Below are 1153433 nucleotides of genomic sequence, written 5' to 3' on the forward strand. Positions count from 1 at the left end.
TAAACAGATTAAGTACATAGCACAATACTAACTTCATCCTTTTGCCAAAAATAAAACATGCTTGGTAAAAATATTTCGTTTTTTTTTTTCTTTCTTCTGAAATTAAACACAAGTTAAAAGAAAACAAACACATATAAAACAGCATTCAATATTTAATACACTTTCTCTCTGCACACCAACCACGAGCTTCCGTTATATGTGCATTTATTTATTTATTTATTTATTTATTTATTTATTTATTTATTTGTTTATGTTATATATTTTTACATATATTACAGTGTTTATGTGCCATCATAACAATCAACTTTTTTTTTTAACTTCTTTGTCACTGCCTCCTGATTACACCCATTTATTTTCTCAAGGGACTCTATCTGTTTCTACATGCTCAAGCTGCCTGATCTCATGCCTGGGATGGCATGGTTTGATTTGATTTACATGGACAAACTGCTCTATTGCTGTTTCACCTTCATTTTTCAAAATTTTATACACTACAGGAGAGACTTTATCTATAATTCGAAATGGCCCCTGCCAGGCTGCTAGAAATTTAGAATTTTTCTGTTTACTTTTTCCAAAATGAAACTTGTACACCTGATCCCCTACATTGTATTCCTTTACTGATGTCTTTTTGTCATAATGTGACTTAGCACTGTCAGCAGCCCTTTCCAGATTTCTCTGCACAAAAGCAAATGCATGTTGCAAATGCCTCCTCAGTTCATCAATATATTCATGAACCGTGGATGCACTCACTAGAGTTTGCTCATGTGTTCTGTATAGTAGGTGTTGTGGTAACACCATTTTCCTACCTGTCAAGACCTCATGGGGGCTAACACCTGTTGCTTTGGCAGGAGTCGACCTGATTGCCATCAGAACCAACGGTAAACGTAAATCCCAGCTGGAACCTGCTTCTGCCACAAATCTCTTTAAAATATCCACAACAGACCTATTGCTTCTTTCAACTGTACCTGAAGACGCCGCCCGATATGCGATATGTAGTTTCCTTTTCACACCTAGTATTTGCCATACCTTACTCATTAGAGTACTTGTGAAATGACTTCCTCTGTCTGACTCAATTCTTTGTGGCAACCCAAACCTTGAGAACACATGGTTCACCAGTAATGTGGCGGCTGTTTGCGCACTACAATCTGGTGCAGGAATGCACTCAATCCACTTCGACATCAAACATACCACACTCAAAATATAACGGTGTCCCCTGCTCGACCTTTTTAAAGGACCTACATAGTCTATTTGCAAATCTGACCATGGGAGAGTTAGGCCTCTTTTCATCAATGGTGCTCTATGCATTGGTGAAGCAGGTTTAAATTGGGCACATACTAGACATCCTCTAGTATATAATTCCATATCTTGGGACATATGAGGCCAGTAAGCATAATCTTTTAGTATTTCTAATGTTTTTTGTGAACCTCTATGGCCTGCAGTTATGGCATCATGTGCATGGTGTAGCATTAGTCCTCTGAATGAAAGGGGTACTACCCACTGTATTTGCCCTGTTATGGACTCTCTAATCATGAGCCCATCCTGTAATCTAATTCGTGTTTTGTTCTTTAATAACACCCTCAACTCTTCTTTTCCCATACAATCTTTTTCTGTTACAGGATTTTGTTCAGGATCTATCAAATGATTATAATAGATTCCCAAAATTTGATCATTCTTTTGTGCCTCAATCAAATCTTGGTCTGGCGTGTCATGACTCCACTGCACCACCGGTTGATCTACCTCCTTTGGTGCTTTAGAACGTGTGACTGCATCAATTTGTATTTCACCCATTAAATAATCAATAGGTAGCAATTCTCCCATCACAGCCCCAATCTTAGCCAGATGGTCTGCCTTATCATTTCCCTCCTTATCCTCTCCTGGTGTTTTTAAATGCCCACGAATTTTTCTCCAGTATATTGTTAAATTATTTTCTGACACCAATTTGTCTATGGCTTGTATCATTTTTCCATGTTTAAGTGGCTTTTTGTTGTATGTAACCATGCCTCTTGCTTTCCAACCAGGCAAATACTCCACAAAGCTATTCCGTGCATAGTCAGAATCAGTCACCAGGACAATTTCACTGAACTTTTTATCAATTGCAGTAGCAATTGCTTTATAGATGGCTGCCAATTCCGCCACCTGACTGCTCCTATCTCCAATCCTCATCCCTATACTAGGAACGCCTTCACATTTCAACCAGACATTTCCTATTCCTGCCACTAATTGTTTATTACTGTCATTTTCAATGTGAAAAGCACAACCATCCACATATACAGTTGGCAAATCCTTGCATGTTTTTTCATCAAAAGCTTTGTGTGATGATTGTTCAAATTCCTGCAAACTAGTTTCCACTTCCATTTCATTTGGTATTTGTTCAGCTGCACAGTCATGTAAGTCAGCTAACCCTTGAGCAATTGGGCTCTTTTTATTTTGTCCATATCTCACTTCTACGGGAAAACCTTGTAATGCCAGCGTCCATGAAGTGATTCTGGATTGCGCTAGATTGCCTGATCTAATTCTTTTACTCTCTAAAAATTGCAAAGGTTGATGATTTGTTTCAATAATCACCTTTTCTCCCTGAACAATGGGGCGAAAATGTTGTAGCGCCCACACAGTGGTTAATAGGGCCTTCTCACATTCATTAAATTTCATTTCAACTTGGGAAAATGCCTTACTTGCATATGCAATGGTTTTGTGATTCAAATCGTGTTTTTGTGATAACACTGCTGACATACAATGTTCAGAAAAGCCTATTTCTATAAAGAAATCCCTGTCCTTTATGGGGTATGCTAAACATGGTGCCTTTACAAGACATTCCTTCAATCTAGCCACTGCATCAGACTGCTCTCTTTCCCATCTCCAGGGAGTATTTAGTTTAAGCAGTTTAGTCAATGGTTGAGTGATTTCTGCATAATTCTCAATGAACTTTCTGTTATAGCCTGTCATCCCTAATAAACTTTTTACTCCTTTCACATTTTTAGGATCTTTTAATCTTTGTATGGCCTCTATTTTCTTCCTTTGTGGATTTAGCCCATGTTCAGTCACTTCATGACCTAGAAAGTTCACTTTTTTCTTGCACCATTGTGCTTTTTGCAAAGATACTTTGGCGCCTGCTTTCTGCAATTGGCCAAGCACATGTCTTATTTCATCAAAATGGCTTTTAAGGTTTTCATTTTTTATCAGGACATCATCCACATAAACTATTATTCCTCTTTCCGCTGCATCCGGCATGGCCTTTCTCAAAAATATGCCAAATTCACTCCCACTATTGATGTACCCGAACGGAGCTCTAAGCCAGGCATATTGAGTCCTGTCAAATGTAAAGGAAAATAAGTGTTGTATCTCCTCTGCCAATGGCACACACCAATATCCAGAGGTGAGATCTAATGTGGTAAATACCTTTGAACCATGTATCTGAGCTAGGCCCTGATCAATGAATGGTAGTGGCCATCTAGATACTGGTACTCTTTTATTTAACTCTCTTAAGTCTGCACACAGCCGCCATTGACCATTTGGCTTTAACACACCTAAAATAGGCGTATTGGATGTGCTATGAATGGGCCTGATTATTCCCCGTGATTCCAAATTTTTAATAATCTCTGCCAATGATTCTAAACATGCCAGCGGTAGTCTATACTGGCGTACAAACACTGGATTTCTGCTACAACCTTCTGGTAGTGTGGCCACATGTAAATCAGTTAAACCACAATCATAAGCATCTTTTGCAAATACATCCTTAAACTCCATAAATATTTCCCTCAGGTCGTCTCGATCCTCATCGCTGTCACATGCATCCGCTAAGGAGATCTGCTCTTCTACCATTCTGGAAAATTCTGGAAACTCTTCTGGTAAAGGAATCTCAGCGCTTTCCTCTAACTGTGTGGCTGTGTCTTTTTGTAGAGCTGCCACTTTTAAATATTTTGGCATATCAGCTTCCACTTCAATGGGCTGATTTCCTGTTTCATTTTCATTTAAATTAAATATTATGCAATCCTCTTGATGGCAGCACACTGTCTCATTTGAATCATAAGGATACACAGAATGAATTTTAAATATTCCTTTGGGCTGAGAGTCCAGGTGTTCTGGCAACTCGCCCTTGGCATCTACATATTTTTCAGGAATATTCCCAATCACCATGTTATTTAAATCTGCCGTATAATGTGATTTTTGTATGGCCATTCCTAATGGGGAGTTTTCCTCTAAATGAATATCCTGACAACCTTTATTATTTACCATGATTTTTACAGATCCCTCACCAATGTCTACCAATGGAATGTATTCATAATCCAGGCCTTGCTGTTTTATGGATTCATTCAGGCATACAAATGCATCAGAGCCTTTCATCTGCTGCCCATTTTTGCATTTCAGTGTTATTGCAAACTGTTTTGTAAATGCAGGAATAATAGTATCTTTCCTTATTTGTAATTCGATGGCATAAGGAACCAGTTGTGCACAATGATAAGCCCTTCTTTTGTCTTCAAATTCAGGTGCCGGACCACCTAGGCGTGACCATAATTTTTGATTAAGGAAATCTAACACCATACACATTCTGTGCATGATGTCATTGCCCATGTAAAATTCATTTTGTGCTCCACTCACTATCCATACATTATGGTAAATTATTTTCTGCCCAATGCTAATTTTAAGCATGCATCTGCCTGCAATTCGGTTTTCAATGTCTGGACTGTCCAACCCAGAAACATATTGGTTTTTAATCCTAAATTTCGGGATTTCTTCCCTCTCCATAATTTTTTGCAACAATTTCTCATTAATGAAACTCCTTTCATGTTCAAGCGCTAAAGTGGCTTTTATTGTTTTAAGATAATCATTTATACCAACGTGAACCCATGGTTGCTCATCTTCCATGTGTATTTCTGCCAGAGTGGTAATGTGTTTTTCTGAATCTGTTTTAGGAACAATATTCTGTTTGCATGTATTCTCTTTTAAGTAAAAACGTAATGTGTGCTCATCTATAGCAGTCTGCCAATCTTTCCTTGGGTCCAAGTATATTTGTACAGGTAGTTTTTCATTGTCGCTCTGATCTTTGTCTTGACACATTAATATAACAGTGACACTAGGTATGCAGCTATTCTGGAGATATACCTCCACAGCATCATTTGTTTTGGCAACGGTGTGACATTCATTTATATTGCTGTTTTGTGATTTTAGTTTCTTAGGCCTCAATGGTTTTTTGGTTAAGGACCACAGCACTCCATTCACCCCATCTATGAGAGGAGACAATCTTTTCAGGCAATCTGTCCCCATCAGAAATGGAATTTCACAAATAGATGTGATCAATACCTCTTGTTTCATTCTGTGCTTTCCTATTTTTATGTCAACCTCAGTTACACCTATGATGGGCACCTCCTCCCCATTAAAGTTATGCACTGGGCCTTGATTTGCTTTCACTGTGATCTGACTCTGTGGAGGCCTCCCTTCATTGATACTCTTTACCAGCTCCTTGGACATAATTGTGGCCTGTGCGCCAGTGTCAATCATAGCGAAGGTGTGGCATTTTTCTTCTACAGTGATGGGTGCATAATATCTGTCCTCAACTTCCTCTAATACACATAAGAAATGTGAATTCTTACTGATTTCAGGGCTCACCTTTCTCAGGTCTTTTTCACTTTTGGCTAAGCACATTGGTAAATGAAAAGACATTTTTCCCTCCTTTTTACCCATTTCTGTGCGAGATATTTTATTCATTTCTCCATGATCAGAAGTTTTTTGGAGTGTGGCCACTGTTCGCCCATCCATCTGGGTAACATCAGAGACCACATTACAACCTTCCAACTGAACATGTGTAACAACATCATTCAGCAATTTGTCATTTTTTAATTCTGTGCATTTGTGATCATTTAGTGTAATACCAGCCCTTTCAGCCTCTTCAAAAATATGTGGCTCAAAGAATTCTTCAGGTGATTGACTTGTACCCTCCTTGTGAGTATTTCCTTTTTCTGTCTGTGTTTGGTCATTGTTTTGCTTGCCCAGGGAAGGAGCTATGGCATCCCCACTTACTCCCTGTTCACTGGTATTCCCCATGCACGAGTCATTTTTCTTAAATCTGTTCCTTTGTTCTTTTGGAATTCCTAATGTTTCTTTTTCATTTGTGCAAATCTTTACTGTTTTATTTAGCTCTAAGCTAAACCGTACCTCTTTTTTAGAAGTATTTGCACTTTCTGTCACAATTTCATTTACTGGTACTTTCATTTTTAATCCATTAGGCATCTCAGAGTCGTTATGCAAAATTATATCAGAGCAATCTGTCATTTTGGCACTGCAGTTATCATGAGTACTTAGTCACTTTTCGGAAGCCCCCCGGTCATTGCTATGGCCATCAGCCCCCTCTTTGGAAGGTTGTTTTTGCGCTGTAAAGAGCTTTCCTATTTGCTCAGCTAACATTTTCACTTGGGCCTCAAGGCACTGGAACCTTTCCATCTCTCTAGGATCCTCTTTCTGTGGCCTAGGTCGATATTGGTTGTTTTCCCCCTGATTGGATCTATTCTGATACCTCTCAGGTGATTGATACCGGTTGGGATGGTTTCTGAACTCTTGATTCATTTGTGGAGGGAAGCGGGTTGCACCCATCCTTTGATTATAGTCCCTTGGTGGGGAATCATCCTACTGGCGTGGACTGTAGTTCACGTTTTGCCTCATGTCCTGTCTCTCAGATTGTGGGTACTGGCCCCTATGTTGATTTCCATTATCAGTAAATCGATCCACATATCGGGGCCTATCCTGATTACCATATATCATGGTGCTGGGATCAAATCTGCTCTGTGTCCCCAATGACTGGTAGGGACCATCATTTCTTTGATCTTGATTTTGTCTCTGGTTATTGTTCATACCTGCCATATCAGACCGGTATCTTACCCTGGGTCTATCCCCTAAGTACCTAGGGCTGATGTAGCTCTCTCTATTACTAGGATCATGTGATTGGAACATTGGTACAGGAAATGGCGATCCTTGTTGATTACCCCTTTGTTCAGGTGTCACATTTTTACCTTGACTTTGAGCAGACTCAAGGGACATTTTGGCTGACCTGATTTCCATTACTGTGGCTGAGGGTTCTTTAGATTTAGGCCTAGTATCTTTCATTTTATCACTTTCTCTACCCTGACAATAGAGTACCTCATATAGCTTTGTGCTTTGATGTACAATCCATTCAAGGGACTTGTCACGGTCAAATTCACGGACCAATTGGGATATGATGTCTTTCTGTAGCCCATAGAAGTATGCAGTTTTAAACTCATTGGAATTTGAGTCAAAAGATACATCAAAGCGAGAGAATGCTCTTTTTAAGTCTTGTAAAAATTGGCGAGGGGAAGTATTAGGTCCAGCAGTAATTGTGTACGCGACTTTCTTTGCCTCCTGCAATGACTGAAAAGGAGAAAAATGACGCCTAATTTCTTTTTCAAACTCCTGCCATGTCATATTCTGCTGTTCATTTAATCCCCTTATGATGCTGGCCGTCGGGGCATCTAAAGTTAAATGAAAATATTGTCTGTACTGTTCCCTAGGTATCTGGAGTGCTTTAAAAATGTCATGCACCGCTTCTAAGTGATCCTCAATGCAGCATTCACCTCCCTTTTTAAATGGTTTGATCAGGGCTTTAATGGATTTCATTATTTTTATGGGGCTACTTGTTGCAATGCATGGAATTGCACTATTTTGTGATTCAATCCTGTTTTCAGGTGTATGAGATTGGTGGCTGCCCCCAATGGGAGTATCAAATCCCCCAAGGGCGCTGCAACCAAGTTCAGTCACCGGCCCAGTCACTGGGGCACTAGCTCTTTGGGCAGAGCTAGAATTCACCTCCACTCCATTGAATGTGGTACCCTGCCGCCTCTCCTGGGACCTGGGAATGCACATTTGCTGTTCTAAGTCCTTACACTTTTTAAGGAGTCTAGTTGCTTCATTCTGCAAATAATTATTTTCATCGCTCATTTTATTAATCGCCTCCTGCATGTCGCACATTTGCATTTGGCATTCATTGAACTCTTTATTTCTTTTGTCTCTTTCTTGAATCATTTTAATCATTTCTTGTTCTGCACTCTGGAGATCACCTTCTTTTTCACAATGTTCTTTTTGTAAAATCTGCATTTCTGAAACAACCTCATCTTTATCCTGCCTAATGTGATCCACTAAGGCTTTTAAGTGTGTCAATTCTTGCTCACTATCTTCAAATTGTTTCTTGCTTTTGGATAACTGAGTATCAAAGTCTCTGCATTTTAATTGCATGTCTTTTTGGCATACATCCAATTCTGCTCTCAACATTTCCTGATTTTTACTTGCCCCCTCTAATTCAGTCTTTAACCTGTTAATTAGCTGAGTATCATTCTCTTGCATTCGCAGGGACTTGTTTAAAATAAACCATATTTTGCCGCATAGCCGTATTAAACAGTCTTTCTCTGCACTTTTATCGGCTGCATTCAATAATCTTGTAAGGCAGACCTGAATTATGCTGCCTTCTGCAAAAATATTGTCTAGTTTTTCTTTCTGCACCTCACCCTGAATGCGGTTACTCCATTCTAACGTGCTATTCGAAGACCAATTCCCATGTGCAAATAACTTTGCCTCTAAATATTGCACTAGATCTGAGAATGTGGTTTCCCTTTGTGACATTCTGAAATTCGTTTTTAGTGGCACACTGCTATTATAAAATGGGTTCCCTTTAATGTGCAAATGGCAGTGTGAGACACGCTTGCCACGCCCAGTAGGTACTCTATGATCACTTTCCCGGCCTGCAACGCACCATAAGTATGTAGGGTATTTTGTGGAGATTTGGGGCCTGACGGTATTTTATTACCGCCGAAAAATAACTTAGCGATAATCACTCTTTGTATTCAGATTTGGCCATGTGCAACAATAATACAATGGACATGCATTATTTCAGCACCCAGACCTGCATATTTGGTATACGTGGTTGGTGGTATTTTGGTGAGCATAATTCCCTTGTTTTATTTGTGGCCCCAATGTCCAGAATCCCTTATCTTTGCTTAGATTTTTCGTGTGATCACTAGAGAGACCTCAGACCTGCATTCTAGGAATACCACATTTCCAGTGATAGTGTTGGTGTGCCACCATGGGCGAACTCACTGACTTATTTACGACAGAGAGCTATATGTGGTAGTCTTGTGGTAATTTCCACTACCTTATATACGGTAGGGAGCTATGTTCAGAGAGTCTCTCTTCCCGTTGGCTCATGTACCTCCAACAAGCTATGCTACAGTCACTCACAATTATTCATACTGATTCTGACATGCACACATCTGTCTTAAAATGACCATTGCACTGTTTAAAAATCTCCCCACATCATCGGCATTGTAATGGTAAATAGAAAATAAAACACCCGTCTGTTTTCAAATATTTTCTGTATTATAAAAGCTGCATTTAGACACGATCTCATTCTTTACAGAAATAAATAAAATGGTACAGTCAAAGCATTGTCTATGACACACTGCAAAGTGCGTGGCGGAGAACAGAACTCAAATTGCAACATTGGTATTTGATTAAGACACGCACAGGAATCCTACACTGACTGCATATTACCGTACACACTCAGCTCCCACACTTCTCATTACCTTATCTTTTTAGTTGTTCTCTTTGTGAATGTGGCTCTCTTGGATTAACTCCAGCAAAAAGGAACGCTTGCCTTCTCAAGCCGGGGTCATTGCCTGGAATTCTCAGCTTTTTCAGATAGGAATGCCTCAGCCAGTGGAAAGGTTTTTCTTTCAGCTCTCCCCAATCTCGACTGCAGCAGGACACATGAATCTGCATTCAGTCAGGACCCCACAGCCATGTCTTCTCCCCAGTAGTGCAGAAAGATGTCTGCCTGTCTTTTTCCCTGATACTGCCCACTAAAACTTTCCTCTCAGCCCTCTGTATGACGTGTCCCCAATGAAATCCATCATCTCTCATCCTCCTACTCTTCAACAATAGCTTCGCTTATACATTTGCAATTGTTGCAAATCTGACTTCCTTCTTCCTGCAGTTACTGTGCACAAAAACACGGAGAATCAGGCAGAGAAGAGAAGAGAAAAATCTGCACACACATTTAAATGGTTTTCAGAGTATGCCTAATTCTGCAGTGGAGAACACATTTTATTAGTGGGTTATATTAAATAAGGTTTTATTAGTCAGGTTAATGGTTAATAGGTTAGCTGTTAATTTTCAAATGTGTCTCTCGCACCATAGGCATTTCAGGTGAAAAATAGTGTGCATTTTTAAATGAACACGTGTGCTTTTAACTGTAAAAATAGATTTTCATTTTATATGTTAAAATCGTTTTTGACTGAATAGCCTGTCTTTCCTTGTTAATCTGCTAACCCATATAGCAATGCACCGCACCCTTGTGGTGGTGGTGCTGCAAAAAAAATTTTGCTACTTGTGCAGTAGCGCTGTACTCTGTGCTGTTTGCTAAATATCCTTACACACCCAAGCACATATGTCCCACTACCCATGAGCGTGAGATGCTGCCAGAGTAAGGAGATGCTGGCAAGGAAGGCAAGTGAGTGTGGCTGCACTCCTAGAGCAATCAGAGGAGCGAGTTGCCCACTGCTCGGGAGTAATATGACGATTATGATGTCACCGCTTATTGGGAGAGGGAGGATAGCTTCCAGCAGGAAGAGAAGCAAAGGGTGAGGGAGCTCTCTTAAAGACTCCAAGGGCAGAAGACTATCTCTGCTATGGGGCAGGTAACTGAAGGAGAAGTGTGAGAGCACTGCTTTGAACCAGCGCAGAACACAGCGTTTCCCAAGATCTGTGATTAATGGTAATAGTGAACAGGCTGTTAGTGAGCATTTAGCACACTCACCCGCATTTGAGGATGGGGCCCGGAGCAGCTGCTGGAGGTCTGGAGCCCATGTCATAGGGCAAAAAAAGATTTAATAAAATGGCTTGGAGTTGAAGGAGCAGCTTGTAGATGTCTGTTGTCCATTTTTTGGGGTGAAAATGGTTTGGACTCCATTCCGGTGGTTAGGCCAACAGAGAGCCTCTCACTGCATCAGTTGCCTGGATGGTGGTGACGTCAATGGTATGTGAGAGAGTTGAGGAAAAAGTTATATTCAAAGAGACCAATCCTTTTAAAAAATACCTTAGGTTGTGGTAACGTTACATAGATGATATTTTTGTCCTTTGGACAGGAAATGAAGAAGTAGCATCTTCCTTCTATAACTGGCAAAAACAAGCAAGACAGATGTCTGAAGTTTACCAGTGCACAAAACAGACACAAAATCAATTATTTAGACCTAACGATAAAAGTTGACACCGAGAACAACATACTGTATTTAAAACCTTATAAAAACCAAAAGACAAAAATTAAATCCTATATTACAACAGCTTTCATCCTAGACATGTACAGGATAATCCACTGTTGGGACAATTTTGAAGACTGAAAAGAAACAGCACAAAGAGAACAGACTACAAACAAGAAGTGACGATATTAAAGAAAAACTACACAAGATAGGATTTCCAGCCAAATTAACAGCACACGCCATGAAAAGAGTGGATAACAACAATCGAGAAGCCCTACTTGAGCACAAAAAGAAAGAGAAAGAAGGAAATGAAGACAACATAGTGTTTGTCAATGCATAAATTAATCTGTCAAATCAAATCAAGAAGATTATTAACAGAAATTGGAAAATAATAGTGAAAGGTAAACAACCCTTGGAAAGACCACTTATTGCCTACAAAAGAAGCAAAAGCATTAAAGACCAAATAATGCGGAATTAAATTAAAGCACAACAAATAGAGAAACAACAAACTCTGACCGAAAGCTGGGGACTGTAATGTCCGAAAGGTCATTTCCCCAGTGGAAAATATGTGTACTGTAAACAGACGAACAAAAGCAAAGAACTAGATCTGAGTTTAAAAAATCCATGGAGATAACAAGCCAAGCATAAACACATTGCAATTCCAAAATGGTTATTTATGCAATATGGTGTCCGTGCAAAAAATGTATATAGGGAAAACAGAAATAAAAATAAAAACACGGATCATAGAGCCTAAAAGCTGTATCAGATATAGAATTTATACTGCTCCGCTGGTCAATCACTTTGTGGATATATATACACAAAGCAGAAGAACTGACATGGACAATGATTTACCAAGTAAAGCAAAGCATTGATATCAACAACGATACAAGAAGACTAACACAGAAAGAAAAATAACTGATCTTCATCACTAAAAGCATGGAAACTGGACTCAATGAACAGGAGGTATAAAATAAAAGAGAAATATTATTAAAGCCTAATAGCTGGAAATATAACCATAGTAACATCATTTGCAAACCTTATATGTGAAACACAATGACCATGACTAACTAACCCACTGTCAGTATATGCTGAAGTTCCTTCCCCCTGAGACTCCTCACCTGGGTCTTCAGTGGGGTTTGATGGCCTCGGTCTCCTTCTTCTTTCCGTCTGGGGACTCTCTCTTTCGTCACTTGACCTGATAGTTCTTCTTCCCTTCTTGCGTTCGAAGACATAGGGACGTTCTCCCCCCGAGGCCACCTAGCCCGCCTATTGATCTGGCAGTCAGGTGAACCCAGGGGAGTCCGTTCCTCAAACAGGGAAAAAGCCTGATGGCAGAAAAAACCCTGTGTGTTAGTTGATGGGATTGGCCGATCCGATGGGAAGACTGGAGAGGCTGGTGTAGTCCCGTATCAGGTGAAACAGCAAGTTAAACGAAGGCCTGATCCTCCTGGATAAGGGTTCGCTCCAAGCGATGCTCTGTGAGAGAATGGGGGGCGGCAGCTCGCTGGAAGCAAGGAACTATTCCAAACAGGAGGCAAATGGAAAAGGATACAGGAGGCTAAAGAGGTAAGGATAGCCACAATAGGAATCTGGAGAAAACAAGAAGAGATGAAGATAACAAGCAGGTGAGAGTACCCGAGAAATCCAGGGAGAAAGAGAGCGAGAGAAAGAGAGAGCGAGAGAAAGAGAGAGCGAGAGAGAGAGCGCGAGAGAGAGCGAGAGAGAGAGAGAGAGCGAGAGAGAGAGCGAGCGAGAGAGAGAGATAGCGAGAGAGAATAGAAGGTGGGTGAAACACAGAAAAGAATGTGACTGACCCGAGAAACACAGCGGATGGTAAACAGAGCTCACTAGACCCCGAGGTAGAAATTAAAGGAACAGAAACCGGAAGGCGCACTCGAAAAGTGAGCCCTAGTCGGGAACAAACAGCCGCGGAAAGGCAGACCGAAGGTAAGAGAAACTCGTGAAAGAGGCTGGACAGGAGAAAAAGGGGTCTGAACGAGAGGGGATAACCAGGGAAGGCACAGGCAAATTCAAGGGAAAAACTTGTAAGTGAGGCACTGCAACAAAGCGAAAGTCAATAGACCGACGAATGCGAGTTGCAACGCGAGTTGCAGGGGGCGTGGTCTCCTCTTATACCTGCCGGTCCAAGACGACTAGAGCGTCAAACGGACCGGTAGAGAGGCTCAATATCGCCTCCATCTTGCCCAGAGTTTCCACGGCCGCGGTGTGACACCCACGTGGCTGATTGATTGATATACTGGATGGAGGAAAAACTAGAGGAAAGTACCCTAAAACATGAGAAGACACACAGTATCCATGGATACAATAATGCGAAATATGTAAGTTCAAATAGATACCGCCAATGCTCGAGCAGCATCTTAAAGCGAACACTGCGAGCACAGCAGACAACAGGATCGAAGAGGAAGCATGCAACACGTTAAGAAAGCCAAAGACGCAGAAGAAATGTGCGCACGGGCGAAAAACATACATCTCCAGTAGGAAGGTAAGTAAATAACTGCATGTAGCCCCAAAATAGAGTAAGAAACATATACTTGATGCTAAGACAACACGTGGACATGCCAAGACAGAGTTTAATAACAGAGACCTCCGCTCTCTCTCTCTATTTCTTTTCTTTGTTCACTTTAGTCTACAAACGCTAGACCGCATGCCAGAGAAAACAGGTCCAGCATTGCCCAGAAACAGATCGAGAATTAATAAAATCCCAACTTCCTGGCATACCTTGAATACTGTGAGCAATATATAAAAATGAGCTCTGATTAAATTGATAAAATACCAGAAGAACATAAATAACAGAATTAAACATGAAGGTGAAGTTTCTTAGTTGTTGTCTTGTTTGTTTTGATTCTAATCAATAGAAAGACATTAGAAGGCAGAAAGTCTAGAGCAACAATTGAAGATCACTGGATCGATCTATCCATAAAGATTAAGCCAAGAAAAATGTGAATACCAAAAGAAGGAGAAGATAAGGCAAAGAAAGTTGATGTATATAAGTAATGATGCATGGACACACAAAGCTTAAAGGAATTAAGAAATTAAAATTGAGCTTGCTTTTGTCATTCCAGGCAAACACCCGATTGACAACATAGCCCACGAGAGAAGAGGCTGAGCACAAATAAATCTGCAAGAGATTAGAGATCTGCTGTACTTAAAACAGTAGTGTCATGTGACTGTTGATAGGAGTGCATAACCCTGAAGAATTTCCATAATAATAGTTTGATAAAAAAGAGTTGTAGTGGAAAGAAACATGTTGGGTTGAATGGAATGAAGGTTAGAACACACGTGAAAGAATGAGTGAAGAGTAACTCAATGTATAAGTAAAGTTTTTATTGCATAATTATTCTTGCAGAATTGCTAAAAATGAAAACTTTAGACTGTGAGCAACAGTGGCACTGTCAAACCAACAATCAATCCTACCTTGTAAATATATGGGCCCTCATTCCGAGGTTGGTGCTAGTCATGACGCTATTAGCGCCATGACTATCACCATTACCGGTACCGTGTCCGCCCTGGTTCAATGGGGACTTACCAGTCTAGTCCGACCTTTGCGGGACCAGTAAATCCCCATTGAAAATGTCAATCCCCATTCCCATTTGAGCCCCAAAAGGGCTCAATGGGAATGGGGAGGGTGCTAATAACGGTACCGTAAATTACGGTACCATTATTGGCTCTGAAGTCCCTTTGCGGATCCCGTCCATAACGCCTGGTAAAAGCAGGCATTAAGGACGGGGCCGCAAAGGGACCTCATAGTAGGGCGCAAAGGTTTTACCGGCACCAATGCCCTTAACGGTGCCCAGTATCTTTTTGCGCCCTACTCGGAATGACCCCCATCGTATTATATTGTACAGATATTTTCTTAAAGAATAAAAAAGACTGATATTTTTGCAAAAGAAAATTGTGTGGTGAAAAGAGAAGAGTGTTGAAACATAAAGAAGATGGTATACATTTAAAAGTGAGTGTAAACCTGAAACGATAAAGGACCAGGCAAACACCTTGACTGTACTATATAGTCTAAAGAAGGAGGGATTTTTTGGAAAGGTCCGTGTAAAAAATATCCCATCCAGTCTCTACACAAATTTGTTGCATTGAGAGAATCGATGAAGAGAAAATGCCATCAACTTTCATCTCTGTAGCCATGACAATTAGGGGAAAGAACCCCTCTACATGTGTGAGGCCAGGCTGTGCCGTCAGAGGTTTATGGAGAGCACGATGAGAAACAAGCTGTTCTTTTTAATGCATTGTAAGAACCATGACATTGATTAAGAATTACCAGAGTTTACTGGTGGAATGACCTAAGGTACCATGCTGTTTAGTTTAGTTTAGTTTCATTTATTTATTTATATTGTGTGTCTGACCCGGAGGCATCTGGGCGCATTTCTTACAAGGTTAAAGTTCCAGAACAACGTATTTCTTCCATATTACAGATGAGACATTTGTTACAATAAAAGTGCAGGTACTCAGGATACAGTAGGCAGTGATACAGATCATAGACAAACAAGCATTATGAGCAGGATATCGCTGTGTCCAGGTCAGCAAGCCATTTTTTAGTTTTGTGTTTGAAGGCAGGGAAGGAAGGCTCCTCTCTGCGTTGGGTTGGTGAGGGTGTTCCAGAGTTTGGCAGCGAGGACGGAGAAGCTAGTTCCTCCTGCTGTTTGTAACTTGAATCTAGGGATGGACAGTGAGTGAGTCAGCATGCATGTATGGTAAAGCGGTTGGTCAGGTATTCAGGGGCCAGGTTAGCTTTGCACTTGTGTGTTGGCAAGCGAGTACACGATGTTGAAAATGCCTTCAGCTGTTGCGCGGCCATATCACATCATGCATTATGAGCTCAAACACTTCGGAGATCGCAGGTTTTTTTTTAAGCAACAGGAAGGATTGCTTAAAGGTCGGGGGTTGATATTAAACAGTTTACAGTTTATGGCTAACGTGCTATTTTATAATGTTGTTGTTTTACAGGTGCAAATTAGAAAATCGTGCATAGTTCTGGGAGAGTGTTTGATTGAGTTAATGGAACACCTGTGATGTGAGAAGTGATGATCGTGTGGATGCAATGGATTTCAGCAATTGTTTAATATAATTAAGTTTTGCATTAGCATAACCATGCTTCCAGGATTTGAGGGATTATAGCTGTCAGGAAGCAGCAAGGACTTTTAGGATTCAGAAAACTTTTGCAAGTCAAAGGTTTTAATGCCAGTGGTCACTGCATTTTAATCTGATGAGTGTATCCATAGGGCCTCATTACGGCTTTGGCGGTAGCCATGCCGCTATTGGCGGCATGGCTGCCACCAAAACTGGGTCCGGGTCCGGGATCCCAGAATGGCGAATTACCAGGCCATTCCGAGTTTGGAGGGCCCGGACCTTCCTAATTCCCAACTGAGCCCCCATAGGGCTCAATGGGAATGGGAGAGGGAGCTAACAACGGGACGATTACCACCGGCCCGTTGTTAGCTCCCTGGTCCCCTCGCGGGACCCGGTAACGACGCCTGGTTTTACCAGGCGTCCTTGACCGGTCCCGCGAGGGGATCTCGTAATTTTGCATAATGGGTTTAATGGGTCCGCTTCCATTAGCAGAGCCCGTTAACCCATTACGCAAAAGTCATAATGAGGCCCATAGACTGTTGCAGATTTAATGCATTTGAGGAATTCTCAGCTTTAGGAGGCATATCATGCAGCTATGGACTTTTTGCAAAAATAATGCCACTTATTTACATGTATCAAGAATGATGTAAGTGCACATACAAAAATGTTCTTACCAGCTTGCTGTTTAGAATGTTATGGTGGTATTGTGTGTGAGGGCATGCGTCAGGGAGGATGCTGTAAGGCCCCACACAGCATGCGTCATGGAGGACACTGTAAGGCCCCACAGAGCATGCGTCAGGGAGGACGCTGTAAGGCCCCACAGAGCATGCATCAGGGAGGATGCTGTAAGGCCCCACAGAGCATGCATCAGGGAGGATGCTGTAAGTCCCACAGAGCATGCGTCAGGGAGGATGCTGTAAGGCCCCACAGAGCATGCGTCAGGGAGGACACTGTAAGGCCCCACAGAGCATGCGTCAGGGAGGACGCTTTAAGGCCCCACAGAGCATGCATCAGGGTGGACGCTGTAAGGCCCCACAGAGCATGCATCAGGGAGGATGCTGTAAGGCCCCACAGAGCATGCATCAGGGAGGATGCTGTAAGTCCCACAGAGCATGCGTCAGGGAGGATGCTGTAAGGCCCCACAGAGCATGCGTCAGGGAGGACACTGTAAGGCCCCACAGAGCATGCGTCAGGGAGGACGCTTTAAGGCCCCACAGAGCATGCATCAGGGTGGACGCTGTAAGGCCCCACAGAGCATTCATCAGGGAGGATGCTGTAAGGCCCACAGATCATGCGTCAGGGAGGACGCTGTAAGGCCCCACAGAGCATGCATAAGGGAGGATACTGTAAGGCCCACAGAGCATGCATCATGGAGGATGCTGTAAGGCCCCACAGAGCATGCATCAGGGAGGACGCTGTAACGCCCCACAGAGCATGCATCAGGGAGGACGCTGTAAGGCCCCACAGAGCATGCATCAGGGAGGATGCTGTAAGGCCCCACAGAGCATGGATCAGGGAGGATGCTGTAAGTCCCACAGAGCATGCGTCAGGGAGGATGCTGTAAGGCCCCACAGAGCATGCATCAGGGAGGATGCTGTAAGGCCCACAGAGCATGCGTCAGGGAGGACGCTCTAAGGCCCCACAGAGCATGCATCAGGGAGGATGCTGTAAGGCCCACATAGCATGCATCAGGGAGGACGCTTTAAGGCCCACAGAGCATGCATCAGGGAGGATGCTGTAAGGCCCCACAGAGCATGCGTCAGGGAGGACGCTGTAAGGCCCCACAGAGCATGCATCAGGGAGGATGCTGTAAGGCCCCACAGAGCATGCGTCAGGGTGGATGCTGTAAGGCCCCACTGAGCATTCGTCAGGGAGGCCATTGTAATGCCCCACAGAGCATGTGTCAGGGAGGACGCTGTAAGGCCCCACAGAGCATGCATCAGGCAGGACGTTGTAAGGCCCCACAGAGCATGCATCAGGGAGGACATTATAAGGCTTCATGGAACCCAGACCTCCCACCCCCAATCGGCTCAGCTCCCGTCTACCCTCAGCACTTACCTTGGCACTCTCTCTGCCCTGGAGGTTTGAACTTACTCGTAACGTGGCTCCTTGCCGCGTAGCACTCAACAACCCTAGCACTTCATCTGTGGCTCACCGATGAGCTTGGACTCCTCAGCATTTACCGCCTCTACCCTCTTCCTTCCTGCACTTGCACATTCTGAATACTCACAAGGCATAGTAGGTTCGTCCTGTTATCCATTTCCCCACTCTTCTTATTAAATATTGTGTTTTGTATTGTATTGCATTTCAAATCGTTGTTCCCTCGCCTCGCCCTGTGGGCGCTTTGAAACAGTATTTCACTTGCTGTATAAGCGCCTAAAAACCAAACAATAAAATAAAATATAATAAATATGGTTTTGGTCTTTTTGGCAGTGAGACCATAATGTGTTCGGTATTATGGGTTAGAGCATGCGTCAGGGAGGAAGCCCTGAGCACTCACAAGCCATGCGTCAGGGAGGAGGCTGTAAGTCCTCATGGATATCGTTTTGGTGTTTTGGTAGTGGGGCCATGATGTGTTCTTATTTATTTTTTAATTTTTTTATTTTTTTTATTTTACTTGATTCAATTTACAAAAGAAATTTTTACAAGATAGAAAAACATTTTCCCTCCCTTCCACCTTCCAGGTTATCAGTTCCAGTCTGTTTCAGTCTATGTTGTGAGAGAGGCAGATAGCCTCCTCAGACGAAAGAAGAGAAAGAACGAGAAGTAGATAGAGGATGGGGAATAGCCCTGTATGCTGACACCAAGCCAGGTACTAGCTTAGCGTAGTATAGGACAAAAGGGTCTCCCACTTTTCTCATTCCAAAAGTTCCAGATTAAGGTTCAAGAGGAATTGTGTGACCGCTATAACATAGGAGGTGTTATCTGCCTCTATAAGCTTGTTCCACCAGTCCTCTTCTCCACATGTGGTTGACTCTTTAAATATATGGCCAAGGTGTTTACTTCGCTGGACCCTCAGGTTTGTACATGTCAACAGCAGATGTCTCAGTGATTCAATTTCCGCTGGTTTTTTACAAAAACGACAGCTGTTTTCCAGTGAGATCTGTTTTATCGCCCTGATTTCGTTTGTGGGCAAGAGGTTCATGCGAAAACGCATAAACATGCTTCTTAGACGTCTATTTGGAAACTTTTTAAAATAATTTGGGATGTCATTTATACCTCTTGTTATAGGTGGTTGGTGGTTTATTAGTTTGCTTCTATTTTCCAAGGACGTTGTCTGGATCCAATCTCGTTCCCACAGTTTTTGTCTAACTTTATTTGGGTTTTGGATCAGCTCTTCTTCAGTACTGTCAATCTCGGCGAAAGTATTTTGGTTTTCTGTCGCCCAGTTTGTGAGAAGGTTGCTTCTGTGGGCTTCAAGCTCAGCGTTGATGATGGTAGCTACACTTGGGCATTTACTGATTTTGATTTTTCTGTATAGCATTATTATATTTCTTATCACCATCGACTCGAGTGATTGCAGTCCCAGTTCTTGACGTATTGTTGAAATGGGTGTCGAGGTTGGTAGCTTCAGAGTAGTTCTCCAGAAAAGGCCTTCAATTCGCCTCCAGAATTTACGTGGCATCATCAACATTGCATCGGCTCCATATATGAGGGCTGGAACCACTTTCCCCTTGTAAAATTGTATCAGGGGAGTTATTGTATATTTACAGAATCTCACGTCTATCATTTTTGCCTGGGTAGCCAATTTCCTTGTTTTTTCCAGGAGATGAGCTTGCATTACAGATTCCTGATTGTTGTTACTGAGGATTACCCCTAGGTATTTGAATTAGTTTACCTGTTCGATCTTTTCTCCATCCAGGGTCCATCTGAAGTTTTCAGCACTGCAGGTTTTTCTTTCCATGATGATTACTTTGGTTTTGGTTTTACTAATTTCTAAGTTGTTATTCTTTACGTAAGCTGCCAGCTCATTTAGTTGGTGCTGTAAACCGATTGGTGTAAAATCCAACAAAATGAGATCATCTGCTTCAAGCAGTCTTGAGATTTTTGATGCTCCTACAGTAGGTGGAAATGCACGAGTCACTGATTCTCCTTCTTTGATGTCCCATAGATACGAATTGAATAACGTTGGGGCGAGGGGGCACCCTTGCTTCACTCCTCTAGCCGTAGTTATTTGTTCAGACAGGAGCCCAGCATGGTTTAGACGTACTCTGATGGTGGTATTTTGATGGAGGGCTATAATCGGTTCCAAAATCCCTGCCGGGCAGTTTTTCGCTCTTAATTTGTCCCATGAGGTTTCTCTGTTGACCTGGTCAAAGGCCTGGACCAGGTCTACAAACGCCAGATAGATTTTTGGGCTACCTTTGTGAATCCTGCTTTTTAAGGTGCTTAGTAGCAGGATATTAACAGCAGTCCCGGCATCCTTCACGAAATCTGATTGTAGTGGGTCTTCATTGCCCGAGGTTCTTGCCCAATGTTGAACATTTTCCAGAAGAAGGGAGCCGAAGATTTTTCCAATCACATCAGGAGCGCTATTGGGCGATAGTTCTTAGGGTCCCCTCTCGGTCCGTGTTTATATATCGGCACTATAGTTGCCGTTGTCCATGAGGTAGGAATGGATCTATGGAGAGTGCACTTCTTTATTACTTCATGGATGAAGTCAGCCCATTCTTCTTTATTCTCTTTTAGGTCAACGTTTCTAATGCCATCAGGGCCGGGTGCCCTCGAGTTATTTAAACGCACCAATTTTCTCATAATTTCGTCCCGGTCCCATGTTGTTGTGCAGGGGGAGTCTAAGGTGGCAGATGTTATAGTATTTTGCCTTCCAACTTTCTAGAATAGGGCTCTAAAATGTTTCATCCAGGCCTCTTCTCCAACAAAGTTATTTGTTGCATTCACTTGCGCCCCAGAAGTTGTTCTGATCAAGGACCAGAAGTCTCTCGATTTCCTGCTGCATAGGGTCCGCAGCATTGCAGTGGCGTCTGCCTGCTCAATTGTTGCTCTGTTGAGCCAAAGCCAGCTTTTATAAGATCTTTCAGCAGATTTCACTTGATTCAGCAGCTCAAGGGTGTTTACTTTTTTGTTGAACGTTTAAGTTTTCTTAATTTTTTTCTTTCTTCCACAATACTTTTATTGAATTCGTGCATATGGTTTTTTATTTCACGACTGGCCCACAGTTTTTTCTTTTTCTCAAAGATTTTTAGTAGAGGACGGTAGTCAATGTTATCTTTTTCCGTACTTAATCCTGTCGCTTGATTTGGTTTACATATGGCAGTATAGATGCTCGTGAGTTGTTCGACCGCCTTAGCTGGCAGTCTTAACCTTGTGCCTCCACTGCATTCCTCGATTTTTGCCTTCATACTTGGGCTAGGTGATCTTATATTTGTCCAAGTTGCCTTTAATAAGTTGTGGTCGCTATTAGATGTTTTCACGACCTCGTAGTTGACCATTATTCTCAGCAATTCGTTGGAGATGAACATATGGTCAAGGTTTGCTTTCTGGTTATTACGTTCCCACGTCAGAATTGTCGTCCCTTCATTAAGCATAGATGTTTCTAAGCTATAGAGGTTCCACGCAGACATCATCTCCATCCATAGGAGTCCTCGGACCATATTTAGGGGTACTTTTTTCGTGTTTCTCTTGTGCGATTTGATTTTTGGGCAAACCGCATTCAGGTCCCCATATATCATGACAAATTTTGGTGCCCAATCTAGATACATTTTCTCTAGTATGATGTTTCCTGCTTTCAGAAAGACTTCATTTATAATTACTGCCGGGTTCCAATAGGCATTTATCACAACGATAATTTCTTTCTTTACAGAATTCTGGTTGTTGATGTCTGTCACCGTTTTCGTCCAGCCTAAAACGGATACTTGGAAGTGAGCGTTGGAAACCTCCGTTTTCATATGTTTGATTCCCACCCCAGATCTGATGGCTGTCATTAAGCCTGATGTTGGTCGGCCCTTTCCAGAGAAGGAGGCTGGCACTAAAAAGGTTTCATATCCTTCCAGAAAGGGTTTGTTAATTAGCCATGTTTCTTGGAGGCATAAGATATCAAAATCTCCAAGATTCACGTCGCTTTTTGACAGAAGATGGCTAAAACCTCTAGTGTTCCAGCTACCCATTACAATGTTGTTCATCTGCTCGTCCAGCCCTCCTCTCGGCCCTTGCTCCCGGAGCTCCGTTGGTTCTCTGCGTGGCTAGCTCTTTCTGCTTAGTGCTTAGTGTTCTTATTTATTTATTTAATTTAATTATTTACTGTGTTACATCTTTATGCAAACTTTTCACACATCGAATAAAATATTGCATAGCAATAATTCCCGCATCCATACCCATTATGACACACTTTCCTGATAGAGTTGTGCAAATTGCATAGTGATATGTCCCACCATGTCTTCAGGAAGGCACACTCCCCAAAGTAAAATCATAGGATAGAACAGAGATGCCATACAATCGAAAAGCAGGAATAGATGCTCCTGCCTAAGCATTACACGACCAAGAGATGCCTCCCAACAGTCCCCGCCACAAGTATAGTTGCTTAAGATATTGTGTGTGGGGGCATGCATCAGGGAGGACGTCCTAATCCCTCATGGGACATGCGTTAGGGAGGAGGCTCTAAGTCCTCATGGATATCGTTTTGGCAGTGAGGCTATGATGTGTTTTGATATTGTGTGTGGGGGCATGCATCAGGAAGGACGCTCCAAACTCTCACGGGGCATGCATCAGGAGGACACTGTAAGGCCTCTCAGATACTGTTTTGATGTTTTGGGAAAGCTAGATTTTGTGGGTTCGCAGATGTGTTATACACAGTTGGTCTCCCATGGGAATGGAGATATTCGCTGGGGAGCTGAGGTTGATTTTGCTGTGTAATCCTTGTTGAGTTGATGGGGCACAAGGTCATGATCGGTGTATTAATGTAGTTCACTGAGCCCTGTCAAAAGTTGATTTTGTTGAATTTTTTCCACGTTATTTGCCAATCAACTGTTCAAACTTCTCCATGGTTGAGTAGCATGTTTGGTCATTCAGGTGACATGGTCCATCATACCGCTGAGTCCTCAGTAGTATGCAATATTTTGAGTAGATGGGTTCTTGGTTGCCTAGCCAGCAGCTCTGAGCATGTGTTGTTGATAGCCAGGAGCACTCTGGCTGGGTTGTCATCATCTTATGTTGGAGACTGAGTGTGTCCATGTTTCGGGGTGTTATTTTTCACCTGGTATCTTTTGGTGGCTTAAGAGAGTGGGACAGGTGTGTTGCCTCACGTGGATAGTCTTTGTTTTGTAGTTGGTTTAAGGGAAGAAGTTGTGTTGTGTTTCTTTTGTGTCCCTTCCTGACTGCTGTGTGTAGATTCATCCTTCTTTGTTGTTGGTCTAAGGGAAGGAGGTGTGTTATATCCTGTTCTCCTGGGTTGTCTGTGTATCTGAGCCTGTGAAGCTGTGATGCCAAAGAACGTATTTCATGTGCATATGCAGGAGCCCAGAATGTTGTGATTTGGTTTGGGTTCTGCCCAGGGCAGTTTAATGAGAGACGTAGCCTGGGTGGTGGGAGCCAGTGGGCTCTCCCTGTAATAGCCGAGATCCTGCCATCTATCTTTTGTACCCGATGTCCTGGTCGTGTCCTGTGAGCATGCTATCTAATAAAGAAACGTAAGGACTCGCTATGATGATTCTTCATCTTACTTTGTATCAGTTGGTTCCCCTTTCCTCATTTCCCTCCCCCACCTTACTTCCTGGCCTCCCCTGCAAACAAAAAAGGTTACATTAGCAGCCACCCTTCACAGTTAAAAAACAGAACTACAAAAGAAATAAGCTTATAGATTCCATCTACTTTACATTTTTCAGTAATTAACTAATTACTAATTGAAATTAAATTATTTATATTTTTGGGGTTTCCCCCCCCACGCAGCATCAACTATTGTGTTTTTAATTATGAGCAACCCCCCCACCATGTATAAACACTTTCCCAACCCCCTATTTATTTTATTTCAATTAGTTTTTTCAGTAAAACACTCGTAAAAAATAACATCGAAATTATGACCGTCGATGAACGGACTCTATACCGAAGCCAGGACAGAGTCGAAATCCTGGCACATTTTGGAAACACAGAAGAGTACCTGGGAATTTAGCACCCTTACCAAATGTAGTAGCATGCATCCTCTGGTCTAGATATTGCCATGCCAGTAAAGCCTTTGTTTTAAATCAAGCTTTACATTCCTAAAGTTTCCCTCAAGTTTAGCGATAACAAAACACAGTAAAGAAACACACAGCTCTGCCACCCCAACATATTACCTCACCCTCATCCCACGTATCTTTGCTCTTCTGTTCATTCGTTTGCTGGCTAACTCCCCTTTCTTATTACCATTCCATTCCTCCTCTTTACTATCGGCAGATCAGTGGTCGAAGTGTACAAAAAGAAGTAGAACTACACTCCCTGCTGGCCTGTCCCCGCTCCCCACACACCCCATCGCCACACCCCATCCCACGTGCCATAAGAACACCTAAACAAATGCACCTGCTGTTTAAGGGAATTTTCAATGCAGTGCACTGAAGTTCAAGTTTCAACTTCTTTCTACACTTTTATTTTAAAACAAGAACAATTCAGGATTTTTCTTTTTTAAATAAATGTAAAGGCACAGTAAAACGTAATTAAAATAAGTTGAGGAGCACCACTCCCAACCGCTACTGCCCACTTCGATCACTGACACATACTAAGGTCTGGTGACACCCTGGTGAAGTCACAATACACTACCTCTCGGACAAGGTTCAGACGCTGTAAGACCACTACAGTGTTAATGGGCACAGTATAAATATTCAATAACATAACATAGTGCAAGCCAGTGAGAACGCTTGCATCATCAGAGTTAATTGCAAGACTTAAGGAGAAATTCAGACATGTGTGTTTAAGTACTCTTCACCAGACAGAAAATGAAAGGTTTAAAGTTGCAGACCTAATGGCAGAATCATATTGTGTTGCTATGTGACTTTGTAATCTTGATATGCAGCTGGTCAGAAATTGAAACCGAATACAGGCAGGCCGGATTCCATCAACATTTGTGGCTGATGAAGACATTGATTGACAATACGTTACACCTTATCACAGTGCTGCAATGTGTGTGCAATCTTATTTTGTGTAGGTTTTTCGTACAGGTGTCTTTTCAGGGCTATGCGTTTTCATTTTCTACAGGATAATGAAGGGCAGACAAGACCCAGCATTGTGAGGTGAAATACAAAGACTTGTTCAAGGTGTCCTGCTTGATATAGGTTGACTTTGGGCCTCATTATGAATCCAGTGGTAGCGGTGCTGGTAAAAATGGCAGGCTGCCGCCAGAGTCATGTTTTTTTTCTGGTCCATTCTCATTACACTCAATGGGAATCGGGAGGACGGATGCACCGTCAAAGTCCGTGGGTGGGTGCGGTTCTGCCCGGCAGGTCAGACTTGGCGGCCGGGAGGGCATCCCGCCCGCAAACTTGTACTCTGCCGGTCTGGTAACAACGGTGCCGGTAGCCCACCGGCACAATTGTTACCGCGACAGGCAGGGTTTAAATTAGGCCCTTTCTAGCCATACAAACTAATTTGCACACAAAGCGACACAATCAAAAATCCAAAGTAAACAATATTAGAAAAAGACAAAATAACGGACATAAAATTGTGTAACATAAAAGATATACTTTGTACCAATGCAAATGCACTTCCATATCCACCAGATAAATGATATATATCAGACTTTTTATTGACTTTGCACTGACTTTGCACGGCAAAAATACACTTTGCACAGTTCAGTGAATCAGGGTTTGAGTCAGCAATGCAAAGTCTCTTTTCAGCAGTGCAAAGTCACTTTGAACCGTACAGAAAATTCCATTAAGCGGGCCCTTAATCTGCACAGAATAAGAACCATCACACGTCCTGCTGGTTAACCATGGATGTCATATGGGGGTTGCCAGGGGTCACACCTGCTACCCCTAAAAAATTAATTTAAAAAAAGAAATAATATATATATATTTTAATGGAAGCTCCTTGACTGTGGCTAGTGTCATGTGGCTCTTTGTTTCTGGAGGAGCTGGCCTTCTTGTTCAGGCCTCTTAAAAAAAACAGGCGGTTGCACACGTGTAACACTTTGAACAGTGACCCTAAATAAGAAAGAATAGGAATAACAAATATTTTGTCTCTCTGGAATTCTATACAATCATTGCTAGATTCATTAACGGTTTATTTCAGGCACACTTCAGGGGGTGAGTCACTGATTTAGTCTGTTCTTAAACAGCTCAATTTCACAATGCAGACAAAAACCTAAAAAAACCATTGAGAGTAGAATACATCCATTTCAGACTATGTATTTTGCTTTTCGCAAGTTGCTGTTATAGCATGTTGTTTTCTGCCGTTATCTCTGTTACGATCATCACAAGATATTGCATCTCGATGTCCCTGGTCACTTGACATAATCCTTGTGCCTAAAAGCTTTTGTACAGTGTAGCAATGTTTGACCATAGCACATAAAGTGGACCATGATTTCATTGTGCCACAATTAATGCTTTGTTGTAATGTGTCTTTGTTTCGTATCTCCATGGCATGCTGTTCAGGATTTATTTTGCATGTATGAGATAACAAGTGCCCAGAGTATGAGATGCCGTGTGAGTGTGCTGCTTTCCATGCGCTACTCTAAATTCTTTGATACACAGTTATGAACCTTCCCAATGGCATGGATTTTGCCAACCTCTGAAACCTGAAAAGTAGATCCATGCAGGCTTAACATGTGGCCAACTTTGCATCAGACCTGCAGATGAACTGGCCTGCTGTTAAATCTCTGTTACCAGTTAAATGGTATCCAATACAGAGTGTAATTTGCTTTCTGACTTTGAGAACATTCAGACATGGAATTGCTCATTTTACTATAGCTTGTGATATAATTTTTGCTGGAAAGATAGCTCAGTGGGTTTGAGCACTTGCTGCTATGATGTGTGTGATCTGCAGGTTTCTGGTTTGAATCCCAGCAAGACCAACTCAACCTTTCATCCTTCTGAGGTTGATAAATGAGTACCAGCCCAGGTTGGGTGATATTGTATGTATATGTATATTTTTTCTATATGAAGAGCTTAATCGTAAGTGCTATATAATACCACATCATTATCATTTGTCCTTGGACATCTGATTGCATTCACAGTAATTTGGTAAAATGGGCCTAAACACACTGATCTTAACCATACATATGGTGTCATTCTTGTATGAAAAGTATATCACATTACAGTGATATCATAACTATATTTTTCGTAGTGTACTTAAGAACAATGCTACGTGATGCCACATCCTGTTTTGTCAAGGGGTGAAAGGTCGCGTTCTATCGCTTCCCGTGATGTCCCACTGCGGTGTGATCAAATTAGAGCAATTCCTGTGATGTCATCAGAGTTCAAGGATCGTGTGATGTCACTTCCGCTACTCCTTAAATTATGGTGAAATTATCTCCCTCTGGTTAAGTAACTAAACTTTAACATCCCTCTTATTACGGCCAGCGTGCCCTACATGTTTATGTAATCCAGCCCCATGGCTTGCCACCGTATATTTTTGATTACGGCAGCACTACAGGAAGCCCCTGGGCAGCCTCACTTTGATTTGGGAGCCCCCTGGATTACCCATCTTTGGGATTCGCACCATTCAGTTCTCAGCATGGAGCCAGCGGAATGCCAGCTCCCAGGCAAGCCGCGCATGACTCGGGCATCACAGATGCAGAACCGCATCCCTAATTAATACTGCTACCAAAGGCCAAGTGGATCTCTAAGGTAAAGAACGGAGCAGACATGAATACTAATCCAGCAAAGGCAAGCGATGAATGCTTTAAATGTTTCTAACGAAAACGAATGGCAAAGCAGATACATGGAGCATGATCTGTAGAGCGTTAGTAGACCTGGCTTGCCTTTCCGCTACCCCTGCACCTTGGCAGCCATCACTGCCTAGCCCAAGAAGGGGAAGAACCATGGTAAAGTCATTCTTTCACAAAGAATGTCTACATGCTTCTTACTCTAGGGAATACGATATGGGTACTCAATCATTTAGAGCCACGTGACATTGGGGTTCAATGATGAACTTATGAATTGCTCTTCACAAGCCAGTATTTTACAAACACAATGTACGGGGGCGAGGGGGGTCCAACCAAAGCCCCATGGATTCCTACAAACCCCACTTTAAAGGTTACCCACAGCAGCCAAGTATGGGTGGAGGGCCCTGCCGAAGATCTCATTACAATTGGTGTAACGTAATTAGGGAATTTTGGTAAGTGTCATATATGTTTGATTTTTTCCAAACATACAGGGCTAAGCTGAAATTGATATATTAGGCTAAGAACCCAAAAGCAAAACCCTTCTTCTGGTCTATCCTTTTTGAGACGTAAATCGTCTCATCTCACATGCTTATTATAGGGCGGCGACAGGCACCTCTAATCAAGGTGGGTCGGGCTCTCATAGGAAACCCTCAAAATTCTATTGTTAATAACTTTTGATTTGAGTAACAAATTGAACTGAAATTGCGTAAGTGATTAAGGACGTGCGGGCCGGCCCAGTCTATAAGGTTTCGTTACGATTCATTTAAAAATAAAAAAGTTATTTAGAAGACAAAAACATTGCTTTTCCAAAAGTGCAGTCTACTTCCCATTAATTTTCCCATTGACAAACAAGGTTGATATTTGGCAAAGCGTACAGCTCAAACCATTGGACGCATGTGGACCAGGTCCAAAACAACTCAGACACAAAGCATTGACTTGCGATCCATGCTTGATTTGGGGTTATTCCATGCAGTAGTTATTTAAGTCTTTGATGGAGAAGAGGGTGCCCCTTATCAAAAATAGATAGCTATATCGCAGGGATTTACCTGAAACCGTGGGTTTTTAGGAATGAAACAACCACCATCTTGTTTTTCTCTCGAAGCGAGAGATAGTCGAAGTTATAGCAGAGGATATGGGAAAATGAAACGCAGGAAAAAAAGCTATTGGCAGGTCAAAAACATGCAAATGCCATCAAGCTAGAGGTTGGGGGTAGATCGAGGGTACCAAGTGAAATCTGGGAGTTGGAGTGGGTCTAGGGACTGAGTTTGCAACAAAATGCTTTCTGTAGCCTCGAATAGCCAACATCTCAAAGCAAACTGTGTCACAGAAACAGTGTGTGTTTGTGGGGGAAAGGAGAGAGCAGGAGGCCATCTGGGGGGAGTGGGAGGAGCTGGCACAGGTATGGGGGCACTTGATGAGGTAAGAACGCATTTGTTTGTATGCTGATATTCGTGGCTGTACTACGGATGGCTGAGCGTATGTGTAGTTCAGTACCTGCGGTTACAGGTTTTTTTTCTTTCTTCTAAAAAATATATTTACAGCTTTAGTGGCATCAGGGGTGAAAAATCAATGGCAATGGTTGATGATGTCCATGCAGTAACCAAGACAAAACCTGCTTAGCTTCAAAGCAAGGAAGGGGCTAGCTTCCTCGGGGCATGTTGCTTGATAAACAAGCCAAAATTACATGACCACTTAGAGAAACTGGCCAGCCCTTTCCTTATTTTGAATCTAAGCCAGGACAGTCATGCTGTAAAGCTAAGTAGGATTAGTCCAGGTTACTGCATGGAAAGGGCAGCCAAATGATTATTTTTTTAAATCCGTGTTACTGTCAGTCCTTGAAAGTTTTGCACTCTGAGACAATTTATTGCCTTTTGCTGAATTGCATTCTGGTATTTGTAGTCCCTCAGTCGATAATAACAATAAAAAAAGAATGGATAGTTTTACAGCAACAGTGGGTTTCTCATGCTAGCAGTAACTTAGATGAACCCTGCTTACCTTCAAAGTAATGGAAGAGGTAAGCCCCCTAAGGCTACGTTGCCTAATAACTGAGACCACCTTACAAGACCACTTAGTTCAACATGGTCAAAGGGGTCTGGATACTTACTTGCTTTGAAGCTAAGCAGGGTCTGGCCCGGTTACTGCATGGATGTGAGACAGTCCACAGTCCCGAATGCCGTGAGTTCTCTTAGTTTTAAATATCTCATAACACACAACATCTGCATTATTTATGTTTTAAACGGTGCTACGGTCATACCTTGAAGGTTTTGCACTTAGAGACCATGTTTCATCCTTTTAATGAATTGCATTCTGGTAGCTGTAGTCTCACAGTCAGGATGAGGGGAATAATGCCACAATTGTACATGTTTTGCTAACATAGTTCTATTAGGATTTATATATTAGAGTGACACTATGGTATCTGCACTTTTCAAGTTAGCTTTATAAAGCAGAGTATTGTTGAAAGCCAGGCCTGGGGGTGAGGAGGGGTAAGGATAAGAGGACAAATAAGTCATAAGTATTTGCCCACAATGTGGCAAGAGAGGTTGGAATTCAAGACACTAGTGCAGTTATTGTCACCTGATTGTGGCTGCTTTTCAGGGCACCAGTAAAGGACAGATGTGGGTTGACAGCGTAATGTTTTTTTTTTCTGAGGGTTTACGCAACCCCTTGTTTTTTTCTTTAGGTTGGCAAGTTTGATCAAGTATTTGGCTACCAGGATTTTATTCAGGTTGTCATTTTCCCAGTGCAGACGCTTACTCACAAGACCACAAGCACTTGGGATTTTGTTTTCCATGGAATATTTCACTACAGATTGCTGGGTTTAAAAGGTGAGCACTTTAAAGTATATGTTCACTTTCTGAACATGTATACATGGGTGCCAGCTATTGATTTTCGCTATGGGGGTAAAAGTACCTGGGGATATTATAATTTTTGTAGCTGGTCATTTTTTTCCCTTTTCACTGCTGCTTAGGTTCAGTTAGTATGGGTTGTGTGATGGATGACAACAGTCGCCAAGAGACTGGCAATAAAACCAGGGGCTTGGAGCAAGCTGCTTAACCAAAGTGTGTGATCCTCAGCAAATAGTTTAATAGCACAGGTGGTCATTAACTAAACATTGGGAGTCCTCAAAGCCTGCAATCCTTTACACATAATAATACAATAGATATTTTTACAGCTACAGTGACATCGAGGGTGAACAATCACTGGTGACCCAGGTCTCTCATCCATGCAGTAACCAGGACCGACCCTGCACAGCTTCAAAGTGAGAAAAGGACAGCCCCCTCAGTTTATGGTGCCTAAGAAGAAGCAGAGTTACAAGACCACTTAGAGCAACATTACCTGAGGGGGCCAACCCCTTCATCAGTTTGAAGCTAAGCAGTAATGTGTGTATATTCATGGGTGCCAGCTTTTGAATGTCGTGCTGAGTGTAGAAAGCACCTGGGCATATTTTATTCTTGCAGCTAGTCACAGTTTTCCCATTTCCGTACTGCTTCAATATGTTCAGTTGGGGTTGTGCGATGTATCACAACAGTCCCCAAGAGATCAGCCATAAAACAAGGCGCTTGGAGCATGGGACAGGACATTTCAGCTCAATCAGTTATGTGCAGGCTGTTATGGCTCCACCGTTACCCCACAGGTCCCGTTTGATGTAGCCGGATGGGTGCAGGGACCTCTCAGCGCAAGGATGTTTTGGCACAAGAGGTCGCAATTGGCTTGGCATGAACCTGCATACACTTTGCATTTAGATCCTCTCAGCGCAAGGATGTTTTGGTGCAAGAAGTCACAATTGGCATGAACCTGCAGGCCCTTTGCATTTTGTAATATGGATTAAACTTGATTGTTTTTTTTTACTGCAGCATTATAAAACAGGATGGGGCATGTATTACATCGCCAGAGTTGAACACATATAAACATGAAACACATTTATTTGCTGTAACATTATAAAATGGAATGGAACATTTTTTGGCAAACACTGCCTCTGAGAAACCTGCCATGCAGTTGTTCAAAATGCAGCACTTAACCATTGTGCTACAATTATATTATTGGTTGAAGTCTCACAAGTTTAATACTTAGCCTTTTACAATTGGACACATTAAATTGTAGGCTAAGTATGAAATGTATGTACTTTTAAGCACTAAGCCATTGTGGTGTAGTGGTTAAGTACTGGTCCTTGAACTGTGACAGACCAGGGTTCAAAATTACTTTTTTTTAAAAAAAACAGTATATTTTGGTAAACACGCTGTATTCTGGACTATATAGTCTTAACAGGCATACCTTTAAACCATGTGGCCTTCTTCATAGAAACGGTCACCCAATTACTGCATGATTTTAAAAAGGTCTTTTCATCTGCACTACCAATGGGTTCATTATAGTTGCACGTCTTGCATTGAACTTGAGCCAGTGCACACAAATACTTTCTTTGCAGCTCATGGGAGGAGCTTGCCATACAGTCCCATCGTTCCCTTAATGTATTGCACTACTTTTAGACTTTGAAAAGGGTAGGCGAAAGTAGATACCACTCCTCTCCAGCCCCTTATTCTCACTTTCCACTTTTTGAAAAAACATATTTTACTTTGTTCCCCCTTCTCTGATTCTACACTAGGTACCTCCTCCTTCAACAATTTACAGATCCCTACTGCCATTCAACTCCAACAAATAGAGGTTCAGGAGAAATCATGGCTATAGCCAAGTTATATGTGTTGAATATATGGTTACATGCCACACGTCCCTTGTTATTTGGAAGATGATCATTCAGATTTCCTTTTTACTTTGCATTTTGGGACTTTTAGTACAGGACACTTGATGAACAAAACAAAACTACAAGTCACAAAATGGAACAAAAAAAAGCAAGAACTGGATGGGCATCTTCTGTATTACACGGAGACATGCACACGCACTGACACTGAAAACACACTCAACGTGTCACAATGCTCACACACACACACACACACACACACACACACACACACACGCACAGGTGCACATGCTTGCACACACACTAGCACTTACCTTCACAGAGCAAATGCACACTCACACACACCTTCACACCCTGTACACACACACACACACACACGCTCACATCAAACACACACACATTGCATGCACACCGTCTCAGATGACATGCACACCCTCACACCACACATTCCCCCTCAAACTACACATACATTTAAAAGAGGACTACACCATCTCTGGTCAACATTATAAAACAGAATAAATGTAATTTTAAAAGTTACATTTATGCTGAACGCTGCCATCGGAGAGCCCTGGCCTGCAGGAGTTTGACATGCAGCACTTAACCATCATGCTACAATGATGTTATTGTTTGAATTCTCACAAGTTTCATACCTAGCCATTTTATCATTGAATATGGTGCACAAGACACTGATCAAACATGGGGACTCTGCAGAGTAACGACCCCATTCAAACTTAGTTTCCTCTTCTTCATCGCTGTCAACCCAGTTGAACAAAGGTATACTTTTATTGTGAGCACCACTAACCGTATCAAGATGGCAACCTTAGACACCACCACAATAATCATCCCTTATCTGTCCGTTGCAATGTCCCCCATGTGTGTACATCTCCATTTGTCAAACCCAGATCACTCACTTTGATATTATCCTTTTGTATATTCAATTTGATTGTGTGTGCTTCCTTATGTTTCACGAGATACTCTGTATTAGGGTCCAAAGGAAATCAGGTTTCTTTGGAACAACTATATGTTTAGACCTCTCTCTTCCCATAGATCACCATCCACATGAAACACTGTTAGACTACCAACTGTTACCACGGTACCCTTAGGCACTGTGACAGAAAGCACATTGTACTGTAATGGCCGGATAACCAATTAGTCATTTTTGAAGTGTGTGACCGTATAATCAACGGCACATGTACTTGATGTATTCATAAATGTCTTCTCCAGCTGCATTAAAATCTCTTTTACCACTCTTTAAGCCCCCTACCTGCGTATCTGAACCAATAGTGTTTCTTGTGCAGATTTAATTTCTGTAAAATTGAAGCTCTTTTCCAAAACCCTCTCTGGATCTACACTCATATAAATGTTCTGATGGAAGAGTCGTATGTTCCCTAATATGAATCTGAGGGTATCCTCCATCGCAATTCCTGATGCCGGCCCCGGCTTGATCAAAACTTGTCCACTTGCCAACCAGTATATTTTTAAATAAAACATGATTTTTTACACTCTTTTTCTTCCCACGTCATATGCACAGCAGTGTTGTCATCTGGATTTCCCCCTTGCATCCGCCAGTCTCTTTCTGCTTGCTGGACTCTTCCTCCCGGGGACTCTATCCTGCTTCATCCTCGGACCTGCTCCATGGACATCAGGCTCCGGGGAACCTTTTTGGAGGAAAATGGATTACCCATTCTAAAACAGAGAAAAGAGACAGACAGATTAAGTTCCACAAACCAATAACTTCATCAACATTTTATTTCCTCTTGTTTTCTTCTTTTTCAGCAGTTTTACTGATTGCTCAGCCCTCCATTAGCACCTGCAAACAATCAAAACACACCTACTTACTGTTACGATGAATCCTTTTTTCTTAATCTCGTGTTCTTGCCTTTGTAGACTATCGCAAACTGATTTACTCGCCTAGTTCACAGTGTATTCTTGCTTCTTAGGTGATTATTACACCTATCAGTCCTAATTGGTTTCTTCAGTTTGTTCCATTTTTTGCACCTCATGTTTCGGGTGAAATTGTTTTATTTGATTCATATGGACAAATTGTTCGCAGCCATATCCCCTTCATGAATAAGTATTCTCTACACCACAGGTGAGACCTTGTCAACAATTTTGAATGGCATGAACTTTTAATTCTAATGTTGCCCTTTTGTGAAATTGAACTTATACCGCTGGTCACCTGCCTCATACTTTCTAACAGATGACTTTGTGTCATAGTATGATTTGGCAACCACAGCTGATCTTTCTAGGTTTCACTACGTGAATGCAAATGCGTGTTGCAAATGCTTTCTCAACTCTTCCACATACTTGTGAATTGTGGATGCATTTACTAAGACTTGCTCATTGGTCCTGTATAACAAATGTTGGGGAAATAACATCTTCCAGCCTGTGATCATCTTGTGTGGGCTGAGATTTGTAGATTTGGATGGTGTTGCTTTAATGGCCATCAGTATTAAATGCAGTTGTAAATCCCAACTAGATCCTGTTTCATCAACAAACCTTATAAGTATGTCAATTATTTATCTGTTGTATCTTTCGACCCCACCACTGTGGGGTGGCCGATACAAAATATGTTACTTCCTAAAACTTGCCACATCTTACTCATAACCATACTGGTAAAATGACTTCCAAGAATTGACTCTTTACTCTGGGGCAATCCAAACATGGAAAATATGTGACTCACCAACAAAGTAGCTGTGGTCTGTGCACTGCAATCAGGATCAGATATACATTCCAACCATTTTGACATCATACATGTAACTGTTAGCATGTGCTTGTTTCCCTGGGATGGCCTTTGGACTGGGCAAATGAAATCGATTTGCAAATCTGACAGGGAAGTGTCAAACCTCCCTTCATTAGCAGTGTTCTATATGTTGGGGAGGCGGGCTGGAATTGCACACAGACCAAACCCCCTTGGGTATACAATTCCACATCTTGGGACATATGCGTCCAATACACATTTTCTTTTAATATTTCCAATGTTTTCTGTGAACCTCTATGCCCGCTGTTATCGCATCATTGGGACGTGATGCAACATTAACCCAAAGATGACACAGGGACCACCCATTTGATATGACCTGAAATGGATTTTAAGATCAACAGTCCGTCTTGCAGCTAAAACTGTTTTTATTCTTCATCATCACCCTCAATTACACTCTTCCCTTGCAGTCCTCCTCTGTTAATGGGTTCTTTTCTGCACATGACACAAGATTGCACAACATACCTATGATTGGGTCTTCTTTTTGTGCTTTAATGAAATCCAGATCGATCGTGTCAAAACTCCACTAGTTGGTTACTTGTCCATTGAGATTTGGAATGGGCCACCATGTCTACTTAAATCCCACCGATCAAATGTTGAAAACAGTTCTTCCATTACCACCCCAATTTTGGCCAACTCATCAGCCTTGTCATTCCCTTTCTTATCTCCTACTGGTGTTTGGGTGTGCCCTCTTATTTACCTCCAATGAATTTTCATCTCATTTTCCAAAACAAGATTGTCGATTGTCTGAATCAACTTTCCATGCTTGACTGGTCTTCTGTTACAAGTGACCATCCCTCTCAGCTTCCATACTGGTAGGTATTCCACACAACTATTCCGGTAGCAGTCAGAATCGGTAACCAACACTATTTCTTTTCATTTGTTTTCTACTGCTGTGGATATTGCTTTGTAAACTGCAGCCAACTCTGCTACCAGCTACTCCTAGGACCTATCTTCATGTTCACTGATGAGATGCCTGCACATTTGACCCATGCAGTCCCGATTCCAGACACCAATTCCTTTTCGGGGTCATTACTCACGGGGTATGTACACCCATCCACATAAAAGGTTGAGAGATTTCTACATTTTTCTTCATCAAAGGCCTTGTGTAGTGATTGTTCAAATTCAATCAAATCTGTTCCTAATGATCTACTATCTATTTTAGCTACAGGTGCACAGCCATGCAATTATTCCACCTCTGAGCCACTGTACTTCTTTTATTATTTCTGCCAGACTCTAAACGGGCCAGGGTAGCCTACATTGTCGCACAAACACAGGTTCCTACCATAACCGTCTGGGAGTGTAGCAACATGCAGGTCCATATTCCCATTCTCATATGCATCACTAGCAAATTCATCCTTGAATTCTTAAAATAATGTCCTCAACTGGTCTATCTCGAACTCATTTGTGCATGCATCTGTCACTTGTAATTTTTCCTCTACCATTTTAGAAGATTCTGGAAAATCCTCCAGATGAGGATTCTCTGTGCTTTCTTCTAATTGTGTTGCAGTATCGCTTTCGGTAGACGCCACTTTCAAGTAGCTTGGCATTTCAGCCTCCACCTCGATTTGCTGGTTTTCTCCTGTCTCATTTTCATCCACCTGGAATAGAATGCAATCATCTTGGTGATCACAAATCACATCTTTTGGTTCATACGGATACACTGACTGAATTCTAAATATCCCCTTTGATTTGGTGTCTAAAGGCTCGGACAGTTCACCTCATGAATTGACATAGCGTTCAGGAATATTCCCAATAACTGGGTTGTTAAATCTGCAGTGTAATACGATTTTTATGGTGTAGCTTCCTCCAAGTAAATCTCCTGACATCCTTTGTTATCCAATATTATCCGGGTGGGACCATGCTGAAGTGGAAGAATGGGACAAAAGAATCCCACCAATCCCCTCACGCCCCTGGCCTAGTGGATCGCGGCCCAGACACCCGCCACGCGAGGAGTTTGCCTATCTACCAGATGACCAAATACCCTGGTACAGGAATATAAGGATGTGCCCACCAGTCTGCCCACCAGTCTGCCCTGCCCAAGCCGACACCTGCGGCATGGATGAACTCGACTGAACCATTCAACAGTAAATAAGCATATCGTTAGAGAGGCCATGACGACCTAGCCAACGGTCAGAACACCCGTGCAAACAGGCACACTGGACACTCCCACACCAATCCACACGAAGAACATATTCAGTGCTATGACGTAGGTGACGGACACACCCACTGACGCGCATCTTTATTATTTTTCACATAGGTTTTTCAAAATGCAGAAACGCAAGACGCACAACGAACTCATCTAAAATGCTTGCTGACTCTTCTCCTAACCCATGCATTACAATGAGAAACATAACGAAGACATGATACTGGGGATAAAGCAATATGATACCGTAACTCAAAGTGCCGTGCATCAAACATCCCCACCTATGCACCAGGCCCAAGTAGGCCGCAAGCAAGAGCCTCCATGAACATTGAACGAGCAAGAGTACAATTGCTGACCCTGCAGAATGAGCCCGGCGAGAACAGACAGCCAAGGGAGCAATGTTGCAAACTCGCATACCACAAGCCGAAGCCAAGGTTACACCTGCAAACTAAGCCAGACACACAGTGGAAAATGCAACATTAAATGTGCAGAATTCTGCCTCAACCACGGTCTCTCCTCACGTGACCAAGCCGAACCTGACAGGGTGCCAGGCCCCGGAGGGAGGAGGCGCCTGGGTCCCACGTTTTGAGACACATGCAGCAAAAATGAAGCGACTCAATGGACATCTGCGGCGGTGGGAGTAGTCTGCTCTAAAGCTTATGAACAAATCCACGCATTGTCTGCACAAACACATAGTTATATATTGTTGCAACTGGCAGGTGCACCGCGAGCTGGGAACAACGATGGTCCCAAACTGGGGGGCTCGCGAGTGGACCAATCAGAACATGGGGCACTTATCACTGACGCCATTAACATTAGCCAATCGAAGGGGTCTTCATGTAACAATTTTCATGTATCTAATAGAAGGGACAACCCAAGTATACCACCTGACTGACCCTTAACCACTAACAGCGTTCTCTATACGTATGCTATACTAACCCTACCACTCGAGGAACCAATCCAGAGTGACGATAGGTTTTTTTGCTAACTTTCCCAGGTGACGCAAGTAGCGTGTCATACTGAGGTAAAAAGGGCCTGCGAGCCCCACGAATTTTGAGAGAGAGTCAGGACGGACGCGTACGATCCTTGACCCATCCCTGCCATTGTTTAATAAACAGCAGAACCACCTTGCTTCTTGCGTGTGCCTCATACTCATTTTTGGGATACGCGGGAGGAGTTGGGGCCTCCCTGCCCGGGGGTCCGCGGACGGCCCAGCAGACCCCAGCAGAATTTCCCCCCCGACAAGTTGGAGGCACTGCTGAGATCTGTTTAAGATCTGCTTTTATTTTATTTTTTTTCCGAGTGCTCTCGTTGCGAGGAGGCCCGGCGGCGCGGCCCCCTCTGCCGCTGCCCCCTTTTTGAGGACTACAGGACCATCGCGGAACTGCGAGAAGACCGGACAGCGCAATCCGGATATTGGCCTTCGGGAGCCGGTTGAGAAGTATCCAGCCCGCGGTTGGCGAGTGTCCAGACGTGGTCCAGACGAGGGGAGGTGGCGAGCCGCTTGGAGGGGTGCACGCAGTCGAGCGGTCCCGCATCAGGAGAACTTGGTGAGTATGCCACGCCCAACAAGCAATGTGAAATTGTAAGGGTGGGGGAGGGAATAGAAAAAGGGAGGTGGGAGGTGTTACACAGGTGCGCGGCGAAGGTTTGATAAATTAGTGTTGAGGGTGAAGTGAATGGTAGCTGGACAAGTGCGAGAGCAGTCCGCTACGTTACGGAAGAGGAGGGGGCGGAGCACGAAAACATCACTTGCGGCCGCTCGTAGACACTGATTGGCCTAGGTCGCGACCACCTGTAAGGGTGTGTGTGTGCGGTTTCCTACGATTTGGTGATTATTGATCAATGAGTAGATGAGGATCCCTATTGATCGAGCAGAAAACTCGATAGATAGATGACGTTTCCCTGTAGGCGGTAGCTAACTGGTTGCCTAATACGGAAGATAATTGGCTGGTTAAGCCCTCCTGTCGAGGGGCGTATCACAAGCGAGGCGACGCAGCGTGCGCAGTCTGATTATATTGTTCATTACCTTGTTCCAGGCGTGACAAGAGGACAGCTGTGGGGTTAACGGGGGTAGATTGCAAGCATATTTTGAACTTTTAAAAACATGTAAAGAACTTACCAGTAGTTGTGGAAGAGATCGGTGACGTCACCAGTAGGGCTTTCATAGGATATCTTGAACACAAGGCACTTTTCGGAGAGTGGTGGGGAAGAGAATAATAGTAAGGGAGTGGAGACGGAGATAAACGGTAACGAGTAGATCGGGGCAAGGTGAAAAGGGGGCCGTGGCTGCGCACGGAGAACGCCGGCCACGACAAGTGAAGAAAGAGGAGGAGGGGTAAAACAAAAGTGGGACGGTTGTATAAGAACGTCGCACAGGGCACGCAGCCGCAGGGGGCTACGTGCGCCTCGGCCGTAGGGGGCCGTAAAGGTGTTAGGTAAAGGAAGAAAAGAAAGCAAAGAATATACAAATGCAAATGCTATATTTTACTATTTTTCCTTAGCGGACAATTGCAAGTCCCCAAAATTACGGGGCCAGGTAAGGATCTGAGATTGTATAGCGTACACTGTTAGCAAGATAGCCGCTACCAAATAGAGGTAGGATAACAAGTGAAGTGCTACCATGTCATACGGGACAAGATCGGGAGGGTGGGGGAACACCCTCACTACCCCGCTACAGCATATATGTAAAACACTGTCACCCCATAGGGAGAAACTGATAAAATACAGCATAGAATGGACACAGGGGACGGACAACAAAATGACGACACCATGGCCGCCTAATGGCAGCTTCGGTCCATATACCCAATATTCACTATTAACTCATCTGCATAACACATACAAGGGGAAGAAGTTGACACACCACGTGGAGGTGGGAAACAACGGAAGAAAAGAAGATTAAGGAGGAAGGAGAGAATGGGGAAAAAGAGAGTGAATGCACACAGAACACGGGGAACGGACAAGAGGGAGGAGAAAAGAGTAATAACCTAAACAAAAAGGAAATAAAAAAGGAACAGAGCGACGTTATGCCCCTAGCGAAGGTAGTGAAAACGGAGGAAGGGGGGTTATATCCTTTAACAGAACTACGAGAAATAGTAAGAGAACAATTAAGGGCGGCTGAGGGGTACTCAAACCCGGCATACAGCCCGCCACCATATACAGCTACAGGTGGCCACACGGGAAGGGAGCAGAATAGTACGACGGGATCAGCTCATACGAAGATGCCCGCAGGGGAGGGGAGGACTGGCGAAGAACAGATCGCGGGAATAGGACATGATGAGTGGGTAGCTGCGCAGGTATTATTAAAATTACGAGGTTCATTAACAGGAGAAGAGAAGGAGGTAGTAAGGAAAATGGACAAGGATAATACCAGAAAGAGTGAAATAAAAGGGGAAGAGGGGAAAAGAAAGGAGGAAGAGCTGTTACGACAAAAGGAAGAGATTTTGGAGGAACGGTTAGCAGAATTAAGGGATGAGCAGAATGAACTGATCAAGCAGCTTGAGAGAGAGGAAAGAGAGAGAGCACGGGAAAGGAAAGAAAGTAAGAATGAGTTGGAAAAAATGAGGGAACGCACTGAGGAGCAAAAGAGAGAAGCCGAAAGGGAAAAGGCAGTAGCACAAAGGGTATCGAGAGCAGCACTGCGTGACAAGAAAAGAGAGGAAGAAGAGAAAGAAAAAGAAATGGAAATGTGGAAGAGGAGATTACTATCAGAAACGACAAAGAAATACGAAGAAGGGAGGATGATAGAGAGTATATTAGAGCAGGAAAGAGCGAGATGGGAAAGGAAGAGAGAAGAAGAAAGGATATTGGAAAAGATGAGTAGTGAAGTAATAGAGGAATTAATAAAGAAAAGAGAGGAAATTGGTAGAGAAATAGCGGAGAAAAAAGAAGGGGAAAGAGAAGATAGGAGAGGGGAAAGTGAAGTAAGGAGGTATGTACGCAGAGACACAGAAGTAGCAACAACATCAGCACAAAGGGGAGCAATTAGTAAAGAAGAAACGGGAGGAACGGATCTAATAGACTTAAAAACAGTAACAATCGGGGGGAAAAAGACAGATTGGGGATTGTCACTCCTGGATGGATGGCTTTTGTAGTGAGGAAGTAGAAGGAATGGAGAAGGGAGGAAGAAATAGTGAAAGGGAAAGCCTAGATAAATTATACATCACCCGGACAAATAGAGAATCACCATGGGCCTGCAGGAGAATGGAAGAACTGGAGGGAAGTGAGGGGGAAGAGCGAGGAATGGCGGGAAGGCAGACACGTGCAGCTACACCCTCATCATCCCGTGCAACATGCCCACCTACACCCGCACCCGCCCCTCACGTAATCACACCCTACGCAGGCAGGCTTAGAGATCTCCCTGGACGCAGGCAGGAAGAACGAATACACACGCCCACATCAAATAAAGGAAACGATAAAAGAAGGGGAAGAGATGGAGGAGAAACAGTTACGAGCAGGGGAAATATGGACACAATTGACGACGTAGAAGACACGGAAGAAGAGGAGGGGTACAGGGACTCGATTTTGTGGAACCCAGGGGGTCAAACAGGACACTACTTAATGCCACTTCTGGAGAGGGGAGGGGTTAGACCACAATACGTCCCTTGGAAGCATGCAGACAAGGAAAATATAAAGTGCAGGCTCCCATCATTAAGTGGAGGTGCGGGAAAATGGATATATGAAATGGAAAAACACACCGCAGGACAGAAACTGGCAGTGGGGGATGTAAAGGGCCTTCTAATATCAAAATTGGGGGATGCAGCAGATGACATCTGGAAGAGAGCAGGCTTCCCCGGGGTCACAATAACAAACACATCACACGATGGGGCACCATTCGCAAACTGCAGACATGCATTATGGCAAGCGCTGAGGTTACAGTACCCAGACACATCAGACATAGGAGCAATTACATCACGCAAGATGCGTGAGAACGAAGATCCTGTTCATTATATCCAGGAAATTCAAGAGAAGTGGCGTATGGAAACTAGAGAACAATGGGACAAAACACCAGCAATATTCTATCATATACTAATACAAGGGCTCCCAGAAGCAGTTCAGAAACAACTGAAGAAGGTAGTGGGGATGGAAGCGAAAGCATGGCCAGAAATACAACTGACTATAGTACATCATTGTAGGACATGGCAAGAAAAGATGAAACAAAAGGAAGAGGATAGAAAAGCGGAAGAGGCTAAATTGGTACAGAAAAAACTTACTAAATACACGATGGAAGGTGCACTAATAACTACACCTACAACAGTGACTCAAAACCCCACACAAGTAGTGGCTGCACAAGATCCCTCCCAAATACAATCATCAGAGATTGTAGCACAACAGCTGCCACCACCCCAACCATACACAACTAACATGGGAGGAGGATACTCAACGCCAGGAGCCGGATATTATAATTATAACAGGGGAAGGGGAGGAATGATGAGGGGGAGGGGATACGGCTATAACACACAACAGCAAGGGGGAGGATTGAGAAATTTCTACCCCACCGGGCAACCAGTATACCAGGACAATTCAGGGAGCTTTCCATGACAGAACAGGGAACCACCGGTATGTTGGATTTGTGGATCACTAGGGCACATGTCACGCACATGTAGAATGAGACCAGGCACACCAGCATGGGGAGAACAGGGACAACAAGGGCCTACAAGGGAACAGCAGGGCATCCAACAACAGCAGGCACTGCAACCGGGAAATGTGCAGCAACAACTAGTGACACAACAACAGCCACAGACATATTCACTACCACAACAACAGGTAGCGATAACACAACAACATCAAGTGCATCAAATACAGCAACCTGCACAAATTCAAGACCATAAAATAACATCTACCAATACACAACTACAGCAAACACAACTGGGAAGGGTGACGGTCCTGGGACACAACCCTTACACAGGAAGTAGTCAATCATTATACCCACAATAGGACAGCCCACAGACGGCCTTGGTGTGTCCCATCCTGTCGGTAACACCTAATAGTGCGGAGGAACCACGCATAGAGGTAACGATAGGTCACAAAAAATTGTCATTCCTTGTTGACACCGGGGCGACCCGGTCTTGCATAAGGGAAGGTAAATTTAAGATGTCAGGTGAGGCCATGAACACCCAAGGATTCTCTGGGGATAGGGGGTTGGTTCCCTTTACTGATAACATTCCCTTATCGATAGGGGATTATGACATGTCCGTCCCGCTTTTATATTCTAGGGACTCACCAGTAAACATACTTGGAGAAACATAATGAGCAGATTGAATATGACGATCTCCTTTACGGAGGACGGCATAATTTGCTCCACTCCTGGAATAAACATGCTCACTGCATGGCAAATTATGCAAGCATACTGTGGACAGACAGTGATTAGGGCTGAGCCAGTAGATGGCGAACTGTTCCAGTACGGAACAGACATGGCATTCGCATGGATGCCAGGAATAGAAGGAAAGATCTGGAGGAGGCCAACAGCCTATTTGTTTAGACCAGAAACACCAGCCAATGAACCAGAAGGAAAGGTGATTTCAGTGAGCATGGAGAGCATTATAGCAACTGCTGATTATATCGCAGTACATGCCCAAGACAGGGAAGGAAGAGCATGGAGGGCAGTGATAGCCCTAGCTGAGGGATGCAGGCTCACCCAGGTGTCAGACGAGGAGCTCTTTTCAGAAGAAAAGGAAGAAGGTGAAATGGTATTTATGATGAGTGTAGACATATGGCTAAGAGTGACATACAAACAAGTGGCACAGAAAATTGCAATGGCACTTGAAGCACCAACATCCACCCCAGTTCCCTTCTTTGAAGAGGATATGGCAAAAGTCCCAACATCATTATGGACTACTAGTGCCTATGACGTGGGGTGCATAAAGAGTATAGGGGGAGTAAGAATAAAATTGAAAAAAGGTGCAATACTCCCTAGAGTGAAGCAATACCCACTATCAAAAGAGGCAGATGAGGGCATATATGAAACAATAACGGCCCTTATAAATAATGGCATATTGGTACCATCAGAATCACCATGTAACACAGCCGTATATCCAGTGCGCAAAGCTAAAGGACGGTCTTGGCGCTTCATCCAGGACCTCAGGCCCTTGAACAACATAGTGGAAGCAGAATACCCCATAGCAGCAAACCCGGCCACAATATTGTGTGGCATTCCAGCAGAGGCATCACGATTTACAGTGATTGACCTCAAAAATGCTTTTTTTTCAATACCCCTGCATCCAGACTCACAAGATCTAACAAGCTTCACGTACAGAAACACAAAATGGAAACACACCAGATTGCCACAAGGGTACTGCGAGTCGCCTTCAATTTTCAACAGAGTAATACAACTGGACTTGGGAAACATTGAATTGGAAAGCACAGTGTTGCAGTATGTAGACGATATAATAATTTGCAGCACAAGCAAAAAACAATTCAGAGAGGAATCATTGAAGATGCTGACAATATTGGCTGAAAAGGGTTACAAGGTAGACAAAGAAAAGTTACAGTACTGTCAGGAACAGGTACTATACATTGGTCAGCTCATATCCCAACACGGAAGAAAGATTGCACCACAAAGAGCACAGGCCATATCGAAAACGCCGTTGCCCCAAACAGTGAGGGAACTTCAGCAGTTCCTGGGACTGTGCAAATACTGTAGAGCATAGGTTTTTGATTACAGCTCATACATAGGACCCCTACTTGAGGCATTGAGAGAAGCAAACAAAGGGGAGAAAAAATTGGGGTGGAGAATGGAAATGAAAGAGGCCTTTGAGGAACTGAAAGATGCAATATCAACTGCTCCGGTACTGGCCACCCCAGATTATGAACGACAATTCTTTATATTTTCACATTGCGACTCAGCAGTAATGAAAGCAGTGTTGGCTCAAAAAACAAGCATGGGTTACAAACCAGTAGCATTTTACAGCGGCCACTTGGATCCTGTAATGTTAGGACATTTCCCTTGTGAACAAGGCCTCGCCGCAGCTGCCTTCGTGGTTGAGAAAGCATCATCAATTACAATGGGGTGCCCAACCACACTATTTATGGAGCATGCACTATTTGCAATATTGAACAAGCCTAAGTCCACACTAACCACGCAGAGGACGTCAGGTTATGAGATCGTCTTATCTAGACCAGAATTATCAATTGTCAGATGCAGCACAGTTAATCATGCAAGGTTTATAGCGGAAGTAATTGAGGAAGGCGACTATGCACATGATTGTACGCAGACTACCGAAATGTACTCATGTACTAGAAAAGTTGAAGAGGACGCGCTAAATGGAGGAGAGCTCTTGTTCATTGATGGGTCATCAACAATAGACCAAAGTGATGGGATAAGGAGAACTGGGTCAGCAGTGGTAAAAATGACAGAGGAATTGGTGTGTGTGGCGGTGAAATGCGTACAATTACCACAACATTACTCTGCTCAAGCAGCAGAATTGGTTGCACTGATCTTGGCGTTGAAGGAAAGCTTTGACAAAAGAGCGACTATATATTCTGACAGCGCATATGTCACGTCTACTGTCCACTCAGGATTGTCCAAATGGAGGAGAAAAGGGTTTAGGAGAGCTAACGGCACCCCAGTGCAACATGCTCTCTTGTTAGCTGAGTTAATTGAAGTAATAAATGATCCCCAAGAACTAGCTTTGGTCAAATGTCTCTCACACACTAACGGAGAAGATCATAATCTCAAAAGGAAATGCAGCAGCAGACGCACAGTATGCTGCATATTTTGGTGAGATATGGAACCCCCCAGAGTCAGAGAGAGAGGGAGAGGGAGGGGGATAGCTAAAGAGATGTTGATAAGAGAAGGGTACACCCATCTCCCAGCCACACAGATAATGGAGTTACAAGCGGCTGCACCAATGGCAGAAAAAGAAATATGGGTAAAAAGAGGATGTACAATGTCGCCAACTGACGCACTATGGTGCCAGGGTAACACTGGAAAGATGGTAATGCCATTGGCACTATTGAACACCGCCCTGAGCCAACTCCACCACCTAGCCCACACAGGCAAGGAAGTTATTGCAGCACGAATTAGGGAAGATTGGTTCTGTCCCGAGTTAAATTCCCATGTGACAAATTTTATCAGCAATTGTCTCACATGTCAGCAGTTTATGGCCGGTCACACGCTGAAAGTGATAAAAGGTACTATACCCCGGCCAGAGGGACCCTTCCTGCACATCCATATTGGCTACGTTGATATGATCAACGTATGTCAAGGAAATAGGTATATGATTGTAGTAGTATGCCCATTCTCTAGGTGGATTGAGGCAGGACCCTGCTCACATCCAGATGCATTTAGAGCAGCTAAATTTCTAGTGAGGGAGGTTTTCCCCAGGTGGGGAGTGTGCGAGGTACTACGGTCGGATAACGGCCCGCATTTCGCTAATGAAATGTTCCAGCACATCACATCCTTACTGAACATCAAGCATAAATTTGCATGCGCATACCACCCGCAGGCCAATGGTATATGCGAACGCCTGAATGGCCTACTGAAGGAGGCAATTGCAAAGATACAGCAAACAACAAAGAAGAGTTGGTTGTATTGCCTTCCGCTAGCTCTATTTGAGCTGAGGAATAGACCAGGCTCCGACCACCACCTCACTCCTCATGAGGTGGTGACCGGACGTCAAATGCGCCTTCCTCTAACGCCAACATCAAGGGCATTCACAGACTATGAAAACACTGCAACTGTTCTTGGTGATGAAATGTACCAATATGTGTCTTCTTTGATTACTAGTGTAGTGTTTGTGTCCCAACAGCTCGAGCGCACGCGGGGCGGGTCTAAGAGTTATCAACAAGAAGACGAGGACTAAGGATCGGAAAAGGAAAAACTGTGCAAAATTGCTAAAGGTGACCACGTGCTACTCCGCAATTTCAATAGAAAGTGGAACAGCCCACGCTTCACTGGTCTCCACCTTGTAGAGGAGGTATCTACGAGAGCAGTAAAGTTGCAGGATAAGCATGCTTGGAATCACCTACACGACGTAAACATCTGCAAACTCCAGACCCGCCCTAGCGTCACCGACAGGGCCATTGGAAGAACAGCGACAGCGTCACCCACGGAGGAAGAGACTTCTACCACAGCTGACGACCTAAGTGTCTCCATACCCTGCCACCCCCCCAGATTCCCCAGAGACAACTACTGAAATAGAAACTGGTAATTCCCATACCGCCCACCCCATGGTCACATGATCAAAGAGTAAAGAGACTTCCGCCAGTTGAACCCCAAACCCTCTGCCCATCGACCTCCTACCCACTACAGTAACCACCCAATTGAAGGACATTGTCTTGCACATATACACATGTAAACACTTGAATGTTCTCTTTTTCTTTCTCGCACATGGAGGTACCGCGTATTATTGTATTGCTAAGAAAACAGATAACTAATAACGTTCATTGCCCAGGAGTAGATGCTACAGATCAGGGCGGTCTAATACGAATATTTGTTGACTTTTTGTTTTAAAACTTGGTATTTATTTCCTGTCAGGCATTTGTTTGAACACTTTCTCATTAATGAAACTCCTCACCTGTTCTAGGGCCTGTACTGCCTTCATCATTATGGATGCGCATTCATGTGCACTGGTATCCATGCCTGACCTTCATTCATGTGTACAGAGCTAGAGCAGAGAAGACTAGAGACCCAAGCGCTATCACACAAAAGAATAACTGCCCAAATTGTATGGCTTATTCAGAAATAATGACAAGACGAAGCAAGTGATTGCCTGTTGTGGGTATACTGCTCTATACTGCCACAGTTAGATAAATGTACAAAAAGTGCATTCACAATGAATAGATAAATATACATGTATGGACATACGCATCACATCCAGAAACACCACAGGTATAAGCCAACATCAATATATTCCACAGAAGAGTTTGATATATCACAATTGTTGACCAAATGGAAATTGTTTGCAACTAAATGAAATGTGGTTAACAAACATACAATAACACGAAAGATAGAAGAGAGAAACAATAGTATAAACAGGTGAGTAGTGATTGGAATTAGTGATAATATATTGTATTTGTCAATTCAATATTGATCAATTAATTTATAAAGCTCCATCCACCTTGGTGCTTCTCTATTCATGTGCTTGTCTAGAGAAGAAAAATTGAACTCAGGCAACTGATACTGATACACTCAAATGACAAAACAACGATGTTGCATTTGCTCTATAATGCCAATAAATTATTAGCTCTTGCAGCTAGTGAAATTGATAACTTACCGATTGGTAGTGCACAGTCTTCTAATGCATCTGAAAAATATATATAAATGCAACTAATTTGTACCTCGCAACCAATACATCAATGCTACTGCAATCCTGTGAAAATGTTTGTACTACCTGTCTATATATTATCGCCATTGCAGTATATTTCTATTCTGCTTCAAATCATAAAATTGCCCAAAGGTAAAGATGTCATCGCCAAATAAGATTCGAGTAGAACTCATTGATATGCAAAGAGAAAGGGACAGACACAAACGTCTAAGTGAAATTGTCTAATAGTAAATTGGGTCATTTAACAAATGCGATTAAAGTGCTACCTTCACAACTGCATCCGAAGGAGCTCCACTTACCTAGCCTCTCGGCGTGTGCCCTGTTGTCTAGGAAACAAGAGGCTGCTGGTGACTCGAACACATAACGTCAACATGAGTGACTAGTCCGTCAATCATGATTGGAACAAGCATGCCTGCGTGGCAGCCATATTGGTTTACGGATCGCTCACTTAGTATAAAGAGCAATGATACAGTGTTGCCACTTGCTCAGACAAATGGGTAACCCTTTGGAGAATCTATGCGACAATTGTGTGAAATTATAAAACAAATCATGCCCCTATTGGTTATCAGAGCACAGAAAGACATGTGCCTGGGCAATTTGTGATCAGATACTGGGAGTATACCACATCTTCATGTTACCCCCAGTCATGTAAATCAAATATCTAAAGACAGCAATTGTGCCACTCAAGTTTTATAGAGATTCTAAAGAACTCTGTTATTAAATGTGTTCTTGCTAACAGTGAAACAACCTCTACATTTAAACACAATTAATGCTGCTACTTCTGTTTAGGCACATATTACCATCATTCAAGCGTGCAATGTTACTCATGTTGTATTAACCTGGATTGCACCTAGGGATCACATCTGAATGATGTTGATTATACCTCCACCAATCCCATTGACCGATCATTATGATACATTGATTTAGACAATATAATCTTAGTGAAACTAGTTTGGTGTGATCACACTACACATATGATACAGAGACATTGACATATTCCCTGAATTGGAATGGTATAAATTATTGGCAGTTGCAAGTAATCTCAAATATATTGACTTTTATGTTAGTTTGCTGCCTGAATTGATGGGCTAAGGCTGATTGGCAATTAAACTTACGATTGCACTCATTGCACCAATATTAATTCCTACGTAGCAAGTACATGTAATAGATCTTACACATGTAAATACACAGACATCAATTTATGACTATTAATGATAAAATAGTATATAATTGAAAATGCATAGAAATTATCAGCAAATAAAACAAGGCCAAAATAATGAATTCATAAGAAGACAGACAGTTCATGATCCGTGTTCAATCCTTTAGATACTGTCATGTATTGACGAATAAGACGTGCTTCTAATTGTCACAATGTGAATTCAAGATTGTTCCCTCTTTGTGGTAGAGTTACCTTTGCCATCCCCACAAAGTGAATGTCCTGCTTATTATCCATCTGATGGAAGTTTTACCAATGTGCGGCAAATGGATATCTCACATCTTGATCCCCAATAGTAGAAAGGTGTTCCCTGATCCCAATCTTTAAAAGTCCAATCGTACTGCCTATGTAATAGGCTCCACAAACACACAAGATAAAATACACAACACATTTGGAGTTAGTGATGAATCGATGAATGAATTGACATGGTGGTTACCTAAAGTACCAAATTCGACAGTTTTGCTTTCCAATGCATAGATACACATGGAACACCCCCCCACACTTGTAGAAGCCATTGTTCTGCATTTGATGTAACCAAGTAAGGCCAGACTTGGGGTTGGACATGAACGAAGGACACACTATTGCTCTCAAAGTGCAGGCCTTGCTATATATATGATACTAGGGTTAGGATCTAACCATTGACATATATTATGGTCCAATTGGAGTAGATACTGATGTCTCTTGATGATAGTATACATTTTATGACTGTCTGAATTGAATCTAGTGATTAATTCCAATGTATTACATTCTGAAGTAGGTGTAAATGCTTTAGGAGATAATAGGTCCACTCTTTCCATGCAACATACTTCTTCTCCACTTTGTTAAGTTGTTGATTAATTAATTTACTTTCGGTGTGGAAGTATTCAAGGTTGGAACAATTCCTTCTCGCATGGATAAATTCCCCTTTGGGAATATTTAAGATGGCTGTTTTCTTGTGACAGCTGTCTGCATGTAGGACAGCATTAAGCGAGATTGATTTCCTGAAGGTCTTGGTATTAAAGCCAATCGGCGTGAGAGATATTTTCAAGTCTAAAAAGTCAATGCAACTGTCACTATATATATGAGTGAATTGGATTCTCCAGACATTGGAATTCAAAAATATCACAAAATGCAATAAGCATTCCACTGTACCAGACCATACCATACCATAATAACATCATCTATAAACCTTTCCACAGGTGTATAAAGGGTAGAAAGTGACTGTTAGAGAACACAAATTCTTGTTCAAAATGATGCATGAACAAATTCGCCAATGCTGGTGCAAAACTCGCCCCCATGGCGATGCCAACCAATTGTTTTTTAGTACACATTGTTGAACAGGAATACATTGTTATTTAAAGTACATAGCAGATGATCTTTAAGCATTTTAATGTGACAGAGGCCGATGAAAGCTGGCATTCCCCACATTTACAATGCAATAACAAAATAAGAGACACTAATGGACATACCCCTGTAGGGAATGAGACCAGGACCAATTGCGAATGAGGTAAAAGAGAAGTCTTTATATAAAGGTAAAATGGGGGCACGCAGAGGACTCTGCTACTCTGAGAGCGCTCTGCCCAAACAACAGAAAATACACATTATATTACAAAAACACGTCATATATGACATGTACTATAGGGGATACAAAAAGTAGAGCTCAATGGGCAAAGGGGACTGGATATTATACTTTGTCTAGGGGTGTTGCTCCAGGATTGGTCGGCTCTGGATTTGTAACTTCTTGGAGCACTCCGGACAGCTGGCTCATCTGGGAGGGGTGCAGTGTCAGGCGATGTTCACGTCACTGTATTTCTTACCATCTAACTCTTTGCCCTTTTGGCCACACACATTTTAGTATTATACATAAATTTCAATAGACAATATATACATCATAGAAGCATTTGACCTGAGACGCCATGACTGAGGGTACATTGGCCCAGGTGCCTTATCTAGCACAGTATTTCAAAAACAAGTTAATGAAGCATCTCTTTGAATCTAATGTGGGTCTTTTATTCTTTGTCAGTACAAGAAAAATGTATGACCGCATGGGATTAGTGATATAAGGGTGAACGGGAGTGGCACATGGGCTGAGGGCATGCAACTGTTACATCAAAGAGGTGTGGGTTTAGGGGGCTTGTGGTCTATATTTCTTTAGTAGGGGTTTTCTAGTGCAGAGGCAGATTTGTGGAGATTGATGTTTTTTTTCAGGAGCAGGCTCTGGCCCGGTCACACAAAGGGCAATGATGTAAAAGGAAGAGTAGAGATACATTGTTTAGCTCGCTGCACTTCGCACCCAAGCTTCTGTGAGAACAGGACAGCCGTGGAGATGGCAGAGGGGAGGAGGTGGGGGGGGTTGACCTGCTGGCTGTGTGCAGAGAATGAAGGGAAGAGGTGCAGGCCTGTATTCAGCATTTACATGCAGCCTAATAGAAAATGGAGTTGGTAGTTAACACAAAACGGAGTCTCGCGGCTCATAGGCCATGCATTCTATATTTTGGTTCAGAATCTTCTCCTGTTTGAACCTGGGCTTCATGTGTTATCTGTACTACCCCTGCTGCATTGCCCATTGTCACCATCATCATTACACTGTTAGGAATGGATTTTGCACAGCAACTGAGTCCCAAATGGCACACACAAAAAATCAGTAAGAAAAAGACGATGATGGGTAGCAGCAGCTTTACGGCCATCCCAAGCCACAACGGGACCCACTCGAACAGGTTGTCGAACCACGTGCTGGACTGCACTCCTCCTTCTTCCTTCATTCTTTCTCCAACATTATGCACTGCTGCTATCACATGTGATAATGTTCCATTGACCGCCTTCGCAGAAGGTACAAAAGTGCAACATGCACTCACTATTTTTCAGCTAACACCGCCGTCCATTGCAGTTAGAAGCTCTAGGACGTAGTGGTTCTGTATGGTCATCAGCCGCAGGGCTCTAAATTCCACCTTGATGACATTGAATCCTTCTTCAGTGTCATTGGCCAGCTGGATAAGTTCCCATCAGACAATTTGAATCCATTTTGCATTTGCTTGAGCGTGGATGCTTGGAACGAGGGAAGCGAAGAAGGTTTCTGCTGAAGTAAATAACTTAAACTTGTCAGGTATTTGCGGCAAGAGTTCAGAGGATTCTGCGGAGGTATAGTTCGATGATCTCTGTTTTCGGGATACTGTGCTTTGTAGCTGCTCTTCCGATAAGACGTCATATGCAGGGGGTTCTTCGGCCATTGACAGGGGTGCCTGGGACATCTTTGCTGGCACCCTTTCCCCTCGGATGCAGCTTTCTGGTATCACCATCAGGGCTGAGTGCAGCGTTGCCAGAGTGCAGGTGCCCCTCCAAGACTGCGGAAGGTGCAAATACGCCTGTTTGCCGCATACCCAGTAAGTGTCCTTTAATGCTGCTGTTCCTTTCTTCATGTCTGGTATGATGAGCATTTTGCTACAGTTCTTGTTTGCTCCTAGGGACACTTTCCTTCTCCGTGGAAGCGCAGTTTGTATGATATTTCGCGGTGCACTTTGATTGGTTTCTCGAGAGACCTTACCCATGTTATTTTGGCGATGTGCTGAGACCAGATTGGAGTCCATGAGCTTTTGATCCATCAGAGCTTTTCGTCTGATAGCCCTTGCAAGGCCTTTTCTTTGCACATCACTTGCTCCTCCTGCCACTTGTTGTCAGAAAACATTTTCCCTTGTATAACAAAAAATGGCTCCTTGATGCAGATAACTCCTTGTAGTTTGTTGTAGCAAGTCTTTTCATTTTGCAGAATTTGTATTGAAATGGTGTGTGCTTGATATGTGCTTTTAATTCTACACAGTGCAAGGTGAATCAGACAATGAGCCTCCGCAGTAGGCGCCTCCTGTGGTAACAAAACTTTGGGGGTCCCGAGGCATGGGAATCTAAGAGCACAGGTAGAAGCTTTCGTTCGTAGCTTGCTTCGCCATTGTGCTCATGTTTGCGTACCATTTGTTAGATTGGTCTGGGTGTCGTGGACCTTCTACTATATCTAAACCTAGACCATGATATTCTTCATACCTTTTCCGTCCCACATCCTTTTTTGCCTCCTGCCCCCACCCCCGGACCACTTTGGATTTCTATTCATTTCTGGTGTCGGATTGGGACTATTCCAGTTATTACCCTTGTTCTCCTCCCATTACTTTGCTGTCCATCCGTTTTACCATGAGCTGGAGTGGGGTCTTGTTCTCATCATTTACATAATCACCACTTGAGGTAGCTTGTGTGGTTGTATAGAGATCATCATATGGCAGTGTAAATGCATAAGGGTTGGGGTCATTCATCTCGTATACGTTAAATTCATGCTCAGGATAGTCAGTTACTGAGTAGTTCATCAATAGGGCCATCTTTAAAAACACAATCCATTGCCATCCTCTGCCCCCTGGACCTGTTTGGAGTAGCTTGCAGTTGGAAATCATCAGGGACACCATCAACATGCCCAAGGCATTGAAAAAAACCACCGACCGGCAGCGGAAAGAAAAATTCGCCTCAGAGGAGCTAATCATGCTGACCCAGACCCTAGCTGACAATGCCGCCGTGGTCTTTGCCAGCGACATGCGGCAGGAGACTCTCATGAAAAAAAGGCAATCTGGGCTCAGGTTGCATTAAAAGTCAGTGCTGTGGGCACCACCACCCGCAATGTGCGTGAGTGCCGAAAGAGGTGGGATGACCTGAGACTCCGGATGAGAAGCATCCTTGCCGAAAAACCACCAAATTGCCACAGCAGGTGGATCTGGGTAGCCCATAAAACTAAAAGAATGGGAGGAGACATGCGCCAACCTCATTGGCGTGGAATGCATAGAGGGAGGCGGCACGATGGAGCATGGCGTGGCAACCACTTCAGATGGAGGTGAGTGTACACATGAAAGCATGCAATGTGAATCTACTGGTCCCCCAAATGTGAGCCCAGAATCACCTCATGGATGGCCAAACATCCACACATGCATCACACCCTGGCCATGTCAGTGTCAGACCCAACAACACACATGCAGACATCACCAGAGACAAGTGCCACACACAACCATGCATGGATGAGCCACTGAACTGACACATCACCTGCATCCTTTACAATGTAGTCCAAATGCCCACAACTGCATCATTGAGGTATACTGCATTAAGTACATTGAACCGTAACCAATGACATCCCCCTTCTTGTCCCCGACAGGCTCACATACAGACAGTGAGGATGCTGGCAATGCATCACAAGCACCCCCTGTGCATAAGAAACAAAGGGCTTTGGACACAGAGGACATCCCCACAACCTCAACGGGCAAAGGCAGAAGGGTCCAGATGCAGAGTGTGAAACATTGTTGGAGCGACACTTCCAAGACAAAAGTTGCCACACCACCAACAACTGCCCCACCTCCAGAGGTTAACCCACCACCACCGATCCCGGCCACAGAGGGCCCACCCTCAGCTCCAGCTAGTTAAGCAGGAGAGGCGGCAGCCACTGCCCCACTATCAGATGTGGAGGACCCCACCGACTTCCACATGGAGATGCACACCCCAACCCCCCCTGGAACCCCCGAGCCATCACCTCAGCACACATCTGGGTCCAATGTCACTGGCAATGAGAACATGGGAGCTTTTAGTAGCCCCCGGTGGCTTCATCTGTTAACCTGGTCCCATCACAGGCCACAGCAGCCACACCACCAGAACCCAACACTGCCCTCGACCTGGCCAGCATCAGCCAGCGGCAACAAGAAATAACTGTGCTGGTTGGGCAGCATGTTGAGGAGGCTGCCCGTCTCAGGGCAGACATCACGGAGACAGCAAGGCACTCCAGGGAGGGGATGGAGGCATGTACAGACAGGCTGTGTGGGGAGAACATCCGAGTCAGGGAGGTCCTCACACGGATAGCGGACGCATTGGACCACCAATTCCCACCACCACCACCACCAGGACAGTCTGCCACATCCTCATCTGCCAGTTCGAGGCAGACAAGCCCCCTCCGCCGCTCCTCACGCACCACCAGGCGCACCTCTAGTCAGCCTCCCAATGCTGGTGTTGGCAATGGCCAATAGGGAGTGCATGGTGAAGCCTCCGCGTGTATGGCTGGAGGGAAACATTGTGCAAGACACATGTGGAACTGTTGTGGGGGGTGGGGGGAAGGGTGTTATGGGACTGTTGTGGGGGGGAAGGGTGTTATGGGACTGTTGTGGGGGGGTGTTATGGGACTGTTGTGGGGGTTTGGGGGAAGGGTGGTGGGATGTTTGGGGACATGCACATTTCCTTCTTTATGTTCCTTAATACACTGGTGTTTGAACAAAGCACAGGCTTGTACTTCTTCATTGTGTATGTGTACTTTATTGACGCCATGGTCCATTGTGCGCTTCCAAACAGACACCAGTGCATTAGTACCCATATCCAGGTGACAGTACGAAACCATGTTACTCCGAATATTTGGTTGATCAGATGCTGTCTCACAGCACGTCCCTCCTGGCCATCCCCTCTTGCATGACCTGCATCCCCTTCACCTCCGTCCTCATCACCATCATCATCCTCATCAGGTGCTTCTATTTCAACGTCAGGGGGCAGTGGCATATTCCGTCTGATACACATATTGTGCAGCATGACACATGCCATGGTGATCTTGGCCACCTTCTCATGGCCATACAACAGAGTGCCACCAGACCTGCTAATGCACCTAAACCGTGTCTTCAAAAGGCCAAAAGTCTGCTCGATCACAATGTGGGTACGGGTATGTGCACGATTGTATTCCTCTTCGTGCCTGTTATGTGGGTTCCGTACAGGGGTGAGGACCCACCTCTTCAGGGGATAGCCGGCATCACCTGTATGTGGGGACGAATGGGGTCCTGTTACTGTTCAACTCAAGAGCGGCCGGTTCATATCCCACAAATGGACTTTGCATTGTGATTGAAGTACACAGTTTACAGCATACATACAGATGGTCTGTGTGACTGCAATGTGCAAAGGTGAGCTCGACCATGCAAGTAGACATGCCCCATTAATGCCTCCAACAGTAATTGACATGTCCTGGGTGAGGCCAGGTCTCAGGTGTCCCTGGGCCCAGGCAGATTTGGTACCACACTGTTGGTGTAATGCCATTCCAACATTGATGTTCTCATGCTGAGAGGCATCACTTCAGTGGTGCTATAGGAGTGTGGTGCAATGCTATGGCTAGGGGTGATCCCTTTGCATGCTTTCAAGGGCACATTGCATTATTGTTGTTGTGCTGGACTAATTCTGTATGACTATCTTGACGACATGTATGACATTTGTGTATTTTGTGGCGTGGAATGTTGTGCAATGTGGATGTGGATGGATGGATGTATAAGGTTTCTAGACCTGGATTGTCATCTATGTTGTGTAGCTTATACTTGCATGTCCGTTCATCTGAAGTACATTGTGGGCTTCCCAGATGGACATTGGCGTACATCTGTATGTGCATTCGTCAGACGGATAACAAGCTACACCCATTTCGAGTATGTATCTCTCCCCCCCCAATCACACCCAGTTGGAGTATGTATCTCCCCCTCCCCCATCACACTGACATGTGCTTGTCCTGCAACTCACCAAGTAGCAATGAACGTTATCCGGCTTGTCGCTCCATGTAGCGTGGGATAGTTGAGTTCCGCAGGACCATGGAATCATGGGTTGATCCAGGGAAACGGGCACAACAATGTGTGATTACCTTGTTGGCGTCACATACCATTTGGACATTGATGGAGTGGAATTGCTTCCTGTTTCGGTAGACTACTTCATTGTGATGTGGTACAACCGGTTCCACATGGGTACAGTCGATAGCCCCGATGCAACTTGGGATGCCTGCCAGTGAATAGAAGCCAACTTTGGTGTTTGCAATCTCCTGGGCAGTCCGTGGCATGAATATGTGTTCAGGTGCATGCTTCAGGAGAGCATCGAGTACCTGGTTCAGCATGCGTGAGAATACTGGTTGTGAGATGCCATGCATCCGGCCCACTGTATGCTGGTAGGTGCCTGTGGCCAGGAAGTGGAGCACAGTCACCACCTTGAGTAGAGGGCGGATGGCAGTTCGGATGTCTATGAGGCTCACAATGCTGTTGTGTATCATGTCCACGATGCTGGTGATGGTATCCCGGTCCATACGGTACAGGGTGTGTATCTGCTCTGGGGTTAGATTGAATGGACTGGCTCTGATCCTGGGGATTGGTGGGTTCCTCTGTGGTATTATTAGGTGCTGTAGTGGTGCTTGATGTGGCTGTCTTGCCCTCCTCCTCCTCCTGCGTCTCTTCTGTGCTGCTCTGTGCTGCCTGTTGTTGTTGCTGCTGCGCTGCAATCATGTCCTCCAGCCCATGTAATGCTGCAAGTATTGGAACCATCTTGTTGTGGGAAGGGGTGTGGGAAGGGGTGTGGTGTGCTCCTTTTGGGCTGCCACAGTCTCCATTGCCTCCACCTGTGCTGATTGTGTCCACCTGTGGCAGGTGGGAACACTGCTCAGTTCTCTTAACGGGTGGTTCGCGATGGCGGTATTAGCGCCATGGCAGTAAGGGGTTTTGGGGGCTTTACCATGTTATTGGCATGTCCGCTCGCCTTGTGATGCTGTGCTATTAGCGGCATGGCGTTATTTACGGGATGGAGGGTCGCGCGCACACGGACTGCCCGCTATTAGTGGCACCGTACGTAGCGGTGCCGCTAATAGCGGTGAGCCGGGTCATAATTAGCATGGGGATTTAACGTTACTGGTATTCCATTACCGGTAACGTTAAATCCCTATCACCTACCATGTAATGAGGCCCACTGTTTTATTTTCACAGAGAGAGAGAGAGAGAGAGAGAGAGAGAGTGAGAGAGAGAGAGAAGGAAGCAGAGACAGCCAATCTTTGGAATTATGAACATAAGTGCTCTGTATTTTGAGGAAATCAATAATTTCTATATCCATTTTGTTTCCTTCTTCTATGTACACATTACACATATTTACATTTTTTAAAAATATTTTACATTTTTTTATGGCATTTCAGTTTTCATTGCCCCTCCTTATATTTCTGTGTTTCATCTAGCACTGTATCATTTTCTGCATGATCATTAACGCTACGTTTGTGTTGTTCTATCCTCATCATTCTGTTCCCCTCCCATTACAACACTATCATGTGCTTTTCACATATCCAATAGATGGATCCAGTATTTCAGCCTTTTACCTTGACCGCAGTTGGTGTACAATATATTACCTCATATGGGCCATGAAATCGTGGAGCATTCCATCGCCGTACGAAACTACACACACATATACCATCTCCCCAGGCATTATTTGTGCATTTGGGCTGTCTTCTGCCGGTGTCATTGTGTCACTTTCACGTTCCCGTGTAAAGGGTGTAGCTATTTGCTTTGCTATTATTCTTGGAGCTCTGGTTAATTTCCTCAGGTCATCTTGAAATTCCTGACCCAGTACTGTGGCTGTTCTGTGTGCGGCTGATATTCTCCTTAGAGATCATATTGGGGTATGCATGCCCCTCCCTGTCACTATCCTGTGGGGTGACAAGTGGTGGTCTTTGCTTGGATGATTTCTCAGCTAAAATATAGCCAACGGCAAGCAGAACACCCAGTTTTTCTTTAGGGTGTGACATAATTTTGACAATCTGCTCTTAAGGAGGCCGTTGATTTTTTACCACAATTCTGTTAGCTTGTGGGAGATAAATCTAACACAGTTTGTGTGTAATCCCCAGCAGAGCAGTCACTGATTTGAATAAGTCATTGACGAAATGCGTCTCATTATCGGAGCATATGATGTCACAAATCCCCCATCAGGGAAACACTTCCCGTACTAGAAATGTTGCTGCACATTTCGCATCCGGGTGGGCCATGGTCCTGCTTCCACCCGAGAGAAGAGGCAGACCACCACAATCAGATACCATGCTTCATTACACCTTTCTCCCATGTCTGCATAGTCAATATGCAGTTGACGGAATGGTCCGATGGGGCGGGGCAGTGTTCCTCTCAATGTTCTCAAAGTAGTTCCTGAATTGTATGTCTGACATGTACATTCTATCATTAGGTTTGCCACGTGTTCCTGTAATCCTGGCATGAACTAATTTTCTTGTATGTCTGTGGCTATGTGTTGCTTTGCAGTGTGGCCGGGAAAGTGTAATGCTGGAATGCTATTTCTAATAATTCTACAGGTATTACTACCTTTCCTGTACAATTTTGTCACCAGAGGAGGTTGGTGAATGGCTGGGTACACCCTCCTTTGTCCATAACTCCTGTTATTCGGGGGGGGCCTTTTTTGTAAGTCAATTATTTGTGATATTGGCACTGAATTGTAACAATGACCTTTCTCCTCTTCCACATTTCCTTTTATTATGAATTTCCCTTAAACCTCCTTCCCTAAGTAGGCTGGTTCTTTGACGGCAGCATCCGCTGCCGCGTTTCCCAAAGAGATGATGTCATTATTGTTCATGTGGGCCTGGCATTCAACTAGGACCACCCATCGTTGGTTCTGTTAATGCTTCTATTAGCTCTTTTAGAAGCTCAGCATGTTGCACCAGGGACTCATCTGCCCTCTTGAATCCTATCCTCCCCCATTGTGACAATCCCCCGTGTACTGTTGTGGTAATGTAAGATGAATCTGTGTAAATAATTACTGCATACCGTTTTGCTGTGTGTAATGCCTCAATTAATGCTACCAATTATGATGCTTGTGCTGAAAAGTGTGTTGGTAACCTTTTTTGCACTATTGTCTCATACTCCCTATCTTCCAGTCGCACTACTGCTGCTCCTACATGTTTTTCTCTGGTCTCTGAGTTTATCGACGTTGACCCGTCTACAAAATATACTTCTCTCTCCTCCTGGGCATTCTTGTTTGCTTTAGGCCTGTCATCATCCTCCCCCTGGTATGTGGCGCAGTCATAATTTTGCGTATCTTCTATAGTGCAGGTCTCTGTGAGGAACGTTGCTGGGTTTACTGTTTTGCACCGCACTATGTGTATGTTTGAACTGGAAAATATAATCTCATATGCTGTGGCTCTCTGTGTAGTCAGTGTAGATTTTGATCTTTCAAGGATGGCAAACAATGAATGTTCAACGAACAAAGTCACTGAACATCCCATCACAATGGTGGGGTTTTTCTCAATCATGAATGCGGCGGCTGCAAGAGCCTGTTCACATGTGTCCTTGCATTACCGCATCAAGTGTTCCAATGTATTACGCTAAAGGTCTGTGCCCTAGTGACGTTTTTTGTGTCACTACTGCTGTCATTAGCATTCCATCACAGTGTGAGAACAGGTAAAACTCACGGTCATAATCAATGATTTCTAAAACGGGTGCTGTTGAAATCAAATCTTTAATTGTATTAAAAGCTGTACTCATTTCGGGGGTCCATGTGAGTGTTGTGTTTTCTCCCTGTGCTTCTTTTAATGCATCCGATAGGGGTTTTGTGTATTCTGCATAGTCCAATATCCATACTCAGCAGTAATTACACATGACCAGGAATTTCTGCATTTGCTTTACTGTGCTGGGTTTGCTGACAGCGCGCACTGCTGCTGCTCTGTCTGGTATTATTCTCTTACCATCTTTTCATATAAGTTATCTTTGTTTGTCTACTTTGAACCCCTTGTGGGCTAGCAAGGTAAGCATTTTATTGAATCATTCCTACACTGTTCCTCAGTCTCTCCGCAAATTAGCAGGTCATCGACGTACTGAATAATAGTGTTTTTTGTGTCAATGTTTCTGAGATCTTTATGCAGTATCCTGTTAAGGATACTTGGAATTTCACAGTATCCCTGTGGCAACCTGCAATGCTCGTATCGTTTTCCCCCTAAGGTGAATGCAGTGAGGTATTGTGATGCTGGGTCCAGTGGTACCGAGAAAAACACATTTTTGAAGTCTACCAATGTGAAACATGTTGCTGACATTGGGATGCTACACAGAATGGATGCAGGGTTTGGGAAAATTGGGAATTCCTTTTTAATGACGCCATTAAGAGGCCTTAAGTCCTGTATCATCCTCCAAACCCCGCCCTTTGCTTTTTTAATCGGATAAATGCAAGTATTACAGGGTGAATTTGAAGGCACAATAATCCCTTGTTCTAGTAGGGAGTGTATTGTCTCATTTATCCCTTCCTCAGCTTCTGTTGACAATGGGCATTGTTTTACTCGGGGCAGTATCAACCTGGCTTCAGCTTGATCTTCAAAAGGGTTACTTCCTGCAGGAGTCCTACGTCATGGGGGCCTGTGGTCCACAGTATGGATGGTACCTGTTGCATGTCTTGGTCAAAGAATGCTGGCGGTACAATGACAAAAGCCATGAAGGGGGCTGTCACTTGTCTATGTTGGATCATTATTTTATATGGGACGGAAATCTCCATGATTATTTCTCCATCAGTGTCATTGTCAATGATATGTCACGTAGTGCTACATTGGGGTCTATGCACAGCACTGTCCACCACTCACACCCATACATGTCCATTCCTATTACTGCAATTCGTCGCATGGATACTTGCACACCATGCAGATCTATGGACACTATTGACCCGGGCACCACTTCTGGGGCTGCCACGGGGCGAAACACAAATTCCGATGTTACTCACCCCTCTTGGCGAGTTGTTTCAAGCACTATTCTCACCAACACCTGTATCCCTTGCACAAACATGTCCGGGTCAATGGGTACCCCACGGACCGTTAGTTCACTTGCTTGTGTGTGTATAAGTACCATGGCCCTCATGGCACATATCCCTGGTGTTGAACACCCTATGACTCTGTACGTAAAGGAGATGGTTATATTAAGCTTGTTGAGGAGGTCCCTCCTCAGTACATTTATGGGCGAATCTTCATAATACAACAGGGGTGCCTGCAATATTTTTCACCCCACTGCTATATCCAAATCTTGAGTACATGGAACTTCGAACACCGCCCCAGAAAACCCCTGCATCCCCATTTTTTGATTCAAGAGCGGAAACCAGCCTTCTTTTAGACCCGATTTTTCCGCTCTCAAGTCCACCATAAAGATGAACTGTTTGTTTCCTATCTCTGCACCACCAGAGGTTCCTCGTCTGCACAGAGGGTTGTCGGTAGTACTGGACACGCAAGTGCTCCCTGTGGGCTGTCCTATGCTTGCTCATTGTCTCGTGGTTGTGGAAAACATTTTTGTCTCCCACCACTGCTGTCCCCCTGAATGGTGCCGGTGCGCCATTTGCTGGGGTGGCGAATGGGTTGCAATGGGCAGGTGTCATGTGACTCGGTAGTGGTGGATATTGTCGTGTATCCTGTGGGGATGCTCTGTGTTCATAGGCATACCAGGGATCTGTTTGCTCTTCGTGTCTATATCTGCCCATAGGCAGGCCATAGGGACTACCTGGGTGGGGTGGCCGTATTGTTGTTCGTTCTGATAAGGAGTCCAAGGGCGACTGCGGCATTCTCTTGAGAAATGGCCCCATCGATCACAGTTCCAACACACTCCTTGGCCCCCTCCTCTAGGCCCCTGGCCTCTATACCCTGTTACGGTGTGCGTCCCTTGAACGCTGCATACCTGAGTTTTCAGTTGGGAATGTGGTAAGTTCTTCAAACAGTTGAAAAGTCCAAGGTGTGTGGCAGTCTCTGTACTCTGGGACGGCAGGAGATGTTCTTCAGAAGAATTCCACAAGCTGAGCACAAGAGATTGGAGGAAGTCCGTGGAACTGGTACCCCAGTCAGGCAGGCAAGGGCTGGCACCCAAATGAGCACAGAAGAGAGGGAGTCCTGAAGGTGAAAAAAGGGGTACCAAGAAAGTGGACAGATGGGACCCCGGGCAGAGCTCATACACTCAAGCATGCACGAGAAAAGGGAAGGGAACCTCAAGGACCCCAAGGCAGGCAATCAAGGAACCAAGGGGGCGAGAACCACAGGAAGGCAAGGGAACTGCCTAATCAAGGAGTGAACCACGGGAAAGGCCAGGAGACTTCAGGGAAGAACCAGGAAATACACAGACCCCCAGTACAGTTCAGGGAATCCAGACCCAAGGAAGAATCCAGGGGCCCAGGCAAGGGGAAGCACAAGGCCAGGGAACAGGCCAGAGGTTCGGGCAGGAACAAGGAGCTAGGCAGGAAAGGCACCAAGCGATGTGGTCAGCCAGGAACAAACCGCATTACGACGCAACTTGTTCGTGAAGCTGGACGCTATTTACAGCGTTCGGCGTGGAAACGAGGCTTGGAGCGCAGGCTGGCTAACGCATGTGCCGTGGCCGAGCGGGAACCAGAACAAGGCGTGGAACACAAGCTTGTTCCATAGTTCATGGTTACCCGCAAGGCCTGTGCATGCGAGCGGGTACGCCGGCAGGCGACTCGCCGTGAAATTCTGCTCTTCCAGAGTCGGAACCGTGGATATAACCGCCATATCCGAGGATGTGCACTGGGCGAAGACCAGGTAGGTGCCCTAACATACCCCCTTGTGGCCCCCTGTACCCACCTTGCCCTCCTCTTCCAGCCCTTCCTTGCGTACTACTCCTCACCGGCCCATTGCTCCTGTCCGTTTGCTGCCCAGTTTGCCGCCATTTGTGCCTGCATTTCTATTGGCCCCTCCTCCCCGTCAGTGGTGTACTATGATGCTCTGTATTTCTGGCCAGTCTTTGGCGTTTATCCGTGCAATTTCATCAAGTGCCTTCTGTATTTCCTTTGGGAGGCCTCTCTTAATTATGAAGTAAAATAGGGCGGTGTATTGATCCTAAGCCATGCCTGTCTCTGCTCTCCACATATCTTGCATCCGAAGAATGTAAGTTGCAGCATCTTCATCCTCCCCCATGGTGCACTGCATTACTGAGTGTAAATCAGGAGTGTCTGGGAATGCACTCATCAGTGGGTCCCATACCCGGGCCATCGCAGTGTTAAATGATGCTACGTTATGGCGGTCACAATACAGTGTGACCCCAGGGAAACCTGCTTTCGCCCACACCCTGTTAGCCTGATCGCCCTCTGCAGACACCAACAAACTTTTGACGTCACCTATTGCTAGGGGACCACAGCAGTATTTTTCTCGAATGCATATATACATTTGCTTGCTCCTCCTGAAAGTGGAGGCAATGTTTTCAATAGATTTGCTTTATCCATTTGTGCCCATGGTACATAATGTGGTCTCCCTGTTACCTTATGTATCAATGGCATCTGTAACTTGCTCTTTCCTTTTCCCGTACTCACCTTTACTCCCTTTTTTAATGCTACCCTCACCCTTCCCAATCTATTTTGTAATCTCCCTTGATGCCACCCTTCCTCTTCCCCGTATTCCCCTGGCACTGATCCTATAAGCAGTGACACCTCACCTGACACCCCACCTGCTCCCTCCCCTTCCTCGTCTTCATCTAGAGTGCTACAGTATTCTTCCTCCCTTTCTGATGACACATTCTCTTGCCCCGTACTCACCTGCTCCTCTCCTTGCTCTACTTGTATTATTCTGGCGGGGGCATTATTAATCCAAAATAAGGTATCGCCCTTTTTCCAGTCATCTCCCACTATGTTTACTGGGGTACCGGGTGTCTGCGGTGACGGGGGCTGCTTGCCCGGCTGTAAGGTCGTACTCTGGCCACATATCACTCTGAGCCTTGTCAGTTCTGCTTGTGTGAATGTTAATCGTGTTTCTAAGTCCTGTGTTAGCTGTTCTATTTACCGGAGGGGTGCACATCTGTCCAAACGACCCTTTTGGATCGTATGGGGATGGGGCTGTTGGTGATAACGTGGGGGGTTTACTTGGCTTTGGTACATACATGGCGTCACTATATCCCTCTGCGGGGTTCGTCAGCATTGGGTATATTCTTGTAGGCTCTGTTATCTTTTCCTTACTCTCCCCTCCGCTCTCACTGCTGTTTGTTGCCAGGGGTGATGTGCCTTGGCCCTTATTCTTGCTTGGGGTGATTTCTTTGAATAATCTCCACAAAACCAACACTTCCCTTCTGTTTCTGAGCTGTTTGCCTTTGTATTTAATGGTCAAGTATGTTGCTACCATGTCTAGTACTGATTTATCAAACGACCCACCATCAGGCCACACCTGGGGCATACCTTCCCCTTTCATTTCTGTGTGCCATTGTTCATGGGATTTTTTAATCTTTTCACTGTACACTGGTAAACTCTGACATGTATGCATAAGTTGCGTTTCTGCCCCATCGTGCCTTAACTGCGACCTATGAGGATTTTGTGCAAGTATGTACAGTCTAAGACCAATTTCAACCAATTTCTTTAAAACCAAAAGCTTTTCTTCAACAAATGTATAGCAATTCTCTTCAGGAGATACTTTTTGTTAGACCTTCAAATACCACACTTTGTCATTTTTAAATCAAAATTAAACAGGACATTGGCCACTTGACGTATAACGCACAGGTTGACATAAACGACATAGATCATGCAACACTGAACAAACCGTGATATATGAACATCTAAACATAAACCCTGCCTAGCTACTGTTCCCTATTCCCCATTCCCTTATTTCACCCAGAGTCTCACCCCTGTCCTGCCCCCTCCTGCACTACCCCCTAAGAGACAAGAAAGGAAGAAAAATAAAATGTGTTTCTAAAAAACTACTCTGAGTCTTCTCCTCATACAAGACTCCTACTTTGTTCATCATTTCACCATTTAATCTCCTGTACTAGTTGAGATAGTACTACACGGCGCCACCTTCTACCCCCTCGCAGAGCTACGTTGCCGTACCTCTGTTAACCTCTTACCCTTTTCCAAAAGTCCTAATGGCCATTTGCGAAAGTAAAAGCAGTAAAGAAAAGACCCATGCTTCTATCCCCACCAGGTATTCTCAAGACACCTCAATCTGAGTCCCTTCCCGTTTCCCCCGCCTTCTTTAGGGTCTCTCACAATTGATACTCATGTGTCCATATTGATCCGAGAGCCTCCGGACCCGGTCTGTCATGGTGCCGCCCCACACTCAATGGCCACCCCGGGCTCCGGCGAGCGGTACGGCTGGGTATTTGCAAAGCCGGGACCCGTGGAACTTCTGTCCTAATGTGTGCACTTCTAAGGGTACCAGTTGCCGTAGGTGGGCAGCCTTGATGGGGGCACCCGAGATCTCGCTGCTGTGGCCGGGGAACATCTCGTACCAAAGGAACGAAGGAACGCTATTGCGTCGGGGTCACCAAATGAAAGCTGGCATTCCCCAATTTACATTGAAATAACAAAATAAGAGCCACTAATTGACACACCCCAGTAGGCAATGAGACCAGGACCAATTGCGAATGAGGTAAAAAACATGTCTTTATATAAAGTTAAAATGGGGCACGCAGAGGACTCTGCTACTCCGAGAGCACTCTGCCCAAACAACAAAAAATACATGTTATATTACAAAAACACGTCATCTATGACGTGTGCTACAGGGGATACAATAAGTAGAGCTCATTGGGCAAAGGGGACTGGACATTATGCTTAACTTCTTGGCGCACGCGGGTCAGCTGGGCTCATCTGGGCTCATCTGGGAGGGGTGGAGAGTCAGGCGATGTCCGCGTTGCTGTATTTCTTACTATCTAACTCTTTGGCCACACACATTTTAGTATTATACATACATTTCAATGCACAATATATACATAATATAAGCATTTGACCTGAGCCACCATGACTGAGGATACATTGGCCCAGGTGCCTTATCTAACACTGTATTTCAAAAACACGTTAATTAAGCATCTCTTTGAATCTAATGTGGGTGTTTTATTCTTTGTTAGTACAAGAAAAATGTATGGCCGCATGCGATTAGTAATATAAGGGTGAACGGGAGTGGCACATGGGCTGGGGGCATGCAACTGTTACATCAAAGAGGTGTGGGTTTAGGGGGCTTGAGGTCTATATTTCTTCAGAAGGTGTTTGCCGGTGCAGAGGCAGATTTGTGGAGATGGATGTTTTTTCCAGGAGCAGGCTCTGGCCCGGTCACACACAGGGCAATGATGTAAAAGGAAGAGGAGAGATACAGTGTTTAGCTCTCTACACTTCACGCCCAAGATCCAGTGAGAACAGGACAGTCGTGGAGATGGCAGAGGGGAGGAGGTGGGGGTTGGCCTACTGGCTGTGGACAGAGAATGAAGGGAAGAGGTGCAGGCCTGTATTCAGTGTTTACATGCATCCTTATAGAAAATGCAGTTAGTAGTTAACACAAAATTGAGTCTCGCGGGTCATAGGTCATGCACAGTTATGCGTCATTCAATGGCTACCCCACACCTTGGCCAGAGGTGTGCTGTCAACCGCAGAATGAGCATATCATGTGCGTCATTAGGAATGAAGGGGGGCCTGTTAGACCCTTCCTCCGTTACACCGATTTTTGCCTAAAGATGGAGTCCACTCTATTGATTGCTCTATGGATGTATATAGAGCTTTCACATCAAGTGAAACCAGAATAAGATTGGGGCAGACTGTTAGGTTCTGAAAAATATGTAGAATGTGCATGGTGTCTCTAATGTAAGAAGGTATCTGTACAACTACTGTTAGGACACATTCATTGATGTAGATGGAAATAGGCTCCAAAATGACACCTCTCCCACTAACTATGGGTATCGATTTTGGGATGTTGACAAAGGTTTTATGAACCTTAAGTAGGAACTAGATGGTGGGCATTATAGGCCCATCTACTATTAGGTATTCTCTTTCCACATCTGACAATAGCCATTCCGAATGCCAATAATGTATCAATGCTGACACAGGTGTTTTCAGTGATTTGAGAAGGTTGGTTGACAGTACTTGATAACAACCTTCTGAATTAAGATGTTTCATACCCACGGCAATGGCAGTGGAGTCGTGTTTATCCGTGCAGTTCAGGAGGCCCTCTGATTCATTTGCATGGCTCTCTCCCTTTTTACATTATAATGTGTTCCCTCAGATACTGCAAGCTGGCCAGTTCCTAGTAAGCGTGCCTCTCCTGGCCCAGTCCTCAGACTGTGGGTTGGCATAGATCCACTAAGTGACATGTTCTGCAAAGCACAATGCTATAAATGCAAAATGTTCCTCCTTAAAACTGAGTTCTGCTGCATTCTTTCTCTGAGATGTTTTTGCAATATCTGTGTTTCATCATGAAATATGTCAAATTTGGTCTGTTCTTTTCTGATTTTTATGATCGAACCATTATTTCCGTAATCCGTCCTTTGTAATCAGTGATTACTTTCAGACTTCTATTGCCCTCTGACATCAAATAAACGAGTTGGCATGAAAGATGAGATAGAGATCAAAAGAAAGTAAGGGAGCAGAATGAAGAGATGGAGTAATGGAAGAGCGAAAAGGCAACTGAATAAGAAGATGAAAAGCAAAGTTAAAAACAGAATGTAGAGGAGTAAGGTGAGACTTGGGAAGATCTAGTAGAAGAACAGAGCAGTAGTTTAAGCGAGAAAAGACAAGTGAATAGACCAGAAGTTTGGTAGCCTGAAATGAAAGAAAAGGACGAGCACACCGAAGATTATAAAGATGGAAACAAGCAGCGTTAGCAGTACTAATACTATGCAGAGAAAAGGAAAGAGAGGGGTCAAAGATGACACCAAGATTTCAAGCAGAGGAAGAAAAAGGAAGTGTTGATGGACGAATGAAGAGTCCAGAAGGAAGGAAAACAGGGGAAGGTGAAGAGGAAGGAAAGAAAAGAACCTCGGTTTTAGAGGAATTAAGATGAAGGAATTGCAAGGCCATCCAAGACTTGACAACAAGCAGACAAGAAGAAACCGTATCATGACATGCGGAGTAGAATGAAGAAAAAGAATGGAAAATGTGTGAATCATCAGCATAGAAGTGACTGGAGAGATTGAATGAGGAAATAAGGTCCAACAGAGGAATAGTATATAAGAAAGAAAGAAGAGGACCTAGAATAGAACCTTGAGGTACACCGTAAAGAAATGGATAAGATGAGGAAAACTGACCAGCGCAGGAAACAGAGTAAGTGCGGTCAGACAGAAAAGAATTTGGGACTCAAAGAAACATTGTGCCTATTGTATCACTGCGAGAATTGCAGACAGCCAGGCTGGCATGAATATATATTGCTCTCACATAGCGGGTCTGGGCTTACAGAGCTAGCACTTGTATAATATCAGATTGGTGTGGCTTTAATAATTGTGCACTCTTATCAGTCACCATACCATAACAAGATATGGTTTATTCTTATTGATTAACCTGCAACCAGACTAATGAGGCAACAATTATTACATTTTGAATGAGAAGCAGTCCAGATAAAATGTCACCTTTGGCTGCAGTGACGTTGGGTCAACATAGATGTCAGGAATACAAGTGTGACCGTTGAAACCGACCTGTGCCACCAAAGAGCAGGTGCTGCAGTTGTCAGAAATACTGGTGCAGCAAGGGCACATGTGTTCACTATTCTTTTGGCATGGACCTTTATGTAAGGGGGCCACATTAGCCAACTCCCCCTTACAGAAGTCCCTGTCAGAAACAGAAATAGCAGGATCATTTCACTTTAATAAACATTACAAAAACTGGGGCTTTCACACATTCGCCAGATGGTATTCTGTCATGAGGTGTAACAGTCTTCAGCATAGGGGTAGACACCCATGCAATGATCTCTCAGGAGCTCTACTGGGCGGGTGGGTGTCTGGGGGTTCTCATGTACATTTTGTAAATGAGCGAGGACAGAAAGGAGCTCTGCAGAATGCTGTGTGGTACTAGGCTGTGTGCTGGCAAGACGTCTTCCAGCCTCACGCTTCCTTTGCATTCTGAGTTGTCAGAGCGAAGGTAGCTGAGGGAGAAGTTAGAAATACTCCCCACCGTTTTTATTCATTAAAGGAGGGTGCCATATCCACAGTGTCAGAGGCCGCAGATAGGCCGAGGCAGACTAACATGGAGGAATGTGAACATGCATTGATGAGACCACTCTTCTGAGATAGTAAAGAGCCGGAGCTGAGTCCAGATTGCTGTGTAGTTGCTGAGTTTAGAAGGGTTTAGTTGGAGCTTTGTGGGTGAAATGGGTTTTCAGACAGTTTTTGAGGGTGCTGGTATGATTCCATCTTCAAAGGATCTATTCATGAAGTCACAGGGTGCAGGTACCTGAATGGGCAATGGCAAGGGGCAATATTTGAGAATTCATGTCATGGAAAAGGAAATATTGCTCAGGTTTTGCAACAATATTCAACAGCAGCACAAATAAAGCATGCCCAATTGGAAAAGTGAGTCTTTTAGAACAGATGTGCTTTAGAAGGGGCTGATTTCCAAAATGTATTTATACACAAAAGGGAGACACCCTGTTCACAGATGGTGCCAGAACATACTGTGATGAATTGAATTTTGCTCCCTGGGAGTACCAGGATGAGTAGGGGTAAAATGGCCCACTCAGCTCTCAAGCTTCTAAAAACCAAAACCCAACACAATCATAAAGCTTAAACAGGGACAGTTAAGATATATACCTCCTTCATCCTTTGTGGTAATATGGGCAGAGAAAAGACTATGCTCTTAAGAGTGGTGTGAATGTGATCCAGGGAATGTCCAATCAAAGTTCTATAAAAAATATATATACTTAAATTAAACACAGCATCTACAATAGAATGAAATAGAAACACTGTACAAAAACACACCGCTTTGGAAGACAGGGAGGAAGCAACAGCCTGGAGAAAGCAGCTCTCTGAGCGTGAGTACAGGGGTGATAGGAAAATACCAACCACATGTCGTAGTGAAAGAATTCGCAGAGGGGACCCAATGCGTCTCTAGGGTCCCAGTGGATCCAGTGGGCAGTTTGGGGTCAACAGTACCTGTTTTCAGCTCTTGGTGGGTTGACAGATGCTGAACTCAGTGTTGAACATAAATGCAAGTGGATCAGGTTAATTTTGGGCACTTGGAACGTGTGGGCCCAGGCAGCGAGTGGGTTTAGAGTAGGGGCGAATGTTGGTGCTCTGTGTGGTTGAAGGGGGGCTCTCAGCAATGCAGGTCAGGGCAGTGCCGGATTATCTTTCTAGTTGGGCCAGGCTGAGTCAGGCTGCTAGCCTCTGGGGGGGGGTCAGTAGCTGATGCTCCATTATTTTGAGTAGGCGGGCGATGATCATCAAAGGTGGAGATCTTGGGTGCGTCAAGGAGCAGGTCGGTCAGGTGCTGGGCTAGCTGGGCCGAGCTATGGTGTTAACACGTGGTCAGAGTCGGTGTGTGACTCCCCAGTGATTCGGGTTGGGTCTTGGCAATGAGCGTTAGCTCTGGGCTTGGCAAGTGTCTTCCCTCTTGTTCAAGGTGCAGTGAACACAAAGCAGCCGCTTTGGTGTGACAGAGTATGGAGCTTCAGCTGGTCCAATCCTCCAGCTGCTGTGAGGTCCACACAAAGTGACTCGAGGACAGCAGGGTTTGATTCAGGGTCTGATCTCCCGGCTTGAGGAGATTACTTGTCCACAGCTAAATAATCACCCCCAATGTACCCTTGGAGTGGGTAAGGGCAGATCTCTCTTCTACCTTGCATAACTCTTTCTTCACCTCAGGCAAAGGGCTTCGAAAAGTGCAACTTCCCCAAAGGAAGTGCAGTGACTTCGTATCAGGTGCCTCAGACCGAAACTTCAGTGTCTTACGGGGATCCCAAAAAGGGGTGGGAGACCCCTTCTTTTAAAGGTAAAAGTCCCAAGGTGATTGGACTATAGCTAGCTTGAACAGAGTGGGGTTGGCCATTCATAAATCACACCCAACGTGCTTTGCTCCAGAGGAAGTGGAGGGGACAGGAAAGAGAAAGAGAGAGACAGTGAGAAACAAAATATGGAATTCTTCCTTCATTGACCAGAGTCCTCCTGCCTACTATAATGCCACACCCTTCCCTTCCCACTAAGAACAAAGGTGGGTAGAGATACATCACCCTGGTGTGAGGCTACTGCTTTTAAATGGGTGTGCTCCTTTCATGTCCGGGCCTGGGACAGCTGCCAGTTATGCGGCTGTCTCTGACAGAGGGAGTAACCTGCCATCACAAAGAGATCAAAGAATAGGCCTGCTCCTCCAGGTTCCCACCCTGCCATTTGACAGTCTCCATAAGGCTGACCAGAATACACATCACCATCCACAGCAGAGCTGGCTCACAGGAGCTGACACATGTGTGATAGCAATTATGATGTGGCAGCCATGATCGTTTGGGATGTGGCAGTAGTACTATGCACTGGCATAGCTTTATTTTACATTTTACCCTGCCACCACCATGGGTTACCTATGATCATTGTAGTTTTGGTACAGGGGAGCATATCTTAAATGCCACCCCTGTGAAGCAGAGACTTGGCTGTCACTGCAGCTGTCTAGTTGGCATGTTGTGACCTTGAAACCTACTCCACTCCATGGATAGAGCAGGCACTGCAGATCAGGCTACTAAATCAGGCGGGCATAATCTGGTTAGCACATTACTATTTTAGAGATGTAATTACCTGCATCATTTTATTTAGTAATATTTATTTGGCAATCCCTCACACATACCCCAGCCAAAGAGGATGAAACTCACCCTTCTAAGGGTCAGGCTATTCTACTGGTGAATGTACCTACTGAGGCCATCTGTGTTGCATTGCTGCAACCGAGAATTGTGTTGGTTGTCCTTGTCCAATCCATGTGGGGATATGGCCAAACACAGTCATTTTGGATTCTTTCCCTTCCTGGCCACAAGATACCTAAGAGGCCTATGGTCTGTTTGGACAGTGAAGTGAGACCCAAAAATGGTTCCAGTTTGCATACTGCCGCAAATGGCGCGAATGCCCCCTTCTCAATGGTGGGCGAGTTGCACCCTCTCTTGGTTAAGTATCTACTTAGGTATGCACATGCCTGTTCTACCCTTTAAGAGTTCATTTGTGCTAGTACTGCACCAATGCCAAATTCACAAATGTTTGAATGATAAACTCTTGCCAAATATCCAGGCTCTTTAGAACTGGGACCTGTCAAAGGCCCTCCATCAAGCTCTGGAAGGATGACTGGCAGTCAGGGGTCGATGGGACTGGAAATATGGACATTGAGAGCCAAACCATTTATATACATTTTGCATATTCAAACGGGTTGTATACGAATTGATCGTTTTACAACTGCTCGAATGACAATTGACCTTTTCACAATTGACCGAATTGTGAAGGTCAATTGTACCATATATGTGGAGGGAAACCCCCCACAATCCCCCACCCAATGCCAAACCCCCCAAAACCCATATATATATCACCAAACCATTATATATATATATATATATATATATATATATATAAGCCACCCAAAAAGTGCTCTTCCTATGGAAACAGCAACTTAACCATAACTACATGGCCACTACCGTGGCCATGTTATATATATATATATATATATATATATATATATATATATATATATTCAGTCAATTGTGAAAAGGTCAATTGTGACCCTTTAAATTCGGTCAATTGTTCATTCGAACAATTGTAAACGACCAATTTGGGTAATACCTTCAAACGTTACAATAATTCAAAACCTAAGAATATCATTGGCTACACGTCACAAAAACACCTATGGCACACTATACATCAGGCATACTGATTGGCCAATTCTCCCTTGCCACCCCAAAAGATCCCCAACCACAAACCATGACCTCATTTTTGTTCGGACGGTGCTCTTGTTGGCTGGCACCTACAATGTATTACTGACAAAGACAGTCTGTACTAGTTGGACCATAAAACTTGTCAGATAACTTTGAGCCTTTGCATCCAACCAGGATTTGACCATTGGGGATGTGGGAAAAAATAGGGAGAACAAATATGCTGCAAACCCAGTGAACATTATAGTTTGGCTTCTCTCGTCTCCCAGCCCTGCACAAGCATATACACGCTATGCGACTCCCGTCTTGACACAAGCCACAAACCAGTACACCATGACCTTCTTGCTATCTGTTTGATGAACAGCCAAGCTGAGACACTGCGAATTAGTTTCATCCATTTTCTTCAACTTACCGATGCAGTTGCCTCACAAAGACAGACCTTTTCATGGTAATGGGGGCGCTGTGTTCAGGTTGTCATTTTGTAAATAGGCACTAATGCAATATCGTATCCCTGGAGTATTTATTCACCTCTCGCCTTGGACAGCACCTGCTTTCTGGGATTATCTTTAAAGTTATGGGGACCGGTTCCTTTGTAACACTTAATCAATGTCTGCTTTTCCTACCAAATCATCCTGACCTTGAGGCGCTTGCACTCACCACATGATAAAATTCAATTCAAAGGGGCCTGGGTTCCAAGAAACAACTCAACAAAATAACCTGATGGAGTGCATGGCCTGTAACCCTGATGTTATAACATGTCTGTTATCTTGCTCAAAAGGATCAACAGCAGCTCATACTGGATTGCTCTGCTGTACGTGCGCTTCCATACACTACTGTATGTGCATTTTTTGTTGCATGGACATCTGACTATTATGTTAAAGCTCTGTTATAATGCGGCTAATCTTTACCTATGCTGCCTCTATCATTTAAACTTAAACGTTTCCATCTAATAACCACGTGGCTATAACAAAATGCTTAATATATGGTGGCTGGGGGTTTTCTCAACTTGGATCTGCGCATGCGCTTGGAGCACTGAATTTGCTTATTAACAGGACCTTCTTTGGCAGTTTCTTTAATGTCACATCATTTACTGGCAGGCAAGGGTCCCATAACCCTACTAAAAGGCCAGTAATAACCCATGATGCCTAGGAAGGCTCACACTTGAGTCTGGGTGGTGGGGATGTCTCAATCCATCACTGTTTGGACTTTGAACTGAAAAGGCTGTTTCTTACTTCCACCTGCATCCTGGGGTCTAACTGATCAAGCAAAAGAGAGGTCTGCATTCTCCATCCCGGAAGGGTATCATCAGTTCACTGTAATGGCATTTGGACTAAATAATGCCCCTGCCACCTTCCAGAGGATAAAGAGGGCTGGAATATATCAGATGTCTAAACCGGTGTTGACGGTAAATGTGAGCAGATCATGGGGGCATAGCCAATAAGCAGGCAGCAAGTCAGGGCAAATGTGGTTGCTCTGTGCGGTGAATAGCGTCTCTCAGCGATGCAGGTTGGGGTGTCCCAGGATCTTTTTACAGTTTGGCCAGTCCGAGTTGGGCTTCCAGCCGCTGGGAGGGGTCAATGTGTGATGCTCGAGTAGTTCGAGTCAATGAGAAATGGTCTTTAAAGGTGGTCATTTAGGGTGCAGGTTGGTGTGCAGTCATTCGAGGACTAGCTGGGCCGAGCCATGGTTTTCACGCGAGGTCAGAGTGGGCATGGAACTCTCCAGTGATTCGGGTTGGATCTCAGCATCAATCAGTAGCTTCGGACCTGGCAAGGGACGGGTACAGGTAAGGCACAATGCAGCATCAATTGGTTGAAGTGCACGCAAGAGTTTGGATTGGTAGGGGAGCAGAAAAGCCAATGCCTGTGCCTACCCTCTTGTACAAGGTTCATTGAATGCTGAGTGACCAGTTGGATGCAGCAGAAGTGGAAGCTTCAGCTGGTCTGGTCCTCTGTCTGCTGTGAGGGGCACTCAGATGGACTGCGGGAAAGGACAGTTCCATTCAGGGTCTGCTCTCCCAGCTTGAGGAGATTCCAGTGTAGCGTGGCAGGTCCTGGTCCACAGCAAAGGTTCACCCCCAATGTGCCCTGGGATTGGGTACAGGTCAGATCTCTCTTCTGCCTTGGGCACCTCCTTATTCACCGCAGGCTGAGGGCTTTTGGAAAGTGCAGATTTCCCAAAGGAAGTCCAGTGAGTTCTTTTCCGGTACCTCAGAGCAAATGGTCAGTGTCTTGAGAGGATCTAAAGGAGGGGTGGGAGACCCTTTCTTTTATAGGCAAAAGTGCCCAGGACGATTGGACTAAAGCTACCCTGTCTTAGCACTCCAATTCCTGCTCTTGAGTGGAGTGGACTTTGCCCTTTTGATGTCACACCAAAAGTGCTTTTCCCCAAAGCAAGTGGAGGGAACAGGAAAGAGAAAGGGAGACAGAGAGAAACAAAATGGTTGAAGTCTCCTTCCATTGAGCAGAGCACACCTGCCTACTCTAACCCCGCCCCTTCCCTTCTCACTAAGATGAATTGCCTTTAGAGATGCAGCCCCCTGGTATGAGGCTTTTCCTTTTGAATAGGTGTGCTCCTTTGATGCCCAGGACAGTTGCATGCTATGCAGCTGTCTCTTGAGGAGGGTGTTGCCTGCCCCCACAAATTGATCAAAGCAGAGCCCTTGTTCTCCAGGTCCCTGTCCTGCCACTTGGAAGTCTCCACTCGGGTGACCAGAATACACATCACCTTCCATAGCAGAGCTAACTCACAAGAGTTCACACCTGAGTGAAATCGATTGGGATGTGGCGTCCATGATCATAAGTAGTGCCATGGACTATGCCTAAACGCAGGCATAGCTTTATCTTACAGTTCATCCTGCCACCAGCATGGTTTATGTATGATCATTGCAGTTTTGTAACAGGGTGGCATATCCTAAATGCATCTCAGAGGCTTGGCTGTGGCTGCAGCTGTCGCAAGGGCATCTTGTGACTTTGGGACCTGCACAATGCCACGGCTAGCGCAGGTGGTGACAAATCAGGCTAGTGAAGCAGCAGGGCACATGCATACTATGCTTTTGTCATGGAGTTGATGGAAAAGGGAAATCTGTTTAGCAGATTCATTAAACTTTAGTCATAAAAATTGATAGCAATTCCTCGCACATATGCATTACAGATGCACCTCAATGGTGCAAACCGTCTGCTTGAATGGTTTTTTATTCATGTAAGTAGAGAGAGCTCTTTTAAATGTAGGAAAAAGCAAAGTCTCCCACTGCTGCTGTTTAGATCAGCTGTAAATGGCCACACAATAGAAAGGTCATTTTGGGTCTTCTTGCAGCCCGGTCATTGACACTTCTATCCCCCAAACAGGGATTGCAATGCTTTCTGTTATTTAAAATAATTCCCTATGACAGGCTTTTTAAGAGGTCGTGAAATGCCCTCCCAGCAGCAGCATGAGAACAGAGAGTCACGTGGTATGCTTCTTTTCACGCTGGCCATGAGACGAGCATCGTGGAAGAAAAGCACTCATTATAAATTGGGTCATTATCGGTAAAAAGGTTCGCACCAGCACCACACATGTGGTTTACCCCTCATGCTTGCATCCTGGGACATGCCATTGCCCTATCTCTTGCTGAAAGTGTTCACAGTTTTGCTGGCTTCCTTTGCTGCATAGATTGTTCGTGTATTGCTTTTCACTGAGACTGCGTTGCATTTGTTAAAACGCACTGCTGCCGTGCTGCTGCTCAAGAAGCCTGTTGTGGACCGAGGACTCCTGAAAAGCTATAGGCACTGAATGTCTTCCTTGGCTCTGTGTTATTTTTTTAGAGTAGGTTGTTGGAAGCCAGTTCTAGCAATGTGTGAAGACTTACAGCAGTCTAGACAGCCACTGGCAGGCGCTGGTGAAGACAGGGCATAAAGTGGTCGTGGGTGCCTGTGATGGTATCCATCGTTGCCCCTGGAGGGGTTGCCATGTGTCCATGTCCTCTTTATTATGTGGTCTTTGGCAGAGTGGATCACACACTCACACTGGCTTATCTTGTGCTTCTACTCTCAGTTCTTGTTGAGGCATCAGTATTAGCAAGTGGCAAAGTCATGCTGTATTATTAAGGGAAGTATGTTGTGCTCAGTAACAGTATTACAATGAGTGCATGGAGGAAGCATGCAGTTTTTTGAAGAGTCTCCATGATTTAAAGTCATGTGGACCTTTCCGCTATTGCCCATTTTGAAGTCCCATAAGACACCATGGGATTTCATATTAGCCCACGTGGTAATCACTTCATGTGGTAATGTCTGTGTTTCGAGGTGATTACCACCACAGAAAAGCAGGGGAAAATAAAGAGTTTTAGTACCGAAAATCGTAGTTTGGCAGAACAGTACAATGGTCCTCAATACAAGTTGGCCGGTATGCCGGCGGTAAATCCGCAAGAATACCTGCAAATGGAATGGCCGTAAGGGTGGTAAATCCCCATTCCACGGAGGGGAGATTTTGCCGCAATTACCATCCGTGCCAGTAATAAAGGCATTTTTTTGGAAGTCAAGGTCAAATTTACCTCTAGCTCTGAGCTGGAGGTAATTCCTTAACCCCTACTGGCAAAGTTGTAGTTGGCTGGTCCAGTAAAAGTGCCGGTAAACATTATTACCATCCCTTTTACTCGGGAGGAAGCCCAATATCCTGTATTTCAGAATGCTGTAGTTTTACCACCACTGGCAAACTATTAATCAGGTCACTAGTTACAGTACTATGGTATCGGATGCCTATGCACATTTCATTCCTTGTGGGCCAGAGAGGAAAGTAGGGAACATAGGGCAAATGGGGAGGGCACACCTGGAACTAGGTCCAAGATTTAAAATATGCTTCAATCATCACTCAGTTTATTTATTTTTATTTCGACATTTGTGAAGCGCACCTAACCCCACATAATCCTTTCAGAGTTCCAGGGTCTGGCTTCGATACGATTGTTTAGGCCTATCAGTGGCAATTAGTACATGTTGGTGCTATGGCTGAACTTGGAAAGTGAATCATGTCATCTTCATATAATGAATTGGAGGGGGATACTTAATATCTAAAAGTGAACCTGGTCCTCATTTGGGCCTTTAGGTGAGGTCATCAGTGGTGGAGAGCTATATTTGAAAACCTAGATCGTATTTGTCTTGAACACTGATTGACTAGAAACTAATAAGCTGATTGTCCTTCAGTGACTCAAATCATGCATGTATGAGAATGAACATATCTCATCAGTAAGCATATTAAAGAAGTTCCACCCTCTTCTAATGACTTAAAGTTCTGGTAAGTGGGATCATCATTGCAGTCTGGCAAACGAAGAAAAAGAATGAGCATGTTCTGGCGTGATGCTAGTGGCTTTGTCGTGGTATACAGGACCACTAAGGAAAGAAGCTTGATTAGAATAAGTCTGATGAGCAATACACAGCAGCTTCAATTGTAGTCACTGATCAACAAGAAACCAATGCAAACCAGCAAAGTATGGTGAATTCTGTTCATGCCTCTAGACTTCTAAGATTTGATGGCCTACAACATCCTCTATTTGTGTTTTGTCTTTGTAAAAAAAAAGTGCTTATCAGTGGCAATTAGTACATGTTGGTGCTATGGCTGAACTTGGAAAATGAATCATGTCCAATGAATTGGAGGGGGATACTTAATATCTAAAAGTGAACCTGTTCATCATTTGGGCCTTTAGGTGAGGTCATCAGTGGTGGAGAGATATATTTGAAAACCTAGCTCGTATTTGTCTTGAATACTGATTGACTAGAAACTAATAGGCTGAGTGTCCGTCTGTGGCTCAACGTTTCACATGCCTGCGTGCATGAATGAAAATGAACATATTTCTTATATTGTAGGTGTAATTGGCAGTGCCGAGGACGAGTATGCTCATCCTTTTTGCATAGACTTGCATAATAGCCTGGCAGTTAAGGGGAAGACGTTCCCCCCACTTCCAATGACTTAAAGTTCTGATAAGTGGGATCATCATTGCAGTCTGGCAAACGAAGACCAATCATGAGCATGTTCTGACTTGATGCAAGTGGGTTTGTCGTGGTATACAGGACCACTAAGGAAAGACGCTTGATTGTGATAAGCCTGAGGAGCAATACACAGCATCTTCAGTTGTAGTCACTGATCAACAAGAAACCAAGGCAAACCAACAAAGTATGGTGAATTCTGTTCATGCCTCTAGAGACTTCTAAGATTTGATGGGCTACAACACCCTCTATTTGTGCTTTTGCCTTTGTAAAAAAAAAAATCCATAACTAAAAACAGAAGGTTTCCGCTTGCAAGTTGGAATTAGAATGTTGTAGCATTTCTGGAAAACTTGCTCGTAGGTGAAAGGATAAAGGACTTTATTGAAGATTCCTTTTAGGAACCAAGACGACACTCATCTGATTAACTAATAAGAACCCACAATCCACTTTGGAGACTAAGTGAACCTGGGAATGCTCTGATTTTCTCAGGCCTGAAATCCAGTAAATATAGCTTATCAAAACATTCAATAACCTACATCTCCTCTTACTGTTTTTCAATTTTAACCACTACCTACACATTCAGTAGCCCATTGAAAAATAAGTGCATGTTGAAAGTGCTGTGGATTGCAGGTCGCTATCTAAATTTTGGGAGGCCCGGGTGTAGTCTTTATACTTACAGATCTGACTCTTGCTTGAGCTGAGGAAGTGGTTCAAAACAACTCCATTTATAAAGCAGGTATGGTGACATTAAAGGATTCAGAGGAATGACCTATGCAAGCAGGACATCCCAATAGGAAAAAAAGGGTTGTAGGTCAAAGGATCGAAAATAAAGGATCGACTGGTAAAAGGATCGATTCAAAAGAATCGAATACAAAAGGGTCGAATTATTATTTGTTTTTTTCATTTTTTTTTGGGGGGGGTCCCGGGGTCCCACCCAAACCCCGTTTTTTGTGGTAAAAACCACTTTTTTTTCAAAAACGGAAACCAAAAAAAAAAAATATATATATAAAAAAAAAAAATCAACCCTTTTGTATTCGATTCTTTTGAGTCGATCCTTTGACTTTCGACCCTTTGGCATTCGTTCCTTTAACTGGACACCGAAAAAAAGGAGTGCATTCGGTTCATATTCTGTTAAAAATTGGGAAATCACTTCAAATTCAGCACCACTATTCTGTGCACTGCTGTGTAGGGACAGGGTCAGACTGCGGCATACTGTTTGACTCAGGCACCCATGAAAAAGTGGCTTACAACTGCAAACAATGATTTGTGATATTCATAACAGACTGTTTGAGTAATGCCCAAAGGGTGATGATTTTTTAGTAAATCTGTTCCAAAAAGGATGTTTTAAAGAATATTTGTTGAGTGACACTGGTCAACACCGAAGGCAGCACCTGAAGTAACGTAACAAACTGTCCCACTTTGTCCAGAAAAACAGGCCCATTTTGACCAAAAAACTGGCCAACACCAATATGTTGGGCCAGCACATCGGACAGGGTCCTATAGTCCTGTAGGCCAGTGCGAGCCTGTGTGGACAGGGCTAGTTTTGATACTATGATTGACAGATCCTTATGTTTGCAAAATAAACTATACAACTGAAAGCTGACATATTCAGCTTTTTCTAATTTGCAGAGAAAACTAATTTCTGAGCTGGTAAAAAATATAGCTTGATAAAAACCTAACAGATTTAAAGAGTCAGTAGAGTATCTGATCAGCGCAGTTATTGCCAGAAGTGCCATAGAAAGATTTGTTTTTTTACAAGATTGTACTTCTGTCTCCATTTCTCCTCTGCCTTCCCTGGCCCTCTGCACTGCACAGGCCTCTCAAGTCATTACTAAAACTCAGGCCATCCTGTCCTCACTCTTCTCTACACCACTCCCTTCTCCCTCAGCCTCTCTCAGGCCTCCCATGGCCCCTCTCCCCCTTCCCTCCTACTCTCCTCTTTCATTCCCATGTTACCTGATAAGGTTTCTAGACAAGTCCACTCTATGAAAGTCTCATCCAAACAGGTGCTCCCCTGCTCCTCTAGAACTATCAAGAACAACATTGTCTCCCTTTCTCCAGCCTTGGCAGATTTCTGCAATCACTCTTTTGCCACTGGATCCTTCCCACAATTCCTCAAACTCTCCCTTTTGCACCCTCTCCTCAAAAAGCCTTCTACCGACCCTTCCTGGCCGGCTAACTACTGCACTCCTTAAACCCCTTCTTGGGCAATTCTTGGAGAAGCTGGTGATCTCCCATCTTATCCACCACACTGAATCTGTTGGTTGTCTCCATTACCACCAGTCCGGCTTCAGAGCTGCCAGAGACACAGAAACTGCACTCCTGAACACCTGTGAAGACTTGCTCTCTAATCTCAACTCCAACTCCAACTCTCCTTCCGTTCTCATCCTTCTTGACCTTTCCTCTGCCTTTGATATGGTCAATGATGAAACCCTAATAAATTGGCTCTGTGATAGCTTTTATTTGATTTGGAAGCTTGGGGAATCATCAGGCCCATTCATAGCACATACAATACACCTATTTTAGGTGTGTTAAAGTCAAATGGTCAATGGCGGCTATGTGCAGACTTGAGGGAGTTAAATAAAAGAGTGCCAGTATCCAGATGGCCACTGCCATTCATTGATCAGGGTTTAGCTCAGGTACATGGTTCAAAAGTGTTTACCACATTAGATCTCACCTCTGGATATTGGTGCGTGCCATTGGCAGAGGAGATACAGAATTTATTTCCCTTTACATTTGACAGGACTCAATACGCCTGGCTTAGAGCTCCCTTCGGGTACATCAATAGTGGGAGTGAATTTGGCATATTTTTGAGAAAAGCCATGCCAGACGCAGCGGAAAGAGGAACCATAGTTTATGTGGATGATGTCCTGATAAAAATGAAAGCCTGAAAAGCCATTTTGATGAAATAAAACATGTGCTTGGCCAATTGCAGAAAGCAGGCGCCAAAGTGTCTTTACTAAAAGCACAATGGTGCAAGAAAAAAGTGAACTTTCTAGGCCATGAAGTGACTGAACATGGGCTAAATCCACAAAAGAAAAAAATAGAGGCCATACAAAAACTAAAGGACCCTAAAAATGTGAAAGAGGTAAAAAGTTTATTAGGGATGACAGGCTATAACAGAAAGTTCATTGAAAATTATGCTGAAATTACTCAACCATTGACTAAACTTCTTAAACTGAATACACCCTGGATATGGGAAAAAGAGCAGTCTGAGGCAGTAGCTAAATTGAAGGAATGTCTTGTAAAGGCACCATGTTTAGCATATCCCATAAAGGGTAGGGATTTCTTTGTAGAAATAGGGTTCTCTGAACATTGTATGTCAGCAGTGTTATCACAAAAACATGATGTGAATCACAAAACTATTGCATATGCAAGTAAAGCATTTTCCCAAGTTGAAATGAAATTCAATGAATGTGAAAAGGCCCTATTAACCACTGTGTGGGCGCTACAACATTTCCGCCGTATTGTTCAGGGAGAAAAGGTGATTATTGAAACAAATCATCAACCTTTGCAGTTTTTAGAGAGTAAAAGAATTAGGTCAGGTAATCTAGCGCAGTCCAGAATCACTTCATGGACGCTGGCATTACAAGGTTTTCCTGTAGAAGTGAGATATGGACAAAATAAAAAGAGCCCAATTGCTCAAGGGTTAGCTGACTTACATGACAGTGCAGCTGAACAAGTATCAAACGAAATGGAAGTGGAACCTAGTTTGCAGGAATTTGAACAATCACCACACAAAGCTTTTGATGAAAAAACATGCAAGGATCTGCCAACTGTATATGTGGATGGTTGTGCTTTTCACATTGAAAATGACAGTAATAAACAATTAGTTTCAGGAATAGGGAATGTCTGGTTGAAATGTGAAGGCGTCCCCAGTGTAGAGATGAGGATTGGAGCTAGAAGCAGTCAAGTGGCGGAATTGGCGGCCATTTATAAAGCAATTGCTACTGCAGTTGATAATAAATTCAGTGAAATTGTCCTGGTGACTGATTCTGACTATGCACGAAATAGCTTTGTGGAGTATTTACCTGGCTGGAAAGCGAGAGGCATGGTTACATACAGCAAAAAGCCACTTAAACATGGAAAAATGATACAAGCCATAGACAAATTGGTGTCAGAAAATGATTTGACAATATACTGGAGAAAAATTCGTGGACATTTAAAAACACCAAGAGAGGATAAGGAGGGAAATGATAAGGCAGACCACCTGGCTAAAATTGGGGCTGTGATGGGAGAATTGCTACCTATTGATGATTTACTGGGTGAAATACAAATTGATGCAGTAACACGTTCTAAAGCACCAAAAGAGGTAGATCAACCAGTGGTGCAATGGGGCCATGACACGCCAGACCAAGATTTGATTGACGCACAAAAGAATGATCGAATTTTGGGAATCTATTATAATCATTTGATAGATCCTGAACAAAACCCTTTAACAGTAAAATGATTGTATGGGAAAAGAAGAGTTGAGGGTACTATTAAAGAATAAAAAACGAATTAGATTACAAGATGGACTCATGATTAGAGAGTCCATAACAGGACAAATACAGTGGGTGGTACCCCTTTCATTCAGAGGGCTAATGCTACACCATGCACATGATGCCATAACTGCAGGCCATAGAGGTTCACAAAAAACATTAGAAATACTAAAAGATTATGCTTACTGGCCACATATGTCCCAAGATGTGGAATTATATACTAGAGGGTGTCTAGTATGCGCCCAATTTAAACCTGCTTCACCAATGCATGGAGCACCATTGATGAAAAGAGGCCTAACTCTCCCATGGTCAGATTTGCAAATAGACTATGTAGGCCCTTTAAAAAGGTTGAGCAGAGGACACCGTTACATTTTAAGTGTGATATGTTTGATGTCGAAGTGGATTGAATGTATTCCTGCACCAGATTGTAGTGCGCAAACAGCAGCCACATTGCTGGTGAACCATGTGTTCTCAAGGTTTGGGTTGCCACAAAGAATTAAGTCAGACAGAGAAAGTCATTTCACAAGTACTCTAATGAGTAAGGTATGGCAAATACTGGGTGTGAAAAGGAAACTACATATCGCATATCGGGCAGCCTCTTCAGGTGGAGTTGAACGGAGCAATAGGTCTGTTGTGGATATTTTAAAGAAATTCATGGCAGAAGCAGGTTCCAGCTGGGATTTACGTTTACCGTTGGTTTTGATGGCAATCAGATCAGCTCCTGCCAAAGCAACAGGTGTTAGCCCCCATGAGGTCTTGACAGGTAGGAAAATGGTGTTACCACAACACCTGTTATACAGAACACATGAGCAGACACTTGTGAGTGCATCCACAGTTCATGAGTACATTGATGAACTGAGGAAGCATTTGCAACATGCATTTGCTTTCATTTGCTTTTGTGCAGAGAAATCTGGAAAGGGCTGCTGACAGTGCTAAGACATACTATGATAAAAGAACATCAGTGAGAGAATACAGTGTAGGGGATCAGGTGTACAAGTTTCATTTTGGAAAAAGTAAACAGAAACATTCTAAATTTCTAGCAGTCTGGCAGGGGCTATTTCGAATTATAGATAAGATCTCTCCTGTAGTTTATTCAATTTTGAAGAATGAAGGTGAAACAAGGATAGAGCAGTTTGTCCATGTAAATCAGATCAAGCCATGCCATCCCAGACACGAGATCAGGCAGCTTGAGCATGTAGAAACAGAAAGCCCTGGGGCTACTGCCCACTGATGCACACAATACAACAGAAAGTCCCTTGAACATAAAAAGGTGGAGTGAATATGGAGGCAGTGATAGAGGAGTATAAAAAAAGATGGTTAAAATGGTACATAAACACTATAATATATGTAAATATATAAAGTATAAATAATATTTAAAAAAAAAAAATATATATATATATAATGGAAGCTCATGGTCGGTGTGCAGAATGAAAATGTATTAAACATGAATGTTGTTTTAGGTATGCTTGTTCTCTATAACCTGTGTTTAATTTCAGAAGGCGAAAGAAAATTTTACAAGGTGTGTTTTATTTTGGCAAAAGGCTGAAATTAGTATTGTGCTATATACTTAATCTGTTTCTCTTCTATTTGATTTAGAATATTAACATATTTGTACTGGCGGTCAAGGGAGACGATGGAGTCCTGGAGTCCCCTGGATGAAGACCAAAAGATGCCTGCCTCCGGGTGGAGGTGAAGACAAAATAGCCGGAATGCCAAAGAAAAGATGACTTCTATAGAGAAGGATCCAAGAGTACCAAGATGAAGGAGCACCCGAATGAACCAAAAGAGGCAGACAAGTGTCCTGACATATGGAGTTCCACGTATTTATTATTTTAATTAATTGTTTTAATCTGTTATGTTAATTATTTGTTTTAGTTAGTTGTTTTATTTTATTATTTTCAATTGACTTCAAGTATAAAATTGAAACACTGGACTGGACACTTCCATTGGGAAGGCAAATGTAGAACATTTCATCTTCACAACAAGAATGTTAATTGTAGTGGATTGTTACATTTTGAAAGAAGAAAAGGAGCAAGTTGGATTTTTTCCAATTGTGGCTCGGATTAGCCAAATTTTCAAAAAAAAGGAGGGTATATGTAGGATTGTTTAGCGTGTTTTGGGAGCACAGAGCACAGCACCACTGCACAGGATCAATGTATAGCATGTTCTTTTTGAAGTGCAGCGCCACTGCATGGGTTTGGTGCATTGCTATGATGCAATTGTTTCAAGCTATGTGTTGCCAGTGTAACATGGACATATAAGTGAGGGCAGGTTATTCAGTCAAAAACGATTTTTACATAGAAAATGCAAATCATTTTTTTTTACAGTTAAAAGCACACATTTGTACATTCAAAATGCGCACTATTTTTCACCTGAAATGCCTATGTTGCAAGAGACACATTTGAAAATTAATAAACTAACCTCATTAACAACTAACCTGATCATAACCCACTAATAATAATGTGTTCTTCAGTGCAACATGAATGGAAAATGACAGGCTCTGAAAGTCATTATTTAAATGCACATTCCGTTTTTTTTTTCTTTTTGCTCTGTTGTTCTGTCCACAGTAACTGCAGGAAGCAAAGACCTCGAATAAGCAGGAAATCAGTTTGGTTACAGTTGCAACTGTATAAGCCAAGCCATTGTGTGCAGAGGGTGGTTAGGGCATGATAGAATTTTATTGGTTAGGATCCTTTGGTAGGAGGTAATCAGAGTTTTCTTGTAGAATCTCGAGGAAGGAGCTAGGGAGAGACATCTTGACACAGCTCGAAGAAGGACTGGGTTGATAGCTGGGGATGCCTGATTCTTAAAGCAGATTCAACTTGGTTGCAGAGACTGGGATTTCCAGTCAACAAGTCCCAGTTTGAGTGACAGTAAATGCTTGTCCTTGCTGGGTGAACCCCTCCAGAAGGCGAACAGCCAAAGAAGTTACATGCTGAATAAGCCTGGTAATTATCTCGCTGAGGTGTGGGGGCTGAGTGTGTACGGAAATATTCAGTCAGTGTAGGAAAGGAGATTTCTGTGCTTTACTCACATGTTTAATGTTGCAAATTGAATTCTTGTTCCCTGCCACTCTCTTTTCAGTGTATCACAAATAATGCTGTTACTGTGCTATTTCATTTATTTCTGTAAAGAGTGAGATCGTGTTTAAATGCAACTTTTATAATACACAAAAATATCTGAAAGCAGACGGGTAGTGTGTTTTATATTTACCAATACAGTGCTGATGATGTGGGGAGATGTTTAGACAGTGCAATTGTCATTTTTAAGGTAGCTAAAAATAAGATTTGGCTGCAGCTGTGTGCATATCATTCAGTATGAGCAATTATAAATAACTGTGTGTGTTGTAGTCTGCCGGAGGTCTATGAGTCAGCAGAAAGGGAGGCCCAGGACACAGGTTCACTATCGTATATAAGTTAGTGAACAATACCATATGTAGCTCATTGTTGTAGATAATTCAGTGAGAATTGCCCATGGTGGCACACTGAAAATGAAAATGTGGTATTTCTGAAATGTAGGCCTGAGGTCTCTCTAGTGATCACAAGAACAAACTAAACAAAAACAAGGGGTTCTGGATATTGGGGCCACAAATAAACCAAAGGAATTATGCTCACCACCATACCAACCAACCACGCCAACCAACCACGCATACCAACCGCGCATACCATCTAAATAGGTCTGTGTGCTGAAATAATGCATATCCACTGTGTTATTGTTGTACATGGCCCAATCTGAATGTAGTGATCGTTACTAAATTATTATTTTTGGCGGTAAGAGAATACCGCCAGGCCCCAAATCTACACAAATACCCAACATACCCTTGGCATCACAGACCTGGCTCAGGACTGGTTGACCTCCTTCCTCTCTGACCGACCTTCCAAGGTTCAACTGGGCCCTTTTCTCTCCTCCATATCACTCTCCACCTGTGGTGTCCCTCAGGGTGCAATCCTCTCAAATTGGCTTTTCATTGGCTTTTCAACATCTACCTTGCTCCTCTATCCCATTTGATCTCCACCTTCTCTTCTAACTTGTAGAGTTATGCAGACAACACACAGTTCTCCTTCAAACTTGCCTCCTCCTCTCTTATTCCTGACTGTCTGCTATTCAGGCATAGTGCACTGTTAACGATCTCTGCATTAATGCCAGTAAGACTGAGATCCTTCTCATTGGGACCCAACTACCCTTGTTCCCTCTTAAACTCCGGGTGCCTTGCATGGGGCCCCTCCCCGCACCCTCCTGTGAGGAAAAAAACATTGGCGTCATCTTCAACTCCTCTCTCTACTTCTCTCCTCATATTACAGACCTTGGCAAGAATGCTGATTTCATCTGCACCTCCTCAGATGCATTCTCCCTTCCCTCACCTTCTCCCAGAAACTCAATGTCTCCAGAGTTCTGGTCCTCTCCAGGCTGGACGACTGGAACAGCCTCATCCTCAATCTGCCCAACTCCTCCCTTCTCCCCCTTCAACTAATCCAGAATAGGACTGCAAGACTTATCCTTGGCCTCAAGCCAAGGAACCACATCTCTCCAGCCCTAAAATCTCTCCACTGGCTCCCGGTGGCTGCAAGGATGAGGTTCAAGACCCTCTGCATCATCCACAAGGCTTTCTGCTTGCTGGGCCCCAGCTACATCTAACTCTCTCTCCCTAAATACCTCCCTGTTAGGGCTCTTTTGTCTTCCAGCTCCAACTCTCTGCAGATCAGATGCTTCTCCAATCAGAGCAGAGGGGTAGATCTCTCTCCTCTGCAGGTGCCTAACTCTGGAATGGCCTCCCTGCTTTTATCCTCCTTTTATCTCCCTCCTTCGCTCTCCCCAACCCCTGAAAATGTACCCCTCTGCCTCTTGACTGGCTGCTTGGTTCCTTCAGATTCTCATAGGGTACCAGGACCTCCTCGACCCGTCTACCCCTGACCGCCCCATCTGCAATTGCCCTTCCGGGCCCCCATCCCCTGCACTAGCCTAGCTGGGCCTGCATCCCTTGAGCCCGCCAGGCTCTGTAACGCTCACCTGACTCCCACGGGGGCACTGGCCTGGTTCGCGCTGCTGTGACCTCGTCTAAGGTGATGCGCAGGGTTCGGAAGACGGACTGGACCGGGCCCCAGATCTGGCTTGTCTGACTTGCAGAAGTATCCTTCTGTAGGTGAGAATAGGGGGTTAACTGTCTGCGGGGTAATGCAATCGGCCTCCCACTTACCCCTCGCACCCTCCTCAAAACCCTTCTGTGCTTCCCCGTAGCGTCTCATCTTAGGGTCTGGAAGGACGAGCTCTCCATCCTGCTTCTGATGCAGGGGCGCGTTGGTATCCAGTTACGTCACTGGATTTTCGGATGGGTGAGAACCAAACTTGCTTGGCTTCCAGGTAAGTTTTTCTATAAGTGGTTCCCCTTGTGTCCATGCATTAATGTTCTAATGCTAGTGTCTTTTTCCCCATAGGGGCCGGGGTACGGAATGCCGGGGAACAGCCACCGACCCGAGGTGAGCGGTGAAATCCTTGTGGAAATCAGGTAAGTCTTTAATGAGTGTTTTGGTAATGTCTTTTCATTCACTCATTAACGCTGATGTCTTTTTCCCCTTAGAGGCCGGGGTCCGAAAATGCCTGGATGCGGCGCGGACCCGAAATGAAAAGGGAATGACCCAACAGGTAAGTCTTGACATGGAGTTTTAGCTTCCCTTTTCCCTTCTTTCTCTCACCTTTGTTCTTGTCTTTTTCTCCCTAGGCGCGGGGGCGCGACTGCGAGTCCGGATGGTCGCTGCTGAACATGGAGGCGCCCTGTAAAGGTGAGTAGAATGCGGCGCTGCAGCGATCGATGCGATGTGCTTTTAAAAATAAATGTCTTCCTTTTCAGGATTGTCGGCGAAATGTCTCTGGGATGCAGATTTAGCAGGTGAGGCCTTTTCCTTCTTCTGTTCTCTTGTTCCCTTCCTTTGCAGGTGATTCAGGATGCTGGCAGGTGTGGCAGAAGTCAAGATGCAGGAGCAGACACGGTGAGCGTCCAGCTGCTAGATGCAGAACCACGCGAAGCACGTGTGGCTGATCGGGTGTGGTTTAAATAGCCTTGGAAGAAGTTCCTAGAATGTGTCCTTCCTCCAATCAGGTATGTATCCTTCCCCGACCACGCCCGGGTGGTAAATGAGTCCCACAGGTAAAGTAGTTCCTTTCAGGCCTCAAGGAGGCCGGGGTTCTGCAGCATGGTCTGCATCAGGTAAGTGCACCCAAACACTTTCATAATGAGCCTGGCGCCTATGGCGCCAGGACTGATGTTTTCTATGAGCCTGGCGCTGTCCAAAGGGCCCCTATAAGGGGTTGCTGGGACCTTCCCCGGGGACTTGATGTCCGCTTTCGGGGACGCAGGGCCTGAGCCGGCTCCCTGGGAGCGGGCATCGTGACAGCCTCGTACCTCGCACTTAGCATGTGGACCTTCTTCCCCTGCACTCCCTGCATTCCCCTGGCTCTGTCCACCTGGCCTACCCAGGCAATCACTTAAGCCACAGACTCTTCCATCCTAACCAGCACTTCCCCCTCCCCTCTCACTCGCACTTCATGTTACTGCACTTGCATGATCTGAATGTCTCAAGGCCTAGAAGGACCATTTTTGTTTTTGTCACACCTGCCTCCCCTGTCTTGTTGTCTTGTTGTGCCTTCAAGCACAATGTGTATAGGCGCATTATAAGTATCCAATAAATAAATACATACATGAATAAATAAATGTCTAAATTAGCAGGGATTACTCTTGACTCTGTATAGAAAATAATCAAAGAAAGAAGGCACGAATAATGCATGGATGCAATATGCCAAAGAGTGACCGAAAACGAGTCCATAGAGCCAGTGTCTCATGTTTCGTAAAAATGTCATTTGTTGGTGGGGACCTGTTACGTTTACACTTGAATGTAAGCTAGTATCCCTGCCTAATTTTCATCAGTTGCACTGCGGGTTCGAAATGTAAAGGGCAAAACGTGTTTAGGTATGTACGCCATGGTTAAGGTATGGTGTAGAGACTGCAAATGATCACACAAGACCGTTAGTGTTATATTAAGCATGACCACATTTATTTCAGATAAGCGGTATGTAACAGCAGTGGCCTCTGGCTCAAACAGACAGTCAACTGAAACTCCTTCCCATGGTTCCAGGTTCCAGATGCTGAGAAGGAGAGCCCACAACCTTATAACATGGACAGCTGTGGAAGTATAACACAAATATAAAGATAACATGACCTAAAACATAAAGCAAAGATAACTTAACCTAACAAGACAACTCCTAACACCTCCCTTCCTCCCACTGCTTAACAAACATGCATTGCATTATCCAACAATATTCCTATATTCCAATATCCCTCTTGCGTAACACAGTCACTCCCTCATTCCTCCAAACTACTCCACCTCTGACTAGAACAGATGCTCAAGTCCTTGACAACCACCCTGGGATTTGAGAATTTGAAACAGACTTTTCTCACTTTCACTGGTAACTTTAGTATAATCTTATCACCAGGCTTAACAGCAAAACCTCTACAGCAGTTCTTTTCAGCAAATATCCTCTTAGCTTTGTAACCGCTGAGCATAAGCCTCTCCCTCACACACTCAACATACACCTTCTCACATCTTGACCTGCCCATCCATCCTGGGCACAAATTAGTATTTGGTTTTCTACCCTGCAACAATTCAAAAGGTGCAACCCCTGTCACCACATGTGGGGCCAACCTATACTGAAATGTTCTCTCCATGATGGCTCTTATCCAATCCCCACCAGTGGCTACAGCAATCCTGATCACATCCAGCAAAGAGCAGTTAAACATTTTCACACCTTTACTACCCTGGGGGTGATAAGGAGTAGTCGTCACCTATTCCACCCCATACTTCACCAAAAACAACTTGAACTCCATTGTCTGACAGACAGTGGGGAGGGAAACCCTCCCGCCAAAACAAAGGCTCTAAAAATCTAATAATACGGCTGCTGCTGACCTCCTTAAATGCACACATCTCCAGCCATTTGGATAAGAGATCCATAACAACCAACAGATAAGTATCCTTATCGCCTCTAATGTTGAAGGGCCCTAGTAAATCCAAGGAGATTTCATTCCCACGGAACCTTGGGACTGTCCTTCATATTCATGGGAGGTTTGTACACCTCGATTCCTTTATTCCAATCCACAAACTCAAAGCAATATTTTAAAATGTCTTCCACATCATTATCAACATCCGGCCACCGAAAATCAGATCTTATGAGATCCTTGGTTCTAAATAACCCTAAATGTGACTCAAATCCATTACAGCTATCCGCATACTTTTGGGGACCACTAATCTATGCCCCATGTACAAGTAGGAATCTCACACACAAGGCATTCCTCACCTTACTGAAATCTTTCACTGCCTCATCACCAAAATCAAGGGAATTCCATTTCACCAAGTCAAGCACCAACTGATAGGAATCACCAGCACAGCAAGCAGCATCCCACTCACCTCTCTTGATACTCTCCCATACAAGAAACATTTCAGAAACCTCCTCATCATCTACATCAGCGGGCTCACCACACACTTGGTCACACAATGCAGACCTGGAGAGAGCATCTGCAACAATATTATTTGTCCCTTGAATATGTTCCATTCGATACTGTAGACCTTGTAAACTACCGACCCACTTCATTATCCTTCTGGATACTCCCTCCAAACCAAAACCAAAAATGCTAATCAGTAGCTTATGATCTGTCCTAATTGTGAATTTGCGGCTCCACAAATAACATTTTGAATTTGTTGACCACCCACATACATGCTAACGCTTCTATTTCAAGAACAGAATATCTCAACTCCGCCTTCTTCAAAGTCCTAGATGCGAATGATATGGTCAACAACTCCCCACCCCGCTCTTGCATTAATACGTCCCCCAAACCAGAATCACTGGCATCTGTATAGATTATGGTTTCCCGTCCTTCTACAAAACCTGTTAGAACAGGAGCAATGACAATGCATTGTTTGACAGCATCAAATTATTTTGCACACAAATCATCCCATTGAAAAACGGTACCCTTGTAGGTGGACTTCCACATAGTTTTTGTCTTGTTAGATAGTTTCTCAATGAGTTTTCTATAAAAATCTACCAGACCTAAAAAGGAAGATATGTCACTCTTTCTTCCCAGCGACACCATTTGTCTGATTGCTTCCACTGTATCATGTTTGTGTTGGACTCCTTCCCCAGAGATCTCATGACCCATATAAATCACCTTACACGCCATGACGGTACACTTCTCCCTCGCAATCATTAGGCCCACCTCTCTCAATATTTCTGAAACTCTCCTCAAATGCTCATCATGCTCTTCCACATTCACACCACAAATCAGAACATAATCTTGATAGAACAACACCCCTTTCTCATTGCCAGGCAAATGATGCATGACATTCTGGAATACGCTTGCTGCTGACACCAAACCAAACGGCATTCATCGGCATCTGAATAGTCTAATGGGTGTTATAAAGGCCATCAGGTCCATTGAGTCCTTATGAAGCTCGATTTGGTGGTATGCTGCTCTGAGATCCAGAAAACACTTGAGCCCCAGTGATCCCTGCTAGAAGATTATCAATCCTAGAGAAATGGGAATTTCTCTGTCACAAAATTGTTATTTAAGTTCCTTAAATCTATGCAAAGTCTCAGCGACCCATTCGGCTTTCTCACCATAACTATGGGGCTGACCCATTCAGAAGATTCCGTCTTCTCCACAATGCCTTCGTTTTCTATTCTGAGGATCTCTTCTTCCACTTCTTTGTGCAATGCCAAAGACACCATCTGCAGTTTGAACGAAATTTGAGTATTCCCTTTCTTTATTCTACTGCAGTGCAATAAGCCCTTGAGACATCCTAGTCTCTTTTTGAACACCTCTGGATGCCATACTGCAATTTCTGAAGCTTCCTTGTAATCTTCAACTCCTTGAATAGCAAGAACCTGTTCACAGTGATGTGCTTCTAAATGGATGGACAGTTCTGCTTGACCATCTCATGACAACAGTTCTCTTCCTTTGCTTGCCACATATATTCTGTGTTTCTCGCCTCCCTTTCAATTCCAATACTGCAGTGAATTGCCCCATAATGGCAATAGGTTTCTCGCCATAAACATTTGCTTTGATTTCAGGTTTTTGAAGTGTGCATGGAGTTAATTACTATTTTTCCCAAACCTTCGTATTCACCCTCCTCATAAACTTCCCTGACTTGACCGTAGGATTTGAAATTCTTGCAACAGTGAGCTACATGTCCCTTGAGTACGTACTCGCAACAATCGCAATACAATCCTTGTCTTAGGCCAGATGAGTGCTACTGCCACAAATGTTACATTTTCTGCTCTGTGTCAAACTCATTTCCATGGAAGGTCCCCATGCACGTCCCGTATTCCTGTTAATGCGAGACATGGCATCCCTTTTTGCTTCTCTCCCCATCTTGCCACTCTTCCTTCCTGGTGTCAACCCTTGTCGCTGAGGCACTTTGGAAGTCTTGTTTACTGCTCCCTCGTCTGGAGCCACCTAACTCTCAGTAATCTTGTCAGAGTGAAGCGCTTTGATACAACTTTCAGTGTGTTCTATACACAATATCTCAATGGCTCTTGCCAATATGGGATTGCGCTCCTTCTACAACTCCTCACATATCTTGTTGTTGGAGCATTTAATCATTAGTTGATCTCAGAGATGCTCTTCTGGACAGTGAGTGAATTGGCACTTCGCCGCCAAACCCTTCAAGATCATGGATTCACTCACCTTTTGCTCCCTGGTGGCAAAATGACAACGTGTCAAAATTATATTCTCCTGTACTTCATAATGTTTGTCTAGTTTGGAGACTGCTTTTTTCATACAAGCCCACATCTCCCAAACCAGTTGGTTCAGGCAATTGTTTTAAGATCTCCTGTCCTGCAGCTCCAAGAGAGTAATACAACAATGTCTCTTTCCTGTAATTGGCACCAAAGATCGCTAGAACATATTTGATAAACCCATCTCTCCAATCTGCCCATCGCACTTTGGGTTCACCAGGGGTGGGTAGAAAAGAAATAGGTCAAGGTACATTTGTCATTGAGGTGGTGTATTATTAACTGGTTCTAAGAACGACTTAAAGTCCTGATGCCTCCAACTTGCTGGCTGTCTATCATGATGCAAAATATGTGTGAGTGGCCAAATTCCAGAGTGATGTGCTTGCCTGTTTGGCAATATTCCCAAGTGCTTCCTTTATTTGATGTACTTAGGCAGCTGACATGTACTTGGATGCAAAAGCTGTGCTTGTGCTTTACTTATTGCAGGGCAGTGCGAGGACAGATGCCTTTAATCTTTTAAATCTTGAGCGCGTTGCCCGCTCTGTTTGTGATCATTACATAGCAAATGCACTAAATATGCCACGCCAAGATGGCCGCATACAAGATGGTGCTCTTGGGTTCTCTACTCTAAACCTTGAGAACACGTCGCTGCTTGTGTTGTCTTGGAAACTTGAGCTCTGCTTCATTGTGGCCTTCTCTGGGAGCACGCGCTCTGCCGTCACCACAGGGTATATGTCCTTGTGCCCCAAATGTCTGTGCACTCTGACCTGGGATTTCTGTGATTGGAATATGGGTGTTTGCTCACCCGTTTCCGCTGCCTGCGGTGCAGTACTGTCCCCACCTTGATGCGATGCCTCTCACCACTGCGGATGCTGCTGCTTCCCTTTAACCCTGTCGCCAGTTGTTAAGGTACAGTGTAGGGACTGCAAATGATCACACAAGACCATTAGTGTGATATTAATCGTGATCACATTTATTTCAGATAAGCGGTATGTAACAGCAGCGGCCTCTGGCTCAAACAGGCAGCCAAATGACACTCCCTGGAACCCGGAATCCTCCTGCACTCCAGTGCTTCCCATGGTTCCAGGTCCCAAATGCTGACCAGGAAAGCCCACAACCTGAACATGGACAGCTGTGGAACTCTAACACAAGTATAAAGATAACATGACTTAAAAAATAAGGCATAGATAACTTAACCTAACAAGAGCACTCCTAACAGCCGCCTTTTGCCCTTCCCATTTGCACTTCGCAGTCTGAAGAGGGTAAACTGTCTGTCAGGGAGGGTTTAGTTGTGATTGTACACGCTGTGTACAATGAAACCATATGGAGTCTGCCTGCTTTATACTGGTGCATAAAGCAAGCAGGCTCCATAGGGATTCCCAGCATTTGTGCCTGCATGACAGTCAAAGTTGATGTAGATGGTGGAGTATTTGTATTGCAGAGAAGAAGGAGGTGCCGGGAAAGCAAGTTGCGTTCATCCCCTCCTCTCCACCATACACATGATTGAATATGTGGCGTGATGTGACTGAAGGGCTTTAAAACCTTACTCAGGGCTTTTACGCCTTTCAATCACATTACGCCAATATAGAACATGAGCTCCTGAGTAAATTGTCAATTCCCAGAGGCCGACTAGAGTCAAGAGCTGCTCACAAGTAGTACAATGAAGAGCAACAGCTCGCTGACATGAATGGAAGAGGAGGAGATGGTTTGACAAATCGGATCCAGCTTATCTATCTTTTCAGGGAAATAGGATGGAGAGATCAGTGTAGTAGAATGATCAAAGCATTGCATTGATCAGAAAATGGCAAACACAGGGATCAGGCATAGGCCCATGTGGGCCGCTCCTGGTACTTATCTGGATGTAAGTAAACATTTCTGATAATACTACTCTTGATGCACTTGAATGACGTAAAGAGAAGCATTTAAAGCTTGATGTTCTTTGTTTCGTCACAATAGCTTGCTTTCTTTATTTTGTATTGTGTTTTACCATTTCTTTCTGTTTTTAAAGGCTTATAACACAGTTGCATCTTCTGTTTTTCACCATAGAATTTTATGGGCAATTTCATTTAGTGTTTTTTGCATTATTGAAAATAATACGTTAGTATTTTCATTGCTTTTTTGAAAATGCCGCATGGCACCCAACTGTGCTTTGGGAATAGTTAAAATAACAACATGATGACTATGATAGACTATTATAGAAGCAGGTGTCCAGACTTTGGAAGAAAGGTATCTCCTGTGCATATTGTCAGCAAGAGGTCTTATAGATATTTACAGGCAGAGGTCGTGGGTAGAAAGATGGAGTTTGATGCACGATGATACACTGCATGCCTGTGTATTTAGAAGGACCATTGCATGTGGCCAATGTGTGGATGTGCTGGTGTGAGGATGGAACTCCGCCTGGTTGCCACAGATTGTCTGGAAGCCATCACTTTGCCACCATATGTGGCTTTTGCCTTAGAATGGCTTTAATGGCTTAAGAGAGTGTGGACTTTAGTTCCACTGCATCTATTAATTAAGTATGCATTCTTTTGCAAACAAAGCAACTCCATTTTTTTTTGGCGGTACCACAGAAAGATACTTAATGTCAGGTGCCAAGTCTTTCCAACCTGCACCCATCACAACAAACACTACACGTCTCCGATCTATCACTGCTTCTGTCAAACTAAAAACTCCACAACCGCTTTTCTTCCAGATCCATGTGCACTGAGATGAACGCACATGACCGGAGATTCCTATTTAAGGCCACTCTACATTTCATTGCATATGAGTAAGGCTGACCCAAGGAGTACTTATAACATCCACAGCACCTATAGAGGACACAAGAACCTATATTTAAGATAAATCAATCAGTAGTTGAAGCAGACAGCCTAATCAGGTAGTCCTCTCTTTAAACTCTAAGAACAAGGTATACATGTTCCCAGTTAGACAATGACCAAGATGCTAATTTCCTTTGAATCCCCGGGAGAAAGGGTAAAACTCCACTTAAGTCGCATATTTTCTATGAACCCTGCTTCAAAGATGCACCACATAAGGTCTGCCTCACACCAGGGTGCTGCACGCCAAGGGGTTTTTGAAGCAGTAGTTGAAGTGAGTAGGAGCGGTTGAGAGTGGTGCTCCTCTACTTTTTTAAATTAAGTTTTACTGTTCCTATCCTTTTATTTGAAACAGAAACTGTTCTGGAATGGATTAATTTTAAAATAAAACTATAGGAAGGCTTACACCAGGCCTCCTTCTGTCCAATCCTTTTACGTTTGTAAGGTGGCTTTCCTGGACATCAAAAAGAAGACATCTCTTGAACCTAAATTCTCTACCCTACAGGTGTAGATAGGTGCATTCCAGGCAGAGGAGAGCTCTATCCCCTATCAATCCCCAGGAAACATTAGGGGTGAAATGCTGTGGGGAAAGGTCTGCCACTCTGCCAAGTTCCTCACTGGCGTTGAAGGAATCCCTGTAGGATCAAGCCAAACTCCCCGGACTCGACTAAGAAGGTAGAGGAAGAAGGACCTACCTTGTCCTAAAGTCTCTGGAGTGGGACTTCCATCATCCTGAGCAGTCCAAAGCAACATGGACCACTGTTTCACCACTTCAAGTCACCTTCAAACTGATTTGACTGTACTCAACACCTACTAACCAAACCAGGACCCACGGTGCTGCTTTTGACACTCTTCACAACTCTGGTTGCAATTTTCGAACTGGTTTCATGCCACATTGCACCAGAAGCAGTCGTCACTGCCTCAGTTGGAGCTTCAGCTCACAGATTTGGTTGCCTTTGACTCTCTGCATCTTCCAGCACTACATCAAACCAACGGGATCTCATCTCAACCTGACTCAAACATTGACTCAAACTGCTGCAAGCCATTGTGTCATGCACAGACTCAGCCCAGTGGTAACATTGTCGACTCAACCACCGATCCAAACCTGTTGAACACTTCAAGATGCACTGCTAAATGCTAGATTGAACTGCACAGAGCCGTGCCATAAAGACAACGTGCCACCTGGATCAATGCAACCCACTGCATCTCAAACATGGACAGCACAGAGCAACCTGGCTCGAGGCTGTTGAACAACGTACTAGTGAGACGAATGTGGCTGGAACTGGATGTTTATGCAAGTGTCAGGCTAAATGCGTAAATGCATGCATTATGCAGCAAGCAGGCTCAGGAGCAGGTTTCTCCTTTCTGAAAAGGCTGAAGTCGGCAGGCAGACCCTGCTCTGCCTGTCATGGATTATCTAAGGAGCTGAGACTATGGGGCTGTTGTATGTATATTACATGTGGTTGTAATGGTAAAATCCAGCATCTCACACACTAACTGTTGGGCTTTATTAGAATGCCATAAAAAAAAGTAGGACAAGAAGGAAGACTGCAGATGGAGGCAGTACAAACATTGAACAAGTGATGCAACCCTAGTTTGGAGGCAGGAAATGAATACCATGAAAAAGATGCATGTGACCGAAAAAATAAAAATGAGCAACTTGTTTCTGTGATGCTCTCTTATGAAGTTAATGCGTCAGCGCCAATAGAGTTTAATGCTCAATAGAGGCAAGGTGGATGTCTGATTTCAGTTAAGTAAACAAATTGCAGCACTCATATCCGTCTGACCTTGGGCCGGCAGATCTTCACCCACCACTAAGCAAGGTCCAATTGAAATGGTCCATGAATAAAGAAGGCTAGGGCGACTACAGTGGAACCTAACCCCACAAAGCTGCAGATCACAGCTCTCAAATTGGCCTCAGTTATAAAAGAGATCCGAAGTATGAACACAATTCAGTAAAAGAGATCACATAAATGGCAAACCATCCTGAAAATCTGCAATGTTACATGCGTCTTTTCAATAAGGGCCAATGGACCTAGTATCAATCATGTAGTGTAAATGTGTCTTGATGAATAATTTGGTTTTGCACAAGACATTTCTCAGCTGAAAATCCTGATTAAATCTGCAAAAGATCACATGGGAGGCAGAGGAATGTGGTCAACTATCTTAGTACAAGAACATGGATAATCAGTCAATGAAAGGATTTTAGAGAAGTATATATGTATTTTATATTTCTTAATTTGGGTTTTTGTGGAGTCATACTTTTGTGTTTTGGGGGAAATGACAATATCCAGAAGAACTAATTCCATTGGTTGATAGATGAGTTCAAGTGCCCAAAGCAGCTGGCCAGAAAGGAATTGAATCATCAGGCACACATGGTTTTTAGGTTGTGTTCTCAACATTGAATTGAATCATCAGGCACAAATGTTTTTTTATGTTGTGTTCTCAACATTGAACTTCAAAAGGAAACTTGGTGCATGTTGTGGGTGGGTGAGAGAGATACGCTCATAATAGTCATTGGATCAGCAGGATAACCAAGTATTTAGATGTCAAGAGTGTAGTGTGCAGGGCTTTCTACAGGGACGTCATTTCACCAAAATGCCAGAGGTAGCGGAAGTGACATTACATGACCCTTGACCTCTGATGACATCACAGGATGTGATTCATTTGACCCCACTCTGAACTGACATCAAGGGAAGCGATGGAACACGACCTTTCACCCCTTGACAAAACAGGAAGTGGTATCACATAGCATTGTTTCTAAGTACACTACGAAAAATATGGTTATGGTATCACTGTAAAGTGATATACATTTCAAACAAAAAGGGCTCACCATATGTAAGGCCAAACGATAATGATGTGTTATTATACAGCACTTATGCTTAAGCGCTTCATATAGAACAAATATACCCACAATATCACCTAACCTCTGTTAGTCTTCATTTATCAACCTCAGCAGGATTAAAGGCTGAGTTGACCTTGCCGGGAGTCAGACTTGCAACCTGCAGCTCTCACACACACTGCAGCAGCAAGTGCTCAACCCACTGCGCTATCTTACCACTATAGCTATCAGAATAACCAGCCGCTCCAGAAACAAAGAGCCACATGCTACTGGCCACAGCCCATGAGCCTCAATTAAAAAAAACACTTTTTTTAAGGGGTAGCAAGGAGACCTAAAGTGTCGCATGTGTGACCCCTAGCAACCTCTCAATGACATCCATGGCTTTCAAGGGTGGTTTGTCTTAAGCATAGTGGTATAGAAGAGACGTGTTCTAAGAGCTCCTTGGTATAAAAGCGTCCCTCCAACACAGTTAGCCAATTGTAATCAGGGAGTACTAATGCTTCTAGGCCATATAAAATAGCCAGGAAGAAGCATTGCAAATACAACTTCCTAATGCCTGCCAAGCTGCCTGCCGTCTGCCCAGCAAAGTTGGAGAAAAGGCCTGTGAACTGCCTCACTTTCCTCGCCTTATTGGAGAGCAGTTCACGATAGTGACCAGTGCCACTCAATTCCAAACCCAGGTAACGATAACTTAGAACATATTCAATGACGTCTTGATCTAACACCAGCGGGAACTTTCAAACTTTCCGAGAAGTGCAGGACATTGTGTGAGATTTAGAATCATTTATCTGTAGAAAGTTATTACTAGCATATTTGCCCACAACATTCAACTGAGCTGAGCATACCTTTGAAAGGGTGATCAAATATTACCAGGTCATCAGCAGAAGATAAATTGACCTTCCCTACCCTAGGAGGATGATGGGTGGCTGACCTCAGTTTATGGGGAGTTCTGCAATGTACAGATTGAATAAGGTGGGTGGATGCATAGAAGGGTCAGTTTCAGCTTATTAGTTGGCAAGACTGGGAGACTTTGGAGAGGTTTCAATGCGTAAACCCAAAAAGCAGAAATGTGCACTAAACACAAAAAGTGATAATATCCATTTAATCAGGACCAATGAAAGGACCTTAGCAATGAGGTTGTATTGTCTAATGCCAAAGAGAATCCTATTGGTGTGGTTCTGGGATCTTTGAAGTTCTGATAGACTTTTTCCAGGAGCCTATTATAGAGGATGTTATGATAGTGTGCTATGTATGTAACCACTAAATAGGCAAATGCATATTTTCTTGGTAATTGTACAAGGGTGGATGATCCCTCTTAGATGTCAGAGATGGTACAATGGATGCTTGTCAATTGCATTTACTGAAGGTATCAATGAGTGAGGGCTATCAACTAGTAAACCCAAATTATGTATTTTGGGAATAGGCGTGAGATTGGTAAACATGATTTGGGTGGGAGAAAAAGGTGAGTTGGGGGGACACATGTCTTCTCGATTGATCTCTGTTTTCTGCCCAACTTGTGTTACTTCCAGCGAGGGGACCGTGATAGGCTCTCTACAAATTGGTTGTGCAACAACCTTCATTGCAAGATATCAGTATCCCTTCATTTCAAGTGCACCGTTGGCATACATGTGAAAGCCAAAATTGTGGCTATCCAGAATACAGGTGAGGAGAACCATGGGATCGATATCAGTGATGATGCTTGGGGGACAGTGCAGATGTCTTTAATGATTTTACATAATGAGGATGATAGCCTGCTTTGCTGAGTAAAGTTGTGCAGTGAATATGAGAACTAAGTTAAGGTATCACCATATATAACACTATTGAGAATTGCTGGAAATTCCAGTAGTATTAGCACACATGTTTTGACTGATTTCTGTAGATACCTCTTGTTCAGATTTCAATTGAATCCTTATATGAGGTTAGAATCCTTACTGAAAGTCACTTAAAGTCCTGGTGGGATGAACGTCCAACGTCCCAAACGTGAGAGAAAATTCGAGCAAAGGAAGCCCATAAAACGCGAAAACTGAAACCACACTAAAGGCCATTGGCCCAGACAGCATGCATAATGCACAAGCCTTAGGTGAAGTCGACAAGAGAATGGACTAATTTCTGGGAACCCTCCTTGACATAAGATGGGCAGTAGCCAGCAATACACACACACATACACTTAGAACCAAGATCATGTAGGATGAAGGCAAAGCATTAGGTCTAACCAGACACACACACACACAAACACACACACACAAATGTAAAGATAATTGAGCAGCACAAAGACACAAGGAGTACAGGCAACAATATAAGCACTCATTAGAAAAGACCGAACGGTAGCAAATATAAAACATAACATAATCATATCTAACATCTTTTAGGCGTGTAAAACATGGAGTAGGCCTCAGAATAAAGGTAGGTTTAATAGGCCTTAGAAATACATGATATATTCTGCAGGGTAACATGCATGCAGTTTCAGCCCATACTAGAGAGACACACACATGCAAGGTCAGCAGCCACGGACAGGGTGTAAAGTCACGCTGCTATTGCCAGAGCAGGGTGGCGAAGCTCATTCCCAGGATACAGATGAGAAGCAGTGACTTAATCAGGTGTTACAACTTTGTGAAGAGCACATGAAAAATGATGTAAGAGTTTCACAGTGGATGGGCAAGGAGCAGAAGGGCAGCATGTTCCCAGGCCTGGAGTAAATGAGACATGTAATACACCCATCCAGTAGTTTAGAAACTAGCAAGATGAAGGTCACAGCTGTAAAGAATAAGAAAGTACAGAAGGGTGCACAAAACAAGTTGATCAGGGAGAGGACACATACTGGCCCTGTAAGAAAACATAGGTGGGATTTAAAATATAGCACAACGTGAGCACCCCAACCAAGTAAGAGATTTGTATTCGGAACCAAGAGAAGCCAAGAGGTCCTTGTGCATGATAGGGAACATATTAAAGATTACATGTTTATTTGATTCCTGAGAACCCCTTTATTATAGGTGTGCATAAATAATAGGGCCATTCTCCTTCACACATACACAAATACACTATTCAGATGTGCCAATGGTCCTAGAGCAAGAGTCCAAGAAGCACGCCTCAAGAAGTCATGTAGACACATCATGAGAAACGAAGAAGGGTAACATGTCTCCAATGAGAAGTTGCAATGAAAGCAGCCAGTTGAGCAGTCAGAAGGGTGAGAGCTGTAAGTCTGTGCCAACCTTTGAGTTCCATGAGAAAGGAGGTGAAGTATTCTTTGCTGCTTCCACACCGTGTACACCGTACAATACGATTGGCTAACTATGATGAAAGGGACCCACCCCAGAACATTTGAAGAGCTATAGCCAATGAGCAACTCAGTTTTATGTGAAATATTTTAACCTCTCAGAGTCCAATCAAAAATGTGTGAAACTAGATGATCCCACAATGAGATCATTACCACGAGGTTGTCATTTGAATGGTCACAAGGGGTAGGATAGGCCAATAGGGCTAGGTGTTGTATATAATCTCCTATGGCAAATCAAAACTGTCCTATCAGCAATTTACATGCATCTTGAAGCATTGTGTAAGAATCAACTCCACTTCTCACTATATTAACCGCTGTCTAATGACGTAATCTTGAATAATTCGTTGATTGTTGCCAGCTGCATTTGCATGTAATAGTCTTTTGTTTTCCATGCTTCCATGCACTTTATTGGCTCATTGGACTATGGGCCTCATTCCGAGGTGGGCGGTAAGGGATACCGGGCACCGGTAAGGAGACCGGTGCCGGTAATCCCTTACTGCCCAATTCCGAGGTCCCTTAGTGGGAACTGTAAAGGACGTGTGTTCTGATCACACGTCCTTTACGGGTCCTGCTAAGGGACCAGGGTGCTAATAACGGGCCTGCTATTCGCGGGCCCATTATTAGCACCTTCCCCATTCCCATTGAGACCTATAGGGGCTCAAATGGGAATGGGGAATGGTTTTGTGAATGGGGATTTACTGGGTCCTCCATGGTCGGAATGACCCGGTAAGTTCCCATTCAACCAGACTGGTGCCGGACCCGGTATTGGAGGCAGCCATGGCGCAAATAGCGCCATGGCTACCTCCAATCTCGGATTGAGGCCCTATGTTTTAATACTGGTTTTTGGGCCTTACCCTTCATTTGGTGACCTCGACCTGATTCCAGGATTTCTCTGAGGCCCAGAGCTCCTCTGCCGCATTCTCCTGGGTAATCGTTGCCTGCCTGCATGGAGCAGAAACAGCGCAGACCACGAGGATGCCCGCAAGCGCCCAAATTGTCCAGAGGCTTGCCTGATCGCTGAAGGCTGTGGTGCCACCGCTAGTTGTGCAAGCCTTCTTGAGGAGGATAGACGACATCGGAGGATCTCGAAGAACACAGAGAGCGTATTGCACCTGATACAAGAACAACAGATGGAAGAGTGAATATTGCAATTGGAGTGGTGGGTGTGAGTAGCGAACTACATGGGATAAACTTTTATTTTTAAGTTTTTTATTGTAGTAGAAACAGAAGAGTGCTCCCACAGGGATGGGCAGTGACATCACAGTAGTAGCAGTGTGTGCTCTTGTTCCATATTATAACATTAGAACGTTGGAGAGTCATTGTATGGGGCAGCAGAGAGTCTGAACCACTGTTGCAAACCTTACTTGTTCTCTCTCAAAATTCTAGCTCAATGCTCAATATCTCCCTTAGCCAACATTCCACCAGGAAACTGTTTGCTGCAATGTTATCAATGCCTACAACTGTTTAATTAAATTTCTAGACTGTTTTGAACCTGTTCACATGATTTTCTGATATGTTTAGGGCATTGGGACCCTCAGGAGGGGTGCAACAGGAGTTATTTCCCCTTTCCCTCGTTTTGCACCCTTGCCTTTGCCTCAGGACCATAAAGGGCCTCATTACACGGATGGCAGTAAGGATTTACCGGTACCGGTAAAATACCGGTACCGGTAAATCCTTACGCCTTACTACGAGGTCCCTTTGCGGGTTGGGGGATTTAACGCCTGCTTTTTGCAGGCGTTAAAAACCAACCCGCAAAGGGACCCGGGGAGCTAATTACGGTACCGCAATTTGCGGTACCGTAATTAGCGCCTTCCCCATTCCCATTATGCCCTATGGGGCAAAAATGAGAATGGGGAAGGGCAATGGTGGAAGGGGGAATTACCGCCCCGCCAACCTTGGAATGGGGCGGTAATTCCCCTTTCCGCCAAGGCGGTGCCGGTATTTTACCGGCATGAACCATGGCGCTAGTAGCGCCATGGTTCTCCGCCATCCGTGTAATGAGTCCCGTGAGCTAAAACACTAGCTACAGTCCCCTAGGTCTGAAATGTCTCATTCATGGACCAAATATAGGGTAAGTTCTTTGAATTGAGCGGGACAATGAGTGGGTAGAGACTACAGATTAACGGGACTCATATATGTTCATGCCAGCTACTGCATGGGGATTAATGTTCAAACAAAGACCACAGCCTGCTGATTACAGTCTGCTGATTACTGCCTAGGGGAAATGCAATTAGCATATATTTTTAGATTTTAGATCTGAGGTTTTAAAATGTTCTGGAGTAATGTTTGGGATCATGTTAAGGTGTGTTGAGCAGTTCACAAAGGTGGGCACTTACAACTCTGAATCCAACTCTGCTTATGGATTACTTGATTGATACTCTGCTGAATGTGTAGGATTAGTAGAGACTGTGCCCAAATATGCTTCAAGGTAATGTACATCGATCAGGGTGCCCTAAGAAGTATTATGCTGGGTTGGTCTCTGTACAAAGAAATGTCATGATGCTGTCATATCTTGTAATGGGTTTTAATAGATTCCAAGTCACAATGTTAATCCATAATAGATTCCTTAATTAGAGCTTCGCAAGTTTAGGGGTAACTGGACGACTTAGCTTAGGTATGTACAATTTAATACATTAGGTTATTATTAGCAATTAGATAGCTGCAAACTCTTTGTTGCAGAAACGTTGCCTACTGTCTGTTAGAGGTATGGCTGTGAAAATAGTTGCTTCCAAGAATGATGCACTTTTCTTAAATTAAAATTATGAGAGACAATTCCATTGGTGTTCTTATGTTGAATGTTTATTCACTGCGCTCAGCAGACACGTGTTTCAACCACTGGTCATCTTCAAGGCTTACAAATGCGCTTAATGCTTATATCTAAGATGTCCTATTATTTACTCTTATCAGAACTCTGTAGTTCAGTAGGATGGTTTGTCAGCCCCCTTATTTCCTCTGGGAAATCCAACTTGCATATGTATTGAAGTCGATATTCCCAATATATAGGTAAATGGCTTTTCAGTTGAAGAGCGTCTGTAATAGGTTAGATTCCAATCATAAGAGTCGTCTGGAGAGGCGTATCCGGTAAGGATTCACCCCTGGCAAGCTGCGTGATTTTTCTAAGAACGCCAGTGGAATTGTCTCTCATAATTGTAATTTAAGAAAAGTGCATAACTCTTGGAAGCAACAATTTTCACTCCTTAATTATAGCATTCCTACAGCCAACGTGTGTTTCAACCCACCTGGGTCTTTATCAAGGCTAATGGTTAATGTTGCGTATCAAATAGCAGCTGGTTCGGATTTGCTAAATAGCTAGTGGTAGTGAACACATGAATAACAGTCCTATATGTTAGGTTTAACATATATATATATATCAAGTTACTCTAATGTCCCTAATATAGCAGATACACGTGAAGGGGTCATGTGAGGAGGAGCACTGTAAATAAAGGGAGCCAAGTTAGGCATGCCAAGGAGACATCAATGGTTCCTTACCAACAAGGACGGTGATGTCAATAATCTACTTTAGTCAGAATCCAGAGTTTCTGGTGTAATCTAACATTGGCAAAGATGTGGTGCAGAGTGCGGTGAGACCTGACTGAGAATCCGAACTGTAGTTGTGTCAGAGGCAGTATCCCGTGGCGACAGCCTCTCCACTCCTGCCAGGTCTCCTCTGAGGCCTGCTGAACTCCACACATGTCCTACACCGGTGCAATGTTACTGGGCTTTTATGAGTAGCCATGGCTGTGCTGTCCATGCCAGGACACTATTTCTCTTTTTTTGTATTTTTGGTAGCCACTCATCGCCCACCGCACAGACAGTTCTTGGGTGCATGGCCTTGACAACCAATCTTCCTGATTTCAGAAGCATAGCAGAAGTAATCTCCTTCACAACCGTCTACCTAGTGATGGGTGAAACAGCCAAGAGTGGCAGTGGGTCTTCCATGATTATCTGACTTCTTAATAATTGTTTCTGTATGCATAGAATGGCATTATCATATGGGCGCAGCCTGTGCCAATAACAGATTCTCGGTTCAGTTTCACATATTCAATGGAATATTTCACTTTGACAAGAGTCATACTGGGTGCCCTGGCCTCAGACATAGTAACTTCATGTATTCCTGTCATTGTCAGAAATATGGGTAAAGAGAAATACTTTGATATTGGCATGTACCCCTGTGCTGGTTTGCTTTTCTTTATAGGATAGTGGGCTTTCCATCTACACTGGCATATTGATGGATGCGTTCATTGTATTGGATTGTTCTATCAACTATGACGGTGTGAATTTCAGAGACTGTTTTCAAGCATGCCCTTTTTGTTGTTTCTATTGTTACATTAAATTGTTAGTTGTTTAAGAACATTATTTCTAAAGGAATTAACTCAATATTACAATATCACATATCTAAAGAACCACTTCTGGGAAGCTTGAAGCTATGGCTACAGGAACTATTTTTCCCTTAAACAGGCTAGAAACGTAATCATGAGTGATAATGTTGACACCAGTTCCATGTCCTTTCATCGCCGGATGTGTTTTCGCGTTTTTTTTTACTGCAATTTGTTTTATGGAAAAAAAAGCATCACATTTTTTAAAATAATTTTTGTGGGGGTTTCCCCCAAACCCTCTATTCCCTATAATGTTTTATGTATTCCTAAACACCCACACCCCATTTATATAATTTTCTAACCCCACCTAAAAAATTTGCTGTGTTTTTTCGTAAAAGATTTGCAGTAAAAACCCCAGCCAAAAAATCCCACGATGAAAGGACGTCATATCATTGAAACCTAAGATGACCTTTCTTTAATATGAATACAATTGCATCATCTTGATGTTCTGTATCCCAAATGTATTAATGTATGTGATTTATTATGATGTAGACCATTTGCACTAAAGGCAGATGGCAGATCAATGGACCCTAATCAAATATGGAGATGTATTTAATGGTGTTGTAAAATAATCACTTTGGGAATTATGAAGTATGAATGGTAATACTTGCATGTATGTGCGTGGTCTTATTGGGTTTCTCGCTCTGTGAGGATGTAAGGTGTGATGTTATGACTACATATGGAGAATGTTTTGTTAACATTTGTGTCCAATATATCTTGGCATTGGAAATTTGGAAGTGATAAATATGCTTCTAACACAATAATGATGTCTTTCTTTGAATTGATTATTGGTTGTTGGTTATATGTATGGGTAAACCAACAGTACAGATGTTATCCCTATGGATCTTTGGAAGTACTGCCTTTGGGAAAGAAAACCCTAATGGGTAAGTAACCCTTACTTATCCTATATAATGCCTTGTTAGAACCCCATGCCATAAATATGTTATGCCATTCAAACTCATAATTGTGTGGTATTTTAAAAACAAGTGGTATTTAAAACGCCATGTGCCTCATTATGAGTATGATAATAACAGTACATTTAAATACCTCCTACTTTTAAAATTCTGCCTAATCATCATTTGGGATTGCTTTGGATATTTACCGCATTGGGTACATAGAACTCAATGCAGTAAATATAGTTAGGCAATATGACCCGAGGAGGGGGGCATTACCGGTCTAGTAATCCCCCTGGGGCCTAGGTTAGAAGCCCCAGGGGCATTACCAGACCGGTAATGGCCCCCCTCCAAGTGTCATAATGCCATTAGTACCCCGGCACATTGTACCGGGGTACTAATTGCAATTTTTCTCGGGTCGAGAAAAGGCGCTGCAAGCTTTTCTTGGCTCGAGAAAACAAAAAAAATGGCTGCCGGGGATCAGGAGAAGGGACTACATGTAGTCCCTTCTCCCTTTCCATGGCACCAATTGAAATTAATGGAACAGGGAGAAGGGACTACAGGTAGTCCATGCTCCCTTTCCATTGCACCAATCTAAATAAATGGAACAGGGAGAAGGGACTACATGTAGTCCCTTCTCCCTTTCCATGGCACCAATTGAAATTAATGGAACAGGGAGAAGGGACTACAGGTAGTCCATGCTCCCTTTCCATTGCACCAATCGAAATAAATGGAACAGGGAGAAGGGACTACATGTAGTTCCTTCTCCCTTTCCATTGCACCAATCGAAATAAATGGAACAGGGAGAAGGGACTACATGTAGTTCCTTCTCCCTTTCCATGGCACAAATTGAAATTAATGGAACAGGGAGAAGGGACTACAGATAGTTCCTGCTCCCTTTCCATGGAAATGATGGTCGGGACCGGCGCGAGATTCACGCCGCAACATCTTCGGGATTACCATCAGGTAATGCTCGGAATCTCACCAATTGCCATGCAGCCTTATTCTCTTTGTTGTTAAGCCGGGTACTAATATGGATTATTCATCCTATGAAGATTTTTGTATGTGCCAAATGTGCCCATCCATAACTAATGGATGGGCATCCATAACTAAGTGGCATTTTAAGTCATTAGAAATACCACATTGCTTTTACTAATACTGCAGCCTCATCATTGGGCCCATCACATATATGTGCCACTATACTCCTAATGATACTCATCCTCTCTCCTTGCTCTTATTTGGCTAGTCTTTGTTTCTACAATTTCTACTTGAATTTGGCTTTGGCTTGTCATTAGAGCCTTAAAACGTTCATCTTTCTACCACACATTGGGCCTGATTCATGAGATTTAGAGCGCAGCGCAAATTGAGTTTTCACTGCCAACAATACAAGTGCAAGGTGACTTTGGTCTGGCTTTGCACTGACTTTGCACTTTGCACCGCTCTATGAATCAGGGTGTTGGTTGGCAGTGCAGTACAGTATTTTAGCACCGTGCAAACAATTACATGAATCATTGTGTTTTGGATTCCAACCTATCTTGTATTTTTACGCCTGTGAGATGCTCTACTCAGAAATTGGCACTAAATTGTCTTTGCTGGATTTTCTGCTCCCCCCCATTATTTGTGGATTGGTCATTTCACTCTTTAGCATATTGAGTTTGTTATGTCTCTCCTTATCATTCTCGCTGAATGCTCCATGTCTCCCTGTCTGCCTCTTGTCTAAATATTTATAATATTCTGCTATATGATTTGGGTGCCAGGTTTCTTTTTGAACCTCATGTTTGCTTTATAACTTAGAGAGTAATTTTATCATTCCTTCCCTCATTTCCGATCTTGCCCTGGTCAGAGCCTACCGCCCCTGCTGCCCTCTTCCTGCCAGCATAACATCAATAGGCTGCAGCATCGCGCTTTGGGTAAGCCCAAAAGCAACTTTCTGCTTATTGCGCTCGATGCACGAACTGACCAATTTTTGCTACAAAAATGACTATTAAGACGCCTGCAGCCCGGGGACTGCATTAACTGATCCACACTTCTGTGTCCCCCACCCTCCTATGGATTTTTGCTGTTTTCCTTAACTATGTGCTAAGGTTTTGTCTTTTTTTGGCCCCTCCAAGATGACTGTTCCATCTTGCACCGAGGTTTCCTGCCTTGGCCAGCTCCCCCTCCCTTCTCCCATTGGCTGCTTTGACCTGTAAAGGCCAATCGGAGCGACCGGGAGGCGGGAGCCGGCCCTAACACCTTAGGCCCACAACAAAGGCCCCGTCTACCCCTGTCCACCATGATACGCCAGTTGCCTGTATGTCTTTACTCCCTCCCACCCCTCCGCTGCCCCCTGTATGTCTTTACTCTCCCCACCCTTCTGCTGCCCCCTGTATGTCTTTACTCTCCCCTACCCCTCCGCTGCCCCCTGTATGCCTTTACTCCCCCACCCCTCCACTGCCCCATGTATGTCTGCACTCCCCCCACCCCTCCGCTGTCCCTTGTATGCCTTTACTCCCGCCCACCCCCATTTATGTCTGCACTCCCCCACCCCTCCGCTGCCCCCTGTATGTCTTTACTCCCCACCCACCCCTCTTTTGCCCCATGTATGTCTTCACTCCACCCCACCCCTCCGCTGCCCCCTGTTTGTTTGTAACTCCCTCCACCAACCCCCCTTAGTCGTCTGTGTTACCCCCTCTGCCCCCACCCCAGTAAGTGTACGTAGGTGCTCGCCATACCTTGAGATTTGCTCCACGTTGTCGCCCGTTGATTGGAAACCTATGCACTAGTATGGTTCTAGGTCATTTGGTAGAATATAAATGGTCGACAGGACAAATGGTCGACACCAAAAGGTCGAAAGGTCAAATGGTCGAATTTCTTTTTTTTGTTTTTTCACATTTTTTTTGCTTAAAAAACCCTTTTTTCCTTAAACGAAAACCTAACAAATATATATATAAATAAAAAAAGAATTCGACCATTTGACCTGTCGACCAAATTGTGTCGACCATTTGTCTGTCGACCATTTGACTAGACACCCACTAGTATGCACTCGCCACCGTCCAATACGGGACTAGCTCCATGCTATTCTATGTTGACACTAACCATGCACCGATGTGTAGCTTGCCTCGTCTGTATTCTGTGCCGGGCACCACACATTTACCCATTGACCTTGACCACGCATATATGTGTTGTTGCCGCCTTGCTTGCAACTTTTGGTTGGCACCTGCATATGCATACTATTTTTGACCACGCAACTGTTTGTAGCTGCTGGCATGCAACATGTGGCTGGTGCCATGCTCTTGCCTACCTATGTTGACCTCGCAACTTTATGTAGCTGCCGCTGTGTAAGATGTGGCTGGCACCATATACTTGCCCACCATTCTAAGTAACCACCATTAAGCACTTATTGGAATTGTATGAAGCAACATGCATGTATGTATGCCTTCTAATTCACTTATGTAACTAAGTAAGCCTTCTTAACAGTGCCACGATGCCCCAGGGAAGTTTGGCGCTTTACAAATTCAAATCAATAAATAATAAATATGGCTGCCTCCGACCTTTCAGGTAGCTACTCGTCTAGGTTGCAGATAGGCCCCGTCATGTGGCCACCAATGGAGTGGCTGGGGTCTACCGCCATGCAGGACATCTACAGTTGGCAATATGCATGGTTTAATGATTCTGTGGCCCGATTCATGGATTTTTTTGCATGGTGCAAAGTGACTTTGCACTGCCGACACAAACCCTGATTCATGGAACTGTGCAAAGTGTATTTTTGCAGTCCAAAGTCATTTTGTACTGCAAAAATTACTTTGTACTGACTTTGCACTGACTTTGCACTGCAAAAATACACTTTGCACAGTTCCATGAATCAGGGTTTGTGTCGGCAGTGCAAAGTCACTTTTCAGCAGTGCAAAGTCAGTTTGAACCGGGCAAAACATTCCATGAATTTTGTACTGCAAAAATGACTTTGTACTGACTTTGCACTGCACAAATACACTTTGCACAGTTCCATGTATCAGGGTATTTAGTGGTTATGCCTTACTTTGTGAGCTTGGCATTGAAATATAGGTTCCGATTTACAAATAAACGCACCACTGACACCCAACCCAACATAAGCGATGTACCAGTCACATTTACTCAGTAAACAAAACATACATCGGTAAAACAAATACGAGCTACAAAAGATAGAAAGCAAGTGATACCTAGAAGCTTAAGCAAAGGACAACTGCCTGAGAGTTAAAATATTACTCTCCTAGAAAATACTCCCATTGGAAATGAGAATCACAGTAACTTCAAAATAATAGTAAAATATTCCCACTCCAAAATGTTATCTGGTAGCCTCCTTACAACTATTTTACATGTATGGTTTTTATATGATGAAAGTGCACCTGATTAACAAAAGTAAACAGATTTGCAAATTATTAGACCCATAGGGCCTAATTCATGGGACTTTTAGTGCGGTGCAAAGAGAGTTTGCACTGATGCAAAGTGGCTTTTCACTGCCACCAAACACCCTGATTCACAGAGCGGTGCAAAATGTAAATGTATGATCGAAAACAGGATAAGGCCACATTAAAAAGGTGCTCGTGTTTCGGGAAGGATTGGGAGGAGGCGGAGGAGGAGTAAGCAGGGGAGTGGACAGAGTCAGAGAATAGGAAATCATTTCTTTTCCTTCGTTTTAGGTCACTGTGCTGCCTAGAAATCCTACAGCTTATCATCAAGCTTCTGGCCCATTTCACACGGCAACAGCGTCTCTGCACCCGGCTCGTGCCTCTGAGTGTGGCTGCAGCAAGAGCTGCTGACAACTGAGTTTAGACTGTAAAATTATATCCGTGACTAGAGCTGTGTTGGGAAGAGAAGGGCAATCACATGCATTTGCAATGTACAGAAACCAGAGAGGTTTTTTCAAAATGTAAAACGCAGACTTAAAATTAGTAACAAAGCACATAGGAACTTTTAGCGTGGTGCAAACTGCCAGCAAACACCCTGATCCACAGAGGGCTGCATAGTGTATTTTTGCAGTGCAAAGGGACTTTGCAGTGCCAGCAAACACCCTGATCCACAGAGGGCTGCATAGTGTATTTTTGCAGTGCAAAGGGACTTTGCAGTGCCAACAAACACCCTGATTCACAGAGGGGTGCATAGTGTATTTCTGCAGTGCAAAGGGACTTTGCAGTGCCAACAAACACCCTGATTCACAGAGGGGTGCATAGTGTATTTCTGCAGTGCAAAGGGACTTTGCACTGATGCAAAGTCACTTTGCAGTGCCAACAAACACCCTGATTCACAGAGGGGTGCATAGTGTATTTCTGCAGTGCAAAGTCACTTTGCACTGCAAACATACACTTTGCACCGCTCTGTGAATCAGGGTGTTTGTAGGCAGCACAAAGTCGCTTACAAAGTCACATTGCATCGTGCAAAAGATTCCATGAAGTAGGCCCTTTATTTGGAAAGCATCTCTTTACGGCAATTAAATACTGCAATGAGGCGCGCATGCATTCTTTCATGCAATAGTGAGCAAATATGTACACATTATTTTAACATACTGTAGCACGGATATGTGCACGCCAAATACTGCTTGAATAGACTGAGTAATACTTAATCAATTGTTCCCATTATGGTCTGCGCTGCAACTTGAACTGATGATTCTTCTGTACCTCTCCGGCTCACGCATTAGAGTTCATTTGTCTCCAGTCACAATCGATTTCCACTACAGGCTTTAGGAAGAAGAGCATCTCAAATGTAGATGAATCAACTTCATCAGACCCTTGACGCGGTCTCTTGGCAGAGAGTTTCCTCCTTCTGAGCAATGTCAACGCCTTCTCATCTCCAGCACACGTGTTGCTTAATTATACTACTCATGCTTTTCAATATCTTATATTGTGCCTCATTACAAGGTCAACGGTAACCCACTGGTGCTACTGGTGGGTTGGTGCCGACCTTGTAACACCGTTTCCGCCACCTGAGATCCTTGTAACACCAGGACATTACAAGTTCCGGCAGCCCGGGATGTCAGGGAGCGGAAACTGTAAGTCCCCCTTCCCTTGGAGTCCCATAGGTGCCAGTGCTTCTATGAAAACCATGCCAGCAGGGTCTGTGCTCCAGAAAGGGTGCTGGTACGTTGCTACCAGCACCCTTATTTACAGAATGCCAGACTTGTAATGAGGCCCAACTGTATGCAAGGCATACTATCCACAGATAAAGGCGAGTCAGTCTCTAAGCGGAAGATTAGGATTCAAACATGTTTTGCGCAGTGTTGTTTTGCATCTAGGACAAACATGTTGTTGCCCCTGAGCCATCCTCAAGGCTGATGCAAAAATATCCAACCCTTCTTCTGTTCTGGTTCTAGAAGACTTTTGTTACAATAATTAAGCAATATGCCCATAGTTATACCAAAGGCCCCGGGGCATTACCTGACTTGTTAATGCCCCTGCTGCAAGGGGCATATTGCTATTAGTACCCGGCCCGCAAGATCTGTGTGACCGGGGCACTAAAAACATGTTTTTCTGTCCCGAAACGCAGTGGCATTTCCATACAGAAAAAGAAAAAAAAACGACCATGAAAATGGCCGCCGGGAAAGGGAAAACGGAGTCTGTTTTCCTTTTCCATGGTGGCCATCGGGAGCGGATGCGCTGGGAACACATGTGTTCCCAGCGCATCCGCTCCGGAAAGATGACAGAGAAGAAGGTAAGTGGGGTTGGGGGGTGGGGAGGGAAAGGAAAAAAAAAGATGCACCAGAATCCCCAGCGGGGGACGATGGTAGCCTCCAGCCGTGTGGAGGCGTGGAGCGGGGATGGCCCCGCTTGGAGCCTCCACACGGCTGGAGGCTGCCATGCTGCCCACTGTGGAGAAAGGAGGCAGAAGGTAAGTGGGGTGGGGAAGGCAGGGAGGTGGGAGGAAAGGGGAAGGGGAAAAAAATCCTTACCTGAGTCCCCGGCGGGGGGCAAAGGCAGCTTCTCAGCCGTGGGGAGACTCGGAGCAGAGATGGCCCTGCTTCGAGCCTCCTCATTGGCTGAGGGGCTGCCAAGCTCCCCACCGTGGATAAGGCAGCTGGAATCCCAGCCGAGAATCGAGGGATTCTCGGCCGGGTAATGACCTGGCGAGAGCCAATCAGAATGCGTGTTGCACTCTGCTTGACTCTCGCCGGGTTCTAATTGCTGTTAATATGTGAGGGTATTGGTTTGACTTCTATCACATGGCATGGAGGCTCCCTATTATACACTCATCAATTTCACAAGCACATCCTATGGCAGGAATGCTCTTTCTTGGATTAATAGTTTTCAACCTTTAAAGTCGTTTTTGCTTTAGAAAGTGTTTTTAGGTCCATGGAGTTAGTGTGGCCTCCAAGTGCTTCTTGTGGTTAGAGGGAGGAATGGCTTGGAATTCCAGCCCATGCTAAGAACATGTCTCCTGCATGCTGGTATCATTTCAGAGCGAAGGAGGCAGCTGGCGCAGAGAGGGAAACAGTGATGAAAGTTATTTATTGTGATGCGGTGCAGCTGAGACACAGGATGGCGAGAAGTGGGTAGTGATGGAAAGCTCACAGTGGGAAAATAATGCTGCATAAGACCACATTTTGTCCACTAGTGAGAGGATATCAAATGAGCACCGGACAGCAAAATGTGTTTATTTACTTGTTGCTGCAGTGGCAGATGTAGTTTACAAGATGATCATGGTAAAATTAATCAAAGGATTTAAGAATGAAACAATGGGCCTCATTACAAGTCAGCCGGTCCAGAAACAATGGTGGCGGTAGATCTGCCGCCACTGTTGTTTCCGGACCAGCTGATTCCGAGTCCTGCAAGCGGGAGGTGTCACTCTCGGCAGGTCTGACCTGGCGGGAGTAACACCACCAGCCTCAGGCAGACATGGAAACACCGGCTCTGTCATAGACGGAACCAGTGTTTCCATGGTCCCATCAGCATGAAGTCCTATGGGACTCCATCGGAATGGGGATTTACAGAATTCAGCCTCCAGAATTACTGGGTCACCAGGGTTGTAATGCCTTGGTGATTCCGGCAATCACAGAGGTGGAATGGTATTACGGGTCCGGCGGCAGCCTGCTGGTTTTTCTGGCACTGCTACCGCTGGACTCGTAATGAGCCCCAATGTCTTTAATTAAGCAATGGAATGATCACCAAGGTCCACATTGTTAATCAGCCTTTGAAAGTGGGGGGTCTTTAGCCAATGACACAGGGTTATCTCCTTACCATAGAAAGACCCCCACTAATAGGAAGGACCCCTTACACAAAGGAGCTATGTGCAGTGTCAGTCCCCATCCCACAGACTCCAGGTATCTGAAGGTAGTAGGTTTGTCCATAGAGAGCTGATTAATGTTCTTAACGATTCACATGATAGGGATAATGATTATATGCTAATTATGAGAGTCACTGAGGCTCAGGGCCCATCGCCTAGTGAGGAGTGATATGAATCCTCCAATATATTACACAGGGCTGATACACTCGGATGCCTTTCTCTTCCAGTCATGATGGACAAAGACAACAATGATGTTGGTGGTTCAGAAGAATGACAGGGTATCCGAAGGGTGCCTATATGTCACCCTATCACCCTAAAAAAAGGTATATATCCTGGTTATAGTGAGTGGGCTCCACTACAGAGAGAGGCTGAGTCTAGTGACTGCTTTCTCTGTAGCAAAATGATTACCACTATGGAAGCATGATTAAAGGAGAACGACCTCCTGTTTACTAACCTCCCTCTCCTCAGTACATTCACTTCAGTGATAGACAACTACATTTTAGTTATTTTCTATGGGTAAGTCCTCACCTGAGGAAGGGCTACAGACAAAGCCTTGTTCATAGGATTAGGCTAGAATATTAACATATCTGGGCCTCGAATAAAGATATTTGACAAGGCAGAAGCTCACAGGAAACTAGTTGGAGCTTCTGGAAATCAATGGTTAGTCTGAAAGAGCCCAATGCTTATTTGGGGCTGCTAATAAATCAGTATGGTGTGAAAGGAGCAAAGGGATTATCATCCATATCATACCTAAACTAGCACATGTTACTGAATCAAGAGGCTCTTTCTAAATGGGGCATCTCTGCAGAGACACATTTGTGAAAGAATTGGGTAAAAACATTTCTTAATGCATATATTTACATCACTCACCACTTCTGGGCCCCCCTTCTGAAAATTGACGCACGATAGTTGCATGAATTTGCCCCCCGCTGAAGAAGGAAATCCAGTGGAAAACGGTGAAGAATTTGCTGAGATATAAGTGATAGAACTGGTGACTGCTGGTGGCGGCCTGCCGCAACACGAAGAACAGAAAGCAAAAGTAACGCAGCATACGCAGCTTCTGAAGAGGACGCTACTGTGGGTGAGGCGGACTCACGGAGACACTGAGGCCATCGGAAGGGACCCAGGACAAAGACACTGGTCCCTAATTGGGCATTGATTGGAACACTTGGGCCTCCGACTCCAGCGATCCTACGAGGAGGAACGCAGAAGGAGCATCAACGCACCCTGGGAACAAAATCCCAGCGGAGCACCGGCACGGAGAAGGTGGGCCCTGTTAGCCCTGATGGGCCCCACCACAACCATTCTCCCCTGTTTGGGCAGCTCTAGGCGGATACCGGCAGGGGTCTACCTGCAATAGGAAAAACGTTGTTGGCATGGCACACTGGGGGTGCGTGTACCTGGAGCGCTGAGCCCCCATATCTCATCGGAAGAACTGGGGTCCACCTAGACGAGTTCTTCCACGTCGCAGCCACACATGGTGCGTCTCCAGTGCGTTAAGGGAAGACTTCTAAGAGACACTACGAGGCAGGTGCTGTGATACAGTTTAAAGCACACAGCCCCTGAAGTTAGCCCGTGATTCCTCCCCATGATGGCCCGCACACAGAATACGAACTGCCCATAAACCCTGCAGCACGCCGAACACCTCGAGGACTCGGATCGCATTACTCCGTATTCCCCATACGGAAGGAGGGGGAGGGACTCAGTGTGTGATCTCTTCTGACCTCCCTTCACCATCCAAGTCATACCAGCTGTAGTGGGCATTTATAGAATTTACAGGGCTCGTGTGGACCTCAGGTCAACCCAGCACTGCACACCCCATAACGAACTACAAGTGCAAAGAGTACCCTGGTATCCAGAGCGGCACACAGACTTGATGGGTAATCAGACCAACAAACAAAACTCGGAAGAGGGACGTTGAGAGGATCGACAATGGCGTATCCAAGGACCGAGATGAAAGAAAATCCCGGGATCCAGGAAATATAGGAGGATGAATGCCTCCCCAGGTGCAGAACTCTGATGGAGATGGACGCCGAACAGCACTGATCAGTAGATATGCAAGCTCTGAGGGTAACCCATTTTCTGGGAAGGGATGCCCGCTGGAGATACTATAGACCTAAAAGTGACACATATAGCTCAACATCCACCAATGAATGTTTCACACAGATGAGGCTGGATCCTGCAGAGGACACCCTGAAGGTAATGGGGGAAGTGCTGCGACCAGGTCTGGCCCAGACGCCCATGGTCAGACATTTGGGTGCAGAGAGGCCATCTTTGATACAATTTAAAGAGCTGAGTTTGTTTGTTGGCGGGGGAGGGAGGGGGACAACAGGGCTCATGGTTTGTTGTGATGTTTGAAGATGGGACTGTGGGTTGCACGATCCACACTGGTGGTCTGGGACTGGCTAGGTGAAAATAACCCAGCTAGGTTGGATGCTGCAGGGAGGATGGGGAAATGGGCTTGGGGAAAGGGATTGGGCGGAGTCAAGGATGTTTCAAAACAGGTTTAAGGTAGCAAAGAATCCATTAAGTGAGTGCTGTATATGGTCTCTGTACAAACAGAATAGACGGAGAAGTGCTATGGCGGTACAGTCTTCAGCTAGTAGACCCGGGTTGCTCAGGGTTGGCACACTCAATGTGAAAGGATTGAATTCACCCAATAAAAGATCCCTAGTATGTAGGGAATTTACGAGAGTGCACTTGGATGTGCTCTTCCTCCAGGAGACCAAGTATATACGGGGACGGGTCGAAGAACGTAAAGTCTTATACACCAGGGTGGGTACTGAACACTGGAGCTCTGGTCCCCTGCGGAAAGCGGGTGTAGGCATACTCATAAGGAAAGGACTCAATTTCGAGATCATTAAGATATGGGCAGACGTGGAAGGGAGGGCCATAGTAGTAGTTGGCAAGATACACAATACCACCCTAACCCTTGCTACACTCTATTCTCCCAATGGTTGTCAATCCCGCTTCCTGAAATGCACAGTTCCGAAGACAATGCTGGAGGCTGCGGGGCATGTCATCTTAGTAGGGGATTTTAATTTGTGGGCAGATCCTATTTTGGACAGACTGGCTGGCAACCCAGAAGCAGGCCCACCGCCGGATGGTGGCCGCCCTGATGTGATTGGAATGATGCAAGTGTATGGTTTGCAAGATGTTTGGTGAAGCTCCCACCCCAATGAAAAGGGATTCACATTTTACTCGGCCTCACATTCGACATTTATAATAATAATTAGGCTTTTATATAGCGCTACAAACCCTCAGGTATCCGAGCGCTGCTTATTATTACCCACGGTGTGTGGTGCTCATTTATCGACCTCGGAAGGATGAAAGGCTGAGTTTGGCCCCGCCGGGATTCGAACCTGCGTTAACAGGCTCTGCACGGGTGTCAAAGCGAGCGCTCTACTCGCTGTGCCACTTGACCGGCTAAGGATAGACTACCTGTATCTTTCAAAAGACATAAGCAAGGTCGTAAATACCTCTGATATTATCCCAATTTCATGGTCAGACCACAATCTGGTTACGGTTGATATCAGGCTAAGCGCCCTACCACAAAAATGTCGAAGTGGCGTTGTAATGAATTGCTGTGGAAGGACCCAATTTTCCTCATAGAGATGGCATGCGAAATCGAGGAATACTTCAAGGCAAACGACACAGGGGAGGTATCCAAGAGAACGGTGTGGGAGGCGGGGAAGGCAACGTGGAGAGGTGTCCTGATTTAAGAAGGGGTGGCAAAAAAGAGAGAGAGGACCATAATATAAATTAGACTGAGGAAGGAGATTGCCCAATCGGATGGGGCTCATGGAACACCAATGAGATTAAGGCAGAAACAGTTGCTGAAGCAGTGCAGAAAAGAGAGGACTGGTGATACGTAAACTCCAGTTTGTCAAACAGAAGAATTACGAGAGGGGCGACAAGGCAGACGCATTGTTAGCAGCCAGGTTGCGGAGACAGAGGGCAGAGAGATGGGTCGCGACCATTGAAGGAGGGGGTGATGCCCAGACGACAGACCTAATAGGAATCTCTGAGGCTTTCGCAAATTTCTATGATTGCCTATATCCATCGGCAAGGGGGAGGGAAGATACTGAGGTAGACCAATATATGCAGGGTGTCGACATGCCAAAACTCCCTCGAGATACTGTGGAAGAGATGGAGTCGCCCATCATGGCAGACGAGGTGGAAAGAGCAATTAAAAGACTTCCATTGGGGAGAGCGCCAGGGAATGATGGTTATACAGCAGGATTTTACAAGACCTTTATCTCCTCCCTACTCCCCTTTATGGTCGATCTATTCAATGACATCCTGCAAACAGGAGTGGGCCTTGATTCTTTCTTACAGGTGCTAATCTCAGTGATCCCCAAAGAAGGTAAAGACCCCAAGCATTGTGGATCTTATCGTCCCATCTCCCTTCTCAATATAGACGCAAAGATCTATACCCAAGTGTTAGCAGCGAGACTCAAGACCCACATGCCCCTACTGATTCACCCCGACCAGGTCGGATTCATTTTGGGATGGCAGGGTGCGAACTTGATGCACGAGATGCTCCACCTTATTCATGAGTCGAGGACAATGACAGCCAACCCCGCATTCTTGTCTATCGATGCTGAAAAAGCATTCGACATGGTGGAATGGTCCTTCCTGGAAGCGGTACTAGCAAAGGTCGGACTGGGCCCTGTCCTGTAAAAGGGATTTAAGGCTGTTTATACATCCCCTAGGGCATCTGTCATGGTCAACTCAAAATATTCTATATGGTTCGACCTGAGTAGAGGCACAAGACATGGCTGTCCTCTATCTGTGATCCTGTTCGCACTCTATTTGGAGCTTCTTGCCCAAACGCTTAGAGCAGACCCTCAGGTAGAGGACTTACAAGTAGCCAGAACGGAATATAAGGTAGCCCTCTATGCCGATGATATCCTGCTTCACGTTAAAAACCCCATGACATCAGTACCTAGAGCCATACATGTGATTGAAAAATATGGTTCACTCTCGGCTTCAAAATCAATAGGTTCAAATCTATAATGTTTCTGCTACAGGACCTCACCCCTGCAAAAAATTAGAGAATATGTACAAAGCAAACTTCCCCCATCTGTTTGCCTGCTTCCATAAAGACTTGGCGAAATGGCAAAAGCTGACGACCTCCTGGATGGGGAGACTTAATGCAATAAAAATGGTTTGTCTACCTAAATTCGTATATCCATTCCAAATACTTCCCCTAAAACTTCCGGAGACATTCTTTAGAGAAGTGAAGAGAGTCATCATAAAATTCCTATGGCAGGGGAGAAGGGCGAGGATACCATATGAAGTTCTAATCTTACCCAAAGTGAAAGGAGGAGTAGGCCTTCCTGATCTCAAGTTATATTACCGTGCTATACAACTGAGGGTATTGATTACTCATTTGAGAGGAAGGAGGGATTTACAATGGGTGCATCTGGACAATCACAACCTAACCCCTGCCATAGTATCGGAGTGGCTGTGGGTCCCTAGAAATAAATTGGTATGTAGACTTTGGACCCACCCCCATTCTGGGTACAATATGGGAAATCTGGAGAGAAGGAGCAGACATGAATGGAATCACCACATGGCCTTCTTCCCTGAGCCACATATGGGCACCGGGCGTACGTGAAGAAATATCTGACCATGCAAGATTTCAATCATAGTACGATGCAGATCTTGAGAGGGTGGGACAATTGTGGTGAGGTGGTGTCTTTCTCACAATTACGGAACTTGAGGAGGCATTGGGGATTCACCCGCTACCGGTCTTCCCTTTCCTGCAGCTTAAGGGTACTCTCATGAGGAAAGAATGGCATGATAAAATTCAGAGGGATCTCCCCCCTTTCGAGAAACTACTAGATACAATGGGCTTCATTACAAGTATGGCGGTAAGGCAACAATGGCGCCGGTATTGCTATCCGAACCGTTGCTACCGTACCGCCATACTCAGAGGTCTGCTCATGGGTGCCCTTGCAGCCACCAGGCCTGACCTGGTGGCCGAACCGGCACCCGCAAGCAGAACATGATGGTAGCACCGGTACCATTATTAACGGTACCAGTGCTACCACCCTCCCAATTCCCATTGAGCCCTATGGGACTCAAATGAGAATGGGGATGTATGGGGCCCGGCACCCGCGAAATGGCAATTACCGGGTCTGGCTGTGCCGGAATAGCCCCGTAATTGCCCATTAACTGGTGCAAGTTTGGAGGTAGCCTTGCTGGTAAAACTGGCAAGGCTACCTCCAAGCTCATAATGAGGTCCAATGTCTGCGACCAGAGGTATGATTTCAAATATGTATAGGGCGTACTTGGATGCAGAGAGGGGATCAACTGACAGCTTGAAACATAGGTGGGAGCGGGATCTTGGCAAAGAGTTGGATGCAGATGTATGGCCACGGATCGCAAGGGAGCTTCACAGGTATCTATTACTGCACAATATAAACTGCACGCCATCAAAGTGCTCCATAGATGGCAATATGATCCCTATAGATTGTCCAAAATGTTTCAGATAAGGAGCCCATTATGATGGCGTCAGTGTGGGGAGAGGGCCGACACTTGGCATATGTGCTGGGGATGCCCCCAGGTTCAGATGTACTGGAATGAGGTCCTTAGTTGGATCAAACAGCTGGATGGGATCCCCCAGGAGGCTACACCCCTCTTAATATTGTTTAGACTCAAAAAATATGAAGGTGAAGTGAACAAGGTAAATGGAATTGTGGCCCCTCTGCTTCTTGCCGCAAGGGCCTGCCTGGTAATTAAGGGGAAAGCAAATCAGGTCCCGACCAAGAGAGAGTGGATTGGTGTCACAACTAACATCTATACAATGGAGCGAATCACTGCCGCCCTCCACGGGAGAGCAACTCAAAATGAGCTGATGTGGAATGATTTTGTAAACAAATATTTTCCTAATTCCTCACAGAATGTTGTATAATAGAAATGACGGTTGATATATAGGTAAATGCTCTAAAATATCCTCAATAAACTATGTGTGCCCGGGTAACCTGGGGCCAGGGAGTTAACTGTCCCGCTACCACCCGATCCGGACTTTGGGCTGTGATAATACTGTAGGTTTTCCTTATACAACGTTCATAGGCACTGAAAACATGCGTTGATTTCAGAGACAAAGCTTTGCCCTGGGGCGTGGGGAGTGGGTTGGGAGGGGTGGGGCAGAGTTAGAAATGTAAGTTTATGTTCAAGGTTATGGGTCGATGGGGGGCGAGAAAGATAATCACAATGTAAAATGTGTTAACATGCTCCAATTGTTATCTGTAACTTACTTATCTTGTTTGATAAAACTCAATAAAACCAGAATTTAAAAAGAAAAAAAAAAGAAAGAAGGTAGTTTCACTTGTTAATAAACTTCGGCGATCTCTATAAATATATCATCTACCTTCACTTGAAGATGGAGATTATTGCTATGTTGAGAGATGTGTTGAGGCTAGAATAATGCCTTATATGATTAGACCTGAAAGATGCCTACCTGACAACTCAACTACATCAAGCACACAGACATTTCTGTCAATTTTGTCGGAACGGTCTGTCGTACAGGTTTTCTTCTCTGCTGTTCAGCCTGGCATTTGCCCTTTGGTGGCACACAAAGCTCCTAACACTGGTTGCTACCTTTCAGAGAACACAGTTTAACTGCCTGGACAACATACTGATAACGGAAGGGTCTCAATGGGAGATGTCAGCTCACCTATCCAGGACATTCTCTGCAATGGTGAGGTTTAATTAGGACAAATCCAACATTTGTGTCTCCAAAACAATGCCTTCCCTGTGGTTTCTAGTGAACTGCAGGAAGCCTACTTTACACCGTCCACCTTCCAAACTCCAAATCCACCAGGAAAGTGTTGAGACAAGTCGTTTTTATGCTGAGCATACTTCTGAATCGCCTTGCCAGGATAAGGAGCCTCTGCCAGCCTCCATTAAGGTGGCCTTCTCTGGTCCTTTACATTACCTTGTCTTCCAAAGTGTAAAGTTTCAGACTCTCACAAAGGGCTAAATTAGTCTTGTGGGGTCCAAGTTTCTGCAAAGGCAAAGTCAGAGCTAAGTTGTGGATTAGATATCAGGATGCATGGAAAGGAAGGGCAATTTATTCTTCTGCCCCAGACCTACAATTGGAATCAGATGCAAGTGGAGCGCCGGGATGGCAGTTGTGGTTCTTTCTGGAATCTGGGTCCCTGGTCTAAACAGGAGTCTCTGTGGCGCATACACTGTTTAGATATGTTGGCAGGGTCAGTTGCAATCCACTGCTTCACAAAGAAAACAGCCATCTGCATTACCAATCTGCTTGTGGATAATATTTAGGCTGCTCAGTACATTAGAAATTTGGAGGCCATAAATCGAAGAATCTTTCCGGCATACAATTGAACTTCTTGGATTTTTGCGTCACGACCAGGTTAACGCGAGAGCAGAATATGTTCCAGGTTCTTGAAACTTGGTGCCAGACTGGCACTCTAGACACCAGACTGATGCCAGTGTTTGGTGCCTACACAAGTCTGTCTTTCTAGACATCCAAAATCACTTGCGACCATTTCAGACAGATCTACCTGTCTTTCCCCTGTCTCTCTCCGGAGATACCCTGTTTTTTTAAGATAGAAGCTAGAGGCTTTTCCCATATAAGTATTCATTCATTTCTCAATGATTGCACGCACTCAGCTTCAGGTTTCAGAACAAGGCACATATCTGGTGGTAGTTACTTATTATTGGCTCTCTCAGGTATGGCTTTGGCCAGTGCCTAATTTGTGGGGGTGTTTGCCAGGGCTCAGCCCTGGCACTTATTTTTGAGCCCCGGAACCAATAGTTAGTGTGTCCATCAACCACAATGAGCAGGTTTGGGCTGTAGTGTAACCCCAAATATGTTGCCACTGTTGGGAGCAGCTATGGGTGAGGGTAGCAGTGGTGCCCACCCACAGTGTCACAGCAGTGCTAGAAAATATTTGGGCCCTGGCACTTATTTTGTTTTACAAATGAATCATTGGCTTTGGCAATGGTGGTGGACTTTCTACTTTAAGTGACTGTACTCCATGATTTGCTCCTGAACCACACTGGGGTTCCTCGTCCTTTGATTCCCTATTGCTGGTAGGACGGTTTTAGGGCGTAGATTTCCAAAGCAGCCTTTCCGAAGGAAGCTGAAGTCTTCCTTTTGAATTCAAGGGCTGCAAACACCATCATACATGGAGTGTTTGCTGGTTCAGTGAAGAGAAAGTGGATCTCCTCTATGCAGACATTGTGTGGGAGATACCTTTCTCAGCTAAAGGCCAGGTTTCCTGTATAAATCCAACTTTGAATCTACACAGTTCAACTATTCCCAATTACCATCGTTTTATGGAAGGCTTGCCTGTAGGTTCCGACCTTTTCCTTATTAGGCTTCTTAAGAGTATTTTCATTTCTCTTCTGCCCGGATTTAAATATTCATGTATTTTGAATGTCAATGCTATGTTCTGGAGTTGGCCAGGTAATGTCGGATAAACTGGTGATATTAATGTGTGTGGTCTCTTTCAGGAGAGTTTGAATTTTAGAACAGTAGATGTGTCATAGAGAACTTTTACACCAGAATGTGCGAGGTTCTGCATTGTAGGCAGGACTAAAATGTGCTCCTCTTGAATAAGAAGTCCTTGTTTTCATAAAATATCTTTGCTAGGTGATAGCATTACACAACTTGTATGTCCAATGACAAACGATCATTTAATTTCGTAAATCTTTCTGCCCTGTTCCTCTCCTTCAGTGGTTTGGTGGGTCAGATGAGTTTTGTTCTTGTGAAATATTTAAATGTAGTTTTATAGTTGCACAAGTGAACTGGGCGATCAGAGCATGAGAGCGGAGACCGGTTTCAGTACAATCATGTCCTGGAGTACTAAGACCTGGAAGGAGCCTCATTTGCCTCATGGGACCCTTCAGCGGAGCCCACCATATAACATCAGCGGTTGTATGTGATTCTGTCGTGAATGTTTCAGAGTGGGAGAATTCATTGAATTTATTTTATAGGGCATTTTACCACAAAATCATGCAGGGGGACATCCCCCCGCAGCCCCTCCCATGTCCCCCCACTTTTAGTATTGCACTAAACACCCCCTCACCGCACTTAGAAACCTGAACTCATATTGGGAGGATAGGTCAGAGGCAACGTGCTCGCCTTGGAAGCAAGACATCACGGAGCACCCCAGGTTTGATCCCCGGGTCCACGCTTAGAAACCTCTGGGTATTAAGCGTGTTACCTATCATATCATCATATTAAGGGCGTTATGAAAAAACAATTAAATAAATGAATATAAACACATTTGTGGGAAAATGTGATGGAAACAATTCGATGAATTCTCCCACAATGAAAAAAATCAATGAAGAAATCCAGCAATGGAATCTTCCTATCCCACATCAACGACGTGCAAAGTGCCGACTAAGTGGAGTCATGAACTTTGCACACCAAACTGGAGTCAGGAGACAAGCACAAGGTCCCGAAGGGAACTACATTTACAACACCGACCAGGCCCAAAAGCCATCATAAAAACATCAACTACAGGTGAAGCACATGTTTAGCCTATAACTTTTTGAGGTTTTATTGGTCTTCAATAAACACATACAATTTTCTTATGTTTAACTGTATACCTTTTTTAAGATTTGTCTTCAAACAAATGAAGTTTCTTTAGGATCACATAAGAAAATAAGCACACAGAGTGAGTACATTTGAACAAGCAATTTACGTGTCCAAATGGGCATAAGGGAAGCAAATTACTTATGAAATAAGCCTCTAAACACCACCAATACAACATAAAAAAAACCTTCTCTTTTTTTCTTTGTTTCCCTTTTTTCTTTTTCCCTGTCCCTCCATTTTATGCTTGCTGATGTCTACAAACTACATGCTAACACCTCTTCTGATGACCCGTAAGAAATATTATGGGGAAACACGGGTAGAGAGTTGAATGGCAATGGAAAAAGAACAGTACAATTGTATGAAACTAATACAAAATAAAATCCATACTAAACTGCCAAAAATAAAACAACTGTGAAAAATGGTATGATTGATAATACAACAAGTACCAACAAGACAAATCTTATTAAAAAAAAAGGTATACAGTTAAACATAAGAAAATTGTATGTGTTTATTGAAGACCAATAAAACCTCAAAAAGTTATTGCAGTCTAAAGGTACCATTCTATGCTAAACATAAGTTTCTATTATTGACACGGTCACAATAAGGGTACTAAACGTGCTGACAACAGAGAAACAATAATACATTATAGCTGTGGACTCGCCCAAGGGAAAAAATAAACATTTGTGGCCGGAACCAGTGTATGCAAATTACAGGTGAAGCACAGGTAAAGTGCCAGGAAAAGTGCAATGCAGTTTTACCCCAATATTTAGTGTGACCAGCCCAGCACATTTGCTTGTTTGTTAAACAGCACTTGAAAAGTCTTCATAAAGACCCAGAAAGACCGCAGTAAGTCGTTTTTTCAAGTGTTAACATCGACTTTTAAAAACAATTCTCATCAACCCACTGAATTTTCGATCTATCGCTATCAATCAATTGGCGCCAGTTGGGTTGATTATTCAAAACTGGTCCTTTTTATCTCACTTTTGTGACCCATAATGAGATCAGGTTTGGTGTGAGGTTAGCCACAGCCCCAAACGATTGGGTAAACCTGCAGTTTGATTTTCTGGCTTGCTTAAAACGGAGATGTATCCGCCTGCCGGTTTTTGGACCAGTTAAAACGTCATTCTTAAGCGGGAAGCTTAAGATGTCCTTGTTACTGGCATGGTGCATGAAACAATCAGTGATAGTATCGGAGCGCATCCAGCAGGCCAATTCACCGATAAAATAAATTAAGAGTTTACAGTACAATTTCCCACTCAAGTGTCCTAAATTATCACTGGGGGCACCATTGCTTAATGGGCCACACCAGAAAAACTGCTTGGCAACCATCAGGACGCCCTGTTTGGAATGTAATGCCCCAGGACCCCATGATTACAAACGCCTTGGGCAATAGTTACAATGATGAGGTTGGTGGAAGTTCCACAGCAAGGGCCCTGATGATTTGCTGGGGAACATTGCCCCCACCTTCCCGACAGATAGGGGCACACCCCTGAAAAACAAGAAGATAAAGCAATCGGCCAGCTGGGACATCTTCCATGCCTGGAATCACACCTTGATCATCTTTACCATCAGATGAAATTGTTGTTTCAAGGGCCAACCAATTACAGAACAAAAGGATCCTGTGGTACCTTTTCATAACAATAAAAAATAAAAAAAACTCAAGCAATGGGGAAATTACTGAGAGTGTATAATTCCCGCGTCTATATGATGTTACCTCAAATCTAAAATGTGCTGAGTCAGTGGCGGAGCACCTCTCTGGAGAAAGGGAAAATGTGAAAATACATGCTTCTAAGATAGCGTTCTCTAATTGATGTACACTTTGGACGACTGAATCTCTGACCAACACTTGTTTTACATAATGCTAGCTACTAACTCAAACTCATTAGCAGGTGATCACTCTGTACCAAGTGATCTCCGCCAGGCACGTACTGTTGCACACAACTGACTCCTTGGCACTTCCCTCTGTGGAACTCCTAGCACTTCCTACCTTCACTGTCCCTTCTCTCTCTCCCTGCACTTGCACACTCTAAATGCTCACAAGGCCTAGTATGGCCGCCCCTTTCCTGTTCATCAGGTTACTCTATTTGCCTTTGTTCGCATGTTCCCTCCCCTTTGCCTTGTGTAGGCGCTTTGAAACACAATGTATTGATGTATAAGTGCCTTACAAATGCACAATAATAAATAAATAACCATGGCTCAAAGTGGAGATTGTCCCCGTAAAAACAAAAAATGGGATTTCATTGGTCGGTTCCGTATGTAAAGTGTTTGCTAAAGTACAGATTCTCACCATATCTCGAGTAACTTGGAAGCTGACTTTTGCAACTTTGTGCAATACTGATAAAATGTTCAGCTCTACTCAGTTATAATGAAATATGTACACCATTTAAATTTCTAAGATATGACTCTGATGATAACCCAGTAATCTATGCGCTTGTCCTGCATTGTTTGACTAACCTCATGTTGCTAAGTAAGTCCTCATTTAAGGTCGCATTAAGGGCACACAACTGTTTGGTGTGCTCCATGAGAGATATTTAGAGCATCAGGTTGGGGTGCCCAAAGTCACTCTAGGTTTTCCTTGCCAAGTAAACTCTTGGCAAACTCGACAATATGGTGACAGTGAAAATATGTGCCAAGTTGCCAACACATTTCCTATTTAGGTAACATAACTGCTCCCTGTCACAGAGCTCATAGGAGGCATTCTTATTAAAAACACAGAATCAGTTCTACGGGTAGACTTGATTTTCTCTGGCTTTTTTTCTTCGACCACCCTTACACCACATATATGTGGTGGGCTACGGGATATAATAGTTGTATGGGGGCCTCGGGGGTTCTCCCATCGCATATGTATGTGGTGTAAAGGGGGTTTCGGCCTTTGGAATTCTGAGGGTTGTAGTGATCACATAGATCCTTTTCTCTGTGTGGAAGGCGACACATGTGACCATGTTTGATGTTGGCTTCTCGGAGTCGAAGAGGGCAGGGTCAGCCAAGATCAGATCTAATAAATTTGTGAATCACAAGTCTGGAATTCAACGTTGAATCCACATTGGGTGTGTTGGCCCAGGAAAGTTTGAAGGTGACGACACATTTTGGAATGGATGCACGGTTGTGATTGGAAGCTGAGTTTGCACTCCACTTCCAATATTCATATAAGAAAAGGGAGTCTGAACAGAAACATTTGCCAATTTTGGGGATGATTCCCGAAGCATTTAGAAACAACCATTTCCCAGAGACAACTCTGTGGTGCAGAATATCACACTCTGAAGGAGAAGGGCTACTAGAATCTGCAGGTTCCCACTTTCCCATTGATCAGCGGGAATCACGACCTGCGCTCCCTCCCCAGGGCCAGATGTCCTTGTGACCCATTTCTCGCTGCTGTGGTCTTGCTGCTTTCCACGCATAACCTGTCATGAAGAAGTAGAATGAGGGCTGGAAATAGGTGTGCCTAGAGACCTACTGTTATAAAAGACACTGAAACCATAAGAATTTCAACCCCCCGCACCCCTCCATGTGCCCCAGGCTTACCTTTGATGAATTCCAGGTTTGCCTGACTTTCACCATTGAGTCCCTGTCTGCACTGTCTCCCTACTGAACTCGGGAGTCCAGCTCCAGCATATCTGCACCTTACCCCAAAGTCAGGCATCACCTTTGGTGAAAGTAAGCCTTCTTTCTCCCATAAACACTAATGCCAACACTCTGGAGAGGGTCTGAAGTGCTGGCAACCATTCAATATTACAAATATCTCCAACAATGTTGACAGCTTGGATGTTGTCATGAGGCCATGAGCATTGATACCTATGGAATAGGTTAATTCTCTTTAAAATAATAATTGGATTTGGGACCTCTGACACCACTTTGTCAATCTTGGTGCCCAGAGGCTTGTGTTGACCTTGAACCTGCCAGCCCCACCGGAGACCCTCACTTGGCAGTCTCACATCCCAAGATATCAAGCTATAAACATGTTATATCTGTAATTGCACGTTCACTTTTGACCTGACGTGTTGCCTTCAGAGGCAGGGAGACAAGATGAGGAAGAAGAAATAAAGGGTGGCCCCTCCCATGCCTGGTATGTCTTAATGGTCCAAAAAGCAAAGAAAGACGCCATGCAGCTCAAGGAGCTGGAACTCAACATCCAGAAAGAACACCTGAAAAAGCAGAGCCTGAAGCCCAGCGCAAACTACCTGACGAATCAGCACTGTCCATATGTGTTCATGATGACACATGTGATGATGAGTTAAGAGTTGTGTCACTAGGTCATATGAAAGAAGCTTTATCCATGTCAACAATATTGTGAGCATAATAAAACCAGGACTACCACACCAACAAAATGGCCTCTGGTCATTTCATCTAAACCATTACCATCGAATGCCGTTCCATCGACACAAATGCATCGAACAAATATGCATCGAATGCATGTTTTTTCAAGGTAAAGGGTTGAGTTTAATTTTAATGGGTTTTAAAGGGTAAAAAACAGGAGGTTGTAGGGGGGACCCCATTTTAAAAACAAATGCATCAATGGTCATTTTTTTGATGCTTTTTTTTTCAATGGTATGGTCCCTCGATGGTAAACATTTGATGGAATGACCATAAACCCATCAAAATGCTATCAGGAGCTGCATTCAGCGTCCAGCGTCCATGTGACTTGGGTTGGACGGGGGCACCAGGCCAACTCTTGGCCTAGTCTTCATTTCATTCGTTCACTTACGCGATAGGTAAAGTTAGGCGCAGTGACTCTGGTTGTTGTGGTCGCAGTGGCTGTTGTTCCCCTCTAAAACTTCTGTACTCTGCAATGCTGCTGAATACTACACATCTACTCCCTGTCTTTGCAGGCCGATGTGTAGTATGTGGAGGGTGGCCCTGGAACGCAGGTGTATCTCCCAAGGCCTCAGCAACACACTCCTTCTGGGTCTTTCCAGAGTGGGAGCTGTGTCTTCCAATTCATGGTGTGCCGTGCAAGCACAGCGATTCTTGTGGGTTTTGGTCTAAGCAGCTAATACTCTCTGATGGGATTACTCACTCATGCAGCTGCTGCTGGCTCCAGAAAAGCTTCCCTCCCTCTGTGTACTCTGCCCTCTGAGACACAGGTTCGGATTGTCTCTAACTGACCTCTGCAAAAGGCCTGCTCTGTGAGTGTGTTATAGGATTGGGTTAACTCTTCCAGGTGACACAGGTTAAGGCAGTGGCTCCTTGCTACTGTGGCTGCAGTGGATGACAAGCCCACGTGGGACTGCTCTCCCTAGTAGCTGCATCCAGCCAGCACATACCTCCCTAACTGCAGAACAGGAGTAACATGTGAAAGTCGCCCCTCTGGCTCAGCCTCTTAGTTGGCCTCTCTTCCTCTTCACCTTTCCATCATCTATGTAAGGAGACACGTGACTGAGAAGTCAGGAGGCAGGGAACTGCTAGGTTTTACATAAAACTGATCTATAATTTCAGCATGCACTTACAACTGGGACCATCCCATCACTGAGAAGCTATTGATATTGAAAAACGAAGATTAGAAATAATATTTCCTCACGTTTCTTGTAGGGCTGCATGATATAGGTCAGTTTGTTTATTTGTTTATTTATTTATTTATGTTTTATTCATTTTATTTATTCAGCACTTGTAAAAGCGCACAAAGACCATAGGGATCTGGGCGCTGGTTACAATATGGCAGAAGGAAAGGCATACGAAAGTCACAGAAACATAAGAGTTGGGGGAATGTTAGCTAAAGAGGTCTGTTTACAGCTTTTTCCTCAAGGTGTTGTAGGAAGGGTCGTCTCGCAGGTGTGCAGGGAGGTCGTTCCAAAGAGTGGTGGCCCTGACCGGAAGCTGGACCCCATAGATTTTTTGCAATTCAATCTTGGGGTGACAAGGCAATGTTTGTAGGCAGATCTTAGGGGTCTTACCGTGGTTATGTTTAACCAGTTTCTGTGCAAGGTAAGATGGGGCGTTGTTGGAAAGACAACAATGAGCAATCGCAAGGATCTTAAAGTTGATTCTGTCCTTGACCGGTAGCCAATGTGCGGATTTCCTGGCATTTGTGATGTGGTCACGCTTACCAATGCCTAGGCAGCTCGCAGCATGTTGTTCTGTAACGTTTGAAGCCAAGTCACATTTTTTGTGCAGATGCCGCTGAGCAATGAGTTGCAGTAGTCAAGTTTTGACCAGACAAGTGCACAAGCACCTTTGAGCCATTTTGTTTTCAAACAGGAAAGATTTGCTGGCAGTGATGAGCTAGTGGAATTTCCAAATGTGGAAGCAATATGATTGACCTGACCGGTCATGTTTAGTGAGGAATACAGACATACACCAATGGTTTTCACTGAGGCGGCAACAGGAATGCTCAGGCCATCAATAGTGAAGGCTTTGTAGGCTTGGCTGAGTTTGGCTAGGTGAGTTTGGGGGCCGATAATGAGAAGCTCAGTCTTATCCTCATTGAGGCAGAGGCTGTGTGTGGCCATCCAAGTTTGCATGGCATCGTAGGTCGGGTTTACTCTGTGGGAGTCCGGCATGTGGTTTCTGGACAGGGGGAGGAGAATTTGCATGCCGTCAGATTAGTTGGTGCATGAAATGCCTGGCGAGTCAAGGCGATTGAATAAAGGTTTTGTGTACATATTGTACGCAGTGGGGGAGATGCATGGACCTTGTGGTACCCTGCAGGAGGTTGTCGTGGGGTGCGCAGAAACTTCACAGGAGAAAACCAGAGAAGTTCTATTGGCTAGGAATGCAGCAAACCAGTTAGCAGCGTCTAAGGAAAAGTGAGCTGAGGGTGTGGGGTTGTGACAGAGAGTTTGGTGGTCGAAACGCTTAACCGCTGCAGATAGGTCCAGAAGTAAGAGTAGGGAGAGGTTGACATGGTCATTTCAGTTATCTAGCTGGTTTTTGAGGTCCGGAAAGGCTGGACCTTAAAAACCCTTTAACAGGGAAACAATCGATGAACATTTCTGAGCAGGTTGGGGGCAAAACATGGAAAAGTCTATCAGCCCTATTATCCTTATTCAAATGGAATGGAATGTAAACTGGTCTCATATTGCCCACTTTTGGAATTGTTGTTGGCCTCCCTGCACATGGCTGTGCATGTAAAACATAAGGAAAAGCGTGTAAGTTCCCTTACGTGCAAATGTTGTTTTTTCTCATCTATCCACAGGAGAGCATGAACATACTTAGTCCAAATTTTATGACAGCTGTTGTTTATTTTTTGCACCACATTTTCCTCAAACCCTACCAATCCGTCTGCCCTACATTGCAACATTCCCCCCTCCCATTCACCATCATGAAAAACGGACCCCTCAATGCTCATTGGTGGTCCTGCATGGCACCACGGAATGCCACACCCTGTGGCAATAGAACACTCGAATCTGCTGTGGGTTGTAAACAATTGCTCCCTCCTCCACTCTTGGAAGGATAGCTCAGCGGCAACGTGCTCGCCATGAAAGCAAGTCAATACAGAGCAACAGAGGTTTGATCCGTGGGTCCACGCTTAGAAACCTCTGGGTATTAGGCGCATTATAAATAACCTATCAAATCGTACCAAGTTAGTTACATATTCTGATATTATATGTTTTGTGGCCTGTACATTTTATATAATTGTCGGCATACACTTTCTCCCCCTTATCTATCCATTGGACCGTAACCGACTGCCTCTGGAACAATCTTGCATAATGTCAAATGCATCAGTCAACCCCCCCTCTTCAACTGTTAATGCGGGCAAACAGAAATGTACATCTTACTTTGCACCCTAGAGCAGTAATTGGTTATACTTGGTCACTGGGAATCTTGAAAACATTATAGGCGCTGCTAATAGATCTGTGTATCTTCAGGAAGCATCAGAAGACGATTATGTTCAAATAAATATACTTTCTTTTCTTATGATCTGTTTGCCTGAGCAAATCTATTTGCGCCCTGATGCCTGCAGGCTCCGGCGCATTATAAAAAGATAAATAAATAAATAATCTGCCTCATGCCACTGAAAAGATGTGAACACACTGAAAGCCCTCGTTTTTTTTATGGACAGCCACCATATACTATTCTTATTATCCTGTAAGGGCAGCATAGTTGTTTACATCCTTAAGAAGAGTACTCTTCAGACCAAGTGCCCTCCTAGTAATAGCATGTTGACGCCATCCGCAGCATCAGGCAGGCAGAAGAAGAGGGTGTGATTACCGTTCTTGTGCCCTCCAAGCTGCTGGTCCAGGACCCATCAGGAACAATTACTGCCCAATGATAAAGGCACTCTCTCAATAATGTAAATTGAATATCTGGAGGGGCCCAGAGTGCTCCAAAAAGGAGAGGGTGTGCACCCATTCACTGAATACACACAAACAGCTAGTTGTATCCTTCTCTTCCATTGCAGATACTAGTTGGTAATCTACAATATAGACTTTTGTCCCATATCCAGTTCCATGCCTTATTCAATGAAGCAGGTTCTTCTATGTTCTAGCAATAGCACCTAACCCAAAACCAAAGTCAGTTTACAGCAATCCTGGCAATCATGATTTAGGTACTTGATACTGTTAAAGGGCTAGTTCCATGGAGCAGCTGGGTGATTACAGATGATATTTATTGTAGCATCAACATCTTAAACTTATCGGGGGTCATTACGACCCAGGCACTAATTGCGCCAACTTTACCACCATGGTGTAAACTACGTTTATACCATGGTGGATGGTGGATTTACCGCCCCATTCCTAGGTGAGTGGGGCGGTAAATCCCCATTTCCCATTTTCCCTTCCCCATTCCCATTTTTGCCCCATAGGGCATAATGGGAGTGGGGAAGGCGCTAATTACGCCACCGTAAATTACGGTGGCGTAATTAGCATCATGGCAGGTTAGCGCCATGGATTTTAACGGCTGCTAAGAGCAACCGTTAAAATCAGAATAGGCGTTAAGGGTTAACGACGGCGTTAACCCTTAACGCCCGGGTCGTAATGAGGCCCATCAGCATCATCTTCCTACAGTGTTATTTTTGCTGGCTACCCCTGCGTCTGCTATCCAATATTGGCAGAAGGACACAATACACGTTGCAGGACCTTAGAGTACTTGACATCTAATCTACGCCCTGCACTTTGCAGTTCTGCTGTTTCTTTTCACTTTCCTGTAACACTCTTCAGAGCATAGACTCCCTTGACCTCCCATCTTTTTAAATGCTGAGGCAAGCCCCACCCGCCCCAAGAACAGAATGCAGCAGTAAGATGAGCAGCCCCCACCTGATCTCCTCCTTCTCTCGTCACTTCCAGTGTTATGCCAATGACACATATTTCTCCTTCAAGCTTCCCTCTACTGCCTCTTCTTCCTCCACTCTCATCCCTGACTGTCTGACCGCTATTGAGGCATGGTGTGCTGCCATTGGGCACTGCCTTAATGTCAGTAAGGTTGGGACCTCAGCTCCCTCTTTCCCACCTACGCTATGGCCACCTTCTATGGGCCCCCTCTCATCACCCTCTTGTGAGGCAAAAGACTGTGGTGTCATCTTTGACTCCTCTCTCTCCTTCTCAACTCACATCACGTACCTTGCCACCAAGAAGGCCCACTATCAAGTGCACCTCCTCAGAGGTATCCTCCCTTTCCTCACCTTCCCCCAGAAACTCAATGTCTCCAGAACTCTGGTCCTCTGAACGCTTGACTACTGCAACAGCTTCTTCTTCAAGCTTTCTTAATCCTCACTTCGCCCCCATGCAATCCCTGACACTTGCCCTCCCCCTAGCACTCACCTAGCCCCTGTGGCTCTACCCCATGACACCCCCCTTCATTGCATTCTCTCCTCTATACCCTGCACTTCCGTTACCACCCTAGCACTTCACACAGACTGGCACCTCCCTTCCCCCACACCACGTGTTAATGCACTTGCACAATTCAAATGTCACAAGGCCTAGTAGAACTGCTATTATACGTCTCCGGAGGATGGCTCACGGGCAATGTGCTCGCCTGGGAAACAAGACGACATGGAGCAACACAGGTTCGATCCCCCGGTACGCGCTTAGCAACCTCTGGGTATTAAGCGCGCTATAAATAACCTATCATATTGTAATCTTGTTCCCCTCCTTTTTTGTCTAGTGGCGCCTTGAAACGTCATGTTTTGTATAGGGGCCTTACAAATATCCAATAAATAAAATAAACAAATAAATGAAATAGTTAGCTGGCTTGTAATTGTTGCAATACCAGCCATTACATGACATTGTTAGATCTGTAACATATACAATGTGAGGTAAAGGTGGCATGTGTCCAAAAATGAAATTCCGTTTGGACAAGTTCCTAAGCTATGTTTAAAACAAAGGTCTTGAGGATGCAAATTTAGGAAAAGTAGCAACTGGACAACATCTCCTCCAACAGTGGAGTTTTCACACTGTCCTAGGAATGGGAGGAAGATGATCGAAAACAACACTGAGTAGAAAACATGGGCTATCAGCAACTCTGTGGGAGAGGCAACCAATCAAATTGCTTGGATCGTGGGCTGAAACTGCTAATCTCCCATTCTCCCTTCCCTTAAGCATTTTTTTACTCCCTCCCAACTCCCCCCCCACTTAACTTTTGTTTCGATGGCGGTGGCCTGGCCCACTGCCTCTGCTGCTGCCTCTGCGCTCCTTCCAGGCCACCACAGAAATGGAAGAAGGGCTCGGTATGGCTCTCTGGCGGCCATCAAGGTACAGTATTTTGATTGACCCTCATTACAAGTCAGGCATTAAAGGGTTACTGGCGCCGTAAAAAGCGTTGGCGCCGTTAAACCCTTAACGCCTGATTCACACTTTAACCCCTGATTTTTGCAGGCGTTAAAGTCCAAGGCGCTAAGCGACCTTGGTGCTAATTACGGCATCGTAATTTACGGTGCCGTAATTAGCACCTTCCCCATCCCCATTATGCCCTATGGGGCAAAAATGGGAATGGGGAAGGGCAAATGGTGAATGGGGAATTACAGCCCCACTCACCTTGGAATGGGGCGGTAATTCCGCCATCCACCATGGCGGAATCCGGCATGGACCATAGTGCTAATAGCACAATGGTCCACCGCCTGATTTGTAATGAGGGCCACTGAATGAACGGGAAGCTGCGTGGTGTCCCGTTCATTCAATCAAAACACAATGCTCTCAGCACTCCGGGTTACCTGATTGGCAATACAGTGTGCTGATAGAATGAACACCCTTTCCGATGTGCCGTATCGGGTGTTATCGGCTGAGCACCATCTTTTAAAGCCCTACTTTGTTCAGGTCCTGGGCCATTAACACCTAATCTGGCCCGCCGGATCGCGTGTTAACGCTATATTATCTGGACTTTTGGGGTTCAAATGGCTAATGTCATCCAGTTGCATGTGCTACACAAATATCTCAGCCCCATTTGTTTGGCATTTAACTCAGCAATAAATCTGTGCCTTCGATATTTTGAACGTAGTATTAACAAACTGCAATTCCATCATTTTAAATTATCATCTGGTGCAAACCTCCTATGAAAAGAGCATTTCTTTTCTGAAGTTACCCTTGGTGAAAAGTAGCCTTTAATTGTCTGCCTCCTTATAGTCTTCATATATTGCAAAATCCTCAGTTGGAGGCAAAGGGCTTATAGGGCAATCACCAATAGTTTCTAAGTATCTGTATCTAAGATGTGGGAAGCAAAGATGTGGCTCTTCGACACAATGAACATTATCCAACAAGCCAAATCAAGAATGAAAATAGTGCCTTTATTATAAGTTACAGCAAGTTCATGTATTTCACATCACCTATTTCTAAACTGTTTCTCTGGAAAAATAAGCTGAAAAAATACACAATGCTGCACCCAAAATATATTGAGTATTTCTTTTTTAACTGAACAGTGTGATTTTTGAGAATGTCCTTTTTTTAGGCGTGCTGTTAACAGGCCCCTAACATGACCAATCATAACAACAACATGTTTATTATGTCCACACACATCTTGCCCTTCGATTTAGTAACAGGAAGGGGTCATTACATGCTGAGGAGAGAGTTCCAGAAAAGGCTGCGTTCGGTTCTGGTTCCATGTTCATACACAGGGCTGCTAAATATTCAATGTATAAATTACATTCTTTCAAAAATAAAAATAATGTTTATGCTTATTGAATCCACAATTTGGTTTTCTAAACAAAGTTCAAGTAAAAATAAGAATATTTCTGTCATGAAGATTCAGGCATTTGGCAAATGTACACAACTCAAAAACGAGTTCTTCTTTCTATGCATATCCTGATGAAAGGGAGGTACACATTTCACAGGTTTACTGTTACCTTTAATTATGGCAAGAGCTGTCACCATCAATTGGTGGGGTTAATAATACATTTGATGGACCCTCTAATTGACACTGCATCCGGTACAGACTTACAATGACACCGGGCACACACATTTGTACAGGTCATCTTACCCCCTTTGGAGTGCCAAAAAACACATTCTTTGCCGAACAAACATAAAACCTAAAGATATGCTTTTTCCTTTGTTTACAACTGAATGATTTTTTTGTGCAATTAAAATGTGAAACAATTGTACAGAAAAACAGTATAAGGATTTCAAGAATTGGAATTGGTAGGTGTCCGATGGAGAGGTGCATTCTGGTAAACAGTCTCTTTAAAATCACACAGTATTGTGACTTGAATTTTAGTTAATGTCGAAACACACACAACCTGCTTTAGATGTTGTCAAGATCGTATTCGAGGCCTGCACTAAAGCAGTGCTGAATGTTGATAAGGACCTTCCATGTCTCAGACAGATTAGTAGCAATAACATGGCCCTAACGGTGGTACAAGCAGGGCAGGACACACATAAGACATGTTAAAGCCACATAGCAACAGAGAGAAAGAATGAACGGTTTGGGTCTATTTGACTTCAAACATTTGAACTAATCACATTTGATCAAATTTATTTGACCTTTCTTTCAGTCTAAAATGCGGGGGGAGATCCCTCTCAAACCCTGTACTTCCCCTCAATTTAATCTATACCCTTGCCCACTCCCTACATATATTTAATTAAATTTGGCAGGAAAAAAGGTTAAGAAAAATTCAATGACATGTTTTAGGTCAAATGTTTTTAGGTCAATTATGCTAATACCGAACGAACAGATTGCTTAAACGTGATATCAAAACCTTACTAACAGACTATTTACGTTATTTACAGGATTGTAAAGTACAATGCAGTAGAGTATAGAATTCTCTGTAAGGCACTATGGGAATACAACAGCACTCAGCAGCTATCCTTCTTTTTTCTCACTTAGGGCCTCATCACGAGTTGGGCGGTAACGCCGGCGCTAATAGCGCTGGCGCTATCTGCCCTACCGTCAAACCCACCGGCGCTATTAGCGCCGGATCACGGGTTTGGCGGATTTGGAAATCCCCATTCCCCATTGAGCCCATTCGGGAATGCCCCATTCCCCATTGGGCTCAATGGGGAAATTTCATGCTCATACCGCCGGCGGATTTCCCGCCGGCGGTATGAGCGCGATTTTTCGGTGGATTTCCCCCCAGCTCAGAGCTGGGGAGAAATCCACCGAAAACCCTGATTTGGCAGACCTTTAAATCCAGCGGTAACAGCGCTACCGCCAGATTTAAGGGTTACCGCCAAACCCGTGATGAGGCCCTTACCCTCAGGTTGATTGTAATCTATATGTTATATTTACCTGAAATGGCACAGAACTATGAACTCTATTATTATTATTCCATCTTAAATAGCACAGCTTCTGCCATTTGAATGGCCTTTTGGTGCACATGGATGTGCAAGAGGTGTGCTGGGTTGGGAAGTTGGTAGCAGTAGAGGGGGCAGCTTAAAGTTGCTGCTGATACAGTGTTGGTGGATTTCAATCAAAAAACCTTAAGGGTCTCTCTGTATTTTATTGAAAACCCCATAATTGCCGAGGGATTGTGTTGTCATATCCCTGAAGTGTTATAAAGTAAGTAAATATAGATTGCAGGATACCTGGAATATCAGGCTGGACAATACGATATGATATGACAAGTCATTTATAACGCGCCTGTACACAAGTGTTTCTAGGCACAATTGGACGTTTTGGATCCAATTTACCAACACATTTGTGCATGCAAACTGCAGCGGGCACAATTTGCATTGCCGGAAATTCTTGCACATGGTCATTCACCAAGAATCCCAAACGAGCCATGCCTAATTTGCGCTCCATGCAAATATCTGGACATAAAATGCAACATTGGAAGGTGAAAAGTGCAAAACAAAATGTGTGTACTTTTTACTGAAAGTTGTGACAAACTTTGGAGAAAGTCAACCAATTTTAAGGAAAATTGTACACAAAGTAAAATGCCCTCCTGCTGGTTTGTCTGTTGGCCAAATTGGAGTTGCACCTTATCGTAAAGGAGGAAGAGAGCAACAGGAAGGCCACGCATTGCTGTTTCTTTGTGAATCAGAATAACCCGCTAGTATGTAGGGTTTATAGTCATTCCATCGACAGTCAAAGCATCTAATGCCATACCATCTAACAAGTTGCATCTAAAAAAAAACATCTAATGCATTTTTAAAAAATAAAATAAAAAAATAATGGGGAGGTTACCCCCAAAGACCCTTTTTTTAGCCTTAAAACCCAATTCTTATTAAACTAAACCCTTCACCATCTAAAAAAATGCATTAGATGCTTTTTTAGATGCTTTTTTTTCTATATGGTTTGGCTGTTCATGCTTTGGTGGTCAATGCAGTGACCAGATAGCAGTTTGTAGATGAGCCCCTCAGTTGCATTGCCTTGTAGTTGCCACTCTTCCATTAAGAACATCGATTTTGCATGGTACGTGGGTGTTAATATAGATTCTTCCTCGTCCCACCAATCAAGTTGTAGACTTGGGCCCGATTCATGGAATATTTGCACGGTTTGAAGTGAATTTGCAATGTTGAAAAGTGACCCCTGCTCTGCCGACACAAACCCTGATTCATGGAACTGTGCAAAGAGTATTTTTGGCAGTGCAAAGTCCGGGCAACGTCAGCGCTTGGTCATTTCTGCAGTACAAAATGACTTTGCACAGCAAAAATACATTTTGCACGGTTCCATGAATCACGGTTTGTGCCGGCAGTGCAAAGTCAATTTTCAGCAGTGCGAATTCACTTTGAACCGGGCAAATATTCCAAGAATCGTCCCGGTACGTGAGCAAATTGTGCAACTCAAGCACGATTTGCATATATTAATTTTAACTGCATCTAGCCACTAATAGCTTCTTTTTTGAATAAGTCGCAAATCAATTGTCACCAAATAAAGCTTTTTGAATCAGCCGCCATTGTTCTTCAACCATGATAAACACTTATAAACACTTAAGTATTCAAAATGCAGCATGCGATTCGCTCTCCGTGCAAGCAGCTTCTCGATGCACAATGTGTGCTGGCCTTTACAGGGAACAGCTGTGAACTTATTTAACGAAACTACTTTGTTTAATGAGCAGCCCAGTTTCTTTGGAAAATCAAAAAAAAAGACACAGACACATAAAAACATGTTCATTGTTAGCTGCTCTCTGCACAGAGCAACTAAACAAACTCAGAACTTCTGCAAAACTGAAATCTTTTAAAATGTGGTATTTAAAAGGACACCCCGCTTACCCAATACCATAAATGAAGTATAGTTTGCCTATCATTTACTATAATCTACCAAATAGGACACAGCAATGTTCCACGCCCCGCTTTCAGCAATTCAAATGTTTTCATGCCATGCTTAATCAACCTAAGCCATGTACTAAAAAAGGAATGCTAAGCTTATGGGAATGGCAAAGGTGAATGACAAGCCGCCACGTTTGCAAAGTATGCATAGATGTATAAACATTCCACTTATGCATTGTATACATAGATGCATAAACAAGCCACTTATGCATAGTATACATATATGCATAAACAAGCCACTTATGCATTGTATACATAGATGCATAAACAAGCCACTTATGCATAGTATACATAGATGCATAAACAAGCCACTTATGCATTGTATACATAGATGCATAAACAAGCCACTTATGCATAGTGTGCATACATGTATAAACAAGCCACGATGGATAGTATACATAGATGCTTAAAGAAGCCACTTATGCATGGTATACATAGATGCATAAACAAGCCACTTATGCATAGTATGCATAGATGCATAAACAAGCCACGTATGCATAGTATACATAGATGCTTAAACAAGCCACTTATGCATAGTATACATAGATGCATAAACAAGCCACTTATGCATAGTATGCATAGATGTATAAACAAGCCACGTATGCATAATATACATAGATGCTTAAACAAGCCACTTATGCATAGTATACATAGATGCATATCACGTGGGCTAGTCAGTATGTAATAAGAACGCTACATAACGGATAACATATATAATATGGTCCTTTAGTGTCATCTCACAGTTTGGGTGGACAAAACGAATTCATGATGGCACTACACATTGAATGGGCCCAGGAGAATAGGATGTGTTACTATGACAAGACCTCCAACCAATAACGCAGATCCAATTAAACACTCAATGACTCTGTCACTTCTGCAACACGAATGAAGAGGCATCCTCATTCGGGTTCTCTCCATGTGGAGATAACATTCTTAATCAACACATCCACAGGTTGCATCTGATGCTTGAAGACATGTGTACCATGGAACACCATTCTGACTTGATAGTACATTGCCTGCCTTGCTAAACAGTTGGGAACATGCAGGTCAACCTCCTTATTCATTATCAATGATTTGTGAATTCCAGATCATTTTTGAAAATCATGATTTGTTTTTGTTTAAGTACTGATTTTATTTTTAGACGTCTACAATGAATTGCACAAACTGACAGATGTAGTAATTGTTTTGTTCCATTCTATGGGCCTCATTCCGATGCTGCTGGTATCCTGGCGGTAGAGCCACCAGGATACCAGCAAATGTGGATGGCGTTTCCGGCACCCGGGATTGCTGCCAGATTGCGGGTGCCGGGGGAGCAGTGTTGATCCTCATTCATGGAGTCCCATAGGACTTCATGTGGGGCATTGCCGGTGGTGGTATCAAGGGCTTTTTTGGCTGGTAGGGGGCCTGGCTTCCCTCCAGCATTTAGCTGGAGGAAACCCAGGTGCCCCACCGGCACTCCCGTAGTCGGGTGGTCCGGTAAAGTGCCTGTCGACTGTCCACGCCCATGACCTGTAAATCGTGGATACCATGTATCATGACGTGGGGCTTAATTCATAGACCTTTTAGCGTGTTGCAAAGTGACCTTGCACTGGTGCAAAGTGACTTTACACTGCCAAAATCACCCTGATTCACTGGACGGTGCAAAGTGTATTTTTAAAGTGCAAAGTGACTTTGTACCCGGTCACTGTCACTTTGCACCATGCTAAACGTTCCATGAAATAGGCCCTGTGAATTGCACAGGCTACATTTGCAGGCCCACTCTGCTCTAGTTATTTACTTCCTTCAAGCCTACTCTGTCGTGCTGAGGTTAATCTTAGTGCTACCTTCTGCCACCGGGATACACTTGTAACCTGTTTCTCTGATTTGATGTTAATGAACACATCTGGATGTCTCTAGTAGAGGCACAGTATTAATCCTCAGGCTCATAGGGAAAGGTGTGGTCCATATGAATACTTCAAGCCTACTCTCTCCTGCTGAGGTTAATCTTAATGCTACCTTCTGCCACCGGGATACACTTGTAACCTGTTTCTCTGATTTGATGTTAATGAACACATCTGGATGTCTCTAGTAGAGGCACAGTATTAATCCTCAGGCTCATAGGGCAAGTTGTGGTCCATATGAATCCTTCAAGTGTACTCACTCATGCTGAGGTTAATCTTAGTGCTACCTTCTGCCACTGGGATACAATTGTAACCTTTGTCTGTTATTTGATGTTAATTAACATATCTGGATTACTCTAGTAGAGGCACAGTAGTAATCCTCAGGTTACATCACCAGCGGTTAAGGGTTCAGAAGACGGCCTAGCAAGTTGTAAGACGTAGGAATAACTAAGGGAGTAAGCTTGTGCGCTCCCATTAGACAATCCAGATGTGTTAATTACCCTCCGGTAAGGTATAAATGCAACATCTGTATCCATGAATCGGAAGGGAGTGCTAAGATGAAGCAGGGCATATTAAAGTAAGCTTCAATGTTTGAGTGCTTTGCTACAAAAAGATGATTACAGTATAAATAGATGAATGGCACAAGCTTGGTGGCGGCTACTTTGCAAGGGCTTTTTGCCATATCGGTCTCCACTTTTTAGTATTGTGCTTTCCGCTGAGCCTAGCCGGCCTGGGAAACCGAGCTCTAAGCAGATCCTGCTGACAATCTGGATGCATCTGGTTCTGTGAAACCCCTGCCTGCTTCCTGCTTGTGGACACATCCAAATAAGGGAATCGGCTAGTTTAAAAGCAATTTTGTAGGGGGCATATTCGCTTTTGTGAACTAGTCAACAGCAGGATGCAGGTGTTTTGCTCACATACATGGAATGGGCAAATGGATGAAACCTTTTGTGAATCTGCCCATTCAAAAAACTATTCTAGTAATATCAGATATGGAAAATGGGTTTATTATAGAATATGACATGTTATTCAGGTGAAAAAAATAGGTGATGGCTAGAAGGTTTAGAATGAATCCTAACCTCTGGCATTGCTCTGGGCAACCCTCCAGACCATTGTTCTTCAGCCTGCAAAGCCATTACAGAAGGGGAAATACCATATGCAAATCAGGCTTGGTCCCTCCCCAAAAGGGGCAGTCCAGCCCAAACTGCTAGGTCACAACCCTTCTGCACGAGACCACAAGCATCCCCAAACATGTTTCAGCCTTGTTGGGCCTCATCAGTGAGGAGTAGCCTGGGTCTCTAGGCCCAGCAGGCACGGGACCCACGTCTGGGCATACACTGTCCCACTTGGGGTGACCAAAGCAAAACAAAAGAGGTGATGGCTGGAAGGTTTTGAACTAATCGTAACCTCTGGCATTGCTCTGGGTGACCCTCCAGACCATCGTTCTTCGCCTGCTAAGCCATTACTTAAGGAGCTAAGACCATATGCAAAACAGGCCTGGCCCCACCCCCCAGAGGGGTAGTCCAGCCCGAAGTGCTGTGTCACATCCCCTCTGCACTGTCATTATGGTGGAATGAAAATAATCATAAATCATGGGAAAACCATGCAAACATTTCGAGAACAATATTCAAGTAAAAATCAGAAGGGGTGACAGTAAAAAAAAGTGTGCAAATATGCAACATAACTTAAAGCTTATACATTGTGAACACCATCACAATTGCTAGAAGGAATCTCATTTTATAAGCAGACACAAATATTTTAGTTAAACTGTAACTCATTTTTGGCTTCCTAACTTTTCTTGTGATGACGTTGTAGAGGCACACCCAGCCTCCTCTAGTCCGAAAGGTGAAAGCTTGCCATTCTCACACTCAACACTTTGCTAGGCGCCGCACAAATGGGTCATTTTAACAGCTATTATTACAGTACTTAGAAGCACAAGAACCTCGTTCTGAAGCATTTCATAAAAGCATGATATCATTAGCATTGAGTGAACAGCGTCAGCATTCCGATAACACAGTAAGTACAGCGCTCGCTCTGACGCAGGTTCGAATCCCGGCAGGGCCAAACTTAGCCTTTCATCCTTTCCAGGCTGATAAATGAGCACCAGACACCGTGGGTAATAATAAGCAGCGCTCAGATACCCGAGGGTTTGTAGCGCTACATAAATGCTAAATTATTATTATTCGTATTGTATGCAAGGGACAGAAAGTTGGATGGAACCATTCTAAAACACAGGGCATACAGAATGAGCATTGCACTCACTGGTGAAAAAGAAATAGACAATGTCTGATTCATTATCAAGCGCCTACCTTTTAAAACCATGAAGTGTACACGCTTTTAAACAATGGCCAGTTCATTCTGGTTTGGCACTGCATTTTGGCTGCTCTTCATAGACTGTTCACCAAGTTTTAAGTGATCAGATAGTTGGATTTGGAAATTTGTTACAATCACATTCAACATTGATTTGTGATAAACAAATATTCATAATAAATGTGCTAGAGGTAGCATTGGCACAATTGAACTCTGTTATGCTGGCAGTGGTTCTGCAACTCTCCTAGCTAGGTGCCTTAGACGGGGTATGTGCATTATCGGCACTTCTCCTCATCCATTTCCTTTAACCCCTTAAGTGCCAAGGACAAGGTATCTCGTCCTTCAGATTACCTCCCCAGTGCCAAGGTCGAGATAGCTCGTCCTTGGCACTTAAGGGGTTAATGATGAAGAAAATGTTAGAAGGCTTTGCATGGTGAAATACCGAAATCACCAAAAAAGGCCTGGGCACTGGGAGGGAAACCCCATGGCAGGAGGGGGGCTCTGTATTCCCTTGATGACAGCATCTCCCAATCTGAGTGAACGGTTTCGAAGTGAGGACACATTGGGGATTCGTGGGATGGTCTAGACACGACCTCTGAAGAGCCCTCTTCCAACCTTGCCTGGATTTATAATTGCCAACTCACGCCCCCGATCCCGACCTCGACCCTTGCTTGAGTGAGTGAATTAAGGCTGCTCATTCTTAGGTGTGTTTCTGCCCAAGAGCTTTGTCAGGGTTTTAAAGGAGGATGCCACGTTGAATGTGGTTTTTTATTTATTTATTTAATCGTGCATTTGTAAGGCGATTATACATCAAGTAAATTGTGTTTCAGAGCGCCCACCAGGGCAGCAGGAAGGTAACATGGGAACGAAAGGCAAATATACTAACAATGAAGAGAAAGAAAGAGGCATACCACTAGGCTTTGTGAGCATTCAGAACGTGCAAGTGATCTTTTGTCAGCCCACAAATACTGTCAAATTGCTACCAAAGACACTGCCAAATATGTTATGATAAAATGCCACTGCAATCTGGCATGATGGTGCCGTGTAAGGGGCAGGTTACATGGGAATGGTTGCGGACAGGCAGCATGTATCAGAGAATGGCTGAGTTGGAAGGAAGACAGAAGTGTCGAGGAATAGGAGGAGGACACAGATTTTAGTGCTAATGGAATTGTGGCCAGAGTGGGTACAATAAAAAAGCAGCAATGTGGTTGGATTCAATGATTATTGTGTGTGTTATTGATACCCCAAGTGTGAAATATTTATCAAAGTGTATGAGCATCTGTTGCCTGAATTCCAAGCCTGAATGATGAGGGACCTGAATATTGGCGCGTTGGCGGACATAACGCGGGGAAGCAATCATCACTGGCCCCATTAATGGGCATCAACTTTATTGGTAAGCCTGAAGGGAAATTATTCTAAAGTTGCAAAATGACAATTGCAATGATAAAAGAAAGATACGGTGAAATGTAATGTTAACAATACAAATTTTCACTATTGTCTCTCTTCGGCTTGTTGGGTAGGTTACAGTTCTGGTTACTAAATATTGAGACTCCATGAATAAAATAATTTCTTAACCTAAAAACATTTTGCGCCACCCTACTAGCTCTGAGTTCCTTCAGATCATTAAAACAGTACTTACGGCCAAAAGGTGCTAATGCTGTTTACATTACATGACAAAACCCCTATCCAAATACAACTCCACCTGCCTGCAGTTCTCCCGGCAATGACAAGTGATAAGTGAATCTCCCTGCCTGAACGATATTCTCTGCCGTCGTCTTTACTCTAGCGTCTACCCAATACATGCATTATTGGCTTAAGAGTGATTAGTACCCGGCGAGGGACAATCAGATTGGAACATGTGTACCCAATACATGCATTATAGGGTTAAGAGTCAGTGATTAATGAATAGGGGTGGAAAGAAAGTGAGACAGAGAAGGGGAAATGAGGAGATAGAGACTGAGAGAGAAAGAGAAGGGGTTAGATAGAGAGCAATAGAGAAGGAAATGGAGAGGGATGAGATGGGAAGAGACAGAGAAGGAGAGACAGACAGAGACATCGCAGGGGCATGGCCAGTAATGTAATTAGAAAAACCAAGGGGGTTGTCTAGAGTGCAGTTAGCAGAAGGGAACCCTAGTCCACCATCGTTAGAGAGAACAAGCCAGAGAGTGAGATGAACAGAGACCAGAATAGATCAAAGAGAACTAAGGGTAATAGGAGAAGATGGACATATGGGAAACGATGGAGAAAGAGTGAGAGAGAACAAGCCAGAGAGTGAGATGAACAGAGACCAGAATAGATCAAAGAGAACTAAGGGTAATAGGAGAAGATGGACATATGGGAAACGATGGAGAAAGAGTGAGAGGGAAATTGAAGTACAGAGAGATTAAGAACGAGAGAGTGTTAGAGGATGAGTGGTAGATTGGTCAGAAAACATGGGGAAAAGAGATATGTGAGAGAGAGAGTACACGAGAATGAGCGCTGGGTGTATACATATCTAAAGAGAGAGAGAGATGGGGTTGGTGGGTTTGAAATTAGGGTGCATTACGGGAAAAACACTCATCAGAAACAGTTCAGTTCAGTATTTGCAAACAACAGGACCTCTCCTCTACAAGGTCAAAACAGTGATTCCATTGGAGGTTTCCTCGGACAACAGTCTATAATGCAAAACATTTTTTCAAAAACATCAGAGCAGAGGGAACAGAATGGTTTCCATATGAAGTAGATGACAGACTTTGGAGCCAGCGCCCATCTCCCGGCTAAGCGTCAATGACGTTAAGCATTCAGTGCCCTGTAGGTGCCTCAGGGTTAGCCTAAAAGTACGTCTCCAAGTGACTCAAAATGGACTGCATTTTTAGATAGAGAAAACTGTGTGCTGGTTTTGGAAGGCACTCGTCTTGCGCGGTACATTATTTAAAAATAATGGGTATTTTGCCTCTGTGAAAGTAACAGTGAGCTAAAACGTGGTTGTAGACCCTCCCAAGTGCACACCTTCCTATCAAACAGGTTATTTGGCCGTGTTTGTTCTCGGTAGAAGGGCTCCCAAACCTTTCTGTGAATTATTTGAAAATAGACTTCTGTGTACGCCAGAAGCTTTGATTTTTTTATTATATGTTTTATGCAATAAAATATCTGGAAATGTGCACTTTGTTTTCTTTGCCTGCTTGGTTGAATCATGTGCATGCATGACAGTGCATGCACATGTTGCCTGGTTAGAAACAGCTGCATGCAAAGCATTAAAATATAAGTAAAAAGAAAGATCTTTCAAGCAGGCGGCACCGCTTTGAGGTGGTCATGGTCAATTCTTGACCCGTTGGCAAAGATTTGAGTACGGTCCCAGAGAATTGATTATTTGAAGCAGGCAAGCATTGCAAGAGAGACTGCCAGAGAAAACACTGACATAGCTCAGACCTTTCTGGACTTGGATGTTGCTTCTAATCACTCATGCAGAGCAGTCAGATATGGGCACATTGACTCACAAAGTACAAGTTATATTCCCGGAAACGCATGATCGTCAACTTCCTCTGATTCACTGTTTGACCGGACCAGTTCCTTGGAGTACAAATCACAGATTCCCAGTGCTAATGTCAAAAGGAATGCATTCATGCCAAAAGGTCACATTCAGTTGGTTTGGTGAATGCTAAACATTTGCCATTCATTCACTTGCAATAGATTTTGGTCGAACTAAAATGTATCTGCTAACAGAATGTCATCGCTAACATTCAAAGTATATCACCATGAGTCCTTATTCATTGGCTTTGTGTCATTGATACAGTATACGTGGTCTTGGCATCACATTCTCCCACAGGAGACAATACACAAACAGATGATATTATCTTGCACGCCACTCCAGTAGCCGTCATGAGAGACACACTAACCTTGTTACAAATGTGCATTCTTATTGACGTAAAATCTGCTACACTGATTATTCCACTAGCAACATTCTCCAAAATTAACAAATATTCCCTATGAACATTCACTGCAAATCATTCATCACATTGTCCACTGGAATAAGCATTCCACCTTGACTTGCATTGCACACCTCTGATGAGTATCGGAGACCTACTTTCCAATACAGTACACAGTGAAATGAGCCACAACAGGGATATTTCAAGTAGCATGCTACAGCATTGACATGCCCCGGCTTGTGAGAGGTTTGCTAAGCTTCAAAGCTTGTCACTGGTCTTTGCAGAAAGCGGGACTCAATCAGTGTTGACATTTTCCTTTGCTCAAGAAATGTTTTTCTACAGGTGATTACAATGAGCTTGAGAAAAAAGGATCACTTTCTTTCTGTAACCCGACTAAGAAGACAGAGGCTAGTGTGACAATGTTAACATTTAAAATGTGTTAGGTCCCACAAGACAGACTGGGTGGATTTGGAATATGAGAAAGAGTTGTGAACCCTCAGGAAAACAGTGACAGACAATTGTTTGTCTCTTAAGAATGTAAAGGCTTTGCCGCAGACAGTCTTCTGAAATGGTTATTACCTAATGAGTCTACATTTCTCCAGTGAGCAGTTCTTGGAACAGTTTAAAATACTAATGATTTGAGACTCATTAATCTGACATATATATAGATTTTTTGAAAAGCCCACAGTTAAAAAAAACAAATAAACAATGTGGGTTGGTTCCTGTCATTAAAAATTGAACAAGCAAACAATTCCCCTTTGGCATCAAGGTCAACATTTCAAGTAAAGTTCCAGCCCACTGAACGATGGAAAGGATGTCTTCCTTGCTATGAAACGCATGCCCTGTCACTACCCGTCCACCCAAAAGTAACAAATACAAAAGCTACCCTCCAAATCTTCCCAATAATGTAAAAACTCAGTGCTGGCACAGCTGCATCGCTGCAAAAGTGTTATGACAAGGGCCACAGTGTTCTTGTGCTTGCTTGCCCACGCATTAGGTTGTATAGAGTTGCATAACAGCCTGACATAAATAGCCAAAAGGTGAAATGTGACATTTGTGGTTTCTTCCAATCTGTTGAATTGAAGTTCTTCTTGGTCACATTGTTGAAAAAGTAGCTATTGTGGGCATTTTCTAAATCTTTCAATAATTAAAATATGTACAGCTTGTCTATCGCAGATAACTGCATAGCAAGCCACATATTTGAAATTCTTGATCTGACAATGGTGTAGCACATCTTAATGGAGTGGGGAACACAGCTTTTACTGTATCTTCACTGGCAGCAATTATCCCCGTAAAAAGTATCAGACAAAATGTGACTATGTCCACACTTGAAACTATTCAGTTACAAATCCTCTCGAATTACCATATCAACATTGGCTAATGCTTTTTAAATGTATTGCTTTGGTATGAGAATGCCTATTTTTAAACATGTGTATCCAAAAAGACTGTTCATTCTAACAGTCCATTGCCTGAACCCATATTTAATGGAAGAAGCTGCCGTAGGAGAATTAATACTTTTCAAATGTGCAATTTCACACCTCCATAATATCGCATCGTGAATTGTCCATTTAGGTCAACAATTGCTCTTTTAAGCCTTTGATATTGACTCTGTGCTAGCATATCTGACTTGCTTCAGAGATGTATATTAGAGACCCTACACCTTTGAGGCATGAGTAAAGTAGCGTTTGAGGGAACATTATTTTTGTAAAAGTGCTAAAGTAATGTGATTTCAATGCATTATGCTTGTGAGTTATATATTTTCAGAAGAAACTGTTTGTTCCCTGTCGATTGACCAAGTGTTTCCTGATATACAGATGGAACAACATTTTAGCCCACATTATATAATATACACTTCTTAACTTTCTGTTTAAAATGCACACTTCTATCTTGCAACACATTACAACATCACTTAACGTCAATCCATTTTGTTTCATTTGTGGAATGATCTAGTATGTGGTTCAGAGTCTTTTATTGTTTATCAATCGATTAAAGCAAGATTGATTGTCTATTTGGCACATTTTTTAGTTGTAATATATTTTTTAAATTAAGTCTGCACTCACATATTTCCTTTAAGCTCGGAAAGCATTAAAAAGCAAAACAAAGAATTTCCGGAATTTGAAATCAGGCAACACATTCATGTGACAACCAATCTTATAGGCATGCTTCATTTGGTCACTTAGTTGGAAACAAAGTCCCACATCTTGTGACCCAATCTGTTACAATCCTACTTTTCATTTGGGGTTTGAGTATATTTTTATTTCAAACATTAACACCTTTTAGTCAAGGGTGTAAGGGTGAGTTTGTGTTTTATGGGCGTCTGTGTGTGGGTAGAGGAGTGGATCTACCCATTTTATTTCCTTTTTTGTGATGTCTGAATGGTATTGCATGATTCTAAGTCATAATATCCCCACCCAAAATATTGCGGTATCATAATTTCGACACAAACATCTACCAGCAATGATCTTGACATGCTCTTGATATTTTCTTTCCATAATGTCGACATGAAAAGAATTGCGAGAACTCAAAATCAAGTAGATAGTTATTTTGGGACTAGGTTATTTCTTATTCAAACAAAGGTCTTTGCAAATTGGTGGACAGGTACTTTTAGAGAGGTTTGACACATAGGGCCTCATTACACGGAAGGCGGTAATGGTTAACGGCCACCGTTAATGGTAACGGTGACCGTTAACCATTACTGCCTTACTACGAGGTCCCTTAGCGGGTTGGTGCTTTAACGCCTGCTTTTTGCAGGCGTTAAAAACCAACCCGCTAAGGGACCTCGGAGCTAATTACGGCACCGCAATTTGCGGTACCGTAATTAGCGCCTTCCCCATTCCCATAGAGCCCTATGGGGCAGAAATGGGAATGGGGAAGGGCAATGGCGGAAGGGGGATTTACCGCCCCACCAACCTTGGAATGGGGCGGTAAATCCCCTTTCCGCCAAGGCGGTGCCGGTATTTTACCGGCATGAGCCATGGCGCTAATAGCACCCTGGATTACCGCCTTCCGTGTAATGAGGCCCATAGTGTCCATGTAAATGTTTCAGTTCAGGGTTTTATGTTGAGACTATTGCTGGGAGATATTTTTGTCAAGTTTCTCTTCTTAAGAGATGTGTGTATCACTGCATACCATTCATTATGTGGTGGAAATTGTATACTCGTTCCTAGTAGGAAATCGAAATGTGAACAGTTGACAGCGGTGTGTCCCTTAAAGGAACCCACAATAAGTTAAACGTTGGGTCTATCCATAAACCGTTGCAAGATTGCTCCACATTGCAAACCAGCGTGAAAGGAAAACACGTGATCTATTGCTTCTTAACTCTCCAGCCACTCCATCAACATAGTATCACTTGATACAGTATATGTTCTGCAAAACGTACAGACAGGCGATGGCTTGTTAAAGCTTTGCAATTCATATTCATATATCCTGCTGGTTTGCCAAATTCACCAGCATTAGCCAGGTAGCGATTTATTACGCTTACAGTTATTGCATGGTTTGATAAAGATGAGCGAGAAAATAAACAGCGTACAACCCGTGTACCTTCACGTCGTGCCATAATGGATAGCTATTAAAAAAGGCATAAATATTACTAGAAGATATATTTGGACTTAAACGTATAGACCCGTGCTCTAATGTAATCCACCAATCAGGAGGTAAAGGCATGTAAACTTGGGGGGACTGACGCTGAAGCACAGCTCTCTGGGGAACGTTCATTTACCCAATTGTTGGAATGATTTTGGCATCAACATTGGAAAAGGATGGTGTGGTTGAAAAAGTGGGTAGTTCTCTCAACATTTTCCATTATAATTCTACAGTAAGAAGGATAGACACTGCAGCAGATTGGAACGGTAACCATTCAGTGCTATCTCCCTGCAGCAGCACACATGTCATAAATATATTAGAGAATCACAATCAGAATGTAGTTTCTTTTCTTGTTTCACCTACTAATATCATATTTGCCTGCTTTTTATTTTGATTTGCATACAAAGGGGCTCTCAGTTGAACCTACGGATTTGCACCGTAATGCAGTTTTCCTCCAACATGTTTGTAAATTGAAGGACTTAAAACATTCTGTTCTAAATTTCATCTCCTTAACAGAGTTTATATTCATAAATATTTATGCAGAATCCTGCAAATAAGCCTGAATCTGAGGCAGAGTTTGAATTACAAGAGCGTTCTTTGAAAAAAGTAAACCTCTTCTGGCCATTTTCACTTAGGTGTCCTTCGTCGTTTACTATAAAACAGACTCCATGTTCTCACACCATTCATGATCTTCAAGGTTATAAATAAATTTTGTCCTCTGGAGCTGGGTTTTGGAGGTAGTGTCTTTTCCAAGCTTGTCCAAGGTCAAAGTGGAGGCGAAGAACTCACTGGAGCTGAGCCCGCCTTCGTGATTCTTGATGTAGCGTTTATAGTTTTTCCGTAAGCAGTGCCATGTGGTGGTATACAGGATGAAGGCCAAGGATTTCAGGGTTATGGCAATGCTGACATACAGGTATCGGTAGGCAACATTGTCATACAGTGCACAGGCTCCTTGCTCTCCACAAAATGTACTCCAGAACAGACATGTTGAGTCGATTCCAGCACCAAAGATCAGTGGGGGGGGGATAAAACCTGAAAAAAAAGAGAAACAAGATTTCATTTAGGGATATCTTTTAGGTGCCACTGTTGTTTTTTGCAGATCTGCTGTGCAAATGTAAAACAACGAAATGTATTCTGCATATAAAACTCCCTCAGAATTATACCCTTATCCTTATCTAGAGTTTGCAGAGGAAGCAGTGAGAAATTATTTGCATAGGCTGATCGAAAACCAAGCAGCGAATGTTCAGCAACAATTGACAAGGCGAAAGGTTTGATCCAATGTGGTTCTGCACTTGGGACCCAGCACCCTTGATGTTAATAAAGTCGACTAAACACTGGGGTGCCTCTGATGTTTCTTTGATCATTTCGGCTACTGAAAACTAGCCCGTAAATCGCGTAATAATGCTTTATCATCTTTGTGCAGCCAGCAGCGACACGATTACTTCTGCAAAATGACAAGAACAGATGAGTGGCTAGAAATAATTAGGCTGATGGAAAATACATTGATAACTTCTTTAAACGCGCGCCTAAAAATCAAACATGTTTCAGCATGATACTCTTAGGGGCCGATTCATGGAACAAACGTGCGCTGAAAATCTACGCGCAAGCAGGCGCAAGCGTAAAAAAAGAGGCGCACGCGCACGCGTGCGATTCATGGAAGTCCCTGCGCGTGTCTTCCTCGGGATGTGCGCCAAACCCGTGCATGGTGCACACGTCACTGCAACATCCCGAAAGACGTGCGCGACGCGCACAGTGAAAGCGCACAACCTCTGCGCATACACTAGAAAGTGGGCGGAACACGGGGCGTAACGCGCGGAATGGGGAACAACTTGCGAAAACAAGGGCGTAACTGGGGATGTACTGCAGGGAAGCAGAGGGAACGCCCACACGCACCCGAACCACACGTATTCATGGAACCGAATAGGGCAAAGCCACGCACAGCGAAAGACACGCACAAGTCGATACACGTCCGCCACACGAAGGCAGGCGGTAGCGTCCCTGCGCATTACAAAAGTGGCAACATACAGCAATTGTGCGAGCGGGGCACGTGTATTTCGGGGGTTCGCGTGAACTAACTCACGCGATCGGGCCTGGGGGAGCGGGCTACGTGTATTTCAGGGGTTCGCGTGAACTTTCTCACGCGATCGGGCCTGGGGGAGCGGGCTACGTGTATTTCAGGGGTTCGCGTGAACTTTCTCACGCGATCGGGCCTGGGGGAGCGGGCTACGTGTATTTCAGGGGTTCGCGTGAACTTTCTCACGCGATCGGGCCTGGGGGAGCGGGCTACGTGTATTTCAGGGGTTCGCGTGAACTTTTTCACGCGATCGGGCCTGGTGGAGGCTGCCCCTGGTGACTGGGGAGGGTGGGGGTGCTGGGAGACATGGGTGGGGGCCTGGTGGTGGGTGCCCCTGCACTGCTGGGGGGTGGTGGTGGTGGGGGACATGGGTGAGGGCCTGGTGGAGGCTGTCCTGGTGACTGGGGGGGTGGGGGTGCTGGGAGACATGGGTGGGGGCCTGGTGGAGGCTGCCCCTGGTGACTGGGGGGGTGGGGGTGCTGGGAGACATGGGTGGGGGCCTGGTGGAGGCTGCCCCTGGTGACTGGGGGGGTGGGGGTGCTGGGAGACATGGGTGGGGGCCTGCTGGCAGTGTCCCCGCAATGCTGGGGGTGGGGGTGCAAGGGGACATGAGTTGGTGATCATTGGTGCAAGGAGACATGTGCCTTTGCTGGGGGGCATGCCCATGTTGGGTGGGCTGCCTGTGGGACATGACCAGGGATGCAGGGTAGTCCCCTGTGGTGTGGGCTGCCTGCAGGGGCCGTGGAGGGTGTACAGGGAACACCTGGGAGGACCCACAGTGGCAAATCACATGTAGGACTCCCCGGCACCCCTGAAATACACGTACCCTGCTGAAATCGCGTGTAAAACTTCGTGCGCACCCCTATAATACCCGCACGCAGCCCAATCGCGTGTGGAACTTCCCACGCACCCCTGAAATACACGCGGCCAGGACAATCGCGTGTGGAACTTCCCACGCACCCCTGAAATACACGCGGCCAGGACAATCGCGTGTGTAACTTCCCACGCAACCCTGAAATACACGCGGCCAGGCCAATCGCTTGTGGAACTTCTCACGCACCCCTGAAATACACGTAGCCCGCTCCCCCAGGCCCGATCGCGTGAGAAACTTCACGCGAACCCCTGAAATACACGTAGCCCGCTCCCCCAGGCCCGATCGCGTGAGAAACTTCACGCGAACCCCTGAAATACACGTAGCCCGCTCCCCCAGGCCCGATCGCGTGAGAAACTTCACGTGAACCCCTGAAATACACGTAGCCCGCTTGCCGTGGTGGTACAGGGTTAGCGCAGCCCTTTGCGCTGGATTGGGGATTTTGATGGCTTTTCCCTGCGCGGAAGGCGTTCTTGGGGGCGTAACTGGCGCTGCTGCAAGGTCGCTGCGCCACTGTGCACCACGGCTGGTTTTGGTGGCTGGAATCCATGAATACGCTGTGCGCGGAAATGGGTTTTGGCGCACGCGGCTGGCGCAGGGATTCGCACGCGCACACTGTGCGCCAGCCGCGTGCGCCACTTGTGCGCTGAATTCTATGAATTACCCCCTTATTATTTCAGCTTGCTGGTATTCATTTTCTTGTTTCCCATTTTAATTAAGGAACACATGCCCATACGTTTTCAATGCTGGTGTTAACGGTTTTGGAGCCTGCTTGAGTTTCACATCTTCACACTGCAACACATTTGTAAAACAGGAAAGAGTGTGAGCGGTAGTTCCAGGATCTAAAGGAAGAGCTTTATTTTAAGGAAGAGGTAGTTGCTATGATTTGTCTCCTCTATGCATGAATTGGAAGTTTCTTCCTGGGATCTGCATCAATACGATGATCAGACTCATGCCATATCACAATGTTGTACTCTCCCACTCTATCCATGATAGTATGCAAAGATCTAGGTTTTCATCAAATTGCTCCCAACTCAACCTTCGAAGTCCTTGCTCATGTCTTTGATTTGCTCGAATCCGCATTACTGCAGTACATGCTTCATCAACAAATCATCTCAACTGCACACTATCACTGTCATGTGACTTTGGGCCTCATTACGAGGTAGGTGGTAAGGGATTACCGGCACCGATAAGGACACCGGTGCCGGTAATTCCTTACCACCCTATTCCGAGGTCCCTTAGCGGGTCCCTTCCTTAACGCCTGGTTTTACCAGGCGTTATGGAAGGGACCCGTTAAGGGACTTTTTGAGCTAATAACGGTACCGCAAATTGGGGCACCGTTATTAGCTCCATCCCCATTCCCATTGAGCCCTATGGAGGCTCGAATGGGAATGGGGAATGGTTCCCGGAATGGGGATTTACCGGGTCCTCCAAGGTAGGAATGACCTGGTAAGTCCCTATTTCGGGATCCCGGTCCCGGAATGCAGTAAGGGGGTAGCCATGGTGCTAATAGCACCATGGCTACCTCCTACCTCGTAATGAGGCCCTTTGTCTTTCCCTGTAGAGCTGTTCTACTCACCCGCATCTCTAGCTGGTACAGCTCAACATACATAGTATAATGCAAGAGAACATTAAAATGAAGCTCAATTACCTCTTTCCAATCCGGACATCAGGGATCATTAAGCCCCATAGTGTAAAGTAGCCTTAAGAGATAGTGGCGTGTGACAGACATGACAGTATAAAAAAGAGTTCCACTCATATTCGGCAAAGACGGATTCATCGAATCCACCCTTCTGAGTGACAGGAAGGGCATCTTGCCAACACATCTGTGCATCAAACACAAAGCCATATGAATTGCTTTCTATGACTGGGTGTGTGGCATGCAGAGGAAGAGGAACGGGCCGCTGCAGTGAAGAAGGAGAGGATGGGGTGGGGCGGGTTTGGTGGTGCAGAATGGGACACAGAAAAGAGTGTTTAAGGAGTTGGGCAAGCTGGGAAGGAAGATGTATTTCTGCAGGGTTTAACGTGATATAATCAATTTCGAAATCAACGAGGGAGAAATAGCGAAAGCTATTCTTTTTCGAAAATAACTTTCGGGTTTTCCTCTTGCGGTCATTTCAAACAACCGGCTCCATTCTCCCCCTTACTTACCTCTGGCGGCACGCAGTGAAGTGTGCCGCCATCTCACCATACCATACCAGCCGGTCTGGTAGTACTGCGATTAGAGCGCCGACTTTAAGAGCGCAGCATTCCCAGGTGAGCTGAAGTGGCCCTCGACCCATTCTGGGCCTGTTTATTTATTTGGGCCGTGTCCCCATGTGCCCTGTGACCGGCGTGCAGCCTCCATTTCCCAACCCTCCTCCCTTCCTCTTCCCCTCCCTCCGCCCGCCTCCCGATCCTCCCTGCATCCGTGATTGGTCCACATTCTGGCCTAACTGAAACCCCCAGGGCAGCCCCCTGCCCGGCAGCCCCTGCGGCTAAGGGCCCCAAGGCCAAGGGCAGCTCTGACATTGGCGATTCCGAGGTGTGCCTGCAGGTGTCAGCAGGGGAAGCCGATGAAGCCACCAGACACCGACAAAACTGTAATTGCTGGCATGGGTGGGAGGGTAGAGCAATTACTCTACTCCAGAAAGCTCATGCCACTCTAACTCACCTTTCAATGGCCTAGACTGCTACAGACGTACACCATGCATTATTAGAGAGATGTGACCACCAGCCTAAACCTATTATGGCTGGACAGCTAACACTGCCTGCAGTATAGTTTTAACTAGTACCATACCCCGAGAGAACCACAAAGCCTGTGCCAAATCTAGACAGAAATGTGATTGTTAGCATATGTGATTCTTAGCATGCACCAAACTTAGAACTCTGAACTTAGCTTGCGTCGCATCTAGATAGAAATGTGACTGTTAGCATATGCCACACTTGGATGGAATTTCTCAAGCTTAGCCCGCTTCATCTAGATGGAAATATGATTATTAGCATATGCCACACTTAGATGGAATTTTAGAAATGTGATTGTTAGCATATGCCACACTTAGATGGAATTTTAGAAATGTGATTGTTAGCATATGCCACACTTAGATGGAATTTTAGAAATGTGATTGTTAGCCTATGCCACACTTAGATGGAATTTTAGAAATGTGATTGTTAGCCTATGCCACACTTAGATGGAATTTTAGAAATGTGATTGTTAGCCTATGCCACACTTAGATGGAATTTTAGAAATGTGATTGTTAGCCTATGCCACACTTAGATGGAATTTTAGAAATGTGATTGTTAGCATATGTGATTCTTAGCATGCACCATACTTGGAATTCTGAACCTAGCTTGCGTCGCATCTAGATAGAAATGTGACTGCTAGCATGTACCGCACCTAGATGGAATCCCACAATTACAAGGACAGCAATGCTAACTAACCAACCAACTAACAATTCCATCCCTCTGCATACACCTCTCAAACTATAACCAAACACAACCACAAGCCTACAACGCAGCAATCCGCACAAACTTCACAACAATGCAACAACAAAACAAACCACACATAGACTTGCACAACAGCGCACAACGACTATGGACCATAAAACACCCAAGCCCAGCCAACGGACCCACCGGGCTGAGGCTGCCAACAGCACATCACTGCTCTCTTGCACTATTCCAGCTTATTCCCACTAACCCAACCCTCTCCTCCCCTTTTCAGAGCCACCAGAGTGCCAGGGGACCACTTCGGTGGTGATAGTGTGCGGTACAAATGTCCTTTAACATTAACATTAACATCTGTGCAGAACCTGCTGATGCAGGTTTGAATCCCGGCAGGGCAAAACTCAGCCTTTCATCCTTCCAAGGTTGATAAATGAGAACCAAACACTGTGGGTAATAATAAGCAGTGCTCAGATACCTGAGGGTTTGTAGTGCTATATTAATGCTAAATTATTATTATTACACCTCTGCAACATTGATTCCCTTCAGGCACAAAGAAGGGAAGTGGCGCCACAGGGTCATTTTCTCTTTTCCATTTTTTGTTATTATAACTTTACTTGTCCAATGCATTCCTTTTTATGGAAGACAGGGACACCCCTGCAAATCCCAAAGTCCCAGAATGTCGATCAATGGGGCCGGGGGACCCCCCCCCCCGCACCTCTGCAACCCCTGCTCCCCTTGATCAACAATTTTTGTATTTGTTATTTTTTTTTCCTATACCATATTCGGAATTGTTTTCCTGATTCCGTTTTTCGAGAATTTGTACGGATTCCTTGCCGCAGAGTCCTCTATTGAAAGGTGTGATGGGTTTGAGGGGGTTGTGGGCTGTGCCCCCGAGAGAGACCAGAGGAAGCAAGGGACAGGTAACAATCCAAATAGCTTAAAATGAAGAATTAAGGTCGGTGGGTGGGATTCAGTGAGTCAGCGACTCACCATTCGAGGTCTTGCGCATCAGCCCAAATACATGGAACATAAAAAAGATGGCCTGAATATTACAATATAACAGCCATTTTGTATTCTACTCTCCAAAAAGTTATTCTTACTATCGCTATGCTCTAGTTAGACCGTTCCCCAGTTGGTAGCCCTCACTGCATAAGAAAACAATTGGACCTCATTACGAGGTTGGAGGTAGTCTGGGTATTCCGAGTCTGGGTAGTCAGAATGGGGACTTACTGGGTCATTCCAACCGTGGAGGATCCGGTAAGCCCCCATTCTGAAAACCATTCCCCATTCCCATTCAAGCCCCCATAGGGCTCAATGGGAGTGGGGAAGGAGCTAATAACGGGCCCGCAAATAGCGGGCCCGTTATTAGCTCCCTGGTCCCTTAGCAGGTCCCACTAAGGGCGGCTGGTAAAAGCAGCCGGCCCTAGTGGGACCTGCTAAGGGACCTCGGAATGCGGCTGTAGGGGTTTAGCGGCACCGACATGCTTACCGGTGCCGTTAACCCCCTACCGCTGTACTAGTAATGACCCCCAATGTGTCAAAACAAGGACTGTTCTGTTGGCTTTTTTGAGTTGCTCCACACTCTATTTTCCTAACCACCTAAAAGACTTCCCTCTTCTTTGAGACGCTCATTCTTAGCATATAGTAATTCCAGACCTGGGAACTTTTTTCATTGCACATTTTATTCAAATACCAAAAAAAGTTACGAACACATAATACATATCTGATCACTTCATTCTGCGATTTGTTTAACCCTCTTTCCAAGATGGAAGTAGTGTGGACACATTTCAATTCAGTAGTGTGTTTTTTCGTAGATAATTCCTTTTCCAGGAGGTCCCATTGGGGAAATCTATAGTTTGGGGTCATACTATTTCTCAAGACCCAGATCTCTGACAGGAAACACTTCACGCACACAGCTTGCCATCTTCTCACTGAATCCTGTTGGATCAAGGTGCTTACGATTTGACAATACTGATTTTCAGATTAGTTCCTTGACAGCCTAGACTCTGGGCCTCATTACGAGTTTGGCGGCAGCCATGGAGCTATTAGCTGCCGCCAAACCGGGCTCCTTTACCGGGTTCCCAGAATGGGGAATTACCGGGCCATTCCGAGTATGGAGGGCCTGGTAATTCCTCCCTCTGAGAACCCGGGCCTGGGCTTTCCCCATTCCCATCTGAGCCCCCATAGTGCTCAATGGAAATGGGAGAGGGAGCTAACAACGGGCTGATTACGAGCGGCCCGTTGTTTGCTCCCTCTTCCCCTTGCAGGACCCAGTAACAACGCCTGATTTTGCCAGGCATCCTTACCGGGTCCTGCAAGGGGACCTCGTAATTTTGCGTAATTGGATTAAAGGGTCTGCCTCCTTTAACAGAGCCCGTTAACCCATTACACAAAAGTCGTAATGAGGCCCTCTGTCTCTCTTTTTATTTGCATGCTACTCAGTATACCAGCAACTGGTGTTCCGCGGACGCAACCTATCACAGCAGTATTGGTTTTGGACAGGTCAGGTCCCAGTTCCGATCATCAGCTTTACTTCATTGGGATTGTGGTATTCCTATTGTCTCTGCTGCCTTACATTCTTATGGACTAATTCTTCTAGCAAACAAGGTTCTAAGCACACAGCTTGTAACCAGTGGGATTTGCTGGGTCGTGGTGATTCACATATCCTGACACCAGGATACACAGTCCTCGGTCTCCCTTCTTTCAGGTTCCAAGCTCGGCTTTTGGTATTGACTACTGGACCTTCTGCACTTGATTGATTGTTGACTTCTTATTCCTACTACCGGATTGTGGTGTGGCCTCATCACTCCTCTTGGTGATCTCTCCCCTCCCTATCTTGCAAAGCATTTCCTCACTTCCCCCATGGTCCTCTCCTGTGTGGTGCGTTGCTCTCGTCAGGTGGGGGCAGTTGTTCTGCAGATAATGATAATGATGTGTTATTTATATAGCGCCTTTAACCAAAGCGCTTTACAGAGCACATATTTACATACAATATCACCCAACCGAAATTGGCACTCATTTATCGACCTCGGAAGGATGAAAAGCCGAGTTGGCCTTGCCGGGATTCGAACCTGCGACCTGCAGATCACGCTCAGATCGCAGCAGCGAGCGCTCAACCCGCTGAGCTATCTTACCTCTGGCTCCTTGTATATTTAGCAAGGTTTGAATTACATCTCTCAGAATACTTTCGTTGTCTGCCAGTTTTGCTGCTGGCCCGCCTTTGGCCAGGCTCCTCACAGCAGTTGGAAAGGAAAGACCTTTTTCAGCTCTTCTGCTGAACTTTTTAGAACTTGTGGCAGTAAAGCTTCTGTGGTTAGCTGATCACTGCCACCGAGTTATTTCCGTAGCTCACAGGAATCAGTGATTTATCAGAAGAATATTGCATAATAAAACATGTCATGGTAATTATTTGTATGATCATTTGTGGATGATATCTGTATGATTCCGAAAACAGCATCAACAATATCTTTCCAGCTAGCATGAACACACCTTTGCACTTTTTCAGACAAGACAAAATTGACAGGCCAGGCATTCTACATAATTATGTTTTATTTGATTTGTATTATGTGGGTAGCTCAAAGAACGTTCACATCCTAAAACAAAGAATACAAAAACAAATAATTTTTTTTTTAAAACATTTCATAATCTCATTAGTCGCACACATAAAAACATCCAATTATTAATAAATATGTACTAAAAAAGACAGCCAAAGAGAGTACACAATTACTGCTCAAGATCCACAGATTTTCTTACATTTTACACAGTTAGTTTCTTTAATCCAATTTTCCAGTCTCAGCCAAGCTGGTCCAAATCTGATATAATGCCACATGCAAAGAATTACTATCTGAGTTTAGGCAGAAGCACCAAAAAGAGTCCCTTTTTATACTTTCATAACTGGCGACAAATGGACCCAAGTATTTCATGTATAAATGTCCGAAATCACAACATTCCTTAAGGACATGTCGAGGGGATTCCTCTTGATCAATAACACCGCACAGATGACATATTCTTTCAGATTTAGGGCCTCAGCACGAGTTTGGCGGTAACCGTTAAATGCGGCGGTAACGCTGCATTTAAGGGTCTGACAAATCACGGCCTTGGTGAATTTCCCCCCAGCTCTGAGCTGGGAGAAAATTCACAGCAATTTTGCCAATTGTTGGCGCTAATACCGCTGGTGGGAAATCCGCTGGTGGTAAAAGTGTGAAAATTCCCCATTGGGCCCAATGGGGAATGGGAAATTCCCAGATGGGCCCAATGGGGAATGGGCACTAACCTTCCTGTCAAACCCGTGACCCGGCGCTAATAGCACCAGGGGTTTGGCGGTAGGGCTAATAGTGCTAGCGGTAATACCGCTGGCGTTACTGCCCAACTCGTGATGAGGCCATTAGTCACCACCAATTCAGGTCCATTGATTGATAGTACCGGAAGTCTGTTGACCTGCAAAAGGAGTAGGGATCTGCGCAAAGCTAGGGACAATCATACATTATGATACCGTTCAGGGTTCCTAAAGTTATGAGTTACATTTTTGATTACCGCCTAGTAGCTGTTGAGAGTACACAAGTGAGTATCATTCATAGACCAATCTCATAGTTCCAGCTTTCTAATGAAGGTTTTCTGTAGCAGATGATAGTTCTCATCCCAAATAGGGCACCAGTCAATGGGTTCAAACAACTTGGTATCCAGTGTGATAAATTTATATTTAGGCTTTGCGCTAATTTCCTCGTCCAGCATAGCGAGTAATGGACATATAGGGGATGTTCTTCATTTCAAAAACAAAAGACATCAGCCTCATTACAAATCACCCGGTATGGAAACAACGGTGGCGGTAAACCCCCTGCCACCGTTGTTTCCATACCGGGTGATCACGACTCCTGCAGGCGGAGGCGTCAATCCCGCCAGGTCTGACCTGGCGGGTTTAACACCGCCGCCTGCAGGCGGACGAGGAAACACCGGCACCATCAGGAGATGGTGCCGGTGTTTACATGATCCCCGTTCCCATTGAGTCCTCTGGGACTCAATGGGAATTGGGATTTACACCATTCTGCCTACGGAATTCCCGGGTCACTGGGGTTGTAATGCCCCGGTAATTCCGGGAATCACAGAGGCGGAATGGTAATACGAGTCCGGCGGTAACCAGGTAGTTTTACCGCCTCGGTTACCGCCGGACTCGTAATGAGGCCCATCTTCTTTTCAATGACATGGCCACCATGGACATCAGGCCCAGTTCAAGTCTACATATTTCAACAGGGGTACTAGGCCCTAGGCCCAAGATGCATCTACAAAATGTATTCTCGATAATTCTCACCATGCCCAATCCTCAATACAAAGGGCCTCTAGCCCATACAAAATGGTGGCACAAAAGCATTGTTTGTAAAGCTTCATTATGCCAATCATACTGTATCCAGAAGCTTCTCTAGCACATCTGGCAATTACAGAGTCACGACTATAGCTTTTCTTTTCTTTCCGGCAATTATTGCTGCTTAGTCACACTTTGTAGTTAATTCAAGGCCAAGATACTTATAGCTCTCAACCTGCTAGATATGGTTCTCTTGCACCATCATACGTAGAAGAGTTACTCGTCTAGACGTAAAGTACATTATTTGAGTTTTTCCATAATTAATTTACAGTTTATTTATTTTTGCATAGTTTTGTAATTCCAAAAGGGCTCTTTTAAGTAGTATTGCATATGACTAGGTCATCTGCGTATGACATGCAGACCATTTTCTGCCCAGCTATTGTCAGTAGGCAGATATTTACTGTACTCAGACAGGTTGGTACATCTGCCAGGTATATGTTGAAGAACAGGGGAGCCAGCACGCACCCCTGTTTAACCCCTCTTCATGTGCTCATAGGACACGTGACAGCTCCCCCGGTATCCAACCTAACCTGCACAGATATCCCCTAATAGAGACCGCTCACAGACCGCAAGAGAATGCAAGGGCAGTCGGATTTCCACCTTGGTCCACAGCCTCTTGCGGCCCACAGCATCGAAGACTGCCCAGAAGTCGATCAAAGCAACATGTGGACTTGGTTTGTCTTTTGCCTCTCTACACAATGTATCCATCAGCCAAAGACAGTGGGTAATATTAGAGCCTGTGGAAAACCCACCTGAAACTTTATCTAAAACTTTAGCTGAATAAATCCACTTATTTAGGGCATCTGGCAGTAGTAAGGCAACAATGTTCCCCAAGATGTCCAGAAGTGCCAACAGTCTGGAGTTTGCCGGTTCAGTGCGGTTGCCATTTTTATAGATAGCAATCAGATAAGAATGCCACCAAGAATCTAGTATCCTACTATCCTTACAGACTTTATCAAATAGGATAGCAAACAATCTAGCCCAGAATTCAGGGACTTTTTTCATGACAGCATTAGCAAGACCACTGGGGCACAGGAGTCTTTACATTTCTGTATGTTGCCTTCAATCGATATCTGCATCAAAATGGAGGTCAAAGGGCTTCACACATTCATCGCCCTCTGCTTTAGGGATCTCCACAGAACAACATTTTCCGTGGATGTACTCTGCCCATTTCTTCTCACATATGTTGCACATTATCGGATTAGATTTGCTCATCCTGAACCATTGTCCATTACGGCTGGAAAACCTCCAGCCCTTAACCCAGTTTTTATAGCTATTTTTGATTCTACGAATAGCTAACTGGCGCTCATGACTAGGCACAGTCATGTTCTTCATACGGTGAACCTCTTTTCGCATAATTATTGCCTCTTCAAATATTTTATCAGGGATTTGTCTTTTAGGAGTTCTGGCTAATGTAGAATAACATCCCCTTTGTGTGGCAAATCTTGTCATCTTATCCCTAATCCATGACTCTATCTCATCGGCCTTCAAATTGTCTATTAACGTAAGCAGTAACTCAGAATTAGTTTGGGTGAAGTCATTGACTTTTATCACAAATTCTCTTATATAGGCGATGGTCGATATATTAGTGAACAAATAGTCTAATGTGGCAGATTTATTTCCACTTTTCCAAGGTGATAAACCCAGACTATCCCCAATAGTGCATCCATTTAGCATATAGCGGTCAAACTCCTGCAGCAGCTCAATCCAAGAAGTTCCTTTATCAGTAATCTTGGTGTCCATCTTCTCAGCCCTACTTATAACATATTCAGAGCCATTGATTTCATACCCACATCTACAATGGGGGTTAAAATCACCCCCAATCAAAATTAAGTCATGCATCCCGTTCGTGGTGCTATCTCCCAATAGTTCATCTGTGGTCTCTATGAAAGCATCTGAAAGTATTGTACCTGACGGGTCGTAAACATTTGTAATAATCAAATCCATGTTTGTCCCTGGAGGGCGGACTCACACAGCCAGCATAGATGCATTTTCAGGGGATACAGAAATTCTAATAGCCATGAGATTGCTACTTACCCCAGTAACCAGCCCTCCATAGAAACGGCCATGCATTCCCTTCTTAGCCTTTGTTTGAAAAATTTGGAAACCATCTATTCTGAAATCCGTACAAATCCAGCACTCTTGTAACCATTTTATATCAAACTTTAACAACATTCGTAATGAACACTCCTCATTTAACATATAGCTGAAGACTCTTGTATTCCAGCTACATATTGACCACTTTCAATTTGGACTACAAGTGCTGGGTTCACTGTTCTTAATTAGCCAATTTAAAATTCCAATAATATTCCCCTGCAGAGAGCCATAACGAATAGACCTTCCTACAGGAGTTTGAACCAGTCTTAGACTTTCCAGTAGGTTATCAGTATTCACCGCCCTGCACTCCACAACTGTTTCTATTCCAATGATCTGGTCTAACACATAGCCCATTTCCAGAAATCTGGCTTTATATCGTCTTGTAATGACAACAGTTTCTGGCGATACTAGATACAAACTTAAGGTTTCTAATAGGCTCAATAAAATTGAAGTCTTCGGTGTCCAGGACACGTAGTGATAGTATCTGCAGAAGCAGACTCAAGAAGACAGTTCTATGGATATGGGATTTCCTTCTGCTGGGGCTTTTGTTAACGCAGCTAATTGTGAAGGTCGACTCCGTACTAGATTTGCCAGTACTTATGGATGGATGCGGCAGTGGCAGAAGCGTTGTGTTCAGATTCTGTCTTCGGGTATTAGCGACTGTCTTCACTTTATCTGATAGTTCCAGTGCCAATGGAATCGTTCTAGTTCCACTAAATGATTCTTCGACCTCGTCAATGGATATTATTGTGATTTCAACTGGTTCCTTATGCATGACCACCAGCATAAGCCAGCTCATTAGGACTTCATGTTTTCCATTCTTTGTGGCAGATGTCTTCATTTTAGGGTTCCTCTTGCTGGCCTTGTCGCCCCCTAATGCCGATGGTGCTGTATTATGCCCATCCAGTTGATCCCTCGCAACATCTCTCTCGACCTCAACCACTCGTCGCTTCTTGTGCTTTTTGAAGCGTCGCTGTTTCCTTGTTGGGTAGATGGGAGAGGTATCCGAAGTTCCCGCGGGCATATCACTTTGGTCAGCACCTAACTCCCCTTGTAATGATGCTGAAGTAGGATTTTGACTCCTAGCGGGTGCCGGTCCTGTTCAAGTCCTTCAGCCGCTGCAATTAGTTGGTCCAGTTCCTCAGCAGGATTATCCATTGTTGAAATGAAAGAATTCAGACACATTACTTCGTTTAGGGTTCTATCATGAAAACGTAGTAGCACCTTGGCATAGCTGACGTTGCAGGTGTGGTGTTTAATATTCCACCTTACTGAGTCATAGGGCACATATCGGGGGGTGCTGACAATCGTTGAGTGAGGTGCTCCTTCTTTGTAGTAGGAGCCACCTCCACTGTTGCTGCCTCATTAGTCCTAGCAGTGGAGATGTTGGCTTCGTTCGCATTTTCACTTGCAATACCATGGCACATATCCACACCAAGAAAATCCCTTAGTGTACAACATAGGGCAAGTAGAGTGTCATTATTATTTAAGGCTCTCATAGTGGAATCGCATATATTAACATTTGTAATCTGTTTTTAGATCGAGTAGCGGCAGACTTTCTTTCTTGATGCGTTTGTATGCTGTTCTATATGCTCACTTAGTTTTTTGGCTTTCCCTGGCATGTCGCCAAAGGTACAGCAGTTCAGGGGCTATAAACGACTCCAGCCGGACCACCGATTTTTCTTGATAGGGCGAAGCAGCCCAAATGGCCCACACTACTTTGAATGTCTGTGTGCAAGGAAGCCGACTAGGGTTATACAGCCAGAGTCAGTACAATAATGGCACTGTACCACGGCTAGTGATTTAAAGGCACAGCAGTCTTACCTACCTGTCACTTAACAAGTTGAGGTAGCACAGTCAAGATGGTACAAAGAGCTGCGGTCCCGCCTTGTTAATCCACAACTCCATGAAACCGGTGGAACAGCCAAAACACCCAGAAGCACTCCGCAGCGCTCCGATTGGAGAACGCTGTTTTAATGTTGTAGCTCATCCTTCACCGTAGCCAGTAGAAACAGACTGCTCTGTACAGCTTCAATGACACCAAACACCCGGAACACTCAGAAGCACACTGCAGCGCTCCACTTGGAGAACGCAGGCAGTAAAACAGACTGCTCTGCGCAGCTTTCAGTGATACTAAACACCCAAAACACTCAGAGGCCGATTCATGGAATAAATGTGCGCCGAAAATTCCGGCGCAGAGGGGCCTATACGTGCGCTGCGCCGAAAAATAGCGAAAAGCGCAGGGAAACCAGCGCACGTCGATTCATGGAAGTCCGTGCGTAAGAAAAGCATAGGACGTGCGCTGAAAAAGTGCGCGGCGCAAGCCGGCGCACAGGTCAACCAACGGCGTGCGCCACGGCCACTGCGCTATCACTCCGAGCGCAGCGCACAGCTCTAAAGTAGGCGGAACACAGGGCGGGACACTCGGAATGGGGAATAAAATGGGGCACAACACTCGGAATGGGGAAGAATGTGGGCGGCACGGGGAAGTACAGGAGGCAAGTGCGCGGAACGCCCACACGCTCTCCGGCAACACGTATTCATGGATTCGAACAGGGCAAAACAGCGCTCGATCAAACCAGCGCACAGGCCCAAAAACGTACGCCACAAGTAAGCAGGCGGTAGCGTCCCGACGCACTCAACGAAAGTGCGCCAAAACCTGCGCCAACAAATACCACCCACATACAGCAATGGGCCATACCGTGACCCCAAAGGACTAATGATGTGCAAAGGTGTACGCCATTTACACGGACACCCACTGTTCAAAAATTCGCGCGTGTGTGTACAACGGGTTGCGCGAGAAGTCACTCGCGCGATTGCCCTGGGTACGTGTATCCCGGGGTGCGGGGAAGTCCCACACGCGATTGCCCTGGCCACGTCGATACCAGGGGTGCGTGTGAAGTTCCACACGCGAAAAGCCAGGGTACGTCATTTACAGGGGTGCGCGGGAAGTTTCACACGCGAAAAGCTAGGCTACGGGAATTCCAGGGGTGCGCGTGAAATCCTACATGCGAAAAACTAGGGTACGTCATTTACAGGGGTGCGCGGGAAGTTTCACACGCGAAAAGCTAGGCTACGGGAATTCCAGGGGTGCGCGTGAAATCCTACACGCGAAAAACTAGGGTACGTCATTTACAGGGGTGCGCGGGAAGTCCCACACGCGATTACAGCAGGGTACGTGTATTTCAGGGGTGCGCGGGAAGTCCCACACGCGATTACAGCAGGGTACGTGTATTTCAGGGGTGCGCGGGAAGTTCCACACGCGAATAGCCTGGCCGCGTGTATTTCAGGGGTGCGCGGGAAGTTCCACACGCGAATAGCCTGGGCGCGTGTATTTCAGGGGTGCGCGGGAATTTCCACACGCGAATAGGCTGGGCGCGTGTATTACAGGGGTGCGCGGGAAGTCCCACACGCGATTACAGCAGGGTACGTGTATTTCAGGGGTGCGCGGGAATTTCCACACGCGAATAGCCTGGCCGCGTGTATTTCAGGGGTGCGCGGGAATTTCCACACGCGAATAGCCTGGCCGCGTGTATTTCAGGGGTGCGCGGGAAGTTCCACACGCGAATAGCCTGGCCGCATGTATTTCAGGGGTGCGCGGGAAGTTCCACACGCGAATAGCCTGGGCGCGTGTATTTCAGGGGTGCGCGGGAATTTCCACACGCGAATAGGCTGGGCGCGTGTATTTCAGGGGTGCGCGGGAAGTTCCACACGCGAATAGCCTGGGCGCGTGTATTTCAGGGGTGCGCGGGAAGTTCCACACGCGAATAGCCTGGGCGCGTGTATTTCAGGGGTGCGCGGGAATTATCACACGCGATTTGGCTTGGTACGTGTATTACAGGGGTGCGTGCGAAGTTACACACGCGATTAGGCTGGGTGGGTCCTGTCACCCTCGACGGCCCCTGCAGGCAGCCCACAAAACAGGGGACTACCCTGCACACCTCCTCATGTCTCCCACCACCCCCACCCCCCCAGTCACCAGGGGGTACCCTCCACCAGGCCCCCACCCATGCCTCCCACCACCCCCACCCCCCAGCAGTGCAGGGGCAGCCTCCACCAGGCCCACACTCATGTCTCCCACCACCCCCACCCCCCCAGTCACCAGGGGCACCCTCCACCAGGCCCCCACCCATGCCTCCCACCACCCCCACCCCCCCGCCACCAGGGGCACCCTCCACCAGGCCCCCACTCATGTCTCCCACCACCCCCACCCCCCACCATCCAGGGGCACCCTCCACCAGGCCCCCACCCATGCCTCCCACCACCCCCACCCCCCCGCCACCAGGGGCACCCTCCACCAGGCCCCCACTCATGTCTCCCACCACCCCCACCCCCCACCATCCAGGGGCACCCTCCACCAGGCCCCCACTCATGTCACCCACCACCCCCACCCCCCCAGTCACCAGGGGCACCCTCCACCAGGCCCCCACTCATGTCTCCCACCACCCCCACCCCCCACCATCCAGGGGCACCCTCCACCAGGCCCCCACTCATGTCACCCACCACCCCCACCCCCCCAGTCACCAGGGGCACCCTCCACCAGGCCCCCACCCATGCCTCCCACCACCCCCACCCCCCCGCCACCAGGGGCACCCACCACCAGGCCCCCACTCATGTCTCCCACCACCCCCACCCCCCAGCAGTGCAGGGGCAGGCTCCACCAGGCCCCCACCCATGCCTCCCACCACCCCCACCCCCCCGCCACCAGGGGCACCCTCCACCAGGCCCCCACTCATGTCACCCACCACCCCCACCCCCCCGCCACCAGGGGCACCCTCCACCAGGCCCCCACTCATGTCTCCCACCACCCCCACCCCCCAGCAGTGCAGGGGCAGGCTCCACCAGGCCCCCACCCATGCCTCCCACCACCCCCACCCCCCCAGTCACCAGGGGCACCCTCCACCAGGCCCCCACTCATGTCTCCCACCACCCCCACCCCCCAGCAGTGCAGGGGCAGCCTCCAACAGGCCCACACTCATGTCTCCCACCACCCCCACCCCCCCAGTCACCAGGGGCACCCTCCACCAGGCCCCCACCCATGCCTCCCACCACCCCCACCCCCCCGCCACCAGGGGCACCCTCCACCAGGCCCCCACTCATGTCTCCCACCACCCCCACCCCCCACCATCCAGGGGCACCCTCCACCAGGCCCCCACCCATGCCTCCCACCACCCCCACCCCCCCGCCACCAGGGGCACCCTCCACCAGGCCCCCACACATGTCTCCCACCACCCCCACCCCCCACCATCCAGGGGCACCCTCCACCAGGCCCCCACTCATGTCACCCACCACCCCCACCCCCCCAGTCACCAGGGGCACCCTCCACCAGGCCCCCACTCATGTCTCCCACCACCCCCACCCCCCAGCAGTGCAGGGGCACCCTCCACCAGGCCCCCACTCATGTCTCCCACCACCCCCACCCCCCACCATCCAGGGGCACCCTCCACCAGGCCCCCACCCATGCCTCCCACCACCCCCACCCCCCCGCCACCAGGGGCACCCTCCACCAGGCCCCCACTCATGTCACCCACCACCCCCACCCCCCCAGTCACCAGGGGCACCCTCCACCAGGCCCCCACCCATGCCTCCCACCACCCCCACCCCCCCGCCACCAGGGGCACCCTCCACCAGGCCCCCACTCATGTCTCCCACCACCCCCACCCCCCAGCAGTGCAGGGGCACCCTCCACCAGGCCCCCACTCATGTCTCCCACCACCCCCACCCCCCACCATCCAGGGGCACCCTCCACCAGGCCCCCACCCATGCCTCCCACGACCCCCACCCCCCCGCCACCAGGGGCACCCTCCACCAGGCCCCCACTCATGTCACCCACCACCCCCACCCCCCCAGTCACCAGGGGCACCCTCCACCAGGCCCCCACCCATGCCTCCCACCACCCCCACCCCCCCGCCACCAGGGGCACCCTCCACCAGGCCCCCACTCATGTCTCCCACCACCCCCACCCCCCAGCAGTGCAGGGGCAGGCTCCACCAGGCCCCCACCCATGCCTCCCACCACCCCCACCCCCCCGCCACCAGGGGCACCCTCCACCAGGCCCCCACTCATGTCACCCACCACCCCCACCCCCCCGCCACCAGGGGCACCCTCCACCAGGCCCCCACTCATGTCTCCCACCACCCCCACCCCCCACCATCCAGGGGCACCCTCCACCAGGCCCCCACCCATGCCTCCCACCACCCCCACCCCCCCAGTCACCAGGGGCACCCTCCACCAGGCCCCCACCCATGCCTCCCACCACCCCCAACCCCCAGCAGTGCAGGGGCACCCTCCACCAGGCCCCCACCCATGCCTCCCACCACCCCCAACCCCCAGCAGTGCAGGGGCAGCCTCCACCAGGCCCCCACCCATGCCTCCCACCACCCCCACCCCCCCGCCACCAGGGGCACCCTCCACCAGGCCCCCACTCATGTCACCCACAACCCCCACCCCCCCGCCACCAGGGGCACCCTCCACCAGGCCCCCACTCATGTCTCCCACCACCCCCACCCCCCAGCAGTGCAGGGGCAGGCTCCACCAGGCCCCCACCCATGCCTCCCACCACCCCCACCCCCCCAGTCACCAGGGGCACCCTCCACCAGGCCCCCACCCATGCCTCCCACCACCCCCAACCCCCAGCAGTGCAGGGGCACCCTCCACCAGGCCCCCACCCATGCCTCCCACCACCCCCACCCCCCCGCCACCAGGGGCACCCTCCACCAGGCCCCCACTCATGTCTCCCACCACCCCCACCCCCCACCATCCAGGGGCACCCTCCACCAGGCCCCCACCCATGCCTCCCACCACCCCCACCCCCCCGCCACCAGGGGCACCCTCCACCAGGCCCCCACTCATGTCTCCCACCACCCCCACCCCCCACCATCCAGGGGCACCCTCCACCAGGCCCCCACCCATGCCTCCCACCACCCCCACCCCCCCGCCACCAGGGGCACCCTCCACCAGGCCCCCACTCATGTCTCCCACCACCCCCACCCCCCAGCAGTGCAGGGGCAGCCTCCACCAGGCCCCCACCCATGCCTCCCACCACCCCCAACCCCCAGCAGTGCAGGGGCAGCCTCCACCAGGCCCCCACCCATGCCTCCCACCACCCCCACCCCCCCGCCACCAGGGGCACCCTCCACCAGGCCCCCACTCATGTCACCCACCACCCCCACCCCCCCGCCACCAGGGGCACCCTCCACCAGGCCCCCACTCATGTCTCCCACCACCCCCACCCCCCAGCAGTGCAGGGGCAGGCTCCACCAGGCCCCCACCCATGCCTCCCACCACCCCCACCCCCCCAGTCACCAGGGGCACCCTCCACCAGGCCCCCACTCATGTCTCCCACCACCCCCACCCCCCACCATCCAGGGGCACCCTCCACCAGGCCCCCACCCATGCCTCCCACCACCCCCACCCCCCCGCCACCAGGGGCACCCTCCACCAGGCCCCCACTCATGTCTCCCACCACCCCCACCCCCCACCATCCAGGGGCACCCTCCACCAGGACCCCACCCATGCCTCCCACCACCCCCACCCCCCCGCCACCAGGGGCACCCTCCACCAGGCCCCCACTCATGTCTCCCACCACCCCCACCCCCCAGCAGTGCAGGGGCAGCCTCCACCAGGCCCCCACCCATGCCTCCCACCACCCCCAACCCCCAGCAGTGCAGGGGCAGCCTCCACCAGGCCCCCACCCATGCCTCCCACCACCCCCACCCCCCCGCCACCAGGGGCACCCTCCACCAGGCCCCCACTCATGTCACCCACCACCCCCACCCCCCCGCCACCAGGGGCACCCTCCACCAGGCCCCCACTCATGTCTCCCACCACCCCCACCCCCCAGCAGTGCAGGGGCAGGCTCCACCAGGCCCCCACCCATGCCTCCCACCACCCCCACCCCCCCAGTCACCAGGGGCACCCTCCACCAGGCCCCCACTCATGTCTCCCACCACCCCCACCCCCCAGTCACCAGGGGCACCCTCCACCAGGCCCCCACCCATGCCTCCCACCACCCCCACCCCCCGCCACCAGGGGCACCCTCCACCAGGCCCCCACTCATGTCTCCCACCACCCCCACCCCCCACCATCCAGGGGCACCCTCCACCAGGCCCCCACCCATGCCTCCCACCACCCCCACCCCCCCGCCACCAGGGGCACCCTCCACCAGGCCCCCACTCATGTCTCCCACCACCCCCACCCCCCACCATCCAGGGGCACCCTCCACCAGGCCCCCACCCATGCCTCCCACCACCCCCACCCCCCCGCCACCAGGGGCACCCTCCACCAGGCCCCCACTCATGTCTCCCACCACCCCCACCCCCCAGCAGTGCAGGGGCAGCCTCCACCAGGCCCCCACTCATGTCTCCCACCACCCCCACCCCCCAGCACTGTGGGGAACCTGCCAGCAGGCCCCCACACATGTCCCCCTGGCCCCAGGTCCTGACGATACACAATCATGGCAGTAATGGCCAGCATACCCAGCACAAACACCCAGGCAAGGATTGCATCCACCCACATAGTGAATGCAATCACATGACACAACCCCAATGCCAAGTATGCAAAAGAACACATGTCCGTCACACACACATACACAATGGGTGCAAGTGAATGTCAAAACCCATATCATGACATGTAACAAACCAATGAGAAAATAACACAAGTGTAAGAAAATATAAAAAATGTATTAAATACCAAAAATAAGAGAATTTCTCAAACATACAACGATGTGGCTAAGTAAATAAATGGTCCATGTCCGAGAACAAAAGTGATAAACAAAAAAACAAAGGAAAAAAAAATTAAAATGAATTTGTCCAAAGCAATATCATGTAATAGGAAATTAATGAAAAACCATTACGTCATGGTGAAAACAATAAGAAATTAAAAAAATGTATCTCCCAAAAAAACCAACTATATACAGGAATGTTCCAGGGTCCATGAGCCCAACACCAAAAATGAAACCTACCACTAACTAATGAAAAATATATGTACAAAAAAGTGGCCATTGTCCGAGCGGTCCAAAATAATAAAAATAAATAAAGGAAACCTAGCACTAACTAACTAAATAACTATATACAAAGGCAGCGGGCAAGTCCTGCGGCTCACTTGGTGATGTTGCTGGCCAGGGCATCATCGAACTCCATGTCGATGTCCTGGAGGCGGGACTCTGTCCTGGCCCCGAGGTCTCGCAGGGACAACCCCATGTCCACCTCAAACTCCCTGCGAGCTTCCTTGAGGCACTCAGCCCGCCTCAATGCCCGACGCATGGAGAACTCCGCCCTGACCATGGCGAGCCGCTCCTCTTCCGCCCGCTGCCGCTCCGCACCTATCCGCTGGCCAAACTCCTCCCACACGGAACACACCACCATCCCAGGGTTGCCCTGCCCTCCGGCCGATGCCTGCCCCTCGGATCTTGATGGCCCCGAGCCATGATGCCTCCCACGTCGAGCCCGCTGCTGCCTCCGACGCCACTGCCTCTGCCAGCACGACGGCATCCAGGCTGATGGAAACCACCGACGCCGTCGTGCACGTGCCCTGCCCGATGATGCCGTCACATCTTCCATCTGCTGGGGTCCACTTGCTGTGTTGTCCACCCCTTCTGGACCTCCGACTCCCAACTGTGGCAGGGATGGGATCCCCACCGAGCTGGCTGCATTGGTCGGGGCAGGTCCACAGGGGGCCCTGGTGGCATCTGGGCCGGAAGACGGCAAGGAGAACGACCGGTGGATAGCCTGCACTGAGGAGGAGAGGGCCGTCAGATTGGCCAACACATGCAGGAAACCCCCGAACATGGCCGATCCCAATTGGGCCACGTCGGCACGGTGCACTTCGTGATGACGTGCGTGCTCCTCCCGGGAAGCACGCACGTCATCACGAATCACAGCCGTGCGCATCGCGACCCCAATCAGGACCTTCTCCACGCGGCCAGGGGTTACCACGTCCGCAGGTGGAGGGGAGTCAGGTGACATGGACATCCCCTCTACCTGCGGACGGGCCTGGGACGGGGCATCCCTGCTGGTGCATGGTGGTGCACTCACAGGGTCAGGGACAGTGACATGCACAGGCCCCTCCACGGTGACCTGTGCTGCCTCCTGCCCCTGGCCCTGGACTGCACCACTTGCACCAGCAGGGATGCTCCCACCAGGCCCCATGTGTGCACCAGTGTCGGCCTCCTCCTCCTCTGTGCAAACCACCAACCTGGATGGCTCCTCACCGTCTCCCGCCGTAGCAGGCCCCTGTGGGGGCTCACCCACCCCTTCCGCTGCAGCCGTGGGGGCATCCCCGCCGCCTTGCTCCACAGCGCCGTCTCCGCCCTCTTCTTCACTAGCCGCTGCGTAGAGGGAGACAAAGGACACAAGCATCAGGCTACTGTACAATGGTCCCCTAGACAGGAAGCAATAGCAGATGAGCACCACTGTCAAAGTACACTTCCATCATGTCCCTCCACAACACATGGGTCAGTCCAGGCAAAACACACACAGTAACAGGCATGGTGCATGCCATGGACATTTCCATGCATGTCCAATGGACTCTAGAAACATTCAATGATATGTAACTCACATGCATCATGGCTCATGCATATCACATGCACACACTTCACCTCAGTCACATCCATCTGGCCCCAAACACACCGAACACAGGCGAAACAAGGGTAAGTTGGGTGCGTCACTGAATCTGTGCATTGTCACACACATGTGTCATGCATCCATGGCATGCACAAGTCACAGACACGCAGGTCAGGCACACAGACATGGCTACCATATATGTACCTGGCATCAGCACCCATCCTTCACCCCCATCCATGTCCAGGTACAGAGACTGGCATGCTCTCATGTCCAAAATCTGCATAGGGCTCCCCATGCCGCATTTCAACACATGCAACAACCATGTGGGTCACACATCACTGGTCGCACATGCATTACCATGATGTCCCTGCACACATACATGCATACATGGCCCATGGCACACATACAGGCAAGTATCATAGAACCAGCACACCGCAACATGCCCTGTCTCACACAGTAATGCTTGGACACATACCGCTCAACTCCAGACGGGCCTCCCTCTCAAGGACCTGGGCGTGGAGCGCTGGGCGTACGCGTTCCAGGACCCTCTTCTGGATGGAACTCATGCGGCCCCGGCCCCCCTCCACGAGGCGCCGGGCCTTCACAAGGGTCCTGGACCTCAAGTCCTCCCAGCGCTTCTTGATCTTCTGGACGTTGCGGGTTGCCACCCCCTCCGCGTTGATGGCAACCACACAGTCGGCCCAGATCCTCTGCCGTCCTTCCTTGCTGGCGCGGGACGATCCAAAGAGGGCATCATACTGCCCCAGGACATGCTCCACCAGGACACCAACTTCGGTGGCAGTGAAGCTGGTGCCCCTCTGCCCCTCTGGCCTGGGGTTGCCACTGGTGCCAGATGTGGAAGTGCCCGACATGGCAACCCCAGAGGCAGGTGTGGGTGGGCAACTGGGTCCTGGGGCTGGGCTGTGGAGCGATGTAATCCCAGTTGGGAGTCTTCAGTTCCAGCAGGGGTGGACACAGCAACTGGACCCCTGCAGATGGCTGATGTGCAGGCACCAAATGGCAGGGCACGGTGGCAGCAGGCAGGCAGGCAGGCAGGCAGCAGCAGATAGCACGTGGGAGGCTGCTCGGGGGACTGGGGGGCAGCAACTCGGCCTTCTGGGCAGGAGCGTGGTGTTCCGTGTGTTTTCGGGTGGCCAGCTTGATACGGAGTGATTTGGCACGTGAAAATCCTGCACGTCAGCGTGAAATCCGAGGAAAGGCCCTTAGCGCGTAAGCGCGTCAGCACGCATACGCGATTCTATTGGACCAGAGTCCCTCAGCGCGTAGGCGCGTCTGACGTGACCCGCACGGGCGTTCCCCACTCAGCACGTGATGACGGAACACACGTGGAAATACTGCACGTCAGAGTGTCATCGCGTGATTGGCCTATGTACGTGTATTTCATTGCGTGTAATTGGACAAAAGTGCGCGTACACGCGATTGGCCTATGTACGTGTATTTAATGGGTGCGCGGCCACTTACACACGCAAGTACGTCAGCGAACCTGTATCCCGTGGTGCGTGTGAATTTCCACACGCTATTGGACTGGGAACTGGATTCCAGGGGTGCGCGGGTCACACGCTCGCCTAGAACACGCGCAAAGCATAATATTGCGGACTTTAACAATAACAAGCTCAGACGCTAGGATGAACATACCGTTCCTAGCAGCAGTGGCAGTGGGCTACCAAAGGAGGAGGAGGAGGATAGTCAGGGCCAGAATATTCACACCCAGAACCAGCCTTTTCGGGATGCCTGATGACCAGGTGTATGGGAGGTACAGGTTTCCACCACACATCATACTGGACCTGGTGACTGAGTGGGAGGATGACCTCACATCACCCACCCTGTGCTCCCAAGCACTCAGCCCCCTGGAGAAGGTCCTCAATGTACTGCACTTCTTAGCCACTGGATCATTTCAGCGGACAAGTGCCATAGTGGGTGGGGTGTCACAGGCCACCCAGTCACGCTGCCTACACCAGGTCTTGAACATCATGACTGCACGCCCATCAGTCCGCAGGCACATATACCTGCCCAGAACACCTGCAGAAAGGCATGCTGCCGCCCTGGATTTTTACGGAGTGGCACGATTCCCCAAAGTGCTAGGTGCCATCGACTGCACCCATGTGGCTCTACGTCCCCCCAGGGCATCAGAGCACATCTATAGGAACCGCAAGCACTGGCATTCCATCAACGTGCAGGTAGTATGTAATGCCAAGGGAATCATCACCTCAGTATATGCCAACTATCCCGGGTCCACCCACGACAGCTTCATTTACCGAATGTCCACCCTATGCCGGGACATAGATGCTGGGCGGCATGGCGATACATGGCTGCTTGGTGAGTATGTATGCCACTGCACATGCATGCATGTTGGATACTGAGCAAGGTCACAACCCCACCAATGATACCAATCACCACCTCCACAGGGGACAGTGCCTACCCTCTCAGCCCCCACATGATGACGCCAATTCGGAACCCCACCACGCCACCCCAGGTAAGATATAACACAGCCCACATTACAACCAGGGGCATAGTGGAGCGCACATTCGGAGTGCTAAAGTCACGCTTTCGCTCCCTTGACCGTTCTGGCGGGCAGCTGTTATACGCTCCCCCAGTAGTGTGCAGGATCATAGTGGCAGCATGTGTCCTGCACAACGTTGCAACACGCCGGGGCCTGGCCGTGGACATGGTGGTGGCCCCACATCCCCAACCACATGCACAGCCGCTGCGCATGGGAGGGGAAAGGGCACGGGGGGAGGCAGCCCGTACACAGCTAGTGGCTAATTACTTCACATAGAAATCACACCCCTGTGGAGTGCACACTGCCCTGGCACATTCCATCTGACAATCAATGATGACTCAACCTGACACTGATCCTGAATGTCTGGAGAATGAACCGGGAATACCATGTCAGCCTGAGATTGTTCACCTGGAGCTGCCAGTCTGAAATGGTCCAATTGCACAGGGACATGTGTGTACAAATGATATCCAGGTAACAAAGTCACTCCACTTTACCATACCCATGTCAGACATGTGACTAGTGGACAGCGACATGCCTAGTGAAAGTGGTGGAATGCAAACAAACTGACTGAATGAACAGTGAAAAAGAAGCAAATATGTTGTGTCAAGGTGACACTTCAAGGGCAACTGGCGTGCAGTTGTGCTAGATGTCTACTGTTGGCAGAAGGGATACTGCTATGGCCAAATGCAGCTGCGCAGGAAGGATTGCATGAAGCACATGGCTGACCCATACGACTCAGGCGCACACACTCTCACCTGGCACCCAAACAGAAGCCCTCACACACACACCATGCACATGGATGACACACACATGCATGTGCACTCACCGGACAATGCCTCGTAATCAGCCAGATCTCCCACGCCTTGGATCTGTTCCTCCGTGACGTAGGTCCCAGCGACTGACTCATGTGGAGTGAGTTCCATGTCTACTACTGGAGACCCACCTCCAGTCACTGGAGTTGCGGCATGACTTGATTCCAGCTTACTCTTTGCCCTGCGCTTTAGGTCATTCCAGCGCTTATAGCAATCATTGGCTGTGCGCCTCACGATTCCAAGGGCACTTACGATGTCCGGAACGGTCTGCCAGTGTGCCTGGCGTTGTGCAGGTGTGGTCTTGGATCCTGCAACAATGACCATCTCATTGTCATGTGCGGACACATACTCGACAAGTGCATTCAGTTCGTCATCCGTGAAGCTGGGCTTCCTGGACGGGCCGGACTGTGTAGCCGTGTCTGGGGCATCAGCCTGTGCCGGACGAGCACTCTTCCTCTTCCGCTTGGAAGGTGGTGGTGATCCTGAGTGTCCTGCGCCGCTCTGGACACTAGGGGCAGGAGCCCTGGTGGACTCTGTATCAGGAGTGTGGGATTGCACACTCAGCATGGGAGTTGGTGCAGGCATTGGCTCTAGTGTGATGGTGTCAGGGGGAATGTCAGCAGCATGGACTAGGACCGACACTGTCCTGGCTGGGTGTGTGAGGGCTGGGGTGGATGGAGCCGCAGCTGCCCCTGCAGCCTCTCCGCCCTGCCTCCTTGGTGCAGCAGATGACCTTGCTGCCCCAGATCCACGTGGCATGATGGCATCAACGTGCACCAGCGCACGTGTCGTAGCCCTGCTGACCTGGAAGTCAGCCATGGAGTCAGCCAGGTCTGGTGCCACAATGGGCTGGTCCAACAAGGGCTGAGCATGGATGGTGTCAGCCACTTCAGCCTCAACGGGAGGGAGGGGGAGGGGGGAGGGGGGGGGATGATGGGTGCCCTTGACTGGTCCTCCACACATGGGGGGACAGGCTCACCCTGCAAGTTACGACCACGTCCCCTACCGGATCCACCACGGCCACCACTTGTGGCTCTTCCACCTTTGCCACCCTTACGGAATCCTCGCCTCCCAGCCATGGCACTGATATTAATGTGCGTATGGGAGTGGCTGTAGACAATTGTCCTGGCCAATTGGGGGTCAAAGGGGTTGGGTACCAGATGGTAATTGTACCCTAGTGCTCTAGCACGGCTGATTGTAACCCCTGGGGATAGATGACGGGTCACGCAACGCACAGGAGGCCCATAAAAGGGAGATGACGTGCACGCAACCCCTCCTAGACCACGTGTGCAGAAAGAAAAACCTGCACTACGCTGTGGCACCCAGAAACACAAGAATGAACGTATGCGTGTCACACGCAGCCTAGAATGACCTCTGAAGGGGTAGGCTACACACGGGGCAAGCACAGAAGTTGGATACGTGCGTGACTCACCGTCTGCCAGGTAAAAGAGCGTGAAAAATGAGCGCGTTTGGCTGGCTAAACCCCCGCCAAAAGAAGATGTGTACGCTGTCTGAGAAGACAGGACAACAGTAGAAGGGGACACTGTTTGAGGGAACAGGCCCAGGTAAACCAGTAAAAGAGAAAAAAGAGAAAAAGCTGTCAGAGGTAACAGGGAATACGAACTGGAAACGCCGTGAAGTAAATCGCGTGTGAAACGACAAGAAGTACAGAATTCACCCACTCGCTCTCCACGAAAAGCACGTACAAGGAAATGGTGTTCTACATGTACCTTATATACAGGCCCACACGTTCAGCGTCACTTACGCGGCGTGTACGTTCACCAATCACACGCTTTGTCACTCCTGCGTGTAGATCCATTTTCACCAATCACACGCTTTGTCACTTCTGCGTGTAGATCCATTTTCACCAATCACACGCTTTGTCACTTCTACATGTAGATCCATTTTCACCAATCACACGCTTTGACACTGGGACGTGTCACGCAACAATTTCCTGCACGTGCAGGTGACTATAGGCGCGCATATGCTGTTGACGGGTTTACGCGCTAAGGGCCTTTGCTGACGTGTGGGATTTCACTCCCTATCAGGCTGTCCACGCGTTCACACACGAGAGACCACGCTCCTGGCCAGGAGGCCAAATTACTGCCCCCCAGAGCCCTGAGCACGCTCCCACCTGCCATCTGCTGCTGCCTGACTGCCTGCTGGCCACGTGCCCCACAGTGCTGGTGGGTGGGGGTGTTGGGAGACATGGGTGGGGGCCTGGTGGAGGGTGCCCCTGGTGGCGGGGGGGGGGTGGGGGTGGTGGGATGGCATGGGTGGGGGCCTGGTGGAGGCTGCCCCTGCACTGCTGGGGGTTGGGGGTGGTGGGAGGCATGGGTGGGGGCCTGGTGGAGGCTGCCCCTGCACTGCTGGGGGTTGGGGGTGGTGGGAGGCATGGGTGGGGGCCTGGTGGAGGCTGCCCCTGGTGGCGGGAGGGTGGGGGTGGTGGGAGACATGGGTGGGGGCCTGGTGGAGGCTGCCCCTGGTGGCGGGAGGGTGGGGGTGGTGGGAGACATGGGTGGGGGCCTGGTGGAGGCTGCCCCTGGTGGCGGGGGGTTGGGGGTGGTGGGAGACATGGGTGGGGGCCTGGTGGAGGGTGCCCCTGGTGGCGGGGGGGGTGGGGGTGGTGGGAGACATGGGTGGGGGCCTGGTGGAGGCTGCCCCTGCACTGCTGGGGGTTGGGGGTGGTGGGAGGCATGGGTGGGGGCCTGGTGGAGGCTGCCCCTGCACTGCTGGGGGTTGGGGGTGGTGGGAGGCATGGGTGGGGGCCTGGTGGAGGCTGCCCCTGGTGGCGGGAGGGTGGGGGTGGTGGGAGACATGGGTGGGGGCCTGGTGGAGGCTGCCCCTGGTGGCGGGAGGGTGGGGGTGGTGGGAGACATGGGTGGGGGCCTGGTGGAGGCTGCCCCTGGTGGCGGGGGGTTGGGGGTGGTGGGAGACATGGGTGGGGGCCTGGTGGAGGGTGCCCCTGGTGGCGGGGGGGGTGGGGGTGGTGGGAGACATGGGTGGGGGCCTGGTGGAGGCTGCCCCTGCACTGCTGGGGGTTGGGGGTGGTGGGAGGCATGGGTGGGGGCCTGGTGGAGGCTGCCCCTGCACTGCTGGGGGTTGGGGGTGGTGGGAGGCATGGGTGGGGGCCTGGTGGAGGCTGCCCCTGGTGGCGGGGGGGGTGGGGGTGGTGGGAGACATGGGTGGGGGCCTGGTGGAGGCTCCCCCTGCACTGCTGGGGGTTGGGGGTGGTGGGAGGCATGGGTGGGGGCCTGGTGGAGGCTGCCCCTGCACTGCTGGGGGTTGGGGGTGGTGGGAGGCATGGGTGGGGGCCTGGTGGAGGCTGCCCCTGCACTGCTGGGGGTTGGGGGTGGTGGGAGGCATGGGTGGGGGCCTGGTGGAGGCTGCCCCTGGTGGCGGGGGGGGGTGGGGGTGGTGGGAGACATGGGTGGGGGCCTGGTGGAGGCTGCCCCTGCACTGCTGGGGGTTGGGGGTGGTGGGAGGCATGGGTGGGGGCCTGGTGGAGGCTGCCCCTGCACTGCTGGGGGTTGGGGGTGGTGGGAGGCATGGGTGGGGGCCTGGTGGAGGCTGCCCCTGCACTGCTGGGGGTTGGGGGTGGTGGGAGGCATGGGTGGGGGCCTGGTGGAGGCTGCCCCTGCACTGCTGGGGGTTGGGGGTGGTGGGAGGCATGGGTGGGGGCCTGGTGGAGGCTGCCCCTGCACTGCTGGGGGTTGGGGGTGGTGGGAGGCATGGGTGGGGGCCTGGTGGAGGCTGCCCCTGGTGGCGGGGGGGGTGGGGGTGGTGGGAGACATGGGTGGGGGCCTGGTGGAGGCTGCCCCTGCACTGCTGGGGGTTGGGGGTGGTGGGAGGCATGGGTGGGGGCCTGGTGGAGGCTGCCCCTGCACTGCTGGGGGTTGGGGGTGGTGGGAGGCATGGGTGGGGGCCTGGTGGAGGCTGCCCCTGCACTGCTGGGGGTTGGGGGTGGTGGGAGGCATGGGTGGGGGCCTGGTGGAGGCTGCCCCTGGTGGCGGGGGGGGTGGGGGTGGTGGGAGACATGGGTGGGGGCCTGGTGGAGGCTGCCCCTGCACTGCTGGGGGTTGGGGGTGGTGGGAGGCATGGGTGGGGGCCTGGTGGAGGCTGCCCCTGCACTGCTGGGGGTTGGGGGTGGTGGGAGGCATGGGTGGGGGCCTGGTGGAGGCTGCCCCTGCACTGCTGGGGGTTGGGGGTGGTGGGAGGCATGGGTGGGGGCCTGGTGGAGGCTGCCCCTGCACTGCTGGGGGTTGGGGGTGGTGGGAGGCATGGGTGGGGGCCTGGTGGAGGCTGCCCCTGCACTGCTGGGGGTTGGGGGTGGTGGGAGGCATGGGTGGGGGCCTGGTGGAGGCTGCCCCTGGTGGCGGGAGGGTGGGGGTGGTGGGAGACATGGGTGGGGGCCTGGTGGAGGCTGCCCCTGGTGGCGGGGGGTTGGGGGTGGTGGGAGACATGGGTGGGGGCCTGGTGGAGGGTGCCCCTGGTGGCGGGGGGGTGGGGGTGGTGGGAGAAATGGGTGGGGGCCTGGTGGAGGCTGCCCCTGCACTGCTGGGGGTTGGGGGTGGTGGGAGGCATGGGTGGGGGCCTGGTGGAGGCTGCCCCTGCACTGCTGGGGGTTGGGGGTGGTGGGAGGCATGGGTGGGGGCCTGGTGGAGGGTGCCCCTGGTGGCGGGGGGGTGGGGGTGGTGGGAGAAATGGGTGAGGGCCTGGTGGAGGCTGCCCCTGCACTGCTGGGGGTTGGGGGTGGTGGGAGGCATGGGTGGGGGCCTGGTGGAGGCTGCCCCTGCACTGCTGGGGGTTGGGGGTGGTGGGAGGCATGGGTGGGGGCCTGGTGGAGGCTGCCCCTGCTCTGCTGGGGGGTGGGGGTGCAGGGGGACATGAGCAGGTGTGCAGGGTAGTCCCCTGTTTTGTAGGCTGCCTGGAGGGGCCGTGGAGGGTGTACAGGGAACACCTGTGAGGACCCACCCAGCCTAATCGCGTGTGACTTCCCACGCACCCCTGTAATACACGTACCCTGGCTAATCGCGTGTTAAACTTCCCGCGTACCCCTGTAATACACGTACCCTGGCTAATCGCGTGTTAAACTTCCCGCGTACCCCTGTAATACACGTACCCAGCCAAATCGCGTGTGATGATTCCCACGCACCCCTGTAATACACGTACCCAGCCAAATCGCGTGTGATAATTCCTGCGCACCCCTGTAATACACGTACCCTGGCTAATCGCGTGTTAAACTTCCCGCATACCCCTGTAATACACGTACCCTGGCCAATCGCGTGTTGAACTTCCCGCGTACCCCTGTAATACACGTACCCTGGCTAATCGCGTGTTTAACTTGCCGCGTACCCCTGTAATACACGTACCCTGGCTAATCGCGTGTTAAACTTCCCGCGTACCCCTGTAATACACGTACCCTGGCTAATCGCGTGTTAAACTTCCCGCGTACCCCTGTAATACACGTACCCTGGCCAATCGCGTGTTGAACTTCCCGCGTACCCCTGTAATACACGTACCCTGGCTAATCGCGTGTTAAACTTCCCGCATACCCCTGTAATACACGTACCCTGGCCAATCGCGTGTTGAACTTCCCGCGTACCCCTGTAATACACGTACCCTGGCTAATCGCGTGTTTAACTTGCCGCGTACCCCTGTAATACACGTACCCTGGCTAATCGCGTGTTAAACTTCCCGCGTACCCCTGTAATACACGTACCCTGGCTAATCGCGTGTTAAACTTCCCGCGTACCCCTGTAATACACGTACCCAGCCAAATCGCGTGTGATGATTCCCACGCACCCCTGTAATACACGTACCCAGCCAAATCGCGTGTGATAATTCCTGCGCACCCCTGTAATACACGTACCCTGGCTAATCGCGTGTTAAACTTCCCGCATACCCCTGTAATACACGTACCCTGGCCAATCGCGTGTTGAACTTCCCGCGTACCCCTGTAATACACGTACCCTGGCTAATCGCGTGTTTAACTTGCCGCGTACCCCTGTAATACACGTACCCTGGCTAATCGCATGTTAAACTTACCGCATACCCCTGTAATACACGTACCCTGGCTGATCGCATGTTAAACTTCCCGCATACCCCTGTAATACACGTACCCTGGCTAATCGCGTGTATAACTTCACGCGTACCCCTGATATGCACGTTACCCGCTTTGCGTTCCTTGTTTGGCAGCCCTGTAAACTGGTACAGGGTTAGCGCAGCCCTTTGCGATGATTTAGCGATTTTGATGGCTTTTCCTTGCGCGAGGGCGTTCTTGGGGGCGTTACTGGCGCTGCTGCAGGGTCGCTGCGATACTCTGCGCCACGGCTGGTTTGGGAGCCTAAAATCCATGAATACGCTGTGCGCCGGATTCGGTTTTGGCGCACGCGGCTGGCGCAGACTATCGCACGCGCACGCTGTGCGCCAGCCGCGTGCGCTACTTGTGCGCTGAATTCTATGAATTACCCTGACAGAATCACTCTGCAGCACTCCGATTTGAGAGTCCTTTTTTAAGGTTGCAGCTCCTCCTTCGCCATAGGCAGTAAAAACAGACTGTTCTGCACAGCTTTCAGTGACACTAAACACCTGGAACACTCAGAAGCACTCCCTACATAATTAATACTCAGTCAGAAGAGTTTGACACAATCTTGACATCCTAATTACATGATCTTCCTGCTTCTGCTTGCGGTCCTCTGTGTACACTTTGACATGGTAGATTTTAAAACCATTTTCTTCTGGCTGTTAGGTAGTTGCAGCAGCTGGCACTGCAGCACTCGAATAACTTTCACCCACATTGACTCCACATGGTGTCAATTGTCTTAATGTGGCACTTTCATCTAACGTAAAAAGGAGCGACAAGGTTTCCACGTCGTTATTAGATTATTCAAGATTATTCAATATATTCAATGCGTTAGTCATGTACTGGACTTGATCCCATCATTTTGCCCGAATTGCCACTCACACGCAGATCACAGAAATACATCTCACCGCTAATGAGTAATGACATGATTTGCTCTGTAGGAGCATGACTTATGAATGGAACCAATCACTCATGAGTAAAAGCCGTGTGTAAGCAAGAAAGCCAGGAATGCCCAATGGAGAGAAAGTTCTGCTTTGTATTGTGCTGATCTCGACTTTGTGGTTTGTCCAGTGTTGGAAAATCGACCTAAGAGATAAAACCACCTAGCTAACTCTTCCAATTTGCTTCCAAATATGTATTACCGAAGAGCAAGACTTGTCCATGCATTGCAGTCTACAACAAGGCACTAGGGGACCAGAATCTACTATTCCCAGTTGCAGAGTTTGACTTTTGTCCTTTAAACAAGCATGGCTGAAAATGTATTCTGAACACTGTAAATCCCACGACCGGTCACAAATTCCAATTTCCAATTTCAGACGAGGGACGATGTGCACACAATAAATCCCACAGCAAACTTATGTTGTAAAACAACTATCTTGTCAGCTCAAAAATGGGTCCCCAGCATAGCACAACCGTTTTGCCATCAAAAACAAAGACGCTGATTCTTAGCATGAATAAAGTCCAATAAAAATAAAATACAAACAATAATAATGTTCTTTCACCCGCGTCATTTTCTTCTTTTCAATGTTCCAATGGAAAGACATTAATACATGATTATTAATAATGATGTTTTATCTTCAAAATCAGAAATCACTTCCAATTTTGACATTAACATGCACTCGTTTTAATTATATTTTTTTTTTTACATTTACATGTACAATACATTGCAGATATTTGTACAATAACTAACAAATAATAATATAAAACAGTAAAATTACAATGTTGATCACAGAAGAAATAAACAAATATAACTAATGTACATATCTTACAGATGAGGCCCGACTTGGCCGAAACACGTGCCTGGGGTTGCTGTTGGTACTCTTGTTCAGAGGAGAATTGCCCAGCATTTCGGTGCTGCACTGCTCAAGTGGGTGGGACCAGACTGATATGCAAATTATAATTTCTCCTCTGTAAAAGGTAAAGTGAGCTAAAACGTGGCTGTAAACCCTCCTGAGTGGGCACCTTCCCATTGAACAGGTTATGTGGTCGTGTTCATTCTCGGTAGAGGGTCTCCCAGACCTTTTTGTGCATTTTTAGGAACTTTGGGTTTCACCCTAAGGTGCCCAGGGTAATCCAGACGTGGACCCTTTGCTCACTGCGCTTAGAGAGGCACAGCTTCACCTCACTGATGAGGCCCGATTAGGCCGAAACAAGTGTCTGGGGATGCTGTTGGTACTCTTTTTCAGAGGAGAATTGACTAGCCACTTTATTGTGTGTTTTTTAAATGTTTTGCAGACATGAAATGATCAGTAAATATGTCTATCCAATGTGAGGTTCCTATTTAGCCCACAGTCTGAATGAAAGGTCTGATGGAGACACTCAACACTTTCAGTTCAGCTTGCAACATCAAACACAATGTTCATTCTATCTCCTACCATCCCCCTTATTTCTTAAACCCTTTGCAACATCAAACACAATGTTCAATCCATCTCCAACCCTCCCCCTTATTTCTTAAACCCTTTGCAACATCAAACACAATGTTCAATCCATCTCCCACCCTCCTCCCTATTTCTTAAACCCTTTGCAACATCAAACACAATGTTCAATCCATCTCCCACCCTCCCCCTTATTTCTTAAACCCTTTGCAACATCAAACACAATGTTCAATCCATCTCCCACCATCCCCCTTATTTCTAAAAACCCTTTGCAACATCAAACACAATGTTAATTCTATCTCCTACATCCCCCTTATTTCTTAAACCCTTTGCAACATCAAACACAATGTTCAGTCCATCTCCCACCCTCCCCCTTATTTCTTAAACCCTTTGCAACATTAAACACAATGTTCAATCCATCTCCCACCCTCCCCCTTATTTCTTAAACCCTTTGCAACATCAAACACAATGTTCAATCAATCTCCCACAATCCCCCTTATTTCTTAAACCCTTTGCAACATCAAACACAATGTTCAGTCCATCTCCCACCCTCCCCCTTATTTCTTAAACCCTTTGCAACATTAAACACAATGTTCAATCCATCTCCCACCCTCCCCCTCATTTCTTAAACCCTTTGCAACATCAAACACAATGTTCAATCCATCTCCCACCCTCCCCCTTATTTCTTAAACCCTTTGCAACATCAAACACAATGTTCAGTCCATCTCCCACCCTCCCCCTTATTTCTTAAACCCTTTGCAACATCAAACACAATGTTCAATCCATCTCCCACCCTCCCCCTTAGTTCTTAAACCCTTTGCAACATCAAACACAATGTTCAATCCATCTCCCACCCCTTTGCAACATCAAACACAATGTTCAATCAATCTCCCACACTCCCCCTTATTTCTTACACCCTTTGCAACATCAAACACAATGTTCAGTCCATCTCCCACCCTCCCCCTTATTTCTTAAACCCTTTGCAACATCAAACACAATGTTCAATCCATCTCCCACCCTCCCCCTTATTTCTTAAACCTTTTGCAACATCAAACACAATGTTCAATCCATTTCCCACCCTGCCCCTTATTTCTTAAACCCTTTGCAACATCAAACACAATGTTCAATCCATCTCCCACCCTCCCCCTTATTTCTTAAACCCTTTGCAACATCAAACACAATGTTCAATCCATCTCCCACCCTCCCCATTATTTCTTAAACCCTAACATGAATTTTGAAAGTTTATGTGGTCTTAAAGTTGAATTTGTATGACACTATATAGCATCAAGCCGGAAGGATCAGAGCTGCGATGGAGCGCAAATTTCAGGGTAGGATTGTTACAAGGCCAATATAACCGTTTTTGTTGTTTTACATTTGATTCTCCCATCCCCCCCATCTTGTCTTGTGGTGTCTGGAAACACCTGTGCATAGGTGTCATACAAATGTCCTATGAACAAATACAAATAAAAAATACACTAAGAGGATGGAGTGAAAGTGTCAAGAAATACCATCGTAAGATGACATTTTGGGATGACTGCCACTCTTCTAAAGACTAGATGAAAAAGGTTGATTTTCAGGAGATTTTTAAATGTCACGTCCATGATGCTATCTCTTTCGCTCCCTCTGTCCTTCTCTCAGTTTCTCCCTCCATCTCTTGCTCTCTCTCTCTCCCCGACTCACTCCTTCTCTCTCCTTCTCAAGGGCAATGGGCTGCAGTTCCAGGCCATGCTAGACGTGGAGGATCAGTCTCAATAGTTTGCCTCGTTATGCCGGAGGACAGTAGAGGGAACTTCCCTTGTCTAGGCTTGAGAGGCAAAGCGGATCAAAGAAACTGCCAGGCTGGTGAGTAGAAGAGATGTGATGGTCTTAGTCTGTCGCATTGAATAGCTGTAGGTTTTGGAAACGTGGCTTTCACTGACGTTATTTTAGTCAAACAGCATTTCTAGATTGAGAATGTATGAACTGCTTCAATACCTATTAGAACTCGGAACTCAGCTGAAAAGGTGAGGATTCCATTATTTTTCATGCAATGCCCTTATGGCCCTGAAACCTGGCGGGACCTAGTTGCGTGTGGAATTGAGTACTCTGCCTGGCTTCCAAAATGAGACATAACATCTACGCCTTTATTTAACAGCCAACCAGCTTCTCAGACACATTTCTATTGAGTGCATTCCCTACTCTATGATCACCTGGAACTTTGGTCAGACCACTATGGGCCTCATTACGAGTTTGGAGGTAGCCATGCCATTTTTGGCGGCATGGCTACCCCCAAACTCGGGTCCGGGTCCCGCAAAAGGGGATTTACCGGGCCATGCCGACCTTGGAGGGCCCGGCAATTCTGTTTCGCGGGACCCGGACCAGGTACATTCCCATTTGAGACCCCAGAGGGCTCAATGGGAATGGGGAGGATGCTAACAACGGGCCCATTAATGACGGGCCTGTTGTTAGCATCCTGTTCTGCTAGCGGGTCCCGCTCTGCACGTCTGGTCTGGCCAGGTGTCCAGAGCGGGACCTGCTGCAGTACTCGCAATGGGGCGGCCCGGCACCATTCATATCGTGGCCGCCCTCATTGTAATGAGGCCCTACGTCCTTTGGCATCTAAATGTATGCAGGATCTTGCAGACACGCTTAGGATCCTTTTTCTCGCAACCCTGCCCTCTGAAATTCAGCACCCCTCAAAGACCTGCTCTATCACTCCACCTTTTTAACTTATATCTCCACCCACTAATGGAAGTCTTACACCATACATGTGTCATCATTCTTTTAACTACGTTGACGATGTGCAGATTCTGGTGAACCTCAAGGAGGGTGATGCTATTCTACTTGGCAAGATCAGAGACTGCGTCCTAGCTTTTAAGACATGGACAGACTTCCATTTCGTAATGATAAATCTAGATAGAATTGACATTTTAGTTATTGATGAGAAACTGAGCATCCGGCCTAGCTCTTTTGGACAGCGTCGAGCTTCAAGTGTGGAGGTCAATGATCTAGTTATAATTCTAGATAATAAACTAACATTGAATTCCCAAAATCTAGTTATAATTCTAGATAATAAACTAACATTGAATTCCCAAAATCTAGTTATAATTCTAGATAATAAACTAACATTGAATTCCCAAAATCTAGTTATAATTCTAGATAATAAACTAACATTGAATTCCCAAGTGTTCTCGGTTGTAACAACTTGCTATTTCATGATCAGTAAACATTTTAAAAAAGTCTCCCTTATTTAGCCTTTCTCCAGCAGGTGTTGATGATAAATTCCTTAGTATCATCTCGTTGGGACTTCAATAATGGCATATATCTCCGCCTTCCTAATTACATGATTTTGTGTTTGCAGAGAGTTCAAAATACAGCTGCTAGACTCTTAACAAAATCTATTAAATATGCGAATATCACTCCTACACTTCGATCACTACATTGGCACACAGTTAAAATTCAGATAATCTTTGAAACCATGTGCCTAGTCTTCACAAGCTTTCAACACTCCACTGCGAATCCATTGTTTCTGAAGCTGAGCCCCCATTTTTCTTTGCCCTCTTCAAGACTAAGACAGGATGGGAAGCTGAACATGCCTGGTTGCAGGATGGAAAGATTAGGTGGCCGCTCCTTCCTAGTTAATCTGATCGGGATATGGAATACTCTCTCTCCTGATCCTCGTAGGGAAACAAACCTATCCTTCCAACAACAAAAAACTGAAGACCTTCCTTTTCAACGTACATATGTCTACTCGTCTGTAACAGCTGGCGTTCTTGCCTAGAGCAAGTCATAATGCATCTCGTTCCCACCGCCAAGATACCTTCCTGGTGATTGCTGCGTTACGTAAAACCACCATATAACATCTCTATATATAAAAAGCAGAACATCTGTTAGGTTGTTCCTTGTACAATTCCACACCATTCCAGCAATCTGTACCAAATGTGCATAATTACCTGGCAGGACCCTCCAGACATTAATGGCTACATGATATTTGGACGCCCACCCCTTTCTCCAGTTTCGAGCCCCTTCACTCATGAGACGGTTGCTTGAATTCGGCGAAACATCAATGTGGTTGTAGAAAGACTGGACGAAGCTCATTTTAAGCGTCTCGATGATAGGAATAAAACTCAAAAGGTTAACACCATGTTTCAAGGCCCTAGGATGATCAGTTTCCAAGATATTTGCGACGCAACACAATGCACCGCAGCAGGGTGAGGCGACAAGTCTGCTCTGGGGTATGTCAGCCAGCCACAGGCGCCCATTCTCAGGGCAGTTCACTTCAGAGTGCAAAGCACATCAAGCGATAAGCGACTCGGAGCAGCGACCTACAGGATCATTGATTTACAACAATTGATGGGAGTGTTATCATGTCTGTCTACAGAACCTGTGCAGAGTACAAGTACCTATTGCCAGTATAACATAACCTAACAATTCAGCAGAAATATCCAACATTTCACCAGCAAAACCTTTAACTCAAAATCTTAGTATCACTGGCTCTTAGTTTCTATATAAATTGTTTATGTGGCCACAGAAATTTTCCTAAAAACCTTTAGAAGATCAAACCGATGTTATCATTTCGCGCCGCAGCACATTTCATGCCTGTAACATTTGCACACCTATCACAACCCAGAGGTAATTTAATTCTGCTTCAGGCTTTTAAAAATATTCAGGACACATAAAAAGAGAGATGCCTTTATGTAGCATTTAGTTTGTGATTTACATTTCTGTTTAAAATAAAAAGTCCTGATCTTTTCATATGATTAGGGGGGGTGGGAGGGGGAGGGGGTCTCGGTAATTGCCAATGCAGGCGAATCTCTAAACAGATCGTTATAATAAGCTCTTGAAAAGCTGTCATTTCGCCCGGATTCCGCCATCGACATTGGCTTAACCCATCACGACAGGTCACCAATGCATGACGCAGTCTCTTCTTTTACGAGTGAATGCCATTTGGCAAACAGCACTCAAGGGACTATTGCAAAGTGAGATCTAAATTTGCGATTAATGTGTCTGTAATTGGATTCGCGCCAATGAAAGGCAAAAACGAAATGGCACATTTCCAAAAAGTACTTTTCACGTTTGGATGTAGATGTCACACTCAGCCTACACCTGTCACATCAAGTCCAGGGCTCCAACTTTCAATGCAACATAAACGGTCATGTGACGGCACTTGTAGAAACTCTTTTTTTTTTCATTACAAAATAATATATATAAAAGTAATTACACCTACCTATCAAGCGGAGAAGCAGGAACAGAACCCCCAAAGCGTAGGACTTGAGTTCCGGGCTGACTGCCCTGCGCAAGAAGAGAGAGAGAAAATTGATTTGTATCGCACTGTTTTAATTAACAGACCCATCAGCCATTTTTTACTGTCAATCCGAACAGCGCTGTCAGCTCTTAGGGAAATCTTTAATGGGCTTCAGTTGCTAAAGAATAAAAAATAAGTGCAACTGCAGCTGAGTGCTAACTTTAGAAATGTACCTGTATGGTTAATAATATCAGCTAATCCTGTGAATGCAAACACGTCCCCTTCAACCACCATTCCCCCTTCAAACGTGAAGGAAGTTCAATGCAGCTGGAGGACTCTTTGGTTCGGGGTACCCTGCAGATCCCAAAAACTCAGAAAGGTAGCTCGGTGGGTTAACGGCCCTGCTGAAGACCTCTATGTGCTCCATGCTGACATTAGGTTAGAATCTAGGCAGAGGGCAAAGATACTTTTGTTGTGCCAAGAAGAAACATATTCTGGTTTGTGCTCCACAAACCATAGCTAGAATTGTTTATTGGCACAATAGAAGTAATTTCTCAGCTCAGTTGCAATCATTGCTGAAAATTCAGAAGGACGAAAGGCTGAGTCCTTCCTGCCTCGATTAAAATTGGGATCGACAGGCTGCACACAGATGTCTGCATCAAGTGCATGAACACAGTGAGCTGTCTTAAGAGAGAATAATAGGAAGAAAGGTTATATCAATGCAGTTCAAATCAATTTAAACTTCATTCCACTCACTCATCTGTGTAGTTTCATATGTTTCCATAGACAATATGCAAATTGATTAAGCACAACAAAACAAAAAAATATGTTTCACATTTTCACTTTTCAACTTTGGCATCTTGAGATCTGACCTTTTCCAGCAGTTGTATTCAGAATAGCAGACCCACACGAGAGAGTCTTGGGGCCATTCAAATGGGGAAAGGGTGCTACATAAATAACGAATACAATACAATACACATTGCACCATTAACATAAGCCCTGTAGCACTGCCTCATTGGAGTATTTTATCAATGAAAATGATGGTACGTGTTGCTTGTATTCAACCCTATGTGGATACATTTTTTTTAAATAATGGGCCATTACTTTAAAGGTGTGTAATTTGGGGTATTGTCTGTACAGGGTAAGTGGCAGTCACAAGGAGGCAGAGCTCCACTCATTGTGCTGACAGTTATACAAATGCGTGTGCTTCAATATTAGGCCTGCATTCAGAAATCTATAACCAGTGTTCTTGTTTCCGACTTGACATTTTTGTTTCCCATCCCATCATTTACCACTTACCCACACAGATTACTCAGACCATTTGCCCTCACCACCTGAGCTACCTTCCCTCTTCAATGACTCTCTCTTATTTTCCATCTTTGGTGATTGTTTCACTGGATCGTTAGAGAGAAGCCAAACACACTCGTCAATGAAAATTGCTAAACTTAGGGCACGATTCATGGAATATTTGTCCGGTTCAAAGTGACTTTGCACTGCTGAAAAGTGACTTTGCACTGCCGACACAAACCCTGATTCATGGAACCATGCAACATGTATTTTTGACGTGTAGAGTCTGGGCAAAGTCAGCGCCTAGTCATTTTTGCAGTACAAAATGATTTTGCACAGCTCAAAATACACTTTACACGGTTCCATGAATCAGGGTTTGGGTCGGCAGTGCAAAGTCACTTTTCAGCAGTGCAAACTCACTTTGACCCAGGCAAATATTCCATGTCAGGCCCTCAATCTTTTCACAAAGCCATATTTCACCACTATCCATGTAGGACTAGTGTGCTTTAAAATAAATCTTATGGCCTTTCCTGCCCATCCCTTAAGAGCCCATGAAAACAGAACAAGTCAAATCACTCTCGATGATGTGTACTCGACTTAGGTCGCATGTCGGCAACCTCTGGCTCCCCAGATGTAGAGGGCAAAAACTCCAACCAGCCAAAGCCAGCCATGGTACATACACGACATGGTATATCATTTATAATAGTTCTTTTATAACACGCTTAATACCAACGAGCGGTTTCTAAGCACAGGATCGAGATCTGAACCTGTGTTGCGTTGTGCTGTCGTCTTGCTTCCAAGACAAACACATTGCCCCTGAGCTATCCTCACACCCCATATGAAGCTTAACTTGGTATAAAATGGCAGAATATAAGGCATATGAGGTTGCACTCAGTATTGTATAGTGGCAGACAAGTGAGGCAGCGTTAAGCATATTATTACTGTACCTGCCATGTGTGGCTTTAATGGGTGTAACATGGCAGTGACTAGCCACATGTGGCTGTAGTGGATCCTCACCTAGCCTGGCTATGCTTGATGTGAACTCAGCATGTCAGGAATGCACCCATTACACATTAGGACAACACTGTAGTTAATATGTCTTTGAAAAGTAAAATTGCATTTGGTCAACTTTAATACAATGTGTTGTTATATTCATCTTACTATTTATTATAGTTTTAAAACGTTTGTGATTTTACTTCCTTTGATGTCAAAGGTCATGTGACGCCACTTCCTTTGATGAATTGGCATCCCTGATGTCGCACATGGAAATTGCCCATAACATGTGTGCAAGAGTTCAGACCACTTGGCTCAACCGAACTGGGCTGTCCCCATCTCTTCACTTTCTTAAATATTGCTTGTCAGCATTTCACTGGGAAACTTGCAGAACTCCATCTCTTATTTCCAAAAGTGTTGTAAAATAGGCATTTAGTACATCCTTGCAATTAAATCCGTGCCTATGATTTGCACTAATATTGCTTGCATTGATTGCAACACAATGTTACATCCCTCTCGAAACCAAAGGAAACAATACATATAAAACTATTTGAGGTCTGGGAATTAGAGTTGTCATCGAGAGTTGCAAATTGGCGTCAATGTCATAGAAATTCTGCATCTGTTCAAATGCAATTATCACTACGAAAAAAACGTAATGCAAGATTGCATGTTTAAAATGCATTCTTGCACCAAGGGTGCATTCTGCCCTACTGCTAGGACTAAGGTAAACAATGGCCTGCTTAAAAAATGCATTGCAAGAGATTTTGTTTTAAAAACTAGGACAATGTTTGCCCAAATGGTAATTGCAATTGTACCGCTGTAAATTTTGTGTAATGTAATGCCAAGTGTCCTGGATGTTTGGAATTTTGGATAAACCGCTGCCTGATCCCTGACTCCCGCTGTCCCTGTCTTGTCTTTATGTGCGCTTGAGGCCCATGGGCGTGTGGGGCTTATAAAAACTTAAATAAATAAAATAAAACATAAACATAAAGCTGCATTACAAATATTTATTGCACAACAATATTGCATTAAGATCCACTTCTCCGTAGACCAAGTGCAGATGTTCCCCTTTTTCCTGCATGGGAAGTGTGCAACATTCACACATGGCCTGTTTTTATGTATCTGTCTAGTCGCTGGGGCATGGCAGTGAAGGCCCAGAGAGAGGAGTAAAGTCAGGAGTAAAGGAGAGGGGAAAGGCAGGAGGAGGTGTGCAGGGTCTCTGCCACACTCATGGAAGAGGTAGGCAATGGCAGGGCTGATGTGTGGGGCTGTGCAGCATCTGCCCCACATTGTGCATTTATTTATTTATATCACGTGTGCATCAGCACGCATACAAAAAACACAAAACAAGAGACGAACAACCAACACAAAAAGATAATTCGATGCAAAGCTTCAAACAATAACGTACACGCCCTAGTTCACCTAGGGAATCCAGAAAGACAAAACAATTCAATAAATACCCAGAATCCCCTACTTCCAGTACATGCAGTTAAATAGGAGGTTGTAGAGTCAAAGTTAAACCAGATTTGTTCAACTCAAGGCTCTGGCATGGAGCGGGGAGGGCATTACAGGATACTGGGACATGGCACGGAAGGGAAAGGTACCTGTGTGAACAGTCCATTTGGAAAAGGTGGCAAAAGCGCATGAGCTCATCATAAGAGCCATTTTATATCGTAAATATATTACAATATACATTTCACATATTATTGACTATGTGAGCAGTTTGTGTAAAGATATTTAGGGAAAGTGCGTTTCTGGCTTAGCATAATTAGTCCATATTCGTTTTGCTAAGTTTTAACCAGTGCTTAATTTGTGGGGTGTTTGACAGGGCTCAGCCCTGGCACTTATTTCTGAGCCCGACACTATTGTCTCAGTCACAGTTTGAATATGATGTGGTGTTTCGGTAACTGTATTATTTTAACTGCCAGCGACATAATAAACACCTATAGAATCAGAGCAAAAATCAAATGATGATGGAGTTTAAAGACGCACTTACAGGTGTCTCATGTCAAGACAAGAAGAGAATGTCATTTCATGTGTATGTTGATTGGCATTTGTAAATCACACTTCTGCCACAGGGAGCACATCCGTCAACCACAATAAGCCGATGGCAGTTGCAGCTTTAACCCTATGTACGTTGACAGCATGGGGAGCAGCAGCGGGTGGTGGCAACAGTGTGCGGGGAGCTGGCCTTCCTGATGTGCCAAGGGCAATTTAGAACATTTTTGATCCCTGGCACTTATTTTTTTTACAAATTAGGCACTGATGTTAACAGTGAAACAGCGACCGGCAGTTACTTGCCTAATTGCATTTTTTGGAAAAACAGTTGTTGATGTTTGAATGTGAAAATTGCCAATGCTTCCAGCTGAAAATATTCAGATTAAAAAGTTTGAAAAGTTACCACTAATAAGACATCTCATGGCTTCCATTGATATGGTATAAAGAACAGAACTATCTGCCAATTGGTAAAGTAGCTCTCGCTCATTATCACATGCGAAGAGGTGTTAATGGTCCATTCAAACATGCAAAATGCAGATGCAAATGTCACACTGAAGTAATCAAATTCCTATTGCTGCAGGAAAGAACTTATCTCATTATTTGTTACTCAAGCTAAATGGGCCATTTCAGAAATGCAGGCGGGCCACGATATCCAAATGAGAAGATTTCGCCCTCGTTCCGGCGGATAGTGGGGCACCTACTATAAATTGTGGCACTCCATGAATGTGAGGTTGTTGATCAGCAAATAACCCACAGTGGCAAGGAGTCACTGCATCAAATAAGCCTGGGTGAACTTTCTCAAAGGGCCTCATCACGAGTTGGGCAATAGCCCTTAAATGCGGTCGCTACGCTATTACCGCTGCATTTAAGGGTCTGCCCAAACATGTGGAATTACATTTACCGCTCAACCCATTATCCAGCAGTAATACTGCCAGATGAGTGGGCAGTAACGCAAATACAGTTGGGCAGTATCCCATGTCAGGGGTCACCACCCAACTCGTGATGAGGACCAAAATGTGTGGGCTCCAGTGAATGTCTTAGTGAGATTCTGATAGATCTGCATGTTCCTGTGCATTATTCTTCCAGCCCGATGCTGGCCAAATCTTTTTTAAGAGCAATACATCTTCAAGGACGTTGGGGAGAAGTTCTGGTAGGTTTGGGCGGCTTCATGGCAAGCAAACATACACAGAATTACTCGAGACAGTCAGGAAGGGAGAGGAAGGTTTGTGGAAAGGGAGGGCTCAGGTGAAGCTGTGTGAGTGTTAGCAAGAGGAAATGGAGTACCGAGCATCCGTGAATGATTTCCAAGCAGAACACACACCTTAACATCTGTAGTAAGATAGCCCAATGCCCAATGGATTAATGTACCAACTCCAGAGGTCTCCTTAAGGTCCCAAGTTTGCGTAAGAAGCAGTCTTTCATCCTTCTGAAGGTGACCAAATTAGTCAAGTTGAAGTGGGGAATTGTAAGAGTGCAAGTCAGACCAGCAGAGTCAGTCAAATGGCAGGCATGCATGAGTCTGCTTTAAGCATTCAGAAGTACTATTGTATTATAGAGTTGTATTATTGAGGTTTATCATATTACAATACCGGTAATTCATAACAGACATAGACCTCTGTGAATCTAATATGGCTGGGGGAGAGTCAGTCATGCATTAGGGGTGCATTAAGTTTCATTCTGCTGAGTTTTCGTCCATGAGAACTACTGAGGTTATTTATTTATTAAAAGGGAGAATCCATAGCTGATCAATAGAGATGAGGCAGAGTTAGTCACGTCATGTATAATGATGCAGACTGTGACATTCCTAAAAGGAACACCATCGAGGTAGGTGGGATTGCAAAACATCTATGCAGTCATGTTCTGAGCTCTGTACCCGGGAAACCACAAAACATATATCAACAGTTAGAGATATATGGGTTCAGGGAGAACCATACATGCTACCACACTATCACTTTGGATGTAAGGTGGCTGGCGAGCACATCAATCGTGATGCCCCACAGCCCCCTGGAAATCTGCAGGTTACCTTTGTGAATGAGGTGACTTGCACATTGTTCAAAGTTCATTGTGCAAAGTAATGCAAATAAAAAAAAGGCATTCTCTGCACATTTTCTATTGCCATTATTGTTGTGAATGTATGAAAGAAACAGCCAGCCAGATGCAAACCATCAGTTATTTAGACACCTTCTTTTAGCATCCCTGGCAGGAAATCTTCTGAACTGCTTACCTATTCTAATAACATTATACTTTATTTTCTTTGGGATTCTTTGAGATTCGCTGGCAAAAAAGGCCTGGCCTCTTCAGTCGAATGTTTAAAGCAATTATTATCAGCTTGAATTGTCATAAACCTAATCCAAATATGTCACCTGAATCTGTAAATGTTTGGCCAAACCTAAATCACCCAAATACAGTGAAAACATGGGTTATTCATGGTTCGGCTGAATGAATTCACCAATTTATAGCAGCAAATACAAGGTATGTTTGTCATTCATAGCAACCTAGCACTTATACATACACACACCCACTTACTAGTATATCCAACATTCGCAAATTAAAGATTCAAATGTACTGTTTTCTCTTTTTGGTCAAAGGATGTGTATGTAACCAACTGTGCCCAAGCAGAAACTCAAGTCAAGTCAAACACGCATGTACGGCATGGCCTACAACTCCATCACCAACCACACCGATCAAATGCCTGCATGCACACATTCACACCATCACTAACTTGACTCTTTCACTAACATACAGCCCAACAACATCACATATGCACCACCTCACAAATAAATCAATGGAAAACACTTTGCTTCACAGCACATGTAAAACACACACAGATAGAGATGTTACCTTTTGACAGTGATCACACAGAGCCACCCCCTCCCAGCACAAACTCACATCCCAACCAAACAACCCATTGGGCCTCTTTACGACTAGTGTGGAATGGGTTTAACGGCGCCGGTAATGGTGCCGGCGCCGTTAAACCCACTGCACACTATTACGAGGTCCACTCGCGGGACCCGCTCTGGACGTCTGGTTCTTCCAGACGTCCATAGCGGGTCCCGCGAGGGGACCAGGGAGCTAACAACTGGCCCGTAATTGAAGGGCCTGTTGTTAGCTCCCTCCCCATTCCCATTGAGCCCTATGGGGGCTCGAATGGGAATGGGCAAGGACCGGGCCCAGGTTCCCTGAAGGAGGAAATACCGGGCCTTCCAAAGTCGGAATGGCCCGGTATTTCCCCATTCAGGGAACCCGGACCTGAAGAGGATTTTGGAGGCAGCCATGGTGCCAATAGCACCATGGCTGCCTCCAAAGTCGTAATGAGGCCCATTGTGTATCTAAACTTAATTAACTTATATATCTTTTGAAAAGATATTCATACATCTACACAGTATAAGAAACACAACCAGGACACAAGCACTGTCCCACAGTGTATTAAAAAATACGCAAACACATTTTATGCACTAACCAAAACTTCACATAATAAAACCCTGACACATCTCTACCTACTGACATCAGATCCTCTGAGCCACCTCCTCTTTTGTTATTCAGTTGCAGGGTTGTTAAGGTGAAAACTTAACACAACAAAACCCCTGAAATTCAACTATCACCAACTTAACTTCACATCCACTGTTGTGCAGCCTATGACCACAATGATGGCATCACAGATGACATCACAGGTGACATCACTGGTGGCATCACTGATTGGATCACCGGTGACATCGCCAATAGCATCATATATGGCATCAATGATTATTTAAGTAATGGTATCAGCTATAAGATCACTCTAGATATTTGCCCATGTTTAGACCATTCTTACGTTTTTTCACATGTGTTATTGGTATTTTAGAATAGTTCATAACAACGAGTACATTGTTTAAAACAGTAAACAGCTACACATGCATCATAGCACTACTTGTACTTTGATAAAAGATGAAATCTGAATTATAAATAGTACACTGCTCAGCATGTTCCTCTTTGTGCCAAATATATAGAAGACATGTTCACTATGATATAATCTGTACATACATTTACAAAACAACGTGTAGAAATACATTGAAAGAGCCAAATGTTGAACCCTACTTATTTACCATGTTTTAAAATGAACATATGCAAATACTCAATTGTTTTATTGTAAGAAAAATGTGAACACAAATAATTTTGTAAATGGCATGAGAAGCGCTTTAAAACAAGAAACAACTATGTATTAGGATATATTTTAAGATTTCAATACATGCGTATTGGAAAAAAGTGATTATTAATCTAAATTTATATATGAATATATGTATGTATATATGTATAGAAAAGAAAGTTTAAATTCATAATTTCCTTGGAAACATGAACATATATGTATATTTCTTTATGTATGTCTTTTGTAAGTGATAAACATGTTAACATTAAAATAAAAAACACACTACAAAGTAAAAGTTATCTTTAAATAGAATCCAATTTTTTGTTGCATTGACTTTTGTGTATGTCATAGATGATGTTATTAGTGATGTCATCGGTGATAGCATCTGTGATATCATCATTCTGGTCATAGGCTGAGCAACAGGGGACTCAAAGATAAGGTGGCTTTAGCTGAATTTCAGGGGTTTTGAAGCATTACGTTCTCACCTTAACGTCTCTGCAACTGAAGTGTTTTCCTTGAATTTCAAGAGTTTTCTTATGCCAGAGATGTTTTTCCGCCTATGGCCAGTGGCCACGCCTATGGCCGTTCCCACTGTCCACTTCAGAACACTAACAGACCACTATCCATTGCCTTTGTCCACGTCCGTCAGGCACGGCCACTCAATATTTTAAATCTGCACCAATCACTCAAAGATGGTCACCAATCACAAATTCATTTTGACCTCTTTTGAACGTGGTATTATTTCCTGAGGATCTCTAACTTTGGTTAAGCAGCGTGCTGCAAGCTCCCTGTTTTCTGTCCGCCTCTTGGTGACTGTTGTGATACAGTGCAGAACCCCAACTAACCACATTTAAGCAGTACAGAAAAGGTAAAAATGTTACCGGCTGCAAGAATAACAAATGCCCATGGTACTTCCCCCCCCCCATAGGGAAAATCAAAAGCTGGCACCCATGAATATATGCACAGTAAGTGAACATATCTTAAAGTGAAATATAAAAATGTAGTTCAATTGACCTTCCCCTTACAAGAAAGTGTGCAGGACAAAATAGCATTGGACTTTAAAAAAAAAGTAATGAACACCAACAAAATAGCCTGAGAGAGGAAATGTTCCAATAAATATGCTGGCGATGTATAAAAGGTTCTCACCTTTTAAACCCCTCAATCTGTCGTGAAATATTCCATGGAAATCAAAATCCCATATGAGACCAGTGCTTGTGGTCTTGTGACTAAGCATCTGCACTGGGAACATGACAACCTAAGATAAATCCTGGTAGCCAAATTCTTGAGCAAGCTTGCCAACCTCAAAAATAATAAGGGGTTGAGTCTGCCCTCTGAAGGAAGGTTACACAGTCCACCCACCTGTGTCCTTTACTTGTGCCCAGTAAAGCAGTTACAATCAAGGGAAAATAACTGCACCGGTATCCAGGATTGCAAGCTCTCTTGCCACATCATAGGCAAATACTCATGACATACTTGCCCTCTCGTCACTTCCCCTCCTCACCATCATGTCTGCCTTTCAACAATACTCTGCGTAATAAAGATAACTTGAAAAGTACACTTACCATAGTCTCACTCAAATATATATACCGAACTATGCTAGGCAAAAAGGGTACAATGGTAGCATTATTCCCTCCATCCATCTTTCCCCATGGGAAACAAGAAATACCAGAATGCATTTCAGCAAAAGGTTTAAAAAAATCTCTGAGTGCAAAATTTCAGGAGCACGGTTTGGAAAAAATACTGTGGATGTCCATTTGGTCACCCATCCATGCACTAACGTGGACTGACCCTGCTTAGCTTCAAAGCTAGGAAAGGGCCATCCCCCTCATGCCATGTGGTCTTGTAACTGGCTTATTTATCTGGCAACATGGCCTAAGGAGGGTGGCCACTTTCTCAGGTTGAAGCTACGCTGGGTCTGTCCTGGTTACTACATGGATGGGAGACCTGGATAATGTTTTCACCACCACAGAACCACACATACCCTCGGCTATCTGTAGTTATTCTATGTATGAACTACAGATAGCTGCTGTTATCTGTAGTTGAATAGCAGAAAAAAGGCGGGAAATAACATGCTTTGCCGCCCCCCCGGACCCTCACCAAGGGGCCGCCTCATCGGTGCCAGCTCTCCCAATCCCCTGATGGCCTCCTCGCCTCTCCCTTTCCCCCAACAACACTTTGCTTTGGGATGTCGCTATAGCTGAGGCTACAGAAAGCTTTGTGTTGCAAACTCAGTCCCTAGACCCCCCATCCCAAATTTCACTTGGTGCCCTCTAACCACCCCCCATCTCTAGCCTGATGCAATTTGCAAGTTTTTTTTTACCTGCAAATGGCTTTTTTGTTCTACATTTCATTTTCCAGTATCCTTGGCTATATAGTTGTTTCTTGTTTTAAAGCGCTATTGAGAGAAAAACAAGATGACAGTTGTTTCATTTCTAAAAAAAAATGGTTTTGGTAATTTACCCGAGATATAGCTATCTATTTGTTCTGAAGGGTGCACCCCCTTCTCCATCAAATATTTAAAAAACTACTACACGGAATAATCCAAAACCAAGCGTGGATCACGAGTTAATGCTTTGTGCCCAGGTTGTTTTGGACCTGGTCCAAATCCATACGGCGATTTGGGCTGTGCGCTTTAACAAAAATGTACCTTGACTGTCTATGGGAAAATGAATAAGAAGCAGGCCACAACTTTGGAAAAACTATTATTTTTTATCTTCTTAATAACGTTTTTATTTTTAACAGCTCTTTACGAAACTTTGCAGTCTGACATGGCCCACGAGTCCCTAATCACTTCCGAAATGTCGGTCACATCTGTTACTCAAATCGTATGTTATTAACAATAGAATTTTTCGGTGTTCCTCTGGGAGTCCGACTGACCTAACTATATGGCGGCTATCCCTGCCCTATAATATGTGCATTTATGTATTGTTTGCAAATATGTAACTTAAAGATGAACATTCATATATTTGCAGGCACACCTGGGAAATAGCATTTTGCACATCTCTATAACGTCAGGCATCAAGTCTGATTATTGGTTTTCTTTTTCTGTTCCAATAGGACTTGAAACCTTGGCAATCATCCTGCAAAACCTTCCAATGCTGCTTACAATTTTGCTTGCACATCACTCTCTCTTCTGCCCAGTTGTGTCTGATTAGTTTAACAGGTGACGGAACAAGAGGTTGAGCGAATCAGCACATGCATTTGAATTTTCCCTTTTGAAATTTGACGTTTAAGCAATCAGGGGACCAGAGGAATATGCGTAGCCTGCAAAGTAGTTGGAGTCAAAAAGGTGCCGTAAGGAGCCGTTTAAGGAGGCATTTCAGTGAATTTGCACCACTGAATGGACTGAACAATTTAATACATTCTTATTAAAAATACCTGACGTCATTTGAAGACGATAACCAGAACAGCTTTAATGTGAACATTATATTATTATTGCTCAACATTTCCCTGTTTAGCAATGGAGCTCAGCATTTCCCTGTTTAACAATGGAGCTCAACATTTCCCTGTTTAACAATGGAGCTCAATATTTCCCTGTTTAGCAATTGGAGCTCAGCATTTCCCTGTTTAGCAATACATTTCTCTGTTTAGAGATGGAGCTCAGCATTTCCCTGTTAAGCAATGGAGCTCAGCATTTCCCTGTTTAGCAATACATTTCTCTGTTTAGAGATGGAGCTCAATATTTCCCTGTTTAGCAATTGGAGCTCAGCATTTCCCTGTTTAGCAATACATTTCTCTGTTTAGCGATGGAGCTCAACATTTCCCTGTTTAGCAATGGAGCTCAGTATTTCCCTGTTTAGCAATACATTTCTCTGTTTAGCGATGGAGCTCAGCATTTCCCTGCTAAGCAATGGAGCTCAGCATTTCCCTGTTTAGCGATGGAGCTCAGCATTTCCCTGTTTAGCGATGGAGCTCAGCATTTCCCTGTTTAGCAATGGAGCTCAGCATTTCCCTGTTTAGCGATGGAGCTCAACATTTCCCTGTTTAGCGATGGAGCTCAGCATTTCCCTGTATAGCGATGGAGCTCAGCATTTCCCTGTTTAGCGATGGAGCTCAACATTTCCCTGTTTAGCAATGGAACTCAGCATTTCCCTGTTTAGCGATGGAGCTCAACATTTCCCTGTTTAGCAATTGGAGCTCAACATTTCCCTGTTTAGCGATGGAGCTCAAGTCTACAACACTGGAGGCCACAGCAATCAAACCAAAGTGCATGCCCTTTTAACCAATCGTTCTTGTGCAGATGCGCAACCAAGTAATCATTCAGCCAACCTTACAAGGGAGTTCACACTAAGCCTTAAAATACCTGGTGCAAGATTACAGAAACTTTGCACCGCAACAAGTGCAAAGTTGCACAGTATTAGCACTAGGGCAAAGTTTGTTCATTGTTTAAAAACATTGGGAAATATTTGAAAACCATTGCACCATGATAAGTGCAGTTTGGAATGTTATGATTCCCAGGGCAAAAATGCCCTAGTCCCAAAAAAAACCCCACACTTTTTTCACTTCATTTTTGGACCAGTGCAAAGTGTGCCCTAGTGCTAATACGGGATGGTGTTAGCACGAGGGCAAAATTTGTTCTGGTGCAAAAATGCATAAAAATGTATCTATTTTGCACTAGTACAATTTTACACTGGTGCGTATACCATGCTAAACTGCACTTATGGAGAAATGGTTTCTGAATATGTCGCAGTGTTTTAAAAAAATCGGGCACACTTTGCCCTAGTGCTATTAGTGTGCAACTTTGCACTTGCACCAGTGCAAAGCTTCTGTAATCTGGCCCCTGATATTTGTGTTTCAAATTGGTTAGATTCAGTTACAACCAATGACTACTACTAGCCGGAATCAGATCTGAAGTGACATGACATGAACAAAGGCATGTTAAAAGAATATTAAGATTTTCAGCAAAAAAATCGAAAATAAAAGCACGATCTATTAAAAAAAAATGTTTTAAAAAAGTGAAGACTCCAAAAAAAGGTTTAGGCCCAGTCACACAACGAGGTACTTTTACATTTGTAAGCTGATATAATTGGAATGCAAGCTTTGCAAATACACCTGTTACATTGCCGGATCGATTGAATAATGCATGAGTGTGTTTAAACTTACTTTCACATGGGACTGGAACTAAAGACGACTGGCCTTTCTGTGGCCAGATAGCGATAATATTAGAACATGTTCAACAGTGTGTGGTGTGAAGGTCAGAAAAAGGTGTCAGAAGCTATGATTCAAGTGCAGAGCGCAGTGAAGTGGGATGTGGGAAATGGGTGCTACGAATGTAGGGGTGGAGCAGCTGCTAGTGCAGAGCGCAGTGAAGTGGGATGTGGGAAATGGGTGCTAGTAATGTAGGAGTGGAGCAGCTGCTAGTGCAGAGCGCTGTGAAGTGGGAAATGGGTGCTGGCAATGTAGGAGTGGAGCCGCTGCCAGTGCAGAGCGCAGTGAAGTGGGATGTGGGAAATGGGTGCTAGCAATGTAGGAGTGGAGCAGCTGCTAGTGCAGAGCGCCGTGAAGTGGGAAATGGGTGCTGGCAATGTAGGAGTGGAGCAGCTGCCAGTGCAGAGCGCCGTGAAGTGGGAAATGGGTGCTAACAATATATTGGTGGAGCCGCTGCCAGTGCAGAGCGCCGTGAAGTAGGAAATGGGTGCTAGCAATGTAGGGGGGGAGCTGCTTCTAGTGCAGAGTGCCGTGAAGTGGGAAATGGGTGTTAGCAATGTAGGAGTGGAGCAGCTGCCAGTGCAGAGCGCCATGAAGTGGGGAATGGTGCTAACAATGTAGGAGTGGAGCCGCTGCCAGTGCAGAGCGCTGTGAAGTGGGAAATGGGTGCTAGCAATGTAGGGGTGGAGCAGCTGCTAGTGCAGAGCGCCGTGAAGTGCCAAATGGGTGCTAGCCATGTAGGGGTGTAGCAGCTGCCAGTGCAGAGCACCGTGAAGTGGGAAATGGGTGCTGGCAATGTAGGAGTGTAGCCGCTGCCAGTGCAGAGCGCTGTGAAGTGGGATGTGTGAAATGGGTGCTAGTAATGTAGGAGTGGAGCAGCTGCTAGTGCAGAGCGCCGTGAAGTGGGAAATGGGTGCTGGTAATGTAGGAGTGGAGCAGCTGCCAGTGCAGAGCGCCGTGAAGTGGGAAATGGGTGCTAACAATATATTGGTGGAGCCGCGGCCAGTGCAGAGCGCTGTGAAGTAGGAAATGGGTGCTAGCAATGTAGGGGGGGAGCTGCTTCTAGTGCAGTGTGCCGTGAAGTGGGAAATGGGTGTTAGCAATGTAGGAGTGGAGCAGCTGCCAGTGCAGAGCGCCATGAAGTGGGAAATGGTGCTAACAATGTAGGAGTGGAGCCGCTGCCAGTGCAGAGCGCCGTGAAGTGGGAAATGGGTGCTAGCAATGTAGGAGTGGAGCAGCTGCTAGTGCAGAGCACCGTGAAGTGGGAAATGGGTGCTAGCAATGTAGGAGTGGAGCAGCTGCTAGTGCAGAGCGCTGTGAAGTGGGAAATGGGTGCTGGCAATGTAGGAGTGGAGCCGCTGCCAGTGCAGAGTGCAGTGAAGTGGGATGTGGGAAATGGGTGCTAGTAATGTAGGAGTGGAGCAGCTGCTAGTGCAGAGCGCCGTGAAGTGGGAAATGGGTGCTGGCAATGTAGGAGTGGAGCAGCTGCCAGTGCAGAGCGCCGTGAAGTGGGAAATGGGTGCTAACAATATATTGGTGGAGCCGCTGCCAGTGCAGAGCGCCGTGAAGTAGGAAATGGGTGCTAGCAATGTAGGGGGGGAGCTGCTTCTAGTGCAGAGTGCCGTGAAGTGGGAAATGGGTGTTAGCAATGTAGGAGTGGAGCAGCTGCCAGTGCAGAGCGCCATGAAGTGGGAAATGGTGCTAACAATGTAGGAGTGGAGCCGCTGCCAGTGCAGAGCGCCGTGAAGTGGGAAATGGGTGCTAGCAATGTAGGGGTGGAGCAGCTGCCAGTGCAGAACACCGTGAAGTGGGAAATGGGTGCTGGCTATGTAGGAGTGTAGCCGCTGCCAGTGCAGAGCGCTGTGAAGTGGGATGTGTGAAATGGGTGCTAGTAATGTAGGAGTGGAGCAGCTGCTAGTGCAGAGCGCCGTGAAGTGGGAAATGGGTGCTGCTAATGTAGGAGTGGAGCAGCTGCCAGTGCAGAGCGCCGTGAAGTGGGAAATGGGTGCTAACAATATATTGGAGGAGCCGCGGCCAGTGCAGAGCGCCGTGAAGTAGGAAATGGGTGCTAGCAATGTAGGGGGGGAGCTGCTTCTAGTGCAGAGTGCCGTGAAGTGGGAAATGGGTGTTAGCAATGTAGGAGTGGAGCAGCTGCCAGTGCAGAGCGCCATGAAGTGGGAAATGGTGCTAACAATGTAGGAGTGGAGCCGCTGCCAGTGCAGAGCGCCGTGAAGTGGGAAATGGGTGCTAGCAATGCAGGAGTGGAGCAGCTGCTAGTTCAGAGCACCGTGAAGTGGGAAATGGGTGCTAGCAATGTAGGAGTGGAGCAGCTGCTAGTGCAGAGCACCGTGAAGTGGGAAATGGGTGCTAGCAATGTAGGAGTGGAGCAGCTGCCAGTGGAGAGTGCTGTGAAGTGGAAAATGGGTGCTAGCAATGTAGGAGTGGAGCAGCTGCCAGTGCAGAGCGCTGTGAAGTGGAAAATGGGTGCTAGCAATGTAGGAGTGGAGCCGCTGCTAGTGCAGAGCACCGTGAAGTGGGAAATGGGTGCTAGCAATGTAGGAGTGGAGCCACTGCCAGTGCAGAGCGCCGTGAAGTGGGAAATGGGTGCTGGTAATGTGGGAGTGGTGCAGCTGCTAGTACAGTGTGAAAAGCTTGTTGGTTTTGATAGGACAGTCTGCCAAACATGTTTGTTTCGGTTAAAAAAGAATATATGTATAATTTTACAATTGCAATGAAATGAGGCTGAGAATTAGAAGTTAATGTTGGATGAATAGTCACCTTAGGGCCATGGGGAATTCAATAGTTGGGTTATATTCTCTTGCTCTACTCTTTTACTGTTTGGCAACTGCACTCTATAGGATCTAATGCACCTTTGCTCTATCTGTCCCTTTCTCTTTCTCTCTCTCTCTCTCTCTCTCTCTCTCTCTCTCTCTCTCTCTCTCTCTCTCTCTCTCTCTCTTTCACACATTCTTGTTCAAGTTATGTGTTATGTTATGTTATGTTAACTAAATTTGTTAAGCACACGTTCGCCCAAGGGCACCATGGCGCTGAAGCGTGATCAGGAGTTAACTTTCCAGAGTCTAAAACACAAGTGTTTCAGTGGTCGACGAAGGGAGAGTTGGTCCACGGTCTCACGCAAGGTGAGAGGAAGAGCGTTCCATGCCCTGCAGGTAACCACCGAGAAGGCACGCCCGCCTTTCTGAGACAATCTGAACCGAGGAACCACAACAAGACAAGCAGACTGTGAGCGGAGACAGCGAGTAGGGGTGTAGTGTGGAAATTTGGCCCGAAGATATTCAGCCCCATGCCATAAAAGGCATGGTGCACAATACACATGGATTTAAACAGGATCCGATTTTCCATTGGAAGCCAGTGGAGCAGTCTCAACAACGGGGCCATATGGGCTCCAAAAGGGGGGTGAAGAATGGCCCTAGCGGCAGAGTTCTGCAGTACTTGGAGCCGATGTATCAAGTAACATGGCTGTGCCAGATAAAGCGAGTTGCAATAGTCTAGCCCACACATAACAAGCGCGGTTACCACCGGCACCTGACTGTTTGCGGGAATGTATGGAAGGACTTTCCTAAGAATACAGAGCTTGAAGTTACGCGAGCAATACCCATGAGGAAAGGCACCGTGAGAGTAGGGAACATAGTGAAGAAGTGGACACCTCACAAAGTATTTCCAATTCAAATGCTATATTGGGAAGGAAATCATCTTGAGTTCCACTAATCTTGCAGTTCATGGGGATTTAGGCAGTGTGTAAAGTTTTACTAAGCTGACTAGTCGAATTACAAAATTGACTTACTTGAAGCTGTACACATGGCAATTGTGCAATAAAAATGTCTTAAGCAGGGCTGGTCTTATGAATATAGGCTCTGCATTTCCTCATCCACAATTTAGCGAAGGTTTGAATTTTAACTAGGGTCAAGGGTGTGAGAGTCACATATGTGGTTCAAGGGTATGAGTCTCAGGATGAATCTAAATAGATGCCAATGCACAGAGCACATGCTAGCAAATATTCACGTTGGTCCATGATGCTATTTTAATGGGCTGAGTTGCACTAAAAAATTAAGTCTACCATGAAACTAAAACACTAATTTACCCCTACCCATGTAACATTTAACAGACTCCCATAATAACATGTAGTGCAAACTAGTCCATGATATAAGCTGGATGCGGATTGATGGAAATGCATGATGCTCTGGAAATGGAAAAGGAAAAAATAATAAACTTACAGGCTTGAAGCTGCGCTGTGATGTACAGTGTGGAATGTGAGATCCGTTCTGCGAAAGACATAGCATTAACTCGGGGCAATAAACGCTGGATGGATGTAACAATTTTTCTTCAATGATGTAGTTTGTATCTCGGGTAAAGGCACAGAGGAAACCATGTGCTATTTTAAATTATCAAGGGGAGGTGCTTTTTGAGTGACACATGGGTTGTGTTTGAGACTGTTCCCTGAAATGTGCTGGCTGTGTGAATTTGTATGTTTAATGTATGTTATTTGAGATGGTCCTAAAGAGATCTCTGTGTTGCATTGTATGGTGTTTTATGCACTATGTGCATTTGTACATATAATATTAATTGATTTCAGATATCCCAGTGAGAAGGGAAAAATAAAGGGATAGGTGTACTTGATTCTTAAGTTGTCTCTTCTTTTTACCCTAGAAAAAGTATTGTTTTCCCCTTCAGTGCGCCAGACACCGGATGCACCGGATCTCTGGAGGATGCCACTGCAATGAAGTCCCCTGCAAAGCCCCCTGGACTGAAGAAGGGGGTGAAGATGATGACTCTGAAAGAAGTCCCATTTACAGAGGAGGTAGGTTGACACCAAGAACGGTTTCCGGAACAATTCCTGACTGACTGTTAAAGACTATTTTTTTAAATCATTTTTTACAAACTGATTTTTACTGATTCTTATATTGGACTGATGTCATTGCCACCGTTCTATGGACTTATGGTTATTGAAAGTGACAATGTTTTCCTGTAATATTTTACAGTTAAAAAAAAATCTAAAATCCAAAAAACACTAACAGATCATCAATCATATGAAGATAAAAGAAAAAAGGTGATCAAAACATAAAGATACAAAAAAGATATTTTTTCTTTTGCGCAATAATAGAGATATATTCAGAAATGTGTTCCTGTATGAATATTACCAATTGCATGCTATTTGTTGCTTGACTATTACGATCAAGGTAAAATCGTGCCAAGATCCAAGTTGGGATTATTGCATGTTTGTTTTTTTCCTGAAGTGATTTTGGATTATGTCCCAGCAGAAACAAAGGAGGGGGTAGGAATATAGGCTCTGCATTTCATCATCCACATTTTAGCGAAGGTTTCAATCTTAACTAGGGCCAAGGGTGTGAGACTCATAGATGGGAATCAAGGTTATGAGACTCAGGCTGAATCTAAATAGATGCCAATGCACAGAACACATGCTAGAAAATAATCACTTTACTCCACAATGCTATTTTAATGGGCTGCGTTGCACTAAAACAATTAACAGGACCAACAAAATAAAATTAACATGAAACTAAACATTAATTAACCCTACCCATGTAACATACAGACTCCCATAATAACATGTAGTGCAAACCAGTCTATGATATAAACAGGACGCAGATTGATAGACATGCATGATGCTCTGGAAGTGGAAAAGGAACATAATTTAAACATGCAGCCTAAAAGCAGCGCTGTGATTTAAAGCGTGGAATGTGAGATCTGTGCTGCTAAAGACATTGCATTGCCTCGGGGCAAGAAGTGCATGAGGGATGTAGCAATGTCACTTCAGTGATGTAGTTTGTATCTCGGTTAAAGGCACAGAGGAAATCACATGCTATTGCTTTTTGAGTGACACATGGGTTTTAAAAAAGGGTTTGAGGCAGAGAGGGATGGGCCTTTCTCTCACTCACTTAGAAATGGAGCAGAATTGCTGGAAAAGAGGGAAGATTCTTGCTGACTGTCTGCAGTGCTGCAGGCTGTCTGGCTCTCGCCTGGGTTGACAGTCCTTAGAAGAGCTGCAGTCTCGAGCAACCTTATCTGTGAATGACCCTGTGTGAGCCAAGCGGAAAGGCTGGGGAAGGACTTTGTGGATTACTGCCAAGCTAAGTCAGGGAATATCACTATGTGGGGTGAAATATAGACCCTGAATGCCAGAAATAAAGAGGTCACATTGATTTATAAATGCCCACTATAAAGGCCAGCACAGAAATGGGGATGTCAGACATAACGCCTATTGAACAAAAAACAGGCCTAAGGAAAGAAAGTGGGTGAATTTCAACAGTGTGAAGATATGCACAATGCATTGCAGCAAGGAAAAGAAAGACATTTGACTGACAGTGCCATTTCACTCAATCCATGGAGAGCACACTTTCACCTAAAGAGACAGCAGTGCATACATTATTGTCAATGTAATATCAGATTGTGCGCCAGTCATCGAAATTGAAATCAAGGTCCTTGCATTTACAAGAAATACAATAATTTCCTTTTTGTTTTTCCTTCATCCAAATGGCAGTAGCTAAGAGAAGTGCTCACTAGACTTTCAAAGTTTTAACATGGTTTACTCACATAACTGCCCTATGCATATGGACAATCCAGAAGTGATACTCATGTATTTTGAAACTGTGAAATTAAAGAAAAATAGTAATTATGGATAAGGCCCAGGTGCCTTATAAGATGTCATGAAAATCGCATTGTGTGAGTTTGAAGCGCCATTGCTTGCAGGGTACATGAGCCTGACATTTCTCCAAATATGAAACTTAACCTCCAAGACCTTTCCTGTGCTATCCTGGGGAGAGAGGCCTGGGTGTCACCATCAATCAGGGACATTACTGAAAAATATAGAAAGAAATACACTGTTCAGATGTAAACCATGGCAAGGACTGATAAGGCCATTCCTGTTCTTGCAGCAGATGTGACCTTGAGGTCACAATTCCCATAAAATGTCCATTAGAGTTGCTATCAGGGCCTCACAGGCCTTGAAGAGGGATAGGCTAAGATAAACATGAACCCTCTACTGGCTGGTCACATGTGTAAGGATAAATGAAACTTAGAGGAACAAAAGTGGGGGCTAGAGTGAGGAAAGCCTGTGAAGCTGGGGATTGATTAATAGAAAAATACATTTTATTGCATTAAAAAAGGCAGCGTTTATGCCACAACGGTCATTCCAGACTTTAATTAAATGTGACTGTAACCCTCTTTGAACCATGTTAAAATGAGGTTTGTGCGATCAACATAACTAAAGTTACTAATGAAAATTAGATTTGGGCCTTCCCTTGATTTCAATAGATTTGAAAGTTAGTGTGAGGGTGAAGGAAATAATTAACATGAAAACCATGAAGTGGTATATTTTTCACTGATACGGCTCCTGAATAAATGAAGAAAACCCATATCTCTGCATGCGAAGGACGTCCCAACTTCAGATTAGCATCATCTGATTTGCCTTAAAATGTAGTTCTTAAAAATATATTCATACATGTAAAGATTTGAAAAATTAGGATACCTGCCATGTTGATAGATTTTGTGAGTTTTGAACATGCCAAGCCCATTGACAGATTGGGATGACAAAGCTTTCTCCTCCCACAGCTGTCCTGATTCACTCCCCATCTCCTTGTCCTCTTAGTCGACAGGTGGGTAGAGAAAATCAACCAATCCCTTTTGCGGGAATCATGACAAGTATGTGATGTCATTTGCCCTGTAAGTAGATCAGTTTGCATCAGAAATGGGCTTTTTCACTTATTCCGGGAGGCAACCTGGTGCTGAACTCGTGCTAAAAACATCCCAGCAAAGAAGCCCAAATCTTGAATTGGAGAAAGGAACCAGGAGACATAGATGCTGACTGGGATCCCTTGGAGAATTCAAAGGAAACACTCCTTGGCTGACACCCTTGCTGGCCCAGAGTTGCCCTGCTGTTCCCGGATGTCCATTCCAAGACCTCTTCTGTAAGTATGGGAGTTTGCAAGGTGCAAAACGAAATTCCCCATTGATCCCCTTCATTTCAAATCACAAGTGTGAAGCCTGGTATTGCCTTTGCATGAGCCGGGTGCAAAACATAATTGCCCCCATTGTTCCCACTGTGTTCTGACCAGAACCACAAAGCCTTGCCTGTTCTTTTTAGGTATGGCAAACCAAATTTCCCATTGATTTTCTTTCCCTCATATTGTATCTGTGATTAGAATCCCCCAAACGATTTTCCCATTGTGATCCCACTCTCTTCCACTGGTCTTCAATTCGGCGGGGTCAAGTCTAAATGATGTATGCAGGGTGGGGGTCACTGGGAGATAAAGTAATACACCCAAATGAGCAATCATTGTGTGTCTGTCTTGAATTGTTCTTTTTCTGTATTGGTGGGTGATTTGAAAATACATTGTAACTGCACATCTCAGTATTATCTCTGTGTTGGTGCCTTTACGGAAGTCATTTCTGTTCTTGTGTTGCCAGAGCACTGGTGGCTGATGTTAGTCTGGTTGTAAAATTTGGTTTAAATAAATTAATAAATCTATATTCTTAATACACACCAGCCTGGTTCCTAGTCCATTGTGGCACTGGGTATTTGTTGGTGTTGTGTGTGAGACAGATTGCATGCCTTACCAAAGTGAACCTTAACAAAATCATAGTGATTTATTGTGCGCCACATTCATTGGGGGGGGAAAGGAACTCCCTGAGTTCAGTTTGACTGCATAATAAACCGCGACAGCAAACAGATTTAGGTGATTATACAAGTAATTGATGAGCTTGTTGAAGTGGATGATTTGATATTATATAGCATAGGTTAAATAATTCAGTTCATTTTTAGGCTCTGCATTAATAATAGTAATTTAAATGTGCCTGTAAAACTGTGATTATATTTCTCCAAGTTTTTCTGCAATTCAGAGTGATTTAGGCTTCGCCAGCTTTGTGTTAAGTTCAATGCCTTTAACAGGCAGAGCTCTGCACATTATCGCAGATAAAGCATTGAAATCTATTGCAGCAAAAACCTCGCTTATGTTGAATTACAACGTGAGTGCACATGTCATTCTGTGTAACTTGCATATTTCTAGTTTCTGATAAAAAATAATAATTTGAAAAAGTAATTTAATACTAAATATACTAAAAATACTAAAGCAAAGTTAGTCACAGTACATTGTTTTACTTTGAGAGGTTGAATGAATGTTTTGTATTTCATTTGCATGTTTAATGTATTTTGAAACAGAGCCAAAAAGGCATGAGAGTGATATTGTAAATACAATATCACAGGAGAGCTAAAGGCAATTATTCCGAGTGTACAGTGCAGTATTTGTTTACCGTTAGTGACCCTGCTGAAATCATTATTAGGCAGTGTTCTGAAATTAGTTTCACCACTATAGAAATACCGCAATATGTTTACCACAATATATTGCAAAGACATACAAAAAATACCACCATATCAAAATCCCACAAAATACCACGAGATGCTAAATATAGCCCAAAAAGATCTCTAACAGGTCTGTAGTCAGCCACTTGATTCATAAAGAGTATGGATATCATCCACTGCAATCCTGTTAAAAACAAGCATTGGCAACACCAACTATTTTGTCTGGTGTATAAGTATTGTGCGTGTGCAAGGTACTGCTTTTCTGTTCCCTGCTCACACCATTTTCAGCTGCTTTTATGGATGGCCAGTTAATATCACTATGGCAGTGCCTGGAACATGCCTTTTCCAACCCTACACCAAAGCCAAAACTGTTGGCATTGCCAATGCGTGTTTACCCATGAACCTGGTGCAACATAGAGGTAATATTGGAAAATACATAACGTAAGGTCTTTTGGCAGCTGAAGTATGTTCTCAATCGATGGTTTGGAGCACAGCACAGTCTGGCAATTTAGATAGATTAGCGAGTAACAGCTCTGGGAACATTTTGCTGACTTCAAGCAGAATCTGACAGTACGAGAGGGGGTGTTACCTCACCCACCGCCGCCCCCTTTTTGTTATCAAGATATTCCTTCAAGATGTGTAGTCTTTTTTATTTATTATACTTTTAGGGATTTTTAGGTAGTTGCAATTTCCAGCTAATGTTATATTTGAAACTGACTAAAAGGAATGGGCACAGCAAGATTAGACCTGATAAGGGCTGCGTAGGTTCAATAGGTCTGTCAGGCAAACTCCCTCTCTTGGTTATCTAACTTAATGAGGAAAAAGGTCAACATCAGGATTTTCCGCTAGTGATTACAACGTTATGTACAGTGAAATATATTGTCTGTGAACTTAGTTGTCAGCACAGGAGTAGCTAGCTCCAGACGGTGTTCAGTTGTAAGGAGCCTCTCAGCTTTTAAGCAGAGTCTGTAATTTACAGAAGTAATTAAGATGATAAGACATAGGAGAAATAAGCAGTGTTGCCTTAGTTACTGGAGAAGTAGAAATAATTGATACAATCTTATTTGTACATTTTTGCTCATAGTATCTTCACCACAGAGGTCAATGAGACTGCATCTATTCTTTTTTTCTCATTCCCCTTTTCCCACAGGGATGTGGGTGAATTGCAGGTTAGCTAGGCTGTGCTGAGGATGCCATGCACAGGGACTAGTGAGGGTGACCAGCTCCCACGGGAGCTTGGAGTGTACAGCCTAATCCCTAGCCACTTTCCCCAGAAATTGACTGCACTGTTGCACCAGGAGACAGCTGCAGGTTGCGTAATCCCCTGGCTCTGAGCTGGTAGCCCGAGTGCTCTAGTAGGCAGTCACCAAAGGGAGAGAGAGTTTGCAGGATTTGCATCTGCTGCCTCGAATGACAAAGATTGGATGATCTTAGTTAGACGTGGAAACAATGTCCCCCTTGCCCAAAATGAACCGCCATAAGACAAGGCGTGGACACACGCCAACACAGGGGTCACAGTCATGGCCCAAGCGATCCCTGCTCACTTTCCATTGTGTCCGAATCCATCTGGGTTTGATGCGTCTCATTGGTGGTGTAAATGACAAACGTTCAATCTTATGGTAAGGTTGAATTTCGCAGTTGACCACCACCTATGTCTTGATGTTGGTCCACACTCTACAAATGTACCTTTCCTTAATGTTTTGAATTACTGCACGAGGCATAGCATTTCTAGACATGGTGGGTTATTTATAATGCACTTAATACCCAGAGGTTCCTAAGCATGGATCCGGGGATCAAACCTGTGTTGCTCCGTGTCATCTTGCTTTCAAGGCGAGCACATGGATCAGATCGTTTTGAACAATAGGTCCATGAGGATCTTTTCCCCCTCCTCCTCGGCCGAACCATCACCAGTCCTATGTGGGGTCCCCCAAGGATATTGTGTTTCTCCCACACTCTATAATGTGTTCACCAAACCTCTATTTGACATACTTGACTATCTGGGGGTCACAAACACCAACTGTGCTGATGATACTCAGATACTCATTCCTATCACAGGTGACCACACTATAGACACTAAGGCGCTGAATGGGGTCCATCAAGTCATACAGGCTTGGATGGCCCAACATGAGCTCTCTCTCAATGATGACAAGACAGAGCTCCTCATCCTCGTCTCACAGAACCGGATTGATTAACAAATTGGACCCGGCCTTCAAAGCCTTCAACATTGATGGTAACACTATCCAGGTTTCTAATAATACCCAAACCCTCAGAATCTACCTCAATTCCACACTTTCGCTCAACAGACAAACTAACGCTGTCATTGCAGCCTCCACATACACCTGCAAACTGATCTCAGCCTGCTGCCCTTTCCTTACCACTCCTAACTGCATTACTCTCGCAAGGACATTAGTTATGTCTAAACTAGATTACTGTAATGCACTGTACCTAGGGACTAGTCATCCCAACCTAAACAAACTCCAGGTTACTCAAAACAATGCCATTAGGGCTGCCCTTAACTTTCCTAGACCTTCACACATCTCGGACACTAGACGAAGCCTTCATTGGTTATCGGTCACCCAAAGAATATCACTTAAAACGCTCGCTATCACACATACATTTGTGAACAATCAGGCCCCCACTTATTTGGTAAACCACTTTTTTCAGCACTCTTCTACATGCCCACTGAGATCTACCCAAACGTATAGTCTCAAGGAACCAAGATACAAACTTCAAAAAAGCTGGCGGGGTGAGTTTCCCTATCCTCGCCGCTAAATTATGGAACTCGCTGCCCAACCCCATCAGGAATGAGCCATCCTTCCACTCTTTTAAGCACAACAGCAAGACATGGCTGGTGTCCCAAGATGTCTAAAGTTGTCTTGTTGTACATTACCTCTGTATTTATACTGTAGCTTTCGTACTATGGTACTTTTTAGTCTGCTCTAAATTCTAGTTGCCTCCCTGATGTTTAGTCTCTAACATTTCTACCCACTGTCTACTAGACTGTGTACCTTTCACTCATGCTCCTTGTAAATTTGTGTAACTGCACCTTGTGGTTCATATGTAACTGTAACATAAGATATGCGCCCAGATGCCTTTGGGCCAGGCGCGCTCTACAAATAAAACAAATACAAATACAAAATACAAATACATTGCCCCTAAGCTATCCTCCTGCGGAGCATGCCTTGGTGATTGGTGATGGCAATTATAAGGTCTCTTTGTACTTTTAATCATGATCTTGCTTCTCAGTGAGATAGTCACTGCTTTTTATAATAAATATTAATATGGTGAATGAAAACAAGTGTTTTGGTTGGGTTCCTCACACTTTGTATTTAATTCAATTCAGTAAATCTGCTTATACATGTCTGTGTACATATGAGAGTGCCTGGAGGCTGCCCTTGGGTGGTAGCGGTGTGCAGTGTACATCAACAAGACACAACAAATCAGAAAAACATCTATGTAGTCATTAGTCAGCTTTTCTCTAAGTCCTCTACCATTGGCCAATGGTACCAAATTCAAGATTCAGTGTCTGACTAGTGGTATTTCTCCATTACATTTTGTGATCCAAAACACATATCAAATATAAAAAAACAATGTTGTCAAACATAGCACATATAAACATAAACAAATGTAAATACAGTATTTTTCATGTTCCATTAAATGCTTTATTCAATCCGACACATTTAAAAGCCTTAGGATGTCTGTGCAAACTCTGCCCATATGAGAAGCATGGCACCTCAAAGGACATGCATAGAGGGTGGAGAATCGATCCTCACGTAGAGTGACTGGGAATGGAGAAGAGGAGGAGACATGTAAGGGATGAAGAGGAATGTGAGCACAGCGCTGGGCACGGATGAGGGGAGACATGCAGGACCCCCAGAAGAGGAGGCAAAAAAGAGTGAACTCAGAGCGGAGCACAGAGAAGGGCCGTTCAAAGGGAGGAGAAGGAGGATAGCAGTGCACATCGCAGAGCAAAGAGAGGAGGAGGAGGAGAAAGAGGGCACAGAGAGGAGGATGAAGAAACTATGAACCCAGATCAGGGCCTGAAGAAAGCTGATGGAAAGGGGATAAGGCAATGGTAAAAGTGTACCAAACTGCAGTTTCAGCAGGAGAGAGGTAGGCAGAACGGTGTTGCTAGGTCTGGAAAAGACCCGGGGCTACTCTGATGTTGGAACTGTTGGGACTGGGGGCTAGCTAGCCTTTTGGTGTAGCTCCTGAGATTCTATCCGGGGCTACAACCAAAAGACCAGGGGCTATAGCCCCCTTAGCCCCCACCTAGCAACGCCTCTGGGCAGAAGCATTGTGCAACATGTGATAAGGGGTTGCAGCCGGGGCATTGCAGTAGTCTAAGTGACCGGTAACTAAGGCTCCTATCACAGCTTTACGCGTGCACAGGGACATGAATGAACACATTCTCGACATAGCATGGTGAATATGGTTGTAACAAGTAGAGGAATGGCAAACAGATAAAAATAAAAGTAGTGGAACACCGCTCCCGACTGTTCCCGCTCACTTCGATCACTGAGATAATGGAAGATGGCACCACACACACCTGTCCCAAAGCTGCAGCCTAATGCCCCCCCACCAAGCACCATCTTCATAAATCTCTCTCTGCTAGACCACCACGGGTGGGAACCGGGTGGGGGTGCAGGATAAGCATATAATACACTAAGACCATATAGCACATATTTAAAATCACAGGATAACAGAAAACATTAGTGGATGCATGCTTTCAAAGTAACAGACACATTCTGCATACCTGCCAAACACATACGTCCTTGTGTTCGCACCGGGTGTAAAAGCTTAGCTCTGCCCCCCAGGGCTTTTGCATTGAAAGCCTCACCTGATGAGAATGATAACCGATGGAGTCTGTGCCATTGCCCCGAGCATGCTGCAGACACACATGACACACAGGAATGTAAGGAAGGCCTCTTGGCAACCGGGGCTGGGGCATTTTCCGGGCACCACCGTCATATTGCCACCAGGAACATTGATGACGCAAGCACAGTCAGCATGGCTCTGTATGGAAGAGCAAGGCAAGTCGTTATACAGAACCATGCTTTACAGATGAAAGCATTTGATCAAGATCATATCCCAAAAAGTAATTAGAATTCTAAGGTGCTCTAATAACTGACCCCTGATTAATTAAGCGATTAATTCATTTCATTTTCATAGTTTCTAGAAGAGAGTGAGATGAGATAATTTACCTTTTTGGGGGGTTCTGCTCTCTTTTCGATTCCCTAAGGCAAATAAAATGTGGTTCACCAAAAGTTTAGCAAGAATGAAGGTTTATCAACATGCATTCATAGGCATACAAAACTCATTTCATATATATTCATTTTTCAAATTGCCACAGGGAAGACGTTTAGCCTCAAAGTGCAAGTCCTTGTCACTTGTGCTAACCCCTCTTCTGTGTCTTTAAGGATTTAATGTTTATATTTAAGTAAATAGGAAGAGCACGTTTACATTTTCAAAGACTTAAAGTTTACATTTTCAAAGACTTTAAGTTTACATTTTCAAAGACTTTAAGTGTCCATGTTCAAAGCCTTGGCTGGTATTCATTCTGAATTAGTGGGAAAGAAAAGTACTAAATAATCAGGGAACATGAAATCCTAAACTATCATTAAACAACACCAACGCTGTCCTTTCCTAAATTCAACATTCTCATACTGAAGCCCTTTGATGTACTTTTTATCTTCACAAGTTAATTTCTAACAACAACTGTCATTGCACTTAATCCATCACTCCTGAATTACCAATATCAGTATTGTTTTCATAGGTGCATGCACAATTACAATAATTCTCTCTTGATGGCAGTTTGAATCACGACTCCTGTGAATTGTTACACATTTGCAATACAAAATAAACTTGAGCATAGATCAGAAAGTATAATTGAATATCACAATGGATTTGAATATCTTCCAAATTTGAATGCATAAATATATTTTTACTTGAATGGCCTTGCAATATGGAACACTAAAAAACATGTTCAGGGTACAAAATGCCATTAATGTACATGTTTGTTATAATTGACAGCACACAGTCCCAGCATTGCCTCTCCCTGCTACTTAATTTCTCTAACATCTCGCGGTACCCCACGCGGCCATGTTTGCCAAGTTTAGAATGCGCACCCCTTTTTTATCACAAAGGGTGCGAGTTCTCGATGTTGCTTTCAGTGTTATTTAAAAACGCTTGTTTTTGACAACGTAGATCAGTCAATGATCAAACTCAACAAATTTTGAAGGTTAGTATCGCTGCGTATGGCATAACTTGCTACATGTGAAATATGTTACTTTTCTTTTTTGTATAGACACAAAAATGGCAACATATTTGCACATGATGTTGTGGAATAGAGTTATCTACCAGCACCTTTACACGAAGAAAATCTCTTTCGTATTCACAATGAAAAGCCACTATTTGTGGGTGGCTCATAGACAAACTTGAGAAAGCTATCAGTCAGATTTGCAAAGACCTTTTACAATGGCGCGGTCCCATTGGAAATCACTTTTTAAATCAGGCCCGTGTGGTGGTAGAACGGTGCAAGTCCCCATTTTAGGAGTTAGTAGAACTCCATGGGGTTTTTGGTGGAATTACTATGAGTGGTAATTCTGCCACGATAATTCCACTGATTTTGGGCGTTAAAGTGGAGGATTCACCAAATCCGCCACTTCAACGCCAAACTTGGGATTTGACAGAGTTTTAAAATTGGCAGTAATTCCCTTACTGCCTGAAAGAGTAATAACCCTCAGTTTCTTACCGCTTCGCCAAACTTGGAATGAGGCCCACAGTATTAAAACAGGGAGCAAAGGGAGGATACCATAACCAGGGGCAAACATTTCACTTTCGCCCACTCTTCCCGACGGGCAGAAAAGCAGAGGATCCACTGTGTAGTTCCTACATGAGGCTGCTGGGGGGCTTCCAGCAGATACACTGAGGCTTAGCACTGATGAGAGGTGAGCCCCGTTGGGGCCCGGCATATTGTAACTGCACAACGCAGTGAAGTGCGCTCTAATATTCACCATCTGCATTTCTGGGCTATGCTCTTCACTTCAATCGATCATGCCTACAACACAGGGGCTGCTTTCTTGCATAATTGTGTTCTCTGCCACAATGAGCTTACTGCCATCGCAGCTTCCATCATGGCTGCCATGGTTCCTAACTAGCAAAAGTGTTGTGCAGCCTGCCCTGCCTCCTCATTGGATTGGGTACGCCTCTGCACATCAGGGCCAAATGGGAGCCGGAAGGCGTAAACTGGCCCTCAACTCAAAGGCCCACATCAAAGGTCCTGTCCATGCCTGTCCGGGCCGAAGAGGGCCTGGAGGGCCCTCCACCTTTTTTGATCCCTGAGCCATGAAGAGCTTCCCAAAGCAGCCAGTGCCTAGACGAACGTGTGCCCTTGCACCTCCAAGCTCTGCCCACAACATCAAGTGAGAGATGGCTGAACTCCCCCACTGCCTCCTCCACTAACAAACCTGACCTGTTACTTCTTCCTCTCTCTGACATTCTGTCTGACCTAATCTTCCTCTTCTTCATTGCATGTTTGTGCCCTGCTTGAAGTTCGAATCTAGGTGTGTGATTGTAACTTCTTGCACACCACATTCTGCATTGCATTTTCTGTGCCCCCCGGATTCTTGAACCTAGGTGTGTGTGATTGTAACTTCTTCCACCCCATATTTTGCATTGCATTTTCAGTGCCCCTTGAATTCTTTAACCTAGGTGTGTGTGATTGTAACTTCTTGCACCCCACATTTTGTATTGCATTTTCTGTGCCCTCTGGATTCTTGAACCTACGTTGTGTGATTGTAATGTTTTGCACCCCACATTTTGCATTGCATCGTTGTGACCCTCCTGTAACTACTAGGCCATATGATGGGTTTAAGCTAGGACTGTGCAGTGCAGCCACCCCTCTTTCCTAGAGCTGTCCTCAGCTACTCTGTTGGAACTTACCATCTCTCCTATCTTCTCTAACTGCTACACTATCGCCTACCGACAGTCACTCATGAAGTCAGATAAAGCACAGAAAAGACTTCTTGAATGCCAACCATGGCCTATCTATTGCAGACACCTATGTCAGTGCAACTTCCAGACAGGTCTTCACCGATATCCTCTTCTCTGTTTTCTTCCCAGATCTATGACTCCTCATCTCATCTCTACTCTCTCCCTTTCACATCCTCTCCCATTGATGGTGGCACCAAGCTTGAAGTCCTCTTGGCATGCTTCTCATCATCACGCTGTATAATTATTATCAACCACACTGGCACAATCTTGGTTCAGGGTCCTCAACCCAACCTCCTTCTCTTTGACTGGCGCCTGCCATCCCTCATTAACCTCCTTCCTTCACCTGTCTCTCCCTCAACTACTCTCTCTGTCCCTCCCCCTCCGACTGGTGTAGCACACCCATGTACTCCTCCTCAGAAACCCTTGAAAGGTGGAGACCTCCTTCACCTGGCCACACTTCAACCAACAAACACTCTGCTGACATCTGCCTCCTTCTTGTAGACATTGACCTTGACATTCTCGCTCTTACCGAGACGTGGTTCACTGGCAGCTCAGCCACTGCTTTTGAATCCCTTCTCCATGATGGCTACAAGATCGTCTCCAAGCCACAACCTAATCGTGCTGCGTGCAGAGTTGCCTTCATTTTCCCAGAGTGGGTTCCTGCCTCCATCATACCCATTCAGCCTTACTTCTTCTTTGAGAGCCTGGTCTGTAAGTTGGTCATCTCTCCATTCTCCTCTCTGATCATTGTCATGATCTACAGCCCCCCTAGCACTACCATCCTGTTTATCTCTGAATGGGCTGACTTCTGCTCATCTCTACTCACTACAACCTCCAAACTCCTTCTCTTGGGGGACTTCAACATCCATTTGGACTCCCATATCAAACCATCCACACTCTTCCTTGACCTTTGCACCTCTCTCTCCCTCACCATTCTTCCGTTTGGTCCAACCCACTCGGGAGGATACACTCTTGATCCCCCAATCCTCTCTGGCCTTTCACCACCCCCCCTCGGATACACCTCTCTAATGGTCAGACCACTCTCTCCTTGCGTCTTACTTGGGTACCCTCAGCTCTCTGACTGAACCTCCTCCAGCCCTGCCAATCTCATTCACAAACATCCATCTGATGAAATGAGTGTCAGCTGCTGCCTTCTCATCCGCCTTCATCCCCTCCTCCCCCACCACTGACTCTAACTCTGACCCTGCTCTCAGCAACCTCCATCTGGCCATTACTAAGACTCTGGAAATTCTTGCCCCAGTCATGAGGATCTGCCTGAAACCTGCCTCTAAGCATAACACCTGGTACGACTCTGAACTTGCAGCCCTGAAAAGCAAGTGCAGAGCTGCGGAACAGAAGTGGCAAACCTTAGCCTCAACTTTTGACAAACTAGCCTGCTCCAAAGGTTAAACAGACTCTCCATCATTGCCAAGAAAAGGACCCACATCCAGGCACAGGTATCTGGTACATCCAACAACAAATCTGCAGGGAACTAGCCAACCCTTCTGCAGTCTCCTCCTCCTCCCCTCTTCCTTCCCAGGCCCTCTGAAAAACACTGGTCACACACTTCACCACCCAAGCTCTGGACATCCGGAACACCCTTGATACCCCAACTGCTCCCCCACTCCCTTGCCTCCTATGACTTTGCACCCTCTTTACTCTCTCTCCTCCTTCTCTCCTGTCTCTCTCCTTCTCTCCTGTCACACCTGATGAGGTCACTGGAGATGTATGCTCTATGAAGGTCTCCTCCAAACCGGTTTCCCCTTGCTCTGCCAGACCCATCAAGGACAACATTGGCCTTCCCCCAACTTACCTCATACACTGAACTTGTTGGCAGTCTCCACGACCATCAATCTGGATTCCAAGCATCCACAAGCATGGAAACCGCTCTTCTGAACACCCGAGAAGAACTGCTTGCATCTCTGTATTCTACCTCTGCAGCTGTCCTCATTCTACTCGATTTCTCTTCGGCCTTTGACATGGTCAACAACTCCATCACCAAAAAACGGCTCCATGACACCTTGGGTATATCGGAGCGGGGACTGGACTGGCTGAACTCCTTCTCAACTGACCGTCTGTCCCAAGTTATTCTGGGCACCTTCATCACGCCTACCTTCTTCTTCCTTGTGGTGTCCCTCAGGGCTCCAACCTATTGCCGTGGCTCATTAACACTTACCTTACTCTGCTGGCATGCATCATTTCCTTCTTCTCCAACTTCCAGGGCTATGCAGATGACACTTAACTCTTCTTCAAACTTCCTGCTGATACTCTTGTGTCTTCCATCATCTCGGACTGCCTATCTGTTATCCAGTCCTGGTGCACATCCAATGATCTCTGCCTCAATGCCAGCAAGACTGAGATCCTTCCTATCGGGGCCCCGGCCCCATCTTTCTTCCCCTCACTCTGGCCATCCTCTATGGGCTCTCCATCATCAAAGCCAAAAACCTTGGAGTCATCTTTGACTACTCTCTCGCCTTCCTCCCTCACACCCAGGACATTGCCAAGTAGTCCAACTTTCAACTCTTCTTTCTCAAAGGAAATCTCCTTTTCTCACTTGCCCCAGAAGCTCAATGTTACCAGAGCTCTGGTTCTTTCTAGGCTTGACTACTGCAACAGCCTTCTTTTGAATATACCTTCTTCCTCTCTACGACCTGTGCAGCTTATCCAGAATAGGTCAGCAAGACTGATCCTTGGCCTCAAGCCCAGGAACTGCATCTACCTGCCCTAAAAACTCTTCATTGGCTCCTGGTTGCTGCACAGATTCACTTCAAATCCCTCTGCATCATCCACAAGGCTGCCTGGGGTCGAGGACCATGCTATCTGCAACTTGCTATCAGTAAATATTCTCCTTCTAGACCGCTGTGTTCCTCTGGGACCAAATCCCTTTGTGTGAAGCGGTTTGCTAAACAGAGGTCCAGAGGCTGATCTCTTGTTTCAGCAGGCTCCCTCCTGTGGAACAGCCTCCCACTTCCTCTTTGTCTTGAGCTGGACCTCCTCAATTCCGGAAGCTCCTCAAGACTTTCCTTTTCACTTCCTCCTTCCCTTCTTCCCTCCTCTGCTAACTTCACAGTCACTACGATTGGTGACCAGGGCCCTTATGTATCCTCGGGCCCTGGCCTCCCATACTCAATCGCCTCAGCTTCTACCTACACACAGCACTTGCCCGGCACCAGATGGCCTACCCCACTGTAGGCCTTCACTTATCCAATTACTGAAGCTCAATGCTCCCTAGTACTTACTGTAGCTGGGACTTACATCTGCTGCTCACCCACAAGCATGGACATTCCAGCACTTACCCCCGCCCCACTTGCTCCTGCCCTCTTCCCTCTCTGCACTTGCACGTTCTGAATACTCACAAGGCCTAGTAGTTTCGTCTTTATGCTCCATTGTATATATTGTTTGAATCCCTGTTGCCATGTGGGCGCTTTGAAACACAATTTACTTGTTGTCTAAGCACCTAACAAATGCACAATAAATAAATGTTAAAAGAGACATAGCGGACTAAATGAGCAAACATTTGTTTTTAGAAAAGCTTCATATAATGCATGAAAAGCGTTAACGAATGCAAGATATCATGAGCCAGAACCATCAAAGCAATGTTGTGTAAGCTGAAAGCATCGTTTGCAGACTCTGGATTGGCAGCTGAAACCCCAGGTAGACAAGCAGCACTCCTAATGTGTGTTATTTACTTCAAGAGGAAATCCTTAGCCAGCAGATTTTTTTAAGAAAACATGTCCATCAAATATTTCTTTGAAGTGCACTTAATATGTTCCCATCACTGGAAAATGCAAAAGACAGCATGGTGACCTGACATTAGGAATCCCTTCTTCTTCTCGGCTCGCATTAACCGCTTGACAACCACGGGTGGAATGGGAACCAAAAAAAGGCCTGGGCACATTTTTTTCAAAATGGCCCCAAATTACACAATTTCAGCAAGCCCAACCCCTTTCCTATCAGATCATTTGGGAATAAACACACACAAGATGCCCAGGGTACAGAGGCCTACTGCAAAATCTCCAGAATTCTCTATCAGCCACTCCACCGCTCTTGACAACTTTTCAGATGTTTGCAGCCAGTCACAGCAAGTCAGTCATGAGTGCAAGTGATTACATCAGATACCTCATCCACAGCACATGGAGGGCTTGACTGAGGAAATGCCACAGCTCCAATAATAGCATCCAGCCATAAGATCATCTACTCAACATTCCTACTACACAAACAATAACATGAGTTGCTCCTATCATTTATACTAAACTCTCTGCACAGTTTCAACTTATTTCTGGGAATCTTTCCACCCTGCTACAAGGTGTTCTGCATTAAACCCAATTTAAAAATCCTACTACTGACCCTAACAGTCCCTCCATCCCTCTTGTACACCCACCCTAAAATATACACAAAAGGGTGTTCTTTAACTACAACGTCATCTACGTAGAAGATCACCCTCTAACGACACTCTCCTATATAGGTTTTGCGATAAACACTAAACCGAAACCGCTCTTGAACAGGAATCACATGTTCTAACCTCTTCACACTCTCAAGCTTCTCTTCCTTGATCTCTCTGCCACCTTTGATACGGTCGGCCAACCCTCCCTCCACCTAACAATCTACTTGCTTTGTTTCAAGGACAACATGCCTGACTGGAAGGTCCCTTATCTCTCTGACCACCCCTTCTCCATATCGTAGCATTCTGAAAAATCCTCTCCCATCCCAGTGGGTATTCTTCTAGGATCCACCCTAGACGCCTCCACATTTCCTCACTGGGTACATGTATTTCTCTCTTTGGCTTTCACTACCATCTCTCTGCTGACAACACTCAGCTCTTCGTCTTCTTTCCAACTTTCATGCTAACCATCTCAGAGCACATCACAAATTGCCTCTCAGCCATTCCCTTGGATGGCTGTAGGCTGCCTGGTTCTTAACTACTCAAAGACTGAATCCATCTTTCCCCCAGCCTCTAAGGCAAAGCCCACTCTCTATTCCCCATGACCTTTCCTTATGACTTCCGAATAGAATATTTGGGTCATCCGTATTCCAAAGCAAACAGGGACCGGGGTATTGCGAACCAGATGTAAACTTGCAAATAGTCGCCTATTATATGAAAGGAGTAATGCTTTATCTACACCCTACAAAAAGCATGCTGTAGAAGTAAATGTGACATATAGAAGTTTAAAGTAAAATTTAATGAAGGCAGTTTGCTGTTATTACTCCTTTACTAATGACCATCAATGCTATTCTACGGTAGGCAGTGTTTCCCACCACTATGAATTCTGGCCAAATTTGACCTCCTTTGAAAAAGATAAATCTGAACCCCTAAAAGTGGGGACATTTTAAGCCCTCCACCCATCTTTCTTGTCTCGATAAATTAATTAATGAAGTAGTAGCTAGTCCACTACAGATGAATTTGAAGTATCAGCCATTCCTTATAACTTATTGCAGAAACGATGCAGCAACATTCTAGGCTGTAGACAATGCTTTGCAAATGATGAATGAGTGGGACCCTGCCTACATGCAGTTTTGGACTACACAGTGGCGTGCGATTAGTCAGCAATAGAAATAAAATATCAATATCAACCATGAGGCCCCCCTCTCCATAGTTTCCAGGTGCATTGGATTTTGACTGGCAGTCCTGGTTTGGATTAGTTCCTTCTGGATGGAGTCAGCTTGTCCAGATAGAATTGTCCAAGCCCCCCTAGCCCGTGAACTGTGAGGTGCCTCTGGGCTTGATTTTGTCACTAATGATTTTTAATATGTCCCTGGGGACACTAGAGGGTCTTCAAAAGGAATGGGGTATCCATCCATTAGCATGTGGGCAATAAAGAATAACTCTTTAGGTGTCATCCACTGCTAACCTTCACTCCCTGGAGGTGTGCCTGGGCTGCAGTGATACATGGACACCCTCACTCTTGCTGAAGTTGGGGTCTCTGGAAACATAGGTGATGGTAATATCACCTGGAATATGAGAGGATCATTCAAGATCGGTTAATGGCAGTGAAACGGACGCTGTCAGAGGGTGCCAAAACATAGTTTGCATTCTAGCTCCAATGACCAATGGTAACATTTTTCTTGAGAAAAGAATTCCGAGAGCTTACATTCAACCCCATCTTCCGAGGTGGATTACGCCATTTCTACCGGCAGGGAATTGTAGAACTGTGGTTCAGGTTGTGGTGCTTGCCCAAGTGCCAAGAACGAGATGCTCGTCCGTTTTGCATAGACTTGCATGATAGCCTGGCCCTTAAGAGGGCCAATGCAGTTTTGATGGGCTTAACTAGGACAGCATCAATCCCATCAAAAATGGTCTTTCAGGCAGCAGCAAAATTGGTAGTGGGGGAAAGAAGTGGGGAAAAGAAGTTGAGATCATTTGTCACCTATACTAGAGTTTTAAAGGTTGCCGTCAGAAGTATCTGTGGTGTTTAAAGTAGGCAGTCTCATCTAAAAGGCAATACAGCAGGAAAAACAACCTATTTAGCCCAGAGGTGATGCTAGGTGGGGTTTAAGGGGCTATAGCCCCAGGTCTTTTAGTTGTAGCCCCAGATAGAAGCTCAGGGGCTGCAACCAAAAGGCTAGCTAGCCCTGACTCACGCCAGTCCTGACATTAGTGTAGCTCTGGATCTTTTCCAGAACTAACAACACCCCTGTGTTTAGCTGCAAGCCTCCAGATACAAGTTGGAGCCTTAAGTGCTGAAATTCAGAGACTGGATATTCCAAAAGAAAGAGGACAAAACACGGGAGAAAGTAATCTCCAATTCTGCTCCTATTTTACGGATCTCTGTTCCTCCTTACCTACGCTTAAGCCCAATGTTATTAAGTTTTAAACACGAGTTTACACCTCTACTCTTTCAAAAACATTGAGTAATATAAACCATTCTCTGATCATTTCATTATGTGATAAATATTATAGGTTATGTATAACATGCTTAATACCCAGCGGTTTCTAAGCGCGGATCTGGGGATTGAACCTGTTTTGCTCTGTGTCATTTTGTTTCCAAGGCGAGCATGTTGCCCCTGAGCTATCCGCCCGATTAATCAATAATAAAACGGGCGATTATAGTGCTGTTATTTAATGGCTCGTTATAGATGACATGCCGGAACAAACTGTTTAGGTGCTTTTTCAGTTAAATGTAATTAATACCCATTGCACACTGGAATTTCAGAGAGACATTTGTATTTGAATAAACTGAATTCATGCAATGGCACAAGATGAAAGACATGTGTGCAACAAAAGTGTACCAGAAAAGTAATGGAACTGTTACTGCGGCGGCGGAGAAAGTAGGAAGGAAGGGAGCGACGTGCAACGCTTTGTTCAAGGGGTGCGGTCATGCTGGCTGACAGCCAATTGAGTTGAAATAGATTTCAGTTTAGCTGTAACTGATATTTGGTGGTAAAGTGGAGAAGTGTGCTTTAACTACACAAAGAACAGAGCTGGAATGGTGAAAATGGTTGCAAAAACTAGCAAAGCTGTAAATATTAAAAAATAATAGTATTGGAACACCGCTCCCGACCGTTCCTGCTCACTTTCGACGACTGGTGTGCAACAAGAGCCTTTTAACACACTCTTCTCGCAATAAAGTCAATAGCTATAAAAATGCGGAGCCAAAGAAGACGACTGGATAGGATGTGCACTATTGATCCATGTGGATGCCTCCAGGAGTGCGGCCTCTGTCCACTTATCCCACAGGCCTCTCTTTTGCGAGATTATATTAGGAGCTGGGTTGTGACAAAAAATAATAACTCCGAAAATCTGCATGTGAACCCCTGTAAACCGTTCCTGCAACCCGATACGCTGCATATGCGCACCCCTAAGTTAGATCGGAACCCTGTCTGCATGCACACACCCCTAAATTCAACATGCAATCCCACCTATGTGCTGTCATTCCTATGCGCAAGTGTCTGTCCGCCTGCTTTTGAGGTGGTGTAGACATCGAGGAATTTGCATGGGCATTTCTCTGCCGAGAGGCTGCGCGGGTGGTTCAGTGAAAACATGTCGTTTGGCGAAATTGTGGGTGTGCGAGGGACTACCTGCGGTATGGGCCTCATACCACCAACTTTTTGGCATGTAGTTCCCCATTTTCTGTGTTCCGCCCCCTCCACAGTCCTCTGTGCAAGCCACACCCATGCTCTGCATGGCCTCTCGCGGAAGGCGCTCGACGGCTCACAAAGACGTGCTGGGCCTGCGCAAACTCAACTTAAATCCAGGAAAAGTACCGCACATTTGATTCCATGAATCGACTAACAGGATTAGGCACTCAGTTTGGCACGCAAGTCCCCTTTTTCCTGTGCAAATAATTCCATAAATCCGGCCCTTAGCTCCCTGACATTTTCCAATTAAATGTTTCCATAATTTGACATCTGTCTTCACTCTTGAGCCTCCTTCGAGATCCCATTACACGCAAGGTACCCAAGATGTTCATTCTGAAACTAAAATATGCCATTCGGATCCTGTGATACGGACACACATGTAGATACCCTGGCGTTTCACCAGCTGCTTGCTTATAATGCTTGGACGCTTTGTATTTCTGTATGTTCTCAATGTATACACCAATCCCACAACCTTACTTTCATTTTGATCATTGTTGGGTTAATGATCAAATCTTCACAAGTGGTCCCTACATTCCCTAAGGACGAGTATGCTCTTCTTTATTGCATAGACTTGATGAAAGCTCAGCAGTTAAGGGGTTAAACATTCTACATACGATTGGTTCAACATATCTGATGCCCCGGTAAAACAGATATTTCTTAGGTCTGCATACAATGATTGGGTGCATTCAAAATGTTATGAAATGACATGAATTTCTCATATGCTACAATCGAATCTAATGAATACAGGCCCAATTTAGTTTGAATGGACCCAATTATAATTACATATCTCAGTTTGAGCAGAGGGCTTTGTATGTGAGATGTTGTCCTGGGAGGATAGCTCAGCAGCAACGTGCTCGCCTTGGAAGCAAGACGATACGATGCAACACAGGTTCGATCCCTGGGTCCGCGCTTAGAAACCTCTGGGTATTAAGTGCGTTATAAATAACCAATCATGTCATATCATATGTTGTACATGAATGAAGCCACTATTTGCCTTCTTTAGAAGGTGGTAGATCTGGTATTGTCGGCATGTGTTGACATTTTGTTGGGGCACTGGGCTGGCAGTGAAGCCGTGGAGGTTCAAAGCAATTAACAGCTCGAGTGCAGGAAGTCAATCCTTCATTAGTCTCGCTATCAGCCACCCATGCAGCCTCAGCGATGTCTTTAGTAATCATTAGTAAGGGCGGAAAACACAACTTTTGTGGCGGGGGTACCAATAAGACCCAACAGGAAAAGCTGGTCTAATTAAGTCCCTCCGCTACAGTCCCCTTTCACTCTGCACTTATGGGCCACCCTGTGGCAGCACTTATTCAGTTACCTGCACTCTCCCCCTCCCCAGGCACTTCTCCCCCTCCCTCCTCCCAGCACGTGCGTGATCTGAATGACGCAAGGCCTAGTAAAACCGTTGTTTTGTCCTCCCTCTGTCCCACCCCCTTGTCTTGTCGCACCTAGAAACACTTGTGTACAGGCGCGTTATAAATGATTTATCATATCATATCCTAATCATACTATATATAAGAAGCTCAACACCAGGTGAAATGGAATATTAAACACCTTCCCTGTGCTGTAGCTTTAAATGCAGAACATGAAAGGTACCTGGACCTGGTCTCTCCTAAGTTTACTAGGACACCATATCTGAGATTACGCTTGGAGATCTTGCCGTTGGCGGGCCTGTGGCATAAGTGGAACCGCGATGTCTACGACAAATATTTCTTCTACGGCAGGAGGGTTGAGAATGTGACACACTTTTTGCTTATATGCCCCTGTCATTCAGAGAGCAGGAACATATCTGGAAGGCCACTATCTTGGCTGAGAGCAATTGGGAAAACTCAGCAGGCAATAACAGTTTGTCGCCACCTGGAGGATGAATTGGCAGTTCACTCTGTAAGCAACTCCATGGGTTTGAAGGACAACATTGTGCATGCAGCGTTGATGGTCTGGTTCTTGGCACTCTGTATGAACCTGTGATTGATTGCTACACGTCTGTTTATTCTCGTATTTTGTTTGTGTTTTATGTTTCGATGTGATTCCTCGTGGTATTGCCAGATTTAAGAGCACACACTGCCCGGTGGACTCACAAGCTGATTAACTGCACTCAGTGCGCTAGATGCGAGAACAACACAGACAACTGCGCCCCAGGGTGGCCACGGCACCTACACAGTTTCTCTGATGGCCGTTTAGTGTGCTTTAGAAATTAAATCTGGGCCCCCAACTTCTGTTGGTTTTTATCTCTGTGATGGATGTTGTCCAATATAATGACTTTACTAATGTGCCTGCTGCCCTTTTGTGTTGTTTGTATAATGCGCCCTTAAGCCTCAGGGTCAGTGCTGCGCAATATAAATGATAAATCATATCGAATCAAATAATTGTACTTAAGTGTACATGCACTTTGCACGATGTATTGGCTGCTTTTGCTTTTATGGTCGGTCTCACCGAAATAAAGCTATTGCATCACGTGGTAGCTTTAAATGCATTTATATAAAAATAAAGAAACAAATGAACAGTGTGTTTATTTAGTGTGTTTTCTGTTTTTGTTATCCTTCCATTGCTATCATTAGGAGCTTATGAGATACGTCTTTTGCAATTCCGTTCCGGTTGGGGATGTTCTGCCGCTTGACACGACACTTCTTGTAAAGTCTGTAGACTAATTTATTTATTTATTCATGTATTTATTTATTTTGACATTTGTTAAGCGCACCTAGCCCGACTAATAGAGAGCCAATGGCACACAGCAGATTAAAATCCCTTGCTACAGTCATGAAGCAATTTGACTCTAACCCTCAGTAGCCTACCAACATACCAATGCCCGGGCCGGGCCGGGCCACTCGTCCTGTCACGATGCGCAAGCAAGGCTCCCGCCGCGACAAAAATGCCACACGCCACCTAGAGAGAGACTTGTACAGAGTACTGGGCTACCTCTAAATTGTACACACCAGCACATCTCTCCCCCTTACCCAACTGATGCTCCTCTCTTTCAGATGCAACAGAAAATGGGGAGACCGTGCAAGCGGCAGTGGTGCTTGGAGACCCCAGTAACGTAACATCATATTAGCCATGTCTGTATTGTCTAGCCTGTTGTTGGGACAACGTACCGAATGTGTTTTGCAAAATGTGAAAAAACAAATACATTTTGGGAAATAAAACTAAAATTGTCAGTCTGCAATGATCCTGCTTTTTCCCCACTAATTAGGTGCCTTAAAGCTCACCCTCTGCCACGTCCTCAATTACATCTGAGCCGTTCACTTTACGCTTACAATTGAGTGGTCTTCCCTCATAACCCCACTGACAAAACTGCACACTCGTGCCAAGACATTACCTTTGCACATGCAAATAATGCACAACGTTTCCTGTCATGTCCTTGCCCATTAACACATGTTTATATACATATCAATACAATAGTACACTAATAATACTAATAGTATTAACGATAATAATAGTATTAATACTAATAACACTAATAATACTACTAATAAGTATAATAATAACGATACTATTAATACTAATAGTATTACTAATATTAATGATACTAATAGTAATAATAACAATAATACCCTTTGTTATGTAGAAGCATGTGCTTGTTTACTTATGCCTCTAAGCAGTCTAACAATGCTACTCAATTTCACAGTGCTCAGTTTAAGGACCTCAGTCGAATAAAGGTCTGAGTTAGTGCTGCGGGGATACAAACTTGGTCTGCAGGTTACACACAGATGTCAGAGATGAGTGCTTAACTAGATGAGCTATCTCACTGGCAGTCAATAGCACATGTTATGGATGGTTGCAAATATTTCAGCTACTGTGTGTTGTCTCTTTTTAATCTGGCTGCAATTTGTATTACTATTCCTGATGTCAACATTGGAAAACGTTTGCCAAGTTGAGGTGTAAATCAGAGTGTTTTAATTTGCTGTTGCCAAAGTAAGATCTGGCCCATTTCTCCCTTGCTCTGCCAAAGTAAAACCTAGGTGTATCTATTGCAGTGCTATCGTTTATTCTTGGTGGTTTCATCTGCTTTGACCTAGTGGAATCAGAGTGTCTTCCCTCACTGCAGCAAAGTTAAATCAGAATGTGTCCTTTGGTGTATCGAAGTCAAATCTGAGTGTTTTCCTTTGCTGTTGCCAAAGTAGGATCTAGGCCATTTATCCCTGGCGCTACCAATTTTTAATCTGGGTGTGTATATAGCTGTGCCAAAGTTAAATCAGAGCGTGTCCTTTGGTGTGCCAAAGTAATTTCTGAGCGTTTTAATTTGATGTTGCCAAGGTGAGATATAGACCATTGGTCCCTTGTGCTACCAAAGTTAAACACAGGTGTATCTACTACAGTGCTATAGTTGAATCTAGGTGGTTTCATCTCCATCAACCTAGACAAATCTGAGTGTCTTCCCTCACTGTGCCAAAGTTAAATCTAGGTGAGCTCCAATGTTGTTCCAAAGCTGATCCTTGACAGTTTCCACTACTGTGCTAAAGTCAAATCAGAGTGCATCCCATTGTTCTACCAAAGTTTACAATAGGTAATTTTCACTGCTGTGCCGAAGATGAACCTGAGTGTCTCCTGAGTTGATTCTACCTGACTCTCATACCTGACTCTCACTTTTACTCGTCACCCTGCCATGCCAGCCCCAGATATACCACACCCATCCCAACTCCTCCCCCTTCCCCACCCAAAATTTGTCCCCTCTCTCGGCAGCCCCACCCCCATGAGGCAGACACTTCACCTTTCTAAAGGCGTCTCGGGTTGCTCAAAGGCGCGCAGCTCCAGAATGCTTTCGGTACTCACAGACCCCACCCCCCACATCTTACCCCGTCCATCCAATTCTTACCCCAACTGCTCCCTCTGACTCCTCCCAACCCCTGACCATTCCCACCCACTCCCATCACCCCTACAGAAATCAGGCAGCTTGCTGGTGTGCAACTGCCCCAAACCCCATCTTGACACCCCAATGTGCATCTCGCACTATAAACATGAACCCACCCTCAGCCCCACCTGTGGAAATGTTGCACTGCTCCTCAGCTACAACCTCAAAGCCCTTCACCCCACCCCCTTGGACAATTAACACGCACTTCCACTCCCTCAATGTGGCACAAGCCACTCTGGCCAACACAGCCCTGTTAGCAAACCCTCCTACCCTCTCACACACACCTATGCCCCTTAAGCAACCCACAACATGCACTGGCTGCACTCATCGCAGACCGCCATCAACACATTGCTCTCCCACTCGCCTCTCCAGAGCATCACCTGCTCCCCCTGCCTACTCTCCCCAGCCATTCCTGTCAATTTCAAACCCTGTCACAGCCCTTTTCACCTCCGCCAAAACACCCGACCCAGATCAATATCCCCCTAAACATCCCTCCTTCTGAACTTCCCAAAATGCACCCAGACACCCCTGCTCCCCTCCACACCAAACCCGCTACCACTCCCAATGCTGACCATACAGCAGAATTCTCTCACACTATCCTGCATACTCATCAACGCAAAGTCGGTTGCCAAAAATAAACACATCTTTGACCTCATATGCACTGAAAACCCTGACTTCTTTTCCATCACTGAAACCTGGTTCAGCAATGACTTCAACCCCATTGCACATGAGGCCTTCCTTCCTGGGTATTCCCTGCTTGTCCATAACAGGCTCAGCAGACCTGGGCGGTCTAGCCATCTTCTGTAAACTACACCTTTCGGTAATGTCCACCGAGAAGCTACCGTATGACACTAAATGCAAATCTAATCTTGCTAAGTTCCACATCAGCCCTTCCGTCACCCACAGCTTCCTTCTTCTATAAAAACTGCCCGGCTACAACTGAAATTTCACTGACTCTCTCTGTGACTCACTCTCAACCACGTTGATCCAGCACCTCGCGTTCACTCTGTTAGGAGACCGCAACATCTAGTTTGATGTTCCCGCCAACCCCATCACCCAGTCCCTCACCAACAATCTGGAAACTCCCGACCCACATTGCAGGACACACCCTAGATGCACTTTTCTGCACAACAAGTCAAGTCTTCCCAATCCCGCCTTTCCCCCTCATCTGGACTGACCACTAAGCCATACCTTTCTCACTTCAGCAGCGCTCCCTTTTCCCAGCTCTTCCTGCAAACATTTCCTCATCCACCCTGACCACTCTCCCTCGCTGGAATAAAATCACCATCAAGCCAGACCTGCCTAATTCCCTACTTCTTACACTACCAGACATCTCACGCAAGAAAGAGCACCTCTTTGACAATGGCTCTTCAAAGCTATGACACCCCTCACACCAACCCGTTACCTCTCCCGACGATCTACCCCACACCAAAGGTGGTACAACCATTCCCTTAATGCTCTGAAAATCCTCAAGAACCGCCTAGAGCGAAACTGGAGGACCCATTCTACCCCACAAAACAAAATGGCCCTCGCAAGACTGTACAGGGCATATTTGTACGAAATCAAAAAAGCAACACTATGGAAACAGAATTTCCAACTCCAAAAATCCATGCAGGGAACTCCACAAAATCCTTCCACATTAGGCCCTCTCTCGAACCCAAACCTTTCCTTGACCTCCCAACCAAATTTGTCCTCTTTCACACCTCTCTCCCAGGCTGATTTTTGCAACCTCCTAACACTTAGCCGACCCTCAGGCTTACCTGGAGATCCTTGCCCACCTAAGCTTCTAAAAAGGATGGTTAACGATACCTGTGCTTGCAGCGAAGCCTGCTCCATCATAAATAAATCCCTGTGAACCGGCACCTTCCCAGGGGCTTCGCTCAGGCCTTCCAAAGCTCAGGCTGGCAGGCTGTTAAACGCCATGTCCGCTCGGGCGGCGGGCTCTGAAAGCTATAAACTGGCCATGTAGACCCTCTTGTGCCTAGTCATTAACCTCTTTCCTATTCCTCCTTCTTCTTTCTTCTCACATACTCTGTTTTTCATTCCCCTCCACGCAACAAGATCTGGTTTACCCCTGGCACCGATACAATGGGCCACTGTCAAGACAAGCCTAAATGGTATAAGACCACTAGAGTGGTGACGGGCACACTGTAAAAGAATCTTAACGCAACATACCGTGTTGGTGTATGACATTAAAATTGCAGAAGTACTGAAAACCAAGTGAAAAGTGTTCTTTTACCGTGCTAGTGCAGCCAGCAAAGCAGGCCGACAAGTAGGTGATGCCATCGGCCCCGCACACCGGGGTGAAGGAGTCTGTCTGGCATTCGCAGTCGTTATTGCAGGGCGAATACGGGTTCAAGGATGAGCCAGGAACAGAGCTGTGAAAGGAACAAAGGGATGTTGAGTCACACCAGAAAGCAGTCTCAGGGGTTTGCTTCTCTGTCTTTGGAATCTGCTGTAAAAGCCAATCTAGAGCTGGGTTTGAAGGACTCACTTACAAAGAACCTTGATTATGTCTATGACTCCCACGTGAATGCGTGCATCTCTCGCCACCGCTGCCACAATGAACTAACGGAAGGTGACCGCAAGCACGCCTCGGTGCACGCCACTAGCTGAAAATCTGCATTTGCCATCAAATTTTCAGGAGAATTATTTTTCATTAGAGCATAACACAATTGTGTTTACCACCATATTCACACTGATGTTATTTTTTTGTGATTGGGTTACCTTTCTATCTCTTGCAACAATAGTCTATGCAAATGATGTGGTACTATCAAGTAAGCACATCTCATAAAACATGATGACCACAGAGGACTCTGAAAGACCCCAGAGACGCCCTACGCATATGCCCCATAGGTGCAGGGTTCATTATTCCAGCAGGCTGTGTAACCCAGGCAGAGTGGGATTAGATAAAGCCATCACAGCAATCAAGACCCTGGCAGAACGCCTGCGGTGAGGGCATGCACTCCCTGTGCCTAGCTTGAAATACTAGATCATATGTCTTAAATGTAAGTCCAAAAAAGACATCACGTTAAATTGTGAAATGCTGGCGGTCAGCCAAGGTCTTTTTTGCTTGTTGTGATTTAGTGAGTGCCCAGTGTGGAGGCACTGTTGGAGGGTTTGCACGGCATACATTAACTAACATTGTGGTTTAAGTAAAGGTTGGTGTTTGCACTTGAAGCGGTGCCCACTCACCTTGCACAATTGCATATAGCAATCTCACTCTGCACCGGTGGGTGGGACCACGGGCCAGTCCAGGCATTTCTTCTGCCACACCCCCACTCAGCACAGGTCTCAGGAATACCCACAGGTGCTGCCGATCAAATGCTCCCCCTTTTAGAACAGATGGGAACTTTTCTAAAAGTGGGTAGATTATAACCAACATGGCAGGCTCTATAAAAACCAATGTGGTTTTCCGAGATGGTGGAGGGGCAAAGGGACTGGGCCAGATTACAATGGGGGCATCTGAGGCAAACATGCCCTCTGAGCTTCTGCCAGCAGTGGTGGTTGAGTTCCCTCATGAAGAGGCGTCCTCCCTTCAAAGGGAGCCTCTAGCCAGTACCGCCGGGTCAAGTAATGGTCGCTACAGATCAGCCATCTCTAGGCCGTAGCCACTATTTACATAATATGCCCTCTGATATTAAATATATTAAATATACCGTTTTCAAATGATTGGAAAATTTATAGTACCATGTTCATGCAGGCTAACTCTCAGGGCACGGCCGCATTTTCTAATAAAAGGACTGCTGAATTTCAATTCCAAGCAATGGACCTCATCTAAGGAAATTTACTTTTAAATTCCATTTCCAATTTAGTAATTTATATTTTGGATGTTTTAATTGAGGTTCCAGGTCCCTAATATTATGAAACATGGTGGGAACTAATACCCCCGGCACCCACTCAAACCACTTTCACATGCATCCCTGTATTCCTGACCCTAGTACCGGAATCTGTCTTGTGGCTCACCAGATGCATTGGACTAGGGTAACCATGATCCCTCACCATTGACTATGCAAGCTACAGCTAATGGGAGTTCTAGTACACAGCATCTGGAGAATCACTTCTCTAGTTGTCCACTTGTACAATTCTGTGCATACTCACTTGTTCCCGTAGGGTATAGTTACGCCAGCCACAGGCCCAGTGTCACAGCCCAAGAAAAGGAAAGAGACATAGCAAGCAGTTGATACCAGGTTCACCAGCATGGCCATTCGAATGGCTCCCAAGGCAGAGAGGCTAAGCTTCTTTACAAGGAGGCCACCGAGGAAAATGCCCAAACATGCGCATGGTATGGCTGTCATGCCTAAAGGAGCAAAGGAAGGGAGTTATTACAACATTGCATATTTACACACTTTGGGCTGCATGCATCTTTCAATGCAGCACTTGACGTTATTTATTTATTTTTGGTAAAGCGCCATAGCCTGCAGGCATCAGGGCGCACATTAACACATGGACATTTCAGACAGACGAGACAGTACATAGTAGGTAGCAACCTGTGAACTCATGATTCAACTTAATCTAGATTATAAATACACTATTTTTGTTCTGCACCCTTTGGGTATCTTAAACATGCAAGTCTCTAGATATTACAGGGCCTGCGGTAGCAGCCCTGTCGTTATGGTTAAGTTGTCCAACTCATAGTAATAGCGGTTTTTGGGTGGCTTATAACTTTGGTGCCATTTGACAAATCCTCACCAAACTTCACAAAGAACGTGTATGGCCCCCACAGAATGAGTATGCAAAGTTTGGTGCAGTTTTGTCTAGAGGGGGCAAATCTATAAGGGGGTCTCCAAATGTGTGGAAATCCTTCTAGAGGTTATGGCAAAAAAATCTGATTGCATCTACAGCCCAAACTGATGAATAGATTGTTACCAAATTTGCGCCAGGAGCAGTGGCTTTTTCCTGAAAGCATGCTTTTGCAAATTTGGTGTAAATCAGTCCAGTAGTTTTTAAATAAAATGGCCAAAAAGTAGGTAAAATCTCATTAGTGATATCTGGGTCTGGTCCACGGATTTACATCCTGATTCAGGGTCAGTGGACACCTCTGGACCAATCAGAGAGCTGCATGATGTTCGCAGACATCAAATGCACCTGCCGATTGGATGTTCAAAAATGTGAGGTGAGTAATATTTTTGAAACGGTTGCAATGTTCGATCCGCCTACAGCTGCCTTTGTCCACGGATAGCACAGTGGGCAAAAAGTCTGTAAAACACGTTTGGGTTTATTTGGTGTCCAATCGAGGGACTAGAAAGGGTGAGTGAGTGGAGTAAAGTTGATATGAATCTGTTTTCATAGGTGAAAAAAGGGCCAGTAAGAGGAACATCCTTCTTATTGTGACACTTGTGCCCATCTTTCCTCCTACCCTCTGGTCGCCCTCTTTGGGCCCTCTACTCTCAACATCCTGTGAGGCCAACAACCTTGGGGTCATCTTTGTGTCCTCTCCGGCCTTTACTCCTTACATTTTGGAGCTTGTAAAGAAGGCCCACTTTCAGCATTACTCCCTTACAGGAATTCTACCATTCCTCACTTTACCCCTAAGCTGAACGTCTCTAGACGCCTGGTACTCTCTAGGATGGTCTACTGCAATAGCCTCTTCCTCAAACTCCCCCTTTGTTGCATGCGCCCCTGTCGGCTAATCCTGAATAGGGCTGCAATACTTAACTTTGGCCTTGAGCCCAGGGATTGTATCGCTGCAGCCTTAAAATGTGTAGATTGGCTCCTCGTGGCTGCAAGGATGACAATCAAGATCCAGTGTATAATTGAGAAGGCTTTGTGGGGCCTGGGCCCCCAACTCTGCTTCCCTAAATCCTCCCCTGCTAGAGCCCTCTGCACCTCTAACTCTAATTCTCTGCTTGTGAAACGCTTCACAAAACCAAGAACAGGAGAAATGTCTCTCTCTTCGGCCAGTGGCTCTCTTTGGAACAGCCTTCCTGCTCCTTTTATACAAGCTGGACTTCCTTAAGTTCTTACGTTCTGGACACTTTTGAAAATTCTGCTTTTCTCTTCCTGTTTGACTTAATACCTTCCCTTCTAACTCATACCGCTGCTACTGAGATTGGTGGCCTAGTCCCTCATGAACCTGACAAGTTTTAGTCCCAATATCCAGTCAACACCAGTACACCCTCCACCCCTTTAGCACTGCCCTTGTGGGTGTACAGTCTGGTGGCTGTGTATCCCACCCTTGGGACTCCTCTGCCCCAGCAGTTAGCCAGTTGCCTGCCACCTTGGCATGTCTTGGCACGATCCTTCTGGGCTCCTATCATCACTTGGCAATCCCTACTCCCTTTTCTTTTCATGCACTTTTCTTACTGAACAATGCATACATTCATTTATAGCAGCAGTGTGTAGAATTCTTTGGAATAAGCAGGGGAAAAGTAGACGCAAAGTATTTTCCAATGCTCCTTGATTTCAGCCTCAAAACACTTTGAAACTGCTCCTCTTTGCAGAGTGGTGTGTTGCAGTATATACAGAGTGATGTTGTCTTGGAAAGATATGGATCAACAGCCTCTTGTATTGCATGCAAGGTAGCTGGTGGGATTTTCTGCCCCACAGTAGAAGCCTTTGTGGTGGCCGTATTGCTTGAGGAAGATGAGGAAGAGGAAGACAGCAAACTACTTCCTGAGAAAGGAACAGTCTTTCTGAGAGCATCCAAGTGGTTGGATTTGGAGTGGTGGCACATGGAGGTGGTGCCGTAGGAGTACTGTCCAGGTAGTCCGCGACTGAGTACAATGTTGCACTAAGTGCATTTCACTTTGGTAGCTTTAGCCTTTGGTACATTCCTAACAGTGGAAAAAAAACTATGACACCCATGATTCTCTCTTGGTGCAAGAGGTAGGCATTTCCTCTACCTCATCATCCTGGTCCTCTTGATTGTTTTCTGCATCATCGTGCTTTTTCCACTGTCTAGGCCCTCCACCAGGTGGTGGTGGTGTTGTTTTTGGTGGCCCCTGGGGAGGAGGGATGGCCATGGCTGATGCCATTTTTGAAGATAAATAGCAATTGTGCTGATATTCTTCCAAGCATGTGCTCTGTCCTGGATTGCAGATGGATAATTAGTAAGAATAGGTCTAGGAACTGTGCAAGGGAACATTTTCAGCTTCAAACTTCCTAGATAAGCTGAAAATGCAGTTTTGAAGTGTTCGCGAAGCACTGACCCATTTGTGGACAATTCATCACGCCGCACGTGCACGCATGGTCACGTGACACTGTCTGGAAAGTCTGCAATGACTTCAGACTTTCGCAAACATCAGCGAACAAAAAAATAGCGCAAAAAGTTGCAGAAAGTTCATAGAAGTGTTACAAATATTGCTAGGAGGTAGGGAAGGGCACAGTTTTAAGTTCAAGCTTGCTACATCAGCTGAAAATGCTGCTATATTGGGGTTAATTTTGATATTAGGATGTTGTATCAAATTATGGTGCACTGGTAAAAACCCACGAAATTCAGTGAAAAAACTTGGCTAAAGGGACGTAATGGTTAAGTTGCACTAATAAAAACTATGAAATTCAATGAAAAAACATTGTTAAAAAGACATTATGGTTACAGGTAAAACCAAACCATAACTCACACCACCACCGTGCACTGCTAACACTAACCCCCAGTATATCAACAATGACATCACAAATGTCATTGATCACATCACTGATGACAGCACATATTTAATTCATTGTGATTAAAAGTCCCTACAAGGGGTTGTGTTTACAGTGTTGGAAGCAAGATGTCAGGGGTGATTAGGAGAGCTATTATGATGTACTTCATGTATTAAATAATGTACTCATCTAAACAAAATATAATATTGGAGTGTTGTTGGTAATACAGAACCTAATTATATATACACACAGGCAATGGCTGCAGCATGCACCATAGAAGTACAGTATTTTGAATCTGGTAATTTTGGATAGTACAATAATGAATGCTACCTTATCAGAGTTTTGAGTAATGTTAAACATGGAATAAATAGCTAATAATTCAAGACTTACTATATACTTGTGTTAGTACAAACAACACATATGAAGATCACAAGGCATACAAATCCGAAGCACATACAGGGAAACTGAAGTAAGGAAGAAAGAAACAACATCACCAGAAAATGTCAATAACATTGAATTCCATCATCATGTATACAAATGAATTGTGTGTTTGAGGCCTGCGTATTGCCCCATATATGTGCACTATGAGCTGGGACCAAACCCTATGCAAAGTACTTTAATAACATACAGGAGGTTTAACGCCTAGATAAATAGCACCTTTTCAATTTTCATATTCTGTCAGTGAACAGAACTGCATGGCTTAGATATGTCAGTGAACAAAAACAAGTGGCCCAGATATGTGATGTCACCAGTGATGTCATCAGTGGCATTTGTGATGTAATCTTTGATGTCCTGCTGGGTGTTAGTCTTAGCAGTGCACGGTGGTAGCGCACGTTATGGTTGCTTAGTTTACCATAACTGGCGAATTTTCAAAGGATTTCGGTCTTACTTGTAACCATAACGTCTGTTTAACAACGTTTTTTCATTGAATTTTATAGGTTTTTATTAGCACAACTTGACCACAACATCCATTTAACGAAAACATGTTTTCAGTTAATTTCATGGGTTTTTACCAGTGCATGCTAATTTCCTACAACTTACTAATATCATACTTACTCCAATATAGCAACAATTCTGTTCAATTTACAAAGTTTCACCTTAAAACTCTGCCATTTCCCACTTTATAGCATCACTTTTAACACTTCTTTACACTTTTTGCAACTTTTTCCACTGGATTTGCATCTGTCGATGTCCGCGAATGTCTGATGTCCGCGAACGTCTGACGTCATCGCGGACATTCTAGACAGTGTCATGTGATCTTGCACGCAGCATGATGACGTGTCTGCGAAGGTATCTGCACTTCGCGATCGGGTCTGTGCTTCGTGGACCATTTGGAACTGCACTTTCTGCTAATCTAGCAACTTTGAAGCCCAAAATGGACCCTTGCACAGCTCCTACACCTATTCTTACTTAATATTCATTAACAATCTAGTGAAGAGCAGATACTTGGAAATATATTGGCAAAACTGCTATTTATCTTAAAAATGGCATCAGCTGTAGCCATCCCTCCTCCCCAAGAGCCACCACCACCGCCACCAACAGCTGGAGGACCTACACAACTTAAAAAGTGTAGTACTTCCAAAGAGAATGAAGAGGACCAATAAGATGAGGTAGAAGAAATGCCTACCTCTACCACCAAGAGAGAATCATGGGTGCGGCATTTCGTTACCACTGTTGGGAATGTACCAAAGGCTAAAGCTACCTGAACCGTACTCCTAGAGGACTACCTCCACGTGACGCTACACCCAATCCAACCAACGCAATGCTTTCATAAAGGCTGTCCTTTCTTAGCAAGGAGGAGGCTGTCTTCCTCCACCTCATTTTCCTCAACCAGAAACGTAACCACACAGCCTACTTCTGTGGGACAAACAATGCCACCATCTACTTTGCAAGCAATAAAAGAGGCTGTTGATACATACCTTTCAAAGAAAACAGTCCTCTGTATATATATTGCAACGCACCACTCTGCAGGGGGGAGCAATTGTGAAGTGCTTTTGAAGCTGTAATCAAGGAGCATGAGAACCACTGCCCCTACCTTAGATGTAACACACACGCAATATCTTCCCCTGTCTACTTCCCCCCATATTAGTGCTTGTTACCTCTAACCTCATTTCCCTCCTCACCTTATGTCTAACCTCTCTAAAGCTTATAGACTCCATATACTTTACATTTCTCAGTAAAGTACAAACACTCAATAAGATTTTCCAACATTTCCATTAGCATTTTGTGTTCAGACCCACCTCTAATTTTGCCCCCTCACGGCAAAATCCCACCAAAAAACATTTACGTCTAGATCTAAAATCATTTTGCAAACCTTTGTGCAGAGTCGCCAAATGGCACCACATTTATAAGCCTTTACAATATTGTGGGACCCTTCCGCTAATTTTGTTCCCTCTTGAGAAAACAGCACCACACTTTGACTCAGGCCTAGAATGAATTTCCAAAATTTCATGCAGTTTCATTAAGTGGCGTCAAAGTTATCAGTCATCCAAAAACTGTCACCACCCTGTAATGCACGAATAAGCATAGATACCCCCGAACATCTAAGAGAAATTCCCTTTTTTTGGCTTTTTAAGGCCATATCCCATCCTCATCAACCCTCACCAACCCAGAAATTGTTTGATAAGTTTTACAAGTGCAATATTGTGTTTTTTAATATGCTTTTACCGCGATTTCTGTGGACAAAGGCAGATGGAGGTCCACGAATCCAAAATGGCGGGAGTTTCAAAAAGTATGATGCACTTCACATGCTTTTCACCATCCAATCAGGTAATGCATGCAATGTCTGCGGACCTCACGTTGATCCCTAGACCAATCTGAGGCCCGTAAGTGGACCGAACAGGGAAGTGAGTCCGCAAACCGAACCCAGATATCACACATTTCTTTTTACCTACGTTACTGGACGGATTTACCCCAAATTTACATAATCATGCTTTCAGGACCAAGCCACCTCTCCTGCCACAAATTTGGTGAAAATCTGTCCAGCGGTTTGGGCTGTAGACATGAGCAACAATTTTTTTCCATTGAGTAAATGGGAAAAACCACACATTTTGGGACTCCACCTATAACTTTGCCCTCCCTTGACGAAACCACACCAAACTTTGGAGAATCGTTCTGCCAGTGCCATAAACTTATTTGCTCTTCCTATGGGTTGAGCAACTTAACAATAACCACGGTGCCACTACCACAGGCCTTGTAATATATATATATATGTATATATATCCAGATGTGTGGTAACCTCTCCTTAGCATTTTCTGGCTACCTTACTTCTAACCCATATGCCACTCCGCTACATTAATCTAAAGACCAGGGCTTCAGGACACGCTACAGAGCAATTTCATGCAAAGTTACCAATTACTTGCCTTTAAGTGGCAGTTAGGAGATCAGAATGTTAAAAGACAGCATAATAATGACAATGGCCCTCATTACGACCCTGGCGTTAACCAATGGCGCTGTTAGCGCCATGGTTAACGCCGGTAATTTACCGGATCTGCCATGGTGACATGGGGAATTACCGCCCAAATCCAAGGTTGACGGGGCGGTAATTCCCCATTTACCATTGGCCCTTCCCCATTTTCGCCCCATAGGGCTCAATGGGAATGGGTAAGGCGGTAATTACGGTACCGCAAAATGCGGTACCGTAATCACCTTCAAGGTCCCTTTGCGGGTCCCGACCTTAACGGCTGGTCTGTACCAGCCGTTAAGGTCGGGACCCTCAAAGGGACCTCGTGATCAGGCGTTAAGGGATTACCGGTACTGGTACCCTTACCAGTACCGGTAATCCCTTAACGCCAGGGTCGTAATGAGGGCCAATTACTGTACCACTGATTAAATCCTGCTTCAAGACTCAGTCCCCACATTAAGATTTGACATATTGTTCTATTAGAGAGATTTCCCGCCAATCTAATTAGCATGTGCTTTTTTCATTCCGCTGCTCGTATCGTTTCAGTGCAATAATCTCTTCATACCCAAATGATGAAGACTTAAAGCAGTTTTTATTTTTACCTAGAAGTTGATTGGCCGATGAAGTGGTGAGGTTAAACTGCTGTTCCAGATACTTCCCCAAAAAGGCAGCAAACCCTGCGACCACGGCGATCTCCATGCATGCCGCAAGAACGATGCAGGTGAACACAGGGTTTGAGAGCAAATGTTTTGTGACCTTTGGAATTACTGGAAAAAACAAGAAACAATGGTTGTAATTTAGTTTACATATTGTCATTTTACCATTATATGCTAGAAAATAAGATCTTTAGGCTTCTAGACAACTGTTCTCCTGTGTTATTAGTTGCACACATAAAAAATAAGAGTGAAGAATATTATAGAGTGTAAAAGAAAGAAAGCTGCAAGGCATCAATTATGGGTAGCTTCAATGCTCTGCATATCAGAAGAGTCAAATTGCCAGGCTTGTTCACCAAGTGCTACACTCAACCATACACTGAACACGTCCAGACACACTCTACACCCTCAGGCAGTCTGTGCAATTCCCTATGCTGTGCGCTTTGGTCGCTCATCCAATTTGAACATCTAAGTGGTACTCTGAATGCCCACATTGGATAGCCTTTTGAATGCAATTTTCAAGAGCCATCCTAGTCTGCAAACCCTTGCCAATGCTTTGCAGACGTTCAGCCATTTCCCAGAACACACTAATCCATGCTCTTGACACGCCCAGCAGTTATCAGTGCGAGCTCAATGCACACCCTCACACGTACAGTTGTATACAAAAATAAAAATAAAAGCATAGGTCCATTGTTCTGCCTAAAACAAAGTTATATTATAAAACATTCTTTATTCCCAATACCCTCGATGTCCCTCAATTTGCACACACTCTGAAGTGCCACCTCCTCTCATAAAGCTGCCAAACCAGCTCAGCAAACTTTCGTAAACAAATGGCGAGAGTGCTAAATGTTACCCAATTCTGTTCACCTTCATCAGGCAAGGCAGCGGGCACAGGTGTAAATGTTTCCTTATGGTATTAAAAACATAGTATTTTAAGTTTCAAAATAAGGCACTTTTCTCCTCACCAAATACATCAGCAATAATTTTAATTCTGGTTTTCTCCATGTCGTAACAAACAAAACATATTCACTGGTTTGCTTAGACGGGATGTGTGGAACATCCAGATATAGAAGAGACTTTCTTAAACTGGTCTATGTATTTTAAACTGCAATATTTATAGCACCTGAAAAAAACGTTTAACATGTGAATTGGTTGAATTCATTTAATCGCAGTAGAATTAATCAAATTATACATTTTTTACTGGATGATTGTGCCGCAAATATATAAAGGGGGAGACCCTGCGCAGCCCCCCCCCTAATTTGCCCTACATTCATTATTCACCTAAACACACCCCTCATATATTTGCGGCAACATTTGTGGTAAAAAATGTGATGATTTCTACCGCAACAAAATATGCCGTGGCAAAAACTCCCTGTCCCGCTTAAAATCACTGTCATGAGTAGATGAAGTAATTGGCTACCAATGTAAACATCGGCACTGAGAAGTCAAGATCCCAGAGAGTTTTCTGACATTGGGCCTCATTACAAGTATGGCGGTACAGTAACAACGGCGCTGGTAGTGCTACCGGTGCCGTTACTACCGTACCACCGTTCTACGAGTTGTGCTTGCGGGTCTCGCTCTGCCCGCCAGGTCGGACCTGGCGAGCAGTGCGGCACCGGCGAGCACAACTTGTGGATGCACTGGCACCATTATGAACAGTGCCGGTGCATCCGAGCTGGGGATAGGGAGTCCCTTATTTCCGGCACCCACAAATGGGCAAATTCGGCATGACCCAGTAATTGTCCATTCGCGGGTACCAGATTTTTTTCGCAAGTTTGGAGGTATCCTGCCTGTATTTCAGGCAAGGCTACCTCCAAACTTGTAATGAGGGCCATTCTACTTAACCATATTGAGCCCCACACCACCACCTCCTTACAAGATGAGGAAGAACACATTCATAGTTTAAATATTGATCTGTAAGTATTTTACTAGATAAAATGATAATCAGGATATCGGAGTCCAAAAAGGAGAGAAACAGGACCTCCCATCTTAAGGAACACACTTATTGTGAAAGCAAAAGAAGATATTGAGGCTAGATACCTTCAAAAGGAAATACACCAAACACAGGTTATAAAGATACACAGATCTTTATTCAGAGTAACTGAACAGTTTTCAAAGAAACAGAGTATCGGATAGCTATCAGGCCCTCGGTTCACCACAGCGAATACCTGCCCGTTCGGTGTGGGAAGTGAGTGGGGCTGTACATCAGAACCTTTTAACACTCCAAAACATGATGTCCAACCCACTTGCAGGTTAATGAATCTAGGATCTAGGGTTCATGCCAAGTTCGTTCCTAATTTATGCAGCTATACATTTAGGGGTTATCCTTAACATATTTGCAAACAAGTTACAATAGCAACAGTGTGTCTTCGGATTTCGCGTTGAGCCTCTGCACATAACTTTATACAATATAGTAAAACAAGTGTTCACATAAGATGCTCAAACAGTATTGTGCACAATATACGTTCATGGATTAATCTCGTTTTTACAGGTAATCCTTTATACGTAGGTCAACGAAGGACAAGGACTCAGTACATGACCCTAACATTTGGCCTGCAGGCAGTTTAGACATTAACTTGTACACAGAGGTCAAGACGGCCATGTTACATTCAAAACAACACTGTCCACCACCTTAGAACACAGGGTGACTTTAGAGAGAGAATCTAAAATGGCAGATGAACCTAAAATGGCGGCTTACACAGATCTAAGGTCAGGACCTTGCAACGTGGATTTCCTCGCAGAGCGACTTGGCCTAGGCCAATATATATACACACGATCTAGAGGGTATAATATGATTTCCCGTTCGACATCTTATAATAATGAACTGAGTAGCGCTACTCTAACGCAGTATCCTACACATTTTAGTTGTGTCAACATAAATGCAAGCCACGACTGTTGCACTAAAGCAAAGTGATGCTGAAAAACTATGAATTGCACTGCTTCTTTCAAGTGTGAGGCAGATGGCTCAGTGTGCTTAGAATCAAAGACAAAAATTAATTGAGAGAGGCACAGAGAAGAAGCTCCTGCACTGTAGCACACCTGAGAGATTGCACTCCAGACACAGAGATAGCTACCTGCTACCATGAACCGGGTGCTCCTGCACTGCTGCACACCTGAGAGATTGCACTCCAGACACAGAGATAGCTACCTGCTACCATGAACCGGGTGCTCCTGCACTGCTGCACACCTGAGAGATTGCACTCCAGACACAGAGATAGCTACCTGCTACCATGAACCGGGTGCTCCTGCACTGCTGCCCACCTGAGAGATTGCACTCCAGACACAGAGATAGCTACCTGCTACCATGAACCGGGTGCTCCTGCACTGCTGCACACCTGAGAGATTGCACTCCAGGCACAGAGATAGCTACCTGCTACCATGAACCGGGTGCTCCTGCACTGCTGCACACCTGAGAGATTGCCACAAATGAAACCATTCACGGGACAATCTGTGGCCTTGAGTAGGTTTCACCAAAAGACTGGGTTTCTTTTGATCAATTCCATGTGAAAACAGGAAATGCAGAAAACACCAGATTAAAATTGAACTTCATTTCTAAAAACGTAAAGAGGCCAGAGTGTGTCAAAAATATAATGCTGCTGAACGAAGAACCCAAACTGTGCTACGGAAATTTTAAAATAATAAAAGCGCATCGGTAGTATTTTGTCAAATGTTCTGAGTAGCACACTCGTGTAGTTTTCCGAATATGCATAAAGTGAAGGAAATGTATGACTCATTTAGAGACTTGTAATGAAATATTCTATTTCTCCAACAACTGTCATATTACTGTGATAAGCTTATAATGATCTAGTGGATTTATGTAATATCTATAATATAAATGTGTAGAAAAGCAGTGATAGTGGTGTGGGTGTTTGATTCAGCCTGATATCGTGCTGGCTTAAAGTTGACCTGAGTTTCAACTTAGAGCCAACTAGCCCTTCCTCCTTTGGGGGTCTTCCAGCAGAGAATGTTTGAAAAATACTTTATAATTCCAAAAATATGAAATCTGTGGGATTAACAGAAGATTCATGAGGTTAGATTGTCTATCATGTTAGCCATCCTCAAATAAAATGTATGCATTAACTGGCATTTTTTTTTTTACTCTGCTCCCTCATATACATCAGCTGGGACTAATGCAATGAGAGCAATGGGGCATATCTGTGCTGAGCACGGGACCCAAGTGGAATTACAGGGCATGTCCAGTCATGTTGGTTTAAACAGCTCATTTTATTAATCATTAACTATATAAACAAAAGCTTATATTATTCCTAATTGTATAATTACAATAAATAGGAACATGAAACTTAGTGCATTTTGAAATTCTGAATCTCCTTGTTAATTTGAAACCAAATATGAATTGTTTACCTTAATAATATGTTTATGAAGTCATGTGCCATACCCAGGTGTGTGTCTGAAAGCACAGATTCCAATAATCTTGATTTCATTGAAGTATAATATTTCTGCCATTACTCATGTAAGAAGAACAAAATGGCATTCAGCTGTATATGAGTGAAATAATCCCGTTGCCACGTTCATGTCATAAATATAGGAACTATAATAATCCAATGACGATTTTGCGTATGTGTTCAACAGGAGTGTCTGACTGTTGGTAAAGCCAATGGAAGTATATGGCCAATCAACTTAAATAATATAATTATGATATAAGTGTGCACAGTTTGGATACTTTAAACACTGCTCACACAGAGGTGATAGGATTCTGGCAGTGGAAACATACAGACACCTTTGGGGTACCCCCTCCAATGAACCTAAGGAATTAGGGGTCCAGAATTGGTTGCACCCATTCCACCCCCGGGATCATAGGCAATATTAACAGTCCATAGCAGATTTGCCCATCAGCCTCTTTTACAGTAAGTCTCAAGAGTGGGTGCCTTGGAAGTGCTAGAGGGCACTAATTCCATATAGAATACATGAGTATTGTATTGTCAAATGCATTTTGGTTCTCACTATATTTAAGTGCCAACCGAAATTTTCTTTCAAGAAAACTGATTTCACTGTGTTGTTACTATGGTGTCAAACTGGATGTAATTCAGTGCAGCCTAAGCTCAGTTTCTTTTTGTAAATCTAGTCTCAAAAAATGGAACCCTGTTTCTCTACAGATAAAGTTAGCAGTTCACACTTCATAACCTGACAGAGAATCTATTAATATTGTGCAGCCTGTGGCACCGTAGATATTTTAAAAACAATTCTTAGGAAAACCAGGGAGCTAAAAGGAGTCCTTTCTATTCCCATAAACATAGTGCAAGCATAAATCCCACGCAGCCCCTCATTCTGAAATTGCACAATGAAATTCAGATGTGAAATGAAAGGGAGAGCAGTATTTGCATTTGTTGAATACAATATGAAAAAATGTCTCCAGTTGGATAGGGAAGTCAAAATAGTTTGTGCATTCTAAATTGAAAAAAATACTCCTCTAACCTAAACCCAGCCGAATTCTAATGCATATTGTAAACCGGCCAAACATTGACTTTGCACTGCTGAAAAGTGACTTTGCACTACCGACACAAACCCTGATTCATGGAATTGTGCAAAGTGTATTTTTGCAAGACAAAGTCAGTGCAAAATAATTTTTCAGTACACAATTAACTTTGCACTGACTTTGCCCTGCAGAAATACACTTTGCACAGTTCCATGAATCAGGGTTTGTGTCGACAATGCAAAGTCACTTTTCAGCAGTGCAAAGTCAATTTTAACCGTGCAAAATATTCAATGAATCGGGCCATATGTGTTTATTAAGGTCTATACCTCTGTAACAGAGTGTTTGTTAGGTGTGTAGGTGGATGTATGAGCATTCTTTTGTAGTACATAACTCATCATAAACACATATTGACCAAACAGCGCAGTAACAATCTGTTATATTCCTGGGTGGCACTAATGTATCACATGTAGGCAGGAGAGAAAATAATAAAAGAAGGGGTAAACTTCAGTGCTATGCAGCATGTCTATGTAACACTAACAACACATCCAGCATTAGGCCCCTCTTGCCAAGGAGTTGATCCTGGTGTACACAATTGCAAATTAAGTCAACTAAGCAATCAGACCATTGCCTCAAATGTTCCATAATTTGAGTCTTAGTGGCCATGCTTACTTATTCTGTCAATGCCAACCATAGCTGAGTGGATGAACAATACATAAATGGGAAAACCAGGTCCTGTGGTGTGCAGCATAGGGGAATTGCCAGCCAAATACCAAGTACTCATTGGTACTAGTCAAATACAGTATAGGTAAGCCAGTGTAAATAAGGATTTCCATAGGCTATATGTTAGGTTCCAGTTTTCTCTAGTCTTGTACAGAGCAGGACTACACCCTTATCGAAAAATCACAATCACAGGAGCCCTTGATGCTAAACATTATATTCAGCTTGCAAAGGTGCAGGCAGTGTGGCAGGAGGTATGGGCGCCTTCTGGGTTTCTACTCCATGCCCAAATACACCCCCACCTCCTGCTAGGTATCATTTATTGGTATTAAATTAATGGAAAGTGAGGTGTGCTTAGCAAACAGTGCAGCCTTATACTGTGCACTCACAATAAGTACAATTGGTGTTGAGCTACAACGTACCAATCTCACGGAGGAGCCACCAGTTCCTTCTGCTGTTTGCCATGCCCGGAAAGAACAGAAGGCTCCAGCATCAACATGCCAAAAGCTCAGTAAAGTGTTAGTATTTATGAGTGCATGTTTCAAGTTGTGTTCTACGTGTGTGTGTGTATTATTTGTGTACGTGTGTGTGTGTACATGTGTGTGTGTGTTATGAAATTAATTCTGTACCACAGGAGTACAAGGATGAATAGTGGCTTACTCACCTACGCAGGCACTCACACGTCTACACATCATCTGTGATCCCAATCATAAAAGTGAAGAAAGAACAGTTAAGAGATATACCTCCATTGGCTTTAGTGGTAACATGGGCCAAAGCGTGCAAATGTGAGACAGTAGCAACCGTCCAAAAAAAAGAATGTCTAATCAAGGTTCTATGAAAATATATATACTTTAATTAAACACACCAATATACAATACAGACTGGACTAGAAAACACTAACAAAAACCCACCCCTGTAAAGGAAGAAAGAAAAATGCAGAATGCAATGATGTAAGCACTTTAACAGGGAGGAAAAGGCATTAAATCATTTCGATGATGTCAGAAAGGATATGTTTTTGGTAAAAAGGGTGCAAAAAAGGGGCATAAACTGTCTCAAGGGTTCCAACAAATGGACCCGGGGTGCTGAGCCTTCCAATAGGATCTTAATCAGTTCTTGGCAGTTCTGCATCATTGCACCAGGCTTCTTAATATTGTGCGAGCGGGTTGAAACAGGTACAGATGCATTGAGGTACAGTGATACAGACATGGTGAAGGCGTTGAGTTGGGTTTGAGATAAAGCTCACTGCACTTCGATGCAGAAGTGAAAGGATGCGGGTCGAGGCTACCACCAGGGTTGGTTGGATTATTGAGCTTCAGGTTCATGACAAAGATGTTGGTGGTCCAAGGCCCTGTTTGAGTCATAGTGGTTCAAAGATTTCCAAAGCAGTGAGCTCCTTGTTTGAACCAGGGCAATCACCGTGTTCAGCTAGTGTGCTACAGTAGCAACTCGTTCAAGAAGCAGCAACAGTAGTTCAAAGAGGTTACAAGACGTGCCAAAGACAGCACCAGAGTCCTGTTGGTTCTAATGCATTCAAACATTGTCTCGGGAGGATAGCTCGGGGGCAACATGCTTGCCTTGGAAGCAAGATTACACAGAGCAACACAGGTTCGATCCCCGGGTCCGCACTTAGAAACCTATTGGTATTAAGCATGTTATAAATAACCTATCATATCATATCAAACATGCTTGACAATAGTTTGTTGCAGTTCCTAGCAGTAGGATGCAATAAAATAGCTGCTTTCCCATGCAACCCAATCCAGGGTTGCATGGAAAAAAATGAGTACTTCTTTCTGTTCTCCCAACCCGAGGGAGGTTGGCTAAAACCTGCAGGAGTCCTTCACCTCCAGTGGTGCACATGTGTAGCTGGTAGGGAGAAAGATCTTGCTCCAGCAGCTGTTCGACCGAAAGTGTCATGGGTATCAGTAAGGACCAGGGCTTGCCTCTGTATTGGAACACCCCTTATTCATCTCACAGTTGGGGGACTTTCGAAAGAGCTCTCTCACAAGAGGTCAACATGAATTTTTTAGAAGTCCATAAATCATGAATGAGGGGTAGACCCCTTCCTTATAAAGGCAACTTGAACAACTTGTGTACTTGGAAGCCAACGAGCTGCAGTTAAATTCAAGCAAGTCTAAAATTATGACATTTGGTACCTATCCTAGAAAAAGAGGGAACCAGTTTAAATGGGCTGCTGCAGAAGAACAATTAGAAAAAATCGAGTCCATCCGGTATCTAGGTATAATGTTCAATAAATCAATTATTGAGCAAAAATGGATCGTAGATTTTTTTAAAAGAATGAAAAATCGGACGATTTAAGGCATGAAATTAAACGCTGACTATGGGAAATTCACGATCAATCCAATCCTAATGATTTATCGTCAGAAGGTGCTGGCAATGATCACGTTTGGGAGTGAAACTGGCCTAAACATCAGTCGAGCAGTGTGGGATACCTTGAAAGACCAATTTTGGCGCAAGGTGCTTCACCTACCAAGGTGTGTGCCAATTGAGGCCATCCGCTATAAACTTGAGCTGCAGTCCATGTTCGCAACTGTCTTGCAGAAATAGATCACAATGCTGAGAAAAGTGTCCTTGAAGCAGCCAGCCCCCGCATATAAAATCTTCAATGCTACAGCGGGAAGATCATTTACTGGCTTGTTGAATGAGTGGATTTGAAAGATACGTGGCCACCTGACTAATGCTATTCATTCGACAGCATCCCGAGGCTAAGAACCATCATTGTTGATTTTGTGCACAAATACCTGAGTCAGTTAAACATTTGGTCATCGAATCTTTAAAGCTAACATCACAGCAAAGTCTGTATTTGGCAAAATATGCACCAAAAAACGATGACTTTGAAATGTGGTGGATGGTAATTTTGTCTGGTCAAAACTTAATGCTCGTCTGTGCCGTAATTGACTATCTTGATAAGATTCTGCTAGAATTGAGTGGTCGATAAACACTGACTAAGAGGTCATGATGTCTGTATATTAAGTGCATGTCTATGTAAAATGAAGTTTGTAATAAACTAAGAAATTTACAATTAAAAATAAATAAATAAAGGCAACGTCTGCTTTAAGGGGTCCAATCCTTGTTAGGATAACAAGTGACTTGCATCATACCCAAAGTGCTTTGTTGTGCAGGAAGTGTATAAGACTGGAAAGAAAGAAAAGCCCACATAAAATCAAGATGGAGGAAGCCTACCTGTCTGATTAAAGACGTTTCTAGCCCTGCACTTCAAAGGCCCTTTGGTGTGCAACCCCCTATTGTGAGACAAGCATGTGTTGTTGAATAGCCTCTTTGAAGCCAGTCTCCCAGTAAATCACCAGTTCTGAGTAACCGGGACTGGCAGGGAGGAGTTATCCCACCTCCCAGACTGTCAGCCGACAATGCATCCTCTCCTTTGTCCCATTCACTGAAATGCAGACAGTCAGGTGACTGAAATCTACAATGCCTATCTTGCAAACTATCCCAACAGAACTATTAGGTGTCTTTTCCTAAGATTCAGATTTAATCTGATCTTTACTAAAGAAATCTTAGTAAGATATGGTATGTTGCAATTAGGCTGTACATTGTAGATTTTGTAATGAACAAGGCCAAAGAGAGACTTTGAGACATTTAATGATCTCATGTAATGAATTACAAGGTAAACAAATGATGCTGCTTAGGAGGTTTGAACATTTGTTTGTATTAGGTGATTGGGAACAGTGTAGTTCAACTGTTTGGCGGGATGCACAACATTGATTGTACTGGCAACATTGTGCTTCTTAAACTCTTTGCAGCTGGAACAATCAAACTAGATACATTCTTGCATGGAGCACTTTTATTTATAACTTCATTGCTATTTTAAATGCTATTTTATATGTACTTTGATGTTGACATAGATTAAATTGTATTTTAGGAAAATATTGCTGTATGAATTTGTAGTTGTTTTTGCACGCATTGTGGTACCTCCATTACTATTTGATTGTATTTTCTTCTTTTAAGGTAATTAATGAATTTGGATATGATGTGTATTAACCTTATGGAACTTTATTTTTTTTAGTTGTATGGATTGACTGTCAATATGTGGGAATGTTGGCACATAGCGTGTGTACAGCATCATTAAAGTGGTTTACAGTGCCATTACTGGTATGCATTTTTGGACTCAGCATGATGTAAGTTTCATGACAGTTATATACAGTTTCAGTGCTGGCATATGCTGTAGGTGTAGCTTCATTGAAGTTATGTACAGTCTCAGTGCTGGCACATATTATAGTTGATGCTGTATTAAAGTAATTTACAGTTGGAATTCAGAGATGACATATATTGTGGACACAGCTTCATGAACGTGATTTACATTGGCAATGCCAGCATACATTGTCCGGGCTGGGACCAATAAATGATCTACAGTGGAAGGTTGGTATATATTGTGGGTGCAGCTTTAATACAATGATATACAGTTTCAATGATGATGTTTATTAAGGGCACAGTTTCATTAGTGCTTTACATAGACAAGGCTGGCAAATATTGTTGGTGCATCATCATGTAAGTGATCTGCAGTGAGAACTCTGAAATGTTAATAGGCATGGCTTTAAGAAAGTTATGACCAGTTTCAAAGCTGCACTATATTTTGGGTACAGCCTCATTGTATTTGTTTTTTTCTAACGTTCTTATTAGCGAAGAGGTTTCAAAGCGCAGACCCGGGATTCAAACCTATGTTGCTCTGCGTTGTCTTGCTTCCAAGACAAGCACATTGCCACTGAGCTATACTACCCGTAAAGTGATATACATTTTAAGGCTGATGAATATTGTGAGTTCAGTTTCATGGAAGTGATTTTATTGGCACTGCTAGTATATATTATGGGTGCAGTATCATGAAAGTGTTTTACTGTGGGAATGCTAGCACATATTGTGGGTGCAGCACCATGAAAATGTTATTTTATTCAATTTCTTTACCAGTGTATTGGTCTGTATAAACCTTTCAAAATGGAGTAGATAAAAGATCATAGAGTTATTGAGTAACATACAAATCTTGTACATACTATGCTAGTACACTGTCAAAATAGAAGAAGATACATTTCCAGCAGAAAGAAGAGAAAATACAAAGAAAGACGAATAAAAAGAAAAAAAAAATATTCATACTTATTTCTACCATAATGCAAATACATATAATTCAATCAAAACATCATTATGATCTTAATCAAGTCATTTTAACAATGTTTAAATGGTGGAGTGCAGCTGGTGTTAATGAGGTGTTGGACCATGAGTACATTCAAAACCAAAGTGATTCAAGCTGCACCCATGCCATGATGCACACAAATATTTTGAAATATTCAATTTGAAGTCTTAAAGTCTTGCATGACACGATACATAATTTGTGCTTTAAAGTTTCTGTAGCATCTGCCTAAAAAAACTGACAAGAAGTAGGGATGAATATCTTTGTTTCTAAAGTTCAAATCTCTTTGGTATAGATATGAGATCAAATCATGCTCTAAGAAATAAGTGTCTCCATTTAGCATTGGGAAGATTTGACAGAGAACAGAGCAGTTTCAATGCCAGTATATGTTGTAGACACAGTTGCATGTTATGATTTATAGTGGCAGTGTCAGCATATATTGTGGGTGCAGCATACAGAATGTTTTACAGTAGGAATACTGGTATATTGTGGGTGCAGCTTCATTAAAGGGATTTTGATTCGCAATGCAAGCATATATTATGAGCGCAACACCATACAAATGTTTTACAGTGGGAATGGTGGTCTATATTATGGGTCCAGCATCATTAAAGTGATATTTACAGTTTCGATGCTGATAAATATTTTGGGTACAGCTGCATTAAAGTGGTCTAAAGTGTAGATTCTGGCATATACTATGGGCACAGAATCATGAATATGTGTTACAGTGGGAAGGCTGGCATAGATTGTGGGCACATCTTTATGATATTGATTCGTTGTGCCACTTTTGGTATATACATTGTAGGCAAAGCCTCAAGGGATTTAAAGTCACAATGCTGGCATACATTGTGGCATCAGCATCATGAAAAGGATAACGTGGAAAGGCTGTCTTGTGCCCTGGGTGCCAGCATCATGAAAGAGTTTTACATTGGTTATGGTGACACATACTCTGGGCAAATGCATCAAGAAAGTCTTTCATTGTGGCAATGCCTACATATATTGTGAACACAAACATTATGACAATATAGTAAAATGTCCCTGTGTAATGTTGCTGGCCTGTCAAAAAAGGTGGTGATGTAAAATGCACCATTTCAACCCAATGTTATCACAAATTCTCTAGGAGGGACAGCTTCCCCCACGCCCTTTGTAATTCCATATATTTCATAAGGATGCCTTTTTACATTCAATTGCTTGTGTTAATTTTAGGGAGCTATTAATGCCACCCTCCACCCCCATGAAAATATTCACCCGCTGCTGCTGAACTAGAATAATTTAGAATGCTGGTGCCTGGTCAGGAGCCACCCACTGCACTGGGTTAACCAATACAATGTATTGCAAATATGCTTTATTTTAATTTGTATTCACCGACTGCTCTGTGGAACTGCAACTCGACTATGCATGGTGATTTCTCCAACCCTGTTTGCAGCAGGGACGTTCCACTGTGTGCCATTTAAGGGAAACATACAACATACTTCCAGGTCTTTATTGCCAAGTCACAGTGCCACATTTGTTGAACATACTGGTGCTTATTTTCCAACAGCACATATGGGCTCCTCAGGGCCCCCATACTCTTTGTGTTTGATGGTTTATTCTTTAATCCGGAAGTGATCATTTTACAAAGGGGACATTTGGTTAATGGATGAAATACCACATTTTCTACTTCAGTGAGCATTGCAATTATTGCAGTGATAAAACAGCTTACCTTGACAGGAATAACAATGCTGACTGGCCACCCGTCATCCATGTAAAATGGCAACTAATTCCTCTCAAAATGAAATGAGAAAACCACATAACCTTTGAAAAATATCGGAATGGGGTGCAGGTGTGAACCGACTGGTACTCGCTTGCATTTTAATTTAGTTTTACGTGTTCTGTGTATTAAAGTCTTTGCTACACCAGTGGCATTGCTCTCAAGGGCCGACCAATTTTCTTTTTAGTTATGTTCCTATTTGAAAGAGGAACATTTCCTTGCTGTTGTCGAATTACAGGAGCTTGGTTTTTACTGCAAATCAATCCATGTATGTCACTGAGCTGTAATTAGCCCTGTATAGCTTAGTGCAGGGGAATATGGCAGCCATTTTGTGCAGGGAGCATATTTGTTCATCTTGCTGCGTAGCATTCATGGCACCTAAGAGTGCAGTCAGTTTAATGAGTATGCAGTATACGGCTTTGTCGAATTAACTTGGAAAACAAAACAATGAAAAAAAAGCCTGATTTGTTGTCATTGGTTCCCTGGCCCAATCAGCTCAACCACCTGCTGCCATTTTGAATACACTCAACAATGGCTCTTCAAGGAATAGCCTTTTCCTCCTTTTTATACAGAAATGTAACAGTTGAAATTAGCAGAATCATAATGCAAAACGGCTTTCAGGTTCATTTATTATGTTTCTCCATGTATTGCACCCCCAGAGATTAATTTGAGCACTGAAGGCGGTTTCTCGGTTGAGATCCTGGTGTTTTAAAATTAAATTGCTTCCTTAATGAAGCCTCCCTGGTATCACAGCTCTTCTTTCCCAAAGCACTGTTCGCCTTTCAGGGAAACTTTGCACTTTAGTGCAAACATTTGTTATCTTATGCTGGCCTAGTATGACACTGAAGAAATAATAATAAATAATAATAAAAGAAGTATTTTCCGTAATCCAAGAGGCATTGCTTGTGGACTGAACCAACGATAGAATCAAGTGGCATCATGTTTAGTCTGAGCTGTTAGGTGAGCTAAACTACTGCATTGGAGTTCATGGAGAGAGAAATAGCATATGAGGAGGGACACAGAGCTTGTAGCTGTTGTTTGGTTATTTGCCCTCCCACTGACTGCCCATTGCCATGCTAATCCCTATGGACATTCCCACTCAGTTCCTGTCCATCCCCGGCCAGAACACCTCCTCCTGGGAACTGTTTGAGCTTGCGTTTAATCAAGACATACCATCAAACTGTGCACTCAAAGTTCCTGCCAGTGTTTTCCTAGAGCAGTCTTGTAGGAGTTAATGACTTAATTGGAGTTGTAAACCCGCTACACTTGAAATAGAAATGACTTAACCAGGTTGCCTAAAACCACTCGATTTATTAGCAATCTGCGTGTCCTTCCCTGAAGTCCTGTTAAAAACAGGCATTGCATAAGCCATCAGTTTTGGCTTGCGTACAAGTATGAGACATGCACTGCTATTAGATGCCCTGTTACTTGCACCATTTTGCACCTACAACCATCCAGGGCCAATTAATACCACTACGGCTGTGCCTGCCAAGTGTCTTTTCTATGCCTACACAAAAACCCAAACAGATGGCATTGCCAGTGTTTGTTTTAGTCTTGCTAGAAAGGCCCTGCTGTTATAATTTATCTAAAGATGTTCGGTCGGGCTGAACACTGGCAGCCCTAAAAGTCATGCAGGTGTGCACCACACCAATGGCCCAGTGTTGCATCAGTGACATTGTAGCCTGGCTTGTTGGGGGCAGATCAACAAGGATCTGGGGGCATTGCAGAGGGGCAGGATGACCAGGAAGCAACGGCACCCTAAAAAAAGTCCAGCCACCAAGATGTGAAAGCTGGAACCGGCTGCCAAGATTTCAACATGATTTTATGGGGGTGTTATGGCTGCAACCGTAATAGTGCCGGGTGGAGATGGGCCTGCGGGGGAAGTTTGTCCGCTAGGGTCGAACACGCAGAGGTACTATAGACGCCTGCTCCATCTGAAACTGGATAACTGTTCCAGTGTCTTTGCCTTCTGGCTCTTCCTGCCGCCTTGTTCTCCATACTGTTGTCACTGCCTACCATTTCCCCTGCACTTGCACGTTTGCAATGTCACTGGGTCTAGTAAGATCATTGTTTTTGTCCTCCTTTCTTCCCTTCTTTTGCCTTGTCGTGCTCTGAAACACTTGTGTATGAGCGCGCTACAAATAAAATATCATCATATAATATCATATCATTCCCATCCCCTTTTAGTTCTTCTTTATCCTGCACTACCTATGTTCCGGCCCACCTGTCTCAGTATTTCCTATTCCACATTAGCTTTCTCAGTGTGTTTACTCTGCACTGCACCCCTTTTAGTTCTTCTCTATGCCTGCACTACCTATGTTCCGGCCCACCTGTCTCAGTATTTCCTATTCCACATTAGCTTTCTCAGTGTGTTTACTCTGCACTGCACCCCTTTTAGTTCTTCTCTATGCCTGCACTACCTATGTTCCGGCCCACCTGTCTCAGTATTTCCTATTCCACATTAGCTTTCTCAGTGTGTTTACTCTGCACTGCACCCCTTTTAGTTCTTCTCTATGCCTGCACTACCTATGTTCCGGCCCACCTGTCTCAGTATTTCCTATTCCACATTAGCTTTCTCAGTGTGTTTACTCTGCACTGCACCCCTTTTAGTTCTTCTCTATGCCTGCACTACCTATGTTCCGGCCCACCTATCTCAGTATTTCCTATTCCACATTAGCTTTCTCAGTGTGTTTACTCTGCACTGCACCCCTTTTAGTTCTTCTCTATGCCTGCACTACCTATGTTCCGGCCCACCTGTCTCAGTATTTCCTATTCCACATTAGCTTTCTCAGTGTGTTTACTCTGCACTGCAACCCTTTTAGTTCTTCTCTATGCCTGCACTACCTATGCTCCGGCCCACCTGTCTCAGTATTTCCTATTCCAAGAGACTTATCCAGTCCAGCTCCAGGAGGTGACAAACTCATGTATCTGAGCAGTTGTGGGTGTGTTTGAGAGTTGAAGGATCTCCCCACACTCCCTTGAAAGGGGATCAAGACACAGGTGATGGTATTGACCTGCCCACTACACCAGATGTCAACCAGCGGGTAGATGCAGTTGGATCCAGCTGGCTCTCTGTCTCCATGGAGATGCACTAACCTGGCCTCAAGAATAGACTGTGCAGTCTCACACAAGGGAGCACACTAATACAGAAAGTATAACAAATCACAGAAGAGTCTCTGTGAACCCGCAGAGTTCCCGAACACTGACAAGTTCATGTATCCAAACTGAAACAAGCAGTGGGGTGCTCACAGATCACGTACTCCAGCACCCATACCATGGGAAAGAATACATCTGGCAGAAGAGACTGCAGGACGTTCTGGAGTGACCAAACCCAATGAAAGGAAATTGAAGATGATCCAGTAGAGATGTCTTCAGAATCTTAAAACCCAAAGCCCAGGAGGGTCCAGTTGTGAAGCCTGAAATAAACCATGGCCATCAAGGTCCAGGAAGTACTCAACTGTGACTCCTCAGAGAAACCCAGGTCCAGGAGGGACCAGTTCTAAATCCTAGTGGAGTCGATAGGAAAGTGAACCTGATACAATAAATAATTGAACCTGATACCGTGGACAGATATTCTAGAAGTGGGGAAGAAAGCAGGAAGAATGAAGGGAGTCTAAATTGTGAGTGAGCCGAAAAATAGACTTCAGAAAAGGTACTGTGTGGACTCTTGTTGTTATAGATTAAGAATGGCCTTGTGAAGAATATGTTTGCAAGCTCTTGTGATGCCAATCTTTAAGACACTTGTTTTATATATTTGGGTAACCTAGGTGCTAAACACTGTACAAGATTACATAATTTGAGGACTTAAAAGAGTAGGTTTTATAATGTTATTGTTTGTAGGACACACTAGTGTGGAATGCCTGAAAGAACCCTCACTTTTTTGCCAATGCTAACCACTGTTTGGTGATATCTCCCCTTTTTTAGTTTTAGAGTTTTGCCTAGTAAACAAAAGGCAGCTGTCTATCCCAAACCCCGAGAAATCAGACACAAAAACAAAGAGGTCTGAAACCCCATGTTATGGTGTGATGTGTGGCCTTGCCTAAAGTGTCCCACACAGCCCATTGACATTATCCCCATCTGGGCCTTTGTACTCAATATTTTCACCTGTGAATTGATCACAAAACCATGGTCGTCTTTTTTTCTTGCATCTTAGTTGTTGTTGGACACATTGGCATCTAAACCAAGCTCTGCTCAGCTGCAGGTCTGCTCCCGCGCTCCTGTGCCCCACTGAAGCAAGAAAGCCTGCATGCATGAGGAATTCTTGTAGACAGGAAATCAGAGGAGTTAATGTGGATGCCCTTTCAGCCAGCACTTCATGCGATGCACTTTCAACAGAACAATGCAGCTGCTAGTTTTCAGCTGAGTAGTCATTGTTTCTGCCTATTTCTAGTTGTTGTTATGCACTGCCTGTTTTCTACGGTTTGGGTCTATTTGACCTAAAACATTTGGCCTAACCATGTTTCATATGATGTGACTGGACTCTAACAGAATTACTGTAAGAACCTACTTGAAGGATACATCTACAAATAAAATAAAATAAAATGTTTAGTTTCTGACTGTTACTGAAGAAAACCATGTGGCCTAGATATGTCAGCAAAAGAAAAAAGAGTGAGCCAGACATGTGATGTCATCAGTGATGTCATGAATGACATTTGTGATGTCATCTTTGATGTCCTGGGTGTTAGTCTTAGCAGTGCACAGTGGTGGCGCGAGTTATGGTTGCTTAGCTTACCATAACTGGCGAATTTCAAGGGTTTTTCGGTTTTACTTGGAACCATAACGTTCCTTTGACAAAGTTTTTTCACTGAATTTCATCGGTTTTTAGTAGCGCAACTTTACCATAACGTCCCTTTAACAAAGTTTTTCACTGAATTTCATAGGTTTTTAGTAGCGCAACTTAACCATAACGTCCCTTTAACAAAGTTTTTTCATTGAATTTCATAGGTTTTTATTAGTGCAACTTAACCATAACGTCCCTGTAACATTTTTTTTAACTAAATTTTAAAGGTTATTATTAGTACAACGTGACCATAACATCCTTTTCAATAGATGAAGACCACTAACATCTTATGTCCTCAAAGTGGGAATGCCGGGTGGTAAAAAAAACAAAAAGATTTTCCTTCCTACGCCGGGACGCCTGCGGCGTCTCGGTGTAGGAAGGTAAATCTTTTACCAAGATGGCCACCATGGAAAGGGAAGGCGGGGTGTATAAAGAACACAACGGCGCATGAGCGGGGTTGGGGGGGCACAGGGGAGACACATGGGCATGAGCGGGGGTGAGAGGGAACAGGGTACAAACAGGGCATGAGCAGGGGGTGGGGGGGGAAAGGAAGGAAACACAGGGCATGAGCGGTGGTGGGGGGAACACGAGAGAGACACGGGGCATGAGCAGCGGGTGGGGAGGAGCATGAGGGAGACACGGGGTATGAGCAGGGGGTGGGGAGGAACACGAGGGAGACACAGGGCATGAGCGGGGGGTGGGGGGAACATGAGGGAGACACGGAGCATGAGCGGGGGGTAACACGAGGGAAACACGGGGCATGAGCGGGGGTGGGGGGAACACGAGGGAGACACGGGGCATGAGCGGGGGCAACAGGAGACAGATACGGGGCATGAGCAGGGGGTGGGGTCAACAGGAGAGAGACACGGGGCATGAGCGGGGGGTGGGGAGAACGGGAGACAGACACGGGGCATGAGCGGGGGGTGGGGAGAACAGGAGACAGACACGGGGCATGAGCGGGGGATGGGGGGGAACAGGAGACAGATACGGGGCATGAGCAGGGGTGGGGAGAACAGGAGACAGACACGGGGAATGAGCGGGGGGTGGGGGGCAACAGGAGACAGACACGGGGCATGAGTGGGGGACGTGGGTGTTACAGGAGAGAGACACGGGGCATGAGCGTGGAGTGGGGGAATGCAGGAGACAGACACGGGGCATGGGTGGGGGCAACAGGAGACAGACACGGGGCACGAGCGGGGGGTGGGGGGAACAGGAGACAGACACGGGGCATGAGCGGGGGTGGGGGGAACAGAAGACAGACACGGGGCATGAGCGGGGGAGTCGGGGGCAACAGGAAAGAGACACGGGGCATGAGCGTGGGGTGGGGGTTACTGGAGACAGACACGGGGCATGAGCGGGGGTGGGGGGCAACAGGAGAGTGACACGGGACATGAGTGGGTGGGGGGAACAGGAGACAGACACGGGGCATGAGTGGGGGGGAAACAGGAGACAGACACGGGGCATGAGAGGGAGGTGGGGGGGTACAGGAGACAGACACGGGGCATGAGCGGGGGTGGGGGGTACAGGAGACAGACAAGGGGCATGAGCGGGGTGTGGGGGGCAACAGGAGAGAGACACGGGGCATGAGCGGGTGGTGGGGGGAACAGGAGACAGACACGGGGCATGAGCGGGGTGGGGGAACAACAGAGACAGACACGGGGCATGAGCAGGGGGTGGGGGGCAACAGGAGACAGACACAGGGCATGAGCGGGGGGTGGGGGGCAACAGGAGACAGACACGGGGCATGAGCAGGGGTGGGGGGCAACAGGAGACAGACACGGGGCATGAGCGGGGGGTGGGGTGCAACAGGAGACAGACACGGGGCATGAGCGGGGGGTGGGGGGGAACAGGAGACAGACACGGGGCATGAGCAGGGGTGGGGGGCAACAGGAGACAGACACGGGGCATGAGCGGGGGGTGGGGGGCAGCAGGAGACAGACACGGGGCATGAGCGGGGGGTGGGGGGGAACAGGAGACAGACACGGAGCATGAGCGGGGGTGGGGAGAACAGGAGACAGACACGGGGCAAGAGCGGGGGTGGGCGGGAGGGAGAAAGACACGGGGCAAGAGTGGGGGTGGGCGGGAGGGAGAAAGACACGGGGCAAGAGCGTGGGTGGGCGGCAGGGGGAAAGACACCGGACAAGAGCGGGGGTGGGAGGGAGTAGGAAAGACACGGGGCAAGAGCGGGGGTGGGCGGGAGGGGCAAGGAGACACGGGGCAAGAGCGGGGGTGGGCGGGAGGGGCAAGGAGACACGGGGCAAGAGCGGGGGTGGGCGGGATGGGGAAAGAGACACGGGCAAGAGCGGGGGTGGGCGGGAGGGGGAAAGAGACACGGGGCAAGAGCGGGGGTGGGCGGGAGGGGGAAAGAGACACGGGGCAAGATCAGGGGTGGGCGGGAGGGGGAAAGAGACATGGGGCAAGAGCGGGGGTGGGCTGGAGGGGGAAATAGAAACGGGGGTGGGCGGGAGGGGGAAAGAGACACGGGGCAAGAGCAGGGGTTTGGGGGAGGGAGACAGACACACGGGGCAAGAGCGGGGGTGGGGGAAGGGGAGAGACACGCGGGGCATGAGCGGGGGTGGGCGGGAGGGGGAGAGACACACGGGGCATGAGCGGGGGGTGGGCGGTAGGGGGAGAGACACACGGGGCATGGGTGGGGGGGAGGGAGAGAGACACACGGGGCATGAGTAGGGGCTGGGGGAAGGAGAGAGAGACACATGGGGCATGAGCGGGGGGTGGGCGGGAGGGGGAGAGACACACAGGGCATGAGCGGGGGTAGGGGGAGGGAGAGAGACACATGGGATATGAGTGGGGGGTGGGCGGCGGGTGGGGAGAGACACACGGACATGAGCGAGGGTGGGCGGGAGGGGGAGAGACACACGGGTCATGAGCGGGAGGTGGGCGGTGGGTGGGGAGAGACACACGGACATGAGCGGAGGTGGGGGGAGACACACGGACATGAGCGCGGGGTGGGCGGCAGGTGGTGAGAGACATACGGACATGAGCGGGGGGTGGGCGGCGGGGGGTGGGCGGCGGGTGGGGAGAGACACACGGACATGAGCGGGCGGCGGGTGGGGAGAAACACACAGACATGAGCAGCTGGTGGTAGAGACAAACACGGGTGGGAGAGACACACGGGGCAAGAGCGGGGGTGGGCGTTTGGGAGAGACGAGCGGGGCACGAGCGGGGCATGAGCGGGGGGTGGGCGGGAGGGAGAAAGACACACGGACATGAGCGTGGGGTGGGCGGGAGGGAGAAAGACACACGGACATGAGCGGGGGGTAGGCGGGAGGGAGAAAGACACACGGACATGAGCCGGCGGTGGGCGGGAGGGAGAAAGACACACGGACATGAGCGGGGGGGTGGGAGGAACAGGAGACAGACACGGGCATGAGCGGGGGTGGGGGACTTACTGTGCAGGCGGGATACAAAGCCTCTCATGCGAGGAACAAAGATGCGGGCGTCTCTGAAGCCAGACGCACTGCACGCTTTCACGCATCCAATGAGAGAGCATGTCAGATGTCCGCGGACATCACGCAAGCTGCTTGCCCAATCACCGTCCTGTCCGCAAAGCGAACACAGATATCACTAATTTTTTTCACTTACATTTTTGTCATTTTTTAAAAAACTACTGGACGGATTTACACCAAATAAAGCAAAGCACGCTTTCGGGACCAAGCCGCCGCTCCTGCCGCTAATTTGGCGTAAATCCGTCAAGTGGAAAAAAAAAAAGTTTTGGGACCCCCCCTATAACTTTGCCCCCCCCTGGACGAATCCTCACCAAACTTTGCAGAAAAATTCAGAGTGACCCAAATACTTTTTTTGCAAAGTTTGGTGAGGATCCGTCCAGGGAGAGCGAAGTTATAAGCCACCCAAAAAGTGCTCTTCCTATGGAAACAGCAACTTAACCATAACTACATGGCCACTACCGTGGCCATGTAATATATTTAATTACATTTGAATAAAAAAAGTCAGAAAAATGCGATCAAATGTTTTAGGTCAATTATGCTAAAACCGTTTTCTACAGCTAGGTACTTGTGGATTTTTTTCTTTTATGTGCCAGCTAGGCACTTAAGGTTTATGTTTTTGTACTTAAACAACTGAACAATTGCCATGATTCTCGTGCCAAGTGGGCACCACCTAGTTCAGTTTATTTCATCTACCAGCTAAGCTTTTTGGTCCAGTGAACATTGCCTATTTCTGCCTGTTTCCTGTGATAGATGGGTACTGACGGGTGGATATGTACTACTACCTTTCTATTACATTTGCCAACTAAGCAGAGACGGTTTCCACCTGTTGCAAGCCCTGCCTGTGTGGATGCCTGGTTGTGCTTGCTCCCACTAAAAGCTATGAACGTGCTATTTCTTTGAATTCAACGTGTATCTGGCCACAGCATGCATCTGTGTGTTGTGCAAGTTGAGTTTAATGTGATATTTTCTTTTCCATTTTGACAAAGCCTGTTTCAGCCTCTTTGTAGATGCACAAATCATCACCCTATACTCATTGCATCCTTGTTCTCTGTTTTTGTAAGTATCTTACATTCAGCGTATAGTCTATTACTATAAAGTAATGGGAAACATGATAACGAGTGTGGCCCAAAGTCGCTTCCAATTCGGATTAGGCAGTTTTTTTGAGCTCCCGAAGGAGAAGGCAAGGGAACAAACAATTCTCAAATTAAAGAAGAGGTTTAGAGCCAAGGATTTAGGTGGGCTGGGACTAACCAGGGCGTAACTCTTTCCAATATCCAAAAGCTGTCCTTGAGCTGGGATACACTGATTCCTCTGAGAACCTGGTTCTATTTTAGTCAAGAGCATGTAGTAGGGACATAGAGTGTGTAGTAGGGATGCAGTCAAAGCAATGCATGCAAAGAAACTAATGATCTGCTAATGCAGGACAGCCAGCACCTGACTCCCAAAGGACACATCTTTCTTTCTCTTTCTTTGAAATGATCGAATGCATGGGCGGTCGCACGCAGGCGCTTCCCCATCCAAAAGGATGATGTGCACCTACCCCACCAATCTTACACACAGCCCTCACATTCTCATAACTCCTCCCACCGCCCAGTCTGCCCCACAAAATCTAGCAGCACACTGCTCCTCTCCCTGCCTCTCACCCCGACTCCTCCCAGCAAAGCCTTCCCACTCAGTTCAGCCACTCCGAGCGCAGACAACCAAACCCTCATCAACTCTCTCTCCTCAACATGCCTCTCACACGCAAGCACAAAAAGTCCCACAGTCTCAGGCACCCCACACACGGCACAGTCACTCGACTCACGCTTCCGCACTCGAAACAAACTGTCATTCAGCCCCACATGCCCTATCCTCAACCGGTTCAGCATCACCTCCTCCCTCCTCCTCCATTCCAGTTTCCCTGCATCCACCTTCACAGACACTTTCTCACGAACACCAAACATCCACCTGCCCTTCACCCCACTCTCCCACCTCTCCTGCCACTCATCCATAACCCGCTTCACCACCACAGCCTTCACCTCATCCACACTCAAAGGTATCCTCACATCAACCGCTCCTCTCCTCATACCCGCACCCGCCAACACTCAAATACATATGAATCATATTTTACTGTCACTTTACGTGTAGGGTGTTATCATAAATCAAATAAGCAGAAAGGTCAGAGTGTGTTATGTGCTCAGAAGCGCTGCAGGCTTTAATCACTCTCACAGGTATGTCATTTATGAAAATGTGTGTGTGTTCTTACGTTCCCAAAATGCTCTTTGATTTTATGCAAATTACCAATTAGTTTACATTGGTGCTGATGTTCCTCCTCCTCTTTCTCACGTGTGCTCTTCTTGGTGATTTGAGTGCTGGCTGAACATATCAGGTAAACTTTAATATGAGGTCTGTCTTTGACACAGGCTTTAGTTTGAGAAGACTGGTGCCTGCTTAAGGATTGTGTGGATACTATTATCCCTCCCTTGCAGGGCTAATAGCTACAGATTACAATGAGACAGCTAGACACAGGGGAGGTGAAGCCCTAAATGAGCACTTAAGAGTGATAAAGCACTCTGGGCAGGGGTCATTTATCTACAGACTGAATGTGATGTATGCCCTGATTGAATCATTTGGAACTTTTAATTACATCATGCAGACTGGATGCACACAAGACCACATGGAAACCATCTTGGATGGCCCACAGTATACGTTTGCAGGGTCTCGTAATGTATTGTTTGAATGGGACAGGTGGCCCTTGCCTAAGTCACCTGCTTCTCCTTTAGGCCATGTCGAGCGTAATTTGGCCACAGTTCCTTTCCATAGCTCCCCTCAATAGCATGTCCCTCTTAAAGCACTCCTTAGACCTATGGGACTCTCTTAGTTACAATGGTAGACATGCTCTGGATGTGTGATAGGGTCTCGGGCATAAAAAGAAGTAACCAGACAATTTTAAGGCCATGGCATCCAGAGGAGGTTTATTTCACTAGTACAGGACTAGAGAAGTAGATGCTATTGGAAGGGAAGCCTAACAGCAAGTAGGTCCTACTCTCTTAATCCTCTACATGCAGCATGACGTAGGGCGAAGGCTTTAAAGCTCACAAGCCATAGTATGTCCGGATCGCTGGGGTTTCGTCTACCAGATTCTATGTCAAGCCCCTGGCTCTTTGGTGATACACAAAGGAAGAGAGGTAAGCCCTGCCTAGGGACATTTTCTCATTTGACATAAACTGTTTCTAGTTTCTCTATAAAGCGGTGGACAGTCTTCAGTTAGTGCCCTGATTTGGTTATGGAATAGCTTGCGTTGCTGCTGTTTGTGTTCAGGCACACACTAGCTGTCTAAATGGAAACCTTAACATGGGTTCTTCATGTCACACACGTCAAATGCAAATTGCTGAATGCCCTCCTGAGTGGGAGAAGAGCTTGTGTATTTTAGCATTCCAGGCAGACTATACAACTGGAAGACTGCCAGTGGCATAAGGATGCAATTACAATGTATTTCTGTTGTGGAAAAAAGTCCTACAATGATTAAGGAAATAATCTCTTTGTGACGCTTTGGACATTGGCATCCATTCAATGATAGTTTGTTACTTTGGTGGAAATTTATCTAGTGCTAATGCTCCTTGAAGAAAATGGGCCATTGCCTCTCATACTTGAAGGCTAAAGAATGTTTTCAGTTGCTAAGACGTGTTTAGATTGTCAGCTCTCCTTAATGGAGCAATTCTAAAGGCTGTTAAATTGATGATTTGGAAGAATTGTAAACCTTTGTGGCATTTTTTGAAGTCTTCTTTGGGGATGCTACCTGTCATTATAAAGGCCTCCTAAAGTTCAAAACTATTGGCAGTGAAGAACGCAGGGAGATGGTTTGTGAGAAAGGGCTTAAAGCTTGAAGTGGTTTTTAGGCATGTTTACACATATTCTGAATCCTTAGCCATCCAGTGAGGCAAGCAACTGATAAAGAGTTTACAGCCTTTTAGGGGCTCTTTTGGAGGGGTTTTACTCGTGTTTATAGTGTGCTTTCCAATCTGTTTTTTGTGCTGGATTGCTTGTAGAATGCATTGCCTTTGTGGTGTAGTCCTTTGTTTCTGTCTCCTTTTCCCTCTCCTCCCATCTTCATAGCATTTGGCTGAGGCAGTCTGGTGTGTCTGTCCTCTGTTTTAGGAGTCTTTTATTACTGGTTTGCCCAGCCTTCCTAATAGTACTCCATAGCCATCCTGTGCTGCAAGCAACTTGTACAGAGTTTACAGCCTGTTTGGGGTTCTCTTGGAGGGGTTTTCCCTGTGTTTATAGTGTGATTTCCAATCCATGTTTTGTCCTGGAGTGCTTGTAGAAGGCACTGCCTTTGTGGTGTAGTCCTTTGTTTCTGTCTCCTTTTCCCTCTCCTCCCATCTTCATAGCAATTGGCTTAGGTTTCCTCAGCCTCTTTCCCTCTCTATTTCCTTTCCACTGGCCATCTCCATAACCCACTCCCGCCCACTGCATCCTTGATAGGGCCTTCCATCTCCAGGAAATACTTATATAAGGGAGCCCCAGGGCAACCTTGGCCAGGCAGGCGGTGAAGGGCCAGAGGCAAAGAGCATCTCACCTCTAGGCAGCTCCCGTTGCCTGTTTGCCCCTGTTCACCCACGTACGCCTGATGGGACCCCCTACAGCTACATCTGATATGGTGGTACAGGCAGGAAGGAGTACAGCCATTACTGTGCTCGGGTAAAACCCTAACACTCCTACCTTACTACCACCTTCTCTTAACATTATGTTGTCCTGCACTGTGCTCTTGGATTTGCTATTGCAGTCAGAAGTAATGTGAAGGTTAGCCTATGCCTAACATTTACAAGAAATGTGAAGTTTATCCTATGTATTGCATTTTAGAAGAAATGTGAAGCCTATGTATTTTATTTAGGATATATGTGAAGGCTAGCTCTTGCTTTGCACACTATAGATTTAGGTGGATAGCACTTTCACTGAACTTAGATGGACATATGAATATAGCCAATGTATTGCACTTAGAAGTTATTGAGGGTAGCCAATGTGTTGCACATAGAGGAATGGTGAAGACCAGCCCATGCCTCAAACACAATTTAGATTTATGAGGATAACATAAACACTGCACTTAGATGAAATATGAAGACAACCAATGAATTGCAGTCATACAATTTTTTTAGGGTAGCCAATGTGTAGCACATAGAGGAGCTGTGAAATTAGCCTATGTATTGCACCTAAGAGAACTTGCAAGGATAGCCAAGGTATTGCAATAAAACTGTGAAGATTAGTCAATGCATTGCACTTCGAAGAATCATGACGATTAGAATCAGTATAACAACTCAGAAGTATTGTGCAAATAACCAAGGTATCACACTTTAGAAACATTGAGAGTAGCCAATATACTAACTTCCCCTGCTCCTGCACCTGTCCCGCATATCTCTCAAGTACCACATATTTCCTACGAGCCAGCCAAATGACATGCATAACACACAAAACACACATGCAACATAACAAACATCCCAAACAATCCCTGACACTGGACCTCACCCCCTCTGGCTACAACAAGCCATTCCACACAATGATAAATCACTTTGAAAACCTTCCTCGTGGTTCTGCAAGCATCAACAGAAGAACACAGCTATCCTATCCCTCTTCCATCACTAACAGACTACTCCCTCTTTCTTAAAGAGCCACATGAGGGCCTGGAGACTGTGTCAATGGTAACAGTGCACAGTATATGACAATTTAACATAATATAACATTTTCCACAAGACTGAAAACCTCAAGCACTACTGCAACCTAATGTAATTAAAAAATGACATTACCTATGTCCTATACTTTGTTTACTCCAAGAGGCAGGGAAGTGAACTTGATCAGCTTCTGTAAATATCGGCATGCCGTGAACATCACTCTGTCTCAACTGAAAGCCATCACACAAGTCCATATCTTTCCATATAAAACTCACGTGATAGGCATATTTGTGATATATGAAAGAGATTCTGGGCTTTAGCTGCTATAGTGAGCATTCAAAAGCACCAGTAAGTGTGCATGTGCAAGGGGCACTACAGTGACAAAGTTAACAAGTGGCACGTAACTATGCATCACAATGCTATCTCTACGCCGATAGAAGAGATCACAATGATGTAGAGATCTTGAGACGTCTTACCAAATGGGGATCTGGGTTTCAGTGCTTTAAGAAGTTGGAAATGTCTTTAAAGACACAATGGACTGCGGATCTTGTTACAGATTTTGAAAGCATTTATGAAACTTGCCCAACAAGAGTCAAGCTGGACACATTCTTTATCACGCAAACAGTTTGGAAGACTACAAGTGAAACATGGAGGAGCAGTGGGTTATCATGTGTGTCAGTCAATGGGGAGTCATGTGAGGCTTCTTTTAATTACATGCATAACTGGTTGATGTACAGAATGACTTGGAGATGTGCAGAACAGCTACAAAGCAGACACTAGAAGATACATTCAGGGTTTATATTTTTTGTCCCCAGCCTCCAATTCCAAGGACAAGGGGGACACCTTTGCACCCTCAAATGGCAAAATATCAAACAGGGTGAGTAAGGGGGATACCATGGCAACTACCACTCTCCAGGGTTGGTATTTTGCAACATATGTGACCAAATTACCCCAAAGGCCAAATCACCCATGCAAAATTCAATCGTATTGGTCATTAGGTCAATTTCTATAAAATGTGGTGTGTTTAATGGTGAAAGAATCAATGCAGAAAGGGCAACACAAAGATGGAAGAAGCAATGGGTGACAAGGACTTGATGAAAGGACTGGGAGAACATCCTGAATGTACATAGAATGTGAATGGTGGGATATAGGCCGTAAAATGTCCTGTACAGAGCAACAATTTGGAAAGACGATACCTTGAGGAGGTGCTCAACACCTCTGAATCATGCACGGAAGTTATGGATTCTGTGACAAAGACAGTGGTGGGGTAATCAATGTTTACTTGTATTGGACATTTTGAAGGGCCAGTGGTGTAGAAAGTGGAAGAGGCTATCTCAATTGTGAAGCCAGGTAATTGGAAATGGCAAAGCCTGCATTTTGGCCCACCCACTATACAGGTTTTCGAGCTGTTGAGAAGGACCAGTGGCAAAGCTGATTTCTGCAGCACCTGCTACTCATCTAAGTAAACTTTGTAGTAACCTGCCTCGGGAAATGTCAAGACGGAAACATTATTTGGATATGATGGTCCGAGCTAGGAATTGCGATGTACATTCCAATCAATAAATTAATTCCTAAAGTTCAGAAGTATAATGTTTAACATCAAGGTTGCTTCACCTAATTTGGGAAGAGAATTTATAGTGCATTTGAATGAATAATGCAGAGATTCAGATACCATCCTTTCTCAGAATGACTGTGGGCCTCATTACCCGGAGGGCGGTGGACCAAGGTGCTATTAGCACCTTGGTCCATGCCGGTAAAATACCGGCACCGCCTTGGTGGAAAGGGGAATTTCCGCCCTATTCCAAGGTTGGTGGGGCAGTAATTCCCCCTTCCCCCATTGCCCTTCCCCAGTCCCATTTTTGCCCCATAGGGCATAATGGGAATGGGGAAGGTGCTAAGTACGGTACCGCAAATTGCGGTACCGTAATTAGCTCCCTGGTCCCTTTGCGGGTTGGTTTTTAACGCCTGCAAAAAACAGGCGTTAAATTCTCCAACCCGCAAAGGGACCTCGTAGTAAGGCGGCAAGGGTTTACCGGTACCAGTAAAATACCGGTACCGGTAAACCCTTACCGCCTACCGGGTAATGAGGCCCTATGTATTCAAGCTGTGACATTCAGTATAATGCACATGCAGGCCTTGACATTCTTAACATTGGGTTAGAACATTTGAAGATTAAAGCAAGCAATGATCTGACTCACACAGGAAGGAATGTTAGTAACTGAAGTATCATCACCTTTCAGCTGCTCCAAACAGGATGCACCTTCATCCAGCTCCAGGGGGTGCTTTAGCACCCCGTTGGTAGGCTTGGCTCTTTCGAAATCACTGTCGGGAAGCATGGTTTGCTCACTCTCGCAGGAGGGGTCCATGCTCGGGGTCAGGGACTGTGGGAATCCAAACATCAAAAGAGACGAGAAGAAGAGTAAGGCACCACAGAGCAGGAACCCTCCCCACCAGGCACCGATCCACCGGGGGTCATCTGGCGTGATATCAAGCTTACCTATGGACATCAAGGCAACATGTTAACTTTGTCAGAAGAAAGACTTTGTTATGTCAGCACAACAACACACACAAAAACATACAGGAGAAAATGCTTCAATCTTGGAAAACATGAAATTGCATGAAATAACCTTATTCTGTTTTGCCAAATATATTTAAAGCATCAAATTAAATACATCACATTCAGGCTCATGACAGCTGTTTGATAAGAATTGAGTTATATACATTTCATAACTATTTATACAATTAGTTGCATTATTTATGTGCTTTATTTACACTTATTTGCATTATCTCTTTGCTGGACTATAGACAACATAACACATTTTTTAAACACTTGAGTTGAAATAAAACCTTGACCAAAATAAATAAATGTCCACCAACATAGTGTAGCAGGGATCTGTAACATCCAAAATAAGGGGAACAGGAAATAATATCACTGCTGCTCTGAAAAAACGATATTAATATATATGCAAAACAAGTACACGTGGGGAACATATTACATTTCACCAACAGGACACAATTTAAGTTGTATCAGGATCATGACCACTTGTGTGTTTTATCAAATATTTAGTCAATACAAAAATATTCTCACCTCAACACTTATAAAGACAATGATAAACAGCAAATAGACGAAGTACAATACATTACATTTATCAAGGTGCTCAACAGGTTAATACATTCCCAGTGTCATCTAATGTATACATCTGTCCATTCATAATTTACTAAAGCCACAAATTATTGTAAATTGCAAAATCTAATGATCAGGGTCCATGTAATAACTCTTTATACGTAACCCATAGCGGTTATCATACAAGGACCCACGATCATACATGAAGTGGATTGACTAGGAAGCATGAACATATAGGCCCTCATTATGAGGTTGCTGGTAGGCTGCCAGTAGTACCGTTTCCACCGCCCAGCTCATCGGTTTTGCCGCCCGATATTCAGGCAATACCGGGATATTATGGGCGGCGGAGGAACAGTAATTTCCCATTCCCGAGTCCCCTGGGACGCCATGGGAATGGCGACACTGAAGCACCGGCACCGTTATTAACGGTGCTGGTGCTTCAGAGATTTTTCTGCAGGTAGGGGCCTGAACTACTGGCAGATCAGGCCTGTTGGTAGTTCACAGCCCCTACCCGCAGACACGGAGTGAGCCGGTCCAAAAAAGGTGCAGGTAACAGTTGTTACTGGTACTTTCTTCCAGGCCAGCTCACTCCTAATGAGAGCCATAGTCTCTACCCTTATGGAATCTGTTCCATCATAAATGTCAATTAATGGCATATTCCAATCAATGACACCTGCTGAGAATCGCGTCCCTTTTTTCCATTCACTCGACCTTCTCCAGGACCAACCACTTTTCAAATCAGTTTATGTGCCCCCCTGTGTATTTTAGATGGCAAATCTTGATCATTTTGCCATGGTCAAGTGAAATTATTTTTGCATTGAATAAATAGTTTGTAAAACAAACAATTGTTCATGGCCCTGATTCCATGAACATTGTGTTCAGTTGGTTAAACGTTAATATATTCATCATCAGTGCTTTTTTGCATGCAGGGGAAATGTACCAGACGCCTAGGAAGTACAAGGTGCTTGGTGGCTAAATTGCTTTTGCATACTGGGTAAAGATGTGGTTGAGAACATTAAATCTACTATAAATGTATGTTATCATTCCAAACCAAAACCAGGAAGGGATCAGTAACGCTAAACATATCAACTTGCTTTTAACTTTGCAAAAATAGTGCAATTTTCAAACAATTTGAAAATGCATGTCCTCTGTGCAAGCACACCTGCCAAATACACTTGGACATAGATTGGATGAGACAGAATGTCTTTTTAGAAGAGGTAAAACATTTAGGGTGGGGCTTGCTGACAAATAGTGCAATCCAGATACATTTTTAGAATGGCCAGAAATATGCAAAGAATATCCCATGCAATGTGCAATGAAAATGTTTCACATAGATGTTCATTGTGTCAGATTTGCGTCTCTTCGTGCAGGTCTTCATTACACGATGCTGCGCCATCACGCCACACATCTCTTGCTGCTCCTGGTGCCAGAGGCCATTGTCATGGCCTAGCTCCCCGTTATTTCCCACCCTGCTTACCCTTTAAAATGTGTATAGGGTTTTCCCTTCCCCCACACTTCATCAGGCCTGCTTCCGTGAATGACCACTGTGCCCTCTACAGTTGGGGGAATTGAGTCGGGAACTGGTTTCGCCTCTTCCCAACTCCTTTCATGAAGGACAGACCCATGACCCCCTTTATTTCTTCCTAACAGGAGAGACCACATCACACACATTTCTTAAATCATGAATCCTTTGTAGAGGAGCATCTGAATGCCTCTTCAGGAAGTCCCGCCCCCATACTTCCTATGTGCTGGAAACCAGAAATCATGCCATGCAGGGCACCAGTGATGGAGCCTATTCCACTGAGAGTCTTCAAGAAAAGGTATCCATTGAGAAAACCCTATATGATGCACCCCCGCAGAGATGACAATCTCTTGTAGGAGATCCCCGAAGGAATATGAAGATGAGAGAAGGAGAAGTTGGTGACATCACAAGAAGGGAGCATGGTGCACTGAGACGAATGGCTGAAGAAAAGGATGTATGGACCATATGGAATCTGATGACGAAATAAAGAATAAAGTAAACTTTCATATGCGCATTGAAGATTGCACGTGTGAAGAGCACTGCAGAAAATGCAAGTCGTTTCATAACTGTACAGAGGCAGCAATGCAAGTAGACTAAATTATCTTAAAGGCTAGCTATACGTAGTGAATAGACTGCAGCCAGTGCAACCATTGTATAGAAGCTGGACATCGGTGCCACATGCTTAGTAAGCTCAGACCCATGGAGAAAGAAAGATCGGAAAGCTGTGTCGCAGCAACAAGAAAGCTAAGAGCATGGAAAGGCCTGGAAGAGCAGCCTGGCCTGGTGTCAAAGGATGGAGCGACCAAGAACTGGTTATTTATCCTTGAAGAACAGTAGGTGTGAGACCTGAATCATCTCTTGTTAAGGGGCAAAGAAAGAACACCATAGGTGTCAAGTTTGTTCAATTAATACAATTAAATGCTAGAAAATGAGCCGAACAACAGTCTTCTGTCACATGGACTATGGAGAGAAATAGAAGATGGCCATGTGGCTTTAGATTTGAGATAGTGTGTGCTTGTACTCCCATATATTCTCAGGAGCAAGGATACTTTGCAAGGCCAAGTTCAAAGACAATCTGAATGGCAGACAGAATGAGCGATGAGAGATGTTGGGCTAATTGGATGGGAAGACATGGTCAAAGACCACCCACTGACACCTGGGATACTAGCTTACGTGCTGCTAGTGAGCCGAATGTTCCAGAAGGGTACATGTGTGCCAACCAATTATCGAGGTCCATATAATGAAGAACCTTATATTTTGAGAGCCAATGATATACCGATTATCTAATAACTGATGAAGATGACTTGCACTAGGGGTGGGCATAAGTTGTCCACCTGACTGTAGAGACCCAATCACAACCCAATCCCTTATAGAAAGTATACTTAGATGTTCCCTTTGAGCGTATGACAATACCCCTTAGGTTTCTCTTATTTGCCCGGTAGTATGATGTCATATATGACTAATTCTTAGTATATAATTATGTTTTTTATATGATTTTGCATTGAGAGCTTGAGCAAACGTCCGTCGATGTGTGTTGTAACTTCCTGTTTAGAGAATTGATATTAAAACAGTGGGATGAGACTTTGCCAACTTCCTGAGTCGCTCTGATTATTTGGTGTGAGACTTATTCTGCATCGCAGCCTTTGCATGACATGTTACTGATTAAGGACCCCTGGGTTCACCTTCCTTTTTTGTCATTATTCTGCAACCCTTGCCTCATTCTTCTTGGACCCTCCCTGCTCATTTAAAGCTATACCGTACCAATTAAACTCACCTTTAACAGGTCAAGCCTCCAGGGATGTCATTTCACCAAAATTCCAGGGGTAGCGGAAGTGTCATCGCATGATCCTTGACTTCTGATGACATCATGGAAATTGCTGTCATTTGACCCCACTCCCGAGTGACATTAAGGCAAGTGATGGCACACAACCTTTCACCACATTTCACCCCTTAACAAAACAGGAAGTAGCATCACATAGCATTGTTCCTCAGTACACTAAGAAAATATGGTTACGATAGCACTGTAAAATGATTTACATTTCATACAAGAATGGATCACCATATGTAGCATTAATATCAGTGTGAATAGGCCCATATTACCAAATTACTTTGAATGTAAGCAGACGTCCAACACAACAAGCTGGACGTTTGTACATCACTCGGGCTAAACTGTAAACAGACAGAGCATCTCGAAGAGGCCTAACACCCAAAGCTCAGAAATCCAGTGCCTGACACGTGTCTGGCCACAGACTGGAAACAGCAACTGACCAACACAAGTCCAACCAGAAAACGATGGTCTGGAGGATTGCCCAGAGCTGTACCAATGGTTATGAATGATTGGAAACCTTCCAGCCATCACCTTTCCGTTCTGTTAGAACGGAGATAGAGGGGAAGGATGTTTTACAGGTCTCAGTAATTGCATGTTTTTTTAATTTTAAAATGTAAACAACAGCAGCAGCTCTATGACATCACCCCTTGAAAAGGCCCAATTTATTATGTCCGTTGGTCCTTTATATCTTGCTTAATGCCAGCCTCCTCCAGCTTCTAAGCACTGGAACAGGAACTGAACCCATGTTGCACTAAATCCTCTTGTTCCCAAAGTAAGTGTGTTGCCCCTGAGCTATCCTTTCAAATATATACATTTGTGTTGCTTGTGGAAGCAACAGATGGTTTACTTCAAAGACTCAGGGCAACTTCATGTAAATTAATTATCTCACCTTATATCTATCTACATTGTGCCCGTAATGCAGGTCTGGCAGATCTGGGTCAGACCACACAGTGCCCAGGCAGGATTGGTGGTAGAAGCCACTGGGGCACACCACTCTCATCACAGGTCCAGTGGCTCACAAAGCAAGCAAAGCAGACAATGAGAAATTTGCGTTCATGCTGTGCTGTCACTGAGTACTGCAGGCTGCTCTTACCCCCTCCCAGCTAGCTAGCCCTAGCCCCCACGCCCTTCCTGTTACTACAGTACTGAGTATGAGCTGCACAGACAGCCCCACCTCTGAACCCAACCATGCATGCATTCTTCACTAATGGACTGCCAACCTGTCAGTGATGGCTGCCTCTTGTTTTTTCCTGTATCCCTGCAATTTCTCCAGCTAATGAAATCTAGATTGCCAGTGAAAATGTTGTGGCATATTTAGCTGCATTTACAACCACCTTTTTGAGGTGCAACACAGATATCTGCTCTTGGCACTGCCTCTTTGTTCCGTGGCACAGGGGTCGTAAAGACAGGTCTAGAGGTAGCAGAGGGGGAGCCAGGGGTATCAGCTGCTACCCTTGGCATCCCGCAAATGACATCCCTGCAAGCTTCAGTGCTGTAAGGCCATGAGTGTGGTGATTGGTGCAGCATGAACGCTTATTAGCATAATGTAGCTTAAGATGTGGTGACTGGAACACTAACATTTGAGTGGCATGACATGATTCACTTGAACAATTTTCAGGGTGTTTACGTCCACGTGCTTCATTGAAAATATCTCTTCCCACTATTGACAATCTGATGCCATAATTAATGCAGTGTGACATTATCGGTCACCTTTTTGTTGAGGCATAGGAAAGGATACAAAATGTACTGAAAACGAACCTTTCAGACAGATATTATTATCATCAAAATAGAGAAGAACAAGGATAAACCACCTCATTTGTCCAATATTTTCTGTTTAAATTAATTCGACTGGACTCTTGTTTTTTTTTTGTTTTTTGTAGGTTATTTATAACGTATTTAATACCCAAAGTTTCCAAGCGCAGAACCGTAATACACCTGAGAAGCAGCAGATTCACCTGGTGCCTGCAGCAGTGAGAAGGAACAGAAGCAGAAGCATGGGACGTGTACCACCTAGGGGTGAGTGCCCGGCACTGCACCCAAAGGAAAACAAACAACCCCATAGCAGCAGCCTGAACCAAGCACACATGCACAATAGGAGCAAGGTGCTGACTGTCTGGCCCAACAAAACAAAAACAAAAAAACACACGGGACTTTGACACCCACTAGAGTAGCAAAAAGGGAGGAGCCCACCAGACATTAATCCAAGCAGGAACAGCAGCACTAGAGAGTGGCCACAAAAAGGGTCACAACTACAACTGCGGCAGGTGACAAACTAAAGAGGTGAGCCTGCAAGTAGACATCATGTCAGAAGGACAGCAGGTTGCAAGTTCCCACAGCCCCGAAGCCTCAAGAGAATCCCCTGAGCCCGCAGGCCATGCGACCTGAGAGAAACACGTGGCGCGACTCCGCCCAAGGAGCATTCATGATGACAATTGACCCATATGCAGAGGGGGCAGCCATTCGCTGAGAACTTTGGCTCCAGCAATTTGAGCTACACATCAAATCCAAGAAATTCATCACAGAAGAAGAGAAGTACACACTCCTCATGCTTAATCTAGGCACGCTTGCACTGCAGCTCTTCAACACATTACCAACCCGGGTCCAAGAGGACGACTACCAGGCTGCGAAAAGCGCACTGAATGGAAAATTCCGTCCGCAACTGAATCGTGACTATGAGCGGTTTCAGCTGAGCTTAGCAAGGCAATGGCCTGCAGAAACAACAACTTCCACTCGAGAATTCGTAAAATAGCCATAGGCTGCGAGTTCCCCAATGAGGAGTTCGCCATGAGACAGCAGGTCATCCACGTAATCCTGTCTGAGAAGCTCCGGAGAGACATTTTATCCGAAAGAAACATTCCACTGGACCGCATTCTCGAGATGGGGAGCCAGAGAGAAATAATGGAAACTCAGCTAGCCGTGATGGAAACAGCTATCAGTCATCTGCCAATGGACACACAGCCAGAACCAGTGTCAGTCAAAGCAGTCAACAGCAAAATACGTCCACCAGGGGGAAACCGCACTCACTCAATGCAGTCAGCGGCAATCAAGGATCATGCAATTGGTGCAGAGGAGCATGGCACTGCAATGAACCCTGCCCAGCAATCAGAGCCACGTTCCGGAATGTGGAAAACTCAACCTCTTTTCTTCAGTCTGCTTCAGCGCTGGCCCCTGAAGAGAATGCCCAGAAACCCCCTTGCAAGAGTGACATCATCCAAGAAGCAGTCGGCAAACAAACTGCAAATCCAAAGCAGTCGAATGCAGAGTGCACACAAGCAGCAGTGGAAGCGAAGCGAGAGGGGTTCAGAGGATTAATCACCCGAGGGACGACACACAGGGCACCACAAACCGAGAGGGTACACCTCATTTGGGCATTAGTGCCTCACAAAAAAGTTAAACAGAATGACATGGAAATCCCAGCCAACTTGCACGGTGCTCAGGAATGGCACTCCGACCAGAGTGATCCTCGGCACTGGAGCAACAGCCAACATCATACCGCTCACCAGACTCTCGGCCATGCACACAAAACCCATGTTGCAGCACAAGACAGTTCATTTGTACGCTTATTGGAGCAAAACCCCTGTCCCAGTAAAAGGATCATTCAAGGCGGACATTGTGTACAATGGAAAAGCCTGAAAAACTAGATTATACATAGTGGACGCCAGCGTTGAGACCCTACTAAGCTGTAGAACAGCAGAGAAACTGTGGATCGTCCATTTTGCCCTCAAGCTCCGACAACCAGAGTTAGACAACATCATTGAGAAACAGCCAAAACTCTACAAAGGCATCGGCTGCCTGAAAAACAGGACGGTGACACTCCACATCGACCCAACCATCTATCCAAAAGCAGTCCGCATCAGAGGGTGCTATTCCATCTACGTGCAACCGTCGAGGAGGAACTAAAACAAGTGGAAGATCTCCATATCATTGAAAAGACCTCATGACTGAACCCCTGGGTTTCCCCGATGGTAGTTAACAAAAAACAAGCAACCGAATGCATTCCAGATTTGTATTGACATTAGACTCCCAAACCTGGCCATCTGGCATGAACGTCACATTATGCCAATAATCGATGAACTGATTGTCGACCTAACCCAGGTGACGATGTTCAGTAAGCTGGATCTCCACTGTGGCCACCACCAGATCTGGCTGGCGAAGGAATCCAGGTGTATATAACAACTTTTTTGTCGCACCTCAGATGGTACTGCCAGCTGAACTTCGGCATCTCATCAGCGGCGAAAGTCTACCAACACAAAATTTAAAAAAAAGTCCTGCAAGACCTGCCAGAGTCAACAAACAAGGAATTATATCCTGGTCTATGGTGCCTCCAAAGAAGAGCACAACTCATGGCTAGCTGCAGTTCTGGCGCGTCTAGAGGAATCCAGCCTCAGCCGACACGCCGAAAAAAACAATTTGGCAAAACAGAAATCTCATTCTTCGGCTATGTTATTAAAGGTAAAGTTGTAGATGTCCAGAATGCCCGCCCACCAACCATCGTGTCAGAAGTGTCAGAAGTGTGGAGCTTCATGGGTATGGTATCCTATTGCAGCCGCTTCATCCCAGATCTGGCAACCATTGCAGCCCCACTTCGACAACTGACATGGAAGGACGTCCCCTGTACCTGGGGGGCAGTACAGGAAGAGCCATTCCAGAAAATCAAAGCGTCCTTGCTGTTCAACACACTGATGACGTTCTTCAACACTGCACACAAAACAGAACTGTTAGTCGACACCAGCCTGGTGGGACTAGGGGCTGTATTCACTCAAATAGACCAAGAGGGGAATGCACACCCCATAGCATTCACCAGCCAGGCGCTGACCAGCACAGAACAGAGTTATGCCCATATAGAGCATGCAGCCCTAGCCATCCTGTCGGGGTGCCGCTACTTCCAGGTCTATCTGCTGGGGAACAACACAACAGTGTACACAGACCACAAACTCCTGGTCCCCATCTTTAAGGGCTCTGCCCCACATCCACCAGCCAGGGTCGAGCACTGGATGCTACAAGTTCAGCCCTTCGACATTGACGTAGCATACCGCTCGGGAAGCAACAATCCAGCGGACTACCTTTCCCGGCACCCCCGTCCAGCAATGCTGGTGGAACAAGATGACACCCAGGAGACAGATAAGCACGTGTGCCATGTAATCGCATGCGCCAGGCCAAAGCAGATGAAACTATAAGAGGTCATCAAGGAAAAAGAGAAGGACTCATGCCTCCAGCGAGTCCTGGAGTCCATCCTTTCTGGAAACTTGAAGGACCTGCTAGCAGCAGCAACAAACAGGATGGCGGCAGCCCAATAGATGCTGCAACACCTACTGGGGGTGTGACATGAGCTGTCAGTGCCCACCAAAGGAGTCATACTGAAGGGACACTGAATAGTGTTACTATCAGCACTGGAGGAAAGAACCCTGTGGTTAGCTCATGAAGGGCATCAGGGCATCACCAAGACTCAAGACTTCCTCAAATCAAGAGTGTGGCTGCCAAACATACAGGAAAAAGTAATAGCACTAGTAAGCGTGTGGGCATCCTGCCAAGCAACGCAGTAACCAAGCCGCCAGTACCCATCGCCTGCCCCCCCTCGGAGCCAACAAAAGTGGGACGTGATCAGTCTGGATTTCTGTTCGGTAGCCAACAAGGTGTATCTGCTGGTCACCATCGATGAGTTCTGCAGATACCCTGAAGTCGAACAAGTCTGATCAACAGACGCAGCCACAGTCATTACAGCATTGGAGAAAATGTTTGCGGTGCATGGCATACCTAACAGAGTCAAAAGCGACAAGAGGTCCCCAGTCAAAGGGCGAGAGCTGCAGAACTTTCTAAACAACCTAAACGTTCATCACCATCATATCACCCCCTACTGGCCCCAGGCAAATGGGGATGCAGAGTGCTTTATGGCCTCTTTGAACAAAGTGATCTGCATCGTGAAGGAGCAACGGAACCAGTGGTTGCCAGAAGTCTATCGGTTCTTGCAGATGTACCAGCAGACACCTCACTCATCTACCGAGGTCAGCCCAGCTGCCTTAATGTTTGGATTCCCAGTTCAAATAGGACTGCTAACACACAACAGCTGGACTGCCCATGAGCCAGACCAGGGCGTATAGTGGAACCCAGAGAGCCATCACCAGTGACATCGCCCCAGGGGACAGGATACTGGTGAAGAACAGAGAGCCCTGGACTAAGCTAGCACTCCCATATGAATCAAAACTGTGGGTAGTCACGAAAAATACCACGGAATGGTAATAGCCCAACGAGAAAACGAGTCGGTAACGGGGAACCTGTCCCACTTCCGGCGAGTGTCAGCTACCATGTGGGAAGAAGGTCCCTCTCCAGCAGCGCCACCACCAGCAGGCCAGGCCGACCCGCATATGACACCACGGCAGTCTTGCAGCCGGGAAAGGGAGGAAGAGACCGTCGGCCCAGCAAGGGATTCTTCAAGCATGGCCATCCCTGAACTAGAGCATGTGGCGCCATCCCCCCACAGACCAGAGGGCATGGCATCAAAGTACGTGCTGAGAGAATGCCCGCAGGCATCCACGAGACTGAGAGGCTTCATCCTGCACAGCGTTTACCATCAAACAGTAAGCCCGAGTGGCAATGCCACCTGATGTGACTGCACCACTGTTTCATGCGACCTGCTTTATTTTCATTTGTCGTGTAAGTTGGGGAGGGGTGTGTTATTAGGAGGAAAGGACCCAGAGGTGTCCTGACGTTGCAATGTCAGGACGCAAGGATATGGAAATAAAAGACCTGACTGCCTGCGAAAACAGGACAGTCGGAGTAGTAAAGCCAACAGTGTGTCTGTGTCGTTTGTGCTCCCCACCCCTCTATGCTGCACCCAGCTGGCGCTTGGGCCCAACAATACGATCACCACAGTAACCATACAGTTGCACAGACCATACTTCATCTTTTATGTGCGGGTCATTTCAGAGATTACCTTTAGGAAATGTCAATAATTACAACCATAAACGATTTAAAGTCTGATGATAGATGGAAAATAACTTACTTTGCTTCCAGCAACTTACGTTCTGTTTGGTCCCAATGTACTATCAGCAATTTAAGAATGATGCGTGTTCCGGTTCCTGTAGCCTTTTGTCTCTTGTTACATGGCACAACATTTGTTAAACATCTTCCTGTGTTTAAAATTCCGTTTGTTAAAAAGAGGTCACCCAGGGGATAAACGTATACTTTAAAGAGAAGGTAGGATAATGGTGAGATCTGGCATTGCACATTAGAGGCGTTTATAGTGGGGACTATGAGGGCTATAGTCCTCGGTCTTTTATTTTACAGCCCCAGACAGAAGTTCGGGGGCTACAACCACAAGGTTAGCTAGCCCCGAGTCCCGACAGTCCCCACATTAGCGTAGCCCCGGATCTTTTTCAGACCTAGCAACACCCCTGTTGCACATGGACGTATAATGTATGGTGCTGCTCTACTCAGATTTCAATGCACTCATGTGTCACATTCCCTAAAAGGAATGAAGGAAAAACAAAGGCTCACCTTAGCGCTTCCTTTCCAGGACAGTAGACTCAATAATGTGTCAAAGGCAAAGTATTGAAAATAGATATTAGTACATTTCATCTCCGACAGGCCAATTGAGAATGCCAGGCGTTATTACCACCAGTGTGCATACAAGATGGGTGTTTCACAACCTTATGTCATACACTTTGAATCGAAGTCTAGCACACACACACACGCACACGCACGCACACACACTGCTCCTTGCATAATTTCTTTTTTAAAAATCTTTCAATATCTTTTCATTCAATCATGTTGTATCAATTCATTATACATTGAGTTATTGCAGGCACCTCCATGCCCAAGTTTCAAGCTGCACACTCTTCTTCAGGTGCTGTTAAATCAATATTAATTTACTCAGTTGTTAGATTACAATTAAATACTAACACACACCTCAGTGCAAACAAAACTCACCAAGCTCCCTCTCAGTCTGTGCTTGGAGACCCCTCTTTAAGCACCCCCCCCACCATCCTTCTCTTCCTTTCCTATTTTCTCCCCTAACTAAGTCGCCAGACAAGTCCGATCTATGAAAGCCTCATCAAAACAGGTTCATCCCTGTTCCTCCAAAACCATCAAGGACCACATTGACACCCTCGCTCCTGCCCTTGCTGATTTTTGCAACCACTCGTTTGCCTCAGGATCCTTCCTCTCCCCTCTGAAGCACTCCCTTGTGCATCCTCTTCTCAAGAAACCCACAGCTGATCCTTCCTGTTCGGCAAACTATTGCCCGATTTCCATTACCCCCTTTCTGGGCAAACTCCTGGAAAAGCTGGCCATCTCTCAGCTTAACCTTCATTCAGACACTGTTGGTTGTCTTCATGACCACCAGTCTGGCTTCAGAGCGGCCAGAAGCATGGAAACTGCTCTCCTCAATATCCGTGAAGATTTGCTCTCCAACCTTGATTCTAACATTCCCTCTGTCCTCATCCTTCTTGATCTCGCTTCTGCCTTTGACACGGTCAACCACACCATCCTGCTCAACCGTCTCCGTGATAATCTGGGTATCACTGATCAGGCTCTGGCCTGGCTGACCTCTTTCCTCTCTGATCGACCCTGCCAGGTCCAACTTGGGTCTTTCCTATCATCTATCTTCCTCTCCACCTGTGGGGTTCCCCAGGGGTCTAACCTCTCACCCTGGCTTTTCAACCAATACCTGGCAACTCTTGCTCACTGCATTGCCATTTTCTGCTCAAATTTCCAGTGCTACGCTGATGACACTCAACTCATTTTCCGGCTGCCCTCGGCCACCTCCTCTCCCTCTCTCATCTCTGACTGCCTAACTGCCATTCAGAATTGGTGTGCCGCCAATGATCTTTGTCTGAATGCCAGCAAGACGGAGATCCTCCTCATTGGCACACCATCTCCATCCTTTTCCCTCACTCTCTGGCCGGCCTCCCTTGGCCCTTCTCCTACCCCTACCTGCGAGGCTAAAAACCTTGGCATCATCTTTGACTCCACACTTTCCTTCTCGGCCCATATCTCTGATGTCTCTAAAAAGTCAAACTTCCGACTGCACCTCCTCAGAGGTATTCTGCCTTTCCTCTCCTTCCCCCAGAAGCTCATGGTATCCCAAGCTCTGGTTCTCTCTAGCTTGGACTATTGTAACAGCCTCTTTCTAAATCTACCTGCCTCTACTCTCCGCCCTCTACAACTTATCTAGAACAGGACTGCAAGACTTGTCCTTGGCCTCAAGCCCTGGGATCGTATCTCTCCAGCTTTGAAATCTCTCCATTGGCTCCCAGTGGATGCAAGGATTAAATTCAAAACCCTCTGCATTGTCCACAAGGCTTTCTGGGGCCTGGGTCCAAAATACCTTCAGCTATCCCTCCGCAAATAGCTCCCCTCTCGAGCTCTTCGCTCCTCTACCTCCGACTCCCTCAGGGTCAGTCGTTTTTCAAAGAAACGAGCTGTGGGTAGATCTCTATCTTCGGCTGGGACCTCCCTCTGGAACAGCCTCCCTGCCACTCTAAAACTTGAGGAGAACCATCTCCGGTTCCGGAAGCACCTCAAAACCTTCCTCCTTACTTCTGCCTTCGCTCCCTTTCTCCCCTGCTGATCTGCTCTATTGGCACTGTGCACCTGGCCACCCTCTGTCCCCTGAGCCCAGGTACCTGCTCACCCTGCCACCTTCCTGCACTGCCTCCTGGCCACCCCTTGCACTGGGGACTGTATCTGTACACATACAGCCCCCCCCCCATTTTTCTTCTTTTGTGCACTTATTCAGACTTACCAGTCTGCTCCCTTAAACACAGCACTTGCACTTGCTGGCTGCTCTATCACAGTTTGCCTCAATTTTCTATTTATTTTATTTATCTGCGCTCCTCGGCTTCTGCACTTTCCACTCTCCCCCTTCCATGCACTTTTTCCCTTTTTCCTTTCCCATGCACTTGCGTGTTCTCAATGTCACTGGGCCGAGTATGATCGTTTTTATGTTGTACTGTGTTCTCCCCTGTTCCCGTCCCTTGCCTAGTCGCGCTCTGAAACACTTGTGTACGAGCGCGATACAAATAAAATGTCATATCATATCATAAGTAGATCAAGCTATGATCACTTCATCTTGCTTCCAAAATGCCTCACTCATATTACCCAGAAATCGCAATCATGCGCATAGTGGACAGACTACTCTCATTCTGAGTCTTTCTTCTAACTACAAGGACATATTTTAAAATAACTTACAGTGCATGCCATAACAGACTCATAGTTCTTGCATTCCAAACAGTGTGCACTATTTCATTGAGCTTACCTTTCACAACTTACATTTTAAGGACTCATTTTGGTGCAATTAACAATGTAATGTTCTAAAAGTTCTAATCTTTATTGTCTATAACATCCACTTCCTTCAATCTATCTAAAATATTTTTGGTGTGTTAGAAAATATGGCAACCAGAATCCTTTACAGTTTACTTGAATAGCAAATTGTCCAGAGCAAAGGGGACATTCTCCACAAGTCACTTGTTTTGAGGTTTGAGAGGTCCCCTTAGCATGGATAGTTTGTTTTATGAGTCAAGTTAAAACAATCAAATCGTTTTTATGCTCGAAGTATACGCTAACATTTGAAAAAATACCAATCCAGTTTAACAACTCTGCAAAAAAAAAAAAAAACAATCTTTTATTTCAGCCTCAAAATCATACTCGTTGGGCCTCATTGCAAGGTTGGAGGTAGCCTTTCTGGTTTTACCGGCAAGGCTACCCCAAACTCGCATCTGGCTCCGGCACCCGCGAAAGGGGAATCACTGGGCCATTCCGACCTCGGCGGACCCGGTAATTCCCCTTGCGCCGGTGCCGGAGCCGGTAAGTCCTCATTACCATTTGAGCCCCCATAGGGCTCAATGGGAATGGGGAGGATGGTAGCAGCGGTACCGTTTATAACGGCACCGTTGCTACCATCATGTTCTGCTTGCGGGTGCCGGTACGGCCACCAGGTCAGACCAGGTGGCTGCAAGAGCATCCGCAAGCAGAAGTCCTAGTATGGCGGTACGGTAGCAATGGTGCTGGTAGCGATCCGGCGCTGTTGTTGCTGTACCGCCATACTCCTAATGAGGCCCATTGTCAGCAAATTCATGTCATAGCGATATTCATTAGAAGATACAATAGTAGAGGTTTTACCAGGGATGGAGTCATGGCCTTTCAACTTTTTTCAAATGAAAGGGATCTCGATCCTCAGGGGGGCCTCCAGCAAAGGCGCCCATGTTGCCAGTCAGCAGTTTTGTAATACGGAAATATATGGGGCTTAACATGTGCTGCATTTCTGGCGCCTTTCCGGCCATCAATTCCCACGGGATGTACAGATGTGTTATCACCTCCTTGACTTGTAACACTGGTTCCTCTGCATCAGCCATTTGTTTACAAAGAAGGGTTTATAGCTATAGATTTGTTGTGTGCCCACACAGACCACCCTTTGCTGATGGCAGCAGTGTTTGTAAATGTGAACCAGGCTGGTTGGCAGGACCTGAAATATTTACTAGTGAGGTTTGTCCTGGGCACTTGGGTCATATGATCTTTCAAAACCTTACATTGCAATGCACAAGCTATGATCTTGACTAATGGCATTCGCTACAAACCGTTCCATCTTGAAAGCTGCACCAGATAGGAAAGTGGCACCAGACAGGGGTGCCCTTAAGAGCTCTTTCAATTTTGTTATGGAACCATTGGCTTCAACATTTAGACACAAAGTGGAGTTTTGTAGATTGAATGTCTGCTGTTGAGTCCTTTGAGTCCTTGCTAAGTGCGGATGACATGGTTCCCCCAGTGGAAGATCCGATTGAGGTAAGGGGCACACTCCTGGAACAAGCAGGGGAATACTCAGAAATGCTGTACTATTACATTAACAGGGTAAACCTGAGGCCATGCCAATTTCAAAATCATGCTTAAGCATTGAAAGGACTCTGACCTTCCAGAAAGGAACACACTCACCTGGGAATACACATAGTACATGATGTAAAGAGACTGGTGTTGACTAACCTGTTTAGGGTGCTAGAGTAGACAAAGACTGGCATCTTGAGATAGGAATGACTAAATTCGACCCTGCTGGGCAAAGGTTAACAGTTTTAGGATAGGCCTCTAACCTAGCATTCTGTATTTTCTGCAGGCACTGCCCTTGCCCACACGAAGAGAGATATCAATGTTGTTGAACATATTTTAAAAGCTTCCTGTGGTAGGAGAGGGAGTGGTCTTGGGTTCCTGAGTGCCCCCCCCAGCGGAAGCAGATACATGCATCTGGTCGGTGGCAGATCTGGATCGCCACCTGAAATACGCCCAACAGCAAATAGTCTTTGAGGGCTGCTGGTTCCCTGTTAGTGTACTACATTAGAGCCAATCCGAAACAATTGCTGTAGGGAATTGTAGGCCGACACATGGGTATCTCTGGCACGTGCACTGGCACTGCCCCAGGCCTATGCAATTCTGGGTAGATGTGTTAGAGAGGGTGAACTGTGTGCTACATGGTGATCTCAATGTGGCCACATTTCCTTGCTGGAGCCTGTATCATTGCCTTTACTCTTCCCTGGTGTGCTGTGTCTACACATCTCCCCTGTAGCACTCCCCAATGTGCGTCCCACTTGCTACAAAATGATCCTTGAATGGTTACATAAATGGTAAATCCTGCTTTATTCTATAAATCATCCTTTTTGTGCTTAATTATAAGCTGATGCTTTAATTGTTACCATTGTTTTTTCTTTTCCTGAATAAGATTTCTAATGAAAACCCAATTAAGGTGGGAGGCTAAAGATGTGGGTATCCTTGCAGCCTCACCACCTCCTCAATATGTGGCCAAGCGAAGGCACTCACTGTTCCCAGTGTTGGGCCTCAATGGCCTCCTTAGTAGAAAAACCATGCTGGTTGAAATCTGCACAAAGTACCTGCTGGTTACACGAAGACTGTGCCATGCTGCTACACAGCAATGGGTCCTTCCAGTGGAAGTAACTGTGATGGGAACAAGAAAGCCCAGGTGGTGCCCAGTCATGTGGCTGCCATGGCCTGTCAGCAAGAAAGCGTGGGTAGACCCTGCTCCAACACCATGGGGACAGACAGCGGAGATGTTGGTAGTCATCAGATGGACAGAGATTCAGAATGATAATGAGTAATGGCCAACAAGCCCAACACTTTGCTGTGGTCAGAGACAGCGAGCGCACATGTGACATAATGTGAGCTTCTGACAGAGACCTTCACTTGCTGGGCCAACACAATATGAATAACCCTTACACCTATGTCTTTATGACCAATTAGTAAATGGTCTTTCCACATTCCCCAGGGTGGTTGGCTTGTCTCCCTTGGGAGAATGCATCTCTCTCAGCTGACACTGGACTTCCTTTCCATGTTCTCCCAAATCGTAGGAGAACAGGGTTTGCAAAGTGACTTACTGGGCCTCATTACGACCCAGGCGTTGGACCATGGTGCTAATAGCACCATGGTCCATGCCGGTAACTTACCGACTCCGCCATGGCGGAATGGGGAATTATCACCCCATTCCGAGGTTGGCGGGGTGGTAATTCCCCATGCCGCCATGGTCCTTCCCCATTCCCATTTTTGGCCCATAGGGCTCAATGGGAATGGGGAAGGCGCTAATTACGGCACCGTAAATTACGGTGCCGTAATTAGCTCTTAGGTCCCTTTGCGGGTTGGTTTTTTAACGCCTGCTAAAAGCAGGCGTTAAAGTGCAACCTGCAAAGGGACCTCGTAATCAGGCGTTAAGGGCTTAACGGCGCCAACACCTTTTACGGCGCCGTTAACCCCTTAACGCCTGGGTTGTAATGAGGCCCACTCTGGGGAACTGGTGCATTCATGTTTTCCTCTACACACTAGAGGACCTCACAGAAGCTGAATGCCTGGTATTGTAGTAGAGAATGAGTGTACAAGAAAGTAGCACTGATAGCATCTTCGTGAGAGGAGGGCCTGGTTACACCTCCTACAGAAGCTGCAGTTTCCAGATAGGAAAGGACATTCAAGTAGTCCTTTGTCAAGAACCTGGGGAAGTCCACAATTATATACTCACATACTGATTCGCAAGCGGTACGTTTTATTTTGTAATGCCTTCTTTAGAAGTATTGCACTACATAACAAATCACAAATGCCTCCTTCCTCTACACCCTACTAGATGACCAGTAACTGAGTGACTCACTAAGAACAGGAGAAAGACCTATGAGAGAGAAGCAGTCATTTACTGTAAGGTCTTCTCCCTGAATCTGTCCCTTCAACACAGTGAAGAGCCACTCTTATCAATTTCTCCTGATTCCTGAAATGGGGGCCTGCACAAGAGTGAAAGTAAAGGTGCTGGCCAAGCCCTGTTAACAACACTTCATCAAATGCCTGACGCCTCCTGATGATGTCACTGCAATGCAACGGAACAACCAAACAATAAGACCAGTCAGGCTTAGCCTTGTCTCCACTTTCAAGATCTCTGAGAGAACCCTGTTTTGTTACTAGACTTAGCCCTTGGCTTCCAGACTTTGTGGGCTGTCTAGTCCCATTGCCATAGAAAATATACACATTAACTTATCGTTAGCCCAATGTGGGCCGTAAGATGAACAGGGGATGAGTTGCAGCAATCCGTGCCAACCACTGTCTTACGGTTACAGATGGGAACCACTGACAGCATGGGGGCAGTCGCCCACAGTACTCTCTCCCTCTTGCAGTATCGTTGAATCGCCCCTGATAGGGAGTACATCTGCTAAGAAAAGAGGACCTCTACATAGTGCGACCCTGACCAGCCCTATCTTGGTGGAGGAGACAGAAGACAACCTGAAGACCTTGGATTAGCAGAGGTCACATTGTGATACACGTAGGAAGGTGGAAGGGGAAAACCACCCAATGATAGTTAAGTCCCTACTTTAGGGGGTGCTTAAACAACTAAAAGAAAATAATGAAAGTATAGGTAAATTGCAGGACAGAACAGGAGGGATAGCTACAGAGGGAGATCAGAACTCTGCCCTTGAACTGGTGAAATAGGCCTGGGAATAAGACACAGCATGATGGCAACAGGGTGATGTGGGTGAAGTTATCATTCTAGGTGAAAGTTCGAACTCTAGTGCACTGCTGAATTCGTTTTAAAATGAAAGATACAAAAGGGGAAGGCAAAGATGGCATTTGAGCAAAGGTCAGAAGGCAGGTATTTCTTTAGGGGAATTCTCCTTTTCAAGCACTATCCGAGACTCAGTCATCACACTGTTGAGCTCCCAGTCATGAGTTTTGTTGTAGAGACTATTCAGCATCATGCAAGCTCCCATCTATCCTTACCGGTGAGGTATCAAAGGTTTATTGTTTGATTAAGGACATAGGGGGTCATTCCAAGGTTGGAGGTAAGGGATTACGGGCACCGGTAAGGGTGCCGATGCCGGTAATCCCTTACCTTCGTATTCCAAGGTCCCTTTGCAGGTCCTTCCTTACCTCCTGCTTTTAGCAGGAGTTAAGTACGGAACCTGCAAAGGTACTACGGAGGAAATTACGGTACCGTAATTTACGGTGCCGTAATTACCTCCTTCCCCTTTCCCATTGAGCCCTGTGGGGCAGAAATGGGAATGGGGAAGGGCAAAAGGTGAGTGTGGAATTACCGGTCCCTCCAACCCTGGAATGGACCATTCACCATGTCGGATTTGGGACGGTTTCGGAGGCAACCATGGAGCTAATTACTCCATGGTTAGCTCCAAACCCGGAATGAGGTCCATAGTTTCAGTGTTATTCCCGGAGTATGTGTAAAAGGATGTGCCCATTTATACCATGTGTCAAAAACAGCTGAGCAGAAAAGATAACTAGTAAAAACTTAGCCAAGGACAGGAGTTACGGCATAGGACTGATAAATAGCAAACAAGGACAAGATGGAAATAGAGTGCAATGATGGGAACAGCAGGCTAGGGCTGCAAGAACATTACTAAAAGACTGCAGCGCTGCAGCACAAGAACTGAAGGGCAGACTTTAGGAGGGTGGTACATGTGTGAAGAAAGTGGTCTATTAATTTCCCGGGCTGGCGCAAAGTGACCTGAATGACAGTACCGAGTGTAGGAAAGGGTCTCTGAAAATGAAATACTTGGTCTGCTTCAGTTTGGGTTCGGGGTAGTGCTTAGGACATCTAAGCAAACTTTAAATTGATATTTAAAAAACGAAACGTCATGGACCTCGTTGTGCCTTTGACTCAGTTAACAGCTCAAACATGTGTGGGGTGACACTGACAATCGGGGGTCCCAGTAAAACTGGTTATGTGTATCTTCTTTTCCGCTCACACAAGGCATTAGACAAGGATGTGTGATGCCTCCATTGCTATTTAATGGTTATATAAATGGGCTTTATAAAAACCTTAAAAAGGCAGTGGGTGATATTCTTACCTTTGGCCAATGTCCATTTCTATTCTTGCATATGCAAACAATGGAGGTCATTCCGAGTAGGGCGCAAAGGGATACCGGGCACCGTTAAGGAAATCGGTGCCGGTAAACCCTTTGCGCCCTACTACGAGGTCCCTTTGCGGCCCCGTCCTTAACGCCTGCTTTTACCAGGCGTTATGGGCGGTATCCGCAAAGGGACTTCAGAGCGAATAACAGTACCGTAATTTACGGTACCATTATTAGCACCCTCCCCATTCCCATTGAGCCCTATGGGGGCTCAAATGCATTTTCAATGTGGACTTACCAGTCCCGCAAAGGTTGGACTAGACCGGTAAGTCCCCATTGAATGAGGGCGGACACGGTACCGGTAATGGTGATAGTCATGGCTCTAATAGCGCCATGATTAGCACCAACCTTGGAATGAGGCCCAATGTGGCGGTAATTGCCTGGACCCCACGTGCCATTCCCATTCAGATTCTACTATCATCTAAGTCTGATGTTATAATAACTTCAGTGGGTCTCAGAATCAATGTTCAGAAGTAGGCTGTTCTACCTTTTGGCCCTAAGTGTAGACAGTACCATTCATTGACCTTTTAAGACAATGGCAGGCCTATTCCTAGAACCACTCTAGGGCTAGAGTGTCTCTATGGCTGACCCTTTAAGGTGTCAGTGCTACGAAACAAAATCCACCCTAACGATGGCACAAGCAATAGGTGGTGTGCTTCGCTTTAGCCAAGAATCTGAAGCCCAACCTGTGCAAACCAAAATGAAAGCTGTTCTTCTTTATGGATCCAGACATTTTCCCATTTCATCATAGATAGCCTACACATTCTTGAAAGCATGTTCTGTAACAAGATCATCGGCCTACCTCAATCTGCAGCAAATTATGACTTTCACAAAGAACTAGCCATGCTGCGTGTGCCTGGCACTTTACAGCATCACTCTTTTGCAGGTATAGGCAAACGAACAGGCTCCTTACTCATTGGGCCTCATTACGTGGTAGGTGGTAAGGGATTACCGGCACCGGTAAGGTCACCGGTGCCGGTAATCCCTTACCACCCTATTCTAAGGTCCCTTAGTGGGTCCCTTCCTGAACGCCTGGTTTTACCAGGCGTTATGGATGGGACCCGTTAAGGGACTATAGAGCTAATAACGGTACCGCAAATTGCGGTACCGTTATTAGCTCCATCCCCATTCCCATTGAGCCCTATGGGGGCTCTAATGGGATTGGGGAATGGTTCCCAGAATGGGGATTTACCGGGTCCTCCAAGGTTGGAATGACCCGATAAGTCCCTATTTTGGGAACCCGGACCCAGAATGCGGTAAGGGGGTAGCCATGGTGCTAATAGCGCCATGGCTACCTCCTACCGCGTAATGAGGCCCAATGTGTTGATATCAGGAAGTTGGTCTCACCCAAAATGGCCTCAACTTCATCGGATTAAGCAGATTCTCTCTGAAGACTAAGATATCCATTCTGAGTCCATTAGATGAAATTAGATCCTTTGACAATAGCATTGCCAAAGTTGTGCTAGTACTTTAAGAAAATTAGTATATTTCCAAATTGAAACTATCAAAGCAATGCACTCAAGCAAAGCCCTTGAAGTTCCGACACTACCACATTTCTTTCAACCATACATCCTAAATTTCATGTTTGCTAAACACCGGGCCTCATCAAAGGTTTGGTAGTATTTCAGTGGTAAGCCTTCCAAAATACTGCCAAATGAAATTACTGTTATCAGCAGATTTATTGCGGGATTACAAGAGGTGGCAGGCAGTGTAAGTATCAATTTTAGGGAGTGCATAGTACTCCATGGGGATTTCAGTGGAATTTCCAGCAGTTGTAATTACGCCGATTTTGCTGTTTTTTGGCAGTAAGGTGAAAGATTTTGAGCCTCATTACACGGATGGCGGTAAGGATTTACCGGTACCGGTAAAATACCGGTACCGGTAAATCCTTACCGCCTTACTACGAGGTCCCTTTGCGGGTTGGGGGATTTAACGCCTGCTTTTTGCAGGCGTTAAAAACCAACCCGCAAAGGGACCCAGGGAGCTAATTACGGTACCGCAATTTGCGGTACCGTAATTAGCGCCTTCCCCATTCCCATTATGCCCTATGGAGCAAAAATGGGAATGGGGAAGGGCAATGGTGGAAGGGGGAATTACCGCCCCGCCAACCTTGGAATGGGGCGGTAATTCCCCTTTCCGCCAAGGCGGTGCCGGTATTTTACCGGCATGAACCATGGCGCTAATAGCGCCATGGTTCTCCGCCATCCGTGTAATGAGGCCCTTTATCTTAAGCATTTTGCTGGAGGTAAATCCTCCAGTTTACCACCAAACCTGTAGTATGGTGGTTCGGTAATGTGGCATTGATGCAGTGGCAACAGAGTTACCACTACATTGGGCCTCATTACACGGACGGCGGTAAGGGTTAACGGTCACCGTTAATGACAACGGTGACTGTTAACCCTTACCGCCGTACTACGAGGTCCCTTTGCGGGTTGGAGGATTTAACGCCTGCTTCTTGCAGGCGTTAAAATCCAACCCGCTAAGGGACCTCGGAGCTAATTACGGCACCGCAAAATTGCTGTGCCGTAATTAGCGCCTTCCCCATTTCCATAGAGCCCTATGGGGCAGAAATGGGAATGGGGAAGGGCAATGGCGGAAAGGGGATTTACCGCCCCTCCAACCTTGGAATGGGGCGGTAAATCCCTTTTCCGCCAAGGCGGTGCCGGTATTTTACCGGCATGAGCCATGGCGCTAATAGCGCCATGGCTCACCGCCTACCGTGTAATGAGGCCCATTGCCACTGTTTTGCCAGCACCACCATACTCGTAATGAGGCCCATTATTTTTCAATTATCTTCCCTTTAACACTACAAACTATCAAAAGCGTGGTCTTATTGTTAGGGAGAATTCTCTGTTTAGGCTGAATTTCCTAACCTAATGAGTCCCCCAGCAGCTTTGCTGGATTTCTGGAGATTGTTTTTTCATCCTGCCAAGAGTGAGACTCTTTTCCTCCCACTCTTGGACATGATTTGAGTGTGTTCCTTTGACTCTAGATGTGTTTAATGGGCTATGGGGTCTTTTACTCCATAGGGCTTCATGGGTTTTTGTGATGTGTGTTACAAAGCACCCTCAGTGCAGTACCACAGGGGTGTCATAGTGAACCCCCAGCATAGACTCCATACCCTGGGACTGACTACTGTCTCCCAGGGCATGTAAAGTCACCATTGACTTTACTAGTCTTAATAAGTGAACAGAACCAGTACAAACCATCATATTGTGGACGTACTGGTCGGGGCAATTCGATTACCCCGGGGTCTGTTAGTCGAGGGGGCATGTCTCCGTCCCCCCTCATCGAGTTTTGGCTGGTGGCAGTGGATACTACTTGTTATATTCGACCCCGAATATAACCCTATGGGATTCTTCCCATTGTTCGAGGCTACTATCTTTATTTATTTAATTACGATAGCCTCGAACATACCGCCGATTTATTTAATTATTATTAATTCTCCGGTTGGTATTTGTTGCCAAAACTCGGTTCTAAAATGGCGTTTGTGTTCTCTTCTGTGACTCCATCCCAAGTCGAGCCCTTTCTTCCACTTTTTTGGCGGGCTTCTCAACAGGAGCCCTCCAAAGTGGTGCCACTCTGTCTGGGGTACTTAGGAGGGGTGGAGGGGGATTTAGGCACCCTGGACTGAGTTGCCTAGGCAACTCAAGTCGCACTCCGTCCTGATTGGCCCAAGTGGTAAGCTGGCCGGCTCACAACTTAGCATGTTTGAGTGACATCTAGGCTGAGTGAATGGGGGTTTTCTGCATAAAAGCAGGGCTTTGGGGACTGGAACTTTAGAAGTCGCCACAGGACCTAAGAATCCGACGAGGGAGAAGCTGAGCCGACCTGCTACGACGACACCACTGGTGGAGCCCTGCTGAACCGTCTCACCACTTTTCCCAACAACAGAGGAGATCTCCCGCCGGAGAGTCTTCTTCCTTTGACTGGTGGGGATAACCAGTTTCACCGTCTTTTCGCCTTCCTGACACATCTCGTGGCCGCCTTGCCTGTGCCAAGCACCCCGGCAACTGGAATACCACGTTTTCCCACGACCACGAAATAAAGGGTAATACCTTTAACCGGAAAACTCTGCGGCTGGTGTCTTCCCAGGCAGTGCAACGACCTTCATCTTTCCTCCAAGTTGAGATCTTCTCTTCCTCTGGACGACGCCAAGACTTGCACCCGCTGCCAGGAACAACTGCCACCGCTGGAGGATCCTTCCCACTTAAGGTACCGTGTTCCGCCTGGCTTCCCTTGCCACCGAACCTGGGTTAGCCTGGGACCCCCTGGCAAAACTTTTCTGAGCCTCTCTAAACTCTTTTTGAACTCTCTGCAAGACTTTCAAAGCCTAGTGTAACTGTGTGATCTTGGGCGCTTTTGTGCTCTGCTCTCTCTAAGAGTGGGCCTAGCCTATGGACTTTGGCACACCAGTGACTTTTGCTCTTCTGCCTTGCTAAAACTATTCCTAAATCTTAGAGTGGTGCATCTTCACATATTCTGTCTTTTTCCCTCCCTTTTTCATGAACTTATTGGAGTGCCATCTATAGTTAAGCGCTCACATCTGTCTGGAAATAAGTGGTGTTAACTAAGACTTGTCTGATAAGGAATAAGGGTTGTATATATCTATATATCATAATAGTAACTGTGTTTAGAGTGTTTTACAATAAGAGTGCTGGAGTGTTTCAAAAAGTGTGTTTTTAAATAAATAATTATATACTTTGATACCAAAGCTCTGGTCAGTGTTTGCTTGTGCTATTGTGTCTGAGTGCCTATTGTGTATACTTTGCATACTGCCTAACTCTTCTTGAGGGAAGTCTGACTGCTCAGCCACAGCTACCAGGTAAATCTGGGTGGTACAGACTGCTACCAAGTGGGTTTACTGCTAACACCTGTAGTCCTAAATCTTTTGCAGTGTTCCCAAAGGGAACTGCACAGGTTTCTGCCTAACACTTATCGAGGATACTTTTTCCTCTCTCTTCCATTTTAATACCTTAATATCAACCTTGAACATCGTCATTTTCTACTTGATCAACGCAGAGATTAGAATTTGGACAATTCGACAACATTTAAACATTAGGAGCTGGTACTGCTGTCCCCCAGCTTTTCTGGATCACTTATCTGCTTCATTCCATCTATACCTTGGGCAGTTATTACTTTTTTGACAGCGACACTCACAATAAGGAGTCATGATTTGATTCAGCTATACATCTCTGCATCAAAAGATTGACGTCACTGGGAGACTACTTGAGTTGTAGATATAGCAGGTACACAAATGCTTCAGGTGTTTGTACTTAGCTGTTTATTTGTTTTTACATTGTTTATATTTATTTGATATTCCACCAATGGATACCAATCTTTACAGTGTTGAAGCACTAAGTATAGTGGACACCACAATGATTAGAACTAAATCATACACCAAGCTCGTAAAACATTGTTTATAATATTAACCTGTGAGAATGAACATGTATTGAATTTGAGTTTCATTTGCATTTTCATTTTTTTATTTATTTCTTTTTTGTCAAATTCCTTACAATCCTACCCTTCACCCCTCCGCATTCTCTGTCGCACATGGAATCTTACTTGTATATCTAAACATATTTTGTTTTATGATTGACTAATATGATGTAGTGATTATGAGATATGCCCTGTTTTGAGAAAGGCTCAGTGTGAGCCGAAACACGTGTCAATAAAAAGGGTCCTCTTACGGGAGAATTATGATTTAAAAACTCACAAACAGCTTTGTTTCATTATTTTAAAATTGGAGTTTGACATCTCTAAAACCAAGTGTGGTGCAGTCATTGGGCCTCATTACAAGGTTCGCGGAACGGGTTAACGGCTCTGCTAATGGAGGCGGACCCGTTAAACCCTTCCCGCGAAATTACAAGGTCCCCTCACGGGAGCTGGTACGGACGCCTGGCAAAAACAGGCATTGTTACCGGGTCCCGCGAGGGGAAGAGGGAGCAAACAACGGGCCGCTCGTAATCGGCCCGTTGTTAGCTCCCTCTCCGATTCCCATTGAGCCCTATGGGGGCTCAGATGGGAATGGGGAAGGCCGGGCCCGGGTTCTCAGAGGGAGGAATTACCGGGCCCTACGTACTCGGAAAGACCCGGTAATTCCCCATTCTGGGAATCCGGTAAAGGAGCCCGGTTTGGCAGCAGCCATGGAGCTAATAGCTCCATGGCTACCGCCAAACTCGTAATGAGGCCCATTATGTGAAAACGCCAGAAAATACTAATATTTACCATGGGGGTCATTACGAGTGTGGCGGTAAGGGGTTAAAGGCGCTGGTAAGGATGCCGGTGCCGTTAACCCCTTACTGCCGCATTACGAGGTCTCTTGGCGGGTCCCACTAAAGTCCTTAGTGGGAGCCATTAAGGGACCTGGGAGCTAATAACAGGCCCGTTATTAACGGGCCTGTTATTAGCACCCTCTCCATTCCCATTGAGCCCTATGGGGGCTTGAATGGTAATGGGGATGGGTATTTTGAATGGGGACTTACCGGGTCCTCCAAGGTTGGAATGGCCCGGGAAGCCCCCATTCAAGGAACCCGGACACGAGTTTGGAGGCATCCACGGTGCTAATAGCACCATGGTTACCCCCAAACTCGTAATGACCAGGTCTGGCATTAATGTCTGTTTTCTCTGTGTAATGTGTTTTTTTTTCTGTTTTTCAGCACCCATCTCGGAACAGTCTTTATGACTGAGAGATTCAATAATTAGGATGTTAATGACAGAACTCATTTTAACCATGTGTTATTGTACTTCTTGTAGTTGGAAATCATTGTGCATTCAACAGTACCATCTATTCATTTTTTTTTAAGAAATGTCAGTGAGGGGTTGTTTATTTTAGGATCTATTGTGCTATATGTTGTCTCTGCCTCTATAGAAACAAAAAAGGCAGTCTAGCCTGCGAAGTTAAGAATGAATTGCATAACGTTTAGTTTTGTGCCACTCAACTTCCTCATTTAGACCCTTGATGTTACTTTTGGTTATGATAATGAGTTCCTGCTTAATGAGTTTTCTGCTGTCTTTCTTCTCGTACCCTCTGATTGTTGGCTCCATTTTTTTGGATAACCGTCCAAGCGAAATCCTAATTTCAATGTCACTCTTTCCGTAAAATGTTTCTCTAATGGGACGTTTTCAACATTATGTCCAAGGCAGCTTTTGTGTTCCGTAATTCAGATTTTGATTTTTCTGATCGCTTTTACAATGCATTTTGAGCCACTACGGCATGATATCATATAGACTACCGATTCAGTGTTGCAGTTTCTAAGGTCTTTTTGGAGACAGTTTTCTCTCCAAGCCGATATCCACCTCTGTGGTTTTCTTTGTCAATTGGCAGACACTGCAGGAACCACAGGGATAGTGTCCTGGAACTGAGAAAGACATTGTTATGTAGAGGCTACCCTAGGAAGTTGATTTGCAAAGCAGCTAAAAGAGCTTATTACAAATATAGGGAAGCACTGAGTGCTGCTGTGGTTTGGTATGCTGTGTTGCTACAAGAGAATAATCAATTTTCAAGATTGTTTTTGTATTTTCTTTTCTTTGCCTATACCATGAGTGGCTTACCATCACAGTTTTTAACAAACCCAGAGGATCCCGCAGTAAAGTGGGAAACATTGAAGGAAGACTTCAAGGACTTTGTCCTTGCTACTTAAGGACACTGGTTTAGTACTGAGCGACGACCAGTGCTCCTCATGAACAGCTTGGGGTTTAAAGAGAGGAGGATCTTGAAAAGACTACTGGAGTTGCAACTTTCTTCCAGCATAGAGGGTATAAGCGACCCCAGCGAAGGTGAGCCGCTCAATGCTTATGACACTATTATCTGGAAAATGGACACGCACTTCGAGAAACAATTGAGTGTCATATTGAGAGATATTACTTTGGAACCAGGGAATAAGGGAACGGTGAGTCCACCAAGGACTTTATCAATGACATGAGAGGGTTCACGAATATGTGTAACTTTCAGCAATCCTACACTGAACACCTAAGAGACAAATGTATGCTAAAGGTTCGGGAGAAAAGTATCCATGAGGAAATCTGTACATGGGGCGATCTCTCTGGACATTGCCAAGAAAGTTGAACAAAAGTTGGCATGTGTGAAAGCACCTGACAAAAAGGCCTTCTGAAGGGAAGAGAAGCTGTGTGCTGTGGCGGGAGCCTGCAAAGAGGCAAAGATGCCCAACACTAGTTTTACTCGAAACAGCCTGGGTACCAGAAAGGATAACCCTTCAAAAAGGGAATGAGTGCAGATAGCAAAGGACCCGATAATCCAAAGTCAAAAGATGCTTCAGGTGTGGAAGCACATTCCACTTTGCCAACTCTGGCACGTGTGTGGCCATCATGGCTGAATGTATAACATGTGGGAAGAAAGGGCGCTTTGCTTGCTGTTGAGAGAACCTTTCACATAAGTGAATTTGCAAAATTAACATACAGACTAACAAGGAGGATGGGTATGAGCCATTGAGGGAAAAGGAGGAGGAAGGCTTGGGTTGGTCAGTTAGTCAAGTGGACTCCAGACCAAGGAGAGGACAGAAACACCATGCTGTTGTGAGAGTGAATTGCATTGAGGTACCAAGGCTCATTGATTCAGGGACGGACCATACCAATATTAATAGTAGAGTTTGGTCACGTGATTTTAAGCGAGTAGGGCTCGAACCAGTGAGAGTAAGTGCGAGTGCAAGCGTAAGAGGATATTTGCCAAAGTGTATGTGTCCAAGAAGAGTGGAAGTTTGCTGTGCTGGTATGAACAGCATGATCTGGGCATAAGAATTCACCCTAGTGTGCCTGGGCATGTCACAGCGGTGGTTCAGCTAGCATGTGTGAACCCTGCAGACACATTTGGTGAAATGTTTAGGGGCTCTCTTAGATGTTTGAAGAATTTCCGGTTGTATGTGGCTTAAGGATGATGCTGTCTGTGGTGGCCAAGGTGATGAGGAATGCCCATATCCTTGAGGGAGGAAGTCTCAGCCGAGATCAAAAAGCTTAAAAAGAGGGTGTCACACAAGTTATTGAGGTATTTGAGTGGGTGTCTCCTGTAGTTGTGGGCCATAAGACCAATTGTCAAGGAAGTTTGTATGTGGACCTTAGAGGTTTGAATCAGTTTTGAGTGGTGGATAAGTCTCCTCTTCTCAATATGTGGGAGTTACTTAGCATGGCCACATGTGCAAGGGTGTTCAGCACGCTTGGCTTGGCCTCAGCCTACCATCAAGTGAGACTTCATGCTAATTTGAGAGATTACACCACGTTTGTCACACACATGGGCATGTATAGGTTTAAGAGAATACCCTTTGGACTTCAGTCTGCAGCTTCTTTCTTTGGGAGAGTGATGCACAACCTTTTGAGAAACATCAAGGGAGTTGTGTACTTCCAGGGTGATATTTTGGTTACTAGTGCAACTGTTGAGGAGCATTCCCAAAAGCTTAACAGAGTTTTGCAGACACTGACCAGGGTAGGGCTTACACTTCAGAAGGACAAGTGTTGTTTCGACTGGGGTCAAAAAGTGAAATGGTTGCCGTCATTTGGGATCTAGAACCACCCACAGACAGACAAATGGTTATGTCACTCTTGGGCATTGTTGAAAACTATTCAAAGTTTGTCAGGCATTTTGCATATATATGCACAACTATCAAGGAGCCATGCAAGAAGGGGGTTACCTTTAATTGGAACAGCACATGCCAGAAGGAATTGCATGATGGAAGGTAGGCCATTGCCAGTGCACCAACATTGAGGACTGTTGACACGAGATACAAAACCTTTGTCATGACCAATGCCAGTGAGTCAGATTTAGGGGTGTTCTTATGCAGAGGCAGAAGGATCAAGAGAGAGTTGTTGCCTCTCCATCCAGAGTATCGGAGGTTGCTGACGGGAACTGTTCTGTAAATGAAAGAGAGTTTCATAGTGCAGTGTGGCCGGTCTAGAGGTTCAAGGCTTTCCTCTTGGGATGTGCATTTACAATATACACTGATCACAAACCTTTGATGAGTGTGCTCACGAGCAAGGGGCTCCATGGTGTCCCCTGCTGGACTTTTATGCAGGTAACACCAATGCAGGGGTATAGGTATGTTGTTAAACATGTCCCGGGAAAGCAGAATGTGTTGGCAGACTACTTTTACAGGTCCATGCGCAGAGGTCAGACAAGTGATCTGGAAGGGGAGGGGGAGAAGGAGGAACAGGTTTTCTTGGTGTGTGAAGGCACTGTTGAGCAACAGGAGTGGGCGCTCACTGTTAACCAGGATGTTGAACTCGTCAGAGTCCTTAATTGTGTTAAAACCAATTGGAGAGGGTGGACTAGTGATGGAAGGTTGGGTGTGTTCCATAAGGTCAAGGATGAACTCAGCCTTGAAGGAGAATTCATGTGCAAAGCTGAGCTCTTGGTGTCTCTGACAGGTATGAGGGCCATATTGCTGCAGTTGGGACATTATAGGCACGTTGGGTATTTCCAGAAAACTAAAGGGAGATTCTGGAATGATTAATGTATGCAGAGACAGAGGAGTTAGTCAAAGGTTTTAGCATGGGTGGAGAACCTGCCAAAGCCCTTAGGCATTATATCCAGCCACTTAGGCCTCCAGAGTTGCCTCACCTTCCCTGGAAATGTGTTGCTATTGACATACTAGGACCCGTCATTGGAGGAAGGGGCGGGAAGGAATACCTTATTGTGCTCATGGATCTTTACTCCAAATGGGCGGAGGTAGATATTGCACTGGTCGTGGACTCAAAGGCAGGGGTGGTGTTTCTTAATAAGGTGTTCCAGAGGGAGGGGTTGTCAAAGAAAAGAGTCATGGACAATGGCATTCAATTGACTTTTACGATTATGGAGATGTTTCTGCTAGGCATTGTAGAAGTACACCACAAGACAGCCATTTCTTTGTTGGTTTGTTTATTTATTTGTTAAGCGCACCGAACCAATAGACATCATCCAGAAAATCAATGAAGCAGGTCAACGCTTCAAATGTACCTTGATGCAAGGTATAATGACTTATCAAGAGGCAGGGATCTTCTGAGAAAGTACTGTTAAGAAGAGAGTTTGTGTATATTGGCGAGCTCCACATCCCACCACTGCGCTGGTGCCCTTTGAGGTGTTAAGAAGGAGAAAACCCCATACCATGGGGAATCCCTTGTGGCAAGGGAGGGCATGTTTTGTAGATTGGGATGAACACAGATTGAGCGAGATGGTAGCTGACAAGTCAGAAAGGATGAAGCAGAAATAGGACCAACTCTAGTGTGCCCGTCAGAGTCAGGTCACGGAGGGAGATGAGGTACAGGTAAAAAGGTCGGCAGTTGTGCCAAAGGGTCAAAGCAAGTTGTGGAGGCCACAAGTGGTGCGCAAGGTGCTGGATGGTGCAGTGTTGTTGGAAGATGGGAGAGTATGGAATAAAGGGATAGTAGCGATGACCGTGCAGTAAGTCTATCAAAGTAGCCTCGAAGATATTGTTTGATGTGCAACCTTACCTCACACTTTTCTGTGGTACCATCTGCTCAAGTATTAGACATTGTAGCCACCCAAAGCGAAAAAGGAATGATAAGGGACCCAATAGCCCCCAGCTTAAGGTAGGTATTGTGAGAGTACATGACCACTGGAAACATTCTATCGTCAGCCTTTTTAAAGCAAAGAATGCAAAGAGCGCTTTTATTGCTATTCATTTTTAGTGTTCAGTGTCATAGAGCATTGCATTTCCAAAATGTTTTCTTCCATTCTTAGATATTCTGTAAAATAGAATGAAAAGAGTGTCTGTTACCGTGGTCTGCCCCTTTAAGGCAGACCACACTGTCGGGACGTCAGAAGGGAAGTGACGTCCCGCTAAGGGAGGAAGTGGAAAGGAGGAGGCAGTTAGTGTGGAGCCCAAATAAACCACACGTATATTCCAACGCTGGCTCCTGTCATTATTCTGTAACCGCATCCACGGTTAACAGTGTTGGTCTGTACCATTTTATTTATTTTTGCATTTGTAAAGCGCACGCGAGCCGGCACGCAGGTGGGCGCTAGTTACATGAACATGAGGGTAGCAAGTATCAATGAAGTGTCAAGTTCAATGTCAGGGTGTTGTGGCAGGATAAAGGAGTCAGCGAAGTGTCATGGCAGGTGGAGGAACAGTCTGTTGAAAAGCCACATCTTAAGCTGTTTCCTGAAGGATTTGTAAGAAGGTTCTGTTCAGAGAGGAAGTGTTGGGGAGTTCCAGCGGAGGGGGGGGGGCAGTGACATGGAAGCTTGATCCACCAGCTGTTGCTCTTTTGAATCTAGCAACAATCGGCTTGTGACTGTTACAGGGGCGTGTGGGTCTGATATGTTTAGTCAGGGCCAGTCTTAGTGAGAGGTAAGAAGGTGCAGTTTTGGAGAGGCATTGATGGGTGATGGCCAGGGTATTGAATTTAAAACGGTCTAGAATTGAAGCCAGTGGACATTTTTCCTGTGGACAGTGATGTGATTATATTTTGAGAGGTTGAGTGCAACCCTGAGGGCATTGTTCTGGATAACTTGTAATTTGTTCAGGTTTTGTTCAGTGGTGCCAAAGAGAATAATAATCCAGTTTTGTGCCAATGGTGGTTTGTGCAATAGGGTTTAAAGGCATTCAAGAGTTTTGATGTTTGGGCAGCAGAAGATGCTGGGGCATTAACATGTCGTATCATGCTGAGTGTAGGGCCAAGGTAGACACTCATGTTATGATGACTGGGATACAGGGATAGTGTTCCTGTCAATGAGTAATGAGTGGAAGGCTGGATTGTGTTTGGAGACGGTGGTGTGACTGCCGACGATCAGGATTTCTGTTTTATATTTGTTCAAGCAGAGACCGTGGGATGCCATCCAAGCCTGGATGGTCTCATAAATGGAATTGAGATTGGTGGTATATTCTATATAGGTACCACGGTATAAGGATCTGGGTGTTGTCAGCATAGTTAGTGTAGGTGACACCCATGGAGTCAAGGTGGTTAAAGAAGGGTTTGGTGTGCATTTTATAAAGGGTGGGGGAGACACAAGATCCTTGAGGGATACCACAGGAGACAGGCATGGGGGGGATGGGGCAGAGTTACTGATGTAGACCCGAGATGATCTGTTGGCTAGAAAGTAGGCAACCCATTTGGTGGTGAAGGGGGAGAAATTAGCAGCTGTGCTGATGTGATGACAGAGTGTGTTGTGGTCAACCAGGTCAAAAACAGCCAAGAGGTCCAATAGAAGGAGGAGCTGCAGAGGTCATTTATCTGATTTGTGAGATCAAGTAGGGCAGATTCAGTCCCATGGAGGGGACAGAAACCAGATTGACAGGAGCAGAGAATGTGATAATGTTTGATGTAAGATTGGATCTGGATGTAAGCTGCTCTGTCTACAATTTATAGCAGGAATTGTACTGCAGTGATGAGGCAGTAGTTGGCAGGGTCAGCAGGGTCAAGAGAGGGTTTTTTCAAAAGGGGGAGACTCAGGATTCTTTGAGTAGGGCTGGGACAATGCAGGGGTTAAAGGAAGAGTTTATGATGGCGGTGAAGAGTGGAAGGAGGTTGTCAGCAAAGTCCCTGATAAGAGGGGCCGGGAAGGTGTCACCTTTGCATTTGCAGGGTTTGAGACCTCTTATTATTTTGGTCATGTCAATATCTGTGAGAGGGTGGAAATTAAATGGTGGGAATGAGGGAGGCAGAGTGGGTAGTTGAGCAAGATGGGTTTTGGCAAGGAAGGTCTGTTGCTTGGCGATGATTTTATCTTGAAGCATCTTATAATACCATAACAGAGGGAAACAGAGAGTATTGATGACTCTGCAAAGAGTTGGGATTAAGTACGAGAAACAATGCAGTCAAATAAGGCAATAAGTTATTGGCACCGACCTAACCCACTTCAGCTGATCTTGATCTCCGACAATGATCTGAAGATACTTGCCACGTTATTGATTTCCTGAAGCTCAAAAGAGGCCAGTGTTAGACGGTCATAGTGGTCATGGGAGGTGAGCTCCAAAGCCTCTGACAGGCTCAGAGAAAGCCAGGGGGCACAGGTCATCAGCGAGCACTGAAGCGTGATGCAAGAATGTTGGACACACCCACTGACTCATTGAGGGACTTAGCTATGGAGATCATGAGTCTTCAGTGAATGCTTTTACAGGTGGCAACCAGCCAAAGTTCCACAGTGCTGGATTGGGTTTCTAATTACCCAAATGAAGGAAAAATGCTGAGCAGAAAAAGCTGTATGTGGGTTTGACAAGGGTGGATTTCACCTGTTGGGTCATCCTGGTTGACTGCATGAAGACAGGTTTTCACTGCTCAAGGCATTCCAGGGCAGGTGTCTTCAACATTTGGCTTTCCAGATGTTATGGACTACAATTACCATCACCCCCTGGCCTGCATGGTCAGCGGTGAGGGATAGTCGGAGTCATAGTCCAAAGCACATGAAAGTGGCAAGGTGCAGATCACTGTTCTAGGGCTGGCTCATCACAGCTGGGGGGGGCTTCATGAGATTAAACCAAGATCTTGGGAGATTCCATTGAAAGGTCTGTTCAATCTTGAAAAAGCTTCCAGAAGGAGAAAGCATGGTTGTGGGCACTTAAGCGTGTGGCTTCCCTAAGAGGACTTGGAAGGTTGTGCTTTTTGTCTTCCACAATCATCATTTACAAAAGTGGGTCTCATTTTATGGCTGCAAGCCTCTTCCACTGAGTAGGACTCATGCACGTTCAGAAGTCAAGTCTGCTCCTGCCCAATCCAGCACAGAGATGTGAGTGCACATCAATAGGCAACCTACCAATTGACCAGGCCATAGGTATCTGCCCCAGTCTTCCCAGATGTCGCAGCACACCGCACACACAATGGAATCTAGGGCACAGATGGAGAAGCTTGCAGTGTAATTCATTATTACAGGGAATGAAGGATTCCAAAATGGCGCACACACCCTGCAGTAGTGGTCTAGTCTTTTCAACTCAGCGTGGGGAGTCCGACGTCTGGATCGGGTGAATCGAGATTGTGATGCTGTTAAAGTTGTTCATGTATCCAGAGCGTGATGCGTTGCTACTCTGTTAGCTAAGGCAGTTTAGTGAGTAATCCTTTCTTGTGTTCCTTATCCTGTCATATGTATGGAGATCTGTGTTCAACCTTATTCTATTGATTCCTTTGCCCTCTCTCAGTGCCCTTGCTACCGTGACCATCTTGGAAAACCTCCTACCTTTCTTCACATCCCTCCCGTGTTTCCTGTCCTGGCGGTGAAGCTACCATAAGTCACAGTGCTCCTGTTTTTGAACGCCTTCTCAGATCCGGCTCAGGGTTTCGGCCCAAAAGGGTTTCCCTGCGGATGCTTGTTTCTCTGTCTCATCCAGTGCACTCAGAGAGCAAAAGGGCTAGTGGGAGTTCCTTCCTATCGACTGCTTGGCCCATCGAGTCCCTAATCCCAGGTCAGTGAAAGTTGAAGAGCACAGCTGCAATACCAGATCTCCAGGCGTCTCTCCAGATTATTCCAGAGAGTGGTTATAGTTAACAGGCAAGGTATTAATCGAGGAAAGCAACCTCGTCGCTAAACTCTGGCTTTCCACCGTAGTACATCCCTTGTCTATGGTTTACTCCAATTTGCTACAAGATATATGTGGTCTCCACCTTTGTCATTTATACAAAATGGGGACTTCTGGGTTACATAAGTTATCTGATTCATGAATCCCACTAGCAGGTGCCAACCCACATTTTCTGCAGTGTTGTAGCTTCAACAACGTGTGAGTGCTGGTTTGGCAAATGAATACCTCATTCTTAGGAGATGGCATTTAGATCCTACTTGGCCAGCGCACTTCTAACGGCATTAAAAAGCTAATGTCGGTGACTGGGCTTAAAGTACGTTTTAGAGCTCCACAAAACTTACTTTTAGACAAAGATAGGAACATTCCATTTCATACCTATATGTTTTTCCAGCTATTTAAGTAGTTGCCATGGGTTCTAGGTTAAAAAACCGAAAATAAATAATGAGGCCGAAACGATCAATGTTTTTTGGGTCGAATTGCGAAAATGTTTTTGTTTTTCCCCACTTTTTTAATAATGCAGGGGGAGACCCCCGAATACCCCCACTTCCCCCTAACTTAATTTATACCCTTACTCCACACCCTATCAATTAATGTTTTTAAAGCACACAAATCCTGCAACAGTTCAACTTAAATAACTCAATCTTTTTGGCTTCGTTGTTTTCTGATTCTTTTTTTTGAGGGGCAATACCTTTGCTATGTATATCACATTTTCGAGTTCCTCGTATTTTGGCAGCGGGAAGCCTTTCCTTGTAGACATGCCATAGGTGGCTCTCCAGCCGCCATATTTTGGTCACTTGCGTGGCAGAATGCAAATGTGTAGAACAAAAGGCTGCGTACACGCATGTACGCCACCTTTCGCCCTGCACTTTTGCTCTAACATGCGCAAATGAAGTAAACGCTGACTGCCATGTATGCATGCCACGCAGCGTCTCCAATGCTCTGCCTGCGTTTTGCTGGGTCATAAAGCCGGCCGGCCCCAGGGGGATCCCCAGCATTTATGTTTATGTTTATTGTGTCTATATAGCGCTTTATTTGCCCCCGCATGCGTTTTTAAAATGCATGTCGGGGCAAATGCTGGTGCATTTGTATGCTGAAGAGGAAGGGAGGCAGCGGAAACACAAGTTGTGTTACGCTCCTCCGCTCCACCATACAAATGGCTGAAAAAGAGCCGTAACGGGAAGCATCAGCATAAAAGTCTAACGCGAGGCTTTTACGCTGCGGCTTCCCCTTACGCTGAGCCCAAAATGAGTTCCTAAGTGAATTTGAGAATTCTAAATCAAACATTTCCAGCTGGGAAAGGCGCACTTATCTTGGTAGACTGGCTTACGTTTTCTAAAAGTGTTGCATTACACTAGAAAATAAGCACAGCCGTGAACACACACAAACCAAAAAGAATATGGTCCAAACAGACCCTGAAGAAAAGCAAAACCTATGGGGCATCCGACTAAGTCAAATGGAGCGGCCCACAAAATAGAGATGCCACAGTATGTGGCCTCATGTGGCCTCACGTGGTCACCCGGCATTGCAATCCCAGACAGATCTTACATTAGGAGACATTGGGGGTCATTACGACCCCAGCAGTAGCCGTGCTGTAAAAGAGTTGTGTTTTTTGTGGCGCCTGGCAATGGGGAATCACCGGGGCCTTTCAGCCCCAGCGGTGCCTATGGCCAGGCGCCAGAAAAAGAAACTCCCCATTCCCATTCAAGTCCCGTTGGGCTCAGTGGGAATGGGGAGGAGGGATGCGGCGGCACTGTGTGCAACAGTGCCGGTGCATCCGTCAAAGTTTGCGGGCAGGTACGGCTCCGTCTGCCAGGTCAGTCCTGGCAGGCGGGAGGGCACCCGCCCGCAGAACTCAGAGTGTACCGATCCGTTAACAACTGTGCCGGTAGCTTGCCGGCACCGTTGTTACCGCGACCGGCACACTCATAATGAGGCCCATTGGCTGCCAGAACGTAGGTGCTATTGTAGAAAAATGTCACAAGAAGATGGCCAGATGGTTATTTTTTCGAAGAAGAGATGCTGTGGTCCAGGTCTGGATGTGGACCATCGATCCAATACTTGCTGACTTACTTGCTTTTACCCCGGTCTGACACAGGGCCCTAGCGGGTTAACGATATGGGAACTTCTCTGAAAATTCCCTGCTTACATTGACCTTTCTTTTTTTCCCAATGCAGTGTATTATCAGAGGGTCACCCACCATTAGCAGACCCCTTTCACTTAAAGACCGATTTACAGTCACCGCACGGAGCCGTCTTTCTAAATCCAACTGTCACGCCCCTGCCGCACACGAGCGCACACAGAGGCTGACAGGCAACTCAGGACCCAGAAGCTCAGGACCAGGAGAACGGGTTAGTGTGTGGGTGTGTGTGTGTTGGGGTGTGTGTTGTGTGTATGTATGTATTTGTTTTGGTAGGGGAGAGTGGGGGGGAGGATGGGGCGGAGAGAGAGGTGTTCGTGGGTGCGTGTGTGTTGGTGTGTGTGTTGTGTGTATGTATGGCTTTGGTTTGAGGGAATATGGGGTGGGGGCTGGTGGGGGCAGTAGAGGAAGAATTGGGGATCGGGGGGGGGTTTAAACCCCTCCTGATATGTTATAAAAAGGAAATTCAAGAGAAAAAGTCCTTTACAATGCCAGTTTTCAGAACAAAAGAAAATTGATCAAGGTAAATCGGTCTTTTTCTCCTGAGACCTTAAAAAAAGGTCTTTTCACATAGAACCCCACATAGCAGCAGTATTGGTAGTTACATGTCATGGAGACTGCAGTTTTGGTCTGTTCTGCACCGGAAGTCGTCGGGCATGCTAGTCAAGCACCATGCAGCACTTTCAAGACCAGACGCTTGCTTGCACTGCTCTGCAGTTTTGCAGACGTGTGTCGTTGTGAACACGCCCTTTGGTTTATCTGGATATATTCCCCTCACTGTATAATCAAACAATCTCATTTCTACTGCTGTGTATGAGGCTGGTGCATGCTTTTCTGTAAAAGGCATTGCAGGCTTGCGTCTGTAAAATCAACAGGCTTCAAGACAGCAATTCAGTGCACTTTCTGGAAGAACGCCCTGTGTTTGACAGGCATTGCTGGCAGCCTCGCGGAGGCAAGAGGAAGGCTGTCAATCAGGAGGGCGCCATCTTAGAATGGCGCCTAATGAGCCGTGTGAGGAGCCCAGTTCTGAAACACCCTGAAAGCATTCTCGTTGACAGGCACCATCCACTCCGAACACATGCTTACCTTCAGGGACAGAAAAGACTCTGCTAACAGCCGATTTCAGTTAATAGTGCATCGTCCATAAGTACTTCTTTACTGTTGGTCTTACCTGCCTCCAACCACCCACACAGTAGCCAGGAAGAAAAGAGATCTGGGAAATTGCTTGAGGAGAGTACATCCATAAGGCGGAGCTCTCTACATGCTACCTACTGATTGATTGCAATGATCCAAAAAGGCCTGTGGGCGAGCAGTGATCGAAGTGAGCGGGAACGGTCAGGAGCGCTGTTCCACTTCTTTTATTTTTTCTGTTAAGCATTCCTTTACGTTTACGAACATATTCCCCATTCTATACAGAGGATTTGTCCATTCATGTCCTTGTGCAAGTGTACATTTGTAATAGGGGTCTTAGTTACTAGTCACTTAGGGCCTCATTACACGGAGCGCGGTAAGGATTTACCGGTACCGGTAAAATACCGGTACCGGTAAATCCTTACCTCCTTACTACGAGGTCCCTTTGTGGGTTGGGGGATTTAACGCCTGCTTTTTGCAGGCGTTAAAAACCAACCCGCAAAGGGACCCAGGGAGCTAATTACGGTATCGCAATTTGCGGTACCGTAATTAGCGCCTTCCCCATTCCCATTATGCCCTATGGAGCAAAAATGGGAATGGGGAAGGGCAATGGTGGAAGGGGGAATTACTGCCCTGCCAACCTTGGAATGGGGCGGTAATTCCCCTTTCTGCCAAGGCGGTGCCAGTATTTTACCGGCATGAACCATGGCGCTAATAGCACCATGGTTCTCCGCCATCCGTGTAATGAGGCCCACAGACTATTGCAATGCCCCGGCCGCAACACTTTGTGACATGTTGCACTAGGCTTCCGCCTACCCTCTCCCCTGCCAAGACCACAGTTCCACTACTTTTTTCGGTACACTTCTACCACTGTGCGTGAGATCAGAGAACACACTTGCCGTTTACTGCAATAGGACTTAAACATTGCCGCACCCTGAGAGGTGTGTGTGATCTAACCTACCATGGTGTGGGCAGAGACCCAGCAAGAAACCACATGATTCAAGGCCAGCATCTTTTCCCACATTTAAACACGCATAATCCAGGAGTGACACATTATTGTGCAAGGATTGTACAAGATGACTGCTTACTGGTGTCGATGAAGACAGCGTCCACGTAGATCTTGGTGCAAAAGGATCCCAGGATGAATCCGCACGCGGGTCCGAATACCAGCATGGTGAAGAGGATGCCTGCAAGAGAGGGAGGACACGCTTGTTAGTCTTGTGTAGGCCAGTTGGCTTCTGTGGCCATTACAGGGATAGACAAAATGCAGCAGTTTGAGCAATACCGCGCCCTACGGCGCGCACTCATATGGCCCACTCCTGAAACAACTGCACCGGGTCCCTATCGAACAACGGATTCTATTCAAATCCATGTGCCTGGTTCACTGCGCCTTTTATAATGTGGGAGCGCAGTATCTGCATGAGAAATTCATTCGCTATGTCCCCACTCGCTCGCTGCACTCACAGGCTGCGCTACTAATTCAGGTTCCACGCTTTAAACGTGCCCGAATTGGCGGTCGTGCCTTTTCTGTGGAAGCAGCTAAAGCATGGAAGCAACTTCCTTTGGCTCTCCATGCCACTACTAACCACCTGGCCTTCAGGCGTGCCTTAAAGATTCTTCTTTTCTAATTCCTTCTGCCTCACTCTTGTAACCTCTACGGTCAAGATGCCTTTGGGCGGATGCTGCGCTTTATAAGTCCATTTAACATTACATAACATAACATAACAGTTCCCCCTTCCTCTGTCCATTGCTACAACATTGATACTTCGCCAGTGTTTTTGCAAAAAAATGTTGGCCGATAAAAAAATCATTGAAAAATATTTGGGGTGGGGGATGGGTAGAGGCATATAAGGGGCGCATGGGATGGGGAAAATAAAATAAATAACAAAGGATGGGGTTTGGGGGGACCCCTCATATAAAAACAAAAAAATATTGAGTTTTACTGCCATATTCTGCAAGAAATTCTGCGAAAAAGAAAAAATGAACATCGATCCCTGTCTATCAACCTCTTCCCCATTAATTCTCGTGAACATTACTAGCATGCAGCTCGAATCTCATCAAGTCGTGTCATTTATATTGTTAAGAAGGCGCAATGCCTGTTCAACAATATCTCCAATCAGTTCTTTAAAGCATGTACTAAGGGTCTCATTACATGTTTGGTGGTATTTCTTCTGGGAATGCTCCTGTTACGACATACAAAAGGGCCAGCCCACCTTAAGAGAAGATCCACCTTAAGGGAAGAAGAGGGAAACCATGGACAAGGGGAGGGGGGAGGAAGAGGAGGGGCTAGTAGAGCACGGGAAGGGAGAACTCTGTAGAGGGTAATAAAGACGAGTTGAGTTCCTCCCTGTCTCCGTGTACGTCTGTGGATGCCGTATGGGGCCTAGAGCCTAGGTCTCACCAGAAGCGAAGCAGAACAGATCACAACAGCTGCCAAACTGAATTAACATTACCGCATGTGGTAACAGTCATTTTATGGCTGATTTACAGTCCTCTGCACTCCAAATTTAGGGCCCATTTTGGAGTCCCGTTGGACCCCATTAGGGAAATGCAGTATCCCTGCAGGGGTAAAAATACAGCAGTATGGAGTTAAATACCTCTATAAAAAGCAGGCAGATTTTCAAAGCAGAGCAGTAAAGCATCAGGTGTTGGGGAATACAGCAGGTTTCACCATTGCCACACTACTCAAGAGGTCAGGGACGTCATTTCACCAAAATGCCAGGGGTCGCGGAAGTGACATCACATGACCCTTGACCTCTGATGACAACACAGGAAGTGAAATGACGTGAAATGACGGCCCTGCAAGAGGTCGTGAATGCTCGGAAGGTTTTGTGCTTGCACTCTATATAAAGGGATTCAGATCCCAAAACCATGGCAAGACTTAACCTCCCCAGAATTTGCAAATCAAGTGAACTAAAAACCGAATTTATTAACATGCTGGAACAAAGTGCATTTAGACCTTTAAATCTCGGAACCATTATAAACACTAGCAAAAGCATTAGCAAATGGAGGGTTCCTCAAACTGATCATTGGCCACCTGGAAAAAAGTGAGTACAAGAACAATCAGAATCTGGCCTTATCGACTAAAATAGGGGTCAGTCCCCAAGAGCCATAACTTTGGGGCGGTTATTGTCCCAGCTGATAGTGGCCCGCCTGATGTCTCTAAGCCTTTCAACCCATAATGATAATGGCAATATAGGATTTTGAGTTATGGTGGTGAAGTAAAAAACATTACTTTAACAATGAGTAATGCAAATACACACAACATGTTAGTACATTTAATGTGCATTCCTATTGTAAAATTGAAAACAAGGTTTTGATTTATTAGTATTTTAATCTTGTCCCGGAAGGATAGCTTGGCGGCAAAGTGCTCGGCTTGTAAACAAGACGACACAAAGGAACACAGGTTCAATCCCCGGGTCCGCGCTTAGAAACCTCCGGGTATTAAGCCTGTTATAAATACGCAACGAAGAGACATATTCCTGTAACAGTGCCTCGATGCCCCGGACTGTGTGAGCGCTTTAAAAATGCAAATAAATAAATAAATAAAAATAAATCTTAAACTTGGGTGAACCGGAACAGCTTGAGCATTCATTAGGTCTAATGTGAACGTGAACGTGTTCTGAATATGAACGTGAAACCATCGTTCCATGTTTTAGTTTTCAATTTGGTGAGTAAAAATTGGATGCATTGAGAGTGCAATAAAAAAAAATATTCTTGGAAAATTGCATTGTTGTTTCTTGAATGCAGAGAAATGCTGTCGGTCGTTTCTATTTTAGCTTCTGGAGTGAGAATGTTTGAAATTAAGTCAATATAGTATTGACACATTAAAAACGTTCTGATTGTAGGAGAGAGGGTCAATATTGACAACCGTGTGCTAATACTGCATAATGAAATGTATATGTAGGGTAACCCTTTAATCCAAGTTATTAACCCAATGCAACACAGTCCAGGTTTGAAGCAGGCATATTATCGCAGACACATATTCGAATCTCCTTGCATATTGGTGGTCGATCTCTGTCTTCGGCTGGGGCCTCCCTCTGGAACAGCCTCCCTGACTCTCTGAAACTTGAGGAGAACCATCTTCGGGTCCGGAAGCACCTCAAGACCTTCCTCTTTGCTTCCGACTTCTCTCTTCCACTCCCCTGCTGATCTCTGTTTCTTACTGCACTGAGCACCTGGCTACCCTCAGAATACAGGCCCAGGTCCCTACCCACGAAGCCACATACTTGCACTGCCTCCAGGCAACCCTTACACTTGGTCTGTATTTGCAAACCCTACAGTCCCCTTACCTGCACTTATTAAACACCGTTGTCTGCGCTTAACTCCTGCACTTGCCATCTTCTGGCTGCACTACTTGCTGTTGTTTTGATCCCATGTTCAGCACTTTCCACTCCTCCCCTGCCCCCTGTACTTCCCCCTTCCCTCTCCCCTGCACTTACCCAATCTCATTGTCACTGGGCCTGGTAAGATTGCTGTCGTGTCCTCCCGTCTACCCCTCCCTTGTCTCGTCACGACGTGAAACACTAATGTATGGGCACACTATAAATAAAATATCAGATCATATCATTCTTTTTTAAACATAAATGTGACTTGAAAGGGTCATTCTTAAGCTTTCATCAGGTGTAATTGCAACTAAATGGAATTAGCACAAGGAGGTTGTAATTGGCCTCCTCCTCACAGCCAATCAGGATGTTTAGAGTGCAGTCAATAACTACTAGTATTGATTTCATCCTTTTGAACATTTTACTAGCACTCGTATTAGCAGTACTGATAATACCGGCAAATCCCCCCACGGAGTTCTATGGGACTCCATAGAATGGTAATTTACTGCCCTTACCAGCACTTGTAATCTGCCGGTAATTCCGGCAGACCAAGTGCTAGTAACAGTAATTCAGTTGGTGGTATCCCAACGATTTACGGGCGGGATACCACCAAACTTCTAATGAGGCCCAAAGTCTATGAGCCGATTTGGGACTCCGAGGGAATGGGAACCCTGAAGCACCGGCACCAATAGTAATAGTGCTAGTGCTTCTGTGAAATCCCTGCTGGTAGGGGCCTGAACTATCGGCAGGACAGGCCAGCCGGCTGTTCATTGCCTGTACCGGCAGAATCGAAGTGTCAAAGTGAGCCGGTCTGGAAAAGCTGCTGGTAACTTGTTTATTTACAGACCGGCTCACTTATAACGAGGCCCAAAGTCTTTCCATGCCAGAAAACAATGGACCAACTAATCGACACAGCCAAGGCCTCCTACTAACAGAACACCATAGCAGAAGCTGAAAACAAAAGCAGAGCCCACTTCAAAGTGGTCAAGCACTGCGTCACCCTGCTAGCCGCCCCACCATACCACACTCCATCGACCGCCATCAAAACATTCTTCATCTAAGAAATCAGCAACATTCAGCAGCACATAGACACCAGCTCCACAGACCCACCTCATGTCTTCCTTGTGAAAGCCCAGTCAGCGCAATGGTGTTACACAACTTCTTGTGTTTAATCCCTTGATTACTTATTGGTAATCGTCATTACTCCTAGCCCTATTCTTCCTTGTCCCAGTACTTGTGTATGAGGCCGTACTTGTGTACTTGTGTATGAGGCACCGTGCCTCATATACAAGTACTGGGATGAGGTACAGGTACAAGGAGGTAATGCCTGACTTAGCAACCTGTATTTTTCATGACTCCTAGTCCTACTCTTCCTCATCCCAGTACTTACCTATGAGGCAACAAGCTTCATACGTACGCACTGGGACAAGGAGGATGGACGGGCAGTTATTTCTGGGCCAAGGAGCTGATTTTGAAAGTTTGGGTAGGGAGTGGGAGAGAGAGGGGATGTGGGGGGCGTTATTGTGTGATAATACATAATGATCATCCATTCCAGGCTAAGCAGGCATGCTATGTGGTATTAGTGGCTAGAGAGGCATTTTGGTGCAGCCAGTCTAGTCATTTCTCAGTTTGGTCTGACTTTTTTTTTACTGAGCATTCATGAAAAAGCAGTCCGGCTAAGTGTAATTACCTGGCTAGACTGGCATTTGGGTGCTGCCAGTCTAGCCATTTCTTACTGCTGCATTGTACATTTTTCTGGGCATCTGTGATAAAATGATATATGATATGATAAGTCATTCATAACGCTCCTGTACACAAGTGTTTCTAGGCGCGACAAGACAAGGGGGAGAAGACAGAGGAAGGACAAGACAAACAATCTTACTAGGCCTTGTGTCATTCAGATCCTGCAAGTGCGAGAACGAGAAGTACAATGGGAAAGGGATGGGGGAAGTGCAAGGGAGAGGGGAGGGAAAAACAGGGCAGCAGTGCTCTGAGTAAGTGCAGCCAGGGCAGCGCGGCTCTGGGTAGTGCAAGCAGAACAAGGGACTGCAGGGTTACAGTTACAGCCCCTAAGTGCGCGGTAGGCCCAGAGGCTGTGCACCGCTGACTGATCAAGAAAGAGCCTGGACTCAGTGAGACTCTCAGGGTAGCCAAGCAACAAGTCAGTACAGCAGACAGGTAGGTCAGGTAGGTCAGCAGGGGAGGGAGAGAGAGAAAGCAGAGGAGAAAAGGAAAGTTTTAAGTTGCTTCCAGAACTTCAGGTGGCCGGCTCAAGTTTGAGATGGGCAGGCTGGCCATTCCAGGGGGAGACACCTGCAGAGGAGAGAGCTCTACCCCTCCCCTCCACTCTCTGCCTGGAAAAGCATCTAACCCTAAGAGCGTTGGAGGTAGCTGAGTGAAGGGCTCGAGAAGGAAGGTATTTTGGAAGAGACCATTGGATGTAGTGCCGGCCCCAGCCCCAGAAAGCTTTGTGAACAATGAAAAGGATCTTGAACTTGACCCTTTCAGCCACTGGGAGCCAGTGGAGAGATTTCAGGGCTGGAGAGATATGGTCCCTGGGCTTGAGGCCAAGGATAAGTCTTGCAGTCCTGCTCTGGATTAGTTGCAGAGGGCGGAGGGTAGAGGAAGGCATATTGAGAAAGCAGTTGTTGCAGTAGTCCAGCCTAGAGAGAACCAGGGCTCTGGAGACAGTGAGCTTCTGGGGGAAAGTGAGAAAGGGAAGACTCCCTTTGAGGAGGTGCAGCTGGTAGTGGGATTTCTTGGCAAAGTCTGAGATGTGAGAAGAGAAAGAGAGAGTGGAGTCGATGATGACACCAAGGAGAGAGAGAGAGAAACCAGGGCAGAGGTCCCAATGAGAAGGATTTCTGTCTTACTGGGATTAAGGGAGAGATCGTTGGAGGCACACCAATCTTGAATCGTGGATAGACAGTCAGGAATGAGCTAGAGAGGCGAGGAGGCTTAGAGGAGCCTGAAGGAAAGCTGAGTGTCATCCGCATAACAATGAAAGTTAAAGGAGAAGGCAGAGATCAGGTGGGCCAAAGGGGCCAAGTAGAGGTTCAAAACCAGTGTGCGAGGATAGAGCCATTGGGAATGCCATAGGTAGAGCGAGAGGTGGCAGAGAGAAAGGGACCAAGTTGGACCTGGGAGGGGTGGTCCAAGAGGAAGAAGGTCAGCAAATCCAGGTCCTGATCAGTGATGCCCAGGTTCTCACAGAGTCGATTGATTAGGATAGCATGGTTGACCATGTCGAAAGCAGATGAAAGATCAAGGAGGATGAGTCTTAGGATCCCTTCTGGATTGCTATGGAGGAGATTGGGGAAGCACCATCCTCGCTATTGGCAGTGGAAAGCAAAATGGCGCCTCCTCGGTTCCGTCTCAGTAATTCCTATGGTGCGCTTTAGTCTTTTTCAAGATGGCGACGTGCACCTTCGCCGTTCCAAATCTTTCAACACCATGAACGGGTAGGTGCACTGTTTTGCTCTGTTGTGCCATAGCTCTTGAGCCTCAGCACTGATACTTTTTGCTACTTCTTTAGCATTCCTTCCTCTCTCTCCTTATTGCCTATTGCATCCTTCCGTCTTAGCCTTCCTTCACTGTGATCTTCCTCGCGGTGCATTTTCTCCTGTCTCCTTCCTTTCCTTATCTACCTTTCATTCCTTCCTACCGTCTTTTCTTTTGTTGTTTCCGCATCCTATTCTGCTTACGGCAGTCCTGGTGCCCCTCTTGCATCGGACTATCTGCCGGCATTCTGCTGCAAACTGTCTGGGATACTTTGTGGCTTTCTTGGAGCCTTTTTCGCATCTGACTTCCAGCCAGCCATTACTACACTTCTACTGGAACCTTCTGCAACTTCCTCGCACAGCTCTTCCGACGGTCATATCCCTCCACACCCATTTCTCAACGATTGTCTCTGGTGCTTAACTGGATGTTTTCAGTTTGCCAATATCATCTGTGATTGCTTCTGCCTCTTCTCCTCTTCAAACCATCAGCAGCACCCAGACATCATTTCTCCAGGACCTAGAGCAATACCTGGATTACAAGATATTGGGTTTTCTTCCCCGCAAGGTTTTCCCAAGGATGCTGCCCCCGAGGTGCACAGAGCCCAGTTACTGGCCTCTGCAAACTTTGGGGGACGTACACGTAATTCTCCCCTTTTCTACACGTCAGCCTCCACCAGTTCCTGCCAAAGACTGCAACCGTGAGTATTCAAAGACTGTATACCGCTAATAATGAGGACAGAAGGAATGCTGCAATCAAGGTTAGGGAGCAGATCTTCAAGGATGTTCAGGAGAGCAGTGTCCATGCCTCTGCCTGCTCTGAAGCCCGACTGATGGTTATGGAGACAACCAACAGATTCAGTGTGGAGAGTAAGTTGGGAGATGGGCAGCTTTTCCAAGAGTTTGCCCAGGAAAGGGGTGATGGAGATTGGGCAATAGTTTGCTGGGCAGGTAGGATTGGCAGACGGCTTCTTGAGGAGTGGGTGCAGGGAGTGCTTAAGGTGAGAGTGGAAAATCACAGTGGCGAAAGAGTGATCACAGAAATCGGCCAAGGCTGCTGAGAGGGTGTCAATATGATCCTTGATGGTTTTGGAGGAGCAGGGGAGCACCTGTTTAGACGACACTTTCATAAATCAGACTTGTCTAGAAACCTTGTCAGGTGTTGTCAGAGAGAAAGAGAAAGGAGGAGGAGAGGGAGAGATGGCCAACGGGGGACTGAGAGAGGATGAGAGAGAGGAAGAGGAGATAGAGGACAGGATGTACTGAGTTTTAGCTGATAAGTGAGAGAACAGAGCCGTACAGAGGGCCTGGGAGGGAACAGGAGAGGTAGAGACTGCAACAGGATTGGCCAGTTCCTTGCAGATTTTAAAGAGTTTGGCCGTGTTGTTAGAGGAATTTATAGACAACACATATTATCTTGTATTGAAGGTCTAATTGTATGACCTTTTTCTTTTTTGACAAATTGTTCCCATTGCGTGTTTTGCACAAGTATTACTATTTTTTTAATGTGTATGAATGAAGTCGATACGTATGATTTAGAGTGTGAGATCACAGTATGGTGCGTTGTTTCAATATGATTACATTCTTTGGCTATAGATCTAGTTGCACTGTTTCACTAACTTCTTAAAGATTGTTATTTCAATGTTTACTGTCTCTATACATGATGATGATTTCTAGAAAAAAAATGAATAATCATTTTTAAAAAAGAAGAAATTGCAATAACCAATCAATCAACTTTTTATGAGAAGGGGTTGAAGTTGACAATTTATAAGTAATTCAATGCAATGAGAGTCTGTACAGGCCTCAGGCAATTGTACTTTTTGCGACGTGTTGTTAGAGGCTGCAGAGACGCGGGCTTCAACATGTGCTCTCTTCTTGATGAGTGTTATTGCTTCTACTGGCATCTTGGTGCAACCAGTCTAGGTATGTTTAAATGTTCCTGGCATGTTTAACTGTAATGTTATAACGTGTCTACACTGGTCTACATTATGCATTCAGTTGGACATGTTTTCATTGTGGCATGGCATTTTTTTAGCAAAGCATTACTGCTCCTGTGCACTGTCGGCAACTTGCATGTATTGGATTGGTGTTACCCTACAAAACAATTGCAAACACTGGGGCATTTTAGACAATTTTTCTCAGAAAATGTGCTGTTTATTGCATTAAAATAAATATGTTTATCTTTCTCCTTGTGCAGTGTGCGGCATACCCCTTCAGCAGCACGTTTGTGTGTATTGCGCAAGCGTGGTAATCTAGTCCGGCCAGAGTGTGGCGCGACCGTGAATTGTTGGGGGCCGTGGGGACCCCAAGCATGGCTCGCATTGGGGGGCCCCAAATTTTGTGTTACGCCACTGGCTGTGACTTGATAAATAATATCCAGCAAGATCCTAATGTGTACCGCACACAAAGCACCTACGAGCTCACAAGCATGCAATGCTAAAACACATCTGCTCTACCCAAACTAACCCATCCATTATCAATCACCTTTACTCGCAGGATTGAACGGCCAAAGTGCCATGCAAAGTATAACTTGGCATAATATAGCATTGCCAGCAATATCCTGTTTGTGTCCCGTCTCATGGCGGCGGGTTGGACCTGCCACGGTCTCTTGATCACCGTTCTGCTATTGTGTCTTACATTCTGTTTTCGTGCTAGTGTCCACGGTGACCGAATGCATGCGTTCTCATATTAATAACTTGGATTTTTCATATTTATTTATTTATTGCATTTGTTGGCAGCGCCCAAACCAGTATCACAGCGCTGTTAAACTTATAGTCATGCGACACAACCAATCTGACTATGCAGTCATTAGCATAAGAGCTTCAGGCGCTGTCCATTCCGCTTTCTTGGAGCGGGGTGGATGGGAGTATTGCGGAACATTTACAAGCATCCTGCTTCCACCATTTCCCTGTGTCGCTGGCATCTGCTTCGGCAGTTTCGCAATCTTCTATTTTAGTCAGCGGCTTTATTTGGATGCGTTCTTTTCTACGTACCACACGTTCTCCTATTTAGACAGCAGATGGCGATAGAGTACCATAAACACACAGATTCCCTTCTTTTTTTCTCAATCATGTTGATCTTCTGGACGCACCCAATAGGACCCTCGCTGCAGGTTCCTTTCTAGAACAAGGGCCTCCCAATTAACATCCAGGAAGGAAACCAGGGTTGCTAATCACTTCCCTTCCCTTAAGTTGTTCATTGAGTCTTCGGGCCATTGGCAGGCAGTAGAGGCTGCATTCCTATGAATCTGGCTTCGGAAGAGCCAGAGGAATGAATGCATCTTGCTCCTCATCACTGGCGAAAGCCATTGCTCTGTCCATGCTGTCATCCTAGGGCTCTAAGGGCAGTGTCAGGCTGCACATCCTGGTACCCTCCTGAGCTGACTCAAGACCTTCTTTGGATCATCTGCGCCACCATTTACATTATTCAATTCTGTCTTTCCAGACATCAATTCAGGGCAGATGTGGGCTACTTCCCACGCCAATGCTCTGGGAAGTCCTGCAGGGCTGCACCTCATCCCCACCGCTCTTCAATACCTATCCGAGGGCTCTCTCCAATGTCACCTCCCCTAATAACCCGTCTTTATCGCCCATGCTGAGGACACTTGAATTGTCGTCCTTCAATCGATATCTGATTGCCTTCTGCAAATAAAGGGAACACCACACAGACTGAGACAATTTACTTTGTCAACACTGCTCATCCTTCTCATCCCTTTACGTAGCCTTGTAGCCCTCGATTCTCCCTGACCTTGTCACCTTAGCAAATAACCTTATTTATTTATTTTGCAATTTTTATAGCGCACCCAGCCAGAGGTTGCATTTGACAATCACTCTTTTGACCCTTGAACGAAATCTCGTTTCCAGACCCCCCCCCCGATCCTTCCATGCATCCATCCTGTCTTCAACACATCTGAGAAACTCCAGCTCCCACTTGCAATGGTTCTGTCTTGCTTTGACTATTGTAACACCCTTTTGCTGGCCCTACCAAAGTGCCTGAGCCATCAGCCGCAGAACCTTCAGAAATATGCTGCTAGAGTAACCGCTGGCATAGACTCTGTGATGGCAGTACCCTGGCGCTTCATTCCTGGCCCTGACTTCCAGTTAAGGCTCTCTGCATCATGCATAGGGCAACATAGCATGGAGGCAACGGCCCAGCTCACCTCAGGCACAAGGTTGAGAGATGCCTAGCCCCAGGGCTCCTCAGGTCGGCCACCGCACTGATGTGTCTGACAGTAAAAAGACAATGTGGGGTAGATCACTGGAAGTTACAGCCTCCTTCCCTCTGGAATGATCACCCTACCAGCATCCAATCTGCGGAAAATCACATTCGGTTCCAGAAGAAGCGCAAAAATGTTCTTTTCAGTAAAGCATTTTTACGTGGGTGTGGAGGGTCCGTATGGCCTGTGAACTTGGGCAGAAGTTAAAGTTCTTGTACTAATGGCATTTTCGCATGTAGAGGAGTCCCTGACATTCTTGAGGTTTGAGGTGGGCACAAACTGGGGTTCCGGGGTGGGGATATTGCTAGGGGGACCAGATTTTTAAAAAAAGAAATCCAGATGGGCCACTGAAATAGAAGTAGGACTAAGGTAAATACACATACAACATTAGTCCTACTTCTATGTCGCTGGCCTGTTGGGGGTGCGGGGGTGTGTGCTAACATGCACACTCCTCTCATTGTATGAGAGCACGGGGGGGGAAAGTGGGAGGATATGGGGGCGTGAAAAGCATTTCACGCCCCCATTCGCACAAAAAAGATTTGCACCGGGACCCGATTTTGGGATTTCGAAATTGGGTCCCGGCAAAAAAAGGGACCATATCTGAAACCCCGGACAGGGTTTAGAAAAGAAAAAAACTCCCGGGACCCCCGGACATCGGGTGATTTCCCCTGACTGTCCCGGGAAAACCCGGACGTCTGGTCACCCTAGATATTGCATACAGGGTGTAGGTACTGGGCGGAAGAAGAGAGGTGCAGAACTCAGCAAGACCTGGTCCACCATGGCACCTTATACGCCAGATCAATGGCCAGAGGAACAATGCAAAATAAGGCCCTAGTGGATGTGACCTATTGCCCAGCCCCAGGTTTAGCTGTAGTGCTTTCTAGACAGACCATTCTCTTATGGCTGACGCCCATTCATTGACACAAGCAGGCTTCAAAATATACCCTTGCCACTAGTCAGAGACTTTTGGTGAGTTGGAAATTGTGCAGAATTGAGGAAGTGAGTTCTGTGTTGCTTTGGTAACAGCTTGATATCTGAAATGTTTACCCCTCACTTAAGATACCGGGGTGGTGGCATCTGATAGTAGTGCCAGACCCATGACCTTGATGACCTCTGCTGCACCAGCAAAAATAGGTAAATTGCCAAGAAAGAAGTGTATGGGAGCGTATACCAGCAAAGAGACTGCAAGCGACTGTTTCACTGACACTTGTGTACGAGCGTGTTATAAATAAAATATCATATCATATATCATATCACTTGCCCAAAGGTGCAACTGTGAATCAGGGGTCAGAGGGAAGCACTTAGAATATGGTCCGAAAGGAAGAGAAAGACATGGTAGATAACCCCATGGACTCTAACCCTATCAGTTTGTTTACCCAACACTGACCCCTTTGATTATAAGAATAAAGCAGCACCTAGAGAATCTCAATTTAGTTTTGAGCTATTTTTGATCCCATCAGCCATTACAATATTGTATTGTATTGTATTGTATGTATTTTGTTTATATAGTACTTTACTCAGTCAATATTAATACAGATGAATGAACACTATAGCAAGTCAAATAATGAGTGAGGCTTTTTTGAAGAGCATGCCACGAGAACTAAATCACAGTTAGAGATTGGCAATTTTGAAATATTTAAGAACTCGAAATGCTAGCAGGTTAGGCATCACAAGAGTGAACAAGTTGCCCGAGATGAAACAATGTTGTTAAATGGTAATGCTGGGATTTGAGCCGAGTCTGAAATTTTGACACTTGACCAACTTATTTTTCAGCTCTTGCCATTTAGCAACAAGCTTTTATTTGTGCATATTTAACTTCCAAGAACTAAAATAATATCCTGTTTTGTAGAACTGTAGACAAATCACATGATAAACTAACATTGGTATGAAATGCAATGCGCAGTTATCAAATACTGTTTAACCTCTTACTCATTCGCATCAGAACCAGTTGCGATACATTTCTTGGACGTTTGATATTCAAATATTTAACCTAGCAAAGCTAAAGCTGGATTTTGATTAGGAACTCAGCTTATTGGGAATTACAGTGTATACTACAGACGCCTTGAGAACGACCGGGATGGTCGAAACACGTGGCGGCTGTTTTTTTCTTTTGTTTCTCTTGGAATAATTGGATTAAAGACTTCAACTGCTACACAGGACTTCTCATAAGACTTTCAATTCATCATCACTAATTAGGAATTGCGTGTTGGACTTGCCTTCCAATCTCCTTGTTCATACTATATAGTATCAAGAAGTAGCATGTATAGAATGTAAAATAATGTGCAGTGAATTCCTTGCATTAGGAGAGTGGGCCTTGCCAGGTTGGGGGCTATGGTAGCTCAGAAATGATGGGTGGAATAAATGGTATTGAATCCCCTCCACTCTGGACTGTGCGGGGGATTTGTCTGCCCATCACCCATGCCTTCTATGTCCCTGTGTCTAGCCTACTAGGACGATATGCACTTTTTTCTTGGGTCATATGTCCGTGCACTTAAAGTGCCCTTGTGGGGTTGTTAGTTCTCTTGCACCCGCTCTAGCAGTTATTGGTCTCTGCTCTTCTCCCAAGCCCTGCTTCCTTTGCACTCTGATCTGACTGTTTCCAAGGGTGATGAAAGGTCTGTCTTCTCTTTGCCCTTCCCTTGGCACAGATGAAATGTCTGTCTTCTCTTTCCCATTTCCTTGGCGCTGATGAAAGGTCTGTCTTCTCTTTCCCCCTTCCCTTTGGCGCTGATGAAAGGTCTGTCTTCTCTTTCCCCTTCTCTGGGCGCAGATGAAAGGTCTGTCTTCTCTTTCCACTACCCTTGGTGGTGGGGTGCTGCAAGGCGACCATTCGCGCGGGTTCTCGCCTTATACATCCCTCCACCATGAGTAGGCTCAGCTCAGTGGTCTAAAGCATCACCTTGCTCCAGACACGGTGAAGGCAGTGCTGTCCTCAACAGTGGACGGGATTGGATTTGGTCCCCAGTCCCTGATGAATATTCATGTCAAATTCAGCTGGCAGGTCACACTGGGCTCCCGAATCTCACCAGAGACACAGGGTTCAATTCCGGGTCTTGCTCAAACATGTTTCTTTCCCTGAACTCTCTTTTCTGACCTATACTATGAATAGTATTTCTTTTATTTTTACTTTGAAGTGCATGTTTACGTAGGGATTTAAAGAATATTAAATAATGCCTCACTACTGGTGGGAGTGTGCACTCACCCTAACAATCCAGAAAGAACAAATACAATCACCCTGGTGTTGGGTTCATTATTCAGTGCCCTGCAGCAGAATGCAGATCCCAAATGGTCAAAGGGCATACCAATGTCCTCAAACCTTCACACACGACACAAGATAGAAATAATAGCTTTATTATTAGTAGGGTTGGGACGATTTAAAATATACCTGCTCTTTGCCCCATAAGCCCTGCCTTTCAGACAGCACAACATCAATAATAATAATAATAATAATAATAATAATAATACTAATCAATGTGTGTAATATTATTTGGAACACTGCCATTCGCCAGTCTCTTGAGCATATTGGAGTAAAGTGTCTCCAGCCTTTTCAGAGAGAGGGCTTAGATGTGGACTGGATTCCCATCACAAGTCACATGATGGAGAACACATGTCTCCAGAGCCTGTGGAGGCTCCCTGCGCGTGCTGCCTGCGCGTGCTGCCTGCGCGTGCTCCAGCAGGCGGCAGCAGAGCTCCTGACCACATGCCAGGAGCAAAGGCTGGATGGGAAGCAACTTTGCAGCTGCTGTTCTGAGGTCCTTGGCCCTGACCTATTATGACACGGTCTCGCGCAGTCTGTGGCGACGTACATAGCAGTGGTTCTGAGGAAAGGACCTTACAGTTTTTCACTTGCATTCCATGTAGACCCATAAAAAAACTGACAATTAATAAAAAATGTTGCATCCACAGCCATATTTAAAAAAAAAAAAATTAAATCGTAAATGAAGTAAAGTTTAAATTTACAATGTTGGCATTTTGTCAGTAATGCTCCCACCATCCTTGTTTTACTTGTGCAATGACAAGAACTATTAACAATTATAACCACCACTTGAAAAGGATGTTCTGTTTGTGGCTGTGAGATATGCTTTTATTTCAAGGAACCTCCCCCAGCACACCCCACTCCCATGTTGTGTAATTGTGCATCTCGATTAGGGGGTGGGAATGTGGACATCTGAAATGCTCACATTGTGACATCCTTTCTGCAGGACCCATATCTTCTGTAGCATATGTGAAGGGGATACACAGGGACATCTCTTCTGTGGACCATACATATATAAAGTATTCCATATTGCCTTTTGAAGAAAACAAGGAAACTGATCCATTTACGTGTGCATGAAGTCAAATAAATCGTAGCATCAAGAAAGCAATGCAAGAATTCTGTATGGCTGTTTTAGCTTCCGCTGTTTTTGAAATGAGTAAATGCTGCCACCTAGGGTATTTAATATGTGTGTGCAGCCGATTCTCAAAAAATGTAGTTGAGTAACTTGATAGATACACTTATCTGTATCTAAAAGGAATAACGCACACTCAATGGTTTATGTCTGAATAAAATGAGCCTGTTAGTTTTATCTTGTACAAATTATACAAATAAGGTAATGCAATAACAAAACAATGATAAAGCCCCCACCTAGAGCTTGTTGTTCAATGTTACTTTTACAGGCTGAATGACCCGTATAGCGGTCACTTACACCTATACATGATTAATGTCAAGTACATAAAACAAAATAAATGTATGCTTGTAGGACCCATGGGCCTACTGAATAAATAAATAATGCCTTCTAACAGATTCATCCAAATAGAATCCATGACAGCCATGTGCGCAAGAGAGTGGCTTTAGTAAATCGGATTCCAAAGTCGTTCATTTAGGGAACTCCTCTGTGTGCACTTGACACATGGCATCTAGAACCTACCTGCCTTTGGCAATATTTGTAATGGCTTGACAAGGAAGTTGAGGGGCTGCAATATTATGAAAAGCGTTGTGGGTGGCACAACACAAACAAACTACATGCTCTCACACTAAACCAGTTAAAAAAGCATCCGATAGCAGAACACAGGTTTGCACCCCATGCACACAGTGCTTGCACATGACCATTTTGCACTGTTATGCACAATATTAAGTGCTTTCACGGTAATATGCTCATGCACTGTGTCTCAAGTGTACTAATCAGTCAGGTAAGGATGCCGTTGCCGTTAACCCCTTACCGCTGCATTCCGAGGTCCCTTAGCGGGTCCCGCTAAGGGCGGCTGGTAAAACCAGCCGTCCTTAGCGGGACCCGCTAAGGGACTAGGACCAGGACCAGGGAGCTAATAACGGGCCCGTAATTTACAGGCCCGTTATTAGCTCCCTCCCCATTCCCATTGAGCCCTATGGGGCACAAATGGGAATGGGGAAGGGTTTTTTGATTGGTGACTTAATGGGTCCTCCAAGGTTGGAATGACCCGGTAAGTCCCCATTCAGACATTCAGACTACCCGGACACGACTTTGGAGGCAGCCATGGTGCTAATAGCACCACGGCTACCTCCAAACTCGTAATGACCCCCATTGACCGTTTAGTGGTGGGCTAGCATGTTACCTTTCATGTTCTGTGCACTGAGCTGGCTGCTTGTCTTTTGTAAACCTGTTCCACCTGTGGTCAAAGTGTAGGAAATTAAGTAGTGGAACTATGTTCCATACTGGACTGCCCCGTTTCCTACAAACCCCATTGCCAAGCCCCCTCCCATGCACAATACAAACCCCCAAACCCATGTGCCTGCTGTTAAAGGGAATGTTCAGTGCAGTGCACTGTAAGTGCAAGTTTCAACTTATTCTTACACTTTCATTTCAAAACAAAACCATCACGCAATGGATTCTTTTTAAAGTAAAAGTATAGGAACAGTATAACATAATTTTAAAAAGTATAGGAGCACCACTCCCAACCGCTGTCGCCCACTTAGACCACTGTATCCTGCATATTTCTAGTCCTATTCCCATGGCATTTATTAGGCTGGGTCTAGCTGGGAGGAGCCCCAAAGTCTCCAAAAATCACATTTGACCCGGGGCAGTTCCAGAACTGCAACATTAAGGAGTGTGTCTGAAAATAATTGTGTTTCCAGTCTTCTGCTGCCATCATGCGGCAAAAGCTAGAATCGCATGCCCGATAGGTCCAGTTCACTCTCATTTAAAAAATGTCTGCAAAGAACATCGTTTTTGAGCGCAGTTACAACCAGAGTGGGAGGAGTCTCAGCTGTCCAGGGGGAAGTGGGAGCTCGGGGCAAAGGTAGAACTTCTACTGCAGAAGTAATACATCTGTTTTTTGTTTTTGTTTGCTTTGCAAAGGCTGCAGTCATTCATTACCATTAGCAGGCAAAGCAGGTTCATCAGCGCGTCATGAGCGACCATCACCACTTCCCCACCTGCTGTCACCCTTTGTTAGCTGAAGGGGACTGTTCATACACTTGTAAGCAGTCCACGTCAGCAAACAGCTTGTGACAGCAGGTGAACATGTCACTGTGATGTGTTAATGGCGCCCCATCACTCCCCTGATTGCCCTGCTTCTTCTGTCATGGGCCAGAGGTAGTCTAGCTGCAAACCTCAGAAACGTACTTTATTCTGTCATCTGAGATGTCTTTAGCCACATATTGCTTAATGGGTGCAAACAAGACGATCAGGGACCATGCAGAGTAACACAAACAAGCTGCCTGCCCCCCCAAACCCTAAAAGGTTACGCCAGACAGCCCTTCCCTAAGTTGCCAGTCCCCCGAGTAGACCTTGCCCCGCCCTCTTAGTCCACTGCCCTTGAGACTGCCACCATCAAATTCTCATCCCACTTAAAGCACTGCGCATTCTTATATCTGCACCAATGTCTTTCCACGTAGCAGCCGAATCCCACTGCAAAACAATTCAGTTCGGATAAGATAGCCCAGCGGGTTGAGCGCTCGCTGCTGCGATCTGAGCATGACCTGCAGGTCGCAGGTTCGAATCTCGGCAAGGCCAACTCAGCCTTTCATCCTTCTTAGGTCGATAAATGAGTACCAATTTCAGTTGGATGATATTGTATACAAATATGTGCTCTGTAAAGCCCTTTGGATAAAGGCGCTATATAAATAACACATCATTCTTGAGTCGTGAGTCCCATTTGGTGAAAACAAGTTAAAATAGTCCTGCATTCCCAGATGACTATTGCCAATGAGCACCTGCATGGACAACTCCAACATCCAACCAAGATGAGGGGCATGACCTCTTTGCACTCCACACTTTAAACCTGTTGCATGTGGCTTCAGGAAGAAGGTCTGGGTTGAGCAGAGCTGCTGTACTCTGCTTGCTTGTCAGGTCATGTGGGCATCGTCTGGGGTTCTGAAAGCTGAGCCAGAGAAATGTGGGCAAAATCAAAGCTGAGCTTGATGAGTGAAGGACATCATCATGTGGCCCGATGGCAAAAGGCAGAAGAAGGCCACATCTCTGAGTGGGACTTATTAAGGAAACAGCAGGAGACAGCAGTCAACCTAGTAGTAATGACAACACTAAAAGGCAGCTTGAGCTTGCTGAGATTCAGCTTACTGATAAACAATAGTACCCCATTAACTACTGCTGAGGGGAGCAGCTATGAGTTGATATGATATGGCATTTATAACACGTCTGTACACAAGTGTTTCAAGGCGCGACGACGCAAGTGAGAGGGAACAGAGGGAAGACAGAGACAACGCTCTTACTAGGCCAGGTGACATTGAGATTACGCAAGGGCAGGGGAGGTGGGAAAGGAAACATGGGGGAAAAGGGGCAGTGCAATACATAAGATCCACATTAAAGAATAAATCAAATAAATAAACAATAGGCAAAGTGCAGCTAGCTAGTGGCAAGTGCAGGGGTAAGTGCAGACATCAAAAGTCAAGAGCTGGGGGGACTGTAGGGATACCGAAACATCCACCAAGTGCAGGGGATGCCTGCACAGCAGTGCAGGTGTGCAGCTGGTGGGAGACAGACCTGGGCCCGAGAACAGAGGGTAGCCGGGTGACCAGTGCAGTTTCAGTCAGGAGTTCAACAGGGGAGAGGGGGAGAGAAGGCAGAAGCAAAAAGGAAGGTATTGAGGTGCTTTCAGAACCGGAGATGGTTCTTCTCATGTTTCAGGGAGGCGGGGAGGCTGTTCCAGAGAGAGGCACAGGCGAAGAAAGAGATCTACCACCAACTCGTTGCTTGGAGAAGCGACTGACCCTGAGGGAGTTGTAAGCAGATGAGTGAAGAGCTCGAGAAGAAAGATATTTAGGAAGAGAGAGTTGTAGGTAATGAGGCAACAGGCCCCAGAAGGACTTGTGGACAATGCAGAGGGTTTTTAACTTAATCATCACAGCCACTAGGAGCCTGTGCAGAGATGTCACTCTTCGAGAGATATGATCCCTGGGCTTGAGGCCAAGGACAAGTCTCGTGGTCCTGTTCTGGATGAGTTGCAGAGGGCAGAGAGTAGAAGCAGACAGATTTAGAAAGAGGCTGTTTCAGTATTCCAGCCTGGAAAGAACCAGAGCTCTAGAGACTGTGAGCTTCTGGGGGAAGGAGAGGAAAGGAAGAATACCTCTGAGGAGGTGCAGCTGGTAGTGTGACTTCTTGGAGACATCAGCGATTCAAAGATGACCCCAAGGTTTTTAGCCTCACAGGTGGGTGAAGGGAGAGGGCCAAGAGAGGCCAGCCAGAGAGAGACTGGAAAGGAGGGAGCAGGTGTACCAATGAGGAGAATATCAGTCTTACTGGCATTAAGGCAGAGATTGTCGGCGGCACCCCACTCTTGGATAGCGGACAGACAGTCGGAGATGAGAGATGAGGAGTCCAATGTTGATTTTCAGGTGGAGCTGCAACTGAACCCTCAGGAAAAGCATGTGTCGCTTTAAACCCCTAGAATACGGAATCCTGAACTTCAGCTCAGAAAGATCTTATAATTGCAAAATTCTCTACAAATGCCCAGATAATTAATAAAAACTGTTTTACACAAGGCTTTCGGAACATGGAAAAGCCGAAGCGTGTTATGCGCAACATTTACTTTATCAAGGGTTGCCAAGACTTCCTGGGCGCGGAGACACTGGCCACGCAGCAATCTGTGTTAGAGACACAGTGATACGGACTAGAAATAGATGAAGGGACTGCATGCTTCCACTGAACAAAGGGTTTCTAAGCACAGAATTGCCCAGCCAATCAGGGGCCAGCGTACTGAGCGTTGCTGACAAGATGTGGGAGCCGCAGGAGCTGTTTCCTGCTCTCCTCGGTTGCAGTGGACCGGAGACCTTTCTTGACTTTTCTCTGGCATCTAACTGGTGCAATAGGGGGTCTGAAGGCATTGTGTATCATACAATAATCACTGAGATAGTGAGCAGAAGGTATGACTGGGATGAAGCAGCAATGGGAGCCTTGCAGCCATTGCTCACCACCAGAGCTGTGTTGAGAAGGATGCCATCGATAGGCAAGCCCCTAGACACTGCTGTGTCTGACAACTCCTTCTCCTTATCTTTGACCAATGGCACCTTCACCACCTGTGCCCGCTCAGTACGGGTACTACAAGGCTCTGTCCACCGTCCTCTACTATTCACACTATACACCTCCTTTCTTTGAAAACTGATTGATAGTTCGGTTTATCACATTGCTTTGTTGAGGATGCTCAAATATTCTACTTTCCTTGCTTCACCCCAGAATTAAACTAGATCCCATACTGTCTTTCAGTAATTCATCAAGTAATGGCACCCCATTACTTGATTCTTAATGCTTCAAAAAGAGAAGTAAACTTCCTTTCTGCACCTAATGCCACTATCTTTCTCCCCTGTTCTATTTCTTTTCTCACTCATCTTCTCACACGAGTGTCTGCAGGATCCTCCTTGACAGGGATCTTAAACTCCAAGATGAGCCAAAGTCTCAACAACCAGGGTTTCTCACAATTTCCTAACATTGGTGCTGAGAGAAAATAAAGAAAGAAAGACATGCATATTCTATCCTTCCTTGGGGGATAGAAATGCAAATGTGACGCCAGTCTTCCACATGGTTGGAATGGGGCATACAATTGACTCAGCAGCCAATGAGAATAAGGCCCTCAATCGCAAATGGTAATGCATTACTGTTGTGATCGATTGAGTAGAGCACAATGAGGAATATGTTGGTAAGACATGTTGCAAATTATGCATTAAAAAAAAATAGTTTTCAGAAACACTGGGCCAAACTACTAGATGCACAGTGAAGGAGCCCAACAAGTGGGACTACTCTAGATTAAAACACTAGCCCAGACTAGCACTTAGCCAGGTGGCCTGCACTTTGTGCATTGTCCTATTAACCTATCAGCAATTCTGAGTTTGATATTTCATACCACTTTTGTGACACATAAAACAAACAAAAACATGGCAGGCTCATATTTGGCCCTGTGGTGCATTGCACATCCCTCCGCACCAATGCAAACAAGTGAAGCATACAACACATTATTTACCTCTCAGTAATATTCTTTCTGATGGATGTTCCTCCCACGGATTCCTCATTTATGATATTGATATCCCAGAGCAGCTGTTCTTCAGAAACCTTTCCACCACCAGTGGGTGCAACACGACTCTGTGTTGGCTTTGCCTGACACTTCTATTTGCCCCGGGCAGGACATGAGGTCGGCGCCTGTATGTACAGTAGCACCACGCCTTGTGACCTCAGTTCCACCCTTTTTCTCTAGCACCCCATAGCTGTGGGACTGTAGAACCGATGGTGTGCTAGCTTTCTGCCATGAGGGGCAGGTAGGGAGGGCAATCAGGAATGATTGGGAGGTTTAGCCACCAGAAAGAACATTACCAAAGGTAAGTCATGTATTCTTGTAATAGTTTCCTTCCCCCCACAGACTCCTCATCCATGATAGACTCCAACGACTATGTGTACATTTGGAGAAGTTGAAAGCAAGGACACCACCTATACCAGAAGACTCTGGAGGAATGCCCTACCAAAACAGGCATCCTGTCCTGCAAGGGAGTCCAAGCAGCAATGCTTAATGAATGTGTGCAGAGATGCCCTTGTCTCATGCAATCAAGGACAGGGACTCCTCTATGCGGGGCAGAGATGGCAGCCACTCCTCATTGGGCCCTGAGGCCCTCAGGCAATTCCTTTCCAGCCAGATGTTAGCATTCTGAGATGTAGAGAATGGTCCACCGTGACAGGGTCTGTTTGGCCACAACTCTGCCAGCACGTGCCCCGGCATAGCCACAAAAAGATGGCTATCTTTCAAAGTCTCTCTCATCCAAGAGACGCAGAATTGAAGGGCTCGCACTGGGTCCAGCCAATGGAATTTTCCTCTGCCTTGGAAGGATGAGGAGGAAGAAAAAACACAGGAAGAGGGATCTTCTGAGAGAGATGGACATCCGAGACCGCATTCGGCAGAAAAGAGGGTATCAGTCTCAAAGTCACCTTCTCTTTGGTAAAAAACCAAATAGGGAGGTAAAACACAATGGCTGGAGCTCATTCCTCCATCTTGATGAAGTGATTGCAACCAGGAAAATCCCTGTAAGGGTGAGTAATCTAATAGAACTGGAAACGGGGGGCTCAGACTGAGCGATCATAATGAATGTCAAAGCTAAACTTAAATCCCACACCCGAACCACAACCTGACGAAAAGGAAACTGGTTACACAAAAACTGCATAAGATCGGGCATCGTAAAGAATGAGCCCTGTTCCAGGGACATCTTGTACACTGAAATAGCTGGGAGGTAAATCCCCTTAAGGGTGGGTAATCTGATTGAACAGGAAAGTGGGGGTTCAAATGGAGCATCCATAAGGAATGTCAAAACTAAATTTAAATCCCACGCCGGAACCACAAACCCAGCAAGAACTACATAAAAGTATAGGGATTCTGAAAAGCAAGGCCTGTCCCGACGAACTCTTGAACACTGAAATAACAGTGAGGTAACCCTTTACAGTGCCAATCTAAAGTCCAAGTTCGGGATCCGTGGGAGTGCATAACGGAGGTCAAAATCCCACTCGACCATCAGTGCCTCACTCAGAGCTCCCTGATGAGGACCTTTCCTGGAGCAGAACAACTTACACTTCCTGTTGACAATGGAAGTGAAAGGTTCCACTTGAGTAGTCCCATAAAGGGTGAAGATCTCCTCCAGAATTTCCTGGCAGATCTCACATCTTGGGAGGCCAAAGTCTGTCTGCTCCAGACATCCACCTTGACATTCTCTCTTCCGGCCATATGAGCTGCTGTCAGAGAGACACTGTTCTCCAGAGCCCAGAACCACAGTGGCATTGCTTCTCTAAACAGAGGCAGGGACCTCAAACCACCTCATTTGTTGAGGTAGTGCATTGCCACTGTGTTATCCGTCAGGACCAGCACAGTCTTGCATTTCACAGGGGGGAGGAAAGTGGGCAGGGGCAGTTTGATCACCTTCAGCAACTGCAAGTTTATGTGTTCCCGAGACTCTGAAGGAGACCATGGTCTGCTCACAGTTAGGTCTGACAGATGAACACCCCAACCAGCTATAGATGCACTCGAGACCACCATCACCTAAGGCCAAGGATGATGAAACAGTGTGCCTCTCAGAAAGTTGGCTCGCATGGCCCACCATGCAAAATCCTGAGCCACCTGGTCCGAGACCTGCAAAAAGCTGTTATTACTGGCATGTGGCCCTAAACTGTGACCATTGGCAATGCAGAAGCCACTGAAGTGAAATGATGTGCAGCCTCACCTCCAGCACCACTAGGATGCAGGAGGCCATGAGGCCCAGAAGGTGCTGGAAAGTCAAGGGCCGAACATGTTCCTGAGATTGGAGAACACTGACCATCCGAAAGATGTTCACTACTCGGTCCTCAGGCAGGAAAAGGCCCTGCCCAGGCGAAGGCCCAAGATGGCTCCGATAATTTACAGGGACTTGGATGGTGACACCCGAGACTTTCTGAAATTCAGGGAAATGCCCAGGCTGTGCAATAGTGTGCATGTGCGGAGTAGATGCTCCGACAATAAATCTGGGGAGCGGGATTGGACAAGCCAGTTTTCCAGGTAGGCAAAGACATGAAAGCCCTTCCTCCTTTGGCAAGCCCCCATAACTGCTAGCAGCTTGGTGGAAACCCTGGGTGCCAAAGAAAGCTTGAATGGCAGAACTTTGAACCGGTAGTGAGTGTGGCCCATCACAAACCCCAGGTGCTGCCTGTTCTTTTGATGATCTGCACATGGAAGTAGACATCGTGGACGTCCAATGAAACCAGCACGTCATAACGATTGAGGGCTTGCAGGAACGGAGACAGTGCAACCATCTTGAACTTATCCTTGCACAGGACCAGGTCAAGCAGCCGCAAATCCAGAATGGGATGCAAGCCCATTATCCTTTTCTTTTGGCACCAGAGAATAGGTGGAGTACCAACCCCTGCCTCGTTCCAGTTTGAAAGAAGCTGATGGACCTCCTCCAGAAAGATGGCGTATGGAGACAAGTTGGTGGCCTGAGTGCCCTGGTCTGGAGGGTGCTGTATCCTTGCTGAATAACCTACAAGGCTCAAGCAACGGACGTGATCCTTGACCTGTCCGAGCTGAAAAGGGTAAGCCTCCCTCTCACCGGCATAGAGCGACAGAGCCTGCCACTGAGGTTTTGTGCCCTGGGGCATGGAGGGGACGGTGGCTGTGGCTGTGGCTGCAGCTCCACTCTGGGCACCCCTACCTCTGCCTTTTGGGAAGCATCTGCTTTGCAGCCTTTCTGGGGCAGCTGGCAGGAAAGGACACAAGCCCCTACCTCTGGCAGATTGTGCAGAGGGCTGCTGCACAGCTATCCCATCGCCCTTGACAACTGAACCTTTTGTGTGTCGTCCACCTTGGCTCAAACAGGTTTGAGACATCGAAAGGCATGCCAAAGAGCCTGGTTTGCACATTGGCTGCAAACCCTGATCTCCTTAACCATGAGTGATGCCTGACCAGCATCCCGGTAGCCATGGACCTGTCGACACAATCCACAGTGTCCAATACTGACGGTAACATCCCTGACATCTGCAACTGGGGTTTAAAATCCAGCATTTGGGATATGCTCGGCCCCTGTGCCACTGCAGACCATCGGCCGAAGAAGAACTTTTCCAGAGCGCGAGAAGCATTCACTGCACATAGGCCAAAATGGCTGGTAACCTCTAGGTCCTTGGCCAGCTCAATCGCATCTTCACCATCCTGTAGAACACTTCAGGGAAATCTCTTGCCTCTCTGAATGCCATGGGTTCCAAACCAAAGGAATCTGTTCCCTGTCTTTGTCATAGATAGAGTACATCCTTGACAAGCAGGGGTCTCTTTGGAAAGGAACGTACCCCTGAGGAGATACGAGGTTGATTCACACCAACAATGTCTAATGTCTAACCGGGCCCCATGCAGGGACCACGATGCCTGTAGGCGGGGTCGGCAGACACCTCAGCTCCAATGGGATACATGCACAAGCCCAAGGCATGCAGGAGTGGTCTCTAGCTGGTTCCCTGTCGTTCGCCACAGATGAAATGGAACCCTTTAGCGCCCTGTTCCAAGTAAAAGGAACCTTTGTTGGCACCGATGGCACCGAGACCAAAACTGCTGGTGCAGCGGTAAAGATGCTGAGCATCTGGGGTGAACATCTGCCCATTCCTCCTTAGTGGAGGATAGGGTAGGAAAAAAGGAACCTGTGCCGACCGTTCCGGGAAGCGGTGGCTCCTCTTCTTAAAGGATGAAGAAGCAGGATGGTGGGAGAAGCCACCCGGGAAGCGGGACCTCTTCCGATGATTCTTCTTCTTTTTGTTTTTCTTGTCCCTCATCTTTGCACAGGGCCAGTGGATCTTCGGAATGGCTTTCCATCTCGTGCAAACTTGAACGGGGCCGCAGATCCCCAGTTCTGGCCGGAAGTGAAGCAGGCCTTTCAGATGCATGGACTGGCACAACCCGCAATCTTGGGTCTGGTGAACCTCGCCCAAGAAGGAGAGATAGATTTGGTGCGGACCCAAAACTGACATCTCACAGCCGCAATGAACACACAATTTGAATCCTGAGGCCTTCAATCAAGTTGGAATGGCAAAGATAAAAATTCAAATTAGCCAACTTTTTCTGATCAGTGAACAGAGAGGAAAAAAGGAACTGAAGTCACGGGGAGTGGCGCTGTTTTATGGATGGCCCCAACATCATGTCCAGTGCGGCCAGCATTGAGGCACCAGGGGGACCCGACGCGGAGCTATGCTGCACACCGTGGTGGTGGAATATTTTCCAAAAAACAACTGCGCTGGGATCGGGATCGAGAAAGGATTAGCACTCAATCAGTTAATTACCTTTATTGTAACTGCAGTCAGGCTTAACTTTTCAAACATTAGGAACATTCTTCCTGACCTCACTTTCGACTCCACCAAATCTCAGATGTCAATTTTAAGTTCTCAATAAACTAAGGGATCAACCTTTCCCTCAATCTACGCTCTACGCTTTGGCAACTTTCAACAATGATCTTAAATATTCCGCCAGAACTCTTACATGCTGTCCCCCATTCCTCGCCCCTGACTCGCCTGTCTGCTAAATTTCCTCTCACATTCTTAGATCTCAATCACTTATCAACCTTTATTCTTCCCCATCCACTCCTTCTTACACTGGAGATCCCTACACCATTGAATAAGGACATCTTCAGGGAAGCAGGCTTCAAAATGACCCTCGGGAGGCACAAATTCTTCCTTGAACCAACCCATCACACTGGCAGTTTCATCACCCATTTACACTAACTACGCAGATGACACTCAGATTCTCATACCGCTTGCTGGGGATTACGAAAATGACACGGCCTTAGTAAATAAAATCAACCTCATCATCCAGGCATGGATGGCTGCCCACGCTCTAGGCCGGAATGGTGACAAAACTGAGCTCCTTATCCTAGGAACGACATCCAGCCTCAATAAACTTGGCTAGAAAAATACCTCCTTTAGCATTGATGGTAACCTAATCAAAGTGGCTAAAGATTCTACCTAGAATCCACACTCACCTTTGCTAAACAGGTCAATACCTTGGCCTCAGCCTCAGCATACACATGTAAGTTGTTCAGAGCTGGAAAACCGTTCTTTTCCAAGGATAGTTGTACCACCCTGGCCCGAGCCCTAATAATGTCCAAATTGGACTATTGCAACTCTCTCTACATTGGCGCCAGTAAGCACACTATCAATAGGATACAAATTCTACAGAATACGCGCTGCAAACTGCACAAGGCATTACCAGAAGAGAGCACATTTCAGAGGCCACTGGTTGGCCACCAGTGATAAAATATTGCTTAAAACTGTGCCTCTAACTGACAAATGTCTGAACAATTTTATTTATTTATTTTATTTTATTTGAATTTATAAAGCACCCAGCGGCCCAGAGGCATTGTGGCGCTGTTACAGCAAGTTACTTAGTACAGTAGGACAGGTAATACATAGGTAGTGAAGAAGTTGGTATATGTTCAGTGACAGTGTAGAGAAAGAGTTCCAAGGGATACAGTGGAACAGGGAGGAGAAAGTAAATTTGTAAAAAGGTGTTAGTTGAAATAACTTTGTTTTTAGCAGTTTTCTGAACACTGTGAGAGAGAGGTAGTGCATTCCAGGCTATTAGGGCTAATACTTCCAAGCTGGTGCTGCCAGCTTTAGCTCTGTTGAACGATGGGACCGATAGTAGGTAGGAGTATTGGTCACGTATAGGTCTGAACAATGCTGCACCCCGCTACCTCATGGAGAGAATCATCAGAAAAACTTCCAACCGTCCCACCAGAATGGCAAAGGCAGACTGTCTAATCGTACCTAGGCTTAAATTGACAAAAGCCGGGGGTAGCAGCTTCCCCATCAAAGCAGCCCAATTATGGAATTCCCTCCCCCATTCCTTGAGAGCGGATCAAACTTTCCTGAACTTTAGACACAGCATCATTAAATGGCTCAGAGAAAAAAGATCACTAACTTACCCATTCATTGACCACCATCTGCACTAAAACATGATATCACCACTTGCACACAGAGGCTGCACAGTCATTCATATGCTGACTTCTTATTTTTAAATTATGTAATTATACCTTTGTATTTTGTTTTATGTACATAATGATCATATATACAATCCTTATTGTGCCTCTACTGCATCCTACGTGAAATCCTTGTAACTATCCTCTGTCCCTTTATTGCATCTCATGTAAAATCCTTGTGATTGTAATTCCTCACATGAACGATTTTCTCACTTTCTTGAAAGTAGTTCCATGAACAAACCCGTTATAACTTGGATCAGAATTAAGTGTCTGTGTGGAAGTATAATTCCCAAATGCTTGGCACCCAGTAGAAAATCTGCTTCATACATGCAACATTATATTTCGTGCAATGTATGTCCAGTCCACTTTTCTCTTAGCATCCTGGGACTTGTAGTTCTGATTTTTCTTAATATACTCAGGCCTACATGTCCCATATTGGAAACGGAAATAAAAACAGGACTGGTTAGCATAACCTGATTAGAATGGGATGTGTTGGCATGCATGGAGCAGATACCTGTATAAGTAGTTTGGTACTGCTTATCAGTTGATGTAGAAGTTAATTACATGAATTGTTCATATTGTTGATGTGAATATCACATATGGGAGGTCTTATCAATATATTGTTTTATGGACTGCATGTGGTTCCCCTTCTCATGATGGCCACCTCTAATTTGTGGTATTCAGTAGACATTACTAGAATAGGTGACAGAAGAGGCCCACTCTACCATTCCAACAGCCGGACATGTACTAACGTCGGCCATCTTTGTGTTTGCATAGATGTTGACTACTAATGAATAGCATAACCTATATTTTCCATCAATCATGCTGTGAATTCCTCTACAAGGCCCCGCCCACAATATTTGCTGTTCTCTAGTAATGGCGGAAGGGGTGGGTTGGCTTGGGCCTAATGTGAATTGATAATAGTACATACTGAGTTATTTCTATTATGTTATTGTATGTCAACCTGGTGTCATTAAAGATTATTCTGTTCACACTGTACATCAGTCATACAACCCTTGTTTACAGTATAATGGTCTATGGGTGTGCTACAAGGATAATTATAAAAGTAACCAATCAGAAACTGCACACCAAAAAGTGTGGATACTGCATTTATATCAGTGAAGCTCCCCAAAGAAGAATGTCAGAAGTTATATAAATTATATACGTTGTGTTAAAAGAATTTGTAAAGTGCGGACCTACACCAATAAAGGCATCATGGCACTCAAAAGACTGAGAGAAGCAGCAGGACACCAGGAAAAGAATCAAAAAAGAGTTGACGTCGAAACAACAGGTGGTTATTAGCCGCGCACTGGGAGCGTGGCGGTTGGTTCCACAGACCTGTTGGTGCCACAGAGAAAGCTTGCCCTCCCACCCGCGAGCGTTTGTACCTAGGTACCTGAATGAGGTAAGCACGCTCTGATCTAAGAGCCTGGGCAGGGGTGTAAGGACGGAATTTGTCTTGAAGGCACTCTGCACCAACTCCATAAATAAGCATAATGGGTGATGCAGAGTGCCTTGAATTCAATACGGTGAGCAACAGGCAACCAGTACAGCAAAATGTATCCACCCGCTCAAAGAGAACTTTTGTTTGCTGTATGCTAACACATTAGCATCCACAATTGAGTTTCCACTTGTGTGCCCTCTAAAAAGGATGAAGTAGAGAAGGGGGTTCCCATTGTTTGGGAGATAAACGGGCTACTATGTTTGAATTGGAGTCCCTGAGCCTTCTAACTACCGATTGCAAGACAGGGATCCTAGGAATCCTCATTGATATTGATATTGATATTTTATTTCTATCGCGCCCGTACACAAGTGTTTCAGAGCGCGACAAGGCAAGGGAGGAGAACAGGGGAGAACAAAACAGCGATCTTACTAAGCCCAGTGACATTGAGAACGCGCAAGTGCATTGGAGAGTTGGAGGGGAAAAGTGCATGGCACTGGTGGTGGCCTAGACTCCAAAAGGTGTGCATGAGGACATCATGGCAACTTTGCATCTGTTGCACTTTGACAGTTGTCTGCAAGTGCTTGAGGAATAGGTGCCACCATCCCGCACAATGTTACCCCCTTTCTAAAGTATGGAAGGATGCGACACTGATCCACACAGGATTCACAATCGGTATCTGCAGGTCTCTGCCAACCCTTCTGAGGTCTTACCAGGTTCCTAATGCAAAATGCCATCAGTACACATGGGCTAGCGTGCAGCTCGGTGGCCAGGGTTCTATATTCTTTCATTCACTGCCCCCAAACTGCCTCCCATATAATGTATTCCCTTTATACCACCAAACCCCATCCCTTATATGCTGCCCTCCCCATATTTTTGATGTTTTTTTCAGTAAAACATTTTCAGCAAAAAGTGCAGCGAAATAAAAACAGGCGATGAATGAACGTCGTACCGTTGCCACAAGTAGCAGAATATTGAACCGTGTTCAGTGTGTACACATTTAGCTGCTAAGCATATGTTGCTAATGAAAGACATATTTCATCATTAAAAAACTGCTATCATGGATGCACTCATTTTACTCATTTTACTGATGTCCTTTGCTGTGACACCACTTCTTATGATGTCACATGAAGAGCGCCTGGAGACTGCCCCTGGGTGGTAGCGGTGCACGGTATAAGTCAACATAACATGATGTGATTGACGACTAAAGACGGTAATGTCGCTGCCGCAAACCTTGTGCCCCCCTTCCAACTGTTCATAACAAAAAACAAAAAAGACTATTATTATGAAGTACAGTCTCTGCACTATAGCTTCAAAGTTTGGTGTGGGTGGGGTTAGGAAGAGCAGAAAGACAAAGGCCAGGGGATACCACTTACAATCAAACGCAGTGACATAATGAATAGCCCTAAATAACAGAAAAGACAACCAAGATCAGATAAATAAGGATGGAAGCAAGTGGGAGGAGAGAAAACAAGACCCCATGACAACTATCATCTCGGGGGGACAGAAACCCCTAACTACATGCGAGGAGCTGGGGGGTCAGAGTAGCAGTGCACATTAGAGTACAACTGACCCATCAGGCACAAAATGTCAGTTCTACAATGTCATCATCATTAACAAGATTAGGACCACAGAGGCCCAGTAGACCCACCTTACTAGATGTGTTCAGAGGCCATACACTCCACAGTCTTTTTCGGAGTCGTGACAGGCCGGCGGTCAGACTACTGACCTGGATGCCCAGCGTTAACATCCAAAAGTCTAGTGGAACTATCAGACCTTCGCTTGGACTTCTCTGAGAACTTCTAACAATAGTCAAGGTGGAAAGGGCAATGGTACCACCAACGCAGCAAAATGCATGACTATTTGCATATGTGTCAGTCATTTCTGCTGCATGTGTTTGTATTTTTGTTTCATGAATAGTTGTGTTGAATATTCTTTCCCTTTTTAGAATTGATCTATGTAATCACAGCTTGATTATAAATAGGAACATTGATTCTCCTATAGTTTCTGTATGTTGCTTTGGATTCTTTTCTTAAAAATAAATTGAGAATTCTGTTCAATTGTTTATGTCCAGCTGATCATTGTATATATGAAATTGCTACCAAGTTTTAAGTTCCTTTTAGCCATAAAGCATACTTGTATGATGTTGGCTCAGTGGAATACTGTGATGGCAGGTGTAACTTGAGTTCCATGGGGGTGGGATTCTGCTTATATCATGACATGTGTGTGTTTATCTTTGTAAGGATTCTTTGGTGGGCAGTTGGAGGACTTCTGATAAAGCAGAGGCTGTGTGACTGGGTTGGGGGTCCTTATATGTTATACGCTTACGAATAGAAGCTTCATAATATCAGCGTGTTGCCCTGGTGATTGCCTCTCAACATTGGCGACGAGGATCACTCAAGTAAGGACCCCCAGCAAGAAGCCAGCAGCCCTGACAGCCTCTCCGCTGTTGACGTTGCAGAGGCCAGCATGGGACCCAGTGCTACCCCAGCACAGCAAAGTGATCAAATGAAAAGAGGCCCCTTGCTGCCCTGGTGATTGCCTCTCAACACATACGTATAGCTATTGACTCCCAAACCATCCCTACACATAGGAACACTCTTTTGCTTTGGTCCATCATGTTGGGATTCTAGGGCATGCCTTGGAATTACAAGGCACACATATGTGTGCTACCAAGACATTGTGCAAACTGCAAATATAGGATTTCTTCCACATTATGGAAACTGGGAAAATATGTCTATTCTGAATTGTGGACAGTGGCGTTTCCTACTCACCATCATTATAGTATTTATTAAGCATGGACCTAGCTTCGGGAAGCAACTGAGCGCTTTACAATCATAGGGGGAAGAACAAGGTGCGGGAAGCAGAGGAACAAGCGAGTACGGAGCCACAAACAGGGGGCAGGGGTTGGCAGGCATCATGCAGAATTGCGAATTTCAGCCTAAAGTGCATTATGCAAAACGTATCGCGGTTACCTGATATGGGAACTGGGGAAAGTATGCTATGATGTTTACTAGTTCAGGCTATTATCAGCGCCAAAAGGCTAGGGGTAAATACGCATGTATACCCTGGTCTGGTAGAGTGGACCGAGCATATGAGGCAAATAAGAAACGGCATCGGGGAGATTACATGCATGGAAATAACTATTTGCAGACTGGCAGCTGGGGTCAGTGATTAGGGAAACAACATGTGAGAGGGGAATTGACACAGGGCGTGGCTGGAAGACTACTATTTATTGGTCAGAGCAGACCTCTGCCAGAATACTACTTGTCAATAGCACTGAATTCATAGCTCGCTAACATTCGAGACCCCCCCCCCCCCTATTTGAATGCCTTCCAAGTGCCATTTTTTGAAAGGATGAGCAGTTTTCCTTTTAAATCCTTTATATTTTAACCAGTTTTTATCCCCCTGTGGGCCTTGAAAGGCATCATATCTTCCTGAAAAATGTCTTGGTGGAGATCTCATAAACTCACTGTATAATGGTATACCCTTTCTTCAGGTTTGAGGTTCAACTAAAACTGTATAAACCCCAGTGTAAACCCCCAAAATAAAATGTTATTTGTTCAGTGTTAAACTAAAAGCACTGCCTCTTTAGCCTGCTGCTGTACTTACATGCGAGAGACTGAAAATAAAGTGTTTTACAGTTGCCTGTGTGTCGCTCCTGCTAGGTGAAGGGAGACTGGAGGAGGGATGCATTAGAACACTTCCTTTGTTTTAATGATCTGAAAGATAATAGGTCGATAACAGGGATTAGTACCCGGCGAGGGGGGTGTCGTGGCCTCCCAGCCAATGGAAGGCTCAGAACGTGGGTGTTAGCAGACAGTAATCCTGACGCCCTGTGCCTCCTCAGGGCTGGCAGTCATCATCTCCCCTCGCCAGGGAATGAGATACGTTTTCTAACCCTCCCCCTTCCCCACATTTCCCTTCCCTCGCTCCCCCTGACACTAAACTGTTTTTCAGAGGTGAACGCGCTGGAAACACTTCTGTCTCCAACGCGTCCCCTCCCGATCTGTGACAGGCCGCCATAGAAAAGAGAGAAGGGACTAGAAGTAGTCCCTTCTCCCCTTTCCATGGTGGCCATTTTTTTAAATTACTTTTTCCCTTCTTTTTTTAATGGCCGACATGGAACGGCAGAAGGGACTATGTGTAGTACCTTCTCCCTTTCCATGGAGACCATTTTGCTGGTTTACTTTTTTTTATTGTTTTCAATGGCCGCCATGGACAGGGAAAATGGACTTCTGTTTCCCTTCCCCGGCGGCCATTTTCACTTTTTTCTTCTGTTCCAAAACAGCCGAGCTAAAATGCTTTTAGTACCCCAGTCTTATGAGCTGGGGAACTAATAGCAAAAAGCCCCGAGCAGGGGCGGCATTACCACTGCAGGTAATGCCCTGGGACCTGCGTTAAGGTAACTATGGACCCTGGGGCATTACCTGAAGTGGTAATGCCCCCCCCCGCTTGGGGCTTGTTGCTTAATTGGTAACAGGAGACAGAAGTGGACAAGACCTGTCAATGTTTGAGTCATTACAGTGCGCTAGGCATAGTTCCATTTTTGAGCCAACAACCCCATGCAAACCCCAAAGTAACACATTCCATGTCATTTCAGAATGAAAGATTCTTACTTTAGGTTGGGTTGGCCATGAGAGCAGCCAGGTTGTGGATGAGTGAGGAGCGCGTGAAGAGGATAAGGAGGTGGAGGTCGGAAACATTGAAGCGCTATGTTAGACCAAATCTGTTATGTGGGAGGGAAAAGTAGCTGGTTTGGTGGGGAAACGTGGTTGGATTGCGATGTATTTATTCAAGTTGCCTAATTCTCTCTTGCGCAGATTATGGTGACCGGCTGTGCAGTGTGGATTGTCAGACTCTCTTTCGTGCATAGGGCACTCAAAGTCACGCAGGAGCAGGGCTTCAGTGATGCTACATCCTTGGAGTGGTTGCTGCTTTCTTGGATCGAGGTCAATTGAGGGGTGCATTGTCTGAACCACAGAGTAAGTGTATCCTGCCACACTCGTACTTGTTGGTCCTCCTTGTCAAGGGAAACAATTTGACGCGGGGTGGGAAGACTCTCAGGGAGTGCATCATCACTGGATTGTCTTGAATTTGGGGCTTTTGTCCTGGGTTGATTGTAAAATGCCACAGATGATCCCCAGCTGATCTTGGGGCCAACAGTTGAGGCTGCTGAAAGCTACCAGGAGAAGGCGAGATTGCTCAGATGGCATCCAGCCATGGGCCTTGTGAGAGCGGTGGCTCACAGACTGCTGAAGGAATCAGGATTTGCCGCTGGTGGTGGTCCTGGTGATCAGGCCATCTCATGAATGTGTCAGGCCGGTCATCACTGCTGTGTCCTGAGATGGTAAGGACCACAGGGACTGGGTGTGTGGGGGTGGGATCAAGATATGATATGATAGGTTATTTATAACACGCTTAACTACTTCATACCCAGAGGTTTCTAAGCGTGGACCCGGGGATCAAACCTGTGCTGCTCCGTGCCGTCTTGCTTCTAAGGCGAGCACTTTGCCCCTAAGCTATCCTCCCGAGACGAGACAGGAGGCAGGTCGTGCACACTGTGTGGAGTTTCAAGTCTCCTGGCATCGCTCCAGGGATGTGGGGAGCATGGCCACGATTAGGCAGCAATTGCACCACACCGCAAAAAAAGTTGTGCAAAGGAATTGAACTGTTGTATATGATATCTGCTGAACTGTAATGTACTAATTTTGTATGATGTGACTTTCATAATTACCAGTTGAATTTTGTGTTTAATTGGGGGCAAGTTAAACCAAAGGAAAGGTTTACTTGTGTCCTCTTGGCGGGCCCTGGCCCGTGCGCTCCCCAATGCCAGTAAACAGATATTTCATTTATTAATGACCAAGACTGAAAAACACCACTGGAATTCAACAGGAATAAATATTGAAAACAGCACAGCTCTTTTACATCTAAAGTAAAGCATTACAGAATATCAGAAGTCAAAAGGAATAAATATCGAAAACAGCAAAGCTCTATTACATCGAAAGTAAACATTACTGAATATCGGAAGTCAAAATCGATCTAATGCTGCATTCAGCCACTAGAGGGAGATATTGTAACAGAAATACATAAATTATTTATCCTCCGTGCCTTCCACTAAGCGTCAGAAATAAAACACAACTTTAAGCCTTCCTTTGAAATAGCTGCTACGCGCCTGCTCTTTCAGTCACCAAATGAGTAATGCGTACACGCCACACATTGTGACTACCCGGAATGGAACCGTTGTCTTTCCTGCAAACCAGAGGCTGAGAATGTTCTGGAAGGGGACTGGAATTTCGCGATGGCTCTGCCCGCTTGTGAAAAGCCAAACAGGGTGGTAAGCTTGCTGAGCCTTGTTTTGGCAGGTGCTCCACTTACGTGATGCTGAGAAATTCCGTGGGCAGGCGAGGATGGGCGATGAATGCCTCCTGGCACAGCACACAAACTAACAGAACGGCAGATGTCAAGGGCAGTTTCCCTCTGTTTATTTATTCTTGTCCAGTGAGGCAAACGAACCTTTGTACATCTGCAAATCACATCGCTAAGTGCTAAATCTGGCAGCCAATACTAGTCTAATAAATGTATTATTTCTTAGTAAAATCAGTGGCGGCTGGTGAATATGTTAACTGGAGGGGCGTAAATACTTGTCTCAGATACGGCACAGCGAGCGTGCGCAGCGCGCAAGCATGCACCAATCAAGGGGGGTCAAGGATGTTCTGCCCCCCAGAATTTTTTTTAAATAATGGGTTACAATGGTGCATTTTAGAGCACACTTTTTAAAGAAAAAATGGGTAAAAAAACCAAACAGTTTACAATTGGTTTTGTAGGGTAACTCATGAACAAATCCAATAGATACAAGTCACCAACAGAGCACAGGAGCATTTCTCCAACACATATGATGTTTTTCCCACAATATGCGCCGGTATAAAACATTTTCACATTGGCTGCACCCCAGGGGTGTAGCTAGGTCTGGAAAAGTTCTGGGGCTACACTAATGTCGATACTGCCGAGACTCTGGGTTAGCTAGTCTTGGTTGTAGCTCCTGAGCTTCTATCTGGGGCTACAACCAAAAGACCCGGGACTATAGCCCCCTCAGCTGCCCCCCCCGGCAACGCCTCTGCTGCACCCATACATTTCCATGCTGACTGCACCATTATACCCTAGTATTTCCATATAAGAACATACTTCAATATGTGGCAGTGTCCCCATGAAAGAACATGCTCCAGTTGGCTTATTAAAAATGCATGCCAAGTATGAACATGTGTCCAAACTAGCACTAAAATGCCAGTTGAGCTACAGAATAACACGTATCATGCTTGCTTTGTCAAAGATGTCCAATACAAAATGTCACACCACAATAAGAAATGGCTAAACTGGTTGCATAAAAATGCCAGTCTTGCTTCATAATGACACTTATCATGCTTGCTTTACCAAAGATGTCCAATACAAAATGTCATACCACAATAATAAATGACTACACTGGATGCATTGAAATGCCAGTTTAACTACATATTAGCACTTATGCTTGTTCTATCAAAGATGCCCAATACAATATGTCATGCCACAGTAAGAATGATAGAGCTGATACTGCTTGCTTTATCAAAGATGCCCAATACAAAATGCCATGACTCCGTAAGAAATGGCTAGACTGGTTACATACAACGTGCATGTAATAGCACTTATCATGCTTGCTTTTCCAAAGATGCCCAATGCAAAATGTCATACCGCAATACAACATGGCTGGACTGGCTGCATTGAAATGTCAGTCTAGCTACATATTAACATTTATCAAGCTTGCTTTATCAAAGATGCCCACTACTAAATGTCATGCCACAGAAAGAACAATACTACTGATCATGCTTGCTTTATCAAACCTGCCCAATATAGAATGTCATACCAGAATAAGAAAAGGCTAGACTGGTTGAAATAACATGTCAGTCTAGCTACATATCATACACTTATCATGCTTGCTTTATCAACCAGTCCCAGTAAAAATTGCATGCCTCTCCATGGGGTGCCATTGCCTTGCACTCAGACATAAACACATTAATGATGAATGTGATTATGCATGATTGCAAGGTGCTGGGGGCACAAGGGGCAGATGTGTGCCATGAGCTGGGGTTCCAGTCTACAGCCATGGCATTTTCAATTGGGCATAGATGCTCAGTAGAAATTGCTATGCCAACCATCTGAGGACCCGAATGCCTCACAGGAACACATTAATTGTTTGTGTGCAAGGTGCTGGAGGTGGGGGGGGGGGGTAGTCATGGTATTTCTTTACTCGGTACCTATCAGATGTCCATTAATAAATGGCATGACCTCCCCTGCTGCCTTCCAGTACCTCACAGGTACAGATAATCAGTGATGTGTGCATGCAAGGTGCTGGGGGCCTAGGGGTCAGGCATGACATTGCATGTCAGGCGCTAGGAATCCCAGGTAACTGGGATAGCATTCTTCACTGGGCATACCCAGTAAAATATCCCATGTCTGACCTCTGAGTCCCAGTGCCTCATATGCACACAATGAATGTGATTGTGTGTATGTGAGATGCTGGGGGCCACAGGGGTCAGGCATGGTATTTATTTAGTTGACATCTATCATGGATGTCAGTAGAACAGTGACATACCTGTCCCCTGGGTCCCCAGCTCCTCACACACATAATCAATGTGGTTGTGTGCGTTTTCCAGACACTGGGCGCCCAGTGTTTGGGCATGGCATTTTGTACTGGATATCTTTCATAGATGTCCAGTAACAAAACAAGAAACACACACACACACACACACACACACTGCACTGGGTGCGGGGGGAGGTAGGGTATTTTTTACCAAACACCTTGTCCAGTAAAAAAAAGAATATCATGCCTGCCCCCTGTGCACCACAGCACCTTACACACGCACACAATCAACGTGATTATATGTGTATGCAATGTGCTTGGGCACCCAGGGTGCAGGCATGGTATTTTTGACTAGACATGTATGAAAGATGTCTGGTAAAAAATGCCATTCCTGACCCCTGTGCCCCACAGCGCCAAACACACACACAATCAAAATGATTATGTGTGTTTGCAAGGCGCTGGAGGGCACAGGGGGCCACAGATATTATTTTTTAATGGTCATCTATCATAGATGCTGAGTGAACAAATACCATGCCTGTCCCCTGGGATCCACAGCACCAAACACACGCGCGCTCTCTCTCTCTCTTTCTCTCTCTCTCTCTCTCTCTCTCTTTCTCTCTCTTTCTCTCTCTCTCTTTCTCTGTCCCTCCCTCTCTCTCAGAAAAATATCATGCCTGTCCTCTGGGCTCTGCAGCGCCCAACACACGCACACAATCAACAAGCTGTATTCAATTCACTGGAGAGGGCAAGAGGGCACGTATGGTATTTTTTACTAGTCATCCATCATAGAAGTCCAGTAAAAATAAATGCCATCCCTGTCCTCTGGGCCCCAGAGCACCTCAGAAGAAGAGCTGTACAAACCTCTGCCCCCCACTCGCCAAAATGAGCTCCACAGACCAGCACAAAATTATGCGCAACATTCACACAGTAAGCACTCTCTCATTCACACAGACATTCATCTTCATACATTCACCTAACAACAGAAGCATACACACAGCCATACACATAATGTAAATAAAAACTACATGAACCTAAACAAACTTTCCTTCTGCCGTGGGTCTTTCCTCTCCTGCACTTTAGACCCAGCTAGCCTGAAGAGCGATCATGAAGCTTCTTGGTTCCTGTGTGCAGGGGCAATGAGTGTGGGTGAGCAGATGCCCCACTTCAGCCACCACTGTCTGTATATGCGAGGAGGTGTAGTTCTGCAGCCAGCATTTTCAATGAGCTATGCAAGGCTGGGGAATCAAAATGCACACAGCCGTGCATGGCTCATTGAGCTTGCCAGCTGGAGAACTGTAACTGTCAAAGGGAAACAATTATTCCCTTTGACAGTTTAGAGCACTCCATCAACTGTAGAAACAGCTGAGAGAGCGCTCAGTGTTTCACTGGGCTGGCTCTCTTCTAATGGGCGACAGGGTCCAAAACCCAGTAGGTCGATGCCCCTGACCAATTATGGCCAAACCGCCCTGGAGTAAAATTAGTTTAATAATGTTCACAACAGCAGGTTCTTCATCCCATAGCCCATGCAGTCTCAAACATGTTGTTTACATGTGGTGCAGTTGCATAGCACTTCACAAGCTTTCGTTTACGTAATTGATACTGTATGAGCAGTCACGTGCAGCATACCCAATATTTTATGAACACAATTTCAGAGAGGGCATGTAAACTATGTAGACATTTTTTCAAGAACAATTAATTCAGTACATTTATAGAAAGGAATCATTGAATCAATGTTCCCCATTAACATCTGCCTTGGGACACCATAGGGGCGTAAATAACCTGGGTACATCTGTCCAGCAGCCTCCCATCCAACATATACAACAATTCACCACATTTCAGAGGATAGCGGAAGTGACATTACATTCCCAATGATATCATAGAAGAAGTGACTTCAAATGACTTTTCACATGGATGCTACGACAGGACATGATGTCACCTGGCTTTAACACTGATGAGATCAAAGGAAGTGAAAGCACAGATGAAACAACTTAATCAAGTTTAAGATTGGCACATTAAATTAGTTACTAGAGACAACAAAAAGTGTTTGAGTTATCAATCATATGTTAACCAGGTTGGTGTCTTGATATGCCTTGTGTGAGTCATGCTATGCCAGGTTATGCACATCTAGCAAAGCCACCCTAGGTCATGGTCACTACCTCTATATGCCACTAAAGTCCAACACGGGCAATTACAGCATCCTTTACCAGTTAGCGCTTCATTTGCCAGGTCTAGTAAATACAGACTAAAAACAGATCCACATTCCCGGTGCTACCATAATATCACCAGTATAGCCTCTTATATGGTGATACTGTTATTGTGTGTCAGTTATGGAACCACATGCTAGGTGTGTTTTATTATGTAATGACCATCTTCATGAGTCCAGGTGTTGCCAACACATGCCAAGTGTAGCCTACCATGCCCCATAAACTTGGTATAGTCCTAGTAAGCAAGGTAGAGTTTCACATGCACAGGGGTAGGCATCATATGCCAAGTGTGGCCCATCAATTCCATAGAAAGGCCTCTAAAGGCAGTTAATGACTTCTATCCCAGGTATAGTCGCCATGGGTAAGGGTCTGCAGACAAATGCAGATGCTGCCATCACATGCCAAGTATCACATGCTTCAGAAATGGTATCCAATCTCGACTCCGTATGCCATCTTCTCCCACTGCCCAGAGCATTCCTCCAAGGAGCACGGCGGCAGAGGTTTGTCAGATATACAGAGTAACATAATCTGTGTCCTACGTCAGACATGGCACAGTCTTTACCTGGAAATCTGAACACATGTTCTACTACCTGGTACCTCGCAGACCCCAACCTGCAAGTGAGGGCAAGTGAGGGCAAGTGAGGGCAACCTAGATCCCAAGCTGTGACGGATGTGAACTGAAAGAGAAGGTTGAGGCATAATGGCCAATTTCCAATCTCTGACAACACCCTTGATCCAACAACGTTCAGACACAGACGTACACCAAATACGGTATCATAGCCTATTAGTTTTTTTGATTGACACAAATACAGTGCAGCATAATTGAGAAATAAATAATTTAAAATCCATAATATATTACAAATGTATTGAGTAAATGGCATTAAGTTGTCAACTATCAGATTAGGAATTCAAATAGTTCACAGTACAGTAACTAATGTATATGGTTACTTAAAGAACACTTATCAGTAAAGCCTGGTGAACGCTTTGTCCCCTATAAGTGACCCACAAACAGTCATGTGCCACAAACAGTCACATGACACATTGTGTGGACAAGCTGGTTAAATCCACCCCCAAAGCACCACTATGCCATGCATCTCCCCACAACACTCAATGACGTCTCTCAATCCACACAACACCATGAGAAACAGAAAACAGTGGTGCCATGTTCAAATGACCTGCAGGGGCCTACAATGTCACAGGAAGGGATTATTTAGAAATCTCTAGGTATACGTTTAATTATAACCCTATTGTCTAAGTTGGATAGCTCAGGGGCAACGTGCTCACCTTGGAAAAGAGACGATAAAAAGCAAACTGGTTTGATAGCTGGGTTTGTGCTTATAGACCTCTGCGTATTAAGCGCGTTATAAATAACAAAATTAAAACTAGGTACAGCTGGTGCAAGATGTCTAATCTCATGACCCCTGATATACAGTCCAACCCGCAATTCTGGGCAAGAAAGCATACAGTATACTTCACAAAACTTGAATTACTCTTAAAATAAAACAGTCCCTTCCAGCTTGATGTCAGGAAGATCACTGTAATTGTATGCACTCAAATACAAATGGTCAATCAAGCACCTGTACGATCTCACTACTTGTTCTCACGCAAGTCATTAAAGTGACTTCATATAAATATATATATATAAATATATATATATATATATATATATATATATATATATATATACATATATATATATATATTCAAAAAGATACTAGGCATTATAAACATTTCTATTTTGTCTGTCTAGGCTATACAATTGACTTCACTGTTAACATAGATAAGAATTAAATTTAAAAAACGTGATTTTCTCCAGGATCCAAACAAGCATAATGTCAGAGAAATGACTTGAACAACCAACATTTAAAAACAAACATCCGTTCCATTTAGCTCCCCTATATATGTGTGGCAATGTGAAAATATTGGCTATGTGCATGCAATTCAAATATAGATAATGACCAGCTTAAATAGGACTTGGAGAGTTTTGAATTTGGAAAATGATCGTCCCAGGGATTTTTCACTCTGCTCTGAACACATGTGTGCTGTCTTCTCAGAATATATATGTGCAGTTTCCAAGGAACACGTGTGGGTAACTTTCACTATACACGTGTGTGCGTATGTGCAGCTTTAAATACACGTGTGTACAGCTTTTCACTAAACATATCTGTTTTGCTTTCAGTTTATGTATTTTTTTGTTTGTTTTTTATGTAATTAGTTCAAATGAACTTTCACATTCCAAAGTAAGAAAAGTAAAAGAAAAAAAATGTATAATACAGGTAAAAGGCTAGGCAAGGGTGAGCTGTGTCTTATTGCGCTGGGGGTGATGTTGTGTGTTTTGCCAGCTGCGTGGTGAGAGGTATGTGGTAAACCCTTATGCCTCTAAACATACAAGTTTGGTGAGAAACCCCTCACACTTCGCGCTTGACCAATACAGTTTATACAGTGTATTTAAGAAAGATTGTCCATGAAGTTGTGTCCCAGACTCTTGGGTCAAATATTGGTCTGGTTTATTTTTCTGGTAGTAACTTGTGCAAGAAACAGCCAACACTTGTTTCGACTAGACAGTGGGCCTCATTACGAGTTTGGCGGTAGCCATGCCGTTTTTAGCGGCATGGCTATCCCCAAATACAGGTCCGGGTCCCACAAAACAGGACGTACCGGGCCATTCTGACGTTGGAGGGCCCAGTAATTCCCTTTTGCGGGACCCAGACCCGGTATGTCCCCATTCCCATTTGAGCCCCCATAGGCCTCAATGGGAATGGGGAGGATGCTAAGAGTGGGTCCATTAATAACGGAGCGTTGTTAGCATCCTGTTCTGCTAGCGGGTCCCACTCTGCAAATCTGGTCTGGCCAGACATTCAGAGCGGGACCCACTGCAGAACTCGTAATGTGGCGGCCCGGAATGAACAGTACTGGTCCCTCACCGGCACCGTTCATTCTGTGGCCGCCACCGTTGGAATGAGGCCCAGTGTCTTTAAGAAAGATCACCCCAGATTCCTCACAGGACACCTCATCATACTCAACGAGAGGGACGGACTAGCATTATTGCAGCTGATTTGCTGGAGAATGCTCTAACTAGGAACACAATTTACCACGTGAGAGAAAGATAGATTCACCTGCACTAGGAACATTGGAACTGTTTCCCTACAGGAAGTTTCAAGACATTACTCTGACAATTTTGAAAGAATCTTCTGGCTTTGAGAAAGACATCTAGGACCAATATTTAGAAACCAGACCAATATTTGACCCAAGAGTCTGGGACACAACTTCATGGACAATCTTAATCAAAGACACTGAATAAACTGCATTGGCCAAGCGCGAAGTGTGAGGGTGTTTCTCACCTAAAATGTATAATACATTTCATAATTAACATTTACAATCACAATTCAATAGCTATCAAATACACATGTTCACATTAGTCACACACAAAACATCCAATCATTGATAAATATGTGCTAAAAACCCAATGTACATAGCTGCTCCTCCAGGCTCGCACACGTTCTTGCATCTCACTCAGTTAGATCCTTTTATCCACTGTTCCTGTATCAGCTAAGCTGGTCCAAATCTGATATAGTGCCACATGCAAAAATTACTATCTGAGTTTAGACAGTAACAACAAAAAGAATTCCTTTTTATACTTTCATAATTGCCGACAAATGGGCCAAAATATTTCATGTACAAATGTCCAAAATCATGACATTCCGTGAGGACATGTCGAGGAGATACCTCTTTGCCAGTAAGACCACATAAATGACATATTCTTTCAGTTTTAGTCACCGCAATTCAGGACCAATGATTGACAGTACCGGAAGTCTATTGATACACAAAAGAAGTAGAAATCTTCGCAAAGCAGGAGACGGGCGTAAATTAAACTACGATTGGGGTTTCTTAAAATTGTGAGTTAGGTTTGTGATTACCACCTGCTAGCTTTTAAGGGTAGACACATGGGTATATTTAATGGACCAATCCCATAGTTCTAGCTTTCTAATAAAGGTTTTCTGAAGAAGATTATGATTCTCATCCCAATTGGGGCCCAATCAATGGTTTCAAATAACTTGGCAGTCAGTGTGGTAAATGTACATTTGTGCTTTGCGCTAATTTCCTCTCCAAGCATTGCGAGTAATGGACATATGGGGATGTTCTTGATTTTAAAAACAAAAAGTCATCTTCTTTTCAATGCCATGGCCACCATGGACATCAGGCCAAATTCAAGTATAATTATTTCAACAGGGATGCAAGGTCCCAAACCAAGAATACAACTCCAAAATGTACCCTCAATAATTCTCAACCATGTCCAATCTTCAATACAAAGGGCCTCCAGCCCATACAAAATGGTGGCACAAAAGCATTGTTTGTATAGCATTATTATGCCAATCAGACTGTATCCGGGGGCTTTCCTTGCAAATCTAGCAATAATAAAGGTCAGGACTATAGCTTTTCTATTCTTTTCGGCAATTATTGCAGAATAGTCACACTTTGTAGTTAATTGAAGGCCAAGATACTTGTAACTCCCAACCTGCTTGATATGGTTCTCCTGCACCATGATACACAGAATAGTTTCACGCCTACACGTAAAATACATTATTTTAGTTTTTCCATAATTAATATCCAGTTTACTTATTTTCACATTGTTTTGTAATTCCAAAAGGACTCTCTTATGACCCATATAAGCACGATCGCATAGGACGAGATTATCAGCATATGACATGCAAACCATTTTCTGCCCAGCTATTATCGGAGGGCAGCTGTTACTGTACTCAAACAAGTTGGTAAATCTGCGGTATAAGTTGAAAATCAGGGGAACACGCCTGTTTAACCCCTCTCCACGTGCTCATCAGTACCATGACAGCTCCCCTGCAATCAGACCTAACCTGCACTGATGTCCCCTCATTGAGCCCTCTCACAGCCTGCAAAAGATTGCAAGGGCAGCCATGAATTTCCATCTTGGTCCACAGCCTCTCACAGTTCACAGTGTTAAAGGCCGACCCAAAGTCTAACGAAGCAACATATCGATTTGGTTTTTCATTCACTTTTGCCTCCCTAGACTATGTATGCATCAGCCAAAGGCAGTGGGTAGCACTGGAACCTGTCTGAAAACCCACCGGGAATTTATCAAGGACTTTAGCCGAATATGCCCACTTATTTAAGGCATCTAGCAATAGTGAGGCAACAATTTCCCTGAGATTTCTAGAAGTGCCAGCAGTCTGAAATGCACTGGTTCGGTGCGTTTACCTTTTTTATAGACACCAATGAAAAGGGAACACCTCCAAGAATCCAGTATCCTGTCCGACCTTACAGACCTTGTCAAATATGATAAAACACAATCTATCCCAGAATTCAGGAACTTCCGTTCACAGGTCCAAGGCCTCCACACAATCATCAGCCCCTGCTTTAGGGATCTCCGCAGAACACATTTTTCAAGGATGAACTCTGCCCATTTCTGTATATGTGCAACTGCCAATCTATGTCTTTGTGTACAACTTTCAGTGTGCTTGTATGTGCAGTTTTCAGTCTCCATGTATTTTTGGGCTGGAGATATAGCATTCCCCAGTAACAGGTATCTGGTTAAAACCCACTTTGTCCTTCCACATTACACATAAGTACATTTCAAGATAAGGGACTGCAGGGTGTTCATATTGTTCACAATTCTCTAAGAACAGAGATCTCAGTGCTAATTTTGTTTATCACATACATATCATGTATAACTAGGCTCACCCTGGTATGCAGTTTCCATGATGTCACACTAGGTGATAATGTGCCGTGAATACACAATGACCTCTGTAAATCTGTGTCAGCATGGGCCACTGATTCTATTTAGTGGTGGAAGCCATATGCATTTAACCAGCACCAAACTTGCACTCAGGTCGAAATTTTGCATCTCATTTCAAAATGAATTGGACTTAAGGTAATTACTTCTCACATGGTACTCAATATAAATGGGAGACACATGGCACCTTATAAAACATTGTTCCTGTATATTTCTCACTTTAGCTTTCTATTTTTCTCCTGCCCTTGTAGTCTCGTTGCATGTGTGCTGTAGTCAGTCATTTTATTCGATCTGCACAAAGGGACGGGTGCGCAATAAGAAATATCTCAAAGTGAAATAACTGCTGTGAACTGTTTAGCTAGAGAGATTGGAAGCATGTGCAGTATTTCAACTTGCCTGCTTTACAATTATTGAAACCTGGATAAAAGGTCATAGTGTGTTATCGTATGTAAGATACCACGAGGAAGCATGAATCATTCATCCAGAGTGTACCAAGTCCAATAGTTTGTTGTTGTTAGTGACTCTGGTAAAAATAAATATTAGGTAATATTCTGAAATTAGTCTCACCACTATAGAAATACCACGAGTTACCACAATATACTACCATTATAAAAATACCCCAAATACCACTAGGTAATATATATAATCACAAAATATATCCAATAGTACTGAGGCGAGGATCAGCACCTCGGTTTTGTCGGTGTTCAAAGCAAAATAATTGGTTGCCATCCATTCCTAGATAGACTTGTAGATTGAATTGATAGCAAGAGCATCCTGAGTGTACCTGCCTGACAGTTCAAGGATCACCTGAATGTCGTCAGCATAGTTAGTGTACTGAACACCCAGGTCATTCATGGCGGTCTCCATGCTGTGCCTGACTCGAAAGCCCAATTGCCAAGGATGTTGCTACTTTCAATAAACTCTTGAAGCTGGATGTAGGCAACACGATCCATAATCTTCAGTAAAAAGGGAACATTGGTTATTGTACAGTGATGTTTGGCTATGGTGTGGTGCAGGTTGTTTTTCTTCAGTAATGGAGTGATTCATACTTCCTTAAGTAGACTGGGCACATTACCTTCCGTAAAGGAAAGGTTAATGAGTTTGGTAACCCATGGGGCCGGAATATCCATACAATCCTTAAAGATACTGGAGGGGCAGCTGTCAACGAGACAGGAGGTGGGCTTCATTCTGGCCACAATCTTGCAGATTTCAGCTACGGTGCAGTGTTTAAAGTTAAACTTGATGGCTGGTTGTTTGTTTTGGGGAACTAGAGGATCGGGCGGGAGTGGAAGTCCTTTACTGGTGTTAGTCAGCAGGTTTTGTTGGACCAAAAGTGCTTTTTGATGGCCAGTGATTTTAAGGTTGAATTCATCATAGATCATTTGACACCATGCAGAATCATTATTGGGTGCAGTTTTACCTTCAAATTCTTTCAGGGGTGAGAAAAGTTGTTAACAACTTATTTCTTAATCACAGTTCGAAGACCACTGCTTTCTACCTGCATTTATGGCAATAGATTCCCACTGATAGCAACATAGACACAAGGGGATGAACACAAGGACACACAAATGAGCAGGACTAGTGGACATTCTCCACTGCACAACTAGGGTAAACAGAGAACTGAAAATAGCCCACAGGAAGTCAATAGTGTAGTTTGCCTAAGTGTAGCCAACTCTCGTTTTAGAATCAAGTGTGTTCCTTGTGTCAGCCATTTCTTTTCTTCATATTTTGAGAGAATTACCAACTAACTAGCAATCCAGTCCTCAATGTTGAGCGTTCTGTGGTATGAACAAAGATTCAGACTTTCTTTCTCTGCACAGGGCACAATCTTGTAAATCCATCACAGATGTGTCAGATGATTCCCAGTGACATAGGTACAAAGTTTAGGACTGCTTTCTCCGGCACTTGTGGGAATGGTGTCAAAGGTTTTTGGCCCTCAATCCGAGTTTGGTGGCATCCCGCCAGTAACACCAGTGGAATACCACCAAACGGAATTAGCATTCCCGCCGCCAGATATCCCGGTAATTCTAGGACATTACATGCGGCGGGAATGCTGGTAATTCCCCATTCAATGGAGTCCCATATAAATCCATGGGTGGAATTACCTGAATTACCAGCACCGATATTACTGATGCCATTAATTTTAGCCATTTTTTTGCCAGTGGCACAGTCTCCAGTTAGTTTGAAAATCAGCTGCGTATCATCGGCGTAATTGGTAAACGATACGCTGATGTTTTCCAGCAGATTGCAGAGGCTTCTCATGTAAAGGTTAAAAAGCAGTGGGGACAGGCCGGTTCCCTGGGGGACGCCAAACAAGATCGGAGTTGCTTCTGAAAATGTATCGCCCCAGTGTATTCTCGCCTTCCTATCCTTAAGGAAGGATGCTAGCCTTGCCAGTGCTGTTGGCAAGCACCTAGCTGTTTTGTCCAAGGCTGTGAGGAGTAGCTGGTGGTCAACCAGGTCAAAAGCCGCGCTGAGGTCCAGCAACATAAGTAGCCCTGGTTTTGCTTTCTCTATCAGCTCCAGCATGTGAGTCTGTAGGTCCAACATGGCTGACTCTGTGCTGTGGGCTGCTCGGAAACCCGATTGCTGTGCATGTAGTACGTCTGAAGCTTCCACGTGTTTCTGTACCTGGTTTGTGGCTATTTTGTCTAGCATTTTCAATATAAAATGCAAGAATCCACATCAATACAATGTCAGATAAAATCATATGTTCTCAGAACAAAATCCTCTTTTAAAGATCCTCGATGGAAAGACAGCTGTCAAAAATGGGTGTAATACCGTTGCTCACCTCTACCAGAAAGCCGGCATTTTAAAACCATTTGTGTAAAGTTGAACGATTGAACCCCAAACTATGCCAAAAGAAGAGAATTCCATCAAAATGCCATGTAGATAGCCCCACAGTGATTTCGTGTTGAAAAAGACTAAACTTTAGGATATGTTGCTTATTTTAAGTTTATAAATGTTATTTTTTTCACAAGGAACTATGTTACAATTGAGTAGTAGAAAATAACTTGATGCAGTTAAAACTCCAAAAGGCTTGCTTCCCCTGAGAACCCTTCACACCTTTTCCCTGGACAAAGGAAGCTTCCCCTGCCCTTGGCCAAGAGATGGACAGGCTGGTGTGAACAGGAACTAGCAGAGGCACCCTGTCCTGCTGCTCTCAATCAAGACAATGGATTCTTTGGGATGAATAGGAATATGCTAAATTCGGGTGTAACTGTCAACAAAGTGTTGGCAGGAAACAAGGCATGTGATCCTCTGAGTCAGCCCAGCTCAAGGGGAGGGGGGACCAGACTGAGATGTGAATTGAATTGAAAGCAAATGTATGTTTTATAAAAATGATTATAACAAATTGTACCAAGCTGACAAAAATGGGAAACTTTGAGGTTCTTAAAATGAAAAATTCCCTCACGATTTAAGACTAAGCTGGACGCCGTGTGATGTTCTGAGACCAAACCCCGGAATTTATTCATATTGCAGCTGCTGGGTTGTTGCTATGAATATAAGAAATGACAGTAATATGCCCAGAGAGGATATGAACGCATGTCTAAAAATGGGTGCAGAAATAATATTGGGAAACCCACCAAAAGCGCAAAAAGTGGTCATTTCTGAACCAGAGCTCCAAGGAAGATCAGAGTTGGACAGAGATGTACCTTAGGCAATCTGTCATGCAATGTAGGTAGCATTAACACGTTGTGTATAGTGTAAATATGTGTTTTATGAAAAATCAGATATGCTGTACAGGCACAAAGGGGAGTGTTTTCACCTAAGCCATAAACATGACACCGGGTGACACACTGATCCTTTCTCCATTAAGGGGACAGTAAATCCTTTGACCAATCCAATCCTTAGAGGGTTGGGCACAGAGAATCAGCCTCCCCACTCACTTTGGAAATACATAAATAGGGACTGTGAGGACAGATAGGACAGACTCTTTTCCACTACTCAACTATTCTTGGCGAAACACACCGCAGGAAGACTCCAGACTCCAGATAAATCCAGAGACCAGACTCTAGAACCAAACTCTAGAACTTTGAAGCAGAGAGGCCTAATTCACAAGCTGAACCGTTCTCATCAGGCCTGCAGAATCTAGCAACCTGATTCTAACCCCTAAACATCCAGGGGCTCTCACATCCAACAGCTGGGCTGAGCTGTTTTGCTGTTCTAGCCAAGAACCCTGTGCTAGAACCAAGGTCCAGACCCAGAAAGCAGAGCTGTATACAGCACCTGCCAGATCCAGTCCAAGAGGCCACCCAGACCGCCATGCAGTGCTGAGAGCAGAACCCAGAGTGCCTGAGACCTGTCCGGTGGCGAGAGAACCCAGCCAAACCCTTGACCAGATCTTGACGGGGCCCATTCCATTCCAAAGCCTAGGAGTGAGTATTTAGTCTAGAACTGTCCCTAGTCATCTCTTACTTTAAAGTAATCTTATTCCATTTCAACCTGTCCAGAACTGCATTACAGAACCTTTTGTCTATCCTAAACTCTCCTCTCCTCCACATAAGTCTGTGATTATTGTAGCAATAATCATCTTTGCGCTGATATTCCTGAAGAGGGACAAGTGTTTTGTCGGACAGACATCAGAGCGGTGGTGCCGCTGTTCTGGTGGCTGCCCATTGAGTGTCTTGCTTCTTCATAGCTCCTTAGTATATTATGCCTATCCCTGTTGGTAAATCTTTAAAACGCATCTGTCATTTCTGAAATCTTGATTCTATTTCTGAAAAATCTACCTTCACAAAAACCTCTGTAACTTTTGAACCGTACGTCCTAGATCCGAAATCTAACTGTCATTTCCAAGCTAAGATCCTAAGCTTTCCAACCTAAAATGACATTCCAATTCATTATAGTTTTTCCGTAATCGCGTTTCACGCACGCGGAAAAATTGCCGCGAATTGCCATTTCCATTTCAATACATTCCAAAATAGCTGTTTCTTGTTTGCAACTGCTGAGATTTGTTTCCAATCTGATAATCATTCATGAATCATTGCTAGTGTTGACATGAACCAATCCAAAGTAACTCTCACTAGTGCTGAATATCTTTTAGTGAATTACAATCATTTTAGCATATTTTCCCTTTCTTTGCAATCACATTCAAAAGTATTTTTGCCTGTTTTAAAATCATACCGGTTTTCTCTAAGCTTGCTGGAGGAACTGGGATTGAACTGCATTATTGATTGTATTTCTGAAACCTGTGTGCCCTCATTTCCATCTCTTCATCTTGCATAGTGGGGGGAGTGACTAGTTACAGGGGAAACAGTGACCATATTATCTTTTGTTGAAATCATATTAAGTTTATTTCTGTGTTACATTTTTCCATCTTGCATTTCCTTGAACCACAAAAGTATTCTCTGCTACCTTATCCTTCCTATTCCTGCTCCTTATGGATTAAAGAGATGTTGAGACTTGTGGGATGTTTTCACCCACGCATCTAAGCCCTACAACAGTACTGTGAATTGCTGGTAGCAGAAACATCAGAATGGCCACTGGAAAGCATGCTGCTCACCAGAAATCATCAAAACATGTGCAGTAAAAATCTGAAAGATAGGCTGCCATCTACTTTTGCCTATGTCAGTGAGCAGAGGCGATCACTGCCTAAAACCTCCATTGGGATAGCCACACAGTAGCCTGAGACCACTTGGAAAAAGCAATGCTGATTGCAAAGGAATACAGATCTGTTCAAAAATCTGTTTTATTTGGTGTCAAAAATTGATAAAATCAGGGCTCACAAAAACACCAAAAAGATCGAACCTTCTTGGTGGGTGTTGCACATTACTCTACTGCAAGAATCCACATCAGTACAATATTAGCAAGAATCATATGCCATCAAAGTAAAATCCCCCTTTAAAAAATAGACAGCTGTCAAAAATGGGTGCAGTACCGTTGCTCGCCTCCGACAGGCGCGGGCGATCTAAATTCTGACAGGAGAGCTGTATTTCAGAAGCTAAATATGCCAAGCAAGAGAATTCCATCAAAATGCCATATAGAGTGCCGCCCAGTGATTTCATGCTGAAAAAGACTTGGTTTAAGGAGATATTGCTTATTTTAAAGTTTATAATGTTATATTATTTTTTACAAGGAACTAAGTTGCAAATGATTAGAAGGGAGCCTGATGCAGTTCAGACTTCAAAAGGTTTGCTTTCCCATGAGAATCCTTCACACCTCAGGCCTATCCACCAGAAGGCAGGATATCGCATGGTCATGTTAATCAGATGGAGAGTGGCACCCTGGTCTGCTGCCCTCAGTCAAGACAATAGACTCTTTCAACTGAATAGAATATGCTGATTTGGGTGTAACTGGTCAAACAACTGCTCTGGGAGAAACAAGACATGTGACCTCCGAGTCAGAGCCAAGCTTCTGGGGGTGGAGATAAACCAATGGGTGAATTCAATTCAGAGCAAATATATGTTTTATAAAATTGCAATTTACAAAGTGTTCCAAGCTGACAGAAATGTACAACTTTGAGAGTCTTAAAATGGAAAATGCACTCACAGTTCAAGACTAAGTTGGACGCTGTGGGATGTTCTGAGGCAAAGCCCTGTAATTATTAATATTGTGGATGCAGTGATTATGCTAGAAACCTAAGAACTTCCAGTAATATGCTCAGAGGGGGTGTGTAGGTCTGTGTACAATTGAGGGCCAGACCAATATTGCAAAACCCACCGAAATCGCGAATAAGTTGTCATTTCTGAACTAAAGCTCTTAGGAAAATCAGAGTTGGAACAGAATGTACCTTAATTAATCTATGATGTGTACATGTATTCTCAACAACTTGTGTATCTGGGAAACCTGGTTGTTATGAAAAATGGATTTTCTATGAGAAACCAAAGGGGAGGGATTACAGCTGAGCCATAAACACAGCATCACTCTGACTCACCACTCCTTTCTCCAGTCAGAGGACAGTAAATCCTTTAACCTATCAAATCCTTAGTGGGTTGGGCATGTAGAGTCAGCCTCCACACCCACTGTGAAAACACATAAAAAGAGACTGCTGAGACCCAGATAGGGGCTTCTCATTCCACTACTCACCGATTCCTGCGAAGCGCTCTGCCAGACCAGATCCAGAAAAAGACTCCAGACTCCAGAGACTCCAGATTCCAGATAGATTCAGAGACCAGACTCCAGAACCCAGCTCTAGAACCTTAAGCAAGGGCCCAAACCAAAAGCTGAACTCTTCTCAGCAGACCTCAAAATCCAGCAACCTAACCAAATTATTCAACAGCCTTGCCGTGCTGTTCGCTTTTAGCCCAAAACCCTGTGCCAGAACCGAGATCCAGAGAAAGCAGAGCTGTATCCAGAACCCATTAGATCCAGTTCAAGAGACCAGACCAGACCGCCGTGCAGTGCCGATAGCAGACCAGAGGCCTTGCTGTGAGCAGAACCCAGAGGGCCTGAGACCTGTCCGGTGGCAAGAGAACCGCAGCCCAAACCTGACAAGATCTGTGACGAGATCCATTCTATTCCAAAACTAGGAGTGAGTATCCAGTCTAGAACTGTACAGAACCAATCTCTTACTCTAAAGTAATCTTATCCCATCCATTTCAACCTGTCCAGAACTGCATTCAGAATTTTGTGTCCATCCTGTGATTTCAAATCCGTAAAAGCGTCATCTGTCATTCTGAAATCTTGACTTTATTTTTGAAAATCTACCTCCACAAAAACATCCTTATCTTTTGAACCGCACATCCTAGAAGCAAAATTTAACTGTCCTTATAGTTTTTCCGTAATTGCGATTTACGCACATGGAAAAAGTGCAGCGAATTGCAATTTAGCTCAATATCACCACATGTTAAACATAGCTGTTTCTTGTGTGCAACTGCTGAATTTCGTTTTCAAGTTGATAATCATTCATGAATCATTGCTAGTGTTGACCTGAACTAATCCTGAATCTCTTTAAGTGAATTAAAATCATTTTTAGCATATTTTTCACTTCATTGCAATCACATTTAAAAGGACTTTGCCTGCTTTAAATCATCCCTGTTTTCTCTAAGCTTGCTGGGGGGAACTGGGATTGAACTGCATTATTAATTGTATCTTGAAACCTGTGTGTCCTCATTTCCATCTCTTCCTATTGCATAAGGGGGGAGTGAGTTGTCACAAGGGAAAAAGTGATCATATAATCTCTTGCTGAAACCATATCAAGTTTATTTCTGTGTTGTCTTCTTTCCCACTATTGCCTTTCCTTGAACCATAAACGTATTCTCTGCTACCTTATCCTTTTTATACCAACTCCTAAGTGATTAAAGAGAGTGTGCTATTGTAATATTACCCATTGTTGATCACTATTATATTCATCAGTGTGCTTTCAAATATTAATTTATTCATGAAAGTGATATATATCAAAGAGAGGGGCATTATATAAGGGTTCATCATCCAGATTTAAGAACTTTGACATAAATATACATATAATTAAGGGCTTCCATTGGGCATCCCACACTGGGCATTGACTTAGTTGGAGTGCTGGATTGAAGTCACTTACAGACTGTAATATTACCCATTGCTGATTACCGTTCATATTCATAAGTGTGCTATCCAGATCTTATTTTATTCATAAAAGTGTAATAAAAATATTGTCCAATTCTTCAATAAACCTTTTAATTCACAAAACAAACCTACTTCTTGGCTCAGTGTGGTCAGGGAGATCCAAAGAGATGGGCGTTATATAAGGGTTCATCATCCAGATTTAAAGAACTTTGACATCAAAATATATAAATAAGGGCTTCCATTGGGCATCCCATCCTAAGCATTGACTTAGTTGGAGTGCTGGATTGAAGTCACTTACACCATCAACAGAATAATGCCACCAAGCCTAAGGAAGCCCAAACCAAGTGTCCACACATGGTATAACCCCAGTCTCAAAACCCTATGCTCCACTAAAAGAGCAGCAGAGACTGCCTGGGTAATAACACCCTCCATACAGAACAATCAGTACTTCACAGCCCTCTCCAGGAATTTGAAACAAGCTATCCTACAAACAAAAAGTGACACATACACCAGGAGAATCGAAGAAGCTAGCTTGAGCACAAGAGAGCTATTTGATATCTTATGCCAGCTTGAAACACCAGCTCCCTTCCTACTAATGCCATCAAAGAACTCAGCTGGTGTAAGAACATCCTAAACGCACTCCTCGACTACTGCAAAGCGAAATTGCTGAAAAGAAAAATAAACTCCCATCACTTGACCAGCCCATAGACCAACCCATAGACCAGCGTCCCCCCACTACCTTCTCCAACCCCCGTTTCAAATTAACCCTGATCACAGCTCTTGAATCTGCCAAGATCATTAAAGGACTGTAACCATCCAAATACAAAGGAGACATGTGCCCGGCTACCCCCATAAAGGACTGCGCCAACAAGCTTGCCGCCTTCATCACAACTCTTATCAACAACTCATTTTAAACTGGCAATGTCCCTGAGAATCTAAAAGAAGTCTGGGAACTCCCCCTCCTCAAAAACCCCACCTTAGACGCCAACATCACCACCAACTACCGCCCCATCACAATTGTACCCTTCCTCCTCAAAATACTTGACAGAGCAGCCTATCTGCAAATTCAAAACCACCTCGAAACCCACAATCTCCTTTTATCCACCAATCAGGACTCCGCCCTGGCCACGGAACTGAATCCGCTTTACTGGACTTAAAAATCCAAATAGACGAAATCAATGACAAAGGTAATATGGCCATCTTCTGCCTCCTTGACCTCTCAGCAGCCTTTGACTTAGTCAATTATAACATCCTTTGCCAACACCTCTCCTCAGCTGCCCACTCCTCGGCCGAAGATACTGCTTGGATAGAATCCTTCCTCTCCAACCACACAAGGAGAGTATTCTCTGCCTCAATGGCAGCCCTGCCATCCCCAGTTACCTGTGGAGTGCCGCAAGGCTCTTGTGTCTCACCGACCTTGTATAATATCTTCACTACAACCCCTTTTGACCTCCTTGATTTCCCTGGGCATCACCTATACCAACTATGCAGACAAAACCCATATCCTCCTACCCATAGCCGGAAACTATAACACAGATTAAAATGTTCTCAATAGAGTATACCAAACCATCTAGGCATGGATGGCACAACACGGCCTCTGCCTTAATGAAGAGAAAACTGAACTGCTCCACATTGGCACTCAATCTCGGCTAAACTCACTCAATATCTCATACAAATCCTTATCTATTGACGGGAACTCCATCACCATCCCCAAAGAGGTAAGGACCTTACGAGTATATCTAGATTCCACACTGTCGTTAACGCTATTGCATCAGCAGCACACACTGCGAAATGGATTGACGCCTGCAGACCATTCCTGTCTAGCGACAGCTGCATCACTTTCGGTTGGAGCACCCATAGTATCCAGGATTGACTACTTGAACTCCCTCTTTGCAGGCACGAATACCCGTGACATGAAAAAACTGCAGATCATTCAGAATAATGCTGTAAGAGCAGCACTAAACATCTCCAAAAAGATCACATCTCCTCAGCTAGATGTTTTATCCACTGGCTCTCAATCCGAGAATGCATCAAGTTCAAAACATTAGCGCTGCCCCACAAATACATCGCAAACACTGCCTCCACCTAATTGTCCAGAACATTTTCTGAGGCCCAATAAGCCAGACCCACCAGCTATGCCTACTCACACGTACTCGTCGGCCCTAGATACAGGTGTCAGAAAGCAGGAGGAAGTAGCTTCCTCGTGATTGTTGCCAAACTTTGGAATGCCCTTCCTCTGGCCTTAATATTGGACGATTCCTACTGGTCCATTCATAAAGACCTTAAAACGCGTCTTTTTTCACAAGACCCCCAAAACTCGAAATTAACTTAACACATCTACTTCGTGTCACCTCCAGCACCACACAGGCACAGACTAGAAACACTGCTGCTTAAACATGGCACATACCTCCTATGCCAAGAACGCTCATAACTTCACCTGTAACAATTGTACTAACAATGCCTGCAACCTTGCTGTGACAAAGCCTCATGTACTACCTACGCCAATAAATGTTAGAACTTCATCTGTATCTTTTGCACTATCGATGACTGCAACCCGCTGTAACTAAGCCCTCACGTAACCAGCACTCAGATGCCCCCGGGTTTGGTGCGCTTTATAAATGCCAAAATAAATAATTGTCCATAAATTGTAGGCAGGGGAGACCCCTGTGCAATGCATAGGCGCAGGATGTCTGAGAACAACCTTTGATAGTGGGAAGAGTGAGCGAGCCAGTTCTTATAAATAGCACAAGAAGAGGAATACGATGCTGGTGCCGCTGGTGGATATGGGGACGTCACTCACCTTGCATGTAATAGGCCTGGATCTCAGAAAATGGGCCATCTAAAATGAGCACACAGTGCTTTTAGATGATAGATGCTCCACTGTAGGAAATGCACATGTCACCTTGTCCATTAAGGTGGCCTGTGCATTTGCAGTGGACTGAGCTGGAGCACAAATGTTGCACTGACCAGCCCCCTTGCATACATTAGTGTCGGCAGCATGCTCCAACACTAATGTATTAGAAGCTCTCAGCACCCACATGGTTGCGGAGAGCATTTCACAGTGACAGGCCCAGTCTTTGTGAAATGCTAAAAAATAGACAAAAGCATTTCTATCCCTGTTTGAGAGATAGACATACAAGTGGGGGGAAGCGGTTCAGATCGCTGCTGTTCCATTTAAAAAGAAATGCAGGACAAGGTCACGAATGACCCTTCAACGCATTGTGTATCGCCCTAATCGTGTTCCAAACAGGTGCAGTCGAAATTGGCTTTTGTGTACATTTTAAAAGCCCATCCTGTTTGTGAATTCAGAATACACTCTAAAATGCAGACGATGCGCTGATGACGTGCACAATGAACAAAGAAGGTATAGAAGGATGCTTTTGTTTGTTCAGGATAACTGTATTTAATAAAACATACACTGCACTCCTTCTGCGTTCCCTGTTTTAGCCCTAGAGGCCTATGCAAATGCCAAGGCTGCCATCGAAGAGACATTCTACTTGCAGTTTTGCTCAGATGATGCATTCTGGGAGATGTGGGCCCAACAATTACCTTACAGCTTTACTTTTGGATCTGACTGTCCTCTTGATAGTCTTTTTTGAAAACCTGCAGCATTAAAAACGGTGGTGGGTTTCTACACCCCTCATCGGTCCTAATGACCCTGGACACGACTGATAACGCCTGGAAAATGGTCACTTATTTGCAGAACTCAGGACGAAGGAAAACGGAAAGCTCTCAGCTGAGGGACGTACGTTTTGGTCCCAGAAATGATCCCCTGGGCGGGTGCAATGCACATTCCAACGCTATGCGGCGCTCTCTGAGGGAACGGCAGCCATCTTTCTTCAAGCATTTCTGAACATTTTGGGCTTTTTAATCCCATTTTCTCCTTCTCTTGTAGTCTTCAATGGGTGGCGCCTCTGTTGCCTCTCCCCCCCCCGCCATCCTCCACCCCAATTAACCCTTTCCCTCAAAACCTCTATAAGGGAGAAAACACGCTATTCTATCATTTTGCACACTTTTGTTAAAAGGGAGTTTTGCTACCATTTATGTATTTATTTATTTATTTATTCTAAGCCACACTGTATGTTGTACCTTTATAGTTTGATGTATGGCCATAATATTTAGGCTCAAGCTTTTGCAACACCCTTTGAATCCTCAGGTACAATGTGTCATAACAATTGGATGAACTTCATGTCCAAATGCCTAAATCTTTGAACGCGCTCTAAAAGTATCACAATGAATGGGTATCAATCGACCATTAATTAGGGTGGATCTGATTTATTTTGTGTTTGGAGGGTTTGGGGCTGGAAAAATACCCGATGCAGTTCTCTTTTTCACGCCGAGATAATCCTACTTGAATGATTACATTAACTCACATTCCTCGCAGAGTAGTTGGGTAGCATTCCGGAGAGACTTGCGTACGCTTCAGACAGAGCTAATTCAAAGATACACTATATAATGCCAAGTACTGAACTATCCATTTATAATGGAAATCTTCTTAAATTTGATCAGTAATGATGTCATAGCTAATCATTTAGCTCTGACCTAGTCTTGACTCCTTCGTAGGGGGGTCTGAAACTGTGCTCCACTTGAAGCTATATATCCCTGTGACCTTCCTAACAGCACTGTTGTGTGCATGTCTCAAGCATATTGCACGTTGCACATAATTCTCCACTTACGTCTCGGGGGGATAGCTCAGGGGCAATGCTCTCACCTTGGAAGCAAGAGGACATAGAACAACACAGGTTCAATCCCCAAGTCCACGCTTAGAAACCTCTGGGTTTATAAATAGCCTATCATATCACTCACTCTTACTAGCCTTTTGATGTAAGGTTGAGGGTATGTTGTTCCGTATATAATGCGACGATTGATGGAAGACATTTTGATATGAAAGCAGAGATGTCAAAGATAATGGACAAAGTGTCCTCCTTTGTTCTGAATATTTTGAAGGAGTGAAGCAGTGGAGGAGGATGGGTGCTCCGTGCAACTAACAAAAGGAACACACCCATCCAATTCAGGGGACTCTGACACACATATACTCAGTGCTTATTTACTGAGCTCAACAATGTGCTGTAAGACTACATTTACTAAGCTCAAAGAAACAGTAAAAAGTTTCACTTAGACTATTTTATTTTTTAGCTTAGTAAATCAGTACCGTCTATCTCATCATCATAAAAACCTTTATCCGACAATGGGCCTCATTCCGAGGTGGGTGCAAAGGGATACCGGGCACCATTAAGGACATTGGTGCCGGTAATCCCTTGGCGCCCTATTCCGAGGTCCCTTAAAGAGAGCTAATAACGCTACCGCAATTGCGGTACCTTTATTAGCTACTTCCCAATTCTCATTGAGCCCTATGGGGGCAAAAAATGGCAATGGGGAATGGATTATTCAATGGAGAGTTACCGGTCCCTCCAGGGTCGGAATGGACCGGTAAGTCCCCATTGAACCAGGTCAGACCCGGACCCGGTATGGGAGGTAGTCATGGCGCAAATAGCGTCATGACTACCTCCATACTCGGAATGAGGCCCAATGTGTGCCTTTAGATACAAAATTACAGAAAAAAATCACATTGATATTCATATAACATCTTCATAGCCCTCACCACATAACATAGGACACTTTTATAAGAAAAGAAAAAAAAAATCCCCAAAAAAGAAAGCAAATTTGTTTAAGAAAGAGTTCATCACTGTACGGTTGTTTAAAAAACAAAAGATCTTAGGAGATCAATTATTCATAAAACAATTCACGATATATCTATCATTCTGTAACGACAAGCGTGCAACACCTTCTTAAGCAGGCTAAATGGATACCTTTGGCCACCCAGTACATCACAGCCAGTAGTGCAGTGGTTTTACATAAAGACGTCGCGTCACCTATCATACATGTTTGAGCTCGAGTAAATAATGGTTTCAAATATTTGACTGTCAAGAATTGGGTACCAAAGCACAATAAAATAGACCTGAGTTTAGGGACTGGCACCACAGACCACACACGGGGTGTAAATTCAGTGATGTTCATGGTATTTAGCCTAAATTCAATATGCAGGGATCGTGCACAGTGAGGTTGTACATATATGTATTTTGCTAAATTACTAAGTTCAAACAATGGTGTAAGTAAAACAAAATGTACTAAACTAAAAAAATATGTTAAGTAAAACATACCAAAAAATGACTTAAGTTCTACTTACACTATTTGTTTAGCTTAGCAAATCATCCCCATATATATATATATATATGTATATATGCTCCATACAGAATGCGCTAAACTGCTGAAGGGAGCAGAAGAGAGTATAGGAATGGCCGCCACCCTCTCGCCATGCATGCCATTAATCCATTGGCCACCTTGCTAATCGGAGCACTGCGGGCTATTCCGGAACATGAGCAATCCAAAGGCAGCAACGCCTTGTGGTCATGGCTTTCTCTAAATAATATATTTACTCCTTAAACATCATGTGCATGTACATTAGAGCGACATGCAGCCTGCGGGTGCGGATCTTTCAGTGTCACCCGATGCCAGAGTATGTCACACTCTGCACGCCTGTAGGACATGAGGTTCTATAACGGGTAAATGCATGCAGATTCCGACAGCACGAACAAGACTCAGTACAACGAGAAAAGGTTCCACAACAATGTCACAGTAATGTAACATTCTGGCAAACAAAGGCTGCTTGCCAATTCTCAGCGTCATTGTCTAAGCCTCATAACTATTTATATGAGGACAGCACCAGGCAGACTCGTACATAATGAAGTGCCTGGGATCTGACTGGGCGTGTATCACGAGGAAGGAACAGAGCGGAAAAGCTAAAACAGCTTTTGTGCCATCTGAAGATTGTCACGACTGCCGACAGATGCCATGATAAATGAATGAAACCGATGCCCCCTGCACATTGTAACTGCTTATTACAGAAACAATGGCTCCGGTCGCTAAAGGCAAACGCCGCCATTTTGGATGGCCCGTAAATATCAAGGAGAGAACAGTTTACGGTTAGACTTGTGTGTGAGGAGTCCTTTCCCTGCTATTTTGATTTCTTTTGTTACTGGCTTTTAACCTAGCACGTAAATCTAGGTGGACCCGGGATTCAGTGTTCGATTTACACCCATTGACACAACAAATGGTTAATGCTCCCCGCCAAACCCATGCGTGACTGGTGGCAATTAAATCCTTTAAAAAATATGCAGATTGGATAGGAATTAAAAGCATCTGCAAATTGCATGTGGCGATGATGTTGGATCTATCTGTTGAGGGTGGGGCGGTGGAGGGGTGGCAGATTTGGTAGTGAAGATCTGTGAGTCTCGGGAGGATAGCTCAGGGGCAACATGCTCGCCTTGAAAGCAAGACAACAGAGAGCAACACAGGTTTGGTCTGCGCTTAGAAACCTCTGGGTATTAAGAGTGTTATAAATAACCAATCATATCACTTCTAAAACAAATCCTCCATCAGCATGCAGAGCAAAAACAACACCCACATATCGTTTTACACATACTTGTAAGTTCAGTTCATGGGCTTGTAAAAAAAAAAGCAGAATTGTTATTTATTTATTTAGTTAGTTTAATATAGTTACAGCATTGATGCATTGTATATATGAAATGAAACAACATAAAATAACAGTTTTAAAATATGTAAAATATATAACAACAGAACAAATGGATATTACACTTATATACAGTTATACCTATAAAACAAGTAACAGTATACAAGTGACAATCCTAGCGCCCCTTACTAGGAGGATACATGGTTAAAACAGGTGTCTCACCTTAATTTCATGAAATCGCAAATATCACTTTGCATTTCCAGTAAAATGTAACATAAAATACATATAATTTGCATGATTTCCCTCCATAAAATGCAACCATCACAGAGCCATCTCACTGCAATCCATTTCATTGTAAGAGATCTTCAGAAATGGCTCTCGTAATATGATATGATCGATTACTTATAACGTGCTTAATATCCAGAGGTTTCTAAGCCCGGACCCGGTGACTGAACCTGTGGTGCTCCATGTCGTCTTGCTTCCAAGGCGAGCACGTTGCCCCTGAGCTATCCCCCCGAGACATAGGCCTTCACAGCCAAACAAAACAGGTTCCACAGTTTCGAGAACATCATCACTGCAAAGTCTGCAAAGTCGTCCTGCATTAGGCATCCCTATATATCCCCCTTTAATCTCTAACACATCACTAAAATGACATTGTAAAAGCAGATATTGTCTAATCCCGAATAGTTATGACACCAGGTTGTAACTGAGATGAAAAATGAATGCATTCTATATGCCAGCTGAATCACCATTCCAAACTGCAGATGCAATTGTGCCAGCAGTTGGGTACTAAACCTGACAGAAAACATTAGTCCGAAAACCCAAATTATTTGAATCTTTGGGTTATTCGGGTTCAGCCAAAGGTTTAAGGGGTTTGGGTAACAGGTTTGGGTTAAATTTACTCCAATTCATGCTGATAGAATATTTCTGTAAATTCAGACGTGTTTCCTGTCAGCCTGCCAGCAGGTGATCAAAGCAAATAAAGTATCGAATGAATAAAAAGGTCAGAAGTTCAAAATCTTTCCTGACAGCCATTCACAAAGAAAGCAACGTTTCTAAATGGCTAGTGGTTTGCACATGAGTGTTTCTTTAATATACACACCAAAATTCACTCTTTTTTGCAGCTGTGAAAACGTGTAACCTTTTAAAAAAACATCTAGTGCAAATTAACAAAAATCATTCAAATACAAAATGCACACAGTTTGCATGTTTTATTTGTATTACTTTGAAAAATGCACAGAGTGCATTTGCACACAGAAATGCACATTTATATATATATTTTTTAAAATATATTTAGAAATTCTTGTAGAGCGCCTTTTGCCCATAGGCCTCAAAGCACTTACACAACAAAACGTAACATATAACATGTAACAAACAGGGCGTCTCAGATTACTACTACAGAATGATAAAACAGAATCAGACGATAAGCTCAAGATTAGAGGAGCCCATTGGCAGATATGTGTAGAGTTTCAAATACATGGGCAAGGTGCAAGCTCCACAACCCACCAGGATACAGCCACTGTCCCCTTGGGAGCACCAGTTGGCCAGGTTAATTCTGCGCAAAAGTTTAAGATCAGAGGGACACACTACGCCTGGCCCAGTTCTTGCTCGTAACCGGGCAAGAACTTCGTTATGGAGTGCATCTCTGGCTTTGTTCTGAGCTGATCTAGGGACATTAGCGATGATAAAGTTGCGATTGTCCAACACCAGGGCCTTGATGTCTTCGTTCTCCAGGGGTGGCTCGTTATATTTCCTGCGGCGCGCTGACCTTATACCTGTCAATCTGGGCTTTTCGGATTCCCGATGGCACGCCAGGAATACTGGCATCAAAGCAATAGGGAGTTCCAACGGGACTGAGCTAAAATTCTGTAATGATTTATTCACTAAAGGAAAGGGGGGAGATGCTATGTCTTCTCGAGGAGGGCACAGGTCCACCCTGACACCAGTGCACATAGCCCCCATTGAGAGAGCAGGATTTACAGCTTCTTTCTGAAGAGAATCAGTCTGTGAGGAACAAGTTGCTTTGACCGTGGGTCGCAAACACGTGGATAAAGAGTTATCTGCTGCTGACCGACCAGTCTGAGAGGAACAGGACACTTTATTGAAGGGCGGCGCGATCGTGAGTGGAATGCTGGTTGCTTGCGCATTTTTAAAAAAGAAGAGCGGCATGAGATTTTTCTGCCGAAATATCGAAGGACACAAGCCATGCGTCAAAGTCCTCAGAGGTGTTGCAATTGTTCATTTCTGATACCAGGGTCTCTTCCCAGAGGCTCCAGTACTCAGCCATGGCATTCATATCGGTGTCCTCCAACGAGGCGGGGGACGACATGAGGGTAAAAGTGTTAATACACCCCACCAGAGAGGATGGAGCCAGGATGGTGGAGGATAGCCAATCCTCTTAGCTGTCAGGGATTAGACCAGACACTTGGAAGACCGTGTTGATGTGATCTTCCCCACCGGATGTTACTGGCGTGGTGGGAATGAATGGGCCCAGATTCTTTACATGAGAGGCCAAAGGAAGATGGCCTCTGCATTGTGAGGGGGTTGTGCTGCAGCAAAAATGATGCGCTAGCCAACCCCCTCCCAAGAGGCATGTATGGTGTTCCCTGCACTCATAGGCTTCTTCCTTTTATTATATATGTTGCTAGCAAACAGACAGATGGTTCCATGTGTTAATATCCCCACAAAAATATTGGCATACAAAAATATCGCCATATTTTTGCAGTGATATTAAGGCATGGAACATGCGGGAGACAGCCCCGCATTAATTTTAAAGGAGCGGGGGATACCCCCACAAGCCCTGCTCCCAAAAAAACCTCAAATTATCCCCCCCCAAAAATATCACCTATGGCCGTTCCAGAAAACCATCTATATGGCAATATTTTTGGTGGGGATAATATGTAGTGATACCAGACAGACATGGTGACAGTCTCATGAATTGTTGAAACTCAATGATCCTGTAGGCCGCTGCTCCGAGTCGCTTATCGCTTGATGTGCTTCGCACCCTGAAGTAAACTGCATTGATAATGGGCGCGTGTGGCTGGCTGACATACCCCGGAGCAAACGTTAGGGGGGGGCGAGTGTTGGTGTGCTTCTTGATACTGGCATCATCTGTGCTCTCTCCCAAACTGTTTCCTCACCCTGGCATGGTGCAGTTGGTTGCAGTGCATTGCAGTGCCAATATCTTGGAAACTGTATGTCCAGGCCATATTGATGTTTTGCCGATTGCAGGCAACCGTCTCATGTGTGAACGAGCTGAAATCCGAGGAAATGGGTGGGGTTGTCCGGAGGGTTCTCACAGGTAACTATGCAATATTTGATGCATGTTGGTAAAATGGTGTGGAATTGTATAAGGAATAATGCTTCACCAAGACACAAACCCACAAATTATGACTTTTCCTGAAATCTGGGGAAAGGGGTGGGGTGTCCAAATGTCATGTAGCAAGTAATGTCCGGAGTATCCAAGTAGGTAACTATGCATGATTTGGTGCAGATTGTTGAAATGGTGTGAAATTGTATGAGGAACAGTGTATAAAAACAGTGTGTAAGAAAAGATCCATGTCTTAAAATCACTTCAAAAATGGCCATGAATACAAAATATTGTGGCAAAAATGCTGTGGTTTTTTGCGCCACGATCGTGGAAAGGATGCAGGGGACACCCCCGCAAACCCTGGACCGATCATAACATTTAAGAGGAGCGGGGGACACCCCCGCAACCCTTGCTCCACTTAAATGATATAATGGGGTACACCTTTACTGGGTCAAACCACAGCATTTTTGCAGCAATTTCTTTTTACCACTGACATTTTTGCTGCAATGTTATTACCTGATACCATAAAAAGATCAGTCTGCACAGTCTAGTTTACATCCATTCAACCTTGCAGTCAATGGGTACATTACTATAAATGGTCGGTTTGCTCAGGGGTGAGTGATTGTCATTACACCAATCACAGGGGTTATAGCGTCTCAAATCTTCAAGACTACAATTAAAACATCCAAAACTTGACTCATTGTAATTGAAAAACAAACTCAGCAAAACCTTTCCCTGTGATAAGCCAGATAGTTATTTAACTTTATGTGGTCCTTCATACAAGGTTCGTCCAACATCTAGGCATTTTAATTATTATACCTCAGTCGATACTCAGTTTACCAACCTCTGCATGATGTTAGCCAATGAGACAGCTCAGCCGGTTGAACGCTTCTTGCTGTGATCTCTGTGTGAACTGTAGGTTGCAGGTTCGAATCCCGGCCAGGACATCTCAGCCTTTCATCTTTTCAAGGTCGATAAAGGAGTACTAACTTCTATATGGTGATCATTGTGATAAATATGTCCAGCACTTTGCCAAAGGTGCTATATAAATGACAAGTTGACCAAGAGATAATGAGTTTAGCATATATAGATATAGAGTTTAGCATTGAGTCCTTACTCTGCACTCTGCACTGTTGTATCATAACATTGGCACCATTAGGTAGCACTAGGTCCAGGAAATGTAGGACTTTCATTAAATATCAAAAAATAATTCTATCGAATCTCAAAACACCCAATACAATTCATGTTTGCTTTACTATGTAACTGTCTAGGATTTTGTGTTTTCAACATTTTACTACATAAAGGAGAGATCAAATGGCCGATCTTAGAGAAATAATGAAAAGTGTATTCTGTCGCAATACAAAAAGCTGCCTCACGGTAATAATTTACAGACAGTTTTTGCATACATCAGCTGGATGTCACATACATTTTACTCTCTTGCAAGGGAGAAATGTCATTTTTGCTCTCTTGAAATCACATGTACTCACAAAGTTTTTGGCACCTCAAAATCTTATCTGGAGCACGGCACAGGACAGTTTTGCTTTGGACATTTTGACATTGACTGACCCTTCATTTTGGTTTTAGGTGCGGAAACACCTCCATTGCAGGGACAGAGAGGCCTTTCCCACCCCTTTAATTTTAATAAAAGTCTTTGACCAAAACTATGAATCCCTTGTGTACGAGTCTCATTCCTGGCTCTTCACATTTCCCAGAAACAAAAGCTAACGGAGTGTTACTAAATATGTAAATCACTCATAGGCACTATGATTTGGTACTGTATACTTATCCAATTCACGTATACTCACATGGCTTGAATGCCGGGTAGTTCTCACAAATGGACCACCATCAATAGGGCACTAAAACCTTCTTAAACCAACCCTACTCTTAGCGCAAACACAATGCAGTGGCATGATAATATGCTCTCACCAAACCGCTAATGTGTACAACTAGTGTATTCACATGATGGTAGCATACTACACACTCCTTCTCTCCCTCAAGCATCAATTAATTTTGCCTGTTCCCTTACAAACATACTGGGGAGACCCTTTTCAAGAAAATGCTCCACCAAAGGTGCTGACAGGATTCTATTCCTGATGCAGCTTGTGTGCTCCTTGAAACGGCCTGGTACGTTCCTTTCTATTTTTCCTACATACAGATGCTGGCATGGGCACCACAGCCCATACAGAACCATACCTGAGTTACAGTTAGTGAATGTCATCTGTTTGCAAGGTCTACACAGCCCAATGTCAACTTCTGTACTTCTTTCAGTTTGGTCGCAGCACTTACAATGACCACCTCTTGCATACCCTCTCAGCTGCTCCAGACCCCGCAATTCTGGGAGGTTGACGGGTCTTTTCCTGATCATTATGTAATTCTTCATCATTTGGTATTTCAAGCCCATACTCCTTTTATAAGCAAACATAGGTTTGCCCAATGGCGTTGTTCCACCTTCCAAAATATGAACGTCTTTCAATACAATCTCATCGTATAGAGTTCTTTCATCGATGGGTTTAATTTCGATGTTTTTTTTCCAGGTACATTTTACTGAAAAAATCATAGAAATATATAGGGGGGTTGGAAAAGTATATATAAGTGGTGGGGGTGGTTGGGACTAGGTAAAAAAAAAACACTAGGAGATGGAGGGCTTGGAGGGGGAACCCCCAAAAATGAAAAATATATCAATTTTGATGAGTTTTTTTGGTAAATAAAACTCAGAAAAAAATGCAGCGAAATTACACCGGTCTATGAAATGACATAGAACCAATTTTCTTAATGTTGTTCAACATACTTAAAAGCGAACATAATCTTATCTGCTTTTCCTTCCTCCTCTGTCCAAACAGTGCAAGCCAGTCATTATATTTAGCTCTTGTCATTGATCTGTCCACCAGTCTTTCAGAATACCGTCGAAATAGCAGATGATCGCCGAGAGATTTAGCTTCGGCACGAAAGCTTTCCTCATGACTGCTATTTCTTTTTAATCTTAAAAACTGTCCAAAGGCGAGGTTGTCCATCAGATGTTTGGGGTGGAAGCTTGTGTAGCTTAAGTGAATTTTCATCAGTCGGTTTCTGAAAAGGGTTAACCATCAATACATTATGACCTGCATCAACACATATATTATGATATAAGATTTTTTTAAATAAAAAATAATAAAATAATAATAACAATAATAATAATAATAAATAAATAATATAGTAACATTGAATTGTTGCTTAACGCTTACTGAAATAGAAGATATCTATCTTGGCTATTCAGCATCTCAATGAATGACAGTGCTTTATCAGTATTTCCTCTCCAGATTACTAGCACATCATCAATGTAGCGTCAGTACATTTTACTATTTGCATTAAACGGATTCACATATGTATAGATTTTCATCTCTTCCAGGGATCACACACAAAGATCTGCGACACTATGCTAGAGGAAATTCTGTTGGAGAAATGTGTCGGAGTGTTGATAATCTTTATGTGGAGTCCCTGGACGATTTGAAAATCTTTACAGATGTGAATCCATTGAAAGAAAACATGAACATTTGGAGGTGCTACATTGACAATGTGCTGGTAATCTGGAGAGGATATACCGATACTGCACTGTTGCAGCATGCTGCAAAATTGTAAAATGGGGCCTAATGTGCCCTTTTGGAGTCACATCAACAAAGCAAGGGGCCGAAAGAGATCACATTGTTCTGCTAAATCAAAAAAATGACAGATCTGTTGATCATGGAAAAACTCCATGGCTTACATACAACAAAGTGTGCAGCACAGATCTGGGTCCCACATCTGGGATGTAATCAGCTGTCCAATGTGGTTGGTGATAGACCCATCTGGTGGCTCACAGGCTTCTAAAAGAGTACATTTGACCACTGGGCCTGGTCCCAGGTCAGTCCCAGTGACTGTATCTATAGCTGTATGGGCAAAAGCCCTTGCCAGCAGACAATTCATAGGAGAAGCTGGCCTCTCGCCATGCCCCCAGTGGTCCATTGGGAGACCTATGGGTACACCCTTCAGCCCTACCCTGGTCAAATAGGCAATAGAATTAAGGGTGTGAGATCAGTGGAGCTAGGTTCAGGGCAGAAGAGTGGAGTAATGGCAGAGATAATCCCCATTCCTGGGGGATTTGGAGGGGGTGCTGGTGATTATTCTGTACAGTTTTTGCTTTTAAGCTGGTGGTATCTCCTTCTCTTTAGCACTGTTCTCATAGCAGTGTGGAAAAGTAGTGGTAACGGAATTACTGCCATCGCGCCATCAGCTTGCAGCACACTGCCACACTGGTAATGTAATTGTTCTTGACTTCATAGATTCACGCATGCTAGCTTCTATTGCAAAACATCATTGTGACCTGGTCATCCACTGGAAAATCATGTTCCGGGAGGGCGCCTAACTCACTTTGCAAAATAGTGAATAAATTGGGACTTAAAAAAATAAAGATCAAGTTGATTAAGTGATAAGGTGTTTTGTCCTCTCCAATGGGACTGGACAAAAGGAATTAAACAAGTAGTTAAACGTAAAAACATGCTGTCGTTCTCCCATTCCTTGGCCGTTCATCAAGCACTGTTGTTTGCCCTTGTTTCTGTAAAATGTAAAACATCTAATTGATAACAGGACATTACGTCTTGTAGTCCTGCAATAAAAAGCGGAATACATTGTTTGACCCCACACTATTGTTTAGTTGCTTAGTGCATTCTCTAAAAAAATATTTTTTTGTATTTGATTCAATTTGATTGACAATGTTTACTAAACAAAACACATTTCTCACACAAGTAATTAAGAGGAACTGTAATGAGCAGAGACTACAAAGTTGACATTCTGTGGGGTAATTGAGCCCCGGAGGAACATGATGCAGGGGCTGTGTTGGATTTCTAGCTCAACAGGATGATCACCTGCTATTCAATTACCAATACTGCACTAAGTGAGCTGTTCCAGAGATACTGTCATTTAACACATCATGTATGATTCAGGTGTACAAAGTCCAGCTTACCCCTAAAACGATCTGCGATAGACTGAGTGCAATAGGGATTACATTCATAAGATCATCTCGAGTTGGTTATAAGAAACCACAAGGTGATTTTTAAATGTGGGAAGTGCAATGTCTGTGCATCACTGATTAAATATGAACATAACCATGCGGTACCAGAAAGCATTTCATTATCAAACATTTCATGTCATAAACACCTACCTATGTGATCTCTCTGATGTTCTGCCCATGCAAACAAAAACCTGCAGGGAATTTACATCACAATCAACCTCTTTGTGTCGTAACTATGATTTTACATAGGACACTCTTGTTAAGAATGGTATGAACAGTTGTTTTCAGCTTACAGTATGTATATTGTTTGCTTCAATATGTTTCATTTTTACATTCCATATTCAATAACAGGTGCTTTTAATGTGTTTCATATGTCATAATGTTTCGAATCGAGTATTTTTGGAATCCTGCTAAGGAAATGGATGCATGTAAAAAGTAGGAGTGAATATTTGGTCCACAATAATCTGGAAATTGCTAACAGCAGTTGAGCCTTTGAGAAATGTGGAGCTACCTTGTGAAAGCAATGGCATGTATGTGAAATGCCACACGTGAGCACTAGCAATCGCTTTTCAACTGCAGACTGCTAAAGCAATGTCGCATGGCTGACTCTGCGGGTTCCTCTTAGTTCCAGCAGGCACGCGCAGTGTGTGCGGCCAATGGGTGTCTTTCAGCCAGACATGCTTTTGGTTCTCTGATTATTATGGTGGACAATGTACCTAGCAATCCAGCTGAAATGTCAGATTTTTAATTCTTCCTCACCCGTATTCCTGATGATGGTAAACACTTCTGGCTTTACATTTGAAACTATCCTGCTGAGACTGATCAGAGAGCACTTGTTTGGGGTGCTTGTGCTCTCGTGCAGAAGGGATGTGACCTAGCAGTTCAGGCTGGACTGCCCCTTTTGGGGTGGGAGCAAGCCTGATTTGCAAATGGTCTCTCCCCTTTTGGGATTGCTTGGCAGGCTGAAGAACGGTGATGGTGGAGGGTTGCCCCGAGCAATGCCAGAGGTTAGGATTAATTCTAAAGCTTCCTGCCATCACCTCTTTTGTTTTGATCAGAGAATACAGAACCAGGCTGAATTGCTTTACACCACACACACACACACACACACACACACACACTTACTTTTCATGTGCAGTTTAATTACATGTTAGTGTTCCATGTGTTTTTTTACAATTTCGAACAGGTGGTGAGATTGTATTTAATCCACTTAAAAGTATGATTTGAGTACTTATTAGAAGTTGGATTGGCAGGACTTTCAAAAGAAGTACTGTGCACACCGCTTTACAACAGCGTGTAACAGACATGTGCTGGAAGGCACCAGATATCCACAGCTTTTTGATTTCATTGAAGGACATGTGGCCGCATTGTTTTTCAATGGTCTTAGTGAGCAATGAAACATTGCCTAATTCAAATGTTCACTAGAGTGGCACGATGCTCCACTGCATTTCAATAGTACATGTTTAGAGAAATGGAGAGGAGACATGTGCACTGTTGGAGTGTAGCTGTCCGTGTTCCCTGTCACCAGGGAGGTTATTTTAATAAATACATAATCTGTTCTTTCATCTTTTACCCCCTTTCTAACATTCCCAGGGTGGGGGCCTAGTCACATGAGCAGGGTGCATAGAGGAGATATCAGGAGTTAGGAGGCCATATTCCTTGGAAGGCAGCCACACCCAGAAAGAACTCTTTATTGGCGGGTTTAATTACATGGGTGTATTATATGCACCCATGTCAGGACCATATGCATTTAATTCAACATTTGGACAATGTATGGTTTTATGTAAATACATGTTGGATGGGTGTGTGCACCCCCCTGTTGTGGATCACTTGGTTCAGTTCATCTTGTGCTCTGGAGGCCAGCATCCTGTTTACCTCTACACTATGCTGTATATATCTGACATAATTGTACGTGTTAGTGGAGCTACGTATGGACTGTATGTGTGTGTGTGTGTGTTTGTATAATTGTGTGTGTGTGTGTGTGTGTGAGAGAGAGAGAGTGTGTGTTCTGTAGGTGTGCATGGAATGATTTGTTTTTGCATGATCACATTTGTGTATGTCTGAGTCAGATGATTTGTCTATAAAAGAATGTGAGTTTTGAATTATGCATTTTATTTGCACTTAATGGGGTATGCGCTGTAGACGAAGCATGTACGGGTGAGGAGAGGGGTATTTATCACTAATAATCCATATGCCTCCCTTTCACACTTTCAGTGCATGGGATGGCAATCAGGGCAAATATTGCTGGGGGTCCTTGTGTGTCCTGTAAGGTGTTGAAGTAGGACTCCGACACAGGGTGATCATTGTGTTTTACATACACCATTATCCAAAGTGAAAAATGAAAAGAAAAACATATCTTGCCCTAGCTCTATGCGAGGGTTTTCCTGCTTCAAGCAATATTACTCATGTCACAGTCAGAGTCCTACCTCTGTCCCTCACACTCTTTGTTAAACTAAAAGAAAAGGAGATTTTCTTGGTCCAGAGGAATGAATCCCTTCCCCTGGACAAAAAGGCAGTTCTTGGTTTACATGTTTTCTCAAGTAGTGGGGAGGGGGATGTCTCCCTTTCCCTGCCTGCCTCTGGCTACTGGTACAGTTCATCAACTGCGGTGGGATGTCTCCCTTCCGCAGCCGTCCCAAGGCTTATAACACAGTTCAGCAATTGGTGGGGGAGTTTCTCCCTTCCTCAACAGCCCTTTACCAGGCTTCTTCTCTGTTCTTGGGGTCCCAGACCCTGGTTGACAAACATGGTTTCCTTCTATCAAGCACGGCAATGAGGAAGAGTCGCTTGGATGCTCACCCAAGCTGTGGGTCCCTGACACTGGTTGACAGTCCTGGTTTCCTTCTACCAGGTACTGAGATGAAGAAGAGTTGCTTGGATGCTCACCCAAGCTGTGGGTCCCTGACAACGGTTGACAGTCATGGTTTCCTTCTACCAGGTACTGAGATGAAGAAGAATTGCTTGGATGCTCCCCTAAGCTGTGTGTCCCTGACACGAGTTGACAGTCCTGGTTTTCTTCTACCAGGTACTGAGATGAAGAAGAGTTGCTTGGATGCTCACCCAAGCTGTGGGTCCCTAACTCGGGTTGACAGTCCTGGTTTCCTTCTACCAGGTACTGAGATGAAGAAGAGTTGTTTGGATGCTCCCCCACGCTGTGGGTCCCTGACAATGGTTGACAGTCCTGGTTTCCTTCTACCAGGTACTGAGATGAAGAAGAGTTGCTTGGATGCTCCCCCAAGCTGTGGGTCCCTGACAATGGTTGACAGTCCTGGTTTCCTTCTACCAGGTACTGAGATGAAGACAAGTTGCTTGGATGCTCCCCCAAGCTGTGGGTCCCTGACCATGGTTGACAGTCCTGGTTTCCTTCTACCAGGCACTGAGAGGAAGAAGAGTGGCTTGGATGCTCCCCCAAGCTGTGGGTCCCTGAAACTGGTTGGCAGTCCTGGTTTCCTTATACCAGGTACTGCGATGAAGAAGAGGAGTTTGGATGCTCCCCCAAGCTGTGGGTCCCTGACACTGGTTGACAGTCCTGGTTTCTTTATACCAGGTACTGAGATGAAGGAGAGGAGTTTGGATGCTTCTCCAAACCTGGCCACCCTCTGTCCTCCGGGCACAGGTACCTGCTCACCCTGCCACCCTCCCGCACTGCATCTGTACCCATACAGCACCCCCCTTTTTCTTCCTGCACTTATCAGACCTACCCTGTCTGCTGCCTTAAACTTAGCACTTGCAAATTGCTGGCTGCACTACCACTGTGTGTTGCCTTTATTATTTACTTATTGTTATTTATCTGTTTCTCCTCTGCTTCGCACTTTCCACTTCTCCCCACTTCCATGCACTTTTCCCCTTCCCCTCTCCCATGCACTTGCGCGTTCTCAATGTCACTGGGCCCAGTAAGATCGCTGTTTTGTTCTCCCCTGTTCCCCTCCCTTGCCTTGTCGCGCTCTGAAACACTTGTGTACGAGCGCGATAGAAATAAAATATCAATATATATATCAATATCAAACTATGGTGGGTCCTTGACCCTGGCTGAAAGACCTGGTTCCCTTTTTTTTCTGGTCTCTTATTCCCAAACACAGACTTGGTTACTTGCCTGCCAAGTTCTGTGTTCATCTGTATTATTCTTAAATTTTTCTTTGAAGTCTCTTGATCTCACATGCAGACTTGGTTTACTCGCTTGCCAAGTACTGTGTCCATATGTACTACTCTCACTGTTCTCTTCAAAGTCTCTTGATCTCACATGCAGACTTGGTTTACTCTCTTGCCAAGGATTGCATTTGTATGTCTTATTCTCACTGTTCTCTTCATCTTCTCTTCTCTTATTTGACAGCCTTGGGTCGCTTACCTTTCAAGTACTGTCATGCGGAAGACTGGGTATTCCTGTTTCTTAATATGGTCTTTTCTTGTAAGAGTCTGAGACCCTATTCCACTCGTTACAGTATAGTGATACTGGTTCTCTTAGTGTACCTCTTAGTGTGCCATAGGGTTTATCCTCTATCCTCCACTTTCCATACACTGTTGGTTTTAGGGTCTCCTCTACCCTTTTGGGGGCCCCCAACCATAGGCTCAACCACAAAATATGTTTAGGACCTTGGCTTCAGCCCTGTGGTCGGTCGTGGGCTTCCCCGTGTCTGTCTCTGCTTCGGTTGTGCTCTAGGGCCCGTCTCGGCTGGCTTGCCTCAACGCCTCTGCAGCTTCTGACTCTGACCAGCATTTTTCTTCCAGTTGGGCCAGGTGGTCCTGTATTGCTGAGTTGCTGGTGCTTTCCCCAGCCAGCCTGTCCAGTGGCGACAGCCACTTAAGCATCTTTGTTCCTAGGTCTGCTCCTGCTGCTTTCGTTGCCGAGCACCAGTCCCTCTTGCGGTTCCTTTCCAGAGCATCAGACACTTTGATAAATCCTTCATTATTTTTATGTCAGTATCCCATACGGTCTGTAGTTGAAGAGTAGACTAATGATTTCCCCCTGCATCTTCTATTGACGTGGTTTGAGCATTTGATCTCAGAGCCAAACGCAATACTTTTATGGATGATTCGTGACTGATCATCAGCGATCCAGGTTTCCCTGATGAAAAGTTGACCTATTTTGTCCTTGGAGAGAAGGTCCAAAATATCTGAGGTGTGTTTGGCAATTGAGTGCGCATTGATCCTGGGGCACGTGGTCCCCACCACTCTATGGTGCGTATTAGCAGAGGGAGGAGTATCTGTGGCTCATTTGCTGTAGTTAACAGGCTTCCAGGTTAGCACTTTCCAACATAAAAAGGCTGTGTGGGTTCTTGCTGGGGTCAGGGTCGTAATCTTGGAATCCTTGTCAGGTGTTAGTGGCTGTTGTGTGTTGTCTTGTGGCCAAGAGTGTAGTATGTGATTGTTCTTGTGGCATCACAGTGAAGTGGTTTCTTTGGTGGGGCAGGTGAAGGCAGGTTGTTGGTTTAGAGCTGTGTCTTGTTTCTCACTTTAATGTTTTTGTCTATGCTATGGTTGTTACAGTGAGCCTTGGCACCTTCTATTACTATTGTGTTACTTATACACAGGTGAGCCACACCTGACAGCAAAAGATGAAAATATGCAAGGTCAAGAGGCCATTCATTGTATCAAACACTCTGCAGGATGTTAACCGATCCATATGAGTAGAGCACCTGCAACGCAAATGTAGAGCCTCTTTCAATACAAATGTCACTATACAATTGCACCATTGTGATTACTAATAGTTTACAAAGAATCGAAATGTGTCGATTGTCAAGGAATTCCAACGTGGTGCTATTTGATACCTATAGAGAATAATTCTATCCCTCGTGGGTGTTTCAATACATGGAGAGAATATGCAGTTAGCATGTCAGTGCACAGAACCCATCAGACAACCAAGGCACAATGGTAATTGCTGCTCTACATGTACATGAGCATAGTAACGGTACACTGCAAACCCATACAGTATTTTCATCATGTTCCCAAATGTAACAGTGATCTGCTTATGTCTTCATTGCTTTAAGAACAGCACCCGCAAACAATAAAGATGGATGTGTGGCATTTAGATAACCATGAAGAATGTTGGGGAGGACAACTAAGATTGGTTCTATAGAAAGATGGATGTGCCACGATTGGGCAATAGTGTTGCAACTCCCACCGTCTATATAGATGCTTGTGAATACGAAATACACAAATTGATCGAAAAAACCAATTGAATGGTACATTTGACCTATTTCAGCCAGTACCATTCCATCGCTGCTGAAATAAATGAATATGAAGAGCGGAGTTGCGGGGGTGGGATCCCCGGCTCCCCATGTTCGGTATTTTCAACTTCAGGTTTTGTGGGGATGTCCCTTGCTTCCTCAACATTGCAGGCGGGGGACCGAAAATAAAAGGAATAAAAAAGAAAAAGGGACCGTGCGGCATCGGATCCGATCCACTTCAGAGGGATGGAAATGACACTGCAGGGTACAGACGAGGCAGCGGACGGAGAAAAGGTAAATAGGGCTGGGTGTTTGTGGGTGTACTGGCAGTTTGAGGGACATATTTCTTTTTTTAACTGAGGTAAAACGTATTTGTGGAATAAATTACTTACGTCAATTCCGCTGTGAATCTTTTTACCTCGGTCAAACAACCCAAATCCTAGTGAATACACCTGTCCACATAAACCATTGCATGCCCTGGTTTGGGATGTATGGTCCAATTTTGCAGACTAGTTTCAATTGGAAAACATCAATGTAACAGCCACACTTACTGCAGCATTTAAGCTAAGGCCTTAAGGTAAGGCCTTAAGCTACGTCCTTAAGCTAAGGTCAGCTTCTATTGAATTGCCTACACTCCTTTTCATTATTTTTATAAACAGCTCACACACAACCAAAGTGCAAAATTCCAGTTACTTGTTCGGTAGATATTGGAGACTCAAACATTAATCTATGTTTCAATACCATTCAGTTTCAAGCAAATGGGCCTCATTATGAGTCAGGCGGTAGCAATGCCAGTAAAAACGGAGTAATTTTTTTTCGGCGCCCGGCAATGGGGACTTACCAGGGCACTACAGCCCCGGCGGTCCCTGTAATTGCCCATTGCTGGGCGTTGGAAATAATCACTCCCCATTCCCATTTCAGTATCATTGGACTCAGTGGGAATGTGGAGGTCGGATGCACCGGCACCATTCATGAATGGTGCCGGTGCATCCAACAAGGTCTGCGAGCGGGTGCCGTTCCGCCTGCCAGGTCAGACCTGGCAGGCGGAAAGACACCTGCCCACAGAACTCATAGTTTGCCAGTCTGGAAACAACGATGCCTCCAAGCTTACCGGTACCGTTGTTTCCACACCGGCAACCTTGTAATGAGGCCCAATGCAAAATCAATATGTTTAAAGATGAAACATGTTTTAAAACTGCTTTAATTATCAATGATATCAAAAAGCAATCATAGAACGTATTAAGATCAATAGAAAAGACAGACATATTTTAATTGCTTTCTTCATAGTAAATGCTATTGATGTATTCATTTGAACTATTTGAGCATTAACTCTTTCTGTTGTAATGGGCTCAGAAACAAGGATTTGTATAACACATGCCCCTTTTCCCTTTTGAAATGGAGGTTCTGATACAGGTTGTATTGCTCCACGTACAAAGACATTTGAAGGAGACAATTTCGCCCAGTTTGGGTTTCTCAATGCTGACCGGATGTATTAATTTTAGCTTGAGATAACTGTCGGGCAGTGGTTTGGGCTGCCAAATGATTTCTTATTCATGAATTGTATGTCAGAAAATATAATTTAAAGGAATCATTTCTGGTTGTATTTTAGCTTAATTATTGGTTCTGTGTCTATTGATTAGTAGATGTCTTATTTTATAAATACTGTTTAAAAGCATGCATTTTAATGGAATGTTATCCCAAAATAAAGTTTAAGTGATGATGATGACAGTGTGTGCTGCCGCATCAGCCATGCTCCGACTAAAGCGTTATGCTCAAGAACGTTGGTGAATACTTTGCCGGCAAGGAGACTTGGGAGTGAACCGGTTAGTGTTCCATTGCATCGATCACTGCAAAGTCATTATCTCTTTGCAGCTGGGTGCAATGTGGGTTTGCAGCTGAGTTCATTGCGTCACATTGGGAGGGGTTAAAGCTCATGAACTCTTTATCGTCGAGGTTGTGAAGCTTGTCAAGCAGCGAGAGTATCCGCTGCCAAGTAAAAAGGAGCTGGGGTGGATTCCCACCTTCCCATACTCCTTTTAGAAATGTTCTTTTCTTAACATGTTTTTGCTGCTTTTGTTTGGGTGCCATCAACCAATTACAATACAAAAACCAATGAGTACATATTAATCTCTTTAGTAATAGTGTTAATAATACATCTTAAGAAAGCAGGGTCAATTGAAAAACAGAAATCATAAAACACGCTTAATAAATGATGCAGGTGTAAAATGAACAAATCTATCTGTACAAGGCACATTTGTGTTGCATGTGTGTGTCTGTTTGAAATGTTTGGCATACTGTCCAAATTATACAAACCTGAAATTTGACGTGTGGGTAGGTTCTATGGTGTAGAGAATGTAAAAAATATACAATATACATTGTACTATTTTTCTAAGCATTTTTTAAGCAGTTTACACTGCTTGGTTATATATGTGTCTCTGTTTGAAATGTTTGGCATGCTTCCCAACATGTTACAAACCTACAATTCGGCATGTGGGTAGCTTCCATCATGTAACCAACGTACAAAGTATACTTTCAACATGTTTCTAATGTTGTTTTAGTGGTCCGCAATGCTTGTATCTGTGCGTGTTTTCTGTATGAAATGTTCAGCATACTTCCCAACATGCTACAAACCTGAAATTATTTAAGTGGATAGGCTCCATAGTGTAGACAATGTAACAAGTATAAAATATGGCTTTTTGGGATTTATGTATTTTTTTTATTTAGCGGCCTGCAATACTTACCCCTGTGATGTGGCTCTTCGTGCTGTAGTTCTACGTTCCTTGTTCCTAAAGTTCAGCAGTTCATGAAAACTTCTGCAGTTCATTGTTTCTAAACTTCCAACACGTTCAGTATTCTACCTGATATTAGCAGCACTCACTTTTGAAGTCATGCGTGTGACACAATACGGTGCTTTTGTAGTAATGTGGGAGACAGGAACGATGCATATCTCTTCAATAGTGTCCGCAACAATGTTGTCCTTCACATCATGGCAAATCTCTCTTGACAATTTCAGAAACTTCATTTCCCATGGAAATTGATGAATGTATGCATCTCAACAGTATGAAGCTCACATGTTTCAGCTGTACACGTACGGGTATGGCACGTCAAGCTTACATGCTTCAGCCCTACATGTACGGCACGTATGTTGAGGTGCCTGCTGCTTTGGCTTTAGGCGTGGACCGCTTGCTCACTATTCTTAGAGAGGCACAGCTACACCCTACTGATGAGGTCTAAACAGACCGAAACACGTGTCTGGGGATGCTGTTGGTACTCTTGTTCAGATGAGAATTGCCTAGTATTTCGGTGCTGGACTGCCCCAGGGCAGGATAAAAACTAATATGTTTAGGATATTTTTCCTCTGTGAAAGATAGTGAGCAAAAGACTCTGAGTAAGGCTCTCGTAACCAGGACTCATGTCTGGCAGAGAGTCTCCCAGGACCCCCCTTGTTATTCGGCTTTAGATCAGGACACCAATAATGTTGCTGGGTAATCTCAATGTTCAAATCAAAGTAGTTGGAACCGATTTAGGCGATTCATGCTTTTCTCATGGTCAGCTTTACGTGGTGTGGCTTGACCCAGAGTTGGAAACAAAGAAAATGTTTATTTACACTAGCTCCTACAGGAAAGACTGGCAATATTGTCTACAAAGAAGCATTGGTTTAGTTCATTAAAACAAGTACTGAAGTAGGAATTACTGTGCTAGGCACGGGTATACCTGTCAGTTAATGAAAATAGTCAAATAAGCAACAGCGTCTGAAATGAATCTGGGACCCAGTTGATTATGGGTCAACCAACTGATGAGGTGGTCGCTCAGTTGATGTGGCTTACACCAGGGTCAAATCCTGGATCGCAGCCTATTATGTGTGCACCAGGTGAGCATTTAATCGCACAATCACTGCTACTTACTGCAGAGAGAGACAGGCATCTGAACGCCTACGTGTTTCAATGGCTACCTACATCCCCCTCTCCTTCCCATCACAGCATGCCGCTGCCTAGCACCAGCATGTCAAGAAGTGGGCGATCCTACCCTCATTAAAGCAGGGCGCTTCAGACCCTCCTGGGTCTTGATCCGACCTGCTGCAGCCATTTTAGTAGCCCTCAGGCCCCCTGAGCACCCGTATGCTATCCTTGACCCTCGGCCTCCCTGTTCCCACCTCCTCCCGCCCCATCCATCCCCGCACTCTGATTGGCTTGTTTGCACCTACAGTGCAACAGAGCTCCCTGCTCGCCTCTTTAGGTCCCCGGTGAGGCAGGTGAGTGTTGAGCAGCTTCAGACCCACCTGGGTCTTGGTCAGAACTGCTGCAGCCATTTTAGTAGCCCACAGGCACTCTAAGCACTCGTATGCTATCCCTCACCCTCGGCTCCCGTATCCCCACCTCCTCCCACCACCCATTCCACCCCCCGCACTCTGATTGGCTTGTTTGCACCTACAATGCAACTGAGCTCCTTGCTCGCCTCTTTAGGTCCCTGGCGAGGCAGGTGAGTGTTGGGCAGCTTCAGACCCTCCTGGGTCTTGACCCGACCTACTGCAGCCATTTTAGTAGCCCACAGGCCCCCTGAGCACCCGTATGCTATCCCTCACCCTCTGCTTCCCTGTGCTGACCTCCTCTGGCCTCCTATCCCTCCCCTGCACTCTGATAGGCTTGTTAGCACCTACAGTGCAACGGAGCTCCTTGCTCGCGTCTTTAGGTCCCTGGCGAGGCAGGTGAGTGTTGGGCAGCTTCAGACCCTCCTGGGTCTTGATCCGACCTGCTGCAGCCATTTTAGTAGCCCCCAGGCCCTCTGAGCACCCGTATGCTCTCCCCCACCCTCGGCTCCCCTGTCCCCACCGCCTCCCGCCTTCCATCCCTCCCCCCACGCTCTGATTGGCTTGTTTGCACTGACAGTGCAACAGATCTCCCTGCTCGCCTCTTTAGGTCCCGGCGAGGCAGGTGAGTGTTGGGCAGCTTCACACCCTCCTGGGTCTTGTTCCGACCTGCTGCAGCCATTTTAGTAGCCCCCAGACACCCTGAGCACCCATTTGCTATCCCACACCCTCGGCTCCCTCCCGCCTCCCATCCCTCCCCGTGCTCTGATTGGCTCTGTTGGTGGTCTTAACTGACCTCCTTGTGGCAGCCCTCTGCCCGGCAGCCCCTGCGGCTAAGAGCCCCAAGGTAAAGGGCAGCTCCAGCAATGGCGTCTCAAAACAGTGTCTGCAGGTGTCAGCAGGGGAAGCCAGTGGCCAGCCGTCAACCAGCAGCAACCACCAAAAGTAAGTGTGCATGGGTGGGGAGTAGAGCAATCACTCTACTCCAGAAATCCCTGCAACTCTACATTACCTTACCTCACAACATAGCATGCCAGGCAAATATTACCTGCTTCATTCTCCTAGGGAACTCTCCACACTAGAATATTATTGCTAACACTAGCTAATTATTAACCTGTCGCTTCTAGGAAAGTACAGTAACTATTAACCTGTGCCTACTAGCATAGTACTGTAATTATCAGCTTCTGCGTTCCAGGATAGTACGTAGAACTGTGAATATTAGCAACTAGACCATTAGCATCTAGACAGGAATGTGAATATTAGCAAGTGCAACTTTTAGGTAGAACTGTGGACATTAGCCTGCATCGCATCTAGAAAGAGTTGTGAATGTTAGCAAGTGCCACATTTAGCTAGAATTATGAACATTAGCCAGAGTCATATCTAGATAGGTTTGTGAATGTTAACAAGTACCACACTATGGTAGAATTGTGAACATTAGCCTGCATCGTATCTAGATAGGATTGTGAATTTTAGCAAGTGGCACATTTATCTAGAATTAGAAACATTAGCTAACATCGTATCTAGATAGAATTGTGAATGTTAGGAAGTACCACATTGGGATATAATTGTGAATATTGGCGTGCGTCACACATAGACAGGATTGTGAATATTACCCAGTGCCGGATCTAGATAGAAATGCAATGATATTCATGAGCCACATCTAGAAAGAATGAAAGTGGGAACTTAGCACATATCACATCTAGATAGCGAGGCCAATAACCAACCCATTAACAATTTCACCCCTCTGCATACACCTCTCGAACTTGAACAAAATACAACCACAACCCTAAAGCAAAACAAACTGCACAAACGTCACTACACCGCAACAACGCAACAAACCACACATAGCCTCGCACAACAGCACACGACGGCTACCGACCGGTAAGCACCCCGAAGCTCGGCGAACGCTGTTAACCGAACTGAAGCTGCCAACAGTACATCACTGCTCTTTTGCACTTATCCCGCTCGTTCCCATTGCCTCACCCCCCCAACTCCTTTCCTTTTCATATCTGCCAGAGCGCCAGGGGACCACTCCGGTGGTGATAGTGCATGGCACAAATATCCATTAACATTTAACATTGAATGGCAAAGAGACACCTGGTTGTGAAACGCTAAACAATGTCCTGTACAATCTATATTGAAGAGGAACAAACCAGCGCACAGATCTCTGGCGTGTGTGGCCATTTGGGACTAAAAAAAAGTGATAAGTGCCTAATTTGTTCACAGCTACTCTAGGAGGTTAATGGTGATAGGATAATATGTCCCCTTTGTCATCTGGTCTGCAGTGCATAACGAGTAAGAGGATGTGTTGGTAAGTAATTGAGCAAGTTTTACGAGTGCTACTAAATACCACTAGCTAGTGATCAAAAGCAGATCATTAGTACATTTATTAGAAGTCTTTTATTTACTTCCATTGTTTATAAAAAAAAAATATGGGTCAGAACCATTGTAGATAGAACTCTGCAATCCAAACCCCAGGGGACTGTTTGTTTGCAATAAATATTGAAAAAATAAAATGCAAAGAGAGAGCTTTACAAATGGACTCGGGAGATTTGCTATTTCTTTTCTATGATTTTATGATAAAATATTCTGAATTCGTTGCTGCTTGCAGGTAATACTGATGGAAAAATTACCTTTTTTCCAGCCCCATAGCCTATAAAATAAAATTGGACTGTAAAACAATCACAGTAAGATCACTCAAGTGGATTGTATTCCCTTTACCCAGGGCTTTCCACATGTTTGATATGTATGTGTGCGATAGTTCTATTACTGCGCTATTCTATTTGCAGGAAATAAGTATTCCTATTTTGAAGTCCAGGAGCAGGGGGGAAATAATAAGTGCAAATGGTCAGTATTCCTACTGCCAGGAAAAAGTTCAATTGATTCGCGTAAGAAGTGGGCTGCACCGGTAATGGCCAAAAATGTCGCCCTCACAATGACGGCGGCCGAAAATGGCGACCTTTTGTTTTTTAGACCTCCCTCTTAGACCACATATATATGTGGGGGGTATAGGATCTAATATTATTATGGGGGGATGCTGGGGGTCTCCCCCGCATATATATGTGGTGTAAAAGGGTTTAAAAAAAAAAAAGTCGACATTTTCGGCCATCGCATTTGTGAGGGTCGCAGTGAACACATAGATCCGGCTGGACCCAGACCACATGCGGTGCATGTACACATACCACTGAGTGCCTAGACTCATTTTATCTGGAGATTTCGGCTGCATGCTTAGAGGTGTGACATATCACCATCACTACCCACTGCTGAGAATGGTATGGCTCGTAGCGTCCACAGTCACTAACCGGCTGACCATCACATCCCTTTTCTTTTTTTAAAAACACTTTTGTTCGTGAGCCTCTTATCCTACAAGAGAAAGGAAGCCATTCTAAGATTGCGATCAAGTGAAATGAGAAAGCAGCAACATAAGAGCCATTTTTATATTTTGGCGTAGTCTTGGATAAGAAAAAAGTCGGAGGTAAGTTAAGTTGAATTTTGTAAATTACGTTTCTCACATAACAATAATAATAATAATAATAATAATAATAATAATAATAATAATAATAATAATAATAATAATAATATTAATAATAATAATGTAATTACTCTGTGGGTAACATCTGCTTTTTATCAGTGGATACAGCTCGTTTTTTCAAGACATTTGATTGGCTATTGGCTATCCATTATTGGTGCTCTCATCATTGCTTGCTCCCTGGTATACCACGCCACCGATGTTGCTGACATTATCTCGCTAACCACCTCGACTTTATCGCTATCACTGAGACGTGGCTCCACTTAGCAGCTGGTCCCACATTAGCTTTAGCCATCCCGGATAACTACAACATCATCCGGGCTGACAGAAACAACGGAATAGGAGGAGGTGTAGCAATTATTGCTAAGTCCATCCTAAACATCAGAGAAGTAACCAACACAACCCTACCCTCAGCCGAACTCCTATCCATCAAACCTCCATTATCGGACACCCAACCCATCCTCCTACACACTATATACAGACCTCCAGGTCCACTATCCACCTTTGAAGAGGATATCTCTCTCCTACTCACCACAAACACTAAACCTAAATCACAAATCATCATCATGGGTGATTTCAACCTGGGACTCAATGACCCTAATGACAATCACGCCACCTCTCTCAATGATACCATTACTCACTCACTCAACACATTAATAAACCAACACATACAAAAGGAAGATCCCTAGACTGGCTTGCAGATGCCAACTGCAACCTCTCACTGACTGACATCACACCTTCTGCTTGGACTGACCATCACCTTATCACCTTCTCTCTACCCAGAAACATACCCATAACAACACCACCCTCCTAGACACCACAAATAATCTCCAGAAGCAATCGCAACATCACTATAGAGAACCTTAGACCACTTCTCATGCCCATCACTAAAGCTAACCTTCCCACTCAGAATGACAACCCGTTCGCCCTTGTATACCTGTACAACAACACACTGGAACTAGCTCTCAACCAGATAGCTCCACTTAAACAACGAAAAGCCAAACCCATTGCCCACACCAACAAATGGTTCTCAGCAGAACTAAAGGCTCTCCGTAACATCAAAAGAACTGCAGAAACCAGCTGGAGAAAAGCCCCATCTCTCTCCACTAAAGACAAATTCATTTCAGCCACCTCCACCTACAAATCTGCCATCTTAAACGCTAAAAAAGAGATTTATAACACGAGAATACACAACGCCAAATCTGGTACTAAAGAATTATTCTCTATACTGAGGGAACCCGAATCACCACTGTCACCTACAGAGGACTGCACCAAGGACAAGGCCTGGTGCAATAATATCCAGCTTGCCCTCGCCAACAAAATTGCCCTTCTACAAGCAAAGATAGAAGCCAAAAAAGCTAACCTTGCCGCCAAAGATAACCTCAATAGCAAAAAAGTCTATACCATCCCCAACTGCCCCCCCTTCCACTTCTCCCCAGTCACGGAGGAGGAAGTAGTTAAGATAATCGCTAGCCTCAAACCATCCAATTGCAAAGGCGACCTATGCACCGCTTCCGTCATCAAAGATGGAGCTGAAGATCTAGCCCCTCTCATCACCTCATTGATCAACTCTTCTTTCAAAAAATCAGTGGTCCCCAACAACCTCAAAGAAGTGTGGGTCCTCCCCCTTCTGAAAAAACCCAACTTAGACCCTAACATCCCTACGAATTATAGACCCATCACCACAGTCCCTTTTCTCCTCAAGATATTAGACAGAGTAGCCTACCTCCAAATACAACAACATTTGGAAGACAACAACCTCCTAGGCTTGCGACAATCCAGCTTTAGACCCAGGCATGGGACCGAAACTGCCCTCCTGGATCTAAAAATCCAAATGGATGATGCCAAAGACAAGGGCAATCTGGCCATTTTGCTCCTGTTGGACCTCTCCGCTGCCTTCAATCTGGTTCACCACCAGATCCTCACACAACACCACTCTTCGGTGGCCACATTCTCACAGAATGCCACCAATTGGATTCAGTCATTTCTGTCTGACAGGTCGACTAGGGTCTTCGCCCCTTCAGCGGCTGCTGACCCTATCCCAATCCAATGTGGAGTCCCCCAAGGCTCCTGCATTTCTCCCACACTTTACAACATCTTCACTAAGCTTCTCTTTGACCGTCTTGACGATCTGGGTGTCAGCTACACTAATTACACGGATAACACCCAGGTCCTCATCACTCTCACTGGTTGTTATGAAGAAGATGTTGCAAAGCTTAACACAATTTACCTTGAAATTCAAGCCTGGATGGCCACACACAGTCTTTGCCTCAATGACGATAAGGCGGAACTGCTTATCGTAGGCTCCCAGGCCCACCTCAATAAACTGGACCCTAGGTACCAATCTTTCACCGTTGATGGCAACATCATAAAAGTCTCCAAAGAGGTCAAAACACTAGGTGTGTACCTCGATTCCACCCTGTCGCTAAAAAAACAAATAAACACCGCCATCTCATCCACCACCTACACCAATAAACTGATCAGTTCCTGTAGGCCTTTTCTTTCCTCCTCCAGCTGCCTCACCCTATATTGAGCGCTGATATTGGATAAATTAGACTACTGCAACTCACTCTACCTAGGCACCACCACAAAAATCTGAACAGACTCCAGATTCTTCAAAACAATATCTTAACATGTGCCCTTAACCTCCCGCGTAAGGCTCACATATCTACGGCCAGCAAAGAATTCCACTGGCTCCCTATCCGGGACAGAATTAAGCTAAGAACCCTTGTCATCACACATAAGTGCCTGTCACTCACTGCCCCACGCTACCTATCGGACAAATTCGCTAGACACAGTTCCAACAGACCCACCAGAACTCCCTAGCTGCACCAACTAAAGGTTCCCTACTACAACCTAAAAACAGCAGGAGGCTCCAGCTTCCCAGTTCTCGCAGCTCAATGCTGGAATTCTCTCCCTTTTGCAATCAGATCGTAAGCTTCTTTCTGGCCATTCCAAGCCATGGTGAAATCCTGGCTTTCAGCCTAAACACCTTGCCATTTACTTACGCATATTCCAGGCCTCTTCTCTCCACCAACTACCACTGTATGTCTTATTTAAATCTTGAAACGGACCACCATGTAACTCGGTCCTCACTATTCTTTGTACTTATATCATGCCACATTCTGTACATTTCTCTTGTACCTTTGAATGTTTGTACCCTTTTGTATTCCTGTGTTCGCGCAAAGATATGTAACTATGCTGTCCACATGATTATGCGCCAATGTACCTGTTGGTTCGGACGTGCTCTATAAATAAACAAACTAAACTAAACTAATTGGGTACAGAGGAAGCAGAGCAGCCTCTCTCTGATTGGCTGATCCGTGGTCCTTACCTGCTGGCATTGCCTACTCCACACATTGCGAACCTTTGGTCGCCATCTGCTGGTGCTGTCTGCATGCCTCACATACTGGGCCTCATAAACTGTTTAACACACCATGTACAATGGGACATCACTTCACCATAATGTAGTCCCAGAGCACCAATAGCTATACTCCCCCAAAGTGAAGGGGGTTGCCATGGCCATCGTTAGACGGGTGTGTTTTGGTCCCGGGCCATTAACAGGTGGCAATGCCTCCCACTTCAGGGGTTAGTGCTTAAATAAAAAAGTTCCTGTATTATGCCCTTTATAAACCAGACACCCATAGGGATGATTTGTGTTCATTCATTCTCAAAATCTGCAGCGGGCAAAACTTTCTGCTTGAATTTCTACCTATACGATTTAACAGCAGCCAACCCAACTCCTGATCAAATGCATCAATGAATACTTTTTTTCCTTTAACAAAGTCCACATTTTGCCATTAAGTATGAGGACATCGCCCAGAAGCAGGGCTAATGATCAGTGAAGCTTCTAATATTCCAGATGCACCAACAGGGGCACGTCAGATGTACATAGTCTTATGAGGCCCACGGGCATGTGGCGTGTTATAAAAATTAAAATAAATAAATATAAATACAATTATGTGACTAGGTGAAAAAAAGAATAAACATGTTTTAAGGTATAGAAGTTGGAACTAGAAATATAAACCAACATTCTTCTGACTTTTAATATGTACAGTCAGGGATTATGAGGACCAGGAAGGCAGAAAAGTGGACAACTTGGCTATGATCTGCTAAGAAAACGTAAGGTTTTGAAGATGCTTCCTGAATTTAAATTGATCTTGCACAAAGCACAGACCAGCAAAGAAGGAATCAAACCACAGAGCAGCCTGTACTGAAAAGTTCCAGCCGCCCATCCTCTCCCTTTAAAACATGGTCACGGCACCAAATTGAGATGGAATGACTGCATCATCTTTTCGGACTGTGTCAGTGGAACTGCGCCTCTATGGTCATTATCAACTAAGGCCTTGAGGACTCTACAGGCAGGCATGGCTACAATTCTTTTGTAGATACTTTACCCTGGTTAAGCCATAGCACCAGACTGGCCTCTGCATTCTGTATATGCAACAAATATCACTTTTAGGGAATTCTAAAGAAAACTCTTTCAATATTTAATCTTGAGGATACAAAGGTATTGACCAAAGCATTAATGCAGAAGGCCGTGAAAAGATGGCAAATCTTATTAAGATGCTGTAGATCAGTGGTCTCCAGCCTGTGGCTCTCCAGATGCTTTGGACTAAAACTCCCATGATCCCTCAATATTGATCATGTTGTCTAGGCCTGATTGGGGTTGTAGTCCAAGGTTGCAGACACCAGCTGTAGATGAAGGAGATTTTAGAGACTGCACTAGCTGTGGACACAGAGACAGGTGGCGGCCGAGCTAAAATACCACGGTTCCTCGCTTTTGAGAATGTTTTCTGGACCAGTGCTAATAGTGGAAGTGAAGAATCTGAATTTTTGGAGGTATTTGTTTTCCCCATATAACACTATATCTGCATTGCTGCAAGATGGCGTTTGGCCATTCAATTGTAGTCTTCTATCGTCATGGAGAACTCTGATGACACATATTGAAGTCTCCCTCGAGGTAAAGGAGCATCTGAGTAGTGTTGGTGTATGACGATAAATGTTGACCATGGCCCCTAAAAAGCTGTACCCATGCTAGATAAATTAGAGTGGCAAGAGCAAGCCCTGGGGTACACCACAAATTATTAATTCTTGCCTGGGGCTCAACAGTGTGGCAATGATTTCACCTGCACTCACTGATCTAGGTGAGGGATGAGTCCCCTATTCCCATGGTAAAGCTTCTGCCAGGGAGCATGGCATGATCCACAGCGTCGAAAGCCACCAGAAGGTCTAACAGTGCCCATGCCCCAACACTACCATCCTTGAGCAATTTCTTGATGTCACTAAGCATGGAGGCAACCACAGCCTCTGTACTACGGATCGGCCTGATCCGAGAAATGATAAAGAATTCTATGCGACTCTACGGTGCTCTGAACTTGTGCTTTCAAGCACAGCTACCAAGAGTTCAGCAGGAAAAGGAACGAGGGGAATTGGGACAACATGACTAGCCTATCAGAGGTCTCAAAAGGGCTTTTGAGAATAGGTTTGGTTATAGCAGATTCAAACTATTTTGGAAGCAGCCCCTTAGTAGGAAAACATCTAATACTGGCCATGAGGTCCTGGTCCCACCCCCAGCAAATGCAAGAGCCTTTTTACACTGCCAGCAAGACAGGGCTCCAGGGGAGAGCTGGAATGACAGACCTTAGGAGAGTCTTCATGTGTAAAGAGGGGACAGGATCAATGTGTTAAAAATTACTTTGACTGTAGAACTAACACACGCTAGGTGAATTATAGCATCTGAATGTGTAAGTGGTTCCCTATATGTAAGGTCATTGTGACTAGTCATAATCGTGTCAGAAGAGTAACTGCTCAGTCTGTTACAAAACAAGAGAGTGGGTGAAGGTTATTAGCTAGATGCAGGGTTGTTCAAATCTAGGCCTCAAGGGCCAAATCCATGTCGGGTTTTCAGGATACCCCTCATCAATATTCATGAGATGAATTTGCATACAATGGCTAGAGCATTCACCTCTTAATCTCCATTACAGACCTTAAAGATGCTGATCCTTTTACTTGGGGCAGACAGCCTTACTGCCCAGTTATTTTGCCCATACCCAACAACGCAGAGCCTGAGAGCCCACAGTTGAAATGAATTTGAGCTCGTTATCCCTGCTTTACACTCCTTAATTTTTTATTTTATTTATTTTTTAAACTTTATTTTCAATTTTACAAAACACACTCCTTAATTTGAACATTTGACAGCTGCTACAATGACAGTGGAAGGGACACAATCCAGTGACAGCAGTGCAACCATGCACCAATGGTTCAGATACCACCCTTGAGCTAAAATAGGGAAAATGGCAGTAATTCTGAGAGGGGTATCACCCCATTACTGCGTGGCACACAATGCTGAAACCGGAAATGTTGACTTTTTTGTCCGATTTTGCTGCAATTATATTTGAGGGGTTGGTTAGAATAATATATAATGTAGGGGGATTATGGAGGGACTGCAGTGGGGTCCCCCCACATTTAATTGGGAAAAAGGAAATCGACATTTTCAGATTCAGCCTTTTTAATTTGCAATAATCTCATAGAACCCTGAGAGGCACAGTACGGAAGACGATCACATGTTGTATTTGCCACGGTGCGCAATAAAAGCGAAACAATAAACATGAGATACAAAAATGCTAATTACCCCATCTGTTAATTTCCCTGCTCTTCCTTCGTTATAATTTTATAACTGGTTATTTATAAGGTGCTTACTACCCAGGGGTTTTTAAGCACAGACCCGTGGATCGGACCTGTGTTGCTCCACATCGTTGCGCTTCCAACGCGAGCGCATTGCCCCTGAGCTATCCTTCCGAGACCTCGACTTAACTACTAGTCAGAACTTTAACAAGGAAAAGAATCAACATTGTTTTATCATCATTATACTAATCATTGCAATGTAATGGGGCCCATTATTTCATATAAAGCAAAGACCATTCACAAATGAGCTAAACTATTTGAAATAAAGATGTGTCGTGATCAGTAATAAACATCAGACGCACATTTTACGACTCATTAAAGAATATTGAATTAAGGTTTTGGAAACAAAACAGCATTGATTGTTATTTATTTCATTCGCAGTCAATATGTTTACCACAGTAGACTTAATTTAAAACAAAATGTTTGTCGACGTGACCTGTGGGACTTAATTATGTTCAATTGCCGTGCCTTCCATTTCCCAGTGGAGTAACAGAGGAGGCTAGGGTAAGCTCTTGTGATTGTGACAACAGCAGAATTCCCAATTCCTTCACTCCCATATCGAGCCCTGATTACAGTAAGGACTAAACAGCCACAACAGCTCTGCCATGCCACATTAAGGCAGAACTACTATATAGTGGACGACCACATTCAGGTGGAGGGTGCAAGTGGCTATCCGTGGTGGCTTCTATATTTCAGACTATGTTCCAGGTTGGGGGGAATGCATGTTCCGTGACCTCTTTGCTAGTCATGTGATAAACAGTGTCTGATTTAATCTTCTTTGACTGGTTGCACATACTGGTTCATGCGAAAATTCAGATGATGTAGAACAAGACATCATATTTGGATGTCTACCACCACTGTAATCTAAAAGACCACACACCATACTCTTCTGAAATAAAGACTATCCCTCCATGCTTTTGTTTTCTAAGCCAGTCTCAAACTGGTTTAAGGATAGCTAATTTGGCTTTAGCCTCACTCACATAGTAAAAAATGGCTCTCTACCTCATAGCAGCGTAACTCCACTGCTTACCCTTAATCCTCATTTCCTCTTATGTTCCCATGTTTCTTCACAAGTTGAAACCAGGGTCTCCCCACCATGAAACCTTTAATAGTACCTGGTTTGCAGCTGAAATTCGGTCCAGCCCCGACTTGGCCTACCAGCCGCTTCTGCTTTGGCTACAAGACGTCATGATTACGTCATCAGTATCTGGAGTGAAGGCGCAGCCTTCCCCAAGTAACACGACAGAGATTACTGTCTCTGCTAAACATCCTTTGGCAAAGTACCTGTGATGGCTAGATATAGATGGGACCCCATTGATAAAGCTTGGGTTTCCACTCATTTACCACTTAATCCTCCACCACAGAAAGACTACTGGTGCTGATTCTCTGGTCAAACCACTTAACCCCGCATCAGGGCACCAGGCAACACCTGACCGTACAAGCCATTGCTTCAAAGAGAAAGTCTGCCTCCCCAAAAGCTTGATCCCTATCTGGAAGATACCCACCACTTCCACTGCACATCAAGGTCCACCATTGATAGGAGCCCCCTGTGCAGACATGCCACAGCTCAGGCTTACTCACCCAACACCAGTGGGTCTCCATTTTGAAAACAGCGACCTCCCCGCCAACTCTGAGAGAACATTATAATGCAGGGCAATTCCTACTAGAACTTCCCCTTGAGGCACACCTTCTGCTTGCTCTTTGCCTCCCCCTTTGCAGTCGAATGGATTTGTAGGCTCTGTGGTGGAGAATGGGTGACCTAATGGGTCCTCACTTCTCAGCTTCTGGTCCTCGCATTCTAATTAGCAGTAATTCCCTGGCACCACATACTTCCATGGGTTCACAGCTGGGCTTGGCAGTTTTCTCAGCCTTGCTTGGCACCACAAGCCATCTCTCTTGGAACAGTCATATTCAGCTTACCCACTTGTGGCAGGCACAGATGATCTTCAGATCTTCTAATTTAGATTTTCTGGAATGCAGGGCCGCTCCACTGGGTAAGAAATAACTGATTGATCAACCCAGTGCCGCCCACTCTAATAGCACCATTTTACCATCCTCTCTTCCTCTGGGTCTGGAATCGTGGATAATTCCTGTCTCGTGGAGCTCCCATTCCCTCAGTTTATGCTGTGCGTGGAAACCATTTTGTAAGTGACACTATATTTATTTTGAAATCATCTTTCCAAATCTCATAGCCTGATCCTTCCCCTCTAATGAGCATCTCACTCTGAACTCTCCCCCAACTACTGAACACAATAATGGGTGGGGCCAGGCCAACGAATCAACAAGGGCCAGATAGCCTGAGGGGATAGTCTTGCGTGAAGCAAGGGCCTTCATCAAGGACTCAGGGCCATTGCCAGCCAGGTATGCCCCCCTCCCAACCAATGGGGAACGGATGGGGCTGAAAAGGTCACATGAATCTTCATTTGGAGGTGTGGTCTCAAGAGATCTGGGCGTGTCCTCAGTGTAGTCTATTTCTACCATTCTTTGTCTCTCAACCCCTGAGGAATTGGGAGGACTGTGATTGCCAGTCACGAGCAGTCATTTTACATGGTATTGCATTCTAGTAGTTGTAGTCAATTCACACTTGATGATTCTGAAGCCCAGACTTGAATGCTGCTGTTTGTGACAAAGGTCATCTGGTCACCCTATCTTGGAAGCAGACCTTATAACTGCACTCTGCCCAATGGTCCGAGGGTGATGACACTTGTTTACTGCGATTCTCTGCTGTACGTTTCTACATCAGATCGCACATTGAGGCCATGCAAATGGGGAAATGGTGCTATATAAAAGACGACTACAATACAATACAATAAATCATCTCCAGGAGCGCACACAATGATACATGGCATTCTATACGGGCAGAAATAAGGTTGACGTGAGCAACGTACGAGCACCCTTTATGGACAACCATACTGCCACAATGCTAGTAGGGACCACGGATCCCCTTTAGCAATGGGGCCGGTGCTTCAGTGACCCCTTTTCCATGAAGTCCTATGGGACGCCATGGAAATGGGGATTTACCATTACTGCCGCTGCTTGTCAGGCGGCGGTAACGGTGTTATCATAACATAACACATAAGAGACATATTTGTAAAGTGCACGTTCACCCAAGAAGGGGCATCTTGGCGCTAATAACAGATGCTTATTGTTAACCAACTTAATGGTACTCATTTTATTGACCTCGGAAGGATGAAGGGCTGAGAGGATCTGCCGGGATGTGAACCTGTGACCATGAGGCTAAACACAGACCCCTGTAGTGGATGCATTAGTCCACTGAGCCACAGAGCCAGTTATGGGGTTGCTGGTAACTGCTGCCCACCGGCGAGTTTTACCAGCAAACCCCGTAATGAGCCCCCAATGACTTTGAATGTCACAAAACCTTCCTCATCGCAGAACTTGGATGGCTCCGACACTTGACTGTTGCCATTCCTGGCAGGGTGCTCTAGGCATGTTTCCAAAAGTAACCAAACACTCCTGTTTTCTTTCAGACAAGGTTGCAAGTTTGCTATTAAAATAAGACTTCCAGGACATGCCAGTGGCACTTTCAAAAGCAAGCAACACTAATACAGCAGGACATTTGATGGTATCATTCTTTTCCCTATTCTCAAGATCACGCACAAAGAGGACTGAAATCTTGAAGGCATTCAAATCTTCAGCCAGGAAATGGGTCATTAAGGCAATCGCCTGAAACGTTGCCATGCCAACCATGGAAATAATGTCCACTCAGCAGCAACCTGTGTTTCCCAATGGCAGCATCAACACACACCAGGCGGCCCTTTTGCCACAAATGATCATCCCCTCGTCACCCAACAATCACTTTCATTTTACATGCAGCAAGCAAACAGATGGAAAGTCCATGGCGACCATGCAAACAATTTCAAACCAGAGACTAGTGTTGCCTAATGGCTGCACTAACGCCAACAGGCGGACCTTTCACTGTGATCAAAAACTGGCAATTTCATTACAATTGCAAAGAAAGACCCAGCAACCACTCTCTGCACCCTCAAAGTAAACAGATTGCAAGGAGTGGATGATGCGGGTAAAATGTAAGCTGCTCTCTGCTTACATTTGGAGAGCAGGTGGAAAAAAATGGGTTTGATTGGGGGTTGTCTAAGGCTTGTCAATGACTCTGGGAGCCCCTATAGAGACCCAATTCAGAAGTCATTTTTGAAGACTCCCAGGACTGTGCCCTGGCTAGCCCCAGCCCACTTTAAGCCCTGCTCCTGACCATTACACTACTTCAACCACCAATAATATAGGATGCTAATGGCCTTTATTTTAAAGGGAAATAACCCGCACTGTTAATCCTTAAAAAACAAAGATGTATATCTGCAAAATAATATAGCATGCCCACAAGAGAGTCCCTTTACTATGTCCATGGTGGACGAGCGCCGCTGTGTCGCGGAGGATAGCACTGTGGAGTGAGCCGGCAGGAAAAAGCAAGTCAATTACACCAATTATATAATGAAAGAAATGAATGAAACCATCAGTGTCCAAACTTTCATAGAGGAATCTAAACTGTGACAGTCGAACAGCGTTCCCAGGCTTAGGAATGTGGAGCGTGTGCTTCTTACACTCTCTCTCATTATGCCCCCCCCACTAAAAATTGACATATCGTGTTAGCACATAAGGTACAGCCGCAGGTGCTTACGCTTAGTGCACAAGGCCGCTTAAAGTATAGATTCCAGTCTATTCCTGTGTGAAGGCCTCACACAAAAAGACACACACCTGATCTTTGCAGTTTCCAATAAGTGAGCTCGAGGATCCGGGCTTCCACGCTTGAGTTTACGTGGTGAGAATCGGAATCAGTTCAAAATGTCACATATCCATATCGAAAGCCGCACGCTAGAAGGCACCGGACATTTCGCGGGGGATTTGTGGCTATGATACACCCTGCGTTAAACCAATTTCAACGTCTGCCGTTTTATTAATTTTAGATATATCAGCTAGCCAAACATTAAGCAAAGTGTAGTGTTCGTAGAAAGTCAGTGCCAGATTAAACCCTGTGGAGGCTCCGAGGCAGTCGAAATGTCAGCTCCCCAACCACTGACGCTATCTCCCAATACGTTTTTAATTTTCTGCACCGCTTTATTTTGATCCGTTGTCACGCGGATCCTAAAAGGGGTGGGGCCCATAGGCCGGGGTCTACTTGGCCTAATGGAAAACCCGGCACTGTACATAAGGACGTACAGTGGCCTTGCAGGCGCTCCGCTCATATCAACCTTCTTGCTAGTTTCACCATCTTGAAATTAGACATTACAGAATTCCTGACTTCAACATGATCGTTCAATTCTAGATTTCTTTTCCTTTTCGGCAGTGAAAAGTCGCTTTGAACCGTGCAAATAATTCCATGAATCGGGCCCTCAATGTATGGAACAGGATCCAGGGCCGTGCCAGTAACACAAATAATGATCAAAGGATCTATAGACCTCATACGGCCAGTACAATCTGAGCTCACTTTTCCCCTCATATATTGCCCTCACAATTCTCTCCTCGTAAGTCCAGGATTCACAGTCAGGATTCGGAAGGAGTAGGATGCACTCTCTGTGGCCACTAGGGACCGACATCAAGCCCCACTTCCCCCATCCATATTCAAGTGGCATGCACAGTCCAGACACTGGAACATGCTTTGGCAACTGTACCCACCAGTGTGGAGGGCTATTGACAAAGCTCCATTCAAGTGGGCCTGAGCACACATTTGCAATAGCTGCCCTTGGCGAAAATGCTGCTTTTACAGTGCTACCCGCTTCTGGGAAGTTGCAAATTTAAAAAGGAAATAGAAACGCTCATGCTTACCATGAGCGTTTCTGTTTTGGGCCTGGAATGTGGACCGGGATCTGGGCTGACTCCTGCTTGCAGTGCATTTTTACACTGTTTCTCGATGGGCCGATCAGGCACAGGATGAAAAGGCAGACCTGGGCAGCTCAAAGCGTATTGCTTTGTGAATCAGGCATGCACGGTAACTGTTTCTGCCTCTGCCCTCCCCAGGCTGGCCTGCGCCTGCGCTCTGCAGTGTGACTGCCTCACATGGGACGATCAGAGACACCTGCACATGAGGACTCACTCCTGCAAATCTGACCAGATGCATAACGAGAGTGGTTTCTTCTAATTACGTGTGCCATGCATGCACGCACATGGAGGCATAATTAGTGAATAAGTCGCAAAACACTAAAAACGTGCAGTGAAGAAAAGTTATCGCTCTAATGGGGGGAGAGGTCTTAAGAAAGGCAAAGTATACAGAGAGCATTTTGACAAAGCATAAGCAGCTGAAACAATTGCAATAACACTGCTAGAGAGATAACAGTGCATTGGCACATTCACAGGACAATTACGCTGCTTTACACAACCAAGTAACACTGGGTAGCAACGTAGTGGCACTCTTTCCAGACTGCCAGACTATGAGAATTCCTGCAGGGGCCGGTGCACCCGGCAGGTCAGACCTGCCGGGTGCACCGGCCCCTGCAGGCATGGTTTTCACGGAAGCACCGGCCCCTGCAGGCATGGTTTTCACGGAAGCACCGGCCCCTGCAGGCATGGTTTTCACGGAAGCACCGGCCCCTGCAGGCATGGTTTTCACGGAAGCATCGGCACCCTTAGCAACGGTGCAGGTGCTTCCGTGTCCCCATTCCCATGGAGTCCTATGGGACTCTACAGGAATGGGGACTTACACTTTCCGCCTCCTGACTTCCGGGGCAGCCTGGACTTCTAATGTCCCGGTGGCACCGGGATCTCATGCGGTGGAACAGTGTCATGAGGTCGGTGGCAACCCGATGTTAGCACCGGCAACTATATTTCTCCATCACTTTTGTTTGGTCTTTTTGAATGGCCCACTGTTCAATCGATTAAGGCTGAATTAATAAATGTAATTGGTACAGACCTTAAATGACAATAAGACATGGACGCCAGTGGTCGAAGTGGGTGGGAGTGGTTGGAAGCAGTGCTCTTCTACTTAAAAAAAAGGTTTTACTTTTCCTATACTTTTTTTTAACCCAACCATTCCAGAATGGTTTACTTTTCAAATAAAAGTGTAGGGAGAAGTTGAAACTTGCAGTTCAGTGCACTGCACTAAACATTCCCTTAAACAGCAGGTGTGTTTGTTTGGGGGTTTGGATTGTGCATGGGAGAGGGCGTGGCGGTGGGGTTTGTGGGGAGCAAGGAACATAGTTCCACTACTTCTTTTCATACACTTTGACCACTTGATAGACCAGAAGGTGATATCAGAATCCAGGCAAGGATTGCTTCTCTGTGTCTGAAGTGGGCAAACGAGTTGACTTCTATGGCCGCCTTCCCAACAGAATTCAATCAACAGTTGAAAAAGAACCCCAGCAGTGACTACTTCTGGGTTGGTTAGTTGTTAGTAGAGTATACTGTGGAAGGGTCTGTTGTCTAAAAGAAAACATGTTTTCATTATTAATTATGTAAATCATGCAAATGACAAAAAGTTGCTTTTGCCACTCTTTACATTATTATTAATCAAGGTGTTCCATAGGTTCTACTTTTATACATAGACTATGAATTGATGGGCTACAATTTGGTCAACTATTTTGTTCGACCTAAATTCGAAATTGTTATGGGAGTGGGGGGACATGCTCCCCTCCATACCCCACACCCCCATCCCACTCCTCCCTGCTCCACTGACCCCTTGCACTATATATGAATATCTGTACATAAGAACAAAAGAAGTCAACAAAATTGCAGACTGTTAAATTGTAGTCTGTGGAACGCGGACATACCGTTTACGTGGCTCCAAAATGCTCGAAGGGGGACGGAATCAGACAGTGTCCTATAGAAGAAGAGCGTCATTCTTCAGGATATGGCCACTTCATGCAACAGCAGGACATGATTACGCTCCTCAAGTTGTCTTTGTTGTGTGTTGCAATAATGAAGGAAAGTTCTTAGTTTCTCAAGCTGCCCTTGTTGTACGTGGGGGGCTACAGAAGGAAAAGCCTCCATGTTTGAACGCATAGGGCCTGATTCACGAAAATCCCATAGAAAAACGCTTTGTGAAATATACCCATAGAATTTGCTGGAGTGGACGGGTGGAGAGTTATAGGTACTGGGCATGCTTGTGTCATTGTCGTAAGCACATTTTCACAGTCAAATAAACTTGGTAACAAATGCACGATGTTAGGGAGAATTCTCTAGAATGGCTAATTTCCCTTTCCTACTGAGTCCCTCAGCAGCTTTGCTGGATTTCTAGGATTTATTTTTTTCACCTGGTAAGAGTGTGAGCCTTTTTTTCCCACTCTTACATGTGTTTTGCTGTCTGTGTTACATTTTTGTGTTCAAAGACTGTGGAGTCTCACCTACTCCATAGGCATCATCTTTTTACTGTGTGTCACACAGCACCTTCAGTGCAGTGACACAGGGAAGTCTTTTTCAGACTTCACACTCTAAACTCCATTTTCTGGGAATGACTACTGTCTCCCAGAACATGTAAAGTTGCCATTGACTTCATTAGTCTTTTTAAATTCACAGACCCAGTACAAACTATCTTACATAGAATACTGAAAAGGGTTAATAGTTATCCCTTTTTGTCTGTCTCTCATGGAACATTATTTTGTTCCCCTTTCTTTAAGATTTGGTTGGTGGCAGTGGTATCTACCAATTTTTTCCTACCGCAGACTATGAAAATAGCCTTGGTATGGTTTTAGGCTATGTTAGCAGCCTCAAACTTGAATCAGCTGGGTCCCATTTACTTTTATTTGGTTCTGGCTGGATTTATTTGCCATTTCTTTTTGTAAAGGTCTTTCTCGTGTTTTACTCTGCGCGCCAAACCAGGTTTGGTTCCTTTGTTCACCGTCCTTTGGCGGGCCTCTGCACAGAAGCCCTCCTTAGGTGCCTGAATGTCTGGGTGGACCGGATGTGAGGGAGGGGTTTGAGGACCCCTGCACAGGGTCTCCTTGGAGACCCAAGTAGCACTCTTGTTTGATTGGCTAGGTGACTGTCCTCCCAGGACAGCCACCCTGCTGTGTGATTGACAGCCGGGCTGTGTGAATGGGGGAAATCTGCATAAAAAAGCAGGTCTCTGGGACTTGGAAGGCAGAGTCACCACTGGATCGAGAGAACCGAAGAGAAGCTGAAGGAAGAGGACTACTGCAACTACTGAACCTCCCGGTGAAGCCCTGCTGCGGGTCCGAATCTCCTAAACTTCGACGACAGAGATGATCTGCAAGGAATCTTCTTCCCTTGAGCTGGTGGGACCAACCAGTTTGCCAAACACCAAGCAAGGCCTCCCTCTCCTGGTCGAATTTGCTGTGCATCACTGCAGTAAACCGGATAGCCAGGAAGACCGGACCCTGTTTGGGTTTTAAGGAGCGTACCTTTTATTTGTCGCTTTGCTCCGCTGCTGGTTTCTTCCCTGGGCAATGCAGCTGCCTACAGTCTTCCTCCTTCTTGTCAGTACGACAGTCGCTTCAGGAACCGTGAGCCTGCAGGACCTGCCTGGAACTTCTGCCTCAGCTACAGTATCCTTCTTCTTATAAGGTACTGTTCAAATCCGGTAGTTCGTTCCGTCCGACCGCGGTGAAAGTGTTTGAAATCTTTTGCCAATCTGAGGTCTTGTGCTTCTCTACTCTTTTAAGTAACTTTTCTTCCGACCATCTTCGTTTTCGAACTTTTGGCAAAGACTTAACCGCGAAATACTCTGAACCGTGTGATCCTCTGCAACCGCGAAATACTCTGAACCGTGTGATCCTCTGCAAAGACACTGAATCATTAACATTGGCCCAGGCCTATTGATTTGAATCCTAGTTGTAGTAAGCCTTTTCTAGATTGCCCTGCCTATTACTTGATGGTGCTGCTTGATTGTTGATAACCTTGTCTTTCCCTCCCTTTTTAAATTGCTGGAGTGTCATTTTGCTCACACTTCATTTTGAGCTTTACTTGTCCAGAATTGATTGGGTGTGGTCTAGTATATTAAGATTGTGATTTTCTGCTGCTTTATAATAGTGAATTGTTTTATAACTGATGGTGTAAATACATTTATGTTCTTTTACTCAGAAACCTTGAGTCAGTGTTTGTTTGAACCATAGTAATTGCTGTCCTTTGTGTAACTGTTGATACTGCTCACTTTACTCTTGAGATAAGTCTGGCTGCTCAGCCATCGCTACCACTTTACTGTGTAGCACAATTCTTGTACCAAAGGTGAATTTGTACTGTCACTTGTAGTCTTAATTGTGTGTGGTGTTCCCAAAGGGTACTGCATATGATTCTGCCTAAAACATGAATAATCTTTAAACAAATGTTGCTTCCAAGAGGATTAACAATATTCTTTAACACTGGAATCTTGTACTACCATTCTCAGATGTTTAAACTCATGCTTGAGAAGCGATTCAGACACAAAAGCTCATATCTATCATAACACAAAATCAGGCTCCTGGCTACAGAATGTCATGCAGCCCTCCACCCTTAGACAAATGCAGGCCTTGCATGAAAGTCCGACCACAGCATTACTGGGCCTCCTGCAGAGCATGGGCTAGAGCGGTGTTCATTACAGCTGTGGTACTTCTGCGATCCGGAACTTCAATGTCATATGCACATCCTTTCCAAAGGGATCACACACCATCTCCTCATCCAAACACATCCTGTTCCATTGAGGAGAAGGATGTCTAGTGAAAGGATCACACACCATCTCCTCATCCAAACACATCCTGTTCCATTGAGGAGAAAGAAGATGTCTAGTGAAAGGATCACACACCATCTCTTCATCCAAACACATCCTGTTCCATTGAGGAGAAGGATGTCTGGTGAAAGGATCACACACCATCTCCTCATCCAAACACATCCTGTTCCATTGAGGAGAAGGATGTCTGGTGAAAGGATCACACACCATCTCCTCATCCAAACACATCCTGTTCCATTGAGGAGAAGGATGTCTGGTGAAAGGATCACACACCATCTCCTCATCCAAACACATCCTGTTCCATTGAGGAGAAAGAAGATGTCTGGTGAAAGGATCACACACCATCTCTTCATCCAAACACATCCTGTTCCATTAAGGAGAAGGATGTCCAGTGAAAGGATCACACACCATCTCCTCATCCAAACACATCCTGTTCCATTGAGGAGAAAGAAGATGTCTAGTGAAAGGATCACACACCATCTCCTCATCCAAACACATCCTGCTCCATTGAGGAGAAAGAAGATGTCTAGTGAAAGGATCACACACCATCTCCTCATCCAAACACATCCTGTTCCATTGAGGAGAAAGAAGATGTCTAGTGAAAGGATCACACACCATCTCCTAATCCAAACACATCCTGTTCCATTGAGGAGAAAGAAGATGTCTAGTGAAAGGATCACACACCATCTCTTCATCCAAACACATCCTGTTCCATTGAGGAGAAAGAAGATGTCTAGTGAAAGGATCACACACCATCTCCTAATCCAAACACATCCTGTTCCATTGAGGAGAAGGATGTCCAGTGAAAGGATCACACACCATCTCCTCATCCAAACACATCCTGTTCCATTGAGGAGAAAGAAGATGTCTAGTGAAAGGATCACACACCATCTCCTCATCCAAACACATCCTGTTCCATTGAGGAGAAAGAAGATGTCTAGTGAAAGGATCACACACCATCTCCTCATCCAAACACATCCTGTTCCATTGAGGAGAAAGAAGATGTCTAGTGAAAGGGTCACACACCATCTCCTCATCCAAACACATCCTGTTCCATTGAGGAGAAGGATGTCTAGTGAAAGGATCACACACCATCTCCTCATCCAAACACATCCTGTTCCATTGAGGAGAAAGAAGATGTCTAGTGAAAGGATCACACACCATCTCTTCATCCAAACACATCCTGTTCCATTGAGGAGAAAGAAGATGTCTAGTGAAAGGATCACACACCATCTCTTCATCCAAACACATCCTGTTCCATTGAGGAGAAGGATGTCCAGTGAAAGGATCACACACCATCTCCTCATCCAAACACATCCTGTTCCATTGAGGAGAAAGAAGATGTCTAGTGAAAGGATCACACACCATCTCCTCATCCAAACACATCCTGTTCCATTGAGGAGAAGGATGTCCAGTGAAAGGATCACACACCATCTCCTCATCCAAACACATCCTGTTCCATTGAGGAGAAAGAAGATGTCTAGTGAAAGGATCACACACCACCATTGAGGAGAAGGATGTCTAGTGAAAGGATCACACACCATCTCCTCATCCAAACACATCCTGTTCCATTTAGGAGAACGAAGTTGTCTAGTGAAAGGGTCACACACCATCTCCTCATCCAAACACATCCTGTTCCATTGAGGAGAAAGAAGTTGTCTAGTGAATCAGGGCATGTGTGTACCTGACTGCAGGAGGAATTAGGATTTGGGGAGGGAGGTTTTCATGCATACCATGGATTATTTTCCAGGTTTTTTGTCCCGTAGCAAATCAATCGGAATAGCCCTTCTGAGACTAGCAGATAGCAATCCCTGGAGTAGACGGGATTAATTGAATTTACACTGTGCTGCAGGGGACATCCGTGTAATAATAAGGTCTTATTGTATGGTTGTATAATCGAATATTTATTGTTGTTTTAAATGTTTGTGATTTTATGGTGTATAGTTCACCGAAATAAATCTTTGATGATGATGATAAGGTGAATGCAGCATGGACCACAGGAATCTGGTTAAACCAACCTATTAATAATAATAAAATATGAATGCAGACACAGCTCAGGTTTTTCATCAATGTCAAGGACACTGAAAAAAAAAACACATTCCCCCACTACAGTACTTTCAATATTGTGATATTAAAAATGTTCTATTTTTCGGTTCCTCGTTTTGCAGCACTGTGTATATTCCTGATACCTTATGAATTGTGGAAAATACTAGCTTTGTGTCTGCAATTCAAACTGTACTTCCGATAGGAGTGTTTTAATTTATGGAGAAACATTGTCTCACTCCTTAAACCCTTTGAAAAAGAATGCATGATGGAAAAAATGACTCACTATAGAATGCATTTTTACATCAAACTATACTGGTAATGAGGGAGCAATATAAGATACAAGGGTGCTTTAAAGGAGGAAGTGGCAGAGCTCCAATCCTGCCAATTACACTGTCTGCCTCGCAGGCATACACACACTTTTATTTTAAGTGGCTGCATGGAGGGGTGAAGTCGATGTGCCAGTTAAAGGGCCTTGCTAAGTCGATGGTACACCGCGTATGGCAGGCAAAGCCTCTTCAGAAATGTGTAGCCGCGGGGTAGGCAGATCGCTGAAAGCGCGCACAATAGTTAAGGCCTGCACGCGCTGTACACGGAACTGGTAAACATATTATACAGGCGGAAGCAGTTGGCAATAACAACATCTGGCAACATTGTTGCAATTAACATAATAGCAGAGTGATCCTGAAAAGAGCAGTAGGCAGTGGGAGTAGAATTTAATGCAAAGAGAGTAGTTGTAAGTAGTTATCCAAATAATATTTGAAGTCATTTTGGGCAGGTGATGGTGCAGCTTTGGGTTATGTATAATAAATCAAAGACTTTGGGTCTGATTTATGCATTTTTGAGGACGCTGAAAAGTAATTGCGCTGATTCATGGAACTGACTTTTCATGCTCTTCCGGAACCTTGCGGGAACTTTGCGCCAGTCCGTCACGTCTTTGCTTGCAGTCGAGCGCTATGCACAAGACTCCATGCAAAGTGTGGGACGGGCCTTCGCAATGAAATAAATAGAGGGCGGAACATGCAAATGCCCCATTCCCAGTGTTGAATGAGGATGAACAAGGACTCACGTGGGTGTGACAAGGGACGGCTACGCAAAGAAATTGCACGCCCAGCAATGCACAAACAAACACGTATTCATGGATCTGACCGCGCAACGTCACGTTGGGGAAAGTTGCATGCAAAGCTTGCAATCTTACCGCCACATGATAGTAGGCGCAAAGCCCCAATCGCACAGGAATCAACCTGCAAAGGTATGGTACAGTCAGGGATATAGGGGTGCTGGCACACAGTTGAGGTGCCGATTGAAGTTAGAGGTGCACATATGCAGATTAACGGGGTGCAGCCGTCATTTACAGGGGTTTGCACTCAGATATACCGCGTGATTACTTGAGTTACGAGACATGTAACTCATTTTGTCGGGGTCCAGTTAGGAGTTTAAGGGGACTTACGCAGTGTCACCGGAGTGCTGCCTATATTGCAGGAGGGTGGCCCACAGTGTTGACGGGGTGCATGATGGTGGGATAGGGTTGGCGCAACAGTTCGTATTTGTGGCTGGGTCTGCTTTGCGTGTGGGCATGTTGTGGGCGTTCCATCGGACAATTCGGTTTTCTTTGCACATCGGGTTAGTTTGCACTTTGGAATCCATTAATAGGCTGAATGCGCAAAGTTATTATACGCACAGAGTACTTTGCAGGATCTTTGCACTTTATCTGTAAATCCGGCCCTAGGTTGCACTTCAGTTTCCTTTTTCTGAAGAACGAAGGTGACGGCTCAGTGGACAATGACACTACTCCAACTTGAGTAGACAAGGTATTTTCAATGCAATAAAATTGCTGACTGTCCTGTTCTCAAACTAAATCAGGTCGGCATGTGCCAAGGGCAACGCGGGGCCTTAGGTACCCAGAAAGCCTGAGTTAATGGTCCAAGTGATGCAAGGCCCGTTAAGGCTGGGGTAGGGCACCTAAGTCCTGGCATTGCTCAAGGACCACAGGTGCAATGGCCTTCGGTACTTGCAGGCTTGGTGGTTGTCTTTTTGGGCATAGGGCTATGTTGCTATGCAGAAATGGCACCACGCACCAAGAAAGTGGATGACACGCAGGAAAGCCATGTGCCGCTGCACGGATGGTGGTGGAAGAAGAGTTCACTGAAGTCTGCTCAGTGCAATGGCATTGAGGCATTGTAGGACAGGTCGGGGGAGGTGAAAAGCACATCACCTTTCTGAGCAGTGACACATGAGGGGTTCTTCTACTAAGCCCAGCCGGGCGAGAGCAACGATTCCAAGCAAATAGCGGGTGGTATTACCAGGAATTTGCATGGAATCCTTGTTCCTGATTGGCTGAGCTAATCAGAATGTTCTACAATGGGTGGTAATATCGAAATGGTGAACATCAAAATAGCTCATGTATAATAGTGAACAATACAAAATCACACTCTTTCAGAAATATGATCTTTCTCGTCTTATTTCCTCTCGATTAACAGACACGACACAGAAGCAGGCAGAAGGTACTCCCTATGTGACTGCATAGGCGCTGAAAAGTGCCGCAGATTCCTGGTTAGGGGATCTGAGAGACAGGCCTGTGATGTGGCTGATTCTGAGCCCGTCCTCCTTGCTGACTTATACGGGGTCCCCGACTCTGCACTTGCGGGGAACGCTCCGCTTCTTAGCCATTCATCTAACACATGCAGTGGATCCAATAGGATCCACATGATTCCTTCAGGCACTCGGAGGAGGTTTGCAATAGGGGCCACTGGTGTTGCAGTTGCCATTCTAAACCCTTCACCTCATGTGCAGTCATTATTTCCCACAGATTGTGCTCAGATTTCTGGATTATGCAAAAGATGTAAGAAGCTTTGTGATTGCACCAGATCCCTAGTCTTTAGAAAGTCACTTCTCATGGATGGACACACATCTGCGTGACAGCCTTCCATGCAATGCACGAGAAGATTCATGGACACCTGGGCATCTATGCTTCTACACCACACTCAATAAGCTTCAAATTATCAGGATACTCTGGTTGTGAAATTTCATCAGCACCCAGGCGGGTAGAGCCAGCCAATAATGTGGCTAAGAACGCAGGCTTGAACCGCTGGTGAACGCCTGCATTCCTTCCCACCTGACGGCCGGCTCCCCCGCCGGCATCTTTTTTTACCCCTTTCCACCCCCCACTTACCTACTTACCTGCTTATTGAGCTGCCATAAAAAGGGAAGAGCCCTGCTGTCCCTTTTCCATGGCAGCCATTTTGGTAATCCGAGGTGGTTATGGCCTTAACACCCTCTCCGGCGTGCCGGATCGGGTGTTATCAGCCCAGGGACCCTCAGTAAAGGCAGACGCAATGCTCAGCCCTTTAACTTGGGCCCCAGGCCATTAACACATGGCATGCCGGATTAGGGGTTAATGCCACAGTGGTGGGTCCCTAAGAAGGCCACTGCTCCTGCTGGCAGACACATTTCTCAGAATTCTCTATGTGCTGATGGCAAGATGCATGTATCTTTTTAAGCCTGGGAGCTGCTGACAGTTATATGAACAGTACTAAAAGGGATAGAATCCGTTCAGTGTTTCCAAGTGAGCACTGAGCAAAAAGCTCATTTTGATTTCTAATTTAACCTCATGTATTCAGGTCAAATGTGGTTCACATTGATTCAACATTTAGTTGCATTGGATCTCTTGTTTCCACATTGATTCAAGAATCGTTCACACAAATCCACAGTAATTCTAATTTAATTAAAAAATGTCCCTTGGTTAACACCTGTTTCGGCCCCTGGCCTTTGTCAAAACCAGACAGTTCTCAGGTGATGTAAATAACCTGATTGATGTTTTTCTATTGTGTGAATAATTGGGGGAGGTGTGTTGTGTTTTCAATATGTGGTTTATAGATGATTGAACATGCTGTGTAGTATGAAAGCCATTTTATTTTTTATGTTTTTATGTATTGTATTTATTGGTAGGACCCAGCTGTATTTAATTATTCAAGGGTAGCACGTGAGTGGGACATTGTTTTTTTGAGTATTAGATTAGGAAATGCATCTAGACGTAAATGATGGATAATCTACACCCATGAAATAGACTTTCTATGAAATTGAAGGTTAATGTTGAGCGAGGTTCAGGATATCCGCAGGGTAGAATGGGAAATATTTCTTAGGGAGCACACCTGCCCTTCAGTTTTCATAAAGCCCTTATTATAGACAGTGATGGATGCCCCTTTCCAGCTGTTGATACCTAGGAATCTTTAGTTATCCATCAGGAATTGAACTATGTCATCCCCAGATTGGTCATAAAACTAGATCTTGGTGAAGGCCAGCTGATATTTGGTTATTGGTCAGGTAGTTGATATCTGCAATATTTTGTATAGGGGTATTCTATTTTGTTTGTCACTTACGTTATTATCTGCATGCACTAATTAATTAATAATTTGTCCTAGTATATTCCTAGATTTGACTCAAGTTGGTTTGTTTATTTATTTCTAATGCGCACCAAACCCAAAGGTAACAGGGCGCAGCAGTACGAAGGTGCAAAGCTTACAAGGTTACAGAATAGTTCACAAAATATATTTACAGGTAAAGTTACAAAAGCAGTATAGATACAAATGTACAGGTTATAAACAAGATAGGTTCCACATTTCATTGGATTGCCAAGAAGGACTAAGGCAGCCTAGAAGAGGCTATTGTGATAGTGTAGCTAATGGTCGGTAGAGTTGAGCAGGTTGATGTAATTCTTTCTGAGGTGTAAGTATGGTTGGTTTACTCTAAACTCATGGGGCAGGGAGTTCCAAAGTTTGGCAGCTTTCACAGGAAAGCTGTTCCCACCAATCTTAGTAAGTCTAAATCTCAGTACCACAAGGCAGTTAGCCTTACCGGCTCTTGTTGATCTGATAGACGTTCTTCTGTTTAGTCTGTCTACTAGGTAACTAGGGGCAGCGTTGTTTAATGCTTTATGGGTCAAGGAGACAATTTCTAGTAGTATTTTATTGTGGGTAGAGAGCCATTTATGTTGGCGTCTGGTAGAGGAGATGTGTTCTCTTTTGTTCATGCCTAGTGCAGCACTTAAAGCGTTATTTTGAAGAGTTTGTAACCTCTGGATAATGGCTTTATTAGCACCGCTGTAAAGAGTGTTACAATAATCTAGCCTAGAGAGTATTAGTGCTCTAACCAAGATCATGCAGCTGTCATTTGAAAGGAATGGCTTACCAGCTCTGATGCGCTTGCAAGTGTAAGCAGTGGTGCAGCAAGGGTTTTACTTGTTTGTCAAAGGACATAGTCGAGTGACTGTCTTTCTGCTATCCAGGAATGGTGTGCCGCCAACGACCTCTGCCTTAATGCCAGTAAGACTGAGATTCTACTCATCGGCACACCCACTCCCTCCTTCCCTGCAGCTCTCTGGCCGGCCTCTCTTGGCCCTCTTCCTGCTCCTACCTGCAAGGCAAAAAACCTTGGGGTCATCTTCGACTCCACACTCTCCTTCTCTCCTCACATTTCTGACGTTTCTAAGAAGTCACACTACCAGCTGCACCTCCTCAGAGGTATCCTTCCTTTCCTCTCCTTCCCCCATAAGCTCACTGTCTCCAGAGCCCTGGTTCTCTCGAAGCTGGACTACTGTAACAGCCTCTATCTAAATCTGCCTGCCTCTACTCTCCGCCCGCTGCAACTCATCCAGAACAGGACTGCAAGACTTGTCCTTGGCCTCAAGCCCAGGGACCGTATATCTCCAGGACGGAAATCGCTACACTGGCTTCCTGTGGCTGCGAGGATTAAGTTCAAAACCCTCTGCATTGTCCCCAAGGCCTTCTGGGACCTTCGGCCAAAATACCTTCAACTCTCTCTTCCTAAATATCTTCCTTCTCGAGCTCTTCGCTCATCCGCCTCCAACTCCCTCAGTTTCAGCCGCTTCTCCAAGCAACGAGTTGGGGGGAGATCTCTCTCCGCAGCAGGGGCCTCCCTCTGGAACAGCCTTCCTGCCTCCCTGAAACTTGAGGAGAACCATCTCTGGTTCCGGAAGCACCTCAAAACCTTCCTCTTTGCTTCTGCTTTCTTTCCCCCTCTCCCCTGCTAAATCACTGACACTGTAATGAATCAGCAACTGGGCCACTCACCAATCTCCGTCCTTGGCCCAGCCACTCTCCCCTGCACTGCCTCCCTGGAAACCCCTGCACTGCGGGACTGTCTCTGTATCCCTACAGCCCCCCTTCCCAGCACTTGTCTGCACTTATACTGCACTTGCCACCAGCTGGCCCTTATTATTTATCTTGTATTTTACTAATCACTTTGTACTGCACTTTCCCCTCTCCCTTTCCCCCCTGCACTTTTCCCGTCCCCTCTACCCATGCACTTGCGCAATCTGAATGACACCTGGCCTAGTAGGATCGTTTGTCTGTCTCCCCTTGTTCCCCCCTCCCTGCCTCGTCGCGCCTTGAAACACTTTTGCATAGGTGCGTTACAAATGCCATATCATATCATATCAAGGTAAAAGCCAAGGGTTTTTACCTCCTTCGTTACCCTGATATTTCCATCAATAGTGAATGAGGAGTATTCTTGGTTTAGTTTGTTGAGATTGAAGTGGGTGCCTAGGATTATCAGCTCTGTCTTGTCATCGCTCAGGCATAGAGCGTGAATGGCCATCCATGTCTGGATGATGAGATATACCCTATTCACCAGCGCCAGGCCCCTGCCATGAACCCCAGAAAGTGGTAGGAGAGTCTGTGTATCATCTGCATAGTTATTTTAGTTGATACGCAGAAGGTCAAGTACAAGGACACCCATGAACAATTATGATTAACTCTTTGTGGCCTATACTTCAAACTCCAAACTAAATCTTTGGACAATAATGTGCTAATATTTTTTTTTCTTATGGTTGTTGCATAGCAACAATACACTGCTAGATGCCATTTATTGCTGTGTAGCAAGGTACAAAGCAAGCTACACATATACATATTTAGAAAGGCAGATAGTTTTTGGTGGTCTAGTATTTGTTGAATGGTAGTTCCAAAGTAGGATGTAGTCCAGAATAGGCATGAAATTAGGACATCTCATGAGGTGGAGAGAAACATTTCCAGGGCTCGCTAAATCTACTAGACCACATGCATTAGCAGGGAGGTTTCTTGAAGGGGCGAGTTCGATTTACATAGTACATAACCTTGCTGATGAGTGTGGGGATGCTTGAAACTTTTATTTGCCATTTACTGCAAACAAACTTTGTTTGCAGTAAATGGCACATAAACAATTTACTGTGCAAGGCTGACCTTTGGGATTTGCCCCAAATATGAAGTGTGCATATGGTGAAATGTACAATTTTAGAGAAAGCACTAGTAAATATTTTGTATTTTGTATTTGTTTTATTTATAACGCGCAAGCCATCAGGCCCGGAGGTATCAGGGCGCAATTTCTACAAAGTTACAATAGTGCATATAAACAGAGATAAAAATTACATTAAGAGAATACTAACAGTGTTTCTATATACATACATTACATTATATTATCAGCCATCACCCTGGGGCGGGTGCATTTCTCTTAGGTCGAATATGTAACCTACGGAGTTTGCCCTGTAGGTCTAGTGGGATTTTTAAGAATTTTCAAGGCATGATTTCTAAAACTGAAGGAAGGAGCAGAGGGAAGCAATTTATTTTTTAAGTAATCAGGGCATTTCTTATCCATGGATTTATGGACCAGACATATCAGCAGGCATTCCCCACTTTTACTCATAAGGAGCAAGTGAAGCTGATCTCAGGAACTAAAATACTCCCTGAAGTATGCGTTTGGTTTGAAGCCCACTGATAAATTGCTTCTCTCAAGCCATTATCTTTAGGGTCCCCCTGTAGGCCATGTTAAAGGCCAAACTTTATCAAGAAGATACGCTCTTGGTGTGCATATATGGTACACTGGCGGAGCTCCTTTAAAGGCTAGTTTGCAAACTATATGTCAGCTGCAGGGGAAAAGCCTTGAGCACACCCACAAACAAGATGCGGCTGCTTGGCAAAACAGCAATATCATTTAAATTCAGATAATTAGTCCCACCAGCGCGGGGCAATCCTATCTGGGGGCAATTATTTTTAGGGGAATTAAAATGTATAGATGAGATGTAAATCCCAGGAAGAAAATAGTGCATATATTTGGACTGTTTGCTGCTTAAGGCAGTAACTGCAAACTAACCTCAATCGGTCAAGCCAAGCCCCTCCCTCGAATGCTATTGTCACGGTATTGTTTTGGAAACTGTTATCAATTTGTGCATTTTTTCCCCACCTGAGAGAAATCTGATTGAAGCCCTCCTTTAGGCGTACAGGGGGCAGGGAATGGGATGGCTATAATGGTATATGGGCTAAGGGCCATAAGGTGGCACAGTGGCACAATGATTTTCAGGCACTCACAGGCTTTGGAGCGCTTGTGACTATAGAAGGATATATATAGGTGTTCATGTATACTATAGTGATGGCGAGCACTACCTTGCATTAGTTATCAATTAATTTTGGTGCTATCGGGGGGTTGGAGGGCCTTTTGCGGCATGCCGGTCATCGACATCCTACTAATTCTGAAGAGTGGGCATCAGGAAGAACAATAACCCTATTTTATTTAACATTTGCAAGCCAGGGCACTTCAATACTTCTAAACTCTAAACGTCTGGATTTGCTGTACAGCCGACACGTGGACATGTTTCACGTCTGCGTCGAACACATTTAAACACAGCTCACATCTGCACGAAGCTACAGTTGTCTCCAAACACAACATGTCCTTGCCAGAAAACTATATGTTCTCCACGTTTTCACATAACTAACAGTACTGAACACTGCCACGTGTTGCAGACGAGCGGCGGGGGAGCACTTGGCTGTGAATCATCCATGTGCGATTGGTTGAGCCTGAAATCCATGCCAGCTGAGTCAGACCCAGCAGGCAGAGGTTGAAGAGTCTGCCATTCCCCGGGCTTGAAAGAAATGGCAAGGTTTTATTTTGAGCCACAAAGAGAGCACAGAGCCCACCCATTACACCCCACGTGCAGTGTTTCTTTTAATGTGTGATCCCCCTGTATTTGCCAATTCATAAACAAAGGTGATGGCCGAACCCGGGGCAAAAAAAGGAGGCCCAATTTTTTTTCTGCCCTTTCAGTTTCCTTTGGCTCTTGCAGTTGACCACCTGCCTGGCTCGCCATATAAGAGCGATACCAAAAAGGAGAAACTTTCAAATGCATTTGCAGATTGTGCAAAAATACACTTTGCATAGTTCCATGAATCAGGGTTTCTGTCGGCAGTGTAAAGTCACTTTTCAACAGTGTAAATTCACTTTGAACCGGGTAAATATTCCATGAATCAGCCCTCAGAATTCACATCTAGCCCACCAAAGCATTCTAGACCACAGCAGAGCAATGTACAGGCATCTCACAACCTGCCTACAGTCATGTATTCCACAATGATGCACAAGTACAAAATGCCAGACATGGGGCCCTCAGATGAAGGCCACATCGGTAGCATCAATAATTACACACCAGGGAGGCCTTTATGGTTATGCTTCCAAGACAAAAGCGTTGCCCATGAGCTATCCTTCCTCCCCATAGTAGTAGAGGATAGGCGGTGAGCTGTCCCTGTCAATTTCTCATTTCTTTAGTAGCAAGATGGAGGTCTACATATGTTTGGTGCCTTGGATGCGTGTGTTTCACTGCCATAGCTAGGTATTACTTGCCTGGTTGCTGTTGGCCATACGTGGCAGACTGCGCCGATCCATGCAGCAGTGTTTGCGGCGTATTAAGAATCAGCCCCTTAAAGACCAAACATGTCTAAATGAGGTATATACAAAGAAAGGGTTTCCATGGGTGACGTCTGGATTGGCCCTGTTGCCTCACAATCAGGAATCTTTGCCACCCGTGCATATGTTGAATCACACACAATATTCTGGCATCACCTCTGTGTCTGCCGTGTCTATCCCACTCTGCTCTGTCCTTTTGAGGGGTGTACAGTGAGCTTTTCTCTTTGGATTGCATGTGCATTGTAAAAGAATCATGCTCAAAAGCCTGGGTTGATGTAATTCACCTAACATGACATCCTTTCGGTCAGTCATCAGAGTCGACACTGTAGCTCATCACAGTAACTCAGGAGGGATGTCAGTGCATATGGGAGACAATACACCTTGTACATTTTGGTTCACTAATGTCAGAAATACACTGGACCTCATTACGAGAATGGAGGTGGCCAGGGTGCTATTAGCGCCATGGCTGCCTCCATACCGAGCTCCAATACCGGGTTCCTTCAATGAGGAATAACCGGGTCATTCCAACATTGGAGGACCCGGTAATTCCTCCTTGAAGGATCCTATCCCCATTTGAGCCCCATTAGGGCTCAATAGGAATGGGGATGGAGTTAAGAACGGGCCCGTTAATAACGGGCCCGTTAATAACGGGCCCGTTGTTAGCTCCTTGGTCCTTGGTCCCCTCGCGGTTTTACCAGACGTCCATTCCAGGTCCTGCAAGGGAACCTCGTAATGTGCATCCCGTAATGAACGGTGCTGATCCCGTAACGGCACCCTTCATTACGGGAGCGCAAACCTCGTAATGAGGCCCAATATCTCATCCATTGAGGTGAAAGCGGCAGAGGCACTTCACTTAAGAAAATGGACATTCTCTTGAATGCCCATTAGACTAAACACAAAGCAATTGGAAGAAAGAAGCACAAGTCATCCCAGGAGGCAGTGCTGCATGCTGCCCTACAGCGACACCAGGGCACTTGTGACAGCATCAAATGTCACTTCTCATTGGCATGTGATGTGGATGGGTCAACTAGCACTGGAGTATCCATACATGCGTCAACGGCTCCAATGCCCATGCCTGATGCACGGCGTATGCGCCGTGGCTGCATCTTGGTGGGTGTGTTGCAGGTACATCCTTACTTGCTGCTTGGGTTTCAACTGTTCTACTCCAACCATCAGCGTTTCTGCTGCAACCATCTCCCCGCGTGTCAGTATCTCAGCTGGTCTGGTTGCACCACCAGCCAAAATGCTGTAGTCTCAGTGTTCTGCGTCTTGCTTCTAGGCCTCATGCTCAAGTTCATTGTATTGCCGCCAAACAATATCTTGCTGTCAAATGCCTATTCCAACTGAGTTCAACTTTGGGGTGATGATATCACATCCTATGCTGACTTTGAGCCCCTGGGACACCTTAGCAGTACTAGGTACATATATGGTGTAGCCACTTTAGTAGCCTGGTCCATCATTGTTTCTGGGGTGAACTTATATTCCCTTTGTCTCACTCTCGGTGTTGCTGGTCTACTGGTTTGCACACCGGGGTGGTGCGCTAGGTCAAGGGGTAGTGGTGGAGGGTTTACCTTTGCAGCTTTGGACATGTTTGCTCCAGAAGATTCTGTGCGGCGTGTTGCTGTAGAGTTGGGTCTTGTCTGCGGCTATCCGCTCTTCTTCTCCTGGGGGACTCCTGCTGTTCTGCGCTGTTATAGGACCTTCAGGTGTGTTTGCGCTGCTCTACTTACACAAACTCATCAATCTCATATTCAAGCTCAAGGAAGGTGGCACACAACACACCATCCATTTCTTATTACTGCTGGGTGGCGAGGGAGTTAATCGTACCTCTGTCATACCACTATATGGCAGTATTTCCTTGTCTACCGAGTGTAGATGTCAAGCACAAATGGCTAGCGCAAGACCAGAGTGTCACTTTTACTTTTACCCTGTCGCCATTGGAGTGGTATGCTATGATATGATTGGTTATTTATAACGCGCTTAATACCGGAGGTTTCTAAGCACGGACCCGGGATCGAACCTGTGGTGCTCCGTGTCGTCTTGCTTCCAAGGCGAGCACATTGCCCCTGAGCTATCCTCCCGAGACTGGGGTAGGAAGAGTATTTTGCCACTGCTTGTGTTTTTGTGGAATGCCTCTTGTCTAGGGTTGTCCAACTCCAGCCCTTGAGGGCCGGAATCCTTACTTGTTTTTAAGATATCCCTCATTAATTTTCATGAGAAAAAAATCTTCATACATTTAGAATCATTGTGTGCAAATGTATAGCATGCATATTAATGAGGGGTCTCCGGAAAATCTGGCATGTTTCTGGACCTCGAAACCTGAAGTTGGACAACCCAAGGTAACATGGAATTAGTCTAACTACGGTCCAAGATCCACAGGAATTGCACTAATATTATAATAAATTGCTTTGAGTAACTGTTCAATTATATTGTTTTCAATTAATCAATAGAGTTGATTTCGAAAATAAAATGTCATAAAAGTAGAATGGCATATATAAACAAAATTACAGTGTACCCCTAGAACACAACATTGAGGAAAACAGTAAACTTTTTGGATAGTACAGCGTTTTCACATAAACCATGAATAGAATTGCCCACATTTTAACACGGAAGAGTTAACAGTAACCTCTTAGCAGCATTTAGGGTTCTAATATTGTTGGTGCTAAATATGGAAAAGAGAAACTTTCTTGTTAAATTGATTAGCAGAGGACAGAAACATAAGAAGCCCCTCAGGATATCTACAGATCTACCATCACCAGGATCTGGGTGATCACTGCGTGCCCGAAAATACAGCAAATGGACATTCTGAATGCAAAAATGCAGACGCGCTGTGATCCTACAGATATCACATCCATTGTGCAATAGCACAATCCCGGCCTTGCGACTGCGGGGGACACCCCTTCAAACCCTGAATCCCTTATACCACCTAAGGGGAGCAGGGGACAACCCTGCAACCCCGATCCCCGTGTGCGGTATAAAAGGGATTCAACATTTTCAGGAACTTAGAATGCGCCGTACACATATCTTTGTTTTATTGCCATTATTTTGTAGCCATACCCCATCACAGCAGCAGAATGGTGAAATAGCCTGTTTCCTATTAGAACTCCACCTGGCAGCTACAGAGGCTAATGGCAAACAGGTACATCTAAAATCAAATCATGTTGTTTTCTTTGCTCCTATAAATGGATCCAGTGACATCTGTACATACAATTACATTGGTTATATGTGTTTACATTTGCCAATAGATGAACCCAGTGACATATGTTAAGGCCAACACATGTTTCTCACCTACTTGCCCTTTCCCAAGGCCTTCACACATACGTTCACATTTTCTACATCTTACTTTGATGTTGTGGTCCATAAATTGTTAGGCTTGTTTTTGATGTTTGTTTATTACAGAAGCATATAAGATAATGCTGTTTTATTTCAGTGTGGGCTAGTGCCTCTGTGAGTTTCTGAGCACTGTGGTACAGTGTGAACATTGAACTCAGAACATTTTATTATTCCAGCACCTGCGGCTGTCGTAGTTCTTCGCAACGTGGGCTATACCTCACGGTATATGCCCACATTCAGAGAAAGCTAACAGCTGCTCATACCGGCCTCACCATCTTGCCTTCCTCATGCCGGCATCCCTGCTATTTCACCTTTACCACTCCCCATCCCACTTACCTGCAGGGATTGTGGCACCACTGCATCACTCTTCTCATGTCTGTCGAGCCATGTTGGAAATGACGGCCATGTTGGGTGAGTGTTTCTTTAAAACAATGGGTTGCGTGCTTGCTGCAACCCGTTGTTATGAAGAAATACATTCCTATTAACACCTCAGCATGTTAACCTTGGGTTCTATTAGCCATAATCACGAGTTCTGATGGCTGAACTGTAAGAAGAGCCCACTTTAAAGGCCCATGGCCATTAACACACAGCACTTCTTCTTCTTCGTCTTCTTATTATTATTATTATTATCAGGGATATATTGAGTCCGGGCCTGGCTTCAAGAAGCTACGGAGCACTTTACAATCAAAGGAGGAGGAAAACAGTGTGGGAAGCAGAGAAAAGGGAGCAGGGAACTAACAGGGATGGGTGAGGGTGGGCAATTAGAAGCAAGGGATCTACAGGCAAACTGGGTCGGAGAAAGTGGGGAGAAGATCAACAAGTCACAGCTAAGGTGGGGGGTGCAGGGTGTGTGTACCTACATTTTATGCATGAGTCATTCTTTGAAGAGGAAGGTCTTGAGCTCTGTCCTAGACTTTATTACCGTCGGGGCAAGTCTGATGTTGACGGGGCGGAGTGTCCAGAGTCTAGGAGCATAGACACAGAAGACCTGTCTTCTGGTTCTTTCCGCCCTGCACCGTCGGAGTTCAGGTATGCACATTTCCTTATTTCTGGTGAATTGCAGGCCTATGGGGATGCTGAGCTTCTCAGTGAGGTAACTTGAAGACTTCAGAGTGACAGCATTGTAGATGATTTAAAAATGATTTGACCATGATACAGGCTTTCAGCGGGAGCCAGTGAAGTTGGATAAGGGCTGGGACGATGTGGTTGAATTTGCTGAGTCCTTTCATGACTCTTGCTGCAGCATGCAGGACACATCTCAGGGGTGCGAGGATAGTCACTGGACGGCCTTCCCAAAGGGCATTGCCACCCTCCAGGTGGAAGAGGGCCAATGCCTGGACAATGGATCGGAAGTTGTTTTTCTGGGATGAAAGGGGTTGATTTTCCACAGAAGAGAAAGTTTCTGCCAATCCGTTTGTGTCTTCCTTGCTATGTGTTGTTTGAACATGAGGTGTGTGTCAACGTTGAACCAAGGATCTTGCCACAGGCAGCCAGCTGGGTGTGAAGGCCTCTGGGTTCATAGCACAGTGCCAGGTATGGATGTTTGGGTGTTTTGTGTTGCTGGTCAGCAGGAGGAATTCTGTCTTGGAATGGTTGAGCTGCAGGCAAGCAAGCACAGGGACGTTCATGACTGGACCCGTGTGAGGCAGGCATTGAGCCTGCGGATGTCTATGATAGAGGATATCTTAAGGTATATCTGCATGTCATCTACGTAATAGCAACACTTGAATATCTTGTAATGCTGTATATCATTTTATGTTTAACTGAAACTTGGTCTTCTTCATTATCAGAGCCAGATATTGTGCAGATGTGGCCTACACAATACAGCATACTGCAGTTTGATAGACCCACTCCCAGAGCTGGAGGTGGCCTAGGCTTGGTTTTCTTAACATCACTGAATGGCACAGTTATTACTCTTAATCACAAACTACCTTGTGAATTACATCTGGTTAGGCTAAAACTGTCTCCCAATAGTTATGTGGACTTGCTACTGGTGTATCACCCTTCCCCCCCTCCATCCTTGGCAAATTGTGTGCAATACTTTGCCCAGCTGGTTGCAGATCTATCTCCGGTTCACCGTAAACGTGTAATCATGGGTGATTTTAATCTCAAACCAAATAATCTTGCTGACTCTTATGCCAAGAATTTAGTGTCCCTTCCTGCATGTTCCTTGTTTCCTCTGAGGAACCATCTTCCTACACTCAATCTGGGTAACACTCTTGATTTCATTTTCTCTAAAATCAGCAATGTTCTTATTTTTACACCTCTTCTAGTCGTCTGGTCGGACAATTATTTGCTGCCTTCTGCCCGTTTCATGAGTCCTGGCACTTTTGAGGCAGAACATCTGACCAAGTGCGCCATCATTGGGGCAGGATTAACCCCTCGCTCTGCTGCAAATGTATTGATCCCTTTAACGTACAATGGCATTGAGGATGGGAAGTTAGATCCGTGTTCGGCATTAGTGAAGGCTATGTTTGATATATCTGAGTCCTTGGCACCTTAAAAATCATCAATACGTCATCTGTAACCTTCAGCCACTTGGTACTCTCAGTTATGTTATGTTAGGTTATGTTACTTTGCATTTATATAGCGCCTTATATATCAATGGTATGGTCTCAAGGCGCTGGTAGGTTGAACGCCCTCGGGAACCGAAGTTCAATTCAGTAGAGAGAATAGAGAGAGTCAAAGGTGCGTGTGCGCACCGGATATATGTGCAGCTGGTGTGGCATTTGTGTGATAGCTGCTTCTTAGCAGTAGGTGTGGTGGTTGGGAGATCAAGAGTATGTGTTTGTTCTGGCAGGTATTTATCCAGACCGAATCTGGCTGCGTTAGGCCTGAGGAGAACGCCTAAGCTGGAGTGTGTGTAACCAGCAGTGTTTAGTTAGGGTGATGGGGAGTATGAGGCAGATGATGGTATGAGAACAGCTATACCGAATGGTGTCATAGTATCGCTGTGTGTAAAGAGGAGAGTAAGCGTGTAGATGTGATATGGTGGTTTATCTTAGGTGTTTGAAATCGGGCTCACTCCAATAGTTCCATGTACTCCATCCGTTCCATGTACTCTGATTGTTCCATGCATTACGACCGTTTCAAGCACTCAAAATCGTTCTTTTCCATGTCCTTTCAAATCCGCATTGCATGCACTGCAAAACATTGCATGTAAGTCACGTCTTTCCATGCACTCCAATCCGTTCCATGCACTCCAATCCGTTCCATGCACTCCGAACCATTCCATGCACTCCTAGCCATTTTATGCACTCCAACCATTTTATGCAATGCTCCATTCATTCATTGGTGCAATCACATTGTGTGAGACTACGCAACACTTATCTGCTTAGTATTAGGTAACTCACATTTTGGTATAGGTCTGTACTACACAAGTTGGTAGTGTGACTGAGCAGCAAGGCCTATCTCAAGAGGGGTAATTGTGAGCTGTACAAATGTAATCGGTAAATACAAGTATCCAAGTAACACTTACACTCAAGGTTTCAATGATAGTGATTTATTTAACATCAATTTTTAAATGAGCATTCTTTAAAAAGGCAATTTGTGCAACACTGTTAATATACTTTAAAAATACTTTCCAGGAGGCCACCAGGGGGCGCACAGGCAATGGCTGCCTGATTTCCGCGCTCTGCCACCGGCCGGGTCCGAATCGGGATTGAGCCCCCCCATAGACCCCCCCGAGGCGAAAGAACGGGTGGTAGAGCGGGGTGAACCCCTAGTGCCCCCGTGGAGCGAAACAGCGGGGTCAAAGGACCCAGGAAAAGCAGAGATCCAGGGCCGCGGATCCAATGCCGCGGGACCAGCAGCGGAGGTGCGTCAGAGGGCCCGGGCGGCACGTAGCCGAAAGTCGGAGTCGAGGACCATCGCACTGGAGACAGGCAAGGGAGAGCCGACCTCCGACGCCGCGGTGACCGCCCATCACCCGCGGCGCCAACGCAGAGTGAGAACCGGTGGGACCCAACCGGGGGTGAGGACCGCCGACGGAGAAGGCGGGGACCGCGTGGGAGACGCGCCCGACCCGGGGAGTGGAGTAGGAGAGGAGCATCGGCCCGAACAGGCCACGAAGAGGTGAGAGCCCCGGGGCGGACTCAGGGACCCCCGGTGGGGGTAGCGGACTGTCTACGGGGCGGACAGCAGCCTCCCCGCCCCCCCACCCCCACAGTCAGCGGGGGGAAGCGCCCCCACGGCCAACAACGCGAGCGAGCCGCCTCAACGGTCGGGCCCCCACCCGCGGTAAGGAAGACACAAGGGGCAAGGAGGGCCCGGAAGACGCCAGGTGTGAGGCCCCCGCCGGGGAACGGCGGGGCGAGTGCCCACCCTGAGGGGTCCCCCAGGCACGGCAGAAGCAGGCGAGAAGAGAAAGAAGTGACGGATCTCCTCGGCCCCCCAGCCCCGCCACCGGAGAGGGCTCTGGGCCCAAGCAGCGCGACATAAGGGCAAGCAAGCCCCCCCCAAGGAAGACACAGAGGGCACAGAAGGCCCGGCGGTCACCGGGTGTGAGGCCCCCGCCCGAGACAGGCGGGGCGTGTGCCCGCCCTTCCATGATCTCAGGTGGTCCCGCGAAGTGACCCTCCAGGAGCTCCCCCCCAGCCCAAGTACAACCAACGGAGCGTCCAGGGGGAGACTGAATGGACTGGCAAAAGAATCTACAGAAATACCGCTACCGAGACCCAAGCCCACACGGAAGAGACCCGGCCTGTGCCCGGGAGATGGCCCACTCAGAGGCCACTACCCACGCAACGGAGGCAATGGAGAGGGGCTTTCCATCCATATTGCAAGAAATTAGAGACATGCGCTCCGACATAGCCCAGAAGCTTGAGAAGATGGACCGACGGGTTGACAAAGTGGAGGACAGACTCCTGCAGGTTGAATCCAACCAATCCTCCTCAACAACCCTGGAGATAGAGACTAACATGAGGTTGTCAGCTCTGGAGAAGAAGGAGGAGGAGAGGTCCAGACAAATGGATGATTTCGAGAATAGGGAACGAAGAAACAACCTCAGGTTTTTTGGAGTTCCGGAGGCAGAGGGGGAAACGGAGAGAGAGCTTACCAGAATGGTGCGGAGCATAATAGCCCTCCTCTTCGAAGAGGAGATGACCGCTGAACTCACATTTGACCGGGTACACAGGGCGGGAGGACGAGCAGGGGGCCCTCGCTCGATCCTGGTCCGGTTCCACTACTACCTAGAGAAAACACGGGTACTGGAAGCAGCCAGGAAGACTCAAGAGATAACGTACAATAACTCGCAGGTCTCCATTTTTCAAGACCTCTCTGCATACACTCTTTCCAAACGCAGGATGTGCCGCCCCCTCACACAGCTGCTGAAGGACAAGGGAGTACGATATAGATGGGGCTTTCCCTTCTCCCTGACCTTCGAATATCAGGGCCAACGGACGACGCTGACCACTGAGGAGGACATCAAAGGAGCCATCCAGGACTATGTGGTGGACTCGCCCCCCCGAAGGGAGCCATCAGGACCGGCGACGGGCGGAGCAAGCGGCCCGGGCCCGGCGAGCGAAAGGAGAAAGAAATCTGGGGCACGGAAATTTAGAAAAATGAACACACCCTCACCAGCGAAAGAGGCAGAGCGAAATGACTCGGAGGGATGATTACCAAGGGGTCCCAGCCAGCACTGGCGCGAAAGACCGGTCTCCCGGAACGACCGGAGTTAGCAGACTAACTACAAGGCAGTAACCCGGGGACCGCCGAAAGGCAAGAACGGTTCCAGAATCAGGCTGAACAGCAAGTACAAAAAGGGGGCAATTACGGGGAAGAAATCGGGGGGGGGGCTCACACGAAAGAGATTCCACAATGATTGCCTGGCCGAAAGGGGCAGGCTGGTGGTCCGGCCAAAAAGCCAGTAGTGGCGGAACTATCTGGCTGGACGCCGGGGGAGGGGGCGGGGGTTTATGACCAAGTTGGGGTTTGTTTGTTGGGGAGAGGGTTAGAGGGGCTGTTGGGGGTTCATTTCAATAGTGTCCAACCGGTGAATCAAGGGGAGCGAAAAGGGAGAACCGATGCGAAGTTGTTGACCAGTATGGCAGGAAACATTGACTATGGCTGACAGCCATCCGGCCCTGGGAGTGGGCACCCTGAACGTGAGGGGGCTGAACACCCCCACAAAAAGATCTCTGATTTGTAGAGAGTTTAAGCAGGCGAAACTAGACTTACTGTTTGTCCAAGAGACACACTGGGCTAGGGGGAAAGAGCCAAGGCTGCAGGGGGGTGGAATTGAGGAGGTCTATCACGCTTCCCACAGGTCTAAGAAAAGGGGGGTGGCCATATTAATAGGAAGGAACGTAGGGTTCGAGAAGGAGGCGATCTTGAAAGATCCTGAAGGCCGTTATCTGCTGATACGGGGCACCCTACAGGGGGCCTCCATCACCCTGGCGGTGGTGTACGGCCCGAACGAAAACCAGGCCCAATTCTGGGAGGAAACCAGGGACAAGCTCAGGCTATTCATGCAGGGCCCACTAGTGGTGGGAGGTGACTTCAACATGGTCCTGGATCCCACCTTGGATAGGAAGCGGATGGGCCCCCTCGACCCCAGGCCCATAGAAGAGGCCATGGCACAGAGCTTCCGGAGAGTAAATGAGGACCTGGGCCTGATAGATACTATCCCGACCCCTAGGACAGGGATCCCCTCCTTCACTTACCACTCAGCTATACATAATTCATTCTCCAGGATAGATTACATCCTAACAGACGACAGTCTTTGCCCATTTGTATCAGGCTTCAGGATATACCCAGTCCCCTGGTCGGACCACGACATGGCCCGCATCAGCATCACAATAGGCTGGAATAGGGAAAGCAAAGGGCGCTGGAAATGTAATGACGCCCTGCTAAAGGATGAGGTCATTTCTCAGGAGGTCTTGGACTCCATAACGGAGTTCTTTGAGCTTAATGACAACGGGGAGGTGACCACGCACACGCTCTGGGACGCCTTCAAGGCAACCCTAAGAGGAGTCCTCATAAAAATAGGTGCCCTAAAGAAGAGGGAGAGATTGGCCCAGGAGAAAGCCCTGCGAGAAAAGATAGCCCGGCTCCAACCGGGGGGATCCCCGACCCAACCCCTAGACCGCGACCGGGTGGCAGCACTGGCGGACTATAGGCTCCAGCTTAAAAACCTCCTCCTACACAAAACGGAGAGGAGTCTTGAAATGGTTAAGCAAAAATATTATGAGAAAGGGGACAAGGCAGACAGGATCCTCGCCTGGAAGTTAAGGGAGGTACAGAAAAGCAGGAGGGTAAAGGAAGTGAGGGACACCCGGGGACTCATGGGATGTGACTCTCCCCACATAGGAGAGGCTTTCCGGCAATACTACAGAACCCTCTATTCATCCGAATACAAAGGGGACGACACCCAGATAGAAAACTTCCTGGACTCCATACGGATCCCGTCCCTCTCCGGGGAAATATCCGAGGGGTTGGAGGGCCCGATAACCGAGGATGAGGTTGACAAGGTGATTAGTGGGATGAAGGTGGGCACTACCCCGGGGGAGGACGGCTTTTCCGTCCTCTTTTACAAGAGATTTCGCTCCACTCTGGCCCCTTACCTTGCAAGGGTCTTCAACGCGGAGCTGGAGGGGGACATCCTCCCAGAATCTATGATGGGAGCTATTATAGCAGTCTTGCCCAAAGAGGGAAGGGACCCAGCGGATTGCTCTTCCTATCGCCCCATATCACTATTAAACATTGACGTCAAGATCTTGGCCAAGGTGGTGGGGAGGAGGATGGAAGGTATCATGCCGAAATTAGTACACGGGGACCAGGTGGGCTTCATTAGAGGAAGGCAGGGGTCAGATAACATCCGCAAAACAATAGACCTCCTCCACTTCGCCCAATCATCGGACTTGGACGCCTGCGTCCTTTCCCTGGACTCCGAGAAGGCCTTTGATAGGGTGGAGTGGCGCTACATGGAGCTCCTCCTCCGGAGGATGGGTTTTGGTACTCACATTATGCTTTGGATAACCGCCCTCTATCGGGCCCCAACGGCAAGGGTACAGGTGAACGGGACATTGTCTGAATCATTCCCCCTCTCCCGCGGGACAAGGCAGGGATGCCCAGTCTCTCCCCTGATATACGTCCTTACGATAGAGGCGTCGGCAATAGCGGTCAGAGCCAGCCCAGATATTAGAGGTATCAAAAGGGGCGAGGTGGAATTTAAGCTCTCCCTATTTGCGGACGATGTCCTGGCCTACCTGGTGGACCCGGTCTCCTCACTCCCCCCCTTCCTGGCCCTGATCTCTGCGTTTGGTCGCTTTTCAGGCCTAAAAATTAACACGGGGAAATCCGTCATGCTACCAATGAGAACAACAGACCCAGTGCTAGACCCCTTGGTTAGGTTTCACGGGATTAAGGTGGGTAAGGTTGCCATAAAATATCTGGGGGTACTTCTCACCAGGGATCTAGCAAATTTAGGAGCAGCCAACTATAACCCCATGATTGCGGTGATCACTTCAGATTTAAGGAGATGGGGGAAGATGATCCTCTCTTGGTACGGCCGAATGACCGCAATCAAAATGAACGTACTCCCTCGGCTCCTGTACCTCTTCACTGTACTCCCGACTAGAGTCCCAGCACAAAGCTTCAGAGATTTGCAGAACGGGGTACGAGACTTTGTATGGCAAGGGAAAACCCCGAGAACCGGAAGGGCTACGCTGACCCTGCCAAGGGAGGAGGGGGGATTTGGGCTACCGGATTTCCACCTATACTTCTGCGCGGCCCAACTGCGCGTCCTCCTGGAGCACATGAAAGAGGGGCTGGGAACGTACTGGTCCTACCTGGAAGACATGGACGCTCACCCCCTAAAGGTCAGAGACCTCCTATGGGCCCCACGCAAAACGATCCCGAAACACTTAAAATCACACCCGACCCTGGGAGTACTCTGGGACATCTGGAAAGAGGGCCCCAGCACCGCTCATCTTACTACATGGCCCTCTCCAATGTCCTCTCTTTGGGGTCACCCTATCAACTTAGGAGGGCAGGGGTTCAGGAACTCTCAGACTTGGTCAGATAGGGGCCTGGAGTGGGCAGGGCAGATGTTCAGAGAAGGCGAATTTCTGCCTTATGAGGACTTGAAAGCTGCCCTCGGACAGGGATCACTCTCCATCTTCGAGTACCTCCGCCTGAAGGGCATCCTTTGCGCCAAAGCATGGGGCCCAAACCTGAGTAGGCAGTTGACCCCCTTTGAGAAGCTGCTAGACTCTGCGACGTCCAGAAAGGGGGCAGTGTCCAGTGTGTATAAACTACTGAATACCTACAACCTCAAAGGAAGAAGGAGCTTCCGCCGGTTCTGGAACGACCTGGCGGGCGAGGAGATCTCCGAGGACGCCTGGGCCAAAATATTTAAGATAGCATTCCATGGAAACCTATTCACCTCGGACATGGAGCATAACTTTAAGATAATACAGGGGTGGCACAGAGACCCGGTAAAACTGTCCAAAATGTTCTCCGGGGTGTCCCCAAGGTGTCCGAGAGGTTGCGGTCAGACGGGATCTAGAAGCCACATGTGGTGGAACTGCCCGAAAGTACAGTCCTACTGGGAGTCGGTGAGGGGCTGGATAGAGGAAGTAACGGAGGATAGTCTGCCGCTAAACCCCTTAACGATGTTGCTGGGCCTCCCCCCGGAGGACACGGAGCTCCACCGATACCCAAGGATGTGGGAAACCATGCTGAGAGCAGGCAGGGTAGCCCTGGCCCAAAAATGGAAGAGTCCCGAACCCCCATCCAATGAGGACTGGCTGAAAAAAGTAAAAAACATGTTCTTGATGGACAAATTAAACGCCAGGGTGAATAATGACACCAGCTCATTCCTTACAGACTGGTCCGGGGTGCAGCAGTCCTAGGGATGGGATGTCCACTGAACTTAAGGGAAGGTGCTTCTCCAGAAAGGAACGGGTCTAGCCCAGCAAAACAGAACAGTACGGACTGGGTCCCCGCGTCCGGGGGTACGGAGGCATGAAGCCAACCAAAGACGCGGTCACAAATCGCATCGACCTCGAGGCTCAAGAGACGGAGCCACATAGGGAGTCTCCCAAAGACAAATAACCGGAATGGACACGGGGGGGGTTCGGGGGGGGCTACTAAGGGAGGGGGGGAGGGGTCATTCAGTTCTTTCTTTGTTGTTTGTCACCTAAAAAATGCAAATAAAAACTAAAGTTTAAAAAAAAAAAATACTTTCCAGAATCAAAACAAGTTGTTGCATATTCTTTGGATATGGATCATAGACAATTCCTACACCAAGGGGATTCCCATCACAAGCACAGTAATGGTATGTATATAGTTATACTTATATTTTGCAGATTCTGAGGTTGCAGAAAGGAAAGGTTCGGGAAGGAAAAGGCGGAACAAGTTACTTACCTGTAACTGTTCTCCAGCAAGGGTCTGGCATGGGTTCACATGCTCATGAACACTCTCCGTCGTCAGGCTGGGAATCCTTGGCAACAGAAAAAATCAGCCTCACTTCTGAACTGCACCTCCCCACAACCAATCACTGAGCTGTGGGTCACACCACCCCTGCCAACGACTGTTAAAGAAACCTGTCACTGTGTAGAACATAAATGGCGCAGGGACTTTGAGCCCTCCACCAAGCAAATATACACATTTATTTATTTATTTTTAATTATTTTTTTATTTTTATTGGACAGTTGTATGGTGCCCATACACACGTGTCTCCAGGTGGCACAAGACAAAAATGGGCAGTGGGTACAGAGGGGGAAAAAAACAACAATAACGGTTATACTAGGCCTTGTGGCATTAAAATAGTGCAAGTGCAGTGAAACAATAGTGCAGGAGGAAGGTGCAGGGACAGGCAGGGTGGACAAGGTGGAGGGAAAGAAAAGTGGGGAGGAAGTACAGGAGAGAGGGGCCCAGGGGGAAGAGCAGGTGCTAAGAGTGGGCACAGATGGTGAGTGAAAGGGGGAAAAAAGGGAAGGGAAATAGTGCGATGGACAGGATGGACCAGATTCAGGCTAGTCAGGGAACTGGTGTCCAAGGGCAAGTGCTGCTAAGGGATGCTGCGGAAGACTGGTCGAGGAGGGCCTGTCACATGTAAGAGCTCATAAGGGATCATGCTCCAGGCGCAGCGGCAGGGGGAGAGGGAAGGAGGAGGAGAAAAAGAAAGTCTCTAAAAGATTCCGGAACTTAAGGCGATCCAGCTCAAGTCTGGGGGGGCATGAAGGCAGTTCCAGAGGGAGCCTCCTGCCAAAGAAAGAGATAAACCTCCCACTCTGCTTGGAGAAACATGTGATCTGCTGAGAGTTGAAGGTTAGAGGACCAGTGAACTCTACCAGGGAGTTAATTTAGGGGGCGAAAGCTGTATCTAGTGAGGTTGCAGACCCCAGACAGCCTTGTAGATGATGCAGAGGGTCTTAAATTTGATCCTTGCGATCACCAGGAGCCAGTGGAGAGATTTTAGGACTGGAGAGATGCGATTACTGGGCTTGAGGCCAAGGATACACTCTATTCTGGATTAGTTGAAGAGGGCCAATGGTGTAAAGAGGTAGATTAAGGAAGAGGCTGTTGTACTAGTCCAGCCTCGAGAGAACCAGAGCTCTGGAGACATTGAGTTTCTGCGGAAAGGCTGAGAAAAGGGAGAATGTCTCTGAGGAGGTGGAGCTGAAAGTTGGACTTCTTGACAAGGTCTGTGATGTGCAGAGGGAAGAAGAAAGAGGAGTCGAAGATGACCCCAAGGTTTTTTGCCTCACAAGAGGTTGAGGGGAGGGGACCCAAGGAGGGAGGCCAGAGAGTGGGAAGGAAGCAGGGAGCAGGTATCACAGTGAGAAGGATCTCTGTCTTACTGGCAATAAGGCAGAGATTGTTAGCCGAGCAAAACCCTGAATAGCGGTCAGGCAGTTCGGTAGGAGAGAGGAATACGAGGAGGTAAAGTAGGGAAGCTTGAAGGAGAACTGCGTGTCATTGGCATAACACTGAAAGTGAGGAGAGAAGGTGGAGATCAATTGGGCCAGAGGGGAAAGGTAGAGATTGGAGAGCCCCAGTGATAGTATATAGCCCTGAGGGATGGCATAGTTAGAGAGTGAAGTGGCAGAGAGCAAAGTGCCCAATTGCACTTCAGAGGTGCGGTTAAAAATACGGGGGTCAGCCGGGGGTCAGCCAGGCCAGTGCCCGGTCCGTGATGCCTAGGGTATCATGGGGACGATTTATGAGGATGGCATGATTGACCATGGTAAAGGCAGAGGAAAGATTGAGAAGGATCAGAACAGAGGAACAGTCCAGATTTTAGAGAAGATCTTCACGGGTGTTCAGGACTCAGGACAGCAGTTTCAGTGCCTCTGGATGCTCTGAAGCCTGACTGGTGGTCATGGAGGCAGCCGGCAGATTCAATGTGTAGGCACTGTTGGGAGATGACCAGCTTCTCCAGGAGTTTGCCCAAGAAAGAGTTGATAGAGATGGGTCGATAGTTTTCTTGGCAGGAAGGGTCAGCGGACTGCTTTGTAATGGTTTACAGAAGTCAACCAAGGCAGGGGCAAGGGAGGAGATGTTGTCCTTGAAAGTTCTGGAAGAGCAAGGGAACACCTATTTGGAGGAGACTTTCAAAGGCAGACTACTTTAGAGATGTCATCCGGTGCAATGGTAGCGAAGGAGGAGAGTATGGCAGGGCATGAGAGGGGGCCAAGGGAGGCAGGACAGGAGGGGAGTTGGTGAGGGAAGTGGAAGCAAATGAGGACAGGATATCCTGGGTTTTGGAGGGGAAAATGGAGGCCAGTGCAGTGCAGGGAGCCTGAGAGGGAAGAGAAGAGGAGACTGCAGTAGGATTGGCAAGTTCTTTGCAGATTTTGAATAGTTCAGCCATGTTATTGGTGGCCCCAGAGATGGGGGCTTGGACATGAAACCTCTTCTCGGAGTGGATGGAGAGTATATGTTGCCATTGGTGCAGGCAGCAGGCCAATTTTTTTAGAGGGTGTACTTGAGGTGCCACTTCCGCTCAGCTTCCATGCATTTGAGTTTCAGAGCGGTTAAGTCGGAGTCACACCAAGAGTTGCACTTGGAGGCAGGCTTCATGCGGATCCTCATAACAAGGGCTAGGATTTCCAGAGTGTTGGTGATGGAGAGAGGGAGGTTAGCTGGTGCTGAGTCAATAGGAGAGTCAAGTATGGGTGACTGGGAAGGAGGGTGAAGGTGGCAGCGAATGCAACTAACACATGCTTAATAGGTCGAATGATGGAGAAGGAGACTAGCAGTGTGGGCAGAGGCATCACAAGGGGGCCCGGGAGCTCAAGATGGGTGGAGAGGAGAGAGGGGTCAGACCAGGAGAGAGGAGTGGTAAGAGGGCTGTAAAGAGGGATGTCTGCTGAGATGAGCGCATTGAAGGTGTGTCCGGCAGAGTGGGTTGGACTGGAGAGAAGAATTGTGAGGGAGAGAGGGTCACAGAAGTGTTGGAAGAGTACAGTGGCCATGTCTGAGGAGTCCAGGGGGATGTTAAAGTCTCCCAGGAAGATTAGTTTGGATGAGGAGGCCAGGAGAGAGGAGGAGAAGTCTGCCCATTCTGAGAGGAAAATGGGGTAGGTCCAGGGGTTTATAGATACTGTTAAGAGTGAGGGCAAGGTAGGGAGAGACAGACACCCTACAGATAAGACATTCAAAGGAGGAATTGGGTAGAATGGGAAGGATGGTGGCCGGGACCCACTCGGGGAAAATCAGGGCTACTCCACCTCTGGACCTGTTTTGATGGTACATCGTGTTGCCATTACAGCAGCTAAATCCTTGTTTTTTGCTAATCACATTTTGACTGCCTCCTGCTCTACGTGGGACTTGTTCCGAGTGGCTAGAGAACTTTCAGCGCCAGTATGACCGCAGGCTGATTTTTTGCATAAACAAGTTCAGTGTTATTTTAATTGGTTCATACTTTGGTGATAAAATCCATAAGGTATGTCAGTCTATTGAAAGTGCCCAACTGGGCTTACTGAACCTGTGCAGAGTGACTCAATTTAACACGGAACGTAATCTAACCAGCACTTTTCAATTTTCACTTGTGACCATGACCATGGTTCTGTCTGCCGTGTCTAAATTGAGACCAGCCTCTCCCTCAGATCCAATTCGTGTTATTCAAGCATTTCCATAAGAGGCTATTGCTTTATTTAAAACAGCTCTTCATCATTGGTTGGTAATGGGGACGATCCCCATGGCCTTAAAACATGTATGGTTTCTATGCTTCTTAAAAAAAGCACATCTTGACCCATCATTGGCAGGAAAATGATCAGCCCATCTCATTGCTCCCGTGTTGATGAAGCTGATGGAGGCAATCATTACTGTGCAATTTTCCAAATTTCTTGAAGCCAAGTGTCATCTTCACCCTTTTCAGTCCGGGTTCCGTCCCCTTTTGGGCAGGAAGTCTGTGATGATTTCGCTTCTTGACAACATTTTACTTTTGCAAAAGCGCAGAGAGGTCAGAGATTTGATTCTACTTGACATCTCCGTAGCTTTGGATGCCATCGGTCTTGGGATTTTACTACAAAATCTGGAAGGGAATGGTATTACTGGCACTCCCCTCTGGTGGTTTTTGTCATTTTTAGCTGAGAGATATCAGATAGTGTTGCTCTTTCCTTTCAAAACCGTCCCGTTGGGACTTAGGCATGGTGTTCCTCAGGGTTCGGCATTATCCCCCCTGCTGTTTTGCTTATATCTGCATACTCTGGCTGACCTGATTGCTCATCATGGGTTTAGCTTATACACCTACGCAGATGACATGCAGATTAGTTTTTGCCTAAATGCCCCGGCAACTGAACCTCCCTTCAAGCTCACAAATTGCTTGGCGTCCTTTGGAGAATGATGATGATAGGTTATTTATAACGGGCTTAATACCCCAATGTTTCAAAGTGCGGACCCGGGGATCGAACCTGTGTTGCTCCGTGTCGTCTTGCTTCCAAGGCGAGCATGTTGCCCCTGAGCTATCCTCCCGAGACACTGGATGGCGCTACACTGGCTGAAACTAAACAGTGAAAAAATGGAGGTACTGGTGGTCGGTTCTGCCACTACAGGGGCCTTATGGAGTGCTAACTAGTGGCCTGCCTCTCTGGCACCCTGTCCAGAACCGGTCCAAGCTGCAAATAAGCTCAGGGGTAGAGCTTCTTTCTTCCGGATCTAGCGAGCCTCTGCTATCTTCAGTGTGCAAGATGGGCTTTGTCTAGCTAAATGTGTTGAGGCAAATTCTTCCTTTCCTTCCACCAGAATCTCGGATTAAGGTTGTTACTTCCTCAAGTATGGGCTCCAATGACTACTGCAATGGGATTGATTTAGGACAGCCCGCGGTCTTACTTAAGCGACTGCAGATTTTCCAGAATGTGGCAGCACGATTGGCTCTTGGTGCCTCGAGCTTTCCCCACTCTGTGGACAGGCTCCGCCAATTGCACTGGCTGTCTATTGGCAGCCGGATTAAATTCAAACTTCAGTGTCTGGAGCATCGAGCCATGCAGGGCAGTGGTGCAGAATACCTCTGCTGTAAACTTGTTCCATACAAGCCTGTTAGGCTACTTTGGTCCTCCTCCCAAATCCTGCTAAAAATCCAAACTACCATAAGTCACGAGCAGGAGGACAATCTTTCTCTGTTCTTGCTCCCACTATGTGGAACTCTCAACCAGCACATTTTACAGATACTGAGGATTATTTGCAGTTCTGAAAGAACCTGAAAACACTCCTTTTCTTAGTTTGACCTTATACTGTTTTGACTTCCTCATGAAAATCAGTTTTGCTAGCGCCTTGATGCCTTTGGGCCATTTGTTTGAGCTCTACAAATTACCTTATATTGTTGATGACCATTAACTCATTTTTGCACACTTGCTATAATTTCTTTTTAATTTGAACATATATTTAATTACCGTCCCACAGCGAGACTTGTACAAGTGACACAAACCAGCCCTCAACTTGCTCTGTCGCTTATGTGATTGTGCCCATGTTCACAGCAGATTCTGCATTTAGTAGACAATCTTGTAAAGATATGACTCAAAGTGGAGGCACAAATGGCAAACTTACTCTGAAACAAAATCATTATGAAAGAGTGCAGTTTAGGACAATTGATTTGATTGTGCTGGTGGCGGTGATGTGATGAGGATGGAAGGGAAAGAACAAACAAGTTGTTCTTGAGGGCAAAGGCAAAGAGGGGAAGCAAACGAATTCCTAACAACAGCAAAAATCAACGCCTGCGGGAGCAAACAATGAGGGCACTTGCTTTCTTTCGAGGATCTACGTCAGGAATGACCGAACCTGTCAGTCAAATACGCCGTGCTGCCTGCAATCATTCATTCTGCACAAGGAGCAAGGTTTCCTTGGAACGTGATCACTCGAGGGGCCAACAGCAGGGTTGGGGTGGTATGAATATGGTCTTGTTCTCATTTCTCCTCCATTAACAAATACAACATAATACATCGCATGTTACAAATATAAACACACTTTCCGATAATAAACATGTTCAACTTCTAAAATCATCACTATATATATATATATATATATATATATATATATATATATATATATATATATATATTATACATATAGGGAAATATTATTTATTGGAAACAGGAAAAAGTGCACAGATGGGATCGCATTCCAGAGGCAATGTCTGAAGAAATAAAAACACAGAGGAAAGAAAAATGTCCAAAAGTCTTTTTAATCCGTTTCACAAGCAGTACAAAATAACGGGTCACAACTCGTTTCACAACCCTATGGCTGCTTCTTCACCTATAACACTGAGAACACTCTTGATACTATAGCAATGACTCTATGGTTTTCTTATTCCAGTTTGGTCCTTTTTCGCTTTCCATGGTAGATTACAGACCAACAGTGTAACTGCATCATGCTCTTGTCAGCCATGTTATCACTGGTTGCCAATCTTTGTGCAAATCAGTATAATAGCACATTGCACCGATTCATAATGGCCGACCCCAAGCGGGGAATGTCAGCAATTATACATGTGTTAATTACACACGCATCAGTGCTAACCGTAGATCAAAGCATGTGTATATATATATATATATATATATATATATATATATATATATATATATATATATATATATATCAAATTCAGTGAAAAAACTTTGTTAAAGGGACATTATGGTGTTAAGTTGCGCTGCTAAAAACCTTTCAAATTCAGTGAAAAAAACTTTGTTAAATGGACGTTATGGTTCCAAGTAAAACCGAAAAACCCTTGAAATTCGCCAGTTATGGTAAGCTAAGCAACCATAACTCGTGCCACCACCATGCACTGCTAAGCCTAACACCCAGGACATCAAAGATGACATCACACATGTCATTGATGACATCACTGATGACATCACATGTCTGACTCCCCCTTTTTTCCTTTCCTGACATATCTAGGCCACATGATTTTCTTCAGTAACAGTCAGGAACTAAAAATTGTAAATGTACTATATTCGTAGACTTGTCCTTCAAGTATGTTCTTACAATAATTCCCTTATGGTCCAGTCATATCATATGAAATATATACATAGGGGAAGATACAACCTTGAAAGACAGCAATCCTTTTTATGCATTAAAATGATCAGTAGAGTTATCAGCACTTTCTGATAGTTTTGATGTTTTTTTATTACTGTACTTTCCTTGTATATACTCATATTTTTTATATGTTGTACTCACACTATTTTCCTTACGGTCCAGACACATCATGTGATATATATAGATAGGGTAAGTAACAGCTTTGAAACAAAACAATCATTTCTCTCCATAAAGGTAATCAGTTAGGTTATGAACACTTTCTGCTACTATTGCTGTTTTTTTTTCTTACTTCAATTCCCTTGTATATATTCATATTTGTATGTGGGTTTGTCTCTTTGTGATTTGTCTATAATAATGCAATTATGTATTAAGTGGGTTTTATTGCCTACTTATCACAAGTTTCACTGTACGCAAAACTGTAATATGAAAACAGTTATCATTTCACTATTCAACATGGCAAGCTTATGAATATTGCACCTCCATCGTGTATGCTGCACACAATGCCTATGTTTCTACATGAGTACCTTAGTATACTGGATGGAACTTCATAATAGAATGCTATTTATATCAATGCATTGCTTAATACACTGATTAGCACTTGATATTTATTCCAATAATCTTTGACACTTTTTTTTTAATTAACATTACACTAAGAATCCCTTGTACAGACTTTTCATGAAATGTAAATGCACATGTGATGTCATCAGTGATGTCATCAATGACATTTGTGATGTCATCTTTGATGTCCTGGGTGTTAGGCTTAGCAGTGCACGGTGGTGGCGCGAGTTATGGTTGCTTAGCTTAGCATAACTGGCGAATTGCAAGGGTTTTTCGGTTTTACTTGGAACCATAATATCCCTTTAACAAAGTTTTTTCACTGAATTTCATCGGTTTTTAGCAGCGCAACTTAACCATAACGTCCCTTTAACAAAGTTTTTTCACTGAATTTCATAGGTTTTTAGCAGCGCAACTTAACCATAACGTCCCTTTAACAATGTTTTTTCACTGAATTTCTTAGGTTTTTAGTAGTGCAACTTAACCATAACGTCCATTTAACAAAGTATTTTCACTGAATTTCATAGGTTTTTAGTAGTGCAACTTAACAATAATGACTTTGACTTTATATACATGTTATATGGAACTGACTGAATCTCTTCTACTGTACTTGATGTCCGCGAACTCATTTAATGTTCGCGGACATGTTCGAAGAACAGTACCACTACCTAAAAACTCTGGGGGGTTATGTTTGATTGTTATATCATAACATAGGAACATTTAACAAATTCAAAAAGGAGCACACAAACACATTATATGTACTAATACATAAGAAATGTAACCCATATATGCAACACACTAACCATTCATTTAAATGTACTATGTTCTAAAATGGAATATACCACAAGAAGATAAATGGGCTTCCAACATAATTACCTCACAAACACGACAGAACTGAGAACAAGAGCAGACCCACTGAGTACATAGGACATATCCTACCTGAAATAGTAAGTGTACTTAATTTTATTCATATATTTATAAACTTTCTGTATTAGATAAAAAAATATATTATCTTTTTTTTTCTCACAGAAATGTCTAGTACTCTGGAATGGCTAGAGGAGCATTTCCCACATGAAGAAATGTCACGAGATAGTGAAACTAATGGTAAACACTTTATAATATAAACCATTAAATTATTATTATTTTGTATACATTTAACATATATATATATTTTTGTACCGAGCATACCAAAATAGAAAATACTTCAGAAAAACCTGTTATGGATAACGCTTTTCACAGTATAGAAGAAAAAATTGATTTATTGTTGACTAATTTTAATAAATTGAAAACTTTTGTGGAAGATCATTTTAAACCAAAAACCTCATACCTTTGCCCCACATGTACTTGTCCCTCCTCACCATATCCCAGTCAATTATCCCCAAACCCTCTCCATAACCCAAAACGTTTTGATGAGACTTCCATCCCTTCTTCACCTAATAACAATCATGTTGAAACCCCTAATTCTCCTGTTTTTGTTTCTGTTTCTGCCTCACCTTCTCTGTCATAAATAATTAATATATGTTAAATAAAGTTAAATTTTTATATTGTGTTGTAAATAGTTTCGTTTAAAAAAAACAATGTAGGTGTCCGCGGACAGTGCAGGTGTTCTGAAATGTTCGTAAATAAACGAAAATGGAGGTGTCCTGAAGAACACTATACCTGTTCGTACTGTTCGCTAGCAAGTTGAAACTGGTCTAAGAACACACGTGGTGTCCTGAAATGTTCGTAAAGAAACTAAAATTAAAGTGTTCTAAAGAACACTATATCTATCCGTAATGTTCGCTATCAACTTGAAACTGTTCTAAGAACACAATTGGTGTCCTCAAATGTTCGTAAATAAACGAGCATGGTGGTGTCCTAAAGAACACTATATCTGTCCGTAGTGTTCGCTAGCAAGTTTAAACTGTTCTAAGAACACAATTGGTGTCCTGAAATGTTTGTACGTAAACGAAAATGGAGGTGTCCTGAAGAACACTATACCTGTAGTGTTCGCTAGCAAGTTCAAACTGTTCTAAGAACACACGCGGTGTCCTGAATTGTATGTAATTAAACGAAAATGGAGGTGTCTTAAAGAACACTATACCTGTCCGTACTGTTTGCTAGCAAGTTGAAACTGTTCTAAGAACACAATTGGTGTCCTGAAATGTTCGTACATAAACGAAATTGGACATGTCCTGAAGAACACTATATCTGTCCTTACTGTTCGCTAGCAGGTTTAAACTGTTCTAAGAACACATGCAGTGTCCTGAAATGTTCGTTTCACGTGTGACGCATTTTTAATTACTTCAGGACCCGAACAGTGTCCGTAGAACATCAACGCGCATGCGCTAACCAATCTCCGTGCATTTGGTGTCCTGCGGACATGCACTTCCTTCGCGGACGTGTTCGCGAACGGATCACATGACCGCGCCCACGCTGATTGATTGTTCTGAATGCGGACACTGTTCGTGTCCCCGAACAATTTAAAAGTACATTTTCAATTAATCCATAATATTTTTCAATACAATCTCACCATGGCACAAGTCCCACATAGTAATCCTGAGTTTCTACATACCTTTTGAAACTTTTTGAACTTTTTTTTGTGTTCGATCTGTCCGCGGACAGCGCGCATGTCAGCGGACCGCGCACAAGCACCCCTATAAAAGACCACGCCCTAGAGCTTATTCTCATTGTGTTTCTGGCTATTCTTCAGAACACAGCGATTTTTGCTGCCACCTGCAGATTACACCATCATCCAGATGGCATCCATGGCTGAACTACTGCCACCTGGTGCTGCACCTGCTTTAGCACCACCCCCTCCCCCTCCACCACCACCACCTCCCCAAGGGCCTGAAGAGGGGAACAGGAGTGAGGATGCAGAGGAAGACGAAGAGGATGATGAGAATGAGGTAGAGGAAATCCCTACTACCCGCACTAGGCGTGAGTCTTGGGTGTGGCGGTTATTTACCATTCATGGGAATGGTCCTAAGGCTTCTGCGAACCGTGTTACCTGCAATGAGTGCAAAATGATACTCAGTCGCGGGAAGCACGGTAAGTACAGCTTTGGGACCACTACTATGAAGCAACACCTGAGGTCATTTCACTATGGGGCTATTCGCAGGGTTGTACCTTGCGAAGAACGTAGCAGGTTGATTTCCTCTACTTCATCCTCTGTTTCTGATCCTGTCACCACAAGGACCACCTCTGTGGGACAGCGTCTTCCTCAAGCTGCCTCACAGGCCATACAGAATGCTGATGACCCTTACCTTTCGAGGGTCACAGTTGTATGTATGTACTGTGACACAGTACTCTGCAGGGGGGAGCGACTTCGTAGTGCTTTTGAGACTATCATCTCAGATGCACCTTGCTTTTTCCATTTGTGGACCAAATGAAGAAGAACGAAGCCACATTTGTCTCTGCGCAATCCAGGAAAATATCACTTGAGAATTAGGAAACATATCCATAACCTTCTCAAGTCCTTCTTTCATAGCATATTGCAAAATAATTCCAGTCACATGTCCTAAACGGTTCCTTCCACAATGAATTACAATTATGTCTGGATGTTGCTCTGTCTCCAAAGTAGCACAGAGAGGTAGCAAGTCCAACCACTTCATTTCACGTACTCCATGCCAGTGTACTTCCACATGTGGGAATCCAAGATCTACAGCTACTCCACAGCTTTCTGCATGCACCTTCAACCAATATATCCATGAATCTCCCAAAATCCATACAATCTTTTTCCTAAAACACACAGACATAGCTATCTGTTGTTCTCTCAGCAAAAACAGTATATGAGAAACTCTCTTCTGGCACAACACACCCACTAAACTTTCCTGACCAGTCCCTTTCAGTACTCATTCTCATTTGCATGACTTCCGAACCCAAAAATCCCTTGATGTAACTCCCGATGTCCGCAAACTACCGCCATGTCCGCGGACATATCGTAACATGAACAGCCCTTCTACCATTTTCACTTCACTCTCTCTGCCATTCCCTCATTGGATGTAGCTAAGAAGTCACATGACCATGCACCAATCACATTCAAGACCTCTACATCTATCTGCATCATCATAGATCAGCACTGCAAATGTACTGTGAATCTCTCTGAGTACAAGTGTCATTTCATTGGCAAGCACCATCTACCAGAAATACTGTACAAGTCTCCAAGATTTATACTTGCAGCTCCATGCATATCCATATGCATGAACACAAACTTCAGGTATGCATATTTTCTGTACAGTAGATGAACACATTTTCAACCAGACATTTAGCTTGTGTAATCTGTAAAATGAATTTACTGTATTTTTTTCGATTTCCTAAAATCAACTATCACTTATAAACCTTTATACTATTTACTTTCTTTATACACACAATATCAAATCATGTTAAATTAACATTTTTTAAATGAAATATATAGACTACATATATTCAAACAAAATTGCATGCAAGCACAATCTGTGTTTAAATCTTTAAAAAAATACTTATACAATTTCATATTTTTTTGTTTTTATGTATTTATTTACTTAATTACTTTAATTTAGACATGCCATTGAGGCGCTATTACCTAGAACAGCGTAGTTACAGAAATAGTGGTATTCACTGGTATATTATAAATTTCACAAGACATAGTAAAGATATTTCTTTTGCTACAGTTAATCATTCAATACATTTTGTTCATTAAGAACATATCATATGTACTGAACTGATGCAATGTATCTTAAGTAAATAAATTAGTTTAATGGTTTTGAAGAAGGCTCTGAGGATTTCAATTAAAAACATCAATAACTAAATTAAAAACAGTGCTATATACAAACAAAATGACTAATTTGAATCTTTTACAATTGCAGTGAAGACCAGTCTCCTGAAAAGAAGCAGCCGGATTTGAAGAACAAAGAAGAACTAAGAAGTTACCTGTTAATTTAAGAAAAAAAGTAAGTAGAATATCATCATAATATTTGTATTATTACTCAAACATGCTGTAAAGTTAATACAAGCTATTTCTGTACCTAAAAATAGAGATTGTGTACCATTTTGTCCAAAAATCTCCATGTCGTAAAAAGCGATTTACAGCCAGAATGGCCCACAAATTCCTATTTTTGGACACACAAATTACCTAACTGAACCACTACAATTTCATATTATAGAACAAACAACTGTTTTAATTGTATACATTAGATTTACTATTTGTACTTCTCCACACCACTAGCTTACTTTTATTTGTCATCTGAACCCCATTTTAGTAACACATAAATTCAAGAATACCTATCCCTACTAGTTGTAGTTCCCAATGCACAATCACACACCATTACATATATCTTTATCATCTTACTCAAACACTCATGAACACAGCACACATACATTGCAGAACACCCCAACCCATACCTTCTTTATTTTTTTCAACAGACCCTAAAGAATGCCTACCAAAAGTCAAGTCCGTAGAAAGCAACGCAGAAGTAGAGCAAATGAAAATAAAAGTGTCCAACATAAGCATCCATCTCTAGCAGAATTTGTAAAAAAGTTGAAATAAAACAGCTAATACAGTCATTTAGTGAAACACAAGAAGTTTCAAGTACGAAAACTTTGCCTCCTCTATCAAAATGTAAAACAAACCAAAAAACAATTAACAGAAAATCAGCTATCACTACAGATAAAACTACTTCTTTAAATTTTAATATAGTGCAAAGTAAGCATACCTAGAAAAGTATTTTAGCCAAAATGTACCGTCACAAAGTCCATCAAAATCTTATAAAAACAGTGGAGAAATCAGGTTCAATGCTTAAAACCTATCGTAGGAAATTAATCTTAGAAGCGTTGATGGACAGTGCAATTCTTCTCAAAAGAAAGTTATTTATTTTAGTGTTAAACAAAATGAAACCACTAACAAAACTAATAACTAAATTACAAAAAAGACTTCTCAATAAGCGAAATGTCAACAGAAAGAACTTCTTAAGTATCTGCGGAGGTGAATGGAATCACACTATGAACACAGAACCATATTTTAATGAAGAAGCGTACAAACAAAAGCAAACAAATACAATTGCCATACATAGCAGTGGTCGAGGTTATGAAAAAGAGAATAATGCCATCATGGAACAAGAAGTACTCCTTACAAAAATATGCCCTGAAAACTTAGAATTACCCCTCCATTCAACTGAATCAGAACGTCTAGTGTACAAATGGCCATGCACGTCAATGTGTAACATTCCCAAACAATGTTTCAAATCTTTACGCCAATTCCTCAATAAATATGTAAAAAGCAAAGACAAAATCAAAATTAAATTACTGCAAAATATGGATACCTGTCCATTGCGCAAGTACACAGGACTACAAGGACATTCATTGGCCTGCATTACAGGACCTACTTGTAAAACCACTTTCCATGATATCAAAAGGATATCAACACATCATTCAACTATAAGAAATCTAGTCTATAAACTGTACTATGCTAAAAGTCCTGCTTTAGCACTAGCAAATTTAAATAACATCCATCTACATGGTACAGCAAAAGACCTACTTGAAGAAATTGACTATATCCAGAAAAAATATTTTGGAAGTGAAAGCTATTTACAGAATGAAATAGCTTTAAACCAATTAAGCAACAATTCTACACATGGCAACCTTTTGCTAAACACATACAAAAAAGAAATACTAAAATTTAAAAGTACATCAGCTGAAGTACCAAACCATGTATGTGTATTTTGCCGTAGAACTTTGTATAAAAGTAACACAAAAACTGTAGACCTATCATACAAAATAGAAGACAATGAAGATTCTAAATGGTTTGAATTAGCTCTCTACCTTGTAGCAGAAAACAAATACGAAATAACTGACCCCTTATTCCTTTGCAGTTACTGCACTACAAAACTTGACAACAACCAAACTCCTTCACGTGCTATCACAAATAATTTGGAATTATACCCAGTACCAAAACCCCTAGAACAACTTAATGTATATGAGAGCATCATAATTCAAACAGTACACCCATTTCAAGCAATAATACGCCTTCAACCAAAAACAGCAAAATTACCTCCCTCTGAATTGGTAAAAGGCATTCGTGGAAAAGTAGTTTATTTACCATTAGATCTAAAAGAAAATGTGCATACTCTAGGAGTGCAACGTCCAATGCAGCAATCTTTAATTATCTTAGTAAATGGAGTACCTACAAAAGACAAAAAATATGGCAATAGCTGGTAGATTTACATAACGTTAGACAAGCCTTCCAATATCTTAAAGAGAATAATGAATGTTACAAAGAAATTAATATTGAAGAAAACTTGAAAGATACAACTGAAATAATTCAAGAAACACAAGAAGCTGGTCAATTTGAGCTACTAGATCCTGCTACAATATCAAATACTAAAGACCATTATACAATTCATCCTTTGCACTGTAATGACACCATAGAAGATGTACTGGAAACGTACCAAATGCGTCAAACAAAAGGATCACCAATCAGCATATGGGAAAAAAGTATAGAAGCACGTGCTTTTCCTCAAATCTTTCCTACTGGCAAAGGAGGAAGGTATGATGATAGACCTATTCAAATATCAGCTTCAGAATACCGCTCATTTCGGATGTATTCTGAAGATCCCAGATTTAGACAAAATGTGGAATACATATTCCACCTACTCTTTGAAAGTGAACTAGCAACTTTATGTTACGGTGTTGCACACATATTAAAATCAGGATCACACTTTCAAAATATGACAGCTACACAATTATTAGAAAAAGTGCAACAAAAGGAGGAGGTTTTACAATCAAATATTACAAATCTATTAGCAAATTTGAGTGGTACTAAAAAGTACTGGTTTCGACGCCATGGAGATGTACGTTGCATGATCAGAAACCTTGGCCCACCCACTTGGTTTGTTACCTTAAGTTGTGCAGAATATGCATGCGAAGATTTACATGATTTCCTATGCATATCAAATAAAAACAAAACAAACATAGATATACTAACACCTGAAGAACTTTGTTCTTTGGATCCTGTTAATGTTTCAAGATATTTTCACCATCGCTTCATTGCTATGCTACATTTTATTTGTAATAAAACTGTTCCTCCCCTTGGAGAAGTGCAACACTTCTTTTGGAGAAAAGAATACCAAGCCAGAGGAGCACCACATATCCACATGCTTTTATGGATTAAAGATGCTCCTAAATTTGGTCAAGACAGTGCTGCCACTGTTTTACAGTTTATTGAAAAATGTGTCACTTGTGAAATTCCATCAGAAGCCACAAATAGTGATCTGCATGCATGCATTTTACAATTTCAAAGACACAAATGTGGAAAATATTGTTGTCGCAAATACAAAAACAAAGGGAAATACTACACCAAATGCCGATTTGGTTTCCCTAGACCAGTTACAAATACAGGTCAAGTGAACAACCTCATGTCTTCAGTTAGACATAGTGTTAAAGGTAAGGCACCTAAAAATACATATTACATAAAAAGAAAAGAAGAAGAAAAATATATCAATGATTATAATGCAATCATTGCCCACTTATGGAATGCAAACATAAATGTGCAGTACATTGCAGACAATTCTACTGCAGTTGCACGATATGTCACAGCATACTTAACTAAAGCAGAAAAGACAGAGCTCCAAGACCTCTGGAATGACCTGTCATCAGATGAAACAGTGTCTCAGAAATTATACAGCTTGGGCATAAAAATGCTCTCCCATAGAGAATGTGGATCATATGAAGCAGCTGATCGTTTAACTGGTACTGCATTGTATGGTAAATCTGAAAATATACTATGGCTAAGTCTTGGTCCAGCTAAATCTAGAAAAATAGTTCTAAAATCATGTGAAGATATGGAAACAATAGCCAAATGTGATCCCAACAGCCAAGACATTTTAAAAAACAATTTATTGGACTCATACTACCCAAACAGAAGTAATACTTTGGAAAACATGTGTCTATACCAGATAGCCCAAAACTACACATATAAAAATAATATGAAACCTGATGAAAAAAAAAGGTAAATATAGAGTGACAAACTGTGAAGGCAGCTTAGTTAAACTCACTAAACCACATTTAATTAATTATATCAAATTGTCATTAAAGACTCCTCAACATAAAGAAGTATATTACATGTCCCTGCTACAACTCTTCAAACCATGGAGAAAAGAAGAACAAATACTAGATAACTATGACTCATATGAGGATGCTTTCAAAGCAAATGAAAGCACTATAACTGATGTAAACTTTACACAGTACAAAACAATGTTGCACAATGAACAGCAACACGAAGAAGAACTCCAAGCACAACTAGATAAGGACACTCCTGACAGTAATCAACCTTCTGTAACAGGAAGCCAAGAACCACTGGGAGAATCACTAATCATAAATGAGGCAGAATTAGCTATGATAGAAAAGAAAACACCATGTGTCAGTATGAAGATAAAGAAGACTTCACTATACTACAATCAAAACTAAACAATGAGCAACGTAGCATTTTTCAAGAAGTAACTAAACAAATTGCAGATGGTGTAAAACATGAAAATAAAGAATGTTCCTGCCATAATTATAAACCTATACTACTGCACGTCAGTGGTGAAGCTGGTTCTGGCAAAACATTCCAAATCAAAATAATTAGTAAGTTCCTTCAACAATTGACAAAAAACAAACTGTCAGCTGTTGTCACTGCCCCCACAGGTTTAGCTGCCTAAAACATAGGTGGTGTTACATTACACCGATTACTACTATTACCAGTAGAACACCAGAACAAATTAGACTATTGCAAACTTTCTGCAGAAGCTGCAATGGAACTACGCAGAGTATTGAAACAAATGAAAATGCTACTAATAGATGAAGTGAGCATGGTCTCCAACCTGATGTAGCTTTGATTCACCTCAGATTACAAGAAGTACTCAAAACAGACTATGAAGAGCTCTTTGCAGGAAAACACATTATTTTTGGAGATCTGCTTCAATTAACACCAGTAAAAGGTGAGCCTATTTTTAAAACATTAGGATACAAACTCTGCCGTAAAACTGTTGGCAGCATTGGAAATGTCAACCTTTGGCAACATTTCCAATACAGAGAATTAACAGAAAACATGCGGCAATCTGCAGATCTCACTTATGCCAACATTTTAAAAAGTATCAGAGTTGGTATACTTTCTAAAGAAGCAGAAGCAATATTGAAAACCCAGCACATTAATGCACTTTATGGCGATAATGCATGTGCTACAGATGTTATGGAACAATTAGCCCACAAAAATGTCAATTGTATGGCCTTAATGCCAACTCTTGCAAGCTGTTTCAAATTCAATGAAATCATGCTAAGTAAAGAAATGCAACCAATCATGGAAATTAGTGCCACAGACAAACTAGATGTACATGGTATGACACTACCCATGTGTGACCAAGCTACAACAAGACTAAATAGTTTAGAAAAATCAATCTCAAACACAGTAGGCTTAGAAAAGATATTAAAATTATCCTTAAATTGCACAGTAATGCTTACACGTAACCTTGGCGTGGACCAAGGACTAGTTAATGGAGCACTGGGTACAGTTGTTGGCTTTCAAACATACCCACGTGACAGCAAATTTCAGTTTGTCAATATACTCTTTGACAAACTTTCAGAAGTAAAAAGGATAGGACGCTCAACAGCTAGATTCCTTCTCTTCAAAGATATGTATGTATGCAGAGAACAGTTTTTTCTAACTCTTGCATACGCAGTCACGATTCATAAATCACAAGGTCTTACCCTAGACAAAGCAATGCTAGATATTGGTAACACAGTCTTTAAAGAAGGCATGAGCTACGTAGCACTATCATGCTTACATACACTTGACGGTCTATTTCTAATCAACTTTGATGCAAGTAAAATAAATGCTGATATTCCTTGCATTTTAGAATACAATAGACTTTGCTCACTATACACCCCCCACCTAAACACATATTCTGTTCCACAAAAAGTAAAACGTTAAATCAAACAGAAATGCAACAGGATGTCACTGCAAATCCTCCAAAGAGAGTAAAAGAAAATAATAGTTCTTCAAGTATCACAAGCAAAAAAGAATCGTTTAGGGAAAGTAAACCAGATTCTTCTTTAAAGAAGGAAGACAAACTCCAAAAAAAGCAGTTAGATACAGAACTACCTGGACCATTTAAATTCTCAAATATTGTTGGTGTAAGTTGCTACGCAAATGTAGCAATGAATAGGCCGGGGAAGTATACCTGGTCTAATGGATCGTCTCGGAGCACATTGGATTATATATTCATGTGCCCCCTGATGCAGACTAGAGTGGAGGACTTGTGGGTAAAGACCAACAGCTGGAGTGACCATGCGGCAGTAATATGCTCAATCCTGACCTTAATTCCTGACACTCCGAAGCTGAACATAGGAAATATTTCAACTAATTGCGCAGGAACTAGAATAGTTTGGTCAGAGAAGAATGTTAGAGCTGCCGCAGAGGCTCTTAAGCGGGACACAGAAGAGGGTGGGAATGACTTCCTGGCCAAGACTGCTAATGAAATAGAAGAGTGGATACTGGGATTCTCAGGTTCCCACGCAGCTATTAAAAAGGGATATCTCGTGAAAGAAGGATCCGCTCCTCGTCGATATAACGGGCAAATCCGGGACGCCAAGAGAGGACTCAGAAAAGGGATACGTAGCCTAAAATGCCTGAATCTCACAGGAGCGTTATATCTTGAAAAATTAAGATCGATTAAAAGTTGTTATAGAGCAGAGGTGAAGAATATCAAGAGATCTGAGAAGAACATTTGTCACCAGCGTCTTGTTAAAACCATCTGCTCTAAAAATTCGCGTAGCATTTGGGCACTCTTAAATGAGAATAGAACCAAGGGCAAAGGCAGCATTGTCAATCCTATCAATGAGAAAATCTGGGAACTATTCCTCCTGAAGCGCAATATGGAAGAAGATGGATCTACAAGCTGTCCCATGGGGAAGCCCCCTATTCTACAACCTTTTGATGTTTCCCCGGGAGCTATACTGAACAAAATTGATACCCTTAAGTCATCAAGAGCCCCTGGCCCCAATGGGCTTGCTAATGTGGTGATAAAAAGCAACCCGCCCTACTGGGCAGAATTGCTTTCCATATTGTTCAATAAGATCTTTGCATCGGGGGAAATTCCTCGTACCTGGCAAACTGCTATTTTGATCCCGATATTTAAAAAGGGTAATCGCACTGATCCAAATAATTATAGACTTCTATCTATGTTGGATGTCACTGGGAAACTCTTTGCCTCACTTCTGCTTAGTGAAATGCAAAAATGGGTGAATGACAAGCAAATACTCAGTACATTCCAGTGCGGTTTTAGACGAGACTTTTCAACAACGCACAACCTCCTTGTAATGGATGTTCTGCGTACGAGGGCACTTAGCAGGGATCAGCCCCCTCTGTATGCACTATTTATTGACTTTAAGGCGGCATTTGACTCGATCCCAAGAGCAAGGCTGTGGAACAAGCTTGAAGCTTTGGGGTGCCCCTCTGGCTTGCTGTATTACCTCAGACTGTTGCACTGCGATACCTCAGTACGCCTACGTTTAAATCAGGAGGGCCAATCGACTCAAAATGTACCACAAAATAGAGGGGTTAAGCAGGGCTGTGTCACAGCGCCCCTCATCTATAACCTGTATGTTCACGACATACCGGCGACTCTAGCGGAGGTTAACAACTGTCCTCCTAAAATAGGGGACATGTTATGCGAGGTCCTGGCGTATGCAGACGACCTAGTAGTCCTTGATAATACCATCGGCGGCCTCAGGCGTTCTGCTCATGCCCTCTGGGAATATGCAAAGATTAATGGCTTGACTATTAACCTAGAGAAAACTAATGTCCTGCGATTCACTAGGAAAAGGGTGACCCGTGTGAACTTAACAGTATTTAAACACACAATTATGTATGTTCCGTCCTATCGCTATTTAGGAGTGGAAATAGAGCCCTTAGGTGATTATGCACTATGTAAACAGGGCCGTATCAGCAGGGCCCTACAAGTGATCTCACTTATTGCATCTTTCACTAACAAACAAGGAGGCTTTACTCTGTGGGGAACACGTCACCTCTACATACAAGTCTTTGCACCAATGGTCATCTATGGACTAGAATCTCTGCTGACGATGAACCTGGCTTGGCTCCAAGTGCTAGAGGGAAAGTTTTGGCGACGCATTTTGGGGCTCCCCCCGGGGGTACCGATGGCCTTGATAAGATTAGAACTGGGCCTGCCCTCATTGAAGGCCATGGTATTAAAAAGAAGAACTGGGTTCTATCTGAAAATGACAAGTGGAACGGCCAATCCCCTCTTAGCAGTCTTACACCAGGAATTCAGTAAAAAACATACTTCCTCCCTTCTGTATAAAGACATGGGAAAATTCCTGGACGATATAGGTTGGAAACATAAAGGGATTACGGTGACCAAGGAAATGCTAAATGCCCTGGGGAAAAAGGTGGACCTATGGGACTGGCTGGAGAACTTCGCCCACCTGGACACTCTGAAATCTTACCGTTGTGTGAACTACAGAACATTCAAGTTCATGAAACCGCAAGACTACCTTTTACTCTGTCCCACTAGAAGACTCCGCCGATTTATTATCCTGTTCCGACTAGGTCAACTACCTACCCTGGCTATTACAGGAGCCAGGGAAAACATTCCTACTGCAGAGCGAATTTGCCGCTTGTGCAAATCTCCCTTGTGTCCTGAAACAGCCAGACATGTTCTAACTCAATGCACGGCACTTAAGAACACTATTGTCAAGTTTCTGGCTGAATTCGTGCATGATCTTAGCACCATATCTAAATTTTCATTCTGGCTATATTGTATTAATACTTCCAACATGCACCTATTTATAGCCCTCTATAACGTCTGGCAACAGATAGAACGTGGATTAGGAAATTTAGCTCACTCTATTACTAATTATCATAAAGTGGCATAGGCACTTTTGGCAACTGGTGAAAGCAGTTGAAAACATCAGTAAAGAAGGAATTTAGTCTCTTCGAGTTTCTTTGAATTTAGATTGTGTATTCTGTATTAGACCCCATTTTAGTGATTAAGGCTCGAGGACCTGACGATTTTATTTTATCAGATGTATTTTATGTATGATTCTAGGAGTTTAACTTTTTTTTTGACTTTTGATATATGTGTAAAGTTTGAATTTATTTTCTTACTATATCACATTAAAGTATTATTATTATTAAAAAAGAATATTCTATTTCAATTACCGCCAATTGTTGACAACATTTACTTACACAGTACAGACCCATTGTGTTTGCAAATGTTAGTACTTCACAGAAATGCAGCAAACAATCCTAACAACACATATAGTGTTTTTGGAATAAGACAAGAATTGGACTACTGTGCTGGAATGGTGGAATTCACTATAAACTCACAGGAAGATCCACAAGAATTTCTAATGTACTTACTACAAGTACTGGAAAACAAAAACATACCTATAAATGAAATCTTCCAGATTTCATGCATGTGGAAACATACATGCACTCTCTGCAACAATGTGACACAAGAAGAAATCCCCAATGAACGCTTCATATATATATCAATACCAAATTGTGAATCCATTCCATTTCAGCGACTTATACAAAATGCAAACCATGGTAGATTATGCTCTACCTGCAATTCAGATAATCGCTCCACGTTAGTAATACAAACACATAGTAAATACATAATACTAATGCTTCTACATTACAATGCAGATGGTACCAAAAACAACTGCAAGCTAACTGGATTCACACATGGTCAAATATCACTTGGTAAGAAAACCTTCACAACAATAGGTATAATCTACCACGCAGGAGCCACAACCAATTCAGGGCACTACACTGCATATATAAAAAAGAGAACCATCGCAGCATATGACATCCATAGTATCTAATACCTTTGTTCCTTATACATTTGATTTTCACCCAAAGTTATAAGCAAATATGAATGTGATATGCTGCGGTGGTTGTGGCCAGGGCATAGAGTCTTGGGTGTGTGGCCACACTCTACTAAATAGAAATTTTGAACAAAGTTTCACCGCGCCAAGATGGCGGGCGCTACCGAAAATCTGACGCGCTTCACGCTCCACGCCGTCCAATCAGCGAACACGTCGCATGTCCGCAGACATCACGCAAGTCAATGGACCAATCAGGACACTGTCTGCGGACCGAACAGGGAAGTGTGTCTGATATCACTAATTTTTTTTTACCTACATTTTGGTCATTTTTTAAAAAACTACTGGACGGATTTTCACCAAATTTGCAAAAGCACGCTTTCGGGACCAAGCCGCTGCTCCTGGTCCAAATTTGGTGAAAATCCGTCCAGCGGTTTGGGCTGTAGATGCAAGCAAAAAATGTTTCCCATTCAGGACCCCCCCTATAACTTTGCCCCCCCTGGACGAATCCTCACCAAACTTTGCAACTTGGCAACTTTGCAACTTGGCAACCTTCAGAGTGACCCAAATACTTTTTTTGCAAAGTTTGGTGAGGATTCGTCCAGGGAGAGCGAAGTTATAAGCCGCCCAAAAAGTGCCCAAAAAGTGCTCTTCCTATGGAAAGACCAACTTAACCATAACTACATGGCCACTACCGTGGCCATGTAATATATATATATATATATATAGATCCAAATAAGATATCTCATAAAAGATACAGCAACATTATTAGCGTCAATAACTATGCGCATCATCTACATTTATCCAACGCGTGGTTCACAAACATCCGGGAGGAAGGACGCAGAGGCGTTGCTAGGGGCTATAGCCCTAGGTCTTTCGGTTTTATCCCCAGATAGCACCTCAGGGGCTACAACCAAAAGGCTGGCTAGCCGCGAGTCCCGACATTAGCACAGCCCCGGACCTTTTCCAGACCTAGCAACATCCTTGGGAAAGAGCAGCTTTGACATATTCAAATAAACTATACATAAAGGCCAAATCATCACAGCTTAATATGTTCTGGAAAAATCCCAGCGCTTTGTACTGCATATCTGAATGTTTTAACACGCAGCCCATTCAGTGTTGACATCATGCCAGAGGGTAAACCTCTCAGCTCCTGCACCTTGGATAGTGTGCATGTGATATGATATGATAGGTTATTTATAACACGCTTAATACCCAGAGGTTTCTAAGCACAGACCTGGGGATCGAACCTGTGTTGCTCCGTGTCGTCTTGCTTCCAAGGCGAGCACGTTGCCTCTAGGCTATCCTCCCGAGACACAAATACGCTTTCTTAGGCTTCGTGCTGGGGGGGGGTGTACAGCGTGGGCTGCCTGGGGAAATGCAAATGAAGGCATTTGTTAGCGCAATTCCCAGTGTGGCTGTTTGTTTGCTTTCCTTACTATCTAAGTGATGGCATCCCCTGAAGAATAAGCACACCGCGAGAATAAGACTGCATGCCAGGCTTGCAATGCACGTCAGTACAAGGCAGCATTCGCAGGATCAATAACTTTGCCCACCTTCACTGCACAACACAAGCCCTTCCATATAAACCCCTTTTCAGATTAAGATCTAGCACATCAATTTGAATAGTCAGATTGTTTGGCAAAATCATACACAGTCGTCAATCATAGACCTACTCCGCCCCATTGATTTGAAGTCTTACGCTTTAACCCCGACTCTGCCTTTAGAGTATATGTGTATGTAGTAATTTAGATTCCATGTATTAATATCTCCGCAAAAATATCGCCATGCAAGAAGTATCCGCACTAATGATATCGTCTATGGCCAATCCCGATATGGCGAATTTATTGGTGGGGATAATATTACCTGATACCGTAATTTAGTGGGTATCTTTTAGCATGCTAATTGTCTCTGGTGAAAGAAGTGTCTTGTGTTACCGCAATCCTTGGACACATCATGGTGGGAGTCTGTAAAGGTCCCTGGCACAGGGGTGTGCGGCAACCCCATAGGAGAAAATGTGACACCAATGGGGTGATGATTAACAGCTCCATGGCATTGGGGTTATATCTGCTTTGGACTATTGAATTAAAGAGGTCCACACACCTTTGGTGAATCACCCAGTATTTTGATTACAGCAGTCTATTGCCCTTCATTGTGTCAGGCACCTTGACGTTATGTTCTGTGTTGTTTTTTTGTGTTAGGGGGCTCTATAGCCTGTAGTAGCCCAATAGTGCAAAGCCATTACCAGCACAAATGCTCTTAAATGATACTAGTAGTTCCGGCCTCACTGCTGCGGTCTAAGTGAGTTTTTGTTCTGCCAAGAGAAACAGCAAATGCAAACAGTGAAGGCTGTTTCTCTGGGCAAAATGGAAATACAATCTGCAAAAAACATGGCTGCCGTGGCAAAGGCGATTGGATTTTGGTGACTCCTTTATCCAGTTCCATGATGACACCATGGTGATGTTAAGTGGCAGAGAGGTGGGGCCAGCGGCCGGAGGGGGAAGGCTATTGGTGGGGAATGTGGCCCTGTGTGGTTATGGTTTTGGACTGAGGTGGCAGTGAGGTGCAGGTGGCAGGGAAGTTACCTTCAGCTTGCTCGGATCGTGGGCCATTATGGCCAGATTGCGCCTGCAGTCTAAGCCAGTCGTCTGGCTGCTCTCAATGCACCGAGTGCTAATGTGTTTTGTATAGTGCACTGCAATTATCCTGCTCTCTTCATGCCCTGGCACCTGCAGGAACATGCATTGCCTTTGGTTCATATGATCAGAGGGGAGAGTGGGAGATGGCTTTGCTGTTGCATTGAAACTTGCAGATGGGAAAGGACTGGGCTCTCTGCGCAGGTATGTGTGTGGTGAGGGCACTCTGTGCACAGGACGCTAATGTTCCTGTTCTCTTCATGCCCTGGCACCTGCAGGAACATGCCTTGCCTTTGGTTCATATGATCAGAGGGGAGAGTGGGAGATGGCTCTGCTGTTGCATTAATACATGCAGATGGGAAGGAACTGGGCTCTGTGCACAGGTATGTGTGTGGTGAGGGCACTCTGTGCACCGGACGCTAATGTTCCTGCTCTCTTCATGCCCTGGCACCTGCAGGAACATGCCTTGCCTTTGGTTCATATGATCAGAGGGGAGAGTGGGAGATGGCTTTGCTGTTGCATTAATACCTGCAGATGGGAAGGAACTGGGCTCTCTGTGCAGGTATGTGTGTGGTGAGGGCACTCTGTGCACCGGACGCTAATGTTCCTGCTCTCTTCACGCCCTGGCACCTGCAGGAACATGCCTTGCCTTTGGTTCATAGGATCAGAGGGGAGAGTGGGAGATGGCTTTGCTGTTGCATTGAAACTTGCAGATGGGAACGGACTGGGCTCTCTGCGCAGGTATGTGTGTGGTGAGGGCACTTGTATGTGCATCCAGAAGGGAGCCCACGCTGTAGTTACCCCCTTCAGCTTGATACTCACAAGGCCTTCCCTGTGAGCAAGCATTGGTCGAGGGCTGCTGAAGAGGCTGTGCGTAACAGGCTGGTGGGAGAGGGGTAAAGTCTGGATGCTGTTAGTGTGTGCAGAGGACTGCACCAGTAGCTTCTCTTTGTCTGCAATATCTGAGTTGCTCGCCAAAGTGGCAAATGGTTAGTGATGAGGAGTGTAAACAATCAAGAAGTCAAATATAGCATGGCATAACATGGCATGACAAGGCACAAAAGGAATGACAAAACAGTGAAAGGTATAACAAGACATGAAAAGGATTAACAGGGCCATGTTAGGTCACTGCTGCTTTCAAGACGGCTAAAGAAGGAACACGTCCATGGGATAAGAAAGTCTATGTCTGTCATTCCTCCTATTTTACTGACCTATTTGATCTAATTGTTACCTAGCTCCCCACTATTATCCTATCTATCCCCCCTCTTCTAGAGTAGCTGTGTTAGCCTCCCTTGTGCAGGTGACCTGTATGGATGGATTGTGTTTTATGTAGTGCACACAAAAGATGCAACATTTCAGTTTGTGCTGCTTACGGGTGGCAGGGATTTGAAGCAAGTGTGATACTCTGTAGGCCTTACTGAGCACATCACAGAGGCCTGAGGGAAGATGTGAGAATTCAGAGAGCATCCTCTGCTAGGCTCACCTGAAATTCTAAGTGTCAAGTGTGTTTTAGTAGTTGACACTTTCATTACAAAGACCTGTATCCTACCCTGATCGTCTGTGTTTGGCTTTTGTAATCACAATAGTTCTGTTCATGAATGTAAGGGCACAATAGTGACAAATGAGACATTCAATAGAGCATGTGTTCTGTCCAACGTGCCGAAACGGGTATCAGGTAATAACGTCGCCATACATAACGTCGCCGTACATAACGTCACCATACATAACGTCGCCATACATAACGTCACCATACATAACGTCGCCATACATAACGTCGCAGTACATAACGTCACCATACATAACGTCGCCATACATAACGTCACCATACATAACGTCACCATACATAACGTCGCCGTACATAACGTCACCATACATAACGTCGCCATACATAACGTCACCATACATAACGTCGCCATACATAACGTCGCAGTACATAACGTCACCATACATAACGTCGCCATACATAACGTCACCATACATAACGTCACCATACATAACGTCGCCGTACATAACGTCACCATACATAACGTCGCCATACATTGGCGGCCTTATATATGGTGACATTATGTGGGACGGGTTACAGGGATGTCAATGTAATACTGTCTCCGCAATAAACGGCAACTTTTTTGTCAGGAGACATTTTTGCGGGGACTTTATTACATGGAACCCTGAAACAATGGTCTGCCTGGGCTAGCCTTTCAACTTCAGATAGTCATCCAGCGATGCCCTTCTCAGAACGGAATCATTTTTCCACCAGCTGGTCCGATAGCACAGGGAGTAGAGTGCTCGCTTTGACATCTGGGCAGAGCCTGCTGATGCAGTTTTGAATCCCGGCGGGGCCAAACTCAGGGTCGATAAATGAGCACCGCACACCGTGGGTAATAATAAGCAGCGCTCAGATACCTGAGGGTTCAAAGCGCTATATATATGTGTAGAGATATCGCGAGAGCACGCGCTCTCGCGAGATCTCGTCGCGGACCAAAGCGCGCACTACGGGACGAGCGGAGGACGCGATAAGGTGCGTCCTGCTGAGCCCTCCTCATATGGGGCCCGCTCCTCTTAAATCTTGGACACGGACATAAGGCAGCAGCCTCCCAGCCACATTAGGCCCGTTGGCCTCCGTTATTGAGGCACACATGTTGTGTGCATCCTGCATGAAACCAATGATAGAATAAATACAACGTTACAAGCTCAGAGGCTCCTGTCTTCATTACAAGCATTTTACTACAATATGCTAAATTATTATTTTTATTACACCACTGATTTTCGAAGTCCTCTAGAGAGCAAGTGGTGATTGTATGTGGGAAAGTAAGAACCCATAATTATTTGCGGCAATTCATTCTGTAGTTTGTAGGATGTGTAACACTAGATTAGAACCAGTTTAACCTACAGAGTCATACTGCATAGACCTTCCCAGATCTCAGCTGCATAATACGCTGCAGCTGCTGCTTTTGCATTGTGTGTCATCATGACTAAGCCTCGGCAAACTTCCTCAAAAGAAACCCTTTCTTCTGGCATTTTCTTGCTGCAGATTCTTTACCGAACAAAACCCATCGAAACATATGGGGTGGATAGAGGGATATAAGTTTTCTGGGTGTTTCGGGGCTAGATTATAAATAGATGGGAAGGGTATTTAGGGGGTAACTCCCCAAAAAAAAAAGAAAGAAAAGAAAATGCGATGAGTTTTTGCAGCAAAAAATCCACAGCAAAAAATGCTGCAAAATAAAAACGGGCAATGGAATGACATGGACCCGGGACATTAGGCATGGCTTCCTCATTGCCTTTGGTGTCTCCACTTTTCTGCAAGCATGGATAAATAGCACTATATCATGGTGCAGTGGTATACACAACCATGAACCGCAGCACAAAATATCTTGCCACTTGACACTGCACTGCGAAGGTCTCCAGTCTTATGTAGACACTGGAGCTTGACCATGACATACTCTAAAATGTGCCACAAAGTTTGTGATGTTGCTGTTAGGTGCATGGCAGTGAGCAACCACAGCAAGAATGGCCATTCAGAGCCACCTGATATCCTTCATATGGACCACCCATGCTTAGATTGTCATGCGGGGTGGCGGTCTGATAGAATGTGCTGCCTCTTTAACCCTTATGTGGATTGGTTCAGTTATTAGGCTTTACATGGGACCAATGCTGAGAACATGTATCTACATATCCCCTCGCGGCGCCCAGCAATCCTCTACTCAGGTGTTGTTTATGCACATAGAGTAGGCAATACATTTGGTACTCTTTGAAAGTGTCAAGGGGACACACTGTGTTCCAGTTGGTTCCAGAGTGTGAGCGTTGATGTTATGGCAGGAGGATTATACCGTAGCCTATGCTTCGGATTGTGTTATGTAACCATGACGTGTGGTTGACAGCTGTTTGCAGGAGTATATGAAAGGCCATGCCTTACATATGTAATGCAAAAACAAAGGGCCTCATTACGACCCAGGCGGTAAGGGTTTTACAGCGGCGTAAACAGCGCCGACCCTTACCGCCTGAGTACGAGGTCCCTTAGCGCCATGGCGGACTTAACACCTGCTTTTAGCAGGTGTTAAAATCCATGGCGCTAAGGGACCATGGAGTTAATTACGCCACCGTAATTTACGGTGGCGTAATTAACGCCTTCCCCACTCCCATTATGCCCTATGGGGCAAAAATGGGAATGGGGAAGGGTAAATGGGGATTGGGGACTTACCGCCCCGCCAAGGTCGGAATGGGGCGGTAAGTCCGCCAACCACCATGGCGTAAACGTAGTTTACGCCATGGTGGTAAAGTCACGGCCCAGGCGGTAACTTACCGCCTGGGTCGTAATGAGGCCCAAAGAGTTGATGGCTAGACGGTTGCTCTGGGCAACCCTCCAACCATCGTTATTCACCTGCCAAGCCATTACAGAAGGGAAAAGAACATATGCAAATCAGGCTTGGTCCCACCCCAAAAGGGGCAGTCCAGCCCGAACTGCTAGGTCACATCCCTATATCCCTTCTGCACGAGACCACAAGCATCCCCAAAGATGTTTCAGCCTTGTTGGGCCTCATCAGTGAGGAGTAGATTGGGTCTCTAGGCCCAGTAGGCACAGGCCCCAAGTATGTAGTAATGTCACGAAATGTGGGTATTTGTAAAATGCTAATAACTGGTTATTATAACTTGCCGCTCTAGGCTTTATCGGGATAAGGGGACAGGATAGTTGCCAACATGACCGGTTCCAATCTGTAGGTGCTTACCCAGTCCTGTTATTTATTTATTTTGCATTCTGGGACTTGTAGTCCTAGATTTATCATGGGAAAAGTGGAACTAGAAGACCTAGAATGAAAAGGGGAACATCAGGACTGGACAAACATTTACAGATTGGAATGGGTCATGTTGGCAAGTATGCGGCAGTACTAGGGCATTTGGCAAGTGATGGGAGCACCTGTTCATGGGAGGTTGCACGTAGCCTGACGGCTAAACTAAAACATGAGATTTTATCTGGCACAAAATAACAGTAAGTCTCCTAAATTACTTCAATAAGACAATAAGTATTTTTAAAGCCTCCCTCATTATAGATTGTTAACCTCTCACCTCTAAAAGGATCCCTCATTATAGATTGAGAACCTATTTCACATATATTTAATCTGTATATGCCAAGGCACATAAGTAAATCTAGTATTACATAGCATTATTAGGAAAATAATGTCATTTAAAAATAAATAATAAGCATAAACCCTTAAGAACAACAAGGCATTAATGTCAGCCAGGAACCAGCCCTCTGCTTTCTGCCTCCAACTCTCCCCCTGAGGCCATCCCCAATTACGGCCGAATGAACTATTCATGAGGAGGAAGGCACCGGAGGGAAAGATATGCCAGACTGTTCATGGTACATAACAGCCTGGAGCACTTTCTAAAGATGACTGGTAATTGCTAGACATATTGTATGCATCGGACAACTACGATGCACCTGAACGCATGCGCCCTTTGGCGAGGCTTCTTTGCACACTAATAAACAAGTCAATTGTTACACATTCCTATATATTTCCATAATATAAGTTTGCAATTCTATTTCAAGCATTTATTGCAAATCCAATTGGGATTTATATGTGATACAAGGGTTTGAAATTGACGGGAACTGGGAGCTATTTAGATCCTGCTTATAGCATTGTAGAGCCTGGCAAGCTTGAAGCCAGCAGCTACCAGGAGCTACTTTTGCCCCCCCAGGCCAACTGGTGTCTTCCAAACATGTAAATGTGACATTAACTTTGAGTATTTGAGAATGTTAATAAAGAATTAGAATGCATCTAATACACATTGGTTCATACAAAATGGACAAAAGGTTAAAAGACCATTTATGGTAGCTCCTGGTTCCCCTGCGGTAGCTCCCGTCTACAGGGTGATGCCCGACACCCAGGAGCTGGTTTTAGCTCCTGCCCATCGAATCTCAATTTTGTTGGTTGTTATTTCACAGACACACACTTCAAACGGTCTGTGAAACCATTCATGCAGATTACATGATATCGTTGTAGAATTGATATCTTCACCTCACTTGAGAATCAGCACCCAGGTCATCCTGTTAGCCCTCAGCCTGCAGGGTGACAGTGAGGATCATTTTAATAACACGGTCATTTGTTTATGGTTATAGTGCTGCAACATATATTAATTTATTTTTTATTTATATAGAAAGTAGGCAAGGATTGGGAGAATACACACAGTTTATTTTAAAGGTTTTAGATACAAATACTGCACTTCCTTATTATTTATTTAAGAGAATAATCAAGCAAGGCGCTATTCCGTTTTTCAGCCTGAACTGGCCTGTGCGGATGCAACCTCATAGCTTGCGAGTCTGTGTGTTTCATAAAGTCATTGAGAACTTGGAGACAATCATTGTATAGATATTAAAATGAGTCGCCGACATTGCAAAAAAATAAACATCATCTTCGACTCCTCATCTATGGCATTCCCATGTTTATTTTTCAATCCACAAAGAGACATAGTAGACCTGGACTCAATGGGCTAGATTCTCAACAAAGCTGCGTAAACGAAAGGAGCACAGAGAATGGGTTCATTTAATTTGCTGTGCTTTCAGCAATGCGCTGGCCTCCCTATTCACGCAGGTGACTCGAGTATGTCAGAAGAGGATGGACTATAGCGCAAAGATGGACTGGCCAGCTCCTTTTCATGCGTTAGCGCTATGAGCACCCTCCAACACTAGTGTATGACAGGCGATCAGTACCACAACTTTGCTGGGTAGCGCAGTTTACCGAGACAGGCCATCAAAGGTAAGCGGGCGTTTGGTAACAGAAAAGTCACACATCTCAGTGAAACTCTATTATTCAAACACCAAACAAGTCAACCTGTAAGAATTATTCCAAATTCAGTTGGGAGATTGACCTGCAAATAGCAGAAGTCCAAAGTAAGTTCTATAAGGACCAGATGTTTGGTCTCTGGAGTCTCAGAATGTGGATATGATATGATAGGTTATTTATAACATGCTTACATCCCAGAGGTTTCTAAGCGCGGACCTGGGGATGGAACCTGTGGTGCTCTGTGTCGTCTTGCTTCCAAGGTGAGAACGTTGCCCCTGAGCTATCCTACTGAGACATGTGAGCTGTGAGGAACTGTGGCAAATCCCCAAATGTCTCTCTAGCACTCCCTGGGGGCCAGTAGATGTCTCACTGAGTAGCTGTCCTACTGTCTGTTTGGGGAAAAAGGGTCTGGAGCCTTGAGTAGGTCATCAGGGCACCCACATCTCTCTGTCAGGTAGCTATGGCAATCAAGAATAGTACCTCAAGGTCCAAATGTACTCTAAGCCAATGCTTTAACCTAGTCTGTAGTGTGGAGGTGCTATTGCCAGCCCTGCAAGACTGTCTAGGGAAAGGCAGGGTTACAGAGACATGTTACAGAACAGCCAGTCTATGCCAAGTGAATAACTTTGAAGGACGCCATCCCCTGGTGAGCTGCACCCATTCTAAAAGCATAAGGCCTTGAGGGCATCTGCTGTGGCACTGCTATGCCAGTCACTGAAGGAAAAGACAGTGGGAGGCACCAGTAGCTGAGCTGGGTGTAGTACAGGCAAAGAGGTCAGTGACCAGTTAAGAGAGGGAAGCTGTGAAGGCCGGCGGGGGTGAACAGAGCTGAAGGGCATCCAAGAGCGCAAGAGGGAACCCCCTCAAATGAGACCAGTACAGGTGGGAATTAGGGGAACGTGGAACAGGAATCAGCAAGGTCTACCGCTCTCACTTCTTCTCCATTTCAGCCTTCAAGACCATTCAGCTGCCTTTGACACTGTGGATCATTCCTTCCCCCTTCCACTACATTGTTGTGTGCATATCACTGGATACTCTCGTGTGAACTCTTTGCTCCCACAAATCAGCCCCACCCATCCCTCATGCCCTCTCCCACCTTTGCTTCTTTTGACCACTTGTCCAACTCCACTAGAATGCTTTCCCTTTGGCCATCAAGGCCATATTTTCAGTGAAACACTTCAAAACAAGGCTGAAACATTACCTGATAGCAATGGACGAGGCCCAAAAATCCACCCACCCGCCTACATAAACAAATCAATAAATCCCTAATTCCTGCATTATGCCCTGGGGATTACTGTATGCAATGTGTAAATATGTACATACCATCCTTGGGCTCTCCTTGTTAATAATGCTGTAATTTCTTCCAGTCCTGTGCCTGGTTTATGACCTTCCTCTTACCTCTTCACATCATGTTTTACCTCATCCATTCCAACAATGCTCCTTTGCAAAGGCACCCAACCCTAGGATTGTCTATGCTCCCTGTTACTGCCTGCTGTGCAAGTCATGTCTGTTCGAAATGACATCCTATTCTTAAAGAAATACAAAATAGTGGCCATCACAGAGTAGTTACAATTGGGGGACTAAAGAACAGGCTCAGCATGCAGTGAAGAAAAACATATGTAGTGTGAGCATTAATAAAAACCAATTCAGTAATACTATATAAGTACAACTTTGAATAAAGTAATGTAAGAGATAACACATTTGAATGCCAGTAATGGTGATGTCCTTTCCAGCAATATGCCAGCAAATGTGTTAAGTACTTCATTAGATGCAGTTTTGAATTACCATGTTAAACAGTTGTCTGTTCATATCTGTCAACCATATTTAGGATATAAAAATGTTTAAACATTGTTAAAAATAATGTAATGTATAAAAAATAATTGCAATTTGAAATATGCATGAATAACATTCTATGTATGGTTTTCATGTTACAATCATGGATTGCTAACATTCTTTGTAATTTCAAAAACATGCAAAGAAAGGTACCAAAGTACACTGAGTCACACTCCAAGGCTATCAACGACTTCTGATACATTTTCTGGAGTCCGACATCAATGAAAACATTTTCTTTATTTTAAAATCCTCATTCCAGAAACATAAACCACATGACGGGTTTCACAACAACCATGTTGCTTGTTTACGTAACATATACACAGTGAAAAAGTGCAGCTTTTGAAGGGAGACAGATTCAAAATAATGTGATAGTCCTATTTTAGTGCTCACATTCAGATGATAATCAGCTACTATGGTGGCTGGTTAGTGCTTTCCTGTCAGCCATCTTGGAAGGGATCTAAGTAACCTGTTTAGTAAGGTATATATATATATATAACAACTAGTAGTTCCTTCTCTCAACAGGGTTTGTGTGTGTGTGTGTGTGTGTGTATATATATGTGTGTGTGTGTGTGTGTGTGTATGTGTGCGCGTGTGTGTGTGTGTGTGTGGCCTTGCAACTTGCCCCGGTTGCTCCCTATGGTAGCATGGATACCTCGCCTTCACCTTTGCTTCCAAGGGAAAGTAGTACAAGCTCCTACTTGGCCATTACTGTGGGGGAATGTGCAGGTCAATGTTAGCCATCTCTGGAGAAGAGGGGCCACATTCAGTTCACTTGGTCAGGTTTGACCAGTTTCAAGAATGGCATGAAAATGTCAACTTGATTAATCAAACATCAAGTCATCTCTGTTTCTTAGTTTGACCACCAAGTTCTCTCCTTTGTCTGAGCACAATTTATGGGGGATTACAGCCAACACATATATGACAAAACATATTATTTCTTGCAGATGCTCCAATGACATGCATGGTTGCCTTTGCATCCCCGCTTGCCTGCACCTGTATGCCTACTTCTCTTGGTCCCCCCTTAGTCAGGCAAGACTCTCGCTCATCCACCTTAGCTAACACACAGCATTCCTCAAACCACCAATGACTGTCTGACATACCTGAACACCTCCACCACCACTTTTAATGGGAACCAACCGATGAATGCAGACTCATTTTTCATGAAGTCATTTTTTTATCTATTCTTGTTTAATCAATATCTACAAAAAAAGAAAGAACTGCCCTGTATTTAGGTGCCCCAGAATACTACAGGGGGCAGATTGGCACTACTAAACATTACTGAACATCTGTGTTTCCCTTAGCAAGCTCATCTCTCAGAGCTAGCAGCCTAGAGCCCTTCAGTTATTGCATATGTACTGTAATAATTTTGCATTTAAATAGTGCTACTAACCCTCAGGCATCTGAGCTATGCTTATTACCAACCCAGGTGTGTGGTGCTCATTTATCGACCTCAGAAGGATGAAAGGCTGAGTTTGCCCCTGTCAGGACTCGGACCTGTGTCAGCGGGCTCTGCAGGATGGCAAAGCAAGCAATCTACTCGCTGTGCTATCTGATCGGTGGTTAGACTTTCAACCGTACAAGAATTTTATCTGCACCTCAGACTCCTATAGAAAGTATATGCCAGTGTACAAATGTATGGTGGTATGGCAGACTGTAGCCAGTGTGTGTGGCTTAGCACTGATGTGAGATACTGGTGAGATTCGGACAAACAAAGGAAAGGTGCAGGCATATAATAGCTTGAATTCATTGATAAAGTAACATAGCATAGTAGGACAGTGTAGCGTAGTTTGGCAGGGACTAACCATTAATGCTTTTTAACATATCTAAATGACTTCACTTACTGACTATAACCCAACTAATAAAATTAGACATTAGAGTGTAGTAGCTTAGCCCATGGTGCATACTGTTGGTGCAAATTGGAGGCACAGACTCTGTGATGCTGGTTTGGAAAATAAAATCCACAGATCGCAAAGCTATCCATGGTGTGTGGATGGAAGGCTGCACAATGAATTTGCAGACTCATTCTGCCTGAAACAGTCTGTGTGTGTGCACTTAGCACAGGAAATTAGAAAGAAAGTGTTTCAAATATCCATCTAGGGCCACTTAGCTGAACACTATATAAAGTTCACTGTCGAGAATCGGGAAGGTTTGGAAAATGACAATGGTGTTTGCTAAAGGTGGGCAGCACTTTTGTAGAAACATTATTGATGACATCACCATTTATGGAGGAATGTGGGGAAAAGAGGTAAAGAATCCATATTGGATAAAGGAGCAAAGGGGTTGATCGAGAGAGAGTGTGGAGGAAGGAGATTCGAGAGAGAAAAGGAAAAAGAATTCTGGGATTCAAGGCTTTTCTGGGTGGCTGAGTGTTTTATGAATTTGCACCAGAAGGAGGGTGTCACGCGATTTTTGGCTGAGTCCTGACTACAGCTGAGAGTAGAGAAGGTCTGCGCTCTGCCATGCAAACGAAGTGAAATTGATCACTTTACACTAAAAATCAAATTAGGCACAAAAGAGGAAAATACCTTGCACAGCACTCCCAAAGCAAAAGTTATAGCTCAAGGTTGATTATAAATAAAAAAAAGTGTGATTTGACAAGCTTGCAAAAGGAGAGGTCTATTTCAGTGGGTGAGGAGGAGAGCTTTTTGCCTGGTATGAAAGAAGCCAGGGATCGATACTGAAATAGCTGTGAATGCAAATCCATTGCATTGCATTGACAGGTTCTGAAAACAGTATGATCTGTTAAACTGGAAAATGTTTGGTTCTTTTTTGTTGTGGTTTCCAATGTTTCACATGTATCCAATGAACGTGCATTGTGTTACTCTCTATGGCCCTCATTAAGAGTTCGGCGGTAACCATGCTGCTATTGGCGCAATGGCTGCTGCCGAAATCGCGTCGGGGTCCGGGTCCTCGGAATGAGGATTTACTGGGCAATTCCGAGTTCGAAAGGCCCGGTAATTCCTCCCTCCGAGGACCCGGACACGGTCCTTCCCCATTCCCATTTCAGCCCCCATAGGGCTGAATGGGAATGGGAGATGAAGCAAACAATGGGCCATTACGAGATGGCCTGTTGTTTGCTCCCTCTTCCCCTTGCGGGACCCGGTAAGCACGCCTGGTTTTCCCAGGTGCTAAGGCTAGTGTGCACCACCCTGCACAAAGTCTGGTAATTGTATCCAAGGAGGACCCCAAATAGAAAAGGTGTTATAGCAAGCCAATTCCCCATGTTTTAGAGGCATTCTTTAGCAAACCCATAACAGGCACATTGTTGAATTCTGTTGCAAGGGGTGAAGGTAATCAGAGGTTTAAAATCCTACAGCACCCTCCCACAACATTCACTATGCTCTTTCAGTGTGCTGTCTGGTCTTAGCTGCAAAATTTGAGCACAGCAAAAATCTTCACGTAAGTTGACATTAGTAAACATGCAGGGTACTCTGGGCAACCTGTGGACAAAACGATCACCTCAGGGCTCCCCAAATGTTTTGATCCACAACTAACTTGATCCCTCTCCATTAACTATGCTGACTAGGGCCTGTGTCAATTGAAGTCAAAAACCGAACTCAAACAGAGTACAGTGCAATCAGCGCCACCCCCCCAGCACAGCACACCCTCTCACCCCCAAAACTGCCATACGCTAACATTAAAGGAAACACACCTACTGGTTGTGCACAATATGAATTGTTTGTTGCACAAATAAAATAGGGCTATACACCTCACTGAAGGGCACTGTAATTCTGCAACATAGATACATTTGGAAGGGTATATCGAAAGTACAAAGGTGCCAACCCTCAATTTGTGATATTTACAATATGACTTGGTTATACTATGGTATATATTGTAAATACAAATGTCTACGACTATATGAGTTGAGAGCATGGCTAGGGAAGGAATGCCATTTTGAAGGAATTGTGCAAAGAAAAAAAGTGCAACTTACAGAAGTGTGCACCTTACTGTACATATCAGTGTACAGCAAATTGTCCCGATTAATAATGTCTTTATGGGATTTGCCACAGCACATACCCCATCGCATAAGTGGGGAGAGTTCTTTGCATGGCAGGGGATCATACTGATGTAATATTAGTGGTTAAGACACAAGATTGTTAAGTTTTATGTTCAATGTTACGGCCCAGTGGTTGCAGCCATCGATTCGGGATTGGTGCTGAGGAGGCCGGCGGTGCCATTGTGCCTTGGAGACCAGGCGTGAAGACAAAAAAATCACAAGTCCCAGAGACCCGGGCAACAGTGATGTCAACCTGTCTGTCTCCTGATGCACAGCCAATCCAGTGGCAGGAAGTCTTCCATGCCACCCACCCGGAAGTAAAACATCCATGATTTAGCGTTTCCATGCTCCTCAACTGTGTTTTTAATCAATGAGCAGCATTTCCTCTGCTATGTGTTTTTCCTATTTTTTTCTATCCAGCACATGTTCACTTTGATTATTTCTGGATCTTGCTTCAACTGGCAATGTAATAGGTACTTTGGATGACATCCTTAATAAACACCATCTGGACTGGGACTTAGTTTCTTCCTGCTAGCAAGTGTTGACTTTCTGTATTGGCTTGACTGGTACAGACCTGGTTTTTGACTCCTGACATTCTCTATTGGAAATGCGCTTCGGCCTCAAAATCTTGGATTATCCTTCTATTTCTGAAGCTTTTTTCATTAGATTGTGTCCTTTTGCACGCGTCATTACACCTAGGGAATGGACAATTAATCAATGAGGTCTTCCGGTCTATGACGCAGGAATCTCTGGCGGAGTGTGTGCCCTGTAGTAGTAGATTTCCCATTGTCCAGTGACCTCTTTAAAACAGGACAAGGGATATATCTATCTATCTATCTATCTATCTATCTATCTATCTATATATATATATATATATATATATATATATGTATAGAGGTGAACAAGCGGTCAGTGGACCGTGAAACGTGTAGACTCCATCTACTATGCGCCAGCTACCTTGGGAGGGCCACAATGTGAGTGGCTTGTGAAAACTTTTTCTTGCCATGAGGATGTGCAATGATTTTAGATTTTATGGATTTTTCTTTTTTGATACTTAAATAAAGTGGAACAATTTTGCATTTTGGTTTCCTGATTCTGTAAATTCTTTGGGGACCAAGGAGTGCTCCTCCACCAACTGTGGAAACGACAGCTGAAGCAAGATATATATATATATATAATAGGACGACGGTCGCCCTATAGTTAAGGTAAGAGACACTTACACAGGAAACCTGAAAAAATTAATTGTTAATAACTTTTGACTCATGCAACGGATTTGGTAAAACTTCTGAAGAAAATTAGGTGCACCTGCCTCCGGACCCAAACTGCAAATTTGGGGAAACATTTGTAAAAAAGAAGAAAAAAGTTATTAAGAAAAAAAACAAAAAATACACAGTTTTAGCCTAGTCCCTATTCAAAAGTCAATTTCAGCAGGACCCCGCAGCTCAAACGGCTGGACGGATTTGGACCAGGTCCAACCAAACTTGGGCATGAAGCGTTGATTCTTGATTCTTTTGTGGTTGGGGTTTTTCTGTCCAGTACTTTGATAATATTTGACAGAGAAGGGGTTACCCCATTCTACAAAATCAATAGCTATATCTCAGGTGAATTGAGAAGAATCTACGTGTTTATAAATGAAACAGCCACCATTATTTTTCTCATTGCAAGAGATAGCTGTGCGGTATACCCCGAGTTAGAGCCGTGGGTACTGGAAAATGAAAACCCAGAAAAAAAGGCTTTTTCAGATCAACAGTCATGCAAATGCCATCAGGATAGAGGCAAGGGGGGTCAAGAGAACGCCAAGTGAAATTTGGGAGATGTAGGGGGCTAGGGACACTAGGCTCAGGCATTTTTCCCATACCCTCGGCTATAACCTGGAGAATAGCAGCGATTAGCCGACATCTCAAAGCAAACTGCATCACAGAAACACTGGGTGTAGCAGGAGGAGATGCTAGGGGAGGTGAAGAGGCCTTCAGGTGAGTGGGGGGAGGAGGCACTTGGTGAGGACCTGTGGGGGCAAAAAAAAACACTTTTCCCAGACAGTTTTCCGATATTCGCAGCTATAAAACTACACACAACCGGAGCTATTTGTAGTCAATACTAAAATATGGTCCTGGGGCTCCCATCCATGCATTAACCGGTACCAACCCTACTTAGCTTCTAAGCGAGAAAGGGGCCGGCCCCCTCAGACGGTGTTGTCTAAGAAATGAGCATACTTTACAAGACCACTTAGAGCAAATGGTCCAAAGCTAAACAGGGTCCGTTCTGGTTACTGCATGGATGGGAGACAGTCCACAGTCCCGGATGCTGTGTGTTTTCCTAGTTTTTAATATCTGTGACACACTACGAAAACATAAGGCATCCACATTATATTTTTAAACCTTGCAACTGTCAGTCCTTAAAAGAAATCACTTTGAAGATCAAACTGTCATGAGGCCCACATGAACAGAGCTTATATCTCTGGGCAAGGAGCTGTGAAAACATGTAGAAATGCAAACCCAGTTTGCACATGCGAGGCAAATTAGAATAACCTTTTGTTTTATATCTCTCTAAGGTTATTTTTCTGGTGTTCATTACCTTTTTTTTTAAAGTCCATTGCCATTTTGTCAGTTTCTTCCAAGAGGATGGTCTATTGAACTACATTTGTATATTTCACTTTAAGATATATGTTCACTTACAGTGCGCACATTCATGGTGCCAGCTTTTGAGTTTCGCCTTCAGGGCAAAAGTACCTGGGCATATGTTATTCTTGCAGCCGGTCATTTTTGTTTCCCTTTTCTGTGCTGCTTAAATGCGCTTACCTGGGGTTGTGCGATGGATCGACACAATCACCAAGAGACCGGCCATAAAACAAGGGGCTTGTTGCACGCTGCTTAACCAAAGTGTGTGATCTTTGGCAAATAATTTAATCTCAATGTGCAGTGCCTAAAATAAATGTGAGTTTTTAAAGCCTGCTATATTTTATGCATAACAATACCACTGTCAAAAAAGGTCAAAATCAATCTGTGATTGATGAACGTCTTTGAGCGATGGGTTGCACGTGTTTTAAAATATAGAGTGGGCATGACCGAAGGCCACGGGTAGTGGTCTAGTAGTGTTTTCAAATGGAAGAAGGGCACAGCCCCACTAGTCATTGCCGGAGTCCATGGCTAGCAGTCTGGTAGTGTTCTAAAATATACAGTGGATATGACCAAAGGCCATGGCTATTGGCCTGGTAGTGTTCTAAAATATACAGTGGGCACGGCAAAAAACATCTATAGACTAATAAAACCCTTGAAATTCAAGGAAAACACTTTAGTTGCCGGGACGTTAACGTTAAGGTGAGAACTTAATGCAACAAAACCCCTGAAATTCAGCAAAAGCCACCTTACCTTTGCACCCCCTGTTTTGCAGCCTATGACCACAATGATATCCCAGATGGTATCCATGATGACATCACTGATGACATCACTAATGACATCATCTATTACATTTCTGATGACATCACTGATGGAATCACTGGAGACACACAAATGCCTTTCTGTTCTTTCCATGCAGCCTGGGAGAGCTGTGCAGTACACCCCACCTTTTCACCAGACTCCTCCCCTCGGCAGTGTGGATGTGTTCTGTTTGCAGGGGTGCCGTCCAATGTGCAACTGGCGGCTCTGAACATAACGGCGCTTCTCTAAAGCGAAGGTTTGCCAAAGGGAGAACATCATGTATGCCGTCATTGCGGGCGTGGGAATTCTGCCCCAGAAAAATGTAAAAACAACAATGAGCTCTGTGCAGTGCTAATATGGCCAAACTGGAATCAAGTGCCCGCTAGACATAATTGCCCATAATAAAAATGTGTGAATCAATGAGAGAAAAGGACAAAGGACACAAGACTCCAAGCATTGGTGCTTGTCAAGAGGTTAACACATGATTACATATCAGCTGGGTGCTCACAACTGCATGACTGAAATACATCACAACTAAGACAAAGCAAACACATTGACCCTTCACACATGGGATGGTGGGTTGCAGGGTGATTGTTGAGTGGGTTGTGCACAGGCCAGATGGTTAATAGTTGCTTGTTACATACACTGTTCCTGCTCTCAGGCTTGGCCTGACTTCTCTGCTAAATACATTATGGAATGCGTTGTCCTAAATAATTCAAATAAAATACATTTAATAATTCAGTGCTGTGGAAAAAAAGCCATCTCAATGTTAGGTCAGATTTCACATTTAAATAAAGCTGTTTTTACTTTGTAAAGTGCTGTTGCAATTAAAGAGTGTGACAGTGATTTAAGAGATGGTAAAAGAAATGGCATTTGCTGGGAAAACAAAAGCAACTACATCAAACAGATGCACGTAGATGCCTTGTGGGGACTCCATTCATCTCCACCACGGCTGGGCCTTCGCCATCATGGCCGCTGCACTACTGCATGTAGCGTGGGCTCCTTCCTGCTGGTCCGGCGGAGTCCGTCTCTGGTCTTTGCTGATTGGATGAGGCTGGAGTTTTATCATTTGCCAGCCTGGGAGCCAGCAGGTGACGCCAGCCACCATAATTCATCTCGTCCTAATGAGTCTGGTCCAACTAGTATCTTGAGGATCACGATAGCCGAAACTTGAGTCGACGACACGACATACAAATATCTTTCCATCTGAGTTTGTTTGGTTAGGTGATCACTGATGACATCACGGCCAACCTGAGTACTAGCTAACTTGTTACCCTACAGGTTTAATCCAGAATAAGTGGGGTTGTTACCTCCACAAAGCTGTTACACACCAGGTCCCTATCGAGACCTACATTCTAACAGAACCGGCACTCTGCAATCCTTTGGCATTGTTTTTGGTAATGGTTACGTATGAATGATTTGAAAGTGGCAAATGTGAGGACGATAGGAATGTTTGAGGGCTATGCACTGACACCCATGAGTGGCTTGAGCGGTGTTTGCTCCAGGCATTCATGTTTTGTCATGTGATTAGGAAATGCTGACAATGAATTTCATGAAAATAATATATGAACAAATATTCAATTAAAAGTACTGTCTTTTGTTTAAATGAACTGTCTCACTTATGATTGCTAGAGGGTATTTTTTCAGTGTGTTGCATCTTCCCCGCTAGGTAGGTGAGTGTTTGGTGTCCCAGTGCACCTGCCCCATAAACCCTCCACAATTTTATCTTTCCATAAACTCCTCTCCCCACCTCCACCCCAAACCCCAGGACCAATTACCTGCAGCCACCTTTCCCCTTGATGGTCCGGGAACACTCACTGTTTCAGGCCTTGACCTCCCCTCAATGCCCATGTTGGTAATTTTGTTTTGTTGTTTAAGTGGAGAAAAGACAACAGTGCAATTTCTCTATTTAAAGAAAGAAACACTATTTGCACCCAGGATAGCATGCCAGGGTGCTAATAGCAATATAGCCCTCCGTGGGAGGGCATTACCAGTCAGATAATAGCACACAGGTCATGTTAAGGCACTCGCTTTGTTTGTTCCTGTAACTCTGGCCCGGGGTCATTACTTGACCGATAATGCCTTCCTATATTGGGGGATATTGCTTAAGTAGCAGTATAGCGGGAGATTAAACAGAGATTGGGGGTCATTTCGGCCCTGGCGGTAAGGGGTTAACGGCGCCGGTAAAGGTGCCGGACCATTCAACCCCTTACCGCCTCATTACAGTACTGCTCGCGGGACCCGGTAAGGATGCCTGGTTTTACCAGGTGTCCTTAGCGGGTCCCGCGAGCAGCCCAGCATGCTAACAATGGGCCTGTTATTAACGGGCCCGTTGTTAGCATGCTCCCCATTCCCATTGAGCCCTATGGGGGCTCAAATGGGAAAGGGGATGTTCAGAGTCTGGGTTCCTTGAATGAGGAATTATCGGGCTCTCCAAGGTCCTCATTCAAGGAACCTGGACCCGGTACCTAGTACCCGGTTAGGGGGTAGCCATGCCGCTAATAGCGGCATGGTTACCTCCTACGTCATATGACCCCCATTGTCTTAACTTGAATAAAAAAGAGGTGTCTACCAGACGGGTGTTTGATGTATGTATATATTATTTCCCTAATTACCATTCCTTCCATAATGTCCTATTTAGTCTTGGGGAGTCTTCATGCAAGAGGTGCTACCTTGGGCGTGATACAGAACGTCATGAAACTAAATCTATTGCATTTCCATTACACAATATGTAAAATAGAATCTTGTGTCATTGGATGACAACAGCTGCCGCCTGCATCTAAAAAGTACACGCAAAAAAGAGGAGATTGACAGAGAAGCACGCAGCCATGAAAGTAGAAAGCAGGTGAAAAACTATATTCCCAGGAGGCAATTGGCGATGTCTTTTGCAAAATCAACACTGATGCGTGTGTCCTGTCTGAGATTAAGCCAAACCCCACTTTACGTGGTATCAAAGGCCACTAAAAAGTCTGACACAGTTTTCGTGTTCTTTGTCCAGAAGTAAGACACTCCACCATAGATGTTTCTATATCCTTAAATGACGGGGTACATTGATAAGAGAGCGTTTACCAATGAATAACGATCCAGTTTAGATTAATCATTGGAGTGTCCAAGTGCACCTTTTCAGTGAGGTTATGGCACACAATTCCCCTTGGGGTGCTCACACAAAGACTCTCTCGCAATACAACGAGATGCTCTCAAGCGACCTCTGGCATTACAGTGCATGATCAACCCAAATAAATGCATAAATTAATATAACCAAGACACCATTCCAAGTGCCTGATCAACCTGCATGGAAAAGGGCGTAATATGGCGTTTAGCACATGTCCAAGGGCAGGAATGCATGTTAATGGTGCAGTGGCCCAAGTTAAATGCCTGAGTGAAGTGAGGGCATTTAATGAGAGCCCCCACACGTTACCCCTGTAAAAGGAGCTTAACAATATTAGTATGTGCTGGGACGGGGTTCATTTAAAGTATTTTCGTTCTATGAACAGCTCATGGATCGCAAAAGACTTTTCAAAGATGGGCACCATGGAATGGGAAAGCAGGGCTTCATATGGAGACCCTCTAACATTTTCATGGCGGCCAAAGCAGAGTGAAAGTAGTTGCAGCAGCTGTGGCACTCACCGCCTCCGCAATCAGGTAAACGGGGAGGGGGGATTTTTAAAAAAAGGGAACAGAGGGCGGGGGAAGATGGCGGGCAGGGAACCAGCCATAAAGCAGCTTGGAAGACGGGCTAGATGGGTAGACTCAACCCACATGTCCAGCCTCCTGGCTGGCTCCCGCGCCAAGTCTGCTAATTCAGAGTATTGCTCTTCTAGCTATGACTAGAATTGCAAGCGTTCCATGGCAATCTGCAGGCTAACAGGGGATCAGGATGCTGAGGGATAGGATAACGACCGCTCTGGTTCAAGAGCTGTCTGGTTCCAAGACACTGGGGCACATTTGCACCCTATCAAGCCAACCCTCTTGATTCTCATTTGTCAAAGTACATAGCAATATGTTTTGAACCTGAAAATGCAGGATGTGTATTGACATATCCAATGTAAGCACTTTCGCCACGTTCCCATTGGTGCCAGACGGCACGCGAGCCGAGGGCTTTTAATGATTCGTAGGCACATGTAATGCATTTACTTAGGGGTGTTGCTAGGTCTGGAATAGATCCGGGGCTACGCTAATGAAAGTTAAATCTTGTTCATAGCACAAACGGTTCCGGAGATACGGCCGATTTAGTAAAGGTAGTTTTTCGGATTTTAAATTTTAAAGCTCAGAATGACAGATGACAGTTTTCAGTTTTAAAGATGACAGAATGACACAATTCTAGGAGGCAGTTCTAATAGGCTAAAATAGTTTGGATTAGATTATTTTAAACTAAGAGATTGGTTTTGGCACAGTGCTAGCTGGGTACTCACACTAGATTTTGGACAGGAATGCGACTTCGTCACTGATCGGGTCAGGATTGGCTGGATTTCTGCTAGCGGTTCTTCACAGTGATCTGGTCTCTGGGTCTCTGGTTCTGTTATTGGTTCTGGATACAGCGGTCTCTGGTTCTGCGGGTCTGGATCAAGTGGATTCTTAGCAAGCAGCAAACCGCACAGCCCGGTGGTTGAATAGTTTGCAAATGATTTTTGAGGCCTGCTGAAGAGAACTCAGCTTGTGGGTTAGCCTCTCTGCTACAAGTTCTGAAGTAAAGTTCTGGATCCCTGGAGTTCTGGATTTGAAGTCTGGAGCCTCCCGGCAAAGCGTCCCGCAAGAAAGTGGAAAGTGAATGTCTCTACCTGGGTTTCAATGTTCCTTTTATGTGTTTTGAAAATGGGTGTGTCCTCGGGCCTAGCTAAGCCTGCCCCTCTCACTTATCATTGGCAAAGCTTTCCTCTCTCCCTTGATTAGGGGAAGGAAATGGAGTGTCAGAGTGATGCTGTAGGTTTTATGGTCAGAGGAACCTCCCCTTGTCAAATTGCACACAAATCTATTTCTGACCCAAATACATATTTATCTATGTACCATTTTTCTAATATTATAGGTCCAGTTAACATATTTTCTGTAGCACCAAACCATCCGATCCCTGTATTTGTACGATGTCGTGTCCACTTATGACAGAATTTTCCCCTTTTCATCCAGATAACGACCTCTAAACCTTTCCAGATTTTACACAAATGTGCACCAGGGATATGGGTTTCAGATGATAAAGTGTCAGATTTTTACCATGCATACATTTGGAGTAACAACCTTTTCTCCGCTACTATCCCCAAGAACATACCACAGGGTCCTAACACCTCTTAAAATGTGCACAGAAAAATCACAAGCATGATGATGTTATTTATATAATTTTTACAAGTCCGCACTAAGAATTATCCATCTTTTTAAAATCATGCTCTGGCCCCAAAGGGGTGTGGTTTTCCAAAGCACATGGTGGAATTTCTGCTTTATCCACTTCCCCCAAGCTCAGCTTGCTCTCACAGGCACTGGCCCTCCCAGTTTCTCCCAGGAGGAAGCCAGTTTACGACCCCCCCCCCCAATATAACATTTGCCTGAGCCAGGGACAGTGCTTTGTTTAGTTTCCTGTAGTCCCCAGGTGCCACTCCCCTAATTCAATCAGAGAGGTCTCATCTCCTTTTGGCTGGGGCAGCAGGATGCAGCCAGGCCTGGGAACACAGCTGCTGAATTCCCTCTCCTGTCGGGGGTAGTTGTCAGGCAGAATCCAGTTTCATTAAGCCAGGCTTCAGCTAAATGTCACTTTTGTTCCCAGTTTTTCTTCATTCAAATCAAACTCACAATTTTTGCACATGCAGCTAGAATGCTGATTCTAAGTTCAAAACTATGACATTTAACAGTTGCAACCTATGTTACACTCAAAAGAAGGTTACTCATTTATTTTAAACATTTCGATTTTAGTGGCTTTCTGTCCATTTAACTTAAGCTGCTGACATCCACAGCTCAGCCAGTTTTGTTATAAACATTGTTTTGGGCTCTTCATCTTTCCAGATTTTGTATGCACACAAGAATACATTCTGCCAAATGTCTGCTAGTGTTCATTGAGATTTTTGAATATCTTGTGATGTTTAAAATAGGCATTTTGAGCTTACATTCAGGGAAACAAAGGTGATTTTAAAGCGTTTTTTTTAACCAACCGGCACTGCTGTTTTTCTTTTGGCACACATTTCACTCATGGCCCTCCTGGCCCATCATGCTTGCACTGGTGGGTGGCAGGTCAGGGGACCACTTTGCTGGGCGCAAAACTGCACGCTTCTCTAGGATTCTGGCGCAAATGTGGGCTTTTCCGCCCTCTTGGATTTCCTAAACCCACAGCACCAAATGTTGCAGCATAATAGTTCAAATGCGGGTCAGGACACCCAACAAGGTCTGTGTGCATAGCTACCAGCAAATCCCTTAAGGAAGACGGCATGCCGAGGGATTTCAGATATGTCTACCGTTTCCCATGATTTACACAGTCAAAAGCTGGACTTAGGTCCATTAAGGCTACATAAATGGGGGCCCTATAGCCATGGGCTATAGCCATGGGCGTATTTTCCTAGAATAATGGACAAATTCAAGATTTGATCACCCGTCCCTATGTTTTTGCAGAAATCATATTGCATATCTGATAAAATGGCATTCTCCCTTACCCAGTCCATGATTTTCCCATGGAGTGCCCGGCCAAACCATTTAGCTGTTGTATCAATTAGTGAGATGGGACGACAACAGGTTGGGTCTGCAGTGTTCCCCTTCTTAAAGATCGCAGAACGATAGCCCGCTTCCCACTATGTGGGAAGATCTTGTTCCGTAAGATAATGTTATACACCCGTGTAAATAATTGCAACCAAATTTCTCGTTCATATTTAAAAAATGCCATTGGGACCAAAACTGGTCCTGGAGCTTTCACGTTAGATGAGTTTTTAAGTGCATTTTCTAGATCCTTTATAGAAAAACTAAGATAATCGTCTGGCATGGGGTATGAGCTGCTCCATTTACTACACTTGTGGGGGGGTGATACCATAGTGGATGAATGATCGCTGGGAATATATAGACTCAAGTAATGCTCAAACCAACTCGTTGCCGAAATCCCCACGGTTCCCTCTCTGTCTTTGCAGCAATTGTTGTTTGGATAGCTGATAAAATGGCATTCTCCCTTACCCAGTCCATGATTTTCCCATGGAGTGCCCGGCCAAACCATTTAGCTGCTGTATCAATTAGGGAGATGGGACGACAACAGGTTGAGTCTTCAGTGTTCCCCTTCTTAAAGATCGGCAGAATGATAGCCTGGTTCCAGCTATGTGGGAAGGTCTTGTTCGCTGAGATAATGTTACACACCCTTGTAAATAATCGCAACCAAATTTCTCACTCATATTTAAAAAATGCTATTGGTACCAAATGTGGCCCTGGAGCTTTCACGTTAGTTTTTAAGTGCATTTTCTAGATCCTTTATAGAAAAACTAAGATAATCATCTAGCAGGGGGTTATGAGCTGCTCCATTTATTACATTTGGTGGGGACCTTAATACCATAGTGGGTGAACAATCGCTCAAATTGAGTAATGAATAAATTGAGTAATGCTCAAACTAACTCGTTGCCGAAATCCCCACAGTTCCCTCTCTGTCTTTGCAGCAATTGTCGCTGTCGTTTAAACCCGCAGCAATCATTCTCCAATATAATTTGGAATCACCGGAGAGAGCGGCCCTTCCATTCCTTGGCAGCCCATTCAGCTTTGCCCTTGATAATTGCATTTTTGTAATCTCCCTGCTGTACCTAATCGGGCACTTCAAGGCTATGAGGAGGGACGGCTTAGCAAACCTACACTCATTTCCAAACCAGCCTGGCTGTTTATCATCCTTTGAGATCTCACAAAAGCATCACCTGAAATCCTCATTATAAGGCCCCATTCATTTAACATCTTGGTTGAGTCCGTAAGGGGATTCACACGCACTTCAAGACAAGGCAGGGCATGTCTAATACATTTCAACATCAAATGTTCATGATCACATTGGGGCCACAATAATGGTTCTTTTTCCCTGAGCAAAATTGTCTACTACTCAGAGGCAACTGAAAATTAACAGTTCATTAACGATCAAGGGGTCGTGATCACTTTCCAAAGGAGGAAGCACTTTGAAATCACATATCAAGTTCCAGCTAGATATATCTACAATAAAGTAGTCAATAATATAAAGAAATTTGGAGTTACTGAACGTATACTTAGCTGGACCATAAAAGGTGCACCTGCCATTTACAGGGCGTTGGCCCAACTCATACAACGTTAGCAGGAATTCCCGGCCAGGGTCATCAGAGGTTAGGCCGGACAGAACCGGGATGGGGAGCTGCAAGGCCCTATCATCTTCGCTTTCTGAAGCCATTTCCCATCTTTAAATTAAAGTCCCCTCCTATGGAGTAACTCCTCAAACGGGCTCCCTTATCTTTCCCTCCCTTTGCATTATAAGAGTTAAACAGGAGGCCACCAGGGGGCGCACAGGCAATGGCTGCCTGAGTGCGGAGCTAACGCTGTGGCTGGGCTTTGGCAAGGGATTGAGCCCCCCCCAGCCCCACCCCGGCGGGCCCACTCCAACGATTCCACCGGGCGCCCCCCCCGAGCACCTCCTGGGCGAAGGAGCGACCTTCGAGACCCCCGGGAGACGGAGGATCCGGACCCGGGACTCCCCGCACCGGGTGAGGAGCGCGGCTTGGAAGGCCGCGGAGCAGGAGGAGAGGCGGACCCTTCCTGCGGCCTGGCAGGCCCATAGCCCGGCCCGCCCCCCCCCTCGACTACCCTTCTCCCCGACCAGAGGCGGGGAACGGGTCGGCATCGGCCCGGGGACACCACCGTGGTCCGGGGGACGCTCCCCCGCCTCACCGCGCGCTTCTCCCCGGCCCGGCTGGTCACGTCCGGGAGGCTCGCCCCCGAGGAGAAGACGGCGTGACCCGCCCGGAGCCCGGGGGCCTGAGGCAGGCTCTGGGGACTGGCGCCCCCCCTGCCCACGAGGAGTGATCGAGGCAGACGGCGTGGGCCGGGGGTGGAGGGCCTCCCCTGCCCCCTGGATCTTCGGACGCAGGCGGCCACAGCCCAACGGCAGAGGTGAGGCAGCAGAGCCGGGGGAGGCCCGGGGACCGCTCCCCGCGGGCGTGCGGACCCCCGGAGCACGCCGGAGGCACGCCCCCCCACCCCCCAACACAATAACACCAACAGACAAGGGGTCACTTGGGTGTGAGGCCCCCGCTGGTCGCAGGCGGGGCGTGTGCCTGCCCGGGGGTGCCCCTCCACCCCCACCCCCAGGAGGGGGAATCAAAAGGGAAGAGGGGAAAGGGGGGAAGAAAGAGAAAAGGGAAAAAAGAGAAAAAAAGAGGAGAAAGAGAAAAGAAGGGAAAAGAAAGGGGAAAAAAAAAACAAGTAAGAAGAGAAGAGAGAAGAAAGAAACAAAACAAAAGGACACGGACAAACAGCCAGGCCACCACTGGTCCTGGAACGCCCTTCCCCCCCCTGCTGACTCAAACATATCCTCGACACTAGCACTACGGGCTACAGGCTCCCGACGTCCTTCCAAGGGGTATCCAGCAAAGGCCCCGACCCCCCACGAGGAGTTTGGACGGGGTGTGAGGCCCCCACCAGGTGACGGTGGGGCATGTGCCCGCCCCCCCCTACAACGTGCAACACTCTACAACCCCGTTGGGCGGGCCCTTGGTCCCGGGGGCCCCCCCGTGGACGTCCCCAGGAGAACGGCCTCACCCCCCTGCCAGGGACATTGAGGCCCAGATAGTGGACTACGGGAAGACACCCGATGAGCTGGCGGGAGTCCTTGCAGGTATATCGCTTCCAGGAGGGCAAAAAAGGCGACGAAGGCACAAGTCGGAAAAGAACCATGGCCCAGTCGTAAGACTCAGCCCCCTCCTCCTCAGCCATGGAAAGGGGCTTCGCCTCAATCTTACAAGAAATCAGAGACATGCGCACCGACATTGCACAGAAGTTTGAAAAAATTGACCAAAGGGTGGAAAATATCGAAGACAGATTGCACCAGGTCGAGATGCAGCAAACAACCTCGGCACCCCAAGAGATTCAACTCAACATGAGGCTAGAAGCCCTCGAAAAGAGGGACGAGGAGAGAGCCCGCCAGATGGACGATTTCGAAAACAGGGAGAGGAGGAACAACCTCAGGATTTTCGGAGTGCCCGAAATGGAGGGGGAAACGGAGAGGGACGTCACCAGAGCGGTGCGGGACATCATCACTCTCCTGTTTGTGGAGGAGATGACTACAGAGCCTACGTTCGACAGAGTGCACAGAGCGGGGGGCCCCCGTTCGATCCTGGCCCGATTCCACTACTACTCCGAAAAGACTAAAGTGCTGGAGGAGGCCAGGAAGGCCCGAGAAATCACCTATAATAATGCCCAGATTTCCATATACCAGGACCTCTCCGCATACACATTGGCTAAGCGGAGAATGTGCCGCCCCCTCACGCAACTGCTAAAGGATAAAGGGATACGCTACAGATGGGGCTATCCCTTCTCCCTGACATTCGAATACATGGGCCAAAGATCGACCCTGATTACAGAAGGAGACATCCGTGGTGCGATCCAGGAATACGTGGTGGACACGAGCCCCCGGAGGGGCCCATCGGGCCCGGGGGGAGGCGGACCCGGTGACCCCAGCCCGTCGAGGGACAGGAGAAAGAGAACCGGGACGCGCAAATTCAGGAAAATGAACACCCCATCGCTAGCAAAAGAAGGCGGGCGGAACGATTCCGAGGACTGAGAACGGACTCGACCTGTTATGATCCAAAACGGCACTCGGAGGAGTCGGAGGTTCACTCTTTAACTGCATCCCCACGAACAGCAAGTATATGGTCTCATAAAAAGGAATGCAGCCGTGGGAGAGTTGGGGGGGCTCAAGAGAAATAGCTTCATGGGCGATTAGCCTGGCCGCAGGGGGCAGGCTGGTGGTTCGGCCAAAAGCCAGTGCTGGCAGAACTATTTGGCTGGACGCCGGGGAGGAGGGAGGAGGGGTACACGAAAGTTGAGGGGGTTCAGTTTGGAGTTGGGGTTGGGGGGCAGTTGGGGTTTCGTTTCATTCCCGCCGGGGTGGGAAGGGTGGGGGGAAGAGGGGAGTTCAGAGCACAATTCAAGGAGCATTCGGGAATGAGCATCACTGAGTCGTTGATCGTGAGGGAAGATTTCTTAAATTATGGCTGAGGGTCTGCCTGCCCTGGGTGTGGGCTCCCTCAATGTTCGGGGCTTAAATTCTCCCACAAAAAGATCCCTGGTTAGTAGGGAGTTCCGAAGAGCCAGGCTCGACATCCTCTTCTTGCAAGAGACCCACTGGCCTCTGGGGAAGGAACCCAAATTGAGGGGAGGTGGGATCGGGGAGGTCTTCAGCGCTTCCCACAAGGGCAAGAAACGAGGAGTGGCTATACTACTAGCTAGAGGAGTCAACTTCGAAAAAGAAACCATACTGAAAGACCCAGGGGGCCGATACCTGCTAGTCCGGGGAACCCTGCAGGGGGCCCCACTCACCCTGGCGGTCATCTACGGTCCAAACGAAGGCCAAGCTCAGTTCTGGGAGGAGATGAGGGATAAACTAAAGCTGTTTGTTCACGGCACGGTGGTGGTGGGTGGGGATTTTAATATGGTCCTGGACCCAATCCGGGACAGGAAAAGAACAGGCCCCCAGATCCCTAGGGCAGCAGACAAAATCATGGCCCGAACTTTTCAGAGGGTCAATTCGGAATTAGGCTTGGTAGACACGATCCCAACCCCCAGATCCGAGACCCCCTCCTTTACGTACTATTCAGCAATCCACACATCGTTTTCCAGAATAGATTACATCTTGGTGGACGAATCCCTGTTCCCATCTATATCTGGCTACAGGGTTGAGCCGGTCCCCTGGTCTGACCACGACCTAGTCAGGATTACGATAGCGAGGGAAGGGCTGAGTGACCGCGGGGGAGATGGAAGTGCAATGACTTTCTACTAAAAGATGAGGTACTAGCGCAGGAGATATTAGAGGCCATCACTGAATTCTTTGAGTTTAACGACAATGGGGAGGTAGGACTACACACCCTTTGGGACGCCTTCAAGGCCACCTTGCGAGGAGTCCTGATCAAAATAGGAGCACGGGAAAAGAGGGTAAGGGCCGTCCAGGAAAGGCACCTGAGGGAGAAAATTGCCCAATTTCAACCAGGGGGCTCCCCTGCAGAGCCCCTAGATGGCGACAGGATGGCCGCCCTGGCCGACTACAGGCTCCAGTTGAAGGAACTCCTCCTCCAAAAAACCGAAAGAAGTCTCCAGCTGGTCAGACAGAGGTACTATGAGAAGGGGGACAGCGCGGACAGGATCTTAGCCTGGAAGCTGCGAGAGGTCCAGAGGAGTAAAATGGTGAGAGCAGTTAAAAATGAGGAGGGGAAATTAGGCCATAATGCATCCCACATAGGAGAGGCATTCCGCAGATATTATGAAAAACTATACTCGTCCGAATAAAATGGGGATGAGGAGGAAATCGAGGGGTTCCTAGATTCTATACAGATCCCAGCCCTTTCCAGGGAAATGGCGGCGGGGCTGGAGGGCCCGGTGACCGAGGATGAGGTGGAGCGAGTGATTAGTGGCATGAAGGGGGGTACCTCACCGGGTGAGGATGGCTACTCAGTAGCCTTCTACAAAAGGTTCCGTTCTACCCTGGCCCCGTATCTGGTAAAGGTGTTCAACGCAGTGCTGGAGGGAGGCTTTCTCCCGGACTCCATGATGGAGGCGATCATAGTGGTGCTCCCCAAGGACGGTAGGGACCCCTCGGAGTGTACCTCCTACCGCCCGATTTCTATGTTGAATACTGACGTGAAGATCCTGGCCAAGGTGATTGGGAGGTGGATAGAGGGGGTCCTGCCGAAGCTAGTCCACGGAGACCAAGTGGGTTTCATAGGGGGTCGTCAGGGCTCAGACAACATTCGAAAAACTATAGATTTGATCCAGCATGCACAGAGGGCGGACCTTAACGCGAGCGTCCTATCCTTGGACTCTGAAAAGGCGTTCGACAGGGTCGAATGGAGATTTATGGCACTCACCCTCCAGAGAATGGGCTTTGGGCCTCAAATCCAGGACTGGGTTGCTGCACTATACAGGGCCCCAAAGGCTAGGGTTCAGGTGAACGGCAGGCTATCGGATCCGTTCTCCCTCTCACGGGGAACCAGGCAGGGATGTCCGCTTTCCCCCTTAATTTACGTTCTTGCAATGGAACCCCTGGCCATCGCAATCAGAGCTCATAGAGATATCAAGGGGATCAAGAGAGGTGAGGTGGAATTTAAGCTATCCCTGTTCACAGATGATATCCTGGTCTACCTGGTAGACCCGCGGCTTTCGCTCCCCCCCTCTTGTCTCTGATGGCCACATTTGGGCGCTTCTCAGGGCTCAAAATTAACGCATCCAAATCGGTCCTCCTCCCCATGAGAACACTAGACCCAGGTTTGGACTCCCTGGACAGGTTGGAGGGGATAACAGTGGGAAAGCCGCCATCCGATACCTAGGTGTTCTCCTCCCCAGGGACCTTTCCAATCTTGCCCCTATTAATTACGACCCCGGGATGGTGGGGATCACGGCAGACCTGAGGAGATGGGGCTCCATGATCCTGTCCTGGTACGGCCGCATAACGGCAGTCAAGATGAACATTCTTCCACGGTTGTTGTATCTCTTTACCTCTCTTCCCGCGGTCGTCCCTGACCAGACCTTCAGGGTCCTCCAAAACGCAATCCGCGAGTTTATATGGCAGGGTAGGACACTGGGAACCGCAAAAACTGTCCTGACTTTACCCAGGGAGGAGGGAGGGTTCGGGTTGCCAGATTTCCAACTCTACTATCGCGCCGCCCAGTTACGTGTCCTCCTGGAGCATAAGAAAGAGGGGCTGGGCACATACTGGTCCTATCTGGAAGACATAGATACCCATCCACTAAAGGTCCGGGACCTTTTATGGGCCCCGCGAAAATGTATCCGGAACAGACTGAAGTCCCACCCGACATTAGGCGTTCTATGGGCAATCTGGCGGGAGGGCCCCCAGACAGCACACTTAACGTCATGGCCGTCCCCAATGTCCTCTCTATGGAGCCAACCCCTCAAGCTGGGCAGCAGGGGGTTCCGCTGTGCACAGTCCTGGTCCGACTCGGGATGGAATGGGCAGGACAGATGTTCAGGGAGGGAGAATTCCTAACGTACGAGGAATTGAGGGACGGTCTTGGTCAGGGGTCACTATCCATCTTCGAATATCTCCGCTTGAAGGGCATCCTATGTGACCAGGCCTGGGGCCAAGACTTGAAGAGACAACTGACCCCCTTTGAGAAATTTCTTGATACAGCGTCTTCTAGGAAGGGGGCGGTTTCAAGGGTGTATAAAATTTTGAACACTGTCAATTTGGGGGAAAGGAGGCGGTTCCGCTCTTTTTGGAACGAGTTGGCAGGGGAAGAGATCTCAGAGGACGCCTGGTCCAGGATCTTTAAAATGGCCTTCCACGGGAATTTATTTACTGCGGATATGGAACATAATCTTAAAATCCTCCTGGGATGGCACAGAGACCCTGCAAAGTTGTCAAAAATGTTCCCAGGTGTTTCCCCAGCATGCCCAAGGGGTTGCGACCAGGTTGGTTCGAGGGCACACATGTGGTGGCACTGCCCGAAGGTACAGGTATATTGGGAGGAGGTAAGGGGCTGGATCGCTGAAATCTCGGAGGAAGTGCTCCCCCTGAACCCTCTGACCATGCTGCTGGGCCTCCCCCGAGAGGACACGGACACAATGAGGTACCCTAGAATGTGGGAAACAATGCTACGAGTGGGCAGGGTCGCCCTCGCCCAAAAGTGGAAGAGCCCAGAAACTCCCTCCAAGGTGAAATGGCTACAGAAGGTCAAAAACATGTTCTTGATGGACAAACTGACGGCAATGGTGAACAATGACTCGGCCTCCTTCCAAGCGAACTGGTACGGGGTGCAACAGATTTGGGGATGGGATGTCCATTGATCCGTATCAAGGAACTGGGAAGGGTGTGGGTGCCCAGGGCCCGGGAACCGGCAGACGGAAAACAGCCTAACTAGAAGTCAACGCTCAAGCTCGCTTCCAAGCTCCAGACTAAGAAAGCTCGTTTTTCAAAGCCCCGATGTGGGGATTTTTTATTTTTTTTTTCTTAGGGGGGTGGGATTGCATTGGGGTGGTGGGGGTGGGAGGGCGGTGGCCCTCGGGCCTGTTTCTTGATTTCATGTGAATGCGTTTGGTGTCCCAAAGTTTGTTTATGAAAATGTTAATAAAACCAAAGTTCAAAAAAATAAGATTTAAACACATGCAACTTCTTAGCAATGGGCAATGTAATATCTACAATCAGAAGGGTATCAGATGAGAAAAACTTTGTTATGCTAACACAGCCCAACTGTGCTGAAATATAAATGGCCAACCCCCCCTCGCTTCCTACCATGTCAGGTGGGAGTAGCACTGGCATCAAACAAAGGATAATTTATTATGTCTGAGGGAGTAGCAGACCAAGGGCCTCATTACGACCCTGGCGGTACGGGGTTAACGGCGCCGTAAAAGGTACCAGCGCCGTTTACCCCATACCGCCTCATTACGAGGTCCCCTCGCGGGACCCAGGAAGGAACACCTGGTCAAACCAGGCGTGCTTACCGTGTCCCGCGAGGGGAAGAGGGAGCAAACAACAGGCCAACTCGTAATGGCCCGTTGTTTGCTCCCTCTCACATTCCCATTCAGCCCTATGGGGGCTGAAATGGGGAAGGACCGGGTCCGGGTCCTTGGAATTACCGGTCCTTCCGAACTTGGAATGGCCCGGTAATTCCTCATTCTGTGGACCCGGACGCGATTTCGGCGGCAGCCATGCCGCCAATAGCGGCATGGCTACCGCCGAGGTCGTAATGAGGGCCCAGGTTTCTTGCATGTCTTGGGAGTATAGCTCAGGGGCAATGCGCTCGGCTTCGAAGCAAGACGACATGGAGAAACACTGGTTCGATCCCTGGGTCCGCGCTTAGAAACCTCTGGGTATTAAGCACGTTATAAATAACCAATTACAATTACAGCATAATAATATCAAGCTGACTAAAAAAGTCCATCAACTCTGGTTCACTCAATCAGTTCTCCAGGCCTGTAATATTCCAAGATATAATTTTTAGGGAAGACAAGGTTTTGAGGGCGTTAGTAAGAAGAAGGCGGGACATGTTTCATACAACCATACAATAAGTCCCTTGCACTAGCTGAGGCAACAAATGGAGTTACTTTCTTCTCCATTAGTTTAACCTCAAGCTGTCCCGGGCTCCAGTCCATTACAGAGTGTTCATTTGTCTGGATGACTGTAGCAGGTCAATGCAGCCCGGCTTGTGCACTGACATCAGGACCATACAGTTTAATACCATTTAGTGGGACCCGTCAAGTATCATATAAATGGCAGACATTGTGCTTGGAATCCGTGTGAAAGTCAGTGGGCATCATTACAAGTCCGGCGGTAACCTTGCCGGTGAAACCGGCAGGATGCCGCCCGGAATTACAATGAATTACTGCCGCCTGGATTGCTGGATACACTGGGGCATTACAGCCCCGGCGGTCCAGTAAGTCAGGCGGCAGTAATTGTTACTCCCCATTCCCATTGAGTCCAGTAGGACTCAATGGGAATGGGGAGCATGGAAGCACCGGCACTGTTAATAACGGGGCCGGTGTTTCCATGAAAGTCTGCGGGCAGGTGCCGTTCCGCCCACCAAGTCAGACCTGGCGGGCGGGGGGGTCTCTGGCCCGCAGACTCGTAGTGTGCCGGTCCGGTAACAATTGTGCCGGTAGGCTTACTGACACCATTGTTACCGGACCGGCACACTTTTTATGAGGCCCAATACCTTTTGCCAATAGGGCTGTACCACAATTCAAAATGCACGAACGTATGAACCTATTTATCAGGCCAAACCTGATATTGCATCTGTTGCCTTAGTACCGGGGTCTGCAACCTTTGGCTCTCCAGATGTTTTTGACTACAACTCCCATCATCCCTAACCAGCATAGTCAATAGCCAGATCTCATGGGAATTGTAGTCCGAGGCATCTGGAGAGCAAAAGGTTGCAGATACCGGCCTTAGTATCTCCCACACTCCTCAACAACGTGGGTATGTGTAGAGTCCTGCCCCAATGTGCACCCCTTTCTCTAACCACATGGTTTGGCTTCTATTCTTACACATTCAGACACTCTGCGATGGCAGCACGCTTCAGTTTCGGTATTTGTGTGCAGCTAGAGAGGCGCCCCAGCTGCATTGCTGTAAGTGGTGACATCTGTGCCAGGATTTGGGCTATGTTTAGGTATGGAAGATGTATACAGTATAGGTTTCTTGGATTACGTGACCGGGGCAGTATGCGTTCCCTGGCGGCTCGAGATTAAATACGGCCTTGAAAGTTTGGCACTATTTTGCCGTTCATCTTTGCCTGCATCTGGGAGGAATGCTTCAGTGAAGGGTTAAACATTCAGCACGTGGCTCATTGCAGAAAATGCTGATGTACCTCTTAATTTTTCGCAGGTGTTTGGTCGCCCACGTGCAACGTCGGATTAAATCTCGGAAAAATGTAGAAACTCATTAACTAAAGGAAAATGAAAGACAATTAAAAAGTGCCTCCAACTAGCTCTGCCTTTATTGGGAATATATATTAAGACGCCCAGTTAAACGCTTACTTTAGACTATCACCCATTCAAATCCAAGCAGGCCCATCGCCTCCCATTATCACTCAAAAATTGATAGACCTTTTACCACTGGTTTGGGTAATGCTAATAGTGATTAACATAGCGCTTAGAAACAGGAAGAAGGGCGCATTAAGCTCTATATGATAACATATTAATTTTGCATTACAGTAGTTATCACAAAAACTCCTATCGTGAAGTGATGTACACCGCATTTGTCCCGGGTGGATAGCTCAGCGGCAAGCAGACGACACGAAGCACCACAGGTTCGATCCCCAAGTCCACGCTTAGAAACCGCGCGTTAGAAATATGCAACTAAGACAAAAACCATCACGCAACTAGAAAACAAACAATTCCTGTAACAGCTCCTCGATGCCTGTGGGCTGTGGCAGCGCTTTAAAAATGCAAACAAATAAAAATAAAATGTATAAACGCTACGGATTTGGGTTTTATGAACCCTGTCCTATTTCGAGGGTCAGATACAGTAATATGAAAATGGTGAGAGTGCATTAAAAACAGCGTCATTTAAAGGAAAGCCCTGAACATGTCTGGCATCTATCATTTTTCTGGTCTGCTTCGGGAATGAAAACTGCAAGCGTTTTCCATTATCCCAAACTCCGTGAACTGTTTATAAGAAAAGCATTCCTCATACCACACGGCCGTTCCTTCGCCAGTGATGGAAGTGAGTGGGAACGGTCAGGAGCGGTGTTCCACTACTTTTGTTATTTTCTGTTTACCATTCCTCTACGTTTTCCGACCATATTCCCCATTCTATACAGAGGATGTCTCCATGCATGTCCCTGCGTGAGTGTGAAGTTTTAATCGGATCCTTAGCTACAAGTCACTTGCAATGCCCGGCTGCAACACCTTGTCACATGTTGCACTGGGCTTCCGCCAACCCACTCCCCTGCCGAGACCACAGTTCCACTACTTTTTTCGGTGCACTTCTACCACTGTCCTTCGCCTTCAGAAAGCAGAGAGTAAGACGTCCAGCTCTAAAGGCAGTGTTGGCAGTGTCTTTCCCCAGCTCATCACTCAAGCAGCAAGTTCACTGCCCCAGTTGGCCATTACCATAGCCTTGGTGATGGTATCATGTTAAGTAGGTGTATTACCGTGTAGAGCTAATGCTTCAAAAAATGCAGGGGGCGAAAATCCAAGTGACAAGCTACTAGCCAGCCATGAAAAAGTCGCTTGCCATCACAGGTGTGTCCTGGGAGTGGCCTGGCATGGCACGTGCTAACCCTGGAATCTGATTGGCCACCACAGGTGCTACCCCATTATCCAAACTATGATGAGAGAGAGAGAGAGAGAATGTGTGTATGTGTAGGTGCGCGTGCACGCACTCATACTTCATGCCACACCTGCATAAGTCAGTGCCCCACTTGGGCCACCCAAGTCAAAAGAGCTTGGACATGCCACCTCAATTCTATACATACGCACAGCACGCAATTTCTTACTCACCAAGAGTCAACTGCCACTAGCCAGTGGCGAGTGCAAATCAATTTACTGAAGAATTCCATGACTCAATGTTTGTAATGAAACAGCTTTAAAATGATGCGGTAAATACCAGGGGACGGCAGCATTTCTCCTTGTTTAATTGGCCCACTACGTAGGTAACAACCCTGAACAATGAACTCTTGTGCGATGGGAGCACTTCATCAGCATGTCCTCAGATGTACTGCTTTCTGGGTGTGACAAGGATTTGTCTCCACGAATCGTGTGCGAAGTGGAACATTTGCGACATAGCCTAGCACCTGGGGTGGCAATAGCAAAACCAGCACAGGTCCTTTGTGTGTGTGCCTGTGTGCACCGGTGATGTACAATGCTTGCACCCTGCCTTTGAGCATAGTAACACAATTAATACATATTCCAATATGTAGAGACTCACGAAGAGTGGGAGCGGCAGCACACTGCATGGCGCATCCGGCGATACCTAGTGATTTCATCGCTGGAAATAAGCATCAAGGCGGAAACAATATAGTTTTTAAGCCACTATCCGACACTTTTCCAACATATTCTAGGACTGAAGTTTGTTTAGATAATTGCACCAGTCGTAAAATATGTTGGGATGGATGTTTAGTGGCTTAAAAAAAATATTGGTTCACCCGCAATGTGTTTATCCAGCGATGAAATCACATATGGCAGCAGCAGGCTATGACTTGACTTCCCAAGTCTCAGAGGCGTTCTCTGAAAGTCTCCACAGGGTGAATGTGCAATTGATTGTTCGGGTACAGGGTGAATGTGCAATTGATGGTTCGGGTACAGGGTGAATGTGCAATCAATGATTCGGGTACAGGGTGAATGTGCAATTGATGGTTCGGGTACAGGGTGAATGTGCAATCGATGGTTTGGGTACAGGGTGAATGTGCAATTAATGATTCGGGTACAGGGTGAATGTGCAATCGTTGGTTCAGGTACAGGATGAATGTGCAATTGATGGTTCGGGTACAGAATGAATGTGCAATTGATGGTTCGGGTACAGGATGAATGTGCAATTGATGGTTCAGGTACAGGATAAATGTGCAATTGATGGTTCAGGTACAGGGTGAATGTGCAATCGATGGTTCGTGTACAGGGTAAATGTGCAATCGATGGTTCGGGTACAGGGTGAATGTGCAATCGATGGTTCGTGTGCAGGGTGAATGTGCAATCAATGGTTCGTGTACAGGGTGAATGTGCAATCGATGGTTCGAGTACAGGGTGAATGTGAAATCGATGGTTCGGGTACAGAATGAATGTGCAATCGATGGTTCGGGTACAGGGTGAATGTGCAAACGATGGTTTGAGTAGAGGGTGAATGTGCAATCAATGGTTTGTGTACAGGGTAAATGTACAATTGATGGTTCGAGTACAGGGTGAATGTGCAATCAATGGTTCGTGTACAGGGTGAATGTGCAATTGATGGTTCGAGTACAGGGTGAATGTGCAATCGATGGTTTGTGTACAGGGTGAATGTGCAATTGATGGTTCATGTACAGGGTGAATGTGAAATCGATGGTTCGTGTACAGGGTAAATGTACAATTGATGGTTCGAGTACAGGGTGAATGTGCAATCAATGGTTCGTGTACAGGGTGAATGTGCAATTGATGGTTCGTGTACAAGGTGAATGTGAAATCGATGGTTCGTGTACAGGGTGAATGTGCAATCGATGGTTCAGGTACAGGATGAATGTGCAATTGATGGTTCGGGTACAGGGTGAATGTGCAATCGATGGTTCGGGTACAGGGTGAATGTGCAATCGATGGTTCGTGTACAGGGTAAATGTGCAATCGATGGTTCGGGTACAGGGTGAATGTGCAATCAATAGTTCAGGTACAGGGTGAATGTGCAAGGTGAATGTGCAATCGATGGTTCAGGTACAGGGTGAATGTGCAATTGATGGTTCGGGTACAGGGTGAATGTGCAATCGATGGTTCGTGTACAGGGTAAATGTGCAATCGATGGTTCAGGTAGAGGGTGAATGTGCAATTGATGGTTCGGGTACAGGGTAAATGTGCAATCGATGGTTCGTGTGCAGGGTGAATGTGCAATCAATGGTTCGTGTACAGGGTGAATGTGCAATCAATGGTTCGTGTACAGGGTGAATGTGAAATCGATGGTTTGTGTACAGGGTAAATGTACAATCGATGGTTCGAGTACAGGGTGAATGTGCAATCGATGGTTCGGGTACAGGGTAAATGTGCAATCGATTGTTCAGGTACAGGATGAATGTGCAATTGATGGTTCGGGTACAGGGTGAATGTGCAATCGATGGTTCGGGTACAGGGTGAATGTGCAATCGATGGTTCGTGTACAGGGTAAATGTGCAATCGATGGTTCGGGTACAGGGCTAATGTGCAATCAATGATTCAGGTACAGGGTGAATGTGCAATCAATAGTTCAGGTACAGGGTGAATGTGCAAGGTGAATGTGCAATCGATGGTTCCGGTACAGGGTGAATGTACAATCGATGGTTCAGGTACAGGATGAATGTGCAATTGATGGTTCGGGTACAGGGTGAATGTGCAATCGATGGTTCGGGTATAGGATGAATGTGCAATTGATGGTTCAGGTACAGGATGAATGTGCAATTGATGGTTCAGGGTACAGGGTGAATGTGCAAACGATGGTTCGGGTACAGGGCGAATGTGCAATCAATGATTCGGGTACAGGGCGAATGTGCAATCAATGATTCAGGTACAGGGTGAATGTGCAATCGATGGTTCGGGTACAGGGTAAATGTTCAATAGATGGTTCGGGTACAGGGTGAATGTGCGATCGATGGTTCGGGTACAGGGTGAATGTGCAATTGATGGTTCGGGTACAGGGTGAATGTGCAATCGATGGTTCGGGTATAGGGTGAATGTGCAATCGATGGTTCAGGTACAGGGTGAATGTGGAATCGATGGTTCCGGTAGTGGGTGAATGTGCAATCGATGGTTCAGGTACACGGTGAATGTGCAATGGATGGTTCGGGTAGTGGGTGAATGTGCAATCGATGGTTCGGGTACAGGATGAATGTGCAATCGATGGCTCGGGTACAGGGTAAATGTTCAATAGATGGTTCGGGTGCATATACACAAAAAACTCAAATACTAGCAGAACTCATCCAACTGCAATGGAAATGTTTGTGTATTCGGGCTGGAAGGTTAGCTCAGGGGCACCACGTTTGTCTTGGAAGCGAGGCAATGCAGAGCAACGCAGTTTTCAAATCTCCGGTCCCGCCTTAGAGAGTGGTATCCAGTAGGCCAGAGCAACTTGGGCGGTCGCCCGGGGTGCCACATAGCCTCCCCGCCACGCCAGCTCTGGGGAGTCTTTCAAGGGCTCCCCCGAGCTGGTGAGATGAATGGAGGCACCCTGTTGAAAGGAAATGCGCCCCGCTCTCGTCAGCATTACACCGGAGTGCATTTCCTTTCAATAGGGCGCTGATGCTAAACCAGCTTGGGGCAGCCCCATGCTGCTTTAGCATTTGCACCCTATTGAAGTGATTAACTCCCTGCTCCAGCATGGAAGCAGGGAGTTAATCTGCTAAATAGAGCGCCGCTGCTAGTGCCCTCGCTCCCCCAACCATTCTGGCCAAAATTGTTTTCCACGCCCCGAGCGCTGCCAGGGCTAAGGCCAGCCCTGGCACTAGCAACTGCTATAAAAGTTTACCATGCGACTGATCAAGCCTTACCCATTGCCACATTTAAAGCCTGCTTCAATACCAACCAAAGGATGGCTAGCAAACCTTACAATGCAATCAAAACCTAGAAAAATGTGTCCAGCCCAAGCTTCCTGAGAGGATGACATGGAAGGAGAAATGGCAATACTTTGCCACCCATTAACTTAACTGCTGGAGTGGGCAGAGCCTACAATGATTTCTTATGGGAATTCCGGATGAATACAGATGCCCTTAGCACTTAAGGGGTTGAGGTGGCATATTGAGCGGGCAATTTAGAGAGGTTTTAGGCCTCGGCTTCCATTAGCTCAGATAAAGTATTCTCTGACTCGGCTTCCCCGAGCCGTGGAACCTGCTGCTCAATTTGCTGGTGGGCAATGACTACTGGCAGGTGGCAGAAGCAAAGGTACCACCACTTCCAGTTCAGAGGTAGCTGTAGGCACCTCCCACACGCTAGCTAGGTCTTTAAACCAAGTCCTGAATGTCTTTTCCCTGCCATTTATGTAAGGTAGCACCACTTTACTTGAGTAAGTTAAGGCAAGTGGTCTTATAAACATGTACTTTAGAATGTGTTCATGTTCTTATGCTGTATACTGTTACACACTCTTAAGAAAAGGGGCGGGGCATTGCAAATCCACACAACACTTTGTGTTCTCTTCTGCACCCCTCTATAGATCTAACAGCAGCACCAACTGGAGCCAGTTACTGAAACCTTTTAGCCGGAGCAACAGTCACAACGCGTCCCCAGAGGACGCCGTGTTAACAGATGCTTTCAGCGGTAGTAGCATAGGGCGCAGAGCATGGAACGCTATGGCTGCGGTCGCTTTCTGCCTGCCATCACTTCTGAAGCGGGCTCAGGCATTTCATGAAGCCGGTGTTCCCAGCTGTGGTTTCACTGTTTCCAAACAGATGGCATCTCGGCAGCAAGGGCGAGTGATCGGGACTCAAAACCAAGTGGTACAAAACAAAGCTCAAGAGGCCACTATGAGAGTGATGCGTTTGAAAAATGGTGGAACGACATGTTCTAGTAAGCTAAAAACTAATTTTTTACAAATAAAATAGTCATTCCTCATGATCTAGGGGCCTAATTCACAGTAAATTTAGCATGGTGCTAAGTGGCTTTGCACTAAAAAATTACTCCTTTCACCATGCTAAATGGGCACAATTCACGAAAGAACACTGAGTCTGCACTTGCAGATTGATAAATTCAGTGTGCGATGCATAGTGCTTTTTTTGTAAAGTCAGGAACATCAGAACCTGCCTTCATCTGGAAATGCTGCTTATGGATCATGGCCTTGCAAGATGTTCTGAGTGGAGGCTGGTGTGAATCATACCAAGCAGAGCACATCACCTGTTCAGCTCGAACAACCAGATCGCCGCTGCAGAACACCTTTAACTGCTGCCTCTTCAAACACTGAGTGGACCATCAGGGTCACAGCTTTGAACTGCCCAGACCTTGACTCGAACCCCTGGAAGAAACGTGTCACTCACCAACCCAACCAAGGGGATCCGCCAACATGTAGACACCAATGTCTCAACTTACAGCACATTAAATATCCCATCCCGCAAATCCACAACTACCTGGATCATTTTCAATACACTCACTATAGAAAAACTCACTGCCACCTTATCACCCCTCAGTGGCACATTGTACGCAGGCGACATCCTGTGTAGGTAAATGTATTCTGAATTTCAACAAGAGTAGCTTCACATTTCAACACCCACATTTTAGCAAAGGTCTGGATTTCAGCTAGAGCTCCATATTTCAAAAAAGTAAAAGATTGGTCCTAGTGATGAGAAAGTGTGTGAGACTCAAGCTGAATCTAGTAGATGTCAATATTGGGACTGCACAGAACACATGCTAAAAGATAAAGGTTTTGAATTGGGCATTGCATAACAGGGTGTCATCACTTTGCACCACAACACCACAGTTGTAGGCTGAGTAGCACAAAAATAAAAAACAGGAGACTAAGATATAATAATGTACCTTATCCATCTAACATATAACATATTCCATACAGACAATCAGTGTGAATCAGTTCATGACTTTTATAAGCTTGGTGCAGATTGATAAATTCAGTGTGCAATGCATTTGGGCTGTGCAGGGTTAGCTTGGAAATACAGTAAATAATATGTGCAGAATTAAGGCTGTGCTGTATTGACATGACAAATCAGAAGTGTGGAATATGAGATCTGTTCTGCTAAAGACCTTTTATTGTTTAATAGATGTTCAGAGCAGTAAAACAGTGCTGAGATGTAGCTATTTGCTTTCGTTGCGCCATTATAAGCAATTAGGATGAACACAGTAAGGTCTTTCAAGAGGACTGGCTGATTGACAAAAAGTGAGGTGTTTTTGAATGACACATGAGGTCCCAGAAAGGGGCAGGCATTTTGACAGTTTATGTAGGACCTATATTCTGGGTAGGTCTCAGAAAAAGGATTAAAATAGGTGGCTAAGCGTGGTTAGCACACTCTGTTCTTGGATGGTAATTAAATTGCCCAGTCACTGATGTTGTTTCGCCTTAGCAGCCAATTGGTAAACTTATGGGGCAATGGAGCCCAGTGCCGGCCGTACTGCTGGTCCATTGACTGCTTGCAAACCCATTCAGAACTAGCAACATTGGATTTTCACACCTTCTGATCTATGGTCTTTTTTAACACCAAAAGGATTCACACATAATTCCCCTTTCAGAGTACATATTTCATCCTAGCACTCAAATACTCTTTTATAGCACTGATTTCGATTGTGAAGTACATTGGGCAAACCACATATTAATAACCATGAGTACAGCTCTTGAATTTTTTTTTAATTTGTTTCTCTTTACTTTAGATTCGCCAATTGGACTCTTAATTACACATGCATTATCAGTTATTTCTTGTCGATTTATGTTTGGTATCGGGATTCCCAGGGAAATATAACATGACCGTCATAACACAGGCGCAAGCACCATACGCATCGATCTGTGGACAGCTTTGAACTGCCCAGACCTTTAGTCGAACCCCTGGAAGAAACGTGTCATTCACCAACCCAACCAAGGGGTTGCCAACATCTTGAACTGGCTGGCCTTCCAACACGCCTGGTGAGCGCTTCGAACTGCATTGCTTGCCTGCCACCTTCCAACTACACAGAACTACTACCTCTTGGAACCTACTCAATGCCAGCTCGCCACTTGGACCAGTACGACTTGCTGCACCCAAACATGGTTCAACCTACAAAGAGCGCACTCTGAAAGGCATCAAAGCTATAACACAAGTTGTTTGTACCTGCATTTTGCAACATTTAAAAAAATAAAAGGCAGGATGGAATAACTCCAGATTTGCTAAAGCATACTTTCTCGACCAGGGAATGCAAGTTTGGTACAAAACCGTCCAGCGGTTTGGGTTGTCGCCACAAGCACAATTGTGTAACCTTTCAAGTCCATCTAGATTTTGAACACTTTTGGACCCCCCATTCAACTTTGACCCCCCCCCCCCCCCCGCTTGATGAAACCGTACCAAACTTTGCAAAAATGTTCAAATTCATGTCTACATTGTTTTCATAAAGTTTAGTGGGCATTCATTTAACAGCGCCAAAGTCGTAAGTTTCCCAAAACCTGACCCACCTACAACGTTGCTCCTCTTGATGAAACCGTACCAAACTCTGGAAAGATATTCAAAACCAGCACTATATTGTTTTTGCAAAGTTTTGTGTGGATTCATTAAATAACACCACAGTTATAAGCCACTCAAAAACCTCTCTTCGCTGCACCTGACCCCACTACGCTTTTGCATCACAGCAATATCCCCGAACATCTGAGATATTTGTGTACTTCGGAGAAGAAAAAACACTCTTGGTTTTTTGCCTTTTCTGGACATATTCTACCCCATTATATCCACCCCAGATGTTGTTTAATTTCGATGGCAAATGTAATGTTGTGTTTTTTCATTTCTGTTTATCGGGACGATCGTGGACTACGGGCATAGTTCGCAAATCCAACATGGCACTCATTTCAAATGTTTTGACGCACTTCTCGTTTCTCAAGTGACCAAACACTGCCTTTATGCTATATCCGCAAATGTTTTGCAGGTTCCAGATTGGTCCAGAGGTGTACGCAGACACTGAATCAAAAAGTGAGCCTGTGGACCGAACCGAGATAGCACACATTTTGTTTTACGTACATTGTGGCCATTTTTTTAAAAATCTACCTGACGGATTAATACCAAATTGGCAAAAGTACACTTTTGGAGCCAGTCCTCCGCTCCTCGGGTAAGATTGTTGCCAAGCCATCCAGCGTTTCGGACTGAAGACGGAAACAATATTCTTTTCCCATTTAAGTCACTCTGGATTTGAAAGGTTTGGGTCCCCCCAACCCACAACTATGCCTCGCTTGGCGAAACCACACTAAACTTTGCAAAATAATTGGGTCTATATTTTTTGCACAGTTTATTTCTGGATTTGTCAGATGGCACCAAAATTATTAGCCTCATCAAAATTGTCCCTCAAATGGGAAAGGATAATTAACCATATAATTACAGGGTCGCTATTGCAGACACTGTAATATATATTTGACATGGCCGGCTCTAAACTAATTATTCACACAAGCTAACTTCCTGTACCTTGGACGTTTGACATCTTCCTCTTTTTCATTAAGTGGCCTTCACGTGATGAGAACTGCAGTTGACAGCCGTTCTTTCTAGCCACACAATGTTAATTTTCTAGGTTCTTCTTTCCCTGTTCTCCATTTTAGTCATAAAGAGATAACTCGGGAAGAATCATTAACCACAGGTGACCAAAGAACAAAAATAAATGTTAAGCATTGCAAAATGCTCTGAAGTGGCCAAATTTATTCTGGTCCTAAACACATTGGGAAATGTGCCAGGAATGTTTGTATTAGCTGTGGCCAGAGTGTGGAATTTCACATGACACGAAATAATCTCCACATGTAATAATGGCGTGCCCTTAGAGACATTTAACATGGCAATATTCTACCTTAGCTTGTCTCCAGTTGGTTAGAGAAAAATAAAGGAACTGACGGCTGGTAGGTTTGGAATCAATCCTAACCTCGGGCATTGCTCTGGGCGGCCTTCCAGACCATCCTTCTTTGCCTGCCAAGCCATTACAAAAGGGGAAAGACCTCATGAAAGTCAGGCTTGGCCTCACCCCAATAGTCGGTTAGAGGCATTTGTATTATGCTTCGGTGCAAAACAAGCATCGAAATTGTAATTCTATAATATTCACAGACAGTTGTACACTGAATGTTGATAAGGAAAGGCCTGGGGGACAGCTCAACTATTTTTGCAGGTCGGTAGCAAGGCTTTCACAAGGTATGGGCACACGCATGTGTCAAAACTACCCAAATCCTTCCTCCCTTCCTCCTCACCTTTGCCTTCGTGGGCGTCTTCCTGTAGAGTAGCCCTTCTTCTCCTGCGTGTTTCCTTAGGCTCTTTAGTTTTCTTTTTCTCGTGTAAATAAGGTCGGTCTCCACTGGAAGCCACGCTGTTGGGGAGAGAATCCCCCAGAGAGCGAGGCTCCGCAGGGAGACCGTCCTCCAACAGGGAAAAAAGCCTCCCGGCAAAAACCCTGTGCTGAATTTCTGGATTGCCGGCTTGCTGGTTTGCGGGATTGCTGGATTGCGGGATTTGGAAGGAGACCTACTTCCCTCTTTGTGTAGTGCCTGGGTTCCGGACGAGAAGCCTCGAGGAATCAGACGCACTCCTTTGCCGACAACGAGGTAGCAGCCGGGGGATATAACCAACGGAATAGTCAGGGGAGGCAGGAAGGTAAGAAGCGAGGAAGCTGGAGCTGAAGAGGAAGTTCCGATACACGGGGTGTACGGTCGAAGGAGAGCGGAACAGGAGAAAAACAGGTAAGAACAAGGTAGTTGAAAGTAATGAAGACAGAGCAGCAACCGAAGGGACGGTCGCGGGAGAGAAAGTCAGAAGCAAATAACGCGGAGCGTTAGCTCACAGAATGAAAATACACTAGCGTTGGCAGCACGGAGAAAGAACCGAAGGTGCAACGCGAAGAACGCCAGCACCGTCTCCAGTATAAGGAGTGGGCGGCCATCTTGAAAAAGCACTAGACCGCGCACTGCGGAACGTTGCAAGAACGTAACGACCCATTCAATGGCGTCTCCATGAATGCCACAATTTCCATTGGGGAAGCATGACAGTATGCCTCCTTCTCACCGGGGGGCCTCCCGGTTTCCCTGGGTGGAGACGATGAAACTTCCGAACTAGCATGGGAGCATGTATATGATGGTGGGGTTCCCAAGTGCGTTCTTCAATAGAGTAACCCTTCCAATGGACCAAGTATTGGAGCTCTCCCTTGAAGTAACGGGAATCCACTAGATAAGAGACCTCATACTCCTCAGGTTCACTGGGCTTGTTATATGTGAGTCGGGTGGTTCTTCTTCGGTAAGGATCTGGACGGTATTCCTTCAGCAATGAGGAATGGAACACCGGATGAACTCGACGTAGTTGAGTGGGAAGTTCTAACTGGAAAGCCACTGGGTTGATCCTTTTCTTGATCTTGTAGGGTCCGATATATTTTGGCGCGAATTTCCCAGAGTGAACCCACCGGGGTAGAAACTTTGTAGCCAACCATACCTTGGACCCTTCTCTCCAGGGTGGATTAGGAAGTCTTTTCTTGTCAGCCCATCTCTTGTACTCCTTGCGGCTAGCCGATAATGTATTACCGGCGAGCTGATGGGTTTCCTTAAGTGATTGAACTAAAAATTCAATAGAGGGCAATCTTGAAGGTTCAGGTAGTCCTACCGACATATGGCGAGGGTGATATCCATATGTACAAAAAAACGGACTCATTCTGATGGCCGTGTGGCGGGTATTATTGTATGCAAATTCTGCAGATGGGAGATAGAGATTCCAATCTTCCTGTCGCTGGCTACAGAAACAACGTAGGTACTGTTCCATAGTTTGATTCAATCGCTCAGTCTGTCCATTGCTCTGGGGGTGAAAGCCGGATGAAAGGGCCCTCTGAATACCCAACTGTTTACATAACGAGGTCCAGAAAAGCGAGGTAAACTGGGAGCCCCTGTCGGACACCACTGTCTGAGGAAGGCCATGAAGTTTTACAATGTCTCTAAAAAAGACTCTGGCTGTTTCCGGAGCCGAAGGTATTCCTTTTAAGGATGTGAAATGAGCCAATTTGCTGAGAGAATCCACCGTAACCATGATGGCAGTCTTCCCTTGGGAGGACGGAAGATCGACCACAAAATCGATCGAAATATGAGTCCACGGTTGAGATGGTATTGGTTCTTGTTGAAGTAGACCAAGCGGGCGAGACGTTTGGTGTTTACTGATGGCGCAAATAGGGCAAGTAGCGACATACGTCTTGACATCGCTATTGCAATTGGGCCACCAGAAATATCGCGAAACCAGATCCTGGGTAGCTTTCTGGCCCTTGTGCCCTGCCAATGGAGTGTCATGACACCAGGACAAAACAAGAGTCTGCAGTTCCTTGTCGGGAAGATATAAAGCTTGTTTTCTGAAGTATAATCCAGATCTTTCTTGTAACTGTGCTCCTAATGCCTGGGAAGGTTTATTGTGGGTGAGACTGTCTCTGGTAGCATTGAGAAAGGTATTGGCAATGATCCGAAAAGATTTGTTCGACAGTATTCTTTCAGATCTCCTCGTTGATTCAACCTCCATACCTTGGCTTCGGGATAAAGCATCAGCCAGAACGTTTTCTTTTCCCGGGATGTAAGAAATAGTGAAATCGAATTGGGAGAAAAAATATGCCCATCTGGCATGCCTAGCATTTCTGCATTCCATTTGTTGGAGTATCTTCAGGTTTCTGTGGTCTGTACGAACAGTAAATTGATGAACAGCTCCTTGTAACAGGTGCCGCCACTCTTCACAGGCTAATTTGATAGCCAACAGTTCCCGTTCTATCACTGAGTAGTTCCGTTCACTGGGGGTAAGAGTGCGTGATAGATAAGCCACTGGATGTTCTTTGTCGTCTGTATGCCTTTGTAGCAGTACTGCACCTATCGCTCCGTCAGAAGCGTCAGCCTCTATTATGAAAGGATGTGCTTGGTTCGGTTGTATTAATATGGGAGCAGACGTAAAGGCTTGTTTCAATGACAAGAATGCCTGATCAGCTCCGGGAGACCAGTTGAATGCCACTCCCTTCTTCAGTAGGGCTGTGATAGGAAGTACCATGTTGGAAAATCTCGAAATGAATTGCCTGTAAAAGTTGGCTAACCCCAAGAACCGCTGAATGTCCTTGACGTTCTTGGGTGTAGGCCATTGTAAGATGGCTTTTATCTTCCCGGGATCCATACGTATTCCTTCCTTAGTCAAGATAAAGCCAAGATAGGACACTGAAGAGGAGTCAAAAATACACTTCTCTGGTTTCACAAATAATTGGTTCTGCAGGAGTCTTTGAAGCACCTCCCTTACATGATGGTGATGTTCTTTGGGCGAGTTCGAATACACCAATATGTCATCCAAGTATACCACTACAGTGAAGAAGAGAAGATCCGAAAATAACTTGTCAATAAAACGCTGAAAAATGGCAGGAGCGTTTACTAACCCAAAAGGCATTACCTTATACTCAAAATGACCTAAGGGTGTCCGAAAAGCGGTCTTCCACTCGTCACCAGCCCGGATCCTGAGTAAATGGTACGCTCCCCTCAGGTCCAGCTTTGTAAAAATGGTGGCTCCTTGTACTGCCTGTAAGACCTCCTTAATAAGAGGCATCGGATACCGGTCTTTGATTGTTACGTGGTTAAGACCACGATAGTCAATGCACGGTCTAAGTTCGGAGGTTCCTTTTTTGGAGATGAAAAACAATGAAGCTCCAGCTGGGGATTTTGATTCCTGAATGAGTCCATTATGAAGGTTACTGTCTAAGTATTCTTTGAGAGCCTGACGTTCCGGCAAAGATAGAGGAAACATCCGCCCAAAAGGGATTTGTGCTCCTGGTACAGTCTCAATGGCACAATCTCCATTTCTGTGAGGAGGAAGGAGATGTGGCTGATGATCTAGAAACACTTCCCTGAACTCCAAGTAATGAGACGGAATCGGGTGAATAGAGGCTGCTGACAAGGACTGTGCAGTATCTAATCGAGGCGGAGAAATAAGTCCTTGAAAACAGCTCTCGGCACAGAAAGAGGACTTGAAATGAATGGTATTGGCTGTCCAGTTGATGGTAGGATTATGGCGGCGTAACCAAGGGATCCCCAGAATGATGGGGAAATGAGCTGCACGAATGAGGTCAAACACCATCATCTCCTGGTGTTGAAATATCTTGATGCTGACTGGCTCTGTTTCAAACTGGATGGGTCCGGAGGATAAGGGAAGGCCATCTACACCTTCCACGGGTACTGGCTGTAATTTTTTGCGAAGGGGTAGCCCGTTCTTCTCTGCCCATTGTATATCAACAAAATTTCCAGCGGCACCGCAATCCAACATTGCAATTACTTCCCATGGTTCTGAATGTCTGCTTGTGAGTTGAACGGGAAAAACCATCAGACGAGTATCGTCATTGGAAGGCGCCGGTAAGTGATTTACGCAGGGAGTCGATCTACTTTCCCCGGACCTTCCCCTGTTCAGGTTCGGGGGGGAGCGTTTCCCTGTCGTCGAGGAGGTACTTCTGGACAGTTGCGTAAGAGATGTCTTTGAGAACCGCAATACATACAGAGACCTAGGTCTCTTCTCCTCCTTCTTTCATCCGAGGTTAACGGACCTCGTGTGGTCCCTATTTGCATAGGTTCCTCTCCCTGAGGGGAACCTGCATGTCTATCCTGGGAAGGTGGATGGAATATAGGCATCCGTGTTGCTGGATTTCTTCTGCGTTCTTGCCTCCTTTCGCCTATCCGGAATTCGATTTGGAGAGCCAGAGTCACTAGATCCTGAAAAGAAGGTGGTCTTCCGGTTCTGGCTATTTCGTCCTTGATCTCGTCATTTAAACCTCGGCGAAACAAGGTTTGTTTGGCAGAATCAGGCCAATCAGAGATTACGGCGAGCCTCGTGAAGGACGAGACGTATGTTTGCACATCCTGACTACCCTGTTTGAGATCTATTATTTGTTCATAGGATGAGAACTGAACCTCAGGTCGTTCAAATCGTGTCTTGAACAATTGTGTAAATGCTGCGTAGTCATTAATAGCAGGGTCAGACTGGGTTATAAGAGGGGTTGCCCAAGCTAAGGCATTCCCAGCTAGATTTGAAACAAGAAATCCCACTTTTGCTCTGTCGGAGTCAAAAGCTCTTGGGCGGAAGGCAAAATAGATCATGCAAGAGTCTAGAAATTCCCTTAGGGATCCTGGATTTCCATCGTAATTACCAAAAGGTAGAGGGAGAGGAGGCAGATCTCTCCTATGATCATCACGAGTATTAACTTGCTGACGTAAGATCTGGTTTTCGTTCTTAAGTGTCTGTACTTCTGCAGTCAAACTTTGTATAGCCCCTACTAGCTCTTGATATTGTTCAAGCGAAGCCATTGATACTTCCAGGCGTTGCACGCTGTCAAAACTACCCAAATCCTTCCTCCCTTCCTCCTCACCTTTGCCTTCGTGGGCGTCTTCCTGTAGAGTAGCCCTTCTTCTCCTGCGTGTTTCCTTAGGCTCTTTAGTTTTCTTTTTCTCGTGTAAATAAGGTCGGTCTCCACTGGAAGCCACGCTGTTGGGGAGAGAATCCCCCAGAGAGCGAGGCTCCGCAGGGAGACCGTCCTCCAACAGGGAAAAAAGCCTCCCGGCAAAAACCCTGTGCTGAATTTCTGGATTGCCGGCTTGCTGGTTTGCGGGATTGCTGGATTGCGGGATTTGGAAGGAGACCTACTTCCCTCTTTGTGTAGTGCCTGGGTTCCGGACGAGAAGCCTCGAGGAATCAGACGCACTCCTTTGCCGACAACGAGGTAGCAGCCGGGGGATATAACCAACGGAATAGTCAGGGGAGGCAGGAAGGTAAGAAGCGAGGAAGCTGGAGCTGAAGAGGAAGTTCCGATACACGGGGTGTACGGTCGAAGGAGAGCGGAACAGGAGAAAAACAGGTAAGAACAAGGTAGTTGAAAGTAATGAAGACAGAGCAGCAACCGAAGGGACGGTCGCGGGAGAGAAAGTCAGAAGCAAATAACGCGGAGCGTTAGCTCACAGAATGAAAATACACTAGCGTTGGCAGCACGGAGAAAGAACCGAAGGTGCAACGCGAAGAACGCCAGCACCGTCTCCAGTATAAGGAGTGGGCGGCCATCTTGAAAAAGCACTAGACCGCGCACTGCGGAACGTTGCAAGAACGTAACGACCCATTCAATGGCGTCTCCATGAATGCCACAATTTCCATTGGGGAAGCATGACAGCATGACCCAGCAGGCATTTCTTTTTTTATATGATTATATTTACTGAAAATGTGAACAAACCAAAGAGTACATTAGACTGGTAAGATATGCAACTTGGTGAGGTCACCGTGAGGTCAATATGCATGACGAATGCGTGCATTCTCAGTCATTTCCTTGGGTATTGATTTTATTGTGTATTTCCCAATTTCCCTATCTTCCTTCACAGTCAAGTGTTGGGTACCTTGTGAACAGGCCTCTATTAATGTTTACTAACCTGATTGAATTCATTGTATGTGTATTTCTGTGAAGAGCCGTGCTGAATTCCCTTCCATGACCACGGAGACAGAATAAAGGCTTTTGGAAGAGATACCAACTCTGACATTTCTCTTGTCCTCGTTTAATCGTAACTTGGACAAAAATCACGTGGCACCACAATTCTCCACATACACCGAGCACAAAATGTCCTACTTGCCAAGAGTCAATCATCATTCGCCGATGGCTAGTGGACATTTTGAGCCCTGAAATTTGCCCCAAACCTGAGGGATCGTTCTGGTCACCCACCACTAGGACTCGACTTTTGCCATTTGCATTTCTGCTTCAACGTACATTGCAATTACGTATGTTCAAAGGTGGGAGGTTTACATGACAAAACCAAACGCCATAAACTCATTGTCCTCTGATACTGGCCAAAAAGTGACCTCTTCGTCACCTGGTCTTCATAGCTTAAACGCCAAAGAACACAGGGACACAACGGTTACTGGAATGTGTCCAAGTCTCACTATTAAACAAACACGTGCAAAATATATCCTCTACTGCTGGCAACAAAAAGAGCTTCTCACCACCAGACGGTAAATTTCGGCTCCTGAGAACAAAGTGAGTCACACATTGCTCCGTTTCCTGGACCGGAAACGAGCCCTTGCCTCACACGATTGTGCGAGCCTGAAGATCTACTTTTTTTTAAAGAGATATCGTGATAACGGGAAACTCCACTCAAGAGGTGATAATTACCGCTGCATTGTGGTTTGTGTTCTACCAAGAAGGCTTAATTCGCTCAGTTTTTGCACGAAAGTGTTGTTTTCTCAAATTGATGTAAATTGCAAATATATATTTTGTGAAATGCAACTTTTAAATGACTTAAATGCCATCGTTTATCCAACTTAAATAGATGGTATGGTAATGTTTATTTGTACAGCGCCTATACACAGGCAAGTGTTTCAAAGCGCTACAGATAGCAACACGTTCTCACATTGTGACTCTGTGCGCGCCGACGGTTCGGGAGGTGCCACTCAGAATTCCTTAAAGGTCACTTGAAGTTCAAGCAGGAATAGCGTCGGTTTAATGGGATTGTTATTAATTCAAGAGAGCCGCCTGATCAGGCGAGCTCGCAGAGGCTAAGCACGCGTTCTTTGTTTATCACGCGAAGGGGGGTAGGGGGGGGGTCGCTCCCAAGCTGTGTTTGTGTCTGAACTGTTGCTGTGGCGCTGAGCTGGACTTCGGCCAACCACGCGTCGCCGCTGCTGCTGCTCTGCGTGTAATACCCCGGAATATTGCACACGAGAGGCTTCGCAGAAGCATCCAGGCCGCAGACGGATTGCAGCAGAACCTTATACGGGCACGCAGAAGGGTCGTTTATTTTTTTAATAAAACGTGCAAATTGCACTGGGGGAGACGGAGACCGCATCTCTGTGCGCTATGAATTGCAAATAATGATGGCTAAAAGTGAGTGCTGCAGGTTAACCCCATGTTTGACTGTGCAGTGCAAAAAAGTGTAAATGCGCACCCGCCTTGTCTAGTTCTAAGGCATGCAATTGCTTATTGCAGGAGCTAAAAACACGCTGCTTGCATAGGAATTACATGGTTTTGACAAAGTAGGGGAAACCAGGTGGGCACGGTAATTTAATTGCATGCCAAAACATACCCCTGTCCCCTAACCGCCCGCCCCCCCCCCCCCGCTCCAAAGTGATAACATGGATGTTGAAGCAGGCGTCATTCTTTTACGGAATTTGCGCCTATGTTTAACGCATATTTCACCGCCCCAGGGAACTGTAACATGAGACCGACAGAGGCACATTTCTAGAGTCTAATCACACATCTGAAGCAGGAAACACACTCATTACATTCCTTGTACATCTTTTATTAGACTGAGGGAAGATGACACACTGTTTCCTGGCCACAAGATTGTCAGAACAATATCTTTCGCGCCTTTACACCGGGCCACATTACAGCTATAGCAGAGATGGCACAAGATGGTCGCATGGGATTGTCACAGCATGGGTGCATAGAAATGATTGCATGGGGAAAATATAGGGTGACCAGACGTCCTGGTTTTCCTGGGACAGACCTGGGAAATCACCGTCCGTCCTGGGGTCCCGGGAGTTTTTTACATTTTATAAACCCTGTCCCCGGATCGGAAGGGTGGGTGGCTACAGTCCCGGATTTTGCCAGGACCCGATTTCCAAATCCCGAAATCGGGCCCAGCGCAACTCTTCCTGTGCGTGAGTGGGAACGTGAATGGTTTTCACGCTCTCATTTCCTCCCCCTTGCCCGCCCCGGCCGCTCTCCTCCAATGAGAGGAGTGTGCCTGTGAGCAACCCCCCAATCCTTCCAACAGGCCAGTCACATAGAGGTAGGACTACAATTGTATTTGTGTTTACTTTAGTCCTACTTCTATGTTTATGGCTTGTCCCGTTTTCTTATTTTTTTATATCTGGTCACCCTAGGAAATTAGGCCATAAATATTTTACCCAACCCCTTTAAAATACCACTTGTTTTTCCTATTAACACAATGCCTTTAAAAGGGTACTATGTTTACTTGCAAAATGTGCAGTACTCTCCAATTGATGCTGGCCAAACATCACCCAACCAGGTCTTAAAACATGGATGAAGACTGCAAGTGCCATATTCTGTAACAACCGACATAATAGCTAGGTGCTTATATATGGGTCTGATTCATGGAATATTTTCCCGGTTCAAAGTGAATTTGCACTGCTGAAAAGTGACTGCACTGCCGACACAAACCCTGATTCATGGAACTGTGCAAAGTGTATTCTTGCGGTACAAAGTCTGGCAAAGTCATTCTGTAACCAGCACCTAATAGTTTATTAGGTATCCCTCAGCAAACCACTGTCATTTTATAGCCAAAAGGATTGTGGCATTTTACAAAAACGGGGGGAAGAGGGGATTCAGTGCATGGGGTAAAGAGAGGGCAGCAAGAAAAAGAGGCATGGGTGCTCCCTCACATGGAACAGATGCAGTAAAATGCAGTGAACATCCAGTGCATTGAAGTGGGATGGATGCGTTATTTATAAACTGAGCCTAAAAGTGCTTCAGTAACAGCTGGCACTGACTGGAGGAGCAAGAGATTGGAACTATCAGAGGGTGAACGGTCCAGACAGTATTCAACCTTGTGGCATTCCAGCTGCAAGCTGTTTCCTGTGTCAGCTGCTGAATAGCCCCTGAAAACCTCAATACATGTCTTGCTCTCATTCAAGACGGGGGTTCTATGACCATACTGAAGGAGCAGCCCAGCCCGCAGAGGAAAGGTCTGGGAGCTGTTCTTTTGTGATGCTTTTCAAACCCTCATCCTAGCGGCTAACTCTTTTGAATCTTAGTTACATTAAAAAGCAGCCACCATCTCTTATATAAGCAATACAATAGGAGCGATGGCTGAAAGATTTTGAATTAATCTTAACTGCTGACCTTGCTCTGGGCAACCCCCCAGATCTCCCTTCTTCAGCCTACCAAGCCATTACAGAAAGCAGGAAGACCCTATAAATTCAGGCTTGGTTGCAAACCCAAATGGATCCCAGAGCCCGTTAAAAACGGCGAAGACCCTGTGAAAAAAGCCTTACTGTGACAAGTCCACACAGACCATGAAGAAATCCAACCCATGACTACACACTCAACCCGTGAGGATGGAGTAACAAGGCTTACAGCTGGTGGATAAAATCTGTCAGCAAGAAGAAAAAGAAGCCCTCAAAATGGAGCATTCAACCCCAAACTGCTTGGTCATGTCCCTTCTGCACGAGAACACAAGCAACCCAAGACATGCTTCATGTCTCCTTATCCTGACAGTGCATGCATGGAACTGCACTTCCTATCGAAAGCATCTTGAACCATAACACTTTCATTTATGCTTCACTCATCAACCCACCTGCTAGGCAAACACAGAGCTACAGAATCACCAGAAAACACAAACATGACTAGACTTAATATTTCTTAAAACGAGTCTGAAATCACTCCTTATTCCCTCTTAAGCCAACCCCACTATTAGTGCGACACAGGGTCATGAGACGGTTAGCAAATGGGCTCTTCTACAAAAACCAAAAGTTAAACATACTAAATATCAACCCGAAACTTGGTAGCGTAAAGACACCATTGTGATGCGCAGCACTCCCGTGAATGCTCCTCAGAAGTAAAAGGGACAAAAAAAAGTCTGAAATTTTAATGCAATATTTTAAACTTCATTTGAGATTTCATAATTTTCTTTAAATCGTTCATCCTCCAAATATCGTTCATGCCAGCCGAGTGCAAGCAATCTGATGCGTTTTACCACAATCGCGTGGCTTTTAACAGTAACTCTACCATCCACCCTTAAAATACGAAATATCAAGCGTCAAAGGGGTTACCAACATCTAAGTCCAGATTTCAAGCTGAGGCGTCCCTTAGCACACCTCCCTGCTTCACGAGAATATCTAGGAGGACTATATTTCAAAAGTCAATGGTGCATAGAGTCTAGATATTACTGTGGTTCAAATGATTTCAATTGCCATCAGATTGCAGGATATTGTTTTGAGAGAGTTCTGAATTTCCAACCCCACAACAACATTCAAATTTCAGTAGGTCGCCCTGTTACTGAAATATACACCAACTATGTTCCTCCACTGTCCAGCCACAACACGAGAGAAGATCGTTGCCACAAAGCTACAAGAAAATGTGCAACCTCGCACATCCTTAACCACCACACATGGTTACCACCATGAAATAGATGACTCCTGAGTCTTAGTGTGGGAGGAACCATTTGAACTTGCCAACTCAGTCCATCTGTCCTTGTTAAGCGACTTCAATTCAGCACTCCAACTACGTCAATGCCTAGTCTGGGATGCCCAAGGGAAGCCCTTATTTATATATTTTTATGACAAGTTCATAGATCTGGATGATAAACTCTTGTATAACGCCCCTCTCTTTGAATCCCCCTGACCTCACTGAGCCAAGAAGTAGGTTTGTTTTGCAAATTAAAAGATTTATTGAAAAATTAAACAAGATATATATCACACTTTTATAAATAAATTAATATTTGATAGCACACTTATGAATATGACAGTGATCAACAATGGATAATATTACACTAGCACACTTTTTAATTACTTATGAGTTGGTATAGAGAGGATAAAGTAGCTGAGAATGCTTTTATGGGTTCAAGGAAATGCAATGATGGAAAAGAATGCAGCAGAGAAATAACTGAGATGGTTTCCACAAGAGATAATATGATCACTTTTTCTTTTGACAATTCACTCCCCCCCTATGCAATACAAGGAAATGGAAGGGGAGCACACAATTTTCAGGAATACAATCAAATGCAATACCAATTCAGTTCCCCCCTAGCAAGCTTGGAGCAACCGGTATGCTTTTAAAACATGCCAAAATACTTTTAATGTGATTTACAATGAAGTGAGAATATGCTAAAAATGATTTTAATTCCCTAGAGGAGATTCAGGGTAGGTAATAGCTACTTAAGATTGGTTCAGGTCAACACTATCAATGATTCATGAGGGATTATCAGGTTGAAAACAGATTTCAGCAGTTGCAAGCAAAAGACAGTGATTTTTGGCAGGTGGAGAAATTTGATTCAAATTGCAATTCGCGGCAATTTTTCCGAGTGCGTCGAGTGCGATTACGGAAAAACTATAAGGAGTAGAAAGTCGGGTTAGGGCTGAGGACATTAGCTTTAAAATGAAAGTTAAATCTCGTTCCTAGCACACGCGGTTAAAAAGATACGGACAATATAGTGGAGGTAGATTCTCAAAAATAAAGTAAAGCTCAGAATGACAAATGACACTTTCAAAGGTTTGAAATGGACACACAATTTCTATGATGCAGTTTTAAATAGGTGGAAATGGTTTGAATTAGATTATTTTAAACTAAGAGATGACTATGCACAGTTCTGTGGGTACTCACACTATACATTTGAAATAGGCGGTCAAGATCTGGTCATGTTTGGGCTTCACTCGCCACGGACGGTCTCTGGTACCGGTTCTGCTCACAGCGATCTGGTCTGGGTCTGGTCTGTGGTTCTTGATCTCTGGTTCTGGTCTCGGCACTGCACAGCGGTCTGGTCTGGTCTCGGTTTTGGATACAGCTCTGCTTTCTGGGTGTTTCTGGCACAGGGTTCTAGGCCAGAATCAAACAGCTCGCCCGGCTGTTGAATAGTTTGGTTAGGTTGTTGGATTCTGAGGCCTCTGAAGGATTCAGCTTGTGGACTAGGCCTCTCTGCTACAAGTTCTGAAGTCTGGATTCTAAGTTCTGGTTCTGGAGTCTTCTGGATTTGAAGTCTGGATTCTAAGTTCTGGTTCTGGAGTCTTCTGGCAAAGTGCTTCGCAAGAAATCAGTTTGAAGTGAGAAGTGAATGTCCCTACCTGGGTCTCAATGACTCCTTTTATGTCTTTAGAAAAAGGGTGGGAAGGCTAACGTTCTATGCCCAACACTCTGAGGATCCTGATAGGCTATATGATTTTCTGTGCTCTCACTGGAGAACAGAGTTGTGAGTCATCCAGTGCTACCATTTTACAATCTATTGAAGAAACGCCCCTTTGCTTTTACTGAGAAAATCAATTTTACCCAAAACACATATTTCCCAGATACACAAGTTGTTGAAAATACATGTACATATGATGGATGAATTAAGACAGGTCTGATCAAGCCCTATGTTCCTGCGAGCTTGGGTTCAGAAATGACAACATTTTGCGCTTTTTAGTAGCTTTTGCAACATTGGTTTTTCCTCAAAATATACACAGAGGTACATCCCCTCCCTGAGCACATTACAATAAGTTTTCAATTCTCTAGTGTAAGCACAGTGTCTGCAATATTAATAAATAGCGGGGTTTGGTCTTAGAGCGTCACACAGAGTGGAGTTAAGTCTCACATTGTAGGTACATTTTTCATATTAAGAATCTCCAAATTGTACATTTCTGTCAGCTTAATACAATATTTTATAAGCAATTTGATAAAACATACATTTGGTGCAATATGAAATCCACAACCCAGTCTGGCCCGCCTCTAGCTGGCTGAGTCAGATGTCACATGCTTTCCTGCCAGAGCAACTGTTGACAATTACACCTCAAATCAGCACATCCTGTTCAATTTAAAGAGGCTATTGTTCTTTTCTTCCAGGCTGCAGGAAGCTCTCCTCCCCTCCTAATTTACATGTCAAGGCGATATCCTGTACTGTTGGTGGTAAGAGCAAGTGTAAAGACTTCCCATGAACAGAGGCCTCTTGAACTGTTAATTGAATCAGACTGCCTTCTAGTATAGGGCCTGGGAACAGTAGGTGTTGAGAATTCTCATTAATCAGCAAGCCTTTGAAGTCCCAGCTAGCTCAGGATGCTGTTTAGCTTCTGAAATACAGGTCCTCAGTCAGAGTTTAGACCGCTAGCGCCAGTTAGTGTCGAGCGCCGGTACTGCACCCATTGTTGGGAGCTGACTTGAATTAATCCATTTCAAAAAGGGGATTTTACTTGATAGTATATGATCCTCGCTTAACATGGCATTGATGTGGATCTGCAGTAGAGTAAAGTAGAACACTCACCCAGAGTTGGATTTTTGTTTGGTGGTTTCGTGCCCATGATCTTAGCAATTTTTGACATTAATAAAAACAGATTTTGAAAAGAACCATCTTTCTTTGCACTGGTTTTTGCTCTGTGTGTAGCCAAAGGATAGGGCCTGGCAATGGTCTCTTGTATTAACATTGACAGAGGCAAAAATGGATGGCAACCTATTTTTCATGTTTTCCCTGTGCATTTTCTGGTGAGTTCTGGCCATCATGATGTTTTCAATGCCAGTAATGCACAGTTCTGTGGTAGGGCTTGGATGCGTGGGTAAAAACATCCGACATCCTTGCTGGTCCTCCTTGACCACACAGCAGCCTTCAATACGATCAACCACCTCATTATACTTTAAAGACTTTTATCAGGGGCAGATATCTCTTATAATGCCTTGAATGGGATAAAGTTATCTGTGCAGTGCCCCCATGGCAGGATCTAATAAGTGAACACCGGCTCCTCTTTCACACCAATGCCTATGGGAGAAAGGATTGCTTACCAGCCATTTGCAAGAGCCTGAAGCTCAAGGGGGGCTGAGGCAATAATTCTTGCAATGTGCCCCAAGCACTACCTTAAAAGACTTGACTTCCTCATCCCACCTCCTAAATTCTCTGTGGAAAGGTGATCATCCCACCAAATTAATATTATCGCTGCATTGTAGGATTCCAACAAAAGGGTGAACCTGGATCAACACAGTTATCAAAATTCTTCTTTCAGATGACAATGCACAGAAAGATTCTCCGACACATCTCATAAAACAAACACCACAAGTTTTGTTTGTTTGTTTGTTTATTTATTTGTAATGCGCGCCAGACCCAGGGTTATCAAGGCACAAACGAACAGGAAGAAACATGAATACAGGTAAAGGTGGATGAGCTATCATCAAGCATGACTGTGCTATGGAAAGGACCAAAACACAGCATATATTCATCATCATCATCACCAGCAGCTTTATTGCAGTTTAAAACCATAAAAGCAACATCATACAAATACATTATCAATGCAATTAACTAATACATGCAGTTAAAGAAAAATCATCTGAACAAAAAACAATTATTAAAATCAGACTATTTCCATATAAAAAGACATGAACCACTTCTTAGTGTGGGTAGTGTTAGCAAGTTAAAGAGTATTTTTCACACAAATTATTTGAGAGCCATATTCCACATTAAAAACAAAAATAAGTTATCTACATTTTGTCCGCATAAGCCAATGAGTCAACAATCTATACACTAAGATCATAAAACTACCCCAATTGGGCAATGCTAAAAGATACAATCTAAGCCAATATATTAATAACCGTTAAAACACTCCCGTCTTATTTTGTAAATCCCTCATTGCTACACAGCACATTCGTCCTTCTAAGCCATGCCCTATGGATATATTTCACAATAAAGTATAACATGCTAAAATCTTACAGAATTCCAGTGCTTCAGACACCCTCCTGAAACCTTTTAGTCTGCAAATTGGCAGTAAGTACATTGCCCTAAGATCACTATATCCAGGGCATAGCAACATAAAGTGGATGACAGACTCTTTCAGTGCTCCACAGCTCCGACAGCCCGAGCGATTTGAGTTGTTCCATCTTTTTGTGAAGGAGGCTACACGCAAAGTTCCTGTTCTTAAGTCAAATAGCAACGAGAGAGCCAGACAAGGGGTTATCCCATCTAAGTAACACTCATTACCAAATACACCTTTTACCTGCAAGTAAAGCTGGCCAGTAGAAAGGCCTGCACAGGTTGTCACTAAAGCCTGTCGATATTGATCTCTCCAAGCTGCCTTAATCGCTTCCCTGCTCTCCAGGACAATGCAAGATGGCCACTCCCAGTATCGATCGAGGCTCAATGCCGAGCACCAGCTCTTAATGTGCCTCAGCCAAGGAACTGTGTGGCTGCCTTCTAAAACAAGGATATTTGCCAGCAACTCAGATGTTTAAGGGCTATTATTTGCCTTATCGGTCGTACATCGCATTTTAGATGCTATGTAGCGTTTAGAGCACTGGTGGGGTGTGGCAATATTGACTTTACACATTAAGGACCTTATTCATGGAAATGTGCGCAGCAATACTGTAAGGGCCACGCGCTGAGAAGGATACTGTGCAAGCCTGCATGCAGGAAGAAAAAAGCACCCTGCATATTCATTAAATATACAGCGCTAAGTAACTGCATTTGCAAGTCACACCCTGAATGCACCGACACGCCCACATGCAAAGCATAAACTGGCAGATCAGCTACCTTTGCGCGCTCCCCCAGGCTCGAATACAGACACCCTTCAAGCAGTGCGTGGGGTCCCCCGTAAGCAGGCCTGTGACTCAGGGACCCTGCTCGCGGTCCCCTGTAGCTGTATCCGGCACCCCATCAACATGCATATAAAAAATTGTAACTGGGCAATAACTTGGGAAATCTGTGTGGGTACCCCCGTAAAACATTCCTGCACCCTGCTACACTGCTTTCATGCACCTCTAAGTTACATCGGAACCCTGATTGAGTACACGCACCTCAAAATCCAAAATGCAACCCCACCTGTGCACTGCAGATCCTACGCACAAGTGTACTTACGCATGCCTTTGGTTGGCGGATCGTATGAAGGACCTGCATGGCCATTTCCCAGCCAAGATGTTGCTCGATCCAATCCATAAATACATTTCGTAGTTTCGTGCCGCACAAATGTGGGCATGTGAGGGACTGCCTGAAGGCCGTCCCTTGGAACGCCCACTTTTTCACAAGTTCTTCCCTTTTTGGGAGTACGGCCCCTTCCCAGAACCTCTGTGCAAGCCACGCCCCTGATCTGCTTAGAGTCTCCCGCAAGGCCCTCGACAGCTCAAATTCTACGCACGTCCTGGAAAAATACAGCACATTTGATTCCATGAATCAACAAAGGCGGATTTGCACGCAGTCGGCACGCAAGTACCCTCTTTTACGCACAGATAATTCCTTGAAATGGGCCCTTATTTTCTACACACCCAGGCGTGTCTAATTTTCACAGCCCCACAGCTCTGCACAGTTCCAGGACTGGTAACAAGAGAAGATTTGATGACTTGATCTCGCAAGGAAACATTCTGTGCAAAGAAACAGGCCCAACAAATTATACACTGTGACGTGCTCCAATTCAACCCCTTCTATTTCTACACACACCTTTGCGTGCCTTGCCCTTTTGCCTCTAAAGACTAGTACCATTGTCTTACTCTTATTTATCTCCAGGCCAAGAATGGAACAGGTCCCTGTGAAAACTGACGCAATGTGTCTTATGCCCATAGGGGATGTTGAGAACAACACTGCATCGTCCGCGATGAAGAGGCCTGGCAAACAAAGGGTTCCAACCCTAGCAGGGGCCATACTGCTAGTCACCAATGCCACTATTAATCTATTCATGTAAATGCAGAAAAGGAGCAGAGCGAGCACACAGACCTGCCTATCCCTTTGTCGGACATAACATTTCTCAGTGTTCTCGCCACTCGATTCTAATTTAACAGAGACAGTATTCTTGGAGTACAGGCACTGAACAATTGTCAGTAAGCCTATAGGGGTGTTATAGCATTGTAAGACCTTCCATAGTTTACCACAGGGGGGACAGAATCAAAGGCTGTTTTCAAGTCAGCAAAAAACGCATACCGCTTACATTTGTTTATGCGTGTTTATTTTTCCACAAGTAAATTAAGCCTCAAGCACTGTTCAGTAGTGTCCATTCCCGGTTGGAAGCCCACCTGCAGTCGATCAATTATTCCCGACAAGTCCACCCATTCTTGAAAGTGACCCAGAATTATTTCAGCATAGGATTTTCCGATCCCGTCTAGCAGGGAAATTAGTTGGTAATTCTCTGGTTGATCTTTGCTCTCTTTTTTGAAAATTGGCAATATTCTGGCATCACACCAAGCATTGGGAGCTAAACCTGTTGTTATCACGGTATCAGGTAATAATGTCCCATACATAATGTCCCCATACGTAATGTCGCCAGGAAAAGCCATTGCCAACATTATATATGGTGATATTATGTATGGGGACGGGTTGTGGGGATGTTCCCTGCTGACCTAGTAAAAAAAAAATCGGGGGTAGCTGGGTGTCCCCAGCATGTTCAATGAAATAATGTCTCCACAAAAAAAGGCGACTTTTTCGTCAGAAGACATTTTCGCAGGGATGTTATTACATGGAAGCATTATCACAGCATAACAAACTCTTGCCATCACCGGGGCTTTGGCGCCTTAAAATTCGAGAACTGTGGGATAAATCAATAGAAATATTCTATCACGTACCGTTCCAGGGGCAGACAGAGCCCGTTCAGAGACACTTAAGGAAGTTGGTAGGCATGGAGGCAAAAGGTTGGCCAGAATTACAGCTCACAATAGTTCACCATTGCAGGCAATGGCAGGAGAAGCTTAAGAAAAAGGCGGAGCACAGGAAGGTAGATGAAGCAAAGCTAGTACAGAAAAAACAAACAAATTACACAATGGAAGAGGAAGTATTGACCAGCCCCACCACAAAGGCACAGCAGCAACAACCACAGCCATTCACACCGCCCATGGGGAGAGGGTTCACGGGACAGGGGAACCCACATCAAGGGTTTCGAGGAAGAGGGGGCAACAGAGAGGATGCAGGTTTGGACCGCAGATGCATCACAACAAAGGGGGCTTTTCAGGGGTATGGACAGCAGAAGCATCAGGGCCCAGGGGATTTTTCAGGGAGTTTCCAGGGGCAAGGGAGGGAGCCACCACAGTGTTGGACCGGAGGGCAGATAGGACACATTTAGAGAGTGTTTAGGAGCAGAGGGATGCAGCAGAACTGGGAAGCACAGGGCCAGCAGTCATATCAAGGGGGCCAGGACCAATACCATACGCAGAACCAACAGCACCAATGACAGACACAGAGCACACACCAACAGATGCCACAAGCACAAGTACAAGCACTGAAGATGCAGCAGCAGATACTGCAGATGCAATCACTAGTACCACAGTATTTACAAGCACCACAGGCTTGCAGGAACACACAGCAATTGGCACAGATATAGAACAATGACGCAGCAGCACACATGGACTCCATGGCAACTGTTCCCGTTAGACATATGGGAGGAGTTACCATGTTAGGGAACAACCCCTTTACAGGAAATGGGATGTCCTGATATCCCCAATAGGGCAGACGACAGACGAGCTTGATGTGTCCCATCCTGTAGATCACACCCAACCCTGCGGAGGAACCTCACATAGGAGTGGCGATAGGTGAGACAACTTTTTCCTTTCTCATAGATAGAGGGGCCACTAGCTCCAACATTAGGGAAGGAGCATTTACTTTGTCAGGTGATGCCATGAACACTCAAGGATTCTCTGGGGCTCGGGAAGTGGTTCCTTTCACAGACGATGGGCCTCATTACGACCCAGGCGGTAAGTTACCGCCTGGGCCGTGACTTTACCACCATGGCGTAAACTACGTTTACGCCATGGTGGTTGGCGGACTTACCGCCCCATTCCGACCTTGGCGGGGCGGTAAGTCCCCAATCCCCATTTACCCTTCCCCATTCCCATTTTTGCCCCATAGGGCATAATGGGAGTGGGGATGGCATTAATTACGCCACCGTAAATTACGGTGGCGTAATTAACTCCATGGTCCCTTAGCGCCATGGATTTTAACACCTGCTAAAAGCAGGTGTTAAGTCCGCCATGGCGCTAAGGGACCTCGTACTCAGGCGGTAAGGGTCGGCGCTGTTTACGCCGCCGTAAAACCCTTACCACCTGGGTCGTAATGAGGCCCGATATCTCACTTTCTATAAGAGTACACAAGCTATCTCTGCATTTACTTTGCTCTCGACGGACACCTGCAAATATTCTGGGATGAGACATTATGAACTGGCTGAACATGCTATTTCATTCACAGACAAGGAAATAGTGTGCTTCACACCAGGAAAACACATGATCAATGTAACAGAGATTGTTTGAGCTTATTGTGACAGAGGATCCCGAGGGGGGTGCCAGTGGATGAGGAGATGTTCCAGTACAGGACTGACTTTGCTTTTGCATGGCTCCCAGGCATTGCAGGGAAAATATGGTGGGTTCCAAACGAGTGCCTATTCAGGCCTGAGATACCATAACATGAGGAAGAAGGAACTATAGTGCCCATAGAAATCAAGGGCAGTAGTGGCGAGAGAGGACTGGATAGCGGCACATGGGATGGATGACACAAAATAAGATGGAGAGCAGTGATCGTAGTGGCAGAAGATTGCGGTTCACCACAGTAACAGATTAAGAGATATTCAGGGAAGAAAGGTTGGAGACAGAGATGGTGTTCGAGATGAGTGTAACTTACTGGTTGAGGATACACTACAAAGAAGTACCACAGAGGATGGCAATGGCGCTGGAAGCTCCACCTCCATTCTGTGCAGAGGATCTGGCCAAGGTGCCCAGCATCCTATGGGCAACAAGTCCCTACGATGTGGGGCTCTTAAAGAGTGTAGGCGGAGTGAAGATAAAACTGAAAGCAGGAGCAATTATACCAAGAGTGAAACAGTACCCACTCACAACGGAAGCAGATGAAGGTATTGATGAGACAAATGCAGCACTAATAGAGAGAGGCATTCTTTTATCATCAGAGTCCTCATTCAACACAGTGGTGTACCCAGTGACAAAGGCGAAAAGGGGGACATGGTGTTTTATACAGGATTTAAGGCCTCTCAACCACATTGTTGAGGCAGAGTACCCTCTAGTTGCAAACCCAGTACAATCCTATGCAGCATCCTGACGGAAGCTGCCGGCTTCACCTTCATCAAAATGAAGAATGCATTCTTCTCAGTACCACTACACCCAGACTCACAAGACTTGACTTCCTTTATGTTCAGAAACCAGAAGTGGAAACATACAAGACTTCCTCAAGGGTACTGCGAGTCACCATGTATCTTTAGCAGATTGATACAGTTGGACGTATGCAATATACAGATGGAGAGCACATTTTTACAGTATGTAGATTACATTTTGATTTGCAGCAAGACAGTATATCAGTGCAGGAAGGACGCAGTGCACATGTTGACACTGTTAGTTGACACAGGCTAAAATGTGGACGAGGGCAAGCTACAGTACTGTCAGAAGGAGGTGCTATACATTGGGCATACAATCTATTAGCGCCATGGCTGCCTCCAAACCCGGGTCCAGGTCCGGTCTGACAGAATGGGGACTTACCGGGTCATTCCGATCTTGGAGGACCCGGTAAATCCCCATTCTGTAGACCATTCTCCATTCCCATTTGAGCTCCTAAAGGGCTCAATGGGAATGGGGAAGGCTCTAATTCCGGGCCGCAAATAGCAGGCCTGTTACTAGCGCCCTGGTCCCTTAGCGGGACCCGCAAAGGACGTGTGGTCAGACCACATGTCCTTTACGGGTCCCACTAAGGGCCCTCGGAATTGGGCGGTAAGGGTTTAACGGCACCGGCATCATTACCGGTGACCATTAACCCTTACCACCCAACTCAGAATGAGGCCCACTGACATGGACAACAGAGATATCTGATGCATTTGACATGTTGAAAGAGGAAATATGCCCAGCACCAGTACTACGGTACCCAGACTACAAAAATGAATTGTTCCTGTTCTCACACACTGATGGTGTAGTGATGAAAGCCGTATTGACACAGAAGACATGCCTGGGACACAAACCCATAGCCTACTACAGTGGGAAGCTTCACCAGTAACAAGAGGACATTATCAGTGCAACCAAGATTTGGCAGCTGCTGCATTCGCAAAGGAAGAAGTCAGCAGCAATCACCATGGGGCGCACTACCATTCTTTATGTGGAGCATGCCCTTTTTGCCATATTACAGAAGCTAAAGAGCACCATGACTACACAAAGAGCATCAGGGAACAAAGTGATACTATCAAATGTTTCACTGAAGATAGTGAGGTACAGAGTTGTCAACCCCGCAATTTTTCTAGCAGTTGTCCTACAAGAGCGTGACTTTGTACTTGACTGCATAGAAAACATAGAGGCATTCAGTGACTCTCGTACGGTAGATGAGGATGCACTTGAGGGGGGAGACATGCTGTACATTGACAGGTCTTCAACTATTGACCAGACAGATGGGGTCAGGCATACAGGAACTGCAATAGTGCGGTTGAAAGAAGATGGAACAAGTGAGGTAGAAGCCAGTGTGCGATTACCATCCCATTTCCCAACACAAGCAGCAGAACTAGTGGCCCTAATACTAGCATTGGATTACAGAAGAGACAAGGAAGTGACATACTCTGACTCTACCTACGTGACGTCCACAGTACACTCAAGACTGTCACAATGGATCAGGAGAGCATTAAGGAGGGCGAATGAGACACCAGTACAGCATGCACTTCAATTGGGCAAACTGATCGAAGTAATTGATTATCCAGCATGGGTAGCAATAGCGAGGTGCCAAGCACACACTAGATGGGAAGATCCTATCTCAAAGGGGAACGAAGCAGCTGATTTTAAAGTAAAATGTGCAGCATATTTTGGAGAACGATTAGATTGTGCCAGGAACATGGTACTAAAGGAAGTGGACAATGCATTGCCAGAAACACAGGGGGGTTTCTGGCCCATTGGGCTCAATGGGAAGGGGGAAGGCAGCAATAACGGTACTGCAAATTGCAGTGCCGTTATTGACCCTGGTATCCCTTTGCGGGTCCTGTCCTTAACGCCTGCTAAAACCAGGCGTTAAGGGAAGGACCCGCAAAGGGACCTCGGAATAGGGCGCAAAGTGATTACCGGCACCGGTGTCATTACCGGTGCCTGGTATCCATTTGCGCCCGGGTCGTAATGACCCCCACTGTCTTGCTTTTATTATTTTTGTCATTAGCCAAATGCAGCAACGCAGAAACCACATGCCACAAGAGATCCTGAGCAAGCTTGCTGATGCTTAAAGCCAATAGTCACGTGGACATACAGGAGAGCATATGGAATCTGATCACACCACGTATAACTAACTCATAGAGAATGTAGTATAACATGGACAATGTAGAAATCACATTATAAGGTTAAGGAAAATTACAGCAGGCCTCAAATCATTGAGCAGGAGACGAGCTGAGCTGATTGAGGCTGGACAGGGAGCAAGATGCGTGAGACAGGACCCAGAGCCAAGCTCAAGAGATACAAAGACATTCCAATTCCCAGATGACAAAGGGACCAGCTGCAGGGAAACCAAATAAATCCTCATAATCCAGAGCTGCAGAGCTCAATTTTTTGGTCTATAAATGCGTAGTCCAGCCAAGTGAAACAATGGACAGTGATCGGTGGTGTTAAAGAGAAGCCAATTCCAGGCATCCAGATGCAGGCTGAAACAAGTGTGCAACAAGTGTTGTGATGAACGGGACATGGACTCATAGGCAAAGAGGTACACACGAGTTACAATTCAGACACATAGTCGTTCACTTAACCTTGAAAAGGTGCAAAGTGAGCTGAGAACCAGTTCTGGTCCCAGGCCTGGGGACGTCAGCTCTAGCCAATCACAGTTTAGTGCTCCAGGGGTGGGTATCAAAGGGTAAGAACCAATGGTATATCCACTAGTCTGCAACAATGTATTAATTAGTAAATTGGGGATGGGACAGGCCAGCCACCTGACATGCGAGACAAATAGAATAACACATATAGGTACCCATATAAATGATTAGACTCCTAACAGCCAGTCCCACACTGTGATAGGTTTCTAGAGAGTAGCCAAAGTAATGAGGGAGTGGTGATGCAATTGTACACTAAAACTGGCCTGTGAGCCAGGAGAAGCTGAGACGTACTGTAATTCACCTGTGTTCTTGTATCGATCCATGTCTGTAATAAACCACAGTTTGAACTTGCCATTGACTGAGTTCCCTGACTATACTATGGGAGGGAGTTGGGAACTCCAAGTCGTGGCACTTCCAGCAACGCTCTGGCATACTTGGGAGTCGGTCCCCAGCAATATGTCATTATATGGCAGCACCGTCAAGGATTTTGGTTGATTATCTGAGGGAAGATATGGGTGAGTTATGGACACACATTCAGAACCAATGGGCCCTGCCTCTGAAAATTACAGCAGGCCTCAAATCATTGAGCAGGAGACGAGCTGAGCTGATTGAGGCTGGACAGGGAGCAAGATGCGTGAGATTGGTTCTCAGAAAGGTGTTGTTCGATCCAGGCTTGAATATTGTTAGGGCAATGAAAGGAACAACAGTGGGTTGTCAACGTGGCCTTGCCTGATGAGCTCATTTGGGTCATCCCCTAAACACTGTGTCAAGGTCCGCATAAACATGCAGGGATACTACAACATGGAGTTGAAAATATTGGGGGCAGCTTAATGAATGTGAACAATTCAAAATGAGGAACTAGAGAACATGGTTTGGAGCAGATAGGTTGAACATATTTCCCTATTTAAGGGTGAAAGGGGCCAATAATCATGGAAATCCATAAACAGAAGAAGATCCATAGGGACTTTACAGAATATGAAACCATCCTTGGTCAATCTGTATCCAGGGAGGGAGTTGTCTCTAGGATGCACAAATGCATGTCTTCTCATTCACTCATGAAATGGAACCAGAGGTATTAATGTATTCACATGGGGGGCCCCTTGGCTCAGATATGATGAGGGCTTCAGGTTGAAGATGCAAATGTTTCCCTGGAAAAGGTCCATATAGATCTGCAAAGATGTATAGCTCCACATCTAGGAAGCAGAGTGGTAATCCAGCCAATTGCTACTCAAAGTGGTGGCACCGTTAAAATAACTACTTTGTTGGATTATAGATGCAACAGTCAACAGTTAACCATTAATTTCCCTATGATTACCTTTGAAGTTCCGTCAAAAGAACTGAATGGGCGATGATGACCAAAACTGCTTATGGCTATGCTGAGTGCAGATAAAATGGTCATTGTGCGACTGCTGAAAGCCACAAAACTGCCCATCGGGCAAAATGGCTGCGCAAGGTCTGGGAAACATTTGTATTAGAGAATTGTACTTACTTGGACAAGGAGAGCCAACAGCTCTGATTTACAAAAGCATTTTACAATTGTGCATTCCTGCTGAGAAAATGCTTGCTAGCCATTTATAGCCAAAGCTTCTTCAAACCCAGCCTTGTTATGTAAACCTAAAACATTGAACTTTTCTCTATGCTTTAGTAGGGTAGAGATATTGGGGGGAATGGTGAACTCCCACTGGACTGCCCAGTCGTTGTTAGAATGAGCCTTATTATAAGTTTAGTGACTATAAAGGGAAGCCAGAGGTATTAAAGTATTCACATGGGAGACCGCCCCATGAGATATGGGGCTCTATGTGAGATGGCAAAATACTTTTTTTTATTGTCAGCATGGGCGATCTTAATCAGTCTTTCCTTTTTTTGTTTTTTCTTTATTTGTTATATTTTAAATGTTATGTATCCTGTCCCTTATCCTCATTGCTGGAGGCACTCGCCTTCTTTGAAGATGAATTCATATATAACGTTGGGTGTTGATTTTTGACAACTGAAGTTATGGTAGGTAGGTTGTGAGACAGGATTCTAGATGGGAAATGTTCTTGGTATTGCTACCATGATTTGAATGCATTATTTTAATCGGATTTGCTTTTTTTTTTTCTAAATAAATTAATTATTTTGTTTTTCTTTATTTATGTATAAAATCTCTAGAGTGATAGAAGGACATCGCGCTGCAGTGTTTTGCTTCAGCAGATCCATGCATTTCTTGCAGCATCATAAGTCAGGATATTAGCAAGTGTCATCAACCAAGGGGCAAAAACACAAGCAAAATATTTTATGACACAATACATTTGTATAAAAGCTAAGCCCATCTGCACGGTTAACAGCTATAGTTACAAGAGGATTCTGAAGCCTGGTAACTCCTTAAGTGTCTCTGTGGAAACTATTCAACCAAAGCAAATGCCTTTTTGACATAAAACGATGCTGTTTTTTTTATATTAAGAGCCAGATAATTAAATATTGAAACACATTGATAGTTTCATTATTATCTGAAACATCGGAATCAATTTATAGCAAAAATGATTGTTTTCCAACTCCGCAGAGGGGTTATTTTAAAGAGCACATCTCAATGTGCCTCTGGGTTATGTGGGCTTAATAAATGCAAAGCTAAATAAATAATACCTAGATTACATATTTGCCAGCCTGGATTCTTCAAAATGTCCAATATGGTAACAGTCAAGTTTTTTCACATGCCTTCGAAAGGTGGGTCAGTTTAGGTAGGACCCCAATATGAGTATGGTGCTAAGAACAAACATATGTGATATTTTAAATGTCACTTGCTTTTAAAATGCTGCATGGTAATGAGTTAGGATTGCACAGGACATCGACCGTAGGACATATATAATGTGTACTACCTGAGGTAAATAACTCATACGCACCCCATGCAGTACATTCGATGCAGTATTGATCTTGTGAAATCCCAGAATATAATTAGGTGGTCGTTTAATGGTAAGAGGCATTTCTAGAAGCACATGTTTTTACTGTTACCGATATAATCATAGGGAGGCCATTTGAGCCTCATGACTACCGCCTTTCTGCATTATCCCTGTAGGGGACATGTCCACCCTCCTGCGTATGACCATTCTCTCTTTCAATACCTATCACTGAAGCTTGGGTGTTCGCCTGTGTGTAGCATAAAATAGAGTTTATATTCTGATATCTATGTACACACTATATCAATGAATTTTAGTGTCGATATCAAACATACCATTCTTTCTCCGGATCCAGATATATTAAATATGCTGCTTGTCTTGAAGTGAAATTAAAAAAAATACACTTTCCTTTTTGGCCACTGGGATCAGGGCTTAACAAAATATAGACACAATGGGCCTCATTGCAAGTATGGTGGTAAGGCAACAACGGCGCCGGTATTGCTTCCAGTGCCGTTGCTACTGTACCGCCATACTACGAGTTGTGTTCGCGGGTCTCGCTCTGCCCGCTAGGTATCACCCATATCAATTTATACGCGAGATAAGCATTCTCAGCATGTACCACAATACATTATGGCATCATTATTCAATCCTTTTACTTATTTATTTTACAATGCAACACGACGTTGAACGCATTTACACGTGTTCCACATAGAATGTGCACACTCTACATAAAAACACATGTTCATGGCTTTCTTACATTCATAATCAGTTTTCATCAGTGTTAAACAACATGCTTCATCTATGTATCGAAACTGTTGTTTGGTCTATGTCCATTTGAATTTGTAATTATTAACTTGACTTTCTTCAGGAACAGCAACACAGGCATTTTCCAAGATTATTAAGAAGATCTGTCATGTGTATAATATTTGTATATGTGCATTCAAATTCAAGAAAATCACTTAAAACAGTCACAGTACACGTGAGTGTGATGGATATGATATGATAGGTTATTTATAACACGCTTAATACCCAGAGGTTTCTGAGCACTGACCCGGGATCGAACCTGTGGTGCTCTGTGACATTTTGCTTCTAAGGCGAGCACGTGGCACCGGAACTAACCTGGAGACAACTCTAATCACAGTTTAATATTTATATCATTAATGGAAATCTCACTGCTTTAGTGACTTTTCTAGAACTAAGCTCAGAAAAGTACATTGATTAGTGTGTAATTGGGGGGCTGATGTGCACTATGCACCTACTGCACCCCCTTTAGCAACGTAAAAATAGACCCAGGCTAAAGTGTACAGTGCCGCAATGTTGCTGAAATGGGGAGTGGGTCACTGGGATCCTTTTGCTAATTTAAAAAGATGCATTTATCTTCCAATTAACTCTTGACAGTAAAACAATTTAAATTCCCTCTTTGGTGCTGTTACTTCAAAAATACGGTTCACTGTTATATTAACAAATAAATAAATAACGATAAGAAATTTAACGAAAATGTTTTACCGAAAAAATACTGAATTTTAAGCAAATATTTTACATTTGGGGTGTCCCCCTCAAACCCCTATTTCCCTTTGCTTATAACCCCACTGCAACCCCCTCCGCACCCATTTTAACCCCTTACCCGCATTGTTTCTTATTATCTTGTCCTTATTATCACTGGATACCACAAAAAACAAACTTCTGAAATCAGCAAGGGAATGCAGCATGCTGAACATCATTAAAACAAAGCAAGGTCCTTAACTAAATGACTGAACTGCTAATGTCCAGCCACCTAAATTACAAAGTGGCAAGGGTGGGGGCTTACTTGATTCACTACATGCACTCAGTCTTCATGTGAGGAGATCCACACCCCCGCGTGGCCACACTGTATCTGGGATCAACGTGGCCATGCTTTCTCTAGCCTATTTAAGGTTGCCTGAAATTGCTTGGTTCTGTGTGATATTGTCGAATATTGAAAGACCGCGCATCAAAAAGACTGATTTCTTTAGGTCGATTTGGTGCAGCCCCCAATGTTCATCATCTATCATTTTTGGGGGGGGTTCACCCCCCTAAAACACACACACATACTCACCCACCCCCTTGTTCCCATGACAAAAACACTTCTCTTGTGTCCCCATTCAAACAGCCTTACACATAACTAATCCCCTGTCCCCCCGCGCTACGTTCTCCCTCAACATACACACAGACACACAAACAGACAATCACACACACTTTCCCAATTCAGCTGTGTCTTCCGTCATCTATTCTGGTCCTGTCTGTCAGCCACTGCGCGCACTCGTTTGTGGCAGGAGCGTGACTGTTCGATTTAGAAAAAAAGCTCTGAGCGCTCTCAGAGCGGTCTTTCTAAATCTGCCTTTTTTCTGGAAAAAATGAAGAGAGATTTTCACTCTCTATCACTTGCTTAATTGAAAGTATCTGTGATGGCCGTGCTAGTGATGAAAGCTCAAGTAGCCAGTTATCTCCCATAGAGTAATACTTCAACCAATGTATTTAACTGCCTGTTTTTCTTATGTTGGTTAACACTAAACCTGTTACCCTTATGCAGAAGTTTGTGGATCGAACTCAATTCAACACCCCATGGCTTTAAAAATGTAAAGCAATATTAGCAATTTAACATTTTATTTAGTGCATTCAAATCTGACACAGATAGATTCAGTACTGTATTCAGCATGTGCATGGACATTGGGCCTCATTACACGGAAGGCGGTATGGGTTTACCGGTACCGGTAAGGGTACCGGTACCGGTAAACCCTTACCGCCTTACTACGAGGTCCCTTTGCGGGTCCTCCCTTAACGCCTGGTTTTTACAGGCGTTAAGTACGGGACCCGCAAAGGGACCTTGGCGCTAATTACGGTACCGCAATTTGCGGTACCGTAATTAGCAACTTCCCCATTAACATGGAGCCCTATGGGGCTAACTGGCAATGGTGAAGGAGCAATGGTGGATGGCAGAATTAGCGCCCCCACACACCTTGGAATATGGCGCTAATTCCGCCATCCACCAAGGCGGACCCGGTAAGGTACTGGCGGCAGCCATGGTGCTAATAGCGCCATGGCTGACCGCCTTCCGGTAATGAGGCCCATTATCTTGAAATACCATTTTATCCCACGTGTTTCTGGTACGTTCAACTAAAGACAATGGGCCTCATTACAACCCAGGCGTTAAGGGTTTAACGGCGCCATCGGCGCCGTTAAACCCTTAACGCCTGATTACCATTTTAACGCCTGCTTTTAGCAGGCGTTAAAATGCAAGGCGCTAACCCGCCTTGGTGCTAATTACGGCACCGTAATTTACGGTGCCGTAATTAGCGCCTTCCCCACTCCCATTATGCCCTATGGGGCAAAAATGGGAATGGGGAAGGGTAAATGGGGAATGGGGATTTACCGCCCCACTCACCTTGGAATGGGGCGGTAAATCCGCCATCCACCATGGTGTAAACGGAGTTTACACCATGGTGGTAAAGTAGGGAACTTACCGCCTGGGTTGTAATGAGGCCCAATTGTCAGTAATTGTGGTTTGTTTCTTCAACTATTTTTTGTAATTGTCCTCTTTAGAATTTAATTTCAGATCATCTTTTTTTGTCTGTTTTTATATTTACTGTAACACGTGACCAGAGAATTGCTACTTGATTCACATCTCAAGGTATATAATTATTTTTAATGAACTTCAAGTTTAAAATCTTACAGTACAATAACATGTTTATTTTGATGCACAATCCATTAAGCACACAAACAAATACAGTTACAAAAATGAAAAATATCCTATTATCCAACAGAAAAAAACATTATTAAGAAGTCATAATTTCTGTGACCTAGATCTAATGACCACTTCCTGGGCCGCCTTGATAAAATGAACTAAATTATATAAAAACCTTGCATCATCACAGTGCAAAACAAAAGCCAGACTATCCCTAGGTGTTCGCATACTATTCATGAGTAGATTGGGCCTAATGCACTGCTTCCTCCAGTTGTTCACAAATCTGCAGTGCAGCTGGAAGTGCGCTAAGTCTTCACCACACCACAGGCCACATGGGCAGACCGCGTCCAAGCCAAGACATGGTGCCCTTCTTCTAAGCGGCAACATGTTTAGCTTGGCCAGTAAGATATTCGTTCGGCATTCGGCAGTCTTTATTTTGATGATGGCCGGTGCACAGCCTGCTTGAATTGGCCTGGAGCTGTAGAATTTTAAGGAAGATAAATTCACACTGCTCGGAAGAAGGGCTTCTAGCTCGAGCTCTACAGATCTTTCCTTTAGAAGAATGCTGTGCTGTCTAAATGTTTAATCTCCCTTTCCACTCCCATATTTTCAGAAGGCGATTCCACAGTTATACGTCTGCCCCGGGTCCTTACTGCTGTTTTTCATGGACTCTCTCAAGGCAATCCCGATATTTGCGTTCTCAGAGGTGCCCAATTAAACATTCAGACAGAATTCTGAGAACCTCTGCTGGGTTTACATTGATATATTGACAATCCCCCAATCATTCCTTAATGCAACCCCTGGGCGCTACGGGGAGGCCTGTAATCCTTTATAGACCAGAATTCAGCAAAGTATCCAATCACCTACATGGCGCTGCCCCCAGATAGCTTCATCATAGAGACTGGCAGTATTTATGTTTGACCCAAGGACCTGAAGACACTCATCGAGACGTTTACCACCAAAGTTGTAGTTGACCTTTTACACCATTTAGGAGCGACGGGATCAGACCTTGAGACACCCATGTCATTGAGAATGAACGAAAAACAGTAATGGGGCCAAAGGGCACCCCTGGTTTAACCCTACGTCTGTCATGAAACTTTCTAAATATTTATGGTTTCCTGTACACCTTACCCTGGCTGATGTATTCTCATAGAGGAGGGTTATTAGTTGCAGGAGTCCTAAAGGAATCCCAATTCTCCCCAGTATTGCCCACAAGATACAATTTACAGACACAAAGAAAAGTCTCTGTAGATATGCTTTATCCAAAGAAATTGCGTAACCATTATTTAGCCATTATTTCTTGTCTAAGCTGACTGGTTAACACTCCGTGTAGTGGGTTTTCCTCCTGTTGCTGGAATGTTAATTACATTTATAGTGATTTTAATTTGGAGTTTTGCATCACACCAAATTGCAGTAAACAACATCAAGGCGTCAAGGAGATAAGAAGGGCACCATGTGTAGGTATGGGTAGATGGAAGAAGATCAGGGCAACAGGCAGAGATAGAACAGAGGATAGCTCAGGGGCTATGCACTGCTCTTCTATGCACTGCTCTTGGAAGCAAGACCACGCAGAGCAACAGAGGTTCGAATCCCACATCCGTGCCTAGAAATCACGCCTAGAAATCACGCTCAGGTATGCTATTAGCCACAACCAATAAAATAAATAAATACGGGTATTAGCAGCAGCTTAATTGAGGGGAAATGTGTGATATTACAATTGATCACAATTGATATCTCAGTGTTGTTGAATAGCACAGAGTACTGCTGCCAGCAGGTCAGTTTCTCTTGGCAAGCAGGGGAAACAGAAGGTTGTAGCAACGCAAACTCTAGTCATGTTTGCCTCAGCTGTTACGTTCAGTCCTGAAGTAGGAAGAGTTTGAACCTTTAAGGTCTTGTTTGATTAGACAGGTTTTGCGGCCGTTTCTGAAGTTTGAGACTTTGGACCGGATTTACAGAGCGGTTTCCAATGGGATTACGCCATTATAATACGCGTCTGTGAATCAGGCCCTAATACCATTATGGGATAAAATCTGAAAAGGACTCACAGGTAACAACAAAACAAAGGGCCTCATTCCGAGATGGGAGGTAGTCATGGCGCTATTTGCGCCATGACTGCCTCCAATAACGGGTCCGAGTCTGGTGTTGTTCAATGGGGATTTACCGGTGTAGTCCGACCCTGGGGGGACCGGTAAGTCCCCATTGAACAAACCATTCCCCATTCCCATTTGAGCCCCAATAGGGCTCAATGGGAATGGGGAAGGCGCTATTTACAGGCCTGCTAATGGCAGGCCCGTAATTAGCGGCCTGGTCCCGTAACGGGACCCGTAAGGGACGTGTGGTCCGACCACACGTCCCTTGCGGTTCTCGTTAGGGGACCTCGGAATCGGGCGGTAGGGGATTACTGGCACTGGTCTCCTTACCGGTGCCCGGTATCCCCTACCGCCCGACTCGTAATGACCCCCAAAGAGTTAAACCGAATCGGAAGATCTAAATGTAAAATGGATTTCTTAAATATGTTTTTCTTTTTCTAATTAAAATGCTATGATTGCTTGTCTCAAATGGTCTCATTTGCAAGGAAATGATGGAGATCAGCCGCAGTGTTATTTACCCGCAGCATGATGTTGACAGGGCAAGATGGATGCACACTGTGCAAAGCTAATATGCCATCTGCTGGGATGGACGACTTGCAATCCAGCTCCATGAGCAATACATGAAAAGCAAACACGCTCTGCAGTCTCCAGCGGACCAGAGGCACACCTGGGAGACAGGGCGCGTCGCAGTCCGAATCGTAAAAAAATGCGCATCTCATCTGGTGCAAACAGCCCAACCACACAGACTCGCACCGTTATTTTATAAAATGGCGATGGTCGCCGCCACATAGTCAAAAGGGGCCTCGCGGCATGGGGGTGTAATTTTAGGATTGGACAAGGGTGTTTGTCCCCCCCCAACTTTCGTGGCACACCATTTTGTCCCCATTCATTTGGCAGGGGCACCTTTCCGTTCGATGTCATGTTGCCCCCCTCGGGGCAACCTTTTCAGCAAAGTTTCTCCAATGCCTCGCAGTTTAAATTTCAGACACGCTCATGTGGGCCTCGTCTCACAATCGGGTTCATGGAGGCAGCAAAAGTGGCTGTACACACGTCCCACAACAGTCGGTTGAGTTTGCGGTAGTGAAGGGGGTCTACTTTAACCAAGGCTCGCTCTTTTGAGGTTTAGTGGTGTGTTTTGTTAAATGTTGTTAGCCTTGCAAAAAAAAAATACATAAAATAGTGCAAAAAAAAAAAAAGAAGCTTACATAAAAACCCTGGTTTTCCGGCTTCCAAAAACATACTTCTCAAATCACACTCTTTTGGCGGGTTTCAGAGGCCATATACTTAGTTTTTTTCACCCACCAAGCCCCTATAATGCCCATATACTTCAATGGGCACTCACCCACTAAAAACAAAGTTGGTTCATTTCCCCAGACCTGGAGCACTGGAAGCAATGCCTGAAAATCAGCAAGAACTTCCCCCTTTGGTCTCAAGGGAAGCTCTGTCTTATTCTTTCTAATAAATTCAATAGTGTTGAATAAAAGGATTGTACTGGCCTTGATTTTAATTACTTTCATGAAGTTTGATTATGATTGGTTATTTATAAGCACGGACCCAGGGATTGAACCTTTGTTGATCCACGTTCTTGCTTCTAAGGCGAGCACGTTGTCCCGAGCTATCCTCCTGACGTCACAGCATATGTAACCAGTTAGGTTTTAGGTGCAATTGAAATGTACATCGTTTCATAACGTGATTGCATTTCATTCTATTCCATGCCTTCATCACACTGAACCAAGCAAAGATCCAGCGTGTTATGCATGTTGTTAAGCTTGTTTTTTTTTGATTAATCACTTCATATGTTTTTAAATCTGAGTAATTTGGTCTCTCTCTCTGCAACTGGTCCATTCATGATAGCATCCCAGGGCGTGATCGCTTGCTATGTTCTAGTTTTGAAGGTCTGACTAGTCATACATATTAGAGATCCAATCAATGGTTGAATGAATAATGCACTCATGAGAGGCTGACACCGGGAGCACGCGGAGAACGGTCCCAGAGAACGTCAAACGCTCGAAGAATGTATGAGCATTGTAACTATACTGAACAATACTGCGTGCATATATAACTATGGGGAGTGTCCTCCTGGCAATCTTTCTGATTGGACCAATTGTGCCATTATAACACCTGCAGGATGAGGTCAAAAAACTAAACTGAGAGTGCCAAGTGTTGCACGGTGCTAATGCCATGTCCCTAAATGGCAACTTAATCATAGTGAGTTGGTAATTAACAGTGGCACTCTGTCCTGACGAAGGTGGTGTAAAGTTATGTAATCCCAGCGAAACCGGTAGACAAAAGAAGCAGGATTCATTTATGATGCCTAGTACACCCGCGGGTAAAGGAATTAGAGAGATGCTTTGAGAGTAAATGAGAATTACTCCTTTGTGCCATTTCTTGTTCTCATAACTAGGAGTTCTTTCAGTCATTCCCTTTTTACCTTATTTATAACTTTTTGGTTAATAAGTGGGGAGACTAAAACTATTGCAAATCAAGCTTTAGTTACCATTTTTAGGGAAACTGATACTCTTGTATTTTTTTAACCACACACTAATATTGGATCTATTTAGATTAGGATAGGGAAAGCTCTTTCACTGTCCTTCCTTAGATATGCCGGGTATCACCTCTGCCATGGGTTATTACACGGCCCAAGGAAGCGGCCCTCTAGTTATGGTTAAGTTGCTCAACTCATAGAAAGAGCACCTTTTGGCGGCTTATGATTTTGTCTCCCCTTTGGTGCGGTTTCGTCCAGGGGAGGCAAAGCTATAAGTGGGGTGCCAAAATGTGTGGAAATCCTCATAGATGTAATGGAAAAACAGTTTTGCATGCTCCTACAGCCCAAACCGCTGGACAGATTTCCAACAAATGTGCACCAGGTATGGCGGCTTTATTTTGCTTTCGGCTACAGCCTGAAGTGCTGGACTGGATTACAACAAACTTGCGTGACGAGCATTACCAAGGACCGGAAAGCATGTTTTTGCAAATGTGTCTTGTGTTTTATTTTTCCACTGTCAGAATGCAAGTACAAAAACTAGTGATTTAGTGTCTGGGTACTGGGCCTGGTCCTCGGCAAACGCAAATGTGTACTCTGATATGCTTGTTGGGGAATGCGGCATGGCGAACCCCATGCCCCATGGATTGTGGAGACTTGCCGTGGCTGCAAGCCATGAGCACTGGCCATTGGTCCCATTATGAGGGTATAGTGGACACTGAACTAGGATGCAAGGTAGGTGCAGTAAATAATGGGGGTAGATTGGTGTGGCTGGGGTCGTGGTCGAGCCTTATGCCATAGACAATTTAACGATGACTTGCATCTCTAGCATACGCTGCTGATAACGACACACATAAGTATGCGTTGCACATTTTTTTTGTTAAGCAAGGTTTATAGTTCTTTCATATGTGTTAAAAGAGGAATTATTAATAACTTATATACAGTGATGTAACATCATGAAACATGTTCACTTATAAAAATGTATAAAATTGACAGAAAATACTTTGTTAAAGGGATGTTATGGTTAAGATGCACCCCACCCTTGGGACTCCTCCACCCCAGCATTTAGCCAGTGGCCTCCCACCTTGGCATTCCTTGGTACTTCTCTCGTGGGCCCCCAAAAGCACTTGCCCATCCATACTGCCCCTTCTATTTATGCCCTTCTCCCACGGCACAATGCATATGTGCCTTAATAGGAGCACTGCGTACAATTATTTTATATAAGTAAGGGAAATGCAGATGCACAAGAAGTGTAGAAAATTGTTAAGTGGCAGTTGGTGTGTGGAAGTTTAGTATGTTGATAGGGTTATATGTAGAGTTTATGGAAGGGATTGGTGGATGGATGTGTGACTGTTCGAAAGCCGGCATTGAGGGAGTGTTATAAATATAAAAGTTAAAAGGGTAGAAGGGCTGTCCTGTGCGATGGAGTGCACGTGCCATCTTTGTGTTTTATACAAAATGATAATGAAAATGTTGGGGCATCTTATTGAGTCTAACTACTTTACTGGGAAATGTAATGTAGATGGAGTCTATAAGATTATTTTTTCTGTTCTATTTTTTTAACTGTGAAACTTTATTCTTAAAGGAACCTTTTTTTCTTTGGTGTTTTTTTTATTTTCTTTTTTCAGGAGAGGCCAGGAAGTAAGGTGAAGGGAGAGAAATGAGGGAAGGGGCACCAACCACAGATAAAGAGGGGCAGGTGCATAGGGCAAGATGTTGGACGTGTGTTAAATGTAAGGTAGGGGGCAGTGTTTCCCATGCTCCTTGATAACAGCCTTTAAAGCTCTTCGGAACTGCTCTCCCCTGCAGAGTGGTGTATTGCAGTATATACAGAGAACTGTTATTTTGGAAAGACATGGATCAACAGCTTCTTTTATTGCTTGCAAGGTAGCTGGAGGAATCGTCTGCCCCATAGGAGAAGCCTGTGTGGAGGCAGTAGCGGTTAAGGAAGAACAGGTAGAGGAAAACGCCTACTACATTCTGAGAAAGGAGCAGCCTTTCTGATAGCATCCCAGTGGTTGGATTTGGTGTGATGTTGCATGGAGATGGTCCTGTAGGAGTACTGCCCAGGATGTCTGCCACTGATGAATGTTGCACTCAGTGCATTTCACCTTTGTAGCCTTAGCCTTCGGTACACCCTCAACAGTGGTAAAGAAACACCATACCCATGACTCTCTCTGAGTGCTGGAGGTAGGCATTTGGTCTATCTCATCTTCATGGTCCTCTTGATTGTTTTGTGCATCATTGCGCTTTTGCCCTACAGGTGGTAGTGGTTGTGGTGTTCGTGTCTCCTGTGGTCATCCCTCTAATGGCCATGGCTGATGCCATTTTTGAAGTTATATAGTAGCTGTGCTAATATTTTTCCAAGCATGTGCTCTCTTGTATTTTGCAGATGGCAAATCAGTAAGAATACGTAAAGGAGCTGGAAAGTTCCGATATCGGGTGAACCGTTCGCGAAGCAGAGGCATGTTCACAAAGTGCAGACCAGTTTGCAAACATGCCATCAAGCATATGGTCATGTGACACTGCACGAAAAGTCTGCAATGGCGTCAGGCGTTCCCGAATGTCGGCGAACAGAAAACGGTGCAAATAAGTTGCAAAAAGTACATAGAAGTGTTAAAAATGTTGCTAGGAGGTGGGAAATGGCACAGTTTTTATTTGAAACTTTCAAGATTGGCTAAAAACCGCTGATATATTGGGGGTAAGCATGATATTAGGAAGTTGTAGCACATTAGGGTGCACTGATAAAAACCTATGAAATTCAGTGAAAAATCTTTGTTAAAGGGACGTTAATGTAAGTTGCACTAATAGAAACCCATGAAATTCAGTGATAAAACATAGTTAAAGGGATGTTACTGATACAAGTAAAACTGAAAACTCCCAGAAATTCGCCAGTTGTGGTAAGCTAAGTGTAGTATTGTACCTATCTATTTGCACTGGGTGCACAGAGTGCTACTAGTAGAATACAGCTATGTCATATGGAATGTGATGGGACCTGAGGGTTCCAAGAACTACAGTTGGGAACACAGGATGGGAGAACCTTACTGAAAGGATGTCATCTGTTTAGCTCCCTGCCCCTTTTCTATATAACTAGCCCTGTAACTCTGTAACTTATAAATAAACTCACTCCTTTTATATATACTGGTCTCCTGTGCCTTACCTGAATCCAGATGTCTTCTTACCATCCCCGATACTACAAATGGCGACGAGGATGGGATGAACAGGTGTTTGCTGGTTCCAGTTATCTGATGTATATTTTGCCTGTTCATCCCAAGATTAAAGGACCCAAAGGAGGTTGCTGATGGTCCATAACTGTACTTAAAAGCGCTATGGAGAATTCTGCTGAAGGTGCTATTGATCACTGCCATGATGAGCCCAGCAGCGATGAAGCCTGCGCCAGTTTCTTAAACGGGACTTCATTATACTCTGCATCAAGGTATAAGTCCTGCAATCCAGGTACGGATGTGTTGTACCGAGCAGGCAGCTTGGAGAGCTGGTGAAGCAGGTGTCAAGTGTGCTGTTTATTCTGGGAAGAAGCGTTCCTTTTAAGGTACTGTGAAATGAATGATAAGTGCACGAGAAATGACAAATGCAGTCTCGTGAAATTACAGGGCTAGCGTGTGAGTTTGAAATAAGCTGCAGTGAATTTTGGGCATGGACGTCCACATCCGAAAAAAAGCAGTTCCAGTATACATGTTCTGTATTTTTCACAAGTGTGCTGCGCCCTAATATAAATCCGTGCTGCCTGGGAGCGCATAATAATAGCGTTATGTTACTGCTAGCCGTTAATCGTCTGTGCGCAGCTCAATGACTGTGGAAAGTGAGTCATTGGAGTGACTCTTTTAATGTGCAGCGGCGGCCGTATCATTATTTTAATGTGGCCCCGGAGATCTGCGTTCTTGAGTTCATCTGTAGCAAATGATGACGTCTTGGAACGTTTAACTGTATGAGCGATGATCTAAATGTTTGAAGAGTTCATCTGTAGCAAATGATGACGTCTTGGAACGTTTAACTGTATGAGCGATGATCTAAATGTTTGAATTTAGAACTCTGAGTTCCTTTGCGGTGTGAAGCCAGGTTCTTGTGTGTTCCCGTATGAGATCGGATTACTAGAGGAATGGCTCTAGCTGTGCGCCAGCGTGATGACGTTTCCGGAAGAGATTGCAAGGATGCTGCATATTCACGATGTTGAACCTGTGGGGACAAGATTGTATTTCTCATCAAGGAGCATCGCGCTCTCCTGGAGGGAGTACATTTTCTTTTGCTCTAAGTATCGGCTGTCGGACAACATCAGTATCCTGTTTATAACATGCCTGCATCGTATGCGCGCGAGGAAAATTAAAAATGAATCAACTGATCGTATGTTTCAGGAATAAAATGAACAACGTTGTCTTTTGTTTAAACGTGTGTCTTTTGATCAGGGGCGTGTGATCAATCAGCCGACAGCACGTTTTTTTAATGGGTTCTACCAGCATCAGAAATGTTTCTTTTAAAGTACCTTGTTTTTATAATGCATCTCAAAGGAGCATTTCCACGCTACTGAATGACAAAGCGTGAGTGAATCTGAAAGAGTTTCCATTTCGTTTTACAGCGGACTATAAAGGTACTGTTTTTCTTCATTTTTAAATACTGCAGTATGCCATGTTTTATGCATGCGTTTTCATTAACCATCCTACGTGCAATTCATGGACTCTTTGAAGTATATGTATACACGTGTAACTGAATATTAACTGTTTATTTGCGGGTGATTGGAATTCCTTTAGGAGCAGTTTAGTTTAAATCTATTACTAGATTAAATGCATATTCTAATCATTGCTTGATTGGTTAGAAGCAATGGTTCTGCACGTCATATGGTTTAAGCTGATGTACTTTATGAAGTGGATTGTGCCATATTGTATGGTAGGGTAAGTCCCAATATTTGAAAGGGTGACAGAGTGCAATTGGTGATTGCATTTACTTTATGAGGGAGAGTGGTTGTGTGGGTTTATGCTTAACACTATATCTAACCAACAAACAACAAAAAGAAAAAAAAATGTTTTTTTCCTGCGTGTAGTGTTTAACAATATTATAGGATTTTCAGGTTTTCAAATGCTGTATTTCATATATGTTTGCAATGCATATTGATATTTTAAATGTGTTATTTCCAAGTGGAAATATGTTCATTAATAATATATTATCCAAGATGTGGATTGGAATAAGTATAATTTAAGTGGCACAGCATCGTTCTGTTGTCATGTTAGAGTATAATATTTTTTTTCTTGGCACAGCATCGTTCTGATGTCATGAAATATATAAGTGATATTGCTGAGTGATCTCCATGTTAAAGGAGATAGCCCTATGGTTAAATGTGACATGAATGTTGCATGGTATGTATACCATTTTTTGGGCATATTACATATGGCATGCATGAGAAGATATTACCGGTTTATTTTCCTTGGCCTAACATGTTTTTTTTAAACCTTGGATGCTTTCAATTTTTGGCTGCATTCAAAACTATTTTTTTTCAAATATCTTTTGCACTTGGACTCAGATCTGATCAGTCTCTGTCGCGGTGTATTCTCTTCTCGCGCTGTTCTTTTCCAGCTGCGTTGTTTTAATGTGATCTTTGTTTTGTGAGTTTTCTTTTCTGCAATTTCCCACTTTTCATTGTTTCTTATGGCAGGGTGTGTATGTGAAGTTGATGGCGCAAATGACAGGTGTTTCCGCGAGGAATGGTGGTGATGTTGAGTTATGGTTGTGAGGCAATTGTGATAAGGATATATGGTTTGTATGAAAGTTAGATAGTTCCTGGTGGGAGCGTGAGTACGCGGTAGTGCTGGGTGTGGCAGACCCTTGTCTCCATGTGGCAGGTGGAGTGGGAGGAGATACGCTTCGATGGGTGAGAGTGTGGCAAGGAACGTTGTGCTCGCAAGTGGCAGTTGTGAGGCCCGGGAGTGGCAGTCCCGGGCAGGTGGTGATTTGTGTACTTGGTTGTTTTGATTGTTAGTTACGTGAATGTGGATACGCTTTCTTGGTTGTGAATGTTGTACAGGTTTTACGGATTTGCAGGAGTGTGTAATTTTGAGAGCCTCTTTTAATGCTTGGTTTGTGATACTTTGTTTGGTGTTCAATTGAAGAGAGGGAGATGTGTAGTATTGTACCTATCTATTTGCACTGGGTGCACACAGTGCTACTAGTAGAATACAGCTATGTCATATGGAATGTGATGGGACCTGAGGGTTCCAAGAACTACAGTTGGGAACACAGGATGGGAGAACCTTACTGAAAGGATGTCATCTGTTTAGCTCCCTGCCCCTTTTCTATATAACTAGCCCTGTAACTCTGTAACTTATAAATAAACTCACTCCTTTTATATATACTGGTCTCCTGTGCCTTACCTCAATCCAGATGTCTTCTTACCATCCCCGATACTACACTAAGCAACTATAACTCATGCACACCACGTGTGCTGCCTGTGTGTGAACTATTAAAAAGCTCGGATGTAGAAAATGAGGGATTGGGTGGGGGGGGCTCGGCTTGAGGGAAGGATAAAAGACAGGTGCATTCACTGTTGCAAGAACAGGGAGGCTTCCTGTGACTGTAAAGTCACATTATTACAGCAGTGCCTGGCATATAAATGGCTAGAAACGTATAGGTGTTGCGGTGACACCCTCCTAGGATGCATACAGTGCTTTAGAAACACCTAGGGGGAGTCTCATCACTAGCAGAATCTGTGTCCTAAGCTGGCTAAATGCCAAAGAGGTTTTTAGATTACTGCAGAACATGGGGCGCGAGGAACGGGGGGTGGGGGAGTGAAGGGCTGTTCTTGTTTCTGTCCCAAGGGTAGTGTGTACCAGAGATTGCCATCCTGGAATGCAAAAAAGTGTAATTGCAACATTCTGGAGGGAGGCACAGCCTTATTTCGGGTTTCTTGGTGCAACAGACAGATCACAAGGGTCGTCCAGATGCTTAAAATGAAGACTTATTGAGAAATGTGCCTTGACTTTAAATGAAATAAAAAAGGGACATGTATGCAATTTTCCGACATCAGTGATCTTCAGTAAAGCAACAGGACTGGCATCGTGCTCCCCTGCAGGTGCCCACCAGTTTTAGGCCTTGTGAATCTGGTCTAAGGCAGCGGGGGGCAAATCCGAGAGTCTGGCAGGAATCTCCTGATTTGATCCAGTGCACATCTTTGTGAATCAGGACCATTGCGTTCAAATACATAGACACAGCTCACAGCAACACACCCTTCTTACTGCATTACTCTCTTAACTGTAATTGTCGTCCGGGCCTTAAGGACATACGTAAACACACCCGGTCTGTGATCCTGTGTGTTATTTATTTATTTATTTATTCATATGTATAGCACACCAAGCCCGGAGGCATCTAGCCACTTTTCTATCACATTAGCATTAACTGAAGAGTGAGATATAGCTTGCATTGATAGGTGCCCACGCGCCATCTTTTCTCTGTTATTTCACACTCCTGCCCCCCGCTAGTGCAAGAATCAATCTTGTCATTCTGCAGTGTACACTGAGCAATAATTATGCAGCATTCCTGATGCTGAGCAGGCTCGGGATATTGATTCAAAGGCAAGTACCAACTGCATGAAAAATACAGACATCAGCTCAATGTACTGTTACACAATTTCACCGCATTGATTTTTAAATAAGAGCAAATTGTAGCAGCATTTTAGCAAACTTACATATCCTGCATCCCACACACAATTTCTCTGCAGAGCCACCATGTCTCATTCCTTCCCCTTCTCCAATTCATCATTCGCAATGATTACCTGCTTGTGTTTACGCATTGCATGATTGCAGCGGCTACATGCCACCACAGAGCTGCATGGCCCTCTTTATAGAATGAATACACAGAAGGAACTGCAAACAAATGGAGTTTCAGTTCTTACACAAGCACATCATTAGAGCCCTATTTCAGCCAATAGAAAGATACATTCAGGCACGACCATATGAGGCCCATGCATCTGTTGGTAGCCACTATTAATAAGTCATCATGACATATGACTGTGCTTCTGTCCACTGAAATCATCTCAAGGAAGAGCAGTAACTCAGCTTATTAGTTCAGATGCAAAATATTTATATGAATAGAATGTCACATAATTGCCCAAGATGGTGCTTAATTCTGTGCCCTCCCCCCACCCCCAGCTACTTCAACCCCTCTTTTCTCTATTTCCCTCATCTTCCAACCTAACAGACTTTCTGGTAAAATCTCCTTCCACTTCACACGCACACACGCACACACACACGCACACACACGCGCACACACACACGCACACACACACACACACACACACACACACACACACGCACACACACGCACACACACGCACACACGCACACACACACGCGCACACACACACGCACACACACACGCACACACACACACACACACACGCACACACACACACGCGCACACACACACGCACACACACACGCACACGCACACACACACACAATCACACATCGACCACTAAGCTCTCCTCTCTAGCCCTATCACTTTACCCTACAACAGCATGCAAAACAGACTTGAAGCGCTGTAGTTTATCAGATCTTTGGCTCTCCCCTTCATATAACATATTCCCAAGTGTCTCCATCAGACTGGGAGGCAAGTCCAACGCCCCAAACATGAGAGACAGTACAAGCTAAGGAAATCTCTCAAATTTTAGACATACGCCACACAGAGGACCATTCGCATTGCTACGTCGCACAGCATTTGGCCCGTATGTGAAGCAGACAAAGGGATAGACGCATTTCTGAGAATAGACAATGACAAAATACAGATCAGACACGTCAAAATATCAAATATTGTCAGTGCAAACTGTGTGCAGTAAAGTAGGAAGTGACTAATTTATAGCAGCACGATAGAAATAGGATACACTTAAAAGCAGCAAAAGGAGACACGAGGCACATCTTATAGTGGACATATTATATAGAAAAATGTACTAGACAACAGTCAAATTAATGGTAGGAAACATATATTTTTTTTTTTTTTTTTTTTGATGTCTTAGTTTAGTGATAAACTTTTGCATCATGGTAGATCTTATCTAAAAACGAAGAGAATGTATGAAGGGTTTTTACAATTTTTTTCCTTTGAGCTGAAGGATATCAGTCAGAAAAAGGACAACTGTAAATATGTATTTGTTATTAGTTCCACTGAGGATGGTGTTCCATCTTTCATCCGTGATCATTTCTTTTAAAGCCAAATCAAAATGGGCTCCAAATTGCGTACGTTGGGCTGCCAGAGCCGAACATTCCATAACTAGGTGAAATATGGTCTCCGGAGTAGTTTGAATTTCACAAAAACGGCAGTAATTATTTGCTTTAGGGATCCGGTTTGTTATGGCTAAGTAGCAATTTGTCGGCAGGATATTCAATCTAATTCTCAAGAATATTGATCTAATCACTGGATCCGGAAATAATTGCAGGTATGGTTGTGGTTGATTTAGTTTTCTATTGTCCTTGTTGCAGTGTAGCGTCCGCTTGTAGGAGTTCTTCTGTTCAATGGTTTTGAGCCAGTCATTTTGTAGAAGTTTAACTTTGGCATGTTGGGGGCGCTTCATTAGAAGTTCTTGAGATATTTCATCTTGTTCCATTTCCTTGGCGATAGATTTTTTCCATTTTAATAGTGCCGTGGTATTTAATGTCGCCGTTTTAGTTTTGAGAATTTGAATTGCCGGTGTCTTGTCGTCGGACAGAAGTTTGCGATAGATGTCAAAACGTTTCCATCGTACCATTGAGGTGATTGATTGAGTTGCAAGTTCGTACCTTATTCGTGGCATGGGGTACGATTTTGGTAGAGATAGGATCTTACGCCAGAATATGGACTCAAATTACGTCCAATTTACTTCTTGTGCATTCAGCATTGTTTCAGAGCCGTAAGTTATTATTGAAATGTATTTTTGCCTGTAGTACGCAATTATTGGTTTAAATGAAAACTTTCCAAATTTTCTGTGTAGGATACAACCTTGGCGTGCCAATGCTTGCGCCTTCTGCTCGATTTTATCCAACCATTCTGCTTCTGTATTTGATTGGTTGATCGTAATACCAAGATACTTGAATGTTGTCACGTTTTCCAACTTGATTCCATTGATGTTGAAGGTCGGTTGTTTTTTTGCTTTAGGTTGAGGTTTCGTCAATTGCATAGATTTTGTTTTATTGATGTTGATTGTTAAGTCATTTTGGATCATATAGTTGTTCAGGGCTGTGAGTGAATATTGCAGTCCATATGGAGTTTTGTCCATTAAGACAATATCGTCTGCGTATGCCATTATGGAGACAGGGGTTGAATTGATTTTTGGGGGGTTTAATTTATTGTTTTCCAGGTGTTGTTCAATATCTGATGTATAGAGGTTGTACAGAGTCGCTGCTAAAGGACATCCTTGCTTCAATCCGTTAGATGTTGGTATTGCTTCAGTGGTCATTCCTTGTTTTGTAAGCCTGACTTTTATAGAAGTATCTGAGTAGAGTAATTTGATGGGCTCGAGAATGTTCGAAGGGCAGTTCCATGCTTTAAGTTTCGCCCATAATTTTTGCCGGGATATCGCGTCGAAGGCCATTTTTAGATCGATGAACGCGGCGTATATCTTGGTCTTGCTGTTAATCGCTTCATGTTTAATAAGATGTAGTAGAAGAAGATTGATGTTCGTTCCAAGATTAGGGGTGAATCCAGTTTGTCGTGTTGAAAATCTGCCCGTCGAGTTGGCCCAGGCAGTAAGTTGTTTTTGTAGGACTGATGCAAAGAGTTTCCCTAAAGGATCAAGTAAGGCAATGGGGCGGAAGTTTTGTGGCTTATCACGCGGGCCTTGTTTGTGTATAGGAACTATTGTTGCCGTTTTCCAGGTGGTAGGAATTTGATTATGTGAGTTTATAATCTCAATTATCTTGTGCAGAAAGCTTGCCCATGCCGAGGGATCTTGTTTAAGCATGGCATTCGAAAGTCCATCAGGGCCCGGGGCTCTTGAGGTGTTAAGTCGATTTATCATGGATAGAAGATCTTCATATGAGATGGAAACTGACCATTTTATGTTATTTTTGGTTTCCTCTTGTTCAGGTGAATCAAGTAGAGCTGCAAACATGTTTGAAAAATGGCTGACCCATGTCTCCTTTGATACATTAGCTGTTAGCTTTTGTTGTTTTTGATGATTTTCATTCAAGAGATTCCAGAGTTCTTTGGTATTATTCGTCCGATATGTTTTCATTATTGTTTCTGCATCACTTTGTAGTAATATTGCTTTTTGAGATTTTTTCCAGTTATTGTAAGTTTGTTTTAGTTTGGCGATCTGATTGGTGTTTTCCGGTTGTCTATTTTTCTTTAACTGTCTTGTTCGTTTCGCTAGCTCCTTTTTTTTTGCTGCTATTTCCTCATTGTAACTGTGCAGATGGGTTTTTTGTGAACGATTTTTGACTGTTTGCTGAAACGGGAGCAAAATCCATTCATAATTCAATTTTTCCAAATCTGGTTTTTTGGAGGTTAATAGTTTCTTTGGCAGTGATGTTAGTGCTGTTTGTGGGATGCGAAGTCTTGATGATGTACCATCCAGTTCAAGTAAAGGTAGTACTAAAGCTGCCTCTTGTTGTCTGGTAGAGTATGATTGAACTGTTAGCATATTATGATCGCTGGTATCACAGATTATGGTTTGAGCAATGTCGACCGAATCTTGCAGAGTTTGGGAGAGGAAGATATAGTCGATAATTGCTACAGAGGAAGCTCTCCTCCATGTTGGTATAAAGGGGGAGGAATTATTTTTTGCATGGTTTAGCAAGTTAAGATCTCGGATATGGATTTCTTTCATCCATCTTAACGCTTTAGCGGATAGATGTTCAGGTAATCGTGGAGTACCAGTTTGTGTGATGAGATTGATGTTTAAATCTCCGCAAAGTATTAATTCCAAGTTTCTGTGGATGTCAATTAGGTTATCGACTGTAATGAATAGAGCGTCGATAAATTCATTAGTTGTAATGGCTGCAGGATTCCAGTAAAGATTGAATATGGCAATTTTTATTTCATCATTTTCTTTTTGGTCTTGATGGGTCTTTGTTGTTATTATGGTCATCTGGATCCACGGGTTTATATTTTCGGTTGTCAATACTCTCCAGTAGGGGTTTATTTTAATTAAAGTGAGGAGACCTGATGCTGGCCTTCCCTGATTTTTTTTTATAGCAGGATTTAGGAGAGCAAGGAAGCCATCGCATGCTGGTGTATCAGTGATCCAGGTCTCTTGTAGACAAATGATTTGAAAGTTCTCAAGGTCAGTTGATGGCTGAGTATATAAGTGAAGATTCCCTCTTGTATTCCATGAGCACAATGACCATGTAAGATTTTTATTGTTTAGTTGTTATGAGTATGAGTAAGCTGAGCTTCTTGAAGAGATGGTTTCAGCAGATGAAAGCTCTAGATCGTAAAGCCTTTTAAAGGGTCGATCATGACGGTTCCATTGGTCTGCTCTTTCGTCTCTGATCGTTTTTTCGTTATTGACGTGGTGGTCATTTGTGCGAGCGGGCCTATCGTTTCTTGCCGAGTGTTTCCTTGTTGTTGTGGTGGCCCAGCATTTGAACCCAAGTTTTAGAAATTCAGCACTTTTTGATACTATCAGTTCTTGGTCATCTCGGTTCGAAATTTCAGCAACAATTTTGTCTAGGTATTTGTGATCTTTGAAACTGATTAAATCAATCTCAGTTGTTGTTATGTGTTGTAATTGAGGTATTGCTCCAAGCAGGCGGAGAGTGTTTGTTCTGTTCATTATAAGAGGTTCTTTTCTGTTGATTCGATTTTCAATATGAATTTCGTAGATTTGAGTTTGTTGCAATGGGTTTATAAACGTTGGCAAGATGCAGTCGGATGTAGATGTTATGTGTACAATGAAAGAGTTGTCCGTGACTTGATCAGAGTCTTCTGCTAATAAGGAGCAATTGCTAACGGATAATATGATTGAATTTTCCTGTAGAGAACTTTCTGAGATTTCTTCATATTGCAGTCTCGACTGCAGGTCTTGGGGGCTGTTGTATTCATCGAGTATTATGTAACTTGAGGGTGTTACAGATTGTATGTCTGATGACATATCGTTTGAGTCTTGGTGTTTATGGGTTGTACAGTTTAGTAGATCATCCTCTTGCGAAGCGGAATCTGATGTGGATTGAGGGCGTAAGGATGGTGTTCCGTTCTGTAACTGCCTAGTAATGAAATTGGTTGTATCCACTGATTTCTTCTCCGCGGTTCTTAAATTGGTTTTTTCCAACAAGTCCAATGTTCTTATTTGTGGGATTAGTTCTGTGGGTCTTATTGCTCTGAGAAACGCTCTGGAGCCTATTTGTCGTTTTTTGACGGTTTTAGGCTGTGTTGGTTTTGCAGCAGTGATTGCTTTTTCTTTCGAAAAAATCTTGTATTGTTCCATTTTATTCTCTTTTGGATGGCCGTCGCCTCGTGCTTCTTGATCTAAAGTTGAAGCAGTCACGAATCTCTGTTGGGTGGTGTTTCCATCAGGTATTTGCAGTTGTGCCTTTATACTTTGTATACGATTTTCATTTATTTGTGAAACTAGTGTTTGATTATTTCTTATATCCACTCGTTGGTTTTGTTGTTGTTCACGCTGTGCTTTGAGAAGGGTTAGTAATTCAAGGTTTAGGCTTGTTTTTTCCTCTCGATCGCTTCTAGCCATTTCTGCTAGTCGTTGTTGCCAGCGATTTGATTGTTCCGCTTCTGAGTTCAGTCGGACTTCTAATGTATTGGTGAAGTTCTCGATGTATATCTGTTTAGAATGAATCATAGCTAACAGAGTTGCTTGATCTTTGATGTTATCCTTCATTGATTCTTGGATCTTAATGAAAGGTATCATTGATTGCGAAAGCACTGCAATCAACATATTTTGCAGGTCAAGCATCGTAGTTGGAATCCTGGGGTTAGTGTTTTTGTCCTGTTCGGTGTTCACAGATGGTGGGATTGGACGTTTGCTTTCTGAAGCATATGCTGCCTGTTTTGACTGCTCAATTTTATTGAAAATATCGGGCGTATAAAATGATTCATCTGTATCGTAGTTAAATTGATTGGGGAGCTTATGGTTACCCGATTGAATCGTCTCATGTTCTTTTTTGATTGTTCTGTTTCCAAGGTCTTGTAAAAGACAAGGCGTTGAAGTCAGTTGTGAGTTATGGATTCCTGATGTTGTGCCAAATATTTCTTTTCGTTTGTCAAGATTTAGCATGATAGATTCAATTTCTGTTATATCCATTGATAGTCTTTTTGCCTTGGTTATAATTTGTTTGTTAACGTTTTCAGTTGCTTGTGGATATTTGCCTGAGTTGTGTGTTTGAAGCCATGCAAGCTTAGCTAGTCTTGCTTTCTCCTTTTTCGCTTGCTGAATTACAGTTATTTGTGAGTTGTTTAATGTTATGGAAGTCCGTTGTTCTTCTAATTGTAAATTGTGAGGTTCGTGAGGTCCCCTTTTGTTAGAGGGGTCATGTGGTCCAATTCCAATGGGGGTTATATCTGTATGATCTGTGTTAATGACCTGTACATCGACTGTTATTGGGTTAGGCTCTCCTGTGCAATCGTTTCCTTGAATCGATTCTTGAGTGGCTATAGTTGCTTGTTGTCCTTTTATTATGGAAGTTGGCGCCTCTTGGCTTTTCTTTGCATCATCGAAGGCTTGGATGTGTTCTATGAAGGACCGGTGGTTTGGATCAGCGTTCGTGTTATGTGTGTATGGTTCTTTATTATGCGTCTGTCGTTGAGAGACTGCAGGCAATTCTTGGTTTCGGTCCCCAAGTGATGGTTGAGGTGATTTAGTTGATTTCTCAGATTGGCCTTGTCTTGAGCCCATGTATAACGGTTCTTTTATGTCTTTTATCCATTCGTCACAGTTTTCTTTTTGTTCTATTTCATCGAGATGTTCTTCATCGGTTTGTTTAGTAGTTTCTATGGGCAGAATGTTTCCGCTTACTGAAATTTCAGGCGTACTTGATAGGCCTGGATAGTGTGATGTATTAGGGATGGGGTCTGGCAGAGCTGGTTCATTGTAAATTTTAGGTATATTTAAGTCGCTTTCCTTTGGGAGTTTGTTTTGAACGATTTCTGCTTGAGCTACACTTAATATTTCCTCATAGTTGGTAGCAGAGGCATGTTTAATAAGGTGATGTTCAGTGTCGTGAGTAACGGTCTGTATCTGGGGGTTCCGTGTCTGTTTTGCTAGCTGGACTCTCGAAAGTGATTGTTCTAACGTCAACTGTGATACGTCAAGGACAGACAATGCTGCTGTACCTATTTTGGTTCTTAATCTTGTTTTTGGTCGGATAGTTGGTTGTTGCTTCGGTCTAGGTGACGACATTTCTTCTTTAAGTAAATCACCCACAAGAGAGCGAGAGTTGCTAGCAAGACGTTAGAAGCTAGGTATCAGATTCTCAGTTCTTGTTCTTATAAGCTCTTAGTTGTTGTAATTGCTTCCGGGTAATGTTGTTTGCCACAAGATCCAAGGGACAAGCCCTTTCGGTCTCTTGTGGGATGAGAAGTTGGGGATCCCGAGATGACGTCTCCATTGGTTTGGTAATATTGTTCACCACAAGATCCAAGGGGCAAGCCCTTTCGGGCTCTTGTTCTTATAATCTCTTAGTTGTTATAATTGCTTCCGGTTAATGTTGTTTGCCACAAGATCCAAGGGACAAGCCCTTTCGGTCTCTTGTGGGATGAGAAGTTGAGGGTCCCGAGATGACGTCTCCGTTGGTTTAGTTGTAGTGTTCCCCACAGGATCCAAGGGACAAGCCCTTTCGGTCTCTTGTGGGATGATAGGCTGAGGGACTCTGTCTGATGTCTCTATTACTTGATAGTATTTTCCGTCGCAAGATCCAAGGGTCTGACCCAATCGGTCTCTTACGGGGTGAGAAGTTGGAGGTCCCAAGGTGACGACTCCGTTGGTTTGGGGGTGTTGTTCGCCACCAGATCCAAGGGTGGAGCCCTATCGGTCTCTTGTGGGGTGAAGAAGTAGAGAGTCGTGAAGTGGCGTCTCCGTTGTTTTGATAATATTGATAATATTGTTCACCACAGTCTGCGGGACTGGCCCTATCAATCTCTTATTGGGTGAAAGGTTTAAAAATTCCGAGAGTGTAGCTCCGTTGGTTAAAGAAAGAATGAATGGGGATCAGTTGGCAGAAGTGGAAGCGGTCTTACAAGCCTTGTACTGTGAATTCTGTCGCAAAAGACCGTGAAGTGTTTACAGGGTGCTCTTAATTGTTCGCCTGCATCAAGTAGCTTGGTTAGTCTGGTCTCAGTGACGGCAATAGCGCTGGGGAGGGTATAGGGCTGTTTCACAGATTTCCTTAGCTTATTAGGGAGAGATGTTTTCGTCACCGGATAGAGAGTAGAGGGGAAGATTGATGGAGTTCTCAGAAAGTTTGGGAAAGTTTGGGAATTAGCGATACGTGCTAGGTTCGTGTGGCAGTAGTGCAGCGGAATATGAATAGACAGTGAGTGCAGGTGACAATTGGGCGGACGTGTCGGTGGAGAAAGTGGAGGGACCTAGTCGATGCCGTCGGAGGAGGAGGGGTAATGAATTTGGGAAATAGCGATACGTGCAACGAAGGCTAGGTTCGTGCAGTGGTAGTACAACGGGAGATAAATGAGCAGTGAGTGCAGGTGAAAATCGAGCGGACGTGCCGGGAGGGGGAGGGTGGGGGGAGAGTGGGGAGGGGAAGTGAAAGACGCGGTAGGCGGGGTACCAACAGCAGATGGTTAGCAAAGGGTTGGAGGGAGTTGGTGGGCGCCTCTGCAGAAAGAGTAGGGAGCTGTGAAAAGTGAAAGCGAGGGAGGGTTTCTTACTTGTGCAACGAGTCCGGTAGGCCGGGTGAAGATGTGGCCAAGCTTTGTTCAGATTTTTTTTTTTTTCCCAGTTTAGACGGCCGTCCAGTGGGTGGATATGGCGCTCTTGACAATCTTCAGATGGAATAGGCCGGGGTCGCGAGAGCGCCGCGGGAGCCCGCAGAGCCCAAAGACCACAAGACTCTGCAGCAGACTCCGCGGCCGCTCCGCGGCTTGCTGGGTAATTTAAGTCCTGGCCAAAATAGAGGTAGAGAGAGGACAAAGGGTATCTCCACCCTATCTGGATACTGGAGAAAAACGCTGTAGAGTCTCTGCCCGACACTGACCACAAGACTCTGCAGCAGACTCCGCGGCCGCTCCGCGGCTTGCTGGGTAATTTAAGTCCTGGCCAAAATAGAGGTAAAGAGAGGACAAAGGGTATCTCCACCCTATCTGGATACTGGAGAAAAACGCTGTAGAGTCTCTGCCCGACACTGACCACAAGACTCTGCAGCAGACTCCGCGGCCGCTCCGCGGCTTGCTGGGTAATTTAAGTCCTGGCCAAAATAGAGGTAGAGAGAGGACAAAGGGTATCTCCACCCTATCTGGATACTGGAGAAAAACGCTGTAGAGTCTCTGCCCGACACTGACCACAAGACTCTGCAGCAGACTCCGCGGCCACTCCGCGGCTTGCTGGGTAATTTAAGTCCTGGCCAAAATAGAGGTAGAGAGAGGACAAAGGGTATCTCCACCCTATCTGGATACTGGAGAAAAACGCTGTAGAGTCTCTGCCCGACACTGACCACAAGACTCTGCAGCAGACTCCGCGGCCGCTCCGCGGCTTGCTGGGTAATTTAAGTCCTGGCCAAAATAGAGGTAGAGAGAGGACAAAGGGTATCTCCACCCTATCTGGATACTGGAGAAAAACGCTGTAGAGTCTCTGCCCGACACTGACCACAAGACTCTGCAGCAGACTCCGCGGCCGCTCCGCGGCTTGCTGGGTAATTTAAGTCCTGGCCAAAATAGAGGTAGAGAGAGGACAAAGGGTATCTCCACCCTATCTGGATACTGGAGAAAAACGCTGTAGAGTCTCTGCCCGACACTGACCACAAGACTCTGCAGCAGACTCCGCGGCCGCTCCGCGGCTTGCTGGGTAATTTAAGTCCTGGCCAAAATAGAGGTAGAGAGAGGACAAAGGGTATCTCCACCCTATCTGGATACTGGAGAAAAACGCTGTAGAGTCTCTGCCCGACACTGACCACAAGACTCTGCAGCAGACTCCGCGGCCGCTCCGCGGCTTGCTGGGTAATTTAAGTCCTGGCCAAAATAGAGGTAGAGAGAGGACAAAGGGTATCTCCACCCTATCTGGATACTGGAGAAAAACGCTGTAGAGTCTCTGCCCGACACTGACCACAAGACTCTGCAGCAGACTCCGCGGCCGCTCCGCGGCTTGCTGGGTAATTTAAGTCCTGGCCAAAATAGAGGTAGAGAGAGGACAAAGGGTATCTCCACCCTATCTGGATACTGGAGAAAAACGCTGTAGAGTCTCTGCCCGACACTGACCACAAGACTCTGCAGCAGACTCTTCGGAAACATATAGAAATTCATATTGGTAAGTTAGCACGAAACAGCGAGAGATTGTGCCATTCTGAATAAAATGCCCATAGAGAAGTAGCACCCTCACTGAAAAACTAGACCGCAGAGAAATATTCACATTTCCAGTAGTTAAACACAGCTCATCCCTGCTTGTCTTACCCTCTGCAAAGGACAAGATCAGCCTCCATGAGGAAAGATGCAGAAAGCTGCACAGGGATAGGCTTGGTCCAGAGGGTGCAGCAGGTTCCCAAGCATCCGATAATTGAAACATATAACAAATAATGTTCTTACACATCACCTCAAACTAGCAAGATGAAGGCCACAGTTCGGTGGTGAGAACGAGGTAACATGCAGAGATGTGCACAAGACAAAGTCAATCAACCAAAAGACACAACTGCCCCCTGGCAGGAAACATCCACATAGAATTGGAATTACAGGTACCAAGCAACATTGGTACTTTGACTAAGAATATAAAGAAATAAGTGTTTAATACCACAGAAGCAAGGAAACACTTGATTAATGATCGGTTTGGACCCACTGCAGCAAAGCCCTCACAGGACAAGGCCGCAGTGTTGTATGACACGGGTGCGCAGGAGACACTGCACCGACCACACATGTAATGCAACATTTGATGCTCTGAATCTTTAATGGACCGACGATCAAACCCTCTGTGGCAAAGTCCTGGCAGGAAAAGCCTGCAGTGTTTTACAATGCAGGCACGCAGAAGACGCTGCCCAGTAAAACCTATCATGCAACACAACTTTCCATGCTCCCAAGACTTAAAGAGCCGAGGATCGGACCCCTTTGGCAAAGCGCTCACAGGAAAAGGCTGCAGTGTTGTGCGATGCAGGTATGCAGGAGACACTGCCCGACAACACGTAGCACGCAACACAACTTTCCAAGTTCCCGAGCCTTTAAGAGCCGAGGGTCGGACCCTATGTGGCAAAGCCTTCGCAGAACAAGGCCACATTGATGTGTGATGCAGGTGTTAGGTGCCAATGGTGTAGCTGCACAGATTGTCGGCGTTGGACGATTCCACCCTCCATCTGCGTCCGCAAGGTAAGAAGGTGCCGGGTGGAGAATAGCATTGCTGCATTTGACGCAATTCCCTGATCTTGCACGTCTGTCCCATTCTACCTCTTCTACACGTGCATTCCACATGGTTCCTCAGCCTGCGCGTCCACCCTCTCCCTCCTCCATGTTGCACCCTTCAAACTTAGGCCCAGTTGCCACTGCCTGCGCACCTATCCCCTCTCCCTTTCCCCACTTGCGTTCCTTCGCAAACTCTGGACCCGCTCTCCCTTCTAGCATGCCTCGTGCGTTCCCTCGTAACTTCGGCCCAGCTCCCCCCATTCTCATACCATGTGTGTTCCCTTGCAACTTAGCCCCAGCCCCCCTGTCTTCGAGCCTTGTGCATTCCTCACAACCTAGGCCCTGCTCCCCCAGTTCTTTGTGCCACATGTGTGCCCTGGCAACGCAGGCCCAGCCCCCCGTTCTTAATGGTATGCCTGTACACACACTACCTCTACCTCTCCCCTGAACTAGCACATCCCTTCTCTGCATTGCTTCCCACTCAACTGCCTCTGCTCCCTTTGCCTAGCACATCCCTCTCTGTATTGTGCCAAATGCAACTTGTCCCTGCTTCCCCAGCCTTGCGCATCCCTCTCAGCGATGCTCGCACGCAACCCAGTCCCTCATCCCTCCTCTCCTTTCTCTTCAGGCTCCCTTCACCTATGACCAGTGTATTGTTCCTTGTTTGTGCCTCTGCATCCCACGCTCAATTCATCCTGTGTTCATTGTATTGTCATTCCACTGCATCGCTTGCATTTTCCTCTTACTTCCTTGGATTTTCAGTGTTTGTGTATTTGTTTGTAGTGTTACCATTGGATTGTTTACGTGCTGCATCTTGTGCATTTCTCTTCTTCCCCTCTAGGTCCCCTAGGACTACCAGCTGTGTATTCTGTTTTGTACTTGCATTCTCACGCCCTTGAAGTGCCATTGGATTGTACATGCGTTGTTTGCATTGTTTTCTCCACTCACGCTAGGGCCCCACAAGAATCCAGTGATCTTGTTATGTGCTGTACTTACTGTTCCCCCCTCTATTGTGTGTGACCCCCCGTATGCCTCCCTCCTGTTTGCCCCTAGTGTGTGACCTTCTCCCACCTCCTGCTTTGTCTGCCCACCCTTACTCTCCGCCCGCACCCTTTATGGGGATCTCTGTCTCCTCTATCTTCTCTAACTGCTATAATATCAACTATCCTATCCCTGTCACTAAGTCTGGTAGTAGGAAGCTCAAAAGGGACATCCTGGTCTCCAACCCAGGCCTCCCTATCACTGATACCTACACCAGTGCTTCCTCCAGACAGATCCCTGCGACATCCTCTTTGTCGTTCGCTCTCCAGGCCAATGAGCTCCACACATGTTGTCTGTTCTCTCTCCTTTTTCCTCCTCTCCCATTAATGGTGGCACCCAGTGGGAGGCCCTCCTGGCCCCCTTCCACCTCTCCAAGACCATCATTAATGTCTACTTAAATGGCACCAACTTGTTCCAGGGCCCTGAGGCCAATCTCCTCCTTTTCGATAGATGCTTCACGCGTCTTATCAACTTCCTTCATTCTCCTGCTACACCTACCTACCCCTCTCTGGCTTCTTTGCCGGCTCCTTCTTCCGCCACCTCTCTGGTACCCTCTGATGCTCTTGGGCTGCTCTGCCGCCTCCTTCCTCCGACCACCACTATGGCACCCTCCTCTGCTTCTCTGGCTGCCTGCCTTCTACTTCCTCCGCCACCTCTCGGGCACCATCTTCTTCTTCCTCTATGCCAGCTCCTCCTTCCACATCTGCCCAATCTTGGGTGCCTCTAACACTTCCGCAGGGCATATATCATGCCTGTACCCCTCCACAGAAGTCTTGCAAAGGTGCCAATCTGCTCCACGTTACTACTCTTAACTCTTGCTCTGCTGTCAAACACTTCTCGGACATCTGCCACCCCCTCAGAGAGCTTGATTTGGATGCATTCGGTATCACTGAGACTTGGTTCATGGCCAGCTCTGTCATGTATTTTGACACTCTACTCCCTGATGTTTACAAGATACTCTACAAACCCAGAACCAACCGTCCTGGAGGGGGAGATGCCCTGATATTCCTGGAGTGTATCCCTGCTTCTTTCATTCCTACGCATGCCTACTGCAACTTTGAAAGCCTGGTCTGCAGGCTCTCTATCTGTCCTGGCCTCTCTTTCACTGGTGCCACCACCTACAAGCCACCTTGCCAGGTCGCCCTATTCCTCTCCGAGTGGGCTGACCTCTCCTCCTCCCTCCTTGCCTTTACTTCTCAACTTCTCCTCCTCTGAGACATCAACATCCACTTGGATTCTTCTTGCCCCTCCTCTGGGCTTTTTCGCAACCTCTGTGACTCTCTCTCTCTCTCTCTCTCTCTCTCTCTCTCTCTCTCCCTATTCTTCCCTCCGGTCCGACTCACTCTGCAGGGCACACCCCTGGATGTTCTGATCTCGTCAGACCTTCCCCACTCCAACCCTCTCACCACTCCTCTTTCTTGGACTAACCACTTTCTTCTCTCATCTCACCTGTCGCTCTCTGTCTCCCAAGCTAATTCGACCCCAGTACTGCCACCCATCTTCTTGGTCATCCAGCCCATGAAGTGTGTGTCAGTGGAGGCGTTCACCGCTACTTTCTCTCCTTGTCCTACACCTTTGGCTGACTCACACTCTGGCACCGCCCTCGTCTCTCAATCTCTAACACTCTGGGTTTTCTTGCCCCTATCACAAGGATTCGTTTGAAGTCTGCATCCAAGTGCAGCTCTTGGTATGATTCGGACCTCGCGACACTTAAGTGCAAGGTGGCTGAGAGGAATTGGAGGGAATCAGGCTCATCCTCTGACAAAATGGCCTACCGCCTGCTCCAAAGGCATTACAGACTGTCCTTTCTAAGAAGAGAGCATAAATCCAAGCCCGCGTCTCGGCGGCCTCTAGCAACTCAGCCAAACATTTCAAAATCTGCAAGGAGCTGGCCAATCCTGTTGCATACTCTACCTCTCCTGTTATCGCCCCGGACCTTTACACAGCTCTGGCATCCCATTTCACCACTAAAACTCAGGACATCCTGTCCACACTTTCCTCTTCCTCTATCTCCTCTCCCTCTCCCTCTACCATTCCAGGCCCCTCTCCGGCCGTATCTCCTCTTACTTTCTCCTCCTTCTCCCTGGTCACTCTTGACAAGGTTTCTAGACAAGTCTGATCCATGAAAGTCTTGTCAAAGCAGGTGCTCCCCTGCTCCTCCAAAACTATCAAGGAACACATCGAAACCCTTGCTCCAGCCTTGGCCGATTTCTGCAATCACTCTTTTGCCACTGGAACCTTCTCCTCCTCCTTAAGCACTCCCTTGTACCCCCCTACTTAAGAAGCCCTCTGCCAATCATTACTCACCGGCGGCAAACTACTAATCGATCTCCATCACTCCTTTTCTGGGCAAACCCCTGGAAAAGCTGGCTATCTTCCAGCTTAATCTACATACTGAATCTGTTGGTTGTCTCCATGACCGCCAGTCTGGCTTCAGAGCAGCCAGAAGCATGGAAACTGCTGCTCAGAACACCAGTGAAGACCTGCTCTTTGATCTAGACTCTAACCTTCCTTCTGTCCTCATTCTCCTTGATCTATCCTCTGATTTCAACATGGTCAACCACACCATCCTGCTCAATCGTCTTGATGACAACTCTATCTCTATGTGTGCTGTCCCCCAGGGGTCTAACCTCTCACCCTGGCTCTTTAACCACTGCCTGGCACCTCTGGTCCACCACATCTCTACTTTCTGTTCTAACTTTCAGTGTTATGCGGATGACACCCAGCACTGCTTCAGGCTCCCTTCAGCCTCCTCTGCTCCTTCTCTCATACCTGTCTGTCCATAATTCAGGAATGGTGTGCTTCCAAGAATCTCTGCCTTAATGCCAGTAAGACTGATATTGTCCTCATTGGAACACCTGCTTCCACCTTCCCTCTCTCACTCTGGCCTTCCACCCCGGGCTCTCTACCTGCACCTTCCTGTGAGGATAAGAACCTTGGTGGCATCTTCGACTACATCCTCTCCTCACCCACACACTATCAGCTGTACCTCCTCAGAGGTATTCTTCCTTTTCTCACTTTCCCACAGAAGCTCACTTTCTCCAGAGCCCTGGTCCTCTCTAGGCTGGACTACAGCAACAGCCTCTTTCTAAATCTGCCTGCCCCTACTCTTTGCCCTCTACAACTAATCCAGAACAGGACTGGAAGTCCTGTCCTTGGCCTCAAGCCCAGGGATCCTATCTCTCCAGCCCTGAAATCTCTCCACTAGCTCCCTGTGGCTGCAGGGATCAAGTTCTAGTCCCTCTGCATCGTCTACAAGGCCTTCTGGGTCCGGGGACCGTACTACATCCAATGTTCTCTTCCTAAGCATCTTCCTTCTCGTTCCCTACGCTCATCCACTTCCAACTCTCTGACAGTTAGATGCGTCTCCAGGCAGAGAGTGTGGGGTAGATCTCTGTCCATGGCTGTGACCTCCCTCTGGAACAGCCTCCCTGCCTCTCTCAAACTTGAGCTGAACCACCTAAGTTTCAGGAAGCAACTCAAGACCTTCATTTTCGCTTCTGCTTTGTCTCTCCCTCTCCCTTGCTGTTGTCCCTGTCTGCTGCACATACTGGTTATCAGGCCACCCACTGAACCTACCGGACCAGGCTCCTGCATGACAAGTTGCCCTTGCACTGCCTCTGGGCCTCCCAACCACTTAGGGACTGTATCTGCAGCCCTACAGTCCCCTGACTCTCTACACTTATGAACGACCTCTCTGGCAGCACTTATGAATTCCTTTGCACTCTCCCCTCCCCCTGGCACTTCTCCCCCGCCTTCCCCACACTTGCACGATCGGAATGACACCAGGTCTAGTAAGATTGTTGTTTTGCCCTCCTTTTGTCTTCCCTTCCTTGTCTTGTGGCACCTACAAACACTTCTGTACAGGTGTATTATAAATGACTTATATCATATCATATCATATCATAAGGTATTAAATATAATAGGGGATACGTTAAAATGTCCTGATTGCACTTTCAGGTCAATTATATCCACATAAGCGAGGTCCACTCACTCCAACCCACAAATAAATACACAGTATAGATTTGCACATGGTCTCAAATCCAAGGGCCAAGAAGTACATCCTATTAAGTTATGTATTCCCATCATAGGAAAAGGAAAGAAATGTACCACAAGGTGAAATATTTTTCCAACGAGAAGTCACAATATTAACTGTCAGTTGAACAGTCACAAGGCTGAGTATGGTCAGATAGTGCCAAAATGTGGGTCCCATGGGAAAATGATGCGGTATTCTCCTCTGTTGTCACACTGTCTACACCTCGCAAAAGGATTGGTCAATTAAGGTGGAAGAAACCCACCATGGAACATTGGGGCGGGACAGCCAATGGGAACTTGAGTTGTATTTTGCAAAATGTTAGAATTTTTATTGTCCAATCAGAAATGGAGATGCTGGATAAATCCCATTATTAGGTTAATGCCAAGAGGAAGTAGTTAGCATGGTCATGAGGAATAGAATAGGCCAATGGGACTATGTATTGTACAGAATCCCACATAGCACAGCAGCTACCGTCCAATCAGTGAATGTGAATTTACATGTATCTTGAAACAAAGTTATGAAATCACTCCTTCCTATAAAAGCCACCATTTAATATTGAAATGTTGAATGATTTTGAATTATGGAGGCTGCGTGTAATAAACGTTGGCTTTTTGTCTTGCATCTCATGCACTTTTATTGGCTCATTTGGATTGGTTTTAAACGACTCAGGTTTTTGGGCTTGCCTTACGTTACCATTGAATGCACACATGGAAACAGGGCCCAGGTACTTCCGACCAGCACCCTTTAATATGACAGGTTTCACATCCGCCTCTCCTTCTATCACACTAATAGCCACCCATCCTCTTCTTACAGCACAATGTGCAACAAGGCCAGCAAACATGACAGGAAGATACTGTATAAGGCAGCTATATTTTACATTACATTACAAGTCTCGGGAGGATAGTTTAGGGGCAACTTGCTCGCCTTGGAAGCAAGACAATATGGAGCAACACAGGTTTGTTCCCTGGGTCCGCGCTTAGAAATCTCTGGGTATTAAGTGCGTTATAAATAACCTATCATATCGTATCCACTTTAAAAGGACATGTCTGCCTAGTAAAAAGGGGTCCGGAAAATCTGTTGGGTCGACATAATGAGTATCCGTGGGAAATTATAGGAACCGTTTCCACTTGTTGTTTTACTCCAAAGCCCCATGTGGCACCAGGCACAAGCTGGTGAATCAGAGGCCACACAAAATAAGAGCAGAAGTCATGACCAGCAGTGCGGCAGTAATGCTGGAGGTATCTCCCCAGGTGATGAGAACAAGGCGGGGGGAGTTGAAAAATGGGGGCAAGGTTTGGCTCCAAGAATAGCAAGGCTGTACACAGAAGGATAAGGGACTGGAGTAGTAAAGGGCTTCACTTTTCAGACTGTGAGGAACCCTGCACAGTGTTCTCTCGTCATCCGTGCAAGATTCCCTTTGAGGAATTGTTTATTTGTAATTTATATGGCACAGTGATAGGGTACTAAATGACAGATTCTTCTGTTTCTAAGCATGGACTATGGATTGAACCCGTGCTGCACAGCATCAACTTGATCCCAAGGCCAGGGCATTGCCCCTGTGGGATCCACATGCAGATAATAGTCTGATTGCGTGCATTGGGGAAGCAGCAGATCCATGATCCTGCTGGATCCTGTGGGAAGTGCAACTCAACCATAACTACAGGATCGCAATTAATTTGGTGTCAATCCATCCAGCAGATTTCTTTTTAAATGCCCCACAAGTAGGCTAATTAAGCAATAAGCCCGGAGCCAGGGGGGAATTACCACTTCAGGTAATGCCCTGTGGCCCATAGTTACAGGCCTGAGTGAAGTGGTAGTGCTCCCCCCCGCTCCGGGTTTATTGCTTTGAGTACCCGGGTCTATAAGACCGGGGTACTAAAGGTATTTTCTTCTGTTGGAAATGCTCGCAACAGAAAAAAAAAGTTTAAAAAATGCCCACCGGGGAAGAGAAAATTACGTCTCTTTTCTCTGTCCATGGTGGCCATTAAAAAGAATGAAAAAATGTAAACAAACAAAAAGGCCACCATGGAAAGGGAGAAAGGACTAGCCCTCGTCCCTTCTCCCTTTCAATGACATCCATTAAAAAAAAAAGGAAACAAAAAAATGGTTGAGATGGAAAGGAGAGAAGGGACTATGTATAGTCCCTTCTCCAATTCGATGGGGCCTGTCGCAGATCGGGAGAGGACACGCTGGAGACAGACATTTTTCCAGGGCATCCACCCCCAAAAAGCATGTAAGTGTGGGGGGAGGGAGGGAAGGAAGGGAAATGTGGCGAAGGCGGATGGGGTTTAGAAGAACTTACCTCACTCCACGGCGAGGGGAGATGGGGGCCACCAGCTGTGAGGAGGCTCAGGGGGCAGGATTATCATCTGTTAATGCCCACGTACTGAGCCTCCCCGTAGACTCAGCCCGGCCTGCAGATATACTTGAAATTTGTGGAAAATGATTCTGCAGTCCTATTTGAGTTAATTCTATCTTCTTGTATCAGCACTACTTTTTTCAATTTTGATATGGTTCCTGCAACTTTATTAGTAAGTTATATTTCCACATGTGCAACACATAAACTATTATTTCTTAATAAGTAAAATCAACAGACGCACAACACATTTTTACTTTCTGATGGTTCTTTAATATAGTCTAATCATTGAACGTATTTTGATTGTTGAATTTTTTCATGTTTCATTTTGTCACCAACAAATTATTATATATATTCTAATCATACAAAGTATTTTGATCATAATTGTTAATGCTACTTATTAAGTAAGAAGAAACGGTTCGCAGATATAGTTATGTTTATATTGCAAAAGTACTAGTTTATCAAGCCAACGTGTATGCGATGAGGATTTTTACATAATATGAGTTTAGCTCCAATGTCCCGCATCAAGGCATCAGCGCAATCTGTCATGGGAATTTCAATTTCTTAAAGGAGCTCCAAACAATTCTCCGGTATCAAAAGTAGTCACTTTTACAGAGTAAATCCAGCCCATTAAAGGAATTCTTGCAGTTCGTGGAGACCCAAATAATTGAACCTGGTGGGATATTAATGTTAAAAGGTACATCCTTTTACTCTCTGCGTAATAAAACAAACTTTAATTGGATTAACACCAGTATATTAACACTGGAACACAGTTAATGTATCTACCCACCAAAAGAAACACATTAAAATGCTTCTTGGCGACTGATATGTCTGGCCTCACGGTTTTCAGGGACCATAATTGCTGTGGGAATAGGTTCCAAGGTAACAGTTCGAAAAACAATCTTTGCTTTGTTGGCTCTGCAGCAACGTCGAAGATGTATGATGCTGGTGTGCAATAAGGACCACCTTGTTAGTCATTTGATACAATGTTACTTTGATTTCATTTACACAACTTTACAAATAATTCTAGGCTAATATAGTACTTTCCAAGCGTATCGAAGTAGAAATAGCATTGCAATTAGTGCTGATTCTAGTATACAAGACACACAGCCTCATTATCTGTGGGTTCTTCTATTTTAATAGATGAAAATAGACCTGTTTAGGACTAGTTTGTATCTTGCTTCAAAATTGAGCAGCTGAATCACTACATTAAGAAGTACGGATTTGGCCCTTATCAAGCCTCTTGATACGGCCCAATCAGGAGCACCTTGTCATATAATGGAAACAAGATGTAGGAAGGCAGTTTAGATATTGAAGATTACTCAATATTTGTTATTTTTTTAGTAATCTAGATTTGCCCAGTTTGGACACATTTCCAAACTTTTTTAGTGGCTTGCTGCAAAGCAGTGCAATTACCCTCGCTACTCTTGGGCAATTTTTTGTGCCAGCCTGGAAGAATGTAAAGCAAAAATATTAAATAAAAATGTGCATTTTAATGAGGTCCAAGCGATTCTTCATAAAAATATAAACATGCCCAAAAACCCTGCATAAACATGGCTTGTTGGCCCAGTAAGTCCTCTTTTTATGTTGCAGATGTGGGTTCCAGTAAGATAATAAGTCATCACATGAGCAACCGGGTGTGCTGCTCTGAAAAAGGGGGCGCAAACCTGCTGCTCAATTGAACACACGTAATTAATACAAATGTGGATTTTTGCCCATTTGGTTTGTTCATATACACATTCTTGAACAAAAAGAACATAGTTGTGACCCTGTAAGCCATAAAAGAATGTTACAAAGGTGGTTTGATACTCCCAGAATACTGAACATTCACATGCGTTACTGTCAGCAGTCAAAGATTGCTGACAAATAAATTCACGGAGAAGGCGGTATTCGAAAAAGGTCAACCACTAGCAGACTCAACATTCAAAGGCTACTGCACATGCATAAAGGATACAGCAGAGGTCCACATGAGCAGAGACTCCATTGATCATTGTTGGGAGCCATGTTCCACTGCCGCACACATGTGTGCCAGAAGTCCCAGGATGCACAAGACAATCCTAAGAGCAAATCAGGATGCAGCTGTCATTCTTTAAAGACAAAGGGTATTTGCCAATTAGTTAATCTTGCAGTCCATCATGCTAGCATCCTAACACTTGGCTGAGCCGAAAAACCATTACTCCAACTGTTCCAACCATTCAGTCTGCCCTATCTGTGTCTAAACAAGCATAGTCCACACCAGACACTGCCACCGAAGGGCCGGTCTGACGTCCCTTCTGCCAGCAGTTTGCTTCAGATGTCATCATGTTGTTGGTTAACCTTGGATGGATTTTGTACAGTTATCCTAGGACGCACCCAGAATGCCTAAACGTAAGGATTATTGGAAGCATCTGGGGCTCCACTCCCATTTGTGCGTTTTGGGAATTTTTGATAGGGCTGCCAAGGTGCCTTTGGTATGCTCCCGAGTACTTTTGAGACTTTAGGTGATGCTGCAAAGTCACAAAAGTGCATGGGTTTTGTCGGAAAGGTTATGAGATCAAGAATTTGTGCAGCATATTCTATGTAGTGCAGTAGCTGAGTTCCTAACATTTAGTCTTGGAACAACATGGGGGTGACATTAGTAACGAACATTTAGTATAGGGGTAAATTGAGTGGGATAGATTTGTTAGATAGTTAGAAGACAGCAGCAATAAACAGAACATCCCACAGTGAATCATAGGAACTATGCTGGGGCCCCGGACACTAACTTTGAAGGGGCCCCAACTTGCCTCAAAGTCTTGCAGAGGTCCCATACCACAGACACGCCAGATGAACTGGCACGGGGACACACACACACGTGAGGTTAGAATACAATGTATAAACTCCAAACTGAGTTGAGTGTCCAAAAGTGTTCTGCCGGCAGCCTTCCCGTACTGTTTGTTTTTGTGGTGTTGCGAAGCCTCTTAAGCCATTTGCAGGCTTATCTTAAGTTATCTTGTTGGCACTTATAGAGCGCAGCAAACGCCCAGAGGCATCTTGGCGCTAATAACAGCAGGCACAGTTTGACAAGCAATTGTGGGATTTGTTTATACAAAAATGTTTTCAATAGGCCACAGAAAGAGCAATGATCCTTTGTAGCACACAGAGGCTGTGGAAGCAAATTCCACAGCTTGGGTGCGGCAAAAGAGGAAGCAGGTCCACCCACCCGGGTGAGCCGAACATGGGGCACTTGAATGGTGAGCGACTCCTGAGACGGTAAGGGACGATTGGGTACATGCAAAACTTGAGCTGCAAGTACTCTGTCCCAATTCCATAGAAAGCCCAGTGCACTGTGCACATGGATTTAAACTGGACTCTTTGAATGGCGGGAAGCCAACACAGCTCTCACAAAGAAGGAGAAATATGTGTTGGAAACGGGGTCTGCATTACTAATCTAGTCGCTGCCTGTTGCAGGATCTGGACGTGGCACACCAGATACAGTAGCTGAGTTAGATAGAGAGAATTGCAATATTCAATTACCCTAAGAACTAAAGAAGCCATCGCGTCCGCGTGAAGCCAAGGTGGTATGGAGACCAGCACCTTGTGCAAGACCCTGAGTTTGCAGTGCCTGGATTTGCAGACCATTGCTACCTATGCCTCAAGGGAGAGATAGGCAGACAGTTTAACCCGTAAAGCCCTCACCACAACATTGCTGCAGGAAAGGGTCCGAAAGAAGGGGGCCAGAAGTAGGGGGGCCATGGAGAAAGTGCAGAAGGGGGGCCCACCACCAGGAATTCCCTTTTGTCCCCATTTATCTGGCTAATATCTAATGCATCTATATACTCCACTCCTTCTTAAACTCTCGCTCTGTGTTTCGGTTACTCCGTGCTTTTTAAAGGGAAAGAAGGGAGAAACGGTATCAGGTAATAATATCCCTATATATATGGTCACGGTATATAATGTCGCCGGGAAAATGTTGTGGTGAATAGGTGAACAGACAGAGTGGATGGAACGGACGGAGTGGATGGAACGAACGGAGTCGATGGAACGGATACAGCGGATGGAACGGATGAAGTGGATGGAACGGATACAGCGGATGGAACGGATGAAGTGGATGGAACGGATTGAGTGGATGGAACAGATGGAGTGGGTAGAACACACAGAGTGGATCGAATAAATAGGAAGGATGGAACGGATAGAACAAATGAAACTAATGGAACGGTCAAAAATGATGAAGAGAACAGAACCGGTAAGTGGACTGAATGGATGAAGTAGCTGGAACAGATTAGAGTGGGCAGAATAGATGGAATAGATGGAGTAGATAGAGTGAATGGAGTGGACAGAAGGGATAGAATAGATGGGCTGTATGGAATGGAAGGAACAGGTGGAGTAGACCGAACTGAGGAATGGACTAATTGAATAGAACAAATGGATAGAACGAATTATGTGGATGGTCAGATGATGTGGATGTAACAGATGTTATAGATGGAACCAATGAAATGGATAGAACTGACGAAATCGGTAGAACTGACGAAATTGATTGATGAAGCGGATGGAATGAATGAAGCGGATGGAACGAATGAAGAGGATGGAACAGATGAAGTGGACTGAACGGACGGGAAGGATGAAATGGGTGTATGTAATGGATGAGTTGATCATGTGGATGAAGGGTTGAGTGGATGGAATGGATGGAAGGGACTAGTAGATCTAATGGATGTAACAGACGAAATGGAAGAACGGACTAAGTGAAATGAACAGACAGAATAAATAAAATGGATAAAACAGTTGGTACAGATGGAGTGCCTGGTCTCAAGCGCTTTACTGATAACCACCATATCACACTACTTGGCTTACTCTCTCATATACACCACCACTCAACTAGAACACAGCAATACTATGACATATTGGGTATAGCTGTTCTTATACTAACACCCGCAACTCCTCATCATCCTAATTAAATACAGCTATCATCCAACTGACCTTTCACCACACCTAACAATAAGAAGCAGCTATCATGCAACTGCCCCACCGGCTGCACATATATCTGGTGCACCCGTGCACCTTATGACTCTCTCTCTCTCTCTCTCTCTCTCTACTGACCTGAACTACGGTTCCCAAGGGCGTTCAACCGACCAGCGCTTTGAGATCATACCAATGATACATAAGGCGCTATATAAATGCCAAGTAACATAACATAACATATTTATAGGGACAGGGGGAGCAGGGGTTGCTGGGGTTCACCAGCTCCCCTGGGGAAAAAAGGGTTCAGGGGTTGCGGGGGTGTCCCCCGCATGCTACATGTGATAATGTCCCCGCAAAAAACAGCCATTTTTCGGCGATTTCTTCACATGGCGATATTTTGAGGGCACATTATTACATGGAACCGGAGAAACCTAAAGTGTCTTTATGAGATAAAATCAGAATTGCTCCAAGGTCCGCTATTTACACGACAATCTGCAGTTTTGAGGCAGTTCAAAGCCTGCTGGTGGAGCGGTATGTACACAAGTAGAACTTGGGAAGTATTAGACCCCAGTCCAGACAAAACTCACAGTATGAAGATGTGTAAGTGCCAAATGTGTGTGTATGTGTGTATCTTGCTGCATCTTGCTCTAGGCTCCCAGTGTGCAGAATGCTCCGTTTAAATACATTTGAAGGTATACTGTAGAACCGTGCAGAACGTACAGCCACTGACATGTAATACCTATTGATATAGTCATGTGTTTTATAGACTGGTAGGTGCCTTTCGTATCATGTCAAGGTCGAAGAGTGGGGAGCATATTGATTGAGTAGCCTAAATTGTCTGATTGGCTGTGTTATTTCAACCTGCGGCAACAAGTGATATGCTCGCTGATTGGTGAGACCATGGCCCTGAGCTCAGCTGTGCAAATGGGTTCTTCCCAGAGGCATTGTTAGGGGGGCGGTTGATGGGGCTATAGCCCTGGGTCTTTTGGTTGTAGCCCTGGATAGAAGCGCAGGAGCTACAACGAGAAGGTTAGCCAGCCCTGAGTCCCGACGTTAGGATAGCCTCAGATCTTTTGCAGACCGAGCAGCACCCCTGGTTCTTCCAGTCTTCTTTTGGGCAAGACCTATGCTTCACTTCCTCTCCCTGCAAAAACCTGCAGCACTTAGAAACATGGGACTACTTCCAATCCATGGAGAAAAAGGCAATGCTGTACCTCTTCTCATCAGACCGTAAGGTCAACTGACCCCAATGGCAGCACAGTTGGGCCAACAGGGCTGTTCTGGGTTCCGGAAAAGCGTGCATGAAGGTTGCGGTCTTACCGAACGAAGGACACATTCAAAGGATGTCATAGCAAAGCATAGCACAATATAATTTAGCATACTGTAGGATAGCATAGCACAGCATAATGAATCATAAGACAAGAATGTAGTTAAACATAACACACCAAAATGACATACCAAAGCACAGCATACGAGAGTGTAGCAAAATCAAAATGCAAAGATATCCTAACACACACCAAAGCATAGCTTCACAAACTAAACATAATGTAACAGCATAACCACATTACAGAGAAGGGCATAACCATCATATGATAACACTGCATAAAAGAGCATGACAACCAAGCATCTGGACACAGTGCAGCATCTGGACACACTGCGTATTAGCACCCATCAAGTAGGCACCATCCAATCAGTAGCTGCGCAACAGGGGCTACATTCTCTGGTGAATGTTGTTCTCGTTCCTTCTGGCTGGCGCCTGCCATTTCCATGTCTTCCCTCACCTTTGCCCATGCCCCTTGCCAACTTATATAACTGCTTCTCCGCCCCATGCTTCCGGTTCGACCCCCTGGAGACCCTCTTAGCTGCTGAAGCTTGTAGCATCCTTGCAACAGTCTCCCTTCTTCCTCCTACTTCTTTCCTCACGGGATGTGCCTGCACAAGATCTAGGTATGGAAGAGGGGTTCCAATTGAAGACCCTCCTTTCCTTGTCTATAGCTGATAACTTCTTTCTCTGCCGTCACCTCACACTTAACCCAACACCATGATCACCCCGGTTGTGTCCCCGGTGCTAATATCGTTAAGCCCCATGTTCGAAAGCGAACTAGGCTGGCAATGGCCCTCCAAAAATAACAAAACATAACCACACACTGCAGCAATTAGGACATAATAACATAGTGATAACATTGTATAATACAACAATAAAATGTACCATGATTGAGATGACATTTAAGGGTTTGTTATTAAAATTGGATAATAGGAGCCAAAACCAGCTCCTTGGTATCCAGCATTAACCATTGACCAGGAGCTACCACTGGGAAATGAGGAGCTAGAACAGTGTTCCACAAATCTAGCTTCCACATAAGAAGGAATCATAAAATGATGTCCATTATTTATGTCCCCTTATGCTTTAAATATTGTATCGATGTGTCCAAATGTTTATTTATACATTATCCCAAATGCATAGAGTTAAATTTGCATAGATGTGTTTGTTTGGCATCATTTGGCCTTTTGGTGTCAAGCTTACCAGGCGCTACAAGCAGAAGCAATATAGCTACCACCTCCCCTCAATTTCAAACCCTGCATTTTGCAAATAAGATGCTCAATTGTCAATTCTATAGAGACCAGACAGATGCAAAATATGGCACGGGTCCATTAAATTATTACAGAAACATGTGTACATCCTAAATACCCTTTTACCTGGAATCCCCAAGTTAAAACAACACACCCCTACCCCAAATTCAACACATTCAATTTTAGGATTGGCTTTCCTGCAGGTGGAATGGCTTAGTTCAGAGGTTATAGGAGTTTGGGGGCAGAAATATAAAGAAAGAAAGAAACGTGCACCTCTGACACTTCATTTCACCCTGCGGACATTGCCATCACCTTTCATCGGAGTTGCTGCTCTACACCCATTGCTCCAGTAAATACATGGGTATAAATACATGCCCTACAATCAACAACTGGATTTGACTTTGGGCCATAATAGAAAATGCCATCTTTAGGTGTAATTGGCACTCAGGCGTGGCATACAAGAATAGATTAATCTTTATGGGGACATGCAGTGCTTACTTTGTGGAGGTGTTTGCTAGGGCTGGGCCCTTTCACTTATTTCTGAGCCCCGGCATTTTTTGTCTCAGACTCAGTTTGATTGTGATGTGTTCCTTTGGCAACTTTATTATATAAAAAGGTCAGTCAGTCAGTTGCCCAATAAGGGTGTGCACAGGCCACCGTCTCTGCATCCCAGGCCAGCTCACTGTTATATATGAACCCGATGACACATCAAGTCACACTGCTCCAGCCAGGCTGCATGACGTTGCTGAAGCTCTGTTACTCTTTCAAGAGCACCACTGCCACATCAGGGTGGGTTGGCAACAACAGGAAAGACAGTCACCAGTGAGCAGCACCAGCACTGGAGCAAGGCCAGTGAAAAGACAACTGCCGAAACGGAGCACCTGTCACGAGGAGGATAGCTGAGGGGCAATGGTCTTGCCTTGGAAGAAAGGCGATGTGAAGTGACACAGGTTCGATCCCTGGGGTAAGCACTTGTTATTAAGCGAATTATAAATAACCAATTATATATATATATATATATATATGAGTACCAACCTATGCAAGAAGATCTCACAGAAGTATGTCAGGCAAGTTCATCAATTCTGTAATATTTTGTGTCTGCATGTGTCATTAATGTAACTGAGGAGGAAAGCATATTTGCTCTTTTTTTTCTATAATTAGATGTTCAACAAATTGCACTTATCTCACAACGGAACTCCCACAGTGGGCCTGATGCCTTCCTACTAAGTGGGCAATGCTGTAGATTCTGCAAAAACCTATTCCCACAGTACGGCTGTAACACAAGGAAATATGCACCATGCAGAATAAACCTACAACCACCCGCGTAGGGGTGGATCTACACTGAAGGCTTTGTCTTGGAGGCACCGCCCTATGATTTTTCATCGAGCCAACGGATTGCATAATCCCAAAACGGCCTGGATTTGTGTCTCACAACAGAGGAAACGTAGGTCACCCTGACACATCTTCGGTTATGAGCACCGCGTCCTATAGAGCTTTGTTGCCTTAGATTAAATCTGGGCTCACCCTACAGAATGGTGGGTGGTTGTCAAGAAAAATACAAAAAAAAGGTATCATATTCATTTGCAAAAGATAAAATAATTTCACATCATCTGGATCGCAAACAGGAACCCAGTGCAGGACTTTTAACCAGGTCAGAGTCAGTATGAATCGGCTTTGAAATTGTAACAAAGATGTTTATTATTTATTTATTTTGACATTTGTATAGCGCGCCAAGCCCGGAGGTATCATATAACTGTGGCTTCAGCTGGTTTCCCCCCATTTTACTAGCATTGCACGCGTGATCACCAATGGGGCGTGTTGAAGCACGTGCACATTTCTGGGTACTACCCTTGATGCTCACTAATTCACTGTTTAAAAATATTGTAGTAACTTTCTATTTGCTATCCAGATGACGTGCAACATATTTTGCAATTTTCGGACAACCTAGAAACCATTCTGTTGTGTGAGCCCAGATGTGATCTAATGCAGCAAGCTCAATAGGACACAGTGCTCATATACGAAGATGTGCCGGGGTGACCTACTTTTCCTCCGCTGTGACACTATGATGTATCCCCCTGATTCAAAGTAGGTCTCCATCCTTTCTTAATGCAAAACACAGGGGTTACCCACAGTGTGATTTCCTACTTGCCGAACTCAGCAAGAAACCAGATCATGCGTGCACCTGTTTGTCAATTGAAACGTATATAGTATCTAAACTAAAAATACAAATAATGGTGGGGCACCTGTGGCGAACCAACACATGAATATACTCTAATCCAGGGGTCCCCAACCTTTTGTGCGCAATGAGCAAAATTGGCATATCAAATTAAATGGTGAGCAACATCCATTTTTCGACGGAATATATCGGCGCACAGTTGGCGGACAAATTGGAAATGTAACAAAATTAAAACTGCATATTGAACATTTAATTTGCAGTACTTAATAGTTATATAGACCACATGTTATTCTAGTCAAGGAAATGTGCAAGGCCTTTAACTTCATTTGACGTTAAGTGGTTGTTTACAAGGGATGTTGAGGAAATTGAGCGGTCAGTAGTCCATTTTATAGACATATAGGACCAGTCCAGCTGTTCAAAAATAGAGTAGGAGTAAATAAACATTACCAGGGGTTTCACGTTCCCGAGCAAAATATTAGTGCAAATGTATGGACAGTAAAAATGGCCACAAACAGAGCCTGAGATTCTGCCTAGGATTTTTTGGGATCTTTAATGGCAAATCATGCATTCCTAAGCATGCAAGATCGGCAATACTGTTCCACAGTCATTGATGACTGTATTGTGGATGTTTTTTTTCTTCAGGAATGTTTTGAAATGTTACATTTCTTATTGATCAAAGAGTAAACACAATCCTCTTGAGTTCATTTTCCAATGGCCAGGGTAGGCACCACGAAGAAGATATCTGACAGCCAGAGAAGCTGGTTGGCGATGCCTACGCTCGAAAAGGAGGCATTCGAAAGAATTACTAATTCACAAGAAATTAGCATATTCTCTTAAAACTGTTGAACAGTTCAGAGGCCACAAAGGAAAGCGTCAGTTTGTCTGAGTCTATAGGAGAAACTATCCAGGAGAGAGCTATTGGCAAACCGTGCCCCCAAGTTGAGGAATTCCAGGTTATAGAAAGGGATGCACCATGGTTCGATGCAGAATGTAGAATCTCGAAAAGAAAACTGAACCATGATTTAATGAGGGGTGTGTACACTGCTGGTCAGATTTATAGTTTCAAAATGGCATAAAAAATCACGTTAAAAAGAATTTGAGAAAAAAATGTGAGCTTTTTTGAAGGACACCAAATCGTTTTATGTTTATTGCTGTTGTCAAGACAGGCATTATGCCATCCCCTTAGACAAGTATTTCTTGGACCACCAGCCCATCAAGGTTATAGGCCAATTCCCTTACTGGACATTGGGGCTTATTACGAGTTTGGTGGTATCTCAACGGTACTGTTACTGCCACTTGGTCCAGCGGTATCACTGCCAGATTCCAAGTGGTGGTTTGGCGGTGTTAGTCCCCAATTATGGAGTCCGTAGCACTCCAGGGTGGGTTTCATCAGTATTTGATTGATAGAAACATAATGTGGCGGAATTTACATTTTATTGGAGTCGGTGACAAATCTGTGGATGCTGTCAATTCTCCCCTATGGGGGAGACCATTCCCATGCGGCCGCGCGGTACATCCTCGGTACAATAGGGAGAGAATCACATGGGACCCCTTGCTCACTGTTCTTAGAGAGGCAACAGTTTCACCTCACTGATGATGCCCAACAAGGCTGAAACACGGGTATGGGGTTACTGATGGTACTCTTGTTCAGAGAAGAATTGCCTAGCATTTCGGCGCTGGACTGCCCCTGGGCAGGACAAAGGCTGATATGCGGGGAAATTTCTTCTCTGTGAAAAGGACAGTGAGCTAAAGACTTGGTAGAGTCTCTCCCAGGGGTTATTCACCCAAGAACAGGTCATTGGGCTGTGTTCGTGCTGGTAGAGAGATTCCCAGACCTCCCCTTTGTTTGCAGACACCAAAATTAATATTGGCGATAAATATACATGGTGGGATCAAACACAAACCTCACTTGTACAGAAAGTGTGCATGCACATTATTTAATAAAGGAAAGTTGGGTATGCATACCACCTCCTTGTCCATTATGCTCATACTAGTTGTACCAAAGAACAGAATATGCCAATTTTCTCCATGACACAAATATGGTTAAAATATTGTACTCATGAATACATTTGTTAGCTGGGCAAAGTAACTGGAGATGACAGGGTTTTAGCAATGACACTACCATAACAAGTAAGGACATTTACTGAAGAATTATGTGCATGGTGGCACCAAACAAATCTTGCATGTATGAAAATAATTGAGCTGGAAACACAGCGGCTCATTGGCCAACATTCTTGCACAGTCCAGGACTCTGTCCTGACTAAAGTGCTACTGAGGTCTGATCCATTCAGCACCTCCTTCTAGGCCTTCACACCATAGTCCAGGGCAACTGGCGAGCAACAATTTAGGGTGCCGTGAGCAACATGTTGCTCCCGAGCTACACGTTGGGGATCCCTGCTCTAATCAGTAAATGTTTCATAGGGCAGAAAAACTCAGAAAGCCACATACGTCTGCGTAAGTGTGATTCGAGGGAACGGTAGTGGTGCTGAGATGGAGGGTCGGTACCCTTGGTTTCATTGCCTCGCAGATCCTACTTCGAGACACGTGGCCTTGTTACGAGTTGAGCGGTATTCCGGTGGTAAATCTGCCAGAATACCCCTTAACGGAATTACTGTTACTGCCACTTGGTCCGGTGGATTTACCGCCGGATTAAAAGCGGCAGTGGCAGAGTTAGTCCACATTAATTTGGCATCCATAGGACTCCATAGGGGATTTTGGCAGAATTACCGCAGTGGTAATTCCGCAGGCAGTAATTTCACCGATTTTTACCATTTTTTAAAGCAGAAAGTGGGAGGGTCTACCTCCAGTACGATGCTGGAATTAAATCACCCACTCCAGGGCCAAACTCGTAGTACTACGACAGAGCGGAAAAAGGGACAGTCATTCCGTTCCCGCCACTTTTTTCCTGCACCGCCATACTTGTAATGAATCCCACTGTTCCTTCTTTTCACAGGTGCTATATGCCAAGGTCACTCTTTGCCCCATAATAATTTACAGCCATGTGCGTTTGTATTGTTCCCTTGTGGCTGTCTAAACCTACATTCTTGGCCTACACAATTTAATTCAATTCATGTATTTCGGAAGATACACACTTTGTAAGTTTTGTTTAATAACAGAATTGAGAATATCATTAAATCTAACATTGTGCTTAGTGGATACATAATACAACCAGTTACATACATGGCACCAAGCAGATTATCCAGATGTATAATAGTCAATTAAAGCCAACTGGGGGATGGCAGCTGGCAAACCTCCAACTCCTTGAGGGACAGGTGACAAGCAACGAGTCGGGGGCAGATCTCTCTCTCTTTGGCTGGTTCCCTCTGGAACAGACTCCCTTCCTCTCTGAAACTTGAGCAGAACCATCTCTGGTTCTGGAAGCATCTCAAGACTTTCCGCTTTGCTTCTGCCTTCTCTCTTCCTCTCCCCTGCTGATCTCCTGTCTGATACTGGTCACGTGGCTACCCTCTGAACTTTGCTCACAGGTCTCTGCCCGCCCAGTTGCACACCTGCACTGCCTGCTGGCAACCCTTGCACTTGGGTCTGCATCTGCAAGCCTACAGACCATTTACCTGCACTTATCAGAGACTTGCTGTCTGCACTTAACCTGTGCACTGCCACCTAATGGCCACACTGCTTGTTTTTTATCATGTGTCCTGCACTTGCCCATCCTCTCCTTCCCCAGCACTTTCCCCTCCCCTATTCCCTGCACTTGCAGAATCTCAATGTCACTGGGCCTAGTAAGATCGCTGTCTTTGTCCTCCCTTTGTTCCCCTCCCTTGCCTCATCACACCTTGAAACACTTTTGTACAGGCGCGTTATAAATGTCATATCATATCAAACGGGGCTATGTGTTATGTAAAAGGTTCTTATACTTTTGCCACCTCCGCGGCCTCTATATGTTTGTTTTTAACTTAATTGCATTCCTTGATACCAGTATGCCAGTGTACTCGTCTCCAACACAGCACCTAGCTTTGTCATCAGGGATGTTTCTGCTTCCTCGAGGGGCCTGCTGTAGAGAGATACCTGTGGCCCCCGCCGGGCGTTGTTTACGGCCCCTCGCCTTGGCAGGGCCCTGAAGATCTATACAATGCCCGGAGAGCGGTTTGCAGCCCCCTTGCTAGTCCGTACAGGCTCGTGGGCTGCAATCTGTTGAGATGCTTCCAAATAGGTCGCCCAGTCATTGGCAAGGGCGCTTCACTCTTCCGCGCCCATTCCACACGGATGAAGGTCGTCTGTCTCTTTAAAGGGACTTCCCATGGCGCGCGCAGCACTTCAAATGGCTCCTGGCAGCTGAGATCAATGCGCTTGACATTGATTTCAAAGAGCCACGTGTGACCTTGGACTTGTTTCTGGGAGTGTGAATTGCGCCTAGAGGACGACAGGACACGAGCACCGCAAATAATTGGGAAGCCAGCTTCTGTTATTTGCTGGAGGGGCAGTCGTACCTGCCAGTGTCACGTTGGCACAGGCAGGTGGTGCACGGCAAACAGAAAGCATTTGGCTACAGTGGAGATAGGTGCAGCTTATCTCAGCGGCCGGGAGTCGCATATGCCAATTGCTGTAATACGGGCCCACAGTGATCAGGCCTGCACGGTTGGAGGACACGCCAGCTGAATGCACTGCCAAGGTGAGCATTGCACTCGGGCTGCTGGCAGGTGCTGACCTAGATAAAAAAAAAGGTACAAAGAATTGCTGCTATCTACTGTTGTGCCAGTGGGTTCAAAGTCCAATGCAACCCACTTTTATTTACGCCACCACTCCCACAAGATATTTTTTTTTAATATGGTATCATTCATGAATATATAATAGACCGCTGCAGTGGGGATTCGCACACACACTTTACACATACAGCCTCATCACGAGTTTGGCGGTAACCCTTAAATGTGGCGGTATTGCTATTACTGCAGCATTTAAGGGTATGCCAAATCACAGGTTTGGCTGCATTTACCTCCAGCTCTGGGCTGGGGGTAATTGCGCTGTGAATTTGTCGATTTCCGGTGCAATTACTGCACGGTAATACCGCCAATGGTAGTTGCACCGAAAATTCCCCATTGGGCCCAATGGGGAATGGGGAATTACCGTTCCGCCAAACCCGTGACCTGGCGCTAATAGCGCTGGGGGGGTTGGCAGTAACGATATAAGCCCCGGCAGTATCCTGGAGGGATACCGGCCAACTCGTGATGAGGCCCATAATAGAGGGTACAGACTCTGCCTATCTTCCAATGGCAGCAGAAAGATGGGGGGCTCACAGAAGAGTAATGGAATGTACTTATATATGTTTAAACACATTTCTCCTTTTTTCTCTTGGGTGTAAAGTTTGTAATGAACTATAACACAATAAAGAATATATATGAAATGCTACCATTATGTTAAAACATGATGGATTAATGCCCCAGAGTTCCTCGCACATGTAGATTGGGACTAATTAACAGTTTTTCCTGATTTCCTGCTTTATGTGTGCCTCGTGGACAGGCGAGTCAGGGAAAAGGCTGCATTCTGTGGCATTGCCAGGGATTGACACATGTGCACATGTCTGTTAAATCTCTTCACAAGAGGAGATTCGTTTCTACTCACCAGCAAAATGTGAGCAGTGCTTTGCTTCCGGGGATCTCCCGCATCACAAATTCCATCCATGATTCATGAAGACATCAGGTAGCCGCTACTTCTGATCCCCATGTGCCTGATGACCCAACCTATAGGCCACGTGCAGGGGCAAGCACACTGGTGCACAGTCGCCTGATTGCATGTCCATACCCTGCATGCACAGTAGAAATACAGATGTAAAGCACACGAGTTGCCACTACTTCTGACCCCCATGTGTCTGATGACCCAACCTATAGGCCAGGTGCAGGGGCAAGCACAATGGTGCACAGCCCCATGATTGCATGTCCATACCCTGCTTGCACAGTAGAAATAGAGATGTAAAGAACACGAGTTGCCACTACTTCTGATCCCCATGGGCCTGATGTCCCAAGCTATAGGCCAGGTGCATAGTCAAGCACAATGGTGCACAGCCCCATGATTGCATGTCCATACCCTGCTTGCACAGTAGAAATAGAGATGTAAAGAACACGAGTTGCCACTACTTCTGATCCCCATGGGCCTGATGTCCCAAGCTATAGGCCAGGTGCATAGTCAAGCACAATGGTGCACAGCCCCATGATTGCATGTCCATACCCTGCTTGCACAGTAGAAATAGAGATGTAAAGAACACGAGTTGCCACTACTTCTGATCCCCATGGGCCTGATGTCCCAAGCTATAGGCCAGGTGCATAGTCAAGCACAATGGTGCACAGCCCCCTGATTGCATGTCCATACCCTGCTTGCACAGTAGAAATAGAGATGTAAAGAACACGAGTTGCCACTACTTCTGATCCCCATGGGCCTGATGTCCCAAGCTATAGGCCAGGTGCATAGTCAAGCACAATGGTGCACAGCCCCCTGATTGCATGTCCATACCCTGCTTGCACAGTAGAAATAGAGATGTAAAGAACACGAGTTGCCACTACTTCTGATCCCCATGGGCCTGATGTCCCAAGCTATAGGCCAGGTGCATAGTCAAGCACAATGGTGCACAGCCCCCTGATTGCATGTCCATACCCTGCTTGCACAGTAGAAATAGAGATGTAAAGAACACGAGTTGCCACTACTTCTGATCCCCATGGGCCTGATATCCCAACCTATAGGCCAGGTGCAGGGGCAAGCACACTGGTGCACAGCCCCCTGATTGCATGTCCATACCCTGCTTGCACAGTAGAAATAGAGATGTAAAGAACACGATTTGCCACTACTTCTTATCCCCATGTGCCCGATGTCCCAAGCTATAGGCCAGGTGCAGGGTCAAGCACAATTGTGCACAGCCCCCTGATTGAATGTCCATACCCTGCTTGCACAGTAGAAATGCAGATGTAAAGCACACGGGTTGCCATTACTTCTGATCCCCTTATGCCTGATGTCCCAAGCTACAGGCCACATGCAGGGGCAAGCACACTGGTGCACAGTCCCCTGATTGCATGTCCATACCCTGCTTGCACAGTCGAAATATAGATGTAAAGCACACAAGTTGCCACTACTTCTGATCCTGTTATGCCTGATGTCCAAGCTACAGGCCAGGTGCAGGGGCAAGCACGATGGTGCACATCTGCCCAATTGCATGCCCATACCCTGCTTGCACAGTAGAAATAGAGATGTAAAGCACACGAGTTGCCACTACCTCTGATCACCATGGGCCTGATATCCCAACCTATAGGCCAGGTGCAGGGGCAAGCACACTGGTGCACAGTCCCCTGATTGCATGTCCATACCCTGCTTGCACAGTAGAAATAGAGATGTAAAGCACACAAGTTGCCACTACTTCTAATCCCCATGTGCTTGATGACCAAAGCTATAGGCCAGGTGCAGGGACAAAAGAGATAGTTTCAACATGAGTGTCTTTGAGTTGAGAGGAATAAAAGCATAGCCTAAACCATTTTCTTAAATATCTGCCTAGTATCAACTCCCTAGGACTGTCTTGTCAAATCCCCCTATAGTTATCAATAGGATTCCAAGTACACATTGAGTGCACTATATCCCAGGCTTGGGTTATTTGATTAGATGCATATCAGAGCAATACCAAGGGATGGGCCACATGACGACGGCGATACATATTTAATGCAATGCATTGATTTAGAAAAACATTCATCAATAATTAATGTCACTATAAGTTGGGAAAGCCAGATCCTGTTGGGTGTCCTGGCCCACGTTTGGACTATTATGCTGCCACATTTGGTGCTGTGGGCTTAGGAAATCCAAGAGGGCGGAAAAGCCCACATTTGCGCCAGAATCCAGGAGAACCGTGCAGTTTTGCGCACACCAAAATGGTCCCCTGACCTGCCACCAACCAGTGCAAAGAAAGATGGTTCTGTTCAAAACCCGTTTTTATTAATGTCAAAAATTGCTAAGATCATGGGCCCGGAACCACCAAACAAAAATCCAACTATGGTTGAGTGTTTTACTTTACTCTATTACAGATCCACATCAATGCCATGTCAAGCAAGGATCATATACTATCAAGTAAAATCCTTTCCTTTTGAAATGTATTAATTCAAGACAGCTGTCAAAAATAGGTGCAGTACTGGCATTGGACACTGACCGGCGCTGGCGCTCTATAAATCCTGACAGGAGAGCTGTCTTGCAGAACTGTGCAGTGAACAGAAGGGGATCTTATGTAATTAAAAGTTCAAAAGACATGCCTTTCCTGAGAACTCTTAACACCCCAGAGACCCACACCAGGAGGCAGGATATCACATGGCCCTGTTGATTGAGAGGGAGGGGACTTCCCTGCAGCCTGCTGGACCCAACACAATAGACCCTTTCAATTGAATGGAGTATGCTGATTTGGGTGTGGACTGTAAACAGAGCTCTGCCTGAAAGGAGAGACATGTGATCCCTGACTCCCCCAGTTCCTAGGGGCGGGCCAGACAGGAGTGTGGATTCATATTGCAGCAAATATATGTTTAAGTTAAATGTTTCTACAATCTTGTATTAAGCTCACAGAAATGTACAATTTGGGGATCCTGAAAATGAAAAATGCCCTCACGATTTGAGCTCAAATTCCACTTTGTACGGTGCTCTGGGACCGAACCTTGCTATTTATTAATATTGCAGACACTGTGTTTAGGATAGAGACATAGTAATTTCCGGTAATATGCTCAGGGAAGGGGTGCAGGTCTGTGTAAATTTTGAGGAAAAACCAATATGGCGAAAGTCACTAAAAAGCACTAAATGTTGCCATTTGTGAACCCAGGCTCTGAGGGGGATCAGAGTTGGGCGAGAGTGTATCTTAAATTAATCCGTGAAATGTGTATGTAATTTCAACGACGTGTGTATCTGGGAAACCTGTTAGTTATGAAAAATTAATTTTCTAAGTAAAAGCAAAGGGGCGTTTCTTCAATAAACTGTAAGACTCTGACTCACTCTGACACACTATCCCTTCTCAAATAAGGTCACAGAGAATCCTTGACCTATCAAATCATGAGAGGGTTGGGCATGCAGAATGAGCCGACCCACCCACTTTCAAAACACATAAAAAGAGACTGCTTGGACAGACAGAGATTCACTTTCCACTTTCTTGCAGAGCATTTTGACGGACGACTTCACATCCAGATTCCAGACTTTACATCCAGAGATCCAGATCTTAACTACAGAACTTAAAGCAAAGGCCTAACCCACAAGCTGAGAACTCTTTTCAGCAGGCCTTCAGAATCCAGCAATCCAACCAAACTATTCTACAGCCGGGCGAGCTGTTAGATTCTTTTCCAAGAACTTTTGCCAGAACCGGTAGCAGACCCAGAAAGCAGTGCTGTATCCAGAGAGACCAGACCAGATCGCTGTGAGCAGAACCAGAGATCCAGACCAGACCAGCAGAGCAGAGCTGACCCAGATAGCTGCGACTTCAGAACCAACCGCCTGGAGTCCAGTCCCAACCTGACCAGACCCTGACGGCCTATTTCAAATTCATAGTGTGAGTACTCAGCCAGAACTGTGCAAAACCAATCTCTTAGCTTAAAATAATCTGATTCAAAACATTTGAACCTGTCCAGAACTGCATCATAGGAATCGTGTGTTCCTTCTCCGATTTTAAACCTGTAAAGTGTCATTTTGCCATTTTGAATCATTATTTCATTTCTGAAAAACTACCTTCATAAAATCGTCCGCATCTTTGGAATTGTATGTGCTAGGATCGTGGTTTAAATTCCATCTTAAAGCTAAGATTCTCAGCTTTCCAACCAGCCTAAACCCGACTTGCTACTCCTTATAGTTCTGCCGTAATCACGATCAACGCACTCGGAAAAAGTGCCGCAAATTGACAGTTTGCTTCATTTCAACCACGTGTAAAAATATCTGTCTTTTGCTTCCATTACTGAATCCCGTTTTCAACCTGATAACCATCCCTGAATCATTGGTAGGGCTGACCTGAACTGATTTAAAGTATCTCTCACTCACCCTGAGCCTCTAGAGGGAATTAAAAGCATTTTCAGCATATGTTTCACTTCATTGTCACGACATTTAAAAGGATCTTGCCGGCTTTAAAATCATACCTGTTTTCCTCTAAGCTCACTGGGGGGAACTGGAAATTTGTAGTGCATTTTGTATTCCTGAGAATTGTGTGCTCTCCTTCCATCTCCTTATCTTGCATAGGGGGGAAGGGAATTGTCAAAGGAAAAGTGATCATATTATCTTTTGTTGAAATCATATCAAGTTATTTCTGTGCTGCATTTTTCCCTCATTGCTTTTCCTTGAAACCATAAAAGTATTTTCTGCTTCCTTATCCTTCCTATACTAACTCCTCATTGATTGTAAAGAAGTGTGCTAGTGTCAGATTTTGTATTGTCGATCAACATTATATTCATATGCCTAAGTGTGATATCAAATATTAATTTATTAAAAAAGCCGGTCAAGTGGCACAGCGAGTAGAGCGCTTGCTTTGACATCCGTACAGAGCTTGCAGGTTCAAATCCCGGCCGGGCCAAACTCAGCCTTTCATCCTTCCGAGGTCGATAAATGAGCACCACACACCGTTGGTAATAATAAGCAGCGCTCAGATACCCAAGGGTTCGTAGCGCTATATAAATGCCAAATTATTATTATTATTATTATTATTATTATATATTTATATTGTTTAATTTTTCCAATAAATCTTTTTAATTGCAAAACAAACCTACTTCTTGGCTCAGTGAGGTCAGGGGGATTCAAAGAGAGGGGCTGTATATAAGGGTTTATCATCCAGAGTATAACTTGTCATAAAAATACATAAATAAGGGCTTCCCTTGGGCGTCCCAGACGAGGCACTGACTTAGTGGGATTGCTTGATTGGAGTCACCTGACAGATTTGGGGGCTCGAGCCGGGGATTCTGGATTAGATCTATCCCTTGTGCAGATTAATACAGTGTGTTAACTGACAGGATATATAAATTCTGTTGGATCACCACGCCGTGTTACACTATAAAAACACCCCTCAAAGGAACGCTATAAGGAAATGGTCTGTTTTGCAAAATAAAATACAAACTTCTGTAAGTCAGGAAGGAAATCAAATTCCAGAATGACGACCTTGGTAGATATCAAAATAGCCAGAGAACACCTCTTACATAAGCTATTTGTGAGAGGTGAAGGGGCTCATCAGGACCAAGCGGTCTGGTAGAGTCTAGTAAGGCCTTAACTGAGGAACTGAAAGCGCAGGCTCTTGCATTGCAATAGGGAGCAGGGGCTGACAGAGATGAAGTTCGCTGGGAAAGGGAAACACCTGAGCATAACCTCAGGAGCCCTAGTACCAGAGGCCTTCATCTCTCCCAGACCTTGGACTCTGCCACCTCCATGTCCCCTGGCGCACATGAGCACAGGCCACAGGGAGGGCAGATTACGATCCAGCCAAAAGTATGGGGTTCATAGGCCAGTACCTCCCAGGAATGGATGGGTGGGCATCCGGATATGGGCACCTAAGCACAGTGCAATTTAGTGGGGAACCCCAGGAGAGTAGGCCCATTAAGGGCATTCTGAAAACCTCTGCCCAGTTTGGTCAGTGGTGGGGGGTACCCATCAAATCCTGGCAGCAAGGAGTGATCTGAAGACTCCTCTGCGCGGCCCAGGACACAGGAGACTAGGTCCCCACATTCTGCCAGCCATTCTCAGGCTGAAACCGGGAAAACCTGGAAGATCAGACGGGCACCTCTGGGAGCAGTGCCTCTGAGTCAGAGGATGTGTGGACCAGGGTTACCCGAACCAAAAAGACCAATAAGACCAATAAGGCAAAAAGGGCCTTGCTTAAGGACCCCTTAAAGCAGATCAAGGCAATAAGGAGTGTCATCACCCCTTATCACAAGAATACCAAGTATTCTGTTTGGGAACACTTGGAGCTTTATGAGCAAATGATGGAGACTTTCCATTTGAAGGACAGCAGTAGCTGCATTCAGTATGTCAAATGGACATTCTCCCCAGAATACTCCAGTTTCTTTGCGGGGCAAGAGGACCAAAATCATCCAAGATGGTCCACCTACAGGGCGGCCATCTTGAAACATTTTTCTGTTCACAGAAATCCCCAAGAGGCTCGCAAGGCAGCCTACAATCTGCAATGTGGGGAGGATCAGGCCCCACAAGAATTTGTGCAGGAGTTAAAGCGTGCTTTTGCGCAGACTACAAAAAGGGTACGCATGGACAGTAAAGAATTTGTTAATGTGTTTTTCTATGCCTTACCCAAATACATAATGACCCAGCTCGTGAGAGACTTTCACGAGAAAAGATCTTTAGACTGGGTCATTGAGCAAGCCACCCGCATCTATGAGGTGCAGAAACCGGTGGAAAATAAGAATCAGCCCAAAAACCCCAAAACCAACAGCACCCCTGCTGCTGGCAAGGTGGCAGAGGTAAAGGTTGCCCCCATTTTAGATTTGGTCTAAAAACCTGCCTGCACCGAATAATTCTAAGCCCAGAAGGCCCTCTGGCCAGTCACAGACAGGGAGTCAAGGAGGTAATCCCACAAATGGGGTCCCTCGCTCCCCTGACTATGTAAGTCCCTGCTACAAGGGCAACAGACCCATCCTGGGTTATGTGTGGACTCCTCCAGCCCAAGGGGGGGGGGGATCAAGCCAAGCACCTGACCCAGGGAACTTCTCTCCTAACTTCCCACAGGAGGGCAGAAATTCCCCAAATCCTGGGCAGAACTTGTTCCCCAGGTATCCACCCAACTTCCAGCCCCAAAACCATCCCTCCTGCTTTCTCCACTTCTCTGAGCCCAGACCACCTAATCCGGGAGAGGGGAGGACAAGGGTGGAGGGGTACCCAAATCTTCCCAACCCGGGGTACCACCAGAGAAGGGGTAGCTACCCTTCCCGGGATCAGCCCAGGGGAGAAAATAGTACCCCGTATCAGCCTGAGCGGGTTTCACAGTTAGAGCGACAGGTCCAAAATATGGCACAGGATCTGGGTCACACACTGAGAGCTCAACAGAACCCTCAGATGAGCATGCCACCGCAGAATGCCCCAAACTCTGGGCCTGTGGCTCCAGAACAATGACGGGGGCAGAACCCCGATAACCCACCGGTTCCCAGGGAGGAGGCACAAGGGGAAGGGGGGGTGTAAAGCATTGGAGGAAGCTTCCTTCCCCACTTGTAAACAGCCCCTGGAAACCCAGGAACGGGAAACGAAATCTCCTACCCCTGGAAGTCTGCCACCCAAGGGGCAGAGAGGAGGTAGGAGAAACAAAGGACCCAAACAGACCCATTTTGTGGAGGAGGTACAGGTCTTCCAATTTGAGGGAGAGGGATCCTCAGAGGATCCTGGGAAAAGGATCTTCTCCTTCAGAGATGGGGGAACTCCTCCCAAGGAAAAATGGGTCCCAAGGGATTCCAACCCAGACTGGGTAGATGTGGGGATTGAGCTGTCACCGCCCATCATTATATCCCAGAACCAGCAATACCGAAATCCACTGGTTCAAACCCATCCTGGCGACTGCCTCCTAAAGGGGGGGGCGGCCCAGAACCGGAACCAGGGGAACCTAAAACCGAATCAATAGACTGGGTAGATGTGGGGATTGAGCTTTCGCCGCCCATCATCCTATCCCAGAACCAACAATACCAAAAACCCCTAGTCCAAACCCATCCTGGTGACTGCCTCCAAAAAGGGGGGGGGCGGCTCAGAACCGGAACCAGGGGAACCCAAAACCATTTCAAGTTGCCAACTTTTTCTTGCAGATTCCCATGGCTCTCCACAGAATTCTGCCCAAATCTCTTCTCTCGCAATGTCCAAAACCAGAAAATTAGCCCACCAGTTGTCCAAAAATGTGCATTATCTGTGCCCCCTTGAGGAGAAGGAGGGAAGATACTATGCCCCGGTACAAGTACAGGGGCAGGGTACAATTTTGGCACTGGTGGACACTGGATCCCAAGCTACCCTTCTGTCCAAAAAGGCCTTTGATGAAATAAATTCAGGAAGTGGGGTGGAATACCAGATTCCTCTCACCTCTCTTCCTGGACAACTGCAGAACTTTGACGGGAAGGAAATTCCCGTCGAGGGGACTGCAGATTTGGACATCAAAATTGGGCAACACAAGGTGAAACACCCGGTCATAGTAGTAACTCCAGAGGGCACCCCTTGTTTACTAGGGAATGACCTCCTGAGAAGGTTGTCACCCCTAATAGATTGCGTAAACAAGGTCCTCTGGACCCAGACTAGCCAACCAATAAAATTAAAGCAGAGTGTCAACCATGTTAGTTTAAACGGCACGTGCCACATGGTTGAACAAAAATCTGACCAAGTAGAATTTCACTTCCAGAACAACCAAATTCCAGATGTGACAGTAATAGCGGTAGGACAACAGACTGGTGATGGGGGGGGGTCCTCTCTATTTCTGAAAATCAACCTTCCTTCCAGTCTAAAGTGGTACTCCACGCTGGAAGGAAACACTCTGAGATTCTATTCTAATCCACAATCAGAAACTCCCACTCCTAAAGTCCAGAAAGATGTGAAATCAGCTCAGAGCCTGGCTGATATTCAGCAAATCGGAGAGCAGTTGTTCATCCCTGTTCAGTTAAATGATGGGAAGGACTCTGTTCTCGCTCGAGTGTGTGTGAACAACGGTAAGAGCTTCATCAGCAAAGCCATGTTCCGCCAACTCCCAAAAGATCCAGCCATTCCCACATTCAAACTGATAGACAAATGGGAAATGGATCTGGAAACACCCAATTCCAAACATCTCCTGCCAAGCAGGTGTATGCTCAAAATCTCCATTGGCAACAAGAGCATAGTCCATAATTGTTGGGTTGCGCGAGACGTCACTGCCGCCTTTTACTTAGGCAGTGACATTCTCAATCGCTTTGCCATTAGTTTGGACCTAATAAACTTCAAAGCTTGGTCCCGATTAGCGGATAATCCCATGGGCTTTGATGATCCAGAAAAAGCATTTAGGTCAGCTCAATTGCTACCTTATGCAGTTGAAATTCAGATTAAAGAGGAAGTCATCATCCCAGAAAGGACCCGACAATTCTCCCTGGAGGTGAAAGTTAAAAGAGGACAAAAATTGAAAAACCCTGATGCTTATATTCATCTAAATGCTTCTCTCCAACAGCAAGGGTTGGGGGTAAACCCAACACCATTAGTCAACATAGAACATGACACCATTCCAATAGAGGTGGATAACAGCGACTTAAAGAGTATTACTCTAGCCGCGGGCACCATTATTGGAATGGCGGTTGATGACCGACATTTCTCCATTGATTTAGGAAATGAACTGTTAGGACCAATCCCCAAGGACTGTTTTGACAGTGACGACAATACAACACCAGACAGGATCTTTACCCGGCATGGGGGGAACTTCCTGGTGTACACTTCCTGCCCTTATGGCAAGGAAGATGTGACTTGTGACTTCAGAGGGGATGAGGTGATTTTCCAGGTCCAATAAGGCTGCCTTTCCCACCTGAAGCCTCCAGTCCAAATCAGCACTCTGACTAGGGACTTCTCCACCCAGCTGAAGGAGGCCGCCGAGGTAGCAAAACCCGAAGTCTTTCCAGGCTTCAGGCAGATGGTGGAAGAGAGAGTCAACCTAGCTGATGCCTGTGTGACTCTGGAACAGAAGCAAAAGTTGAAACAAGTTTTCTTGGATTTCCAAGATCTCTTTGCGGTAGACTCATATGACTGTGGTCGCACCGAAATCCACACAACAACAATTCCCACGGACCCTGGCATGACTCCAGTGTTTGTGAAGCAATATCGTTTGCCCCTCGCATCCATGGAGTCCCTTACTGAAATAATTAAGAACCTTGAGTCCCGAGGAATAATCCGTCCAGTCCACAGCACCTTCAATAATCCGGTGCTGTGAATATTGAAGCCAAACGGCCAGTGGAGACTCTGCGCCGACCTTAAGGAGCTCAACAAACGGGTCCATACTTCCCGATGGCCTCTGCCCTACATTGACCAAGGGCTGGCCCAGATTCAGGGGTCACAGGTATTCACTACAATAGACCTGACCAATGGATACTGAACCGTGCCTGTCAGTAGGGAGGACAATACAAACTGGCTTTTACCTTTGGGGGCCAGCAGTACACATGGACCCGGACTCCCTTCGGATACCTCAACTCCGGCAATGAGTTCAACATTTTCCTACACAAGGCCATGCCGACCTGGGTGCAAGGGGTAACTTGGCTTATGTAGATGATGTCCTCATCAAAAGTTCATCTGTGGAGGAACATATAGCGGAGATCCATTATGTTCTGACACAGTTGAGGGCAGCCGTAGCAAAACTTTCCTTTCAGAAAGCACAGTGGTGTGAACCCGTGTTACTTTCTTGGGGCATGAGATTACTCCTCAGGGTCTCTGTCCCCAGGAAAAGAAAGTGGAAGCACTTCAGAAACTGAAAGACCCCACAACTCTGCGGGAACTAAGGAGCCTCCTTAGACTGACTAATTATGGCAGAAAGTTCATTGAGGGCTATGCAGAGATCACTAGACCCCTGATTCATCTTTTGAAGAGGGGTGTCAAGTGGGAATGGGGTCCAGAACAATCCGAGGCAGTAAGACAACTCAAAAGAAGCCTCTCACAAGCGCCCTGCCTAGCTTACCCTGTCAGAAACAAGTTTTTCCTTGAGACCGGGTTCTCTAATACGTGCTTGACGACAGTATTATACCAAAAGCATGACAAGGTCAATAAAGTAATCTCCTATGCGCGCAAAACTTTATCCTCTGTGGAGGAAAAATTCAACGATTGTGAGAAGGCACTCCTGGCAACGGTGTCAGCATTGAAGAATTACCGCCCGTTCATCCAGGGGGAACACATCATAGTGGAGACTCCACACCAGCCTCTGCAATATCTCCAAAGTGACAGAATCCGGGCCGGAAATGTGAGTAATTCCCAAATTACTTCCTGGATTCTGTCAATGCAAGGCTTTCCTGTGGAGGCCAAAACAAGAAGAGTCCCCTCGCGCAAGGTCTGGCTGACTTGCATGATTGTGCCAGAGAAAACTGTCTCGAGGACGAAAGTCTAAAAATCAAGGACAACATGGAGGCATACCTTACTTCCCCACACAAAGTCTTTGAAGAAGACAAGTGTGAGGGAATGCCCACTGTCTATGTGGATGGATGCTCTAACCATGTTGACAACAATGGGGAGAAAGAACTGGTGGCCGGCGTAGGGAATGCATGGGTGAATGAGTCCCCAGAACCCTCCGCTGGGTACAAAATTTGTCCCCGAAGTAGTCAGGTGGAAGAATTGATGGCTGTGCATCAGGCCATCCTCACTGCTGTCCAACATCAACTCCACGAACTGTTTATAATCACAGATTCAGATTATGTACGGAACGGGTTTGTGGAGCACCTGGTTAACTGGAAAACCAGAGGCATGTTATGTGCTAATAACAAACCCTCGAAACATGGGAAGTTAATCCAAAATATTGATGATCTGGTCACCGTGAATGGGATGACCATCTATTTGAAGACGATCAAGGGTCATTCCAAAGTAGAGGGACCAGACAAAACTGGAAATGACTAAGCTGATCAGCTGGCTAAACCGGGGCCATCCAAAGGAATCTAATAGAGATTGAGTCCCTGTTGGGGGAAATCCAGGTCACTGCTATCACTAGGTCCCAGACAAATGCTCACAATGATCTTTCAACTGCACAATGGAGTAAGGAGACCCCAGATGCTGATTTGATTACAGCTCAAAAGGGGGATCCAATAATTGGTAAGTTTTACCAACACATTGAGGACCCTGAGAACTTTCCCCTGCCGGATACTGATTACATTGGGAAAGAGGACCTTAGAGTGTTGATGAAATGTCCAAAGATGTTCCGAATCCAAGACGGTTTGTTGGTAAGGAAATCCCAAGCTGGCCATGATCAGTGGGTGGTCCCTACCTTATTCCGAAGCCTGATGTTAAGTCACACCCATGATGCGGCCACGGCCGGTCATCGGGGGTTTCATACAACACTTGAGATCTTAAGAGAGGTGGCATACTGGCCACACATGGGGCATGACCTCGACCAATACTTGAAGGGGTGTCTTGTGTGTGCACAATTTCAGCCAACATCCCTCACACACCGGGCGCCTCTCCAAAAGAGGGGATGACACTGCCATGGTCAGATTTGCAAATCGACTTCATAGGCCCCGTGATTCGCTCCTCTAGGGGAAACATGTTCATGTTGACAGTCACATGCTTGACTACCAAGTGGGTGGAATGTCTCTCGGCCCCAAACTGCAAGGCAGAAACAGCAGCTGCCCTGATGATCAACCACATCTTTTCGCGTTTTGGTCTACCCCAAAGGATTGAGTTAGACCGAGGTAGCCATTTTACCAGCGAAGTAATGTCTAAGATCTGGGCGATACTGGGGGTCAAATGGAAGCTACATATTGCTTACCGGCCAGCTCCTTCTGGGGCAGTAGAACGCTACAACCGGACCATTGTGAGCATATTAAAAAAGTTTGTGGCAGATTCTGGGCCAAGTTGGGATATCCGATTACCTCTGGTCCTAATGGCCATCAGATCTACCCCTTCATCTGCAACCAAAATGTCACCATTTGAGCTGATGACTGGACGCAGGATGGTGCTTCCCCAGCATTTGCTCTACAGCACCCAAGAGCAGGCATTGATAAATGCCTCCACAACTCATGAGAATGTGGAGAATTTAAGGAAACACCTCCAACATGCATTTGCCTATGCTCAGCGAAATCTAGAAAGATCAGCTGATAGCATGAAGACCCATTACGATTTGAAAACTTCCAGGGAAGTATATGATGTAGGAGACCGGGTGTATCTATACAATTTCCAAAGAAACCAGGCCAAACAGCGAAAAATGTTTGTCTACATGGAAGGGACCTTTTGAAATTATAGACAAGATCTCCCCAGTTGCCTACAAGATCTGCATCCCCAAAGGTAGTGCGGCAGAAGGGGAAGACAAGTGGGTCCATATAAATCAGTTAAAGTGTTGCCATCCCAGGCACACTCTGCAGCAACTGGAGGAGTCCTCTGCAATACAAGAGGGGGCCACTCCAGAGTAATTCAGTTCCAACCCTAAAATATCCCTCATATAGTCTCTAAAATATTATGATTCTTGAACGAAAATGTGTTATAATTATATCTTGTTTTTTTTAAAAATAAGAATGTAAATGTCTATTGATTTATAAAATGTATATGCCGCCCCACTATATCAATAGTGGGGGAGAAATGTCTATGAATAGGTATTGCCGCTTTGCTTTGTCATCCTAGGAGAAAGAAAACCTGAAGACTGACCACAGAAGACAACCTGGGGACTGGGAGCAAAGATCCGAGGGGCCCGGGGTACCTCCCAAAACTCCCATCAGTACCGGCGAGGAGAACTGATCGATCCACCCTAATGGAGGAAAAGATGCTGAACTTTGTCATCTGCGGAATCGGAAGAAGATGATGCGCACATCCCAGCGTGTGGATCAAAACATCTTTTGCACCCGACTCCCCCTCGACTCGAAATCAAAGCGCAGTTGGGCGGGGGGGCTTGTTGGGTGTCCTGACCCACTTTTGGACTATTATGCTGCAACATTTGGTGCTATGGGCTTAGGAAATCCAAGAGGGCGGAAAAGCCCACATTTGCGCCAGAATCCAGGAGAAGCGTGCAGTTTTGCGCACACCAAAATGGTCCCCTGACCTGCCACCCACCAGTGCAAAGAAAGATGGTTCTGTTCAAAACCCGTTTTTATTAATGTCAAAAATTGCTAAGATCATGGGCCCGAAACCACCAAACAAAAATCCAAATATGGTTGAGTGTTTTACTTTACTCTACTACAGATCCACATCAATGCCATGTCAAGCAAGGATCATATACTATCAAGTAAAATCCTTTCCTTTTGAAATGTATTAATTCAAGACAGCTGTCAAAAATAGGTGCAGTACCGGCATTGGACACTGACCGGCGCTGGCGCTCTATAAATCCTGACAGGAGGGCTGTCTTGCAGAACTGTGCACTGAACAGAAGGGGATCTTATGTACTTAAAAGTTCAAAGGACATGCCTTTCCTGAGAACTCTTAACACCCCAGAGACCCACACCAGGAGGCAGGATATCACATGGCCCTGTTGAATGAGAGGGAGGGAACTTGCCTGCAGCCTGCTGGACCCAACACAATAGACCCTTTCAATTGAATGGAGTATGCTGATTTGGGTGTGGACTGTAAACAGAGCTCTGCCTGAAAGGAGAGACATGTGATCCCTGACTCCCCCAGTTACTAGGGACCGGGCCAGACAGGACTGTGGATTCATATTGCAGCAAATATATGTTTAAGTTAAATGCTTCTAAAATCTTGTATTAAACTCACAGAAATGTACAATTTGGGGATCCTGAAAATGAAAAATGCCCTCACCATTTGAGCCCAAATTCCACTTTGTACGGTGTTCTGGGACCAAACCCCGCTATTTATTAATATTGCAGACACTGTGTTTAGGATAGAGACATAGTAATTTCCAGTAATATGCTCAGGGAAGGGGTGCAGGTCTGTGTAAATTTTGAGGAAAAACCAATATGGCGAAAGTCACTAAAAAGCACAAAATGTTGCCATTTGTGAACCCAGGCTCTGAGGGGGATCAGAGTTGGGCGAGAGTGTATCTTAAATTAATCTGTGAAATGTGTATGTAATTTCAACGACGTGTGTATCTGGGAAACCTGTTAGTTATGAAAAATTCATTTTCTAAGTAAAAGCAAAGGGGCGTTTCTTCAGTAGACTGTAAGACTCTGACTCACTCTGACACACTATCCCTTCTCAAATCAGGTCACAGAGAATCCTTGACCTATCAAATCATGAGAGGGTTGGGCATGCAGAATGAGCCGACCCACCCATTTTCAAAACACATAAAAAGAGACTGCTTGGACAGACAGAGATTCACTTTCCACTTTCTTGCGGAGCATTTTGACGGACGACTTCACATCCAGATTCCAGACTTTACATCCAGAGATCCAGAACTTAACTACAGAACTTAAAGCAAAGGCCTAACCCACCAGCTGAGAACTCTTTTCAGCAGGCCTTCAGAATCCAGCAATCCAACCAAACTATTCTACAGCCGGGCGAGCTGTTGGATTCTTTGCCAAGAACTTTTGCCAGAACCAGTAGCAGACCCAGAAAGCAGTGCTGTATCCAGAGAGACCAGACCAGATCGCTGTGAGCAGAACCAGAGATCCAGAACAAGCAGAGCAGAGCTGACCCAGATAGCTGTGACTCAGAACCAACCACCTGGAGTCCAGTCCCAACTTGACCAGACCCTGACGGCCTATTTCAAATTCATAGTGTGAGTACTCAGCCTGAACTGTGCAAAACCAATCTCTTAGCTTAAAATAATCGGATTCAAAACATTTGAACCTGTCCAGAACTGCATCATAGGAATCGTGTGTTCCTTCTCCAATTTTAAACCTGTAAAGTGTCATTTTGCCATTTTGAATCATTATTACATTTCTGAAAATCCACCTTCATAAAATCGTCCGTATCTTTGGAATCGTAGGTGTTAGGAACGTGGTTTTCTCAGCTTTCTAACCAGCCTAATCCTGACTTGCTACTCCTTACAGTTCTGCCGTAATCGCGATCGACGCACTCGGAAAAAGTGCCACGAATTGACAGTTTGCTTCATTTCAACCATGTGTTAAAATATCTGTCTTTTGCTTCCATTACTGAATCACGTTTTCAACCTGATAACCATCCCTGAATCATTGGTAGGGCTGACCTGAACTGATTTAAAGTATCTCTCACTCACCCTGAACCTCTAGAGGGAATTAAATGCATTTTCAGCATATGTTTCACTTCATTGTCACCACATTTGAAAGGATCTTGCCGGTTTTAAAATCATACCTGTTTTCCTCTAAGCTCGCTGGGGAGAGCTTGAAATTTGTAGTGCATTTTGTGTTCCTGAGAATTGTGTGCTCGCCTTCCATCTCGTTATCTTGCATAGGGTGGGGGGGAATTGTCAAAGGAAAAGTGATCATATTATCTTTTGTTGAAATCATATCAAGTTATTTCTGTGCTGCATTTTTCCCTCATTGCTTTTCCTTGAAACCATAAAAGTATTTTCTGCTACCTTATCCTTCCTATACTATCTCCTCATTGATTGTAAAGAAGTGTGCTAGTGTCAGATTATCTATTGTCGATCAACATTATATTCATATGCCTAAGTGTGATATCAAATATTAATTTATTATAAAAGTGTGATATATATATATATATATATATATATATATTGTTTAATTTTTCCAATGAATCTTTTAAATTGCAAACAAACCTACTTCTTGGCTCAGTGAGGTCAGGGGGATTCAAAGAGAGGGGCTTTATATAAGGGTTTATCATCCAGAGCATAACTTGTCATAAAAATACATAAATAAGGGCTTCCCTTGGGCGTCCCAGACGAGGCACTGACTTAGTGGGATTGCTTCATTGGAGTCACTTGACAATCCATAATGCCCTCACTAAAAGCTCTCGAGTAACTCATTAAAAAAACTCAGTATGAGGTCCATCGTGTATACTGGTTGGCTGTTGAGCACAAAGGCTACTATCTCGTCAGGCCCTGGGCCTCCCTCTTGAATATACCTTTTTTCAAAGTATTTTTACTATACAACATGTAGGTTAAATTTTCAACAGTAGGTAACATCAAAAAAGGGAGCAACATGCACTTCTCAACACGCCCACAACATTTAAAAGCACATCAATTTTGATAGTAGAGCAACAGACATGTTTTTTCTTTGAATAATGGCAAACCTATTTATTAAGAAAAAAACAAACTAAAAATTAAAACAATCACAACAGTGACAGTTGCCTAACCCCTAATGATGGAAAGTGCTTATCGCTTATACCATCTTTTCAGATGCCGTGGTATCCTGATAAAGATGAAGAATGTGTAATACTGTACCGATGCTGGTCTAAAAGCAAGATGGGTCCTGCTATTAGTAGCTACCAAGTGAAGGTGAATGGGGTATCATGTATTTATATGGAAAGCAAGGCAGCAATTGTAATAAATGACATTAGTACCTGGCGAGGGTCAATGAGCGTGTAAAGACCAAGTCCTTTGGCCTTTGCCCGGGCATTACCCCCGTGACAAGGCTCGGTGCACCACCGCATCGCAGAGTTCTTTCCGCAAGTGGCCACTATGGAGATGGAGAAGGGACTACGTGTAGTCCCTTCGCCCCTTCAATGGTGGCCATTTCTTTTGGTTACTTTTTTTTAACATTGGTGTTAATGGCCACCATGGACAGGGAGAATGGACTACATGTAATTCCTTCTCTGCAATCCATGGCAGACTCGAGTCAAGTAACGGTTGTAGTGCCATTTCTCAACTAGATAATAATTGCAATTAATACCACGGTACGACATGCCAGGGTACTAATGGCAATATGACCCTCAGAGGGGGGCCATTACCGGTCGGTTAATGCCCCCAGGACTCTGTTGAAGCACTTGCTTCACTCAGGCTTCTAACTATGGCCCCTGGGCATTTCCCAAACGGTAATGGCCCCCCTCCTCTGGTCATACTGCTTAAGTATTTCATCCTGAAGAAGGTCATTGTGTACCTGCTCAATCCATGGTCATTTCACTGCACTGACTGCGCTGCTCATAGAACTAGCCACCATCTGCAGGAGGCATACATACTTCAGCTGCATTGCACACTTAAATACCACTAATGATAAATAAGCAATGCAAAGTAACATGTATTTGAATGTGAGTTTGAATGAGTGTCCTACGTAACTTCCACAAAAAACCCATGGTTCACTGCACACAGTTGACACACATAGTAACACGTTTGCAGTAAGGCTGTCAGAAGCTCAAATCCATGCAATATTGCAACACTAACAAATAACCTCTCCTCCCGTCTCACTCTTCATACCTCCACACGTCCCACTAGAACTCCACAAATTCACAGCATCATCCTGCCCAGATTCAAACTACAAAAAGCAGGTGGTGCGAGCTTCCCTGGCCTGGCCTCGAAACTCTGGAACTCCCTTCCTGTCCCCATCAGAACTGAGAATTCCTTTCAAACTTTCAAGAATAAATCTAAATCCTGGCTATTTACACAATACACATAATGCACTTCTTATACGATCAGGCACAATGACTCTAGGTTCACTTTGTTTCCATGCTACGTAGGGTGGGAAGTGGAGGCTGCGTGGACCTTGGTGTTAGGGAGCAGAAACTCCATGAAGAGGCGGAGCTTGGGTGCTATGTCTAGGGACTGGGGATCAGTAACCTCTTCAACTATGTGGCAGTATGACTTGAGGAAACCCCACTCTGATACACCATCTTCATGGAATTGTGCAAACCAGAAGTCACTAACAATGTTCCTAAAGCAGCCAACCAACATTTTGTAAGATCGGCTGCTTACACTCAATGCTAAGATCAAAATTGATTCACAGTACATCGGAAGCCCCTCTAGACACTCCTTTGCAATCATCTTCAAACTCATGACAATTGAAGAGATCTTGAATCTGGATCTATAGATGGAGGCATCTTGTACACTAAGTAGTCCATGAACACATCCAGCAATACCTGTTCTGGAAGCCACTGACTTATTAAAGGCCCCTCTGACAATGGGCACAGTCTCAATCTAGGGGACAATGTGCAGACACTTGATATATTTACTGGGTGCTCAAAGCACTTTAAATGGGTCCCCGGGGGCAATTTGCAGCACAGTGAGGCTTTTATGGCAGGGGCGCTGTTAGAAATCATTGCTACGTCAGAGGGGATGCTGGCAGCTTGATTCTGGACCATTCATGGCTATTTCACGTATTTTATACATGTATATGCCATTTTCCAAAATCTGTGTTCATTAATGCGGGATTGTTGATGGGTAATAAATATGAGTACATTTCAAATCAGATATTTGGTTACTTAATTTGTTTTACAGTTACTAGTAAGATGCCACATTTGCAGGCTGTCTCCAACAACCACTTGCATTACCCACAATGCTACTGAATTTAGATTATTCGCTAAAGAAATAAGTACCCGCCGGTTATGACTTGCGCAGACGGGGTCCATTCTCTTCTTGAGATTGGCTCCATGAAAACCGTGTTGTTGCAAGTTCCCCGCATTGGTTTACGATGCTGTCATTCAAGGTGAAGAGATGGTTCTTGCTCCTCCCACTCTCCTTAGCTATGTCCAATAGTAAAACGCCATGAACATCAAACAGGAATTGACACCACTTGACCATTGACCTCTCTATAGCATCCTTGGAAGTAGCATTCAATGTTATTTGACCCTCTTGGGTGGCTATTTTCAGCTAAACTGTATTACAATCTTGAAGCAGCAGCATTTTAAGACACTGCCAATTTTAATGACAACAAGCAAATATCTAATGAAACTTGCAAATAAATTCTGAATTCAAAAAGATCATTAGTCGGATTTGGTTGGTCACAAGAACTGCAAGGCAGTCCACATTTTTAAAAGACAGCAAAATGGAGAGAGCAGGTACTGCTCTTTAGGGTAACATGTCTCTATACCGAAGTAAGTTATAAAAAAAATGCACACATATCAAATATTTTATATTGAACATTTTTATTGTGAATGCACTTTTTGTTTTTGGTGGGGTGGCCCAGACCCCTGTTTCCCACCCCTAAAAACCCACCCAGACCGTTTCCTAAAAATATGTTACCCTTTTCCCCACCCTAAATGCATTCACTATAACATGTGTCAATATAAAAGATTCGATATATGTTCGATCTATATAAAAGATTTGATATAAACACTGTATACCGCTCTTTACTGACCCCAATGTGTGCCAAGTGTTAGATCATTTTCATTGCCATGCCCCCTACACCCAAAGCCCCTGTCAACCTGGCTGGTAGTCAGGTTAGGGTTGAAATGTTGCCATATATTTAAACAGAAACTTTAACTCGATGCCCCACGATGCATCACATAAGACTAACATTTTCCCCCATAATGTTAGGACCAGGCTGCACAGAATTAGGGTTGACAGCAGAACTAAATTAGCATCTGGATTCAGCCCTGGGTGGGAGGAGCCGTGGAACAGGTTCTTTAAATATACTGGGACGGCTCCGGTCTGCCAAGTTCCTTGGAACTGTGAGATGCTGTCTCTGCCCTGCAAAGTGTGGCTGGAAATAAATAGGATTGCAAAGGGCTGGGGCGGGCACCACTCTCCATATACTTGAACTCAGTAGACTAATCCTTAAATGAAATCAAATAATGTCATAGGTGCATGCCCCCAAAAAACACCTCTGCACCAGGTGTACGAATAAAGCTAGCAAAGGGCCTGGCTGTGCGCCCACGGTGAGGGTTGCACTCAAATCTACAGAGCCGCTGTGTTAAATTTGCATAGTCTATAACATTAGTTCCACAACAAGTAGTTGCCACCGTTAGCAACAATACTCTGGTGCAGATGGTAATTATGTATTGCAACATACAGGCAGACACTACTTCGGGAGGATAGCTCAGTGGCAAAGCGCTTGCCTTGGAAGCAAGACGACACGGAGCAACACAGGTTCGATCCCCGGACCGCGCTTAAAAACCTCTGGGTATTAAAAGCATTATAAATAACCTATCATATCATAGCCAATGTATTCCAGACTTAGTGAGGTCCTTCTTCAGTGATCTAGCCTGTTTATTTAACAAAGGCAAGCAACCACCAATGAAATCAATCCTCATGGAGAGAGTCCAGTGTACAAACAAAATGGTGTTCCTGCAGCCACCACAAAACCAAAACATCGTGGTCAGCCGCTCCCAAAGCTCGCGCGGGCGAACGGAAGGACAGAGTGCCCGTAAGTTGGATAGTAAATATGATTGCAGCAGGATAATTACCATATACAAATATGCTAAGGAAAATGTGCTCTAAGAATGCACATGGTTTGAAGCCAATCAAAAGGTAGACTAAATGTGTTGTATGGAACTAGCCAAGCGTAAGACACAGGGGCCTCATTTCATGTATGATGGCAATGGTAAAAGAAAGTGGTATGTTACTGTCATATCTTCTAATACTTAAGTACCAACTAGCTTGGGTTGACTTGGGATATCAGTGGCACGGGGTGCATAGCAAGTACTGTTGGCCTATGGAGAACATTCAATGTAATGCTACAATTAATGTAGTTAATGTTAAAGGACATATATATATATATATATACCGTACTCTATCACCACCGGAGTGGTCCCCTGGCATATCTGAAAGGTAAGAGGGTAGGATGGGTTAGTCGGGCATAGCGGAAGAAAGGTAGACCGAGAGTTGTGATGTCATGTTGACAGTTTCAGCACGGTTAACGCTGTTCTCTGAGCATGGCTGCGATATACGGATCAGTAGTCTCCCATGTGCTGCTCTGCGGGACTATGGTTTATTTTTTTGTTGCAGTGTAGCGAAGTGCATGCAGGTTGCTGTACAAAGATGCAGTTGTGTTTGTTTAGCATTTGAGAAGTGTATGCAGAGAGTGGAGGTTTTAGCGGTTGGGTTAGTAGGGCTTTTTCATACCTTGTTGCTTCGGATATCTGTGTTCGGTGACTCTGCTCGTGCTATAAATTGGGTGCTATGCATTGTATTTCAATTTCGGAGTGACATAATCTGCACAGTTGTTCCACAAGTGCAATACCCTTCCAGGCTCCGAGATATTCATTAGTTGGAAGAATATTGAAACAGAGGTATGAAATGAATCTTCGTTGCCTGTACTGGGGCTTTTCGTGGTGGGTTACTTGCCGCGTTCTGCGCATAGTGGTGGCATGTCTTTGTAACTGTCTAGTGGTATGTGGGCAGGAAGGTGATGAAGGCCTCCTCCCACCCCTGGGTACCCCATTGAAGCTCTTAAATATAATACCACTTATCTTTATCATTAACCCAAAATCTGAACTTAGTTCATGCTTCTTACACTTGGCTAGTTCTATACATGAAATTTGTCTTAAACTCTACATTTAGATTGGCTTCCAATATGTTGTGCGGCCATTTCACTTAGTTTATTAGTATAGGGATGTTATCCTGGTATTTAATAATAATAATTTTGCATTTATATAGTGGTACAAACCCTCATGTATCTGAGCGCTGCTTATTATTACCCACAGTGTGTGCTGCTCATTTATCGACCTCTGAAGAACAAGCAAACACGGAACAAGGCTTCGGTGTAAAGATATATAGTTATTTATTTATAAAAACACATCTATGAAAAACATTCGGGCACTAATACGGTAAACATTTCAAGCACAATTACTATAAGAAAAATCAATCCCCCCAACAATAGTTCGACAAGTCTAGGTTCAACGGCACCACTTATTTGAAGACAGAGGTGAATGCTTTAACCTAGATGGCACTCTAGTATTCGTTAGGACGGGAGAGAAAAGGCAGGGTATGAAATCACTCGGTACCAACACTTTTACGAACAAATGCAAGGCAAGTAAGGCAGGGTCTACTGTAGATCGCAATGTTCAGAGGCCAGGCCCACTCCGAGAGAGGCAAGGCGATATGTCCCAGAAAGTATCACAGTGGAAATGCACTTCGAGTCTTTGTCGCAAATTGATATTGAAAGATTGGACCAGTTCAGAACAGAAAGATGAGAAAGCTTGGAGGCGACCCAATGGAGAGGCGAGGATTCAGACACCTCACACTAACCGACACAAGGGAAGCCATGCGGGCACGGTACCTTGTTTGTGGAGAGACAGCTCCGGCGGGGGCAGTTGTTCCTGGTGGTGGATGCACGTCGGGTCTTTTCCAAGAGATGAGATGATCTCGTCGTCGAAGGAAAGTGGAAGATCGTTGCACCACCAGGGAAGAGACCAGCCGCGGAGTGCTCCGTCACAAGGCACCACTTTTTGGTCGTGGTACAGGGGTAGTGGCTATCCGGTTGCCGGGGTACTCTGCACGGGCAATTCAACCACTACGTCCTGGAACGAAGAAAAAGCAAAGGGGACTGGTTGTTCCCACCAGTCAGGGGAAGAGACTCTCCGGCAGGGAGATCTCCTCTGTCGTCGGGCGGTGGTGAGTCGATTCAGCAGGGCTCCACCGGAGGTGTCGTCGTTGCAGGTCAGTTCAGCTTTACTCTCGTCTGATTCTTAGGTCCTGTGGCGACTTCTGAAGATCCAGTCCCAAAAGCCCTGCTTTTATGCAGAAAACCCCCATTCATTCAGCCTAGCTGTTACTCAAAACATGCTAAGTGGTGAGCGGGGTGGCTCACCAATTGGGCCAATCACACCAGAGTGCGACTTGAGTTGGCAAGGCAACTCAGTCCAGGGTGCCTAAACCCCCTCCCAAACTCCCTGTGGTACCCAGACAGAATGGCACCACTTTGGAGGGCCTCTGTGTAGAGGCCCGCCAAAAGTGGAACAAAGGGCTCAACCTTTGGTTTAGGAGTCATAGAGACGAACACAGACGCCATTTTACAAACCGAGTTCTCGCAGAAAATACCAACCGATAGATTTATTTAAGATAAATAAACCGGTGGTATGTTAGAGATTAACGAGAAATAGTATTAACCTCCAACAATGGGAAGAATCCCACAGGGTTATATTCGGGGTCGAATATAACAAGTAGTTTCCACTGCCACCAGCCAAAACTCGACGAGGGGGGACGGGACAGTGCCCCCTCGAATAACAGACCCAGGAGCAATCGAATTACCCCTACTGTTATGTCCACAATAGGATGGTTTATACTAGTTCGGTTAGTAAATTTAGGTCTAGTAAAGCCAATGGTGACTTTACATGCCCGGGGAGACAGTAGTCCGTCCCCGGGTATGGAGTCTATGATGGAGGTCCGCTAGGACGCCCCAGTGCTACGGCACGGAGGGTGCGGTGTAACACACATAGCAAAACATATGAGACCCTATGGGGTAAAAGACACCACAGCCCATAGAACACATTGACATTCAAAGGAATTACACACATTCATTTTCAAGAGTGGGAGAAAAAGAGTCTCACTCTTGGCAGGATGGAAAAAAACAAACTCCAGAAATCCAGCAAAGCTGCTCGGGGACTCACTAGGTTAGGAAATTCAGCCTAAACAGAGAATTCTCCCTAACAGTACTGCAAATGGCTCCTGAAGAGCCGCATCTGGGAGGAAATCTGACATCCTCATAATGGTATAACGTTCTTTCATCGATGGATGCAATTTCAATGTTTTTTTTTAATGAATACATTTTACTAGAAAAAACATCGAAAAATATATATTGGGGGGTTTGGAAAAGTATATATAAGTGGTGGGGGGGTCAGGAATAGGTACAAAACAATAGTGGATGGGGACTTTGGGGGGAACCACCCCAAAAATAAAAACAAATACATTTCGATGAGTTTTTTCAGTAAAACATTCTTGCAAAAAAAACATTGAAATTGCACTCGTCAATGAAATTAAATAGTACCTTCACAATATAGAAGCAAGGCGTTCATTTCCCAAAAACTGAAATTTTATAAAAATTAAACCAAATGGGATGCATCATGTCAGAGACAAAGAAGTATGGTGCCTGCCCTTTTTATGGTTCCGCAATTTTTACACGAAAGAAGCAAATCATGTATGCACTATATTCCAAGATAATGGGCCTCATTATAAGCATGGCAGTCCTGGAACTACGGTACGGGTAAGCATGCTGGTAACGTAGTTCCCGGACCGACATACTACGAGCTGTGCTCGCGGGCGCCTCTCAGCACTCCAGGTCTGGCCTGGCAGGCAGAGGGGCACCTGCGAGTGCAGCATGTCGGATGCACCGGCACAGTCATTGACCGTGCCGGTGCATCCAACGTCCCCATTTCCATTGAGCCCTATGGGGCTCAATGGAAATCGGGACTGACAGGCACCGGCACCCGCCAATGCAGGAACTACCAGGTCCGGCAATGTTGGAATTACCCGGTAATTCCTCATTGACAGGTGCCGGAAAAAATGCAACTCCGGCGGGAGCTGTGCCTGTTTTACAGCACAGCTACAGCCAAGATTATAATGAGGCCGAATGAGTGCTGATAAATTTCTCGTATTCCAATGGTTTTGGCAGGTTTGTGCCCTGGTCCCCACACAGGGCAACAGTGTTTTGCAGGTAGGGTGTATGAAGGCCCTTATGGTGGCATCACTGCTCTGATAGATTATTATTATATTAGGGTATTTATTGAGCACAGACCTAGCTTTGGGAAGCAACGCAGCAGTTTACAAACATAGTTGGAAGAGCCTGGTGGGGGTAGCAGAGAAGCAAGGGAGTGAGGAGCTACTGACAGGGCAGGGGAAGAGCAGGCAATTTGGTAGCAAAGGATCGACAAGCAACCGGGGGAGGAAACAGTGGGGAGCAGATCACCCAGTCTCAGCGGGTGGAGTGGAGCGTGTGTGGGCTTAGGTGTTAGTGAGGAGCCATTCCTTGAAGAGGAGGGTCTTGAGCTCCTTCCTGAACTGCAGATGCGAGGGGGAGGTAGAGGTGTGAGAATGTGTGGCACTTCCCCTGGGGGAAAAGGCACCTGAGGCCTTCCTGGCTCATGTGCTAATCACTTCAATACTGAAGGCATATCATGATTAGAAGACCCTCCCCCTAAAGGGATCCTTTAAGACCAAAGGCAGCATTCTAATGACACGTGCCCCTAGATGTTCCGGTGAATAGCTCATAACGTAAGCACTGAACTCAGGCACACAGTTAGCCTTTGTGTTGCACGTTCAAATTCCAAAAGGTGTAACTCAGTGCGCAATCCATCGGTGGTTCATATAAGTACCATTAAATAGGCTAATAATAACATTTGTTATTACAGCACTGAGAAGCGAAGAATCCAAGAAGATGCATTATATAAAACAAATGATATAGACACAAAGAGTCAACTTTGGCTATGTCACATGTTGTCTGTAAGCATTACTTCCTGAAGACCATCTGCTAGTCAATTTCTTTTTTTTTCTTTCTAACCAGACACGATGAAGATGAGATGTTACTGCCATCCTCACTTACTGGTGCAGTGCAATCTATTGCAGGACTCTGTTGAAATAGAGACATGACTTATCAATAAGCATGGGTTACTCCCACTTCCTACTTGTACCCCACACACAATCCACTCATTCTTTGATGCTGGCATTCACAGTGAATATGGGACTACGGTTTGGAATCTGATGGGTGAACAGGGGCAGCTCGTGCCTGTACAAGAGCGAAGCCACACCTGTGCCCAGGTTCTTATTGATTTTTCTTTGATTTGCGATTATACCAAGGGTATGCCAACCCAGGTTGGCTGTCATTCCTACACAAATGTTTTACAATTGAATGCACCACATTAGTCATTTACACTTGCACAAAGCTCTGTCACAAATATGGCACATTGGAAAGTGGGCAGTGTTAGTGCATTCAATGCATCACATTTTGTTTGGGCATCACTATGGGCAAACCAGTTTGCAAACCTGCATTTTTAGTTGTGGCTAATAATGGGGGAACTGGGGGTGATAAATACATGCACATGAAAATATTGCTAAAATAATTTTAAAGGGAGTTGCCATACACAAAGTGCAAGCTGTGTCTGTGGCAGCCAGTCGTTCCTGCTGGTCTATGTCTACTTTACAGGTATAATTACATCTTACCCCACTTCTTGTTGCCCTGCTTGATATGGTACGATAGGTTATTTATAACGTGCTTAATACCCAGAGGTTTCTAAGTGCAGACCTGGGAATCGAACCTGTGTTGCTCCGTGTCATCTTGTTTCCAAGGCGAGCACGTTGCACCTGAGCTATCCTCCCGAGACTTGTCCATTGCAACTTCAGACCATCAAAGAACCAGGTGTTGAGAGGGTGGCTGTGCAGTCCACTTTGCTTGGACTCAGGTCTGGGTTTATGAAGCGCATATATCCTACCCATATCCTACCCATCTCTTACATGTGTACTATCTGGTTGGCTAGAATGTGGTGTAGCTCATGTTTCTCAGAGGCGTAGCCTGGATTGTCTAACAAGTGGGGCCTGAAGCTAATGTAGTTGGACCCACCGCAGTGGCGTTAACATCTGTAAATGCCTGCACAGCACTGCTGAGTGGGCATTTAAAGATTGTGGGTGGGCCTTGCCCACTCAGGCCCTACTCTGTATACGCCTCTGGTGTTTCTGCAGTGTTAGCAATGTATATCTGGAAGTGGTCTGGTTCAGACAGTATGGGCACACTGACTTCCTGAATTTGCTTGCCCTGGGGATCTACTGGCAACTTTCCAATGTTTCAATATGTGAGGGCTTCCCTTATATAGCTATAACGGTACCTTCAGTACTTTCGCGCCTTAAAACACTTGTGTATAGGCGCGTTATAAATTTCATATCATATCACATCGTATCAAAGCTAGCTTGTGGGCAAGATGCCACTTTTTGTGATAGGACAGACACTGAAACGTTGGCTTTCAGTAACAGAAAGAGTTTCTCTAAAAACTCTTGCACTAACTCATAAATGCCTCGCCAACCAAGCACCCAGCTACCTGGCCAGTAGATTTACTATCCACACTTCTAAAACACCCCTCAGAAGTGCCAGACTAACTGCCTCTCCATACCCCACTTCAACCTTCAGAGATCAGGGGGGACCAGTTTCCCAGTAATGGCGGCAAAATTTTGGAACTCACTACCTAACCCTCTTAGAGCAGAACCCTCCTTCCTGGTGTTCAAGAGTAAGGCCAAAGCCTGGCTCTCTGCCCAAGAACACCCCTTGAGTCATACTGTTCGCTAGTCACTGTCATGATGCCTAACCTCGGGGACCCAGACCAGGTCCAGCAACCCCGGAAGCAGGCATCAAGTTATTTTGGACAAGCCCAAAAACCCCTGATAGGGGCTGTTTGTGTGCGGTCCTGGCGCCTATGGCGTCAGGCTCATATGGAGAGTCAGTCCTGGTGCCATAGGCGCCAGGTTCATAGAGTAGAACTTACCTGATGCAGACCATGCTGCAAGCTTACCTGATGCAGACAATGCTGCAAGACCTCCAAGCCAAATGAGGCTTGGAAGGGACTATTTTACCTAGGGACTATTTTTTTACTCGGGCAGGGCTGGGGCGGAATACTTACCTGCGACTACTTTGGAGGCTTTTTAAACCACGCCTGAAGAGCAGCACACGCTTCGTGTTATTCTGCATCCAGCAGTGTAACGCTCACCGTGCCGGCAAGTCTGCATCCAATCTTCTGCCACGTCCGCTTCGAGTTTGGAGCTCCTAGAAAAAGGGAGAAAGAAGGAGAAAAGGTTAGAACAAGAGCAATACCTTTGATCCTTACCTGAATTCCTGATCCATCGCGCCTTCAAGCTGGAAGAAAGAAGTTATTTTATGTGCGTCACCTCGCCTGCTGCAGCGCCGCGCTGCACTCACCGGCCTTCGCAGCATCTTCACATTCCACCGCATCCGCCTGCATGTTCCCGCCGCATTCCGGCACCTAAGGAGTAGACAAGAACAGCAAGGTGAGCCAAGGGAATACACAGAGGAATATTAGCAACCTCCCCCATAATCTTACCTGATTTTACCACCGGGGGTACTAGTCCTCTTCACGGGTCGACGCAGCTTCCACTGCATCTTCGCCGAACCCCGGGCCCTAAGGGGAAACAAAAGGACAGCAAGGTGAAACAAAGGGACTATCAAGGGGAACCCTCCTCACCACATTAGACTTACCTGATTTTACAACTGGAGGTATTATTCCCTGAGACTTCATACTTTCTCTCAGTGCCTGAATAAGGGAGAAAGCAACAGGTTACATATTGACATTATTTATCGAACTGTGTTGGAAATACAAATCCTTACCAGAATATTACCGGTTGCCACGAGGAACTCTTCACTAGGGTCAAGCTGCAATCTGCAAAGAATCGGACAAGAGTGAATGTCAGGCATTTGAACTCTTACGAACTGCATACTTTTCGGAGTCAATATTGTTCTGGAACTCACCAATTCCTTCGAGCCAGTGAAGCAACTGGTTATCAACGCGCCCATGCGCTCAATGCAGGTTGTAGAGCTCATCTTTTCAAACCATCAGAAGAATATTCCTACGGGCCAAGCAAACGAAGCTAGGTGGACCAGTCCAGTCCGTCATCTCGGCCCTAAGCGTCACATTGGTGGAGACCGCAGCTCTCCAGTTCAGATCGACGCCTCTGTGGGAGCCAGGTGAGCGTAACAGTCACACCTATGTTCAGGCCTACCTATTGCTCTCTGTTGCAATGTAATTAGCTGTCCCTTTAATCTGATTCTGTATATTATATGTAAATGATTCCTTGTTCTTGTAACTATATTTTGAATCTGTATATTATCTGTAAATGTTTCCTTGTTCTTGTAATTATATTTTGAATCTGTATATTATCTGTAAATATTTCCTTGTTCTAGCACTGGCTAATACCTGCCCTGTTTGCATTTATTATGTTGTATCCTAAGTGATGCGCCCGGATGCCCTTGGGCCAGGTGCGCTATATTAATAAATAAAATACAAATACAAAATACAAATGAAATCAAATTCACACGTTTCACACTAGCCAACGAAGACTGTCCAATGTGGCATCTTTAATGAGCCCACAGAGTTTTTAGACAATTTGATAACACAACAGCTTCAGGAAAAACCAAGTAACCTGTAGAATACTCAAGCAGAAATGATTTGCGTGATAAAGAACCAAACAACAGGATTAGGTCGCTTCTGTACGAAAAAATCGCTGCATGGTAGAATGTATCTGGCGAGGTGAGGGGGGGTCGCTCAGAGGTAACGCGTTTGTCTTGGAAGCAAGACAACACAAAGCAACACAGGTTTGAGTCCCGATCCTGCGCTTAAAAACCAATCTCTGGTATTAAGCATGTTATAGAAGAACAATTATAACTATAAAATCTGGCAGCAATTTCTCCCTTCCCAGGTTAATAGTCCAAGAGAAGTAAGGGATTTTAACCAGAGCTGGCAACACTAGAAGCCGGCACAACCTGTCACACCATGATTGTTCTGATTGGCACCTCGGTGCAGTAATCTTTTCTTTTAAAAAAACTGTTTGCTCAAGGAATAAAAGCCCATTGACTGTAAAGAAAACAAAATGGCTACCAGGTAAACAGCAAAGGAAGAATGTGCAAAAGGGACCACGCTTCCTTTCAGTTGCCCTGGCATCACATATGGAGCAGGAAAACACAGAGCTGCAGAGCAGTGGGGAACGAATAGTCATTGGTGCACTGCAGGTGAGTGGAATATTGGGTTTCAATCCACATGAGGTGGACAAAAGGGAGGCTGAATGTTAGGGAGCAATCCTTATCAGCCATATTAGAATGCCTGCTTGTTCCGCAAGATAAAGCCAGCCGTCAGAGTTCACTGATAGGATTGGCTGCACGTGGAGAGTGCTAATAAAGACCTTCTATAGATTAACCACATGTGGCAATTGACACTGACCATGTTCGATCTATGGCTGTAACTGTATGCCAAATGCCATTACTTGGTTAATTCAATTGCCCTGTATGATATGATATGATGGGTTATTTATAACGCGCTTAATACCCAAAGGTTTCTAAGCATGGACTTGTGGATCATACCTGTATTGCTCCGTGACATCTTACTTCCAAGGCTAGCACGTTGCCCCTAAGCTATCCTTCCGAGGATTAATTTCCCACTTGACTGTGGGCACATGCATTATAATGTCTTGATAAATACTAATAGCAAAACAAGGATAATGAGAATTAAACATATGGAATCACTGTAGGCAGGCTTACAAGGAAGATTTAAAGGTAGATGTAGTGATACAGAATGGAAAAATGCAAATTTTCATCAAATTAGGGATTTGCAATCAATCAAATAGCAAAAAATACAATAGGTTTCTGAAATGCCCAATCGACTTGTAAAAAGATGATCTTTCTAGCTGACCACGTTGACGTCCAACTCCCCATCTCACAGTAATGGCCATCGCTGAAACCTTAACCAACCCCCTTGACGCAGCCACTTTTGCAGTCCTGAACTCTGTGTATTGCGCCTGTCTATGTACAATCGCCTCTGCTATCAATTCTTCTTCTTATCGTAACATTAGTCGATGTGCTCAACTCCCACAACTCTACCTCTCAATACTCAGCCCTGTATACTGAGATCTCAAACACCTCTTGAATTCTCTGATCCCCATCATCCCTGCCCCACCTCCAGCGCTCATTACTTTTCCCTCCTTGCTTCCCTCTGCTGGAATACCCTTCCCATGATATCAAGACTTGATGTAAGGGAGAAGGGATTTAAGGCTGCACTGAAAAGACAACGCCTTTCACAGGAAGGAACCTGTGTCTTTTGGGCAACATCAACCTTCCTCGGTCCAGATACCTGATGTTGCCCAGTACCTGACTGTGATGAATCAGCTTCCGGGGCACCAGTGGTGCAGAGGTGAATATCAGTTTCTAAACCATAAATCAGACCCACACCTCTAATACACCAGCAGTGATCCGAACAGATTGGAAAAACAAGCAAATTATAAACTTCCTTGTCCAATTTTGGTAATGTGGATGGAACGTAAGGTTTATCTCCGTAAAGGTTGTGGATCGTTGGTTATTTTCAACACAGCGAAAATACAATTGTTACCCAATGATAAAAGGGACTGTCCAGTCAAGGTTGTATCAAAAATATCTACTTTATTTAGATCACTACAGAGAGTTCACGCAACACTAGAAATACAACCCAGCCTGTAAAGGAATGCAGAGGACGGACAGTTTCAAAGAAGGAAATGGGAGGCACTCTGGATACTGACAGGAGGGTTGACGGTATGGTTAATAATCACAACAGTTTAAGGTTACTTGTCTTCAGCACAAAGGGAGCAACGGGTCTTACTGTGTCTCTATGGCCTTCCAGGAAGGACCAGGGGGACAGAACCACACTGTACCTTGTGCTGTGGGTGTTCCTTGTGTTTGGCAGGGTCAAGTCGGCTTTAGGGCCCTTTTAAGGCTTATGTGAAGGAGGTCCAGATGGGAGTCAACTGCAGGGGATCAGGCGGCAAAACAGTTTGGTGAACAAACTGGACGAATGGCTGCAGGCTGGCCTGCATGGCGGCTCAGGGTTAGGAATTGTTGTCTCTGTGCTGGTTGACGGTTTTGAAGGACTGGTCGAGATGTCTTGGATGTCTTTAAGCAATGGCAGCTTGACAACGGTCAGCACTGCCGTTGGTTGCAGATAAACAAACTTAATTGGCTCAAAAATGAGCTTTAAGGTGGACATCGGTAGATGCTCATCAAGGCACTTCTCCCAGCTTCTACAATAGGCTTTTGCCGTCCTTTTAGGTGGAGGGCCCACAACTGTGAAGTATGTTGCAGGGAGAGCCTTGTCCTTGGTTGCAGGTTAAAAGACCTTCTGGCACTTCCTATCCAGGAAGCTTGCTTCAGAGCCTAGCAGGGCACGCTATGTGCTGGCTGGGTACTGGTTAAGGAGTGGCTGGAGAGTCAGATTAGTTCTTTATCTCCCTCTGTTCCCTGGGAGATGTTTAGGGGAGGGATCTTGCTTCCCTCTTTGGAAATCCTGGGCTTCCTTCACTGGCGGAAGATGTAAAACCGACTGTACCTACAGCCAGGGTCCAAGGTTCAGCTCTTCTTTGTTACTTCAAGTAAAGTCTTCAGATTATATGCCAAAAGAGGGGCTCAACCCTCTGTTAAAACCAAGTGGCCCACAGTGATTGGTGTAGGCTAAATCTATCTAAATGAACCAATCCTAGGGTCCCTACCAACAATATCCTGTATGCATGAGTTCATATCCAGAGTACTTTGCAACAGGAAAGGTAAAGGGTTGAAAACGTGTGATACCAAGTCCTACCCATCTTCCTATCTTTTGTTGATCAAACAGTCTCTCTGGATCTCTTTGTGATTCCTGATTAAAGTGGCAGGTCTCCCATGAAGCTGCAGCAAGACCAGACTCTCTGGCTCCTGCAAACCACATTCTCATACCTTATGAATGGGGTCCCGCTACCGGTGTGGCCTACTGTAAACACACAGTCCCATGCTCACTCTCATTGATACCGCGGGTGGGAGCAGGCTTCGGATTCACACAGTTACATATGAAAGGTTGTTGGGTTTCCAGTCTCCTTTGGTAGCCTCTGCAACCAGGCCCCATGTAGACCCTCTAATTGGTATGTTAATCACTGCCACCAGCTCCAGGGCCCAACAAAAGAGCAGGGCAGATCCATGAAGGTTTTGTTAGTTAATCCGGCTGGACATATCAAGGGGAAGGTTGGCCCTCCCCTTCCCGGAGATGACATGGTGCCCTCCGACTGTCACATTCAACTAAATATGACTGGGGCGGACTGTGACTGTAGGCTGTGTCCACCCAGAGTACACAGGTCTATGCGTTAGTCGCAGTGTCAGCATACGTAAATTTGTGTGGATTAGCCCAACACATTTTCCTGGGGTTGGCCTGACCATATATGTAAACACTGAACATCGTTTCCATGCGTATATCTTGTCACACTGTATGCTTTGTATGCCTCTGTCCTCGTTTCTCTGTGTCCCACTCTCCTCAGTCATCGCCTGGAAACTGTCCACTAATGCATCTTACTCTATGGTAAGGCACCAAGATGCAGCAAACCGCATGTTCCCATGTACAGAGACTTTTATCAAAGCTCTTCTTTCTGATAGAATGCATGTAAAATACAAACCAGCCCACAGTCCATTAATGGCTGGCCAAGACCCATTCAGAATAAAAAGGGAAATGCATGGCTCGGTTGTGGTGACATGCAGTTAAATGTTACAATTCTTGCAAAGCATTCAAACTTGTAACCATTCAAAATCTAAAAGGGGGAGTTAGCTCCTTTTGAGTGGGAAACCTGGACATGTGTTTTTTAAGATGACCAGCAATGATGGAGGCTCTCTCTTTAATGCACGTTTGTACTACAGTGCCATATACACTTCCTCTTAAACGTCCTCTGACTTCGTCTGATTGAACATTTGACAATAATCGGACCGGGTGGGACGAGCTGGAGAATCGGTTGGCCGCTGCATTTAAGGGTTGGCCCAATCATGAGTCGGGCAATAAGTGGGAGTTTTGCCTAAAGCTTTTTGCAGCAGGTAAAAATGTCCCCTTACCGCCCGCTTTCAGCGCTATTGCCGCTGACGCAATTACCGCAGGTGGTAATAGTGCCCCCAACACCATTCTGTTCAAAGGACCCAATAGGGAATGGGAACTTACCGCTGTACCGCTATCATGATCCGGCGCTAATATCGGCGGACCAAGAAGCAGTAACGCTAATTGCGCTGGCAGTATCCCAGTGGTATTCACGCTGGAATACCGCCAGGCTCGTGATGAGGCCTAAGACTTTTGATGTTGTTATACCCAATTGTTCTGGCTGAAAGTAGAAATGTGAACAAATACAACTCTAACAAAAATGATAGAACTTGACTTTTAAGGCAAATGAATTTTGCAGTGGTCCTGATAGGCCTTAAGGGTGTGCTGAACTCAAGCTCTGCCCACTGCACCGAAACCCACGCAGCTGTTCGATGTACAGTGCCTGTTTTAGCAGGGGGATGGGGGGAGGATCGGAGGGGGGCGGGGAGGATATGGAACTTATTCAGAAAAAGTTATAGCTACCTCGCTCATTGTTACCCCGGTGCCTGTGGCTCTGTGACCATAAGGTTTCCCCCACGCTAGCTACGCCGTTCCGTTTGCACATACATTCATTCCTTTGAAAGACACCACCCCAGGCTTGCATGCAGTACAGAGCACGGCATGCCTCCTCACCAACGTCCACACTCCCTGCCCTTCCCAACATTCCTCAGAGTGAAGTCACACACAGCCGAGAGATATAAAAAAAAACGGTGCCCTTCTGCTGAAAAGGGGCGATGCACGCCTTTCTGTCTGCAAGCCAGATGTGCTGTTTATCAAGGCGCGGGGAGAATGTCACAGCAACATGGCGAGTGTCCTTTGCTTTGGGGTTACCTCCGCAGTCAACACTGGCCCACTACAGTCATTAAAATGACATACTTGAACATTATTCTTTTTAATATCTGTATCGATGAAAAGATACAACGAGCCCTAGAAATGTTAGCACTGCAGCTTCCAGGCAAACGTCATTCCTTAAATGGCGTATTTTCCATCGAGTGTCGGTGTGTTATACACAGTGGTCGAAGTGTATGAAAAGAAGCAGTGGAACTATGTTACCTGCTGGCCTGCCCCGTTCCCCACAAACCCCCCACAAACCCCATCGCCACTCCCCTTCCCATGCACAATACAAACCGCCAAACAAATGCGCTTGCTGTTTAAGGGAACGTTCAGTGCGGTGCACTGAAGTGCAAGTTTCCACTGCTTCCTACACTTTTATTTTAAAACTTAAAAATAAAAGTATAGGAATAAAAAGGAATAGAGGCATACCGCTCCCGCCCACTTGGACCACTGGTTTATACAGAACGGTTGCTGATGAGTCAAACTCCCTCGGTGTTGCCTGCCAATATTCCATAGGCGTCGCTTTCAGAAGAACAGAGCTTCAATTTCATCTGTGCTACACCCTTTCCTGTAATAACAGACATCCGCCAATGCTCCCTGTTGGTGCACATCTGGCGCCAGATTAGCTAACACTTGCACCAGTGCAAAAAAAGTGAGCCAATGCTTTGATAATACAAAATGGAGCAAACCGGTTGTGTCACAATCCATATTATATAACAGACGTTTGCATGAACCCAAAAATTAATCCGACTGGTTTTCGTACAAGGTGTGTTGCATAAAAAAAATAAAAAAAAGGTGTTTACTGCATTTGTTATGCAGCAAAGGTGTCTAATAAAACATCCAGCTTCAAAAACATGTTTTGATAACACTGATTGGAGCTAAACCTGTTTGCTCCATTCTGTATTAGCTAAACAGCAAAATTGGTGCTAAATACGTTTGCTCCACTTTTTTGCACAAGTGCAAAACTTTGATAATCTGGCCCCGGGTCACTTTAGGTATGCATACAATTGCGTCACTTTCTTGTGTTCTCTCTAAATGTGGGATTCATTAAATGGTATCAACAGTTTCTAAAAATGGTTGTTCCTTTTCTAAGAAATGAGTTGTTTTTCATTATCTTAGTAATTTGGCCATATGGCTCCCACTGATTGACACATTCCAAAGTATTTTTTTGACGGAAGTTTCTTTAATCTTGGCTGAATCGTTCACATTCTACGGTTGCAATATGTCTAACAATCTTAATGTCTGAGCCCTTGTTTTTCAGAATTTGCGTGATTGTACTGTGAAGGGGCTCTATACTACCATCTTAGTTTCAAAACATTCTCCGTTGAAAAAAAAAAATGATTTCTTATATTGTTTGTAAAAGTAAACATGTATTATCTCGGGAAGATAGCTCATGAGCAACGTGCTCATCTTGGATACAAGATGACACGAGCAAAGCAGTTTCCATCCCCGGGTCCGCGCTTAGAAATCTCTGGGTATGAAGTGCATTATAAATAACCTATCATATCATATTATCACTGCAGAGAAAACCCAGAGACCAGAGTTCACAGTTTTCTAACACAGTCTTTCATATCTCACACACACACACACATGCACGCACGCACGCACGCACAGGTATTATTTCACAGGGAAACAATAAAAAGACATATAGCCCTCCGGGCATCAATACAGAAACTGACAAAAAAGCCCACTCCAGGCATCAATACAGAAACTGACAAAAAAGCCCACTCCAGCCCACAGTCTGTCCGCTAAGGTCTTGTCCTGTGGCAGCCCACTGGCCAGGACACCCAGACAATATGGTTCTCAAGTATAGTTTAGGGGGGCTCTCCTGTGGAAATAGGGGGTTTCCAACACAACAAAGTAAGCCAACTTTCTCTGATGGTCAACCAGGTGTCAGGATGGGTCAAACGAAGGCAGTGTCTTTTCCATTCTAGAACCACTTAATGCCATGAGTTTGGAAAGTGCAAGCCCCCTTCTAGACAGGAGAGCTCCCGAACGTTGATCTCCATGACCAAGTTCCACAGAGCCATTCACAGCACCATGAAAATAAAGTGTTGCTGGACTCTGCCTTTGCTGTGGTGTGCCCTAGTTCCCTAGTTCCCTCAGATCACCTGTGCACTGACTGTGTTGCCTCCTGGGATGATAGATGGCCTCAGGTGGTTGTTGGATGCCTTGAGTCCTCAGGCGCTTGGAAGAGGCATTTGGGTAGTCCCCCTCCTGCCATACAGGTCCCATTTTGTCTTGGCTGTCCCACCTGGGACAACTCTTAGAATGCCACACACCACCTGAATTGGTCTGGATAGGCTTTTCTCCCCACAACCTGGATTCTAACTCTAGGGTTGTGGGGTTGTCGTGATGGCCAGCCCACTGCCACATTCATCTAAAACTCACCTGGCGTTGCTAGTATTACTGTTAAAGAGGACATAGTCCCCTTGGCTGACTCAGCACACCTAAGGGGACGTAGCACCCCTGATCTGTTGGTCATGCTTCCCAGTGCTTTCTGACTGGGAAGGTTTTGTCCCTAGATACTCAGGAGGATAATTACCTTGGACTGGATTATTTATTTATGTTATTGATCATTTGTAAGCTGCTTTATACAACAGAATTGTGTTTCAAAGCGTTCCCACTAGGAACAGGATCACTATGGTCCATAATAGCTACCTCCCCTTCTGATCCCTTGCTCCGCCACCAGGTGTCACTCTACATTCTTACACTTCAGCTTTTGCCCTCTTGGCCGCTCTATTGCACCGCCACCACATCCTTCTTCAGTGTTCCTTCCCCCTACTGCAGTTATCACTACTGCCACCTTTATTACTCCCACTGAACCTCTTCCTTTCTTATCTCCTTGATCACCCATCCTCCTTTTTGCTCTTGTTCACCATTCTCCTCACCATTCTCCTCCTTCCATCTCTTTCTCTTATTCATGCTCTCTCCTCCTCCTCCTCCTCCTGCTCCTCCTCCTCCTCCTCCTCCTCCTCCGCCTCCTCCTGCTCCTCCTCCAACCTCTCTCTAGCTCTTCTCTCAGTGGCATAAGCTCTCAGGATAGTTTCTCCTCAAGGGAACAGGTCAGTTTATCATGGTCAATACTCTGAGGTGTAGTGAAAAGAATAACAGGGGTCATGGAGGTGTCCCACAAGTCAACCAATGCAGTGCAAAGGCCACATTTCCAAGGGAGGAAGGAATCAGCATTGGGACGAAGGGACGCAGCACACAGTGGTGGAAGTAGGAGGGGGGCACAGTGAAGAGAAGACAGCGGGCATGAGGAGTGGTGGAGGGGGAGCTAGAGGAGGTTAGTTTGCGGGGTATTACTGGCCAAATCCAGATCGGTGGAATGACATTTGTTAGAACGGGGACCCATGGGGAACGTGATCCCTGAACCCTATACGCAGGATGTCAAGACTCTATACTGCACGGAACATATCATCGAAAGCTGATTGAACTCCTCGCTCCTCCAGCCTCCTTACACCCGTATTGCTCCTCAACCGACACTTCCTTTCCCCAATGTATACACCAGGCTGGTCCTATGCTAGGTTCAGATGCTGGCCTAGGTCTTAGATTTGCGCCATAGACATCCCCATGCACACCTATGTACAACCCAAATAATCCTGGCGCAAAGGGAAGCGTGGTGTGAACCGTTGCCCCTAACCGCAGTCACTCAGCAATCAAGGGCTGCAATGAGCGGTTGAGTGGGTGCTTTGCATAAACATGTGGCTACAGCTTCAACATTCAATGAACACATTTCGGTCTCAACAAAGAATCGCACAAGAAAAAATCAAATGGCTTCCAGATCAGTTTAATACATGGTGATTCATGACATCATCAAGTGTGCGACAAAGAAGGATTGCAAAGAACGTATGACAACCTGTGCTAGAAGATGCCCATCAACTCATGTGGAAGGTATGGTGGCCGCTCTGTTCTGACCATGATTTAGAAGGAGTTCCATGTTGCGGAACAAGTCTATTTTTTTGAAAGGCCAGTCAGAGGGTTAGAAAAAATGGTCACATGATGAACAGGTGCACCCAAGTGACATTGTGTGGTGGTCATGCTTGTTGTTTTGGTAAAAATCCCAATAACAAATTAAACAATGCATCTAAGGACTAGAGAATCATAAAGCAGACACACTTTCAAACACTGAAAAGACTTCAACCCTGCCAATACCCAGCTACAGTAAATGTTATGTTACTTGGCACTTATATAGCGCCTTATATATCATTGGTATGACCTCAAAGCGCTGGTAGGTTGTACGCCCTTGGGAACCGTAGTTCAGGTCAGTAGAGAGAGAGATGGAGTCGCGTGGTGCGTGGGTGCAACGGATTTGTGTGCAGCTGGTGTGGTTGTCGGATGGTAGCTGCTTCCTGGCGATAGGTGTGGTGCTGAGGAAATCAGTTGGATGTGTTCAGTCTGGTGGGTGTCAAGAAAATAGCACAGGAGAGCCCGCGTAGTCTACGTTCCAGCGGCTATAAATCTACTGACGAGTCCTCTAGCAGCAGATATGCAGGGAAACCCAGGGGAGAGCTGCAGGTGGGGCAAATGAGCGTACATCAAAGGCTACAGGGATAGAAACAAGATCAACAAAACAATACATCACAATTTTCATATCCCCCGCAGGAATTCACATTTTAGTAATTGATCGTGGATGGTCAACTATTTGCTGTCCATGCTTGCAGAAGATGTCGTAACTCACATATCTTAGTGTGCAAGGGGTATCCTCAGGGCTCAAGTCGAGGGTACAAGCGGGTGGACTGAGACCACCCACTTTTTTCAGAGGGTGGACTCAGTCCCCCCCAGCTAAAATGAGAAACATTGAATGACGACTGTGTATTTATGCATTAAAGCCGACCACAGGGATTGAACCACAGTTGTCAGGTTTTTAGGCAGGACACTTCACCACTGCACTATATAACCTGACAAAAGTCATAAACTAAAGGTAAAATGTCCCATTTCGGTACTGCAAGTCCCAGGGAAATCATTTGTATTGGTTCTTGGATTTTAAAACATGCACGACTTTTAACGTTTTCAAAAACACTATTAGAACATTTCCTCTCTTGGTTTTGTGTGTGTGTGTGTGTGTGTGTGTGTTGATTTTAAGAAAGGAAAATGCCATTCATCCTGGACAATTTGGGTGGTTATGCAAAGCCAATGAAATGAATTGTGTACATTTCACCTTGATATGATATGATATGTTATTTATAACGTGCTCTATACGTGGACGCAGGGATCAGACCTGTGTGGCTCCGCGTCGTCTTGCTTCCACAGCGAGCACGTTGCCCCTGAGCTATCCTCCCTAATATGCTAATTTCTGGCAACATCACATCCCATTGCATTTGTTGATGAGTTCCCCCACTTGAATTTTTAGGACTTGACCCCTGGGTATCCTGCACACAGCGCCATTGCATCATTGCCTTTCATGTTGTGTGTCACCCCACTCTCCCACGTACGGCGTTCCCGCTAAACCTTTGAGGCTCAAATGGCCCGTCAGTTAAAGGTCCAAGTCTATGTATCTGAAGGTAGCCTGTCACAGCAATGTGATGGGGAACAGGGGCAGTTGCATAAACATATAGTTCTCGCCTTTGCCAGCGTCTGCGGTGAACTTTGCCAACATTCTGAACGTGGCACACACAGTTCTGCAGAATGGCGCGACAGCACTGAAAACTGAAATGATCCCAAACTCTGGTTGGCACGCACTAGGTGATGGCATTTATTTAAAGAAAAATGTATAAAGTGCGCCAGGACCTGAGGGTAGTGGAGAACCGTACTTAAAAATTACAAATACGAGTTTGTCAGTGTGTAGCTGGTAATTCCTGCAAGGTACCGGCAAACTGCCCCTACCATTTCCACCGCCTGATATCCTGGCATTACCAGGATATTTCAGGTGTGGGAAACAACAGTAAATCCCAATTTCATGGCGTCCCATAGGGAGTATTGCAATTAGCAGCGCCGGTAATGTTGGTGCCGGGGATTGCAGAATTATTGTGCTGGTGGGGGCGTGATTTACCTTCAGGTCAGGCTTGGAGGTAAGTCACTGCCCTCGCCGGCAAACTTGTGTTTTGCTGGTCCGGAAAAATTGCTGGTGCCAGAATTACCGGCAATGTATCCTGACCGGCAGTGCCAAAAGGGCAACAAACATTGGCAATGTCAACTGTTTGGGCTTTTGTGTAGGCATGGCAAAGGCACTTGCTAGGCACAGCCATAGTAGTATTAACTGGCCATTGATGGTAGCAGTTGTAAAATGGTGCGAGTACCTGGGCATCTAATAGTAGTGTCTCGCGAATGCCTAATATTTGTGCACAACCCCAAACTGTTTGCTTTGCCAATGCGTGTTCTTAATAGGACTTCAGTGAAGGACACAGAGAGTGCTTACAAATGGAGTGGTTGAAGGCAGATCTGGTTAAGACATTTGTGTTACACCATTAGTGGGTTTACAACTCCAATTAAGTCATTAACTCTCAAAAGACTGCTTTGAAAAACACCGGCAGGCACTTTGCGTTCAAAGTTTGATGGTAAGACTTGATTAAAGTAAGCTTTAAGAGTTACCATGAGGCAGTGTTTTGGGTGGTGAGGGACAGGAACTGGGTGTGAATGGTCTTAGGGATTACCATGGCCATGTACAGTCAATGGGTGGGCAAATAACCAAACAACACCTACAAGCTTTGTTGATATCTTAATATGCTATTTCTCCCTATCTGGACCCTAATACAATAGTTGTGGCTTATAGGTGTCAAACGTGACACATAATAGCCCACACTAAAAAAGTGAGAACAACTAAGGAAGAAAAAAAATGGACTGTAAGAAAATCAAGGATTTAAGAATAGGCCTAAGAAAATAGATGAGGTTGAAGAAAACTTGTTGTAGCAGGTTGGTTTTTCACTTCAAAACACGTTATTTATTTATTCGATGTATTGGGTATTTATAATATGCCTATACACAATGTGTTTCAAGGCACAACAAGACAAGATGGTGGGGGAACAGGAAGGACAATAAGAAAAACAAAAGCAACCCTACTAGGTCTTATGACATTTGTATCATGCAAGTGGAGTAAGAAAAGTGCAGGGGAGAGGGGAGTAGAGGAAGTGACGGTCAGGACGGAAGGACCCGTGAGAAAAAGTGAGTGCCAGTGGAGACCCGGTGGACAGAGGCAGGGGCAGGCAGAGAGTGCAGGGCAAGGAAGGTTCACAAGCTAAGTGTGCGGTAAGTGTCTGGAAGGACTACAAGGGTGCAGGCACAGCCAGGCTAGTTCAGTGGGAGGGGTCCGGAAGGGCAAGTACAGGTTGCACGGGGGAGGGCCCTGAAGGGCAAGTGCAGGTTGGGGGGTGGGTCAGGGGAGACCAAGTGCAGGGTTAGACTGGATTAGGGGGGCCTGTTGACTGTAAGACTCTGGAGGAACCAGGCAGCCAGTCAAGAGGCAGATGGGGACATTAGCAGGGGAGGAGGCTAGGGAAGGAAGAAGAGAAAACAAAGGTCTTTAGAAGCCTCCGGAATGTAAGGAGATCGGTTCAAGTATGAGAGGGTCAGGGAGGACATTCCAGAGGGAGGGACCTGCCGAGGAGAGAGATCTACCCCCCACTCTGCTTAGAAACTTGTCTGATCTGCAGAAAGTTGGAGCTAGATGACCAAAGGGCTGTAGCAGGGAGGTATTTAGGGAGAGAGAGGTGGATGTAAAGGAAACCCATACCACAGAAAGTCTTATGGATGCTGCAGAAGGTCTTGAATTTGATGCTTGCTGCCACCAGGAGCCAGTGAACAGATGGAGAGTTGCAATTCCAGAGGAGGGAAGATTGAAGGAGAGCATAACACTGGAAGTTAGGAGAGAAGGTGGAGATCAAATGGGCTAGAGGGACCAGATAGATTTTGAAAAGCCAAGACAAGAGGATAGAGCACTGAGAAACACAGCACGTGAAGAGAGAAATGGTGGAGAGAAAAGGGCCCAGTTGGGCCTGGGATGGTCGGTCCGAGAGGATGGAGGTCAACCAGTCGAGAGCCCGGTCCATGATGCCAGGGGTATCATGGAGCCGATTTATCAGCGTGGCATGATTGACCGTTTCAAAGGCTGGGGAAAGGTCAAGAAGGATGAGAACTGAAGGAGAGTTGGAATTGAGATTGCAGAGCAAGTCTTCACGGGTGTTCAGGAGAGCAGTTTCCGTGCCTCTGGCTGCTCTGAACCCAGACTGGTGGTAGTGGAGACAAACAACCAATGGTAACTTCTTTGTTACATACAGCATAATGCTATTGACAACTGTGTATTAAACTGATATAATGGCATTTTGATGTTCTCTTGGAGGGCTTTCAAGTCACAACTAAGAATTATACAGCGGAATCAAGATAAAGAAAGGAACTTCAGTTAAAGCAAGTCATAATTTGCCAATACAGTATACATAGAGGGATAGTTGTCATCATTGATTATATTGGTATATCAGGAAAATGAAACTTTATTCAAACTCAGACAATATACACATTTAAAGAGAGAGAGGGAATGTTCACGCTCCATCAAATCAACTGATGCCAATTCTTAGATGAAGATGTGCTTGTCAATTGAAGAATAATGTATACCTTTCACATATTAGATCGTAGAGAAGAGTGTTCCTTCAATTATTGCACCACGCTTTAGCATTGCAGTTGAATGTGAGCAGGAGCTTTACAGTTTTGGTGAACTTCCCAAATGCTCCATAATGACCTATGGGGCTGTAAATTCTGCTACTCAATGTTCCTCCCTAAAAGGTGTCAGAGGTGGGATCCCAAAGGTCAGCTACTCCTCTCAAGGCATGGCATATTCTGTCGGAAGAAGAAGAAGAAGAAGAAGAAGAAGAAGAAGAAGAAGAAGAAGAAGAAGAAGAAGAAGAAGAAGAAGAAGAAGAAGAAGAAGAAGAAGAAGAAGAAGAAGAAGAAGAAGAAGAAGAAGAAGAAGAAGAAGGAGGGGAAGAAGAAGAAGAAGAAGAAGAAGAAGAAGAAGAAGGAGAAGAAGAAGAAGAAGGAGGGGAAGAAGAAGAAGAAGAAGAAGAAGAAGGAGGAGAAGGAGAAGAAGAAGAAGAAGAAGAAGAAGAAGAAGAAGAAGAAGAAGAAGAAGAAGAAGAAGAAGAAGAAGAAGAAGAAAAAAATTGGTTGTTTCCCACTCTAGCCAAGTTCATGAAATGAAGACCTTAAATGAATGTCAGTATTTTCCAGCAAACAAGTATTAACGCTACATCAAGGTGAAGATAACGTTCTTTTCCTATCCATTTCCCAAGACACCCATCTGCCAGCTCAAGAGAATGCAAAATGCTGCATCCAAACCTCTTTTGGGTCTAAAGATATAAACCTATGCTTCCCTATGAGTTCCCTCGAGTATCTCCTTGTTGAGAAGCATGTTCATTTCTTGGCAGTCTGGTTCTTGCCTTGTTTCCCTAACTCTACATTTTCACTGTTCGATGTTTCTGACCACACAAATCTGTCACTATCAAGCCTGAAGGCAACACCAGTCATTATCAGAACATCTTCTTAGTGTGCCTGCATGTTACCTTGCCCACATAGGCAGGTGGTCTTCCTTTGTTCAGTTTAAAAGGCCATGGAATTCTCAGCCCAGCTCTTTATTCGACTTTTCAGATCTATCCATCTTTGAAAAGCTTTGAAGAATTAGCATTTTCCTGTGAACTGACTCATGCCTTATGAACTGTTTCATCCACTACTTCAACCTTAAGCCTAGTCCCTTGAATTAGCACCATTGTGTCAGCAATGAGGGCAGCTGTGCTTTATAAATGAAAATAAACAGAAATATAGAGGTACAATGCCCGCAATATAATTACCCAAAAGGGCGGACAATCATCTGTGCATCAATATGGAGCAGGTCCCCAACTATTCAGGCTAGCAACCTCTGTTTTGAGAAACCTACAAGAGAGGATAAGTCGAACCCTCCACTGTTGCCGCAATCAGGAGTTGCTGAGTCAAATCAGTATCATCTCAATGTGAGGTTCATGAGTTAAAACCAAATACCTCCGATCAATGAAGTGCATAAGGTGAAATTAATGACTTGACTCCAATCTGGTTAACCTACGCCTGCGACAAATGGATTTAGTGAAAAATGAACTTCATTCAACAACGGTCTATGAGGACCCTAAACTCTCTTTGTTACAATAGATGTGTTTTACTATACTTACTTACATTTTCCACAATGTATTTGGCCATAAACTTTGTCTACTTACCCACACATTGCATCTCTCTACTCCTTATGGTGGGGGATCTTGCCTACATTTGTGGATGGACTGCCAGCTCTAATAAGGTTTACAGGATAGGGGTGCAGAGAATTAAAGTCTTGAGGAGACTGTAAGGCCCTTTATAATTAATGTATGGCTTCTCCTCCATTGGCTTATATCTTAAATCCCTGGAAGTGGTGATGGGGATAAGGATTTTAGTTTTGATTAATGTTTAACAACGCCACCATGCTTTTCGAATAGCCCATTGCACTCTATCTAGCTGTCAGTGAAACCATGTGGATTTCGTTTTTCTTTTTACAAGGCTTATTGCGTGTGCCTATTCTCTATGCTCTCTATAAAGGCTCATGCAGCCAAAAGTGCAAATCAAATTAAATCTTCTTACCTTGATCCGTCCTTTACCCTTATTCCTCCTTTTGTTCAATTGGGATTTACTTGTGTTATCCTTTTTTAGTTTTTATACTATTTGGCTTTTCGGCCGAATGCATAATAAAATCGTGAAACTGTTTAGGGCTCTAAAATAGTGTATTTTAAGAAGACTTCTCATTAACTCACTTTAAATACTATTTTCCACTGCAACAATATGGGTCCAGATGATCAAAGATGGGCACTGGTTCTAAAAGTGGGCAAATGCTTTGGTAATACAAAATGAAGCCAACAGATTTTGTCACAATCCATATTATCTAAACACGTTTGCACGCAGGCAAAAATGAATCCGAGGTTGTTTGTACTATGTTTGCTGCATAACGCAACAGAAGGTGTCGACTACATTTCTTTTAATGTTACGCAGCACACATCATAAATAGAACAGCCAGCTCCAATTTTCCCCAGATGAAAACATTTTAGATACTACTGATTGGGGCTAAATATTTTTGCTCCATTCTCTATTGATAAAGCAGCAACACTGGAACTTAATTCATTTACTGTACGTTTGTGTGCAAGGGCACATCTTTGATAATCTGGACCATGATATGTGAGCCCTGAAGTTGTGGGTTTTGAGCAACTACTAGATGTGGGATTCAAATGCAGAAGTGGAGAGTTCTTCCTGATACTTTGGCTCTGAATGAAGTCCTCTATACTCCTAAGCACTTACTGAAACCTACCAGCCATTTTATCCATATGTCTAACAATCAAAGCAGTGCACATTGCCGGCTTTCCTAGGCAAAGACAATTTCGCTTGGATTCTCAGCTGGAGAACTCAGCCAAAAATGCTGGGCTAGAGTGCGATCAAGTGCACAGCCTCTCATCATCCGAAGTTGATCCCCTTCTGCATCGTTCACTCATGAAGTTCTCGGATGCCTGAGCTCCCTATGGCACTTGGTAACCGTAACTATTTCAGAGATACATGCATCAGCATTTGTTTATCACAGCTTGCCCAGTGCTTCATTTCTGGTGGTGTTTGCCAGGGCTCAGCTGAGACCCGGCACTTCTCTCAGACTTAGGTTGATTATGAGGTAATGATAACCAGAGCATCCACCAAGCCCAATCAGCATGTGTGAGATGTAGTTTAAACCCAGATGTGTTGACACGGTGCGGAGCAGCTGTGGGTGGTGGCAGCAATGGTGAGGAACTGCCCAGCGGCAGTGTCGCAAGCGTACTAGAAAATATTTGGGCCTGGCACTTATTTTCTTACAAATTAAGTACTGCCTTCCAGAAGTGTCTCTGGTGGCTAAGCAGCTTTCTGATTTTGGGATGCCTCCAGAGGCGTCACGAGGGCTGGGCTGGGGGGCTATTACCGCAGGTCTTTTTGTTGTAGCCCCGGATAGAACCTCAGGAGCTACAAACAAAAGGCTAGCTAGCCCTGAGTCCAGACATTAGCATAGCCGCAGATTGTTTCCAGACCTAGCAACACCCCTGGATGCCTCTGATATACAAGTGCAACGATCAGGCATGATTAGAAGATAGCAAGCTATCAAAAACGTCCCCTCTTCTAAATATCCTACATTTCACATTGATTTCGTATCTGCACGTCTCAGATGCATTGTTACTCACAATGGACCTGGCGGCAATACGGAATTTCAGTGTAACAATATTATGAATATGGTCTGACAGCTCTTTGTTAGCAACATTGTCCTGGCAAGGCACGAAGCTCAGACGGCTGCTTCTGCATTGTGGGAAATCTCTGCTTAACAATTATCGCAACAGTAAACAAGATGTCGCCCTTCCAAATGTTGCAAATGAGCCATCTGAAAAGTGCCCATCCCCCATTGCCCTAAATATGCCAGGCACTTTGGTCACTGGCAAAGGATCTAGACTCTCAAAGCAATCTGCACGCAGCTCAACCCAATCTTTGTTGCACTGTAAACCCTTTTCCAGACGATCGCTAAGCTATCTGCTGTTGCCATTGAAATGATATGATATAGGACGTAGCATTCATAACGCACCTGTACACAAGTGTTTCTAGGCACGACAAGACAAAGAGGGGGAAAGAAAGGGAGGACAAAATAATGATTTTACTAGGCCTTGTGTCATTCAGATCGCACAAGTGTGGGGAACAGGGAAAGGGAGAAGTGCCAGGGAGAGGGTAAGTGGGAAAGTGCATTACAGTGGTGTATTTCATTCCCACCCTGCAAGCACCGTGCTTTGCGACGTGCTCTTTCTCAAATCTAGTTATTTTACTAGATCAATGGCCAGCCCACTCCGCTGTTGCAAAGCGCATGCCACTGCTATGGGTCATGAGGGAAACTATGCAGTGTAAGCTGAATCCAGCGAATGCACTCTAAAGTATCAAATTCCAAACCATTTGCAGGCATGACACAGTATTACTGTGCAGGAATGTGTAATCAGACAACTTTGACACTGTATGCCAGAATTAAAGTCCATGAGGCCATCTCCCTGGCTAATGTAACGCTTCTAGACTTTTCTTATTGGCAGAGACAAAAAACAGGATCATAGGCAGGCTGGTATTAGAGGCCCTGCTTGGGCTTGAGCTGACACAATATTAGAGTCTTGTATGCAGCAGCAGCAGGACTGCATTTCCACTAGAATACATCTGGACGCAGCACGATTCATAAAGGACAGGCTTACGGTCTCCAGTCATTTTACCGAAAAGAAATCAGAGTGGTATGTTTTACTGAAGTAAAAAATTCAGAACATTAAGGGGATAAAATTAGTCAGCATGGGGTTGGGTGGGGTTATACGGATTGAAAAACAGGGGCTTAGGGGGGACCCCCCAAATAAAAATAAAAGAAAATTCAGTTTTTTTCCGGTATTTTCACGCAGTGAAATATACCACTCTGAAATTTGCTTCGGTGATATCACATATAAACCAGGATTCCTAGTGATGACACAACCAACTTCCCCACAGCTTTGTCTCTATGCATGGGGGAACTTTTTCAACATGGTCTGATCCTCTATTAATAGGGCAGCCTCCACCCACTTGCCTTTATCCAGGAGGACTAGGCAATGGTTCTTGCTTTCTTGATTTAGTTCCTGAAGAGCGTGGATTCCTGTTTTCTGTCGGTCAGACACCCGCTCAAAGGCTGCAGTGATTTGGATGGTCAAGCCAAGAAGTTGATCACCTGGCATCTTCAGCTCAACAAGTACAGTGGTATAGTGGTATTTGAATTTGGTTGGTTGCAATGAAAACTCCATTGTATGTTGGAACTTGATTTATTTACAAAGGAGAACACTCTAATCACTAGTGTATGAGTGTAATACAAATCAAATATCATATCATAATCTCCCAATGATCTGTGGGTAATCATTGAACTCTGGCCAATCATCTAACAATACTCTTAAATCCCTAAACACTTCAGGCGCACTTACGAAGCTTTCCCTGCAGCAAGTGGAAGCCTTTATTCTACCCAGGAAAACATCAATAATAAAATGAGTCCCTTTCACAATCGTGCCTCTCCTAACATTTACTATGTGCCACTTCTTCATGCTTTCAGCAGGCCACTTGTTTCTAGCTAGGTGTCAGCTATTTACATCGCCTACATACACTAAAGCGCACATTCTAGGACTCAAACCATGACATGGCCTGACCCAACATATCTAAAATGGCAACACAGACTAAACCGGATGCTCTTATTTTAGTCAAAATAAAAATGAGCAAGCATTGTAAAGGGGCCTACTTACCAGTCTTACATGAAGACTAGTTCTTCAAAAGATGCAATTCTAAATACATAGAACGGTTCCCAATAGAACAAAAGATGTCGGCCACTCCAATCAAATTATATCTGCCTTCTTCTATGCAACTGCTTCCACACGCTAAAAATCCATAACCAATCACAGGTATGAGTTGTGATTACATCACATTGAATCCACCATCTTTTGGATCCTGAGGGACTCTGGGAACCAGGGATACCTACCCTCTGTTACAGGAGAAACGGATCAAAACAGGGATTGGCTCTAGTTATGGTCCTTCTCAGCAAAAAAGAGAGTCCAACGGGGGTGGTCTCTTAATCTTGATCAATCAACTACCATAAAGCCATTCAGGAGCCAGGAATGATCAGGCAAAAGCTATGACCATGGGCACAGGCCAGTAGTGTGAAAGACCCTGCCAACCGCCCAAATACCTAACCGTTCAGCGAGAGGAACAAACGCTCAAGTGTTTGACGAAGAGCACGCTTTCTCCCTTAGGTAGAAGGGCACACCTTGTCAATTCCACCGGTTGGGACTGGGAGAGAACAGAAGAGTGAGACACCCTTGCTTATTGAATATGTTTGACCCTGTGTAATGGTCTGCCACACCCCACCTGCTATGCTTTTTCAAAGACATGTTGGGTGCTCACCACTCTAGCAAGAGACTTAGCCCCACAGCCTGTTTAGGAACAGAAGTCCTTATATTATTGTTGTGCGAGATAATGCCCATGGTCACAATATAAAACCACATACACTTTCCTCCACTCATGCACACTTATAATGTATGGAAGTACTCATCACAACTCGGAGAGGCATCAGAAACACAGACCGCTTCCACTTTACTTCAAAATGTCAGCTGGGCGCTTTAAGCTCTCAGCCGCTGTGGCGGAATGGGGGAACATTTCAAGTTGCAAACAACAAAGCCAGGCATATAGAGTTACTCGCCCCTCAACGCGCCACATATGCACAGCACACTATTTCCTGCTCACCATGAGTTAATTATCACTAGCAAATTGCCAGTGACAAATGCACATTGTGGGGCAGCTTTGTACACTATGATGACCGGCTAGGTGGATTAAATAATTACATATGAAAGTACTGATTAAACAAAACAAAAGACAGGACAAAAACAGATTTTTATATTTCTTTTATTTTTATTTTATTGTTTAAGGTCCCGACCTTGCCCGAAAGCAGCGAAGCGCTGTACAGGCTATGGGTAGCAAGCATCTGGGCTGAAATCTTTGAACAGTAGCTATGTGTGTCCTTTGGGATTAGTCCTTGGTCAAGTGTGATTGAAAAAGCCACATTTTGAGAAATTTGCAAAATTGCAGAACTGTGGGAACATTCCAGAGGGTGGTGTGTAGCAAGAGCATCGTCTGCAGTCCTCTCTTGGTGGACGAGTTGTGAATCGAAATGGTTGGTTGATTTGCTGGGCGAGTAGTGTGTGCCACCAAATATGTGGAGTTTAGCCACCAGGTAGGCCGGTGTGCTACTCGTGACTGCTTTTTAGATGATACATGCAGTCTTGAAAAGTATCCTGGACTGCAGAGGAAACCAAAGTTAGGACGAAGGTGATTCGGTCAGATTGCCGTGCTCCAGTAAAAATAGGTGTTGCAATGTGATGGACTGCTTTTAGGGGAGCTAAGGGAGTGACAGCGAGTCCCGTCAGTAGGACATTTCCCGCATAAATATGTGAGACCACAAGGGCCTGCACTGCTGTTATGTTATGTTATGTTATGTTATGTTATAACATTTATATAGCGCCAAAGCCCTAAGGCATCCAGGAGTTCACTCACAAGCAGAAAGAAGGACAGTGAGGATGGCCAGTGTTTATGTAAACAATATTGCTTTCAAGGAGTTTCTGAAAACAAAATGATTGGTTTCTTCTCTAAGCACTTGAGGCAGGTCATTCCATGCATATGCCACAAGCACTGGGAATGAGCGTCCATTTCCATCTGCTCTCTTGGTCCTGTGGCAGGATGAACAGTTTCATTTTGCAAAGGGTGGACATTTGGTGGCAGGAAGTTTAGTCCTTCTTGGCTATGTGTTTCCAGAAGGACAGGCTGCTGTCAATGGTGAATTCTAATAATTTTGCTGAATCCGAGAGTTGCGGTTCAGATCCTTCTAGGCACATGCCATTGAGCCATTGTTGGACAAGTTGTTGTCGAGCAGCAGTACCTGTTGAGGTAGAATTCAGTCTTGGTTTGGTTAAGTTTGAGGTAGGCATTCGACATCCAGGAATGGGGAATGGCTAGGTAATCGTGGAGATGGCTGATGAACTGTGGGCTGTTAACTCATGCACAATTGAGTATCATCTGCGTAGTGGTGAATGGCTATTTCAGGGTCTTTGAGGAGTGTGCCCTGAGGCTCCATGTAAAGGTTAAAAAGGATCAGTGAGAAGATGAAGCCTTGGGGGACTCCACAGAAGAGAGGAAGTTGGTTATACCGCAACATGTTCATCTGGACAGCCAAGTGTCTAGCCGAGAGGTTGGAGATAAACCAATTCAGGAAAATTCCAGAAAATCCCTATCCTGTAAGTGAGTAGGAAGAGGAAGATGTGGTGGCCGATGGTGTCAAATGCAGCTGAGAAGTCAAGGAGCCTGAGGAAGCATGAGTCACCCCTATCCATTATTTGAAGGGCATCATTCACCATCTGGATGGGATGGTGGCTGTCTCGTTGCTACATTTGGGGTGGAACTCCGACTGATGGTCATTTAGGGGGAGTAGTTTGCTTTTGTAGTAGTAGCGTAGCAACTACTTTTTCCAAGATGTTGCCAATAAACGGGAGACCGAGTAATGGCCTGGTCGTATGGCAGTCATCTGGGTCTAGGGTCATTTTTTTCAGGAGGTCGTATGACGTATGACATCATTTCTGAGGTTGTATGGGATTGTCTCCTCAATGACAGAGGCATTAACAATGCTTCAGAGTGTGTTCAGCACTGGGCCCATCAATTGGTTAACGATGGGTGCTCGGATGATATCACCAGATGTTAGAGCTTGCAGTGCTGGGTAATCAGTATTGTATGGATGACAGAGAAAGATTTAAGGTTGGTAAGCTCTGACTGGATATATTTCTTGTACCACCGTTTCTCTACAGCTCTTTTCAAGTGTTTGTTTGAGGCAAGTGCAGGGGTGTACCAAGGGGTGGGTGATTAGGTCTTAGCCCATCTGGTTTTTAGGGGGCATGAGTATCCACCAGTTTCAAAGTGGAGTCGTTGACTAATATTAGGATGGCCGAGGCATTCCCTGTGGTGAAAAAGTCTGCAAACTTTGGATCTAGCTCACCGCCTGGGAACCTTTTGAATGACCAGGGCTGAATGTGGGGGTGTTTAGACTTTGTGTGGCGGGGTCGAGTGGGTGATCAATGTGGGAAGGCAGTGTGATCAGATCAACCGTGTGGGATAAGGTCTGCACAAGTGATGAGGGGGGTGATCTAAAGACTAAGTCTAGGGTATTGCCTTTGTTGTGCGTGGGAGAGAGCACACATTTCTTAAGGTCAATGGATCCCATCAGTGTGAGAAGTTTGCCTAAAGTGTGGGTGTCGGTGTGAGTCTAAAGGTTATTAAAACCTCTGAAAAAGACATTATTAATGTGTGCTAATTTGATAGAGGAGATTAAGTTGGAGATGTAATCAATAAAATAGTCACTCCTTTGAGGTGGTCTGCAGATGAGGTGCCTCATCTGCAGACCACCTCAAACGAGTGACTATTTATTGTCAACGACTCCACTTTGAAACATCAGACAATTCAAACCATTACGCGTACTGCAAAAGGGGAATTACACAGTTTGTGCAGGTGTGTTCTTCTGCAGTCTCTTTCAGCTTACGGGGAGATCACTTTGCCCTACTTCCAAGGAAGTGCATTGTTTCCAGGCATGTCAATTGCAAATCTTTCAAGAGAGGAGTGCAAAGTAGACACTATTTTTAAACGCTTTTGAAGGTAGGATATCACAGGTATCCGTTGCTTAGGGGGGTATATGAGGGTATAAGAGTTACATTATATCAAGTCACATTGCATTCCGAGAACCAGCAAGTGTCAGTTCTTTAGAAACCAATTAAGTAGCTGGAGTTTCGAAAGTTTCTCTCTAACAATCAAACTTAGCAATTTTGTAGCAAACAATCAGAAAAACAGGCACAGGACATAACATTGGATGATTCTGTGTATTATAAGAAAAATCCCTCCTGCTACACTGGTATCAGAGAGTTTTAACTGTGTTGCTAGTCTGCATAGGGTATACATTTATTTACATTTGTATTATATGTGTAAAGTTTATTTATAAACTATATCACATTAATAAAATTATTATAGAGTATAAATATAAAAGTGTTTTCAGTTTGTGGGGAAACAAACCTGACTGTGTTGTGTCTTATACCAAAAGTTAAATGGCCTAGCCTTCCTCCCATGATGCTATGGACGAGATCTGAGGAAACTGCGGGCTGCTTTCTACTTTGGCTCGGAGAACTTGAACTATCTACAAGACTACTTCTCTCTTGGAGGATTTTTAACACATTTCCGTATTCGATCTCACTTTGGTATGATACCAACAGAGATTTCAGCCATGGACCTCTGGCCTAATAAAGGCACTTTTATCTTTGTTTACAATGATCTCATTCGCTTTTTAAGGGGAAAGTCTTACTTTTAAATAGATTCTCTCTCCAGGTTTTAAACAGGCCTATGTTAAACTATGCCTTAAAATGAGAAGTTGTCAACTATCATCCTATAAACAATCTGACTTTTTTGCCAAATGGTTTTGGAGAACTAGCCAGCTCTGTTTGTCTGATCAGCCACATGTGTGCATGCTTGTTCAAAACTTGATAATCAGACTTCTGTGCAGGATTTGGGATCATAAATGACCCTGGAATTATATTGTTGAAAGGACAAATACCCCTGTCATATCTTATATGATTAATAACTGAATGTTGTATTAATGGTGTTAGGGCATTGCAAGGGTTAGCAGCATTTTACAGTGGGTTTCTTAAGTGCTGCATGAAGTGGTTGAGTATCACCTGGAGGAAAGCCTCTTTTGGGTATGCTTGGGTAGTGCTGCCTCACATGTCATTGCATATCTATTTATTGCTGCACTAAGATTAAGTTAAAGATAATTGTTATCTTATATTAGTACCCAGCGAGGGACAATCAGATTGTAACAAACAATCTTATTGGCCCATCGCCTGTTCGTTACCTGGCCAACAAAGACTCACCTACTGTGGGTCTGAGCTACGCATCCCGCAGAGTTCCGTCCCTTTCTTCGGCAAGCCGCCATGGAAAGGGAGTAGGACCTACGTGTAATCCCTTCTCCCATTTCCATGGTGGTCATTTTGTTTGTTTACATTTTTTCTATTTTTTAATGGCTGCCATGGAAATGGAAAAGGGACTATATGACGTCCATTCTCCCCGATCCGTGGCAGTCATTTCTATTGCTTTTTTTTTTCTCGAGTTGAGAAACAGTTGCAACACCACGTCTCAACTCAAGAAAAAATGCTATTAGCACCCTGGTACAACGTGCTGGGTTACTAATAGCAACAGAACCCTTGGATAGGGGGCATTATCAGTCGGGTAATGCCCCCATGGCTCCATTAAACCTTTGTTGTAAATATCATCCGGGGACATTACCCTACCAGTAATGCCCCCTCCTTGGGTTCTATTGCTTTAGCAGTGTGAGTTTGTATAACAAGATTTTCAACATGTATGCTTATTTGTATCCAGTACCTCAACAGACAGCCCAGAACTGCTGCAGTCAAGACAGGTTATTATCATCTCTGATTGCTCTGTGGATTGTGCCTAATTATGTCCCCCTACAGTGTGTAGTCATTAATCAATGCCTTCATCTCCATGCCCTTGGCCTACGTGAATGCCTTACATTTAGAGCAAGTGGAAGCTTGAGTCCAACTTACTCTAATATGTCCAAAAACACTCTAACGCAGCAGTGCAACGCAGAACACAATAAAACAATCCACATTATTTGGCCAGATGACATAACTAATAAGCATTCAAAGTTACACAATGTTTATTCATTGTAGCATCTGCCAAGATGCTTTTTATTAGTTGCATGAAAAGGCATCAACATGTAGCTTGTTTATATCCACAGGTGCCACTATTGTCAGAGAGCAAGCATCAGCTTTTATAGAATATGGCGGCTTAAATGTTATGTTGTCAATGGTCTTTATTGGTTTCGAGTAAGATCCTGTAACTGACCCCATCTAAGCATTACACCAGTACATATCGGCCGCCGACTGAATAGTGGAACATGCACGGTTGCTTGATTCTTCCTAAGAAAGACCACACATGCTTCATATCCTCAAGACAGTGTATGAGATCACCTGAACATGGGTTCTCAATTGACTTTAGGTGTTTGGTCTTTTTCAGCTCCTATAAATGTAATCGTTATCGATGTCCTTTAACTGTATAGTAGTCTGGGCATTCTTTACCTTGGTGCACTGAGATTTATTTTTCGAGAGCCTCTTTGAAGGAATTTAGCAATTATAATATTATAATGCTTGAGACGTGGTGTGTGAAACACACCATTCGATCTCCCTGTTAATTACAAGGAAACCCTCAATTAACCAATAAGCCTTGAGCAGCAGGGGCATTTAAACTTCATGTAATGCCCCGGGGCCCATAGTTACGGGCCCGAGTATTAGTACCCCAGCCCGGCCCGTACCACCATGAAGCACGATGGTCTGGAGAGTTGACCAGAGCAATGCCAGGGGTTAAGAGTCATTATCAACCTTCCAGCCGTCACCTCTTTTGTTTTGATGGAGGAACACGAGCAGCCTGCATCCTGGAGTGGAATTGGGAGGGGTTAATCTTCCACAGTTACTCTGCACATGGCGTTATTTGAGAGTGGGCTTTTGCCGCAGTCTCTATACTTAGCTCACAAAATGTACTAGGAATGCATGTTGGAATGCTTTAGAATTATGGGAGAATGCACAATTTGTATCTGCTGATGTTCCTGCCCAGGAAAACCTGTCTATCAAATTATAGTGGAAAAATGCATTGGAGCACTCGGATCACCAAAGGCAAAAGCAAGGCAGGGCAAGCCATTGCATTCTGCATAATGATTTACTTGCAAAAGCTCTGCAGGAGCTTTGAAACTGCCCCTAAATAGACACTCTTCATTGAATGCCTCATTCCTCAAATGCAGTCACTGGATCTTGCAGAAATCCCCATGTTGGGTGGCTTGCAGACTTCCCTACTGCAACTCTTCATTAATCCATAATCAATAATTGTATTGATTGCATTCAGGAGGAAAATCAGGACTGGCAAGTGGAAGCCGGGTTCTCCATATCTACTTTATCCTAGCAGATTATCCAGTCGGAAGCACTTAGCAAGCATTTTGGAATATAGACAAAAACAATCACTTAAAGGAAATGGGTAGAAAACATGCTATCCAGAGAGAATATTTGGCGAATGCCGTGTGATCCTTGGCAGCATATGTCATTGCTTAGATTTCGTTTCACAAAGCTTGAACGTGAAAAGTATAGCAAATGATGAGCTTGGAGACAGCGTGCTAACATTTAACAAGGTCTCCTTGACTTCATTGAGTGACAATCATAGATTCAAGTTAGTTGCTGTTTCTATTTGCAAAACAGTGGAATAGTACCAGGGAAAATGCGGAACGAGGCATACTGCCCATATACTTGCTGATGATGTGATAGGTTATTTATAACGCACTTAATACCCAGAGGTTTCTAAGCACGGAACCAGGGATCGAACCTGTGTTGCTCCCTGTCATCTTGATTCCAAGGCGAGCAGGTTGCTGCTGAGCTATCCTGCTGAGACTGGTGAAGCGTTTCCCGTTGCCACTTGCTCTGGTTTGCGCTTCTGTTTTACATTTCCACACTGTGCGATGTCAGACACTCCCCTGCCGTTCATTTGTCAAGTTCTTAAAATGAACTGAATTTCATTTTGCTGCTGAATTTGGAAGTTCTTTGAGTGCTGGCTGTTGTGATCTGGATGAATATAAATCTCTAAAAGGACATGTTGAAACTATTAAAAGACAAAATAATGTTTCTACATATGAGTTCAACAACTGCAAGTCATCAATGTTTGCCCTTGTTGGCTTGTCAAGCAAGTGAGGTTCGAACAACGCCCCCACATGTCCTTGTCTATTTTTTTTTTTTGGAAGACCTTGAGAATGAAGAATTATTTGTTTCTAACTTCTGTGGACAAGTGCCCTTGCTGCATAGCACCCTATTTTACAAGCATCCACCAGCTCTTAGCTTCGCCCACACCCCTATTGCATGTAAAAATGTGCAGTGAGCCTGGGGGCAGAGTCCTTCCGGATGTGCTTGATTCCTCCCTCCCATACTTTTACATAGGAGGGTGGCATGGAGGAACTGAAAGACGCTGCTAAGATATTACTATAAATGGTGTGACTAATCAAACAAACACCCAGTATATCACAGCAGGGTGGCTTTCCTTTTCAATTCTGCAGGGGATCAATTTAAAAGCCTGCTCAGTGGCTAGATCCTATGGCCAACATCTGTCCCTCTTAAACTGGTGCCTAGAAGCGTGTGTCTAAAAGTTTGGATATCTAAGAATATATATATTCAGTGAAAAAACTTTGTTAAAAGGGACATTATGGTTAAGTTGCACTAATATAAATCTTTGAAATTCGGTGAAAAAACACTGTAAAAGGAAGGTTATGGTTACAAGTAAAACCAAAAAAACCCACAAATTCGCCAGTTATGGGAAGCTAAGCTCGCGCCACCACAGTGCACTGCTAACAGTAACACCGAGGACATCAAAGATGACATCACAAATGTCATTTATGACATCACTGATCAGCAAGGTCTCTGCAGTGCCCTCTTCAGGCCATGCATCATTAAAAACGCTGGAGTGTACGTGCACACCAACACAAAAGACTGCCCTTCTAGCCTTTTTACTGTTATGTTTGTAACACTCCCCGATTGTCTGCTTTCAATAAGTCACACATCTATCCCCCAATTAGTTCAGAAAACTCTACATATAACCAACACAGTAAACTTCCACACACCAACTGCCACTTAAGAATGTTCTAGAAATCTTCTGCATCTGCATTTCCCTTGCTTTTCCCAAAATATTTTACACACTGCTCCTCTAAATGCACATGTATTGTGCAGTAAGAGAAGTTTATGAATGGAAAGGGGAGAAGGGATTGCCAAATGATGATAGAAGGCCAGAAGGCAAGTGATAAGAGATGACAAGGTGGGAGGCCACTGGCTAACTGCTGGGGCAGAGGAGTTCCAAGGGCAGGGTACATGGCCGCCAGGCGGTAGACCTGCAAGGGCAGTACTGAAGGGGGCCGGAGGGTTTACTGGTGTCGACTAGACATAGGCCCTGAATCTGTGAGGTTCATGAGGGACCAGGCCACCAGTCTCAGTGGCAGTGTTATGAGTTAGCAGGGAAGGGATTAAGTAAAACAGGAAAAGGAAAGCAGAGTTTTTTTAAAATGTTTCCAAAACCTAAGGCAGTCCAGCTGAAGTATAAGAGGAGCAGGAAGGTTGTTCCAGAGAGAGGCACTGGCGAAAGAGATAGACATGCCTCCTGCTCTCTGATTCAAAAGGCATTTGACAAGCAGAGAATGGCATTGTAGTAGCAGAAGGCTCTAGCAGGGCAGTATTTTGTGAGACAAAGTATGAGATACTGTAGTCCCAGGTCCCAGAAAGCCTTGTCAATAATACAGGGGATCTTGAATTTTAACCTTGCAACCACCAGGAGTCAATTAACTAATTTTACAGCTGCAGTGATAGGGCTTGAGATCAAGGATAAGCCATGCAGCCCTATTTTAGATTAGCCTCAGGCAGTGTAGACAACAAAGGGGGTGGTTAAGAAAGAGGCTGTTGCCTTAGTCCAGCCTACAGAGGACCAGGGCTCTAGAGACATTGAGTTTTTGTGGGAAGGTGAGGAACAGTGGGATGCCTATAAGGAGGTGAACCTGAAAGTGGGCTTTCTTTACAAGCTTCAAAATATAACGACTAAAGGAGAGGGAGATCTTAAAGAAGACCCCACGGTTGTTGGCCTCACAGGATGGTGAGGGTCCAAAGAGGGTGGCCAGAGGCTAGGAGAAAAACAAGGCACAAGTGTCACAATAAGAAAGATCTTTGTCTTACCGGCATTGAGACAGAGATTGTTAGCCACACACAATGCCTCGATGGCAGTCAATCATTCAGGGATAAACAACGAGTAGATGAAATTAGTTGAGGGAAGTTTAAGGAAAGCTGTGTGTCATTAACATAACACTGGAAATGAGAAAAGAAGAAGGACATCAGGTGAGCCAGAGGGACGAAATAGATATTGAAGGATAGAATCCTAGGGTACCCTGCATGTAGGCAGTGAGGTGGAATACAAATGGCCCAGTTGCAGCTGGGAAGGGGGGTTAGTGAGGAAAATAGGTCAGCCAGCCCAGTGCCTGGTCCATGATGCTAAAGATATCATGTAACCATTTAATGAGGATACAATGGTTGACCGTGTCAAAGGCGGAGCTGATATCAAGAAGCACTATCCTCAATTGTACTACAATCATAAATAACATATACACTTCAATTATATAATTCCACCCTACTACAAATACTGTGTACTCCGCTACAGTATCAATAATTACAATACACATATTACTATAGTGTTTACAATACATCTTCAAATAACAAAACTCACCCAGACCACCTCCCCCCCTGCCATCCCAATGATGTCTGTGGACATCAGAATTGACTGCAAACTCGGTGGCACCTGCACGCCCCTTTTTCACCTAGAAAAACAGATCCATATGAACTTTATTCCACTACCCCACCCTTTCAAGGCTCTCTTTTAGACACCAAATAACACCAAATGTTTTTTCAAGACTTTTCCCCCACAAGGTGACTGAGTCTGGTTATCAACCTGAAATATTTCAAACTGTCTGGACCCCCTAAATTGCAGCCCCGATTCTTGGGTCCCTTTAGAGTTTCAGATGTGATCAATCCTGTAGCAGTGAGGCTGGCTTTACCCAGTCAAATGAAAATTCATCCCACCTTCCACATATCTTTGCTAAAACCAGCCCTGCCCTCCTTTCGTACTGAGAAACCACCTCCCGTATTTATACAAGGTCATCCAGAGTATGAAGTCCGGGCCATTATGAACTCTCAACAACGCAAGGATGGGCTTTACTACTTGATAGACTGGGTGGGGTATGGTCCTGAAGTCCAGTATTGGGAACCTGCGCACAATGTTCACCCCAAGATTGGTAAAGGCATTCCATGTGAACCACCCGGGAAAACCCAAACATGCCCGCCGACACTGGCAGCTGTCAAAGGATCCAACATGGGGACCATTAAAAAACAATAATCGCACCTCATGCTTTTGAGCATCCAATCAACGGGCGTGTATGATGTCCACAGATATCACACTGCCCCCTGATTGGCCCAGACATGTCCGTGGTCCCCAAATCAGCAGCGAAATCCAGCAAAGCAGATGGAGGTCAGGATCAGTGCAAGCCGAACTACGCGCAGAAACAAGCATCGGCTAACACGAGCAGACACATGAAATAGAAAGAGGCACATTTGAAATACTAATCACGAAACTATGTGGGAAAGCGGGAGACGTTGCAGCGATTTTAAAGTATACTCGAACAGAAACGCTTTGAAATACAAAGAAAAGCACGCAACAACTGGGAAAGTGGAGGATTTTGCTGCAGGTGTAAAACGGAATGAAATACACTAATTTTTGACATTTGTTTGTTAAAACCAGTGGACGGATTTACACCAGATTTACAAAAGCATGCTTTTGGACCAAGCCGCCACTCCGGGCGGAAATCTGGTGAAAATCTGTGCAGGGTTTTCGTCTCTTGGCGGGAGCCAAAGATTTTTTCCATTGTGTCTATGAGGAGTCCCACACATTTTGGGACAACCCCTATAACTTTGCCCTCCCTGGACAAAATCGCACCAAACTTTGTAATATCATTCTGAGGGGGCCATATACATGCACAGTTTGGTGAGGATTCGTCTTGGGGGGGCCAAACTTATAAGCCACCCAAAAAGTTCTCTTTCTATGAGCGACTTAGCTATAACTACTGCGGCCCTGCAAAATATATATATATATCTCCAAGAAATCAAGTAATAACTAAGTATCTTCTAACACTGTGGGTGCATATGTGTGTTTTACTATTTTCTTTGGGTCTGGTTGAAGAGTGTTTAATTGAGCAGAGATCCGTTCTGCAAGCACCAGTAGGGCAGAGGAATCTGTAAGAATCCCCTCCAGTATTCCTAATGGAGAGAAAGGATCAGGTGTGGCCCCACACGAGCCCTTTTCTGATGCATATACAATCCCCGCTACCCCAGGATTTCTCTGCAGTGAAGTCTTGCTACATGCTGCAGGATCTGTTCATGGTCATTTTGGATTCTCCTCCTTGGCATCCAGTACTCATTAAGGCAAAAGCAAAGGAAAGCGTTGGGACATCATCAATCAAAGCTGACCCCCATCCTGGACAAAGGGGGAATAAGGGAACCATGTAAGGGCAAGAATTAAAAGAGAGGGGAGACTGGGAACAGCTGGGTTACGTGCAAATCTACCTCAAAGTAGAGCAAATGGACTACTCTACGGAGGCAAAGAAAGATCCTACCCTTTAATTTAGATGTTCTAAATACACTGATGCCTACCGTCTTGAATGTGGCTCCTAGAGAAGAAATTAGCAGTGACAACAGTTTAGAAGTGATCTGGCCACTCACAGCACTTCAATTAGTGGTAAGGTGGCTAAGCGGGTTAAACACTCAATGCTGTGATCTCTGTTTGATCTGCTAGTTGCAGGTTCAAAACCTGGCAAGGCCAAGTCAGTCTTTCATCCTTCTGAGGTCGATAAATGGATACCAATTTTGATTGGGTAATAGTGGTAATGTATCTAAATATGTCCTATGCATAGAACTTTAGATTAAAGAGCTGTATACAAAAACAAATAATTATTATAAATACATCTCTCTCTCTCTCTCTCTCTCTCTCTCTCTCACAGTCATGATCCTGTTGCCTCACAGGATTCGATGTCCTGCTCCATGGGCCAGCCACCTATCTTACTCGCTGGACACACTCTCCCTTTGCTTCGCTCGTAACAGGGGGTGTCTGACTTTCCCCTTCTTATCTCTTTTTTCATTTGTTCTCACTTGATTACTGTTCTGCTCATCTAATTGGACTTCCAGTTTATAAAAAAAAGCTCTTCTTCATTCTGTTAACAAGTCTGCCATGTGTCTCCTGTTTGCTATTTCTCTTCTCACGTCTACCTTTTATTCCCTTCTTCATTTTTCTTGGTTCCCCCTTTTATTCTCATCTTTTCCATTTTCCTTGCACCAGCTATTACCATATTAATGGACTTTCACCGGCCAAAGTTTCATCTCCTGTTTCTAGCTAAAGACTCCCGCGCTGTCTACTTGTTATTTTCATGACTTGCCCCAGGACATTGGTATATTTTACTTTGTCTATTAGACCCTCCCCAACTTCCCTTTATTTTGCTTTCATTTGCAATCACATTTCCATTGCTCTCTATCATAATTTCTGTTATTGTATGTAATACTAGTGCTAAAGCCTGTTTACATGGGCCAAAGTGCATGAGGAGAGACATTTTCACCCTTACATATTTCTACGACAACAGCTCCCTCTAGCAGTGACAACATGCGAATCAGGCAGTCTCTACTGCGCATGACTGCATCGGACTAACATAAATCTGGCCTTTTATTATATTGTAATGGTTTACCATGACAGTTTTTTACTATTATTTAAGCATTTGCAGAGCTTTGGCGAAAACACAATATAAATTCACGAAAATGCAATACAGATACTTCTTCAGGAATCACGTTTCATGCATAATACAACAAAGGAAAAATACACAATTCCAGTCGCTCACCCGAGCCCTGAAAACTGGGGGAACCTAAATCATGGTTGACGAGGAGTGTCTGTCCAGATATCCCTTCCCAGTGTACACAGGTATAGATCATGTGAACACACGATAGTAGTTACATAGTATGTAATTTATTGGGTATTTAATACATCTATGCGCTTGTTGTAACCCATTGATGGTTTAATGTAGTGCTTCCAATTGTGATTACCAGACAACATTCTCCAACGCTACTGCAGCTGCCAAGTGTTCATTGACAGGGAACACATTGGAACAAGAGCTTATAATTAGAGCTTACCAACATTCGTGGGTCAGTCTATTCCTGCCCATTAATGGTGAACCTATGCATGCATTCTAATGAAAGAACAGTGTGTGACATTTACAAGGCAGTCACTTCCATTTTCAAGTAACTTCGTATAATTGCGTATTACAAATGGTTGGATTTAACCATTAATGATAATTAGTATTATATCATATTTTATTATTGACATTCTCTGGATGACCTTCATGTAAAATGTAATGTTTTACTACAAATTGTTGGTTGATTAATCATTTGTCTTTCCTCAATGTTGTCTTGTGGAATCTGTGTTTATACTTTTAAAGGTATAGTAATAGTGTGTAAAGGTTTGTATCAACCAGAAACACAAATAAATAAATTAACAATAAAAAATAATTGCGTACTCAAAATAATAAAGCAAAAAGACAAAATGGAAGCCTTTGGAGCAGCGGTCCCCTCTCAGATGCAGTGCTGTGCATGTCTATGTGTACACGCCCATAACATCGCATTTTAATTCTATGTCGGGTGCATGTGGCAGTGCCTTTTGGAAATCTGAAGACCACATAGATTGATTGATTGATCGATCGATTTAATAAGCTCTTCCAGTGGCATACATCTTTCATGGCAGCATTAAACTAGTACAAGAATAATAATAAAGGGAAATCATTCACATAGTGAAAGTAATGGCATATGGTCCAAAGGATACACAATTGCATATATTAGAAAAGTAAACCTTCGTAATTGGAGTAAATCACCCTTTTCTCTTAAAAGAGATTTTTGGACATTGACCGGGCAGAGATCACCAGCTATGCCATTCCTGTAAACAATCTTGGAGCAAAATGTATGCCCGCTATAGCTTTGCCTTTTGTGGCCCCAAGTTCTTTACTGTGCCTCAAAAAGTCAGACATACTCCAAGTGCCACATCCTATCCTGACACATTCAGGACTACATTGCGATTCTGCATGATAAATAGTTTGGGGCTGGTTCGTGGAATTATGTGCGCTGAAAAACGGGCTTTGTGCGCCATTCTGCCCGCACATCCCCATTTGTGAAACAGGGATTTACGGGCAGAATGGCGCACAAAGCCCGTTTTTCGGCGCACATAATTCCATGAATCAGTCCCTTTGAGTCAACACTTGCCAGAAGCTTGTCCACCCATACCAAAGTACCCACTGTACAGAAAAAACAAGGAAACAGGCTTTCTCTGTGTTTCCTGACTGCCTGCAGCTGCAGCCTGGCTGTACCGGAAAAACCCAAAGACTGCACAGGAAAGACAAGGAAACAGGCCTTCTATGTCTGCTGGCTGCCTGCAGCTCCAGCTTGGCTGTACCAGAAATGCCCAAAGACTGAACAGAAAAGACAAGGAAACAGGCCTTCTTTATCTCCTGGCAGCATGGATCTCCAGCCTGGCAATACCTGAAATAACCAAAGACTGTATAGAAAAAAACAAGGAAACAAGCCTTCTTTGTCACCTGACCGCCTGGTGCTCCAGCCGGGCTGTGCCGAAAACACCCAATGACTGCACAAAGAAGGCAAGGAAAAAGGCCTTTTTTGTCTCTCTGGCCGCCTGCATCTCCAGCCTGGCTATGCCAGAGTTACCTAAAGATTGCACAGAGAAGATAAGGAAACAGGCCTTTCTTTGTTTCCAAACACCCTGCAGCTCAGTTCCAGCCTAGCAGCATTGGAATATTCAAAGACTACATGGAGTAGAAACAGGCCTTCTTTGTCTCTGCACCCACTAAAGTTCCAGCCTGACAGAGCCAGAAATACCCAAAGATTGCGTGGAGAAGACAAGGAAACAGGCATTTACTTTCTTCGCACCACCTGCAGCTCTAGCCTGGCAATACCGGAAATACCCAAAGATTGCACAGAGAAGACAAAGAAACAGTCCTTCTCTGTCTCCTGACCGCCTGCAGCTCCAGCCTGACTGTGCCAGAAATAGCCAAAGATTGCAATGAGAACAGAATGAAAGGGGCCTTTTCTTTCTTCGCACCGCCTGCCGCTTCAGCCTGGCAATACCAGAAATACCCATAGACTGCACAGAGAAGATAAGTAAAGATACATTCGTATATCAATATCAGAAATACTCAAAGATTGCAAGGAAACAGGGCTTCTTTGTCTCTGCGCCCACTGCAGCTACTGCCTGACCATATCAGAAATATTCAAAGATTGCAAGGAAACAGGGCTTCTTTGTCTCTGTGCCCACTGCAGCTACTGCCTGACAATATCAGAAATACTCAAAGATTGCAAGGAAACAGGGCTTCTTTGTCTCTGTGCCCACTGGAGCTCCACCCTGACAATATCAGAAATACTGAAAGATTGCAAGGAAACAGGGGTTTCTTTGTCTCTGCCCCCACTGCAGCTCCAGGCTGACAATATCAGAAATACACAAAGACAGTAAGGAAACAGGGCTTCTTTGTCTCTGTGCCCACTGCAGCTACTGCCTGACAATATCAGAAATATTCAAAGATTGCAAGGAAACAGGGCTTCTTTGTCTCTGTGCCCACTGCAGCTACTGCCTGACAATATCAGAAATACTCAAAGATTGCAAGGAAACAGGGCTTCTTTGTCTCTGTGCCCACTGGAGCTCCACCCTGACAATATCAGAAATACTGAAAGATTGCAAGGAAACAGGGGTTTCTTTGTGTCTGCCCCCACTGCAGCTCCAGGCTGACAATATCAGAAATACACAAAGACTGCAAGGAAACAGGGCTTCTTTGTCTCTGTGCCCACTGCAGCTACTGTCTGATCATGTCAGAAATACTCAAAGATTGCAAGGAAACAGGGCTTCTTTGTCTCTGTGCCCACTGCAGCTACTGCCTGACAATATCAGAAATACTCAAAGATTGCAAGGAAACAGGGCTTCTTTGTCGCTGTACTCACTGCAGCTCCAGCCTGACAATATCAGAAATACTGAACGATTGCAAGGAAACAGGGGTTTCTTTGTCTCTGCCCCCACTGCAGCTCTAGGCTGACAATATCAGAAATACTCAAAGACTGCAAGGAAACAGGGCTTCTTTGTCTCTGCGCACACTGCAGCCACTACCTGACCATATCAGAAAACTCAAAGATTGCAAGGAAATAGGGCTTCTTTGTCTCTGTGCCCACTGCAGCAGCTCCATTATGACAATATCAGAAATGCTCAAAGATTGCAAAGAAACAGGGCTTCTTTGTCTCTGCACCCACTACAGCAACTGTCTGACCATGTCAGAAATACTCAAAGATTGCAAGGAAATAGGGATTCTTTGTCTCTGTGCCCACTGCTCCAGTATGACAATACCAGAAATACTCAAAGATTTTAAGGAAACAGGGCTGTTTTGTCTCTGTGCCCACTGCAGCTCCAGCATGACAATATCAGAAATACTGAAAGATTGCAAGGAAACAGGGTTTCTTTGTCTCTGCGCCCACTGCAGCTCCCACCTGGCAATATTGGAAATACCCGAAGATTGCACGAAACAGGCAAGGAAACAGGTTTTCTCTGCGCCCACTGCAGCTCCAGGCTGGCAATATCAAAACTACCCAAAGATTGCATGAGGAAGACAAGGAAATGGGGACGCTTTGTCCCTACATCCACAGCAGCTCATATCTGACAATGTTGGTAATATCCAAAGATTACATGAAGAAGACAAAGAAACAGGTCTTCTTTTTCTCCAGCCTGGACACATTTGAAATATCCAAAGGCAAAACAAGGAAAAATGTAGGGAATGGGGAAGATCAATTTTAATAACATAGATCAAACAGGTACTGGTAAACGGATATAGTGGAAATCATATATTTTGGTCAGTGACATTGGGCGAGGGAATTATGAGAAAATAGACCTACAATGCATGTTTTCATGTTCCGTTAAGTGCGTGTATAATGGTAGGCAGTGGATCAGCTGGCCTAGAAGGTGGGAAAAGCAAAACCTCACCTGATAGTGCACATCTATGATGTGTGTTTATATATAGCGCTTTACTCCAAAGCGCTTCACAAAGAACATATTTTCAAACAATATCACCCAATCAAAGTAGGTACTCATCAACCAACCTTGGAAGAATGACAGGCTGAATTGTCCCTTGCTAGGATTCAAACCTGCGACCTGCAAATGACACTCAGATTGCTGTAGTGAGCACTCAACCAGCTGAGCTATTTTACCAGCTTATCAATGAACGGTTAACAGATTAAAAACATGTTAAATGTGTCTTTCCTCTGAGAAGAAGAAGACATCCATGTGCAGTCAAATAATGTCAAAAATTGTCATCTATATTTCAATGTGGAGTAAATATGAAAACAGAAAACCAGAGTGCATTTTGAACTGCTACAAATCAAAGAACACGATTTCCAGGCAAACTATTCCAGATTTTCCACTGAATTAAGTCAGTGAGAAAATGTTGAATTTGTTTAAGAAGGGACGCCAAGCTACACCTTTCAGCAAATGTTGACTTATTGTGACCACTGTAGTCAGAAATGTAGCAATTTCCTTCATTGCCCTAGGGTTCAATGGAATAGTTCAGATCGGGTCTCTGAGCAAAACACGATTTAGGAAAGGCGTCAGTAAATGCCTTATAAAGCCCAACAGAGCCTTCAGAATACAACCCTGAGCCCTACTATCCTTTTAACGATGTAATGAAAAACTCTCATTTCGAAAGAGTGTTCACGTACACCTTTGCTTAAAAAGGCAGATATAGTTTCGAGGATGATTAGCCCTGCAATGTCTTCATAAATCTCTTGATGCCATTTTATGATTGAATTACAATTCAATAGTCCCGGGAGGATAGCTCAGTGGCAACGTGCTCACCTTGGAATCAAGACGACACGAAGCAACACAGGTTCGATCCCCGGGTCGGCACTTAGAAACCTCTGGGTATTTAAGTACGTTATAAATATGCAACTAAGACGACGACAACAACACAATTCTGTAACAGCGCCTTGATGCCCTTGGGCTGTGTGAGCGCTTTAAAAATGTAAATGAAGTAGTTTCTCTCATTTATGATATTACTGTGATTATGCTTGACCGGTATCACATTGTTTGCTTATAGCTTCCAAGGCAAAGGAGGGAAAAATGTACTCAGAAATAATCTTTAACATTTTTAGTTTTTGTTTTTATGATTACTTTGATCTTTTTGATGGGTTCCCAATGATATACTTTATGAAATGGTATGATGACAATCTGCGACAAAAATATGCTATTTCACTCTCTATCACAGAAGGTCCTTTTCTGATTGATCCGAGTCTATTAGCAGAAAGATGCATTGCGGGCCGCCCTTAGGCCTCGTCTATAAGCCTTCATTTTGAGCAAGTGCTCTGCATCCACAACTGTTGGATCAGATTGAGTCTCCAGCTACTATAAAGGAAGATTGGTCAGCGGCTTCTGATTCGTCTATCAGGTAGCCATTGATTGGCCTAGACAAGTGTTGTTCTACAATCATTGTTTGTTTAAATCATATCGCTGTGAATGGTTTTGTCATGATTTTAGTGCAGGGGCGACCGCTGATTCTATACTGGGTGATGACTGGTTGGTGTTTCTTTTAGATGTTGGTGATTTGGTCTCCAAAGCTGCAGGTTGACAGTCACCTTTGGTGAGGGTGATGTGTGTGGGTTTAATTTTCTTTTGGTTTTGTTACAGTTATTGTACCTGGCGTATATAAAGTGTAAGGTGGGAGGGCGTTTTGGTTGCTGATTGAGGTACACGTCCCTCTTGTTTGGCCCTGAGGAAGACTGTTTGGTGGAGTCAAACCTAGGATTACAATTTAGGCCATTCTGGTCTGGTGGACCTTTAAATAAAAAAAAGGCCTCTTTAAGTTTACACATAGGGCCTCATCATATTCTTGGCGGTATCCCAGCGGTAATTGTGCCGGGATAGCACCAACACTATAAGCGGTACCGCTAATCGGTCCGTCGTTATTAGCGCCAGATGCCGAGTAGTGGTAAGGCAGGAATTCCCCATTTTTTTGGAGAGCCCATAGGACTCTATAGGGATTTTCGGTACAATGACCATCCACGGTAATAGCGCTGGTGGTAATAGTGCCGAAAACAGGTGGCAAGCTGGAGATTTACCTCAAGCGCACAGCTGGAGGTAAATCTCCACCCTTTCACCCAAACTTGGGATTGGGCGGAGCAGTAATAGAGTTACCGTTGTATTTTTGACTCCGCCCAACCCCTGATGAGGCCATAGTGTTTTAGCACTGTTTAGGCACCTAGTTGGCCTCAGAAATTGTGTCCATGATGTGTTAGTGGACCATTGGTTATAGGCAGACTTTGTTTTGATAGTCTAGTGGTGCCCACAGTACTTCAGATGTGGACTACGGGTCTCAGGTGAATCTCATGAATATTGTGATATAATAATACTGTATGTACACCCTGTCAATTTGTTCACATACTCTTGAGAGTTCTACTTTTGAACACAACTGTATATGCTCATGCTTGTTTCTTACCATGAATGCAAAGTACTTTTGTGGCGCTTGTCGTTTTTACTTCTTTTTTTGTATTGTATAATACATTGTTTACCATTGTGCTTTTGTTACACCACAGGTCGTTGTCCTTGTGGGTGGGTCTTTAGGTGTTTGCCCTTCTTTACCTAGTTAGGACTACATTTTTGCTGATACACAGACATTGATATGTGTATTCAGAAATGTTAAAGAGTAACCACACACACACTGGTTATGTCCAGGAGAATTGTGTACTGCATAGATTGCATCCAGAACTGCAAACATTTCTGAAGGTGGTCTCTTTTGTGTGTGTCTCAAACCTGCCAAATGAAGTGGTGGGATGTGGACACTACAGGTCCCTGAAGGTGGTACCTCCACTCGGACCACCCCTCAAACATTCGCACCTGTTGCATCGATGTATAAGAATTGAGCAATGGTAGGAGCACATTGGGTTCGGGTGTGGGTGCAGTGGATTATCATGTGTGTTTAGCAGTATAGGACATTTTGTATTGTCTCTCTAACCCTACTTTATCCTGTGTGCAGTGGAACATCGTGAACATTTCGTGGGGAAGTTCTTAATTTGGCTGTATATTTTTTTTTATTTTGATGCATTCCTCCGAGCCTACTGCTTTGTACAGACATATTGAAAATTTTCAAAATTATTTTCACATATACAAATGTATGATAATGGCTGGGTGTGTGCCAAAAATCCAGAAACACAAAGTTGACAGTTTCAAGATATGAAGCGTGAGACTGATTTTTCAGACAATATGGAAATTATAATGCAAAATATATGTTTTGGTGAGAAATGGTTTGGAGCATAAAAATATTGATGAAAATTTGGCAGAAGTGTTAAGATATTGCAACATATGCATACAAATGTAATTTACTACATAGCTACATATCAATGACAACAGTCACTCATGGTTATGGTTAAATTGCATTAGGCTAGGAGGAGCACTTTTTGGGAGGCTTATATCTTTTGGTGCAGTTTGACAAATCTGCTCGAACAAATTACAAACAAAACATACACCCTACTCTGAATTTGTTTGGAAAGTTTCACGCAATTTGTGAAGTGGGGGGAAAGTTATAGTGTGTCCCAAAATATTTGAAAACCCATCGACTTGCAGTACAATAGAAATTCTGCTGCGCCTACAGTTGGGTGGATTTTTGCTAATTTTTTTCCAGGAATGGTGCGCTACCCCTGAAACCATGCTTTCACAAATATGATATCCATCCATCCAGCGGTTTGTTTAATTAAATTTGACAAAAAGTAGGTCTGAAAAAAAGGCTTTATGATCTTGCGGGAGCATGATTAGATCATCTATAGCTGGTTGCCTGCTTTTGTCAAGCAAGATTGTCGATCCAGCGCGATGAATGTTTCGCTTTTTGACGAAGAACTAAATTCAAGTGCAGCATTTGTTGAAAAACGTTTTTGAATTGTTGTGTTTGGGCATTTGAGAAAGGCGCTCTGAGGACTATGTATCGGGCCTCAGATTGTTATCATTTTAGATTCCACATTGCAAGGTGCAGCTGATAGTAGCGATAGAGAAATGGCTAGTTTTACAATTGTGTAATGAAACAGAATCTGCAGCGGTTGAATACGAACATGCTGCTTTATAAAAGCGACGTTGATAAATGACTCGGTTTTCGCTTTTGGAGAAGTGAAATTCGAGGGTTTCTATTGCGATCCACCTTGAATAAGGCTAAGGTAAGTTATGATTTGAAAATTGTACAGAATCAGGAGTGCACATAGGAGCTACTTGGGAATAGTTCATACACATTCTGTTTAGCGTAGAACACCAAAGAGGTTAAGATGGTGTTTACACATTTATTTCGTTCCAGATTTGGACAGTTACTGCGATAGATCCACATTGCAGATTGGAGAGAATATAAAAGAAAATGAAATAGAAGGAAGGATATTGTCGTCACTGCTACGAAGAAATAAAAGGGAGGATGAGGTAGGAATGGTTAGCGCTTTCTGATTTAGTATGTGCACGCAGTTTAAGTACCATTAACGATCATTCGGTTTTTTGCCCTAAATTGTTTATGTATTTGCAGGATAATAATAATTTGGCATTTATATAGCGATACGAACCCTCAGGTATCTGAGCGCTGCTTATTATTACCCACGGTGTGTGGTGCTCATTTATTGAGCTCGGAAGGATAAAAGGCTGAGTTTGGCCCTGCCGGGATTCGAACCTGCGTTAGCAGGCTCTGCACTGATGTCAAAGCGAGCGCTCTACTCACTGTGCCACTTTACCGGCTATGGGGTGGTTGCCTGCCAATATTTTTTTTAAATGAAGTATCCCACAGTATAATCTCCATTTGAGAGTTTATGGTAAACACATCTTTACATATAAGAATAGGAATTGAAATATAGTGGACATGGATGATGTACAGGCATTTGTTTACAAAAAGGTTTTTATTCGTATGTGAATGTGTGTTTTATATATTTTTCAGATTTGATAGCGAACACTTTGGATTACCAATGAGGATTAGAGAGATATCAAATTATCTGCGGACGCAGACAGGTCCTGAAGAAGGTGAACATCGTTATATTATTGATTTCTATGTTCTTTCTCCGTCGAAACGTGAAATGGGGAAGACATGGAAACATTGTTTAGAGCTTTTTTTTCCTCCATCCAACCTCTAGTCGACTATTCAGAGTGATGAACCTGAATCTTTATGAATGTATTTCCATGTGATTCACTTGGTGATTGTTCATTTCATGCAGTTGCCTTAAAGCATACATTATGAGTCTATGGAAGCTTCAAGTAAAAAACTTAGGGTTACTTCCATAGCAAAAACATTGTTTGCACTATTGTGCATATTTGCACATCTGATGCATATATTTTGCACATTTTATGACTAGCGACTTTTGCTCATTCCTTGATGAACTTTATGAAATGTGTTGTGTCTATGGTGTGTTTTTGTTGTTTTAGAATTGTTGTAGTATGTCAATAAAGGAATAATACACACGCATTCGCCTGTCCAGATCCATGATTACTTTTGTAGTCCCAATTGAGAATTTAAGATGATATTGCCTTTTATTGGTACTCACCAAGGGAAACAATGTGTTGTATTTGATATTGGTTCAGTACAAGCCTTCAATTCCCAGTGTGGTGTCCGCAGTCACCTTATAACGATCCTGCAGATCCTTTATCGTTTGGAGATGTCAAAGAATGGAGCTGATTGGTCAATTACGAAAACATCAGGACATTTAAAACGTGATGACATCTACTCCATTATTTGCTTTGCGAACTACATTTGTATGCGGTGAACAGTCAAGTGAAAATATATTCAAAAACACAACAATATACTAGTGTTACACATAACCCCCCCCCCCCGGCCTAGTCCGTAAGCCTTCATTTTGAGCCAAGCATCTGCATAGTCCATCACACATCTACAGAAAGCAGCCTCTGTTTGTGTGTTTTGCATCGCAGCCAATGGAGGAGGTGAGCTGTGGGTGCTATAGGCTTTGAAGGTAGAAGAAGACATTGTGAGACAGAATGGGGTTATTTAAACCTTTATTACAGCAGGTGCTAGTCAAGTCTATTGCTAAAAAGTTGCAGGAGAGTTCGCCCTAAGGTGCGTCCTTAAGCATTCATCTTGAGCAACCAAGCACACATGTGCCGATGTCGGCCTCTGCTTGTGTGCGTTTCCGGCCTTATCATAAATCATGGAAAGCACATTAATCATAGGACGAGAGTCACGCTTCAGAGGACATTTTTTTATTTATTTTGCTTTTTTAAAGCACTCACACAGCCCGGGGGCATCGAGGCGCTGTTACAGGATTTTTTTTTCTTTAGTTGCGTCATCCTTTTTTTTGTCTTTATTGCGTATTTATAACGTGCTTAAATACCCAGAGTTTTCTAAGCACGGACCCGGATCGTACCTTTGTTGCTTCATGTTGTCTTGCTTCCAAGGCGAACACGTTACCACTGAAAGCTATCCTCGGTGGGAGCAGCCAATAAGTGTAAAGGGAAAGTATTAAACAAATCAACCAGCAACTGCATCTGTGTTAGGTCCAATGTTACCTCAGCCTGAGCCGTGGATCTTTTTCTACTGAAAAGACTAAAAAATGACTCACAATTCAGAGCATTCCGTGCACGTTCCTGGAAGCATGCTTCAATGATTAAAAGAAGCAGAATGCTGTGAAGAGAAATCTTCTTACAGACTACCACCCCTACTCCTGGGCACTGCAGCGCTGTGCTGCGATTGAGTCTATGTAAGCGGAGACTACTGCAGTCTCACCACAACAGTAATCCAGTCGAGGTCTAATTGGAAGAGTCTATTCATTAGTGAAGAAGAAATGGAGAACACGCTTATCTTATTTTGATGGCCACCTTGGGAAACAATGCACGCATAATGAGTTTCGCTTGACCTGTGGATGGAGCTGACATTTCCAACTAAGAGTGTTTTGGAGATAAGATAGGAACTCAAAAATTTAAATAATGAAATGGAAAGTCCACAAGCTAGCACACACAAACTGAGATGTATCTGGGTTCTCCACAGAGTACTTAAGAAACTCCAATTGAGATGCTGAGCACACAACATTCATAGTCAGGGATCCCTCAAGGAAGGAAAACATACAAACCCATTTAACTGAACAGACCAGTCCTGAGCCTTGTGAACATTAATATGTTATGAATATCTGTGTATGATTCAGTTGAATTATGTATTTGAGCAGCTCAGTTACATATGTGATAGTTTGCCTTCTATTTATTTTTGGCATTGCAAGTTATTATCTTTTTTTTGTTGTTCACATTTCAAACTAACACCTCTGTAACTTACCTCAAACTCCATCAAACCTACATAGATCACGGAACAATCATTGGTGTTCTGATTACGCAGAACACCATCCAGAGGAATGACATCCGTGACTCTTCATGTTAACAAAGACATTAACAGTGCCACATTAAAATGGTCTCAAGCAAAGGCCAGCAGGTAACAAAGCAGTTGGGGCAGTGTTCGAGGACACAAAGTATGATATAGAGAGAGGTATTCTGTGGGTTGACTATGCCCAACAATCATTGTATGTGGAACGTGTGTACTCTCTTCACTGAGGGTCTGACAGTCTCAAGGAAGTTCCGTGCCCCTCCCCATCCTCCGCTGTAACTCTTTAGGGAGTCCAAGGCATCAATGAAGCTGTTCATATCAGAATCAATGTGCTTGTATGGTGCTCTGACGCCTCTGTGCTTTTTTCGGTGCCTGATGTTATTTGATTGGCTCCCAAATGAGGCTCATCAGGGGAAACTACAGGTTCACTATTCCAATTTAATTGTTCTTTAAATGTTTGTTTATTGTTGTTTTATTTGGCAACATTTCGCAATAAAATCACTTTACCCTCCTTATCAGGACAAAGGATTGTGATGTGGAAGTGAGTAGTAAGTACGGGTAGTGCAGCATAGAGTCACAGTACAGGGATGTACATTCCTGAAACAAAAGGGGTATTTTGAGTACACATTATTGCTCTAATTTATGTGTAGGTGTTCCAACCTAAAGCCACTGAAGAGACGTGCAGGGTAACCCTGCCTCATACTTAATCGATTTACATGGAATTGAAAAGCGTTCAACTTGATTGCGTTAGATTTCTTGATGGGTCTTTCAAGTTGCGTGAAGAAGAAGAATTTTCTTTATAGTGCTTCTCAGGGAAAGGTTTTCAAGATGAGCCAGGTCTTGAGCTTTTTTCCCAACATATGGAAGGTATTTTTCCAGTTTTAGGATGTTTGGGAATATTGTTCCAGACTTTGGGTCATATTTTTGTAATATTGTTTTTGTTTAGGTATATGTAAATCTATTATCACCTCATAGGTCTGTTGCTTGATATATAAATATGGAACCTGAGACAATGGTCCAGTGCGGCAGAATCCATGCTTTCAAGGAAGTAGAAAATGAACACCTAAACAAATGTATTGAGGATAATGTTCCCAATGGCTTTATTAGGCAATCGAAGTCTGTAGGACCTCACAACAGCTCTTTGCTAAATGCATTGGTGAACTCCACAGTTTTGTTTTCATTTGTAGAGCGCGCACAAAACCACAGTCATCAGGGCGCTTCTACCGGTTACATGGTGCCCAAGGTTACAGGATATAAGGGTATCAACGAAATAACCATCCATCAAACATATTCTTACTTTTCACATCAAGTAAAATTACTATGGTCTTTACTAACGTGCGCAAGGACGAAACAACCAGAGAATAATTTAACACCCAGGTCCAGGCTTGATCCTCCTGACTAAGTACCTGTTCTACAGTGATATTCAATTGGACATTACATACATATGACATGGGTAGTCTTTGACCCCTAGTCCTTGCGTTTCTGTCCCCTTAGGAAGTAGTGTATGATGAGATAAAAGTAACTCCTCGTGAAGGACTATTGCAAGCACAAACAATAGGCAAGTGAGTAAGCTATTCATGGCACTGCAATATTTATGGCCATTGATCAGCCTGTCTCTACTTATGTCAAGTACATGATTAGAACAACTATTAAAGAGCTGTTCTTGGTTGTTTCACGTTACAGGACAGCACAAGTTAACAAGGCAGCAAACTACTTCTTTCTCTGAAGTTGTGTCGCTCTGACAACACTGAATAGAAGCAGAAGCCACCTGAAGAAGTTCCTATACTTGCTTATACTATTTGGATAGGAACGAAACATGTTGGGTTGTTACCAGCCTTGATTGAAAGGCTGTAGTATTTGCAGTAATTTGTCACCCAAGCACTTTATTTAAGCTTTATTTAAATGCAGCTGTGTTTCATGTATTAATAAGTGTTGTTTGATTTTTCTATATTTCGAGTTGTTTTGCACCGATTTTGTCATCCTTTGTCATCTTTGTCTTTATATGTGTTAACAGAAGGTTTTTTTAGCAAAATTCTGTTTGACCTGTCGTTTTAATTGTTAACAGCATAGTGACTACATTCTTAATAAAATACTGAGTGATTTTGAAAATAAAGAAGAACACATTGAATATGTCTTCTCTTCATTTTGTTTCCGAGAGTGGTGCCCTGTAGTACTGAAACATGGCATCCTTGTCCTTCCTTTGTATGTGTTGATGGTTAAACCAGGGTCAACTGGATTGCTTTGATCCCTGTCGTCCCCAAATTATATAGTAGTAACTTTACTAATTTGGACCTTGGTGGATAGTTCCATCTAAGGAGGGTGCAAAAAGGAGACAAGAGACACGTGTTAAAACACTATTAGGATCTGAGTCACGGTGCAGGAATATCAGGCAATGACTTTAAGACTATATGATGCACAAGAGGTTTTCCAGCCCATTATTAAGAACGTGTTCAGGGAGAATTTAGATGATACCTTTGTCATTATTTATAAAGATTGCATGTAATGTATCATGACCATGTAACAGCAAATAGACATGTTGATTGAAGGCTGTATAAAGCTATAGGGTTTTGCAAAGTTTTAGAGGTGATTAATCCACAGTCATGATGAGGATTACATGCTTCAAATACTAAGGAGTTGGTCTTTGCTGGAATGAAGTGGCGAACATAACTTCCCGTAAAATAGAACCTCTTTATCACATCTGGTTCCACGACTTCCAAACCAACAAGTATTATTCGGCAAAGAGTCTTTTTTTCCCACTGATGCCCTTTGTCCACTTGTTTATGCCACTGGATCAGTGTTGTCGGAAAGACATCCATATTCTGGACATTTTCACCAAGTGTCATATATATATTTCACAAAACGTACATTACTGTAGAAAATACAATATCATTTCTAACATAGAACAATTGGTTGTCAAAGCCACATTTTATAAATTGTGTAATTATTGTTGGGCACAAACTACACTGTCGCACTGTCATGGACACGTGTACATTATTTCTTACAACCACAAGATGTCCATCTGCCAGACAATTGACATGGGTACTGTTGTTTGTACATGTTGAAGTCACTATCACATAAGGACCACGAAATGCCACTACAAATGCGGACTCAATCTACAGACTGATGTAGACGAACACTCAAACATATCTTGCAGTGTAACAGTAAAACCCACTTGGGAAGAGCGATCTCAAGAAGGGGATACCTTACGTGTAGGAGAGTCTCTAGATCACAGAAACATTTTGGACATGTTTTTGCAGCAGGAATGAGTTAGTGAAATGACAGAACAAGCAAAGAGAGAACGTTAAACCTTGCCCTAGAAAAATCTGACACGTTGGTGGGTTCTTGAAGGCAAAGTTCAGATGCTAGAAGCAACATCATTGCAGTTCTGCTTCTTGAGCACCCTAAGACGTGCAAGGATCTATGCATTTCATTTGGGGTGTCTCTCAAACAAGCCTGGAAGCTATTCTCAAAGACAATGGGCCTCATTCTGAGGTTGGAGGTAGCCATGGTGCTATTAGCACCATGGCTACCCCCTTACCGCATACCGGGTCCGGGTTCCCTGAATGGGGACTTACCGGGTCATTCCAACCTTGGAGGACCCGGCATTTCCCCATTCAGGGAACCCATGCCCATTTGAGCCCCCATAGGGCTCAATGGGAATTGGGAGGGAGCTAACAACGGGCCTGTTAACAACGGGCCCGTTGTTAGGCTCCTGCTAAGGGCGGCTGGTTTTACCAGCCAACCTTAGCGGGAGCGGCTAGAGGACCTCGCAAGGTGGCGGTAAGGGGTTAACAGCACCTTCATCCTTCCCGCACTGTTAACCTCTTACCGCCAACCTCTGGGCCTCATTACGCGGTAGGAGGTAGCCATGGTGCTATTAGCACCATGGCTACCCCCTTACCGCATTCCGGGTCCGTGTTCCCAAAATAGGGACTTACTGGGTCATTCCAACCTTGGAGGACCCGGTAAATCCCCATTCCGGGAACCATTCCCCATTTCCATTCGAGCCCACATAGGGCTCAATGGAAATGGGGATGGAGCTAATAACGGTACCGCAACTTGCGGTACCGTTATTAGCTATGAAGTCCCTTAACGGGTCCCATCCATAACGCCTGGTAAAACCAGGCTTTGAGGAAGGGACCCGCTAAGGGATCTCGGAATAGGGTGGTAAGGGATTACCGGCACTGGTGACCTTACCGGTGCCGGTAATCCCTTACCACCTACTGCGTAATGAGGCCCAAAGTCTCAAATACCAGTTCCCACTAAAGCTGGCAAATGACTTTATGATAAACAACAGTCTTGAGAAACGAAATGCACACGCTTTACTGATTTCAACGGTTGGTTTGATTTTGTTTACGAGAATTTAAAGCACTAAGGAGGCCTGCATCACGGGCCCTCATTGTAGAAATTCACTAAAAACACAATTCAGCAGTGCTTTATCTCAACCCTTTTCACCACCCAGCAAATCAGCAGAGCTTTTGTTCTTCTAAAATCAATATGTAATTGAATGTTGTGGCTACCCTGGTTTCCTTCATGCTCAACTTACATACCAGGGTCGTAGTGGGCTTTGGTCTGGTCTCAATTGTAGCTACCACCAGACAGTATTGTATTGGAAGCCAGAAGCACATGTTTCTGGGGGATAGAAACCACTGGCCATTACAAAATGCTTGCCTGCGCTAAGGGGAGGCCTCTGCTGGCAGGACATTGCCCCTGGTGGAAATCTCTGCTCAGGGGAGTGGGGCAGGCGGATCTATGTGATTTCTGCGATCCCCAGAATTCCAACGGCCGAAAATGGCTATTTTCTTTGTTCATTCCCTTTACACCATATGCGGGGGAGACTCCCTGCAGGCCCTCATACTACTATTATATCCCATACCCCCACACACATTATATATATATATATATATATATATATATATATATATATATATATATATATATATATATATATATATATATATATATATATGGTGTAAGGGGGGCTGAAAAAAAAAATGCAGAATTTCGGGAGTCAGAATTCTGAGGGCGACATTTTGGTGTATTTCCTGGCAGGCTGCATTGGTACGGGACCATTCCCATGTGAAAATATTGCCAACCCCTGTAAGCTGCCATGGTGCAGTCCCTTTTTGGCTTACACTGCTTTTGGTGGGGCAAAAAACGCAGCACATATTAATTTGTGTATGGCTTATAAACAGGGCTCCCAGTCACTCAATGGATTTGTCGGGAGCTCCTGCAGGTCACAGCAAACCATGGGATAGAAATGACTCAGCTTCAGGAGGGGTATAAATTACCTCGCCCTACATTATTTGTGCCATATGTTGCAAAGGGATAGAGCAGGAGTCACAGAGGAAGCAAGGTTAAAAGGAAGTTAATTTGTGATTTGCCAGCTGTTAACCCCTGGCAACTCAATTAGCACCACCGCCACCATTTGTGCTTCCTCTGTTGCTCACAGAAGCTGGGATGTGTGGTGCATTTTTGAGCACCAGAATGTAATTTAGACACCAGACTACCCTGACATCGCCTGCTCACTTCCCCTGTGTGGATTTGTTCCTGAGATAAACTTTGCAGAAATGGCAATGTTATCAGAGTAAGTAAATAGCCTGAAAATGTACGAACCTATTCCTATTCTGTCAATCTCTACACTGGAATTTATGAGCCTGAACCAGGGCAAAGAAGCCAGGACTAGGATAATTATTGTTAACCTTACATGGGGGCTCTGGGCACACTCCACATAGATCCCATTTTAGCCACCCACCAATATGCGAACGATACGCAGTTGTACATGAGAGTAAATAGCGCACACAACATCATTTCTTTCCGCAATTGTCTAGCCATCATCAACGTCTGGACTTTGACTGCCTACCTCAAACTAAACCCTTCCAAAACTGAATTCATCCTCATTTGGCCACCTTCTAAACAACATGTCCAGCAATGGCTCAATGATATGCACCTACAAGGATTTGATTCACAACTCTTGGACTCAGCAAAATCCTTAGGCTTTACCATTGACAGCAGGATGTCTTTCCAGAAACCCAGTCAGGAAGGCCCAAACAGCCTGGATCTGAATCTCCACGATTTGCAAAATCAAACTCTTCATCCCGCCGCAGGACTTCCACACCGTAATGTCCTACCTTGTGGGCTCGCACATCAATGGGGGACATGCCCTCCTGACCGGGTACCCAGCTGCTCACTTGGCTGCCCTAAAAGCAGTCCATCATGCTGCACTTGTCTTATTACAGGTTCAAGGAAAATTGACAGAATCACCCCCATCCTACGTGAACTACAGTGATTTCCTCTCCAGGCCTGGATACTGTGCAAGGCTGCATGTATATCATCTACAAAGCAGTCATGGGTAGCACACCAGCAAACCTGGCGTCTAAGCTACACATTTCTGGTGGCACACGCTCCTCGCTCAGCATATCGACCAACCGGCTTGAATCACAACTTGTTTGCAATGAGAGGACCCACAAAAAATCCTTCTCTTGTCACGCACCCACCCTCTGGAACTCGATCCCGATGTCGGCTCGGAATGCCCCACAATGCTCCAATTTTGCAAATCTCTCAAAACATGGCTCTTTCAACAAAACCTGACTAAGGACTAATTCCAATGGACTCACATACTGACGCACATACCTCAACTCACAGTACTGCGCTACTATTAAAAGATGCCAGTCCAAATGCTGTTTTCCCACCCTCTGTACAGCGCTGAGTTACACCCGAGCTAGGTCAGCGCTTTAAACAATTAGCCTGAGTTCTGATGCTTGGCTCTGTCTGGTGCCACTGACCAGCATGTGTTGGCAGACCCGTGGTCTGCCAACACATGCCAGTGAATGGACGCATTCTAACTAGGGACGTTTGCCATCAGTGCTCCTGAAACTCAGCTTGATCCTGGTGCTTCCATAGACCAAAGCCACCCACCAGGTTTCCTGCAAGGGCTGGCCTCGGCTGTTCGCCATCTGCAGCACCCCACGTTATTAATCACCAAAAGATCCAGGGATGGTGATGAGAAGTTATAACGAGGATGAGCTGGTGGCATATGAAAGAATTGCATGTTGATTCTATTGAGTGTGCCCATGGCATATCATGACACCCATGGCATATCATGACACCCATGGCATGTCACGCAAGCACTATATTTAATATATGATTGTATGATTGGGTCAGAAACTAAAATACAGTTTGTGCAAACTTCATACAGGTCAACTATGGTGAGGGCAACCTTTCCTGGACTATGGGCAAATCATTGTGCTGAGCTCTGATGGGGCTGCGTGACCATCGGGAGGGGGCACTCAGCTGCTGGTGTGAGCTCTACTAATCCATAAGCAGATTTAAAAACGTGTGCGTGTTTCAGTTCTTTTCAAAACTTGTCGAAGTCAGTCTATTAAACGGAGGATGTGAACGGAGGATAGCACAGGGGCAACACGCTTGTTTTGGAAGCATGACCACGCAGAGCAACAGGGGTTTGAACTGCACTTAGAAACCAAACTCAGGTATGGTATTAGGTGCGTTATAAAAAAACAATTCAATATATTAAATCTGAGTGGTAGCGGGATGAAGTTCCATCGGGTTGCTCGCTGGATGCAAGTCTCTTGCACTTACGCAGGGGTGGACTTGCATCTAGGGAACAGTATTTCACGGTAGACCTCGGCACCGTTTTGAGCCTCTTTTGTGTGGTGACATATGTTATTCCATAATGTTTCCAAAGAGAAAGGGCTCTGCTTGCTGACAATGTCTAATATGGGCCACTTTGAAAATTGTACCCAGGGCCTCTTTTGGTTCCCAGTCCACACCTGTTTTGCGCAACATCAATTACCTCCTTCCTCAGTTGCCATATAAGTGAGCAATTGCATTTACAGTAGGTGCTGAATTTAATAAACACTTCGCATTTTTACAATATGCTAAGGCGTGGTTAAAAAAAAATAATAATAATAAAAAACACTGGCTGAACACTATTTTCACATCACACCAACTTAAAGTGATTATTATATTGCGGCATCATTCCAGTCATATCTTCGCTGAAACCCAGACATGCAGAGTTGATGCATGCGGTTACATTACGTGTCCGGCCTTGCCCAGTAAAACTGCACTCTGTGCTCAAACGGCTGGTGCGGGTAAACAACTGGAGTAAAAAGCTTCCGCAGACTGCTGTAATTAAGGGCTCCCGATCCATGGGGACCAATACCCGTTAATGTTTCAGAATGATTGAAGGTCTGGTGAGCCAATCAACGTGAACATCATTAACTTCCTCCATAATCATATTTACTTACGGAACAAAGGAGCACGTGATTAGAAGCGGCTCTCGCGTGTATCCCTCCGCGACGTCTTATCAGCGGAACTTTATGAACAGTCCACACAGTGAATGAATGAACTCTTTATATTCCCACATCTCTGAAAGGCAGACTTCCTGACAAACAGGCAACGCCTCAATCATGCACAGCGTTTGCAACCGAAGGACGTCATAAAAACCCACTCAGGAAATATGAAAAAACAACACTTGAAACGCAAACTCTGTCGAAGGCAGGGCATTTTTTTAAAAGCTCTCTTGACAGGAAACTATTTCAGTATAGTTCCCTAAATATGCCATTGTATGTCTGCCAACTTTAAAATCTAAAATCAAAGGGCGTTTGAGAATAGCTATATGTATGTTAGCACAGTCACGTAACAGAAAAAGTTCGATTCTTTGCAATGGTCCTGCAACACGAGGTTTAATTGCTTCTTCAATGAAATAGTGCTACATTTTTTTGCAAAGATATACGTTTTAAATCATAAATATATTATCGGAACTTAATATACACTTTATTGTGCAGTAAAATAAGCATTCTTGTTTTGCTTTAGCCCCTTAATGAGAAGGATTGTAAGATGTGAGGGCTCACCTAAACGTTCTCGAAAAAGATTTTAAAAAATGCAACAAAAACATTCTGTGGCTAATTCCCGCCAACACAATTGAGACTATATTTAAATGTAACTATGCCAAACCTTTTGAGAGAACCCCCAGAACACCTGCTAAGTGGACGCAACTGCCGTTCACATTAGGAGAGGACAGTTTATATATATGAGAAAGCTGACCATATATCTGCAGTTGTTAAGTGCTCGTCACATATGGTTGCCAAAATCCTTCTTTAACAATGGAGAACCATTTTTACCGACACCCGTGTCTAGGGTTGCTGTTGGTACTCTTGTTCAGAGCAGAATTGTCTGGGATCTCGGTGCTGGACTGCCCCAGGGCAGGACAAAGACTGATATGTTTTGGATATTTCTCCTCTGTGAAGGATAGTGAGCTAAAGAATCTGGGTAAGGCACTCATAACCAAGATTAATGTCTGGCAGAGGGTCTCCCTGGACCCCCCTTGTTAATTGGCATAATTTAAGTAACTTTGGGTACCACCCTAAGTTACTAGGGGAATCCAGATGTGGACGTCTTTCTCACTATTCTTAGGCACAGATCCACCCTACTGATGAGGTCCAACCAGACCGAAACACGTGTCTGGGGCTGCTGTTGGTACTCTTGTTCAGATGAGAATTTCCTAGCATTTCGGTGCTTGACTGCCCGAGGGCAGGACAATGACTGATATCTTTGACTGATGTGTTTTGGATATTTCTCCTCTGTGAAAGATCGTGAGCTAAAGAATCTGGGTAAGGCTCTCATAACCAACTAATGTCCAGCAGAGGGACTCCTAGGACCCCCTCCCCCTGCTTGTTTTTTGCATACTTCACATAACTTTGGGTCTCACCTTAAATTACTAGGGAATCCAGATGTGTACCCATTACTCACTATTCTTAGAGAGGCACATCTCCACCCTACTGATGAGGGGCCAACCTGACTGAAACACATGTCTGGGGCTGCTGTCGGTACCTTGTTCAGAGGAGAATTGCCTAGCATTTTGGTGCTGCACTGCCTCAGAGCAGGACAAAGACTGATACATTTTTTGATATTTGTCCTCTGTGAAAGATAGTGAGCTAAAGAATCTGGGTAAGGCTCTCATAGCCGGTACTAATGTCCAGCAGAGGGACTCCCAGGATAACCCCTTGTTTTTTGAAGCATTTTAATTAACCTTTTTATTTTGTGTAACAAGACGTTCTACTTGAGCAGGTAAACCCTTAAAACTGCCATATAACATTGTTACCCTGAATTGTCGAATTTCTCATTTCAAAATTGGGAAAAGAGAGATCGCCTACCAGCTTTGACTATGTAAACTACCAAATATTCCTTTTCACATGCCATTCTATTTGATAAATACAAACCGGATAGAATGCATGTTATGCACTGCAAACAACGCTTTAAGAACAATGTCAACTGGTGATACTGTATTAAACATTTCAGCAGACATGGGGTCTATTGGAGTAGAAATATTCTCAAACACATCACTTGGACTGAATAAAGATCAGACTTGAATTTATTAGCAGGACTGTCAGAAAAAGAAATGGCAGGAGGCATGGATTACAAATATCAACGTTATTATGTGAGACTCAGGTCTTGTAACACCTACATATATTTCTCAAAAATAGAAAGTCTGTCTCTTTCTTCGAATATCTGCAAATTTGTGACCACTGAGCCACAATTATGAATATGCTGACTAAATCCGCTTCGAGCCATCATGTGAATTGCCAACTCGATCCAGCAGAAGCATAATTTCGCTCTCACCGCTGACTCAAATGTTTTGGGAGCCATGCAGTTGCACCACAATCACCAACTTGATCCACACAGAGCCCCGTCGCAGCGCTGCCTCGCCAAAGGATCAAACACAACTTTCTCCATTTCGACACCAGCTAGACCAGCAGCAAGTGCATAGAAGCCCATCTCAACGTTGCTGAGCACCCAAGACAATAAAATAAAGTACTATGAAGAGACCCTGCTACGCTGGTTCACTTTTGGGACCAAAGTGTCTTTCAAGTCACCCCAGATCCCCTCTGCCTTTTCCTCACAAGGCACCTTCTTGAACATTGACATTGTGATAGTTTAATGCCTAAACACCTCTGCTCATCTACCCAGATTGCAAATCTGCAACCGTTTGCGTTTTCAGTGGTTCTTTGCAGCAGTGGGTTTTTGGTTGTGTTTTTAGTTTGCTTTCATTATTATTGTATAATTAAAACTTGTTTGTATTTTTTGAATCTGTTTATTGATTTTCCAAACATAAAAAACAACCATGACTTATGACAACCCTTGAACCTCTCCCCTCCTCAATATTGATTGGACATGCTTTTATTGTGGAGTCTTTGTATGATTGATATTTTGGTTGCTACTTTTATGAACTCCTCATGAAACACCCTGTCCTTGACCTTTACTACAACATAAGGCAAAGGAGGTATTTCTTTAGGGCTGTGCTTTTTTCATTTTTATTATTGAGATCACTGCTCGTTTAGTAGTATTGTAGGGCTGAGTAGACGTTTAGTCACTACTCATCCCTGACTCCTGGAAAGCAGTGGTCATTTCGTCAACGTATTCTTCCACTGAAATGACTTATGATGGTAATATATATCACCCATCTTGATATCAAAGGCATTAATCAAATATGATGGTTCACAATGGATATAACAAATAAAGTCATTGATGTGTGGCTTACATTCAGAATTAAAAACGTGCACATGCTTTGTGTTTTGATTAGGGTGAACTTCAACTTATTATGGGGCTTATTTAAAATAAGTGTGCACTAGAAAACAAAAGTTGGACCAAATATTTACACCTTCTTTGCCAAGAACATCAATAATTTAGCCTTGTGTCCTGTGCTTTGGGATATATGGCAATTAGCAACTGGTTGACCGGCCTCATGCCATGTTCTGAAAATGGGATTCCTGCTCCTGTCAGAAAGCCACACGTTCCCAGAGAAAAAAAACGTTCCCAGTATCAGAACAACCAAGAAAAGTATTACGCCATGAAGAAAGGTCCTCTAGAAAAAACCTCTGCAAGATGGCTGCCATGAAAGAAATTGCAAATGCATACAAACATATGTGCTAACACCGGCTTCTGGGGTAACAAGAGAGTATCGGAAAAGAGAGATTCAAAGAGACAGACAGAATAGGAACAGATACTAGGTAGACTTAGGTGGAGAGAGAAGCACGCTCCCAGCTCAGGTACGAGCTTGAGTTCTCGAGTAAATCATCCCAAAACCACAACCTCACTTCAACATGGAATGCGCAGAGAGCAAGTTGCACCAAACAATCGAGCTAAACTAGGTGCGATGCACCAGAGATGTGATGCACAGTGCTAATATAGATAGAATGATTAACTACAGCAAACGGATGTTATCAATTCATAGCTAATTATCCTTCTTGGGTAAAAGCCAATTTGTGCAGCGCAAACGAATACAAAATCAACATTTCTGTGCTACAAAGTTCCTTGTACAGGTGACATATTGTTGCTGTAAAACCAGCTGTATGGGGTTTGTGTGTTGTGGTAATACATAAATAAATAGATGTGAAAGTGAAGCATTTGCAGTGTGTGTACAAAATCCACACATGTTGCACAGTTACACTGAAAGATCCTAATGCCCGATTGGCATCTGTATTAATTGTTTTCTTCTGTGTGGTCAACCACCTTATGAAAAACATACATTGTTAGAGGATTATAGTTTATGCTTCACAATAAGGAGCCACAATATGGAGTTCATTTGCTTCTGATTAGACCTGCCAGGAAGTCAGCTGGCTACACCAATCAGCAAAAGCACTTCTACAAAGATAACAGCAGAAACCTTAGTGTTATACTATTCAAGACCAATATGCTACAATACCGAAACACAAATCCAAATTGTCCTCTACAAAACAAATCTTGGGAGACTTGATTTGTGGCTTCAATATCATTGACATTTGTTATGCGCAATCTGTTTGACACTGGTGCAAAAAAATCACCTGACCTCCAATGTCTACGTCTTCTCAGACTGTTTCTGCAACACGTAGTATCTTATGCATGATTTGGATGCCTTATTTGAGAAAGCATCCAAGTGTTCTTTCAGCTATGAAGGATCAAACATAGGTCTCTCCAATCCCCACCAAATTCCTAACCGGCCAATGAAAAGCAGCAGTGATCCAACTTCTGCTCGATCCGTGATCTCCGTGACCAGCTCCGGATTGGAAGACACAATGGGAATATGGCTGGAAAGTCAATCTGGTACCACAAGGAGCAACAACCCACAACAATGACAAGGCTACTGACAGCCATTTCCCTTACTCTCAAAATGATGTAGCCAGAAAAGAATCATGTGAAAGGATTTACTTCAAACAATTTACCAAGGATTACATAGCATTAGATTTTTCACTCCACGAGAGGACTTTAGGTACCAGATTTGTTTCTGAACAGTGCAGCCACTAAAGAAGATATGCACATTATATACATTAAAATCAATTTCCATTAGTTTTATCCTACCGATATATAGAGATGAATCTTTTCTTCTCACATGGTCATCAATGTACGAGACTCCAAGGGGCTGCACGGGTGTGGCTCCAATTCCGAGAAGAACTTGGGCTCCGATAAGAAGCAAGTACATCATGTTTGTTGCAGTTTGATTCCGGCAGATAAGGTCCGGATCTGGGCCCTCGTCGCTGGCGGATCCATTGACGGAACACACATCCCTCCCTTCAGCTGCCCATCGTATCTCGCCGGACTCATACTTATATTGGTGAGTCAGAAATTCGGGCAAGGCTGAAAGCAGGGCCCCCAGGGCCATCACTATCCCTCCGCACCCTATCAAGCGAGGCCGGTGAGCCTTTGCTCCAAAGTAGCTCACGAAAAGAATGAGAGCCAGGTTCCCAATTTCAAAGCTGCTGGCAATCACCCCGACATCCGCACTTTGCAAGTTGAATCTCCGCTCCAGAGTTGTTAAAACACTTACCTAGAAGAAAAATAAACATGGAGATGTTTTTAATGAAAAAGAAAAAAATATTTTAAAAAACGCAAACTTCAAAATGTCTACAAACTATTATCATGCCAGATACATCTGTGCATGTATGTTATTGAACAGTGTATTTTGTGTCACAGACAAAAAGTGTCATCAAGCAACCCCATGGTTAATCATGCTATCATTCAGCAAGTGGAAATGTACACATAAATGCCTCTACATTTAAACAGTGACATAAACATTGATATATAATGTGGTCCCTGGGCAGTTAGTGAGTCGTATCCTATATATATATATATATATATATATATATATATATATATATATATATATATATATATATATATATATAACTATATATAGTTGTTTTGGTTCCTAGTGATAGCCTCGACATCCAAAGCATTGAATGCAAAAGCCTCGAACAAAATGCATCCAAAAAATGCATTTTATTTCATTTTGTTTTACTGGGGGTGTCCCCAAACCCCTGTTTTTTTTACCCCTTAAGGGTTCCCCCCAACCCCTGTTTTTTTACCCCTTAAAATCCATTTTAATTTAAGAAAACCTTTACCTAAAAAAAAATGGATTTTTCTGATGCCTTTTTTTTCGAGGCTTTTGCATTCGATGCTATGTATTCGAGGGAATCACTGGATGCCTTTTTTTTCGAGGCTTTTTCATTCGATGCTATGTATTCGAGGGAATCACTGGATGCCTTTTTTTTCGAGGCTTTTGCATTCGATGCTATGTATTCGAGGGAATCACTGGATGCCTTTTTTTTCGAGGCTTTTTCATTCGATGCTATGTATTCGAGGGAATCACTGGATGCCTTTTTTTTCTTTATTGTGCCTATGATTAGAATCAAACCTTACACATTTACAGCCAAAATATATATTTTGATAATTCCAATAAAAACATAAAAACCCCACACAATTCCTAACAGCCCACACAATTCTTCAAAGATTTAAATTCATATACATACAATCCTACACTTATTAACTGTATGGAAAGTATTAAAGGCCACCAACATCCTTCCATGACTCTTAGCAACATAGGCAAAATAAGCCTTCTGCTCTAATCCTGTTTTCATGCTCAACATTAATCCTGAACCAGAAGTTGTGGCTCACCTCTGACCCCGCCCACTGTCTTACACAGTGACATTGTCATGGCAGGGATTCGCCCCTCTCCAGCACTGACCGTGAATGCACATTTAACAGGCTTTGCATTTGCGGTTTACAAAGCATATGTCTGGAAACCATTTGCTTATAGTTTACAGATTTCTTTTTTTGTATATGCACATTGTATACTATGCCAGAAATTGGTACACAAGGCCCGATTCGCAAAGATTTGCACAAGGTCGAATGAGAGAGGTCCGTAAGCATTTCACGTTTGCACCTCCTGCCTTATACACAATTCTGAAAGCCTATTGCTGGAGCAAATCCAGATTTGCCTGCAGCATGTTTTGAGATGTTCAAGTCACATGCAAATGTGATTCACAAACAAGGGCTCCAGGGCACCGGAGCGATGCTCCAGGCATCTGCGAATTCGCTTGAGTTTAAGAGCTTCAGAATCATGCATAGCCAGAGCACATCGGAGATGCTGTCAAGCATTTAGTTATTTATTGTTTTATGTATGTATTGGACATTTGTATGGCGCCTATACACAAGCGTTTCCAGGCTCCACAGACAAGTTGGGGAGGGGGACATAGGAAAGCAACATAAATTGTTATATTTGCCCTTGTGACAATCCTACCATGCAAGTACAAGACAAGGCGGTAAGTGAAGGGGGAGGGGGGGCCAGAGGAAGAAGTGCCAGAGTGGGGCACCCACAGGGAGGTGGGTCGGCAAGTGCTGGGGGAGGCCAGGGCGGCAAGTGTCAGGGGAAAGAGAGGGGGAAGGGAGGGTGAGTGTGGTGGACAGGGTGGACCAGGTTAGGGCTAATTCAGAGAAGGGAGCCCGAGGGCAAGTGCTTCCAAGGGGTTCTGGGGGACTGGCAGGGGGTGGTCTGACCCCTGTATGTCTCTCAAGTGACCAGGCAGTGGCAGAGGGAAAGTTTAGCACGGGAGGGGAGAGGGAAGGAAGAGGAGAAAAGGAAAATATTGAGAGGTTTCTGGAAACGTAAGAGGATCCAGCTCAAGGCTGAGGGGTGTAGAGAGGCTGTTCCAGAGGGAGGAACCAGCCGAGAAGAGGGATCGACCTCCCACGCTATGCTTGGAGAAGCATTAGACCTGCAGAGAGTTGGAGCCAAAGGACCGAAGGACTCTGGCAGGGAGGTATTTAGGGAGGGACAGCTGGATGCAGAGAGGTTTTACGCCTCAGACAGTCTTGTGGCAGATGCAAAGGATCTTGAATTTGAGAGATTTCAGGTCTGCAGCTGCACTCCCTGGGCTTGAGGCCAAGGATAATTCTTGCCCTCCTATTCTGGATTAATTGAAGGGGTGAAGGGAGGAAAAAGGCAAATTGAGGAAGAAGCTTTTGCAATTGCATCTCATAATTTTCCCCAAAGCAAATCTTTGAGAAGCAGGCCCATAATGACGTTTTTTAGAGAAAGTTTACATCAAAATCTCTAGGCTTCTGGCATCAGTTGCGTTTGTGGCTAAAATACCATGTCATGGAGGAAGAACCCTTCAGTTTAAACAGACTCCCCTCAAGTACTCTTTTCTCTCCACCCCTTCTCCTGCCCCAATGATGCAATACTGTATGCAATGTGAAATGAGGGAAACATTATCAGTTTTAAAATAATGGGGTAAATCCGTGAAATAGCATTGCCAACTATTCACTTAGACTCTATATATTGGTAGAAAGTGACAATTACAGTCTAACTATCAATTGTCTCTTATTGTTGCCACCTAAGACCCCAAATCTAAAATGCAAGGGTGACCACTTGGGAGCTACCACAGGAAAAAGACAAATTGCAAAACTACCCTAAAAGGACTCTTTATTAGAAACCTGCTTCTGGGCATACCATCAGAATGAACAGAAGGCAATCGTGCTATTTGATTTCGGCTCACTGTCCTTTCAGCTGAACCCTCTAATTGGAACTACAGTCTCTGCAAAGCACAGCAAGCCAACTGGCAAATTACTTTAATTAATATTCACAAAAAGGACGTGGGTTATAGCTTGTGTCCTGCTGAGGCATGCAGTTGCACCTCAAAGCATGAAGGGCACCCTGAAAGTCATAATGACATGATTATGCCAGTCATAGATGCCAACAAAAGTCCAAAATGTACAGTCACAATAACCAATGAGCTTCTGCAGAAAGAAGTCTCAAATGTGTTTCATGAAAAGATACCAAAACATGTTTCCTGTTTGCACAAATGTAATTGCAGTACAAAACAGGAATGCTGCAGATGCAGAATAGCACTCTGCTGCTGAATCCTTTAACAGAGTAACACACCAACCTTAATAAACAATATGAAACACCTTTTTAATTAAAGTCAGCAAATGCAACTGTTCTATTCAAGGAAGTAGCCACAGGAAGAATACGCATATACTAGAGACGACAGTGGGAACCCTTCCCTCGGGGGCAACGACACGGCCTTTGAGCAAAACGGCTTCCAGTCAAGGAACTAGCCATTTGAAGGAGCCATGGCCAGTCTACCTGCAGGAGTGACAGTCCACCCTACGCAGCTTTAGCATCTTGATACCATCGGATCAAGATAACACCCCACCTTCAAGTTCAAGCATGGAGGCTTGCGGGTGAAGTAGCACCACAACACCCACGGCCAGCTCCTCCCAGATCCTGTACAGGAGTACTGCAACCAATCCAGACCGTAGCAAAGAAAAGCATACAGCAAAGAATCCATAGGACACCCTGAACTCCACCAACTCTGCCGTCCTGATAAAGGCCTACTACATGTCAGCCACACTAAAGAGCGCATCGCTGGCCAAAACACAGTACTGTTGACTACCTTTCTGTTTATATAGTGTGCACTGTTCACACTATCAATTGAGTACTGTTTTGTCTGTATATAACACACATGTTAATTGTTTTACCACAGCCTTCTTGTATAAGGGGAATACATGTTCTCTCTGCATTTCAAATCCAGCTGATTGAACTGGATCACACAAAAAAGTTGATGTTTTATGTACAAAGTCTGTTTAATTAATGTGTGTCCTATCCCACAAATGTAATTGCCAAGATCATTTTTTGTACTAATAAATATTGAGACACAACACGGGTGTTTTGCCAACGTTTTCACCAAGAGCAACTTCACCTCTTTGGCTTGGCCAACGTGATGAATGTGTGAGGATTTCGGTCACCCTGATCATTCATTTATATAGTCTTCAGTCCACCTGGGCAGATCGGGGCCGAGCCAGGAGCCCTCTTATTTGTTTTGTTATATACTATGGTAATGCATTTGGCGTATCCGCGTCTCTGTAGCTAGCAAGGTACACAGTGATAGAGAGGGGAACACAGCTGATAGGATGAGTCGCATGTTAAGAAACCTCAACATAACCAGGGCCTGCAAAATCTACTAGCCAACTCGCACTGGCGAGTAGATTTTATGAAGGGTGAGTACCATTTACATGGCACTCAAACTTGCTTGTGAGCATGGGGCTGTTTGAAACTTGTATTTGACATTTACTGAAAAAACTGTTCGCATAAAAGGCAAATACGTGCTTCCATGGCTGGCCTTTGGGTGGCAGCATTTCACCAAATAAAATGGGTGGTTATGGTGACATGCACCATTTTAACGTAAGCACTGGTAAGTATTGTGTAGCCCATCACCATGTGCCGAGTGCTTTTCACTTAGGACGAGCATGTAAACAAAGGAACTTGCCCTACAGGACTAGTGGGATTTTTAAGAATTTTCAAGGCCTGATAACATAACATACATCGATGACGGTGGGTGTAGAGACGGTGCTGTTGATTGTTCAGACTATTCTTCAGAGAAAGCGGGATATATAGAGGTACACGATAGAGAGAGAGAGCAAGAGAGAGAGATGGACAAAGAAAAACAGAGTGGAGGGGGCATAAAAGAGAAGGGCAAGGGGAGAAAAAGAGCGAGGTAGTGGAGATAGTGAGAAGGAAGGTGTGAATGGAATAGGGTGTGGGACATGCAACTAGGAGCAGTAGAGAGAAGGGGAAGGAACAAAGAAGACAGCCATGAACAGAGAGATGCATAATCAAGCACATACACGGAAGCAGAGCGAGAGAGGCTCTTACAATAGAAAGTAGAATGTGGGGGAGAACATCGATGCCAGGATCTATGCAGACATGAGTAACATCTGCAGTTAGCAAGAGATCCTTCCAAGAGAACCTGAGATATATGTTAGAGGAATACATTGGAGATGTCTCGAACATATAAGGAGCACATTCACTAAGATGTTACCAGTCAGAACTCTTCCTTACTCCTTTCATACCCTTCTCTTTCCAAGAGTAAGTCAGGAGTAAGTGAGATTTACTCCAAGTGACTTCTTTGTGTATTGAATAGTCTCTGGACAGTAGTACGTCTGGAGCAAGTCAGAGTTAATACCACTTACTTCATTGACTCAGCTCTGAAGAGTTCAATATAAGAAGTGGAGATCAGGCCAGGAGGATTTTTGGTAGAGTGAAAGTGATAGGAAAACAAGCCTACATTAATGCATATATGGGTTCTGCAATAATACTAATTAGCACCCGGTGGTGGAGGCACAGCCAATCAGATTCCGCAGAATGTGGGCTGAAATCTCTGATCTCAGCCCGTGTTCTATGGAACTCGCAGGCTGCTTCCCCACCATGGGCCGCCATTTTTTGTTATATTCCCCTAATCCACCCTTCCTACCAATTACCTTTTGGCAGTGGCGGCACTGGCCGCCGCCCGCAGCTGCTCCCCGCCATCCTGAGCATTCCGGTTTCCCACCATGGAAAGGGAAGACGGTCTCCGTACAGAGCCCCACTTCCCTTTCCATGGCAGCCATCTTGGGAAAAGATTTTCCTTTGTTCAAAGGGAGGCGCGTGGCGTCCCGTTGAATGAAGAAAAAAAATGTTTTAGCACCCCAGGTTGGCGCTTTGGTAAACCAGGGTGCTAATGGGGTTAACACCTGATCCGGACTGCCAGATCGGGTGTTAACACCTGTGAAAAACTGATGGTGTCTCCCGAATTGGACCCCGAGGATCTGTCATCCAGGTGGCCAGAACACGGCCACAGCTATTGGAGCCTGTTCCAACTGGTGGACCAGCAAGGGAGGATCGATCACCTGGATGGGGGGTCCTCAGGGAGTGGAACTGGAACACCTACGGGTGAGACGCAGTATTCCACTTCTGTTAACCCCTCTTTCCATTCTTATTACATGGAACACTCAAACACTCTGCCTACCCCCATTCCTGACACAAACATTTTCTTACAACACAAAAGATTACGGACTAACAACAGAGCCATTTGCCTGACATGTCCCAACACAACGGTCAGGCGATTGACCAGAATCACACACACCTGATAGCCCTTTCCCTTCAACACAGGCATAAAAGGTGGAGCATAAGAGCACAGGACGAGCAAGGCAGACCGCACAACATGAGAGCTAACTCAGAATGGCAGTTCACGAGGAGGCGTAAGACAGCACATACCGAGAGGGTGACAAGGAGAGAAGCAATCTTGCCCTATCCGATCAAGGCCTGTGATACCTCCGCAGATGGAAAGGTAAGGCAAACAATAGCCAGCCTGTGTTGCCGCGGGTTTCAGCGGTACACAAAACCCTCATCATCCGCTGATTAGCAAGCCGGGGAGAGACGATTGTCTCTGTGGTACCAACCTTGACTCCAAAAAGAAGGAATGACAAGCGGTTCATCACAGACAGTGAGTCAAGTGGAGAGTTGATGAGAAACCAAACTGTGTTGAACTAAAAATAGCAACCGGCTACTTTGAACTGTGAAAGAACTATTGAAAAACAGCAACAGAGAAGTCTGGCGCCAAGTGGGTGCTTAAGTAAAAAACTCTGGGCGAGTACCCAATGGTAGAGATTACCGTAATCAGAAAAAGGCAAAAGGGGGTCAAAGTGGTCATACGGGGGTCTTGTAAAATCATCCGTACAGTCGAAAGTCTTTGACCGACAGATGATTGTGAAGCTAACGGAAACAAATCCTGCATGACAAAATTAGTACATGAACAGTGCGTTGCAAAGGTTGGCAAGAGTGAACCCGGTGGAGGGAAGCTAACAAAAAGGGGCAAAGTCTGAAGTTCCATGAACAGTGTGTTGACAGGGGTGAACCGAAAGAAAAGCCTGAGCCCAATTGAGGGAGGCCAGAAAGTCCAAGGGAAGTGGAGTGTCCCACTTGGCACTCATCAGATGGAAGAGTGAGGAAAGGAAAGCCAGAGTGAACCTGACGGGAGGGAGGCTGGTATTCGAGAGGGGTCTGTGCCTGGAAGGGGAAGATCCAAGGGTGAAGAATCGTCACCTCAAGTGTAATCTGAAATAACTTTTTGTTTATTTGTTTGAACTATCAGATCCTCAGAAGCCGGAGAGACAACCTCTGAAGATCCTGATATTGGTAAGAATTTTTCTAGGGATCGATGCCCGGAAGAGGGGAATCCAGAGGTGAAAGTCATCGACCCATGTTTCTATGAAAAGGACTTTTTGTTTGTTTGTTTTGTTGAATACATCAGGCCCTCGAAGGCAAGAGAACTTTTATTGAAAAGAGACCTAGCCATCAAAGAACCTGATACCTGGTTTGGATATGTCGACTCGTGTTGGGAAGGGTTGAGTGTGTGCTGTGCTCAAGAGAACCACCTTGTCCCGTGCTGAAAATGTGGGGAAGGGAGACCCCTGGCAATCATATCCTGACTTATTATTTTCTGTAATACTCTTTCTGTAATTTGTTGTAAGGATTTAGCAATATTTTGCTTTATTATATGCCTTTTTGCGATGACAAGATGCCACAAGGACTCACTTATTTTTCATTTGATAGTTGAAGCTTGCTCCCATCTTAGATTTTGTTTTAGGTTAGGCATTTTCCCAAACTACATTTACAGTTTAATAAATACCCTTGAACTGTGATCACTTGTTTCTGTCTTTACTGTTGAACCGATGAGTTCCTTAAGCATCACATGATAATACAGGAGGTGATGAGTATCTGCATTGTTATAGAGGGTAGTGCAATGGGCATATAGCTTGGGCCACAGGGGGGCCCTTTCTCATCAAAGTTCAATGACTCCATATCCAAATGCTGTTTTCCCCATGAATGTGTGTACAACAATCACATATATAAAGTTATTAAGGTCTCTATTTATGAAAGTAGATTTCTAAAAGGGTCCATAAACAGTGAAATAGGGGGATTCTTGAATACCCTTCTCATTAGTGGTATCGTTCAGGTATTTAAATGCAGAAGCTCACTGTGCCATTTAATTAGTCAAGGCAATGTTTAAATACAAAAGGTATTCATTTTGATGCCATATGAATTGCAGTTTACAGGTGGAGATCTTGCTAATTATGGACAATGGCATTATTTTGCAATGTTCTACAAGAAGTTGGCGGCACTTCACTCACAGCCGCCACCGAGAGGAAGTGCTATCATACAATGCAACAGTATTGTATCCCACCGTGTGTCATCAAATGTGAAACCCAGGTAGATTTCCCCTGCATTTAGCACCTTTGATTCTGAGTGTTTTGCTTTATCCAACATAACGCACAGAGCAATCGGTGGCCAAGGGGCAGAATTCCTACAAAAGAAATGAACCATTTAACAAACAACAAGAACAATGAGAACCAGCAATGACATCTGCCTGGAACCAAAACTATACACAAGGATAAAACTTGGGGGATCGTCTTTCTCTCACCTGGAAGCAAAAATATGGATCACCCTTACAAAAGAAATATGAGATACAAAGGAGCACCTAAAATTCAGGAAACGACTCCAAACCTGGCTCTTCACCCCAGAAGCAAACAAAATCACATACAAAAAAAAAAAGGGATTGACTGCACGCAAGCCAAACCCCTTTTGCTAGGCAAAGCCCAAGGCCCAAAAGACAGGGACCATAGCTGGAGATGAAGGAGCATTAATTGCTGACTAGTGCCTGACAGGACAGGATCTGCTTAGAACTCGCATGGAGGGGAGCACGCCCTAGGAGCTCAGGAAGGAGATGCCAGGCAGAGCCCACAACCAAAGAGCAACCCACAACCTTAGCAATCTCAGCCCTGGGTGGGGGAGGCCCTTGCCTCCGTCCCACCCACAGATCACTAGACAACCACAGAGATAGGCCACTGCCTCGCTCCAATAGAAGGCAAGGCCATAAGGCACCCAACGCGGATGTCTGAAATAACGAGGTAACCCCACTAGCCCATCTGCTAAAACTTCAACTCTCTGCACACACTTGTCAAACCCAAAACAAACATATCCACTTCTCGCACAGCAAACCACAAGCACTTGACTACATTGCAACAACAAACAAATCACACATAGTCTCGCACAACAGCACATGGGAGCCCACAGATCCGTAAACCGCACCCATGCTCAGCGAACTGTGCTAACCAAATTGAAGCTGCCAACAGGACATCACAAATCTCTCTCTACCTTTATCTTGCTACATGCTACTAACCAACCCCACCCTCTGACCGTTCAGATCCGCCAGAGTACCAGGGGAAACTCTGGTGGTGATAGTGCGCGGTATAAATATCCTTAACATAACTTAACACATCAATTTGGGTAACAGCAGAGAGGATGGAAGCTGAATGCAATTCTACCTGCGTTATGCACCTGCAAAAACCATAGAAATGCCACCCGAAGTGCACGGACATTGCAGTGACTGTTATCATTGCTTTTAGTTGGAAAGTATAAGAGCATCGAAATTTGGGTCTGCTCTGCTTCCATGCTGGAATCAAACCCAAGCACAACATCAATCAAAATTCCATGGAATGAACTGCTTACTTTTAGGGGTATATGTGAGCAGTCCTCTCCGTGCAATGCATGCACACAATCAAAATGAGCCTGAATATCTTTATTTTCAAAAAAGCTCTCTTGCCTAGGATGTGATCATTACAAGCGTGCCCTGTATTTTTCCCTCCCTCTGCAATCAGGTTTGGAAATTGACGAGCTATTCTAAGCCTATTGCCAGGGGTGTTGCTTGGTCAGAAATAGGTCTGGGGCTACGTTAATGTTGAGACTGTTGGGACTCGGGGCTAGCTAGCCTTTTGGTTTTATCTCCTGGGCTTCTATCTGGGGCTACAACCAAAAGACCCAGGGCTATAGCCTCCTCAGCCCCCTCTAGCAACACCTCTGCCTGTTGCCATTAGGAATATTACATGGAAGTAGTGCGGGGTCAGACTGGATAAGAAACAGGCCCTGACACCCCAAAAAAGTGGCCCACCACTCGCCTAAAAAAACGTGGCGCTCAAATCACCATACGTGAATAGCATCAATTGATAACTTTAGAGAAAAGGCTACTTATGGAGAGTTAATGTGTTTGTTGTATGTTATGTTTTGTGTAAAAGCTTGTGAAAGTGATAACATTGCTTTTGTTCTTCACATTTTGAACTGTAGGAATAGCTGGGGGGCTCTGAAAAGCTGGGGGGCTGTGAGTTACAGGGGTTCATTAGCTTGGTATGCACATGTAGTGTTAGTGTGGCCTTTATATAGAAACAGAAATATAAACATATGAAAGGCATAGGTGGCAAATGCAGCAGGCGTGCACACCAGATGGGAAATGCACAGGGTCCAGGGACAAGAGAGCATGTTTTAAAAGTGTTTATTATTCCAGGATGATATTTCATTTGACTAGCTTGCACTGAACCTAAATACTAATATGAATTAACATGCTAACCCCTTCCCAGTAACAAGTAACATGTCATTAATAACAATTAGTGCAAATTAGTCTATATGAAAATAACCTGAAAGTGATTTTGGAATATGCTCCTTTTAAATTAGGTTAAATGTGAAGTTGGAGCTTGTGTGACAAGCTGTGAATATGAAATGCTGCGCTGCTGAGAAACACCATTGTTAGATCAGGAAGCCAAAGGAAGAGATGTATCTTATTGCTTTCCAACAGTAAAACCATGCAGGGTTCTGTTGTATGATCTGGCCGAGGAGAAGGATTTCTTTTGAATGACAGGGGGACTTATAAAAGGGACTGTGAGTGGGTGTAGAGAACAGACATTCAAGAACCTCCTGGGAGAGACAGGCAGAGACTTTTCCGAATGCTAAGCTGAGACGGGCAGGCAAAGACCAGTGCTGGCAAGCTTCCTGAGGTCGTGGCAGTCCTTATCTGTGTGTGGATAGACTGAGGGATTTTTTTCCAGTTCCAGTCAAGCAAAGAAAATTGCAGCCTCTAGGTAATTTAGGTCAAAAGGGCGTGGGTTGCGCATGCCTGACAAGCAGTCAGATAAGGAAGCAGATCTTTTCACGTGCAATATTTATCAGTATTTAAAGCATATGCATTTTCAAATGTTCATGAAGGTATTTGCACTGTGTTCTTTTCTCTCTCTCAAATTGCGTTTCTTGCCAATTTCCTCGTGTCCAAGGTTGGGAGGTAAGATTGTGCCCAGCTGATTCTGATAATGTGGGTGAACACTCTAAGGAAAAGCATTTTGCATTCTCAAATGCAAGTAATTTGTATCGTATAATTTAATTGTCTGAACAGCTTTGAATTTTTATATTATATAAAACCCTAGAGGTTTGAAAACAAAATGGCTGTGGTTTTATTATGTTTCTGCAATTTTGTTAGCACATAGAATGAGGTTCAACAGGTGTTAGGCTTATTTTACTATAGGTGCTAATTAATTTGACCAAATGTGGTAAAATCTGAAGTAGATTTTCTTTCCTAATAATTGAGTTTTAGGAGTGCCTGACATGTGAGTATGCAATTATTTGCTTAGGATGTGATATATATTTTGCACTAGAACATGTATCCCACTGTACATAGAATGCTGGGAGTTGGAAATACTGATCACCGCACTGAGTGTACCAAGTCCAGCATCTGGCGCAGTGAGTAAACTGGTAGAAAAAGAACATTTGTTAGGCTATATTCGGAAGTGAGTCTTAACTGTAAAAGGGAATATACCAACAAATGATCACAAGAGATTATATAAAACAGTAAAATACCACTATTTACGACCATAATGAAATACCACAGTATTAGGTGTAATTCTTCCAGAACTATATCCAACAGAACCTCACATTTTCTCTAAAACATTGATAATAAAAAGCTGCATGTCTGTGCCAAATACATGCAGGTGGACTTGTCACAGGTTGCTTTTGCAGGGCTGTGCAACTTTAAGTCTTATGAGTATAGATGAAAATCAGTACTCAAAAACCCCAGAGCATATTATAGTTTTCGTTCAGGGTAGTGAAATCTAAGATTGTAAAGACACTGTAAATTACTTGTAAATAACCTGAATCTGAATATAAGTTATGTCTCTATACTATTATTGTTCCTATATATACTATTGTAACCCATGTTGTTTTCATTATGCTCTCTATGTCATTGCAACCTAAGCTATGCGCCCAGATGGCTTTGGACCAGGCGCGCTATAGATATAAACAAAATACAAATACAAATACAAATCAGAGCTACTCTCACAATAGTGTGATGTGTTTACATTTCAGGTTATCTTTGTAAAACAGAGTACTATTTTAGCTTGTTGAAGCCAAATAGTAACACACATTTGTACCAACTACAGCTGAGAACAAACATGGTTAATTGCATGAAGTGAGGGATTAAATCTTGGTTTCACCTCTTAAGTGTGATCCTGGGCAAATTATCAGTGCAGTATCTGCCATCATTGGTATGTTAGGTATGTGTTATGTGGTGTAAGGGTGGAGAAGCAAGACACCATGTATGGGTCTTTTGCCAGTTTGGCACATATTACATGGCGCTTGAAGCCAAGCTGCACGTATTGCATGTTGCTGAGCCTGCAGTTAATGCAAGGTTTTGTGGCCAAGCTGCACGTATTGCATGTTGCTGTGCCTGCAGTTAATGCAAGGTTTTGTGTATGATGCATTCAATCTGGACAAGTCTAAGCGGTCAATACTGGGGCAGATTTAGAGCCCCTAAGTGGAGGGTGTTAACGAATGAGGGCATGGGGCTAAGAGGACGCTCCAGGGATACCGCCTGAGGTCCAAGGCACCCTTCAATTGTCGCTTGTGATGTGGGGACAATTGGGTCCCTTGCCTCAAAAGAGAATAGATTAATTACAGTGAGGATCCATTGTTTCGTACCCTGAACCCCTGGAGTAGGCTTTTGCTGCTCCAAGTACCGCTCAAGCATTCCTCCATGCTTTGCATTCACCTTAGGAATAGTTCCCACTGCCCTCCTTTTTCTGTATCTCCCAACAAAGCGGGAAAGCCCATTTTCAGCCATGTTCCTCTTTCTAGTGATGCTCACAAGAGAAGTGCCTAATACCCGGTTACCCTAGCACAGAAACTCTGCTCACAAAGCTCCCGCTTGGCCCGACTGCTATCAAAGCCCCCATCCCACCACCACTGCTCACAATGAGGGAGATGCCAGGTTTATTGGCCCTACTGAGCGATATGCTAGTGATGAGCCATTTACTCTACCAAGTCACCTTGTGCCGTCTCAAACTGCAGGACATGTCTCTGGTGGCCCATTACTAATACATACATGCTCACAATGAGGGAGATGCCACTGTTTCAATCACATACCCCTTAACCCATCTGACCAAACTGCGGGAGATGCCAATGATGGCCCAATCATTGCATACCCCCTCGCCCATAGTATACAAAATACGAACACAGCGGGGATCCCTCTAATAGCCCCCTGCCCCCTACACCTCCATTCACAGTGTGGGAGATATCCTTGTTTGTCATTTTGCAAGCTTCCCAAGTTACACACCACCTGCTTAGACTGCAGGAGATGGCCCCCTATTTTCCATTACTGTCACAGATTATAATATCACAAGCACACCTGCTCTTAAACCGCCCGACATACCCCTGATGGTCCATTAACATAACTCTTTACTCACCTACTCAAATTCCAGAACATCTTTGTGATGGACCATTACTATCGCAGGGCCCTATACACAGCTGCTCCCACTGCAGGAGATGTCAGTGATGGCCCACTTATGATCATATACAGGGCAGGGCATGGCCAATGGTCCATGATGATCACAACCTGGTGTGCACCTGCTCACTTTCCGGGAATAGACAATGCTAATAGTTCTGTGTCCATTGTCTACTGATGGCAACAAGATGGCTATAGGGGTACTCTACTTCATCAGCAGGGGTACCTGCAAGAGGTGGATGCACCCAGGTTGCGCATACCCATCGCACTTAGGGTGACTCACAACACTGGAGATTGTTGGCAGAACAACAATGGTGCAGAGGGATTCCTGGAGCAATGTCAGTGGTTATGATGTATTCAAAACTCCAGCCGTCACTTTTCAGTTCTGCACTAGCCACCTCAAGTGGACAGGTAGGCTTGGATGTGGGTCTTCTGCTTGCCTTGTCTAGAGACCAACGCTATCCCTCACCCATGACGACCAATTAGGCCGGAACATGTCTGGAGTTGGGTGTGCAGAAGGGATGTGCCTTAGCAGTTCCGAGTGGATTGCCTCTTTTGGGGTTGAATCAAGCTTGATTTGGATACGGTCTCGTCCCTTCTGTAATGGCACAGCAGGCTAAAAAACAGTGGTCTGGAGGGTTGCCCAGATCAATGCCAATGTTTACAATTCATTCACAACCTCCCAGCCCTCCACGTTTCAGTTTGACAAGACTACATGTACCAGAATGCATTCAGCTTACATAAGTAGTGCGGGTCCTCTCTAGCACAACAGGTCCCAGAGCATCTTTACATCCCTCACTGTACATATACCCCCACAAAGAAATTGGCTATATGTTTACAAATACACTCAGCCCCACTCAGTATCAAGTCCTACACAGCAGATATCACAGAATACACACTGTGTCAAGTAGCAGAGATGAGCTCCTTATGGGATCACATGACATAGAATGTACTGTATTGAATAATCACCTGCCAACATGTCCCGCATGCTCTCTGTCTCACTCAGTCTAGACTACAGAACCTACCCTCACCGAGGACACAGAGACCCGGTACCCGCAGCAGCCAACCTTGGTGCCCTGATGTAGGCAGAAGAGAGAAGGCTCTTTGTTTCGTTATTTTGTTTACTTACTGGTTGTGACTTGGCTTGACCATCATCATTGCCCCCTCCTGCCTGCCATGCACTGTCTGGTGGGCACTCACTGCAGCATACCAGCAACCAGCAGGCAGGCAGCTCCAATCGTCCCTCAGCGATTTGGCGCAATGGGCAAATAATAGGCATGGTTGCATGCACCAGCACACACATGTTTTCTTTTGGCCAGGGCCCAGGCCAAGAAAGCGGGTACGTGACCGTCCACCTGCTCTGAGGAGTCCTCCTGTGCTGTGTCCTGCCTCGTGCTGGGGCACCGGCCCACCCACCCAGACCGAGCATCCAGGCTCACGCACACATCATCTGCAGCCCACCCAAGAACACATTGTGCTGTTTGCAAGCAAAAACAACTTGTAAATGCAAAGTGGTGTTTCCTGCCTCATGCTGGGGCACCGGCCGGCTGCACCCACAACCAGTAGCCAGGCTCACACACACACACACATCATCGCAGGCCCACCCACCCCCCCAGGACAAATTGTTGCAACTTGCAACAACTGTTGGCAAGCAAAAGCAACTTGCAAATGTAAAGTGTCAAAAGGTTTCATACACAATACAAGGAGTCAGCGAGCGCAGACCCGGTGCCGGCTGCCTCGGCTGACTGACTGCCTGGCTGGTGCCACGCCAGCATATGGCTTGGCTGAGTTAGCTCAGGGGGCGGCGAAGCAGTCCATCCTGGGCACTGTCTGCCAGGCCAGCATGGCCTGCGAGCTGGCTGCTGGAAGGTCGCAGCAGTCCGGAGGCAACTCAGCATGTAACATAAATAACTAATGTTACTTAAAGTAATGGAAGTTACAAAAATGATTTTGTACACCTGAAAACCATCCCAGCGTGGGCGGCTAGTGAAACCAGCCTGGCCCATGCCCGAATATCCGATAGCCCAGTCCACCCCTGAAGTAGTGTCAAACAATTCAGTTGATGCATTATCCAGAAGAAGGGTGGACTGTCAACTTAATGCACACATTAAAAGAGGTTGGATTAGCAAACCGGGGTTTCTGGTTAAATTGGTTGACATATGGGTCCTAGACCACATCAGTATCAGATATCAGGTGTTATTCTATACCACTCTAAACTGCTCTATTGGTTCTCCAAACTGTCTTGCAAGTTTATTGTTGGAAGATATGTGTTCTGCATATCATATGTACTTATCTGCTGAGGGTTTCACTGTTATACTCATCACAGATATTACTTTTTGTGAGTTGCTGTTTTGTAGCATGACCTTCTTTGGTGTGTGTGTGTGTGTATAATCCATGTTGGATGTGTGTCCCTCTTGTTTTCTTGTTTTGCTTAATGGTCTGTCATACAATCGGGGATGTAAAATTTGGTAGTTGGGAGTACCAGCTGTTACACCTAGCATTCTCCTTGGTACCCCTGACACTGCCTCCACCACCCCATGCCGAATGACTCTTACACTAAGATGTCAATGAGTGATTTATTGCTTAGTGATGAATGCTTGTACAGTAGCAGCTATCACTATGAGTAATTCGGAAATGAGTGTGCCCATTTTGTCCACTGGCATGAGGAAACTGACATTTTCCACTTTAGCCCTTGCCACAATTGTACTGTCATTTGTGTATGTGTACTCCCTGAAAGCATTGTCTGTGTGCATAAGTGTGTGTGTATGTGTGTGTGTGCGTATGAAACATCTCTTTGTTTACGGTTTGCTCAAGTTTGACACTTTGTTGTAAACTGTGAAGCACATACTGTTGTGCTATTTTGTACATTCTGAAAAGTACCTTGTTTACGTTGCATATAGAAAAGAGTGGGTGTAGCTCAGTGATTTTTTTTTATATGTTCACACTAATTTAGAATGTGTTTTGGTGTTTTGCATATCCTTGTTATTAATCACAAAATTGTTCTGATCATTAAAGAACACGGTTGGGTGATAATAATATGTAAATGTTCTACGTGCAGCGCAATAGTGAAATCACTGTATAAATAAAATATTATTATTATTATCATTATTATTATTAATAAATTAAAGGTGGATGGTAGGAGGTGTGTTCTACTGGGTAAATTGGGCAATGTGAAAGAGGTCACCTGCTCACAAATCCAGGCTTCTTCGCTTGATCAACATGTGTATTCCTGGTCAAATCACTTTGCCCCATAGGGCTGAATTCTCCTTAACTTCTCAAGTGGAAATCACATCGATTCAGTTTAGTCTGCAGTATAAAAAAACAATCAAGCTGATTAATGTATCTAGCATATCAAGCTTCACCTTTATGAGATGGGAGTACTTGGCCTATGTGCACAGCTCTGTGAAGCTGTAGCTGGCATATGATCAATATACACGCATCATGCAACTCTATAAGATGTCAATAATTGGATACTTGAAGGTGCGCTTATATTATAGCAGTATTGCAGTGACTGGTAAGTGAGGTAGTGGCTCACATGTCAAGTGCATGCAAGTCTTTAACAGATATAAATTGGCATTAACTAACCATATGAGGTTCTTTTCGAAAGAAGTTAGTGCTCCGGGCCTATGATGGTTCTGCTGGGTGCGCCCCCAGCATATCATGACTGCCCCCATTGCTATTGGTGCAGCACTGCTGTTAATATATGGATGAAAACTACAATAGCTTTTTGTCGGCTTTTGTATTATTCATTATTTTATTCATCGTAAACTAATTGCAGTTTTCTTTTGACTTTTGTGTTGTCAATTCTTTTGATGTCAACATGGCCAAAGGGGTATCCAGTGATGTTGACGAAAACAAAGCAAAACAACGAATAACATTTTTAAGGAGACTTAAATACCAAAACCACTAATTTTTGAATTAAATATATATATGGGTTTGGGTAAGCGAGTAAAAAGGGTCAGGAGTGGGTGGGACTGGGGGTCTGTTCATTGCAGAGTTTAAAGGGGGAGCCCCAAAAAATGCATTTTTTTAAAAAAATGTTTTTTTTCATTACCATCACATGGAACCGGCCAAAGGTCACATGGCATTGCTTCCTGATGTGTTATGAAGGTCAAAGGACATGTGATTGTACGACCAGTGATGCCATTGGGAACTTAAGCTACCTCTATAATTTTGGTGAATTGATGTCCCTGCGTACAATTACAAATGTCGGGACCCAATTTTTGATTTTAAAGCTGCAAAATATGTTATTTATAGTGTTAGAGCTTGATACTGTGTGTTCATTGTTGTAAGTACATTGCAGTGGCTAATAGATCACTCTGTGCTTTGTTAATGTTGGAATTGAGCAGTGTTAAAGGGCATAGGATAACTGTATAACGTTTTATTTATTATGTATGTCCGTCTTAGTATATATTTTCAATTCTGTAAACGCACGTGAAATAAAATATAGTTTGTATTTGCTATTTTACAAAGACTTGGGGCCTCATTACGACCCTGGCGGAATGGGTTAACGGGTGCCGCTAATGGTGGCGGACCCGTTAAGCCCATTCCGCCTCATTACGAGGTTCCCTTGCGGGACCCGATGTGGATGTTTTACCAGACATCCTTACCGGGTCCCGCGATGGTACCAGGGAGCTAACAAAGGGCCGGTCGTAATCGGCCCGTTGTTAGCACCCTCACCCATTCCCATTGAGCCCTATGGGGGCACAAATGAGAATGGGGAAGGACCGGCCCAGGTTCCCTGCAGGGGGAATTACCGGGCCCTCCAAACTCGGAATGGCCCGGTAATTATCCATTCAGGCAACCCGGACCCGGACCCGGTTTTGGTGGCAGCCATGCCCTTATTAAGGGCATGGCTAGCTCCAAAGCCGTAATGAGGCCCTTGGACTTCATGAATGTTGTCCGAGTGATTCCACCACTTACATCAACTGACTACTAAAGACCAGGCCCCACTGATTTTCCAGGGGTACCTACTCTCCAGATATGCCCTTTGGTCTCCAGATGTGTTGAGAGTGTGGTTGCATCCTACGCTTGGGCACCACAGAGATGCAATTGTGGAAGTCCCACGCTCTTAAAAACATACTTTCACTCTCTGCACACATGCACACCAAATTTGAGGTTTTCGGAATGTTCTGCATTTTGATATTTTTGGAGTGTGCTTGCATTGCAGAAGCCTTTATGATATGGTAGGTTGTTTATAATGTGCTTAATACCCAGACGTTTCTAAGCACGGAGCCGAGAATCGAACCTGTGTTGTTCTGTGTCCTCTTGCTTCCAAGGCAAGCACGTTGCCCCTGTGCTATCTTCCCGAGACAGATTTTTTCTCCTTGCGGTCTCCATTGCCAGTGCGTTTCTCTCTACCTCACTCTAGACATGAGGTCTGTGCCCAATTCACAGCCTGTGCAGGCCTTCACATTTCTTTCTCAATTAGGAAATATTCTTTCCATCTTTCACCTGGAGCACATATGAGCATGGCTGAGGGGGTCAGGGCTTACCCAAGCATTTGCATGGTCTGGCTGTGTATGTGTGCACAGGCAGGTTGAACATTTGTCAAGGTTGCCTGGTTTGCATAGGATGGCCACACCTGTGCAGGGTGGAGGTGAACATGTACAGTATGATTGACGGTATAAAGAGAATATTTAAGCACAAGAAGAGCAAGACTAAGGGGATAGAGGGCACGGCTGAGTGCAGAAAGAGTCTGTGGTAGGTATAACATGCCCGCTAATGTGTGGGACGCGTGCAAAGCCATGAAAGCAATGCAGGTCCCGGCTATGGGTGGTCAGTGTGTGAATGGGGAGATGGATATTGACTGATATGCAGAATGTGGTCACAAAATGGTGGCAAAGTTGGGCTCATTCATCAGATCCAAGATATAGTGGGTTTCTTGGTATTGATGCAGGGTCTTAAAAATGCTTGTCAAAGTGGTGTGGAGGCCAGCCAGCAATCATATCTTAATTTCTAAAACTGTGTAAGCAATAGTACCAGCTTCAGACTCTACTATTAGAAAACAATCCACCAGTAAGAAAGGATTCCAACGAAAGAGGCCCATCAGATCGACTGTCCTGTGTGAGGAAGGACAAGACCTGAGCCCCCTTTTGTTCAACCCCCGTCCCTTGAACTGGAGGATCTTTGCTGGCCATGTAAGACCCCTGCAGAGGTGCTTAATGCTATATTGATGATTTACAAAATATACCTACGTATCCACTAAATACTGCACACAATAATATACTGCATGTTAGTTTAGAAAAGGGTATTCAGTGCAACTGTGTTTGTGGATATAATGGATAAAGGTACTCAAGCTATTGGAACCCAGGTGCCAAATGAGAATTTGATTATGGTTGATCTGAAGGGTGGTACATTTCCAGTGAAAAAGGCATTTATAAGCCAGGTCAAATAAGGTATAGCAAAGAAAGGCAGGCTAGAAAAACAATGAAAACTCTCCCTGCCAACGGGGAATGCACAGAAGACATCCAGAATGTTTTTTTTTAATTTTTTTAAATAATTATTTCATTTAGTTATAATACAACTTTTTAGTTTTTAAAACCATACTGGTGCATTCAGAATGTATAACACAGAGAAGGAACATACTGTCCAAATAAAGAAATACCAGAAAACAAAAAAGAAGGACATTAGCTGAAAAATACCCCTGATGTTTCCATCTGCAAATGCTTCATTTTTGAATTTACACCATTTTTAAATTCATTGAAGCAGCAAAATTCAGGGGACAATCCCCTGCAGCTCGCCGTAACTCCCAAGCCCGCCACCCCTAAAAACATTATCACCTTTCCCAAACTTACCATCTGGACCTTTAAAAAGAAAAAAAAAAAAATATATAGAATGCGAATTTGTCATGAAATTTTCTGCAACTAAATCGCTTAATACCCTGTCAAGGGGAGGGGCTTATGATATGGAATGTATTTCTACAACGTTGGTGACTAGTAACTATCTTTGTCTTTGTAGGTAGGTTTCTGTCCAACGTTTACACTGTGCTCTCATGAATATGCAAATTATGACCTTAGTGTTGCTGTTGCATACATGTGAGATCTGTGACATGGCAAAGCTGCCGCACTAATGCAATGCCCCTGCCTTGTGTGCTTAGACAAAGCTCAAAGCAATATGGAAGCTTACTAAGCATCAGAGAGTCTTGGATTGTAATGGTTTATTTATAACACACTTACTACCCTAAGGTTTCTAAGCAGAACCCTGGGATCGAACCTGTATTGCTCCGCACCTTCTTGCTTCCAAGACTAACGCGTTGCCTTTGAGCTATCGTCCCAAGTGATGAAAAGTACAGCACTGTGTGTTAGAACATTAATATCAAGAATTCCACCCTCACTAGCAGTAAAACTGCGTACACCGCGCAGCACCACAAGAGCGGCCACGCAACACGGGCATCATGAACACCTTATGATAGGTCAACCCTCTTCATTCCACTTTCTGAAAGGCATGACAGAGGGACAACTCCTTGAAGGAACCTTTGTGAACATGTCACCTATGTCAGAATGTAGCAAAGGATTGCATTGTGTGACCCAGCTAACACAGGCTGTCTATCCGAAATCATGCCAATGTGGAGAGTTGACTCTTTAGTGAGACAGGATATGTTTCCACAACGAGAACCTAGTGAGAAAAGAGGGACGTGAGTGATGTTACCAAACATAAGTGTTCGAAAATGCCTATGGATAAGTGATCGAAAAGGTGATGTTTTCGAAATTAGCCGTAATGTAGAAAAAAAAATTAATGTATACTTATCTTTTAAATACATAAAGAGCGATTTAAAGCTGTTCACCACCCTACTTTTAGATTTAATAAATTCCACATAGGCATTGAGTAACTTTTGTGAAGAATTTACTGTTCTCCCCAGCAGCATATGTTTAATTGGGTCTTGTAAGTACAGATTGTGGCATCCAGTACTGGCGGCATCTAACTCATGTAAGTACAGATTAAATGAAAGAGGGGAGAAAAGGCAGCCCTGCCTGGCTCCCTGATTAATCACAAAATGTTCAGTGCTGTCCCCTGAAACACCATAGACAACAAACGCGTCAATGCGTGAATATAATTGACTTAACATACTTAGTAAATCCGAGTTAATACCCAAGCTCAATAGACGCCTCCACAGTAATGTTCTGTCTACCTTACCAAGGATATGCAAAGATCCATGAATGCCAACATGAAATGTCCCTTGTTTACCCCATGATTCTTATCACTTACTAGCGACACATTTAAACAATGATTGATCCAGCATCCCCAGACCCGGACATAAGCCTATTTGGGAATATTGGACTCATGTGATATCGTACAGACAAACTTCCCCATGATCTTTACAGAAATGATACTAGATATTGGACAATAGGAGCTGGGCTTATTCCTATCGCCTTTCTTAAATATTGGTATGATAGCACTCAGGTGCAGAATCTAGCAACAACATAGCTCTTATCACATTCGACATTAATGGCTCCCAGATAGCCCCATTGGATTTATAAAGGCCCTTATAACTATGACCACTTAAATAGTATACATTGTGCAGTAGTGGCTTACTATTAATCTACAGAAAGTCTACCGACTCCAGTGAGATTCATCTCAACACAAACCCTTTGACAAGGAGTACATTAGATGGATGTATATGATTTAGCCATGGTACAATTGTTCATGGCCGAATTACCGTGGTCAATTCGGCTGCAAAGACAATTTTATCGTGGCCAAATTTAAACCCCCATTCTCCCAAAACACTATCCCTCCACAACCCCACCTACTTACCTTTTTCACGTCCGCTTTGTTCCTGACCCTGCAGCGTCGGATCCGTCCCTCCTACGCGGGTGGGATCCGACACCGCAGGGTCTGCTTTTCTTTTCTTTTTTTTCGTCCCCTGCCTCCAAACCTCCGGATGTTGGGGACACCTCCGCTACCACCAAGGGTCATCAATACCAAACATAGGGAGCGGGGCACGTCCCCACAAACCCCGCTCCCCATCTTTGGTTGTGATTACCCAAACGGATCGTTTACAAACGATCGAATGGTACTGGACAAATTCGGACAGATTGACCATACAATCATTTTTCAAATGATACATGTGGGTACTACCTATTGGATCAGGTGGTATCTAGTGGGAAGGATGAGTTACCACTAGAAATCCCAACATTCAGAAGGCAAAAGCATCTGAATCATTCTGCAAATGGATGCTCTTAAAACTGTCATTCACTTACTCCAGACGTGGGACTAGTCACAGATGTTCTGCACTTCAGAACTAGCTCCAATGACCCCTCTTAAAGACATATCAGACCAATACGTGTCACATGTCTGAAGATGGAATGGGGCTATGCAGCTTAAAATGAACTATCTTTCTGCGATTTGCTGAATAAATGTGTCTTAATGTCTGCCCAGCAGTGCCGTTTCTAAGGGTGGGCCAGGCAGACTGTTGACTGGGGAGCAGAAGGAGGCGAGGGGCACAAAAGATGCAGGTGCCAATCGGCCCCCTTGTGCCGTAAAGTAGGGCTCCCTATAAACACACGCACTTTTGATGAGCAGGGTTTATGGAAAGCGAGCAGCATTCTGGATGGGTTTCAAGAGCGACTAATGTGCACACAAAGAAATAAAGTTGCATGCGGTGAAGCCCATGCTCAGCAAGTTACCGCAGATTTCTTTGAATTCCATTTCACCTAACGAGATTGCACTGAATTTATTTCACTGAAAATGGTAGGGGACATGGTATATGTGTAATGCATGATAGGTGGAGTGTGGGGTAAGGGTATAAGTTAGGGTGGGGAGGGGTGAGGGTGCTCTGCAGGGGGTCTCTCCCCACATTATAAAAAAAAGTAGAAAAAGTAAAAAGTAGACTTCTTTTTCGGTGAAATTGATTTGGAGAAATCTCCATTAGGTGAAATATTTTCGAAGAAATCACATACATCCGATGATCTACGCCTCATCCTCTCCATCGCCATTAAATATTCCAACCTATGCCTCATTCACTCTCTGTCCCATTTGCACAGCAAGACAGGCCTCTGGGTCTTCACACTCCTGAAGCTCTTGTTACAAAGTTACTTTGCTTGCTTTGCTGTCATAAGCCAAGCTGTGACAGCTGAGGACTGTGGGCCCGGTGCTCAGAGCGTTTTCTGGTCACAGACCAACCCCAGTAGTGAAAGAAGGCAGGAGAGAAATATGCACCCCCGCTACTGCTGCGCAACCTCACTTTTCCCCGGGCCATGCTTCTATCCATCCACTGCTGTGTTTATTTATTTAGTTTGAATTCAGGGACGTTTTGTTCCCATTTGAACTGAAGAGAAACTAAAAGTCCCAGAATTCCGAGCAAGACCAAGCCTGCCTGTCCTTCTCACGCTTGGCCATGGAAACCTGAGAGCCCTTAACTTTTGGTAAGCAGCAAGCTTTGGCAATCATGCTGAAATGGTGGTGTTGGAATCAATCATATGGTAAAGGGGCTTTGCCCTACTTATATAACGGTTATGCATGCCCCTTCCCTTTGCTTGGAGGCAAATAGCACACTACTGTTCCTTTTGCCAAAATATATATCAATTCAAGCAATGACCCAATATATTTGTGCTTTATTTGCCCATTCTCTTTCTTTGTAAATATCACAGGTGCCATCACAACAATATCAGCTAGCTTAGCCAATGTTTAGCTGGTCAGGTAACTCACTAAGTTAAGCGCTTACTGCTGTGATATTTATTCCATCTGCAGGTCACGGGATTGGACCCTGGCAGCATTAACTCAGCCTTTCCTGCATAAAATTACATTAGTTAATGCAGAGCTCTCAAGTTTCCCGTGTCCATGCATGAAAATGTCATCCAGTCCTATTTTTGCTTGGAATTTTGGGACATGAGTTTCCTAAATTTGAAATGGGAAAGAAAAGACTACAAGCACCGGAATCCACAGGGAATCAAACAGAACAGAATTGTCTTTCGTCTCGGAAGGATATCTCAGGGGTAAAGTGCTCGCCTTGGGAGCAAGACAACACGGAACACCAAAGGTTCGATCCCCAGGTCTGCGCTTAGAAACTTCTGGGTATCAAGCGTGTTATAAATAACCTGTCATATCATATCTATAGAAAGATTATGAGCTCTGGTAATGGTGTTCCCCATTTTAATGGTACTCACTAATCGCTCTGTGGTCACAAGACTCTTTAATACATGCAGTCAGGGAGCCTCTACCCTGAATTATTTCCTTAGGTGGGAGTGGGTCAATTCTTGAGTATGATATGATATGATAAGGCATTTGTAACGCGCCTATACACAAGTGTTTCAAGGCGCGACGAGGCGGGGGGGGGCAAGGGGAGACAGACAACGATCTTACTAGGCCAGGTGTCATTCAGATCGCGCAAGTGCAAGGGTAGAGGGGAAGGGAACAGTGCATGGGGGAAAGGGAGAGGGGAAAGTGCAGTACAGGGTTATTAGCATACAGCATACAGGATAAATAACAAGGGCCAGCTGGTGGCAAGTGCGAGGTAAGTGCAGACAAGTGCTGGGAAGGGGGGCTGTATGGATACAGACACAGTCCCGTAGTGCAGGGGTTGCCGTGGAGGCAGTGCAGGGGAGAAGTGGCTGGGCCGAGAACGGTGAATGGCCCAGTTGCAGATTCAGTGCAGTTTCAGTAGTATTAGCAGGGGAGAGGGGGAGAGAAAGCGGAGGCAAAGAGGAAGGTTTTGAGGTACTTCCGGAACCAGAGGTGGTTCTCCTCAAGTTTCAGGGAGGCAGGAAGGCTGTTCCAGAGGGAGGCCCCTGCAGTGGAAAGAGATCTGCCCCCAACTCATTGTTTGGAGAAGCGGCTGACCCTGAGGGAGTTGAGGCGGATGAGCGAAAAGCTCGAGAAGGAAGATATTTAGGAAGAGAGAGTTTCCAAAATCCTATGGAGTCTATGCTCTTTTAGTGGGAATTATGATATAAAATGAAGTTTTCGAGCCTATTTTCCAAAATGTACTTCGGGGTACCCTCTCCTCTCGGTCATGCTGACGTGCTCGGTTGAAGTTGGGCATTGCACACAAACCCCAGCTTTTTCAAAGTTCTCCAGCCAGCTACATTATTTCTAGCCACAGATCAGCGGCACAAACAGTGGCACAGAAGAGAAGTCTGCGCTGGTCTGCCATAGCCATGACCCACCACCACCACCCCGCATGCAGGCAGCACGGTGTTACAAGACGTGGAAGTCCAGTAAGTCAAAGCAAGCTTTATGCAACACAATAAATAGCCCCCATGCAGTCATCAACATGGCACCTTTCCCTGTTCCAAAGGATCCAGCTCCCCAACATTCCATCCCCACGTCAGCCCTGGCATTGTGCACACTTAACAGCACAACTGGCCAAAAAACGAAATTCTGAGGGGAAAAGGGCCAACATTGACAATTTTGCTCTCTTGGAGAAAAGGCAAACGTGGACATATTTTTTCCCGAATTTTTGATTTTTTTTCTTTCTTTTGAGGTGTTTCTTTTTTAAGGAACCATTTGGTTTTTTTTTTGCAATACATTATGAACAGGGAAGAGATCATAAGCAACGTGCATAGTACACAGGTTGCTTGGATCCATTTACGCCAAGATCACAGGAACCCCTGCAACGTGCACCCCCAGTTTGTGTCCAGATGCATTTGTGGAAAGGTCTGGGCAGGCTGTGTACCCTTCCACTATGGGGTATGGACGCAAATAAGCAAAGGCTGAAATCTGTAGCAACATGGTGGAAGCCCCTCCTTGGACACTGTGGACAGGCCAAATGAGGGCAGGGCAGTGCAGGTTTCCATAACTCTTCAAATACAGTACTGGCTGCTGAAAGACGAGCACCTTTCATTCAGAGGAGAGCTGTAGTAATACAGCTGGGTGCACAGCGCCCACACACACACACAGGGCAGGCACCGCCCAGCCAGCAGCCGTGCCTGCTTGCCCAAACACACAGAACAGGTTGCGACACAGTCAGCATTCATGCAGACTTAGGAACACAATAACGAACAGAAGCAGAGGGAGCTTCTCGTGCTCCCAGAAGCCGTGCAGCAGAGGAAGCAGACGGGCAGCTTTCATGAACAATACAGAGGAAGTACAGAGTGGATAGGAGAGGTAGCTGCAACCCCCACACTCTGATTCAGGGAGCAATAGAGTGGGCTTTTCTATCTTCCGCTATGTTTCACTTTCCCTCACACACTCTGGGCCTCATTATGATTGTGGCGGTAAGGCAACAATGGTGCAGGTAGTGCTACCGGAGCTGTTGTTACCATACCGCCACATTACGAGTTCTGCTCGCGGGTGCCGCTTTGCACGCCTGGTCAGACCAGGCATGCAGAGCGGCACCCGTGAACATAACTGGATGGCATGAATGGTACCGTTATGAACGGTACTGCTGCTACCATCCTCCCCATTCCCATTCAGCCCTATGGGGGCTCAAATGGGAATGGGGACGTACCGTCTCCGGCACCCGCGCAAGGGGAATTACCGGGCCCGCCGAGGTTGGAATGGGCCGGTAATTCCCCTTTGGCAGGACATGGAGTGTGACCCGAGTTTGGGGTAGCCATGCCGCTACCCCCAACCTCGTAATGAGGCCCTCTGTCTCTTTCTCTCATTAAGACACACAGGCCTCTGAAACAGTGAGCATGCACTATGCATCTGGAGTACGATGTGAACGAGCATTACTACGGTGGTCTGTGATTGGGTACTTCCCTATTTTTTGTTTTCGGGGGGCCAGTACAATTGCGGGAAGATTACAAATTTACTAAGGGAACAATTGCTGCAGAAGATGTCTAATATGCAAGCGTTAGAAAGACACAGATGTACACATCATGAAAAAGCGCAACGTACGATTGACAAGACGTAAAGCATACAGTCTACAGCACTGGCAGCAGGGCTATGTGGCCAAGACCCCTTCCTCTGCTGGGGGTCTGCAGGCTCTTGTATATGCTCATGAGGATTGCATTCCCACAAACAGGGGAGTGAGAAAGAAGGTGCAGGGGTGATGCTAGCCTCTGTCCTGAGAGGGCTTAAGCCCCCCAACATCGGGGAGGTTGCAGGCCGAAGGCAGCCCTCTACCATGACTCTCAGCCCAGGACAGTGATCAGAAAGTGCCACTGTCAAATGACTCACCCTGGAGAGCAGAATATGTATAATTAAGCCATTATTAAAGTGGCAGCAACAGCAAACACACAGTGGCAAAAGAGGAAAGCCTGCCCAGGCGATATCAATATACCCCAATGATGAAGCCAAAGGCTTACCTGCTGGGCTCAGCTTTTCGAGGACCCACACCTCCAATGATTAGCATCACTGTGTGAAAATGAATAGCCTCGGAATTGGGATGAAAGATGCATCTAATGGCCCGAAGAAGGTATAATAGTTAGTTATTCAACCTCCTGGGCTGAGCGGAAGAGGCGGGGTTGACTGCCCAGTGGGTTAATGCCCCCCCTCAGGATCAGCTTTCAAAACTCTCATCCAGGCTAGCCAAAAACACGCAAAGCTGGATCAGCACTTGGCAAGTTGGAAGAAGAAACCGAAGAGAGAGCTGAGCGGCAGGGAAGCGAGAGTGACCGACCATTCTCTTGCGGAAAGGGCGGGATGTGATGTAGCCATTGTCCCTCAGTTACTGACTGATGTTTACCATCTGTAATTGTTGTTTATCAACATCAGGCCTCTTTTCTTCTTCACTGAATTAGCTCAACTCCCAGAGGCATGTGCTGTCTTCACAAAGAACCAAAATAACACAGCACACAACCCAGCGTCTGCAATTAGCAAAAGGGTGGGGTTGCCACAATAAATAGCTGGAATTCAGGAGCAGATGGTTGCAGAAATGCACTCCAAGGATGTATGACAGTGTTTACCCTGACAACCAGAGTGAGGTCCTTCATGAATATTGTGGATTCCGAATGTTGCCTAAGCGTGTGAATCCAGGGGGAGAAAATGTTGAGTTTAGACAGAAGCCTACCAATGTTTAATTTATTTGTACATTTATAATGTGCTGGGGCACGCAGGCATCATGGCGCAGCGAAACAAAGCATGACAAAGGGAAGAAAGAGAGAAGGTGGAAATGGACAGCAGTGATCTAGCGTTAGTTACTCGAAAATGAAGGTTTGCAACCCTTTTTTAAATTTCAACAAATTGTTTTCTGCGTGCAAAACGTTCGGAAGTCTGTTTCACACCGTGCGGCTGCAACGGCAAAGGACCTGCCCATGCCTTTAGCTCGTTTACTCCTAAGAACAGATAGCCAAAAACCCCATCACTTGATCTGGTGGTTCTTACCGAGTGATGAACCTTAACAGAATCTTTTAAATACCCAGGGGCTTGGCCATATAGGCATTTGTGGAGGATTGCCATAGCCTTGAAGCGGATACGCGCTTCCACCAGGAGCCAATGCATGTTCCTTCTATGGGAGGAAATGGTTTCATGCCTGGGTACGTTTTCAACAATACATAGAAGGAACTGGGATACGGGGGATTATGACCACCTCATGGCTTAGCGCAGACGTTCCTATTGTATTGTTTTGTTTTTCGTTGTTTGCCTAAGCACCCTGATGCCCACGGGCTATCGGCGCTATACAAAAAATAAATACATACATACATACATACATACTGCATCGTGTTGTAATACCTACAAGCGTCTTAAGCTATTTTTACTATCAAGGCATTTCAATAATCAATCATTGGCATTATTAAAGCACGGGCTTCTGAGACATAGATAGGGGTTAACTAGTCTCAGGAGCCTAAGAAGGTGTTGGGCTTTGTTTGTAACATTTTCAATGTGAGCATCTGAGCTCAGGGAAGATTCAAAGGTAACGCTCAATGTATTATGCTTGCCAACTACCTTGATAAAGTGTTTTTCAATGGGAAGCCCAACATACTCAATGGGCCTCATTACAAGTATGGCGGTAAGGCAACAATGGCGCTTGTTTTGCTACCGGCACCGTTGCTACCATACCGCCATACTAGGAGTTCTGCTTGCGGGTGCCCTTGCAGCCACCAGGTCTGACATGGTGGCCATACCGGCACCCGCAAGCAGAACATGATGGTAGCACCAGTACCGTTATTAACAGTACCGGTGTACCACCCTCCCCATTCCCATTGATCCTTACGGGGCTCAAATGGGAATGGGGATATACTGGGCCCAGCACCCGCAAAAGGGCAATTACCGGGTGCGGCTGGGCTGGAATACCCTGGTAATTGCCCATTCGTGGTTGCCAGACCCGTATGTGAGTTTGGAGGTCACCTTGCCGGTAAAACCGGGTAAACCGGCAAGGCTACCTCCAACCTCATAATGAGGCCAAATGTCAAGTTTTGCTCTAGCATAGGATGAGCCAAATCACATAAACTTGGTCTTGGTGGCATTCAGGCACATCCCATCCAATCCTGCATTGTAGCATAAACTTTATTAATCCACTCAACATCCTCTGTGTACTTGCCGCCCAGCTCAAAGATGAGCTGAGTGTCACCAGCATAATTAGTAAAATGCTCACTCAGTTTATCAAAGAGATCACAGAGTGGGCGGCAGTAGACATTGAAGAGAGAGGGGGATATGCAAGCATCCTGCGGCACACCACATTTCAGTGGCTAATCAAGCAAGCAGGCGTTGCCCCAAAATATCCTAGACATTAGTCCAGTCAAAAAGGATTTGATCCAGGATATTGCCTTGATGGAATCGCTGCCAGCCTTTGTCAAGCTACATAGCAAATTGTCAAGATCGACAAGGTCAAAGGCTGCTGACAGATCTAACAGCATCAGCAGCCACACCTTGCCATTATCCCTAACCTGGAGAATTTCAGTTTGAATATTCAGTAAGGCCCTCTCTGTGCCTAGCAAGCTCTGAAACTTGACTGTCTCCAGTGTAAAGCTCTGGATGCTTCTTTTTATTCCTGAAATTGGGATGTAGCCGCCTAATCAAACATTTTTAGCAGGAAAGGAGCTTTAGAGATAGGTCTGAATTTAGAATAAACGGTTCTATGTGATCACTGCGCCGGCCGCAACTGCGACACCGAAAATGCAGCGGGCAGTTACGGTGCAGCGCAGTGATCATATGGATCACTGTGCCCCCTCTGACCCCCCCCAACCCCAACACAAACATACTTACCTTTAGGGCAGCACACTTCTGTGTGTGCCGCCCGCATTCTGCGATCCCTGTGGTGTCAGCTCCTCCCACTAACGTGGGTTGGAGCTGAGGCCGCAGGGTGCTTTTCGTTTTTATTATTATTATTATTTCTTTTTTTAATGTGTCCCCCGCTTTCCGAAATGGTAAGCGGGGGACACCCCCGCAACCCCTGACCCCCATTACTGCGCCCAGGAAGAGCAGGGGACACCCCCGCAACTCCCGTTCTGCTTGGGCGCAGTAAATGTTACCCTCATTTTGTGCGCCTCCAAAGTCGCAGTGACTGCGGGGGCGCACAAATGAGGGCAACATGTTTGTACGAAACTGAATAAACCTTTTGGTGCAAACTTGGTTTCTTTAATAAAGGGGTCACAGAGACCTTCTTCAAAGCCTCTGGAAAGCAGCTTTCCCTGAAACTGAAATCGATGAAGGGGAGGAATAGTTCCTTATTAGTGAGAATGATTTTTGAGGGGAGAACTTCCCCCACCCAGGTACTAGGTCTCATATTTTTCATGATATTAGCCTCAAAGTCACCTCCAAGATACAACTAAATCTGAAGACTGATTAATCCCGTTGACCCGACTCCTTATCAAATGGATCAGGGCAATGTGCTCCATTCAATCTAGATTGTCCGTAATCTGACATTGTGCAACAGCTATTTTTTGGGCAAAAGCCTTTTTGATGTTTGAATTAATTAAGAAATGCCACACACCAATTCCAAACCTAAACAATGTACAGCAGTTTACAGTAGTTGATGTTGCTATTGGTTCACGAGCAAAGCTTGAAATGGTTTACCATTGTTGATCCACACAAACCAAAGCACTCTACAGGTGCAAACTAAAATACTAACTTAAATGTAATGATATAAATTGAAGACAAGTAGTAGAACATACACAATCATTTACTAAAATACTTTCCTTGGGGGGGAAAGAGGTGTACCGAAATTATCTAATAGCAGCCAGCCAGTAAACGGTCATAGTCCAACCCAATAGTCCAACCCAAATTAAGGTAAGAAAGTGTACCTTAAACTTATATCCACTCTAAATACTCTTGCAACCGATATCCACAGAAATGTTTGCATGAAAAATACCAAATGGAAAAATGATTGCATCTTTTTTCGTGAAATTCTGGGACATTTTCAAAAAATATAGGTGTGGGGTGGGGCAAGGGTAATAGTTAAGGTGGGGGGGCAGCAGAGGTGACGGTTCTCACTCTGAATTATTAACACAAAAAAAGATGCAGTCATGCAACCCTCCCCCCAATTATTTAGCACAACACAATAAAATGTCTGAATTGCTCAGCAAAACTTCCCTATTTTACATGAGGATAGTATAGTTATTCAATCCTTCAATAGACTGCTACAGTGGAAAACACTCACAACCCATGCAAAGGCTAAAAATAAACCAAATTAATTCCTCAAAATGGGCATCCAAAATAAATGGCAGAAACATTTAGATGATGCATTATATTAATTAAAAAAGTCACTCGAATACGATACTGAAGTCACCCAAAATAATGGGCCTCATTCCGACCCTGGCGCAATGGGATACCGGGCACCGGTAAGTACACCGGTGCCGTTAATCCCTTTGCGCCCTATTCCGAGTTCCCCCAACGGGACCCGTAAGGTACGTTTGGTCGGGCCAAACGTATCTTACGGTTCCCGTTAGGCGACCAGGGCGCAAATAACGGCCTTGGCAAGCGCCGAGCCGTTATTTGCACGCTCCCCATTCCCATTGAGCCCTATGGGGGCCCTATAGGGGCTCAATGGGAATGGGGATTGCCATTTTCAATGGGGATTTACCGGTCCAGCAAAGGTCGAAATAGACCGGTAAGTCCCCATTGAACCAGGGCGGACTCTGTGCCGTTATTGGAGGCAGTCATGGTGCTAATAGCGCCACGACTACCTCCAATCTCGGAATGAGGTGCAAGGACTATTTGCCAGTGCAATATTGTCACTTACAACAAGCTACATGCATGATTTCAAACATGTAGTGCCAACTCACAAAGACCCCAGACACAAGATGCATGGTATGCCTGGTGCCTTACCTTCTAGGATCATATGTCGCTGCATACAAATCCTTGATTTGCCACAGGGGTTTGTGAGTGGTGGAGAGGGAATGCCTGTGGGTTTGAAGGACCTGCATCGTGCCTCCCCTTGTGCAGCGTCCGGGGCATTCACAACACCTAGGTGTTCACTGGCTGAATGACCCCAGGTGGGTGGGTGGCTGGGCCTTGAACACCTTGTCATTGCATATTACATTTTTACATGCCAACTCTGCTTCAGAGGTGGAAATATTAAAGAATAACACAATGGAAATGCTCATGACAAACATCAGTGTTTATTTTGGGGGTTGATAAATGCTGCCAATGGTCAGTGCACGGCACTTTTCCTTGCGTTTGGCTTGGAAACCAAGCGAAGGGGAGAGAGCCACATTGATATTATAGATCAGAGCGCACCCAAAACACACGCCATACCTTCCTCTTTACATAAGAAAATATATTTTTTGTGAATCAGCCAACCAGCAAATTGAGGGTGACGTCACATGCAAGTTGGGAAACACAGCCCATTATCTTTCCCTCTGTAAATTGGAAATGTGCTAAGACCTTTATAATATTATCAGTGTTACCAGGGCATTTGAAAGCCTACAGTCACCTAACCTGGCCCTTCGATACAATTGTGCCTTTTGAAAACAGGCAAACGTCATAAACCCAATTAAGGAGATTTGTTTTGGAATGTCTGTGGTATGTGTGTTAAAAAGAAAAGCAGTTCATAGCAGGAGTTTAATGAAGCTCACTGAAAACAAATTAAGCCTTCCCTTTCATTCAGAATAAAACCATACAACTATTGATTTTCTTAGCGGCTAACTGTGCTACCAAGGTCACTCTTGGAGGGACACAATGGTGCTGCTTCACAAAGCATTTTTCAATGGGTGCATTCCGTTGAAAACGCTTTATGAATCAGGCCTGATATGTCACATTACTGGAGCCGTTGCGGCTCTGCGACTTGGGCAGTGACCACTTATGGAATGGGTGTCTTAGCATCCTTCAGGTGGATGAAGACAGGTGTGACGCATGGGCCTCATTCCAGGTTTGGCGGTGCAGGAAAACAGTGGCAGGAATTTGTTCCTGCCACTTTTCCTGCACCGCCAGATTATCAATGTTGGAGGAAGTACCACCCGTGGAATTCCCATGCAGTAAATCCGACGATTTTTGGAGGAAAAGTGGCAGATTCACTTCCATTTTGTTGCTTTACCTCAAGAAATTAGCTGCTTTACTGCGCTGTAATTCCACCAGTGGTAAATCTACCATAAATCGCCATGAGTCCCATGGACTCTGAAAATGGGGAATTACCACCACCTTTAATCACATGGAAACGCCACAGGACCAAGTGGCAGTAACAGTAATTGAATTTGCTGGTATTTCAGTAGGTTTACCGCCGGAATACTGCCAAACTCGCAATGAGGCCCATCATGTTTTACTGTGGGGGAGGATCTGGAATCGTATCTATGAATAATCAATAACATGGTAGGACGGTGAAGGAAAGTACATCACATTGAGAATGGCTGCATTTGTGGAGTCTACCTGGTCCCTGCACAACTCTGAGCTTTTCATGTGACTATCTTATCAGAAAAATGTGTTTAATTATAGTGCAGTGGTCGCTACACTAAAGTTAAGTTGCGTAGCGATTGTCATAGGAAACCTGAACATTTAATTGCTAATAATCTTTGACTTGCAAGATGGATTTGGCTAATATTTAGCAAACAAAATGTTTATCACGGGCCCCCACCAGACTGGAGATTTGGGGAAGGATTTGTCAAAAAATGAAAAAGGTATTAAGAAAGAATTTTGTTTTTGTTTTCCTCCAACTCCTCTTCATTTCCCGATAGAGAAAAAGTCATGTTTTCGGACCAGCGCACTGCAAAAAGCACAGGACGGAATTGGACCAGGTACAAAACAATTTGGGCATGAAGAGTTGACTCGATATCTAGGGGGGTCTAGTGTTATTCTGTCCAGTAGTTAAAATATTTGACAGAGAAGGAGGTGCCCCTTTCTCCCAAAATAATACCTATATAGCTGTCCCACAATGCAATAGCAAGGCTTTTCAGAAATTAAAAAGCCGCCATTTTTTTGCTTGATGCAAGTAATGACCGTGGTTATTTTGGGGTTGCCCGAAAACAAAAAGTGGAAAAAAGCCCATTTGGAGGGGGAAAATACATTAAATGCATCAGGCTACTATTGGGGAGGGGGAAAGAGGGCACCATGTAAAATTGGGGGCAAGGGACCAATTTCAGAGCTCTGACATTTTCACAAAACCACGATTATCTGGAGGGATGACCACAGTTATAATAAATTGTCTGTAGTACAGTGCTATTCTCATAACCATGGTTATGGGAAAAAAGGTTTAAAAAGGATAGAGTTAAAAATTAGACTGATACAAAAAAGGAGGAATTTTATAGCTACAGTGAGGTGGGGCTGATGGGTGTGGCCAAAGGCTATGATTAGTGGATTACTTTAAGGAACCAAATGGTACAATATGGAAAGCGGACATAGTCAAGGCCATGGCTAATGGGTCTCCGACTAAAACTATTGGGGCAACATGTCAAGGGGCCACAGCCAAAAGAGACCTATTGGTGTGGCCACGGCCGAAGGCCATGGATTGTGCGTCTGTTTAAAAACCTATTGGAGCAATATGTAGAGTGGCCACGGCTGAAGGCCATTTTCACTAACCGTGGTGGAAGAACATGGCTAATGGGACTGGCAGAAAGCAATGGGGGCAACATGTTATGGTGCCATGGCCAAAGGTCATGGCTAGTGGGCCCCAAAGAAAGCTAGTGATTTGGCCAAAGGCTATAGCTAGTGGGACCCAAAGAAAGTTATTGGTGGAACATGTAGAGTGTCCACAGCCAAAGATCGGGGCAAATGGTCATGGGCGAAGGCCATGGATAGAGAGTGGCAAAGAAAGGTAGTGTTTTAAAAGATACAGGGCCTCATCACAAGTTGGGCGGAGCGCTAAAAATGTGGCACTAACGATATTAATGCTGCATTACTGCTCCACCCAACTATGAGTTGGGTGGGAGGTTTGAGATTTATCTCCAGTTTTGAGCTGGAAGTAAACCCACCACTTCTGGCCCATTTTCTGTGCTATTACTCCAGTGGACCCATTATGAATGGGGACTTAATGACCCACCGTCACTCGAGATCCGGCGCTAATAGCACTGGACCGAGTTGCAGTAACACTATTGGTGTTGGGCAGTATTCCGGTGGATTTACTGCCGGGATACCGCCCAGTTCTGATGAGGCCCACAGTGGGCACAACCAAAGACCATGCTCACTGGCCAGGGCTGAAGGCCCTTGCTAGCGGGCACAAATGACATGTATAGTGGCCATGGCCAAAGGCCCTGGACACCTAGTGGGTCCAAAGGACACATATTGGAGGAACATATACAGTGTAAACGACCGAAGGCCATGGCCACTGTCAACTGCCGAATACCATGGCTATTGGTCCATAAAAACATAGTATAACAAAACCCTTGAAATTCACTGAAAACACTTTAGTTAACATGCAGTTAGGTTTTTGCAGATTTAACTTAACAAACCCCTTAAAATTCTGCAGATGCGGGTGGAAGGCCCATGAGCACTTACATTTTATAGTAGAAGGAATTCACAATGACATACACATTGGCATTATGGGGGACATTGCATTATGGGGGACATCAACAGGAGAGCTCTGAGTTATGCTGGTCATGACTTCCCACATTAGCTGAATTTCAAGGGTTTTGTTGCGTTACATCTGTGCAACTTCACTGCACCTCAACAAAAGTATAATTATGTGCTGTAAAATATAGTGCTGCATAAAGTTTCATAGCTTGAATTTATTGTATCTCTTACCATTATATACATGTTCATAGAGACAGAGGATAGATTACTTGAGAGATAGCATGATATCATGGGATGAGCATAGGCCGCATGGAATGTGGCAGTGTTTTTAGGAGGTCATGCCAAACAAAATGAGCTTATGTTAATCCAAATAGAAAACAAAATAAATCAATACTTTCCATTGCCATGTATTACACTTTATTCAGTACAGAAATGTCTTACAATTGAAGCAATGTTTATTAGGGAAGTGTGCCTTCTTTAATTTCCCCAGAGACAATGTTGTACCACCATAGTATTAGACAGTGAGAACTATTATGTGTGCTGCACGTATATTATCAATATTCTCTGCATACAAACATGTTTGCAGTGTTCAATTAAATAGTGTAAAAGTGCAGCTTAATGCACATTCTGGTTAGGAAATGTGTACATCCAGTGCAACAATATTCCTGTAAGGAAGTCCTGTAAGAGAGAAGGAATCAGCACCATAGCATTGAGATAAGGGAGGAATCACTTTTTCATTACTCCATGCATGGTTGTCATCAGACAAAAGCTAATTAGGTACGCTGGTTCCTGAGGAGTCCGCGTAAGAGGAGTGGGTTATGCAGTTTAAGGGCTAACTCCACGCCCATACTCACTGTCTTGAGTCGTCGGACGGATATCAATGGTTTGCATGTGAGCGCAGAGGCATAGAAAGGGTAGGGCCTGAGCGGGCAAGGTCTACCCACCCTGCAGTGCTGTGTGGGCATTTACAGATGTTAATGTCACCACGGTGGATCCAACTACATTAGCCTCAAGCCTCCCTTGCTAGGCAATCCTGGCTACGCCTCTGTGTGCGTACCCTGTGTCCTTGTAATAATAAACTTTCCGAGGACCTCATTCATTTTGTATTCTTTTGCTCTCATAACCTCAAGGTAAGGTAACGGTCTTTTGCATTACTTAAAGGGAACAACTGTAGAACAACATCTGATGCAAAGAAATACCTGTGTTCTGTACCCAGCAATCAAGCCGCTTATGCTGTCTACACATTCATAGAAGGAGCTTTATTACTAAATCAATAATGCTGTCAGAACAATTAACTTGTTTTTATATTCTGTATGGGTTTTATTGTGATTTTTGTGTTTCACTGTTTTAACTTTGTATTTTTTCTTTTATGATGCCCGTTAACTTTCTAAATAAAGATTTGAACTGGGATATTCCTAAAATAAAGTACCCACAATCTCTACTCTGGCATAGCCAGCCATTATTCGAATATATGAACCAAAACACATGCCTTTTCTGCCAAATAAATGCAAGCCTATTTAACCACCAGTACTTGCAGCATGCCACATATTACCAGCTTGGGAGTTTTTAATTAAAGAAAGGAAACACATGGCAATGTTTCTTAATGCAACTGGTGTAGAACTGAACTTAAAGACATGAGATGCATGACATCATATTTTGATAGGTTTCTCCACAGCATGTCGGGGAAGTGGGCAGGGGTTTGGAAAGTGGGCTGAATCTATACCCTATACTTTTTATACTAATAGATTTTCAATGCTGTTATGCCCCCAAACGGCAATGAAGCATGATAGTGTGCTGCGACTAGTTTCCAGCAACACACACATTATTACTGTTGTGGAAATTGTCCATCGAAAATGCTGACATACTGTACTTTTAGAAAGGAGGCATATTTATTATATCCAAATACAACTCAGCCCTCAAACATCTATAAACCCACACTGATCCCAATCATAAAGGTAAAACAGGCACAGCCAAGAGATATACCTCCTTTGCCTCTAGTGCTAATGTGGGCGGAAGGAAGGCTATACTCTGAGAAGGCATGTGGGTGTGAGCCAGTAGCAACACAAACAGAAATAGCACAGCAGTTGAACAAAGAATACCCAATCAAGGTTTGATCAAAAGAAATATGTTTTCATTAAACAATTCAAGTGTACAACTACCTAACCAAGCAAACATCATACCTAGAGCACAGATACAGTCCAAACCAAAAACTAACTTTGTGTTTAAGAAAACCCCAGACCACGCAACTTACCAACCACCACAGATCACATGTAAGAAGCGCATACCAAAGAGCACCCTTCCCAGTTGCCCATTCACCAATCCTAAACCTCTAAAAGGCGCCCTTCTCAATGTTAGATCTTTAGGCGCACACGCCTTAGACACCCACAACCTGATTCTCGAACATGACCTAGACTTTATCATTATAGCCGAAACATGGCTACACGCAGCCTCAGGTCCACTACTCTCCCTTGCCATTCCCACTGAATACTCAATACTTAGATCAGACTGACAAGAAACTATTGGTTGCAGAGTCCCGTCATCTTCAAAACAACTCTCAAGTTCAGAGAATGCAAAACAGAAGCATTACCAGACTATGAACTCCTATCAAACTCACCACAGACCCCAAAACTACTATAAACTTACTAATAGTTTACAGATCACATAGCTCTTCTAACAATCCAGACACTGACTTACTGTTACTCATCACTCCACTCATTAAACGCAATACGAAATTCATACTCCTAGGAGACATTAACCTGGGATATGATGACCACAGTGACCACAGAGCTACAGCATTCCATAATGTCTTCCTAGAAATACAATTCAACCAAATTGTAAATGCTCCAACTCATAAAAAAGTCAGAATCCTCGATTGGATCCTAACACTCATACCACACCTAGTCTAGAAGACATCCTAGAACTATCCTGGACAGACCACTCCCTTATCATATTTAACATCATCATAACAAGAGACACCACTGTCCCCATTCCCACCACTCTACCAACCTTGATGAGAAACTCTAGAAAACGTACACCAGAGAATCTATCGTTGATTCACAATAGACTACTAACTAATCACCCCCCACCCCCCTCGGCACAACCCAGATGAGATCTATTCTCATTAACACAAATGTCTTAAATTATCCATTGACGAAATAGCACCACTTAGAGTGAAACACCCTAAACTAAAGCCTAGTAACTCCTGGTTCAACGATGACCTCATTGAACTAAGACGAAAAAAACGTGCGCTAGAACATCTACTCAGAAAAAAACATCTGTTGAAATCAGAAAAAAACTACAACAAACATCCAAATCCTACAAGGAACAAGTATATTCTCAGAAAGCCAATTCCCTCAACACACACATTGTTAATGCTGCTTCCAATCGTAAGGAATTATTCACCATCATTAAGGAATTAGAAACACCCTTCCACCCCCATAGCACAGTTGTAGTAAACAAAGCATGATGCTCTACCATCCAAGACTCACTAGCTGCAAAAATGAACACACTGCAAAACAAAATTGACTCACAAAGAAAAGTACTAGGCGCCGCCACAAAGATTGCACCATTATTAGCCTCCAACCTCTCCAATAAGATACCTGAATTCCACTTTGCTGCAGTAACCACAGAAGAAGTATCTAAAACGATAAATCACTTAAACCGTCAAAATGTAAAGGAGAAAGCTTCCCGGCCAAATTAGTCAAAGACTGTGCACCTACTCTAGTACCCATCATAACAAATTTTGTAAACGCATCCTTCAAAGCAAATTGCATCCCGACGAACATCAAAGAAACATGGGTCACCCCACTACTTCAAAAAAACACTCTAGACCCTACCATACCCACTAACTATAGACCAATCACCACAATCCCCTTCCTCCTCAAAATCATAGACAAAATTTCCTACACCCAAGTTCAAGCTCATTTCGAAAATAATCATCTACTAGGAGAGAGACAATCAGGCTTTCGCCCTGGTCACAGCATCGAAACTGCACTGCTGGATCTAAAAAATCAAATGGACGCCGTCAGGGATTCAGGTAAACTTTATTTACTATTACTATTGGAACTGTCTGTGGCATTTGATCTAGTAGATCACAGCAAACTGTGCCAAACACTAGCAGATAACTTCCACTTCTCAAAGGAAGCATCCACCTGGATCAACTCTTTTCTCTCAGATCGCACATCCAGAGTAGCTATAGGGGACATAGCAGCTGATCCCATACCAGTGCCACTTGGAGGGCCACAAGGATCATGCCTCTCACCAACACTCTATAATGCGTATCCCAAACTACTCTTTGCAGCCTTAGATGCAATGGGAGTAATTTATACAAACTTTGCCGACGACACACAAATACTCATTCCCATCTCAGTCAACCTGGAACAAGACACCTGCACTGTGAATAACATATATGCCATCATCCAAAATTGGATGGCAGTAAACAGCCTCTGCCTTAATGGAGAAGAAACTGAGATCCTCATAGTAAGTTCTCCCACCAGACCAGCCAATCTGCACCCCCAATATATAAATATTATCATTGATAATACTCCCATCCCCATCTCACACCAGGTTAAAACCCTAGGGATCTACCTAGACTCCAGTCTCACTATGAATAAACACATCAGCGCTGTCACCTCTTCCACAGCATACACCGCTATACTGATCTCACTAAGTTGCCCTTTCCTCACGCAGCAAAATTGCATTACATTAGCAAGAGCCCTGATCCTAACCAAACTAGACTACTGCAACATACTCTTACTAGGCACCTAAAAAACGACTTCAGAATAAAGCATTAAGATTGGCGCTAGGCATAACAAAAAGGGAACACATAACACACATAAGAAGAGAAGCACACTGGCTTCTCATCCAAGCAAGGATTCTTCATAAACCTCTTACTCTTACACACAAATGTGTCACAGGCCTTGCCCCTATCTACCTCAACAAATGCCTCAGCCAGAAAGAGTCCACCAGAACACTGAGATCTACTGCTAAACTACATCTGCACATGCCACGATTCCAAAGCACTAGAACGGGTAACTCTAGTTTCCCAGTAGCAGCCCTCAGAACATGGAACTCCCTACCGGCTAACATCATCAACGAGCCCTCCCTGAGTATTTTTAAGAAATTCCTCAAAACCTGGCTCTTTAATAAATACTAATGTAATTGTCCATTCACCATTGTAAATATACAGTAACCACTAAGCCAAACTGTATGTACTAAGTGATCTGTAACCACAATACTGTATACTTTTGTAATCGTTGTACACACTTTCAGCCAAGTTTTTAAGTATGCCTTTAGAATGCACTGTAATTAGAAGTTTAAGCACTCTTGTAATACGCTGTGATACCCGAGGGTTTGGGCTTACAATAAATGTAATCAATAAAACAAATAAATAAAAATAATACATAGGCAAGCACTCTGGATACTTTAGCATGAAGGAAAAAGGCAAATATTACAGTAATGACACAAAAGGATATGCTCATTTGGAAGAAGATGCAACAAGGGCCTTAACCATTTTCTAGGGGCCCCAAAAGTGGAGCGAGGGGACAGGGGCTCCAAATAGCACTTGATTACAGTGCTTAGGCAATTTGATGGGATTGAAAAAACAAGCTTTGATGTGCTATGCTTCAGAATCAAACTGGGTTCGAAGGCAGCAACTTGCATTGATCACCTGAACAAACCCAGTGAACTCTTTAGAGTTCTGGATTCCATGTCCTCTATCTCGACCAAACCTGTTTTCCCTTCCCAGTCCTTGTGGTACACACTCTCTACTTTATTGGGAAAATCCACAAGATTTATGACCACATTGCTAGAGCTAGAAAAGAGCCACTGGGCCCCATTACGAAGTTGGAGGTAGCCTTTTGCCGATTTTACTGGCATCATACCCCCAAACTCGGCTCTGGCACCCACGAAAGGGGAATCACTGGGCCATTCTGACCTCGGTGGACCCAGTAATTCCCCTTGCGTGGGTGCCTATAGGGCTCAATGGGAATGGGGAGGATGGTAGCAGCGGTACCGTTCATAATGGTAGCGTTGCTACCATCATGTTGTGCTCGGGGGTGCCGGTACGGCCACCTGGTCAGACCAGGTGGCTGCTAGGGCACCCGCGAGTAGAAGTCCTAGTATGGCGATATGGTAGCAATGGTGCCGGTAGCGATACCGGCACAGTTGTTGCCTTACAACCATACTCCCAATGAGGCCCAATGTCTTCATCCCACTCAGCCCTCAGCCACTGCCCGCCTAACCTGTGGTCGTCCTTCCCCCTAGTTTCTCAGGATGAAGTTGACTCCAGACTCAAATCTGCCTCTCCCTCTGATCTACTACCGCTGACTCCAATCATAGGAATCTCTTCCTCCATCATGACTGTGCTCACTCATGCGGTCAACGTGTCCTTTGCCACTAGCTCTATTCCGCCCTATCTGAAAAATGCACTTGTGCTACCCCTTGTGAAAAAAATCCTTCTTGGATAATCTAATTTCTGGCCTGTATCTCGTCTCCTTTTTTTGATGAAACTCTTAGAATCTCTGGTGGGTCCCCTTCTTTACCCCTTTCTTGAAGAAAGCTCTTTCTTCAATCCCTCACAGTCTCGCTTCTGGTCGGGGTGAGGGACTGATAGCGTGTTGGGGTCTGTGTACAATTACCTCATGTCTATTTACGATTAAGGTGGTGTGGGAGCTCTCATTTTTTAGGATCTCCCCGCCGCCATCGACACAGTGGTCCATATGTTTCTTCTAGACCACCTCATAGGGGCTGGCATCTCGGGAGTCGTTCTTTCCTGCTTTTGATCCTTTCTTCAAAACCATTCTCAATCTCTCTCTCTGCCCCTTTTCTGCCCTCTCTGTCACTCTTTCTGGTGTCCCTCAGGCTTCTGTTATTTCTCCTGTGCTAGCTAATGTGTATACCAGCCCCTGACTAAACCCATCTCTTCTTTTGGGTTCGTCTGCTTCTCCTACGCAGACGATACTCAAATTCTTTTCCATCTTTATCTTTCTTCTTCAGAAACTGCACCTGGGCTCAGATCCTGTCTTCAGTTGGTTGGGGAAAAGATGAGCCTGAACTGGTTGATACAAAATGGTTATAAAATGGAGGTTCTCATTACTGGCTCCTCTGGGAAACCTCACTTTGGACTCAAATATTCTGGCCCCCTTCCCTCTGTCCTTTCCCTACTGCGCTTCCAATGGTAAGAGATCTGGGAGTAGAAATTCAAACGTCGCTTTCCATGGAACCCCAAATCAAAGCCATCTATCAGAATGGTCAACTTCAGCTGAAAATTCTTTGCAAAGTCTTACCCATCGTGCCTTCACAAATTCATGCCCCTGTGGTTGCCTTTCTTGCACTCTCTTCCCTTGACTACAGTAACTCCCTCTGCATTGGTCAGCCCATCTATCAAATCTACCATCTCCAGGTCCTCCGGAATGCTGCAGCCAGACTCGCGACTGCCTCCCTTAGAATGGCAGAAATCTCCCTGGTTCTGCACCAGCTGCATTGGCTCCCCATTGCCAAAAGTGTTCAGTTTAAGGCCCTGTGACTTGTAAATCATGGCCTTCATCTTACGGGCGCCGAATACTTTCAGATGAAATTGTGCTGGTAGGTTCCCCCTTGGCCCCTATGTTCATCTGAATCCAGCCTTGTTCTAGTACCACGATTTAGAAACACGCGCAGAGGCTGGCACTTCCGCTCCGTGGTAGCAAGCCAACTTTGGAATGCCCTGCCTTTCATTCTCTGTGCCATGGACAACTATTTCCACTTCAGATGTGCACTCAATACTCACTTGTTCTGAGTTTACCCTTCCTTCCGCTGTTCCTGTATCAGCGCCAAGCTGCCCTTGGGTGTTCGTGAACTCTATATCTTCTCATAACATAACATAACATCACATCCCAGGTGATGGGTCAGCATCGAGTGAGGTTCAAGCGGTGCTCTATGCGAATCGAAGAAGGTGTCAAGCAATGCAGGTCATGAGATCATCAGGAACAGATCTATGATTGATCATAGTTCAAAATGCTTATTAACGCATTTTTGGGTCGATGAGTGACGCGATGATCCAGCAGCTCAATTAGATCTGGGATGCAAAGTTATGGTGGTTAAATGCATTACCATGCATTGTAGCCAATGACATGGTGGTACGAAGTCATCCACACAGCCTGCTGGTACTCGAGCCAGACAGGTGACAAGGCTCTGCCGGGGCAAACCGGTTTGATCGATGCAAGCAGCAATCTGAAGTTTGAAGGTGAGTGCCAAAGACTGCAGTGTGGGTCCTGGTGGTTCGAAAGTGGTGAATTTGGTTCGAATAGGATTCCAAGCGGTTCTAGCAATCAAAACAGGAGACCTGGCTGCTTTGGCCCTCTTGGGCAAATCTAGGGCAATGTGACCCCCTTTCAGTCTCTTTTATCCCTGGAGGTTTGTGAGAGGGATGGCCATGGTCTTCAGCAAAGTCATCCCCAATGTACCCTGGGGACAGGTAAGGAGCAGAGCGTTTCCTCAGCCTTGGAACACCTTTGTCCTTAAAGGTCTAAACGTTCATCATTTAATGAGAGAGAGAGACCCCCACCTTTATTGGTAAAAGGTCACACGGGTTTAAGGGGTTCAATCCCAGATCTTGAGAAAAGTGACCTTTGCCTTCTGATGTCATAGCAGAGTACCTTGTACTACAGCAGGAAGTGGAGGGGACAGGAAGGGGAAGAAAGCCCACCCACAATCAAAATGGAGTAATCCTTCCTGAAACTCACTTGTACTCTCCGACTGTCCTGGCGTTGCAAATTGCTCAGCTTGCAAGTTCAAAATCGTTCTGGTGTGTAGCCCCCTACTGTGAGGCGTGCCATTAATGTCAAATGGTGTCTTTGAAGGCAGGTTTCCAGGTGATTTATGCGTTGTGAGCCACTGGGCCTGGCAGTGAGGAGTTACTGATCCACCCAGAGATTCAACAGAGGCAGGCATACTGTCATTTATCTCGTTCACTGTAATTCAGATAGTCAGATTATCTTGAATCAACGGCTCCTACTGGCTCATCTGAGCTCCCAGGGCTGCCACTTGAATTCTAGAAATCCAATGTGGCTTTAATAATATCTGAACTATCAGCTACCATACCAAAATCTAGGTATGGCTTATAATTCCAGAGTATCCTGCCACCAGGTGATAGTTAATAATAGTTGGTATGGTTTTTTGGAACAGAGGTGCATACTTAAATGCAGCCTGTGCAGTTCTTTACTATACAAACAGCTGTCAAACAGGGCAGCTGTGACCTCTGAATCTGCACTGTGCCACTGGAGAGCAGCAGCTGCACATCTGGATACTGATGCAACTGGGTGCAGGTGCCACTATACTTTTGGAATATAACTTTCTGAAAGGGGTATAATTATAAGTCTATGATTGTAATTGTTGTTTTATAACATGCTTAATACCAAAGAGGTTTCTAAGCACGGACCCAGGATTCAAACCTATGTTGCTCTGCATTGTCTTGCTTCCAAGACGAGTGCGTTGCCACTGAGCTATACTACCTGTGTATGTTCAGCAGATCACCCTTTCTGAAAATGGAGTGGTTCACATAATTGTCAAATAAACCCAGGCTGGAGGGTACAGCTGGTCTCTTTGGCGACCAAAAAATACACAAATGACTATGGGCCTCATTACGACCCTGGCGGAAATCGTGGCGCCAAATGCACCATGGAGCACGGCGGAAAGCTGCCGATAGCGCCATGGGGGTTGGCGGATTTACCGCCCCATTCCGACCTTGGCGGGGCGGTAAATCCCCATTCCCCATTTTACCCTTCCCCATTCCCATTTTTGCCCCATAGGGTATAATGGGAGTGGGGAAGGCGTTAATTACGCCACCGTAAAATACGGTGGCGTAATTAACAACAAGGTCCCGTAGCGCCATGGATTTCTCCGCCCGGAAAAACCAGGCGGAAAACGCTCCATGGCGCTATGGGAACTCGTAGTGGGGTGGACGGGTCCGCCGCGAATACCGCTGGCGTAAACCCACTCCGCCAGGGTCGTAATGAGGCCCTATGTAAGTTTTGAAAATAGGTTTGGAAAAAATCACGTAGAAGGAACGGTATGTCCCTTGAGTTTCAAATACTGGGTCTCAGTAGGGTCGCAGGACACTGGATGGACGGGCAGCGGGAAGTCCGTCATAAATAGTCAAACAGGATGAGAAAAACTCCAGGACAGAGTTCCCAATCAAAAGGGTTTTATTAAATTAAATGTTTCTCAAGCTGTGTAGCCCTTAATGTGACACGTGTGTCGGCCCAAACGGCCTTCCTCAAGACAGGGCTAAATACATTCCCTTTCCGGGAGTTAGGCTAGTCATTAAATACCCTGGCATCTGATTTTGATATAGCCTTTTTCTGGACTTGTATCCATCAGCAGCCATTGCATGCTCCCTACGGTCTGTGATACTCGTGTTGACTGAATGTAACTCCATCTCACAGTTTTTAAGGATATTCCTGCATCCAACCAAATTATTAATGCCCTTAAAAGTGCAATTTTTGTTCCATGATCAACCCTCTCAGATACTTTCAGGGCTGATGGGCAAATGCCTCAAAGGTGTGACCCCCCCTCCCCATCTTGATGAACTTTCTGTTCAGGGGTTTGCAGAACTTCCTGAGAATGGCAGCCTTCATTTTGGTATAAATGGGCTTATCCTCAGGAGTCAAATGAATGACAACCAGTACCAGCCGTCGGCAAATAGCTCTTAAGGGCTGCTCCCCAGAACATCTCTTCCACCTTCTGAAGATGGAAAGCTAACTCCAGCATTTCAAACCAGTCAAAAATATCCTTCTCCACATGAACTAAGTCCTTTGGGATGTGGTGTCTAGGCTTTCCTTGGGAGCCACCATTGGAGACTGGGGAGGTAAGTAAAGCATCCCTCCCCATTCGGAGCTTTACTGACCTCCGCCTGGGCCTCAAGTTCCATCTTGTGCAGAATCACATAGACGCTCTGCTTCTGCTCTGTTAGAGCTTCTGCGGCTATTTGCTCCCGCTTGGCTAGAGGAGCAGCTTCCGTCTGCTTCTTTTCACTTAAGGCCACCATCCTTTTCTCTAGACAGAACTTTCTGTCAGTTAGCTCTTACCCATTGAAACTCGCACTGGGCCTAATGGAAGCTTTGCACCTGGTGGACCTAAAGAATGTCGGTGGATACGTGGGACTTCTGGGAAACCATTCTACAGATTCACTGGTAAAAAGGTTGTGAAGAGTTATTGCTTTCGCTCTTCCCCATGATGTTTCATGTGCCCCCAAAAAAAGGGGTATCTGATCTGAGGGATCCAGATCACTACTCGTCCCCTGGGAACTCTTTGTTTCCCTATGTTCCTCAAAAGCTCGGACACCGGACCTAAAAGAAGCTTTGGACCTGGTGAAAGCATGTGACCTAATGGATTCCAGTGATCAACTCTGCGCTTGGGGACATTGGGATACCACACAATCTGCTCTCTAGGATGAATGGTAAGAAGAGCTAGTGCTGTCACACTCCCCATCTACTCCCATGCACCCCAGGAGAAAGGAGTACTGGAGGACGGGCTGTAGATAACTACTGGAAAATCTATCCCGCTAGCTTTCTCAGAAGCTTGGAGGCTCTTGGGAATGTTGGCTTTCTTTACAATACTTACAGGTGGCACTGACTTTCAGCCCCTCCCTGGCACTCATGTCAAGATCCATAGAGGCAAAAATGCATGTCAGATTTTCTAGCATTACCTGCATAAATCTTTATTTTTGAAACCTAAACTGCAGACATAGGGCCTCATTACGAGTAGGGCGGTAAGGGATACCGGGCACCAGTAAGGAGACCGGTGCCGGTAATCCCTTACCGCCCTACTACGAGTTCCCTTAGCGGGTCCCTCCTTTAACGCCTGGTTTGACCAGGCGTTATGGACGGGACCCTTTAAGGGAAATCACAGCCAATAATGGTACCGCAATTTTACGGTACCGTTAATAGCGCCTTCCCCATTCCCATTGAGCCCTATCGGGGCTCAAATGGGAATGGGGAATGGTTTGGTGAATGGGGACTTACCGGTCCCGCCAAGGTCGGACTGGACCGGTAAGTCCCCATCTCACCAAACCGGACACACAATGACTACTGCCAACCTCGTAATGAGGCCCATAGCCTGTATCAAATCCCACAACTGTGCACCAGTGTAACAAAACTTCTGCTCTTTAAGTACAAGGATGAGTAGCGGCTAAACTGCCTACTCAGCCATCACACTTCTACAAGCCAACAGTGACCCCAATAATAAAGATAAAATAGGCAAAGCCATGAGATATACCTCATTCACCTTTTGAGTTTGGAAGAAGTGTGAATATGAGACAATAGAAAACTAAAACAGCAATAATACAAGTGTTTAAAAAAAAAATAATCCAATCAAAATTCGAAAAAATAAATGTATTGTACTTAAGCAGTTCAATTAATGTTAATGTTAAAGGTATTTATATAGCGCTCCTTCACCAACGGAGTTGGTCCCCAGGCACATTACACAAATACCTACTAAAACAGAAAAAAACACCCATATAAAAGAAGACAGAAAATGCAGAACAAATATGCGTAGGCACCCTGAATAATTTAGCATGTATCAAAGACATACATTGCAGTAATGTCACTCAAAATGAAATGTTTGTTTCGAAAAAGAAGCAATAAGGGCCTTAACCAGTCTCTAGGGCGCCACAAGTGGACCAAGGACCAAGGGGAGAGGGCAGATCAATAGAACCTCATTCCAGTTTTTAGATGCTTAGACAGGTTCGAAACAAGATGCAAACTGGGTTTGAAGGTGGTAAATCGTATTGATCCTAGTCAGCGAGTCAGCATCAAGTTGGGTTCCAGTGGTGCTCCATTCAGTTTCAAGGCACGTCTAGCAATGCAGGTCAATGGGTCACCTTGATTGGTTTGACGGTCAAAGGTGGATCACAACAATGACTACTGCTGCTTTAGGTCGTTGATAGGCGCGATGATCCGGTGGTTCGAGCCGAGCCTTGATGCAAATTCCTGGCTATTTGATGCTTGGTTCGATGACACAGTGATTCCAAGTCATCTACATTGTGCACTATTGCTCAAGCCAGACAGGTGATGAGGCCATGTTGGGGTGATCCAGGATCACACCTGCTCGATGGATGCGAGTGGCAGTTCAACTTTCAAAGGTGAATGCAAAAGGTCCTTGTCGTTCAAAAGTGGCGAACATGGTTTGGTTATTTTCAGGGGTTTGAGCAATGAAAACAGGAGACCCGGATGCTTAGGCCCTATGAATGCTTTGAGTCCCACTGCAAGGGGCTCTGGGGAAAGGTGAGTCCTTTTCAGTCTCTGCTCTCGTAGCCTAAGGAGGTTTGGTAGCAGATTGGTGGACCGGGGTCCTCAGCAAAGTCCCCCTCAATGTGCCTTGGCTATGGGGAGGGAGAAGAGCTGTCCTCTGGCCAGGAACACCTGTTTTACTTTTGGCAGAGGGCTTTGGAAAGGTCTGCTCCCCCCCAACATGGTGTAGATGAATTTTTCCTGATTTGCTGTAAGGTCCTTATGTGAATCAACAAAATCATAGGGGACTGGATGAACGCAAGCATGTTTTAAGGGGTCCAATCCTCGTCCTTGAGGCAAGTGACCCTTGCCTTATTATGTTATTCCTAGAGTACATTGCTCTGCAGAAATTAAAGGGGAAGGGAATCACTTGTGAGCTGAAGCTTCACAGGCGCTCTGATGTGCAGCCCCCCTAGTGTGAGGCATGTCTTTGATATGGAATTGCCTCTTTTAAGCCAGGCTCACGTGAGATCTACTGTTGTGAATTTAATTGAATTGAATTGAAAATGTATTTCTATCGCACTCGTACACAAGTGTTTCAGAGCGCGACAAGGCAAGGGAAGGGAACAGAGGAGAACAAAACAATGATCTTACTAGGCCCAGTGACATTGAGAACGCGCAAGTGCGTGGGAGAGGGGGAGGGGAAATGTGCATGGAAGTGGGGAGAAGTGGAATGTGTGGAGCGAAGGAGAAACAGATACATAATAAATAAATAATAAAGGCAACAAACAGTGGTAGTGCAGCCAGCAAGTGGCAAGTGCTGCAGGGAGGAGTTACCAATAAGTTACCAATAAGGGGCTTCATTATTCAATAATAATGCAAAGTATCAGCCACCAAACCTAACCCTAAACCATGTCTTATATGTCCAGATGCCCCTATCACTAGGAGTTAGCTAAGCATGGCTATTAGGGTGTTGCAAGAACAAAGGTGCAAACTTAAGCTCAACCTCTGCACACCAGCTGTCCAAGAGGGCATCTGTGACCCCTGAACCTGCTATGTGGCACTGAATCGCAGGGCTCCAGTTCCGGAGACTGATGCAGCAGGGCACGTGTGTCACTGTGCTTTTGCCATGGAATTGCCCCCATCATTCTATTAGTTAATACAAGGGGTTTTACACCAGACGGCAATCCCTGACAGCAATCGTTAAGCTTACACTTTCAAACTATGCACTTTCAGTAAATAATCCTTAGTTGGATATGCACAATCAAATGGTACATTCCCACCATGCACATGGCATCACAGATGATATCACAAATGACATATCCATGACATCAGTGATGAACCACCATGTGCACCATATGTACACAGTGACACTTTAAGAATACTGATATGTTTCACAAATTGCCTTTAAGTGTACTCAATGCATACCAATTAAATGTGAAAAACAACCCAGCACTAGCACAAATAAAATCGAAACCTGTATCACATTAACTACTGTGTTAGAACTATTATTTTAACCACTGAAGCAGGATAACCAGGAGAAAACTTCCTTCTTCTACTTCACAACTTGGGGTGCTGGCTAAACCCCAACAGCTCCTGTGATCTTGCAACATAAGAACAACTTTATTAGTCTTGGACAACAGCAGAGCCTAGCACAGGCTGTTTCCACACCTAGAGCCAACCACGATTTTATCTGATCTATAATATGATGACATTTTACGAACAGGCCGTGAACAGTTTTGGTTTATTTTCATATTGTTGTATTGTGATATGTTGCTATGTATATATACAAAGCCTTAATTGGCCATATGTATATTAAATATAATATAACAAAATAGAAAATCTAGAATAACTATGTAATTTATTTTATGATAGATTTATCATTTCATCATTGATAATCTGTTACACTCTTATTGTACTCTTTCAAAATACCCGTCAAAAAGGGAATATGACAAATAGTACCAATGAAGGTTGTTGGCTATTTTTCATAAACATTTTGGGAACACAAGAATAAACAAATAATCTGACAAACATTTCTGTGATACAAGGGCTGTATGTGCTGTATGCTTGATCCTAATCCTAATTACACACACATGGTGCTTATTTACATTTTCACAGCACTAACCCTAACATTAAAGTGTTTGTAACCAAGTACCATATGTAATGATTTGGATTGCCTCCGAATTTGGATATAAAAATAAAATTGCTGTAACATCTATCACTTCAGGGCTGTGTTAATTGAGTTTCTCAAGGTGATGTTTTCTGTCCCATAAGAAGAAAGCCTTATTTTGTTTGGAAGCTTTATAGAATTTTAGTGTGTGTTGCATGCCCAGTCTCTAATGGACAGACATCCTTACAGAATTGCATGTTTAGGATAGAAGGTGTTAAATGTGTTCATTTATTCATTATTTGCTGTACAGTTTGACATGCGGAGTGTTCTGTTTTTCGCTATTTGTCATTATTCTACCTAATGTTGAAATTAGTATGTATAAACCACCACACATGCATTAGCAGTTTCAAAGAATGTCAGCAGTATCACACGAGGCACCGAAAATGGCTGTCAATCGCTTGTTTAATGTGACAGATGTTAAATTGTAAAAAGATTCCGGGAATTTGCCTGGAAATGTTGATGCTAACTATGGGTACTCCTCTTTAAAAATTAGCATATACGCATTGTGTATGCTTGCGCCTCGACTGTGGCCTGAAATCCCTTAGTTAGTGTGCCACGTAGATGCTGATTGCAGTTTTTTTTTGTTTTTTTTAAAACTTGTTTTGCTTTTTTTCTGTACATCACACTGGAAGGTGTGCTTACCATTCAACAGACCCTACAAATAACATTGTTTCAAATACCCCTCCCTTTCCAGGTTATGTGTATTTTCTGTCTCAGACCAATGACAAGATGCTTCTGTAGTGCTTGACACCTGACTTCTTTGATGCTACTTTTTATGCTGCACACAACTAGGGCCTTTTCAGTTGCTTTAGCCCCACATAGGCCACTGTGAGGGATACAACTGCACAGTTTGTGTATTTGTTTGTTTGTTTGTTTGTTTGTTTGTGTGTTTATTTCTTTCTAATGCGCACCAGACACAGAGGTATCAGGGCACAGCAAAAGACAGTGCAAAGCTTACAGAGTTACAGGATATGGGCAAGGAAAAACATATATGCAAGTTGTATCAGGAAGGATACAAAAATACAGAGGGCAGGTATCATGAAATACTTTGATGGAATATACGTATACATACTAAGTATGAGTAGTCCATCAATAAATCCTAAAGATCTGTGGATTTTCTATAAGGACTACATAACTTGGTCACTCCCCACCTCCTGGCTATGTATGATGGTGCTATGGCCAATGGTACTCTCCCTGAGTCCACCAGGTCTGCCCTGATCACTGTACTGTTGCAGTCAGGGAAGGACCCCCAGCGTTTATCATTTTACAGGCCACTGTCGCTTATAAACACAGATAATAAAATCCTGGCCAAGGTTCTTGTCAAGCGGTTACTTCCCCATATGCCTGCCTTGGTATTGCCGGATCAGGCGGGATTCATTCCTGGGCGCTCTACTCAAAACAATCTATGGCGCCTAGTTACCCTTTTGCATAACGTTAACCCAGACATACCAATGGTGGCGGCGGCCTTAGACGCCGAAAAGGCGTTTGATTCGGTAGAATGGCCCTTTCTGTTTGAAGTCCTCCGGCGGTCTGGCCTGGGTCTCACGTATATCAAATGGATTAAACTCCTATACTCAGCGCCCAGGGCAGCGATATACACTAATGGCCTTGTCTCAGCGCAGATATATCCCTTGCGAGGCACGAGGGAGGGGGAGCCCTTTTTCCCTGCTTTTGTTTGCTCTGGCAATGGAACCTCTGGCGTGCCATGTTAGAGAATCCCATGCACAGCGGGGTATATATGCATACACACACCTGTTCATTATATCCTTGTACGCTGACGGCGTCCTCCTTTATGTTAAGTACCCCCGCCAGAACTTGCCCCATTAATGCAGGAGGTAGTTAGGTTTCGGGAACTGTCTGGGCTCAGGATTAATTGGGAGAAGTCAGAGGTGCTCCCCTTGACCCCGGTATTTCAGAGGGCAGATGTGGGTGAGGAATCTCTGTGGTGTCCGGATGGTATCCATTACATTGGTATTATGGTATCCACGGTCAAGGATAAACTATATAAAGATAACTATCTCCATCTGTTAGAGGGCTTGGAGCAGAAAGTGGAGGCGTAGATACGGCTTTCTTTGTCTCACTGCCGCCCGAATTGCTTTGGCGAAAATGGTGATACTGCCTAAACTTCTCTATGTGTATAATAATGTACCGATATGGCCCCCTGCCAGCTATTGGGCTCGTATTAGGAAATTAAAGACGAAATTGGTGTGGGCAGGTAAGCACCACAGGATCGCGTATGATACTCTCATTAGGCCGTACGGGGGAGGAGGCTTAGAATACCCTGATGTATATCTTTATTATCTAGCTGCTCAGGTGCAATACATAGGTTGGGACGCTCCGGACACTGCGTCCCTGCATGCTAAGCTAGCCAAGGCTCTCACTCATCCCTCCGCTCTGCTGTGTATGCTATGGGGTAACAGTGACACAGTGCAGAGGGATGAGATTCAGCCGGTGGAGATAACATGTAGTGCCTGGGAAAGGGTCAACCAGTTATTACAATCTGTACCACATTGTGTGCCAGAACTGTCAGTGTATAATGTAATAGGGATTCCACTTACATGTGAGAGATCTTTTAAGGACCGGTTCCAGGCGCTCGTAATACAAACCCTGGGGGATTTAGTGCAGGATGGGCGGTTTATACAATGGGACGAGCTAGAGGTCAGAGGTGGCACGGACGCAGTGACCTTGCTTCAGTACTATAGGCTGCGTAGTATCCTCAGGGTCAAATGGCCGGGTTTCCCACAAGCCCCACCCCTTCAATCAGCCTTGTGCTCTATAGTCTGCCCCGCATCCTCTGTAAAGGTAGTATCCACTATTTATAAGCTGGTAAGAGATGGGAAAGTGATGCGAGAGCGCTCATTCAAGGCCAATTGGGAGGCCTCTCTTGGGAAAGCATTGGGCGAGGAGCAATGGAAGCACATTTGCACACAAATGCGACATATATCGCTGAACTCCCGTTATAGGCTGATCCACTACACGTATATTCATAAAGCCTACCACACCCCTCTCACTCTCAGTAGATGCTTCCTGAATCGATCATCGACATGTAAATGATGTGGGGTACAATGAGCAGACTTTTACCATGTGTGTTGGAGCTGCCCTAAAATTAGGAATTTCTAGGGGAAAATTGAAGAGGCCATGTCGCTAATGTTTCCATCGGTACAAGTATATTTACCTGAAATGTGGCTTCTGGCATTGATTGAGGCTGGTAACCGTACTGAAACAAAACGACTGGGTATGGCATCTGTGATTGCTAGATATCTTGTGGCTAGAGCATGGGGGAAAGTGACCCCCCCCTACTTTCGCTAAGTGGCTGGACTGTATGGACTTATGTGAATGACGGGAAACCATGTTCGCTTCAACGCTCCCGAGCGCCAGTCGGCCATTTGATTACTGGCCCCCGTATTGACAATACCAGATGGACAAGGCACAGGCAGTTCAATCCCCTGAAACCACACGGGCAGTTAAGATGGAGGAGGAATACGTGAGCCTCTGGGGTGGAGTGACCTGTGCATATGATTGACAACTTGGGACATTACAAAGGTTGCTTAAGGTTGTATAAGAATGGACACTGAATGGGATACATACTGGGATGGCAAAGTTGTGAGTCTTCAGTTTGGATTTGACGATGGGTAACAGTTGGGTGATTTGCTTACTCATCTGAGTGTTTGTTATCTTGAAATAATAAAGAAAGTAAAAAAAAAAAAGATCTGTGGATTTGAGCAAGTTAATGTAATTATGTCTAAAGTTCAAGTAAGTTTGATCTTCTTTGAGAGGGTGTGGCAGGGAGTTCCAAAGTTTGGCTGCTTTCTTGGGAAAGCTGCTACCGCCAGCCTTAGTGAGTCTGAAACTGGCTATAGTAAGGCAGTTGGCATTGGAGCTAATGGAGCTGGAGGCGATTCATGCTGATCTGATAACTCAGGTAGAGCCAGTGCAGCTATTCAGGATAGATACAGGACATCTTAAACTAGGATGCTGGCAAATTATTGCAGCCCACAATGCATCTTGCCATGAATGCGGAAAAAGTAATGGCCCACTACGAGCATTAAAAATAGAGATGGCTTGGTGGAATATCAGATTATGGTAAACCTTTTCAGTATCAACCAGCTGTTCATCAGTAAGGACATATTGCACGCTTTTTAGGAATAATATTGTAAATTGCATATTTACAAAATTCTAAGGGTAATGAAAACAGCATCAACTTATATCGGTTGAATAAGAGCTTACCATAATTATGTGTGTTTGCATTTGTATGTATTTGTGTGGAAAAGCAAAAATACAGAAAAACTATCAATCATGGATGTTGCAGAAAATGAGACTTCGGTGACCTACGAAATAAAGAATAGACCGAAAAAGAACAAACGCAGTAAGGAAGAGTTTTCCAGTGAAGAGGGGCTAAAACCGTGAAAGTACGAAAACGACATTGAGCACAAGGGGGACAAGGTGCCACCAATAGAAACTGAGAAGAAGAGCGGAGAGAGCGAGAAGGGGTATAGCAAGATAGCAGAGCAGTGAGAGGGTCGGGAGCATGAGCATAGAGGCATTTAAAGACGAGGCAGAGAAAATTAAATTTAAGTTGAGTGTGAAAGGATAACCAGCTAAGAGTCGTAAGAAAGGAGGTGATACAATCTCGGAAAGGGAGGAGGCAGAGAAGACAGATAGAAGAGGTAAATAAAGAGTTGAGGAGGGCAAGACAGGAAATAGGAACCCCAAAAGGGCAGAGGAACAATAAAAGAGTCGGGAAAAGATCAAAGAGGAAATCAGCAGTTTAGAAGCTTGAAGAGTGAGAAATGGACGAGCTTTGCAAATATTGTTTAAGTGAAAGCAGCAAGTGCGCAAAGTTAGATAAATGTGATAAGAGAAGGAGAGATTAGAGTCAAAGTGAAGAGCAAGATTTCGGCACGTGGATGAGATTGGAAGCTAGGATGGCGGAAGGAGACAAATGATGGGGAAGGGAGACGCAAAACAGTACGAGCAGGGAAAAAGAGGACTCCAGTTTTCCCAGCATTGTGTGTAAGCTAGTGAGAAGACATTCAAGATTTGATAGCCAACAGGCAGGCAGAAAGAGTGTGATGAATTTCAGAAGTGAAAGAGGAAAAAGAGAGAAAAAGTTGAGTGTCATCCGCATGAAAGTGGTGTGATAACCAAAGGAAGAAATAACAGCAACAAGAGGGGAAGTGTAAAGAGAGAACAGAAAAGGGCCCAGGACGGACCCGTGCGGAACGCCATGGACAAGGAAGAAGGATTTAGCCACTGCAGAGGGCTTTTACCAAGAACATCCAATCACCATTCAGAGAATACAAAAAGCCCAGAGGGACCTGAAGGCAAAGAGTCATAGGATACCAATGCCGATTATCTCTACAATAAAATGATAAGGGTTGTTACTTTATAATGAATGCCGTTAAACTTTCCGTGGCACGGCCATTTCAAAGAAATAGAATGCTCCAAAAATTTGTATATTTGCAGGCTCTACTCAACACACTTGGTAAACTATGCAAAAAAAGTTTGGCTAGTGGAACTGGGGAATTCTTGGCAAAATTCGGCTGATCCGCCAATTTCACTTGCAAAGTAAAATTGGTCGTTTTCCGCCTTTTCCATCTCACATTTCTTTGTGAATTTTTTCATGGAAAAAACGAAATCTCAGATGTTTTTCCTCCTGAAATTAAGTTTTTTACTGGAATGTACCTTTTTTCAAAGTATTTTGGGTCCCCAAAAAAACTAAATTTTGTGAAAAAACTAAATTTCTGAGCAAAACGAAATCTGCAAAGAATTGCCTGAACGGTGAGAAAATCAGCAAGCCAGCGGTATGACATTTGAGAGGTATTTCGTCCATCCCCACTGGAAACCAAGTCGGTGCAGAATTGTTCGGGTAACCATCGCAGGGATGCAACTGAGCATATTCACTTTGAAGTGTCCCTGGTGTATGTACCAGTATGAAAGAGGTAGCAGCTGGCCCAGCACTTCATGGATAAATAGATCCTTCCGGGTCAACTGAGAGTTTCTTTGTCAGACATTGTAGGTAATGTCAATCCAAGATTCAGATGTATAATAGAATCTTACATGTGTAACTACATGATGCGGTAGCTGCAGGGGCTTGGCATCAACATCATTTTACATCTCCTGATGTCTAGACAGATACAATCAGATCAAAATGTCATGGGAAGGAGATTACGTTTTCTTCTTCCAATCAATGCTGATTGAAAAGGTAATCAATGGTCTTTGATTTTTGTGCATTTGAAAGCACCGCCCGTTTGTGAATTTGAAGAGCCCTTAGTATATAAGGATATTCTGCATCGCCAAGGAGTTCTGAGAACATATAGAGGAAGGAGGCGTAAGGCTGAGTGTCTTCATAAGGTCACTGCGCTCCAAGGTGACTTGAAATATCCTTTTTACATATGGTAGGGGACATTCTATTCATTATAACACACAGCCCCATAATGGCACCCTCTGGAATAGCTGGCATGTACTGGTTCTGCTTATTTATTTGTAATATTTAATATTATGTGTGATTAATCAATTAACTAGTGAACTGATGATATATTTTGTTAACTTAAAACTCTTAGTAGTACATAAAAATATAACGACCCATTCAGGTCAAGCAAACTGGGAAGTAAGTGTGCACAAACACAGGGTTTGAAGATTACCAGGAGAGGAAAGCTGTTTAGTTCCTGATTGTAGCCTAGAAGAACCTAGTTATCTTGACAGCAATAGCTACAAGGAGCTTTATTTGACACTAAAGGCCACTTGGTGCCAAACAATCCTACTTAAGTGACACTAGCAAAAAGTACCCATTCTCCGAATGGGTTCTGTGGACAGACACAAAAACACTCTCATCAATTGTTAAAAATCAATGATCCTGTAGGTTGCTGTTCTGATTCGCTTATCGTGTGATGTGCTTTGCACTCTGAAGTAAACTGCACTGATAATGGGCGTGTGTGGTTGGCTGACATACCCCGGAGCAGATGTGGGGGGGAGGCAAGAGTTGGGGTGCTACTGCATACTAGGACCTACTGTGCTCTCTCCCCACCTGTTGCCTCACGCTGGAGTAGTGCAGTTTGTTGCAGTGCATTGCGGTGCAAATGTCCCAGACACCGTGAATTCTAGGGTTGACGACCGACCGGTCCTCCTACGACCACTTTGATCTTTCACAGATTTCAGGCAACCGTCCCATGTGTGAAGGTGCTGAAATCCGAAGAAAAGTTGGGGTGTCCAAATGTCATGTAGCCGGTAATGTCCAGAGGGTCCTAACAGGTAGCTATGCCAAATGTGGTGCAGATTGGTGAAACGGTGTGGAATTGTATAAGGAACAAGAATTTGCCAAGCCACAAACCCACACACAAACCTAAAGTTGTGCTGAAATCCAGGGAAAGGGGGAGGGTGTCACATGTCATGTAGACAGTAATGTCCCGAGGGTCCTAACAGGTAACTATGCAGAATTTGGTGCAGATTAGTGAAATGACATGGCATTTTATATGGAACAATGCTTCATGAAGCCTCAAACCCAAACAAAATGTTGAGTTTTGCTGAAATCCGTGGAAAGGGGTGTGGTGTCCAAATGTCACGTATTCAGTAATGTCTTAACAGGCAACTATTGAACGTTTGGTGCAGATTGGTGAAAGGGTGTGAAGTTGTATAAGGAACCACGCTTCTGCAAGCCACAAACCTAAAAACATATTTTGACTTTTGCTGAATGCAGGGAATGGGGTGGGGTGTCCAACTGTCACAGAGCCAGTATTGTCTGGAGGGTCCTAACAATTACCTATGCAAAGTTTGGTGCAGATTGGTGAAACGGTGTGGAAGGAACAACGTTTCACCAAGCCACAAACTCAGCCACAAACCCACATATTTCCACTTTTATAAATATAGATAGACTGTGGATGTTTAGGAACACGTCTAAATAAACGTTAAGACATTTTTGAAATACACTTTAACCAAAATGGGTCCTGTATAATCGACAACAGGTTTTAGTGTGTCTCTCGGGTGGAATATAGTATTTACTAGCTACTGGATGCCCAGAAATGGCCCCTTCTTCCAGGGGGGTGGTGGATAGCAAGTGGCTGTTTTTAGATCCTGCTGAACAAAGCCTTATTTCTATCCCTGCAATCAACCAATTATAAGACCACAGACCAGTCAATATTACATCAGTGAGATAATGCATATGAGTCGATGCAATAAAAGGACAGTATACTACAACAATGTTTACTTTCATTCAAGTCCTTTGCTCTTTGTTTGCTAACATCGTTCTTTATTTGAACTGTTCTCGGAATGCGACAGGCGATCAGGCAGATCAATAACGATAATCTTTAAAGACAGAGACAGTTTTGGTCTGGTGGTCCATGACCTGTTCAAAGACATAGGATGGTTCCCTGATTTTACCAGGGGCACACACTATGCTACACTGAAGAGGGTTTTTTTTCAAAAAAGTTAAGACAGTGGGATTGGGTGGCATATTACAGGCATGTAGAGTCTCTAGAGAGTTACGCATGTATGTCAAATATTGTGCATAGTTCTCTGCAGCCTCAAGCCTACCTTAGACAATGCCCAAATAGGGGCATGCGGGCATTTAGGCGAAGGCTGAGGATAAATCAGCTACAGATACTAACAGTAATGGGTCCACAGATGGGCCTCCTTAAAAAAGACAGATATTGTCGTTTGTGTCAAAATGCACTAAGCCCAGAGACTGCCAAACATATTTTCACTGAATGTAGGACATTGGGCCCAGAATACATGAAGTGGCTGGGACCATTTGTTCACACTTTGGTATACATAAAGGGTGATCATTTCTGGGCTTATTGTCTCAACACGGACAGCCAAAAAGTCCATAATCGCTATTTATTATTTGTGGCTAACTATTAAAAAACGTTTAGATAGTGTAAAGTGCAATAATGTGTTGTCTGAATGAAATGGTTGGTAATTGCTGGTAAATTGCTGGTAAAGGCTCGGTTTTATTATTGTATGATAGATCGTACTTGTTTTAGTGTTTTACTGTTTTATTGTCATAATGGATTTGATCTGACTTGATTTGACTTGGATTTGATTTACAGTGTTTGTTATACTGTGTTTTTTATTGTATTGTGATTTTAGTGTAATTTTGTAAAGTTTCTTTCGAAACTAAACAAATAAATAAAATAATAAATAATAAAATAATAATCTTTAAAGAAAAAAGAGCCCTGGCAATGTTATCAAAACCTACTACACCATGATACTCACCACCACAAGGTAAAAGGGTAAACCTACTACACAATGATACTCACCACCACAAGGTAAAAGGGTAAACCTACTACACAATGATACTCACCACCACAAGGTAAAAGGGTAAACCTACTACACCATGATACTCACCACCACAAGGTAAAAGGGTAAACCTACTACACCATGATACTCACCACCACAAGGTAAAAGGGTAAACCTACTACACCATGATACTCACCACCACAAGGTAAAAGGGTAAACCTACTACACCATGATACTCACCACCACAAGGTAAAAGGGTAAACCTACTACACCATGATACTCACCACCACAAGGTAAAAGGGTAAACCTACTACACCATGATACTCACCACCACAAGGTAAAAGGGTAAACCTACTACACCATGATACTCACCACCACAAGGTAAAAGGGTAAACCTACTACACCATGATACTCACCACCACAAGGTAAAAGGGTAAACCTACTACACCATGATACTCACCACCACAAGGTAAAAGGGTAAACCTACTACACCATGATACTCACCACCACAAGGTAAAAGGGTAAACCTACTACACCATGATACTCACCACCACAAGGTAAAAGGGTAAACCTACTACACCATGATACTCACCACCACAAGGCAAAAGGGTAAACCTACTACACCATGATGCTCACCACCACAAGGCAAAAGGGTAAACCTACTACACCATGATGCTCACCACCACAAGGCAAAAGGGTAAACCTACTACACCATGATACTCACCACCACAAGGCAAAAGGGTAAACCTACTACACCATGATACTCACCACCACAAGGTAAAAGGGTAAACCTACTACACCATGATACTCACCACCACAAGGTAAAAGGGTAAACCTACTACACCATGATACTCACCACCACAAGGTAAAAGGGTAAACCTACTACACCATGATACTCACCACCACAAGGTAAAAGGGTAAACCTACTACACCATGATACTCACCACCACAAGGTAAAAGGGTAAACCTACTACACCATGATACTCACCACCACAAGGTAAAAGGGTAAACCTACTACACCATGATACTCACCACCACAAGGTAAAAGGGTAAACCTACTACACCATGATACTCACCACCACAAGGTAAAAGGGTAAACCTACTACACCATGATACTCACCACCACAAGGTAAAAGGGTAAACCTACTACACCATGATACTCACCACCACAAGGTAAAAGGGTAAACCTACTACACCATGATACTCACCACCACAAGGCAAAAGGGTAAACCTACTACACCATGATACTCACCACCACAAGGCAAAAGGGTAAACCTACTACACCATGATACTCACCACCACAAGGTAAAAGGGTAAACCTACTACACCATGATACTCACCACCACAAGGTAAAAGGGTAAACCTACTACACCATGATACTCACCACCACAAGGTAAAAGGGTAAACCTACTACACCATGATACTCACCACCACAAGGTAAAAGGGTAAACCTACTACACCATGATACTCACCACCACAAGGTAAAAGGGTAAACCTACTACACCATGATACTCACCACCACAAGGTAAAAGGGTAAACCTACTACACCATGATACTCACCACCACAAGGTAAAAGGGTAAACCTACTACACCATGATACTCACCACCACAAGGTAAAAGGGTAAACCTACTACACCATGATACTCACCACCACAAGGTAAAAGGGTAAACCTACTACACCATGATACTCACCACCACAAGGTAAAAGGGTAAACCTACTACACCATGATACTCACCACCACAAGGTAAAAGGGTAAACCTACTACACCATGATACTCACCACCACAAGGTAAAAGGGTAAACCTACTACACCATGATACTCACCACCACAAGGTAAAAGGGTAAACCTACTACACCATGATACTCACCACCACAAGGTAAAAGGGTAAACCTACTACACCATGATACTCACCACCACAAGGTAAAAGGGTAAACCTACTACACCATGATACTCACCACCACAAGGCAAAAGGGTAAACCTACTACACCATGATACTCACCACCACAAGGTAAAAGGGTAAACCTACTACACCATGATACTCACCACCACAAGGTAAAAGGGTAAACCTACTACACCATGATACTCACCACCACAAGGTAAAAGGGTAAACCTACTACACCATGATACTCACCACCACAAGGCAAAAGGGTAAACCTACTACACCATGATACTCACCACCACAAGGCAAAAGGGTAAACCTACTACACCATGATACTCACCACCACAAGGCAAAAGGGTAAACCTACTACACCATGATACTCACCACCACAAGGTAAAAGGGTATACCTACTACACCATGATACTCACCACCACAAGGTAAAAGGGTAAACCTACTACACCATGATACTCACCACCACAAGGTAAAAGGGTAAACCTACTACACCATGATACTCACCACCACAAGGTAAAAGTGTAAACCTACTACACCATGATACTCACCACCACAAGGTAAAAGGGTAATCTCAAATTGTAACACGAGGAAAAAGCTACCTAATCAAACAAATCATGCTAGTGAGTTTGATGTTCGGAAAAGTAGCCATTTTTAGTTCCTGAATTATGATATAAACAGATTTGAAAGTGTTTCATTTACAATTATGACACTGTTAATGTAACTGATATTTCAGAAACTCCTTGCACGTGGCTTCGTGATAACTAGAAGGACGCAGCAAGAGCAGGGATTTCTCAATCTTCATTCCTTCCTAGAACCACACGTGAAGGAATTGGGCCAGAATGAGATGGAGCTGTGCTCCAAAAGAAAATGTTGCGCTGGAGCGCCCTTCCATATAGACCAGAGGCAGAAAGCACCCCGTAAGTTGAAGAAACGTTCTCACATAACGGGCACGAGTCCTCTGAATGCTGTGCATTTGGAGTTTCAATGCACGCAGGGATTTGAAAACCACATCTGAAAGTCATCCGTTGGTCACCAGGACAGCTCAAACTCAAACAGTGAAAGGGTCCAAAGCTATACATATATGCCCCATGCTTAGCACACATTTTACAGTCAGCATGACTATTCAGACCAATGAAATGTGCACCATACCTTGTGTCGACTGCATGCTCCGAAGGAATGCACATGAGAATTACTATCACAACCATCTTTGATAAATTGCTAGTTATTCTTACGCTCCCAAAATGCACTTTGTTTTTATGCAAAGCAGCCAGCACCCTATCGTCAGGGCACCCACATTATTCAACAACTAGCTCCGGGCTTCAGTCCCACCCACACCGCTGACAACCCCGTTTCCCATCTCCCCCCTGTGTGCCATCCCCCCACCCTGTGCATGAAGGAGGGGGAGACGATGGAGCTCCCCCATTACACTTTGTGCATTTCCAGCACTGACAACCACTGCAGGGGTACTTAGACACCCTCATAACCCACAGCAGCTACGTGTCTGCAACATACTCTCTGTCGCCAATAGTCTCTAGTCTATCAGATGAGATTATAAATAGTTTCAAACATTCCATTTGGCATGAGCAGTAAAACTAATATTGTGGAAACAGAGACACTGGCAGCAGAACAGACCCCATGCCTACCTATTTGAATATGAAGGAGGCGTTTTAGCCATAGTTTACATACATGTACTCACATACTCCATCTCTTTCTCTGCCTCTCTCTCTTTGCCTACTACTAAAAGAGCCAACGTGTCATAGTCAGAAGCTCTTGCATTCACCTCATATTGTGAAGATTGTAAATGTTTTGCTCTAAGGGGTCTTTGCTGTTCTTAACCTGAGATCAAGGGTGCCTAATTCTGGTTCCCGGAGGCTGCACACAGGTCAGGTGTTCAGGTTCCGCCATTAATGTTAATGAGATTAAGTTGAATCCAGCTGAAACAGGTGGGGCCTCATTTACATCCTTGTGATCATCTTGAAAGCACAGTATGTGTGTTGGCGAAAAGGGCTACATGTGTGCACCCCTGACTTAGAGTAGATGCTTCCGGCAGCCATCGTGCCAGAATGTTGTTAGATCGTTCACTGGCATCGGATATGTCTATGGAATGATTTCCCTTTGACCACCAGACTCGAGACCTCTTACAGCTCCGTTTGAAAGAAAGTTAAAACCTTACTATTCCGATAAAAGCCCCCTGAACCTGCCAGGTCTTCTCATGTCTGAATCATGAATGTTAAATGTTGTCCCGTAGTTGGTGCGTCTTCATCTCTCGTGTCTATGCCATGCGCCCTGATGCCTGCGGACTTTGGCGCACTACAAATAAACAAATAAAAAATATGTCTGACCATAACATCTCAGCAAACGAAGTCTGGAAAGTTCCATGACTGAGGTTCCTCCTGGATACTCAAGAGACGTGCTGCCAAAATCCTCTCCTCTTCTCAGCAGTGGTTTATCGCTCTGCCAAATGCATTTGCATTTTTATTAGAAGTATACTAGCTCTGCCCAAAGGGGCCCCTGTTTTCATTAAAGCCCTTTAAGCCTCTACCTCTGCGATTCTCATAACTATCATAGTCCTCCATTACTCCAGCGCTAGTCCTTGATAAAAAGGAGTACATTCGGGGGGGGGGGGTGGAATGGGTGAAAGGTGTGCAGATTGGAATGTCCTTTTGCTGTGTCTTTCAACATCGTTTATATGACTGTACATATAGTCCACAGCAAATACCTCCTCTCCCACCAAACATGTAATTGCTGCCATTGCACCCAGAGGGAGTACGAAAATCTGACGTGAAGCCTGATAAGGCATGAGCCTTCTCTGCTGAAGGTGGGGCTGATCATTTGGCTTGACTTCTCACCCTTGGGGGGAAAGGGGCAAATTCCCTGGATTCATCACATACCCCTTCCCTGAGATGGGAGTCCTTCTCTAGTCGACCAATGGGAAATCGACTAAAAGTCCAGATTTTCTTGATGCATTCCTGTCCGGTACTCTACCATGAAGCACGATGGCTGTAGGTCTAGTAACCACCCCATTACCCTTGAATTGGAGTCCTTTCTCAGACACCTCAATGTTAGGGGGGAGTGGTCTGTAGTAAGGCAAACTTTCTCCCTGTCAAGTAATACTGCAAACTGGTTACAGCCCATTTAAGACCCAGAGACTCTAAATGTACAGTTGTATAGGTTACTCTGTCTGATTTCAGGGAGAACACCTTTGGTATAAGGAAGCTACTATATAGCAGTCATCAAGAGGCCACACAAAGAATGTAACAAAAACCTGTGAACAGTCTTTGAGACTCTGTGGAGCATCTTTTTCAATGAGCTATAATGTGAATGGAAGGCGTAAAAGTCATGCATAAGGGTTTTTGCCTTCCCATGATGACATGGCTCATTTTCAGTCCTTTGTATGGTGGAAAGGAGTGGCAGAATACCACTTGCATTCCCGCTGCCTTCCCTCCTCTCAGCCAGACATTTGCTACAGCATTTGACCAGGCATGCATTTTCATGCCAGTGTAAATGCTGGAGATCCTTATGGGGTGTGCTGGCTTTATGCACCAGCATAAAGCAGACGGCCACGTAAGGATCCATTGTACATGCTGCTTGCCATGCTCGCATGGCAGCCAGCGTGTACAATTACAATTAAACACTGCCCGACAAGCTTGCATGTTGGGCAGCATTTGGTTTTACTTGTGAACACTGATTGCCAGCATGTCGGTCAGCATTTAATCGTAACTGTGAATGCTCACTTTGCACAGGATAATGCAAAAGTGCAGGGCAAAAGGCAGCATGTACACTGCCTTTTGCCCTGCACATTTGCACTCCAGCATGCAAACAACAAAAAATGTGGTGTCAGGGACCTGGCTATGCCTGAGTGCAAATGTACTGGGTCCCCACTGTCAAATTACGTATTTATATAAAATGAGCTCCTGAGTGTTGTCTGTGCCATCTTTGACAAAAATCAGGTAGCATGTGGCACTAGAGCAACAAGAAGTTAAAGCTCTGGTGCATCTAGATAGAGCACGTGGTAAGAAAGCTTTGACTCTCTGTCAGGCATTGTTTGGGTCTTTCTCTGCCTCATTCTTTATAGTCTTATCCATTTAACTATTGTACTTTGATGTTTGTATTGTGCAGCCCTTCAAATGAAGGTCTGAGCCATGCTCCCGGAGAATGAAATACCTATAAAAGTAATAATTAATCAAATAAGCATCATCTGAATATGGGAATGCACAGCAATTCCAACATGCAGATAACGAACTGGCTTTTTGACACATAATCACCTACAATAAAGCTATGCAGTTTGCATAAAGTGAAGAATGCGAAAGTATATACCACTAAGTATAAACCAAGTAACTTTTAAAACAGCACCTGAATGCAAAAAAAGGGGATTCATAGACAAAATTCATACATATAAAATGTGTTCTAATTATTATAATTGTTCTTTTATAACGTGCTTAATACCAGAGCCGGTTTCGAAGTGCAAGTCCAAGATTCGAACCTGTGTTGCCAGGTATTGTGCTTCCAAGACAACTGTGATGCCCCTGAGCTATGCTCCCAGACCTGAGAATTTGAAACATACAGATAATTCCCAAGAGAACATATCTTTTTACTAACATGCAACCCCAACATGCTCTCTGATAAATTCCTTTCATGCATGGACAAAGCCGTATTTGTGGAATATGAAATCTATCATGTATGCAATAAAAATCAATACAACCGCATACCAGTGACACAACCTCCTTCTGAAAACGATTCTCATCAATCAACGATATAACTTCAGCAGGTGCTGTGTGCGCCAAAGTAGGTCATTTTAAGATGGATTTATCTAAGACCAAAGAATACACAGAAAAACTCTAATTAAAGAAGCCATGCTATTTGTCACTCTCACTGTGGAATGGGTAGTTAGCACCAAAAAAAGATGGCGGCTTTATTCATTGACAGGGAGATGATGGCCAACTCACGAGTTACACGTCTTGCAACAGCCACTTATGTATATTTCAGACCTTTTTGTCTTAAATACTTTAAAAGTTGTAATGAACATGGAAAACTAGAGACAAACGCTTCCAAGTTACGTGCATGTTGACCCCAGCTGTCCTGCGAAAATCCAAAACGTTATGTGTTCACCTAAAAGGACAGCTGCTTCCGCAGAGCGCTGCTGGGACCTCAGCAGGTTTTCCTCCAGAAAAGGATCTGTACATTACAGACGCTGTTCTGTGATTAAGAATAAGTTGCCTCTCAGTTGAAAGTGCCAGCCGATTGGAGGCGGTCCGTGTTTACCAGTAGACGTCATCTGTTGTTTCTTTTCCAAATATGAAGGAAGCACAGTCAGCATCATGTGCAGATCATGGATTCTGCTGTAAGTACTAATCATTGACGTTATGTAACTTGTGGTTTTCCTTAAGCATTATCCTTTCCATCATCCCACCCATTGCCTGGGTGTGTAACTCACATGGCATGAGGCAAGCCTGCATTTTGCAAGCTCAGCCCTTTATCCTTCCAACGTTGACGCGCTTGGTACAATTACATTGGTTAATACTAACAGCACTGTGAAGAGGAAGAACCCTGTAAGGAAGCACAGCCTAAAACCTGATTATGAAGCATCCACAACTGGTTGAGATTCAATTTGCTAAAAAGGAACTCAAACCTACTCTTCTCTTTCTAGGAGTAGAGCTGAGTTACTCCCAATCACTTCTTTGTGAATCGATTAGGCCCGCTTCAAGAGTAAGTCACAGGTGCCACCAATACATTCTTTTTGATTCACCCATAACTTGATGAGCTACTCACACCCAACATGAGACCACTTGAGAGCTCTGTTGTGTTGCAATTTTTTAACATAGCTGTTAAATAGTACCGAGCCATACTGTGTCAGTCCTGGCCTTTCTTCTCAATCTCAGGATAACAGGATAAAACATGCATCGTGTGGATGAAAAGTGGAACTACGAGTGCCAGAAATCTGTGTGTTGTTGGTTAATAAGCCTCGACTGGCTGAAGTTGTCACGCATAGCAAGGTCAGAACTTGAGTATTAGGGCTGCTCAATTCTCTGTCACATTCCCTGGCTGCATTCTCGCCTCATACAAAGAGATAGAAGCAATCCATTCTCTTTGACGTTGTGCCAGCTGTGATGGTGACAAATATTAAATGAAAATAGTCTTAATTCAAATTATTCATCTGATCCTTGGTTAAAAGCTAGGTCTGGCCTTTCATTTTGTTGTGTTTTGTAATGCTAGGAAAAAAAAGCAAATCATAGTTTAGGTGGTTGAACCTTGTTATCTTAAAGATAAAATGAGGATAGACAGATAGAATTAATATAGTATACCTTACTCCTGGAAAGCATCATCAATATTTGAGCCAATAGTGACACAGCCAGTAGAATGGGAGCAAACAAAATGGAGCAGAAGGGGTGGGGTTAAGCGTATTGAATTATCGTGCAGGCCGCATGTCATTAGTTGCCGTTATGTGATTTTTTACTTCGGGGCCAACAATTCAAGTTGCAAGCTACTAGCCAGCCATAAGAAGTCATTCACCACTTAAATTCTATAAATACCACACATCACACCATGTCCTACGCGCCAAGTCAAATGCCACTAGCCAATGGCAATTGCTTTATAGCCAACAGCATTGTGTATTGTAGGTCTTTATCTTACTTGTCATGTCAAGAATAGACTAAGCCAAGAACATCTACCACGGCTTGCCTGACCACCTCACCAAACAACATTATAACAAATCCACTAGACAGCAGCAAAGCTCCTTCTAAGACTCTACACAAGCTAACACAACAGCCAGCCGTAGGATGACTACAATAGCTACCAGACAAGAAAGTGATCTATTTTTAAAATGTCTCTATTATTTAAAGAGCAATTCACAGCCAGGGAGCAGAATTCCTGCAAAATGAATCTACAACTAAAGACCAAACAGAACCCTGAGGGCTCAGCATTTTAAACATCTCTGTAACCCCCGCCCCAAGGAATTACACACAAAAGAGGAATACCTGCCCTTCAGGAAAGCAGTAAAGACATGTCTGTTTAATATGCCGAGCTAACTCACAAGCCTTAGGCCACTGTCAAAGAGAGACCAAACATAGCTGACAAAGGCACAATGGCTTTCAGTTACCCAATAAGCTACCTTTGTGACTGCAACTTAACCTCATGCGATGAGGATCACACTATCTTTCCCTCACTAACCGATACTGAAACCCTCCATACTCCTGTAAAAATACTACATGCATACCAACTATGCCTCGCCAACACATCACCTGTTTGAACACCACACTCTGACTACAAACAACAGAACTCCACAACTCCTCCAATAACTCGCACAATCTCAACACAGCCAATTCATCCTTATGGTACGAGCAGACAAGGCCTCCCTTATGGACTCAAACACCTTGCATGTTCACCAACCCAGACCACCTAGAAGCAAACCCACACAAAGTGGCTGTTTTTTTCTGAACTGAAACTACAAACACTATAACAAAAGCACTTGCATGCACTCACTCTCCTCCCACGGTCACTGCTTGCCAAATAGCCATGAAGTCATGTTGAAACTGAAAATCCACAGCCAAAAAATGTGCACAGTATTTAACTGTACACTAGGCAATTGCGGTTAAAGGGAGCTGATGATTTACTACCTGCATTGTAGACCGTTATCCTTGAACACTCTGACTCGAGAAATGCAAATGCAAAAACATTCCCAACATTTGGCAGTAACTCCGAAAGAGGCTATCCCACACAAAACCGATAACAGATACTCCTGGAAACACAAAAACATACCGATGTAATAAGCCAGAGACAGGCTTAGAACCAGTGGAGTAGCTTTGCTGAAAATGTTGGGGGATATAACATCTGACGGAGAGGGCCAGGTTGGAGGAAGGGAGGAGTGTAGCTTTGAGGGATAACACAATCACTAGACCCCTTGAGTCCTATGCCAATGCTCTGCTAGAACTTTCCTAAGACGGGTATAAAAGACACACCCTAGTCTTATGAACGTTATAACAAGGTTGTGCCGTTAGAGTCAAATTCTAAAAACACCGCACACACACCTTGTTTAGCTGAATACAAGTAGAAATGCATCTATACAGGACTAGATTCAGCTAAACAGGAAACGTTTGCAGATAGCTGGAGGTGGGAGGTGTTCTCAGTTGCTTAGTCTCTGAATGTGACTCAAAGCTCAGGTCATTAGCATGGCTTATGTAAGATAAGCAGTTTAAAATGCATCTCCTAACAAAATGGAACAACATGTGGAATAAAAGCTGCTGTCACTTTATGTAAAATGCGGATAATGACAAACCCCCCTTTCTGGACATAAAAATCACTGTCTCCGGAGAACAGTTCAGCACAAGAAAGCATAAAATAGCTACTCTATAAACTCCTACTTACAAAGAAGGAACCAAACTAGAAGAACCACGCAGTGCGCAGCCAGTCAATGCACACCTTGATAATGAGCTGAACAGCATTATTTTTCATCAACCTAACAGTGCTTAACCTAGTGATTCTAATTGCGAGGAAAACATTTTGACAATCCATGAGTGAGCTGCAGTGCTGAGGCCTTTGAGGACATAGTGCATAATTATATCCCTCCAACCCAGCACTTTAAGGCAGAGAACGGCACCCACTTGCCCCCAAGAGTTGCTGACTGATGATGTTGAGTACAAAATATCATGGCAGACAGTGGCATAGTAAGAGGTGGCTAGACTGGATGCAGGGAAATGCCAGTCTACCCGCATAATAGCATGTATCATGCTTGCTTCATCATAGATGCCCAATATAAAATGTCATACCTGTGTCCTGCCCCCTGAGCCCCCAGCACTTGTTGCAGACACACATGCACATAACCGCCATTCATACCAACTCACCCAGTAACACGTGAGAATACCTTCTCTGACTCTCACCGTACACCGAGAAGCCACACCATAACATTCACCACACACTGACTGCACACCCAAACATCCAGAACATACAAACACATTGCATACACATTTATTTACACAGATACTACACACTTATACATCACACACTCACACCCATACACACCATTCACATGCACTGTGCACACCACACATGCATATTTATAGACATACACCACCATATCACAAACACACACACTTTCATGAATGTAAATAAAAAGAAAAATCGAACCACCGTTTCCAGTAACGGTGACAGTGCCACAATACTCTTTTCATGGCCTGCTCTCCCTACTTCTACTGCACACACACTATGCAGGCAGAAACCAGGAGGCGCGAGTTACGGTTGCTTAGCTTGCCATAAATGGAGAATTTCTGAAGTTTTTCGGATTTACCTATAACCATAACGTCCCTGTAATAATGTTTTTCCATTGAATTTCATAGGTTTTTATTAGTGCAACTTAACCATACTGTCCCCTTAACAAAGTTATTTCATTGAATTTCATAGGTTTTTATTAGTGCAACTTATCAATAACGTCCCTTTAACAAAGTTTTTTCATTGAATTTCATAGGTTTTTATAAGTGCATGCTACTTTCCTACAACTTACTAATATCATACTTAGCCAATAAGCAATATTTTTGTCCAATTTACAAAGTTTCACCTTAAAACTCTGCCCTTTCCCACCTTGTAGCATCATTTTTAACACGTCTATGCACGATTTGCAAATTTTGGAAATAATTTTGCATCCGTAGATGTCCGGGAACGTCTGACTTAATCGCAGACCTTCTGGAGAGTGCCACGTGACCATACGCTTGCACATGGCATGGTGACGTGTTCGCGAAGGCATCTGCTCTTCGTGATCAGATCCGTGCTTCGACACCAGTTCAGAACTGCATTTTCTACTGATCTAGGAACTTTCAACTTCAAAATTTCCCTTGCACACCTCCTTTACGCACTCAGTATCATTAACAAACTAGTACACAGTACATACTTGGAATAATTTAATCAAAACTGCTATTTATCTTAAAAATGGCATCGGTTATTGCCATTTCTCCTCCCCAAGAGCCACCACCACCATCAGCTGGAGGACCTTCACAACAAAAAAAGCACAGTACTTTCAAAGACAATGAAGAGGACCAGGAAGATGAGGTAGAGGAAGTGCTTACTTCTGGCACCAAGATCGAATAATGGGTGTGCCAGCTCTTTGCTACTGTTGGGAGTGTACGGAAGGCTAAAGCTACCAAAGTGAAATGCACTGAGTGCAATTTTGTACTCAGTCGCAGACTACCTGGACAGTACTCCTACGGGACTACCTTCATGCAACGTCACACCAAATCCAATGACCACAATGCTCTCAGAAAGGTTGCTCCTTTCTCAGCAAGTAGTAAGCTGTCTTCCTCCACCTCATCTTCCTCAAAAAATACTGTAACCACACAGCCTCATGTCTGCGGGCTTTGGCACGTTAGAAATAAATAAACAAATAAGGAGGGCTACCGACCATTATCGTCCATTGCAGCCCCAAAATGGGGGACAAAGGCCATTAGCACCCCTGGTTCCCAAAGCATGAACCCAGGGTGCTAAAACATAGATTGTTCTTCCTATAGAGGGACGACTGCAGCGTCTGGAAGTAAGAAGGAAGGAAAATCCTTTTCCAAGTCAGCCAACATGGAAAGAGAAGGCGGGGCTCCGTACACAGCCCCTCTTCCCTTGCCATGGCAGCCTGCAAAACCCTATGAACATATCACCACAAGAACTTTTTTTTCCCTTTCAAATCTATCCTACCTTCGAATAACTTTACAATATAGCCGGTCCGAGGTAGACATATCCACTTTAACACCATTTTTCGTCCCTAGTAGTCATGGCCAGTAGCCAGATTGTCTGTGTCATGACATTATGCCATGACCCAGACAATCTGGCTACTGCCCACGGCCACAGGCTATACCTCAGTCACCAAAGGTATATGACAATTTTTGTACCTACATTATGACACTTGTCAAAAAATAAAACATGGGAACATTTGCAAAACCATGCTTTATGTCCTTGTCAATGCTCCTCATGAGTTTGCTTGAAATCCGCCCATGTTTTATTTTTAAAAAAGTATCAAAATATATATACATACAATAGTCATATAACTTAGCCCCCACTTGACAAAATCCATTCAGTCTTTACACAAACCTTGAAGGTTGGGTCTTTAATCTTTCTCAAAACCTTTGTCCACATTCGTCAAATAGCAACAACGTTATAAGCCATCTAAAAATGTTGAGACCCCCTTAATTCCGCCCCTCTTGAGAAAATCCCACCAAACTTTAGAAAAGCATTTATATCTAGATCCAAAATCGTTTTGCCAAATGTTGTGCAGATTCATCAAATGACACCACATTTCAATTCTTCACCTGAAGTGTCCGCGAACACCACAGGACTGCTCCCGGACATCTGGAGTGTTCATAGACTGTCAGGGGGGGTGAAATAACCTGTGTTTTGGCTTCTTATGGCCATATCCCATCCCATCCTCATCCCCCCCGCCTCCCCAGAGATTGTTTGTTGAGTTTGACAAGTGCAAAGATGCTTTTTTAAAAATTTTACAAGCACTTGTAAAAGCACCCCAAAAAAGTCTGCAAGTCCAAGGTGGCTGGCGTTTTTTGGAAAACAATGCATTTCATGTTTTCTCGCCACCCAATCAGCAGCCGCGTCCCGATGTCCGTGGACCGTGCAAAAGTGCGCACATTTTTCTGACCAATCAAGAGTCCAGTCCGCGGACCGAACAGGGAAGTGAGTCCACGGAGCAGACATACATATCACTCATTATTTTGCCTTTTGGTATGGTCATTTAAAAAAAATAGACTGGAAGGATTTACACCAAATGAACAAAAGCACACTTTCGGGACAAACCTGCTGCTCCTGCCGCAAATTTGGTGAAAATCCGTCCAGCAGTTTGGGCTGAAGGCGTGACTGCAATTTATTACCAATATGTCTATTTTAGCAACTTAACCATAACTACATGGCCGCTACCGCAGGCCATGTAATTACACGGCCACGTTAGTGGCCGTGTAGTTATGGTTAAGGTGCTGTTTCCATAGGAAGAGCACTTTTTGGGCAGCTTATAACTTTGCTCCCCCTGGACGAATCCTCACCAAACTTTGCAAAAAAAAAGTATATGGGCCACTGTGAATTTTTTTGCAAAGTTTGCAGATGTTTGCTCCAGGGGGGCAAAAGTTATAGGGGGGGTCCCAAAACGTCTTTTTTTCCCATAGGCAGAATGGGGGAAAAAACTTTGCACACGGCTACAGTTCAAACTGCTGGACGGATTTTCATGAAATCTGCGGCAGGTACACGGGCTTGGTCCAGAAAGCGTGCTTTTGTAAATTTGGTGATCTTCTGTGCAGTACTTTTCTTTAAAATTATAAAAAAGTAGGTCTGAAAAAATTAGTGATATCGATGTCCGCTCCGCGGTCACACTTCCCTGTTTAGTCCACGGACAAGATATCGATTGGCTAAGGGGCTGGCATCATTACCGCAGACATACGATGTCTCTGCCCATTGGCTGCTGCGAGACGTGTTGTGCGTCAGATTGTTTGGATGCGGCCGACATCTTGGATCCGCCGAAAGCGGAGCAAGAACCAGCGTACATATGCTCTATTTATAAAACTGTTTTGTTGTGTCACAGACCGTTGAGAAAGGTTCAGACAGTAAGACATGGGTGATCAATGCATTTGATCTGGGGGTCGGTCTTCATGATTTACTTTCCATGGACAGCTTGTACGCACAGAAAATGAGGGGTGTAATAACGAAAGCACTTCAGTCCATGCAGTGGACAGGAAACTTCTAACTGTTGAAAGCACACGCGTAGTGGTAGCCAACATTGAAATTGACAACATGCCGTGATTGCATTACTTTTCCCGATGGCTATTATTATATTCATTAGTGCACCGCCATGGGTGTGACATGCTACAGTGGTTGTGGCCAGGGCCTAGAGTCTTGGATGCATGGCCGTCAGGCGAAGGTCAAAGGCCATACTTCCAAGACTGTAGGCCCTGTCCACAACCACCGCAGCATGTCACACCTATGGATACACCCGTAGTATTGCGTTTCGATTGGCAAGTTGTGGGGAGTGCGTGCAGTCTTGCACCCAAGAACAAAGTTGTACATGCACCCAAGAACAAAGTTATAAGTAGTAGACGTGCAAGCCACTGCACACCCATCGCATGTAAGATCTATGGACATACAGCTAGGAGTGAAGGCTCTGGCCAGAAGCACTGAAGGATACAACACCTATAGAAAACCCCCCACTACAACACATCACTGAGGTGGTTGTGGAGAGACTCTGTAGTGATGGGTGCATGGCCGAAGGCCATGCCCCCAAGAGTACATTTGTTCGTAGTGTACTTATATGCCACAATGGATGTCATATGGTGTGGTAATAGTGGCCAGGATGCAGAGTATTTGAACAATGTAATGAGCACTGCAGTTGTAAGTAACTATGCATTTTAAATACTGTATACCCATACATTCATAATGCTATGACCTGAAACTCACCTCTGTAGCCTGTGGCTACAAACTACTGCACCATGTCACAGCTATTGGTACACTTGTACTTTGCAACATCATTAAGATGGTTCTGGGGAGGGCGTAGTGTTTTGGGAGCATGGCCAAAGGCCATGCTCCCAAAACCAAGTTTGTACATAGTACAATGACAAGGCATTGTATGTTAGTCTTTGCATTTTTTGAAAATGTACTACATTGCTTAATAGACAGTTTACCTTTTTTTTTACCCTCATGTTTAGTTTACAAACCAGTGTACTGTGGATTGCGCTCAGTTTCTGTGTTTGCTTTTCTAATCCTTGGGCCTGGGGAAAAAAATCCTTGTCGGATTAAAAAAAACCTTCATTTACTATGATACTAACTACTTCCTTGTTTCCTTTGAGTGTTTCCTTCATCTTTCCGATTAATGTTATGTTTGTTGCTTTCCTGATGATTTTTACCAACAGTTGGATACCTGTAGGCGTATTCTAACTGTGCATGTTTTCCTACAGCTTTGTGATATTCATTCATTTGTGTTGTTGTTATATCCTGTTTCCTTCATCTTTCCCATTAATGTTATGTTTGTTGCCTGCCTGACGATTTTTAACAACAGTTGGATACCTGTAGGCATATTCTCACATATTCTCATCACAGTCTACCTGTGCATTTATTCCCAACGATCTGTGATATTAATTTCTTAGCATCATTTTTACATCCTCTTGGGGAGTTAGATACCTGTTGGCCTATTCTAACTGTTTGTAGTCTTTCACATATATTTTTTTAAAAATCTTGAAGTACACGTTATTTTGTAAATTTTGGCTTTAAGAACATTAAATACGCATTTGTAAGATTCGCTGGCAATCTCTGCTTTAGAGTAATGGTGCTATCATTACATTCGAACCATCCACAATTCTTTTTAATGTATGCAGTGTAGTGACCTGCATTGGTTGTAGCTCCTGCATGGTAGATTATACCTACTCTTGTAAAGGAATTCTTTCCAAGTGACACTTGACCATGTGTGATTCCAGTCAGTTTGCTCTTGTTTTTGGTGCCATCTGCATTATAACATAGCAGCATAAGTATTATGTAGGCACTATGTGATTGTCTGAATTGCAAATAGTACATAATATGCCATGGTTTGCATTTTGTACAAGTTGCTGAAATGGAATGCTCTCACAATTTGGTATGGAAACATATACAAACCGCTCATTTGGGATTTCTTCCTGTATCACTTTGCTACAGAGAGTGCATGTATGTTTCCACATTTACGAAATCTGGAAGATTTCATTTACAGGTTTGCTTTTGTTTTCCAATACTAATATTATGTACATTAGAAATTCTTATGGATCTTCTTGTGAGTTCATAGTGAATCTTACCATTCCAGCACTGTCGTCCAAGTGTTGCCTTACTCCATGAACACCGTATGTGTTGTCAGGACTGCTTGTTGCATTTCTATGCAGCACTAACATTTGCAAACACAATTGGTCTGTACTGTGCAGGCAAATATTGTTAACAATTGGTGGCAATTGAAATAGAATATTCATTGCTACATTTGCATAGTAACTTACCCCACTTTCATTTGCAAATTTGAATGGTCCAGCAAGTTCTGTATCTGAGTGTGTTTTTCTGAATTTCTGTTGCTTCTTTGCCGACGTCCCTGATTTACATTCCCTAATAGGTTCTTCTATGTTTGCGGTAATTGATGAAACTTTAGCTTCTTTTCTTTTCTTTCCGGAATTTGCTGTTGGATTCTGTTGCATTTCTGTTTCATTTCGTTTTCTTTTACCACGTTTTACTTTATCTGGAAAGAGGGTATTGTTTTAGTTGAGGGGTGTACAGTGAACGCAATCTATTGTATTCTAGAATGCAAGGAATATCAGCTTTGACTTTACTTGCATCAAAGTTCATTAGCAATAGACCGTCAAGTGTACGTAAGCGTGATAATGCTAGGTAGCTCATTCCTTCCTTAAAGACTGTTTCCTATATCTATCAATGCTCTGTCTAAGGTAAGACCTTGGGATTTATGAATGGTACCTGCATATGCAAGAGTTAGAGAAAATTGCTCTCTAAGTACATACATGTCTTTGAAGAGAAGGAATCGAGGAATTGAGCACCCTATCCTTTTCACTTCTGAAACTTTATCAAAGCGAATATTGACAAACTGAATGTTGCTATCACGTGGGTATGATTGAAAGCCAACAACTGTGCCCAGTGCTCCATTAACAAGCCCTTGTTCTACGTCAAGGTTACGTTTAAGCATTACTCTACAATTTAAGGATAATTTCAATATTTTTTCCAACCCAGCTGAGTTGGAGATTGAATTTTCTGAACTATTTAGTCTTGTCGTGGCTTGCTCACACATGGGTATTGTCATACCATGTACGTCTAGTTTGTCTGTGGCGCTAAATTTCCAGTATTGGTTGCAATTCTTTATTTAACATTGTTTCATTGAATTTGAAACAGCTTGCAAGAGTTGGCATTAAGGCCATACAATTGACATTTTTGTGCGCTATTTGTTCCATAACATCAGTTGCACATGCATTGTCACCATAAAGTGCATGTATGTGCTGGTTTTTCAATACAACTTGTGCTTTTTTGCGATAATACACCAACTCTAATACTTTTTAAGAAGTTGGCATAAGTGTGATCTGCAGATTGCTGATTGTTCTCAGTTAATTCTCTATATTGGAAATGTTGCCAAAGGTTAACATTACCTATGCTACCAACAGTTTTCCGGCAGAGTTTGTGGCCTAAGGTTTTAAAAATCGGTTCACCTTTCACTGGTGTCAATTGTAGAAGATCTCCAAAAACAATAATGTGTTTCCCTGCAAAGAGTTCTTTGTTGTTACATGTAAGTACTTCTTGCAATCTGAGATTAATCAAAGCCAACATTAGGTTGGAGACCATGCTCACTTCATCTATTAGTAGCATTTTTATTTGTTTCAATAATCTGCGTAATTCCATTGCAGCTTCTGCAGAAAGTTTGTAGTACTCTAATTTTTTTGATGCTTTACTGGAAGCAGTAGTAATCAGTGTAAAGTGACACTGCCTATGTTGTAGGCAGCTAGACCTGTGGGGGCTGTTACAACAGCTGACAGTTTGTTGTTTGTCAATTGTTGAAGGAACTTGCTGATGATTTTGATTAAGAATGTTTTCCCTGCTCCTGCTCCAGCTTCACCACTGACGTACAGCAGTATAGGTTTGTAATTTTGGCAGGTACATTCTTTATTTTCCTGTTGTACACCATGTACAATTTTTTTGTTATGTCTTCAAAAATGGTGCGCTAATTGTTGTTAAGTTTTGCTTGTTGTACAGTTAAGTCTTCTGTATCTTCTTGATACTGATACATGGTGTTTTCTACTTCTGCCATAGCTACTTCAACCTCATTTGCTATTAGTGGTTGTCCTAGTAGTTCTTGACTTCCTGTTACAGAAGGTTGACTACTGTCGGAAGAGTCCTTATCTAGTTGGGCCTGAAGTTCTTCTTCCTGTTGCTGCTCATTGTGTAACATTGTTTTGTACTGCGTAAAGGTCACATCGGTGATAGCGCTGTCATTTGCTTTGAAAGCATCTTCATAGCAGTCATAGTTATCTAGTATGTCTTCCTCTTTTCTCCATGTTTTGAAAAGTTGTAACAGAGACATAAAATATAGTTCTTTCTGTTGAGGACTTTTTAATGACAATTTTACATGATTAATTAAGCTCTGTTTGTTTAGTTTCACTAAGCTCCCTTCACAATTGGTCACTCTATATCTACATTTACTTTCATCAGGTTTTACATTATTTTTGTCTGCAAAGTTTTGAGCTATGTGGTATAGTCACATGCTTTCCAGAGTGCTACTCCTGTTTGGATGTCCAGTAAATTGTTTTTCAGAATGTCTTGGCTGTTGGGATCATTTCTGGCAATTGTTTCTATGTCCTCATATGATTTTAGCACTCTTTTTCTAGATATTGCAGGACCAAGACTGAGCCATACTATGTTGTCTGATTTTCCATACAAAGCAGTACCGGTTAAACGATCTGCTGCTTCATAGGCGCCACATTCTCTAGGAGAGAGCATTTTTATGCCTAGGCTGTACAATTTCTGTGATAATGTTTTGTCTGATGCTAGGTCATCCCCGAGGTCTTGAAGCTCTGTTTTTTTCTGCTTTTGTTAAGTAGGCTGTAACATATCGTGCAACAGCAGTGGAATTGTCTGCAATGTACTGCACATCTATGTTTGCATTCCATAAGAGGGCAATGATTGCATTGTAATCATTGATATATTTTGATTCTTCCCTTCTTTTTATGTAATATGTGTTCTTAGGTGATTTACCTTTAACACTATGTCGAACTGAAGACATGAAGTTGTTTACTTCACCTGTTTCTGTAACTGGTCTAGGGAAACCAAAGCGGCATTTGGTGTAGTATTTACCTTTGTTTTTGTATTTGCGGCGACAATATTTGCCACATTTGTGTCTTTGAAATTGTAAAATCTGCCCATGCAGCTCACTATGTGTCTGTTGAGAAGGGATTTCACAAGTGACATATTTTTGGATAAACTGCAAAACAGTGCTGTCACTGTTGTGACCAAATTTCGGTACACATTTGATCCATAACAGCACGTGAATATGTGGTGCTCCTTTCGCTTGATATTCTTTTCTCCAAAAGAAGTGTTGCACTTCTCCAAGGGGAGGAACAGTTTTATTGCAAATAAAGTGTAGCATAGCAATGAAACGATGATGGAAATATCTTGACACATTAACTGGATCTAGAGAGCAAAGTTCTCCAGGTGTTAATATATCTATGTTGTTTTTGTTGCTGTTTGCTATGCGTAGGAACTAATGTAAATCTTCTCATGCATATTCGGCACAACTTAGCGTAACAAACCAAGTCGGTGGTCCTAGGTTTCTGATCATACAACGCACATCTCCGTGCCGTCGGAACCAGTATTCATTTGTACCACGCATGTTTGCAAACAAATTTGTTATGCTTGATTGTAAAACCTCATCTTTTTCCTGTACCTTTTGTATTAACTGCCTAGCTGACATATTTTGAAAGTGGGTACCAGATTTAAAAATGTGTGCAACTCCGTAACATAGTGTTGCTAATTCACTTTCATAGAGTAGATGGAATATGTATTCCACATTTTGTCTAAATCTGGGATCTTGCAAATACATTCGTAATGAACGGTATTGTGATGCCCCAATCTGAGTGGGTCTATCATCGTATCTTCCACCTTTGGCAGTAGGAAATAGCAGTGGAAAATCAAATGCTTCTATACTTTTTCCCATATACTCATTGGTGACCCTTTGGTTTGTCGAATTTGGTAAGTTTCTAGTGCATCATCTATGCTTTCATTGGAATGCAATGGATGAATTGTGTAATGGTCCAAAAGAGTGGATACTGTAGCAGTATCCAGAAGTTCTAATTGTCCAGTTTCTGATGGCTCTTGAATTATTTCAATTGTTTCCCTTAAGCTTTCATCAATATTTATTTCCTTGTAGTACTCATTATTGTCTTTTAGATATTGCAATGCTTGTCTAACTTTGTGTAAGTCCACTAATTGTTGCCAAATTTTTTTGTCCTTTGTTGGTACTCCATTTACCAAGACTATTAAAGAATGATCTATTGAACGTTCCACTCCTAGAGTGTGTACATTTTCCGTTAGATCTAATGGCAAATGAACTACTTTGCCACAAATGCCTTTCACCAATTCAGAGGAAGGTAATTTAGCTGCTTTTGGTTGAAGGCATATAATTGCTTGAAATGGGTGACCTGTTTGAATTATTATGCTCTCATACAAATTGAGCTGCTGCAGGATTTTTGATAATGGAAACAATTCCAAATTATTTGTAATAGCACGTGAAGGAGTGTGGTTGTTGTCTAATTTTGTAGTACAGTAACTGCAACATATTGGGCATTCAGGTAGTTCATATTTGTTTTCTGCTAAAAGGTAGAAAGCTAATTCAATCCATTTAGAATCTTCATTGGGCCTCATTACACGGATGGCGGTAAGGATTTACCGGTACCAGTAAAATACCAGTACCGGTAAATCCTTACCGCCTTACTAGGTGGTCCCTTTGCGGGTTGGGGGATTTAACGCATGCTTTTTGCAGGCGTTAAAAACCAACCCGCAAAGGGATCCAGGGAGCTAATTACGGTACCACAATTTGCGGTACCGTAATTAGCACCTTCCCCATTCCCATTGAGCCCTATGGGGCAAAAATGGGGAAGGGCAATGGTGGAAGGGGGAATTACCGCCCTGCCGACCTTGGAATAGGGCGGTAATTCCCCTTTCCACCAAGACGGTGCCGGTATTTTACCGGCATGAACCATGGCGCTAATAGCGCCATTGGTTCTCCGCCATCCGTGTAATGAGGCCCATTGTCTTCTATTTTGTAGGCTATGTCCACATTTTTTGTGTTCCTTTTGTAAAACGTTCTGCGGCAACACACACAAACATGGTTTGGTACTTCAGCCGATGACCTTTTAAATTTTACTATTTCTTTTCTGTATGTGTGTAATAGAAGGTTGCTATGTGCAGAATTGTTGCTACTACGTTCTAAAACTACTGCATTTTGTAAGTGCCTCTCACTTCCAAAATACTTTCTCTGAATATGGTCAATTTCTTCTTGGAAGTATTTGGGTGTACCATGCAGAAGAGTGGTATTTAAGTTGCCTAATTCTGAAGCTGGACTTTTTGCATAGTATATTTTATACACTGGATTTCTTACATTGGAATGATGTATTGATATCCTTTTGATATCATGGAAGGTGCTTTTGCAAATAGGCCCAGAAATGCAGGCTAATGAATGCCCTTTTAGTCCTGTGTATTTCCGCACTGGACAAATATCCATATTTTGCAGCACTTTCATTTTACTTTTGTCTTTACCTTTTACATATTGATTAAGGAACTGACGTAAAGATTTGAACGCTTTGTTTGGAATGGTACACATTGATGTGCACAGCCATTTGTATACTGCATGATGTGGTTCTGCTGAATAGAGAGGTAATTCTGAGTTTTCAGGGAATACATGTGTAAGCAGTGTTTCTTGTTCCATGATGGTAATATTGATTTTCTCATACCCTCGTCCACTGCTATGGATGGCAGTTGTGTTTGTGTGATTTTGTTTGTATGCTTCTTCATTAAAATATGGTTCTGTAGTTGTTGTGTGACTCCATTCACCACCACAAACATGCAAGAAATTATTTTTGTTCACATTCCGTTTATTGCTGAGTTTGTTTTGTAGTTTAGTACTTAGTTTTGTTAGTGCTTTCATCCTATTTAATACTAATATAAACAACTTCCTTTTGAGAAGGTTTGCACTGTCCATGAGAGCTTGTAGAATTAACTTTCTACGGTAGGTTTTGAGGAGTGAGGAGGATTTTGGTCCTCTTCTTAGTAGATTCTGAAGGACTCTGTGATGAAATATTTTTGATAAAATACTTTTTTTACTACGCGTTCTTGTTACACTATCAGGATTATTAGGAGCATTGTTAGCTGTACTGGTAGTTGTTTTTTTGACAACATTTTTGTGTTTTGTGACACATTTTGATGGAAGAGATAAAGTTTTGGTAGTTGAGACTTCCTTTGTTTTGCTAACCAACTGCATTAGCTGGTTTGTTCCAACATTCTCTACAAACTCTACAACAGGTGGATGCTTACATTGGGCACTTTTATTTTTATTTGATCTACTTTTGCGTTCCTTTCTATGGAGTTGCTTTTTGATAGGCATTTATTGGTGTCTGTTGTAAAAAAAAGGTATACTTTGGTCTGCTGTCCAAAGTCTATGTGCTGTGTGCATGTGTGCATGAGTCTGATGAGGAAGGTCTTTGTCATGGTGTGTCGATGTGCATTGGACTCTTGCAATGATTTGGTAAGGCTACTTTATTGTTTCTCTACTACTACAATGTCCTTCAGATGAGAGTACAAAGTGGCCTACTTGTGACAAGAACCATTATTAATGAACAAAATGCCATAAACTTGCAACAGCAACTTCTTTTCTAAATCTAACCTTCTAAGGATTACGTATGTTATTTCAGTTCCAAACACACAGGGATTTGTGAGCCATTCTGCCTGTTATTCTTTATTCAATAAATGGATATTTGTAGGTAGAATGGTTTAGAAATCAATGTTTGCTTTGGCGCCCAAAATAAACAAATAACCCACACAGCCTCTTTGAGGAGTAGTTACAATATAAAGGTAGTACTGTACTTACTTTTTTTGGCAAAATAACCAGGTTTCTTCGGGTATGTCGTCTGCAGTGTAGATGCTGTTGATTCTCAGGAGAGTAGTCTTCACTGCGGTGCAAAAAAACAAAATCAATTACTTTGTGTGTTTACAGCAGTGATGATACTGCACACATTAATTGTGCTTCTTTCGTCACAGCATTCTACTTTCATATTTCAACCCAGTGCATGTGTGCATTTCACTTCACTGTGTGCAGTCTTTCCATGGTATTTGCAATATGGTACTTGAAAGTCCTTCACAATTGCTAACAATTATAAGTTTATGGAAATGCCTTGTTTTTTACTCGGTGTACTATGTATAGGAGAGAGGTTTGTAAGCGATAGGGCACAGTAGTAGATGGGGAAAAATGTTCGACTTGCAAATTAAAAGCACAATGCCGAAAAATCGGGAGACCCTCAGAGGGAGATGTCACCACAGCAATCGGGAGCGATTATTTTTCTCATACGATTACATTGCAAGTAGCATTACTGTAGCCCGTACACAGTACACAACTCTGACATTTTCACATAAAAAATTATCATGATGCCTGCCCCTGGACATCAGGATCAAGTCCATCTGCCCAGGAAACAGGCATCCAAGTTCCCACTGGGATTCCCACCATCCCAGTTAGGAGCTATATGGGTGCGGTCCTGGCACCATAGGCGCCAGGCTCATATTGTCAAACTTACCTCATGCAGACCATGCTGAAAGGAACTTAAGCATAGGCCATCGTGAGGCCTGGAAGGGATTACTTTTCTTTAGGGATTATTTTTTGCTTGGGTGTGGTTTTGGGACTTCTTACCTGGGACTTCTTTGAAGGCTATTTAAACCACGCCCGATGAACAGCACACGCTTCGCATTATTCTGCCTTCTGCAGCATAACGCTCACCGTGCCTGCAAGCTGAGCATCCTGTCTTCAGCCACGCCCGCCTCGACCTCGGACCAGATCCTAGAAAGAAGGGGAAGAAGAAGGAAAAGTTAGAACAAGGACATTACCTTTTTATCATCAACAGTTCTCAGAGCTGCCGCACCATCGAATCGAGAAAGATACTCTAAATTCAAACGCATCGCTTCTCCAGCTGCAGCGCCGCGCCATACTCACCAGTCTTCACAGCATCTCAGCGACCCCGCACAGTCTGCATCGCCTCGTCACTGAAATCCTGGCAACTGAAAAGACAAAACAAATAACAAGGTGAGCCAATAGCCAACAAGGACAATCTTCTTTCACCGCAAGATACTTACTTGAGTTCTTCGCCCGAGGCATGCTTCTTCTGCACACCATTTCTTATTACGCCGCACCTGTAGGGAGACAAAAGGTTATCAGTTAAATATATTCGGATCATTATTTTTCACCACACAGTTTGGGAAATACAGACTCATACCTAAGCGCTTCTGCTTCCAATGAGGTGATCATCCTTCGGCTCAAGCTGCAAGAAAAAAGGGAGAAAAGAAGGGCAAGAGTGAATAACAGACATTTTGAACTCTAAAGAACTATATGCTACTTACCTCGGAGTCATCAGTTGTCTGGAACTCACCCAACTCCTTCAGACCAGTGAAGTAACTGGTTTTCTACGCGCCCCCGCCCCCCATGCAGGATGGAGAGCTCATCTTTTCAAACAATAAGGTGAGACTAGTGAAAGGGAATACAGGAGGTGTTCAGTGGGGAACAATTGAGTGCGTGCATCGTCTCGCCCACGGGTGGCTAAATTCCTTTTTCCTACCTTTAGGAGATTATTCCTACAGGTCAAGCAGACGAAACTAGGAGGGCCAGTCCAGTCAGCCATCACCACACTACGATTCACGCTGGTGGAGTCTGTGGCAGTCCAATTCCGTTCTACACCCCTGTGGGGTCCAGGTGAGCATAACAAAAATTGAGTTCTGCCCTAAATAGGCATGCTTGCAACCTATGTATAGGTTATGCAGAAGACAGTAAGCAGTCGTGTGGTTTGTCAATGATAAATCGGACATCTTGCACTTAAAAGGTGGAACGTTGGTATGTATTGCCTATGCACTTTTAGCACCATTAATTTGTCTAAATTAAATCATAAGGGTTGCACATGTTCTCTGATTACAATATACATACCTGTATTCTATACTCATGCATGTGCGCATGCATGGAGCTGTACATAGAAATTCGCAATACTTGCACAGTAGCTTGTGAAGCAGGCGCTTTGCAATGATATGCGACTTCCATTCACAATCATCAACAGTAATTTTGAAGTGCGCAATGTTGATGACAGAGTTAGAATCAGCGATGTTCAATGTGATTGGTGGATGGTTGTGTGACTTCTCAGTTGTGTCCAATGAGGGACTCGACTTGCTACCGCTGTGAAAAGGGTGGAAGGACTGGGTAAGAGTCACTTGCCACACTTAGGCAACGCTTGTCCGCAAGTAGAGCGTGTCACATACAGGTTTCTACAGCAAATCCTTCATGGAAAGGGGACTGTAGGCATCAGCCAATCAGATGTTCACATTACTCTTTTGTGTGGAAAGACGGTGCGTATACTGAAGATGGCAGAGGTGGAGAGGGTCAGGGTTTTGGTGATTGGAGACATTTTTGTGCATGGATTACAACACTATGCCGAGAGTAGGCATGTGGGACACCATTTCAATGTGAGAGGAGTGCAGGTGGTGTAGAGCGCTGACACTGATGGCAATGCTGCGGCAATTCTGCAAGTTTGCAGAGACATGCCTACAATGACCACTCCTCATGTGGTAATTTTGCACTACGGTGCTTCCCATTTGGGATACGTGAGTTCACGTACTTTGTTGCCCAATTTGGCACAGTTGGTTGAAGCACTCATGACCATCTTCCCAATAACGAAAGACGTAAGTAATTTTTTCTGCTGTACTGCCTAGAGTAAAATGGGACAACAATTCTGTTTTCTGTCCAGACCAAAGTATTGGGAGGTGTATCATAAATCGCGGCATGCGTGCATTCATGATGTGAGCTGGTATGTTTTTCTGCAGCCACGATAACATTGCTTCAAGCAATGCAGATTATTTCGAAGCAGATGGTGTTGCGCTATCTTCTTTGGGAAATGCAATGTTCTTTTGGAACGTAAGGCTTGCTTTAGAGAAGGTTCTGTAGTGGTTGTAGGAGTAAAGCAAGGACAAAAAATACAAAAAAATAAATAAAATAACAGATGTCTGTACGGTATATGGCCAATTTGTTTTTTAAAAACTACTCTTTTCAGAGCCCATCTTAAAGGGGAAAAAGGGGAATGACACTTTAATGTACCGTCATCACGCTCTGATCCTATACATGTCCGCAAACATGGCGGTACTTCATAGCTAGAACGTATCACCAACGGGAATTCAGGGGTGGAGACGCATGCAAATGAGAATGAGCAGAACTAGGTATTGGTCCATAGTTCAGTAGTTCTGTTCTGAACTCCGCACTTTAGTAAGACCGTCTTCTCCCTGACAGGACACCACACAGCCATGTCTTTCCATGCTCGAAAACAGATTATCTGGATTTTGGGAGACTCATGGATACATTGGTTGAAGGTGCATACAGAAAGCTGCAGTTTATCTGCAGATCTCGGATTTCCTCATGTGGAATTGCACTGGCATGGCGTGAGTGGCATGAGGTGGCTGGACTTGGTACCTCTCTGTGTTACTTTACTGACAGAGCATCCTCCAGATATACTTATCATTCACGGCAGAGGAAACAGTTTGGGCCATGTCTCTAGAATTTCTTTGCAATTTGCAATGAAAGAAGGACTTGCGAAGCTCATGGACATGTTTCCAAATTGTCACATACTTTTTTCCCGTATTGCACAAAGACAAATATGGCTGCGTTCTTCTGTTTTTGGTCCACAAATGGAGAAAGTGAGACACAATGTGAATAAGGCTGTTTGTGCCTTTTTAAGAGATGTAGGCATGTCCTCCTTCCACAATGAAAACATTTTGTTTTGCAGCTCTTTCATTTTCCGCAGAGATGGAGTCCACCTCACATATGCTGGCAATCAGATTTGTCTTCGCAATGTACAAAATGCATTGAAACCTCTTTTGAATTCACACTAACCTATCTGACAATCCATTTTCTCCAATCCACAGTTTTTGACCCATACAACACACCACCGAAAGGCTCTTTTCAGATCCACCACTTACTCCCAGCATCCACTTCATTGTGTTTGCTCTGCTTGCACCCTCCCTTTTTTCCCCTACGACTGCCCACAAACTTTTCCACCATTCCGCGGGGGTCTACGACCGTCACTTCATAGTTCTAACTTTAAACTGAGAAAGGCGGCTCTGAAAAGAGCCTTTGCAGTAATTTTTGTTGTTTTCACGTTTATTGCTTCACAGCACACGACACACTAGGAGAAGAGGCCAAACGAAGGTAAGGAAGGGAAACCAGCCACAGGGATAAGAAAGGGCAAGTGAACAGAGAAAGATATAGGGTGAGCTTTATTTAGGTAAGGAGCATATCTTCTGGTGCAGTGCGACCATAGCCTCAAAAGCACTTCGAAAATTCTCCCCCCTGCAGAGTACTGCGTCACAATATTTACACACTATTGTCACCTTTGAAAGGTAAGAGTCAACAGCATTGCGAATGGCTTGTGAGGAGTGTCTCTTGTGGTGGGAGGATCGGACACAGAGGATGCTGTGGAGGAACTCAATCGACTACGCTCTCCACATGGCATCACCTTGCGAATGTCCGCAGTGTGGAACAAAGTGAGGTGTTGCTTCATGGTTGTCATACCAAAGCTGTACGAAACAACTCTCCCGCGACTCAGCACCACCTCGCACTGGTTACACTTCACCAGGTTCGCACGTGCTTTTGGTACTTTCCCATAAATGGAAAACAACCGCCACACCCACGACTCCCAGCGAGTGCTCCTACTGCTGAGTTCCTCCACTTAATTCTCATCCTCTTCTTCTTCCTCGCTCTCTACATCCTCACCCATATATCTCTCTGCAGGCTCTTGGGGCGGTGGTGGTGGTGGCGGGTTTGGGGGTGGTGCAGAGGCTAATGAACCAACAGTATCAATGGAAGCCATACTGATTAGTTTCCTTTTAGTCACTACAGCAGTAAAGGCACTACACCTCAATCTGCTATAGCTAGAAGGACAATGAAGATGCGCTCGGGGGTGTGGCCATTTGTAGGGTGGAGGGGTGTGCCTCGTGACTGTCTTCATCACTGCAAAGCTGTACAAAAATGTTACACATCAAGTCCTCAGGTAAGCTATCGTCTGGGATATGTGAAATTATATTTTTACACTCTACACTACTTTGACTTGTGTCTACAAGTTCTTTTGGACTGTTGTGGAAGCGCACAAACTGCGCAAATTAGTCCACATGCTCAGCGTGGGTGCGGTGACATGATGACGTCCTGAACACATCCGCGCCAGAAATGGGAGTCCGCTGGACATCAAATGCAGAGTACCAAACATACGCATGAGCGCAAGTGTCCTACGGACAGTCTTCGGGTTCTCAAACAATTTCAAAGTGCGACACAAGTGAGACGGTCAGTTAGGGACAGGCGCGATGTTCGCTATACTTACGGTTGTACTGCGCATGTGCATACATGATATGTTCACTGTACGGACAGTTCAAGTGTCCTTAGGACAAATTCATTTTGTTTGCCTATGAGCTTGCCGGCCACCGCGCCTGTTCTATGGACGGCACCATTTTGGCTGCACCCGATACGTACAGGTATACTGTCCTTCACATACTCCCATTTTGCTTATTTACAGCCATCCCGGACATCTGGTGTGTTCTACGAACATGTTTCATTGGTTGAGTGACAGCAGAGCCCATGCAAGATAGTTGTTCAAAAGATCTGTAGGCAGTGGAAAGTCACTTTTCAGCAGTGCAAATTCACTTTGAACTGGGAAAATATTCCATGAATCGGGCCCTATATATGTAAAGGTGGGCTGTGCGCCGGTCCCATCTACCTGATTTTCCAAGCGGTGGTGACAATGAAAGTTGCAGGATATCGTCCCACTAGGTTGCTGTTCAGAGACAGGCAGTGCATAGAGCCCTCCCACAGAGATGATGATGATAGGTTATTTATAACACGCTTAATACCCAGGGGTTTCTAAGCTCGGACCTGCAGATCGAAAATGTGTTGCTCCACGTCGTCTTGCTTCCAAGGCGAGCGTGTTGCCCCTGAGCTATCCCTGATGATGGGAAGCATCTGTGTACCCTGTTGAAGACCTTACACTGTAAGATAACCTATTCTTGTTTTGCTTTAATTTTTGGATTAACACTGTGTGCACTGTCCCAAAGACTTTGAAAAAATGAAGTTTTCTTTTTTTTTAGACTGTTATACATGTTATAATGTAGCCACATGTTCAAGTTTATTAACATAAATCAAACATATTTCACTAAGCAAGGTGCATTGTGCATGGAGTGTCATCTCTATAATGTTAATGTCACAAAACAAAATGTTTCCCAGGAAAGGTCTGATGCAGTGTTCATTTGTGCAGCCATGCTACATAATACAGGAAAGAGGATGCTCTCCGGTTCATGCTATCTGAGGGAAAGAATCCATTAGTGGATCACTGCAGTGTCTGGCTAGATCATGCTAAACCCCTGCCTAATGAAAAGTATACAGTTTAAAAAGTATTAGACCAGAAATATTTCACTTATCCGATTCAGTTAAATTAGAAAAGATTTAATCCATCAGATTCTTATACATGTACAAACCAATTAATCATAAACAAACTATATTAATCTGAATCTAACCGTGAACAAAAAATGTGTGAACAGAAATAAAAGTTTCATCACTTATCCAAATTCAGATACAAAAAGTCCCTCGCTGACAAATGTTTTGACTTGACCGGTCTTTGTCAAGGCAAACAATGGGCTTCTTTTTCTCAAAGTTATCTCAAATTACATCCCCTGTGGGACCAGTGCTGCTCTTGAATGGAGTATGCAATCTCTCAATGTTTAGTTCCTCATCAATTCCAAATGTGTTATCAAATGTTGACATGTGTTTCGACCTGACGGTCATTGTTTGCCTTGACAAAGACCGGTCAGGTTGAAACATGTGTCAAAATATGATTATGCATTTGAAACTAACGAGGATCTGAAAATTGTGATACTGCAGACTCCATTCAAGAGCAGCACTGGTCCCACAGGAGATGTAATTTGAGATAACTTTGAGAAAAAGAAGCCCATTGTTTGCCTTGACAAAGTCCGGTCAGGTCAAAACACATGTCGTCAGGGGCAATTTTGTGTCTGAATTGGGATAACTGATGACACTTTTTTTTCTGTTTACACAATTTTTGTTCACGGTTAGATTCAGATTACTATAGTTTGTTTATGATTGATTTGGTTGAACATGGATAAGAACTTGTGGACTTGGTGTCCGAAATGATGGATTGAATCTTTTCTAATTCAACTGAATCTTTCTGGTCTAACACATTTTAACATGTTACATAAAACATATAAGGTGTATTTTAATGTTATGTGAGACAATTAAAACTGAATATATACTGTAATTTACACATTCAATTAAATGTATTGATAAGGCAAACATTATTAAGTTTTAATTAAGTGAAAATGATAGCATGACAATTTTCTTCAACTTGCATGTCATGTTAAAATGGTGGTGCAGCAGTAATCTTGTAAATCTGGCTTGTGTTTATCAGCACTCAAGGGTCTGTTCCTATAGAACAATAACTCTTCAAAAAACAAGTTCTCCATACTATGCTGACCTCTTTGACCCAGGGACAGCAATGAACTATCATTTGTTGTTTGTCTGCTTCATGGCCTGGGATTTCAGAACATTTATTCAGCACATTTTTTCTTAAAGATTAACTCCTATAAACATGTAATGTACTGCTTGAAAAATGAAGTAAACGGGGTTCAATTTAAAAAGCGCCAAATAATGAAACATAATATCAGATATCATCTTTGAGTGTCAGATTTTAATTCAGCAAGTCGCTCCGCATCACACACTCATGAACATGATATACTGATATGTATGAAGTGGTGATAAATGTGCTTACTTCAACAATTTTCTCGAACAAGGTATATGCTTTAAAAAATAAAATAAAAAATAAATATTAAGAATTATTGGAACATGAAAGATGTCCACACATTCAGACTTTTCTTGTCGAATGGTAATATATTGGCATTAATAATGTCGAAGTCAAATACAAATTAATGCCAGGGATTTCACGGGGCATTTTATACTTGGATTTGCGACATGGTGTAGAATAAGATTCACAGATTTGAAGCAATTGATTTACTTTTTGAATTGTGAACAATATAGTTTACATAAAAAGAAAAATTCAGAATAGAGTCTTCAACCTCTTAAAGTTGAATAGGAAGGAGGTTGTTTCTTTACTTCATTCCCAAGAAAAAAATGTCCATTTAAATATCCAACATCATTTTTCAAAAGAACATTTTGCCGAAAAGAAAAGATTTTGCCTTAGGTGGACTCTTAATGCAAATTAAAATGAAGTGTTGATTCTTTTTCTACCTCAAATATATACCCTCATGCCTCTGTCACTTTTATGATGAATCACAATGCTGTGTTCTCCAAAATAACAAGGTTCTATCCTAAACCCAAGTCGGGGGTCTGCAACCTTCCTCTCTCCAGATGCTTTGAACTACAGCTCCCATTATCCCTACCCATTGACTATGTTGTGCAAGGCTAATGGGGGCTGTAAACCATGCTGCCAATGATATTGGTTGATATATGCAGACAGAAAAACACTGATCCACTACAGTAGTCAACATCCTAAAAATTTCAGAGACAACTTCCGTCACAGTCGATTCTTGAGACCATAGCGCAAATGATCATTCAAGTCTGATTATTCTGACCAAGCGGATGCCGTAATTACCAATTTTTGTCCGGAGGGGTGAAGAGGGAAGGTCAGAATCCACCTTCCATCCCGGAAGACCCTCCAACCGGAAGAAGCACCAAAAGCAATATGGCCACCGATCATATGAACTAACTTCAATTCCCACTGCTCACACAATGAACATTTACCACAAATGATACTCTCTCAGCAGACCCTACAACCCAGCAACAGTACGAACTCTACCCAGCGTGGACAAAGATAGATAAGACGGAGCTGGAGACAGCTACATGGACACGATCGACTAACGCGTTGAGAAGCCATGCCACAAGTCATTAGAGACATAATGACAACATGGCTGCATTAGACAGGAAGCACACATGCTGTCTGCACATTTGGGACAGTCACACACCCACATGAAGAACACACATATACAGTTCTATTAGTTAGAGGACAGTGCCATATACATGCTGTCTGCACGTTTATTATTTTGCCATTAGGCTTGCTGCAGCAACGCAGAAATGCAAGAAGCAAGAAGAGCTTGTGTAAATGCTTGCAGACGCTTACATGCAACTAACCCGCATGGTATGACAGGAGCAATCGAGGGACCTGACAGCCATGACACTAACATATGGGCACTATGGAAGACGCATAGAAAAGAAGCCAGACTATGGCTTAGGGAATATAGTAGGCCCAATGGTCTCAGAAAAACCTCAAGCCTTGCAGAATGCTGTGTAAGCAGAGGCAGTGCAGCGGGAACGGGCCGCTGCCTAGGTCACAATGTTGCAAATGACATTCTGCACTCTGAACCCAAGTAACATGGGCTGCAGAAGAGGTCCACCTTCAGCACAATACAAAATAAATTTGGAGCTCATGAGCTCAAAAATGTGGTCACCAAGCACGTGATCCAGTCAAGCTGATCAAGGGCCAAGATTTGGTGGCTGGGAACAGCACACCATCTCACGGACCAGACATTGGTTACAACAATATTGTACAGCCAAGTTACAATTCTGCACTGGGAATGAAGCACGCTCATGGTAGTAATGGTCCCCGCAGTTATGTCACTGACACATAGTTGCATCTTGCAGACACAAAATTGCACATGCACCATTCACAGGTGCTTTGTGTGCTGGGAACAGAGTTCCTCCCAGGCTTGGGGGCTCGAAGCTCAACCAATTACACTCCATGGTCCTAGGGGTGGATGGTGGGGATCACTGACCAATCACAGGGTCTGCTCACTGCAACTATTTCAGAGTAACAATTTTGGGGGACAGTCCAAGCCTGACACCTGACATCACTTAGTCCAATAGTGTAACACCTATACAGGATTGCATAAGTGTACTACAACTCCTCAGTCTATCAAGTATGGAGGTTTTGGAGAAGACAAGGTTGGGAATGATGCAAATTGTGACATCATAGGTCATCAAAACTGGCCTGAGAGCCAGAGTTCACTGAGATGTGCACGGGCCTCCCACTGCCTATATGACCACGGTGGTTTGTTGGCTGTAATAGACCTCTGTAATAACTTGCTACTTGTGTGGACCCTGAGTTCCTTGGGCTTAGGGAAGGGATTAGGCCTTCCAAGAGTTTTGTATCAGTGGACTCCCAGCACGGCTATCCAATACGCCTGCTAAAACAAACATCAAAAAGAGTATGGCATACAGATTGAGATTAATTATTAGATTAAAAAAAGGATGCAATATTTAAATTACCAGTGAACATGGTACAAAGTTCTCAAGAGTTACTCAAGCTGTTTATATTAGATCGCACTGGCAATGTTCAGCATCACCAGCACCAAACTACCCTTTGTAATGAAAAGGGGCACAAACATCAAAGACAAATTGTTCCATGCATCAGACAAGAAATCCTTACTCCCGCCCACTACATAACAAGCATTAGAGTGTCACACGTCTAGACCAGGGGCAGACATATCAAGTTGCAAGCTACTAAACAGTCATGGAAAGTCACTCATCATCTCAATTATCTATAATATAATAAAAAATCCACTGTAGGTGATAAGTCTGAAACCTTCTCAATTACTTGCCGCTGGACAAACAGCAACACATTACTTATCACCGCCGTCTTCATCACTTGCAGAAGTTGGTGTGAACTTTCCTATGAAGTATATTGGACATGTATGGAAAGTGTGTCAACTTAGGGAGGTATACTATTTCTGCAAATAGTGAGATTTAGAAGCTATTTCTTCAGTATCTAATATTGTTCCTCCGCAGTAGAGTTGAGCTGAATTTCCACTCATGGGTTGGGATTTTTAGGTTATGTTCCCAGATTCCACTCTTCCAGTGCAACATAATTCACAGAATTCAACTAATATTATTTGCTAGTGAATATTGCAGGACCACGATTGGCTGGTGTATTGTGCATCGAAACCTATCAATGGGCATGCACAGTTTTGACTCTCTATCTGGCTGAAACTTCCATCACCTATTTCGATGTACCTTCCAGCTACTACTATGGGTGTCATTTCAGCCAATCAAAGAGGCTTGGGGTATTGCAGCCTACCCAGCATTTGCACTGGGAAGTAGAGTTAAGATGGGGAGAAATTGGACCCATAATCCACCATGAAGATCCAGACACTTTTCCTTGAATGTGGCCTCAATTCCTAAGTAAAAAGAGTTATTTCATATTTTCACTTGCAGACAGAGTGTTGTAAAGCTGAACGTATTTATGTTTTAATTTCATTTTGTTAGGCTTTTAGTAGTCACATGAAGTAGGGTTTCTGTACTGAAAACTCATAAATAATACTGTAATGCATTAAAAAATCCCCTTTGAAATTTTGAACATTTGCTTCTTCTGATGATGCAAACGTCATGGGTTGCTTGCAGAAGGCACCGTAGTAGAAGCAAAGTACTCATAAGATCTATGACAGGATTTATCTCTAATTTCAAAAACAGAAATATAAGGGGCATTAAATACCGTCTAAAAACTGAGACTTCACCCACTGTCCAAACGGATCTGTGTGGAATAACCAAATAGAAATCTCCAACCTCCAAAAGTCTGATTTTTTTTCTTCCATTTTTCCACAAATATATATGTGGGGGGAGATCCCCACAGCCACCCCCACCGTACCCCTATACATTTTTGTTCACTTTACCCCCCCATATATATATATGCAGAAAATTGGGGGTCATACTTTTGGGGGTCGGACGTTTGGTATTAGGTAATTTCGGATAATACTGTCCAAACGTCTGAGGGCAACACGCCTAATGCAGTAGCTCTTTTTAGGAAGATCGGAAAAAAGACGCGTGTTCCCAACACCTAACCTCAGAAAATAGAAACTCTCTCTCCCTAGGGTTAAATCATGCCACACACGTATGGCGCGGTCCACAGAATGGAAAATATTATCTTGACAATGTTTAGAAGAATAGCCCACGTTTGCCATCTCTTGGCTCAGAATTGTTATTCCACTGTTTTTCTTTAACCCACCGCCTCATATTTCTTCACATCTTCAGTCAAGGCAGAGTGCTCAGCTAATATTTAAATTCCAGACTTGTATGATTAAATTATAACCTTACATTTACAATAACTTGAAGAAGTCTAAAGGCGTGCCGTTGGTATTAATTAAGGGTATGCAATTAAATGAACAAAGAGGGGAGGAATTTCAAGCATTACACGGCAATTTCCCGAAAAGAGTCAAAGGCAGACAAAGATTTAACCAAAGCATTAAACTTGCAATTTCTTGTCCAAGGAACGTGTAATGGATTGTTTTCTTTTTTTTAATGCAAAATGTGTGTACGTTAATACATACGAAGTCAAAAATGCTTCTTCTAATTGTAAAGCGTGTGCCTAACCGTAGCATCACATGTCCTCTATAATGTTAAGTTTAAAAGCCTGGCTTAACCCTCTCATTTCTAGCGTAGTTATGCATTTAAACAACAGAGTGTCTTTTCAGATGTCACTCCACACCCTACAGAATATATTGGAGGGCAGCAGGCTTTTCTCTTACTGATTGTCCAGCCAGTGCATAGAAAATGTTTTTTTCCTGAAATTTCCAAAAAGGTGTTAGGTGCCTTCAAACTTGAGGCGGTGGGATCAGATCTGATCTTTCGAGAGTAGAAACACCAGATAGTAGGTTTCATGTTGGTATGTGTCTCCACGAGTGCTAAGACAGATGAAACATAGGACAGCACTAGTATAAATAAATAATAATTGCAGCAATGCTAATCTGGGGCAGAACCCTCTTTATAACAGATGTCTTCCTCACAACAATGGAGAAACATAACACATCCTCTTAGATTTGTTAGGCATGGCTGACCTCCTTACAATGGAGTGTCTGATCAGGAGGCCCACATTCTGTTTGTTTTTGTTTTATTCTAACATGATATTTCACAAAAAATGTCTCACACACACACACACACACACACACCACACACAAAAAGCACTCTTGGGCCCAATTTACGAACTACAACCTTTTCATGTACGTTGCGTGAAAGGCCATTTAGTTGTGCGTGCAGTGTAAGTAACATCCAATTAGGCATATTTACTAAGTCAGACATAGAAATTCAGTAGATCTCACACCGTGCACGAAATCGGACATAAGTCAAGCCTGATGCACTAGGAAAAAGCATGTATGACCAAAAATACCCCCATATAACTCCCATCGGCCTAACTCCCATCAGCTTAAGTGAACGCGTCAATGAAAAATAAAGTGAAACATGATGAATATGTTGTGACGAATTGAGGGAATTCGTCCATTCTCCCCAAGGGAAAGCCTCCCACCTCCGAGGCTAGGAACATGATCCCGCTCCGCAACACCCTCCCTAGGAGTTGAAGCAAGTGGGACGTCACTGGGAGAGACTCCCCCTTTGGAGAGCAGGACTCCTGTTCCCGTGAGAAACTCCCTGAAGCCATACACGTGATGGCTTATATAGACTTGTATAATACACCACAGGGTTATCAGTTTCATGAAGATAAAGTGAATCAATATCAGCAGTAACAAGAAACTGAGGATATCCTTTTAAATCAGACTCTCCAATGGACTGTGCCAAGGAGGCTGATAAGGGATGATATGCCGGAGAACCAGCAAGAGAGGGTGGAGAGGAGAGAAAGGGCACAAAGCAGAGAGAGAGCCAAACAGCAAGAAAAGTGGTGGAAACCCCGTGTACATATGAGAACGGATGAAGGTGGGGCTCATGGAGAATGGGGCACCCAAATAAGCCAAAGCAGCTCGAATGTGGAGCAAGAAACACTGGGAAACCTGTATGTCAGATTGAAGGAAATCCAACTCTGGTCGAAGAGGGAGTTAAGTGGTGGCGTGACCATGAAGCTGTCGTGATGGGCAGTTCACACATACAACAATGCTGATACCACCAGTGGGAGGAAAACACTCCCGATCTCAGTCACAGCAACAGTGGCGTTTGGAAGACAAGAGCGAAGCACAGAAGAAAAAGTCACCATGGAAAGTAAGCCGCAGAGCTACAAAGCCGACAAAACAGAATCTGATGTCCACCACGTATCGGCCACGTTGCCCCTGAACACAGAAGGTAATACAGGGAACGGGAATACCAGAAGGGCAAGAGGAACTCAATGTAAAGTCAATCAAACTCATCCCAATATTGGTGTGACACCTTTAACCTCCACACAGTCCCACCTCCACCCTCAAGATTCTTAAACCATCTGAGAAGAAATGACTTGCTCGATGAGGCTTCTCTCATCCTGCTCAATCCAAGACCCAGTTCACATATTTGGATTACTTATGGTGATCATACTATTTTCAAAGGGATAAAATACTCTACCTTTGTTACCCTATAATCTTAATTTGATTCACAAGCAAGCCTATCTTTCCAGCCGAATCCTTGAAGCACTCAACCCTTCCACGACACATTTTAGAGTCATCATGCTGGTAAGATAGCTCAGCGGGTTGAGCACTCGCTGCTGTGGTCTGCAGGTCGCAGGTTCAAGTCCCGGCAAGGCCAACTCAGCCTTTCATCCTTCCGAGGTCGATAAATGAGTACCGATTTCGGTTGGGTGATATTGTATGTAAATATGTGCTCTGTAAAGCGCTTTGGATTAAGGCGCTATATAAATGAACATCAATATCAGTAAACATGGTTTTTCAGCCCAAGCCCTATTCTCTTCCTCTTCACCATCCTTGTGCAAATAAAGCGACAATTACTTCTCAAATAGGATTGCCATTATTTACAAAGACCTCTCCTCCTCCCTTCCTGGCTGCCCCTTATCTCATAACCGCCAATCTGTTATCTGTTATTTCCCTTCACTGCATGTTGTTGCTACTATCCTGCATTGTGCCTTTATTTGTGCACACCACCTGCTGTTATTGAAGAACACTCTGTCGCCCTGTGCAATCCGCGTTTCGACTCTGATTGGAGACTGTGCTTCAGTGCTCTGACACCTCCCCCCGCACACCTTTAGCAGTTTTCTCTGATTACATGGGGCTTCGCTTCCACATGAACAAGCAGGCTGTTGTCAGGGCATTGTCACAAAAGGCTTCTTCAAGTTGCTCTGGTCCAAAAACGACCATCTTGTTATCACAATGCCTTTCAGGCAACCACCTTTGCTTAGATTAAAGAAGTTCGATCCAGTAGCACCAGCTCTGACATCATCGCATTGGCTTCTGGGAGCAGCTAGGCTAGGCTTCGAGGCACTATGCATGACGTGCAGAGCATTTTTTTTTAAAACTCGACTGATTAAACATTAGCTCCCAGGGAGGAATCTACATTTAGCAAACTCCACTGTGAGTTTAACAGTGTAAACGTTTTAAAGAGTAAATACAAATAAATAATAATAATAATAATAATAATAATAATGCACTCCAATGTGTTCATCAGTGAAGAAGTAGAAGTGGAAGCCAGCGGTAGAGGTAATACCCAGAAACCAAATATGGAGAGAACAATGTGTAGGTGCATTGCTTGGATTCAATGATGACAAAGAATGGGGATTTAGTTTAATTTGCACATTTAGATTTTCTGCTGAAGATCTCTTCTTCTTTATCTGAAAGCACAGAAGCGCCTAACCTATAGGGAGCAGCAACGTGTCACTTTTAATGCAACAGCATTGCGGACCAAAGGGCAGAAACAGGGTCTTGCACCAATGTACACATCTTCTAAAGAGGACCCTTGCTTCAACAGTTCAAAAGTTCAACTACAGACCCATGAACACCCAGAGAATATGGAAACCCTGTCAGAATAAAGTTCCATATTCCAGCAGCTGAGCATTGGAATCTCTGTGACTCACTTACACCACAGCAAACCTATGGCATAGACAGGGACGCCATTTCACCAAAATGCCAGAGGTAGCGGAAGTGACATCACATGACTCTTGACCTCTGCTGACATCACAGGAAGTGATGTAATTTGACCCCACCCCAAAGTGACATCATTGGAAGCGATAGAACACCACCTTTCACCCCTTTAATGAGTCTAGCATTGTATAGAATTCTAAAAAGACAAATTATTATTTGTTGTTCCTATTCTTTTCTATTTAGGCTCACTGTTCAAAGCGTTACACTGTGGAATCCCCCTTTTTTTTAAGAGACCTCAACAAAAATGCCAGTCACTCCATAAACTAAGAGCCACATGGCAATGGGCACAGCGCTGAGCTTCAATGTAAACAAAATAAAAAATTTAAAAAAAGTAAAATCTTTTTTAGGGGTAGCAACGGAGAGCTCAGGGGTCGCTGGTGCAACCCTTGGTGACCCGCAAATGACGTCCCTAGGCATATACTTGTGTAAGGCACACAGAATTTCAGAATCAATAGAACTGGATATAATTGGGATTTGGGAGACATAGGGCCTCATTACACGGTAGGTGGTAACCATGGCACTGTTAGCGCCATGGTTGCCGCCGGTACCGTACCGAGTCCGCCATGGTGAATGGCGGAATTACCGCCCTATTCCCAGGTGTGTGGGGGTGGTAATTCCCGATTCACCATGGCACTTCCCCATTCCCATTAGGGCTCAATGGGAATGGGGAAGGCGACAATTACGGTACCACAAATTGCGGTACCATAATTACCTCCAAGATCCCTTCGCGGGCCCGTTCCTTAAAGGCTGGTAAAACCAGCCATTGAGGTCGGGTCCCGCGAAGGGACCTCGTAGTAAGGCGGTAAGGGTTTACCAGTACCGGTACCCTTACCGGTAACAGTAAACCCTTACCACATTCCGTGTAATGAGGCCCATAAAGTCGGATTTAAAATTAACCCTCCAATCACTCAGTGTGGGCCGTTCAAGTCTGGTAGGTGGCATCTATTGGCACTCTGTGCCACATTCAGGCCCCCATGGAATAGTGGTAACAACAGGCAATATTTCAAAAACTGCCTCATAAGTGCATTTCAATGTAAGGCATGAACTTGAATCCACAAAAATGAGATTCACCTACAACAGAACGAGATACAAAATAGAATCCAAACCCACAGTAAAGTTGATACCAAATTTACAAGCGAAAATTACCTTCCACGCCAAGAGATACCACATTAGAACCCCCTCCCTGGGCAAGGGAGATCAAATCACTTACAGAATACAAACATGACATTTTAGAACCTCCTTCCTCTGTATAAGATGGGCCTCATTACGAGTTGGGAGGTAACCCCGGCGGTATTACCGCCAGGACTGTTAGTGTTACCGCCAAACCCCCGGCGCTATTAGCACAGGATCGCGGGTTTGGCGGAACAGTAAGTCCCCATTCCCCATTGGGCCCATTCAGGAACTACCCATTCCCCATTGGGTCCAGTGGAGAATGTTTGGCGTTAATAGCGCCGAAAATCACAGCGGATTTGACCCCAGCTCAGAGCAGGGGGAAAATCCACAAAGTCTGTGATTTGGCAGACCCTTAAATGTGGCGGTAATAGTGCTACCGCCGTATTTAAGGGTACCTACCAAACTCGTGATGAGGCAGAAAGTATTTTCCTTTCACCTTAAAGGACAACAAACTTTAATCCTCCTCAACACCAAGAGATCATCAAAACTCAACAGCATTAGAGAGGAAATGAAAATTATTTGAGCATCATAAGAGCGTTCACTCGCGGGGAATGACGTTGTTTTGCAAACAGGGAATAGTGATCGAGGTGCACCTCGAAAGTTTGCAGTTAATAGCAATTGAGATACACCTGGTTAACTTTAATTTATTAATAATGTGTTACAGTTTATATTTAAACTTTACACATAATGATACATTTTATAAACATAGTAAAAAAGAACTAAAGATAGAATACAAACAAAGCTGAAACTAAAACTAAAACCTAGCCTAAAAAACAATCTCATAATACATATATTACTTATCTAACTAAAAAGAAAATTTAAATTACAGTTGAGCACAACTCAAGCATGTTATACTTATTGTTCTAATCATTAATCATTAATAAAATTGCACCTACGAAAATGCAAAGATCACCAAACCTCTAATAGAGTCGGTATCATAGTATCAGACAAATTCATATATATATATTCAGAGTTCTTTCGATTACCAGCCATACTCTAAAGGTAGCAATCTGCAGCTGCCGACTTTGCGTATTCATAAGGCGTAGCCAAAATGCAGATTCCCCAATGGATGCCGTATCATGGACAAAATTGCTATAACTTGCTAAGTAAGTATCCATCATGTTTACACATTTAGTTAGAACATGATTAGCGGTTTCTTTGCATCCATTATCCTTACATAGGTCGGCAATACCTCTCTGTGGAAGATAAACCATTATATTTACTTTTGTTAGACACCAGCGGTAAGTTATGAACCCTCAGTAGAAGTAAAAATCGCCTGAGTCTACTTGATGGGCAGAGGGTTAGATATGGCTGCATGTGCTTAAAGGAATAGAGCATGTAGTGAATGAATTTGTATTTTGGAAGCTTGTCTAGATGTGCGTAATTTTCTAACCAGTCCCAAAGGGCAATTTATTTAGACAGTGCCTTTTTTTGAGGATCAGCAGACTTCACTCCACTCTTAGTCCAGTACATTACACTCAAGAAGGCTTCGGTCTCCTTTTTAAGATGGCATTTGGTAGCTTCCTTTGTAGCTTCAATGGCAAATTCTTTCAATAACCGATTCTCTGGTTGGTTAGAAATCTAAGATAAAGTTCGGCTCTCCTTTTCAGGACGATGGAACCTAAAGAGGAAACCCCCACTTCCAATCTTAACAATGCCATTGGAATAGATTGGGGGAGCCCTAGGATTCTTCTCCAAAACGTCCCCTCTATAACTTGCAGCCAGTTTGCAGTAAGGCTTCCAGCCCATAAACAACCATAGGGGTTAACACCTTGGTGTATAATTGACGGATTCCGTACAGTGTAAATCCACAGTTCTGTCTTGCAAATTGGCTGATCAGCGACGTTACTTGAGCTGCCCGATGTTGTCTCATTTGGATGCAGGAGTTATAGCCCGGCTTGGCGTCCATTTCGACCCCGAGATATTTGTATTGCTGGGTGTACTTAATTTCTATTTCACGCAATAGAAGCCTAGGGCGTGCAATCTTCTTACTTGAGAAAATCATCACCTGAGTTTTCTCCTGGTTAATAATTAGATCATTGTTCGCAGCATACTCCCGCAGCTTCAATGCAGATCTCCATAGACCACTGAACGTATGATCCATAATTATCAGATCGTCGGCATAAGCTAACACTGCACAGTGGATTGTACCCGCAACAGGAGGACAATTATGCACACTTAAGATGGCATCTGGTAAATCATACGTATAAAGATTGTACAAAAACGGGGCCGTCACGCAGCCCTGCTTGACTCCATGATTCTGGGGGATCTCAGCAGTCAAATCCCCCTGGTTATTAAGTCTGCAAGCCACTGTATTGTCCTCATGCAATAATTTTAAATAATACAGAAGTATCTCAGAGCAGCCTAATAGCTCGAGTTTAGCCCACAATTTTTCTCTGCGGACCGAGTCAAAAGCTGCCTCAAAGTCGACAAACAAGGCATATAGTGGCGGATTTCCTTTCCACATGGCCTTTGAGCGTAAAGTGTCCAGGATAATTATATTATGAATCGTTGAGTAGCCTTTCCTGAAGCCGCACTGAAAAGTGTTAAGTATGTCAGATTTAGCCGCCCATTCCTCTAATTTATCAAGTAACAGCGATGCAAAAAGTTTCCCTGTACAGTCGAGCATAGATAGTAACCTGAAGTTACAGGGATCTTTCCTATCACCTTTCTTAAAGATTGGTATTAAATAGGCATGGTGCCATGATTTAGGGATTTTTCCAACCGCTAGTACTTTCCCAAATAATATTCTTAAAAATTTAGCCCAAAACTCTGGCTGGCTTCTCACCACAGCATTTGAAAGTCCGTTAGGCCCAGGAGCCCTAGATGATTTGAGCCTTCTAATTTTCCAGAGTAAATGCTCAGTTGTTGTATTGAGAGGGATGGACCTTGGGGTCACTTTTTCTACCGACTTTCCCACCTCCTTAGTAGAGATGTTACGACCCATAAGGAAGTCCATCCATTGACTAGAGCTTATAGGGTTAATCAGATCCTTTCTACCACTGCCTCTGGCTTGGCCAAGGAGAGACCATATGCTTCTTGAGTTTTTGGAGCATATGGTTTGAACCATATTTTGCCATCGCCTAAGTTTTTGCTCGAACCTTTTAGCTTTAACACACGCTCTGTACTTATTTTTTAGAACTCTGCAAATACCATGGTAGGCCCAATGAGATGCACTTGTACGTTTGGCTTGTCTAATTTCTGCTCTTAACCTACGTTTGGCATCTCTAATGCTTTTATCATATATTACTGATGTTTTGCCATCAGTCACTATCCGGTTAACTGCAGATGTCGCATGTGTAGCGGAGAATGATGTAACCCAATGTTCCATCTCATTTATGGACATGTTATGGAACTTGGGCAGTATGTTATCATCTATGCCCTGCACCATGGTTACAGCTGCATTGATGTTTTTAATCAGACCAGCATAGACGGGTGCTCGAATGGTTAGTTGTCATGTCCCCCAGGGGCTTAGTACATATGGCCAGCATACCAATGTTACACTTCAGCACAAGTGTTGAGTGGTCGCTCCAGTCATTTGCAGAGATCTTCAGGTCGCTTACATTCATGGCCATCTGCGGACTCACAAATATATAGTCCAGGATGCTTTTTGTAGTCCCACTGTGCCATGTATAATTTCCTGGGTTGTCGCTTGAAGTTCTGCCGTTAATCATCTCCATTTCCCAGCCGTTAAAGAAGTTCAGCCAAGAGATACCAAGTGGGTCTTCGACATTATGTACCATATTATTTGTTGAATTCAAAAGAGGATTAATAGATGTGCCGACTGTACCTAACATATGGCAATTAAAGTCCCCAACAATAATTACCAATGTGTTAGACGGATCCATCACCCAGGCGGCAAACAACTCATGAATTGCTTCTTGAAGGGATTCAGCCTCATTACCACCTGGTGGACTATACAAATTAATAATGAGCATATTTTCTCTACATCTCTCGCTTATGCTCTCCAATTGTACTGCGATCACTTTATCACTGGATAATGTCTCCAGCTGTCTTGATGTAACAGTATTCCTGATACCTGTGATCAGGCCACCATAAGGTCTCCCTCTCCTTCCCTTCATCGCCAGAGACTGGTAGATTGTATAACCGTTGAGTATTATAGAAGATCTCAACCAGGTCTCTTGTAGGCAAATACATACATTTTCCGTTAGGAGCTGGAGAGGACCCGCCAAGGAGAACAAATGCTTGAACCCTCTGCAATTCCATGATACCAGTGAGGGGATTCAGTTAGAGTTCACCACCTTCAGTAGCGCTGATGCTAACCAAGTTAGAACATTCTGGATGTGGGCCATCGCGACCCGGTCTCTTTTCAAATTTTGCGGAACTTCTGTTGTTTCTTTTACTGCTAAGGGAGCTTTACGTGGCCATTTAGGATCCTCCTGATCGGGATCGGGATCCACTTCAATGTCAACGACTCGGAGGCTGTCTTTGTAGTTACGTATCAATTGGGCAGAGGAGATGAACTTGCAATGAATGGCTAAGACATTGGCATTAGTAACTTGTAGAGGCTCAATGAATTCAACATCATCCGATCTTAATACACGTAGTTGAGGAACAGCGTGGAATCTAGTCATTAGCTCAGTTCTGGTGAGCCAACTGCTCTCACTTTGCTGGTATAGATTTTTAATGAGGCAAATCATGTTCTCTTTCTGAGGAGCCTCATTATCCTTAGGATTGATCACTGGTTCCATTCTACTTAAATCTCTATCAACTACTGTGTTATCTTTGCCACCTGTTACATGATTCTCCTCAAGCTGCTCTAAGACAGGTATGTTAACGGATGCAGATGCAATTCCATCTTCTATTTCACAGTCCCCATCATCATCTGACAGTACCCAACTTGTTAAGTAACCTACTTGCTTATCCTTACCTCTGCACCCGCCTGCCGTTGGTTTCCTTGGTTTTTTGTTATTCTTCCCAGAAGGCTCAATATCCAATACTGACGGCGCCACCTCATAAGCCTTCTTCCTCATTGCCGCTCTTTTGGCTAGTCTCCGCTGTTTACGGGAGAAAAATACTTCAGGTGTATTGGCTGTGTTGGGGGACGTTGCCAGATTCTCCACACTCTCAGTTGCTTCTGGATTAGAAGCGGTATTCTCCCCTGGGGCTCTCGCAATAATTGTCACTGCGGCAGGATTTTGCGGAAGCAAATTTAGCGTAGTTTCCAATATGCGTCCACACATTTTAAGAAGGATCTTAAGGGCAAACTGTACAGAGGCATCCGATTATTGTAACTCAGCCAAATCCGTAGGGCTGGAAGAAGCTGTACTACTAACCTCTGCCTCTCTTACTTCCAGCTCGGAATCATTATGAATGTTCAGGTTAGGTGTAGTTGACAATCTCACAGAGCCAATTCTCGGAGATTTGGTAACTTCCTCTATTCGATCGCTCGGTGCCGGTTGCCCTACTTTGGCCACCGCAGGTGTCATAGATCTTTGAATAGAAAGACAGAGCTCCAATAGAGAGTTGTTATCTATATCTCCATAGCTCTCGTGGTCCTGCGTATCAATATTGATCACCTCCCCCTCATCCATAGTAGTAAAATTATTTTCCGGGTGCGGATTCACTGGGAAAAAATCCGTTATTGCTCTTTTAGTAGCTGGTGCTGGCTTTATTTGCTTATCTTTGCCCATCACACGCTCTTCGTCCGCTGGGCTACTCCTTATTTTCCGTTGTCGCAAGTTGTAACGTGCTTGGGGCTTCTTACGAGAAGGCATGTAGTTATTTTGCTCTATAGCGTTAGCAATATAAAAAAAATGAGCATCTAGTTATGTTCCTCAGTACGCTCAGTTACATAGGCATAACAATATCAACCGCTCCGTAATAAGTTGCGCTTGCCTTCAGAAGCTTGCTTTATCGGAGTTCAGATCCAGATTTAATCTATGTGCCCAAAAATACCCCACTATATGGGCACAGGAAAATCTCGTTTTGTTTGGCTCAGCTAGCTGTCATGCACTGGAAGAGCCCCCACCAGTGGTAATCACAGCCCCACTTAATCAAATAGGAGCCCCCGCTCTGCAGGCAATGCCACTGTGTCCGCTCACACCTTTATCCAGGATGTAATACTATGGCGGCTCCCCACAGCCAGCACCCGTAAAAGCCGAGCTCAGCTTCCAGGCCACAGGACGACCCTCCACACTGTCGCCACTGGGCCGAGGGACCCTGGGACACCCGGCCCTCAGCCCACTGTGCCGTACAGTGAGGTGCCGCCTCGGGGCCAGCCAAAAAGCAAGCAAGTTGGATTCACAAACCGGTACCTGCGTGCCTGATAACGGGGTCTAGGCAACACGCCCCACCCGGCGACCGGTTCCTGGGGCGCTCCCTCAGTCGCTCACCTCAATGGGCGCGACAGCTCCGGGCTCCGCTCCACACACCAGACGCCGCTCGATTATCAGCGATCAGCAGTCAGCGGCGGCACAAGCGGTGCAAGCGATGCGAGGGCTGAGCCGCGTTGCACCAACCGCGTCGCACAAACCGGCACACGTTCCAGACGTCAGGCCGTCAAGCCGCACCTCTTCCAATGTACCAGCGCACCAACGCTAACGCAGGATCACGCAGAGGCCGCTTCCGACAGCAAAACAAATTTCTCTTTCTCTTTCTCCTACGTTTTTAACATTTCTCTTTCTCCTACGTTTTCTACACTTCCCAGTACAGCAGTAGTCTGCAGCCTTTGGTTTTCCAGATGTTTTGGACATCATCCACCATCAACCGTAACTCGAATAGTTAATTGGGAGGAATCACAGAAATTGTAGTTCAGAAAAAGTATAAAGGAGCTATATATTTCAGACTCCTAAAGCAGAGCACACACAGCATGTCTTCTCAGCCAAGCAAATACCCTTTAAAGAGATTTGTCTTTGTCAGTGGGTAAAAATTAAATCAATGGCTTCATTTAAAATGTAGAACACCTAACAATGCAATAACATTACATTAAACAATTACTACTGATTAAATCCCAAACATTCTATGAAAAAGCAAAATCAATATATTTCATTTGATTTATTTGTATTTATTGGGTATTTATAATGTGGCTATAGACAATGTGTTTCAAGAGGCAACAAGACAAGGGAGAGAGGGAACAGGAGGGACAAAACTAGAAATTATCCTACTAGGCCTTGTGAAATTCGGATCACACAAGAGCAGTAAAAGAAGTGCAGGGAAAGAGAGTAGTGGGGGGTATGCCGGTCAGGGCAGAAGGGCCCATGAGAAAGCGATTGCCAGTGTAGGCCAGGTGGACAGAGCCAGGGGAAAGCAGAGAGTGCATGGGAAGGGAGGTCCATGAGCTAAGTGCAAGGTGAGGGGCTGGAAGAGCGACAAGGTTGCTGGCCCAACCATGCTTGTGCGGGGGCAGGGGCCCGGAAGTGCAAGTGCAGATTGAGGGGCGAGGAGATCAGGGGGGAACAAGTGCAGGGGTACTGGACTAGGCAGGCATGGTGCCCTGTGGACTGTGAGGGAATCAGGCAGCCAGTCAACAGGCAGGTGGGGAGATTAGCAGGAGAGTGGGGGAGGGAAGGAAGTAGAGAAAGGAAGGTCTTGATCCAGCTCAAGTATAAGAGGGGCAGGGAGGCCATTCTAGAGGGAGGGAGGCACCTGTAGAGGAGAGTGATCTAACCCCCCCTCCCCCCCACTCCCTGCTTGGAAAAGCATCTGATTTGCAGAGAGTTAGAGCTAGATGACCAAAAGGCTTTAGCAGAGAGGTATTTAGGGAGAGAGAGCTGGATGTAGCGGAGTCCCAGGCCACAGAAAGTGGTGTGGATGATGCAGAGGGTCCTGAACTTGCTCCTCGCAGCATCCAGTAGCTGGAGGGATTATAGGGCTGGAGAGATGCGGTCCCTGGGCTTTCGGCCAAGGATAATAACTGTTCTGGATTAGTTGAAGCAAGCAAAGTGAGGAGTTAGTCCGATTGAGGAAGAGGCGGTTGCAGTAGTCAAGCCTAGTCAAGCCTGGAGAGGACAGAGCTCTGGAGACATTGTATTTCAGGGGGAGGAAAGGGAGACTCCATCTGAGGAGGTGCAGCTGAAGGTGGGCCTTCTTTGCAAGGTCCGTGATGTGAGGCAAGAAGGAGAGAGAGGACTTGAAGATGACACCAGGGTTTTTTGCCCTACATGAAGGGGTGGGGAGGCCCATGGAGGGTGGCCAGAGTGTGGGAGGGAAAGAGGGAGCAGGGGTCCCGATGAGAAGGATCTCTGTCTTACTGGCAGTAAGGCAGATATCATTAGCAGTGCACCATGCCTGAATAGCAGACAGGTAGTCGGGAATGAGAGAAGAAGAGGAGGAGTAAGAGGAGGGAATATAACCTTGTATACGGAGGGAGGAGTCATGCCTTGGACCATAACTTGTTGGCAGTCCATTATTACAGGTTATAGTGAGCCTTCCTGAGTTTTATAAGGCTGTTAGCACATAGCTGTAGGAGCAATACATGTTTTGAGGTTTCATTGGTGAAGTAAAAATGTTAGTTTAATACTGGGTAAAGTAAATAAGCAGCTCCCTTAGAAAATGAAATTTGGTTTTAGTTTGAAGAACTGAAATAAAATGGTTATCCTCATAAATTAAGCATATAAATTGCAACCTTGTTTGAACTGAAACAGATTTCACCTGAGCATGCACTCTGTGTCATATAAAAGAAAACAGTTTCTCTATAAGAAACTGAAAGCAATTTCCCATGTTTTAGCTTTCTCTTGTGTCTGTTAAATAGGATGTTGCAGCAAAAAAGTCCACTCAGAAAGGAGGTTATCGTTGACAGAAATATTGCCTGGAAATTGCACTTTTGTTTCTATAGGCCTCATTATAAATCCGGCTTTAACCCTGGGTTGCAACAGACTAGCAATATTTACCAGCACCTGGCTTGCCGGTAACAGCAAGGTATTACAACCCCGGCGTTCCGGGGAAAGTCAGGCGCCTTTAAATGGTAAATCCCCATTCCCATTTGAATCCCATAGGACTCAATGGGAATGAGGACCACGGAAGCACCAGCATCGTTAATAACAGTACTGGTGCTTCAGTGAAGCTCTGTGGGTGGGTGCCGTACAGCCCGCATGGTCTGACCCTGGTGAGTGGAACGAAACCCGCCCAGAGACTCGTAGTTTGCGGGTCTGGAAACAACAGTGCCGGTAAGCTTATCGGCACCATTGTTTCTGGACCGGCAAACTCGTAATGAGGCCCTATGTCTGCTTTTGAACACAGAATGTTGAGAACACAGTTAATACTAGTTTTTATTGACAACCTTAAGAAATGTGATTGGCTGAGAGGAGTACAATTACAATCTCGATGTGCCACTATAAGTTTTTTCATAGGGATGCACTTAACTGTTTGAAGTTTGTCTGCCCGAGAGCTTTTGTTCACACTCAAACGGAATGTCTTAAATGTAAAGGGAAATACACACTGCGACAATACTCGAAACGTGACTGCTCCATGTTGTTTTAGTGATCCTGCCTTTTTATAGTTTGTAAAGTTACCAATAACTTGGCTGGGTGAACAGTGTAAGGAACTCATGGTGGCAACAGTAAAGACAGACATAAATGATCACACTTCAAGAGTGTTTATTAAACTGTATGCAGGTTGGAAAAAATGACTATTCCAAACCTAAATCTAAGATGGGAGCAAGCGCCGACTATTAAATGAAAATAAGGCAGTCCTAGTGGCGTTGTGTCAAATAAAAAGGGCCTATACTAAGGAACCGATTGCCAAATCTTACATCTAATACAAAAAGGGTGTGGGGTGGTTTTCAAGAAAAGAAAGAAGTGTTCACAAATAATGTCAGGATGCGGTAGCTTGGTTCTCCCTGCCCCACATTTTGAGCACAGGGTAAGGTGGGATCGTGGAGCACAGCACACACTTGAGCTTCTCCAGCACGAGTCAAAAGTTCTGTTCCAGTTTATCAGGAGCCTCGATGGCCAAGTCACGTTTCTCTTGAAAGTCTCTTGCCTTCGAGGGCTAGACGTATTCAAACAACAAAAACAAAGGTTTCTTCAACAAATGAAAGTTCTTTTCCTGCTTTCACTTAGGGTGAGCTTTCTTCACCCCAGGGTCCCCCTCTTTATTCTCAGCCTACCTCCACTGGGTTCACTATGGCTTCCTCATTATTATTGCCTGGATTTATTTGGAGTCAAACATCTGTTGACCTGCCGACATGATCGCCAGTGCCCCCCAAAGAAGCCAAACAGAGTGCGTGAGCAAACGCTGTGTTCTCTAAAGGTCTATCTGATCTCTGGATTGGGGGCACTGCACCAGGCCTGTGCAAGCAGTTAAAAAGGGGCCCAGCATCAAGGGGTCTCATAGGACACATAGTAAGTGAATGCACATTTTGTGTAAAACACAGTATTCTGACATTTTTCTCTTTTGTCTTATTATTGCTTGTAAATTGCTATGGTTATAGGTTCATGACATAGCAGGTAAACCTCCTCTAAAAGAGGAAAGAAAACATTGTACAATAATGCATGATAAGGAGTCAGAGGAAGGATTTACAGCATAGTGTAAAGCAGGGGTCTCCAAACGGTTGTTCGCGGGCGACCAGTAGCTTGTTTGAGCCTTTTCAGTCGCTCACAGGCTAAACAGACAGAAAACCACACTGTCTGTAGCAAGGAAGTGATTTGGCCAATCGCAGCGCAGCATATCTCAATATCACATAGAAGGAATTCTGTGATTGCCCAGAGCACTTTGCTTGCTAAATGCTGCGCTCCCATTGGCCCATAGTTTGCAATTGTGTGTGCACCGGGATAGCAGGCTTTTCCTGTTAAAAGGCCATGTTGGTGTACCCTGCGGTAGAGCTGTGCTGCGGGAAATGTGCACGTGGAACTGCTAAGACGTCAGAAGAGGAGGCTGAGGCATCCAGATTTAGACATTGTCGTAAGAGGAGGCTGAGGCATCCAGATTTAGCAGGTACATTTTTGGGAGGGACGAGGGTCAGGAAAGATGGTTTGCGGCTCAGCTGCACATAGCATCATGATAGCTAAATGTCTCTGTTTCGTCCTGGGCTCGTTTTAAGACACAGGAGCTACATTATAAATGCTGGGGCTCCAGCGAGCAAGCCCTGGTCATTTCTTAAGTGTGCCAGGCTGAATCGGTGTCCTTGTGAAATACCGTCATACGGACACCGTTTCAGCCTTGCACACTGGGGAAATGAGCAGGGCTGGCTCGTTGGAGCCCTGCCGTTTCTGTGCTTGGTTGTTCTGCAGGTGAGAGGTGGGAAAGTCAAGAGAAGGTGGTTGCTAGTTTGAACGACTCTTCCTGCATTTCACTTGCCCGCAACCACCTACTTCCATGGAGTCCTTTTATCGTGAAAAGCTCCATAAAGTTTGTGGCACCACTACAGAGGGGTCCCGCTGAATGCATCCAGTGAAGGCCTTCATTTGCAGTTATCCGTGAACGATCTTTCTTTCTTTCTTTCTTTCTTTCTTTCTTTCTTTCTTTCTTTCTTTCTTTCTTTCTTTCTTTCTTTCTTTCTTTCTTTCTTTTTTCTTTCTTTCTTTCTTTCTTTCTTTCTTTCTTTCCTTCCTTCCCTCCTCTCCTTTCTTGCCTCCTCTCCTCCCTTCCTCCCTTCCTCCTCTCCTCCCTTCCTCATCTCCTCTTTTACCTTCCCCCTCCTTTCTCACATCCTTCTCTTCTTTCCCTTCCTTCTTTTCTTCCTCCTCTCCTTCATTCCCCTCCTTTCTCACATCCTTCTCTACGTACCTCCTCTCCTACCTTCATCTCCTTCCTCACATCCTTTCCATCGGTCCCTCCTCTCCGCCCTTCCTAAACTGTGAGGAAGCCTGAAGGAGAGAAAAAAAGCGTTACTTTGCAAATCTGAGAGAACTGAAAAATAGAAGATTATATAAGGTGGGGTATGTGTGCTTTAAAATTCAGATCAGAACTTAGATTGAAATGAAAGATTTAACAGAGGGCACACTGTACAATAAACTGTAGCCCCAGAGTTTTACCTCCGAGCGAATGGGTCACATTGGTGCATGACTCCTGACACAGCGCATAGAAAAAATGTGCCCACTCTGACCCTGAGTCTGAAGTCCCTAGTTGAGATCACTGCCCTTATACTTTCCTGGGATCGAATAAAGCAGGGCTAGGCAAATCATGCAAGCTTGAGTGGAGTTGGTGAGTGGCTCTTATATGAGCCGAGCCTTTGGGTTTTTTGTACAGGTCGCTGTGATGCAGAGGGCTGTGGCTGTCCTCACTTGGTGCTGGTGTATTTGGGGACGGCCTTGGTGGAACGAGAGGGTTGGACAGGCTGTTTTGGCACATGCAGAAGTAGTAAGAGGAGAGTAGCGATCCAAAAGCAGAATTCTGAGGAAAGACAGCTCAGCAGGTTAGACAAATGGTGCAGAATTGTTATATGTTTATACCTGCATGTAAATCCATTGTCTTTTTTCCCTATTCTTGATGCTCACAGTGCTCTAAAATGGCTTGTTTTGACCTGGGGTTGGGTATGGCCCCCTCAATCAGTGTGAGAAATTCTGCCCAGGAACAAAAAACAACTTGGCACCCAAGCAGGGGTTTGATTGGCAGGGTAGGGAGAGCGGAAGATGGCTCATTTTTAGCCACAGGAGCCCCATTGATAAACAGGAGGGCTCCAACGAGCAATCCCTGCTCATTTTCCAGGTGTGCCAAGCTGAGACAGTGTTCATATGAACAATTGTTTTTTCCTCTATGTATAAAGAGCAAATAAACCGCCCCAAAAATATGGGTACAAATTACTTGATGCTTATCATCCCCACCGCCAATATCGCCCACTAGTAGCTCTCCACTATTGGGCCTGAATTACAAGTAGCACCATCTAGCATAATGGTTGGAGACCTCTGGTGTAAAGAAATGTATTGCAAGCATTGTTATTAGATGCAAAAATAGAGGTATTCGTTGAAAAGCATTGTTAGCACAATGTGCATATAGAGGTGCCTATAGGTAAGGAGTTTTCTGGCAATTGAACAAGTGAAGATGTTTTAGGTTTTGGTGTTTTCTGATGGTTTATTGATGTTTTGTAAGCTTTGTAAATAAGACGACGCTGGTCCGGCATTTGTGAATTTTGTTTATTTTGAGTGAGGTTGCAACCTTGTGTTATTATGGATACTCCATTGGAGTATATGTGTAAAGCAATTCTGCAATATAAGGAAAAGATTTTTAAAGAACAAAAAAGAGTCAGTTCAAGGGACAGTAATTAAACCAACAATGGCCCAAAGAGGGCATGTATGAAACAAATGTATTAGAACATATGCACACATATTTGTTGTCAACATATAAAGGAAAACAGTTGAAAAATAGGCCAAGCATACTTGATTCATGGAAAAATGTTGTAGAGGAAGATAATGTCCCCAAGAATGGTAAAGAGGGATCAAATCAGGTGCACAGTCAGGACACTGCCCGCCCCCTTGTGAGTCCTACCCTTTACAGCCTGCCATAGGATCCACTAACCCCCAAGTCCACAACCCCAACGGAAGACACAAAGGAAACACTAGGGAAACCCAAGGACAGCACCAGATATCCATTGATTTTAGAAATTGAGAATAAGGCATGCTGTCAATTAGAGGCAGCATTACAGAAGGCAGAGGAGGAGCCAGAAAAAGCAGCACACTTGCAAGGGGAAGGGAAGGGTGCTCCAATAGGTACAGACCAATGGAGGGCGGGACAAATTATTTTTAAGAATGATAGTAAAGCTATTGAAGATCCCAGATAGTTACAAATGAGGAAATGTCCACTTCAGGAGAAGCAACAGTGGGTTCACAAGATATGGATGGGCGCAACCACACTATAAACTATGACTTGGTATATACCGATGGAGAAGTCCAGGACGATGACGATGGGTGGGAGACAGAGGACCTTGAAGAAGTAACACTATGGGGCTGTAGGCTTAGACCACGGCTTGGGCGGATGCTGCAGAAGGTCTGGGGAGATCTCGTAATGTACCTTGGCGCCACATGGATCGGGACAACTTAACACATACTTTGCTCTCCCTCACAACGGGAGCTGGCAAGTGGATTTATGCCCTAGAGAAGCAGACAGCAGGAATTACTTTAGCTGAAGGAGATATAAAGAGCTTGTTCACCTCCCTGTTGGGAAAGCAGGCTAACTAAATATGGAAAAGGGTGGTGTAAGGGGGGGTTTCGTTGCACGGCACTGCCCACAATGGCACTCCATTTAACAACTGTCGAGCATAAAATATGGAAAGTTTTGAGAGATGTGTACCCAGACAGACCTGACATAAATTCTATCAGGGCTTGGAAGATGAAGGCAGGTGAGGAACCCACACTCTACATCCAGCTGATACAAGTAATGCGGCGGTTAGAGACGGGAGAGGGTTGCGGCACAAATATCTCTGTTTTTGATCAAATGTTATGTAAGGGTCTCCCTGCAGAGGTACACACAGATTTGAAGAAGGTGGCTGGGATCAAATAAAGGAGATGGCCCAAAATGCAGGAACACATAATACCCTCCTGCAAAAAGAATCAGGAAAAGGATAAGGGTAGGGCCGAGCAACTGCAGAGGGCAGAAGCAACGCTAGCACAGGAAAAACTGGCTAAACAGAGCATGGAAAGGATGGTAAAAACAAGTTTTGCGGAAGGGCTGCAAGAACAGGGAAGGGCAGAGGGACTGACAGATGGTAGAGGGGAAATGGGAGGTTTCCCAAGGGAACTACGGGGCTTTCACAGAGTTGAGAGGGCAGCTTTGGGAACATGAGACAATGATTTGGGGGGCAGGGTTGGTTCTGTGGGAGGATAGGGCATTGTGCATGAGAATGTAGAAGTAGACCAACTATGCACCACCGCATCTAATATCCAAGAGTATCACCCCACCTTTTACCCACAATCCACATTTCAGCAGCCCACGTTTGCTCCATATGCCCCTGGTCCTATGCAGCAACATCCAGTTCAATACCCAGCACCAAACTCATTCAGTCACATATGCAGCAGTTTCCCACTCAGTTATGTGATAAGAATGCCTTGCCACAGGGGACAATAACTCACTACAAAGGAGCAAGTGTGTTTGGGGGCAATCCCTTCCCGCTTCCAGGTACGAATGGTAACCCACAATAGGACAGCTCTGATGTGCCCAGTACTATGAGTAACGGCTGACCTGGATGAGGAACCCTGAGTGGGAGTGAAGATAGGGGCTAGAACATTTTCTTTTGTAGTCGACACAGGGGCTATTAACTCCTGTAATAGGGAAGGAAGGTTCCCTTTGCTGGACAAACTAAGGGACAAGCAGGGATTTTCTAGGGTTATTGTATTGGTTCCTTTCACTGAAGACTTACTCGTCACTGTAGGAAACCGGAAGTGTCAGCACCTTTATTGTATGCACAAGACACCCCTGGGAACCTTTTGGGCAGGGATTTCATGGCCAAATTGTATATGACCATCTCATTCACAGAAGAGGGTATCATGTGTTCTAACTCGGGAACGTACCATGCTAGGGCTGTAGCACTAACAAAAGCACTGGTGAGTTTCTTTTCAGTCCAGCTGTCCCTCGGGAAAGGGCACCAGGCACTATTATCGATATATATTTGGAAGAAGTGATTACTAAGCAGACATTCTAATACTGTCCAGTTTGGACGAGAAAGATCTTGATTGGTGCACGGTCCTTTGCATTGACCCATCACAGCAATTGAGGGATGTGTCTGACGAACAGCTGTTCAAAACACACTGATGATGAGGGAGAGATGATATTTGAAATTTCCAAACCCTGCCTTCTAATTGTAGAGCACAGACAATTACACCACACCATGCACCTTACAAAGACATTAGCTGCACTCATGCAGAAAGATTTAGAGAAGGTGCTCAGTGAATTATGGACCATTAGCCCTCACAATGTAGGACTGTTAAAGGGATTGGGGGCGGTTTGCATCATTTTGAAACCAAGTCCAATGTTGCCCCATGTAAATCAGTATTGCATGTCAAAAGAGGCGGAAGAAAAGATTGATGGCACCATTGTAGCTTCATGGCAGGAGGGCATAATCCGGCCAACAGAATCACCATGTCACACGGTCACATACCCTGTCAAAAAAGAAAAACGGCCATTGTGGTTTGTGGTTCAGGACCTCTGCCCATTGAACAACATTGTAGAAGACATCATCCTCTGTAACATCCCACAAAGGCCACTCATTTTACTGTAGTAGATCTCAAGAATGCATTTTTCTCCATCCCATTACACCCTGAGTCCCAACCCCTCACAGCATTTACTTACATGAGTCAGAGATTTCAACACACTTATTTGCCACAAGGATATTGCGCGTCCCTTAGCATTATTGGAAATGGACGTAGGAAACATACAAGTAAAGAGCACAGTGATTCAGTATGCAGACAACCTTTTGGTCTGCAGCCCAACAGAAGAGCAATGCAGGAAAGATTCTGTAAAGCTTTTGACTTTATTGGCAGAAAAGGGCTACAAAGTGGACAAAAGAGAAACTGCAGTTTTGCCTGCAAGAAGTTGTGTACCTAGAACAGTTCATATTATACGCAAGGGGGAGAGTAACTCCAGAAAGGGCAGCAGCAGTACAACTGCTCCACAACCATTATACATAGACCAAATCCTTATTGCAAGGTTTGAAAGAAGGACAGAAAATTTAGGAACCAATAGTTTGGACATAAGAGAGGATTCAATCCTTTCAGGAACACAAAAATGCAATCAGTCATGCACCAGTTCAAGCTACACCAAATTACAAAAAGCAAATCTTCCTATTCTTACATTCATACATTCCAATGGCAAAGTGATGATGGCTGTCCTCACTCAACAAGTGTCAATGGGACATAAGCAGCTGGCTTATTACAGTCGGTTCCTTGACCCAGTAATGCAGGGTCATTTCCCATGCGAGCAAGCACTGGCAGCAGTAGTTTTGCAATACATAAATCATCCACCATCACCATGGGGTGCCCAGTAACTCTATGTAGAACATGCAGTTTTTTCAATCTTAGACAAATCTAAATTGACTCTCACTACACAACGAGCAGGAGGGTATTCATTTTGTCCATCCCCTCCATTCACATTGTCAGGTGCCCCATTGCCAATCCAGCAACATTGATTCCAGAGCCAGTACAACCAGATGCATGATTGCGCTACATATGAAGACAATATAGGTGATACTATCTACATTAGTGAAGATACACTCATGGAAGGAAAGTTTCTTTGTTGATGGTTCATCAATGATTCATCAGAACATGGGCCAAAGGCACACTGGAGTAGCAATGATGAGCCTCAAGTCTGGGCAATACAAGATATTGGCAAAAGTGCCACTACAATCTAGATATTATGCAAAGGCAGCTGAACTAGTGGCCCTTATCAGCATTAGAATTGTCCATGGGATGTTTCACAACCATTTATTCTGATTCAGCATATCTCACCTGAACAGTACATTCAGGTCTATCCAGATGGCATAGGAGAGGGTTCAGAAATAAGATGGCATGCCAGTGCAGCATGCAGCTCTACTTTCCAGATTAAGGGATGCATTAGCACTCCCTACAGCAGTAGCGGTAGGTAAGTGTGCAGCCCATACAAACAATACAGATCCAATTGCCATGGAAACAGTGAGGCAGACAAAGCAGATAATGAGGCAGAATACTCAGATAACCCAGACAATACAGAATATCCAGTCCTTGAAAGGTCACTACAACCAGTGAACAGCACGACTCCTTAGAATGCCCTTCCCCTGGTCCAGCTTATTGAATTACAAGCACATGTCCCCCAGCAGGAGTAAGAGCTCTGGACAAAGAGAGGGTGCTCAGTGTCCCCCACCTATTTAGTATGGAGACAAAATATATCAAGGAAACCAGTAATGCCCCAAATATGTCTTACAGTTGCTCCTCAACAGTTGCATTATCTTGCACAAACAATGAAACAGTACATCACCACGGATTTACAGGAAGAGGGGTTCATTCAAAACATTCAGGAACATGTTGATGATTTCATTTTCCAATTGTACTACATGCAAAATGTACACCACGGTCAAACTCTAAGGACCTTGAAAGCCACATTGCAATGCCCCTCTGAGCCTTTTTGAAAGTTGCTCAATGATGACGTGGACATGATTAACTGGTGCAGTAACTTTTGCTATTTAATTATCATTGTCAGCCCATTTTCCCAATGGCTTGAAGCAGGTCCCTGTGTTATGGCGATGCCAAGTCAGCAGCCAAATTTCTAGTGCTTGAAGAATTTGCCCGGTGAGCGATATGTGATGTCTTGAGATCAGACAATGGGGCTCACTTTTTCAATTAGTTGTTCTTCATTCCATCGTGCCTCCTGTCAATCATATTTCTCTATACCGAAACCAGGGTAAAGGTCCAGCTAGACCAGTCCGGTGCCACTTGAATCTGGATCCCAATGTCCCGCGGTGTCAAGCAGGGCTGTATTCCCACCCCGCTTCTGTTCATTCTATACTTAGCAGACATGCGCCTGGCCTTGGCTAACTCCATCTCTATTCCTCCCAAATTGGGGGATCTTCCCCTCCAATGGCTGTGCAATGCAGATGATATCATCTTGCTTGACCATTCTCATGTGGGTCTCCAAGCCTGCCTTGACGTTCTGAGGAGATACTCGGATTCCCTATATCTTGTGGTCAATATCAAAAAGACCAAGATCATGGTATTCCATCCTCCTGGAGGCCATAAAACCATGGTCCCTTGGCACCGGGAAGGGGTCTATCTGCAGGTGGTAAATGTTTACCAATAACTTGGGCCTCTGTGGTGATTTCCAGCTCACCCAAGTTAAACTCAGGTGCTCCCAGCTGGTCGGAACTCTAGGAAAAATGTCTCGCTCTGGTGCCTGCTATTCTCTTGGCATTTTGTCTCAGCTATACATGGCTAAGGCCAGCTCCACCATCATGTATTGCACCATAGGATGGCACCTCGGTAACAATAAGGGGATAGTAAGACTCAAATCCCTCCTTTTAAAGAGACTGTTTCGACTACCCGCAAGTGCACCAGTTGAATCAATTTTTCTGGAACTGGGTATCTTTTGCTGCAGGGCAAGACTATAGCTCTCCCTTCAAGGCATAAATTGGCGACTGGTTAATGCAGAGGCTGGCACCCTGAACTGTATGATCCTCAAAGCTGCCCGGTCCAAGGCTGTGCATATACCACATAGTGCCTTCCAATGCATTCTTTCAACGGCAAGCAGGTAGCTGAACTTGCTTCCAGCTGCATCCAAGCACTGGTCCTACTGTAGGTTCAAAGCCGCCACATGCACAGTGGTATATGCCAGCTACTGTGAGTAGTACATAACATTTCTAGCCACCAAGGTGAACAGTACGCTCTTTACCGAACATATTACCAGGCGGAACGGCCACCCGTAATATGCTGCACAATTTGTGGGCAATAACTTGGTATGGGAGTACCTTATGGTTAAAATTCAGTTTGTTAAAACTTTGGAGGTAATGGGCGCCTGCAATAATATCCCTAGACCCATGCGTAAGCGCCACCTTTGTGCCACTGCTTGCTTTGAATCTGCCAAACACTTGCTAGTCCAATGTGCAATGTTGGACACACTCCGACTCTCTGCTCTGATGGCAGCAGGCCTGGAGCCATCACTTCCCACCCTAGCAATATGGGAGTTGTATATGGGGGGTGGGAAGAATCACAAACCCTGCATTGTGTCTGTCACTATCTGTTGGAAAAACTTTGCATGTATGTTGGAGATTTATTTGTGATTTTATTGCTCTTCTTGGACCACCATTTTACTGACTATTTTTATGAGCTGACTGTGTTTGTTTTTATTGGGTTCAAAAGCTGTTTTCACTGTTGTACAACACAGGTAAAAAAAATAATAATAATTTAAAAATGTGTTTATTCAAAGAGATCTCCTCTTTTTTGGCCATAAAACACAAACTGTGCTGAGCTTACCACACCCAAGCCAATGGAATAGTGGTGTGCTTAAACGGTGTGCTAAAACAAAAGCGTGCCAAGTTATGTGACACTTTGAAGAAGAGCTGGCAATACTGTCTGCTACTCGCATTGTTTGCACTATGCAACAAGCCTGGTTCTTATTATAACCTTACACCACATGAGCTAGTCACTGGCAGGAGGCTGCACACACCTCTCACACCAACATGCACAGACTCTGGTGCACATAATTCTGCTGAAACTTTAGGTGGTTAATCTGGGGAGTATCTTAGGCAACTAACCAAAACTGTAAGATTTATATATCGCCAGATTGGGCCCCACCAAACAGAGCATGCACAAAGAGTGACCAACTCATCACAGCAAATGCAAGAATCGTCACAGGAACTGCCACTACAGCTCTTCCCAGGTGATTGCGTGTAGATACAGACTTTTGGTGCAAGTGGAAAGAGCAGAAGTTTGAAGAACCATACAATGTCATCTATGCCACACCCAAAGCTATCAAAGTGTAGTGCAAAGACCACCATTACAGATAAAAGGTGCTATTTTCTTTAAAAATGAATGGGTAAGGGGCTGATTGGGCGCAAAGCCGGAGGAATGTTTGGGTTTCCAAAGAGTGCAGTACTACACATGAATTAAGCTTGTTTTGATGTCTGGGAACAATACGTCAGGAACTGGACATGGCTCGATCAATATAAACTTTCTGACAAAGATCATGATACTTACACAATTTTCCTTGTGTTTCAGAGGCAACAGAACTATGTTTGTGGGCACGAACAAGAAGTGTGATGAGATGATCTCCCAGAAATCCAAGGGGGTACAGCAAGACTCATGGACATTTATTGGATCTGTGGAGTGCTGCCGTATGTGCCATTACCGCCATCCTGGAGAGGAAAACGTTCAGTGGCAATGAAACATGCCCCCGTGTTGGTGATCCCAGCTGGTAACATCACAGCAATTAGACAACAACCCATGACAAAACCTGTGCACTTTATGCTTCAGTGGGACAGGCACTCTTTGGGCCTGCAACGTCCCTGACGTAGCAACTACCAGTCCCAGGACTCCAGCGCAATGCTCAAAACTATACTGGATGAATACAGATTATTTAGAAAAGCAGAGAAATGTTTTGTCTCCTGTGATTCAAACAGTGGCCAATACCAAATTGGTTTCAGATTAAATGTCAGGATTTAATACAGCTGGCTAAGGAAACCGAGCATGGACTGAATGCCTTAAGGGAAGAACTGAGAGCAATTAGGCTGACCATTCTTCAAAACCGATATGTTTTGGATTTATTTACTGTAATGGAAGGTGGCACGTGTACAAAATTGGGTACTTCTTGCTGTACTTATACACCCTCCAACGAAGCGGACAATGGAACACTTACCCGGGCAATACAAGAAACACAAAATTTGCATGCTAAAATGAAGAAAGAGGGTGGGGTGAAGGAAAACGAATGGTCCACATCATTGTTTTCATGGGTGCCCACATGGATGAGTAATATTTTCAATCTGCTGGTTCCTGCTCTTGTTTTTCTGCTTTTCTGTTTCTGCACCTGTCAATTGATTGTGTGATGCTCGAAGATCATGTCTAAAACAATGCCCATGATTTCACTCATGCTGAAACCTGTCAATGACACTGCACTTTCAGGCAGCCATATGCTTACACGTTTTGCCTCTTGTGCTCAGGGCTTTGGGCACATGACATGACATTACCAGGATACTAAAACGATTCTCAAAGGTCGTGAATATTCACAGACTTGTGTTCAATTGCCCATCAAACACCTAGCCACCCCACCTGCTATGTTGCCATTATGCCAACCCTCACGCCAACAAAGACAATCCTGACTGTGAGGAGAACACTGCTCACTGCCTCCCCTCATGCTGCATCAGACTTGGAGAAGAACAAGACAAATATTTTCCAAGAGTAGTCGTGGAGGCCCATATTCTTATTGGTGAAATCCACCAGCTTTTGGGCAATACTAATATTCTTCTAAGCCTGGACCCATGGGGGGGGCAAAGTTATCAAGCAGACTACTAAGGCCAAGGTCAATAAATTTAATAAGGCCCCAGCAAAAGGGACACGGATGCTCCAGGCGAACTGGTGCATCAGGACACTGAGGTCTCTACAAAGCCTGTGTCTAATTAAACAAGGTAAAATGTCCCCAGCTTTGGAGAGACTTTGTTCAACTGTGGCTACAGAAAGCCAAAACCCCTCAGGAGAGTGGCACCCTAGCTGCTGCGATGATTAGCCTGGTGACTATTGGGTCCACCACGCCACCCGCCGGACTGTTCCCTAGCCAGCCATCACTTGTCAAATTCCACTCCACTGGCACTTCTGACACCATCGGGTGTACTGTAAATGGCCAGGGGCGGCAGGGGGAGGACAATTCACGCTGATGGCAAGCAGCAAGACCAAAACCAGCCTGAATGCTATGCAAACCAGAGATTTCAAGGAAAGGGTGGGCAAGGATGGGGGCTTCTCTAATCCAACTAATAAGGCCCTTGGGAATGTCTCTATGATGGCTGATGAAATAGGGGTCAATGGTGGTCCCATTTCAGATATCGACTTTTTCCTCTGTACTACCCTCCCAATCTTCCCTCCACACCTTGGATCCGTATTGATGGACAATGCGGCCCGAGGTGGTGTGCAGGACCCAGGGGCCCACGCATGTAAATGCAACCTCATCCGTCCGAAATTGGCGTCAATCAAAAAATATCTCCAACTGTTGCTGGAAGAGAGCAGGCAGGGAGAGACCTTGGGCAAGTGCCCATCACCCAGGAGGGCAAAAATGGCTTCATATATTTTTTGCAGACTGCATCATCTGCCCACTTTGTTATGTCTCCTAAGAATGTAAACCCCCAGCCCTGTTATTCTGGGCCTATCAGAAACCTCAGTGAAAATCATAAAACAAAACATGCCTTGTTTGCTAATGTGCCCTTTGCCCTTATAACCCAAAGGGAGTGAAACCATTATCCAAGCACACAGAAAGCCATCCCATCCACACAGATCGCTACTGGGAGGGGAAATAGATGGCCCTGGACCCAGAGTTGTTATGAGTGAGTCACCTAGAGGAATGGGTCATGTACCACAGAATTGAACCAACAATCATGGCAAGGGGATAGTGCTTAATAGGGAGCATCAATATATTTACATAGAGTGCCAACATTGCCCCCTCACTGTTATGAACCCCGGGAGGCCCTCGTGAATAAGTGCACTCACTGTATCTGGGAAGTGTGGGGTTGCCTGTTTCTGAGACGGGAAAAGATATTAAGGTGCACAAGGCTGCCCAACCAGGGGGAAAGTGCCCATGAGTGTATTGAAATCGACTTTAGAGACCCAAGTGTGAAAAATAGCATATTGGGCTTTGACAGGAGATATCAGCCCCCATCCAAGACTGGGATTTAAGTTAGAGTATACCCTGGGGGATACACCAAAGTCCACCCATAAAACAGCCCCTATTAGTCTGTGCTCTTTGGTGCCAACACAGTGCCATTGGGGAACAGGTATTGGGGAAAATCCCATTGGGCAACATCTCTGAGACAAGCTAGGAGAGGATAGACTGCCTTTTGTTGATGCAGGAATCACTATGGAAGTGAATTTGCTGTCTGACCAATATTAGGGATGGAATATTTAATTTATTATTGTTTTCAATCTTTTTTGTGTCACAATGTACTTTTATGGCCTTATGGCCGAAACAAAGTTATTGATGATTCTGATTTAAAAACTCTGAAAGAACGTAGAAGTCTCAGGGTGGAAGATTGGGTTGAAAGCACGTAAACATAGTCAATGAACGAAGAGACTATGTATACGGGAAAAGCTGTGGGAATATAACTTTGGAAGGAGCGTCACCGATACATAAGCTTAAAGGAGATGTTTAACAGGATTCTGTCCCATTGTGTCGTGTGCTGTGTGTTTATTGTTGTGTCTTGGTGTGTGTGTCCATGCTAGGTATCTTGCAATCTGATCATGCAAGAATTGTCATTAAGGTTAGTGAATTATTTGGTTTTGTTGCTGGAATATTTGTGTACTATTTTTGCTTCCATGTTTGATTGTTATAACCTGTGTCACTCATTTAATACAAATGTTGTTTTTTTTAATTTACAGTGAATGATACATGTCATTATTGTCACCAGGATTAATCGGGACTTCTTATACTGGTATTTAAAAACCACACATCTTGCAAATTGAGATATGAGAGTTTGTTAAGTAGTCCAACGAATTCCCAGCATGACGTGTTGCAAAAAGTTACTCAATATCTGTTATTAGTTTCGCTTCAGAAAAAGAATGGAAGGTACAATTGGAAGGGATAGTGCTTAAAGGGGGGGCACAACAGGACAGCGATGGAAGTCCAGAGTGAGGAGGGGGTACACGTACACACATATGCAGTGTTTCGACATTCACGGTTCAGGCCGATAGTTCAGTAAAGATGGCCCAAGCCTTTGGACACTTGCTAAGATCACCGCATACTTTGAAGGAGACTTTGTAAAAAGGGGATTGAGCAATAATATCACTTAGCCATCCTATACATCTCTGGCCTGTCAGCTGTGGGTATGCCAATGAATGGGAAAATTGACCACTCTTGGGGGAAAATCCCATAAAGACAATTCACAAAAAACCTTGATGATTTATAAATATCAGTCAACATTTACTGGTAACATCATTCTCTATAATCAATGTTTTATGAAACAACATCAAATAAATGGTTACATGTGATCTTACGGACCACAAAAAGAGAGTGCTACATAACAGAGCGGACAAAACATCGAAAAAGACCATTTTTTACATTTGTTTTATTTAGGGGGGTCTTTTTACACCCTTTTAAAGTCACCCAAACCCCTTCAGGACCCATTTATACCCTTACCCCACTACCCTTTGTATATGTGTTTAATCTTGTTGATGTTTTTCGGTGTTATTGTCCGCTCTGTTATGTACCACTCTGTTGTGTTCGCAATAAAATGACAGGATACCAAATAAATGATTAAACAAATAAATAAATAAAGATTTATCTCTCAACATGTTCCTAAGGATTATGCCTGTACTAGAATCCTGATGGGAGTTACATATATATTCAAGCCTGTATTTTGTTCAACAAAAAAAAGATTCTAAATTTCACTGGGTGAACAAAAGTGTCAGAGCTTCACAATCTGTTGTTTCAACAAATTGATATTCTGCTGCTGGACTACGCGTTTCGGGTTAAGTTGGTTCCCTTCATCAGGTGTCGTGCATCCTGTTTCCCTTTGTTAGGGAGAGGCTGTTTGTATATAGCGTTGTATTGGAATTGGCTCGAAGCTGTTCCACACCGTCTTCTGGTGTGATACACATGTACATTTAAATATTCTAGACTTCCTCTAGTATGTTATGACAACACTCTGGTTTCCCAGATGTTGGGTGTATTTGCGTGCTGGTGCCGTTGGTGCCAGCGGGTGCTACCAGCTCCAGGCTGCTGCGTATCTTCACAATGCAATTACACCAAGCTGGTCGTGGGAAGGAAAGCAGCTGGCAATGAATACCATGTGTGAGCAGGGCTTTATCAAGGTGCATACCCTGCTCCCTTGGGAACCGGAATGAAACAGCCAAGGCACTTCATAAAGGCCTTGGAAGAGGAACCCGGATCATCAGCGACTCGGGAGGATAGCTCAGGGGCAACATTCTTGCCGTGGAAGCAAGACGACACAGCGCAGCACAGATTCGATACCCCGGGTCCGTGCTTAGATTATAAATAACCAATTACAATTAGTCTTAAACAAACAGAAGACAGCAGGTGGTCATTTTGTATTTATTGTGCATTTCTAAGGCGCTTATACAGCAAGTAAACTGTGTTTCAAAGCGCCCAGAGGGCAACGGGGAGGGGACATGGGGATGAAACAATAAAACAATGAGAAAAAGAGGTTGACCAACTAGGCCTTCTGAGCATTCAGCATGTCCATGTGCAGAGAGAGAGAAAGGATGAGGGAGAGGGGGGTCAGCGCTGGGAGTGTCACAGAGGGAAGTGCAAGGGAGTAGGTTGACTCAATGATCTTGACGCATGTCGCGCTTCCACTTGTATTGCTTTTTCTCCGCCTTCCTGCACTTGCCACGTTATATGTGTAGAGCTTCTTCCATTCAATCTGTCTCAGCATCACATGCAGACTGGCAGGAACTCCACAGTTATTAATCCAGGTGAAGGGGCCCACCACCCTCTAAATTCTTCTAAAGCTCTCTACGGGTCCTAATTGAAATCCTCGGCACACCATGAAGGAAAGCATTTAAGTGGCTGAATGCCTTATAAGAAAGCCTTGAGGCAATCTGTAGATTTAGGAGCAATGCCTGCTCGTCCAATATCTGAATACCTCCAGATGACCAGAGGCATTGGGGAGGCTATAGTCCCAAGTCTTTAGGTTGTAGCCCTGGATAGAAGCTCAGGGGATACAACCAAAATGATAGCTAGCCCCGAGTCCCGACAGTCCTGATATTAGCATAGCCCCGGATCTTTTCCAGACCCTGTAATACCCCTGCAGACAATAACACTCTCAGGAGAAGAAAACGTTGATCGCCAATTTTGGCCAGAACTGAACTTTTTAGGGCCTCATTTGATGTTTTATGCTCAGTTTCTATTTGTTGTCGCTCACCTTCATTCTGATTTCAGTTTTCAAATAAGTGTATATAAGGAAGGGAAATCATTTTGAAGGCTTGGACCTGAGGGGTTACAACTTTAGAGCGGGAAGACTGTTAAATCGACATGGTGCAGGCAATTTAGCCTGTATGATTTTTTTTCTTTTAAAATGAGATTAATATTTTATTTCTATCGTGCTCGTACACAAATGTTTCAGAGCGTGACACAAGTGTTTCAGGGCGCGAAAATGAAATCCATATCAGTCTTAACCAAATTACAATAGTCTTGCAGAGTGGTTTAAATGGTTTATATGTGATTTTACCGGAGACAGTTTCAGAGAGGTAAGTTTCACCGAAAATACAATACCGAAAAAATACTGATTTTTTTTCTTTTTTGGGGGCTATAGGGGTCTTACTGTTTTTCTATCCTTGCAACCCCACTGCCACCCCATCCCCAACCATTTTAACCCATTACCCCAATCCCTCATATATTTCAATTATCTGAATTTTTTCGACTTTATGGTTTTCCGTAAAACGTACCTCTCCGTTTTGTTTTCGGTACAATGACTGGGTACTGTTTAAATGTTGATCCCGCTCTTTAGAGCCGAGCCAGGCTCTTTAGGACGGCCAGGCAGATATGCAGTAGATAATCAGAGCCATGAAAGAGGAAATAAAGTCAATCAATACCGTTTAATTTACTATAGTACCGTCCACGATTCTAATCTGTAATGACTGTAACTAAAACAAACTGCTTCATCTAGCAACCACACTTTCCTGAATGCTTTTCATCTACTCAATACAGCTCTTCGTGAGGCCCTTTCCAATATCCTCTTTCAATGGCACTAGCTGTTTGACTTGGTAGACAGTCATTTAAGGGAATTAGGCCAAACAACGGATAAACTTGATATTTTGCACGGTAGGGATGTGATCAAAATGCATTGATGGACTATATAAAAGCATAATGTATCAAAGTAAGCCTGGCAAAGCAGCAGCAAAAATCGTGTACAAATCGTATTTATTTATTTATTTACATGTATAAAGCGCACAAAGCAGCCCTTGGGCATTGTGGCGCTGTTACAGTGGGCTGACTTAGTTGCATGAGGAGTAGAAATGCTGGAGTTATTCCCAACACTTGGCAAAAAGGGGGAACATGTTTTGCACCTTTGCCTGAAAGAGCAGGTGCCGGTGGCATCGCGTGCAACCATGCATTGGAGCACTTTGACACACTCAGCAGATGCAGGAGACATGCGGAGGCATTTGCAGGCCTAGTCAAGCAAGACGTTCCGAAGGCAGTAAAAGAAATGGGGTGCACCTTTCATATTATGTAATGCAAAGATATCAAGGGTTTTTGCTAATTGAAAACAGTGATTCACGCATTTGTTTTTGTTGTTTTTAAGTAACTCCTACTTTTCGATAAATATGCCCTACTCAAGGCTGTGCCCCTTTCAATGGACGGATGCAGTGAATGTGGCTGGTGGAACTGGTGCCGCCCCACGAGCCCCTAATCCCCTCCTCCCCCACACACACACCTCCCCTCTGGAATGAGTAAACTGCATTAAAAAGGCCTCCTTTCCTGTAATTATCCTTTCTGCCAATCTTGGGCCAGGATTTGGCAGTTCCAACTGTGGCAGAATCCTGGCTGCCACCTTAATCCCCCCAGCAGCACCCAGCACTACAGATAGAGCTGCCTCGCACAACAGCCTCCAGCAGCCTTCCAACCCGAGCATGTTTCAGTGGGATCGCGCCACGCTAAAACGCTTGTGCACTTCAGGGCCACAATGTAACCGCTGATACGTATCTCCAGAGCTACCATGGGTGCACATTTCCCCGTCTAATCTTAAAACAAAGGCCCTTTGTGCCGGGACCAACGTGACATCAGATCCCACGCTCTGAATTATGTATCGCATAATCTGACATTCGAGAGATGAAAAACAAAGCAAACAAAAAAAATGCGGACATGTCTCCGTTGATGCCGTGCAGATCCCTGGAAACTGCATTTCCCAAACTAGCTCGCAAGGAAGGCAGCGTTTAGCAGAGCCGCCGGGTCTTTTACGCCAGTGCTGCGGATCGGCTGATTTCTTGCACGTGACGTTCCATTTACTCTGTTAGCAATCGCCCTTTACAAAAGCAACCTGGTTGATGGGGTGCCTCCCAGCAAAGCCCCCCCGCCCCCCCAGCCTTGCCTCTAAAAGTCTGCATTGAACGTGTTGCAGACAGTGTGTGCAAAACGTCATTCCGCCCATTGGACAGCATCAATCCTGGCAGATCATTAGGGGAGAGTGGGCCGGTCCGCGAACACGTGTTTATCCGCGAACTTGTGCATGCGATATTGACAACGTCCATATCTATCATCTTGGATCAGCCATGAGCAGGCGGCAGGACACGTACAGTCTTCTGGTCCCTGGCTAGCTCTCTCCACACGCATATGCCGCAATCATCCCCTCGCAGGTGTACGGAAGCCCTCAGTAAAAGGCGCGCGGTATATTAAATAAAGAAATCTTTAACAAAACGCTGACTACTAAAGACGTCAATTGTATGGACACCGCGATGCGTATTTTTTTTACATTTTCGTTTGTGTGTGCTGCACGCGAAAGTGGGGGCGTTTCACGTGTTGCCCAGGCACGTTATCATTTAAACAGTTACACGGGTGGGCTTGCCATTCGTGTAGGATGGAGCATTAAAGGACACACACTCGAAAGACACCCCAGCTTGGTGGCGGTGCGTGCTGCGCTGTGCAGCATTCGGGCTCGTTACTCCACGGCCGGAGGCAGTGCTGTAGCTCGCCGGCATGACCGTGGATTCTCCATAGCGGCCGTCGGCCCATATTCTAGACGCAAGACTCTTCTAAAGGAGGGGCATTGGGGGATTCTGCGAGTGCGTGTCGGGGTGGGGGGGGGGTCGCGTGGGAGTCCGGGAGGCTGGCCTCGTGCACACGGACACTTCTCTCACACCCCCTCGCCAGTCGCCCATATGCCAATTTAAGGGGTGTCTCTCGGGGGAAGAGGGCGGTGGGCGTGCTCGAAGGTCACCTCTATGCACGTCTAGCTCCTCGTTTTGCTTCTCCTCTATAGAGAGCTGCGGCACTGTGTTGAGCCAGCTCATACAGTACTCACCCTCTTGAAAGCCCTTTAAACGTGGAAACGTGTGCTGGAAGTCGCTGTTACCCTGAAGTTGCCTCTGGGCTCTGCGCGCTTTATAAATGTACAATAAATAAATAAATAAATAGATGGTGCAATTAGTAGACAGATGTGTGCTGGCGAGGAGCCCCCACAAGCTTCTGGACGTTGTCACTGGGCAGTTTAAAAACAAACAAAAAAACTTTGGAAGGTGAGATTGTGGGAGGGGAGCAAAGGGGGTGTGGGGGCCTGGCAGGATCTGCCTTCCTGGCAGTGCAGTGTGCCCCCCCCCCCTGGCACTGGTGAGAGGTCATTCCAAGCTATGTAACGGATCACTAGGACAACCCTGGTAGAGGTTGCCCTGGCACTATGCCCCTAGCAGGCATGCATTACACATCAGTGGGCCCTTGTCAGCTCGGTGTAAAGAGGGCAATGATCCCAACATGATGGGCATGACTGCTACTTAGCTTCAAGTGTCTTTCCCCTGGATGTTATCACCACGGGCCTAACCCCCTGGCCACCCAGCTTGGGGCCAAGGCAACGGGCAGCTCTGGCTGCGGTTCTGGAGCCCTAACAGTCCACGCCTAGGGCCCATGAAGTGGGCCAGCACTCATCCCAGGTGTGGAGCCAGGGCCCAGAAACTCAACCACCCAAAAAACTGCACCCCCGTCAGCTCTGGCTTACTAGCTTACGGCTCAGGCCAGCAGGCACCAGCTCGCCTGCTCTGACAGATCTCGCCAGAAGGTGAGGGTGGGGGTGAGGGGCGTGGGGGGGTCTCCTCCTAGATGTCACACTGCGCCTGCTTGATCCCTAGCTGTGCTCACCTCCAAGCAAGGAACCTCTGGCAGTCACGGTCCCCAGGGAGCAACACCGGTTCGATCCCCGGGGTCCGCGCTTAGACACCTCTGGGTATTAAGCGCGTTATAAATAATCGACCATATCACCAGCACTCCACCCACAAACACAATTCCGGACCTCGCTATTAGCTCTCATTAACAGTTCAAGATTCGGGTTCATACAGCGGCCCGGAGGACCTACCCCGTGCCCCTCTGAAGGATGAGCAGTAGCCCCTACCTCAGCACTCACCATGGGTGTGTCTGAGTACACTTATGTGTGCTCCGACCTCCTGCATTCTGCAAATGCTCCAGCACTGGGGGGAGGGGTGCACTCAAAAACTCCCCATCCTCCCCCAGGACCAAGGAAGCTCGGGCCCCACGCTGTATTTAGCAGATGGAGCACCTATAGTCATTCTGAGCCTTCAGCTACCCACAGACTTTCCCCGGGGGCGCCCCAACTCTACCCTCGCGCGATGTCCCGATTCTCACAATGTTAACCCTGTGACTGCCAACATTAAAGTGGGGCCTCCTGCACCCGCCAGACGCTCTGGACTCCAATGCACTCCGTGTGTCCCTTAGCAGCCCCCAGATGTCCGTTTAGAACCCCTGATGCGACAACGACCCCAATGTGCTCCCATATATGGACACCCTGCGTGTCCTCCAACGATTCGCTTGGTGACCCCACATTTGCCAATGTGTCTCACTGCATACTTCATTCGCTCCTTACCATCAACCTCACTCCCTACTCCCCCTCTACAGCACGCCCCCCACCCCCCTCCCAAGAGAATACAGGAGCACGTACAGTACAGATGCAACAATTCACCCCCAAAACGTCCTGCGGACAATCTTCCGGGCACCCAACTCGCAGGTGTTTCGCTGTTTGAACCATCTCGAGATCCCCGCCCCCCCCCCACAACTCCACGTCCCATTTCCACTCTCGACCCTCCTCAGGTGCCCCTTCCCTTGCACCCCCAGCCCCACCCCCTTCCACCCCCAGATCGCTTCCAGCATGATCCAGGTGCCACCTCCAGAGGTGCACAGGGTCCCCTACCCAGAGGCATCCCTGGCCCCCTCCCACCGGCCCAGCACTCACCAGGTAAGCCCCCACCGTGCCCTGCGCCAGCATGAGCGCGCATTCGGACACCAGGAAGACCTTGATGTTCAGGAAGCAGGAGGGCTTGCTCTTCTTTTTGGCGGGGGTGCTGGGCGCGGGCTCCACAGCGCCCGGCGGCGGGGGCTGCTTCTTCTGCCCGGGCATCCTGCGCTGGCTGCGCCTGTGCGCGCTCCCGGCGGCTCCGTCCGCGGCGGCGGGCGCCTCACGGCCGCCGGGCGCCTCCCGCGGATGCCATCGCGCTGCTGCTGCTGCCCGAGCCCGCGCGCAGGGCGGCCAGTGCCTTCCTTAGACTTTTGGGGCGATTTTGCCCAAAAGTCTGTTTTTTTTGCTCCAGCGGCTGGACCCGCGCGCGCCGCCGCATCTCCGCCAGCAAAAGGGTGCTTCAATGAGGAGCCGGCAGCCAATCAGCGCGCAGGCCCTGCTCTCCCATTGGTGGAGGGTCTTCCAATAACACAGGGGGCCGGACCGGGAGCGCGCGCTGTCAGTGGAGCTCAGAGCAGACCGAGGTTCCAAGTGACAGCGCGCGCTCCCGGCGAAGCCACAATCCCACAGCACACACGCAGTAGTGCGAGCACCAGGGGGATCACAAACACAGCACTCACAGAAAGGGGAGGAGGTCAAAAGTAACAGGGCAACATACAAAGCAATCCACCAATAGCAACATGCACACATTGCTAACGACACAGCCAAGGGAAGAAAGGAGCATCACACACGCAGTAGTGCGAGCACTATGGGAGATCACAATCACAGCACTCACAGAAAGGGGAGGAGATCAAAAGTAACAGGGCAACATACAAAGCAATCCACCAATAGCAACATACACAGATTGCTAACGACACAGCCAAGGGACGGGAAGAGCAGCACACACGCAGTAGTGCAAGCACTATGGGAGATCACAAACACAGCACTCACAGAAAGGGGAGGAGGTCAAAAGTAACAGGACAACATACAAAGCAATCCACAAATAGCAACATACACACATTGCTAACGACACAGCAAAGGGAAAGGAAGAGCAGCACACACGCAGTAGTGCGAGCACTGGGGGGATCACAAACACAGCACTCACAGAAAGGGAAAGAGGTCAAAAGTAACAGGGCAACATACAAAGCAATGCACCAATAGCAACATACACACATTGCTAACGACACAGCCAAGGGAAGGGAAGAGCAGCACGCACGCAGTAGTGCAAGCACCAGGGGGATCACAAACAGAGCACTCACAGAAAGGGGAGGAGGTCAAAAGTAACAGGACAACATACAAAGCAATCCACCAATAGCAATAAACACACATTGCTAACGACACAGCCAAGGGAAGGGAAGAGCAGCACACACGCAGTAGTGCGAGCACCAGGGGGATCACAAACACAGCACTCACAGAAAGGGGAGGAGGTCAAAAGTAACAGGGCAACATACAAAGCAATCCACCAATAGCAACATACACACATTGCTAACGACACAGCCAAGGGAAGAAAGGAGCAGCACACACGCATTAGTGCGAGCACTATGGGAGATCACAATCACAGCACTCACAGAAAGGGGAGGAGATCAAAAGTAACAGGGCAACATGCAAAGCAATCCACCAATAGCAACATACACAGATTGCTAACGACACAGCCAAGGGACGGGAAGAGCAGCACACACGCAGTAGTGCAAGCACTATGGGAGATCACAAACACAGCACTCACAGAAAGGGGAGGGGTCAAAAGTAACAGGACAACATACAAAGCAATCCACAAATAGCAACATACACACATTGCTAACGACACAGCAAAGGGAAAGGAAGAGCAGCACACATGCAGTAGTGCGAGCACTGGGGGGATCACAAACACAGCACTCACAGAAAGGGAAAGAGGTCAAAAGTAACAGGGCAACATACAAAGCAATGCACCAATAGCAACATACACACATTGCTAACGACACAGCGAAGGGAAGGGAAGAGCAGCACACACGCAGTAGTGCGAGCACTGGGGGGATCACAAACACAGCACTCACAGAAAGGGGAGGAGGTCAAAAGTAACAGGGCAACATACAAAGCAATCCACCAAAAGCAACATACACACATTGCTAACGACACAGCCAAGGGAAGAGAGGAGCAGCACACACGCAGAAGTGCAAGCACTACCGGGATCACAAACACAGCACTCACAGAAAGGGGAGGAGGTCAAAAGTAACAGGGCAACATACAAAGCAAAGTGGCTTATTTTCAGTGAGTCAAAAAACCATCTCACTAGTACTCACAATCTGATGCAAAATGCTTATATTATATATACTGTTTATTCGAACAAAAAAACAAACAAATGTCATCAATTAATATTTCTTCTTAATGCAAATGCTTTCTGGGATAGGCCAATGCATTTCGGACTAAATCCTTCATCAGGGCCTGTATATAATCATAAGTCACACAAGTTAAAGTCACGAAAACACCAAAAAGAATGATCAAACAAGCAATATCAAGTCCATAGTCACGGTTGGCAAGTATGCACGAATGTGCAAAACATAGCAGTCAATAAATACCACATTTCCAGAGCATTAATCCCATGTATAAAAGAAACGTAAATATACATCACCAATAAAAAGTGCCACCATTTCATGCCCATCAGTGCACAAACCAGATAAAATATTAAATATACGTACGGAAAATTGGAATGTTGAGAAATTAAGCGTATAACCATACCAATGGAGAGAAAACAGAAATGTCATTTAGTCATTACCCAGAGTCACATCACTTAGACATAATGCTAGGGAACTAATAATTACACTGACCTGGTCTCCCTGTAACAAAATGAAGCCTCCAAAAATGGCTGCGCGTTCGCTAGCAGAGATCGCAGTATTTCCTCTGACACAAACAATTCTCGAAACAACAATCTGTAAATATATGTATCCATTAGGTGGTACTCTAGGTCTACTCTAGTTATCATCCTTACGGCTGTAGGCACAAACTTACCTAGTGCTGTATACAAACTCGTCTCAATACACGGTGAAACCGCAGAAACGCGCGTCTCACTAAATATCTAGTGTTGTTCAAAGGTTACCATGGGAACCCCATGGTGATAATACTTTTGCTAAGTCAACCAAATATGGCGGCCATGTTAGAGTGGTATGTTCGCTACCTATCTAGAGTGAATGTTAGTGGAAATTCGAATGTGCATCATAGCACTACCTAAATCATCTAATTTAGAATTAACACTTAAATCTATGAGTTCTGATTCTGAAATATAGCTTATAAAATTTAGGAAAAATCTCCTTACATAAAATAAAATAAAATAAAATTAAAACTATACTTGACCAAGCTGATATAGTAATGAGTCTTCAATATACAAATGCAGAAAAAAGGAAAGAAAAGGAAAACAAGAAGAAAAATGACTATTCGCTTGTCACGTGCATGTAGTACAATAAAGAAAAAAGTGGTAAGATCAAAAATTGAAAATGCGAGAATAGGATATATATATTAGCCTGGACTTTCAATGAATTCTAACACATAATTATAGCATCTCAAAAAACGAAAACATTCACATAGAAAGCAACTCACATCAAACTCAGAAACGCGCGTTTCACTGAATATCTAATGTTGTTTAAAGGTAACCATGGGTCCCCATGGTAATAGTACCTTTGCTAAGTCAACCGAATATGGCGGCCATATTAGAGTGGTGTGTTCGCTACCTATCTAGAGTAAATATTAGTGAAAATTCAAATGTGCATCGTAACACTACCTAAATCATCTAATTTAGGATTAACACATAAATCAATGCGTTCTGATTCTGAAATATAGCTTACAAAATTCAGGAAAAATCTCCTTACATAAAATAAAAACTATACTTGACCAAACTGATATAGTGAAGAGTCTATAATATATAAAAGCGGAAAAAAGAAAAGAAAAGAAAACGAAAAAGAAGAAGAAAAATGACTACTCGCTTGTCACATTCATGTAATACAATAAAGAAAAGAAAAAAAGTGATAAGATCAAGAATGAAAATGAGAGAGTAGGATATATATGCTAGCCTGGACTTTCAAAGAATTCTAACACATGTTTATAGCATCTCAAAAATGAAAACATTCTCATAGAAAGCAACTCAAATCAAACTCCTCGTTAATTCCATCAGGAGCAAGAGCGTCCAATTTATCAATCCAAAAAGCTTCTTGCTGTGCCCTCCATTTCTTCATATCTCTGTTATATTTTTTCGTGGGTAACACCTCCAATACTGCATATCTCAATTGTGCGAGAGAATGTCCTTTTGCTTTAAAATGTCTGGCCACAGCCGAAGTCATGTTGTTATTGCGGATGCATGATTTATGTTCATTTATTCTTATCCTTATTTTCCGTGCTGTTTCTCCTACATAATAGATGCCACAAGGGCATCTAATAGCATAGACAACATTCTCTGACAAACAGGTAGCATGGAACCTCAACTTGATTTTTGCGCCAGTTTTAGGATGCATTATTGTGTTTCCCTTCATCACATTGTTACAATTATTGCAACTCATGCAAGGATAAGTACCAGGATGTTTATCCGGTTTTCTGGTCGAGTCTTTACCTCTTGTGTTCACCAACATATTCCGTAAGTTGTTGCTTCTCTTGTAAGCAAAAATTGGTGGTTGTGGGAACAGATCCTTAATTCGGGAGTCACTCGTCAAGACATTCCACCTGCTCCGAATGATGTCTTTTATTTTGTTACTTTGTATAGCATATGTAGTAACGAAAACAAGTTCAGGTTTAGTCTTTTCTTTTCTTTGTGTGAGCAGTTCTTCTCTGGTCATTATTCCTGCCTTGACAGTTGCTGCTTGCAAATCTGATTCGGGGTAACCTCTTTCTTTCAATCTTTCTTTAAGATATTCCAATTGTCTCTCGCAATCTTCTGGATTGCTAACAATCCTTTTTATTCTTAGCATTTGACCAAAAGGTAAATTGCGTAACATATTCGGAGGGTGAAAGCTCATACGGTGAAGGAGATTGTTGCGATCAGTCTTTTTTGTGTAAAGCGTGGTATCGATCCTGTTCCCATTAATCACTGTTTGAACGTCTAGATAGTGTATGTTAGGATCACCAATTTCAAGTGTAAATTGTAGACGTGTGTCTATACTGTTAAGGTATCCTAAGAAGCTATCCAAATCTTCTCTTTTGCCTGACCATATTCCAAAAATTTCATCAATGTATCGAATCCACGTTTTCAGATACGGTTTCCATCTTTCATTTTCAAGAATATTCTGGCTTTCAAAAGCATACATGAAGCTGTTGGCATAAACTGGCGCCATGGTTGCCCCCATAGCTGTCCCGGATATCTGTCTATAATATTTATGATCATACTGAAAACAAGAATGTGTGGCTATAAACTGTAGTAAGATCATCAGAAACTCCTTGTTTGCTCCGATGTCTCCTGTTTGAAGTAGAAGATTCTCAACTGCTTCCTGGCCTTGATCGTGAGGTATACTGGTATATAAACTGACCACGTCGATCGTAAAAAGTATGTCCTTTTCTTCCAACTGTATCTGGTTAAGTATCTGTAAGAAATGAGTAGTATCTTCAACATATGTAGGAGTATTTTGTATAATAGGTTGCAAGAAATAGTCTATATATGTGCCAAGAGGCTGTAAAATACTTTCTGTCGCTGCCACAATTGGTCTTCCCGGAGGTTTTTCCATTCCTTTATGTATCTTTGGCAAGGTGTATAAATGCGGCATTTTGGGGTGAGCTGTAAATAGATATAATTTAGTTTTTTCTGTGATCCATTGATTCTCCAAAGCCTCATCTAGGAGTAATTTGAGATCATTTCTTACTTCCAAAGTAGGATCGTGTGGCAACACTTCATATGTATTTACATCCGCTAGCTGTCTGAGGCATTCATTATGGTAATCTCCAGTGTTCTGTATTACTATAGCGCCACCCTTATCCGCTGGTCTGATTGTGATGGAATCGTCGGTAAACAAACTTTTAATTTGGGATAACTCTCCTCGACTCAAATTGTATCTGTTGGGATTTTTAAATTGAACCTGGGATAAATCTTTCAACACCATTTTTTCAAAAATATCTATTGCCGGTATATGAACCGGCGCACAAAATGTACTCTTGGGTTTGAACTCTAGGTACTCACTTTAATGGGAACAGGATCGATACCACGCTTTACACAAAAAAGACTGATCGCAACAATCTCCTTCACCGTATGAGCTTTCACCCTCCGAATATGTTACGCAATTTACCTTTTGGTCAAATGCTAAGAATAAAAAGGATTGTTAGCAATCCAGAAGATTGCGAGAGACAATTGGAATATCTTAAAGAAAGATTGAAAGAAAGAGGTTACCCCGAATCAGATTTGCAAGCAGCAACTGTCAAGGCAGGAATAATGACCAGAGAAGAACTGCTCACACAAAGAAAAGAAAAGACTAAACCTGAACTTGTTTTCGTTACTACATATGCTATACAAAGTAACAAAATAAAAGACATCATTCGGAGCAGGTGGAATGTCTTGACGAGTGACTCCCGAATTAAGGATCTGTTCCCACAACCACCAATTTTTGCTTACAAGAGAAGCAACAACTTACGGAATATGTTGGTGAACACAAGAGGTAAAGACTCGACCAGAAAACCGGATAAACATCCTGGTACTTATCCTTGCATGAGTTGCAATAATTGTAACAATGTGATGAAGGGAAACACAATAATGCATCCTAAAACTGGCGCAAAAATTAAGTTGAGGTTCCATGCTACCTGTTTGTCAGAGAATGTTGTCTATGCTATTAGATGCCCTTGTGGCATCTATTATGTAGGAGAAACAGCACGGAAAATAAGGATAAGAATAAATGAACATAAATCGTGCATCCGCAATAACAACATGACTTCGGCTGTGGCCAGACATTTTAAAGCAAAAGGACATTCTCTCGCACAATTGAGATATGCAGTATTGGAGGTGTTACCCACGAAAAAATATAACAGAGATATGAAGAAATGGAGGGCACAGCAAGAAGCTTTTTGGATTGATAAATTGGACGCTCTTGCTCCTGATGGAATTAACGAGGAGTTTGATTTGAGTTGCTTTCTATGAGAATGTTTTCATTTTTGAGATGCTATAAACATGTGTTAGAATTCTTTGAAAGTCCAGGCTAGCATATATATCCTACTCTCGCATTTTCATTCTTGATCTTATCACTTTTTTTCTTTTCTTTATTGTATTACATGAATGTGACAAGCGAGTAGTCATTTTTCTTCTTCTTTTTCGTTTTCTTTTCTTTTCTTTTTTCCGCTTTTATATATTGTAGACTCTTCACTATATCAGTTTGGTCAAGTATAGTTTTTATTTTATGTAAGGAGATTTTTCCTGAATTTTGTAAGCTATATTTCAGAATCAGAACGCATTGATTTATGTGTTAATCCTAAATTAGATGATTTAGGTAGTGTTACGATGCACATTTGAATTTTCACTAATATTTACTCTAGATAGGTAGCGAACACACCACTCTAATATGGCCGCCATATTCGGTTGACTTAGCAAAGGTACTATTACCATGGGGACCCATGGTTACCTTTAAACAACATTAGATATTCAGTGAAACGCGCGTTTCTGAGTTTGATGTAAGTTGCTTTCTATGTGAATGTTTTCGTTTTTTGAGATGCTATAATTATGTGTTAGAATTCATTGAAAGTCCAGGCTAATATATATATCCTATTCTCGCATTTTCAATTTTTGATCTTACCACTTTTTTTCTTTATTGTACTACATGCACGTGACAAGCGAATAGTCATTTTTCTTCTTGTTTTCCTTTTCTTTCCTTTTTTCTGCATTTGTATATTGAAGACTCATTACTATATCAGCTTGGTCAAGTATAGTTTTAATTTTATATTATTTTATTTTATGTAAGGAGATTTTTCCTAAATTTTATAAGCTATATTTCAGAATCAGAACGCATAGATTTAAGTGTTAATTCTAAATTAGATGATTTAGGTAGTGCTATGATGCACATTCGAATTTCCACTAACATTCACTCTAGATAGGTAGCGAACATACCACTCTAACATGGCCGCCATATTTGGTTGACTTAGCAAAGGTATTATCACCATGGGGTTCCCATGGTAACCTTTGAACAACACTAGATATTTAGTGAGACGCGCGTTTCTGCGGTTTCACCCTGTATTGAGACGAGTTTGTATACAGCACTAGGTAAGTTTGTGCCTACAGCCGTAAGGATGATAACTAGAGTAGACCTAGAGTACCACCTAATGGATACATATATTTACAGATTGTTGTTTCGAGAATTGTTCGTGTCAGAGGAAATACTGCGATCTCTGCTAGCGAACGCGCAGCCATTTTTGGAGGCTTCATTTTGTTACAGGGAGACCAGGTCAGTGTAATTATTAGTTCCCTAGCATTATGTCTAAGTGATGTGACTCTGGGTAATGACTAAATGACATTTCTGTTTTCTCTCCATTGGTATGGTTATACGCTTAATTTCTCAACATTCCAATTTTCCGTACGTATATTTAATATTTTATCTGGTTTGTGCACTGATGGGCATGAAATGGTGGCACTTTTTATTGGTGATGTATATTTACGTTTCTTTTATACATGGGATTAATGCTCTGGAAATGTGGTATTTATTGACTGCTATGTTTTGCACATTCGTGCATACTTGCCAACCGTGACTATGGACTTGATATTGCTTGTTTGATAATTCTTTTTGGTGTTTTCGTGACTTTAACTTGTGTGACTTATGATTATATACAGGCCCTGATGAAGGATTTAGTCCGAAATGCATTGGCCTATCCCAGAAAGCATTTGCATTAAGAAGAAATATTAATTGATGACATTTGTTTGTTTTTTTGTTCGAATAAACAGTATATATACAATATAAGCTTTTTGCATCAGATTGTGAGTACTAGTGAGATGGTTTTTTGACTCACTGAAAATAAGCCACTTTGCAGTGGACATAGGAGTGCAGCCCGCACCGCTGGCCTCGCGGCCAAGGTCTTTGAACATTGTCACTTTTCAGTGCTATTCCACGGAGGCACTATCTACAGCGGGTTTGCACCCTGAACTTCAAGAATTTTTTCTGAATTATTAAAAGAGATATCACGAAAGATTGGTTGTGCGTACTCACTTTAATCACCAACATACAAAGCAATCCACCAAAAGCAACATACACACATTGCTAACGACACAGCCAAGGGAAAAGAGGAGCAGCACACACGCAGTAGTGCGAGCACTAGTGGATCACAAACACAGCACTCACAGAAAGGGGAGGAGGTCAAAAGTAACAGGGCAACATACAAAGCAATCCACTAATAGCAACACACATTGCTAACAAAACAATTGGGCCCTGGGCAGCAATAGATGTGTAGGCCCGTTCATTTGCATACATAGTGACATTAGTGACATCACAGAATGAGTCTTTAATACAAAACAGTACCATGGGAAATTAAATTATGTTGCCATCTGTAAGGTAGTAGAGAATACACTGTGACGCCCCCTATATGAATTGTCAATATAAACATGATATGATGTGATATGCTATGGCATTTGTAACGCGCCTACACACAAGTGTTTCAAGTTGCGACGAGGCAAGGGAGGGGGAACAGAGGGAAGACAGACAGCGATCCTACTGGGCCAGGTGTCGTTCAGATCGCGCAAGTGCAAAGGGACATGAACTTTTGTGGCAATATCAGGAGTGAGGCAGTAGCCGCAGACAGCTGAATTCCTTGTACTGACCTCTCATTTGGGCAGATAAGGCAAAGTTGATACAAGTTGCAGGAGCATTCACTTTGGTTAAGTGGGTAAGGCCGGATTTGAGAGACGTCTGCAATACAGGAACTTGAAGACATCTCTTCCCGGATGTAATTGAGAGAAGTACTTTTTGCAACGGGTCTTTTGAAACTTTGGTTTAAAAACACTACCTGTGGAAGGCATTGCAAACATATGTTGATTGTTTTGTGCTGATGGATACCATCTGCTGTTTTTGCAGAAGATTCACAATTCTTTTTATTTTTAGAGTGTGTATATTTGGGCATATTGTTCAAATTAGCAATATGCTTTTATTGCAAAAGCTACAGATAGCGATTATTTTGACAGTAAAAAAATAAATAATACCAATAACTACATTTATCAAGTGTTGCTCAAGGTAAAATGAGAAGCTAACGTCATTAACATACCCCCCGAGCCTTGATTGGAGACCGTGGACAGGCCAAAACTGTACGCCGGGTGTAGAATAGCAGGGTATGCTATAGCAGAAAGTTGCAAACGCGCAGGTTGGGAGACTGTTGCCGAGATGTCATACATTTAGACCTTCCTGGGAATCATATGTCGTCTTTCCTATTCCTGCGGCAACAGGGCCTAGATGCCCATGGGCTTTGCCCGCTTTCTACAAATGTATAAATAAATAAATACATGCATAAATGTGCTGTAAAATGTGGTGTTTTGACATGTGAATGAGTACGACTCATGCGCTTCACTCAGTGTGGGAACTTTTGCCCCGTAGTGAAAATCAAAATCTAGCACCCAAGAATATCGGCACAGTAAGTAAACATATCTTTAAGTGAAAGATACAAATTTAATTCACTTGACCTTTCCCCTTAGAAGAAAGTGCACCAGACAAAAGAGCATTGGCCTTTCAAAAATTGTAATGAACAACCGAAAAATAACCTGAGTTAGGACATTTTACATTCAATACACTGACCAAATGTAAAAGCTGCTCACCTTATTGAACCAGCAATATGTAGTGAAATATTCCCTAGAAAACACAATTCCAATACAAGCATGTGGTTTGACGATAATTGTATGCGTCTTGTGGGTAAGTGTATGCAATGAAAACATGACATCCTGGGTGCAATCCTGGAAGCCAAATGCTTGAGCAAGCTTGCCAACCTCAAAAAACATCCAAGTGGGTTGCGTCCACCCTTTGAAAAAACTTCTGCTGTCCACCCACATGTATCCTTTACATGTGCCCTGAAAAGCAGCACATGGCCACAACCAGGGAAACATAACTGCACCAGTCTCCAGGATTGCAACCTCTCTTGCCACATGCTGGGCAAATATTCAGGACCTGCCCTCTCAAAATTCCCTCTCCTCAACCCCACGTCTGGCTTTCAACAATACCTTTATAAAGATGACTTGAAAAGTACACAGAATATACGGTACCCGCTCAAATATAGAAATCATTACAGAAATATGTTAAGCAAAAAGTGTAACATTGTGGGATTATTCCCCCATCTTGACTGGGAGACTACAAAAACCAGAATGCAATTCATCAAAATACAAAGAAAAAAAAAGTTTTCAAGACATATTACAAAATGTAATATACAAAAGGTTACCTGGTTATGTTTCAGTGTTTGGCAAATGCAGGGTTCATATATGATGTGATGAAAATATCACATTCTATCAACAACAAAACAACTCTTTTTGGTGCATTACATATGAACATTTGAAAATAATGTAGCTAATTCAAAAGTGTGTTGTTTCATATATTGTAATTGCCCTGGAACAGAGCGTAGATTTAGGCAGCTAGCTGGTGTTTTGTGTCTGCTTTCAGAATGAAAATGCCTATTTGCATTTCTTGACACAGAAATGTTACAAACATCTCCTCCAAAACAATGGTCTCTTAAACAGACTATCATTTGTAAATCGCCCCCACTTTAATGCGCTGCTTGAAGAAAGAAAGCGATAAGCAGTCATTAAAGGGCCTGAAGCATCTGATGGGCTGCTGGGAACCGGTGTCTCTCTAGAGGGCCACAGGAGGTTGGAGGAGACACTGTGACGTCACGCAAGCTATATATATATATATGTATGGAAGCTGCACATCAGTTGAGGCACTGGTGCCTTGCTGGGCACCTCTGACAGTGGGGCCCTGTGCCACGGCACAGGCTGCCCATGCCTCAGGCCGGCACTGGCCACAAGCAAACGCCTAAAGTAAAACAATGGAAAGATAGCACAGAGAACACTCAGAAGCAATACATAGTCAATAATCAACAGGTCGGCACATGTACCAAGGCCACAGCAGACACAGCAGCGAAATAGCAAAAACATTCTGTAATTAAGAGCCAGCTTTTCTATTTATCACTATTCTGATGCACTTTGCTGATTTCCAGAGCTTTCTGAAGGCCCCTTAATGATGATAGAGCAAGTACAATCAGTCATCAGTTGAGAAATAAGCTGGTAGCAAGAAACGAGCTCCTCTGCTTTATGATTGACTGCCTGTGTTCTGCATTGTGCCCAAATGTGACAGGGGACACCATTTCCCATGACAATGTGTTTATGGCAAGATTTGTAGGATTGCGAGTAGCAGGCAGGCCAAGGTAGCTCTATCAAGATGAGTATATTATATTGTTTAGTTATATGGCGCCTATACACAGGCAAGTGTTTCAAAACGCTCAACTGTTGAGCACTGTGATTCTGTTGTGATGCAAGGGTTGATGAACCTTTGCTCTACAACCATTAAATGAACTCAACACAACAAATCCTGACTTGCATTGATTTGTTTTGTTTGCATAGCGTGTTACATTAGGCCAGATAGCTGGTTGTATGGACAAATAATGGCTATGGGAGGGATATGCTTGGGGAAGATTGGTTTTGCATTTGCTATCATATCATATCATATCCTATATCATATCTACGAGTTCAGCATTTGGTGAATTCGATTGGAATGTTTACATATCAAAGCATTCGTTGATAAAACACTGCAGAACAGTGAGAATCAGTTTTTAACAAGTGTACACAAACCGCTTGACAAGAAAAGCAAACCAGTTACTTTTATTATCTTTATATTTTGAAGCATAAGGGTCAAGTTGGTGTGTAATGGTTTCCATGCTGGGCCTGTACATACATACATTCCATTTGGAAAAACTTGTCAACGCAAAGCATCCTAGAAACCAGGACAAATTCTGCCGCAAATTGTGGAATTGTTTAACCCTTTAAGTGCTATGGGGTCCCCCCCCCTCCCCAGTGCCTTGGCATTGAATGGCGACATACCAAAATCACTTTTGGTGATGTCGGTATGTCGCCATTCAATGCCTTGTAACGTTTTTGTTACATGAGATATCTCAGCCAAATTTGTCCCCTTTTTTCCCACATGTAAGCGGTCGTAATGCCACTCAGGAATCCTAGGTTGCTCTAGGGGGGGTGAGAGAAATTAACCAAAAAGGGGGAACATTTTGGGTTTTTTCAAAGAAATGCCAATAAAATGATGTACAAAGAAGCCTGTAGTTTATTCCTTGTAAGAGCTAGCAACAAATGGTTTGCTGTGCCGAATTCCCGGATTTCCTGGCTTTCAAGAACAGGTTGAGTGCAAACGAAAAAAAAAAAATTGTTATGTTGTGATCAACCGTTTTGTGAGAGCTAGGCGATTTTGGCCATGTTTGCCAATTAGACATGCATGGACGGAATGGAAGAAAAGGGTAGGAAAGCCGAATTGGAGCGAAGAAAGGCATACATTTCTGAAAAGTAGACACAATTCCAAGTTTAGGAAGGGGTGATTTGAGTAGGTCAGGCAACAACTAGGTATGGGAAAATTCCATAGTTTGGGGAAAAAGCAGGAAAATGACAGAAAAAAAGGTATGTGGTGAAATTGAATGAAATTGTATTTTATTTATATCGCGCTCGTACACAAGTGTTTCAGAGAGCGACCAGGCAGAAAGGGAGGGGAACAAGGGAGATAAAAAAAACCAGAAAACAGCGATCTTATTAGGCCCAGTGACAATTAAGAAAGCGCAAGTGCAAGGGAAAGGAAAATGGGGGAAAAGTGCAGGGTGGGGGGGAGTGGAAAGTGCGAAGCAGAGGAGAGAAAAACATAAATACATATTAAATAGAATAAATAATAAATAAGGACTTTAAACCATGGTAGTGCAGCCAGCAAGAGGCAGGTAAAAGTTAGTCAGAAAGGTATATCTGATAAGTGCAGAAGAAACGTGGGAAGGGGACTGTATGTGTACAGATACAGAAACCCTAGTGCAGATGGTGGCCTGGAGGCAGTGCAGGAGGGTGGCAGGGTGAGCAGATACCTGGGCCCGAAAGAACAGAGGGTGGCCAGGTGCACAATGCCATGAGAAGAAACAGATCAACAGGGGAGAAGGGGGGCAAAGGCAGAGGCAAAGAGGAAGGTCTTGAGAAGTTTCCGGAACCAAAGATGTTTTTCCTCAAGTTTCAAGGTGGCCGGGAGGCTTTTCCAAAGGGAGGTACCAGCCAAAGACAGGGATCTACCCCCAGCTCGTTTTTTTGCAAAACGACCAGCCCTGAGGGAGTTTGAAGTAGAGGAGCGAAGGGCTCGAGAGGGGAGGTATTTATGGAGGGATAGTTGAAGGTATTTTAGACCCAGGCCCCAGAAAGCTTTGTGGACAATGCAGAGGGTTTTCAATTTAATCCTTGCATCCACTGGGAGCCAATGAAGGAATTTCAAGACTGGAGAGATACGATCTCAGGGCTTGAGGCCAAGGACAAGTCTTGCAGTCCTGTTCTGGTGGACATGGTTGGCTTGGTACCGCAATGGCTTCTATGAATTTTGAGAAAAACAATGCTCCGTTACATTCCCCCTACTATTGCAGTTAGGAAATCACACATTTCTTGTAGAGTTTCACAAAACAAGCAGTACCACAAGCCAAAAACGGATCCATGGTATACAGGAGTTTTATGCTTACCGCCTGAACAGACTTACTTAGCATGTGTAAATCAGGAAAACCAATGTGGTGAGGAATGGCAAGCATAGATTTTTTGAAAGAGCACAGGGAGACCTTTTCAAGGGTAGGTGACGTGTGCAGGTTACAAAAGTGTATGGTGCCTAAAGCAGCGACTAAATGTAGAGCACATTTGGGAAATGAAAGGGTTGTGTGACAAAGGGCACCAGCAAATGGGTCAAAACGTTATGAAAACCATGCAAACACAAAAAATGACATACCTTCCCATCTTCCCACAGGTGTCCTGATAAAAATGGTACCTTACATGTGTGGGTTCACCTACCTGGGTGCCAAGGGGAAAGCCTAAAACACGGCTAACCCCAAGTCTTTTCCGACAGCTGAATTTCAGGATTTTTTCTGAAGCGCACACCATACAGCTATGGGCCTAGGATGTCCAAGCCACCAAGGAAAACGGGGAACCCCATGCATTTCTGAAAAGAGGACGCCCATTGGAATCCACAGATGTCTGACTTGCGCAAATCGGGCCAGAATTAATTACCCAGAAACCCCTGCAAAGTCCAAAATGTGGCAAAAAAAAACCAGATTTCACTCAGCTAACCCACTGAAACACGCCGCCAACAACACATGGCCTACCTTCCCGCGTTCCCACTTAGCATCCCTAAGAAAACGGTACCTCACATGTGTGGGTGCAGCTACCTGGACACCAAGGGGAAGCCGAAAACATGGCTAACCCCAAGTCTTTTCCGACAGCAGAATTTGTGGAATTCTGTTCAAGCGCACACCATACAGATATAGGCCTAGGGCGTCCAAGCCACCAAGGAAAACAGGGAACCACATGCATTTTCGAAAAGAGAACACGTGGGAATCCACTGAGGTCTGACTTGGGCAAATCGCCCCAGAATTTGTTACCCAGACACCCCGGCAGAGTCTGAAATGTGCCAAAAAAAACCACAATTTCAGCACATTTCACTTGGCTCACCCACCAAAATACCCACCAACAACACATGGCCTACCGTCCCGCCTTCCCACAGCTGTCCCAATGAGAGGCAGACCTCATTTGTGTGGGTGTCCTACATGAGAGACAGTGGGAAAATCATTTGTACAGTAACTTCTCTTTAGTGTGCGCAGTAAAGAGTAAAGTGCTGGCAGTAAGCTCACTCACATGCAACTTTGCTCACACTTCTCATACATACATGTCACAATGCAGTCGGGCAGGGAAAGTTGGGTTTAGCATTAGGAGGAACCTCCCTGTGTAGCACAAGGAGGATTGTCCTTGTTAGCAGTGATACCACGGCAAGGCACCCACCGTATATGGCCATTCATACCCCTTTCCTGTCTGCAGTCAGTAGGCATCCATTTCAGCAGTTGCACCTCTACCAAATAACTTGCGCATCAACACACTTACACCATGTGGACATCTGCTCTCAATGCAACTGTGTCTCTATCAATATCTTGTACACCATTTTCCAGCAATTGCATATGACCGTGTCTGCATTCAAATATCATGTGCCTGCTTTCGAATCCAGATACTGATAGCAAGTGCACATTGGCTAACTTGGCTACCTGCTGTAAGGATATTTGGCATGTTACAGCACAGAGTACAGCACTACTGCACAAGTAGCATTACAGCACTACTGCACAAGTAGCATTACAGCACTACTGCACAAGTAGCATTTTTTTTTTTTTTTTTTTTTTTTTTTTTTTTTTTTTTTTTTTTTCAAATATTTTCTGTATTATAAAATTTGCATTTAGACATGATCTCATTCTTTACAGCAATAAAAGGGAACAATCAAAGCATTTTCAATGACACACTGCAATTATAGTGGCGGAGAACAGAACTTAAATTGCAACATTAGCACTTGATTAAAACACGCACGGGACTTTCATTTTTCTACACTGACTGCATACTTTCGTGCACACACACAGCTCCCCCAGTTAGGTAATTACCTTATCTGTTCAGAGTCTTCTCTCTGTGAATGTGGCTCTCTTGGCTTAACTCCAACAAAAAGGAACGCTTGCCTTCTCAAGCCGGGGTCATTGCCTGGAATTCTCAGCTTTTTCAGATAGGACTGCCTCTGCCAGTGGAAAGGTAATTCTTTCAGCTTTCCCCAGTCTCGACTGCAGCAGGACACCCCCACAGCCAGGTCTTCTCCCCAGTAGTGCAGAAAGATGTCTGCCTGTCTTTTTCCCTGCTACTGCCCACTAAAACTTTCCTCTCAGCCCTCTTTATGACGTGTTCCAATGAAATCCATCATCTCTCATCCTCCTACTTTTAAACAATAGCTTCGCTTATACATTTGCAATTGTTGCAAATCTGACTTCCTTCCTCCTGCAGTTACTGTGCACAACAACACGGATAATCCGGCAGAGAAGAGAGGAAAAATCTGCACACTCATTTAACTGGTTTTCAAAGTATGCCTAATTCTGCAGTAGAGAACACATTTTATTAGTGAGTTATATTAAAATAAGGTTTTATTAGTCAGGTTAATGGTTAATATGTTAGCTGTTAATTTTCAAATGTGTCTCTAGCAATATAGGCATTTCAGGTGAAAAATAGTGTGCATTTTTAAATGAACACGTGTGCTTTTAACTGTAAAAATAGCTTTGCATCTTATATGTTAAAATCGTTTTTTGACTGAATAGTCTGTCTTTCCTTGTTAATCTGCTAACCCATATAGCAATGCACCGCACCCTTGTGGTGGTGCTGCAAAAAAAAATGCTACTTGTGCAGTAGTGCTGTAATGCTACTTGTGCAGTAGTGCTGTAATGCTACTTGTGCAGTAGTGCTGTACTCTGTGCTGTAACATGCCAAATATCCTTACATATATAAATATGTAGGGTATTTTGTGGAGATTTGGGGCCTGACGGTATTTTATTACCGCCGAGAAATAACTTAGCAATAATCACTCTTTGTATTCAGATTTGGCCATGTGCAACAATAATACAATGGACATGCATTATTTCAGCACCCAGACCTGCATATTTGGTATACGTGGTTGGTGGTATTTTGGTGAGCATAATTCCCTTGTTTTATTTGTGGCCCCAATGTCCAGAATCCCTTATCTTCGCTTAGATTTTTCGTGTGATCACTAGAGAGACCTCAGACCTGCATTCTAGGGAAACCACAATTTCCAGGGATAGTGTTGGTGCGCCACCATGGGCAAACTCACTGACTTATTTACGACAGAGAGCTATATGTGGTAGTCTTGTGGTAATTTCCACTACCTTATATACGGTAGGGAGCTATGTTCAGAGAGTCTCTCTTCCCGTTGGCTCATGTACCTCCAACAAGTTATACTACAGTCACTCACAATTATTCATACTGATTCTGACATACACACATCTGTCTTAAAATGACCATTGCACTGTTTAAAAATCTCCCCACATCATTGGCATTGTAATGGTAAATAGAAAATAAACCACCCGTCTGTTTTCAAATATTTTCTGTATTATAAAATTTGCATTTAGACATGATCTCATTCTTTACAGCAATAAAAGGGAACAATCAAAGCATTTTCAATGACACACTGCAATTATAGTGGCGGAGAACAGAACTTAAATTGCAACATTAGCACTTGATTAAAACACGCACGGGACTTTCATTTTTCTACACTGACTGCATACTTTCGTGCACACACACAGCTCCCCCAGTTAGGTAATTACCTTATCTGTTCAGAGTCTTCTCTCTGTGAATGTGGCTCTCTTGGCTTAACTCCAACAAAAAGGAACGCTTGCCTTCTCAAGCCGGGGTCATTGCCTGGAATTCTCAGCTTTTTCAGATAGGACTGCCTCTGCCAGTGGAAAGGTAATTCTTTCAGCTTTCCCCAGTCTCGACTGCAGCAGGACACCCCCACAGCCAGGTCTTCTCCCCAGTAGTGCAGAAAGATGTCTGCCTGTCTTTTTCCCTGCTACTGCCCACTAAAACTTTCCTCTCAGCCCTCTTTATGACGTGTTCCAATGAAATCCATCATCTCTCATCCTCCTACTTTTAAACAATAGCTTCGCTTATACATTTGCAATTGTTGCAAATCTGACTTCCTTCCTCCTGCAGTTACTGTGCACAACAACACGGATAATCCGGCAGAGAAGAGAGGAAAAATCTGCACACTCATTTAACTGGTTTTCAAAGTATGCCTAATTCTGCAGTAGAGAACACATTTTATTAGTGAGTTATATTAAAATAAGGTTTTATTAGTCAGGTTAATGGTTAATATGTTAGCTGTTAATTTTCAAATGTGTCTCTAGCAATATAGGCATTTCAGGTGAAAAATAGTGTGCATTTTTAAATGAACACGTGTGCTTTTAACTGTAAAAATAGCTTTGCATCTTATATGTTAAAATCGTTTTTTGACTGAATAGTCTGTCTTTCCTTGTTAATCTGCTAACCCATATAGCAATGCACCGCACCCTTGTGGTGGTGCTGCAAAAAAAAATGCTACTTGTGCAGTAGTGCTGTAATGCTACTTGTGCAGTAGTGCTGTAATGCTACTTGTGCAGTAGTGCTGTACTCTGTGCTGTAACATGCCAAATATCCTTACATATACCCTCCTTTTGTTTTTAGAACTTGGCTATAATCCAAGCCAATTCCTAAAAACAACTTGTTCTATTTTTTTTTTTTACAATATAGCAATCCAACAAAATGAATATTCATGTGCATCAATGAAAATTTGCAATTAACATTTCATCTGAGTCCATCAGTTCATAAAATGTTCCACATTTGCCTTCTCAGTGGAAGTGGCATTACTTTAAGTTTAAATTTTCCAAGTCAATTAAAAACAATGAAATAAAACAACTAACTAAAACAAATAAGTAATATAACAAGTTAAAATAAATAATTAAAATAATAAATACGTGGAACTTCATATGCCGGAACTTTTGCTTTGTCTCTTTTGGTATGTCCCGGCCAGCGATGTTATTCGGTTCATTCGAGTACTCTTTCATCTTGGCAATCTTGAATCCACAGTAGTCATCTCTTTTGGCATTCCGGTTATTTTGTCTTCACCTCCACCTGGAGGCAGGCATCTTTTGGTCTTCATCCAGGGGACTCCAGGACTCCATCGTCTCCCGTGGCCTCTGATCCCGGAACCTCCGATCAAATAATGTTAATCGTCTAAATCAAAATAGAAAATAAACAGATTAAGTACATAGCACAATACTAACTTCATCCTTTTGCCAAAAATAAAACATGCTTGGTAAAAATACTTCGTTTTTTTTTTTCTTTTTTCTGAAATTAAACACAAGTTAAAAGAAAACAAACACATATAAAACAGCATTCCATTTTTTAATACACTTTCTCTCTGCACACCAACCACAAGCTTCCGTTATATGTGCATTTACTTATTTATTTATTTATTTATTTATTTATATTATATATTTTCACATATATTACAGTGTTTATGTGCCATCATAACAATCAACTTTTTTTTTTTAACTTCTTTGTCACTGCCTCCTGATCACACCCATTTATTTTCTCAAGGGACTCTATCCGTTTCCACATGCTCAAGCTGCCTGATCTCATGTCTGGGATGGCATGGTTTGATTTGATTTACATGGACAAACTGCTCTATTGCTGTTTCACCTTCATTTTTCAAAATTTTATACACTACAGGAGAGACTTTATCTATAATTCGGAATGGCCCCTGCCAGGCTGCCAGAAATTTAGAATTTTTCTGTTTACTTTTTCCAAAATGAAACTTGTACACCTGATCCCCTACATTGTATTCCTTTACTGATGTCTTTTTGTCATAATATGACTTAGCACTATCAGCAGCTCTTTCCAGATTTCTCTGCACAAAAGCAAATGCATGTTGCAAATGCCTCCTCAGTTCATCAATATATTCATGAACTGTGGATGCACTCACTAGAGTTTGCTCATGTGTTCTGTATAGTAGGTGTTGTGGTAACACCATTTTCCTACCTGTTAATACCTCATGGGGGCTAACACCTGATGCTTTGGCAGGAGTCGACCTGATTGCCATCAAAACCAATGGTAAACGCAAATCCCAGCTGGAACCTGCTTCTGCCACAAATTTCTTTAAAATGTCCACAACAGACCTATTGCTTCTTTCAACTGTACCTGAAGACGCCGCCCGATATGCGATATGTAGTTTCCTTTTCACACCTAGTATTTGCCATACCTTACTCATTAGAGTACTTGTGAAATGACTTCCTCTGTCTGACTCAATTCTTTGTGGCAACCCAAACCTTGAGAACACATGGTTCACCAGCAATGTGGCTGCTGTTTGCGCACTACAATCTGGTGCGGGAATGCACTCAATCCATTTTGACATCAAACATACCACACTCAAAATATAGCGGTGTCCCCTGCTCGACCTTTTTAAAGGACCTACATAGTCTATTTGCAAATCTGACCATGGGAGAGTTAGGCCTCTTTTCATCAATGGTGCTCTATGCATTGGTGAAGCAGGTTTAAATTGGGCGCATACTAGACATCCTCTAGTATATAATTCCACATCTTGGGACATATGTGGCCAGTAAGCATAATCTTTTAGTATTTCTAATGTCTTTTGTGAACCTCTATGGCCTGCAGTTATGGCATCGTGTGCATGGTGTAGCATTAGTCCTCTGAATGAAAGGGGTACTACCCACTGTATTTGCCCTGTTATGGACTCTCTAATCATGAGCCCATCCTGTAATCTAATTCGTGTTTTGTTCTTTAATAACACCCTCAACTCTTCTTTTCCCATACAATCATTTTCTGTTAAAGGATTTTTTTCAGGATCTATCAAATGATTATAATAGATTCCCAAAATTTGATCATTCTTTTGTGCCTCAATCAAATCTTGGTCTGGCGTGTCATGACTCCACTGCACCACCGGTTGATCTACCTCCTTTGGTGCTTTAGAACGTGTGACTGCATCAATTTGTATTTCACCCATTAAATAATCAATAGGTAGCAATTCTCCCATCACAGCCCCAATCTTAGCCAGATGGTCTGCCTTATCATTTCCCTCCTTATCCTCTCCTGGTGTTTTTAAATGCCCACGAATTTTTCTCCAGTATATTGTTAAATTATTTTCTGACACCAATTTGTCTATGGCTTGTATCATTTTTCCATGTTTAAGTGGCTTTTTGTTGTATGTAATCATGCCTCTTGCTTTCCAACCAGGCAAATACTCCACAAAGCTATTCCGTGCATAGTCAGAATCAGTCACCAGGACAATTTCACTGAACTTTTTATCAACTGCAGTAGCAATTGCTTTATAGATGGCTGCCAATTCCGCCACCTGACTGCTCCTATCTCCAATCCTCATCCCTATACTAGGAACGCCTTCACATTTCAACCAGACATTTCCTATTCCTGCCACTAATTGTTTATTACTGTCATTTTCAATGTGAAAAGCACAACCATCCACATATACAGTTGGCAAATCCTTGCATGTTTTTTCATCAAAAGCTTTGTGTGGTGATTGTTCAAATTCCTGCAAACTAGCTTCCACTTCCATTTCATTTGGTATTTGTTCAGCTGCACAGTCATGTAAGTCAGCTAACCCTTGAGCAATTGGGCTCTTTTTATTTTGTCCATATCTTACTTCTACGGGAAAACCTTGTAATGCCAGCGTCCATGAAGTGATTCTGGATTGCGCTAGATTGCCTGATCTAATTCTTTTACTCTCTAAAAATTGCAAAGGTTGATGATTTGTTTCAATAATCACCTTTTCTCCCTGAACAATGGGGCGAAAATGTTGTAGCGCCCACACAGTGGTTAATAGGGCCTTCTCACATTCATTAAATTTCATTTCAACTTGGGAAAATGCCTTACTTGCATATGCAATGGTTTTGTGATTCAAATCGTGTTTTTGTGATAACACTGCTGACATACAATGTTCAGAAAAGCCTATTTCTATAAAGAAATCCCTGTCCTTTATGGGGTATGCTAAACATGGTGCCTTTACAAGACATTCCTTCAATCTAGCCACTGCATCAGATTGCTCTCTTTCCCATCTCCAGGGAGTATTTATTTTAAGCAGTTTAGTCAATGGTTGAGTGATTTCTGCATAATTCTCAATGAACTTTCTGTTATAGCCTGTCATCCCTAATAAACTTTTTACTCCTTTCACATTTTTAGGATCTTTTAATCTTTGTATGGCCTCTATTTTCTTCCTTTGTGGATTTAGCCCATGTTCAGTCACTTCATGCCCTAGAAAGTTCACTTTTTTCTTGCACCATTGTGCTTTTTGCAAAGATACTTTGGCGCCTGCTTTCTGCAATTGGCCAAGCACATGTCTTATTTCATCAAAATGGCTTTTAAGGTTTTCATTTTTTATCAAGACATCATCCACATAAACTATTGTCCCTCTTTCCGCTGCATCCGGCATGGCCTTTCTCAAAAATATGCCAAATTCACTCCCACTATTGATGTACCCGAACGGAGCTCTAAGCCAGGCATATTGAGTCCTGTCAAATGTAAAGGAAAATAGGTGTTGTATCTCCTCTGCCAATGGCACACACCAATATCCAGATGTGAGATCTAACGTGGTAAATACATTTGAACCATGTATCTGAGCTAGGCCCTGATCAATGAATGGTAGTGGCCATCTAGATACTGGTACTCTTTTATTTAACTCTCTTAAGTCTGCACACAGCCGCCATTGACCATTTGGCTTTAACACACCTAAAATAGGCGTATTGGATGTGCTATGAATGGGCCTAATTATTCCCCGTGATTCCAAATTTTTAATAATCTCTGCCAATGATTCTAAACATGCCAGCGGTAGTCTATACTGGCGTACAAACACTGGATTTCTGCTACAACCTTCTGGTAGTGTGGCCACATGTAAATCAGTTAAACCACAATCATAAGCATCTTTTGCAAATACATCCTTAAACTCCATAAATATTTCCCTCAGATTGCGTCGATCCTCATCGCTGTTACATGCATCCGCTAAGGAGATCTGCTCTTCTACCATTCTGGAAAATTCTGGAAACTCTTCTGGTAAAGGAATCTCAGCGCTTTCCTCTAACTGTGTGGCTGTGTCTTTTTGTAGAGCTGCCACTTTCAAATATTTTGGCATATCAGCTTCCACTTCAATGGGCTGATTTCCTGTTTCATTTTCATTTAAATTAAATATTATGCAATCCTCTTGATGGCAGCACACTGTCTCATTTGAATCATAAGGATACACAGAATGAATTTTAAATATTCCTTTGGGCTGAGAGTCCAGGTGTTCTGGCAACTCGCCCTTGGCATCTACATATTTTTCAGGAATATTCCCAATCACCATGTTATTTAAATCTGCCGTATAATGTGATTTTTGTATGGCCATTCCTAATGGGGAGTTTTCCTCTAAATGAATATCCTGACAACCTTTATTATTCACCATGATTTTTACAGATCCCTCACCAATGTCTACCAATGGAATGTATTCATAATCCAGGCCTTGCTGTTTTATGGATTCATTCAGGCATACAAATGCATCAGAGCCTTTCATCTGCTGTCCATTTTTGCATTTCAGTGTTATTGCAAACTGTTTTGTAAATGCAGGAACAATAGTATTTTTCCTCATCTGTAATTCGACTGCATAAGGAACTAGTTGTGCACAATGATAAGCCCTTCTTTTGTCTTCAAATTCAGGCGCCGGCCCACCTAGGCGTGACCATATTTTTTGATTAAGGAAATCTAACACCATACACATTCTGTGCATGATGTCATTGCCCATGTAAAATTCATTTTGTGCTCCACTCACTATCCATACATTATGGTAAATTGCTTTCTGCCCAATGCTAATTTTAAGCATGCATCTGCCTGTAATTCGGTTTTCAAAGTCTGGACTGTCCAACCCAGAAACATATTGGTTTTTAATCCTAAATTTCGGGATTTCTTCCCTCTCCATAATTTTTTGCAACAATTTCTCATTAATGAAACTCCTTTCATGTTCAAGCGCTAAAGTGGCTTTAATTGTTTTAAGATAATCATTTATACCAGCGTGAACCCATGGTTGCTCATCTTCCATGTGTATCTCTGCCAGAGTGGTAATGTGTTTTTCTGAATCTGTTTTAGGAACAATATTCTGTTTGCATGTATTCTCTTTTAAATAGAAACGTAATGTGTGTTCGTCTATGGCAGTCTGCCAATCTTTCCTTGGGTCCAAGTATATTTGTACAGGTAGTTTTTCATTGTCGCTCTGATCTTTGTCTTGACACCTTAATATAACAGTGACACTAGGTATGCAGCTATTCTGGAGATATACCTCCACAGCATCATTTGTTTTGGCAACGGTGTGACATTCTTTTATATTGCTGTTTTGTGATTTTAGTTTCTTAGGCCTCAATGGTTTTTTGGTTAAGGACCACAGCACTCCATTCACCCCATCTATGAGAGGAGACAATCTTTTCAGGCAATCTGTCCCCATCAGAAATGGAATTTCACAAATAGATGTGATCAATACCTCTTGTTTCATTCTGTGCTTTCCTATTTTTATGTCAACCTCAGTTACACCTATGATGGGCACCTCCTCCCCATTAAAGTTATGCACTGGGCCTTGATTTGCCTTCACTGTGATCTGACTCTGTGGAGGCCTCCCTTCATTGATACTCTTTACCAGCTCCTTGGACATAATTGTGGCCTGTGCGCCAGTGTCAATCATAGCAAAGGTGTGGCATTTTTCTTCTACAGTGATGGGTGCATAATATCTGTCCTCAACTTCCTCTAATACACATAAGAAATGTGAATTCTTACTGATTTCAGGGCTCACCTTTCTCAGGCCTTTTTCACTTTTGGCTAAACACATTGGTAAATGAAAAGACATTTTTCCCTCCTTTTTACCCATTTCTGTGCGAGATATTTTATTCATTTCTCCATGTTCAGAGGTTTTTTGGAGTGTGGCCACCGTTCGCCCATCCATCTGGGTAACATCAGAGACCACATTACAACCTTCCAACTGAACATGTGTCACAACATCATTCAGCAATTTGTCATTTTTTAATTCTGTCCATTTGTGATCATTTAGTGTAATACCAGCCCTTTCAGCCTCTTCAAAAATATGTGGCTCAAAGAATTTTTCAGGTGATTGACTTGTACCCTCCTTGTGAGTATTTCCTTTTTCTGTCTGTGTTTGGTAATTGTTTTGCTTGCCCATGGAAGGAGCTATGGCATCCCCACTTACTCCCTGTTCACTGGTATTCCCCATGCATGAGTCATTTTTCTTAAATCTGTCCCTTTGTTCTTTTGGAATTCCTAATGTTTCTTTTTCATTTGTGCAAATCTTTACTGTTTTATTTAGCTCTAAGTTAAACCGTACCTCTTTTTTAGAAGTATTTGCACTTTCTGTCACAATTTCATTTACTGGTACTTTCATTTTTAATCCATTAGACATCTCAGAGTCGTTATGCAAAATTATATCAGAGCAATCTGTCATTTTGGCACTGCAGTTATCATGAGTACTTAGTCACTTTTCGGAAGCCCCCCGGTCATTGCTATGGCCATCAGCCCCCTCTTTGGAAGGTTGTTTTTGCGCTGTATAGAGCTTTCCTATTTGCTCAGCTAACATTTTCACTTGGGCCTCAAGGCATTGGAACCTTTCCACCTCTCTAGGATCCTCTTTCTGTGGCCTAGGTCGATATTGGTTGTTTTCCCCCTGATTGGATCTATTCTGATACCTCTCGGGTGATTGATACCGGTTGGGATGGTTTCTGAACTCTTGATTCATTTGTGGAGGGGAGCGGGTTGCACCCATCCTTTGATTATAGTCCCTTTCACACCAGCTTCGAGTATGGCCATAGCACCTATGTGGAAACATTAATATCTGCAACCTTACCCACACAAAACACACACCCTGTAACATGGCAATCATTTCTGCAGTGCTGGGAAAGTGCATTCACAGAAATGACATCTGCATGTTCTACGTAGCTTTACCTCATTCACACACCAATCGTATCCGATTCATTCCTACAGAAGACATGTCCCTTACATCAAACATAATCTTAGTTGAAATAAAACAATAAGGAAGGCAGGGTGTTACGAGGTACGCAAGACACTGCCGCCATAGAGATGGTGTCCAAGTACCACTTTCATGAGACCTAGGACTCACGGGAAGGAGCCAAAGTGGCGTTTACGTTTTTCAAAAGACACCCCTCGAGTAGAGGGAGCAGGACTGGCATTTTGTTGCATGCCAAAACTTAGGTGGAAGTAGCCGGAATCACGTTACTTTCCAATGTACACCTGAAGCGGAGGAAGCTTCACTGATGTTTTTTCCTACAGCAGGCCCGAAGTGGAGCAAGTTACACTCGCGTGCCTTGCCAAGACACCCCAAAGGGGAGTGAACCACAGTGGTGTTCCCTTCTTCTCCAATGCATGCCTCTAGTGGAGGGAGCTGGAGTGGCATTCCTGTCCAAGATGCGCCTGAATTGGAAGGAGCATGCATTGTGTTACTTTGCAACTCACACCTTGCGCAGAGGGAGCTAGACTGACGTTTGCTTCTAAGACAGGCCTGAAGTGAAAGATACCGGGGTGATGTCCTTTTCCCAGGCAGAACTCAAGTGGAGGGAGCATGACTAGCATTGCTTGCCAAAGCACACCAAGGGGCAATGACCCACAATGGAGTTCCTTTCTTGTGCATGGTACGGCTCGAGTGGAGGGATCCGTAATGATTATTATTTTGCAGGCACACCTCCAATGGAAGGAGCCTGATTTGCGTTCCTTTGCAAGTCACACCTTGAGCTGAGGGATCTAGATTGAAGTTTATTTCATAGGCAGGTCTCAAGGGAAAGCTATGGCTGTGGTGTGCTTTTCCAAGGCAGGCCTCAAGTGGAGGAAGCAGGACTAGCAATGCTTGTGAAGGCACGCTAAATCAAGTGAAGTGAGTTGACATCCTGTTGCATTTTCATTGAAGGTACACCTCCAGTACAGGGAGCGGGAGTGCCATTCCTTTATAAGACATGCACAAATTCAGCGGCTAAGGGTCCCTTTCAAGGAATGAGGGGCATTTTCGGAAATCAGTCGATCTCCCAATATTTTTCCTTTTAATGATACAAAAGGAAACAAGGCTGAAAGCAGAGGGCTGGCTGGGAAGGTCATTGGGGACAGTACACCCGAGTATCCTTCCTCTTTCCTTGTTTTGTACACACCTTACATTTTCTGTAAGGTTTTGTCTTCGTGGCTGTGGGAGGAACATAATCACCAAAGTGTCGCTCTTGCAATCTGGCCACATCTTCTACCTCTGGAAAGGAGGGAATTTGTACATGGAGCATAGTCAGAAATTGAACAATTGCTGTTTCAAAGTTCATAAAGGAGAGGTTGTTTTTTGGAGTAGCTGCATGGTACACCACATAAGCATTGTACGTTGCCATATGCTCAACGCGTGTGGCTAACTTCTTGTTCCAGAAGTGCGAATTGTGTTCAGCACGGTATGACTCAAGCACTTTGTTGTTTGTATCTAATCCACCCATGTACTTGTTGTAGTCCAGAATGCAGTTGAGCTTCCACACTTGCTCAGTCTGCCCGCTATTCATCATGAATAGTACTTAGCATCTACACATCCCTTTTGACACAGAATTTCACTGCCAACAGTTCATCCCGCCACAATGCCATACAGTCTCCCATGGCTAACTTCTTACACACAAGTTGTCTGGGGAAGCCTTCGCGGTTACTGCGGATTGTACCGCATGCCAGTGTGCCCACATTGAACAATTCCCTGAAAAGTGGAATTCCTGTGTAGAAATTCTCCACATACAAATGGTGACCCTTGTGGAGCCATGGTGTGAGCAGATCCCAAATTATTTTCTCACTTGTCCCTAAATGGGCTGGGAAGCCCAGAGGGTTTACGGTAGAGTCTTTACCAGTGTAGACTATCATGCTGTGGACATACCCAGTGGTACTTTCAGACAACATGTACATTTTGTTCCCATATCATGCTCTCTTGCTAGGAATGCATTGCCTGAACAGTAGCCGACCTTTGTACAACACCAATGATTCATCGATGGATATGTTCTGGCTAGGAACGTACACCTCCGCAAATCGGTGAGTGAGGTGCTTGAGAAATGGCTGGAGTGTGAAGCGCCTATCAAAGTTTGGGTCAGTTCTGGGTAATGCTGCCGCGTTGTCATTGAAGTGCAACATACGGCGCAGTGTTTGAAATCGATTTCTACTCAATGTAGCTGAAAAAAACGGGCTATAAAGTGGAGCTAAAGTAGACCAGTACATTGAGACAGACGGCTTCTGAGATATTGCCTTGAGCATAATGAGACCCCAAAATGTTCTCATTTCAACATCGGTTGTGGGAACCCATGTTAGTGCTCTGGACTCGGGTTTCAGAGTGGGACCCCTTGACCTCAAGAACTGTGCAGCGTATACATTGGTTTGCTGAACCATATCTGCAATGAACCCATCATCAACAAAAAGGGTGAAAAAATCAATAGGCTGAGCCCCATCTGTATTCACTGTGCACCCTGATATACCACTGGAAGGGGGCACAACAGGCTGAGCCATTGCTGGAGGCACCCACTGCGACTCTTCAGCCATGTCAGGAACTGGCACATTGCGTGGACGTCCTGCACATCCCCTCCCCCTTACAAGTCCCCTGCGTGTGGGAAGTGTGCGAAAAGGTGGATGCACTCTTTCTTCCTTTTCGTCATCAGATGATGACGATGATGAGCAGGAGGAGGAACTTTCATCAATGGACAACTCACTTCCCCAATCATTTCCCCCGACCCTCAGAAGCACTATCTGTTTCAGATCGCATATCCACCTCTGTGCCTTGTTCTGAGCCAGACTCCATCACTGCAGCTAAAGCCTCCGCACCAGACATTGATCGACGAGAAGCCATGGGTACTGTTGCTATGGAGCCCTTCACTGCCCAAAGACCAGATGAAGACTGAAACATAAGTATGTGTGCTTCTCAAAGTATGGAACGTAGCAGAGTAAGTGGTTTTCAGTGCCACAAATCTACACCAAACAAGTACTCCAAAAGTTCCAGACTTTGCTCACAAACTGTAGCAGCCCTCTGCAATATGGCGTACTCTCTGCACGCTACAAGAAACGGAGTACTATTTTGCGAACACTCATGTGAAATGCTACGGACCAGCTGACTGCTTTCCTACAAGTGGGTAGACAGCTACAGCACACCTGCACCTAAAACAAAGACAACAAAAAAGCTAAGGACGATGTCCTCTTCCGCTATACATTACAGAAATACAAGTGTGGGGACAAGGATTGCAGCCACACTACCAATTCAGAAACAGCCAACGTGTTTTGCACAATTCCCTCCTTCATGGGATGCTGGTCGTTGGGAAATGGAGGTGAGAAGCAACCATGCAATGCATTAGTGATTGGGTGAGTTGAAAAGCCAGAGGCAATCAAGACGCAGACAGGGAAGATAATAAAAGTACACAGCAGGCCCTTCCAGACAATTGCTGGCACATTGTTGACAAAAAAACCTGCTCATTCACATAGGGGTCTGTGTTGGAAGGGGAAAGGTCACAAGGAGAAAATTAACGCAAGGGCAAGCTAGTTGAATTAGGCTGATGCAAGTGGTGATGGGTAGCTAAGAAATATGCAGCCCCAACATACTGAATACATTGGCATGCCATGAACACAAATAATTGCTAGGAAGTGGGAGCCTCACTGTAAACATACTTACTCCCATTTTTATTAGCATTTCACCCAATCCAGCAAGTCCATCAGTTACTGGGTTCTCCCCGCAAAATAGCATCTGGGCAAATTGCAAAATGCCATCAATGAACAGGTCAATGCCTGTTTTTGAAAGGTGCACCCCATCTCTGTGAAACATCACTTCACCTTTGATGAAGCCATGGTGAATAGTCTGTATTCTATTGTTGCCCTTTGTCAGTCTTGAGAGCTCCCCATTGAGTTTCCTCACCGAGGGGTTGATGGCCCTTGCATTCCCTGGAGTTCTCCAATCTCTACTGGGAATCATCTGGGACCAGGCCACCACATTGTTTGGAAACCTCTGTGCAATCCACTGGTGAACTTGGGGGCACTGGACTACCAAGGCAGAGAGGCAGCCAAGGTCACACACATCAACCACCACCACCCTACATCTCTGCCTGGCTAGCACTACAGCTTTCCCCTCCAGGAAGGGATGGGGACCCTGCCGGGGCACCCTGCACCCACTGCTGAATTTGAGGGACAAAATATCCACCTGGGAGACAGGTGCCCAAGTCCAATGACATCACCCCCCGACTGTCCTGCCCCTCTAGCTACCCTGCATTACAGCTTTTCCCCCTGAAAAAGGATGGGGTCCCTGGCGGGGCTCACTGGGACCACTGCTGGGATTGGACCATAGAAATAGTGACCGTTGCTATAAAAGGAATGAGCTCTGTACCAAGTGTGCATAGTATGCTCAGAAAAAATGACCATCTGTATTACTACTGGAAACATTTTTGAGAATTTGCTGCTACTTATTTTGACCAAACTTTTTCTTCTGCAAAGCAGCCACCTTTCTTAATGCAAGGCACACCGATCACTGTCCCCAGAACCTCCCCACTAGCCACTCCCACCCATACCACTAACACTGCAGCCACAGTTCCTCCCACCACAGTAACCCTCCACCCCTACATTACCATGGCACCCAACAGAAGTAATATATGTAGTACTTACATAAGTCAGTGAAAGCTTTTCAGTAGCCGCAACTGCAAAGGAAACATAAAATAATTACATTCAGCATTTTGCCTACAAATAACACATACAAACTGGCTGGCAGCTATTTGCAAACTTTTCAATTCCTTCCACCAGATATATGACACATCCCAGTCATCTACCACCACGGAAGGCTGGACTGCACACTGATTGGAAATGAGAATAAGACCAATGGATGTATGGCAACCCCAGCACAAAAAAAAAACTCCTGGAAATCATCTGGGTCCAGGCCACCAGTATTTGGAAACCTCTGTGCAATCCATTCCAGTTCCGCCATGAGTAGCTCCTTTATCCCTTCGCCTCCCACAGACACCAAATCATTTTTCCTCCCAGGTACACCACTTAAGGTCGGGGGGGGGAATCATCTCCTTTTGCCTGGGCATCGCTGATGGCTCCTCTGAGCTGGTGAAGGCGCATCCCTACGACCCCAAATTAATGCACTGGGAGGGCATCCCTTTGAGACCCAGATGTGGTTGGCCCTCGGAAAAGTCATGCAGCCCTTTTGATGAAAGAGTATCCGATAATCTACACAACCCTCATCCTTACTAGGAAATGGAAACAAGTAAACACCCAGGAATATGGACAGACATCCAGTTTACCAACTAGCACAACGATTGCGTCAACACATGGCTCTTGTAACAATCCCAGACACACACTTCACCCAATCGGACATGCACCTCTCATGTGAGATAACAGTAGGTCGATACATAATTGGCACATGCTTTTCGGGGGAAAGAGGTAAAGAACACATTATGTCACCTTGTGCCAATAACACAGTTGTGCTGGCACAATTTTAATCAGTGAAGGTTTCTGCTCCTGTGGGCCACCGATTGCACTGCACAGTGGTAAGGTGACTTTCACATGCTACACCGTTATACTTTGGCAGGGTGACTAGTCTGACAGAGAATATGAACTACACAGCAAGTGTGCTTTGTAGGCTCTCTGAATATAGGTACCCTGACAGAATGTGCACCATTCATCACAAATGGATGTAATTTTAGAGAGTTTGATTGTGAGAGCCTTGGCCACAGCTGAAGGACCACTGGTGAATTGCGGGGCACTCGACTACCAATGGAGAGAGGCAGCCAAGGTCACACACAGGGATGGGGACCCAGCCGGGGCACTGTGCACCCACTGCTGAACTTGGGGTGAAAATACCCACCTGCGAGATGGGCGCTCAAGGCCAATGACATCACCTACCCTGACTGTCCTTCCCCTCTAGCTACCCTGCCTTACAGCTTTTCCCCGTGCAAAAGGATGGCGACCCTGGCGGGGCTCACTGGGACCACTGCTGGAATTGGACCACACAAATGGTGACCGTTGCTGTAAAATTAATGAGCTCTGTAGCAAGTGTGCATAGCATGCTCCGAAAAAATGACCATCTGCATTACTACCAGAAACTATTTTGAGATTTTGCTGCTACTTATGTTGCCCAAACATTTTCTTCTGAAAAGCAGTCACCTTCCTCAATGCAAGGCACACCCATCACTGCCCCCAGAACCTGCCCACTACCCATTCCCACCCATACCACTGACACTGAAGCCACAGTTCCTCCCACCACAGTACCCATCCACCCCCACATTACCATGATTATCAACAAAAGTAATATATGTAATACTTACATAAATCAGCTAAAGCTTTCCAGTAGACGCAAATGCAAAGGTAACGAAAAAGATTTACATTCAGTGCTTTGCCTACCAATAACACATCCAAACTGTCTGTCAGCTATCTGCAAACTTTTCACTTCCTTCCACCAGATACATGACACATCTCAGTCATCTACCACCACGGAAGGCTAAGTGGCAAACTGCCCTCCCAGGGGAACAGCACTGTTTAGCTGGACTGGGGGGAATTTTGTGCACTACCCCGGCAAGTGTGTCCCTGGCCACTCCAATACTGCCCCAGAGCACCCACTCCCATTCGCACCACCAACACTACAGGCTTAGTTCCCACCCACCCTAATAGCAATCTGCCCTCCACGTACTATACAATGTTGAAATAACCAAAATTCCATACGTACATAACAAGGGAGAAGCTTGAACTGCTCAAGTCCTATAAAGCGATAAAAACAAAAAAAAAACATAAATTATCTGTGTCAGGCCAGACCAAACCATCCATACTGCCCCCTCCCTTCAATTGCATGGGGCAGTAGGTTTTGGGCACCCTGCACCCAGATTGGCACACTAATGTGCTCATCTGTGCCAAGGGAAGTTTGGTAAACAAAGTAAACAATTTAAAATGGCAGGCTGCACTTTAGGGGGGGCTGAGGGGCACCATAAACCATCAGGGAATTTTGTAATGTAAAGGGGGGTGCACCTCTCTACCCGCCCCCAAACGGAGGGGTGGGGAATCTCATGTAGCGCTCCCTGGGGGCAGATAAAGGGGGGCTGTCATGCACTCCTCCCTGGGGTCAAGTGTCCCTTCCTAAGAGCAGATATCTGCCCCCAGGGAGGGCCGCCTGAAATGGCCCCCACTCCATTGTAGATGGGGGGAGAGGGCCACCACCCCATCCCATTAGAAAATTCCACGGCGGTTTTGGGTGTCCCACAGCCCCCCCTAAAATGCTGTCTACCATTTTCACTTTTCTCCTTTGTTTACCCATCTCCCCATGGCGCAGATGGCAAAATAGTGTGCCTTTCTGCACCTAGGGTGCCCAAAACATACTGCCCCACCCATTGGGGGGCCAGTCCAACATTTTGTGGTGCCCCTTTTCCCCCACCCCAGATGGGTCAGGGGGGCACCTCATGCAGGTCTCCCTAGACCTCCTACAAACTGCTGCATGAGTTACACCCCCCTCCATTTACGGTGGGGGGAGAGGGCTTACAAAAAATGTGAGACAGGCCCCCCCAATGGGTGGGGCAGTAAGGTGTGGCCACCCTGGGGGCAGATTGGATACAGGAACTTTGTTCCCTCTGGTACACAAATGCTAGCTTTCAAAAATCTCTTATTTCTTCATCAGTCAGGTCTTTGGGCTTCCATCCTGACTCGACATCAATCATGATCTTCATCCTTCATCCCTATAGCTTTCTTTTCAGTCTTCTGGCATTGAGAGATTATTAATTTGATCACAAGTAATCACAAGGAATATCATCACTACCAGGGCTCCTAGGAACGGGAATGCATCTGCCATAAATTGCAGAACCAATGAAAACAGTGTTACAAACCAACTCTCATCATCAACTTCGTCAACCCAATCTATCATCTGAATCTGTATTTTTTACAGCATATCTATGGCCTCTGTTAAGGTCCCATTGTCATCGTTGTGTGAAGTTTTAAATGTGCAACATGATTCTCCGACTTTTGCACTAACACTTCTATCCAATGCTGTGATCATGTCTAAGACAAATCTGTTCTGGAGTGTCATCAGTCTGATTGCTCTCAACTCTTCTCTGATTGCATTAATTGCATTAAATCCTTTTATAGTCGTGTTGATGGTCTGCAGTAACTCCCATCTGGTTATCTGCAACCATTTATTATTTGCTCCAACCTGAATTCTTGGCATCAGGGTCAGGGTGAATAGTGAAGAAGTCTGACTGAACAGTCTGTGTTCATATGGGATAGCATCAAAAACTTCTATGGACTTTCCCTATTTGTTCTCTTCATAAGCTCCAAAGATCTCTTCTTCCTCAGGTGAGCATCTGCTTTCGGGAAACTGTCAATGTCCACATCACTTTTTGGAATCACCAATACTGGAACATGGACATTCACCAATGTACATATACCTCCCCAATTGTTCGGTAATGTTATGTATGCCTGGGATCCACATGCCCAATAGTGATCCATGATCATTGCAGTACCATGCATCATTCCTGGAGCATCAAACACTCGGCCACAATTGCAATTCTCTCCCATTTTTCTTGTGCCATTATTTCTGAAACATAATTTAAGGCTCTCCAATGGTACCATCTGTAAGGGTCCTCCTCTGTCCTCGACCCATGTCAGTAGTTTAGCCAGCTTCGGCCATAGTGGCTTGCATCTATTCTGCACTATGTCAATGGTAGCCTTGTAACAACCGATGAGTACCCATGCTTTGCAAATCACTGCTCCTTGCTCCCATCCATCTGATGAAAGCACTGTTCCCCATATTTGCATTTGACCTCTGTTCTTCCATCTGCTAGATTCTTTTGAAGTTTTTCCTTCAGTCTGCAATTTCTTGTTCACTTCTCTTCTGATATCTGCCCCTTTTACACCAGGTTTCTTGTATCTGATCACAATAATCTTCGTTTTGGCATTGTTTCTTGTTTTTATGTCTTGAACATAGTCATCTTTACCTAGATCTGTTTTTTCAATTACCCATTTGAGAGAAGCATCACTTCCCATGAAATGACCTCTGGGGTCTTGCACATTGTCTGAACATCTATCTCGATAGCTACAAAGTTTTTTGGTATCAGGTAATAATATCCCCATATATATGGTCGCCGTCAATAATATCGCCAGGAAAAAAATGTTGTGCAATATTATTTGGGTGACCATAGATATGGGGCCGGGGGCAAAAAAAAAGTTTGGAGGTTGCGGGGGTGTCCCCCGCATGTTCCATGCAATAATGTCGCCACAAAAAACGGCCATTTTTCAGCGATATTTTTGCATGGCGAGATTTTTGTGGCGACATTATTACATGGAACCAGTTTTTTGACTTTCCCATGCTGTAGGGCAGAAGTGCACATACAAAGCATTCCTCATCCGAAGTTCGCCTTCCAACTTCCTTCATATGTTGGTACAATAGGTTGTTTTCCAAATGTGATGTGCTATCCAGGTAATCATTCATTTCGTTATTGTCTTCTTGTGTGCTTCTTCTGGCTTTTATTCTTTTGATATGAGCTTCCACAAGCAAGTCACGCAATACGTCTGTATAGCTCCTTCTTGCTGGAGGATTCTGAGGCATCTCCATCAATGATCCGGGCATTTCCACTTGTACTATTCGAGTAGGAGAAAGTGAAATACGCTTCATCCTTTCAACATACCAACTGGGTATGAAAATGTCTCTCAAAATTTCTGTCTGTGCCTTTGTTCCTGGCAGTGTCCCGATAGGATGTCTCACTGGATCAGGTGTGCTTGCAGGTGTTGTCTCTATTTGCTTATTCTCTAAAGCCTTTTGTCTCTTTAAAAGTTGAGCTTTCTCCATGTGTCTCTCAACTTCTTTTGGCGTAGAACTTCTTATTGTTGTTCGTCCAAACTCCCCCCATTCTCTGGAATGTGATTCTGAAATCATTAACACTAGACCAGGTGTGTTTGTACTCATTATCTGTGTAGGTGTAACTTCCATCAGCTCCTTATCTGATTTACTTTGCGGACCATCATGTCTCTGGCATTTCAACTCATTTGCTAACACAGGTGTCGTGTGTGTGTCATTGCTCACCACATCCATTTCAAGCTCAGTTACTCTATCATTCTCTCTTGGAACAGGAATGATTATATAAGGTCTGGGAGCTCTTGTTGGTATCAGGCATACATCCTGAGGTGGGTGCATGGGAGTAACACTTTGTGCACCTATAGAAAATATGGTTCTAATCGTCAATGACAGCAATATGATTATGAATATAATGCATGCATAGATAATACATCTATATGTCATTTTACAGCATTTGTTTCTTGGCCAATATGAATGTCTCTCCTCCTGAGGGAGAACGATGCTACTGCTTTGACTCCCCATCTCGATAATCTAAGGAAGCAAAAACTGGTTCTTTAAAACATTTTCAACACCATCACTTCTTTCTGGACTCTGCTGTCTCAAACAGTTCTGTTTTGCAATGTAATGTTCCAATAATGAACAATGACCTTGGCAATTCTATAATACGTGTTGCATATAGACTGGTTCTCAGTCAATACCTCGAATCTGCTTCACTCCAGATGACATGTTGCTTCCCTGCCAGCATAGAAAACAGTGTATTTCTTGTCAATACTTCCATGATCTGTCCCTTGAATGAAAGTCTCTACACGCTTCTGTGATTTTGATGAGTTTGAAGAGTAACCTGAATAATGATTGTATTCATGATGATGCTCAAACGTTCTGTGTTTGCTGGATCTCGAAGAAAAGTCAAGACATCGGTATGTCACCCAAGAAGATCTGGACAGTCTTCAATTAAGTGAAAGATTAGCACACTGACAAGTCTATTCGCTGCTTCTTCTGATTGGGACATTTGTCTTGTCCTTGCTGTACTCCGGCTATAATAAGAACTGTTCTGTGATAACAGTGAGCAAGTTTGATATTATCTTTTCGTTGTCAGGATCTTGTGAAAACTCTGTTATACTTGTAAGTCTCCCCACCAACAACGGATAGGACATCAATACCAATTCGAAATAGGTCAGTATGTTCCTGGTAAGGTCACTATTGTGTGACACCATAAGTAAGTCCAAACAAGGACTCTGTATTGAATTACTCGGGATACTGTATTCTCTTCCAATTTATATATACTCGATTAAAATTCGGCATAGCTTTTCTTATCAAGGCTTCAGTGTGCCTCAGTCCAAAGTCAACAAGCTACTTGTGGCTCAATGACTGCAATTCTCTTCTTTTACCCTGCAACTAGGATGCACAGAGTGTTTGTATTGTGTGATTTTTCCCTTATTTTGCTCAAAGGAAATGTCTTATAACTGAGCCACAACCTTATCACAAAGGTTCCTTGCTTTTCACTTGACTGGTCATGCATGCTTCTTCCTCATCAAAGATCTCGTCTGCACGTGCTGTAGTTCTTCGATGTTGTCTGTAGCCTTTTCGTGTTGGGGTGCGGGCAGAGGGGTCTCTCTCATATATGGCTTGATGTCACCAAGGAAGATCCAAGCGCTTCTTCCCTGTAACTTAACTGCAGATGGTGTTATGTCCTCCACAATAAAAGGGCAGTGGAACCTTGGCTCGTCCCACCTTTTGCTTGTGTGATTCCGAACTAAGACGGTATCCCCAGTGTATAGTTGAGGTACACATAACTCCAGAACCTTGTCTGTTATAGTATCTCCTTCTGTGTTCTGTACTGCCCTACACCCTCCTCGTCTCTGCAGCTGTCCTGAAATTACAGAAAAACTAGAAGTCATGCAGTTCAAGTAGTTTTGCATTTCCAATCCTAGCACTTCTCCTGTTGGCTGAGCATCACATCTAGCTCTAGTTCGAGACATTAAAGGAGTCTGGATTCTTCTGCATGTCACAATTTCATGTGGCGTAAGATGGTGGTCAGAACCAGGCTGGTTTCGGAGTGCATACAATCCCAGTGGAAGGCATCCTTTCTTCAGAGTAAGCGTCAACTTGGCTATTCTTTCCTTTAACAAGCCATTGAGCTTCTCGCATATTCCATTCCCTTGAGGATGAAATGCTGATGAAAACTTGTGCTTTATACCAAGCAACAAGCTGATCTGTTCAAATACTGCGTTAACAAAATGAGGGCTGTTATCTAACCTCTTCACTTCACAAACTCCCCATCTGGGAAACACTTCCCTCACCAAGCATATGGCCGCACAGGTAGATTCTGGATGTTTACATGGACCTGTTTCTATCCATCTAGAGAATGGACACACCACAACACTTAGATACATGTACCCGTTGCATACTTGAATCATATCGACATAGTCGATGTGCAAGTGCTGAAAAGGACATTCGGTTTTGGGACGACTCCTCTGATCACATGTAGTGTATTCCCAGCCGTAAATTTCTGACAGAGTATGCAATTTATCACAAAAAATGCAACATGCTCTGCTAGGTTTGGTACAAACCAGTCTTTGGAAATGGCTGCTGGTAGATTCTCTCTTGTTACATGCGCTGAATAGTGTAACTGCTCCAGTGCTATTTTCATTAGGGCTATGGGCATTACTGGTTTACCAGTGCTGTCTTGTTGACACAGAGCCTCAAAGGGGTTTAAAGAACATGCTCTTTGCTTCCAAAGGTTATTTTCTTCCTGTGGTGCCTCCCCTTGGAGCGCCATTAACTGAGTATTTGACATATTACTGCAGCCTTCCAGCTCACTCCTCACAACAATAATTTTCTCATACACATTAGGCATTCCCACATCCATCATTATTTCATCTTCAGTTGCCACATGCTTGGCCTTAGCATCTGCGGCTTGATTTCCACGTGAGATAAAATATGTCCCTTTTGTGTGGGCTGTGCATTTCACGACTGCTATGCCGACTGGGAGTTGTAGTGCCTTAATGAGCCTGTCCAATAAGGTGGCATGCTGTCCTGGCGTGCCGTCCACTCAGAGGGAGCCCTTCCTTTTCCAATCCGCTAATCTACATACACTGTCGATGCCACATAGGCAGAGTCACTGTATAGCATTACTTCCTGGTCTGCGTGATTCTTGATCCTGAGCATCAACGCCAATAATTCTGCAGCCTGTGCTGAGTAATGAGAGGGTAAACGTGCACTAATAAGTACTCAAAATTCCCCATTTGCTGTGTTCTTTACCACAGCCGCACTTGTATATCTCTGTCCATCATTTTGATTGATCCAAGAAGAACCATCAATGATGATGAATTCTCCTTCTGCTACTGCATTTTCCTTTACTCTGGGTGTCTCATCATAGAATTTTTCATAGTTCGTGCAATCATGTATTGGCTCTCCTCTATATCAACTATTTGAATCGCTGGATTTGATATGACCACTTCATATGCAGAAGCTCTTTTGATGTCAACGTACCTTTCGGTTTCTCTAGAATGGCAAATAATGTGTGCTCAACGAATAATGTCATTGGGCACCCATTACAATGGTTGTAGCTTTCTCCATGGCGATCACGGTGGCAGCCAAACTTTGTTCGCACAGGAAATGGCCTTTCATCACTAGGTCTAAAATCCCACTGTAGTATGCCAGGGGCTTGTACCCCAATGTGGTTTTCTGTGTAAGGACTGCTGTCATAACAGTCCCATTCGTGTGTGAAAACAGGTAGAATTCCTCTGCATAATTGGGAATCCCTAAAACTGGTGCCGTGCAAATGGCCTTTTTAAGTTCATCAAACCGTTCCTGCATGGCCTTAGTCCACATGATTTTTTCTTTCATTGCCTGTGCTTTCATTAAGGCTTGTAATAAAGGCCTAGTATAAGAGCTGTAGTCAAAGACCCATGCCATGACATAATTATATAAAACTAGAAAACTCTGCATCTGTTTTATCATTTGAGGCTTAGCTGTTTTCAAAATAGATTCAGCTCTCTCAGGGGTAACCTTCTTTCCTTCATGTGAAATCATTTGGCCTATGTAGAACATCCCTTGTTGACAATACTGTAACTTCTCTTTGTCAACTTTATATCCTTTCTCAGCAAGTATAGTCAATAACTCAATGGAATTGTGTCGGCACTCTTCCTCTGTTGTGCTGCAAACTAAAATGTCATCCACATATTTCAAAACAACACTCTCTACTGCACTGTTGCTCAAGTCCATCTGCAGGACTCTATTGAAAATCAAAGGGGACTCACAATACCCTTCATGCAGCCTTTTCAGATGAACTTGTCTGAACGTAAAAGATGTAAAATCCTGCAAATCTTTGTGCAATGGGATTGAGAAAAATGCATTTTTCAAATCAATCATCGTGAAACAACGTGCCTCAACTGGTATGTCACAAAGAATTGTAGATGAGTTAGGGACTGTAACTCGGCCTCTACTATCTGGTTTATCGAGCGAAGATCTAGTATAAAACGCCACAACCCCCCTTACTTTTTTCATGGGGTACACTGACGTATTACATGGTGACTCTGACGTCAATAAGAGGCCCTGATCCATCATGGCAGAACTTGTCTTAAAAATCACTTCATCTGCCTCCCTAGACATGGGATACTGTCATGCTTTTGGTAGAATCGCTCCTGGTATCAATGTAATCTTCACTTCTCTGACTCTTTTCAGTAAGCCTACGTCATAGGGGCCTGTAGTCCACACTGAGAAAGGCATCTTTGCCATGTCGTCATCAAAATATTCAGGACGTTCTTGTGCCAGCATCCTTCTCTGGGGCACCTCTCTTTTAATCATTTTAACCCAATAAATGAGGTTTACCTCAAATGTCATCTCATCCTCACCTAGTTGTTCTTCAGACAGATCGTCATCAGTGACATCAGTCAATCTGTAACCTTCCCCAATGGCTATAATTGAGCACCATTGTCTGCCTTCATCATCATATCCATCAAGCAAGGCCATCTCCCCTCGCACTATGGCTGCTGGAATTGTCCCTTTTCCTCATGCATAGGTATTCTTGGTCTGAACAGAAACTCATCTGGGGTTCTCATTGTTCTGTCTGCCAATCCTGGTAGCCACGACATTAATATGCGCACTCCATATGCGAATATCTCAGGTTCTAATGGAATAGCTCTGATAGCCATTCGTCCTGCGTCCGCTCTGATCATTTCACACACGTTTAAATAGTGCATTCCTGGAGTGGAACACACTATTCCTTCCTCAGTGAACGAGATTATCATATTTAGCTTTGTCATCAAATCTTGTCCTAATATATTGACAGGCGTCTGTCTCGAATACAGCAGTGGCACCTTCATGTCACATTCTCTTATAGAAATTGGAGGTTCTTTTGTGAAAGGAACACAGCTTGTAGCTCCTGTAAAACCTTGGGTATTCATGACGTTGCCGGATAAAGAAAACTTGTCTTCACGTATACACAAATGTGTCGTACCCATGTCAACCAGAAATTAACGTTCCTTTCCCCCTACAGTGACATCTACCCATGGTTCCTTGTGAGGGTTTGGTGTCACTGATAGAATGGAACACATAAGGTCTCCCAGTGAGCTGTCCTAGTCCATGTACCATCTTGTTCCACTGTTTGTGAATGGATTCTCTCCATCACCAGTGGCATTTCCTGCTCTAGAGTTCACTACCTGTCCTGTGCCTGTGGTCAGTTGAAGTTGCATTGGGGATTGTTGAGACTGCCCTTGCAGGAAATTGGTCACAGTCTGATGTGGCTGTAAGATTTGCTGCACTATCGGCGCTTGTTGCTGTTCCGTTTGATTCTGCACAAATCCATCTCCACCCTGCTGCGAAAACACCTGTGGATTCATCACCCCCCCCTCTTATAAATTGGCCATTTTACACCATCCCTTGACTTCTGCACATACGCGCTAGATGCCCTGTCATCCCACAAGTCCAACACATTGGCGGCGATCTGATCATTTGCCCATCTTGCATATTCTGATTTCTGCCTTGCATATTCTGAAAGTTTCCCTGATTACTTTGCCATCCCCTTCCTCTGTAGCCTCTTCCTCCCATTATTGCTTTGATCAAACCACCTTTGGTTATTGACCTGCTGCGCATTGGATTCATCTGTGCTAGTTAATATTGCCCCTTTAATGGAATATTTCAACAATTATTTTTTTGGCAGTAATTGGGCATCTTTGCCTTTCCTTTCATAATTCTTCTTGCGATTTTTCTCTTGCAGCAGCCTGCAATAATGCGCAATGGTCAGTTGTATTTCTGACCATGGCTTAGCTTCAATTTTCACCAACTTCTTGAGCTGCTTCTGCACCTGTTCTGGCAGACCTTGACATAATATATGGTAAAACACGGGTATAGATTTCCCCAAGATTCACGAGTTTCCAGTACCCATGCATCTTGAAACATCTGAATGTAAAGCAACGGATTATCTCCCTCTTTCATCTTACGCATCATTATAGCTCCTATGTCAGAAGTGTCCGGGTATAGCACTCGAAGTGCTTTCCATACCGCGGTTGTACAATTTTTAAATGGCGCTCTGTCATGCACAGTATTAACTGTAGTCACACCAGGGTAGCCTGCACAAGTCCGAACATCTTCATCTCTATCACCAAGTAAGGCGATCAAAAGACCCTTGATATCCCCTATAGCCAATGTGTTACCTCCCGTCATTTTTTGTAACTTGTGTATCCATTTCCCAGCTCCAGATGTCAACATTGGGAGCTTGTTTTTTAGATTCTCTCTATCCATCTGTGGCCATGGTATAATAAGGGAAACTGTGACACACTAAACTCCTTTTCTTCTCTCATCATTTGTCTGTCTACTTCTGGGGTAATATTCCCACATCAGCGTCTACCTGGCAATGTTCTTAAACTGCTTACATAAGGTGGGGGAGACACCACCCTCTGACCGTGTGGCAGTCCTTCATGCCGATCTGACTGTGTCACTGACTCTAGTACTTTAGATGTGGACGCAGTTGAATCAGACCATCTTATTCCCTTACCCCTAGAGAGGCGACTCTCACGACCTTGCTCTGTGTCTCTTTCTTCTCTTATCTTTCTTCTCTTTCACAGGCTTCCCTTTCTTCGTCTGATATTGCCTGTGTCCAACTCGTGCACCTTCTCTCAACTTCCTAATTTCTATTCAGTGTCAACCTATCTAATGACAGCTCTCTATGTCTGCTGCTGTGTGAAGCATCCTCAGTATCGTACAATTGAGTGCTTTCAAGGCGATCATCCTTTCCCTTTCCTTGGGGTACCTTTTCTAGTCTTCTATTGTCTCTCAGATACTTCTGGTGTTGAAGTCACCTTCTAGATTTACTCTAGACGTGCTTGGTACTGAATCGTACTTGGGAAAGAATTCTTCTATATCTTCCCATTCACCACTGGATCGCGTTTTCTAACATCCCTTTCCAGATACTCAAGATCTCGCGCTCTATCTTCGCTTCTGTTCTACGTCATCATCAAATTCTCTATGCTTCCTTGCTTCCTCTCTAACCCTGCCTTCCTCTTTTTTCTCATATCTCTTTGTTCATTTGCCCTCGTATTTCCTCATCTCTCTGTCTTTTTATTCTCTTCTCTCATATCTTTTGCTCTTCTTCTTCTATTCACCTTTGTTCTATTCTATTCTTTCCTGATCATCATCTGTTCTCTGCTTATTGTCGTGTTTTATTTGTTCTTCTGCCTTTTCCTGTTTTCTGACCTGTTCATCATGATAAAACTGCTGTAGTTTCTGACTATCCTTTTTTCTTGCCCCTTTTTCGCTTAATCATCCTGCCTTTTCCTTATCCCTTCTTTCTTGTTTGTCTCGTTCTCCCCTTTGTCTCATGTCCTCAATGCCTTTACCACTGAGTTTCAATACAATCTGACCTCTCATCCATTCGTTCTGTGTTAATGCCATCTCATCAGTTCTTTCCTCATCCCCTTTCCATCTCTTTACCTCTTTTCTTGTACCTAGAGATGTACTTGCTTGCGCTTGATCACATTTTTCCGCTTCACGTATCTCCTTGTCCCTCGGGACTTTGGAGGTAATTTTTCTTTCCTTGTCTTTCTCTGGACTTTTGTCACTACTTTGCATAGGTGACTCATATGATGGGTTGCTATATCCATTGCTGCTTTAAGTTCCCTCAGTGGGTACAATCCTTCGTCTTTACTAGTTTTTTTATTTGAGACGGGGCAGGTGGCGCAGAAGGCTCTTCACCCCCCTCTTTGCATATATTCAGAATTCAATCTAATGGCGGATCCTCCTCTCCAGGCCCTTGTCTAACTTTCTAACAGTGTGCCTGGCATGTAAATATGTTGTCATCTGCTGCAGGACCGTTTTGGATAGTGATCCACCTTGGGGCCACAGCATAAACATTTTGTCGGCGGTCTCTTTAACCCATTCTGCACTGTACCGTTTAAGCTTTGGTGCGTGTTTCGGCAACTGTTTGCACAGGTGTATTAACAGAGTAATGTCTTCCATGCTTGACTTGTTTACCCCTTATTCATATAACACTTGCTTATTTTGCCACTTCACACTTTATTAAAATTGCATCTTAAAAATCAACAATATGAGCGAGCATCAATCGTTGCAAGCTTCAATCCTGTTTTTTCAACAATATGTTTTACTTTAATCTTACTAAAAAACAAACATCAATACATGTCATGCAATAATTTCCATCTACAATCGTTTTCATACCTTTTTTCACGTAAAAACTGTTTTCGACTATGACGTCACAATTTTACTCAAACATATAAAACAAACAGGCAGACTCTGGCCGGCCACATAAATCTTATGCCATCTGCTCTCTCATGTGCATCTTACCCCTAATGTCTGTTCCAACATGGAACTTAAGCCTATCTCTTTCAGATTGTCTTTAATCAATCCAGTCTCCTACGTCATCCTATTTACAGGACTTTAGATAAGGACTTCTGCTAGCATTCTTTAAAATCTAGGAACTGGGCGTATACTATTATCGTGGCCACACTCACAATAACTCTTTATATTGCTCAGCCTCAATCGTGTCAATATCCTTTCCCTTATTTATCTATTACGCTCTTACTCTAATGTTATATTTTATCCCACCTCCCTCTGTTACCTTCCCTTTACTTGTTTTTTAAGCATGCATGCTTTGCCAGAACATTCAGTCTTTTTTATTTTGCGTTTGCATGTCTTTCATCTACAGACGCTCAGGATCACCGCCTTCGTCACCGCCTCTCTGTGCCGCTCGTCCTATCCTCTACTCGTAGATGTGGGAAGGGATTTTGGTAGAAAGCAAGGGACCCGTCACACCTAACTTGCAGGGTTTTTCAATTAATCTATCCACTACCTACAGGGAGATTCTCATTCTATCAGCCGGATGGCAAAGGACGTGTGATATTGCTGAGGACCCAAAGTTACTTATGTCGATGGTCAATGGATATCTTTATCTAATCTAACCATCTAACTCTCTCTCAAGTGAACTGGATGATCTCCAAACAGCCCTTTAAGATGAGGAGCAGTACCCTCGAGATAGATGGGGATGCAGGTTCATACTCATGCATCAAATAATAAAGACAGCTCAATAGTTTGGCAAAGGGAGTCCGTTTAATGACAAGAACAAAAAACGGGGAGTACAATGAACATCAGCAATCGCTCGATCTTCTCGCTCTCTTCACTTTTAGAAAAAACACAATATTTATAACAAAAACTTGTCATTGCTGACGTACAACCTGCACACGTACTAACATAATTCTACGTGGCAACCTTAAAAACCTAAAATGCAATGTGATTTGTTATAGGAAGGTAACTTAATATAAGTACTATATCTGTATATGGTAATGGGGAGAGGGGATTGGATAATCAATGTCAGGTGGGGCAACTAAACCCTGCTTTCAAAATGGCCACTATGAACGTCACTAAAAGAACAACGTCCCATTGGCTCTACTCACTATAGAACCCTAGATTACATGGTCCACTAAGATGGGTTGGCATCAACCCCACTCATACCTTTCCACCTACGTCTAGCAGTAGACAGAATGAACATCCAGGTGCAGAGAAGCTTGCCTGCACCCCAGATTCCCACAAATTATGCGACAATCAATCCTCAACTCAGTAGTCATGTGTCAATTACTGCTTTGTAGTTTGGCCTTGGTTCTGCTCTGTACTCTGAGAACTTTAAAGCAGTATGGGCATGGCGGGGATTCTTGCATAGGTGTGAAAGTCTCCTTCTTCCAGCCTGCCTTTGTCACATCACTAGACACTGTGAAACCGTCTTTTCTCTGTGTGTTTTCATATATTTGATTTAATTATACTAGTTCTCTGATGTCTGTGGCTTATCTTGACCTTTCTGAACAGGATCCTCTGTTCTCTTTTCTCCTTAATTGTATCCAATGTCGGCTTATTCCAGCCAGATAAGACTTTGGCTTCTTGGCATGGTCATCCTTAGCTGAGCTTCGCTCTGTCTCAATTCTCGATTTTCTTGCTGCGACACACTCCATTTGAGGCCTTTTGTAACCTTTGTTCGATTCTGCTCAAATGCGTAGTGGACTTGCATTCATACATAAAGTGTTTCTTGAGTTAAATACTTGTAAACGTTGGCGCTTGACGCAATCTATTTGACTATTCAGCACAGCTATCTTTACAATTTCTTTGCTTCTTGCAGTTACTTGCATCTGTACACGTTTAAACTAACTAAATATCTTCATCATGTATGTGGCATACATTTCTTTATCTTGAGATCAACGTCATCACCTTGGGCTCAAACTGTCACTTATCCGTGGTATCTCCTTTATCTGTCTTCTTGGGTCATTATATCTTCTATATGTGCGCCAGTCCAATTTCTTATGACATCACCACACATCTTCCTTCATTATCTTCTTTGCTTCTTCGGGTATTTCATTCAAACAACCGTCATGTTGTCTAGGTTGTAGATATGGCTTTCTCAACGGAAACCTTACTGCCCAGGTTTGCTTAGGTGTCAGTATATTGATAGGTGCTGTTACACTGATAGGTACTGGGCAAAGCCCATGTGCTGCTCTCTGCTGATTTAACTGTTCTTTATATGTCACATACTTTGGTGTGAACTCAATAGGTAATGGGAGGGGGCAACTGGAGTGGGGGCGGTACTTGGCACTTCCTCTTCATACCGTTTGACCTACTGAATTCGACAACAAAGATGCAGTCAAATTGGAGTAGGTTGAGTTATCATTAGGTCAACTATGCCAATACCTCTGAAACAGAAGACAAAGCAAGCTATACAGATGAAACTAGAAGTCTAAATGCACACAAAAAACAATCCATTAATTTAAATTCATCACAGGTTACTACTCAATTAATCACAGCTTCTTAAGAAACTCCAAAATCCTGATTGTAAGGGCAACCGATGTACACTCAAAACATCGGGCCCAAAACCGATCTGGTTCAATATAATATGTGCTCAACACATACTTCCCAAAATGGCGGGCTTGCTCCCCCCCAGAGAAGGACCCTCCACTATAAGATTGTTAATGGTTCGATCTCAGAAGGCATCATAAATTAGCAGCACGTTGGTGAAGTGCACTCAGATTTGTTCCGAGCATGTCTCATTTCCCCTGTAAGAAACAGGTTAGAACAGAAGGTCATAAACAAGTACCATCATTTGGTATTAGGACATTTTTCAAAGTAACGTGACAAGATATCCCACTTTTTGTGCACTCCCACCAAACTCTGGTACAACCTGAATCTTGTCAGGGCTTCATAGGTATCAACCTAGCTGGCTTGTAGTCAATCACAGGTTGAGAAGTAAACACATTCACTATTGCAGTCACGGTAAGCCTCATGCGATTATCTTTTAATCACAGTATCCAGGAAAGTGCCTGCAGTCAGATTGTGGGTATTTACTGTGCTCCTTTTATTCCATCTACCCTCTATACTGGATGATTTCAAGGATAAATGAATACGCCCTGCTGGGGTTCTATGTGAAAATGTCCCCAGCAAAATGTAGTCTTGTGAAAATGTAGCAGGAAGAAATGTGTTTAAAAAAATGTGGTCATTCATAACAATCAATGCAAAGTGTGAAAAGGCTGCAAGTAATAAAGTCGCCAAAAAGCTATTTTTAAATAGAAAAAAACTACAAGGCTTTAACCCTGACAATTCTTTAATAAATCTTCCACAATCACCCTATCTCCGTTCCTAAACATTCCCCTAACTCTTATTACTACCCTGAACTCTTACAGAACCCTAACCCTTCAGCACGCTGAAGCTTTTATTTACATGTCACTCAATACAAAATCAATGAAAATGAATAGTGAACCCAATTCCAACCTCATCACCAGCTGCCCCAAATTAGATAGACCTTGCCCTAACCCAAAACCTTGCCCTAATACTAACCTCAGCATCACCCTAACTGCAACTCTAACTTTTACCCTAATGCTTACTTTACCCTAACCACTTTGATGTGCTAACATCGCCAGCCCTCTCCAACTCCTTATCCCTTTCTTTAACACATACAGAAACTATCACTCTATTAGCCCTAGCCCCACAATAACCTCTAACCACAGCCTAACCCTGATACTTAATCTACCCTAACGACAAACCAAATCCCAACATCTTTACTCCAAACCCTATTCTTACCCTGACCCCTATCTTAACTCTAAACCAGGCAATCACAAGCCCACAAAACCCTCCGCACCCCTTATAATTACCCTAGGAGAACTGCCTTTTTGCTACTTTTTCAGCTGCATTTTTTGACTACTTTTTGCTTGGCAACTTTTTCACTGCAGAGATTTTTTCACCAATACATTTTCACTGACTACATTTTTGCTGTAAATATTTTCACTGGATAGCCTTTGTGGTGTACGGGCAGGGACTTCTGATAACCCGAAAGTCTCTTGAAAGCACTGGAAGTGCAAAGGAAATCGCTCCTGGTTTATGTTGTGTTGAATAGCTGAGCAAATACATTGTTCACTGTATGAGTACTTCCTGCAAGCATTTCATAGCTGCAAAATCTCTTGGTTTCTGAAATTGACCACTTTCTTCGGCACTTAATGAAGTGTAATAGATATATGGATTAATAATCACAAGGAGGGAGTGTAATCCCAAAATAACCCACTAATTAGAGGAAATCATCCCCAGAAGACAGGAATATAGCTGATATAGTTTATACTGTAAGCTGCCGAGTCAATAAACAGTTACAATTCTACAATTCTTGATGGACTGATTGAACATTAAATGGGGTCATTTCTGTACAATCATACTTTCCATAATTGGGTCACATGGATACATTATATGTCGCTGTAGCTCCTACCGCAGTATGCCAGATCGGCATTGGGGGCTGGCTGCCCTGATATGTTGTTACTAATTCATAGGTTCTTGGGCACTTCCACCTCACCACCCTCACAGATCGTGTAAACTGGGTAAGCTAATGCGGGCCCAGACAACCGACGCACCAATCACCAAAAAGTACTTCATCGGGTACAAACCTCCATCAGCCGGGAGGGATGGAGTTGACAGCCTTTCCCGGCTCAGGTTGCTACACAGCGTCAGAAGGAAAGCCACTGCCGTCTTCAGCCTGGGTCGTGCAAGTGAATCCTTGATAGAAAACAACTGGAAACAGCCATATAGGACCCTAGGTAAGCAGCCTCTAAGTGCAACCAGTGTGCAGGACACACCCCCACAATAACAGGCTACTTTACAGTTATCCAGGAAAAAAAAGTAAATATGTATTTATATATTCACTAACACAAACTTTGTTAAAGGGACGTTATGGTTAAGTTGCACTAGCAAAAACCTAGGAAATTCAATGTAAAACATTGCTACAGGGACGTTATGCTTACAGGTAAAAACCTAAAAACCCCACAAATTCGCAAGCTATGGTAACCATAACTCGTGCTACCCCTGTGCACTGCAAGGAATAACACCATTGACATTAAAGATGACATCACAGATGTCATTGATGACATCACTCATCCATGAGCAGTAGGCCATACTCTTTGTGGTATTATGGATGATGAAATCACCTTGGCAGCGGGAAAAAGTGTCCTCACTACATCCAGCAATCTCCTCAATCCCCGGAACAAATCTAAGCAACGCAGGTAACCCATATGCATGCCACCATAATGGATGACGATGACGTCTAGTGCTGGAAAAGTGGCACAGTCTTTGCAAAGTCCATGCATAACTGCGAAATGGCACTCATACGCAGCGTTCCACTATGCGTCCACTCCTTCCAAACCAAAATTGCTGGCATAATTGTGCAGATCTATGACAAAGGGATCACATACAGTCAACACAATACATTTCACCATGTCAGCCACCCTTCCTGTTAACCACACCCACAGTACCCTGGCTGACCACAATTGGGACCATGAGCCCACACTAAAATTGATAAATAAAACCTGCACTTATCACCAAAAGCGTGATAAAATCTACTTTTTCAAAAACAACAAATTGCAAGCTATCCACGAAAAAACCCTCTATCGTACCAAAAGGAGGGGTGGGTTTCACCTCAGAATGCATCCTGTGACATTGCACCAACAATTAGGGTATCACAACAATAGGCAGAGCTTAGCAAGGGTGGTTCCAATTCTAGGGCCCCATTTGTTTCTCCTAACTAACGCCCCCACCGCAATGGATATGCACAGCGTTACATGTAACAGCTACCATAATGTATAAACATTACACTGTCTCCGGCACCCCTACGCCTTTTCATTCACATACTATTGTCTTACCCATTTCCACTCAGAAGGTATTGTTTCACTGCCAACTTAACCACAAAATGTGTACAACATTGCCCATACTGCAAGCATTGTGCACACAGCACACTATCCAAGCACATATAAACTGCCCTACAACCATACCCTCTACCATACTGACAGTATGCAAACATTGCATCCAGTGCCCACACTGCGTGACTTTTAACTGCAGCATCTCCAACCACAGCGCAGCGCCATGGAGCTATGCAGCAACAAATTGCAACAGTTACCATAATATAAAAACCAAACTCTCTCTCCTGCATCCCTGTGCACTTTCAATCACATACTATGTCATACCCACTTACATTCACATTCATATTGTGCCACTGCCAACCTACCCACATTCTCTTTTCAACACTGGCCCATGATGACTGAAATGTGCTCCACAACCATTCCTTACATGTCACCACCCTCTAACTAATGCATGCTCAAAAATGCATGACTGCTGTGGATGTCTTCAAGGCCTAGGCTCTTAAGTGCATGGCCTACGGCCTTGGGCCTTCGGCCATGTACCCAATAGTCTAGGCCTTGAGCACACTCACTGCAACACAATGCCACCATGCATGTAACCATGTCAGCAACAACGACAATCCACATACACACCACTGCCACCAGCACTCCTACCCAACCTGTACACCACCATGGTGCTATGCAGCAGCAAATTGCAACAGTTAACATATCCAAGCATATATAAGCTGCCCTTCAACCATACCCTCTACCATACTGACAGTAGGCAAACACTGCACCCAGTGCCCACACTGCGTGACTTTTAACTGCAGCATCTCCAACCACAGTGCAGTGCCATGGATCTATGTAGCAATAAATTGCAACAGTTACCATAATGTAAAAACAAAGCACTCTCACCTGCATCCCTGTGCACTTTCAATCACATACTATGGGCGTACCCACTTCCATTCGCAAAGTATTGTGCCACTGCCAACCTACCCACATTCTCTTTGCAACACTGGCCTATAATGGCTCAAATGTGCTCCACAACCATTCCTTACATGTCACCACCCTCTAACTAATGCACATTAAAATATGCATTACTGCCGTGGGTGTCCTCAAGGCCTAGGCTCTGGAGTGCATGGCCTATGACCTACGGCTTTCAGCCATGCACCCAATAGTCTAGGCCTTGAACACACTCACAGGAACGTAATTCCAACATGCATGTCACCATGTCAGCAACAGCTACAATCCACATACACACCACTGCCACCAGCATTCCACCCAACCTGTACACCGCCATGGCGCTATGCAGCAACACATTGCAACAGTTAAAATATCCAAGCACATATAAGCTGCCCTTCAACCATACACTCTACTGTACTGACAGTAGGCAAACACTGCACCCAGTGCCATCACTGCATGACTTTTAACTGCAGCTTCTCCAACCACAGCGCACTGCCATGGAGCTATGCAGCAACAAATTGCAACAGTTACCATATTGTAAAAACAAAACACTGTCTCCTGCATCCCTGTGCACTTTCCATCACATACTACGGTCACTTCCATTCACAAAGTATTATGCCACTGCTAACCTACCCACATTCTGTTAGCAACACTGGCCTATAACAGCTGAAATGTGCTCCACAACCATTCCTTACATGTCACCACCCTGTAACTGATGCACATTCAAAAATGCATTCCTGCTGTGGGTGTCCTCAAGACCTAGGCTCTTGAGGGCATGGCCTACGGCCTTCGGCCATGCACCCAATAGTCTAGGCCTTGAGCACACCCACAGCAACATAATGCCACCATGCATGTCAGCATGTCAACAACTACGACAATCCACATACACTCAAACTAATCAACATTTCATCTCAATATAAAAAAGTGATCCTCTCTGCAAAACAAGGGGCTTATAACAATCGAATTATACAAGCTAACTCCAGCACAAGAGAGTTGTTCCCCATACTTAGAGAACTCGAAAATCCCATAACAGTTCAAGACAATTGTGTCAAAGATAAAACATGGTGCTCGGATATCCAGCTTGCACTAGCCAATAAAGTACTAAACCTTCAAAAGAAAATAGAGTTAAAAAAGGATTCACTAGCTACCGCTTCTCTGCCCAATATTACAGAACCTACTAAAAGCAAACCGTCAACCCAATTCCATTTCTCTAAAGTCACCATAATCGAGGTTGAGAAAATAATACTCGGACTCAAACCATCCAATTGCAAAGGTGATCTTTGCCCAGCACAATTGATTAACGATGCAGCTAGGGACCTAGCACCATTCATCACCAAGTTGACCAATGCCTCCTTCACCACCGGCACTATCCCTAGTAACCTAAAGGAATCATGGGTACTCCCACTCCTCCAAAAAGCAAACCTTAGACCTGGCTATACCCACGAATTATAGACCGATCACAACTGTGCCATTCTTGCTGAAGATTCTGGACAAGGTGGCATAACATCCAAATCCAGAACTTCCTAGAACTCAACCATCTACTGGGCTCTCGGCAATCCGGCTTCCGCCCCCTACACGGCACCAAAACCACACTTATTGATCTTAAAGCCCAAATAGACAAAATAAGAGACAATGGCAAATCCGCATTACTTCTCCCACTGGACTATCTGCAGCATTCGATTTAGTGGATCATAAAGTCCTATGCAACCATCTGGACTCAGCAGCCCACTTCTCGAGTGAGGCAATAGCGTGGATTCAATCATTTCTTAGTGACCGTACCATGAGGGTCTTCTCACCATCTGCAGCGGCTGACCCATCCCTATCACCTGTGGAGTCCCACACGGCTCATGTGTTTCGCCAACACTATAAAATATCTTCACTAAGCCTCTGTTTGATGACTTGGACCATCTGGGTATCACCTACACTAATTATGCAGATGATACCCTGATCCTCCTGCCACTCACTGGGGACTACAGTGAGGACTTAGCTATGGTGAACAGTATCTACAGCATCGTTCAGGCATGGATGGCCACCCATGGTCTCTGCCTGAACAATGACAAAACATAACATCTCATCCTAAGCACGACTCTCCTTCTCAATAAACTAAGCCCAAGCAACTCTTCCTTCAGTATCGATGAGAATCTCATACAAGTAGCTAAGGAAGTGAAAACATTAGGTCTCCATTTAGATTCCACTCTATCATTCACCAAACAAGTAAATTTTCTAGCTTCATCAACAGCGTACACTTTCAAATTAATTAGAGCTGGCAAACAATTCCTATCCCCAAACAGCTGCATGACCTTAGCCAGCGCCCTGATCATCTCCAAACTAGATTATTGCAATGCCCTCTACATTGCAGCGACTAAATCCACAATTAATAAAATACAGATACAGCAAAACAATGCTCTTCGAGCAGCACTGAAAATCCCTAAGAGAGAACACATCTCGGATACTAGAAGGAAGCACACATGGCTTTCCACCTATGAGAAAATCAGACTTAAAACTGCTTCCCTTACACACAAATGTCTAAATAACAAAGCCCCACAATATCTAGTTGACAAACTCTCTAAAACTACATCTTCTAGACTAACGAGATTAGCTAACACCAATCTCCTCCTAGTTCCCCGCTTCAAACTCTCCACTATTGGAGGCTCCAGTTTCCCAGTCAAAGCAGCCCAACTGTGGAACGAGTTACCCACCACTTTGAGAATGGAAGAATCCTTCACTAAATTCAGGCGAAACTTGATCAGTTGGATAATAGAGAAAAATTACTAATGAATGCACAACCAATGTACTTGATTACATAGAATTTCGGTTCTTGTTTATAACTGTTATTTTAATATTGCTAATTGTAAATACTTTCTGACTGTTTAATCTGTTTACCATCGACACTTTGTAACCTGTAATCTGATCTAAGCTGTATTCCTTCTTATCCTTCTGTGCCCTTATACCTTCGGGTCCGGTGCGCATAATAAACAATAAATAAACAAACAAACACGCCACTGCCACCAGCACACCTACCCAACCAGTACATCGCCATGGCGCTATTCAGCAACAAAGTGCAAGAGTTAACATAACGCCCATGTGGGCAGCTACCATTATCTCCAAACATAACATGTGTAGGTAGCGGTACTTTACCCCAACTCCCCCACACCAGAAAACACCCATTCACTGAGACAGGTCGCAATTACCAGAATCCACAAACACACCACAGCCTCCACCACACCTACCCACAGTCATTAACAAAGTATTGTGTCACTAAACACAACATTTTCACAACATTGGGCCTACTTCAAAAAATCTGCACACATCATAGGCCTTCCACACACCCACAGCAACATAATGCCACCATGCATGTCACCATGTCACAAACTACCACCATCCACATAAACACCACTGCCACCGGCACTCCTAGCCAACCTGCACACCACCATGCAGCTATGCGGCAACACATTGCTACAGTTAACATAATGTACAAAGAAAACACTGTCTACTGCACCCCTTATACCACCCTGTAACTGATGCACATTCAAAAATGCATTCCTGCCGTGGGTGTCCTCAAGGCCTAGGCTCTTGAGTGCATGGCATACGGCTTTCGGTCATGCACCCAATAGTCTAGGCCTTGAACACACCCACAGCAACTTAATGCCACCATGCATGTCAGCAACTACAAAAATCAACATACACACCACTGCCACAAGCACTCCTCCTTAAGAAAACACTGTCTACTGCACCCCAATTATATGATATTTTATTTGCATTTGTATCACACTTGTACACAAGTGCTTCACTTTCTTTCACTTACTATGGGTGTACCCACTTCCATGCACACACCACACGATGCAAGCACCACCCTGTATCGAATGTAGAGTGAAACATGCATTGCTGTGGTGGGTATGTTGCAGCGCTATGCTCTGGAGTGCGTGCCCTACACCCTATGGGCTACGCCCTTCGCCCATGCTCCCAATAGTGTATTCCTTCCGCAGACCCACCACACCTTCATTCACCCATGCATGCCAGAATGTGCCCAACTACTGCATTGCATCACAGCGCACAGCCACCCAAGCTCCTACCTAACCTATGTCATGTGCAATTCACTCCCCTTCTGCAATTAACCTGCCACCACTCATCACTAAAAGAGGTCACTGCAAATAAGGCACGCCAGAAGCTATGGGGCCGTTACAACAGCTGCCTCCAATCACCACACAAAGTACTCACCTATATATGCCACATCTCAATCCCCCACCTGGCCCCTCCCTTAATACCGCCAACACATTCCATACTGTACATTTTCCTGACCCTTCCGCCACCGCACTTTCCAGCGATACACCATGGCGGCTTTCCCAAAAAATGTTGACACACACCACGTTTCCTTCCAGACAACCACCGGCCACTTCCAAACTTCTCCGACAGCACACCGTACCGCAAGCCAATGACATTCCAGTCCACGGAGTGAACAGGCAAATGGGTCCGCAGAGCGAACCCAGATATCACAAATGTTTTGGGATGTACTTTTCAGTTCTTTGCAACAAAACTACACAAAAGCACGATTTATAACCCAAGCCCCCGCTCCTGGTGCAAATTTGGTGAAAACCCATCCAGCCATTCGGCCTTTACCCATGCGCAAAGTTTTTCCCCATTCAGTCTATGGAAGAGCCGGCCATATACTTTATTTGCAAAGTTTGGTGAGAATTGGTCCAGGGGGAGCAAAGTTATAAGCCGCTGAAAAAAGTGCTCTTCCTATGCGTTTAGCCACTTAACCATAACTACACGGCCGCTACCGCGTGCTGTGTAATAAAGGCAATTCAATTAATTACTGCCTTAATATTACCCAAAGGGCAAAAGTACACATGGGAGTTTAAAATACAGTGCTTTCAGAGAGCAGGCTACCAAAGAACTTCCACCACTCTCACCAAACTCTCTCCCTTCAACTACCCCAACTGTCTCCCAACTGTCTCCCAACGCTCTGACACCAACATTCCAAAACCTTTCGTAGGCCCTCAGAAAGGTTTAGAGAGGACATTTTGTACAGTGGGTCATGGTTCTGACCAGTGACCTCAACAATGGAGCTAAAATGGATGCCCCCATTAATAATGGAATATTAGGTATTCGTAATACACACAGCATACAACATAAATCAGTAATGCATACAGTTGACCCATCACATACATTTATTTACATTGAAATCAGTGTATGCATTTAAAGTGCGAAGAGCAGTGACATACACTGATTTCAATGTAAATAAATGTACATATATATATATGTATATATATATATATATATATATATATATATATATATATATATATTTATACAAATTATATACTATCTCACTTTCTACAAGTACACCTATATGACAGGTTAAACAAAAATGTTAACAATTGTATGAACTATACAACTACACTAACCATATAGGTAACTAAGAACTTGGTTTTGCATCAGCAAATTCTAAATAGAATTGCTCACAATGTCAATAGTTTGTACACCGATAAAGGCAGAATACATGTTTCAATACTGTATAAACATTATTTAATATTAAATTATGTCAAATTTGCAGATTAATTCATGCAACCTTAACCATGAAATGAAGACATATAACCTAATTATGTCTTCAGTTATTGAAATAAATGTATGAAGACATGCCAACATTGTAACATTATTTTGAGTATAAATCTTGTTAAAGTATAGTCATACCAATATTTCAAACAATAGGTAGAAAATAAAAACATTTGTGTTTTTAAACGTATTAACACTTAACAAAAGCTAAGAACCTAACACATGTGATTTCCATACTTCTTTTGAAATCTGTGTGCATCCTTTGTTTGGCCACATGCACACATGAGAAGTTAGTAATGACATTTCAAAATCTACACATCATAAAAAAAGTGGGAATTGTTATTTAAACTTCTATTTGCACAGAACGTTGTGTGCAGTGGGGAAAGCTTTTTTTTAATTAAATGAAATTTAATTTTAAAATATAATAATTATCTCTACATTGACCTTACAATAATTATTTTTTTAATTTGGTGTGCGTCCTTTTTTGGGACACCTACACACTTAAGAAGCTAATGACAATTTTGTATTAACTACTATAAAAAAAACATGTCCACGATGTAATGACACAATAAATTGTATGTGTCTTTATTTCGGCCACCTACAGACATGACAAGTAAACAAAGCATATCTAAATACTTTCCTAAAACTCTTATTGGAAGTTAGATGTTATTTATTTTACAAACATTGTGCCTCATTATGAATGTGGCGGTAAGGCAACAAGGGCGCTGGTAGTGTTAGCTGTGCCGTTGTTACAATACCGCCACATTACGAGTTCTGCTTGCAGGTGCTGCACGCCTGGTCAGACCAGGCGTGCAGAGCCGCACCGGCAAGCAGAACTGGTGATTGCACAGGCACCGTTATAAATGGTGCCGGTGTAACCATGCTCCTCACCCCGGAGCCCGGCCATTCTGGCACCCACGAATGGGCAATTACCGGCCCATTCAACTTGTAAGGGCACGGCTACCGCCAAACTCATAATGAGGCCCATTGTACTTTATTGTTTTTGTATCTACATCCTACTGTTTACTTGTTTCATTTGTAAACAGTCATGACATTCTACACTCCCTAACACTCAAAATAATGTACATGGAACCATTAATGTAACCCAGCACGTATAGGGAACAATTGTAGATATTAAAATATACACTGTTTTACACAATAAGTAGAAGATTGCAGAATGCTGTTTTCTCTTCTACTTTATGTAATCTTCAGAATATTATCTCTACATTTATTTTGTACTGATTTTAAAATACATCCTAGTAAAAATCCTTATTCTACTTTACATACACAATTATAACCCTATTCTTCCATTTCAAACTTTTATTGTACATGTTTATATTCACAAAGAATATAAAACACATATTTCAAAATTTTGATTCTAACAACATTAAATAAGCCTTTTTTAAACCCTTTGGGAATCTAGCTTGGTGTGTGACTGTGGAGTCATTAAAAAGAAGCCAATCTACTTCTGTACTCATCCATGTTGTGAAATGTCCACAGTGAATGGATGTCCCTCATGAAAAATAATTACACACATCTTAAAAGTTTTCTTACTAATAGAAACTTGAATATTTAATAAATGCATTAGTAGCATGTTCATTTTCCTATGATCTACACTGTATCTTTGAAGCATAATCAATAAAAATGTATTAAAAACTACATTTTGCAGTGTAGAATGTAAATTACAACCACAGTCACTGCATTGCATGTCATGGAATGCTTTAGTAGGAAGATCAGAAAAAATGTACACTTTTCTGATCAGGGATAGGAATACATACACATCTTTCAGAAAGATCCTGAGTAGTGTAATCTTTCTTGCATTGTGGACACATAAAGATTCCACTCATAACTAATTCATGCATACCTAACTACTCTAACAGTTTCCTGCACTAATAACTCGAAGACTGTCATTACAAATTATTTTCTGTTTTCCTGTGTATTTTGAGAAAATTGTTGATTTCCACTTGCGACTATATATTTCCGATTGACATTGCCGTATGTGTAATGTGTGGTTTTTCATCTAAAGCTATTTTAAGAAATGAAAGTTCCACAGATAGCATGCTAAAAAGCATGAAATGTGCAGAGGTCAGAGAAATCAAATGATATTCCTCTACATGATCAAACTTTACTTCAACATGTTCAATATTTGTACTGTGAGGAAAAGTGTGAAATGCAATCACTCTTCACATCGCTTCATTGACTAGACCAATTCCTACATTCAGGTTCCTCTTTAAAATTACTCATGGATTGATGCACAGTTCTAAAACTGGTTCTAGACCTGCTGTTTTAGAAATTGAATTATCTAGTTGAACTAATTTAGCTTTTACTCTCTTATCCAACTCAAATGGCATAACATGACCATGTAACACACATCGCACAATTTTATCCCCATAATATTTTACTTTTCTGACTGTAGCATTGTAGAGTTAAACGTTTTACACTCTGCAAGTGTGCACATCAAGCAACACAAGATATGTTTCTTTCCTGAAGAGTCAACATGACATCAGACGGATTGCAATCTGCATGAAACATTGCAGAAATCAGTCTTCCCTTTATGACTGCTTTCACATTCTCCTCAAGAACACCTATACAGAACCTATTAAGCATTTATGCATACTCGAAGTCTGCAGATTGCCTAATATTAATGTTCCTGAAAATCTAAACATTTCCAAAGGTTAACATGATCAATACTTCCTATAGTTTGTTGACTATCCTTAGATTGAAGCTTTTTGAAAACGGGTTGAACTTCTACAGGAGGTAGTTGTAACAAGACTCCAAAAACAAGTACATGTTTACCTCCAAACACAACTTTGTAGTCACTCTTCAAAACCTCTTATATTTGCAACTGATCAAAAGCTAGCATCAAGTTAGACACCATGCTTAGGTCATCTACAATCAAGGTATTTCATTTTCTAAGAACCTTTCCTACTTCTTGTGCTGCACTTGATACAAGTTTTCAATATTCTAGTTTGTTGTCATGCTCCACTGCTAGCATCAACATTGTATGTAAAGTATGCTGCTAAACCTGTTGGAGCAGTTACAATACATGACAAACAACAATCAGTTACATTTTGGATTATAGCTGTTATTGGATGAATTAAAGATTGACCTGTTCCTGCTTGTCCACTAATATACAACAATAAAGATTTGTATTGGACCTAACAACATTCATGCTTGTCATGCTGTAAACCATGTAAGCATCTATCTTTCATTTAATAATAACATTATGTTTGCTCTATATTAAGTTTAGTAACTATTTCATCATAATTTGCATCTGCAACTTTTGTTTGTTGCATTGCACTTTTTACTTCTTCCATGGCAAGCTCAACATCAGTTTGACTAATTGTCTCAGCGAGCACATTTTGAATTCCTGCTGCAGAATCCTGACTTCCCTCAGGAGTCTCTTTTGCCAATTCAGCTGCCAAAAGTTCATCTCGATGTAGGTCTTTCTCCAGTAACTCCAAGTACTGCCAGCAGGATTGAGGTGCATGAGTAAACACAACACCGTGCAGCGGTCATACCAGCATATTGCGGCCCCAATAGGCCTGCCGTATGTCGGGATGGCAGACAAGACACAGGGAAGTACACGTCAAACACAACAACATGTGCCCAGCCTGCCAAACACTGTGCACAATGGTGCAGCCCTGCTGGCTGAACAGCAATGCCCCATTGAGCCATGACAGTGCCATGGACTAAGCCACCCCAGCACCATGTGAGTGCCAGGCGGGGAAGGGATGTGGGGCCATGTAGGAACTCATGCATTCATGCCAGACGTCAGCTTCTGCATGACACTGGACCCACATGCATCCTCTAATGACCAACCATGCCCATTTGCCCATATCTGTGGGGTCACACTTTGCACCATAGCAATTGTGCCTTAAATGCCAAAACACATGGAGGAACCATCCCTGATAACAGTTCTTCTGTCCCTTACAGGCACTCACGCATTGCCAGAGGCAACAGAGGAGGAGGATGCAGGCCCATCAGGGAGCGCTGCTACCTGGACCTCAAGGTATGCCATCACCACCCTGTAAAGACCCACAAAGGCCACACCAAGGAAGATGTCCTGGCACATAACGCCACACCAAAGCAGGGTGGAGGCAATGTCCACACCACAGGCCACCAGGAGCACACATCTGCTGCCCGGGCGATTGAGAAGTTACAGGAGGACACCAGCCCAGTGCCATCACCTGCCAAAGGGCCACACACCCCAGAGAACCCTCCATGCTGCAAGCGCCAACATTCCCCAGAGAGCCCGCCACGCTGCCAGTGCCAACACTCCCCAGAGAGCCCTCTACGCCGCCAGTGCCGGCCATCACAGACAATATCCAGGGGGCTACCCACAGGATTGTGCATGCCATGGTGCAGAACAGGGCTGAGACAATAGCCAAGACATCCTTCCTTACACTGTATACCCAACATGTTAGGGAAATGTCCAAAGGCATCTCTCCACTGTCAGAGGATATTCAGCAGACAACAGAGGTGCAAACGTAGCAAAACCTGGGGACAGTCTCTGTCCAATCCACATCATCCACACCCATGGAGGGCTCACAGCAGGACAAGGCACAGAGACAGTCTGAGCGCCTTCTGCGCCCAAGATCACCAGGGGCCAGCAGGGGTGAAGAAGTGGCCACAATTGTGAAAGACTATGGGGCACTGATTTCCTTGAGTGACCATACTGGGGTGTTGGTGGTGGGAAGGGGGAGGAGCGGATAGTGTGATGGGGAGTTGGTGGAGGGAGAGGGAGGAGGGATAGTGTGATGGGGTGTTGGTGGAGGGAGAGAAGAGGGGGTTGTAGTGTCATGGGGAGTTGGTGGTGGGAGGGGGAGGGGGAAAGTGTGATGGGGTATTGGTTGGGGGAGGGGAGATAGTGTAATGGGGAGTTGGTGGGGTAGGGGGATAGTGTGATGGGGTGTTGGTGGGAGGAGGTGGTAGGGGGATAGTTGGGTCACTTCATTCCATATAAAAGGACATTCAAGATTGTGTCTTTATCATGTTTATTGATCAGGGTGGTATCACACAGTGGTGCTCGACTTGTGCCATGTGTCAGTGTCAACATAAATTGTCATCAGTCCTTGGTATGGCATTCTCCCATCCCTCACATCATCTCTGGAAATGCGTGCATTTGCCTCAGCAAAAGACACAGCTGCCTCATCCTCTGAGGGCGGCATGATCCATCAGGGGGTAGCGGGATATTTCTCTTCAGGCATATATTGTGCAACATTGCACACATCAGCACAAGTTTTCCAAGTTTCTCTGGAGCGAAAATCATGGCTCCACCGGTATGGTTGAGCCCGCGGAAACGTGTCCTCAAGAGGCCGACAGTTCGCTCGATGCCCACTCTGGTCCGTCTGTGAGCGTGGTTGAAGGCATTCCTTTGCAGTGGTTGTGGATCATGCACAGGGGTCATTAGCCAGTGCAGCTGTGGGTATCCGGAGGTACTTGCATGGGTGGAGACACAGGCATTAGTCACAGTGCAAGGTGTGGGGGTGGACTTACAAAATATCGGGTCAATATACTACTTGTTCATGCAGATGGGTCTTCATTTCAGAGCATGTGTCTGTTCTATGTCTGTGCTTGCAGTGTCACTTATGCTATGCATTGTCTGTGCTTCACATGCACCCTGTTCCCTTGCAGCATATGTTGCGTACAGTGTCTGTCTGTGACATGTGCAGCAGACTTGGTGGCTGTCATGTGGCTGTGTATTTACACCATGCATGTTGTATGCTGGGTTCCCCATGGACACTTCCTTGGCGTTTGGTGGCAATGTGTGGGCATTGTGGGCTGGCTGCACATGGGTGCAGGGCCGTGCCACTGGCAGGGATGTTGTGCTGTGTAGCATTCTGGCCATTTGTCTGCTTTGCTTTGGTGGGTGCATGTTGCATTGTGATACTGTAGTCATATTGGTGTATTTGGTTGATTCTGTATGTGTACTAATGCTTCTCCATGCAGATAAGTCCAACATGTGCATGCTCCTTGGTCTGTACAGTGACGTTGGTGCAGGAGGTGGTCAAGTGTGTATTTCAAATTCGCTTGTCATGTCATCCTTGTCATGTCACCCTGTCATATCACCCCACCCCCCGTTTGGGCATGTGACCCACAGTGCATGTGTGCTAGCTTTTTTACTCCCAACTATCCAGGTCTGTTGTACTCTTTGCCTCTCCATGTATCCTGGCAGTGTGATGTTCCATAGGACCATGGCATCGTGGGTGGAACCACTGTAGCGGGCTCAACTGTGGGTGCTGATGAGGTTGGGGTTGCAGGTCACCTTCATATTCATGGAGTGGTAGTGCTTGCAGTTTTGGTTTAGTTACACTCATTTGTGGGTCGGGGGGCACCAAAGCAACATGGGTATAGTCAAGGGAAGCAATCACATTTGGCATTTGGGCGATGGCATAGAACTGTGCCTTCATGGCATTGACCTGGGCTGGGGTGTTAGGCAGTGAGATGTGATGTTGCACTTGCCGCAGGAGGGCTTCAAACACCTGGGTCAGCACTACACAGAATGTGGGCTGCACCATGCCATGCATCATGGCCACAGAGTGCTAGAAGGTGTCAATTCCAAAGAATTGTAGGATGGACACTGGTTTCAGCAGTGGGGGAGCAGCTGTCCGGATATTGATCCTGCTCCCTATGTCGTCCTTTATTGTGGTGAGCATCTCTGTTATTGTCTCCCTGTTGAGGCGATGCAGGGTGACCTGGCTGTCAGTGAGAGTCCAAGGTGAGGGCCTGACCCTGAGGATTGGGGCACACCTTGCTTGACCTCTCCTCCTCCTCCTTCCCACCCCCCCTGTACTCCCTGTGCCCTGGCCTGGTTGTCCAGCCTCTCTACTTCCAAGTGCAGCATTAGCTCACAGTGGCTAGTGGCAGCATAGTGTTGGAAACAGTGTTTGGGGTAGGGATGTGCCTTATGTAGCCCTCTGGGGTGGATTGGGAATCACCTGTGGCTTAATTTCATGCAACTGTCTTCATTTACCTCGAGCTGGAGACTGGAGGTAACTGTGCCATGTGTTTGGCGCTCATACCGCCAGACATGGACTTGTGATGCAGCTGTGTTTGCGCCTCCTGTGGCCGGCTGTAATAGCGCTGGTTGTGATAGCGCTGGCTGTGATTGCACTGGCTGTAATTGTGGCAGCAGATTTTTCAGTCAGCGGTATTTGTGCCAACTCATGATCCGGCAGAGCAGTATTGATGGTGCTAATTCCACTACCGACACTTTTAAAGGTCACCACTGGACTTGTGATGAGGCCCTAAGACTTTTATCTGCTGATAAATCTGCCCATACCCCAGCTGCATTGCTCGTTTTAGTTTTTGTCATGTATGCTGTAACATAACGAGCAACAACTGTTGTATCATCAGCCATATACTATACATCAGTATTTGCATTCAAAAGCTAAGCAATGACAGGATTAAATTGGCATTCCTTATATCTTTTCAAATGATACGTATTTCTTGGTGGCTTACCAGTAACATGGTGTCGAACAGAAGACATCACACCATTCCCTCGACTAACTGGTGTCACAGGCCTTGGAAAGGCAAATCTGCACTGAGTATAGTACTTGTCATTAAATTTGTATTTTCTCTGACAGTACTTTCCACATGAGTGCCTTTGTAATCTTTCCAACATGTTCCATGGATCACCATTTACATGCTGAGATGGTATGGAACAAGTAACATATTTTTCAATGAACTCCATCACCCAGCCATCACTTTCATTCCCAAACTGAGGAGCGTGTTTAATTGACAACAGCATATGTGCATGTGGAGTCGTACATGCCTGGTACTCTTTCCTCCAAAGGAAATATTCCACAGTGCCTAATGGACCGTTTTCTTTATTACACATGAAAACATCTGTAATGAAGGAACCGTGATCCACTTACAGGGTCTATGGAACACAATTCTCCTAGTGTCATGTGTAATATGTTTTCTTTCTATGGATTAGTTTCCTGAATCCACTCTGCAAGATCATCCTAACCATACTCAGCACAACTTATGTCACAAACCAAGTTGGATATCCCAAGTTTCTGATCATGCATCTAACCTCAGTGTGTCTTAAATACTAATATTCCTTAGCTACTCTCATTGTACCAAGAATATTGGTAAGTTTACCCAGTAAAACTTCATTGTTTTCTTTCATCTATGGCAGCATATCACATGCAGAAAGATTTTGAAATCTAGTTCCAGTCTGAAGTGTATGGGCAACAGCATAACATAATGTTGAAAATTCACTTTCATACAATAATTGAACAATATATTCAACATTGGCGCGGAATGGGGAATCTTCAGAATACATTCTTGTACAACGATATTCTGAAGTAGAGATTGGAACCTACCGATCATCCAATCTGCCTCCTGTACCAGTAGGAAAAAGCACAGGGAAACAAGCTTCTAACGTCTTTTCCTAGACACTGATTGGGGCACCTTTCCTTGCCTTATTTTGATACAATTTTAAACTGTCGCCCATGACTTCACGTGAGTGTAGAGGATGAATAGATAGATGTTGGAACTGACCCTCACTGCTTTTGTTTGTTGACTCAACATCAAGCATAGACAAGTCTGGTACAGTCAAACTGCCTTTGTAAAACTTATTGTGCTACAATATAAATGCCAATGTGTTTTTCACTTTTCCAATATCTATAAGTTTTTGCCAAATGTACTGATCTTTACTGATAACACCATTTACTAAAACAAACAACGAATTTGCAATGCCACACTTACTTCCTAGAGTCTTGACATTGGGACTCATTATTACTGTGGCAGTAAGGCAACAACGGCGCCAGTAGTGCTACCGGAGCTGTTGTTACCTCACCGCCACATTACGAGTTTTGCTTGCGGGCCGTTCTGCATGCCTGGTCAGACCTGACGTGCAGAGCGGCACCCGCAAGCAGAACAGGATGGTAGCAACGGTACCATTATAAATAGTACTGCTGCTACCATCCTCCCCATTCCCATTGAGCCCTATGGCGGCTCAAATGGGAATGGGGCTGTACCGGCTCTGGGTCCCGTGAAAGGGAAATTACCAGGCCCTCCAAAGTCGGAATGGCCCGGACTCGAGTTTGGGAGTAGTCTACCTCCAAACTCGTAATGAAGCCCATTGTCTTCCAAATTGAGAGGTAAATACACAACCTTGGCTTTCAAACCTTGCACTAATGATTTTTTAGGCAATTTTGAAATCTTTGTTTGCAATCTACCAGTAACTTGAAAAAAATTCACAGTTTGCAATGCACTCCTTTCAAACATGCTACATTTTTGAAGCATAACAGGGATATCAGGCACTACCATGTCATTCAAGACACTTCTTTCAGGTATATTGTTTGATTATAAAACCCAACACAGTGTCTACAAACATAACGTGGCTCACTTGCGTCAAATCGTTTTTCTTCAAACAAATGCAAATACGGTTCTGTCCAAACATCTTCTACACTCAGTTTAATTTTCTCGTCAATGTACACTAGTTTCACTTGAGATTTATCAAAGGTGTGTCTACAAGATACACAAACATTGTCAGATCTTTCAGTAGAAGACAATTCAAACGTTGCAATACTTTGTTTATACTGTTGGAAAATCAGATCCTTTGAAAGCATAGGATCCTCATTTCCACTTCCTGTACGTTTTTGTACACATACTCTTTTAAATGCATTATATTTATCATTTGAAGTTTACAAACTAAACTTTCTACAGTTCCAGTCAAAACAGTTTGATTTAAAAGTGCAAGAAACATACTTGGTGTGTTGCACTCATCTAGTTGTACTACAAGGCCTCTAATTTTAGTATGATGTGCAGGCAGCATCCGTCTATGATGAAACTGACTTTGTCTATCTACTTTTATCAAGAAACTCTAGAGAGTGACCCAGAAGACCTGTTTTGTCATATATTCTCTGTAGCATCTTGATCTGTCTTTGAACATTATTATTTTGTCCAAAAATCTCTGTAAGACTTTACAAGAAAACGTATCAATACTGCACAAAAATTGCACGTCCATATCTCAATTTGCTTGCTATGTTTTATTCTTGACTGACCTAAACTTTCAATTTCTGTATTATCAGATATTAGCATTGCTTCTTTTTTTGAAATCACACCATTTTGAACTTCATAGCTATTCCCCCTCTCATCAATAGCAAGAGGCACATTCTTTCCTTGGTTGTAAGTCTCCTTAATAAACCATCTTTGCCAACAACAAAAGTTGTCATGTGTAACCACATGAACTGTTTTCATATTTCTATGGAACGGCCTAGTCTCCTTAAGTAATTTAGTTTATTCAATACAAAAATGAAAAATGTTCTTATCATATGAAAAGCTTTATTCATTATTAACTTCTACTTTTTTTCTTTTGCAAAAAATTCTTTACAATATATCTAGATTTTAGTTTCACACTTCTCCAAAGATTTAGAAAAACTCAACAGTGATGCATTTTCCTATATATGTCTTTATTTCTCTGTTTGAAATTAATAGCACATTTGTTATCATTTTTTCTAAAAATCTTTGTTTTTTTAGTTACTACTAACGGATTTGAAACATTTATTCTTTTATTACTTTCACAAAAACATTCTGTTCAGTTGGCACATATCCTATTTGAAATTGCAGATTTTCAAAAGTAATATCGATAACAGGTATTGTATTATCTACAGTATTTGTATCTACAGATTTAACAACACTACTTTGCAAAATATTATTTTGTAACACTTTACTTCCTTGCACACAATTCTTCGTTCTGCAATGTTGTTGTTGCTTGCTTGTTGGCATCTTAGAAAAAGCTGTAAAGAAAACATTTGGGATGGTGAAGGTCAGTGATTTTTTCTTTATATTTTCAATATATATCATTTATTTATTTGGATAATATTCATGTGGCTGTTAAGCATTGTATATACAACATAGAACATATTTATACATATAAAGAGTAACATTTCAAAACAATTAAAGAATATCAATGCATAAACGTTTTAAAAAACACATCAAACGTCTATAACACATTGACATAAAACAAACATAAAACACCATATTCATCACAGTTTACATCACAAAGTTGTGTAAGTCTCACATAATATTCTAGAGGCTGGAAATCAATAAATATCTTAAAAACAGGTCCCAAAAGAGCTCATAATATCTGTAAGATTCTGTAAATTCCCAATATAATTTGATCAGAAAGTGAATCAAGTTTTCATTCTTACCTTCCACAAATATTGGGCACATATGTAATAAGTCAGTACAGTCCAATTGATTGTTGTACATTTTCATTAAGTTATTTCTAAGTGGATCCAAGGCTTTACACAGTAGCAATATATGTTTTATACTTTCCATTAACTCTACACTACATAAGTGACAGTGTCGTTTTTTTACGAGGGATGGCGTATCATGCAAATGTTATGAATATTAAGCATATAAAACAATGAAGTGGTATCACATCAAATTGAGCCTGCTTGTGTTTATGTAATGTACAAAGTTCTAACGCAATACTATGCCAATAGAGCTTGTGGATATTCTGGCAGGGTTCACAGTAATGTTTCCCGTGATATATTTTTCACTCAGATTGATTTTGTTTTTAAACCTTTATTTAAGTTGCACAGAAAATACCATAAAGCATTAGTTCAGCAGATTCACATTTACACAGGTAGTATATATGAGCAGTTTACAGGCATGGTATATTAAAGAGCCTTTACAGTGTTCCGTTTTCACTATTGTCCGTATCAGTCCAGTTGCTCAAGTATTGGCGGAACCCCTCCCCCCCCATATATCTCTTGGTCTGTTGGTGCTGGGATGTAAGCTACAGTACACTTCCTCCTGATCATTTGCCCACACCATGTCATTTAATTTCGCTCAGCTTGATGACCGTGACGATGATGTCACACACAAGTAACTATGGCAACTAACGAAGTAACAGATGCTGATGTTACATGCTCTGGAAGGGAACCAAGGCTCATAGGATCCTGGTAGGATTAAAGAATAACAAACTAACAGTATAGTAGGATGTCAGAGTATCGATATGTTTCACCTCATTTGCGCTTAGCGCTGATAATGACAAAGGAGTTCCTTCAGAGGTACATGTAGAAACAACAGTGAGGATACTTGCGTACAGAGGCGTTTACTATTAGGAACTATGTAGATGAATTATTACATAGGTGCTTACAGTATGTGAGGTGGCTAATCACCGGGTCACTGATGGGGAAATACAGGTTGGGCAAATTGCGCTTTGGGAGGAAGGTGACCTGTGTCATAGCATGTTGGATGTGTGCGACAGAAAAGTGCTGGGTAAAGAGCAAAGGTCCGGACGGGGGAGGTGCAGCTGATTGCTTATCAGTGTATCAACACACTTCCTCAGCGCACTACCCGAATGCACGCGGCGGATACACACAGGCAGAGAATCCGTGTCAGTGGACAGGGCAAAGGGGGTTAAACTAAAAAATAAAGAAAAACACATGGATAAGTATGATTGGAGGCACAAAATGAAGCCTGAACCTATATTACAAAGGAAGAAATGTCACAGTGGTTAAACTGACCTTTCAGTAGTCCAAAGTCCACACAAGGGAAAATCACAGGAGAGGTCCTACTCCAGCGTATCTGCACACTTCCTCAGCACACTTCCCAATGTCCGCGTGCCAGATGCGCTTGGTCATAGTTTTTTATGGAGAATCTGGGTCAGTGGGCATGTCCAAGGGGGAGTTAAACTAAAAAATAAAGAAAAACACATGTATAAGTATGATTGGAGGCACAAAATGCAGCCTAAACCTAAATTAGGAAGGAAGAAATGTTACAGTGGTTAAATGGACCTTTTAGTAGTCCAAAGTCCACACCGGGCAAAATCACAAGAGAGGTCCTCCTCCAGCGGATCAGCACACTTCCTCAGCGCGCTTCCAGAATTTGCTTGCCGGACAGGGGCACCGTTTTTTATGGAGAATCCGGGTCCGTGGGCATGACCAAGGGGGGGGGGTTAAACTTTTAGTAGTCCAAAGTCCACTGAGGGGAAAATCACAAGAGAGGTCCTGCTCCAGCGTATTAGCACACTTCCTCACTGCACTTCCCGAATATATATTATGAATTTTGATTGTATAAAACATATTCAGTATATTTTGTTTTGTAATTTAGTACAGTTTATAGGTGTTACTTGAAAAATAGGCTTTTCCAAACTTTATTTCAGTGTTTTCTGAAGAGGGTTCAAGCAGTAATACATGTGGTTATGTGTGAGAAAAATTAATTTCCCCTAACAAAAGTCCTTGTTTCTTTTTCTATGGGTATGGCCTGACAAATCCCATAGTTGGTGCATGTCTTTCACTTCATACGTGCATCCCTTATCATGAATTCTAAAGCTCTAAAAGAAATGGTCACTGTGACCAATACTGTTAGCTCATGTTTCATTCAGGCTTACCATTTTGAAAACGTACTTTACCAACCCCAAAGGCATCACAAACTGAGAAACTGGGTTACCATCCATTCAAACTCTACTTATTTATGCTACATGCAATACTTCACCCACGTTCTCCAATCATATAAGGCTAATCTTTAAGAGGTATGTCAGCCTATTGTGTTGTAAAAGGTATTCCTAACCAGAAACTTGAAGGAAGGGGACATGGTCTTCTCCCTCTACATTCAACATCTCTATAAATTGAACATGCAAAGTGGGCATCTTAGTCCTAAGCACAATAAACATGACATACATTAGCATAACGTGTTAATTCACATACATAAGGGTGTTGCAAGATCATTTGTTGCTTATCTTTGGTTGGATGTAGCAACCTGCCATTCATGAATCTCTGGTGTGTCCTCAAGGTTATGAGGGAGGAGAGCTGTGAGGTAATGCACTGCTACTCAGTTGCTCCACTCAGCTCCAGTGTTCATGCCCTACAAGCCTCTACAGACAGCATTGAGTAGGTTGCTGGTCACATGACCGGACCAGACGCTGCCACTCACTTGCTCCTCCCACCACCTATTTAATCAGTCCTCCTTAGGCATCCTAATCAAAGGATGTCCTAAGACAAGGGCCTCGCCTGTTTGTACCTGTTCAGACCTGGTAGGGCGAATGGCCTGACCCGCTATCCTGCATTTCACCTACAAACTAATCACTACTACTGCTACTCAACAAAAGAGTTTTTGAATGACCAAGTGCGCTGGGCAGCCCCAGAAAGCTGCCCTAGCGAACCACATCAATATTGACAATGCCACCATTCTAGTGAACATATACTTAATAATATGTGGCATACTGTAGCCATAAAGCACCATAGAGTACAATTCCCAAACCACTTCTCAAAAGAAGACATAACTACTGGAAACTTTCCAATTCAAAATAACTTTCCCTGTAAGATGGCAGAATCTGTGAATTACAACAAATAAGGAAAACAACATTTGCCAACAATCTAACCAAGTGAGCATTGATCTGCTGCTCTCCATAGTAAAACGTGTCCTATGTAAAGACACATTCAAACACGTCCACACATCTGACACAAAAGGAATTACTAATATGGGATAATAGCGAAGAGCTTGATATCCAACTTTGAAGCACAAACACAGCTGCAATATTTTTCAAGGGTAGAGGTAAGCTGATTGTTTGATAGGAATTACTGTGCACCACCATTCATTTTACAACTTCCGATGTCTGTACATTGTGTAACAACATATGTGATCACACAGCATGGGACCCAAGTGTGTTCCTGCCCAACCAAAGCACACCATTTCCAAACAAATTGTGAAAGTGCCAGATATGGTTGCTGTTTATTATTCATAAATTACTACCAGCCTTTTGTTTTGTCTACCACACAGGTTAGACTTGTGTGCATGCACTGGTGCTGCACGTTTTAGTGCCAATACTGTTCTACAAACAATGCAGTGATGCAATCTACTTTCATATCTGTGACCAAAATGTTAGAATCGATTTCACATATATTGTTGGTGAGGAACCTAAACATAGCTGAGTTACATAATACAACAATTAGATATGTGTGGAAGGACTGCAGTATAACACAATGCCCCATTTAGAACTTGGCTCTTAGTGCTTGAGCAATATGGAATAGTATTTAGCAGCTCAAATAGTGTAGGTACAATTAGCAAAGTAGAGTTTCACTACGTTGGCACTGAGTTTGTCGAGTTGTGATATATCTTTGGTTGCCACAGTACATTTTTTGGATGATAAGCCTGAATAAAATGTGAGCTAATCTTATACACCACAGAAACTATTTCTTTCATGACCTAACAATTCATGATAAAGTATGCATATATAAAGTGAAAGATATACATAAATCAGATGATTTGCAAGGTCAGAACTATGTAGAGAAAGTCAAGCAGATTTCGTGGATTACTGCAGAAAAGCTGAAATGCAAACCATGAGGCCTTAGCCACTATGAATTCACCTTCTTCACCTTGCTTCATAATTTCTCAGAAACCAGGTATATTTTGCCTGGAGTGCCAAAATACTTTAGTTATACCTGGCATAGTGTAGCCATAACTTCAGAGTATAATTCCCAAACCACTTCTCAAGAGAAGAAATGTTCGCTGAAAACTTACCAGTTGAAATGAACTTTCTCTGTAAAATGACAGAATCCATGAATTACCACGAATAAAAAAAGAACATTTGCCAACATCTTGACCAAGCTAGCATTGATCAGCAGCATTCCAAATTCATATTTAAAGGGATCTGTGTGATTTTTCTGTCGCGGAAAAGTCAGCGACGGAAAAGTTTGGATGAGAAATGTACGCACCACAAAAGGTTTGTACATTTCCCATGCAAACATACATTTAAAACCCCTACAAACCCACACCCCCACCCACACCAACAACACACCCACAACACACCCCCACCATGCCCCCCCGCACACCCTACTAACCTTTCAAGACGCGCTGTGTTCCTGCAGCTCCGGTTCCCTTTCACTTCCGTGATTGGGAACCGGCGCAGCATGGTCCTTTTTTTTTTTTTTTTCGGGCAGCTTCAGGGTTCCCCCCCCTGCTCACTATACTGTGTAGTATAGTGAGGGGGGTGTTGCGGGGGAAACCCCTGTGGCACCGGTTCCCGATCATCTACCTAAAATGCATGCCACCAAAGGTTCAAACTTTTGGTGTTCGAACCTTTGGAGGCATGCATTTACAACCTTTTTGTATATGTCAGAACTTTCGGTGCGGACATTTTGGCCTATATCATTTAAAGCCACATTCAAACACATCCACAAAGATGACATAAAGGAAGTTACTAATATGTCCTTGCCTCTTTTCCTTTAGATATGACCTGGAAAATCCCATAGTTGGTGCATATATTTCACTTCATATATGCATCCGTTATCATGAATTCTGCGAAATAATGGTCACTATGATCTACACAATTAGCTCAGATTTCATTCAGGCCTAGCATCTTGAAAATGTACTATGCAAAACGCAAATGCATCACAAAGTGAGAAACTCGGTTGCCACCCATTGAGACTATAATTTGCTCATCTTATTTACACTACATACACTCCTTCACACACTTTCTCCAATCATATGAGAATAATATACTAGATGTATTCATCCTATTGGACAAAACCTGTGTGTATCAAATGGTAAGAAGAGGAAAAGGCCTCTGTATGAAGTCAGTGATTCAACGCCAATTTGGTTTGTACAGCGAGATGACAAGACTAGGAAAACATCCTAGGAGCCCTTTGAGGCGCATGGAGACACAAAAGAAAACTCCATGTAAAAAAAAAGAGGGGAAATGAGATGACATCCAAGCAACTGAAATGCAAGCTATCTCGCAACCAAAAATGATGGGATTTTTAACCCCTAATATGTAGCCCTCTGTAACCAACAATGAGCAGCAGGCAATTACACTATCGGGGGACACCCTGAACAATGTAACTATAAATAATCCTCAACATTCCTCACTATTGACAATGACAGATCTCTATTAAATATGTGTATCAACTTAAAATGGAACTCACTGGGGCAAGGGAGTATTGTAACTCTTACCTTTGAAGTAAGGATTGCTGTGAAACCAGCAATACTGAGTAACGGAATGGTCCGGCAAAAGGAAGAAGTCAACTTGAAAATATCTGTGAAAGGTGACTTATTTGTAGCGATGAAGTGAATGAACCATAAAAGCAAAGTGATCAAAATTAACCCTGAGAGAAGGGGAGAGTATAAAGCACAAATTTGAACTTTGAGTCGAAGTGGTCCACGCAGAGTTCTGTAGAGAAAGCCCCGCAAATTCGAAAGTCTTTGACATCCAGAAATGGTCTGATCCCGGCTAAGGGAGACCCGTAGTATAATACGTTTGGAGAAGGGAGCCCCCTGCAAGTATTGTTGGACTTTTGTTGTGAAAGGTCTCAGCCCGAAAGAGGGGGACCAATGTGATCTTTTGTTGTGAAATCATCGAGCCCAAGTGAGGGGGACCAATGTGAACATTTTGAAGAGGGCTGAGCCTGACAGAGGGGGAACGGCATTAACATTTTGTTGAACGTTGTTTGGAAGACTGGAAAGAACAACTTTAACGTGGAAGTCCAGCAAGGCCTCCATATATGTTTTGAACTGTTTTAGTGTTAAAAACCTCACCTGAGTGTGTCATCCTGCCTACATGAACCGCCTTACTCTGTGCTGTCTGATGCTGTCTGACATGGGGAGGTAAGTTGATTCAACCACATTTATTCTTTATATTTAAACACTGATTTTCATTTACATACATATCTCCTTTATACACATTTTGTATAATAGATACGGAATTCATTAGGTTTTGTTATCATGGGCCATTTTGATTTGACAGACTCAACTAGGACCGTTTTATTTATTATTTGATGGTTTAGACTACTCCCATCCTAGTTATAGGGCAAAGAACGAGTTTACCAGAAACATTAATAAAGTTTTAACAAATTGTACCTTTTATGTCAGTGTTATACTTGTGATACCATGCCTCCCCTACAACTGTCCTTCCTTTCTAATCATCCCTTCTGGGCTGAATATAAATCATCTTATCTTCTCTCTGTAATATTGCATGCACCATTTATGGTGACTCGCACATTAATCATAAATATATAGTCTCCTCCTGGTAGGATATGGCTTAATGCATCCAACATTCCATATATAAACTCATTAATAGGTGGACGCTGCATTATCCAAATGGAAGTATCATAATCGCTGGAGATTTGAATGCCCCTGAATAGAAGAAATATATCAGGTTTATCTTGGACCAATCAGAAGACAACCAGTTAGAAGAGCTTGCATTAATGGGTGATGAAGGAGATGCCAAATGGAGAGTCTTTTAATTTATATGATCTTCTCTGTCTTAAAAGTAAAGGCAAAAATTCAGATGTCACAATAAATACTTGTTGAAACGAGTAAGTTCCTCATGTTTGGACTATGTTTATGTAGATAATAATCTTTGGCACAGTTATGCACCAATAACAATATCATTCAACTCGCTTAGCAATCATGCAGTAGTAGCCACCATCCTATCTAAGAAACTTGAAATTAGAAACTATAATGAGTAGATTTCGGTTAATTGTGCTGGCAATCGCATCACATGGAAAATAAGAACAACAGTAAAATCAGAAATCTGATTAAAATCAAAATAGTTCTTTGATTTTTTTAATGGATTCTTAAACATGGGATATGTCAAGATTAATGCTTGTATTAAAACAACATCTCAATCTGAATATCAGACACAAGAATCAGGATTGGAGCCAAGTAGGTTGCTTTGACAGGGAGATCCAGCTAGCTCAAATGAGACACCACACATAGACAGATTAACAAAGATTCCAATCTCACATGGCCCAAAAAATGTCAGCTAAAGATACAAGCAGCTACTCAATAAAATACATTTGTATTGGAACTTATATAGAAATTTGGTGACAGGAGATTCTGGGCCCTGGCCAGAAGTAACATTAATGCAATTACTAATATTTTGACTAATTCCATTAGTGCATGTGAATGTGAATGGATATGGGCAGTTAAAGGCCTATACCTTGTACATGTGTGTCATGAGGTTAGGGATTTTGATTTTGATTTGATTTGATTTAAAAATTTATATTGCACAAATCCCTCAGGAACCAAGCAGCAAGCTGCATCTAGGCATAGATCTTGTCAATTGAGAATAGAGAATACAGTGCAGTGGCTATTCAGATATACACAAACAGGTATATTTTTAGTTGCTTCCTAAAAGCAGTCAAGAATTCAATCTGTTGCAGGTGGTGTGGGAGTGAGTTCCAGGCCTGGGGGCCAGCCACCAAGAAGCTTCTATCACCCCAACAAATGGTTTTAGAAGGGGGGATTCAGATGAAAAACCTTGATACATGGATCGCAAGCAGCGTTTAGGATTATAAATCTTAATTTTTGATGTTAGGTATGGTGGCGCCATGCCACAAATGCATCTAAAGACAAGACACAATAACTTGGAGTGAATCCACTGTTGAACCGGCAACCAATGAAGGCTTCTACGGAATTCAGAGACTGGGGAAAAAATCAGGCAAATCCAGCCTGGCATTAAAAACGGTGCCTACCATCGCTGGTCGGTTGTGCTCAGATACAAAAGGAATGCAAAAGGGAGAATGGGTTTGAGAGTGTTCAATTGAAAGTATACACACTTAATAATCTGGTTCACCTGCAAATTGCAATCCAAATTGTATTGGCAGATGCATCTTACATTTTTCATGGAATCTGTAAAATTTGAGATAGTTTCAAAAAGGTGTTGGACAAAGGATTATTGGAAAAAGATTTGGCAGTTTATTTTTTGAGCCAAAGACAATGATTTCCATCTTGACTGTATTCAACTGAAGTTTACTTTCAAGCATCCACAATCAGATTCTTTCCACACACTTCAAGACACGCTCTGTTGCCTCCAACGGTTGTTTTAAACTAACATAGATCTGTGTATCATCACCATAGGAATGACACGGAAGATCAAACTCCACAAAGATTTTTAGCACGAGGGAGATATATAGATTAAACAGTAAGGGTGGCAACGATGACCCCTCCGGTATTCCACAGGGTACTATCTGCGTTTCAGAAAGGTACAGGCCTGTTTTTACTTGTTGGAATCGGTTAGTAAGAAATTAGTTGAAACGTTTGATTGCTTTTTCTGATACCTGTGGCAAAAAAGTTAGCCTAGAGCTAAGTTTATTAAAGTCCACAGTATCGGTAGCTGCCGAAAGGGATAGTAGATATACTCTAAATATCAATTTTTTAGAGGGATTTTCATATGATGACATACTTGAAATTATTAAATCCATTAGCAACTCTCGTGCTCCAGGTCCCAACATGATGTCTAACATGGTTTTAAAAGAGAATCATGCATTTTGGGCTTTTATCTTGGAACAACTTTTTTCAAGATGTTTAAAAGATGGTAATATTCCTATGACTTGATGTAGATCTGTTATGATACCGGTATTTAAAGTGGCTTATCATGCTAACCCACTGAATTACACACTGTTGGCCATGATAGATGCAAGTAAGAAGATTGTTTTCCACAATACTACTGAGGAAATTAAACAAATGGGCACACAAAGCTGGTATACTTTCATACCTTCAAATGAGATTTTGTGAAGGGTATTGCACCTTAAATAATAGTAGCATATTACAATATTTTATTGCAACATGTACACATAAAGTGAAAAATAGATTATATGTGTGTTTCATAGATTTGAGCAAAGCTTTTGATACTGTTGTAAAATCATTGCTTTGGACCAAGTTGAAGAAATGGGGCATCGAACCTAACCTATTATACTTAATCACAACATTATACTCAAACACTACCTTCTATTGGAGATATTGTGGTCCCGTGGGTCGGATACGCAGACAATACCTTACGAATGGATTGCAGCGCTATGGGGTTGCATAGATCCTTGACTACTACCTATGCTCGGGCCACAATTAACATCACTAAAACTAAAGGAATAATTATGGGTGGCAAAATCAAATCTTCTATCCCCTGATATGAAGATTGAAGTGATTGATAGATACAATTACTTGCAGTTTCCGATAAAAAATCTGCCTTCTAAAGATTTATGCAATAATATGGGATTGAAAGTGCTAAACAAATGGTTTATACTAAGACGCTTCATTTACAAAATGGGTGGACACAATGTTGAGGGGCTTTTTATGATATACCGTAAAAGCGTTATACCCAGCATTCCATGTGGTTTAGCCATCCTCCCTTCAGCAATGATGATAGGAATTGAAAACCTTGAAGTGAAAATATTGCGTATGATCTTGGGCGTACCCTAATCGGTGCCGGTGGAAGCACTATGCAGTGACCTTGGTGCCCCATCAGTAAGATATCTTTGGTTGGTACATAGATGCTATTTATATTTCACAATTATTTTAGCAACTCTTATGACTAATATTATAAATTGTTTTTTGGCAGAGCAATACACTTAAGAAAGTAAAAATGTGTTTTAATGCAATTAAGCAATACTGTCAAGATGCATGCTTCACAATTAAACATTTTGATTGATGATTTAATCCTCAACCCAAATAGGTCAATATTATTAGAAAAGAAAATAAGAGACATTGGCCCTCATCAGGACTCCGGCGCTAAACCATGGTGCTATTAGCACCATGGTCCATGCTGGAGTCCGCCATGGAGAAAGGGGGAATTACCACCCCATTCCAAGGTTGGCGGGGTGGTAATTCCCCCTTTCTCCATGGCCCTTCCCCATTCCAATTTTCGCCCCATAGGGCTCAATGCGAATGGGGAAGGCAGCAATTATGGTACCGCAACTTGCGGTGCCGTAATTGCCATCAAGGTCCCTTTGCTGGTCCCTACTTTAACAGCTGGTCCAGACCAGCCGTTAAGGTCGGGAGCCGCAAAGGGACCTTGTAGTAAGGTGTTAAGGGGTTAATGGCGTGGCAGCCTTTTACGGCACTGTTAACCCCTTAACGCCAGGGTCGTAATGACCCCCATTGACAGCTGCCTTACTGTTGCCAACTTGGTGAGGCCTCATTACAAGTTTGCCGCTCTGTTAACAACAGTGCCAGTGAGCCTACCAGCACCGGTGTCACTGGACCGGCACACTACGAGTCTGAAAGCAGCTGCCTTCCCATCTGCCAGGCCTGGCCTAGCATGCGGGACGGCACCCGCTCGCAGACTTTCACGGAAGCACTGGCACCCCATTCCCATTGAGTCCTATGGGAGTCAATGGGAATGGGGATTTTTATTTTTCCAGTGCCTGACTTCCCGGAATGCTGGGGTCATAATCCCCCGGTTATTCCGGGAAGCCAGGTGCTGGAAAAAATCACGAATCCGGTGACAGCCTGCCGGTTTTACCGGCACGGCTACCGCCAGACTCGTAATGAGGCCCATAGAATCCGCTCGACATATCTCAACCCAATGTGGCAAGCTGAAAGCTGGATATATCAAAAGCTACTCTAATTGTGTCATGAATATTGCATACATTAAAGACAATCAATTCTTGTCTGCCATCTATAGTGCGGAATCTACTGCCATGACTGCGGCAGCATACCATGTATGGAAGAAGGTATGCAGCATGATTTCTCATTTTGATCAACCAGATATGGAAGTAGGCAGCAGACACTAACTTGGGATTTTAATTGGAGAATATTCTGATGACTGAGTTGAGAAATGTTTATTGGATCTCAATTTATTTATATAACCTTTTTAGGAAACCCTGTATTTCAATATTTATATTGTCATGTTTTGATATGTGTAAAGGTTTGTATTAACCGTAAACACAATAAACAAATAATAATTGAGTACACTGCTGCTCATGTGACTGGGCCCTGCCACACAAATGCTATTCCTACCACCCATTTAATCAGTCCTCATTACGTGTCCCCATCCATCAAAGGACCTGCAAAGGCAAGCACCTCACCTGTTTGTCCCTGTTCAGGCATCATCGGGCCAGTGGCCTGACCCGCTATCCTGCATTTCACCTAAAAACTAACCACTAGTACTGCTACTCAACAAAAAATATCATCATGTATGTCCTCCCTTCACTGCCCATCCCCACTCTCACTACGGTTTGAATGGCTAAGCGCCCTGGGCATTCCCAGAAAGCTATCCAAGCAATCCTCATCAGTAATGCCCTTGCCCCCATCCCAATGACCATTTCTTTAGTAATACCTGGCATACTCAGAGTACAATTCCCAAACCACTTCCAAAGAGAAGAAATGTTCACTGGAAACATATCAGTTCATATTAACTTTCCCTGTAAGATGACACAATCCATGAATTACCACAAATAAGGCAAATGACATTTGCCAACATCAAATCCAAGTTAGCATTGATTGGCTGCACTCCATCATAAGACTTGAAATATTTAAGGCCGCATTCAAAAACATCCACAAATCTAACATAAAAGGAGTTACAAAAAATGAGGGTCATAGAGAAGAGCTTGATATCCACCTTTGGAGCACAAGCACATCTGCAATATTTTTCAAGGGTAGAGGTATTCTGCTTGTTTAATTATAGAAATTACTATGTACCCCTATTCATTTTACATCTCCCCACTTCTCTATATTGTGTATCAACATATGTGATTATATAGCATGAAACCCAAATAGTTTCCTGCCCTACCAAAGCACACCATTTCCAAGAAAATTGTGAAACTGCCAAATATGGTTGCTGATTATTATTTATAAATTACTACCAACATTTTGTTGTGTCTACTAACGTATCCAGTTAATATGTTGAACAAATAATTTCGAATGACAAAAATGTCAAAAAAGTGATACCTAAAAAAAAAATTCTGAATGTCTTATTTTTTAATGTATATGTTCTTTTGTTTCTTTCGCGAGTAAAAAAAAGGGTTAAAAAAAGAAAAAAGGGGGGTTGGGGGAACCCCCCATTTCAAACTAAAAATTAAAAGAAAAACAATAGAAATGTAATTTTTAAGTTTTAATTTTTTTGACATTTTGGCATTCGAAATTATGTAATTCGAAATAGTCACTATAAACCGGAGACACAGGTTACACTTGTGCATGTATTGTTGCTGAACATTATAGTACCCATACTGTTCTACATGTGGCCACACTGCACAACCTCTCACTGCGCCATCTCCTGCCGTACACCAAATTCTGTAGCATGTTGCAACTATCACCACAACCATGGGACACAAAATGCACACTTGTCAACTCACTTGTGCTGCTGTAGCACGTCCACAATGTGCTCCACACCCATTATCTAAAGATCACCACCCTGTGCCTGATGCACTGTCAAACCTGCATTGCAGCAGTGGGTGCGCTCCTTGCACACATTCACCACACCGTAATGCAACCGTGCATGTCAGCATGTCACCAACTACCACTATGCACATATGCACCACTGGCACCAGCACTCCTACCCAACCTCTGCACCACAGTGGGGATATATAGCATAAAATGCAACAGTTTCCATAATCTACAAACATTACACTGTCTCCAGCACCCCTATGCCCTTTCATTCATATACTATGTTCTTACCCACTTCCACTCAGAAATTATTGTGTCACTATCAACCTAACCACAACATGTTCACAACATTGCCCCTACTCCAAGCAATCTGCACACAGCACACTATCCGAGCACATATAAGCTGCACTTCAACCATACCCTCTTCCATACTGACAGTATGCAAACACTGGACCCAGTGCCCACACTGCGTGACTTTTCACTGCACCATCTCCAATCACACATGAAAAACTTGACCATGTTCTAACAGTGACCTGACCTGCGAAACCAAACATACACGCATGGCAGCTCACTTCTGCTGCTCTAAAGCATCTCAAATGTGCTCCACCACCATTCTGTACAGAGTCACCACCCTCTAACTGATGCAGCATCAAAAATACATTACTGCCGTGGGTGTGCTCAAGCCCTAGGCCTTTGGCCATTCACTCAATAGTCTAGACCTTGAACATACCCACCGCAACGTAATGCCACAATGCATGTCATCATGTGACCAACTACGAGAATCCACATACACACCACTGCCACCAGCACTCCTACCCAACCTGCGCGCCGCAATGGAGCTATGCAGCAAAAAATTGCAACAGTTACCATAATGTAGAAAGAAAACACTGTCTCCTGCACCCTTGTGAACATTCATTCACTTACTATGGGTGTACCCACTTCCTTTCACAAAGTATTGTGTCACTGCCAACCTACCCACATACTGTTCGCAACATTGGCCCTACTCCAACCAATCTGCACACACCACACTATGCAAGCACCACCCTCTACCCGATGCAGAGTCAGACGTGCATTGCTGCGGTGGGTGTGCTGAAGCCCTAGTCTCTTAAGTACATGCGCTACAGCCCATGGCCTTTTGCCATGCACCCAATAGTCTAATCCTTCAACAGACCCATCGCCACTTCATACACCCATGCATGCCACCATGTGCCCAACTACCGTAATGCATCCGTGAGCACAGCCGCCCGAGCTGCCACCCAACCTATGTCATGTGCAATTCACTCCCCTTCTGAAATTCACTTGCCACCACTCACCATGGAAAGAAGCCATCGGAAACAGGTCGCGGCAGAAGCTATTGGGCCGTTACAACAGCTGCCTCCAATCACCACACAAAGTAGTCCCCTCTCTAGGTACCCACAAATTGGCGCAATACGCACGAATACTGGAGGCACTCCTCTGGCTTCTTCCACCTATTTACATATGTCACATGAAGCACTTCTCACTCCCCCACCCTATCCCTCCCTTCTTTCCCCCAACACATGGCATACAGTATATTTTCCAGCCCCTTCCGCTAGCGCACTGTCCTCCGATACACCATGGCAGCGTTAGCCAAAAATTGTTGACGCACAGCACGCTTCCCTCCAGCCAACCACTAGCTGCGTCCAAAGTTCTCCGACAGCACGCCGTACCACAAGTCAATGACACTTCTGTCTGCGGAGCGAACAGGGAAATGGGTCAGCGGAGCTGACCCAGATATCACTATGTTTTAGAGACGTACATTTCAGTTGTTTGCAACAAAAGTACGGATCAGATTCCCACCAAATACACAAAAGCATGCTTTCTGACCCAAGCCCCGGCTCCGGCCACAAATTTGGTGCAAATCCATCCAGCCGTTTGTGCTTTTGCCATGCGCAAAGTTTTTGCCCATTCAGTCAATGGAAAAAAAAGAAATTGGGACCCCCCTATAACTTTTCCCCCTGCAGAAAACATCACCCAAATTGGTCAACAAATTCAGAGCCAGCCATATACTTTTTTGCAAAGTTTGGGGACGATTCCTCCATGGGGAACAAAGTTATAAGCCTCCAAAAAAGTGGTCTTCCTATGGGTTTAACAATATATATATATATATATATATATATATATATATATATATATATATATATATATATATATATATATTACATGGCCACGGTAGTGGCCATGTAGTTATGGTTAAGTTGCTGTTTCCATAGGAAGAGCACTTTTTGGGCGGATTATAACTTCGCTCTCCCTGGACAAATCCTTACCAAACTTTGAAAAAAAAGCATTTGGGTCACTCTGAATTGTTTTGCAAAGTTTGCTGAGGATTCGTAAAGGGGGGGCAAAGTTATAGGGAGGGTCCAAAACTTTTTTTTTTCCCATAGACATAATGGGACAAAACTTTGCTCACGCCTACAGCCCAAACCGCTGGACAGATTTACACCAAATTTGCAGCAGGAGCGGCGGCTTGGTCCCGAAAGCGTGCTTTGCTTTATTTGGTGTAAATCCGTCCAGTAGTTTTTTAAAAAATGACAAAAATGTAAGTGAAAATAATTAGTGATATCTGTGTTCGCTTCGCGGACACACTTCCCTGTTCGCTCCGCGGACAGGACGGTGATTGGGCCAGCAGCTTGCGTGATGTCCGCGGACATCTGACGTGCTCTCTCATTGGATGCGGTGAAAGTGTGCAGTGCGTCTGGCTTCAGAGATGCCCGCCATCTTTCTTTCCCGCAGGAGAGGCTTTGTCAGGTCAGCAGGAGCGTGTCTGTCTCCTGTTCCTCCCACCCCCGCTCATGCCTGTGTCTGCCCCACCCCTGCTCATGCCCCGTTTGTCCTTTCTGTCCCCCCGCTAATGCCCCGTGTCTCTCTCCTGTTACCCCCACCCCCCGCTCATGCCCCATGTCTCCCTCCTGTTCCCCCCACCCCCCGCTCATGCCCCGTGTCTCCCTGCTGTTGCCCCCCACCCCCCGCTCATGCCCCGTGTCTCTCTCCTGTTCCCCCCCCCCGCTCATGCCCTGTTGTGTTCTCTTTATACACCCCGCCTTCCCTTTCCATGGTGGCCATCTTGGTAAAAGATTTTCCTTCTTGCACCGGGACGCCACAGGCGTCCCGGTTTCGGAAGAAAAATCTTTTTCTTACCACCTGGGGTTCCCACTTTGAGGACCTAAGATGATAGTGGTCTTCATCTATTGAAAAGGATGTTATGGTGACGTTGCACTAATAAAAACCTATGAAATGCAGTAAAAAAAAATTGTGTTACAGGGACGTTATGGTTAAGTTGCACTAATAAAAACATATGAAATTCAATGAAAAAACTTTGTTAAAGGGACGTTATTGTTAAGTTGCACTAATAAAAACCTATGAAATTCAGTGAAAAAAACTTTGTTAAAGGGACGTTATGGTTCCAAGTAAAACCGAAAAACCCTTGAAATTCGCCAGTTATGGTAAGCTAAGCAACCATAACTCGCGCCACCACCGTGCACTGCTAAGACTAACACCCACAACATCAAAGATGACATCACAAATGTCATTGATGACATCACTGATGACATCACATGTCTGGCTCACTCTTTTTTCTTTTGCTGACCTATCTAGGCCACATGGTTTTCTTCAGTAGCAGTCAGAAACAAAAAAAATGTATTTTATTTGTAGACATATAAATATATATATATATTCAGTAAAAAAACTTTGTTAAAGGGACATTATGGTTCCAAGTAAAACCGAAAACCCCCTGAAATTCGCTAGTTATGGTAAGCTAAGCAACCATAACTCGTGCCACCACCGTGCATTGCTAAAACTAAAAGCCAGGACATCAAAGATGACATCACAAATGTCATTGATGACATCACTGATTACATCACATGTCTGACTAGCTCTTTTTTCCTAGTGATATATCTTGGCCAGTAATAGTTAGGTACAAAACATTCAAAAAGTACTATATTTGTAGACTTATACTTCAAATATGTTCTTACAATAATTCACTTAGGGTCCACTCACAGCATATGAAACATATACATAAAGAAAATACACACTTGAAAGGCAGCAATGCTTTCTCTGTATGAAAACAATCAGTAAGGTTATCAACACTTTCTTATTGTTTTGCTGTTTTTTTTATTACTGTACTTTCTCTGGATATGCGTATATTTGTATTCACATTACTTTCTTTAGGGTGCAGTCACATCATGTGATAGTTATACATAGGGAAGTAGTAGGTTTGAAGCAGAGCAATCATTTCTGTGCATAAAGATAATCAGTTAGGTTATGAACACTTTCTGGTTCTACTGCTGCTTTTTTGCGTACTTCACTTTTCCTTTATATACTCATATTTGTATGTGTTGTTCAGTCTTTGTGGTTTGTATGTAATAATGAAATTATATAGTAAGTTGGTTATATTAGCTACTTACTACATGTTGCACAGAACACAAAACTCTAATAAGAAAGCATTTATAATTTCACTATTCAACATGAGAAGATTATGAATATTGCACCTCCATCATGTATGCTGCACACAATGGCTGCACACAATGCTTATGTTTATACACGAGTAGCTTACTATACTATAAAGAACTTCATAATAGAATGCTATTTATATGAATGATTTGCTTAATGCACTACATAGCTCATGATATTTATTCCAATGATCCATGACACTTTTTTGTCAACATTATAATAAGAATCCCTTGTACAGACTTTTCATGAAAAGTAAATGCACATGTGATGTCATCAATGACATTTTTGATGTCATCTTTGATGTCCTGGTGTTAGTCTTAGCAATGCACGGTGGTGTTGAGAGTTATGGTTGCTTAGCTTACCATAACTAGCGAATTCCAGGGGTTTTTCGGTTTTTTATTGAATTTCATAGGTTTTTTGCAGCACAACTTAACCATAATGTCCCTTTAACAAAGTATTTTTACTGAATTTCATAGTGCAAATTTGATAGATGTTTACAAGCATTGCCTTACTTTATATACCTGTAACATAGAACATACTGAATCATTTTGATGACCGCGGACTGTGCATATGCCCGCGGACGGACGCGGACAACATCAACACTACCCAAAAACTCAGGGGGTATCTTCAATTGTTCCATCATGCCATGTAAACACTGAACAAGTTCAAAAAGCAGCACATAAACTCATTCTATGTAATAATAAATAAGAAGTGCAACCTATATGTGTAACACATCAACCATCCATTTAAATAGCATATGTACTAAAATGGAATATACCAAAACAAAACAGATATGCTTCCAACATAATTACCTCATAGAAACTGCACAGCTATGAGCAACAGCAGACCTACACACCAGTAAGAACAAAACTTACCAGAAACTAGTAAGTAAACTTCATTTTTCTTATATATTTCTAAACTTTCTGTATTAGGTACACTAAAAGTAATATATTTCTTTTTACACAGAAATGTCCAGTACTTTGGAATGGCTTGAAGAACATTTCCCACATGAGCAAATGTCTGAAGACATTGATACTAATGGTAGACATTTCTGTATATAAGCAAATTAATAATCATTACTTTATGTGTACTTATCATATATATTCTTTTTAACAGACTATACAAACATTGAAAATAATACAGCGAAACAGAAATTAGAAAATACTCTGCAGCGCATGGAAGAAAAAATGCATAGGCTTATGGAAAATTTCAATCTTTGAAAACATTTTGTGGAGTACCACATAAAAGAAAAAATGTAATATCATTGTCCCATATGTACCTGTTCCCCGTCTCCATGTCCCAGTCAACTATCCCCGATGATAGAATAGAAAACTTCCATCGCTTCATCCCCTCCCATCCATCCTCTCCAAACCCCTAATTCCCCTGTATTTGTGTCAGTTTCTGCTTCCCCGTCTCTTTCATAAATTTTATATCTGTATATAATAAAAAAAAATATTATGTGTGGTTTAATTTAGTCCTTTGTGTTTTTTTAAAAAAAAGGGAGTTAAGGTGTTCGCGGACAGCGCGGATATCCGTAATGTCCGCAATCAACCAAAATGGAGGTGTCCTGAGGATGCTTTACCTGTCTGTACTATCCGCAGGAAAGATGAAATAGTTCTAAGAACTCACACATTGTCCGGAATGTCCATAATTAACCAAAATGGAGGTGTTCTAAGGACACTATACCTGTCCGTACTGTCCGCAAGCAAGATGGAACTGTTCTTAGAACACACTTGGTGTCCAGAATGTCCGCAATTAACCAAAATGGAGGTGTCCTAAGAACACTATACCTGAACGTACTGTCCGCAAGCAACATGGAACTGTTCTTAGAACACACTCAGTGTCCGGAATGTCCACAATTAACCAAAATGGAGGTGTCCTTAGGACACTACACCTGTCCGTACTGTCCTCAAGCAACATGGAACTGTTCTTAGAACACACTCGGTGTCCAGAATGTCCACAATTAACCAAAATGGAGGTGTCCTAAGGACACTATACCTGTCTGTACTGTCTGTAGAATATCTACGCACATGCACACAACACCCATAAGTCCTACGAACATCGTGCCTGTCCGTAACTGTCCGTCTCATGTGTGTCTTTTAATTAGTTTGAGGACCCGAACACTGTCCGTAGAACACCCGCGTGCATGTGCACAACTGTTCCTACGCATTTGGCTTCCTGCGGACACCCATCCCATTTGCGGACGTGTTCACGATGTGAGCATGTGACGCACCCACGCTGAGCATGTGTCCTGATTTGCGGACACTGTTCGGGTCACCGAACATTTTAAAAGTACTTTTTTGGACAATCCAAAGTATTTTACAGTAGAAATTCACCATTGCACATGTCCCAGAAAATGACCCTAGCTTTCGACATACTTTTTGGAGCTTTTTTGAGCCTTTTTGGGGTGTTCGATCTGTCCGCAGAGAGCGCAGCTGTCCGTGGAGCACGCACCAGCACCCCTATATAAGGCCACACCCCAGAGCTCATCCTCATTATGCTTCTGGCTACCTGTCAGAGCATTGTCTATATTAGCTTTTGCTAATCTAGCTGATTTTGCTGCTCTTGCTGCTTCCCATCAGACCTGATGGCATCTGTGCTTGCTGCTGCTCCAGCTGGTGCTAGTAGTACCTCAGCACCACCACCACCCCCTCCACCACCAACACCTCCCCAAGGACCTGCAGAGGGGTACAGGCATGAGGATGTAGAGGGGGAGGATGAAGATGACGAGAATGAGGTAGTGGAAGTCCCTACTACCAGCACTCGCCGTGAGACTTGGGTGTTGTTGTTGTTTACCATTCATGGTGACGTACCAAAAGCACGTGCGAACAAGGTTACCTGCAACCAGTGCAAAATGGTGCTGAGTCATGGGAGGCCTGGTTCGTACAGCTTTGGTACGACATCCATGAAGCAACACCTAAGGTCATTCCACGGTGGGGCCGTTCGCAAGGTTGTACCTTGTGATAAACGTAGTAGGTTGAGTTCCTCAACAATATCATCAATTTCCGCTCCTGTCACCACAAGAGACACTCCTGTGGGACAGCGCATCCCTCCAGCTGCCTCACAGGACATCTATGATGCTGTTCACCCTTATCTTTCGAGGGTCACAATATTGTGTATGTACTGCAACGCAGTATTCTGCAGGGGGGAGAGTCTTCAGAGTGCTTTCAAGACTGCGGTCAAGGAGCATGAGAAGGTCTGCTACCAACCTAAATAAGGCCCACCCTACATCTTCCTCTCTCCGCCTGCCCTTTCTTATCCCGTGGTTGGTGTCCCTTCCTTACCCTCCTTTCCCCTCCTCTCCTAGTGTGTCGTGTGTAAAAACCCCAAAAATATATAAAACAACAAACCCCCCCCAAAAAAAGGCTCTTTTCAGAGCCGCCTTTCACAGTTTAAACTTAGAAGTGGCAAATAAATGGAGCAGGGCCCTGTGCATTTTTTAGAAGTCTGCGGACATCTAAAATTTTGGGGTGCTGCCCTATCATAACCATTGCACTTTTCTCTGGGAGGAAGTGGTGGCTCTGAAAAGAGCCTTTTGGTGGTGTTTGTTTGTGTTTGAAAAACTTCAAATGGTCAACACATACTGACAAATGGATGGCTGTAATTCCAAAAAAGGTTGCAATGCATTTTGTACATTTCTCAGAAAAAAATGATTGCCAGCATAAGTAAGATGGACTCCATCTCTGCGAAAAAATTTATGTACTACAAAACATAATATTTTCATGGTGAAAAGAGGACATGCCAACATCTCTTAAAAATGCACAAACAGTCTTATTGACATTGTGCCTCACTTTCTCCATTTGTGGACCAAATGAAGAAAAATGCAGCCACATTTGTCTCGATACGAGACAAAATTACTTGAGAATTTGGAAAAATGTCCATGACCTTCCCAAGTCCTTCTTTTATTGCAAATTGCAAAGAAATTCCAGACACATGTCCTAAACTGTTCTCTCCACAATGAATTATAATTATCTCTGGCTGATGCTGTGTCTCCAAAGTAGCACAGAGAGGTACCAAGTCCAGCCACTTCATTCCACGCACTCCATGCCAATGCACTTCCAAATAAGGTAATCAAAGATCTGCAGCTATTCCACAGCATTCTGCATGCACCTCCAACCAATGTATCCATGAGTCTCCCAAAATCCAGATAATCTGTTTTCTGAAACACACAGCCATAGCTGTCTGTTCTTCTCTGAGCAAAAAGACTGTCTGACAAACTCTCTCCTTACACAACACACCCAGTAAACTTTATTGACCAATCCCTTGCTCTACTCATTTTTATTTGCATGCCTCTCCACCCCAAAATCCCTGTATGTAATATGCAATGTCCGTGGACTACTGCCATGTCCGCGGACATATTGAAAATGAGTGTGGTAAATTTAAATTGAAATATTGTGCCCCATTTCCCCTTTAAGGTTGGCTCTGAAAAGTACCATTTTTTTTTTTTTTGCATATGCTTGTTATTTTGTAATTTGTCTTTTTTTTCTTACTTTACTCCTAAAATCTTCACATAACCTTCTCCAAAGCAACCCTTACATTCCAAAACAGCATGGCATTTCCCATAAAGGATAAAGAAATGCCATCCTCTTTAAAATAAACAGTATTACTGGAATCAATATTCTCATTATTACAGAAGAACATACCAGCTCTGAGCATGAAAACACAAATGCCTCAGTTGATTGTACACCTAGAAATGTTTTGCTGAGGACAAAAAACAGAACTATTGTTCCATATTGCCCTAGGTACTAATCCAGAAAAAATAAGTTTGGCATTTGGAAGGATGTTCATTACTGCTTGAACCAATTGTTCCAAATCTGCCAACAATGTAGGGGCACTGACATAGCCCAAATAGAAAGCACCACAGTGCAAAACTACCACATGGGGACTGTTCATCCTACCAATATCTTCACAAACTTGTACAATTCCCTGTACATTGCAATCAGGCACAGTGCTCTACACCACCTCCACTCCTTTAACAACACAATTGTTTGCCACATGCCTGCATTGAGCATAATGCTGTAAACCATGCACAAATATATCTCCAAGCACCAACACCCTGACTTTCTCCACCTCTGCTATATTCACTACACACAGTCTCTTTCAACACAAATCCACAACCTCAACACCTGATTGAGTAATCCCTACAGTCCCCTTTCCATGCTGGATTTGCTGGAAAACCCCGGATGTGGCACGCCCTGTCCACGGACAGCAGCGGTGTCCGCAGACCGTGTAACTCTTAGACAGCCCTTCTGCCCTTTCCACTTCACTCTCTGTGCCATTCCCTCATTGGATACAGCTAAGCAGTCACACAAACATCCACCAATCACATCCAAGACCTCTACATCTAACTCCATCATCAGAGTTCAGCACTTCAAATATACTGTTGATCACTCTGAGTACAAGTCTCAAATAATTGGAAAGCGCCAACTACAAAAACTACTGTACAAGTCTCCAAGATTTCTACTTGCAGCTGCATGCACATCCACATGCATGAATACAAACCACAGGTATGCACATTTTTTGCACAGTACATGTACAACTCTTATAAATTCATATAAACAGAGCAACTACCACTTAACCTGTATAACCTATAAAATGACTTACTATTATTTTCCCCATCTGCTGTAATCAACTGTCACTTCCAAACCTGTCTGCTATCGGAATTCTTTTCTTACACACACACCTATCTAACATATTTTAAGTAAAATATAAAGGCTGCAACATAAAAAATGCAATAGCCCATATAGCCAGTTAAAATGTTCGATTCTATAGGTGTGATCTGTGGGTGTGATATGCTGCGGTGGTTGTGGCCAGGGCCTAGAGTGTTGGGTGCATAGTCAAAGGAAACGGCATGCACACACTATGTCCAGTTATCAAACAAGAATACTACCACAAAAACATAAAAATCAACGTCTAAATTAACATCAGTGATACAAACACACAAAATTTATTTTACAATTGCAGTGAAGGCCACTCTCCTGAAAAGCAGCAGCATCTGAAGTACAAACAACAATTCAGAAGAAACCTGCTTATTCCAAACAAAAAAGGTAAGTACAATACTACCATAATATTCTTACTGTTACTCAAACACACTGTGGAGTTGATTCATGGATTTTGTACACTGAAAAACTGAGATTTGTGCACCATTCTTCCCACAAATCCCCATTTGTAAAACAAGGATTTGCAGGCAGAATGGTGCCGGATTTTTCAGCGTACAAATTACTTAACTCAGCTCCTAGAATGTTAGTATTGCAGAACAAAGAACTGTTTTAATTCTATACCATTAGATTTAGTATTAGTGTTTCTCCTCACCACTAGCTTACTTTCTACTGTCATCTGAAACCCAGTATACTAACACACAAATAAAAGAATAGCCTTCCCAACTAGTTGTAGCTGCCCAATGCACAATCACACACCACCACATACATCCTTACCATCATACTCATACACTCATGCACACAGCACACATACTTGCGGAACAGCCCAACCCATACCTTCTTTTTTCTTCAACAGACCCCAAAGAATGCCTACCAAAAAGCAAGTCCGCAGAAAGCAACACAGAAGTAGTGCAAATGAAAATAAAAGTGTTCAAAATAAGCATCCATCTCTAGCAGATTTTGTACAAAAAGTTCAAACAAAAGATCTAATAGAGTCATTAAGTGAAACAAAACAAACTTCAAGTACAAAAGGTTTGCCTCCTCTTTCAAAATGTAAAACAAAACAGAAAGTGATTAACAAGAATTAAGCTACCACTACTTTTAACACTGCTCCTATAAATCTTGATGTAGTGGCAAGTAACCATACCAAAAAAAGTATTTTACAAAAAAGAATCTTATAAAAACAGGAGAGAAATCATGCACAACCATTAAAACCTACCGTAGAAAATTAATCTTAGAAGCTCTCATAGACAGTGCAATCCTTCTCAAAAGGAAGTTATTTATTTTAGTGTTAAACAGAATGAAACCACTAACAAAACTAACTACTAAATGACATAAAAGACCTCTCAATAAACGGAATGTCAACACAAATAACTTCTTAAATATCTGTGGCGGTGAATAGAGACACACCACAAGCACAGAAGCATACAAACAAAAGCAAACAAACACAATTGCCATACATAGCAGTGGATGAAGGTATAAAAAACGTAATAGTACCATTATGGAACAAGGAACGCTGCTCACAAAAATATCCCCAGAAAACTCAGTATCACCTCCCCATCAGACTGAACCAAAACGTCCAGTATACAAATGGCCGTGCACATCGATGTGTAACATTGACAAAAAATCTTTCAAACCTTTACACCAGTTCCTCAATCAATATGTAAAAGGCAAAGACAAATTCAAAATGAAACTTCTACAAAATATGGATACCTGTCCAGTGCGCAAACACATAGGACTACAAGGACATTCATTAGCTTGCATTTCAGGACCTAATTGCAAAAGCACATTCCATCATATCAAAATGATATCAACACATAATTCAACTATAAGAAATCTAGTCCATAAACTGTATTATGCTAAAAGTCCAGCTTTAGCATTAGACAATTTAAATAACAATCTTCTACATGGTACAGCCAAAGACCTACTTGAAGAAATAGAGCAGATCCAGAGAAAATATTTTGGAAGTGAAAGCCACTTACAAAATGTAATAGCTTTACAACAGACTAGGAACAATTCTTCAAATGGCAACCTTCTACTACACACATACAAAAAAGAAATACCAAAATTTAAAAGTACATCCGCTGAAGTACCAAACCATGTGTGTGTGTTGCTGCAGAACTTTTTATAAAACTAGCACAAAAACTGTAGACATAACCTACAAAATAGAAGACAATGAAGATTCCAAATGGTTTGAATTAGCTCTCTACCTTATAGCAGAAAACAAATACGAAATAAATGACCCCTTAATACTTTGCTGTTACTGCACTGCAAAACTTGACAACAACCAAACTCCTTCACGTGCTATCACAAATAACTTAGAACTATTCCCACTACCAAAACCCTTGCAACAACTCAATTTATATGAGAGCATCATAATTCAAACAGTGCATCCATTTCAAGCAATAATACGCCTTAAACCAAAAACAGCAAAATTACCTCCCTCAGAATTAGTGAAAGGCATTTGTGGCAAAGTAATTTATTTACTATTAGATCTGAAAGAAAATGTACACACTCTAGGAGTGCAATGTCCAATAGAGCAATATTTGATTGTCTTAGTAAATGGTGTACCTACAAAAGACAAAAAAATGTGGCAACAACTCATAGACTTTCATAAAGTTAGACAAGCACTGCAATATCTAAAAGACAACAATGAATACTACAAAGAAATTAATATTGAAGAAAACCTGAGGGAAACGACTGAAATAATTCAAGAGTCACCAGAAACTGGTCAATTTGAACTTCTAGATCCTGCTACATTATCCAATATTTTAGACCATTATACAATTCCTCCATTACACTCTAAAGACACCATAGATGATGCACTAGAAATGTACCAAATCTGACAAACCAAAGGATCACCAATCAGCATATGGGAAAAAAGTATAGAAGCATGTGCTTTTCCTCTACTCTTTCCTACTGGGAAAGGAGGAAGGTACGATGATAGAGCCACTCAGATAACAGCATCAGAATACCGCTCGTTACAAATGTATTCTGAAGATCCCAGATTTATACAAAATGTGGAATACATATTCCACCTACTCTTTGAAAGTGAACTAGCAACTCTATACTACAGAGCTGCCCATACATTGAAATCAGGTACCCACTTTCAAAATATGTCAGCTATGCAATTACTACAAAAAGTGCAAGAAAAAGATGAGGTTTTGCAGTCAAGCATTACAAATCTGTTAGCAAACATGCATGGTACTAAAGAATACTGGTTCTGACATCACAGAGATGTACGATGTATGATAAGAAATTGGCCCACCCACTTGGTTTGTTACATTAAGTTGTGCAGAATATGCATGGGAAGATTTACATGATTTCCTATGCATATCAAACAAAAAGAAAACAATCATAGATATACTAACACCTGGAGAACTTTGCTCTCTAGATCCTGTTAATGTTTCAAGATATTTCCATCATCGCTTCATTGCTATGCTAAACTTTATTTGTAATAAAACTGTTCCTCCCCTCAGAGAAGTGCAACACTTCTTTTGGAGGAAAGAATACCAAGCCAGAGGAGCACCACATATCCACATGCTTTTATGGATTAAAGATGCTCCTAAATGTGGTCAAGACAGTGATGCCACTGTTTTACAGTTTATCAAAAAATGTGTCACTTGTGAAATTCCATCAGAAGCAACAAATAGTGATCTTCATGCACACATTTTACAATTTCAAAGACACAAATGTGGGTAATATTGTCACAAAAACAAAAACAAAGGGAAATACTACACCAAATGCCGCTTTGGTTTCCCTAGACCAGTTACAGCAACAGTTCAAGTAAACAACTTCATGTCTTGAGTTAGATATAGTGTTAAAGGTAAATCACCTAAGAACACATATTACATAAAAAGAACAGAAGAAGCAAAATATATCAATGATTACAATGCAATCATTGCCCTCTTATGGAATGCAAATATAGATGTGCAGTAAATTGCAGACAATTCCACTGCAGTTGACGATATGTTAGAGCCTACTAAACCAAAGCAGAAAAAACAGAGTTTCAAGACCTCTGGGATGACCTATCATCGGACAAAACTCTGTCTCAGAAATTGTACAGTTTAGGCATAAAAATGCTCTCTCATAGAGAATGTGGCTGCTATGAAGCTGCAAATCGTTTAACCGGTACTGCTTTGTATGGAAAATCTGAAAATGTAGGGCCTCATTACACGGTAGGCGGTAAGGGTTTACCGGTACCGGTATTTTACCAGTACCGGTAAACCCTTACCGCCTTACTACGAGGTCCCTTTGCGGGTTGGAGAATTTAACGCTTGCTTTTTGCAGGCGTTAAAAACCAACCCGCAAAGGGACCAGGGAGCTAATTATGGTACCGCAATTTGCGGTGCCGTAATTAGCACCTTCCCCATTCCCATTATGCCCTATGGGGTAAAAATGGGAATGGGGAAGGGCAATGGGGGAAGGGGGAATTACCGCCCCACCAACCTTGGAATAGGCCGATAATTCCCCTTTCCACCAAGGCGGTGCCGGTATTTTACCAGCATGGACCAAGGTGCACCTTGGTCCACCGCCGTCCGTGTAATGAGGCCCATAGTATGGCTAAGTCTCGGTCCTGCTAAATCTAGAAAAAGAGTTCTCAAATCATACGACAACATAGAAACAATAGCCAAAAATGATCCCAACAGCCAAGACATTTTGAAAAACAATTTACTAGACACATACTACCCAAACAGGAGTACCACTTTAGAAACCATGTGTCTATACCACATAGCCCAAAACTTCACAAACAAAAATAATATACAACCAGATGAAAATAAAGGTAGATACAGAGTGACAAATTGTGAAGGCAGCTTAGTGAAACTTACCAAACAAAGCTTAATTAATCATATCAAATTGGCATTAAAAACTCCTCAACATAAAGAACTATATTACATGTCCCTGCTACAACTTTTTAAACCATGGAGAAAAGAAGAAGAGTTACTAGATATCTATGACTCCTATGAAGATGCATTCAAAGCAAATGAAAGCACTATAACCGATGTAAACTTTATACGGTACAAAACAATGTTGCACATTGAACAGCAACACGAAGAAGAACCCCAGGCCCAACTAGATGAGGACACTCCCAACAGTAGTCAACCTTCTATAACAGGAAGCCAAGAACGACTGGGACAGCCACTAATAGCAAATGAGGAAGAAATAGCTATGGCAGAAGTAGAAAACACCATGGGCCTCATTACGACTTTGGAGGCAGCCATGCCCTTAATAAGGGCATGGCTGCCTCCAAAATCATGTCCGGGTCTGGGTTCCCTGAATGGGGAAATACCGGGCCATTCCAAGTATGGAGGGCCCGGTATTTCCTCCTTCAGGGAACCCGGGCCCGGTCCTTCCCCATTCCCATTGAGCCCTCATAGGGCTCAATGGGAATGGGGAGGGAGCTAACAACGGGCCCATTACGAATGGGCCCGTTGTTAGCTCCCTGGTCCCCTTGCGGGACCCGCTATGGATGTCTGGAAAAATCAGACGTCCAGAGCGGGTCCCGCGAGGGGACCTCGTAATTGTGCGGAATGGGTTTAAAGGCACCGTCACCATTACCTGTGCCGTTAAACCCATTCCGCACAAGTTATAATGAGGCCCAATGTGTCACTATGAAGAAGATACAGAAGATTTAACTGTACTGCAATCAAAAATGAACAATGAGCAGTGTAGCATTTTTCAACAAGTAACAAAAGAATTTGCACATGGTGTACAACATGAAAATAAGGAATGTACCTGCCAAAATTACAAACTATATGTCAGTGGTCAAGCTGGTTCAGGCAAAACATTCTTAATCAAAATCATTAGTAAGTTCCTTCAACAATTGACAAACAACAAACTGTCAGCTGTTGTAACTGCCCCCACAGGTTTAGCTGCCTACAACATAGGCGGTGTCACTTTACACCGATTACTACTCCTTCCAGTAGAACACCAAAACAAATTAGAATATTACAAGCTTTCTACAGAAGCTGCAATGGAACTAAACAGAGTTTTAAAACAATGAAAATGATATGATATGATATGATATGGCATTTGTAATGCGCCTATACACAAGTGTTTCAAATGCTACTAATAGATGAAGTGAGCATGGGCTCCAACCTAATGTTGGCCTTGATTCACCTCAGATTACAAGAAGTACTCAAATCAAGCTACAAAGAGCTCTTTGGAGGAAAACACATTATTGTTTTCGGAGATCTTCTTCAATTGACACCAGTGAAAGGTGAACCTATTTTTGAAACCTTAGGACACAAACTCTTCCTTACAACTGTTGGCAGCATAGGAAATGTCAACCTTTGGCAACATTTACAATACAGAGAATTAACAGAAAACATGCGCCAGTCTGCAGACCTCACATACGCCAACATTTTAAAAAGTATTAGTGTTGGTGTACTACCTCAAGAAGCACAATCAATATTAAAAACTCGGCACATACATGCACTGTATGGCCATAATTCATGTGCTACAGATGTCATGGAAAAATTAGCACACAAAAATGTCACTTGTATGTCCTAGATGCCAACTCTTGAAAGCTGTTCAAAATTCAATGAAACAATGTTGAAAAAAGAAATGCAACCAATAATTGAAATTTTCTCCACAGACAAACTGGACGTACATGGTATGACCCTACCCATGTGTCAACAAGCCACAACAAGACTAAATACCAACACAGCTGGTTTGGAGAAAATATTAAAATTATCTTTAAACTGTAGAGTAATGCTTAAACGTAACCTTGACATGGAACAAGGACTAGTTAATGGAGCACTTGGTACAGTTGTTGGCTTTCAAACATACCCACGTGACAACAACATTCAGTTTGTCAATATTCTCTTTGACAAACTATCAGAAGTAAAAAAGATAGGATGCTCAACAGCTCGATTCCTTCTTTTCAAAGGCATGTATGTACGCAGAGAGCAATTTTCTATAACTCTAGCATACACAGTCACCATTTACAAATCACAAGGTATTACCCTAGATAAAGCATTAATAGATATTGGGAACACAGTCTATAAAGAAGGCATGAGCTACGTGGCACTTTCACGCTTACGTACACTTGAAGGTCTATTTCTAATCAACTTTGATGCAAGTAAAGTAAACACTGATATTCCTTGCATTTTAGAATACAATAGACTACATTCACTGTATACCCCCATCTAAAAACCTATCCTGTTCCACAAAAATCAAAACGTAGTAAAAGAAAACTATGTAAAACAGAGATGCAACAGGATCTCACTGCAAATACTCCAAAGACAGAAAAACTAAGCTAATACTTCATCATTTACTACAACCAAAGAAGAATCTACTACTCAAAGTAACTCAGCTACTTCTTCAAAGAAGCAACACATACTCCAAAGAAATGACTTGGACACAGAACTATCTGGTCCTTTCAAATTTTCAAATATAACTGGTGTAAAATGCTATGCAAATGTAGCAATAAATATTCTATTCCAATTGCCACCAATTGTTGACAACATTTACCTACACAATACAGACCAATTGTGTTTGCAAATGTTAGTCCTTCATAGAAATGCAAGCAACAATCCTGACAACACATACAGTGTCCATGGAATAAGACAAGAATTGGACTACTGTGCTGGAATGGTGAAATTCACTATAAACTCACAAGAAGATCCACAAGAATTTCTCATGTACTTACTACAAGTACTGGAAAACAAAAACATACGTATAAATGAAATCTTCTAGATTTCATACGTGTGGAAACATACATGCACTCTCTGCAACAATGTAGCACATGAACAAATCCCTAATGAACGCTATGTGTATGTAGCCATACCTAACTGTGAATCCATTCCATTTCAGCAACTTGTACAAAATGCAAACCATGGCAGATTATGTGCTACCTGCAAATCAGATAATCGCTCCACCTTACAAATACAAACACATAGTAAATATGTAATACTAATGCTTCTACATTACAATGCAGATGGTACCAAAAACAACTGCAAGCTGACTGGATTGACACATGGTCAAGTATCACTTGGTAAGAAAACCTTCACAACAATAGGTATAATCTACCACACAGGAGCCACAAACAATGCAGGTCACTACACTGCATATATAAAAATAAAATTGTGGATGGTTCGAATGTAATGATAGTACCATTACTCTAAAGCAGAGATTACCAGTAAATCTTATAAACGCTTATTTAATATTCTTAAAACCAAAATTTAATAACTAATCTGTGCATAAAGCTTAATAAAACTTCAATTAGAAAACTATAAACAGTTAGAATACGACAACAGGTATCTAACTGCCCCAAGATTCTGCAACAACCAAACAGATAAATCAATACCACTAAATTATAAGAAGAAATAAACAGTTAGAATACGCCAACACGTATCTAACTGCTGCAAGATTCTGCAACAACCAAACAGATAAATTAATACCACTAAATTATAAGAAATAAACAGTTAGAATACGCCAACAGGTATCTAACTGCCCCAAGATTTTGCAACAACCAAACAAATAAATAAATACCACTAATAACTAATCTGTGCATCAACATTAATAAAACTTCAATTAGAAAACTATAAACAGTTAGAATACGCCAACACGTATCTAACTGCCCCAAGATTCTACAACAACCAAATAGATAAATCAATACCACTAAATTATAAGAAGAAATACATAGTTAGAATACGCCAACAGGTATCTAACTGCCGCATAAATCTGTTACAACCCAACAGATAGATGAGCAACTTGAGAATATAAATAAAAAGACTGTAACCAGTTACAATTCGACAACAGGTATCTAACAATCTGCAACAAGCCAACAGATAGAACATTAGCCAGAAACAACAAGTAAACACTGAAAACAATGAAAGAAATGTACTGTACCATAACAAAAAAAGTTTTTTTTAATCCAACATGAATTTTTTTTTCCCACAGACCCAATGATTTAAGAAACAAACACAGAAACTGAGCAAATTGCACAGTACACTGGTTTGTAAACTACTAAATATGAGGGTCGAAATAAAGCAGAAATGTCTACTTTGCAATGCAATAATTCTTAATAAACTACCTGCACGAACATGATCTTTTCTTTTATCACAGAAATTGAAAACGAATATTTGCTCCCGTTACCCAAGTCATGAAAAAATTATATCCAATCACAAAAAATCAAACAGTAAGTATATTATAATACAACTCACAAATACTGCTCCATAACACAACCATTGAAGCAAACATCTAACCATACACCACAATACAAAATTTTAATCCATGGATATGTTATATTGCAGTGCTTATTACAAAACTCTACAATCTTAATTACATGACGTAGTCAAAACTTCATATACAAACTATACAAAGCAAACAGTACACAAACTGTAGATTTGAAAATATTTGATAGTTGTTCGATTCTATGGGTGTGATCTATGGGTGTGATATTCTGCGGTGGTTGTGGCCAGGGCCTAGAGTCTTGGGTGTATAGCCTACAGCCTATGGCCTTCGGCCATGCACCCAAGACTCTAGGCCCTGGCCACAAACACTGCAGCATATCACACCCATAGAATCAAACATTTTAACTGGCTATATGGGATTCTGCATTGCATTTTTGATGTCTGCAGACAACCACGGTGACCGCGGACATGGGGAACACATCAGGGGCGCCTGCCACCTAAACAAATACAGCATTTGACCCATCTCTTACTTCCCCACCCTCCCCAAGCACTCTTACACACCAACACACTCGCCAAAGTTGTATTTCTCCCCCGTTCGTCGCCGCACTCTACGCGGATGTCCGCGGATCCAAGATGGAGGGCGCATCAAATCAATACGATGCACCTCACGCTTCATTCCAGCCAATCAGCGAATACGTTGTGTGTCCGCTGACATGACGCAAGCCAATTAGGAGCGAACAGGGAAGTGTGTCCGCGGAGCAGACATAGATATCACAAATTATTTGTGACCTACTTTTTGGTTGTTTTAAAAAAAACTACTGGACAGATGTTCACCAAATTTACAAAAGCACACTTTCGGGACCAAGCCGCTGCTCCTGCCGCAAATTTGGTGAAGATCCGTCCAGCGGTTTGGGCTGTAAGTGTGAGCAAAATTTTTTCCCCATTCAGTCTATGGGGAAAAAAATGGGACTCCCCTATAACTTTGCCACCCTGGACCAAACCTCACCAAACTTCGCAAAAAAAATTAGAGTGGGTCATATACTTTTTCTGCAGAGTTTGGTGAGGATTCGTCCAGGGGGAGCGAAGTTATAAGCCACCCAAAAAGTGCTCTTCCTATGAGATTAACAATTTAACCATAACTACACGGCCACTATATATAAATATTCAGCTAAAGCCATCTTAACTTCGTGCCCCATGTTGCGCAGTGCGCAGCCTATGACCCCAATGATGACATCTCAGATCACATTGTGGGCACATACTCATGACTTACTCGCCCATCATTTACCCTCCTCACCCCCATTTCTGGCTTTCAACAAAAAAGGAGGAGAACATTTTAATGTTGTCCAGTATAGGTTTAGTTGGTATAACATCCCCGAAACAAGAGGCTGGGTGAAATTTCCTGTGTACGATTTCCATCTCAGCTGCAGTAACTGGGTGATATGTGAATTTGGTGAGATCTAACGGTTGTCTAATGCTTGGGGCCTTCTCACCTCTTTCCCCTATGTCCTGCTTGTTGTGTATGGTTAGTTTGGAGGTTTCTGCACTTTTTATTTTAACTCTGGCCTTATTTACTTTGTTATTTACTTTGTTCTCAAATGCTTGTTGAGCCCTGAGGCAGTCCACCATAGTGTGGGCAAATGCCTCTACTTGTACTTTAGGCTTTTCCAGGGACCTCATGATCTCAAATAGTTTCTTTGAGTATTTTTTGGAATTCAAGATTTGGGTATTAAGAAAGTTTTCTTTGTCTTTATACGTGACAAATCTGTATGATAGGACAAGGCCTCTCCATTTAAGCTTCTTAGTTTCCATTTTGGATTTTAGCCAATATCTTTTTGCCTGATGTCTTGTTCTTTTAATGGGCCCTAGCCAGTGTAAACCAGCTTTGATGATTTGGCCTGTCTCTCACAGTCTTCCTTTTTAAAGGTACCAACTGATCCAAGTAGTCTGTGAGGATTGTCGGATAAGAGGCAGCTAACTCATCTGGATGGTCGGTGTAGCCGGTGGCTTTTAGTGCAGCCTCCATGCAATTAGTGGTTTTCAACTTTTTTAAAATTTCTACTAGGAATTCTCTTAGTGTGATTGATGCTTTTCTAGAATTTACCTGGTGGGAGAAATGTGAATTCCACAAATGAGTGGTCTGACCATGTACATGGCTTCGTGTTGGTTATGACGATGTCTAAGTTACGAGTTGCCACCGAGTCTAGTATTTTGCCTTTCTTATGTGTGGCCTCGGTGTTATGAACCCTGAATTCAATGTTGTTTAGGTTGGATTCCAGAGATAGGGCCTTTTTGTCGGAGGTATCTCCCCGCCAGCGATTTAAGTCGCCCATTACAATGGTAGAGCAGTTTGTTTTGTTTAATGGGATTAGAATATGTGTGATTTCATCATTAAAGGTGACATATTTTTGGGTGGGCGGTAAAGTAGAATAAGTTTGATACACATGTTGTGATTAAGGGCGAATTTGAGATGCATAATTTTGCATGCGCTGCATAGGCATGAGATCTTGTACAGTAAGAACTCCTTTTTGGCTAGTACTGTGACTCCTCCCCATTGCTCAGGATAGGGTTCTGGGCAAAGAAGATGTAACCCGGGGTTGGATAGGTCGAAAGAAGGGCCATTAGAGTCTTTAACACAGGTTTCTGTGGTGCAAAATATGTCAATATCATTTTCTAGAATGTAGTCATGTATATCCAGTGCATTTTTGTTCAAAGACCTGCAGGCCGATTCATGGAATAATTAGCGCGGCGCAAGTGGCCAAAAACGTGCGATTCGCAGTGGAATAGCGAAAATCGCAGTGCAATTGCGAAAATCGCACGAAAAGCAGCGCATATCGATTCATGGAAGGCCGTGCGCGAGAAAACCATCGATGTGCGCTAAAAAAGTGCGCGGCGCACGTTGGCGCACAGGCCATCTAACGGCGTGCGCCAGGTCACAGCGAAAATCGCACAGGCCACAGCGAAAATCGCACATAGCGCGGCGCACAAAACAAAAGTAGGCGGAACACGGGGCGTAACACTCAGAATGGGGAACAACTTGCCAAAAATGTGGGCGTCACGGGGGAAATACAGGGTGCAAGTGCGCGGAACGCCCACACGCTCGCCTACAACACGTATTCATGGAATCGAATAGGGCAAAAAAGCGCACGGTCAAACCAGCGCACAGGCACAAACACGACCACCACAAGAAAGCAGGCGGTAGCGTCTCAGCGCCTGTAATAAATGTGCGCCAAAAGGTGCGCCAACAAATAGCACCTATATACAGCCATGATGAATGTCCTATACTGTGGCCCTCCAGGACAAATGATGTGCAAAGGGGTACCCACAAACACGGACACCCGCTGACTGAAAAATAACGTGTGCGTGTATTCCGGGGTGCGAGGGAACTTTCACACGCGATTTGGCTGGGTACGTGGATCTCAGGGGTGCGCGGGAAGTCCCACACGCGATTTGGCAGGGTACGCAGATTTCAGGGTTGCACGGGAAGTTCCACACGCGGTTTGGCCGGGTACGTGCGTGGGAATTTACACACGCGACTTGGCTGGGTACGTGGATCTCAGGGGTGCGCGGGAAGTCTCACACGCGATTTGGCAGGGTACGTGTATTTCAGGGGTGCGCAGGAAGTTCCACACGCGATTTGGCCGGGTACGTACGCGGGAATTTACACACGCGATTTGGCTGGGTACGTGGATCTCAGGGGTGCGCGGGAAGTCTCACACGCGATTTGGCAGGGTACGTGGAATTCGGGGGTGCGCGGGAAGTTCCACACGCGATTTGGCCGGGTACGTGCGCGGGAATTTACACACGCGACTTGGCTGGGTACGTGGATCTCAGGGGTGCGCGGGAAGTCCCACACGCGATTTGGCAGGGTACATGGATTTCAGGGGTGCGCGGGAAGTTCCACACGCGATTTGGCCGGGTACGTGCGCGGGAATTTACACACGCGATTTGGCTAGGTACGTGTATTTCAGGAGTACGCGGGAAATTCTACACGTGATTTGGCTGTGTGCTCCCAGGTATTCCCTGTGCACCCTCCACGGCCCCTGCAGGCAGCCGACACCACAGGGGACTACCCTGCACACTTGCTCATGTCACCCAGCACCCCCACCCCCCAGCATCCAGGGGCAGCCTCCACCAGGCCCCCACCCATGTCTCCCACCACCCCCACCCCCCAGCCACCATGGGCATCCCCCACCAGGCCCCCACTCATGTCTCCCACCACCCCCACCCCCCAGCAGTGCAGGGGCAGCACCACCAGGCCCCCACTCATGTCCAACTCATGTCTCCCACTACCCCCACCCCCCAGCATCCAGGGGCACCCTCCACCAGGCCCCCACTCATGTCTCCCACCACCCCCTACCCCAGCCACCATGGGCATCCCCCACCAGGCCCCCACTCATGTCTCCCACCACCCCCACCCCCCAGCCACCATGGGCAGCCCCCACCAGGCCCCCACCCATGTCTCCCACCCACCCCCACCCCCCAGCCACCATGGGCAGCCCCCACCAGGCCCCCACTCATGTCTCCCACCACCCCCACCCCCCCAGCCACCATGGGCAGTCCCCACCAGGCCCCCACTCATGTCTCCCACCATCCCCACCCCCCAGCCACCATGGGCATCCCCCACCAGGCCCCCACTCATGTCTCCCGACACCCCCACCCCCAAGCCACCATGGGCAGCCCCCACCAGGCCCCCACTCATGTCTCCCACCACCCCCACCCCCCCAGCCACCATGGGCAGCCCCCACCAGCCCCCCACTCATGTCTCCCACCACCCCCACCCCCCAGCATCCAGGGGCACCCTCCACCAGGCCCCCACTCATGTCTCCCACCACCCCCACCCCCCAGCCACCATGGGCATCCCCCACCAGGCCACCACCCATGTCTCCCACCACCCCCACCCCCCCCAGCCAACATGGGCAGCCCCCACCAGGCCCCCACTCATGTCTCCCACCACCCCCACCCCCCAGCAGTGCAGGGGCAGCACCATCAGGCCCCCACTCATGTCCAACTCATGTCTCCCACCACCCCCACCCCCCCACGCAACCATGGGCATCCCCCACCAGGCCCCCACTCATGACTCCCACCCACCCCCACCCCCCAGCCACCATGGGCACCCTCCACCAGTCCCCCACTCATGTCTCCCACCACCCCACCCCCCAGCCACCATGGGCATCCCCCACCAGGCCACCACCCATGTCTCCCACCACCCCCACCCCCCCAGCCACCATGGGCAGCCCCCACTAGGCCCCCACTCATGTCTCCCACCACCCCCACCCCCCCAGCCACCATGGGCATCCCCCACCAGGCCACCACCCATGTCTCCCACCACCCCCACCCCCCCCAGCCAACATGGGCAGCCCCCACCAGGCCCCCACTCATGTCTCCCACCACCCCCACCCCCCAACAGTGCAGGGGCAGCACCATCAGGCCCCCACTCATGTCCAACTCATGTCTCCCACCACCCCCACCCCCCAGCCACCATGGGCATCCCCCACCAGGCCCCCACTCATGTCTCCCACCCGCCCCCACCCCCCAGCCACCATGGGCAGCCCCCACCAGGCCCCCACTCATGTCTCCCACCACCCCCACCCCCCCAGCAGTGTGGGGCACCCTCCACCAGGCCACCACCCAGGTCTCCCACCACCCCCACCCCCCAGCCACCATGGGCAGCCCCCACCAGGCCCCCACTCATGTCTCCCACCACCCCCACCCCCCAGCCACCATGGGCATCCCCCACCAGGCCCCCACTCATGTCTCCCACCACCCCCACCCCCCCAGCCACCATGGGCAGCCCCCACCAGGTCCCCACTCATGTCTCCCACCCACCCCCACCCCCCAGCCACCATGGGCAGCCCCCACCAAGCCCCCACTCATGTCTCCCCCCACCCCCACCCCCAAGCCACCATGGGCAGCCCCCACCAGGCCCCCACTCATGTCTCCCACCACCCCCACCCCCCCAGCCACCATGGGCATCCCCCACCAGGCTCCCACTCATGTCTCCCACCACCCCCACCCCCCCAGCCACCAGGGGCAGCCCCCACCAGGCCCCCACTCATGTGTCCAACCCACCCCCACCCCCCAGCCACCATGGGCAGCCCCCACCAGGCCCCCACTCATGTCTCCCACCACCCCAACCCCCCCAGCAGTGTGGGGCACCCTCCACCAGGCCACCACCCATGTCTCCCACCATCCCCACCCCCCCAGCCACCATGGGCAGCCCCCACCAGGCCCCCACTCATGTTTCCCACCACCCCCACCCCCCAGCCACCATGGGCATCCCCCACCAGGCCCCCACTCATGTCTCCCACCACCCCCACCCCCCAGCCATCATGGGCAGCCCCCACCAGGCCCCCACTCATGTCTCCCACCACCCCCACCCCCAGCCACCATGGGCAGCTCCCACCAGGCTCCCACTCATGTCTCCCACCCCCCAGCATCCAGGGGCACCCTCCACCAGGCCCCCACTCATGTCTCCCACCACCCCCACCCCCCAGCCACCATGGGCAGCCCCCACCAGGCCCCCACTCATGTTTCCCACCACCCCCACCCCCCAGCCACCATGGGCAGCCCCCACCAGGCCCCCACTCATGTCTCCCACCACCCCCACCCCCCAGCAGTGCAGGGGCAGCACCACCAGGCCCCCACTCATGTCCAACTCATGTCTCCCACCACCCCCACCCCCCCAGCCACCATGGGCATCCCCCACCAGGCCCCCACTCATGTCTCCCACCCACCCCCAACCCCCAGCCACCATGGGCAGCCCCCACCAGGCCCCCACTCATGTCTCCCCCCACCCCCACCCCCCAGCCACCATGGGCAGCCCCCACCAGGCCCCCACTCATGTCTTCCACCACCCCCACCCCCCAGCAGTGCAGGGGCAGCCCCCACCAGGCCCCCACTCATGTCTCCCACCACCCCCACCCCCCAGCAGTGCAGGGGCAGCACCACCAGGCCCCCACCCATGTCTCCCACCACCCCCACCCCCCCAGCCACCATGGGCATCCCCCACCAGGCCCCCACCCATGTCTCCCACCACCCCCACAACCAGCCACCATGGGCAGCCTCCACCAGGCCCCCACTCATGTCTCCCACCCCCCCACACCCCCCCAGCAGTGCAGGGGCATCCCCCACCAGGCCCCCACCCATGTCTCCCACCACCCCCAACCCCCAGCCACCATGGGCATCCCCCACCAGGCCCCCACCCGTGTCTCCCACCACCCCCACCCCCCAGCCACCATGGGCAGCCTCCACCAGGCCCCCACTCATGTCTCCCACCACCCCACCCCCCAGCATCCAGGGGCACCCTCCACCAGGCCCCCACTCATGTCCCCCTGCACCCAGGTCCTCACAATCCCCAATCATGTGCGTTATGGTCAGCCTCCACAGCCAAAAGGCCCTACCAAGTAACCCATTCACCCACATGGAAATGGAAATTACATGTTACACCCCCAATGTTCATAAAGCAAATGAACCCATGTCCGTCACACACAATGGTTGCAAATGAATGGGATAACACCCAACATGACATGCATGAAACCAATGAGATGATACCACACAGTGAAGTCTGAAAACAAAATTGTATTAAAAAAAATGGAATGCAAATGAAATGAAACAAACTACAATGGCAATGAAAAAAAGATAAGCTGCATGTCCGTCCAAAAAAATCAAAACTACAAATCCAAATCCAAAAAAATGTTGTTCAAAGTCACATTAAAAATAAAATCAATCCGAGAGAGAAAAATAAATGCAAAGACCATTGCTCCATGGAGAATAAATCAAAAATAAAAAAATAAAACAATCCAATGAAGAACTATGTACAAAACATCCAAGGGTCCATGAGCACAACTGAACAAAGGAAACCTACAAAATACCCTAACTAAAATCCAACTATATACAAAAAGTGGAGCAGTGTCCGTCGACTCCAAATCATAAGAAGAAACAAAGGAAACCTAAAACTTAAGAACTATATACAAAGGCGGCGGGCAAGTCCAGCGGCTCACTCCGTGGTGTTCCGGGCCAGGGCATCATCAAACTCCTCGTCTATGTCCCAGAGGTGGTCCTGTTCCATGGCCCCGAGGGTCCGCAGGGACGACGCCATCTGCTCCTCCAACCCCCTGCGGATTGCCTCGAGGAACTCGGCCCGCCTCAGGGCCCTCCGCATGGAGTTCTCCGCCCTGACCATCGTGAGCCGCGCCTCTTCCGCCCGCCGCCGCTCCGCACCTATCTGCTGGCCCAACCGCAGCCACACGGAAGACACTTCCTGTCCTGGGTCCTCCTGCCCTCCGGCCGATGCCTGCCCCTCCGATGTTGATGGCCCCGAGCCATGATGCCTCCTACGTTGACTCTGCTGCTGCCTCCGACGCAACTGCCTCTGCCAGCACGACGGCATCCAGGCTGATGGAATCCACCGACGCCGTCGTGCACGTGTCCTGCCTGATGATGCCGGCACATCCTCCATCTGCTGGGGTACAGTTGCTGTGGTGTCCACCCCTGCTGGACCTCCGACTCCCGACTGTCGCAGGGATGGGATCCCCACCGAGCTGGCTGCATTGGTCAGGGCAGGACCACAGGGGGCCCTGGTGGCATCTGGGCCGGAAGACGGCAAGGAGAACGACTGGCGTATAGCCTCCACAGAGGAGGAGAGGGCCGCCAGATTGGCCGACACATGCAGGAAACCCCCGAACATGGAAGATCCCAATTGGGCCACGTCGGCACGGTGCTCTTCGTGATGATGTGCGTGCTCCTCCCGGGAAGCATGCACATCATCACGAATTGCACCCATGCGCATCACGACCCCAATCAGGACCTTCTCCATACGGACACGGGTCCCCTCGTCTGCAGGTGGAGGGGAGTCAGGTGACATGGACATCCCCTCTACCTGCGGATGGGCCTGGGACGGGGCATCCCTGCTGGTGCATGGTGGTGCACTCACAGGGTCAGGGACAGCGACATGCACAGGCCCCTCCACGGTGACCTGTGCTGCCTCCTGCCCCTGTCCCTGGACTGCACCACTTGCACCAGCAGGGATGCCCCCACCAGGCCCCATGTGTGCCTCAGTGGCGGCCTCCTCCTCCTCTGTGGAAACCACCAACCTGCATGGCTCCTCACCATCTTCCGCCGTAGCAGGCCCTTGTGGGGGCTCACCCACCCCTTCCGCTGCAGCCGTGGGGGCATCCCCGCCGCCTTGCTCCACAGCGCCGTCTCCGCCCTCTTCTTCACTAGCCGCTGCGTAGAGGGAGACATAGAACACAAGCATCAGGGTACTGTTCAATGGTCCCCTAGACAGGAAGCAATAGCAGATGAGTAACACTGTCAAAGTACACTTCCATTATGTCCCTCCACAACACATGGGTCAGTCCAGGCAAAACACACACAGTAACAGGCATGGTGCATGCCATGGACATTTCCATACATGTCCAATGGACTCTTGAAACATACAATCATATGGAACTCACATGCATCATGGGTCATGCCTATCACATGCACACACTTCACCTCAGTCACATCCATCTGGCCTCATACACCCCAAACACAGCGGATACAAGGGTAACTAGGCTGCATCAGTGAATCTGTGCATTGTCACACACATGTGTCATGCATCCATGGCATTCACAAGTCACAGACAAGCAGGTCAGGCACACAGACATGGCTACCATATATGTACCTGGCATCAGCACCCATCCCTCACCCCCACCCATGTCCAGGAACAGAGACTGGCATGCTCTCATGTGTAAAATCTGCATAGGGCTCCCCATTTCGCATTTAAACACATGCAACAACCATGTGGTTCACACATCACTGGTCGCACATGCATTACCATGATGTCCCTGCACACATACATGCATGCATGGCCTATGTCACACATATAGGCAAGTATCAGACAACCAGCACACTGCAACATGCCCTGTCTCACACAGCAATGCTTGGACACTTACCGCTCAACTCCAGACAGGTCTCCCTCTTAAGGATCTGGGCGTGGAGCGCTGGGCGTACGCGTTCCAGGACCCTCATCTGGATGGAACTCATGCGGCCCCGGCCCCCCTCCACGAGGCGCCGGGCCTTCATGAGGGTCCTGGACCTCAAGTCCTCCCAGCGCTTCTTGATCTTCTAGACGTCGCGGATTGCCACCCCCTCCGCGTTGATGACAACCACACAGTCGGCCCAGATCCTCTCCCGTCCTTCCTTGCTGGCGCGGGACGATCCAAAGAGGGCATCATACTGCCCCAGGACATGCTCCACCAGGACACCAACTTCGGTGGCAGTGAAGCTGGTGCCCCTCTGCCCCTCTGGCCTGGGGTTGCCTCTGGTGCCAGATGTGGAAGTGCCCGACATGGCAACCCCAGAGGCAGGAGTGGGTGGGCAACTGGGTCCTGGGGCTGGGCTGTGGAGCGATGTTATCCCAGTCGGGAGTCTTCTGTTCCAGCAGGGGTGGACACAGCAACTGGACCCCTACAGATGGCTGATGTGCAGGCACCAAATGGCAGGGCACGGTGGCAGCAGGCAGGCAGGCAGGCAGCAGCAGCAGATGGCACGTGGGAGGCTGCTCGGGGCACTGGGGGGCAGTAATTCGGCCTTCTGGGCAGGAGCGTGGTCTTCCGTGTGTTTTCACGTGGCCAGCTTGATACGGAGTGATTTGGCACGTGGAAATCCTGCACGTCAGCGTGAAATTCGAGGAAAGGCCCTTAGCGCGTAAGCGCGTCAGCACGCATACGCGATTCTATTGGACCAAAGGCCCTCAGCGCGTAAGCGCGTCTGTGACGTGACCCGCACGGGTGTTTCCCTCATAGCACGTGGAAAGACTGCACGTCAGAGTGTCATCGCGTGTAATTGGACAAAAGTGCGCGTACACGCGATTGGCCTATGTACGTGTATTTCAGGGGTGCATGGGCACTTACACACGCGAGTACATCAGCGCACGTGTATACCGGGGTGCGCGGGAATTTCCACACACTATTGGCCTGGGTACTGGATTTCAGGGGTGCGCGGGAAGTTTCACACGCTCGCCTACAACACACGCAAAGAAACACGTACGCCAGTAGGAAGCAGGCATACGTCGACCCGGGACGCATAAATTTGCGCGCAAACAAAATAACAAGCTCAGACGCCAGGATGAATATACCGTTCCTAGCAGCAGTGGCCGCGGGCTACCAAAGGAGGAGGAGGAGGATAGTCAGGGCCAGAATATTCACACCCAGAACCAGCCTTTTCGGGATGCCTGATGACCAGGTGTATGGGAGGTACAGGTTTCCACCACACATAATACTGGACCTGGTGAGTGAGTGGGAGGATGACCTCACATCACCCACCCTCTGCTCCCAAGCACTCAGCCCCCTGGAGAAGGTCCTCAATGTACTGCACTTCTTAGCCACTGGATCATTTCAGCGGACAAGTGCCATAGTGGGTGGGGTGTCACAGGCCACGCAGTCACGCTGCCTACACCAGGTCTTGAACATCATCACTGCAGGCCCATCAGTCCGCAGGCACATATACCTGCCCAGAACACCTGCAGAAAGGCATGATGCCGCCCTGGATTTTTACGGTGTGGCACGATTCCCCAAAGTGCTAGGTGCCATCGACTGCACCCATGTGGCTCTACGTCCCCCAGGGCATCTGAGCACATCTATAGGAACCGCAAGCACTGGCATTCCATCAACGTGCAGGTAGTATGTAATGCCAAGGGAATCATCACCTTAGTATATGCCAACTATCCCGGGTCCACCCACAACAGCTTCATTTACCGAATGTCCACCCTAAGCCGGGACCTAGAAGCTGGGCAGCATGGCGATACATGGCTGCTTGGTGAGTATGAATGCCACTGCACATGCATGCATGTCAGATACTGAGCAAGGTCACAACCCCACCAATGATACCAATCACCACCTCCACAGGGGACAGTGCCTACCCTCTCAGCCCCCACATGATGACGCCAATTCGGAACCCCACCACGCCACCAGAGGTAAGATATAACACAGCCCACATTGCAACCCGGGGCATAGTGGAGCGCACATTCGGAGTGCTTAAGTCACGCTTTCGCTCCCTTGACCGTTCTGGCGGGCAGCTGTTATACGCTCCCCCAGTAGTGTGCAGGATCATAGTGGCAGCATGTGTCCTGCACAACGTTGCAACATGCCGGGGCCTGGCCGTGGACATGGCCTACAGGATAAAATTCAACTCAAAATTGCCTCCCTCACCCACAAGTGCCTCAACAAGAAAGCACCACCATACCTCAAGGATAGGCTACACCCTAGAACCTCGACCAGACCCACAAGAACAGCAAATGCTAACTGCCTACAAGTCCCGCGATTTAAACTCGCGACTATAGGAGGACAGAGCTTCCCAGTCAAGGCAGCGCAGCTGTGGAACTCACTACCCCTTGGCATCAGAGAACCCCAGCCCTTTGCGAAATTCAGGCAGAACTTGATCAATTGGCTGAGAGTAAATGACGCCTAACTAACTTCCCTGTCCTGACTGTTTCCATTGGTAAACTAACTGAAGCTCCACTGGCACCCCTATACCAGACTATCTAAATCAACTTCCTTTTGCACTGGAATGTTCCTGATACCTGTATATTACTACTGTATATATTATTGTATACTATATATTGTATGTATATTACTACTGTATATATTATTGTATACTCCCGATAGTATATCCACACCTGTAAAACTGTGTTGGCTCTGGACCTAGTTCCGGCCGTGTATATATATGCCTACTATATACTGTACATTGTATGATACCCTTGTACTGTTACTACTTATTATGTACTTGTAACTAAGCTGAGCATATTCTTGTCCTGTGCGCCCTGATCCCCCAGGGTATGGCGCGCCCTATAAATAATAAACTAAACTAAACTAAACTAAACATGGTGGTGGCCCCACATCCCCAACCACATGCACGGCCGCTGCGCATGGGAGGGGAAAGGGCACGGGGGGAGGCAGCCCGTACACAGCTGGTGGCTAATTACTTCACATAGAAATCACACCCCTGTGGAGTGCACACTGCCCTGGCACATACCATCTGACAATCAATGATGACTCAACCTGACACTGATCCTGAATGTCTGTAGACTCAACCGTCAAAACCATATCAGCCTGAGATTGTTCACCTGGAAGTGTTACAATGTGTGCATCCCTACCTACACAGACACCACCAATGCAGTTTCGTGAAAAAACACATTCATGCAGCTAAAATGAATACCCACTTGCAAAATGCAACATGAGGACAGTGCCATGTCACCCAACCCATCCCCAGCACCGCCACACGACACACCGTGCCACGTCATGCTATGTGCAGGTAAACAAAGTAATCACCACAACATGACACAAGTGTCACAATGTACAGTGTCCCTAATTGAAACTCGCGACACCTGAAATGCTCACAGTAATGCAGGACCAACAACACACTTGAGCAGGTATTTAGCAATAATACTTATCAGCTACTGACCCTCAAAACTACCATTAACATGACATTACGAATGTTAGGAATTAGTAGTCTCACCACCTGGAAATGCCTGCACTCCCACCACTTCCAACTGTACAGTGTTGCCGCCATGTAGAGTTGTAGGTGCACTGCTGCCAACATGGACCCCATCTCCAAAGTAGAGGGCCTTGTGTAGACATGAGGAAAGGACCTGCAAATTAGGAGGTAGACACGGATGATGAGTTACACATCAATGCAACATGCAGTGTACAACACAACAGCAATATGCACTAGGAATGTATACACAGTATTGACTAGACTACCCACACATGTAGTGGGAGTCCAATGTCACCATGTACGTCAATGTCACTTGGGCACACCCTTTGCAAGCCCATGGAAACGGGAAGCAGGAGGGGTGTGTGTGACAAAAACCCAAGCATCTGAACCAAATACATGACAAGCCTGCATGTGCCCAGCCACAATGCAGCGTATGCCCACAGGAGCCACAGAAGGCAACACATTGTCCCAAAAAAAATAAAAATAAAGATAAAAAAATAAATAAATAAATAAATAAAATCAAAAATGGCTATTAATGGGCCGGGGGGGGGGGGTTGGGGAGGCCACCCAGGAAGTCCGAGGACAGGGTGCACACCAAAACCCACCTGTGTGGATCTTGGGGAAAAAAAACACCTCCATGGGCTCATGGCCCACACGGTTACCCTATTATGGGAGTATCACTGCTGTCGCTATTATCACCCTGTGCAGCTGCATCCGGAGGTGGTTGCACTATGGGAGGCAGCCCACGCAAGGCCCTAGTCTGTTCCTCCATGGCTGCAAGCATGCGGGTGTGGTAGGTCTCGTTCTGGAGGATGAGTGTGCGGAGGTCCCCATGCAACAACTCACAGGATGCCCGGACCTCCGCCCTAGTTGCCTGCATCTCAGTTGAGAGCGTACGGGTGAGACGCTCCAGCTGCTGTTCTGTCCTTCGGTTTGTTGAAGCCTCAAGCTCAACAAGAGTCGTCCTGAGGTGAGGGAACTCCAGCCTCAGGGCTTCCCTGTGGCCCTGGGACTCTATGGAGATGGCCTCCTGCAGAGTCGCCAGTGCCGCCCGCCTGTCCCTGTTGGACACCAACATGTCCTCCCTGTGTGACTGGCAGATGGAGTCGGTTGCCTGCTGTAGTCGCTCCATCAGCCTTTCGGGGGGGACAATGGAAGTGGCCACCCTATCCATGGCCTGAGCCATCATCTCTGATGATGCTGCCTGTTGGGTTGCCATACCGTAAATGGATTGCTCCCATGCGGTATTGCCAGGTGGCGTACGGCCACCACGTCGGCGGGCACCACACCTGTCTGGGGCAAGGCGAATTGCGCCTTGCTGTGCGGGCACTGCCTGAGGCTGCAGGACTGCATTCTCCCTCTGATCTGCTGGTCCAGGAACAGGATCAGATGTCGCGGAGTGTGACCCTGCATCCGTAACCACCAAAGGCGTAGCTGCCAACACTGACATCCCCATTGAGGGTTCTGACCCTGGTGCAGGTGGGTGGGACAGAACAGAATCCCTCCCAGGAACACTCACCTGCGACGGCACGTAAGTCTCATCATCCGAATCAACACCTGAGTACAGCTCGGGGGAGGTGCAGCCAGAGACACCCCTTGAGAGCACGACCTGCAGCAGTTGTGGGTTCTCACCCACCACCACACCACGTCCCTCACTGGTGGTCGGTCGGCCCTCGGACCCCTCCTGGGTCTGCACCATCTCCACAACCCCAGCAGTATCAGGTGCGTCTTCCCCTGCAAAGACATAAAAGCAAACAAATGGAAACAGGCATTAGCACCATGGCACACAATGAGGGCTGAGAAGCAAGAAAACCAGTACTTGATTGACACATGTCCCACATGACTAAAACCCTCCCATGCATGCACCCTCACTGCGTATGAAGGGCAGGCAAATGGCACACACTGATGACACCAAGATGGAAGATGAACACATTTTCTGCATGCTGCCTGGCAGTGGCATCACACATTGGCCTGTGATTGCCAGGTGAAATACACATGCCATCACACAGATGGCATGTACCATTGCTATTGAGTGAAGATGGAGAGGAGGGCAGCACTTATTCATTCAGTCCAGTTCCCTCATGTAATAGCTTTTCTAATTCAAAAAGGTCTGATTTTTCATCTGGAGCTGCCAGTCCAAAATGGTCCGATTGCACAGGGACATGTGTGAACAAATGATATCCAGGTAACAAAGTCACTCCACTTTACCATAGCCATGTCAGACATGTGACTAGAGGACTGAGAAATGCCTAGTAAAAGTGGTGGAATGCAAACAATCTGCCTGAATGAACAGAGAAAAATAAGCAACAATGTTGTGGCAAGGTGACACTTCAAGGGCAACTGGCGTGCTGTTGGGCTAGATGTCTACTGTTGGCAGAAGGGACACTGCTATGGCCAAATGCTGCTGCGCAGAATGTACTGCATGAAGCACATGGGTGACCCAAACGACTCAGGCACACACACCCTCACCTGGCACACAAACAGAAGCCCTCACACACACACCATGCACATGGATGACACACACATGCATGTGCACTCACCGGACAATGCCTCATAATCAGACAGATCTCCCACGCCTTGGATCTGTTCCTCCGTGACGTAGGTCCCAGCGACTGACTCATGTAGAGTAAGTTCCATGTCTTCTACTGGAGACCCACCTCCAGTCACTAGAATTGCGGCATGACTTGAGGCCAGCTTATTCTTTGCCCTGCGCTTCAGGTCATTCCAGCGCTTATAGCAATCATTGGCTGTGCGCCTCACGATTCCAAGGGCACTTATGATGTCCGCAACGGTCTGCCAGTGTGCATGGCGTTGTGCAGGTGTGGTCTTGGATCCTGATCATCTCGTTATCATGTGCGGACACATACTCGACAAGTGCATTCAGTTCGGCATCCGTGACGCTGGGCTTCCTCGATGGGCCGGACTGTGTAGCCGTGTCTGGGGCATCAGCCTGTGCCGGACGAGCACTCTTCCTCTTCCGCTTGGAAGGTGGTGGTGATCCTGAGTGTCCTGCTCCGCTCTGGACACTAGGGGCAGGAGCCCTGGTGGACTCTGTATCAGGAGTGTGGGATTGCACACTCAGCATGGGAGTTGGTGCAGGCATTGGCTCAAGTGTAATGGTGTCAGGGGGAATGTCATCAGGATGGACTAGGACCGACACTGTCCTGGCTGGGTGTGTGAGAGCTGGGGTGGATGGAGCCGCAGCTGCCCCTGCAGCCTCTCCACCCTGCCTACTTGGGGCAGCATATGACCTTGCTGCCCCTGATCCACGTGGCCTGATGACATCAACGTGCACCAGCGCACGTGTCATAGGCCTGCTGACCTGGAAGTCAGCCATGGAGTCAGCCAGGTCTGGTGCCACAATGGGCTGGTCCAACAAGGGCTGAGCATGGATGGTGTCAGCCACATCAGCCTCAACCAGGTGGGGGGGGGATTATGGGTGCCCTTGACTGGTCCTCCACACATGGGGGGACAGGGTCACCCTGCAAGTAACGACCACGTCCCCTACCGGATCCACTACGGCCACCACTTGTGGCTCGTCCACCTTTGCCACCCTTACGGATTCCTCGCCTCCCAACCATGGCACTGATGTTAATGTGCGTATGGGAGTGGCTGTAAACTATTGTCCTGGGCAATTGGGGGTCAAAGGGGTTGGGTACCAGATGGTAATTGTACCCTAGTGCTCTAGCAAGGCTGAATGTGACCCCTGGGGAAAGATGACGGGTCACGCAACGCACAGGAAGCCCAAAAAAGGGAGATGACGTGCATGCAACCCCTCCAAGACCACGTGTGCGGAAAAAAAACCTGCACTACGCTGTGGCACCCAGTAACACAAGAATGAACGTATGCGTGTCACACGCAGCCTAGAATGACCTCTGAAGGGGTAGGCTACACACGGGGCAAGCACAGATGTTAGATACGTGCGTGACTCACCGCCTGCCAGGAAAAAGAGCGTGAAAAAGAAGCGTGTTTGGTTGGCAACACCCCCGCCAAAAGAAGAATTGTACGCTGTCTGAGGAGACAGGACAACAGTAGAAGGGAACACTGTTTGAGGGAACAGGCCCAGGAAAACCAGAAAAAGAGAAAAAAGAGAAAAAGCTGTCCGAGGTAACAGGGAGTACGAACTTGAAACGCCGTGAAGTAAATCGCGTGTGAACCGACAAGAAGTACAGATTTCACCCACTCGCTCTCCAGGAAAAGCACGTACAAGGAAATGGTGTTCTACACGTACCTTTTATGCAGGCCCACACGTCCAGCGTCACTTTCGCGTGTACGCACTAGGGCCATTTCCACCAATTACACGCTTTGACACTTCCTCGTGTACGCGCTATTTCCACCAATTACACGCTTTGTCACTTCCGCGTGTACGCGCTATTTCCACCAATTACACGCTTTGTCACTTCCGCGTGTACGCGCTATTTCCACCATTTACACGCTTTGTCACTTCCGCGTGTTCGCGCTATTTCCACCAATTACACGCTTTGACACTCGGACGTGTCTTTCATTTTTTTAACACGCAACATTTCAAACGTGTGCCATATTCAACGTGCACGTGACTTCATAGACCCGCATACGCTGGTGGCCTTTGTGCCAATGAATGTACAGACGTGTGCTGACGCACTTACGCGCTAAGGGCCTTTCCTCGAATTACACGCAGACGTGCTGGATTTTCAAGTGCAAAATCACTCCGTATCAAGCTGGCCACGCGTTCACACACGGAAGACCACGCTCCTGCCCAGAAGGCCGAATTACTGCCCCCCAGAGCCCTGAGCACGCTCCCACCTGCCATCTGCTGCTGCCTGACTGCCTGCTGCCCACGTGCCCTGCCATTTGTTGCCTGCACATCAGCCAAGGGTGCTGTTGCTGTGACCACCCCTGCTGGAACCGAAGACTCCCGACTGCTTTTCCATCGCCCCACAGCCCAGCCCCAGGACCCAGTTGCCCACCCACTCCTGCCTCTGGGGTTGCCATGTCGGGCACTGCAACATCTGGCACCAGTGGCAACCCCCGGCCAAGGAGGCAGAGGGGCACCAGCTTCACTGTCACCGAAGTTGGTGTTCTGGTGGAGCATGTCCTGGGGCAGTATGATGCCCTCTTTGGAAGGTTGCGCGCCGACAAGGAAGGACGGACTCGGATCTGGATGGCCATCGTGACTGCCATCAACGCGGAGGAGGTGGCAGTCCGCGACTACGAACGTGTCAGGAAGCGCTGGGAGGACTTCAGGTCCAGGACCCTCAACAAGGCCCGGCGCCTCCTGAAGGCAGCGGATGCTAAGGGGCGCCGGGGCCACTTGTCGGAAGATCAGATGAGGGTCCTGGAACGCATATACCCAGCGCTCCACGTCCAGGTCCTTGAGAGGCAGACCCGTCTGGAGTCGAGCGGTAAGTGTACATGCATACTGATTGTAAGCTGTGCGTGTGGTGTGCCAGGAGTGTGCAGGTTGAACATGTATTTTTATGTGGGCAAGTAGGGGGGGGTGTACAGGGCCGTGAGGTTGACACATGCGAGGGGTCTCATGTGTGACACATGGATGGTGCTTGTGTGTGTGGGCTTGCATGGCACAGGATGTGGAGGAATGATTGTCAGGTGTGACATGGATGTCGATCGGAACACTGCGACAGTTGGCGGAGGTGTACACATGCATGCAAGTTTGGTGGTGTGTGTGCATGTGTAGTGTACTCCCTATGTTGCATGTGATGTGTGGATGACCTTTGGCTGCTCATGCTGTTGTATGTGAATGGATGGTGCTGGCTGTTGCAATATGGCTGTGGTATGGCTCATGTGTGCAAGTTGAAATGACATGTGTGTTGGGGATTGTGATGCCATGTCTGAGGTTTACCAATGCCACACATGTATGACTGTCATGTGTGTATGAGTCCTTTGGACAGTGCCCTGATGCCTGTGTTTTCTTTCTCCCTGTCTGCAGCGTCAACTGATGAAGAGGGCGGAGAAGGTGCTCTGGAGCACAGCGGCAGGGGTCGCACCACCAGCCAGAGACACAAGGCCCAGATCCCCTCCCAGGTTCTGATCTCGTCGGGGAGTGAGGAGTCCGGTGCCGTATCCCAGGCCGCAGCTGCCGAGGGGAGGTCCAAGAAGTGGAGGTTGGAGTTGGGCTCCTCGGCAGCAGAAGGGGCAGCTGGGACTCCACAGGGCCCAATGGAGGAAGATGGCACGGAGACATCCAGGTTGGTGGGGGGTTTGGAGGAGGAGGAGGCCGTGCAAGCGACAGAGGCGGGGTCTGGAGGTGGGGATTCCACTGGTACTAGTGGTGCAGTGCAGGATCTGGGACAGGAGGCAGCACAGGCCGCCGCAGAGGTGCCTGTGTGCAATCCTGTCCCTGCTCCTGTCACTGCATCATCTTGCACCAGCGGGGATGCCTACCTCCAGACCCATTCTCAGGGAGGGGATTGGCTTACAACACCTGGCCTTCCTCTACCTGCGGATGTGGCTATCCTGCACCAGGTTGAGCCTGTCCAGGGTGGGGTGGCGTTGCGTCAACGGGCCATGCGAGCTGACCTGCAGTCTTTTCATGATGAGTCTGCACGTCTTCTTGCATGGCTCGTTGACTGCGCTGACCCACTGGGACAGCTCACCAGGGCTGGATTCCTCCGTTTCCTGGACCTTGTTCCGACCCCCTCCTCCACGGAACCCCCTATGCCCCAGTCGTCCTCCATGCCATCTTCCCACCCATGTGTCACCTGGGTGCCCTGTGGAGCTGCCTCCGACCGTGCGGCCAGGCTGGTGGACAACAAATCTCTGCCACAGTCGGTAGTCGGACGTCCAGCAGTGGTGGCCACATCAATGACTGCACCCCAGCTGGAGGAGGATGTGCAGGCACCATCGGACAGGGCACATGGACAGCAGCAGCTGCAGCAGCAGGAGGCTGTAGGTGGGAGCCACCATAGCTCAGGGCCTTCAACATCGGAGGGGCAGGCATCGGCCGGAGGGCAGGAGGACCCTGGACGGGAAGTGTCTTCCGTGTGGCAGCGGTTGGGCCACGCCATAGATGCGGAGCGGCAGCGGGCGGAAGAGGCGCAGCTCACGATGGTCAGGGCGGAGAACTCCATGCAGAGGGCCCTGAGGCGGGCCGAGTGCCTCGAGGCAATCCGCAGGGAGTTGGAGGTGAACATGTCGGCGTCCCTGCGGACCCTCGGGGCCATGGAACAGGACCGCCTCCGGGACATAGACGAGGAGTTTGATGATGCCCTGGCCTGGAACACCACTAAGTGAGCCGCTGGACTGGCCCGCCGCCATTGTATATAGTTATTTAGTGATAGGTTTCCTTTATAGTTTATTTTTATTTGGAGTCGACGGACACTGCTCCACCTTTTGTATATATTTCCATTTTAGATACGTTTTTTGGTAGGTTTCATTTCTTCTGTTGGGATGATGGACCCTGAATACTTTGTACATAGTTGGACTTTGGATTTGGATATTTTTTTTACTATGGATATTTTTTTCCATGGAGCAATGGTTTTCATTTTCTTTTTTCCCTTCATTTCCTTTTTATGGACTTGAACTTTGGAAGACATTTTTTAGGATTATCATTTATTGATTTTAATTTGAAAAGGGACAGCCAGCTTAATTTTGTATTTTTTTTACTTGTGTATTTTGTTTCATTTTGATTGCCATTATTGTTGTTATTAATACATTATTTGGATTTTTTGATTCTTCAATGTGTGGTTTCATCTCATTGTTTTCATGCATGTCATGATATGGGTTTTCAGGTTCACTTGCAACCATTGTGTGTGTGTGAGACACATGTGTTGATTTACATTGTTTCCATTGGAGTAGTATCATGCGTGCATGTAATACTTGGTTGTGTCTTTGGGCTCTGGTGGCTGGCCATGAGGCCCATGCTTGAGGATTGTCAGGGCCTGTGGGCAGGGGGACATGGGTGGGAGCCTGGTGGGGGCTGCGCATGGTGGCTGGGGGGTGGGGGTGGTGGGAGACATGGGTGGGGGCCTGGTGGAGGCTGCCCATGGTGGCTGGGGGGTGGGGGTGGTGGGAGTCATGGGTGGGGGCCTGGTGGGGGATGCCCATGGTGGCTGGGGGGTGGGGGTGGTCGGAGACATGGGTGTGGGCCTGGTGGGGGATGCCCATGGTGGCTGGGGGGTGGGGGTGGTGGGAGACATGGGTGGGGGCCTGGTGGGGGCTGCCCATGGTGGCTGGGGGGTGGGGGTGGTGGGAGACATGGGTGGGGGCCTGGTGGAGGCTGCCCATGGTGGCTGGGGGGTGGGGGTGGTGGGAGACATGGGTGGGGGACTGGTGGGGGATGCCCATGGGGCTGGGGGGGTGGGGGTGGTGGGAGACATGGGTGGGGGCCTGGTGGGGGATGCCCCTGCACTGCTGGGGGGGTGGGGGGGCAGGAGACATGAGTGGGGGCCTGGTGGAGGCTGCCCATGGTGGCTGGGGGGTGGGGGTGGTGGGAGACATGGGTGGAGGCCTGGTGGGGGATGCCCATGGTGGCTGGGGGTGGTGGGAGACATGGGTGGGGGCCTGGTGGGGGCTGCCCATGGTGGCTGGGGGGTGGGGGTGGTGGGAGACATGGGTGGGGGCCTGGTGGGGGATGCCCCTGCACTGCTGGGGGGTGGGGGTGGTGGGAGACATGAGTGGGGGCCTGGTGGAGGCTGCCCATGGTGGCTAGGGGGTGGGGGTGGTGGGAGACATGGGTGGGGGCCTGGTGGGGGATGCCCATGGTGGCTGGGGGGTGGGGGTGGTGGTAGGCATGGGTGGGGGCCTGGTGGAGGCTGCCCCTGCACTGCTGGGGGGGTGGGGGGGTGGGAGACATGAGTGGGGGCCTGGTGGAGGCTGCCCATGGTGGCTGGGGGGTGGGGGTGGTGGGAGACATGGGTGGGGGCCTGGTGGGGGATGCCCATGGTGGCTGGGGGTGGGGGTGGTGGGAGACATGGGTGGGGGCCTGGTGGGGGCTGCCCATGGTGGCTGGGGGGTGGGGGTGGTGGGAGACATAGCTGGGGGCCTGGTGGAGGCTGCCCATGGTGGCTGGGGGGTGGGGGTGGTGGGAGACATGGGTGGGGGCCTCGTGGGGGATGCCCCTGCACTGCTGGGGCGGTGGGGGTGGTGGGAGACATGAGTGGGGGCCTGGTGGAGGCTGCCCATGGTGGGTGGGGGGTGGGGGTGGTGGGAGACATGGGTGGGGGCCTGGTGGGGGATGCCCCTGCACTGCTGGGGGGGTGGGGGAGGTGGGAGACATGAGTGGGGGCCTGGTGGAGGCTGCCCATGGTGGCTGGGGGGTGGGGTGGTGGGAGACATGGGTGGGGGTCTGGTGGAGGCTGCCCCTGCACTGCTGGTGGGGTGGGGGGGTTGGAGACATGGGTGGGGGCCTGGTGGAGGCTGCCCATGGTGGCTGGGGGGTGGGGGTGGTGGGAGACATGGGTGGGGGCCTGGTGGGGGATGCCCATGGTGGCTGGGGGGTGGGGGTGGTGGGAGACATGGGTGGGGGCCTGGTGGGGGCTGCCCATGGTGGCTGGGGGGTGGGGGTGGTGCGAGACATGGGTGGGGGCCTGGTGGGGGATGCCCCTGCACTGCTGGGGGGGGTGGGGGGTGGGAGACATGGGTGGGGGCCTGGTGGAGGCTGCCCCTGCACTGCTGGGGGGGTGGGGGGGTGGGAGACATGAGTGGGGGCCTGGTGGAGGCTGCCCATGGTGGCCGGGGGGTGGGGGTGGTGGGAGACATGAGTGGGGGCCTGGTGGGGTATGCCCATGGTGGCTGGGGGGTGGGGGTGGTGGTAGACATGGGTGGGGGCCTGGTGGAGGCTGCCCCTGCACTGCTGGGGGGGTGGGGGTGGTGGGAGACATGAGTGAGGGCCTGGTGGAGGCTGCCCATGGTGGCTGGGAGTGGGGTGGTGGGAGACATGGGTGGGGGCCTGGTGAGGGATGCCCATGGTGGCTGGGGGGTGGGGGTGGTGGGAGACATGGGTGGGGGCCTGGTGGGGGCTGCCCATGGTGGCTGGGGGGTGGGGGTGGTGGGAGACATGGGTGGGGGCCTGGTGGAGGCTGCCCATGGTGGCTGGGGGGTGGGGGTGGTGGGAGACATGGGTGGGGGCCTGGTGGGAGATGCCCCTGCACTGTTGGGGGGGGGTGGGGTGGTGGGAGACATGAGTGGGGGCCTGGTGGAGGCTGCCCATGGTGGCTGGGGGGTGGGGGTGGTGGGAGACATGGGTGGGGGCCTGGTGGGGGATGCCCCTGCACTGCTGGGAGGGTGGGGGGGTGGGAGACATGAGTGGGGGCCTGGTGGAGGCTGCCCATGGTGGCTGGGGGGTGGGGGTGGTGGGAGACATGGGTGGGGGCCTGTTGGGGGATGCCCATGGTGGCTGGGGGGGTGGGGGTGGTGGGAGACATGGGTGGGGGCCTGGTGGAGGCTGCCCCTGCACTGCTGGGGGGTGGGGGGATGGGATACATGAGTGGGGGCCTGGTGGAGGCTGCCCCTGGTGGCTGGGGGGTGGGGGTGGTGGGAGACATGGGTGGGGGCCTGGTGGGGGATGCCCATGGTGGCTGGGGGTGGGGGTGGTGGTAGACATGGGTGGGGGCCTGTTGGCGGCTGCCCCTGCACTGCTGGGGGGGTGGGGGTAGACATGGGTGGGGGTCTGGTGGAGGCTGCCCCTGCACTGCTGGGGGGGTGGGGGTTGTGGGAGACATGAGTGGGGGCCTGGTGGAGGCTGCCCATGGTGGCTGGGGGGTGGGGGTGGTGGGAGACATGGGTGGGGGCCTGGTGGAGGGTGCCCCACACTGCTGGGGGAGTGGGGGTGGTGGGAGACATGAGCAGGTGTGCAGGGTAGTCCCCTGTTTTGTGGGCTGCCCGCAGGTGCCGTGGAGGGTGTACAGGGTACACCTGTGAGGACCCACCCAGCCTAATCGCGCGTGATTATTCCCGCGCACCCCTGTAATACACGTACCCAGCCAAATCGCGTGTGATTATTCCCGCGCACTTCTGTAATACACGTACCCTGGCTAATTGCGTGTTAAACTTCACGCGTACCCCTGTCATACACGTACCCAGCCAAATCGCGTGTGAAAATTGCCGCATACTCCTGTGATACACGTACCCTGGCTAATCGCGTGTTTAACTTCACGCGTACCCCTGTCATACACGTACCCTGGCTAATCGCATGTAAAACTTCCCGCGTACCCCTGATATGCACGTTACCCGCTTTGCGTTCCTTGTTTGGCAGCCCTATCAACTGGTCCAGGGTTAGCGCAGCCCTTTGCGATGATTTAGCGATTGTGATGGCTTTTCCTTGCGCGAGGGCGTTCTTGGGGGTGTTACTGGCGCTGCTGCTGGGTCGCTGCGATACTCTGCGCCACGGCTGGTTTGGGAGCCTAAAATCCATGAATACGCTGTGCGCGGAAATCGGTTTTGGCGCACGCGCCTGGCGCAGACAATCGCACGCGGACACTGTGCGCCAGCCGCTTGCGACACTTTTCTGCGAAATTCTATGAATTACCCTGCTGGTGTTTAATAGTGACCGTTGGATGATGTCACTCCTGGGGTGTCTTGGCATTGATAGTGATGTACGGATGTGGCAAGGTTTGTGGAGCATTGTAGTAGATTTCTCATTGGGTGGAGTATTGGTTTCTTCCAATGCTTTATGTGAGGATTCTGATATAGAACCATTATGGCGATTAAGTTTTTGATCAGCACCGCTGTTTTAGCATAAGGGCCAAAGGCAGTGGAGACTAGGTCCATCTGCATGTCAGGGCCCATTGTGCTTGAACTATCAGTGATAGGTCTAATAATATGGGCCTCTTGGCCCCTGTGCTGTTAGGTAATGCCTGTTGGGCGAGCGACTCTAAGGTGGTGTCGGCAATGGAGGCTAGGCCTATCTGTTCCTCAGTAGCTGGCATCCATTTTTTTTCTGTTGTGGAATTTAATAAGTGCAGGCCTGTTTACAGAGAGGGTGTTGGCAGGGGGCAGCTGGTTAGATGAGCCAGGGCTACCCATGGGTAGGGGACTAATAGTCGTTGTAGCGTTTTGTTTTTGGAGGGCCTTCGTGATATATTTAGCTACTATAGCCTCTTGAGCCACTTTCTGCGCAGCTAGCAGAATCTCTAGCCCTATAGGTCGGCCCATGGTAGTGCGCTCAGGGGACTTCAGGAGTTTGCAGTTGCAGAGAGTGATAGTATGGGTGAATTGAATAAACTAATAGTTGATAGTTTGTTGTAAGGGTGATGTAAGTAAAGATTATTACTTTTGTGTGTTTTTGTTCTCTGTAAAATAGTTAGACAACCATTGGCGTATTCTAACAGTATAGTATTGTGAAAGAATATAAACTTGATGTGATGTTTTTAGTGTATTCTAATTAACGACTATATTTGTTTCAGTTTGGTTATATTTATAAAAGTTAGATATCCATTGGCATATTCTAATTGTATATTGTTGTGATTGTAATTTTACATGCAATCTAATGACTACATTTAGGTTTGAGGAATAGTAAGTAGGCATTTGCTATATTTGCTGGTAACTTTTGATTTTGAGTAACTGAAGTGTAGTTACATTCAAACCAACCACTTCTTTTTTTCACATATGCAGTATAGTGGCGTGAAGTGTTTTGGCACCAGTGTGGAATATTATGCCTACTGTTGTGAAGGTTTTCTTGCCAGGAGATACTTGGCTGTGTGTAAAGCTAGTGAACATACAGTTATTTTTAGTTCCATCTGCATTGTATCTTGAAAGCATTACTATTACATATTGGGCATGTCATGTGAATCTATGTGTATGTTGGAGCAATTGTCTGAATTGCAAAAACAGCATAACATGCCACAATATGCATTTTGGTGTTGAAACGGAATCAAATCACAATTAGGCATAGATACATACACAATTTGTTTGTTAAGGATGTGCTCCTGTGAAACATGGTTGCAGAGAGTGCATGTGTGTTTCCATGTGTATGAAATCTGGAAGATTTAATTTACAGAGATTTTCTTTGTTTCTAGGGCTTGTAGTGAGTACATTAAGAATTCTTATGGATCGTCCTGTCTGTTTATGGTGAATGTAATAATTCCTGCACAGTAGTGTAATTCCTGCTTTATTCCAGAGACACTGTAGGTAGTGTCAGTGTTATGAGTGGCATTTCTGTGTAGGATGAGCATTTGCAAACACAACTGGCCTGTGCCGTTTAAGTAAATAGTCTTCACAATTGGTGGCAATTGGAAGAGAGGATTGATTGCTGTATTTGCATCATAATTTACTCCAGTTGTGTTGCTGAATGTAAACGGGCAAGAGAATTGTGTCTCTGTTTCATTTGAAGGTTCTGCATTTGTTTTTTGTTGGGATTGTTGGGAGATCTGCTATGGCTTCTGTTTTTACAATTTTGTCTTTTTAGAAGTTTTGTTTTTTTGAGATACAGGTTTCATATACAGTGCATGCAGCCTGTTGTGTTATATTATGCTAGGAATGTCAGCATTCACTTTGTTTGCATCAAAGCTAAGAATAAACCCTTGAGTGTGTGAAGAAGTGACAGTTCTGTGTAACTCATACGTTCTTAGAAGTCTGTGCTGCCAATGTCAATAAGTGCTTGGTCGAGGGTTAGACCTTGTGACTTGTGAATAGTGACAGCATATTCAAGGGACAGAGAGAATTGCTCTCTGCATACATAGCTATCTTTGAAATGAAGGAAACATGCTGTTGTGTGGGAGATTTATTTAGTTTCAGCAAGTTTGTCATAATGGATGTTGACAAACTGGATATTATTTTCAGTGCAGACGTTTTGAAGCCAGCAACTGTTCCAATTGCTCTATTGATTAAACCTTGTTCTACGTCAAGGTTTTGTTTTAGTATATTTTAATATCACTCTGCAGTTTAGACAGAGAGTTAGCAGTTTTTCTAATGCAGCTCTGTAAGAGATAGATCTTTTCTAGGCTAGTCATGTTGTTGCTTGTTGACACATAGAGAGTGTCATTCTAGGCACTTCTAGCTTGTCTGAAGAGCCGGCATGCAGTACAGGTTGCATTTTTTTTTCAACATCGTTTTGTTGAATTGGTTACAGCTTGCAAGTTTTAGCATTAAGCACATGCATTTGTGTTTTGTTACCTGTTCCATCACTTCAGGGGCAGATGTGTTGTGTTCATACAGCTCATGAATGATTCTACTTTTTGAATTATCTAATGAGCTGGCACATCTGGTTGGCGAATATCCTATTGAATTAGATGGATCATAACTCCCATGTAGTAAATCAAGCAACAAGCAATGACCAGTTGGTTCTCAGATAGCTAGTTTTTTCAACTATCTCCTGTTTAATAGTGCCAATTTGCACACGCCCATACATGGTCTTTGTCTAGGCTGTGATGAGTATTTATGTCACTGTTTAACTCAAGTTCATATCCTTCTACTTAAATCGTTTGTAAGTCAGAGTCGGCATATCCAAATTGGCACTATAAAAGAGTAGATATTGAAATAAACTAGCTATTTGAGAACCAATGGAATGTAATTTGTTGCTTGAATTACTATATGGGAGTCATGACCCACCTGATTCAATAGGACATGCACCAACCAGAGGTGCCAGCTCATTTGATTAATTAATTCTGAGGTATGGGGATATTAGAGCAGCAGTCAACAATAAACTAGATAGACACAACTAAGTGCAGCGAAACCAAGCACACCCCTACAATTTCCGTACTTTTAAAGTGGATTTTTCTTCTTCTGCAAGCAGAACAGTTCTAATACTTTTTAAAAATGTGAGCATATGTTAGATCTGCAGACTGCTGCATGTTTTGTGTAAGTTCTCTGTTGTTTTGTGTAAGTTCTCTGTAGTGAAAATGAAGCTACAGATTCACATTGTTAAAGTTGCCAATTGTATTACGGCATCTTTTATGTTCTAATGTTTTAATATGGGTTGACCTTTGACTGATGTTTATTGTAGGAGGTTCTGAAACAATAACTTGTTTTACTTCAAAGCGTTCTTCGTAATCATTTTTTAGGTTTTCTAGGGGGACTTCCATTTGTTGTAGATTTCTGTGTACTTCAGTCGCAGCTTCTGCTTGCAATTTGTAATATTCTAATTTATTTCTGGTGATCTATTAGGATGACTAGATGGTGTAAAGTTAAATCTCCTATTTTTATTGAATTTTTTTTAATTGTATTTTTGTTCAAAGAACCTTTCACATAAACAACCTAACATCACACAAAGTACATAGAATTAATTTCAGAATGTCATTAATAATCATCATGATTCTAGATAATTAAACTATACAATATGGACATATACAGTACCTGGATAATTCTCTAAGCAAAGAAGCAAGTAGAATATTCATATTTTAAAAAAATTAAATAAAATGTTTTTAAATATATGATTAAATTTTGAGTATACTCCCAGTTGCGCCCAACCAACATAGTGTTAGGCTTTAGTGGGTGAGAGCCAAAAGATTGTGATTCCACTCTGTTGTTTTGAAAATAAAGGTTTTTTTATTCAACATATTTTCAAACTCTCATGTTTCCAGACTCTCTAAACATGTTTCATCCTTTTATAGTCAAATCGGGTCATCAGGAGAGTTTCTATAAAGAAAAACAGATATAACCATATTTGACTTTGGTTTCATAAAAAAGATAAACAATATTATAAATATATTAACTGTGTAAATAAAGGGGGTAATTCATAGAATTCAGCGCACAAGTGGCGCACGCGGCTGGCGCACAGTGTGCGCATGCGAATCCCTGCGCCAGCCGCGTGCGCCAAAATACATTTCCGCGCACAGCGTATTCATGGATTCAAGCCACCAAAACCAGCCGTGGCGCACAGTGGCACAGTGACCCTGCAGCAGCGCCAGTTACGCCCCCAAGAACGCCCCTTGCGCAGGGAAAAGGCATCAAAATCCCCAATCCAGCGCAAAGGGCTGCGCTAACCCTGTACCAGTACGGCAAGCGGGGTACGTGTATCACTGGGGTGCGCGGGAAGTTTCACACGCGATATCAGCAGGGTACGTGTATTTCAGGGGTGCGCTGGAAGTTCCACACCCGAATGTCCTTGGTACGTGTATCTTGGGGTGCGTGGGAAGTTTCACACGCGATATCAGCAGGGTACGTGTATTTCAGGGGTGCGCTGGAAGTTCCACATGCGAATGTCCTGGGTACGTGCATCTTGGGGTGCGCGGGAAGTTTCACACGCGATATCAGCAGGGTACATGTATTTCAGGGGTGCGCTGGAAGTTCCACACACAAATGTCCTGGGTACGTGTATCTTGGGGTGCGCGGGAAGTTTCACACGCAATATCAGCAGGGTACGTGTATTTCAGGGGTGCGCTGGAAGTTCCACACGCGAATGTCCTGGGTACGTGTATCTTGGGGTGCGCGGGAAGTTTCACACGCGATATCAGCAGGGTATGTGTTTTTCAGGGGTGCGCTGGAAGTTCCACACGCGAATGTCCTGGGTACGTGTATTTCGGGGTTCGCGGAAACTTACACACGTGAATTCAGCAGGGTACCTGTATTACTGGGGTGCGCTGGAAGTTCCACACGCGAATGTCCTGGGTACGTGTATCTTGGAGTGCGCGGGAAGTTTCACATGCAATATCAGCAGGGTACGTGTATTTCAGGGGTTCCGTGGAGTACTACACGTGAATTGGCCGTGTGGGTCCTCCCAGGTGTTCGCTCCACAACCTCCACGGCCCCTGCAGGCAGCCCACACCACGGGGGACTAGCCTGCACCCCCACTCATGTCCCCCAGCACCCCCACCCCCCAGCACTGTGGGGCACCCTCCACCAGGCCCCCAACTCATGTCCCCCTGCACCCCCACCCCCCAGCACTGTGGGGCACCCTCCACCAGGCCTCAACTCATGTCCCCCTGCACCCCCACTACCCCAGCACTGTGGGTCACCTGCCAGCAGGCCCCCAACTCATGTCCCCCTGCACCCCTACCCCCCAGCACTGCGGGGCACCTGCCAGCAGGCCCCCAACTCATGTCCCCCTGCACCCCCACCCCCCAGCACTGTGGGGCACCCTCCAACAGGCCACCAACTCATGTCCCTCTGCACCCCCACCCCCAGCACTGTGGGGCACCCTCCACCAGGCCCCAACTCATGTTCCCCTGCACCCCCACCCTCCAGCACTGTGGGGCACCCTCCACCAGGCCCCAACTCATGTTCCCCTTCACCCCCACCCCCCAGCACTGTGGGGCACCCTCCACCAGGCCCCCAACTCATGTCCCCCTGCACCCCCACCCCCCAGCACTGTGGGGCACCTGCCAGCAGGCGCCCAACTCATGTCCCCCTGCACCCCCACCCCCAGCACTGTGGGGCACCTGCCAGCAGGCCCCCAACTCATGTCCCCCTGCACCCCCACCCCCCAGCACTGTGGGGCACCTGCCAGCAGGCCCCCACTCATGTCCAACTCATGTTCCCCTGCACCCCCACCCCCCAGCACTGTGGGGCACCCTCCACCAGGCCCCAACTCATGTCCCCCTGCACCCCCACTACCCCAGCACTGTGGGTCACCTGCCAGCAGGCCCCCAACTCATGTCCCCCTGCACCCCTACCCCCCAGCACTGCGGGGCACTTGCCAGCAGGCCCCCAACTCATGTTCCCCTGCACCCCCACCCCCCAGCACTGTGGGGCACCTGCCAGCAGGCCCCCACTCATGTCCAACTCATGTTCCCCTGCACCCCCACCCCCCAGAACTGTGGGGCACCCTCCACCAGGCCCCACCTCATGTTCCCCTGCACCCCCACCCCCCAGCACTGTGGGGCACCTGCCAGCAGGCCCCTAACTCATGTTCCCCTGCACCCCCACCCCCCAGCACTGTGGGGCACCTGCCAGCAGGCCCCCACTCATGTCCAACTCATGTTCCCCTGCACCCCTACCCCCCAGCACTGTGGGGCACCCTCCGAAAGGCCCCAACTCATGTTCCCCTGCACCCCCACCCCCAGCACTGTGGGGCACCCTCCACCAGGCCCCCAACTCATGTCCCCCTGCACCCCCACCCCCCAGCACTGTGGGGCACCTGCCAGCAGGCCCCCAACTCATGTTCCCCTGCACCCCCACCCCCCAGCACTGTGGGGCACCTGCCAGCAGGCCCCCACTCATGTCCAACTCATGTCCCCCTGCACCCCCACCCCCCAGCACTGTGGGGCACCCTCCACCAGGCCCCCAACTCATGTCCCTCTGCATCCCCACCCCCCAGCACTGTGGGGCACCTGCCAGCATGCCCCCACTCATGTCCCCCAGGCAACATGTCATCACAATCTAGATCCCTGGTCCCTATGGTCAGCCTCCAAATGCCAAACACCCACCCGAGTATTGCATCCACCCACTTAGAAATGGCAATAACATGATAGAACCCCAATTGCAAGTTTGGAAATGAACACATGTCCCTCACATACACCCAATGGGTGTCAGTGAATCTCAAAACCCATATCATGATATGCATGAAACCAATGAGATGATACTACACATTGAAGTTTGAACAAAAAATATGTATTAAAGGAAACATAAATTGAATCAAAAATAAACAAACAGAAATGGGAATTTAAAAAAATAAAAAGCAGCATGTCCGTGAAATAATGCAAAACCAAAAATCATAATCCAAAGGAATGGTGTCCAAAGTCACAGTCCACAAAAGTAAATCCAATGGAAAATTATAAGCCATTGCTCCATGGGTAAATTGTAAAAAAAAAAGAAAATCCAACAGTCAACTATATACAGATGAACAAGCCAGGGTCCATGATCCCAACAGAAGAAATGAAACCTATATAATAACACTACCTAAAAAAAACAAACTATATACAAAAATGTGGCCCATTGTCCAAAAGGTCCAAAAAAAATGCAAAACCAAAGGAAACCTAACACTAACTACAGAACTATTTACAAGGGCAGCGGGCTAGTCCAACGGCTCACTTTTGGATGCCCCGGCCAGGGCATCATCGAACTCCTGCTCAATGTCCCGGAGGCGGTCCTCCTCCATGGCCCCGAGGGTCCGCAGGGCTGTCGACGTGTCCACCTCCAACCCCCTGCGGATTGCCTCCAGGCACTCGGCCCGCCTCAGGGCCCTCCGCATGGAGTTCTCCGCCCTGACCATCGTGAGCCGTGCCTCTTCCGCCCGCTGCCGATCCGCATCTATGGCGTGTCCCAACCGCTGCCACACGGAAGACACTTTCTGTCCTGGGTCCTCCTGCCCTCCGGCCGATGCCTGCCCCTCTGATGTCGAAGGCCCCGAGCCATCATGGCTCCCACCACGTTGCTGCTGCTGCTGTGCCTCTGCCCGTGCACTGCCTCCTGCTGCCTGCACATCCTCCGCTGGCTGGGGTGCAGTCGTTGATGTGGCCACCCCTGCTGGACGTCCGACTCCCGACTGTGGCAGGGATGCCTCCTCCACCAGCCTGGCCGCACCATCAGAGGCAGCTCCACAGGGCACTCAGGTGACTGATGGGTGGGAAGATGGCACGGAGGGCGACTGGCGCATAGGGGGTTCAGTTGAGGAGGGGGTCGTAGCAAGCCCCATCAAACGGAGGAATCCGGCCTGGGTGACCTGTCCCAGTAGCCCGACGCGGTCAACGAGCCATTCGAGATGACGTGCAGTCTCCTCATGAACAGACTGCAGGTCACCTCGCATGGCCCGTTGACGCAATGCCACACCAGTCAGGACAGGCTCAACCCGGACCTGGATAGCCACGTCCGCAGGCAGAGGAAGGCCAGTTGTCGTGAGCTCATCCCCTGCCTGAAAACGGGTCTGGACGTAGGCATCCCTGCTGGTGCAAGATGATGCAGGGACAGGATCAGGGACAGGATTGCACACAGGCACCTCCGCGGCGGCCTGTGCTGCCTCCTGTCCCTGGTCCTGCACTGCACCACTAGCACCAGTGGAATCCCCACCTCCAGACCCCGTCTCTGTTGCTTGCACGGCCTCCTCCTCCACCAAACCCCCCACCAACCTGGATAACTCCATGCCATCTTCCCCTGTTGGGCCCTGTGGGGTCCCAGCTGCCCCTTCTGCTGCCGAGTAGTCCAACTCCAACCTCTGCCTTTTGGACCTCCCCCCGGCAGCTGCGGCCTGGGACGCGGCACCGGACTCCTCACTCCCCGATGAGATCACAACCTGGGAGGGGAGCCGGGCCTTGCGTCTCCGGCTGGCGGTGGGATCCCCGCCGCTGTGCTCCACAGCACCTTCTCCGCCCTCTTCATCAGTTGACGCTGCATACAGGGTGAAATAAAACACAGGCATCAGGGCACTGTACAATGGACACATACACACATGACAGTTGTACATGAGTGGCATTGGCAAACCTCAGACATGCCATCACAATCCCCAACACACATGTCATTTCAACTTGCACACATGAGCCATACCACAGCCATATCGCAACTGCCAGCACCATCCATACACATACAACAGCATGAGCAAGCAATGGTGAGCCAGACATCACATGCAACAAAGGGAGTGCACTACACATGTACACGCACCACCACACTTGCATGCATGTGTACACCTCTGCCAAGTGTCACAGTGTTCAGATGGGCATCCATGTCACATCTGCCAATCAGGCTTCCACATCCCGCTGTCACATGCATCCATGTTGTATCACTGTTGCACCCTTGTCAAATACACACACATGCACATGTACACAGTGCTGATACATGCAGCTGAAAACAACATACATGCGTGACATCACGAACATGTCTACTTACATACACATTCATCCAAACATGTGTGCCCACACAACTGCATTTGGCATGCAAGCCTACACACACAAGCACCATCCATGTCTCACACATTACAGCCCTCGCATGTGTTAGCCTCACGGCCCTGTACACCCCCACCCATACTCGACCCCATACAAACAGATGTGCAACCTGCACACTACTGAAACATCACCACACGCACAGCTCACAATTAGGATGCATGTACACTTACCGCTCGACTCCAGACGGGTCTGCCTCTCAAGGACCTGGACGTGGAGCACTGGGGATATGCGTTCCAGGACCCTCATCTGATCTTCCGACAAGTGGCCCCGGCGCCCCTTAGCATCCGCTGCCTTCAAGAGGCGCCGGGTCTTGTTCAGGGTCCTGGACCTGAAGTCCTCCCAGCGCTTCTTGACATGTTGGAAGTCGCGGACTGCCACCCCCTCCGCGTTGATGGCAGTCACGATGTCCGTCCAGATCTGAGTCCGTCCTTCCTTGTCGGCGCGGGAACTTCCGAAGAGGGCATCATACTTCCCCAGGACTTGCTCCACCAGGACACCAACTTCCCTGGCACTGAAGCTGGTGCCCCTCTGCCTCTCTGGCCGGGGGTTGTCAGTGGTGCCAGATGTTGCAGTGCCCGACATGACAACCCCAGAGGCAGGAGTGGGTGGGCAACTGGGTCCTGGGGCTGGTCTGTGGAGCGATGGAATCCCAGTCAGGAGTCTTCGGTTCCAGCAGGGGTGGTCACAGCAGCAACACCCCTGGCTGATGTGCAGGCAGAAAATGGCAGGGCACGTGAGCAGCAGGCAGTCAGGCAGCAGCAGATGGCAGGTGGGAGCATGCTCGGGGCTCTGGGGGGCAGTAATTCGGCCTTCTGGGCAGGAGCGTGGTCTTCCGTGTGCTTACGCGTGGCCAGCTGGATACGGAGTGATTTGACACGTGAAAATTCTGCACGTCAGCATGTAATTCGAGGAAAGGCCCTTAGCACGTAAGCGCGTCTGCACGCATACGCAATTTCATTGGACAGAAGGCCCCTCAAGCGCAAGCGCCCCTGTGACGTGATGCGCGCAGGCGTGCATGGGCATTTCAGCGCGCATGAAAAACTGCACGTCCGCGTGTAATCCGAGGAAATGGCCCATGCGCGTATGTGACGTGATGCGCGTGGGCGTTTCCCTCAGCACGGGTTAAAGGTGAGCGGGGCCAGCAGTTCGCTGTACGTGCCTTTCGTGGAGACCGACGTGTGTTGCTGCTTCCTGTTGTTTCGCGCGCCATCACAACTTCACAGCTATCAAGGACGTATCTCTTCTTTTGGCGGGGGTATTGGCTACGCGTGTTTTTCTGCATCGCGCTAGTCAGACTGTGAGTCGCACACGCTCTTTTTCCCACTGCGGGTGCCCCTGTGTATCGCACCCATTTTCGATGTCCTAGTAGCCTGCGTGTCCCACGCGTACGCGTTATTCGTGTTACTGGGTGGCACAGCGTACTGCGGGAGGTTGAATCCACGCACCTAGGCTGCAGGGTTGCGTGCACGGTTTTACTGCAGTTTTGGGGTGCATGAGCGTTGCGTGACCCGTCACTACATCACCGGGGTCACATACAGCCTTGCAGGTGCAGGGGGGCTGTTAACATCTTGCTTCCCACCCCCTTCACCTCAATTGCCCACGTCAGTTGTGATGTACACCTCCCATTGGCACCACTCCATCTGTGCCGGCACTACTACATCTGTGCCATGGTTGGGAGGCCACCAAAGGTGAGGGGCGCCTCAGCTGGGTGTACTCCTCGTAGCGGGCGTGGTCGGGGACGTGGCCGTGGTGAACAGGGAGTAGGGGGACTCCAGGGTGTCCAAGGCAGCCACAGAAGGGGAAGAGGCAGGGGTGCGCCACTTGAACACAATGTTGTGCCATGTGTCGGTGCAGTCATGCCACCACCCCCTGTGGTTCCGGGGCAGCAGCTTCTGCATCTGGCACTGGCGCCCGTGTGACCCGGCAGTCCGTTCCATCGACTGCCGCGGGCCCAAGGGTAGTGGTAACTGCAGGTGCAGCTGTGGACACCGCCACCCAGGCTCAGGGTCTGCCAGCGCAGGCTGCGTTGGCACTTGAGGAGCCCTTGGTAGATCACCAACAGGCCAGGAGGGAAACCATAGGGGCAGGCCGGGCTGCTCAGACCAAGACACGTGTCCCTGGGGCAGTTATGTCATCTGCTGCCCTGAACAGCCGGGTGTTGGCAAGTGCAGGGGCAGATGCACCCAACAACACCCCGGTTGTGAGTCTGCCAACCAGGACCGGTGCGGTCAATGACCCTGCCACAGCTGATGTTGCTGCGCAGGGTCCATTAGAGGGCACCCAGCTGCCACTGACACAAGTCAGGCCTTTGGTCGTCCCTCTACCTGCCACTCCCTTGGCTCAATCCACCGAACCCACTGGCCATACTGGTCAGGGCGGCATTAGCCAGCCAGGGTCTGCGCCACAGTCCAAGAGGAGGAAGGTTGCACCTGCAGCACAGGCTAGGACCCCACACACAGCCACGACCTCCTGCACGTCGAGGAAGAAGCCTTTCTGCAAGCAGGAACTGGACTTCCTCGTGGACTACGTGCGGGGCCACAGCCGTGACATGCTAGTGGGTGCCAATAGTCAGACTACGGCTGCCCAACGTGACACCCACTAGAAGCATGTTGCGGAACATGTCAGTTCATTCGGCCATGAGGTGCGCACGGCGCAAGAGTGCAAAAAGCGTTGGAATGACATCAAACCCAGCACTAAAGCTAAGCGTGCCTCTAATAACAACTTGACTCTGGTGACTGGCGGTGGGCCTGCACCATAGGAGGAAGAGCTCACTCCGCATGAGGCACTCGTTGCGGAGTTCATACCACCTGAATTGGTCGAAGGAGTGGGAGAGAAGCTGGACTTTGATGCCCAGTCCAGTGAGTGTTGATGCGTGTTTGTTGAGGACGTGTGTGTTTCACTTGTGGGATGTGTTGTGCATGATTGCCACTACATGTGACGTGTACATGGTTCTGATGTGTAAGAAATGCAAAGCTTCCGTGATGCATATCTCCTCTGCCTGCATGCGGGGACTCCATGTAGGCATGCACCCTTGCCCCTCCTCCGCCACTCTGCACCCCAGTTCCACCTTTGCACTGGTCTGCTTCAATCTTGCCAATGTGTACTTTCTTATTCATGCGTCCTGTGTAAATGCTAACTTCCAGCGTAGAATCTGCCTGAAATATGCCGTGTGGTACAGCCTTAGTACTTGATGCAGGGTATCTCACTTGTACTGTGCATAGGTCAGATGTCCCGCAGGGACATGAGTGCCCATTCATGCTCCATGTGCATTGCACACATGCCCCTATGTGTCCTTGACTGGATGATCACTGTAATACAAGTCCTTGGTTACATACATTGCATGGCATCTCATCAGCCTTTCCATGTCAACTGTGGCTCAGTACTACGTTGCACACATGTTTAGGGTCTGACAATCTGTGTGGCTCACAGGCCTCAGCCTGTTCAATGGCCAATGGCTCTGTCCAACTGTTGTTGTGTCTTCTTCACACATGGGCGGCATCCAGAGTTTTCATCATGTGTCCTGCTTACTGTCCCATCATCATTTGCAGTGTTGTCACTTGAATCACATTAAGCTGTTGATGCCAGTCAACACTGCCTGTCAATACACAGGTGTATAGTCAGCCTTTTGATACCATGCTAGGCATCCCTGCTTTGGTACTGGGGTGGAGGGGTGCTTGGCTTCTAGATATGGTACACATTGAATGCACAATGCACGTGATGCCTGAATTTGACCTTGCACTGCCTTCACATTTCCTGGCACACACCATGGAGTCCTTGTACATGTAGGTAGTGAGTGGCGTACACATTTTCTGCACTGCATAGACCCACTTCCATGGAAACTGCCACCTTTCAACAGGTCTGATCACAGAAGCAATTCAAAGTTGACCCAGCATGCATGCCAGGTTACATGTTGTGTGTCACATGTCTGCCTGATGCATTTGCTGTCGGTGTGTGTGTGTGTTGTGTGCTTCTGACATGTGTAGTGACCTTTTTTCTCTCTATTTTTCAGGTGATGACGCAATGGAGGCAGAGGATGGTGTTGTCATGCCAGACACAGGGTTGTTACCACTACATCAACCCGGTACAAGTGGGGGTCGTGGGGTGGTAGGCCACGAAAACCCCCAAGTGCTACAGTCCATCTTGTCTCTGGCTGCCTATGAGTCCAGCCTTAATGACGACTCTGACGTCCATGTTGAATTGGATGAGCATCAAGTCCATGTGTCAGGGGTGAGTGATTCTGATGTGGACACTCCTCTGTCTGCGACACCTGCAATGAGGGATCAGACAGTCTTGGTTCCTCCGCCCGTGGTGGATCAGGACGCAGGGTCACCCTCCACACCAGTCACTGATGTGCCTGGGACATCACGTCGACGGGGGCATGTAGTCGTGCAGCCGCGGGCGGTGCCAACACAGCGAGGACCCCCGGTCCTTGGGTTCCGCAGGGGTCAAGCCCGGCAACGCGGTCGCCGCGCGCAACCGCAGTATACTGAGTGGGAGCAAGACATGACTGCCAATTCAGAACGGCAGGGGGCAGCAATGGAGAACATCGTTGAGAGCATGGAGCGTGTGGCCCGATCTGTGCTCCCCCCTGCTAGGCAGGTGCTTCTCCAGCAGCAGGCGGCACGGTCCACGGCCCGCTCGCTCAGGCTGGGCATGGCGGCGTCAGACAGGGCACGCCAGGCTGAAATGTCGTCTCTGCATCAAGCAATTGCTGCTCACGCAGAGGCGCACATAGATGCCCTGAGGGAGGAGTATGCTTCCCTCAAATCCACTCTGGGTGTCCTTATGATGTCCCAGAGGCAGCGGGCAGAAGAGAGGTTTGCACAGCTTGAGCGTACCATCTCGTCTGAGCTACAGGCTTGCCGGGAGGTGCAGCGGTTGTCCAGCCAGGCCTTGCAGGAGGAACTCCGTGTTACACGTGCTACCTTGCAAGAGGAAGCACGTGTATCACTTGAGGTCCTGCATGCAGACCTACGTCACATCGCCACACAGAACCAGGCTCACCCGTCCGGCAGACATGCTGCCGACGAGGGGCAAGCTGTGGCTATGCGTGGCCAGGCTACTGTGCCACGTCCTCCTTTCCAGGATGAGCCAGACTCGGACGACCAACTATCTCCCACATAGGTCGGGCTGTGCAGGCGTTGAGCCCATGGAGGTTTTTTTTTTGGCTCAGCATCATCGCATGTGGATGTTGAGCAGCAACCTGTACCTCCCCCCTCCTGGGTGCCTCAGCTCCCCCCCGGGTCGTATGTGGCCATTTTTGATTTTTCTTTTAGTTTAGTTAGTTAAGTTTCTGTTTGATAGTTAGTTTAATTAGGTAATGTAGGTTTTCCATAGTTAGTGTAATTATTTAATATAGTTTAAAATTGCTTGTCTATTGTGCTTTCATGTGACGGTGCAGTGCTTTGTGGCTTTTGAAGGCATCCACTGTCTGTTCCAGCTGGGCCCTTCAGGCTTGTCTTGTGTATGTGTTTGCTGCTTGGGGTCCTTGACTCACATATGCCACTCCTGCCTCCCTTATCCATGGGCTCGCAAGGATGGTTCGGTATGACAACCTATTACACAAGGGCTTTGGACTGTCATATCTGTGGCATGTCTGTTGCTGTGTGACTTGTGTTGACACCCCTAGTGGGGATGATTTCGGTGTTATTGTCCACTGTTCAGCTTTTGCTAGATGGGGTGTTTCATGATTAATGTGTACATTCATTGCTATGCATTCTGTAGTATGTTTCTTATCTTTACTGTACACGTGCTTGTTGCAATTCATGCCGTAGATATTGTGTTCCACACTTTGGATGTGAAAGACGGACTGATGGTGTGATTTCTGATGTAACTCTCTGACATGGTCAAGTAATGAGATGACTGAAGAGACACACGCAGATGACTTTAAAGCATTAACCATGTGTTTCATGCCCTTTCTGCAGGGGGATGAGCCTCCAGAGCACCTTTGCCAGCAGACATGGCCCATTGGACGTCGGAATTCTGGACACGTTTGTTGATGCCCACATGCACATGTGTGCACAAGCAGATGCAAAGGGATTGCAGACCTACATACTAGAACTGCTGACGTGTTCCAAGGAACTCCAGGCAAGGTGAGCAGCACAGGGGGGCCACAACAAAGCAAAGCTTGCACCAGGCGAGTTGCACATGCAGGCTTAGTCACAGCACTGAGGGTGAGCTTGGACGAATATTGGTGTTGAAGCACACAATGCAGATCAGATCTGTTGGTGGACTGATGGCTCTTGATTGTAAGGTTGTCTGGGACACCTGCAGGGACAGTGGCACATACCCTCCAGTACACCAAGGTCCATTGAGGCACTTGTATCAACCATGTAGCCTTCCGAGACATGGAAAGGGGCAGCTCACAGGGACATACAGCAAGGGACATACTCGGGTGCAGTGCATTTAATTTCCATGTAGATTTTGATAAATGCACTGCCAACTTTGTTTCGGTCATGGTGGTACACAACTTGCTCTGAAGTCATGCCTTGCTATATGGGTCTGTCTGCTTACCCAGGGAACATTGCATGTTGTGTGAATTGTGACACATTGGTGTTCCATTTGCCACGCACCCACCAGCGGCTGACTTACTGCATTGACTGTGTATGACCCATCACAGGGGTAATGTTATATATGGGTACAAAGCATCTACACCAGACTGTCTGTTTGTAGAGTAGTTTGTTGCTATGGGGCATGTTTGGTGGTGTGTTTTTGTGTAATGGGCACGTACAGGTTATTGACTGTGGCGCTCTTTGCAGCATTGCAGTGCTCCTGTAACCGGACCTGAGAGTGCGCAGGCAGGAGGCCAGCACTCAAAACCAGAGTTAAGTGTCTTGTTGTTTTTCTTTCAAACTGCTCTGCATAGGCTTGCTGGGGGGTGCACTAATGCATGGATGAATGTGTAATTCAATTTGGTATGTTTTTGTTCCCCTAATCACCCAGAATCCTATCCAATTTTGAACCCTGTACCCTCTACCCGGTGTTCCTGATTCCCGTACCTATCCAAGCAATGTTCCCTAACCCTCTTTCCCCGCTGGGGTTGTGGATGCCTGAGTAAGCCCCAAACTTGCAGGCGCCAAAACCCTAGAGGGGGTGGTTGGTTCGTGCCACTCCTAAGCCTGGACTACAGAAGGCCATGACAATGATGTCCAAGTTTGTTTGGATTGTGTATGTGTTCATGCAGGTAGTACATTTTAGTGCATTCACTACTTTCATGTGTCATTCCTCCTCCCCTCTCCTGCCACTCATTCCAGTTATCCAGTATGCCAACACCTGTCCCGACTGCATATCCCTGACCCTCCTTCCCCACCAGGGTCTCAGAGGCCTGTGTGAGTTTGACCTTGCAGGCACCCAGGACACGGTGGGGGTGGTTGTTTCGTAACACTCCCGCGCCTGTACACAGGACCTATGACAGTACACATCCGTTCATGGTGCATCATTCTATGTTATGTACCACACATGGTTCACATCCTGTTGTGACATTGTTTTACTGTGCTACCTTGGTTGTTACATCATTGTGGTAGTACTTGGCCGTTGTGAGGTACTGCTACGTCAAGTCATCTACTGGAGGGTGTTCAGGTTCGTTTTTCTGGCTTGGATTTTGTGATTTTGCAAATGAGTGTGGACTCTGAGGGTGCAGGCACCTTTTTACACACAAGGTGGGAGATGGTAACGAAGGGGAAAGGTGATCCTGTGGCCAGGTGGAATTGAGGGTTGAAGGCTCCATGGCCCAGGTGCAGTTGTTCAGTGGGTCATGGTCATTTGTGAGGGAGGGGGGGGGTTGTTGTTGATAGTTGCCTTGCCCTGCAGTGCGATGGGAACCCTGACATTGTAATGGTGGTATCCTATGTACATGTTGTGTTCTGCTGATCAATGCCTGTTCATGTGTTGTGTTTACCTTTCAGGTGCGAGGGGATAGTTGTGGTTTGACATGCTGGGGTGTACACATGGTGAATGTTCACATGTGATGTGTAGAGGACACTGATGGTCACTTGATTGCACATGCATATGTTGAGTGCATGTCTTTACTGACCCACACACTTGCACTCTGATACACTACATGTACAACCACCCTTGCATATCCAAGTGTACACTGTTTGCCTTCTGGTGCCCACTGTGTCCATGCAGCACATGTTCTGTGACCAATTATGGATCCTGTACATGCCTAATTTGCTTTTTGATGTGGTCTGTCGCTTAGATGTGATGCTCAGGGTGTGCATCACACACAATGGGCCTCATTACGACCCAGGCGGTAAGTTACCGCCTGGGCCGTCACTTTACCACCATGGCGTAAACTACGTTTACGCCATGGTGGTTGGCGGACTTACCGCCCCATTCCGACCTTGGCGGGGCGGTAAGTCCCCAATCCCCATTTACCCTTCCCCATTCCCATTTTTGCCCCATAGGGCATAATGGGAGTGGGGAAGGCGTTAATTACGCCACCGTAAATTACGGTGGCGTAATTAACTCCATGGTCCCTTAGCGCCATGGATTTTAACACCCGCTAAAAGCGGGTGTTAAAAGCTCCATGGCGCTAAGGGACCTCGTAATTGGCGGTAAGGGGTCGGCGCAGCTAACGCTGGCGTAAACCCCTTACCGCCAGGGTCGTAATGAGGCCCAATGGCTGTTCACTGTGCTGTGCGCTGAGCAGTGTGTTGCAGGAGTTGGACACAGCACACAGAAGCTGCCGTGTTGATTTTGCAATGCACAATGTGCATGTAGACAGGCATTCATTGTTATGGTACGTCTACAACTCTTGTAATGCATTTGGAAATGACTTATTTTGGGTGGGAGGTTGTTGGTCAGTCATTTCATCTGATTCCATGTCAGGCATCATTGTCTGTTGCCACTGTACATTTTGGACATGGCAATGTGTACCTTATTGTTACTGTGTTGGTGTATGGGTATTGCTTGCCATGTCATGTTGTGGTTTGGGAGGGTTTGAGTGACATAACAGTGATGGCCATGGCCTGTTTTGCAGGTGTGTGTGATTCACACCTTGCATGTCAGGGTCATCCGCTTCTCAAAGCAACTAGCTGGGGGTAGATCTCTCTCCGCGGCAGGGGCCTCCCTTTGGAACAGCCTTCCTGCCTCACTGGAACTTGAAGAGGACCATCTCCAGTTCGGGAAGCACCTCAAGACCTTCCTCTTTGCTTCTGCTTTCTCTCTGCAAAATTCTTCACTGGAACTGCACTGGATCTGCAATTGGGCCACTCTCACCGACCTCGGTCCCTGGCCCAGCCACTCTCCACTTGCACTGCCTCCCTGGCAACCCCTGCACTGCTGGACTGTCTCTCTATCCCTACAGACCCCCCTTCCCAGCACTTGTCTGCACTTACCTTTGCAGTTGCCACCAGCTGGCCTATGTATTTGTTTTTTAGTCTACTTACCCTGTACTGCACTCCCCCCCTCCCCTTCCCCTTGCACTTTTCCCTTCCCCCTACCCCTGCACTTGCACAATCTAAATGACACCTCGCCTAGTAGTATCGTTGTCTGTCTTCCCTTGTTCTCCCCTCCCTGCCTCATCGCACCTTGAAATACTTGTGTATAGGCCATATCATGTCATGTCATATGTGTGCCTTTTGGTCACACAGGATAGCTTGTGTTTAAGTAGCTAGGGATGCAGACAATGTGGCACTTCCATGGCAACTATCTCAGGGTGGTAGGGTTGTGACAGTTGACTGTTTCTTTGTCATCATCGATTGTCACCATGTATGTGCCAGGCCTGTGTGCACTCCGTAGGGGTGGGAGTTTAGGTGAAAAATGTGGCCACAAACTGGGTCTGGGCTTCCTCGCCACGTGCCCTGTCCCCTCCCATGGGCAGCGCCTGTGCCTGTGGTTGGGGATGTGGGGGCACCACCATGTCCACCGGTACGCCCTGCCGTGTTGCAACATTGTGCAGGACACATGCTGCCACAATGATCCTGCACACTACTTGGGGTGCATAGAGTAGCTGCCCGCCAGAGAGGTCAAGGGAGCAGAAACGTGACTTGAGCACTCCGAATGTGCGCTCCACTAGGGCCCTGGTTGCAATATGGGCGGCGTTGTATCTTACCTGGGGTGGTGTGGTGGGGTTCCGGATTGGCGTCATCATGTGGTTGCTCAGAGGGTAGGCACTGTCCTCTGGGGAGGTGTAAATGGTTGTGATTATTGGGGTTTGTGTATTTGTGTGTGTGTGTGACATGCATGCATGTGCAAGGGCATTTGTACTCACCTAGGAGCCAGGTGTCGCCATGCTGCCCAGCTTCCAGGGCCCGGCTCAGGGCGGACATTCTGTATATGAAACTGTCATGGGTGGAGCCAGGGTAGTTTGCATAGACAGAGGTGATGATTCCCTTTGCATCGCATACCACCTGTACATTGATGGAATGCCAGTGCTTGCGGTTTCGGTAGATGTGCTCAGTGGCCCTAGGTGGACGTAGGGCCACATGGGTGCAATCTATGGCACCAAGCACTTTGGGGAAGTGTGCCACCCTGAAAAAATCCAGGACAACAGCCTGCCTTTATGCGGGTATTCTGGGCATGTATATGTGCATGCGGACTGAGGGGCGCGCTGTCATGATTGCCAGTACCTGGTGTAGGCAGCGTGACTGCGTGGCCTGTGAGACCCCCCCCACTATGGCAATAGTCCGCTGAAATGACCCAGTGGCCAAAAAATGCAATTCATTGAGCACCTTCTCCAAGGGGCTCAATGCTTGGGAGCAAAGGGTGGGGGATGTAAGGTCATCTTCCCACTCCCTGACCAGGTCTAGGATGATATGGGGTGGAAACCTATACCTGTCGTAGACCTGGTCGTCAGGCATCCCAAAAAGGTTTGTCCGTGGTGCGAAAATGCGTGCCCTGGCTATTCTCCTCCTCCTGCGGTGTCCCACGATCAGTGCTGCGACAAATGGGGCATTCATCGTAGCTGTATATACGTGTTTGTTGTTTGCGCGCACTTTTATACTGTGCGCGGGGACGCTTCCGCCTGCCTTCGTGTGATGGACGCGTTGATGCCTGTGTGCGTCTTTTGCCGTGCGCGGGTTTCCCGTATTCTTATCCATGAATACGGGTTGTTGGCGTGCGTGTGGGTGTTCCGTGTAGTTCCCTGCAGTACTTCCCCAGTTACGCCTTCTTTTTCACGCGTTATTCCCCATTACGCATGTTCCGCCCACTGTTCCGCCCACTTTGGTTGTGTGCGCCGCGCTATGTGCGCTTTTGCTGTGCGCGTAGCGCACGCCGTGTGTGCCTGCGTGCGCCATGGCAGGATTGGGCGCACGGACAGCGGGAAACACGCGCAGCGTCTTCCTTGAATCGCACGCGTGCACGTGCGCTGTGTTTCTCACGCTTGCGCTACCTTGCGCCTGCTTGCGCTTGCGCTGGGATTTTCGGCGCACGTTTGCTCCATGAATCGACCCCAAAATGCTTTACAAAAAGCAAGCAATCCACATTAGAGACTTGTATGCAAATTGTATTTTTAGCTGTTTGTATTTTCCACTATTTTATGAACATTTAAATCCTTATGATAATTGATTCAATATTGGCTATGCACCATATTCTTTTCTTTTGCCAAACTTGGTGTTTACTATTAGAGTGATTTTAAAACACATGTTGATTCTTTGGAAATTATTAAACACTAGTGTTTTTCACTCTAAATTCTAAAAACCTAAATGTAATTAAAATCAGTTGGGAGCATAAGTACATCTCTTATGCCCTTAACAAGCTGAATACCTATCATCATCTTAGCACCATTAGGTACCGTTCAAGTTCCTTTTATGCGGCAGAACAGTTTTTATAAATGTTACTACTGCTAATGAGATTGAGATGTTGCCAGACATATGAATTCTATCCCCCCACGTATCCGTAGATAAAGTCCTATATTTTTTTTTTTTAAATGTTTACAATATTTCTCTCTGAGGTGGGTCAAACCTCTGCACTCTCCAGCTCCTGTGTTGTAAGCAGCTAGACCTGTGGGGGTTGAAACAACAGCTGAAAGGTTGCTGTTTGTTTTTTTTCTTTTACACATTTCCTGATTGTTTAATAAAGAAGGTTTTGCCAAAAATAGCTCCACAACTTACATATAAGAGCAGAGGGTTTTAATTTGTACATGTTTAAGTTGTAATTTCATGTTTTAGCACATGTTCAATTTCTTCAGTGACTTCTATGTAAAGGGTGAGTTGGTCATCATTTAGCTGTGATGTGAGCACTGACAAATCTTGTTTAGATTACTTGGATTGAAACATGGTGCTTTGTACTTCATTCATTGCTATTTCTGCTTCATTTCGAAAGAGTGGTTCTTTAAGTGGTTCTTCGCTTCTTGTAACAGATGATTAACTCCCTTCAGGAGTGTATTTATCTAATATTTTGTTCTGTGTCCTCTTCTTGTTGCTTTCATTTTCCTTAAATGCAGCTTCAAATGTGTCATTGTTGTTGTGATGTTGCTTATATAAATAGTATGATGATGCTCTTGTAAACAGTTATACACACAAGCCACCTATGATGTAGTCATGTTCTCAATGGAATGCCTTGCTGTCACCATGAGGTAGTGTCAGAATATATTTACTTGTCATGTGGAATGTTTGGGATTGAATCTGCCAGTTATTGAGTTGTTGGTGGCCCAGCTTGAAGGAAGGAGATGCTGGGGTTCTATATATAATTAGCTTGGATTAAAGTTCCAGTTCAATCCTTCATTGGAGTATGTGTGTTCTTTCATTCGTTACCTAACAATTATCCTCCTTTTCTCCAAGGTTTGAATGGTTGTAGCAGGGCTATCTAATACAGTTCTCATTGTTGTGTAGATTTAAAGGATAATTAAACATAGTTAATCAGGCTGAGTTTTGAAAGCCATACTAGGCTTCCTTCGCAATTTAACACTGAGTATTTGCCAGTTGTTTTATCTGGCATAACAGTATTTATTAATGTGTCAATAATCTCATTAGCCAGTCCTGTACATGGTTTCAGTACTGACAATGTAGTCAGCCATGTGTCTACTGGGTTTAGATAAGGTGAGGCCAATTGGTCCAGGGACTGTAGGGTATTTTGTATAAATTTGGGGCTTTGCGGTATTTTCTTACCACCAAAAACAATGTTAATTTGACAATGACTATTCCTTGCATTCAGATTGGGTTTGGCTTTATAGTGGAATACATTTTGTTGGTGGTATTTTGGTGAGCATAATTTCTTTGTTTTATTTGTGGCCCCAACATACAAAACCCCTTCTTTTGTTTAGACCGTTCTTGTGATCTCTAGAGGCCTCAGACTTCTACATTATTCAGAAACACCACATTTTCATAAGGACGTTGCCATCTACGGCTGTTATCACTGATTTATCTACACCAGTGAGCTATGTTTCCATAAATTATTCACACTAACATGTGGTATTATCACTAATGTATTTACATTAGTGAGACTATGTTTCCATAGAGTATTCACAATAACATACGGTATTATCACTAATTTATTTACATTTCCATAGGCCTCTCTCTGCTGATTCATGTACGCTCAGCAGACTATTGCATTATATTCCACTCAGAAGCCACACACACATACCCTGAGTGGAATCACGCGCACAAATATTTATAATGTTTATGACATTGCTTCATCTGTATAGGAAACTTGGCACATTAAACATCCTTCCCTCTCCTGCAGAGTATTTTTTCTAGAGACATCAAATGAAAAACAGAGGCAAGAACACTCTTAGGCAGACTGTGTGTTATCACAATTTCATTTCAAAATGATACATTACCATTCTTGTGAGACAATCCTCTCTGAAATAAACATAAGAGAAACAAATGCAATAACACCACGAATTTCATGTCATGTTTGCAACAAGAAAAAGAAAGATTACATCATTTGCCTTGTAACATAATAACGTGGCAGTTAAACACAGGAGAATTCGCTATCGCTACCCTGCCTGCTTGATAGTAAATCATTTGCCCGGCAGTCACAATAATCTCACTCCATTTGTATATTTACCAGCTATTTGTAGCTCTCCCACACGCAATCTCCCTTGGCCAGTCGCCTTCGATGAATGAGCCCAGGGTTTTCTTTGTGTTTGAAGTTTGAAGTGCAAAGCGAGAACACGGAGTTCTGAAGCCGGTGCCAAGTGACTAGGAAACCTCAGTTACTGAAGGTCAGTAATGCAACTGGTGCGACCCCTCCCAGCAGCCCAGCCAGGCGATCTCACAGCAGCTCCAGAGAAGTGACCTCACTGCAACTCCGCAAAATGTCTTCTCCCTGTAATTCTGTCAGAGACACTCCAAAAAACCTCTGTTACCTCCCCTAAGTTTACGTAGCACCAACCAAAATTCATAGATTCGCCTCCTCCTTCCGCAACAATAGCTCACTTTTACAGAAAGCAACTGTATCTAACTTATTTCCTGGTATTCAAATTTTGCTTCCTGCAAAGACAGTGAACAGGGCAAAGAAAAATTGCACGTTTAAACAATGATTCTCAGCCTGCCTCATTTTGCACATGGAGAACACATTATAATGTTAAGGAGTTAGAATCGTGTTAGTATTTGTTAGTTAAGTTAATTAATCAAGTATCTAATGTGTCTCCTGTAAGTGAGGCATTTCAAGTGAGAAAAAAAAATGGTGCGCTTTTAAATAGGTATTGAGAAAAAAAATGGTGTGCTTTTAAAATAGATAGCCCATGCAGTGGCGCTGCACTCCAAAACACGCTAAATTATACTACATATTCTCTCCTTTTTCTTAGAATTTGGCCATGGTCCAAGCCACAATTGGAAGAAACTCAACTTGCTACTTTTCTTCTTTTAAATCATAGCAATTCAACAAAGTGAATATTCACGTATGAAAAAATTAAAAATAAAAATCACTGTTCAACCATCGTAATTTGAAAATTCATCTCTGAGTTCATCAGTTCTTATAAAATATTTTACATATTTCTTCCCAACGGAAGTGTCCATAGTCCAGTTGAAGTCAACCATAAAACAATAAAATAATATAAATAATTAAAATAAAGAATTAACATAACAGATTAAAATAATCAATTAAAATAATAAATCTGTGGAACTCCATACTCCAGGACACTTGTCTGCCTCTAATATGTCCTGACCAGCGATGTCACATCATTTGGCTCATTCGGGTACTCTTTCATCCTGGCACTCTTGGATCCTTTTTCCATAGGAGTCATTTCTTTTTGGTATTCCGGTTACTTTGTCTTCACCTCCACCCGGAGGCAGGCATCATTTGATCTTCATCCAGCGGACTCCAGGACTCCATCATCTCCCGTGTCCTCCGGTCCTGGAACCTCCGACCCAATGTATGTTAATATTCTAAATCAAATAGAAAAGAAACAAATTAAGTACATAGCACAATACTAACTTCACCCTTTTGCCAAAAATAAAATTATATATATCCATGCACTCCATAAGTCATTTTGCGCTCTTCCTCTTGCTTTCTGAAATTAAGCACATGTTAAAGAGAAAACGAACATACATAAAATATCATTCAACATTTAATACATTTTCATTTTGGAAACCAACTCCATTCATTTCAGCTTCCATTTTTTTTTTTTTACATATATACATATGTAATAATCAATCACCTCTATTTTATTTCCCTGCTGTTGCCCTTTGACTAAACCCATTTACCTTACCTTATTTTATGTATTCAAGGGACTTTATCTGTTTCTACATGCTCAAGCCTTTTCATTTTGTGTCTGGGGTGCCATGGTTTAATTTGGTTTACATGAACAAACTGTTCTGTTGCTGTTTCACCTTCAGTTTTCAAAATGTTATAAACCACAGGAGAGACCTTATCTATAATTCGAAATGGCCCCTGCCAGGCTGCTAGAAATTTTGAATTTTTCTGTTTACCTTTCCCAAAAGGAAATTTATACACCTGATCACCCACACAATACTCTTTCACTGATGTCTTTTTTATCATAATATGACTTTGCACTGTCAGCAGCTCTTTCTAGATTTCGCTGTACAAAAGCAAATGCATGTTGTAAATGCTTCCTCAGTTCATCAATGTATTCATGAACTGTCGATGTGCTCACAAGTGTCTGCTCATGCGTTCTGTATAGAAGGTGTTGTGGTAATACCATTTTCCTACCTGTCAAAACCTCATGTGGGCTAACACCTGTTGCTTTGGCAGGATTTGACCTGATTGCCATCAAAACCAAAGGTAAACGTAAATCCCAGCCGGATCCTGCTTCTGCTACAAATTTCTTTAATATGTCCACAACAGACCTATTACAGCGTTCAACTCCCCCAGAAGAAGCAGCTCGATATGCAATATGTAATTTCCTTTTCACACCCAGTATTTGCCATACCTTACTCATTAGAGCGCTTGTGAAATGACTCCCTCTGTCTGATTCTATTCGTTGTGGTAACCCAAACCTTGAAAACACATGATTCACCAGTTTGCGCACTACAATCTGGTGCAGGAATACACTCAATCCATTTCGACATCAAACACACCACACTCAAAATATAACGGTTCCCCCTGCTCGATCTCTTTACAGGCCCTACATAGTCTATTTGCAAATCTGACCATGGAAGAGTTAAGCCTCTTTTCATTAATAGTGTTCTATGCATTGGTGAAGTAGGTTTAAATTGGGCACATACTAGACATCCTCTCATATATAATTCCACATCCTGGGACATATGTGGCCAGTAAGCATAATCTTTTAGTATTTCCAATGTTTTTTGTGAACCTCTGTGGCCTGCAGTTATTGGATCATGTGCATGGTGTAGCATTAACCCTCTGAATGAAAGGGGTACCACCCACTGTATCTGTCCTGTTATGGACTCTCTAATCATGAGTCCATCCTGTACTCTAATTCGTTTTTTATTCTTTAATAGCACCCTCAACTCTTCTTTTCCCATACAATCATTTTCTGTTAAAGGGTTTTGTTCAGGATCTATCAAATGATTATAATAGATTCCCAAAATTTGATCATCCTTTTGTGCCTCAATTAGATCTTGATCTGGTGTATCATAACTCCATTGTACCAATGGCTGATCTATCTCCTTTGGTGCTTTAGAACGTGTTACTGCATCAATTTGTATTTCACCAAGTAAATGTTCAATAGGTAGCATTTCTCCCATCACAGCCCCAATTTTAGCCAGCTGATCTGCCTTATCATTCCTCTCCTATCCTCTCCTGGAGTTTTTAAATGCCCACAAATTCTCCTCCAGTATATTGTTAAATCATTTCCTGACACCAATTTGTCTATGGCTTGTATAATTTTTCCATGTTTAAGTGGCTTTTTGTTGTATGTAATCATGCCTCTCGCTTTCCAGCCAGGTAAATATTCCACAAAGCTATTTCGTGCATAGTCAGAATCAGTCACCAGGACAATTTCACTAAATGTATTATCAACTCCAGTAGCAATTGCTTTATAAATGGCTGTCAATTACGCTACTTGACTGCTCCTAGCTCCAATTCTCATCCCTATACTGGGGACGCCTTCACATTTCAACCAGACATTTCCTATTCCTGACACTAATTGTTTATTACTGTCATTTTCAATGTGAAAAGCACAACCATCAACATATACAGTTGGCAAATTCTTGCATGTCTTTTCATCAAAAGCTTTGTGTGGTGATTGCTCAAAATCCTGTAAACTAGATTCCACTTCTACTTCGTTTGATACATGTTCAGCTGCACAGTCATGTAGATCTGCTAAACTTTGAGCAACTGGGCTTTTTTTTATTTTGGCCATATCTCACTTCTACGGGAAAACCTTGTAATGCTAGCGTCCATGAAGTGATTCTCGACTGTGCTAAGTTACCTGACCTGATTCTTTTACTCTCTAAAAACTGCAATGGTTGATGATTGGTCTCAATAATTACCTTTTCTCTCTGAACAATGGGGCGGAAATGCTGTAGCGCTCACACAGTGGTCAAAAGGGCCTTTTCTCATTCACTGAATTTAATTTCAACTTGGGAAAATGCCTTACTTGCATAGGCAATGGTTTTGTGATTCAAATCATGTTTTTGTGATAGCACTGCTGACATACACTGTTCAGAGATACCTATTTCTATAAAGAAATCCCTATCCTTTATGGGGTATGCCAAACATGGTGCCTTTACAAGACATTCCTTTAATTTAGCCACTGCCTCAGACTGCTCTTTTTGCCATTTCCAGGGTATATTCAGCTTTAACAGCTTAGTTAATGGTTGAGTAATTTCAGCATAATGTTAATTGAACTTCCTGTTATAGCCCGTCATTCCTAATAAACGTTTTACCCCTTTCACATTTTTAGGGTCTTTTAGTTTTTGTATAGCCTCCACTTTCTTCTTTTGTGGGTTTAATCCATGTTCAGTCACTTCATGGCCTAGAAAATGCACCTTTCTCTTGCACCATTGTGCCTTTTGTAAAGATACTTTGGTGCCTGCTTTCTGCAATTGGCCAAGAACATGTCTTATTTCATCAAAATGTTTTTTCAAGCTTTCATTTTTTATCAGTACATCATCCACATAAACTATGGTACCTCTTTCCGCAGCATCAGGCATGGCCTTTCTCAAAAATATTCCAAATTCACTCCCACTATTGACATACCCAAATGGACATACCCAAATGGAACTCTAACCCACGCATATTGCATCTTATCAAATGAAAATGAAAATAAATTCTGAATCTCCTCTGCCAATGGCACACACCAATATCCAGAGGTGAGATCTAACGTGGTAAACACTTTTGAACCATGTACCTGAGCTAGGCCCTGATCAATGAATGGCAGTGGCCATCTGGATACTGGCACTCTTTTATTTAACTCCCTCAAATCTGCACATAGCCGCCATTGACCATTTGGCTTCAACACACCTAAAATAGGTGTGTTGGATGTGCTATGAATGGGCCTGATGATTCCCCAAGACTCCAAATTTTTAATAATCTCTGCCAATGACTCTAAACATGCCAGTGGTAATCTATACTGGCGCACAAATACTGGGCTTCTGCTACACCCTTCCGGTAGCGTGGCCACATGTAAATCAGTTAGACCGCAATCATAAGCATCTTTTGCAAATACATCTTTAAACTCCATAAATATTTTCCTCAGTTCATTTCTATCCTCTTCGCTGTCACATGCATCCGCTGATAAAATCTGCTCCTCTACCATTTTGGAGAATTCTGGAAATGTTCTGGAATGGGAATCTCGGCGCTTTCCTCTAACTGTGTGGCTGTGTCTCTCTGTAAAGCTGCCACTTTTAAATGTTTTGGCATATCAGCTTCCACTTCAATGGGCTGATTTTCTATTTCATTTTCATTTAAGTTAAATGTTATGCAATCCTCTTGATGACAGCACACTGTCTCACTTGAATCATAAGGGTACACAGAATGAATTTTAAATATTCCTTTGGGCTGAGAATTCAGGTGTTCTGGCAACTCACCCTTGGCATCTACATACTTTTCAGGTATATTTCCAATCACTATGTTATTCAGATCTGCGGTATAATGTGATTTTTGTGTGGCCATTCCTAATGAGGAGTTTTCCTCTAAATGAATATCTTGACAACTTTTATTATTCACCATAATTTGTACAGACCCTTCACCAATATCTAAAATGGAATGTATTCATAATCCAGGCTTTGCTGTTTTATGGATTCATTCAAGCACACAAATGAATCAGAATCTTTCATCTGCTGTCCATTTCTGCACTTCAGTGTTATTGCAACCTGTTTGGTGAATGAAGGGATAATAGTATCTTTCCTTAGTTGTAATTCAGTTGTATATGGGACCAGCTGTGCACAATGATAAGCCAATCTTCTGTCTTCAAATTCAGGTGCAGGCCAACCTTGGCGTGACCATATTTTTTGATTAAGGAAATCTAACACCATACACATTCTATGCATGTTATCATTGCCCATGTAAAAGTCATTTTGTGTTCCACTCACTATCCATACATTATGGTAAATTGTTCTCTGCCCAATGCAAATTTTTAGCATGCATCTTCCTGCAATTCAGTTTTCAAAGTCTGGACTGTCCAAACCAGAGACATATTGGTTTTTAATTCTAGATTTCGGGATCTCCTCCCTCTCTGTTATTTTTTGCAACAATTTCTCATTAATGAAACTCCTTTCCTGTTCAAGTTCTAAAGTGGCTTTTGTTGTTTTAGAATAGTCATTTATACCAATGTGAACCCATGGTTGCTCATCTTCCATGTGTATTTCAGCAAGAGTGGTGATGTGTTTTTCTGAATCTGCTTTAGGAGCAATATTCTGTTTGCATGTTTTCTCTTTTAAATAAAAGCGTAATGTGTGCTCATCTATGGCAGTTTGCCATCTTTTCATTGGGTCCAAGTATATCTGTACAGATTGTTTCTCATCTTCACTCTGCATTTTATCTTGGCACATCAAAATGACAGTGACGCTAGGTATACAGCTATTCTGGAGATATACCTCTATTGCATCATTTGTTTTGGCAACGGTGTGACATTCATTTATATTGCTGTTTTGTGATTTTATTTTCTTAGGTCTCAATGGTTTTTTGGTTAAGGACCACAGTACTCCATTCACCCCATCTATGAGAGGAGACAATCTTTTCAGGCAATCTGTTCCCATCAGAAATGGAATATCACAAATGGATGTGACCAATACCTCCTGTTTCATTCTGTGTTTACCTATCTTTATGTCAACCTCGGTGACGCCTATAATAGGCACCTCCTCCCTGTTAAAATTATGCACTGGACCTTGATTTTCCTTCACTGTGATCTGATTCTGTGGGGATCTCCCTTCATTGACACTCTTTACCAATTCTTTAGACATAATTGTGGCCTGTGCGCCAGTGTCAATCATTGCAAATGTATTGCATTTTTCTTCTACAGTGATGGGAGCATAATACCTGCCTCCAAATTCCTCTAACACACATAAGAAGTGCACATTCTTACTGATTTCAGGGCTCACCTTTCTCAGGCCTTTTTCACTTTTGGCTAAGCACATTGGTAAATGGAAAGACATTTTTCCCTCCTTTTTGCCCATTTCTGTGTGAGAGACTTTATTCATTTCCCCATGTTCAGAGGTTTTTTGGAGTGTGGCCACCGTTCGCCCATCCATCCAGGTATCATCAGAGACCACATTACAACCCTCCAACTGAACATGTGTAACAACGTCACTTGGCAATTTGTCATTGTCTAATTCTGTGCATTTGTGATCATTTAGTGTAGTACCAGCCCTTTTAACCTCTTCAAAAATATGTGGCTCAAAGAATTCTTCAGGTGATTGACATGCACCCTCCTTTTGAGTATTTTTTTTTATTGCATGTGCTTGGTTATTGTTCTAATTGCCCAGGGAAGGAGTTATAGCACCGCCACTTACTCCCTGTTCACTGGTATTCCCCATGCATGAGTCATTTTTCTTAAATCTGTCTCTTTGTTCCTTTGGAATTTCAGTTGTTTCCTTTTCATTTGTACAAATCTCCAATGTCTGATTTAGCTCTAGGTTAAACCGAACTTCTCTTTTAGAAGTACTTGCACTTTCTGTTACATGTTCATTTACTGATACTTTCACTTTTAAATCATTAGGCATCTCAAAGTCATTATGCAAAATTACATCAGAACAATCTGTCTTTTTGGCACTGCTGGTATCATAAGTACTTAGTCACTTTTCAGAAACCCCCCGGTCATTGCTATGGCCTTCTGCCCCCTCCTTTGATGACTGTTTTTGTGCTATACAGAGCTTTCCTATTTGCTCAGCTAACATTTTCACTTAGGCCTCGAGGCACTGGAACCTTTCCATCTCTCTAGAATCCTCTCTCTGTGGCCTAGATCGATATTGGTTGTTTTCCCCCTGATTGGATCTATTCTGATACCTCTCAGGTGAGTGATTTCTATTGGGATGGTTCCTGAACTCTTGATTCATTTGTGGAGCGGAGCGGGGTGCACCCAACCTTTGGTTGTAGTCCCCTGGTGGGGAATCATTGTACTGACGTGGAGTGTAGTTCATGTTCTGCCTCATGTCCTGTCTCTCAGGTTGTGGGTACTGGCCCCTATGTTGATTCTCATTATCAGAAAATCGATCCACATATCGGGGTCTTTCCTGATGACCATATATCATGGTATTGGGGTCAAATCTGCTCTGTGTCCCCAATGTCTGATAGGGACCATCATTTCTTTGATCCTGATTTTGTCTCTGGTTATTGTTCATACCTGACATATCAGGCCGATAGCCTGCCCGGGGCCTATCTCCTAAGTACCTGGGGCTGATGTAGCTCTCCCTATTACTAGGATCATGTGATTGAAACATTGGTACAGGAAGTGATGATCTTTGTTGATTACCCCTTTGTTCAGGTGTCAAAATATTTTTACCTGGACTTTGAGCAGACTCAATGGGCATTTTGGCTGACCTGATTTCCATCACTGTTGCTGAGGGTTCTCTAGATTTTGGTCTAGTGTCTTTCATTCTATCACTTTCTCTACCCTGATAATAGATTACTTCATATAGCTTTGTGCTCTGGTGTACAATCCACTCAAGGGACTTGTCACGATCAAATTCACGGACCAGTTGTGATATAATGTCTTTCTGTAACCCATAGAAGTATGCAGTTTTAAACTCATTAGAATTTGGGTCAAAAGATACATCAAAGCGAGAAAATGCTCTTTTTAAGTCTTGTAAAAACTGGCAAGGGGATGTATTAGGCCCAGCAGTGATTGTGTAAGTGACTTTCTTTGCCTCCTGCAATGACTGAAAAGGAGAAAAATGATGACTAATCTCTTTTTCAAACTCTGCCAATGTCATATTCTGCTGCTCATTCAATCCTCTTATGATACTGGCCATCGGAGCATCTAAAGTTAAATGAAAATGCTGCCTGTACTGTTCCTTAGGTATCTGGAGGGCTTTAAAAATGTCATGCACCGCTTCTAAGTGATCCTCTATGCAGCATTCACTCCCTTTTTAAATGGTTTGATCAGGGCTTTAATGGATTTCATTATCTTTATGGGGCTGCTTGTTGCAATACATGGAATTGCACTACTTGGTGACTCAACCCCTGATTCCAGGTGTATGGGATTGGTGGCGGCCCCAATGGGAGTGTCAAATCCCCCAAGAGCGCTGCAACCAAGTTCAGTCACCGGCCCAGTCAATGGGGCACTAGCTCTTTGGGTAGAACTAGAATTCACCTCAACTCCATTGAATGTGGTACCCTGCCGCCTCTCCTGGGACCTGGGAATGCACATTTGCTGTTCCAAGTCCTTACACTTTTTAAGGAGCCTGTCTGCTTCGTTTTGCAAATAGTTGTTTTCATCACTCATTTTGTTAATTACCTCCTGCATGTCGCACATTTGCATTTGGCATTCATTAAATTCTTTGTTTCTCTTGTCTCTTTCTTGACACATTTTAACCATGTCCTGTTCTGCATTTTGGAGATCACTTTCTTTTTCATAATGTTCTTTTTGTAAAATCTGCATTTCTGAAACCATCTCATCTTTATCTTGTCTAATGTGGTCCACCAATGCCTTTAAGTGTACCAATTCTAGTTCACTGTCTTCAAACTGTTTCTTGCTTTTGGACAATTGAATATCAAAATCTCTGCATTTTAACTGCATGTCTTTCTGACATCCTTCTAATTCTGCTCTTAACATTTCCTCCTTTTTGCTTGCCCCATCTAGGTCGGCTTTTAACCTGTTAATCAGCTTAGTATCATGTTCTTGCATTCGCAGGGACCTATTCAAAATAAACCAGATCTTGGCGCATAGCCGTATCAGACAATCTTTCTCTGCATGTTTATCAGCTGCATTTAATAACCTTGAAGGCAGACCTGAATTATGCTGCCTTCTGCAAAAATATTGTCTAGGTTTTCTTTCTGCACCTCACCATGAATGCGGTCATGCCATTCTGAGGCACTGTTTGATGACCACGTCCCATGTGCATATAACTTTGCCTCTAAATATTGTACTAGTTCTGAGAATGTGGCTTCCATTTGAGACATTCTGAAATTCGTTTTTAGTGACACACTGTTATTATGAAATGGGTTCCCTTTAATGTACAGATGGTAGTGTGAGACACACTTGCCATGCCCAGTAGGTGCTCTATGATCACTTTCCCGGCCAACACACCATACATTTGTAGGGTATTTTGTATAAATTTGGGGCTTGGCAGTATTTTCCTACCGCCAAAAACAATGGTAATTTGACAATGACTATTCCTTGCATTCAGATTGGGTTTGGCTTTATAGTGGAATACATTTTGTTGGTGGTATTTTGGTGAGCATAATTTCTTTGTTTAATTTGTGGCCCCAACATACAAAACCCCCTTCTTTTGTTTAGACTGTTCTTGTGTTCTCTAGAGGCCTCAGACTTCTACATTATTCAGAAACACCACATTTTCATATGGAGTGCCATCTACGGCTGTTATCACTGATTTATCTACACCAGTGAGCTATGTTTCCATAAATTATTCACACTAACATGTGGTATTATCACTAATGTATTTACATTAGTGAGACTATGTTTCCATAGAGTATTCACAAAGCCATGTGGTATTATCACTAATTTATTTATATTAGTGAGACTATGTTTCCATAGGCCTCTCTCTGCTGATTCATATACGCTCAGCAGACTATTGCATTATATTCCACTCAGAAGCCACACACACATACCCTGAGTGGAATCACGCGCACAACTATTTATAATGCTTATGACATTGCTTCATCTGTATAGGAAACTTGGCACATTGAACATCCTTCCCCCTCCTGCAGAGTATTTTTTCTAGAGGCATCAAATGAAAAACAGAGGCAAGAACACTCTTAGGCATACTGTGTGTTACCACAATTTCATTTCAAAATGATACATTACCATTCTTGTGAGACAATCCTCTCTGAAATAAACATAAGAGAAACAAATGCAATAACACCATGAATGTCATTTCATGTTTGCAACAAGAAAACAAAAGATTACATCATTTTCCTTGTAACATAATAACGTGGCAGTTAAACACAGGAGAATTCCCTATCGCTACCCTGCCTGCCTGTTAGTAAATCATTTGTCCGGCAGTCACAATAATCTCACTCCATTTGTATATTTACCATCTTTTTGTAGCTCCCCACCTGCGATCTCCCTTGGCCAGTCGCCTTCGATGAATGAGCCCAAGGTTTTCTTTGTGTTTGAAGTTTGAAGTGCAGAGCGAGAACACAGAGTTCTCAAGCCGGTGCCAAGTGACTAGGAAACCCCAGTCACTGAAGGTCAGCAATGCAACTGGGACGAACCCTCCCAGCAGCCCAGCCAGGCGATCTCACAGCAGCTCCAGCCAAGTGACCTCACTGCAACTCCGCAAAATGCCTTCTCCCTGTAATTCTGTCAGAGACACTCCAAAAAACCTCTGTTACCTCCCCTAAGTTTACATAGCACCAATCAAAATTCATAGATTCGCCTCCTCCTTCCTCAACAATAGCTCACTTTTACAGAAGGCAACTGTATCTAACTGATTTCCTGGCATTCGAATTTTGCTTCCTGCAAAGACAGTGAACAGTGCAAAGAAAAATTGCACGTTTAAACAATGAATCCCAGCCTGCCTCATTTTGCACATGGAGAACACATTATAATGTTAAGGAGTTAGACTTGTGTTAGTATTTGTTAGTTAAGTTAATTAATCAAGTATCTAATGTGTCTCCTGTAAGTGAGGCATTTCAAGTGAGAAAAAAAATGGTGTGCTTTTAAATAGGTATTGAGAAAAAAAAATGGTCTGCTTTTAAAATAGATAGCCCATACAGTGGCGCTGCACTCCAAAACACGCTAAATTATACTATAGGACTAAAGGGGGTACTAGCATGTTCTATAGGTGGTAGCCAATGTGGGTGGTGGGATGACATTGTAGCCTGTGTATGCAGATTTTCAGTTTTCCACCATATAACCTGTAACTTCTTGGGGCGTGGGGAACTCCATGTCAGTTCGGTTCTACAGAAATGTCTGAGACCTTTTTGCATGTAATAAACCTTTTTCCCTTGCAATGAGGAGCAGTGATTATTTGATTTTTTGATTATTTGTAGCATTCAGATTTTGTGTTGCTGTTTGCTTTGCAAATGAAAACATGTTTCAATGTTTCAAGTTTCAATGTAGTTTCAATTTGTGAGCTAGAGACCATCCACAATATTTTACTGATAATCAGTAATGCTGCTTGAGCCTGGAGAGTCTTGGTGAGTGCTGTCTATTGACTTCAATCTTTACCCTCTTCAGACTGTTTTTTTAATCAATATTTCTTATGTACTTTGCAAAAGGGATTTCTAATTATTTTACTTGGTGGCAAGTCATTTGATTCATTTAGTTATTCATGTCCTGCTTCATACCTAGAGATATACAATTACCCCTCAGAATAGTCTTCATCTTCAACCAGACATTGTACTTTCTTTTCTGCAAGCTGCTGTTTTGGTAGAGAAGGTCTTTCATTTTTTCTTATATTTCTTTATTTTAATATCTCCTTTATACATAGCAGACTGGCACTGAGACAGCACCAGTAGGTGGCAATTTCCACAGTAAGTGCCTACAAACCTAAGTCGATTGTTGCATGGTCTGACAATTGGAGGGATCAAACCCCTGTTAATATCATGGAGTGCATAAGAAAAAGAAAATCCTTGAAAAAGAATGATGGACCTTCGAATAAAAGGTCCTTTTGGTTGATGAATGGACCATTACTTAGATGTCAGGCCTGTATCATCAATCCTGTTCCTCAGTGTTGGAAAGCACCTATTATCACAAGAATGTGTTAGTATGTTTCTTTCCTCTACTGTGTCAGGTGGCAGGTTGAAGTCTACTGAAGTCTACCCCAGGATAACACTGTCACACTCACAATCTATCAAATTTGTAACCAATGAGTTGATGTTGTTTGATGATCTTATAGATTGACCATAGAATACTAAACAGTGTTAATTAAAGCACTAACACAGTACAACATGCATTCATTCTACTGGACTGTGTTTCTTATGATGATTTCTAACCTCTTAAATGACGGACTTCAGAGGTTTGGAACAGAAGAAATCCCAAGACAATAGTTGGTGCAATGTAAGTATAGTTCAGAGACAACTCAGTCCCTAAACAACTTGACAAAGTCTTCCTCATTCGATTAGACTCCTGTTCTAGTGCCATCAATGACCCATTACCTATTTCAATATCAGGCGATCTTACATCTTTTAATGAGGCTGTTAATTCAATTCATATTCCAAGAGACACCTTTCTGCACTGAGGGTGTGGCCACAGATGGCCGCCTCAGGATATCGATGAGGCAAGCAGTGAATGTTGGAAAGGTATACACATTTGTTCGGAATCAAAAACATATGAATGAGTTGTGTATATAGTTTAAAGAAACTTTTACACATAAACAGACATAAAAGAAAAATAATTTCATATATCTCATTAAAATCAACAAATGCATTGACAAATATACAATATAAAAAAGGAAGAGATAGACTGCACACATAGTTAAACAACACAATCCAAATACAACAAGTACAATAGAATCCAGGTGATACATAGGAAGATTAATAAACACACACCAAGCAGATCAGCAGGTATACCATGTTTGGTCTAAAAGGAGGTCTATTTTAGAGTGCATCCAACAGTTTAATGTCATCCACAAACTTTTGCAAGAGCTTGTCAGCACATTTCCTTACTTATGTTACGGCAATGATCTTACTACGGCAGTAAGCCGGACATACATTGTAGCCAGAATGATTCACAGGCTATATCGTCTAAATCTTCCACGAATTTAGAGTAGTATCTTTCATAAATAGATCTCATCCCTGGGCATTTAGTAAGGACATGTCTAGCCGATTCTACTTCCTGCCTGTCAAAACAGATTCTGCAATTTCTTTCATGTGCAGGACTTCCTACCCATGCACCTCTAATTTCAAGCACATTGAGTCTCTTTAACCTGATATTCAGGAAAATCCAACATGTTACTACAGAGGGTATGCGTTTCAGATATTCTTGGAATATCCTAGAGAAGGTATGAAGGGACTTAATTTTAGCAACTTTCTCATGGCTATTAACCAGCCAAGCTTCTCAGCAGAGTTAATTAGCGATTTTATCATTGCACCTTCCCCATGTTCCGAATTTGGTGTCCTGCATAGCCTCTCAAAGAAGCCCTCATTCATAGCCTTGAATTTATTCATAGCCGTGCAGGTGCCACTTGTCAGCGGGGTGTATAATATAGACAGAAATGCATCAGGAGGTGAGAACATAATCTTCAAATACAACTTTGCTCTATTTATATTAATTAATGTAGAGAGAGAGATTAATCCCATCTCCAGCCCAATAGCCTCCACAGGTGTATAATTGTTCAGGCCCAAGATTCTCCGCCAAATCGCTCCTTCAATTTTTTCAGCCCATGGGGTCCAATCATTAAGAGAGGCCTCAAGACCGAAAAGAAAGGTAAATGCAAATTTCTGGCTATATAGAGTACATATCCTGCATAGGTTATATCCTGCTGTTCTTTTAGAGAATGACAGGACCGCTCCCATGAGAGATTGGACCATAGTCCTCTTATTTAGCTGCAAATTCTCATTTGCCCCTGTTTTTTCTGATGCAACATCATAGCCAAGGTACTTATATGAGTTACCCCTTTTGATGTCACCAATGCTACAAGGGATAGACTTCTTTTTGCAGTGCCTACTCCCAATGGCCATACATTGGCCCTCATTACGACCCTGGCGGAAAGTGACTGACCGGACCGCCACAGCGTAAATAGCGTTTCCGCCATTGCACGATGGAGCAAAGTGCGGCCCATTCCGACCCATCGGGCACGAGCACCACGGCATGGCGGAAGTGCAAAGTCCGCGATGGCGGAAATGAACCCAAAACGGCCCACACCGCCGCCGTACGGCGCCCTAGGTGCAATACCGCCACCCATCTTAGCGGACACCGCAGTGAGCGCCTACCGGAAAGTACGGTGACCGGAAATATACGGAAACGGAAGTTAAAACATGGGCCCGGAACGGGAAACATCCCGCCGTACACCTATAAAACCACTAAAACCACACAACCACTAAAATCACTACCCTGAGACACACCCCAACCCGTCATCCAGCCTAGCGAAACCAAGAAAAATGGGAAAAGTAGCGAAGAAAGCGTGCGACCGCAAGCGGCAGGTCCACTTCTCCCGTGAGGAACTCACCGTGCTAACAGAGACCCTCCAGGAGAATGCTGCCGTCGTCTTCTGCACGCAAATGACCAGGACCGCACTTGCAAACAAGAAGGCCATATGGGCTCTGGTGGCACAGCGGGTAAGTGCGGTGGGGACCGCACCCCGCACCCCACAGCAATGCCGTAAGCGATGGGACGACCTGCGGATACGCGTCCGCAGCATACTCTCTGCCAACCGCAACATTGCCACAGCCACCGGGGGAGGTCCTGAATCACCCATCAAGTTGACCCCCTGGGAAGAAATCTGTGCCTCCACCATCGGAATGGAGAGCATAGAGGGAGTCGGAGGGATGGAGAAAGGAGTGCAGACATCCGAAGATTCAGGTAGGTGGCCCAAATAAAACAATGCCAAATCCACAAAGTCCATCCATGTGAAGTACCATGCGTCCACATAGTGCAACAGAAACACATGTCCAGGAGAACGGCCACACACATCGGCCTGATAGCGCACGTTAAAACCCACAATAAATACATAAATAATTAAAAACCCCTAAAACACGCACTACACGTGCAGCAGGCACACCCTAACTGCAGGCTGCCAAACAACTGCACCCTCACTCCACACACAAATGAAAGCACCTCCAAGGCCCCGACCCAAATCACCCTCAGGTACCACCCCAATGCATGTGATACAATGCCATTCCAATTCCCACAGACCCATCAATAACCCTCGCCCTCCTTTACTCCACCACAGGGTCCGATCCAAACGACGAGCTTCAGGACACCCCTACCAGCACACCTGCAAAGAGGGCCAAGACCAACGGCCAAAGACCCTCCACCTCAGCTGCACGCATCAAGACACGGCAGCAGCACAAATCAGGTGGCAGCACAGAGGAGGGAACATCAACAGGCACCCCAGCAGCCAGCATGCCCACAACACCACCACCACAGGTCCCCCCAATGGATGCCACAGAAGGCACTGCCTCCGGTGGCAGCAGCACCATAGGTGACACCCCATTGATGGCAGCATGCTCCGACACAGAAGACGGGGATGTCGAAGTCAGATCCATCCATGACCTGTCCCAATCCCCCTGTCTGTCCCATCCCGTACAACATGAGGATACCACGCAGGGGCACCCACAAGACGACGACTGGCCATCCCCCACAAGCCCTGTGGCAAGGCAACATGAGGACAACAGCCCCTCTGTGACACCCCCGCAAATGGCCATGGCCCAGCAAAGGCAACAGTCCCTCGACCAGTTAATCGTGCAACAGCAGCAACTGGCCACGCTCCTCAAGGACCATGCCGATGAATGTGGGGGCACTAAGGCAGACATAGAAACATCAACTGAGACACTTAGGGCAGAAATGGAGAGAGGTACAGAGACACTAAGGGCACAAATGGAGAGAAGCACCGAGAGCCTGAGGGGGGAACTGCATGCGACGTCCAAGGACGTATGTGCCGAACTTGCCGCAGTGCGCCGTGTGCTCACTGAGCTCTCGCAAACCCTTAGGGACATGCATGGACGTGAGCAGGCAGAGACATCATCCGTTGCAAGTTCCGTCCAGGGCAGCCCCCAACGTAGATCTGGGAGGAACCTGCGCTCCACAGGCAGGGGTGCCCCTGATACCCGCAGAGGGGGCTTGCAATAGCGACTGCCCACTGACAATGAGCATCTTTGGACACTGGTGTTCGGGGGGGAGGTAGGAGGGTGGAGGGGGTGTGTTGGGCTCACTTGGGTGGCGGGTCGATAGGGTGTACAACATGATATCACATATGCCATAAAAAGTGCACGATCAACCAATGAGATGTGTGGACATTGATCTTTGTGTACTAGGCCATCATAGGCGTACAGTCCATATTGTGCATGTCCCAGACACACACAGTGCCACGAGTCCCGTGTCCATGTATCAGCCACCAGGCGTGAGTGCTAGAAGCATACATCAATGAGATGCTGACGAATGTCACGGGCCTCCGGTGCCTCGCAGACTCCTTGAGGTGCTGCCACATCCCCACCCTCATCATAACCATCATCAGGTGCTTGCAGTTCTGCGTCAGGGGGCATGGGCACATTTCTACGTACGCACATGTTGTGGAGCATGACACATGCCATCACCATCTTTGCAACCTTCTCATGGCGGTACAGGAGTGCCCCGCCAGACCTGCTGAGGCAGCGGAAACGACCCTTCAGTAGGCCGAATGCCTGTTCAATGACTACACGGGTACGTGAGTGGGCATGGTTGTAGTCCTCCTCATGCTGGTCCCGTGGGTTCCGGACTGGTGTGAGGAGCCATCTCTTCAGTGGATATCCAGCATCACCTGTATGTGGACGAGAAACGTATGATGTGGAATGCCATTGCTACGTACGCACACCCCCCCCCCCTTCCTGCCAGGTCATTGCCGAATCACATACCCCACATTATCATGCATGTAATGTGACTCACCGAGTAGCCAGGATCTGTTCCCTGCGTGTCGCTCCATGTAGCGTGGTATTGTAGAGTTCCTCAAGACCATAGAATCATGGGTTGATCCAGGGAATCGGGCACAAGAATGTGTAATGATCCTGTTGGAGTCACACACCATTTGTACATTCAGAGAATGAAATTGTTTTCGGTTGCGGTACTGGGCCTCCATGGCATGTGGGACGACCAATTCCACATGGGTGCAGTCGATGGCACCAATGCAACCCGGTATGCCGGCAAGTGCATGGAATCCCACTTTTGTGTTGGTAATTTCCTGCTCCGAGCGTGGTAGAGAGATGTAGTCGTCTGCGTGCTGCAGGAGGGCATCGAGCACTTGCAATAGTGTCCGTGAGAACAGTGGCTGAGAAATGCCATGCAACTGTCCGACTGTATGCTGGTAGGTGCCTGTGGCCAGGAAGTGGAGTACAGACACCACCTTCAGTAGGGGTGGGATGGCGGTTGGGCTATCTATCATGCTGACAAGGTCAGCCTGTGTCATGTCCACAATGGCGGCTATGGTGTCCCGGTCCAGACGGTAGAGGGTGTGGATCTGCTCATCAGTGAGGTTGAACGGATGTGCTCGGAGGCGTGGGATTGCGGGCTGCCTGCGTGGTGGTAGTGGCTGTGCTGGCGGCCCTTGCTGGCCCTGCCTTGCCCTCCTCCTCCTCCTGCGTCTCCTCCGTGCGGCCGGTTGTAGTTGGTGTTCGTCTTCTTCTTGGAGTTGGAGTACTTGCAGTGCTATCAGGTCCCCCAGGGCCAACATCGCGAGTCCTGCCGGTAGCATTTCGGTGTGGTTGTGGGAGGAGACTGGCTGTGCAATTTATGTGTTTTCAGGCTGAATGGCCTCCACCTGTGGTGATTCATTCCACCTGTGCAAACTGCTCTCCCCTTTGGCCGAGCACGTCCCGCGCACAACGCTGCAATTCGTGGAATGGCATCTTGCTATTGCAATCATGTATTTGTACCCGATGGCCGTGTAACATTGGTTGATATGTTCATTCTGCTGTGGTCCCATTGTTTCACATACTATCTGTGCAGTCGCGAACAGAGTTGTGAAGGGTCAGTGGAACGTAGTACTCGAGTGACGGTGGGCCCTCATTCATCACTGTACCGAGTTGCAACGACGGGCGGGGCGTCCCATTCGTGGGTGAAGGCAGTTGCCATTTTCACACACAGCCGCACTCGATGGATTAATTAGTGTTTTCAAACGGCCACAGATGCCTCTTCGACGTGATGTTGCAAATGAGGAATTCGAAGGGCGGCGCTTTCGGTTTTCAGCTAGCGGCGAGGAAATGCCCACAGGTCTGACTGCAAATATAACGTTCTATTGTTCAATGTCCTTGAGACAGGGGCCATGGCGAGAATGCAATGATTGATATGAATGGTTTGGGATGCGCAATAGCGACGTGGGCGATGAGGCCGGACGTTCCCAAATACATGTTACTTCACTACACTGGAATTACGGGCTGGGGCACTGTGGATTTTGCAGGCTGCATAACGCACAGACTCAATGGATATTTCTAATGTTATGTGAGTAAATATTCAGGCGTTTTAATCCCGGGATGAGGGAATGATGAATGGATGCATGGGCAGGTGATTTGATACAGAGTTTGCCATGTACAGGGCTTCTTGGGATCTATCCGCCTCCCCTACGCTATGTGATGCAGGGCTGCCATAGTGGGACCATCGTCTATCTGGCCTTGTTGAGCCCTCCCTGTCTCGACGCGCCCTCAGACACTTGTGTCCATGCACGTTACCAATCCCATCAGATGGATTCTGTTTTCACAGGCGCATGCACAGGTACACTCGTTTGTGATGGTGTTTACACCTCGATATAGATAGTTATGAGTCGCAAGTGGTTTTTGGGTGGTGATGGACCTTTGGAGTGGGCTAGCATGCATGTGGCTGTGGATTTAGTGTGATCATTTCAGTGAGTTGTTGGAATGTAGTACTGATGGCCATTCTGTTCTTTTTCTTTTCTTTTGGTTGACAGGTATCTCCTCCCCTTTTGCCACTGCCATCTGTATGCCACTCCTGCAGATGGGTTTTACTCCCGACACCTGCTGCTTCGTGTTAATCAGTGGAGCAGCATTACGATCTTATGGGACGATCGCCAATGGGCCACATGCCCTTACGCAGTACTGGTGGCTCGGAGCAACATTTCGGCCTTTCAGCTGGACTAGTGCCTCCCCATTGGGACGGCCCTGCGGTTCTGTGCGCTTCCATGTTGCCTTTTCGTACGTGAATGTGGCTCTGTGTACCATGAGGGAACAGGGCGTCACACAAGTAGTGGCTGGTCATTTCTTGCGGATGCAGCCCACAATGGTGAAATGTGTTTTGGAGTTCATGGCCTGATGGCTGTATGGGCTTGGTGATTTTGATGTGCATTAAATTTCTATTCTGATTTGGCCCGTGTAGCGTTCTTCTTTGCAAGTGATGTGGCATATGCTTATTTGGGGGGCGATGTATTGTGAGGAGATCTGCACTGGGTTCCAGCTTCAGAGTTTAGTTGCGTGGTACTGTACTGGGCGCGTTTGCCTACGAAGCCCGTGAGGTCAGGGATGGGGGCTGCCAATATGACAGTTTGAATGTTGTCATGCTCAGGGGCGGGGGATTGGGTTTTGTGTAACAGATGCCGGTCAGCCAGGTGGACTGGTGGAATGATGTGATTTTCGGAATATTGCTGGTCACAGGTGCCTGTGTTTGCGTGCGTTTCTTGGTGGGAGACTGAGGTCATGTCCATTGGTATAGCTTCTGTATTCGTGCCATCTGTGCCCTGCAGCTCCCATTGGCCCCTGTTGTGTTTCTATTGTTCGTTGGCATGCATGGGTGACTTGTACATTTCACTGGTTGCATTGTGGCTTCGTTGCACCTACGGGGAGTTGTACTTTGTGGGCAGGGAGCGGCGTACGGGCACTCAGTGGGGCCGTTTACGGTTGATTCGCGATGCCGTACTTCTCACCATGGCGGAATGGTGCATTCCGCCATGCTTGATGGCGTTAGGTACATGTCCGCTAGGGTCGGAATTGGCGTACCGTTGCGCCATGGTGGTGTTTACGGTTTGGCATGGCGCGCGCGCGCGTGCTTGGTGCAGTTAGCGTTGGCGTTCACTACGGTGTCGCTAATGGCATCGTACTTTGCGGTGACGGGTCATAGTCGCACCGAGCGCTATTCGATGGCGGTATTGCATTTCCGCCATCGTTTTCCGAATTCCGCCAGGGTCGTAATGAGGGCCATTGTGTTTTGTTGATATTAACTTTCAGTCCATTTTTATCGGCATAGGAGCACACTGCCCTCGCACTATTACAGATCCCAACATAAGTATTGTTAAAGATGACAATATCATCTGCATAACAGATCCATCCCAACTTATTCATGCCAATCCTGGGGAAGGCATTCATTTTTTTGGTGAGGACTTCACCAAAATCAGCCATGAATAAGTTAAAAAACATGGGTGCAAGGGCACAGCACTGTCGGAACGGCCGTCTTTACTGGTATAGAATCAGACTTTAAGTCCAGATTATTTAGCCTTACTCTAGTGGTGTTTTGTTCGTACATTAGTTTGCAGATGTATAGTAGATGAGTTGGTGTGCCCGTATGCTCAGGTTTTGCCCACAGCATACCTCTATTCGCCCTATCAAATGCGGACGATAAGTCCACAAAAAGAAAACAGAGAGGTAGCTTGGAAGTACTGTTTGCTTGCACGATCAGAGTTTTAACCAAGAGAATGTTTTCAACGGTGGAATAGCCCTTGCGGAAACCAGTTTGTGCTTTATTAAGGATGTTGTTATGGGATATCCACAAATGTATTTCCCGAAGGACCAGAGTACAGAAAATATTGCTAGGCACATCAGTAAGTGCTAGCAAACGATAATTTTCTGTCAGATTCCTGGTTCCGCTTTTGTTGAAAATATTTCCTGCAAGAACTTTCCAATAAGGCTTTACCTAAATGAATCCATATCACAATGACCAAGTGCAAGAACACTCAACAGTGGGTACAATGAAGTACGCATGAAGATGAAATAATTAAGGGAAAGAAATAAGGGAGTGAAAGGCACACACGACAAAGCACTCACCTTCTGTGTCAACCACTCCTGTAAATTCAGGATGGAAAAGAGATAAGATTTTGTCCCCCATGGTTGTAGATTTACATCTCACAATTCACATTCTGCCTCCCATTCTATACACCACCTTCACTTTCTCATGTTTAAGTTCAAGACCAGTGTGTCCGAACTTGTAGAAGCATGTTGTCAATGCAGGCCACCTCTACAACCCCCTACTCTGTTCACCAGATCACTACTAAGCACCTCTACATGCTCATGGCACTGACATACATTCTGAAGCAATCTTCATTTGCTCACCACCTTTACAATCCACACACCTTGAACTCTGGCTTCCTTAAGGTGAAATTAAGCAATTACACTAGGGCACACTTCATTGTAATCACCATCTTCACTTCTGTGCACATTTCAACCATACCCACGCCCTATTTTTCCTCTTCAGCACTAACCACAATATGTATAATGGCAGAGTTGCCCTCATTCCCATTCCAATATCAAGTGCTCAGTTTTTTATTTAATGTTTTATTTTGGTTAAGTAAACCTTTTAACACCATACAATAAACACAACAATACATTTGTCATAGCGTCTTAAAAAACACAAATACAAGTATAAAATGAATTCCTTTTTTCATATAGATAGTCTATGTTAAATATTTTCTAACATTTATATTTCATGTTAAGATCATATGGAAACTTAACCAATACCATAATGCAATCCTTGTATTTTCTTCAGCCTAACATTGTGAGACATTACAATACATTACACAATCTCCAATAGTGTTTTTTGTTTTTAGTTTCTTCCACATATGGTATGTCATAAAATGAATTACTTTTGAGTGTCCTGATAAAATTAGAGCCCAAGATTGATCCTAGGCATAATTGATCAATTCATGTCTCAGATTTAAATATCCCTTTGGGTGTATAACTCCTAACTTCACGCAGTTAGTACGTGTCACAAGGTCTCTACATTACAGAGTCTACATAGCCTTTGTGCATATGGAATACTACTGCACACACCAGTTCACCCAGTTCTTCAGTAGGTCAGGAGCAACTCCACCCTGAGCATCATGATAAACCTTCTTACTTTTATTTCACAATGATTTGTGAGGTATTTATATGGCGTTTCAACAGGGAAACTCTGTTTAACATATAAATCAAATGTTGTCAGTTTACCCAGTTTAATGATATAACAATCACGGTCCAAGACCATTGCCAGATTTTTTATTCTCTTTTCCATCACCCGGGCTGGAGTATCTTTCTCAAACCTAAAGCCAATATCATTAAATAACACTGTGAAATCTTTATTCCATTCTTTCAAGCTACATCCGGGGCTGCTCTCACAAAGCATGATATAAAAGTCGGAAAACTGAGATTCCTTATCATCCGACTTAAGTAGCGTATGGGTATAAAACATCACCATCTTTATGGTGTTCAATGATGTCAAAGCCAGTTTGCAGTCAATCGCCTCTACCGGGGCAGGTTTGTATAATCCCAATCTTCTCTGCCACAATTTACCCTACAGTTTATCAATCCACATTTTCTTTTTAACTATCAATACCTGCAATCCATAAACCAGGCATGTTATAGGGCAGGTTTTATAAATTTAACTAAACCTTCGATAGATAGGCCACTTTTATACTTAACAAAATTCGTAGCTGCCCGAAATCTTTTTTCAATTTTCTGACACACAAAATTCTTAAGCAAAGTCACATTCATTGTATTCAATATAAATATCCTCAAATAGATATAAGTATGCACTACCACGATGACCTCATTCTCCATCTTCCAGTTATATTTTAGTGCCTTTATTTTGTGTGGGCGAATCATTATAATTATTTTTTTTATAGTTAACACTTAGTTTGTTGTTTTTAAAATATTGACAAAATGTATTCAAACGGCGCTGCAAGCCAATCGCGGTTTGGTCTATGAATAGGGTGTCATTAGCGTAAGCTAAACATCTTATCGGTGCTTCATCAATTTTGGTTGGAAAGTTATGGGCTTCTCTAATTGTGTCACGCATAACTCCTACATATATATTGTAGAAAGTGGGCGCGAGTGGACACCCTTGTTTGAGTCTGGTGTCTGCAGATATTTTCTCACAGAAGCATCCCTCCAGATCAAGGTGTATCTGCACCACATTATCGCAATCCAACTCTTGGATGAAGTACAATATATTCAAGCTCAGCTTTCTTTCTCTCATCTTCAACCACAGAATTTCTCTGTCTACAGTATTGAGCACTCCTTTATAATCTATAAAGCTAATATACAGGGGTTTCTCACTCTGATTCGAACTCTGTTGCCACGTATACAAGAGTGTCCAAACATTGGACAAGGGTCCCATTCCAAGCCAGTTTGCATTATTATTTTTTTGTCCAAACATTTAGTTCAAACAATACAATATGTGCAAATGTTTTTGAGCATGTATCTAACATGCCTAACATTCTATAATTATTGGGATTATCTGCTGCCCCCTCTTTTAAAGATTGGTATCAAGAAAATGCTTTCCAACTAGTTGGTATTTTTTCCGTAATTACAATTGAAGTTAACAATTGAGAAAAGATTCCTTCCCAAAATTGGGGTTTGAGCTTGTATATCATATTTGGGATCCTGTCAGGGCCAGCCACTCAAGACGGTTTCAATTTGGTTATAAGTTCTACTCAGAAGAAATTCATAAGGCAAGGCTGATGGCACCATAGGGAAATTCTAGGACGGCACCTTAGGCTGCACTAGCAGAAGGCCCTCAGAGGGTGCAATTATTGACCCTAAAACAACTCTACCTCCATTGCTGGGGAGGAGGGGTACTGAAATGTCACTTTGCAAAGGGGGCAATACATAGCAGCTCTGGCTCAGACAGAAGACTTCCCAATATGTCCATACATCTTACCATGCAATGCAAGAGGTTTTGCATTACTCTGATCCTAATGGTGCTTTTAAAATTGATAACAAATACCACATCTAATCCAGTATCTCATTGTATGTGTGCCACTGACTGCCATTGTGTGCTTAATACACCTGCTGCCACACCTGTACTGCATGTATATACTCTCTGTTTTATTAACTTGATTCAATTGTAAATACTGTAACTTATGGCAACTATTGTAAATGTAACGCATGCCGAAAGTATACTTACAAGTCTATGTAAAATGCGCCTAGATACCTCTGGGTTTGGTGCGCCATATAAATATAATAAACAAACAAACCATTACAGCCCTTATTTGCATACTAGTAATATAAAAATAACTTAGTTTAGGAAAAAATAGTGATTTAAATACAATTTACACCAATGTGTATGTCATGTTATGTTTATTAGAACGTCATCAAATGAACAGTTGCTGTACAGATACACATTTTACCACGTCGGACATAGTTTGGATCATTTAACATGGCAATAAAAAGGAGTAATCATCAAAACTGATTCATAAGAAGCATGCATGCAACAATGCACACCAATGTTGTGTTATCTCAGCAACGTTAGGATATAATGGGGAATTACATACCTAGGGGGAGGATGGGTGTGTGTGTGTGGTGGTAAAGCCATTATAAATGACAAAATCACAATCGGATAAAAACATGTTAGAAACAAAAAAGAGAGTAGAAGAGGTACTCAGAAGGTGGCATTTCGTAGTGGGCTGGTGGGGAAGGGAGGGACTGAGCAGTGAGGTCGAATGTTGGGAAGAACCATCAAGCTTTGGAACAGAAGTACAGGTCCTCGTTGTTTACAATGGCCTACCAGCATTCTACTGTAATAGTCAGGCATTCATTTCCGGGCTGCACCAGGTGGTAATAGCCCAGAGGCAGAGTTTATAGGCCCACGCATGACGAGCCTTCAACACAGATTGCTGGGCTGTTACTAGTATCAGGTACAGTCCCTGCAATGGGTGAATATCTCTATGAGCACCGCTTTTTTAAAACTGGAATGCTCAGATCAGAACATTTGTTCTAAAGAATGATCCACAGCGAATACGCGTCCCATTGTTTCAGAGAAAAGAAAAAAAAAAAACACTCCTAAAATGGCTGCCAAAGATTCAGGCAATGGTTTCCAGGAAGACTTTTAAGGTGTTAAGATTGGGAGGGAAGGGTGAACAGTGATGTGGGGGGAGTAATGGCACTATTGGAGAGCAGGACAAGCAGGTAGCGAAGGAAAGTAGGCTGGCAAGAGGGAGTTAACAGTTGCAGCAGTCGGGCAGAGCTTGCTCATAACGTGGGCATGGATTCTGAGAAGCCTGATTGGCTGCTGCCCTGCCCAGGGAGCTATTAGGCTGCCATTACCCATGGCAGTGGGCTGAACCTGTCAGTAATGGGCTGTCACCCAAGCTACATCCCAAGTGATGCGAGGTTCCCTTAAAATGGGCAACAGTGCTGTTACTAGCATAGTCCACTCGCTAATGCCATTATGTCTTATGTCTGAAGTCCCTACCAGTTGGTAAAGTCATTACGAGGTTGGTAATGGCTCTTTTTGAGGCAGCCCCAAGGCTTCGCTGTGCTACAGAAGACAGTTTACAGTGTTGATGTCTATGATGTCATCAGCAAACAAAATGATTTCAAATGTACAATATGGCTTCACTTACAGTTAAGATACGTTTTTTATTTTCTTTTGCTGTTGGAACACAGCATTTGGCACCGGCTGTGCTCGCTGAAGGTGCTTAAGGGCGTGCATCAGCCTCCCTGAGGGAACCAGGACCACAGTTCAAGGGTTGTGTAGTGCTCAAGCTGCTCTGAACATTAGCCTGCCTAGGTGAACGTAGCTTAGGTTCCGAACTGCCTGAGTGGCTGCATGCCAGCCCCAGCGTGCTAATGGGCCTACATCGCCAGATTCTGTCCCGTGAGCATGGTAGTTATCGGCCCTGCTCTTGTGAACCGATGCTAATGTTATCACTGCCCGTTTCGGAACCTTTTTTTAGAAACATGATTGGGCGCACTGTTAATAGATAAATGCACAATGCCTTTGGAGGGACATCATTTGGACACATGCTTTTAAATGTTCAGCCGTACACGTTCCACCCTTCAACGCAATGTGTGTCTCTTTCTTACAGAATCTACCTACGAAGATAAAGACGCTATTTCAGTGACAATGCTAAACTAAAGCCTTCGCATGCTTTTTGAGAGTAACATTAAGGACATAACCCACTCCTGTTTTAAAACCTGTGGTGCCTCATTTTGGCACAGTTACTCACGTAGGGGTATAATCACTGTGATACCCATGCGTTCTGCCGTGTAACAAATGCAACAAATACATAAATAAATAAATACATACATACATAAATTCATAAATAAATAAGTTAATCGTGCACACCATTGCAAAATCCTCAGTGGAAAGTGATTTCTAAAAGTAATCCAACTTTCCTGAAGGGGAGGGGTTTCATTAGGCTGTTTTCCCAACCTTCTGACTTGTGGTGCAGAGCAGTTTTGTGCCAGGGAAAAAATTGCTTTGGTGCAAGAATACTTTTGTTGCTTTACGTCATTGCACTGTAGCAGCAAATGCCTCTGATACATTGTCCTGTATCTCTGCAAAGTGTGTGTCAACTAGCGCTGGTTTTTAGCAAAGCACTTCTGTGAGCTATCTAAACCATTACTGGAAACATAATTACACGCATTTGAATTCACAGCATGTTTTGCTGATGCAATTTCATTTTATTACCATGCCGGTTCAGGGAATCTGCATTTTTGAACCTGCCTGATTGTTGTCTTCAGCAATGAGGATGTCAAAGGTATCTCACATGCCTGTTTTCGAGGCTTAACTCGCTCGTGGCGTGTTGGTGGAGGCACGTGTTCTGCAAATGATGGCAATGACTAATGAGTTCCCTGGAGTACAGGTGGGAAAGGTTTTATGACCCTGTATCATCCCCGAGAAACTATCTTCGGAAGAAAGTCGCCTTCCCAAACACCCAATAAAGATTCTGGGCCTGAAACACAAAAGCGCTTCTTTTTTAAACTTTGAAAGCTCTTTTCAATGGGAACATGCCATTGAATTATGATGTGTAAATCAAGCCATCTGATGGCATTCTGATGCACAGGTTCTGACTGGACCATACAATGGGCACAGGGATAAATGAGAAAGTGAGCCATAGTCACAGACAGCAATTTGTTTACTTGTCACCGCAACCTTTCTGCACTTTACATACTTAATATAATAATGCATTTCTTGCCTTTTACACGCACAATCCGGTTTGGACTGGTGTGATGATGTTTTGCACTGTGCAGCTGGTTGTTTTAATTATGTTCTTGGTCCATTGTACATAAAGTGCGCCATTTCAAAAATGTTTTCACACAACATATGTTCCTAGTTATTACTCAAGCATACAATAAGGAATTGTTGTTTGTGAATGAGGAAGATTAAATGTTTTCGGCCACAACTTCGTATTGTCCATGTCCGGCCCTGCATGTACCGGCCCTGCATGTAAGATAAGTAGACCCCAAAACCAAAGAGATTAAATAAAACATTTTCTTGGCGACATGGTTAACATTTTTTTTTATTGGGTTCACAGGATAAGAGCTGTTAGCAAATAGTGCACAGCACTAATAACAGAGTGTCAAGGCTGGCGAACATGTTTAACGGTGGGGCATTAACATCCCTCCTGAAATAGCATAGCCAGGGGGCCGTTGCAATATAGGTGGGTTCGAGGGTCTGATCCTCCAGGAAAATGCTTGAAAAAATGCAGTAATATGGTGCATTTTACAGTACCATTTTTGAGATAAAGAGGTAAAAAGCCACACAGTTTACATTTGGTTCTCTGGGAATCAAAAGCAAAACATATGAAGTTACACACATGGGCTTCACAACATGTTGCTGATGCCTGTGTCCACCATATACATCCCAGTGTTGCATTGTAAATCACTTTTATGAAACTGTGCCCAAAATATATGCCTGCATTTACATGGTGTACAATATGCATGATGTTGCACATGAAATATATGCCAGGATTGCCACTGTAAAGAACTTTCATGACGACGAGCTCATACCAAGTACCCATATTGCTGCTGAGAATTCTGATGTTACAGCACCGGATATGGAGACGCTGTCTATGTAGTGAAAACGACTGTCTTTTATACTTATTTTCAATATATATTACACATGGAAAAACACTTTGTTTTGTGCATCCTTTATTGTCCTTCTTTTATTTCATCTTGTCAAGACATATTGTCATTTATACAGATTTTTTTCTCACGTAATCTTTGCAAAACTACTTTGTTTTGTGGGTGTGACGTTCACTTCTACCTGCCTTTTCTTCCTTTCATCAAAGGGTGCTTTCTTGGCTGTATATTTGCAGTATTATAAATAAGCCATAGGAATCTGGACACACGTCAAACTAACCATTTTTTTTATTTGGTAAACATGTGTTAGCAATGTATTTAAATCATGTTCATACCTTCCAATCAGGAAATACCACTCTTTCTAATCGAAGGAATGTATGGATGCCATCCTCAAATATATGGTTTCATCAGTCTCACTGGAAATAATAATGCCAACATCCTTTTCACTCATGTCTATAGCCTTAACAGTACAATGACTACACATGTTGTACATGTAAAACAGAGGCATACGTGGACACTCTGCATGTCATTGCTGGGATGGACCAGTTCAATATATTTGCAGGCTTTTGGCCAGAGCCTGTTAATGTGAGCGTGGTCTGTTGGGGGAAATGCAATAAATATTGAAAACAATGTTACAGGAGAGCCAGAAGTTTTGTCCTTTTATGCTAGCCTGTCCTGGCAGACTAACTAGTGAAGCAGAAATTGCTAATCTGTTGATCCGCTATCCGCTTACCTACTTTCTGCAACGAGCAACACAAACCGTTGACTGCAGGCTTACCAGTACCCTTGTAGTGTATTCTTTTATCTTCTGTATGGTCAGCCCCATCGCTAGTGTTGTGTCAGTGGCGTCTAACGTCATGCACATTGTGACGTAACTATTGTTGTCATGATTACAGAGACGTGTATTCCCCTGGAGACCGGGAGCACTCCTAATGTTGCTTCAAGTTAGCTAAGGTTAAATCTAGAATAGGGGGCTGCTGGGAAAATGGCACTGGCTGGTTTCAACTATGTAAACACAACAGATATCCACCAAATCGTGGAACTCTCCCATCACTCGCACACCCAGGTTGTGTACAATAACTACACATCAATTTGTAAAAGTAACAATTATTATATTGTTATTTAAATGAACAAAATTAAGTTCCCAAAAGGAATCAAAAAGTTATGATTTCATTGTGCATTGAAGTTCACATCCATACATTTCCATACATTGTTGTGCTCAATTGATTAATAGGAAATACATTCACAAATCAAGTAATTCTACTGTCATATGGTAATAGAAATCAGTTCCTTGTATTGTTTGATCCTCAAGGTTAGCTCTACACGTTTCGGGACTTTATTCCCTTCATCAGGAGCATTTTATTCCATTTGTTCAGTATTAATCTTCAAACACGTGTATAAATATCTATAAAAGAATTGTTCAAAAAGTAATCAACTATATATAGTCCTCCACCATCCCCACTAGATAGACACCAATGCATCAAAGACCCTTACCCAAGTATGTAAATAACTTCATATGACCCATGCAATGTTAACTAATCACACCAAAATATGTAATGTTTGTGTAACTGTTTCTTTTATGTATTAATTGTGTATGCTTCTAATCATAACTAAAATGTCTGTAACTACGCCGTGATACCTTAGGGTCTGGGCATAAAACAAATGTAATAAAAAAATAAATAAAAATAAATGAGGATTACTAAAAAATGGCGTAAATGGAGATTTTCATAATACTTCCTCAATGTTTCCCCCTACCACTGCCGTGTCCATTGCTCTTCATACCTTTTCCCCATCATCCTTCAACCAATCTCTCATAACCTTTATTTGTGCCTCCATAAAACAAGCTTAAAAATCGGTTCCACCATTCCGCCACTGCCCCTTAAGTGTCAGGGTGCAGGGGGTTATAAGGGGCAGACAGGGCTCTGTGAAAGGCCCCAAGCACAGGACAACAGGGAAAAGAACAAGACAAGGCAAAAGGAACAGACTCCAGCCTTATCAGAGGCTTCTTTGTCCATTTTGCAGGAAAAAGGACATGCAAACCACAAATCCCAGCAGTCTTCGGGCTGGGAACAACTTTTTCACTCCCATGTCGGGAGGGGCTCGCGCACATGCACGCGCGCAAGACAAAGGCACGGGGCTTGTGCTTAAGCACCCACCAGGGCAGACGCATCTTCCTGAACTCCTGCCGAGGGGGATTACATGAGGGGTCACGCCCCAAGGAAGAAGTATTCCGGCCCCTCGCTCATGCCAGATAAGTACCGCAAGAGCCTAGCGAAAGAACCCATGCTGCATTCTAACTCGCTGCAACAGGGGGATAGCGCAGAGACAGGAGGGAAGCATTTGGGCTCCAAATCCACAGAGGGGCACGTGCATGGGGCACAGCCCGGCCACATCACGTCCCCTGCTGATGCCAACAGTGTTTTGCTGCATTTAAAGATATCAACTTTTTCCCGCATGTTGCATGAAAACTAATGCGAGCAGCGCTTTCTAATTAAACGCCATACGTGGCAAACGTTGGCAGCACAGTGTGCTCTTTTAGTTACAAGCCACGTGCGGCAAACTTTGGCAGCACGTAGCTCTTTCTGGTTTTAAGCCATGTGCGGCAAAACTTTGGCAACACGATGGGTGTTCTAATTTCTTAGCCACGTGCGGCGAACTTGGGCCACATGTTCTGACTACCAATAATTAGCCACGTGCGGCGGGTACAGCTGCACATCTTTTGTTTGGCATTTAACTGACTGCATGAGCAGGTTAACATTACCAGTGCATGTGTCTGCCCTAACCAATCCCTGGGGTGGGGTGTCACCAGTTAGTATGCCTGTTCTCTTGTATTTTACCCTATGTGAAGCAAACACAGATCATTAATGCTAAACTCTCTTGCAGCATTCAAACTGCTCCGAGTACCGGACCTGAGAGTGCACAGGCAGGAGGCCAGCACTCACCCCCAGAGCTAAGTGCCTGTTTCTGTATCAAAAGTTGTATGTGATCACTCTTTGTGTGTTTGGGGTAATAGTGTGCATGTACTGTTGTTATTTCACCCCTATGTTCCCTTGCCTGTTACCATTCCCTTTCCTAATCCTCATTCCGTTTACCCTCTGCTCGATACCTATCCAAACATCGTGATCCTAACCCTCTTTCCATGCTGGGGTCTCGGACGCCTGCGTAAGCACCGTCTTGCAGGTGCCAAGACCTTTGTGGGGGTGGTTGGTTCGTGCAACTCCTGCGCCTGGAATCCGGAGTCGTGACATTAACATCATCATTCCCCTTATAGAAATCCTTGGTCTTTTATTGTTCCAAACAAATTTCCCTGTATATTTTTACATGGCTCGGAAGAAGTGGGTAGGTAACTGTATCGGGAGAGTGATGAAAAAGTACAACAACTGGGGCAGTATAACCATCTTTAAAACATTGATTCTGCTCAACCAGGTTATCGTTTGGGGTCCCAAATCTATCAGTTTGTTCTTTATAATTTCCAGCCTATTCAAATAATTGTTCAAGTAAAGCTCGTCCACTGTTTTAGTTAACTTGATCCCTATGTGAGTTATGGACTTCTCTACCCACCTGTATGGAAGGGTACCCCTGAGATCCTGCTCAGTCTCAGTCGGTATTGTCAGGTTCAGGATTTCTGTTTTGTGGGAATTTATTTGTAGCCCTGGTACCAAACCAAACCAAACCTTCAGATCTCTCTCTCCATTGCATGAAGGGAGAGTTGCCCCAATATCAATAGCATAGCATCCGTGAAGGCGGCTATCTTGTAGGTCCTGCCCCCAAATTTTATCCCTTCAATTTCCCCATTAGTTCTTATTGCCTCCAAAAGTGGCTCCAAATAGATAGCATATTGCAAGGGCGAGAAGGAACAGCCCTGCTTCATACCCCTTTGCACACTGATGGACTCAGAGAGTTGGCCATTGATTGCCAGCTTTAGGGATGGATTTTGGTAGTTGGCTTTTATCCGCATTAAAAACTTGACGCCAAAGCCCTTTTGCTTCATTGCTAGGAACAGGAACCTCCACTCTATCCTGTCAAACACCTTGTCCACATCTAAGGCTACCAAAATGTCTGGAATGTTCTTCTTATTCACCTTTTCTGTAAGGTGAGCTATCCTTGTGTTGTCACTCGTATGTCTACCCCTAATAAAACCTGACTGGTCTCGACTAATTATACCTGGAAGTAGTTGGCCTAAGCGATTTGCCAGGATATTCGTATAGATGTTAGCATCCACGCTGATTAAGGCTATCATCCTAGAGGACCCACATAGAGTCAGGTCTTTACCTTCTTTAGGGATGAGAAATACTTTGGCTTCTTCCATGGTAGCTGTAATTTGCCGTACTGCCCCAATTTCATTGAGGAGGGGGATTAGATGTGGCAACAATGTTTCCCGGAAGTATCTATAAAATTCTGAGTTGAAGCCATCCGGACCAGAGACTTATTGCTGGGCAAAGTCATAATGACCTTCCGGCCTATGCCATTGTAATATCTGACACAAGTGCTTCCCTTTGGCGTTCTGTTATTTGTTTCAATTCCTAAATAGTTCTCTTGACTCTGTTCTGTTGTGTTTGCCGAGCAGTTTAGATCTGTGTAGAACCTTGCAAATTCCTGGGCTATGCCATTGGTGTCCTTGCTTTACCCTCCCACCCCCCCCTTCCATTTTAATTTTTAAGATTGTCTTGGACTTCTCTTTCTTTCTCAAAGTCCTGGCAAGAAGTCTATCAGCTTTGTTTGCCTTAATGTAATATTTTTGTCTTAAGAATTGCAGGGATCTTTCCACCGCCTTTAATGGCGCTACACTCTCTTCTTGTTTCCCCACTGGCATTTTAGCCATTACCCTCTTTAGTTTTTCTTCTAGATCTTTTTCTATAAGCCTTACTTCCCTGTCCCTGCAGGCCTTAATCACAATAATGCTGCCCCTGATTGAGGCCTTAAAGGCATCCAACTTCATCTGCAAGGATGTGTCATCCAAATTATTTTCCTCAAAGAAGCGCTCAATCACCTCCTCTAACACTTTCCTCAATGTTTCGTCCTTGAATAAAGTGGCGGGGTATCTCGTTTTCCAAAATCCTAAAGGGCCTGACCATCTAGCAGCATTCTGTGTCAGGGGTATGTGATCTGATTGAATAATTTCCCCCACATCGACAGCCTTTACCCTTTTCACAAGTAGCCAGGATGACAAAGCATAATGAATTCTCGATGATGATCGGTGGACCGGGGAGAAAAGTATACTCCTCCTTGTCCCCTTCCTTTTTCCCTCCATATGTCCACTAGCACTAGCCTCTGCGCTTTCAAAACCAGTTCTTTTGAGGGTTTCGCCTGGACTCCCTTGGTTTTTGTAGGTCTATCCTTCTCAGGATCCCAGGCCATGTTAAAATCCCAAGTCAAGATTATGGGTCAGTTTGCAAATGTCTCAAGTTTGACCAGGGTATGTTGAATGAGAGCGTCTTGTTCCTTGTTTTCGGCATAAATAGTTGCTACCATGAAGCCTTTCCACCTCCCCTTCAGGTTCAGAACTAAGTATCTCCCCCGTACATCTATATCCGTATGCATAACTATAAGGTCAAGGTTTTTCCGTAGGGTGATCAGCACTCCCCCTTTCTTGCTTTTATCTGTGGACTGGTACATGTGGTGGTGGTGGAATTTGGCAGAAACCTTGCAATACCAGTCATTCCCCATCTCAGGTCTGTGCGTGGGTCTCTTGTAGTGTAGTGTAGAGTTTAATCCCTTAATATTCAAGGCTATCATGGCTAAGTTATTATGGCAATCCTTTGTCATAGGGATGACCACCAATTCTATAGCTCCTCGTCAAATCATGATCAGACTCCCTCCCTCCTCCCCCTTCCCTCAACCTCACTCACCCCCCTCATCACCTTTCGCCTTTCCTCGCGCCCCCTCCCTCTCCCCTACGCTGGGTGACTCATCCAGCCTCTAGCCCCCTCTGGGGAATTGAGACCATTATCCAACCCAGCTCTAGCATCAGACTGTTCTCCGAAACCCATTCCTGATTCCACCCCTGCCCCCTCTTTCCCGGCGGGACCTCCAGTGTCCTCCACAATACTTGCCCTACACAGGCTTGCTGTTCTGTTCGCCCTTGTACCTCTTTGATCTTCTGTAGACTTTCTGTGCTTTTCAGGAATTTGCCTCCTCTCCTGGCCTTATCAGAGAGCAGGGCCTTTTAATTGGGGTTGATCCCCCCTTCTTGTTTCTCTTTGGTTTCACCACCGTCGACCATTCCCAACTTTTGTGCAGCATTTGGCTTTTGGCTGAGGGACTCATGAGTCATGCCCTTCCCCCTCGATCCCCAAGATTCTCGCTCCCTCCTCCACAGATGTGATCCGATATTGCTTCCCATGCCACTCAAACACCAGACCAAATGGGAACGTCCAACGATATCTGATGTCCTGTCCCTAAAACCCTCCAAGACCATGGCCATTTTCCTCCTTTTTACCAGCGTTATCTGGCACAAGTCTTGGAAAAGAGCTATCTCAGACCCATTGTAAGTTATTTGTTTCACCTTCCTCGCTGTTTGCAGGATTTGTTCCTTTGTTTTAAAGTCTTGGAGGGCTACTAGCACATCTCTAGGTCATGCCCCTGGTTCCATTCCTGGGCGGACCTACTCTAGGAATCCTGTCAATCGTAACTTCTGGCTTCGCTTCTGCATCTAGAAGGTCCACAAGAATGCCCCTTGCCCCTGTTCTTAAGTCTTTATCAGGGACATACTCAGGCAAATTTTGTATTCAGATATTTGCTCTCCTTGACCTATTTTCTCGGTCTTCGGTCTGGAGCTCAAGGTTATGGGTCGTGAATGCCAATTGTTCCTCTGAGGTATCAGTCTTCCTAGAGTCCTCTGTCAACTCTTGTATTGCTCTTTCATTTGTGTCCACCCTTTCCTCCATTTTATTCACATTGCACTTTATCTTCTGAAGCGCCGATGCCAGGTCCTCTTTCATTATGGTCATTTGCTCCTGGACTGTATCTGCGATTCTGTCCCCAAAGTTGCATAAATATTGCTTAAGTAGTGACTGCATCACATTTTTGTCATGGCCGCCTTCTTCCGTTTGGGATTCTCGCTGGACTGTTTGTTCCTGGGCCGGTTGCGTTCCCTGAGGCGAGCTAACTTCTTTACACCACATCCTCTGGAAGTTGCTCTCTGGGAGTTTCCCGGGGCCGTTTGAGGCCGGTTTCAAGTCTTTTCCCCTAGTTTTGGACATTTTCGATTTCCCCTCCTCCTAGGGCCGAGAAGCTTTTTTGCTGAGACCAAGTACCCAGCTTATTTTTCCAGTGTATGTGGTCTGGTTCTCCCCGAATTTCTTGTAATTGTATTTGTTCTAGAGGAAGAACTTGTTCCAAAATGGATTCCTGAAGTTAGTAGTTTATTAAGCTAGAGTGACGGGCGGTTTCCAATATGCGCCAGTTTCTCTTCTTTACGTGCTATATAGCTCTTGTCCGGCAAGGGGAAGGGTTTGAGCTCTTCTTGCCTCTCTGTCTGTTTTATAGCCATAGGGAGCACCAAGTTCATGGAGACAAGACAGATGAACTAGCCATAGAGACAGGAACCAAGGGGGCGATCACCCTGCCTCCCCGGGCTCTACCACTGTGTAGGCACCCATTAAGGTCTGCATCAGAATAACAATTGTCCAATAGTCGCTGTACCCATTTATCAATTTCAGAATCTGAATGACTAATACATTCCTCTGGTTATCTTCTAATAAACGACAAATCCTTTAAGCAGACCATTCACCTACTCAGCTATCTGCCCAATCAACCAAGCTAGTACAAATATTAGCACGCTCCAGAGTTTAGAATGACACATGTCTTTACTTTTTTATGGAATGCTTCAGAAATGTAAATGTCAATCTTGGGCAAGTTCCATGCGAATCTTTGCTGTGGCTTGTTAATTTTAGCATACAGAGAGCCAAGAGTTCATTAGCCTGATTTACAATGTGTTTTTGTTATGGGGTTTTCCCTTGGAAAACGCTTTTGTAAATCAGCCCCTATATGTGAAGGAGCAGATTTGTTTTGGTCAAATAAGGTTTTATAATGATTAATAATGCCACTTGTTCTCATACAACTTTAGTGTTGGAGTTAGGCGAATTACATTGCTTTGAGGTTTTCGGAAATTCTTACACTTGTGCAAAATACATGTAGGCTAGTGTTCAAACTCCAGTTATAGATTCCAAGAGGGTTAAAGGCATTGCTCTGGGTGATTAATGGTTACACTGGCCTTTTCCAGTACATTAAACTCCACAGTTGGGCAGACTGCAGACTAGTTCGCCCACTGATTCTGAAAGCTGGGCTACGTCAAGAGCTGATGAATAGTCTTGGGTATCACCATTAGTAAATATAGAGATTTTGTGTCTGCCAAAAAAAACCTTTCCTGGATAATTTGTGGCGCTATTTTGTCTCATAAACATCACTTGCTACTCTTGTGTGACATGTGCGATCTCATTTAGCAAGTTGGTTTATATTTTCAATTAAAGCGAATGCAGCTGTTTCAATGCCATTTTTTTTTCTTTTGGTCAGTCAGTATGTCTTTGCACTATCCTTCTAAAGGGCACACGTGCATGCAATCGTGTGCTTGTTATGGCACCCCGCTTGTGTGTTCCAACCGCATTGCATCTCTTGGGTCTGACTGCATTTTCCTTGTGGAACTTCTCTAGGAAGAAAGAAACAAATACATCTCTGTGGACTTTTTTTAGATATGAAATTGACACTGCATCTAACAGTGGTATGACAACAAAATTGACTACTCCCAAAATGTAGCTACATATTTGAAATGTCTGAGACATCACATAAATAGTTCTCGTTGTGGCCCTTATAACACCGGCAACATTTGTTTTCCCTCTGCATTATCAATCAACCAACCAGTTCATGTAAGTAATTCAGTGTGACCACTTTAACCCTTTGAATACTGACCCAGGAGGCTAGAGAAGTAGGGCTGCATTGATTCTCAATGGAAGTGTAGTATTTCTAGGCTGGCCTACAGGGATGCACAACAACATGTGATAACAACAGGCCTTAAGGGGTGTGGCTTGCAACCATGTTGCGAAGTCACACTCTGAGAGCTCCTGCGTGATGCGAGCAGTAACCTGCCTTCAATAAACACGCAGTGCGTAGCATGCAAGACATACCGCAGCATTAAATGCCGAAATTGGAAGGCTGATACGATCCCACAGCAGCGCAGAGGAGACAGAGATATGCCGATGAGCAACGGCCAAAATGGTGGCCAGCAACTAGAGCGAGGAACTCCAGCGAGTACAGCAAGGAGTGACGCGATTGAGGGTTGCCGGTCAGCACACGCTGGATCAGCAGGAGTCGCCCAGAAGATGAGACATACGCTTGGAGTGCCGTCGTGGCTGAGACCCAGAGTGAGGAGCACTGACCGCACCAACGGAGGATAAAGGCACAGTCAACACACGGAAGGCAACGACGGAGACCCTTGATAGCGGTCTGCTAGATGTCATGATGGCGAGCTGACCGGAGGTAAGGAGACAGGTGCACAGGCGTAGACAGGCATACCCCCGAACCGGATGACCATTACATATCGGGAGGTGTGAAATGATATGATATGATATGGCATTTGTAACACACCTTTACACACGTGTTTCAAGGCGCGATGAGCCAAGGAAGGGGGAACAGAGGCAGGACAGAGACACCGATCTTACTAGGCCAAGTGACATTGAGATCGCACAAGTGCAGGGGAGGGGAAAAGAGCCAGGGGAAACGGGAGGGGGAGTGATGTAAATGGGATCAAAACAATAACAGGAAGTGTGGCCAGCAGGTGGCAGATGCAAGGGTAAATGCAGACACCATGTGTCCAAAAGTGCAGGTAGGGGGACTGTAGGGTTACAGATACAGACCCAAGTGTAAGGGTTTCCGGGAGGCAGTGCGGGTGTGCAACTAGGCAGGCAGGGACCTGGGCCCGAAATCAGAGGGTAGCCTAGTAACCAGTGCAGTATCAGACAGGAAATCAGAAGGGGAGAGGAAGAGAGAAGGCAGAAGCAAAGAGGAAGGCCTTTAGGTGCTTCTGGAACCGGAGATGGCTCTCCTCAAGTTTCAGAGAGGCAGAGAGGCTGTTCCAGAGGGGGGCCCCAGCCGGCGAAAGAGATCTACCACAAACTTGTTGCTTGGAGAGGTGACTGACCCTGAGGAAGTTGGAGGTGGAGGAGCAAAGAGTTTGAGTAGGAAGGTCTTTACAAAGAGAGAGTTGGAGGTATTGAGGATCCAGGACCCAGAATGCATTGTGGACAATGCAGAGGGTCTTGAACTTAATCCTTGCAGCTACTGTGAGTCAACGTAGAGATTTTAGTGCTGGAGAGATACGATCCCTGGGCTTGAGGCCAAGGACAACTGTCGCAGTCCTGTTCTGGATGAGTTGCAGAGGACGGTGAGTAGAAACAGGCAGATGTAGAAAGAGGCTGTTGCAGTAGTCCAGCCTAGAGAGAACCAGAGCTCTAGAGACAGTGACCTTCTGGGGGAAGGAGAGGAAAAGAAGAATACCTCTGAGGAGGTGCAGTTCGTAGTTTGACTTCTTAGAGACATCGGAGATGTGAGGAGAAAAAGAGAGTGTGGAGTCAAAGATGACCCAGAGGTTCCTAGCCTCACAGGTGGGAGCAAGAAGAGGGTCAAGGGGGGCCGACAGAAACTGACAGGAAAGGAGGGTGCACGTGTGCCAATGAGGAGAATCTCCATCTTACTGACATTAACGCAGAGATCGTTGACGGTACACCACTTCTGGATAGCAGACAGACAGTCAGAGACGAGAGAAGGAAAAGAGGTGGCAGAGGGGAGCCTAAAAATAAGCTGACTGTCATCCGCATAGCACTGAAAGTTGGAGCAGAGAGCTGCAATGCAGTGGGCTAGGGGTACCAGGTATTTGTTGAACAGCCAGGGAGAGAGGTAAGACACCTGGGGAACACCACAGGTAGAGAGTGAGACAGAGGAAAGCAATGACCCAAGTTGGACCTGGAAGGGTCGATCAGAGAGGAACAAGGTCATCCAGGCCAGGGCCTAATCAGTGATACCCAGGTTATCACAGAGACGATTGAGAAGGATGGCATGGTTGACCGTGTCAAAGGCAACAGAGAGATCAAGTAAGATGAGGACAGAGGGGAGATTAGAATCAAGGTTAGAGAGCAGGTATTCATGGATGTTCAAGACAGCAGTTTACGTGCTTCTGGATGCTCTGAAGCCAGGCTGATGGTCATAGAGACAACGGACAGATTCAGTGTGAAGATTAAGCTGGGAGATGGTCAGCTTTTCCAGGAGTTTGCCTAGGAAAGGTGTAATGGAAATCAGGCAATAGTTAGCCAGCCAGGAGGTGTTGTCTGAGGGTTTCTTGAGAAGAGGTTGAATGATATGATGGGAAGAGAACAGTGAGAGCAGTGGGAGATGGGTATGTCGCCACTGCCTAGTTGTGCCAGCTTAGAAAGAGCAGAAGAGAAAGACTGGGGTGCCCCATTGGACAAGACACTTGGTTGGAACCACACTGGACAGCTGACGCGCAGTGAGGCCATTCCCAGAGAGGAGGGCAGTGAGACCGTCCACTAATATCACATCCAACCACAGCTCCTAGCCCTGGAAACTGCCTGGGGAGAGAGGAGACAATAAAAACGGGGAGCTTGTGCCTGGAAAAGTGAACAGAGCTGGCTGGAACACCAGAGGTGTAAGCTGGCGAAGGGGAGAGATTGATGGCTGCGGGTACTGTGAAATGACTGAGGGGTACACTGAGTGACCTCCTGCTCCATGGAGGGCTATGTGGTAAGAGCAACCCCTAAAATAAATATCTAATCCTTCAGGAAGAGAGACCAGCAACATCCGGAGACCTAAGTACCCTGTGGCAGATAGGGCTGAGGAGGGAGCAGAAGATGCCGAAGGGCGAGCATGAAGAAATAATGTACGGATCCTTGGTCTACCTGAAGGAGAAGAAGGACAAGACCCAACGCCATATGTTGAGAACTTGTTTCTCTAGGAGATCGGAGTTGAGAAGCTCTCACAGGGCTTCACTTTGTAGCAGGCACATCGATCCCTGGATAAGAGGCTGCCGCTCAGAGCCCCGCTCAGACCCATAATAGCCAAATTCATGAATCATAAAGATCGAGAACGCATATTGCCATTCTCCAGGGAGGGTGGGACCTTCTATAGAGCATCCTCGAAGCTGGTCGTTTTCCAGATTACACTCTGTTGGTTCAAACGAATAGGGCCCAATTTGGGCATTTCAAGGAAAGACTGTGCCGAGTCAATAAGAAGCATATGCTGATCTATCCAGCTAAACCCAGGGTTATTCACGATGGCAAGACATATTTTTTGAGTCCACGACGGACGCACAAGACTGGATGAATAAGGTGGGAATATCACCTCTTTTGGACGGACAAAAAATTGATCCAAAATGGAGAAACATACAGAGAATTTGTATGAATGCCAAGCAAGCTTGAAGACACAATTATGCGCAAGAAGCAGGGAACAAACTCACCTGGCATTAAGGTGAAGGACTGACGGAGCTGCTGACTTGGAATGTGGCAGCACCTACCTAAATAAGGTTAGTTTATTAAGAGTACCAGTGTATGCATACTCGCCGCTGTACGTCCACAACAGGTGAGACGGTGTGGCGGCAGTGGAAGCGGTTAGGCCTGAATATGCCTGGAGCAATTGGATCATTGTTTTCTGGTTCTGGGGGAGGAGGTTGGATCCTCCCCAAAGGTTATCTTAGTTGTTTGTTGGGTTTGTTTGGTTCACTAGAAAGACACTATCCCAGAGGGGGCGTCAGGCGTATGTTGGAACATTCTTGCAGAGTGGGGTAGAACTACGAAGTTGAAAGGTGAGTGAGCAGGGAATCACTCACGGACACTAAGGCCTATTGAGAAAAAGAAGAGCCCACACCCAAAGGCCATGGCTAGTGGTGTTAAAATAGAAACTTGGAACGTTAGAGGTCTCAATGGGTAAATTAAAATATTAAGAGTCCATGATTACCTACGCAGAAAGAGAATTGACATAGTGCTCCTGCAGGAAACCCACCTCACCGAAGAGTGACAGGACTCCCTGGCAAGGAAATGGGGAGGGAAGCTGGTGGGATCAAGTCAGGCACAGCTCTTGAAATCATAATTCAAATTATTTGAGGGTGCATTAGAAAGCAAACAAATGAACTGTATCACCAGCACAAGCCTTTTTGATCTATAGCAGACATTATATATTCTCACAGGTCAAGAAGACATACAAGATAGTTCTACACAAAGATTATGGTCAATGAATAAAAACTTGATGGAATAACTGAGCAAAACACATGCACAGAAAGAATCAACAAAGTGGGGACTTGGGTACTGAATGTGGAAGACTCTCATAATGAGCAAGCTGATCTGATTGGAAAAGTGGAGACACAATTAAAGGTGGTCGGAATTAGTAATGTATATTTGTAGAGTTTCAATAATTGTACGAATTTAAGATTTGTCAGAAATTGTGAGAAAACAGAGACTAATACACAGATGCACAACTTTCAAACAAATTTAATTAGTATATTTGTAATTTAAGGAGAACATGAAAGTGGCGTGAAGGGCTCATCTTTGCTTTGAGGATAGTAACATAGGTAATAAACAAGAAGTATTGTAGGAAGCATTTACAGTAGCTTCATACACATGCTCAACCTATAAATGTATTGTAGATATCAGGAACTTCATGTTTGATTAAAATATGAACATAATACATGTTGCAAATTTATAATGATTGGTGCTACAAAACATCAAGATGATGGTCGGAACTGAACGAATCACTACTAGTTTACAGGATGCTGGAGCACTGGCACCATTAATGCATCCAGCCATTAAGAACGTTATTTGGAGAGAAACATTACATTGACTTACTTATCATAGGGAGTTAACATTATTTGTGATATAGACATGACGTTCTGTATCACAGACCTTAGCAGACGGAGTGAGAAAATGCAAACGACTGAAGAAATTGAAAGTGTTAGGGGGTATTCTGGCTAGGGGATATGGAGGTGAGAGAACGTGATGGAAAGTATTGGAAGTGAAGTAAGAGGCAGGAGACAAAGCAACAACTGACAAGTCAAAACTGCTATTTGAGTAGAAATTTGGTAAATTGGGAAGATGATTCATCACCATCTGGGATGAATGCACACTGAGTTGTTACATGTTCTTGTTTCTGCCTCCCATTTCCTGTCCACTATTATAACTTACATTCAGTTCTAAGGTTGTGGACATAAGGTTATTTGTCTTCAGACTGATTCTTCAGAGTCTCTAGTATCAGCTGTTTTGTGGCCTGCAATCATGTTCATAGTCAGTAGGTTGCTCTAGAATTAGTGGCTGTGGTTTGTACACTTCCTGCAAAACCTGCAAACAATAGAGATTCACATATAATAGGGTGCAAGGATGTGTTGCATTAGGCCTGTGATAAGCAATTGGCATATAACTATTTCAAATGTTATCGGTATGTGGGTTGCAAGTTGTATTTGAGCAAGATTGAACCTTACTGCTCTAATGTACTGTTTTCAAAGTTTCGAATGAGTATATTATTTTTAATACATTTTTTCCTTTATTGAAAACAATAAATCCCAAGAATTGAATTGTGTGCAATTACAAGAAAAAGGATGATTTGGGGTTTAAGTTCTTTTGTCCAGCAAGAAAAGGTGTACGATTATTCTCATTAATACCTATACTAACAATTCTCTCAATAGGAACAGGTAAAGGTGTTTTAAGTGCATATAAATCCATGCACCTAGAAGCTTATATGTTCAGGATTGCTTGTTAGTTGATCAAAACCTGGAGAAGGAGTTGCAAATATATAAACAAATGACACTAGTGCACCTGCTCAGGTAGTCTCAATTTTTCTTTTAATCTGTTTCTTGATGTTTTATTATTGTGTACAATAATAAAAAGAAAAACTAAAAAAGGGGAGAGAACATATGGAATTAGGAATTAGGAAAAAACATAAAATTGATTTTTACATGGAATATGTTATTCTGCAACATACAATGAAGAGTAACTAAATCCCCCACATTAATTATGATAATAGTACATGTATTCTCTTAGGCATGATCTGTATACAATAAATTGATGTTGCACCTCAACCAACATGTGCTCCATTGTCTGTTTACCATTAAAATATAAGATGATGAAAAGGTTTCAAATGAGACTACATTTAAATTGACCAAATTGGCTCTTAAAAGTGTCTTCATTTTTGTTTCCTTGATGTGAAAGACAAATTGGTTTACAAGTATTAAGTATTTCTGCAAGTGATACTCTAGGACAATCTATTTTCTGTTTTTTAAGTACATTATCTGGTGGACAATGATTCAAAACAGACTCTGCAATAACCAATGTGCGGTTCTGGGAAATATTGGTATAATGTGACTATAACAAAATAACTAAGTACTCCAATTTGGGTCATGTTTATGACCATCATGTTTTGAATTGTATGCATTGTCTACTTAATGAAAGTACAGGTTTGTTTGCTTTGATTCACACAATTAAATGTACTTATCTACAAAGAGAAAAGGGCATAGTTTGAATGGTATGAGTTTAGAAAAATGCAAGAGTCTGGGTTCGCTGGGCTTTTATTAAAGAGAAATGCATGTCTTTTGTTGCATAGCTGAGCTAATTTAAGTACTTTTCCTTTAAGGGTGTGATTATATCCATATGTTCCGAAGTATGAGTCAAGGGATACAATTCTGAATTATAAAGCTGTACCAAACCCACTCAATAGTAATCAGATAATTTCATAAAGACTATCCCAAACCCTTTGTCAGGTGGCATGATATACATGATATACACAACAAAATAATTCCCTCATAGGATTACGACTCATAGGGACAGTAATGAAAAAAAGAGCATCGTCATTTGGAAAAGAACATTGTTCTAGTAGTGAATCAATTGGTAAGGACAAATAATTGATTGTACAAAGTTATCAATATAATATCAACGACATCACATGAAGTGTCAAAACATTTTTGTAGATATCATCACTGCTGCCTAAATACACGGGTGAAACATGTTTCTGATTGAATATGGAAAAGATGCGCATTTACAATCAATTATGGCATCCTTCAATTTGAACAAGCAGAAATTGGTTCCTGGAATGTGTACACAAATCATAAGTCACAATACAACCAAATATGAATGTAAGTCAGTAGTGAGTAAGGGTGTGGGGTTACAAAGAATATCAGGTGGATGAGATGGTGGAGTGAATTTAAGAAAGAGGTTTGTCGACTCGAGCCACTTAAGTTTTGGCTTACTGGTTCATGTGGCGCAGCCCTCCTCAATCCGAAATGTAGATTTGAGATGGCAGCCAGACTGTGGCATTGAGCAGTATTGGTATGGGTCACGTCTCTCTAAGTCAAAATGAATAAACTTATTTTTAAAAGTTATCAGTTTGTGGTACTGTACCAAAAAGATCCGATTAGTCTGTTTGAAATTACCTTTCCTTGTGACAGAAATATCTTTTGGTGAGAGGGGCGAGTGATAATTTGCCAATCGCAAATTTCAGACTGATTATTTTGCAGTATCCACGTTCCCTGAGCCAGGTCTCATTCTATGTAAAGAAAGAATAATGTGTATGTTTATGTTGTTGAGAGGTGACCCTAGGGTGTCCCCAGTGATGGTGGATTATGTGAAGGAAGGTGAAGAAAACAGTTAAACATATAGGCTTACCGGTAGGATCAATGAGGCTTGCCCAGACAGTTATAGTGCTGGGAATTCAACTGGATGTTGTTTGCAGGATCTGTATTAATAAAAATACAGAAGGTCATGTGCAATGAATAAAAGCGATTACATGGGAAATTAATGTAGCAATCCTAGCTCTTAATTATGCTATGCCAGTTGATTTGTGGGATGTTTTGACCCACTTTTGCTCTGCTATGCCGCATCACTCTGCTATGTTGGTACCAGAAATAGAAAAATGGCCACAAAACCCTTGTGCGCACCAAAATCCCTGAAAATCAGACTGCTCAATGCACAAAAGATGACTGGACAATCTGCCATGCATATTGTCAGTGGTGGAACAGAGCTCTCACTACCGTAATGTGTCACTGGGCCCCAAAACAATTGAAAGTGGAGTGCAGAAGGAAAAAGCAGTGCTTTGCTAAATGAAACCCCAAATCTTGCTTGAAATCACTTCTTCTTTGCTGCTGAAACTTCAGAATGCCGGTACAGAATACCTTCAATATTCAAAATTCTTGCTGGGTGCTACAATTCACTTAGATTAAGAAACCATAGTGAATTTACAAGGTCCTGAAAAGACAAGAGCATTAAGAGATTTTCACAGCAAAAGTGGCCTGTCTGTGGATCTGTCAAAAATCTCTGTACAGAAGAGGGCTGCTGGGATGACGGCTGTCAGGGACCTGCCTAATTAAACTTTAACATGTATAAACTGAAACTCAAAATGTTTGCAATCCAAGAGGCCTGTTACTGATAGTAACCCATATTGTAATTGTTTTGATCCCTAGTTTAAAATCCTGAATGAGAATTCTAGCTGTGATTTGATACAACCACTTGTTTTGTGCTACGGAAAAAGACCACAAAATTTAACAATGAATATAAAACTGTCTGAAAGCTGCAGAACTTGAATAGCAGGTTTTCTCACAGAAGGAAGGTCTTTCCACCCAGCAGGAAATCATGGAGAAGTGTTAATTACAGGGCAGGAAAGAACCTGATCTACAGAGGCAAAAGTGAACAATGACCAGCTCCAGCTCAGGCAATGAGAAGTGCGAAGACAGTTGTAAATCGCCTCTGCCAGGAGAAAACATAGGGCATGGCTCATGGGCTTCCAGGGAGAGACCAAAGAGGTGGAGCTAAACAACCATTTGTTGCTTAAGAAGGACAAAGGACACATTTTAAAAAGACTGATAACATACGATTTAAAATTGTGAAAAATATAAAAATAACAGAAGTGTTAATGTAATTTCCAGCTGCACGGGTGAAGAGGCGCCAGAACCGTGTGACATGTTCTGGGCAGAAATGACAAGAAACATGATTTTACACAAAATGTATTTCTGCTAGAACTGTGAAACTGTACACACTTATGCCCATGTTAAACATGTACACTTGCAGAAATTTGCTTAAAAATTGGACATTATGTTCCGAGTGAAAAGGTCAAAATTCTGTGAAAAGCGGAGACAAGATCTCACAGCCATGGGGTTTTGAAGAGTAGCTTCTAGGTAAAATATGTAATCTGTATATGTGATTTTTATAGAGGTTGCACATGTGGAAATATGTATTTTTGCCAAAAGTAGATTTTGTGTTCCATGGGCTAGGGGTGGATTCTCAGCCTCATAAAATCACACCATAAAGATGACGCTCTGTTTCTCTCCTCCTATCAAGGCAGAGAGTAGACTCTGACCCAATCACCTATCAAAGGGGCAAGCTTAGGCTAAAACAGCCCACACTCCCTCTTTATCACAGACATCTCACCACACATAAGGACAGACAGATTAACTAACTATCCTGATGCTGAAGGAGCACCCTGCTGCAGAACTCTACATTTTCCTTGCTCCAGACTCCAGAACTTGGCAAAGAAAAAGGCCTATTGCATAGCTGAACCATTCTCAGCTAGGCCTCCAATTCCAGAACAGAACTTCACAAGCCTAAAGGGTAAGCATCATAATATAGCCGGGCTGTGCTGTTACTGCTTGCCTGCTGAAAATAAATCTCATCAGAACCACGAAGGGCAGATCCGATCCAGTCCTGTGCCGTGCTGTGACCAGAGTGCATTGCAGATCCAGTCCAGTCCTGTGCCGTGCTGCGACCAGAGCGCCTTGCTGATGTTGCCCGTCCGATGTGCCAAGCTGTCTTTCCTAAACCAGATCCCATACCCCGACCAGAACTGATGGTTCCATTAAAAAACGTATGCAGTGAGAATAAATAGGAAGAATTGTGCCACTAGCATATGTAATTTGCATAGTCTTAGCCCTATTTTAGCCCCATCCTATCTTGTATTCAGAACCTGTATTGTAGGAGTATCTTTGCATTGTCTGAACCTCTCTCCAAACCATTCTATCTTTTCCCCATAACCAGTATTGTTAAAACTATCTCTCCACTGATCTTTTTCTCATCTGAAGAGGGTGAGTTCCTTAGCAGGCAGTCACCCTGATCAAGTGACTGTGTTCCTGTGGGATATTCATTTTGTTCATAGTCATCCTTTAGTGTAAGAACCCCATTTGTCATTTTAAAAGTGCATTCCCGTTTTCCATTCTTGCGCCTATCTAAAAAAAACGACCACTACTAAAACGTCTGTAACTCCCTCCATTTTTGTGCTAGAAACAAAATGTCTGCTTGTAGCTAACATTCATATCTATCCATCGCACCTAAAATCAATGCGATTCTCCTGTTATCGTGATTATCGCACAGTGAAAAGTTAGGCGTGAAATTACGTTTTGGAAAACTTTTACACATGTAAAACAACTTTTAATTGCTTCCGACCTGAATTTTAAGATTTCAAATGTCTCCTTTGGATTACATCATTGCCTGTGTTGTGTGCAACAATCCAAAGGGGCTCCCATAATTATTTATAACAATTTCAGCAATTTTGACCATATTTGGTGTTTTTGCCCAGTCCATTCTAAAGATAACTTTAAAAGCCATTCTGACAGCTTGACAGTCAATTCCGTTTTCTCTGGTGTTTGAAAGGGGGAAAGTGGGATTGATATTCTGTTTGAATTCTGCCATTCCTGAATACTGTTCTCTCCTCCTATCTCTTTACATTACCCATTGGAGGGTTGAGGGGTGTGCAGGGGGAACCTCTAACAAAAGTGCTATCAGATCTGAACCAACACAAAAGTATTATTTTAGGTGCTGAATTGTTTTTCTCACTACTCACTCCTTGTGTATTAAAGAGATTATTCAGTGTTACCTCACCCCATTGGTGATTGTTGTGTACCTATTAACATATTTTGATAACATTTTAAATCCATAAATAAATATTTACCTTTGCAAATCAGCCTGATTCCTGGTTCAGTGAGACCAGGGGTGGGGGGTTCCAGGAGAAGGGCGTGATATGAGTGGTATATCATCAGAATAAAGAACTTTTAGACAAAAATAAATAAGGATTTCAGTTGTGCACTACATGCCAGGCATTGACTTGGGTGTGTGCTGGATTGAAATCACTTACAGCTTGTCAGCTAGGTTCATGGACCATGTAACAGCATTTGCAGTGCCGGAGCAATATGTATTCTGTGTGATATATGCTTCCGATCTGATGTTGGGAACGTATGATGGTCACCCTTTCGCACCAAGAAAGGGCGAGACTTGATGTCTGGACCTTCAATTTGGTGTTACAATGTGTAACAAAGTGCAGCCAGCGGTGGTGGCCATATTTGAAGCAAATCAAATGTTGGAAACTTTATGAGAACACTATAGTGGAAGCAGGTTTTGGATCAATAAAGGAATTGGGCAACAAGATAAAGAACAAATAACACCTCAATACCAAGAAAAAGCAATGAATGGTCAGATAAAAAATAAAAAGGATAGGTCAAATCACATACAATGTGTAATGAGGCACCAAGAAATAAACTAGAATAAAATAGACATCACGTTACATAAAAGGCACTGTGGTAGAGCATTTTTTTTATCAGATAAAACCACATACATCCAGTAGGTCAAAATGAGTGTGAAGAGGCGATGGATAGGATTCTGTATGATATTGTTCATCATTATCTGGATAGTAATGTGGGCTAATGAAAGTTGGCATTCAAAAAAAGCATATGCATGTCTAGTCGTAGGAACCAGTGTTGTTCCAATTCAAAAAGATGAATAGCTGTGGAAATATTAGCTGTGTTTGGATGTACTTATTCAAAGATGAACCATTTGAGGTCTTTTTCATCATAGCCTAGCTCTTGGCAGTGTTTCACCAATGGGGCTTGTATGCGGCGATTTCGGATCTTGGATCTATGTTCAAAGATCAGGATCGTGCTGGAGCTTGCGGTCATACGCACATCCCACAAGCCACCAGTGCAAATAATGGCATAAACTTGGTTTTTTGTTTGGTAGTTTGTGAATCGCTGTAGGGACCAGTTTATGTTGCTATGTGTAAACGCTGTTGTTTTTTCAGGTGGCATGATAAACAATTGCCTAGACTTTTCTAAGGTTCATCATGCAGTCTGTTCATTTTTACACAATTTATGTTGTACAAAAGCACTGCAATACCACAATTCTGCTAATAAACAATTTTCTAAAAGTGTCCACATTTTAATTGAGGGTAGACATAGAAAGTGTGCAGTTTGAAATAAAATGCAAATCTGTGAGATCTTTTTGTGGTAGTCAGGGGGATGGGCCAGGATCAATAACTCAGTTTCAGAGAATACAAGATTGAAAAACTCATTTTATCTTCCATCCCTTTCAGTCATCTGAAGTTAGAATTTGATGATGTCAGTGGTGTGGATATCAATGGTGAGGACAATGAAATAGACAGGAAAGGATAGAGAGACGAGGACAGTATGAAACAGCAGCTAAAACAATACTGGCCTCAATTCAGCTGAGCAGAGTCTGCTGAGTCTGCAGTTAGTGGGAGATGAGTCAGAGTGCTGGTGCTGGTACAACAGTCCGTTTTCACTGCCTGTTGCTGTTGCAGTAAGGAGGCAGTACTAAAACCTCTTTCAGGGGTGGAGCGCCGCAGAGTCTGCTGAGTATGCAGTTAGTGGAAGAGGAATCGGAGTGCTGGTGCTGGTACTACAGTCTGTTTTCACTGCCTGTTGCTGGTGCAGTAAGGAGGCAGTACTAAAACCCCTTTCAGGCGTGGATCACCACAGAGTCTGCAGCTAGGGGCAGTTTGTGGTGGGAGTTGGCAGCCTCCGTCCTCCCTCTATGTATGTGCGCTCAAGTGATCATCGTGCGACGGTCATGTCTGAACCTGAAGCTGAAACGTTGCGAGCCCGGACGCAATGTCAGATGTGGATCCAAGGAGAGGCATCTGCCCTCCCATCTACACCTAGAATGAAGGATCTAGCCACTGCTCCCATCCCCAATCCAGAAAAAGAGGTGAGACACCCACAGCCCCTCTCTGCCTCCCATGGCACTTAACAAGGTAATGCCATTGGAACTCTTTAAGAGGACCATAACTTCTCGACTTGATATTACTGATGAGGACATGTTAGGAGTGGAGGGAGGGAGCATCCTTACGCATACCCTTCTGAAATTTGGAGGGGTTGATGTTACGGAACGTTCAAGTACAAAAGAACCAGTTACTGCTTCCTCAGGGTAATTAGAGATAGTACGGAATCAGTCTTCAAAAGCATTTCATTCATTGCAACTATGAAGAGAAGAAAGTGAAGACGGTGGCACTCAAGGAACTTAAATCCCCGGAAAAGACTTCCCAAGTGTCTACGAGTCACCCACCACAAAACCTCATGAGGAAAGATTGGAAGGAAACTCTCAAGGCAACGTCAAGCTCCATGTTGGCCTTAAGGCTATTACATGACATTGCTCTCATTCAAGCCTCTTTGAACATTAAAGCCAACTGGAAACATAATAACCATTCCTCACAGGTCACAGAGATGCCAACAGACCCTGCATCTCCCATTCCCCAAGGCAGACATTGTTCAATAACTTCAAAGGTCCCTGTTTCAAGGGGGGTGATATTTTAGATGGTGAAATATGTTTATCTTTGAGAGCGGTTGAGGCCGGGGAGGTGGAATCTCTCAATGTCATCTCTTTGTCATGGGGACCACAACTATCCCGATAGTTGCCTCGGAGCGTTCTCCCTTGCCCTTAGCAATTCAATCAAACTCTACATCTGTCTCGTCTGTGTCAAGCCTTAATGATTCGTTTTTTCACCAGACATCCCTGTCCAAGAGCTGCAAGGAGGACTTGCTTGGATGTCCCAAATCCAATCCATGACCATGTCAGTGTTGACAATCTCACTGTCTCCTTTCATTAAATTGTACAACTCAATCAATTAATACTTCAAGGACCAAGCTACCTTCCTAGCAATGGTACACTCAAAATTGATCTACTCAGAGTCTTTTTCACAACAACAATCCAAACTAGACTCAATTATGAAGCAGAGCAATCTAATGATTGACTTGGGATGCAACTGGGAGACAGGGTGCAAAGATAATCTGGATAAAATCTCCTTTCAAAGGGATGTAGGAAAGAAACAAAACTCTCAACTCAAACCCTCAGGACGTATATCCTGAAACAATGTAAGCCTGACTGTGGCCTCGGATCGGGATGCAATCGTCAATGTGGATGAGCTAAGAGTGGGAGGACCACACATGCGACAATCTGATGGGGAAAACAGGAGCCCCCTGTGGCATTAAGCAATCTAGGTTTTCATGATGCAACCTTTATACTACCATCTCAGCCAGACACCACAGAAGGATCCGATCAGAGAAACTCATAATCAATCCATGCTGAGAAGGGAGGAGCTAGAAATGGCTATCCCAATGCCCCTGAGGCAGTGTTTTCAGTTTTTGGGAGAAAGTAGAAATCAACGTATTTGGAACCTCTCTTCCAACAAAAGAAACCCAAAAATATGGTTTCAACTAGAAAGCCAAAATCCAATGCTTTTAGAACTTTCATACGCAATCTAAAGATTCTCCCGCAACCACCCAGTCTTTTGACCAAGCCAGGGATTCTTGGTAGTTCAAGGCCAGGGAAGCCATCCTCAGATGAAATAGGACTGTCCATCCAGTCCAGACTTCGTTCACCGAGGGAGATTAGACCTGCTAGCCGTGAGAAGGGAGAGAACGAATCACCTTTCTGCTTGAATTTTCAACAAATTCAACTAAATTGACCATTGAGGACCTCTGGCACGGCTGACCAGTAGCGGGCTGACAGCCTGGAGGTGAATAGGCAGGAGCCTCCTGTAATCTCCAAGCCAATGCAGAGCCGGGCTGTAAGTACACAGAGGGATGAGTCGTTCCTAACATTTGCCCCAAAAAGATTGATGGCAGAAAAAAATGCTTCACCGTGGCCAACCACCCTTTCAAACATTAGTGGCCAAAAAAATTGAAAAAAGAAAAGAAGCAACAAAAGCAATGAAAAAGAAGCAAGACACAATAACTATATCTTTAGAGCATAGGTCCCACCTAAATGATGATTTTATACTGAACAGAAAGAACGTAATGATCCTTCTCCACCATATACCCGTATTGCACGCAATAACTTCAGATGACATCTCTGTAGTGGAGTTTGTTTAAGAAACACACAGGGATTGGGTTCTGTTACATGTAAGATCAGAGAGACTTAAACAAACTATGTGGGAGGTGGCCTGAATGTTTTGGTGGCTGGGTTTTGAGCTAACCCAAGAATTAAACTGCCTTGGATCCATATTTGATCCAATGCATAAACCAAGAGATGCCCAGAGGGAGAAAAACAAAACAAAACTGGAATGTTTAAGCGGCCCAACAGCCACAAGAAGAGTGGCTTCTAATGGGTGTGGAGAAGAAGCGAGTGCAAACAACAACCTGACCAATAAGGCTACTCCACTGAAAATCCCGTTTTCCACGACACCAAAAGTCGATAGAATGGTGGAATTTGATAACTACTGCAACTTGGATTCATCAAATGGTGAAGATTGGGGGTGGATCCAGACAGCCGTGGCTTCCTCGAAAGCAAATTAACGTAAGGCCCCGGAGGCAAGGGCCACACTTCAGCCAGGAATACTAAGGGATTTACCCACCTCTTAAACAAAGACAATATGGATTGGTCCTCATTTGACAGTATATGACTTCAAGAGACGTGGTTGCGAGACACCCCATTGTGCTATGGCTATATCCCATTTTTAAATCCAGCGGAAAAGGGTTTTAGGGGTAGACCCTATTCAAGCTTGCTGGCGCTTATTAAAATGGGATCGGGAATGAAAACCCCAATTTGGTCCCAAATATTGACAGTTGAACTTGTTTGTGATGATTCTACCCTATCATGAATTGTTGTCCATGTCAATATGTATTGGAACCCTGTAAAAGAGGGCAAGGATCAATTTATGGGTGGTGTAATGGAGGGGATCGACCAGGCTATGGTAAATGTGGAAGATCCATTTATCATAATCTGTGGAAATTTGAATATCAAATGTATCAATTCAGATGTACTCCTTGAGAAATCTCAGGGTGAATCACTTATTATTAATCAGTTAAGAGCAAATACATGGCTGTAACAAACAAGAGCTTGAGAACTGTTTATGCATAACAACAATACTGAAGGAGACATTCTCACCAAGTTTACTTGGAGATGTGGCCTAGCTAAGGCAACTTTAGATTACTTCTTTGTATCTAATAATGTTCCAAGAGGATTTAAGTCACTGGTGGTTATAGATATGGAATCCAGTGAGCACTCACTCCTGAAACTTAGCTGGGCCTGTCCTCTCAACAACAAAAAAAGCTGGAGAAGAAATGCTTGGAGGTCTACGGTCTCACAAGGTCGTAACAGGCATCGGGTTAGTTCCAGAGCTTTTCTAAAGATGACAAGGATCCTAAAGTCGAGGCTGGAAAGAAATGACACAGATCTAAACTATTTACCCTAACTGGCCAAATACCAACAGATAGACCAACAGATAGATCACAGAATGACCAAGCCAGAGTTTGTTCAGAAACACAGGTATAATACAAAGCTAGTGAAAGAAGGTAACAAATATAGAGCAGATGTGAAAGTGTTAAGGCATGTTAAGGCATGCCCCCTGATAATTCGATTTCAGAGTTTAAAGAAACGCAAGCAGCAATGTAAATACTGGCTACGGAGCTTTAGAGTGGAACATATGCAAACAAAAGGGGAGAACATGTTTGAAGGTCTTAGTAAAAAGAACTCTAGAGTTACATGGGAAGGACAAAAAAGGTGGGTGCCTCTCAACAAGCCTTACAGATCCCTGTGGATGCCGAGCAGCAATGGCTTGATCATTTTGGATTGTTTTTTTTTGGTACAGAAGAGCCAGGTGATGGAACATCCTTTCATAACCTCATCCCATTGGGATCGGGACCTGGACAAGCAGGACATTTTAGAGCTAATTCTGAACCTGAGTTCCTCGAAGGGCCTTGGCCCTGACAGCCTTTCTAATTACATCTGAAAATATGCCCCAACGTAGTGGACAGAATTTGCGCATTCATTGGTTTGGCACAATTTGAGAAAAAAAAGAGTGCCTGACTCATGGAAAAAGGCAGTGATTATACCTATTTTCAAAAAGGATGTAAGAACTGATTCCAGAAATTATAATAGCCTTGTTCGACTAGGGACAATCTTTGCTTATATTATACTGAAACCTTTGTCAAGCTGGGGAAGTGATTCAGGTCATCAAGATCCCTGACAAATGAGATTTGTTAACGGCATAGTTACCTCTTTCAACCTTTTTCTGTTGAACCTGCTCAAGCTCCAGTCCATTAAAGAAAAGACTAAATTGTATGTGGCTTTTGTGGACTTGGAGGAGGCATTTGACAGTGTCAACAGGGACCAACTATGAACCAAGTTGCGGGCCTGGAATTGTCCCGTTAACCTAATAGAGGCAATGAAATAGCTCTATAGTGGCCCTCTGAGTATATATGTCCCCGAATGATTTGCAAGTTAACTTAAATAAATCAAAAATCATGGCTGTTAATAGCAAAATAAAAAAACAATACCTGAAATTCAGATGGCAATTAGGCCATGAGACTCTAAAATGCATGGACGGAAACCCCTTGGGCCAATCTTTTAAGATCAAAGGTTAAAAATCGATCTGCTCAGGGAATGGTTCTACATCAGCGGTTTGGAAAATGTCTATGATTCCTCTGGTTATTTTTGACAGCCAGAAAGTAATTCCTATTGTGTGATATTGGGCAGAGTCAGGGCTAAATCTAGCATGGCAGAAAGGGAAATTCTGGAGGGCGCTTTTTGGAAATTAGTCCTTCGACTTCCGAGTGGTAGCCCTATGGCCTGTATTAGATTTGAACTGGTTCTCTTATCCCTCTATTCTGTATCGCTCTGGAAGACCCTGACCTTGTTTTCGAAAATCCCTACTGTCATACACCACCCCTCAGATGACTATCCTGGGCCAGGAGTTAGGCCTTGGTCTCTTCACGAATTGGAAGGAGAAATGTCTTAGTTGTTTGGCAGATATAGACTCCTCCACAGGTCTCCTAATATCAAATTTGTCGATAGTCAAAAAGAAACTCCAACAACAGGATTCGATGTTGACCCAGGAGAAAAGAAACCAGTTATCCATAAGGAAGGCCTATTCATGGGAATTCAAAACACTAAAAGTGGCCCCCAAATATCTGAGGAAGTTCCCATGTTCAGCACTTAGAAGGTACTGCATCCAAACGCATTTAAATCTTTATCACACTGATGAGGTGTTGGTGGTACGAAACCAACTTCACAAGAACCTTATAAGATGCAGATTCTGCTTAAATCCAGAGGAGCCTGAAATGCATAAACATTTGTTAACCTCCTGTGTAGGATTTACAGCATGTTGTACCCTATTTCTGGGATCTTTCATCAGAACGGCCACAAAACTAACAGTAGATGAATGGTGGCTGAAGATCTTAGCGGGTGAAAGTCAGTCCTTAATATTTGTAGTGGTCACATTTTTAAAAGAACTTGTTAGGGAGAATGTGATGTGATGTCATTTAAGTTAAGATAAGCGAGTCACAAGTGGATGGGAACATTCAGCTCAAATGACTGTGACTGTCTGTCGATGTATGCACATTATGAATGGTTGGATATTTGTTAAAGGTTTGTAATAAACTAATACAAAAATTTTAAAAATGCCCAGATTGCAGAAAGTACTCATATTGTACAAAATATGTTTGTGACAACTCATAGATATGACATCTCAGTGGAACTCATAATCACAATGTGGCTGCATGAGCATGGTCCTCACTATACCCATTCAGTTAAACCTCCAATGGCACTTATTGAGTGCATACACTTTGTGTACAGTTGTGCTGAATGAACAGCTTCATCTTCTCACTTTCAATAGAATTGTATGTAGTGAGAGGACAGGGGGCTGTCTCGTGACTTGATATGTGGTGGGCCATATTAAGTGACACGAGGAACATGATTGTGATCAACATGCAAACCGACCATCCCACCGATCAACAAATACTAAGCAGCAGGCAGTCCCTTTCAAGATCTCTCAGTGCAGGCTGCCAGATGTACTGTTGTCTGATCTTTGTGTAACACCTTTATTGAAGCCTCTATTATTAATGTCCATTCAGTCACTAAAATCCCCCAGCCATATGGTGGGTGTCTGGAATACAATTTCTCTTAACCACACAGGTAATTTCTTAGGGTCCCATCCTTTCCCAGTGGACTTGAACCCAACTCTCCCTGTTGATAAAGAATTCTTTAACTTTAATAGCTGGCTTAATCAGTGTTTTGAAATTCTAGCCTCAAAAATAATAATCCTTCAAAGCTGCAGAAAGAAGTTGCACTTGAAATGTGTATTGTCCAAACTAAAGAAAGCCTAACTGAAAAAAAAAAAACAGCTTGAGCCATCTTGGAGCAAAATTGTACAAAGTAGTTGCTAGGAACAGTCAATCTACCTAAATGGCATACTAAAACAAATGGATCTAAATTGCGACACTAAAATGACCGCATTTACCATGCCAATATGGTACAGAAAGAAATTTTCCATAAATTGAGCTGTTTGTCCCTTACCTTTTATCAAACATCTTTCCATGGGATTATGTGAACAGCTGGCCAGCATCTTGTCAAACAAAATAGAGCAAATATATACAACCAATTAAAGCACAAAAGATAATTAAAGTGACACAGTAGTTGATACTATAGCCAGAATTTCTACAAGTTATAAGATGGCTGCAGTTGCACCAATAGATGTGTACAAACATATGCAATCAATAAGAAATACTAAATGATCTGTGTCACTTTTAGATAGATGTCCAGCTAAATTGTTTAAGGGACGTTTCCGGCATTTCACTGTAGCCAGCCCTCTTCTTCATATGAGAAATGAATCTAGGCTAGAGGCAGTAGTCACATTATATAATCACCCATTGTTGTAAAAAATGGGTGTGGGCCCTAGCGTTCTGTAAAATTGCCACCCATTTTCAAGCCACCCATATCTAGCTAAACTATTCAAAGAGATGGCATCTTTCCAAGTGGAAGATTATGTTGAATCCAGTAATCTTTTGGATACTATGCACGCCGCTTTTAGACCTTCAAGAAGGATGGACTAAACCTTGATGATCTTCAAATCGAGGCGAACCTATGGAACATGACTGTCTTTGCCCAGCTGGATATGACTGCTTCATTTGATGGAATTGCTCATGCCATGGGAATGTGTACACTTGAGGATTTGGGCGTATTGCACTCAGTGCTGAGCTGGATTACCTCCTTTCATGCAAAGCGTACCTCATCAATCTCACTCCCACCCTTCAGCTCCGAGTTCATATCAGCACCTTGTGGTGTCCCCCAAAGTTTGGCTCTCTCTGCACTCTTTTTTCAATTTATTTTTAGATGTCCCTATTTTAAAATATTATACGTTATGGGATAGACCTATGCAACTATGTTGATTAAAACCATCTTGTTGTGAAACTGATAGACACCTATCTACTGGCCTGTTATACCTAGATGAACAATAGCGTTCTAAAATTAAGTCCAACAAACTAAGAAACCTTAATCATCAAACCTCATCCAAAACTCTGGAAGTCATCCTTCTGGTCCAACAAGTTAAGCAGGAGTCCTACTCTATCATCATAGATCAGGATTTGGATCACCACAGTAATACAGGCCAGGTTTGCTACCTTGGGACACTGGATATTTTTTTCATTTGGAGCAGGACAAAAAATATTGACTTTCTTTGTCTTAGTCATATCCAGAATGTACTATGTTAATGGCATTCACTTAGGCCTTTTCTCATATACCATTCAGCACCCTCACCAGCTGGACAATGCCATAGCTGATAGAATCCCAAATGTGAAGTCATGGGATTTTATCATTCGACCTCCTGTCAGGCGAAACGGCTAAAATGAATTGATATTGAAATGAGGCCTGATGTACTGGCAACTGTCAACATGGAAACTACTTGAAGGGAACTATAGCACAGCATTTGCTGCTGTACTATGAATAAGTAAAACTGAACACCCCATGCTCACACGTTCAGTGAAAGGGTAACATTTAGCCATGTGAATGCTCTCATTTTCAAATGTAAATATATACTGTAAGAAAATGCATTTGAAGCAATCTAATGATGGCTGGCAATAACACATACTAATACAAGGCAATGCTCAATGCAGTTCCATTGGGTTTCATTGAAGATGACTGATTTGGCATTCTGTCTGTGTGGGCACACGGAGCAAGTGCCACATTTGTAGAAGCAAGAAGCTCGGGTGCCAGTGAGCCAGTTTTGGCATGTTGGTTGTCTTGGTACCTTGTACGATGGGCTGGGGGTTGTTCTTTGAGTAGGTGCTTTGGTGAAAGAAAATTGTGGTCTGTCAGAGATCCATTTGTGGATGTCTTTATCAACAGATAGTAGGTGCCAATGTTGGTTTAGGATTCTCTGCAATTTGTAGCTGTGTTGGCTGAACTGGGTTACATATCTGATTTTCTTCCCTGTGTGTGTTCCTCTCTTTGGGGGTAAGGAGTGCATCCCTGTTAATGGATGCGTGAGTTTGAATTGCATTGGCAATGGCCTTTTTCTTGGTGTCCTCTGTTGGTGAATCTTTCTTTGAGAAGTTTGATTTCTGCTTGGTATACAGGTGCATTGCTGCAGTTTCTTTTTGCACAAATAAATTCCCCCTTGGGTATGTTCTCTATGCCGGTCTTTCTGTGGCAGCGTGTGGCGAATGGTACTGATTTAATTTCTGTTGGTTTTCTGTAGGTTGTGGGTGGATAGTCCCTCAGTGTCAATTGTAATTCTGATGTCTAGGAAATCAGTGGTATTGTAGCGCTGATTCCCACTCAGCTGAATGCCAAATGAGTTGGGGTTGAGGTATTCTTTGAATTTTGACAGCTGTTCTGATTTGCCAGACCAACTCATCAGTTCATCGTCAATGTGTTGATACCTTTTGTAGATGTGGCAGTTGAGGTCTGGGTTGGCAAAAGCAAAAATGTGTTCATAGTGATTCATGAAACAATTGTCCACTGCCAGTGTGTATGTAGCACCCATCGCAACGCCTTTTGTTTGTCGGTAGTAAACACTGTTAAAAGACCATTGCCACTGCATTTAAAAGGGCCACATCCATTAACAGGGATGCATTCCTTGCCCCCAGAGAGAGGAACAAACACAGTGAAGGAAAAATCAGATATGTAACCCAGTTCAGCCAAGACAGCCACACATTGCAGAGAATTGCATGCCATCACTGGTACCTACTATCTATTGATTAAGACATCCACAAGTGGATCTCACAGACCACAATTTTACAAAAGCACCAACCGTAAAAACAATCCTCAGCCCATCAAACCAATACCCAGCAATACAACCAACAAGCCAAAGCTGTCTCACTGCCTCGCAAGCTTCTAGCTGCTACAAAAGTGGCACTTGCTCCATGTGCCCACACACACAGAATGCAAAATCTGTCTCCACATTGAACAATTCATCAACTGTGAATACATATGTGTTGTCGATGTAATCATCTGAGTTTGCAAATGAATGTGCATTGGGAGTACCATCAGGGAACTACACACAGGAATCTGGGAAAATCTCCTCCTCCTAAGCTCCCAAGACACAAGATATCCACTGGCTGCACACTGGCAAGAGAACCACCAGCTGGTCAATAAAGTGACATCCAATTAATCAGACTCAAATCAGTCAAATGTGACACATGAGGAAGAGTTTGAGAACTCAGACTAAGACAACAAGAAGCAGGACTCATATGCAGATATAGATGTGTCATTAAAGGTCTCAATACCGACCATCAACTTAATGTGTTCTTGTGAATTATGCCTATTTATTTCCCCTCTCACATACTGATGATACTTACACTTCCAACCACCTCCCTCTCTGTTAATCCCCCTCCTCCCAATCATCACAACGTCATAACAGCCACCCCATGGAGGCTTCCCATTATGGACTATCTGCACCAGCCAGCTTCCTCACATGCCAACCTGGCACAGGGACCCTTCCCCCATTTCCCATCTGCACGCAGGTCAATTCCTCCTTCCCCCCACTAATGGGCCTCCACAACCCTGGCTTCCAAATTGGAATACCCTGGTCCCACCACTTACTGAGGTTGCATTACAAACACAGCTCCATCTACAGAAACTAACTCCGGACCAACTTCTCCCACGATTGTTGCCACACCATCCCAACCCTGCACACTGACGTTGCACCCCCAATCCCCACCAATATTACTTCCACAGTCTACTCATAGCAAAGCCTTGCCGCTCCACCCTTACACCACACTCGTTCTCTTGTACACTTCAGAATGGCCCATGCACTCCCCAGCACTCCACACACAGCTCCAATATATGTATACTCCCCTTTCTCCCTCCACCACCCTCCTTATATTCCCATTACTGACAGATATGGGCTTCATACAGCAAATCCACAATTTGGTCCACTGCACTGCCACGATCACAATGCATCAAGGGGGCCCATTCCCCTAGGCTAGGCACTAAACCAATCAGAAGTGTGCATTCATCTGACCACTCATGAGAATCCTCTCTCACTATTTATACTGCATTCAAAGATGGCGTCCAGCATCGAAATATCAATATGACCGCCCAGCGTTATGCAAAGGCCTTATTGGCCTTTCAGGTAAGTGCGTGCCCAGCATCAATTGCTCAGCTGCCCTCCCGGATCGTCTGTATCCTGCATTTCCCTTATACTGCAGGAATTGTGCCAACAAGCCTTTCTTTTCATTTTTCTGGCCAGACTATTGACTACAGCGTTAACACAGGCATCATCCTGCCTCTACCATGCCCCCACAGCCTGCCCAATACTCAGGCTTGTCGTTGCCTCTTACTTACCACACGGCACCTCTCAAGGTACTCACCCGCTATGCATGACACTTGTCATGTACAGAGAAATAAGCACGTAGTTTATTCATTTTTACTGCAACATGCTCCCCATTACTTACTGCCCACCAATCACGACCCCAGGTAGTGCCCGCTGCCTCTCTCCCATGTGGTGGCCCCACTCATTGGCCCTACCAGCCCTCACCATCACTTGGGTATGCAGGGTATGCTCACTGTATCCTGAATACTTATGCAGACATTGCCGCGCTACACCAACCCCAACTGCTCCCTGGAATCACCCATGGCATCTCCTGATCGTGGTCACTGAGCACCCAATGTCCTGACTCTCCACCACAGATCCGCCTGTCCCCCTCCCAGCACATGCTCATACAGTACCACATCTTACCTCATTAGTTTGTACCAAGTTATTCATTCACATTAATATATACATTTGACCTCTTCCATGATTCTAGTCGTTTCTTCCTGTGGTACTACACGAATTACTGGTCCAAACGCATTCATGGATCTGTTTGGGTGAAAACAGGGTCACAGGATCTCATGGGTCCATTTCTCATGTATTGATTGGGAGTATTTTTACTCACTATTTTTGGGGGGCGGGTGTATTTGCCTATTTCTAGGGAATAAAAGCAGCTGGTACGCCTCTTATCTGTAGGGCTGATTATACTGTAATAACTTGCAATTTCATGCATTGTTTCATCCATCTCATCTGATGTACATTTTGTTCAATTATTGTCACCACAGTCACAACCACCAATGCAATGCAATCAACATCCCTAAACATGCTTCATGCACCAAAAGGGCATACCTATATTCAAATGTCAGACTATCACCAACCCTCACATCCTGAACACTTTTCACCTCCATCCAAATCCCATTGGTTCCCACCACTCAGGTTTTTGAGTGTTACTACAAATGTACACTTAACCTTGTATTCTCACCAAAGCCTTGCAAAAGACCCATGTTGGGTTGAAACATGTGCCAGCTTAAGCGTGTCAATAAATCACCCTAAACATAAAGTGACAAGATTTCTCATGTATTCATAAGAGTCCAATCTAAATTACACAGTCAATAATAAAATCTCTTAGTGGTCAAACGCTGGTCATTTGGTAATGACAAAGACAATATGCCACATTTCAACCACCAAATTATACATTTAAAAAAATGCAATGCAAAGATTTCATGTGTGCCACACACTACACATACTGAACCGTATAGGTGGGCAATTCAGTGCTGTAAATTATCACAATTTAAGAAAGAGTAGAGCATTGATGCTGTTATCCTGTACTTCCCTCTGTTCAACTCCAGCAGTGTAGTGCTCTGTTCAACTCCAGCAGTGTAGCGCTCTGTTCAACTCCAGCTGTGTAGTGCTCTGTTCAACTCCAGCAGTGTAGCGCTCTGTTCAACTCCAGCAGTGTAGCGTTCTGTTCAGCTCCAGCAGTGTAGTGCTCTGTTCAACTCCAGCAGTGTAGTGCTCTGTTCAGCTCAAGCAGCGTAGTGTTCTGTTCAACTCCAGCAGTGTAGTGCTCTGTTCAACTCCAGCAGTGTAGTGCTCTGTTCAACTCCAGCAGTGTAGTGCTCTGTTCAACTCCAGCAGTGTTGCGCTCTGTTCAACTCCAGCTGTGTAGTGCTCTGTTCAACTCCAGCAGTGTAGTGCTCTGTTCAACTCCAGCAGTGTAGTGCTCTGTTCAACTCCAGCAAAGTAGTGCTCTGTTCAACTCCAGCTGTGTAGTGCTCTGTTCAACTCCAGCAGCGTAGTGCTCTGTTCAACTCCAGCAGCGTAGCGTTCTGTTCAGCTCCAGCAGTGTAGTGCTCTGTTCAACTCCAGCAGCGTAGTGCTCTGTTCAGCTCCAGCAGCGTAGTGTTCTGTTCAACTCCAGCAAAGTAGTGCTCTGTTCAACTCCAGCAGCGTAGTGTTCTGTTCAACTCCAGCAGCGTAGTGCTATGTTCAACTCCAGCAGTGTAGTGCTCTGTTCAGCAGTGTAGTGTTCTGTTCAACTCCAGCAGTGTAGTGCTCTGTTCAACTCCAGCAGTGTAGTGTTCTGTTCAACTCCAGCAGTGTAGTGTTCTGTTCAACTCCAGCAGTGTAGTGCTCTGTTCAACTCCAGCAGTATAGTGTTCTATTCAACTCCAGCAGTGTAGTGTTCTGTTCAACACCAGCAGTGTAGTGCTCTGTTCACCTCCAGCAGTGTAGTGTTCTGTTCAACTCCAGCAGTGCAGTGCTCTGTTCAACTCCAGCAGCGTAGTGCTCTGTTCAACTCCAGCAGCATAGTGATCTGTTCAACTCCAGCAGTGTAGTGCTCTGTTCAGCAGTGTAGTGTTCTGTTCAACTCCAGCAGTGTAGTATTCTGTTCAACTCCAGCAGTGTAGTGCTCTGTTCAACTCCAGCAGTGTAGTGTTCTGTTCACCTTCAGCAGTGTAGTGCTCTGTTCAACTCCAGCAGTGTAGTGCTCTGTTCACCTCCAGCAGTGTAGTGTTCTGTTCAACTCCAGCAGTGTAGGGCTCTGTTCAACTCCAGCAGTGTAGTGCTCTGTTCAACTCCAGCAGTGTAGTGCTCTGTTCAACTCCAGCAGTGTAGTGTTCTGTTCAACTCCAGCAATGTAGTGCTCTGTTCAACTCCAGCAGTGGAGTGCCCTGTTCAGCTCCAGCAGTGTAGTGCTCTGTTCTGCAGTGTAGTGTTTCTGTTCAACTCCAGCAGTGTAGTGCTTCAACTCCAGCAGTGTAGTGCTCTGTTCAACTCCAGCAGTGTAGTGCCCTGTTGGAACCAATGTATGGTGCGAGACTCACAGACATAGCACCCTGTGCCACTAACAGATGCACTCTTTCATAACGAAATAACACAAACTAACTTGGAATGAACAGCAATTCTCTACACATTTAACCTCAAATCTGTTTTTATGACAAACAGCTGATATTGTACGTATGGCCATTGAAGCCCTAATGTGGCCAGTTTGGGCTGGCATCTCTTAACAGTTAAATGCCTCATTACATGCCAGACAATGCAATAATTTCCTAAATACTACCTGATATAATAAAGTAGAGCTAGCCTATGCCCGGCTAAGCCTCTGTAGATATCACATGCAAACTACAGCCTCAAAAACTCGAATGTTCCCTTTCATGTTGAGTGTAGCCACCATTACTCAAGTACTGCCATCTTCTGCTTAGATAATCAATTTAGCTGGGTTTTTCTTTTACAGTGAGCAGAACCACTTCTGGGTGATCTCAATATCAGAAGTTAAGAAAATGAGGCACTATGAGGACAAGTGCTGTGTTTGTGAACACCCATGTTGTCAAATGGAGAAGTCAGGATTCTTGACCTGGTGACCTATTTCACTGCCCAGCATTTACCCGGTAGGCAAATCGCCTACCACCACATCCTCAAGCGTAGCACTGACATGGAAGGGTTTCTGCATTGTGTTTTTGATGAGGCAAAACCGTCGATTGTGTTTAATAAAGCGGACCTACTCTATATGTGGGTTTCATTGATGTCTGATCGGCCTTTGACACAATAGATCGTTGAAGGCTTTGGACAAAGATGGAAAATGTTGTTGAAGGCAGTGAGAAGCCTTCATGAGATGAAGTACTATAGTACAAGGGATAATGGACAGCAGGGGCGCCATAATGGTCCCTATAAAAACCAGCATGGGTGTTAAACAGGGCTGCAGTTTGGCACCCATGCTGTTCACCATCTCTCTGACCTAGCTAAAACACTGAACTAAATACAAAACTGTCCCCTGACATGCTTTGGTCCCAAGATCACAGGCTTAGCATATGCAGATGACTTAGCTGTTAAGGATCACACAAAAGAACAGTGTCAGAATGAAACAACTCTGCCAGAAATAAAAGCACACAGCATTAACTATGATACAAACAAAATGAATGCAGCTATCAAGTCTTAAAATATCTAAACCATGAATGGTGATATCTGGGAAAGCAATTGAATATGTAGACCCCTATAAATATCTTGGAGTCGAATTATCTACTAAAAATGATTATGATGAATCTGTTAATGCTAAGCGTAGAAAGGCTGTATCCCCAACATCACTTTCTAATAGATTTGCTGGAGAGACTGCTGGATACAGCATGGCGGGGCATTCTGATGTTATACAAACAAAGTTTCTGTCTGGCTTTGCTCTATGGCACAGACGCTCTTGCAATGAAGATGCATCCTTGGCTAAAGTTATTAGAAGGGACGTTGTGGCAGAAATTATTAGGAATTCAACATCTGTGTCTGTTGAACTTTTACGCCTGGAATTAGGACTGACCTCTTTACCAGCTCTTGCTTTGGAGAGGAGATGCTTGCTATATATTGAATCACAAAATACTCCGAAATGTCCATTGCTGGGAATTGTGGCGAATCAGCAAAAAAAGTAGATAGTGACCCATTTCATGAAATGATCAATCATATGTTTCAATTAATTGATTGGAGCCCTGAACGGGCCATTGGGTACTACCCACACAAGACCAATTTTGAAAAAAGACTTGTTGCCTGGGACTGGCTAATGAACTATGAGCCGATTGTCAAATTGAAAATCTATTGGGATGGTATTGGCTAGTATCCACAAAGGGAAGATTCCCAGAAATGATTTACTAATGTTTCCCTCTTCGTTGGTCCATAGATTTGTGTTACTTTTAAGCCTTAATAGATTGCTGGTACCATTTGTATTGGGCCCCGAGTTAAAAATCTCTGCACATAATACATATTGCCACATCTGTAAAACAAAAAAAAACTACTGGAATAGGCATGTCATGACTCGGTGTATAAAATGCGGGAATGTGTATATGAACCTTATAGGAAGATTTGTGGCCGACAATGATAGTATCAAAGAAGATAGTTTTTGGCACTTTTGTTTGAATAGTGATAATAGGTCACTGGACTTAGCACTTTACCAGATTTGGTCCCAAATAAAGCTACTGCTTAAGTAATAAAGCAAATGAATTCTACTGTGAGGCACTCAGTACTTTAATGACATTGTTGTACTTTAGATTCTATAAATCAGTACTTGATAATATGTACGGTTAATAACTCTCAGGCATTTTGAGTTATTTTTAAGGTTGTAGAATGAGATTAATAACTCAATGCTATTTATGAATGGTTTTATTGAAATTGAAATTAATTGATGTGTTGACGTTTTGATGTTATTATTTTATTATTTGTTTATTGTGTTTCAGTACAAACTTTACACAAAATATTCAAAAAACATAATATATAAAATATCAGAATATATCACAGGTCATATAAAATCTTTCATATAATAACATCACATTTTCTTAGACAGCAAAGCATATATAAACCCACTAAAATCACACAGGAAACGAACGAGGAGAAATAAAAGTCCCAATAGAATGTAAGCATCACTTATTAGATAAAAAATGATTAGGTAAAAACTCAGTACTTCCAGTAAGAATAGCACTAATATTCAACTTTCCCATCCAATTTATCGTTCCCTCTAGTTTACGTATGTTGGTGAGCTACTGTCAGCTCCACCGGAATTTCATTATCTAGCAACTTGGAAACAATCAGCCACAGTCTGTAGATGTCTGTTTGCAGATTTTTATTTTGCGTATTGCAACATCTTTTCCAGAAATCGTCCGTAGTAATAGTATAGAGCTCAGAAACATACTCCCCCAGATACTTAATATAGTGGGGACCCATTACCGAACACTCCGTTAGCACATGCTTTTGTGTTTCAATGGCAAGAGGATTTTTACATAGTTGGCAATTACGCAGGGCTCTAGGTATGTTCAAAGTTGTTCCCAAAGTCTCTAAAACTGGTAACCTATTCAGGCGCAGTAAGAGTAGGAACCTACGAAGATGCTTGGAGGGACAGATTTTAAGATACCTTTGGGGTCGCCTGTTAGTATACAACCTTTCAGATACAAAACCATAGGACCTCAACGTGGATAGATGGGTAAAGTTCCTCCCCCAGTCCCAAAGTTCGATCTTCCTATGCACTCCTTTATTCAACTCTTGCAAACCCATTTCCCAGTCCGGTGACAGTCCGAGTAACTCAAAGAGTACCATGATGTTAAGGACAAAAACGTGGTCGTTCTTCGCCTCTAGAGGAGGGGATCAAAGGTCTTATAGGGAGAGCGACTCCCCACAGGTTTCCATGAAAAGATAAAGTGCCACCTGTTTCTTGAGTACCATACTTTCCAGGGAGAGAAGTACCATCTCAAGTCTAATGATCTCCATAGGGACACATTGTGGGATCCCCAGAATCCTCCTCCAATATCTACCCTCGATCATTTGCAGCCATCCAAGATCGTGCAAGGACAGGCTTTCCAGCCCATTTATCATAGATGGAGTGAGGCTCTGAATGTAGAGACATCTAGCTCCCTCTACCGTGAAACCCCCTGTACGTACCACAAACATATGTATTAGGGGGCTAAGTTGGGCTGCTCTTCTAATGCGTGCCTCTTTGCACAGTACCTAGCCTTTTTTATTGGAGCTCTCAACACCACGATATTTAAACATTGGCACATATTCAATGTCCTTGCCACATGGTCTTAATTCGGGCGGCAGACTTTCTTGGTGGTAAATAGCATCAGATTAGTCTTACTGCTATTTATGCACAAATCATTTACCTCAGCATATTGCTATCATTTGTCTGCCACCCATTTTAGGCCAACAAATGAGTGATGCAGCACAACAAGATCATCTGCGTATGCTAGGACACGGCAGTGTACTTTTCCCAGCGTGGAGGAGTGCTGTTAACAGATGACAGTTTATCTGATAAGTCAGACAGGTAGAAACGGAAAAGAAATGAAGCAAACACACACCTTTCTTTGACCCCTCTACCTATTTTTTGATAGGCATGGAGACCATACCATCAGGACTCAGCCAAATGATTGATGTGGCTTGTGAATGGAATAGCTTTAAAAATCAAAGTAACCTAGGGAGACAGTTCTTATTTTCCATTTTAGCCCATAATACGTCTCTATGTACCAGTTCAAAAGCAGTGGTAAAATCGACGAACAATCCATATAATCCTGGTGCACGCTGCTTATTAGCTCTCAAAGTGAGTTAATCCAAAACCAGAAGGTTATGGGAAGTTGAATAACCTGGACGGAAACCCTCTTGGAACGTAGCACGTGAACCATTTTTTTATGATATATATGTGAAATATATGTGTAAAGTTTGTAAATAACTAAAACATATTAATATTACATAAAACTAAAAATAAATAAATAAAGGGGATATGCAACATACTAAACACCATTCTAAATCAATCTGACATTTCTTGAAGAAATCGTTATCAAAACCTTTTGAGCAAAACAAGTATGATTTATTGTGATGAGATACAGGATAAACACAGTTACAAACGACACTCATTTAACCCCTTAAGAGCTGAGGATGAGTATGCACGTCCTATTTGCATAGATATGCATAATAGCCCAGCAGTTAAGGGGTTAATTCACCGAGCTGTCACCATCCCTTCCTGCACACAGCATTAAAAAGATAACTTCCTAAATGTTCAAAAGTATATAGAGAGAAGTGCTTTGCACAGATTACAATTTTCAGTGCCACACAAAAGACATAACATGTCACATTTGAGCAAACTGCGCATCAGAGATGTCACACAAACACTTGCACACATGAATGTGTTCAGAGGAATACAACTCACCACACAATAATACATATTTTTTACAATAATATTTATGGCAAGTTGGTACTTAACCCAAAGGAGATATAATGCACTCTTTCAGGAATTAATTGTGGAGGTGCAGACTCCTAACCTACAACCAGTCATAATTCTAAAAAGATGAATGCGACCAAACACACTCAGAGTGAAAAACCTAAGTGATTTAATTCAGTCAGCAGTGTTTTTTCACTCAAAAATAAATCCGCCAAGGGGTGTTGGCCAGTAGGCAAGGGGTTGCAAAGGCAGTGCTGGGGTCCCCAAAAGATCACCATGGGTAGCAGTCAATACCCCTAGCTACCTGTAATTGACGTCCATCCACTACACATGTGCAATCAAAATGGATGTGTGCATATCCTAGCAGACTATGGCAAGGCAGCAATGCTTGCACAAGCACTGCAATGGATACTTAGACTCAGCATGGCTCACACTCACAGAATGACTTACTTCTTAGTGGACATCAAGATAACCTTTTTCCCAGTGGAATGGGGTTTCAGTGAATGCTCATAGCTCTCACATTGAGGAATACATGATATTGTGGTGGTGGTAGTGGTGATCATATGATGAACAATTTGAGTAATGACTATGATCACTGAAGTTCAAAATTATTCTTTTTTGTTTGTATCAATTATCTGATTTAAAAACTTACCAGATACATGGTCCCGCCCCAGTCAAGTCAATCACCTACATCTTTATATTTAAGACAGATTATTACTGGGGAGATGAAGGCCAATGTATTCCATGTTCATTCTATGTGTAATCCTGAGACGGGAACATACCCAGTGAAGAGTCTCCCCTAACTGACACCTGACACTATTGCACACTACTATTTCTGCCAACCCCTCAGGCACCTTGAAGCAGGCTCATACCAAGGATGATAGTTGCATGGGGTACTTGCTCTAGAACCTAGCCCAATGAAACGTTGTGTCTAACTTACCTTACACATACACGTGGTTATTCCTATGTGGAATCAGAAAAATACAATATTAAGGCTTTTACACCATGCAAAGAGAAATACACCGACACAGGCTTGTAAAGATTCCCAGAATCGTTATTGCAAAAACTGAACAGTTTACAAACAAAGTACACAAATAGCTATTTGGCCGTCAGTACATCACAGAGACCACCAGCAGGGTTCAATGTGAGCAGTGAACAGGATTTGCTAGCTGGACATCAGCGTATTTATACAGTTTCGTTATAACGATGTCCAGCCTCTTACAAGTTAATCATGTACTGGGCTAGGGTCACGCCAGGTTCGTTCCTAATTTACATATCTCGTGCATGCGGTTTACTTTTTAATACATTTACTAACAAACACTATTATTCTCTAAGTTTAACTTTACACTCTTTACACATTGCTTTTAATACTGACCAAACAAATGTTTCGCATGTCGTGTTTAGATAGCGTTATTGTTCTTGTATACTTGTAGGTTAACATCGCCAATTCAAGTAATCCCCTGATCCCGAGGTCAACAAAGGATGAGGTCTACATGACCCTAACATGTAGCCTGAAGGCAGGTTGGACATTAACTCTCCTCCGGAGGTTGAAGAGGTTAAAGCAAGAACAAGAGAACACAAGACGGCCATTTTAGGCCACAGGGTGACTTTGTACAATAAACTAAAATGGCGGCTCTAACCTAAAATGGAGGCTTGATTCACTCAAAGTCACGACCTTGTAATACAGATTTCCTCGCAAAGCGACTGGGCATAGGCCAACATATACAATGAGGACGAAACAATATATTATCAGTTCTGACAAACCCTCCTTTTGGCCTATGCCAAGCGCTAAACTACCTTCAATCATTTTGCGATTAACTCCACATTTCAACGTCTATACACCCGAAACATTGTCAGACATATCTATTGCCATTAGATCAGACACTAGAGTTTCTTTCAACACATACTCCTTGGAAACCTTATCTGGGGTGTATATTTTATGCCATAATACACTTGTTGCTTGCGCGCAACATCCCCCTAATACTGAACATATACCAGGGAGACACTGTATACAACAACAAAGGAACAGAAAACTTCCCAAGATAATCAGCAGGGCTGAAAACAACTTCCATCTCCACGACCGTAGGAGGTCCCAAAACCATGCACTAAGTTCCCAGTTTCCCTCAGGAACATGCACTTCTGAACTAAGAACATGTAGATTTTGGATAGCCCTAAAGATCGTTGGAGAGGATTCTGGTACGTAAACGCAGCAAGCGGACCCCACTAATTTACATACTCCCCCACGCTCAGCCAGAATGACATCTAATGCCATCCGGTTCTGAAGAGCCACTAATCTTATCGCTTTCTGTTCTAACGTCATATTATAGAGTATGTCAGTGGACTGGTTGATGGTTCACTCCAATACTCTCGCTAGTCCCCTGATACCTTCTGAATTTGTAAATTGCCCAAAAAATGGCACAAAGGATTTCATGATGTCCCCTAGAGTTTGCGCTGGAGTATCCCCTTTCACACCTCGTTGTGGACGAGTTTTCGAAATTTCTGCAGTACTGGCAATAAATACCCCAGGTAATAGAATCCCTAAATAGCAGGTTCCTTGCCAATCCCTGGGCAACTATGGAAATGCCACATTACTGCAAACAAAATAGACAGGTTCGCCTACGTACAGAGGTCTGTTCTCACTAGTCAAATTCGCAACGTAGGCGCATTTTCTAAAATTACCCATTGACCGTGTTCCATTCCTCTGTATACAGAAGGATACTGAATCGGGGCTATGATTAACAGAATAAGATGGAGGCGTGGCATCCTTATTGCCAATAGGAGCCATTTTGGAAGAGATCAAAGACTGAAAAGGACGAGACAATCTATCAGAGGGCCTAACAGAAGCAACGTTTGGTTTACTCCTATTTGCAAAAAGCGAGCATCCCAGAGGCATCAAAACACCCTTTTCAAAACTATTCAAATTTGTACAATCAAAGTTCCCTGAGATGCTGTCATTCCATCGGCCAAAGAATAGTGCTCTAAGAGAAGCATAACAAGCAGTTGCCAAAGGTAAAGGATGAACATACCATCCTAGCCCCTCATCCCCATGTTGCGGTAGATGTGAACAGATCCAGCAATTGGTCCTATTTAAAATTGCATGAGTGGCATTCATTATTAACAAAAGGGTATTATTCTGATAGTTCCGTCTATGCGAAGAATCTCTAGGTGATAAAGTATGCAATTGCACGGAAGGAGTGGAGAAAACAGATACATTTTCAATAGGTAAAAAGTCCTCTAGCGGATATGCTTCCTCCAGATACCATAACCCAAAACCAACAGTTACTAAAAATCCAGTTATTATTACAAAAAGGCAACAATACACTTTGGGGGTCCCATTGCATGCTTGATCATTGTCTCTGCTAGTCACATATTTATCTAAAGGTTTGGTACGAGCGGTAGCGGGTGCAGGCATTGTAGTCTTCAATCGAAAAAACACCAATTTTTCATTTGCTGGCGACTCCAGTCACGCGTCTTCTTAATGACTTTCCCACAATCCTTAGCCAACAGAATCCTTCCGTACAGTCGGGCCAAAAGGCAAGCCCTCAAATGATTTCCTCAATCGCACAGTCAAACCGTGCTGTACGTCTATTTCCTTGGATGTAAATTATATTTCACAATTTCTGGTGCTGAAGGATCAAAAAGCAAAGTGTTGTCACTTCCTACTGGAGGTGGCGAGTGAACGGAAATGGGATCAGAAAAGGATTGATCCGGAAGTACCACTGTTGGAGAGTGCAGAGACAAGATGGCCATTTTGTCTGGCCTTGCGAATTCTGGAACGTCTCTGATACTCTCTTGTCGGTTGTTGCTGTTTCAGGCAAGTTGGTTACAGCAGTGGGAAGGGATTCTGTGTCTTCTGTATCGTATGGCACGGGCTGCGGGATCCATTTGGTGTGCGTTGCATGGATCCAGTTCTTACGACCCGCTACCCGCACAGCAGTCTGGGTGACTAGCAGGACTTGGTAGGGACCCCACCACCGAGGTGCAAGGCAAGACGACCTCTCACAAACTTTCATGAGGATCCAGTCCCCCGGTCGTAGACTGTGACCAGGACCCTCGTACCGTACAGGTAATGCCTCTCGCACCTGGTGATAAATTGAAAACAGATTTTTAGTCAACTGGTTACAGTAATCTGAAAGAAGCACATTCTCTATATCCCGCAACGAGCTACTTTTTGGCATACCCCAAATATTAGCAGGTCTCCTCATTACCACCTCAAAGGGAGAGAGCCCAGTCTTAGTTTGAGGGGTTGTTCTCATCGACAGCAACACGATCGGTAAGGCGTCCGGCCATTTTAACTTGGTGCCAGCACACGTCTTAGCGAGCTTGTTCTTTATAATGCCGTTATGCCTTTCCACTAATCCAGCACTTTGGGCATGTCTGGCCGAATGGAACCGTTTATCAATCTGGAATCCTTTGCATATTTGTAGGATTACAGCAGCGATAAAATGTGGCCCATTATCCGACCAGATGACTCTCGGCAGCCCGAACCTAGGAAAAAACTCTTTCAACAGAGTTTTTGCCGTGGTTATGGCCATTGCGTCTCTAACAGGGAAGGCCTCAACCCACTTACTAAAAGCACAAATGACAACCAACACATATTTAAGATTATTGCAGTGTTCCATTTCAATAAAATCAAAGTGAATAACCTCAAACGGAACAGAAGGTGCAGCGAAACTTCCTCTAGAAGTCGAGGTACCTTTTCCTACATTATGCTGCAAGCAGATCATGCACCCTTGGACAAAGCGCTCCGCAGTTTTGAAAATCTTATCATTGGCCCATACACTGTGTAGCAGTTTAGTCAATTTACGCGCACAGACATGTGTCGGACCATGAGCCATAATAACCATCAATGTAATGTAGGCGTCAGGGAGTAACCATTTTCCTTCAACATTGTCCACCCAACACCCATCATCATCCAGTCTTCCTGCAACCTCGACCCATCTCTTAGTTTCCTCTATAGTAGCATCTGCTTGAATGTCTTTTACAGAATCGATACTTTCACCAAAAGTGCAAATATTTACAGTTTCTCTTACAGCATACATTTCTGAACTAAACTCAGTGGCAATTTGCTTAGGTACCTGATCAGCGAAAGCATTCCCTTTTCCTATATCATCTGTAACTTTTTGATGTGCTGCACATTTTATGATAGATAGCTGAACAGGGAGTGCGAGTGCTGAAAGTAACCGCACTATTAAAGTGCCATGCTGAATTTTCGTGCCATGTGAGGTCAAAAAACCTCGTTCTTTCCAAAGTCTACTGAAGTTGTGAGCCACCCCAAACGCATACTGACTATCGGTATATATATTTACTGTAAGCCCTTCAGAAAGTTCACAAGCTCGAGTTAACGCTATAATTTCTGCGCCCTGCGCGGATTTATGCATAATTTTTTTGGTTTCCACAATCGTGCTTAAAGTAGTAACGGCATAAGCAGCCGTGGATGTACCATTCGGAAGTTTAAAACAAGAGCCATCACAAAATAGATCTCCTTGTGGGCTATTCAAAGGTGTGTCTTTCAGATCGATTCCACCTTTAGTCTCTTGTTCTGTCGCATAAAGGCAATCGTGTGACGTTTCGTCACCATCAACAGTATCTTGCGGGACAGGTAAAAGTTCAGCCGGATTTAATACACAACACCTCTGAATTTGAATGTGGGGAGCAAACAAGATCAGTTCATATCTTGTCAATCGTGCGGAAGTGAGGTGTTGCGTTTGAGTTCTATTCAATAAAATATCTACAGAGTTAGGTACCATTAGGGTTAACGCATGACCCAGGACCATTCCCTCACTCTGTTTTACAGACGCAGCAGCAGCAGCAACAGCTCTGAAACATCTCAGCAAAGTGCATGCAACAGGATCAAGGGCGGATGAGAAATAGCCGCACGGCCTATTCTTCCCTCCATGTTCCTGCGTTAACACAGCCAAAGCACATCGGTCACGTTCATGCACATACAACACAAAGGCCTTGTCATAATTCAGAGTTCCTAAAACCGGCGCTGAACACAGCGCGGATTTGAGCAAGTCAAATGCTGTCTGGTGTTCCAAAGTCCATGGCAATGGCAAAGAAATGCCCTTCTTTGTCAAAGCCAGCATTGGTTTAATCGTTAACGAAAAGTTAGGGATCAACAATCTACAGTAAGAAGCCATACCTATCAGGGCTCTAACTTCCTTCTGCGTATTTGGGACAGACATGCCAGAAATAGTCTTTATTCGTTCAGGTATCAACCGTCTTCTCTCCTTTGACAGCAGATAGCCTAAATAGGCGACCTCCTGACAACAATATTGGAATTTTTTGAGTGAAGCTTTGTGGCCATGTTTCGCTACATGACAAAGCAACAACACGGTGCCTTCTTTACAGGCACACTCTCAGAATCAGCAGCCAAGAGGAGATCATCTACATACTGTAGTAACGTGCAAATAGTAGGCAACTCGAGAGTATCGAGCTGCTCTTTTAATGCCCTACTATAAATACTTGGACTCTCAGTGTACCCTTGTGGTGCACGAGTGAATGTGAACGAGCGTCCACCTAGGGTAAACGCGAACAAATACCTACTATCTTTGTGTTTGGGAATACTGAAAAATGCTTTTTTGAGGTCAACAACGCTGAAGTGAGTGGCAGAAGCCGGAATCATGGTTAGTATCGTTGTAACATCAGGTACAATAGGAAATTGAGGAGCCACAATTTTGTTAATAGCACTTAAATCAATTATAAACCGAAAGGGAATCACATTATCACCTTTTTTGTATACTGGCAAAATTGGGCTGTTACACAAGCTACCCGTAATTTCCTCAATTACTCCACGTTGTACAAAATCAGAGACTATACATTTCAAAGCCTGTTCGCCTTCAACCGAGATCTTATATTGCGGGATGCGAGGCAATTTTACTCCATCTTTCAGAATAATTTTACAGGTTCAATTTGAAGAATGCCCACATCATTATCATCAATTTCCCATAAGCATTCTGGAATATTACTTAATTCTGGGGGTAGAGGTCGAGTCAAAAACTGAGAGGCGAGTGATTGCTGAGGTGAAATTGTTAACCGAACTCCGTCCGGAGAACAATTTATTACTGCATGCAATTCCTTCAACAAATTTAACCCCAGCAAGTTCTCCCCACAGTTTGTGGTAAGTAGAAATGGACACTGCTCTGTGAAAGGACCCAGTGTTATTGGTACCGGCAAAGAGACCGGACAAACTACAGGTGTGCCTGAAAACCCTACGGAAACGTTGGACTGCCCTGACAGGGGAATATTTGGAACCATTGAATGGTCAATGGAACATTTCTTTGCTCCCGTATCTACTAAAAATAGATGCTTCCTATTTCCCACCGCCATCTCAACGTAGGGGCCTTTCTGATCAACGGGAATAGGCGTCAGTTCCAAATCCTGCTTCGGGCAATCCTAGCGAAACAGAATATTGTCAAAAGGAAGCTCTTCAGAGAGGTACGCGGCAGAAGGGTGATCAAAAATGTTTCTATTATCCACATTCGAAACTTGATTATCCTGTGAAGGAGGTTGCGGTGATTCTGGTGTAAACAGACCTCTGCCAGGGCCCCCTGCACCTGGGCGACCTCTGGATTGTCTACCCATGTTCCCAAATGACCTTTGCTGCAAGGTCGGACATTGTGCGCGCCAGTGGCCTTCCTGTCGACAATAGGCACACTGGTGAATGGTTACTGGAGCCAGGGGCGTACTTCCCTGTGGAATGTACTGACCTCTAAATTGATTACCCCCTCTAGGGTTCCTAACAATCTGTTGTAATAGGACTTTTGTTTTCAGGTCACCCTTTTTTATCTCAATTTTTTCCTTTTCATTATTCACACAATTTTCATAGTACTGAGCCATGTGCAGTACTTCTGATTGAGACTTCGCTTGCCAAGCGCTTTCGGAAGACATAATCTGTAACTGGATTTCAGGCAGCAATCCACGTACAAATTTGTCGACAAACAGCCTTTTCCCTGACTCTGTGCCTAAGTCTTGTCCACTGAAATCTGAAAATACCTGTTCAAACCAATTGAAGAATTCGGTAGCACCCTCAGACTTTCCTTGGACACAGGCCGTAAGCTTGTCCCAAATTATTCTTTTTTCAGGAACTATAGTTTTCAATTTTACAATAATTCTATCAGGCAAGGTTAATATCACTTGAGGCGGTCGCTCGCCAGCTGGTCTTTCTCTATCTAGCCTAACCATGTTATCCCATGTATCCCCTAGCCCAGGTACATCATCTACAGTCCTAATCTGTTTCCACAAATCAACTGGCAGGAGTACGGGAAATAAGAAATCAATATCACTTAAGGTGAATACCGATGACTGTAAGCCCGACTCTATTTCTTTATAGAACCCGGTTGGATTCTTTCTTACATCGGGAATAGATTGCTTTATGGTGTTCACTTCCTGTCTTGAAAACGGGACGTGAACAAACTGTGATACGTAATGTACAGGGATGTCCACCGCGAGTATTCCTCATGCAGCATTGGCCGCAATCTCAACTTTCGGGACAAATGTTGGAGGGACCTCTCTCATAGGCAACTGAGAAGTAGGCAGCTCCGAACGCTTACTAAGCAACAGAGCCAAATCAAGCACTAAGGCAGTCGAAGAAGTATCAATCGAAAAGGCTCTCTTATAAACACTCAACAAATCTGCGGGACAACAAATCTTTCTTTTTACACACTCATTCTGCAGGTATTCTACCATAACCTGTATCACTTTCTTTTGCATTTCTAACGTATACTGACTATATGTGTCATATACTTCATCTGGAGTTATCGACATATCCAAAATCCATCTTATCGCATCCTTTGTACAAATTCGTGCTTCCTCACCTTTTAATTCGCGACGAGGAGAAAACCGTTTCTGTAAGAACATAGTACCTAAACTATCACCTTCTGCTTCCCCATTCTGTAACTCTTCCAACTCCTTCCTATACACAAAAATCTTCTCAACATGCTCATATACCTTCTCCGCAGTATCTCTGGACAACGCTAGGGCGTTCAAATCCCGTAACCCTTGTGGGAAATCTACATCGTTTAATCTATTCCACATTATACTCAAATTAGTCCCTAATCCTTCAATAAAAACATTTTTCTCAGGGATACCTTTTAAATTTTCGAGTGTGGAAAAAAACATCAGCTTGTTCACCCTTCTCCATACAATGTTTAGCCCAAGCGATCAATTCATTCTTTTTTTCTGGGGACACAGTATTACGAGTCACAACCCTTGATCCCGCTCCCTGGTCTACTACAAGCAATGCAGAATCACTTGGAAGAAGAAGAGTAGGCACATTCTGAATATCAACAGGTGGAGGCAAGGAGGCAGGCAAAGGAGTGACGGCTGGAAGAACAACAGGAAGAACAACAGGGGGGACCGGAGGAACTATAGGAGGGGGTATGACAACGGGAAGGGGCAAAGTGCTAGGAGGAGGGACGTACGGAGGTGGCGCGGAGGCACCGGGCCTTCGTTCATGCAAAAGTTTATTAATCAATTCATCTGATGTATGAAAACCCTTTGAAGGGTAAATTTTCTGAATGCCTAATTGAAACGCCCTGTCCGTGTTCCTAACTGACTCCAATTGTTTATTTTGATCATATAACCGTGCCTTTTCGACACTTGTCATATGTCTACGCATATGTTTCTCTCTATTCTTTTTTTGCTGCAAAGCTTCTGTTTTCCAACTATGCAATGCGTCAAATGCTGCAGGTCTAGCCTTTTTCTTTACTAATACAGACTCTAGATATTCTATACGAGGGATTTCAAAGCTACCATTGGTTGGCCACCGAAGATTAGAATTATGTCTGGTCTGTCTGTACCAAATGTCATTAAATGCTATACTACCAAAGCCTTTCTTACAGTACATAGTACATGCCGGCGACCCCTCCTGTGGTGCGGGATGGCTATCTTCCAAAGATTGTCTGTCGCTGCGGAATAATGCCCTAAAGCAGGCAGACAATTTCCCAGGCATATCAAAGTTCTGGTCTTACTTGGTCAAGTAATTGTGCTCGCGAGTACAATGCGCCAAATTCAAATTGTCAGGGTTAAATTAAGAATCGGGTAACGATTCACCTGACCAAAGGACTGGGAGGCCCGATCGGGTTACTAAGGACAATGCTAAGGACCCACATGTCTGGTGATTTCGGAAAATTTACCCACCTCGATATATAGACCCTCGTCAAGACGTCGTCTCGGGCTACTGCTCACCGTTCAGGGATCGGATCGTGCAGTACTGTCGAGGAATTCACTTCTCGTCCAGAGGGCCGTTTCTGTTGGCACCGTCCGATCCCGGTCCGATAGCCGAGCCAACCTTCAACGAGACGAAGTCGATCTTGAGGGTCTCTATTCGGGCGCCATCTGTGGAATCAGAAAAATACAATATTAAGGCTTTTACACCATGCAAAGAGAAATACACCGACACAGGCTTGTAAAGATTCCCAGAATCTTTAATGCAAAAACTGAACAGTTTACAAACAAAGTACACAAATAGCTATTTGGCCGTCAGTACATCACAGAGACTACCAGCAGGGTTCAATGTGAGCAGTGAACAGGATTTGCTAGCTGGACATCAGCGTATTTATATAATTTCGTTATAACGATGTCCAGCCTCTTACAAGTTAATCATGTACTGGGCTAGGGTCACGCCAGGTTTGTTCCTAATTTACATATCTCGTGCATGCGGTTTACTTTTTAATACATTTACTAACAAACACTATTATTCTCTAAGTTTAACTTTACACTCTTTACACATTGCTTTTAATACAGACCAAACAAATGTTTCGCATGTCTTGTTTAGATAGCGTTATTGTTCTTGTATACTTGTAAGTTAACATCGCCAATTCAAGTAATCCCCTGATCCCGAGGTCAACAAAGGACGAGATCTACATGACCCTAACATGTAGCCTGAAGGCAGGTTGGACATTAACTCTCCTCCGGAGGTTGAAGAGGTGAAAGCAAGAACAAGAGAACACAAGACGGCCATTTTAGGCCACAGGGTGACTTTGTACAATAAACTAAAATGGCGGCTCTAACCTAAAACGGAGGCTTGATTCCCTCAAAGTCACAACCTTGTAATACGGATTTCCTCGCAAAGCGACTGGGCATAGGTCAACATATACAATGAGGATGAAACAATATTATATCAGTTCTGACACCTATTGTAGGGGTGCCATCTGCACCCCACCACATAATCCTCTGCCATCCTCACCACTAAAACTAGCAACTATCACCAAAGCCCCAGCAGCAATCACCCCTGCCCCAAGGCACCAGAAGCCCTACCTGCTCAAGCTAATTTAGCATCATCATCAGCCTATTAGTCCTACCAGGCCCATCTACTGATCCATCAAGAGCCCAAGCAGCACTCTTGTTTGGAGGCAGATTATCTGCCTGCCACCAAAAACATATTTCAGAGACAAGGAGAACAGGTAAAGATCAACAGCAACCCCCATCAATAGCACTGCATTCATTGGGAAGGTACAACACATCCACTATATCCTCCTGTCAAAGATTTGTATAATAGAGTATAATATAATTTGTATAATATAATAATCTTTCCCAATGTCATTGGGCCTAGTAAGATCGTTGTTTTGTTCTCCCGTGTTCCCCTCTCTTGCCTCGTCGCGCTCTGAAACACTTGTGTACAAGCGTGATACAAATAAAACATCAATATCAATATCAATAGAGTACAAAAAGTCATATTTTTTACATTGTTTTATTTAGTATTTTCGAAACAGCAAATGTCATTACATATCATATAAAAATAACCAAAATTACACACACTTTATTCAACTTGTTCTCCCTGTGTTGTTTCTCCCGCCTATCCTATCCATTGTATCATTATGTCTGTGAAATGTTATTTTGATTTTGATTTGGGGAAGGGAAGGACTCAGATCCCAGAGGGAATAAACACATTGAATTGCATATATGTGATCGTATAGGATTATCAAGGTCTCCTAATGCTTTTCTTTTGTTCTGTTTTTTCCTTTTGGATACTCTACTACTTTTTGGAAATCACATATTAAGAACTGCAAGCTTTTAAGAGAGGTCTTTACCATTCCAACCTAGTCTGATTCTTTTTGATTTTGCTTTTAAATTTCTTCCTAATTGTATTCTTTTATTATTGCTTGTTTAATATTTTCTTTTATCCTTCTCTCTCATTTTATTGTATATATGTGTAAAGTTTATATTGAAACTGTCTCACATTATTAAATAAATTGAATTGAAATGTTATTTACAATATTCTAATATGAGCTATCTTCTCATACTGTCACGCCGCAGGGAAACTGGCGGCTTTGGAAGAAGTGGAAGCTGCGCCCGCCCTAGCGGGTTCCGTCACGTATAATTTTGAGCGTGCAGTGCAGGTCTAGTTGTCGTTGCAGCGTTGCTGACCTCGGTATTTAAGCCTTTTCACTTCCGGGGTCAGGTGCGTTGCAACGTACAGTGTTTTCGTCCTGTTCCTGCGCCGCTGACATTTTTCTGAGTAGGAGCATTTTCCCCTCTGTATTCTTTGTTTTACTCCTTCTTCCCTTTTTTTCGCTCCGAACCTTCATCTGGGTTTTTTCTTCCTCGCCTTCTTGCTTTCTCCTCCTTGTCGGTTCCGTTCCCATCTAATCACCCTTCCTCCCTTCCGTCTTGAGCTTTTCCTTCTATTCTTTTTCCGCCTTTTCTAGTCTGCTCCCCGTTAGGATTTCTCCACTCTTATTCCTCCTCTTATCCTCCCTCTTTCCTATCGGAGATATCCCGGAGTCACTACCTCAGCCTGTCTGGTGGATTGCCTTGTCCAGCCCTTGTCTGCTAAATCTGTACCAGAGTTATCTCCTGTTGATTCCTGTGTACCGACCTTTGCCTGCCATATGGATTGCTTCGCCTAGTCCTCTTCTGTTTTATTGTTCTGGAACTTTCATTGATCGGGATCTTACCCGATTCTTCCTGGAATTTCTTCGATAACTGGACCGTGTTCATCCGATTCCTCTCCTTCTACTGCAGCCTCCGGAAGGTATAACTAATACCTCTCTACGCTTGAAGATCTTATTCTTCCGGGGTTTTTTGTGCCATTGGCTTTTTCCCCGTATAACTGCGCCCGAGGAGGGTTACCACAGATCACCCGAAGGGTGTCACTGTGGCGTCCTACCTTGGTCGTCCCTATCTTCAAAAAAAAGGGGTGAAGGCTCGAACTAAGGACAATCCAACGCTAATTCAACGCCGGAGACTTCAAGGTGAGGAGGAAGGGGAGGAAGGGGAGTCTGGGGTATCACAGGAAGAAGAGGAGTCTACTGACCTTCCTGACAGTTTGCAACGCCCCGAATGCGACATGGCCACTCCGCAGCAGGTTCAGGAACTTGTAGCAGCCGTCCAAAACTTGGGCCTGGAAGTCCAGAATCTAAAGGGCACAAACGCTGTGCTACAACAGAGGATGGCAGAGCGAGAACTACCGACAACTGATTTGCCACCCTTACCGTTAGTCTCTGGGAAATTTGATGGGAAGCCCAAAAGGCTAAAGGAGTTCTTGGATGCGTGTCACTTACATTTCTCATTTCGTCCACATGCCTTTACTTCTGGACATACCAAGGTTGGTTTTATGATAACCCACATGTCTGGCAATGCCTTGACGTGGGCCACCCCTTTAGTCAATAGAACTGATCCTGTGCTCCAGGATTATGAGGCTTTCAAAACCTTGATGAAGCAAACCTTCCTTCGAACAGAGAGCACCTTTCTGGCCTCCGAGGATCTGTTGGACATCCGACAAGGAAATTCAGACTTAATGTCCTATATCACCTCATTTAAACAGATCGCTGCGGAAGCTGGATGGCAAGAACAAGCCCAGTATGTCATCTTTCGGAGGGGTCTGCGAGAAGAGTTAAAAGATGAACTTGCACGTATCGAACGCCCCTCAACTTTTGCCGATCTAATCACTGCAACACTTCGGATCGATTTCCGGCTGTCTGAACGGCGAGCTGAGCGACGAAGGATTAAGAGTCTTCCTGTGCCCCTAGCTATTTCTCCTTCTGCACCATCTCCCTCTACTCGTCTCTCGCGTGAAGAGCCTATGCAGATCGGCATCACCCGTTCTCCTCTCTCGGCAGAAGAACGTAGGAGGAGGCGAGAAGGGAATCTATGCATGTACTGTGGATCTTCAACTCACCTGCTTCGAGAATGTCCTGATGTGCCTCCTAGACGCTCGGGAAACGAGCACCCTCGGTAAATTTGGGGACATACTACCGAGGGAAGGAATCCAGTCCCTTTGTTACCCTCTCAGTCACCACTTTGGAGTGTTCTGACGATGATCGTCTTATGGTGATGACAGTCACTCTTTTGAACGGCCAGACCTCAATTCAGACTCAGGCCCTTCTGGATTGTGGGGCCGCAGGTAATTTTATAGATACCCACTGGGCAGAGAGTCAAGGACTGACTCGGATTGCTAAGACCGAGGATCAATCGGTGGAGGGAGTTGATGGCGAAACTTTGAGCTCAGGCCTTATTACCCATTCTACTGAAGTCTTCACCATGCGTATCATGCAACATACTGAACGCCTTTCCTTTGATATTATCAGAGCTGCTCACTTCCCTTTGATTCTAGGCATTGGATGGTTGCCTCGGCATAACCCTACCATTGACTGGTCTAGAAACCTGTTAAGTTTTCATTCAACCTTCTGCAAAGCAAGCTGTTTGCCGAAGCCAACCTTTTCTATGATGCAGACTTCCTGTGGGATAGAATCCAAATCCATACATTGCTTACCATCCTATTTAAATAGTTACGCTGAGGTTGTGACAGAGAAAATACCGTTAGAACTTCCTCCTCACAGACCCGAGGATTGCTGCATAGAACTGCACCCAGATGCCTTAGTCCCATTTGGTCGTATGTACCCCTTGACTATGCAAGAAAAGCAGTATCTGAGAGACTATCTCGACAAGAACTTAGCTAATAAGTTGATCAGACCTTCTAAATCTCCTGCTGGTGCCTCCTTATTCTTCATTCCCAAGAAAGACACGCAAGAGCTACGCCCCTGTATTGATTACAGAGGATTAAATAAGGTAACCGTCAAGGACAGATACCCTATGCCTCTCATCTCTGAAATCATACATGCCGTACTGTCGGCTACAGTATTTACTAAACTAGACTTACGCAACGCTTACCATTTGCTTAGGATCCAAACCGGAGATGAGTGGAAGACTGCCTTTAGGACCCCTTATGGTCTGTATGAGTATCAAGTGATGCCCTTTGGCCTTGTAAATGCTCCATCGATATTCCAACGTTTCATGGACAGACTTTTTTCGGATCTTTTTGGACATTCTGTCATCGTTTATCTTGACGACATATTGGTCTTTTCCCACTCACAAGTGGAGCATAACACTCATGTCAAGGAAGTATTTCACAGACTCAAAGACAATCAACTCTCTGTCAAATTGGAAAAGTGTGTTTTTTCGGCCACGTCCATATCATATCTGGGGTACATTCTTTCCTCTGAGGGAATTGCCATGGACCCTCAGAAGGTCAATGCTATTCTAGACTGGCCGTCTCCCAAGTCTGTTAAGGGCATCCAAAGGTTCCTTGGGTTATCGAATTTCTACCGGAAGTTCATACCCAACTTCTCTCAACAGGTACTCCCGATGACCTCACTCCTTAAGAAATCTTCCTCTCCTTTCCAATGGTCTTCTCTAGCCGAAGAGAGTTTTCAACAACTCAAGCAAGCCTTTTGTTCAGCTCCCATACTAAGACAACCTGACCAGCTCCGTCCTTTTATAGTGGAAACTGACGCATCTTCTGCTGCTATCGGAGCAGTGTTACTGCAAGAGTATGAAGGGAAGGAACATCCAGTGTCCTATTATTCCAAGACACTTAACCCCAGTCAACGTAACTACTCTGTGATAGAGAGAGAATTGCTGGCTATGAAATTAGCTTGCACAGAGTGGCGACACCTTCTCCAAGGTGGAGAACACCCTTTTACCCTCCGAACAGATCATAAGAATCTACAGGTATTACGTCAATTTGAATGTTACAACACAAGACAGGCAAGGTGGGCACATTTTTTCGCCCAATATGATTTTAACATTACTTACATTCCGGGTGAACATAACTTAGTGGCAGATGCCCTGTCTCGACGTAGTGACTACCTGTCTGAACAAGAAACAACTACAGAATTGATGTTTGCAAGAACTCAGAGGATAGGAGCGGTGTCCACATTCCTGCAACAGGTCAAGGACAATTCTGGAGGGAGATTTGAAACAGAAAAGGGTAACAACAAGAGCGATTATGTAATCAAGGAAGGTTTATATATGGTTAAGGACAAGTTGTATCTGCCGACTCCGTCATTAAGGAAGACAGCATTATCCTGGTGCCATGATACCAAGATTGCAGGCCATCGTGGAATTCGGAACACGCAAGAACTCTTATCAAGATATTTTTTTTGGCCTAGGATGAAGGAAGAGACCCGGCAATACGTCCAGTCTTGTGTCACCTGTCTTCGTAACAAGTCTTCCACACAAAAACCTCTGGGATTGTTGGAATCCGGTGCCATTCCCACAGGTCCATGGACCACTATCTCGACCGACTTCATTGTAGAGTTGCCAGTGTCTCAGGGTTGTACCTGTATAATGGTGGTCATCGATTCATTCACTAAAATGGCACATTTCTCACCCCTAACTGGTGTACCTTCTGCATCTCGCATGGCTGAAGTCTTCTTGAGTGACATATTCAAGCTACATGGTATGCCTACTAAGATCATCTCAGACCGTGGCAGCCAGTACACTTCTCATTTCTGGTCTGCCTTATGCAAGCGATTAGGCATTGAAAGGGCCTTGACCTCGGGATTCCATCCACAATCGAATGGACAAACTGAACGTCTTAATGGTACGTTGGAGCAGTATCTCCGGTGTTTTGTCAACCAACAACAGGATGATTGGGTCCAGTTACTCCCTACGGCCGAATTTTCATATAACAACACCTGCCACTCTGCCTTAGGTTCCAGCCCTTTTTTTTGCTTGTACGGGTATCATCCCCCGTACCTTTCTTCCCTTGGCAAACATTGAGTCCTCGGTGCCCTCCGTGGAAGCTTCTTTAACCACTATCCGAGAAGCCCAAGACAAAGCTAGACTAGGACTCTTAGAGGCTCAAGAAAGGAATCGAACCCAAGCTAATAAACACAGGAGACCAGTGCCTAATTGGGGAGTCGGATCCAAGGTACTTCTATCTACTAAATTCCTACCACGTTGGGTTCACCCGTCTAAACACATGTAATCAACCCAGTAGCCTTTCGCTTACAGCTACCTGCTCAATTAAGTCGGGTACATCCGGTGTTTCACACCTCTCAATTGAAGACCTTTATGGAAGATAGGTGGTTCCGGAAAAGGAAGAACACTCCGGTCCCTCCAGACCCCACTGAAGACGTCTATGAGGTATCCCAAATTTGTGACTCACGATATCATAGGGGACGTCTAGAATACTTAGTCCACTGGAAAGGATACCCGAGGTCTGAAGACACGTGGGAACCTAGAACACATTTAAACACACCTCTCCTATTGCGTAGGTTCCATTTCAGACATCCCAATAAACCCGGTGGGGTGGACCTTAGGAGGGGGCATACTGTCACGCCGCAGGGAAACTGGCGGCTTTGGAAGAAGTGGAAGCTGCGCCCGCCCTAGCGGGTTCCGTCACGTATAATTTTGAGCGTGCAGTGCAGGTCTCGTTGTCGTTGCAGCGTTCCTGACCTCGGTATTTAAGCCTTTTCACTTCCGGGGTCAGGTGCGTTGCAACGTACAGTGTTTTCGTCCTGTTCCTGCGCCGCTGACATTTTTCTGAGTAGCAGCATTTTCCCCTCTGTATTCTTTGTTTTACTCCTTCTTCCCTTTTTTTCGCTCCGAACCTTCATCTGGGTTTTTTCTTCCTCGCCTTCTTGCTTTCTCCTCCTTGTCGGTTCCGTTCCCATCTAATCACCCTTCCTCCCTTCCGTCTTGAGCTTTTCCTTCTATTCTTTTTCCGCCTTTTCTAGTCTGCTCCCCGTTAGGATTTCTCCACTCTTATTCCTCCTCTTATCCTCCCTCTTTCCTATCGGAGATATCCCGGAGTCACTACCTCAGCCTGTCTGGTGGATTGCCTCGTCCAGCCCTTGTCTGCTAAATCTGTACCAGAGTTATCTCCTGTTGATTCCCGTGTACCGACCTCTGCCTGCCATATGGATTGCTTCGCCTAGTCCTCTTCTGTTTTATTGTTCTGGAACTTTCATTGATCGCGATCTTACCCGATTCTTCCTGGAATTTCTTCGATAACTGGACCGTGTTCATCCGATTCCTCTCCTTCTACTGCAGCCTCCGGAAGGTATAACTAATACCTCTCTACGCTTGAAGATCTTATTCTTCCGGGGTTTTTTGTGCCATTGGCTTTTTCCCCGTATAACTGCGCCCGAGGAGGGTTGCCACAGATCACCCGAAGGGTGTCACTGTGGCGTCCTACCTTGGTCGTCCCTATCTTCAAAAAAAAGGGGTGAATGCTCGAACTAAGGACAATCCAACGCTAATTCAACGCCGGAGACTTCAAGGTGAGGAGGAAGGGGAGGAAGGGGAGTCTGGGGTATCACAGGAAGAAGAGGACACATACTAATACCCAATCACAAATAAGGTATACCAGGTTCTAATATGGAACCAGATGATCTACCCACAAAAGAGGCATTGTTGAGATTATTTGCAGGTTCTTCAAGATCAACGGTTGTAGGACACAAAGAAGATCTCTAAGGGGCCTGAGCAAAACCTAGGATTCTTAACTAAGTCAAAATTCAAGGAACTGCTGTAACCACCTGGAGAAAAGAAGGCACCAATGGCCATCAGTTGTCAGGGCCCTAAAGCAGGAGGCAATACAATCAGACCAGTTATTTCTATATTTACAGCTAAGATCCTTGTGTTTGCAGTTTTATTTGCTGGCCTGTTTTACTGCTCCTTCCTTTTTATGGACCTCACTGCTTTTCGTTTACTGTACTTCGTTCTGTATAAAACTGTTATGTTTGTATTGTCTATCTCTCCCTACCAGGACCTATTTATGCTGCTATCCACTCATTATCCTGGCTCTCCTTGGAATCCTGCCTTCTTTTCCAATTTTTTTGCCTAATATTGAACATTTTCCCAGTTTTGCTCCAACTTCTCTAACTTCACGTATCTCCTTTTATGACTCCCTTGATCCCTTAGTTATCAATCTCTCTTTCTGTCTGTTAACTCTCTGCTTCTAGATCAGCTTGTGAGCAGTCCTGCTTCTGTTCTTTCTCTCTTCTTACCCTTAAGTATTGGAGCTCTCGGAAGTTAGAGGGCACCATTGGTAATGGCTGCCTAGCTGGTGAGCTCTGCCTAGTGAGCTAGCAATTCTTTGTAACTTGCAGAGCAGCAGCTTGAAACGACTGCTCCAGGTTGCAGGAGAAGTTTGGGAACCGGCTGGCGATCCAGTCATGAGGGTCTGTCTAGAGGTGGACACAGCGGGCAACCAGTCTGCTCACAGCCTGCACTGTGCTGACAGCCCGGCCCACTTACGAGAGAACCACGTGGTATAGGCGGCACTTGTGCCAGGAGCTGTGGAGACAACAAGGTGGGCCCTGGAGACTCAGCTGGTGTGGATACCAGAGGGAGTGTGAGCTTGCTGTGAGTCTAGGAGGAGGTGGCTGGTGGATCGGCGGCAGCGGGGTAAAGGACCCTCTGGTGCCATGCGTGGCTCGTGGCAGAGCAACAGGGCTCGGGTGGAAGGCACAGCCCAGATGGTAGCTGGGGCTGGAACCTGACTGGTATTGTGGGGTGCCAAGGCAGCTATCTCCCTGACATAGTGGGAGAGCCAAACTGCACGTTTTTGGTGCTTGGCCAGTAAATTAACCTGCCTGTTGGCTGTGGGCCTCTCCCAGCCCGCGCTGATATGGATGAGACCCTGGTGTCCTGTGGCTGTGGGGTGCAGCAGGTTCCACTGCATTGCCGTGCAATGAGGCCTATAGCCCCAGGATGCCTGACGTGTGAACTGTGCAATTGACTGTAACTGCTTGTGAACATGCCTGGCAAACAGGGCCGCCTAGATGGGTTTGCAAAAGGGGGAACTCTATTGTGAGTGCCCCACAGTCATCAGCCGGCCCCCCTTCAGATGACGGGGTGGGGAAAAGCACCCTCTTTTCAATGGACCAGGAACTTGACACTCTAGCCAACACACTGGCATGTAACCTGTTACCGCCCTAGGAACCAGTCTCTCATTTGCATGCATCCCCGTTGGTTTGGTCCTTTCATCCACAGTTCCCATGGTAGTGTCTGATTCCTGGAGAGGAGGGGGAATACTGTCGTGCCCGCTGCCCGGCGGGCCGTTTACTTGCGGTCAGTTGGCTGGCATCTGTATCCACGGTGGCTGCACCGCAGGATAGCTGGGGCAGCTCTTCGACCACAGTCCCGGTGGCTTTAGGTTTCCAGCAACACTGCAGTGGCCTCCATGTGCATTCAGCCACATCTGGTCGGTGGCCCAAGAGCTACCCGACCTATCCTGCAGTGCAAGTTGCCACTGTAGATAAAGATGCCAGCTGACTACAGGCTAGTGGCCCACGCACTGTACACATCAGGCATGCCATCCAGGGAGGGAGAGGTTTGTCTAGGGTAGCTGGGTCAGCCATCCTCGATCACCATGCTGCCATTCACTAATGCCAAATAAGGGAAGGGGCCAGCATTTTTACGGGCACGGGGTCTTACCTGATACTTTTTGCTTATTGTTGCGTTAATATTGTGAATGCTGTAAAATGGCAGCGGTCAGTGCAGACGCAAGTCTTACGTCGCCCATCTCTTGCACCCTGTAGTTTGCTGCTCAGTATGCTGTGTGGGAGGCGTGTCTGCAAGGCATAGAAGAAGTATGCTCTGAAATGGATCACGCAACGAGTCCATCACTGACCCCTTGCCCTCTCAGATAAGGCGGATGCAATACACCCCTGGGCTTTCAGAGTGATTCTTCCCGAATGTTGATGCTATTGCTAGTTTCTGTGCTGAAAATCAAAAATATTATTTTTAAAAAGCATTGGCACTATCTCCCATGTTCTTTTTGTTCTCCACCCTTCCTCCCTCTTTTCCGCTCTTGCTTAAAAACACACCTTGTCTCTTTTCCGGCTTAATGTAATTTGTTGATATTTACCATTTTCACTGGTTATTGTACTGCTTACCTTGTTGTATAGTGCTAAGGCGTAACCGCTTTATAAATACAAATATAGCACAAATACAAATGCACTAGAACCAGCCGAAGGTGAGACTGCAGAGCACAGATCAAGGAGACGCTACCAAGGAATTTTCTATGCCTCCAAGGTAAGTTAAAAAGAGCCTGCAGGAACTGTTTCTTAAAACACCCACACATATATTCTCCAGTGGCAGGCACATACTAGTGATGGAAAACTGCTTTAAACTTTGGTTGAGGGTTTCATGTTAATTGACTTCAGGACTTTGTGTTTTGAAATCAAACTCCATCCATTTGAATTGGTCATAGCCTCCAAGTCAAAAGATTCTATAAGATTCAATACATCTGGATGTATTAACCTTAGAGGCCCTGCAACTGATTCCCATTTCAAGCCTAATTTAAACTAAGGTTTTAATTGTATGCTGTGTACTGACACCTCACCCTGCTAAACCCCCTTCACCTTCACTTGTGTCTCTTAATCTACTCCCAGATACTAGCCCTGCACTAGGGACCATGGTGTTTTGGAACATTGCCAGCCTAACCAACAAACTTAACTGTACAAACTAGCTGGCATTTGTTGATAGCTTTTAACAAGGATATGCTACATATTGTATACCAGCTGTGAAAAATGCAGGGGTTCAGTTTAGTGGGGTGCTTAATATCTGTGTTTATCTTGATGCCTATTTTTAAGGAGTCGGAACAGTCTTAGAATCTGAAGTTTCTTTCCATGCAACTTGTTAATATCTATGTTCAACCAACACAACCTCGTGTGATAAGATCCTAAGGATAATGTCCTGTAGGGGCTGTTATGGTGTAGTACAGGGGTAAATAAAATTCAGCAGGGGAGAAAGAGGGGTGACATTGGTTACTGTCACGCGTGTTGGGTGCCTGCCTTCATGGAGGCTATGGAGGGCTTGGCGGCTCTCCGTCCATTAGGTGGTGCTGTTCTTTCCTTTCTCTATTTCCTGGTTTATCAATCTAGTTGTTTTTTCCTTTTCGTTTCTGTTTTCCTCCAGCCTTCTTAACCACTCCCCTTTCTGCAATGTGTCGCGTTGCAACCCTTTTGCCTCCGCTTCTGGGTTTAAACGCTGTTCCTCTCCTGCTCGTTCCTTTCCCATATCTTTCTGTACGCTTCCCTTCTCCCCGCTGCCCTGTGGTTTCCCCGCTTTTCTGCCTTTCTTTCCCTTGTTTTTTTTTTCGTCCTCGTTCCTTGCTCTTTTTCCGGCTCTCCTGTTTTTTTAATTTTTCCCGATGGGTTTGGCTTCCTCCCATTCCCCGGGTTTCTTTCCCTCTTACTCATTACCCTTGTTGGTTTCCCGTTATTCTGTCCTCCGTGCTTCCAGTCTTACTGGGTCCGGAATCTTCCCGTGGGATTTCTGTGGTCTGCCAGAAGCTACTTTCCTCAAAGACTGTCAGAGGACTTTGGAGACCTTCAAGAAGCTCGGGCTTGCCCGTTCATATTATCTCTCTGGAAGATTTCTCCAGCCGGATCGTCGTCCTGCAAGGACCGCCTACCAACTATCTCGATGGGTTTTTTCTGCCTTCCTGGCTTTTTCCTCTCCTAAGGCTCCTCCGGAGCGGGGTCCTTTGCAACCTCTGTCTATAAGGGTATCATTGTGGCTTCACTCCAGGGAAGACCATATCTCTTCAAAAAGAAATGAAGAGGACAAAGAAGAAAGGATCTCCAACGAGACAGCACGTCTGAAGAAGGAGGTGAGGAGGAGGGGGTGTTGTCTGACATAGGTACGTAGGAAATAGAGGTTGAGCCAGCTGACAGATTGCAACACCCACAAGTCTCAAACATGGTAACTCCCGAACAATTCCAAAAGATGGCCAATGCCATCCAAGGACTAACACAGGAGGTCCAGGCACTGAAGGTGGAAAATGCCAACCTCTGCCAAATGATAACTACCAGAGACCAACAGCGTTCTGAATTACCCCCCCTGCCTCTTACGTCAGGAAAGTATGACGGATCACCTTGTAAATTTAAAGACTTCATGGAAGCCTGTAAAATGCATTTCACCTTTTTCCCCCACACCTATGCGTCCGATCAGGCTCGCATTGGGTTTCTGATTTCCAATTTAACTGGAAATGCCTTGGCTTGGGCTACACGTTAAGTAACCAGTCCAAGCCCATTGCTTCAAGACTACAGCACCTTCACGGCCAAGTTTAAAGAGGCTTTTGAGAGACACAATTCTGCACAATTGCTAGTGAAGAGTTGTTGGATTTACGCCAGGGAACCTCAGATCTTCTAAGCTACATCTCCACCTTCAAAAGAGTTATTGCAGAAACTGGCTGGCCGGACGTAGCTCAATATACAATCTTTCCGCGGGGCCTTTGTGAAGAACTTAAGGACGAATTAGCCCGAGCACCTCGTCCTGCCACCTTTTCGGACCTCCTGTCGACCCTCCTCCAAATTGATTTCCGCCTATCTGAGAGACGATCCAAAAGAAGAAAGATTAAAGGTTCTCCACCTTCTCTCGATATGCCGACAACAGCCCCTTCCTCACCTCGCTACCCCAAAGATGAACCGATGCATATAGGGGTAACTCGAGATCCTCTTACCCCCGAAGAACGCAGACGACGGCAAGATAACAACCTCTGTATGTACTGCGGGTCAGACAAGCACATACTAAGAGATTGTCCTCATGTACCGCCTCGTCGGTCGCGAAACGACTGTCCTCGGAACTAAAAGGGATGAGTATCCGAGGCGAAGCTGATCTTCCCTTTATCACCATGTCAGTTGCATCGACCAACATAACCGAAGACAACCGATTGATGGTAGTGGCAGTTCATATACTTGTCAATTCTAGACCCATCGAAGTGTTGGCCCTCATCGACTGTGGGGCGGCAGGCTGCTTCATGGATCTACTTTGGGCTAAACGCATGCAAGTGGAAGAATTGGAGAAGGAAGAAGATCAGAAGGTAGAGGGCGTTGATGGGTGGCCCCTAAGTTCTGGTATGATAACCCATTCTACGGTCTCACTACGCATGACCATCCACCAGCATACTGAACGTTTTCTATTTGATCTGATCAGAGCTGCACACTTCCCTATAATTTTAGGGGTGAACTGGTTGCGCAAACATAATCCTGCTATAGATTGGAAGAATTACCAACTTGCCTTCACTTCCAGTTACTGTCTAAAATCTTGTCTACTGGAACCTGGTTTAGCCACTATCAAGATCATTGCGGAACCACTTAACTCTCAAGCCACTCTGGGAATACACGCCATTCCTGCCGGACTACAGGAGTACAGTGAGGTCCTTCTTGAAAAGGACCCACAAGAACTTCCCCCACATCGACCAGAAGACTGCGCTATAGATCTGTAACTCGATGCTCTCATCCTCTTTGGTCTCTCGATGAAGGAAAGGGCCGTCCTCCGGGAATATTTGGACTCCAACCTACGCAATGGCCTCATATAACCATCACGCTCTCCAGCTGGAGCCTCATTATTCTTTGTGCCCAAGAAGGATGCCCACGAATTAAGACCTTGTAGTGATTACAGGGGATTGAACAGAGTCACTATCCAGGATCGTTATCCCATGCCTCTGATTAAGGACATCCTGGAGGCAGTACAAGGGGCAGTGGTATTTTCCAAATTAGACCTTCAACGAGCTTATCACCTGCTTCGAGTACGAACGGGTGATGAATGGAAGACAGCATTTCGTACCCCGTTCGGGCATTTTGAATATTGTGTAATGCCCTTCGGTTTGGGTAATGCTCCCTCTATCTTTCAGAGATTTATGGACCGTCTTTTTCTGACCTTATCCTGCAATGTACTAGAGTATACCTGGATGACATTCTGGTATACTCCTCATCTTGGGCCCTACACAATCAACACCTACGTTTGGTCTTACAACATCTCAAAGAAAACCATTTATTGGTCAATCCTGAGAAGTGCATATTTTTTGCCACCACTGTTCGCTACTTGGTTTTCATTCTTTCTGCAGCCTGTGTGCAGATGGACCCTAAAAAGGTGGAGGCCATTCTTAATTGGCCTTCACCCACCTCCGTGAAGGAGGTTCAGAAATGTTTAGGATTGGCCAACTTCTACCGCAAGTTTATAATTAACTTTTCGGAGACAGTACTTCCCATCACAACTCTTTTGAAGAAATCATCCTTACCTTTTGTCTGGTCTTCCGAAGCTGAAAGGGCTTTCCAGAGGCTGAAAGTGAGGCTCTCTTCAGCACCCATATTACGTCAGCCAGAACAGACACATCCTTTTATAGTCGAGACTGATGCTTCCTCTTCAGCTCTAGGGGCTGCTCTTCTTCAGGAATCCAATGGAACAGAGTATCCTGTAGCCTACCTTTCCAAGATTCTTACTTCCAGTCAAGCTAATTATTCTGTTATAGAAAAAGAGCTGCTCGCCATGAAGACCGCCTGTGAGGAGTGGCGCCATCTACTACAGGGAGACGCTCAACCATTCATACTCCGGACTGATCATTAGAATCTAAAGGTCATCCAACAGATGGAATGCATAAATTCCCGCCAGGCAGGATGGGCACACTTCTTTTCTCAGCATGATTTCATACTCATGTACCTCCCAGGTCCCAAGAACATCCTGGCCGATTCTCTATCTCGCATTCCTACAGCTGAAACTTGAACGGACGATCTACCGGAGAGGATGTTACCCCAAAAGAGGTTTGTTTATGCTCTCTTGGCATTCATTAAGGGGGTCAGTGATGCCACTGACATAAACCAGTTACCATTTAAGGATAATCCGTCTAATATTTGACTCTCTCATGATGGCCTTTTGTTTGTGGGCAACAAGTTGTACCTGCCTGATGCTACATCCAGACGTAACGCCCTTAACTGGTGTCATGACAACATCGGAGCTGGACATCGGGGAGTGGCTAATACTAAGGAGCTAGTACAACGGCAGTTTTGGTGGCCAAAGATGGCCTTGGACGTAGACCGCTACGTTCGTACATGTTGTGTTTGTAATCAGGCCAAAAATAACACACAAAAACCTATGGGTTATCTTCAGCAAGACCTACCTCTTACAAGACCCTGGGGAACCATCTCCACTGACTTTGTGATAGAACTACCTCCATCGGAAGGGTATACCTGTGTAATGGTAACAATAGATTCATTCACAAAGCTGGCCCTCTTCTCCCCATTGCCTGGATTACCAACCGCTGATGAGATGGCAACGGTGTTCCTTAAGGATGTATTTTGTCTCCACGGTCTACCAGATAAAATAATCTCGGATCGTGGGAGCCAGTATACATCACGGTTCTGGAGTGCCTTATGTAAGAAGATGGGTATTGAAAGAGCCATGTCCTCCGGCTACCACCCACAGACTAACGGACAAACCAAATGATTAAATGCATCTTTGGAACAGTATCTCTGTTGTTATGTCAACTATTTACAGGATAATTGGGTTTCTCTACTTCATACTGCAGAGTTTGCTTACAACAACGCTATACACAGTGCTATCAAACTCAGTCCTTTTTTCTGCACTTATGGGTATCATCCTCGCTTTCTACTTCTGTTGTCTACCTGTTCTACCTCTGTTCCTACTGTGGACACAGTTCTTTCCAGTCTTTCTGAGGCCCACCGGATGGCCAAGGAGAGCCTCCAGGACAGCCAGCGGCGCTACCAGGCTCAAAAGAACCCCCACTGCCAAGCCCCCCCTTTATGGAGCAAGGGTGATAAAGTTTGGTTGTCAACTAAATATCTTCCTCAGTGGCTGCGACCCTCAAAGCTTTCGCCCAGGTATCTGAGTCTGTTTCCTGTACTTGAACGCATTAATCCTGTGGCCTACAGATTGCGGTTACCTCGCTACCTCAAACGCATTCACCCTGTGTTCCATACCTCATTACTTAAGCCTTTTCAGGCAGACCCCTTTGTCAGAACCAGATCTAGGGTTCGTGTGGTAGATGACGAAGCATAAGCCGAGTATGAGGTCAGCAGGATCATGGATTCCCGGTACCACAAGAGGCAGCTCCAGTATCTTGTGCGGTGGAAGGGATATTCCGCATCCGAAGACTCCTGGGAGCCAGTTACCCATCTCCAGGCTCCTAGGTTGATCCAGCAGTTTCATCGTCATCATCCGGGCAAGCCTGGTGGCCTGGCCATGCAGAGGGGGCATACTGTCACGCGTGTTGGGCGCCTGCTTCATGGAGGCTATGGAGGGCTTGGCGGCTCTCCGGCCATTAGGTGGTGCCGTTCTTTCCTTTCTCTATTTCCTGGTTTATCAGTCTAGTTGTTTTTTCCATTTCGGTTTCTGTTTTCCTCCGGCCTTCTTAACCACTCCCCTTTCTGCGACGCATCGCGTTACAACCCTTTCGCCTCCGCTTCTGGGTTTACACGCTGTTGCTCTCCTGCTCGTTCGTTTCCCATATCTTTCTGTATGCGTCCTTTCTCCCTGCTGCCCTGCGGTTTCCCCCCTTTTCCGCCTTTCTTTCCCTAATTTTTTTTTTGTCCTCGTTCCTTGCTCTTTTTCAGGCTCCCCCGTTTTTTTATTTTCTCCACTGGGTTTGGCTTCCTCCCATTCCCCGGATTTCTTTCCCTCTTACTCATTACCCTTGTTGGTTTCCCGTTATTCTGTCCTCCATGCTTCCAGTCTTACTGCGTGCGGAATCTTCCCGTGGGATTTCTGTGGTCTGCCGGAAGCTACTTACCTCAAAGACTGTCAGAGGACTTTGGAGACCTTCAAGAAGCTCGGGCTTGCCCGCTCATCCTATCTCTCTGGAAGATTTCTCCAGCCGGATCTTTGTCCTGCAACCATCTTGAGAGGTTTTTTCCACCATCTTAGCTTTTTCCTCTCCTATGGCTCCTCTGGAGCGGGGTCCTTTGCTACCTCTATCTATAATTGTATCATTGTGGCTTCACTCCGGGGAAGACCATATCACTTCAAAAAGAAACGAAGAGGACAAAGAAGAAAGGATCTCCGACGAGACAGCAGGTCTGAAGAAGCAGGTGAGGAGGGGATGTTGGCTGATATATATACAGAGGAAACAGAGGTTGAGCCAGCTGACACTAACACTTAGTATAGGAAGTGTCAGGATTGGTACTACAGTCCTCTCGTGGTGAATTGACCATCGGCAAATTAAAGGATATTACCCTGGTTCCTGGTTATCTACATTCACAAATGTAACCTTTATTCCTTGTCCACAGTTTGCTAGATGAGAACAATGAAGCTTAGGGATCTCAGCATCAGTGACAGTACATTCAGGTTTTACATACAAACATAGCCTTTACTTAGCAAGCTGTTTTGATGATGCTAGCCTTGGAATCTGCAAAAGAAGAAGACCCGTTGACAGTCCGTCTCACCCCACTTCTAGTGTGGCCATAGGTCTAGCCATGTCAACTGTGTAGTTATGCATACGTGTTGTTTGGGGTTAGTTAAAGATGTCATGGTGAGTTATCATCTTCATTACCACTGGCATGTGATATGTTCTCCTCCTTCCGACATAATTATACGTGTCAAGGACAACCTCTGCACTATGATGGTGCCTGTTTGAATTGCCAATAATCAGCTGAGGCTGTGATAGACTTGGCATATATTTGAACCCTGTTCATCTTTTGACATCTTGCCCCAAAGAAAGGAACAAATCCAATCGTTTGTCAATATAAATGCACCGCATTGTCGACTTAAAATTGCACTGTGCGTCATCACTTAATACTCTAGTAATCACACCTTAAATTCATGTCCTTTAAAAACACTCCAATCTACATTTCATTTGCTGGCTACTTTTAATTTGCATTCAAAAATGCATCAGCCTAATGTCTATTAGGGTAGGAACATGTGTCCCTTAGTGTGCACTTAAAGATCACACTGTAAAAATCATTATGTCTTTTCGAAAATTAGAAGACGTTAAAGTGGTTCTAATTCAGGCATTGAAAACACCAGTGATTTGTAAACCTGTTTTTAAGGTTCAAAGAACTTTTTGAATGAATATGGAGCTCAAAACGAATTGCAACAATATTTCTGCGCAGCCTTAAGCTGCAAGAATCGCGCCACAGCCTTTGCACGTTGAAACAAAATGTGGCACATCAACCAGGGAACCTATCACCTGGTTGAAAACAAATGCATAGGTAATCTATTCTGTGCACCGTAAGCTTCTCAGTGTTACTTCTCAATGTTACCTCTTTGCTTAAAACTATTTGGGCCTGATTTACAAACCTTTTTTCAATGGAATTGCGCCATTGTAAAATGCTTTTGTAAATCAGCCCCTTTAACCTCCTTTTCTGATCTTATTCACCTTCCTGGATAAACAAATAAAATGCAGGGCACTATCAGTGCCTCTCGGCTCAAAATTCCTTCATTTACTTCCCTACTCTAGTTCAGTTTATAGAGTAATGAAATAATACGAAGGCCAATTAGTTGCCTCTTGCTGATTTCATCGGGGTCAAAACAAGGAAAATAACAAATTTTCTTTTTCTCTTAAATTTGGGGGGTCCCCTAACCCCCTGATTTTCCAGCCTCATAACGCAACCCCAACCCCATCTCACCCATTTTAACCCCTTATCCCACTACCCTTAATATATTTATTTAATGTTTTCTGTGTTTTTCGGTATTATTTTCTGCAGTGAAATGTAACACTGTAATGTTTTAGATACATTGACTGGGTATCTTTTGACAGATATACATTTTAGTCAATGTCAGCTAATTGGACATACTACATCAACAATAGGATCGATCGATTGCAATATATCATTTGTCGCTTATGCCTATAATGTCCTTGTTCAAGTTATACATCGGTAGTACTCTCCGTAAAGTCAAGATACATATTCCGGAACACATAAGGGCTATTAAAATTATAGACACTAGTTACCCAATTGCAACATACTTTGCATAATGTCATGGGAAGAAAAGTGACCTTCTTAAATGGGTAGGACTGATTAGTATGTCTGGAAAACGAGAGGTGGAAACCGGGAACGGATACTTTCAAAATTAGAAACCACAATTATCTTAAGGTTTAATACTATAATTCCAAATGGACTCAACTCCATGCAAGGTTATCATGTATTTTTGTAAAAAAAATCCTTTATAAAATTAAAATCAGTTCATTATCTCTTAACTTACTGATAACACAGGCGCAGTTCTCGTGATCCTTGTGTTCTCTCATGTTTAGACAAAACAGCACAATGTATCATGCATATTAAATCAGAGAGTGACCCTTTAAACCTTTGGCATTTTCCTGAATGTGATTTAAGTCAGAGTCCAGAGAGGAAATATGGTAATATGTTCTTGGTAAAATGCACTGTGCACTATAGATTAGGAAAGCCCTGTCTCTCATTTGTGCCTTCTCTATGGCCACAAATGTTCAACGTATATCATTTCTTTCATATTTGGAGATACCTTTGTTATGCAATAATTGTTTTTTTTTCCAGAGGTAATAATTGTATTAAGAACCCCAATCTGAAATCAATGTTACCACGCACAATTCACAGTTATAGTTGGAATTGTTTATGTAATGCAGTTTACTGGCACTCAGCACACTACACTTTAGAGGATATTGTATGTCTTTTATCCATATCACACCACATTGACCCTGTTTGAACGATAACATTTGAGCACTGAACTGTAACTTCTTAATTTTGTAAGTGAGTTTTACATTTTGTTGGCATTGAATTGTTAGTTTTGTAATTTACAACAATACAGAAAATAAATTTGTTTTTTGTGTATTCATAATAATGCAAAAAACAAGAGGGGTCCAGGGGATCCCTCTGCTGGACATTAGTCCTGGTTATGAGAGAGTTACCCAGAGTCTTTAGCTATCTTTCACAGAGAAGAAATATCTAAAACTTATCAGTCTTTGTCCTGCCCTGGGGCAGTCCAGCACTGAAATGCTAGGCAATTCTCCTCTGAACAAGAGTATCAACTGCAACCCCAGACAAGGGTTTTGGTCTGGTTAGAACTCATCAGTAGGGTGGAGCTGTGCCTCTCTAAGTATTTAGAGCAAGGGGTCCATGTCTGGAATCCCTTTGTAACTTAGGGTGAGACCCAAAGTTACTTATATATTCAAAAAACAAGGCCGGTCCTGGGAGTCCCTCTGCCAGACATTAGTCCCGGTTACAAGGGACTTACCCAGAGTCTTTCGCTCACTATATTTCACAGAGGAGAAATATCTAAAACAAATTAGTCTTTGTCCTGCCCTAAGGCAGTCCAGCACTGAAATGCTAGGCAATTCTCCTCTGAAGAAAAGTACCAACAGCGTCCCAAGACAAGTGTTTCGATCTGGCTGCACCTCATCAGTAGGGTGAAGCTTTGCCTCTCTAAGAATAGTGAGCAAGGGGTCCATGTCTGGATTCCACTTGTAACTCAAGGTGAGACCCAAAGTTACTTAAATATGCAAAAAACAAGGGAGGTCCTGGGAGTCCCTGAAGCCAGACATTAGTCCCGGTTACGAGAGACTTACCCAGAGTCTTTAGCTCACTATATTTCACAGAGGATAAATATCTAAAACAAATCAGTCTTTGTCCTGCCCTAAGTCAGTCCAGCACCAAAATGCTTAGCAATTCTCCTCTGAACAAGAGTACCAACAGCAACCCTATACACGGGTTTCGGTCTGGTTGTACCTCATTAGTAGGGTGAAGCTCTGCCTCCCTCAGAATAGTGAGCAAGGGGTCCGTGTCTGGATTCCCTATGTAACTTAGGATAAGACCCAAAGTTACTTAAATATGCAAAAAACAAGGGGGTTTCTGGGAGTCCCTCTGCCGGACATTAGTCCTGGTTACGAGAGACTTACCCAGAGTATTTAGCTCATTATCACTCACAGAGGAGAAATATCTAAAACATATAATTATTTGTCTTGCCCTACGGCTGTCCAGCACCGAAATGCTAAGCATTTCTCCTCTGAACAAGCGTACCAACAGCAACCTCAGACAGTCTCCTCCCTGATGGCTACAAGATCTTCTCTGTGCCCAGGTCCAACCGTTCCGGAGGGGGTTTAGCCCTGATCTTCCCCGAGTGGATTCCTGCCTCTGTCATTCCCAAGCAGGCCGTCTCCTCTTTTGAATGCCTAGTCTGTAGGCTCTCTCTCCCTCTCCTAGCCATTCCCTTACTGTTACAACCATCTATCGGCCACCTGATCAGATCTCCTCCTTCCTCTCTGAGTGGGCGGACCTCTCCTCTTCCCTCCTGGTCTCAACCACTCAACTCCTCCTTCTTAGAGACTTTAACATCCGCCTGGATGCTTCCTGTCCTTCTTCTGGACTCTTTCACAACCACTGCGATTCTCTTTCACTCTCTATCCTCCCCTCTGGCCCAACTCACTCTGTAGGGCACACTCTGCATGTTCTGATCTCTACAGACTTTCCCCTTTCTATCCCTCTCACCACTCCTCTCTCATGGAGTGATCAATTTCTCCTTTCCTCCCAGCTCACTCTGTCCACCCCTCAGGCCAAGCCAACTTGATCACTGCCATCTACCTTCTCAGCTATCCGACCCATGAAGCGTGTGTCTGCTGAGGTTTCTGCTGCCACTTTCTCACCCCCCCGTTCCCCTTTGGCTGACTCACAACCTGACACAGCCCTCTCCATGCTCCACCCTGCTATATCAGATATTCTCAATGTTCTTGCCCTTGCCATGAGGGTCTGCTTGAAGCCCAAAGCCAAGTGCAACTCCAGGTATGACTCAGACCTCACCACCCTTAAATGCAAGTGAAGCGTGGCTCAGAGGAAATGGCATGCCTCCGGTTCATCCTCTGACAAACTGGCCTGCCGCCTGCTCCAAAGGCATACCGGCTCTCTGTCCGTGCCAAGAAGAGAGCCCACATCCAAGTCCGTGTCTCTGCGGCATCTAACAACTCAGCCAAACTCTTTAAAATCTGCAAGGAGCTGGTCAATCCTGCTGCAGTCTCTAACTCTCCTGTCCTCTCCCAGGCCCTCTGCACGGCCCTGGCATCTCATTTCATGTCTAAAACCCAGGACATCTCTCTCTTCCTCTCCTCCTCCCCCTTCTACTCCCTGCTCTTCCTCTGGCCCTTCTTCGGCCACCTATCCCCCCTCCTTCTCTGCCTTTCCTCTGTTCTCCCCAGACGAGGTCTCTAGGCAAGTCCGATCTATGAAAGTCTTATCTTAACAGGTTCACCCCTGTTCCTCTAAAACCATCAAGTACCACATTAACACCCTGGCTCCTGCTTTGGCTGAATTCTGCAACCACTCCTTTGCCACTGGAGTCTTCCCTTGCCCCTAAAGCACTCCCTTGGGCACCCTGTCCTTAAGAAACTCTCTGCCGACCCCTCCTGCCCGGCTAACTACCATCCAATCTCCATCACTCCTTTCCTGAGAAAACACCTGGAAAAGCTGACCATCTCCCAGCTTAATCTTCACATTTGGTGTTGGTTGTCTCAATGACCATCAGTCTGGCTTCAGAGCTGTCAGAAGCATGGGAAATGCTCTCCTGAACATCTATGAAGACCTGCCCTCCAACCTCGATTCCAACACCAACTGTGGCCTCATCTTACTTGATCTCTCTTCTGCCTTTGACATGGTCAAACATGCCATCCTGCTCAACCGTCTCTGTGATAACCTGGGTATCACCGATCAGGCCCTGGCTTGGCTGACCTTGTTCCTCTCTGATCGAACCTCCGAGGTCCAACTTGGGTCCTTCCTCTCCTCTATCTCTATCTCCACCTGTGGTGTTCCCCAGGGGTCTAACCTCTCTCTCTGGCTGTCAAACCAATACCTGGCACTTCTTGGCCACTGCATTGCCGCTCTCTGCCCCAACTTTCAGTGCTATGCGGATGCCACTCAACTCAATTTCAGGCTCCCTTCTGCCACTTCTTCTCCTTCTCTCATCTCTGACTGAATCCAGGAGTGGTGTGCCACCAATGATCTCTGCCTCAATGCCAGTAAGACTGAGATTCTCCTCATTGACACACCTGCTCCCTCCTTTCCTGTCACTCTCTGACCGGCCTCTCTTGGCCCTCTTCCTGTTCCCACTTGAGAGACTAGAAACCTTGGGGTCATCTTTGACTCCACACTCTCCTTTTCTCCTCATATCACGGAGGTCTCTAAGAAGTCACACTACAAGCTGCTCCTTCTCTGAGGTATTCTTCCTTTCCTCTCCTTCCCCCAGAAGCTCACAGTCTCTAGAGCTCTGGTTCTCTCTAGGCTGGACTACTGGAACAGCCTCTTTCTAAATCTGCCTGCTTATACTCTTCGCCCTTTGCAATTCATAAAGAACAGGACCACGAGACTTGTCCTTGGCCTCAAGCCCAGGGATCATATCTCTCCAGGACTGAAATCTCTGCACTAGCTCCCAATGGCTGTGAGGATTAAGTTCAAAGCCCTATGCATCGTCCACAAAGCCTTATGGGGCCTGAGGCCTTAATACCTTCAACTGTCTCTTCCTAAATATCTTCCTTCTCGAGTTCTTCGCTCATCCGCCTCCAACTCCCTCAGGGTCAGTCGCTTCTCCAAGCAACGAGTTGGTGGTAGATCTCTTTCTTCGGCTGGGGCCTCCCTCTGGAACAGCCTCCCTGCCTCACTGAAACTTGAGGAGAACCATCTCCGGTTCCAAAAGCACCTCAAACCTCCCTCTTTGCTTCTGCTTTCTCTGCTTCTCTGCCCTGGGGAACTCCTGGCTGAAACTGAACTGCACTAGTCATCTGGCTACCCTCTGATCTCGTGCCCAGATCCCCTCCCCCGCCAGATGCACGCCTGCACTATCTTCCTGGCAACCCCCACACTTGAGGACCATTTTTCTGTATCCCTACAGTCCCCTACTCTCACTTGACACCTGCACTTACCCTTGCACTTGCCACCAGCACTTACCCTTGCACTTGCCACCAGCTGGCCGCACTTTATTTATTGATTTATTTATTCTATTTATTTTACTGTCAATCCCATGTACTGCACTTCCCCCTTCCCCCTCCCAAACTTTTCCCTTTCTCCCTTCCCCTGAACTTGCGCAATCTCAATGTCACCTGGCCTAGTAAAACGGTTGTCTGTCTTCTATCTGTTCCCCCTTCCTGGCCTCGTCGAACACTTATATATAGGTGCGTTATTAATGCCACATCATATCATATCATATGCCCCTTTAAGTGACTGCGCGATATACTGCACAGAGGATTAGCAATCTAGAATGAACCTGACTGCAGTATGTTGCAGCTTCAGAGCCTGTCCCTCTTAGCCCCGTCTCCAACGCTACTAACCACAGGTGCACAGCTCTTTGCACCGACTGCTACTGTGCATCCATGTAATGTTTGGCAGGCTTTTATTCTGCCGCCCGCCAACCAAGCACTGTGGCGTACCTCGCCATAGGCAGCAGACTTTCTTCACCCAGCAGCATCACTCCCGCGGGGCCCGCAGTCAGCAGGTTCACAGGGTGCTTATTAACATCACGTGCAGGCACAGCGTTAAACCTGCCACACTCCATCCACTGAGTGACTGCCAGCAGCACACCAGACGTGTTCAAATCAGTGGGAGTGCGTTCTTCATGGCAAGGCAATCTGCTGCCTGCCAAGCAAGCACCATGGAACACTTCCCCCAGGGCAGCAGACTTTCTTTGCCCAGCAACAGCACTCCCTCTGGGCATGCAGTTGGCAGATTCACAGGTATATATTAGCATCACGTGCAGACACAGTGTTAAACCTGCCTTCGGTCTTCACCTCGCCTCCTGCACCCGCTACAAATAGGGCATGGAGATCTGCTATCCGGCAACTCCCAGACTGAGATCGATAGCTGCCGCTATAGCCCCGGGTCTTTTGGTTGTAGCACCGGATAGAAGGTCAGGGTCTACAACAAAAGGCTAGCTAGCCCCGAGTCCCGACAGTCCCAACATTAGGGTAGCCCCGGATCTTTCCAGACCTAGCAACACCCCTAGCAGCCGCCATCGTGAAGTCAGGTTTTTGAAGGGCGAATTGGGTCTACCACTTTGGCTGCCATCAGATTGGAATTAGGCTTGATGTCATTAGCCAGGTACAAACAGGGGACACTATGTTCTAAAATGATGAAAGATCCCATGTGCCCATTACTTGCACAACTAGGATTAGCAGTGAATAATATTCACTGCCCGCTAATTATGGAAAATCAGTCCTCGATAAGGAAATTGTTTGAAATTATGGATTGGGAACCTGAATGGTCTGAAAATATCCTTGTGCTGAAACATTGCCTTTTAAAGAAGCTAAGAGCTCATGACTGGTGTTCAAATTACAGACACTCAGCGACTCTGAAGTCGTACTCTGAGTTTGCATTGTTAACCCATACCAAATTCAGAATGCAGCGATTTTCAGTGTTGTGTCCTGCCCGTGAATGTAGAAGTTTCATACTTTTGCTAAGAATTGGATAACTTCCTACTTTGGCTGTTCGAGGACAGACTATGGGGTTTAAATTGGCGAGAAGGAGCTGCAGGATTTGCAAGTGCAGTAAGGTCCTGGAAAGGAATGGACAGATCGGGAATGTCTTGATTAACACGCCTCTGGAGGATAGCTCAAGGGCAACATGCTTGCCTTAGAAACAAGACGATACCGAGCACCACCACAGGTTCGATCATTCATATATCATAACGACCATGGCCACTTGGTATATGACCTAAAAAGCATTAAATCAGATTAGTTTTGGCTCTACTGCCTAAATACAGAAAATATGGCAGTACATTTATCAATGCATAGAATCTGGAAGGTGACTGATGGTATTGTGAGTAACCTGAAGGCCCCATGGCATTTTATGTCAGCCGTTTGATGAATTTGCAAACTATATATTGTCTGTTTTCTGCAACTTGTTAGATTTGTAATGTGTTTTGCGTGTTGTAGGTGACATATGATTCTTATTGTAATCTGATGCACTAGCACGTTATGAGATTCTTTAGTGTATGAACTTGATTCCCAGATGATAATAGTGTAGCCTTAAGGCTCTATCGGCATTTTATATAACCCGCTCATCAATGAACTGGCACTCCATATCTGGACTGTGGCTGGGACCCACCAGACTTGTAAGGTCTTTGCTGCCTAGTATATGTGAGAAAATGATCATGATTTCTAATCTGACAACTAACATTTGCACTTTATAAGATTCATCAGTGCATGAACCTGATTAATAGATTGATTGTTTTGATGTACATGTGTGTGATTTTTTAATATGTTACTGTGTTTTGTAATGTGAAAAGTTCTAAGAACTGAAACACAATAAAATTAAATAAAAAATAAAAGATATGTTTTATTGGGCCCTAAGTGCATTATGATATCAGAACAATTTAACAGGCTTTTATTTTATTTTTTCTGTAAGCATGAAATTCTTTGTTTATGCACATATTGACATTACAAAATGCAGCAATATTACAGAACCGTTGCACGGGTGCAAGTGCAAGTAGCACTATGGTAAACATTGTCCTAGTCCTAGTGAATTGTCCTGGTGCAAATAGGCACTGAATGCATACACTTTTTTTTCCACACGGGCACTTTTTACATTTATATTTGAAGTTGCCCTAGTGTGAAGTTTCTGCAATGCCACGCGTGGTAATCACAAACAAAACGAGAATCCAAGGGTACATGGTCATTTATGTATTTGTTTAATATACATATAACCACAAGGTTTTGTATATACAATATAAAACATTACACTAGACTTTAAAAATACACAACATTACACATTTAAATTGATATATCATTGTTGCCAATGACGTGGTTGGTGACTTTCAAAACATGTTAAAATATCATTGATTTATTACGACCATGTGTTATTTTAGATAGAAATACTGCTGGTTAAATTATACAAGTCTAGGAAACCGCCAATCTGCTACAAACAATTGCTGTCGGTTTCTGTGTTTTTTCAAAAGAAATATATTTTAATGATGAATTAATTTTGCTATTTACATTTGTGTATGATGTAAAACACTTATCACAGATTAAGAGCGACAGATATGCAACCTCTGAATAATGTGTCCAACTACAACCAAAACATTCAAAATGTTTAACTTTTATATCGAGTCTGTTTTCTTTCACAGATTTTGCATTTTCAAAAAATAAATAGCAGCACTTATGATGGAAGCCATTTTGTGTTTGTCAGCAGTATGCTGCATTGCCTCAAACTGGTAAGCATAAACAGTGTACCTGTTCTTGCTGGGCATCGAATGTGTGACCTTCAAGTTACTCATAAATGCCAGCAGTGAGCACAATAATCCACCATATCATCATGCCATCAAAGGTAGGATGCGTTTTGATTGATTGATTGATATTTTATTTCTATCGCGCTCGTACACAAGTGTTTCAGAGCGCGACAAGGCAAGGGAGGGGAACAGGGGAGAACAAAACAGCGATCTTACTAGTCCCAGTGACATTGAGAACATGCAAGTGCATGGCAGAGGGGGAGGGGAAAAGTGCATGGAAGGAGGGAGAAGTGGAAAGTGCGAAACAGAGGAGAAACAGATAAATAACAATACATTAATAATAAAAGCAACAAACAGTGGTAATGCAGCCGGCAATTTGCAAGTGCTATGTTTAAGGCAGCAGACAGGGTAGGTATGATAAGTGCAGGAAGAAAAAGGGGGGGGCTGTATGGGTACAGATACAGACCCCAGTGCAAGGGGTGGCCTTGAGGCAGTGCGGGAGGGTGGCAGGGTAAGCAGGTACCTGGACCCGAAGGACAGAGGGTGGCCAGGTGCACAGTGCCAAGAGAGAACAGATCAACAGGGGAGAGGGGGAGCGAAGGCAGAAGAAAAGAGAAAGGTCTTGAGGTGCTTCCGGAACTGAAGTGCTCCATCTTGTGGGGTAGGGCCTTCTAGTCAGTAGCTCAACTTTACTAAGACATCATTCAAGCTAGGTCTGAATGTCTCTTTAAAGTCTTCCACATATTTAATTTAAAATATGTATTTTTGTAATTTAATGTGATATAGTTTATAAAACTTTACACGTAAAAGAGAAACAATATGACGTAATATAAAAACATAATCTAATACCCAATTTATCATTTAAGAAAAAAGAAAATCATCACTTAAAAATGTAAAATATTACATTTAGGACACTTTCCTTTTATTATATGCAAACCACTCCAAAACAGTTGTATCAGCTTTGAAGGGATTTACATTTTGAAATATTTGGAATGCGTTTGCCTCTTATACTGTAATCATTTTCAGACCAAGTGAAGAATGTTATATTTAGGCAAAGAAAAATAGACAAAAGTACGGGGTTTGTTTGATTTTATTACTGTTTCAATACGCTTGCTTTGTTGAAAATGGAGCCTCATTAAATATATATTTCTGACAGGCAGCATGATAAGATAGCATTCATTTTCCCACTTGGTGATCACCAAGCTAAGAATGAATACTAAGTGCCTGATTTACAAACTAATGTTACATGGGAAAGTTCCACTGAAAACATGTTTGTAGATCAGGCCCTACATGTACAAAACTAGCTCTGCTCTTTTAATGCATAGTGTGTAGTTTTAAGTGTGTTGGCAGTGCAAAGTCACTTTGCACTGCCCTAAAAATTCCATGAATCAGGCTCGGTATATTTTGTTAAATGGTCAATTATTCTTGACATTACTAAAACATGACAAGGACTTTATGTTTTAAATGTAACATATGCAAGTATTCTTTAGCACAATGCACAAACTTGACTTTTTGGTGGTAGGAGGTGTTAAAGAAATTGAAGTTGCATTGCTTGATTCAAATCAGATCTGTTTAGAATTTGCTTTCATTCAGTCTCAATGTGGAAAGCACGGTGAAAACAATATGCCCTTGTCTTATGATTTATGATCACGGAGTGCCAGCAGAGTGCTGCACTTCAAGCAGCCTGCGTTGGAGAAAGTGGAATTAGATGCCTGTTACTTGCAAGCGGGCAGAGTCATTTGCAGATGCAGCACTGGGAGCATTGGGCACTCACCTGCAGTGCCTTAGTAGAGTCCTGCAGTTCGAGCAGTTGGAGCGGGTTGAAGTGAGGTCTGCGGTAGAAGGGCAGTGAGTTTACATTTGATTACTCACTGCTAATATTTGCAATACTAGAATTAAGCCTAAACAATGTCCGCCGCAGATTGAACCTCCACGGACAACCTCAAATATATTATGCTGTCCTTTGGTAACTGTTCTCCAAGGGCTTGTTCAGGAACTCAAACCTATTGTTCGCAAATCATATGCAGCAAAAGCAAACATCACGCATGATTTCTTTGCTAACTGGCGTGATAACGTGATTGAATTTGTGTCCTCTCCAGACTCAATTATACTCTAAGAACCAATTCAGATTCTTGAGATTGCCCAGGGACGCTATTTAGGGGTCACCAGAGGTCGAAACTCTGACCTTTGAGGTCTCCCTTACGACCTCTAAAAAAAATGTAAAAAAGTTTTTTTTTTTTTTTTTGTGATGCAAGTTCCTGGGCTATGGCCAGCACTATGTGGCTCTTTACTTCTGGAGTGGCTGGCTTTCTTGTTCAAGCCCCTTAAAAAAAGAAAAAATAAGAAAAATAAGAACAGGAGTGCCACAAGTCTAACACTTTCAGCACTGACTCTAAATAAGGAATTGGAATACCAAATAAAGTGTATTTCTGGAATTCTATGCAATAATTGCTAGACTCATAAAGAGTTTATTTCAGGCACACTTCAGGGGGTGAGTCACTGATTTAGACTGTTCTTAAACGCCTCAACTCAGCCTTTCATCCTTCTGAGGTCGATAAATGAGTACCAACATAGGTTTGGTGATATTGGGTGTATATTTTTTCTGCATAAAGCGCTTAAGCGTAAGTGCTATATAATAACACATCATTATCATTTGGTCATGGACGTCTGCTTGCATTCACAGTAATTGGGTAATATGAGCCTATACACACAGATCTTAACGATACATATGGCAATCCATTCTTGTATGAAACGTACATCACATTATAGTGATATCGTAACCACATTTTTTGTAGTGTACAATGCTATGTGATGCCACTTCATGTTTTGTCAACGGGTGAAAGGTCGTGTTCCATCGCTACCCGCGATATTACTATGGTGTGGGGTCAAATGACATCACTTCCTGTGATGTCGTCATGGGTTGTGTGATGTCAATTCCGCTACCCCTGGCATTTTGGTGAAATGACTTCCATGAGATTGCCCCATCATTGGAACAATAGTCTTGTTTATAAGGGAGTACAATGTTATCTTGTACTTCCACCTTCAACATTGCTGGCCCCAGGGTAAAAAAAACTACTGTGTAATTCAAGAGAAATCTTCCCGTTAACAGCAATGACATCAAGTTAAACACTCTACCCGTATCTTGGTTATTAGATAGATCAGTTCTAAGTGGTTCATCCATGCTTCGAGAGCCATGTAAGAAGTCATTGCACTGGCCAACACAAAACTCAGCAAATCTGGGCACAAATAGGATCACCACCATGAACTTGGTACTCAATTCACTTGTAAGGCTTTATGACAACATCAATGCAGACGGGACATGTCATACCAGTTCATCAAAATAAATGAGAGTATGGTATCTGCTTTTTGGTTGTGCTCTAAGCCTATTGACCATCAGCCATCCAAGAGAAATCCAAACTTAGCCTGTGGTTTATTTGTAGATAACAAGGAGCAGCCGATGGATGGATGCGGTCCCCCCACTTAACTTTTCGCATCAGGAGTTCCAGTGGAGGATTTGACTTCTTTGAAATAAAAATCGGTTTGCTCTGTGAGTCATCACTCCTATAAAACAACTGAACACAACAACGAAAACATGCAAAAAATCTGAATCGATATAAAATGCCCTCCTCAAGAAAATGTAAATTTCTTAGGGCAATGCATCTACCTACTCACTCTAAAGGCAACATTCATTAAAAATTGTTGTGCCATTCTCAAGTGACTTAAAAGATGAGAAACAACTTTTTAGGAAGCTTAGATGGTCACTGTTATGACTGGGATTCTACCCGTTAGCACTCTAGTCTAGCAATGTAGGTGAGACCTCGAGATCACGCTATTCTATGGCGCCCTAATATAGCTCTGCGCTTTAATAACAAAGTTGGTCAGGAATTGTTAGATGGTGCCTTTTCCTTAATGTCACCCTTGTCCTTTGGTTCTTATATACAGGTTCTTCTCCGAGGGCTAACCTCTGGAGAAAGCCTACATGGTCCTTGAGAGATTCTGCCCTTAGTCATGAATATAATATAATGGTTAGTTTAAAGAAGAAACAACTAAGACGAGAGATTAGGAAAGCAAGGATGTTGGGTGATATTGGAATCTCTACCATTAGGACACTTAACCTAGCTTATTGAAATTGGGTGAGGGGATACAGACACGTACTGTTTCAAATAGATGCAAAACACATACTGGGCCTCATTACGACCCTGGCGGTAAGTACCGAACATTACCGCCATGGCGTAATCAACGTTTACGCCATGGGTCGATGGCGTAAAGTGCGGCATATTCCGACCCATCGGGCACGTGCATTACGCCATGGCGTTAATGTAAAGTACGGCATGGCGTAAATGGGGCAAAAACGGCCCTTACCGCCATCGCACGCCGCGCAAGGAGCACTACCGCCACACACACCATAGCGGCGACCGTAATTAGCGGTCACCGTAATTAGCGGTCACTGTAAATAGGCGGAACCGGAAATAGCGTCATCGCGGCGGAACGGGAAACTGCACGACGGCCATCTTGAAAAACACAATCCATTGCCATCCTCCACAACCATACCTGATCCAACCCTGACACCTATCCACACCCAACACCCACCCAATTAGCCAAGTAAAAATGCCCAAAGCCGTTAAAAAAGCATGTGACCGGCAGCGCCAAGACCGTTTCTCAAGGGAGGAACTAACCATGCTCGCAGAGACTCTGCAAGAAAATGCTGCAGCTGTATTCTCCGCGCAGATGACAAGGCCGGCAATAGGGAAAAAGAAGGCCATATGGGCCCTAGTGGCACAGCGTGTGAGTGCAGTGGGGGCCGTACCCCGCACTGCCCAGCAGTGCAGAAAGCGCTGGGACGACTTGAGGCTCCGTGTCCGAAGCATCCTCTCAGCTAACCGGAACCTAGCCACGTCAACTGGGGGTGGATCCGATTCGCCCATAAAGCTGCAAGCATGGGAGGAAATATGTGCATCCACCATCGGGATGGAGAGCATCCATGGTGTCGGAGGAATGGAGAGAGGAGCGCCGACCTCAGGAGATGCAGGTAGGTGGCCAGAGCAAGCCATGCTAAACTCAACAAAGTCCCATCATGTGAATTACCATGTAGCCCCATAGTGCATATTCAACACATCGGCAGGTGTATGTCCACAGACACATCCAGACTCCACCCTGTACACATGCAGCATGCACACCCTAACTGCTGGCACACACATACCACCATGCTACCTCCACACAAAAGGCACAAAACCTGTATGCCCCTGCCTGAAATGTGCTGCATGTACCCACTGTATAGATGTCATCCCTCACAATGCACGGCCAATGTCCGCGGACCCATCAATAACACTATCCCTCCTTTGCTCCACCACAGGATCTGACACAGACCTCCAGGAAGAGGACAACACTGCATCCAGATCCACCAAGAGGGCCAGGCCACAGGCATCCACCTCAGCCGTCCTGAAGCAAACACACCAGCAGCCACAAACCCTGCCTGGGGAAGAGGACAGGCAAGTGCCAGCCCCCACAACAGCAAACACAGACCCAGCAGCAGCACCGCACATGTCACTAGTCGTGCCCACTGAAGGGACAGGCTCTGCTGCAAGCAGCACCCTCGGTGAAATCGCTGCCATAGCGGCAACCTCCGACAGTGAGGCAGGCAGCATCGAGGTCATCGATGAGGGAAGGCCCACTGCCCAGCCACATTCCCCCTGCACATCCCTAAGCCCCCTGCAGGCGGATGCCACACAGGGGCAGTCGGAGGCCGAGGATTGGCCAGCCACCCCATCCCCCCAGCCTGAGGTGAGCAGCCCAATGGATATGCAAATGCCACTGGGCATGGGCCAGCAGAACCAGCAGACACTTGAGGATATAGTTACCCGCCAGCAGCAGCTATCCGCCCTCCTCAACGAACATGTTGCACAGTGTGGGGTGCCAAGGGATGGCATGGAGAGTTTGGCAGACCGAGTCACAGCTGCCATAGAGTCCTCCACAAAGGACATATGCACGGAACTCGCGGCTGTGCGCAATGTCCTCACAGAACTTGTCCAGACCATCAGGGACATGCGTCCAGATGTGCAGGCCGGACCGTCCTCATCAGCCAGCTCGGCACAGAGCAGCCCCATCCGCAGATCAGGGTGCAATCTACGCAGCACGGGCAGGGGTGCCCCGGGGGCCAGGGGAGGGGATCCACATTAGTGGCTTGACAGTCGAGCAGGACTACTGCACACCCTGCTGCACAGACACTACCGCACCTTCGTAGGGATTCCAGGGTGGAGGGGGGAGGGGGTGTGTTGGGGTGTTCAGGGTGGAGGGGGGAGGGGGTGTGTTGGGGTGTTCAGGGTGGAGGGGGAGGGGGTGTGTTGGGGTGTTCAGGGGGGAGGGGGAGGATGTGTGTTGGGGTGTTCAGGGGGGAGGGGGGAGGGGGTGTGTTGGGGTTTTCAGGGGGGAGGCGGGAGAGGGTGTGTTGGGGTGTTCAGGGGGGAGGCGGGAGGGGGTGTGTTGGGGTGTTCAGGGGGGAGGGGGGTGGGGGTGTGTCACGACATTTCATAGTTTGAATACACTTTTTTCTTTCCCAAAATGAAATGTGTGGACATTTTCATTGCATATGTGTGCTTTATTGGTGTACAGTCCACAGTGTGCATGTCCCAGAGACACACAGTGCCCCAAGTGCAGTCTCCATGTGATTCACACCAGCCGTGTGTGCTAGAAGCAGAGGTCGATGATACTTTGGCGCATTGCACGCCCCTCCTGTGCGTCGCCTCCTCCATGGGGTGCTGCCCCATCGGCACCCTCCTCATCCTCATCGTCAGGTGGTTGCAGTCCTGCGTCAGGGGGCAGGGGCACATTCCGTCTGATGCACATATTGTGTAGCATGACACATGCCATGACGATCTTTGCCACCTTCTCATGGTGGTACAGGAGTGCCCCACCAGACCTGCTGAGGCTTCGGAACCGTGCCTTCAATAGGCCGAATGTCTGCTCTATGACCACACGAGTACGTGTATGTGCACGGTTGAAGTCCTCCTCGTGCTGGTTCTGCGGGTTCCGGACTGGTGTAAGGAGCCACCTCTTCAGGGGATAGCCTGCATCACCTGTATGTAGACGAGAATGTATGTGTCAGTCATGTCGTCTGATCAAGAACATGATGTGCCACAATGACTTGCATCCAACTGTTACTTCGGCTCACTTCTACATGCACTAATTGAGTCACGCAATGCAACCATTATATGCTCATGGCTCCCATGGCCTGTTTTGCATGCCATCACCCAATGTATGCAGAGTGGTTGAGTGCATTGTGAGTGGCCATCCTCTGTCTCCGTTCTCTGTGTTGCTCACAGCCAGGTGGAGTATGCATCATTCCCCCCCTTCAGCCAGGTGGAGTATGCATCATCCCCCCCCCCTTCAGCCAGGTGGAGTATGCATCATTCCCCCCCCCTTCAGCCAGGTGGAGTATGCTTCATTCCCCCCCCCTTCAGCCAGGTGGAGTATGCATCGGTACGTCATTCACCTGCCCACTTCCATGACATTGGACTCACCGAGTAGCCAGGATCTTGGGCCTGCATGTCGCTCCATGTAGCGTGGTATTGTGGAGTTCCTCAGGACCATAGAAACATGGGTTGATCCGGGGAATCGGGCACAACAATGTGTGATGATCTTGTTGGAGTCACAGACCATTTGCACGTTGATTGAGTGGAACTGTTTCCGGTTGCGGTACGGTACCTCCATGGCACGTGGAACCACCAATTCCACATGGGTGCAGTCGATGGCACCAATGCAACCGGGTATGCCGGCTAGTGCATGGAAACCCACTTTGGTGTTTGCAATCTCCTGGCCGGTCCGTGGTAATGAGATGTGGTCGTCTGTGTGCTTGAGGAGGGCATCGAGCACTTGGATGAGTGTTCGTGAGAATAATGGTTGTGAAATGCCATGCAAGTGCCCCACTGTGTGCTGGTAGGTGCCTGTGGCCAGGAAGTGGAGTACAGACACTACCTTCAGTAGGGGGGGATGGCGGTTGGAGTTTCTATCATGCTGACGATGTCGTTGTGTATCATGTCTACGATGGCGGTGATGGTGTCCCGGTCCATATGGTACAGGGTGTGGATCTGCTCAGCAGTGAGGTTGAATGGATTGGCTCTGATGCGTGGGATTGGGGGCTGCCTGCGTGGTGGCACTGGCTGTGCTGGTGGGGCTTGCTGGGCCTGCCTTGCCCTCCTTCTCCTCCTGCGTCTCCTCTGTGCAGCCTGTTATTGTTGTTGTTGTAGTAGCACTTGCATTGCTATCAGGTCCTCCAGCCCCAACATTGCTAGTCGTATTGGTATCATTGTGGAGTGTGACTGGGTGTGGGAAGGGGTGGGGTGTGCTCTTTTTGTACTTCCTGAGTCTGTATTGCCTTCACCTGTACTGTTTCTGTGCACCTGTGGCAGCTGCATTCACTTTACATGGCCCTTTACGGTTGGTTCGCGATGGCGTAATTAGCACCATGGCGGTAAGGTACTTAACGGGCTGGGTGATGGCGTTAGGTGCATGTCCGCTTGGGTCGGCATTTGCGTACCTTTCCGCCATGGCGCTAAGTACGGTGTGGCCGGTCGCGTGCGCGCACCCTTAGCGCAGTTAGCGCTGGCGTTAACTACGATGCCGCTAATGGCATTGTAGTTAACGGTCACGGGTCATGATCGGACCTGGCGGAAAACGATGGCGGTAACCATTTACCGCCATCGTTTTTCACTTAGCGCCAGGGTCATAATGAGGCCCACTGTCTGCATTTGTTAATAAAGATTCTTTGTGCTTTTGGAAATTAATAAGAGGGGGCCATTTTCAAACTACCCTGCAGTTACAGCCCATTTCTGGCTCTCTTTGGGAGACCAATTTTAGAAATGTGTATGCTGCTCAGCACTTGTCGGCCATCGGCCCAGTGAAGAGCAGTGTTGCTCCTAATTGGATACAATCTTGGGAGATTCTGGAAATAGACATTGAGGGCATTTTGTTATCCATTAAAAGGGAAAAGTCCACAAATGCACCTGGACCGGATGGCCTCTCTAATCTTACTTTAAAATCTGCTCCTCAACTATTGATAGCAGTTCTCATAGTGATTTCCCAGAAAATCTTTGCTACTCATCAGTTTCCCCAGTCAATGAAGGAGGCAATAGTAGTTGTGATCTTCAAGAAGGGAGATAGGTTGGAACCTGCAAACTACTGCCCAATCTCCCTCCTTGATGCCTCCTATAAGATCTTTTCACGTTTTATGCTGCATGCCCTTGAACGTTGGCAGAAGAGTCTGGTAGATTTGATTACAACCAGTCAGGCTTCCGCAAGGGAACAGGCACATCTTTGAACTGCTTGTTGATAAAACGTTTTGTCAAACCAGGCAGTGCAGAACAAACGTACTTTATATCTGGCCTTCCTGTTGATTATTCCAGGCTGAGGGCAATTCTGAGGGAATGGAATTGTCCGGAACGTTTGGTTAAAATTTTGGAACATCTACACACTGATATTAGATTTAAAGTCAAGATGGATCAAGGGGGATAATTTTCAGGTTGGATCTTTATCGAGTAGGGTTTATGGCAGGGATGTGTTAGCCCCTTTTTTATTCAATCTTTATATTCTTGGCAAAGGGCAGTGCTAGGACGCATTATGGCTAATCCCCCTAGATTGGGTTCCCTGAAGCTAGAATATCTTCTATATACGGATGACCTCGTCCTCATGGATATTACCGCAATTGGTCTCCAAAGGTCGCTAAATACTGTGGCTGATTAATTTGGCTTGGACGTAAACGTACCCAAGTCAAAGAACCTTGTTATGGATCGACATAGGATTCTTTCGGGCAAGTCTGATTTTGTGTGGTACATAAATAGTTGTAGAATGGAGAAGGTTTCCAAATTTAAATATTTTGGTGTTCTGTTAAAAGCAAAGAGGTCTCTGGGACTGGCAAATCAGGCTCTTAAGCTCAAAGCAATTGCGGCAGTGAAACAAATATGAGTACCGCATAGGAAATACAGGCTTTTCTCCTTCCTATCCGTGGTGAAAATGCATAAACAAAATTTGGTTCCAAAGTTGATCTACGGGGCGGAGGTGCAAGAAAAGGGACTAGCCTGGCCTAGACTTAAGTCGCTCATCTGGAAGTGAGTGGTCGCACTCCCCGAAGGCACTCCAATGTCAGCCCTATGACACATTCTGGGACTTGTTCCGCTGGAATAACTGGCATAGAATTCTATTGTGATTTTCTTTATTTTTTTCTCTCTGTTTTTTAAAAAGATATTTTACTCCCTTTTATTTTTAAATGTGTATGAATTACTTGTATGTTTCGCTTGCTTGTTTTATCTCTCTGTTTTATATGTGTAAAGTTTCACTTGTTGAAGCAGGTCACACAATAAAGAATTTAATTGAATCTATTTTCACCAGCCCTTTAGACATGCCTAATATGTATCCAAAACTGCCACATTGTTGCTTGTTTCAAAAATTATTTAAAATAATTAATTACTTTGAATTTGAAGTTCCTATTGGTCATCATAAAGAAACACTTGATCTACTTGGAATCACTGTGCCTGTGTCGAATACATAGAGAGCTTTCGTAATTATGGGCACGGCAATCCCATGAAAGATATACATATGTGTTTAATAAAGCTTTAAATCTTTCATCTAGTGTAGAAAGAAGATGGTTATGATATTGATATTGATATTTGATTTCTATCGCGCTCGTACACAAGTGTTTCAGAGCGCGACAAGGCAAGGGAGGGGCACAAGGGAAAACAAAACAGCGATCTTACTAGGCCCAGTGGCATTGAGAATGCGCAAGTGCACAGGGGAGGGGAAACGTGCATGGAATTTAGAGAAGTGGAAAGTGCGAACCAAAGGAGAAATAGATAAATAATAATAAAGGCAACAAACAGTGGTAGTGGAGCCAGCGAGTGGCAAGTGCTAGGTTTAAGGCAGCAGACAGGGTAGGTCTGATAAGTGCAGGAAGAAAAAGGCTGGGGGACTGTATGGGTACAGATACAGAACCCAGTCTCCTGTTATCCTCCTCCAGAACTGCTGTTTGGGCAGCACTCAAGGTATGGTCACCCTTATGTGTCTCATCGACACATGATTTCTTTTTACTTGCCTGACTTTGTATTAAACTGGCTTGACTAATTATTCATCCCTAACAATCACTAAGATTAAATGATGGATTTGTTGAGCAGGAGAAAAAAGCAGCTCCAAAGCAGCTCCTATGTTTGTTGAACTACCCAATAAGTGGGAGCTACAGTTGGATAACACAAGGAGCTGGCACATAAAGATAGGCAAATCTTAATTCGACGGGGGAGACACACCCTAACCTTTTTCATTTTAAGGCATATTGAGTTGTGCAGAAATGTTTTCTAAAGGTGTCCTAATTCGCCATCGGCCGTATGACCGACTCTGTACTAGCATGTTCTGATAGACCTATATTCTGAATCTCAAATCTCATGACATAATCCTTGAACATATACAAGACAGAAATGATCTATATGACAAGTTATGGATAGGAGAATAAAAGGATAGCCTCTTCATGGGTGCTGTGCACTCCACACACCAAGTTATAAGCCTCGAGCAGGCCCCTCGGATCTCTACAAGCCACTCCGACAGAATCTAGAGCTAGTTTGGCTGTCCTTGTACCTAACCATGACATTGTTGGTCACTTCCCAGAATAGCGCTATCTCCTACCTGATGGTTAAATTATCAGGACAGTATTATAAAGAATCAACCACTTGTCTCACTAGCGGACCATAAAACGATTCCAAGACAAGGTTCATGTACAAAATTACTTATATGATGAGAAATTGCTTTTCATCCTCATTTACCATAAGTCCACATCTTGGGTGCATATTTTTCTGAAACACTATACAGGTCCCCTGCAGCTGCTTTCAGAACAAATGGTGATCATCTCAATGTCACACCGGTGGTTTAGACTGTAGCCTTTGGTATTGTGACAAATTGACTTATTTCCTGCAGGAGTACAAGGATGAGTAGAGGCTAATGCACCCACTAACCCACTAAGCAGTCACGCTTCTACAAACCAAGAACGAACATGGACATGAAGGTAAAATGGCCCCATTCAAGAGATATACCCTTTGGTGGTAAAATGGGCTAAGGGAAGGCTATACTCCAAAGAGGGGTAAAATGTGTTTCAACAAACTTAGCAATCAATATCTATCATTTAACATTGATGCCATCGACATCAAAGTGGCGAAGGAGGTCACAGCCTTTGGTTTTTACCTAGATTCAGCTCTAAATTTGCACAAGCAAGTCAACGCCACGGCATCAACAACAGCATATACTAGTAAGCTGATCCATGTCTGTAAACCTTACTTATCTATAGACAGTTGCCTTACTTTAGCGAGAGCTATCCTTCTCCCCAAACTTGACTATTGTAATGGACCCTATCTTGGTGCATTCAAATACACCATTAACAAACTCCAAATACTACAAAACAATGCACTTAGAACTGCACTAAGTATCCCTAAAAGATAACACATTTCTGAGGATAGACGAAAGAACAACTGCATTTCAGTTAGGGGTAGGCTACAACTCAAAATTGCATCCCTCACCCACAAATGTCTAAAGAACTCTGCTCCCAAGTACTTAATGGAGAAATTTGCCAGAAGTACTTCAACACACCCTATGCAGACATCAACCTCTTTCTGTCTGAGGGTCCCTAGCTTTAAGCTGAAAAAAGCAGGGGAGAGCAGCTTTCCTGTAATGGCCGCCCAGCTTTGAAACTCTCTGCCTACCACCCTAAGAGTCAACCAGTCTTTCTGTAGTTTTAGGAAACACACAAAATATTGGCTCATTGCCAATGATTCATAACTTTTTCTAGACAATCTCGTTCTGGTCCTTCTATTGTATATACTGCTCGCATCTATGCAAGCTGCCTATCCATTAATTGTATGTAGAATACTGTGCACGCCTTTCTGTAAATGACGTAACATTCATCTGTAATCCTTTCTACATTGTTTTCTATATGTAACCTGTAAATTGAAAATTACCTGCATAATGCACCCAGAAACCTCTGTATTTGGAGCGCTATAGATATAATTAAACAAACAAGATATAATTAAACAAACAAACAAACAAACAAACAAACAAACAAATAGTGACCCAAACAGCTAAGTATCACAGCTCAAAATAAAGGGAAGGTCCAATCCAGGATGGATATTTATTTATAAATATACATAAATACATACACACAGCACATCATGTATTACTTGCCAAGAGACCTTATCGCTAGCCAATCGTTAGTGGGGAGTGCACATATTGCACCCTGCTTTAATTAAACACACCATCTGCAAGAAAAAAAAAACTTTACAAAAACTCACTGAATACACTCTGAGGGAGAATAAAGAGGCAAAAGGCAATGTCAGTGCACCACCTTGGTGGTTCGACATGGTGAACCAGGGTGGTTGGTGCTGTTTGTGTGGTTCGAGGCTGTGCAGCATTGTCCTAAACAGAGAGCAGTGTGGAGCAGTGCTTGTTGCGGTTCAAAGGCGATATGGAGTGGATGAGCGGATCGTGATGGCAACCAGAGCTGGTTTGATTGTCAATCTCAAGAAGCTTGAAACTGAATATGCCGGTCCACTGGATGGGTTCAATGAAGCCCTCAAGGCGATGCTAATTGTGAGGGCCAACCGGACCGGTTCCATAGTAGAGAGCAATGCGGCTAGTGACTGGATGTGCAGGTTCAGTTTGAGAGATCCGATTTGGCCTCTGATGGTCAGGGCACGAAGATCCACCATGCCCGGTTGACTAGTGATGAATATGAGCATCAAAGATGCTGGTGGAACAAGTGGTGGTTCGGTGGCTAGAGTTGCAAAAAAGGAGCTTGTAGTTGGAGCTGAGGCAAAGATGAGCTCAGCTAGTACTGTAAACGGGTTTAAGTTCGAAAACCTTGGTGAGTGCTAAAGGCAGCTCTGAAGGGTCCAGTTGGTTCAGAATGGAGTGAACCTGGCTCAATGACAGTTTGACCAGTTTGATTCTAGGAAGCAGAGGGTCCTGGGTTGTGCTGGGTCTCTGGATGCTGCATTCCTCTCTGGGACAAGTTCAGTCCTTGTTCTCTGGCACTCAGCAAAGGAGATGTGTGCACTTCATCAGGGGTCCTTCATCAAGTTGAGGTCCTGGTAGCAGTGTGGCTCACAGAGAGACAGGTCATATTCCAGCAGCAGGTTCATCTCCAATGTTCCCTGGGGTTTCGTCAGTAACAGAGCTTGCCTCTTCCTTGGACGTTCGGTCTTCACCTCACTGGCGAAGGGCTCCAGAAAGTCAACTCTTCCAACAGAGGTCCAATGAAATGTTCTAGTCAAAAAGATCTGAAAAAGTGGTGGGAGGCCCCTCTCTTTTTAAGGCGAACGCCTGTATGTGATTGAACTAAAGGCAGCCTGCGTTAGGGGTCCAGTCCATGCGCTTGAAAGTAGTGGACTTTGCCCATCTGACATCACACCCAAAGTTCTTTGTTCTGGGGGATGTGGAGAAGAGCAAACATTAGAGGGAAAGAAGATGAAAATATTCCTCTACTGTACAGAGCTCCTTGGTCTACACTAACCCACTCGCTTCTCTCTGGGATCAAAGGCCTTTAGAAATGCAACACCCTGGTGTGGGGCTACATCCTTTGAATGGGTGGGCTCCTTTGATGCCTGAGTCCCAGGACAGCTACCTGGTGTAGAGTAGTTTTCTCTGGCAGAGAGCGTTGCATTTCCTCGCAGTGACCAGAGGCCTGGCCATTCAGGTGCCTGTTCTCAGTTTGCAGGACGAGCCTATATGACCAGAATTCACATTACCTTCAACAGCTGAGCTGGCTCACAAGAGCTAACGTGTGTGTCACGCCACTTTTTGGGAGACCGGGGTCCGTTGCACCCGCTCCCTCTCCCATCTCCTGGTGGATCTACCCGCGCTTTCGCGCTTGGGCGTTCGCCAGGGGGAGAGGTGCTGGGGCCGGTGCTAGGGGGCTGCGGCGCATGCGCGGGAAACCACTGTCTCGGTTCCGCGCATGCGCCATAGATTGGGCCTCCGCTCTGGGAAGGGCTTGCCTTCCAAGCCTCATTCTGGGTCCGCCGGCGCTCGGAAACGAAACGGCTTGCGTTTCAGGCCTCGCGAGTGCCGGCGGCCCATAAGAGGAGCTGCGAGCAGTTGCAATTCGCGTCTCAACGCGGTTGCTTCGGTCGTGTTGCTCGCTCCAGTCACTTGTGGTTCCTGCTTCCCTGTGCCTGGCCTTGCCTTGCTCCAACCTGCTCTTTGCTCTCCCTGCCTTGTGGGTTCCCTGCCTGCCTGGTCCCAATCTCCTACTACCTGCCTGGGCCCTCCTTGCTCCTGCCTGTTTTTGAGTCTCCCTGGGTCTGGTTTTCAGTTTTCCCTGCTTTTCCCTGGGGACTCCCGCTTTCTTTCCTGGGCTTCTCCCTGGGTCTTTCTGGGCCAGCTTCTCCTCTTGCTTCCAGGGGCCCTCGTTCACTGTTTTGGGACATACCTTAGGGATCCCTACTCTTGGTGGTCTCCCCTCCCGATCTGGTTCCCTCTTCCTGTTTGGTCCTGCCTGGTGCCTCATCCTTCGGACCTACTGTACCTCGAGCAGATCCGTCATCCCTGACCAGCTACGTGAATCTGCTGGAACTTGTCTTCCCGTGGATTGGGGGCCTTTCCTTGTATTCATCTGAGAAGTATCCCGGACTATCTCGCTTCTTCACTGGATCACGTACTTCTGGAAAAGACTCTTTTGGACTTCACCAGTATCCAGTAACCTTCCATCAGACTGTGGCCTCTCCTGCCTGTGCTTGCACAGTCCCTTCGTCACGTTAATCAGGAGAGTGTCTTCCGTGACGCTGGGAGTTGGTCCATTCACCACCCTGTGTCATTAGGGTGGTGGAGAGGCTGGTTCCCCGAGTCACATGCTCGTCAATTCACTGGATGCAGCCTGGCGGTCCCAACTAGAACCACAGTCAAGAAAACAGGTACTCAGTTCTCACGCACTTCTCTGCTTGACAGATTGAGACGCCTGCCTTCAGACCCAGAGATGGAGGATTCGCAAGAGATGCGGAACGAATTACAAGCACTCAGGGCGGAGATGACCGCCTTACGCCAGGAAAATCAGACTCTACGCCAAATGATAACCCAAGGGGTGATGAGTACCTCGCAGGTTGAAGGATCCTTGGCACATACAACACCAATCAAGTTCGATGGAGATCCACGTCGAGTGGCTGAATTTTGTAACCACAGTAGAATCCATTTTCTTTTCAGGTCGACACACTTCAACAACGATAAAGCCAAGATTGGCTACATCCTGGGGAATCTAACCGGGAATGCTCTGGCCTGGGCGACCCAGTTTGTAGTAACAAACAGTCCGATTCTGAATGACTTTGCAGCCTTTGAAAAAGCATTCCTTGAGGTTTTTCAGACACCAACCCTGGCTTCCGCTGCGCAGAATCAACTGATGGATTTAAAACAGGGGAGTGTCGACATAATAACGTACATCAGTCGCTTCCGCCTATTGGCAACTGATTCCCAATGGCCTGAAATCACACAAAAGACTCTGTTCCGCTGTGGGCTTAGAGAGGAGTACAAGGATGAGCTACTCCACATTCCTGAACCAGAGTCTCTACAACATCTAATTGATCAGGTGCTCCGAATTGATCAGAGACTGGCAGAACGAAAGGCCGAGAGACGTAGGCTCGAGAGAAGCTCTCCCAGAACGACCAGTTTACCAGCCGGATCGTTTGGTTCTACCGAGTGTGAGCCAGAGCCAATGCAATTGGGTGCCATGAGGGGTCCGTTATCTGAGGAAGAGAGGAGACGGAGAAGAACACTTCGGTTATGTCTGTATTGTGGAGCTGCCGGGCATTATCTGGGTACGTGCCCCTTACGACCCCAGAAGAAGAAAGCGGGAAACTAGAGGACCTGTCCCTTATTGGGAAGGCAGTGACAGGTCCCATTTCCTCCTCAGACCTTTCCCCGTTTTGCACAGAACTTTATCCCATGAAACCCGCAGTGTTACAGACTTTGAAGATTCAGATCAAGTTGCCTGACAGAACCCTGGAAGTGTCTGGTCTGTTGGATAGCGGGGCTTCCGGCAATTACATTGATGAGACTTTTGCTTTTGTAAACCGGATTCCACTCTTGCCCAGATCCACTGCTCTGCCCGTGCAAGTCATCGACGGAACTCCTTTGTCTTCTGGACCCGTCCGCCAATGTACAGTGGGTCTACATCTTCAGATTGCCGACCATTTTGAAGACCTCGCTTTGGATGTCATCAAGTCTCCTACCTACAAGGTGGTTTTGGGGTTACCCTGGCTGCAACATCATAATCCGGCAATTGACTGGAGGATGCACACTTTGACCTTCTCCTCTGCAGTCTGTGCCCAGAAGTGCGGTTTGTCCGCTCCGATCCGAGCTTCTTTGACCCCTTTGGAATCAATTGGCAAAGGGCTCAGTGTGTGTTCTACCTCTCAAGTTCCACTGCAATATGTTGATTTTGGACAAGTGTTTTCTGAACCAGGCGATATACCACTACCACCACATCGCTCGTTTGATTGTTCAATCGAGTTGTTACCGGACAGCGTGATTCCCCATGGGAAACTGTACGCCTTGACACGGGACGAGAGACAAGTGCTTCAAGACTACTTGTCGGATTGCCTACAGAAAGGATACATAGTCCCGTCCAAGTCGCCCGCAGGGTTTTCCCTGTTTTTTGTGAAGAAGAAAGAGGGCACTTTGAGACCTTGTGTGGACTATCGACAACTAAATGACATAACTATCAAAGACCGGTACCCACTTCCATTGATTCGCAGTATCCTGGAAACTCTACACACCGCCCGGATCTTTACCAAACTGGACCTACGTGGAGCCTATCATCTTGTGTGCATCAAAAGTGGAGACGAATGGAAAACGGCGTTTAAGACACCTTTTGGGCATTTCGAGTATAGAGTCATGCCATTCGGTTTATGTAACGCCCCAGCTATCTTTCAACGGTTCATGGACAGCATCTTTGGTGATCTTATTGGCTTATCAGTTTGGGTATATCTGGACGATATCCTGATTTTTTCCAGTACCATCGAAGAACATGTAGGACATGTACGCGAGGTCCTTCGCCGTCTGTCTCTCAATCATTTATTCGCTAAGGAGGAGAAATGCTGTTTTCACCAGTCCAGTATTGAATTCCTGAGGTTTATGATCAATCAGGATGGGGTTGAGATGGATCCCAAGAAGGTTCGAGCAATACAGGAGTGGAAACAACCCCAGGACATAAAATCTCTACAACGCTTCTTGGGATTCGCTAATTTCTATAGGCGCTTTATTCCACGGTTTTCTCAAATCTCAGCGCCCCTTACCAGGCTGACCAGCAGTAAGATCATTTTCAAGAGGGATTCCCTTGCGTCTCAGGCATTCGACACCTTGAAGTCGGCCTTCATGGCCGCCCCGATTCTGCGTCACCCACAGGATGACCTACCTTATATCGTGGAAGCAGACGCTTCGAATTTTGCAGTTGGGGCGGTTCTCCTGCAAAGTGATCCGGTTACATCTGTTGAACATCCAGTAGCCTACTTCTCACGCAAGTTGAATCCCAGCAAAAGAAATTATGCGGTCATTGAGAAGGAGCTGTTGGCCATCAAAACCGCATTTGAGGAATGGAGGAATCACCTACTAGGGGCCCGTTTTTCGGTGGAGGTTCGTACCGATCATCGTAACCTGCAGTACCTGCGCTCCCTGCAATGTCGAATGCCCCGTCAGGCTAGGTGGGCCTTCTTTTTCTCACCATTCGTGTTTCATGTCACCTATGTTCCTGGAGCCTCCAACTTGAAGGCGGATGCCCTCTCCCGATCATTGGAAAGAGTGGAAGAAACGTCCAGTTCGGATAAGCCGCTGATTTCCCCTCACCATTTCCTGTTGACATTGTCATCTCATCTACAGTCAATTGCTGATGCCACCCGGATGGATCCTGAAAGACCGGCCCTTCTTCGGCAAATGTCGGTATCTGAGCATGACGGGCTCCTGTTTTGCCGGAAGAGGCTTTACATCCCCAAGGGTACGATTCGAGACAGCATTTTGCATGGGTTTCATGATTCACCACTTGGAGGTCATCGAGGGGTGAAAGCCACACGAGAGCTGATATCCCGACAGTTTTGGTTGCCTGGTTGGGCTACCGACGTCCAGAAATACATCGAGAGTTGTCCCGTCTGTGCCCAATGTAAGGTTTCTAGAAGACGACCTTTCGGACTGCTAGTACCCACAGAATTAGCACCATACCCTTGGCATACCATAGCTACGGATTTTGTGGTTGATCTACCTCCTTCTAATGGGTTTACGTGTATAATGGTCGTGGTGGATAGCTTCACTAAATATGCTCATTTCATCCCGTTTCACAGGATCCCTACAGCTACGCAGATGGCTTCAGCTTTTTTCCATGAGATCTATCGCCTACATGGTCTTCCTGAAAAGATTATCTCGGATCGTGGTTCTCAATTTCTCTCTGCTTTCTGGAACAAGGTGTGTGGTCATCTGGGAATTCGTAAAGTTTTAAGCTCTGGCTATCACCCGCAGACCAACGGGCTCACCGAAAGGACAAATCAGACTCTGGAGGAGTATCTCCGTTGTTTTGCTAACGCAACTCAGTCCAACTGGAAGTCGTACTTGGATCTTGCAGAAGTATCCTACAACAATACTGTCCACGCTTCTATTGGAGTTAGTCCGTTCTTCTGCTCAGCGGGTCAACATCCCAAGTTGGTGCCATTTCATCCTGTGCCCACTAGTACAGTTCCATCTGCTGATATCCTGGTCTCAACCATTCAACGACAACAGGAATTGGCTTGCAGGATCCTGAAGGAAGCCAAGGAGCGGATGAAGGCCCAGGCTGACAGGAAGAGGAGTGTGGAACCAGACTTTCGGGTTGGGGATAGGGTTTGGTTGTCATCCAAGAACCTGCCACTTCGCAATTTACCGGTCAAATTAGCTCCCCGGTATTTTGGTCCGTTCAAAATCACCAAACGGTTGTCTTCTGTGGCCTTTCGTCTTCAGCTACCTCCCTCTTGGCACGTACACCCTGTTTTCCATGTCTCCCTATTGAAACTCTATGTGGCCGATCCCTATGGCCGATCCTGCCCTCGCCCAGCCTCTGTCCTTGTGCAAGGGGTCCCTGAATTTGAGGTTCAGGAGATTTGCGATGCCCGCTACCGCAGGGGGGTGCTTCATTTTTTGGTTGATTGGAAGGGGTACCCGGCTTGTGATCGTACTTGGGAACCACGTCGGCATGTGTATGCTCCCCGTTTGGTTAGCGAATTCTATGATCGATTTCCCTGGAAGCCTGGGGCTCTGGGTCTTTCTGGGAGGGGGCATAGTGTCACGCCACTTTTTGGGAGACCGGGGTCCGTTGCACCCGCTCCCTCTCCCATCTCCTGGCGGATCTACCCGCGCTTTCGCGCTTGGGCGTTCGCCGGGGGGAGAGGTGCTGGGGCCGGTGCTAGAGGGCTGCGGCGCATGCGCGGGAAACCACTGTCTCGGTTCCGCGCATGCGCCGTAGATTGGGCCTCCGCTCTGGGAAGGGCTTGCCTTCCAAGCCTCATTCTGGGTCTGCCGGCGCTTGGAAACGAAACGGCTTGCGTTTCAGGCCTCGCGAGTGCCGGTGGCCCATAAAAGGAGCCGCAAGCAGTTGCAATTCGCGTCTCAACGCGGTTGCTTCGGTCGTGTTGCTCGCTCCAGTCACTTGTGGTTCCTGCTTCCCTGTGCCTGGCCTTGCCTTGCTCCAACCTGCTCTTTGCTCTCCCTGCCTTGAGGGTTCCCTGCCTGCCTGGTCCCAATCTCCTACTACCTGCCTGGGCCCTCCTTGCTCCTGCCTGTTTTTGAGTCTGCCTGGGTCCGGTTTTCAGTTTTCCCTGCTTTTCCCTGGGGACTCCCGCTTTCTTTCCTGGGCTTCTCCATGGGTCTTTCTGGGCCAGCTTCTCCTCTTGCTTCCAGGGGCCCTCGTTCACTGTTTTGGGACATACCTTAGGGATCCCTACTCTTGGTGGTCTCCCCTCCCGATCTGGTTCCCTCTTCCTGTTTGGTCCTGCCTGGTGCCTCATCCTTCGGACCTACAGTACCTCGAGCAGATCTGTCATCCCTGACCAGCTACGTGAATCTGCTGGAACTTGTCTTCCCGTGGATTGGGGGCCTTTCCTTGTATTCATCTGAGAAGTATCCCGGACTATCTCGCTTCTTCACTGGATCACGTACTTCTGGAAAAGACTCTTTTGGACTTCACCAGTATCCAGTAACCTTCCATCAGACTGTGGCCTCTCCTGCCTGTGCTTGCACAGTCCCTTCGTCACGTTAATCAGGAGAGTGTCTTCCGTGACGCTGGGAGTTGGTCCATTCACCACCCGGTGTCATTAGGGTGGTGGAGAGGCTGGTTCCCCGAGTCACATGCTCGTCAATTCACTGGATGCAGCCTGGCGGTCCCAACTAGAACCACAGTCAAGAAAACAGGTACTCAGTTCTCACGCACTTCTCTGCTTGACAGTGTGATATCAAAGTGGATGTGGCTGCCATGATCATGAGTAGTACTATGCCCTAACGTTAGTATAGTTTATCCTGTCGCCATCTTGGGCTACCTGTGATCCTCATTGGCTTGGTACAGGGGTGCATATCTTAAATGCAGACACTTGGCTGTACATTCAGCTGTCAGGTCAGCAGCTGTGAACTCAGAGACTGCCTGTGACACTGATGGAGCAGGTGCTGCACATCTGGAGATGCAGCAGGGCACAGATTCTCACTATCCTTTTGGCATGGAGCTTATGAAAAGGGAATCTGATCAGATTACTACCCTTTCAGAGATGGAATTACCTGCATCATTTTATTAATGCAACTAGTACTTTTGCACTTTTGCTAGATTGCAATTCCTCAAAGGTATGCTCTAGCAGATCGATCTCTTGCCCAAAAAACCTGCCCCTTCACCTTTGAGTTTGGCTAGGACCCTCATCCCCTTACAAGTGTAGTTCAGCCGTTCTTTTCTAGTTGTATTTTATTAAACATTTTTACGGGAAAATTACATACTGCAAGGCACAGAATGACAGCTGTTGAATGCCTGTTCAGCATATCATGAGCAATACAAGAATAGCTTTGTAGTCATTGCATCGAATGCAATAGCATCCAATGCCATACCAGAGAAAAAAGCTATAACAAAGGGCTTGTCCTACCCTCTGTGAATCTAAGGAGTGCACAAAATACATCAAGTGCGTACTAGTTTTTAGACCCTTTTGGGTGCCCATACAATTTGGGCAACCGTTGTTGGAAACAACATGCTTGCTGCTGACAAACACATATGTTCCCTCACATAGCACCTAAGCTATGGAATGCCCTCCCCAACGCGCTTAGAGCAGAACCATCTCTGTATCTCTTTCGCAAATCCCTCAAAACCACGCTATTCAACTAACGCCACCTTCCCTTCACCCACCTCAGCTCGCACACATCTGATACGAAAAGTGTTCGATACGAAATGCTTCCTGTAATGAAAATTGCTTTGTAACCATCTTCCTTCCATTGTAACCAGACTATGTATGTATTCATGTAACAGCGCCACGATGCCCCCGGGCTGATGTGCGCTTTAAATAAATCTGAATAAATAAATAAATAAATAAATATCTCAAACTCATATAAGAATTTCAGCTTTTAATTATTAGTTAGCTGATGCTTTTTTCCTTTTTGCAAAGAATTTAGGTTTTTATATATACATGCCAGTACATGATGTCTATTGTGATAAACAAACACATAGGGCCTCATTACACGGTAGGCGGTAAACCATGGCGTTATTAGCGCCATGGTTCATGCCGGTAATTTACTGGTACTGCCTTGGTGGAAAGGGGAATTACCGCCCTATTCCAAGGTTGGCGGGGCGGTAATTCCCCTTTCCACCATTGTCCTTCTCCATTCCCAGTTTTGCCCCATAGGGCTCTATAGGAATGGGGAAGGCTCTAATTACGGTACCGCAAATTGCGGTACCGTAATTAGCTCCACTGGTCCCTTTGCGGGTTGGTTTTTAACGCCTGCAAAAAGTAGGCGTTAAATTCCCCAACCCGCAAAGGGACCTCTTAGTAAGGCGGTAAGGATTTACCGGTACCGGTAAAATACTGGTACCGGTAAACCCTTACCGCCTACCGTGTAATGAGGCCCATAGTTATGTTAGAAATTCACTGTAACAAAAATACAGATGCCATAGGGTATGGATCATCCAATCATACATTTAGCAGGCAACTTGCTTGTAAGTGGAATGTCCCATGCCATTAGGTGTAGAATACACACGATGAAAGTACAAATGGAGGAGACCTTGATAGTAGGTCCCCTTTGCCCGGCTAAAGTCTGACCTCATATTTGGTACCAGAGAAAACAAGCATTGAAAAAAAAGCATCGAATGCATTTTTTTCATTTTTCTTTTTAATGGGGGGGTCCCACACACCCCCGCACACCACCTTTGTCCTGCACCTATTATTAAGGAAGCAGCTCACGACCTAGCACCATTCATCACTACGCTCATCAACTCCTCCTTTAGCTCTGGGATTGTACCGGACAATCTTAAGGATGCGTGGGTCATCCCGCTTCTGAAAAAACCTACCCTGGATCCCAGCATACCTACTAACTACAGACCAATTACCACTGTACCTTTTTTACTAAAAATCCTTGACCGCGCGGCCTACCTACAAATTCAGGAATACCTTGAATCAAATAAACTTCTGGGACTCAGGCAATCAGGGTTCCGGCCTCGCCATGGCACTGAGACCGCCCTTATCGATTTAAAAACGCAGATCGAAGAGCTCAAAGACAAAGGCAAACTGGCGTTATTACTTCTCCTGGACCTCTCTGCTGCTTTTGATCTTGTCAATCACAAAATTCTCTGCCATCACCTCAAATCAGCCGCACATTTCTCAGAAAATGCCTCTACTTGGATCAGATCCTTCCTGGATAATAGATCTATGCGCGTGTTTTCCCCACTTGCGGCCGCACCACCCGCTCCTGTCTCTTGTGGTGTGCCTCAAGGGTCTTGTGTCTCGCCCACGTTATATAACGTGTTTACCAAACCCCTTTTCGATATTCTGGACCATTTGGGCGTCACGTATACCAATTACGCTGACGACACACAGATACTAATCCCCATCACAGGAGACTACACAACTGACTCCCGCGCCATCAACGCCATCTACCAGGTCATCCAAGCGTGGATGGCCCAACACGGCCTCTGCCTAAATGATGAAAAGACAGAACTCCTCATTCTTGGTTCACCACAAAAACTCACTAAACTTGACCCTGCTTTCAAGTCTTTCACCATTGATGGGAACACCATCCCTATTGCCAAGGACACGAAAACCCTAGGGATTTACATCGACTCAACCCTATCCTTGACTAGACAGTCCAACGCAGTCTCATCTGCAGCAGCGTATACTTGCAAGCTCATCACCGCCTGTCGCCCATTCCTAACCACTGCCAACTGCGTAACCTTGGCCAGGACCCTCGTACTATCCAAGGTCGACTACTGTAATGCCCTCTATCTAGGTACTAATCTCCGCAACTTAAACAAGCTACAAATTGTCCAAAACAATGCGATCAGAGCGGCCCTTAACATTCCTAGGCGCCAGCATATATCTGACACCAGGCGCAACCTGCACTGGCTCTCTATCCCACATCGCATCTCCTTGAAGTCCCTGGCTCTCACACACAAATGCCTCCACAACCAAGCCCCTTGTTACCTGGCAAACAGATTCTCTTTCCACAATTCCACCAGACCTCGCAGAGCGGCCCAAGCCAACTGCCTTGTCATCCCGCGTTTTAATCTCCAAAGATCAGGTGGAACCAGCTTCCCCATCCTGGCAGCCAAACTTTGGAACTCACTCCCCAATGACCTTAGAGCAGAACCCTTCTTCCTGAAATTCAAACACCTTACCAAAGCTTGGCTATCCGCCCAAGACAGCTAACACCAGCTTACTGCCCTACTTGCACTTTGACCTACTCTGCATCCATTATTAACTATCCTGTAAATCACTGCCTTATCGATATTCGCTTGAATGTATATTTTGGAAATTTTGTAAATCTTCCTGTAATACTCCTGTAATACTCTGTCACATGCCTTGTCATGCCTTCATCTTGTTGTAACTAAGTTAAGCGCCCGGTTGCCCCTGGGCCTGGTGCGCTATAGAAATAAATAAAATACTAAATACTAAAATACTTTTTTAACCTTCAAAAGCCATTTAAATTAAACTAAACACTGTGGGCCTCATTACGAGGTGGGCAGAATGGGATTAACGGCGCCGGTAATGGTGCCGGCGTCGTTAATCCCATTCCGCCTATTTACGAGGTTCCCTCGCGGGACCCGCTCTGGACATCTGGTTTTACCAGACGTCCAGAGCGGGTCCTGCGAGGGGACCAGGGCGCTAACAACGGGCCTGTTATCAACGGGCCCGTTGTTAGCTCCCTCCCCATTCCCATTGAGCCCTATGGGGGCTCGGATGGGAATCGGGAAGGACCGGGCCCGGGTTCCCTGAAGGAGGAAATACCGGGCCCTCCATACTCGGAATTGCCCGGTATTTCTCCATTCAGGGAACCAGGACACGATTTTGGAGGAAGCCATGCCCTGATTAAGGGCATGGCTACCTCCAAAGACGTAATGAGACCCTGTATCTTTTAAAAAAAATACATACAATGCTTTTGTTTCCAATGCTTTTTTTTCTCTGGTATGGCATTCGATGCTATTGCATTCGATACAATGACCAGATACCCAAGAATAACATGATAGCAATAGAATTTTGTGACCGCAAAATGGATACAGTGCCACAACCAGTCGTGCCCCTCCCCCACAACACCCCCTTCTCTAAGGCTCAGTCAGTAGGGAGAAGCTTCCTAGACCAATTATTAACCGTGTCGAGCTGCCTGGGAATTGCAGGTTGGACCAATATTACATTCCTATGGTCTCTAGTCCATGTTGGGCTCCTCATTGACAATTCTGACATTCCAATGCTCACTGACACTTAGGTTCTATATCGTTCTAGGAAGGGAAGCCAATCCATAACAATATGCAATTGGGATTCGAGTAGAGCAGCAGTTAGACTTTCCATTTCATATAGTTTACAATCTTTGGTGACCCGAAAAAAAAAGAACATTTCCAAAAAGTTGGGGAGTGGCTCCTCTTCCAAAAAATAGTAAGACAGATTCTAGCTCTAACAGACATCACATTTCCCAGCATATGTGATAGGAGGACAGGGCTATTACCTCAGAGCTCCAGACCGAACTACACCAACAGGGGAGTCAGTTTCCCTGTCTATGCCCACAATCCCAGCAAACTACCACCGCAACACCAAGTGGGCAGAAAGATGACCACCAGACTAGTAGAAATAGTTAAGTACAATCTTCTGGGCAGTGAAGTGGCCCACAGCGAAGTCTACAGGCATGCCCCGAATATATTAAGCAAACACTAAACTCAACTTATGCATTCCGTTGATCACGTAGCCTCTTTTTGCATTGCAGTCTCATCCACTGCAGGGATCGAAATAATGGTTTAACTAGCGGGGGCGAACACCTTTCCTTGGTGTCTGACATTACCCTGTATGCAGGAGCTACCTCTTGGGTACCAGTAACTATTATATAACATACCACAAATATAACTTTATAAAAGATGCTAACTGGAATCTTGTGTCCAATATATATGACCAATTATGTTTTAAATGTCTTGTGTATATGTGCCCTAATAATGCCCTAATAATCATACATCTATATTCCCAAACACACAGTTAATGTCACACAGGTATGTTTGACAGCAGTTGGCTTGGTGAGGCAAAAGATTCTGTTGATGTCAAGCCAATCAGGTTCTCTGTAGGTTTTAGGCAAGATTGCATGCAGTACCCTGTGGGAGACTGCACCAGCCCGGTCCTCTTGGCAATATGTAACCCAACCTTTTGTATACGACTGTACTAGGTTGGTAGAGTGAATACGCAGCCAGGCTTATCTCAAGAGGAGTCAATGTGAGCTGTAGGGTTGCAACACAGAGTTTCACAGTGACAAGTATCCCAATAGCACTTACACTCAAGGTTTCTTGATTAAACAATATTTATTAATTTAACAGTCAGCTTGAATAAGCCTTCTTTAGAAGGGAGCAAATATGTAACACTTAAATATACTTCAAAATATCCACTCTCAGTTTCACCAAATCAGTAGATGATACCCTTTTGGGATGCACACAGACACTTCCTACACCCTGAGGTGACTTCAATAACTGGGACACTGTGGACATTGATTTATCACTGGTAGATTTAGAGCAGTGGTCTTCAAACTTTTTTGGCCAGGGCCCCCCTGAGCAAAATTTGGGCAGGTCGGGACCCCCCAGAAATGCCAAATGGACAGTATATATTGCGCGCCGTCACCTGCTCCCATCAAAGTCGCTGGGCTCCCTCATCCCACTCCTACCCAGTCGCTGGTCTCTCCCCACCCCATCACACACCCAGGGCTCTCCCCACTCTGCTCCCATCACTATCCCATGGTTCCCGCCCATTGTGCTCCCACCATAGTCCCTCGGTTCCCCCATCCCGTTCCCAACACAGTCTGAGGGCCAGTGGCGGCTGGTGAATCTTTTTTAAGTGGAGGGGCATTAAGGGTAGGTTCGGGGGGGTTTCCCCCTGTGAATTTTTTTTTAAATAATAGGTTAAAATGTTGCATTGTAGAGCATACTTTTAACAAAAAATGGGTAAATAGCCAAACAGTTTGCAATTGTTGCTGGGAGTCCAGGGGGCAGGCATTGATATTTTATTTCTATCGCGCTCGTACACAAGTGTTTCAGAGCGTGACAAGGCAAGGGAGGGGAACAGAGGAGAATAAAACAGCGATCTTACTAGGCCCAGTGACATTGAGAACGCGCAAGTGTGAGGGGAAAAGTGCATGGAAGGGGGGAGAAGTGGAAAGTGCGAAGCAGAGGAGAAACAGATAAATAACAATAAATAAATAATAAAGGCAACAAACAGTGGTAGTGCAGCCAGCAATTTGCAAGTGCTACGTTTAAGGCAGCAGACAGGGTAGGTCTGATAAGTGCAGGAAGAAATATGGTTCTCCTCAAGTTTTAGAGTGGCAGGGCGCTGTTCCAGAGGGAGGCCCCAGCCGAAGACGGAGATCTACCCCCAGCTCGTTTCTTTGATAAACGACTGACCCTGAGGGAGTTGGAGGTAGAGGAGTGAAGAGCTCGAGAGGGGAGGTATTTGCGGAGGAATAGCTGAAGGTATTTTGGACCGAGGCCCCAGAAAGCCTTGTGGACAAGGCAGAGGGTTTTGAATGATAGATGTCCGGTAAAAAGATACCATCCCTGTCCCCTGGGCCCCACTGGTCCTAACACAATGAACATGATTATGTGTATATGCAAGGCGCTGCACATTCATACAGCAATCACTCTATCATTCACATGAGCATCCATCACCATACACTCACTCATAACGCATCCATACACATGTTTAAATAAAAACAATGAACATAAACGTACCTTCTGCATTGGCCTGTGTGTGGGTGCTGCTCCAGCTGCTCTGTCCGTATGTGCGAGGAGGCGCAGGAGCTCCCCCTCGGACATACAGACATGCAGTGCCCCAGCGAGCATTTCCAATGAGCTATGCAATGCTGGCGAAGCAAAACGCCCCAGCACTTGCATGGCTCAGTGAGCATGTGCGGCTGGGGAACTAAACTGAACTGTCAAAGGGAAACAGTGTTTCCCTTTGACAGTTCAGCCAGCCCAGGAGCACTCCATTAGCTGGATAAAGCAGCTGAGGGAGTGCTCACTGTTTCACTGGGCTGGCTCCTTAGCTCCTCCATAATGGGTGAGGGGCCACTATGCAGTTAGTAATGTTGACCATTGTTGCTGAATATATCACAATTTACTTACATTTTAACACAAAGCACCCCTTTGGGTACTATTGAAACAGTGGGCTTCATAACTACTCTGGCGGTAGCTGTGCCGGTAAAACCGGCACGGCTGTCACTGGAGTTGCATCCGGGTCTGGCACCCGCGAATGGGCAATTACTAGGTCATGCCGAGTTAGGCGGACATGATAATTGCCCTTTCGAAGGTGCCGGTAGATCCCCATTCCCATTTGAGCCCCATATGGCTCAAATGGGAAGGGGGAGCTCGGATGCACCGGCACCGTTAATAACGGTGCTGGTGCATCCGACGAGCTGAGGTCAGACCTGGCGGGGGCTGTCAAGCACCCACGAGCACAACTCTTACTATGGCGGAACGGTAGCAACGGTGCCGGTAGCTTACCAGCACCGTTGTTACTGGTCCGCCATAGTAGTAATGAGGCCCAGTCTGTGACTAAAGGAATGAATATCCATTTACAACTGTGGGCCACTTTTTCATTGTTGCCTGAGACAGTTTCATGCTTCAGCCCGCCCATGTGGGCCACCCCTGCCCATTTCTTCCAATCTAAAAAAAAAAAAAAAAAAAAACATCTTTTTTCATGCTGAGCTCTCAGGGCCCCCCTGGGATGCACCCGCGGACCCCTAGGGGGTCGCGACCCACAGTTTGAATACCACTGATTTAGAGCAATACTGGGTTTGGTGTCAAAATGATACGCTTAGGGAAGGAAACAATGGTTAACAGGTTTCTCAAACAGGTAAGCACTTTTGAACCCCCAATGCAATGTAGATTAACCCTTTCCCAGCTATAAAGCTTTTGGAGGGACAGATCAAAACACAAAGGGCCTCATTACGACTTTGGAGGCAGCCATGCCCTTCATAAGGGCATGGCTGCCTCCAAAATCGTGTCCGGGTCTGGGTTCCCCAAACGGGGAAATACCGGGCCATTCCGACTTTGGAGGGCCAGGTATTTCCTCCATCAGGGAACCCGGATCCGGTCCTTCCCCAATCCCATTCGAGCCCCCATAGGGGTAAAACCAGACGTCCAGAGCCGGTCCAGCAAGGGAACCTCATAATAGGGCGGAATGGGATTAACGGCGCCGGCACCATTACAGGTGCCGTTGATCTCATTCCGCCAGCTTCGTAATGAGGCCCAAAGTCAGAGGTTAGAAGAGTCTTCAGGGAGCCAGGACAGTCAATGGCAATTGAGCAATGTCTAGGGAAGCTGAGGCACTTCTGGAAGGTAAGTAAAAGGTTTTGCACAATGTCATGGAGAGTTTTGTAGAAACGAAATCACTGTTGGGCCACAAGATGAGAGGCTTGTGATGGGCAAAGCTGCAAGAAACTCTGCAAAAGGCAGCAAATGCTAGTCTCAAATGACAGCTAGCAAACTAGACCACAAGATGTAAGTGCCCCTAAGTTCACAGTACCTTATGTCTGAGGAAATTGGGTCCAGCTGGCTTCTGTTCCTGTTGTATTATGGCAGATCCTGTTGTTCCTGGGCCTCAGTCGTGGGGACAAGAGGGGGCGACGTCTGGGGACTCCTGCACTATGATTCAAAGGTAGGTAGCAGCAATGGGCAGAGTTCAGATCAGCAGCACTTCAAGGTTTCAGCTTCTCACGAATAGCACCACCACAGTTCTTGGACACCTTGCAGACTTTCCTTGCTTTTGGGGTCCAGCACTCTGTTGAGGTGGCTCAGACTTGGTCATCCCTGCTTCGAGAGAGTCCGGAGGATCTTCCTGGAGCTCAGATCTGGCTTACAAATGATGCACTCGATTCTGGTGTTCCTGTTCCCTGGCACTCGGTTCCTGCAGCAGCATTGGAAGTACATCCAGCAGAGAGACGGTTTTCAGTCGAGTTCATCTTGGGGTCGATTGGTCCCACCAACCCAATGGAGAAGTATTCCTTTGCAGGGTTTCTCTAGTTGCGAAGAATCTGGAGCTTTGGCACTGCAGCTGGGCTTCACCGGGCAAACCAGTGGTCCAGGAGTTACAGCAAACTTCTTTTCCAAGTTCTTCTTTGGATTCCTTCATGCAGTGGTTGACTCTGCCTTCCTTGCAAAGCACCTCGCCTTTTATACAAGTCTGTCCCATTTTTTTGCAGCCTAGCTGTCACTCACACAGCAGCTGGCTGTCCTCCAAGGACAGCCAACTGGACAGTCACCTTTAGATGCATTCCTGTAACCAAGGAGACTAAGCACAGGGAATTTCGGGCACCTCCTCTGCTTCCTGCCCTGCCAGACACACTGCAGCCAGAGACAGGCTTCACCAGTGAACCCCACCAAGGACAAAATGAACAAATGGACACAAACTGGTTTGGCACGCAGAGTAAATCTCTGGAACGACCTTTCCAACAAGAAATGGCAAAGAAAGAACACTGCAGCCATTTTGACAAAATGGGCACCCATTGGTGTTATACTGCAGCTGCAAATGCAGACCACGGTAAAAATACACAATGGTAGGAAAAGTAAACCACTGCCACCAGGAATTAACTGTAGAAAGGGTAACATAAGATTGTTACCTGAGAAACTAGACAAAGGGGATACTAAGAAACCCCTCCAGCACTCTATGTAAGATCGTGTGTGCTGGGTCCACAAAGTTATCAAAGGTAAGTAAAGTAAATTTTACTTTACTGCTCTTGGAAACAGTAGAGAGGTTTTTAAACCTTTGGGAAATCTGGAAGACCTCCCTGTGCCACTGCACTGAAGGTGCAGTGTGACACAATGTAAAACGATGATGCCTATGGAGTTTGTCGGACTCCAAAACCAAAGAAAATACAGATAACACTTATGATTAAAAGTACAGAGTCCCAAAGTTCAGCTAAAGAGCTGTGGGTCTCTAAGGTGGGAGGAATTAAACACTAAAAATGAAAATTCTCACTAACAGTAGGCTATAACCAGGAGCTAAATCTGTTTCTGCCAATTTCAGACCCTACCGTTGCTATACTTACTACAACCTCCATGTGTTAGCTCCTGCATTGGTGTACAGTATCTGGAGGTCCTGACACCCCACTGCAGCCTTCTGATGTAGTTGCAGTGCTTGTACCTCTCTTTTCCGTGAGGATACGCGTGACCCGAACCTCTGGTGACACCACCCCTCTTACGCAGGGGAAACACAGGTTCATATGTTCAGCTGCATACATGCCAGCATGACCCTCCCTAGGACTTCCTTTTTGACCCCTGCGGGTGGCTTTTGCCACTTTCAACTTCTGATGCCTGTTCTATCATGATGTGGTTGATCAATGGTCTTAAAATAATGAGAAACGGTGTAGATGACTTCCACGGTGTAAGAAAAAAGTGCATGAAAAGCTAATCGAGTCATATCACAGCCAGAACAGGAGCCCGATGCTGCTCTCCACCCCCACCTGTCACCATGTTATTATATGTGTAATGACAAAACAGTAATCATGGGAATATCTAAACATATGCTTGAAAAGCCATTGGGCCTCATTACGAATGTGGCGGTAAGGCAACAACAGCGTTGGTAGTGCTAGCAGCGCCTTTATTACAATTTCGCCACATTCCGAGTTCTTCTTGCGGGTACCGCTCTGCACGCCTGGTGCAGAGCGGCACCCGCAAGCAGAACTCGTGATTGCACCGGCACCGTTACAAACGGTGCCGTTGCAACTATGCTCCCCACCCCAATTCTGCCCTATGAGGCAGAATGGGGAACGGGAGCCTGGCAATACCTGCACCCGCAAATGGGCAATTACCGGCCCATTTAACTGGTAATGGGCTGGTAATTGCCGATTCGGGGGTGCCGGTAGCAAGTTTGGCAATATCCATGCCCTTATTAAGGGCACGGCTACCGCCAAACTCGTAATGAGGCCCTATATAGTGTCTGATCTGCAAGAAGACAGTTGTTGTTTTTCCTTTTTCTACTCTTGTGGGTTCCAGTGAGTTCTCCAAAGCACCAGCCGCCTTATCGACACTGGCAGGCCCCACCTTCTCAATAGTTTTTTAGTCCAATTCAGTTGGGAGAGGTTCTGCCCTCTGGTGTTCTGGGAATGAGTGTGTCTGACTCTTCAGCACCACTCAGCAATATGCTGAGAGAAGCTTGAAATACTTCATGTGTTTACCTCTTAATGTCCACCATTGCTCTAATTAAAGCCTCTTGAAAACGGTATCCCTGCATGGGTTCCCAAAAACCATAATCTTGTTGCTTCCCCAGTTCAGGTGGTATAAGGTTCTTTCATCGACGGGTGCCATTTTGAAGTGTTTTTTTAAGAGTACTTTTACTGAAAAAACTCATTGAAATATGTAAGGGGGGAGGTTGGAAAAGGATATATAAGGGGTGGGATAGGTCGGGAATAGGTAAAATAATAATAGGGGGTTTTGGGGGGAACCCCGTCCAAAAAATAAAAAAAATGAACAATTTCGATGAGTTTGTTCAGTGAAACATACTCATAAAAAAAACATTGAAATTGCACTTGTCGATGAAATGACAGAACCATTCAGATCACCCATCTCACGTGCCCTCCTTAATAGTTTCCTAAACAAAAAATCTCAAAAAGTTCACTTTGAAGTGGCGCAGACTCTGAACTTAGTTGAAGCTTGAGTCTTCACTGGTTCCTTCAAATCTCCAACAATTTCATAACAAATTGGGAATTTTGTGCTGAGTCATCTAAATAAAGCCAGTTAAACATTTTCAGGAAAGTCTGCAACATCAATCATTGTCGTTGCTGGCACAAGACACTTGCTCTTGACAGTTTAGCAGGGAGTTTCTCATTCTGTGCCTGGAGGTCCTGAAGTTAGCTAAAGCAGCTATCCTGTCCTGAGAGGTTTGGGCAGATCCTTTCCAGTGCGGGCAGCGCAATAGTGGAACAAGCTACCACCACCTTGCGGCTGGAAGAGAATTACTTAATCTTCAAGAAACGAATGAAGATACTACTGTTCAAGTGAACTCCTTTCTCTCAGGAGATAGTGAGCCTGTAATGTTATCCGGAGGTTTGTTCTAATGTCTGTCTAGTTTTGTTATATGTTTCTAGCACCCTGATGCCTGCGGGCTACTGGCGCGTTGCAAGTATACATAACATAACATAACTCTACCGCCTTTAGGACCATGTTGCTTAATGGTCAGTTGCATTGATGACCTGCATAGACTCGAGCATTGAAACTCTCATCCAAGCATGGGAGTCTAGCACCTGCCGGAAGCTTATTTCTACACAGACTTCATTCAGATTCATGCTGTGACTCTCACCCGGTCCAAATCCTCTCCACATTATTATCAATTGTGACCTTTCATTCAAAACTCATCACCATACAGGATATGGTGCCGGATTCTGCACCTTTGCAAAATTAAGCCTTTAATCTCACCCCCCTCCCTCAAAAGAACATTTGTCCAAGCCCTGGTTATCTCCCATCTGAATGGTGAGGACGCCCTACTTGCAGGAGGCCGATGCCACTCCAACCATTTTGAAAGCTGTCCTGCATGCTGCAGGACTACTCGTCTCAGCACTATGAAAGATGGACCACATCACCCCCCACTCCCAAGGGGCTGCACTATAGCTACCACCATAAGCACTAGAACACCCTTCTACTTTGCGAGAAAATCACCATCCCTGGAGGGCAGTGCGTTAGCAGTATAGACAAAGAGCTACAAGAGGGAGTAAAAAAAAACAGAAAGCAGGCCTTTTCCTGCTATACACTCAGTTTTTGGAAAAGCTACCCGAGATTTTGCGTTTCACAGCCACATCATGAGAGGTGCACCCAGTCCTATTTTTTTAAATTTAGACTTGCATAGGACTACAAGTCCCAGAATTCCAAGGGATAAAGTGGAGTGGGTGCCTTTCTCATGCATGGATGTGAAACTTGAGAGCTGAGTTACTAACACAGATAAGACAGACCCCTTTCAACCTAAACTTCAGGAAGGACCTGAAGATCCTACTTTCAAAGAACATCTTGTCAATCACGGACTGCGCCACTCAACCTTTTATCCACCACTGGAGTTCTGTCCGCCCTCCCTCCCACAGTGAGCATGGAGTAGTTGTACCCACGTTTGAGGTGAGGATGAGGGGAAAAAGCTCTCAATGTTTGAGCCATCAGAAACAAAGAACAGACATCCAAAGTAGAGAATGAAGTGATTGTCCAATATCTGTGCTAGCACTAGCTTTCATAAATACCCATGACAGGTCTGATTTCAGCCATCAACAGTTGTCTTGTTGAGTGCACAACATGGGGCAACAGCTCTTATGGGCCACGTTCCATTGTTTCAGTGCTTTTAAGGGAGAACGTGGTTTGCATGGTCTTAATTGTTTTTCTTGGAAGCATTATTTTGTTGTAGGCGATTAACTTTCACTATTTACAAGTTATTGATTTGTTCTTGTGGCTGTAAGTTATATTTTAGTTTGACTTAAAATGTGGTGGACCTATGGGCCACCTTTTTTGGGATTGATGCAGTTTGAGAATTTCCTGCAGATTGCAATTAGGCTATTGGTATTAGGTATTTGTAGGTGAGGCAGAGCACAATGATCTGGTTGTAGGACTATGTAAAATGTATTTGCAAAGTCTAGTTCAAGGGGTTTCTAAGCCTGATCTTGAAGAACAAAAGGTAAGTAATATTCACACTCAATACACTCAATCTAAGTGGGCTCCCTCGCACGCATATGGCGAACATAATAAAAAAAAACTTAGCAAATCCCTGCCCCCCCACCATCACCGTAACTACAAATGCGAGTTCCTTCCGAAAAGCCAAATGATCCTACTATAATAAAAGAGAAATAATACTGACTACCTTGCAATGGTTTGTTCAGGAAAAATGGATTTCCATGCTAGTTATGGTTTATTTTATTTTAGTCTGGACTCATAGTCCTAGTAGTGGTCAGCCGACACATGTTTTGACCTTGTGGGTCTTTATCAGGGCTAAAATACGTATTGATGTGTGTGGCCTGGGTGGGGTCCTGTTTGTGGTTTGAGCAGGACAAGGAATTACACAAACTACTGTCCAGGAGCAGACCTTACAGGTCCCCCCTTCACCCTTGCTCCACCTCCCTCCCCAAAGAAATCTTCTCCACCTGTGCAGGAGAACAGGCTAGATCCATACTCAATCACTCCTTCACCTCTGGCTCCTTCCCTGACCCCTTCAGAGTAGCGCACGTCAAACCCCTTCTGAAAAAGGCAGGTCTCAACCCGCTACAGCCATCCAAATACAGGCCCATCTCCAACACCAGATTCCTGGCGAAACTCATTGACAGCTCTGCCTACTCTCAACTCAACCTTTTCACTGAATCTAACTTACTTAGACCCCGCACAGTCTGGCTTCCGGACTCACCACTGAACTAAAACCGCACTGATCTTGATTTCGGATCACTGATCTCAATCTGGGGTGACATCAAGGTCACGGCAGACTCTGAAGAATGCACCGCACTGGTTCTCCTTGATTTCTCAGCTGCCTTTGACACTGTCAACGCAATGTTCCTCGGCACTCAACTGGATAACCTCATTCCTTAACAACAGGAAATAAATCACTATCTTCCCCCTTTTACCTCTTCAGCTCAACCAGTGAACACCGGAGTAACCCAGCGTGCTTGCCTGTCTTTGCTTATTTTCAACCTCTACATGAGATGGCTATGAGCGATCATCCGCTCACACAACCTCACCTGTTACAATTAAGCTGACAACACCAAATCATCCTGAGAATCCCCAAGATGAGCTCTGATCACTCCGCTGACCTAGCAGCTTGACTCAATGATATTGCCCTATGGATGTCAAGAATCCACCTCCTTCTCAACCCACGTAAAACAGAGATCATGGTATGTGGCAACACAGCTCTACTCCCTCAAGCACTCCCATGGCCTCCCCCCCTCCGCAAAGCCACCTCCAACAAAGTCAAAAATGTTGGCTGCATATTGACCTCAGACCTAACCCTGTCCCACCAGATCAACAATGTGTCCAAATCCTGCACTACCACCTCAGATTTCTAAGACACATCTTCCCTTATCTCTGCTTCTATTATGTCAATCGTCATATCCAGATTGGACTATGAAAACTCCATGTACCTGGGTGCTCCAACACATCCAATTAACAAACTCCACAGAGTCCAAAACACAGCTACTAAACTCCTCCTTGCACTGGGACAAAGGAACCACATCTCGCCTAACCTACGCACCCTCCACTGGCTACCTATTGGACGTAGAGCCACCTTCAAAATCCTGTGCATCACCCACCGAGCAGTGCACAAGGGCGGCTCGTCATACCTCCACTATGCGCTACCGCCCAATACGCACCTTAAGTTCAAGCACGGGCTCCTAATTATAATCCCAGCTTCCAGTTCTGTCAGACTTGGAGGGTTAGCCTACTCCACCCTTGCACCAACTATGGAATTTGCCAGTCTCTGGAGGATAGCTCGGGACAACATGCTCGCCTTGGAAGCAAGATGATGCGGAACAACACAGGTTCGATCCCTGGGTCCACGCTTAGAAACCTCTGGGTATTAAGCGCCTTGTAAATAACCAATTAAAAATAAATTAATACCTCCTCATATTTGGCACAACCAGGACTAAATGGCATTCTGTAAAACGGTAAAAACATGGCTTTTCCCAAATCCCTGAAAAGGGCCTCCGATGGCCATATACCCATCCCCTTATGGCCATTGTCCTGTGAGAATCAGCACTAACCTGAAACAAATCATCACTGGAGAATAGCCATAGAAGCACCCAACAACCCAACTCAAAATCCCTACAAGGACCCTGAAAATGGGCCCTGCAAGTCCAACCACAGAGCGACTCGAAAGGTACTGCCTGTGCAAAATAAATCATAATACCCTCACCGGCCAGGAGCCTGCCACCGATAACCACATTCATACCACTAGGCTCACTCTCCTCTTTACATCAACAAGCAACAGAACGCAGCTACATCCCTCGATCAATTCTGCCTAGCTGCACACATACGAATATTGCTCATAACACACGTCAAAAGCCTGGTAGAACACAGCTATAACCCACAAAGAAATCAGCCTAGCAGCACTCATAGTTTGTGCATTTTTATAGCGCTACGAACCCTCAGGTATCTGAGCACTGCTTATTTCCCACAGTGTGCGGTGCTCATTTATCAACCTCAGAAGAATGAATGGCTAAGTTTGGCCCTGCCGGGATTCGAACCTGCATCAGCAGGCTCTGCACGGATGTCATAGCAAGCGCTCTTCTCGCTGTGCTAACTGACCAGCTTTTAGTCTTCTACACATGTCTCACGGTAGCAAGAATGCAGACTCAGAGACCACGCTCCTTGCTGCCCACATTACAATCCTCTCTCATCCGCTGCACCACAATTAGCATTAGAATGCAGCCAACCTGCGAAAAACCACATACCAAGTGAACCCAAGCACTATATGCCACTCTACTCGTTCAACTGATACGGACCACGGTCCCTAAGGGAGTTCAACCCACACCGCTTTGCGATCAAACCAATGGTACTTAAAGCGTGATGCAAATACACTATAACATAACATATCATTTGGGGGCTGTGGGGTTATGTGTGGGGAAACAGGTATGTTCAGAAAATGGGGATGGAGGGTGCAATGGGGATGTGAAGAAGTAGGGTGTTCCATGCCCTGTGTGCCCAGTGGGTAAATGTGTGTTGAATTATGAATGATGAACTATGAATGAATGTTTAATTCAAAACGCTTTCCCAGAGAAGAGCAGTCACTCATAGGTGTTAGAGATCTTGCCTAAGAGATCTCAGACGGAAAGTCTGGGAGAATTATACAAAGAAATGAAGGGTAGTCTCAAAAACAATAAAACCAAGAAGATGAAGGCTTTTAAAGAGGAGAAAAGGTTGTGCTCTTATAGCATAAGTGGTGTGCTGGAGCCTTGAAGGAATATTTAGACTTTCCACTGGAGAGTAACAATAACTGGCCACAGATGCGGGTACCTGGGCGTTTCATGACAATCTCTAATAGTTACTTGTGATTCTGCACTTTTAAAGGTATTAGCTGATATTTAAGTAATATAACCCAATCAGTGGGGTGGGGAGGGCATTAAAAGCTCGAGTGAAGTGGGGGCTTTCACTATAGACTGGGAGATTACCTGCTTCGGTAATGACCCCCCTCCACCCGTTCAAGGGTTATATTGCTATTAGTATCCCAGCACGTTTAACCGGGATACTAACAGTATTTTTTATTAAGTTGAGAAATGACGTGTTTGTCGTTTCTAAACTTTAATAAACAAATACAAAAATCCGCATGTCGGGACTGTTCCCAGTGCAAGCGAGGGAAATGGCAGCTGCAGGTAAGTGCAGTGGGGGAGTTAAACATGTGGAAAGGAGTTTGGGGGGGGGGGGGTGCGGGATGGAACGCTTACCTGAGACAGAGCGGCAGGAGATGGTGGTCTCCAGCTCCGAGGAGGATCAGAGCAGGGTCTTTACCATGTGGTAAAGCCCTCGTTCTGAGCATCCTGATTGGCTGGGAGGACGAAAGCATGCCCCCGCCTGGTACTAATTGATAATAATACTGATCATATGATTTTGAGGTCTAGACCAAATGATGGTAGAATACAGGCATGTGATGGCGGTAGAGGGCAAATAGTAAATACCTTGCAATGTCATGTCTATACAAAAGTCAAAACTATTGCACTTGTCTACGTTCTTTAAAACGTGTATTTGTTAGCATTTGCATGTAACTATGATAATTATGTTTTTCTTAGTGAAATTCAAAAAACCAATAATAATACCAGTTTACGCCAAATGTTTGTACCATAGGTTATATAATTATGTCACGAGTAAGAAATGTTAGCGAAGAGGGTGTGCACATATAGGACGCCAAGGAATGGAGGTTTTCTGTTCTGGGAATTAAACAGCTTCACAAACAGGTCGAGGCATTACACTCATAAATTGGCCAAGACGAACGTTTGTCTAACATGTCTGTCCTGTGATGATTATACATCTTTAACGATCCGCTTCTAACGTCTGCTTGCGTTCCATCGCAAGGCTCCTCACTTCATTGACAGATGCCAAATGCTGCACGCCTGCACCAGTCACGCGGAGTTCGCGGATTCGGGTTTAGGAAAAGTGCGAACTTGGGCACAGAGCATCCGTGTCTTCAACAGAGGAATGCCGGGAGGAATCCGGCCGGAAGACGCCGCCGCCCTAGCCTGTGTTCAGCACGTGATCACGTGTGTTTACATGGCCAGGGAGCAGGTCTGTCGGCCGGGCACAGGAGACCCTTTGTGATGAAAGGTCCGCCTATCGCCCTCGACGCTGACAGGCGCACGAGCGCCCTTTCATCCCCTGCCAGGGCTCGTTTCTATGTCTGGGTGGGTTAACGTTTCTTCCATGCGATTTTACAGGGACTTGCAAATCACTGCCACGTGCGCTGCCTGAAGAGTGCCAGAGTTTGCTGATGTTGCCTCGATCTTTCTTTCCATCCTGTTTTCAGAGAGGAGGGTGGGGGGGATCACCTTCCCCGGGAATATTTGTGTGGGCATTCGGTTGATTTAGGGGCATCTAGGGAAGAGGCCACGTAGAAGACTTTCTGCTGCCTCAGTTGGAGCAGCACTTTGATCCGCTTCTCTTGAGTGTTGTTGGGACACTTGGGCCTTGCATGGTATTCCCTTCCCCTATAAACCAGCCACACTGCTAGTAAGGAAGCTTGGTGGGTCAGTGCACATACTGCAGTGAACATAATGTAACTTGAATGACAACGTTTTGCATCTTTGCATGAATCTACTTAGGCTAAGGGCTTGATTCAGGTTCGTATAATTATTATTTGGGTATTTATTGAGTGTGGACCCGATTCTTATGATTAGGGCCAGCCTGCCATGAGAAGCAGTGAAACAGATAGTTGCCAGTTGACAGATACTTGTTCATGCAGCGCAGGCACTGCAACCTTTTCCCTCACAATGTTATATTACAGTAGAAGCACATGCATGGCAGGCAGAGGTGTTGCTGGTGGGGGCTTAAGGAGCTATAGCGCTGGGTCTTTTGGTTGTAGCCCGGGATTCAATCTCAGGGGCTCCAACCAAAAGGCTGGCTTGCCCCGAGTCCCGACAGTGCAGACATTAGCGCAGCCCCGGATCTTTTCCAGACCTGGCAACACCCCTGACTGCAGAAAACAACATTAGCATCTGCTTTCACGAATCCACGCAGTTAAATGTCCGTCCCATGGAAAGCAGTGTTTTGCCAGCCACACTGTTCCAAATTAGTTTCCCTGGGATGTTGCATAAGACTGTACAATTCTTCACAATGCTACATTCTTTTGTGGCCCGGTGCTGCACACTGGGAAAAGGAGGTGGCTCCCCTCAAGATTTTCATGCGGTCCGGCTGCTAAGAGCGCAGTCCTGGCCATCACAGACATTGATAGTTTGGAAGGAGAAGCAGGTGTTGACTCTTCTGAAGACCTTGTGAAAGCTAAGGTGCCATACTGCCATCTCCATGCTATGGCTACTTCAAACCTCGTGATGAACTCCGCCATTTAAATCCAAAGACATCTCTCTGGATTGGTCTGTGCAAGGGATGAAACTGATGTACTTTTGAGAGTTTCATTTGGAGAAAGAGCTGCAAAATGAGGCTCCTGACATGTTTGATATTGACACGGCTCAGGCACCTGATGGATCAAAGTGCGATTGGTCTTCAGCAGCAGCTGGGAAAGTTAGTGTGTGCCTCAGAGGAAGGAAAGAGATTGAGGGCCTCTAGGGTCCTCCTCAAGAAACCCGGGATGTTAACCAACCTGCAGCACCCTCAAAACCTACAACAACAATAGTGTGGTATGTCGCTGCTGGATTCTCTGTCTTTTGCATTTGTACTAGTATTCCTATTTTTATTGTGTTTCGAATTTATTGCATCACATCTTCCAAATTAAAGAAAAAGAAGTAGTTAAAATCCACATAATTACCTTAACACATGAAACCATTTCTTAAATGTCTGATTACAATTTCTAAAAATGTAACAGCGGCTAAAACTAAAGATGTTTCCCCACTTGTTAAAAGAATCCCCCATTCCCCAGGCGTTACATTGCTTAATAATTTGTCCAAGTAGATGATAAAGTGCTTGGTTCTTAAGTCTGTTAAGGCTGTGCAAAAATGCAATAATGCAATATGTGAAGAGTTTCGTGCATTGGGCCTCATTACGACCCTGGCGGTAAGTGAAAAACAATGCTGGTAAATGATTACCGGCATCGCTTACCGCTAGGTCCGATCATGACCCGAGAAAGTGCAATTAGTGGCATCGTAGTTAACGGTGCCGCTAACATCACCAAGATCGCGCGCACGCGACCTCTCATGCCGTAAGTACCGGCATCGCGCAAAGGTGGTGAAATCACGAATCAAGCGGACATGCTGTCAACGCCATCGCGAAGGCCGTAAAGTACCTTACTTCCATGGCGCTAAGTCCGCCATCGCGAACCAACCATAAATGGCCATGTGCAGTGTTCCCAGCTGCCACAGGTGCACACAATCAGCACAGGTGGAGGCAATACAGACTCACCAAGTACAAAAAGAGCACACCCCACCCCTTCCCACACCCTGTCACACTCCACAATGATTCCAATACGACTAGCAATGTTGGGGCTGGAGGACCTGATTGCAATGCAAGTGCTACAACTACAACAACAACAACAGGCAGCACAGAGGAGACGCAGGAGGAGAAGGAGGGCAGGGCAGGGCCAGCAAGCCCCACCAGCACAGCCAGTCCCACCTCGCAGGCAGCCCCCAATCCCACGCATCCGAGCCAGTCCATTCAACCTCACCACTGAGCAGATCCACACCCTGTACCGTTTGGACCGGGACACCATCACCACCATCGTGGACATGATACACAACGACATCGTCAGCATGATAGAAACACCCACCACCACCCCCCCTACTGAAGGTAGTGTCCGTGTTCCACTTCCTGGCCACAGGCACCTACCAGCACACAGGGGGGCACGTGTATGGCATTTCACAACCATTATTCTCACGTACGATGATCCAAGTGCACGATGCCCTCCTCAAGCACACAGACGACCACATTTCCTTACCACGGTCTGAGCAGGAGATTGCTAACACCAAAGTGGGTTTCCATGCACTAGCCGGCATACCTGGTTGCATTGGCGCCATCGATTGCACCCATGTGGAATTGGTGGTCCCACATGACATTGAGGTAGCGTACCGCAACCGTGAACTATTCCACTCAATCAACGTGCAAATGGTATGTGACTCCAACAGGATCATCACACATTGTTGTGCCCGATTCCCCGGATCAACCCGTGATTCAATGGTCCTGCGTAACTCCACAATACCACGGTACATGGAGCGACATGCAGGGCCAAGATCCTGGCTACTCTGTGAGTCTCATGTCATGGCCATGGAAATGTGAAGTGGGTAGGTGATTGACGTATCAATGTATACTTTACCTGGCTGAAAGGGGGAGGGGAGAGATGCATACTTTACCTGGCTGAAAGGGGGGGGGAGATGCATACTTTACCTGGCTGAAAGGGTGGGGGGAGTGATGCATACCTTACCTGGCTGCGAGTACCAGAGGCAATGGAGCCAGCTCATACCCTAAAGCAGCCCAAACGTCAACTGACACCTGAACACATAATGCCCGATGTAAGCAGCCCTACCATGTGAATGAAGGTGTGTTCCAACCATGACACAACCATCTGCAAGTGCACTGTACCGAATCGGACCACATCGACCTCAACGAAATGCACCCACATGCAATGACTTCAGCCAATACACGGCACCAAACACCATCAACTGAGAGGCCAGTCCCCCATAACTGCGCACAAAGGAGGCACATGATGGACAAAAACATCAATACACCACTACACAGACACCGAAGCCCAAAAAAATTGCCTAGCAACATTAGTAGTGCTCAGTGGGGTCATCATGAGGCTGACAGCAATGTTGCAATGATGAGAGCATTGATATCACTGGACACCTGCCAGGTCAACAAAACAAACGCCATTGACTAACACAGTGGATGGGCACTCACAAGGCACTGGACCCCCCTGCATACACTGGTTGATCGCATGCAAAACAGTCCATGAGAGGAATACACATATACCGGTCACATAGTGTGACTCCATTTGTGCATGTAAATGTGGTACAAAGTAAGAGATGAATGCATGCCATGGTGTCACGTCATGATTTGAGATTTGATGTCATGACTGACACATACATTGCTGCCCACATACAGGTGATGCAGGTTATCCCCTGAAGAGGTGGCTCCCTACCCCAGTCCGGAAACCCACAGAACCAGCACGAGGAGGACTTCAATCGTGCACATACACAAACCCGTGTGGTGATTGAGCAGACATTTGGCCTATTGAATGCACGGTTTCGCTGCCTCAGCAGGTCTGGTGGGGCACTCCTGTACCACCATGATAAGGTGGCAAAGGTCGTCATGGCATGTGTCATGCTACACAATATGTGCATCAGACGGAATGTGCCCCTGCCCCCTGATGCTGAACTGCAACCACCTGACGATGAGGATGAGGAGGGTGGAGATGGGGCAGCACCTCAGGGAGGCAGCGATGCACAGGAGGACGTGACATGCGTCGGACTCTGATCAACCAATGTTTCTAGCACACACGGATGGGGGTGTCACATGGAGATGGCAATTGGGGCACTGTGTGTGTCTGGGATATGCACACTGTGGACTGTTCACCAATAAAGCACACATACGCAATGAGCAATGTCCACACATGTGATCTGTGCTCAAGCAAAAATTGTATTGTAAATGTGAATTCAATTAACACACCCACTCCCCCTCCCCCCTCAACTCCCCAACACACCCACTCCCCCCTTCTCCCTCAACTCCCCAACACACCCACCACTCCCACCTCCCCCCTCAACTCCCCAACACACCCACTTCCCCCTCCCCCCTCAACTCCCCAACACACCCACTCCCCCCTCCCCCTCAACTCCCTGCAAAAGTGCGTGGATGCCTGTGGTGAAGTGCCTAATGTGGGATTGTTCCACTGGGCGGCCTCTATTGGCAGCCCCCTCTGCCGGCCCCCGGGGCACCCCTGCCTGTACTCTGCAGGTTCCTGCCCGACTTACGGATGGGGCTGCTTGGGGCAGAACTGGCAGCGGAGGAGGTACTCGGCTGCTCACTAGGACTCATGTCCCTCATTGTCTGTACAAGCTCCGAGAGCACTTGCCGCACCGCGGCAAGTTCGGCACAGATATCCTTGGTGCAGGATTGTATTGCTGCCTTCACAGTCTCGGCACATTTTAGCATTTCCGCCCTTGCACCTCCACATTCGGCCACATGCTGAGTCAGGAGTGAGGACAGTTGGTGTTGGCGTGTTAAGATTTGGTCCAGCGACTCTTAGTTTTTTTGGGCATTGGATAATGCCAGTGGCGTGTTCATTGGGCTGCTCCCCACCTCCACACCTTCCACTGGGCATGGAGTGGCTGGCCAGGAGTCATCAGGGGATTGCCCCTGTGTGCCATCATCATGCAGGCTACATGGGGACAGGTAGGGGGAATGAGGGTGGGCAGTGGGGGGACATTCTACGACATCATCATCATTCCCCACATCACTATCCGAGCAAGCTGCAATGGCAGCAGTCTCCCCAATCGTGCTGCTTCCTGCAGACACAGTCCCTTCAGTGGCCACCAGTTGTTGGATGTCTGTTGCTGGTGGTACCGTGCTGCTTGCCTTGGTGCTTATCGGTGCCCTGGCCTGTGTTGTGGCCGTCGATTTTGGCTGCTGTGGAGGTTTGTTTTGTCCAGCAGAGGTGGAGGGTTGGTGTGGTGTTACTTCGGGCCTGGCCTTCTTGGCAGGTGTGGTGCCAGTGTCTTCCTCGCCAAGGTCCGAATGGGAGCCTGTGGTGGAGCAAAGGAGGGAAAGTGTTATTGATGGGTCTGCGGACATTGAGCAGGCCTTGTTATGACTGCCATCATTTTGATAACTAGATGGTGCACATTGGAGGCAGTGACATACAGGTTGGCTCCCTTTTGGGTGGGAGAATCATGCAGGAATGTGGGTGCCTACAGTGAGAGTGTGCATACTGCATGTGTACAGGGTGTAGGTCAATAATGCCTGTAGGCAGTCTTCTGCTGATGTGTCGCGTTAACCCTATTAGGCAACATTGTGCTTCCCATGAAACTGGACTTCAGAGAGTTTTGCATGGCTTGATTTGATGCACCTACCTGCATCACCTGATGTCGGGGCTCCTCTCTCCATTTCTCCGACCACTCGATGCTCTCGATGCCAATGGTTGTGGCACATATCTCCTCCCACGGCTGCAATTTTATCGGTGAGTCTGCTCCTCCACCAGTTGCCATGCCCAGGTTTCTGTTGGCAGACAGTATACTCCTTACGCGGAGCCGGAGGTCGTCCCATCTTTTCAGGCACTGTCTTGTGGTGCGGGGTGTTGTTCCAATTGCACTGACCCGCTGTGCGACTAGGTCCCATATGGCCTTCTTCTGTGCTATTGCCGGTCTGGTCATTTCTGTTGAGAATACAACGTCCGCGTTTTCCTGTAGGGTTTCTGCCAACATGGTGAGCTCTTCCCTAGTGAAGCGCTCCTGCCGCAGCCGATCGCAACTTTTTTTTAACAACTTTCGGCATTCTGACGATGGGTGGATGTGGGTGAAGGTTTGGGGCGGGTCTCGGGTGAGATGTGCACTGGTTGTGGAGGATGGCAATGCATTGTGCTTTTAAAGATGGCCGCCGTGCTCTTTCCCGTTCCGGTGTGATGGCGCAACTTCCGGATCCGCTTCTTTATGGTCACCGCTAATAGCGGTCACCGCTATTTGCGGTGATCGCTAATATCGGTGGGTAGGGTGGCGGTAGTGCACCTTGCACGGCATACTATGCCGGTAGGTGCTGTTTTTTGGGACGTTACCGGCATGGCGCAGATTACATTACCGGCATGGCGCAATGCTGGCGCCCGAGAGGTCGTAATGTACCGCTTTTAATGGTTTCTGGCCAGCACGGACACGTTAGTTGCGCCATGCTGGTAATGTCCATTACTTACCGCCTGGGTCGTAATGAGGCCCATTGCCTCTTTGTTTCAGTATTTGCATTGCATGTCTCTCAGCTTAGTTTGTGATATAGTGGATTCTTTAGTTGAAAATAAATTAAGCCGAATCCTCATAAACTGGTTTCTGTAGAAGCTATTTGGAAATGTGCACAGGTAGTTAGGAACAGAAACAAGTGCCCTTACTTCTTGCTTCAAAGCAAAGTTTCAATTTGACCCCATTTGGATTTCCACTTAGGTCTTCCTTTGAGACACACACTTTGTTCCACAAATCACTGCAGGATAATTCCCAGGCCTTCAATGTTCTGTCTAGATCATTTGCCATTTCTTTTTTTTAAAATATCAAAGATCGCGGAAGGTGCTTCCTAGACACATTTTCTAAACAAAGGTAACGATTTCCATTGCACCATTGATTTTAGAGAGGCCAATCCCAGTTCCAGCCATAGGACCTGTATCGGAATTGTCCTCGGCATCCATAAGACCCTGTTCCAAAATCTACCTTCAATAACTGACCACTGTGTCTGAGGTATAAACAACACGGATTCAGAGCCATATGTTAGAGCCGCAGTAATTTTCAACCTATAAAACTCCAACAGTGGCAATATGGAATCCTTGCCTGGTTTGCCAGTATGTTTGCCTTGTTTCTTAAGATTTGACTACAATTTGCCTCTACGTTACTCATATTAACAAAACTCCTAGGTATCTAAAAGACTTGACTTGTTCAATCCGCACTGTCTTCATGCGCCAAACAGTGATCTTGCCCTTCTTTGCTCTCGTTCCAAGATTAGGATCTTTGTTTTCTGTGTGTTTATTACAAGCTCGTTTTCTTTGACATACTCGTCTAACGTTCCCAGCTGCCATGGAAGACCAATCGCACTTTGATCCATCAGGACCAAGTCATCTGCGTAAAGCAGTCAGCTGATTGGCTTTCCTCCAAATCGCAGTGGGAAACCTTTCGCCTATTTTATGTTTTCCGACACGAAAAGGATGAAAGGTACTGGTGCTAGGGGACAGCCCTATTTCAGCCCCTGGAATGTGCATATCTCTTCTGATAGCAAACCAGCAGAGTTGTTTCTAACCATCAGGCTTATACATGTGTGCAATGCCTTCAATGACTGCTAAAGTTCTGCTGGGCAATTCCATTTAGTGAGTTTACCCCACAGCCGGGGACCTGTTGACACTATTGAAGGCCTGCACTAGGTCTACAAAGGCTAAATAGGTCTTTGACTTGCCTTCCAAAGCTCTACCGTTGAGTATGTTTATCAAAATTAAGTTGTGGCTTGCTCGTAGACACCATACCAACCCTGTTTGAAAAATGTCATTAAGACCTTCCCTTAAGGACCACTCACTTAGACTGGTTAATAACAGTGATCCAAACATCTTCCCAATAACATCTAAAAGGACAATAGGGCGATTGTTTTTGGGATCGTCCCTACTGCCATTTTTGAAAACTGGAACTCTGATAGCTTTCTTCATGATGCTGGGATGTCACAGGTTCTTTCAATTTGTTAAAACAGAATATATAGGAAATGCACCCAAGCCTCCCGTTCTTGCTTCAGCATAGCGTTAGTGAAGCCATCAGGCACAGGAGCACATGAGCCGCTAGCCTTCTGATTAGTGCCAAAATATCTTCCATGCTGTGTGGAATTTGCCACTTTACAGATCCCCCTGTTCTACTCTCACATTTCAACTTACTCTTGTCAGAGTATAGGATTTTAACAATTCACCAAGGTTTTCTCAGAAACACAGTTTGTCTGTAGTGCCGTCTGTGGTGTGTCATTACTCTTGATTGAATCCCAGACTTTGCCCAGATGTGTTTTACAGATGGCCCTCAGCATATCCGTGTGTTTTGCTGCCACATCGTGGCTTCAACCAGTCTAGCCCATTTTTGTAGAGTTTTTTTAATCTTGTTAGCAGCTATAATAGAGCCAGAAGACATCAGAGGTTTTAATTTGTCTAAATTCTCTCCTCATTGCACTCATTTTCTCTACGATTGCACGTAATGACGTCGAAACAAACCTCCTCCCTGGCCCTGTCTCAGAACCACAGAACTCTTCACAATTGGGGTGTAATCTAAGATATTTACAATTTCTGCCCTCTTCCATGAAACCACCCTCTATAAGTATTGGGCTGCCAGACTCTCAACTTCCTTTCTTGACATTTTTAGGCAGTTACCGCCATTCACTACATACACAATTGCATTCATCACGTCACCCACGACTTCCTCCATTCCTAGCCCAGACATTCTCAAGAGATTGTGGTCCCTATGAAAAGTATACAGTACCTGGAAGTGTATGTACTTTAACAAGTCTCTAGAGTCAAAGCTATAATCCAGTATTGCAGTTTGTTCAGCGCGGGACCACGTTGGTCATCGCTGTTTGTCTCCCTCTGAGTGACCATTCAAGATGTGTAGATCTCTTGACTCCATAAGAGTTATCCACGCCAAACCTCTTCTTTCTGATGGCCTTAGGTGGGGAGTCCCATTTAGGTTTGTGTCTCCCATCTTGTTTAGACATGTAATGTTCAAATCTCCACACAGTTTAATGGTCCCGGATTCCTCTGTGTTCTACGCCTCATCAATTAAGTCTGTCACGTTTTCAAGGAAGTCTGCATCAGCTGTCTAATTCTAATAAAGACGATTAATTGTAAAACCCTTTGTTTGGTCTTTCGTGGCAGTCCCAGGCGGGGAGACCCATCGCATCACTGCTCGCTGTATGTATGAATTTGTATTTTCCACACAAATCGGTTCTAAACCAATTCCATTTTTAATGGCCATGAAAAGCCCTGATACCAGTCTCCCTTTTTGGCCACCGATACCCAAATTAAGAATCCTACCACACACGGCTTGCGGCGGAGCCATGTCTCTTGGAGGCATACCAGGTCGTATTTTTCCAATTTTACGCCACCTCTCTAACAAATGTGTGAAGCCTCTAGTGTTCCATGATGCCATAGTTACGGTCCTAGGTCCCTTTACTTGTCCCAGCTACTGTGATTTATCCCCCATCAAAACAGCAGGCAGCTGGGACCAGGAGTCCTTCTCTAGAGTATTTGAGGCTTTAGACATCGGCAACTGTACCTTTCTCTCCTGTCCTATGTCTCCTCGACAGTTGACTGTCATAATGAGCGCATGCTTGTTATGTTGTTCGCACGTTTTTGACTCTATCTGCCCATTCTTGTTTATAGGGTTCAAAGGCATGGTGAGGCGATGACTGACTTCAACGCGTCCGCTTCATTATTTGACCTTTCGCTTAGGTGGCCTGTCATAACTGAGCGATCTTCTATGGCTGAAGTCAGATCAAAGCCCAACAACTGGAGACTCAAGGCTGCTTCAAGCAGCATATGGTTTACAATGGATGAGTGCATATGTAAGTAAACCTAATCCAGGTGTATGTCGTCCACAAATTCAATTACAGATAGATTGTCTGAGCAGATTTGTCTAAGGTTGGGAATGCAATGTAAAAGGACCAAGAAATGTACACAAGTGTGTCAAGGCGCGACAAGGCAAGGGAAGGGGAACAGAGGGAAGACAGGCAACAATCCGACTAGGCCACGTGTCATTCAGATTGTGCAAGTGCATGGGAAGAGGGAAGTGGGAAAGTGCGGGGGGAAGGAGAGGGGACAGTGCACTACATGATAGATTAAATAACAGTAAGTAAAAGAACGGCCAGCAGGCGGCAAGTGAAAGGGTAAGTGCAGACAACAGATGTCAAGTGCTGCTAGCAGGACTGTAGGGATACAGAAATAGTCCCCAAGTTCAGGGGTTGCCAGGAAGGCAGTGCAGGTGTGCGACTGATCAGAGATCAGAAGGTGGTCAGGTAGACAGTACAGTTTCAGTTAGAAAGTCAGCAGGGGAGAGGAGGAGAAGACGCAGATGCAAAGAGAAAGGTCTTGAGGTGCTTCCAGAACCGGAGATGATTCTCAGGTTTCAGTTAGGCAGAGAGGCTGTTCCAGAGGGAGGCCCCAGCTGAAGAAAGAGATCTACCTCCAACTTGTTGCTTGGAGATTATCATCTCTATCCACCAAGCTTTCTAACGATAGGCACCCTGATCTGTTTCTTGGGATGGTTTTCCCTGGTGGCTGAGGCTTTAAAGACTCATTTTCAGATTTTTGAGTTCTAGGGACCAACTTCTGCTCATGGGAATTTAAAATGTCTGCGGCCTACTTTATTGGGCCAATGCCAAATGTTTTTTTGGAGGGCTCGAGACCAAACCTATGTCTTTTCCATCAGTCAGCCCCTTGCCGTAGGCCACATGAGCCGTTGTCACCTTGAATGTAGGTCCTTTAACATCCACAAACTTTGGAGGTTGTAGGTGGAGTTCTTGGCTTGAACAGATGATTTTCTGGTTCAGAGCGAATTTTGCATCTCCAGCTTGTCTTTCAGCTAATCTTTGAACCCTTGCAACTTGCTGTTCAGTGTTCTCTCCGGCACCAGTGCCCAAGTCTTCTAGACAAACATGAGGGGAGTTTGTATTCTTATGGATAGAATCACTCTGAATCTCTTCCTCTTCAATTGAATGAACTGACAATCCCATTAAAGGATTTAAAGAGGATCATTCCAGGATCGCCTCTGTTCTTTCTTAGTTTGGTGCCTATGCTTCTCACTTTTCTTCTTCTGGATAGTTCTCTTTTTATTTTTCTCCAAGTACTCTGGTGTTATGATTGGTTCCGACAGGTTTTGCAAAAAACTTCACGAATCACATGATTTTGATTTGTGCTGGGATTTATATATTTTTTTTCTTTGGTGCCAGATGGGTTCTGCTGTTTCTTGTTCTTTGTTTTTGACTGAAGATTGGATAGGGTGTTGATGATTGAGCCAGGTCCTGATCCAGACAGATTTCAATTTCACTCCCAGACTCAACCCTTTCTGCTAGGTTGTAAGAGGCAGAATCCTCCTGGACCACCTGGCTGCTTTTATCTGCAGGAGTTGGTTCCACTAAGTACAACTCAGGATATTCCGTAATGAAAGGTTCTCTCTCGACTTGGTTTCTGTTACCGTCTCCAAATTGACATGCAATATCAATATCAGCCGTCTTTGGTTTTGTTGATGCCAAGAGGGTCGGTCTCCCTGGATCATATCAACGCCCCCCACCTGTTCAGTCTCCACACTGCATCCTCTTTTGAGGCGGTAATATAACTCTGAATGAATAATATTTTAGAGTGTAACATCGCCATTAGTGTGGCTTGATCCGTTATGTTGTCATTCATAGTTTCTTAAAGTTTCAGCAAAGGAGCCAGGGCTATGGTCATAGTAGACATGGTACTAAACAAATCCGACCTGGCGGGGTGGTTCAGCTGAACTTTCTACCTCTTTTAGTTCTTGTATTGAAAATAAGGACTTTGATGATGCGGAAGCTGAGGTATTCGTGGAGGGCAGTTCCCTCACTCCCTCACCAGTCCTTTCAGTATGATTTACAGTCAGAATGGCCTTCCCAAGATTCCTCAAAGTTTTTTTTAGAATACAGCAAAGGTACCTGCGGTTAGTGCCTCTCTATCTTTGCTTATCACTTTTTTCATCCGCTATGGGCATGGCTGTATGATTGGCTGAGGGGATTAAGCACCCTGAGTCTACCAATTGAATCATTTTTTCAATTATAGCTATTTCTATCCTTAAGGACGTTTCAACCGCTCTCCCCTTCTCCTTGGCTGACAATAAGTCCAGGGGCCCTGGAGTGCTGGTCGGCCCAGCTTTGGGAGCCTCAACGAACCCCTCTGTGGAGGTGGGCCCCTCCTGAAGTATTTGACTGCCTTGTACTACTTTACCACCTTTTCTCACACCCTGACAGCGTGAGGGTGGAGTCCTGGTGATGGTAAATGGTTTTGAAACTGGTGCGAGTTTGCCAGTTCCAATGACGTGTTCCTTGCCAAGATCAAGGGAAGGTCTGTGGCCCCCTCCTCAACCACCTCCTCCAGGATTTCAGCATTGGACACTTCTACAAGTCCACAGACTCAATGATTTTCTAGTTCTTCACTTATGACTAAAGTCAATGGATCTCTTGATGCTGTGTTGGCAGTGCGCAGGTGTTGTGAGACATGTAAGTTCCTTTGGGCAGCCAGCACCTCACTGTTCACCCCAGATGACTTGCCCATCTTTTCAGGCAATGTTACATGGAGTCTCGGGTCCTGGCTTCCACTATACCACGTACTCCCCAGGCACTCACTTAGAAATCCTGGTCCAGGTTCATCACCCTGGGGATGTTCACGTCCGACCAGTCAGGCTTGAGCACCGCCTGCTCCTCCAGCACACACTCTTCCGGGTTTGACAGATCCTCAACGGTTAAGGTGGTATTTGTTAATTTCAGATTGGGGGGCCGTTCTTCTCCACATGGATTTGAGCCTTTAACATCCACCGACCTCCAGAAAGTTGGTCGGACTCCAGAGGTTTCACCCGTACTCTGTCCGTTGAAATCTACAGGCAGTCTTTTGACCCCTGCCCCTCCTCCTCTCTGAGACTTTTACATTTAACATAGTCCCCCCTCTCAGGAGATACCTCGGTTCCTGGAACTGTATTGTTTACATTATTCACATTGTACCCACTTTTTTCAGAAGACAGGGCGTTTTTGTCTCTGCTCTGCTGAGTCAGAAGGAGGGGTCCAACCAGTGGTACAACCAGTGCAGGCAACGGAGACAGGGCAGGTTTGAGTGGGCTCGCATCCTGTCGCTTTACTAGTAGACGCCAGTGAAAAATGCTGCTCAGAGCCGGCACCCGCTCCTGATCCACGCCGCAGTCGGTTGCTTGTAATAGACCGACTTTCCTCCACAGCACCACACCTCCTATGCTAGTATTTGTGTTTAGGTTTGTGTGTTTTTCATAATACTGAGCATTATATTTAGAATTGAGAGGAAGAGAACAAAATGCCGGTTCTGTGAAGATTTGCTGCATTTTTATTGCCGAATGGCAACTTCAGCAGAGTGTTTTTCACAGAAGTTGCGAATTCGTTTTTACCCCCCCCCCCCCAACCCCAATATCTACCTTACCATACACCTTACCATATATCTGTTTGTGGTAAAAAATATATGGTCAAAAACGGTGGTTTACCGAATTTGGAAAAGTTGCCATCTGGCAAAAGTGAGCTAGACCAAAATTGGGGCCTGTGGAGCAGCATTTATAAAGCAACGGCGGAGCGAAAGAACATGTTTGCACCTTGTAATGTGCATTGGATGAGGGTCACCTGGCCCATTAACATGAGCAGGCAAGTTAACAAGAAAAAAAAACGAAAGCTGATTAAGCTCACCTGGCAACAATGATGCACCCCAGAGTTAAACAAAGGGAGGCCCACCGCAGAGCACTTGTAGAATGTTGCCAGACAAATGCTTGTGGAATACCCGCCTTGTTTATTCTGCACGCATTCCTAAAATGGCCAGTGATGATGTTTCAATGCGTGCCTTATTTACTCTTCTGCAATGAGTGCCTTATTTACTCTGCACGCATTCCTAAAATGGCCGGTGACGATGTTTCAATACGTGCCTTATTTACTCTGCACGCATTCCTAAAATGGCAGGTGATGATGTTTCAATACGTGCCTTATTTACTCTGCACGGATTCCTAAAATGGCTGGTGATGATGTTGCAATGTGTGCCTTATTTACTCTTCTGCAATGAGTGCCTTATTTACTCTGCACGCATTCCTAAAATGGCCCGTGATGATGTTTCAACACGTGCCTTATTTACTCTGCACGGATTCCTAAAATGGCTGGTGCTTATGTTGCAATGTGTGCCTTATTTACTCTTCTGCAATGAGTGCCTTATTTACTCTGCACGCATTCCTAAAATGGCCGGTGACGATGTTTCAATACGTGCCTTATTTACTCTGCACGCATTCCTAAAATGGCCGGTGATGATGTTTCAACACGTGCCTTATTTACTCTGCGCTGATTCCTAAAATGGCTGGTGATGATGTTGCAATGTGTGCCTTATTTACTCTTCTGCAATGAGTGCCTTATTTACTCTGCACACATTCCTAAAATGGCCGGTGACGATGTTTCAATACGTGCCTTATTTACTCTGCACGCATTCCTAAAATGGCCGGTGATGATGTTTCAACACGTGCCTTATTTACTCTGCACGGATTCCTAAAATGGCTGGTGATGATGTTGCAATGTGTGCCTTATTTACTCTTCTGCAATGAGTGCCTTATTTACTCTGCACGCATTTCTAAAATGGCCGGTGCTGATGTTTCAATACGTGCCTTATTTACTCTGCATGCATTCCTAAAATGGCCGGTGCTGATGTTTCAATAAGTGCCTCATTTACTATGCACGCATTCCTAAAATGGCTGTTGATGATGTTTCAATACGTGCTTCATTTACTCTGCATGCATTCCTAAAATGGCCGGTGATGATGTTGCAATGTGTGCCTTATTTAGTGTTCTGCAATGAGTGCCTTATTTACTCTGCACGCATTCCTAAAATTGCCGGTGATGATGTTTGAACACGTGCCTTATTTACTCTGCACGCATTCCTAAAATGGCTGGTGATGATGTTGCGATGTGCGCCTTATTTACTCTTCTGCAATGAGTGCCTTATTTACTCTGCACGCATTCCTAAAATGGCCGGTGCTGATGTTTCAATACGTGCCTTATTTACTCTGCACGCATTCCTAAAATGGCCAGTGATGATGTTTCAATACGTGCCCTATTTACTCTGCACGCATTCCTAAAATGGCCGTTGATGATGTTTCAATACGTGCTTCATTTACTCTGCACGCATTCCTAAAATGGCCGGTGATGATGTTGCAATGTGTGCCTTATTTACTCTTCTGCAATGAGTGCCTTATTTACTCTGCACGCATTCCTAAAATGGCCGGTGCTGATGTTTCAATACGTGCCTTATTTACTCTGCACGCATTCCTAAAATGGCCGGTGCTGATGTTTCAGTACGTGCCTTATTTACTGTGCACGGATTCCTAAAATGGCCGGTGCTGATGTTTCAATACGTGCCTTATTTACTCTGCACGCATTCCTAAAATGGCCGGTGCTGATGTTTCAATTCGTGCCTTATTTACTCTGCACGCATTCCTAAAATGGCCGGTGCTGATGTTTCAATACGTGCCTTATTTACTCTGCACGCATTCCTAAAATGGCCGGTGCAGATGTTTCAATACGTGCCTTATTTACTATGCACGCATTCCTAAAATGGCCGGTGCTGATGTTTCAATACGTGCCTTATTTACTTTGCACACATTCCTAAAATGGCCGGTGCTGATGTTTCAATACATGCCTTATTTACTCTGCACGCATTCCTAAAATGGCCGGTGCTGATGTTTCAATACGTGCCTTATTTTCTCTGCACGCATTCCTGAAATGGCCGGTGCTGATGTTTCAATACGTGCCTTATTTACTCTGCACGCATTCCTAAAATGGCTGGTGCTGATGTTGCAATGTGTGCCTTATTTACTCTTCTGCAATGAGTGCCTTATTTACTCTGCACGCATTCCTAAAATGGCCGGTGATGATGTTTCAATACGTGCCTTATTTACTCTGCACGCATTCCTAAAATGGCCGGTGCTGATGTTTCAATACGTGCCTTATTTACTCTTCTGCAATGAGTGCCTTATTTACTCTGCACGCATTCCTAAAATGGCCGGTGATGATGTTTCAATACGTGCCTTATTTACTCTGCACGCATTCCTAAAATGGCCGGTGCTGATGTTGCAATGTGTGCCTTATTTACTCTTCTGCAATGAGTGCCTTATTTACTCTGCATGCATTCCTAAAATGGCCGGTGATGATGTTTCAATACGTGCCTTATTTACTCTGCACGCATTCCTAAAATGGCCGGTGCTGATGTTTCAATACTTGCCTTATTTACTATGCACGCATTCCTAAAATAGCCGGTGCTGATGTTGCAATGTGTGCCTTATTTACTCTTCTGCAATGAGTGCCTTATTTACTCTGCACGGATTCCTAAAATGGCCGGTGCTGATGTTTCAATACGTGCCTTATTTACTCTGCACGCATTCCTAAAATGGCCGGTGCTGATGTTTCAATACATGCCTTATTTACTCTGCACGCATTCCTAAAATGGCCGGTGCTGATGTTGCAATGTGTGCCTTATTTACTCTTCTGCAATGAGTGCCTTATTTACTCTGCATGCATTCCTAAAATGGCCGGTGATGATGTTTCAATACGTGCCTTATTTACTCTGCACGCATTCCTAAAATGGCCGGTGCTGATGTTTCAATACGTGCCTTATTTACTATGCACGCATTCCTAAAATAGCCGGTGCTGATGTTGCAATGTGTGCCTTATTTACTCTTCTGCAATGAGTGCCTTATTTACTCTGCACGCATTCCTAAAATGGCCGGTGCTGATGTTTCAATACGTGCCTTATTTACTCTGCACGCATTCCTAAAATGGCCGGTGCTGATGTTTCAATACGTGCCTTATTTACTCTGCACGCATTCCTAAAATGGCCGGTGCTGATGTTTCAATACGTGCGTTATTTACTCTGCACGCATTCCTAAAATGACCGGTGCTGATGTTTCAATACGTGCCTTATTTACTCTGCACGCATTCCTAAAATGGCCGGTGATGATGTTTCAATACGTGCCTTATTTACTCTGCACGCATTCCTAAAATGGCCGGTGCTGATGTTTCAATACGTGCCTTATTTACTCTGCACGCATTCCTAAAATGGCCGGTGCTGATGTTTCAATACGTGCCTTATTTACTCTGCACGCATTCCTAAAATGGCCGGTGCTGATGTTGCAATATGTGCCTTATTTACTCTTCTGCAATGAGTGCCTTATTTACTCGGCACGCATTCCTAAAATGGCCGGTGATGATGTTTCAATACGTGCCTTATTTACTGTGCACACATTCCTAAAATGGCCGGTGCTGATGTTTCAATTTGTGCCTTATTTACTCTGCACGCATTCCTAAAATGGCTGGTGCTGATGTTTCAATACGTGCCTTATTTACTCTGCACGCATTCGTAAAATGGCCGGTGCTGATGTTGCAATGTGTGCCTTATTTACTCTTCTGCAATGAGTGCCTTATTTACTCTGCATGCATTCCTAAAATGGCTTGTGCTGATGTTTCAATACGTGCCTTATTTACTCTGCACGCATTCCTAAAATGGCCGGTGCTGATGTTTCAATACGTGCCTTATTTACTCTGCACGCATTCCTAAAATGGCCGGTGCTGATGTTTTAATACGTGCCTTATTTACTCTGCACGCATTCCTAAAATGGCCGGTGATGATGTTGCAATGTGTGCCTTATTTACTCTTATGCACGCATTCCTAAAATGGCAGGTGCTGATGTTTCAATACGTGCCTTATTTACTCTGCCCGCATTCCTAAAATGGCTGGTGCTGATGTATCAATACGTGCCTTATTTACTCTGCACGTATTCCTAAAATTGCCGGTGCTGATGTTTCAATACGTGCCTTATTTACTCTGCACGCATTCCTAAAATGGCCGGTGCTGATGTTTCAATATGTGCCTTAGTTACTCTGCACGCATTCCTAAAATGGCCGGTGCTGATGTTTCAATACGTGCCTTATTTACTCTGCACCCATTCCTAAAATGGCCGATGCTGATGTTGCAATGTGTGCCTTATTTACTCTTCTGCAATGAGTGCCTTATTTACTCTGCACGCATTCCTAAAATGGCCGGTGCTGATGTTTCAATACGTGCCTTATTTACTCTGCACGCATTCCTAAAATGGCCGGTGATGATGTTTCAATACGTGCCTCATTTACTCTGCACGCATTCCTAAAATGGCCGTTGATGATGTTTCAATACGTGCTTCATTTACTCTGCAAGCATTCCTAAAATGGCCGGTGATGATGTTGCAATGTGTGCCTTATTTACTCTTCTGCAATGAGTGCCTTATTTACTCTGCACGCATTCCTAAAATGGCCCGTGATGATGTTGCAATGTGTGCCTTATTTACTCTTCTGCAATGAGTGCCTTATTTACTCTGCACACATTCCTAAAATGGCCGGTGCTGATGTTTCAATACGTGCCTTATTTACTCTGCACGCATTCCTAAAATGGCCGGTGCTGATGTTTCAATACGTGCCTTATTTACTCTGCACATATTCCTAAAATGGTCGGTGCTGATGTTTCAATACGTGCCTTATTTACTCTGCATGCATTCCTAAAATGGCCGGTGCTGATGTTTCAATACGTGCCTTATTTACTCTGCACGCATTCCTAAAATGGCCGGTGCTGATGTTTCAATACGTGCCTGATTTACTCTGCACGCATTCCTAAAATGGCCGGTGCTGATGTTTCAATACTTGCCTTATTTACTCTGCACGCATTCCTAAAATGGCCGGTGCTGATGTTTCAATACGTGCCTTATTTACTCTGCACGCATTCCTAAAATGGCCGGTGCTGATGTTTCAATACGTGCCTTATTTACTCTGCACGCATTCCTAAAATGGCCGGTGCTGATGTTTCAATACGTGCCTTATTTACTCTGCACGCATTCCTAAAATGGCCGGTGCTGATGTTGCAATGTGTGCCTTATTTACTCTTCTGCAATGAGTGCCTTATTTACTCTGCACGCATTCCTAAAATGGCCGGTGATGATGTTTCAATACGTGCCTTATTTACTCTGCACACATTCCTAAAATGGCCAGTGCTGATGTTTCAATACGTGCCTTATTTACTCTGCACGCATTCCTAAAATGGACGGTGGTGATGTTTCAATACGTGCCTTATTTACTCTGCACGCATTCCTAAAATGGCCGTTGATGATGTTTCAATACGTGCTTCATTTACTCTGCACGCATTCCTAAAATGGCCGGTGATGATGTTGCAATGTGTGCCTTATTTACTCTTCTGCAATGAGTGCCTTATTTACTCTGCACGCATTCCTAAAATGGCCGGTGATGATGTTGCAATGTGTGCCTTATTTACTCTTCTGCAATGAGTGCCTTATTTACTCTGCACGCATTCCTAAAATGGCCGGTGCTGATGTTTCAATACGTGCCTTATTTACTCTGCACGGATTCCTAAAATGGCCGGTGCTGATGTTTCAATACGTGCCTTATTTACTCTGCACCCATTCCTAAAATGGCCGATGCTGATGTTGCAATGTGTGCCTTATTTACTCTTCTGCAATGAGTGCCTTATTTACTCTGCACGCATTCCTAAAATGGCCGGTGCTGATGTTTCAATACGTGCCTTATTTACTCTGCACGCATTCCTAAAATGGCCGGTGATGATGTTTCAATACGTGCCTCATTTACTCTGCACGCATTCCTAAAATGGCCGTTGATGATGTTTCAATACGTGCTTCATTTACTCTGCAAGCATTCCTAAAATGGCCGGTGATGATGTTGCAATGTGTGCCTTATTTACTCTTCTGCAATGAGTGCCTTATTTACTCTGCACGCATTCCTAAAATGGCCCGTGATGATGTTGCAATGTGTGCCTTATTTACTCTTCTGCAATGAGTGCCTTATTTACTCTGCACACATTCCTAAAATGGCCGGTGCTGATGTTTCAATACGTGCCTTATTTACTCTGCACGCATTCCTAAAATGGCCGGTGCTGATGTTTCAATACGTGCCTTATTTACTCTGCACATATTCCTAAAATGGTCGGTGCTGATGTTTCAATACGTGCCTTATTTACTCTGCATGCATTCCTAAAATGGCCGGTGCTGATGTTTCAATACGTGCCTTATTTACTCTGCACGCATTCCTAAAATGGCCGGTGCTGATGTTTCAATACGTGCCTGATTTACTCTGCACGCATTCCTAAAATGGCCGGTGCTGATGTTTCAATACTTGCCTTATTTACTCTGCACGCATTCCTAAAATGGCCGGTGCTGATGTTTCAATACGTGCCTTATTTACTCTGCACGCATTCCTAAAATGGCCGGTGCTGATGTTTCAATACGTGCCTTATTTACTCTGCACGCATTCCTAAAATGGCCGGTGCTGATGTTTCAATACGTGCCTTATTTACTCTGCACGCATTCCTAAAATGGCCGGTGCTGATGTTGCAATGTGTGCCTTATTTACTCTTCTGCAATGAGTGCCTTATTTACTCTGCACGCATTCCTAAAATGGCCGGTGATGATGTTTCAATACGTGCCTTATTTACTCTGCACACATTCCTAAAATGGCCAGTGCTGATGTTTCAATACGTGCCTTATTTACTCTGCACGCATTCCTAAAATGGACGGTGGTGATGTTTCAATACGTGCCTTATTTACTCTGCACGCATTCCTAAAATGGCCGTTGATGATGTTTCAATACGTGCTTCATTTACTCTGCACGCATTCCTAAAATGGCCGGTGATGATGTTGCAATGTGTGCCTTATTTACTCTTCTGCAATGAGTGCCTTATTTACTCTGCACGCATTCCTAAAATGGCCGGTGATGATGTTGCAATGTGTGCCTTATTTACTCTTCTGCAATGAGTGCCTTATTTACTCTGCACACATTCCTAAAATGGCCGGTGCTGATGTTTCAATACGTGCCTTATTTACTCTGCACGGATTCCTAAAATGGCCGGTGCTGATGTTTCAATACGTGCCTTATTTACTCTGCACGCATTCCTAAAATGGCCAGTGCTGATGTTTCAATACGTGCCTCATTTACTCTGCACGCATTCCTAAAATGGCCGGTGCTGATGTTTCAATACGTCCCTCATTTACCCTGCACGCATTCCTAAAATTGCCGGTGCTGATGTTTCAATACGTGCCTCATTTACTCTGCACGCATTCCTAAAATGGCCGGTGCTGATGTTTCAATACGTGCCTTATTTACTCTGCACGCATTCCTAAAATGGCCGGTGCTGATGTTTCAATACGTGCCTTATTTACTCTGCACGCATTCCTAAAATGGCCGGTGCTGATGTTGCAATGTGTGCCTTATTTACTCTTCTGCAATGAGTGCCTTATTTACTCTGCACGCATTCCTAAAATGGCCAGTGATGATGTTTCAATACGTGCCTTATTTACTCTGCACACATTCCTAAAATGGCCTGTGCTGATGTTTCAATACGTGCCTTATTTACTCTGCACGCATTCCTAAAATGGACGGTGCTGATGTTTCAATACGTGCCTTATTTACTCTGCACGCATTCGTAAAATGGCCGGTGCTGATGTTGCAATGTGTGCCTTATTTACTCTTCTGCAATGAGTGCCTTATTTACTCTGCACGCATTCCTAAAATGGCCGGTGATGATGTTTCAATACGTGCCTTATTTACTATGCACGCATTCCTAAAATGGCCGGTGCTGATGTTTCAATACGTGCCTTATTTACTCTGCACGCATTCCTAAAATGGCCGGTGCTGATGTTTCAATACGTGCCTTATTTACTATGCACGCATTCCTAAAATGGCCGGTGCTGAGGTTGCAATGTGTGTCTTATTTACTCTTCTGCAATGGGTGCCTTATTTACTCGGCACGCATTCCTAAAATGGCCGGTGCTGATGTTTCAATACGTGCCTTATTTACTCTGCACGCATTCCTAAAATGGCCGGTGCTGATGTTTCAATACTTGCCTTATTTACTCTGCACGCATTCCTAAAATGGCCGGTGCTGATGTTTCAATACGTGCCTTATTTACTCTGCACGCATTCGTAAAATGGCCGGTGCTGATGTTGCAATGTGTGCCTTATTTACTCTTCTGCAATGAGTGCCTTATTTACTCTGCACGCATTCCTAAAATGGCCGGTGATGATGTTTCAATACGTGCCTTATTTACTCTGCACGCATTCCTAAAATGGCCGGTGCTGATGTTTCAATACGTGCCTTATTTACTCTGCACGCATTCCTAAAATGGCCGGTGCTGATGTTTCAATACGTGCCTTATTTACTATGCACGCATTCCTAAAATGGCCGGTGCTGAGGTTGCAATGTGTGTCTTATTTACTCTTCTGCAATGGGTGCCTTATTTACTCTGCACGCATTCCTAAAATGGCCGGTGCTGATGTTTCAATACGTGCCTTATTTACTCTGCACGCATTCCTAAAATGGCCGGTGCTGATGTTTCAATACTTGCCTTATTTACTCTGCACGCATTCCTAAAATGGCCGGTGCTGATGTTTCAATACGTGCCTTATTTACTCTGCACGCATTCCTAAAATGGCCGGTGCTGATGTTTCAATACGTGCCTTATTTACTCTGCACGCATTCCTAAAATGGACGGTGCTGATGTTTCAATACGTGCCTTATTTACTCTGCACGCATTCCTAAAATGGCCGTTGATGATGTTTCAATACGTGCTTCATTTACTCTGCACGCATTCCTAAAATGGCCGGTGATGATGTTGCAATGTGTGCCTTATTTACTCTTCTGCAATGAGTGCCTTATTTACTCTGCACGCATTCCTAAAATGGCCGGTGATGATGTTGCAATGTGTGCCTTATTTACTCTTCTGCAATGAGTGCCTTATTTACTCTGCACACATTCCTAAAATGGCCGGTGCTGATGTTTCAATACGTGCCTTATTTACTCTGCACGCATTCCTAAAATGGCCAGTGCTGATGTTTCAATACGTGCCTTATTTACTCTGCACGGATTCCTAAAATGGCCGGTGCTGATGTTTCAATACGTGCCTTATTTACTCTGCACGCATTCCTAAAATGGCCGGTGCTGATGTTTCAATACGTGCCTCATTTACTCTGCACGCATTCCTAAAATGGCCGGTGCTGATGTTTCAATACGTGCCTCATTTACCCTGCACACATTCCTAAAATGGCCGGTGCTGATGTTTCAATACGTGCCTCATTTACTCTGCACGCATTCCTAAAATGGCCGGTGCTGATGTTTCAATACGTGCCTTATTTACTCTGCACGCATTCGTAAAATGGCCGGTGCTGATGTTGCAATGTGTGACTTATTTACTCTTCTGCAATGAGTGCCTTATTTACTCTGCACGCATTCCTAAAATGGCCGGTGATGATGTTTCAATATGTGCCTTATTTACTCTGCACGCATTCCTAAAATGGCCGGTGCTGATGTTTCAATACGTGCCTTATTTACTCTGCACGCATTCCTAAAATGGCCGGTGCTGATGTTTCAATACGTGCCTTATTTACTATGCACGCATTCCTAAAATGGCCGGTGCTGAGGTTGCAATGTGTGTCTTATTTACTCTTCTGCAATGGGTGCCTTATTTACTCTGCACGCATTCCTAAAATGGCCGGTGCTGATGTTTCAATACGTGCCTTATTTACTCTGCACGCATTCCTAAAATGGCCGGTGCTGATGTTTCAATACTTGCCTTATTTACTCTGCACGCATTCCTAAAATGGCCGGTGCTGATGTTTCAATACGTGCCTTATTTACTCTGCACGCATTCCTAAAATGGCCGGTGCTGATGTTTCAATACGTGCCTTATTTACTCTGCACGCATTCCTAAAATGGACGGTGCTGATGTTTCAATACGTGCCTTATTTACTCTGCACGCATTCCTAAAATGGCCGTTGATGATGTTTCAATACGTGCTTCATTTACTCTGCACGCATTCCTAAAATGGCCGGTGATGATGTTGCAATGTGTGCCTTATTTACTCTTCTGCAATGAGTGCCTTATTTACTCTGCACGCATTCCTAAAATGGCCGGTGATGATGTTGCAATGTGTGCCTTATTTACTCTTCTGCAATGAGTGCCTTATTTACTCTGCACACATTCCTAAAATGGCCGGTGCTGATGTTTCAATACGTGCCTTATTTACTCTGCACGCATTCCTAAAATGGCCAGTGCTGATGTTTCAATACGTGCCTTATTTACTCTGCACGGATTCCTAAAATGGCCGGTGCTGATGTTTCAATACGTGCCTTATTTACTCTGCACGCATTCCTAAAATGGCCGGTGCTGATGTTTCAATACGTGCCTCATTTACTCTGCACGCATTCCTAAAATGGCCGGTGCTGATGTTTCAATACGTGCCTCATTTACCCTGCACGCATTCCTAAAATGGCCGGTGCTGATGTTTCAATACGTGCCTCATTTACTCTGCACGCATTCCTAAAATGGCCGGTGCTGATGTTTCAATACGTGCCTTATTTACTCTGCACGCATTCCTAAAATGGCCGGTGCTGATGTTTCAATACGTGCCTTATTTACTCTGCACGCATTCCTAAAATGGCCGGTGCTGATGTTGCAATGTGTGCCTTATTTACTCTTCTGCAATGAGTGCCTTATTTACTCTGCACGCATTCCTAAAATGGCCGGTGATGATGTTTCAATACGTGCCTTATTTACTCTGCACACATTCCTAAAATGGCCGGTGCTGATGTTTCAATACGTGCCTTATTTACTCTGCACGCATTCCTAAAATGGACGGTGCTGATGTTTCAATACGTGCCTTATTTACTCTGCACGCATTCCTAAAATGGCCGTTGATGATGTTTCAATACGTGCTTCATTTACTCTGCACGCATTCCTAAAATGGCCGGTGATGATGTTGCAATGTGTGCCTTATTTACTCTTCTGCAATGAGTGCCTTATTTACTCTGCACGCATTCCTAAAATGGCCGGTGATGATGTTGCAATGTGTGCCTTATTTACTCTTCTGCAATGAGTGCCTTATTTACTCTGCACACATTCCTAAAATGGCCGCTGCTGATGTTTCAATACGTGCCTTATTTACTCTGCACGCATTCCCAAAATGGCCAGTGCTGATGTTTCAATACGTGCCTTATTTACTCTGCACGGATTCCTAAAATGGCCGGTGCTGATGTTTCAATACGTGCCTTATTTACTCTGCACGCATTCCTAAAATGGCCGGTGCTGATGTTTCAATACGTGCCTCATTTACTCTGCACGCATTCCTAAAATGGCCGGTGCTGATGTTTCAATACGTGCCTCATTTACCCTGCACGCATTCCTAAAATGGCCGGTGCTGATGTTTCAATACGTGCCTCATTTACTCTGCACGCATTCCTAAAATGGCCGGTGCTGATGTTTCAATACGTGCCTTATTTACTCTGCACGCATTCCTAAAATGGCCGGTGCTGATGTTTCAATACGTGCCTTATTTACTCTGCACGCATTCCTAAAATGGCCGGTGCTGATGTTGCAATGTGTGCCTTATTTACTCTTCTGCAATGAGTGCCTTATTTACTCTGCACGCATTCCTAAAATGGCCGGTGATGATGTTTCAATACGTGCCTTATTTACTCTGCACACATTCCTAAAATGGCCTGTGCTGATGTTTCAATACGTGCCTTATTTACTCTGCACGCATTCCTAAAATGGACGGTGCTGATGTTTCAATACGTGCCTTATTTACTCTGCACGCATTCCTAAAATGGCCGGTGCTGATGTTTCAATACGTGCCTTATTTACTCTGCACGCATTCGTAAAATGGCCGGTGCTGATGTTGCAATGTGTGCCTTATTTACTCTTCTGCAATGAGTGCCTTATTTACTCTGCACGCATTCCTAAAATGGCCGGTGATGATGTTTCAATACGTGCCTTATTTACTCTGCACGCATTCCTAAAATGGCCGGTGCTGATGTTTCAATACGTGCCTTATTTACTCTGCACGCATTCCTAAAATGGCCGGTGCTGATGTTTCAATACGTGCCTTATTTACTATGCACGCATTCCTAAAATGGCCGGTGCTGAGGTTGCAATGTGTGTCTTATTTACTCTTCTGCAATGGGTGCCTTATTTACTCTGCACGCATTCCTAAAATGGCCGGTGCTGATGTTTCGATACGTGCCTTATTTACTCTGCACGCATTCCTAAAATGGCCGGTGCTGATGTTTCAATACTTGCCTTATTTACTCTGCACGCATTCCTAAAATGGCCGGTGCTGATGTTTCAATATGTGCCTTATTTACTCTGCACGCATTCCTAAAATGGACGGTGCTGATGTTTCAATACGTGCCTTATTTACTCTGCACGCATTCCTAAAATGGCCGTTGATGATGTTTCAATACGTGCTTCATTTACTCTGCACGCATTCCTAAAATGGCCGGTGATGATGTTGCAATGTGTGCCTTATTTACTCTTCTGCAATGAGTGCCTTATTTACTCTGCACGCATTCCTAAAATGGCCGGTGATGATGTTGCAATGTGTGCCTTATTTACTCTTCTGCAATGAGTGCCTTATTTACTCTGCACACATTCCTAAAATGGCCGGTGCTGATGTTTCAATACGTGCCTTATTTACTCTGCACGCATTCCTAAAATGGCCAGTGCTGATGTTTCAATACGTGCCTTATTTACTCTGCACGGATTCCTAAAATGGCCGGTGCTGATGTTTCAATACGTGCCTTATTTACTCTGCACGCATTCCTAAAATGGCCGGTGCTGATGTTTCAATACGTGCCTCATTTACTCTGCACGCATTCCTAAAATGGCCGGTGCTGATGTTTCAATACATGCCTCATTTACCCTGCACGCATTCCTAAAATGGCCGGTGCTGATGTTTCAATACGTGCCTCATTTACTCTGCACGCATTCCTAAAATGGCCGGTGCTGATGTTTCAATACGTGCCTTATTTACTCTGCACGCATTCCTAAAATGGCCGGTGCTGATGTTTCAATACGTGCCTTATTTACTCTGCACGCATTCCTAAAATGGCCGGTGCTGATGTTGCAATGTGTGCCTTATTTACTCTTCTGCAATGAGTGCCTTATTTACTCTGCACGCATTCCTAAAATGGCCGGTGATGATGTTTCAATACGTGCCTTATTTACTCTGCACACATTCCTAAAATGGCCTGTGCTGATGTTTCAATACGTGCCTTATTTACTCTGCACGCATTCCTAAAATGGATGGTGCTGATGTTTCAATACGTGCCTTATTTACTCTGCACGCATTCCTAAAATGGCCGGTGCTGATGTTGCAATGTGTGCCTTATTTACTCTTCTGCAATGAGTGCCTTATTTACTCTGCACGCATTCCTAAAATGGCCGGTGATGATGTTTCAATACGTGCCTTATTTACTCTGCACACATTCCTAAAATGGCCGGTGCTGATGTTTCAATACGTGCCTTATTTACTCTGCACGCATTCCTAAAATGGACGGTGCTGATGTTTCAATACGTGCCTTATTTACTCTGCACGCATTCCTAAAATGGCCGTTGATGATGTTTCAATACGTGCTTCATTTACTCTGCACGCATTCCTAAAATGGCCGGTGATGATGTTGCAATGTGTGCCTTATTTACTCTTCTGCAATGAGTGCCTTATTTACTCTGCACGCATTCCTAAAATGGCCGGTGATGATGTTGCAATGTGTGCCTTATTTACTCTTCTGCAATGAGTGCCTTATTTACTCTGCACACATTCCTAAAATGGCCGGTGCTGATGTTTCAATACGTGCCTTATTTACTCTGCACGCATTCCCAAAATGGCCAGTGCTGATGTTTCAATACGTGCCTTATTTACTCTGCACGGATTCCTAAAATGGCCGGTGCTGATGTTTCAATACGTGCCTTATTTACTCTGCACGCATTCCTAAAATGGCCGGTGCTGATGTTTCAATACGTGCCTCATTTACTCTGCACGCATTCCTAAAATGGCCGGTGCTGATGTTTCAATACGTGCCTCATTTACCCTGCACGCATTCCTAAAATGGCCGGTGCTGATGTTTCAATACGTGCCTCATTTACTCTGCACGCATTCCTAAAATGGCCGGTGCTGATGTTTCAATACGTGCCTTATTTACTCTGCACGCATTCCTAAAATGGCCGGTGCTGATGTTGCAATGTGTGCCTTATTTACTCTTCTGCAATGAGTGCCTTATTTACTCTGCACGCATTCCTAAAATGGCCGGTGATGATGTTTCAATACGTGCCTTATTTACTCTGCACACATTCCTAAAATGGCCTGTGCTGATGTTTCAATACGTGCCTTATTTACTCTGCACGCATTCCTAAAATGGACGGTGCTGATGTTTCAATACGTGCCTTATTTACTCTGCACGCATTCCTAAAATGGCCGGTGCTGATGTTTCAATACGTGCCTTATTTACTCTGCACGCATTCGTAAAATGGCCGGTGCTGATGTTGCAATGTGTGCCTTATTTACTCTTCTGCAATGAGTGCCTTATTTACTCTGCACGCATTCCTAAAATGGCCGGTGATGATGTTTCAATACGTGCCTTATTTACTCTGCACGCATTCCTAAAATGGCCGGTGCTGATGTTTCAATACGTGCCTTATTTACTCTGCACGCATTGCTAAAATGGCCGGTGCTGATGTTTCAATACGTGCCTTATTTACTATGCACGCATTCCTAAAATGGCCGGTGCTGAGGTTGCAATGTGTGTCTTATTTACTCTTCTGCAATGGGTGCCTTATTTACTCTGCACGCATTCCTAAAATGGCCGGTGCTGATGTTTCAATACGTGCCTTATTTACTCTGCACGCATTCCTAAAATGGCCGGTGCTGATGTTTCAATACTTGCCTTATTTACTCTGCACGCATTCCTAAAATGGCCGGTGCTGATTTTTCAATACGTGCCTTATTTACTCTGCACGCATTCCTAAAATGGCCGGTGCTGATGTTTCAATACGTGCCTTATTTACTCTGCACGCATTCCTAAAATGGACGGTGCTGATGTTTCAATACGTGCCTTATTTACTCTTCTGCAATGAGTGCCTTATTTACTCTGCACGCATTCCTAAAATGGCCGGTGATGATGTTGCAATGTGTGCCTTATTTACTCTTCTGCAATGAGTGCCTTATTTACTCTGCACACATTCCTAAAATGGCCGGTGCTGATGTTTCAATACGTGCCTTATTTACTCTGCACGCATTCCTAAAATGGCCAGTGCTGATGTTTCAATACGTGCCTTATTTACTCTGCACGGATTCCTAAAATGGCCGGTGCTGATGTTTCAATACGTGCCTTATTTACTCTGCACGCATTCCTAAAATGGCCGTTGCTGATGTTTCAATACGTGCCTCATTTACTCTGCACGCATTCCTAAAATGGCCGGTGCTGATGTTTCAATACTTGCCTTATTTACTCTGCACGCATTCCTAAAATGGCCGGTGCTGATGTTTCAATACGTGCCTTATTTACTCTGCACGCATTCCTAAAATGGCCGGTGCTGATGTTTCAATACGTGCCTTATTTACTCTGCACGCATTCCTAAAATGGCCAGTGCTGATGTTTCAATACGTGCCTTATTTACTCTGCACGGATTCCTAAAATGGCCAGTGCTGATGTTTCAATACTTGCCTTATTTACTCTGCACGCATTCCTAAAATGGCCGGTGCTGATGTTGCAATGTGTGCCTTATTTACTCTTCTGCAATGAGTGCCTTATTTACTCTGCACGCATTCCTAAAATGGCCGGTGATGATGTTTCAATACGTGCCTTATTTACTCTGCACACATTCCTAAAATGGCCTGTGCTGATGTTTCAATACGTGCCTTATTTACTCTGCACGCATTCCTAAAATGGACGGTGCTGATGTTTCAATACGTGCCTTATTTACTCTGCACGCATTCCTAAAATGGCCGGTGCTGATGTTGCAATGTGTGCCTTATTTACTCTTCTGCAATGAGTGCCTTATTTACTCTGCACACATTCCTAAAATGGCCGGTGATGATGTTTCAATACGTGCCTTATTTACTCTGCACACATTCCTAAAATGGCCGGTGCTGATGTTTCAATACGTGCCTTATTTACTCTGCACGCATTCCTAAAATGGACGGTGCTGATGTTTCAATACGTGCCTTATTTACTCTGCACGCATTCCTAAAATGGCCGTTGATGATGTTTCAATATGTGCTTCATTTACTCTGCACGCATTCCTAAAATGGCCGGTGATGATGTTGCAATGTGTGCCTTATTTACTCTTCTGCAATGAGTGCCTTATTTACTCTGCACGCATTCCTAAAATGGCCGGTGATGATGTTGCAATGTGTGCCTTATTTACTCTTCTGCAATGAGTGCCTTATTTACTCTGCACACATTCCTAAAATGGCCGGTGCTGATGTTTCAATACGTGCCTTATTTACTCTGCACGCATTCCTAAAATGGCCGGTGCTGATGTTTCAATACGTGCCTTATTTACTCTGCACGGATTCCTAAAATGGCCGGTGCTGATGTTTCAATACGTGCCTTATTTACTCTGCACGCATTCCTAAAATGGCTGGTGCTGATGTTTCAATACGTGCCTCATTTACTCTGCACGCATTCCTAAAATGGCCGGTGCTGATGTTTCAATACGTGCCTCATTTACCCTGCACGCATTCCTAAAATGGCCGGTGCTGATGTTTCAATACGTGCCTCATTTACTCTGCACGCATTCCTAAAATGGCCGGTGCTGATGTTTCAATACGTGCCTTATTTACTCTGCACGCATTCCTAAAATGGCCGGTGCTGATGTTTCAATACGTGCCTTATTTACTCTGCACGCATTCGTAAAATGGCCGGTGCTGATGTTGCAATGTGTGCCTTATTTACTCTTCTGCAATGAGTGCCTTATTTACTCTGCACGCATTCCTAAAATGGCCGGTGATGATGTTTCAATACGTGCCTTATTTACTCTGCACACATTCCTAAAATGGCCTGTGCTGATGTTTCAATACGTGCCTTATTTACTCTGCACGCATTCCTAAAATGGCCGGTGCTGATGTTTCAATACGTGCCTTATTTACTCTGCACGCATTCGTAAAATGGCCGGTGCTGATGTTGCAATGTGTGCCTTATTTACTCTTCTGCAATGAGTGCCTTATTTACTCTGCACGCATTCCTAAAATGGCCGGTGATGATGTTTCAATACGTGCCTTATTTACTCTGCACGCATTCCTAAAATGGCCGGTGCTGATGTTTCAATACGTGCCTTATTTACTCTGCACGCATTCCTAAAATGGCCGGTGCTGATGTTTCAATACGTGCCTTATTTACTCTGCACGCATTCCTAAAATGGCCGGTGCTGATGTTTCAATACGTGCCTTATTTACTCTGCACGCATTCCTAAAATGGACGGTGCTGATGTTTCAATACGTGCCTTATTTACTCTGCACGCATTCCTAAAATGGCCGTTGATGATGTTTCAATACGTGCTTCATTTACTCTGCACGCATTCCTAAAATGGCCGGTGATGATGTTGCAATGTGTGCCTTATTTACTCTTCTGCAATGAGTGCCTTATTTACTCTGCACGCATTCCTAAAATGGCCGGTGATGATGTTGCAATGTGTGCCTTATTTACTCTTCTGCAATGAGTGCCTTATTTACTCTGCACACATTCCTAAAATGGCCGGTGCTGATGTTTCAATACGTGCCTTATTTACTCTGCACGCATTCCTAAAATGGCCAGTGCTGATGTTTCAATACGAGCCTTATTTACTCTGCACGGATTCCTAAAATGGCCGGTGCTGATGTTTCAATACGTGCCTTATTTACTCTGCACGCATTCCTAAAATGGCCGGTGCTGATGTTTCAATACGTGTCTCATTTACTCTGCACGCATTCCTAAAATGGCCGGTGCTGATGTTTCAATACGTGCCTCATTTACCCTGCACGCATTCCTAAAATGGCCGGTGCTGATGTTTCAATACGTGCCTCATTTACTCTGCACGCATTCCTAAAATGGCCGGTGCTGATGTTTCAATGCGTGCCTTATTTACTCTGCACGCATTCCTAAAATGGCCGGTGCTGATGTTTCAATACGTGCCTTATTTACTCTGCACGCATTCCTAAAATGGCCGGTGCTGATGTTGCAATGTGTGCCTTATTTACTCTTCTGCAATGAGTGCCTTATTTACTCTGCACGCATTCCTAAAATGGCCGGTGATGATGTTTCAATACGTGCCTTATTTACTCTGCACACATTCCTAAAATGGCCTGTGCTGATGTTTCAATACGTGCCTTATTTACTCTGCACGCATTCCTAAAATGGACGGTGCTGATGTTTCAATACGTGCCTTATTTACTCTGCACGCATTCGTAAAATGGCCGGTGCTGATGTTGCAATGTGTGCCTTATTTACTCTTCTGCAATGAGTGCCTTATTTACTCTGCACGCATTCCTAAAATGGCCGGTGATGATGTTTCAATACGTGCCTTATTTACTCTGCACGCATTCCTAAAATGGCCGGTGCTGATGTTTCAATACGTGCCTTATTTACTCTGCACGCATTCCTAAAATGGCCGGTGCTGATGTTTCAATACGTGCCTTATTTACTATGCACGCATTCCTAAAATGGCCGGTGCTGAGGTTGCAATGTGTGTCTTATTTACTCTTCTGCAATGGGTGCCTTATTTACTCTGCACGCATTCCTAAAATGGCCGGTGCTGATGTTTCGATACGTGCCTTATTTACTCTGCACGCATTCCTAAAATGGCCGGTGCTGATGTTTCAATACTTGCCTTATTTACTCTGCACGCATTCCTAAAATGGCCGGTGCTGATGTTTCAATACGTGCCTTATTTACTCTGCACGCATTCCTAAAATGGCCGGTGCTGATGTTTCAATACGTGCCTTATTTACTCTGCACGCATTCCTAAAATGGCCGGTGATGATGTTTCAATACGTGCCTTATTTACTCTGCACGCATTCCTAAAATGGCCGGTGCCGATGTTTCAATACGTGCCTTATTTACTCTGCACGCATTCCTAAAATGGCTGGTGCTGATGTTGCAATGTGTGCCTAATTTACTCTTCTGCAATGAGTGCCTTATTTACTCTGCACGCATTCTTAAAATGGCCGGTGATGATGTTTCAATACGTGCCTTATTTACTCTGCACACATTCCTAAAATGGCCGGTTCTGATGTTTCAATACGAGCCTTATTTACTCTGCACGCATTCCTAAAATGGACGGTGCTGATGTTTCAAAACGTGCCTTATTTATTCAGCACGCATTCGTAAAATGGCCGGTGCTGATGTTGCAATGTGTGCCTTATTTACTCTTCTGCAATGAGTGCCTTATTTACTCTGCACGCATTCCTAAAATGGCCGGTGCTGATGTTTCAATACGTGCCTTATTTACTCTGCACGCATTCCTAAAATGGCCGGTGCTGATGTTTCAATACGTTCCTTATTTACTCTGCATGCATTCCTAAAATGGCCGGTGCTGATGTTTCAATACTTGCCTTATTTACTCTGCACGCATTCCTAAAATGGCCGGTGATGATGTTTCAATACGTGCTTCATTTACTCTGCACGCATTCCTAAAATGGCCGGTGATGATGTTTCAATGCGTGCCTTATTTACTCTTCTACAATGATTGCCTCATTTACTCTGCACGCATTCCTAAAATGGCCGTTGATGATGTTTCAATACGTGCTTCATTTACTATGCACGCATTCCTAAAATGGCTGGTGCTGATGTTGCAATGTGTGCCTAATTTACTCTTCTGCAATGAGTGCCTTATTTACTCTGCACGCATTCTTAAAATGGCCGGTGATGATGTTTCAATACGTGCCTTATTTACTCTGCACACATTCCTAAAATGGCCGGTTCTGATGTTTCAATACGAGCCTTATTTACTCTGCACGCATTCCTAAAATGGACGGTGCTGATGTTTCAAAACGTGCCTTATTTATTCAGCACGCATTCGTAAAATGGCCGGTGCTGATGTTGCAATGTGTGCCTTATTTACTCTTCTGCAATGAGTGCCTTATTTACTCTGCACGCATTCCTAAAATGGCCGGTGCTGATGTTTCAATACGTGCCTTATTTACTCTGCACGCATTCCTAAAATGGCCGGTGCTGATGTTTCAATACGTTCCTTATTTACTCTGCATGCATTCCTAAAATGGCCGGTGCTGATGTTTCAATACTTGCCTTATTTACTCTGCACGCATTCCTAAAATGGCCGGTGATGATGTTTCAATACGTGCTTCATTTACTCTGCACGCATTCCTAAAATGGCCGGTGATGATGTTTCAATGCGTGCCTTATTTACTCTTCTACAATGATTGCCTCATTTACTCTGCACGCATTCCTAAAATGGCCGTTGATGATGTTTCAATACGTGCTTCATTTACTATGCACGCATTCCTAAAATGGCCGGTGATGATGTTGCAATGTGTGCCTTATTTACTCTTCTGCAATGAGTGCCTTATTTACTCTGCACGCATTCCTAAAATGGCCGGTGCTGATGTTTCAATACGTGCCTTATTTACTCTGCACGCATTCCTAAAATGGCCGGTGCTGATGTTTCAATACGTGCCTTATTTACTCTGCACGCATTCCTAAAATGGCCGGTGCTGATGTGTCAATACGTGCCTTATTTACTCTGCACGGATTCCTAAAATGGCCGGTGCTGGTGTTTCAATACGTGCCTTATTTACTCTGCACGCATTCCTAAAATGGCCGGTGCTGATGTTTCAATACGTGCCTTATTTACGCTGCACGCATTCCTAAAATGGCCGGTGCTGATGTTTCAATACGTGCCTTATTTACTCTGCACGCATTCCTAAAATGGCCGGTGATGATGTTTCAATACGTGCCTTATTTACTCTGCACGCATTCCTAAAATGGCCGGTGCTGATGTTTCAATACGTGCCTTATTTACTCTGCACGCATTCCTAAAATGGCCGGTGCTGATGTTTCAATACGTGCCTTATTTACTCTGCACGCATTCCTAAAATGGCCGGTGCTGATGTTTCAATACGTGCCTTATTTACTCTGCACGCATTCCTAAAATGGCCGGTGCTGATGTTGCAATGTGTGCCTTATTTACTATGCACGCATTCCTAAAATGGCCGGTGCTGAGGTTGCAATGTGTGTCTTATTTACTCTTCTGCAATGGGTGCCTTATTTACTCTGCACGCATTCCTAAAATGGCCGGTGCTGATGTTTCGATACGTGCCTTATTTACTCTGCACGCATTCCTAAAATGGCCGGTGCTGATGTTTCAATACTTGCCTTATTTACTCTGCACGCATTCCTAAAATGGCCGGTGCTGATGTTTCAATACGTGCCTTATATACTCTGCACGCATTCCTAAAATGGCTGGTGCTGATGTTGCAATGTGTGCCTAATTTACTCTTCTGCAATGAGTGCCTTATTTACTCTGCACGCATTCTTAAAATGGCCGGTGATGATGTTTCAATACGTGCCTTATTTACTCTGCACACATTCCTAAAATGGCCGGTGCTGATGTTTCAATACGAGCCTTATTTACTCTGCACGCATTCCTAAAATGGACGGTGCTGATGTTTCAAAACGTGCCTTATTTATTCTGCACGCATTCGTAAAATGGCCGGTGCTGATGTTGCAATGTGTGCCTTATTTACTCTTCTGCAATGAGTGCCTTATTTACTCTGCACGCATTCCTAAAATGGGCGGTGCTGATGTTTCAATACGTGCCTTATTTACTCTGCACGCATTCCTAAAATGGCCGGTGCTGATGTTTCAATACGTTCCTTATTTACTCTGCATGCATTCCTAAAATGGCCGATGCTGATATTTCAATACTTGCCTTATTTACTCTGCACGCATTCCTAAAATGGCCGGTGATGATGTTTCAATACGTGCTTCATTTACTCTGCACGCATTCCTAAAATGGCCGGTGATGATGTTTCAATGCGTGCCTTATTTATTCTTCTACAATGATTGCCTCATTTACTCTGCACGCATTCCTAAAATGGCCGTTGATGATGTTTCAATACGTGCTTCATTTACTATGCACGCATTCCTAAAATGGCCGGTGATGATGTTGCAATGTGTGCCTTATTTACTCTTCTGCAATGAGTGCCTTATTTACTCTGCACGCATTCCTAAAATGGCCGGTGCTGATGTTTCAATACGTGCCTTATTTACTCTGCACGCATTCCTAAAATGGCCGGTGCTGATGTTTCAATACGTGCCTTATTTACTCTGCACGCATTCCTAAAATGGCCGGTGCTGATGTGTCAATACGTGCCTTATTTACTCTGCACGGATTCGTAAAATGGCCGGTGCTGGTGTTTCAATACGTGCCTTATTTACTCTGCACGCCTTCCTAAAATGGCCGGTGCTGATGTTTCAATACGTGCCTTATTTACGCTGCACGCATTCCTAAAATGGCCGGTGCTGATGTTTCAATACGTGCCTTATTTACTCTGCACGCATTCCTAAAATGGCCGGTGATGATGTTTCAATACGTGCCTTATTTACTCTGCACGCATTCCTAAAATGGCCGGTGCTGATGTTTCAATACGTGCCTTATTTACTCTGCACGCATTCCTAAAATGGCCGGTGCTGATGTTTCAATACGTGCCTTATTTACTCTGCACGCATTCCTAAAATGGCCGGTGCTGATGTTTCAATACGTGCCTTATTTACTCTGCACGCATTCCTAAAATGGCCGGTGCTGATGTTTCAATACGTGCCTTATTTACTCTGCACGCATTCCTAAAATGGCCGGTGCTGATGTTGCAATGTGTGCCTTATTTACTCTTCTGCAATGGGTGCCTTATTTACTCTGCACGCATTCCTAAAATGGCCGGTGCTGATGTTTCAATACGTGCCTTATTTACTCTACACGCATTCCTAAAATGGCCGGTGCTGATGTTTCAATACGTGCCTTATTTACTCTGCACGCATTCCTAAAATGGCCGGTGCTGATGTTGCAATGTGTGCCTTATTTACTCTTCTGCAATGAGTGCCTTATTTACTCTGCACGCATTCCTAAAATGGCCGGTGCTGATGTTTCAATATGTGCCTTATTTACTCTACACGCATTCCTAACATGGCCGGTGCTGATGTTTCAATACGTGTCTTATTTACTCTGCACGCATTCCTAAAATGGCCGGTGATGATGTTTCAATACGTGCCTCATTTACTCTGCACGCATTCCTAAAATGGCCGGTGCTGATGTTTCAATACGTGCCTTATTTACTCTGCACGCATTTCTAAAATGGCCGGTGCTGATGTTTCAATACGTGCCTTATTTACTCTGCACGCATTCCTAAAATGGCTGGTGATGATGTTGCAATGTGTGCCTTATTTACTCGTCTGCAATGAGGGCCTTATTTACTCTGCACGCATTCCTAAAATGGCCGGTGCTGATGTTTCAATACGTGCCTTATTTACTCTGCACGCATTCCTAAAATGGCCGGTGCTGATGTTTCAGTAGGTGCCTTATTTACTCTGCACGCATTCCTAAAATGGCCGGTGCTGATGTTTCAATACGTGCCTTATTTACTCTGCACGCATTCCTAAAATGGCCGGTGCTGATGTTTCAATACGTGCCTTATTTACTCTGCACGCATTCCTAAAATGGCCGGTGCTGATGTTTCAATACGTGCCTTATTTACTCTGCACGCATTCCTAAAATGGCCGGTGCTCATGTTTCAATACGTGCCTTATTTACTCTGCACGCATTCATAAAATGGCCGGTGCTGATGTTTCAATACGTGCCTTATTTACTCTGCACGCATTCCTAAAATGGCCGGTGCTGATGTTTCAATACGTGCCTTATTTACTCTGCACGCATTCCTAAAATGGCCGGTGCTGATGTTTCAATAAGTGCCTTATTTACTCTGCACGCATTCCTAAAATGGCCGGTGCTGATGTTTCAATACATGCCTTATTTACTCTGCACGCATTCCTAAAATGGCCAGTGCTGATGTTGCAATGTGTGCCTTATTTACTCTTCTGCAATGAGTGCCTTATTTACTCTGCACGCATTCCTAAAATGGCCGGTGCTGATGTTTCAATACGTGCCTTATTTACTCTGCACGCATTCCTAAAATGGCCGGTGATGATGTTTCAATACGTGCCTCATTTACTCTGCACGCATTCCTAGGATGGCCGTTGATGATGTTTCAATAGGTGCTTCATTTACTCTGCACGCATTCCTAAAATGGCCGATGTTGATGTTGCAATGTGTGCCTTATTTACTCTTCTGCAATGAGTGCCTTATTTACTCTGCACGCATTCCTAAAATGGCCGGTGCTGATGTTTCAATACGTGCCTTATTTACTCTGCACACATTCCTAAAATGGCTGGTGATTATGTTTCAATACATGCCTTATTTACTCTGCACGCATTCCTAAAATGGCCGGTGCTGATGTTTCAATACATGCCTTATTTACTCTGCACGCATTCCTAAAATGGCCGGTGCTGATGTTGCAATGTGTGCCTAATTTACTCTTCTGCAATGAGTGCCTTATTTACTCTGCACGCATTCTTAAAATGGCCGGTGATGATGTTTCAATACGTGCCTTATTTACTCTGCACACATTCCTAAAATGGCCGGTGCTGATGTTTCAATACTTGCCTTATTTACTCAGCACGCATTCCTAAAATGGACGGTGCTGCTGTTTCAATACGTGCCTTATTTATTCTGCACGCATTCGTAAAATGGCCGGTGCTGATGTTGCAATGTGTGCCTTATTTACTCTTCTGCAATGAGTGCCTTATTTACTCTGCAGGCATTCCTAAAATGGCCGGTGCTGATATTTCAATACGTGCCTTATTTACTCTGCACGCATTCCTAAAATGGCCTTTGCTGATGTTTCAATACGTGCCTTATTTACTCTGCACGCATTCCTAACATGGCCGGTGCTGATGTTTCAATACGTGCCTTATTTACTCTGCACGCATTCCTAAAATGGCCAGTGCTGATGTTTTAATACGTGCCTTATTTACTCTGCACGCATTCCTAAAATGGCCGGTGCTGATGTTTCAATACGTGCCTTATTTACTCTGCACGCATTCCTAAAATGGCCGGTGCTGATGTTTCAATACGTGCTTTATTGACTCTGCACGCATTCCTAAAATGGCCGGTGCTGATGTTTCAATACGTGCCTTATTTACTCCGCACGCATTCCTAAAATGGCCGGTGATGATGTTTCAATACGTGCCTTATTTACTCCGCACGCATTCCTAAAATGGCCGGTGCTGATGTTTCAATACGTGCCTTATTTACTCCGCACGCATTCCTAAAATGGCCGGTGATGATGTTTCAATACGTGCCTTATTTACTCCGCACGCATTCCTAAAATGGCCGGTGCTGATGTTTCAATACGTGCCTTATTTACTCTGCACGCATTCCTAAAATGGCCGGTGATGATGTTGCAATGTGTGCCTTATTTACTCTTCTGCAATGTGTGCCTTATTTACTCTGCACGCATTCCTAAAATGGCCGGTGCTGATGTTTCAATACGTGCCTTATTTACTCTGCATGCATTCCTAAAATGGCCGGTGCTGATGTTTCAATAGGTGCCTTATTTACTCTGCACGGATTCCTAAAATGGCCGGTGCTGATGTTTCAATACTTGCCTTATTTACTCTGCACGTATTCCTAAAATAGC

General features: G+C 44.9%; 1 protein-coding gene and 1 long non-coding RNA gene across 3 annotated transcripts; one reads left to right on the forward strand and one right to left on the reverse strand.

Annotated features, from left to right (window-relative positions):
• Nucleotides 1-140430: 140430 nt before the first annotated feature.
• On the reverse strand, nucleotides 140431-817751 carry SLCO3A1 (solute carrier organic anion transporter family member 3A1). Of its 2 annotated transcripts, XM_069625077.1 has the most exons (11): nucleotides 817361-817751; nucleotides 683469-683934; nucleotides 322512-322610; nucleotides 282069-282332; nucleotides 252837-253001; nucleotides 245349-245547; nucleotides 243487-243625; nucleotides 225532-225564; nucleotides 225168-225343; nucleotides 197427-197491; nucleotides 140431-157076 (listed from the first exon to the last, which is right to left on the reverse strand). In XM_069625077.1, exons 1-11 carry the CDS (start codon nucleotides 817523-817525, stop codon nucleotides 156697-156699), a joined length of 2151 nt encoding a protein of 716 aa, XP_069481178.1. In that variant the 5' UTR covers nucleotides 817526-817751; the 3' UTR covers nucleotides 140431-156696. The 2 variants fall into 2 exon arrangements, with proteins under 2 accessions (XP_069481178.1, XP_069481179.1); XM_069625078.1 differs by lacking the exon at nucleotides 225532-225564.
• LOC138504525 (uncharacterized) lies at nucleotides 796651-809827 on the forward strand. Its single transcript, XR_011279859.1, has 2 exons — nucleotides 796651-796794; nucleotides 806472-809827. It is a non-coding gene; the product is annotated as an uncharacterized lncRNA (long non-coding RNA).
• Nucleotides 817752-1153433: the final 335682 nt, after the last annotated feature.

This window comes from Ambystoma mexicanum, chromosome 11, assembly GCF_040938575.1.
Source record: "Ambystoma mexicanum isolate Mex_15411 chromosome 11, UKY_AmexF1_1, whole genome shotgun sequence".
Taxonomy (NCBI): Eukaryota; Metazoa; Chordata; class Amphibia; order Caudata; family Ambystomatidae; genus Ambystoma; species Ambystoma mexicanum.

Bases quoted from the DNA above. Each gene is read 5' to 3' on its own strand.
- SLCO3A1 (XM_069625077.1), bottom strand. From the start codon at position 817,525: ATGCCCGGGCAGAAGAAGCAGCCCCCGCCGCCGGGCGCTGTGGAGCCC. The intron at 245,548-252,836 runs GTAAAAATAAAA...TTGCTCCTTTAG, and splicing joins ATCGGCCAATCAACTTCTAG to GCATGACAGCCATACCATGC. The intron at 243,626-245,348 runs GTGAGTATGCAC...TTCCTTTCACAG, and splicing joins ACTATACCCTACGGGAACAA to CTCTGTTCCTGGCTCATCCT.